The sequence below is a fragment of the Caretta caretta genome, chromosome 1 (genome assembly GCF_965140235.1).
Source record: "Caretta caretta isolate rCarCar2 chromosome 1, rCarCar1.hap1, whole genome shotgun sequence".
NCBI lineage: Eukaryota > Metazoa > Chordata > Testudines > Cheloniidae > Caretta > Caretta caretta.
The window spans coordinates 160,333,613-161,423,746 of NC_134206.1; the positions used below are offsets into that span (position 1 = coordinate 160,333,613).

Sequence of the window (1,090,134 nt, forward strand, 5' to 3'; positions counted from 1 at the left end):
AAGAGAAGACTGAGAGGGGACATGATAAACAGTTTAAGTATATAAAAGGTAGTTATAAGGAGAAAGGAGAACAATTTTTCTCCCTAATGTCTCAGGATAGGACAAGAAGCAATGGGGTTAAATTGCAGCAAAGATGGTTTAAGGGGGATATTAGGAAAAACTTCCTAACTGTCAGGGTGATTAAGCACTGGAATAAATTGCCTAGGTAGGTTGTGAAATCTCCATTGTTGGAGATTTAAGAGCGGGTTGGAAAAAACACCTGTCTGTGGTGGTTGAGAATACTTAGTCCCATCAGGAGTGCAGGGGACTGGACTAGATGCCCTCTTGAGATCCCTTCCAGTCCTATGATTCTATGCTGTTGGGATCCATGCAGTAGAAGGAGCAGGGGCTGAGAAGGCTGGGAATGGAGTATTGATTGGTTGGGAATTGGGTAGAACTAGGAGGACTTAAGTTGTCCAGCTCCACCTCCAAACTCATCAGCTCTATGGAGATTACTAAGAAAATACAGCCTCCTTTTCTAAGAATCCCCTCTGTATTGGGCTGTCCATGGGTAGCTGTAGCCAGGGGAAGCCCTGGTAGTAGGACTCCATTGAGGCTGTGCTGCTGGGTGTTATGGAACACCAGGTGCACCATATGCAAAGCCTGGATGGCGCTCTGCAGAATTCTCTGTGGATCTAAAGGATCCACTGGTTTCTGGGATAGCATAAGAGACCGGGGTGTAGGTGGTCTGGCCTTAGAGCAGACAATCAGTATGTAGCTGGGTCAGATATTCTAAGTTACACTTTCCCTACTAACATACCAGAACATCACAAATTGGAAAAAGGAGCTGCAGGTTTCACACTGTCAGACAGTTTTCATTATTGAAACTTACAAATCAGAAAGTTGGGCTCTTGCTACCAGCTCTTTCTTAGAAAAGAGACTTTAATGCAGTCTGAGAATTTTCTTTTTAAATTCCTTCTGTTAAAATACAAGTGTATCCTATTGTATTGTACAGGGTCCAATATACAAGTCAGTGACATGAAGCACATTTGTGCACGGGTTCAGTATATTTCTTTAAGTTGAAAACATTGTGTACTTCCAGGATTTTTCAATGAGATCTTTCAAGAAGAGATTTTCCCCTTGGTTGTAGATGGTGGCATTAACCACAACAGCAGCGCACAGAGCCTGACCCCTGCTTCTTGCTGTGGACTGAAGACTTAAACCAGTTTTGAATGGAATAACAAAGTAGTATATATGTTCTCTTTCTACATAATATAAGAATAAGTATTTTAAGTTTGCAGTATTAATTGCTCAAGTAGCCACTCACCTTACAAATGGTAGACAGGCCCTGATCCTGCAACTTGTTGCATGTGTACAGTCTGGTGCAGAGCCCCAGTTAAATCAGTGGGAATCTGCATGGATGCAGTCGTTTGCCCTCATGCCACAAGCTGCAGATTGTATGTGCACTGCATCCTTAAACCTCAATCTTAACTATGCCCTTGGTGCATATGCACCATGATGCAGTCTTGGATCCTATGGATCTATGTAATATCATATGGATACTACGTAATATCTTGCCCTTTAAAGAAAAGCCTTGTAGAATGTAATAGGGATGCAATTAGCAGGTTTCATAGAAATTACTCAAAAATCTATAGGATATTTATAGCAACCTATACACTTAAGAGAACAATATTTCTGTTCTAAGAATTCTGTGGACTGGTAATATTCTTTAAAAAATTGTAGGAATATTCTCTACTAAATTTTGTAGGGCTTTATGGAAAAGATCTATATATCTGGCATACAAAGAGTAGTAGAAGATATTAAGTGTCTATCTAAGGTTGAAGAAAAAAAGGGTTGGCTGTACCTTCACCCTGAACAAGGACAGACTTAAGTGCATGCAAGTGCTTTCCTGAACCTGGGCCTCCATGTTCATGCTGAATGCAATGCAAAAGTGAACTGACAAAAAATACTTGGTGACAGTTAATATTTTAACTACTCAGTCAGTTTTCATCAGGACCTTTGCAGTGTCTTTTCAAGATCAAAAATAGGCAGCAAATATGGCACAACCCAGATTTTTCATGGTACAGTCAGTAGTGGGACTGGAAGCAGAGTGTACAAGTTAGCATCCAGCATTTGTGGTAAATTTGCATTTGCACATCTGTTCATTAGACCTGTTTTGGGAATTATTTAGCTAAAGTGTACACATGGTTTTAGTGGTTAAAATAAACCTCATTTCTAAATGTTCATAGACAAAGAATGGTGAGTAGGTGGTGAAAGAGGGGAGGTGTTCCTAATCTGTAACATTACATGTACAGTAGTATATATTATACCTCATAAAAGCCTAATCACTTTTTATGGTATCTGTTAATGTTCTTGTAGGTGAAAATTGCTAACCTGCTTTCAGTATTTTATCTCTGAAATTACTAGGGGGAAAAATACCTGAATGTACTATAGGATTGCTCAATAATTTGAGATCAACAAATTAGACATTGAAAACGATCAACACAGCCATCACATTCACACTGTTGTAATCACTGCTCAAATGAAACATTGGAAAGGCATCTAGCTACAGTGCAGGGAGAGTAGTAGGTTTGTTTCAAGCTACAGAATACTCATACTGAGCAAAGACGTGTGGGGTGGGGGGAACCTGGTTCTTGTGTAAGTACAGTGCTAGTAGCACTACCTAGAAGACAGACATAATGTGGACAGACTTTTGGTAAATTTCCCTAAACAGATCTATTGATGCATCTTAGTCTTGTCCTGCTATTACAGGTTATCTGAGCAAATATTGACAGCAGTATATTGCATTAGCTGTGTGGACACATGTCCACAGTGGACTAAGAGGAGACCCATTAAGATGACCCATAAATGCATTTTCACATGTCACCTAAAAAGAGCTGAATCCAGTTTTCCAAAGGCAAAAGGCGAGCACTCTGAAACATTGGTCTGTCAAGTCTCTTACAGCAATATGCTTATGTTTAAGATTCTTGTTCTCCATGTTCTAGGGTATAGCACTGAAACATGGCACAAAAAGTGTGTTTCAGAAGATTGAGTGAAAATTGGAATTAGATTTCAGGCAAAGAATTTGGTCAATACATGAGCTACTATAGCACTGGAAAGTTAGGCCCTTTTCCAAAACTTTTAATGAGACGTAGCTGGGAGTCAGCTCAGAAAGAAGAACGAACTGCAGCTGACTTGTGCTGGAAGAAAATATTTTTTCATCTTACAAAGAGTACTTCAGGGAAGTCTGGAGAAATAAAATGTTGAGCCCTGCACATATCATGAATGGATCTCAATATCTATAATCTTAATAGCAAAGATTACCAAAAAAATTGTTCAAAATTCAATTTCCATAAAGAAAAAACCCTGGAGAACAAATGACATGAATCCTGGGAAAATTACGCTTAATGCATGTTTATGACAGTAGCTGTCTGCCTAAGAGCAAAAATCAATGGTTTATCATTGCACAAGGTACTCTTGAGGATATGGGAAAGCAAGATCTGAATAACGTTTTTTGAAATAGCATTGGAGTAAGCTTAAAAAACCCCACGCACCTCAACACCAACCCAGTCTCTGATTGCATAATGCCATATAATACTGCTTACTGCATGCCAGCAACTCTATTTCTATCATGTACATTTCTATTGAGGCTGGGTATGTTTTTTTTTTACAGAAAGCTGGGTTTTTGGTTAAGGTGAAGAACAGAGATACATGGAAACCCTGGATTCAGTTTCTGGCTCTGCCATAGACTTTGTGTGACTTTGGGCAAGTTACTTAATCTCAGTGTGCCTAAATTTCCCCTCTGCAAAATGGGGGTAATAATATCTTCCTATGTTTCATGGGTGTTATGAAAATTCATTGTGTGGGAGATGCTCAGTGATGGGAGCCATGTAATGACGATAGCCTGCTCTCCCATTCTACCATATAAGCAGTCTCCGTTGTGTTCCTTTATTTCTCATGTTAATGTTAGTGCTGGCTTCTCTCTCATCTACTGTCATGCATCTTGAGGAGGCCTAATTATAATGCAGTTTACTTCCATAGGGGACAACTGGTTTTGATTTCTGGCTGGTAGATTGGAAATATTGTACAGACAGCCAGGGGTGAAAGTTAATTAAAGGACTTACCAGTACGCTGGAGTCCTGAGCAGGTGGCATGGCCTCCACTGGAAGAGGCAGGGCCTTAAATCCCCGGACCCTTTAAATCTTGATTTAAAGGGCCCGGGGCTCCAGCTGCGGTAGTGGCGGCTGGGATCCCCGGGCCCTTTAAATCACCCCGAGCTACCAGCTGCAGGGGCAGCTGGGAGCCCTGGGGCGATTTAAAAGGTCCAGGGCTTCAGCTGCCACTACTGTAGCAGAGCCCTGAGCCCTTTAAATTACTGAGGAGCCCTGGTGGCTCCAGCTGCCATTACTACCCCAGGGCCCTGGGCTCTGGCAGAGCTTTAAAGGGCCTGGGGCTCTGCTGTGGTAGTGGCTGCCGGAGCCCTGAGCCCTTTAAATCCCCTTGGGGCGCCGGCAGCCGCTACCGCTCCAGCCGTTTAAATCCCCGCCGGAGCCCTGCCACCACTACCCTAGGGCTTCCTCAGCAGGGCTCCGGCGGGGATTTAAAGGGCCGGTAGCAGCAGCTGGAGCTCTGGGGCCCTTTAAATCCCCACCTGAGCCCTGCCGCTGCTACCCCAGCGCTTTAAATTGCTGTCTGGGAAAGCTGGTCCTGGTATGGCGCCCCGGCTCTTGGCAGTATGCCGTACCGGAGTGTACCAGCTTACTTTGACCTCTGCAGACAGCATACATATCCCTTGAGAGAGTGTGCATCTGCAGAATGGCTCAGGAACCCTTCTTTTGGCCATTTAACAGCAGAATATCAATCTGTTTTAATTCAGTTTAGTTTATATGAATTTGTTTATCTTTGATAGAGGTCTTGTTGCCAATCTCTCTGAAGCTATGATGGACTTATTTTGGCTTTTTTGTGTGGATGATTTAGCTTTGCCTAAGAAATTTATGAAATGGGCTGCATCCTAAAATATTATACCCATGTTAGTGGTCTCAATAAAGAGCTATTGCTTTGGATCCACCCAGGAAGGAAAATCCTAGCAAATACTGTCATGTAACTTAATTATTAACAACCAGTATTACTCAGACCTCAACAAGTAAGCACATGAAATACAGAACCCCCAGCCCAGTTAGTGGCTGTTTGATACTCTCCTAGTTGACATGCAATAAAGTATAACATGGATATTTTTCTGTTTATTTAACCGAGGGGCACATTTGCTCCAGTGCAGAAGACCTGCATAATCCTTTGAACTCCATTTAAGCGAGTGTGTAGTCTTTTGTTGGCCCTGTGCACAGGGGTTGGGGTAAATATCACCCTCACAATGCAATTTTCAGTCTGTACTCAAATGCCTTCACTTAGTTTTTCAATCAGATCCCCAAATGTCTGGGAGTTTTAGGCATTTGGTCAAATGCCCAAGTGAAATTGGTCACTTGACAAGATGACTGCAAGTATTAGTCATTTGGCCAAATGACTGTCATTCTGTTGTAGTAGTACACTTAGTCACTTGAACTGTCACTGTGTTGGTGGGGCCATTCTGTTACATAACTGACTATACCCTTTTATCCGTGGGCTTCTTCTTTTGCCCAACCAGTGTTGCCATAGTAACTTCTTGTTTCTTGACCATGTGGTCTTTCTCGGTTCAGGGCTACTTCTATCAGCATGGTTTCAGGAAAGCTCTGGTTTCAGAACGTTTCTCTGTTAAAATCGACTTCTCAGAATACATATTAAGTGGTGGTCTCTCTCTATATTATAGCTGAAGCTGGTAGTACCATCTATTGAAGGTTGCTCAACACTTTCCATTATAAGACCTTGTTTTCAGTGGTTAATAGCTTTCCCAAACTTTAATCATTAGGGCTGAAATTTTCCATGCAGGGGTTGGTGTGGGGTTTTCTTATGGTTTAAATTTCAGCCAAAACTCTGTGTTTGCATACACTGGCACAGTATAATAGACATTTTTTTTCAAAAAAGCAGAAATATACAATGTCTCAGGTATAAACTTTGGAGGGACCAATCTTCTCTTTCTAAGCCCAGGCTTAAATTTTGAGAAGTGACTAGTGATTTTGAGTGCTCAGAGACACTTTGAACCCTCTTCTCTCCAGATTGGGAGAGCTATGCTCTCCCACTGTTTGTTTGACCAATGCAAGGAAACCTCCCACTCCTGTTTGTCTACTTTAACCACTGGCAGTTGTTTGGACAAAATGATATAAAGGTTGAAGGAACTGACCAGTGCCAGACTAGAGAATTTGCCAAACCATGGGAGATCAATTCAGAGTGCCAGCAGGTCTTCATAGGCATGAATAGCAAGGGTTGGGGGTGCTGCAGCACCCCCAGGCTTTGCACCCTGTGTGGCCCCCTGGCCGCCAGCCCTGCTGCCACCCACGGTCCCGGCTGCTGGCCCCCTGCCTGGGGGCTCCGATGCCAGCCCCAGGTCCCAGCTGCCAGCCCCAGGTTCTCCCCCTCCCTCCTGGAGCTTGAACACTGCGAATCAGGTCTTCCCAGTGCTTCTGGAATGCCACAAAGGAGGGAGGAGAAGGAGGTGGTAAGTGCAGGGCCACCAGCGTGAGAAAGGCATGAGGGGGGAAGGGGACTGGAGGGGGGAGCTTGGCACCAGTGGATGCTCTGCACCCACAGATTTTTCTATATGGGTGCTCCAGCCCTGGAGCACCCACAGAGTCTGTGCCTATGCTGGACCATATATGTTGCCGGACTAGGGAGTGCCAGATTAGAGGGTTTCAAACTGTAACTGATTATGGTGGTGTATGCAGACCCCATCTTCTGTCAGGGTGGATAGTGGGTGTGCAGACACTGCAGTTACTGTCTACCCGACTGTCTTGGGTCTCATCACAGTGAGGTGTCAGGGTCAAAGCAGTGGCCCTTGGGTTCTGGGCTGCCTGGTCTAATGGCTGGGGTCAGTACAGCAGCCCTTATGTTCAGGGCCACATAGCCTAATGGTCAGAGTCAATATAGTAACCCTCAGGTACAGGGCAGTATGGCCAAGTGTCCAGAGTCAATGAGGCAGCCCTCAGATACAGGGCAGGGTTGCCTAGTGGCCAGGGTCAATATAACAGCCCACACATACAGGGCAGTGTGGTCTAAGGACCAATACCCAAAGGACAGCCATGGGGGAGAACCCAGTGGCCCAGGTATGGGGGCCCATGACCACCTGACTCCACCAGGCCTCAACCCAGGGCCCCTAACAGTGGCAGAGTGGTCCACCACTGGGTCAGCAGGGAATCCCACTGAAACAAACTGACCTCACACAGGTGGGAGATGTCACTTGCTCACCCTTCCTGGGTCACTTCTCACCATGCTTCCTGAAGCTACAGTCCATGGGGCATTGGGATCTCTGGGCTCCTCAGCGTGGGTAATTTCTTGGGGCTGCATTGGCCACAGATCTCCATTCTGGATTACAGGATCTCCAGCTCCTGCAGGCAAGGACTATGATGGCTCCTCAGCTACAGCCCCTACCAGAGGTCATTCCTCTGAAGTAGTCAGCCTAGACTCAGCTAGGCTGCTCCCTTTTATACTAGCATAGCACTTGGAGCATGCCCAGTATGGTCTGGTGGGCAGGACTTCCTCCACCCATAGTGTGGGGTTAACCCCTTCTGGCCCAGTGTGTGGTATGCACACCCTGTCTCAGTGATCATATTGTATTGATGCATTCCACATGCCACTGATGCTGCTGGATGGTGGAAACACAACTCTGTGTCTAGTTTCAAATCAATCTTCTATCATCAGGTTATTGCTGGAATTTCCCCCAGGCAACATACCATTGCAGAAACTGTTTTGTAAAGTACAATATAAGTGTTAAAGTCTGTATTGGCTGCAGGTTGAATATGCAAGTCATATCAGCAACTCCAAATATTAAAAAATTGAGTCAGGCCCTCAACATCATGTGACTGACTTTAAAATCATGAGATTAAAGAGAGAGAAGGGGGCTTGGCAGAAATATTTTTTTAAAACAATTTTCATGGATAACATTTGTTTATTATTAAGCATTTTTTATTTTATTGATTGAAATGTTCATAGCTGCAGGGAAATTATGGGTGGGTCAGACAATTATTTTGGGACCGTAGATGTTGAAGTTCAAAACATTATAGCTTTATAACTGTCAAAACACAAATTGTCAACATCACATGTTAAAATATACCAAGTAAATATCGTTCAATCCAACTCTAAGTTCACAAGCCATATTTGTCTTACTTTTCCTATCTATAAATTTCTGTTACCAATGGAAATATTGTGTGTGTGTGTGTGTACAGAGAAATCAACATTGACCAACACCGATATACATCCAGTCCTCTCTCTCTCTAAAACATGGTTCTTTTTATTTGCCTGCTAGCTTTTGAGCTTTGAGACTGTGCTCAGCTCATATTTCCAAACTCTCTTCCACAGTCATAGGGACTAGAAAGTAACTTTCTTAAAAATGAAAGCCAAAATTCTCATGTAATCATTTGTCTCCAGATGCTGGGTCTCTAAATAACATATCATGAGACTGGTGATAAAATCCTTCAAGTTAGCAATGCTGGTAAATAAATGAAGCCTGTGATAATGTGGGTTTCCTCTTTGTTTGACTTTGTGGTTGTTTACATGCCACGTGAGCGCTTTCTTTTATTTAATCTGACCATCAGAATGACCAATCATAGTATATTTTGTAATCTTTGAAGGGTGACCAGATGTCCCAATTTTATAGGGACAGTCCCAATATTTGGGGATTTTTCTTATATAGGCACCTATTACCCCCCACACTCTGTCCCCATTTTTCATACTTGCTATCTGGTCACCTTAAATATTTGTACCTTTTTCAGCATTCACGATATGGACCAATAACCTACCAACGGGGGCTATTCAGACCCTCCTCCAGGACTGTGGAGAAAACATTTCCAGGGACATCCCTCTCTGCGTGCCCTGCCCCGTCCCATTTCTCTGTCTCCTTGGGGAAGGACAGCAAATGGGAGCTGCTGCATGCACTGAGAGAAGACCTGGTACTCCCTTGTCATCCCAGCTGCAAGTGCAGAGCTGGAATGCTCTTTTAGCACTCATCCTGCTGTGCTCAGCTGGCTGAAGAGTAGCTGCTCCTTTCCCAGGCCTGGGAGGGGTGATGATCCTGCTGCTACCACCCCCTTTCCAGGTCTATGGTAAAGGTAGGGATTAAGAACTTAATTGTGCTGCCCTGTCCCTCCCCAAGATTTCTAAATTGAAATGTGGTGCTAAAAATGAAAACCCTAGGGAAGTGCCTGAGGGACCTATTACAAATACAATGCGTGGGGCAGGGACGTTATGAACAAAATATCTGGGGAGAAAGAGGTTAGAATTAAATGCTGAGATCTCATTCTGCCCAGTACTCACTACCTTTCTGGGATTTTGAAAGTGATGAGATTGATGGCCATTCGAATGCCCTCCAGTGATGATTTCTAAGACTTTGGCCCTCTCACTGAGAGTCCTGCTCTTGCTTTCCTGAATGCCGTACGTACAGCAAATGGCTTCATAGTTCCTGAGGAAAGTTATCTAGGAATAGCTTTATTTTAGACTTGACTTATGTATAATTAAGCTTTAAACATATCTAGCAGATTGGAGGTAACTCAAGAATTTTTGAGCAGAAAGGTTTAGCAGGGGTCCTGTGGGCAGATGGCCTATGAAAAGACAGATTTCTATACAGAGGTCAAGAAGGGAAATCTCAGTGAGGTTCCATTATGGAGATTCCCCAGATTGTTCTGTCACAGGGTAGGGAACTGGCTGCCCTTTCAGAATAGGCAACGGATCCCACCCTCAAAAACCACACGTCTTGTGGGAGCTGCAGGAGGCTAGAGTCATCTGCCCAGAGTCCCTGTGTCCTCGCAGCAGTGTTAGGCCACAGAGCCATGTACACAGCCCATGACAGCAAGTGACAGAGCCTGGGCTGACAGATGGGCTTGTGCTACAGCTGTGTAGATGTGGCCCAGGCTTTGAAGCCCATCCCCTGCCCTTGGCTTTAGAGCCTGAGCCCGAACATTTACACAGCTATTTTTAGCACTGTAGTGAGAGCTCCCACAAGCCTGAACCTGTAGATGCAGGCTCAGAGTCTTACTGCTGCTCACTCTGTAGATGCAAGGAGAGACTCCCTTAATTCTGTGGCAGTACAAAACTACTGGACCTGTGCTTTCTGAGCCTCCCCTGACCCTGGCTGCCCACCAGACCTTCATGTAAAGCAGGATTCCCACTGCAGAGGGAAAGGCTGAAGAACAGATAATATATGCCTAGGCTGTGCTTCCTTTTCATAGTAACCTTCATTGAGCAGTGGGCACACCTTATAGACTTCAAGGCCGGAAGAGATTATCTAGTCTGACCTCCTGCATGTTGCAGGCCACAGAACCTCGCCCACCCACTCCTGTAATAGACCCCTAACCTCTGGCTGGATTACTGAAGTCCTCAAATCATGATTTAAAGACTTCAAATTGCAGAGAATGCACCATTTACACTAGTTTAAAGCTGCAAGTGACTTGTGCCCCATGCTGCTGAGGAAGGCTGCAACAAGACTGGCTGTTGGAAGAGTATGGTATTTACTAGTTTCTAAATCAACTGCCATCTTTTTTATAGGCTAAGTTGGGGAGGGAGGTGGTGGAAATAGCACTGAGTGGTCCATTTATGGCCTGGATTCTGCCATGTGTTGTACGTGATGAATACTTGCATCTGGACAGAGCCCTATTGAAATCAGTGGTCTCTAAACCCACCTATGTGTAATAGTTTTCAGGATTAGGGTTTCCTGCATCCTGACTTTTCCCAGGAATCTGCAGTATTTCATAGTGGATGATCATGTATGTAGTAAGCTATCCTTACAAGCTGTAGAAATACCCTGCACTAGACAATTTCCCTATGAGATGTGTGAGTTTCACTTAATTCTGAAAGTTTACTCAAACTTTTCAGAACTGTTGATTATTAATAGAGTATGGAATATCTGTTCCATATGCAGTTTATAAAGTGGTTAACGTCAATATATTTTTGTGTGGTGTGATATCATACTTCATCTGCTTCACTGCAGTAAGTTTTTTTTACATCAGTAACATATGGCATTAATTTTTATTCAAGACAGTTTTAGGATTAACTTGACTATTATTATTCTGTGCTGTATCTGTGGTTTTCAAAAACAATTACTAAGTGAAAACAGAATAAAGATCTCACATTATTACTATTAATAATAAACACCTAATGCCATAAATGTGCATAGTATTTTGCAGAATCCAGAAAAGGCATGTTGTTGCAGAAATGTCAAACACATGACTTGCACAATGTGTTTGTGGTCCATGTGGCACATTCAACATTTGCAAGAATCTAAGTTAAAAATAAATGTCTAATCCTTATGGTTCTGAAAAAAACCTTCCGCATGTGAACTAAGTGTAACCAATGTGGTATGACTTTCCTGAATCTGCAAACTGTTTTAAAAAAATGTCTGAAGTGTGTGCTTCCCCACCTACCATTAATCTTATTGGGGCATTGACATTAAAGCAAAATGACACTTTGAATGTCAACATTTACTATTTCTTTGCTTATTTTAGCTGATGGGATGGGGAAAGAGGCTGGGAGAAAAACTAGGTGGGGTAGGCGAATTGAGAATTGTTGAGGGGACTCAAAGGCAGAAAAGAAAGCGAGAAATAGAAAAAGGAGGCTGGGGAAGGAAGAGAAACGAAGGGCAGAAAGAATGGTGGCCCTAGAGGAGAGCTGTGACGGGGTGTGTAAATGGTTAATGTGGGCCTGCGGCTAATTGTTACCTGGCTGCACCTGGAGAATGGGCCAACCTTCATTAGAGATGAAGCTCTGCTGGGAAGGAGGTTGGTGGTGCTATAGAGGCAAAAAGAGTGGAGCAGAAGGGGGCTGCAGAGAGGAGGGAACTCTGCAGTCACTCTCTGGCCCGGGTGCTAGAGACTGGAGAGACCAACAGGGTCAACAAGAAAGACCAGGGGGACAATTGGTCCTGGGATCCTCTCCTAAATACGGAAGGCTGACAAGTGACCAGGAGAAGGACAAGAGCAGCCAATGGGGTGGAGCAGGCTTTGGTGGTGAACCTTGAAAAAAGGGTGGGATCTGGACTTCCAGGGAGAGAGCCCTGGGAGGTGTTCAGTTGAGGAAAAAAGCAGGGAAAACCAAGCAGCAAAGAGGGATAGAAGGTCAAGCCTGAGGAGGGGTGAAGTTGGGTTTGTCCATATTTTGGGATTCTGTTAGGAGAGGGATTCTGGGGAAGAGCCTTGAGGGAAGAGTAAACCTAGAGAGGCTGTGGGGAGAAGGTCTGGTAGAAGACTACAGTCAGAAGAAGCGCAGTGAGGTACCAGGGGCATGTCATAGAATCATAGAATATCAGGGTTGGAAGGGACCTCAGGAGGTCATCTAGTCCAACCCCCTGCTCAAAGCAGGACCAATCCCCAATTTTTGCCCCAGATCCCTAAATGGCCCCCTCAAGGATTGAACTCACAACCCTGGGTTTAGCAGGCCAATTCTCAAACCACTGAGCTATCCCTCCCCCCATGTTGTATAGATAAAACTTGCTTGATCACTATAGGGTCTCTGGGCTGAAACCTAGTGGAGTGGAAGGACCTGGGTTTCCCTACTAGCCACCAGAGAAGATGGTGTGAAGCCCCTGATAAAGGAGTAAGAACAACAGGAAGCCCTGAGAGACAGGAATGGAGATCACGGGCCCAGAGCTGGGGCTGAGTTCTTTTGTGAGGACATAGGGCTGTTTTCTGTTGGATTTTCTGTTACCACACAAGGGGTGGACTAAAATATGACCTAGCCAGAGGGCTGAGTTACAGGAAGAAAGGGGCCAGACCAGCTGTCAGCAGGGGGTGCCAGAAGGGGAAAGAGCCTGCTGTGCCATACCCATTTGTAATGGGGTGTGCTAGCAGTGAGTTCACTCTGCTACAGGAGCATATTTTCTGACTGAGTGATGCTGACAATTAAGTTCTGAACAAATAATCAAGAATAACAAAGTCTAGCTAGTACATTAAGGCCATATTCTACACCCATGGTGAAATTCTCTACTCCCCTAAAGTATCATTAGCTTCATTAGGGTCATGATTTCACACCTGCTCTCTACAAATCTCCCATTGACTAGAGTTGGTCTGAAAGTGGAATTCCCATTCCATGGGAATTCTGACACTTTGAAACTTGTTTTCATTCTGAATTGGAATGAAAAGTTGAAATTTTCCCATGGAACAGAAATTGAGGAAAAAAATTCATTTGGAGACATTGAATCAGTTTGTTTTAATGTCTAAACATTATAATATAAAATTAATATTTCAATATAATATAAATGTTGAAACAGTGTTTTAAATGATAGGGTGAAAATGTTTAGTTTTGACTTGATCTAAATGAGTCTAAATTATTCATTTCAATACTTTTCCAGTGAAAATTTCATCAGTCCGTACATTCCTCTGGAACATTTTGATGTCCGTGAAACATCATTTTCTGACATAAGTGTTCCATTGAAAGTTTGGTTTTTTTTGTCCAGCTTTATGATCAACATCTTTGGGAGTTCTAGTGTGGATGAGAGTTTATGGTTCTAAATTTTCACTTTGGCCAACAAGCTATCATTCAAAATGGAATTCAGTCCTCTCCCCAGGATGAGATTTATACCCCTTTTTTACAAAAAGAAAGATTAACTCATGATTCAGATCCATTAAATATCTGATGGAGAAGTGCTAGTAGGCACAAGATTTTTAAGGCTCATTCATCAATAACATTCTGTAGTCAAACTTTGGAGCCTTACTCCTGAAATACTGCTATCAGTATTGCCTCTAAGCAGATTTAGTTGAGCCCTTATATCATCCAAATGATTCCTCTTTCATATGAACTAGAGGATATTGATATAATAGGCATCACAAAAACTTGGTGGAATGAGGATAATCAATGGGACACAGTAATACCAGGGTACAAAATATATTGAAAGGATAGAACAGGTCATGCTGGTGGGGGACTGGCACTGTATGTGAAAAAGCGTAGAATCAAATGAAGTAAAAATTTTAAATGAACCAAACTGTATCATAGAACCTATATGGATAGTAATTTCATGCTTGAATAATAAGAATATAGCAGTAGGGATATATTACAGACCACCTGACCAGGATGGTGATAGTGACTGTGAAATGCTCAGGGAGATTAAAGAGGCTATTAAAATAAAAAACTTAATAATTATGGGGGATTTCAACTATCCCCATATTGACTGGGTACATATCACCTCAGGAAGGGATGCAGAGAGAGAGTTTCTTGACACCTTAAATGACTGCTTTTGGAGCAGCTTGTCCTGGAACCCACCAAAGGAGAGGCAATTCTTGATTTAGTCCTAAATGGAGCACAGGATCAGGTCCAAGAGGTGAATATAGCTGGGCTGCTTGGTAATAGTGACCATGATATAACTGTGAGCAGAGTCAGGATGAGCTCCACTCTGACATCTGGTGGTGAGGTGTGGCAAGTTGTGGAAAAGAACTTCAGGGGCTGATCTCATTTGCATAGGCACACCCACCCTGCCTAGAATGAGGCCATAGCTGCCCAAATGGTCACTTTAGCTGCTGTGGGATCCCCAGTGTCTCTCTGTTATTGGTGCAGGAAGAATAAATTGTTATTACCCTGATTATGGGAATCAAGGACAGTGGAACTGCACTTGGCCTTTTGTTATGATGGAGGGACTTGCCATCAACTAAGTAGCACTCGCTAGGCAAGGGACATGGGTTCCAAAACTCTGTGAATGGAGAGAGGCTGGGGACAGGTATTAATACTTGGTGGTATGGGCCTCCTGGTGAGGGCCTTACATGCTAATTGAACTTTCTCCTCTCTCCACTGTGGAATATCAGAGCTAATTTTGATTCCATTAGGAGTCTAGTTACAGGCTGCTGAGCTGAATTCACTTTGGGCTAATGGTGTACCAGCACTGAGGCTCCACTACTATAAGCTGAAATCACAAAAGAACTAAATTTACTAAGAGCTGAAATCATTGAGTGTTGTGTTAAGTAGTGGGGGAGCTTGAAGGTATATGGTGGAGCAGTTTGCGGGACGGCGAGCAGAGCAGCTGGTGGAGCAGAGCAGTTTGTTGGATGCCTAGAGCAGCTCATGGGGTGGCTGGCAGAGCAGAGCCCCATGGAGAGGGGGGGCCATCAGCTTTGGACCACGTAAGGTGCCCCTTAAACCACCCCCCCATCTCCACCCAAGTTTGGAGGTAAAACTCTGCAGGTAAACTTTTGAACTCTGGGGTTGCCCTGACCAGGGACAGAGACTTTTGGGTTGTTGGACTTTTGGGACTTTGGGTGATTTGGAGTTGCTGTACTCAAGAACTAAAGGGAAAGGGACATGCCCCAGTTTGCTTGGGGTGGGTTTTTTGCTCATGGGTTATGTTATGAATCCTGTTGGTGGTGTTTCCCCAACATAATGCCATGTTGTTTGTCTCTGTTATTAAAAGGCTTTTTGTTACACTCAGACTCTGTACTTGCGAGAGGGGAAGTATTGCCTCTTGGAGGCGCCCAGCGGGGGTGGTATATATTTGTCCCAGGTCACTGGGTGGGGGCTCGAGCCGGTTTTGCATTGTGTTATTGGAATGGAACCCCTAGATACTGAACCCGGCCCTTGTTGCTGCGAACTCTGACAGGCAGAAGGGTTACATAACTAAATTTAAACATCCCTGTGGTGGGGAAAACACCACAGCGGCCCAATACTATAGCATATAATTTCAGAAAGGGGAACTACACAAAAATGCGGAGGTTAGTTAAACAGAAATTAAAAGGTATAGCACCAATAAAATCCCTGCTAGCAGTATAGAAACTTTCTGAAGACACTATAATAGAGGCTCAACTTAAATGTATACCCCAAATGAAAAAAACATAGTAAGAGAACCAAAAAAGAGCCACTGTGGCTAAAAAACAAAGTAAAAGAAGCAGTGAGAGGCAAAAAGGCATCCTTTAAAACGTGGAAGTTAAATCCTAATGAGGAAAATAGAAAGGAGCATAAACTCTGGCAAATGAAGTGTAAAATATGGTTAGGAAAGCCAAAAAAGAATTTGAAGACCAGCTAGCCAAAGACTCAAAAAGTAATAGCAATTTTTTTGAGTACATCAGAAGCAGGAAGCCTGCTAAACAACCAGTGGGGCCACTGGACGATCGAGATACAAAAGGAGAACTCAAGGATGATAAGGCCATTATGGAGAAACTAAATGAATTCTTTGTATCAGTCTCACAGTTGAGGGTGTGAGGGAGATTCCCAAACCTGAGCCATTTTTTTTAGGTGTCAAATCTGAGGAACTGTCCCAGATTGAGGTGTCATTAGAGAAGGTTTAGGAACAAATTGGTTAACTAAACATGAGTAAGTCACCAGGACTAGATGGTATCCACCCAAGAGTTCTGAAGGAACTCAAATGTGAAATTGCAGGACTACTAACTGCCACCTGTAATCTATCATTTAAATCAGCTTCTGTACCAAATGACTGGAGGAGAGCTAATGTGATGCCAGTTTTTAAAAAGGGCTCCAGAGGAGACCCTGGCAATTATAGGCCAGTAAGCCTGACTTCAGTCATGGGCAAACTGGTTGAAACTATAGTAAAGACCAAAATTATCAGACACATAGATGAACATAATTTGTTGGGGAAGAGTCAACATGGTTTTTGTAAAGGGAAAGCATGCCTCACCAATCTACTAGAATTTTTTGAGGGGGGTCAACAATCATGTGGACAAGGGGGATCCAGTGGATATATTGTATTTAGATTTTCAGAAAGCCTTTGACAAGGTCCCTCACCAAAGGCTCTTAAGCAAAGTAAGCAGTCATGGGATAAGAGGGAAGGTTCTCTCATGGATTGGTAACTGGTGAAAAGAAGAAACAAAGGGTAGGCATAAAATGTTCAGTTTTCAGAACGGAGAGAGGTAAATAGTGGTGTCCCCCAGGGGTCTGTACTGGGACCAGTCCTATTCAGTATATTCATAAATGATCTGGAAAAATGGGTAAGCAGTAAGGTGGCAAAATTTGCAGATGATACAAAACTACTCAAGATAGTGAAGTCCCAGGCAGACTGTGAAGAGCTACAAAAGGATCTCTCAAAACTGGGTGACTGAGCAACAAAATGGCAGATGAAATTTAATGTTGAGAAATGCAAAGTAATGCACGTTGGAAACATGTAAAATGATGGGGTCTAAATTAGCTAACTCAAGAAAGAGATCTTGCAGTCATTGTGATAGTTTTCTGAAAACATCCACTCAATGTGCAGTGGCAGTCAAAAAAGTAAACAGAATGTTGAATCATTAAGAAAGGGATAGATAATAAGACAGAAAACATCATATTGCCTCTATATAAATCCATGGTACGCCCACATCTTGAATATTGCATGCAGATGTGGTCATCCCATCTCAAAAAAGATACATTGGACTTGGAAAAGGTTCAGAAAAGGGCAACAAAAATGATTAAAGGTATGGAATGGCTGCTGTATGAGGAGAGCTTAAAAAGATTGGGACTTTTCAGCTTGGAAAAGAGATGACTAAGGGGGGATATGATAGAGGTCTATAAAATCATGAGTGATGTGGAGACAGTGAGTAAGGAAGTGTTATTTACTCCTCCTCATAACACAAGACCTAGGGGCCACCAAATGAAATTAATAGGCAGCAGATTTAAAACAAATAAAAGGAATTATTTTTTCACACAATGCATAGTCAACCTGTGGAACTCCTTGCCAGAGGATATTTTGAAGGCCAAGACTATAACAGGGTTCAAAAAAGAACTAGATAAATTCATGGAGGATAGGTCCATCAATGGCTATTAGCCAGGATGAGCAGGGATGTTGTCCCTAGCCTCTGTTTGCCAGAAGCTGGGAATGAGCAACAGGGGATAGATCACTTGATGATTACCTGTTCTGTTCATTCCCTCTGGGACACCTGGCATTGGCCACTGTCGGAAGACATGATACTGGGCTAGATGGACCTTTGGTCTGACCAACTATTACTGTTCTTATGTATGTTCTTGGGTAAACATGGTTTGTTTCTATGCAGGAAGGCATGCCTAGAGCTAGGACTCACTATCCATGGAGCAAGTTCTGAGGAACTTTGGTCAGTAGAATCAGGATTCATCTCAGGAGGAGAAGAAACACTGCAGAAGTTCTGCAGCAAAATACACTGAAAAAGAATTTTGACCAGGCCAGAGCTCTAAATCAGCAAAGGTTAAATATCCAAGCGTGTGCATTAGCTGTAATTCACACAGTTAAGCACATAGATATCTACTATCCTTTCGGAGAAAGATCTCTCCTAGATAAAGGAGAAAAAATTGTTTAAGCTTTTTTTTTTTTTAAAGTAGAGAAGTGATTTTTAAGTGATAGCAATTACTCATAAAGTATTTTGTCACTATAATTTTCAATGGATATGTAGTTAATCCAGTAAGACTAAAAATTTAAAGTATCCCTGTTTTTCCAAGTAGTAGTAATAAAACTATATAGAATAAGTCAAATTCCTATGGAGGTACAGCAGGGATGAATCTGGCCTGAAATAATAGACTTTGTGCATTTATTACGTTTTTCCATCAAAGGCTCCCAAAGCGCATTAGTAACATACATCACTATTGGGGTTTTAGATGCTTTGCTTCTAAAGTGAATAGCCATAAAAAATTCAATCTTCAAGGCACTTTTATAGACTCTTCCCTGTTGTTCTGGACATAAATTACTTTTCAGTTCTTGGTAACTAAAGTCCCATGGCATTTAGTGTGGAATTAGCTACAAGCAATTGAGAAATTACAGTTTATTCTGATACAGTGGGGAACCTCTGAAAATGTTCCTGTATAGTGCAGTCCCTGTGAGATTTTCAGTGAACTCTGTTCATTACTTACTAATTATGGGGAAAAATCAGGTCATGATTGCAGAGCCCTTTGATACCTCAGCCTCATTTTGTTTCCAGTTTTGGGGATGCCTCAGGGGGTGGAAGTTCTTCCTGTGATTCCAAAAAACAAATTCCATAAACTCAATGGAATGTCATGCTATACCTATGCTTTTAGAATCAGTCAACATGTATGAGGAATTCGAATTGTTCCTTTCAACAGGTGCAAGGCATTGTGCACTGAAAAGAACTGTTTGAACTACTCATAAGATTGATGAGCTTTAACTTAACTGTAACCACTCAAGGAAAAGACCAAGGTATCCTTATGAATATCTCAATGCCTTCCTTCAGTAAAAAAGCAAATATGATTTTTAGGCTGGCATTAAGGATATGATAGAGAAGAATAGTGCAGATGTCATAATGTCCTCATTTTTAATATAGTTCAACTTTTAATTTGTCTCAAAAAGACATAGTACAAATGGGAAAGGCCCAGAGATGGACAACAAAAATGATTAGAGGACAGGAAAGACTTTCCTGTGAGGTGAGATTTAAACAAGTTGGAAGTAATTAGTTCAGAGAAGAACTTATAAGAGGAAACCTGATAGACATACATAAAATAAAGAATATTATGTGGAAGGAGTCACTTGGGCTATTGTGTTTACTGTTCCTCGTAACACAATAACAAAGGGACTACCCAAAGAAATTCTCAATAAATAAGGCGAGGATTTTAAAAATGGTACAAGGATTTTTTTTTTCTGTCTTACACAGCACACAGTGTCTTATGGAACATACTGCTACAAGCTATCATCAAGACGAAGGACACTGTAGAACTTCAAAAAAGAATAGATGTAATAGAATGTGTAAAATAAAAACAGCCCCAGTTATATTACCTATATTAAAAATTTATGGGGTATCACCCCTTGTGTTTCTGGATATAAGTCAAGTGCTAATTAACTAGGAACATGAATGAACTTCCCACATGGACATATTATTACATAAGTGTTCTTTGTGGGTGTCTCACAGCTCTTCCTGAAGCAGCTGTATAAAATGGGGCTAATAGTACTTACCCACCTTAGATGAAAATTGCTGTAGAAGTGCAATATACTATATCTGGTACTGGACAAGGCTGGAGGCAGATATCGGATTAGATGGATCACTGGGCTGACCTGGTATGGCAATTTCTATGAAAACTAATCAGCACTGGAGTTATGTTGTGCCAGGTGTATTTTATCTAGTATGTTAGACAACTGCTAAATTTGTAGTTTTAAAAGACTTGTAAGTAACAGGATGATGCTGGAAATTTGAAATAAAATATTATGTGTTAGCATCACAGAATCAGCAGAGAAGAACGTATAGTGGAATGACAGAATTTAGAAGCTGGGAAAGACCCAATAGGGTGTGCAATGCAGGATTGTTCCCAACAGTGTGTTTTCTAATGTTTTATCCAATAGCACAGTCACTGGCCAGAAAGGCCCTTATTATTCTCATCTATGTTGTCCCCTTTACACTGCTCTAACTGTATAAAGGGGGTGTAAAGTGGGAGGGAATTACAATTACACCCACTTTAAGGCCTTTGCATATGGCTAAAGCCGTGTACAGGGACTTAGTGTGAAGGAGATTCAGGCACATTTAACATCCTGGAAAAGTGCAGCCTCAATACTCATGTGCATCCCATAGTCAAAGCTCAGACACACATTTATCAAAAAGCCCATTATGTAGCAGATGGTAGAATAAAGTGGTTGTTTAAACACAATGTGACTCAGTGTAACCTGGCATAGCACATTATCATAATGTGCTGCATGTGTTTCTTCACAGTTCTGGACGAAAAATATAGCAACTAATAACTTTAAAAAAATCCTGGTACAGCAACGTGCCTTTTTTTTGCTCCTACTGGGATATCTACAGCGTCATAACAGCAATTGCAAAACAGTTGAAGGGTGGGGGGAGCAGAAAATGAATTATGTACATTCGTAGTAATATAGATAATACCCAAAACAGAAAAGAATTAGATCTGTAATCAAGGGGATTTTTCTCTGTTATTCATATGGAGCTTCGCTGAGTATAAGTGGCACAGAAAGAGGGGCCTCTTTCTTACAGCACGGTCATCAGACTGCAGTAGATGAAGTCTCATAGGATTTACCCATGCACTGGAATATACACGATAGGCTAAAACCTGTATAAACCCCAAGCAAATGGAGCCCTTCATAGCAGTATGAGTGTATTGCCTGGACAGTATCCTGCCGATACTGCATCCACAATATCTACTCATGCACAGGCTTCTGGAATAGATGTGGCAAAGTGGTGCATTTGACTGCAGATTTTAAATATGGAATCAGAGTAGACTCACCTTTCTGGGCTATACAAGGAAACTATAAGCCTGATCAATGTACACTTGTGTAATGAGGCAGCCTTCCCGCATAAGCAATGTGAACAAGTTTCATAAGCCAAAAATTGAATGGATTCCCAGAAACCCTCTAAATAAGAAGAATTACTTTAGAAAAGAGAAATCCACACTATCATTTGCATTACATCGGTGCTTTACAATGAGGGGTTAATATAACCTAGTTCTGTGGTTCAAATAAATTCCCAGTGGTTCAAATCCTTAGGAATCTGCAATATATTGGGCTGCAACTTTCATGAGGACAGGCCTTCCCATAAAGTTTCTGGGGCTTGAGATCAGGCCAAATGTTCTGTAAGAAAATATTTCTGGTGGTATCTTGGTAATTGTACTTCTTGTCTGTTGAGAAAAAAATCCTCAATAGGCTGACTGGTCTATAATTCCCCAGGTCTTCTTTGTTCACCTTTTTAAAGATAGATACTATGTTTGCCCCACTCCAGTCCTTTGGGACCTTACCTGTCCTCCATGAGTCCTTAAAGATAATTGCTAATGGTTCCAAGATCATTTCCTAATGCTGATGGGATGGGAAAAGCTGCTGGAAGAGTTGGTGGAACTTATATCAGCACATTGCATTGGGGAGTTTGACTACTATTTGTAAAACAGGCATGCAACATGAGGGTGTTTGATAGTGGGCTACTCTTAGATGCCTAGATAGCAGTTGAGGCCAAGAGCAACTTTTCTTTCACCTGAGCCTTTTCACGCTGATGTGGACCTTGCCACAATTGATTCATGCAATTGCCACCTTCTGATAAAATGTTTGTAATGAGCTTATTATTGGAATATCATGTTGTCATAAATATAAAGGGAAGGGTAAACACCTTTAAATCCCTTTTGGCCAGAGGAAAAATCCTTTCACCTGTAAAGGGTTAAGAAGCTAAGATAACCTCGCTAGCACCTGACCAAAATGACCAATGAGGAGACAAGATACTTTCAAAGCTGAAGCGGGGGGAAACAAAGGGTTCTCTCTGTCTGTGTGATGCTTTTGCTGGGACCAGAGCAGGAATGCAGGTCAGAACTCCTGTAAAAAGTCAGTAAGCAATCTAGTTAGATATGCGTTAGATTCGGTTTTGTTTAAATGGCTGATAAAATAAGTTGTGCTGAATGGAATGTATATTCTTGTTTTTGTGTCTTTTTGTAACTTAAGGTTTTGCCTAGAGGGATTCTTTATGTTTTGAATCTGATTACCCTGTAAAGTATTTACCATCCTGATTTTACAGAGGTGATTCTTTTACTTTTTCTTTAATTAAAATTCTCTTTTAAGAACCTGATTGTTTTTTCATTGTTCTTAAGATCCAAGGATTTGGGTCAGTGTTCACCTATGCAAATTGGTGAGGATTTTTATCAAGCCTTCCCCAGGAAAGGGGGTGTAGTGCTTGGGGGGGATATTGTCGGGGGGAGACGTTTCCAAGTGGGCACTTCCCCTGTTCTTTGTGTACCACTTTGGTGGTGGCAGCCTTTAACCTAAGCTGGTAAGAATAAGCTTAGGGGGGGGGTCTTTCATGCAGGTCCCCACATCTGTACCCTAGAGTTCAGAGTGGGGAAGGAACCTTGACACGTTGTTGAAAACACTTTTAGACCAATTCTCTATTATCTGTGCTGGGTTTCCAGAAGCTTCCAAGAGGAATTAAAGGCATTAGTTTTAACTTGTAAAGCCCAAAATGTCTTTGGACCTACTTACCTGAGAGATCATCTGTCTCTGCGTGGTATATAGCCACAGTTGAGATCACCATTGGTACCTGAGCTGGAGCTATCTCAATATCCATAAGAGAGAATTAGGTCTTGGTATGGTAGGTCATTCTCTGAGCACAGTCCATGGTTTTGAAACTCGCTCCCCATTTTGGTCTGCCAGAGCCCATATTTGTTAATCTTCTGCAAATGATACAAAACTCATCTTTATTCTTTCTTCTCTAAGGCTGTTGAGGAGGGAGGGTACTGAGGTAGGGTATTTTTGGATAAATATTTCATTTGTGGGATAGATACCCAGGGCACAGGATATGGGCCTATAGTCATATTTTAAAAATTTGAAGATATATAGCCATATAGGTAGAGATAATGATCAAATGACCTTGCACAAGCCTATGTCTTGACATCACCCCAGGAAGTTGGAGGTGCTGCATCAGTGACCTCACAGAGGCCGGATCCTTAGCAACATCCCAGTGAATTACTATACTGATTCACTGACCTCACAGTGGCTTGTATCTTGAAATTAGCCTAGCAAGCTAGGGGTGTTGAGCCAGTTGGCTCACAAAAGCCCGTGGCTTGTCATCAAGCCAGAGCTGCTGACCCCTAATACCATTGGTAAGGTCAAAAAGACTCCATGGCTGCAGACTGATGAAACACAAACACAAAATTTTCCCCCAAAAATCCAAACACTTTTTTGACATTTTTGAAACAAAACATTTAGATTTTTTTATTCAAAATGAATTTTTGTTTAGATATTTAGTTCAATTTTCTATATCAAAGTTAAAAAAGATCAGATGAAACAGACATTTTATTTTGGGTTGAACAAAGCATTTCATTCGACCTGAAACAAAAAAGCAAATTGACTTTTTCAGTTCAGCCACCAAACCAAAAAAAGCAGTTATTTGCACAGCTCTAGTCACCTGCATGTCCTGTGGTCTTTTACCCCTATTGTCTCACTCTCCTTCCCAACAGCTTCATATAGATGCTGAATATCTTGCGTGTGAGGAATGATGAGGCTTTGTGAGTCTTTGCAGGCTCAGGAACTGTTGCGATTGGTCACAAATCATATGGTGTTTGTTCCCTTATTTGGACAAATGTTACTCCTTATCAGGTTTTGGATATGAATGCTTGTAGAAAATGAATTTGCAATTTAGTTCCTGTGAGCGTTCATGCTAGTAAAACTCAATCACGCATGTTGACACAAAAAAGGGCCTGAAGACAGCTGAAACAAATCTGTTTTGAGTTTGTGTAAGAATAGTCACAAACATGTTTGCAGTATTTACCCAAATCTATTAAAAGGAATATATCAGTGTGCAACAAAAATGGGATTATGGTAAAGTGAGCATATACTCTAATGCTTAGAACTAACGTGAAAGGACTGGGTATTGTAAACAGTTAGTTTACATAGAAACAAAAGAACATCTGAAGGCTATGAGACAACCAAATAGAAATAAAAGTCATCCACTGGTGTCAGATCCTATTGACTTTAGTTTAGTTTGGTTTTCTTCCTCTCATGAGTGAATATTTATTTCATTGTTAGATCAACTTCTGAAATCAGCATCTAACCTTAAAAGTTTAGCTTGTGACTTAACAGTTCCCCTCTTTACCCAAAATTTGTCTAAATCCCTCTTGAACTAATTCATGCTTCTTTCTTCTGTTGGTATCATTGGCAGCTTATTTTATATTTCAGCCACTCTGTGAACAGAAATTCTGTCTCACCCTGCTTTTGAGATCACCCTCCTTAACCATGGCCTGAGACCTCTTGTTTCTGTCTTAGTTATCTCAAATATCCTGTTGGTATCCACATTCATTTCTTTCTTTTCTCAACCTTTCTGTGCATCAAGTGAGACACCAAGCTGATGCCAAATTGGTGTAACACATTCAAATCTCAATCTTGCTGCCAAAATGAAAGCAAACAAATTAAAAACTATCTAGCCTTTGAAGTTTAAGAAAAACAGAGGCTGTTGTACAAAAACCTTTATACCCAGTGATATGATGGCCAAGGCCTCTGGGAGGAGTTAGTTTAAAAAACAACAACAACAAAATCTCCAGAACTTTGGGAAACCAGAGGTAGCTGAATTAAAGATGTCCCTATGGTGTATAATGACTACAGTATAGCAAATGTAGCTGTTATGGAAATGAAAATACTGTATTAAGTAGTAATACTAGAAACTTTTTAGTTATTTTATAATAGTGAAAACTAATCTCATGTGAAGCAAAGTTGCTAAAAGCCAAATAATGTTGAAATGTTGCTGCAGAACAAAAACCAGTTGCTTTTAATGAGGTCTAGGTTACATTTGTTCAAGATTTACACTTTGGCTTACTGGGTTGCCCAGAGGTTTAGTAAGGGGAGACATAGGCGGTGGGTGAAGCCCCCGTTCTGGGAGGCTTGCTCCTGGCTCTGCCCCTTCTGCCTGCCCCCTCTCCCCCCTCGCCTGAAGGGGCCCCGAGCCAGCTGGAGCCCTGAGCTCCCTGCACAGCCAGAGGATCCCCGGGCTGGCTGGAGCTGCCTCAGACATGCCATGCCTCCCCTCCCCAGACCCCAAGCTACCCTGCCAGAAAAGTACTTTGTCTCTTCTGAAAGAACCTGAACTTTTATTTGCCCCATGCAGCTTCTAGGGCAGCTGAGGAGGCTGTATGTGCTATTCAGCTTCCCAGGTCCATCAGTCATCTCTCCGGCATCCTCAAGGTCACTAAATAAAATCAAGCCCAGGTTTAGTAAATGGCTGAAAGTTGTTACTATCTGTTGGTCATTTGGTCTCTAGTTTCCAGTGCAAAAATGTTTCTGTCACAAAACCAACCACCATTAATTGGAATTTTTGGCGGTCTCAGCAGAAAGGTTAAGGGCTTGATGGTGCAAGGAAGAGCTCAGCAACATGCAGGTTCAGACCCTAAATGAATATGGAAACTAAACTCTCCTTCCTAGGAGTTGTTCTTTTAGGACAGGCATGAGATACTTTCGTGGATATTTGCTGAGACTTGCATTTCACCTGTTCTGTGGATTAATAAGATTTCTCTCTCCAAGGCTATCTGATCTGTCACCTCTCATCAGCCTTAAAATCCACACAACTTGTAGAGGATGCACAGTACATTTCTTATAGCTTCAAAAGTCCTCAGCCAAGTGCTTTCACCTCAAACTATAAAATAGGGATACATTTTAATAAGAGAATGTCAAATATGAAACCAGCTCAGAAAACCAGGTGAGAACCAAGTGAGAACCGGGAAGAGCAATTATCACCCACTTCACCAGCAGCATCAGTACACACAGGGGTTCTCCTGTGGATCAGGTAGTTCATTTTGGTTTATCTGCCGGTGTGTTCTCCTGTGGATCAGGTAGTTCATTTTGGTTTATCTGCCGTATTATATAAAGTAAGGTTCTATTAGAGAGAGATTTCGGTAAGAGCAAATACTGATACTTTATAGAAGCTTGTCAGCAGCAGCATAGACAAGATAAACAGCCTCCAGACAAACCAACCCCATAGAATCTTCCACTTGCTAAATTTTAGCAAAATAAATGAAAGAAAAACTACAGTTAAGATGAGAAGTTAGTGGAACCCATGGGGAATCAGGGGGCTGATGCTGCTAGAAGTTGAGTGCCTTTTTTTGACAGACATGGCAATTTCCTGCAATATCTTTGGGGGATTTCACAGTATTCAGTTTATATAATATTGTGGGCCAGGTATTGTATGTAATTCTATGCGAGAAGGTGACCACAACTCCTCCAGGAACTATGCACAGTGTATGTGGGGGTGATTAGACAAATTCACTCAGATTGTAACACCTCCAGAGAGGTACCACCACCTGGAGAGGTTTGTATATACTAATTCAAACTGGATTCTCCAGTGACCAACAGACAAAGTAAGGTTTTTTGGGTAAATAGCCTGAGTTTAAACTGACTCATGACTTTCTTTCTGATCCAGCAAATGGACAGGGCCTTTTATGCAAGGTTGGGGTGGGAGGGAAGGGGGCACTATTCTTCCTGGGAAGGGTTGGAAAGACTTGGGTGTACTGATGCATCATGAGACCATTAGGTGACCTCAACTAAGCTCTTAGCATGCATATAAGGACTTTTATTCTTTTTATATGTTATATGTATTACCACCCGTACTTCTGCATTGCTGCCTGCAGAGTGTGGCCCTCAGCCAGCAGCCACTACTCTCCGGCTGCCCAGCTCTGAAGGCAGCAACACAAAAGTAAGGGAGGCCTGGTATGGGATTGCCATCCTTACTTTTGCGCTGCTGCTGGTGGGGTGCCGCCTTCAGAGCTGGGTGCCCAGCCAACAGCTGCCACTCTCCAGCCACCCAGCTCTGAAGGCAGCACAGAAGTAAGGTTGACAATACCGCAAACCTCCTAAAATAACTTTGTAACCCCCCCTCCCCCGCAACTTCCTTTTGGGTCAGGACCCCCAATTTGAGAAATGCTGGTCTCCCCAGTGAAATCTGTATAGTTTAGGGTAAAAACACACGAAAGACCAGATTTAATGGGTGGGAGACCAGATTTTATCGTCTGTGACATGTTTTTTTCTGGCTGCGAATTTGGTAGGGCCCTACTTATAGTACTTTAGAACACTACTACTTTGATATTGTTTCTAGGAAAGTGCATATAAAGACAGCAGATCAACAATTAGTAGATCAAATCCCTAGAAATAATCTATTCCATTATCATCTTGCATGCAGTGTTGAATCAAAATTTTCTGTTGTACAAGGTCCGTACCTCTGTGTCTCACCTGTTTTCAGAACCTTTTTTTTCTTCAAACAATGCAAGAGGAATTTGAACCATTGTGTATTTGGTGTTTTGAATGTTGTTTTTAGTAAACTTAGAAAAACCAGAGCATAAGAAAAGCTTGTTTTTCCCCCACATACACACAATCCACATTTGCTGTCTAAGCAGAAGTGTTGTGACATCAGAGATAATTGGCCACCCAAAACTCCAGTCCATTTGCTTTTGGGGAGTCACTATTGCCCTGGTTGTCATGGCAATGGCTGCCTTTGGAAACTGATTTCACATCATCATTTCACATCATCCACACTATCAGAGGCTCATTCACCTGCGCATCTACCAATGTGATATATGCCATCATGTACCAGCAATGCCCCATGTACATTGGCCAAACTGGACAGTCTCTACGTAAAAGAATAAATGGACACAAATCAGACGTCAAGAATTATAACATTCAAAAACCAGTTGGAGAACACTTCAATCTTTTTGGTCACTCGATTACAGACCTAAAAGCGGCAATTCTTCAACAAAAAAACCTTCGAAAACAGACTCCAACGAGAGACTGCTGAATTGGAATTAATTTGCAAACTGGATACAATTAACTTAGGCTTGAATAAAGACTGGGAGTGGATGTGTCATTACACAAAGTAAAACTATTTCCCCATGTTTATTCCCCCCTCCTCCCACCTCCTCCAGCTGTTCCTCAGACGTTCTTGTCAACTGCTGGAAATGGCCCACCTTGATTATTACTACAAAAGGTTCTCCCCCCTGCTCTCCTGCTGGTAATAGCTCACCTTAAGTGATCACTCTTGTTACAGTGTGTATGGTAACACCCATTGTTTCATGTTCTCTGTGTATATAAATCTCCCCACTGTATTTGCCACTGAATGCATCCGATGAAGTGAGCTGTAGCTCACGAAAGCTTATGCTCAAATAAATTTGTTAGTCTCTAAGGTGCCACAAGTCCTCCTTTTCTTTTTGATTTCCCCCAGACTACCGTTGGTCACAGGAGGAGCTGTAATGAAAGCAGGCTGAGTCTGGATAAGCTCCTGCTGTGCTCCTTTGGGTTTGAACTGTGGTAAGGTGCACTGGTTTTTCAAAGGACAATTGTTACTTTCCTCAGAAAGGGTTACATGAAAATAATATACAGAATTCCAGCTCCTTTTCCTGTGTATTGTTTATCTGTTTCTTACAAACAGAGGTGCTCTGACTTGCTGAATAGTTACATCTCAAAAAAGCGGGAAACGATAGCTTTGAGTCCATACTCAGTTTTCTGTTACACAGTTAAAAATCTCATTTGGAAGTTGCAGTAAAACTGAGGTTGCATGGAAAAAATGCTGTTTAAATACAGTTTCTATATTGGTCAACATGGCAATAAGGCCCAGCTCCACAAAAGAATTTGGACTCCTAGCTTTCAGTGAAATCACAGGAAGTTAGGAACCTAAATACCTTTGTGGGTCTGCACCCAAATGGAGAAATACAAAACTTCACAAAGATAGCAATGGCAATAAAATATACATTGAAGACAAGAAGTGTGTAAGTAGGGAATAAGCTAAGGGAATAAATAGCATGTATATATTTTTGTTAAAATTCTGTTTAAATAAACTAAGGAAATTCAGAAACAAAAAACCTGATTTAGTAGTTAACTTTCAGTTAAGGTTGCTCTCATCAATAAACCAACAATAAAAAAAAGGAGGAGGAACAACAGTAGGAGGAGTAATCATTGTTATTCATAGTGACAATTCACAGTCCTCTATCATGACCTTGAAGAGACACGGGGCCAAGGAAACAGAATGGAAAAGTAACTCGGGCAATTAGGGCACTCACCTAGGATGTGGCACATCCAAGTTCAGGTCCCTGCTCCAATGATTCTTTAAGCATTACACAAAGTAGAAACGTTTTAACAGGAGAGACTAATTGCCACACACCAGATTATCCCATAGTCCACTAGCTAGGGTGCTCTCCTGCAATGTGCAAGACCAAGTTCCTATGCCTTCTCTGCATCAGATAAAGGTGGCAATTGAACCTGGGATTCTCACATTCCAGATGAAACTAGGCTAAAAGTTATAAGAAGGGCACCATCTCTGGCCATTTTGGGAATCTAGCCCTTTGAAATGATGGAAAAAATCCATTTCAGATTGAACAAACCATGTTCTGCTTGATTCCAAATGATTCTTGTGATTCATTGAAACATTTTTCCATTATTGGTTTCTGTTCAAATTTCGTTGGAACTGCGGATGAACTGAAAAAATCACTTTTTCACCCATGTGCTATCCCTGTCCTTTGCCTGTCGCATGTTCTTACTTGGCCTCTTGGATAGTGAGCTTTTGGGGGCAGGGATAGCATCTCACTATATGTTTGGAAAACACATACTACATTCTCGGCACTATGTTAAGTAAGGTAAGTAATCCAAACAACAATATCGCCAGTTGTATGGAAGCACAGAGAATATCAAAGTCAGATAACAGATTCAGGGGTAGGGCCGGGGAATAGTGTTTTTGACTCCATCTCTAAGGGTAAATGAAATTCCTTGCTGTGGAGAAGACCAGTACAAGGCTTATATACCACTGAAGCCCCACTTCAGCTGTACTTTAGGGTAAAATTCACCCTGTGTTGAAGGATCTGTATTATTATTATTCAGTGACAAAAGTAAACTGTTTTACTATAAGAATGGGTTATTTCATCACAGTCCCTCCCTTGCAAAAACCTTGCTGTATAGGTACTGCCATAGGACCCACTGATGTTAGGTGGTGGTGTTGCAGAGGACTTTGACTCTAGCACCCCCCTGGTGGCCACTTCCATAGCCTCACAATGGCCTGCCTCTGTGCATGTTTTCTAGTGCTTCACCCTCAGCCAGGTCACCTATAGCTTTGATCCTCTTCCAAGGTAACACAAGGTCCAATTCTAAGTCCAAATAAATAGCTAAACTAATTATTCTTCTGCCTCTTTTGGGATACACTGAAATTATCTGATTGTTGGCTCCTGCAGGGCTTCACTTATGCTGCTTCCTCCCTGCAGGTTCCTCCCCACTGCCTCCTTCCTCCAGGGAATCTTGCAGCTTCCCTCAGGGATTTCCCTGCTCCTCACAGACCCTATCTCAGCCTGTCATCTGTGGGCCTCTTGCAGCCTGATTTCCCCAGGCCCTTCCCAGAGAGGGAACTCCCCTGGTTCTTCTTTCCTGACTCCTCTTCCCCTCCTGAGTTTGCAGCTCTGTTAAAGAAGTCCTCTCACTAATCCCCGCCACAGCTGTGGTTAGTCATTAGAATTAAGTCTCCATCACTCTCAGCTACGGGATAGCTGTCTGGTCACAGGCAAGTCTGAGTCAGGCTTGCCTTCAAGGGCCAGCAAACCTGTGACACTTGCTATCTTGTAACTCCAAAATAAGTCTTGTGCACCACAAAAGTACAGCTTGATTAGTGTGTTTCTAGGAACATTCCACATGGCAGTGTCTGTATGTAGATTTGGGGCACAAAGATCAGTCCATTATTAGGGCTGGTTCAAAGTTCTCCAAGGGAAAAACAGTGCTGACTAGTCAAAGTCAGTAGTGAAAATATGTTTCACAGAGATGGTCTGATTTCGACTAGGTTGTGATGAAACTCAGGCAGGGTTGGAAACCTGCCTGGTTTCCTGCCAACTCACCCACCCAGCTCCTCCATAGCCTGCCGGTCTGGCTGAAGGGGAGTCAAGAGCCTGGAAGCTTTGGGAGTCCCAGCTTCCAAGATCCACAGCTCTGGGGCACTCGTGTCAGGCGGCTTGCCCAAGAACTGGAGCTCCCTTTCATGGTGAATTTTGAAATCTTTGGGTTTTGTTCCAAATTGAAATGAAACCAGATTTTGAAATCCCAAAATCATCCACAAAACAGAATGGCTTTTCTTTGCTCAGCTCTAGCCGTTGGTAAAAGAACTTATTGTCTAATTTAACAAACACATTATGGGCTTTCTTTTTGGTGTGTGCTGAACCTCACCTTCAGTGTTCGTGTGTTCATGCACAAAAGGATTGGTATTTTTGGTGTGCTAACATCAGCACATAGACAATTCATTCGGTCACCTGTGTGCAAGAGTACAAGAACTTGCATGTGCAAAACTCACTGGGTAAATGAGGCTTGTGCCAGAAAATTCTATCACCTACAGGCACAGGTGTTAATGCACTAGGCGGCATGGATGAAAAGTAGAATGTCTGCAAGTAGATGCAGCCTGCTGAAAACTTGGCCCTAGTTGCCTAGCATAGCTTTTCTTTCAGCATTTGATTATCCTTTTGGGGCCAAATATGTTGCAGCTTCTTATCTGCATATTGACAGGGTTGACACTGCACAGAGACATTCTCTTATTGCTAACCAAGTTTATAAATAACTATTTTAAGTTGACTCTGGTAGATAGCACATTTTAAATTAGGTTTGAGTTGTCGGCGGGGGGGAGAAGACAGATATTTACTGTAAGTGTAATATTTTGGACATTTTTCTCAGTAATATCAAGCAGCAAATAGACAAATACAACAATGCACTGGTTTTATTGGCTCTGATGTTAGAAGAATGGGCCATGCTAAACACCCTTGTGTTGCCTCTATGCTGTTCTCACATGACATTCCCTGTCCTTGACTTATCCCTTCTCTTGAATCAATGATGACTCCCATCCTAGCCTTTGGGCTTCTCCATGACAGCTTTCAACTGAGCTAGTCTTGTTTATAGTTTCTTACTGCCCTAGTTTTGTGCCTCGCTCCCTAGCTCCCCTCCCCTTTTAAATTCGCCAGCAACTTCGACTAAGATCGCACGTGTGGCTAATGCACAAGTTTTTTTACAACGTGGGAATTTTCTACACCACGCAGGGTTCCTGGTAGAATTCTCCAACCTCGCATGGGTGTCAGTGAAGCATTTTGAGTGGCCTGTTTATAACAGCTATAACCTCCTGCTTCTAAGCGTTCTGACACAAAATGTTCATTGCAATGCACACAGGAATTCACTTAGATAAGATATTTGTGTATAATAGCAAAACAATTCATAATAGCATTGTGGTCTCTCCAGTAGATACAGCTATCATGAGGTAATCACACCCTCGGGGGATTAGAACCACTCATCTGTTCCTCATTCTCTATCACACCCCAAGGATGCGATTATCTCATGCCAGTAGTCATATTCCTTCTTATGCCTTACTGCTTAATTGCGGCATCCTTTAAAAAAAATCAAGTGAGATATTGTTGAAACCACTTTAAGATAGTGTGGTAGCTTCTGAGCTGTTAGCTATGTATATTAATTAACCCTTCTTAGAGAAAATCCACAGAGGCACGCTAAGAGACAATGTTTTCTTTCCCTTCTTCCCCCACCACCCTCCCGATACCCTGGTGTAGTCTCTCTCCTGGTATCTCATGCACTGCTCCAGGGTGTTCATGTCAAAATATACCAGCTGAGAATGTAGGATAAGAACAGCCAGAGGCTTTCTTCTGGTCCTCAAGACATTTCAAATCTATACTTTCCTGATTAGTATAATACCCTGTATCTTCAAGAGCACAAATATTTTTCTTCTGGTCTCCAAATGGGCAACTTATACAGCAACACACAAAAGCAGTAATATAAGCAGAGAAGAGAAAAACCAGGGAAACAAAAACTATAACGTATATTTACTTTTTACATTATGAGAAATATTTAACCAATTCCTAAACATTTGTAACTACACATCCATTTGGAATAATTGAAACTGAAATGTTAAAAGACATTACAATTTGCTAATCCGTTTACAATGGTATAAATTGCTTCTCATAGCCAACTGCCAGGCTGGCTGCTTTATTTAATAACATTAATGCTAAAGTTCCCTGAGGCAAGGACATAGTTATACCACCAATTGAGGAAGATTTTACTGAGGTCCCCTGGCTATTGTCCAGGTACTGTGTGAGAGCTTAGCTAAAAGGTTCAGTTGCATTCTTTATCTTTTACAGATGTTGCAGCTGTTATACATTTTAATTCAAGATGGAATAGAAAGCAAATAAACAATGTATCTTACCAAATCAGACTTACTTATTACTATACAACAGTGACTCTGTGACTAATAATTTATTATAATAAAACATGCATTGCTTTTATATTTAAGAGCCTGGAACTGAGCAATTATGACTGTATTGACCAGTAGAATCATAGAAATTAAGTATTAAAGGATTTTCTAGAAGAAACAGTATCTAGAAAGATAGTGCAGTAGAATAACCATCTGATAGACACTGCTGTCTATAATACAGTTGTCTATGAAGCTTATTCCCCTGGGTCTTTCAAGAACATGAAGAAGCCTTGAGGATTTTCTCTCCGTTTAGTGCCTCTCCCTCCACAATGACCCACATTGGGCTGAACTTTCTCTTCAGGCTGAGGGCTGGACACGGCCTCCTTGGGCAGACTCCTGATCTCATTTATGCTGCTTTTACATTGGTGTAACTCCAGTGGCTTCAATGGAATTATTCCTGACTTTTATCAGTATACAAGAGATTCAGCCCATTCTTTCCTTGTCAGCTTGAATGTGCTGTCTTGGCAGTTTACATTTAACGAAATATGATATTTAAAAACATGACATTCATATACTCGATATCTTTGAAAAATCAAATTATTCATTAACTTTCCCAAAACCATAACATCAAAGATAACTGCTGACTTTTTTAGAAAATTGTATTTGTAATATCTATTATGCATGTATGTTGTATGTAGGATTGTGACTATTTTTGTATACAAAGAAAAGATATTTTTATTTTGAGCAAAATTGTCTGTAGGTCAAGCTCTAAAATCGTTCTCAAACAGATAGTATAATTAAGGGTTTGACCTGCATGATGGAAATAGATTAGATGAAGCAGAGGCTAATGCGACTCATGTCCATTTTTTCCTTTTCTGCTTACGAAAGGAGTGTTTACTTTGCATACTGTTTAATTTCTGACACATTCACCTCTGGGGTGGAGACTAGAGGTAAGAGAACTTGCAGATAGTAAATTTGCAGTTATGGAGGGTGTTCTTCCTATGTGAAATAACTTGATTCCCTGCCTTTAATATAAAAGGTAAGCAGAGATTAGAGTGGACAAACCAAGAAAAATTAAGATAGAGATCTGCTGGTAACCCAAATGTTCCAAGAAGAATAGGGCTATTGGTGGGCTTGGGAGTCTGGCAATGTGAAATGAAGCCTTTGACTTGAACGTCCCTGGTTTGAATCTAACTCTAAATTAAATTCTATCAGGAAACCTACTGCAATGTGCAGTTAAGGTTTTGGAAACTATGAAGTTGCAGCAGCTTCTGAGCCCTGAGGTCATAGTATTTCTGAGTGCTATGGAGTAGAGAGAGAGAGAGAGAGAGAGAGATCTTATGCATTGTTTCATCATGCTACAGTGGACAATACTACTCAAAGAAATTATCTGCTTTGCCATATGTGGGATTTGTTGGAAAATTATTTCCATTGTCAGTCAAAGCTTGTATTTAACCACTTCATTCTGTGAGAACACATTTTCCTTTATAATGGTGGCTTGGTCAAGAAGACTCATAAAATGAACCCCATGTGTATATAGAAGTAAACATGCTTGGATTTATGGGTATCACCTAACAGCTCTTTCTAGGTAATATCAGGGAAACCATCAATTATACATAATCACAGTGTCAAATACAACAATAAAATAATAGAGCCCCCATAAAATAATACCAAAGAATGTCATACAGAACACTTACATGAATCATTCAATGCTTATCTGACCTAAGACTGGGATGATTGACAGAGACATACAGGTCATTATCTTCAAATCGTTTCAACTACACCTTTTTAGCACTGTGACAAGATATGACTTGTGTGCACATTTTTCTTTAATAAGATATATTTTTTTTGATCCTGTGAGAATTAATGATATTGAAAAGTTCATGAAGTGTCTGTGGGAAAAGGTGATTCACAAAGAGCAATCTCTTCTGCTGGGTAGAAGGACAGTGCCTCTAATGGGCCTTTTATGACCTATGGTAATGGAGCAATGCACTTTCTAAGTATGCAAACAAAAGGACAACCCTCTCCCAATGACTTGATGTGAACTGCCACCCAATGGTTGTCCTTATGTTATATTCTCCTGAGGTCCACCTAGATTATCATAAAATTGACTTGAGCATGCATAGCCATATTCTTTTGTTTTGTGGATGCAAATCCTGTTTAAGTCAATGAGAACCATGCCTGTTTAACTGTCAGCAGAATTTGGCTTATAACCTCATAGCTGTTGGTTCATCTAGCTTAAACATTTAAATTATTTAGTCTGGAGGCTGGGCATAAGCACAGCAAGTCTCTCTGTTTTGTGCAGGAAGGATGGAGGATAGAAATCATGTTAGATAAGGATCAAACAAAATGTGTCATTCTTGGTGGGTCCCTCTCAGTCACTGATGCACACACTCATTGGTGAGATAGTTGGGTCCTGAGAAAGTGAGGTAAATCTCTAAGATTCCTCGTAACATGTATGTGTAAGTCTTGGCTACAAGGATGCCTGATGTAATTTCATGAACTTCTCTTGAGTAACATCCGGCATGAAGCTGTCCCATTGTGTTTATCTTGTATCTGTGTCTCTTCAGTTACCTGAGCAGTACTTACCAGATAATTTTAGTAATTTGGTTATTTAATTCTTTGTATTTCACGTTTCTTTTACTGTGTATTTTTGGTCTTGTGAATGATCAGAATAAATTCCAACACTATATCGTATTTCACTGTGACTATATACGGGTATATCCATCAGCTGTAGGCTTGTGGAAGCAGATTATCCAAGAGTGAACCAATCCGTCATGGATGGTGATGTTCTAAGCCATTTGATCAGCAGACAAGAGTAAATTTGAAGAAGAAATTCCAGAATATAGTGAAACCCTTGTCTTGTGTTGTGAGGATTAATTGATTAATTAGGTAGTTTTGGTAATGTTCTTTGAAGATGAAGTTATAAGTAATATGATTATTATAATCACAAAGCAAGACCAGGAAATGATATCACTGTTATAAAATCTTGAGCATTTCATATAGCTCCAGGCTGCATCGTATGGCCAAGCACTGAACAAGCACAGTATTGAGTTGTCTGAGATTAGACTGATGTGCATACTCGTGGAATCCAGGTTAAGCTAATGTCAGAGAAGACATTCATTTTAGACTTTTTCACTGTCTGGCAGAGATTCAGAGTTAGATGTCACTAAACTTTCTGAAACTCAGCAGGATATAGACAGGCTTTTTGAACCTTAGGGCACTGGAGTATGATTCCCAATGCTTCTTGTAATCTAAAGAATAATGGTAACTATTTTGGCTGTGCTGTGACTATTCTGAAAAAAATACACGACAGAAGAGCATTCTCTGTTTCATTAATAGCACACAGCAATCAGGACACTTTGTTAACTGTCAGTATATCTAAACACTAACTTCCATTGCCTCCAATACTGAAATGACATGCGTGGATCACTTCCAGAAGTGCGCATCACTTCTAGAATAAACTCAAATCAAGTCATATGCTGTTTTACGTGAAAAGCTACTGCTGCAATGGTCTGTAACACTTTGAACGTCGTCCCATATTGATCTATTTAAATCAAATTTAGCAGTTTTGTATGACAGCACCAGGAGTTCAGCTCTAGTTGCTGCGGTTTCAAGCTCAACAAAGTGAAAGTCACCTCTGATGCTTTTCTCAAATTTGGAGACTCTAGGAACATACCGAGTCCAAGGCTAATGATGACAGACACAATCACAAGTACAAAGTCTTATCTGTACTACAAGTTTTATTGAAGCAATAAATAAAGTCACAGTTACCCGTGTGTGTGTGTGTGTATATATATATATATATATATATATATCCTACACAAATCCATGCGAGAATTATAACTGTAATCATTCTCACATCCTCCAAGAGATTCTGGGGTATGATGGATCTTTCACCAGATTATCATTAATAGAGGGATGATTCCTTCTGGGGTTTCCCATGCAGTCATCCCTGGATCCTTCCTATTTTACCCAACCAGGGAACCCTTTTAATATTGTAATTCTGACTACACCTAACACCTTATGCACATGCATAAATGTTTCAACCCTCTTTTCTGTACTTCCACACCCAATAAATATTGGGGTGCCCTGTTTTTCATAGGTTATTTCTTAGTTCCGCTGACTCTTTTAGGATCTACGCACAACATGTGTCTATGACAACCTGCGGTCAGGACTGAACATTCAAAGATGTTACAGTCAGGTGTCTTGTGGTCTTGGACAATACACTGGGGTCTATTGTAATCTACTTTTTCGTAAATCACCTATTGGCACATCTTTTAGGAGTAATCTTGTAACATTACTGGCATAGCATTACCCACTCATGTTAAGCATCCTTAAGTTTATAGTCTAGTCTGGTAAGCTAAAGTCTTACAAGTCTCAGCCTGTGGGCCTTGTGTTCCAGCCATGCTTTACTTATATACCCAATACATACTCATCAGTCCTAAATACCTGTCAGTCTCATACTTCTGTAATCCTACAATTTAAAACCCATTTAGCATACATTGATTTTATATATATATATAATAGCATATGAATTGACCATAACACAATGAAAATTAGATGATACAATGAACTCAGAGAATCAGATTTTAAGGCCAGAGGGCACCACCAGATCATCCAGTCAGACCTCAAGTGTATTGCTGAGAGTGCAATCCACACCATCCTCCAGATCATTTATGAAGATATTGAACAAAACCGGCCCCAGGAGCGACCCTTGAGGCACTCCACTTGATACCGGCTGCCATCTAGACATGGAGCCATTAATCACTACCTGTTGAGCCCGACAATCTAGCCAACTTTCTACCCACCTTATAGTGCATTCATCCAGCCCATACTTCCTTAACTTGCTGACAAGAATACTGTGGGAGACCGTGTCAAAATCTTTGCTAAAGTCAAGAAACAATACATCCACTGCTTTCCCTTCATCCACAGAACCAGTAATCTCATCATAGAAGGCGATTAGATTAGTCAGGCATGACCTTCCCTTGGTGAATCCATGCTGACTGCATGGATAGCAGAGAAACGATTTAGTAACACATACCCAAATAATCCTGGCAAGTGATCAGCACCCATATGCTACAGAAGAAGGTGAAAAAACCACCCCAAGGTCACAGCCAGTTTGATCTGGGGGAAAGATTCCGACCTTGCCCCATATGTGGCGATCAGTAACACTCTGAGCATGTGAGCAAGAACCAGCCAGCCAAGCTCCTGACAAAATGCTGAGCGCCACCTCCGTGAACTGGCCCACCCTGTCCTGTGTCACATGTCCAGCCATGGCCATCTCCAGGGGAAGGAGAGCAAAAACAACAATAGCCACACTCCTTCCCCCCAACAAAAAACAACAAACCCAGAATACATTGGGGGCAGGGTGGGAGATAAATGCCTTTCTGACCCCTAAAGGTTGCTGGCTGAAGCCCTGACACATGAGATTTTAGGAACAGAAGACCTAAAGCAGAAGGGAGTGCAAGGGCGGCTGTGTTCTGATCCCTACCATCACAAGCAACTGTATCATACAATACACTCATACATGTCTCTGGCTCTCTCAAAACTAATTAAGTTGTTAGCCCCCCACAGTTCCTATTGGGAGGCTGTTCCAGACCCATACTCCTCTGATGGAATGAACAAATCACATGTAACAGCACCCCTGGCTGGGTCACCTGCAGGGATTGAACCTGGGATATCTGAATCTAAAAGCATGAGTCTCTAAAAAACCCAAACAAACTGGTCCATTAGCTTTGGGGAAGAAGCAGACTCAAAGAAAAAATAGAGTTTATTGGAAATTTTCTGATGAAGTGTTTTTTGGTTTGTTTTTTGGAAAATGCCACTTTGTCAAAAGTGAAATATTGCATGGAAACTTGACAATGTTGACAATTCCCGCCTCCCCCCACCAATTTTCTTTCTAGAGAATGTTGAAACCTTCCATTTTGATCATTTTGGAACAGAATGTTTAGCATTTCTATTTTGAAAAGACTTTTAACATTAATTTAAAATAAATAAATAAATAAAATGTGAAAAGTCAAAATGCTTCAATCAACCCTAAATTAACGTTTTTCCTAATTTTATTTTGTAGGAAATTTAATTCCTTTTTGATTTCATTCCATTTTGTAAGAGACTAGAAATTTCAAGTCATGAAATACCCCATGAAATGAAAAATCTGGTTCTTGCCCAGCTCTGCTTATAAGACTTAGTGATCCAGCCACTAATGGGGGACAAAACCCACACTGATTTAATGTGGGGTTTTTCATGTAACCTATTTCATTAGTTACTACATAAAGGTGGCATGGTCTAGGATCCTTATTAATGTGTAAAATTCTTTTTGGACTCAACCTATTATTGGGAATTAAAACACTCCTATAAAGGTGCGAATGATGACTCATAGTGGCAGGTGTATCTCGTTAACACCCACTAGGCTAGATGTAGGCTTGCAGCTTCCTTATCTACTTTGTGGAGAGAGAATTTGTAGAAAGAAATCTTTAGAACAAAATCATGCTTAAGCGGGAGCCTAATTTTATGTTCTGTGGCTGCTTATGTTTACAAGATAAATTCTTGGAGAGGGAGTGAGTTTTGCACTCTAACCTGTTGTATTGGGGGAGCAGAGTGAGTGCTGTTCAGAGTCACCAAAATGTTTTGACTAGCCCTAGCTGACTTGCTTTCTGTATACTGTTGGATAGAACGTTAGAGACTCGAAAACCCTGCTTGTTGTAACAGCTTGCAATGAATCATCACCTGTGTACAGGCCTGCTGGACTCAACAGCCTCGCTTTTCAGACAAAATAAGAGTCATGGTGAGTTACGTGACCAACCTTGGTCAGTGTTTTTTTTTTTAATTAATACAAACTCTAATTTAGCTTGTTGTGAAAATTAGTCAGGGAGTCACTTTTTCTTGGACAGGCAACATGCAGCTGCTGCTGTTTTATACAACAGCAGCAGCAACATCAGGTAGGGAGAGAAGAGGCGGAGCACCTAGTAGCATGAGAAGTACGGGGAAAGCACCTAGAGAGGTGGGCAGGAGCAATGGGAAGAGGTGGGTGAAGGGAAGAAAAAGTGTGTGGCCAGCTAACAGATGCTGAAGTTTCTTGGCCACTTAACTCTCTGCCACTCCCCCTGAAGAGAATGTTGCAGCTATTGAAGCCACTGTATATGATGGAAACCACTTCAAGCCAGGGAGTACTGCCACACCCCCAGCATCCCTAGTTCCAGCACCCATGCATGTGGGTGTACATCTTAAAGGGAATATTGAACATAAGTCAACACGATCACGCACCTTGTAATAGCAATGGTGGGTGACTGCTTTCTTACTTAGCAATTACTGATAAATATTCAAGTCACAAATACTGACTTGAACATTCAGGAAAATAATTAATGGTGCAAGCAGTAAACTAACAATTGCAGCTGCCAGCCACAGCGTAGCCTTTCTCACCATTACCTACAGTATATTTATGCTAAACCTTTTGAATGGCACTGGCATGTTTTTGCATGTCTGAGGATAATGTCCCCCAAAAATTCATGCTGAGCTTGCCTAAAAAAGGCCCAATTACTGGGGGTGGGTGAGGAGCGAGTGGGTATGTTTTCTTCTCTTTTTGCCACGTGAATCTGTAGGTTAACCACTAGCTTTGATCCTAGTGTAATCCAATATTTTAGGAGCATGTGTTTTTGCGGGACACGTGCAGGGAGGAATTAGCTTGTGAATTACTGGTAAAATGTGCAATGTGCTGTCTCCTAGCTAATACAATGTTCCTTTTTTAATCATCTCCATGAATGCATTCTTAATTAATTCTTCTTACTTTTTGTTTGAACAAAAGTCTAAATAAATAAAATTATAGGTATATTAAATAAAAGAAAAGAGCTAGGTTTAATATGGTACTTTTCATCTATACTTCTTAAAGTACTTTACAAAGGAAGTGGAGATACTTATTCCTATTTCTGAAATGTTAAGAGGAATGTTGCTTTGCAGGAGATGAATACCACAACATATCTGTTCACTTTTAAAGAGGTCTGTTTACAGGCATCTGGGCTATTTTTCTTAACACACGCACACACACCCCCACACACCCCTCTAAATATAAATAGTATTAAAATTAGTTTTACCATTTTAATCTTATTTTAAGTAATGTTTTACAAGGTTCCAACATGCTATGTATTTTTGCTGCCTAAAACACTAAAATTTATTTCTGGCTGAATTAAAACCTTCAGAAAAACGCAAAAGAGAGAGTGAATTTGGGAATTTCACTCACTGGGATTAAAGCTTCTTCCATCAATCATTACCTATGTGACATCAATTCTTTTCCCCACTCCATCCTCAGACTGCATAATGGCAGACAAAGACATCTTGGCTCCTAATCAAATGTACACTTAAATTTAAATCAAATAACTTAAATGTAAAGACAACAAAAAGTTTCAGCAAAATATCACATAGAGTAGCCCCAAGAAAAACACCACATACATACATACTATCTCTCTTTCTTTCTCTCTCTCTCTCTCTCTCTCTCTCTCTCTCTCAAGGAGAAAAAAAACTTCTCCTAATTAACCTTAACTGAACTCTCTCAGCCGTCTCACCTGTTCCCTAAACATAACAACTATATTAGTTTATCTAGATTTCATTACTGGATCCATAAAGACTTGTAAGTAGAGAGCCATACACAATAGTTTGGGCAACAGATATAGGGAGATTGATTGATTAATTAATTAAAATATAGAAAAGTAGACAGAAAAGGAGTTCTTGTGGCTTAGAGACTACTTAGAGACTAACATTTATTTGAGCATAAGCTTTCATGAGCTACAGCTCACTTCATTGGCTGCATGTAGTGACAAAAGTAGAAGTAAGCTTCTAGCCGTAGTTTAGTCTAAAAATACCGGAAGGAAAACAAGCAGCCAATACTTGTGGTTCTGCAAGAAGAATTATTATAAAACCAGAACAAAAATCGAAAAAGAAATGAGTGTCAAAAGGGTGGAGAGAAAAAACTAGCAGCCTAGATAAAGTGCTCCCATCCCCCAAGCTTTCTGTGAGAGGAAGCCCCAGAGGCTGGAGTGGATGCTACAAGCATGGCAGTGCACTGGAAGTAGATGCGCCATTAGATGTACTAACAGAAATTGCAGCTTCTCCTGCACAACTCCCCATTCACCAAGGCCAGCAGGGGTGGCAGCAGCCATAGTTACTCCTCCTGAACAGTTCAGTCTCATTTTAATAGCCTGCCACTAGAGACAAGAGATGTGCTGCTGGTTTCTCTAACTAATTAGCAAAGTATGGAGATGCACTGTGAGAAAACCACCAAGTGATCCTCTGCCATCCCTGAGAGTAGTGAGTCTCTGCTTGCACGAGAGGCTCTGTAACAGCCAGGCGCAGGGGCTGCAGCAGTGGTGAGAAGAGATTTAAATTATTAATAATCAGTGATATCAAGTTGACTGTGAATTAATGGCTGTTCTGTCATTCTTGGTTTAGTGTTGTTTAGAGACCCAGTTTGATGCACTGTCTGTCATTTAAACCCTGATACTTGTTACATTGAGGTCAATGGTAAAAATCCCATTGACTTCAGTGGTACAGGATTAAACCATATTCAGCATTGCCCATTATTGTTTTAATTCACTTACACTGAAGGTGTATGAATAGTTGTTTCAGCTAATGCTGGTAGCAATAAGAAATAAATCAAACTGATGTTTTGTCCCTTTGCTTTATTAAAATTACAGAGGATGGAGGGACTTGCTGGTGGGGAGTGCAACTATTTCTTGTTTTCCTGTTTCATCTTTGGATTTGTAAATTGGCATCTTCCTCATTGTACTGTGCCTCTGAGGGAGGGCCATGTTTCCATTTCCATTACTCATTGTGTCCCTCTCTGCATTCTAAATGAGATCCAGAATAGATGCTCCCTGGGATTTCATCCTTTGAAAGCTGTGACTTGCCTTGGGGGAGTATCACCTCCCCCACCTGCTCACTACTGCACAGCCAGGAGGAAGGGAAAGATGCTTAGCTCCATCGCCGTGCTCTGTCTGTACGTTGTCAAAACTTTACGAAGAATTCTTCACACAAATGAGCTTCCAGCTGATAATATATGTTTTTAATTTAGCTCACACAGTTATACATGGGCAGTTGAGAAAGGTCCTTTTTTTTTTTTTTTAATCCTGGTAAATGTATTTCATTTTATAACTTTCGCTTTGGATTAAAAAGCTGTTGCCTTTGGCACTAAACAGCCCAGCAGGTTAGTGAAAGTGAGGTTTCCTTTCATTCCTATGTTAGAAACTACAGTAACCTATCACGTTACTGTAACAGCCAGAAATAAATGAAAAAGTCTAATACAATCATGTAGGCACCGGTAGCCATATAGATGCATTACAGCTAATGCAGATTTTTCACTCTTCCTCTGTTACCCTCATGTCAATGGATAAAGTGGTCACATATTTTCCACTGACAGGCAGCTGGGAGTTTACTGTTAAGAATCTTTCAGGATTATCTTCATGATCTTCTCCCCTCCCCCCATTTCTTTTTCACACTTGGCTGGGGAACCTCTTCAGGAAGCAACTGACCTTGCCCTGGTGTTATCCACTGTGCTGGGTTCCCTTGTCACTGGTGGCTTGTTTACACAGCGGGGTAATGCGCTCTACAGGGGTGTGATTTCTAAAGCGCACTAACATGTTGAGCTTTATTTGGTCCCTTAAACCCTGCTGGTGTGCACTAAAGGTTCCCTAGTGTGCTTTAATGCATTACAGTTTCAGACAGCACCATGTTACAGTGCACCAGGGAAACTTTAGTGCTCACCAGGGCTATGTCTACACAGCTCTGAAGCCTAGACTTCAGAGCCTGAGCTCCAGCCCAAGCTGCAACTTCAAAGTGCTGTCTATACAGAGCAAGGGCAAGAGTGAGCCCTGCTAACCTGAGTTTGTTGACCCAGGCTGGAAGGTTCACTCCAAAAAGCTGGGTAGACATACCCCGGCAGAGTCTACATGGCCCAATTAAAGCGTAGCATATTAGTGTGCTTTAGAAATTGCAGCCCTGCAGCACATTACCCCACTGGGTAGACAAGCCCTGAATTAACACTTCATGCTGTACAATAATGTATTACGCAGAGTTTGCAGAGAGGAGAGAGGCAGTGGTTTTTTGCTTTAGGTCCTGGAGTGAGCCAACAGAGATTTGAGTTCAGTTCCTGTCTCTGCCACAGAATTTGTGTGTGGTCATGGGCAAGTCAGTGAATCTGCTTCAGTTCCCTATTTGTGAAATGAGTGATAATTAGAACTGGTTATGAAATGAATTTTATTCTCACAATGTTTTTTGACCAAAAAACCCCAAAATTTTTCTTCAGAAGTTTTTGGGGTTTCATCAAAAACCCCAAAACCCTAAAAGCAAAAATTCCCCCTCCAAATGGTCAAATTTAGATGTTTCCGATTAAAAATTCTCATTTTGCTGAGTGTGCCATTTTTCATCTAAAAATATTTCAGACAAAAAAGTTTTTAACTTGCTCTAAAAATAATACTTTCCCCCCACCTTTTCTCCGTCTTGTCTATTTCAATTGTTAACACTGTGGGGCTAGAATGATTTGTTATTGTGTGCATATATATAATGTTTGGCACAATGAGAGCTGAATGGGGCCACTAGGTGCAAACACAAGATAAATAAAAGAATAATACCCATGCTAATACCCCCACTGTATGTGGAGAGGTAAGAAAACATCTTTAATTGAACTTTTTTACACCTTGAAACCTTGGGCTCAATTTGATTCATGTTGGGGTGAGTTCTCATTTAATCACCCAGTAGGACATACCCAGATCATAGATTTTCCCACTTAGGTGTGCTGTGATTTATGCCTATTAGCTGCTTTAATGCTACCATTACTGGCTTTCTACTCCACTAATGTATGTTCCTTTGAGAGCTAGTTAGTGAATAGTAACATATAGGGATTAATTCCCCTCCTCCCCACCCAGTTTCCACTTTCTGCCATTATTTACTCCTGTACAAAGTAGGTGGAAAATGCTTCCAGATCATAATGGCTATGTTTTTACACCCATTTTGCTTAAGAGTAATTGATTACAAAAGGTACAAGGCAGTGAAGATTCAATCTCATGCCCTTTAATAGCTAATACTGCGCCAAATTTTGCTTGCCTAACGTACAGGTAGTTCCACAGGAATCGGCATAAGCTCTTTGAGGCAAGGTCCTTATTCCACTAGGGCCTGTTCCAGTACCTAGCAAAGTAGGTACCAATACCATAACAGGGTTAAAAAAGAAGTAGATAAATTCATGGAGGATAGGTCCATCAATGGCTATTAGCCAGGATGGGCAGGGATGGTGTCCCTAGCCTCTGTTTGCCAGAAGCTGGGAATGGGCGACAGGGATGGACCACTTGATGATTACCTGTTCTGTTCATTCCCTCTGGGGCACCTGGCATGGCCACTGTTGGAAGACAGGATACTGGGCTAGATGGACCTTTGGTCTGACCCAATAGGGCCATTGTTATGTTCTTATGTTTTAAATGGACATTGGATTGGTCCCTTATTTGTTTGGACAGTGCCCAGTGCACGTCAGTTGCTATAGAAATAATGCTCAGAGTTCTCCTGTTTGACTAGTCACTCACATGTTCTTTTACAATAATGTAAAGCACATTTTAAAATATAGATTTGGCTGCCTAAGCTCTGCAGAGTTCTTATAATTATTTATTTGTAACAGGAGTGCCTAGGAGAGCCCCCAATCAAGAATCAAGGCCCCATTGTGCTAGGCACTGTACTGAAAAATAACAAAGACCATCACTGCCCCAGAGAGCTTACAGCCTTGGTGCCAGACAGAGCACAACTAGAAGACAAATAAGGTGAGGGTGAGTTGGGACGGAACAATAAAACAGAATTCAGGAGGAAAGTAGAAGGTACAGCTCGTCACTTGCCTAATCAATGGCAGATGATAGTGATTTGTATGCATCCCAACAGAGCTAGGCTTTGAGGATGGATGTAAGAGGATGAGATGGTGGCTCCATGAATTTGACAGAGTTTTTTCCCAGTGTGGGAGGTGGCACGAGAGAAAGCATGGAGGTGCTTGATATGGGAGTGGATAGGCAGACAATCAAGGCTGGCATGACTGGCAGAGCAAAGGCTGGGGAGTGACTGCTTAATAGCTCAATAGAGTTTTTGGGGTGGAGCTCCCTAGTGAATGGCCTTAAAGGCAAAGAAAAGCAGCTTGTTTTTGGTGCAGTGGAGCCAGCGGAGAGACACAAAGTGGGGAGGAGGGGTTGTGAGCTTTCTTAGATGGAGCATGATGTTGAACCTTTCACTTTAGTGCTGACTTTCATCATGTGACTGCTGGCATTCTGCCTTCCACCTACTCTAGACATGATTACACTGAATAATTAGCTGAAAATCAGAGCTTATTTTCTAATTACCATTTTATACTGGCTGGTAAATGTCATCTTTATCAGAGATTTCGTGAGTGACAAACCTCAGATTCAGATCTGAACTTTCCCATTTGGTTTTTGGATTGAGAGTCTTGATTCAGGGCCATCTCTAGTTTTTATTGGTAAGGAAAAGCTTTCTATCCTGTCATGCTACAGAATGCTTCTACCAGGAAGTGTTAACCTTTTTTATTCATAGTATTCAGGAAGGTTGTGATTTTATCACAAGGAATACATTGGTTTATAGAAAAGCAGTTGTATGTAAGCATAATAATCATACACCCAGTATTCTTTCTCCACCCTGTGAAAAATGCATTTTTGCTTTACAAAGGTACAGTCAATGCTGAGTGCAACTGATTTTGTAGTTAACAGTGATATCAGAAGTTGCTAGTGAAAAAACAATACAACTCTACCTATAAATGTTATAATTAATCAGGCACAAAACAGTAAGGCTTTTTCATGATTCAGTATTCAGTTGTGGGCTCCTTAGTCTGACAAGGTGCTTAAGTGATAGTGCTGAAAGTTTTTCTAATATACAAGGACATTTCACAGGTGATTTCTCAAAAACAAGATGTCGTGAAGTTTTATCATCAGATATCATTCCCATCCCTCCTGTTTCTATGGTCCCGTCCCCTCTCCCCCATGAGGTATAAATTAGGACATTATCACTGCAATACTTTTGGATGAATTTCTGTAGCATTGCCTTGCAGAGATGAAATAAAACAAGACCATTCTGAGAAGAGATGGCATTCATAAATAATTTCAAGTCATCCACAGATTACAAAACAGGATGTAATTTGAACCATTTAGTACCAACTTACTAACCTTTAACAGCCTGTATATCACAGTTTTATTTTTGCAGTGATGTAAATTACAGTGGCTTGACGGCTTGATTTGTTTTGGTTCACATAAGATGACTGTGAATAAGATCTGCCAATTTTCATGACAATATGGTTTTTAAAATATATTTTCTTTGAACAAGAGAGAATGTCCTACGGTGACCAGACAGCAAGTGTGAAAAATCAGGACAGGGTGGAGGGTAATAGGTGTCTATATAAGAAAAACTCCTGAATATCGGGATTGTCTCTCTAAAATCAGGACATCTGGTGCCCAATGTCCAGTCCTTCTAGATGCTGACAGTCTGTGCTCACACACCATTGAACTTCTAGGGATCCCATCATTTTCTCCTCAGTGTGAAACCTAATAAAAAGTGAATTGTTATTGTTACCACAAAGGCCCTGATCCTGTAATAATCTCATCATGGGCACACCTCCACCTCTCTGTGGCACTCCAGTGAAGTTAACGGGGGCTCTGCATAGGTGCAGGAGTCTGCCAGGATAGAGCCCATTGCAGAATCAAGGCTAAAATTACCTCACATTCTTAGTGATGGGGAAAAAAATTGATATTTCTCATACCAATGTGTGGCAACTGTTTGCAATGTGGATTTTTTTTTTAAGGTCTGTAGGTCACCAGGCAATCATTCGTTCTTTTTCTGTGGTGAACAATAGCTGTGGAAGCTCCTGCATCCTGAAATCCATCCATTTAAAAAAAAAAAAAAAAAAAAAAAGGAAAACCCAGGAACATATTCGAACAGACTCATGGTCTAACTAGTTCAGCATCTTGTCTCTCTAACAGAGAGTGGTACCAGATGCTTTAAAGGAAGGTGGAAAAACCCCACAGTAGGTGGATACGGGATAATCTGCCCCTAGATAGATCTCATCCTGGTCTCTAATAGAGATTGGCTTAAGCCCTGAAGCACAAGGTTTAATGTCCCTTCCAAAAATGGCCACATAAATTATAAGATTTCTGGATAATCCTGATAGTCCTATAAATGTCCAGTCTCATATTGAATGTCATTAAGCGCTTGGCCTCAGTGACTTTCTGTGGCAATGAGTTCCACAGTTTGGTGGCGCAATGTATGAAAATAGGCTTTCCTTTTATACATTTTGAGAATAAACACAGATGAAATAATTTCATCTTTCTCCTTTTTTCCTGTGCTAGATCCCCCTCAAGTTGGTCTATTTAATTGAGAATATTAACAGAGTATTTAAAAAAAACCGACCCTTTTGCTGCATGAGCCTTTTAAGTGATGTACAGTGCCTCCCAGTGCTTGAGAAGAAAAGGGCAATTTTAGAAATAAAACTATGAATGTTTAAAAAGGATAGAAGTGGACTTTATCATCATCTGATATGCAAACATTTCCACCTTAGAAGCAATATCAGTGGAAGCCTGAGGGAGACAATTTTAAAAAAAATTAAATCCATGAAATTTCTCTTTAATAATATATGAGGTTACCTTAATAAATCCTTATGGAAGTTGTTACACTGGCAGCTAATGACTGGTTTTAGTTAATGACCCATTAACACATTAGCAAAGCAGCCACTAACTGTGATATTTGGTAGGAATCCATTTCAAAGGGACTATTAATATTAAAAACTGACAATGATTTATTAACCAACACATTTTCAGGTATTATTTTCTACCTGGAGCAAAGAGCATGCACTAAAGTGGCCGTGCTGGGAAATCAGTAATTCCATGTGGGTTAATAACCAATTTTACTCCAATCAGCAGACATACATAAATTAAAATGCTAATACTTATACCCCCACCCTGATTTTATTGTTGAGGCAAGTCTCACTATAGGATGGTGAAATAAAACAACAATATTAACACTGTGGTCTTTCTATGACAACCTGAAGATTTGAGACCTGCAGATGTGAAACCCACTTCTGTCTAATTTGGCCAGTGAAAAAGACCTTCCATTTGTTCCTTGCAGGGACGTCTAGGATGCTAAAAGGAATATAAAGAAAGGGTATCCTCCAATTGCGGGCAAAAGACCTCAGCAGCTGAGGTCACTAAAGAACATTTATTTTCTATACCTGATAGGCATTTGTGGGGGGCGGGGGCACAGTTGAATGGTTCCAATTCTGTATTGCAAACTGATCTAGAGTGTGTCAGCATTCTCCAGTATGCTCCAGAACTCCAAAAAGACACATCTCAGGTCTGTGGGGTTCCAGGGTTGCTGCTCTGTTGAGAACACCATTTTCATGGTCACTTCTGTCTTTGGAGAAAGTGAAGCTGCCTGAATTAGTATCCAGACTTTCTTTGAAATTCATAATTGGTGGAAATGAGGATGGTCAGAAAGATGAGAGCCAATGGGGGCACTGTACCACCCATATTCTCTTAACCCTTTTCTTCTCCAAATCCATTCTATTCTATATCAGTTCTTATCCTGCTCTCATCAACATAATGTTTGAGTGCCTCCCTGAAATTTATCTAGCAACTTGACTAACATCCGTCATGTGGTGTTCTCTCATCCTCTGCTCAAAGGGAGAAGTCTGCACAGTGCAATGTTTTCTGTTAGTAGTGTGTTACACACACACACACACACACACAGTCTCTATGTGTTTATATTAGAGAGGGCAAGATCAAAGAAAGGCACCTTGCACTTAGAGTGGAAAGTGGTGAGGTTTGTGAAGGTCCTTAGTTCTTTTGGGAGTTTGTTCCTTTGGGACTGGCCCCTGGGAAAGTTCTGTCTCCTGCACGGATGAGCTTTACCCTTATTGCAGAAAGTTTTGTTGTACCAGAGGAGCAAAGTTGCTGACCATGGTCTTCCTCACAGAGCTTTAAGCTCCCTCCTCAAAACATTCTTTTTTTCTTGAAGCCCAGTTTTCCCTTCAAAGAAATGATATCTTGCATGCAGGCACAGCTGAAAAATCAATATATGCTTGGAACTTCCATGATGCACGCATTGCCAACCTGATCAATCAGGTAACCTCAATTCAGTGACCCTCATTCACTCCCACACATAGTGTTTGTAATCAACATGCATCCAGTTCCACCTCAACTTAAACTGCAAGTTCTTGAAAATAGGGATTCTCTTTATTTTGTGCACCATATGCCATTTAAGGAACAACCTTAATAAACATCATTAATAATAGTACCTTGCTCTTATATAACACTTTTCATCAGTAGATCTCAAAATGTTTTACAAAGGAGGGCAGTGTCACTATCCCCATTTCACAGATGAAGAAATTTCATCTGGCATTTTGTTGCCCGGTCACCGAGTTTTGTGAGATCCATTTCAAAGTCCATTTCAGTCAGCTTTGGACTTAACTATCTTAAGTCATTTTGTATGATCTGTAAATTTTGCCAGCTCACTATACATCCTCTCTTCCAGATCATTTATGAATATGTTGAACAGCACTGACCCCAGTACAGCTCCTTGAGGGACCTGGCTATTTATGTCTCTCCATTGTGAAAACTGACAATTTAGTCCTACCCTTTGTTTCCTATCTTTTAACTAGTTACTGATCCATGAGATGACTTTCCCTCTTATCCCATGACAGCTTAGTTTGCTTACAAGCCTTTGGGGATGATGGATCTTTCAAAGGCTGTCTGAAAGTCCAAGTACACTATATCCACTGGATCACCCTTGTCCACATATTTGTTGACATCCTCAGAGAATTCTAATAGATTGATGAGGCATGATTTCCTTTTACAAAAGCCACATTGATTCTTCCCCAACATGTTTTATTTATCTATGTATCTGATAATTCTGTCTTTAACTATAATTCCAACCAATTCGCCTGGTATTAAATTATGTTTATCAGCCTGTAATTGCCAGGATCACCTCTGCAGCCTTTTAAAAAAAATTGTCTTTACATTAGCTACCCTCCAGTCACATGGTACAGATAGTTTCAGTGATAGTTTACATATCACAATTAGTAGTTCTGCAATTTGGTATTTGAGTTCCTTCAGAACTCTTAGAAGAATACCTTCTGGGTCTGAGAGTAACAGCTGTGTTAGTCTGTATTCGCAAAAAGAAAAGGAGTACTTGTGGCACCTTAGAGACTAACCAATTTATTTGAGCATGAGCTTTCGTGAGCTACAGCTCACTTCATCAGATGTACATCTGATGAAGTGAGCTGTAGCTCACGAAAGCTCATGCTCAAATAAATTGGTTAGTCTCTAAGGTGCCACAAGTACTCCTTTCCTTCTGGGTCTGGTGAGTTATTAGGTATTACCTACTCTTCCTGGTTGCTGAGTAGCAGTGGGGAAGTGCTGGAACTACTCCAGGCTAAGACAGTCAGCATTTCATTTCTGGAGGATTGTGAGTTCTGTTTTCCTTTAAGGAAGTCTTTGTTAAGCCTCTGCTCAAGAAGTCATCTTCTCATATAGACAGACTTGCCCATTATAGACCTATTTTGATTCTTTTTTTTCACAGAAGTAATTGAGAAACTTGTGGTAAGACACAGATCTAGCAGTATCTGGAGTTTTTCCATGACCCCAATCAATCTGGTTTAAGGTGTGGGTAAAGCACAGAAACTGTGCCAGATGAAATAGTTGATTTCATGCCAACAGATGAAGATCAGGTGTGTAGGCTGTATTTTGGGGATTGTTTGTTTTGGTTTATTTTTTGGATCTATCGGCTGTCTTTAATAGAGCTGGGCCTGTAGGTTTTTGAAACTTCTAATAAGGGATGGTAGAGCTGCCTTGAAATGGCTTCTCTCTTCCTTATATGACAGATTGCAGAGGGCTAATGAAGAGGTGTGGGCTTTGATGCCTTCAGTATACTGATGACACCCAGATTTATTCTACATCTCCAATTCAGATAGTTTGGGTGAGCAATTTGGCCAGAGCCTGCATGAGACTGGGGCTTGGATGAGCAGGCTGAAGCTCATTCTGATGACAGTAAAGGGGGAGGGATAGTTCAGTGGTTTGCGTATTGGCCTGCTAAACCTAGGGTTGTGAGTTCAATCCTTGAGGGGGCGATTTGGGGATCTAGGGTAAAAATTGAGGATTGGTCCTGCTTTGAGCAGGGGTTTGGCCTAGATGACCTCCTGAGGTGCCTTCCAACCTTGATATTCTATGATTCTAAGACTGAGGAAAAGAACTGGCAGAAATTATATCAGCATCCTTGACTGCCTGCCATTTGTTACTCAGCTCATTAACCCAAGGGTCTTTCAAGAGCTGCCCCTACCCCTCTGTGTTCAGCTAGCAGCCAGTTCCAAGACCAGATGTCCCGATTTTATAGGGACAGTCCTGATATTTGGGGCTATGTCTTACATAGGTTCCAATTACCCCCCACCCCGTCCCGATTTTTCACACTTGCTGTCTGGTCACCCTAGTCAAAACTGCATTTTATCATCTGTGCTTGGCAATCAGGGTATAACCATTCTTTCTGTATGTATGCTAAATCTCAACACCATTTGAAACATTGGTGGGTGTGATGTGAAGGATAAGCCCTGGCCTGGCTGCCACAGGCTGAGGAGCACTTGTCTGGGCCCAGGACTCTGCATCCCCGTTGTGTTAAACCCACTTATAGCTCAGCTGGCCACAAACGGAGCAGATTTTAGATGGCCCTGGTCCTTTAAGAGGGAATTGGGCCAAGGGAATATGGCATCAGCCTCTGGGACCAAGGCCACTGAGCGGTGTTTATCAACATGCAATTGAACCACATTGTAATAGGAACGTGCAGCAGAGAAAAGTTAAGGGTCTACAACCTGCCTTCACTTGTACATTCCATGGCATTTTTTCCACTTACATTTTGTTCTTGTCAACCTTTGTAGATGCAAAACAAGGATATTGCCGGTACAGTTAGTACAAATTGTTCAAAGAACCTTTAAAAAGAACTTCGATGTGATCTTTACATATTTACAGAGGGTAAAACTGGCTGCCACCTTTCTTCACAAGGTATTGAAAGTAGTTTTTACATAAAGGTAAGCTGTTCTCAAAGATCCTCAGTAATGTTACCCCCTGGAACTATCACTATAACAATGAACATTCAAATAGATGGAGACATATAATTACTGACATATTCAATTACTTAGACCATTTTAGAGGAAGAAAGGGCTTGAGAACAAATGAAAAGAATCACTTCATAAATTAGAAGTTACAAATTACACTTGGGAAATCTCAGGTATCTGTAAGAAATTTTTATCAAATATCCAACATCAAAGGATACCTTAGTATATTAATACCATTGCCATGAGAGGAAGGACTGTCCAGTGGTTAAGGCAGTAGCCTAGGAGTTGAGAGACCAGAGGTGAGGGTCAAGTCCTTCCTCTGCCATAGACTTTCTATCTGACCTTTGGCAAGTCACTTAGCCTTTCTGTGCCTCAGATCTCCACCTGTTAAATGGCAATAATAGCACTGCCCTACCTCACAGGGTGTTGTAAGGATAAATACATTAAAGACTGTGAGGTGCTCACATGCCATAGTAATGGGAGCCCCATAAGTATCTAAGATAGATAAATCACATGGAATAACTTGGATTAAACCATCTCTGAGGTGACATCAACATACCATTTTGAAATTGGGTAGCTTGGAGCATGTCCTATATTACTTAACTTTGTGTATTTAATAGCTATGCATTCAGGGTGAGATTTTCAAAAGTATTCAGCATTCTTCTCCTACTGAAGTCATTGATAAAACTCCCACTAACTTCAATGGGAGCAGAGTCAGCCAAACAGCAAGTGCTTTAGAAAATTCCTCCCTCATGCACCACATGACTCAGAGAAGTATCATTCTTTAGAATTAAAATGTGTTATATAGTCAAGTATTTGGGCCCAATCCTGCAACTTGTCCCATGAAGTCAATCACACTGGGATGCCCAGTTACAGGCTCAGGGTCTCAGAAGATAAAGTGTATGTGAGTATAGGAATCATAGGCAGAGAAGAGAGGACAAATTAAATTTCAGTCAGGACTAAAGCCATCAGACACCTTAGCTTCCTCTGCTTGTTCACCAGACAGTTTGCCTATGTCGAAATCAAGGGCAATACTGGCCTCCACTAGTGATTTATTTATCTATTTATTTTTCAAGTACCTAGAATTCTGGGCCACTTCACCTTGAATGATCCCCTAGAATATGTGCTAACTAACTATGCTAAACTCTCTGTTCAACCTTGTATTTAGCTGTGACAACAGTGAGTACCTTTCCCAGACCTGAAGAAGAGCTCTGTGTAGCTCCAAAAGCTTGTCTCTCTCACCAACAGAAGTTGGACAAATAAAAGATATTACCGTACCCACCTTGTCTCTAGAATTCCAAAGACAGTCTGGCTAGATACATGAGTACTAGATACATATGTTCCAATGTGAAGAAAATCCTATTGGCCTCTAATATTTTTTTTTAAATGTGAGGAGCAATGTGTAGGTAATTGGGATATTGGGATCCTTGAAGATCGAGATATTAAGAGCTTAGCTGCTCTTCAACACTCATATTTTAATACAATGTCTTCAAAAGTGGTCTTCAGTGTTTTAGGGTTGAAAATGGAAGGGGATTTTTTTAGCAGATAATTTGTGGAGTTATGTATGTTGGAGAGACAGTTGGGATAGGTGGAGTAAATGGATCATTTAGCTGAGCCTCAAAAAACTTCTCAGGAAGCAACTTAAATTTAACTAGGCCCCTCCTTATCTTTCATCCTTAGATCTTTCCACTTCTTCTCCCTCTTTTCTATCCTTCCTACCCATCACTCAGACCACAGTATGGAGGTTACTTTTGACTCTTCCATCTCCCTTGCCTCAGAAATCCTGCTGCTTCTTCCTCCTCAGAATTGCCAAGATCCATGCTTTTCATACCACCACAACAACCAAATCTCTTGTCTACATTCATATTATACCCACCTCAACTTCTGCAGGATCCTCCACTTTGGCTTCCCAAATACACACACACATCTTGCCCCCCTTCAATCTCTACAAAATACATCCACTGAGGTCAGCTTCCTTGCCTATTAATTTGTTGGCATCTGTTTCCTTTTTGAATCCCTCTGCTGGCTCTCCATCTGCTAATAGCTTGTCACCCCTTTCAAAAGATGACACAACCTTGCCTCTCCCAGCTTATCTTCCCTTGAGAAGCTCCATGCTGCCCCACATCATCTCCTTTCCACCACATTCCCAACTTAAACGTCTCACACGATCACCTCCATCATGCTTTCATTCATGGGACAACTTTCCCGAGCCCATCTTCATGGCCCCAATCTTCTTCACTTTTTAAAATCCCTCTTAAAGACCCACTTTTGCTTGGTTGCCTAGGGTGAATAAAAATTACTTTTTACTGTTCCCTTTCCCCAAACCTTGTGTACCTATGAGCCCTGTGAGACAGAAGGTTTTACTCGTGCCTGAAGTTAAGCAGGCACATAAGGGTTTGCAGGATTGGGGTCTGGGATTTTAGTCTAGATCTTAACCCTTGGAGCACTGGCATTTTCTTCTGGCTTGCACAATACAGTTATTGGTTTGACAACTTGATATTCTCTCATTTACTTTAAAATTCAGCTATTTCTTTCAGTAAAAGAGATTGCAAACCCAGTGAGCCTATTGCAACTAAAAAACTACTGTGTAACACACTATTTAAAAATAGAACTGGACAGACATAGGACAGTTTAAAAATTGTAATGCTCAATATGATTTAGTTCAATTTATTTTCCTGATGGTCCCTCCAGTGTATCTTTCTATACATCTTTCTAATAACCATTATATATAACTATCAAGACCCTAATATAACCAAAAATAAAGTTACTAAAATGCACTTTATTATATCAGTCTTGCTTTTCCCCTCTGTGAAAATTTTCTTCTGCTTTAGGAACGCAGAGGGCTACAACTGACAGAGGCTTGTGATAGGGTTAATACTTTCCTCTGTTCTGCTCAGAGGCAGAGAAGGTTAGCAGAGGGATCAATGTGATTAAAGCTGAAGGAGAGGAAAGATGTGCCTGTCTGCTTGCTTGCTGCCTGGACGTGGTGGTTGAAGGGTGGTGTATATGCAGCCTGGTTTCTGCAGATCTGGGCTGAATATTACCAGGGATGATCTTATGCTTGCATCGGAGGATTTTTTTCACCTGCGGACCTGCCTCTGCAAACCTGCTGGTGTCTCCCTGAGCTAATGACACACCTGGGCTTAAAGTACCCACCTCCCTTTTTCCTCTAGCTGCATCTTTCTGAAACAGAAAGCCAGCAAGCATCAGTGGAGAACAGAAGCTAAAGGAGAGACAGATCTCTTGCTTTAAGGACAATCAGACACATACACGCATTCTCCAAGCAGCTACACTGCTACCAGCAAAATAAGCTGGACTGATCTTTCCTCTTAGCTTGCAGCTTTAACCTTGCAGTTGACAAATAAGAAAACTGAAGGCAAGGAAAAGAGTGGAAAGCTAAAAGCACATAGCTGGGAGGATAGAAAGGAGCAGGGGCATGTGGATATTGGCTATCTTCTTGTTCCAGAGCATCTTGAATGGTGAGCAATATAATCATTTAGTTTGTGATTCATTTTATTTCAGCTAGTTGGGTAGGGTGTCAATAGGATGATTTTTTATCTTTTGTATTTAAAGCATCACGCTGGTTGTTGACAGCCATGTAGAGAAGGAAGAAATTTTTCTGTAATCATTTAAACTAGCTTACCTAGCAAAGTAATCATCCATAACTTAACAACATATCTACTACGACTGGAATTAGATGCTGCTGTTTGGGCATTAGTGATCCATGTGGTTTGGTTTTGTTGTGAACGTACGTTATTTTCTGAAAGAGGTACACAGCTAACTATATGCCTTTCAGCAATGTGTTTATTTAATCTAAAGAAAAATTAATTTCTGTCTGTATTTTGATTTGATTGGCTTAGAATTACAATTATTAATTTGCCTTGCCACATGATTTAAGTGAGGTTATACATAATTTATTGTAAAAAGAGGAAAATATTTCAATTACGTCTTCTAACAAATTTAATCTGGAGACAGTTTTCATGTTTATTGCACTTATGAATATATAATGGACAGAAGCAAAAATTATTTAATCAGATTTCCAGAATGTTGAGGAAACATACAGTTAATAAGTTATCCAAGAGCACTACTAATTTCAGAGGACTGACAAGTTTTTAATATTAACTACTATGCGCAGGTAATTACGGGGTTTTGGGTTATTTTTAAATGTGGTAGTGTGGGTGAATTTGATGCTCATTAAAATGATGAACTGATAACACGTCAGCAGGACACAGCGTGTGCAGGCATTCTGCCATTTTCCCACAAAGCTCTGCCAATGTCCATCAGTCTTGATCTGCCACAGTTGTTAATGGTGTTTTAGACCTCTACTGAGCAGAGATTGTTTGGTGGGTTTTTTGATAAGTATCCAGTAGGGACTGAGGTGAGACCACCAAACTCTTTACTTGTAACCTGAACAGGATTTGAACTTTGGCTTCCAGGACTGAAAGTTTAGGCCCCAGTACTGCAAGCTTGTATGCCAGGCACAAGATTCTCAGGGGGAGCAGGAATTTGCTTGTGTCAATTTGCAGGATTGGGATCTTAGCATGCTAACTAGATCTGGTTGAATTTCAGAGGGTCCTGCGGAAAAAACTGGAATGCAAAATCAAAATTTCCCACAAAATGAAAATTCCAAAATAATTAATTTTGAAAATATGGAAACCACCTTATCCAAGTGTTTGTTTTGATAAGATTGAAGCGCTTAATTTTTATTTCTGTATTATGAAATATAATAGTAAAAACAATGGAGTCTAAATGAAGTACTTCGACCATATTGACATGAAGCACTTCGACCATTTTTCATCAAAAATTTGGATGAAATTGATCGTTTCCGTGAAACATTTTGATTTAAGTGAATTGGCATTTTCTGATGGAAAATTTCCCTTGGAAATTTTTTGATGCGCTCTAATGTTAATTCACCATGCTTGCAGTCAGTGTTAACTCATTAGCATCTCTACAGCAGTATTTAAAGTGGGACTTTTATACCAGAGCTAACTCTGGGGGAGGAAATTGCATAAAACCAGTTGATGTGGCCAGTCATTAGTGCTTTGATATATAAGGTACTATAAAATAGACAATGTGTACTTTGTGCTTGGTAAGATCTCCCTCACATCCCAGCTTCTCTTTCAGTTTGATCCTGCAATGAATTCATAATCCTATGTTTATGAAAACAAACCTTATTTCTGAAACTGTTGTGATGTTACCAATTGAGCATACTTTTCTTTTACCTCTCACTGTTCTTGTTGCAGTCCTAAGCAGAGATACCAAAATAGTAAAAAGATATTCTCGTGCATTCAATGCATGACAAAAGCAGGAACTACTAGACATCACATAAGAGAGCTTAGTCTTGTTAGATCTTCTAACTAACCCCCTTAAAAATACTCAAATACTCTGGTCAGTTTGGGTCATACCATCTCCATAAAAGATGTAGTAAAAATAGAAGGGTGGTGAAAATGATAGAGGCAAGAAAGAATTCCATATTGGGAGAGCATGTTAAAAATGAGGAGTGCTTAAAGAGCTGATAAATATGAAGGGACATGACAGATACATAACATATATAAGATAAATAAATAATAGAGACTAGACAAACCAGGCACTTCTATTTACTCTTCATAATATAAGGAAAAGGGATATCATGATATTGGGTATTCTACACCTGGTGTCACTACATAGCTCTTCCCACAGTCTTGTGCCTTGTTTTGATCTAGGCCTATGTTTGGATCTAAATTCCTAGAGCTGGTTAAAACTAGTGGGGGAAAAATGCTTTTGACCCATGCTTAAGCCTTGTCTAGATCAATGTCTCCCAGGTGAATTATGTAGCCTCTTTGACTGTTTCCCCTCCTATAAAATGACATTAAAAATACTTGATTAAAGTGGCTGCCATTAAAAGCAAACAGTTATCAACTGTTAGCACATTGCTGTATCTGAGATAACAGTTTTTCCTTATACTCACAAAAAGAAATAACTGTTAGCAAATGCTGACTTTTTAATGAGTCACCATTACTTACATGTGGCCAAAAAAAAAAAAAAAGGAACTGACAATGATTAGAGGGCAGCTGAAAAAAAATTATGAAATGAACAAGATGTGTGCCAACGATTTCCTTGATCACTCTGGCCCAAATCCTATGAGCTGCTCTGTGCAGGCAGACCCATGCACCTATGCAGAGCTCCACAGAAGTCAGTGATCAATGTGGAAAGGGCAGTGTCATGATCACCATATGTTTCCCATGTTGCTAAATAGAATGAGATTCCTTGTCCCTCCAACTGTCAAACTCTAGCAGATCTCATGTGTGGTACCAACATGTAGTGAATGTTTCTGAAAATATAGGTCTTAATCTCCCTAAGCTTAAGTTCCCCTAGCTGTAAAATGGGGGTAATGATGCTTTAAACAGAAAAGGCATTTTGGGGACTAACAATGGTTGTAAAGTGCTGTGTAAGTGTACAGTGTTATAAGGGTCATTCAGTTGCAAAGGTAGGAATCAGAAGTTCTGGGTGCTCACAGCCCTGGGTGTGTTCCTCTAAGTCTTGTGACCTCTATTGCATGTTCTGTATTTCTTTTCCCCACCTATTAATTCCTTCTTTCGTTCATCATTTCTGCCTATTACTTAAATTAGAAATTCATCCACTGATGTTATAATGATGTCACTGATGTCATGTTTAGTATGGAATATTTGTGACATCACAAATGGCACAAAAAGTGGATGAAAACTTAATATGGAAATGATCAGCAGAAAGAAGATAATTGTTGAAGTCAAAGTTCTCAGGTTGTATAGGGAAAATTAAAACCTCCAATATGATGTTGTAGCGGGGTCTTATTGGAAAACCTGGGAAGTGGGCGGGCGCAAGCCCACCCACTGCTAAAGGCCCCTCCCCCAGCCTAGCAGGAGGGACCACTGGACCCAGGGACCAACTGATTACGGGGGGACAACTAATGAAAAAACAGGGACCAGAGTGAGAGTCAGAGGTTCAATATGAGGATACCAGATGGGGACACCGAGCAGAGAACCCTGGACAGCGCCAACTGCTCCTTCAAGCTGTCGAGGGAGCCAGCGGACGCTGCCCAGCGGAACTCCGCCCGGATGCGTGAAACTAGGGAGGAACGGAAATAGGCCCCGCAGTCGCAGAGCACCCCCTCGTCCAACATCCTCCTCCTGGTATTGTAGATGGAGACTTCGGCCAGAGCCAGGAGGAGGTTGACAAGGAGGTCTCACGACTTCGTGGGGCCACGGATAGGGTGTGCAAAGAAGATTTTGGAGGGGAAAAGCAGATGGAAATGCTGCAATTGCCCAAAATGGGCAGATGCATTTTATATCTGCTTTTCTTTTCTCAGCTTTATACCCCACCTTTACAATTTTGCTCAGCAACCCTACTTCATAGCTGAGCTGCTTTCCCCCCATCACATACATAAAAGACTTGGGAAGGTTCATCGTCATAGAAATTTTCAAGCAGCAGACATGCCTCTTCAACAGCACATCTACACAGGTGGAAGCCATTAGTGGACGACAAGAATACAGAGGACACTCTGCATCTCCTGAGACATGCAGAACTCTGCTCTTCCTGGCTCCTTCTGCATGCTGATTCTGACCAGAGGAGAATTGGCCCACATAAAGGGTTCAGTTCTATTCTCATTTATATAGATACAACTCTGTTTAAATCAGAGGAGTTCCACACAGGTAAATGAGGGCAGAATTTGACTCAAGATAAACTCCTTCCCACATTATTATAGTACTTAATGGATTGCACTGTAGCAATAGTTAAAAAGAAAGGTCTGCAGACCTCTGAGACTGTCATTCATTTTTGAAAAAGCCTCTTGGAATCTGCAAGACCCCAAATTTCCTCACAAGCTCCTGGGGCATTTTTAAAGGATGTGGCTATATATTCCACAAAAAACTAGAACCCGAATCTTCCTAGATCCCAGTTATTTGTTCTGGCCACTTGATTACTCAGCCTCTTTTATAATCAAACACTATTAAAACTCTGACACCCATAATAGATTTACTAGTGAAATTCCTGTGGCATATACTGTATGGTCTGGATAAGTCAATGATTCTGATGCTGCTGCAGTAGTAAAGCACAGGGTTCCCAGATCTAGGACTAACCACCATCTGTTCATTTTTCACAATCAGGGCTGGCGTTAGTGGGTAGCAATCAGGTCAATTGCTCAGGGCCCCATGCCACAGGGTGCCCCCTCAAAGCTAAGTTACATGATCAGGCTTCAGCTTTAGCCCTGTGCAGCAGAGCTCAGGCTTCTGCTCTGGCTCCTTGGTTTCTGCCCAAGGCCCCAGCAAGTCTAATGCCAACCCTGCCTGTAATACTGCAAGCCCAACTTTTTGTGAAAGATAAAGTTGTCTGAAACCTTGGACACAGTGTTCTGATCCTCGACCCTCCGTTACCTTGCATGAAGTTTTTCCTCCGCTCTATCACAAGAACATGGTGTGTTTTTTTTTAATCTACGTGAAGAAGTTAGTCATTCTCTCTCCTACCTTTCTCCTCTTTATAAAAGAAAAAAATAATGCTAGGCATTCTTCCAAACTCTAAGCCCCCGCCCCAAATTTCACATAAATGTTGTTGTTTGTATCTTTGCATGTTATGATTCAAAAATTGCCCCAAATGGTCACGTTTTCTTAAATTCTCACAGTTCTAGTCACCATCCTTCCAGCCAATGAGAACTGAGTGAGCTTCCTACCAAAGCCTGTTAGTGATATTCCTTAATCATTACAATTAGTTATTAGTAAAGCTGGTCAGAAATTTTGGAAATTTCACAATTTTGATTTAAGGAAATTGTTGACATTTTGAGGGGGGGAGAGAAATTGAATTTTTTCATAATAATTTTTGCAAAAATGGTGTCCTAGTGTTTGATCAATTCTAAATGTTTAGGAGGCATTTTTTGTTGTTTATCATTGGTTTTTTTTCTCTTCTAATAGAGAAAAAAAATAGATTTTTGATAATCTCTGAGCAACAAAAGCAATTTTGGGAAGAAAAGCTCCCAAGAGAATATGAACTACGTATAGTCTTAATACCATTTTTGCAGGTACTTGGTTCTCCCATACTCAATAAGAAATAAGTTCTTTTAAAAAAATTTCCTGCAGGACATTCCTAGAACTCTAGAAACAGAAGCTGCTGAAGGAAAGAGAAACTTCAGTGAAAATACTCATAGAACGACCATTTTGTTTTTCTATGTGCTTTCAACTTTAGTAGTTTTAACATGAATACTATAGTAACATTTATGATGTATTGATTCATGGACATATCATGACTAATAAACCAAGGGTGGGATCTATGAAGGGACTTAGGCATTGCTACACTCAGCATTATGGCACCTTAGTTTTAGGTTCCTAGAAAATCACAGGAACAACACAACAATCCGCAAAGCTGAGTTAGGCTCCCTATACAATGAAAGGGAAGAAATGGGAACCTAAGAATGCAATCCGCAAAAACCAGCACCTAGGTAGGTCCGTGCCTAAGCTTGCCAATAGGAGATGCTGACAAGATGGGCATGTAGTAAGCCCCACCCCTCTCTTGGATATAGGAGCTTCCCTGCAGCCTGGACTTAAGCACCTATCTCTGCTTAGCGGTCCATGAATGGGAACCTGTCTTCTGGAGTCAGGCGACTTAGGTACCTAAAGTATCCTGAGGGAATGAGTTAGGCACCTGCCTTACTCCATGCAGAATGGGCTGGGGATGGGAAGGAGGTGATTGTGGTGGTTCCAACCAGCAATTGGAACAATAACCTAGGATGTGAGAGATCCAGGTTCAATTCCTCCCCCTACCCCCACACACTACCTCTGCCAGAAAAGGAGAGGATTTGAACAGGGGTCTGCCACCTCTTGAGAGTGCTTTAACCACTGAGCTATGGGATATTCTGATGTGAGGCTCTCTGTCTCTCCTGCTGAAGCTGTTTCAATATGGATAAATACTTATGTAGTCACTGGGCCAGAGAGAGAGAGTGAGACTGAGAATGTCCATTGGTTATGGCACCCATCTGAGCACCCATGTGCCTTAGGCAGCCAAGGCCTAACCTCCCTTGGTTCCTTGGGGTTTAGGCAGGAAATAAGCATGCGGATGTCTTGAGGGAGACAGCAGTGCTCATGCTCAGAGGCAGACAGTGTGCCTAGGGAACTTTTACCCTGAAAACTTAGGCATCAGGTGAGTGTCTACAGGGTTCAGTGGGAGTTTTGTGGTTTGCAGTGAAGTCTACCACTGGACTTGGGTGTCTAAACGTGAAATATAGGTGCTTAAAGTTGGGGTTTAGACATCTAAGAACCTTTGCCAGTCCCACCCTAAGTGTGTGCAAGCTCAATGGACAAGTCTCCAGAAAATACAAATGTTTAACCAGATGACAATATTTTTGCATATTATCTTCTTGGAGTAATGTATGCTTTGTGGTGTAAATGAGGAAATTAATCACACATATCCCCTAACATTACTGGGAAAAACAAGACATCTTTTTGTCAAGGAATCTTTCCAATGGTTGCACAGTGGAGGACATATAGATTCTATTAGTCCAATTTGTTTTGTTATTTTATGTTCCAAACTCATTGTCTTTCACCATTAAGTTAATAGCAATATTTATAGACCTAGAAATGGCTTTCAGTTCTGAGGTATCCCATTGAAAATACTCTATTTGTGCTGCTTAAATTCAATGTATTGTGATCAAAATGGCTGATTGTGAGTGCATGAAAATAAGTATTAAAACAGTCGTGAGTGAACAGCAAAAGGTTTAGAGATTGGTTCTGACAAGCATTCAAAATTTATCTGAATCACTTTGGTATGAAATTTTGTGAGAACATGTTTTCTCACAAGACTCCTCCTGGTTCTACTTACTTTCAGTCAGGCTGGAAATATGGCAAGAAAAGTCTCCCTCTACCGCACCCTTCACTCCACACACACTTCTTGAATGCATTCTCTTCTAACAATGGCCCAAACTACAAATCTCAGGATCATATGAAAATGAGCGGGGAGGGGAGTTTATCAAGGTTTCTATTTTCAATATTCAGATAGGATTGATTTGGATAAAATTTGAGATTTGGGTAAAAGTTTGGACTGGAATTTATTTTAACCTAACTCATTCACCAATCCTTCATTTTAGCTACCAACAAATTTTTCTGATAAGCCTTTAGCTTCATAAAAAAATGGAACATTTCAGTATATATTGCCATTTTGGGTTTTTTCAGTTGAAAGAATTGTAACTCTTTTCAATGGTACTCAAAGCATCATGACAGGTAAATAATATCATTTGTAAAGATTGCCCTTAATGTTAGCTCTGTTTCTATTAGAGTTGCACCTGTACTGGTTTCAGAGGAACAGCCGTGTTAGTCTGTATTCGCAAAAAGAAAAGGAGTACTTGTGGCACCTTAGAGACTAACCAATTTATTTGAGCATGAGCTTTCGTGAGCTACAGCTCACTTCATCGGATACATACATGTACAGCTCACTTCATCGGATACATACATGTATCCGATGAAGTGAGCTGTAGCTCACGAAAGCTCATGCTCAAATAAATTGGTTAGTCTCTAAGGTGCCACAAGTACTCCTTTTCTTTTTGCACCTGTACTGGTTACTTTTACCTAGATGAGAAATTGATAATCAATAATGACCAAAAGATGCAAAAGAGTTTCAGAAGCTGGGAGATGAATGACCCATGGTAATGATCACTGGAGGTCTGTCGTCGTCTTCATCTAGTTTTTTCTCCCATGTTAACTTCTCTACTCTTCTGACCACTTTCTCACAGTAAATTCAGCCCTGTCTCTAAATACTATCCTGGCCTTTTAGAAGTTGAATTGGGAAACCAGGTACATGTAATAAACTGCAGTGAGGTGCTCCATTCGAATTGTTGAACTCTCCAGTGGAAGAGATTTGGGTGAGCTTCTTAAAGCCTTAGGACCATGACATTACCCTACATCTGACTAGGTTGATTATCTCTATTATATCTGATCCAATCAGTCTTTGTGAAAGGTTTTCACAGCAGTCCTTGAGGACCAAATCAGTGTTGGCTTATAGTAGATAGGTCCTCATATCTTTGTCCATAAAGGAAAGGGAATTTTACTTCAGGACCCGATAAATCATCTTAGTAAGACTGGTCCAATCTTATATTTCTTATTAGAACATGAGATGTTCAGCCAGTTAGAATACAGCAACCTACTCAATCTTCTTTGTAGTCATTTTGAGTCCACCTTTCTTTAAATCATGATTTGAGGACTTCAGTAACTCAGACAGAGGTTATGGGTTTATTACAGGAGTGGATGGGTGAGGTTCTGTGGCCCGCAATGTGCAGGTCAAACTAGATGATTATGATGGTCCCTTTTAGCCTCAAAGACTGAGTCTATGAGATTGCTGTAGTCATTTGTTGGATGTGCTATCAAAATCAAGTATCTAACAACAATACTTCCTATCAAGAATGGGAACAGAGTATATAAAGGATGTCAGGCTAGTCTGCTGACCTTACCACTTAAACCTTCTTGTATTTGTTATTCAGAATGCTGAATTTTGTGCTTTTTGTCCTGGATTTAGTAGTCTTTTTAGCTTAGGTTGTGTTGGTCCAGGCACACCATATTTGGAATATGTGTGGGCAGAATGGTCAGAAAATGTTTTGCTGTTCTAGATGCTCCGTTGGAATCCATTGGCCTAAGTGTTTCAGGGTCTTAATGAATTCCCAATATGATAGTTTGCTGCTTTCATGTTCTATAATATAACATCATCTGGAATGCTAAGTGTTTAAAAGTCTAGGGGGCAGATCCTCAGCTGGTGCAAACTGTCATAGCTCTATGGAAGTCAGTGGACAGACATATTGCAGTTTTCACCAGCTGAGGATGTGCTCCTTAGATTCTGTAAGGTGATCGCTGAAAGTTAGAGTAAGGGTGATATTCACGTCCTGTGCAGAAGGTGAGCATGAGATCTGTGTGTCCCTTACATCCCACTAAAGCCCTGTTTTCAAGTACTAAGAGGTATTTATGTGGTGGATAGGGCTTGTGCTGGCCTTCTACACAGGGTTGAATTTCATCTAATGATCTTGCTTTGATTGTGGCCTTTCTGATGGAGCCTAAAACAGCTTTTCTGTCTGATAGAGGGGATGTGATGAAGGACCACAGAGGAACTATAGAAGCTATTTTGATTTTCCAGAAAAGACCAATTTATATTATAAATTTATAGTGTGTGTGTGTGTGTGTAAAATATATATATATACACAAATATACATTTTGACATTTTTCTGGAAAATTCTTGGATTTTTTTTGGTAAGATTTAAAAAAAAATTGCTTTTCCATATCCTTAATCCACAATGTTCTTTACAGTAAAATATACTAAAAGACACCCCTCGCAAATTAATAATACAAAAAAATAAAAATTCTTCCCCTTGGATAAAAATCTAATGCACCTTAAATCCCAAATGATGAGGCTGGCCATTCTTGGCATCCAGACTTGAAAGAGTGCATGCTACCTATGATTTCACATACTCGTATGGGTGATCATGTGGCATTGTTTCTGTTCTCTGATTGGTTGGCTGAAACAGAAACAAAAAGAAGGAAAACAAAGCAATTCAAAGATGGCTGCATGAACAAATCTGGCCCAAATCTTTGCCAAAACTCATTCACAGGAGTATTCATTAGATTTTGCTTATCACCAATGCTTTTGCAAACTAAGAAAACAATTTATGGAAATATTAATATTCAGGGTATTGAATCCCATCAAAGCAAACTGGCTTTTTAAAAAAAATATTTGCCCTTCCTCCCTCCTCCCCAACCTGGGCTTGTCTCCACCCAGTATTCTCCACTCTACTTAGGAAACACTTTTCCCCATTTAACCCCATGAGCAATTAGCTCCTGCCCCCTATTACGCCCGGCTATACTACTTTAAACTGAAGAACTGAGGTTCTTCTGCCTTTCCTGACCACAACCCCAGCTATAACATGATGCAGAAAATGAACCATTTGTCCCTGATGCACTTCGCTGATTTTCATTTTGGTTTTTAGCTTCCTTAAGAAATACAACTGGAGGACCTTATATCATGCTTCTGATACTGTTGAGTCGATTTTCGGTTGGTTACTAATGTACCACAGAAGTCTCTGGACTGTGTATATTTCCTGTCTGGCTATACTAGTGAAATTTCTGGCTATATTCATCCTTTTGTCTTATTTTGGGGCATCCTTTCTTGGGTTGCACTATAGTGAGCAAGGCTGGGTCTTGCCAAGTTGCCATCTTTAAGACCACAAAGCAGGTGTTTTTTAATACTGATGTGTTGTGTGCAAGTCCCCACTTTAAGCTCGTACCCTGCAGAGCTCCCTTTGGGACAAGACAAGATTCTACAGACCAGTAATAAATAAGACTTTTTTTTGTTTCACTAATTTTAACACAAATCTTGAACTCGCTAATGCTGCGGTGTAGTTCACGGTGTTGATTCTAGTTATTTTAACGTTTCTACTCTTTGATTGACCGTCACATCACGAAAGACAAGGTAGAAGCACAGATAGTTGTTAGTGAGGCTGCAGTTTAATTTTTCTAAAAGAGGAAACAAAATCAGGTCCCACAGTAAAGAAACTCTTCAAAGCCTAATTGTAGTGGGTGCTTTAAAAGTGTTGGAAATGGAGTTTACTATTTTGTTAAGAATCTCAGTAAATTATTTCACATGCTTCTTTCTGTGTCTAGGCTATGACCTTCCAGAAGTGCCACCCCCTACTACTTGTCAACACATTAGTCATATAAAACTCAGCTCATGCCAAACGGACGCAGTTCAGCCAACTATAGAAATGTATCATATTCTACTATGTTCTTCTATTCGTCTAGTTTTTCCCCCCGGCTATGGATACTTTCTGCTGCTTTAAGACTGCAGAGGGCTAAAATTGACAGAGGCTTGTGATAGGGTTAATACTTTCCTCTGTTCTGCTCAGAGGCAGAGAAGGTTAGCAGAGGGATCAATGTGATTAAATCTGTAGGAGAGGAAAGATGTGTCAGTCTGCTTGCTTGCTGCCTGGATGTGGTGGTTGAAGGGTGGTGTATATGCAGCCTGGTTTCTGCAGATCTGGGCTGGATATTACCAGGGATGATCTTATGCTTGCATTGGAGGATTTTTTCACCTGCAGACCTGCCTCTGCAAACCTGCTGGTGTCTCCCTGAGCTAACGACACACCTGGGCTTAAAGCACCCGCCTCCCTTTTTCCTTTAGCTGCATCTTTCTGAAACAGAAAGCCAGTAAGCAAGTGTCAGTGGAGAACAGAAGCTAAAGGAGAGACAGATCACTTGCTTTAAGGACAATCAGACACATACACGCATTCTCCAAGCAGCTACACTGCTACCAGCAAAATAAGCTGGACTGATCTTTCCTCTTAGCTTGCAGCTTTAACCTTGCAGTTGACAAACAGGGAAACAGAAAGCAAGGAAAAGAGTGGAAAGCTAAAAGCACATAGCTGGGAGGATAGAAAGGAGCAGGGGCATGTGGATATTGGCTATCTTCTTGTTCCAGAGCATCTTGAATGGTGAGCAATATAATCATTTAGTTTGTGATTCATTTAATTTCAGCTAATTGGGAAAGGTGTCAAAGGGAATTGGATGATTTTTTATCTTTTGTGTTTAAAGCATCACGTTGGTTGTTAGCAGCTGTGGGGAGAAGGAAGAAATTGCTCTGTAATCATTTAAACTAGCTTACCTAGCAAAGTAAGTGCCCATAACCTAAGTGTGTTACTATATATCTTCCTCATTCAGAATAAAACTGTGCTTGGTGAAATAGGGATAGATGCAATTTTTCTTTTTTGGCTGAAAAAAGTACAGAATTTTGCCAAGCAGAGCATCAATCTGTAAGAGCATACTGAGTGAATTTGAAGGGCTTGTATATTAAGCTTTTGGATTTTGATTTTGTTTTCATGTTTTTATATTTCAATGCTTAAATTGTCATGGGATTTAACCAAAATAATGCAGGCTTTTTATTTAAGGGAAAATATTTTTAAATTTTCTCTCGCCATCATTTCTCTGAGAAGATACCTGCTATGTGTTCAACACACTCATTTATGTAAAAATATGCACTGATAAGCATTACATCATCTTAAAAAAGGTTGAAGACTCTTTCAGTCAATTTCAAAGTTATGAAGGGGAAATAACAATGGAAAGACCGTGAAGAATAAACCCTTATTTATGTACTCCTCTGCAATAGATAAATGTTTTCACAGTTTTTAATGTTATTAATACAGGTGAGGTTTTATATATTTAATACTTAGACTAACTATGTATCATCCTAAGGTGCATATTGAATTATACAACACTTAGGTAAAATGTACATAAATATAGTATCTTTAAGGATAGAAAACAAATTATGGTGTATATTGTGATGCTAGTTATTCCCATTATTTTTCTTTCCTGTTTTCAAATTTGAGAACATAGCTCTGCCTAAAATTGTACACAGACAGTTAAAATAGAAAGATTAAGCACACAATTTTCAAAATAGACAAACCAGACAGAATAGAAAAAATGTTGCTTGAATGAAGGATAATCTCAGGGTAAAGTGCAAAATTTTTCCTGGAAGATACAAATATAATTGAAGCTCCAAGCAAAGGGTGACAAATAAATGCTGGATGAGAGCGCCTTCACATCTGCTTAGGTAGATACTGGATGGGAAAATACATTGACAGGCAAAGCAAATCCAGTATGAATAGATAGAAATATCATAAAATTAAGGCATTAAGAGATGAAGCAGGAAGGAAAGTAAGGGAGTAAAGAAGATGTATCGAGAGGTATGTTTTTATGCACAGTATACTGTACAATGCAAAATGACCAAAATAACCCCCAAACTTTTTTTTTTATTTTGAAATCCTCCTAGCAGTAAGACATTGCAAAAAGTTCTGGCATTAAGAATGTATTTATTTATTTTGTCAGATGGCACTATGCCATTTTTGTATCCTCTGCAGGCAGATATCTTGGAGAAAAGATTTGCTTTTAATAACACAGGATCACTGTGAAAGTATATTTGCTTATCAGGGCTATTCAGTTAAACAAGGATTTGCATAGAAAATTAGAACTGCAACATTTGTGTCCAAAAATTGTATGTCTTTAAAAGACCGATACATACGTACCCTGCACACACACCAATTCACACCCATTTAAATTGCATACTTTTAAGGTAGACTACCTGAAAAAAAATAAAATAAAACCCGCAATTCTGAAGAATAATAAATTAACCTTGTTTTCCTTTTAAGGTTGAAATTGTATGAAAAACAGTTTCTCTCATTTATTTATGTAGTCTGCAGCAATGTCACAGTTTCAACATTCACAAGTGTGGACCAAAATCAAACAGAAAAAATTCTCAGAATACATATTTATCCTTAACACTCTAAACCCAGAAGATACATGTAACTTCCCAGATTTTATGCTGATATACATACACTCTGTGTGTGTGGGTGTGGGTGTGTGTGCGCGTGTACATATATACATGGTACGTATACACCACAATTTTTTAAATCTTACAACACTAGAAATAGCTAATGGATGGTTCAGTGAATCTTTATTAACTTAAAAACTGGTTAAAATGGGATATTTTGACATTATTTACTATATCATTGAAAATTATAAGATAGTAAGGTAGGGGTGTGTGTGTGTATTGCAGATTCTTATATGTACACACCACAGGGTATGTATACCAGCATAAAATCTGGGAAGATGATACTTCTGCATTTAGGGGTGCTAAGGGTAAATATACATGTATTCTCATAATATGATAAGTGTTTCCTGAGGTAGTGTCTGGCTGCATATAAAACATCAAATGCTCACTGTTACTTTTACATTGTGCTTTCAGTTACACTGCTGAATTTAGAATAAATACACTATTCACATGACTCTAGTAAGATTTTGGTGATATTTTGAAAATGATTAATACTTCGGTGTTTGAAGGAAAATACAGTATGCACAAATGCAAATATTATATACACATTTATTTGAATTGGTCTGCCTTAAGGTAGATTATTTTATATAATATGTGGCACTCTTTTATGATGCTGTATAAAAATTAACTCTTGAAGCTTGACTTCTGTTATTGCTGTTACCCACCTGCCTTTCAGAAGCCCCCTGGGAAATGCACAAATCTACTTACAACACACATGTGCTCTTGCACCCATGTGAGTGTGGCATCTAATTATGTTCTAGATATATTATAAAATGAAATAAAAATCTAGTATATCATGTAAAACTGCTAGTTTTAATTTCTTTTCTTTTTTGTTTAACAAACATGGGGCCCAATCCTGCAATCTTTCTATCCGGCAAAATTTCTATTGGAGAGTTACTGGGAGCCATCTGAATAAGGACAGCAGGATTGGCCCCCATATCTCCCTATAATCTCTCAGCACAAATAAATCTCATCACAATAAATGGCACCTTCATTGGATGGACTTACTATCTGTAAAGTATCTTACTTATGAGTGCAATAGAATATTAGTACGCTGCAATGGCCAAATAATAGGATTCCTGGACAAATTTCTAAATTCTAACCCCAATTGTTATTTCTAACTACTGATTTTATTTATTAACATTTGGTTTCTTAAAACATGGATAAAAAAGTATTATTAACCATAAATACAGTCAAGCCATTTGAGAAGATGGGGGTACCCTTTCTAAACAGTGAATTAAGCTGCATAGCTCCAACTATGGTAAGGTGAGTCATGCAGTTATAACCCTGAGCAACACACTGAGAAATTTACCTTCTGGGTTACTGTATTAGAATATTCTTGAAGCAAGCATTTAAAATGATTGATCTAAGTGGAAAAAATCCACTATAGTCCAATCCCAATGGGTATGGGCATATTTTATTGATTACTTTATGGAAAAAAATCAGAAAGGTCAAACTTTTTTTTTAAACATCTCAGAATTCCTGCACCCATATGATACATTGGCTTATTTAAAATGTGGTATTAGACATGCTATTGCTCTGTGTATTTAAATGTCCGTATTTCTTGGTAACATTTTAATATGTTGACGTAAATATGCTGAAACCATTTGCAGGCTTCTCTTCCACAGCAACTCTTGTTTGCCTGTGGTCCATTGATCTGTGTTGAAATCAATGGAACACCAGGATGTAACCAATACAGTACAACTGATACTAAAAATAAATTCCCATTTAAATGATTTCCATTTTGTATCTGTAATGCATGAATTCCAGTGTGCACATGTTCATCTTTGATAAATCAAAGGAGTTTTTACTAGCATATCAGACTGTAAGTGGGACAAGAGCCAGACTGTAAATTGGGATGGGGGCAGAGGGAGTAGACAAACTGTAAGAATGTACAACAGGGGTACTAGGAATACTTGCCACAAGAAACAGTGATCGGTACTGCTAGAAACAAACAGGAAGGCTAACACCTTTACTGAAATAAATGGGGCTTTCCCCCCCCAATGGAAGGTTTTTTTGAATAGCCGTGACATCAAAATATAGCTTGAGTAGCCAAAGCCTTGCTCTCAGGTAGTAAGATACTTCATGTGCTGATATATAGTTATTGATGTATTTGTGGATAGCACAATCATACTGATTGATTTTGACCTTGCTACTTCTGAGGCTTTTAATTCTTTTCTTGCAATAAATATTAGTTGGTCACTGAGTGATTAAAATGCAATTTGCATTAACCAGAAAGCTAGATGGAGTGCAACAGAAATCTGCTCCTCCACTTTAAAAGAGAGCTCATTTCCCTTCTTTACGTTTTTAGTAATAGTAATATTCCAGAATATAGCAACTACTGAACGTTAAGAATTCCTGACTAGCTTCACCAAACACAAACTGAGATACTACGACTTGCTGCTTGCATGTTAGTGTGTCAGTGTCACAGGACACTAGTGGGCAGCAAACCACACAAGACTGGCAACGCTTCAAAACAACAGTGGGAATAAACAGTCACTGAAGGGAGGATTTATGAAGGTAGATTGTCTTGCAGGGTCACTATCCCTTTAATTTTCAGAGATCACTATTCTGTTTTCTTTTCCTCCTGTGAACATTGAATAACAATTATTAATGACAAGACGTCTACAGGCTACATTTATATTAAAGTTTAAAATGAGGTTGATTTCCACAAATGGCAATAAGCTGTAATGAGAACTTGGGGCTTGATTCTGCATTTATTGAAGGCCGTGGTAAAACTCCCTTCTCTTCAGTGGTGCAGCATCAGGCTTTTGGGGTATTAAAGGTCAGAGGAACTGGTGAGTGGGAAAGCTAATGGATAGCCTGAAGCTGGTTGGTTGATTTTAACCTGCCTACACTCAGCAGTTCCACACTGTATTAAATTATGTCATTTATAGAGGTACCATTCAACTCCCCACACCATCAAACATCAGGCCTTTTCTTAAATTTAAGCTAATGGGTCCTCAGCATTTTTGAAAATCAAGCCATCTATTTAGGTGCCTAAATTATGGATTTGGGAGCTTAACTTTATGGCCCCAATTTTGAAAATCTTGGTGTAAGCCTCTCTCAGCACCCCGAAGCTCAAGAAGGTGAGTCAGAAGTTAGTGACTTGATTAGTGTTATAAAAGGGGTCTATAGCAGGGCCAGGAATGCATGGCATGATTTTCAAAGGCATTTGCAAAACATTGCATTATAAGTGATCAGATACTACAGGGATGGGCACCAGTACAAAACTCTGAACCAGAACAGCCAATACGTTTTTGGCAGTTGCACTAGCTAGGATTAGCATTATTTTGTAGAACTAGTTGATATTGTTTTTGTCAAAATGGTTGTCAGAAGGTGGTGTTTCAACAAATCGGACATTTGTTGTAAAATTGTACCAGTTCTAGTAATTTTGAAAAAAAAATGGTGTTTTGGAAAAAAAATTAGAAAAAATGTTTTGCAAATTTTTAAACATCCGATTTCAATATTTTCAGAATGGAAAGTTTTGATTCCCACCCCCCCCATGACTCTTTTTCAAAAATTACTTTCTTTTATATATAATTTTTAAAAAAATAAAATGTCAAAATTGAAACTAAATATTTAAAATGAATCAAGATAAAATGCCTTGATTTTTTTCTTCTCAATTTTGTTTTGTGAGAAATTTGGAAATTCTGGCTTTTTTCTATATTCAGAGTGTGTGTGTGTGTGTGGTGTGTTTTAAATCTTTTATGGGACAGGAAATCCATTTTCTAATTAGCTCTATTGTTTAAAAGTGGTATCTTTGCTAATTATTCAGATCATAGGTAAACTATTCACACGGGGTTAGGAAGAAACTTCCCCTAAAGGCAGATTATTGTATGCATTGTCCATCACGCGGGCCTTACAGCTTGCGTTGAAGAATCTTGTACTGGCTATTGTTAGAGTGGAATCTTTTCTTTAAGAATGACACAGTTTCTGATTTAGTATTACAATTCCTATAGCATGGCAAAATGAAAATTCCTTTAAAAGGTGTGGGGATTTATTATCTTGCCCTGATTACTTTAAGTTGCAGAATATTTGATTTTTTAAAAATTCCTCATAGAGTTTCTGATACCATAATTTTGTAAAAGTAGCAACAAAACCTTCTTGAGCAATAAGGTTCTCCAATGTACTGCAGACTACAAGATCCTGAATACCTACTCCAAGGTGAATGAGTGGGTGAAGTCTGTTACATTATTTGTTTCAAAATGTAGTTTGAGATCTTTCAAGATCTCGATGTGTTGACATGGTCTTTATTTATTTTAACATGTGCTTTATTTTTCTTGTGGTCTGTTGAAAGCTTCATTTCCTTGATCAGAGAACAATTATATTATTCCATAAAATAAACCCCAGCTTCTTAACCTTGCTTATTTACTTATATGAGACATCTCATTTCATTAATTCATGGGCCTACACTGTCTTATAGGAACCACATTTAAAGCTTGGTATCTTCAACAAAAGAGCCTTCGTATCACAAAAAACTATTGAAGAAAATTATCTTTAATAGTAAACCACACATTCCACAGATTCCTGTTACCTGGTGTTTTTTGCCATTGATTTTTCACACTGCTCTCCAGCTATCATATGTCATTCATTTTTCATGACTTTCTAAATATTTTCCCCCCTTTAAAGTAATGGCTTAATTACCAGAAAAAGAGAAAATAGTCTGCATAAATATATGTCATAGTGAAATGGGAGAACAGATATTAAGGACATAGACATTGAGATAGGAAGAAAGGAAGGCTAGTGGATGGATAGTCAGAATGACAGAGATTAATGACTCTTGCCTGCGTCCCGATTTAAGTTATTTTTACTCAGGAGGCAGAGAGTAAGATTTAAGAATGAGCCAGCAGTCTTATTTATAGAAAGCCATTTTTAAATGCAGTGGCTTTGAGAATGAGAGTCACCTCCATACTAAACGCCTGCATCCCTGGAGCTTCCTAGTAACTCAGGGAGAGAGCAGTGCAGCAAACTGTGCTGAATCACTGATCAGGCTATCTGCTGAACATTCTAGAAGGGCAGACCACACATGAGCTCAGGAACACAGTGGAGCACAGGAACACCACTGGGAGTGACACTCATGGTCCATGTTTAAATGGCAGCTACAAAGCCAGATGCAAACAAATGGGAGTGCAGCAGCTCAGAGGCTATGTTGATGAAATACCATTCAAGGCATCTGAACGTGCTCTGCATCACCTAAAATGAAGACCAAGCACACAGTTGTTAATCTAACGCTGTCACTGTTACAAGCAGGGACAAAATTATATACAGTAGGTGTGATGGCTTGGAAACTATTGTGTATGGAAAAACAGGATGCTCGCTCCAAAGTCCAACTTTAGGTGCTGCTGCCTCCTTACACTTAATTATACATTAATCCTGTACTGAATGTTTGTCTTAAATTATGATACCTCTCTCTTTGTACTGTCAGCAAATATTGAAAAGTAATATTCCCACAGATTTCTTTTCCAATATGTTTTAAGGAAAGAGTAAAAGAAATAATAATTTAAACAAAAACCAAACACACAGCCTTTAAAAGGTGGCTGTTATTGTATACTAAGAAATTAGAGACATGATTTCTGGAGTGACCAGCAATATTCTAATGGGACAGATAGCATTGTTAATACGTTCTGATCTGAATTAAAACGTGTTGCATTGAAGCTTTGAATAATTTGGTGTCTGTGCATCTTTACTCATAGCTATGGCAATTATAAAGATAAAGCATAGACAGAGCAATTCTGCGACAAGCATCTCCCAGGGTGTGAATTCCAGGGAAAAGAAATGCTGCCGTGTTGTGTTTGCAAATGATTGACCTATACTGAAGTCTGCACACTAAGGACTTCTGTCTTTCCCAATGCAGAGTGGCTGCACTCGCTGTTTCGTTTTTTCGTTGCCACAGTATGAAGGGACTTGATGGAGGTTGGCACTGGCTTGTTAGCTTCAGTGTTGCTCTTAAGCAGTATCTTCATGGTGAGCATATTTTAACTAACTTGAGGCCACCAGTTGTTTAGTAGCATCATTCTGTGATATTAAATGAGAGTCTACGTGGGGTGTAGGTGTGTGAACCCAAGGATATAAGCTGGTTGAGAGGGCCAGCCATACAGTGAAACACGTAACCTCTGAGGAAGCCATACGTTGTTGTTGTAATATCCCCTGTTGTAGACAAGTCAGAAAGTGGGGTTAGTATTTCCTGAAATGAGTCAATTATCTGTGCTTCCAGACAATGGAAGATTATGTATAAAAGTAGAAATGCTAGCTCTAAATCTGATTGACACCCCCCCCGAGGGGTTAGGCAATCAGAGATTATTGTTCCCACCTCACTTCAACAATGTTATTTTCTACAGTTGAAAGCAGAGAGAGGTTTTGTTGTTGTTGTTTGTTTTTTTAATTTATTTAACCTGCTGTAAAAATAGAAATTGTCATGGAGCAGCCAGGAATAAAAATATTAAATTACTTTTTTCTCCAGGCCATGATATCTCATCCCAAATCCTGCCATGCTGTGCAACTGTGGCAGCAAGGGATAGACTATTGACTGTCCTTATTTAGGAAAACATATTTATTCACTTAAGCATAATACAGGGAGAGGGGGAGGGATAGTTCAGTGGTTTGAACATTGACCTGCTAAACCCAGGGTTGTGAGTCCAATCCTTGAGGGGGCCATTTAGGGATCGGGGCAAAAATTGGGGATTGGTTCTGCTTTGAGCAGGGGCTTGGACTAGATGACCTTCTGAGGTCCCTGATATTCATTCTATGATTCTAAGGACTTCCATATTAAGTGCTGGCTCAAACCAGGGCCACTGGAAGCCTCCAAACACAATGTATGTGAGACTAGCTGAACCTGACAATCAGTCTCCCACTCTTGTTTTTTGTTTTGGATCTTTGCTTGTTTGTTTCACCAGAACCACAACAGTCTCTGGCTGTTGGCACATAAAGACTGGGAGAGCAGGACATGTGCTAGAAAGGGGAAGTACAACGTGCTGTTCTGTTAGGTCAGGCTAATGGTGGTGAAAGAGGAAAAAAGGGAGTTATTAATCCGGGCCAGTTTTAGATATATACAAGGGCCACATTTTAAACAGAAAAAGCCCATCCTGGTTTATCCTCAGAGGGGACCCAGGAGCACTGTACCAAATCCCACTACCACTAAAAACCATGCCCTGCTCTAATGGTTTGTTTCTGTCTAGCTGCCTTAAAGTTTTGTTTAATTGTGCATCCCTCTGGGCCTGGTGAGCTGGAAGTTGTTGGATTACAGGCACAACATTTGGCAAAACTGAAACTTAATGATGCTATGTCATAATGTCCACCCATTAATAATGTCCACACCTACCAAGGTGTGGGTTATTTTAGGTGTTTCTGGTGGTGTTTTTGGTACACCTTTTTTAATTTCAGTCCACACTTTAGCTTCACTATCTAGGAAGATTCCCTTTCTCTCCTTCCTCTCACTCTTGCTGCATGCTTGAAATAATTTCCCTCTTCTCTAGGCACCAAGCAACATCCCTTTCCTCCTTTATTATTGTCTCTACTGCTGTAGACCCCAAAGCCCAAATCTGGATCACAGCCCCATTGTGCTAGGCACTGTACAAACAAGCTTATAATCAAAATGAGAGGAAGTGGGAAGAGAAGCAAACAGGTAAGGCCTACAAGCAAAGGGAACAGGATAATGGTAGGCTCACATCATAATATTTGCAGATTTGTTGAGGTTGTGTATTTTCTTTTGGGTTTATTTTCACTTATTTGTTTATATTATGAAAAGTACTTTTAGCCAGCTTTTTTTGGGGGGGAGGGGGGCGAAATAGCAGCCTTCTGCTGCCAGCTGATGCAGTTAGTCTGGTATCAGAAGTGGTAAAAGTCTGCTGCGTTGCTAGTCTATTCTTACATGATCACTTACTATTTTTTCCCATAAGAGCCCTGCTGCATTTAATACATGGCATGGGTCCACAAAGGGGCAGAATGAGGTTGCATGGGCAACCATAAATCTGGCATTTCCTAATCTTCTACTATTTGACTTTGCAACCTAAATAAAGTTATTTAAAATATATATTTTTGAAGTAATATATATCTGCTGTGAGGAGGTCTTATCTACAGTGAATTGATAGGAACCGGAAAATGAATAAATTAAGCATTGAGTTATTGTATAAAATGATCTGGCAAAATACTGGCAGCTCCCTTTGAATAAACAGCAGACTGCAGAGTATAGAGGTACATTGGTGATACCAGCAGGGGATGCTGTTATCTGGCTAAAGATTTCTGTGTAACGATAAGCCAAAAGGAAAAGAATTTTTGTTGTTCATGTACCATGTTATCTCTGACCTTGGCAGTAGTCTCAAACTGTGTTACCAGCTGTTCCTTCCCCACTGTCTGTCTCTCTTTTCCCCCAATGTGATTGTTCTAAGATGACATAGTCTCCTGAGTTTATCTGATTATTTTTTTTTAATTAGCATGTAGTAAAAACAAGTGTAGAGTTAAACTAAGTATTTAAAAACTCAGGAAAAAAAAGATTCTAAAAGTCTTGTAGCTCATGCATCAAAAGATCTGTACTACAACTAAGTGGGCTACTGGTCTGTTGCTGCATGAATGACTGATTTAAATCCAGGAATGTTTGCAACATGGGTGCTTCTCTCTAGATCAGCAGCAAAACAAGTCAGTTGAATTGTACCAGCTCCTTTAGCACAAGGAGATCTTTAGTGACACATCTGCAGAAACTGAGAAAATTCAGCTCTTTATTTTATTTTTAGATTAATATAATGTTCATATTACTTTTAGCCCTTGAGATTTTGTTTTTGGCGTAATAATTTTCCTCTACAGAAAATGAATACTGTACTTTGGGGTGTGGTTCTTAAATTGTGCATACTGAACCATATATTTTAAAATAGCATCCCCTCTAAGCATAATGTGGAGAAATAGTAGGGAAAATAATGGCCGCTGTATTGTAATTGGTTGCCTTTTTTATTAATGTAAAGTTATTTTGAGACACCTAAAGGATTATTGATAGAGGTCCTTAGTGGGGGATATAGTCAATTTAAATTAGCTCACAGTTTATCCCTTATGATCTGGAATCTTTAAAATGTAGGTAGCACCTAATTATTCTGCTAGGTTATATTGTACTGTAGGGAATTTCTTTCATTCAGGGCTTGCTCACTAACATATAATAAACTCCCACATCCCTATATTTAGTACTACTAAACTCAACTAGAACAGTCAATTTGAAAAGGCTAACTAGTTGCCTTAAAAATAACTCAAATCCCATCTTTTGTCAGAATAAAACAAACAAAATAGTTTTTTTTTAAATATTGTTTAAAATATTTTCCAGGTTTCCTTATGTCACTACGTTTCCCCCACTGTCTCCATACACATGAGTGTCACTTGATTACTCAGGTAAACATCAAGGGTATGCTAAATGTTTTGCTGCTTCAGGAAATTTTCTGCTGTTTCTGCTTTTATAACTGAAATGGATTTACAACCAAATTTTGCTATTTTATTACACAGAGAACCTCACTTAATGGGTCTTCTTTCCCTCCCCCCCCTTTTAATTGAGCCACCAAAAGCAAGTAGTGAAGCATTGGACTAATTACTACCAATGCAGGGTTTGTAAGAGGACACTAATACTTTACTGTATCCATGAAGGTCATCCAAGTGAACTATCCTTAAACATTCGTGTGGGGGGGCGGGGGGAGGAGACTCTCAGAATAAGGTTGGAGATGATTATGATAAAATTGTATGGGCTAAAATGTGTGCCTACTCTTAAATCTTCCTGTGATAATCTTGTGCAGAACTGTCCTTGGGATTTGGGGACTGTCTAAATTAAGAAATCATAGCCATGGCAAATCTGGTTCTAACAACATCGCTTCAGGGTTAAAGAATAACATGCAATCCAGACGACAAACTTAAATTGCTTCTCCAGCACTACAGACCTCAATTTCCTTTTTATTTTATTTTATTTTTAAAAAGTCATCTGTGCACGATCTTGCGTCATTAATGTGCTGGGTGCCTAAATTGTTCCTTCATCTGTTCCTCTAGCAGCTTTCCCCCTCAAGTGATTATGCTAATTAGTGTTTGATCAGATGATTAAATTATAATTCGATTAATCCCGTGTGCTAAACGCTCTGAATGCATTTTCCATTGCCTGAATGCCTTGTGCTTTTAGCGCCCCTGTTTGCAGCCTGATACGAGGCTTTTGCTTTTTCCTGTGGATAGTGCTTTTAAAACAGAAAACACCATTGATTCTCTTTGACATTAGGAAAGGGAGGAGAAGCCTTTTTGTTTCCTACCCTCATTACGAGGCCCTGAAATGTGGCTCCCCCTAGTTGAACTGAATTATATGGAGAGGGATAAAACAGAATGGGGAAAAGAGTTGTCTGATATTTACTATTCACACCCTTTTCATAAGCTCCCAAGAAAAATAAATGCTGTGTTCCTCCTAGATCATCACTGTGCCTATTCCTGTTCTAAGTGTGCATTTCCTCATAGCAATACCTTCCCTTTCCAAAGCTGAAATGCTTGAGTCCAGAAGACTTTTTTTCTGTGTAGGACAATGTTTGTTTGTTGATTGTGTCAGGATCCCCCACACCAAACCCCGCCTCCTCTGTTTTATCAAGGTTTTGTTTTTACATGTCAAGTACAATAGATAATCTCCAGCAAGAGAAGAACACAGAATATACTGAATTCATAAACTCAGTGCAGTTAAAAGATTAACACTTAGCTGCATTTGTTCCTTTCCCTTTTTTTTTTTTGAGTGATCTTCAAAGAATCTTCATAAATAAAACAGACGACACTGTTGGCTTTTAAAGTTAATTTGTAGCACATATTTGCATTTAAAAGGGGGACATTTTGGCTTCATTGCGGCCTTTTCCCATCTTTGTCAGGATAGGACAATAACATGTGTAGACACCAGTGGCTTATTCTAGCAGCCACTGTAGAGCAGCAGTGTCTGTAAGAGTTCAGGAAGGGTTGTGGTAGCTCAGGAGGTTGCTTTACCCTGTAATTTAAGTCTTTTGTTTTCATTTCCAATTATACTGCAAAATCTTTTTTCCAACTGAGAGAATCCTACTGAACTGCCTCCCAGGGGAAGTGTGAGAGACAGATTTAACAAATTTCAGAGGAGCAGCCGTGTTAGTCTGTATTCGCAAAAAGAAAAGGAGGACTTGTGGCACCTTAGAGACTAACCAATTTATTTGAGCATGAGCTTTCGTGAGCCACAGCTCACTTAAGAGCTGCCAAGCTTTGTGTATGGGGATCTCCCTTTTCTGAACCCCAGCTGCAGCACGGTAGAGCAAGGCAATGGGGATATTGGGTCCTACACATCCCTACCCCTTTGTTACCTGGAGAGCTAGTAACCATTTGTGAAACCCATCTTAAGTGGTGTTCAACCCCTGCCAGGCTGTCCATAAAACAACTTAGCCCGGAAGGTAGCTGTTCCATGATATAATAGGGTATTTTGTTCTTTATTTGTTTTTTTTAACCAAGTACAAATCAAAAGAGGGAGGAAGATTAGAGACTTGGGAGTTTTAATTAAAGTGCTGTTGCTCGACAGCCCCTTTCCACATCTGGTCTTTACAGTGCAGAGTCATATAGCAATAGTTGGTTTTAATATCTCATCACACAACTGATATGAGAAAATCCACGCACTGACACTAACATGAGCAGAGGAGGTTTTGCCAGAACAACAACAACAACAAACCCCCCCAACACCTCTATACTTTCCAGTGTACCTGTTAATCACAACAGAAGCTAAAGTAGCTATGCAGTTTGGATACCTGCAAAACCTTCAGCTTGGGAGACCCTTATTTTCATTTATAATTATTTGTATTTCAGTAGCACTCAGAGGTCCCGGCTGAGATGGAGGCTACATTATGCTAGTCACAATAATACAACCACATAGTAAGGCCTGGCCTACCCACAGTTTTTATACTGATCTAACTGTTTTGGTTAGATTTGTAATTTTTCTACTGAAATAGTTATACCAGAACAACTCCTAGTGTGGATGCAGTTATGCTGGTATAAAGTTGTTTATACCAGTGCAATTTATTCTGCTTCCCTTGGGAATAACTTAAACCAGCATAAGCACCTTTATATAAATATAACTGCATTCACACTGGGTGGATGCGCTGCTTTAACTATACTTATGTATGTATGGTATGGTATATAGTAAGGCTTTTCGTATTGTTGCACATGACTGTCTCATAAACAAACTAAGGAAATATTGCCTAGTTGAACGGACTATAAGGTGGGTGCACAACAAGTTGGAAAACTACTCAGACAGTAATCATCAGAGTTTAAAGGTCAAGCGGGAAGGGCATATTGAGTAGGATCCCGCAGGGATCAGTTCTGGGTTCTGTTCTGTTCAGTATTTTCATCAGTGATTTAGATAATGGAATAGAGAGTACAGTTATAAAGTTTGCAGATGATACCAAGCTGGGAGGGGTTGCATGTGCTTTGGGGGACAGGATTAGAATTCAAAACGATCTTGACAAACTGGAGAAGGACAAATGCAAAGTACTCCACTTAGGAAGGTATAATCAATTGCACAAATACAAAATGGGAACTGACTGCCTAGGAAGGAGTACTGTGGAAAGGGATCTGGGGGTCATAGTGGATCACAAGCTAAATATGAGTCAACAGTGTAACACCGTTGCAAAAAAAGCAAACATCATTCTGGGATGTATTAGCAGGAGCATTGTAAGCAAGACATGAGAAGTAATTCTTCCACTTTACTCCACACTGGTTAGGCCTCAAGTGGAGTATTGTGTCCAGTTCTGGGCACCACACTTCAGGAAAGATGTGGACAAATTGGAGAAAGTCCAGAGGAGAGCAACAAAAATGATGAAAGGTCTAGAAAACACTGGAAAAAAAATTGGGTTTGTTTAGTCTGGAGAAGAGAAGACTGAGGGGGGACAAATAAGTGTTTAAGTACGTAAAAAGTTGTTGTGAAGAGGAGTAGGATAACTTGTTCTCTTGAACCACTGAGGACATGACGAGAAGCAATGGGCTTAAATTGCAGCAAGAGAGATTTAAGTTGGACATTAGGAAAAACTTCCTAACTGTAAAGGTAGTTAAGCACTGGAACAGATTGCCTAGGGAGGTTGTGTGGAGTCTCCATCCCTGAAGATTTTTAAGAACAGGTTAGAGACAAATTCTTATTAGGGATGGTCTAGATAATACTTAGTCCTGACATGATGCAGGGGATTGGACTAGATGATCTTTCAAGCTCCCCTTCAGTTCTATATTTCCATAGTATATAGTAAAAACAGAATAAGCTTGAGTGTAAAGAATCCCTTATAGAGAGTTACTGCTCCAAAGAGCTTACAATCTAGATATTTTCAGGCAACCATGCAGGGAGGGCAAATAGAAGATATTTTAGCTTGTCTTTTCCAATGGTGCAGGGCAGAATGAGAAGAGGAATGAGAGGTTGAAAGGGTGACACCATCCTATAACCCCCTTCCCACCTTCCAAAATCTGGGAAGCTGCTTTGCAAATATTTTCCATATTTGTGTTAGCAGTGAAGAGCCTTTCACCATTCTAAACAGAGGCATATTTTTATTTCAATGAGAGAGAATGTTTACATATTGGAGAAAGATTTGAGTCCCTTTGGGATCGGACCCCCACTTTGTATTTTAGTTCAGCAATCTCAATACTGCAGTAAAACACAAAAGATAGGCATCTCAGAAATCAAGGGAATATGTAAATTCTGCTCAGTTTGCTTGACTTTATCAGGTAAAGTTGAGAGTCTTTTTGCTACAGATATTTGTAGTAAACTCAGTAGGGTAGTGACAATGTGCCTCTGAACTACAATGAAGTGTGTTTAATATCACCACCCTTCTCTACAACTCATTCATTACGTGCACCCAGCTTTGCAAAAAGTATGATGTACAAACAATATTCAATACTATCTCAAGCCAACTTTTTTTCCCTCCCCAAATTCTGAAAAATATACAGGTGAGTTTTTGTATTGCATACTGCAGTATTACCAACATCAAGAGATCAAAAATCATGAGTTGGACCACAAAAAGTCTGTCTATATATCTGTCTATCTATCTAGTGGTTTTCTTTTTCTTTCTTGATTCCCTCCTCCCCCGCCCGCCCAACCCTCACTGTGTGAGTGAGAGAGACAAGAAAGACAGTTAGCGTTGCTAATTCTCCCAAAAGTATTGGGTAAGGTGATTTTGGTGCAGGCGCTCCCCTTCTGTGCATCCTCTATCCAGCAATTAATCCAGCCCCCAGCTTCCTCAGCCTCCCCTTCTCTCCTCCTGAAGGGTTCTTCACCCCGCCCCCCCCCACGCCTAGGGGACCTTCAGCTGGGTCCCCTCTTCCCATTCCAGCCTGGGGTATATGTGACTCTAGTGGTTCTGCACACTCCTCTGCCCCTTCCCCGGTTGGGAGCTGGGGGGAATTAGCAGATGAACTGTCCATCCCTGTTATTCACAGGACAGGAGGAGGGGGTAGAGCTTCCCTGAGCTGCTGGGCTCTTTAACTCCCGCCCCTCCTGTGAGAGTGGCTTCTGGTTGCCATGAGGAGGGAGAAATCTGCCTGCAGCACTTCTGACTGGCTGCCTGACCCACTTCTCCACCTCCTTGGGCTGAGCAACCAATCAGAAAAGGGTTGAAATGCACTGAGCTGGAGCTTCTCATGCCATCACCAGACTGAGTCCAACCCCAGCTGAAATCGTGTCTCTCACCAAAAAAAATCAACAATTACTTTGTGTTACTTTGGACAAGCTATTTAGTCTTTGTACCTCAGTTCTCCATCTGTATAATGGGAATAATCATAGAAATGTAAGGCAGGACCCATTAAACCTAGATCATCCCTGACAGGTGTTTGTCCAACCTGTTCTTAAAACCTCCAGTGATGGAGATTCCACAACCTTCCTTGGAAACCTATTCCTGAACTTAACTACCCTTATAATTAGAATTTTTTTCCTGATATCTAACTCAAATCTTTCTTGTTGCAAACTAAACTGATTACTACTTCCTACCCTGGGCAGACATGGGGAACAATTGATCAGAGTCCTCTTTGTAACAACTTTTTCCATATTTGAAGACTGTTATCCTGTTCCCCCTCAGCCTTCTCTTCTTAAGACTAAACATGCCCAGTTCCTTCAATCTTTCATCATAAGTCGTGTTTTCTAGACCTCTCATCATTTTTGGTGCTGACCTCTGGACTCGCTCAAATTTGTTCACGTCTTCCTTAAAGTGCGGTACCCAAAACTGGACCTGATACTCCCTTTTCCTAGAGAAATATGTCTGTGCTGTTAAATACATACAATCTAATGGTGTCTAGCAGCAGAAGTCAGAGCTAATTACATTGTACCAAACACACACATGTACCAGAGTGACAAATCTAAGCGTAAGCACAAGGGGCAGCCATCACCAATCCCTCCCTCCCTCCTCCACACTAGCACCGATGCCCTCTCTATATGGTGTCCCTGGGTTTTTAGAAGTTCCCCCATCCTATTATAGGGGTTTATTTGGGGTAAAAGATTGGTAATGTGCAGCAGTTTACCACTATCGTGAACCTTTCTAAATACAGCACATCTGGACACAGTGCTGTAAATGTTCCCATCCTTTTAAATTAGGATATACTAAATGATTTCATACTCTTTGCCACTTCAGTGGCATTCTGAAATAACAAAACTACTGGTAAATTTGGCAGATCCCTGTTGTATGTCCTGATTGTTCTATGTATCTGGCACTCTTTTAAGTTTGTTTGGGAAAATACTCAAGCTTCTCTGCTCTATTTTAATGTACAATATATATTTCCCCCTCTCTTTCTCTAGCTTTACCTTTTAAAAAATATAAATAGGTTGATGTAAAATTAGTATCTGATACTGTTGTCTATTACAGTGTTCTTTTTTATAACTGCTGAGCCCACAGCCTATCATGCTGACTCCTTGTACTCCCCTCCAGATCTGTCTCTTGTCTTTTACTTAAATGATAGGAACTTGGAGCAGGGTTCATCTTCTTGTTCTGTACAGGGCCTAGAACAGTGGGGTTCTGATCCATGACTAGTGCTCCTAGGTGCTATAAGACAAATAATAATAATTTGCCTTACTAGAGCTATACACATTTAACTTTGTGTGTGTGTGTGTGTGTGTGTGTGTGTGTGTGTGTGTGTGGCTTGAATCTGGCGCTGCCCATAATTAAATATTTTCTTTAAAATCCTTTTTGTATTCAATATAAGAGAGGCCCCTGGTACATCCAGGGAGATGAGGGGAAGGGGGAATGAGAGATACCAAATGTCATCACCCCCTTCAAAATCCCATTTTCACCTGCTCATGTGGTATGTATCAAATGCTACTTATAGGTAGTGCCCTTTGGTTATATTTTGGGAAACTCCTAGATTTAAATTTAACCATATGTCTTTGTTGTCTGGAGGTGGCTGAGTTTCTTCTATCAATTGTATAGTTAGGAAAGTGCTGTTATCCCCATTATTCAGAGGAGGGACTGTAAAGAGACTAAATGACTTGCCCAGGGTCACAGAGGAAGTTGGTGGTGGAGCAGGGAACTGAACCTGGCTCTCCCCAGTTCTGGGACAGTGCCCTAACCACGGGACCACCCTTTTCTCATCTGTAAAATGCCTTTTGGGGAAAAATTCCATTTAATTATAGTCCAGGTGCTAAAATGTAAATTAAGGATTACAGAATCACCTGCAGCCACAGCAGAGCTCTCTCAAAAATCAACGTGTTGTTTGCCTAAAGATCAAAGGGAGAGTGGTCTTTTTATTGTTAACATTATTTATTTGTTCAGGACATTGCGTTCAATCTTGCTCATTAGAAAATATGCTTGCCTTTGTGACCAGGACACTCTGCCATTTGTTCCCCACCTCTCTCATTCACTGTGTGTGTATGTTCCTGTTCCTTTCTTTCCTCTACATCTCCTGCCCTGCAGCAGCTCCCAATTCCTACTCCCTTGTTACCTTCATTCTTCTTCTATCTGCTACAAAACAATAAATGAAATAGCTAATGCTGCCATTTTAAAGTGTTATAGATTTTAGAATCAATACTCCAGTGAGCAGTAATGAGGACAGGAGAGTTCACATGTCTTGGTCGTTTCATGCTGTCTGCAGACTCAGGAAGACTGGTTACTCTCGGGTCACATTTTGCAGGGTTTATTTGCAAGTGTGAGGATTAGACGCTACTTTACTTAAAAACGAAAGTGGAGATTCTGCAGAATATGAATATCGTTCGTGGGCCATATAAATACACCAAATGAACCAGATCTGGCCTGCAAGATGGGTGTTTGATATTTCTGCTATAGGAGATACCAGGAGCTGCACAGATCTTGAGTGAAATGAGGTATCTGGCTACCAAACAACTGCCTGTCTGCTAGGATGGTGGATCCTGATCCATCCTCACTCTCCCAAAGGTATAATGGGAAGTGGAGGGGGATCTTTGAGGTTAACTTCATGGAGCCTGGCTCCCCCCAGGTCTCTTCCTGGGGGTTATCTTATCGGGTGGTCATCAAATGCACAACTACTTCATGGTGTGTGCGTGTGTGGTTTGGTTTTAAATTAAGGTTTTCAGCATCTACTCTTTGGAGAATGGGTCTTCTGTGCCCCTGCCAAGAATTCCAAGTATGCTTCCTCTTTCATATATTCTAAGGCCAGAATGGACCATTGTGATCCTCTAGTCTGACCTCCAATACAACACAGGGCATAGAACTTGCCTGAAATAATTCCCAGAGCATCGCTTTTAGAAAAACATCCAATTCTGATTTAAAAATCAGCAGTGATGTAGACTCCACCACAACCCTTTGAAAATTGTTTCAATGGTTAGTTTCTCTCACTGTTAAAAATTTACATCCTATTGCCAGCTGAATTTATCTAGCTTCAGCTTCCAGTCATTGGATCATGTTATCCTTTCTCAGCTAGATTGAAGAGCCCATTATCAAATATTTGTTCCCCATGTAGATACTTAGACTGTAGTCAAGTCACCCTTTAACGTTCTCTTAAGCTAAATAGGTTTAGCTCCTTGAACCCTCTCCAATACATCAACATCCTTATTAAATTGTTCTTTTTCAGCTAATTATTCACTGCAACCCCCAAATCATCTTCAGAGTGATTGCTTCCCAGAATAGAATTCCCCTTCCTTTAAGTATGGCTTACATTCTTTGTTCATAGATGTATATGTTTACACCTACCCATATGGAATTACATATTGTTTGCCAATGATCCAGATGACTTTGTATCAGTGATCTGTCCTCTTCTTTTATTTACCACTCCCCTAATCTTTCCTCCTCTCCAAAGTGAAGTGTTGTAGCTGCAATCCTTCTGGCCAATGGTGACTGCCTAGGAATCTATCTGGAGTCTTCATACTTCCTCCTACATATATAATGGTTATTGTGAACTGCAAGGAACTGATCTCCCCCTGATCTCAACTGATGCTGAGCCAATGATGGCAAGGGAGACAGAAAGTGGCATAGGATAGATATCGGTATATCCTATATAGGAATGAGCAGCAAATTCTTGTTTTTTAGTTCATAAATAGTTGTCATCTCCATAGTAAAACAAGCAACTGCTGTCCAGAACAACTAAACAGACTTGGAATTATGATCAATGAGCAGAAGCACAAGATAGCCCACTTTGCTCACAACTTATACGATTTAGTGAAGTTAAACAGAGTTAAATCACTGTACTTCACTTAAAGAACACAGTTCCATCTCATGACTTCCTGTCAGTACAAATACATGGGTTGGAAGAAGGAAAACTCACCCCTTACTTTACTTGATTTTTCTTCCCAACCAACTGGTCACTTCACAAATGTAAATAATCAGAATAAATCTGTCCTCCAAGATGCACAAATTGATCTTATTCAATTTTATGTTGTGCTAAAACCAACTTGGTTTTAAACAGCTGGCACAACTTACCTCTGGCCTTTCTTGGAAGAGCTAACTTAATCAAAATAAATGTGCTTCCACAGAGTCAATATTTCTTTCAAGTTTTGTCTATACTGATCTCAAGCTGGTTTAAAAAAATTAGACAATATTTAGAAACCTTTTCTGGTGAAGAAAGAGATCAAAGAGCAGATCAATGAAATTGCCACAGAAAAGAATATTGGAGTGATTTAATTTTATTAACTGGAAATTTTACACCTGGGACCAGTTAAATTTTTCTAGAAACTATAGCAAATAAATTTATCAGACAAAATATCAAAATTAATTATTTTGGAAAGCCTCAAAAACACAGTCTGATGTATAATTTCAACATGCACATACCTGGACAACCTCTGGCTATGACAGGATATAAATAATACCAGCACAACAGCTTACTGTTTGTTTGTATCATGGTAGTGTCCAGTCAGGTGTTAAGTACTCTGTAGAGACACATTCCCTTTCCTAAAGAGCGAACAGTCTTCCCATCTCAAGGGACAAGACAGGCAGACAGATATTTTGACAAAATTGCAAAGATACATGTCTTACTGGTTATACTTTAGTATCTCAAAGTCTTCCCCAGCTTGCTTACCTGGGGCCCCAGCCAACCTGCTCTGCCATTACTGAGCTAAAGTGACTGCCTTCCACTCTGGTCACTCCATATGTGACATGTGCAGGAAGGAACAAATAGGTAGTTCTAAAAAGTCCTGTCAGGGCTGGCTCCTGACAGTCCCAGTCTTCCCTCCTCCACCCTTATCGCATACAAACACCGCTCCATACTGCTTCCCTCCACAGACTGCAATGGTAAGGCAGTAGTTCCCAGCATAGTTTCCCAGGTAAAGGATCCATAATACATATATAGATGTATCTAATACATCTGCTGGGATTTATTCAGGATCAGACAACTATAAGTGCAAGTACTGAATTCAAAGAACTGGCACAAATTCATGCCTTCTTTTTGGATGATGCTATCGCAAATATTAACACCTAAAGGTGCAGTATTAACAACTGAAGGCCAAATATAACTTCTCCCATAGAGATATCTATGATTTCAAAATGAACAGGTATTTTATAAACAGTAAACAAAGCAGGAAATGCTTTGAGACTTATGTATATTTGAGTTTTCTCTGCTTAAATCATAAGCCAAAATTACTTGTCTAGCGTAAATGACACATTGATTACCATACTTAAAAAAAAATACCACAAAGCTCAAGAACAAGATATTAGACTTATGCTGGATGAGCAGCGATGGAATGTGTACTTCCCTTTTGAGCACTTCATAATTAACAAATACAAATCGGTGTGATTTTATTTTGCATAGGCTATATTGCACTCCCATGCCTTAGGTAGGATCAACTCTGAATTATCAAATACTGTACATTTAACACCTGGCCAAGATCAAGCTGTTTTGGGATTTTGCCTAAAGATCCAAGTGTTCTGACACAAACTCACCCAATTAATTAAGAAATTAGCTGGATATGAAGTATGACTTAAACCCAGTATTTTAAATCCTTGGTATAGATAACACAGACATTTTAAGATAGGACCAAAGGCTTATGGTACCTACCTCCCCTTTGGAAAGAAATCAAGAAATTTGGGGACTATATCCTCAGTGCACATCTTTTAAGACAATGCACAAAGATTGTGCAAGATATGAAATTGGGAAATATCTGAGTCTTTAACAAATTACCTTTTCAAAAATATAGAGTACAAATTTTACAGAATCCGGGGGTACATATGATATGAGGGGGTATTTATTCATGACTGTAAAACAACCACAAACTTCAGTTAATATCTACAGGCTCTTAGGCATATTGATTGAAAAACTATACATAGTGCTGCTACTAACATTTTAGTTCTATTGATCTGTGGCTCATTATCACTTATGCGATCTAATGAAAGCTTATAATTGATGAAATCTTGGAAACTGAAATAAGAAAAATGTGACTGACGTAATTAATTGGGATGTATATTACTGTGCATATGTAATATTCAACAGATGTACACATTGTTTTTCTTACAATTAACATGTATTAAATTGAGTACTAATTGAGGGAATTCTTCATTAGACATATTTACACTTCATTTTTTTACTAGTGTTTTTTTTTGATTAAGCGGTGGAGTGATGGTCCAGTGGTTAGGGCATAGACTAAAACTTGGAGAGTTGGGTTCAAGTCCCTATGCTGGCACAATCTTCTTGTGTGATCTTAGACAAATCACACAAATTGTAGAAGATATGTGCCTCAGTGCCCCCATTTGTAAAACTGGGGATAATAGTGCTTTGATGCTCTCTCAGAGGGCTGGGGACTGTCAGTTGCCTTAATATCTGCCTCCACTGAGAGGAAAACCTGTTGATGCTTAACTGGGTGTCACTTCCCTGATACCACCAGCCCCTTAGCTATTCAATTTCCGTAGGCCTCCACCAGTCCTTACTTTGCCTTGCAGGTTAACAGTAGGTGGTGTATCCTAGCACCTGAGTCCCCCTGAAGTATCCCACCCCTGTCGCTGGACACTAACAGAAATTACTGGGTTTGTTGTCCACAAGGAAACAATGTGTACACACCTTGACTAGTACAACTCAGGATCAGGTCCTTTATAACATCACAGCCCTGAGGTATATTTATAGTGAAAATAATCCTAAATTTATTATGAAAGACTAAGATTTAAGAGATAATGAATAAGGATAATGGAAAGCAAAATGTTATAAAACATAACGTGCAAGCCTGGGTCTGTACTTATGAATAAAGCAGATTTCCCACCCCATGGATTCAGTCTTTTGCAGAGCTAGCTAGTTTTCATTCAACCAGGATCCAAGCATTCATGAACACTTCCCACTCTTCAAGGGGTTTCCTCAGTGAATGGATCACAAAATGTCCTTTCGCTTCTCCTTCTGTTTCCCCAAGCTCATAGTTTTATCCCCAGAGTCAGGATGACCCCCGTGGTTACCTTCCTGGTATGCTGGCTCCATGGTGTCTTTACATACATGTGTTGACTCCATATGCAAACTGGAATTCCACTGTGTTGGCTTACAATGCTTAATCTACATATGAACATAGGCAGGCAGGTGAATATGTATCCCTTTCTCTGGCAGAACCTGTCAACCCTGCCTGGGACATTGACTCTAAAATATATTTTCAGGACATATACACAAGTCCTTAAATATCACCTGTACGTACATCTTACAATGGTTATGAGAATCAGTATGACAAGCATTTATAGATACTTTACATGATATTCTTTATGAATAAATACAATGAACATGGTGTGCTAAGTGTAGTGAGTTTGTCAGACCTATTAGGCATCGCTGTCACAGATTAGTGAACCCTCTGCCAGCTGGCACCAATGGGCCTCTGTCACAAGTAGAAAAGGAGTACTTGTGGCACCTTAGAGACTAACCAATTTATTTGAGCATGAGCTTTCGTGAGCTACAGCTCACTTCATCGGATGCATTCCGTGGAAACTGCAGCAGACATTATATACACACAGAGATCATGAAACAATACCTCCTCCCACCCCACTGGGAGGAGGTATTGTTTCATGATCTCTGTGTATATATAATGTCTGCTGCAGTTTCCACGGTATGCATCCGATGAAGTGAGCTGTAGCTCACGAAAGCTCATGCTCAAATAAATTGGTTAGTCTCTAAGGTGCCACAAGTACTCCTTTTCTTTTTGCGAATACAGACTAACACGGCTGTTACTCTGAAACCTGTCACAAGTACTTTCCTACCTCACAGAGGATAAACACAATAAAAACTATGAGGCAATCAGATGCCATGGCAATGGGGATTATATAAGTACCTTAAATAGGTACTAATGACTGATAAAGTTTATACGCCAGTAAATCATTCCTAAAAACAAAACAACAAAAAATCCCCATTCTAAGAGTGAGAAAAAAATAACAGGTGACTCTCTGTCCAGTAGACAAACAAGAAATGGTGGCGAATTAGTAAATAACATTATAAGGAAGGTCAATAACTCCATGCATTCCTGCTTAGCTATGAAATATATTTAAAAGCCCTAACAGACCATGCCCACATCTCTTTTAAATACAGTATACCTAGAAGGAAATGGTGTGTTTTATCCAAGTGAGAAATATACTCTCATGTATCAATTTTATTTTTCTCTCTGGAGAAGGGCAGTCCTTTGAGGTAATCTGGTTGCAGGGTTAACTGAGAATTCCATCAGCTGCTTCTGGAAGGCACTGCTCTGTGCACGAGACAGTAATTGTGTTAATCATCCATTTTTAAATAACTACGTTTGAAGTTAAGTTGAGAATTGCTTTTTAGATCTCTAATTTGCTTTGGAAAAGTGAAATAATTCCCAAAGGGGTTGTGCTAATCAATATTCCAATGGCAAATAACCCTGGCTAATACTTGAGCATAGAATGCCCAATATTGTGCTGCTTAAAGAATTCTATGGGGAAAAAAATACACCAGTTCAATCTGTAATTGGCAGGTTAATAATTTTTCTGACTGCCAGGCAAAGGGAGTTTTAGTCAACAGGAGATTCATGTAGTGGAGAATTGCGTTGCATTATCATCTTCTTTTTTACCCTCTTTCTAATATAAATGATGACAAATTGCATAGCTGTAAACTTGAAAGTCTCTAAATGGTGTTTTTGTCAAAGCCTTTAGAATGAAATGCTTGCTTGGAGAGATTTTGAACTTCTGGAGCTGGAGGAGGGGTCCTAATTATTATGCATCTTGACACAATGCATTATGCATCCTGGTTGCTTTTCTGCTTTTTAAACACTTGTTATGGATGATGAGACTAATATAAATGGACATACAGTGAGAGCTTCTGCAAAACATTCTTATGATGTCATATTCTGTTTCTAGGGACTTTCATTGTAGCCTTTCTTGGAAGCCAAAGAATATGCACATTTTAAAAGACACTTAGAAGCACACTAATTATTAGCTCCTAGGTAATTGTCAAGGCAGTCACCTTTAATCAAAGGTGCCCTCATTGTAGGCAATATAACAAACTATAGGTTTAACACTGGCAATGATTTAAATTGGTCTTGCTGTTTTAAATGCGTGAGTGCCGGCTCCTACCCTCATTTTCATCAATAGCAAAATATTAGCTGGCTTCAATGGATTCAGGATCAGTCCCATTGTGCACAATCTTATATAATGTAGTTCCCTTCCCTATCCTAACTTACACACAATCTTAAAATAGATATTTAAAAGGATGTGGCAGGGCCTTTTAAAAGCTTTAAAAGGGCTATGGGTACTGTCCATGAGGTAAAACTTTTCAATCAAGTGTTGTCAAATCAGGGGTGACTTCCTTGGCTTCCAGGGCAGAACCAGTTTATATTAGGGTTTTGCATAGACTAATAGGGATGTGATGGAAAAGCCATATTGTGTCAGGTGTGGGGAGATTATTTATGTTTTTTTAATAGCCTAGGCAATCTCAGTGAATATCTATCTGCTATCAAATCTGAGGGAGAGAAAAAGGTCAGTCTGAGCAGATGTTGAATGAGTCAGCAGCAGGTAGTGGATTAAAAAAATTACTGCAGTTCCGCAGAAGGTAAATATAACACACTATCTCATTTTTGTGGGCTAGGGGGAAATACAATTTCAGTGTCAGTGTTTGCGTTTAAAGAGGATACCGCTCAGTGACCCACTGAGAGTGTTAACACGCATCTCAGGAAAGGAAGTGTGGCAGCTTTTTCCACCCCTTGAATATCAAGAAAATTAATCCATGTGTAGCTGTGCTGTGAATGTTTAAGGGTGTGTTTGGAACTGCTTCTGTGTTACTTGTGCAGTTACTAAAGGATCCTTCCTTTTGATTGGAGGATACTGTCATCCTTAAGAACCAAACTTGAACCATAAAGATTTGTGTTCATTTCAGAGAAAGGGCTGAGGTACAAATAGGGTTGTTTATATCTTCTAGTCTTGCTGCAATACAGAATAGTTTCAATTTTAACTTGTATTCCTCTCTCCTAAAATTGTGGGTGTCTTGTCAAGGTTTTGTAAAGTTTATCTTGGTGGGTTGTTTTTTTTGTTTTTTCCAACTTTATGGTTACAAGAAGATACTTTCCCCCTGCCAATGATTAAAAGAGGGTGACAGCACAGGTTATGGCAAATTTGAGCTCATGTTAATGATGTTACTCAACATAACCTCCTCCAGAGACTCCCTGCTTGCCCTGCACAAGAGAGCTAAAACAGAAGATCTGAGGAGAATATACTGAGAGCGGATCCTGACAAGGGCAGGGAGCATGAATATAGCCCCTGTGCTAAGTGTCTAGAAAGACAGGACTCACTCTGCATCCAGACTTGACTGGGTAATAAAAGTCTGAGAGCTCTAACATAAATTTGCATAAATTTACATACTACATTTCCTCAGTGAGTATCTTTCACGTTATACACACTTGGGAGCATGAAACCTCATTACCCTTCTGGAATATCCAGGAGCACCTTCCTCCCTTCTGCAGAGAGCTGATCACATAAGTTATTCCCTTCCCACACGGTGCCACCCTTCCCAATACTTCCTTTCTACCTCCCATTTTTATCTGTCCCACTTCCCCCAATGTCCTAAGCACCACATTCACATCTCTCCCTCCCCTTAGTGGTGATCCAGGTTCTTCCCTCTTTAATCCTAATGCAGTTCTCCAACCCCCTCTAGCTCTCAGGGCCTTGATTAGGAGTCTTGCTGCAGTGCCCATATCCCCTTCTCCTCCGACGTTTCCCATGGCTTGCAGAGGATCTTCTCGTATCCCTGCTTGCCACTCCGTAGTCTTTTCTCCTATCTGCTGCTGTGTTTCTGTATATGGGGGCAGATGGCAGAAGAGTAACCAGGTGTAGAGGTTGGTGAGCAGCAGGGAATTGGAAAGGGAGGGAGGGAATCTCTGCATTCAACTGCGGCCACTCAGCAGCCATATGAGAGCACAATGAGGAAAATGACATTTGTAGTGAGCCAGGAAGGCCAAAGACACATGCTTGGGAGGTCAGAAAATCAGAGAAGAGGGCAGAAATCAGCACTTTCCACCAAAAGCCAGAAGCTTTGCTCCATCCTCCAACCTAACACCACAACATGAGCTCACCCCAAAGCTGTGTAGGTGAAAAGAAGAACTCTACAACATCGAATCCTCCCAGTGGGGCTGGAGGAATAACTCCTGGGGGTGAAGAGCAAGTTGCTATCTTGGAACTCTGCAGAGGAAGGAACTGATCCTTGGACTCAGATACCCTGAGGACAGAAGTGGGCCATGTACTTTGGACAGCTTCACTGCTACTTCTCAGTCCAGGAGGCACCAGTGCACCTTTCACAGCATCACTATCTCCTCCTAAGGGGGAAGGGATACAGCATAGTGGGGGGGTCCCTAGAGCTAAGGAAGGACAGCTCACCAATGAGGTGGCTCCTTGTCCCTGTGGGAGTCTCTGGAGTAGCTCACCTTTTTCTGCCTTCACATTTCTGAGAAGACGACTGCAGCTCTTGTCATCCTCAAGAGAACTGGGTGTTACCTGTCAGCTCTGTGCTTATGGAGAACTAGGACCCAGAACTAGGATCCAGCCTGTCTGACTCACGAAGGACCCCCCGCCCCCCCAGCCTCTGCTTGAACCAAAGCTGATCAGAAGAAAGACTTACAAAAGGCAATGAAAAGGCAATGGGAGACACACCTAAACCTCTCCAGACAAGGGTGACAGGATTAAGGCAACTCTCCTAGCCTCATTTGCATCAAAGATGGGACAGGGGAGGCATCTCTATTAGCATACAGAATGGAGAACTGAGATTCCAAGGCAAGAACCACACTGAACTCTGGGACCAGAAAAGCAGGGAAGCACTGCATAATGGGGGATCTCTGCTCCAGATGTTAAAGAACCCATGACTGCACACAGCCAGCTCAGTAGTTATCAGACCAATTCTAGTAATAAATCCTTTATTGGTATCCAAAATACTGAAGCTGCCTAATTGCATTGGGAGCTCCTTCGAAGGAACACCACCCATAGCCAGGAATGATCAGTTCCTATTGTCTAGGCTGAACAAAACAACTTTTGTATGCTCCCTTGAGCCATCAGTTTAGCCATAAACAAATCTAGTGTTTTCCCTTGAACCATTGTTTTTTCTCCTACAAAAACCCCTACCCATGCTCAAGTAAATGTTCTGATGCTTGGATCCAAAATCTGCATCAGTTCCATTGCGACTTCATCTTCTCCTGACTGATTGTGCTGGGGGCTCTGTTACCCTCAGCTACCACCACCACCTGTGACCCCCAATTGATTCAAGCTTCACGGAGTGGTGAGAACCCAACTCTCTCTCCGTGGTGTGTTTTTCCCCCCCTTGCTCCCCCCCCAGGTATAGCTTTCTAACCCTGACTTGTGTGATCAGTTAGTTTTCTAAACCTGACTTTTGTAATCAAATTTAAGCTCGATTTAATATTGTAACTGTTTTGTTTGTTTGGCTCTCCTTGTTTGGTTATTACCTGGCAATAAATAACTTTTATGGTTAAGCTGGCTGCTTCCTTCCCCACCCCCCTTTTTTTTGTGTTTTTTTGGCTTCCCCATTTGCTCTGCAGCAACGCTCCTCTTACGAAAGCTAAAGATCCCTGTAGCGCCCAAAAATCCTGTGGGTTTTGCTCATCAAGTGGGTTACTACCAGAACAATTGTAATGTGAAAGTGGGGATAGGGACGTGCTGAATCTGTGGCATAGGAGGGTGGCAGCTTGGAAGTGCTACTCAACCCAGCCTGCTGAGTCCAGGGACATATAAGGGGTCAGCTTGGGAGTGCTGATTGACCTGGTCCACTCAGCTGCACTCTGTTAATGTGTGTGTGTGTGTGTGTGTTTGTCTGATTCTGGGGCTTGAGAAACCCAACCCTGGGGAACCTAGGTGCTGTAGGATAGCTTCATTGGGAGGGAACTTGCAGCAGGGAGAAGTAGAGCTCCGTGAGAACACAAGTGACACAAGCAGTACGTTGATAGAATTACAGAACCCCTCCCACCCCGCTGAAGAGAAACTAATAATTGAGCATATCCCAAAGTGACGGGCAAATCTGGTAACAAGGGGAGACACAGTAACAGTTTCTTCTCTTTTTGCCCTCTTCAAGGGGAAGTGAGTCCTCAGGGCAACACATCTTTCCCCTTGCAAGTATGAGAGAGTGAGAGGGTAACTGATGGAAATAAATGGAGATGGGGTTCACAGAGGTGTCACAGTAAGCACATGGGCCTTTAAAAGGAAACTGGGCCAACCTATCTGTCCCTTATTAACAGCCTTGTTACAGGGCCTAATGGAAGGCAGCTGACCCCTTAGTTTAAAGAGCCAGGCAGGAACCTGTGGCTGAGGGGAGCTGTAGAAAATTAGAAGGCTTCTTTAGGTAAGTTTAAGACACCCAGGAACAAGATTTCAACCAGGTAGGGCTGAGAGTGGCCTGCTAACAGCAGGGACTTGAGTTGGATTTTGAGTCCTATATTTGCAAACTTCGAGTTTTGTTTTCAACTTTGATATTAATAAATCTAGACCCTAAGGGTATGTCTATACTACCTGCTGGATCAGCGGGCAGCAATTGATCCAGCAGGGGTTGATTTATTACGTCTAGTCTAGACGCAATAAATTGATCCCCTGAGCATTCTCCTGTCGACTCCTGTACTCCACCGCTGTGAGAGGCACAGGCGGAGTTGACGGGGGAGCAGCAGCAGTCGACTCACTGCAGTGAAGACACCACAGTGAGTAGATCTAAGTACGTTGACTTCAGCTACGTTATTCACGTAGCTGAAGTTGCATAACTTAGATCGATCCTCCCCCCAGTGTAGACCAGGCCTAAGGCAGGGTAAATACACAGAGAGAAGTCTGTGTGTGTGAACTTTATTGAGGAGCCCTGGAAGAAGGGAAGCTGTGGCAGGCTGCTGTAGAGTCGCCCCTGGCCATGTCCGGGTGTGTGGAAGGTGGCTGATTCTGTCACAGGGAGTACAGGGGGTGAGGCACATCTGTCTAAACACTTTGGTATATGGTACTTTGGCAACAAGATGGTATGGATCTAAACCCTAGTATAGTCATCTTCAGCTCCCTACAACTGAAATCTGTTGAGGAAAGAGGATCTCTGAAGGAAAGTGTGACAGACTTCCTCATACTTCCCCCATGTCTCCTGATACTTTTTGCTGTTCAGAATCAATAGGGAGCAGGCTTTTAGCTCCTTCTCTTGCCGCATCTGCAGGGAGTGTGTGTGTATGTGTGTGTGTGTGGGGGATTGAGATTTAAAAAAAAGTAAAATAAACAAAGGTTCATATTCCCCTGCCATTTGATGATAAAAAATAGCATATTTAAAATCAGTAATGCTTTACTTTGTGGTATGTTGGTAGCTAGGTTTTCTTGCACACCTGTAAATTTGAATAAAATTCAATGAGAGTTGTGTAATATATGGTTCTGTAATAAATGGTTACTTCCTGGATAATGCTTCAACTTGAATGTCACTTATCATACAGGTATGAATGATTTTTTTTTAATTTCCCTTTTAACAGTAGTGTGTTTACACTAAGTGAATCTGTCCTGGAAGGCTCAATCTAAATGGAAAGTTTATGAAAGCATCTAATGCAGTTTCTGCACCCAATTAAGTCCATTTTTATGCTGTGGGCTACCAGGTCAGCCAGAGGAAATGCTGATGTTGTGATAAACCTGTACTAATTTACAGGACTGACTGCTCTCACTTCATGCCCTTGTGCTATATAGACTTTTTTTAAAAAAAAGTAGTGAAAGGTCTACATAAACAAGTATAGCTAAGATGTAGTGATGCAATTGTTCGTTCAAGTTGTAACATGTTCAGCATCCATACCCTGTTAGAGCTCGACCCAACTCCCACGGAAGTCATTGATTTGTGTGGGAGTTAGATCAAGCTATTTGGAGCAAAGTATGAGCTATATTTTTTTATGTTTCCCTTTTAAATAATATTATAAAGTCAAGCAAGGTACTGTAAAAATGCTATAGTTTTGTAAAATATACTTTTTGCAAGAGAACCTCTAAAATAATTTTTCACCTTTGTATACAGAGAAAAATACAAAAGAAAAATGAATTCCATAAAGCGACCCAACATGTCTCTGAGTCACCTGTATTGTTATAAAACACAGTTGAAATATCTGGCGGAAAAAGCATCCAGTTTAGAATCCAGTCTTGGCAGCATCAAGTCAAAATGAGAGATAAACGGGGGACAGGTTGATCATCTGCTAGAATTTGTAATGGGATATACAGATGCTCATTTCCAAGTCTCCAGTTTAAATAAAAGTGCATGTATGCAGTAATCCAAAATCATTGCCATCTGATGGCTATTTATTGGCTTGTCAGATTAGTTTGTGGTCTCCATCCAGTCCGCTGGGCATGCATCCACATCACCCCATGGCCCCTTTGTTAGCAGTCTAAACAGAGACACAAGTGGCAGCTCTGTCTCCAGGCTCAAGCTAAGTTTTCACCCTTAAACATGTTTCATCTTACTCAGTGGCAGTCCAGGGAAGTGCACGCTGCGCATGTCTGTGCTTCACATTTGCAGATACATAGTTATCTCTCCAAGACTGTCCTGCTAGTAACTTTCACAAACTTGCATTTATTTATTTATTTATTTAAAAAAGAAAGGGACCATTAATCTCCGTTAGGAAGCAAAATGTGTTAAGAACTGACCAGAGCACTACAAGCTATTTAAAATTTAATTTATGCAAAAATGGGGGTGGGGGGAAGGCAGGTTAAGGATATTGCACCGATGCAAACTACAGTTGAAGGGCCCTATCTAATCTATTGTGTCTATAATATATACTTTCATGCACATGTTTCCCATCTCAGTAGTATCTGAGCACCTACCCAGGATCTTTAAAAATTGAAGTGAGAGCTGGCAAAAGCAAAAAACAACCTGTCAGTGGTTCCATCTGTATCAATTTTACTGCCGATAATCCTTATGATTTTAAAAACAAATGACTTCCTGCTGCTGAGCTCTTGTGGAAAGAAGGCTGAGTTGTTTAAGCCACGAGGGAGCTTTGTATCCTGATAAAGATTGAGGCTTCTCTTCTGAAAGTCACTTGTTTGCCTCTTTTAATTAGCTAAATATGACCAACACATTTTTCATGGAAAGATGGGATGTTCACATAACCACCGTCATTATTCACAGGTAATGGATAGAGGTGGTTAAACATTGGAGTCATAATACTTGGCTTCTGTGGAGCCCCTCCTTTTTCCAGTCTGCCACCTTCACAAGTATACCAAGTTTGCAGCTGGTAAATTTGGCTACTATGCATGAAGCCCTGCTTCTGAAAATTTTCCACTAAAATAAAAATGTCAAGCCACTCAGATTTCTTGTGTGCTAGTGAGGTTGTGAGATCCACAATAAGCAGCTTTGTAGTTCCCCAGCTGATTAGTTGACACTTCTACCAGACTTTTGAGGAAAATTTGAAGATGTTGGCCAGGGAAGACGTGCTTAAGTAGTATGGAATTTGGTACAATTAAAAAAAAATGAGGCAATGTCATGGTGCATCCTCAAGGGGCCTGCTGTAAAGCCCATTGATTTCGGTGGACTTTGGATCAGACCCTTAGTCTTTACCCAAGACAAATTCCCCCTTTGCTTTGAATGGGAGTTATGTTCGATTCCGAAACTTCATCTTCATGTTTGATAATTTCATCCCTGTCTTTTAATGAACAAGTCATATAGCTGAAAAAGAATTATGTGCTGCTTTATGCAAGATTTAGAATTCTTCTTTCTGGTACACTTTACCTGGCTGTACCAACTGGCTCTGTTATCAGTTTAATCAAGTTCCCTTAACAGTCACAAGAAAGTTGAACGCAACAGGAATCCACATGATGACAATTAGGATTGGTCATCACTGTGTCCTGACCTATCCCTTTGCAACACATAATTTGTTTGGGCATTATTTATTTTAAAATCAGCTTCTACAGATGTTAACTTTGAGAAATTATGTAGTGGTGATCTCCAAAATATTTGTGGAGAGCAAGATTGGTTTGGGGCCTACTGCTTATTATTTTGGTTTTTTTTTAAGTTGGGCTCATTACACATATTGGTGATTTGGTAGTGTTGTTTGGAGTCTGTTCCTTTAAAATGTATCTAATGAAATAGGCTGTTAAAGCTGAGCAGAGCTTGCTAAGTGCAGTATAAATTCAAACAAATACATTACCTTTGCCTCCTTCTGTTATTTGTACAGGGCCGGACTGTGGTGCCCTTATTCATGCTGAGTGGTACTTTTTCACCATGAGTTGTTTCAGTGGACCTAATGGGATTACTTATGGAATAAGGTACTCATGTTAACTGGTACCTACTGTAGTATTGCTCACACATATTAAGGGCCAGATTGTGATGCTGTTCACTTCAATGGGGCTACTCACCATGAGAGAGGGTATCACATTTGGGTTACGTTTAAACAGCTACAATAGGGGGGAAATGGTGCAATTATTTAGAGTATGCTGAACAAAAGTACCCAAAATGGGGCTAGTTCAGTGGGACAACTTGTGGGAGTAACTGTCCAGTGGCAGGACTAAGGGATTCAGAATCTAGTCCTTAATGTGTAGTGATCAAAATACCTGCAAACAGGACAAAAACACTTCTTTGCAAACTGTATTTGAAAATATTTCCTGTAATAAACGTGGTTACAGGGCAGACTGCCAAAACCACAGCTTTTTAACAAAACAAGCAAACAGAAAAACCCTTAGGCCATGGGACATGAAATTTTGTGATTCTAAAAAAGAAAAACACTCATTTTGCAAAGGTATGACTTTGTGTAACCATCTGAATTAAAACATCATCATACCCGAGGGCACAGGAAGTCCCAATAGGTAATTCATTTTTAAGCCTTATTTACACAAGTATCTGCAAAACTATTCTTGACCTACATAAATCATTGGCCATAATAAGCTTTTATTTTAGGAAGGAGATTCAATGGGAGACTGTCTGCTTTGAAAATGCTTCTAATATGGTGAGCGAAACATCAAACAAGATTAAATCAAAAGGTGAAATAGAACCCTCTGAAGGAAAAGAAACACATGTAATTCTGCTATTTTTTCCCTTTAACTACATATAACTTTCACATTAGAAATAAACAGTTTAATGTAGCAACTTTATGGGATGGGGGACCAAGTCTGTCTGTAAGAAGAACTGAGTTCTTCTCTCTGCCCTTCTAGAATATGAGGTACATCGCTCAGAGTAGTCGATTGAGATTTAGTTAGGTCCTACAGATAAATGATTTCCTCACTGTCTCTGTAAATTGAGCCTCTACTAACTGACTTAGAAAAATGTCATGTCTTCTTTTACGTGTGTGAAAGAAGATTGTCCCATAACCTTAGTGACCTAGTTTATTGTCCTTCATTTTATATTTTGTTAAAAGTTGAGCTTCAGGAGGTTGAGAGCCATAGCTCAGCCTCGGGCTCAAAGGACACCTTGCCAGTACACTAATAACACTACATTTTAGATACTGCACTAAAAAGAAGTATTGGAGTTTAGATAAATGTTTGAGCTGTTCATTTTTTATTGACGGTAAGACCTGATTATTTCTTTCTATTTATGTGGCATTGCTGACATGGTGCCATACATGAAAATTTTGGTATGTTTTCTCCAGTAATAATTTGGGCTTGCTAGTTATCAGTAGCTTTAGCAATCAAGCTTGTGTTACCAGGGAAGCCCCATTGTTATGGAAGTTTGCGTGTGTTTCCATGGAAAGTATTAGGATGCTCTAGAATGTGTAAACTGCATATTTTGTAAGTAGAACAGAAGAATAACAGGGTTGTGCAAAAAGCAAGGTAAGTATAAAAAACAAAAAACCCAAACTCTGAAGTTGGGGTAGATACTGATGGACATAATGAAATTTCTAGGACCTCTTATTAGATAAATTAATGGAATTGTAATGGGGTTTTTTTTTCCAAGGAATTTTTTAATCTTGTTGAATGAGAATTAATTTATGGCAGATGTGTAGGTTTATGTAAAATACATCCAGTATTATATTTTCTTTGAACTAAAGACAATAATACTTTAAAGTGGTTAATTAATCTCTGAGGGCATCTCTTCACTCCTGAATTAACTCAAGCATTGACCCTAAACTCAAATTCTGTTCACACATAAAAACGAGATAGCTGGCCCCTCAGGGGGTATAGGCTACAGCTTGAGTTAGCACAACTCTTCAGCTGCTAGTACAATCGCTCTGTGGCCACTTTCGAGTATAGACAGGGCTTAAATTCTCAGAGCATTTCCCAGAGCCCCCCACGTCTCCCCCCCCAATATGCTATTAAAAACTTCAGGGTAGTTGAAAATATTTACTGGAGCTCCGCTCTGGACAGCTCTGGCTACATGTAAGTTAATTTATAATTAACTCCGCAGTGAAGACAAAGCCTAAACCACATCAGTACCATGAACCTATGTGCATTTCCATCAGTCAGGTTTGATCCCAACAGGAGGATCAAATTACAGCCTTGATCTTGCAAATACTTCTGCACATGAGTAAATGTACTCAGGTGAATATTTTGGCTGAACTCGGACTGTTGATGTGATTTAGTTATGTGTATACATCTATTTGCTTTAGTAATTATTCTAGCCATCATTTAATCATTCACCTTGAGGTCTGTAACTTGCACCAGTGACTACACACACGAGAATTTTGCTTGAATTTCTAGCATTTGAATTTAGAAGTCATCTCTGATAAATGAGTCAATGTAACAGTTCAGTTCTGTCCCTCTCCTGGGTAGTTACCTTTTAAAAATAATAGTTCAAAGGAGCATTAAGATGATATAGGAAAATTCAGGCTGTTGCTTCCAGTGTAACTATTTATGTGCAGATAGTCCACTATAGTTTTCTAGGACTGTCTGACTGCTGGTTTTTTGAGTATAAAAAGTAAACAAAAATAGACTTTTATGCTGTATTGAACTGTTATCTCTTCAGCTTTGTGTGCAAAATAGCATAATCTTAAACTCAGTATGCCGTTGTATATTACTTTTATATAGGGATAGACAGTCACTTTTTACAATCTTTCTGACTAGAGAATGAATTGAGCACTGCATTTGTGTTCTGCTGAAGAGAGATTACTGGGGGAAATGGGTGGAGGGAGAATACACTTCTCATGAAAAAACATGACATGTACAATTTGCAGTACTCCCACTTCCAGCAGAGCTCTTTTTATAGTTAAAGGGCGGGTGGGTGTGTTCCATTCCTCATATGCAGCACACATGATTCCTCTTTTCCTAGAATAACTTTTTCTTCTAATTGGGAGACCTTTGGGTAGCTGAGGGTGGGAGAGGGAGGAAAAATGAACTGAAGAATTTGAATATGTCTTTTATGTAACTAGTTCTGCAAATTACAAAAAAACCGAAACCCCAACATTTCAAACAGGTTGTTTTTGCAAAATTTCAAACTTCTGGAGACTTGCCCCTCTCATTTCTAGTAAATCTTGGATAAAATATTATATCAGAAAATCCAGATTGCTCACAGATAGTTAAACAGTGCAGGTTCTGATGAGATACATTTTCTGCCTTTTCCTGTGGGGCTAAATATCCAGTAGTCTTCCATGATTAAACCTAATTTATTTTAATAGAATTGTAAAGTACAAGTTCCCCACTTGCAGCATTGGTTATATGCTATTGAATCTTAGAGCCTGTTTTGTCTGTAGTATATCTCCTATTCGGAGAAAGCTGTGCTGTCAACTCTTGGGATTTTATCAGGAGTCTCATGATATTTAGTGTGTTTCTTGAAGCCCCAGCTTCTGAAGTCATTTGAATACATGAGTCTCTCAGCTTTCATTCAAAATAAAAACATTTCTAGACCTCACAGTTGCAGTAGAAAACTTGAAGACATGACATAAATACACCACAAAGGAGATAGATATATATCTATAAAAAGTTAAATAAAAAACCACAACATTTTTAGTCCAATTTTTAAGCCTGTCTTAAAGCTGAGGGCTTGACTTACACTTTTTTTAAAAGACTGGGGTTGGCAATACAGAAAATAAATGAATCAAGCAGTCAGTTATTTTCATATATTTCTATAAATATACTGTGTGTATGTTCTAAATAGCATCTGTTTGAAGCTTCTCAGCTGTTTGGAATTTTACACTAAGGGAGCGAAATCAGTTGACTGAGAAAACCAGAGATGGTGATATCAGTTTATCAAGTACCTTTATCACATGGCTCTGCCATTTATCACATGGATTTCACCTCCAGCCATATAAACTATGGATTCTCACTGTTTGATTGTATTACCAAAGTTACCTCCTGGTGTATAAAGTTGGTGGAGGCATGGGAGCTTGTAAAAAAGAGTCCCCTTTGGTTATTCCCAGAAGGTGGGAGACCCTGGACATGCCTAGTTATCTACAGTGTTTGTGTGTGTGTGTGTGGGGGGGTGTGAGGTGTGGGGGCTTACACACAAATCCCTGTTTCTTAGACCTTGTAAGGGGGAACCCCACCCTTTTCAGGCCTTCTTAAGTCTCTTCTGATAGGGGCTCAAAAGGAAAATTTAATGTTCCAGCGCACTTGAGAATAACTTCTTGCTAGGGCCAGCTCAAAGGGACAAAGGCCAACAGTGCCACCTTATTTCTGGGCTGTCTGTCTAGCAGTTTGCAAGAAGTCCTTCTGGCTGCGCTGCTGAATCGGTCCCCCTCTGTCAGGTTTACCTTGGGAGCTTACTGTGCTACCCATAGAGTCGGGAGTGGAGATCTCCTGGATGGCTCTTCCCGCTTGCAGCTTCAGGAGTCACTCCAGCAGCTGTCTGTCTCTTGCCTAACTTACTGTAGTATCCTCCTTTTTAAAGGCCTCATCCCATTATACATGATTGACAGGACTGGAGGAGGAGGACTAACACTGCACACAGACAGGGCCTCTCTGGCACCTTTCCTGTCAATGCGGGGCCTACCCACATTGTCAGAGAGCTCCATAAAGAAAGGTTGGAGGAGATACATTGGTACTGGAGGCCTATTGGGTGCTCTGATGAAATCTTCCAAAAAACTGAAAATAAACAGCTGAAAACCTTTTTCGTGTTCTATAAAAGTTGTTTACTTGTTTTTTGGAATAACACTTTTGCCCTCTGTTGTGATTTTTATTTCAAATCTTATAGACCCAGCTCCTGGAGTCATGTGATGATGTGAGAATCTTTGCTTTAGTTTAAAAAGAAGGCCGTTTCTAGTCCTTGTGGTTACTGAGATAAGCTTGAAAACATGAACCCTAAAGACTCAGGAGTCAAATAAAAAGACTAAATATTTATTATCTTTTTTAATCCTTGTGATTGTTTTAAGATAACCTCATGCATTTTGGGGGACCTGACTCTTGGTTTTTGAAAGTTTGGTGTTACCAATACTGGAATAAAGGCTGGGAATTTTCAAAAAAACCCAAGAGAATTAAGTACCCATATCCTCCTGAAATTCAATGGGAGTTAGGTTTTTAACACCCATTAGACACCTTTTGAAAATTCCAACCAAAATGTGGACTACAAAAGAGTTAATGCATTAAAGTCAACATTGATTTGAACTCGAGTTGTCTGAGTCTCCATAGCAAACTAAAACAAAAGTGACATGAGAAAAGCAGTCATCCATTGTTGCCTGATGATAGAGAAGATTTTAAAAATCAAACACTCCGGTACAGCCTGGCAGTGCACAGAGAAAAAGCTAATTAATTATAAATAAGCTGAATAAATAATTTAAATGTATCACTTATTCCTCCTTTATAGTTTAACTCATGAAAAATCATTTCAATTAAAATTTTCAGCTTACTTGGAGATGCAAAGAGGCACTGTGGTTCAAGATGGATGCAAAGTCCTTTATGATTTCTTTTTTTTTTAAAGTCTGTTTTTACAGGAGGGATGATATTACAATAACTAGCAAGGAAGAAGGAAACCACACCAAGCAAAGTTTCCTCTGATAGAGTAACTGAGCTTATTTTTAATTTATGAATTAATAAGCATGTTAATTTTAAGGCCCAATTTGTCAAAAATGTCTTCGTTCCCCTAGAATTCATGTTATATGCATGAAGTAGACACAGTTTCTCCATGAATTATAATTTCGCGTTTTCTCAAGATCAACAAGAGATGATTCATTCCTCTCATCTTCTGGCCCAATTTGGCTCCTTTGCTCTACTGATAAGAGCGTTTTCGTTCATTATGACCTGTCGAACTATTTCCTTTGACTCCAGTCAGTAAACTGGAAGATTGGGGAAAAAGATTTCTATCCTTTTTGCTTTTTTTTGTTTGAACTAAGATGCAATTTTTCTATCAAAAACAAGCTTTAGCCTGCAAGTTCCCAGTAAGAGATCCTTGAAACATAAAAATACTTTGTTTCATTGTCTGAAACCTTAGCATCATCATCCTTGACCCTGAACTTTGCTTTTCTTCCTAGCTCTCTTATGCATGTCTGTTTATAATCACAAGTGCACTGCTGTCTATTCTAGCTTGCATGCTCTTGCTTTTCTTCTCATATATGAAGTACGAGCACATCATTCTGATTCACTAGTTCTCCCTTAATTTCAAAATCTCATTCAAAATCTCCTTTTTACCCCCTAAAATCCCTCCATACACTTCTCCCAGCCTACATTATGAAGCCTGTCACCAGATGTAAAACAAATGTATGTAAATGTGTGTTTGTTTGCAAATGGAGAATTCCTGCTGATCTGGCATGGTCCTATTAGCACTCATTTGCAATTACACCATACTTTCGCTACAGAGGTTTCATCAGGGTAACTTTGGTGTTATCCTGAATGAGTGCTAATAGAACCTTTACACTATGCCGTATCATGTGATTAGTTAATATCTCATGTTGGAGATGGATTAGCAGGCAAAGGGCAGATGAGGTGGTCAGCTGTACATGATAGTGATTTATCATACGGCCCTTCAGTTTATTGTATGGATATCATTTGTGTATGTCTGACATTGCTTGTTTATGTAGGATTCTTGAAACTACCCCATGCCAACTGAAAACAACAACAAGGAAGAGAGGTAAAGTGCAATAACAGAGAGAAGTCAGTAGGTACTACAGAGAAGAACAGAGTTGTTTCATCAACTTGCCATCTATTTTGTCAGAGTTGGAGCGATTCGAGAATTTTTAGATGGGAAAGGCTGCAAAGAAAAAAAAAAGCTCATATGCTAACACAAGTACCATTCTATGAAGGGACATAGAGGCCACTGCAAGATGAGCAGGGGGATGAACAGAAAGTGACCAGCTGCATGAAGCAGGTTGGAGCAAATGCACGAAGTATTTTAAAAATGAGAGGGACATTTTGAGCTGGTGCTTGAAAGGAAAGGGTAGCCAGTAGAATTGTTTGAGCATTGAGAGATGTGGTCATGATGCACTGCATCTGAGAAGGAAGACTGCAATGTTCTGCACATACTGAAGTAGCGAATTGCAATCTGGCAAGTGCATATAAAGGAGAACTGCAGTAATCCAACTGTCAGAGATGAGAACTAGCAGAGGTAGTGTCGAAGCAGTCGCTTACATGAGCATTGTTAGAGATGATACCATGTAGATATGTATAAATAAGGTAGGTAGGAAGAAAGGGAGAGAATATATATATATATATATATATGGAGAATCTGTAGGGGTAGGTGTGTGGTATCTGTATATATAATATGCATAGGGTGAAATGCTGGCCTCAGTTAAGTCAGTGGGAGTTTTGCCATTTACTTCAGTGGGGTCAAGATTTCACTCTGTGTTTGTGAATAAATTGACTAGCTTGTAATTGTTCAGGGGGGTTTCCTATTTTTGTTAAAATTCACTAAAGATTTGATATTTTTAAAAGTAACTTTTTTTTTATATTAGCTTTGTAGAGTGTTTTGGGATACAATTGTGAGAGGAACATTTTATTTACTAAAGCTGTCCTGTACACTTCTGATGCAAAAGAAGAGGTCCCTTTGGCACCAGGTCAGCCAGCATAGGTCTCTATGTGCATCAGTTTTAAAGGAAAGCTGTTGGATGATTCCAGCCTCCTTGTAGACATGGAAGTATTTTAGGATTGCAATCTTTAAAAAAACAAACAAAAACCCCCCACACTAGTTATCATTGAAATCCTGATACTCCGGACATGGGAAATGCTAAACCTACGATTAGTATACTAGTCTATGAGAAATTTCAGGGTCTTCTCTTCTGATAGTGCTACTGTAGAAGGAGCATATTGGTTATCCACCACCGTGGGGTGTATAATTATCAAGCAAGAGTAGAAACATATTGATCACTAGTTCAGTCCCATACAACCTTACAGAAACTATAACCTGTGACAGAATGTGGTAGACTGTTTAGGTATACAGAGTAATTGCCCTTTTTCTCTACGGTGGTTTATTTGCCTTAGTCACAACTCTTAGAAATGGACGACTTAACTTTTTGCAAAGGTTCTTAATCTTCTAGTGAATTTAATCTCATGTAGTCTTTGTGGCAAGAGAAGCCTGGTGCACTATGGGCCAGGTGTCCGTATTTATGTTTAATGATTTACACCCATTTTTCCCTCTTCTGAATTCCCCGGGAAGAGCTCATCTGTTGCATTTCTGATGAAGCATTTGATGGAAAAGTACTGTGAATATTTTTTTGTCACACAAAGTACATTTTTATGTAAATCTAAAAGTTTATCCCTCATCTGTCTTGAAAAATTATGCTTTTCCAGAACTGAACAGTGGGTAAAGGTGTAGTGGAAGAAAATGGCTACAAAAGAAATATTTTAGTGGTTAGTCTTTTATTTACCTATTACTTTATTATTCACTGCTTTTACTCTATAAAACATTAATAGTTAACTTCAAAGGCTTATTTTGTCATTTGGAATCTTGAGACTTCTGCTGGAAAGACTATATCACAACTAGAGCTAGGAGGATAATAGATGTTTTTGTTTCACTGTTGATTCCAAAATAACTTAAAACCTCCTCCATTTTCATTCGTTCAAAATATTAGTTTGACCCCAAATGAAATATTTTGTTTCAGTTTGGACCATTTTTGATTTAAAAAAAGATAAAATTGAAGAAAATTTCAAAATGAAACGTCATTTTGAAGCAAAAATGTGAAACCTTTTTTTTTTCTGAATGAACAATTTGGTGAAACTGATACACATTTTGAAAATGTTTTAGGATTGCTGGATATATATGTTTGTATGTATGTTTTTTCTTTCTTTTTTTGCTTAAAAAAGGTTTCAGCTGAAAAACTTAATCTAGCTCTAATTATGATATTTTAATAGCATGAATATTTTAGTGGATTATGATGCAAAATGGAGACTTCCTGCAAACATTCATCCATTTGACAGTTGCTTTAATGTCATCGTCAGTTTGGCCCCTGAGTAGCCAAACTAGGAAAATTTTGGAAAAATGTCTCACCATTGTTAGCACCGTTTTGGTTCCACAAGTGTTATCAACATTGGGAGCCCACGTGTAGACAGGCTTCAGATCTAATCATTACAGTATTTAAAATGACAGTTGCAGCTGGCAACCCATGCATACTAGTGTTATCACGATTGCTAACACTTGTGGAGCTGAACTGATGTTAATTGCTCGTGGGACACTTTAAAAATATTTCACTACTGCAGAAAAACTAGTGACTTGTAGAGGGATATTTTTTGACATTACACTCCACTACCACTCAGAAGCTTTGTGACATCACTAAGAATCTATTTCCCAGAATTCACAAGTGAAACTTCCAGCAGACTGACTGAGAGGCAATGGTACAACTCTTTTATACACTGGGATAGTATGAACTAGAGAAATGCTAAATGAATTAGTTTTTCCATTTTAAAGTAGTCAAAAGAAGAATCCAAGAGGAATTCCGAGGCTTATATGAAATTACTTGGTAGTCTCAGCCTAAATCTTACAAGGATGGAGGAAATGGCTTCGATAAAATAAGAACTGATCCACAACTTTGTCTAAAATGTGAATTGAACCAAACCAAATTGGAAGCCAACAGCAAGTGTGCCAATAGTGTGAGAACAAATTGAACATTCTGAAGCTGTTCAGAAAAATCCCCTAGTAAGAACATTTTACGTCTTTTCATTCTCTCCTCGTTAGTTAGTGCAGGTCAGGTACTGTGTAAAGAATAACCAAATGCCGGGGTAGTGGAGACTTTATTCAAGTTTTATAATTCTGCTTCCAGTCACTGCTATAGCTTTCTCCCATCTCTATTACATTTTGTGTGAGAATAGTGCCCTGTTATATCTTGTTTATGAAGAGGTATGCTGGCCTTGGAGCATAACAGTAAAAGCATATTGAACTGGACTCACCTCCATGGGTTTAGTGGAGTACAGTTTGCATTCCTTGCATCTATAGGAGCAGCTGCACCTGAGGGGGGATTGATGGCTGGTGGGAAAGGCAGATGGAAATACTGCTATTTCCCTCTGCTGAAAGGGGGAGCAGCTATAAACTCCAGCCAGGACTCCACTGTACACTGAAACCCTGCTAGCATTCCCAAAAGCAGATACGAGATGGACATGTGCTGTATCGAGCACATTGGGCTGGTGTCCTGGCCCCTGCCATGTATCTGGTTGACCGCATGGGGGTAGTGGAAGGCTGGTCCTGCCATTTCCTGCTTCTGCTGGGCTTGCTGCTCTGAGGTACCACAGCCTTTGGTTCTGCTGTAAGAAAATGAATGGAGCACCTTATTTTAAAATGTGATAGGGAGGAAGAATGCTGGAGATTCCATGATAATTTGAACATGGCTTTGATGCGAGTCTTCTGCATATAGTAATATCATCTTTTGTTCAGTGTGGTTGATTATAACAACTGGACATGCAAGTTCTCGTTACAGTCTGTACAATTACTACATATCAGTTTTTGAACACACAGTAACATGCAGTTGGTTAAATACTCTCCTTTGCCCACCCCCTTTATAATAACCCTTTGGGCACTTGAAAATAAAAAGTGACTCTTAACTGTTGTTGCTGCAGAATTATATCTGCAGCATGATGTTAGTGTTTTTGGCAAAGGAAAGGTCCTTTTATAAGGTACAAATAATTATATGGACTTTCTGACAGAGAACATTACACTTTGTCTTGATGAATCTTAATAGTGCCTCTTTCATTTGAGTTGAGCGTGGTGGTGAATTTATTCATTGCGTGTGTGGTCTGGTTTTACAATAATAGTTGCCTAATCTCACATTGATATGATATATTTAAATCCAATCAACTATAACAAGCGTGTGTTGTTGTCTCCCAAATAAAACACCCAATTAAAAAAAAAAAGCCTATGCAAACTCTGAGTGAGTTTAGGCCCATGTGGACTTTACTCAGTGCTTAGATATTTAGTCTTATTTTATTAAGCTTAACAAATGCATGTGTGGGAACAGTTTGATAAAGAGTATTCCTGTTCAGTACTGTAGTTTTACCAATACCATTCTATGCTTTGGAGAATAAGCAAATCTTCTGTTTGTCTTTCTAACATTAGTCCCCCATTTAAATGTAGTTTATAAGCTACAAAGAAACATACCTTTTTCGTTGTTGTTTTTGTCTTGTCCCATGATAGTCATATCAGACCCTTGAAGTTCAAGCATGATTTGGGTCCTTCATATGGACTTGAGCCAGTGTGTCAAATCTGAAGAGCATCACTTTCCTTACAATATGCCATTTTAAAAGGTGGGCAGGTGTTAACGCCTGCTACCGACACATTGCTGCTGACTTTGATTCCTGAAGTGTGCCCTGTCCGCAAGCTCGCAATAGTGGATGTTATTTTCTGAGATACTTTGATGTCAATCAGAGGCTCTTTTATCTTTCGACCACTTATTTCAGTTAAATTTTCCTCGATAACATGTCAATGTCCTCGACTGTTGTCATTCCTACCAGAATTTCAACCTTCCAACTTTGGCCAAATCAGCTACCTCACTCCTGTAAAACAAACATATGATGGAATACATTGAAAAGTCAATTTGTTGCCTCCCTCTCTGATACTCTGAGCCTTTTTATGAATTACATTGATGACAGCATTCTGGTTTCTTTGAAAGAAACTGAAGATTGCCGTCTGCAAGTCAAATAATCTCACAACATATGCCTCTTTTTTTCTGCTGTTTGTTTTTTCAGTGCAGTGAGAATAGCTATCACTTCAGCCATATAATTCGAGCGGATATATGCTGAACCAGTGCTTGCTTTTGTACTCTGTCCATTAAGCCACTGGAAGAAGGCATCACAACCACCAACTGCCAGGGTCCCGATGCCCAGATATTTGTATTCTCTGTTATTTACATGTATGTAAATATGCGGTTGCTGCTTATAAAGATGCCCATCAGTACTCTTACAACTGTTTGAACATTGTTTGGTGTTGAAGCTCACCTTTTTAGTTTAGAAATGAATATGTAACCTCAGGAAATAGAGCACAAAATCAATGTACATCACAATATCATGTATGACATTTTAGTCCCATAAATAGTTCATCAGTGCATAATGAATTTTACCCTCAAAATGCACCTGCCTTGATAGCTGTTTTAACTTGGGCTGTCAAGCGATTAAAAAAATGAATCGTGATTAATCACGTGATTAATTGCACTGTTAAACAATAATAGAATACCATTTATTTAAATATTTTTGGATGTTTTCTACATTTTCAAAAATATTGATTTCAATTACAACACAGAATACAAAGCATACAGTGCTCACTTTATATTTATTTTTTATTACAAATATTTGCACTGTAAAAACAAAAGAAATAGTATATTTCAATTCACCTAATACTCATACTGTTGTGCAATCTCATTATAATGAAAGTTGAACTTACAAATGTAGAATTATGTACAAAATATAACTGCATTCAAAAATAAAACAATGTAAAACTTTAGAGCTACAAGTCCACTAAGTCCTATTCACTCAGTCACTCAGACAAACAAGTTTGGTTACAATTTGCAGGAGATAATGCTGCACACGTCTTGTTCACAATGTCACCTGAAAGTGAGAACAGGTGTTTGCATGGCACTGTTGTAGATGGCATCGCAAGATATTTACGTGCCAGATATGCTAAAAATTCATATGCCGCTTCATGCTTCAACCACCATTCCAGAATACGTGCGTCCATGCTGATGACGGATTCTGCTCGATAACGGTCCAAATCAGAGTGGACCAATGCATGTTCATTTTCATCATCTGAGTCAGATGCCACCAGCAGAAAGTTGATTTTTTTTTTTTTGGTGGTTCGGGTTCTGTAGTTTCTGCATCGGAGTGTTGCTCTTTTAAGATATCTGAAAGCATTCTCCACACCTCATCCCTCTCAGATTTTGGAAGGCACTTCAGATTCTTAAATCTTGGGTTGAGTCCTGTGTCTATTCTTATAAATCTCACATTGATACCTTCTTTGCATTTTGTCAAATCTCCTGTGAAAGTGTTCTTAAAACGAACATGTGCTGGGTCATCATCCGAGACTTCTATAACATGAAATATATGGCAGAATGCGGGTAAAACAGAACAGGAGACTTACCATTCTCCCCCAAGGAGTTCAGTCACAAATGTAATTAACACATTATTTTTTTAATGAGCATCATCATCATGAAAGCATGTCCTCTGGAATGGTGGCAGAAGCATGAATGGGAATATGAATGTTTAGCATATCTGGCATGTAAATACCTTGCAACGCTGGCTACAAAAGTGCCATGCGAATGCCTGCTCTCACTTTCAGATGACATTGTAAATAAGAAGCAGGCAGCCTTATCTCCCGTAAATGTAAACAAACTTGTTTGTCTTAGTGATTGGCTGAACAAGAAGTAGGACTGAGTGGACTTGTAGGCTCTAAAGTTTTACATTATTTTGTTTTTGAGTGCAGTTATGTAACAAAAACAAACTACATTTATAAGTTACACTTTCACGACAAAGAGATTGCACTACAGTACTTGTATGAGATGAACTGAAAAATATTATTTCTTTCGTTTATCATATTTACAGAGCAAATATTTGTAATAAAAATAATATAAAGTGAGCACTGTGTACTTATTCTGTGTTGTAATTGAAATCAATATATTTGAAAAAGTAGAAAAACATCCAAAATATATAATAAATTTCAATTGATATTCTAAACAGTGATATTAATCGCGAATAATTTTTTTCATCGCAGTTAATTTTTTTGAGTTAATTGCGTGCGTTAACTGAGATTAATCGACAGCCCTAGTTTTAACTTCCTTATTGACCCTTGGTATTTGGTAGCTGCTTTGTCTCTGACCTCACTGTTCACTGTATGCTGAGAGGATTTCTGATATCATTCAGCAGTACTCTCCCAGGATTCCTTAAGGAGCACAGATACTGCAGTAGTCTGTAGAAATATTTTTGATTTATAAAATTCTTGAATAGATATCTTTAAAACCTATTTGATAACCTGAGCCACGTGGACTAGTGGATAGAGCACTAGACTTGGACTCAGGAGACCAGGGTTTTGTTCCCAGTTCTGCCACTGGCCCTACTGGGGGACCATGGGAAGTCACTTCACTTCACCTCACTGTGCCTCAGTTGCTCCATATGTAAAAGGGGATAATGATACTGTGACCTTCTTTTTAAAGCACTTTGAAATCTACTGATGACAAGCACTATGTGAGAGTTGGGTGCTATTATTACAATACAAACAAATCCTAATTATTTTCCACTTTCAACCTATTTTTTATTTTTAACGTATGGATAATAGTAAAAGCTATGTTTTCTATCCTGCTTAAACTACATCCTGAATATTCATCAGTGCAAGATATTGTATCCTAAAATATCTTTAGCATTTAGTTTTTTCCACCAGAAAAGCTCCATGCCTATTTGCTGCTTACTTGAATAAAAGGAGTATTGTACACTTCAAAATCATGTATTCTCTATTCGGGATCTTACAGTATACTTTTAAGTTCGAGAGTCATTGGCCACAGGTTTCAATAAAATGAGGGCGTGTTTTGATAACTCTTTCCTCAGTGCTCTTATGACTGGGGGCGAGGGAGCTGTGTTGCTGTTTAAGTAAATGAATGGTTTTAGGACTTTCTAATAAAATACCCACAAATTCTGTGTGTATTTGGTATATTTTGTACACACGAATATAGATATTTCTGACTCTGTATCGTATGAGAGGGACCTACACAATGCTTCTTTTCTCCCTGGTATTTTAAATTTCTTTTGCCCTGTAACTAGCACATTCACCTGTATAAATCTAGTTTGCTGGGGTTATCTTTGGAGCCTAAAGGCGCCAATAAAGCATATACTGTTATTACGTTTTCCCATTTTTTTCCATATAGAGGAGTATTTAGTACTTCTGGATTTATCCCAGTGGTAAGAATTCATGTGGAATAAAAGATTCAGAATGAAAGCCTTTTAGATGAAGAACATTCTCCAGTAGTTTTTATGTTGCGAAGTCTTTGTCTCTAGATTTGGAATATCCTAAAAGCATTATTAATATTTGATGGCTCAGTGAGAGTCCTAGTAATATAAATGTATAACGGTCACACACATAATCCATCTGAGTTTAAATATTTTCAATCCTATCCTTTTTAGCCAAAGCTTGGCATGTGTCATAGCAAGGATGGTGTCCCACTGAATAGGGCTGTGTATAAACTGGCTCATGCTGGTGAAACTGTTCATTTTTCTTGATTATTTTAATAACTTACAGGTGAGCCTAGTATAAAGCAAAAGCTATAGCACTTTGCTTTAGCGAATGATCTAAGAAAAGGTTAGGATCCCTCCCTTTGTCGCATGGCTTGACAAAATCTCGCGAGGTCCTTAGAATCCCCCAGACATTATGTAGAAATGTCAGGACACTATGGAGTGTGTTAACTCTTTCATTACTGGTCTGATGCGGCTTCTTTCTTGGGGTGGAATCTTGTGGGGGTTTTTCTTTTCTTTTGGGATACATCTATGCTGCAATGGGGAGAGTGCTTCACCGGGAGCGCAGACAGAGGCACTAGCTCTGCTTGAGCTAGAGTGCTAAAAATAGCAGCATAGCTGGGGGTAGCAGAGGCAGCAGCTCAGGCTAGCCACCAAGTGCAAACCCACTGGTACCCCCTGGGTTTGTACTGGGGCGGCTAGCCCGAGCCACCACCCATGCTACTCCCTGCAACGCTACTATTTTTAGCAGGCTAACTCAAGCAGAGGTAGTGCCTGTCTGTCTACTCTTACAGGCAAGCATGCTCCCAGATGCAGATAGATGTACCCTTATGTGGATGGGGTGGGCAAGCATTGCCAAGTCAAAGACTGCCTAGGAAATGGGGCAGCACTGGAGAGGATTTTTAATTTTTGTTCCAATTATATTAAGCAACAATGATATGATTAAGGACCAAGTGTCAACCTTACCTTTGTTAAAGTTGTGATATATAAAACAATACCTATACACATGGTCTTTCTATTTAAATTCTGATTATGAAATCACTTATTCTTACCCATTAAAGAAATAAACGTCTTGTATGTTTTATTGGTGTCTTCTGTACTAAGTTATTACTCAGATTATGTAATGCAGGTTACTTAAACCTCCTTGTGGCTGCTGGATGTAATAAACCAAAGGATTAAATGCAGCATGTTTTCTAGGATAAACAAAAGCTTTGGATTGACCCAGAAGTGCTTTAGTGTGACCTTGTCCAATGATCGGAGAGTTTAGGTAAAGGTGAGTTAACTGTGTGAATTTCAGACCTGAGTTAACTGAAAATGTCTTTCCTCTTATACTTGTGACTCAGTGAAGTTTTCTGTCATCAACAGATGGGAATATCTCTGGAGCAAAGCCCACCCTCTTGAAGTTAAGATTAGTCTAGAAACAAAACACCCTGGTCTGTGCAGAATTTTTGTAGCATACAAAAGAGGCTGAACTTAGCTGTAATATGTTCAAAGGTAGATGTATTTTGGTAGTGGGGTAGCCAGTGACTGACCTTCACAAGTCCAGCAGAGATTGTAGGGCCATTGTCAGTCTTTCCAAATCTTTGCCTGACAAACTAACTCTGGAATCAGGTTGATTTAGGAACTCTTTTGGGGGCTCATGTAAGTGGAGATTGCATTCTATTTTCATTACTGTTTTGAGACCAAAAACCATCTTGTTGTGGAGTTTTAAAAGGTTTGGTTTTTTCTTTGAGCGATTGCATATATCCATTTCACTTCAGGTGTATGATCCCTAGTGCACTGTTGTCTGAGACTTTCCCCTCAGTGGTACCAGTCGGGGCAGTGCGTATGCCCTCTGTTGCCTCATGCTGTTGTGTGGTGGTATAAAATGCAGAGGTTCCCTGACCATCCTCAGTTCCTTCTTACTGCCTGTGACAGTTGTTGGAGTGTGTTAATAGGAGCATAAGAATGACCATATTGGGCCAAACCAATGGTCCATCTAGCCCAGTATCCTGTCTTCCAACAGTGGCCAGTGCCAGGTGCTTCGGAGGGAATGAACAGAACAGGGCAACTATCGAGTGATCCATTCCCTATTATCCAGTCTGAGCTTCTAGCAGACAGAGATTTAGGAAGACTCAGAGCATTGGACTGTGTCCCTGACTATCTTGGCTTCTAGCCATTGGAGGACCTATCCTCTGTGAATTTATTTAATTCTTTTTTGAACCCGGTTATACCTTTGGCCTTCACAACATCCCCCAGCAAGGAGTTCTAGAAGTTGACTGCGAATATGAATCAGAACCCTACTTTGTAATAAGCAGATGAATTTCTAGATTCCCCCCTACCGTGCTTTTGTAAAAGTTCCAAGTAACGGTTACTTAAAGTTAACATTCTCGTGTGAACTCTGAGAACAAATTTATGATTTTTTTTGGATTTGTATTGTACTTAAGAAACATACCTGCTCATCTTTCTTCTCATGTTCATCTTCCATGGGTTTTTCGGGCGAGAAAAGATACTGTAATCTAATCTGACCTCCTGCATAACAGAGGCCATAGATTTCAGAGTAGCAGCCGTGTTAGTCTGTATTCGCAAAAAGAAAAGGAGTACTTGTGGCACCTTAGAGACTAACCAATTTATTTGAGCATAAGCTTTCGTGAGCTACAGCTCACTTCATCGGATGCATAAAGTGGAAAGTACAGTGAGGAGATTTTATATATACACACAGACCATGAAAAAAATATACCTTGTAAGGAGAGTGATCACTTAAGATGAGCTATTACCAGCAGGAGAGTGGGGTGGGGGGAGAGAAAACCTTTTGAAGTGATAATCAAGGTGGGCCATTTCCAGCACATTTCCAGGAGTTAACAAGAACGTCTGAGGAACAGTGAGGGCGGGGAGGGGGGGACGGAATAAACAAGGGGAAATAGTTTCACTTAGTATAATGACTGGAGACTGGATTTGAAGTGCCAGCAATGCCCCTCTGCCATGTACATTGGTCAAACTGGACAGTCTCTACGTAAAAGAATAAATGGACACAAATCAGATGTCAAGAATTATAACATTCATAAACCAGTCGGAGAACACTTCAATCTCTCTGGTCATGCAATCACAGACATGAAGGTCGCTATCTTAAAACAAAAAAACTTCAAATCCAGACTCCAGCGAGAAACTGCTGAATTGGAATTCATTTGCAAATTGGATACTATTAATTTAGGCTTAAATAGAGACTGGGAGTGGCTAAGTCATTATGCAAGGTAGCCTATTTCCTCTTGTTTTTTCCTACCCCCCCCCCCTCCAGATGTTCTGGTTTAACTTGGATTTAAACTTGGAGAGTGGTCAGTTTGGATGAGCTATTACCAGCAGGAGAGTGAGTTTGTGTGTGTATGGGGGTGGGGGGGATGTGAGAAAACCTGGATTTGTGCAGGAAATAGCCCAACTTGATTATCATGCACATTGTGTAAAGAGTTGTCACTTTGGATGGGCTATCACCAGCAGGAGAGTGAATTTGTGTGGGGGGGTGGAGGGTGAGAAAACCTGGATTTGTGCTGGAAATGGCCCAACCTGATGATCACTTTAGATAAGCTATTACCAGCAGGACAGTGGGGTGGGAGGAGGTATTGTTTCATATTCTCTGTGTATATATAAAGTCTGCTGCAGTTTCCACAGTATGCATCCGATGAAGTGAGCTGTAGCTCACGAAAGCTCATGCTCAAATAAATTGGTTAGTCTCTAAGGTGCCACAAGTACTCCTTTTCTTTTTGCGAATACAGACTAACACGGCTGTTACTCTGAAACCTGTCATTATGCAAGGGGAAATAGTTTCACTTAGTATAATGACTCAACCAATCCCAGTCTCTATTCAAGCCTAAGTTAATTGTATCCAATTTGCAAATTAATTCCAATTCAGCAGTCTCTCCTTGGAGTCTGTTTTCAAAGTTTTTTTGTTGAAGGATACTCACTTTGAAGAAACAGATTGACAGAGCCAGAAGAGTACCCAGAGGTCACCTACTACAGGACAGGCCCAACAAAGAAACTAACAGAACACCACTAGCCATCATCTTCAGCCCCCAACTAATACCTCTCCAACGCATTATCAAGGATCTACAACCTATCCTGAAGGATGACCCATCACTCTCACAGATCTTGGGAGACAGGCCAGTCCTTGCCTACAGACAGCCCCCCAACCTGAAGCAAATATTCACCAGCAACCACACACCACACAACAGAACCACTAACCCAGGAACCTATCCTTGCAACAAAGCCCGTTGCCAACTGTGTCCACATATCTATTCAGGGGACACCATCATAGGGCCTAATCACATCAGCCACACTATCAGAGGCTCGTTCACCTGCACATCTACCAATGTGATATATGCCATCATGTGCCAGCAATGCCCCTCTGCCATGTACATTGGTCAAACTGGACAGTCTCTACGTAAAAGAATAAATGGAGACAAATCAGATGTCAAGAATTATAACATTCATAAACCAGTTGGAGAACACTTCAATCTCTCTGGTCACTCGATTTTGATCTCAAAGTGAGTATCCTTCAACAAAAAAACTTCGAAAACAGACTCCAAGAAGAGACTGCTGAATTGGAATTAATTTGCAAATTGGATACAATTAACTTAGGCTTGAATAGAGACTGGGAGTGGTTGAGTCATTATACTAAGTGAAACTATTTCCCCTTGTTTATTCCGTCCCCCCCCGCCCTCACTGTTCCTCAGACGTTCTTGTTAACTCCTGGAAATGTGCTGGAAATGGCCCACCTTGATTATCACTTCAAAAGGTTTTCTCTCCCCCCACCCCACTCTCCTGCTGGTAATAGCTCATCTTAAGTGATCACTCTCCTTACAAGGTATATTTTTTTCATGGTCTGTGTGTATATATAAAATCTCCTCACTGTACTTTCCACTTTATGCATCCGATGAAGTGAGCTGTAGCTCATGAAAGCTTATGCTCAAATAAATTGGTTAGTCTGTAAGAGGCCATAGACTTTCACCCAATGACTCTTGCATCTAGTCCAGTGGTTGAACTAAAGCATATTTCTTACAAAGGCAGCCAATCTTGATTTAAAGACCCCTTAAGCGATTAATAATTTATCATACCCTGTGGGGTGCTGTTCCAATGGTTAATAACCCTCAATTAAAAAAAATGTATGTAATTTCCATTTTGAACTTTGCAGATTTCAGCTTTCAGTAATACTGTGACTGAAATGATTTACACCTGCTTCTCATGAAATCCTGTAGTTGAGAGCACTCGGGATGTAGCATTTGTGAGGAAGGCCTAACTGAGCAATGACCATAACCCTGTTTATTTTTGAATTTGTGGACGGTGACTTGTGAGAGCTGTATAACCCCTTGTATGAGAATCAACTCTGTCATGGAAAAAAGATGTAGGATATGGGGTTCAGCAATCAGCCTAAATCTGTAATTCTGAATCTCTTTGAGTGTGAATTTCAGATATGAGGCCAGCATAATGTGCTTTCTGTTGTCCCTTCTCTTACTTTCAATCGGTCCCCACACGCTCCTTTTCCTCTTCTTGGTCTGTGTCCCCTTCTTCCTGTTGTTTCTTTCATTTCCCTCCCTCCCTGCCTTCTTCCCCTTTAACACCCTTCTTCTCCCTGACTCCACTTCTGATGATAAAACACTAGTAGAGATATGCACCACCTCCTGGAGGAACACACTAGTAACTGCCTGTGAAGGATGTTTTTATGGGGAAGAGATGTGACACTGACTCAGGCTTGTAGGATCAGCTGCAATGCAACCTTATCTTCTCTGAGATTCCAAACTGCACTTGAGGCCGGCATAACAGGCATCGCTGTGCTACAGAGATAGCAACAGTGCCCTAAGTTATTGTGGTTAATTAGAAAATGGGGTAACCAGACATAAGTAGGTCACTTTTGTTTAGAACTGCCATTGGGCAAAAACAGGTAGCAGTCTGCAGATATTTCAGTATGCTCGCTCAGACATTTTGTAGTTTTAAAGCCTACTTGTTTCAAAAACTAAACCGCAGCTTTGATATATTTTTATTGAAAGTCATTTTTCAGAAATATGTCCAAGTGTGGATGCCTCCTGTTACACATTGGTGAGATAATTAGGGGGACTGAATATTTGACAACATTGTTTGCAGTGGTGGTGTAGCCATGTTGGTGCCAGGATATTAGAGACGCAAGGTGGGTGACATAATATCTTTTACTGTAAGCTTTCGAATTGACACATACCTGAAGAGCTCTGTGTAAGATCGAAAGTTCGTCTCTCTCACCAACAGAAGTTGGTTCAATAAAAGATATTACCTCACCCAACTTGCCTCTCTATCTGACCATGTATTTTTTTATATTAATCTTTCCTACGCAAACAAACATACTTCATGGCAAATGTCTGTCTGGAAGAGGCATCTGTATTTTGAGAATCAACTGAGAGGAGGGCACTACAGTCAGTTGTCCTAATGGCACAATCTTCTTCAGAATAAAGGCATCTTCTCTGATGTGTATTGTCCTCACTTCCCACCAGTTCACTTCCCAGTTCACATTGTTTAGCTGACGGCTCCACTGTGGCCATGTGATTCAAACTCAAATTCACTGTTTTTTGTTTTAATTCCTGGAATCCGTTTGTTTCTTTCCCCCTCCCCTCTCATTTCAGGTGAATAGTGCTGTACAGACACTATAGTTGCAGTACATGACCTCTGTCTGAATAAAACCCATTAGCAAAGGGGACAAAGTCTGCCAACAAATGTTCGTGTGCGGTTTCCACTAATTATGATGAGATAGGAATGCATGTATCCAGGGCTGAATTTGATGCATTGGGTAAAATAGATATGCTGGTGTGGCAGTAGCAGTCTGTTCTTTTCAGCGATCTACAGGAGTGTTTGTTTTCCATAAAACATTTTTATATTTATATTTTATAATCTTTCCCAGAGGCCTCTTCTCCCTTCCTCCATCCCACCCTCCCATCTTGCATGTATACCCCCTGTCTTTCAGACCCTTCCTTATCACCGAATTAACTGAAGCTGATTTCCTGCTGCCCTTGTCCCTAGACCTACTCCTCTGTTTTCAGATTTAAAATGCGAGAGCTGCTTTTGTTCACCATAAGATAGTGTGCCATAAATATGATCCATTGTCATTTGCATTCCATTACTTTACATCAGCTGTATTCCTATTGACAAGATGTCAGATGCACAATAATCCAGTACATTTTCACATCAATAATAATTCAGCATTTTATCCTGATGGCAGTCTTAACAGAGGAATTTTGAAACCATATCTTATAAATGGTGGTATGAAACCTTAATATTAACATTCAACTGTGCTGCATGTTCCTTTCAGGTTTCTAGTGTGCTGTGCATCACTTTCCATTAAGTTTCAGAATGTTATGTAGCTGCTCTTTAACATATTTTACTCTTTAGTGGGTTAAAACCAATGAGACAGAAGAATTTATTTTGGCTTTTCCACATTGCCCATCGGGATGGGGGGGACTCCAACTTTCCTTGGAGTTGGTCTAATTGCTACTTATTAAAAATAATGAACTATTTTACCAGTTATACTTTCTGCTGTAGATTTAATTAGCATTTTCCCTCCTTTTGCTAGGCTGATAGAGCTGAGAGGAGGGAAACTGAAGCAATTTGAAACCTTGTTAGAAATTTATGAAGTGCTAAAATGTTTTATTCCCAGAGGCTGGTTTGCCAGCTGTCACTGGTAAGCCATTCGCTGCCTGCCTGTGCGTATGTCTGTGATAGCAAGGGGAGGCAGTAGGCCACAGTCAACAAGAGCATGTACATCATTTGGCAGATTATACACTCCTTAATTAGCAGGAAGTAGAGTGAAACTAATTATTTTTCTCCACAATTGACCAATGACATTTCAGAGGAGGACGGATGTGGCATTGGATGAGGGAAGGGCATGGTGATCCTCCAGCTTTCAAATGATAAATGTGTCATCATATGATTCCAGTAAGCTGTTAACCTTGTGTACATGCTAGAAAGGAAAAACTTTCAGATCCTTATGTTTTATTCTGTACGGGACTGACTTTTTGTGTGTTGATACTTAACCTGTGAAAACTTTCTAACACATAAGTAGAACCAGGTTGTGAAACCGAATTCTTTTGATTGCAGGACAAGTTTATGGGTGTGTTGATTGCTGTTGCTCACACACTAAGGCTTAAATTCTGTGCTTAGATGTACATGCATACCCCAATTCACTTCTATGAAGAATCAGTCCCTATAGCTGGTTCTGATGGACTATTTATCCAGAAAAGCCAGCTTGTGGCATTTAAAAGGATAAGCAGTTTATTCGGAGATTTAATGCTGGTTTTTATTTTAGATTTCATTAAACAAAACACAAATCAATCTGCTTCCATTTTAGAATAAACCATTCCTCATTTGCAAGCAAGGCAGGTGCCCCTTAACGGAATATGTGAACATAGCATCTTGAAAATCACAAGGCTGACCTTTAAAGTCCATTTCTATCTATGCATTTTTTAAGAAAAGACTTTTACAAGATCAGTTCAAAGACCTTTTTATCTAAGTGGAGTCACTTGAAGTCCTTGCATGGAAACATATTACTAGAAGAAAAACTACTAGCAAATGGATATGGGAGAATTTAGAAAACCAAAAATAGCAGCTTTCCCTTACCCTTAAAACCAGAAAGAGATGAGATTTTGCTTTCTATAATTTTTCTTCTTACAGATTAAAAGTATTACCTTACAGTCTTAAATATGCTTAGAAATGTCCTTCTGGGTCATTAGTCTACCTTTTGGCATGGAGCAAGATATGTTTTCCTATGCTAGTCCCTCAAGTGTTTTATTGATCATGCTCTTAACACCTCTAATGACAATGTGCCAGCTACCTCCCTAGACAGATCATTTCTTTGCCTAATTACCGTTGGTTAGAAAAAGCATCATATGTAACTTGATTTTTTTTCTCTCCTAATTTGGTTTCAAGGCATTTGTTCCTCATTATGTCATTCCCAATTATTGGAGATGAGCTTGCAAAAATCCTAATCCCTGAGAGATAAAGTGAAGGAGGAGAAAAGGGGGCTGGGGACAACCCAACAGGAAAGGCATTTAAATCTAAGCCATGTAAATATTCTGAGAACTCTCTTTTGCGTGTGTGTGTAATATATAAACATATATGTGGACAACATATTTCTCGCAAATACGTATGATTAAAGTATATGCATTTTTAAATGAAATGAAATATCTTTACAAAGAAACCATTTAAATGGTTTTACTATTAATCAAAAGGAGCAACAATTGGCTTTTGTATACAGAAGGTTAGTTTGTAGTCATTCTACCTATTTCTTAGGGCTCCTGAATTGTGTGTGGGGGTATTTATTTTAAGGTTTGACTTTTGATTTTTGAATGCTTGTTGTTGGCAATACTGGGCATAACAACTCTTACTGAACCTATAAAACTCAATAATTATGGTACATACTCATGAATCCTGTTGACTGTCATTTTATCTAATAACTATTTACGTATATACAGACATCTCTCATTTACAGAGCACTTTTGTAACTAGAGCAATCAGTACTAGAAGCCGCAAAGGTGTTTGGGTTAGCACAGAAAGGAGTGATAATTATGTAACAAGTCTCTCTCAGTATATAAGTTCATAGCATAATCCGCTTCCCTCTAACCCCAACCAGCTGGGCTGCAGATGGATGTGGTTTGAGAAACACTGGAGGAAAATAAAACAAACTATCTGTCTTGGAGAGTGGAGTTCCCTGTCTAAATGAGGGATTTCCAGTTTGTGGGAAACGTTTTGTGTGTTTTCAATATTTGTTTTTATTCTGAATCAGACTCGGGAGTATGGAGGCCCCGAGGCCCTCAGTATGGGGCCTGTCGCATGGTGGGGTTGCCCGAGAGCCACAGACACAGGCTTCTAGCTCCATGACAAAGGTCTTAAAAGTCCTGAGAAGCTCTGGCTCAAGCTGGGATTCTCAGGGCTTCCAGTTGCATGATAGGGAGATGAGCCCTGGTTAGAACCTGGGCTTTGAGAGGCTTTTAGGGTTCTGGCTCCAGAGCAGGGAGTCTGGAAGCCCTGGCATGGTGGGGCTGCCCAAAAGTTGTGGACCCTGGAAGACCAGTGTCCCCAGCAATCAGGTGAGCGTTAATTCACCATGTCTTTGATTCACTTAAAATTCTTGGAACCCATGATGTTTCAACAAAAACGCAACATTGGGTTCTAGGAATCAACATTTCTGATAAAACCGTTTCATTGGACCATTTCCAGCTGGCTCTAGTTAGCTGCTCTAGCAGAGAGAGGCACGGTGGGGTGGGATCTCTGGCTGCACTAAAGCTTTGTGTTTTTGACAATGTGCTCTCCCCTCATGCTACAATATCTTATAACTATTGCCAGGTCATGAAAAATCCACTCGCTTCTCAACAGTAGTAAATGTGAAGCTTTTTTCCTTGCGAGAGGAGGAGAAAAGGGTAGGTGGCTTCTGGAAAAATCTAAACTGTAATAACTTGCGAAGAAGAAGTTGGTTCTTAAACAGTGAGCAGGTCGTTGCAATTATATTGTTCTTTGTTTTATAGCGAGAAAAACCTGCAAAAGAGAATAAAAGTGAAGATTTCATGAGCGAGCACAGAATATGTGCCTGCTGTGCAGCCTACCTCGAGTTTTTAGAACAAAATGCATTTTGAGAGCATAAGAAGGAATATCACCACTGTAGTGCAGTGTACTAAGCATGGAATTTAGAACAATTTACCAAAACTTTCTAACCTAAGCTCTGTTACAGAATCTCTCTGCAGCCAGGATCAAATACCTTCACTTTTCTTCCTTCGCTTTCACATCTTTAAACGGAGCTAATCCGTACACTGGAGCGTTGTGGTAGTGGTGCTTAATGTAAAGGCTTGATTTACCAGTGGAAGTCGGCATACTCCAGGTGGTAATGTGATGTAACTTGGCGGCTACTCTTTGGAAGCTGGCGTAAAATGTGATTTACTATGTCAGATAGTCTTGCAGAATTCAATTTTTATTTTTTATAAGTAAAATGGATAATATGTTTGGCTTCAAGCTTTTAAAATTTTTATTTAAATTTTTACAGTTGCAGGAAATTATGGGTGGAGAGTCAGACAACGTGAGGGGCCAGACAACTATTTAATAACGGTAGATATTGAGGTTCAAGAAGTTAAAGCTTTATAACTGTTAAAACAGAAATTGTCAATGTCCCATGTCAAAATATAGAAAGTAACTATCTTTAAGTCAAATTCTAATAAGTTCTCAGCAGCATTATTCTCTGCCAGTCTGTAAATTCTGATTATTATTATTACTGATGAAAATATTTTTTCCTTGGTTTGTGTGTGTATGGCGAAATTCACATTTACCAGCTTTTACCAATAAAAAAATCTAATCCTTCCAAGCCTAGTTATAGATGAGCGCTCTTAAATACTGAACTGAATTATGGGGAAAGGATGCTGTCTACAGCTGCTCAGGAACTCTTCAATTAAACATGTTTTTCATCTGAAAATACCAATTAATTGAAACCTAATCTTTTTGCAGTTTATGCATTGGTTTTGACAGATTTTCCAGGAAGATTTCTTAGGTCTAGGTGAAATTTCTGGTCGGAGACAGATGTACCTCAGCCAAGAGACTTGGTGGTTAGGGCACATGCCTGGGATGCAGGAGGTGCAGGATTCCTTGTCTGAATCCAGCAAAGCAGGGACTAGAACATGGGTCTTACATACCCAGGTGAGTGCCCTAGCCACTGAGCTATTGGCTATCTAGGGTGAGTCTCTTTCTTCCATGGTTCTTCATGAACATTTTTGAAAGATCTCATTTTCATTCCCTAGCAGAACAAAAACAAATTCCACAACCCCAAAACACTGCAAAATAAATTTGTTATTGTCCCACAAGCCATCATGGTTTGTGGAGAGAAGTCAAAAGGCAGGGCTACACCTGTTGGCACAGGCAGGGGGCAGTTTTCAACCCTTTGTGCCAATGAGGGTGAATATGAGCTCAACATGCCTGAAGTTCTGTATAGGTGGAAAATTCAAGTGGAGAGAGTATGATGAATGACAGAGACAAGCAGATGCAAGGAGGTGGGACAGAGAGATGAGAATGCAGGGAGAAAAGGGGACAGTACAGAAGAGGAGCAAGGGGAAAGACGCTAATATGGGAGAGTGTCAGCACCAGAGGAGGGGGTGAATATGAAAAGGACAGAGGGGCATGGAGAGAGAGAGAAGAGAGAGAATGGAAAAGTTCATACATTCATTTTAACCTGCAAGAAAAAGACCTAGGTGTCACTGTGGACAACTCATTAAAAATATCTGCTCAGTGTATGATGACTGTCAAAAGAGCAAATAAAGGGTTAAGTTTCTGCAAGAAAGGCATAAAGAATAATACTGAAAACATTATAATGACATTGTGTAAACACTGAAATCCTGGTCCCACTGAAATTAATGGCAAAACTGCCATTGACTGCAGTGAGGCCACGATTAGTTCAGTTTTGCTCACCCCCACTTCAAAGGAATTAATAGAAATCCAGACAGAGACAATAAAAGCTATTGCAGGTATGGAGAGACTTCAATAAGACAGGGGAAGAGAGAAATAAGATAATGGATAACTGATTTAGAGCGGGAAGATGATGATGTGACACGGCTGAGATGTATAAAACTAGTAAATAGTATGAAGAAAGGAAACAGGGAGTGTCTCATCATTCAATAACTACAGGACACTGAATGAAATTAAAAGAAAATACCACTTTAAGTAATGATGACCTATCCAGTTCACTGCCACTCAATATTGTGGAGATAAAGAGCTTAGCTGGATACAAAATAAATCATTCATTTTTATAAATTGGAGAGCTGGTAAATTTCTATCAAAATCAAGAATTGAAAGGGGGAAAATTGTGATATTTGTGTGTGCGGGAGGGAGTTGGGGTGTGTGTGTGTGTGGTTTGTTTTTTTTTCTCTGAAGAGATATAATGAATATTCTCCTCCTCCACCGGTGTATATTTTATTTATCTTATCCCGAAGAATGGGGGTTGCTATCCATTTAACATTGCTATCCATTTAACATTACTCCAAAGGCTGGTGGCTGAAGTAGGAGGAAGCGCTCTCCAAAGGCATATTGTTGCATAACAGTCCGTTATGGCAGTTGTGCACCTTCCTGCAGAACTGTTTGACGTTAGATGCCGTTTCAGACAATGGCTAACTAGGAAGACCACTGTTTACTAAAAGAGAATTGAGAGACTAGGTGTGGTGTGGAGACTGAAGGAGTGGAGAAGGGAAAGGTATAAAGAAATGGAGGAAGGAGGTATGCAAGAAAGATGTGCACCTTTTGAACTGCTGAATTACATTAAATATACTTTATACTCTTGTTGTACTTACCTGAAAGATATCCCAGGTCTCTAAATATGGGGGGAAAGGAATGAGTTAGCTATTATGAACACTTATTTATATTAATATTGAAGGCTACTTTTGATTGTGCAATAAATGAACTGAAGAAAATGACAGTAAAAAAAATAACCTAAATTTCACCAGAATTGTTCAAATAATCCTCTGGTTTGGGTGAGGAGAAAGACTAGCAGCCCCCAGACGCTTATCTTATTAAGAGAGTTTTCCCTTGAAAAGACAAAGGTTCACACCTCCTGTATGCAGGTGTAATACATTGTCTTAACCTGTATAATTCATGTGTCCCTCTAGCAATTTGCTGTAGCAATTATGACACCTTGGTACTTACAGCTAGGAAGTTTTTCCTTTTAGCTCAAGTTGTGGGTGTGTGGGTGGGTTTTTTTTTGGTACAGAGTTCCTTATTTCGATCCCTGCTGATGACTGTACTGTGTGTATGTGACCACAGTCCTAATAACACTCTGTGCTAAGTAATCATGATTCATAACCTCCTGGTGACTGATGTATGTATGTGACCACAGACAACAATGCTAATAGAGGAGACTGGTAGTGGCCCAAAGAGTCCACTCTCTTGCCCCTCTTTATTTGTATGTATGTATGTCTACAACTATGTATATGTCAATTAAATCTGGGAGTGGTCCCAAAGAATCTTCTTACAGACCACCTCCAATACCACCAGGCTGGTGCTATGCATGTTGTCGTGTGACCATAGCATTTTCAAATAGGTCTCCAAACAATTATTTGTGGTCCAAATTTAGCTCTAGCCTCTCTTCTTTTTGTCTCCCCTACACTGCTTGAGACTTCCTCTCCCTGCACTAAATTTCTGTCCTGTTATCTGACAGCATTTTCATTATACTTTTTGTACAAAGATCCGAATAGGGTATTTTAAAATGTCCTTGAATTAGCTTTTTAGATTAAATAAACAATTTAAATGCTGCCTTAGATAAATATGCCTGTAAATGAAATAAAGTTGGCAGTCAAATTAATTTGAAAATTGCTTTTTGAATTACATTACTCATAATATCTGAACTACATTATATTGGTGCTGAACTATAAGACCTCGTTCCACTATTGACTCCACAAGACTGATATCACATATATCATCAGCAGAAGAATTCTAATGGCTCATCTATATAACTTAGGCTCCTCCCTTACCTCAAATAGAGTTTCCTTCCAGTAAATGAATACTGATATCTTTAAACAGACCTCAAATAAACCCTACTTCTAAGGCTATTTTTTCTCCACTGAATGATTGTAGTCCAATTACTTTTTGTCTAGGAACTTCATGGTGTCTGCTGGAAAAAGCGTGTGTGTGTGTGTGTGTGTGTGAGTGTGAGAGAGAGAGACAGACAGCCCTCCATAGGAAATCATCAATCTAGACAGGGGTGGGCAAACTTTTTGGCCTGAGGGCCACATCTGGGTATGAAAATTGTATAGTGGGCCATGAATGCTCATGACATTGGGAGTTGCGGTGCGGGAGCTGGTGAGGGCTCCGGCTGGGGGTGCAGGCTCTGTGATCAGTCCAGAAATGAGGAGTTCAGTGTTCGGGAAGGAGCTCCGGGCTGGGGCACAGGGTTGGGGTGTGGGAAGGCAGGGTGAGGGCTCTGGCTGGGGGTGTGGGCTCGGGGTGCAGGAGGGTGCTCTGGGCTGGGACCAAGGGGTTCAGAGGGCAGGAGGGGGGTCGGGGTGCAGGCTCCTGGCAGCACTTAACTCAAGCAGCTCCCAGAAGCAGGGGCATGTCCTCCCTCCGGCTCCTACATTGAGTCACGGCCAGGCAGCTCTGCATGCTGTCCCATCCGCAGGCGCTGCCCCTGCAGCTTCCATTGGCCATGGTTCCCGGCAAATGGGAGCTGTGGGGGTGGCACTTGGGGTGGGGGCAGTGTGTGGAGCTCCTTGGCTGCCCCTACATTTAGGAACTGGAGAGGGGACATGCCGCTGCTTCCAGGAGCCGCACGGAGCCACGTTACGCAAGGAGCAGGCCAAGCCCTGGACCCTGCTCCCCAGCGGGTGTTCGAGGGCCGGATTAAAATATCTGAAGGGCCACATGCAGCCCCTGGCTGTAGTTTGCCCACCCAGATCTAGTCAAATAAAGCAATATGAAACCCACAAGACAGGGCTGGCTCTAGGTTTTTTGCCGCCCCAAGCAAAAAATTTACCGTCCCAAGCTCCGAGAGCGCAACTACCCAAGCAAAAAAAAAAAAAAATAAAGAATGTCTAGAATGCCGCCCCTTGAAATGTGCCACCTCAGGCACGTGCTTGCTTTGCTGGTGCCTGGAGCCGGTCCTGCCGCAAGAAGCCAGACATGTACTAAACTGTGCCCTGTTAGGAGAGTTAGTTTTCTTAATGATACTGTACCTTTTCTTCAGAAATATAAGCTACAATCAAACCCATATTCTTCAAATACATTTTTTTTGTTCTTCCCACCACTTCCCTAATTTAAACATAAATGACATTTGTGTCCCTTAAGTAGTTAGTTTGTGTACACTGTGCATGATTCATTAACATAAATATAGTTTGCAGAAAATCTCTAGTAAATTTGAATATCTACAGAACTCTAGTAGAAATATAGATAACACATTTAGTATCTGTTGTATCAATTTTCAGTTTCTGCTGTATCAATTTTCAGTATTAGATATTTAGCAGCAATAATTTCATGTTTACACTCTACTCCTTGTTATGAATGTGGTCTATGGTTTGAACTCATGGTAAAACAGAGCTTTAACCATAAAATCATATCCCCAGATTTGTTTTTCAAAGACCACACCCACACTTCACAAACTTCTTCTCTCTCACACACTCACCCACCAAACAAATGTAAGCAGTTTCTCAGAGAGAGGTTTTCTTATCTCCACGGATCTCCCAAGAAAAGCAAGGCTGTTGTCCTTCTAATCATGTTTAGCTTGCTCTCTAAGAGCTTGTCTAGACAAACAGTGCATGGGAAAATGGGGTGTAGCTCTACAGCACACTAGTGTGTAGTGCACTAACTGTTTGCATGGACCCTGCTATCACTCACTGCAGTTTCCCTAATGTGCTTTTGTACCTCCGACAGACCTCAGTCCTCGGCGGGATCAAACCGGTGATCTCAGTGCATGAGACTCTACCGCATGAGCTAAAAGCGGACTGACTGTTAGCTAACTCTCTCTAAGTGGTCTTGGTGCCACTAGATGGCCAGAACACCACACCCAGGAGTTGTGTGGGTTACACTTTGATCTTCTTCCATTTTAAAGTGCAATGTTAAAGCATGTCAGCTGGGAGAATATAGACCCCTTGGTATGGACTGAGAAGAGATTGCTAGGAGTTACAGAGTGGGACATTCAGACTTGCTGGGACCTGACAAGTGGGACACCCCGACAAAGTGGGACCTGCTCAGACTTGCATCATGCCCTCTTTGGTTTTTTTTCCCCTTAATCTCTAGAAGTATATTGTTGTTAAAGTTCAATTTAAATGTTCAGCTTAGTGAAAAGCAGTAATTAATACTGTGGTTTGTATGCATTCTTCCCAGAAGGTAAGGCATGTTTGTTTATTCATAAGAAGCATGTGCATTGTAAAGATTCCCTAGGGCTAGGAACTGGAAGAAGAAAACCATTTTCAAAGTTCTTGAGGATAAAAAGCAGAGGATTTAAGATCTCAAAACAAATCCCAGTTTAAATTGCCACACCCACTGAAATAGTCAAGATATCAAAACATTATACTTTACATCTGAAGTGATTGCTTTAGAATATAAAATCGTGTTACTTTATCAAATTATCACCTTATTTGTTTCTGAGTGGATGTCTTTTAAAATTCAGTTTTACTTGCACAGGGAAACAAATGCTTCTTTTATATTTCTGTCCTTCTGGGTCTATCACCCAGTAATGACCTAGGTTCTGAGACTTTTCAGGTAACAATATTCTTTAAGAAAAAGGTATGTGGAAAGAAGCCACTTCATTTTTTTTCAAGGTAGCATCTCACTTAATCCAAAAATAAAATAATTTTAAACTCATATTGTCAGATTAAAACTAGGTATTGAGTTACAAAGGTTTCAGAGTAGCAGCCGTGTTAGTCTGTATCCGCAAAAAGAAAAGGAGGACTTGTGGCACCTTAGAGACTAACAAATTTATTTGAGCATAAGCTTTCGTGAGCTACAGCTCATTTCATCAGATGCATTCAGTGGAAAATACAGTGGGGAGATTTATATACACAGAGAACACCTTAATTTATGAAACCTGAAACAAAAGCAAAAAATCCTTAATCAGATTATGGTATTTAGCCCTGCTTGTTACCTTTTTTTTGTTTTCTAAACTTGAACATAACAGTCGATAAATGGGACCTGGGGGTGGCTCAACAGTTTTGAAAAATAGACCACTTTTTATAGGAGTTGAAGTATGGGTTTGAGGAATTACTTTAAGCATTAAGGTTTGACTCTAAAAACAAAATTAGCCAAAATGTTCAGTATCTCGCGCAAAAGAACTTGAAACTGGCTAATGTATGCTATGATGCCTGGGCAGTGGCCCTCCCACTTTTTACGGCTGTAAGGACAAGTGGCGAGGGAAGCAGCTGGGGCTTTGGGGGGAAGGGGTGGTGGTTATTAAAACATGATATTCTGTTCATAAAATTCATACCTCCTAGCAGTATTTTGATTGACTTTTGTCTCTTTTTAATTGTAGAAGTTACAGTTTATGTTTGCTCGCAATTAAGCATTACTTTTGCATGTTTCTATTGTGTTCACTGGTTAGGAGTTGGTGTTCTATCATAGTAGGTCAGTCTGTTGGAGATTTGGAGCTGATACCTCTCTGTAAAGAAGCAGAAGGCCAGAGAAAGGGAAAATGTGGTCTTGGTGGGGGCAGCTGATGGATTTGTCCAGATTCTCTTTTAATTCCTACAAATGAAGAAGAAAATACATTTTCAATAATCATTCCTGAAAATTCATGGTACAACAGAGAGGGGAGGAGGAAAGGGAAAAAGACAGAGCATAATTATCTGAACCAGTAGCCAAAAGTGAGGGGCTGATCAATATGCTCTCAGTACCATAATAAACTTTTCTACACAACATTAGTACAAGCTTCAGAGATGTGAGGGATATTAATCTATACCCCGGCTTTGATGAGAGAGAGAGAGAACCAACCTGAATTCAAAATTTATCTGGGTGAGTAAATAGGAGCTACGGTCTTCTGTTTGAACATGTCCTCTGCTTATGGCTTCTTCTCTGTCTGTGCAAGTAGCAAATAGGGCAAGGGTGTATTCAAACTCCTCTCATGCTGTTGTGTGCGTCTCTCTTTCCCCTCTAAGATTCTGCCAGCTGATCTTAAACCCACATTTCCTCAGCGTGTGTGCAGACTCATTAATGTCCCCCCATTCATGGGCAAAGTGACCACTTGAAATCCAATACTTTTTGGATCAATCAAAAGCTTTTTCTTTGGCCCAGAAAATTACTCTCATATCATCCTTTGACAGATTAGATCCAGCGCTCCCACACAGATGCCTAAATGTCTCCATAATACACAATCAGAAGGATGCTGTTCTAACAGCTTAGTAGTACATTGGAAACTAATGAAACAAATAAACACAGCATGCCATACAGCAATAAATGCATGAAAATGTAGAGTGAAATTCTAGCCCCACTGAAGTCAATGGCAAAATTTCCAGTCGGGTCAGGATTTCATTCAGAGTCCTTAACTCTTCTTCCCTCCTTTCCATTGTGCTTAAGTAGCACATGCTATGGTTATGTTGCTATTGTTCATTGGCTTCTTCTGCCCTGACTGGCTTAACAGAGAAGATTAAGGAGTGTTTGTTGTTTTGAGTTTCTTTGCTATTGCTTCTCTGTTCTACAAACAGAAGACTACGTGTTCAACTAAAAACCCAGAAATCTGTTCAGAAAGGATCAGTTCAAAAGAAGTACCTTTACTACCAATTTGAGGGCCTGATCCTGCACACCATACCACTTCCTACTTCAAGTAATTCCATTGAAGTTATGCAGTTATTCATGGTTGGAAGCCCTTTGCCCGCTAAACCCAGCAACAAAATTGAGACCTTAATTAGTGCTCACAAAATAGAAACAAACAAAAATAAATACATCATAAAGCAAAAGCAAGATATGGGCGTTTTGAAGTGTATAACTTCTACCCCTCTTCTGCCACTGTGTTTTTTCCTCAGCATATATTTTTAGGCACATAGCATGATGTTTACGTATGTATGCACACACAAAAATATATACTCTTGCGTATTTCCCGATCTGTCTTTCACTAGCAAGTGTGTGGTCTTCTATGATACGTATTACAGGGTGGGTTGGTTTGTCTGACTGGAAAGGAAGTCTTCTGGTGTGGCTTTTCCTATCTCAGCCTTGTTAGTCAGCGATATGACAATTTTTAAAGGATAGAATTAGTATTAGTTAGTATTAGAATTCTTCATCCCAACATGGGGTCTTCATATCCTTTCAACTATAACACTATAATTTCCACAGATATCTTATTTCAGTGGTCCCCAAACTTTTCATGGTAGTGCTGCCCGCCCTCTCCCTCTCCTCCCCCTCCCCACAAAGCCAGGCCATGAATGAGGCCACGGCTGGGAGGGGGGCATGGACAGGGGTAAGGGGGCCGAGGCTGGAGCCACAGGTGTGGGTCCGTCTGGGGTCAGGAGCGAGACTGGGGCTGGGAACAGAGCTGCAGACAGGGGCTGAGGCTGGGGGTGGGACTGGGGTCAGGGCTGGGAATGGAAGCTACAGCCAGGCAGTGGTTGGGGCTGGGACCAGGAGCCGGGGCTGTGGCTGAGGGCGGGGCTGGAGCAGAGCTGGGGGCAGAGCGGGGCTGGGTGACCCTTCCTCCCCGTCCCCTGTGGGGGGTGGCCCTTGGCCCTACCATGATGCACCCCCTGAACGTTTCTCCAGGCCCCCCTAGAGGGACATGCCCCAGAGTTCAGGGACCTCTGCCTTATTTGCACCAGACTAACCTGCCAAAGGTACACGTGGCAGCTGGCATTTTTCTAGACAGCTGGGGCAAACATGAAGGGCAAAATAATAAGAGGTGGTTAGACATCCTCATGCCAGCTCATAGTCCTGTTCCAGCAGAAAATGCCATTAAATTGTGATAATGATTACACATAATGACTATTTCATACTTTGATTTTGCTTCAAAGATCTTTTATCTCATCATTATTTAGATTTTGAAGTCTGATTTAAAGTATACATTGCTGCCAGTTATATGATGCAGATACTTAACTAGCCCTGATTAGAAGTACAAGTGAAAAAAAGTATTTTGTCAAATAGGTTCATTTTATTGGGCCTCAGTTATTATTTAATGTGGTTGATGAACTGCAGGTTCAACTTTTAATGAAGACCAACTGCCTTGTTCACATCAACTCATACTGAGTCCCTCAGGCTGAGGGGTAAAAGATGGGTCTCACAGGTCTTTGTTATAAATAATGACTGTGGTGCAGGAGGGTGGCAGTGACATGCCCTTACTAGCATATTTCACCATACCAGTGTGTGAGAAATAAGGAGATATTGGGGTTACTACCTTCTGAGAGGTTAAGGTAGGAATTAGAGAGATACTTGCAAAGCACTGTGCAGATTTTAAGCTATGTAACTAAAACAGCACAAAATGCCTTGAAAATGTACCCTTTAGCTGCTACAAAATGTTTTAATAGAGCTGAAGATACTGGATGCAGTCTGAGCCCTTTTCTGTATCTTCTACCCTGGTTAAGCTTTTGTGGGACTGTCTTTTTACAAAACCCCTCACTAAATACTACTCTTGTCGTCGTTTAGAGTATATTTCACTGTCCTATTAGGTAATGTAACTGCTTAGAACTTTAAAGTCACTTTCTCTGTTCCTTTGGGCCTAATTATGTGAGTGAAACTCCCATTGTATGGGACTTGTGCCGGTGACACTAAAGGTAGAACTGGGACGTTTTTCTTTTGGACAGTTCGGGTCTGGGCTGTCACACCCTTTACATTAGCAAGGATTTGGAGGACTGAATCCTTTCTGAATCTCTTTCCATCACTGGTTTCTTGTGATTTTCAACACTCAGATCTTCTGGCAACCTTCCTGGATAAGTTATCTAAACTTGGTGCTCAGGGTAGACAGTCCAGTATTATCCTGTCTTTGCGTAAAGATTTCTGTAGCTTTTGAAAGGCTTTTAAAAAAAAATCTTGTGAAAATTTTATTTCTAACTGCTCTTCGGAGAACTGTTACCAAATAGCAACCTCAATTCAACTATTTAACCCTCACCCCTACATCCCCAATTGTTTTACAATCACTTTCAGCCAATAAGAAGAAAATGTTTTATGTAAACAAACTGTTCAAGGGAGCACGAGCACCCCAGGGCACAATCTTTAGAGTATTATGCTACAGGAGTTGGAACAGAGGGTTTGTTTAAAATGAACCTATCAAAAATGCAGTAAATGGACTAGTTTCAGTTATTTAACTGATACAGGCTTGAAGGAGCATTCCCTTGGGTCAATCATTAATTTCAGGGCATTGACACTACTTTCTACTGGATGAAGTTTAACAAAAATCTAAAGTAGGCAAATCATTTTGGAGCAAATAAGGTACAAGCACTTGGAAGCTGCTGTCCGCTCTACAAAGACAAAGGTAATGTAAGATTAAGTTAGTATGTATTGATAGGTTTAGCTATAGCACTCATCACTGTGGTATCTGAGCATGTCATAAATGTTAATGAATTCATTCCTGTAACACATCTGTGAGGAAGCAAACTTTCATGCGTCCCATTTTACAAATGGGGGGAAAATACCCAGAGAGACGTAGTGACCTGCTCAAGGTCACACAAGAAGTTTGACAGAGCCAGGTTCTGAACCCAGATCTCCTGAGTCCAAGTTCGGTGCATTGTGCGCTTGCTTTTCAGGAAGGCTATGAAGTCCTTAAGACCAAAGTCTTGTATTTTATTAAAACTATCTAAGGTATAACTGTATGGCAGCGGTATATAAAATGCTTACATACTGTGCCCCGGTTACTTTTTTTAAAAAATTCATTGTAAATCTCTGCTCTTCAGCTGATCAGCACACATGATTCTCTATTTTCAAGGACTGAATGTTATCTTAGGAATCTTTCAGAATGCTTGGGAATGCTAATCGGCTGATGATGCAGTGTAGTTGGTCCAATAAAAGATATTACCTCACCCACTTTGTGTCTCTAATTGGCTGATGAGGAGGTTAGTTTTCCTGTTAATGGAATGTCCTCTTTAAAAAGAAAACATTGTACATAAATAGAAAACACAGATTTCAAAGTGAGCCTGAGCTTCCCACTGCCCAAGGATTGATGGAATAAAGTGGTTTTGGTCTTTGTAAGAAATAGAAGTAAATGAGGAATAAGTGTTTAAATTGTTATGCTCTTAGAGACCAAAACGCTGGGTGAAAATCATCTACTTTCTTGGGTACATGTAATTCACCATAGCTTGTCTAGGCTCTAGAGAAATAGAGGCCAAGAGCAGTCAGTCCATTATACTTTCTCTTCATCAAGAGAAAGAACTAAATAAAAATTAGTACTTCATAGCAAACTCCAAAGTGGCTTAAAAAAGCTGATCAATAAGTGCTAAAGAGGCATCTTTTCTTTCCTATGCCTGACTGTGTTGCAGTATATAAATTATATAATGCCTACATAATGAATAAGCTTTATTCTGATGCTTGACTAAAGTCAGATCATTTTAGGAGTCTTTTTCCAATTTCAATACAGATTTTGTTCCTGTTACAGAAGGGAGAATATCTGCTTAGACCCATGAAGACCTGACTGTATTTGAACTTGTACTTGCTGGTCAAATTGACAGGAAGGACATTTTACTCTGCCTGCATCATGCACTAATTGTGGGCCATCTTTTCCGCATGATTAGAATCTGTGTTCTCTTTGGTGCCCAACCCTTGCATGGGCAATGCAAAGTAGTTCTTACTGTGTTCTCAATGCCTATGTCCTGGATAAAGGCGTGCCACTCTTGTTCTGTAGTTGGGATGTTTGTGACTCAGCCAATCCAGCCTTGTCTAATATGATGGGCAAACTGACAAAACTAATGAAATCAAATTGAGATCCAGTCCCCAAGGGGAAATGTCTGTTACAGTTGTGAATTAGCATTATGCTACATAATACCCTAAATATACTCCATGCTCTGTAACTGTCTGAAAAGGCACAGCAGGCTAAGAATCCCAAAGGGAAATGACTGTACCTGGGTTTCTAGTTTAGGAAAGGACTGTGTCAAGCAAACTTGGGGCCCCCTTCAGAGTCATTCAGTATGGCCTCGAGTTGCGTGGCCCAAGCCCCAGTTTCTCTTTCCCATCCACCAGTTGAAGCTGGCCCAAGTTGCTCTCCCAGCGTGGATTTGGGGGCTCGCGTAGGTGGGAAGCAGACAGATGACAATTTCCTGTTTTGAAAAGGAATAGAGGGTAATTTAGTGTGATCTAGTCAGGGTTGAGATAAAGGAGAAGAAATGTCCCAATTCTCTCCAGAGAGCTCAAGTTATTTGTGTCTCAGCTCTCTCAAAATGAATGAGCATGTACCTGACATAATATAGTAGTGCAGCATATGTTGCACATAGCATTTCAACCTGTCCTTGGTGGGCTGGGGATAGTGAGGGCTACTAGAACCCAGAGGCCCCTTGTAGCTTTAGGTATGGCTCTACTTTCTGAACAAGCTGCTATGTTCAGTAAAGAATAGAATTGGAATACACCAATGCTTTTAGCAATATTGCTATGGTTGCAAATCCTGACTTGCAAAACCTTTACTGCTCTGTTTCTGGGTCTCTATTATACATACTGGGATTAGAATGATACAATCCAAGTTTTGGCCTAGTTCATTCTGTATTTTAATTTCTTGTTGCCAGAGCTCAGTAATACATATATATTGAATGTGGGAGAACATTTTGTAATGCTTTATTGTGAGCCATGAGAAAAATGTGTCCTTCATCCATTGGCCAATATATAGTAATGTGTGTCATTACGCTTTCTGCACCTCCCAAGATAAAATCTGTTTCAGGTTCCACTTTCCTATGTTTTCTACATGAGTTGATATCAGAATGTTATTTGTTATATTTTATAGCAACTCCAGGCTTTCAAGAGTATTGAAACATTTTTAAGAAGGTTTTAGGATCCAATTTATAGAGGTTTTAAAAAAGGAAATCCTATTACTACATTGCCATGTCAACATTTTAATTAGCCAGAGTTGGCTAAGCTTCTAGTCAAATTGGATGGAAAATATAGTCCTGTTTGGAACGTGCCTTTCACTCTGTGTGTAGGACCGTCCTCATGTGACATATGTGCTCCCCTCACCATTTTAGGGCCTGATCCAACTCCAATTGAAGTGAATGAGTCTTTCCATTGACCTCAGAGGCAGTTGGATGAGGCTTACATCAAGGAAAGGAAGGTCCTGTTTGTGACACAAGTAAAGCTGGTATGTAATAAAGTTATGAATACAAAAGGAGCTGCTATGTAAGAATATTGATATGTACCCTAGTTATTGAGAGAGGATGCATAACTTTTATATCGGGGTACTGGAATGTTGTTACACACTGTAATACTTGGATTCAATAGGGGCTGTGGGAAGCACAAATAGGAAAGCAACTCAGTAGCTTCCCAGATAATACCATCTAGATATCACCCTAGAAAGACAAGGGGACAAGATGTTAGTTTCAAGAATCCTGTGTCCTCTGTCTCGAGTGAGTTGCAAACCTTGTTTTTCTAGAACCAGAACTACCTGATTAAAGGGCTCCAAACAATTAAAGTGTCTTGTAACCCCCTTCACAAGAGTCTTGTGAGCAGATGTCTAGGGAGACAGGCTGTGCGGAGGATCCTAGAGGAACTGGGCCTCCCCAGATCCAGGAATGGTGAGCCTTAGGGAAAATCTAGATATGCGTACAGTCTGTTTTATTATTTAAGATATATTTTATCTTAAATGCTTTTGTTCTGAGTAAATGTTACTCTGCTTTAAGGAAGCTGCCTGACTGCTAATTACCACTGTGATTGCTCAGAGAACAAAAGTGAAGGGTCTGGACATAAATCAAGACCTGCTCAGTTGATCACAGTTGATACACAGGAGACTACAAGCAAGTAACCAGAATCACATGATTCCACACTGAGTAATAGCCTGGGATCTGTGGGGTCAGAGGTGCAGTTTGCCTGGTAACTCTGATGCTCCCCTTTAAGAATCCCTCTAAAATAAAGGGAAGGGAGATAGTGTGGCTGCCCTTCAGCCTACAGTCATTCACTAAGCATAGGGACTCAGAGTGCACTGAGAATAATGTTGCCAAGAAGGATTCTATATTGCTGTTTTCTATATGTAATTATGCACTTGACTGTGGTGTATGTGGTGATTGAACCTGGGATTTCTGGGTTTTTCTGCACAGCCTTGCAAACTACAAACTACAACTACCAGGGCCTGAATTGCAGTGTGCCCCAAAGTGCTGCTCTGTAACTTCCCCCATGTGGACACTGTGAGCACAAACTAAAAGACTCCTAGTTTGTGCTAACATTGTCCTCTTCACTGGGCCTTTTGTGTATGCCCTAGTGTCCAAAAGTTACTGTGTCATACAGACAAATAAAGTTGCATAAGACCCTGAAGGTCTCACAGTCTGAGTAGAGACATGTTAGATGAGGGGAAGACAAAGTGTAGGAAGGAGTCATGAAGAACAAGGTACCAGATGAAATCTTGGGTTAGCTTAGTGATGCTTCAGACATCTTGTTGGTGTTGGGGTATTGTTTTCAGTGTATAGCTGGGGATAATTTAGACATTAATAAGACTTCTTTGGGAGGGGCAATCAGCAGTCACTGTGGATAGTTCTCTGAAAACATCCACTCAACGTGCAGAAGCAGTCAAAAAAACAACAAACTGTTGGGAATCGTTAGGAAAAGAATTGATAACAAGGGAGAAAATATATTGCCTCTATATAAATCCACATCTTGAATACTGTGTGCAGATCTGGTCACTGAATCTCAGAAAAGATATATTGGAATTGGAAAAGGTACAGAAAAGAGCAACAAAAATGATTAGGGGTATGGAACAGCTTCCACATGAGGAGAGATTAATAAGATTGGGACTTTTCAGCTTAGAAAAGAGATGACTAAGGGGGGATATGATAGAGGTCTATAAAATCATGATTGGTGTGGAGAAATTAAATAAGGAAGTGCTATTTACTCCTTCTCATAACACAAGAACTAGGGGTCACCCAATGAAATTACTAGGCAGCAGGTTTAAAACAAACAAAAGGAAGTATTTCTTCACACAATGCATGGTCAACCAGTGGAATGCTTTGCTCGAGGATGTTGTGAAGGCCAAGACTATAACAGAGTGAAAAAAAAAATTAGATAAGTGAATGGATAGGGCCCTACCAAATTCACGGCCATGAAAAACGTGTCATGGATTGTGAAATCTGCTTGGTTTTTTGTGTGCTTTTACCCTGTAGTATACAGATTTCATGGGGGTGACCAGCATTTCTCAATTTGTGGGTCCTGATCCAAAAGGGAGTTGCAGGGGGATTGCAAGGTTATTTTAGGGAGGTCACGGTATTGCCACCCTTACTTCTGCACTGCCTTCAGAGCTGGGTGGCCAGAGAGCGGCAGCTGCTGGCCGGGCGCCCAGCTCTGAAGGCAGCACCCCGCCAGCAGCAGCGCAGAAGTACCATGCCATCCTTCCTTCTGCGCTACTGCTGGTGGAGGCTCTGTCTTCAGAGCTGGGCTCCCGGCCAGCAGCCGCCGCTCTCCAGCTGCCCAGCTCTGATGGCAGAGCTGCAGAAGTAAGGGTAGCAGTACTATGCCCCCCCTACAATTACCTTGTGACCCCCCCCCCCAACTTCTTTTTGGATCAGGACTGCTACAGTTACAACACCATGAAATTTCAGATTTAAATATCTGAAATCATGAAATTTACCATTTTTAAAATCCTCTGACTGTGAAATTGACCAAATGGACCATGAATTTGGTAGGGTCCTATTAATGGAGGATAGATCCATCAATGGCTAGTAGCCAGGGCAGGGATGGTATCCCTAATCTCTGTTTGCCAGAGAATGGGCAACAGCGAATGGATCACTTGATATTTGCCTGTTCTGTTCATTCCCCCTGAAGAACTGGCACTGGACACTGTCGGAAGACAGGATACTGGGCTAGATGGACCTTTGATCTGACCAGTATGGCCGTTCTTATGTAGATGTCCAATTGCACATCACGGGCAAGGAATATTTACACGAAGTAGTTCACAGGCAATTCATAGGCTGAAAACTCAAGTCAGCAAATACTTGTAAATAATTAATGTTTGAGAAATTGAGATAATTTTGTAATTCAAAATTAAAAAGGGGCTAAATAATATTTTTATTTGTCTGAGTAGGCCACAGAGTGCTGTTCAGTAGATGTTCCTTTTCCTCCTCTCTATCACTTTTAAATCTTCTGGGGGAGACATAAAGTAGCTTTTGGACTCTTCTCTTGCCTCTGAGTAGTTATTCATGATCCTTAAACCACTTTCTTCAAGTCCGCTCATTTCTTTATTCTTACCGTAAAATAACAAATAGGATTCACCTGAGCTTTCCATTGCAAGAGGCAAGAATATCTCATTGAAAACAAGCTAACAAATAAAAGTCAAAAGAGCCCTATTAAAACTTCTCTTGTATTTTAAAAAGGAAATGACCAATCCCATCCCCCCAAAAAAATTAAAGTGCCATCACACAGCTTAAAACATTAACTGTTCAATTACAGAATGAATAAGCAATGAAGTATCAGTCCCACATGCATTTCTGTCAGTCAAGACATTATTGGACACAAAATTGAAGGCATGCATTTATACCACAAACAAATGATATCTTCCTTACTAATTAGAGGCTTCCATGCCTTTCACACATGGTATTTGTCATTTAGTATCTGTGTTCATGTCCCTGCCATGCACTATACCAAACAACCCCACTTTTCACACTTCCAGAGATGCAACTCACTTGTGGGCTCCACTTTTTATTTTATGGTTTGACCTGAGGACCTTTTATTTTAATTGAGAAAGCCTTCTTTGATTTTAATATAAAATGCTATCCTTTGAGAATGGCAATGTAAAAATGTGCACTTTTTGTTGTCTTGTAGTAATCTTTTTCTATGGAAAAAACAATTGCCTACTTAATTATCCTCATTAGAGGTTTTGAGGCTGCTTTGGATGAATACACCCTTGGAATAATAAATTGAGAGTAGGCACATGAAATAGGAGTAGCAATTTGGAATGCACAGTCTGGTTTTGTTCCTTTTGGACATACTGTAATTTTATACTTCTCAGCGCTAAAATACTAATAGCTTGACTACCAGTACAGAATACACTACATGGAAAGTAGTTCTACAACTATGGAATGTATTCCATGGAAAGAAATTCTTTGCTTTTTTGAGAGGCACCAGTTACATAAGACATATTAAAACAATATGTAAGGTAACAAAACTTATTTGCACATATTGTGTTCCATATTGTACCTTGATCATTCCATTGCACATTACTGCAATAGCAATGCACTACAGGATTGCTTGAATTTTGTAGAATAGTACGGCCAAAAATTACTTTGTATTTTGAATTGTACTTTTATCATACTGTAAACTGACTCTGAATATTTAAAGTATTTGGTTGCTACAGTGATGCCAGAGAATAACTAGAATTTTCTTGTACAATAAATATAAATTAAGACAGGTGCAGTTCACTAACTGACACTGTGCCAGAACTTTAAAGCAATAAACATCTAATTTCAGTATGGAATTTGACATAAAACAGATATAATATCTATCATACAAGCACTATACGGGGAATAAGTAATAATGGAGAATGGGCAAACAGTCATAACACCAATACATGTGGTTTCCCTCTAGAAAATTGCCCCGACAACTTAATCCATTATCATGATTAAATCTTACAGCTCTCCCCTCATTACCCTCTGATGATACAGTGTATCAAGAAGGTGAAGAGGTGAGTATTAGGTACAAAAGGGATTGGAGTTGGTAGCTGACTTGTTCAGGATCTGTATTATGACCTGAAAGAGGAAGCAAGTAGCATATTAATGGAATTTACAGACTGTAACTGGGTGTATAGACCCTTTGAAATTTAAAGGAAAATCTCTTGGACTAGTATTACTCCAATCCAGGTTTGCCTGTGGCATTAGGGGACACTGTCACTGAGAGAGAAGTGGTCTGGATTTCATTGAGAAGCCGAAGCTGCTGATGCTGGCTTTATAGCCCTTGTTTGGGGTCCCATGGATAGGATGGGCTGGAACTCCACTCTCGACCACAACTATGAGAGGTCCTGGAGGGTTCTACCAGTTTCCTTCTCAGAACTTGAAGAGCAGGGCCAGCTGGGATATGTAGTCCAAAATAGCAGCCATATTACTAGTCCGAGCTTCTGGCATGACAAGATAGGGAAATAAGGGAAGTTATGCAATCAATATCCTTTCCATGATATAGGAGACCTAGAGGTAGCCAGGCTGTGGTTTTTTGCTTAAGGCTCAGGACAAGTAAACACACTATTGAAAATGGACTGGAAAAAATACTGTATAACACAATGCTACAGTAACAGGAAGATGAAGTGGATGTTCACCTGTCTCCTTTTTTATATTTAACTTTTCAGCTTTCTGATTCATGACATTTAATCTGTTTAAATTGATATAATGAGTTCCTGGAGAACTGAACTTACTGGTAAAGCTGGGCAGAAAATTGCTTTTTCCAGCTTTTACTTGCAAAATTTTTCAAGATACTGGAAAAATTTCTTTCCCAAATTGGGATTGAAAAATTGAAATCTAACATTTCCACAAACCAAAAATTCCCCCAAATTTTTTATTTTCAATTTCAACCACTTTATTATTATTTTTTAATTTTCAGCTACCTTAAATTTCTAAATAAACACTCAAAACTTTGAAACTTTTTCTCATTTTGTTTCAAGTTGAAAAATTTGTGAAAACCAACCCAGCAAAAAGTTTCAATTTTGACATATTGGCACTTTCAGACAAAAAGACATTTAGTTGAAAAATATTTGACCAGCACTATTTAATTGTGTTCTTCAGGAAAACCATTCAGAGCCACTTATGGAGAGATTGGAGAAACTTGTTCTGTTACTGAGAGCCGGGGATGAGTTAGTGTTTTTTGCCAAGAGATAGGAAGTATTTAGTAAATCCTCTCCTCTGGTAAAACTATCTATTTACTGGTCTGATTAGAACAAATTCTGAAAGTTTTGTTTTGGGGAAAGAATCTTATTTTGTCTTCTTTGAATTCCTAAAAGAAAGCAGCATTGGGCAAGGAGATTGAAGTGGTTCGTAGCAAGTAAATGTTTTTTCTGTTCATCTCTTGCTTTGCTTCCAGTTAGACTTAAAATTGTTGTTCCATAGGGTATTGGTTTTATTGGTGCTTCCATATTCATTTATATATTGATGGACTAATTTAATATACACATTGTCGGGTCATTGTTAATTATATTTTTTTAATCTCATGATTGTTTGTGCAATTGACTTCATTTTCTGTTTTCTGTATTTGAAATATTTTGTGTTGATCTATCACTCTCCTTATCTCTCATTATTATGCTTAATGCAGCCATTCTTTCCTTCATGCTCTTGGTGCCATTCAGAGAGTCCTTTGAGGTCCCCCTTCTAACTTGCTGTCATTCAATGCCATTTTTCTTTTTCTCCTACTTTCCGCAACATTCCTGAGTGTCTGCCTTATTTCTGCCCTAGTTTTGTTCCTTGTATGATCCCCATTTACCTTCTCACCCCAAATACAGAGGGCCAGGAAATTCTTCCCTCAGGTATGAACATCCAATTCCCACTGACTTAAAAGGAGCTGTGTATGCTTCTAAGGTCCGAATTTGGCCATTCATTCATTCATTCATTCATTCATTCATTCATTCATTCATTCATTCATTTTCTTCTTCCTCTAATACAAATATTTAATATCTATTCCAGTTCCACATTCGCTGGTCACTGGGGCAAGTCACTAGAGGGAGATATGACCATGGCAAGTGTATTATATACCATGCTTCTCTGACGTTCTTCTGGCTGAAGCTACTCCATTACGTCTCTTTGAAAAGTCCTGGCAATCATGATTATTTTTAGTTGTCCATTCAATTTTATATATAATTTTTTTTACCAAGGTGTGGGTGGGGATTTGTTGGGAGGGGAAGGAATGTTTGATTACATTTAAAGACTTGTCTACCTAATCTATATTTCTTGTATACTATGCCCACTACAGTGATATCCAAGTGCCTTGAAAAATTCTTACAATGGACAAAAGGAGATCTCTGCAACTTTCTCTTTCCCTTCCAGAGTAGTCTTAAAATAGTGCCATTTACTGTGTATAAATTAGTCATTGACCCAGGGATATGAACTTGAGTCTTCCCCCATCAATTGAGTGCCCTGACCACCAGACTGTAGAGTCAGTATCACTTACTCTCTCTGGCCCGATGGCTATTCAAGTATTGGATACAAAGTGCAACAGCTTCCATCAGAGACATTGAGAATGATGTACCCCCTAGCTCAGTGGTTAGGACACACTCTGGCAATATGGGAGACCCAAGTTCAAATTCCTGTTCCACATCAGGCAGAAAGGAGGAAGGATTGAATGTAGGTCTCCCACATCCCAGGTGAGCACTCTAGCCACTGGGCTCAAGGCTGTAAGAGATATCCCACTCCCCACACAATTTGTGAATCTATCTCTTCCTTCATTTCCATTGCTTTTATTTTAAAAATGCCCAGAGACTTAATGTTTTGTTCAACTAAAATGAAATTTTTGTCAATTTTTTTGATTTGATGAAATTTTTTAGCATTAGGAAACCAAACTGACTTTGTTTAACTGCCAATGAACCAAAAAATCAGTTGTTTGCCCAGGTCTAGCTCTGTTGTAAACCCTCATGGCCACCCAATTTCTAGTTATTATTCTGGGTGCCACTTCTTTTAATGCAGGTAACATTCTCTTTTCTTTGCCAGTTTTTAAGGAAAGTGAGTATTTCTTCTGAGTCTTTATGATTAATCTATTTCTTTTATCCAGCTTTAATTTTAATAATTTAAGTTTTGTGCATTTTAAATATTAAAGCTGAAGGGATTTGGGAATAGGTATAGATTCTTTCAATATAATCCCTATATATTGTACTCCTCTTGACCCAAACACTTAGTCAAAATTCGGGGTCCTGCAGGCTGTTTCCAACAGGAGGACAAATTGATGCTGGAGTCAGGTATTTCTTTGCTGCAATCTTGTTTATTTACAAAGAATATACACCTAGTCCTGTTTTCCAGAAAACAGCAAAAATAGCAGATGACCTCTTGGCTCACAACTGCAAGCCTCTCTCAGTCAGCACTTTAACCCAAAGCACACTCCCTTAGCTTTTTCTTAGGGTCACATTACAAGTGCTTGTCTGGCTGTGTCCGAGACTTCTTTTCTCTTTCTCTGGGTGCTTTTTCTCTTTCTCTCTCACTGACACTCACACTCACACACACACACCCCTCTGCAATCAAATGAATCAGTCCCCTGCATTTGCATTCACCTGAAGTGAAACCGCTCCACGCACATAGTTTAGATTTCTGAGTGACATTACATGCATTGTGGCCTTCATTTTGGCTGGTGGCTCCTATTGCTTCACTTGTCTCTAAACAAAAGGTTTAATTGTTCCCCCATTTAGCCTGAATGGAGGGCACCTGTTATGCCCACCAGCTTTAACAAGGTTGGACTCTATATATAGGATTAGACCCCACCAGTCTATTTGGAAACTAAATTTAGTACTGAATGGGGGCTGCCTACTTAATTAGTGACACACTACACCGTATACAATCATGCTCCAGAATCTACACTTGCTGTCTGATGGCTTTCTGGGTGGAGTTAAGGGTGCTGGGTTTTGTCCAATAAAACCCTAAGTGGCCTTAGACTCCTAAATACTTGAGAAGCTGCTTCTCATCCTGTGTCAATACCTGCCACAGTTGGTCTGCAGAGATGCTCAAACCAGGCCTCCGTAGTTGCTGAAAATCACAAAGGTGATTGCTGGCAGAGTATTCCTCTCTTCTGGAATGTGCTCCCACACTTTAAATAAAAGAGACTCAATCTGCTGATTAGGCTACCTGGCTCAGCAGTGCAAGGGAACATCCTGAGAAGGGAGTGCTGTTTGAGGGCTGATATCCGCTGAAGATGAGTTTTTGTTTTATTCTGCACTGTACAGTTTGCTACTCCTTATTTACACTTTGTGGATTTGCTGCTGGCTCACCTTTGTTCATGGGACTTATGCTTAACTGTCAGTGGTGCTGAAACTTTAGAGATAGGCACACTTTGTGATTGAACCAGTTTAAATAAGGTCAGATATTTGATAGTTGACTAATAAACTAATTTCTAGCTCTGGTCTGGAATTTTCTGAAGAAACAGGGTTTAGCTGGAAAATGCCAATTTATTGAATTGGAAGTGTTTGTCAGAAATTTACTGGGTTTGACAAACTTCTGATGAACCATGGGAAGGGTTCTGATGGAACCTACACCAGACAGGTGACTTCCTGCCAGCTCTCCTGGTGGACTGCTGGGGCCCCCGGGCGTCCAGGGTCTGTGGCTGCGGAGTAGCCCCACTAAGCCATGGAAGCCTTTGGAGCCCCTACTCTAATGGGGCTTGATCTGGGGCTGCCAGGCGGCAGGTTCCAGCTCCAAGGCAGGAAACCTGGAAACCCCAGGAGGTCTTAAGGCTTTCAGGCTCGTTAAGGCTTCTGGGAGCCCTCCGTTGGGACTGAGTCTGGGAACCCTGGCTTCCAAGCTCTGAGGGTCCTGGCTTAGTTGTGGCTCCAATGGCTCCTATGCTCCCACCGCCCTGTCAGCCCTAATTAACAGACGGGGAGCCGAGAGCCAAGAAGTCCTGGGAGTCAAGTCTGAGCCAGGAGCCTCAGACCATGGGCTCTCAGGGGATCAATTTTCTTTAGAAATTTTCTAAACAAACTTTCCAATTATTTCTAAATAGCTTTTTGTTTTGAAAGAATTGAAATGTTTTCAGAATTCTGGATTTTTCCACAGAATGGAAATTCTGCCTTTTGACTGGCTCTCCCATATATGTCCGGTGCTACGCCATGCACCTGATGTTCTACTGCACCACTGCTTCAAATTCTGCTGCCACACATCTGCAGTGCAGAACAGCAACAAAGGGTTTAATTATAGGTTTCAGAGGAACAGCCGTGTTAGTCTGTATTCGCAAAAAGAAAAGGAGTACTTGTGGCACCTTAGAGACTAACCAATTTATTTGAGCATGAGCTTTCGTGAGCTACAGCTCACTTCATCAGATGTTTACCGTGGAAACTGCAGCAGACTTTATATACACACAGAGAATATGAAACAATACCTCCTCCCACCCCACTGTCCTGCTGGTAATAGCTTATCTAAAGCTATTAAATGGCCCACCTGTTGATCACTTTAGATAAGCTATTACCAGCAGGACAGTGGGGTGGGAGGAGGTATTGTTTCATATTCTCTGTGTGTATATAAAGTCTGCTGCAGTTTCCACGGTAAACATCTGATGAAGTGAGCTGTAGCTCACGAAAGCTCATGCTCAAATAAATTGGTTAGGGTTTAATTATGTCACTTATCTACTCTACACTTACTTTATTTTATGGTAAAATAAGATACGGGGGGTCCTCTTCACCTCTGAACTTGCCCTTGATACATATCTTATTATGTCTAAATATTTGATGCCAGATTGGATTCCTCAAAGGGAAAATGGGGAAATATTTTTATGTTTTAAAAAGTTTTATTAGTTTAGGTCTGAATTCTTCCTTACATAACCAAGTGTAAAGAAAGGATTTGGCCCTTAATGTATAAAATGAAGGCAACATAAATTAGAATGCTGATAAATAATCACAAACTGAGTAATGTAATATTTTTTCAATAGAATTAGTATTAAATTTCAATAGCTTTACAACTTTGCACACAGAAATTGTACTATTTAAATATTTGTGTGTGCATATTCTGTCATCTATAAATATTGAAATTCAACGATTACTAGAATTGTTGCTGATATTTGGATTATTGTAATTTCCTTTTACATTCCAATGCTATCACTTTTAAAATTAGTTGAGGAATGTGTTGTATGACTCCCTACCCAAACTGACAAAGGAGTTTCAGAGTAGCAGCCAAGTTAGTCTGTATTCACAGAAAGAAAAGGAGTACTTGTGGCACCTTAGAGACTAACAAATTTATTTGAGCATAAGCTTTCGTGAGCTACAGCTCACTTCATCGGCTGCATTCAGTGGAAAATACAGTGGGGAGATTTATATACACACAGAACATGAAAAAATGGGTGTTACCATACACACTGTAACGAGAGTGATCACTTAAGGTGAGCTATTACCAGCAGGAGAGCTGGGGGGTGGCGGGGGGGACCTTTTGTAGTGATAATCAAGGTGGGACATTTCCAGCAGTTGACAAGAACATCTGAGGAACAGTGGTGGTGGTGGTGGGGGGGGGGGGCGGATAAACATGGGGAAATAGTTTTACTTTGTGTAATGACCCATCCACTCCCAGTCTCTATTCAAGCCTAAGTTAATTGTATCCAGTTTGCAAATTAATTCCAATTCAGCAGTCTCTCGTTGGAGTCCGTTTTTGAAGTTTTTTTGTTGAAGAATTGCAACTTTTAGGTCTGTAATCGAGTGACCAAAGTGATTGAAGTGTTCTCCAACTGGTTTTTGAATGTTATAATTCTTGACATCTGATTTGTGTCCATTTATTCTTTTACGTAGAGACTGTCCAGTTTGGCCAATGTACATGGCAGAGGGGCATTGCTGGCACATGATGGCATATATCACATTGGTAGATGTGCAGGTGAACGAGCCTCTGATAGTGTGGCTGATGTGATTAGGCCCTATGATGGTGTCCCCTGAATGATATGTGGACACAGTTGGCAACGGGCTTTGTTGCAAGGATAGGTTCCTGGGTTAGTGGTTCTGTTGTGTGGTATGTGGTTGCTGTCTGTAAGCAAGGACTGGCCTGTCTCCCAAGATCTGTGAGAGTGATGGGTCGTCATTCAGGATAGGTTGTAGATCCTTGATGATGCGTTGGAGAGGTTTTAGTTGGGGGCTGAAGGTGATGGCTAATGGCATTCTGTTATTTTCTTTGTTGGGCCTGTCCTGCAGTAGGTGACATCTGGGTACTCTTCTGGCTCTGTCAATCTGTTTCTTCACTTCAGCAGGTCCAGGCTGAGGTTGATGGTGGGATGGAAATTGTTGAAATCATGGTGGAATTCCTCAAGGGCTTCTTTTCCATGGGTCCAGGTGATGAAGATGTCATCAATGTAGCACAAATAGAGTAGGGGCATTAGGGGATGAGAGCTGAGGAAGCGTTGTTCTAAGTCAGCCATAAAAATGTTGGTATTCTGTGGAGCCATGTGGGTACCCATAGCAGTGCCGCTGATTTGAAGGTATACATTGTCCCCAAATGTGAAATAGTTATGGGTGAGGACAAAGTCACAAAGTTCAGCCACCAGGTTTGCCGTGACATTATCGGGGATACTGTTCCTGACGGCGTGTAGTCCATCTTTGTGTGGAATGTTGGTGTATAGGGCTTCTACATCCATAGTGGCCAGGGTAGTGTTTTCAGGAAGATCACCAATGGATTGTAGTTTCCTCAGGAAGTCAGTAGTGCCATGATTTCAACAATTTCCATCCCACCATCAACCTCAGCCTGGACCAATCCACACAAGAGATCCACTTCCTGGATACTACGGTGCTAATAAGCGATGGTCACATAAACACCACCCGATTCCGGAAACCTACTGACCACTATTCCTACCTACATGCCTCCAGCTTTCATCCAGACCACACCACATGATCCACTGTCTACAGCCAAGCTCTACGATACAACTGCATTTTCTCCAACCCCTCAGAGACAAACATCTACAAGATCTCTATCAAGCATTCTTACAACTACAATACCCTCCTGCTGAAGTGAAGAAACAGATTGACAGAGCCAGAGGACTACCCAGAAGTCACCTACTACAGGACAGGCCCAATAAAGAAAATAACAGAATGCCACTAGCCATCACCTTCAGCCCCCAACGAAAACCTCTGCAACGCATCATCAAGGATCTACAACCTATCCTGAAGGAAGATCCATCACTCTCACAGATCCTGGGAGACAGGCCAGTCCTTGCTTACAGAAAGCAACCACATACCACACAACAGAACCACTAACCCAGGAACCTATCCTTGCAACTAAGCCCGTTGCCAACCGTGTCCACATATCTATTCAAGGGACACCATCATAGGGCCTAATCACATCAGCCACACTATCAGAGGCTCGTTCACCTGCACATCTACCAATGTGATATATGCCATCATGTGCCAGCAATGCCCCTCTGCCATGTACATTGGCCAAACTGGACAGTCTCTACGTAAAAGAATAAATGGACACAAATCAGATGTCAAGAATTATAACATTCAAAAACCAGTTGGAGAACACTTCAATCACTTTGGTCACTCGATTACAGACCTAAAAGTTGCAATTCTTCAACAAAAAAACTTCAAAAACGGACTCCAACGAGAGACTGCTGAATTGGAATTTATTTGCAAACTGGATACAATTAACTTAGGCTTGAATAAAGACTGGGAGTGGATGGGTCATTACACAAAGTAAAACTATTTCCCCATGTTTATTCCCTCCCGACCCCACATACATACTGTTCTTCAGACGTTCTTGTCAACTGCTGGAAATGTCCCACCTTGATTATCACTACAAAGGTTCCCCCCTCACCTCCGCTCTCCTGCTGGTAATAGCTCACCTTAAGTGATCACTCTCGTTACAGTGTGTATGGTAACACCCATTTTTTCATGTTCTGTGTATATATAAATCTCCCCACTGTATTTTCCACTGAATGCAGCCGATGAAGTGAGCTGTAGCTCACGAAAGCTTATGCTCAAATAAATTTGTTAGTCTCTAAGGTGCCACAAGATCTCCTTTTCTTTTTGACAAAGGAGTGTTACTTTCTACACAAACCTGCAATGGTTAAATCTCATGAGATACAGTTCAAATAATCTGTAAAAGGTTGATTACTTGTCCAAATCTTTTCAGGCTCCCTCTTCAATTTATTGTTTACTCTCCTTTCTTTTTCATGATTTTACAATAACCCTCAGAACCTTCTCCATCCTTAGAAACATGCTGTGGGCTCGTGGCTCTAGGCATCTATTCCTCCCTCCCTGAAGTATTATTATATAGGCTCTAGACCACTCACTTACCTTTTCATTATTTTACAGTAGAAGGAAATTAGGTCTACAATTCATCTATCAGTAGAAGAAACTATGAGCTTTAGAATGGAATTTGAAGAGCAAATAGACAAGAATATAAAAACAAATAAATGTTAGTGTATTCAGTGGCACAGGAAAGACAGCATATTTAAAACTGATAAAAGGAATATACAACTCAGTTAGCCTCAATTAAATTATGTGTCAATGAGTTTAATGGAGTTGGAGAATAATAGGATTCAAAAAAGGGTTGGACACTATATGGATAACATGAATATTTGAGTTGTCATAGCAAGAATAAAAAAAAGTAATGAACAGTTGTGGAGGGGATCTATATCCCCATGATTCAGAGCATAATTAACAATTAATAATTAACAAGGGTTAGGGGAAAACTTCCTTGAAACTTTCCCTGGGGCAGATTATCCCATAACTGCTTCCTGCAGGGTTTTTCATCTTCCCCAAAACCGGTACTGATCACTGTTGGAGACCGGATGTTATACTACAGCTAGATGGACCTCTCCACTGGCCTGTATCACTATGGTAATTCCTATGTCTAGCTCTCTCTCACAGTTGCTATGACTCCCCCTGCAGACACTGAGTGACCTCATCTTCCTTTTGCCTTTGATCCCACTGTATAATCGACAGTTATAGCGGCCCCTATTGTGTGCTGCCTAGTGCGGTGTGAACTCAGGAGCAAGAGACACCTGTAAACACCAGCAATATGGATCAAGCAGAAGAATTATCAGACTGGCTGGCCTTGTCATAAGACCTTCAAATACAGAATACATGTAGGGACGAGGGAGTCATGATTTATTACAGAGCTGCGGGAACCTAGTGGCTCTCAGGCTGGGAGAGAGGATAATTACGAGACTATACTTACCACAATGGGTGGCTATTAGACCGAGTCTAACCCTGTAAATAGGTTTTGGTTTGGGGGAGAAAGTTAAAGTCCAGTCTGGATTCATATCAGCTCCAGGGCCCTGCAACTTGCTCCACATAGGCAGACCTCCTGAATCTCTTCAGTGGTGGGTGCTGGGGTCTGCCCATGCAGAACAATTTGCAAGAACAGAGCCTAAATTTGTTTACTTGTATCTATAGCATGTTGTGCTCTATGCTGGGAAATGTGGATTGGCTTCTACAAATCAACTTTAGATCCCGTTTTTAAAACAAATAAATAATTACGTTTCTTGTTTTCTGAAAAGTTTATGGGTTTGTTCCAACATCTGTCTGATTTTCTTATCCTTTGCTTGTATTCATACTCTCTTTCCTATGTCAAGCTTTCATCTCTTTGTTTTCACCCTTAACCTGACTGCCTTCATCAGTTACCCCCTTCTCCTCCGTTCAGGTATGGTCTGACTGCTGCTTTCCTGACTAAGCCCCCATATTTTTTATGTTAATAGTTAACAAATTTTAAGGTACAACAGCATATAATTATATTTCCCCCTTATCTCAGTTTCAGTTAATTTTTGGTACCTCATCTGTTCTTCTGTTCAGCAAATTACTTTTTTTCTATGAAGCATAATAGATATAGCTCTTTAATGAAAAATACTGCACATTATCCCATTCTGGATTTTTTTTCTGTAGTATGCATCCAAACAGCCTGTACATTGTGCTCAGCAACAAAATACATCTGGATCTTCCGTTTGTGTGTATATTATATCATTACAATTACTTTCCAGGGATTCTTTTTGATATATGCATGTGTCTTCCATTAAGATGAATGTGGACTAGATGCTACTTTAAAGTGAAGCATTATTCTATAGGCAGATGGATGAAAAGTTAGTCGGGAGTATTGAAAGTTGCTACATGGGATACCATGCAACTGAAATATGTGATATTTTCTTAAAGGTGTATTATAGCATTTAGTATGCATCCAGTTCACTTGCACAGCATTTTGATTTAAATTGTGCATGGAAAAGTTAGGGTCTATGTAAGGCACCAAACTTAATGTCTGATAATTTCTCTATTTTATGACACTGACCATTTGGTATCCGCCTCTTCATCCTAAATCAGAAAACCTACTGGTTATACCTGACCTTCTGTTGAGATGCAGCACAGCATATTAAGAGCTGGTGATTGTACAGTATATTTATTATTGTGCGTGTCTCTTCTTTGGAGATGAATATTAAAATATGTTAAACAATATTTCAGTTCTAATGATAGAGAATAGCTCTTATAGTTAAATTAACAATGGTGACTTCCATATCTTTTTTCATTCTCTATCCTGTTACAATCAGTTTTGTTACCTACTTTAAAGTGTGACTATAATTAGAAATCTGACTATATAGAAATGGCACCATCTTCTTCCTGTATGTATTCAGTTAATCTGTTTGCTTTACTTTAAAATAAAATAAAAAAAAACCAAGTTTTGACTATGGCTGAACCAACCTTGAAGGATCTGTTTCATATGTGTTACTCTGAACCAGCACCTGTAATATCTGTTTGCCAGGGATGGCTGTAAGCCATCCCCTGTCAGTCCGCTCGAAGAAGATTCAGATTCCTAAACCTGCAAGATCATTGCAGCCTGTCTCCCGAGATTTCCCCAGAAATCTCTCTCCACTCAGCTTTGCTGTCTTTTAGGTGGACAATCTGCTTTTCCTGCTACCTAATGGGTCTAGAGGATCTCTCCCATTGAAGTCTTCTGGGGGTGCCAGGCCAACCCTCGTCTTTCTTTGTGGGGGTCACTATGAAGGGTCACTTATTCCAACCTATTATGATCTTCAAAGAGGTAGCAGGAAACAACTTATTCCTTCCTTATCACCCACCCCCTTACTGGGCTGGAGAAGTAAGGAAACCCTCCCTCTCACACAGCCAACCACCATGAGATTGAGTAGCAGAAGTAGATAGCACCCTGTAAAGATTAGATGTGTGGTGGCTAGGAGTTCTTTATACCCAACACAAGATAATACATTTTGCAGATAAAGGCTAGTATTGAACTCTCTGGCAGATGTTTAATCTGGCCTGATACACAATAGATACCTTTTTAAAACTTGCCAGTTACTCTTTACTGGGTAACTTTACTTCAATGTTTATAGATTCAAGCTGTAGTGAACTGGAAATGCAGCTTATAATGCAATCTTACCTATTTGTTTAAGGTAGAATTGGCTAATTTTTAGGGTGAACACTATATGTATATTAAATGCAAAAATATATTATGCACTAGTATGGTTGTACAGTTAAAAAAATCCCAATTTCTAGAAATGCAGAAGTAAAGCTTCCCACTGACATGTTCTCAATCACAGAGCAGTAGGGAGATGCTGCTGTATTAGAGGTGTAATACTTTGGATGAAACAAAGTGAGGTCCCTTCTGCTTATTTGTGGCTTTCTGGGTAGAAGGTAGTGCTCTCCTGGCTAGCCTTCTTAAAAGAATAGGGGGATAACTTCCTATCCTAACCAATACTTACCCTCTCAGTATAACATGATCTATTGCCCAAGGCCACGGGGGAGCTATTGCTGAGCGAACTATAGTTGACATGTTAGCCTTAAACAGTCTGTCTACTAAACGTATCCAACTCTTTTTACTACTGCTGGTCAAATAATTTTTTTCTACACATTTCTTGTTACTTTTTGCATTAGTTGCTCAGTTCTTCTTATTGCATTGTTTGGATATACATCAGAGATGAAAAATACATAAAAGCAAATTCTGTTTATAAATCTAACAGTCTTTGCCAGACAGCAAATTGTAGTTACTGAAAGTTTCACTGAAGTAAATTACTGCGAGTATTTGACTGGTCTTAGCAAGAATCCTGGATCAGCAATGGGAAAGGTGACCTAATTTGCTTCTTTCCAGACTAATGGTAATCTTGCTGGGGAGTAACGCCTTTGTTTTGTGTTTTGAGATCCATAGCTTTTTGGTTGTTTTATTCTGACAAAACACAGAAACAAATTGTCATGTCCTATATTAGGATCCAGTTGCTCTAGTTACCTCCATCAACTGTTATAACAGTTCAAAATTGATTGTGATGTGTGTGTTTACAAAAAGAAATTACTTAAAGGAGCAGAAAAATCCTGAGCATCACTATATACTACTAAGTTGTAGGTGTAAAATTGTGATATGTGCAGTAATATTTTCTTAGCTGTTAAATACACATTTGTCTGTTTTATCTTGCAGTTTTCAGTGAAGATCTACATGCCAGCCTGTATTTTGTCAATGCATCTTTGCAAGAGGTAGTGTTTGCTAGCACCACAGGGACACTGGTGCCCTGTCCTGCAGCAGGGATCCCTCCTGTGACACTCAGATGGTACCTAGCAACGGGCGAGGAGATCTATGATGTCCCAGGGATCCGCCACGTCCACCCCAATGGCACTCTCCAAATTTTCCCCTTCCCTCCTTCAAGCTTTAATAACTTAATCCATGATAACACTTACTATTGCACAGCTGAAAATCCTTCAGGGAAAATCAGAAGTCAGGATGTTCACATTAAGGCCGGTAAGTATGGTTCTTTACTTCATAACTTCAAGTTGGGCAAGGGAGGAGACCATGTGTTTCTGGCTAAAAGTGGTAGCCATTGTGAACTGGAGCAAAGACTGTGGCCTAGAAGGGCAGTCTAGAGTTCTTAATAAAATCAACTGAAACAATATTGGCTTAGCCTATTTTTATAAAAGAGAAGTTAAAAGTCCCATCCCAAAGTCCATCAAGTTTCTGAAAGATGCCAAGATTCCCGCTGAACAGTTAGAGAGAGGCCATTGATCAGAATCTATTTACTCTTTAAAGAGTTAGGGATGGGGGAGATGAGGACTCTCCCTGCACTGTTGTTGGGGTTTTTTGGGGGGGCGGGGAATGAACATGTATATTGATAAATAATAATCAAATGCTATTGTAAATATATAGGAATAGCTTTATGTTTAACTTAAAGTATGCAAAGGATTTTTTGTATTGTGGGCATAGCAGTTTGGCAACTCTTTTCTGTGTTGACTGAATAAAAAGGGGTGGACTGTATAAAGGGAGAATTGATTTTAAATGTAATTAGACTCAAGTCTATTACCACTATTCTACTAGTGCACAAAACTCTAAAATCAAAATTTTAATTAAAAAAATTTGGGGGGGTCAGATCCTCAGCTGATCTAAATTGTCAAAAAGCACCTGTAACTTCAGTTTGCACTAGCTTAATCACCAGTTTACATCAGCATAATATATACCATCTGAGGATCTGTCCTAGAGTATCTGCAGTCCAGTAGCTGTATTAGAGAAATTGCAAACCATGCACAAATATAGCGCTTTGGGGTTATAGCTCTTCTTATGATTATCTGTTTGCAAACAAGGAAAATCCAGATTGTGAAGTGCATTATGCCAGTTAATAGTTTCTACTTCCTGACTTTTAGTCTTACTAATGCTAAATATTACTTCAAAGACATGCAAAGTGATAATTAGAAGGTACAAAGAAAAACTGACATCTCCAAGAAATTCGTAAAATGCATTATCCAAAACATACGGTCTACAAAAATACATGCATTTTCTGGGTAGAATATGCCTTTTTTGAGTTTATTGAATCTGTAGACAAGAGATTTGATCTTTTTAGGGAGAGCAGATGTCATATCAGCTTCCCTGTGTGGTTTTGCCAATGCATCTGTCTTTACTTCCTTGCAGTTCTTTTCTGGAGCTTCTTTTAAGCAGAAACACGAAAGTGTTGGGTGGTTTCCTCATAAAATTTTGCATGCTAATGATGCTTAAAGATTCAAATATTAGTTAATCAATTTGCAATTCTTTTGTGGATACACTAATGATCTGCCTAAAGATCTGCCTAAAGAAGACTGTATCTTGAAACCCGTGCTAACTAAGGCTCTGATGCAATGAGGTCCACGCAGCTGCAGGGACCTATGAAGCAGCTGAAAATGTGTGCATACCTCCACAGGTATATAGGTGTATATTAAGAAGTAATTGTGCAAATAGGTACTTGAATGTGCAAACCATTTTTCTGTTCCCTCTGTGGCTTGTGGGATCACCAAGACACCACCTTAGAATCTAAGGATAGTCTGTGGCACAAAGACAGCGATTTTGCTAAATAAACAAACATCAAGAGCATAAACAAAGGAAAGAAGGGAATAACTATACCCTCTGCAAAGGATGGCTGCAGCTTCTGCCCAGCCATATTTCACTCATTCTCCCCACGGTCAAAACAGTTTTCCATCCTGATAAACAGCCCAGTCCAACCGGGCTTGCATACACAAATCACAAATCCCCCCTCTTCCTCACCAACAAATTTCAAGAGTATTAGAGCTGCCATTGAGCCAGATACCAGGCTATCTCCACCATTCAGTCTCAGTCCCAGGGATATGCCCAGTCCCACAATTCTGGGAGATATATACCCCTCCTTACTATCCCTACAGAAACTGGATAATGTATTTGCAATGTATAGGAACTGGGTGATATCCCTATAAACCGGGGGCGGGGAAACTTTTTGGCCTGAGGGCCGCATCGGGTTTCAGAAATTGTATGGAGGGCCAGTTAGGGGAGGCTGTGCCACCCCAAACGGCAGGCGTGGCCTGGCCCCCACCCCCTATTCAACCCCACCCCCGCTTCTCGCCCTCTGACAGCCCCCCTGGGACTTCTGCCTCATCCCCGTTCCCTGACGGCTCCCCAAGACCCCTGCCCCATCCACCCCCCCTGCTCTCTGTCCCCTGACTGTCCCCGGACCCCCCACCCCTAACTGCCCCCTACTGCCCCATCCAACTCCCCTCTCCTTCCTGACTGCCCCCCCGGAACCCATGCTCCACCCAACCACCCCTTCTCTCTGACTGCCCCCAGAACCCCTGCCCCCATTCAACCTCCCTGTTCCCCGCTCTCTGACCGCCCTGACCCCTATCCACACCCTGGCCCCTGACCACCCTGCGAACCACCCTGCCCTCTATTCAACTCCCTCTATTCAATTCACCGGTGGCTGCCGGTGCTACAGCCGCGCTGCCCAGCTGGAGCCAGCCACGCCACTGCGCAGCACAGAGCACCGGGTCAGGCCGGGCTCTGCAGCTGCGCTGCCCCAGGAGCTCGCTGCCCCGCTGCCCGGAGCATTGCGCCAGCGGCACAGTGAGCTGAGGCTGCGGGGGAACAGCAGGAGAGGGGCCGGGGGCTAGCCTCCTGGGTTAGGAGCTCAGGGGCCAGGCAGAATGGTCCCGTGGGCCGCCAGAGTTTGCCCACCTCTGCTATAAATAGTTGGGGAGCCCTCTAGTGGGCCTCCCTATTTTCTATTGCAGGAGCCGTCAGAACGCTGCCAGAGTAGCAGTGGGTACAGATAGCAAGGCCTTGTATATTTGTATATAGTTAGTAAACACAGTTACTTGGATCCCAGCTACCAGTGTGGCCTCTGCATATCTTGTTTTGAAGAGAGCAAAGAGATGACAAAATGTAAGTTTTGGCAAAGAATACACAGTCCCCCAAAAGTTCTGACACAAAATGCTGGATCATATGGAAGCCTGAAAATGATTCTGACTTGGCCACGGCAGAAAAGAGAACGCAGTGATTAGTCAACATAAAAATGCTCTCTATTTGGTAATTAAATGCAGTATTCTGAGAAAAGGACCAACGACTGGGTCTAAGTCGTACCCCACAGCAGGTAGAGAGAAACCCTGCTGCAAGCAGGATGAAAGCTGGAGTGGCTCTTTGCTCTACCCTAGCTCCGCATAAGGTGGGTGCAGAGCCCTCTTTCCCAGCCAATTAGAGGACTTCTTAGAGCTAGACATGTGACTAATGGAATAGCCTGACACAAAGCTAGACCCTGACTGGTCAGGAGAGGCAATGAATCCCTGGCATCCATCGCAGGAAATCCCTGGAGGAAAACTTAGCCTGTCCGGCAGCTACCCTGTGGATTTTTGTGGATGGTGGAGGAGCTCAAAGGGGATGGTTGAGCTGAAATTGTTTTGGCTTTGCACATAATGTAGATAAACTTTCTGGGCCAGATCCTCAGCGGGGGTAAATGGAGGTAGGTCCATCTTGCTTTCAAGTGTTTTTTTTTCCCCCAAGCAACAGTGAAAGCTAGAGAATTTTTTTTTCCCCATGAAAGATGAGTCTCATGCAATCAAATGACTCTGGGATCTGGGCTTTAAGAAAAACAGCAAAAATCACAAGGCTCGTGATAAAAATCATGAGGCTTAGCAACATTGTGAATGCATAAAACAAAAAAGTTAGTGCATGTACACAAACAAGAACTGTCTCATGCAGTTTGGGACTGAATAATTACTTTTGTGATCTGTCTCAACCTCCTTGGATATTGCAAATTCCAAAGATTAATGGTTTGGTTTGGAAATCTGATGAACGTGTGCCCTCTCCCTTCCCATATGCCAAAATGTCAAGGTCCACATACTGTAAGTCTCCCCAGCAAGGGATTGAGGAAATGAGATTAGTTCTGCCTCTGTCAAGTTTCATTGATTTACAGGTGTTTGTGTATGTTTGCTTCTTGGAACAATTGCCCTGGAAGTGGCTTTTTTAATGACATGACAGGTTTTTGTAACTGTACAAGTAGTTCAGAAAAAATGTGAATCAGCTTGCATTAGCCCTGTTCATAATATTGTGTCATGATACCTTCTCAAAATAGCCCATGCTCTGCGAGCTATCCCTGGAGCATTAGTGGTAGGAGACAGTTAGCCACATAAAGAAGGAGATGCTTGTGCTTTGCGAGCTCTTCACTGGAGCATGGAAAGACGGTAGCTGGCTTCTTCACAAGGGAAGAGGCGTTCCAAGGTTGCTACTGTAAGAGAACAGTAACAATCCAGCAAGTCTGTGATCAGAGTTAGTAACTTTTCCTCATTATTTATAATCAGTAATATATAGGTTAATGGTGCCATCTTCTCTTAATACTTAATTTTGATTTATTTTTAGACCTGTTAACCTTTAAACTATATAATTGTCTATGCAGATTGTAAAACTCAAAAAAAAACAACTTTCCTGTTCATGAGCAGGTGGTTGCACTGTAATTTTAAACCCTTCACTATGCTTACCTTACCATTTGAATCTGGCCATATACAAGGTTTTTTTGGAGCAGTTGTAAAGAGGTCACCATTTTATGAATCCATGGCTTCTTTATTCCAGAAATATACATCCAAATACTGGGAAGCAAATACAGCCACACCCACTTAGAGTGAGTGTGTTTATACTTAAATTTTGCTCTCAGTGAATTTTTTTTGTTTAGTTTTTTGTTTTTGTTTTGTTCTGCAGGGGGAATAAAGGAAGTTTCTATACAATGGTCCCATAGCTCTACTGACTTGATTACCTTAGGGCACTGAAATTATTGTCATGGGTAATGATGACTTCTAGACCTGCGTGGCCGCTTTGCCTCTTGCTCCTTCATCTCTCTTTGTATTCACTGAAACTGGCTTCCCCCTTCTCCAACACCCCTTTTGTAGCTGCGTCCTTGTAGCGGTCTCTTCTCACACAGCCCAGATATGGAGCAGTGGTGATATTGAGCTCCTACTGTCTCACTCATGCCACTTCCCACCTTTTCCACTTCTGAACTGTACTCCATCAGGCATTAATCTCTATCTCCCTCTCCTGTTAGTTACTGTCCACAGGCTTCTCATCTCTATTTTTCATTGATTACAGTGCCTGGATTTCCTCTTCTCCCATTTATCTTCCACCCCCTACTCCAGAAATGCTCACCTATCGTATTGATCTGGTAGATGCTGTTGCCTCTTCCACTCCCTACCATCTTCCTTTGACTTTCATCTCTGGATCAATTCTCCCAGCTGCCAGGAGGGTCACTAGTACTGTTCCCACTAACGTATTTCACTATCAGAGTTTTTCTTTTCTGATCACTACTTTATTTCTTTCAGTATTGCCCACTCCACCTCCTCCCCCACTTTTCTGCTCAACCTTTGAGACTTTCAGTCTATTAACACACTTCATTTCTCTGCAAATTTGAGCACCCTTCTTCCTTACTTCTCACTCATCTCTGTTGATTCCATGGTTAGCACCTTCGACTCTTCTCTCTCCCCTCCATCCTAAATTCCTCTCTCCCATCCTTCTGGTTGTCCCACTTATCCTTGCACCAAGAGAAGGTTGGCAGCTTAATTCAATGGAACAACCATTTGGGAACTTCCCACCAGTATTGGGGGAGCCTGTGCTCCCTCTGGTAAAGTAGAATGCTCAGCTTCTGAAGGAAGTGTGCTATAAAAACCTAAACAAGCTGGCATGAGACAGAGCATCATTTTTTTTTCATGTTGTAGGGAGCCAGGGTGGCTCCCCTCCGAACCAGAGGGTAAAGAGCCACCCTCTCAGCCTGAGTGGGTGGGGCCAGGCCAAGCTTCCGCCAATCCCTGGAAGGGGAGGGATGGGAAAGGAAGTACAAAGGGTGGGGCCCTTTGCCCAGTGAGGAGAGCACCAGGGAAGGAGACAGACGCAGGCTGCTGGCTGCTCCCTCGCGATCTTGCTGCTGACCCAGGTGAGGCCCTGGGCAAGGAGGAACCGGACCGGGAGGAAGGCCTGTGGCAACCAGGACTGCCAGTCGCTGAATACCCGGAGGACCTGGAGGGGCCCTGCTGCAGCCCGGGCTGGCGTGAGTCCAACACAGAGGGGGAGCTGGAGCTGCCAGCAGCGCAATACCCGGACGAGCTGGAGGGACCAGAGAGACCCGCCGGAGAGACCGGGTAGGAAGTCGCCCAGGGGCAGAACGGCACCGTGTGGTGGGTGTGTTTGGTCAGCGGGGTGCGGACGGCCCTGCTGACCCAGCGGCAGGACCTTCGCCTCCTGCCACTGACCGGGCCCAGGGGCTGGAACGCAGTGGAGTCGGATGGGCCTGAGTTCCCCTACCCCGGCACTCCCCTGCCTGAGGGGCGCGCTACAGCCTCGTGCCGGCCCTCCCCTGCCTGAGGGGCACGCTGCAGACTCCGGCCGGCACACCTTCCCCGCTAATTCCCCAGCGCCCGAAAGGTGTGACTGAGGCCTGCCAGTGAGACCACAGCTCTCCATCGCCCCCTAGGGGCTCAGAGGACCGACTGAAACCTGTCACAATTGGTGGAGAATGCGAGCAGGCGATCCCTATCCCTGCAGAAAGGGGTTAGTGCGAGGGGGCCTCTGAAGCTCCCCTCCTGGAACGATGGAGATGGAAAGGCTTATCAAGTTCCTGGCTGAGAGCCAGCAACAGCAGCAGCACCAACTTGTACAGCAGCTGGGCGCCCACCAGCAGCAGTTGCTTCAAACCCTGGGGGCCCAGCACCAGGAACAAGAAACCCAATGCTTCCAGCAGCTTGCAACCCTGTGGCCGGGCCATGGTGGCGCTCAACCGGAGCGGGCAGCCACCCCAACCCCTTCCGCCCCACTGATCCATCTGGCCAAGATGGGGCCGGAGGATTACCCGGAGGCCTATCTAGTGACCTTCGAGCGGGTTGCCTCAGTGGCTGGTTGGGCGCCCGACCAATGGGCGACACTCCTCGCCCCATATCTGACGGGGCTGGCCCAGAAGGCTTACCGTGGGCTCCCAGATGATGAGGCCCGCATTTATGCTCAAGTGAAAACAGCTATCTTGGATGCCTTTGACATTACCCCGGAGACTTTTCGGTGACGGTTTCAGGAAAAGGTCTACCCACCGGGCGCCAGACCCCGGGCTGTGGCCCAGGAACTGAAGGACGCAGGTACCCGATGGCTCCAACCCGAGCGTCGAACCGCAGCTGAGGTGACTGAACAGGTCATCCTCGAACAATTCGTGCACATTCTTCCACCTCAGGGGAGGGCTTGGGTGTTGTGGCACCGGCCACAAAGTCTGAGCACGGCCGTCGCGCTTATGGAGGACTTCCTCGAGGCAGAGGCCGCGACAGGACCGGCCGCCCGCCCCCCAAACCCTGGACCCAACGCACAAAAACTTGAACAGAGGGGGCCCACCTCCCAAACCAACGCACCCCACCGCACCCGACGACCAGATGGCAGCAGGGCCGAGTTTTCCCAACGCCTCGAGTCCATGCCACTCTCCGGCCCTGGACACTTAACCCGACCACTGGACCCCCGTCCACTCTGCAGCCCCACTGGTGCTCCCATGCGGCCGGCGCGCCCAGAGGTAGGACCTTGTTTCCGATGTGGCGAGCATGGTCATCTGCAACGGGGCTGTCCTGCAATGGACTGCAACTTTGGCGTGGTGTACGCCGGGGAGCGACGGGCCCGTCTGCCCTCCGTGGCCAAACTGACAGCTCCCATGGAAGTTGCTGGGGTCCCTGTGGTGGGTCTAGTTGATTCGGGCTGTGGGCAGACTGTCGTCTGCCAGGCGCTCTTCTCGGACACCAAGCGGACCATTGGGGAAGTACGGATTCAGTGCATCCATGGAGACGTAAAATCGTACCCCACGGTTCGGGTCCCCATCACGGTGAACGGAGCAACTCAGTTAATGAATGTGGCGGTGGCGTCATCCCTTACCTATCCCGTGATCCTGGGCCGTGACAGGCCAGACTTCATCGGGGTGCTCCATTCCCTACCCACCAAAGAGGCGTTCGAGGGAGCCCCGCCTGAGAGGAAGACAGGACCTGACTCGAGCTCCGACCCTGGAGCTGACCCGGGTCCCACCCCAGCACCGGATGGCCTGGAAATGGCTGGTCCCCCTCCTGACCTGGTGGACTTTAGCCGGGATCAAAGGGAGGACCCTACACTCCGGTTTGCCTATGAGCAGCTGGCCCGGGTGGATGGTGAGGTCGTGGAGGCGCGGCGCACCACCCAATGGCCCCGGTTTGAACTCAACCACGAGCGGCTCTACCGCCTTGACCGAGACCCCCAGACCCAAGAGGTCCGGATCCAACTCGTGATCCCCCGCATTCATCGTCGGGCTGTCCTGAAGCTTGCACATGACATCACGGCTGCCGGCCATTTAGGGCAGGAAAAAACCGGGGCCAGGGTCCTGGCCAGGTTCTTCTGGCTTGGCGTCCACCGTGAGGTGAAGGATTACTGTGCGTCGTGCCCGGACTGCCAGCATGCAGCCCCGGCAGGGGTACGGAAGGCCCCCCTGGTCCCGTTACCAGTCGTAGGTGTACCATTTGAGCGAGTAGCAATGGACCTGGTCGGGCCTTTTCCAAAAAGTAAGGCGGGCCATCAATACATCCTCATCCTGATGGACTACGGCACCCGCTTCCCTGAGGCCGTCCCCTTAAGAAGTATCAGCGCCCGCACTATCGCAGCGGAGCTCGTGAAGATCTTCGCAAGGGTGGGCCTTCCACGGGAGATACTAACTGATCAAGGGAACAACTTCACGTCTAAGCTGTTCCGCCAGGTATGTGCCCTATTGGGGATTAAGAAATTGCAGACCTCGGTCTACCATCCCCAGACTGACGGACTAGTCAAACGGTTTAACCGGACCCTGAAGGGAATGTTGTGGCGTTTCCCCATCCAGGACCTCCGCCAGTGGGACCAGCTGCTCCCTCCTTTGCTACTGGCAATTTGAGAAGTCCCACAGGCGTCCACGAAGTTCTCCCCGTTTGAGCTCCTCTATGGGTGGCGACCCCGCGGGGTGTTGGACCTCTTGAGGGAGACTTGGGAACACAACCCGTCCGCAACACAGGGTCTCTTGCAATACATCTTACAACTGCAGGGGCGGTTGGCACGGGCGGGCGAGCTTGCGAGGGAGAACTTAAACATCGCCCAAAGAGTCCAGGAGCAGCACTACAATCGGGGCACCCAGGCTCGATCATTTGGGCCAGGGGACCGAGTACTCCTCCTGCTCCCCTCAGAGGAATCAAAGCTTTTTGCCCGCTGGCAGGGTCCGTATGAGGTCCTCCGCCAGGTAGGGCCAGTAACCTATGAGATTCGGCAACCTGGCCGCCATAAGGAAAAACAGATTTATCATGTAAACCTCTTAAAACCCTGGCAGGACCGGGAAGGGCTCCTCATTGCCCCATATCCCCCCGAACCGGAACTGGGTCCCAACCGCCCGAGGAGTCGGAAAATGGTGAGCCCCAGCTTGCAGAGACACTCACCGTCGAGCAGCAAGAACAGGCACTCTGCTTAGTAAGGGCATTCCCTAAGATGTTCACCACGAAACCTGGGCGGACTACGCTCACCTACCATGTGATCCAGACGGAACCCGGGGTGGTGGTCCGAGAGACAACCCGGCCATTGCCTAGGCGAATGCGGGAGGCCATAGAGGAAGAAGTCCAGGCGATGTTGGAGCTGGGTGTTATTGAGGACTCCCAGAGCGAGTGGCGGAGCCCCGTCGTCCTCATACCAAAGCCAGATGGGAGCCGGCGGTTTTGCATTGACTTCAGGAGGGTAAACGCCATCTCAAAATTTGACGCCTACCCGAAGCCCCACGTCGATGAGCTCCTCGACTGGCTTGGGGAGGCCTGTTATATCACCACTTTAGATCTCACTAAAGGGTACTGGCAGATCCCCTTGGATCCCAGGTCCAAGGAGAAGACCACGTTTGCCACCCCTTCAGGGTTATACCATTTCACCCGGATGCCTTTTGGCCTACATGGGGCCCCGGCAACCTTCCAGCATTTGATGGACTGGGTGATGCAACCCCACACGAGGTACGCTGCGGCCTACCTGGACGATGTGCTCATCTATGGCAATAACTGGGAGGAACATCTTAACCAAGTAGCGGCAGTCCTCCGGGACCTCCGTGCAGCCGGGCTTACGGCCAATCCAAAAAAATGCCGAATCGGGTGAGAGGAAACCACTTACCTGGGGTACACCTTGGGCCGGGGACAGGTCCGCCCCCTCATCGGGAAAGTCCAAGCACTCCAGGAATGTCCGGTGCCGACCACGAAGAGGCAAGTGCGTCAATTTTTGGGCTTAGCTGGTTATTACCGGCAGTTTGTACCCCACTTCGTAAGCATTACGGCCCCGCTAACGGAGCTCTTGACCAAGGACAGTCCCCGCCGGATGCATTGGTCTGATGAGTGCGAGACGGCCTTTCGAACCATCAAAGAATGGCTGTGTAGCGATCCAATACTCTTCAGCCCTGACTTTCATCGTGACTTTATTGTTCAGACTGATGCCTCAGGCGTCGGGCTTGGGGCGGTCCTCTCGCAGGAGGTGGAGGGGGAGGAACACCCGATTGTTTACCTCAGTCGGAAGCTGTTTCCCAGAGAATGGACCGGGTAGGAAGTAGCCCAGGGGCAGAACGGCATCGTGTGGTGGGTGTGTTTGGTCAGCGGGCGCGGATGGCCCTGCTGACCAAGCGGCAGGACCTTTGCCTCCCGCCACTGACCGGGCCCAGGGGCTGGAACGCAGTGGAGTCGGATGGGTCTGAGTTCCCCTACCCCAGCGCTCCCCTGCCTGAGGGGCGCGCTACAGCCTCATGCCGGCCCTCCCCTGCCTGAGGGGCACGCTGCAGACTCCGGCCGGCACACCTTCCCCGCTAATTCCCCAGTGCCCGAAAGGTGTGACTGAGGCCTGCCAGTGGGATCATAGCTCTCCATCGCCCCTAGGGGCTCGGAGGACCGACTGAAACCTGTCACACATGTGGAGACTGTTTCTCTTGGAAAATGATTTTCCCCTTACACCATGAATTAACTGGAGGATGAACATTGAAATGTGATGGCGTATAGTATAGTATTGGAGTAAGCAAGAGGATCTTGGAGTTTTTTCAGGGAGACCCTTCAGATCAGCAGTGTAAATTTATTTCAGATTTACCAGCCAAGACACAAAATTTACTTTCTTACCCTTGCCGTTAGGATGAAGAAAGTCTAATAATATTTTACTTGCCTGCCTAATTTGTCTTTATCCTGGGTGAATTGTGAAAGACCAATGCAAGAACTGCAGCAGGGCACGATCCCAACATTTTGGGTTTGTGGCTTTGACTAAGCCTGCTGTAAGACATGTGAAAGTGAAAGGGCTGATGGGCATGAGCTCATCTTCTGATTTCCTTTATAAAGGTTGAGGAAATGTGTTGTCTACATTCAGTCCTTGGGAAAATGATACCCATCTGCCTTTCCAGACAGGACTTCTTTCTATTTAATTCTACATTGGCTTTACCATCTCCCTCATTAACAAAAACTCACTATTCTTCCATTTTAGTTTTACGGGAACCCTACACAGTTCGTGTGGAGGACCAGAAAGCCATGAGAGGCAATGTAGCGGTCTTCAAGTGCATTATCCCCTCCTCTGTGGAGGCATACATCACTGTTGTCTCTTGGGAGAAAGACACAGTCTCACTTGTCTCAGGTAGGCTTTAATGGCTTTCTTTCCCTATTGGATATGGTTTCTGTGTTTTCCATAATGCTCAATGGTTCCTTTGTGTTGATTATAGCTGAATGATATTTCATCTTTCCACTGTAATTAATGTATAGCACATGTAGCTCTGATGCATCCTCGTGATTAGGTGTGACTTGAAGCTTTGAGACAGCTCTGGCTTTTTTTAGCTTCCTCCCAGGGGAATTAACATGTCTTTTGTTTTATTCCAGACATGAAATCAGAATTTCTTGGCATTGTGGCATAGTGTTGACTTGATGTTTTTTTTTTTTAAAGGAAATTCTGTTTGCCATAGAATTTTTTTGTTTTGAGTGTCATAATCTATTTGTTGGGTTGTGATTGGGTTTTCTAGTGGTGAAGTTAGTTATGGAGTAAAAGAAATCTTGTGTTACATTTATTTTGGTTGTTTTAAATGATATGTGCGATTGACTCCTATATTTCAATAATATTTTTGTACCAGGTATGCCTATAGACAATATTTGGAAGCTTTCACAGTGTGAAAGCTTATATACTATCCACAGACATAATATAATAAAATCTTTGATGGATGCCAAATATATTTATGCATATATTGAAGTTAAACTGTATGTTTATAAAAAGAACTATCTGCACTGCTGTGTATAAAGAAAAATTACTTTGCCATTGGAAAACTGCAAACTGTCATGCAAATAATTGAATTATCTAGTTAGGGCTCCACAAAACACCTACAGTATGTACTGAAAGTATGTATAGAGGCAGCAAAGATCCCTTTAAAAAAAATCCCATTAACCTGATTTAACCTCCCAAACTGAGGTCTAGGAGTGAAATCCTGGCCCCGTTGAAGTCAATGGTGGGAGCCCTACCATTGACTTCAGGGGAGCCAGGATTTCACTGTAGCAATCCAACATTTTCTATAATATATATAATATAATATATAATATAATAGTATGTAAGAAATCCATAGAACAATATATTCTGTATACAGACTGTATCGTATGGAAAGTGCATGTTGCTGTACTACAACTGAAATGTGTATTATGTGGTTAAACATAAACATCTGCTATTATATGCTCAAGTAAATGAGGTACATGCACAGGATGTGAAAGTACAGCTGTTGAGTATTGCAGCAAGGGGACAATAATCAGAGCTAAATGTCAGTGCATTGTATTATTAAGAATGTGTTTATACTATGCTACAGTATATGCTGAAATGAGTTAAAGATTGTAAGTTCCTCCACTAGGTTAACCACCCCTCTGTTTTGGATAAATGTGGTGCTGATAGAAATGGAATTCTTTGTTTCTATATACCTTGTGTTCTAAACTTGACTTCCTGTCTCTGGCAAATCTATTGCTTAAATGGTTTTGTCGCTTCTTAGATATTTTTGGGACAATATGAAAATAGACTTGTTTGGTACAGAAATGTAGTATTTTTAAGTGATCAGTCACCTTGTCCACAGATATCAGTATAGTTTTAAGTGTACTAAATCCACTTTAGTCTGTTCTATGTGGGCTGTGATCCAACGATCTGATCTTCATGGGTAGAAACCTGCACCCATGCAGACCCCCCTTGAACACAAGGACCTGTCTCCACAGATCCACTTATAGTAGTTGGGACTTCGGGATCGCAGATACAGCACAGCAGTTGACATGATGATGTGATTTGCGCTCAGGCATTAAAGAACAGGATTGAGCCATTAACTGTTACAAATATCTTTTTTATTATTATTGTAACCTGTTAAAAGAATATGTAATACAATTAAAATGACCAAACATATAATTACATGGGTTTCTGATTAATTTCTCTTAATCTTAAAATAGTCTTTAAATTAGATAATGTAATATTAAAAGTTCCTTCATTCTCCATTATCAATTCAGAACATCTTGAAAAATTACCACAACATGACTTGTCTCCTCACAGCCTGATTCCACCCTATTGGAACATGAAAAAATACCTCCTCCCACCCCACTCTCCTGCTGGTAATAGCTTATCTAAAGTGATCACTCTCCTTACAATGTGTATGATAATCAAGTTGGGCCATTTCCAGCATGTAAGGAGAGTGGTCACTTTGGAGAAGCTATTACCAGCAGGAGAGTGAGTGTGTGTGTGGGGGGGGGAGCGGGGGGTTGAGAAAACCTGGATTTGGGTTGGAAATGGCCCAACTTGATTATCATACACATTGTAAGGAGAAAGAAAAGGAGTACTTGTGGCACCTTAGAGACTAACCAATTTATTTGAGCATAAGCTTTCGTGAGCTACAGCTCACTTCATCGGATGCGAATACAGACTAACACGGCTGTTACTCTGAAACCTGTCATTGTAAGCAGAGTGATCACTTTAGATAAGCTATTACCAGCAGGAGAGTGGGGTGGGAAGAGGTATTTTTTCATGCTTTGTGTGTATATAATAAGATCTTCTAAACTTTCCACAGTATGCATCCGATGAAGTGAGCTGTAGCTCACGAAAGCTTATGCTCAAATAAATTTGTTAGTCTCTAAGGTGCCACAAGTACTCCTTTTCTTTTTATTAATAAGACTGGGACTTTTCCGTTTAGAAAAGAGATAACTAAGGGAAGATATGATAGAGGTCTATAAAATCATGACTGGTGTGGAGAAAGTAAATAAGGAAGTGTTATTTACTCCTTTTCATAACACAAAAGCTAGGGAGCATCCAATGAAATTAATAGGCAGCAGGTTTAAAACAAACAAAAGGAAGTCTTTTTTTCACACAATGCATAGTCAACCTGTGGAACTCCTTGCCAGAGGATGTTGTGAAGGCCAAGACTATAACAGGGTTCAGGAAAGAACTAGATACATTCATGGAGGATAGGTCCATGAATGGCTATTAGCCAGGATGGGAAGGGATGGTGTCCCTGGCCTCTGTTTGCCAGAAGCTGGGAATGGGCGACGGGGGATGACCTGTTCTGTTCATTCCCCCAGGGGCACCTGGCATTGGCCACTGTCGGAAGACAGGATACTGGGCTAGATGGACCTTTGGTCTGACCCAGTATGGCCGTCCTTATGTAGGAACATAATAATGGTCCTTTACTGATCCACCAGACCTAAACATTTTTTCTCATAGGAATTTTTACTTTTTTAATTGATGAAGCTGCATCCATTAAAAATCATCTTCTCATCCCAAAGCATCCTTGTATACATGGAGAGCAGTACAGTATCACCATTCATTCCTCTCTGTGGCTTGTTCCTCCATTAAGTCCAGCCTGGCTATGTCCCTGGAAGAAACAAAGGGCGGAACTGCATTTCCATGAGCTGGATAGGGTGGGTTGCCCTAATAAGCCATTACATCTGAAACTTATTTGTTTTAGAAACCGTACAGCAAGCCATTAAAAATGAAGCCTTAATACATTTATCATGGCCTTGATCCTACAATAGTATATCTGAAAAAAAATTCATGTGCACTGACAATGCAAGTAAAAACTATCCATTAAAACTGATGCTCCTTAAAAGGTGGTTTAGCGTATCTTGCCATATCATGTAAAATAATTTAGAAAATCTGATTCCTGAGGTGGTCACAGTACAGATTAAATATAAAGTCTATGTTTAATTACAGTTGTTCTGATGAATGCCTCAGTTCCAGTGTTAAAGGGAGGCAGGGAACATCAGTCCAGTTTAACTAGAATGATTGTAGGGTTTGCTGTTTACTATCACAGTACTTTAGCAGCAGTGCTAACTTTTTAAAAAGTGGTGTCTTTTGTGAGACAATTGCATCTATTTCTCTCCATGATCAATGCAACAATAATATTGCCATGAACTCAAATGGTGGATAGTGATTAACCTCAAAGTCTCGGATTCCCAGTGCTGATGAATAGGATGCTAAGACATAACAGGATTATTGATTTGTCTTCCACTAGTGATCAATATTTTGAGGGAAAATGTATACTAACATAGGTATCAAATATGAGAACAACTTTCCCATATGTCTCTGATCAACTTTTGTGAAGTGTTGATAAGAAATATGCAATAGTATGTTTTTGCATCTGACAATTTAATATGAGAACATTAGTGGCAGGATAGGATTAAAAGAGAAATGTGGCTGATTATCAGTGAGTAGCGGATGTTATCGGAAAGGAAAGTTAAAATGAACAGAAACCTCTACAAGGAATCTGCTAGGGATGTATATTTACTGGAGATTATCACAAACTGTATTAGACAAAATGCCATGGAAACAGGGGGATAAAACTAAGTATACAGTATGGTAAAAGAGAGAAAGTTGAAAATAAAGTCTCCCATAAGGATTATCTGTTGAAGAACACACAAGTAAGACAGCAAGCATAGACCCATGGAGGGAAGTGTGAGACTTCCTAAAAATGTTAAACAAGCCAGCACCCTAACAGGTGCTGCACGTTCTAGTTATAGAATAGTGATTTTTGCTTAGTCTCTAAGGTGCCACAAGTCCTCCTTTTCTTTTTGTGGATACAGACTAACACGGCTGCTACTCTGAAACCTGTCACTTTACTTTTGAATTAGTTACACTTGCATACAATCCTTTCAGATATAATCTAGAGTAAACGTTTCAGATACTTAAATATATGGAGTCCCCATCCTGAATTTTAGAATAAAGGGACTTGCAAATGAGCCACAATCCTTGTTTCAGATGCTGCACTATTACACAGTCCTTTTTTCTGTGTCAAACCATCTATCTGCTTGCTTGCTTGCTTTTGAAAGCATTGCTGCTCATTATATGTTCCAAAATCTAGTTTTTTAGAAGAAAACTTAAGAAATATGTCTTAGCTCAGACAGTAGGAGCCTTGTTGGTTTCATAATAATGCAACATGCTAGACATCTCTCACTTTATAATCTATTGGCTAGATTCTGCTTTTGGTTGTGCATAAGGAGGTCCCACTGAAGTTATCTGAGAGCAGAAAGCTGTCCATAGGAACTCTAGTGTGTAATAAAGATGTAATGCACAGGACTGCTGGTAACTAACAATGAGGTTAACAAGAGCTGCATGGACCCTCCTGCGTAAATTCCCCCATTTTTCCTGTATAATAACGAACCTTGTAAGGATCTGAGTTGTGTGAAAAATATGATGCCTTAAAAAAGGTAGAAAAAGAAGAGGGACAGTATTAATTGTGCACGATGGGGATTTAATTAGCAGTGAAAGATTAGCAGCTTTGAATGAAAGGTATAGAAATATGAAAGGTAAACAAGTCTCTGAAGGGCTTTTATTGACATGAGGATGACAGCTGTTGAGTCTTTGAGCCTCTGTACTTTCCATGGGCCATAAATTAGACACAGCGGACCAAGGCTTGAGAATGTGTCACTGAGGCACAATGACCTGCATTTAATGTAATGAATTGCATAATTTATACCATATTCTTTAAGTCTTAACTTTAGAAGGCTCCATGGGTTCTTGGATCTCTTTCCACCAAGAGTTCTATGAATTGCAGTGATTGATGTTCAGCAGTCCTGTTTGCCAGTAGTTACCACATAGTAGTATCTAAGAGACAGAACTAAAGTTTTCATCTGTACTTATATCTGGAGATTATGGCAGCATCTCAAAGTCCTTGGAGAGATAATTTTTCTCCTTAATAGCTCTGCATGGCTAAAATGGGTTAAATTTTCTAATTAATATTATTCATGAATGTAGATAATTTTCTATATAAATTATAGTCCTTTAGAAATATTGTCAGTGGTCCCACATGCAAAGATGAGATCCAGATTTGAATGCATCCAAAATTCTATCTAACAATCAACAGCCTTATAACATCATTTCAAATGCTCTAGCTCTAAGATTTTTCATTCTCCAAGTTGAACAGAATAAAAATCTAAATTGCTAGACCTGATGGTGACAGTAAAAGAGGTTTAAACGTATGTCGAGTTTTTGAATAATCTAATGTAATATCAATAATGCAGCTAAGGAATTAAAATACTCTTTTAAATTGTAATACTACACAGAAAAATGCCACAGCCAGGTGACTCCTTTTTCTTTTTTTCAGGGAATGATTTTGAGAGTTGCTGAGCACCTGCAACTTCTGTTGATTGCTAGTGATGTTAATAGGAAGTACAGATGCTCAGCATTTTTCAGGATTGGACTTTAAATTTGCTGCAGCAGCAATGTGTTTTCCAAACTTCTTGCAGACTTGTAGAGCTCACTCATTTCTAAAACTGAGATTGCTTCTTAGCTTTCTCTTTCAACAAAAAGAACAGGAGGACTTGTGGCACCTTAGAGACTAACACATTTATTTGAGCATAAGCTTTCGTGAGCTACAGCTCACTACATCGGATGCATTCAGTGGAAAACACAGTGGGGAGATTTTATATACACAGAGAACGTGAAACAATGGGTGTTGCCATACACCCTGAAATGAGAGTGATCACTTAAGATGAGCTAATACCAGCAGGAGAGAGGGGTGGGGGTGGGAGTCAGGAACTTGTACAGATACAGACAGACATCATCTTTCAACAACGTTATTTTCCTAAGGAACCATTAGGGAAAAGTAACTTACTGCATTATTTAAGAAATGCCTGGTCATTGCATTTGCAACTTTTTCTACATTTGGTAGCAGATTTTAAAGAGGGGAGTACCACATGATAGAAATTAGAGATGGGAAGGATCTATTAGGTTTTGTATACCTCTCCTGCCAATGCAAGTTTGTGTTATGTTCTCCTGTGACTGCTTGAGTCAGCTAAAACTGAACTACATAAATGTTGTTTCCCCCATTTATGGGAGAATCTTCCCACTGACTGATGTACAGTATCTATTCCATCTATATTTTCCATTACATTGTATCAGAGTCTGATCATCTGAGAACCATGCTAAACTGTGGGTAGGGGAGGATATGTTTAGATACAAGTGTGTCAATAGTATTGGACACAGGGAGGAATAATGTCTCACCAGACTTTCCTCTCCTTGGTCTATGAGTTGGCTATGGTGTTCATAAGGAAGCCTTGGAATTTAACTGGATCTGTTAGTCATTGAGGACAGACCGTGATGACTAAGGTTTCCTGTTTGTGAATTTGGGTTATGATGTCTGATTGGAGGGGTTAGTGATCCGATCAAGATAGAGAGGAACTTCTGTCTCCTATATCCACTTTTAGATTACGGTGTGAGCAATTACATGTGTTGGTCAGGCGATTCATGATCTATAGGTGCATAGAAAATTTTGGACCATTGTATCAGATGTGTCACCTCCATGGGCCTGAAGTTTCCTAGGGCAATGAGTTTTTGGGACTCTTCCACAGTCCCTCTCAGCTTCTCTGTGAAAACCTTCATGATCTGGAGGTCAGTTGTATGGCATGACTTTTAACTTGGATTTTGTTGACTTGCAAATAAGGGATACACTTTAAATATTCTGACTTTTTTTCCCAGGGAAAATTCTTCTTCTTTAGGAGTGAGACAGCGTTCTGTTTCTGTGCATTCTGGGCCTGGTCTAAAGTTCACTGAAGTCAATGGGAGTTTCTCTGTTTACTTCAACAAAACCAACGAGGAGTCCTTGTGGCACCTTAGAGACTAAGAAATTTATTTGGGCATAAGTTTTGAAAGCTTATGCCCAAATAAATTTCTTAGTCTCTGAAGTGCCACAAGGACTCCTCATTGTTTTTGCTGATACAGACTAACCACTCTGAAATCTGTTTACGTCAATGGATTTTGGTTCTGGTCCTCTGACAGGGTGATGTTTGGAGGGATGCTAGGGGGTAGCACCAGATCCACAGTCATCTAATCATGTTTTGATAATGTAGACAAAGGGAAAGAGGGTTCATTGGATTTAAGGTCATGGATAGTGAATAGAAGAGGACGACTTGTGGCACCTTAGAGACTAACAAATTTATTTGAGCATAAGCTTTCATGGGCTACAGCTCACTTCATCGGCTGCATTCAGTGGAAAATACAGTGGGGAGATTTATATGCATAGAGAACATGAAACAAGGGGTGTTACCATACACACTGTAACCAGAGTGATCACTTAAGGTGAGCTATAATGAGCAGGAGAGCGGGGTGTGTGTATGGAACCTTTTGTAGTGATAATCAAGGTGGGCCATTTCCAGCAGTTGACAAGAATGTCTGAGGAACAGTGGCGTGGGGGGGAATAAACAAGGGGAAATAGTTTTACTTTGTGTAATGACCCATCCATTCCCAGTCTCTATTCAAGCCTAAGTTAATTGTATCCAATTTTTTGCTGTCGAGCTAGCATTGCAGAGCATATGTGCAAGAGTTGAGTTGGGAGCAGAGTTCTGTTTTGTGTTTCCTAGAGTGGCTGCAGATGGAGTGGACATAAGTAGCACAGTTATTTTCTTTCTAGATAACAGTTGGACCTTTCAGACTTTTCACCCCCAGCCCCTTCATCCTTTTAGTATTAAGAATGTGGATGGATGCCTGTGGGAGGTTGGAGCAGGGGGCAAGGGATATATCAGAAAGGGATGTACCAAAAATCCAGGGAGCAGAAATCTGCCCCGCCTTTGGTTACTTTATTTGTACTACAGTAAGTGGAAAGAACATAGCTGGTGAAGGTACTGTTGGCATGTCCATACTGAAGAGTGCCTAGGAAGCAAGTGGCATTTTTTATTTTTCTTTCTCCTTCATTTAAATCTCTTCATCCCATCTCTTCCCTCTTTCTTCCACAGCCTTTTTTTTTCCTTTTAAAGGTGAGGAGTATTGACAGGATTCAAACCTCTCCAGGGGAGGGATCTTGCACAAAAGGAGGGGAAGCAGAAGTGGCATGGGTACCTTGGAGAGGAGAAGGGGCACTGCCCTTCCTTCCTTCCTTCCTTCCTTCCTTCCTTCCTTCCTTCCTTCCTTCCTCAAGTGGGAAAGGAGAAATAGTGAGGAGCTTCTTCCTGGGTCAGGTCTTCAAATATTAGGAAGCTTTTCCTGACACTCAATCTCTTTCTAATTTAATCCCATTCCTCCTGGTTACAACCTCTCTCCCTTTATTGCATCACCATCCTTGGAATATTAATAGACAATTACACGCCACACTCCCTAGTCATTATAGCCTCACCAAATATAAATATATACATAATAATTAGTTTTTCCAAATGACTGAGTCCTTTCAGTCCTTAATCAATTTTGTTTCTCTTGAGGTTCTCCTTCCAGTTTTGTCCACATCTTTCTGGTACTGAAGGTCCCTGAAAGTAGCACCATGTTCTAGGGCCTGGCCTGTGCCACAAAGAAAGGTGCTTTCACCTTCTCAGACTATTGCATGATGATTCTAATATATGGCCTATGGCAATGCTGCAGTATAGTATATATGGGAGAACCCTTCATGGAGCTCAGCACAGGCCTGGTGGCCTGTTGCGCAAAACATCACGTTACGAGACGTGAGCGCCAAACTATATTGGTTTTTGGTTTTGATTTTTTTGGGCTGTCTTATTATTTTGTACACTAATATTTAATTTGATATCTATGCATTGGATTATTTTCCCCCAGACGTACCTGAGTTTATCTGTATTTTTCCAGGTTAAATCATATATTATTGCCTGCCAGATTATTCTTGCAATTCTGTCTCTCATTATATCTATCTGCTTTCTGGAGTTCATAACACTGCCAAATATTCTGCACTCTTAATTAACATGATATTTATCCTTCCCCTCCACTGGATCTTTATTAAAGATATTAATTAAGATAGAATGGTCTATTAAACTTCAGTCGCTCACTGGACTCCTTTCCTGTACCAGACACAGTGAATTTTATTATTGCTCTTTATTTACAATTCCTCAGAGAGTTTTTGATCCATATGACTTTGCTTATGTGTTCAAGGCACTGTCCAAGCCTTTAATTTGTGAATGTGAGATACTGTCCAAGCCTATAATTTCTGCATGGGCTCTACTCATTCGAGCCCCAATCCCATGATGTGTAATACGGATGCGGACTGGTTGTTCATCTGTGTGGATCTAGCCCTAACTTTGCAATTCTATCAAAAATAGTGATCATAGCAGTTTTTTTTTAAATCTCATGCTGTTAGCTGCTTCTGGATCTTGTTACCCTCCTAGATATTTACATATTTTTATATATACTGGTGAATAGATACTGAGGATCCTCTAGGTTTCCAAGATGATTCCAAAAAAATTCTGAAACTGACCTGAGAAAAACATTCTGTGATCACTGTTGGATTTGATATGAAGGGATGAAATTGACGTATCAGCTCATTCATTTTAATGAAAGCATACCTTGCTTCTCAGAACCAATTACACCATAAAGCTGTTGTCCTATAAAAATTTGATGTTTATTTTTAAATAATTTTAATGAATAATACCAGTGTTTATTTTTTGGGTATTTTTTCCTATTTTATTTATTTATTTAAATATTCATAATTGTGGGAAATTATTGGGAGCAGGTGTCAATAATTATTATGTAATGACAGTAAACATTGAGTTTCAAAAAGTTAAAACTTTATAACCATTAAAACATAAATTGTGAACATCATATGTCAAAATATACAAAGTAAATATCCTTAAGTCAAACTCTTAAGTTCTCAAACACTTTTTTTCTTTCTTTGTCTATCTGTAAATTTCTGTTATCATTGGTGGAAATATATATGTGTTGATTTATAAGTGTATGGTGAAACTGGCATTTGCTGATAAATATCTCATCCTTCCAAGTTTATATATTTGTGGTTTAGCTGTGATTTCAAAGTGGTTAAATGTAGACACGTTCACTAGCAATGATGTCTGACCTATATTTTATTTTGATATGGAGTGAATTCATAACAACGGACATTAACATTGATTAAGCTTGAAATATAGTATTTTCTGGTGAAGTTCTTTGACCAGTCTAACTGGTTGAAGTAAAGTAATCCCATTAATGGGCGTAGTACTGTTGCCATGAATAAACCTTTAAATGTTCAGAGGTTCAGACAGACAGACACACCAAAATTCAGGTGCTTACTCTGATCCATCCATCCCTCTTGAGAGTCAAAGTTGAACTGAAAAGATCACTAGAAAATCAGTTCTGTTGAGATATCTAGTACCTTCTGATTTCACTCTGGCTAAAGATATCATTAGAACAGTTTTTCTTCTTCTGTTTCTTCACTTTGGTCTCCAAAATGCAGACCACAATGATATAGATAGATAGATAGAGATAGATATAATTTGTTCAGTCTAAGTTTTAGATGATCAGTTATTACTTAGGAATACAGGTTGTGTTAAAACTAGTGGTTTGTGCAATAATTACAAGAACTACTTATTCCTAATTTTCTGGGGGAAGCACTATCCTCTTGCTTGATGATAATTGATCTTCCCATTTATACACAATAACAGTTAAAACTTTTTCACTGTCCCAAATGTTCTTTGCTTTTTCTAGTGATTTGTTAGAAGAATTGAATCTGTTGGCTTTCTTGTAGGGGAAACCCTAAACAACGATTTTAATACAAAGAAATGCATTATACTTTCAGTATATTTCTCAGCTTTTTTAGGCTACTGGTTCTCTAGTTCATATCTGCCCAGTTAGAAACAAAGGGTGTTTGTTTTTATCATGCACTCAAATCCTGTTTATGTTGAAGTAGTAAAAATGTTTACTCCAGGCCACGGAGACCAACATGATGCCATACTTTCAACTGACAGAGCAGTGTGATCCACATAGACCTGTCAACAAAAGCAGGTCAGCAGGATTGTGCAAGGAAAAAAAAATCAATAAATCTTTGAATTAATCATGCAGCTGCCAGAGAGAATTATGAGTGCATGAAATGAAGTATGTAGGTATATATCTATGGCAACTATTTTTTTTTCTATCTCAGTTCAGTCTTTCTTCCTGTGCTTACCTGTTTTTTTCTATTTTAACGGCCCTGTGTCTATTCCGATATGTTCCTCTAACATTCAGAATCCATTTAAAACCAACTAATCAAATTCAGTTCTCAGAAAAATGTATATTAACTTTCTCTGTTCTGCCATTTTTCTCCATCTGAATTTTATGCAAATTGATATAATTAATACAAGAATTTTAGCTTGATATAAAGAGAAGATTTTTCCATCTCGTGCAGTGAATTGGACTGAAAAAAACCTGATGCTTCATTGCACAGAAGAGTTAAAAATTCATATCTGCACTGCTGATGTCTCAGGTGGGCCACTGTCCTCATGTCTAATTGAGCGCTTCTGCAGCAGTGCAGTGGGGTATGAGCTTTGACCTCTCAGGAGAAAAAAATCCACACCTGTGCATGAATGCCAGCCCAACTTCCCCATCTGAGTAGGCTGTTCTGAATAGTATATCACAGGCAATCACAATCAGTCACCTTGATTTCTAAATGTGTGTGTTTGAGCCTTGACTTCCAAATCTGGATTACTGTTAGAAGCAACCATGGGGAACTTAAAAAAATAAAAATAATAAGAATAAAATTGGGGTGGAGGGCCACTGTGGAGAGTGGGTTGATGCTAGTGAAATGTATGAGCTGATTGAAACTAATTATGAATTAACATTCATCTTTTCAATAGATCTTTGTGGTTTAGATTATAAACTTTAGTTCAATCAGATTTTTTTTTTAAAGGATTTAACCTTAATTACACTGGAGTGGTTTTGCTAGAGAAAGATATATGGAATGATCCACCTAAAAACTTAAGCTTTACTACTGCCCTGGTTTTGAGTCTGGTAACATGGACAGCTGATAAGATTAATGCTCCCGGGTCTTTAATCCTACTGTCAGCCTGCTTTGAGGAAGAGACTCTCCCACCTCCCCGCTCCACACACGACAAATATCTACATCTGAAAAATATAGCATGTACAACCAGTAGGACATTGTCTCTGGCTCTGTGCCTAGAGATCAAATCTGGCTAAATTCCATTTGGGGAATGGCCCAGCACTTGATGTTCCCTCTCACTGTACATTCAAATTAATTTTCCTCTTTTATCCATGGGCTTTCTTTTCAAATAGATGGTGATACTCATAAATTCCCTGAGAACGATCACCCTGCTACTTGTGGAAGGTCAGAACAACTCCGTTCAGGGATTATCAGTTTCAGCAGAGAAAACAAAATTGACTTATAGCATTTTTCTTTGTGATCATATTCATTGTGGAAAAAATAAATTCCTTCTAAACATCTGTTTCCAAAAGGAGGACACCACATTACAGACACACTCTGAGAAAGGTATTCAGAGTCAAGGAATAAGTTGAATTTGTAATGAAAAAAATCTCTTTGGAGCTTGTCATTTTTGTGTGGGTTTTTTTAAACACCTTGGTATTTATATAAATAATAAAATGTAGGGGTTTATTTAAAGGGACACAATATAAAAATCACATTTCTGTGTTATGTTTTTCTACACTGTTACAAGTAACCCTCAAAGCAGTCACTGAGAGATAACAGTGAAAAAAATATTTTTCTTCGTTTTTATACTGTTTACTTTGAGCATTTATGCATTCTGTGTGAGTCAGGCAACACAGAAGAAAGAGAACCATTTATTTGAAAATAGAAAATCTGCTGTGTGTTTTTATTTTTATCACAATAATTTGATGGAATGAATTGGTGCCAGGTGCAAAATGACTTTTATCTCCTGTTTTAAAAAATTGGTTAGATTTCATGTGACAGCGGCCCTTTAAATGTAAAAAATAGTATGTGCATTTTAAAAAAAGGATTAAACTATGTAAAATACTATTCAGGGCAAAAAAGAAGAAATTGTCCTTACAAATGAAATAACTTGCCTTGAAGCAAATTTCTCATTTAAAACAAAATATCTGTGTGAAGTCTTAGATCTGTATATTCAGCCGCCTTATAATTTGTATATGTGCATGCAGCATGATTTACAATAATCTTTTTATTGCAATTCATTTATCTGAAGTCTCATTCAACTTCCTCAGTACTCCTGCAATAAAAAAAGCATAAGCAATTAATGGAGTGAGGGAGAGGTTGGAAAAAAGAATATAGTGAAACACAAGGAATGTATCAAAGACTAACTACACTTGCACCATATTATATTTAAATATGGAATGCAAGGCTGGGAACAGAGGTGAAGTAAGAGGTTTTGTGAGTTTCATGGCCTTTTTTTCCCCAAACATTTTTGGTTTCATAAACATATTAGTGTTTCATAAAATTTTCTGTCTGAAAATAACCCCATGCTGATATTTAACAACATTCAATGAAAAAACCCAACCATTTCTACCCAAGTGGAAATTATATGCCTTGCCAAAAAACAACTTTAGAACTTTGCAACAGAAGCGAAAAAGAATAGAAAGTGGTCAGATAGTGCAAGCAGTGGTACGCCAAATACTCAGCATTTTTAGGGTGGAAAATAGAAAGATCTCCCTTACGTGTCCTAGTGGAACAAAATATGTACATTCTCTGGTGCTTTGCTAATTTTTAAAAAATTCTCTGCTACTTTTGCCTACCGTGTTTTCCATATCCATTATACTTTTGTTACTGGAATAGCATTATTAATAGTAATACTTTGCAGTTCAATAGGGCCTTCCATCCAAGAATCTTAAGGTACTTTGGGCCAGATTTTCAAAAGTGCTTAAGGAACTTAGGAACACAAGTCCTGATGAAAATCAGTTGAAAATCTCTCTTTGACAAATATTAAGGCTCTGTGAGGTATTAGTATTATTATCTTCATTTTACATATGGAGAAATTGAAACCCAAAGCGGTTTATTGAAATGCCCAAGTTCTGAGACTCTCTGGGAACAGAAATTGGGTCTCCTGATGTGTAGTCCTCGGTTTTGAGCCTTCATTTTCATATATTTCTTTATAAGTACTGGATTAGCAGAAGAAAGGTTTCACACCCTATACATTTTCTCAGTTAATTTCCCCATCACCTCCAACAAAGACATGAAAAAAATCAGAACTGGGAGAACAATGGCAACAGTTTTGTGGTGAGAATGCCTCTGCTTTGTCTTGTGTGTAGACCCAATCCTACATGCTCTCTGTGATTTGGATTGCCATTGCCAGAACTCCCTTGACTTGGATTGGAGTTCACTGTGTGGAAGACTTAGAATGTCAAGCTTGCTAAAAGAAATGCGATGGGAAATCATTGCTGATAAATATAGTCAGTAAAAATCAAATAAAACTGTTTGCCTTTTGCTGCTTCATTTTATTTAGATGTATTTTCTTACTGTGTGTGATATTGCCTAGTAATAAATCACTACAAGGAAGCAGTACGAACAAGTATTAAAAAATGCCCTAAATACGTCAGAGAAAACTGAAGATTCTCTGTCTGTTTTAATCAGTGAAAATGAATTGCATTTAAAACTGGAGACTTCTTTCCTTTCTTCTTTGTGACTCATGTCCTTTACAAATGACATGCATTGCTAAAGTTCAAATCTCATTCTAATCTCTCCAGTTAATACCTTCTCTGACTCATGTGTGGAAGTTAAATGGCTTAGCTGGAGTTTTCTACAGTACTGTTAATTTCCCACATTCTTCCCCAGACTCTTGTACGGAGAAAGGAATACTAAATATTTCAGTTCAATTAAGTTAACATGTTGTATGTTAACAAATTCCTTCAGAACTTTTGTGCAGACTATTGTATTTTCTCCTGAATTAAAACTGTTGGAGCTGAGATGATTTGTATGTAGCAGTTTAACTACGCCATTCATCCAAGCTGCTCCTCTTAAATGAAATCAGTGCCATTTTTGCATTCCTAATAGGAACCTATTTAGTTAAATACACAGGCATTTTTCACCTTCGTTCTGATTTCAGGAGCATAAGATTCCTGAATTGCTGAGTTGCAAGTAGGTATTGACTTCAACCCAGTGTATTAATGAGGAACACTGAAGTATATGGTCACATCTGCGTGCCCTGCTTGCTTCGTTAAGACTGCTTTGTTGTCCTACAGTACCACATCCAACATTCATGCAACTGAGGTTTGAGGGATGTTTTAAAATTTATCGTTAACCCCGTTATCTCCACATTACAATTAATATATGGGTACTTTTTATAGAGATCTATTTCTATTCAGAAATCTTGTTGTTGGGAGTTTATAAGACAATCATAAAAATGATTTTTGGGCTGAACTTGGTCTTGTAGGTGCAACATTATTTTAATGACAATCTATTAGGCCATTTTAGATTTATTGCTTTTAAAACCAGCAGGTGTGAGAATTGCACAACTAGTTTAGAAAGAAAATGTGGCTGTACGCTGTGTGGCTCAAGAGAGCGAGTGAGGGTCCAGAAGAGCAGGACAGAACTGAGGATTGGGTTAATTTGGCTTTGGAAGCGGCCTTGGAATGAGACATGTGGCAATAAAGTTAAAATGCAGACATACCAGTGAATATGAAACAATGAAAAATGTGCCAATGAGACAACCCCAACACCCTCAAAGGAAGTAATGGAATTTCATCTTTGGGTACCATGGCTTGCCACCACAGGGCTGCTGTCCCTCCAGTGCCCTGTTTAACGTCACAATGGAAGTTATTGGAAATGGGGAAGAAGGTCATTGGACTGGTATTCAGGCCTCAGAATAACCATCTGCTTCTGAAGTTTGATCCAAATATGTTCACCATATTTCAAGGCCCAAAGGGAAGAGAGACATTAGAGTTAGTCCAAAAATGGGGAAACAACTTCGCAAATAACTTCCAAATGTTGAAGTTGTTTCTGGTTTTCTGGGTTTGAAATGTTCCATTTTTTCACTTCACTGAAAATGTTTACAATTTTTTGGAAAAGTGTTTAAAATTTTGAAAGCTCATTTTTTTTTCTCCTCCTCCCTTTTTATTTCCCTTTTTGCCACTGAATGTAACAAAATGAATGGGGCAACCTTAAGCATAATTCATTTATTCTGCTCCATTCAGTAACAAAAGAGGTTCCGGGGGCAGAGAAGAAAAATACAGCAACTTTCAGTTTTCAGTTTTGATGGAAAAAACAGGATATATTATAGTGTGTGTGTGTGTAAATAAAAGATCAACTTTACATGAAAGTTTCTTTTTTCATTCAAAAAGGTTTTTTATACACCCCCCCACCCCCCTTCCTCAGTTTCAAACCAAAATGTTTGACCAATTCTGGAACACATTAATCTAATAGAGCCACAGGCCCTGTGCCTATACTTACAGCAAGCTGAGCTTCCATCATACATGATAGGACTGGGGCCTGATTGGGCTGACAATAGAACAAATTGTTTGGAGTGTTGTTGTAGTTGTGTTGTTCCCAGGATATTAGAGACCAGGTGGGTGGGGTAATACCTTTTACTAGACCAACTTTTGTTAGTGAATGAGACAAGCTTTTGAGCTACACAGATCTCGGCAGAAGAGCTCTGGGTAGCTCAAAGGGTTGTCTCTTTCAGCAACAGAAGATAACCCATTAGTGAGCCTGACATTGGAAGCACTCCTATGTAAAACACAAAGGGTAAAATATAAAAGCCAATGCAGGCACATACAAAATGCATAGAAATGCCTTGTGGGGGGCTTTGAAAATGTGGCCTAAAGGTTATACAATGTGGTCTAAGCACAGGACTTAGCTACAGTGTAATTTCTGGCACTGACTTGTTGTATGACCTTGGGCAAATCATGTAACCCCTCAGTGTTTCAAGGTGTAAAATGAAATTACACTACTTATTGAACTACCACATGTGAGTGTTGGGAAGATTAATTTAAAAGTATGCGTAAAGTAATGTAAGTGATAAATATCATTCACAGTACGCTGCAGTATAGCAATATGAGATCTCTTCTAATTCCTATATGTAATTATCTTATTTTCCCCTAGTTTGCAAAGTGGAATCTTTAAGGAAGGAATAAAGAGATGCTGAAATGCTTCACTGTGGCATTTTATTATCCTTTGAGCCATTGAAAGATGCTTACAATTTATCACAACAATGTTTTCGGGTTTTTAAAAATTCAATATTTCACACAGTCAAAGATTTATCTACTTTGAGCCTCAAGGCTTTCTATGTTTTAAAATAATTTAATAGCCACTTGATTAATTATAGATGAAATGCAAAAGTTTGGATATTCTCATGAGTTTTCCAACCCTTTAGGTAACACCTCCCACTCACTTAGGCCTAGCTCTTCACCATCTATACCCTCAACAAACACACTCTAACACTATCCAATAGGGTGTCAGTACCTCCAGAGGGTCCTCGATTCTCTAATTCATAAAAGAAGCCACAAAAGGTGTGCATGGGAGTTGTGTTCTTGCAGCCTTCTCCCATGAGGGTCATCACTACCACCACCTCCCTGATAGGCTGGGGGTGGCGGGGTGCACACTTCCAGAACTTCACAGCTCAGGGCAAATGCACCCCTCAGGAGGCAGATCCTCCATATTAGAGCTCATAGTGATTTGTTACATTGGCCAGCATTTCCTACTCCACATCAGGGGCCATCTGATCAGAATAATGTTGGCTACCAGAGCAGCAATATATTATATCCATCAACAAGGAGAAGCAAGATCCCAGCCCTTATGCCCTGAATTTGTAAAACTATGGAACTGGTGTGTATTACACTGCAAATCGATCTCAGTGGTTTATCCACCAGGGTTTACTCCCTCAGCAGGCCTTTCCACATTTAGATACTGGCATAGAGACTGCACTTATAATGTTTGAGGATGATCTCAAGCTGGAAGGGGTTACAAGTGCTTTGGAGGATAGGGTTAAAATTCAAAATGATCAAACTAGAAAAATGGTCTGAAGTAAATAGGATGGAATTCATTAAGGACAAATGCAAAGTACTCCACTTAGGCAGGAACAATCAGTTGCACAAATGGGAAATGGACTGCCTAAGAAAGAGTACTGTGGAAAGGGATCAGGGGGTCATAGTTAAGCCTGTGAGTTTGTCACGGAAGTCACGGATTCCGTGACTTTCCAGGACCTCCATGACTTCTGCAGAAGGTGCTATGCCTGGCCCGGGGTCCACCTGAGCAGCTCAGGCAGCCCTGGGCCAGTTGCACTGGCTGCTGCTGCTGGGGCAGTCTCGGGCCACTGCGCTCCCCCCACAGCAGCAGGAGTTTGGGTGTGGGAAGGGGCAAGAGATTGGGGTGAGGCATGGGGTGAGGTGGGCTCTCGGTGATTCCTAGCTCCCCGGAAGTGCCAACATCCTCCTTGCTCAGCTCCTAGGCAGAGGCATGGCTAGGTAGCTCTGTGCGCTGCTTCTGCCCTCAGGCTCCTCCCCCACAGATCCCATTGGGCACGGTTCCCAGCCAATGGGAGCTGCTGAGCTGGCACTTTGGGTATAGGCAGTGCACAGAATTGCCTGGCCACACCTCTGCCTAGGAGCTGAGCGAGGTGGATGTTGCCATTTCCAGGGAGGTGAAGAGCTGGGGTGGGAGTGTGCCAGCCTCCATCCCCTCCCAGCACCAGCGGGGGTCCTGGGATACACGCTGCCACCCTTTTCCCCCTGGATCTGCCCCCAGCAAGAACCCCCAAGCCACCCCCCTGAGCACCCGCAGTACCCCTGGGTACCCCCCCCCCCCCGCCATTTTGGCAGGGGTATATAGTTGAAGTCATGGACTGGTCATGGGCCTGTTTACTACCCATGACCTGTCCATGACTTTTACTAAAATTACCCATGACTAAAACATAGCCTTAGTCATAGTGGACCACAAGCTAAATATGAGTCAACAGTGTAACGCTTGCAAAAAAAGCAAACATCATTCTGGAATGCATTAGCAGGAGTGTTGTAAGTAAGACATGAGAAGTAATTCTTCCACTCTACTCTGCGCTGATTAGGCCTCAACTGGAATATTGTGTCCAGTTCTGGAGACCACATTTCAGGAAAGATGTGGCCAAATTGGAGAAAGTCCAGGGATGAGCAACAAAAATGATTAAAGGTCTAGAAAACGTGACCTATGAGGGAAGATTGAAAAAATTAGGTGTGTTTAGTCTGGCGAAGAGAAGACTGAGAGGGGACATGATGACAGTTTTCAAGTACATAAATTGTTGTTACAAAGAGAAAGGAGAAAAATTGTTCTCCTTAACTTCTGAGCACAGGAAAAGCAGCAATGGTCTTAAATTGCAGTAAGGGCAGTCAGGGTAGTTAAGCACTGAAATAAATTGCCTAGGGAGATTGTGGAATCTCCATCATTGGATATTTTTAAGACCAGGTTAGACAAACACTTGTCTAGGATGGTCTAGATCAGTAGTTCTCAAACTTTTGCATTGGTGACCCCTTTCACACAGCAAACGTCTCAGTGCGACCCCCTCTTCTAAATTAAAAACACATTTTTTATATTTAACACTATTATAAATGCTGGAGGCGAAATGAGATTTGGGGGTGGAAGCTGATGGCTTGTGACCTCCCCACCTGAAGTTACCACAAAGACATGAATGAATGTTGTGATTCCTGCCACATGATGCAACTGTGCCTGTGATAACTTTGAAATGTATTTAATACACCTCTACCCTGATATAACGCGGTCCTCGGGAGCCAAAAAATCTTACCGTTTTGTAGGTGAGACTGTGTTATATGGGGGTAGGGAAAGGAATCTCTCCCCACCCAAGCTTGCCGCCGCTCCACTTTTCCCCCCAATCAGCTGTTTGGCATGGGAAGCCTGGAAGGAAGGGGGCGGGGAGAAGCAGAGCATCAGTGAAGCGCTCAGGGGAGGAGGAGGAGGAGGTGGAGGTGGGGAGCGGTTCCTCTGTGCCCCACCCTTACTTGCTGCAGCCCCACCGCCCCAGCTCACCTCTGGTCCGCCTCCTCCCATGAACGCACCACAGCTCCGCTTCTCCCCCCTCCCAGGCTTGCCACGCTGCTTTGCTGCATTATATCCGAATTCGTGTTATATCGGACCGCGTTATATCAGGGTAGAGGTGTATTTATGTTTCTGACCCTTCTTAATCATGAGGTCACCTGAAAAGGGGACAAAAGATATCCCTTTTCAATGATGGAGGAACTATGTGAAATATTCTCTTAATGTAAGAGCTGGAACTTTTTGTTTGTTTTAATTTTGTAAAATAAAATTAGACATGTATTGAAAAATCATTAGGTAAATTTAGATTTATGCTAGAAATGTGAGATATGATCAGTGTAGGAATGGCCATAATGCCCTCATTTTGCAAAGCTTTCCAGTATTTATGTTCTTCCAGAAAATGAAAACTATTCCTCCCAGTGCTCTCTTACGGCTGGTCTACACTAAAGCTGTAAGTCGACTTAAGTTACACTACTTCAGTTATATAACTTACATAAGTAAAGTCAACGTAACTTAAGTCGACTTACAGCGGTGTCTACACCACGCTATGTCGACAGGAGATGCTCTCCCACCAACTTACCTTCTGCCTCTTGGGGAGGTGGAGTACAGACGTCGATGGGAGAGCACTCTGCTATTGACTTAGCTTGCCTTCACCAGACCTGATAAATCAACACCACTGCATCGATCTCAGCAGTGTTGATTTCGACTGAAGTATAGACAAGCCCTTAGTGTAGGTGGTGGAGGAATATATATTATGATTAATTTCAGAAGTCTGTGGTAGGGGAGTAGAATAAAGCATTTTAAAAAAGGTGAGAAACAAAGCAGTGCTTAAACTAGGAAAATAAAGTGATGGCATGAACACCCCAAAATGTGATGACGTGCTCCAGCATTTTCTCAACGGTTCAACTTGCAACAGTGTCACAGGTGTAGGAGCATAGTATAACTGCCGGTTATACTCCTCCATTAACTCCAAGCATATTTTGATTATATGTAGATCTTTTGATTTTAATTTTGTAATGTAATCATTGAATAGTGTGTTATTCTGTGTGGTTTGCCTATACATATACAAAGTATTGATTGGGTGTGATGGAAAGCATCAATGAAATATTGCCAAAGTCTTAAAAACAGATTATGAAACTACTCCATTATCCAAAATATAATTCTTTTTATCCTCAGATTTGTTAATCTTAGGGATTATTGTAAGAACTGGTTGTGTGGTGCCTAAGAAATTATGAGGATAGACCTGGTCAAAATCATTCAAACTCTGAAATTTTAACTTTAATGGTTTTGGTGAAATCACCCTCCCCCCTTCTTCCCTGTTTGCTGGCTGACTGGTTGAAATTTCTGGGGAAACATTTCCTTGATTCCCTTCAGCTGCTCTATTAGAAGAAAGAAAAGGAGTACTTGTGGCACCTTAGAGACTAACCAATTTATTTGAGCATAAGCTTTCGTGAGCTACAGCTCACTTCATCGGATGCATACTGTGGAAGATACAGAAGACTATCTTCCACAGTATGCATCCGATGAAGTGAGCTGTAGCTCACGAAAGTTTATGGTCAAATAAATTGGTTAGTCTCTAAGGTGCCACAAGTACTGCTTTTCTTTTTGCAAATACAGACTAACACGGCTGTTACTCTGAAATCTATTAGAAGATACATTCTTAAATAACAGCAGAAATAGCAGGTAACATGCATGGACTTCATACTTCCCTTTATATAAGGATTATTGCCTTCTGGCATGAGTGTGGGACAACTAGCATGTGCTGCTTTTGATCAGAAGGTCATGCCTGCCAACTAATTGTTCAAAAATGCAAAAGGTTAATATGAGCCACTAAATACAATATAAAAATCAATATATAAGAAAAATACTCACTATAGTACATATATGTGTGCATTGTGTAACGCTGACAGACCCTGGTCGTCGATGGGTGGGATTGAACCTGGGGTCTCTGGAGCTTAGTGCTTGAGCCTCTAGCGCATGAGCTAAAAGCCAACTTCCTCTTAGCTAAGGCTGTAGAACAGACTCATTTTATCTCTCTGTAAGTGGTCTGAGTGCCGCTAGATGGGACAGAACACCACACCCAGAAGGTGTGTGGGTTATACAAGCAGATCATATTTAAATACATACTGTAGTTACTTGTAACACACACACTCTGAATTACGCTTTTATGTAAACAAGCAAGACTTAGAGTTGTTTTTTGTGCAGAGGCAAGAGAAGTGTGAATCTAATGATAAGCAAAGCACATTTGATGACCCCATTCCTCAGTCTATAGCATAGAGGGAGAGAGACTTGACTGGCTTTTGGGGATGGGGTGACTGTGGGGTATAGACTATTTTACAGAATAGCTCAGAAATTGATTTTGTTCCCTTACAGTGTCAAACTCCAGCCCCTTGAGTCATTTAGAATTTGAATTTGCTGTGCATTGGTTGTGGACGCTCTTTAGGAGATTAAATATAGTAACTGTACAACAGATTATTGTTGTTTTTTTGGAAATTTAAAGTTCACAATTTTTTGCCCACCTTTACTATATTATTATTCGTAGTTCAACAATTCACATAGGTTATTTGCAGAAAGGATCTACTGTGTGGGGGTTTTTACTCTATATGAATACTTATATTGAGGGATATTGGCAAAACTCCTATCGTCTTCAAGAGGCCTGAATTTGGGGTTGTCTTTATTACTTTATGGACTATGAATTGCTAGTATGAATTTATTTATAAATTGTGTCTACACCTTTTTAATCCTATTGAGAATGCAGACGTTACATACTGGAATTAAAATAACCCTTATAGGCTCTCACTTAATGTACGTTAGTAAAATACAGATGTCCTATCTAGCTAATTACTGTGGAAGTGTCAAGTTATACATTTTAGACTTAAAATTTTCGGAAGGTGGGTGTTTAAAAAACTTTTTTTTTCTGAAGTTTTTAAAAGAAATTCAGATAGCATGCTGCATTTTGACACCTCTTTCAGGTTGCATTAGTTGTGTCCCTTTAAAAGCAGACTCTCTGGACCCGAGAAAAGTTGTCACTGTTTCTTACCTGAGGGCAAGTCTACACTATAAAATTAAGTCCATGTAAGTTATGTCGATGTACAGCCACCACAGTAATTAAATCGGGTTGGCACGTCCACACTTGCACCTTCTGTTGGTTGTATGCATCCTTATCAGCGGTGCTTGCACTGGCTGTTAGTATGCGGCACAATGGGGCACTGAGAGCCAGAGCCCTGGCACCCGGGGCTTCAGCTGTCAGCCCCAGGTGGCAGGGCTTCAGCTGTCTGCCTTGGGGAGCCTTTAATACTGGCCTACCATTTTTTGTCTGCATTTTCTCCCATTGCTTCTAATTTTTCATGGTAGCCAGCTGCCATTGCGCAGTTAGTGGTTCTTGGCAGCTCATTTAAAGGTGACCTCCAAAAGAAGGAAAAAGTATGTGTGTATGTGTTGCTTTATGGTATATGAACAACCACCGGGGGTTTTTTTTATTAGAAATTTAGGAATTGACCGTCGTTGAGATTTCTGTGGTGACTGGATAAGCTCCTTGCTATTGAAATGGAGGACACAGTGTATGTTGAAGGTGGCAGGGGAAGAGACAGGGCCCAGGATGTAGGAATCATGGGAGGCAGGGGTGGAGTGGCAGATGCAATATGGGTGCTGACATGGAACTGAGCCACAACTGTGATCTTATGTGTGCTGGGGGTGGGAAGTGGCTGGGTAGGGGGTGAGAGCACTTCCCTGGCAGCCTGGCTGTCTGCAGGCTGCTTTCTGTTCCTCAGAGCACTATCTACCCAGGTAGCCTGTGGCGTAAATACAATGGTGTGTAAGCAGGGCCGGCTCCAGGCACCAGCGTTCCAAGCAGGTGCTTGGGGTGGCAGTTAGAAAGGGGCGGCAGTGTTTCCGCGGCAGCAATTCGGCGGCAGCCCCTCTGTTCCGCCGGCTGCAGCGGCAAATAGGCGGCAGCTTCTCCCTTTTGCCGTCCGCGGCGGCAGTTTTTTTCACGGCTTGGGGCAGCAAAAACTGTAGAGCCGGCCCTGTGTGTAAGGTAGTGCAGCGTCAGCTGGTTGGGCCCCCTTTATCCCATGGGCCCTGGTGTGACTGTACCGCTGGAGCCATTGTAGCTGTGACACTGGACACTTTAGTTTGACATGAGGTAAATTCGCCAGAGTCAACCCCTGAAGGGGATGTAGGGCAGATTACCTCGCGACAAAACGAATGTGCCCAGTCGCTGAAGTATTAGTAACTTAATGAGTTACAAGCAGAAGTGGATTGCATTTGTTTTATGAAAAATGATGTTCAAATACCAGTCTTAAAAGCAACTTTAAATGCATGGATTCAAATGTGCTTCTTAAGCTGAAAGGCTTGGTGCCAAGCTTGTCTGATGCAGGGGAGGAGGAGTTTGGGTACTGAGGTCTAATTGTTTAGAGAGCTCAATTTCTACAGCTGGCATTTTCATTCTTGTTCATTCAGGCCATATAATGGCAAGAGGGGCAAAAATAAGTTTGTACATCTAGAATGGCTTTTAATAGCAACTCATCGTGAGTTTTGGTATAGATGATCTTTACCAGCATGTAAAACTGGTAAGTCACTAAAATGAAGGGTATCTTTACTTGTCATGATCCTGATGACCATTTCAGATGGATCCCTCATTAGAGATTGTGTTTGCTATCAGAATACACAGCACACCTAACTGCTGTCAACATATCAGAAGTTTACAAGATAAACTGAACTACCGGTGTTTGGTAGCTGAATCCAATACCCTCAATTTATCAGTGAAACAAATGGGAGTATTCATCAGAGGCACTTGCTCGCATGTTAACAAAGCTCCTAGTTTATTTACTTGATTGTAGGTTGCAGAATCAGGGAGTAGAACTTAATAAAATTCCCAGGCAACCCAGTTCTGTCACTACTCCCCAAGTTCAGATCCTCAGTTTGGTATACTGGGCCAAGTTTGGTCACTTCTTCCCAAACACAAGATTCAACTGCTACCATTTCAGAATCCTCATGTCTTGTTTTAGACTACATATGCAGTGAAGCTCTCAACTATTTTATTCAAATAAAATCTAGAACAACTTTTAAAAAGTGAATTCCAGACTGAAGTACACTGATGACAAAGGTGATACAGATGTATGTAGATGTACTTCTGAAATTCCATTGTCTGGATAACCATGCTAGAGAGAACATAAGTTTGATTTCTCAATTCCTGTTATCTGTGGCAGTGGCTCCCAAACTATATAGTCTTCCTTCCATGAGAACTTCCTTGTGGGCTACAGAGAATAGGCTGGTCACATGGTGCTGGCTCTCTTTGTTTGAAGCTTTTAAATCAAATTTTAAAAGAAGGTATAATACATTGCTTTCTTAATTTTGTTTTACTATGTAAGCAATTGCTGTCGCTGATGTAGGGAGGTGAGGGGGTTTGGGGATGATCCATAAATAGGCAAGGTGTCCAGGAGCTCTTGATAGCCTCTTTCCTAAGATGTAGAAGTTTGCAAATCCCTCATCTGCTCTTTTTCAGAACTCTCCATGAATCTTAGTTTGATTTCATGAAAAATATTCATTTGCATATCACTTGAAAGTGAGCCACACATAAAGTAAGTGAAGGTCTCTAATACTGTAGAATTCAATATATCCATTGTAAGAAAATGGCCTGACCCCAAGTTTTGGAACAGCTTTTTATTGATCTTGGTGTTTATGAGAAGGAATATAGCAATATCGCCCTCAGAAACAAACTTCTTCTGTGAAAAACTTTTGAAAAACACGTCAGCAACAGTCCTGCACAAACTCGGACTTATTCTGGCACCTGAAGCAGTACTATATAGTATATGTCTGATCTGTTTTGTCTGTACTAGGTGGCAAGCTCCTTAGGCAGAGAGCATGTCCTCTTATATGTTTTTATAGCACTGATGGAACTATTTTCCTTTCCATGTGCAAGCACCTAGCAGTATCTGTTATGGTTACAAAACAGTTCCCATTATAATCCCGTTTTCAGACTCAAAAATGGCAATAAACTAAGAGCTGAACCAACCCACTTTTGTTTCAGTTCAGCAGCTACTTATTGTGGTGATGGGGATTTTATAAAATCCCAAAGGAAGATAAATATCTTACCTTATTTCTGGCTCTTCAGAATGCAATTGGTGCAGTTTAAATGCTAACATTATTAAGCATGTGACTTTTTTTCTTTTAAACAAGCGAGATTAACATTTCATTAACAGTTCTTTTTACATCTATAGTTACAGAACTAAAATCAAAGGTCAGGAAATGCAAATATTAAGGTTCCAACAGTAATGTTCTATCAATTGTTACAAAGTCATAGTATCTTCTATCAATTTTTTGGTTAAGTATGTTCAGTGGTTTAATATATTGTGATTTTAGATAGATGTAATATAATGTACTGGATGTGCTGCTCTTTCAAGTTCATATTGTTGTTAATATTAATGTTGTTAATATTATCAGCTTTTGTATTTCCTGACTTGCCATTTTAACTGTGCAATGCTGATGTTGATTTTTTTTTAAGTAGGATTTTTTGGAATTTAATATATTCTTATAGGAGAGATGTTAAATTCCCACCAGACAGAGAAAATGGCAAAGGTCAAGATAAAGATATGCCATTAGAAAGGTCATGCAATTGTAAGTAAGATTTAGCCACAAGTAATAAAGTGGATTAAATTAATTGACTTGTTACAAACAATATTCCTCCGAATGCTTAGAAACCTAGAAATGTTGAGAACTAGGGCTATGCAGGAAAAGCAATGGATTGGGTTGGTGAAAATGACATAAGGCTCAACTTTAGTAAAAATCTGTCTAATGTCAAAGCCATCGTATTTCACTGAAGTATTTTGTATGTAATTACTTTTTAAACCCTCAAAAGTACTGTCAAAACCACCGATTTCCAACGACCCACCTATCAAAGTAAAATATGCTGTGAAAATAAACATAACAATATTTTAAAATATTTAAATTCAGTTAATCCTCATTTAACTAAAAACAAAACCAAAAAACCCTATGATGATCACTAACTACCACTGTCTGCCACAAATCCACAAGCCAGGCATCTGCAATAGCCACTCAGAACTTCATGCCAGTTGTGGGAATAAAACTCAGAACCTCGTGTTCCCAAAGCACAGACACTTAAGCCTGAGGAAAATCTCTTGTTATCTGTTAGCTGCTTGATAGACATATGCCCGACCTATTAGAGCAATACTGATTCCATCCAGCTGAAGGCAACACTACACGTCCGCTTTAATTGCTTGATTATAATATATTGGCTTGGGTGTGGCGGGGGAGCCCTTTCTCAAAAATAGCTGAATACTACTACCACGACTACTTCAGCATGCACAATGCTACAGGCAATCTGCATAGTAGCAGGCGAGGGCACCAAGACTATTCCCACCATCAAGACTGCCTTTATGCAGAAGATGGAGCTGTTTTTAGAATTTTCAGAAATTGCTTTTTATAGACAGCTGCTTTGAGACACTAATCCTAAAATTTGCAGTGGACATTGATTATAGTGGTGCTGGGGTCCTGTGTGGATGCAGAAGTCCATCTGTGTGCTGTCAATTGCAGGATTGCAGACTCATTTGTTAAAGAACAGAAGAAGCTCACAGAGTTGGAAGCTCACAGTGGGGAGAGGTTAAAAATAGTTAAAGTCATGATGGAGATGAAGCAATGAGTTAGTATTGAAAATCAGCTTTAAAAAAACATCAGGCAAAACCTCAATTTTTTTAACAAATAAAGAAATCACGCAGTCTCTGATTACGTGGTACAAAATAGCTCGGCCTATCTGATGATCATGGATAGATATATTCTGTAGTTAGCATATGATTGTTTAAAATTATATTTGCTGCATAATAAGAATTAGATTCTTGCTTAAAAGCACTCTGGTTTACAGGAGAATTCTATTTCTCATTAGCTTTGAAAGGAAAGAGGAACAGTCATAAGAGAAGGGGACTCTGAAAAAAGTGAGTGGACTAGAAAGGGGAACGGAAGAGAGACTAGATGGATAATGAAGAGAAGAAAATGGAAGAAAGACAAATAAAGGTCTGCTAGTAGTAGTATTTTTTCCATAGGGCCTTTCATCCCAAAGGATCTTAAAGTGCTTTATAACCAATCATTCAAACTACACAGGGAAACTTCTTTTCTAACCTCTGTATAGGCAGGTGCAAAAAACATGTTTTTAAAGGCTTTTCAAATCCATTTTTGCTCCACATTAAGTAATAGGTACCCATGCAAAATTGGCCTTAGCCCTTTTTCATTAACTAAAATAGTCCTTTAAATCCATGCTCTTGACTGCCTGGGACACAAAAGGATTACCTTATTCACTTATTTATAATTGCCTTCCAAAATGCATAATTTTGTCTGTCTTCACCAAATGTTTCTTAGTGAGATGATCTGCAAATCCTTTACATAATAATCAAGTTGAGATATACATCATCTTTGTCTAATGTGTAAATAACAAATTGACACTTCAAGAAGCTTCCCTAGTTTAGGAGTATTTGTGGCACCTTAGAGACTAACAAATTTATTAGAGCATAAGCTTTCGTGGGCTACAGCCCACTTCATCGGATGCATAGAATGGAACATATAGTAAGAAGATTATATAGAGAAGGTGGAAGTTGCCATACAAACTGTAAGAGGCTAATTAATTAAGATAAACTATTATCAGCAGGAGAAAAAAACTTTTGTAGTGATCATCAAGATGGCCCATTTAGACAGTTGACAAGAAGGTGTGAGGATACTTCACATGGGGAAATAGATTCAATATGTATAATGACCCAGCCACTCCCAGTCTCTATTCAAACCCAAGTTAATGGTATCTACTTTGCATATTAATTCAAACTCAGCAGTTTCTCGTTGGAGTCTGTTTTTGAAGCTTTTCTGTTGCAAAATTGCCTCCCTTAAATCTTTTACTGAGTGGCCAGAGAGGTTGAAGTGTTCTCCTACCATTTTTTGAATGTTATGATTCCTGATGTCAGATTTGTGTCCATTTATTCTTTTGCGTAGAGACTATCTGGTTTGGCCAATGTACATGGCAGAGGGGCATTGCTGGCACATGATGGCATATATCACATTGGTAGATGTGCAGGTGAATGAGCCCCTGATGGCGTGGCTAATGTGATTAGGTCCTATGATGGTGTCACCTGAATAAATATGTGGACAGAGTTGGCATCAGGCTTTGTTGCAAGGATAGGTTCCTGGGTTAGTGTTTTTGTTGTGTGGTGTGTGGTTGCTGGAGAGTATTTGCTTCAGGTTGGGGGGCCGTCTGTAAGTGAGGACTGGTCTGTGTCCCAAGATCCGTGAGAGTGAGCGTTCCATTCTATGCATCCGATGAAGTGGGCTGTAGCCCTCGAAAGGTTATGCTCTAATAAATGTGTTAGTCTCTAAGGTGCCACAAGTACTTCTGTTTTTTTGTGGATACAGATTAACACGGCTGCTACTCTGAAACACACTAGTTTAGGAATTGTAGTGAAGTCTCTGCCAAGACAAACCAGAATCCCCATTGGATATTGACATTTATAGGGGACCCATTAATAGCTAAACTGGTGTGCATGTGCGAAGAGTGGGTATTTTAATGCTTTCAGAATAAAAAAAATAGATTGTTGCCATTACCTCATTATCGTCAGAAAGCTCACAATATGTTTTACACTTGTAAAACTCTTACAGCCTTACAGTAATTGTGAGTAATTAGCAGCTCCTTCATCTTTGACCTAAGATGTTCTTGCCTCTGACAAATATCTCCCAGGTTCAGTGTTGGGGACGCAGTATGCTATGAAGGGTCACCGACATTAACAGAATAAATGGCCAAAGAGATGCCTTGTTTAGATGACATTAAGGCAAGCCATCTTTCACACTGTAATGTGCTGGTCTGTACAGGTATCTGATTTATTTATTTTAATGCAGACAGCTACAAAACATGATGTGAACTTGTAGATCAGTGGTTCAAATATGGTTAGTCTGCTGGGTAGCTGGTCTCAATCAAGTTACTAGGTGACTTACAAGTGTCTACCTATTGAAACAACCACCACAATTGCACTAAACATCAATGATGCTCCCAAGTGAAACCAAGTATTGGCAGTGACCCAGTAAGGTCAGACTGGCTGGACAGTGTGAGGATGATGCCAGTGTTGTGCCTCTCCTGGATATTTGGAAGATTATGCCCAGAAGCTATTTTTTTTTCAGATGTTTAAACAAAGTCACTTAACATGTATAGTGCTATTGCCATTTGAAGGGCTCCAGCATCTGGGTAAATTGCTTCTGTGACTGCCTTCTGTTATTAATGATCATAATAAAAATGATGATTTTCAGTGAAAATTTATCTTATTACATTAGATCTACATGGAATTTAAATAGTTGGCATGTAGTTGCTCAAGATGGAATTTGGAAATGAGTGTGAACACCCTTACTCACATAAAAGGTGTCATGGAATCACTAGTGAACACAAGGACCTTGGTTTTACATTTTACCTGAAAGACAGCACCTCCTCCAGCACATCATCTCCTGGAACCATGCTAAGTCACTAGTTCAGTACTGACTCAAAGGACAGGGTACCATCTACTGTTTCACCCACAGTTCTTCCTGCAGCTACAAAAAATTCCATTTTTGTCTTTACCTGTTTCAGATTTCACAGGCAGGATTTAAAAGTGGATGGAGTGGAAATTTGGTCATCTCCAACTATATTGGCTTAAACAACATTGCTATTTTATTTTTACTTGTCATCCTATAGACTTATAGGCTCATATATTACAAGGCCAGAAGGGACCATCATGATCATCTAGTCCAAGCTCCTGCACATTGGAGGCCACAGAACCACACGCACCCACTCCTGTAATAGACCCCTAACCTCTGACTGAGTCACTGAAGTCCTCAAATTGTGATTTAAAGACTTCAAGTTATAGAGAATACACCATTTACATTAGTTTAAACCTGCAAGTGACCCGTGTCCCATGCTGCAGAGAAAGGTGAAAATCTTCCAGGGTCTCTCCCAATCTGACCCAGGAGAAATTCCTTCCCAACCCCAAATATGGAGATCAGATAGACCCTGAGCATGTGGGCAAGACCCACCAGCCAGACACCTGGGAAAGAATTCTCTGTAGTAACTCAGAGCCCTCCCCATCTAGTGTCCCATCACTGGCCGTTGGAGATATCTGTATTAACAGTTGCAGATTGACTACATGACGTTATAAGCAATCTCATCATACCATCCCCTCCATAAACTTATCAAGTCTTGAAGCCAGTTAGGATTCCCTTCCCCCCCCCACATGCTAAGTCCCTGTTTTCCCACATTATTTACCCGAAATATTAGGGTCCCCATTCTGAGCAGTGGCTGAGCTGAACTTATTCTGAGCAAGACTGAGTGAGCAGGAGATCACAGATGGCTGTTTGCTACCTTTGCAGCTCCCTGGGTTCATCTGTAACCTACATCTGGCTACTTATATTTCCAGAGGCAACAGCAGCAGATGAGAAAATAATGCTCCAGCCACAATTCCTTTTCCCTGGTCATGTCGCTAACACATCCCTTATTCCATAGACTGTAAGAAAAGGGACACAAAAGTTGGTATGTTGGCAGCATGCTACACCGGTTCTTCTGTCTGTCTTTCTGCTTTTCCTGAAAAGATCTGGGTCTATGCATTTTCCTTTCCCACAGGAATGCCTATTTCATAGCTAACTTTAAGAGTCTGAAATTATAGCAAGAGCTAATGAACCCCAAGAATGACATATTACACCATGCATGACTGTTGTTTTAAAAGACTGAATTTGTAAGAGGTTTGTGACCTTTTGTCATCATTCCTAGCAGTGATGTGTGTTGTGTGATCTCTAATGCTTTGAAATGTTGTTGTTTTATTTTATAATATCTATGCAGGAAATAGCCCGACTTGATTATGTAAAGAGTTGTCACTTTGGATGGGCTAGCACCAGCAGGAGAGTGAATTTGTGTGGGGGGGTGGAGGGTGAGAAAACCTGGATTTGTGCTGGAAATGGCCCACCTGTTGATCACTTTAGATAAGCTATTACCAGCAGGACAGTGGGGTGGGAGGAGGTATTGTTTCATATTCTCTGAGTGTATATAAAGTCTGCTGCAGTTTCCACGGTATGCATCTGATGAAGTGAGCTGTAGCTCACGAAAGCTCATGCTCAAATAAATTGGTTAGTCTCTAAGGTGCCACAAGTACTCCTTTTCTTTTTACTTCTTGCCTTTCTCCTATAATATGCTGTTCAGGTGTTATTGACCCTCTTTGCTATGAAAGTTGTATTATGATTAAAAACATCGTATTTCTGAAACCATAAGTAATTTCCTTTCTATGGCAGCAGTTCTAGTTTTTCAGGATAAATGTGTCTGATTTTTTTTTTTTTAGTGTGTTTACATTTGTGCTTCTCTGCACATACTGTAGAGACATCTCACGGGAAACATCTTCTCTTTGTTCATGCTTTAGTCTTGAAATCAGTACTTGAATTTAGCTGTATTTTGCAGAAAGGCAATTTTGCAATAATTAAGCTTCACAAAAACAAAGATTCATGTAGAATTCCTTAGATACCCTATGGTTCAGTTTAGCAGTAAAATTCCATCTCATCTCATTGTAACCTGTTGGTGTTTCACTGTTGCTCAATTGCATCACAATGCAGATTCTGAAATCCTGAAGGTCAAGTCTTTAAAGATTCAGCAGCAGCCTGGAATTAAATAATACTGATACTGAGTTCAGTGTAGTTTAGTGAACAGAGCACTGGACTGGGAGTCAGAAGCACTGTTATATTCCTAGATCTGCTACAGGTCTACTGTGTGATTTGGGCAGGTTACTTCACTTTACAGTGCCTCTGTTTTCCTGCTCACCTTCTGACAAAAAGACCCAGTCTCTGATCCAAAGAGCTTACAATCTGTGTGTAACTATGACAAGAAAAGAGAAAACAGAGAGATGTGGCAGGGGGATTGTAGGGCAGAGGTTACAAACAGAGCTGGGTGAATAACTGACTTTTTTGGTTCACTGGTGGTTCCAAAAAATTAAAAATAAATTTGTTTGGGTCTAACAAAATATTTTCCCCGCCTAACCCCCAGGCTATAGGCGTGTGTGTGTGTGTATACACATGCTTCAGAGCAGGAATTTGAATCTGGGTCTCCCATATTCCTGATGAGTACCCTAACCATTGGGCTGTAGGATGTAAGGGAACCACCTCTTCTTCTGTGAATCTAGCCCTCCTGCCCCAATTTTTTGTCTGAAACTATTCTTCAAATTCATGTTGAATTCACGAATAGTTTCAGTTGACCCAAATCTGCATTATTATTATTATTATTATTTTATTTTGGTGAATAAACTATTTGTCCAAAAAAATTCTCACACCTTTAGTTACAAAGACAATATCATGGGCAAACTCCATGGTACTGACCTACATTTTTCTTAAAATAAAAACAAAAAAAGCATTTGTGTGCATGTATATATACATACACACTCTACGTAAATGTAACGGAATATTTTAGAAACTGAGTATTTATCTTACTCACACAAGTAGTCTCATTGACTTCAGAATTTGACCGTCAATGAAAAAATACAAAACACAGTCACAAGATAAAATTAAGACACACTTTCCACTTACCAATCAAATTGTTTTGATTTTAAGTTTTAATTCAGAGTTAAATGTTGACATAATTAACTAAGAGTTAATTTTACAGTAGCACTTGGGTAACTTGCATTGCTAATACGAGATCCTTGGATTTATAGACAGAAGAATATCAAGTAGGATTAGGGAGGTGGTAGTACCTCTATGGCATCAGTGAGACCGTTACCGGAATATTGTTTCTCATTCTGGTGTCTGTCCTTCAAAAAGGATGTTGAAGAATTGGAAAGGGTTTGGAAAATGGCTACGAGAATGGTTTGAGGAGGTCTGAAAAACTTGCCTTACTGTGAGAGACTAAAGATGAGCAATCTAATGAGTTTATCAAAGAGAAGACTGAAAAGTTACTTGATTATAGACTATAAGCACCTGCATGGGGAGAAGACTTCTGATAATAGAGAGCTCTTTAATCTCGCAGGCAACCACATAAGATCCAATGGCTGGAAACTGAAGCTAGACAAATTCATACTGGAAATAAGGTGCAAATTTTTAACAGTGAAAGTACTTAACCCATTAAAACAACTTACCTAGAGACATGGAGCAGTCACGTGCAGTCTTTAAATCAAGATTAGATAGCTTTCTAAAAGTTATGCTATAGCTCAGGTAGAAGTTATGGGTTTGATGCAGAAATCACTAACAATGTTATAGCCTGTGTTATACAGGAGGTCAGACTAGATGATCACAATGGTCCACTCTAGCCTTAAAACTAAAACAAGTTCCTGTTGCTATTTCTCCATCCTTCCTCAATTTCCCTTCTCCATCTTAGTTTTTCATCTGCCTGTTGTGTCTTACTAAGGTTGTAAACTCTTTGGGGTATGAACTATGTTTTACTATATGGCTGTACAACATCTACAGCAATGAGGCTTCTGAGCATTACTGTGATGCAGGTCTGGCCACTGTCAGACACAGGATATTGTGGTTCACTGGAGTGATGCAATATGATGGTTCCTATGCTAAATAGTAAATAATATTAAAATATAGGGCAGGCTCAGTTTATTATTTCATTACTCTACCTTCTCATATATTTAAAAATACTTTGAATACTCCTTTTTTAAAAAAAATGATGGAATATTTGCTTCTGTGTAAATATTTCTCTTTCTGTTGGCCAGTATGACACGAGACTTGCATTGTGCAAGACATAGTGCTGTAATAGTTTTTTTCCTGACCTGGAGTGAACATCTTCTCAAAGGCTGATTTTGATGTATGTGAATGCATCAATACATTTTGATGTATGATCCATGTCAGCTCAAAGGACTTGTCTTCACTACGGACTAAATCAGCGCTGCTGTGATCGATGCAGCAGGCATCGATTTAGCGGGTTTGGTGAAGCCATGATAAGTCAATGGCAGAACGCTCTTCCGTCAACTTCAATACTCCACCTCCCCAAGAGGTGGAAGCTATGTTGATGGAAGCGCATCTCCTGTCGACATGGTGCAGTGTAGACACTACTGTAAGTCAATCTAAGCGACATCAATTTAAGTTACATATTTTAAGTAATTTAACTAGCGTAACTTAGATCGACTTACCTTGTTAGTGTAGACCAGGCCAAAGAAAGCTCACCAGAGCAGACACCATCCAATCTGTCTCACTATATTTAAAATAGTTACTCTTGTGATGTGAATTAGTGTTTGCTGGGAATAGAGTTGAGACTACCAAACTCATGTCATCCATATGAAGTTAAATTCATACCATGATTCCAGAAGTAAATGGAGATAGTGTTGTATACTGTGACAAAGTTCCTCCTCTGCCTTGGTGGTTCCTGTGCTTATTGGCAGATTTGCTCACCTGAGATATTCACAGCAGCCCTCAGTTTGGCCACTTTTGCTAGTGGCTCAAACTGCGGCTCACTCAGCTAACCTCATCACTGGCCAGCATGGGGAAATGGAAGGAGATCAATCCCTGAAGTCTCTGCTGATCCACCTAGTGGGTAAGGGGATGGGCCAGGGACCTTCCCCTCTGGTGGGACCCACAGTCCAGGACAACTCCTCCTGTATCCAATAGGGAGTTGGGGGGGGGGGTGGATGGGAGGAAGCCAGGCCTGTCCTCTACTCCGGATTCCAGCCCAGGGCCCTGTGGATCACAGCTGTCTACAGTGTTTCTTGTAACAGCTGTGTGACAGCTACAACTCCCTGGGCTACTTCCCCATGGCCTCCTCCCAGCACCATCTTTATCCTTACCACAGGACCATCTTCCTGATGCCAGATAGTGTTTGTACTCCTCAGTCCTCCAGCAGCACGCCCTCTCACTCACAGCTCCTGGTGCGCCCCTCACTGACTGAAGTGAGGTCCTTTTTAAACTAGGTGCCCTGATTAGCCTGCCTGTCTTAATTGATTCTAGCAGCTTCTTAATTGGCTCCAGGTGTCCTAATTAGCTTGCCTGCCTTAATTGGTTCCAGCAAGTTCCTGATTGTTCTGGAACCACCCCTGTTACCTTACCCAGGGAAAAGGGACCTGCTTAATCTGGGGCTAATATATCTGCCTTCTGTCACTCTCCTGTAGCCATCTGGCCCAACTCTGTCACAATACATTCAGATAAAAATCTATTTCAGAAAGTTTCTGAATGCAAAGGTTCTGCGATTGGTACAATTTGACCCCTGAACCTAATTTTCCAGTGTCCTCTTAGGACTGTAGCGATGTTACTTCTGTTAAGCATAATTTGCAGCGCAAATTTCCTTTGTCAAGCTGTGACCTGAAGTAAGTCAGAGGGATTTCACATTGTCTAGGTTTCCCTTTTAACTGTCATCTCCCTCCTTGACCTGGGAAGTTATAATATCTAAGAGCACAAGGAAGGTCATGCTCTGTGCATGTGTCAAGTTTAATTGCAATCAAACACTTCATTCTTGACTTTTCTTATCCTCAAAACAGACAGGTAGAAAGCCTGTACACAATTAACTGTCCTGAGGCAATTATCCTGGAAGACTAATTGTGGTGGTGATAGTGCAAAAATAAACTGCCTTTTTCTCCAGAAAAGGGAGGCAAAAATGGTAGGATTGTACATACAGACCATCTTTTCACACTGAAGTACATAATAATACAATTTAGTTCAGTCTTGTCAGATTGAGGAGATATTAAAAAAAATAATGCACACATAGCTTGTCTGACAGCCCAGGCACTAATGGAGTAAGTGACAAAGGCTTTTTGTTCACTGCACACCAGGGAGTGCCTGGAAATTTTGTGAAAATAGATGGAAATCTAGTGGTATTCATAATCCCGAGGGAGCTGAGGGATCAGTTGTGTGTCATTGTGAGATAAATGATAAGAGTAGACTCATACCAGTGAGGGAATGCAAAATAAATAAATAAATAAAAATTGCTATAAAGGGAAATTAGGATTTCTGCTTTCACAGTGTAGATGTGATAATATGGTTTGTCTATTTTATAATATGGCAACATTCCAAATGAGAGTTTGTTAGCACCATGGAAAAAATAGCAAATAATTAATTTCTATTTAAATGGCTTTGTGTTGCAGATGATGGACAGCATCAGGACAAGATTTAGTGGCCTGAGTTTGAGCTAACTGGTTTAGACAGCCAGTGGTTGTGGATTCAATTTGGAACAAAATAAATAAAATAAATAAATCTGACAGGCTGACTTTAGCTGCTGCTGTAACATTTCAGGGTTTATGAATCTGCAGCTTAATAAAAATGTTTTTATATGTAGAAGCTTTGCTTATTAAATGAAAGCAGAAATTTTGCCTCCAAAGAAGCAGAAAACTGAACTTGGGGATGATTGCCACCATTTGGGGTGTTTGAGCTCCGATACAACAGTTTGAAAGGGCTTTATTGTTCTTGCTAGGCCTGAAGGGCTAGGAGGGATAATTTAGCATCCAGCACTTTTATGGTTTCCCAAGATTTATTGAATTCAGCATGCAAATATGAAAAGCCTGCGTTGAATCCTATTACAAAACTTGATATGTGTATGTGACAGAGAGTTGTCACCTCAGGTACCTAAATGATGTTATTTTCCTTCTTCCTTGGATGAAGGGGGCAAAGTTGATTCACATAGACCTAAATACATCCATCAAAATGGAAGGTTGGATGAACAGGGTTGATATAGCTTGGAGACAGCCTGCCTTTTCTGAAAACAAGGCTCTGGACTTGATAGGAATAGGTTTAAATACATTATAGAAGAAAATCTGCTTTTTGCTATCTTATATTCTGAAACATTCCAAATTTGTTCAAAATCTATGTGCTTGTGACTATGGATTTTATTTTGTCATATATTATCTTGGAATAATCCAGATCATACTGCAAAATGCAGTTTTTCTTTCAATTAATTGCAAATAATACTTCCATTCCTGCCAGGCTTTCACCACATTGCCATGGGGTTTGATATTGAATAATGCTTGTATTCTGGTTACAACACTGATACATTTCTGAAGTAAATTACAGAATAGCTGACATTTCTCAGTGTGAGAAATGCATAATTATTACCTGAAAATCTAATCACACTGTACCAACTCTAATCAAAATGGATCATCTCCCTTTGCTGGAAATGATAATTTATATAAAATACATTGAAAATTAATATTATCCAATTACAAGGAATTGTAATAAACTCCTTCACCCCCAAAGTAAACTCAAGGGCCATATGTACTACTGGCTCAACTCCACTGAGGTCAATGGAGTTCCACTAGCGGAAAATTTGGCTAAAAATCCTTATTTTTCATCTGTCCTTACGCACCACGCCTATTTAAATTTTTGAGAGTTCTGCAGGCAGATTAAGGACAATGTCCTAGCTAACATACAAATGTTACGGTATGTTCTTTCACCCTGTGGGAGGCCAGTAGGATTTAATTTGATGATAAGCTTAAATGGGAGGTCACCATTGGACCCATAAATGCATCTAATTTTTATAGAATTATTAGTAACATATCTATAGAAAGTCTACATAAGTCTTGAGCAAGAACAGGTGCTGGGTTAGGTAAGAACCACCCCACAAAATAAATGCAATGCTTTTAAAAATACAATCTTTACCACTGAAAGGTTCAGAATTTGCCAAATAGTCTAGGATGAAGGTATCTCAAAGTGTTGTACCTGGCTGCATTTTAATTTTAACAGACTGATTTAAGAGATCTTTGATTTATACTTTGGTATTTCTTGGAAGTCAACCAAACTCACTTTAACTGATAAATATTTACATAAATTCACTCACAAATCCATAATGTTTTTATTTTATTCTCTACCTTAATTTCAATCAATATGTTTTATTTACCTAAAAATCATCTTTTTTTTTCTTGATTAACTTTGTCCATCTCACTAAAATTTTCCCATATAGAGTATATATAAAGTATATTTGAGAGATGATTTATTCTGCTGTGGGACAGAAGATCATAGAGGCTCCAATTCTATTACCATGAATTTTTTCATTATTAAATCAACCTTGTAAATCAATAATTAAAGTATGAATCAAAGAGTTACACATTTCAGGTTACATGGTTGATCACCTAAATCCCCATCTAATCCAATCTATCTGTGGTGTGTGACACACTCATCACCTTGGTAGCCAAGAACCTCCTCCCCCATTCTTCTCTCACATGCATTCTGCATTCTGCTCTCTCTTCTATCGGATGTCCTGTTCAGAGTAGGGCACAAACATGAAGCTTTGAAAATGGATTTTGTTTTGCTTGACTTCAGTATGTGCCCCCAGACATTCATATTTACTGCATACTAATTAACAGAGCTGTTCTGATTTTAGTTGACTTATACCAACTTGTATCATGTTGCAGAGTGCAAGGATCCCTTTTCTGCTGTCATCCATTCATTAGAGCCTAGAATGCCACAGTGGTTGCTCTCAGTTCCTACTCTGACTTATTTTGATCCGTAAGCTCCTCTTTTAAGGTAAAGACTAAATCTTAATTTGGGCCAGCAAGGCTCTAACTTTTCCCTCAAACTATTTCACACAGAGGGTAAAAAACCACCCCACCCCCGAACGACAAAAGTTTTACCGATGAAAAGCAGCAGTGTGAACACCACTTTGTCCGCAGGAGTGCTCTACTGCTGACAAAGCCGCTGCTGCTTGGGGAGTGGGGGGAGTTTTTTGTCGGCAGGAGAGCTCTCTCTTGCCGACAAACAGCAGCTACGCTGTGTGCCTTTTAGTGGCATGGCTGTAGTGGGACAGCTGCGTCGCTAAAAGATGCATAGTGTAGACAAAGCCTTAGAGTTTAGAGGTAAACTGTGGAAAGGATGATCTTGTAGTTAAAGAAGTGAACTGCCACTCAGAAGGTCTGGGTTCAGTCCCCCCACACTGTCACAAACTCCTGTGACCTTGAACAAGTCACTTAGTGCCATTTTTCAGTGGTATTAAGCCATCTAAAGATTTTAGATAGGTGCCTAGTGGCATTTTAAAAAGTGCTTACGCAGGTTTGGTACCTAACTGTCATTGAGAACCATGGGAGTTTAGTTGCCTAACCTGCTTAGACACTTTTGAAAATCCCACTGGATGCCTATCTGAATCTTTAAGTGCTTGAATACATTTGAAAATCTGTCCCTCAGTCTTTATGTGCTTCAGTTCCCCTTCTGTACAACACCTACCACTGTGGTGTGCTGATCTCTTTGGGGACCTCTGTCTTACAAACAATCGATAGTAAAAAACCTCTGCTTTAGAATTTTGTACTACATTGGAATTGCTCCCTTTCCTTTTCCGATAGTAGACTGGGTAATGAAATACCCCATGTATATCTCTAGATTATTTTCTAATGAAGTAAGATTTTTCAAAAATATCTTGATTCTGACAATTTTTTCAGTGTGTGGAATATTAAAATGTTACTAGCTAGCTGAAAAGGGTAATTACTGTATTTATTACAATTTGCTTAGGAACCTGACAGAACAGTGGTACAGTAGGTGTCATAGTGCAATTAGTAACATCAATAACTTTATATTACCTATTATACTGTTGCAGTAGCAGTATTAATTCAGCTAAGAATCAATTGGCAAGCCCTCAGCCTTTCAGTTTAACTTTTACCTTTATGCAGTTGCCTTTCCTATGCCATTTTTTTATAGTATATCAATTTCTACACTTTTTTTAAATAGCCCTAACATAGGCAATTCATCTAGGTTTCAATATTTACCCATTATACTAATCTTTTCCCAAGCACAAATGTGGTGGCCGTTGTTTAGTACCCCTATATTCTACATAATTGTCACAGCTTTAACTGTGTCATAAAAAGAAGGGGGAAAAGAGAGGAAAAACATTGAAGAAGGAGAAGACAAGAGAAGAGCAAGCACATAAATTCTTTGCGAAAGAGAGGCCAATAAGCAGTTATACTTGGAGAATGATTGTTTTGCATTAGTCAATTCAAAGTCTATTCTGGCTTTAATAAAATAAAATAAAAAAAAGAGCAAAATATGGAGATTTAATTTCCTTTTTTTTTTTTCATTGCAAAAGAAGGTTTAGAAATAGTGGTGGGTAGGTTTTTTTCTGGTCTCGGGTCATTCAAGGACATCTATTTTTGAAGAGGCTGTGTAACAAGCTGACAAGGATTTTCCTTTAGCTAACCTTATTAGCAAGTATCTTAGTTGGAGCCCAGCAGGGAGTTGCAGTCTTATTATTCAGTGGAGCAGGTCTAGTTCCTTAGACATGAACTTGAATGTAAGGGAGATAGATATCTCCCTCCAGGAGATGGGATGATGGTGTGAGGCCCGATGGAAGGGACCTTAGGAAAAGCCAACCCTTGGTGGAATACTTAGGCTGAGATGTATGCAATGTACAGTTTTGGAATTAATCTTTCTGTTTACAAAGCCAGGCCCCAGGAGGGGTGGTGTTTTAACTTTACAAGAAGTATGCAGAGTTTGTTTGGAGCTGGGTGGGGATTACAGGTAACACTGTCAGTAGATACTGCACAGGTCTGGGAGTCAGGAGTCTTGGGTTGAAACCTTTGCCCCACTGAAGTGAAGGGCAAATTCTTATTGACTTCGGTGGGACAAGGATTTGGATTTCACTCATAGCTGGTGTTATAAATACTATGAGTAGTTCACTGCCTGATCTTAGGTCAGTCACTTAGAGCTAATCCTGCAAACTGCTCCATGCTGGTGGGACCATTGCTTAGAATGGTCTCTTTAAAAGTCATCTAGAGGGAGGATTGTGGGAGAATGGTTTGTGCTGTCTTAACTTATCTGTTTTATCCAAAGAAGTCCTGAAAGATGTTTTGGCTTTGTAATGTTTTTGTTTTACTTGGTTTGTTTGTTTTTTAAATTAAAATTAAGATCTTATTTTTTTACCTTGTTTTTCCTGGCAGTCTTTATAGGTGAGTGGAAAAATGATAAGTTTATGGCATCATTGACTATGTGGAAGTGAACCCTGATAGAGAGGGAAGTGATTTTTAGTCACACTGCTTGAAACCTTTTGGGTTTTGTTTTCTTTTTAAGAACTCTTGGTGAACTTAAATGCCTGAATAAACAGTAGGAAAAAAAGGTCTCTTGTTAAAGATTCAAAACTCTTTCTGCTGCAGGTAAGAGCTGAAGCAGCCCCCAAACCACATCTTGGGTCTTCCAAGAAAGACCTACAGCAAAACAGGGAGGATCAGCTTTGACATTTGTGATATTTGTAAGCTACAAAATAAACAAACCCTGCTAGGCCTCCTTTACACATTGTAAAAGAACACACATGAAAAAGGCACAAAATATTTTTTTCACCCTTTCTCTTCATGTTACGACTTTAAAAAGGAAAACATTACTCTCTTTTGACCTGAGTACCACTCCACCCCACAATCTATGTGGGGTAATGGTTAACAGTGCAAGGTTCATGTAAATATATAAAAGATACATAACACTTTAATAAAACAATCCTTTACTAGTATTGTCATTTGATCAATCCTTGAATTAAGAGAGGGTGGCAAAGAATTTAAATTGGTCTGGTATTTCTTTAATCGTGGGGGAAAAACTTGCTGTCTTCACAGCTCAGCCAGAGGTAACTAGGAAAAGGGTATGTGTGTTCCAATCTTAGAGAGACAATTTGCTTAGTTTGCTCAAGAAAGAACTTGGTGTTCTGATTTAGTCACTAATGCTTTGGTATATAAACACTGTCCGTAAACTTCCTCGAGTCTTCTTTAGAAGAGTAAGGCACAATAATAACAATTTTAATGTGTTTTTTGTACGAGAGACCCACTTTATTTATACATGCTGCTCAGTTAATATTTTTTTTTCTAGTAAGATGCATTCAAATTGCCAGAGCACTAAGGCATGATTATATGAGATACTAAGTTAACCACAAAGGCTAGAATGTAATCAGATACCTTCAGAGTTGAGAGAAACCTACAATGTTTATTTAGATTAAGTTGGCTGGATCTGGATTTATTTCCTTGTCAAGTTACTGGACCAGATAAATCAGACAATCCTAACCAAAACACACTTCACAATTATCTCTAAACATGTTATCCCTAGGATTACATCAAAGAACGCACTGTAAATTATTCAATGTGTAACTGGTGTTTACCAGCTTCTGGGACTCTGGACTGAGGCTCAGAGCCCTCTGACATACCTGAAGTCAGGTTTGGGGACAGAATAGACTTTACCCCTGCTGAAGTCAGTAGGCAAGTTTCTGCATGGAGTAATAGGGACAGGCAGTTTTCTGGGCCAATGATGAGCCAGGGCTGCTCAGCCCTTCTCTGGGCAGGGACAGCCTGACACAAAGAGACTAGTTTTCATTTCAGATTTTGAGCTGTGTGTTTGGGAATTGGGAGCGTACAGAGAAGCAGAACAGCCCAGGGAGTCTCTGTTTAACCCCCCCTCCCCACAAAAAGCATCTTTGAACTACTGTGGGATCTAGTGCATGGGTTGGGCAGTTCCAGCCCCACAGGTGCCAGCACCCAGAGTAGCAGAGATGTGTCCTGGTGCTGGCTACCAAGAGGCCATCGAGAGTTCTACAGCAATCCAGACCACGGAGCCAGGAGAGGAACCTTCCCCACAGGGGCAAAGACATTGTAAAAGGACACATTTTGTTATGTGTTTAAGGCACCCAATGTTCACAGCACTGCAGCGCTCATCTCTCGACTCACTCTCAACATACCACCTGCCTGGGAAGGTGTCAGAGAGGTAGCTGGGGTTGAGAAGAGTTGAGTGTTGGGAGGTGGGGAATTAGTTCATTTGTTGATGTTTTAATACTTATTAGTTAACCCTAACCCTTTCCCAGATCCTCTTTTCCTGCTCCCAACAAAGTCCCCCTTTGTTTTACTGTTATTTTTGGATGTGTCATTTCTTTGCTGGGGTTAGTGTTGGTGTACTTTATTATTTTTTGTGTACTGGGTTTTATACTCCTGGCCAGCAGTGGTAGCATTCCTAATTTTCCCAATGGACAGCACCCATCTGTTCTGGCCACAGTGAGAAGTCACCTTGGGAAACCACCAGGTGTCACAAAAAAGAACCCACGACTCAGCCCATGTGAGGGGAGGGAAGAAGCCACTCCAAGTAGCAAACACCAGGGAGGAAATGTGAGCCTTAGGAGAGGGGTTCCAAATGGATTGTACAGTTTGTTTGCCAATTATCCTTACTACTGCTTTTCTTTAGCCATTCATATACTTAAAATAAAAAATCAAGAAAGATTTTTGACCTAAAACATCCGTGCATGTATCATAAGTTCTAGCCTGACCTTATCAAGGATATTATTTTGATCATTTAAAGGTTTGTTTAGCATGTTACTGGACCTGTACCATAAGTATTTCTCTGTATGTGTAACTTTATTAGTGAACATGAAAGAAGTGCCAGATTGCATAACAGCTTCTAAAAAATGATATTGTTTAAATTCATGTGTAGGAACTGGATTGAGACTTATTTCCCAGGGGCTTTTTATTCACAAGGCATTTAAAAGCAGTTTTGTGGTCCTGATTCTCATTTACACAAAGACCCCTTTACACAGCTTTGGCCCTCAGGTTACACCCTATAGTATGCAGAAAATCCCCTCAGTGGTGATATTTGTGCAAACCTATTGTAGGGACAAACCTTTTCTAATAGATATTATGTTTACGTGTGTGACTGAACTGTTCAAATTCATAGCTTTTCTTTTTTAATATCTGAAATGTCTTTAATCAGGATAAAGATACATGGCTATCTGCAGAAAAGTATGATGTTCCAAAAGAGAAACTGAAGAGTAATTTGTGGTGATATGTAGATCCTGCCAAACCTCGTGACCACCATTTTTGATTTCTTTTAGCTGCTGCTTTGACTGAGAACATGGATAAGTAACCCTTTATAAAGTGTGTTCATTGGTAGATCCTAATGTTAAACACTAAACATTCAAGCAAACCTTAGGGGCTAGTTTATTGCCAACGCCTGCAGACTATATTGTGTGGGATTCAGTTGATGCAACTAAAATAAGACCCCCTTTTAGCTTGTCCAGCTATCTTATTCAGTACATAGCCAGTCCTGCAATGACTTTGCCTAAGACCATAGACTAAGACTTTTTAAAGTGTCACTGTTCCACTCAGTGTTGCAATGCCTAACATACTTAGAAACCTAAAGGTCAATTTCTGAAGTAACTTAGGTGCCGAAGTCCCAGTAGCTTTCAATGAAACGTAGGCTTATCTTTGTCCAAAAACATTTATTCATGAAAACAAACTTTGTGAAAAAATGTGGGCTTGATGAATTTCCTGACTCAAAAAATTGTGGAAGAAACGTTTTGAAATTGTTAAACCTTTTTTCACTTCAATTAGATACAATTTTGAAACAAAGTCATTTGAAACAGGAAAAAAAACAAAATTTTCCTTTTGAAAATCTCGAAATGAAATGTTTCGAAGTAGAAATCTAAATGAAATATTTCTATTGACCTAAAATGGAAAAAAAAAGTGTTTTCTGGTTTGTGAATATTTCAGATTGACTTTTCATCCTGATTTGAGATGGAAAAAAAATTCAAACTCTCAGACATTTTCATGGGATGGAAAAACAGTTTCCTGCCCATCTCTTTTAAAAATGTAGGCCACAGTCCCCTTGTTTCCATCTGCAATGTGTAAGCTTCCATCTCCCTTCATGTACCAGCTTTAAAACAAATAAATTTGTGGACTGAACCACAGAATAATCCTTGCTTGGCTCTGGAATTAAAGTATACCCTCGTGGACATAATCTGAGTGTTTTAGGAATGCAGGCATACTGTTAAAACCTTGCATTGCATGTTCTATGGCATTATAAAGAAGATTACACTAAAAGTGGTTGTCATGGTTCAGGGCAACTGCACCTTTATTTCCCACTTGTGGTCCACCAAGGGCATCAACTCTAGACTCCTAGTTCCTCAACTGTCACTTCTCTTGGACAGAAAGAGATCCAGGTGTCTCCCTTCTGACTGGGGTTTTCTAGGCTGCACAGTTCCCTGCCTACACTGTTATTCCCAGAAAGCCAAACTGCCTAAATAGGCCAGTATCTGTGCTTTGCCTTGTCCTTAGAGGCTATAAGGAACATAACTGCCAGCTTCAAAAGTGTGGGTTTTTGGCATAACTGGAGGGGGCATTTGCATTCATCTCCCCTTATATATTTTCCAGGAATTCCACTTCACATGTTGTCCCAAAATACCATTCTTGTCTGTGTCACAGGGTCTGCACAGGCTTCCACCTCCTCATGCCTGTGCCCTGTGTTCCTACTGGGATCCGGGAAGTGGGCGGGCGAAGCCCATCCACTGCTAAAGGATCCGCCCCAGCCTAAGAGGGGGATCCACAGGACCTGGACACCAAATAAATCCGGGGGAGCCTGTGCCCGGTGTTGGCAGGCTAAATAAAGAGTCCCAATGCCTTCTTTGGTGCTTTACCCTTGTGTCTTTATTTACAGTGCAACCATGTAGTCCCTTTTATTCCCCCAACAGCTATCCCCATTCAGACCCTTCCCAGGGTCTCCTGACCCGGGAGGCTCTTTGCCTTTGGTGAGGAGATAGAGCTGTAAGCCTCCTATCCCCTCCCAGGCTAGCCTCCTGACTGAGCTTTCTCCAGGGCTTTTATAGCCCTTCCCTTCCTCAGTCCAGCTGCTGCTACTTAGCTCAAGTCATTGCTGTGAGCCAGCCCTCCTGAGGGCCTGCAGCTGGGCTCTCTGCTGGCTGCCTGGGCCCCTGCACCTAGCTTCCCTACCAGATAGCAGGGCTTAGCCAGCATTTTGGCAGGGCATTCAAGGGGTTTTACCCCTGCCCTGCCACAGTCTGCCACATTTTCAATATAGTCCTTTGATCATCCAGGCCTGCAATATTACATAACGTTTGCATGTAATACGGTGGACACCAAAGATACTGAAACAAATATGGACATTTCTGAGCCAGGTCTAATGGAACTTGTATCATTAAATATTATTGTAAGGCTCTGCTCTCAATGAAGATAGACAAAAGAAAGCTCTGTTTCGGAACTAGCTGGGACTTTGAGACAAATGCTTTTATCACAGAATATTGTAAATTAGGTTAGTGAAGTTTTGTGTGTGTGTGTGTGTGTGTGTGTATCTGTATATGCAGAGCATAGCTGAGCTGAAACATCACCTGCAAATATTATGAATGAATTCCTAGAAATAGTATTAACATACTCTAAATGGACCAATGTCAGCGATTTTTGTGCTTTGAGAAGGACTGCCTCTTAATTTTTCAGTTTGACGTTTCTAATTTGTATATTGGTTATGTCAGAAACAATCCTTGTTTGTCTCAGCTCAGTTAGAATGCATGTTCCACAGCAATCAGAATTGGACATTTAGGTCCCAATTCTCCACTCCTTTTCAGCAGTTTTACACCAGTATAAAACTACTGTTGGACCTCGGTCTGTAGAAATTTTATTTCCAAAAATGTTGAGTAATAGGGCTTGCCTAAATGCGTAACCTTTATGAAGTTCCCTGACCTCTAAAACCACAGATTTGATATAGCCTAACAAGCAGAAGAACCAATGGGCTTAGATTGCAGGAAGGAAGGTTTAGGTCAACAACCTTTGGCACATGGCCCACCAGGGTAATCCGCTGGCAGGCCCCAAGACATTTTGTTTACATTGGCTGTCCACAGGCACGGCCCCCTGCAGCTCCCATTGGCCGGGAGTGGTGAACCGCTGCCAATGGGAGCTGCAGGGGGCCGTGACTATGGATGGTCAATGTAAAAAAAATGTCTTGCAGCCCACCAGCGGATTACCCTGATGGGCTGTGTGCTGAAGGTTGCTGACCCCTGGGTTGGACATTAGGAAAAACTTCCTAACTGTCACGGTAGTGAAGCACTGGAACCAACTGCTTAGGGAAGTTGTGGAATCTCCATCATTGGAGACTTTTAAGACCAGATTAGACAAACACCTGTCAGGAATGGTCTAGTTATTATGTTGTCCTGCCTTGAGTGCAGGGGACTGGACTAGATGGCCTATTGATCTCCCTTCCAGTCCTACACATACATGATTATATGATTAACAAACCCAGACTCTGGAGGACCAAGGGGAGAGCAAGCTTCAAGGTCCCCTCATGGAGAGCGCCATGTCGCCAGCTCTCTCTTGTTTATATTTAGGAGATTCCAGCACAAGGGCCTGCAGCAACTACCTTAACTACCAGTTATGTCATGGAGAGGGAGGTGTCAATCACTCTTTGCCTTGTCTGCATACATATTTAAATGATGTAACAAATGAAAGAGTTTTCTCCTCAGCTCAGGCTCTGCCAGCAGTACCTCTAGGAATCTTTTCCAACTCCTAGAGCTGTTTTGACAGTAGACTACTAATCACAATAAATGCATACCAACTGGTGCAATAGTTTTGTAATATGGAACAAAGCCCACTAGGGAAATGACCATGGTCACTTGTGATGTGAAACAAATTTGAGTCAGCCCATGGATGTGGAAGGCTAGTTTGCTAACATGCTTGGTCGCCAACCTCTCTAAGGTGATGTCTTAATTTAATAATAATATGGAAAGGAGGCTATGTTCATCTTGAAGATGATGGGGGTGGAAACAGCTGTATTCCCCCCCCCAAAAGCTATTCATTTCTTTCATATTTTTCCTAGTCTGTAATTATTCCTAATCAAACTACAACAAACAGTAAACACTAAAAATGAAATAAATGCAGTGACAGTTTGCCAATAATGAGCAGAAAATGTTCCATCTGTCTAGCAGTGAGTAAAAATCTGTGTAATTACTGCTCATTTTTCTTCTAATTGCTGAGTTATTAGTTTAAAGCTTATGCACAACTGGTGAACAGTGCTGACTACCCATTCTCTAATTACAGTCCCTGCTTTTCTGTGCTTGAAATCAGAAAAAGCAGAAAACGGAATTTACATTTAGAAAAGATGTCTCCATTAACCTCCCCGGTAATAGCAGCTGTTCAGTTTTGTCTTAACAAGACCTTGAGACTAAATCCTCAGCTGGTGTAAATCAGCATACAATTTATACCAGCTGAAGACCTGATCCTAAATTTTGCAGTGGAAGTACCACTTTTTAATGTACATTTTAACTCTCCAGTGTCTGTCTTGTCTATTTTGGGTGTCAGCTCTGTGGGGCAGGGAACATCTACTGCTCTGACAATATGGTGCCTAGCACAATGGGGGCCCTATTCTTTGTCATTCCTTATTCTTGGGCACTAATATTATACCACCAATATTAACAATCAGCCAAAGCTAACTAAAGCGTTGTGTTTGAGTTGGCAGTAATGACTTCAGGAGTCCATAAAACATAACACTTGTGTTTATCTAGCTAGTACCACAACTAAATGAACCAGGAATGATCTAAAACGTGTGGGAAATCTGGTTCTTATTATGCCTATAGTCTTAGTCATTGCCAGAGCTGGAATCTTTCTATGCCCAGAACTGAGGTGAGGAGAAAAGAGACTGTTTCTATGGGAAATAGGTAGGAAAGGGTATCATGACTGAACATTCTTCTGATATGCTTGTGTAACCACATGTCCCCGGATGGCAGATTAGATTCTATAGATTAACCTACTTTAAAAAACAAAACACACAGCAGCAGTAGAAGGGCCTTTGATTTCTTTACTTTTTTCCCGCTTTTTTGGTGATAATTAACCTCTTCTTGTGGATGTGGGGGAGGGGGAAATCATGAAAATGTATTGAAGAATCTCTGCTCTGTGCCTAGAGGACTGCAGTATTCCCGCTTCTTTTCAACTCTGAATAAATGTATTTGCTTTGTGGGCTCACATGGATATTATGCATAATCCATTAGATACAGTTGCCAGCTGTGTGATGGAGATAGGGAATGGTGGGACTTCATAGATTTAAAAATTGCAAGGATAGTTCACCCTAAAAGTAGCAGAAATGAAATAATTATTTGCATAATCTTTCTCGAGTCACCTAGGTTTCCTGAAAGTGGCTTAACCTGTTTGGAATAATCTATTAGGAAAATATTAGGGGGGGAAATACTCCTTTTTCTCATGACCATATGCATTTTGATTTTCTCTCTTGGTCTAAAAGATTTACATTGTGTTTTATTAATTTTAAGAATATTTTCTTTTAGAAAAATAACTGTTCTTTAATCTTTGTTCACCCTCGAAGAATGCCAATGAAAGCTCAAGGTTGTCACCTGAAACAAGCTCACATTTCTTTTTATTTTATTTCTGATATTGTGTCCCAAACATAGTATATTATAGAAAAATGTATTAATGATTTTAAAAGCTATCAATACACATTACTACTTTGGAATTTATTTTTTCTCTGATGTAGAACTACTTGTTATGTTGCACCCAGAATGAAAAATCCCCTTGGCCTGCTAACCAACAGAGCTAATGAAATGCTCTTCTTACCATTATGCATTAATGTAGCCCGACTGAAATTAATCAGACTTCTCTCATAAATTAAGGCTCACTTGCATGAGTCAGGTTTTTCAGGGTCTGCCCAAATAGCTGTTTGTTTCACTATATGTGTGTGTTGTCCAGTATTTAATATTTGGTTTAGACTATTGAGGATAGGTACATGAAAGTAGATATTGTTCTTTGGGATATATAGATTCAGTTCAGCTGTGCATCTCAGCTTCAAGTAATGAAAATTAGCACTCAGGAGGCCTGTTCCTTCAGGTCAGCAAAGTGAATCTTGTAATGTTTGGGTTTTTTTCACAGTACACTGCAGATGTGCATAGTCTATGTTAAGGGAAGAAGAGAGGCTGAGACAGCAGTGTAAACCCAACAGAGAATTTCAAAGGCACCTAACTCACTGAAGCTTCTTAATAAACTCAGAAATTCAAACATCTATACACCTGTTTTGCATGGATACAATATGGCTTGCCATTGAATGCTAAGTCCACCTTAACAATTTATTGTACCTTCAAAAGTTATGGCATAGCATTAGCTGTGTTCACTCCCTAGAAAATAACAAAAAACAAACAAAAAACAAACCAAAAAAGGAAGGTTAAGTGCTTTTTAATCACCTAAGCTCCAAATTTAACAGCTCCTAAAGTATTTCTTTTAACAAGTATAAAATGAATCACTTTAAAGCTCATTAAAACCTACCCAATTTATTAAAACTCAGATTTGACCATTTAAAAAAATATTTGCCATCAAAAATATCTACTTTGTAAAAATCCATCACTCATTAGAGGATTTTTTAAAAAAACACACAATATTTCTGAGACCTAAGTGTGCTTCTCTGGTTTTGCAGCCACTGCTATCTAATGTGAACTGCTCGTAGACCTTGTCTACACAAGAAAGATGCACCCGTGACATTTAACCAAAATAAGTGTTTTGCACTGGTTTAACTCAGTTGGTTTAAAATTGCATCTTTAGTTCAACTGGTTCAATTTTCTCATGTAAACAGGGCCTGAGTTACATGCGAACATCATCCACCAAGAAGCAAACATCAAAAGAAATTGTAATGTTAATTTCAGCTTCATTGGAAATTGGGAGGTTGGGGGCTGTTTAGGGGAAATTGCTGTTTGCCAAGGAAATGGTGTGCAAGAAAATAAATGTATTTTCTAGCTTGTAAACTGGTGCTACAAACCATACAGCATTGAAAACCGTATTAAAAGCTGTAAAATATAGCTTGTGTCTTCATAAAATGTTAAGAAAAATAAATCTGCAGACTAGATAACACTTTAAAACACAAGAAACTACTCACTTGTTTATTATAACTGTAACATATGTGAGGACTTTTGTTTAATTCCCAGTTGTCAGAAAGAAGGTTGAAAGTTTTTATAGCCTCTGGGTATCAAATCTACAGCCTCAGGCTCTTATTTGTAATTTAATAAGAGCAATTTATTATAAAGAGAGTAAAAACAAGAATTGCCCACTAGCTATGAAAGCCCATTTACATTATAATTATCAGGCACATAACAGCTAAAAAATAGATAAAAGGAGCATTACAGTAGCACCACCACCAGCAACAGTAGAGTCTGCTAAGATATAATAGAAAATCACAGTTATAAAGAAATGTTATATGGGGGGAAGAAGTGGTTATAGGTGAAAGGTCATCACCACTTCAGCTGGCAGGCTGATCCACCTGGTGGTATTACAAGCCGCTCTTCAGAAGGTTGAGAGGAACTTTAAAACACACTGTTCTTGAACCAGCTGGGGTTGGATGGGTATTATAACAACAGACCAACAGGGAAAGGTGCACCTTGTATCTCTAAAATACTTCTAGATCAGTGGATCCATAAAGTATATTTTAATTACGCTTCTTTCTCAAGCACTGGTATGTCAGAAAATCTCAGTTCAAGACAGCAAAGGTTTTAATGATACTGGTAGACAGTGAACAACCTTTTCCGGAATATTACACAGCATAGATTAGAGCAGGGATCGGCAACGTTTGGCAGGTGACCCGCCAAGGTAAGCGCCCAGGCGGGCCGGGCCGGGCCTGTTTGTTTACCTACCAGATCCCCAGGTTTGGCCGATCACAGCTCCCACTGGCCGCAGTTCACCACTGCAGGCCAATGGGGGCTGCGGGAAGCGGCGCGGGCCGAGGGATGTGCTGGCTGCCACTTCTCTCAGCCCCCATTGGCCTGCAGCGGCGAACTGTGGCCAGTGGGAACCGCGATTGGCCGAACCTGTGGACCCGGCAGGTAAACAAACTGGCCTGGCCCTCCAGTGGGCTTACCCTGGCGGGCTGCGTGCCAGAAGTTGCCAATTCCTAGATTAGATTTTAGAATCATAGAATCACAGAATCATAGGACTGGAAGGGCCCTCGAGAGGTCCCCTGCACTCATAGCAGGACTAAGTATTATCTAGACCAGTGGTGAGCAACCTGTGGCCCATGGGCCGCATGCTGCCCATCAGGGTAATCTGCTGGTGGGCCATGAGACAGTTTGTTTACATTGACCAGGAACGGCGAACCGCGGCTGGGGGTGGACATGCCTGCGAATGGTCAATGTAAACAAACTGTCTCATGGCCCACCAGCGGATTACCCTGGCCAGCTGCGTCTGGGCCGCAGGTTGCCCACCACTGATCTAGACCGTCCCTCACAAGTGTTTGTCTAACCAGCTCTTAAAATTTTCAGAGTTCAGCATGCAACTCCTATTTTAGGAACCTAAATAAAATGTTTATCCACTGTTCTCAATGGGGGTGGGGGATAGGGGAGCTGCTAGGTTCTGAGAACATTTTGAAAATCTGGTCTATGTTAATAAATAACCAAATCTCTGCTTGTAACTTCTACTTCTGTCTGAGAGGGCTATTCTCATGGAACTACATCTTGGAATTTTTTATACACCTCATGATGGCTTCAAGACTAAAAATTAATGCAACTAATCCCTTGGGTGTGTTTAAGGAGATAGCATTCCCAACCTAGATATGGTCCAGATTTACACCTTTCCTGATATTGTCTTTACTGTTAACTTACATGACATCAAAGATAGACTTCACTCTGTGCTTTTCTGTTCTGGGGTTGCTCCCTGAAGGGATTTCTCTGTTGCTAATATTTCCTCTGACTCAGATTGTTATTCAGACTTTTTATAGTTTACTCCTGGCTTGGAGCTAATAGGGTCCCCTTGGTGTGGCTGCCAAGGTGACTCACCAGATCACTGCATCTCAATGCAGGGTCTCAAAGATGTTATCTTGTTGCATGGGTTGTTTGCTGGGTCTCAAAAATGTAACAGTACATTGCAGTTCCACCTTCTGCCAAGAACTGACATGATTATTTTTTCCTGCTGGCCCAGTAGAGCATGTATAGAACCGCTGCTGTGTGATTTCTGCTTTAGAAGTGTATTTTGATATTCTTGAAACTGAAAAAATTCAAGGACAAAACTCTGCATCTATCTCATAATTCTGAAGTAAGATACAAAAGTAGTGATGTGCTGTCAGTGTGTTTGGAAGAGGTTTCTGCATTTTCCCCCCTCTTTAAACTGAGTTAAATCACATGCATTATACTCCTCCTCTGTACCCTGCTTCTATTATGAGGCACCTATCTCATCCTGTCAGTAGCAGCACTCATCAGAGGAGTGGCTAGGGCCCTGTTTCCTCACTCCCAACAATCGTACAGGGATTCTAATGCCTCCTTTCTGTGTCAAGAACCTTTGTAAGAGATGTTTGGCAGTTCTTCCTTCTCAATATCAGCCGTTGTTTCATACAGCAAGCTTCATAACTCCTGTCACCATCTGGAATCTTCAGAGGGTCACTGGCCCCAAGATATACCAGGTTTAGAACTTCCCAGACATGTTGTATGCTTTGATGCATAGCTACTGAGGAAGCATCAGGCTGCAACAGCAGTGGGCAAAGATCCTACTATGCTAAAATGAGGGACTGAGAAACAAGAAGTGCAATTTAATGAAACTTTCCCAAATCTCAAATAGTTCTGGCATAATGATCTAATTTTACCCATCCTTAGAAACTATCACTAAATATATCTGGTGTTTTTTTTATTTACCATGTTTGTTTAAAATTGGAAAATATAACATACCTTTGTTATTCCTTCAATGTACATATCCCCAGGCAGCAATGACTTAGTAGAAAGAATGTGTGATAAAGCTATGAAATTTGCTGCTGCTACACAACTGGGGATGGCAGGGGGACAATAACATTCAAAATTACTTGAATAAAAATAGAAAGAAGTAGCAAAAAAATGGCAAAGGCAATTCAGAGTAACATCAGGTAATGAAACTAGGGAGAAAAAAAGAAGAAGAAAATAAACTCAAAATAGCCACAAGTTACAAAACCCTCAAAATGACATTGTAAGTCTCTAAGTTCTTGTCTTCCCTAGAAAATTAGTTCATTTTAATTAACATGACGTTAAATATGATTTTGTAATCAGCAGGGGTGAGTTGTGTTTTAACACTGTTTCAGCAGGTTGTGGGTAAATCCTACTGGAACCATAGGTCAATTATAATCAGCTTACATAAACCTTATAGTTCCAGTAGGATTTACCCATGATCAAGTGGCATGATGGTCTCTGTCTACAGTGCCATGTTTTATGCAGTACTGAAACAGAACCTGGAAGAACGATGTCATCTAACTTGACCTCATTTCCAAGTGATGACAAGCCTCAAGAGCTTAATGTTTGAAGCAGAGGAAGAGACAGATTTTGCTTTTGAAACCCTTCCTGATATTAATGGGACATGAATAAAGCCAAATTCTTGCTGTGGAAATGTTATGCCTAAGCTTGAGCGAAATGTTAATTTTTTACAATCCTTTCTGTAAGGAAAGCTCATGCTTTCCCATTAATGGTGCAGTAATTTCTGTGTATATACCTCTAACTTCCATATAAAAAAGATGAACAGCCCAAACAACATCAAAATAGAGATAGGGAAGTGTTTGGTTCAGAGCTAGAATTTAAAGAACTAGAAGGAGTTTATATGGCCTTTAATGGTGTTTGGAGCAAGAGTGTAGATCTATATATCCCATAATAGTAAAAAGTAAATCAAGGATTGAAATTTAAAGATAAGACTATGAGCTAAGCATTGCATTTTATTACATGGAGAACATTTAAAAATAACTTTTTGGACACATTTACTGGTGCTATATATGGGTTTGCACGTATCCCAAAATGCATGATTCAGAAAAAGGCAGAGAATTAAAAAATGGTCAGAAAGTCCACGTGAACAACTCTTTTAGTTGTTGAAATTCAAGAAGGGACATGTTAGATATGTTTGACATTCTACTTCACAAAGAGATTTTCCATTTTCACTGTCTCTGTCCTGCTCCTGATTGTGTTTAGTTTTATATTTATAAGTATAGAAATAAATATTATGGTTAGCAATAAAACACAAAGAAAGGTTTAGAGTGGAGAAAAAAGCAAATTATTGCTGGGAAATTATATATTCTTTTACAAGGGCATCTGTCCCTTCCAGCTGTTGGGTGGTACCTCCTGGTACCTTAAGCTTGCAGAACTCTTGGCAAATTTGGGTCCTCTGGGGCTGCATGACCATCCCCTAGAGCAGGGGTTCTCAAACTTCATTACACCACGACCCCCTTCTGACAACAAAAATTACTACATGACCCCAGTAGGGGGGACCGAAGCTGAGCATGCCCAAGCCCCACTGTCCCAGGTAGTGGGGCCAAAGCCTGAGCCCCAGTGCCCTGGGTGGGGTGGGGGGCAAAGTTGATGCCCAGTGGCTTCAGCCCCCCTCCAGTACCCCAGCCCCTGAGCCAGCCCAGTAAAAATGAGCGAGTGAGTAAGGGTGGGGAAAGCAAGTGACAGAGGGAGGGGGGATGGAGTGTGTGACGCACTCTATATGATTTTATAAAAGTATGCTAATGAGTGTGAATAATAATGTAACTGGACTATGCTTCATGCAAAAGGTCCCTTGTAAGGTATCATTACAAAACTTATAATCTACTGAGTGTGGTCATCCTATTTGTATAAATGTATCACTCTTGTATCTGAAACTAGAAATATAACTCTGAGGGCCTATTGTAATTATGCAAAGTGTGGGCCATTAATGGTGGTTGGGAATCTTAATGGCTCCCATCAGCCAGGACAATTGACTGTGGATGGCTCTGTTTGCTGGCAGGCCTTCTTGTGAGTCAGGCTGGGAGGAATGAAGGCTTGGAGTCTCACAGGACATGTGACCATGTCACCTGGTATTGAAATCCATCTTAAACCTGGTGCTTTTCCATTGGGGGAGAGGGGGCAGAGACACAAAGGATTCCCGCCTTGTGCCAAAGACATATCAGGGGGTGGAACAGAATAAAAGGGGCGGCCATCATGAGAAATCCCCTAGCCTACCACCTGAGCTGGAACAAGGCCTGTGCAAGGGGAAAGGATTGTGCCCAGACTAGAAAGGTGTCCGGTCTGTGAAAGAAACTTACTGAAACATCTCTAAGGGTGAGATTTTACCTGTATTCAGTTTTTATTACTGTACTAGACTTAGACTTGCGTGTTTTATTTTATTTTGCTTGGTAATTCACTTTGTTCTGTCTGTTACTACTTAGAACCACTTAAATCCTACTTTCTGTATTTAATAAACTCACTTTTTACTTATTAATTAACCCAGAGTATGTATTAATACTTGTGGGGGGGGGACGGACAGCTGTGCATATCTCTCTATCAGTGTTATAGAGGGTGAACAATTTATGAGTTTACCCTGTATAAGCTTTATACAGGGTAAAACGGATTTATTCAAGGTTTGGACCCCGCTGGGAGTTGGGCATCTGACTGTCAAGAACAGGAACACTTCTGTAAGCTGCTTTCAGTTAAGCCTACAGCTGTTAGGGGACGTGGTTCAGACCTGGGTCTGAGTTTGCAGCAGGCTAGCGGGTCTGGCTCAAACCAGGCAGGGCACTGCAGTCCTAAGCTGCCAGGGCAGGAAAGCAGGAGCAGAAGGAGTCTTGGTCAGGGCCGGGTCTAGTTTTTTTGCCACCCCAAGCTCCAAGAGCTTAACTGCCTAAGCAAAACCAAACAAACAAACAAAAGGCTGGCCGGAATGCTGCTCCGGGACCTGTGCTGCCCCAAGGACGTGCTTGCTTTGCTGGTGCCTAGAGCCGGCCCTTGTCTGGGCACATCAGGTGGCAGCTCCCAGAGGGTTTCTGTGGTCCAACCCATCACAGAGTGAGCGGGGGCAGAGCCTCGGAAAAGGGGAGGGGCCTTGGAGGAGGGGCAGGGCAGGGAGCAGGGCAAGGGTGTTTGGTTTTCTGCGAGTAGAAAGTTGGCAACCCTAACTTCAGAGGTGCACCTTATCCCTGAGACTTTACCTGGAAATGGACGTGTGTGTTCAGTGCCTCATATGCGTTGGGGAAACTCATTCCCCAGAACAGTGCTCAGTCTTCTGAGTGTTCACCCCCAGAGTGTTCTGGGATCACCAGATGAACTCACTGAGACTGCAGACCTACCTCACAGGAGAAGCCTCAAAGGGATAGGCACGGGCACCTGAATGTAGGGCACACAATGGCTATCAGCAACACTGAGGCCCAGTATTGCCAAGTGAGCAAAGGCATCTGCTCTGGCTTCAGCCCAACAACGTCCAAAAGAAGCTCTGGTGCAAAGTCTTCTGAAGCACCGATCGCAGTTTAGGCGTTAAAACGGCACTGAAGCTATCTGCTGTGGCAGGCTCAGCACTGATGTCTCCAGGGCATGTTATCTCTATGCAGGAGTCCAGAGCTGACACCTCCCTTAGGGATCTGAAGGCAATTCCCCTCTTCCCATAGCCCAGGAATCCTAAGTCACCCCGGCACTGACTGTGTTGAGATGCCCTTCGTCAGAGTAGATGCCTTAGAGAAAGGAGAATAGAAAGCCTAGCTTCCCATTCCAATAGTGCTCTGAGAAAGACACCTTTCCACCAGTTGGAGGAAGAATCACTGGCACCAACCTCTCTGTCACCAGAGACAGGACAGCAGAGATATCTGACACTAGTGCAGCTCCCAGGTGCAGGCAGAACTGTCCTGAACCCATGTTTCTTGGGGAGTTGTGATCTGCCCAAAACTCATGTTAGATGCAGCATTCAAAAAATTAGTATACTTCTTTTGACAGAGTCATTTAGACACATACTAACGAAAAGAGAATTTAAACAGTTAAAGATATTTGTCCAATATTGACAAAGAAAATCTTTCTAGGGCTTCTAGGTCACTCTGCATTTATCCAATCAACTAGCTTAAACTCTGGGGGGACTACTGTTTTTGCATTTTTTGGCCCCAATCGGATGTGTTGAAGCGGAGCTTCACTCCATCGTAAAGTCAGTGCTAGTCTATAATAGCATAAAGGTCCACACAGGTGCATCTATTTGTAAGATTGGGGCCATTTTCATTATTATTTGTGTTTCATAGTACCTAAAGGCCCAAGCAGAGACCTATTCTGCTAAGTGCTGTGTACATATGCTATTTCTAAGAGTCATTTTGTTTCTCTTGCTTTGCCAGCATTTGTTCATCTTGAGCTTCAGCTAAAGGAAGAATTTTTGCTCATGTTTAGTAAATACAAAAGATTACTGTGTTGTACTAATTGGACCCTGAGGTTAGTTGTAGCTTTTAAAAAACATTAATATAAAGTCTACTCCATAGCTTGTCTGCAGCGTGAAAGTTTAAGTCTAAATTCTGTATTCTGTGTAGGGAGCTGAGAAGAGTTAGCTATATGCAAGAGGATAGTTACAACTGCTTCTCTCCAGGCTGTTAGTAACCTCTACAACACACCTGGGAAGAGGTCTAAGGAAGATCTCAGAAATACCGTATTTATAAACTTCATGTCAGAGAAGGGGAAATCACTCTGCATTAATTAGGGACGGAATAACAGAACACCTAACGAGGCAATTTAATTTTAAAAAGTAAGCGAGGGTTCACGAAAGGGAGGTCATGCCTAGCAAATCTAATTTTCTTTTAAAAATTATTAGTTTAGAAATAATATAACGTTATATGAATAGCTATGGAAATAATTTACCTGACCAATTTTTAAAGTTAGAGATCAATGTGTGGGATACTTGAGAGTAAAGAATAGGTTATCAAAGAGGATAATTTGCATAGAAGCAGTTTTGGATGGAGGCAGGTGACTAATGGAATGCCACAAGGATTAGTATTAGAATGAACGCTGTTCACTTTATAATGACCTGAGGATGGAATATGCAGTTTGGTGATTAAATGGCTGATACAAAATTAGGGAGCAAATTAATCTAAAGAAGCAATATAGTAAAATTCAGAATAACTCTGACCATAGAATGTGTTAGATAGGTTTGCATCAGCTACTTATGTAGAGCACAAGAGACTAATGACCAACAACATAGCAAAAGGAGTAGAGCAGAGACTCTAGCAAAGTACCGGTAATTAACAAACAAAAATGCAAAGCCATTGTGATATACTTTCTTGACATAGAATCTAAAACCATACATATCTTTTATTTATATACAACGTACACATTTTTGTTGGGGTTTTTTTTTGGCAGAGATCTACTCATTTTGATACTGCAGAGTAAAATACATCTTATAAGTATAACTAGTCCTTTTGAAAGTTTATTTGCTTCACTTAGCCCCCAGATGCAGCACTGAGTGTCAACATTAAACATTAACCAGCCATATCTCAGTAAGTAAACTGGTATGAGGAAGGAAGTTGTGTGCTCAGTTTATTTCCTATTTTCAGGAAATGCTTGGAACATGACATTGGTTTGGATGACTTTTTTAGTTTTACCCCATCGTCAAAATCTGAATTAGACAATTTCAGATAGGTCACTGCAGCTCAGCTGAGAAGATAATGGATCTGCCTGAATGCCAGAAGTTAACGGTTCTTGGAGATGTTCACATATAATTCTTAGCAGCTGTCATCCCAGCCCAATCAGTGGTGTGAATCACTCAGAGTTACAACAGTGTCTGGTTTGTTCACCTTGGGCAATTAGCCATATTCACCACTTCAGCTGACTAGAAGGAGAATAGCAATAATGTTTCCATTTGAATGGCAACTGTTATTCTATGATGAACATAGGGTGTTGTCATCATCCTCATCACTGTTGTCATAGTCATCCTCAACCTCGCAGTTCTCATCAATTATGTCTGCTGTGAGAGCACTGACAACTTTTCTTTTCGTTCACACTTGGACTGTTTTCTTAGAAATAAACCCCTATACTCATATTCGCCTCAACTGATGGAATAGTTATTGAAAACAGCCACGATACACTTTTTTTTTTTAAAGGTTGGCAATGGATGTTGTAAAAACACTGGCCCCTGATTTCTTGCCTGGCATGAAATGTGTGGCTGGACACAATTCTGCTTCTAGGACAATGAATTCCCTCTCTTAGCGCAATCCCAACAAATCTGTAATACCCAAGACCTCAGACTGATGGTTGGAACCAATTAGAATAAATCTGACACTTAAGATTGCTTATTTCCTGTGGTTGATTGCAAATCAATTGTTTAGGCTGTTGAATATTTGAGAGAGGAGAGGGCTCTTAAGGGAGCCTTACAGAATAAATACTGCTTAAAAACAGTGGGAACTTCAGCTGCAGTATTGTCTATCTCACAGATATATTATAAGACTTAGTGAGTGAGGGACAAATTTTCAAAAAGTGGCCTGTATTTATACACATGCAGCTCTGTGCCTGTCCACAGCTGTATATGTATTTTTCAAGCACTAACACATGAATGCACAAGAGGTAGAATTTACCTGCCTAAAACTCATTTAGGAGTAGTGGGGATTGCACAGTTACATTCTGTAACTGAATATGCTTGGAGGTTAGTGCTTGAAATGTACTACCAGATGTTTGCAGGAACTAAGCTTTGTGTTCACAAGTGGGAGATGGGGGTAAAATGGCTTTGAGAACTTGACTCTTAATTTTTTAGAAGCACTTTAGAGATCTTCAGCTGGATAGTGCTTGCTACTATAATATATGAACCCCCCCGTGGGGTTATGCTTTTGGTACAGTTGTTTTTATATTTATTGTATTTGTTGGCACTCTGGTAACAATGCCTCCAAAAGGTATAAACCTTTAATACATGAGCACTGGGATTTTTTTTTAGTAGGGTTCTTTCTAAAGTTTCCCAGGATTTTTTCCCCAAGTTATTCCATTTCAGTCCAAGGCTGTATCAGTGTTTGATATTTTGCTTTCCTGGAATTTGGACACTTCCCTACCTTTCAGTATTTTCAAACTAATTAAAAGGCTTATGGAATTTAAATACATTATAATGTTTAGATTTCCATTTTCTATATAGTGTAAAGCTGCTTACTGTAATTACTAGTAAAATTTTCTTCTCCACTCACTTCTCTTCCAACAAACTAAGTTTCACTTTACAGAATTTTTATCTGTCTTCAGTCTCAGGTTATAATCCAGATTCTTAAATCTCTGGGCCTCTGTTATTACTGAGAAATATGCTTCCCAATTATTTATTTATTTTGTTTAACTTCCATGAAACTGGAGGTGATTACCACTTCTAATGCTCTGGAGGATTTAAGACCTGTTCGCTCATATACAGGTTTATGAAATCAATAAGGATTTATTATAAACAGCTAAATTTAATAGTAGAAGAAAAAAGTGCATTTTTAAAACACCAGCCCCAAACATCTCTCTCAGTTATATTAGATGAAGATTTCAAATTAGGTTTAGTACGTGGAGACAGGGAGTTCCTTTACTTTTCTATACTGCCTTTTTGTACTCAAAAGTCTCAGCTAACTTAAAATATATATATATATATATAAACCTCTAATACTTACTGTTCAAAATAAACCCTTCCAAGCATGAGTGGAGGCCATGTCAACTCTACAAAATTAGGTTGACCTAACTTACGTCGGCATACAGCCACCGCAGTTATTACCTCTCTTGTGGGTGTTTACACTTTGCTCCTTGTGTCAGTGGTGCATATCCTCACCAGGATGGTTTGTATCGATTGTACTGTCAGTGTGGGGCATTGTGGATGACTTCTGAAAGTCAGCAATAATTGATGTAAGCAATGCAGCGTAGACAGACACTTCATCAACCTAACTACATAGACATTGACTCTATGCCTCTTGTGGACGTGGAGTTATTAAATCAGAGTAGCTGGCGAGTTACGTTGACAGGAGCAAAATTTTAGTGTAGACATTTACAGAGTTAGGTCAATATAAACTGCCTTGTATTGACCTAATTCTATAATGTAGATATCTCCCTGAATTTGCAAAATGAAACAAAAGCTTGGAGAGGTGTGAACTCTTCCTGTTCCATTTCAATGAAGCATTAGCTCAGATGCTCATGGATAATGTAAATGTCAACCTTATTTAATTATTTCATTACTGATAAAACCATGCAAGAAAGGAGATGGATGATCCTGTTATAAAAATCTGCACAAATTAGTGAGAATGACAGCTTATTTTGGTGCCTGAAGTCTGTGGCGCTTTGGAGAGTGTAACCACTTCCCTACCCCCATCAAGAATAAATCAAGGAGCCTAGCATAGCTCAACAGGACATCTGAGCAACTCCCGAAGAACTATGCAGAGCCAATGGGAACCCCTCTGTCAATGTGTCAAACCAAAGGAGCCCAGTGGAACCCAGTAGAGCATACATGACCATATTTTGAGCACCTACATAATCTGTTTTGAGAGACATCTCAATTTGGCATGTCAAATGGACAGAAATTTGTTTGCGGATGGATCTTGATTCATAGCCAGGGTTTGAAAGTGTATCATTGCTGCCCCGACCCCCTCCATTCAACCCCTAAGTGGAAGAATCTTGATTAATTATATATTAAAGATTTTTGCAGCCCTACGAGTCAACTGTAAGGTGTTGGACCCAATTGCCAATGCCAGCCACATGTAAAATAATAACTTGCAAAGCTTCACAAAATGCACAAGTTATTGTACATAGCCCAGTATCATTTTAAGTAGAAATAAAGAGAAACAATATGGGAAGATGCTACCAAAAGACACTGGGGGACAAAACAGGGAACCATATTGTCTAGGAAACTTTTTTTTGTCATTGCAGAAGAAATTTTATACAACAATTATGGTTGTGTTTCGTCGAGATCTTTACAACAAGCGGAGAAGGAATATTTTGTACTGTGTCAAGAAGTATATCACCTGTTCATCTGTGTGTAAGATAACCTTTTTAGATAGTCACATGGAGTTGGCATTCCAGCTGCTGTAAGTAAATGGGCAGGTGATCAATGAGAGAAAAGCAAATACTCTTAGCCGTAATAACTGGAACCTTTCAATTGTGTTTGCTTTCATTCAGTGGTGTTTGTCAATGGCAGATGTGCTCAGGAAGTTTAGGCTGGAAGGGAAGAGGTGGGACTCCTCATGCAGTTGTTAATTTACAGTGCTTACAATAAGTCCATCTTGCAAAAGTCAATCTGACACAGACATGGTGGGGAAAATCAGACAGGAATAATTGGAAACAGCATTCTTTGTAATGTTCTCTTTCTTTCACATCTGTTACTACTACTTCTCTGTGAAGAATTCTCTCTGCCTTATATAGGGTGACCAGGTGTCCTGATTTTAAAGGGACAGTCCAGATATTTGAGGCTTTGCCTTATATAGGTGCCTATTCTCCCGCCGCGCCCCCTCCCCCCGGTCCAGATTTTTCACACCTCCTATCTGGTCACCCTAGGCTTATCCTATATTTTGGAGATAAACACTGACCTATCACTAGCTTGCCTTACCCTTGAAACTGTACATATTAGTGGGTACATGATGAGTTTATTATCCTAAAAGTACTTACCACACACTGAATATTTTAACATGCACATGCATTCTAGTGGAATAAAATACTAGTAATAATAATACAGTAATACAAGCCCATATGGAAAACCTAACCTAGCTAGCACAAGTTTACAGTGGACATTTTTGGACTTGTAATTGCATTTTTCACTGATTACACTAAATTTTAGTCACGACACCAACACTTACAACTCTATACTAACAAAATATTTCTTCAATCATAGTCCTCTAAACTTTCCAATTTCCTTTTTAATAGCCACACAGATCTGCTAGCATTATTTTTAATGACCAGAAATGGCTGAGTGATTAACACTTGAAAATTAGCTACTGCACATACACAGAAGTTATTTAAAGTGACAGCTTAAATATTCATATGGATAGGCGCTCAGATGTTATGGTGAAGGGCAGGCTATAAAACCCCAGATATTTACTAACACAATAAAGGTAGTGTGCTACAGGTGGACATGAAAAATTACATATACTTTGGAGCTAGTGAGAACACTCAAAGTTAGAGTAAAAATGAGCAAAATTCTGCTATAGCAGTTCACACAAGATCTGCAAGCAAACCAGATAGCATTCTATCTGTCATAACAAGTTACACAGTAGTAGCCATTCAGTGCATGTCTTAGGTGCATATGTGTAACTGCATACAAAAGAGGTTGTAAAAAAAAAGAGGAATGAAAATGCCTTAATTCCATGGTCAACTCGAAGAGACAATAACAAGGTATTAAAGTTGGGTGGTGAACCTACCACACCTCCCCAGTGGTTGCGTGTATGATTGAGTGTGCTGTGAGCTCCTCAGGGCAAGGACCAGCCCTTCTTGTCTGTCGAGAAAGCCCCAAGGACATAGTTAATATAAGTGCCTTCCTTTGCTGGAGAATGGCACCAGTAGCTGTATTAATTCGCAATGTGGCATGGCTTATTGCTCTGGGGCTATGGCTCTTTAATTTTACATTAAATTTCCTTTGAAAACAAGGGAGCTGTGCAATGGATGCTTGCATTTTACACTCTGAACAGTAAGTTGCAGAAGGATCTTTCCCTTCCTTCTGTTCCCCAGGAACTTTCAGCAGCAATCTGTGCTCCAAACAACCATTTTTAAATTATAAACAGGAATGATCCCCAAGCTGTTTGTGTTTGGTTTTGTTTTTTTACAATACATAGTTGGTTAAAAGAAACGGGAGTTCCCCAGACTTCTGTTGAAAGGGTGAAAGGGCAGCTTGGCGCTTTAGGGGCAGTGATAGCATAAAACTGTCACTTTGTCCTGCTCCACACACACCTCTCTTAACATTTCAATCTCGTGCTGCCTCTATCATTCTCCCTCTCACCTGCTTCTGGGATCCTTTAGAGGCAGCCAAAGAGTAGGTTGATGATGGAAAGACAGCTGGGAGTGAGGGACGAGGTAGGGGGATCAGGAAGGGGAAAAGAAGATAATATCCTTAAGCCAAAAACTGCCTTACCTGCTCAAACGTGAAGACTGAGATTTCTAAAATCATCTAAAAGGCCTGAATGCCCATTTCCCATTGAAAATTAGGTGTCCAAATCCTTTGCTCGACTTTGAACATTTCAGTCTGTGCATGTGCGTAATATGAATTGAAATATCACTTTGAAAAGAGATGAGAGAGGGTAGAAAGAATGACAAAGTAAGATACTTTAATGACTTTTTTTTCCTTAGTAACTTAATGGCAAAGGGAATATTTTGGTTTTTTTGGTTGTTAGATCACAGCTATGCATGGTGAGGAGTCCATGCACAAATGTGACATCAAAAAGGCACCAACAAGCAAATCAGGATATATTTTGCGGCATTCAGTGTCCCCGGTGATGCTGTAATGCATGGATGATCGGAAAGTAATGGTCATTGACCACATTGTCTGCAGTGAGAGTGGGAGAGAGACTTTCTCATTTCTGCAAAGTGGAGCACCCTTCCTGCTATTGAAACCCTTTGAGTCAAAAGTGCTGAAAAATATTATTTTGTCAAGCAAAAGCTGATCCAGAAAAACAACTTACTTGGGAAAATCAGGGAAAACCTAGACCTCAGTCTGTCCCTGCCTTACATCAATAGCTTACTTTATCATTAGTCTCCTAATAAAAGCTGGTAGCCAACGCAAAAGACTAAGTAGGATCCATGAAGGGACTTCACTATTACAGTGTTGACGGTCAAACCACCTAACTTGTAGGTGCCTAGACAATCACAGGAACAACACTGTGATCCACAAAGCTGAGTGAGGCACCTAGGCTCCCTACACAATGAAGGGGGAGACAAAGGAACGCCTAAAAATGCAATCCACAAAAGCCAGAACACTAGACAGGGAGCGGCCTGAACTAGCTAATGAGCGATACTGATACTAAGTCCCAACCCTCTCTCAGAGATAGGCTGCAGGGAGGCACCTATTGCTGTTTGCAATCCATGAACAAGAGCCAGCTGCCTGGAGTGGGGAAGCTTGGGTGCCTCAGCTGTTTTTTGCAGGAAGGAGTGAAGCACATGTCTCACTCCACAACAGATGGCCGGAGGAGAAGGTGGGTTGTGTGTGTGACTAGTGAAGTATTTATCTGCAGTAGAAGAGCTTTAGCAGGAGAGATTGAGGGAGTGCCACCACCATCAGCACCACCACCCCCACCCTACCTCCTCCTGCAGTCAGATTTTGAATGGGACCCAGTCTGTTAGGCATACTCAGAGGCTGACAACCAGATCGAGTCCTGCCTGTGACTTACGTGGACAAACACCTGCCTTTCCTCGGTTTGTGTTGGATCAGGCCCTGCATACGTCTTATCTTTCCCTGATTTATTAATTGCTCTGGGGCTTCGGCATCCGGGTGCATAGAGGGAGGCAGCAGTGCACATGCCCAGGGGCTAAAACTTAGGTGGTGCCTAGGTAATTTTTACAGTGAAGATGTAAAAAGAAAAGGAGGACTTGTGGCACCTTAGAGACTAACCAATTTATTTGAGCATGAGCTTTCGTGAGCTACAGCTCACTTCATCGGATGCAGGCACCAAGCACAAGCTGAGCGGGAGTTTTGTGGATCACAGTCGTGCTATGCACAGGGACTTAGATGACGAACTGTGGAGTATAGGCGCCTGAATTGCTTCATGGATTGCACCTTAGGTGTTGTCTTCTGGGCTTCATCCTTACTTTGAGACAGACCACTCAGTACGGTACAGACAGCACAGACTTAGAAAAGGAATAGAAGTAATTTTAACAGTTGGAATAGATATCGAGTTACTTTCTATTGGCTAGTATTGGTGATATGCTGGAAGGGTCTCTAGAAGGTTCCCAGGAACCACTTGTTGAAATTCCACAGCCAAGTTGATGGAAAAAGAATTTCCTGCTGTTTCAGAATTATCCATGGGGCAGTGCATGGGCCCAAAGCCATTATCTTTCACTTGTACAATACTTCTTTCCAAGAAAGTCTTTGGAATTTTCTGTATTTTGGATGTACAGGAATGCTAATGATGGTTTTCCTTAGGTTCCTTTTGCAAGAAAAAATAAGAAAAATCCCTGTTATTTAGTTATTCCATGTGGAACTGAATAAATAATTTTTAGCAAATAAATTATTTACATGTAGGCCCTCTCTGTTCACAAATTGTCTGATTAATTACCAAAATACCTGTACTGTCTATTCTTGGTCTGTATATGGATCATAAACATTTGTGAGTGTTTGATTGGACACACATGTCACTTAATATTTTCTATTCTGATTGAATGAGAATAACTCTTTTATAATGAGGTTTCTGGGGTGGATACTCATGTTTACATGTTCAGAATTTGCTTTCTGCAACATTCTTGAATATTATGTTAATTTGCCCTTTCTGCAAACATTCCGACCAATAAACTCATTCACTAGAATATTCATGGAAAGCAAATGCAGATGAGGAGCAGAAAATATCTGAGGCATTCGTCCGACTCTTCTTTTTAGTCTTTCAGAAGTCCATGTGAGAGAAGTGAGACCTTGTTTAGAAAACTGCTAAATAATTCCTGCTGTCAGATGACCTATTCCTGAGGCTCATAAAAATATTTCTGAAGAGCAAATCTGAAGCAGTCACACCAAATGACAAATATAATTTTAACACTTTCCTTGGAAGATAACTCTACCCTCTCCTAAAAGGTCCAGCAGAGACCACCTAATAAATGTTTGCTTGCCAAATGGTACTGCCTCCAGCCTTAGTTCTGTTTATGACAGGGTGCTTTTATTAAAGGGGGAAATTTCCAATTCCCACACCCTTACTTGCTGTAAACACATGCATCCCTGTTCATCTTGTTTATTTTGTTAGGCCCCTTTGTTAACACGTTGGCAACAAACCTCTGACCAGTATTATTTTCCATCTACACATGTGCACACACACAGTGTCCTACTGGCTAGTATGTTATCTGAAGCACTGATTGCTGGGGTAGGCAGGTGAGTTTCTGTTACAAAACCACTTGCCCATTCCTGTTCCATGCCAGTTATTCTACTAGAAGGTAATAAAATGCACTCATAAAATTAGGGACAAATCATCAGCTGGTATAAATATCTATAGGTCTATTACTTAATGGCCCTATGCCGATGTGTTCCAGCTGAGGTGCAGCCCATGCCATTTGCTGTCTCTGAGACTCTTCCTTATGTCCCATCCATTTGAAAAATACATTTTGTTTTAATACAATTTTGTTAGACCATTTCTCCAACTGTGAGATCCATGGCAAACATCAAAGACAGCTTCTCTAGTACCAAATCAATCAGAGTTGCACTCTCAGCGTATATTTGAATCTGCTAACGTTAGGCAGAGTATAATTTCCCACCCCTTTTACCCATCCCTCACGGCAAGCACCTCTACAGTACATTTTCACTCTTTTAATGAAAAGGTCCCACATTAAAGCCTTCCTTCTTTCTATATTTCATGGCTTTTAAGCATAATTCCATTTCAAAGCAAGAGCCCTTCCATACAGAAAACCATTTGTTTGCAGAGAATAATTCCTCCTTGGTGTTTGCCACATATTTATTTTGTCTCAGCATTATAAAAAAGTGTCATGTTGCTGACTCAGAAGGAGCTCATTATGGATAGCCTTCACCTTTCAATTGCAAAAGACATTTCCTTGAAATGACAATGTAATGAGTGTTAGATCAGCTGCATGTAACTGTTAGGCTATTCTTTTGATCGGTTCAAAATACCTTTGTTAAAAAGCTGCTTGATTGATTTCCTGGCTGGTTTTTATGCTGTTTGGATCTTCTGTACATATACACATCACGTTTTTACCACTTCAAAGTGGTTAATAAATTCACACTACTCAGGAGACTGCACACAAAACACAGTGAGCCCTTTCGACAGAGATCTGTTGCTCAGTGCTTGATAGAAGGATTCTTAACGATACACTGAGCACCTCCTTTAAAATATTTTAAAACCATCTGCCACAAAGAGAACTGTGTCAGTTGAAGCAAAAGAATGGGACTCTCAGGGCCATATTCCCAAGATATTGAACCCTGCAAATGGCAGCGACACTTAGTAAACAGGGAGACAGGAAGCCCGGATGAGAAAATGTTACTCACCTTGTTCTGGTTTAACCCCAGGTATATTTTTTTGTTCTGCTTGATGTGAATAATAAATTGAGGCATTATTTATTTATTTATTTATTTAGATGTTTAAAGTAATTTGGTATTTAAATAAACTTAAATGTACATATATCATACACACATTATTAGCTATGCAAAATACCCACAATTAAACTCAAACCACTTGAAACTGTAAAACTTTGGGTTACCATACAAATACTGAGACTATTGGTTGAAGGACATACTTTGCCTCAGTTTTGAGAACACATGACCCAGATTATGATTTTGTGTTAAAATTCACGATTTCACTATGTTTTTGTGCGAAACCAGGAGGTTGTTAGTGGTCTCAATCCAGTATTGATCTGAGTTTCAGATATTTGTTTTTAACAGCAAACAAAAAAGGAATGAAAATTATTGGGTCATAAACTTCATGAACCAAAAGGAAAGTTTAGATGAATCCCTGCAAAGTGAAACCCTGAGGATGTGCACAGATCTGTATAAAGTACTGCATTGTAAATTGGCATTTGTTCCCAAGATAACAATACTCACAGTACAGCTTGTCTCTTCCTCTCCTCCCACTAAAGCAGAGTTGCCAATTTGGATTTCACATCAAGATGATGTTGGGTGTTAGAAACAAAATCTATTATTATTTCATTGTCCTCACATGGGCATATCCGTGACTTGGCTATGTAGTTAGCATACCATTCAAGTGATTGTGTGTACGGGCCTTGTCCAAGCAGTGCAGATGCATAGAGTTGGACGCTGTTCTCCTGTGGACACTTAAAATCTATGTCAAGGTATCAAAGTATAATTTAAACACCAGAGCATTTTGGTGTTAAGTAATGTCAAAATAGCCAGGTATGAAACAAAAATGGAAAGTAAATTAAGGAGAAAGAATTTTTGATGGTGTTTTTAGCATAGATTTCCATATATCTTTAGCATATAAAGAGTATTGAGAGATGAGATAAAATAGAATAAAAGTATTAAATAAAAACCGTTAAAACCTAGTCACTGTGGATTCTTTATGAAATTCAAAGTGTTTGTAATGACTCCACTATGGACAAAAGTGATTTCTGCATCCCTAGTTGAGCCATTCAACAAAAATTTGATTAAGCCATGTAATAGTTTGCAGGCAATTCCATTGTTTCACACTATGGACTTGCCGTGTGACCTTAGGCAAGTTAATTACCCTCTTTTTGCCTCAGTTTCCCAGCTATACAATGAAGATAGTAGCACTTCCCTAATTCAGAGGTGTTATGAGGATAAATACATTAACACCTGGTGTGGTGCTCAGATAGTATGGGGATGGGAGAGCCATAAGTATCTAAGATGGCTGTGAACAGTTGCTAAGGAGACAGAAGCTTATAACAATAAATCTTGCTCCTGCTGCTCTCAATTCCACCTGACAGAATATGTATGATCTTGCACATCTACTGAAGGTGGGGGGATGTTTTAAGATGATTAAGATAGCCAAAAGTGGTGAGGTAGCTATACTTCTGACCTAGCTTTTCTGGACTGTTGATCACCCACCTGGGTATGAGTACCTACAAGCACAAGGAAGACAACTGTTTTTTGATGGAGGTTGCTTTGTTTTCAGTACTGAAGAATCCTATTACTAAGAATCAGGTCCATTACTTGACTGAAAGCAATATGGCCTCAATCTATGTACTAATATTTTTAAGGGTTTACAAAGAATTTTAGGCTCTCTGATAGGTTGGTGAATGGCTTGCCAGTATGCCTTGAGAAATTTTCCCCTTTGCCATGACAACGGGGAAAGGACACAGTGCAGTTAAATTCTATGATGTCATCATAGCTGACTATCTTCGATATATGTTTATCTGGGAATTAGCATCTTCAAGATGTGGGCAATGTGATCGAAGCCCAGATCTGTCCCTTTTTGTAGGATTAAGTGCCGAGAGGGTGGAGTCAGCATCTGTTATATTATGGGTGTGGGGGGGACAACTTATGTCCGAAAGACCTTCCCTCCTCTCTTTTTCTGAATAGGATCAGAATTCATCAGCTTCCATAGAACAAAATGGTTAACTATAATAATCATGTTTGTGAGAATGCAGAGTCTGTATATTCTGCTTTGATTCTACTGAAGAGACCTGCTGCTATGTTTGGTTTAATAAGAGCCCTGTGAAGGAGACAAAAAGGTTCTGGGGTTTGTTTGCAAACAGATTGTAGTTGTTTGAGATGGTTACTGTATTTGGTGGTAAATGAGAGAAATATGAAGGTAATTACACGTCTGAAAATAAAGCATGTATTTTGAAACTATTAAGACAATGGACTCATTATAAATACACATAGTAATTTACTCCTCATCAGAGAGATTTATTGCTAGATGAGTCTTTTGATTAATACCTTTTATTCCTGAATATTGTAACCACATTTAAATTAATACATTCAGTATATTCTATTTTAGCATTGACAATATTTGGAAAGTACTTTGTATTCAGGGAATATAAACACCCATCCATCTGTCTATCTCACTCATATAATCAAACATGCCCATCATCGTGGTGGCTGGGCACCAATACGACTACTGTACAAAAACAATATTGGGTTAGAAGAACTATACTTTCCACACCACTTTTACAGTAAGCCAGTAGTGCTTGCAAAGAAGTTATTAATGTGGGGTTTTTTTTGTTTTTAAAATGTGTCCAGTACCTTGATAGAAGTACGTCAAGGTCAACCAGTCAGTCTTCTGAGTGGCTGTTCCACCCTCTACTAAAGCAGTGTTTTCCATTTTAATGTGCAGCCTAGAAGATCTGCTGTCAACCTCATTTCTAGAGTATTAGTTCCTAGACTGTGATTCATGGACTGCTGGGTCCACTGAACACTTGCTGGTGGTCTATGGAGAGCTGAGGTCATGTGGTACTAGTTCTGCTTCCAGCCGCTACATCACTTTAAACCCAGCAAAAAATGCATTAAAGTTTTTCCTAATATTACTTTCCCACATAAATTATCACTTTACTTGACACAAGGATGTTATGAATGTTAAGGGAGGTGCTTTATGTGACTTTAAATGGGAGGTGACAGTCAATAATACAATCTTTCTCTTAAGCTGATAGCCACACTATATGAAGAAGATTTTGAACTCTTGTTCTAAAGAGAAGGAGTTCCTTAGCCTTGGAAACCAACACTTTTCACATATATGTCTATATTGAAACCAATGTGTTTATTATTGTAATGGACATATTCTGTACAATGGCCCACTGTAATCTATGCACATAAAGCACAACTAAACATAATGCTTTACAAAAATTTTCAAGTATGCTAAATTTCTTCTGCTATATCATCTCGTGTTCTTCACCATTTGAACAATAAAGAAATCTCCATGTATTTCCCCTTGGTAGAGATGGGATGAGGCAGAGTAGGGTTCTTTTGGTGAAACTGTAGTCATTGTAGTTTTTGCTTTGCCAAGTGAAAACAGTGAAAGGCCTTGCACCTAATTAGATTAGAATAATTAAGGAATGTTATCGTACTACCAAGAAGCAGAGATGCCGTGTGCATACATAGAAATGGAAATCAAGGAGGATTTGGGGTTCAGATGTACACATTAATTGCAGACAGAGAAGAGTGAACAAAAGTTGTCTTTTTGGACCTTTGAATACTGATAGACCATGGGTCAGAATGAGAGACAATCAAGTGCAGATGTGAGAAATGGAATCACCAGTATTTAGAAAGTTTGTGTCTAAAAGTTTGTGTTTGTCTGTGGCAAATAATAAAAACAGGGATACTGCAGGTGGGCAGTGGAACTGAATGACACCAAAAGTGCAGTAACTGTGTAATTGGAGAATTCCCTGTAACTAACACTCTGTATAAATCAGTACAGAGTGCCTGTGTAAGATTTTTCAGCTCTGTCAAGGCTCTTCTGTGTAAATTCTGGCCCAACAAACTCTAGGCTAAACATGAGTTCCCATTGCAAAGTTGCTGCAAAAAGGGCCAATTTTATCCTTGGATGAACATATTAAGCAGGACTAGGGATTTGATATGATCTCTGTCTATTCCCTCTGGTGAGACCACTACTGGTATCCTGTGTCCTGTTGTACAGTCCAGAGTAAAAAGGCTGTTGCAAAATTGGAAAGGGTTCAGAGAAGAAATACAAGAATGATCTGAGTGAGAGACTTAAGGAACTCTACCACTTTAGCCTAATGAAGGGAGTGCTTAATTTGATCACTACCTAGAAGCACCTATGCAGGGAGAAGATACTTTATGCTTCAGATCTCTTTAATCTAGCGAAAGCTTAACGTGACCAGTGGCTGGAAGCTTGTCAGAAGTGTATCGGTTTTATTTCTGGTTTGAATGTTAGCAGCATGTCAGTTAACCATTGGTGCAGATTGCCATCCAGGTTATGGTAAACTCTCTGTCACTTGAAATCTTTAAATCAAGATTGGGTACTTTATTTCAACCTCTGGTGATTGAGCTCAGTGGAGGAATTACTGGTGAAATTCTGTGGCCTGTGGTATACCTGAGGTCAGAGCAGATGATCTTAAAGGACCTTTTTGACTCTAAACTCTGAGTCTATATCAGAATATGTCTTAAAATGAGGGAGATAATCTCTATAATTTCTTCTGGACCCTTTTTAATCTGCTCGACCTATTGAAGTCAAGGGAAAGATTCTCAATAACTTCAGTGGGTTTGGGATCAGGCTTAATCTACCTCCCCCTCTCACACTCATGCTACTGTTGCTGTCCCCACCTAGGACTCATGCAAGTGGCCCATACTCCTGTAAGATCAGCTGTTTACACACAATACGCTTCCATAATATCATTCAGTGTTTGAACTGCAAATCAATCAATAAGTGCTTATGTACCTCCATTTGAAACCCCATTTAACATTTGTCTCCCCAGTAGCCCGGTTGTTTCACTTATTATTGTAATTTATTACCTGAATCATGAAACTGAGCTTATGGAAGATGGAAAGCAAATCCACATACACGATGGGACAGGCTGAACACAGTTTTATTGGAAGAGGATCTGCAGTTTGCGTCATCATCTCTAACAGCTCATGCCCTGCCTTCTGATTCTACCAGCAATGGTGGGTTTCCAAAGTTACAGCTGTTTAAAGGCCTTAAGGTATACATTTCTTACCCTATGTGTTTTATTGATTGATTTATTTTGTGCCCCTGATTCTGGGACCACTGTAACTTTTATTGTATCTTCAACATGTGGGACCATGGCAGGTTAATACTGTCTGGATTGATTCCATGATTCCTGTCCAATTCTGCCCTTTATCCAGCGATTCTTGACATATCCCTTCTGCTGTTGTAGGGCAGGGTACACTGTCCTGGTAGCTAGCATTCCTAGTGAAGTAGTAATAGTTCACTGCTACAGAAATGTATATCTCCCTTTCATAAATGCAACTTAAATTCAGGAAGCCAAAAATCCTTCCTTCTTCACTTGAATAAAATAATGTGCAGAGCAGGCATCCTCATCTTGCATTAGAACATTATATTCATCTGTTTTTGCTGGCTTCAAGGGAACTTGATTTTTTACTAGTCCAAAGTGCTGCACGTTTGCAGTTTTTCTAAGTATATCAGTCAGATAACATGAAAGCCAAGGTTTTGTGCATTTTATACTGGCATTCTAATACAGACTGCTATGCCACTTCAAGAGCATAGATAGCTAAATAGCATATCTGTATTTGTACAGCATCATTCTTACTTCCCTTATTTCCATATGGGATGATTCCTTGTCAGATAAAATAACTGGAGAAATGATGACGAGTCTTAACAAAGTATGTCTGTATGCCAAAGAAGGTCAGAAGGACAGCCTTCTGACATATAGAATTGCCTACAGTCAATTTACCGTGATTTTTGGTTTCACAGTGATGTTAATATCTCTTTTATAAACAACTACCTTGGAAATAAACTTCATATTTGTGTTCCTCTATTTGGAATCACTATTGTAAAGATCAACCAATTTATTTGAGCATGAGCTTTCGTGAGCCACAGCTCACTTCATCAGATGAAGTGAGCTGTGGCTCACGAAAGCTCATGCTCAAATAAATTGGTTAGTCTCTAAGGTGCCACAAGTACTCCTTTTCTTTTTGCGAATACAGACTAACACGGCTGTTCCTCTGAAACCTATTGTAAAGATCAGCACTCAACAAGAAGAAAGCAGAATTCATTATGTAAATAGTAAAGCCAAGCAACCGATGAAAAGTAAATAGAGGTTTATAATTGATCAGTAAAGTAACATAACAAATCACTCCTATCAAAGTATTGTTTTAGAGAGTACACAATCCCTCCATAATCATAGTTTTGGCAATTCTGATATTTATAAAAAGCCAAATTGTCTTGTTCAAAACACCTAATGAAAAACAACTTGAGAATTTGAGACAAATGCGTTATCCATAATGGGTTAATACTCTGTTTGGGAAAATATCTCTATTAATGAGAATACCAGTTTATGGATTAGGCTCTCTGAGACTGATTTTACATCTTCTTTTCATGGATGGATATGTTGCACAACTAGTGCTCTTCTGCCTTTCAACATGAAAAGAGACAATTACTGCAAGTGGAAGACAGAGCTCAGGGTCAACATCACAGTTACTCTAATGAGGAAATTTAAAAACTTGTTAGGGAATGCAGAACTTCAAGTTTGAAGTGGGAATATTTTGTCTTTCAAAATGGAAATTATAGGAGATGAAAAGGAATATGTTTGAGAATGCTGTGTTAAATTCTTTCCTGTACTTATTCACCAAGCTACAGTAGCACTGCACTAAGAGACAAGGGTTCTGCTATAGTTAATGCTTACCTGTAAAATAGCTACATATAAGAAACCTACTGACCCAGAAACGGGAGAAACCGCAGTCAATTAGTGAGTCAGTGGCAACAAGTCTGACGAACCACCAAGAGATGCTGACATTGAGTATTTTATATTTGCAGGTTCAGCCTTAATGATAGAACCAATAGGGAGACAAAACTGGAAAGAGTATCACATCTTTGATACTCTCAGTCCATGTGTAGAACAGATCTGGGTAAACAAAATTCTCATTCTCTGGTAGTGAATGGGGGAGGGGGTTAATTTGAAAAAGAAAGAGGGTGGGGTATTTTCTGTTATCACATTGATTATTTAGTGAAAACAAAAGACAGCTTCCATAACAACCTACTCTTCTTCCCACCATCTCATACATGCATTCAGCTTTTTTCATTTACTAGGAAAGTTGTGAATTTCCACTGGTTTGTAAAAATACAGAATTCAGCATAAGTGCAATTTCACTGGGCTGCAAAATGGGAAAATACCTTGCTCTGATATTTTTAAAATATCCATTACATTAATGTGCAGATTGACAGTAATGCATAGTTTCACACACTTATGTCGGTCAGCATGTCCAATACAGATAGAGAGATGAGTAGCGATGGGGAAAATTGAAGGACTGAACATACTTTAAACTACTGGTTTTGATAATGCCATAGAAATTTTATATAAACAATAGCCTCAAACTAGCAATATATATTAAAACAAAAAGCTGTGAGAGGAGAGAAAATATTTTTAAATTAACCTATTTAATAACATAGGGATATAAATGTGCATTCTGTAAAAAAAGGCACATACGTAGTCTTCTGCATATAAATTCTGTGTGCTCTTGCCAATAAGAAATAAAGTTAATGGTTTATTTGGCCCTGGGCGTGCAGTGAGACATGGCATGCTAACATTAAGCATTTATAAAAATAGTTATGTTTTCTACTACCACTCTTTTTTGCTTGCAGAAAGTGTAGTCTTATTGATACCTTTGAGGGAGATTGTATGGGTCCCCTAACCTTGTGAATACCTTATTTATTCTTTTTCATTAACTTATATCTCTTACATTCTTTCTGCGGTAAATTCTGACACAATCAGCCAACAGACCCTAAACTCCTTTCACTTGACTCTGTCTGAATAATCTGTTTCTTCCGTGTGAAACTATAAACCATTAGCATGCAGTTCCCTGTGCTGAGTAATTAATAATAATGAGGATTTGTTGACTTTGTAGTTATTTCACGTTTAAGTGGCAGAGAACCCAAGAATCCAGGGGAGTGAGACGTCGTTTTTTTCAACATAAAACAATATAATTCTTTTGAAACCATTAATGACTCTCTATATGTATTCTTTGATTTTTAGAAAAAATAAAGGAATCACGTTTCCTGCAAACATTCATGTTGGCACAAAAGAGTATGGGGGAAAAATTCATTAGCTGCTGCAAGTGATTGAACACATCAAAAGAAATAATACATGATGTACACTGGAATTATTACAGAAAGATGGTAGCTTTATATGTAGTGATTAAAAGAGGAAGAGAGCTATCAGTATGCAAATTGATGCTGCTAAGAAAGTAAACCATACCGCTTCTAATAGGTGAAGCTCAACTGTATGTTAAAAGGTTATGCTTTTATCCAGGTTCAATAGGTTGCTTTGTAGTACAACGTATTATGTGAATGGAAATTGTGGTGGGGGAAGAAAGAAAGATTGTGTATGGAGGACTGTTATGTTAAAAATTGGATACATTGGTATATTACATCAAAAAGGAAATAACAATAAACTTATTCCATGGAACTATAGAATAGATCAGAAAATAACATTGTCCATATACTGCTCCAAAAGATAACTTTGTCTCAAGTGGCAATGTAACGATGTTTATCCCTAAACAGTATAAATAAGAAAAGCAGAACTGGGATAAAAAGCCAAATTAATCAGTCAAAGATGGGTGGCAGGAGGGTGCTTATTGTAAAAAGTGCTGCAGAGATGCTAGCTGTGGTCATTGGTGGGTGTTATAGTGTGGGCATTCACCCTCAGAGCCTCCCCTTGTGTTAGCCCTAGGGGGCCCCACATGCTCGCTGGTGGCCCAGTGTGGAATGGCAGGTATGTCCCTGACTCAGTTCCCCCTTATGGGCTATCAGGAAGTTTAACAAGACTTGTACATAGTGAACGATGCCCATTCAGGAGTCTAATTTATTTAATCAAAGGCCAAACAGACATGCAAGCAACTCTTCACCCCCAGTGTCTAAACTGAGGAAGAGGGGAACAGTTAATATTGGTCTGTCTTCCCCACCTGAGATCATCTTTCTCCTTTCACCAGTAAGGCCCTCTTGACCCGGGACCATCTTTGGAGTCAGGCCTTCTGCCATCACCTGAGGACAGGTTCATTCCTTGGACTCAGGGCCCCAGCAGAGGGCAAACCTCTGTAGCTCTCCTTTGGAGTAGTATGTAGTTTCCCAATGACCTAGACCTCATGCTGCTGTGTGGTAAGGTCCTTTCATTGGGACCAGCCCTTTACCACATATAGCCCTTTTTGAATCCGCTTCAGGAGCACCTTTCCTAGGTCCTGTTTTCTGATGAGCTCTCTAGCCAGCTTCCTGAGCAGTCCCATTCCTCAGGAGCTTCTTTATTGTGTTTTGGGGCTTCCAGTCTGAGCCCTCATAACCCTTTATAAGGCTCAGGTGTTCCCAATTAATTAGCTGCCACCCAGCTACCTAGGTAATTAACTACTCACAGGTGAATCTGGGTTGGCTTATTCTCATTAGCAGAGCCTGTCATAGGTGGGCTGGTCCCTGACTCACCTTACCGAACTAGCCCCCACAACACGGGGTATGGCGAAATCTTAAATGAACATGAGAGCAGGAGCAAGGAATATCAGGATAGAGCCACCAAGAATGATTTGGATGGACCAAACCACAAGATAACTGAGAAATATCAATATTTTGTAAAACTAAAAATATAAAAAAATAAAAAATAAAAATATGCCCTGTTGTATATATAAAAACACTACTTCAGAAGCCTTCTGGATAATCTGACGCTATGAGACAGAGATTGTGTAATCCACCAGATTTTGAGTATTTCTGTTGTGAGACTGACTCAGAATTATTTGTCCTCAGTCTAATGTCCTGAAAACGTCCAGGAAAGTTGCAATGATGACAAGTGACTGTCTATGTGAAATACAGTGAGTAGTCACAGCATAACTCTGTTTAACTCAATGAAATTATTTTGTGACCTGTTTTGATATTTTACACTTATCTAATCAGGCTCTAACCTGGATTATGATTAGAGAATTGCTATATATTCATGTTTTTCCAATATATCAGCCGAACCCGAACTATGCAGCACGCTCATGCATACATTTTATACAGTTGCTCATTATTTTGAAAAAATAAAGTGATGGAGTAGCATGGCAAATAAAGTGTATAATGGTCAGTGTACAATAGTTGCTTCTTTAGATGATGTAGATGCTTCTTTAGCTCAGACTTCTGCAACACTTTCGGTAAATATGTAGACCAAAGAGGGGAAAGACTTGTCCAGCTGCGATATTTTGAAAACTGTCTTTCACATCAAACAGGATGCTGTGGTGACACATGTTCTGCAGCACCATTACTGAGATAATGCAGCGTCGTTATCCCATTGAACCACAAGTTCCCACTACTAGGCACCTGTTTCCTGAGGTAATAATGACTCATAATGGCACCTGTATCTTACATTACAAATTACACTATTTCAGATCTTGAGTTTTCTCTTAGGAAAAACAACAAATCAATCTGAGAACTTAACTCCTTAGCAGTAACTATAAGCAGGGTGTACCCTAGCATATTGGATATGTCAAAATTAAAGATGGATATTAGTAATAATTTTACATATTTAACATAGTTGTCTATGGTCCACACACTCCATGCCACTACAAAAAAGCTGCTATCCTAGGTCATAGGGACACAGTGATGTTTAGGGTTCAAAGAGTAGTTCAGTATGAAGAAATATTTTCTTTGTATAAATTCTTTAAATATATTCAGAACAAAAAGCATCCTAACAATGGTATCAATCCATTACTAGATGAAAATGGTAGAATTATCAATAATAATGCAGAAAAGGCAGTAGTGTCCAATAAATATTTCTGTTCCCTTGGGAAAAAAACAAACAATGTGGTCATATCATATGATGGTGATGACACTCTTTCTATTCCACTAGTAACTCAGGAGGATGTTAAACAGCAGCTACTAAAGTCAGACATTTTTAAATCGACAGGTCCAGATAATTTGATCCAAGAGTTTTTAAAAGATCTGGCTGATCAGCTCATGGAACCATTAATGATGATTTTCAGTACATCTTGGAATATTGGAAGTTCCAGAGGGCTCAGAGACAGCTATTCATTGTACCAATATTTTAAAAGGGTAACTCTATCAATAAAGAATTTAAAGGAGGGCAATATAATTAATAAAATAATAAACATGGTTTTATGGAAAATAGATCCTCTCAAACTAACTTGATACCTTTTTTTGATGAGATTACAACTTTGGTTGATAAAGGTAATAGTGTTGCTGTAATATATTTAGACATCTGTAAGGCATTTGACTTGGTGCCACATGATATTTATATTCTAGTTTTTTAATTAAAAATTAACATATCATACATTAAATAGATTAAATGCTGGCTAACTGATAAGTCTCAACATGTAATTGTAAACAGGGAATCATCATTGAATGGGTGTGCTGCAGTTCTTGGCCCTACCCTATTTAAAATTTTTATTAATGACCTGGAAAAAGAACCAAAACCTTCACTGATAAAGTTTGCAGTTGTCACAAAGATTGAGGTAGGGGTAAATAATAGAGGACAGGTCACTGATACAGAGCGATCTGGATCACTTGGTAAACTGGGTGCAAGCAAACAATATGTGTTTTACTACAGCTAAATGTAAGTATATACTCCTGGGAACAAAGATTGTAGGTTATACTTACTGGATGGGGGACTCTATCCTGGGAAACAGTGACTCTGAAAAAGGTTTGGAGTTGAGGGGGATAATCAGCTGAACACGAGCTCCCAGTGTCACACTGTGTTCAAAAGAGCTAATGCAATCCTTGGATATATAAACAGGAATCTCAAGTAGAAGTAAAGAGGTTATTTTACTTCTGTATTTGGCATTGGTGTGACCGCCGCTGGAATGCTCTGTCCAGTTCTGGTGTCCAAAATTCAAGAAGGATGTTGATAAATTGGAGAGGGTTCAGAGAAGAGCCATAAGAATGATTAAAGGATTAGAAAGTATGCCTCATAGTTATAGATTCAAAGAGCTCGATCTATTTAGCTTAATAAACAGAAGGTTAAGGAGTGACTTGATCTCAGGCTAGAAGTATCTACATGGGGAGCAAATATTTAATAATGGGCTCTTCCATCTAGCAGAGAAAGATTCAACACAATCCAGTGGCTAGAAGTTGAAATTAGACAAATTTAGACTGGAAAAAAGGTGTTAATTTTTTAATAGTCAGAGTAATTAACCATTGGAACAACTTACTAAGGGTTTTAGTGGATTCTCCATTGATGGCAATTTTTAAATCAAGATTGGATTTTTTTTTCTAAAAGCTCTGGTCTAGGAATTATTTTGGTGAAGGTCTGTGGCCTGTGCCATACAGCAGGTCAGACTACATGATCACAATGGTCCCTTCTGGATTTGGAATCTATGAAGGAGGGATCAATAATCCATTGTGGAAGAAAAGGTTATCATCTTGGTTTGGTTTTTGAGACAGAGGGCAGAGTTCTGTGTATTTTTTTGTTTATCACCTTAAGTTCTTCCCTACCCGTTTTTGTTTGTTGTGTTTGTTTCTTTAAAGGCTCCCATGCTTATTAACTCAGCAGCACCTTCTTACTTTGCTGGTGGTGGCAGGTTGTCATATCATTGTAGACATTCCCATTTCAGAGCTCTGTCAATCATAAACTGACTCACAACTAGGCACCAATCCAAAAATCACAATTGTAAAAGTCTGAAATCCAGCCTCTGAAGCTTCCCTCTAAGGATTATCCTAAAATCATTTCTCTCTCACCCTCCCTGCATTCTGTCTCTTCTACTCACGGCCACTACCACAACTGCAACTCTCAGTCCGACTGGATCACAGGCTTTTAACTGCAGCAAGCAGCACATGCGCACCCCTGTTACTGTGTTAAGTCACTAGAATGTGGCAAGCTGTTTAAGGCCTATCAGAAACAGTAGATGAGATCAGCCATTAACTAATGTTAATTTCACCTTCCTGTTCCCTTTTCCCTACTTCTAGTTAATATTTTTCTCCACACACCTGGGATTCCTATGAATATCACCTTTCTTCATGTGTTAGCCTTCGGCCTATGCAGCACTTAGAGCAGACTGGAAGAGGGCAGTGATTGTGCACTCACACGCTCCTAGAGAAGGCTACAAATAAGACTTCCATGTTTTGCTATGGTGCATAATTATCTTGTTTATATTAATGCAGTATCACCGCATTCTCTGGCAAGGACGCTTTATTATATTCTACATTTTCTGAAGAAAAGCATTGTTCAATTGCCCTCAGTATCATTGTTTATATACTGAAGGTCATAGAAGGTGGCCACATGATAGAAGAAAATAGTATATCTAAATTGATGGAAAGAACCTAAAGGAGGTGAACAGTGTCACCTATCAAGAGAAATAATTGTATTGTGGAAAAAGGGAGCAAGAAGGAAGATCAGCCAGTGCAAATAACAAATAGAAATAGCAACTGCACTCCAGCAGTTAATGAACTGGCTGTGCAGTACCTTGAGCCTTCTGCAGATCCAGAATTGAGAGTAGGTCTCAGGTCGCTCAGTCCTCATACTTGCCAATGTGTGATGTGACCTATCAAAATATGTGATAAGCAACCAAATGTAGAACTCCTGTATTGTGGTGGCTGTTGCACCAAAGTAGACTGTTTTAATGTTTTTAATTAACAATTGATGGATTTTAATATCTTAGGGTATGTCTACACTACGGAATAAGGTCGAATTTATAGAAGTCGGTTTTTTAGAAATCGGTTTTATAAATTCGAGTGTGTGTGTCCCCACAGTAAATGCTCTAAGTGCATTAAGTGCATTAACTCGGCGGAGCGCTTCCACAGTACCGAGGCAAGCGTCGACTTCCGGAGCGTTGCACTGTGGGTAGCTATCCCACAGTTCCCGCAGTCTCCGCTGCCCATTGGAATTCTGGGTTGAGATCCCAATGCCTGATGGGGCTAAAACATTGTCGCGGGTGGTTCTGGGTACATATCGTCAGCCTCCCGTTCCCTCCCTCCCCCCGTGAAAGCAAGGGCAGACAATCATTTCGCGCCTTTTTTCCTGAGTTACCTGTGCAGACGCCATACCATGGCAAGCATGGAGCCCGCTCAGGTAACCGTCACCCTATGTCTCCTGGGTGCTGGCAGACGCGGTACGGCATTGCTACACAGTAGCAGCAACCCCTTGCCTTGTGGCAGCAGACGGTACAGTACGACTGGTAGCCGTCATCGTCATGTCTGAGGTGCTCCTGGTCGCCTCTGTGAGGTCGATCAGGAGCGCCTGGGCAGACATGGGCACAGGGACTAAATTTGGAGTGACTTGACCAGGTCATTCTCTTTAGTCCTGCAGTCAGTCCTATTGAACCGTCTTATGGTGAGCGGGCAGGCGATACGGACTGCTAGCAGTCGTGCTGTACCATCTTCTGCCGAGCAGTCATGAGATGTGGATGGCATGCAGTCCGTCTGCTGCCAGCCAAAGATGTAAAAGATAGATGGAGTGGGTCAAAACAAGAAATAGACCAGATTTGTTTTGTACTCATTTGCTTCCCCCCCCTCCCCTGTCTAGGGGACTCATTCTTCTAGATCACACTGCAGTCAAGGTGCAGCGAGGTAAATCTAGCCATGTATCAATCAGAGGCCAGGCTAACCTTCTTGCTCCAATAAGGACAATAACTTAGGTGCACCATTTCTTATTGGAACCCTCTGTGAAGTCCTGCCTGAAATACTCCTTGATGTAAAGCCACCCCCTTTGTTGATTTTAGCTCCCTGAAGCCAACCCTGTAAGCGCCCCTCCCAGCGTCAGAGCAATGGCAAACAATCGGGCATCTGAGAGTGCTGTCCAGAGCAGTCACAATGGAGCGCTCTGATGGGGCTAAAACATTGTCGCGGGTGGTTCTGGGTACGTGTCGTCAGGCCCCCGTTCCCTCCCTCCCTCCGTGAAAGCAAGGGCAGACAATCATTTCGCGCCTTTTTTCCTGAGTTACCTGTGCAGACGCCATACCACAGCAAGCATGGAGCCCGCTCAGGTAACCGTCACCCTATGTCTCCTGGGTGCTGGCAGACGCGGTACGGCTTTGCTGCACAGTAGCAGCAACCCCTTGCCTTCTGGCAGCAGACGGTGCAATACGACTGGTAGTCGTCCTCATCGTGTCCGAGGTGCTCCTGGCCGCGTCGGCTGGGAGCGCCTGGGCAGACATGGGCGCAGGGACTAAATTTGGAGTGACTTGACCAGGTCATTCTCTTTAGTCCTGCAGTCAGTCCTATTGAACCGTCTTATGGTGAGCAGGCAGGCGATACGGACTGCTAGCAGTCGTACTGTACCATCTTCTGCCAGGCAGGCAAGAGATGAGGATTGCTAGCAGTCGTATTGCACCATCTTCTGCCAGGCAGGCAAGAGATGGGGATGGCTAGCAGGCGTACTGTACCATCTTCTGCCAAGCAGCCATGAGATGTGGATGGCATGCAGTCCTTCTGCACCGTCTGCTGCCAGCCAAAGATGTAAAAGATAGATGGAGTGGGTCAAAACAAGAAATAGACCAGATTTGTTTTGTACTCATTTGCCTCCTCCCCTGTCTAGGGGACTCATTCCTCTAGGTCACACTGCAGTCACTCACAGAGAAGGTGCAGCGAGGTAAATCTAGCCATGTATCAATCAGAGGCCAGGCTAACCTCCTTGTTCCAATAACAACGATAACTTAGGTGCACCATTTCTTATTGGAACCCTCCGTGCAGTCCTGCCTGAAATACTCCTTGATGTACAGGCACCCCCTTTGTTGATTTTAGCTCCCTGAAGCCAACCCTGTAAGCCGTGTCGTCAGTCGCCCCTCCCTCCGTCAGAGCAACGGCAGACAATCGTTCCGCGCCTTTTTTCTGTGCGGACGCCATACCACGGCAAGCATGGAGCCCGCTCAGCTCACTTTGGCAATTAGGAGCACATTAACCACCACACGCATTATTCAGCAGTATATGCAGCACCAGAACATGGCAACGCGATACCGGGCGAGGAGGCGACGTCAGCGCGGTCCCGTGAGTGATCAGGACATGGACACAGATTTCTCTGAAAGCATGGGCCCTGCCAATGCATGCATCATGGTGCTAATGGGGCAGGTTCATGCTGTGGAACGCCGATTCTGGGCTCGGGAAACAAGCACAGACTGGTGGGACCGCATAGTGTTGCAGGTCTGGGACGATTCCCAGTGGCTACGAAACTTTCGCATGCGTAAGGGCACTTTCATGGAACTTTGTGACTTGCTTTCCCCTGTCCTGAAGCGCATGAATACCAAGATGAGAGCAGCCCTCACAGTTGAGAAGCGAGTGGCGATAGCCCTGTGGAAGCTTGCAACGCCAGACAGCTACCGGTCAGTTGGGAATCAATTTGGAGTGGGCAAATCTACTGTGGGGGCTGCTGTGATGCAAGTAGCCCACGCAATCAAAGATCTGCTGATATCAAGGGTAGTGACCCTGGGAAATGTGCAGGTCATAGTGGATGGCTTTGCTGCAATGGGATTCCCTAACTGTGGTGGGGCCATAGATGGAACCCATATCCCTATCTTGGCACCGGAGCACCAAGCCGCCGAGTACATAAACCGCAAGGGGTACTTTTCAATAGTGCTGCAAGCTCTGGTGGATCACAAGGGACGTTTCACCAACATCAACGTGGGATGGCCGGGAAAGGTGCATGATGCTCGCATCTTCAGGAACTCTGGTCTGTTTCAAAAGCTGCAGGAAGGGACTTTATTCCCAGACCAGAAAATAACTGTTGGGGATGTTGAAATGCCTATAGTTATCCTTGGGGACCCAGCCTACCCCTTAATGCCATGGCTCATGAAGCCGTACACAGGCAGCCTGGACAGTAGTCAGGAGCTGTTCAACTACAGGCTGAGCAAGTGCAGAATGGTGGTAGAATGTGCATTTGGACGTTTAAAGGCGCGCTGGCGCAGTTTATTGACTCGCTTAGACCTCAGCGAAACCAATATTCCTACTGTTATTACTGCTTGCTGTGTGCTCCACAATATCTGTGAGAGTAAGGGGGAGACGTTTATGGCGGGGTGGGAGGTTGAGGCAAATCGCCTGGCTGCTGGTTACGCGCAGCCAGACACCAGGGCGGTTAGAAGAGCACAGGAGGGCGCGGTACGCATCAGAGAAGCTTTGAAAAACAGTTTCATGACTGGCCAGGCTACGGTGTAAAAGTTCTGTTTGTTTCTCCTTGATGAACCCCCCCGCCCCTTGGTTCACTCTACTTCCCTGTAAGCTAACCACCCTCCCCTCCTCCCTTTAATCATTGCTTGCAGAGCCAATAAAGTCATTGCTGCTTCACAGTCATGCATTCGTTATTCATTCATCACACAAATAGGGGGATGACTACCAAGGTATCCCAGGAGGGGTGGTGGAGGAGGGAAGGAAAATGCCACACAGCACTTTAAGCACAGCACTTTAAAAGTTTACAACTTTAAAATTTATTGAATGACAGCCTTCTTTTTTTTGGGCAATCCTCTGTGGGGGAGTGGCTGGTTGGCCGGAGGCCTCCCCACCGTGTTCTTGGGCGTCTGGGTGTGGAGGCTATGGAACTTGGGGAGGAGGGCGGTTGGTTACAGAGGGGCTGCAGTGGCAGTCTGTGCTCCAGCTGCCTTTGCTGCAGCTCAACCATACACTGGAGCATACTGGTTTGGTCCTGCAGCAGCCTCAGCATTGAATCCTGCCTCCTCTCATCACGCTGCCGCCACCTTTGAGCTTCAGCCCTGTCTTCAGCCCGCCACTTACTCTCTTCAGCCCGCCACTTACTCTCTTCAGCCCTCCACCTCTCCTCCCGGTCATTTTGTGCTTTCCTGCACTCTGACATTATTTGCCTCCACGCATTCGTCTGTGCTCTGTCAGTGTGGGAGGACAGCATGAGCTCGGAGAACATTTCATCGCGAGTGCGTTTTTTTTTCTTTCTAAGCTTCACTAGCCTCTGGGAAGGAGAAGATCCTGTGATCATTGAAACACATGCAGCTGGTGGAGAAAAAAAAAGGGACAGCGGTATTTAAAAAGACACATTTTATAAAACAGTGGCTACACTCTTTCAGGGTAAACCTTGAAAGTTAACATTACATACATAGCACATGTGCTTTCGTTACAAGGTCGCATTTTGCCTCCTCCCACCGCGTGAACGGATTTTGGTTGAATGCCAGCAAACATACACTGCAATGCTTTGTTCTACAGTGATTCCCCAGTACGTGTTGCTGGCCTGGAGTGGTAAAGTGTCCTACCATGAAGGACGAAATAAGGCTGCCCTCCCCAGAAACCTTTTGCAAAGGCAGAACCGCAAATGCCAGGGCAAAGTAATCCTTTCACATGCTTGCTTTTAAACCATGTATAGCATTTTAAAAGGTACACTCACCAGAGGTCCCTTCTCCGCCTGCTGAGTCCAGGAGGCAGCCTTGGGTGGGTTCGGGGGGTACTGGCTCCAGGTCTAGGGTGAGAAACAGTTCCTGGCTGTCGGGAAAACCGGTTTCTCCGCTTGCTTGCTGTGAGCTATCTACAACCTCCTCCTCATCATCTTCTTCGTCCCCAAAACCTACTTCTGTATTGCCTCCATCTCCATTGAAGGAGTCAAACAACACGGCTGGGGTAGTGGTGGCTGAACCCCCTAAAATGGCATGCAGCTCATCATAGAAGCGGCATGTTTGGGGCTCTGACCCAGAGCGGCCGTTCGCCTCTCTGGTTTTCTGGTAGGCTTGCCTCAGCTCCTTCAGTTTCACGCGGCACTGCTTCGGGTCCCTGTTATGGCCTCTGTCCTTCATGCCCTGGGAGATTTTCAGAAAGGTTTTGGCATTTCGAAAACTGGAACGGAGTTCTGATAGCACGGATTCCTCTCCCCAAACAGCGATCAGATCCCGTACCTCCCGTTCAGTCCATGCTGGAGCTCTTTTGCGATTCTGGGACTCCATCATGGTCACCTCTGCTGATGAGCTCTGCATGGTCACCTGCAGCTTGCCACGCTGGCCAAACAGGAAATGAGATTCAAAAGTTCGCGGTTCTTTTCCTGTCTACCTGGCCAGTGCATCTGAGTTGAGAGCGCTGTCCAGAGCGGTCAGAATGGAGCACTCTGGGATAGCTCCCGGAGGCCAATACCATCGAATTGTGTCCACAGTACCCCAAATTCGAGCCGGCAACGTCGATTTAAGCGCTAATCCACTTGTCAGGGGTGGAGTAAGGAAATCGATTTTAAGAGCCCTTTAAGTCGAAATAAAGGGCTTCATTGTGTGGACGGGTGCAGGTTTAAATCGATTTAACGCTGCTAAATTCGATCTAAAGTCCTAGTGTAGACCAGGGCTTAATGGTTTTAAATATATTTTATTTTTAATTTAATTTTGATCAATTGTTGACAGATTTTAATGGTTTCCAAGGCTTTCTTTAGTAGTTTGCTGTGGTCCCATCCCCTTGAGGGGAAACATCTGAATGAATATTTTAGGGGAAAAAACAGGCGTATAATGTAGGTCCTTTGTTAAATGTAGAGAATGAAAGGGAGATGGATGAAAGGGAAAAACCCGTTGGTAAATGGGCTTCTACTCCCCACAGGAATCCTGATTCCCAGTCCCCAGCTGTAGACACTACTGCCTGAAAGAAATTAATGTAGAACCAGGACTTTATTTTATCCCTGAAGTTTCAAAGATGTTTAATTTGATACAGTTTCATGTATCTGAAATCTGCTAGGGATGTTTTATTGTACTAGATTATCATCATTTAGGTGCTGCTACTCTCATAGCTCATCTGGTCCTCAGTCCTTTAGTATGGACATATATAAGGTCCTGTTTCAGCAAGCAAACATTTGTCAAGTTCCTCATTCTGGCTATCCATGGACTGGTGGCTTAACTAAAGACTAAGAGGTGACACCCAGAGTAATGATGGTGGTTGCAGGTATTAGATACCCTGACAGAAGGAGAATGGAACAAAGTATCTTCCAGCATGGCACTGGAACAACAGTCAGAGTTTAAGTCGAAAAGTTACCAGATATGTATTGCCATTTTGAGAGCTTATCTTGTATTTGGCAATCATGACATAAATGAGTAAAGGATTGTCCTCTTCTCCACTCCTTTTATTTTTTTTTTAAAAAAAACATGCATATCTCATGTTCTTTTTCTGAACGAGTAAAAGAAATAGTCAAAAAATCTCTCCTCAAGTTTTCTTTAACTCACAGTGGGATGAGCCCAAGTGCCCTCTGTTTATAATAATCCTACAAGAAAAATCAGGAATAAACCTGTATAAAGTCCACAGAAACCCTTAGTATCATCTGAGTAGTCACTGTTTCTGTGATCCATTCCACTGAGTGGAGAACTTCCTGGTAAATTAGGGAATATGAAAATGTAGAAGTAAATCTTATTAGACAGTGCTAGTGTTGGCAGAAGACGCTGCAAGTAATTTTCAAAAGGCTGATGGCAAGTGCCCCTGATGCAGTAACAACATGCTGCATGGCTTTTGAAGAATCATTCCCTCTAATGGCAGGGGTGAAAGTAATTTAAAGGACTTACCGGTACGCTGGAGTCCTGAGCAGTGGGCGTGGCCTCAACTGGGATTGGTGGGGCCCTTAGTACCTGGGCCCTTTAAATCACCCCCGGAGCTACCAGCTGCAGAGGTGGCTGGGAGTCCCGTGGCTCAGGGGCAATTTAAAGGACCTGGGGCTCCGGCCGCCACTATCGCAGCAGAGCTCCGGGCCCTTTAAATCACCGACGGAGTCCCAGGGGCTCCCGCTGCCGCCACTACCCCTGGGCTTGGGTGGAGATTTAAAGGGCCCAGGGCTCCGGCCACTGCGGGGAGCACCAGTCCCTTTAAATCACCGCCCGAGCCCTGCCGCCACTACACTGGGGTTCCAGCAGTGGGGCTCGGACGGCACTTTAAAGGGCCAGGGGCTCTGGCCACTGCAGGGAGCCCCGGGCCCTTTAAATCACCAGCCTGGGAAAGCTGGTCCAGTCTGGCACGGCATACCAGCTCTTGCCAGTACGCCGGACCAGACCGGACTGGCTTACTTTCACTGCTGTCTAACGGAGACAGGCTTGGATTCCCCGTAGAATGCTGTTTGCATTGCTTTTTTTGACTGCTCTTGTTCTTAATCCCTTGACATTAGGAGAAGGAAGTACTTGTATCCTGCTTACAGTCAAAGCTCAGTGTACATGGTGGCAAACTGGACCTAAATTCTGCATTGAGGTCCCAGCATTCTGAAGTGCTCTGGTGCGGCATACAAGCATTTCCTCAGCAGCTTCTTTTAAATTCAAAAATGGAGGATTTAAATTAATTTAATTTGAAAATGAGCAATACAGCCACAACAATAGGCCCTGTTCTACCTATTTTATATTATAATCTAGTTATTTGACTCTGTCCTCACATTGCCAGTTTTCAATATGGTGTAGATTTGTCCATTGGCAATGCATAGCTAAATTAGAGAACTTGTGAGGGAAATCTGAAGATGTGGGCGAATGGGGGTTTTGACAATGGGGGGGGGATATGGGAATGGTGCTTCTGAGATGCGCATGTTGGCTGCATAATTCTGATAAAAAGATCAGCAAGGAAATAGCTAACAAAGTTGAAATTTTAACAACTTTGTGTTTCAGAATTAATACCCCATAGATATGAATATGAAACCCAAAAACTCACATTAAATTATCAGCTTTGTTAATAGTTTAATTTTTTGTATGTTACCTGTGACACTTCAGAGTAATTGCTTCATGGTACTTCAGACTCAGAAAAATAACACAGCGTCAGTTTCCATTCAGGCCTTATTTCGAAGGTTATCGTCAAAGGCTAGAAAACTATTAAATAATAACATTTTAATTTCTAGTGACTGATGCTGCCATTAGGGATGGATTCAATAGCTATTTCTGTGGTTGTGGAATCAGGGCATGGTGCATTATGATTTTGTGTTTGCTGGTGTTTCTTGGGAAGTGTGGGGGCTAGGGAGTCTGAGGAGGTGCCTGGTGCAGATATCATGCAGAAAACAAAAAGGAGTCCACTAATTATTTTCCTTTCTTCGAATGATAGATGAACCTAAACAGAATTACATACAATTACATACAATTCAGTTACATACAATCAATTTTTGAGAACTGAGAAGAGGCTCTTTTGGAAAGTAATGGCGAAGATGGAGTAAGCTGTAGCCAGGCTGTGAATGGAGAGAGGGAATAGGAAAAACTCTTAATCTGAACCCTTACAGGTGTAGAGTTCATTCAGTTTTGTTACTTTATTTTGAATTTCTGGAACATTCCAGAAACATACCCACATCTCTCTTGGTAAAATCTACTTGGGAAAGGATGTACTTAATGACTGAAGAGTAAATGAAACCTGCAAGGTTTTCCCTTCCCCTTAGCGCCATTTTTTTCCCCCGCTTTCATTTTGCAATATCAACAAAGACTCCATTATATTAAAATAAAAACAGTGGAAAAAATGGGTAACAAAATAGAATTCAGTAGTTTTTGGTATTTTACCCCCTACACTACGTTCTTTATTTATATATTTGCCAGCTTTTTCTATCAGGTGGTACAGCAAAGCTTTTGATATGGTGTCCCACAGTATTCTTGCCAGCAAGTTAAAAAAGTGCGGATTGGATGAATGGACTATGTGGTGGATAGAAAGCTGGCTAGATTGTCGGGCTCAACGGGTAGTGATCAATGGCTCCATGTCTAGTTGGCAGCCAGTATCAAGTGGAGTATCCCATGGGTCGGTCCTGGGGCTGGTTTTGTTCAATATCTTTATTAACAATCTGGATGATGGGATGGATTACACCCTTAGCAAATTCGCAGATGACACTAAAGTGGGTGGCGGGGGGAGAGGCAGATACACTGGAGGGTAGGGATAGGGTCCAGAGTCACCTAGGCAAATTGGAGGATTGGGCCAAAAGAATCTGATGAGGTTCAACAAGGACAAGTGCAGAGTCTTGCACTTAGGAAGAAAGAATCCCATGCACCGCTACAGGCTGGGGACCGACTGGCTAAGCAGCAGTTCTGCAGAAAAGCACCTGGGGATTACAATGGATGAGAAGCTGGATATGAGTCTGCAGAGTGCCCTCATTGCCAGAAAGGCTAACAGCATATTGGCCTGCATTAGTAGCAGCATTGGAAGTAGATCAAGGGAAGTGATTATTCCCCTCTATTCGGCACTGGTGAGGCCACATCTGGAGTATTGTGCCCTGCTTTGGGGGCCCCACTACAGAAAGGATGTGGACAAAATTGGAGAGTCCAGCAGAGGGCAATGAAAATGATCAGGGGGCTGGGGCACATGATTTATGAGGAGAAGCTGAACTGGGCTTGTTTAGTCTGCAGGAGAGAAGAGTGAGGGGGGATTTGATAGCAGCCTTCAACTACCTGAAGGGGGGTTCCAAAGAGGATGGAGTTAGTTCTCAGTGGTGGCAGATGACAGAACAAGGAGCAATGGTCTTAAGTTGCAGTGGGGGAGGTCTAGGTTGGATATGAGGAAACACTATTTCACTAGGAAGGTGGTGAAGCACTGGAATGGGTTACGGAGGTGATGGAATCTCCATCCTTAGAGATTTTTAAGGCCCGGCTTGACAAAGCCCTGGCTGGGATGATTTAGTTGGGGTTGGTCCTGCTTTGAGCAAGGGGTTGGACTAGATGACCTTCTGAGGTCTCTTCCAATCCTAATCTTCTATGATTCTATGATTCTTCTATATGATGCAATGTCATTATATTGTAGAAATCATAGCAGTTCAGTAGTTTTCTAGATGTCAGCCTTCCAGGTATGTGAGCTGACAACAATTTGTATTTGTCATTTTTTTTTGTATGCTCAAAATATCATGTAGTGTTCATATACAGATATGAAAGTTTGCTTCCCATAGAGCTGAATCAAACTGCCTAATCAGAACTATAAAAATCAATAAAATTTTGAAGGGTGAGCGTTTAAGGAATATGCCAGAATTTTGGAACTCATAAAACATAAACAAGAGGTGTTGCCATCAAAACTCTGAACTATTATGATAGAAATCATAGATCTTAAAAATTAGCACATCAGTTATATTCTCCAGTTTGGCGGAAACAGCTTTTCATTAGGAAAGTCATGACCAGTAATTCTCTTGATGCCTACCTCTCATACACGTACTGCATTGCATGACTTGCTCCATGACACACTATGATTAATCACCTCTTTGTTATGGCTCAAAAATAGACCCAAATCCCTAAAAAGCGTTTCCTTATACTTCTCCTCTTTCTCTGTAGCTCCCCATTGGACATGTAAATCTGCAGATTTGATCTATGCAGTGATTTTTGTTCCAAAGTACCTGTTCTTAGAGTGGTGCTGAATACATGAACTCTGCAAAATACTGTGCAAAAATAACTGTTATTAGTCCCTGCCTAGAGTAAAGCCAGAGGCAAGCTCAGAAATAGGAAACTAGCAAAATAATGTATTTTATGGACAATGCAGTTTGTTGCAACAGATATATCCCATTAGCACTATGATGACATTAGGTGCCAGGATATTCCATTTTAACTAGATCATAAATTGTACTTTGCCTAAAGGATTTATCATCAGTTATGTTTGTGTCCCAGTCGTTTTTTTTTTTTTTTTTATGGTTTGCAATCACAAGTTGGGCCTCCCTTCAAATACATCTTTTATCAAGAAGTTGGAACTGGATCATCTTGTAAATTAGGATCAGAGCATGAGGTTGTATTTTACTGCTCCCTCCTGTTGATAAATGTTCTTTCTTTTAATCTAGCTAGCAGACAAGGCAATGAATTAAACATTAGCTGAATTGGCAAGCAAAATGCTGAAATCCTTTCCTTCTAGAGAAATGAGATATTTCACCTAGCAGGTGCCTAAATAGCCTTCTGGTTAGTCAGGATTAAAAGGGAACAAAATGTTTAAACAAACCTAGAAAACAAAACACACACCACCTTCTTAGCTTTTATGTCTTCTGGGGAAAAATACAGTATTATAAGCAATATTGTTTCCTCTGGCCATCCCATTTATGTTTGCTCCCTTGTAAACATGTCATAATCTAGATACAGAATGTGGAATTTAAATATGCCACTTTATTTTGATTGTAGGGGGGAAAAACCCTTGCCATTCTTTTAAAAATAAAAGTATTGCAGCAAATTGGGTGCAGGTAGGGTTACTTCACTTCAGTGGCATTGACTTGATATCAAATTCTGAACACCTTACTTCCACTGATGAGAAGTTAATCACATGGTTAGTCCCATTGACTTAAATGGAACTACTTGCTTGAGTAACTGCTCAGTGTAGTGAATTAGGTTTTCACAGAGTGGCCATTGAAGAGATCTCTCTTACTCTGTTTTTGTAAAATACCTAGTAGAAGTGCCCCCTTCATCTTGACTGGTATCTCTTGGTGCTACTGTAAACTAAATAATATGAATCGGCAGTAATATTTTCAGTTTATGTAGATTTTTAAGGTGTCTGGTTCCCAAACTAGCTGAGTGTGGATTTGGACACTAGTAGTTAAATTATTCCTAAATCATATGCAACCAGTTTTTTTGACCAGCCAAAAAGAATGTTTTCCTGAAATCTGCAAAAATTCTGATATTAAATTATTTTAAATGAAACTCTTAAATCTCTTTGCTTTCTTTAGAATGCAGAATAAATGAAAGTAATGCAACTACAATATATGCTTTAAAAAATAAGTTCGGTGTTCTTACAAACAATCCTTTTAGTTTGACATAACTAGCAAAGAACAATTTCATAATGATAAATGTAACTTAAAACGTTACATGTGGTTGCCTCTTGATGACACCATGAAAAATGTGATTCAACTCTTGTCTTTGTTCTTTTTACTTTATGTACTAGTGGGGAGGGGCTAAGAGCCCTCACCGGACCAAGATTCAGTTACTGTATTTTTTCCATGGATCTACAAAGTTCCACTGGAGCTCAGTCTGAGGTCTATGGCAATCTTCCACCCAGAAAAGAAAAGCGAGGCATTACGATTCTCTTCCATATGTATATGTGAAAGCTGGTCCACAATTAAGATATCGGATGCCCTACTTATTCAAATTTCCTATGCACTTAAAAACATTCTCCTTTAACTGAAGTTACAGTATATGTGCCTTGTCAGTACCATTTCTTCATTTGGCTCTGATCCCTCTAACACCAAGGCATATATTTAATCTTTAGGCACATGAGTGGTCCCACTGAAGTCAATAGTTCTATATTAGACAAGTTCTTTACACATGTAACTAGTCCCTCTAACCATTATTGTTTCACTAATGACCATTTTGACATAAACATCCAACCCATGTACTTATCTCACAATTCCAAAGTCTCCCATGCATTCTAGAGTGCTCCCTTACCCAACTGCTTCAACTTCCATGCTTCCCCCTTCACAGCCCCTTCAGTGCAGTTAGCTTGGTCAGTATAAACATCCGTGTCCCACTGAAAATTTCAAATGTAGGGTCAGAGTTAAACACATCAAATCTAATATAAAAATAAATAACATGGGACATTGTATTCATTATATTATTCATTTTCACACTTAATGTCCAGCCTGATGCACTAGAGTTCTGCAAAAATTAGGGCACCTTGCAAAAACTAGGGGATTTCTGTCCATCTAGCTGCAAGGTACATAGGTCTTGGTTATAACACTAAACTGAATCCTTGCTCTAACCTTGAAGATTATTTTATAGTGCTGAATATTAACATTAAATGAATCCTGGGATGTTGATCAGAATAAAAACAACTACCTAATTCTCTATGGATGTACTGTATGTGAGGACATGACCCCTCATTGTATTTCATGTGTTATACTTCTAATCTCATTGCCTGCGGTGAAAGAGGCCCAGTATTGTGGTGATTACAAATATGATTCTGAATGTTGAACTGAGTTTCTTAATCAATATTATTGGGCAAAGATTGTAAAGTTGTCTTTGCTAAATATTGTAAATTATTTAAAAGTCAGAATAATATGTTTCAAAGGAACAATAGAATATCTCTTATTCACTCTCCTCTCCTGCCCAGTTTATCAGACAGTCATCAATCCGAGTCACTAACTTAGGGTATATAGAAGAACTACAGAATATGTGCCCAAACTAAGAAATATTTTGATTCACCTGGTGGAGAGGAAGATACCCATAATAATGTGCGAGAGAGAACTACTCACTTATTGATGTCTGTGACTCTTTATATGAGTTTTGGTCAATTGCATTTCTTTTTCTTGCCATGTCCTTTAGAGTGGATATTCTCAATTCAGATTCATAGGCCACATGTAAAATGCCTGGCCTTGCACCCTGCGGAACACACAAAAATGTTGCTGCCTTTTTTATTCTCCGCTCCCCACCGGCCCTGAATGAAGTATAAACGATTCCCTCCCCTATCCACCAAATCGCCATCTCCCAAACTGACATTCCAGTGTGAGTAATGGGGAACTTCCAAGGAAATGGACAGAAATATGCCTCTCACTAAACTAGTATTATACCCACAAATCTTAAGACACTTATTACATAAAGGGCAACTGTGGGTTTATCCTACTTCATACTCTCTCCTCAGAATCTCTTCTGGTGACTGGCTTGGATCTAGGAAGGGGGCCAAGAGGTTAATATAGGAAAGAACTATGAATAGCCATGTCTGCCTGTTAAGAACCTATCTAAAAAGGAAATGAAGAAAAAGCAGTTACTAAAACCTGTTGGGTGATGAGGTGGGCTGTAGGTGTGGATTAGATTTAAACTCATATCCCTAGACCCTTGGGTGTTGGACACCAATTCTCTCATAGAGATAAAATACCCTGTGCCTTCAGAGAGACTGATGCTTGCTGTACAGAGAGACTTCATGGCCATTCTGGAGGGAATTCTTCATTCACATTCCTATCAGCAATAAGCATTCACTTTGATGACCAACAGTCTTTCTGATGACCAGAAATAAACTAGAGAGAGAGGAAGATTTTTTTAGCAAGGTGAAATGAAGAATGGTTAAATTTCATGTTTTGTCTTTTTCAGAGCATTGCCACTGGAAAGAATGAAAGTGGCTACACACTATTTAAGCTTGACTGCTACAACAATTTAAAATTCCCCTCACAATATATTTTAGAAACAATATTTCATTTGATCATCTGCAGAGCTTAATCTAGCTCTGGAAAATAAAAGGCAGATGACATTTTGCCTTTTCTCAGCTATGGTGTCTTGCATCTCAAAAAGATGGTAATCTTGGAACAAAAAGTGTTTGTTTTTGCTGTAGCTTTGTTATTGATAAATGTTCTGTCTTTTCCTCTCCCTTCAGGAAGAAAACATGAATTAAACATTAATTGAACCATATTGACTGCCAGAGTGTAGAAATCTTATTGTAGATGTTAGAGAGTGCAGAAGGCTGCAGGACAAATTGCTGTTTCTTCATTGATTATTTCAGTAGTAAAAGAGACTTGTTGACAGAGTGCTGTTCTGATGTGAATAATATTTACTCCCATAATATTGCAAGAGAGGTGAGAGGAACTGGAGTGTCACATTGTTTAACGTACAGTCTGTTCAATTAAAGGGAGGTGGGAAGTGCTCCCCTTCAGTCATTTCTTGGCTACTAACTACATTAAGACTTTCAGCCTTTGTAAAAGAAAAAGGCCATAGAGAATAATTTCCTACTGGTGTTTGTGAAATGTTCCCCTCCCCATTTCTTTTTGCTACAAAAAATGTGTGTCTGCCTTTTTCTTTCTTGTTGCTCTTCCCTGTGTCTTGTAATAGGCTTTCCAGTACCCATAGTAACGCATATTGAAAGTGACTAGCAAAGAATCCCAAAGCTAAGATTCTTGAGATACATGACTGCACTAGAATTTAAACCAAACACACACTAGGCTCAGAATGAAAGACCCCTAAAGCACTGAGTCAGTGAATGAAGGGAGGATTTGAAAACTTGCGAGGTCTCAAAGATTGCCCTAACGCATCTATACAAAGGAAACTGACTAAAATAATTAATCATACTTTTGTCTTGTTGGCTTGTGTTTCATATAACAATCTTTCTGCAAATAGCTTAAACATAAACAATGCTCAGAAAAATTTCTAGTTAGAGCAGGTGGGTGTATAGAGCATATCAGAACAATAAAATACACTGGCATGTATACACTGTATAATTTTTGAACTATGCAAAAAGCGTTCCATGGATAAATATGTTTTTCTTTCATCTGTGTGCGTTGTAACCATTAATCCTATGTGACCCAGGTGCATTATACACAGTAAAACACACACATAACTTCATTGTTTCCCATCCCTTTTCTAGCAATTAAACAGCCATGTTTATAAATAGATACATATTTGAATTTCTCAGAGGGCCCTGATTTCAGTGATACTAAACATTTAATACCTTTTTGTAGCAGCCAAACTCTCTCTGGGACTCATAGTATCAGGAAATCTCATTTGCTTTTTCATTGTGAATTTTGCAGATCAGCACCTCCCATAAGTCATAGCATAACAGTGGCTGAAAAGTGAGATACTGTACCTTGATATGTATACCAATTTTCTTAATATTGGTGTGTGTCTCTCTCTTTTTTTTTTTTTTTTTGTTAAATGCAGTTAGTGCTGAGTTGACAGAGCACTGGTGAAAAAAGTCATCTTATTACTCTCAGGACAAGTACAACAGAGGAGGCAGTGGTACAAACCTCCCCATATAGCTCACTAAAGTATTTCAGCTTTGAGCTGAAGAGGACATCTGTAAGGATAAGAGCGTAGTTCACTCTCCATGCTCACTCTCACCTAGAGCTCTCTGCTGCGACTGCCAATAAGGGCGATAATTGGGAAGTCTTAGGCATAGAAACAGAATGCCTTACTATGTCTAAAATCCTCTTAACTGTATCCCTCCATATTAGCCCCACGGAGCTTTCGTGGCTTCCTAAATTCATGTGTGATAATATTTTGCGATCCAGATACCCTTCCATTGAGGACTGGAACCCCTTTCACTTAAGGTATGTCTATGCTGTGATAAAAAAAACCACTGCACCAACAGGGGTGCTGGAACAATTTTTCTAGTGGGGTTGCTAAAAGCAGAAACCATGTATTTGGGAGCAGTATGTGTTACAAAGGGACCAGCCAGGGTCCAGGAACTACACTTTTCCAGTCTGAGAAACTGTATCCTGAAGGCCTATCTCCCAGATTTGGCTGAATAACCTTCTATAATTGGTTGTGGCACGTTACTAGCTTCCCTCTTCATGTGCCACATGTTTGCTTTTGCTTATGTATCCTGGCTCCCCCTTTATGTTAATGGACATATAGAAATGTGGTGTGTTTCAGCCACAGCCTGGGTCAAGGTCCAATATTGAGAAGGTCTGATTTGCTGCTTCCTCTGATGGAAAGAAATCCTGAGGGATTACAAACTAAGGCATATGGAGACCAGATCTTCCTCCCCAAAAGACTTCTTTCCCCTTCACAAGAAATCTGAGAATTTACCTGTGGTAGGCAGGAGTTACAAGGAAAGGCAGAGGAGTGTGAGGATGAGACACCAGATAGGATGATGAGGTTTTTACAAATACTGTTATGTGAAGTTTAAGATGTAAAGGGGAATGTTTGTTTGAGAGTTAATATTCATGCAAGAAATTATTTTAGAAAGTGGCTTTGCCTTCCCAGCTGGGAGTTATAGTCCATGTTGTAGGTAGTTGTCAGGAGTAAGGAGAGAGAAATCATAGAACTATAGGACTAGAAGGGACCTTGAGAAGTCAACTAGTCCAGTCCCCGTACTCATTGCAGGGCTAAGTATTATTTAGACCATCCCTGAAGAGGTGTTTCACTGACCTGTAGTGAAAAATCTCCAATGATAGAGATTCCACAACCTCCCTAGGCAATTTATTCCAGTGCTTAATCACACTGACAGGAAATTTTTCCTAATGTCCAACCTAAACCATATCTGCTGCAATTTAAGCCCATTGCTTCTTGTCCTATCCTCAGAGATTAAGGAGAATAATTTTTCTCATTCCTTCTTGTAACAACCTTTTATGTACTTGAAAACTTTTATCATGTCCCCTTCAGTCTTCTTTTCTCCAGACTAAACAAACCCAGTTTTTTCAACCATCCCTCATAGGCCATGTTTTCTAGACCTTTAATTCTTTTTGTTGCTTTTCTGTGGACTTTTTCCAATTTGTCCACATTTTTCCTGAAATGTGGCACTCAGAACTGGACACAATACTCCAGTTGAGACCTAATCAGCATGGAGTAGAGTGGAAGAATTACTGCTCCTCTCTTGCTTACAACACTCCTGCTAATACATCCCAGAATGATGTTCCCTTTTTTTTGCAACAGCGTTACACTGTTCACTCATATTTACCTTGTGATCCACTATGACCCCCAGATCCCTTTCCACAGTACTCCATCCTAGGAAGTCATTTCCCATTTTGTAATAGTGCAACTGATTGTTCCTTCCTAAGGAACTTTGCATTTGTCCATATTGAATGCTGGTTGCATTGGAAGTTATTTGCTGGAGGCTGAGGCTTCCTGTTTGGTGCTTCTCATCAAGCATTATGGCAACTGAATGAAAGCACATTCCTGAATCTGTTTGTCTGTGTGTGTTTGGTCTAGAGTAAACACACACACACACACACACACAACCCCCCCCCCCCAGAAAATACTTTTGCAACTTAACTTTACACAGAGAACTATGGAAGATAATAGACTGTGCAGACTTAACCTATCTCAAACCCTCTCCTGCTGGGATACAGCAGGTAAGTATTACAGGGACAACAAGGAAAAAAAAACCCCTTTCCAAATATACTAGATACAGAGACAAGAGACTGGTCTGTCATTAGATGTCCAACTGTGCATAAAAGTTGCATATATTCTTCCTTCTCAAAACTGCCTGTTACATAAGGCTTATATTAAGGTTAAGTGATTTAGCTTGGATTAAATTCCAGCCCATTTTAACACTAGAAGTTTAAGTGATCCAAACCAAATCCGATTATGTGGTCGTTTCACATATCTTATGAAAGTGGTGAGATGTTAGTTAAGGTGAACACAGATTGTTTGCTATCTGTCCCCCTTTCCTCCCATCCTACAAAAGATTACAGACCATCAACAGGTCCATCTCCTGGGAAGCAAGAAGGCAGATTTATAGACTCCCAAGCACCCCCACCCCGACCTTCAGTATTCTTTGCGTCCTCTCCTGTAATTTTGGAATTCAGCTCTCAGCTCTCTCAACTTCTCCTTTCTGCATTGAACTCTGAAATAGGGAGAGGGAGAAGTGGGAGAAGAACAGGAAGGACCTTGCTGAAAGAAGGCCAACACTAAGCACCATCTAGTGATTTTACGCCATTTGAACAGGTTTTGAAAGCCAACAAGTCATGGAAATCACGCACCAGGGAATTTTACATCATTTGTGCAGGCCCCCACTGTTGGATCTGATCCTGCATAATAGGGGGGAGGGTCATAACACCCTCTGGGATGTTTCATCTCTAGGTTGCAGGCCACCCTTAAGGTGGATTTTTTCAGGCTGCATGGTGGTCTGTTTTTTTGGGGAGAGCATTTCATGTCTCAGTAGTAGGGTCAAATTGTCAGGAATCTTGTCATTCCTGAAGCCTCCTTTAGTACCCTCCTGCATTGCCTGTCTGTACAGCTACTATGCCTGAGATTTGAAAGGCAGTGGTTCAATGCCCACTGAACTCTCCGTAACAATGTGTATAATTCGTATTCTCACTGCATTCATAGACATTTAGACCAACCCTCCTCTCACTTTCTATATTTGTTGAACTCAGGCCTGATCATGATTTTTCTAAATTTGAGGATAGTCCAGCCCAACATCCTGAATCCAAATACACCTGAACTTTAGGGAGGTCTGATCTGAAATTCACAGCTGGATTCCATCGCTGTAATGGACTGAACCATTTGATACATACAGCATCATGCTTTGAAGTTTAGATCTGGTTGCTTAAGTTTATTTCTGGGCCAAATACCTTTCTAGGCATCTTACTAATCAGTGATACCTCACTGGTTCAATATCTGTGACAAATAATATTGAGGACAGTATGTCTATTTCTTGAATAGCCCGTGCAAAGCTGAATTGTTTGTTATTGGGTTTTTTAATATCTTGGACTTGATTCTCCACTCTGTTGCATGGGCTTTTATATCAGTGTAAATGCAGTGACATAACGCTGGCATCATGGAGTGGAGAAGAAAGCCCCTCATTTTTTTCTATTCACACTTTGGGAATTGTTCTCCTGTGGTGGTGGTGGTCGTAGTAGTTTTCTCTTATTTGTGTGTGGGTTTATTTCCTAGTTTTATTTCTTATGATACCTGGATCCATGATTTCTTGGTATCCATTATTATGTCTTCTTTGTGTCACCACATCATTACTAATTATTATTATTTTATTATATATTCTTGTATTTTATTTTATTATGTGTGTTTGTTTATTTAAACTCTGGTTTGACCTTTAGATAATCGTAACATCCTTCATTCTAAATTTCCTTCCTTTCTGTTCAGATCTTTGTCATTATTTAAATTAGTGTTTTGTCTGATAACAATGAGTACTTTCCTTGCTCTAACTTGTAAAATGCCTAACTTCGTTTAATCAAATATTAATTCAGTCATTAAAAGGTTAATTGATTATATATATATATATATATATATATATTAATTGATTTACAGATTGATGATGTAGGTTGTGTTCAACTAAAATTACAGTATACCCCCAACAGCTTTATGCAGCCAACTCAAACAGTGTTCGGTGGTGACCTGTCAAATATTAATTCTCCTGTTTAATCTGGAATCACAGAATGACCATTTTCTACAATAATTACCTGGGTAACTCCTCCAGAAAGATTTTAGTGTTAGGCCTTCTTACTAGTATATGGAATCAGGGAAGTATCCTTTAAGAAATGAACTTTTCCATTAGTTCTGGAACATGTTGATACTGGAAAGGTAAATATAAAGTACAGCTTCTACATAAGATTTTTTTCTCTCTGACTGTATAGTAGTAAACTATATTTTTTTCAAGTGCTGCAATTAGTATTCTTGCTTACATGAAAGTACAGCATGACTCAACAGTTAATTTTGCAATATATAGAATATAGTCATTACATACATTTTTGGGTGAATCCAAAACTTTAGTGAGATTTCAAAAAATACCAAGTTTGCATGTTTCTCCATTGCATCTTTCCCAGACCTCTGTAGGTCTGGGAGTTTGCATGAGGGGGAAGAGATTCATGGCTTGGGAGGGACTGGGGCAGGGCTTCCCTGTGGGTGCGAGTCATAAATCTACCTAAAAGTTAATAACACAGCCTGAGTTTGGATCATCTTTTGCCTGGGAGCCTCTCCGCATTGGAGAACCTCCTTGCTTTGGTGGGGAGAGGATATTCCAGGAACATCCATCAACGGCAGTAGCCGTAAGAGCAAGATTCCCAGGAACCCAACACTGCTAGGGAGCAAGAAGGAGAGAAGCGTCCCACAACCAGCATGAAAGCATGCTGACAGCCTAGTCACCCTACTGTCTCCAGAAGAGCCTCCTGAGATATGTGAGTTCTGAGGAATTGAATGCCCGGATCATTCCACACTGGGGACTTCCCCTGCATGAAGATTCTGGCAAAAATGCTGTGAGCCTTCCTCCTCTGCTGCCCTCCACCTCACCAAGGAGAGAATAAATTGTGTGTGTATCTGAGTAGTTGGTCTGTAATATCTGCTCCCTGTAAGGTATTACAAATACCTTGTGCACGTCCAGTAAGGAATTGTATATCAGCCTATGCTTTCCATAGCGCGATGTCTTCGGGCAGACAGTGATTTTAGTTGTCTTTCTCCTTCCTGGAGCACATGCCTAATGCAAACTAGTTGGAGAAATCTGAACCATGAAATGTAAGTATTGATAACAGATAGGGGTGGGCAGGAGAGAAGGTAAGTGCACCACTTACTTGGCAAGAACTGGATTTAAATATGAATTCATCCTCCATAAATAGAAATTATTTTGGGGACCAGCCCTGACCTAGAAATTCGGTATGCAGTTGTCTTTAGAAGAAGACATTCAGGAATGCCACAAAAGTGATTCATTTAAGTAAATATACTGTATCATCTGTCTCCGTGTTGATGGTGTTGCCGCTCCTCATTCCCTGTGGCATTATAACACCTCGAGAAATATAATGTTCCAACTTACTGTGCTATATAAAAGCTGTAAGTAACTTTTAATAATAAACTTCAAGTTATTGAGAATTACATACAAATACATTTTCTTTTTGAATTGGAAAGGAAGGCTTCTGCACAGCTAGATGTTCAAACTCCAATGCCTCAATATACTGCAATATATATTATTAATTTTTTTTAAATGAAAAGACTGTTTGCCCATTGAATTATCCCTTTTGTCTTAAGCCCACTGTAAGAGGTATAATCTCCTTTTCCTCTGTGTATAATTGCCATTAGTGGTTTATACATGGTATGGAAAAAAAAACAGACTCTTTCATGCAAACACTACAAAGGTAGAGTTCAGCACACAGGTAGCTTTAGTGTTTTTATACATATTTTTTCCCATCTAGTATTATTCATATTATTAATCTTATAACTAAGCATAACAGTATGTCCACAAGACATTTTCAGTCACTCAAGTTGTTTCTATTAGGAAAATGTCCTAGTTCATAATAATCATACTTGCAGATCATCCTTGAAGAGAAGACATGGCAATTCTATCATCCACTGCATTTTTTAATGACTTGTAACTTAAAAAAAATAGTTATGCTCCATTTTTACCTATTACATTTCAATTTTTACCTTATTTTTCAAGTCTTGTTCATTTATATTTACTCTGATAAATCTACATCATTCAGCTGATTCTGCTATTTCCTTGTCCCTTCCTATATCTGCAGCTAGTATACTTGTGGGCCATAGCGTAGCCACAGATTTCTTAATCAGCTAAATAAATTCAGTTGTTTTATTTGTTATAATGGATGAGTCCTATCTGTCTAGATCAGATTCATTGCAGGTATAAAGTCCTGCCAATGACTGATCAAGTTGCTATGTGGTTGTTTCTTTTTCTTCTTCTTCTTCTTTCTCATTCTAATTCAACCAGCCAGTGGTATTAAACCTGGTTTTCTCAGGCAACTTCAATTTGCAAAAACTGATCAGGTCAATCTATTGTCCTTGCTGACAGCCCAAGATGCAGCAGGCCTACTGCACAATAGGCAGCCTACAGGGGTCAAAGCCTGCATGTGGCTGATAACAGTGCTATTCTTGGATGGAAAACACCATGATTAGTGAGCTTCAATTTGCCTCAGCATGGGACTATAGCTCAATGGCAAATCCTAAAGAAGCCACATTTAGGAATCTCTTCTGTCCCTATATTTTATTTAAAAGTGGAAGCTGCAAACTCAGAGATCTGAACACTATTATTTCCCCCTCCCCACCCCCACCCAAGTGAACCCTACAATAAATAATCAAGGATGGTAGAAGCTGGGGGGGGGGGGGGATGAAGTTCAGAATTATTACCTTGCCTTCTCACGTTATCCATACAACTCTACAGAGATCTAACATGTTAGAGTTAAATTGTGTCTTCTATTTTCCAGGCTTAATGATTTAGCTGTGAATGTGGTTGAGGATCTCTGTAATTTATATAATTATATACAATTGCCTACTCAGGCTGTGACCACTTTCCAGTAAGTTGATCATTTCAGAAGTGCTAAAGAAAATTATATATAGATATATGCTCTCATATGTTTCATCCTGAAGGATCTCAAAGCACGTTAGAAACTGATATGCAGTATAAATTATATATGGGAATCCCTTATTCCACCATTGCTATTCAGCACTGAAACATTACCCAGCCTTTTGGGAAAGAAAGCAGATCAAATGTACAGAAGTGAGGAGATGGAATAAGAAGAAATTTCTTGCACGTTGTTATAAACATTTATGTATAAATTGGTTGATTCTTTCTACATATGATTTCATGGAGACTTGAAATCTTTTAATTGTTGATGTTGAATCTGCAGCAGGTTCACCATTTCAGAAGCTGTTAAGCAGCACCCTACTGTACAATATTAAACAGGCAACTACAACCAACTAAAATGAAGGAGTTTTGTCACCTTCCTCCTCAGCACTGCCATTTAGCCAAAGCTTACCATAAGCACGCCTATGAGAACTAGGAATCCTAGCATTAGAACCTGGCTTCTAAAAGAGCCCAGAATAAGATATGTAATCATTGAGTGGAAAAAAACTGATGGCATGCTCTCCCTCCCACCCATCTCTTTTTTTCCTTTAGTTATCAATGCAGGAAGATATCAAAAATGTGAATTCCTGGGGAGTTGCTTCTGAGATATTACAGAAGCAAGTAGAATAAAACAGTAGATTAGAAGTGATGGTTTGAGCACATAATTTCAGATCTGGTGGGTGATCTTGTTAACACGCTTTGTTTTGAAACTCTGTTGGGGCTGGGAGTGATTGCAATAGAGGGTAGATCTGAATGTTGTATAGCAGCAGGGGAATAACGAACTGAGTGAGCAGCAAACCATTAAACTTCTTGGATAGTGTCTAGACCTTAAGTGAAGTCTAATGAGAAAAGAGGACATCATTAGTACATAAAATAGCCAGTGGAAGAAACAAAACAGTCTGATGCTGAAGTTATGTAGTGCTCCTATTTCTTAAGATCAGGGTAGGGCTACATAGTCCCAAAGTATCAAGCTGCTTCCACGATGGAGGAGAAAGAGAAGCACAAGTCACTCAGGGAAACTGAATCATATGGCTCACAAAGGGAATGTCATCAAAAAAGCAAGAGAGAATCAGTACGTTGATAGTAGGATAGAAAGAATGGGAAAAAACATATGAAGATATTCAGTGAAGGCACCATTTATAGAGATTCTTCCTTGGATGAGTTTGAGTATGATCACACTACAAAGAGCTAAAGTGCAGACAACATGAACAATGAGCAAAGAAGCAAGTTTATAAAAAGCAATTAAAGTCAAAATGGAAAAAATAAAAGAGAGAGTTATTGAGCTTTAATTCTGAGGTCTGGAACAGAATAAGAATTTAAAATTTCTGGATCAGCTATTGATGGGGTTGAAACCACATGAGACTATATATATATATATATATATATATATATATATATATATATATATATATATATATATATATATATATAGGACTTGAAGTGCTCAGACCTTTGCTGAATGACTGTAGTTCACCCGCATGGGCATTAATGATACTGCCAGGTCTGACTGTGAGCAGATCAGCAGTAACTACATAGGTCTGGGAGCTAGAGTGAAGGAGTTGGAGACTTAGATCATGTTCTTGTCCATTCTCCTGGTTGAGGGTAAGGTCCCAGGCATGGACAACCCCATCTGGAGATGAATGGTTGGCTGCACAGATTATGTCGAAAGGTAGGAAAGCTTTGGCTCCCTCTGCCATGGGATGCTGTTCCAGGAAGGAGATCTACTGGAAAGAGATGGGATCCACCTGACCAAGAAGAGGAAGAGCATCTTCACGCACTGACTCACCAACAAATTATTAAACAATCAGTTTGTAAGCACCTAGAGGATAATAAGGTTATAAGGAATAACCGGCATGGATTTGTCAAAAACTAATCATGCCAAACCACCCTAATTTTTTTCTTTTCCAGTAAGTTACTGGCCTACTGGATTGTGGGAAGCTGTAGACAGGATATATCTTGATTTTAGTAATGCTTTTGGCACAGTCCCACATGACATTCTCATAAGCAAACTAGAGAAATGTGGTCTAGGTGAAATTATTATAAAATGGGTGCACAGCTGGTTGAAAGACTGTACTCAAAGAGTAGTTATCAAAGGCTCACTGCCAAACTGGGAGAACATATCTAGTGGGGTCCCACAGGGGTCGGTCCTGGGTCTGGTACTATTCAATATTTTCATTAATTACTTGGATAATAGAGTGGAGAATGTGTTCATAAAAATTGAGGATGACCCCAAATTGGGAGGAATTCCAAGCACTTTTGAGGACAATATTAGAATTCAAAATGACCTTGACAAATTGTCTGAAATCAGCAAGATGAAATTCAGTAAATAAAAGTGAAAAGTACTTCACTTAGGAAGGAAAAATCAAACACACAATTGCAAAATGGGGAACAACTGGCTAGGTGGTAGTACTGCTGAAAAAGATCTGGGGATTATAGTGGATTACAAATTGAATCTGAGTCAACAATCCAGTGCAGTTCAGTAAGAGGCTAATATTATTCTGGCGTGTTTCAACAGGACTGTTATATTTAAGACATGGGAGGCAATCGCCCTGTTTACTCAAAAAATGCAAGGAACAAGAAGTGGTAATATGGCTTCATGAAGGAGTGCTGAAGGATCAGAGGGTAAAGCATGCTGGAAATAGAGAAGGAGGATTTAAACCAAACAAGAACAGATAGATTGAATTAAGGTTTAAAAGGGCGAAGGGTAGACATTATTGGTAGCAAAACAGATCAAAATGAATTTTTGTTTGTCCAAATATATCAGACAGAAAACAAATCCTAGAGAGAAAATAGTTAAATTAATAAAAGAGAGGAAGAAGGTAAAATAATGATTTTAAAATGACTGAACTCATGAAGTGCTTTTTAAAATGACTGAACTGCAGAAGTAAAATAGGGAAAGCAGTAAGGACAGTTAAGAAGTAATGAAGACCTTGTAAATGCAGTGGTTTAATATAAAATATCTAAAAGAATACAGTAAAACCTCAAAGTGTACATTTATCTGACATGCACAAATCGTTATTTTTCTTCCCCACTTTTCAGCAACCAGATAGCAGAACAATGCTATGAGATCTTACATTACTAGAATTGCTTTGCTTTTACATAATGTACAATATTCAATACTGTGTTGGAAAGTCATAAATAATTAGAACTATACTACATTTGTCAAAGAAGTGGGAGGGAGAATACATTTCATATAGCATTATTAGGATGTGTATAGTGCCATACATGTACACAGCAATTTATAGGCAAATATAAATACAGTGGTTCTTCCTCAAGAGTCTTCTAATCTTCTGTTAGCCCAAAACACAACAAAAGGACAACAGGCTATTCAAGATGAGGAGAGGTGATTTGGACAAAGGTATACAAATGTGGCATGGACATTGGATCATTCGTGCTGGAACTATGGGTGCTGTGGTGTAAGGCAGCACCCCCTTGCTTGAAGTGGTTCCCATCATATGCAGGGTTTATAGTTTCAGTGGCTCTCAGCACTAAATAAATTGTTCTAGGACCCCTGCCTTGGGGACAACTGGAGAACAGAGATTAAAGGTTGTTTTCTTCATGGATTCCTTGTTTGTTATTTATTTTATTTTAATTTGGAATAGCATTGGCCAGTACGTTCTTCAGCCCGCGCCGCTTCCAGTAGCTCCCTTTGGCCTGGAGCAGCAAACCGCGGCCAGTGGGAGCCGCGATCGGCCGAACCTGCGGACGCGACCAGTAAACAAACCGGCCCGGCCCGCCAGGGGCTTTCCCTGCCCAAGTGGCGGAACAAGTTTGGGAATCACTGGTCTATGATGTAGACAATCAATACTTATACACAATTGGTAGGTCCAGCTGAAGTGTCCTTGGTTGTTAAGGAAATTAGCAAATTAATTTACTGACCCTCTGGCAATTATTTTTCACAATAATGGTGAGTGGGCAAGTACCAGAGTATTGGAAACAGCAAATGTGGCACTGGTCTTTTTAAAAAACGGCAACAAATCAGTCCTGGAGATTACTGTCCAGTAAATCTGACTTCAAATGTGTGTGGGGGCTGGGGTATAATATGAGTCTGTAAGAACGTTGGCTGGGATTTCCAAAAGTGAGTTAGGTGCACAACTTAATTGAAAACCCCAGCCCCAGGGGATATCAGACCCATGAGCAATAAACAGTGATGCTATATAAGAACAAACTGCTCCACACAAGGGTGATAATTTTCGGATGGAATTATAAAGTTAGTGGCTGAATGGAGTAGACACTCACTTGTTAAGGAAATCTGAGTTAAAATATTTGAAAAATTCATTCAGATTGGCTCATAAATACTGAAATATGCATTGCAAACTGGCTGAAGGATCCCATATAAAGGCATTCAATCCTTCACTACCAGGCGAATGGACACAATGATCTAACTGGCCTTTTCTATATCTAGTTTCCTATGCTTAAATGATCGTTCAGCCTTATGCTTTTAAAATACTGTAGTGGTCGAAATAGAATTTGCTGTAAAATGTACTCTCCAGTATTGCTTACATGAACTTTAAGTAACAGATTCCTTACGGTATATCACTGGATTATCTTTGGTCCTGCATGGCAAAATCATTAAAGTTTTAATGCAGTCCTGCACCTCTGAGTTCCCTGCAGCATCTGTTTCCTGGTCAGATATAATCAGTTTCCTTGTGCTGCATGCTAAGAGCCAGCATGGACTGTAAATCCAGACATATGCATGCTTTGACCTTTTTCTATATTTTACTTCCAAAGCAAAGTATCTCTGGGGGAAAAAAAGAAGTACTATAGAATCAGAAAACCTGTTAAAATATCTTCTCTCACAGTAGCCAGGAACAATTGTCCAGCTGTGATTTGGATGTGTAGATAGGTACATATACACTTTACCCTGTAGGCTTCTGTATAGATGTTACTATGCTTGAGAATCCCAGTTTGCTGTTTGGTAATGTAAATTTGGTAAAAATGTAGGCATAACAACCTGAAGCAAGTTTCTGTTCTCAACTGCTTAAGCTATGCAGGATTGTTGACTAGGGATGAGGGAAGCAAAGGGGATGTATAGTGCTACATTTGTTTTTACACTCTCAGGGTATGTCTATATAGCAAAAGGGGTACATGGGCAAGCCTAGTTTGAATCCAGCTGGCCTGGGTAACAACAGTAAAGACAGAGGATGAGGGCTTCAGCACAGTGCAAGCCTGGCATAGACCCTGGGTATATACTTGGATCGCTAGCCTGCTCTGAAGCCCGTGTTGTGCTGTCTTCAAAGCGACTGTTATCTGTGCTAGTTGGATTCTGTTTAGCTCAGGTAGGTGAGCCCAAGAGAGCACTAAGGCGTACTAAGACTTGCTTTATCATAAGCAAGCTGAAGAGGAAAATAATATCACAGTGTGTGTCTTTTCCCATTAGAATCAAGAGTCAACAGTCAAGAAATACACTGTTTGCATGCAGAAAGATTCTATGTTAAAAAAAAAAAGTGAAATATCTGTTCTAAGAAACCACTTGAAAAATTACCTTATGAAATAATTTCTGGTAGATGTCCACATAAGGTGTGGATTAATCAATGCTAATAAGAGTCATAAAGCCTGATTCTTGTTTTGCCAGATTTTACACTGGTGTAATTCCATTGATTCCAATGCAGCTACTCTCAGTTTACACCACAGTCAGTGAGAAGACAATCAGACATAGGGTCCATATCTTCTGACACCTGTTAGGTATAGCATAACCTTTCTGCCTAACCTAACACACATTCCATAGCTTATAAGTGGGAAAATTTGAGTGTCCTTGCAATAGGAGAGGATCTTGGGTGAAGCCTCGGTAATATAGGCACTGTGGGCCAGATTTTTAAAGGTGGTTAGGCACCTAAAGATGCAGATAAGTGCCAAGGTACTTTTGAAAATCCCATCATGTGCCTGTCTGCATCTTTAGGTGCCTAAACACCATCTGTCTAAACACTGTTAAAAATCTGGACCTCTGTGACTGTTTTCCCCCAGGATTCCTATAAGGCAAATGGTTATTTTTCAGGTGAGTTCTTATGGCAGGCATTTGCACATCGTGATGTTCTTTTTGCAGAAACTTTTCCTCTTTCATTTCTTTGCTAAGGTCCTTTGAATGTTGAGTATAAAACTGCACTGAGAATTTTTTTTTCTTTTTGGCTTCTTGGTAACGGTGCATATAATTAGCAACCAGTCCAATCTCTTCCCATTGCAACATCTACTTATTGTGTAGAACACCTTGATCTTTTGCTACTGTGTCTTCTCTCATTACTGTTGGAGGTTTTTATCATTTTCCTCAAAGTCTGATCTCTTCCTCTTCACTAAATATATCCAGTAATACAGTATATCATCATCATCTTCCTCTCTAGCTTTCATAACAGTGTGTTGTAAAGTAGAACAGTGAAGATGGTATCTAGGCTCGTTGATGACCCTAAACAAAAGATTTTTTTTTAATTTATATTAATCAGGTTCTGCTCCCTGAAACTCCACGTTCTGGGCAAAAGTAGGGTCAGTTTAACATTATAACTGACATATATTTTGTCAGTAAAAATTTTTTTTTTTTTACCTGTGATAAGTGTATCTTACACACTTTTCTTTTAGGTTATTGTCTCTGACTCTAAGACCAGAAACTTGATTACCCTATTGCAGGAACATCAGAAGAACATTCCTGACTCAGCTGTATTAGGATCATTACCAAGTTTTATGTGGTTACTAGTAGGTGAAAGCCCATGCTGTTAAACAGGCGCAGTTCAAAAAGCATGTGTGTAAAAAAGCCCCAAATGGCTAAGAACTTAAATATTGGGGGGAGGGTAACAGGCAGCAAATCCAATGATGATTGAACTGGTGATATTCTAAATAAAAAGTGCTCTCAACCATATGTGTAACTGTTTCCATCTCTTTACACAGTGACTCAACAAACTTTTGAGGCTTCAGAATGATGTTTGAGTTTATAATGTGTGCTCTTTGTGGTGTCTGTGTGGGTGGCTGGAAAAAATTGCATGTAGGTTATGTTGTGTTGGCAGAGTTGTGTGGATTTTTGTGTGTGGCAAATGAGGGTTGTGTTCTGCAGTGAGGGGCTGTGTTTTGGGGTGTATTGCTATGCTTAATTTGTGCCAGGGCTTGCCAGGACTGAGCCCTGGCACCTTTAGACTTGGCAATTTGTAGCCCTGGCACCTCTGGGCTTGTTGCATCAGTTATGAATGTAAAAAAAAATTGCTTGAGCACCAGCACCTAATTGCTTGAGTCTCGGCACTTCTTTCATTACACATTAAGCAGTGGTTTATTGTGTATGCCGGTTGTGGTGTTGTGTGGATGGTTGTGTTGATTTGTGTCTGGGAGGGTTGTACTGAGAGATTTGTATTGAATTTATGCAGGTGGCAGTTGGATTCATGGGTGTAGCGGATGGGTCAAGTAATCCCCATCTGTGTGGCCTCCTTCATACAGCCAATGAAATTGTTGCAAAGTAGCTGTAGTGTAAGGGTGGTGATTGTCTGATATCACAATGGTCTAGGAGTCTTGGCATGGCACAGATACCTGCCTTACTGTAGCTGTACACTGCACAGGTGTAATTTGTAAAGTCAAAATGGCTGAGAAGTTAGACTTTGGATGGTAACGGACTGTGAATCCCCGTGATGATTCAACTTGGTAGTATTTTGAACAAAAAGAGCTCTCAACCATGCTTGTAACTGTTTCCATTGCCTCTTACTGATTCAACAGACATTTTAGACTTCAGAGTGACATTCCTGGAATATATATTATAGATTTTAAAAAATCCACTTAAGTGTTTACTTTGTGGGAGGATTTTGTGTCTAACTTTCTTTTTTTAAATCCTGTTGGCTAATTTTTTTTCTCTTCCAACAATTTTGCATAGTCTAAATTTTGTGAGTCTAAAATAGTGTGCAAAAGCCATTAACCCCTGTGTCCCAACACACGCACACAAACCATGGGCTTTGGAGTCTCTTGTCTAAGGTGCATGATGGTTGTCATCTTGAAAAATGTAGTTGTCCACTAGTGAGCTCTATCCATTGGCTCATAAATTCTATCCCGTATCCTGTTGTCCCTGACGAAGGACATTCCTTTACATGAAGCTAAAAGTAACCAGGGATTAAAACCCCTTCTGGTTGGTGGACACATTATGATTTGTGAAATAAACATGATAGGTGTCAGAATTAGTAGAGGAGAGCTGATTGGATCACTTAAACCTTAGCAAAGTGAAAGAGCTGACTTAGAAAACAAATCTCCTGCTCTTGTAATCTGAAGACTTGCTAAGTAAAAGAATGAAAATTGAATGCTTCTGGTGTTTTTTATTATTTTCATGCGGGATCAGAGATAAAACTGTTTTGGCAATTTTGTTTGTCTATCAACCATTACTACATGGAGAATGAAATCAGGTGATAGTAAATAATAATCGTACTGCAGACTGATTACTAGACAACTACCCAGTAAACCTGGTTTATTGCAGCAGAGAAACTACTTTCCTGGAACAGTTATGACTGACACTAAATCAGTATTCTAAGTAATGTATCAGATCAGATACTATAAAGCTGCACTGCTCTAACTTAGAAAACAATATGGTTTCAAGAATATAGTTGAAAATATGTTCAAGTAGGACTTTCACTTTAAAAACCCACTGCTTTATTTCTGATCAGTTTGAACCAGAGATAGGAGAGTTCTCATTGTCATTGTTTGAGGCTTCATTACCTGCAAAAAAATCCATAAGTATTTCTCGTGCTTTCCATAGAATCTCTTCAGCCTTAGCTAACTCTGTCATAGTGCTCTTGGAAACTTCAGCGCTTAAAAACTCAGACTGTATTGGTTGGTTGTTTCAAAGCATGCAGAGACTCACTAAATATCCCAAGTCTGCAGTGCTGTGCAACAGATAGTCCACACAAGGGCAGTTGTTCAGACATAAAGAAAAGCAAGAGCCACAGTTAGTAAGAGTGGTAGTTTTTCTCAGCTGTCTAACAGATATTACCGTGAGTACATCTAAAAGAGGACAGAAGGACAGTTTTAGGTTGGCCATGACTAAGGCATCTGTTTAGTGGGCATTTTGGCCACTTGGGCCAGTCCATTGCTTGGACTGTGGAGTTGGCCAGATGCACCAGTGGTTTTCTCCATGTCTAATGTTAGATCAAGTAAAGTGAGCTGTGTCAGTAAGTCCATGCTTCCATTCACCAGCACTACTTTTGGCACTGCTGAAACACCCAAGCAGGCAATTTCCTTCCCTGGCCTCAGGTAGGAAAACTGAAAAACCTTGTTATCTGGGTTAATTTCTGCTACTTCTGTGGGAAAGAAAGCAGGAAGGAAGAGAGCTTCCCCCACCCCACTGGACCCCTGCAAAAAAGAAAACAAAACAAAAAATACCATCAGCTGAAACCAGGAGTGAAGAAATGGTCACTGACTGGACCAGCATTCCTTGGAAGGGACCTGCTCAGCAGGTCTGATTTAATATGAGTGACTGGGTTGTAGTGGGGGAATGGTGCACGGGAGCAGAAGGTGAGTGTGAGGTGTCAGAGTTATCAGATGGAGTGCAGAGTTATTGGGGACAGAGTGGAGAAGAGAAGGGAGAGTGAGTGAGAAGGAGAAGAGTGAAGATAGGAGTGAAATGGAAAAGACAGAGGATCAGGGAGAGCTGGAGATTAAGGTGAAGAGGGCAGGAGAGTGACAGGAATAGGAATGGTTTCAGAGTAGCAGCCGTGTTAGTCTGTATTTGCAAAAAGAAAAGGAGTACTTGTGGCACCTTAGAGACTAACCAATTTATTTGAGCATCAGCTTTCGTGAGCTACAGCTCACTTCCGATGAAGTGAGCTGTAGCTCACGAAAGCTTATGCTCAAATAAATGTGTTAGTCTCTAAGGTGCCACAAGGAATAGGAATGGGAGCAGAACTGAGAGATTTGAAAGGATCTAGAAAATGGAGGAGTAATAATACAAGGGATACAGAAAATGAAGGGAGAGAAGAGTAGGTATTATTACTCCATAAATTAAAGGAAACCTAGACTGAGGGGAAATGGAGGGAAGATTCAACAAGATACACACTAGAGGAAAAGAAGAAATGAAGTGAAAAAAGGTAAATGAAAAAGAATAAAATGAAGGGAACCATCATAAGGTAATCTACGGTAATTTAATAGATCATTTCATTCCAAAATGTTACAATAACTGAACCTCTTTATTAATGTTGAGTGTGCAGAAGAACTGAAAACTATCTTTTTAATGACTGACAGAAGTCTACTAAAACTTCCACACACAGAGCACATGCACATGCTAATGTGGGAAATAGAAGGGAAGGGTGATCAATTTTGTGGACTGCTCTAAAGATATTATCTGAGCTGACTGTATCTACCAGTCTGGCCATGGTTCTGGAGTGGTATGATGGGAAGTTCTAGCTTACTAAACAGGTCAAGTTAACGAAACAATTGTGAATAGTCCTTGCATCAAAGAGAAGCTCTGGCGGTAGAACTCAGAACTGGATGGCCACAAGAGAATCCCTCCTCAGCCCCCTGGCTATGTAACCCAGACAGAGAGTGAAATAATGCTCCACTCCCATACTGAGCATTAGAGCCATCAGGAGATCCACTCACAACAATCTCTAACATTGGGTATCTCAAACCTCAAGACTGAGAGATACAGACCACCTTCCCTCAACTTTAGTCTGCTCTGACTGAATAATTTGATCGTCTTGTAAGGACTCCCTGTGTTTGTTCAATCATCAAGCTGTGACAAATGGTTCATAGTCATAATAAGAACCAGAGTAAACTGCTTATGTCCAAGTGCTATGTTAGTATTCCCAATAGAGGAAAAAGAAAACCCATGGTTAAAATAACATAATAAATAATGTCCAGTGACAACATAGCAGTGAAAGAGTGCAAACAGGGTGACGACAATGCCAATAATATTTCTGATATGCCACTCTGGCACAATGGTGACCCTGATGGGAAGCAAAGGGCAGAATGGCCTGGATTTGTTCAGCTCCTCCGATGTGAGGAGAAATCTCTTGGGCCATTCAGCCAATAATTAGTTTACCCCTAGGGCCAATGTGAGGATCCAAGTGGCTCAGTCTAGCAGTCATAGGCTAGCTGACTTAGGAACCTTTTGGTCTTTCATCCTCAATCTGGATACTTCAGCAATATAGCTGGGACAGGTTCTACTCTGATACCCCCTGCACCTCTGTGCATTACCATTGAAATCAATATAGCTGCATGCAAGTAGAACTGAAGTTCCTAGTCTGCTCTCTTTCTGTTCTATTTTCTTCAGATCTTTTATCCCCTGCTCATCAGTGTAGTGTCTGAGTTCTTTCAAAAGTGAAGTAATTGACAAGACTAGCATCTGTCATATGTGGCTCAGTCTGTCTTTCTTCCACTCCCCAGGAGGAAGATTGTGTGTAGAGTATTCTTATTTCTGTATGATATGCTATGTGATGTTTATTAGCGAAGTGAAGATGAAAAAGTGCACCTTGCTCTTCCAGCGGAGAGTGGGGAGGTTTGTGGTCGTTCTTTGAGGAGTTCATTCCACAGACATGGACCAGCACCAGAAGGAACTGTCATCTACAGAAATGAGCTTTACCCTTGATATGGACACTTCTATTGTGCCAAAGGATTGGAGTTGTCAACAGTAGTCTTCGAGCTTTTGGCAATCTTTTAGTATCCCAGCCCCAGATAATTAGGTACCTTGAAGGTAAAGACTGTGCTCTTTAACTTCATGTGATATCTGTGGGAACCAGTTTAGTGTGTCCACATGTCCATTTTGTAGATGTCATTTCCTCAAGGCTGACAGTTTCATGCCCAGATAGATTGCATTGTTTTAGTCCGTCAAGATGGACATAAATCTAAAATTCTGAGAGTGGGTATTAGAAAACAAGTTGGGGTTAGCAAAAAAATCCCAGCTAATCCTGGAAGGCTCTAGGCACAGGTTAAGCATTAATAGCAGCTGTATATTAGATGGTTTGAAATTGCAATAGTGAGATGAGCAGGCAACTGGAACGTTTGCACTTTATACTAGTTATAGCAGTTAGCAATATGTCTCCTATCTGGAGTTTGTATGTGACAACATTTTTATAATCTTCCACTCTAGCATTAGCAAAAAGCTCCCTCTAATTGGGGAGGGGAGGGAGAGGGAGAAGGGTTAATAAACTGTTGTTACAGAATCCTGATTTTGAGTTGAACAGTTAATGAAGGTCACCTGAGTAGCCCCATTCTATCATTTCCTAGTATGCCAGGGAATTAGAAAAGATACAGTATAAAAGTGCTTGTTATTATTAAAAATATTCTTTTGATACCATATGTCATGAGCTATATCTGTCTGAGCATATTGCAGAGCTTTCATTGCTTTATGCAATGTTTTAAATTATATGCAAAAATAAATTTTGCACTTGTGTGTCAAGCTTCATAGGTGTATAAGATTTAAACTTCTGTTTTATAGTAACTTTATATTTAAATAGTGTTTTTCATCATCTTAGACTGTAAACACATCAGTCACTCATCTTTATATGTGTTTGTACAGTGCCAACACAGTGGGGTCCTGAACCTGACTTGCACCTTTGAGTTAATATAAATACTTAACTGTAATTGGGTAAAGTTTCCAAGTAAGGCTCTTAAGAGCCTAGTCTCATTAACAGTGAGTGAGTGCCATGGTGATGAATGGGAGTTGTAGTTTGGATGTCTTCTTCATGGGGTGGGCTCCCTGACCAGATGACATGTCTCATAATGCAGTACAACCATGTGACTCCCATTAAGTCCTGCAACAGGTCGGCAAGAGTAGAGACCTTGGTAAATAATGCGAGCTGTAGTCTGACCATAGAAGTAAAAGTGGCAGGAGTTACAACTCCCATGAGGCACCATGGCTGTACAGGTCAAACCTCTCTGAAACAAAATATTTTAATTCAGTTTAACAAACCAAAATAGTTTGAGTCAGTTAGTACTTCGTTTCAATTTTTCTTTTTATTTCTTTTGGTTTTTGGTCAAAAGTGTTTGGTTTTTCAATTAAAAGTCAAAATTTTCCATGGATGAAAATGAATTTCTTTGCTGTTGAAATTTTCCACAGGAAACCCCCATTTTCCAACCAGTTCTACCCTCTGGTCTTGGTTGGTGCCCTGAGGCTCACCTGTATCTCCAAAGATCTCTAATAGCCAACGTCAGAATCAAGCATTATTTGGATAAGTTTTAATGGTGATGGTGGCAGTTACCAGCCTCTCAGATAGCCAGTGGTCAGGTGAGATCCCACACTAGGACACCTAGCTACTTTAGGGGATTTCCAGACATCAGTCATAATGCTCAGCGGAATTTATTTTGATTTGCTTTGTTCTGGGCTTTTTTTAGTTATTGCATTTACTGTTTTAGAGAGGGGTATACATGGGTCAGAGAATTTCTGAGATTAAGAATGACTCTGGAAGCCATGTTCATCTTGGGATTGTGGGTAGCACAAGATCCCACACATGTTTTGTGGGTATCAATATTTTTATTTAAGATAATGTCATGGGTTACACAGAGGGTTTAAACCCCCATTTGGGGTAAACTGGGGTAAACTGGCATAGGGCCGTTGACTTCAGTGTATTGTGTGGCTTAGAAAATAGAGGGTAGTGAGCTCATTAAGGCTATGCCACTTTACACCAGCTGGGGATCTGGGTTTCAGGATTTGTAATTATTATGTTTTGTATCGATATCTAATTTTTACACTACCCCACAAACCACATCCATTAGTAGCTCCATTTTGCAAATGAAAACAAAATCTGATAAGGAGAATTTATTTAAAATAAAATCTTCAGACGTATACCTTTGTGTATAAAAGATCACCCTAATCTCAGAAAAATATTACATCCAGCATTAACAACTTACATGTATAAAATTAAATAGAAAAGAAGTAGGAGAGACATTTTGTTATGAAAGATATTTTGTCACTATAATCCTTAATACAAAACTTAGAAATGATATAGAAAATCTTAAAGCATGACATTTGAAGTATATGTTATACAAGTTTTAAGTATTTTATTTTTAATATATTTTGTAAAAATATCCCTGAATATAATATGAATATTTGCTGTTAGTTGTGGGAGAGTGTCTGGCTTCAAAATATGAAAGAATCAGTTCAGGTTTGTAGTAGTTTAAAAATATTGTGTATCTACTAAACTACACAATATTGAGGGGGTCAGTCCTGCCCCATGAGGTGGGGGGATACACATTGTTTTTTGGCACATCTGTTAAAAAGTTGCTTTAGACATACACACATTAGGTGACTTTTAGAGTCGCTTGGGGACATGTGTCATAAATTACGGCAGAGAAAATTCAAAATAGAAAACTTTATGTTCCTTTGAGGTAAAAAGGCGTTAGGACTACAGATTTTTATCATGGAAAATTATCATGCACAAGGGATTAAACTTCATTGTGGGTTAGTGCACTAACTCTTCAACTTTGAAAATGTATATCAAAATCTGGATTTGGGTTCTGATTCAGAAAATTAGCAGTGCACCTGCTTAAATCAGGGGCTGAATCAGGGCCTTTAATTCACAAGTGAATGTTATACGGATACTTTGGAAAGTTACTTTGAAGTGTTTGAAACATTAGACAAAATCAGACAGGAAACAAAATGTAAATTTTAAACAGTGAGTATAATTAACATTTGGAACCATTTACCAAGGGTTGTGGTGGATTCTCCGACACTGACAATTTTTAAATCAAAATTGGATGTTTTTCTAAAAGATACGTTCTAGGAATTATTTTGCAGAAGCTCTAGTCTTGTACAATACAGGCCATAGATGATCACAATGGTCCTTCCTAGTCACAGGCCCATTTAAAAAAGTTTTTTTTTCCAATTTAAAAAATAAACATATAAAACATGTTTGACATAGCTATTGAATTTGTTGTTTGCCAAACCCTGACTCTTCTAATGTTTGTGATAAATTTTAAAATATATTTAAAAGTTTTGCAAATAAAAAAAATCAACAATATCAACAATTCTTTGGGGGGAAAAACATTCTTTTTAGCAAAAATTGTAATTTTTCAATTAAACCTTTTTGTTTGAGAAACTTCTACCAGCTGTACAAATCACAAAGTAAGCAATATTAACTTAATCAAAATTATTTTACTGAGAAAATGCAAAGATGTTTGTGTTGCATTTTTTTAGGTAAAACAAAGAATAATGTACAAAAAGTCTGTTGAGAATACACTTCACTGTAATATAGAATCCAGCCAGTAGCATATGGATTATATAAAATGATGAAACTAGTCATACCAATGTTAGTGTGTTGAGTAGCTCAGAATAAGTATTTACTAGTGTATTAAATACATGTTTACTCTAGCTGGTGGATTATTAAATTTATTTTCCCATTCATCTTTAAATATTTTAACCACTTATTTTCTAGGTAAATTCATTGTATTTACTCTGTGGATGCCAGGAGACATTTCCTTTAAATCTTTGATTCAGTCTCTGATCCATTATACAAAGCTTGGATTTTCTTTATTCTGATGAAGAATCAACAAAATCAGACTGCCATATATTAACTTCAGAAGGACTGTAGTACTGATGCTATGAGAGTGTTTACTTTTAAGATTTCAGAGTAACAGCCGTGTTAGTCTGTATTCGCAAAAAGAAAAGGAGTACTTGTGGCACCTTAGAGACTAACCAATTTATTTGAGCATGAGCTTTCGTGAGCTACAGCTCACTTCATCGGATGCATACCGTGGAAACTGCAGCAGACTTTATATATACACAGAGAATATGAAACAATACCTCCTCCCACCCCACTGTCCTGCTGGTAATAGCTTATCTAAAGTGATCATCAGGTGGGCCATTTCCAGCACAAATCCAGGTTTTCTCACCCTCCACCCCCCCACACAAATTCACTCTCCTGCTGGTGATAGCCCATCCAAAGTGACAACTCTTTACATAATCAAGTCGGGCTATTTCCTGCATAGATCCAGGTTTTTTCACATCCCCCCCACCCCCATACACACACAAACTCACTCTCCTGCTGGTAATAGCTCATCTAAACTGACCACTCTCCAAGTTTAAATCCAAGTTAAACCAGAACATCGGGGGGGGGGGAGGAAAAAACAAGAGGAAACAGGCTACCTTGCATAATGACTTAGCCACTCCCAGTCTCTATTTAAGCCTAAATTAATAGTATCCAATTTGCAAATGAATTCCAATTCGGCAGTTTCTCGCTGGAGTCTGGATTTGAAGTTTTTTTGTTTTAAGATAGCGACCTTCATGTCTGTGATTGTGTGACCAGAGAGATCGAAGTGTTCTCCGACTGGTTTATGAATGTTATAATTCTTGACATCTGATTTGTGTCCATTTATTCTTTTACGTAGAGACTGTCCAGTTTGACCAATGTACATGGCAGAGGGGCATTGCTGGCACATGATGGCATATATCACATTGGTGGATGTGCAGGTGAACGAGCCTCTGATAGTGTGGCTGATGTTATTAGGCCCTGTGATGGTGTCCCCTGAATAGATATGTGGACACAATTGGCAACGGGCTTTGTTGCAAGGATAAGTTCCTGGGTTAGTGGTTCTGTTGTGTGGTATGTGGTTGTTGGTGAGTATTTGCTTCAGGTTGCGGGGCTGTCTGTAGGCAAGGACTGGCCTGTCTCCCAAGACTTGTGAGAGTGTTGGGTCATCCTTTAGGATAGGTTGTAGATCCTTAATAATGCGTTGGAGGGGTTTTAGTTGGGGGCTGAAGGTGACCGCTAGTGGCGTTCTGTTATTTTCTTTGTTAGGCCTATCCTGTAGTAGGTAATTTCTGGGAACTCTTCTGGCTCTATCAATCTGTTTCTTTACTTCTGCAGGTGGGTATTGTAGTTGTAAGAAAGCTTGACAGAGATCTTGTAGGTGTTTGTCTCTGTCTGAGGGGTTGGAGCAAATGCGGTTGTATCGCAGAGCTTGGCTGTAGACGATGGATCGTGTGGTGTGGTCAGGGTGAAAGCTGGAGGCATGCAGGTAGGAATAGCGGTCAGTAGGTTTCCGGTATAGGGTGGTGTTTATGTGGCCATTGTTTATTAGCACTGTAGTGTCCAGGAAGTGGATCTCTTGTGTGGACTGGACCAGGCTGAGGTTGGTGGTGGGATGGAAATTGTTGAAATCATGGTGGAATTCCTCAAGGGCTTCTTTTCCATGGGTCCAGATGATGAAGATGTCATCAATATAGCGCAAGTAGAGTAGGGGCTTTAGGGGACGAGAGCTGAGGAAGCGTTGTTCTAAATCAGCCATAAAAATGTTGGCATACTGTGGGGCCATGCGGGTACCCATAGCAGTGCCGCTGATCTGAAGGTATACATTGTCCCCAAATGTGAAATAGTTATGGGTAAGGACAAAGTCACAAAGTTCAGCCACCAGGTTAGCCGTGACATTATCAGGGATAGTGTTCTTGACGGCTTGTAGTCCATCTTTGTGTGGAATGTTGGTGTAGAGGGCTTCTACATCCATAGTAGCCAGGATGGTGTTATCAGGAAGATCACCGATGGATTGAAGTTTCCTCAGGAAGTCAGTGGTGTCTCGAAGGTAGCTGGGAGTGCTGGTAGCGTTAGGGCCTGAGGAGGGAGTCTACATAGCCAGACAATCCTGCTGTCAGGGTGCCAATGCCTGAGATGATGGGGCACCCAGGATTTCCAGGTTTATGGATCTTGGGTAGTAGATAGAATATCCCAGGTCGGGGTTCCAGGGGTGTGTCTGTGCGGATTTGATCTTGTGCTTTTTCAGGAAGTTTCTTGAGCAAATGCAGTAGTTGCTTTTGGTAACTCTCAGTGGGATCATAGGGTAATGGCTTGTAGAAACTCGTGTTGGAGAGCTGCCGAGCAGCCTCTTGTTCATATTCCGACCTATTCATGATGACAACAGCACCTCCTTTGTCAGCCTTTTTGATTATGATGTCAGAGTTGTTTCTGAGGCTGTGGATGGCATTGCGTTCCGCATGGCTGAGGTTATGGGGCAAGTGATGCTGCTTTTCCACAATTTCAGCCCGTGCACGTCGGCGGAAGCACTCTATGTAGAAGTCCAGTCTGCTGTTTCGACCTTCAGGAGGAGTCCATCTAGAATCCCTCTTTCTGTAGTGTTGGTAGGGAGACCTCTGTGGATTAGTATGTTGTTCAGAGGTATTTTGGAAATATTCCTTGAGTCGGAGACGTCGAAAATAGGATTCTAGGTCACCACAGAACTGTATCATGTTCGTGGGGGTGGAGGGGCAGAAGGAGAGGCCCCGAGATAGAACAGCTGCTTCTGCTGGGCTGAGAGTATAGTTGGATAGGTTAACAATATTGCTAGGTGGGTTGAGGGAACCATTGCTGTGGCCCACCTGATGATCACTTTAGATAAGCTATTACCAGCAGGACAGTGGGGTGGGAGGAGGTATTGTTTCATATTCTCTGTGTATATATAAAGTCTGCTGCAGTTTCCACGGTATGCATCCGATGAAGTGAGCTGTAGCTCACGAAAGCTCATGCTCAAATAAATTGGTTAGTCTCTAAGGTGCCACAAGTACTCCTTTTCTTTTTACTTTTAAGATGTCCCTCTTTCTTACCCCAACCCCCCACTCCACCCCAAGTTGGCCAACCTCTGTGTGTGTGTGTGTCTATATATATGTATTAGGGCTGTCAATTAATCGCAGTTAACTCATGCAATTAACTCAAAAAATTAATCGTGCTTTTAAAACTTAATCATGATTTATCACAGTTTTAATTGCACTGTTAGAATACCAATTGAAATTTATTAAACAAATTTGGATGTTTTTCTACATTTTCAAATATATTGATTTCAATTACAACACAGAATATAAAATGTACAGAGCTCACTTTATATTATTATTTTTATTACAAATATTTGCACTGTAGAAACAAACAAAAGAAAAAGTATTTTGCAATTCGCCTCATGGAAGTACTGTAGTGCAATCTCTTTATAGTGAAAGTGCAACTTATAAATGTAGGTTTTTGTGTTACATAACTGCACTCAAAAACAAAACAATGTAAAACTTTAGAGCCTTCAAGTCCACTCAGTCCTACTTCTTGTTCAGCCAATCGCTAAGACAAACAAGTTTGTTTACATTTACGGGAGATAATGCTGGCTGCTTCTTGTTTACAATGTCACCTGAAAGTGAGAACAGGCATTCCCATGGCACTTTTGTAGCCGGTATTGCAAGGTATTTACGTGCGAGATATGTTAAACATCCGTATGCCCCTTCATGCTCCGGCCACCATTCCAGAGGACATGCTTCCATGCTGATGACACTTATTAAAAAAGAATGCTTTAATTAAATTTGTAACTTAACTCCTTGGGGGAGAGTTGTATGTCTCCTGTTCTGTGTTTTACCTGCATTCTGCCATATATTTCATGTTATAGCCGTCTCGGATGATGACCCAGCACATGTTGTTCATTTTAAGAACACTTTAACTGCAGATCTGACAAAATGCAAAGAAGATACCAATGTGAGATTTCTAAAGATAGCTACAGCACTCAACCCAAGGTTTAAGAATCTGAAGAGTCTTCCAAAATCTGAGAGGGGCAAGGTGTGGAGCATGCTTTTCGAAGTTTTAAAAGAGCAACACTCCGATGCAGAAACTACAGAACCCAAACCACCGAAAAAGAAAATCAACTTTCTGCTGATGAAAATGAACATGCATCAGTCTGCACTGCTTTGGATAGTTATCGAGCAGAACCCGTCACCAGCATGGACACATGTCCTCTGGAATGGTGGTTGAATCATGAAAGGACATATGAATCTTTAGCGCATCTGGCATGTAAGTATCTTGCAATACCAGCTACAACAATGCCATGTGAATACCTGGTCTCACTTTCAGGTGACATTGTAAACAAGAAGTAGGCACCATTGTCTCCTGCACATGTAGACAAACTTGTTTGTCTGAGCGATTGGCTGAATCAGAAGTAGGACTGGGTGGACTTGTAGACTCTAAAGTTTTACATTGTTTTATTTTGTTAATACAATTATTTTTTGTGCATAATTCTACATTTAGAAGTTCAACTTTCATGATAAAGAGATTGAACTCCAGTACTTATATTAAGTGAATTAAAAATGCTATTTCTTTTATTTTTACAGTGCAAATATTTATAATAAAAAATAAATATAAAGTGGGCACTGTGCTTTTTGTATTCTGTGTTGAAACTGAAATCAATATATTTGAAAATGTGGAAAACATCCAAAATATTTAAATAAATGGTATTCTATTATTGTTTAACAGTGCGATTGTTTACATGATTAATCACGATTATTCTTTTAATTTCACGATTAATCGTGTTTAATCTTTTTAATTGTTTGAAAGCCCTAATATATATATATATATATATATGTGTGTGTGTGTATATCTATATGTGTGTGTGTGTGTGTGTGTATATATGCAGTAGAGCATATATTAAAGTTAAAAGGGGTAAACGTCCAAAGTTAAAAATCAGAGGAGGAGAATAAGGCAAACAGCAATATTGGCAAGGAATACCAACGTGAGTTGAGGTGGCAAAACCTGAAACAAGAATAGGAAGGGTTTGGTTTTTAAAAAAGGGGATGGGAGGGGAGAATACAGAAAATTAAAAGTGAAGGAGCCCTGAAGTATGAGAGAATGGGGGAGGAGCACAGAGAGGAGAAAAGACTGGAGTTCTTAGAGTGATTTGGTTTTGAGGATCTGTTCAAGTTACTTATTGTGAGTAAACTAGCCAATTAATGATTATTTTTTCTATTCACAGATGATTTGCAAACCGTTTTAATCTTGGCAGACTTATAATTATTTGCAAAATTTACCAGATAGTTTAGACGACTGGTTCTCGGTATATGCGTTGTTTGCAGACTGTTCACTTTGACTGTAGATGGTCATTATTTGTTGTGTGTGAATGGCTACCTAAGTCACACTATTTTTGTTGAATGAATGGAACAAACGGTCAATAGCAAATAACAAAATAAATAAAAGGGGACATGAACATAGTTGAACCAACCAGCTGTTTGAAACTGTATTTCTGCAACATTCAGTATATATCTTGGACCAGCTGCTATTCAGCTGGTACAAATCAGCATAATTACATTGACTACAGAGGAGCTACACTTATTTAATCCATCCAAGGATCAGGATGTTTCCCTATTCCACCTAGCTCAAGCACCATATGTATTCTTCATTTTGAGGCAGAAAAAATGGGCTAGGGCTAGTAGACCTCATTTAAAACAACAACAACAACATATGTTCTCAGCATGTGTCCCAAATTGACTTCTGCTCCTTTGCCCCAGTTTCTTAAGCACAGGAGTCAACCGAACACTTGGTGTCAGCAGCTGATCTCTTTGCCAGATATGAACTTTAGGGCCAAATGTCAGGGAACTCACAAACTAGCAATGGCTTGATCAGCAGAGTTTAAAACTCTGATAAACCTCTTATTGCCCCTATAAAATGATGAATGAGGTGACCGTCTATATTTTTGCGTATACTAAGAACACAAACATAAGGACTTGATTGACATATAACATCTAAAAAGGAGTACTGTGATCTCTCTTCTTTAAATTTCACTAATATGAACTGTTCATAAGAGGCTTTGTCCTTTAATCCTCACTGATTTTTAGACAATTTGTTGTCTTACAATTAAGTGCAGATGGTTTGGAGCTGTAATGCAGATAAACAAAGATGCTTAGGACTGTTTCAATTTCCGGGCTGGATTTTAACAATAATCCAAGTCTAAAACATAAGAAATCTGATTTTAATGCTCTTTTACTGTAATCACTGAAATATGTCAGCTATCTGTCTGTAAAATAATACCCATTATAATATTTAGTGAAGGAATAAATCTAAGAAGACGGTGCAGAAATATACAGCTCTTCATCCTATTATGTCATGTGACATATAATAGTAGACAATTCAACCACGCTAAAAATGACGTGTAGTGCAAGTCAGATTTGGCATTGAAAAGGAGATAGCACTATCATGAAATATCTGTGAAAGTTTGCAATGAAAACAAAATTCCCTCATTTAATACACAAAGAAAATAAAATCACTGATGACTCCAAAATGGCTCAGATACCGAACTGCTTTTATAAAAATCTGATTTTCTTTTGTTAAAGACACAAATAGAAATGGAGAATTTTGAAAGGCCTTGTAATACATGAATTGGTAGAAAGCAGGGGAGAGACTGCCTGATAAATTTGAATACATCATCTGCAATGGGTCCCTATGATAAGCATTCTTGGATGTTAAGGGGATTAGCTAAGTGACAACTCTCGAATGACCATATTCATATTGGGTCACACCTTGTTCCACAAATAGTCCCGTTGAAGTCAGTGGGTTTCTTCACGGAGCAAGATGCTATTCGGTGTAAGGGTGACAGAATCTAGCCCTTTGGGAAACAATGTTGCTTATTTTTGAAAAGTCATGGAGAATTGGGCTGGCGAAATCTTACTGATCTTCAGAAAAGGAGAACCATTTTAGCAATTAATACAGAGTAGGGTAACTTTAATTCCTTGTAAAATGATGGGAAAAATACAAAGATGATAAAACATAAACCATAAAGGACATCAGAGCCATTATCAGCATGGGTTTATAAACCTGACAACCTTGACTGCTTTTGACTGTATCACTACAGTATCAGTCCCTGATCTGGAGCTAATTGCAGGATCGGGGCTTCGGTGTCTGACGCAAAGCCAGCAAACAGATTTTAGTAAAATGTTTGGTAAATAGTCTGACAATCTTACTTGAAAAAAATCATTTTGACTTGGATGTCAGTGCTGTCACCTGAAGTATAGAAATTAGAGGCAGAAGGGAGTTATTGGATCACCCCTCCTGCTGGTGCTAGATTATTTCAGTGGAGGATGGACTAGTGCTTTGTTCTGGTTAGAATTATGGAGCCAGACCCTCGAGTGGTGTAATTTAGCGTAGCTCTGTTGACCTCTCTGCAACTACATTGATTTACACCAGCTGATAATCCGGCCCATTGGTGTATGGTTGTCAAAACATTTTTTAATCTCCAACAGCATGCAAGTAGTGTTGGTGCTTGAAGTAAGTTCCATAAACTGTTTAAAAAGAGTGAATTAATAGTTGAATATGCACTTTCCCAGCTCCTATATCTACTCACTACTTTGAGAAAGGGCAGGAAATTATCTGCTGTCTACCTGCTTGTGCCCTTTAGGGACTTAATGCTAGTAATGGAGAACACTCCTGCTCTCTCTGCCTCTTTCTCTAAAGGTTGAGCTGAAAGGGGAAGAAAGGGAGGTGACCACTACTGGTAACTGGAGGGCGGGGGGTGACCTGGCTGCATCATGTGCAGTGCTGCTCGCTGCTGGTTCCTTTCCTTCTTCATGCAGTAAGAAGCAAAGGGTGTGCTGCAGCTGCGACTGGATCCTGGAAGCAGTCCAAACCCAAGCTGTTCGTAGAAAACAGCTCTTCCCCAGTTCTCACTCTTGTTTTATTATAGCAGCTGGGCATTGTCCTTCCCTTCTGGCTGGCTTCCCTTCTCTGCTTCGCTTGCTCTCGCTAGCAGCAGCAACAGCATCCATCCCCACCCCCTCAGCCACCTCCACACGCAGCTGGCGAAATTTGGCTTCCCCTCCCTGATCATTATGGTAATTATCTGCCCTCACTTTTGTCCCCAAAAGCAGATATTACGCACTGCTCCAAACTTTGTCCTTGCACCTGTTCATTTGCAACGGAGGGAGTGCTAATGTAGGTAGGGTGCGCTGCTGTCTAGCCCTGATCAGGCCAACTGTGGGGAAATGCTGGTGTAAATAAGGCCCCACAGGTGGTTTATGATCACTCTGTAGCATCCCAGGAAGACCTCAGGTAGGATACTGCTTGTTTAGTGTCTATCTGCTTTCATCTCCACTCTCACCAACAGGTGATTCCCAGCTCCTAGCTTGAATTAGGAAGTGGAAGCAGAAATGGGAAAATGCAACATTGAATTCAGATTTAACTATTAGTAAAACATGATTTTAAAACAAATTTTGTTAGTTTATTACCCAAGAGCCCCCAACTCTGTGTGTGTGAAATTTCTCCAGATGATGCTGTCCACTCTTTAACTGTTCCAAATTATGGGGCTTTCACCAGTTACCTAAAAATATTACACTATCTAATAAATCTCACTATCAGAAGGTTACCCCCCTCCATACTTGGTCCTAATTTTTTTTCTTTTAGTTTTATCCAGTTGTCCATCCTACTTTGTACCACCCTAGATACATATGGATTGCAATCTGGCCAAAAGGGATAATGATGAGCAGCTTCAGAGACATGTGTCCCATCTAATTTAACATCTTGACTACTTATCAGGAAGTGGGGATTAATTAGAATCATAGAATCATAGAATATAAGGGTTGGAAGGGACCCCAGAAGGTCATCTAGTCCAACCCCCTGCTCGAAGCAGGACCAATTCCCAGTTAAATCATCCCAGCCAGGGCTTTGTCAAGCCTGACCTTAAAAACCTCTAAGGAAGGAGATTCTACCACCTCCCTAGGTAACGCATTCCAGTGTTTCACCACCCTCTTAGTGAAAAAGTTTTTCCTAATATCCAATCTAAACCTCCCCCACTGCAGCTTGAGACCATTACTCCTCGTTCTGTCATCTGATACCATTGAGAACAGTCTAGAGCCATCCTCTTTGGAACCCCCTTTCAGGTAGTTGAAAGCAGCTATCAAATCCCCCCTCATTCTTCTCTTCTGCAGGCTAAACAATCCCAGCTCCCTCAGCCTCTCCTCATAACTCATGTGTTCCAGACCCCTAATCATTTTTGTTGCCCTTTGCTGGACTCTCTCCAATTTATCCACATCCTTCTTGAAGTGTGGGGCCCAAAACTGGACACAGTATTCCAGATGAGGCTTCACCAATGTCGAATAGAGGGGAACGATCACGTCCCTCGATCTGCTCGCTATGCCCCTACTTATACATCCCAAAATGCCATTGGCCTTCTTGGCAACAAGGGCACACTGCTGACTCATATCCAGCTTCTCGTCCACTGTCACCCCTAGGTCCTTTTCCGCAGAACTGCTGCCTAGCCATTCGGTCCCTAGTCTGTAGCTGTGCATTGGGTTCTTCCGTCCTAAGTGCAGGACCCTGCACTTATCCTTATTGAACCTCATCAGATTTCTTTTGGCCCAATCCTCCAATTTGTCTAGGTCCTTCTGTATCCTATCCCTCCCCTCCAGCATATCTACCACTCCTCCCAGTTTAGTATCATCCGCAAATTTGCTGAGAGTGCAATCCACACCATCCTCCAGATCATTTATGAAGATATTGAACAAAACCGGCCCCAGGACTGACCCTTGGGGCACTCCACTTGATACCGGCTGCCAACTAGACATGGAGCCATTGATAACTACCCGTTATTTAACTAACCCGTTAATTAACTGCACATTAATGAAATTCTCAGATCATATTAAATTAGGAGCTGTTGCAAATAACACTGAGGACAAACATTAATGCAATGAGACCTAGATAGGTTTAAATATGGTATAAGCATTAAAAAATAAAATGAGTTTCAGCTAGGTAGAATACACACTAATACGTGGGCGGGGGGAGAGGGAGGTGAATTTGAAGCAGATATTCATTGGAAGAGTGGAATCCTGTCAAGACAGAACTTGGGGTGATAGAGCAAGTTGGCAATAAAATTGCATGCAAGCTTGCAATAAAATATGGGCAAGAAACTGCAAGAAAGCAGTTTGGGCACTGTATGTGCAGAAGCTGCACATCATAGAACTGAAGGAACTGGCGGCTGTGATTGCAGAGCCATTGGCCATTATCTTTGAAAACTCGTGGCGAACCGGGGAAGTCCCGGATGACTGGAAAAAGGCTAATGTAGTGCCAATCTTTAAAAAAGGGAAGAAGGAGGATCCTGGGAACTACAGGCCAGTCAGCCTCACTTCAGTCCCTGGAAAAATCATGGAGCAGGTCCTCAAAGAATCAATCCTGAAGCACTTGCATGAGAGGAAAGTGATCAGGAACAGCCAGCATGGATTCACCAAGGGAAGGTCATGCCTGACTAATCTAATCGCCTTCTATGATGAGATTACTGGTTCTGTGGATGAAGGGAAAGCAGTGGATGTATTGTTTCTTGACTTTAGCAAAGCTTTTGACACGGTCTCCCACAGTATTCTTGTCAGCAAGTTAAGGAAGTATGGACTGGATGAATGCACTACAAGGTGGGTAGAAAGCTGGCTAGATTGTCGGGCTCAACGGGTAGTGATCAATGGCTCCATGTCTAGTTGGCAGCCGGTATCAAGTGGAGTGCCCCAAGGGTCGGTCCTGGGGCCGGTTTTGTTCAATATCTTCATAAATGATCTGGAGGATGGTGTGGATTGCACTCTCAGCAAATTTGCGGATGATACTAAACTGGGAGGAGTGGTAGATACGCTGGAGGGGAGGGATAGGATACAGAAGGACCTAGACAAATTGGAGGATTGGGCCAAAAGAAATCTGATGAGGTTCAATAAGGATAAGTGCAGGGTCCTGCACTTAGGACGGAAGAACCCAATGCACAGCTACAGACTAGGGACCGAATGGCTAGGCAGCAGTTCTGCGGAAAAGGACCTAGGGGTGACAGTGGACGAGAAGCTGGATATGAGTCAGCAGTGTGCCCTTGTTGCCAAGAAGGCCAATGGCATTTTGGGATGTATAAGTAGGGGCATAGCGAGCAGATCGAGGGACGTGATCGTTCCCCTCTATTCGACATTGGTGAGGCCTCATCTGGAGTACTGTGTCCAGTTTTGGGCCCCACACTTCAAGAAGGATGTGGATAAATTGGAGAGAGTCCAGCGAAGGGCAACAAAAATGATTAGGGGTCTGGAACATATGAGTTATGAGGAGAGGCTGAGGGAGCTGGGATTGTTTAGCCTGCAGAAGAGAAGAATGAGGGGGGATTTGATAGCTGTTTTCAACTACCTGAAAGGGGGTTCCAAAGAGGATGGCTCTAGACTGTTCTCAATGGTAGCAGATGACAGAACGAGGAGTAATGGTCTCAAGTTACAGTGGGGGAGGTTTAGATTGGATATTAGGAAAAACTTTTTCACTATGAGGGTGGTGAAACACTGGAATGCGTTACCTAGGGAGGTGGTAGAATCTCCTTCCTTAGAGGTTTTTAAGGTCAGGCTTGACAAAGCCCTGGCTGGGATGATTTAACTGGGAATTGGTCCTGCTTTGAGCAGGGGGTTGGACTAGATGACCTTCTGGGGTCCCTTCCAACCCTTATATTCTATGATTCTATGATTCTATGATAGAGCAGGGAGATGACAGTTGACCCTGGTAAAAATGCACCTGAAATATTTTGTTCATTTCTGGCACCTCACTACTCAAAAGATGTAGGTAAAAGTGGAGGGATTTCTCATACTTTGGGCTGGAGGCAGAATGTCCATTAACTTGTCTTGTTCTAGGTCCATTGTCGAACCAGCAAAGAGTAGTCTCAGGTTGCTAGATAGATTCTACACTAGGCTCTTTTATTCTGTGTTCATCCAGTGCCCAAATGGTGCTTTGCTTCATGTGTGTGTAGGCTATGACATAGCGGCGTATTCATGACACGTCAGAATGGCCACAAACCTCACTGCCTTCAGAACAAAATGCAAAGCTCACTTGTTTGATTTAGCTTTCCCACAGTAACCCCACCTGCATTTGTGGGAGGGGCTAAGGAAAGAAGCTGATGATATCTGTCTTTTTAAAAAGAAAAGAAAAGAGATGGTTATGTTTATAGTAAAGGATATTGAATAAAAATAGAGTCTTGGGGATGAAAAGAGGCTAGTTTGCATTCAGACACGATTGGCACCATATGTGATACAATAACTGTTTCGAGAACACGTCTGTTAATGATTTCTCTACAGCTTCTCTTATAAATACAAATAATAGAAAATCAAAAAGAAGAAAATTAAAATTGTAGCAAAATGTTGCTGAAGGACTGCCACCATAATAACCCATCATACATAATTCATGCCAAGCCCGCAGCTTCAAAACCTTGGATCTCGGCTTTCTTCTGAAATATGCATTTAAAGTGAGCTCCCTCACTTTTGCCAACTTGAAACACAATCAAAATAATTTTCCCCCTTTCGCTCAAATGAAAATGACTAGGAAGCTATGACCTGAAATGTTCTGTTTTGTAATGTTGAGGGGGAAGAGGCCATGTTTGTCTAACGTAAGATTCCCCTTTTCCCTAAGCTCTTACAAAACCTTCATTAATTCAGCATAAACTCTGCCGAGTTTTGGATATAGCTCAGATGCTCTCTCTGCTTTAAGAGCAGAGTGCTTGTGGAGTCTGAATTTCATTTCTGAAGCCAATCACAAATCTCAGACATGCATGATAAATATGCACAATATCATCTCCAGTGGTTGTTGAATAAAATGGTAAAAAATACAGTTAGTGAGTAGACCTTCCAGGACATTATGTCGTGGTTTCCATGGAGTCAGGAAAGTTTGAACACAAAAAAATGGGTTGTTTCTCTGTTATCAGAGAAGTAAGTTGAAACAGACACACAATATCGTATCTTATTCTCACCTTTATTTATAATTATGTACACTCTTTGTTGGGAGTATTAGACAGTGAAAGGAAGGTTCATGTAATTCCACTTCAAAACACTAGCCAAGGCCCTCACCTAATCTCTAGTCGCATTTCCCGTCCCCCCTCCTACCACTTTTCTCTAAGTGTACCAGCTGGTACTTGGCAACTTCATCTCTTGCTTTTTGTGCTAAATGTTTCTTGTACTTGGCCACGTGGTTCTAGGGGTTAGGTAAATGGATCATCCTTTCTGTCTATGGCTGCTTTGTGCCAACCAAATAATCCACTCACATTTGACCATTTCCTTCTTAAACACTAGGGTGTAAGCTTCTGTTTTTACTGGCCCATTCAGCTTGCTAGAACCTTTGTCCTAACTAGAGCTGGGTGACATTTTCAGCTAAAATATTTTTTGATGAAAAATGCAGATTCAAAAACACCGCAGCCTTTCACAAATTTGTTAGTTTTGCCAAATTGTCTTGAAAAACAAACAAACACTTCCCAAAAGAATCAAAACACTTCATTTAGACATTTTCAAAATTAAACACTTTGAGTTTTGGAAAGGGGGTGAGTCAAAATGATTTTTTTTGTTCTGGAATTTTCAGCAATTTCCTTTTTTAAAAAAATGTGAAAACAAAACTCTCAATCTAAATGAAACATTTTGTTTTGGGACAAATGAAACACTTAACTCAACCTGAAACAAAGGGAGGCTTATTTTAATTTTCAAATTCCTGAAAATTCTGAAAATTTTCACTTTGGCTTGATGAGAAACAGGGTTTTCTTCCCCCCGAAAGTATCTGTGCACTGAAAAAATCTGTTACTCACAGAGTTGTAATCTTCACCAATTAACTCAACTTGTTACTGAACTGGGGATATTTGTTTGGACCCTTACTTTGGGTTCCCAACTCAGATATCTATTTCAAGGGAGTAATTAATTTCACAGTAGTACCACTCTTTGTCAATAGTTTGAAATAGTTCTGGGTCAAAAGATACGAAGGATTTTCCCGAAGCAGGTTGTATGGAATGAAGAGGTTCTGAGCATTGTCATTGCCAGGAGGTGTTGGAGATGGATTGGCCATGTGCTTCGGATGGAAACTGATTCCATCACCAGAGTGGCAATAAGATGGACACCTGAAGGCAAGTGAAAACGAGGCCACCCAAAAACAACATGGTGAAGAGCTGTGGAAGCCGAGCTGAAAAACCTGGGGTACAGCTGGGGAACAACTGAAAGACTCGCCAGAAACAGACAGGAGTGGAGGAGCTTTGTTGCTGCCCTAAATGCCAGAGGTATAATGGGAACATGATGATTATGACCACTCTATCACAGATATTTCAAGGCAAAGGAGGGAAAAATGAGAAGATACTATGGAGGAGTGTTTCTGCTCTCAGGGGCTGACTATAGTTGTTGGATCTGCGTGTCTAGGTACAATAAAACTGGATATGAGGGATTCTCCTTTCAGTGACTTACTTCTGCCCACATGTTGAGGATAACAAACAGCAAAGGAATAATGATTAGGGCTGTCAATTAATCGCAGTTAACTTGCGATTAACTAAAAAAAATTAATTGTGATTAATTGCACTTATAACAATAGAATACCAATTGAAATTTATTACATATTTGTGGATGTTTTTCTACATTTTCAATATTGATTTCAATAACAACACAGAATTCAAAGTGCACAGTGCTCACTTTATATTATTATTTTTATTACAAATATTTGCACTGTAAAAATGATAAACAGTAGAAATAGTATTTTTCAATTCACCTCATACAAGTACTGAAGTGCAATCTCTTTATCATGAAACTGCAACTTATAAATGTAGATTGTTGTGTTACATAACTGCACTCAAAAACAAAACAACGTAAAACTTTAGAGCCTTCAAGTCCACTCAGTCCTACTTCTTGTTCAGCCAATCTCTAAGACAAACAAGTTTGTTTACATTGACGGGAGATTCTGCTGCCTACTTCTTACTTACAATGTCACCTGAAAGTGAAAACAGGCCTTCACATGGCACTTTTGTAGCCGGCATTGCAAAGTATTTACATGCCAGATATGCTGAATATTCGTGTGCCCCTTCATGTTTTGGCCACCATTCCAGAGGACATGCTTCCATGCTGATGATGCTCGTTAAAAAAATAATTTGTCAATTAAATTTGTGACTGTAGTCCTTGGGGGGAGAATTGTATGTCTTCTGCTCTGTTTTACCCACATTCTGCATATATTTCATGTTATAGCAGTCTCGGATGATGACTCAGCACATATTCGTTTTAAGACACTTTCACAGCAGATTTGACAAAACACAAAGAAGGTACCGATGTGAGATTTCTAAAAATAGCTACAGCACTCAACCCAAGGTTTAAGACTCTGAAGCGCCTTCCAAAATCTGAGAGGGGCAAGGTGTGGAGCATGCTTTTAGAAGTCTTAAAAGAGCAACTCTCTGATGTGGAAACTACAGAACCCAAACCACCAAAAAAGAAAATCAGCCTTCTGCTCGTGGCATCTGACTCAGATGATGAAAATGAATATGCGTCAGTCCGCATTGCTTTGGATCGTTATCAAGCAGAACCCATCATCAGCATGGAAGCATGTCCTCTGGAATGGTGGTTGAAGCATAAAGGGACATATGAATCTTTAGCGCATCTGACATGTAAATATCTTGCAACACCAGTTATAACAGTGCCATGCGAACACCTGTTCTCACTTTCAGGTGACATTGTAAACAAGAAACAGGCAGCATTATCTCCTGCAAATTGTAACCAACCTTGTTTGTCTGAGTGATTGGCTGACCAAGAAGTAGGACTGAGTGGACTTGTAGGCTACAAAGTTTTATATTGTTTTATTTTTAATGCATTTTTAAACATAATTCTACATTTGTAAGTTCAACTGTCATGATAAAGAGATTGCACTACGGTACTTGTGTGAGGTGAATTGAAAAATAATTTTTTGTTTGTTTTTGACAGTGCAAATATTTGTATTCAAAAAAAATATAAAGTGAGCACTGTACACTTTGTATTCTGTATTGTAATTGAAATTAATATATTTGAAAATGTAGTAAACATCTAAAAATATTTAAAAGAAATGGTATTCTATTGTTGTTTAATCACAATTAATTTTTTTAATCTCTTGACAGCCCTAATAATGATTTAATTTATTTTTCTTTTAAAATCTCTCTACCACTTTATATTAAACATGAGATTTATAACTGAGCTTTCTAAATTCAACATAGCTCACTGCGAGTCAGAGGCAAATCGCAGTGAGCTTCTGCAGTCATCAAAGTCAGGCAAGAAACAAGATACTGCATCTTTAAGAAGTGCTTATTTGGCATTTACTTATTTAGTTAAAGATGATCACCAAGCAGAAATCCCTCCGGAGGAGTAGATGGCTCATTGGGCCCCATGGGGAGGGCGGTAATTAAACTCTGAAGGCAAGCACTGATGTTAAGCTAAAAGCTCGTCTTTAAATAGTAATACACTTACAGTGTAAAGTGGTAGGCCCTCGGGTGCCTGTTGACATAGCGTTAGGAGCTGGCACTTTTTTATATAAAAGCTAAATTGAAGAAACTGTTATGAGCTCATCTGCATAAAGCAATATGATTCTGCCTGAGGGTGCAGGCAACAGGGACTGATTAGCAAAACGTCTTTTTCCCTGCTACTCTGTTGCTCTGCTAACATGCCACTTGTCACTGAGAAATTTGAGACACCATATGCCAACCTGCAGCTACAGAGACCCCCTTGCTGATTGCACATTGAAGAATTCCTCTTCAGCACATGAGGTGCTGTCAAGAGAAATTTTTGAGGGCATAGGAAACGCATGGGAAAAAAAAAGCTGGTGTTGCCTTCCTTATCCCTTCTCCTCATGCTGCATCAATCCTTACCCAGTGAGAATTTTATATTTTAAATAAAATACTGTTACAGGGAGAGTTCAAATGTTTTTCCCCCTCGGTGGGGTAGATTGTTCTAGTTATTCCCTTTACTATACAGAAGCCTAAGCTGGCTTCCTTTTTATGATTTATTGAATAGTGATTTGTTAACTTGTTAATTATCTTAATTATATATTATATATAAAGTTAATTAACAAGTTAAATTGATATTTAAAACCAAAGTAAACAAAAATATTGAAAACCCAGTTAATACTGTGACAGCAATGTAATAATCTATCACACCGTTTTGTGAAACCCAATTACTTAAAACAAAGGGAATAGATAATTGAAAATATTATAAAACTTAATGCACATGACAATTGTGATAAAGTATAAAGAAAGGCATATTTCATCACCACAAAAGAGCCTTAACTCTGACCCATAATTTTGCTGTTTTTCATATTCAATAACAATTCATATCTTTTGTTAAACTGGAAAAGTAGTTGATATTGTTTATAATTAAGTGTCTGTGTACTTATATGGCTCTTGTCGCCATGCTAAGTATCTCACATTTATTAATGTCAGCAAAACACCCATTTTACAAATAGGGAGCTGAGGTACAGACAGACCAAATGACATGCTTGGTGTAATTAATTATGAGTGCATTAATTATAAAAGATTTCCTCATCTGTGTATGTTGTCAGCACATTTTAAATGCAACCTGAAGAAATTTAGTTTTTAATATTCTCTAGAACTGGGTTGTTCACCCATACTTAGATTTTGGTAAATATCTCAGCTTTGCGGTAACTTGAATTCTAGATTGTTTTATTATTTTACTGGCCTCACAAAATGCAAGAATCTGAAGAATATGAGTTGATTTTCACAGAAGATGCAATGTTGATTGCCCTAGAGATTTGATATGAAGGTTTAGAGGTAGAAGCACTATTTCCTTTAACCTCTGTACTCTCGTATTGTGAAATGTATCCTATGCAGTGACATTCCTACCATTTAGACCCGTGGACATTATAATATGGAGAATGCATAGGCATGCCAACTTTTCTGCATCATAAATTATGAGGCTCCTTTCCTGAAATGTCAGCTCAGTCTTCTTTTGTGGCTCATGTCCTAGAACAGGAGGAAAAAACACCTTATTTGCTCAACATAACAAAACAGTGGAAACATCAAGGAACTGGGTGGATCAGCAGACAAATGATATATGGGGACTTTCACAGCTAGGTCACTGGTTCAGATACAGGACTGGTAGAAAGTGAAAGACATTTCCATCTAATAGATGTTCAGTGGCCTATATAAAAATGCATTAGTGGCTACAGTCTAATCCCTAAAGACTAGATGTCCACTGTACATCACAAAAATCAGTAACACAATGGGCATTTTTGGTGATAGTCTCAGCAGTAAGGTCAAGGACTGGAGGATGAACTGAGCTTCCACCCCTTGAGGGATTGATTAGAGTGCCTAGTTTAAAAGTAGAAGCATTTGGGGCATTAAGGCAGTCTAAAGAGAATATGAAAGAGGGCACCTTCCAAAACACAGCTGAAGCATAATGACAGGGTAGGTTTGGGAGGCTTACCCACTGCCACTGTGCCCATGCTATGCATCTTGTGGGAATACATAAAGGAGGATTTTCAGTGCCCAACCTTTCACAAGCACTATATTTTATTTATTTAGTTAGTTAGTTAGTTAATTAAAATGGGTTCTTGAGGGCTAATCAGTTTTATTTATTTAGTTAGTTAGTTTAGTTAGTTAAAATGAGACTTGAGGGCTAATCAGTTTTTAGGATGTGACGCATATTTAGAACTGGCATTAACTATGAAATGTACAGAATGGCCTCCAGCTTCTTACAAAAGAGATGGCAAATTTGTATTTGGCAACAAATTAATAAAAATCTAGTGACCTGTTGGCCAGTTTGAAACACTTGGGACCAAGCCTCTCCCATCTCGCAAAGTTTAGTGCTTCATTAACATTTGTCTACTGTGTTTATTCAGTCTTTCAAGTAGCAAAGAGCCTTTGCTGTTTACACTGAATGAGCCTAAATTAAATCCCAAAATGGTGTAACTTGCCATGGAGGCTATCTGTAAAATTCAGGTGGCTCTAAATGCATCATGGAGCCAAAAATCTGCAGCAGTTCAGGTCCATTTTCAGAACAAGGTCACAAAATCATGATCTGTTTATAACACTGAATGTATTTCATTGATGTTTGAACAGAGCCTTTAAAACACTTCAGGTCCTCTGGGATGAAAGATGCTGGTAACAGTCTGGCAAGTGTTTGCTTGCAACACCTCACCTGTTGGCAGGGGAGGTTCTATGATGGGAGAAGGCCCCGTGCATTCTGCTGACTCATTGAATCAGGTGACTCATTACCTCAGGTGGGAAAGAGGAGGTGGGAGCATCCAGAGAGAGAGAAAATCTGGGGTGTGAGCTGAAGAATCCTAAAGTAGGGATCCTTGGAGCAGTCAAGTCTGGCCAGAGGACCCATGCTACACTTCATGCTGTATTATTGCTAATTTCTTGGTTGGGCATACTCTAGGAAAAGGGAGTTTCTCTGTGTGGATTTTCTATGTGTGGAGTTCGACACCATTATAGAGCAGGTTGTGAAGGGCACCTGCTCACAGTGCTATATAAACATAAGATGTTACATTAAAAAAAATTCTATCGTGAGCTGATGTTAAAAAAATACTGTCAGTGTCAGAGATGATACTTATTTCTCTTGTTCATCCCCTCCCCGTTCTTCTTTTGCTCTGGCAGCTTTGACCATTGATTCTAATTAGTACTGAAAAGGACATTTTTGGCAAGGCTTTTAAATACAGCTTTTATCTTCTCTAGCAACAGGCAGAGTTGCATTTAATGGTATTTGAAATCTAAGAGTGACTGCAAGTTTTTTGTTTTTCTGTTTTTTTTAAAGAAGTCCTTCTTAGTCCTGAAATTAATCAGGAAACCAGAGCACTTTTGTTCTTAATAAACAAATATATTGTGGGCTTGACCAAGTGTATCTAATCTGTCTATCTAGCTTATGAATTTAAAAGGAAAACATGAACATTGTCAGTGTTACATTGAAACATCAAGAGTTCCTTTTATGAAAGTCTCCATCACATATTCTGTTGAGCTGTTGCCTTGGTTACGTGCACCTTTTTAAATTAGTCTTTCCCTTTGGTGGTTTTAAGATATTTCCTCCAAACCCCCTTTAGTTATTGACCTGTATATTACAGTTTATGTACTGTGGTAATGGGCCAAGGAGGAATAAACAATCCAACTGGGTTCCTGCAGATATTTCTTATGCATTTAGCAACACCCAGTCTGACTTAATATTAGTGACCAGACATTTATGGAATTGCTTTAATTGTTTTCAGAAGGTCTTATGGTAACTTTAGGGAATGTGCTAATGCTGGCCAAGTATTATTGCCAGCTATTATGATATTGACCTATAAGTACTACCTTTTGGTATAGGACTTCTAAGAATGATTGTAAGTTTATGGTACCCATCAGAACTAATGACTGGCTAACTACTTAACATAAACCTGCTCACAGACATCTGACTAATGACTACTCCTGTTTCAAGAGATTTGTGGTCCAAACTCAGTTTATCTACTTCTGTGCTACCAAAAATGTGTTTTTTCCCCTCTTTTCAGTCATTTGCATTGCAAACTGCTGGAAACAAGGTGAAACAGGTATATAAAATTTGAAAGATGGAGGGGATTCCTCTTAATATATTTCTTTTTACATATTGCAATGGCGTATATATTTTTAAGGCTTTGGGGACTGTACTTTATGCTACAGTATAGTTTCAGTAATCTAAGGAGAGAAATGCACATTCTTTGGACTATTTCCTCTTTTATAGCTGCCTGCAAAGCACTACTAAATTGCTAATAATGGCCAGATTCTTGGGAGCAGTGAGGATGCTTTGCTCCTCACTGCTGGCAGAATCAGGAAACATAACTGCCATAGGAGAATCGTCCCAGTGAAGGAAGATCCCACAGCAGCATAGAGCTGATGTAGGGGGTCCTATATCAGAATACTTCTCTGCTGTAGGCATGGAGAATGTGTTCAGAGGAAAGGGGGCATGCCGGAGACGTTTTCACCCTGCTGAGCTCTATCTACTCTATTGGGGCTTGAACCCAAACCAGCTAAAGTCAATGGAAAGATTCCCATTGACTTCAACAGACTTTGGATAAGGTCTTTGGCCATTGACATCTGTCGTAACTTAGAGCAACTCTAAGACTACTCTAACTTAACCTTGTAGACTGAGCCAACACATAGCTGGCCCAGTTTCAGGAGAATGAGAAACTAGGCTCTATCTCATCTTTGTATTCCCCACCTGTACAGTGTACCTTGTAGCCATACTCTTGGTTCTAGCTGTAAGTATTTGACAAGGTGATGGGTAGAGCTGGTCAGGAGTTCTCCAATGGAAAATGAAAATTTTCAATTTTCCATCCGAAAAATCTAAATCACTTTGACCCGAATAAGAATATTTCCAAAATGTTTCATTTCAAACCAGTTCAACAAAACATTAAATTGCATTTCCATATCAGAGAATTTCCTTATGGGAGTTGCAATTTGGACTCCCATTCTCTCCTGTGGTCTGGGCTCCTTGGAGGACTACCTCTTCCATAATGAAATGCGGATTTTCCTCTGACAGAGGTGCACAATGCATTCTGGAGATGTAGTCCGGACAAGAAGCCTGATCCATAGGGGATAAAGAGTGGCATCAGGCTGCCGAACTACAACTTCATGAGGCAATGCACCACTATGGGAAAAAGCCATTTAAGATAGAACTGACTCAGAATGAAGTGTTTTGGGTCAATTCAATTAACCAAAATGAAACATTTCAATTTTGGGAATGTTGAAATGTTTCATTTTGATCAAAAATATTGAAAGTAAATGTTTTGACATTTCCAAAATGACATTTTTTGAAATTCCTGTTCTGTGGAGAAAAAAGTCAAAATTTCAAATTTTGTACCTATTTGGGACAAAAAAACCCAACAACTCCAAAATGAAAACCTTTTGAAATGCTGGAATTTCCCACACGGTGGAAATTTCAAATTTTGCTTGACTCTAATGGTGTGTTATTTATTTGGGGATTTTTTGTGTAAACAGTATGGTACATCAGGAGTTCTGTGTCTGATGCATGTAAAACTTGTTAAGTAATAACAGACATTATGTGCATAATTGTTCAGATACCCTCTGCTGAGCTAAAAGTATAGGCCTAAATGCAACTCATGGAGTTGATATGAACGACTTTCCCTATGAAAGGTAATTACTGTGTCTCCACAACCAATGTGAAAAGAACTGTTTTGCCTTGCAGGCTATTAAGGTTTTCTTGAGGAGTGTAAGAAACATAATAATCAGTATTTGCCAAGTGAGACATTCTTTTTATGCTAGAGAGAGATTTTGGGGCTGGAGTAAAGTTCCATTCCAGAGTGTCTAAAATCTACAGCGGTTAACGTTAACTAAGATGTTTCAAATGGATAATAGGTTGCTACTTTTGGGAACAACATAATTATCTGTTTCCATAGAATATTCTGAAGTTTAAAGATTTAAAACAAGGATTTTGGGTTAATGATGCAACTAAGGATGAATTTCACCCCAAAGGACCCTTACAAACCTTTAAGTTAAGCCCTTAGCCCTGATCCAAAGTCTAATAAAATCAGTAGAAAGTCTCCAATTGATTTCAATAGGGTTTGGATCACTAACCTTGAGTCACCATTCTGCACTGGAGCTCCTACTGGGTGATGTAGCTGCACATCACCCCGTGCTCCCAGAACATAGAACAAATGTTCTATCTAATCCTTAGGCAGTAAGGGCCAAATTTTCAAACAGTTGCCTAATTTCTTCCTGTGGAATCTGTTTAACAACGTTTTATAAGCACAACATAGGCCCCTATGTTTGAACACGTGGTTCATTGTGAGCCTTAGATTCATACTACCTCATATGTATTAAACATTTCTTTTCAAGGGGTAACTCCCTCTAACAAGGCTTACCACTTCAAAAGAAAAAAAGCAGAAAAACTAAAAAGCATAAATGGGTATATTTTCACTGCCTAGAACCATTCTTAAAATAAAATATTTTATTCAGCAGAAAGATAATGAAGGAAGAGAATCTTACTTCATTGGAGAACCAAGATATCTTTTTTTTTAACACCAGAAGACAGCATTTTTACTTGTTTTTTGTAGTTACAGTAAAGTGACATTTCCTTCTGTCACCGCTGAAGTCTTTTCTCCCCTATTATTGGAAACTCTTCTTTATTAAACCCACAAGACCATTTGATCCAGAAAGATATTGTGGCAGTAAAACCATATGTTTTTCACAGCTTTCTTTGTTGGTTGATGGAGTTTTATCTCTTTATGTTCCTGCCATTTCTATATCTCTTAAGGCTTTCTCATCTACTGGGAGATGTTTTCATTTCACATTAATTTTAAGACAGGTTTGAAAGAATCTCTCTTTTATGAAGAAAAATGTTTCAGTGAAAAGTTTAAAATGTCATTCAGTTTTTCTGAATGCTCCCTCATTCACATTGTTAGCCCCTATTATGTTCCACAATTTTAATGATCATTATTGCCCTAATCCTCTTCCCATTGAAGTCTATAACAAAACTCTCATAGTGCAAGAGTCAGCCCAATGTCTGCCAATATGTGATACTTTTAAACCATTTCTGTTTTGACAATTCTGACGGTTAGATGTTTGCTCTTGAATTTGAAAATTTGCATTTGTAATAAAGAGTGAACACTGGCTGATGAAGAGGTCTACTTAATTGCAAAATACCTTTGAAATGCCCCATTATTCTGTTGAGTTTTTAGATATTTCTTTTGAGGAACAAAGAATTTTTCTGACCACTCTCCTTGTTAAGTTTTCATGGCTTCCTTGACAGAATCAGCTTTCTCTGTGGCCCCAAGTGTATTAATTATATTAAATATCACAAAGAGTCTCTACACTTATAGTTATAAAACAGCTGAAAAATGTGGACACGTATCAAGCTTTAAAAAGAATATAGGCACATCATAAATATTGCACATTAGCGAAGGAATAGTAATGAGAATTACAGAACATTTTTAACTGAAATAGGTAAAAGGAACAATTACATACCAGGAAGTATAGCCTGTTTGACCCGCAAATTAGATACTATATGGGGGGAGGGGACCCTTATCAATGATTTTAAAGAAAAGAATTAAAGTTCTGCTAGAATGGTAAACTATAATATATCTCAGTTAAGAATAAAGTGAGCAGCAAACATGAATAACTTTGCCAGGAATAAATTGTATTTTCTGTGGAGAATTATGGATTTTCATTCTGTTCTATATATACTAATGTAAAATATAAGATAAAATGAAAATGCTGCTGGACAAAAAAATCTTCCTGATCAAGTAGAAAGATTCTGATAATACATAACCCGAAGAGATAGTGAACTCTTAGCATTATCTAGTATGCAAGACTTCTATTGGGCAACATACAGATGAGGGCCTCAACTGACTTGGAGTGAGCTGTAGCTCACGAAAGCTTATGCTCAAATAAATTTGTTAGTCTCTAAGGTGCCACAAGTCCTCCTTTTCTTTCTATGGACACAGACTAACATGGATGCTACTCTGAAAACTGACTTGATGTTACACAATGACAAAATATGGTTTCTAGTGGAATAAAAATTACTCTCAGAAGTAACACTAAAGGATAGAGGGTGAAATGCTAGCCACGTTAAAGTCAATGGCAAAATTTCCATCAACTTTGATGGAGCCAGCATTTCATCCATAGTCTAATTTTCCACTCAGTTATATCAGTTTTACATTAGTGTAATTTACTTCTTTTTAATGAAATTCCACTATCTAGAGCAGGTGTGAAATAATATACCAAGAATTGGATCCTCTGCCAAATCAACATATGTCATTAGTACATTTTCCAAAGGAGAAATGTTTTATTTTCTTAAATTTAAATAGATTCCTTTTAATAATACACTCTTCTGTAGGATCCAAAGGCCCTGTGGAGGCTAGAACAAAAAACAAGGAGAAAAACTTGAGTAGTAATACGTAATGGAGCACAGATCGAAAATATCTTCTCTTCTTTTTCTTCTGGTACTACACGCACTGATCTTTCAGAAATGTAAGCTAGGATAGCATGTAGTTGCCCGTTTATTTAGTGTTGCTCATGGGGAGCATGGAATATCTGTTTCATTGTTTGAACTGTCTTCAGACTAGTTTCTGGGAGCAGTTTAATGTGTTGAATGGTTGCTTAAACCTTTCCATTATTTAAAAATAAATAAATAATTCAAAACATGTTTGAAATATTTGTAATGCCTACATAATTTGCAGCAAGGACTTGAAATTTGGCAAGTGGGTAATCCTGAGGTCAGACAGGTGCGTTCTGCTGAAAATCCATTCAGAATTGGCAGTTATAATTTGTTAAAAAATCACCACTTGCCGCCTGTGTTCTGCTCCATAGTGCTTACTAGAGGCTTGCTGCAAAGAAAAAAATATGAACATTGCATGTGCCCCAGCCCCCAAATCCCCAATGAGCATGCTCACCGACAGCATGCTGTTAGGCATCTCCCTGCATATATCGAAAGCAGCCAGATGGAATCGTAGATGCAACCACTGTGCAGGTGTGGGTGGGGTGGAGATGGAAGAATCATGGAATCATAGACTTTAAGGTCAGAAGGGACCATTATGATCATCTAGTCTGACCTCCTGCACAATGCAGGCCACGAGTCTCACCCACCAACTCCTGTAACAAACCACTAACTTATGTCTGAGCTATTGAAGTCCTCAGATCGTGGTTTAAAGACTTCAAGGCGCAGAGAATCCTCCAGCAAGTTCCCCGTACCCCACGCTGCAGAGGAAGGCGAAAAACCCCCAGGGCCTCTGCCAATCTGTCCTGGGGAAAAATTCCTTCCCGACCCCAAATATGGTGATCAGCTATACCCTGAGCATGTGGGCAAGTCTCACCAGCCAGAGACCCAGGAAAGAATTCTCTGTAGTAACTCAGATCCCACCCCTTCTAACATCCCATCACAGGCCATTGGGCATATCTACCGCTGGTAGTCGAAGATCAATTAATTTCCAGAATTAGGCTATCCCATCATATCATCTCCTCCATAAACTTATCAAGCTTTGTCGTAAAGCCAGATATGTCTTTTGCCCCCACTGCTTCCCTTGGAAGGCTGTTCCAGAACTTCACTCCTCTGATGGTTAGAAGCCTTTGTCTAATTTCAAGTCTAAACTTCCTGATGGCCAGTTTAGGGTGTGGGGGGCTAAGACATGTTCCCTGCTCCAAAACTATTTTCCTAGTCAGTGATGCCCATGGCCAACCAACACTGCCTGCCTCAGGTCTGGGGATTTAAAAAAATAGATTTCCCATAGAATCATAGGGTTAGAAAGGACTGCAAGGTACAGCGTATCCTCCTGTTGCTGCTTCCCTCCATTCAATGCATTCTGTCTCCTCCCCACCCTTGCTGTGGTAGGTGTATGTCTGTATGCTATGGAAGCAGAGTGTGCAGGGAGAGGAAGGGACACAGATACTGCAGCACTCCCTCTTCCTGTGCTGCAACTGACTTCCCCTCCCAACACGGGAGAAAGCTTGTGGGTGGGGTGGGGAGGTGAGAGAGAGAATGAATGAAAGCCAAGAAGTTACACAGGCAACTTTAATTCTGGCATTTTCTAACTTCTGAGTCTTTGACTTTACAACCTTAATGGATGAAATTCAGGCACCAAAGTTGGATGAAACACGCACTTGCCAGTGGATTTCACAGCTATTTGCTGACAGCAGAGGAATACTGGGACTAGAGCTGGGTGAATAATGGATTATCTAGTTCACTGACGATTTTAAAAGTTTAAAAGAAATGTTTTGGGTCAAACAAAACAAAGCACTGACCCAAAATAAAGCATCCAGTTTTGATTTTGAGGATTTTAAATGTTTTTTGAAATTTTAAACATTTAAAAAAGGAAATTTTAAAAGTCAAAGGAAATTTTCAGACAACGGGTTATTTTGAAACTCCCCTCCCCCCCAAAAAGAGAAAGAAATGCTTCATTTGGAAAAAAATGTCGAAATGAAACATTTCAGTTTTTCCTGAATGTTGAGGGTGTTTTCCCCCAGAACAGCTTGGCAAAATCAGCACATATTTTGTTGTTACCAAATCTACGTTTTTCACTGGGCGGGGAGGGGAAAATGGTCAAAAATGATTGCCCCGCTTGTACTGGGACTCTGGAATCCCGGGTTCTCTTTCAGCTTTCTAGTGGCTGTAGCGCCTTCTGCTCCTGCACTCCAGCCTCTCAGCCCGTCCTTATTTCCCTTTCTCTTTCCCCCCACTTTCCAGACCGCCTCCGCTCCCTTCGGCTCTCCTTGCGGAGGTGGAGAGGGGGAAACAGCCAAAGACACATCGCCAACATGGAAAGCATCCCTTCAAATGGCTAAAATGTGATGAAGTGAGACATTACAGAAAATGGGGTTTTATAATGGAAACTATTGGGCAACCTTAAACATAGAGTAGGTCTTGTCTATATTTAAAATGTATACCAGCATAGTTCTGAAAAACTCACAGCCCTGACCAACATAGCAATGTGGACCAAACACCTGTGAAGATGGAGCTATGCTGACAGAAGAGTGCTTCTGTTAGCATAGCTAATGTCCTTCAGTGAGACCGTGTTCCTACATCAGCAGAAAAACTCCTTCTGCCAGCATATGCTGCATCTACACTAGGGGGCTGTGCAAGCCTGGCTGTGCTGACATAGCTATGCCAGCATAGTCTCGGTAGGGTAGAAATAGCCATAGCTACCAGCTACACCTATAATATTATATAAACATATATAACATAGATATATATATCTTGCTTCATGTGCAGCAAAACAAACATTTCTTTTTTATGATATGTAATGATTATGTAAAAGTAAATAGTAACCAAAAGTCAATAAAAAAACCTTCATGGGAAAAAGTGTGTGCTTTCTAAATGAATTTCCAAATCCATGGAGAAACATTCAAAATGATTCCATAAATATTTTTATACATGTTATCACCATTTGTTGTTTTCCTTTGGTGTTGCTACAATGTATTCGTTTATCTATGGTTTAGGACATGTATAGAGCACATACAACAGAAGGCTGTTGAAAATCCTCTTGCCTTCCTTAATGCAAAGAAAGAAACATGCATACAGCCTTCTCAGGGTTATTTACTACTTCAGAGCTTAAAAGGAGGACATGTAAGAGAGAAACTGATTTTGATGTATTATGGTGCAGAAATAAGGTAGAAAAGAGCGTATATGAGAGAGACAGACTGAGTGTTATGATGTATCATTTATTCCTCTTGTTCATGCATTCTGTTCTTGTCACTGATGTCATACGGCTCTTATTTTCTTTGGTTGTCAAAGTAACTATCATTTTGGCCCATCCACTGATATTAAATAAGGATGTCAAGTGAAGGAGAGCCAAAGAAAGACATAGAAGAAGACAAAAGATAGGGAGAGTAGAAAAGCATGAAAAAATGAAATAAACTTTGAGAATTAATTTGCATAATATTGGATTTTCCACCTGGATGTAATAATCATTTTGAAGGAGGTCAGTAAAAGGATTTCCTCCTGAGTTTAGTTTGGCTCTGATTTCCACTTTCAATGTTCTGATTTTAATAAGATCCTAAACCAACCTCTTTCATTGTGGATACAGAAAACATGACTTTTAATTTAGTCTGTGGCAATGCACAGCACTTGTGTTAAACACAGACTGTGCTGGGGAAAACTAAGAAAAAATCATGTAAACAAAACACCTCACTATTCTGCCTAGAACTTATTCTAGATAGCTCATAAATGCTTACTATGAAAGCATCTACTCTATATTCCTTTATGTAGTCACTGCTTATTTTTAAGCTCCAATATGTCTATTTCTCTCTCTCTCTGTATATATTTATATATCAGTTTCAGAATGTTACATGTATTATTGTTAGGACAAATGAGTATTATTCCTGACTGGCACTCTCCCCCTACAGTTTCTTACTAGTAAAAGTAGTTTTCAAATACAGAAACTCGCTTATTCATTGTTTGCCGGTTGCACAGATTTGATTTGATTTTTTTAACCATGGAACAGTTTTGTGCTCCCTGTTGGAAATGGTAATACACAAAACATCTTTTTGAAATTTGATCTGAAAGTTCTTTAAATTACATCCACTGGAGTAGTATGAAGGGGGGCAATATTTGTATTAAATTTGGACCTGACTGCAAATAAAAACGTTGAGGTTGTCTATCTCCTTTGCAGGCCTCACTGGTGAAAACATGGCTTACATTTTCAAATGTGAATAATGATTTTGGGTGTCTCAATTTTTTGAAGCTGAACTAGAGACACCATAAAAGAGTCCTGATGATGAGAAAGAGCTAAGCACTCACCCTCTGAAAATCAGGCCCTTTTTAGGGTGTCTCCAGGTGAGCTCCCAAAAAGTTGAGGCATCTCAAGTCACTGTTCACTAAAATTTATGACTGCATGTGTGTGAATGATGCCATGTGTGTGAAAGCAGCACTTGCCCCAGATCTTCTGGATCTTATTTCCCTCCTTCTACAAAAGGCAGACAAGACTATGGCCCCTGTGTTTGCACTGTTAGAGATACTATCCTTCTGCTGAAACATTATACAAAGGTCCTGGTTGAATATCTCCAGTGGTTATCTAGGTGGAATTTAAATATCCTCAGAGATTTTTACCAAAGAATAGAATGACAGTAAACACTCTGTGGGTAGGAAGGTACATGAAGACCCCGAAAGTCTTCATTTAGACAAATCACAAACTTTATCAAATCTTCATGAAACTTCTTACCTTCAGGTAAGTGCTGCCTCATGACATAATTTGCATCTAAACTCCATATCACAAAAGCTAAAATTATTAGGGTTTATTTGTACCACCTGAGAGCATTATATGAATGCTTTGTGAATTATCTGAACTATGGGTGGAAAGTAGCTAACTGACAATTGGGAAATGACCACAAAGGCAGCATCATATTTTCCCTCTCCAAATTACCTATCCCCTTGGAGTACTGTGAAACTATTATGGGTATGTTAATCATGACCCTCTCAGTGTTAATTACCAGCTAAGCATCTTCACGGTTTGGAGCACCTGGCATCAAAGCTCTTACAGAGGGGCCAAGAGGGTTTGAATAGCAGTGAGGAGGCCTTGAGCCCATTAGGTAAGAGGTTTAGGGGATGAAACCTAAATACGTTCGGTGTGGGTGGAGCAAATACTGCCTGCTTATGGAAGAATTCCAGAAAAAAACTGCAAACATACAGAGTTTTGCTGATCAGTCCCCGTGTGGGAATAATGCCCACCCCAAGGCACAAATCTGAACCAAAGGGATTTGTTTTTTTTTAAAAAAAAGCTGAAGTGAAATGGCAAAATGTTTTCAAAAAACGGATGGCATACTATTTATTTTTAGCTTTCACCAGTAGTGCACTTTGTAAATAGCTCTAGGTGAGCGTTTCGATCTGACACACTGACACCTATAAAATGGTGCACTGTACTGGTGTATAAAAAGCATGCAGCATTAAGCTCTTGAAATAATCAATTATTTAACAACTTATCACATTTACTTCCCACTGAATGAAGGATCTTTACAGCATCAACTGTCATCACAATTGGATCATCTGTTCTAACATTCCATCTTCAAAACATGAACACAGCTGAGAGCTCCTACGAGGAAAAAGAAAAGCTGGGATCCCAGCTTTTGTTAAATTATTTACAGCAAGAGAAAATGATTGTTTATAACTTATAACTGTGTACCGTCTTGGACTACAAAGGGCACAAACGTCCAAAAAGAGGGGTTTCTGATTATGAAGATCAATGGAAATCTTTTGGTTGACTTCTGTGGGCTTTGGATAAGGCCACTGAGCAGCTTTAAGTATTCCTTAGTGGAGGACGAAGCTAGCTTCCAATTATAAACTCAGTTTCCAAACCCCCTTCTCCTCAGAAAGAAATGAATATTGTTGAAATATTACACATTTCATTCCATCCTCAGGGAGAGTTGTTTTTTTGGAAGATTGGAGGAAGAAATTAAATGAGGAGTTTTAAAATTTTGGCATTTACAAAAATGCCCCAAATTTATTAAAATTTGTAAATATCCTCTCTTTTGGAAGAGGGGCTCATGTCTTCAAAATGGTGTGCTGCAAATGTTGTGTGTTTGGTTGGCACCTTTTATTATTTTGGGAAGATAGGGTTAGTGAGGAAATTACTAAGATTCAAAAAGAGCTTGTGATGGGGGTTAGAATATCCCTGCTGGAAGATAAGCAGGGAAAGCTTTAGTTAGATGTTCATTAGACCAGAAATATAAAGAGGAAGCCGCGGAACTTTGCGGGAGGATCCTTGAGACAAAAGTGAAGCTTTCTGCCTGTCCTGTCCCAGTTGGAAACAGCCCCCAAACACCACAGACAACAGCTCAGAGCCCCCACACACCAGACCAGGAAACAATGAGAAGATGGGAAACTGACCACTTTGCTTACATAATACTGTACACTGCTAACCAGAGGGTTTTGTAAGTTACAGCTATTTGGTTTTACATCCTGCTGAAACAACCCATCCTTTGTTTACTATTTTGCTCTTTCTTTTTGGTTGGCCTGAAGAAAGGACAAAACCTAACTCCCCATAAAGTAGTCCAGAGTAGGGAAACGCTCTATGGACACAGGTATTTGTGCAGCATAAAATGTCAGAGTATACATGTGCAGAGGGGGGCTGGAACAATTTTTATATTGGGGGTGCTAAGAGCCATTGAACCAAACTGTAAACCCTGGATATAATGGAAACCACTTCAAGTACCCCCAGCACCTCTAGTTCCAGCGCCAGTGTGTGCATGTGCATATGGGTGTTGGGGGTGTCTTGGTTTCTTTTCCTTCTTTTCAGCTGCCCACTGCTAAGGTCAGTCGATGCTTGTTCACAGCCCTTTTCATGTGTTTACAGACTAACGTCCTAAGTTATTTTTAAAGGTGACTTGCCTATGGGAAGCAAAAAGGGCATATGTGCTTCCTTGCTCCTTTATGATGTATAAGGGAGGCCTGAAAGGCTGGGTTTTTTAATGTAAAGAAGCTCTTGTTCTGTTTCTTTTGGACATTATAAATTAAAATTTTGTTTGACCGAGAAGAATTAAAGGTTAGTGGAGAACTAATGATATTATGACATAATGAGACAGGTGGTGGAAAGCAGTGACACTGAGCAGAGAAGGGATCTTAGTCTGAATGTTTACAACTTTTGACTCTTTTTGCTTTATTTTTTTACATTTCATAAACTTCAATAATTAATGAATACATTGGAAAAAGGATGTCTTGGTGAAAACTCTCAGGAAGGTCCACAGATCCTCCAGCAAAACGAGTGAAGTCTAGACTAGACATTTCTACGATTAAAATACAAGAAGAAATGGATCTATTACCTCTTACTGAGGCAGACTGATAGGTTGACAGAAATTGTGTTGATATATGGTAGCACTGAAAATTCTGGACTGCATGTCAACAAAGAAATATTTATTGGCACTACTCTACATTTATATGTGCAATAGCACTCTCCAAGTATAGTAGTATTTTAAAAGAAGGTGCTGGAAGTCATGAAATATGAATAGGAAATTTGAAAGACCCTATTTTTACATATATATTTTTTCTACTGCTATTCAACATTCCTTCAGTCAACAGTCCAGTGTTAAAATTATGTTAAACACTGCAGGGTCAGAGTCATCCCCATATAACTCCACTGAAATGAATAAAGTTAAACTAAAATGAAGTTGATCCTGAATCAGTACAAAGCAACAAGGGGAGGGTTGTTTATATACTTCAGCTTTTGTAGATAGACTCTTTTACTGCCTTTTCTAGAGTCACAGCAAAAACAAAGTAACCGTGTTGGAAAAAATAAATCTGAGCTAGTATGGCTGCTGTCAGTGCCTGAAGAATGTGAGTATTATGCAGCACAATGCATTTCTTTTCATACATAGTGCTTTGAAACAGCTCCAGTGCTGAAATACACATTCAGCAGTGGGTGGGAAATAGACCATTTAATCCTTAAAAAACAACCACCCTATATTTGCAAATGTTATAAATATTATTAGATGTATAACATGAAAAACGACAACTCCAGTAACTTGAGCTTTTAAAAAAAATGTTCAGTGTTTTTAATCAACAATTTATCCATGCAAATATCTTGAATATGTTTAAAACTTACACATACATGTTAATAGGGCTTTATGCTCGTGTGCCAAGTTTTTAAATAGGAGGCCTCCTTGTTAAACATCTAATTCTGCATTTAAGATAGGTGGTCTCATTTTCAGTGGTGCAGGTCAGCTCTGGTGTATGTGGTGCAGAATTTAGCTTGAGATTGCCTTCACTACAGGGGTAAGTTGACCTATGTTACACTGCTCCAGCTACGTAGCTTAGGTCAACTTACCCCAGTGGCTTCACTGCACTGCGTCAATGGGAGATGCTCTCTGGTTGACTTCCTCTACTCTTCTTGGGGAGCTGGAGTATTGGGGTCGACCAGAGAGTGCTCTGCCGTCAATTTAGTGGGTCTTCACTAGACCTGCTAAATCGATCCCTGCTGCGTCTATTGCAGCAGTGTCAATCTCCCCATAGTGAAGACCACCCCTGTGTTGGGCAAATGAGTTTCCCTCTTTTGTCCGTTTGCTCTGGAACACAAAGGGAGATGACTAGACCTCAATGAACTTTCCTGTTTATTATAAATACAAGGGATGAAATCCTGGCCCCATTGAAGTCAATGTCTAAACTGCCATTAACTTCAAGGATTTCATTCAAGGTCTTAAATAAGCCCATCAGTAGTTTTAACATATTGTACTAACAGACATAGCTTCAAATAATGAGCTGTTAACCCATCAACAAGGTAGGTGCCCATGAAATGGTTCTTCCATGAGTTCTAGTCTCAAATATTTATTTCAGACCATTATTGTTTCTCATATCTTTGCTATTTTGGTATATTTTCAGTAATTCTTAATGTAAATATCCTATATTATGCATATATACCAAAACCTTCTCCATTCTCTCTCTGTTCCTTTTAATATTTTGTTGAATCTTCAACTAACATGTAATTACTGGAAATAATAAAACGTCTCTTACCCCATAAAGCAAATCAGGCAAACACTGATGTGTTTAAAAGTATGTGTATGAGCAAAATGATTTTATCCCTCTTTTTAATCTAATATGTTACTTCAGTTATCATTACCTTAAGTAAAAAGTAAATGGGAAGTGCTGGTACATGTGATTGAATATTTATTAAAATAGACATGCAGTGAAAAGAGGAAAAGCAAAGCAAATGGGAAGACATGGATGGGTGTCAAACACAGAGACTTTTTTTCTAAAATCCTGCAAGAATTTCAGTTTCATCAACAAGCAGAAGACATGGGGAAGCCTCACCTTGCATTGAAATATTGAAGCAATTAATGTTAGGGGCCAATCAGGACTGTCTTGTCTCTCTTCTAGAATTCAAGTGGGAAGACAATTAATGAAATGGAACAAATCTTGGTACTTCAGCTACCCTCCAATAAAACTTGCAGGGCACTCTGCAGACCATGGCGTGGGATTTTTCAAAAGCACTTAAGTGTTTTAGGAGCACAAGTCACAATGGCTTTCAGTGAGACTTTTGCTTCTAAATCCATTAGGTGCCTTTGAAAATCTCACCTCATCATGCATATTTGTACTTTTTATTCCTGACCAGATACTATATTGCAAGGGAATATGGCATTTATATAATAATAATACCATAGCCATCTATACTTTCATATCTCATCTGAACATTATAAATCACACAAATCTGTATGCCAACAAAAAAAAGAGAGAGAGCACACTGTAGTCACAAGGGTAGCTGAATTCTGCAGCTACGGTAACACAGACTTAGCCTTTGGAATCTTGTCTGAGAGGACCTGCTAAATTCTGATACTCACAGCTCCTTTGCTGTTGATTGGACTCTTAGTCTTCTACTGAAAATAAACATAATTAACAGTGTCAACAGTTCTTTCTGTTTTTGAAAACCTCCCTTAGAGGATATGCTTTGTGACACTTTTAGTGACTTCATACTTAATTGATTGTATGAGAGTCAAGGTTAACATACTGTCTGATAAAATGATGATGGGTTTATTGCTACATGGGAATGTGTGTCTCACTGTTTTTTTAACTATGGAGACAGAACCAGGGTAGAGAGGTCTCTCCTGGAACTGACTATCATTCTGAGGCACATAATTTTCATTTTTCAGGCCACAATTCTCATCCAGCTGGGGATTCCAACTTTAAGGAGGTTTGTGACTCTGGGTCATACGCTAATGGAAATCAGCTTTCATTACAAACTCTGAAACCCTATGTGTAATTAAAGATGATGGGTATAAGAGGGTTTTTTTTAAAAAAAAAAAAAATCCTAAATAGAGCTGTCATGAAGTCTGTTTTTGTCTTCCCTTGAAAGGAGTGGCTTTAATGAGGTCTGATCATTGTGACAAAGCTAACGAAAATATATTCCTGTCAATGGACAGCTAGACAAATGAAGAATGTCTTTTTTCCCTCTTACCAAGAGATGCCCCAAATGAACTGAGAACAGGGGATTCGTAAGAAAATATATTCTTCATTGGTCAGTGCAAATAGTCTTTGGAATTCTCTCAGAAAGCAAAAATGGATGTGAAGCCCCTCCCTACTGTGTGTTTTCCCTTCAGACCTCACAAATTCTTCCTAAAGTGACCCTCTATACAAGAAAAGATCCATATATTCTATGGCAGAACAAATAAACAAAAAAGAGAGATTCTATTTCCATGGCAATATCAATGCACATTCTGCAGGTACAGCAGCTGCCAGTTAGGCCACTGACAAAATGAAGACTCCTGAAGGCTCTTTGTACTGCAGCACTTGGCCAAAAATAACTTGGCATGCCACAGTTTCCCACAAACCCACAGAGAGAGGAGGATTAAACTGACTGGCAAGCAAACTGTCAGCTCATTTAGTGTCTTCATGCTAAGAGGAACAAAACAGTCACTGTAAACATTTGAAAGGAAAAAAATGTTTATGATTTGGCACATTACATTTATGGCCTAAAAGGTAAAACATTTATGCTGTTGAAGGAATATAAAATATGTTCCATCTAGTTCACCCCAAGGACACTGGATAATTTGTTTTCCAGTAGAACTATTGTAATTACATACATTCTGAATTGGAATTAATTAGCATTTTTTGGAAGTAACAGCGATAAAACTAAACCATTATTTAAAATTCATTCTTATGGAAGTAAATCAGTTTTCTTAGTCAGTCTTGGACTTTTTAGTGATATTTTTTCTGAGAGTGACATAAAATGATTACTTCCCTAATTATCTTAATACTGAAGCCCTGTTCATAATTAGATCTCACCACATGATATTAAAGTCTGCATCAGTGCTACCTGCCCTGAGTAGATTTCAGTGCTAATCAAGTGTAACAATAATGCTCCATAAGGGTATTCAGTATGAGCAGGTACAATGAAACTCTTTTTTGACACTCCTGTTACCAAGTGCATATGTAGTGTTTTTACCTGTAATGTATCTAATTAAGTTAATTAGAACTAGTACAGACACTCCTGAGTTGCAGCATTTTGAAAGTGTGATAGCAGGCCATCCAAAGGGACAAGGGACTAGGTGGGCACTCTGTTCAAAAGTTGATTTGGGAAAGTGATCTGGGCATGGAGCCTGAACTTGCTCATTGATATGGTCCTTCCAAAATGGTGTTATGATATACAAGTTGATTATGGATGGAGTGGAGGACTTGCCACTCTTCTGTGGATAGCAGACTTTGGATGTAAGGCTTGTCAGCTCACAAGCAGCTAATAAACTTAAAGGGGTCACTACTCAGTCTTTGAGTTTGCACGCAGAATTTTCAGTGTGCAATTTACTGTCAATACAAATGCTAGCATTTAGGGAACTAACTACTTGCTTTGTGGCACATGCAGGTAGGTAGATACCTAAATTCAAATATTTGCAACAGCAACTAATTACACTTTCAGAATCAAAGACTGTTTTTAGATTTAGTCCAAAACATTCTTCACTTTTTATCATTGCTTAATAGATATTTGTACAGTATACAACAAGAGTAATTCAAAACACTACAGCTTGTTGCAATAATGATACAAAATGCTACAGTTCTTACTATTGTATGTTAGGCCTTTATTGTGAAATGCGTGACTTATTTTTCTATAAGTAACAATAGTGAACTTAATTTCCATTTTGCCATACCGAGACTTCACTTTTACCTTTTATTTCCTTAATTGGTCTATTTTTTAAAACACCATTTCTATAACACAGCCTTAAGAGTTAGCTTTAAAACATTCCATCAGGAAATTCCACCTTGATATTTTAAAATGGTAAGCAAAGGTAAGTTTATGTCTCATCCAAATGTAATCATAGATTCTCCAGGGACTTTCCCATTTAATGTGTTTCTTTGGGAATATGCTGTCTGAAGCACACATTGAAGCCTTGTGAACGCTTATAGGAATATCAGTGTGAATTTTTTTATTTTAAGAGAATTTCTGTGGAAACTGACTTTTCCTGAATGTGTCATTGCTATCTTATTTTTACAGAAAATGTATTTGGTGTGTACTTTAAATATAGGCCTTCTAGTATGACACCTAGTGGGCAATCAAGATAGATATTTTGGAGTGTCATTCACATTAGACAAGGATGATTAGCTTTTATCAGATCTACATATACAGCATGTGAGAAAAATATGTGAAACAGCATAAACATTTCAGAGAGGTCCTTGTTGATGGCAATATGCATTACCTCCAGGGCCTGTAATGCAAAACATTTGTGTCATTTAAAGAAACATCAGGTATTTTCCATCTTGTTCACCCCATTAGCTATTACCACAGGACATTAGAATATGCATCAGTGCAACTTGGATGGTTTTTATGACATCTGTAAATACAAGAGGAAGTTTCCCTCCCTTTGTGTTATTTTTCCCCTCCAATATAGCCTGAAAAGAATAATATCCAAAACCATGTTTAAAGTGATTTAAAATCCCCTGGTACTTGGTTTAAGAGAATTCAGGAATTAGAAATGAGATTCAATTGTGGACTAGAGGGTACAGTTAGCAATAAATAAAAATACAATTGTATGTCAGGTATTGGAAAACTATAGCTGCAGAAGGTTTAAAGTCAAACCCAGATGTGATTTACATTGCCTAAGCCAGATTTAATATATTTTGGTCATCTGTGCTTTTGAGCCTGAGGATAGAAGATGTTTTAGGGGCTTTCATCTTGAGTGAATTCCTTCTATAGAATTGTCCATTTATTCCCACCTATTTCTTTCCTTCTGCTGCCCCAACAAAAATCCTAATGTACTTATGTAACCCAACTGCATGTCTGAAATTTAAGTAAGGTAGCTTCACTTTCTGCAGGATCCCCTGCAGACCACAGAACTCACTTGAATTTGACTGTGATATTGGAATTTTCTTCCAAAGGGAAATGGAAATCTTATTGTTGGGACCAAACTGGCCTGTTGCATAACTTATTCAGAAGACTAGCCATTTCCAAGGATGCCACATTTCTCACTTTGATTCTAATAATAATAGCATGATTATGTTTTTGACATATTCGCTCCAAAACAATTAAGAACACAGTTTAATTTAAATGTGGGAAGAATGACGATATGGAAGATAAATGTAATACTACAACATTCAATCTTATAAGAAAATAGACTTTTCTGGATATATTGAAGAAGTCATTGCAGCAATAATCTTTGTTTTTATATTTGAATTAAACTGCATTCCTTTGTGAAATGTACTTCTACAGCATTTTTACTGGGGGAACTGTGGTGAGGTCTCGCTCTTACATAAAATGTCTATTTTATGTATTTTATTTCATCTCCAAAAATTCATTGTGGCTTAGAAAAACAAAATGATCTGCCAAGTAGGTCCTCAATTCAGCAAATCACACAAACGTCGTAGAGTAGCAACCGTGTTAGTCTGTATTCGTAAAGAGAAAAGGAGGACTTGTGGCACCTTAGAGATTAACCAATTTATTTGAGCATAAGCATCCGATGAAGTGAGCTGTAGCTCACGAAAGTTTATGCTCAGATAAATTGGTTAGTCTCTAAGGTGCCACAAGTACTCCTTTTCTTTTTACAAACGTAGTAGTGGTCATGGCTTTAGTAATGTAGATATCTGTTCCCCCATGCACTGAATGTAGGCCACTAAACCATTATATATAGTCCACCAAAGAGCCATCAGAGGTTAATAAGTTCTGGTCAGTGAAAGCATTGTTGGCCAGATTCAAAATAGCAGCCTACAGCTGAAACACTTCTGATCCCCTGAACTGTTCAGTCCCTAGGTAGGTCCATTTATTTCGCGGAAAGAAATGGAGTATGCTCTTCTGGGTTCTAAATGAAGTTGAATATAACCCATTTAATTCCACCCCCAACTTGTCCCCAAGTATGACTTGTTAGCTCCTTTTATAGTGACTGAAAAATACATAAGTGCAGGTGTACAATAAGGAAAGCACCAGAATCTGGATTTAGTCTGTAGTACTTTCCTTTGAATTTTTGCAGAGTTGTACAGTCATAAATATAGCTTCATATTAGCCTTGCTTAGCTTTGTCTCTGGCCATCAAAGGATTTTAAAAATTGCAGGCCCATCAACAAAGTTGTTTAGCCACATTCTTAGTAGAACTACAAGTTTAAACATTATTCTTTAAACACTGAATCTTTCTTGCTCTTTGACTTTATTATTCCTTGAAGTTTGGATTAGTCCGTCTCTGAGTGAAAGTAAAAAGAAAAGGAGTACTTCTGGCACCTTAGTCTCTATGCTCAAATAAATGTGTTAGTCTCTAAGGTGCCACAAGTACTCCTTTTCTTTTTGCGAATACAGACTAACACAGCTGCTACTCTGAAACCTGAGTGAAAGTAGGAAGCTAAAGAAATTGGCAAAAAAACCCCGCAACCTATAGTATCATTCATTTGTTTTCCCTCAGATTAAATTTTGTAGGTTAACTCTACCATTTGGCCCTTTCTGTGGCTCATTAATGAAACCTCTGGTAAAGGGTCCTAGAAAACTAGATCAGTCCCATTAATTGAGGATTTTAATTAGTTGGTATATGCATTCATTCATTAGTTGTCTTGGGACCAGATGCAGTGTACATTGTTATTGTCCCAGTGCATGAATTTTGGGGGTAGAGATAAATCTGTAACAAAGCTCTGACAGCAGTCATTAGTCTTTAAGATTAACAGAGTGGTTTTATACATTGGCTACATATTAATGAAACAAGAGTGCAGTATATTCTAATAAATGTTTCTCCAGTAGGGTGGAAATATGCTTCATAGTAGCAGAAGTCAGCTGGGTATTATTATTCCTGTTTGTTGGGGGGCTGTGTTCCTTATTTATGGGACTTTACATCATCATGAACATGAATGAAAAAACGCCAAATATTTATAATTGCTGCATGCTCATTATATGAAGGATGTGTCAATTAATAGAGTTACTGGTAAAGTGTTAGTCTAGAATGTCGTTATCACTGTGCACAGAGGTGCTGCAAACAGAAATAATAGTGGATTTTTTAATTAGGAGCATTGTTTGTCACTGTCATTAAACAGGTCGTAAATGACCATGTGTTGTGAATTTAAATCCTAGGGGAATAGTTTAATTGGAGAACTAGAGCTGCAGGGTTCTCTGTGATTACCACCCACACCTTAGCAACTGCCTGATCTCTTGCCAACATGTACTGCGGTTGCTGTAAACAGGTGTGAAATTTGAAGCAAATCAGTAGTGTTTACCAAATGAGCACTCTCTTGTATGGATGGTCAAAGATGTGAACTGTAGTTCCAGAAGAAAAGTAGATGTCTCTAGTGGGAGGATGTGACACATTTCAAAATGGTGGAGAAGCACCTTAGATCAAACCAGTCGTTTCTGGAGATTTGGCAGGTAATTCATTAACACACTTGGAAGCCAGGTATGATGTTTCTCAGTCCAATGGATTTGTGAAAAGTGTGGAAATTGTAGTAATAATAATGATACCCTCCCCGGCAGACAGCCAAATCTCCTAACTGGCTTTAAAAATGTCAATATAAATATGCAATGGCAAGGAAAGCAGCCATTTTTCAGTTCAAACCAACTATGAACTTTTTCAGACAGTGAAGATTCTTTTCAAAATGAAGTCATTTACTGTATATAACCTTCGTTGTTAATTTTAACTGCTTAAATCCTCAGTAATAAACACTATACAAACAAACCTACTCTGCATATCCTAGGAGGCATGGGGACAAGAAAACCATGGGATTTGCAGAGATCCAGAGGTACTGTCTACAGCCGAAAAACTTTTTAAAAAATATCCTACTGTTGCTAACTTCTCTTCAGCTTGATAGGTATTAGCAATGTAGGGGAGCCCTCATGAAGAGCCTGCTGTCATGTTTAACACAATGTCATGTATCCTTGCTCAAAGCAGGTCTTATTGACGTGATACTTTCAGATATTGCCAGCCTGTAGAGAAAACAACCCAACGTCTCTCTTTTGAACCTGGGTATTTAGTGGACTTTGTCTTATGTCTCTCTTGATTAGGGCAAATGCATAACATAAGTATATTTACTAGATCTATTTACTTCACTGGGACTATTCTCATACTTAAACTTAGGCCTGGTTTTAAGTACTTTGATGTATTAGGGCTAAAGTCATTGGGGTGCCTCGAACACGAATTATTTTGAATCTAATCGGTATATTTCAAATGCTGATTTGCTTCAGGCATTAAGAACTGTAAGTTTTATAGAAGAAGATTAATAAAAACAGTTCTCAGTTCATGTGGCATTACTCTGTAGGCAAGATATGAACCCCTTAAATTTCAGTACTAAAGGGACAGAATATAAAAGATTTTTTTTGTCATAATACTTGATATTTTTATTCTTTCTTAAGCATTTCATAGTTCTTGTAGCTATGTGACATGCTGTAGGTAACAAAACCTGATGTGAATAGGACTTAAGACACATGACAGCTCTGTGAGAAAATGAGCATCTGCTTACTTCCTTATTCTAGTTATTTCATGACCATGACAGAAGACATTCCCTTCTCCTGTCAGAAATTTATGTTAATAGGCCTCCTTTCGTAATGCAGGGTGGCTGATAACAGAAGTGACTTGAGTTTGTGTTTCAGAGGTGCATTTCTAGTCTGGTCAGGTGCTCCAGGAAAAAAGCAAAGATACTTTGGGTGTTAGTATTTCAGAAGCTAGTGCTGTGAAAACAGATGTGTGGCATTATATTGAAGCTTTCACCAGTGTAAAATACTTGGGGGGAAATGGAGGACGATCATGCATTTGGTATAAAATAATTTTGCTGCAATACCTCACTTCACAACACTGAAATACTCTTTTGGAAAAAAATTATGCTGATATTAAGATGCATTAAATGTGTGTATATATAGTCATAGATTTTAAAGGCCTGAATGAACAATTATGATAACCTAGTCTCATATCTGTATTACACAGGCCACAGAATTTCATATAGATAGATAACTTCACAGTTTAATTCAACTATTGAAATGTGTTGACTTGACGCTATTTGTGGTACATTAATAATTCTATTCCCTTATATATTTCAATGTAATTAACTTTTAATTTACATTTTCTAAGCCATTAAATGTAGATATGGAAATATACAGAAACATAATATACAGTGATAAATAATCCTGTTAGAAAAAAACTGACATGGTGGGTGGGGAACGTAGTGTCTTTTATCCTATGAAGTGAGTCGCAATATCATTCTCTGATAGTGTGGCTCTAGGAAGAGACTGCCCTGAAATTATTCGTGTCTAGATTAGTAAGCAAATCTAAATTTTGCCAGAATTCAGGGTAGCTCAGGTCAGGAGTTCCAAGTCTGACTTGACTCATGATCTGTAGTAGTAATAATGCATAACATTTCTCTAGCATCTTAAATTTTCAAAGCCTTTCTCAGACGCTTAGTAATTAATCCTCAGAAGTGTGCATCCTCACTAGAAATAGGCCAAATTCTGCCATCAAGATTGCCTAGGTTGTGGTGTTGTGTTTTACTTTGTTTTTTATGGATGACCAACTCATGCCTTTGCAACTTCATTGTCTTCAGACTCTGCCTTTGATGATACACGTTCTAAATAGAGTTGTACAAGTATAAATGAAAGCAACACTTAGCCCTGCAGTTCAGATATAGTAAACATAATTTTTGATGCACAAACCTCTATAGAACCAGGCCAAGTGGCCATAGCTTTGTCGTCTCTGCAAGGTTCGCAGGGAAAAAAACAATACAGTTTTTTTTTCCTCCTGCAAAAAGTAAGTAGGTAGGACTCAATGTGCACAAGGAGTAGACTGGTTGAGCTAGGAGATGCCATTTTTATATAGCTTCAGAATAGAACCCCACTTTAATGTATTTGTCACATTGCATTTGAAAGTATATTAATTTCTATACTCCCTAGGTATTTCATGCACAAAGCAAACCATCATTTACAAAGCTAATAGGAAGGGGAATATTGGTAATGCAGGTGTGAAAATGGCATCGGCCCAAATTAAGGTAATTCATACAGTATGTTTTTATCTTTCTCCAGTAAGAGATGTATACTGGGAATTGTTCCTCTCCATGCTGAAATGAGACTTGTGGCTCATCTGCACCAACTAGTGGGTGTCATGCTGTGACTGTGCATAGTTCAGACATTGATTAGTACATCACAGGAAAGGAAATTACCCTCTGCACCAGCAATAGTCCCTAACACTACACAGTGCCCTAATGCTTTCCTCAACTATCCATACCATTTACTCCTGTTCCTTGAGACAATATATTGTGCGGTAAGAAGAGGCTGTATAAATACAAGGTTGCTGCTAGCCAGGATATAGACACACACTAATGGAGCATTTGTGTGCACCTGCTTGTCTGAGGGAGGTTAAACCCTGTTATGCATATAATTACAAATAATGCGTCTGTCTTCTCGATTTAATTTGTAAGCTCTACAGGACAGGGATGATCTCTTGCTTTGTTTATGAATAGTGCTAGTACAGTGGGGTCCTGATCTTGGTTGGGGCTTTTCCTGTAATACAAATAACAGCTCCCCTGTACTGGTCACAATTTGTTTATATCCCCAAGTTACACCTGATTGATATGTACTAGGTGGTTATGTCTTTTATCCGTGTCAGCCTCGTCTGAGAAGCGAGAGGAGGGTGCCGTTTGGATGCTAATAGGTATGCAGATGGTGCCGACTGGAGAGACTCTCCTGCAATAAGGGTGGTGGGGGCGAAACGATGTATATGGTAGCCCTGCTCAAGGGGAGTAGTGTTCTCTTCTTTCGAAGTATGAACAGCCCGACGTTCCAAAGGGGGGAAAGTTTCATGAAAGATTCACGAGCATTAATTTGTTAGATAATCTCACATTACTGCCATGCTTGACATCTTTTTAATGGAGGCAGTCAATAAAAAAGGGAAAAGCAGAGCTTTCTTTGCACACATGAACAGGCACAAAGCTGGATTCTCAACTGGCGCTGGAGTGATGAGAGCAATCCCCAAAGAATGTTTCCTCCAGACCAGGCCTTGAATATTTAATAATGGTGAATTACCAGAACCCTTCAACCATAATGAAGGAATAAGCAAGCAATTAGAGCAAACTCCAAATCCCTAGCCTTAAAAAAAGAAAAAGAAAAAAAATCCCAGCTTTGTAACTCACTATGTTCAAATTTCTTTCCTTTCTGGTTTTTGTTCTCCCATTTATTTGAAACCAATGCTGAGAAAGAGGTCTTCTGCCATCCCTTTTTAAAAAAAAAAAAAAGAAGAAACAACCATGCTATCATCTTCTGTAGTAATATTCCCAGACACCACCACTTATTGAAGTGCTATTGTGTTTTGCATCATTACTGTAGCATTTTTAAGAGGGATTCTACAAAGCACTTTGGAAACCAAGATAAATCAGTCTGTAATAAGCACAATTTTTAATACCACCAATGTGTCAATAAGGCACCTTGTACCATATATAAAGCACTAGTGTCACACTACTGCAGGGCAAGAGAAACCATTATCCATTGGTATGCTTTAGGTTTGTTAAGCAGAGGAGTCTTATAAATCTGGTAAAGATGCTAAGGAAAAGGTATTGATTATTACAATTATAGCAACAAACTCTTTTAGACAATAGCTACCCCACATTTCTGAAATCCTTAGTAATGTGCCACACAGGTTAATGAGCATCTGTATCTAAATCTACAAGTAGGTTGGGTATTTGGTACATACTGGGCACCACCATGTTTTTTGCACCATTTCAGGAAGTAATTGCACCTGAATGTGTCTGATTCAGAGAATGATGTTGCACAGTCAGAATCAGACACGATATTTTGCCCCCCTTTACCTCTCATTCACTCTCTAAAAATATTAATTGCATCATTTTCATAAACCAATACATATACCAACACAGCACATACTAATATATTTGTTAAAAATTCCACATTAAATACAGTAGATTATATTTGGGGGGGCAATACTAAATTGGGGGCCCCTTGAGTTGCTTGGAGCTCTAAACAATTGTTTAGTCTGCTTATGCCTAGTGTGACCATTGGTCAGAACTTCATGGTTTTAGGACTTATATATATTTTGTGTGTGTATACATATAAATATATGGATAAGGTATGGAAAATAAACTCTCCTATCTTGTAGATGACACGAAAATGCGAATCAGATAAAAGAATGAGAAACAGTGCAACCAGACTGAAGAGGATTTGGATTATTTAGGTAATTAGGTCAGCAGATGGCAAATGCAGTTCAATATAGAAATATGTAAAACAATAGTGTGGGAAGAAGAAACCAATCACCCTAGCACTCAAATCAGGAAAGAATTAATTGGTTATTGAGGAAAAGTCACTAAAATCATCAGGACTATGTACAGAGCAATAGTGAAAAATGCTAAATACATTGCTAAGTTGTACTGGCAAAGGGATGGAATACAAAACCAAAAATAAGCAATTTGGTTACTGTGACGTTGCACCCCATAATGCTTTATAGAAATATGCTTATATAGTTATGACATAACTGGGATATGTTTTATGCTAGATATGCCATGTAACATATCTTTGCAAAGGTTATGTTCTTCTGCATGTATTCATCCTATTAAAATGTATGTATCATTTTTATATCTGAAATTATGAGAGTTGGCTCTCTGCTTGTATTTAAAGTGTTTACTGTAGAAAGCACCTAAGGCAAATTTGATCAACATAGTGTCAGGGGGGTTATTCAAGTAAATGAAAGTAGTTGGAGAACAATGAACCTTGATAGACACCAATCCACATCTGAACATTCCTGTAGAGAACTAAGTCATGCATGGACATGTGACTTGCCCATGTGACTCCAAAGCTCCTTCTTGTAGAGGGGATTCTACGCAGGGGGAGGGAGGGGTTTTATACCCAAAGGAGAAACTATATAAGGCCTTGGGAGACCCCTCCATTTTGTCTTCAGCTGGCTCAAGAGGTAGTCTCTCTACCCCCAAAAGGTACCTGGAAAGAAACTGGAACAAAGGACAGTAACCACAGGGGTGTGAAAAGAAAAGGAGTACTTGTGGCACCTTAGAGACTAACCAATTTATTTGAGCATGAGCTTTCGTGAGCTACAGCTCACTTCATCAGATGTTTACCGTGGAAACTGCAGCAGACTTTATATACACACAGAGAATATGAAACAATACCTCCTCCCACCCCACTGTCCTGCTGGTAATAGCTTACCTAAAGTGATCAACAGGTGGGCCATTTCCAGCACAAATCCAGGTTTTCTCACCCTCCACCCCCCACACAAATTCACTCTCCTGCTGGTGCTAGCCCATCCAAAGTGACAACTCTTTACATAATCAAGTAGGGCTATTTCCTGCATAGATCAAGGTTTTCTCACATCCCCCCCACCCCCATGCACACACAAACTCACTCTCCTGCTGGTAATAGCTCATCTAAACTGACCACTCTCCTAGTTTAAATCCAAGTTAAACCAGAACATCTGGGGGGGGGGTAGGAAAAAACAAGAAGAAACAGGCTACCTTGCATAATGACTTAGCCACTCCCAGTCTCTATTTAAGCCTAAATTAATAGTATCCAATTTGCAAATGAATTCCAATTCAGCAGTTTCTCGCTGGAGTCTGGATTTGAAGTTTTTTAAAACAAAAAAACTTTTGTTTTTTAAAACAAAAAAACTTCAAATCCAGACTCCAGCGAGAAACTGCTGAATTGGAATTCATTTGCAAATTGGATACTATTAATTTAGGCTTAAATAGAGACTGGGAGTGGCTAAGTCATTATGCAAGGTAGCCTGTTTCTTCTTGTTTTTTCCTACCCCCCCCCCCCCCCCCCCAGATGTTCTGGTTTAACTTGGATTTAAACTAGGAGAGTGGTCAGTTTAGATGAGCTATTACCAGCAGGAGAGTGAGTTTGTGTGTGCATGGGGGTGGGGGGGATGTGAGAAAACCTTGATCTATGCAGGAAATAGCCCTACTTGATTATGTAAAGAGTTGTCACTTTGGATGGGCTAGCACCAGCAGGAGAGTGAATTTGTGTGGGGGGTGGAGGGTGAGAAAACCTGGATTTGTGCTGGAAATGGCCCACCTGTTGATCACTTTAGGTAAGCTATTACCAGCAGGACAGTGGGGTGGGAGGAGGTATTGTTTCATATTCTCTGTGTGTATATAAAGTCTGCTGCAGTTTCCACGGTAAACATCTGATGAAGTGAGCTGTAGCTCACGAAAGCTCATGCTCAAATAAATTGGTTAGTCTCTAAGGTGCCACAAGTACTCCTTTTCTTTTTGCGAATACAGACTAACACGGCTGTTCCTCTGAAACAGGGGTGTGAGCGATTGCTGGACCCAGACTAGAAGGAGGCTAGTCTGTAAAAGAGACTTATTGGAACATCTCTGAGGGTGGAATTTATCTGTAATCACTTTCTTACTATATTAGATTTAGACTTGCGTGTTTTATTTTATTTTGTTTGGTAATTTACTTTGTTCTGTCTGTTATTACTTGGAATCACTTAAATCCTACTTTTTGTATTTAAGAAAATCACTTTTTACTTATTAATTAACCCAGAGTATGTATTAATACCTGTGGGGGAGGGGCAAATAGCTGTGCATATCTCTCTATCAGTGTTATAGAGGGCAAACAATTTATGAGATTATCCTGTATAAACTTTATACAGGGTAAAACAGATTTATTTGGCGTTTGGACCCCACTGGGAGCTAGGCATCTGAGTGTTGGAGACAGGAACACTTCTTAAGCTGTTTTCAATTAAGCCTGCAGTTTGTGGAATGTAGTTCAGACCTGGGTCTGTGTTTGTAGCAGGCTAGCATGTCTGGCTCGAACCAGGCAGGCTGCTGAAGTCCCAAGCTGCCAGGGAAAATGGGCTCAGAGGTAGTCTCAGCACATCAGTTAGCAGTTCACAAAGGGGGTTTTTGTGATCCAACCCGTCATAATTACTTTTTGAGAGAGACTCCAGCCTATCATGCAATGTGTGTTTGTGGATATTAGTTCCTTAGTATTACATGTGGGCTTGGAAATAGGAATCAAAATCAAAGCCCTTACATATATAATGCTTGAGACAACACTGTTCATGAAGAAGTGTCACACTATGAGACGTGGCTGACAAGATGACATGGACTTGTATAAGAGATTTATTGGTCCCCATTTGGTATTCTGTACGTATTATTATTCATAGGAAGGGTGTTATCACCTTGGAGAAAGCCAACAATGCAAGATGACAATATCAATAACACCTGATTTTAAGGCACAAGAAAATACTGTTGAGTCTATCCTCTGTGGCTGAAATGAGACTTTGAGATAACCTTGTTGAGATATTCAAAATTATAGCCGTCAGTTAAGGCACTTTTGTTTTTCACATTGACAAGGGGTGAAAAAACTTCATCTGCAAATTAGAAGCAGAATGAATTGAGAGTAACACAACACGATAATACTTATGAATTTGCATAACAGTATGGGCCACATTCTCTGTTGGTGTACATTGATGCATCTACAGGGAAGTTGGTGGAGCCGTGCCTGTTTACACAGTACAGAGTTCAGCACTATATATTCAAAGTACTGTACAAACATTAATTAATAAACCCACCTGCCTCACAGTTTGTTGTTTTGTAAGGATTATTATCTCCATTTTACAGAAGAGGAAATTAAGATAGGGTAATGAAGTGACTTGTCCAAGGCCACATAGCAAGTCATTGGCAGAACCAGCATTAAAATTCAGGACCTCCTGATATCGAGTCCTGCACACATTCCTCCAAACCATACTGCCTTTCAGCAGATAATTGCTACATATAGGCCCGCCGACAGCAATTCTGGGCCCCAGGGCAGAACAATCAATGCCCCCCCTTGAAAGGGATGGCTGAGGTTTATGACAGTAGTTTTTATCCTATTGACAACACATTAGAACCCACTATCTGTAAGTTGTGACATTGCTTGACCTAGTAAACTTTTTTTTCCAGTTACAGCACCAGTATTAAACAAATTGTGAGCCTAAATATAAGATGTAGAATTTGTTATTTTGAATTATATATTTAATATAAATAAATACACTATGGAATGAAATTAATTAAAATGTAAGACATTTAAAGAAGCACAGAGGAAGAAAACACCTAAAGTATCAAGTAGGCTAATTAAACACCTAATCGTAATTCATGCGTAATCTAACGACAAGGAAAAAACTGATAGACAAGATGAAACTGAATATAACCAACAAAGTTAAAATGTACAATAGAATACTTGCACTGCTGGTGCTGAGGGACATTAACACCCAGAGCAATGAGGAGACGGCAGGCATGGCACGCCACACCTACCTGGAGATATTCGAGGAGGTGGCCGGGGCAAAGGCAGAGGGAAAACCCGCACCTCATTCCTTGGCAGAATGGTGGAGGTAGCCTGTCATTCTGTGCTTGTGATAGCAGCTCATCAGCCAGTGCTCGTGGCAGTGAAGAGGGGGGCTATCACCAGCTGCCTCTCAGCAGTTTGATTGAGTGGCTGAACTTGCTGGCTTGTGTTTGGTGAGGAGCTGCAGTCCTGGGGGAGGAAATCTGGTAGCGCAGAGGGAGCTTGTTCCTCTTTCAAATCTCCCTGTCCTCAGCCCTGCAACTGGAGAGCCAGCACAGCAGGCACAGCGGCTCCCAAGCTGCCCGAGGTGGCAGCAAGCTCCATGGTTCCCAGGCTGCTGTTGCTGACTCTCTGCCAGACCAGCAGGGTGCAGCAGTGCTCTGGCAAACTGTTACCGTCATGAGGGACGGTGCTCTGTACAGAGCAGCAGCAGCATCTGGAAACCAGATTTCTTTTTTTAATCTTAATTTTTATTAAAAAAATACATATCTATCCCATCCACCTAGGCCCTTGTAAATCGCAGGGCCCTTGGGCAATTGACCCCTTTGCGCCCCCCCCCCCCACATCTGCATGTAATGTATTATTGGAAACCACCTTTGGATATTCCCATTCCCACATGCTGTCATATTATCTCTTTGTGTTTGAGAGAAACTTCAGTACAGTGAAATTTGGAGATCTCACAGAATATATTCCTTCTACTGAGATGGCTTTTAATCATTATCTGCCATTCTTCCAAAACAATATTCCATCCTCAGAATGCTTGGGGTTTTTTTCTCTTTAGGGCTGCCTTCCTCCGGCGGCAGAAGATGTCTCACTAGAAAATAACTCATGTTGACTGCAGCCTCCGGACAACGAAATTTGCTATGATTACAAATATTGTTTTCTACATGGATGGGCATTATGATTTCTAATTCAATCTGAAAAACATCTACAGTAATTCACTAAATCTAGATTTCAACAGCCTTTATCTAAAGAATCTCAAATAAGGATGAACATAAACTCCATTTCTGATGTATCTTTAACATCAGTGTTTCAGGTGAAGTTGCATTTCCTGGCATAGAACCCAGCAAAGAAACATGGAAGAAGTGGGGTCCTGCAGGGATCTGTCTTGGGTCTGGTTTTATTCCATGTCTTCAAAAATGATTTAGATAATGGCATAGAGCAGTGATGAGCAATCTGCGACCCATGGGCCACACGTGGCCCATCAGGGTAATCCACTGGTGGGCCGCCAGACAGTTTGTTTACATTTGCACGTCCGCCCGCAGCTCCCAGTGGCTGCAGTTTGCCACTCCCAGCCAATGGGAGCTGCGGGAAGCATTGGCCAACATGTCCCTCCGGCCTGTGCCACTTCCCACACCTCCCATTGGCCGGTAACGGCGAACAGTGGCCACTGGGAGCTGCAGGCAGCCGTGCAAATGTAAACAAACTGTCTGTAGGCCTGCAGATGCCCACCACTGTCTTAGAGAATACACTGATAAAGTTTGTGGACAATGCCACGCTGGGAGGGGTTGCAAGTGCTTTGGAGGACAGGACTAGAATTCAAATTAGACAGGATTAGAATTCAAATTATCTTGACAAACTGGAGAAATGGTCTGAAATAAATAAGTTGAAATGCAATAAGGACAAATGCAAAGTACTACACTTAGGAAGGATTAATCAATTGCACAGATACAAAATGGGAAATGTCTTCCTAGGAAGGAGAACTGCAGAAAACGATCTGAGGGTTTCAGTGGATCACAAATTAAATGTAAGACTGTTGCAAAAAAAAGGGAACATAATTTTGGGATGTTTAGCAGGATTGTTTTAAGGAAGACACAAGAAGTAATTCTACTCTACTCTGCGCTGATTAGTCCTCAACTGGAGTATTGTGTCCAGTTCTGGATGCCACATTTCAGGAAAGATGTGGACAAACTGGAGAGAGTCCAGAAAAGAGCAACAAAAATGATTAAATGTGTAGAAAACAACACCTTCAAGGAAAGACTGTGGGAAAATGAGTTTGTTTTAGTCTGGAGAAGAAAAGAAAAAACTGGGGGGGGGGTGACAGGACATAACAGTCTTCAAGTACATAAAAGGTTGTTATAAAGAAGAGGGTGATAAACTGTTCTCCTTAGCACTGTGGACAGGACAAAAAGTAATGGATTTAAATTGCAATAAGGGAGGCTTAGGCTGGACATGAGGAAAAACTTCCTAACTGTAAAGGTAGTTAAGCAGTGGAACAAATTGCCTAGGGAGGTTGTGGAATCTCTGTCATTAGAGGTTTTTAAGAACAGGTTAGACAAAAATCTGTCATTGATGGTCTAGATCAGTGGTTCCCAAACTTGTTCCGCCGCTTGCGCAGGGAAAGCCCCTGGCGGGCCGGGCCGGTTTGTTTACCTGCCACGTCCGCAGGTTTGGCCGATCGCGGCTCCCAGTGGCCGCGGTTCACTGCTCCAAGCCCATAGGAGCTGCTGGAAGCGGCGACCAGTACGTCCCTCGGCCCGCGCCGCTTCCAGCAGCAGTGAACCGCGGCCACTGGGAGCTGTGATCGGCCGAACCTGCAGACGCGGCAGGTAAACAAAATGGCCCGGCCTGCCAGGGGCTTTCCCTGCACAAGAGGCAGAACAAGTTTGGGAACCACTGGTCTAGATAATTCTTAGTCCTCCCTCACTGCAAGGGACTGGAGTAGATGACCTATGAAGATCCCTTCCACACCAGAATTTCTATGATTTCTATGGAAGATGTGAATTCAAATTAGTTCTCACCTCTCTCTAAGCTTTCCTAGGAAAGCAGCAAATTTACTTGTGTTTTGGATGTCCCAAAGCTTATACATCATTTTTTAGAACTAATCCATTTCAGTTAGGCCAGAGATCGGCAACCTTTGGCACACGGCCCGTCAGGGAAATCTGGTGGCGGGTCGGGACGGTTTGTTTACCTGCAGCATCCACAGGTTCAGTCAATCGCAGCTCCCACTGGCCGCGGTTTGCCATCCCAGGCCAATGGCGGCTGCGGGAAGCGGCGTGGGATGACGGGTGTGCTGGCCGTTGCTTCCCACAGCCCCCATTGGCCTGGAATGGTGAACCACAGCCAGTGGGAGCTGCAATTGGCCGAACCTACGGATGCTGCGGGTAAACAAACCGTCCAGGCCTGCCAATGGATTTCCCTGATGGGCCGCATGCCAAAGGTTGCCAATCCCTGAGTTAGGCCAATCCCTTAGTTAAAGCTTGGATCCTTCTAGTACCCTACATAAAACAGAATCCTTTTAAACTAGGTATTTTTTTCTCCATCTTTTTGATGTGTCAAAAGTTTCTAACTATTCAAACTATAATTATCATTTTATGCTTGAAATTTTATGTTTGCAATATTTAATTAGGCATCATCTGAAATTCCCCAAAAAACTATTAATACTTGACATGTTTTTTATTATATGGTATTATGTAAAACCAGAGAAGTTGACATTTTTGCTTCTTCATGTGTACATAGATTTTAAGGAACAATCTGTTTCTCTTAATCTAGACTTTCATCCTTTCCTCTTAGATAAATAGAAGACTGTATTAAAGTCAATTGTTGGAAAGTCATTTTGTTTCAGCACTGTAGTAATGAATTTGGTTCCTCTCCTCTGTGATCTGCCTCAGTTTTATATCACAATATCTTGGTTATTTCAACTTGATTTTGCAATATTATTTTGTCAGAAATGATAATCCATCTAACATTGGTTTGTTCAGAGTTCTGAATCTCTCCTTTGATGATTATAATAGAATAATAGACCAAGTAACTCGATCATGTAACCAACAACTCTTCCCATGTAAGTGCTGTCAGTTCGTTTGCAGTATGTTGAGATATTTTGCATGTTTTACTCTTTTTACCATTTACTGTTAGAGATGGAAATACTACCAATATTTCTCCTTTATGCCTTCTCTTACATTCCTTTGCACCTTTCTTCAAAGTATCAACGAGTAGTAGCTACAAGAACAGGCAAGAATCCCAGTAATCAGACGTTGCTACTGTTGGCAACAGCTCTGGCAGCATATGCCCACTTTGTAAAACAAAGCCATTTGTAAATCCATAAACTGAGAAGGAAAACACTCTTGCTTAACACGTTAACATAAAAAAAAAATCCTATTGTTAATTCAATTCCCTGTCAGTTTGGGGCCCCAGTATTTAGACTGAAGAGATGTAAGAGACATGATAACTTGCATTCCAATCATTAATGCTGCAGAACCATTTTTCTAATTTTAATTCATTTGAAAGAAGTTTAGTGCCATGGTCCAGTGGCTAGAGTACTAGACTGAAACTTAGGTACCCGTGATTCTGTTACTGCCTCTGCTAATGACCTACTGCAGGGATCAGAAACCTTTGGCCCATGGCCTGCCAGGGTAAGGCCCCTAGTGGGCCGGGCCAGTTTGTTTACCTGCTGCATCCACAGGTTTGGCCGATTCAGCTCCCACTGGCCTCGGTTCACCGCTCCAGGCCAATGGGGGCTGCAGGAAGCGGCGGCCAGCACATCCCTTGGCCCGCACTGCTTCCCGCAGCCCCCATTGGCCTGGAGCAGCGAACCACAGCCAGTGGGAGCTGCGATCAGCCGAACCTGCGGACGTAGCAGGTAAGCAGGCTTACCCTGGCGGGCCGGGTGCCAAAGGTTGCCGATCCCTGACCTACTGTGAGATCTTGGGCAAGTCACTTCAGCTCTCAGTGCCTCTTTCTTCTCCCTCTCTTTGTCTATCTTGTCTATTTACATTGTAAAATCTTTGCAGAAGATAGTGGCTCATGCTATGTGTTTCTACAGCATGTACTACAATGGGGCCCTAATTTTGGTTGGGACCTCTAGATACTATCATAATACAAATAATAATTAGTAATCATGTTTGTTTCCTAATCCATCATTTTTAATATTTCAAAATTTAAGTATAATTGTAATTTTTTAACTGCTGATCCATGACACTGTGTTAGGCAAATCCAAATTTATATGTAACATTTACTTGTTATAGGCAAAAGAAGTAGATTACTTCTTGCAGCAATAATTAACCATGTAATTTTATTGGCTAGGGTGAAATCCTGGCCCTAGTGAAGTCCATGGCATTTCCCATTGACTTCAGGGGGACTAGGATTTCACTGTTATGATCTAGTACCTGAATCTCTAAATGGAAAACATGGATAGACAGTTTTTTCTGGAAATAGCAAATATGTGACACTCATCTACCCATGTATAATACACTAAAGTATGACAATATTCTTTTGCTGTGTACTCAGAAAGCTATAACTTTTTAAAAGTATTTCTCGTAATTTTATTAATGTAACAAAATATGGTCCTACTCTGCATTCTAATGCCCCAAATCACAATGATGTCATTTAGGGAGGATGTATATTATTGCATTCCTTCAATACTGCAGGTTGAAATTTGGGTTTTTTTAAAGAAAAGGAGTACTTGTAGCACCTGAGAGACTAACCAATTTATTTGAGCATAAGCTTTCGTGAGCTACAGCTCACTTCATCGGATGCATTCTGTGGAAAGTGTAGAAGATCTTTTATACACACAAAGCATGAAAAAATACCTCCCCCCACCCCACTCTCCTGCTGGCAATAGCTTATCTAAAGTGATCACTCTCCTTACAATGTGTATGATAATCAAGTTGGGCCATTTCCAGCACAAATCCAGGTTTTCTCAGCCCCCCCCCCACACAAACCCACTCTCCTGCTGGTAATAGCTTATCTAAAGTGACCACTCTCCTTACAATGTGTATGATAATCAAGGTGGGCCATTTCCAGCTCAAATCCAGGGTTTAAGAAGAACGTGGGGGGGGGGGGTTTAGGAAAAATCAAGGGGAAATAGGTTACCTTGCATAATGACTTAGCCACTCCCAGTCTCTATTCAAGCCTAAGTTAATTGTATCCAATTTGCAAATGAATTCCAATTCAACAGTTTCTCGCTGGAGTCTGGATTTGAAGTTTTTTTGTTGAAGAATTGCAACTTTCATGTCTGTAATCGCGTGACCAGAAAGACTGAAGTGTTCTCCGACTGGTTTATGAATGTTATAATTCTTGACATCTGATTTGTGTCCATTTATTCTTTTACGTAGAGACTGTCCAGTTTGACCAACGTACATGGCAGAGAGGCATTGCTGGCACATGATGGCATATATCACATTGGTGGATAAGCAGGTGAACGAGCCTCTGATAGTGTGGCTGATGTTATTAGGCCCTGTGATGGTGTCCCCTGAATAGATATGTGGGCAAAGGTGGCAACGGGCTTTGTTGCAAGGATAGGTTCCTGGGTTAGTGGTTCTGTTGTGTGGTATGTGGTTGCTGGTGAGTATTTGCTTCAGGTTGGGAGGCTGTCTGTAGGCAAGGACTGGCCTGTCTCCCAGGATTTGTGAGAGTGTTGGGTCATCCTTCAGGATAGGTTGTAGATCCTTAATAATGCGTTGGAGGGGTTTTAGTTGGGGGCTGAAGGTGACAGCTAGTGGCGTTCTGTTATTTGTGTGTATAAAAGATCTTCTACACTTTCCACAGTATGCATCCGATGAAGTGAGCTATAGCTCACGAAAGCTTATGCTCAAATAAATTGGTTAGTCTCTCAGGTGCCACAAGTACTCCTTTTCTTTTTGCGAATACAGACTAACACGGCTGTTACTCTGAAACTGTTTTTTTAAAGTTTTTTTAATGAATTTTTGCATAAAATGAAGATTTTGTTGAGTTCAAACATCTTCCCTTCTTAGATTTTGAAAAAAATTGAAATGAAGCTTTAATTTAGAATTTTCATTTTTCCACAACTGGTAAGTAAAAAAGTGAGAGTAAGCGGGGTTTCCCCAACTGTCATAAATATAAAGGGACGGGTAACCACCTTTCTGTGCACAGAACTACAAAATCCCTCCTGGCCAGAGGCAAAACCCTTTCACCTGTAAAGGGTTAAGAAGCTAAGATAACCTCACTGGCACCTGACCAAAATGACCAATGAGGAGACAAGTTACTTTCAAAGCTGGAGGATGGGGGGGAACAAAGGGTCCTCTCTGTCTGTGTGATGCTTTTGCCGGGACCAGGTCAGGAATGTTCTTCAGAACTTCTGTTAAGTTAGTAAGTAATCTAGCTAGAAATGCGTTAGATTTTCTTTTGTTCAATGGCTGGTAAAACAGCTGTGCTGAAGGGAAGGTATATTCCTGTTTTTGTGTCTTTTTGTAACTTAAGGTTTTGCCTAGAGGGATTCTCTTTGTTTTGAATCTGATTACCCTGTAAGGTAGTTACCATCCTGATTTTACAGAGGTGATTCTTTTACTTTTTCTTTAATTAAAATTCTTCTTTTAAGATCCTGATTGCTTTTTCATTGTTCTTAAGAGCCAACGGTTTGGGTCTGTGTTCACCTATGCAAATTGGTGAGGATTTTTATCAAGCCTTCCCCAGGAAAGGGGGTGTAGGGCTTTGGGGGGAAGACATCTCCAAGTGGGCTCTTTCCCTGTTCTTTGTTTAACATGCTTGGTGGTGGCAGCATAGGGTTCAAGGACAAGGCAATGTTTGTACCTTGAGGAAGTTTTTAACCTAAGCTGGTAAGAATAAGCTTAGGGGGTCTTTCATGCAGATCCCCAGATCTGTACCCTAGAGTTCAGAGTGGGGAAGGAACCTTGACACGGTGGCAGAGTGGTGGGATCAATCTGAGATTTTTTTGGGATCATTTTGAACCAGAAGCACAGTATGATTTTAAAAGGACTTTTTTTTTTCCTTTGGGCTGCTTGAAAGCAGGTTTTTAGCTGAAAGCAGCTAGAGTTTTTTTTTTTGTCTCTGCCTGGGGCCCAGAGCAGCAGGCATAAAAAAGGGATCGTTCTTTTTGAGCTGGAGTTTTCTCTACCTAAAGGCAGGGTAGTTAACCTCCTGCAGGAAAATTCATAAGTTTTTCACAGATCTGAAGAGGTGGTTTTTTTTTTTTTAGCTAAGAGCAACTAGAGGGGTTTTCTATCTATTTGCCTGGAGACAAAGGTGTTAGTTTTTTTTAAAAGGATTTTTCTGTAGGTTGAGAATAGCTATCAGAGAACACAGGTATCATATTACAGCAGAGCAAAATTTTACAAGCCAAGTTTTTGTTGTTTTTTTAACTCTCGGGTGTAAAGTTAGTTTAAAAGAGAGAGGCTAAGATGACAGAATCCAAGAAGGAAAAAGCCAAAGAGGCTGCCCACAGGAGAGCTATGGACTTAAAGGAAAAAAAACTGGAGGAAAAGGAGAAAGAGAGGAAGCATGCTGAGGAGGAAAAGGAAAAAGAGAGGAAGCATGCACTGGAGATGGAGAAGTCAAAGGCTCAGCAGAATATACCAACAAATCCTAGCAATCCTTCTCCAGGTACTGCTTCACATCCCAGGAAGTTCCCCACCTACAAGGCAGGCAATGATACCGAGGCCTTCTTAGAAAACTTCGAAAGGGCCTGCCTTGGGTACAGCATCTCTACAGACCAATACATGGTAGAGCTGAGGCCGCAGCTCAGTGGACCCTTAGCTGAGGTGGCACCTAAAATGCCTAAGGAACACATGAACAAGTATGAACTGTTTAAAACCAAGGCGAGAGTCAGAATGGGGCTAACACCCGAGCATTCCCATCGGCGGTTCAGAGCCCTAAGGTGGAAACCAGACATGTCATTTACCCGACATGCCTACCACATTGTGAAACACTGGGATACCTGGATATCAGGAGCAAATGTTAAATCTCCAGAAGAGTTGCCCTTTCTAATGCAAATGGAGCAGTTCTTAGAGGGTGTTCCTGAGGAAATAGAAAGATACATCCTAGATAGAAAGCCCACAACTGTAATCGAGGCGGGGGAGATTGGAGCCAAATGGGTGGAGGTGGAAGAAAAGAAAAAAACTAGTAGCAGTTGGGGTGAATACCAGAAGGGGCAAACCGGAACAAAATGGGTGGAGAGAGGAGAGAGGAACAATCCTGGTTGCAGTTGGAGCGGAGAACAGAAGGGACAACCTCTGACCTCACCACACTACCGGGGACAGCCCAAGGCCCCAACTACACACCAAGGAACACTCCAGACACCTTATCGTCCTGCCACACCGTTCTCCAGCAACCCACCTCACCCCAGTGACCCGTCAGCTGGACGATGTTTTAAATGTAACGAGCCGGGGCATGTAAAGGCCAACTGCCTCAAGAACCCCAACAAATTACAGTTCATTGCACCGAGGTACCCTCAGAGCGGAGGGAAACTGTGAGTGTGGGCAGGAAGAAGGTCACCGCATGGAGGGACACCGGAGCACAAGTGTCAGCTATCCATGCTTCCTTAGTGGACCCCAATTTAATTGACCCAGAGATCCAAGTAACAATTCAACCCTTCAAGTCCAACTCTTTCAATTTTCCTACAGCCAAGTTGCAGGTCCAGTACAAGGGCTGGTCAGGAACATGGACTTTTGCAGTCTATGATGATTATCCCATCCCCATGCTGTTGGGGGAAGACTTGGCCAATCATATGAAGCTAGCCAAGAGGGTGGGAATGGTCACCCGTAGCCAGGCTAAGCAAACTGTCACGCCTAGCTCTTTTCCGGAAACTTCTACCAGGACCCGGTCAGAGGTGATGGAACCGGACCCCATGCCAACATCTGCAACGGCAGTAGCGGATCCAGTCCCAGAGTCCCAGACAGAGCCAGTCCCAAAACTGGAACCGGCGGAACAACCAGCACCAGAACCACTGCCAGCACTGAATCCAGTACTTGCAACCCCAACACCAGGGGGCCCCACCGAACCTGCACCAGCAGCAGCAGATAACCCTACGCAAGAGGCTTAGCCGGAGCCTGAACGCCCACATAGTGCACCAGTGGAGAGCGGTTCACAGTCAACGGAAACAGCCCCATCACCTGCATTGCTTCCAGAGGGACCAAGCCCAGATCCACAATCCAATGAGGAACTGATGTCTCCAACCTCAAGGGAACAGTTCCAGATCGAACAGGAAGCAGATGAAAGCCTCCAAAGAGCTTGGATGGCGGCACGGAGCAACCCACTGCCTCTCAGCTCTTCTAATCGATCCAGGTTTGTTGTAGAAAGAGGACTTTTATACAAGGAAACTCTTTCTGGTGGACCACCAGGAAGACTGCCATCCTCAGAGACAGTTGGTAGTTCCAACTAAGTACTGGGTAAAGCTATTAAGCTTAGCCCACGATCATCCTAGTGGCCATGCCGGGGTGAACAGAACCAAAGACCATTTGGGAAAGTCGTTCTACTTGGAGGGAATGGGCAAGGATGTTTCTATCTATGTCAGGTCTTATGAGGTGTGCCAAAGATTGGGAAAACCCCAAGACGAGGTCAAAGCCCCTCTCCAGCCACTCCTCATCATTGAGGTTCCATTTCAGGGAGTAGCTGTGGATATTCTGTGTCCTTTTCAGAAAAAGACACCCAGAGGAAAGCAGTACATACTGACATTCATGGATTTTGCCACCCAATGGCTGGAAGCAGTAGCTCTAAGCAACACCAGAGCTAAAAGTGTGTGTCAGGCACTAACAGACATTTTTGCCAGGGTAGGCTGGCCCTCCGACATCCTCACAGATGCAGGAACTAATTTCCTGGCAGGAACTATGGAAAGCCTTTGCGAAGCTCATGGGGTGAATCACTTGGTTGCCACCCCTTACCATCATCAAACAAATGGCATGGTGGAGAAATTTAATGGAACTTTGGGGGCCATGTTAGTCCAATAATTGGGACCTAGTGTTGCAGCAGTTGCTTTTTGCCTATAGAGCTGTACCACATCCCAGTTTTCAGTTTTCACCGTTTGAACGTGTATATGGCCGCGAGGTTAAGGGGCCATTATAGTTGGTGAAGCAGCAATGGGAGGGGTTTACACCTTCTCCAGGAACTAACATTCTGGACTTTGTAACCAACCTACAAAACATCCTCCGAACCTCTTTAGCCCTAGCTAAAGAAAACCTACAGGATGCTCAAAAAGATCAAAAAGCCTGGTATGATAAACATGCCAGAGAGCATTCCTTCAAAGTAGGGGACCAGGTATGGTCTTAAGGGCGCTCCAGGCCCATAAAATGGAAGCGTCGTGGGAAGGGCCATTCACGGCCCAAGAGTGCGTGGGAGCTGTTAATTATCTCATAGCATTCCCCACCTCCAACCGAAAGCCTAAGGTGTACCATATTAATTCTCTAAAGCCCTTTTATTCCAGAGAATTAAAGGTTTGTCAGTTTAAAGCCCAGGGAGCAGATGACGCTGAGTGGCCTGAAAGTGTCTACTACAAAGGGAAAAGTGATGATGGCGTGGTAGAGGTGAACCTCTCCATGACTCTTGGGCGTATGCAGCGACAGCAGATCAAGGAGCTGTGCACTAGCTATGGGCCGACATTCTCAGCCACCCCAGGACTGACTAAACGGCCATACCACTCCAATGACACAGGTAATGCTCACCCAATTAAAGTCCAACCTTACTGGGTGTCTCCTCAAGCTAAAACTACTATAGGACGGGAGATCCAGGATATGCTACAGATGGGGGTAATCCGCCCCTCTGACAGTGCACGGGCATCTCCAGTGGTTCTAGTTATCAAACCAGATGGGGAGATACGTTTTTGCGTGGACTACCATAAGCTAAATGCTGTGACTCGCCCAGACAACTATCCAATGCCATGCACAGATGAACTGTTAGAGAAACTGGGACGGGCCCAGTTCATCTCTACCTTGGACTTAACCAAGGGGTACTGGCAGGTACCGCTAGATGAATCCACCAAGGAAAGGTCAGCCTTCATCACACATGTCAGGCTGTATGAATTTAGTGTGCTCCCTTTCGGGCTGCGGAATGCACCCGCCACCTTCCAAAGACTTGTAGATGGTCTCCTAGTGGGATTAGGAGAATATGCAGTCACCTACCTTGACAATGTGGCCATATTTTCGGATTCCTGGGCAGAACACCTGGAACATCTACAAAAAGTCTTTGAGCACATAAGGGAGGCAGGACTAACTGTTAAGGCTAAGAAGTGTCAAATAGGCCTAAACAGAGTGACTTACCTTGGACACCAGGTGGGTCAAGGAACTATCAACCTCCTACAGGCCAAAGTGGATGCTATCCAAAAGTGGCCTGTCCCAAAGTCAAAGAAACAAGGCCAATCCTTCTTAGGCTTGGCCAGATATTACGGGCGATTTGTACCGCAGTACAGCCAAATCACTGCCCCACTGACAGACCTAACCAAAAAGAAACAGCCAAATGCCGTTCAATGGACCGAAGAGTGTCAGAAGGCCTTTAACCACCTTAAAGCGACACTCATGTCTGACCCTGTGCTAAGGGCCCCAGACTTTGCCAAACTGTTCCTAGTAACCACAGATGTGTCCGAGCGTGGTATGGGAGCAGTTTTAATGCAGGAAGGACCGGATCAAGAATTCCATCCTGTAGTGTTTCTCAGCAAGAAGCTCTCTGAGAGGGAAAGCAACTGGTCAGTCAGTGAAAAAGAGTGTTACGCCATTGTCTACGCTCTGGAAAAGCTACGCCCATACATTTGGGGACAGCATTTCCACCTGCAAACTGACCATGCTGCGCTACAGTGGCTTCATACCACCATGGGAAATAACAAAAAACTTATTTGGTGGAGTTTATCTCTCCAAGATTTTGATTTCGACATCCAACACATCTCAGGAGCTTCTAACAAAGTGGCTGATGCACTCTCCCATGAAAGTTTCCCAGAATCAACTGGTTAAAATCGTCCTTGAGATGTGGAGAATATTCTTAGTCTTTATACACTTGGTAGTATATTTAGAGGTATATGTGTCTAATTAACTCTGTTTTCTCCTAGAGCTCCAGGAAGAAATCACAGCCAGTGTTTCACCCTGTCTGTGATTTGGGGGGCATGTCATAAATATAAATGGAAGGGTAACCACCTTTCTGTGTACAGAACTATAAAATCCCTCCTGGCCAGAGGCAAAACCCTTTCACCTGTAAAGGGTTAAGAAGCTAAGATAACCTCACTGGCACCTGACCAAAATGACCAATGAGGAGACAAGTTACTTTCAAAGCTGGAGGATGGGGGGGAACAAAGGGTCCTCTCTGTCTGTGTGATGCTTTTGCCGGGACCAGGTCAGGAATGTTCTTCAGAACTTCTGTTAAGTTAGTAAGTAATCTAGCTAGAAATGCGTTAGATTTTCTTTTGTTCAATGGCTGGTAAAACAGCTGTGCTGAAGGGAAGGTATATTCCTGTTTTTGTGTCTTTTTGTAACTTAAGGTTTTGCCTAGAGGGATTCTCTTTGTTTTGAATCTGATTACCCTGTAAGGTAGTTACCATCCTGATTTTACAGAGGTGATTCTTTTACCTTTTCTTTAATTAAAATTCTTCTTTTAAGAACCTGATTGCTTTTTCATTGTTCTTAAGATCCAAGGGTTTGTGTCTGTGTTCACCGATGCAAATTGATGAGGATTTTTATCAAGCCTTCCCCAGGAAAGGGGGTGTAGGGCTTTGGGGGGATATTTTGGGGGGAAGACGTCTCCAAGTGGGCTCTTTCCCTGTTCTTTGTTTAACACGCTTGGTGGTGGCAGCATAAGGTTCAAGGACAAGGCAAAGTTTGTACCTTGAGGAAGTTTTTAACCTAAGCTGGTAAGAATAAGCTTAGGGGGTCTTTCATGCAGGTCCCCAGATCTGTACCCTAGAGTTCAGAGTGGGGAAGGAACCTTGACACCAACTTTTTCAAATCGAAAAGATACACATACAAAAAGTAAATGAGTTTTTCTGTGAAAAATTTCAATGTCATCCAAACTCCACTTTTCAAATTAATGTTTATAAACTCTAATCATTTTCATTTAAGACATGATTGAAGCATTCTTGCTTCTACAGCAATATTTATATAATAAAGTTTTACCATCAGTATAGCATTTTACAAATTTAAATAAGCAAAATGACTTTGATTGCCTAGCAGCAGAATACCTTCTATCTCTTGAAAAAAAAATGCTGTCGTATCACATCAGTCTGAGATCATCCTAGCAAAATGTAACCCAAGTTGATCAACACAGTGTGGAATAGCAGAGCAATCATTTAAAAGTGGTGGTGAGAAATAACGCTTTAAACTGCAAAAAAGGTATTAAACCACAGTTCAATTCACGAGTGAAAGTCATTATCCATAGATGTAGCAATGTTGAAACTTGCACTTACTGAGGTGAATGGCAACCGTTCTGCAGGATCAAGTCCAGTAAGAATGGGCAAGTGCAATGCATATTTTGTTCTTCTAGAAGGATTGTATCTGTGTCTTAGTATGTGCACATATGTAAAACAGTACAATGACAAATTTTATTTGCAGAGTACTTCTCTATAAAGTGGTTGTTGGAAGCCAACATTCTGCCATGTCATAACAGATTTATCAGAAATTGTCATAATTATGTATCGGGGTAGCTTTACAACAAAGAATGGAAAAATCTTTGCTCCCTACTTTCTATCATTCCCTTAGCATATTTACCGAAGATGACTAAATAAACTACACTATTTATTATTTGTTAGTACTTTAGTGCCTATGCACCCCAGTCATGAACCAGGACTCCATTGTATTTGGCGCTGTACAGACAAAGCCCCCAAAGAACTTAAAATCAGTTAGATCTTCAGCTGATGTCAGTTGGGGTAGTTCTGTTGATTTAAATGGAACTATATCGTACTCCAGGTGAGAAGCTAGCCCAATACTACCATGTGAATATTCCATCTTTAAGTCTAAATACCTGTTGGTTCTTTTTTCTAGCTATGACAGGGACATTTTAATATAGATCTGTTAGAACTAATCAGAGAACATGCAGAACGTTAATAATCTCCACGTTTCCAAAAGCAAAGTAAACTGTCCAGGTGGAAAAATAATTAAAGTTAACATTCATCTACTGTCCAGCAAATAGTTGTGCAAGCCACTAGTAAAGTATGTGTCTTGTTTCCCTCTAGTGACTGGTCCATATATAGAATAACAAATATTTACCACAACCTATTACACCATTAGCTCAAGTGGTAGAGATTGTGCTGTGGACCCTAGATTCTATGTTCCTTCCTTTTCCTCCTATGCAAGGGGTAAACGTGATTCCACATGATGGAATTTGGAAGGGGAGGGGTTGTTATTCAGTTTCCTTCAAGAAAGAATCATTAAGAAATTGTTTACAGAAAACTATATTAAAACACTAAGGTTGCAGAGTCAAGCATTCAAAAGTTAGGAAATCCAGGATTCATGTTGCTCCTGCAATGTTCATTCAGCCCCCTTGTGTGTTTGCATTAAGGTACAGTCTATAATTACATGATCACATAATCTTTGTTCTACAGAACCCCTTTCTCACTCAATGCCCAAGGCAGAGGATGATGGAGGCAGAGGGTTGCAAGGAAGGATGTTCTCTTGCATTTAAGGCCCTGGACTGGAACCCAGGAGAGCTAAATTCTATTTTTTTGGCTTTGTCACAGACTTCATATATGATGTTGGATAAGGCTATATTAATCCATACATTCAAAGAGGTCAAATTAAGGTCATCTGAGGGACCTTAATTCTTGCATTCTTAATTTTTAAGTGCTTAACTTTGAAACTTTAACAGTGTTTTATGTATAACTATATATATTTACTAGTAGGATTGGTAGACTATGGTACACACCGGTTAACATTTTCAAAGCAAATGGATAAAGACACACAAGCCTATCAAAAAATTAGTGAGTTATGTTATCCTTTACTCAGTTTTGAAAATTTCTCCTGGTACCTTTATGTAATTCAGACAATAACATTAAGTGCAAAACTCCTCCAGCCATCTGCTTATTTCTCTCACATAGCCCATGATGCTTATGGATCAAATCTGGCAAAAACGTATTTCTGAGCCTTTTAAGTGCTGCTCCTGGTAGGAGGTTTTGCAGGACTGGGTCCTATTTTAGGCCATACAACTGACAAGATTGTATTCAAAGTTAAAGTGCAAAACTTAATATTGTTTGAAAATATATTTTTTTTTAGTATCTGGGTTTTTTGTAGTGCTCTTTGGATACCAGTATAAATTCTGGTAAATAAATTAATTTAAGGAGTTTATTCAATAGCAGATGAGAATAAGAATAATGTAATTTATCATGGGTTGTTTATGGGTCCAAAGTATGCAGTTTTTTTTCAGGCAAAACACATCCTGAAGGAAGTGAGATTTTTGCCTGAGTGAGGACTGCAGGATTACTTCCTGTTGTTAAGCACTGTGGACCTCATCCAACTACCGTTTAAATCAGTTGTGTGCAGTGTTTTGGTAGCCATGTTGGTCCCAGGATATTAGAGAGACAAGGTAGGGGAGGTATATATTTTACTGGACCAACTCAAAGTGACACCAGACCCTGCCAGAACCAGAGATGCGAAACTTGCAGACATATCTCCACTGCTACGATAGTCAATACTCCTCCCAAACACTCTGTTCAAGATCCATAAGTCCAATACATGCCTACCACAACATGTGGTGTACCTCATCCAGTGCACTAAATGCCCCAATAACAACTATGTGGATGAAACCAGACAATCACTACGCTCTGGAATGAACTCACAAAGTAAAATGAAAGATCAAAACACCATTTCACCTGTGGGTGAACACTTTTCACAAAATGATCACTTCATACCTGACCTCTCAGTTCTCATTCTCTAAAGAAACACTAGACTAAGAGCTTAAATTTGTAACTTTGCAAGATATTTAAAATTATGCTTTTGATAAGAGCCTGGATTTATGGCTTATTACAACAACCTGTAATCCACTAGCCACCCTTTTTGTCCTATGACTGCAGAGGTGTTAACAGGCCACCTCACCTTGAATGGTCTCTTATGATGTGTGTTAACTACTTATGCTAAACAATCTGTTTCACCTTGTATTTAGCAGTGACACTTTAAGTATGTTTCTCAGACCTGAAGAAGAGCTCTGTGTAGCTCAAAAGCTTGTCCAATAAAAGATATTACCTCCCCCACCTATGTATCTATTGAAATCCCTGGCAGTTTTTTCATTCACTTCAGTGTGGCTGGACCTTTCGTAACCCAAACAAACTGTCTCTTCCCATGTCCTCTACTTCCATTCAAGCTTCTATTTATGTGAACATTTAAAATATTATATAAAACAAAATGCACACACATTACCTTGGTTGCAGTCTTGTCATGAGCCTATTTTTAGTTGAGGAAATTTATTTTAAAGAGTTCTTAAAGAAATAATTGTAATGTTTGTCACTTTCAAAGTAGAGTTTGTCCTACTTGAATGCCAAGGTCAATCTTGTTCTTGAAATAAATGATTTTCCTTCCTACTAATCAGAATTCATGTGGTAAACTGTAATTTGGTAATCAGTTCATTTTTTATTTAAAATCATTAGTTGGGGGAGGCAATTACGCCCTGTGTGGCCTATTTTGTTCTTAATACTGTACAGCTTACATTTTAAGATGAAAATGTAAACATTGGGAATCTGTGTACTGTATATTCCATCTCCCATTTAGATCTTTAAGAAAAAAAGAAAACTTTGACAGCTTTGATCACCATATATTCAAGATTAATCTAACATTTCTCTGCTAACAAACTAGGTGAGGAATTTATTTTTACTTAGTAATGGCTCATGAATATTCAGGATGTTGCCCCCTGAGGCTGGAAGGGAAAAACACCCCGAAGTATTTGATACATGGAAGAAAAAAGGCCAGTACACTATAGACAGCAGTAGTTTAATGAGTTGAATCTAACATTGTCCAATTAAGCAGTATATAGCATTTGCCAAGATTTGGAAAATCCATCAATTTTCACAGGAAATTAAGGTTGAATTTTTGCCATTACTTGGCCACATGACAAGGATCCCAAATGACTCTGAGCCCTGAAGACCTAATTGAGAGCTGTGAGTACATGCAGGGATTTCTCTCCTCTATTGCATTTTATGCACACAATAACTACTTTGTTTACACAAGGTCTCTGTGGTGTTGCCTAGTGGAGTGCAGCTTTCTTTCAGACTGAATGTCATGCAGTGGAGCTGTGATCGCAGTAGTGTTTGCCACCACAATTTGATCATAGAAAAAATATTTTGCATTCTTCAGTTCCTTTACTTTTGTATATAGCACAAAAAGTGTAGATGGCACTTACAGAGAGAGTAAACCATGGGGGTACTTACAATCTAAAGGTCCAATCTTTCTAGGTATGTGAGTACAGTTAGCCATATGCATAGCAGTTCACAAGATTGGGGACCGGGTTAAAATGAAGCTGAATAATTAGCACTAGAGAGACTTGGGGTGAAATTCCAAACTACTAAAGTTAGTGGAGTTTTGACATTGACTTCAGTGAGGTCAGGATCTCACCCTGGATGTCCAGTCCTGCAGCCATAGAAGCCAGTGGCAGCAGAAATGTGCCCTAATAAATACGCTTGTTTCCTTGACCAAAAATTTATTTAATGAAATTAGCTATCCCAAATAAAAAATGAAGTATCTTTTATTATGTGTAATTTGTTCTTTGGCAACAGAAAGCAACGAACTCCATGTAGGGTGCATTACCAAAACCTACATAGCTGTCAATTTCCCCATTATTATATGGCTTTCATTTTAATTTTTCTTCCCATTTCCAATGGGAAGTGCTTTTTTCATTTTCTATTTGATGGTATTGCGCTCTCTCAGTTCTTTCATACGGCATTATTTTCCGGAGAGCAGAAGATACATTATTTGGAATTATCCAGGATGATATATACGTTGACAGTGTACGTATCAAGAAGGTGCAGGTTTTGCATTTTGTGACTATCCAGTGATAAATTGGAACCAATCATACAAAATTGTTCCTGTTTTGCATATCTGCTGTCCTTTCTTAGCTGGAGTTACTAGATATTTTGTAAACTGCACTGAAATGAGTCCTTCCTTTTTATTGTTTTTTAAAAATACAAAGAACCTTAGAACTAGAGTTATCTCTTTTAGCCAAGTGACATGACTGTGTTCTTCAGTGTTATGATTTTGGAAGACTTTCCTTTTCTGTTTTCCTTCTGAAATGTAAGTTCTATTATAATTTACACTGAAACAGAGTGCACGTTCTGTGACACTTAACCCCTGCATGTGCTCCTCCAGCACAGGAGACAAGTAAATCCATGAATTTCCACTTTTAAAGTTTCATCTTCCTTCTTTGTTTGGGTCACACATAATTTGCCCACCTCTTGCCCAACGCCTATGGAAAAAGTGGACGGTTTGCCCCCCACAAAATCAGTGGATCTCCAATGATCTGCAAAGCCTTGTGTCTCCACGTGAGCTTCAAGGACTGCTTGGGCTCTCCACTGCCTTGACTGTCCTACTGCCAGTAATGATGCCTTCAGGTGATATAAATGTGTTTCGCTATTTTGAGCCAGATTCTCACTCTGCAAATGAGCTGCTTTTGAGACCCACAAAAACTATTTTGTGCAATCTTTTCAGGCTCAATAGCAGCATTTAAACGGCACTATTCCTGGAGCTACCATTAATGATGCTGGTGCAGAAAACAAGATGTCTTGGAGTGACACCATGCTAGAATAAATTTGAGAGTACAGGTGCTGTAGTGTATGCAGGGATGAGAAGAATTGTCTGCGCTCTATTTGAAACACTGTGCTTGTGTGTTTGACGCACTGAAAAAGGTAAAATCATTATGAGAATGTTTTCCTCTAAATGGGATAGGTTATTTTACATGGGGGAGAGAGGCAAGAAGAATAAACTGTGGAAAAATAACTTAATTGGGTGGAGTCACAGGATGACTTGGAGGGTTTGAAGTATCAACATCTTCACCTCTAGGTCACTAGTTCAACTCCAGTCGAGGATGCTATTGACAGAAAGTCACTTTTAGCTGCCTTCATTTCCCTATGTGAAATGAGTTGGGTACCCTGTGTCCTTTTCCACCTGGGCACAAGTGTAGTCAAAATAAGAACTTTTACTCATTTCTAGGATAAAACTTGAACCAAGGCTTCTTTAAGGTTCAGAAATGTTGTTCACTTCTGGTTTCCAGCAGTGTTGAGAAGGGCTGAAATACCAGGAGAAATGCTGTTCTCCCAGTAATTCCAGATGAGACTGGAAGTAAAAGAGTTGGAAATCTCATGTGAAAGATTTCAAGCCCAGTTTTTTCAGACTCAGGTGTTTTGGATAGTTCAGATAAATGTTTGGATGCTTATTCAGAGTTTATCTGCTCACTCACCATCTGTTGTTGTTTTTGGCTTTTACAGAGACTAGGACAGACGTGAGGAGAAATTTTCCCTACAATAAAGAATTTATAATCTGTGTTATACAAACATAGAATCTAGGGTACACCACATCTAGTTGCATTTAGAACAATTTAAATTGATCTGTCTAAGGTACTTTTTATGTCTCCCATCACTTTGATATCTGAGTGCCTCACAATCTTTAATGTATTTATCCTCACATCATCCCTGTGAGGTAGGGCAGTGCTATTATCCTCACTTTAGAGTTGAGGAATTGAGGCACAGAGAGACTAACTGACTTGCAGAAGCTCATACAGGATGTCTGTGATGAAGCATGAATTTAAACTGGGTATCTCATAGCCCAGGTTAACGCTCTAACCACTGCACCATCAATCCCTGTTATGGAAGGATGTCAATGGTATTGCCTTTCCTGTAAGGTGCTACTCAGTGTGAGATTGGGGCCAAGTGAAGTAGATAGGAAAGGAGGGGCTAATAACAAATACTGAGTCATATTCTAACGAGCCAATCTTGTAATGTCTAGTACTTGCCAGAGATGGAGGTTGGGAAAAAGTGAGGAGTTTCCAGCACGTAGTGGTGGGAATCGGCAAAGGAAATGGATAATGAAAAGGGATCAAAAAGAGGAGAGTGAAAGCGCCTGGTGAACCCAATGGGGGACAGTGATCCAGGCTTAGAGAGCTGTGTGAAAATGCCCTGCGGCAAGAATGGGAGCAGGCAAAGGGAGCAATACAAGAAATGTTTCTCTTGCAGTAGTGAGTATTTTTCAACCAGAGATCCCAGTGAGCCAAGGCCAGCATCGTGGGGCTCCATTATCCCCATCCCAGAAGCAGCAGTAGGGCCTCTTTGCCACAGTTACCCCAGGAGCCAGAGTGCATTTTCTTAGGGGAGTGGGGAGTGCTAGCTCAGTACAATCAACTCCTGCCACTCCCACAATCCCCTGCTTGGTTGGTGTTGACATCTTCCCTCCACCCTGAGCAGTGGTTCCTGATGTTCCCCCTTTTGAGATGCCAGGAGTAGTCCCCACTCCTCAGATCTGTTTTTCCAGGCTCTCTGCAGGCTCAGACATCATTGCACTGGCTCCATTTTGGATCATGTTTTCAAGTTTTTCTTCACAATCGTGAAATCTAGAAATCATTTTTAAAATTTATTTTATGGAAGCTGAGATTCTGATGTAATCATACAATGACAGGATCTGGAGCTGGAGGCACAGGCCAATAGTATCTATGCCTTCATCAATTCCTGAGGAAAAGTTGGTGGTCAATTGTGTTAGGCAGGAGGTCAGACTGGATGATCACAATGGTCCTTTCTGGCCCTAAAAATCTATGTTCTAATGGTGGCAGAGGGATTGAGGAAGCGGGAATGAAGACAAGACTTGGGCCTTGTCTACACTACAGAGCTTTGTTGGGAAAAGGCAGCTTTTGGTGGCAAAACAGTGGAGGTGTACGCACTGCAATGCCACTTTTGGCAAAAAAACAAAGCCACCTCTGTGAGAAACAAAGTGGCAAAGTTAAAACGAGAAAGTGTCAGTGTAGACGCTGCTGTTCGTTAGATCGCCAGAATTCCCCCCCACACACCCGTATCCGACAATGCCTGCCGTGACTGCTCTGCTCGCTGTTTTGAACTCGGCTGCCCTGCAGGCATGTACCCCTTCCCTTTTAAAGCTCTGTGGAGTTCTGACAGCTCAGTGTGCTGCTCTGCTCCAGGAACAAAGAGCAAAGCATTACAGTGGAATGTTCCTGTTCTTTCCTGTACTAGGAACACAGAGGCAGGCAGGGGTATGTATGTGTGTGTGTGTGAGAGAGAGAGAGAGAGAGAGACTGCTGTGCTGTGCAGAGCCAGAGAGGGAGGCAGGGACTGATGTCGGGGATGTCCCCTTCCCCCTGCTTCAGGACTGGTTGCTGTCTAATGCGCCTGGACAGCATGCCGACAGATTCACTCTCTCCCAACACACACACTGTCTCTCTCACATGCAGCCCCCCGCTCTCAGACACTCCCTCAACACACACTATGTCTCTGTCTCTCCCCCACACCCCACACACTCCCTGTCACATGCACCCCCCCACATTTCAGTTGAAAAAGAAGATGGCAATCTAGTAGGATGCCCATGGAATGATGGGATTGAAAAACCTGCATCATGTAATGCTGTACCTGCCCCATGAGGCATTGCAAATCCTTCCCAAAGCACCCTGCGGCCAGTTGCACAGTGGGATAGCTACCCACCATGCACTGCTCTTTGGGTCAATGCAAGAGCTGCTAGCGTGGATGCGCTCTGCCAACACAAGGAGCATAGTGTGAACATGCAAGTGCACTTTAATTAAAGTGGCATAACTTTTTTGATGACAAAACTCTGCAGTATAGACATAACCTTGGAAATGAAGAGGTGATCAATAACTTTTTTGAGGGCCGTTTCAGTGGAGTGGGGAGTATGGAGGATCCCTTCATAGTCAGATCCACCACTGACCTGACTTGCTTTTTGACAATCACTTAGCTTTTCTGTGTGTCAGTTTCTGCACCTGTGACAATTTGCTTTTTTCCTGAGCATTACATTTATGTAAGAATGTAAGGAAGATATTTTCTGCTAAACAAAACTTTAAAGTTACGATGTGCACTGTTGAGGTATGCCACATAACATAGCTAATTGCTGGCTTTAGAAGCAATGTATATATCATCCTGGATAATTCCAAATAATGTATCTTCTGCTCTCTGGAAAATAATGCCATATGAAAGAACTGAGAGAGCGCAAATTTAATTTTGTCACAAGCTACCAAACTTTTCTTCCTAAAATCTTTATTGCGTACTTTGTCATTTATATAGTCATCTTTGCCGTTCATAGCATTTGAAGTTATATTATAAAAATGCTATACACTGTAATAATGGGCTGCCATATAAGATAAGTCACTGCCATTCTATGCTTCTGACTAGAACTCACGCATGTGGATTATTTTTTCAATTCTATTGAAATATTCTCAACCTACAATTGAGCAAATTAAAATATTTATATGAATTTGCTTAGCTCTGGTCTTTTTTATAATTTGCCTACTGTACATTGAAACAACAGATTGATCTGACACAGAAAGCCAAATATATATTTTTAATAATTACATCACCATTATAGCAGCTCTGCTTTAATTAAATCATCCCAATTAGACAGACTTGTTATTGTATGTCATTAGTCTCCTTAATACCATTTTACCTATTATCACCTGGTTTTCAAGCATACAGCTGTCAAAGGGAAGCTACTTTTCCACCTCACTTCATTGCTCACTGACTTACACCTAAAAGCCTTTAGGCAATTATATTAACAATTATGAATTGCCTTGGTGAAAGTCACAGGAATAATAAATAAATAAATTAAATGGACTACTCAGGTGCATTAGACTGAATAAAAACATGAGGAGAAACAGATTCTGGGGAGTCAGTAAGGTTTTTCCTGTGGGGTTTGTGTTGCCATTTGGTCTAATTCTTTCTGAAATGTCCCCATAGTGCGTTATTTCAGTGCACATTCCCTCACTTGATTTTGCTTCCTAAAGATAAGAAACACAGTGTTGATGTTAAATTAATCAGCTTGATTGATAGACTAAATGTAATTTCAGTTTTCTTCAATTTCACAGCGTTGAAGAATTCTTCTTTTAATTATTTGGTATTATTATAATGTAATTTTTTTGATAGAGCTCCCAGTTGCTTGTTCAGTAATTCATTAATATTGTGAGTGTGATGTAAAAAGCTACCCCACCCTCCCTTCATCCTAAACATTGATTCTTTCAGTGTGTGCATGGCTTTGTGGACTTATTTGTAGAGTAAAATCTGGACAGAGTTATTATTTAATCTGAGCCCACATGACTGGTGTGTTATTCCTGCTGTTAAAGTTCCTGGCAAAAATAAAATGTCAATTACACACAGTGTACTAATGATTCAGTCCTCCTCCAATTTCAAAGGGAGGAATAAAATATCTATTCAGCAACCATTACATGGATTACTGCTAACAACTTCCCCTTGTAAAAATCTGTGGACCCCATTTTCAAAATTGCAGGAACAGTTATCTCTCTTCTTGATGCTATGTGTGGTTATACTCATGTAGCAGTATTTTTTCTGATGGAAAAATGATACCTGTATGTAAATTTAAGTACTAATTAACATCACTCACGTTACCTTGCACATAATAAATAAGTGAGGTTGTTGGGATAGGCTCCACTAAGTCATTTGGAAATGAGAAGCATATTGTCTTAAATATATATAAATTATTTTTCATTTTGTATATTAACTTTTCAAATGTCGCATATTCTGACAGATTTAAATACCATCCCAAAGAGAAGGCAGTGAACCATTGCTGAAATATCCGTTTCAGTGCAGCTGTTTCCCAAATTATTCAATCCCTTTATCAGCTCTTTGATAACTCATAAATCTCCCGAGATAATGCATTTAGAATGTCACTGTAAATCAATTCTCAGTATTAAAAATACTTTGTTGACAACTTCATAACTTTTAAAGGGAATTTCCAATGCACACTCTACTCCCTTCCCCATACACAATTCTCATTGATATCAATAGCAGCAGGGTGATAGGACCCAAGGTACCTACATTGCTGAAACCATCCGGACTTGTATGGTAAATGGCTTGTCTTTTTGACCATCTGGGCATGAAACACGCCCCCTCCCCCCCGCTTTTTTTTAAATTTAGATCTGCACATGGAAGAGATATTTCAGCTGTAGCCTTTAATTGTAGCATAGTACCCTGACCTACAGCCCAGCCTGTCTGTCCATGAATGCTAACTCTATTCAGATATCAAGGGTAGCAGGTTACCCCAATAATAATAGGAGTATCTTAAAAAAATAAGTAGCCATTAACCATATTCAAAACTAGATTCTTTTTGTACAAAGAAAACTCCAATAATTTTTCCAGATGCATACACTCTAGTTTTTTAGTTGTCTGTTTGGAATTTGCATCTTATGGCACTAACTAATGTGCTTACATTTATACATGTGCTTAAGTGCTTTGCTGTATCATGGCCTAAAATTGCTTATTTTCTAGCCCACTATTTTATTAAAGAAAAAATGTATATAATGTTAACTTTGGACAATGTATGGCATGGAAAGAGTTTTGGACTTTCTCCAAGAACTGAAAGTGTAATGAAAGATGTAAGGTAAAAAGAAAATAATACAGAATAATGAACTGACTTATCCAGTGGAGCAGTCATCTGATTACTAAACACGCTTATTAATATGATCAATAAATAAAATAATCAAAAATATAGCTACAAGCTTAGACCAAACCATGAAAGACAGCAAAGGTCCCTAAATTCAGCCGAGCAATAGCCTTGGGACTCCAAATTTAATTCAGAAAGAGATTAATAATGATGAAATGATAAACTAATTGAACAGGCCTAGTTGGGAAAGATTTCCACATTCCAGTATGAAAAAGAGTCTATCTTTGTGTTTGTGTACAGGTTGTTAGGCTGAATATTAAGATCTAAGGGGAAAGATTTTTGTGTTACTGAATAGCGAACACATCTAGAAATGACCAGATGAGAGTGGATCAGGTCAGCTGACACTCTGATGAGTGTTAAGGAATAAAATAAATCTCTTTAATTGTGCATGAGGGATAATAGAAGGAATACAGAATTGCTTGAACACTGAAAACAAAATTTTAAAGCTGAAGGGTTTATTTGGTGGTATACTTTACAATCAGAAAATGTACTCAATTCAAATATTATCTAAATTCACTTGAAAAACTAAATGAGGGTTACAGTTGCAAAAATGAAACACTCTTAAGTCAGAAAACACCAAAGCTAAGGTTGACTGTATAACCTTAACTCTGAACCTTTTTGTGTATGCATTACTCTACAAACTTCAAATACATAGAACACCAATGTGGTAGTGTAAAGGATCATAGTGTAAATGGGTTGTTACAGGATGAACTTACCCTTTAAGAGGGTTGGGGCAAAGCTACAGCGGTGTCACACTTACCCCGCCCTCCAGGTGAAGGAAACAAGTAAAGTCACATGACAAACGGTCAGATGACTAAGAGTGAGGTGTACAGGGAAATAAAAAGGCAGCCTATGGTTCAGTAAGAGGGGAAGAGACAAGTTGAGAAGATTTCAGAGGCTGGGGAAGACAAAAATCAGGAAAGATCTGCAGGGAGGGGTGTCCGGGGATAGAGCAGAACCAATCAGCTGGAGAAGCTTGCCAGAACTGAAACACAATCCCAGGAAGGATGGCAATGGTCCCCCGTCCCAAGGGAGAAGATGTCTGAGCCCAGGATTGAAGGCAAGGAACAGACTGGGAGTTACTCCAGAAGAGCAATGGAGCAGGGAGGAATTCTGAGGTGGAGCTTGTGACGTTATTAACGTGAACTGTGACCGTATAGATCATTGTTGCAACCAAGGTTCTATAGTTGCACCAAATCTTGTATAAAGGAGGTCAAGTAAGGTGTCTATAGAAAGGTTGTAATTTGCTGGTTATGATTAATCTGTCTGTATGTGTGTATCATTTTTTTATTTGAAAGTTATGAATATTGGCTATGTACTTGTATCTCAATGTATTTGATTCTAAGTAGTGTCAGTGAAGCATTTGGTCAGCTTCTTGAGAAAGGACTATTCTGAGTTCCAAATCAAGAAACACTTAACTGACAATGGACTTTGGAAGACACCAATCCACATCTGAACTTTCCTGGGAACGTTCAAACTAACATGTAAACAATGGCATTGGCCTGCTAAAAGCTGAATCAGTCATGGACATGCGACTTACCCAGGTGGCTACAAACTCCATCTTGTTGTTGTGATTTTGCACAGAAGAACAAAGAGGTTTCTGCCCACAAGAGAGAGAATATAAAAGGCCCTGGAAGCCCCTCCATTTTGTCTTCATCTGGCTTAAGAGAGCCTCTCCACCCCAAAGAGATGCCTGAAAGAAAATGGGACAAAGGACTGTAACTATGGGAGTGTGAGTGATTGCTGAACCCAGGCCATTAACCATAATGTTGGTCTGAAAAGGATTGGGCCCAGACTAGGAAGGAGTCTAGTCTGTGAAAGAAGCTTATTGAAAAATCTCTGAGGGTGAGATTTACCTGTATTCAGTTTCCTACTGTATTAGGCTTAGACTTGCATGTTTTGTTTTATTTTGCTTGGTAATTTACTTTGTTCTGTCTGTTATTACTTGGAACCACTTAAATCCTACTTTTTATACTTAATAAAACCACTTCTGCTTATTAATTAACCCTGAATAAGTAATTAATACCTGGGGGAGCAAACAGCTGTTCATATCTCTCTATCAGTGTTATAGAGGGTGGACAATTTATGAGTTTATCCTGTATAACCATTGTACAGAGTAAAATGGATTCATTTGGGGTTTAGGCTCCCAGAAAGAATGAATACTGGATGCTGGGAAAGTCCCTGTTAACTGAGAAACCCCGGGGCTAAGAGAATCTTAGTTTCTGTGCACTGCAGGGGGGCATGGCCCAACCTCTTGGTCTGTGCTGTAACTGACTGGAGTATCTAACTCATCAAGATGGAAGTGGAGGGGGGCTTGCTCTCAGTGGTATCTCAACACATCTAGTGACAGTCTTGAGGGAGTTTCTGTGACCGAACCCATCACAGAGCTGAACAGAGGAACTCCAGGAAGAAAGGATGAAGGCGTCATGCTTTAAAACAGAGGAGGAGAGCAGCCAGTAAAGGAAGAGGCCCTAGGAAGGAGCATCAGGGTAGCTTGTGACTACAGGGGCAAAAACCTCATTGTTTAGTGACTGCAATGTGCTGAAGGCTGAGGGAAACTGAGGCAGGATGCTTGCAGTGCCATGCTGTGCCACAAAGGGTCACACTCTGGGACAGGACCTTGCAACACAGGCCTATTATTATATTTTGTTATTTCTCTAGGATTCATGCTTTATTTGGGGCCCAATTTTACTCCCATTGAAATCAATGGGAATCTAACCCTTGGCTTCAATGGGCGTTAGATCAGGACCTCTGCGTCCAGGTTTGACAGTGTGTAGCATGCAATGTGCAGTGTTTCAAAGAGTTCATTCTATAACTAGACATTATAGTCCACATGGTACATAATTGGTTGGAGGTCTCTGCAATGTGTAGGTGTGGTAGAATATTTTTAGGACAGTGTGGCAGCCTTATCTCAGATTTCTCAAATATAGTTTTGGTTTCAGTAATACCCTTAATAGTGTGTTCAAGCCATTCATATATTTTTAGAAAGAGAAAATGCAATAAAAAGAAAACTGGGTGACACTGGATCTGGTGGTTCTTTGGCTCAGTTATGTGCATTACACTTTTTCTACTGAAATCTAAATGTAATGAACAAATCAGACCTGGTTCAATGGGAATTGACCCCATTTATGCCTAAGCTGAATTTGGCTAAATGCTGCTTCTCATTTCACTGCTACTTTAGATCCAGCATTCACCCCTCCATAGAGCTTGTCAAGTGATTTGTTGTGAATAAATTATCCTACAAATTTAGACCACTTTTCTGTTTTGCAAGCCATTTTCAAGCCTATCATGATTTCTGCAAATTTATTTTCTTTGGTTGAACGTATTTGCTGCTTCAGATCTTTGGGGTTACAGTCTGTTCTGTTGGGAAGGAGAAAACAATTTAAAAACTCATTTAAAAAATATAATCAAGTATGCATCAACATACGCACACTTGCACAAATATTTAAAACTTCTATATCTGAAGAAGGAATGGTGTTTTAATTTTTTTGGATGAATATAAAGGTGCTATTTTGTCTACCTCCTCTAGGGCCTGATCTAAAGTCAGTGGAAAGACTCCCATTGATTTCAGTGGGCTTTGGATTAGATCTCTAATGGGGAATATTTATAAATACACACAGTTTTTCTAAAATTGTTAAAATCCCTTTAAACCTTTATTGTGAAACAATTCTAAATATTTAAGGTTTGTTTTTCCACAGAACTCCTAGAATTACTTATAAATGCTGTAATGTAGAAAACAGTTGTAATACTACTCACTAAATAGGAATGTACGCACTTCAGGAACAGGAATCCATATATTTTACTTAAGTAGTTTACTTAAAACTTCTAATAGAAAATGTCTCTGTCTTGCTCTCAAATGTACAATATGTAACGTGCTGTGCATGTATAACAGCATATTTGGAGCAAATTTACATCAAAACTGCCCGATATTGCTGCTTTCTATGTGTCTCAATATTCTAGAGAGCCCAATTTTACAATGAATAACACCAGATGCCTTCGAGGAACAGTGGGCACTGTCCCAGGTTCTCTGTTTGGTGTCCCCCTCTGGTTCCCTGCTTTTGACCTGTGACCCTCACTCCCATCTGTTTTTTTCATTTGTTGTCCCCTGAATTTACTTGAGCCCTGGGTTAAGTAGCTCCTCCCCTTAGGTGGGGGAAAGGGCCTTCAGATGTGGGTGGGCTTGTGCCCACCCACTCCCCCAGACACTCAATAGTGTCCACCTCCAGCAGAGCCTGCAGTGACTCACCCTCAGGCATGCTGCAGCAGCCTATCCCTGGACAGGGCCTAGGTCAGATGACCCCCAGGCACAGGTATTTCACTCTCACTGTCAAAGCCACAAGTTAGTCTGTGCAGCAGTACTGCTCGGCGAGGTACCCTCCCGTAGCCTCATGGTGTTAGACTCCCTAGGCTTCCAGACTGCTCTTGATCCTGTCCCTATCCCTGCCTCAGCCTTGTCCCAGCCTGTGTCAGCCTTGTCTGTGCCCTGTTCTGCCCCTGTTCCCGACCTTCTCCAGCCCTGACCCTCACACCCTTGGACTGACTCCAGTCTGGTTTCAGCCTACTTCCAGACTCTGAACCTGATTTGGCTTGTCTATGAACTCTGACCCTAGTTCTGACCCATGGCCTGTCCTTGGACCCCTGTGTCAGCTCTGCCCTCGGTCCAGTCCGGACTCTACATCCAGCTTCAACCCTTGGTACCTGTTCTTGACTACTGCATCTGATCACCTAGAACCCAGAGCCTGACAGACCTGATTAAAACCACAATTTTACTGAAATCAACTAAGCCCCATTAGTGCCTCAAAGCCAACTTTCATAAAGCATAACATTTTCAAAAGCACATGAGCTGCCTTTCCATGAGTGTCTAAGGCAGTTTTTAAAAAGGAATTTTACACTCTGAAGCAAGTGCATTAACATCAAGATATAGGATCAGATTTCATGATGAAACTGAGGTATAGGATCAAATGTTGTTCTTTTGGTGTCATCTTGTCCCATGATAATCATATCAGGCCATGAAGTTCGAGAATGAATTCAATGACTTTTACAGGGTCCTTTGTAAGTGTTTGATTTAAGGTATCACATCCAAAGAGCATCACTTTCCTTACAATATGATGTTTAAAAGGGTGGGCACATATGAAAGCCTGCTCTCCACACATCTTGCAGAGTGGGGCAAATTCCAAACTCGGTGACACCCATGCAACCACATTGACATTATGCTGTTTGATCACTTACAAGCTTAACTCTTTCCACAAGGTTTTTACTTTTTAAATACAGACACACGCTGTCATTCTAAAAAGCTGAGCGCTTTCCTTTGGGGCTGGATTGTTCCTGGCCTTTGTATTGGTGTGGCAGGCAGAGTGCCCACCACTTTCAGATAAATGCAGGGGCCATTACAGTACTTGAATTCAGGACAAACATGACCCAAAAGGGGGAGAGACGGAAATAACTCCATGGCCCTGCCTAATTTCAGATTCTTCCTTAGTGGTGTGCACCTCTGCTTCATTCCCTACTTAGAGATGTGCCCTGTGGGCACTGTTTTGCCATTTCTTCCTTATTTCTTTTTAAAGGAGGCTATGAGAATCAGGAACCAAGGATTGGGTCATTTAACTCCCTTAGGCTTCTTTGAAAACTCCAGCCCAAGCTTATAAATAAACCAATGATAAATTATTATCTATACTCCTCCATTGACCACCAGCCCAGTAAATGAACCTTGTAAATCTCTCACATAGATTGTATGCTCTTTGGAACGGGGACAGACTTTTTTCCTGTGGTTGTATAGCTCCTAGTACAATGGGGTCCTGGTCCATGAATGGGGCTCATAGGTGCTGTGACAATACTAATCATACCTGGGAAAACAAACCCTTATTTTTGCCATTATCTTTAAATTAGAAACTTTGGCAACTTGAAGACAAAGTTTGAAGACACCCCCCTTCTCCCCCCCCCCAAAAAGAGCCACTAACCATTGGGGGATGTACAATAGAACAGACAAGCCCATGAGAGCAATGGTTGACATTAAAAAAGCTAACAGACACTTAGGGTAGTGACCCTGTGAAGTGCCACTATAATAATCACAAGCCAATCAGAATCTAAGCATGAACCAGATTTTTTTTTTTTAGAAGAGTCACATCACTAAGCAACTGGAAACTAACTAAATATATAAAAGCTAGGAAGACCAGATAAATTCTGTGTTGTTAGCTCCCAGCAAAGCTGCTGCTGCTGCTGTTTTTCTTGATTAGGAGTTGCAAACCTTACAGGGTAACTGCCCCATCCCCCTCAAAGGATGCCATTCCTTTTAAATCTTGAAACTTCATTATAATGGCAGTTGATTGTTGTGATGCCAATCAAAGGCTTTGTTAGAAGAAAGAGGCTGGAGGCTCTTAGATGATCTACAGAAATGCTGATCACTCTGCAAACGGAAGGTTTGGGGCTACTACACATTGCTTTTATAGCTTCCACTCCCTTCCTGCTCTAACCCTTATCTGAGATATTGTATTAAAGAAGTTAATTTGCTTCCTTTTCTGTCCATGCAGTAGATAGGAATCTTTTGTAGTATTTGAACATAAAAAACACAACCAACAAACCAAAAAACTGCTGCAGAAAAACACTTGAGGGAAAGGGGTGAGAACAGGATAAGGAGTGAGCAAAACTTATTGTAGTATTTATTAAAATGCACAGAAAGAAATTATTTTTTCTTGTTTGTTACAGACATGAAGTCATTTGCCATTTATTTACTAGGGGTAGTGAAAAATATGCTGGCATTGCAGTAGTCAGCTTGTCAATGTGACCTTTTTTAATGTCACATGTCACAGAATTTCATGTCACATTAAGACAACATGACAGGACCGAGCAGTGCTTTTCTAATGTTTCCCCTTCACGTTCTCAAAAGTGTTTGCATCCTAAAGAGGAAAGGTACAGTATATCCAGCGTTTGGTGATTCAGTGAACTCTGAAAAGAGAAAGGTCATACTGCAAAACATACTTCTCTTACCCTCCCCCCTACTCTTCTCCCTTCCCTCTGTTGTATGTATGTATGTATGTATTTATATTTAGAAATACACTATAAAATTCAAATAAACTAGCAAGGCAGTCATGATGCTTTATGCTCGGTGACAAGAACAAACTTGAAAAGTCAGGGCTAGTTTAGAATGTCACTCAAATTCTTTATGTAATGTTATCTCTTTACATCTAATATAAGGAGAACTAAATGCAAATGCCTAGGTCCAATTCTAGTAGCAATCTGTGGTGGTTGTGTGTCTGCAAAGTGACAAGGGCCATATAGATAACAGCACCATTTTTCAAGATTTCCTTTTAAAACCAAACCAAAACAAACAAAAACACTACATTAAGGCTGACTTTAATGATAAAACATCAAAATCAGTCTTCATTTTGTGTACTATATGTGAAATTTTTGGCAACAGAATAGAGACCCTAGATCTGTCATTAGTGTTGTGGAAATCCTTCTTTCTTACATTAAAGATACCGATACTAAGGCAATTTCATGAAAGAGATGAAGACCTTGTTTAAGGCACTTTAATTTTTCATATAGTAAAAGGTACCAAAAACTATCTCTACTTGTCTTTCATTTTCTTAGTATAGCCGGCAAATACTAGGTTTTTTAATGGTGATTGCTATAACATATAGCACCAGACCTCAGCTGGTGTTGGCCCATAATACATATATAAATGCTTATCACAACTGGTTTTGTGTTGTGTTAGTATGTACATTGATACACAACATGTGTTGTATTTAATACAGTTGTATTTTCTACGTTTAATTTAAACTATTAAATGGTATCATTAATAGGGTGGGCCAGCCCATGTTGAATACTTGACTGAATTACCCTTTTCTCTGTTGGGTTTGGGTGCTTTTTTCCAGATGGTGTAGACTCAAGAGGAAAGGGTGAGGGGGTAGGGGTTGTTTTTTGTTTTGTTGTTGTGGTGGTGGTTTTTTTGTTTTTTTAGCTAGACAGGCCAGATTCCCAGCTATCTTAGATTACCTGCAGAAGATTTCGTCAAGATTTTGACCTTTGCACTGTTAGGCTTCTGCATTAAGAGTCTTAAGGGGTTCAGTAGTTGTGGGGACTTTGGATCCTTCCCCCCTTTTGTCATGTTTCTTGAAGGTGGTGACAACTGAGACTTTCACCATACTGGGCTTTCCTAGCCTGGGCTTTGATAAGAGACTCAACATCTCAGTTAGGGGGGTAAATTAGGTTAATAATATCTTGATACCAAAAGGAATCGTACTGGAGAAGCAGAGGAGGGATCCCTAGAGAGCAGGAAAATCCTGAATGATGATTGGTTGTCATCTAGCTTGTCAGTGTGACTCGAGATAGTCAGTCCATAATGCACAGACATTGAGGCTAACAGAAGGCCAATTAGCCAGTAAATGGGAATATAATTTGCCTTTCCTCTGAATCTTTTAAAAAATATTTCCATCCATTATGCAAAAATCATTGGGAACACACACTGCCCATATAGGGCATAATCCAAAATCCACTGTAGTCAGTGAAAAGACTCCCATTGACTTCAATGGGCTTTGGATCAGGGCCATGTTGCCATTGTCACTAGTGCAGAAAATTGGTTCACATCATTTGTTTACATGAATGGGTGCCATAATGGGTACTAACCCTGATGGAAATTAACTAGTGCTATAGCAATGAAAGGGGGCAAAATTGCTGAAATCAATAGAATACAATAAATTAACAGATTTTCCATATACGGTGTTAATTCATATTAGAATTCCTTGTAGCATTAGGCAAATGGGTTTTTGTAAAATAAGTAAAAATCTGAACTTTCTCCCAAACCTTTCTTTTATTTTTGAGTGTTTTGGTTTGCTTTATTCCTTCTCCAGTTTTGCATTACTGGGTTTTAGCCTGAGATAGAAGTGAAAAGATCAAAATACTTCACTTGCCAAGGACCTCTCCTAGGTATCAAATTTTGGCATTCTCTCCTTACTAATTCTTTGACAAGTATCATCATCCCACTGCTTCTATCCTCCTTGTCTGCCCTCCCACACACCTTTTAGGATGTTTACACATTGTTGCTGACACTGCAGAAGAACAGAAGAGATTAATTCAGAACCTCACAAGTACTGAGTCTCAGCTGGTTTTTGTAGGGCTACATCTCTACATGTTTATCTTTATTTTTTTGTGTAAAATTATGGCACATAGCCAGAAGACTGTGTTTAGGAGCTAAGCCATACGCATGGATCACGAATGAGTTCCAAAGTTGAAAGGGCATTGGTTTAATGGACTATGCTGGATTTTGGAGCCAGAGTTTGGTAGTGTTATAATTTGGAGATGATAGTGTATGTGGCTAGTTTTATAACACTTTGGCCTTTGGCCCTTATTTCATTTAGATTGTGCTGGATACAGATTTAAAAACATGTTCCTTGTTTGTTTGATTCCCCGCCCCTCAATTTATTTTCAAATTGCTGCTTCACAGAAAATCCACCATGTTTGTAAAAACTGGAATCAAAGTGCTATTATTCTGCAAGCGTATGGTTCAGCATGAGGAGAGAGGGGGATCAGACTGTGCGGTGCTGGCTGTGCTTTTTGCATTTAATGTCAAGTGTAGGTGTTCTGCTATCTTGAAGATACATCTAACTTAGTGTGTCCAGCTGGTGCTTGAGTCCAAGATTGGGTGTGAAGGGGCTTGTACCGATTGTCAGGAATACCTTGCTGAGCTGATCCGTTTATTCCCTGTGGTGGTGGTGGTGGTGGAAACAGCCAGGCTAATAGCGCTTGATAATTTCACTGTCCACGCATATGGAATTCATGACTTCCAGGATGACAAATGGACTATCCCAGGTGACTTCTGGGTCTTCTCATAGAGCTGGCCATACTGCGGAACCAGTATTCAGGACACCATTAGAATAAAATTAGTGTGTTCATTTTCAATGTGTGTATGGTAGCCCCCACAATTTGTTACATGTTCTTGATATGTTCAGGAAAGAAGTGTCCCTGCTCTGAGGAGCTCACAGTCTGACTTCATGTTGATTTTACTAGCTCTGTTGGGTAGGGACTGTTTTTTAATTGTATGTTTATATAATGTACAGCCCAATAGGGTCCTGATCCTGTTTGGGACTCCTGGGCATTGCTATAATACAAATAATAAGTACTACTACTAATAGTCAGCCAGCTGTGTTTCAAACCATTGCCCAAGGTTTTTTGTTGGGACAATCCTAGTGAAGTGAATGGAGTTGTTCTTGAGAGTTTCTCTTTCTTCCGATCTTAGGAGATCCCAAATGGTGATTTCAGGAAATTGCTCCTTGTGCCTTGAGGGCTCTGTAACGAACGATGTTCTGCAGGGGTACACTTTGTCTCCCTTCATGTTAAACACATATATGAGGTCATCTGTAAAGTGGTGAGGAAATACAGATGGCGGTGTATTTAGCATGCTGATGACACCCAGCTCTATGTATCCATAACAGTGAATCTGGCTGGTGTAATGGAACGAATAACCCAATGTCTCCATGAAATCTGAATGTGGACAAGGGCAAGCTAGCTCAGTTTTAATTTAGACAGGATCACAGAAGTGACAATGGTTTGGGGGAAGAGACTGGAAGCTTTGTTGAAGGTGATATCTACACACTCAGGTGAAGGACTATGGCCACAGTTTGTGAGTCAGCTTCACAATCTTGGAGTTACAATGTAGCCTAAAAGGTGGGGTGTTTTGGCATCTCTACCTAGTGAGAAGGATGTGAACTTCCGTTCAGGCCTTGCACACCATCATCTATGTCTGTCACCTCAAAACTTGATTATTGTAACACACTCCAGATGGGGCTGCTCATCAGTGCTATTCAGAAGCTCAAACTACGGCAGAATGCAGTTGCCTGCCTACTGAGTGGATTGTCACACAGGAAGCATATATTACCAGTACTACTGTGCTTTTCACTAGCTGCCAGTCCATTTCTGGGAGGAGCTGAATTGTGCTGGCTTTAATCTATAAAGTCCTAAATTGTTTGGTTTCTGGTGATTTGAGGCGCTACCTCACACTTGGTGTGGTATTACCTCATTTGTGATCTGCTGAAATCTGCAAGCCCTGTGGATATAAACAAGAGGAAGTTGCTTGGTAGGATATTCCCTGGGGTGGTTCCTCAGCTCTTCTTGTTGTTCTGCTAGAGTCCTGATATATTAACCATTCAGAAAGGCTGCAACGCCCTTCTTTTCTCCCAGGCAGTGGTTGTGGGTTTTCAGGAGAAGGAGCTGGGGAATGAAGGAGGATTTAGGTTGTGTCTTACGGTATGGCTGGGTAGATTGCCTTTATTCTATTAAAGGGAGTCTATTAATAGGACAATCTGTGTATTTGTAAATCTTGTAAGGTGTCTGGAGACTTGAATAGCAATCAAAATGAATATATAAAAATAAAGAATATAGTGCATCTGGGGGTTAACAGGTCTGTGAAATTAGCCTTTGGCCAATAATGGCTCTTTCCTGGGTTAGTGCAATTTACTGTAGGAACATATTTTGTTAGCCAATTACTATATTGTTGTTGATGAGATGGTACTTGATTACTGTCTGACAAAAAAAAAAATGTTTTAATCACAAATGTAAAAACACTAGAAACATGCCCAAGCCTTTACGCCACATCATCATCAGTGTTCAATGGAATATGTGTATAAACACTTACATATATCATCATGTAATGTGTATAATTCCATAAATTAATGTGATGAGTCTAAGCTGTTTTTTTTAGTTTAATAAAAAGAACTCCCAAAGAATAATAGTGTAGAAATGAGTGATGGGAATATCAAAATAGCAAATTGATGTCTGTAATGTGATAACACCCAAAATTTCATCTGGGGTTGAAGCTTTGTTTGTCTTCTGTAAAGAAAATTGTATGTTCAGGAATAGAGGATAGCAATTAGCCACTCTGCACCCAAGAACAGGCTACTGGGAAAACACTTGCAGTAGTCTGTTCTTGGTATATTGGCTAGCTGTTCTCTTGGTAATGGCTTTAGGAAACTCACAGGTATAGAGCTTCAACATTGGTCTAGAGATGAATAAGCTTCTCTAGCTTCTTTTTCTCTTTCTCCTCTTATGTTCTTGTTTTCTTTTTCCTCTTTCTTTATACAGTTCATTTACAACTTTCTAGCATTTTTGTGTTTTTATTTTCTCCTTTTTTGTTCCCTTTCAATAGAAATTGTAATTTCTCAATTATATCTTGCATATGTTATTGGATGTGATTGTTATTGTTCTTTGTATTGTCCTAGCGCATACAAGCCCTAGTCACAGACATCATTGTGCTGGGCACTGTACAAATAAATAACAAAAAGATGGTGCCTGTACCAAAGACCTTACAAGCTAAGTCAGTGGTACGCAGCCCATCAGGGTAATCCGCTGGTGGGCCGCGAGACAGTTTGTTTACATTGACCGTCCGCAGGCACGGCTGCCTGCACCTCCCAGTGGTCACGGTTCGCCATTCCTGGCCAATGGGAGCTGCGAGAAGTGACACTTAGCCTGTGGCTCAAGGCAGGCTTTGCGCTGTCACACAGGGACTGCATCTTGCCAAAGCCCAGGGCCCTCCCACAGCCCTCTGGCCACTCCTGGCTCACCAGGGGCACCATTTCAGATTGAGGGGGAGGTGCAATTTTAACGGTGATTCCAGGGGCTACTGGAAACTCCAGGCTTTTTGCAAATAATAATTTAGGAATTAGCTGACAGGAGCACTGTATCTAATTCCTGTATAAAGAAAGAAAAAATAAATACAACCCCCAATTAAAGCCATAGTTTAAATGTATATGTAAATTTTGAACAATCTGGAGATAATACAGCAAGATATTCCCAATCCCAAGCCTTGAGGTATCAATTCTGGAGCTTTAACACAGATATCAGAAAGCCAAGTTTGATACTTTAGTAGAGATAAATAAAAAAAAATAAAATCTGTTTACTTTCTCTAACAGACACACTCTGTTACTGCCATTATTGACTATTTTAGTCGATTGTTTTTCACTCAACTAGAAATGTATTTACTTAATTTTAACATACATGATTAAGGTTTTTTTCTCTTTTATTACGAATGGGAATTTATTTTTCTAACTATTTTGGAATTTATGTTTACCAATCACAATCATGAACGTGACTTCCTAACATCTGACTCCATCATTGCTATTAGTATCATACTTGGAACTGCATTTATTTTTGTATGAATTGTAAGTTATTTTACAGATATAACTAAAAATACAATTTAAAAATAAGCGACTTTTATCTGCACAGTGTCTAAAGTTTTGTGTTTAGCTAATTTTTTTTTTAACTGGCACTGCTAAGGTGAGTACAAGCTAAATTTACATTCTAGAAGGATACTATTATTTGATTGTACCATTTTAAATAATGAATGACAGAACACAATATGTAATCAAAGTAATAATGATAATTACTCTAACCAGGATAGGTGAGGCATTTTAGAACTCACTACTCAAAGAATTAAATTTAAACATAAAAGAGAACTAAAATTAGGAAATGTACAGACCAGTCAAAATACTAAAATAACAGCACTGCAATCCTTAACAAACTTTGAAAGAATAAAATTATAGAGAATATATATGTGCATTGCACATTTTGACAGGAAGTACCAAGAAGTAATTACAACAATAACAATGCAAGCATGTGTTAGGGGAAGAGTGTGTATGTTGGGGAAGTGATGAGAGATGGGGAATGTGTGTGCGTGTGTGTGTGTGTGTGTGAGAGAAAGTATGTGCTAGGGGAGTGTGTGAGAGTATGTGTGTGAGAGAGAGACAGTGTGTGTGTTGGGGGAGTGTGAGAGAGGGGTGTGTGTGTGTGAGAGAGAGCGAGAGAGCAAGCGCCAATGTGTGTGTGAGAGCGAAACAGTATGTGAAAGAGACTGTGTGTGTGTGAGTGAGTGAGAGAGAGAGGCTGTGTGTGTGAGAGAGTATGTCTTGGGGGAGTGTGAGAGAGACAGTGTCTTGGGGGGAGTGTGTGTGTTGTGTATGTGTGAGAGAAAGAGACAGTGTGTTGGGGGACTGTGAAAGAGACAGAGAGTGTGTGTTGTCGGAGTGTGTGTGAGAGAGAGAGAGAGAGAGTGAGAGAGAATGTGTATTGGGGGAGTGTGAGAGACATCATACTGTCTCTTTAAGCTCAGCACTCTCTAGTATGAAGGCTTGTTCAGACAGCAGCAGACACTAGCAGCTCCCACTCCTGACCTAGAGGCAGTGGCACAGACTCCTGTCCCTCACCCCAGCTCAGCAGAGACTGGGTACATGGGTGCGGAGATGGGGACACTCTGACCTCAAAAGCCCCACCCCATGCTCTGCACAGCAGACAGAAGACTCCTTGGATCAGCTTGGCCAGGGACAGCTCCAAGGCAGGGAGGGGGGAGCAGGAGCAGCATTGGCTGCAGAGAGGGGAAGGGCACCCTGGGTTGTGGTCCAGACCACCCACCCCTAAGGCCAGCCCTGCTTGTGCAACATACTACCAAATACTTCTGTCTCTCTCAGATTTTCCCCATCAGTTATGGAGATGGGCCTGCCCTGCAAATTTTGGGTGTGGATTTGAGCTTCTCCAGGGGGATTTGGATCCGGGGATTTTGGTTCTGGGCCATCTAGCCTGTTCTAATTAAATTATTGAAGACATTCAAAATAAAGCTAGAACTCATATATATTTCCATCAGTAATACATTCCTGAATTTTATAAGTGTTTTAGAGGAGAGGGAAGAGTTTTTAAAGTTCAGAGGCCAAATAAAATATGTTCATTTACTTCTCTCACTATTTCTACTAAAAAGATTAAACTACTGTGTTATATTGTGTGTGTTATTGCCTCTTTCTTCTCAAGCTCTTAGACTTATAACATTCCATGAGAGGCAGCATGATGCCATTATAATCACAGAACAATTTTTTTCCTGCTGGGAGGAGACACAGGGTTTCCCATCAGTGAAAGAAAATGGATCCTTTCAACACTGCAAGTGAAGTAAAACAAAATACCTTTTAAGTTGCTATCTATTTTTAATTACTGTAGACCTCTGGAAAGTAAGCCTGGGAAAATGCCACATTTTGAAGGAAAATATCTTTCTTGAGTCTTTGTTCTATTAGAAAGAAAGGGATTTTTTTCTCCATCTGCAGAGATTAGATTGTTTTTGTGTTTTAAGAGATAGAGTTTTAATGATTCAGGCATCACCAATACACCTGTAGCTGTTTCAGGTAACAGACTGGCTTGGTGCTTGAATGTTTGTGGGTCAGGTGTGTTTAATATCCAAAGTAATTACCTAAGGAGCTGCCTGGTGTTACACTAAGTATTGCCTCATTAGCATTCAATGCCATTGCTAGAGCATGAAGGAGGAAAAAAATCACTCAGAAACATGTGAAGACAAGATAAAAGGAACATGCTGAGAAGAAAAGACAGTTGTTTCCTAATTGAACGGGGGAGGCAGATTAAATGGCCTGTAGCAGGTTTCCTGTGATCTATACCTGCTTCACGTGGAAGTATGATGCTGCATCCTGATACATTGTCAGCACTCTGATTATAGGTAAGAGCAGTCCCTGATGTTTTATGCCACATGCAAATAATTAAATAGTACCACCATCCTTTACAATATCTGCCTCGTGGGCACTAGTGTTTGATAAAATATTTACACATGTTGTGAACTTTCTCTCTCTCTAGAAAGCTCACCTCCTCAACCAATCTGATTTGGTTTTCACATGGCATTGTGACACAGAGGCCCATTGGTGCTTCTATGCTGTCAGCAACTCTTATCAGGCCTGACATACTCACCACACCTAACACACTTATCATGTTCTCAATGGTAGCAGATGACAGAACGAGGAGTAATGGTCTGAAGTTGCAGTGGGGGAGGTTTAGATTGGATATTAGGAAAAACTTTTTCACTAAGAGGGTGGTGAAACACTGGAATGCGTTACCTACGGAGGTGGTAGAATCTCCTTCCTTAGAGGTTTTTAAGGTCAGGCTTGACAAAGCCCTGGCTGGGATGATTTAACTGGGAATTGGTCCTGCTTCGAGCAGGGGGTTGGACTAGATGACCTTCTGGGGTCCCTTCCAACCCTTATATTCTATGATTCTATGATATATACCCAAAAGTTGACATGTAATATATCTTAAAAACTAATAACTCACTGACCATTTATATTCTTGCATGATGTTGTCAAGGTTCCTCCCCCACTCTGAACTCTAGGGTACAGATGTGGGGACCTGCATGAAAAACCTCCTAAGCTTATCTTTACCAGCTTAGGTCAAAACTTCCCCAAGGTACAAAATATTCCACCCGTTGTCCTTGGACCGGCCGCTACCACCACCAAACTAATACTGGTTACTGGGGAAGAGCTGTTTGGACACGTCCTTCCCCCCAAAATACTTCCCAAAACCTTGCACCCCACTTCCTGGACAAGGTTTGGTAAAAAGCCTCACCAATTTGCCTAGGTGACTACAGACCCAGACCCTTGGATCTTAAGAACAATGAACAATCCTCCCAACACTTGCACCCCCCCTTTCCTGGGAAATGTTGGGTAAAAAGCCTCACCAATTTGCATAGGTGACCACAGACCCAAACCCTTGGATCTGAGAACAATGAAAAAGCATTCAGTTTTCTTACAAGAAGACTTTTAATAAAAATAGAAGTAAATAGAAATAAAGAAATCCCCCCTGTAAAATCAGGATGGTAGATATCTTACAGGGTAATTAGATTCAAAAACATAGAGAACCCCTCTAGGCAAAACCTTAAGTTACAAAAAAGATACACAGACAGAAATAGTTATTCTATTCAGCACAATCCTTTTCTCAGCCATTTAAAGAAATCATAATCTAACACATACTTAGCTAGATTACTTACTAAAAGTTCTAAGACTCCATTCCTGGTCTATCCCCGGCAGAAACCAGCATATAGACAGACACACAGACCCTTTGTTTCTCTCCCTCCTCCCAGCTTTTGAAAGTATCTTGTCTCCTCATTGGTCATTTTGGTCAGGTGCCAGCGAGGTTACCTTTAGCTTCTTAACCCTTTACAGGTGAGAGGAGCTTTCCCCTGGCCAGGAGGGATTTCAAAGGGGTTTACCCTTCCCTTTATATTTATGACAGATGTATATACAGGGTGTGCTCAAAGAGGTATGGATATGTGCTAGGGTTATGTTCTTAAAATGTGTTTGGCAAGCAATGCATAAGCACAGTTTGCAGTAGACAAAGGAATGTGTATTTGTATGTCCAGCCTGGTCATCAGGCAGAGACAATCAAGTTACATATAAGGCATACAATGCTATCAAGCAGGGGAGAGGACAGCATGGTGTCTGCACCCCAGTATGAGAGAGAAACTTTATCTGGGCTATAAAGACAGGGGGTCTGAACCTCAAATGATAAGTAATGGACTCAACTGATTGTATACAATGTTACTGTATTACAAAAGTGTATTGAGTAAGGTCTTTTATGAAAGCTAATGGCACACTGATGATTAATATCATTGTGAAATGTATGTGTTAACACTATATAAGGAAATATGGATACTTAACGATATTATGCTTTAAAGTTTGTGACCAAACACAGGGAGAAACAGGTTTTCCCCCAGACAGGAAGGAAGCTATCTTTCCGACTTTAACGAAATTAAGCAAGGTATGACCAAAACCAAAGGAAGCTCCATATACATATGAATCAGCAGGGAGATAGGAAGTCCACAGGAAAGGAAGAACAGTATGAACTTGTCCTGAGTCTGGGGCAAAACAGTAAGTTTGGGAAGATATAAAGAAAAAGACACCGCCATCTTGGTGTCCATCATGGTACGTACACAAGGGGCCAGAGCTCTTTCAAGCTGAGACTGTTGAAATCTCTGGGAATAGAAGATTGGTAAGGTAACTACCTTGAACAAAGACTGTATCTTGTTAAATTAGATCTTAGCCATGGGGGAGTATATTTTTATTGTTGTTTGTTTTTAACCGTTTCTAACTTTATTCCTTCCACTTGGTATCACTTAATGTAGGACTTGTTTAATAAAGTTGCTTTACTTTTTACAATAAACCAACTCGGTGCTGTGCTTGAAGGGAAAAGTGTATTTACCTTGTTCAGTTAATAAACTGTGAGGTGCTTGCATCTCGCTAAGGAGCAAATGAACCTTATTATTTCTCTGGGTGTTCCAGGTGAGGGCTGGACATATTGGGGAAGATGATATTGGGGACATTTGGGACTGGGAGTGTATTGGGGTCAGGGTATCTCAGGTAACTGGGTGATAGAGACTAGAGTGAGGCTGTTGTGCTGTAGGAAGGCTGCTGGAGTCAGAGTGCTAAACCAGGGCTGGACAGCACACAGACATTCAGGATACTACATGCTTATCAGCTGGCTGTTAGAGTCTGTGCTGTGAGCTTCAGCAGCAGAGCAGTTAAGGCACCCAGGGTGACAAGGCAGGTGAATGACACAAGCCCTCACTGCTCTGGATTGCACCCCAGGATGTAGCAGATATGGTCTGCAGATATTTTAGCTGTGTGGAGTTTTATTTTATCACCTCCTCCTGTTCAATATGTGGCTAAACCCACCAAAGACAATAGAGAGATGGTTGGGCCATGGTGTACCATTTATAAGCTGATGATACATAACTATTTTCATTACGCTAAACTTAGAAATCTAGTTTCCAAATGCCTGTCTGAGACAGGGATGTGAATGAAAGTAAACTCTTTATGATTCCTCTATAAGCCAGAACTTTATCATCTCCAGGCTAGAGTACTATAAAGTGCTCCATGTAGAGATAGTCTTCATTATTGTTATCTAGAGCAGGATCGGAAACCTTTGGCCCGGGGCCCATCAGGGGAATCCGCTGGCAGGCCGGAATGGTTTGTTTACATGCAGCGTCTGCAGGTTCGGCCAATAGGAGCTCCCACTGGCTGCAGCTCACTGTTCCAGCCAATGGGGACTGTGGGAAGCAGCGCGGGCTGAGGGATGTGCTGGCCACCGCTTCCCGCAGCCCCCATTGGCCTGGAGCAGTGAACCGCGGCCAGTGGGAGCTGCAATCGACCAAACCTGCGGACGCTGCAGGTAAACAAACCGTCCCAGCCCACCAGCGGATTTCCCTGATGGGCTGCGTGCCAAAGGTTGCCGATCTCTGAACTAGAGGCTTCCACTGGTGAAAAATGTAGTGGCCAGCCTCCTGAGTGAGGTAGGCTGCTATTTGTACATAACATGTCTCTAATAAAATGTATGCTTTGACTTTCTATTTTTATTCAGGTGTTACTCATGGTGTTCGCTAAGATTTTTAAATCTTTGAATGATTTGGGACCCAGTTACCTGAGATACTCTTTACCCTATGCTTGTGTGTGACTAGAGCTGGGTGCACTATTTGCAATGATTCCTTTTTTCAATGAATTGAGTGTTTTATATTCTGTTTGTGAACTGCCTCTGACCCCATGTGGCTTTTCCTGAATTTGTTTTATCATTCATAATTATTTATGGCACTACTAGCCAGAACAAATTACAGCCTATGGCTGACTTGTTAAGTGAGCACTATTATTTGTTGTGTGGTTGGTCATCTAAGTCAAATGGGTGTTGTTTCTATTCCTTGATTGAATGACTGAAACTATTTAAAACAGGAGCGTAAACAGTGATGAATAGCAAATAACAAATGACCTTGTTCACAGGTGTGATTAGTATTAATATGAAATAACAGCAGTTCCGCACACAAAAAATGAACAGAAACCAGTTATCCAAATATTCGTGGGAAAATGAGCAAAAAGGGGCACAAACAATACCAAATGCAGTTCAGAGTTGTCAGTGAAATCCTATCAGGAGAGCACAGTGAGCTTAGTTCTCTCTGACTTGCTTTGCATCAGTGACAGAAAGTGTCAAATTAACTTAATCGTACCCAGAGGCTGTGCATTTCTAGGAAAGAAGGGTTTAAATTCCAGGCAGAGAGGATAGAGGATTTTCTGTACTTTTACACCATCATGCACCGTTGTAATTCTGGACAATTTAAAGTGGTATGCCAGTGTCACTGCTCTTGCTGTAAGATGTTATAGCTGCAGTACATACAAATACTAATTACAGTGCTCTCAGGTAAAACAAGTACATTAAGGTTGGCAAAAATTTGTGGGATGATATGGGTGTCTTTATATTTTTTGTATTTTTTTTTAAGATAATGGTGTTCAGAACTGGAAATGTATGGTGTAAACTTGCAACCATTTGCACCATAAAAGTAAAGAGAAAATAAAGTATGATTTTACTAAGTGCTAGGACAATGCATGTCTCAATGATCATGTATCATTTTCTTGTTTTTGTTAGCATTGCAATGCATTCTGAGTCTGCACGATTTTTGTAGAACTTCAAGGAAGTTTTGTGGAATTTCTTTATAATTAAATAAATTACAGACTAACATACAGAATCTACAGTTAGACTTAACACTATTTGTTTGTGCTCTTTACACTCTTTAATATCCCTTTATAATTAAAATTTCATATTTGGTATCTAGACTCTGTGGTTCCATATTGGGGAATGAACTGATTAAATGTAAGGAATTATGTCAATTTTAAATTTGGCCCCCAATCTAAATTCTGTAAAAGAATTCTGATAAGTTTTTCTTATTCAGTCAGGGCATAAAGGCATATGATGTGTGTTCTATGATCTATGTTTCAAATAAAAAAAATCTGTAAGTGGGAATCATTTAAGAACACCTTACTAGATGCCCCAAAAGCCACAACTGAGGAAGAAGATTGTGCCAGTTAAAAAAAACAACTGTGTTTGGAGGGGAAGTGAAGGCAGCTATAAAAAAAAACGTGTGTGTGTGTGTGTGTATATATATTATAGATATATAAAATGACAAATGGAAGAAATGGGAAGTTGATAGAAATGAATATAAATCAGAAGTTAGGAATTGTAGAAAATTGATAAGGGAAGCCAAGGGACATAAAGAGAACTTTGTGGCCAGCAGAGTTAAGGACAATAAGAACAGGTTTCAGAGTAGCAGTTTTTACAAATATATTAGGAACAAAAATAATCCTGACAATGATATTGCTCTGTTACTAGGTGGAAGTGGTAGAATCATGAATAATATTGTAGAAAGGCCAAAAGTGTTCAATAAATATTTTCTGTTCTGTATTGTGGAGGGGGGGGGAAGGGAGGAGAAATGATGTGGCCTCATCAGATGGTGATAACACTCTTTCCATTCCACTAGTATTTCTGAATGATGTTAAACAGAAACTACTAAAGTTAGACATTTTTATATCAGCTGGTCCATATGATTTGCATCCAAGAGTTTTAAAAGATCTGGCTGAGGAGCTTGCTGGACTGTTAATATTGATTTTTCAATAAAACTTGGAGCACTGGGGAAGATACAGCTAATGTGCCAATCTTTGAAAAGAGTAAATGGGATGATCGAGATAATTGTAAGCCTGTCAGCCTGACATCAATCTCAGGTGAGATAATGGAGTGGCTGATACAGGACTTTATTAATAAACTACTAAAGGAGGGTAATTAATGCAAATCAACATGAGTTTATGGAAAATAGATCCTGTCAAACTAACGTGATATCTTTTTTTTTTAATGAGATCACAAGTTTGGTTGATTAAGGTAATAGTGTTGATGAAATATACTTAGACTTTTGAAAGGTATGTGACTTGGAATCACATGACATTTTAATTAAAAAATTGGAACAATACAAATTTAACATGGCACACATTAAATGGATTAAAAACTGGTTAACTGATAGGTCTCAAAATGTAACTGTAAATGGCTAATTTTCTGTTTCCAGTGGGGTCCCACATGGATTGTGGTCCTGCATTATTTAAGATCTTTATCAATGACCTGGAAAAACCTAAAATAATCACTAATAAAGTTTGCAGATGACCCAAAAATTGGGGGAGGTGTAAATAATGAAGACATGTCATTGATTCAGACTGATCAAAGTAGTTTGATAAACTGGGTGCAAGCAAACAATGTGTGTTTTTAATATGGCAAAATGTAAATGTATCTGGGAACAAATAATGTAGGCTATATTTAGAGGGTGGAAGACTATCCTGGGAAGCAGTGACTCTGAATTATATTTGGTGGATATTGGGCTTCTAGTATGACTCTGTGGCTAAGAGAGTTTATGCAATCCTGGGATGCATAAACAGGGAAATCTCCAATAGGAGTAGAGAGGTTAATTTATCTCCGTATTTAGCACGGATGTGACTGCTGCTGGAATACTGTGTTCAATTCTGGTGCCCACAACTCAAGAAGGATGTTGATAATTCAGAGAGGGTTCAGAGAAGAGCTATGAGAATGATTAAAGGATTAGAAAACCTGCTTTATAGCAGGAGATTCAAGGAGGTCAATCTGTTTAGCTTAACAAAGAGAAGGTTAACGGTAACTAGATTACAGTCTGTAAGTACCTATATGGGAACAAATATTTAATAATGGGGTCTTCAGTCTAGCAGAGAAAGGTATAACCCAGTCCAATAGCTGGAAGTCGAAACTAGACAAATTCAGACTGGAAATAAGGCGTACATTTTTAACAGTGAGCATAATTAATCCTGGAATATTGTGTCAAGGTTCATGTGGATTCTCCATCACTGAATTTTTAAATCAAGATTGGAGGTTTTTCTAAAAGCTCTGTTCTAGGAATTATTTGGGGGAAGTTCCATGGCCTGTGTTATAAAGGAGGTCAGACTAGATGGTCACAATGGTCCTTTCTGGCCTTAGAATCTATGAATACAGGATTTAGTGCAGTGATTTTTAATTTTTTTTAATGATTTTTAGGAGAACTTTATGGTTTAATTACAAATCCACAGTTTTCCAAGATACTTAGGCAACTAGTTTCAATTTTCAAGCAAATTATGCTTTAATCAAGGAAACTTTTCCATTCTTTGGTTTGTGCCTACAACTTAGCTTTTTCCTGTGCTTAGCTCCTGAATCTCACTGAAGACATAGTATATGTGCAGTAATCCTCACAATACAGAAACCTATGTTTTAAATCCCAAATGTTTCTCTGCCTGATGCACCTACACAATTGCAGCACTATCTGTATGTGTGTGTTCTGACCAGTCAAGGACCAGGCTTCATTAAGAAGCAAGAGGAGTGAAAAGTGCTGGCTGCTGCAAGATACTTGTTGCCTAGTGACAGAGCCAGACCTATAAACTCAGGCTTAACCCCCAACTCCATTTATCCTCAAGGCACCAGGAAATTGTATTTTATTCCTGGGCAGCTGTTCACTCTATTTTTTTAGAAATAGGATGTGGATTTTTAAGTGCCATAATTCTACCACTAGATTCCCTTAGGAACAGATAGATACTGGGCAGTTGGAAGTGAAATTAAATCAAGGTTAGATCTTTACTTTAGGGCCAATATAAATGTGCACCTCTTCTTTGAGCATAACTGACTTAGAAGTGAAGTACACGTGAAATATGAAAATACAGCTGTGGAACTGTTTTGCAAACAACACTTCTCAATGGGCGTTGTAGGGATCATATTCTCCTAGGATCAGGCCTTAACACTGAAAAATGGGGAATAAGAGGGAGGAACAATTACATTCTCTCATTGTAGTAATTATGGTAAATTGTATCCTGTTGTTCTATTGCTTTACTACAAAATGCACATTGTTGTTAGGATTAATTTCCTTTTTCTCTATTCCTGTTGGGCAAGACAGTTTTTTCCCACAATCATATTGAATGAATTGCGTTAAGTGCTCAAGCTATTGTCTGAAAATTACTGCAGTAATGAAGTAAGTTAGGCTAAAGAAGTGATAGTTTTAAGTTCTCAGGATTTTTAATGGATCAGACTTCTCTGAGTTACCACATCACAATAGCTTGTATAACCTGAGCATGACATGTTTCTACCATTTCCTGTGCCAGGTATTTTTGAGCAGCTGAGCTAAAATGTATTAAAACCCAGGAATTTGGGAAAGATTCATCGCTTGTGTTGTCACTCCAGAAACCTCTACCTTTGAAAGTGGCTTTAGGATTACTGACCATTGCCAGTTAGATTTGGGACTTGCTTAAATTTAGAAGCAACAATCATATTCTTAGAGCAAATGCCTCCTTATCTGCAGTGGCAGAGATACTAGTTTCAGAAAATGTGCCCTCTGCAGTAAGAATACTAGTCAGATACACATAACATGATAGAAAATTAGGAATCAGAATGGGAAATGTTAAGATCCAAGGTAAAGAAATGGATTAAAAAAACATAACTCCATTTGCATTGGACCAGCGTTTTCTGTCCCTCCCACCATTCTGCATTACTGCTACCAGTATAGTAGATGAGCTACTATATTAATTTGTTTTACAGTAGTGCCTAGAAGTCCCCAAACCGGATCAGGGCCCCATTATGCAAAGTACTGCATAAATACCTTCTAAGAGAGTCCCAAACTTGAAGTGTTTACAACGTGACAGACATGACAGATAAACCAAGGTGAAGTGACTTACCCAAGGTGAGACAGCAGGTTAGTGGAAAAGATGAGAATAAAACCTAAGTCTCATGGTTCCCAGTCTAGTTTCTTTGCCAGTAGATCACACAGCGGAAAAGGAAAACACAAAAATCCAAAACTTCTTGGTGAGTATTTTGCTTTTAAAACAGTTTATTGTTTTACTTGATTCCATTTAAAATGCTTTTGATTTTTCTAACAGCCAGTTTTTCTAAATGGACTTGCTTTTTAGTGTAGTGAAGCTAGAGAGGGACCTGAGAAACAGAGGTGGCTGAGGAGGGAGAGAGAGATTTGGAGTGCCAACTTTGGCCTTCACATAACTTAAAGCATTGCTGCTTGACTGGCTTGGGGTCCATAATGGTCATTACGCTAGTGCAAGAACTGCCACACGCCTTATTCCAGGGAGGGGTGGGACCAGGCTGCTGCACAAAAGCAGTAGAATTGTCTGCTGGACACTTGAGGCTGGCTCATGCCCCTTTTGTGCCACCTGAGTGGTGCAAAGGGGCATAACCCATTTTGTTAATCTAAGCTTGCGTCTAGATCCCAATTCAAACGTTCCCCCAGATTTCAGGGCATAAGAATCCACAGTTTTTATTTGGGCCTATCTATAAATGAAACATCTCAAAGAATACTCCCTCTCAGCTTTCTTTAATATGTGTTAAGATATTAACAGATGTTAAAGGACAATGGCTCATGTGTAGTCAAATTTACTAATTATATGGTACTGATGGGGGTCAAATAACTACTAATAAAAATTAGAGCAAATTCAAAAAAGGATGCATAACTTGGGTACCTGTCCCATCCATGCTGTTTTCTATAATAGCAAATATCACCCTGGTGGTTGTTTAGCAACAGGACTACATAGTTATAATTCGCCTCACACAGTAGCTGCTTCTGATGGAATGACTGAAAGTCCTTGACTCAGACATTTGCTTCCTTAATCAACAGCAAAAACTACTATAGGTTGTACATAGTGGGCCAAATCCGGAGAGATGCTGAAGACCTGAAGTCAGTGTGTGTTGTAGGTATTCTGTGCCTCTGAGGATTTGGGCCTTTGTAAGATAAAGAGTGTGGATTGTGGTTTTTTTTTTGTGAATTTCAGTAGTCGTGAGAGCAATAGAAAAAAATAGCCTTAGGCTGCTGCTGGGATGAACCCATTCTACTACACTACCAACTAGAAGCACTCCGCTTTAGAAAATTACTTTTACTGAACTCCATGAACCCTGCTGTAACCACTTAATTGTATTCACACCTCTCCCACATCAAGTATAAAGCAGTTCTATCTGTCTACAGCCCCCTTTCAGGTAAAAACTTTAGATACCTTCTTCTTGGCATTATCCACCTTATTTATGCACACAAATGCTTTCAAGATTAAACAGAAAAGTACTGCCTGGTTTGGACAATCTTCTGGTGAACGATTATATGGATTTGCATGAATGTGTACCGTTGTGACCAAACAGAATGTCATGGTAAAGCAGACAATGTCCCCATTTTAGATAGTAGAAAGAATCAAAATTAATTGGGCAAAAGGTTATTTACCACTGAATAAAATAGAGAAATGGCATGCCAGAGAGTGCAAATTAAATAATTATGTTAACCAGTTAGAAATATCTGATAAAATGGATCAATTCCATCAAAGTGTTCCTAAATAATTTTGCCATCTGGAGGGGCCTCCAGAATGATTTGTTGCCACTGATTGCTGTTGGGACTTTACTAATATGTCTCTTCTTAAAGCATCAGTTGTTCAGAGTATGCCACTGGAACCCTGTGGATATGCTGTCTTTCAGTAATCTAGATTGCTTTTCAGCCTGCTTGTCTTTCCCCTTTAATTTTAGGTTTCATTGTAACAGAAACTTTTGTACAGTGCTTTACATTAAGAACAACTGGGCATTTTTCAAGTTGTTCGTTGTGCAAAGCATACTGTCACTGCAATAGAACCAGAGATTTTGATTAGAATGGATAAGTGCTAAATGCTTTTACAGAAAAGCTGGATAGTAAATGCTTTTCTGTCCTAGGAAAATTTTTCCAGATTTTAAAAAAAATTTACTGACCTAATTTGGGACAAATTGTATTCTCAAAATTTTTTTATGAATTGACTATCTGAAAAAAAGTTGGTTCAGGTCAATCACACCATTTATTTTAGATGTTGACCTTTCTATTTTTTTTTCAGAATGAAAATGGAATTTTGTTTTGAAAATGTCTAAATGGGAAATTGACAATTTTGAAACGTTTTCCCCAAACTTTTTCAAATGAGAAGTTCATGAAAACCAACCTTTTCCCTCACACACACTGTTTAGGTTTTGATGAATTGGCTCTCTCTCTCTTACTCGCTTGTCCTACTTTTAATTTCCAAGGCCATCTGCTGGGCTGTGAGCCTCTATAGTAGAGAGCCTTTCACTTCAAGGCACTAAGTTTTGATAAAACGGTCTATTTTTAAAAGATAAAATTATTATTTAAATGGCTTTTCATAATCTTTGATTTTTAGAACATCACACCACTTTTAGAAATTCCAGTTTGTTATGACATTACACCCCTCCTAGCATAAAAGATGGACTGGTGTAATCACTCTTGTACTGAATCAGAGGGGTGAATTTACAACAGACAGTTCTTGTTAATCATGCAGTCACTAAAGCATGCTACTTCTAAAAAATAAGACATTACTTTGAAAATGCCTTTGTATAGTGTTGTCCTGAAAGCCCAGCTAGCAGCAACCCATCAAAGAATAAGTTGTACTCTTTACAGCTTCATTGCTGCAACAAATAAATGGCAGAAAAAATTAAGGGTAGATGTGACAAGTGTCACACACTTCACGTGACAGGTTTCAGAGTGGTAGCTGTGTTAGTCTGTATTCGCAAAAAGAACGAGTACCACCTGTGGCACCTTAGAGACTAACAAATTTATTTGAGCGTAAGCTTTCGTGGGCTAAAACCCACTTCATCAGATGCATGCTGTGGAAAATACAGTAGAGTGCATGTGGTGCACAGGCATTTTGCAGGCCTGTCATGCATTCTTGCACCACCTGTAAAATGTCTCCTATTGACAGACCAACCCCTAACGGAAGGTGCATTGAACTATAAGCCAAGATCTCCGCTCTTCTCCTGACTGTTCTTAATGTTCCTGTGGACTACACAACTCTTACTAGCGAAGACCTCTTATTTTACTTATCTGAGGGGAATACAACTATTATTCAACCATTTTACAAATAAGGTAACTGATCAGTTGAAGCAGTTCACTCTAGGCAGAATTGAGACTAGAACCCAATTACCTAATAAAACAGCTCACAGCCACATTACCTTTTAGGTGAAAGCTGTCAAATTATGTGTTGTGTAATCCACATTAACAGAGAGTGCAGGTCTTTTTCTCCCTCTAGTGGCTAGACCACATAAGGCCTGATCCAAAGACTACTGAAGTCACTGGAATTAATTCCAGTGGGCTCTGGATCAGACCTATATACAGTTTGAGTCCACCACTGTCTCTATGCTAGCATGCATCATCACATAATTCAAGTGACAAAAGCTTGCACTTTTAGATCCAGTCATCCAAAGGTGAGTCCCTGCAGATTATCCAAACAGGGGTTTCATTCAACATAAGTATGCTCTAACTAACTATTATGCTGATCCTGGGACTAGAACCCAGGATTCCTGATACCCAGAATTATAGTTCTGGTTCACAAATTGAGTAACCACTGATAAAGTGCATGTTTGGTGTCTAGGCAGCTTCTCACACAGAACAGCATATTTCTCCCCCGCCCCCGTCTCCCTGTCCTCCTGTTACTCTAACAGCTGAAACAGTAAAGATCTGTGCTCCTGACAGTTGCAAGCTCTAACCGGGGTTGTCATAAATATAAAGGGAAGGGTAAACCCCTTTAAAATCCCTCCTGGCCAGAGGAAAAATCGTCTCACCTATAAAGGGTTAAGAAGCTAAAGGTAACCTCGCTGGCACCTGACCAAAATGACCAGTGAGGAGACAAGATACTTTCAAAAGCTGGGAGGAGGGAGAGAAACAAAGGGTCTGTCTGTATGCTGCTTTTGCCGGGGATAGAACAGGAATGGAGTCTTAGAACTTTTAGTAAGTAATCTAGCTAGGTATGTGTTAGATTATGATTTTTTTAAATGGCTGAGAAAAGAACTGTGATGAATAGAAAGACTATTCCTGTCTGTGTGTCTTTTTTGTAACTTTGCCTAGAGGGATTCTCTATGTTTTGAATCTAATTACCCTGTAAGGTATCTACCATCCTGGTTTTACAGAGGTGACTCCTTTACTTCTATTAAAAGTCTTCTTGTAAGAAAACTGAATGCTTTTTCATTGTTCTAAGATCCAAGGGTTTGGGTCTGTGGTCACCTATGCAGATTGGTGAGGATTTTTACCAAACCTTCCCCAGGAAGTGGGGTGCAAGGGTTGGGAGGATTTGGGGGGAAAACGTGTCCAAACTACATTTCCCAGTAAACCCAGTTAAAGTTTGGTGGTGGCAGTGGAAATCCAGGGGCAAAGGATAAAATTAATTTGTACCTTGGGGAAGTTTTAACCTAAGCTGGTGAAAGTAAGCTTAGGAGGTTTTCATGCAGGTCCCCACATCTGTACCCTAGAGTTCAGAGTGGGGAAGGAACCTTGACAGGGGTGATAACCCATATTAGGGAAAATTTATATATGTTAGTGTGAAGATTTTGGAATAATTGTTTCAATTATTCTGTATTAGAAGACATATTTAAAGTTTGAATTTGTATGTTGTGTTACTATTTGATTTTTATTTTTTTTTTTTTGGTTAATGTTTGCTATAAGTCGTGGTTTGCACCAGTGCAGTTTAATTCCTTTCTTGAAATTGAAGTAAACTGCACTAAGGCAAATCACAGCTTATAGTGCCTTTGCCTGTCTACACTAGAGGTGTGCAATGAAGCAGTTACACCCAGTCACTGGCCACAAATATGTAGCTAGGACAAATTCTCAGTATAGACGAGGCCTAAGGTTTGTATCCAGCTCTGACAAATAGGGCAAGAGTAGTTTTTAATAAAACAAATACCATTTTTGAGTGCATTATTTTACTGCTGTTGTCCTCAGAGCTAGTCAGCGTATGTACATGTTGTTTGTCTTCACATTTGTTTGCTATATTCACGTAAGCCCAGAAAGATACTGCATTCAAATGGAATTCTTCCAGCAGCTCTTGCTTCACTTGAAAGCTCAAAGATTAAAACTAGTTAGGAAATTAAGAGTCAGAATGGGAAATGTTAAGATCCAAAGTAAAGGAATGGATGCAAAAAACATAGCTCTATTTGCATTGGACCAGCATTTTGTGTCCTTCCCACCATCCTGCAATACTGCTATGAGTATAGTAGGTGAGTTACTATAATAACCTTGGGTGGCGCATGAACTGCTGGCTGGGAGAGGTTAGCCCCCAGCCCCACCCCTTCCACCTAAGGCCCTGCCCCTTCCATGTGCCCCAGAACCCAGAGACCCCCCACGGAGGCCGCCGGCCCCTGCCCCAGGCTGGCTAGTGCCTGCAGTTGCCCCAGCCCCAAGAACTGGGAGGGAGAGTGCACAGTGGCGCCACTGCAGCCCCCTTCCCCCCCGGCCCCGAAGCACTAGGAGGGAGAGCGTGGGCGCTGCTGCTGCAGCCTCCCCAGCCCTGAAGCCCAGCGGTATAGCTGAAGTGGGACCCTGGGGGCGGAGTGTGGGCAGCGGCCATGCCTGGCTGTTTGGGGAGGCACAGCTTCACCCAGCCTCCCGTACCCGTCACCCATGATATTAGCATTTATTTGTTTTAGAGTAGTGCCTAAAAGTCCCAAACCAGATCAAGACCCCATTATGCAAGGCACTATATACACACTTTCTAAGAGACTGTTCCTACCCTGAAGTGTTTACAATCTGACAGATAAACGGAGATGAAGTTACTTGCCCAGGATCACACAGCAGGTCAGTGGCAGATGTGAATAGAGCCCAGGTCTCCTGTTTCCCTCATCCGTTCCCTAGCCACTAAACCCACATTATGGGAAGGGAAAAGACAAAAATCTGATGCTTCTGTCAGTATTAAAACATCTTTGGAATTTCTAAATATTGTAGATGACAATTTCCTAACTCAAGAACTATTGCAGCCAACATGGAGGAATACTATATTAGAGCTCATCTTGACAGATGAAGAGGAACAGATCACAGAACTAAAAATTAATGGTAACTAAGGCACAAGTCATCATGACTTGATCACAAATCAGCTGGGAGGAAGAATTTAATCAGAAAAATGTCAGATAATTGGTAATTGTTAAAAAACACTTTACTAAAGGCCCCAAAAGAGACAATCTCAAAGTTGAGGAAGAAGACCATAATGGTTAAAAAAAAAGACGTGGTTAGAGAAGTGAAGGCAGCTATAAAAAAATTAAAAATAATAAATAGCAAACAAAACAGAGGGGAAGTGGATAGTAATTAATATAAATCAGAAGTTAGGAACTGTAGAATATTGATAAGGGAAGCAAAGTGATACAAGGAGAAATCTATGGCCAGCAGAGTTAAGGACAATAAGAAGGAGGGGTTTCTTTTTTAGTGAATATTAGGAACAAAAAATAATCCTAACAATATGAGTCCATTATTAGATGAAAATGATAAAATTATCAGTAATAGTGCAGAAAAGGCAGAAGTGTTCCATAAATAGTTCTGTTCTGTATTTGGAGGAAAACAGATGATTTAGTCATATAATATGATAACACTCTTTCCATAGCGCTAGTATCTTGGAAAGATGTTAAACAGCTACTAAAGTTAGACATTTTTAAATCAGCAGGTCCAGATGACTTGCATCCAAGAGTTTTAATGCAGCTGGCTGAGGCACTTGCTGAACTGTTAATGTTGATTTTCAATAAGTATTGGAACACCGGGTAAGTACCAGAAAACTGGAAGAAAGCTAATTTGTTCCACTATTAAACAAGGGTAAACAGGATGACCCGAGCAATTATAGGCCTGTCAGTCTGAGATCAATCTCAAGATAATGGAGTAGCTGATACAGGACTTGGTTAATAAAGAATTAAAGGAAAATCATATAATTAATGCCAATCAACTTGGGTTAACAGAAAATAGATCCTGAAAAAAAAAAAAACTTACTTGATATCTTTTTTATGAGACTTTTATCAAGTAAATATTATAGTGTTGTAAGTAATACACTTAGACTTGTGTAAGGCATGATATTTTGATTAAAAAACTAGAGTGATATAAAATTAAAGATATTACATTACCCACCTTGTCATTCTAATATTCTGGACCAACACAGCTATAACATTGCAAAAATAAACAACAGTCATGTTTTTATCCATTTAATGTATGCTAACTGCTGGGTCTCAAAATGTAATTGAAAACAAGGACTCATCATAGAGGTGTGTTTCTGCGTCCTCACTCCTTCCCCTCCCCCACAGCCTTCTGCATGCCACAAAACAGCTATTCGCAGGGGGCAGGAGGCGCTGGGAGGGAGGGGGAGGCGCAGGGCCCGCTGACAGGCTGGAGGAGCTGGGGTGGTGTGGGAGGGAGCTCAGCCCCCACCATTTTTTCCCTGCGAGTGCTCTAGCCCTGGAGCACCCACAGAGTTGGCGTCTATGGCTAAACATAGAATGTATGCCATACATACAGGATTGGGGGGGGGACTATCCTGGGAAGCAGTGACTCTGAAAAGATTTGAGGGTCAAGCTGAACATGAGCTCCCAGTGTGACACTGTGGCCAAAAGAGGCAATGCATAAACAGGGGAATCTCAAGTAATAGTTGTGGAGTTTATTTTACTTCTGTATTTGGCACTGGTGTGACCACTGCTGGAATATTGTGTCCAGTTCTGGTGTCCACAATTCAATAAGGATGTTGATAAATTGGAGAGGGTTCAGAGAAGAGCCATGAGAATGATTAAAGGATTGAAAAACATGCCTTAAAATGATAAATCCAGGAGTTCAATCTGTTTAGCTTAACAAAGAGAAGGTTAAGGCGTGTAGTTTGTAAGTATCAACATGGGAACAAATATTTAATAATGGGGTCTTCAATCTAACAGAGAAAGGTATAACCCAGGGGTGGGCAAACTTTTTGGCCTGAGGGCCACATTGGGGTTGCAAAACTGTATCGAGGGCCAGGTAGGGAAGGCTGTCCCCAAACTACCTGGCCCCCGCCCCCTATCTGCCCCCTCCCACTTCCCGCCCCTCTCAGAACTCCTGACCCAGCCAACCCCATCCTGCTCCTTGTCCCCTGACTGCCCCCTCCTGGGACCCCTTGCCCCTAACCGTCCCCCAGGACCCCACCCCCTATCCAACCCCCTTTCTCCCTGTCCCCCCTCCGGGAACCTCCAACCCCCCCGCTCCCTGTCCCCGACTGCCCAGACACCACCCCCTATCCAACCCCCCCCGACCATACCATCCCATCCAACTGCTCCCTGTCCTGTGACTGCCCCCCAGAACTCCCTGTCCCTTATCCAACCCCCCTGCTCCCTGCCCCCTTACCATGCTGCTCAAAGCAGCATGTCTGGCAGCCGCGCTGCCTGGCCGGTGCCAAACACACTGCTGCGCTGCCCTGCAGGAGCGCACAGCCCTGCTGCCCAGAGTGCGGCAGCATAGCTGCGGGGGTGGGGGGACAGCAAGGGAGGGGCCGGGGGCTAGCCTCCCTGGCAGAGAGCGCAAGGGCCGGGCAGGATGGTCCCGTGGGCTGGATGTGGCACATGGGCCATAGTTTGCCCACCTCTCTTATAACCCAATCCAAGGGCGGGAAGTTGAAGCTAGACAAATTCAGACTGGAAAAAAGGTGTAAAGTTTTAATAGTAAGAGTAATGAACCAGTGGAACAACATACCAAAAGATATGCTCTAGGAATTATTTGGAAAAGTTCTGCGGTTTGTTTTATACAGGAGGTCAGACTAGATGATCAAAATGGTCCCTTCTGGCCTTGGAATCTATGAAAACTGTGAGTAACCTAAATTATCTGTTGCTCCTTCTTTAGCAGCCTATGAGCAGCAGAATATGGTGTTAATTTATCCTTCACTACTTACAAATCTAATGCATCTTGTGCTGCTTGATTTGCCCTACTGGTGACGTTGCTAATGAATGTTTTTCAAATAAACCACTGTGTTGTCACAGTTTCAGTAACTTAGTGATGTGCGAAAAACCACCACATTGTAAAAAGGAGGCCTTGAATTATAAAACAAATACTCCCCTCCCACAACCCAGCTAGTTTAACTACTCAGCAAAACAGAGTAAGAAAAAAGGTGTGGGTTTTGTTTTTTTTTTTGTTTGTTTTTTTTAAGGATGCTGAATTGGATGTGCAATTATTAGTGGAGCTGGTGAAATGTTTTCACAGAATAGCTTATTCCCTGATTTAGGGCCCTAACCTCAGACTACAGAGTCATTCGGATTTTCTCTCTCTGGTCCAATGACTATTCATGGTCCTTATGAATGACTATGAAGTGCCACTGTGAATGACAATGAATAGTCATTGAGCAAGGAAAAGTGCATCAGAATGACAGGATAACTTGCTGGTCAGGGCACTCAGCTGTGATGGGAGAGCCTCAAGTTCAAGTCCGTGCTCTAATGACTCTTTAATTATTTATAACAAGTGGAACAGCTTCAACAGGAGAGACTGAGAAAGCCCCACATTAGAATATTCAATAGTGCTCTAGCCACCAGACTATCTAGCAACATGAGACACCTAAGTTCAAATCCCTTCTCCTCATCAGGCAGAGGAGGAAATGCATCCTAGGTCATTTTGTGACACTAGTCCTCCTTTGCTTTGGTCAGAATGCCCAAAATCAAAATAAAAAATGTCAGGTATTGACCTGGTTTTGTTTTGACATTGTTTTGACCTGACTCAATTTTTTTCTAGTTTTTCATTTGCCTAAAATATTCTTTGATAAAATCCTAGAATATCAGGGTTGGAAGGGACCTCAGGAGGTCATCTAGTCCAACCACCTGCTCAAAGCAGGACCAATCCCCAATTTTTGCCCCAGATCCCTGAATGGCCCCCTCAAGGATTGAACTCACAACTCCAGGTTTAGCAGGCCAATGCTCAAACCACTGAGCTATCCCTTCCCCTTACAGTGATGGTCTCTCTATATATTTTCCAGTGCGGGTGTGCATGTGTGCCATGTGCTGGAGCCGGAGGTTTTCAAGACCAGTGTACGTTAACCGACATGTGCATCTTATGAGGTCTTGTGCTCCAGGTGAGGTTACAAGAGGCCGTGCCAGGCAAAACGCCCCCAGTTCCCTCTTACTGCCACATAGTCGGAATCTTCTCTCCCCACACTCGTAGCCTCTACGAGAACGATCACCTGTTGCATCTAGTTACATATATAGTTAGCTAGTTCAGTTGTTTCTTAGTTGTGCACATAGCTTGTAGTTAGTGTAGGTAGTTGCCCCATTTGGGCCCCATCCTGACTTTGTCAGGGGACTAAGCCCCGTGGTCAAGGGTTTAAGAACTGTGCCTCATGCCGTCACTCATTCTCGGACAATACTACTTTCCCTTTCCACTGTGGACCTGCAAAGCTTATCTCCTGTGCCTCTGAAAATTCCTCATGGAGGAAGCAGTCTGGCCCTGCATGGCATTCAATCCTGGACCGGTGAAACCAGCTGTCAGGGTTCCTTCCCCCCTTTGAACTCTAGGGTACAAATGTGGGGACCCGCATGAAAGACCCCCTACGCTTATTTCTACCAGCTTAGGTTAAAACTTCCCCAACGCACAAAGTCTTTGCCCTTGGATTAGGTAAACGCTGCCACCACCAAGTGATTTAACAAACAAACAATCAGGGAAAGGACCACTTGGAGTTCCGGTTTCCCCAAAATATCTCCCCAAGCCCTTACACCCCCTTTCTTGGGGAGGCTTGAGAATAAACAAGATGAGCACAGACCAGCCTTGGATTTTTAAGACCCAAAAAACCCAATCAGATTCTTAACAGAACTTTTATTAGAAGAACAAAAAAAGATAAGAGAACAACTCTATAAGATCAGAATGGAAGATAATCTTACAGGCAGTCAGATTCAAAACAGAAAATCCCTCTAGGCAAAACCTTAAGTTACAAAAAGACAAAAACAGTAATACACCTTTCCTCCAGCACAGCGAATTTCACAAACCAAAACAAAGAAAACCTAATGCATTTTCTAGCTAGATTACTTACTAACTTTACAGGAGTTGGAGGGCTTGCATCCTTGATCTGTTCCCGGCAAAGGTATCACAGACAGACAAAAGCCTTTCCCCCCCTCCAGATCTGAAAGTATCTTGTCCCCTCATTGGACATTTTGGGTCAGGTGCCAGCGAGGTTACCTAAGCTTCTTAACCCTTTACAAGTAAAAGGACTTTGCCTCTGGCCAGGAGGGATTTTCTAGCACTGTATACAGACAGGTGGTTACACTTCCCTTTATATTTCTGACACCAGCGGTGCCCCACACTTCACTGGTGGTGAGTGCCCCACCTACCTCCCGCCCAGATCCAGCAGCACTACCGAAGCACGATAAGGCCAAGAAGAGAGCTACAAGCGCTGCCATGGACATCACAGCAGGTCCTCATCGCGGACTACTGCACAGCACAGCGTTTCCTCCCCGAGTCATGTCTGATTGGACAAGACATTGTATGCAAAACCCACCTCGCCGCCCCCTACAACTCCACATGTGGTGGGGAAGGTCAAGAGGAAGAAGGCAGCACCGGTACTATCGGCTCCCATGCCAGCCGTGCAATGCAACAATTCTCTGAGGCATGCTCCTCCACCTCAAGAGGAGTCCCCACACTCTGCTCTGTGCATCTCCACCCCCTTCAGCAGTCAGCGGGATGTGCTTGGGACTCCCAGCAGGTTGAGCCACTGCTCCCCATGATTTCCCCTTCCTCCTTGCTCCTCTTGGCTCTGCAGCCACTTACACCAGCAGATACACCGCTACGCCTGGGCTGGGGTCCGTACCCGACGGTCATGGGACTGCCCACTCAGATGGCCCCGCAGCTGCTGGAGGCCTCTTCATACTCTGAGGGATTTTTGACAGAAGAGCTGTCATTTTCCCCAGTGTTCCAGCACAGCTCAGACCCCCAAGCACATCCACCACACCAAACAGGCTATACCTGGTCCTGCTGTGGTGGTATCCTTGTTCTTGGGGCCCACAGTACCCTGCCCCACAGCTGCAGTGTCCCACATGAGATCTTTATCACTGCCTGTACCCGCCTTCACAGGCCTCGCACCCTTCCATCCAGGCCTCTCCACCAGAACCGTCCAGCTCGGACCCGGAAGCAGACCCAGAGTGTGAGCCAATGCCACTGGTGCCACCCGGTCTTGATGGTGGCATCCTCGTCTCTGGGTGAAGCACTGGTTGCCCCAACCCTCTCACCTCCTGATGATTACCGCCAGTACCAGGAACTGCTGCAGTGGTTGGCGCTTGATTTGGGTATCCCCTGGGAAGACCGACCCCATCAGCTACTAGACATCCTTCAGCCTCAAGGACCGGCATGCATGGCTCTGCCCATTAATGAGGCCATCTTCCATCCCACATGAGAAGTCTGGCACACACCAACACCCTGCATCCTGACACCTAAGAGGGTGGAATGTTGCTACTTTGTGCCATCCAAGGGATCTGATTTCCTTTTTTCCCCACTCTGCTCCAGCCTCACTGGTGGTGCATCCAGCAACAGAACAGGCATGACAGCACACCTCCACCCCCCTGGATAATGCAGCAAAGTGCCTGTACCTGGTTGGAAGCAAACTTTACTCCTCTGTGGCCCTGAAGTTCCACATTTTGAAATATCAGGCTCTGCTGGCTATTTATGATTTCAGTAATGATGTCAAGCTGGCAGAGTTCTTGGAGGATATCCTGAGAGACAAACAGTACAGGTTCCAGACCCTAGTGGAGGAAGGCCACTTGACAGCCAAGGTCTGCCTCCAGGCAGCAGTGGGTGCAGCAGACACATCCTCCTCCTCCTCCCTGGCCACCAGCATTGTTATGTGCAAAGAGGCCTGGATGCAATCCTCAGGCTTCCCCAGGGAGATCCAGTCCACCATCCAGGACCTTCCCTTCGCTGAGGACAAACTGTTCTCTGCTAAGATTAAGGAGGCCCTCCACTCCCTGAAGGGCTCTAGGGTGACCCTCCTGTCTCTGGTGATTTACAACCTCAGACCCACACCACAAGCAACATAAGCCACCATTCCGCCTGTGGCCCTACCCCCATACCAGCCCACCTACACCCAGTACCAGGAGTCTGCCTGATGGTGCCCGAGATTCCAACATCTGCAGCCACCGGCCACCATCACCTCCTTTGTCATGCCACAACACCAACTGAAGGCCCAATTTTGATGTGCCTGTTAAGAGTTGTGAACCCCTTGCGTCATTGCTTCCATCCCCACTATTCACCTACCACTGAGGCAAGATCACCACGGATCATTGGGTCCTGGAGGTCATACAACACACCTATTCTACAGAGTTCCTCACCTTCTCCTCCCACTGCCCTTCCCTCCCTCAGACACCTCTGGGGAGCCTCGCCCAATGCACCCTCCTCCAACATGAGGTGAACGCCCTCCTAACAAAGGGTGCAATCAAACATGCCCACCCCCTTCATCAGCAAGGGCTTCTACTCCCCATACTTTCTCATTCCAAAGAAGGGAGGCCTCTTCTGCCTTATCCTCAATTTCATCTACAGAATCAACAATATCACTGCCTGAAGCATCCTCAGTTTTCCTCAAAAAATCTTCTATTCAAGTACTGACAAGGTCCAAACTTGCTTAGCTTGTGAGTTTTGAAATCATCACAACCTGAAGTGGTGTGGTTGCAGTACCCAAGCACCAACAGGTTTTTACTACTATAACCTACACAAACTGTTGGCACAACAGTATCGACTGACACACTGCTGTATGTGAATAGCAACTCAGTACCGTGTGAGAACTGGTGTCACACAGTAAGCACACTCCTTCCCCTGCCCCCAAGGTCCCTCACCAAAGGCTCTTAAGCAAAGTAAGCTGTCATGGGATAAGAGGGAAGGTCCTCTCTTGGACCGGTAACTGATGAAAAGATAGGAAACAAAGAGTAAGAATAAATGGTCAGTTTTCAGAATGGAGACAGGTAAATAGTTGTGTCCCCCATGGAACTAGTACTACTCAAATTATTCATAAATGATCTGGAAAAAGGGATAAACAGGGGTAAACAGTGAGGAGGAAAAATTTGCAGATGATACAAAGCTATTCAAGGTAGTTAAGTCCAAAGCAGACTGCAAAGAGCTACAAAGGGATCTCACAAAACTGGGTAACAAAATGGCCAATGAAATTTCATGTTGATAAATGAAAGTAAAGCACATTGGAAAACAATCCCAACTATACATACAAAATGATGGTCTAAATTAGCTGTTACCACTTAAGAGATCTTGGAGTCATTGTGGATAGTTCTCTGAAAACATCCACTTAATGGGTAGTGGCAATCAAAAAAACAAACAAAGAGAATGTTGGGAATCATTCAGAAAGGGATAGATAATAAGACAGAAAATATCATATTGCCTCTGTATAAATCCATGGTACCCCCACATCTTGAATACTGCGTGCAGATGTGGTCACCCCATCTCAAAATAGTTATAATGGTATTGGAAAGGGTTCAGAAAAGGGCAACAAAAGTGATTAGAGGAATGGAACAACTTCCATGTGAGGGAAGATTAATAACACTGGGACTTTTCAGCTTGGAAAAGAGAATTCTAAGGGGGGGATATGATAGAGGTCTATAAAATCATGACTGGTGTCGAGAAAGTAAATAAGGAAGTGGTACTGGCCTCTATGGGAAGACAAGATACTGGGCTAGATGGACCTTTGGTCTGACCTAGTATGGCCATTCTTCTGAGTACTTCATGTCAGAAGGACATCAAATAGAGGTGTCACCTGATATCCTGATAAGTCTTTTAGGAGAGGGGGTGTATATATATATATATTTTTTTTCCATTTAATTCCCCATCAATTCCAGTTGGATAAGATTTCTTCATGTGCTGCAGATTTTTCATTCCAGAGGTGGCAGCATTTTACAATGAACGGTTCTTATGCATTGTATAAGTTTGTAAAGCATTATGGGATCCTGTAGGGTTGCTCAGTAGTATGTAACTGTATGGGATTATTACTCATTATTCAATTCTGGTAAAATATTTTTTGTCCAACCTTAATATAATAGGTTCTACCATTTGTTTATATCCTTCCATAACAAGTTATTAGCTATTTCAAATTATTACTCTTCATACATACTTTTTACCTTATACAAATGGGATGTGAATTTGAGAGATATAGTTAGGGTTGCCAACCCTCCAGGATTGGCCTGGAGTCTCCTGGAATCAGCATTGATTTCCTGGTGACTATTGAAAGCAATCCAGGAGATTTTAATAGGATATTTTAAGAAAATGACATTATGTCATGTTGGGGAAAAAAAAATCTCCTGGAATACCTTCAGTCAGAGTTGGCAACCCTAGATCTATTGGGGAATGGAAAGGATCTTTTTCTACTCTTCATTTTTCTGTGCCCTATTAGTCTCCTATTTCCTTGCAGTTTAACTACTGTTCTTTAGTGATAATAGATGAGATCAAAGTAAATAGTGATGAGTGCCCCTTGACAGCTTTAATATTGCTATTATATTATAGTACATTAAGTTTTTAATTAAATCAAATACGGCAGATTGCCGGATTACATTATTATAATTTCAGGAAGCAGTAAACAGGTTACTCACTCGTTTGGAATTGCTGCAGGTAATTTAATAGCCAAGATGCTTCCACACACTGATGGTAATTTGGATTGTGCTTGGATAAATTAATTGATTGTGAATAGCTGACGAAGAGAATTTGCAGAGGGGGGGGGCGGTATTTCACAGTTAGTATTTTTGTTCAATTAAGTACAATTGATCTTCTCCTTTTACATCACATTACATGATATACTACCAGACAGTGTTATACCAACATGCAATTTAGCTATATATGTCCAGTTGCAGTTCAGAGGGTTATTGTAAAGTCAGTGAGAGCTGCATTTACATATCAAAACAGAAGTTTTACACTTGGTTGTCTAGACGTGAAGCAGGTCTCCACAAAAGCACAGTTTTTAACCATAGTTAAGCAGGCCAATGCAAAGCCCTCCCTATTCCTATGTCTCTCATTAGGGCTGCATGGGAGATGCTGCCAGCAGAGTGAACCAACCTGATACTAAGGAGCGGTCTTTGTGCTAATCAGCTCTGATAAAGGTTGAGTCACAGGATTCATATTTATGCTGATTGTGGTTCTCACACAACAGAAATGATATGGAGGGGCTGCAGCCAATACACCAATCTACAAACTGAAGAAGCAACTGCAGGTGTTCATGCAGCAGCTCCATGCATTTCACCTCTCTAACTTTGTGCAGTTTAATCTGCAGTCTGCACCAATAATGGGTGTCATTTCCATGGGTGAAGTGATTTCCCCTATTCAAAGGGGTGGCTAGTACCCATGTGAATTGGGCAGTACTGGGAGTTGACGTGATTTAATGTAAGAGCTGGTATACTACAGCTTTTGTACCAGTATACGTATTTTGGTGAGGGGTGTGATATTTTTACCAAAATGGTCACACCAGTACAACCTCTCATGTTGATGCAGTTATACCAGTATAAAACTGCTTATTTCACTTCCAGTACAGCTACCAATATAACTGACTCTACACTAGGCGGTTGCACCACTGTAACTGCATTGGTATAGTTAAAGCAGTACAACTTGTGTGTTTAGACAAGCCCATAGATTTGATACGCTTTATATAATGGGAATAAGAGAGTGAGGTGGCCAAACATCTTTACATAAGTCAATATGGGAAGGAATCCCCAGACATAAGCGATTACTTGAGGGAGATATATTGGATGAAGTGCACCCATAGTTTTTAGTGACTATGACTGGGATTTTGAAAGGGCCTAAGAGAGTACCAACTCTTTGACTTTCAGTGGAAGCTGGGGGCATGACTCCCTGTTGAAAATTCCACCCTACATGTATATATAAATGGGGAAACCTATGGTATTTCATAAGTCCTAAATTCACTAAATTTCCTCCTATTCTGGGCATTTTATAATGCTGCTTAGTTTGGGTTTTGGCTAACACCCACTTTGTCAGTCCCCACCTGCTTTAGATGTTGCATCTGTAACATGATTGTTAACATGCGGACCTGGAGATTTGCCCTTTAAGGGAATGGCATCAGACCAGCTGAGCCAAAAGTTACTGCAGAGGCCACTATAAGGTCTTTAAAGACCAAGGCTTTAGTATTGCCAAATTTCAGAGCTCCACATTGTGACTCTGATGGTATTAGGTGACCCTAAATGACCCAAGTTAGAAAAGAGTGCAATTAAGTTACCTTGGCAATATCTTCTGTACCTTCTAGACATGTATGGCTTGTTATAGTTTAAACCCACACAAAAGAGAAGTAGAACTGCAGTGTTACCAAGGCAACAGCAGGGGCCTGTCAACACCTCTCTCACTAATAGTGACAAATGGTACTTATTACATCAGCACTAATTTCATCCGATCCCTTTCAGATGAAGATACTTAGTCCTTGCTGATCGAATTGTGTTGCTATAATTACTGAGAACAGACCTTATTAGATGACAGCACTCCTTACTCATTGCCTCATCTCATGTTGAGGCTCATCACTTTTCTAGTTTTACTACTTTTGATGGTGTTTCTGCCTCTTATGCAGTGTGCTCCCCATTCAAAAGCAATGACTTTTTATTTAATTCAGGGAGTTGCAGAGAGCAATTTAAACTATTTATATTAAATAACTTTCTGGGTGGTTTTAAAACACATATGAAAAAGCAAAAGTTAATTCTCAATAAGGTGTGAAGCAAAACAACGAGTACACATACAACTTTGCAGAGTTCCTTTTAAAGAAAAACTAGAAGTTTAATCTACACACTCGTGGGACATACAGTATGTTTATGTTAAGCTTGCATTATTTTAATGAGAAGCATATATTGCAACAATATTTTTACATTAGTAAATGTTTTACAAATACAAAGTGCCTCATAATACAGAGGCAAGGTGACTCAATGAGTAGGGCACTGGACTGTGCCTGAGGAGAACCTGGCCTCTGTTCTCTACCACCAGTCAGCTGTGTAACCTTGGACCCTGCCCTGTATACCCATTCCACTCCCATCCTGTTACTTGTCTACTTAGATAGTAAGCTCTCTGGGGCAGGGACTGTCTGTCATTGTGTGTATGTAAAGTGCCTAGCATGATAGGACCCTGATTTTGTTTGGACACCACTGTAATATAGTATAATGGGAAATAAGCAAGTGGCTCTTACAAATCTCTCTTTTCAGCTACCATTTCTTATGGTGACACAAACTACATGCTAGGCCCTACAAATCTCTCTTTTCAGCTACCATTTCTTATGGTGACACAAACTACATGCTAGGCCCTACAAACACTTAGGCATGTGTTAATGCGCTCTCATATACTTAAGTGTTTGCAGGATCCACACTTAAAACAATGAATCTGAAAAATGTAATCCACTTTGGTGGAAAAAAATGCATAATAACCACCATACCCCAAATATACCACACAGAATATACTTTATTCTTCAATAGCAACACTGCACCTGCTGTGTTGCTATAAGAAATATTGTACCATAATGATCTTTCCATTGAATTCTCTAATAACTTGTTCTATTCCAGCTTCTTTGGATCAGTTCTTAGTCCATAATTTAAAATGTGTTTTATTACGTAAGGACTGCAGGTAAGGCCCTATGGTTTTAGAATAAACAAATTGTGGTGGAAAGGGGGTGTCACGGTTCCTTCCCCACTCTGAAGTCTAGGGTACAGATGTGGGGACCTGCATGAAAAACCCCCTAAGCTTACTTTTACCAGCTTAGGTTAAAACTTCCCCAAGGTACAAGCTATTTTACTTTTTGTCCCTGGACTTTATTGCTGCCACCACCAAGCATCTAACAATATAACAGGGGAAAAGCCCACTTGGAAACATCTTTCCCCCCAAAATCCCCCCAAGCCCTACACCCCCTTGCCTGGGGAAGGCTTGATAAAAATCCTCACCAATTTGCATAGGTGAACACAGACCCAAACCCTTGGATCTTAAGAACAATGAAAAAGCAATCAGGTTCTTAAAAGAAGAATTTTAATTAAAGAAAAGGTAAAAGAATCACCTCTGTAAAATCAGGATGGTAAATACCTTACAGGGTAATCAGATTCAAAACATAGAGAATCCCTCTAGGCAAAACCTTAAGTTACAAAAAGACACAAAAACAGGAATATACATTCCATTCAGCACAGCTTATTTTATCAGCCATTTAAACAAAACAGCATCTAACGCATATCTAACTTGATTGCTTATTAACTTTTTATAGGAGTTCTGACCTGCATTCCTGCTCTGGTCCCAGCAAAAGCCACACTGACAGAGAGAACCCTTTGTCCCCCCCCCCCCCCACCTTTTAAAGTATCTTGTCTCCTCGTTGGTCATTTTGGTCAGGTGCCAGCGAGGTTGTCTTAGCTTCTTAACCCTTTACAGGTGAAAGTGTTTTCCCTCTAGCCAGGAGGGATTTAAAGGTGTTTACCCTTCCCTTTATTTTTATGACAGGGGGGAATACTGCCTTTTAACCAGATCTAAACAAATCTAATAAGATGGGAAATAGGATCACATTTTGCAGACAGGGAGCTTTTAAAATAAGAATGCCCTTTGTGAATTTGAAAAAAATGTAAATGGCAGAAATATTTGTTTTAAAATTGGCCATTGGGCATGCACAGTACTCCTGTTATTTTTCATAATGTTATTATCTTGACATCAAAATGGAAATGACTTCATGATTATTAGAATTATTATTATATTGTCATCTGATTAAATGACAAAACCATGCTAGATTGTTGTTTTTCCAAGACCATGTGTCAGTGCTTATCTATAGACAAAGATGACATTTAGTTTCAGAATTAAATGAAACAATACCAAATCAATTCACATTATCATAATCACATGGAGACCCATAAGCAAAACTACAGTGTCGTAGAATTCACTATAGGCCTGATCCAAATCCCATTTAAGCCAATGAAAAGACTCCCATTGACTAGCATAAGCCTTGGATCAGGACCCAATTAAAAAAGAAGAAAAGAAAAAAGAGACTTCACACATTTTCAAATGTCTTTGTAACAAAAGCAGCTGTATTTTGTATTAGAGCAATACTGTAGAATTTTTATACAACTCGTTGCATGCATGTTTAAAGCACAAAAACTTTTGTATACATGCAATTATCTTAAAATAGCACATGCCACAGACAGACTCCGTGCCTACTATGCAATTTTTTTCGTCTACATTTAACTACTTGGACATAACTGTGACATTCAAGGCAACGACATTTGGTCATTCCTCTGGGGAAAATATATCATCCCAACTCACGATTAGGTCAAATGGGAATAATCAAGTCATATTCATAACTCATTGGAAATAGACTATTCTGAAATTGCTACCTGATACGGAACAAATGCCTCATTAATCAGAAACGTATCAACCTAAGAACACTAGTTGTGTCAGTTAGAATTATGAATGACACTACAGGGAACACAACATTCTGTACTACATGCAAGAATGCGTCTACCTATTAGGAATGGCACATCCTTATAGCACTTGTTCTACTGATCAGGGTACTGTAGAAACATACTGGTATATAAAAATAGACCTGGGTGAGGAAGAAAGATAGACAGCTTGACATACCGAAACATAGCCTGTTAAATAAATCCCCTTTAGTATACTTCACAGGAGAGAGAGCAGCATAATCATAAATGTATGAATCCTGAAGTCCTTACTGAGGGAAAACTCACATTGGAGAAAATAGGAGTTTTGCCTGATGAATAAGGACTTCAGGATTAGATAGAATATGAATAATAAGCCTGTAGTCACACAGCAAGTCAGTATCAAAATAAGATGTAGAATCCAGCTCTCTTGACTGCCAGGTCCAAGCCAGACCTGAAGAAGAGCTTTGTGTAGCTCAAAAGTTTCTCTTTCACCAACAGAAGCTGATCCAATAAAAGATATTACCTCACTCATTTGGTCTCTCTAAGGCTCAAGCATAATTCACAAGACAACCGTAGTTGTCTATCGGCAATTCATTTCTATATACTATACAAAATACAGTGTGCATGCACTTAGGTGTATGTAATTTAAAACATTGTAACTCGGCCAAATCAAAATAACTTTTTACTGGCCCACCAAAATGTACACTCATAACTAAGGAACTACATGTCTGCCACATTTCAAATCTCTACAGGCTGTTGAGGTGCTAGAGATGCCTTTTTTCCTTAAAAGAAAAAAAAAAGTTGAAAACTATTGTTTTTAGAATGGCAAAGTGTACTTTTTTCATGCTTTTATTGCTGAATATGGCCAAATTATATTTTGTCACAAATGTTCAGACAAAATTGACTGCTCAGCTGAAAACAAATGTGCAAAATATCAGCCTGAAAGGTATAAGTATGACAAATGTGTGGCTATGTCCATTTACAATAGGAATGCTTGTGTAGCCTTATTATAAACATCACTGTGTTTTCCATCTACTTTCTCTCTTGATATATATATATATACACATACATAAGCACACACACTTTCTCTCTCTCATTTTCACAAGGAGCCACTTAGGCTATGTCTATCCTGCAAATAAAAGATGTTAACTCAGGTTAGCTAACCCACATTAGCTAACTCATGTTAAAACAGCAGTGAAAACATGGCAACTTGGCTTTAACTTGGCTTAACAGCTCTAGTTCAACCTCAGGTTCCCCTAGGGTATGTCTACACTGCAACGGGGAGTGAATCTCCCAGTCCAGATAACCAGACTCATGGTAGTGGGGCTCAAGTTAGTGCCCTAAGCAGAGCAATGTGGATGTTGTGGATCCAGGTGAATCTCTGATTAACCACCCAAGTTCAGACCCCGGGGGTCGTTTCGGCTTGAGAGCCTGAGCTGCTGCCCAAGCCCCAATGTCCATACTTATAGCATGCTGTGAGTTTGTCTACCTCAGCTGGGAGCTCACTCCCACATATTTCCTTGTAGGCTTTAATTTGAGCTGCTAATCTTAGTTAAAAGTCAACTTACCATGTCTTCACTGCTGTTTTAACCTGTCTGTTTTAACCTGAACAGCAAGTTTGCAGATGACACTAAACTGGGAGGAGTGGTAGATACACTGGAGGGTAGGGATAGGATACAGAGGGACCTAGACAAATTAGAGGATTGGGCCAAAAGAAATCTGATGAGGTTCAACAAGGACAAGTTCAGAGTCCTGCACTTAGGACGGAAGAATTCCATGCACTGCTACAGACTAGGGACAAAATGGCTAGGCAGCAGTTCTGCAGAAAAGGACCTAGGGGTTACGGTAGATGAGAAGCTGGATATGAGTCAACAGTGTGCCCTTGTTGCCAAGAAGTCTAATGGCATTTGGTGCTGTATAAGTAGGGGTATTGCCAGCAGATCGAGGGACGTGATCATTCCCCTCTATTTGACATTGCTGAGGCCCCATCTGCAGTACTGTGTCCAGTTTTGGGCCCCACACTACAAGAAGGATGTGGAAAAATTGGAAAGAGTCCAGTGGAGGGCAACAAAAATGATTAGGGGACTGGAGCACGACTTATGAGGAGAGGCTGAGGGAACTGGGATTGTTTAGACTGCAGAAGAGAAGAATGAGGGGGGATTTGATAGCTGCTTTTAACTACCTGAAAGGTGGATCCAAAGAGGATGGATCTAGACTATTCTCAGTGATAGCAGATGACAGGACAAGGAGTAATGGTCTGAAGTTGCAGTGGGGGAAGTTTAGGTAGGATGTTAGGAAAAACTTTTTCACTAGTAGGGTGGTGAAGCACTGAAATGGGTTACCTAGGGAGGTGGTGGAATCTCCTTCGTTAGAGGTTTTTAAGGTAAGGCTTGACAGAGCCCTGGCTGGGATGATTTAGTTGGGGATTGATCCTGCTTTGAGCAGGGCGTTGGACTAGATGACCTCCTGAGGTCCCTTCCAACCCTGATATTCTATGATTCTATGACTTAGCTAACAAGGGTTAGCTAACCAAAGTTAAGAACACCCCTCTCTTTGCACTGTAGACATAACCCTTAGCCTGTTGCTGAAATGTAGCTATTTATGTTTTTTGTAGCTTTTGAAAAGTGCTCTGTGATACCTTGTAGAATACAGTTTCCTATATGCAAGCAATGTCTATTCTATTAACATTTCACAGAGCCATCGGTACTTTACAGATACACCCACGAGTTTCACTGCAGGAGCAAATATTAGCAGACTTGTTAGGAAATGGCAACAAAGACTTTACCTTACTTCAATATTAAACTTTAGAACTACTGGATCTGGTTTTAAAACCACAGGAAGGTAATTCCAATTGATATGTGCTGAGACTGCAAATGCTTACTCCCACATGACCTTTTCTCTGATGTACCTCTTAAGTTGTTATGGCCATTTGATCATAAAGTACACTATAAACCCCAACATGAATCTTTAGTAAGTGTAATGAATTATTTCATGTATTTTCTGTTCTCATCCGGGAGACTGAAGATCTAGTGGAGCAGTACTAATGGGGGCACAATGTGTTTTATCACTTGTTGCAAAAAAATGTTACCTTAGGTAAATAAAATATTTAAAAACTTTAAATTCCCCAAAAGTTAAATTTCTAGTTATTTTTTTTAATTTTCTGCTTGTCTACATTATTAGTAAGTGTGATCTATTCTGTCCAAGAACCTACACATATATTCAGACAACTAGCCCCTCCCACTGCCCCACCATCACAGCTTCACTTCTATTTTTAGTGCACTACCAGGATCAGAGCTAATGTAGGTGTGTCTGCTTGAGCTGGAAATTACACCTCCCACCTTTGGTGTAGACATACCCTATGATTCAGAATGCTCAGAACAATATGAAATTGGGTGGTTGTGTTTTGTTTTTGTTTTTTGTTGAGGATACAGACAAGAATCCAGAGTGACTCCATACTGTTTTGAATCAGCCTGTCAGGAGATATTGTCTGGAACTCAATTGACCATCCCCCCGATAACCCATGAGGTGGCACAAAAATAAGTGAAATTGGGTGCCAACTATGAAAGAGGCAAAATCTCTGCACATGAACCATTGTAGCAATGCCTTGGGTTTTTATAAAGTATATGTCACAACATTTAAGTAGTGAATAAAATTATGGAGAAACATAAGAATCCCGAACAAAATGAAGGATTACATAAGAAAGCAAACATTTTAAATGCACATCTGTTTGCAGCCTATATTGACAAGATGACTGATGGGTACGGCTTTTGTATTTTTTATGTTTACATCAACACTGGGATTTTGAGTTTTAAAAGTGGTATTTTACGCCACAAGCATGATCCATGACTTTATACTGTTGGGGAAATAAAATAATACTGTGGCACTTTTGAAAATAGAAAATAAATTAAACAATTGATTAAACTTTTGCTAAAAGGTCCACAGCCTTTATAAGCTGGTGCTAAATGGCCATCAGAGGATTCTGCCGGTTAGCAGAATCTCCTGGTAGCATAGAATCGGTATAGCCTACTCTATGCCACCCCTCCCTCCACATAACTCCTTATATATGGGAATGTGTCTGGGAGGAGCTGTGATTGGAGCATGCCCTACTGTTCTTAGGGGGTGGCTGTGCCTGGGAACGTCTGGTTTTGCAGTTGGAAAGAAGGGACCACAGGGGTGAGCAAGTGAGGCTGATATCTGGGTCACTAGTGGACTGGGAGGCTTAGGCTATGTGTGCAGTACACATCACTGATGTGTTAGAATGTGGAGTGTACCTGCAGAACCAAAAGCCTTCCTCCATGTTAGAAGGTGGGTTCTGGAGCCCAGAGGGCAGAACAAGCAATGCAGGATGCAGACTCTCGTTGCTGTCATGAAATGTTTAAATAAAAATAATTTAGTTTTTAATTACCAGCTCTCTGAACCTGAATAAGAATGACAGCAAAAGCTAGACTTCACCCTGCTCCGCTGACAACCTCCACTGCACACACACAAGTCAAAACACTGATTCATGCTAAATTCAACAAAATAAACCTTACATTTAGGCAAGGCCTTTTTCTCTTTTAACTAGTAGAACCCCAACACTTGAGCACCTGCTTTTCAGCTGTCGGGTTTGCCAGTGGCATTTATGTGTGCAGGGAAGAAGAGTCTGATTGGACAAATTAGATCATTGATTCTCAAGAGACTAGAAGGTGATAATGGAAAGAAGCCATTGTTCAAACTGGATCCTAAAATCAGAGTCACTAGAGCAGAAAGATTGGGTCTTTGGTTTTGAGTTTAACAGCTGGTGGTGCTTGTGATGCTTTTGCCATCTATATTTATAGTGTCCTCAAAACCTGAGGACAGCAATTACACCAAATATCTAGACATCTCTGTTCAGTTACCTCTAGTTCTGACCATAGGTTGCAATGATTTCTGTGCTCACTTGTTGGGATTTCTGGATTGGAGTAGAGGAAGGTGGAGTGAGGGCTTGTTCTCTGACCTGGTAGGAGTGAGTGCTTCCTCAAGAAGACAGGTACCAAGGAATTTTTGTCTGAAACTAACAATGGCAGATTCTGATCTAATGAGCAAAGTGGGGAAAAATTAAAAAGACAGAATGGTGGCACAAAAAAGCTACCTGTTGTTGATTAATGGTTTTATATGAAGTTGAATCTTTCTGCTATCTAGATGGCTGAGTTATTAAAAATAAAATGAAAGAAATATTACAAATGTATCATCTATAAATATGAAGAGAGCTTATGTCACTTATATGTGTGGAGTGGGGATGGTTTTTTTTAAAATATATATATATATATAGAGAGAGAGAGAGAGAGAGAGAGAGAGAGAGAGAGAAGTGATCAAGCTGCAAAATTCAGGTCTAGATCAAGATTTCAAAGTCCCCAAAGTGCAGATGCAGAGTTGGTTTGAACCCATCTCTACATATTAATTTCAAATCCAGTAAAAACATCTGCAGTGGGTGAGAAGCTGCTTTTTTTTTCAAATCTTTAAAGAAAAAACAACAATATAATGAATAATTTCAAGTGAAGAATCAGTTCTAGGACTGTGTGATCTTGCTAACATATTGTGAAGAGAAAAAGCGGTGAAATTTGATAAATAAATTATTTGCTATGAATTATTTCCTAGGAATGGTGCATCTTTTAGTTACCTCTCTCTCTCTCTCTGCTGCTTTTGTTGCTATAGGACATCTTCACTGTGTGCAGTTTTATTCTGGTTCCTCAGTCAAATGAAAAAGATTTCTGATCCTGGGATGCTGTGTTCCAGTTATAAAACTCTAAACTAAATATGAGATTGTTACAATGTGAAATAGATTAAAAACTGCTCACTTGCCCAACTATATGGTAGGGAGAGATTATAACAGGGCTCTGTCCTCAATTGATAAGAGAAGATCTGTCAAATATCTGCAGTCCACTTACTTTCCTGTATGTGTAGTCAAGAGGGGATTAAATATAGCCATGGCCATACATGTTTTATTTTTATACATGAGTGAGTCTCAGTCACATAGCTGAGATAGTAGGGTCAACATTTGCAAAACTGAGTGCCTAAAGTGAGGCACCTACATCCATGTGTTCTGATTTTCAGGAGTGCTAAGCATTCAAAGCTCCCGTTGACTTTGGTGGTATTGTGAGTGCTCAGCCCTTCTAAACATGAGGCCACGGATTCAGATGCCTAACTGTAGATTTAGGTACCTAACATTAGGCACCCAAGGTTTATCATTGTGGCCTAGGGCACATGCACAGCAGATTCTTTGGACACATTGTGCTGGGCTATAATGTGGTGAAGGACTATGAAATCTCATAGGATGTCAAATAGATGAAAATGTAATTAGTCCTTCACCTGTATAAACTGGGTATTTATACAAAATAGTAGCCATGAGGAGTGAAGTACTCTCTGATCTGTCAGTCTGTGCCACTTGTACTACCAGTCATAGTTTTGACTAGGAGAAAAGTGGGTTGAATGGGGAGCACAGACACTGTATTTCTGACTAGCTCAGAGAGATGAGTTTACACAACTACAGCCAGCCTCTCCCTCAGAGAAAGAGAATAAAAAGGCTTGTGCTGACTCTCCTAAACACATGGGGGGGGGGAGGGGAGGAGTCAGACAATTAAGACAGAAAGAACAGCACATGATTTAAACCACATGACCATTCCTAACTACCTCAGCTCAGAATTTATCTTGAAATTCCCATGGGAATCCAGATAGACTGGGGGAAGTGGGAGAGGGGAACCAGCACTCAGCTTCTAATTTTTCCTTGTGCAGAAAACGCCACAAAAAAGGATGTATTTTCCAAGATGCAATGTGAATGCAAAAGGGGGCCAATTTCCAGTGTTTACAGTTTTTATACAGATGTTCCACACAGCCCTGGATGGATTCTTATTTTGAATTATCCGATCTTATGCTGGTGTTTTAAAATAGGGGTGGAGGGAGATGCAACAGTAGTGAAAACATCTTTCATAACTGTAGGAAGGTAGATAGCATAATTTGCATAATCAAACTTTTCTGAACTGTTACTCACTAACATTTCACACATCTTTGAGAATTGGTTGTGTTTGAACTATATAGTTGTTTGAGAGAAAGAGGGTGTATGTGTGGATGTTCTTAAAATCATATTTCTATGAGGGAATATTTCAACATTACAAATGCCATCTTATCTTGGCGATTTAACACTGTAAATGCTATTCTGGAGTTAATGAGTCGACATGTAACTTGGAAGCAGTGGTATGGTAGATTTACATACACTTGGGACCAAAGACACAGCTTTTCGATCAGACTAATGGCTTGGAACTGGCTTCAGAAAGAGTGCTGGTAATCATGTTTGACGGTCTGAATTGATGGCTTGTAAAGGGCAATGCAATGGAGTGATTTCAGGGAGCTTTTAATAATGCTTGGCAAATGATCAGGCTCCACAGTCATTCACTTTGTAGGTGCCAATATTCTTTTTCTCAGAGAGGCAACAGAGCATAAAACAAAGGAAGCATAAAAATGCAGACATTGTTAAGGGAATCTGAGTTTCCAGATGAACAGAATAGAATGTCAGGTTTATGGAATAAATCTTATATAAAAAAATCATACCTATAATGATCCCTTGAAATTTACATATTACATATGGCTCTCATTATATATTATTATTTATTTGTTGTTTCCAGTAGTACCCACAAAGTGCTAGACCTTGCCCAAACAGAGGTGGGGATTCTTTCTGCCTCTCTGGACAGGGACATGAAGCAGCAAACTCCCTTCACTTTTTCTCTCTCACTCTTTTTTTTTTTTTTAAAGAAGTGACAAGCCAGCAAATGATCAGTGGTGGCTCAGGAATGAATTTTGGTTCAGCTCCATCTCCCCCTTTTTCATCCTCTGTTATTTTGTGAGTAAAATTCCTTTTGAATATCTGGCAATATGATGCAACTTCTCCAGAAGGCCTACCAATTTTATGCACAAAATATCACAAAACAACCCTCCCACCCCCCAAATAAGCTTTGCTGTCCCATAGTTGTAAGTGTCATCAGAGTCTTTAAAGTTAAAAGTATATGAGATACAGTTTTTGAATTGCTACTTTTTCATATAGCTTTTATTAGAATATTTCTATTACACCTATTTGTGGGATACCTTCTAGATTGCCCATTTGGCTTAGCCTCCTTCAGTGACTAACTTGAAATTACTTATGCTTTAAAATTGTGCATCAGCCTGAACAATGGAGTGTAGAAACCATCAATTGCATGAATTATTTTTTTTTTCCGTGTTGCTTCCTCTTGTGGGCTGGCAAGTTGTCCTTACCTCTGAAACTTGCTACCCCCCTTTGGTCTGTCAGACATCAGATTTAGCAAGCTTCAGGGCATGCTGCAAGAATTGTTTGGTTTTTTCAAGCTCGTCCTGGGAGAGCTGAGTGGAGTTGATTAGGGCCCTCAGTTAGGAAAATTTTGTTTCAAGGTTGGATGTCTGTTTAAGAGGGCCTTTTAATATCTTTGGACTGGTTGTGAATTTGATTAAACATTCTGTATCCATGTAGAGAGTTTGTGATAGACACAGTATACGAATCAAAATAAATAAAAATGACAGCAGGCGATAGGTACTGACTGCTACAGATAAACTTTCAACAAGTTTTCATTACAACCCCTCAGTTTCAGACACTCATCACATTTCCGTGCTCTGTGTGAAATCCTGGTCCCATTGATGTCAATGGGAATTTTTGCTATTGACGTCAATGGAGCCAGGATTTCACCCCTGGTCTCTGCCAGTAGGTAACTTCCTCTCATATCCCCTCACACATGATTCTGCTTCCCCCTGCTTTTAAAGATTCAGCAAAAAATATTTTGCCATGTCCAAGTTAGGCAAGAATGAGAGGAGAAAAAACTTGTCCCCTTGAAATTCTCTCCTTCTCATAACAGCGCTACAGCAAAAACAGCTGAGGTTTGCAAGCAGTGACTTGGCATGGAAATACAGGAGTTCTCACTAAGCACCAGTGCTTCTGTTGGTTTTAAAAACAATTTTATTTTAACTTACCCACATTATTAGTACTCAAAAATTGTGCACAAGTAAGTAAGTCTTCAGTGTTGTGAAGTGAAGTGTGGGGAAAAATGAGGTGCACAGTATTTTGGCACTTTCACTTCCCATCCCAAGTGGAGGTGCTAATAAATATTCAGAACAAAATGCAAGAATATGGCCCAAAGCATATTTTCTTAGTGTTTTTACTGTTATATGCACACTTTAAGATAAATTTGGAACCACTTTTCCGTGAGACTGGATAAGGCTTTGAGCAGCCCCCCGATTGCTTTCTGAGCCCCAAACTGGCAAAATGGGGTAAAAATTCATGCTTTCAGGATCTGCTGCAAAGCCAGCCATTTTGTTGAAATACAGGTGAAGCAGAATGAGGTAACACAATGTGAAACAGTACAAACGTTTGTACAAAACTTCACAAAGTATTATGAATTTTACACAGCTCTAATCTTGATTGAAATGAGGAAGTTCAGGGGACTGTGAATATGGAAAGAAGCATATAAAGGAGGATGGGTGGGAAGTAAGCTAATCATTTTTCAAATCTCAGAAAAGGTTTGGTTTGTGTTTTGGTTTAAGTTTTCTGTAAAAGTTTGTCAGTTCTGATTTTGTTTGAACCGCTTTTCCCACCTGTAATTAATAAAATGACAAAAAAACAGACAAACACTTTACAAGTCTTTTCTGATGTTCTGGCTCCCTTGAGTGATGTTACTACTTTTAGGACATGTATCTCTATCACATTTCTTTTGATATAATATAGATAAATTACAGATATTTTATTTGGATATGATATATTCAGTCTATTAAATGTATTAAAAAAACAAAAATAACTTCCCAAAATGATTGTCTGACCCCTGATAGAGCTTTCTATACTCAAGCTTTCTAGTTGTTTTGTTCATAGATTGAGGCCAGAAGGGGCCATTATGATCATCTCATCTGACCTCTTGCATAACACAACCACAGAATTTCATCTAGTAATTCCTGCATCAAGCCCTTAACTTGTGGCTGAGCTAAAGCAATGGCTCTCAACCTTTCTAAACTACTGTACCCCTTTCAGGAGGCTGATTTGTCTTTTGTAACCCCCAAGTTTCACTTCACTTAAAAATGACTTGCTTACAAAATCAGACATAAAAATACAAAAGTGTCACAGCACACTATTACTGAAAAATTGAGTACTTTCTTATTTTCACCATATACTTATAAAATAAGTTGATTGGAATATAAATATTGTACTTACATTTTAGTGTATAGTACATAGAGCAGTATAAACAAGTCATTGTAGGAAATTTTAGTATGTTCTGTCTTTGCTAGTGCTTTTTATGTAGCCTGTTGTAAACCTAGGCAAATATCTAGATGAGTTGATGTACCCCCTGGAAGACCTCTGTGTACCCCCCAGGGCTGTGCATACCTCTAGTTGAGAACCACTGAGCTATAGCATATCTTTTAGAATGACATCCAGTCTTGATATAAAGACTTCAAGTGATGGAGAATCCACCACATCCCTCGCTGTTAAAAATTTACACCTTATTTCCAGTCTGAATTTATCTAGTTTCGGCTTCCAGACACTGGACTTCAGGGGTGGCGGAACTGGGAACAGGGGTGATGCCTCCAGAGGAAATATTGGGGGTTGGGGACAGGCCCGCCGACGGGGGCGGGGGGGGGGGGAGCAAAGCGGGCAATTGCCCAGGGGCCGGGGTGATTTAAAAGGGCCCGGGGCATAGGCACTGAGTTTCTAATCTGCGGGGGGGGGGTGCTCCCTCCTGGCTCTGCCCAAGCCCCTCCCCCACACCACCCCTTCCCCCAAGGCCCCACCCCACCTTGCTTTTTCCCACCCTGCTCCACCCCTGCCCCGCCTCTTCCTGCCCCTGCCCCACACCTTCCCTGACCAGTTCCGCCCCCTCCCCTGAGCATGCTGTGCCCTCACTCCTCCCCGCTCCAGATGCCATGAAACAGCTGATCCACGGCAGGTGGTAGGCACTGGGAGGGAGGGGCAGGCACTGATTGGGAGAGCCTACCCGCAGGCAGGAGGCGCTGAGGGGAGGTTCTGGTAGGGCAGCTGCCAGTGGGTGCTCAACACCCACCATTTTTTTCTGTGGGTGCTCCAGCCCCAGACGGAGTCAGTGCCCTATGGACAGCTGGGAGCGCCAGGCCCTTTTAAATTGCCCGGGAGGGCCACTGGGCTCCTAGGTGCACGCGGGGTGGTATCGGTGGCGGCGAAGGCAGCTGGGCGGGCATGTGGAAACTCCGTTGATTGTTCTGCACTGGGGCCTGGAATTGCTGTCGGTGGGCCTGGGTGGGGGAAATCTTCTGCAATATCTTGTGGAAGCAAGAGTGGGACCTGGCTATGTTGTGCCTGCAGGGGGTGGGGCAGGGCAGAGACAAGAGTGAGATCTTAAGGAGGGCTGGAGTGGCCACTGCTTCACACAAGATCAGGCAGGCCTGTGGAGATCAGATAGGTCTCCCTGGCCCAGCCCAGTCTATCCTAGTTCCAGCCACCATGGGGCCTGGCACAGACACCAAGTCCAGGGGAAGAGCAGAGACACATGCACCAGCCACCGGGATTAAGGACAGAACTTGCACCTGGGGAGGGACAGGGGGCATCAGTACACAGATGCCAGCCACTGGGGAGGTAGGATAGCACAGGGCACCAGCTGCTGAGGAACTGCCATAGGAACAGCAGTAGGAACTACTAGGATGCCCCTTCCTAGCCCTCCACCTCCTATCCCTCCACCCAGCCCCATTCACAGGGATCTCCCCACACTGGATCTTGTGATGCCTTTGTCTTCTCCTTATGTACGTGTATAGCAGGCTTCACTCAGAGGCCAACAGGCCTCTTGAGCAAGCCATGGCTCAATAGTCGCTAAAGGCCTGTGATACCCTTGCTGGGCAGTCCAGGAGCCTGGCAGCTGCTGCAGGCCACTGTTCCTCAGTGTCCCTTGAGTTCTTGGATGTGGATAAGTTGGAGAGAGTCCAGCGAAGGGCAACAAAAATGATTAGGGGTCTGGAACACATGACTTATGAGGAGAGGCTGAGGGAACTGGGATTGTTTAGTCTGCAGAAGAGAAGAATGAGAGGGGATTTTATAGCTGTTTTCAACTACCTGAGAGCTGGTTCCAGAAAGGATGGTTCTAGACTATTCTCAGTGGTAGCAGATGACAGAACGAGGAGTAATGGTCTCAAGTTGCAGTGGGGGAGGTTTAGATTGGATATTAGGAAAAACTTTTTCACTAAGAGGGTGGTGAAACACTGGAATGCGTTACCTAGGGAGGTGGTAGAATCTCCTTCCTTAGAAGTTTTTAAGGTCAGGCTTGACAAAGCCCTGGCTGGGATGATTTAATTGGGGATTGGTCCTGCTTTGAGCAGGGGGTTGGACTAGATGACCTCCTGAGGTCCCTTCCAACCCTGATATTCTATGATTCTTCTGGGAAGGGGAAAGTAGTGGGACCCAGGCCCTTCCTCTCCACAGGATCCTGGCCCAGGCCCAAGAAAAGGGAAAAGAAGCCTCTCAGTCTCCTGTTCCTTATACACCAGGCCAGCCTCGAGTGGGTTGCTTCCTACCTCCCTGCTCTCTTCTCAGTTTGGGATAGGATCACAGCACTCTGCTCCCCAGCCCCTGTCCCACAGAAAGTTCCCAATCAGTCTCAGCAGTTCAAATAGCCAAATGAGTACTCCCCAGCCCACTTATCAATGTCCAGTTTTTCTCCTTTGTCAAGGAGCAGGGGACAGACAATGGTCAGATCCTTGACCTACCAGTTGGGTCTTACCTGCAATCCAGACCCTTCTCCCATGAATCATTCTGTTCAAAAAGCTGCAAACTGGCTTCATCTTTTTGCACAGACTTTCCTTCATTCACACACACACACACACCCTCTTGACTGTCAGTCTCCTTAAAGCAGATCCTCTATTTGGAGTATAGTCCCCAGCTGCTGAGGGGCAGGGCCCTCTTGGCCCTGTATTGCTCCTTTGTGTGGGGTCTGTAAACCCCATCAGAAGGTGCTTATAGAGTGTGATAAATCATTTCTTAACCTTTACTTTGAAAAGCTAAATAGATTGTGCTTCTGAACTCCCACTGTAAGGCAGGACTTCCAGACCTTGACTCATTCTTGTAGCTCTTTACTGTGCCCTTTCCAATTTTTCAACATTTTTAATGGTAATTTAAGATTTCATTTTTGTCTTACTCTCTCCCCACTAGTCCAGTTCAGCTTCCCGGATACGAAGACTTGATAGCTGTTGTTTATGATAGGGTGACCAGATGTCCTGATTTTATAGGGACAGTCCCGATTTTTAGGTCTTTTTCATATATAGGCTCCTATTACCCCCAACGCCCTGTCCCAATTTCTCACACTTGCTGTCTGGTCACCCTAGTTTATGAACACTTAATTCAGAAAGCAGTGCTCTAGACTTGATATTTATGTGTATTCCCTCTGTCTTCAATACAGCGTTGTAAGTAGCTGGACTCCATCCTTCCAACTTCTTGTGTGAGAACAGTTTTGCCCACAGTTAACTCTCAATTTATGTATTATACATCACTTACATAATTTATCACACGCAGGGGCCTTATATTATTTATCACATGCATAAAGACATTTATGTGCAGACATGCAGGCATAGGATATTTTCTTACATAAATACTCTTATTAGTATATTAATATTTAACCTTGGTTATATTCCAAGCAAAACTTGCTCCCAAAAATTTTACAAATCATTTCAAAAAGTAGCTTTATATATAACATGTAGTATGAATACCATTGAAAAGCAAATGTTTACCATGCTATGAAGTGAATAAATCTTCATAATATTACATTTTAAATATAGTAAATACCACAGTTAATTCAAATGCTGTAATGTGGTAAATGTTGGCTTCTTAATAGCACCACTCAATATATTTCTTCAGATATTCTGATTGTCTAGATGTGAACAGTCTTCTTTTAAGAGATATTGTCATTGACCTTATGTCACATTCCAAAATGCTATAGATGAAACAAAACTTTCTGAAAAGAATTACAAATTTTTATGAGTAAACACTGAAGATTATTTTACTTTCAGAATAATTATTCTGTTCAGTGTAGGTTTAAACAGGGACTAGAACATAGTCAGTTGTCAAAAAAACAACAGAGTTTGTTGCAAAGTGCTGATTTGTCAAGCCTGGAATCTTTCACAGAAATATCTCCGATTTGAACTTGCATCATATATCAAACAGTGTTCCAATGGAAACCTTCTCAAAAATCTCGAAACCTTAGGGGTTCTCAGGGCTTCCTGATATGGAGCTGGGAGCCTGGAAGCCCTGGGATCCCCAGCTCTAGTGGGCACTCCAAATGGTAGGGCTGAAACTGACATGAATCATGTCAATTTCAGTCAGCCACAGCCTAGGGAGCATATTTTGTTTCAGAAATACCATGTGTCAGTGTTCCCAAAACAGAAATTTCACAGAAGTTCAAATTTGCATGATATTGTGGAAAAAACTGCTTTCGGTCTGAACTGGACCAAAAGCACATTTCAAAATGTCAGTTTTCTATGAACCAGAAATCCCAAGTTTCAGGAAGTTCTTATACTTACCTCGAATTAGAATTTGGCCAGGATGCTTGAGTGAACCATCTTGCTCTTGTAAAAAGGGCTGTGGGATATTTAATGACCACAAATGGTCAGGAGCACTTCAGTTTTACCTCTCAGCCAGAAGACATGCTAGGTGAAAGTCTTCCATATTCTGTCACTACATTGCTAAAGTAAATAGGCACAGTCTAAGTTAGAAGTGCAGCTGCTTGCATATTTTTGCCAATGATTGTTTGTCCTTCTGCCTTTTTAAAAACAATAGTTTGGCATTTTGACATTTAGTCAAAAAATGCTTCCGAATTTAAAGGTGAGAGTAGCTCTCTAACCAGAGGTTTCTCAAGGTAGAAAGGTAGCCATTAGGCTGTTGCCTTAGGCAATATTACTTCCTCTCCCTGCTGCTTCCCTTACTCAAGCTCCCTCCCTCTCTTCCCCTCCCCCTCCTCCTTCTCCCCTGCGAACACACGCACTCCCACATTTTGGATGTCTACCACCAAATGGGATTGAATGTCAAGAATGCCAAGTACGAAAACAAAAGAGGATTCCATTTCACAGCCTGAAATCCTAGTTCCCCAAGTGAAATCAGGTCTCTCCTTTGTTTACAGTCATCTCAGAGGTACACCAGGCAGACTATTCTACATGTTAAAAGATAGCCAGGTAATAAGAGATTATTGAAAAGAGTTGCAACTTAAAGACTCAGTTTTGAAAGAGTAGGACAAACACAACAAACGTAATAGGTTGGTCACACAATCAGATCCCATCCAACCACTTGTAATTAATTATTAAAGCCCTTCTTTGTGCACTTACTTGTCAGTTTGAATAGAAGAGCTGTTGGGTCACTATTGAAGATCAGCCTTAAATCATTATTATTGAACTGATAGACTCTGGCGCCACTACTGCTGTCTTGAAGAAAAATAAGTGAAGCACAATATATTGACTTTTGGAGGAAGTTTTTTAAAATTTAATTTATTTTATATTTACTCCCATCCTCTGCCTCCTCTGCTCTTCAGTGTGCTACATTTTGAACAATGTGTTCCTTACACTACAGAAAGAACACAAGTCAACCAAACTCCAGTAATGGAGTTGCTATATATCTTGTTTCTGAAGTAAATTCTTTAGGGGTGGGGAGGGGTATAGGGGTCCAGAGGTACACAGTGTAGAATGTTAATACTGGGTACTATGACACAAGCTAACTGGGATGGCATCATAAAGAATTTTAGAAAGAGAAATTGACCTCTTCCTGGGAGGTAAAGTCCCTGTGAGAGGCTAAAGAAATAACTATGACCCTGATATATTCTAATGAGGCAGTTGCTTAAGAGGTTGAAGTTTTGGAGAATTAGCATGGAATCAGTGGCGTAGCCAGGTGGAAAAAAACAGGGGGAGCGGAGATAAAAAAAGGTGCCACCCCCTGGTACTCACCCGGCGGCGCTCCGGGTCTTCAGCAGCACTTTGGCGTTGGCTCCTTCACTTGCTCCGGTCTTCGGCCGCCGCAATGCTGCCTATATGATAGAATAAATGCCATGTGCCGTCCAGCTGTTCAGATTTTACCACATTCGTTTTCTTTTTATGAAACTTATTTATGGCTGTTCACATCCCTGACCATTGGCTGCGGAAAACAGAGTTCTCAAATTAAAGTTTAATATCAAGAAAGGGAAGCAAAAATCATTTTAGTCTAAAGCCTATATCTCTATTATTTTTATGCTGTCTGGTTTTGAAAAACAGGAATAGTTTTCTTCTTTTTTTCTTCTTTACTTTGCAATCTGGAAGAAATTGCCATTTTTTAAAGTTGTCATAGCATGTCAATCATAAAAATTGCAGCATGTTTCTTTTCAAAATTCACTGGGTACATGGCCCCCATATTAAGTGAATTTGCCTATAAGAGAGTGTCTGTAGGCCTTGTGTGTGTTTAACTTTTTCCACACTATCAAAAGGAAATTGAATATTCCTATAGGATGAATTTCATGTCTGTGCGGAGAGCTAGCAAACGGGCTATGCACCATTTAAAACCATCTTAAGCCCTGGTTTGAGGACTTACATGAGACTTAACTAGTTCATAGGGTTCATGTTGGTCCTCTGCATGAAGGTAAATTTCACCCATGTTCATAGCTATAGATATTTAGGTCAGAAGGGACCATTATGATCATCTAGTCTGACCTCCTGCACAACGCAGGCCACAGAATTTCACCCACCACTCCTGCAAAAAACCTCTCGCCTATGTCTGTGCTATTGAAGTCCTCAAATCGTGGTTTAAAGACTTCAAGGAGCAGAGAATCCTCCAGCAAGTGACCCGTGCCCCATGCTACAGAGGAAGGCGAAATGTTAGCTAATCTCCTAACAATGCACCTTTAAGCATACTCCCCATATGCCATATAAATATAAGAAATGCTCATCTTCTAATCTTTGTATAAAAGTATTGTCAATGAGAGAGTACATAATGTGTCAGAACAGTGGAACTGTACCAATAGCACAAACTAAAATACCTAGTACATTTTCCATGTCCCTAGCATTGCCCTCATTCATACCCTCCCAATCTGCAGAATGGGCCTCAGAATGAGGCCCCCTGTGTAAGGTTCCCTTCACTAAGGTGCTCCCCTATCATCCTTTCAGGTCTTTGTTCCATACAATGGCCGTGAGGAACACTCCCCAAACTAGCAAATCCTCAGGGAGCTGCAGGAGGCCAAAGCCATCTGTGATGAAGACATTTGCCTCCACATTGAATCTGGCTGCAGACAAGATCATGTTTTCTCCCACCAGATTCTTTTATAACCTCAAGAGCTGGGAAGGGAAAGAATTGCTTTCCAGCATGGATCTGTATGGGTTGAGCAACACATCTTATGTTCAGTAAGGCAGACTTCTACATGTGTGTTCCTTGAAAAGCAGACTGTAAATAAAGGGGAAAATGTTTTGTGACACTCAAAAATTGCAAAACTTGGGGGGAAATTTTTGGCAAAGCCTAAAGTACCGCTGGAATCTTCCATATGTAGTTTAAAAAATGAGAAATAGCATTAGATCATTATATGCTTCTTAAAATAACTCACATCTCAGAAAAGAGAAATAGAGCTAAGTAACACAAGTTGAAATATTTTTTTTTCTGATATGTAAAATGAATTCAATTTTAATTCCTAGATACTGTTAAAAAAAATCTAAACGCTGTGTAAATGGAGGGATATTTAACAGGATTATCTGAAACAAAATATGGAGTCTATCAAAGGGCTGTATTTTCCAAATGATTTGATTCTGAGTTCTGCATACAAAGTGGGCAAATGTACACTCAAATGGGAGTCCAAGTGTACTTACACTTCAGCCATTGAAATAGTAATAATATTTAACATGTACATAGTGTTTTACATGTTCAAAGTGCAGGCTTGCTGTGCACTGACCTAAACAAAAGAGCAAATAGAAGTTGGCAGGCCCACAGACAGACCATTTAAGTACTAAAGATGAAGGAGGATGATCTTGTGCTTAAAGCACAGGACCGGGAGTCAGGAGATCTAGGTTCAATTCCCAATTTAGCCACAAACTTCCTCTATAACTCTTCACGTTTCTGTGCCTCATTTTCCCCATTGATTTACAAAAATGGGGAGAATAAATATTGCCTCACAGAGATGTTTGGTGGCTTATTTCATTAGTGTTTCTGAGGTAGTCAGATGATGTCTAGTGATGAGCACTGGAGAGGCGCAAATACATAAATAAAAGAAATACTTAAATTATTGATTTTTATGCTAAAGGATTTTGTTTGTAATGCATTTCTTTCCATATCCTGCTAGTTCTGATGGACACAATATTACTGGATGAAATTCCCCTCTAGGGAAAAAGATCAAGACCTGACGTACGTGCTGGTTAAATCTCATTTCCACCCTCTGTCTAGAACAGGGATCGGCAACTTTTGGCACGCGGCCCATCAGGGAAATCCGTTGGTGGGTCAGGACAGTTAGTTTACCTGCAGCGTTTGCAGGTTCGGCAGATTGCAACTCCCACTGGCCGTGGTTCGCGGTTCCAGGCCAATGGTGGCTGCGGGAAGCAGCAGCCAGCACATCCCCCAGCCCACACTGCTTCCCACAGCCCCCATTGGACTGGAACGGTGAACCGCAGCCAGTGGGAGCCCTCAATCCGCCGAACCTGTGGACGCTGCAGGTAAACAAACCGTCCCAGCCCGCCAGTGGATTTCCCTGACGGGCCGCATGCCAAAGGTTGCCGATCCCTGGTTTAGAAATTAAGATGGATTTGAGTGGCTCATACGCCTTCAGTTGATCTTCTGCATGTGGGTGAATGTCACCCATTTTAAATGACTATATTTAGTAAGTGTTTTAATTATTATTTTTTAAAACATTCTTTGAATAAATGTTATGTGATTAAAATGTCAGCCTTAAAAACCAATAACGTACCATGACAAAAAAAAGTAATCAGAATGTTAAGGTTATATAAAACACCACATCACAACACAATTCATATCTTGTCATTTTAGTGTTGATTATAGCTATGTTTTGAGAATGTTAAGGTGTCGAAGTTAAACTCAAAAAATCAGGAAATGACAAAGTTAGAGTTGCATGCACACCTTAAATCTAACCCCTTGTGCAGATGCATTACAGTCTTTAATCATATACTCATTTTTTTTTTCAATTAATACAATGTAATATAGTTGTTTTTCCCCTATAACCTTACTTATACATGTATGGCATCTTGTATCCTTCTTAGTTGCTGAATACCTCATCAAATATTCAGTCTAGGAAGCAGCCGCATTACATCATAGTAGACAAGAAATATTTCATTTCATAATTCAGACTAGCACAGCCACCTCTGCATATTCTCCTATTGTAGTGATCCTGCTGCTGGTACTTCTAATCCTTTAAAGCACTTCTCCAACAAATAGGTTGTCGTTAATACAACTACACGTTTTTCTGTGTTGGTACCAGATAAGGAGTCAGCATCTTTCAATGCCAAGAAAAATTATGCTCAGATCCTAAAAGATGGGACTAGCAATGCATAAGGCATTGAGACATTTCCACCAACTCAGGGACACTGCAGAGGTGGAAAGAAACCTTAAAACAGAAAATGTGTGAGAGATGGTCCTATGCTCCACAGTACTCTGTGACAGTGCATATGAGTGACCAGAGAAATGTATTCCACCAATATGCTGTTATAGTGTATGAGAGAGAGAGACATTTAATGGGGGGAGAAAGAGAAAATATACACTTGATTGTACAGGAGGGACAGTATATGGTTAGTGCATTGGAGACATTTCCAAAGAACAGTCACACTTTTTATGATCTATTATTTATATTAGTATAATGCCTAGAAATCCAAGTCATGGGCCAGAACCCTGTTCTACAAGGTACTGTACAAACACTGAACAAAACGATTGTCCCTGCTGCAAATAGCGTACAATACAAGTCTACAACAAGAGGCAACCAATGGATACAGTGTAATTGTAGCTATGTCTGTCCCAGGATAGTAGAGAGACAAGGTAAGTGAGGTATTATCTTTTATTGGACCAACTTCTGAAGCTAGTCCAATAAAAGATATTAGCTCAGCCACCTTGTTGGTACAGTTAGAGACAGACAGACAGACAGACAAGTACAAGGAAACCATGAGAAAATATTGGTCAACATGATAGGCAGTGGCCTCAGCACCAGAGCAGTCTAACTGTTGCCAAGTTTTTTGGAGGTACCCTGTCAAAGGGGAGTTTTATGAAGGGATTTGAAAGAGTATAATGAGTTGGTTTTGCAGATGTTTACACTGAGTACTGCCCGACTGTGGCAGCATGGAGAAAGCACAAAGGTGCTTGTTTGAAACTTTAGCAAGTGGGCAGTGGACCAGCCTCAGCTGCACCAAGTTTGCACTACTGTCTTGTTCAGGGAAGTGGAAAGGTAGCTTAGAGCTACAGTTCTCCCCCTCCTTTGGGTCCTAGACTAAGCAATGCACAGCTGGACCTAAAGAGCTGGGCCTTGGTGTCCAGAAGCCATTATTTTAATTTAGTCCTATTGACGTCTCTGTTTCTGGTTGAGTTGTTTCCAGGCAAGTGAATACTTCAACGAGTGTTTATCCAATGGATAGCTTATGTTTACTTGCCAAATCAATAAGGGAGAGAAAATAACCCCAGCCCAAACCCCAAATTATTTGTTTGGGATTCCCAGATTTGACAAACATAAAGTCAACCATCAGATCAAAATACTAAACTAGAATGCATCGAGTGACACTTTGTCAAATAGAACGTATGCAATAGGTGAATATACTGTGAAACTCTTACAAGATTTTTTGGGGGGAGAGGAAGAGATACTGGGGCAATGTTTTTGATAAGACTGTCCCTCCAGTTTGAGTTGTTTCATTACTTTTGCAGTGACTTGTGAGGTGATCCAAAGCAGTAACTCATCAATGTATTTAAAATATGTGAAACTATTAAACTGCAGCAATTCTAATCAAATGTAGCATAATATTGATTATATGGAATTAGTTACAATAAGCTTGCTGCTACTGGCATTAGTAATTCCCCAGGCTATGATTTATGCTAATCATATTGTTTATACCTAAAGTACTATGCATACAAAGTGACTTTGAAGGTACAAACCATTAAGTCTGATGCATAAACCTAACCATTGTTCAGTTCAGAAGAAATGCAAGTCCTTCCTTCATATAGTGGGTGATGTCTTGCTTGTTCTTATATCTCCCAGTTGATGGAAAAGGGGATGAATTAGGTTTCCTGGTATCATAGAGTAAAACATTAAGTTTAGCTGTATTGTGCCACTGGTCACCTATAGGCCATGTATTTATTAAGGATTCACCAGCAAAAACTTGAAAGAACTGATTTTAATCCTCAAACAGCTCCATAAATCACAAGTGAACCCGTTTAATCAAAAGCCATCTTAAAACTAGCTAGTGATTTAAAACTTAGCTGCTTTCTTTGCCACTGAAAGAGGAAAAGCAGCTGACAAGAGTAACATCTATAAAGGCCTGAATCATCTAAAACAGCAGTATTAAGATTATGACAATTTTCCTTAACATGCTGGAGGATTGACAGCTAACTACTACAGGAGAGATTTGCAACTACCCAGACCAAATGCTCTCAAGGGAGATTTAGAGAAAAGAGACTGTGTATTATGTACATGTTTTGAATCATTTTTTATGATCAAACAGCACAAAAATAATTGACATAACTGAAAATTAACACAATCTTTTTGACAAATGTACATAAAAGTACAATTCAATATTGATCATTTTCTTTTCCCCCTTGAACTACCAATCCCTTAACAGAAAACAAACACATCCTTTTAAAGCCCAAAACATAACATAATACAAGTACAATTAGGACTGACAACTGATAGCAAATATGCCCCTTCTTTTTCAAACTCTAAAACATGAGTGAGAAAGGAAAAAGAAATAAGGAGGAGCATCTCCTTAAATGTTCTGATTTATCTAATGTAACTTTCAGTTTTCTATGGTGCCCATTATCACAGTATCTAAGTATTATATTTAACTTCTTAAAATGATTGAACTGTATACATAATAAGATTATCTATTCATTTTTCTTACTTATTCTGCTCTTAGCGAGAGACAGTATTATGATACTAGAGTTGAGCCCATATCAACCAAAAGTATGAATTCAAACTCCCCTAAATTTTAGGGGTGTTTGGATTTGTGTCATTGGATTCAGACCACTTCCTGTGGATCTGATTGCAACATGGCTTCAAAACCTAGGAAGGACTCCTGTGCTGACATATATCTTGCCAACGTTAGGGGCTAGCCACTGCTTAGTTGTCAGCATGGAAAACACAGATTCCTACTAAGATTGGAACCACTGCACTTCACTCCCATGCAGGGCACCAGACATTACTGGTGGCTTTCAGCCTCAAATTGCTCCCTCAAGGCATCCCTAATCCTTGCAGCCCCATGCTGGGCCCCTCTAATAGCCCTGCTCTCTGGCTGTTCAAATTCAGCCTCCAGGTGTTGAACCTCCGAGTTCCATGCCTGAGTGAATCGTTCACCCTTCCCTTCACAAATGCTATGGAGGGTATAGCATGCGGATATCGGCCAGGTCCAGCTTCCATACAGAGAGTGCCAGTGGCCCTTTAAACGGCCAAAAGCACACTCCACAGTCATTCTGCACCGGCTCAGCCTGTTGTTGAACCGCTCCTTGCTGCTGTCAAGGCTCCCTGTGTAGGGTTTCATGAGCCACGGCAATAAAGGGTAAGCGGGGTCTCCAAGGATCACAATGGGCATTTCAACTTCCCCTACGGTGATCTTCTGGTCTGAGAAGAAAGTCCCAGCTTGCAGCTTCCTGAACAGGCCAGTGTTCCAAAAGATGCGTGTGTCATGCACCTTTCCGGGCCAGCCTGCATTAATGTCAATGAAACGCCCACGGTGATCCACAAGCACCTGGAGAACCATAGAGAAATACCCCTTCTGATTAACATACTTGGAGGCTAGGTGGGCTGGTGCCAGAATTGGAATATGTGTGCCATCTATCGCCCCTCCGCAGTTAGGGAAACCCATTGTGCAAAGCCATCCACAATGTCATGCACGTTACCCAGAGTCACAGTTCTTCTGAGCAGGATGCGATTAGTGGCCCTGAAAACTTGCATCAACACGATTCCAACGGTCGACTTTCCCACTCCAAACTGGTTAGTGACCGATCAGTAGCTGTCTGGAGTTGCCAGCTTGCAAACTGGAATAGCCACCCACTTCTCCGTCGGCAGGGCAGCTCTCAATCTCGTGTCCTTGCGCCACAGGTGGGGGTGAGCTCATCACACAGTCCCATGAAAGTGGCTTTTCTCATCCAAAAGTTCTGCAGCCACTTTTTGTCATCCCAGACCTGCATGACGATGTGATCTCACCACTCAGTGCTTGTTTTCTGAGCTCAAAAGCGGCATTTCACGGTGGTGAGAGTGTCCATGAATGCCAAAAGCAGACTCATGTCATATGCGTTACTCAAGTCGATATCATCATTGGAGTCCTCACTGTCACTTTGGATCATAAGGAATAACTCGACTGCCAAATGTGATGTGCTGGCAAGACTCCTCAGCAGTGCGGGCTCCATTCCCGCAGACCAAAAGGGAAGACAGAGCGCGCAGTACAAAAACGTTGAAAGATGGTGCCAAATGTGGACAGAAGCAAAAGGATTGCTGGGATATGAACCGATGCATCACGGGGCATTGGGATAGGACCCAGAATGCCCCAAACCCCCTGTCCCCTTCCCACAAGCCACAGCGCCAGAATAGGAAGAGGTGCTCTGTGGGATAGCTGCCCATAATGCATTGCTCCCAATGCCGCTGCAAGTGCCGCAAATGTGGCCACACCAGTGCTCTTGCGGCTATCAGTGTGGACAGACGGCAGCGCTTTCCCTACTGCGCTCTCCAAAGGCGGGTTTAACTCAAAGCCCTCTACATCTGCAAGTGTAGCCGTGCCCTCAGTCTAACCACATCACTCAGGGGGATGGATTTTTCACTCCCTTAAGTGATGTAGTTTTATTGATTACAAGTTGGTAATGTAGACCAAGGCAGGGTGTAACTCATGCAGAACTATCTGTGAGAATCTGCAGAGAACTGGAACAATACCTCTGAGAGGTGTGAACTGCCCCATTCATCTCAATAAGGTTTAACTCAGATGCCCAGTGATCATGATTTAAATGTTTTAAATGATTACCAGTACTTGTTTTATTTCTCATGTCAGAAAAGAGATGAGGGATCATAGATCTGCAAAATTTATTGAATAACATCTCATTTCAGTGCCAAAAGTCTGTGACATTTGAAAGCTATCACAACTTATTTTTCCCCCGGGCAAGAAGGAGTTATGCCGGCCTAAGGAGCCCTGCAGGGCCCTTGGGTATAATCAGTCCCCCCCTGAAGGGGAGCCAGTGGAGCTCAGAGGGATGCATACTCTTAATTTGGACATCAGCACAACCTATTGTGAGTGGCATCTCGTTTTGATGACTCACATGGATAGAACATATTGCTAGAAAAACTGTTTTCTCATTTGGAAGTGATGGGTACAATTGATAAAAGTTTAGTTGTGCTATATTATCATTTAGCATCTGATTAAAGGAACCATCTGTACTTTTAATTTCTGTTAACCCAATTTAGGCTGCAATAATATGAAATCATAATATGTTTCCTACAAAGTAAAAATCAAATATTTTTATTACTCCCTCTTGAGAATAACATTACCCCTTATTCAAAGACTAACACTGTGGCTGCCAGAAAGGGGGAAATAAATAATGTTGTTTTTTTTTTAAAAAAAAACCCTTGAAAGCAAGCTAAAAGAATAATGTTTGAGTCTTAAAATATGCTCATTTTCATGCAAGAATATTTTACACTAATTCCACAAGAAAGCAGTCGAATACTCTTTTATGAATTATACATGAGAAAAATTTCATATTAGAAACCCAAACAGAGTTATCTTAACTTTATTACTAAGACCTGTAAAATTTTATTTTACTCTTTGATGTTATCCAATCTAATGGATGGCATAAAAACCTTATATAAGAGCAATTTCATATTGTTAATGTGGCCTCTCATCACTTAGAGAAATTAATACAAGATTTGCCAATGCAGCTAAACTTTAATGAAGTCACTGGGTTATTTAGAGCAGTAGGCAGCAGTTAGTAAAATGAGAGCCGCACTTCTCTAAATGCCATCCAGGAGGTTTAAAGGGAGACAGTTCAGGTGGGCAGGCTCTTCTTGGCCTATTTTCTCTCCATCTATTTCTTTTCAAGATTATTAATTTTTTATTTGTTTCCTCAAATTAAATGCTTCAGTAATGTCTCCTATATAAATACAAATGGAATGTTATTCACAATCGATGGAAAGTAATTTGATTAAGGAAACTAAAATGGTTGTTGGTAAAGTTTGCAGATGGCATGGAAATTGGTGCAGTTGTGAACAATGATAAGGATTAGGTCAATTGTAGAGCGTGATCTGGATCATTTTATAAACTGGTCTCATTTGAACAGCACATGTTTTAATACAGCTAGATGCAAGGTCTAGGAACAAAGATTATATGTCATAATTTCATAGAGTTTAAGGCCAGAAGGGATCATTAGATCATCTAGTCTGATCTCCTATATATTACAGGCCATTAATTTTCCCCATATATCCCTATACGGAGCCCTATGACTTTAGCTGGACTAAAGCATTTCAGTCCCCAGAAGACTGAACTATTGTGTGCCACAGAAAGAGAACAGGAGAGTGTCAGGTGCCACCAATGCCCAAGGCCCATGCAGGATGTGGGGAGCTGTATTCTGGAAAGCACTCTGAAAAGGACACCAGAGGTTACAGTGAATAATCAACATGAGTTACTGTGGCTAAGAAATCTAACATGGTTTTTGGATGCATAACCAGGGGAATATCAAGTAGGAGTATGGAGAGGGGGTATTACCTCTGCATACAGCATTTCTGAGACCACTGCTGAAATATTGTATCCAGTTCCGGGGTGTGAACTTAAAAAGGCTGTTGAAAAACTGGGAAGGGTTCAGAAAAGAGCTGCAAAAATGATTCAGCGTCTGAAAGATCCACTTTACAATCAAAGATTTAGGAGGGTCAATCTATTTAGCTTATCAAAAAGAAGGTTAAGAGGTAACTTGACCATGGTCTGTAAGTACGTACGTAAGGAGAATATTTCTAATAATAGAGGAGCTCTTTAATCTTACAGACAATGCCTGCCAATATCAAATAGCTGGGCACTGAAGTTAGGCTAATTCAGACCATATATAACGTATAAAACTTTTAACAGTGATGGCAATTAGTCACTGGAATAATTTACCTTGTGGTTGTAGTGGTTTCTCCATGGAAGTCTATAATCAAGATTTATGTCTTTCTAAAAAAATATGCTCTAGCCCAACCTCAAGGTATGGACTTCATATAGGAATTACTGTGTTAGTGGAGGATTATAATGGTTTCCTTTAGGCCTTAAAATCTATGAATCCAGAAACTATTCATCTTCATACTGAGGTGAAGTTGTACAGTGGAGACAGCTGAAGACTGGGGGCCAGGACTCCTGGTTCTGGTCCCATCTTTTCCACTGACCCTTGTGATATTTGGCAAGTCCACTGGTTAATCTGTGTGACTCGGTTAACCCATCTGTAAAACAGTTATAATTATAATATTAGTAATAACACTTGCCTACCTCACAATTGTATTCTGAAGAGTAAACAGTGTTTGTAATACGCTTTGAGGTCCTTGAATGAAAGACACTATATGCAAATGATGGGCCTGATTTTCAGAGGTGCTGAGCACAGAAAACTGCAATTGAAGTTAATAGGAGCAACAAGCACTCAGCATCCCTGAAAATCAGGCTCTGAAATTATTATAATTATCAAGTTTCCAAGGGATTATTACATTCAATAGCAAGGAAAAATAAATGTAAATTATGAAATATATTTTGACAGTGTTCTTTTATTAATTGGGATGAAGGTGATTTCTCTGCCTCCCTCCCTCCCTTGAAGCCTGCTAACAGCAAACGAACGAAAAGCTTAAATTTCTCCAAAAGGATGCCTCTTTAAAAAAATTCTTGTTTAGCATATTAAGTAGGTAAATAAAAAAAATTGATTTTGCGAGAGCAAAACCAAAAGTGATTAAATTAAATATGGCTGGAGAAGAGAACGCTCCCCAAGATCAACAGTGTAAAAAATGCATGTCATTCCCCATCCTAGTGCTTTTCTAAACACTTTTGAAGTATAGTACACAGAATGCTCAACACTTAGGCTTTGTTGCAGCTGACAGCCTGTCGGCTTTAATGAAAATGCTCTCCGTTTAGAAGGTGACAGAAATTACATACATTTTCCTTTTTATTTTTTGTCATCTTTTATGTCTAGCTTTTTTATGGTTTAAAGGAGTTGGTTATAAAAGTGTTACATAAGTATGTAAAATATATTAAGAAAAAGAGGAAGAGAAATGCTTTAACCTTGTAATTATACACAGTCTGCGTTGGTGAGAAATGTATACTGTGTCATAAATCTGACAGGTGGCAATAGCTCCTATTTTTAGTCATGTTTAAAGAGGGTGAGGCAAAAATTCCTCAGTAACGTAGTAAGTAAAGGTTTTATTTAACAACTCCCTTTCTTATATCCGATTGTGAGATCATTTAAAGCGTGTTAATATCAGGTGTACGTTCAAAGAGGCAAGCCCATATACATGGGGCTAAGACTAGAAGAAGATTACATGTACATCAATAACTCTATATTTCAAAATAATTGTGTTTAACACATTACTTGGATAATGATCATTTACAAATTCTTAGCTATGCAGAGACATAATGTGATGTTTCTCTAGCTTTCAGACAGGCTTTTTAAAAAATAAGACCAAATTTGCCTGGCATGTGTACATAGGCGCATGTGAGAACTTTTGGAGGCTGGAGTACGGGAAAGAAGGCTCAACCAACAACATGCAGAGGTGCGAAGGGGCATTGTGGGGTCTGGGAGTGGCTTACGTATCCATTCATATATGTCCCTTAGAACAACAATAGGCAATATACATAGGTCTTAACATAAGATTCCTTTTTCTGTATTGGCAGGAATAATATGCATTAGGTGGGAGATGCTGAGGGAATTCAACTTTTAAACCCAAGTATATGCAAAGACTTTGGCATGTGTGTAACTTTATGCATGAGTAATCCCTCAGTGGCTTAAATTTTGCAGGACTGGGGCTTTACTTAGTAAAGATATTATTGCAATAAGAATCAGTCAATACTGGAGAGGGGGACATGGATTAGCATTCACAATGCACTCCTTGTCAGTACCCAGCCCAAGCCAGGGAAGCTAATGATCCAACCAGCTGACCAAATTTGGTGATGAATCCTGGTCACGTGCCACCTGAGCCACGTTGTGCATATGCTAAGAAGAAGAAATACAGGAGATAGTGATGCAGGGCACTTTTAGGATGTTTGGCCATTTGCACATACAATTACATTATTCTCATACATGGTTGGGTAAATGAGATAATTAAGACCATATCTGTACATTTAAATTACTTAAAATTCATTCTTTTCAAGTGTGATCATTAGGCTTAAGAGTTAGCCCCAACTGAGATTAATGAGGGCAGCTCGCATCTCTTGGAGGGATCATGTCAGCCTGCCTGCAGTCAGAGGAAAACATCTATGTCTTGGTTACATGGTTCACATCATGAGGATTTCTTTGCAAACAAGGAATATAAACTTTTTTAAAAAAAAATAAAAGTCTAGATTCTGCAGACATGTTGGTCGGATACCTCAGAAGTTCTGGATCGGGACTGTGGGCTGGGTTTTTGGCATGACATGGCAAGTGTCCTTTTTAGCACAGATGTTGGAATCTTTACAGAGTAAAATGTATGAAAATGCTGCAAAGAAGTTAGGTGGCCAAATGATGAGAAAGGGGCAGAGGAGAGTGGATTGCATAGTTGTCTGAGTGTGTGTATACGTTGTAAATGCCATGGAAAAGGGAGGGTTACTTAGCATGGTGCAAGGGTGTATAATGAAGAGTAATATGGTGAAACTAAGGAACATAAATTTTTCACTGAATACCAGTGAAACACCATGGAACTGTCTTCCAAAGAACTGATAGAAGCCCCAATCACTGGGGCCATTTAAAAGTAGACTGTACAGATAATTAGAAAATGTAATGTAGAGAGCGAGCATATACCAGCTAGTGAATGCCCTAGATGATCTAATAGATACTTTCAATCCCTAATTTCTGTGTTTTCACCCGTTGCAAGGTTTGACAGTAAAATTTTTCACTGCTGTATGAAGAGTAACATGCACAGCCAAAGAATCCCTGTTTGGCTAAGCACTACTCCTGGAAAGAGCTCGTAGTCACACTAGTAACCTCTTACATAAAAGGAGTGGTGCTGACCATTCTTCTTGAGTTAGTTATGCATTGTTAGATCGACTACACCATTTTCTCCAAACATTGTAATTAAAGATATTCCAATATTTTAAAATACAAATACTGATTTTTTTTCCTTGTGAGATTTACATTGTATATTTTAGCCATAATTGTACTGCTCTGAAATACTGTCTCCCAGGAGGTGGTATCTAACTTCCACTATCCTAAGAAGCCTGTTTTATTTCAAAGTAATCTGGGCTAAAACACAAACCCTGTGCATTTCAGTAATTACAATTTTCAAGACAATGGTCCTTGGATAGTCAAAAAAAAAAAAAGCAGCATCTAAAGGTAAACACTTTATGTTTTAGGTTTGAATATACTCCCAGAGTGCCTCCACAGATATGCTATGGCTGAAAAGCCTTTTCCCCTCGCTCTCCCTATGACATCTGTCCCATGTCTACCACATCTGCTCAGGTTGGACCCTGAGCTCTGCATCCGATCCAAAGTGAGCAGGAGCTCAATATCCTGTATATTTTTGGAGTTCAGTATAATAGTTCAACATCTTTTGCAAAAATGAGAAAAAATAATAGATTCAAAGTTCAGCCTAACTCTGCCTCCACTGAAATAATTGGCAAATATTGCATAGATTTGAAAGGAAGCAGGATCAGGCCAAGCCAGTGTCATATTTGAGGTTATTTTATCATTCAGCACCTAACGTGAGAAAGAAAGGTTGTCTAAGGTTGTTTTAGCACACTGTGCCTTGTTCCAAAGGTTAGTCTGTGCTATGGTTTTAAATGATTTTCTACAAATTCTTTTAGATCACTGCTTAAATGGGATGCCTCAGGTAATTGTCCTCTCCACAAATATCATTTTATTTTGATTCACTGATTCTTAGAAGTGCTTATACCTTGACCCATTTGTGTCTAAATGCCCTTCATATTGTTAATCACAGACAAAGCTGTACGTAAACCCATGTCTGGTTAAAAGGAAGTGTTTCTCACATCCATGTTATTGACTATTGGTTTATAACTTGTCATCCCTGTATATTTTCCACCATAATTCGGGGAGTAGGATATATTTTGCAATATGCATGTACAAATGTTCTCATTGTAAGAGTTATCAAACACCAGGAGAACAATAGTGCACTTAGTGTTGCTATATACTGTTTATCTCTTACTTTTATTAAATGCAGTCATATGTAGGGCTAAAATGCCAGATGGGTCTTCAGAGGAAGTTGGGTGGGTGTTCTTATGAGTGCAAAAACTTGCACTGCATTCAAATTACAATGCTAGTTACAAAATGATAGATAATGTTACCAGAAAAACAATTCTATATATTTTCTTTTTATCCTGTCTCTCTTAATTCCCATTTACTCTAATGGAAAAACTTGGTAAAACCTATTTTTTCCCTGAAAGATTTATTTATTTGTTGACTGATTAATATTCCAGCAATGTCTGGAGGCACCAAACAAGATCAGGTTTCCCTTGTGCTGAGCACTATACATATGCAAAGTAGGATATAGTCCCTGTCCACAAAAGTTTATGATCTAAAGAGGCAAGGTAGACAAAAAGTGGAAGAAAGAGAGGATTATCACCATTTTGTGGATGGGGAATTGAGGCACAGATAGATTAAGTGGTTTGTCCATGCTCATATAGGAAATCTGCGATAGAGCTGAGAATTGAAGTGAGATCACCAGTCTCCTTACCCACAAGACCAAATTTTGTTCATTTTTATTTGACAGTGTTCCCCTCATCAATACAACTAGCTCTTCATCGTCCATGATTCTTATGGTGCACAGGACAACATTGCTTCACCTTGTTTATTTCTCGTCATTGTTGTTCGCATTATCAATTAGACCAACAAAACATGGAGAACAGAGCTTGTTCATTATTCTGTGTTCCCTTTATTGGCTGCCTGCCTGGTTCTGTTAGCACAGCAAATAAATAAATACATAAACAAAAATTATAAAAACTTGTATACAAAGAAGAATGGATTACAAAGAAATGTAAATAAATATATTCACATATTATATGTAGATGCATAGACTTTAAGGCCAGAAGGGACCATCATGATCATCTACTCTGACTTCCTGCACATTGCAGGCCACAGAATCTCACCCACTGACTCTTGCAGTAGGCCCATAACCTCTGGCTGAGTTACTGAAGTCCTCAAATCTTGATGTAGAGACTTCAATTTACAGAGAATCCACCATTTACTCTACTTCAAATCAGCAAGGACCTATGCCCCATGTAACAGAGGAAGGCATAAAAAATCCAGGTTCTCTGCCAATCTGACCTAGGGGAAAATTCCTTCCCATCCCTGAGCATGTGGGCAAGACCTACCAGACATCTGGGAAATAATTTTCCATCGTAACTCAGAACCCTCCTCATCTAGTATCCCACCTCAGTCCGTCGGAGACATTTGCTAGTAGCAGTTGTGGATTGGGCCATATGCCATTGTAGGCGACCGCACCTTACCATCCCCTCCATAAACTAATACCAAATGCAAGTGGTTGTTTATAATATAATATTTTAAAAATTAATTGGAGAAGACTTTCCACCACATTTCAACAATTTTAAGGGACTGTGGGTCAAATGATGGAGCAGAACAAATTCGTCCTGTCCCTTTTTAAAGAGCTACCTCTGCTGGGCTTACTTTCTTCTTGAAATTAGACTTTGCTTCTAAAATTTTAAGAATATTGCTGTTTTTTGTTGTTGTTGTTGTTTGTTTTAAAAACTTTGGTTATTTGAACTTGAAAGCATTTCCCTTTTCTTCTAGTTTATCTGAGCTCTTAATTTAGGCTCAAAGCCCAGGAGTCTCCCATTGCATTAACCCTTCAAGTCATCTGAGGTTAGCTTTGCTGTCTTTGTTTTCTGTTCTGAGGTCACACTTTAAAGAGACGAGTGGCAGGGCCTTCTCGGTGCAGGGTCCCAGTCTTTTTCCAGATATGTCTCCTGCGCTGGAGATGTTTCCAGATCCTGGTGTAAAATCTTTCTATTTTTGCAAGTTTCTCTCTAACCTCATTAGTTTCCCTTTTCCTCACAATCTTATTTGAAAAATTTCTGTTTGTTTTCTGGTGCTTCTGAACAATGAGACCAGTTTGGTTTAATATGGTTTTATTATGCATATCCTCCCAGATAATTATTTTAATGTATATTATTCCCCAGGTAAATTACTAGCATAAAATAATACTCTTTGACATTTAAAGTATTTGGCTCAAATTCTATATTAGCCAATTCCCTCCTATATTTTATTTAAAACACCTCTCTGGTATTCGGTGTTGTAATGATATGAATTAATGATATCTTTCTTTTATATTCATATGTCATACTTTTCATATATGTTCTCATAATTTTATATGAAATCCACCTGAGTTAATTTCAAGATAGGCATTCATGAATGGACACTTTGTAAAATATAAGATTTGCAACACATTATCTCTAGACTCTTATGAGGAAAACGTCTATTTTTTACCTCAGAAGACAAAACAATAATAAAAATCTTCAGGGGTTTTGAACACTGTAAACTCTTGTATCTTTCAGGATCTAGATTTCTCATCACATCCACGGGAGCCTTGTATATTGTAGATGTACAGAATGAAGATGGATTGTATAACTACCGATGTATCACGCGGCACAGATACACTGGAGAAACAAGACAAAGCAACAGTGCAAGACTTTTTGTATCAGGTACTCTGGAATTTCTTAAACTCGGTATACTACATATTTCTCTTTCTATCAGACTGCACTGATAAGGCAGAAACTACTGGTACTAATAATGACTTGTCTAGCAAACTAAATGCACAAATAAGTAGGTAAGACTCTACAGTACTTTCCCTGTAGAAGTGAATCATTATAAATTTAAGTTGCCTTTTCTCTTTTTTTTTCCACTCAATTATGTATTTTCTGTTGTATCATATGTGGAAAATACTGTCCATAATGCTATAATGTAAACTATCCCCTCAAAATATAGAAGCTACAGGTCCAAGGCTACACAGCAATTCCTTCTCAGAACTGGGATAAAAATGCAGGAGTTCCTGGCTCTCAATGAAACTCCACCTTCCTGTATCTTGGTAATTAAATACACATGGCTCTACCATTTGAAAAAAAAGGTAGGGCAGTAAAATTTGTCCAGGGATTTGGTTGAATTATGCAAACAAATGTGCATGTCCAAAAAAGGAAACTATTTTCAAAATTGGACATGCAAGCTGCTTAAAAAAATAAATGCTTCTCCCAATCTTAATACAGGGAACCGTGAGGGAGCTGAGAGTGAGGACAGAAGGCAATGGCTGCTGGGACTGGGATTTAGTGCCACAGCATAGGATTAGAACCCCCACTTACAAACAGAGGCCTCGAAGGGATCTTCTGCGTCACTGAATCCAGTCCCCTGCTATTGCAGGCAACGCTGCCATGTAATCCCTTTCATAAATGTAACAAATTCCATTTTAAAACCATTTAGGTTTCTTGCCCCCATTACTCCTACTGGAAGGCTGTTCCAAAACCTCCCTCCTCTGATGGTTAATGGGTGTATGTGTGTGTGTGTGTGTGTGAATGTCTTTGTACATGTCTGTTTCTGTATCCAAAAATCACACACATCTGCAAAATCAGCTGATTTTGTGCCCCAGACTGTACGTGCACAGCCTCTCCCCGTCCCAGCCCCCCAAGAGGCTAGCCTTCCTATGTGATACATATCGCATGGGTTATAGCTAGGGTTTCTGGGGTTTTTCTTTATTTAATTGATAAACAGTGATAAAACACCCTTATATATCTCATTTAAAAAAAAAGAAAGAAATTTGGTGTTTATCCAATAAACACTAGACATGGTTATTCATATCCAAGGCAGTGGTTCCCAGACTTGTTCCGCCGCTTGTGCAGGGAAAGTCCCTGGCGGGTTGGACCTGTTTCTTTACCTGCCGCGTCTGCAGGGTCAGCCGATTGCGGCTGCCGAACCTGTGGACGCAGTCGGTAAACAAACCGGCCTGGCCCAGCAGGGGCTTTCCCCGCACAAGCGGTGGAACAAGTTTGGGAACCACTGATCTAAGGGTTTGTCTACACAGAGCAGTAATGCAGATTACAGGGGTATGATTTCTAAAGTGCATTAATGTGGTGTGTATTAATTAGTCAGTATAAACCTGGCAGGTGCTCACTAAATATTCTCTGGTGTGCTTTAACATAGTGCTGTCTGAAACAGTGCTACATTAAAGCATGCTAGAGAATATGACAAAGAGATTACTCATTACAAAAATCCCACCACCCCCTGATTTTTGGACAGCCACATAAAACTCAAAAATTGCTAAAAATAAATTCTGAAAAATGAAATTAATAATCTTGAAAAACAAGCCCTAATTATGGCATTGCAGCAATTACCTGTTTTCACTATCAAACAGCTGTTATATGGCCATAGCCCTGCAGATCATTCTGGGTATAGCAATTGTCACAAGCAAACAACTGAAGGACTCATTCTCCTTCCCTGGGATTAATCCTTTATCAGGAAAATCTGGTGATTAAATCCACAAATCCCCACTTCTTGCAGCTTGCCAACTGTGACTGAGATCTTAGGTCACAAAGACTTGCAAAAGTATCAGACCTGCTGTTCCCCTTTCTTCTGTGAATATTTTCTAATGATTGTTCAGCCCCTTTGAAAATATAAATCAGTATGTAAATGCTAAATATTATTTCTTTATACAATCCAGAAGTATTTCACTATTCAAGTCCTGCTATTTGTACTATGTCCCATGTGGTTGAAACACTCACCTGTACTTTTTCCAGCCAGATGAGGAAATATAAGTCCAGCACAATGGTCTGTCTAGTTATCCCAGATATTTGGTCTTAACAGTAAAAGATTATTTCCATCCTTCCCATTCAGCCCTGAAATATATCCCCACTCTCTCATGCAATCAAGCTAAACCTGAACCAGTGGTAATCTATAATCAAGCCATTATCTTGACCAGCAAAGGAGGGTTTTTCCCCAGTTGTTTCCTGGAATAAGGAGGAGAGAGGGCTTTCTGCCTGTTCCATCACTTATGCCTTTTTTGAGTGGCCCAGAGGATATATCCCTGCAAAGAGTTCCCTTTCCTGCCCAATTCCACACACACAGTCATTGTGGGAAGTCTGATACGTCCTAATGTACACTACCTTAACTTCAGCATTTGGGGCTTTTGAAGTGGTGAGTTTTACACCCCTGAAAAGCTAACTTCTGCTCTCATTTACACTCATGCACTCCTGCTGAAATCCCTGGGGTTCTACAGGTGTAACCAAGAGCCGAATCTGGCTTCACGCACAGAAATCCGCCTCCCAATGACTTTGTCTTAACAGGACACACACACAAGATCTACAGCTGAACAGTTTCAGACACAATGTTTTGCCTCAATTTTTCATTGTCCTTGTTCACAGCCGACTGCTGAATCACAATATTTTAAAGAGGTTGCTGCAGTTTGTTTTTCATTAGATATTTGAATTGGGATATAGTGCTTTTTTTTTTTTTTTTTTTTAAGATCAGGTTTGGAAGGGACCTCAGGAGGTCATCTAGTCCTTGAACTCACAACCCTGGGTTTAGCAGGCCAATGCTCAAACCACTGAGCTATCCCTTTCCCCTAAAGGAAGTGCTAAAGGAGTTGGCAGATCTGATTGCACAGCCATTGGACATTATCTTTGAAAACTCATGGTGATCGGGGGAGGTCTCGGACGACTGGAAAAAGGCTAATGTAGTGCCCATCTTTAAAAAAGGGAAGGAGGATCCTGGGAGTTACAGGCCAGTCAGCCTCCCCTCAGTCCCTGGAAAAATCATGGAGCAGCTCCTCAAGGAATCAATTCTGAAGCACTTAGAGGAGAGAAAAGTGATCAGGAACAGTCAGCATGGATTCACGAAGGGCAAATCATGCCTGAGTAATCTAATTGCCTTCTATGATGAGATAACTGGCTCTATGGATGAGTGGAAAGCAGTGAATGTGTTATTCCCTGACTTTAGCATAGCTTTTGACACACAGTCTCCCACAGTATTCTTGCCAGCAAGTTAAAGAAGTATGGGCTGGATGAATGGACTATAAAGTGGATAGAAAGCTGGCTAGATTGTCAGGCTCAACAGGTAGTGATCAATGGCTCCATGTCTAGTTGGCAGCCTGTATCAAGTGTAGTGCCCCAAGGGTCAGTCCTGGGGCCGGTTTTGTTCAATATCTTCATTAATGATCTGGAGGATGGTGTGAATTGCACCCTCAGCAAGTTTGCAGATGACACTAAACTGGGAGGAGAGGTAGATATGCTGGAGGGTAGGGATAGGATACAGAGGGCTCTAGACAAATTATAGGATTGGGCCAAAAGAAATCTGATGAGGTTCAACAAGGACAAGTGCAGAGTCCTGCACTTAGGACGGAAGAATCCCATGCACCGCTACAGACTAGGGACCGAATGGCTCAGCAGCAGTTCTGCAGAAAAGGATCTAGGGGTCACAGTGGACGAGAAGCTGGATATGAGTCAACAGTGTGTCCTTGTTGCCAAGAAGGCCAATGGCATTTTGGGATGTATAAGTAGGGGCATTGCCAATAGATCGAGGGACATGATCGTTCCCCCCTATTCGACATTGCTGAGGCCTCATCTGGAGTACTGTGTCCAGTTTTGGGCCCCACACCACAAGAAGGATGTGGAAAAATTGGAAAGTGTCCAGCGGAGGGCAACAAAAATGATTAGGGGTCTGGAACACATGACTTATGAGGAGAGGCTGAGGGAACTGGTATTGTTTAGTCTGCGGAAGAGAAGAATGAGGGGGGATTTGATAGCTGCTTTCAACTACCTGAAAGGGGGTTCCAAAGAGGATGGCTCTAGACTGTTCTCAGTGGTAGCTGATGACAGAACAAGGAGTAATGGTCTCAAGTTGCAGTGGGGGAGGTTTAGTTTGGATATTAGGAAAAACTTTTTTCACTAGGAGGGTGGTGAAGCACTGGAATGTGTTACCTAGGGAGGTGGTGGACTCTCCTTCCTTAGAAGTTTTTAAGGTCAGGCTTGACAAAGCCCTGGCTGGGATGATTTAGTTGGGGATTGGTCCTGCTCTGAGCAGGGGGTTGGACCAGATGACCTCCTGAGGTTCCTTCCAACCCTGATATTCTATGCTTTCCTGTTTATTTTATTGGAGGTGATTACAAATAGAGAAATGGGTTTCCTTTCCTCTTTTCCTTTCTGTTTTTAACTGAAAAATGGTAGGAATCTATTTGAGGACTAGTCTATGAGAAAATATGGCTATTGAAGAGATACCTGAATACATTAGAACAGAATGCAAGAAAGAAGGGTCACTTTAGTTTTATTTTGTGCATCCCAAAATGGATCTGTGTTACCTATATCTGTATTATCTTCTCCACCACACATGCTTTGTAAACCAGTGCATGTGCCACAGGGAATAACTGTTCCATGAAGCAAGCACATGCATGTTGGACTCTGGTATTTTAGACATCTTTTTTTTCTTCATCCACTTCTTTAGTTCCCTGTATCTGAATAGGTGATCCTTGTTGTGTTCCAAGGTCTGAATGCCACTTCATAGATTTGCACTTTAGGGGATTGCAAACTGTACCACTTAGACCTGTCAAACACTTTGAAACTGAAAACATCTATTCAAAAGCCTCCTGCCCCTGGAAGCTTTTGAATAGTGTTGCACAAAAGTGGCAACCACACCAAACAAACAAAAAAGTGGAATTTCCTATAAAATGTGTAGCCATTTTATATGCAACTTGTAGAGGAGGGATGCAAACGCTTTTTAAAAAAATATATTCAGATCTGCCTAAGTGGTGTTTGGGATTCAGCTGGAGCCAGTAGAGGTTGTGATGTCATCTGGGTCCCTCTCTCTAGCCCAGTATGGTCAGGACCTCTCTCAGGATTAGGATTACAAAGGCCCAGGAGATAGAGAGACTGTCAGCCGCGGTGATGAAACTTGCTCTAGTAGCCAATTTTTCTTCCAAAATTCTCTTTTTTTAAGGACCTGCAAACAGAGGGATGGATGGAATAGCCTGTCCCCTCATTATTTTGTCAACAATTAGGCGTAGTTTCCGAAACACCAATTATGGTTCACTGATTTCTTGTTCCATACTTTTCTTGTTTACCAAATATGATTTAGCACAGTGCTTGAGTAATATCAGTCGGCCTTTTAAAAATATTCAGTCTTTGTCTCCTTTTCGTACCCTTTTCCATACACATTTGTTGTTATGGGTTATTGTGACGTCTCATGAACATACACTCACTTTTTAAAATTGGGCTCACAATCAGGGTACATTTGCAGGCCCAATTATCACAACAGGATATCCAAACCTCATCAGTTTCAGTGAAACTTGGGCATCTAGTTCCCTTAGGTAGCTTTGCCAATCACAGCCAGGATGTATTTTAAAAGTCACTTCCAAGTTTTAAACAAGTTATAAAATCAGTTTTAAAAAAATTAAACAAACTGACTTAAGGTGGCCAGGATGTTATGATCTTCTCACTGCATCACTGATTCTAAGCCCTGGTCTACACTAGAAGTTGAGGTCGAATTTAGCAGCGTTAAATTGATTTAACCCTGCATCCGTCCACACAATGAAGCCCTTTTTATCGACTTAAAGGGCTCTTAAAATCGATTTCTTTACTCCACCCGCAGCGAGGGGTTTAGTGCTGAAATTGGCCTTGCTGGGTCGAATTTGGGGTACTGTGGATGCAATTCGACGGTATTGGCCACCGGGAGCTATCCCAGAGTGCTCCATTGTGACCGCTCTGGACAGCACTCTCAACTCAGATGCACTGGCCAGGTAGACAGGAACAGGCCCATGAACTTTTGAATCTCATTTCCTGTTTGGCCAGCATGGCGAGCTGCAGGTGAGTGCAGAGCTCATCAGCAGAGGTGAGAGTCCTAGAATTGCAAAAGAGCTCCAGCATGGACTGAATGGGAGGTATGGGATCTGATCGCTGTATGGGGAGAGGAATCCATGCTATCAGAACTCCGTTCCAGTTTTCAAAATGCCAAAACATTTGTCAAAATCTCCCAGGGCATGAAGGACAGAGGCCATAACAGGGACCCGAAGCAGTGCCGCGTGAAACTTAAGGAGCTCAGGCAAGCCTACCAGAAAACCAGAGAGGCAAACGGCCGCTCCGGGTCAAAGCCCCAAACATGCCACTTCTATGATGAGCTGCATGCCATTTTAGGGTGTTCAGCCACCACTACCCCAACCCTGTACTTTGACTCCGTCAATAGAGGGGGAGGCAACACGGAAGCAGGTTTTGGGGATGAGGAAGATGATGATGAAGTTGTAGATAGCTCACAGCAAGCAAGCGGAGAAACCGGTTTTCCCGACAGCCAGGAACTGTTTCTCACCCTGGACCTGGAGCCAGTAACCCCCGAACCCACCCAAGGCTGCGTCGCGGACCCACCAGGCGGAGAAGGGACCTCTGGTGAGTGTACCTTTGTAAATATTATACATGGTTTAAAAGCAAGCGTGTTTAATGATTAATTTGCCTTGACATTCGCGGCCAGTACAGCCACTGGAAAAGTCTGTTAATGTGTCTGGGGATGGAGCGGAAATCCTTCAGGGACATCTCAATAAAGCTCTCCTGGATGTACTCCCAAAGCCTTTGCAAAAGTTTTCTGGGGAGGGCAGCCTGATTCCGTCCTCCATGGTAGGACACTTTACCACGCCAAGCCAGTAGCATGTAGTCGGGAATCATTGTAAAACAAAGCATTGCACCGTATGTTTGCTGGCATTCAAACAACATCCATTCTTTGTCTCTCTGTGTTATCCTCAGGAGAGTGATATCATTCATGGTCACCTGGTTGAAATAGGGTGCTTTTCTTAAGGGGACATTCAGAGGTGCCCATTACTGCTGGGCTGTTTGCCTGTGGCTGAACAGAAATGTTCCCCGCTGTTAGCCATGGAAAGGGGAGTGGTTAGCCATACAGTGGGGGCAAACAAAATGCAACCTTGTAACGAAAGCACATGTGCTATGTATGTAATGTTAACAGCAAGGTTTACCGTGAAAGAGTGTATCCGTTGTTCTATAAAATGTGTCTTTTTAAATACCACTGTCCCTTTTTTTTTCTCCACCAGCTGCATGTGTTTCAAGGATCACAGGATCTTCTCCTTCCCAGAGGTTAGCGAAGATTAGAAGGCGAAAAAAAACGCACTCACGCTGAAATGTTCTCTGACCTCATGCTGTCCTCCCACACTGACAGAGCACAGACAAATGTGTGGAGACAGACAATGTCAAAGTGCAGGAAAGCACAAAATGACCGGGAGGAGAGGTGGCGGGCTGAGGAGAGTAAGTGACGGGCTGAAGAGAGGGCTGAAGCTGATAGGTGGCAGCAGCATGATGAGAGGAGGCAGGATTCAATGCTGAGGCTGGAGGATCAAACTAATACACTCCAGCGTATGGTTGAGCTGCAGGAAAGGCAGCAGGAGCACAGACTGCCGCTACAGCCCCTGTGTAACCAACCGCCCTCCTCCCCAAGTTCCATAGCCTCCTCACCCAGACGCCCAAGAACGCAGTGGGGGGGCCTCCCCCACCCAGCCACTCCACCCCAGAAGATTGCCCAAGCAACAGAAGGCTGACATGCAATAAGTTTTAAAGTGCTGTGTGGCCTTGTCCTTCCCTCCTCCACCACCCCACCTGGTGCTTCCCTCCTCCACCACCCCTCCCGGGCTACCTTGGCAGTTATCCCCCTGTTTGTGTGATGAATTAATAAAGAGTGCATGAATGTGAAGCAACAATGACTTTATTACCTCTGCAAGCAGTGATCGAAGAGGGGAGGGTGGTTAGCTTACAGGGAAGTAGAGTGAACCAAGGGGCGGGGGTTTCATCAAGGAGAAACAAAAAGAACTTTCACACCGTAGCCTGGCCAGTCATGAAACTGGTTTTCAAAGCTTCTCTGATGCGCACCGCGCCCTCCTGTGCTCTTCTAACCACCCTGGTGTCTGGCTGTGCGTAACCAGCAGCCAGGCGATTTGCCTCAACCTCCCACCCCGCCATAAACGTCTCCCCCTTACTCTCACAGATATTGTGGAGCGCACAGCAAGCAGTAATAACAGTGGGAATATTGGTTTCGCTGAGGTCTAAGCGAGTCAGTAAACTGCGCCAGCGCGCCTTTAAACGTCCAAATGCACATTCTACCACCATTCTGCACTTGCTCAGCCTGTAGTTGAACAGCTCCTGACTACAGTCCAGGCTGCCTGTGTATGGCTTCATGAGCCATGGCATTAAGGGGTAGGCTGGGTCCCCAAGGATACATATAGGCATTTCAACGTCCCCAACGGTTATTTTCTGGTCTGGGAATAAAGTCCCTTCGTGCAGCTTTTGAAACAGACCAGAGTTCCTGAAGATGCGAGCATCCTGTACCTTTCCCAGCCATCCCACGTTGATGTTGGTGAAACGTCCCTTGTGATCCACCAGTGCTTGCAGCACTATTGAAAAGTACCCCTTGCGGTTTATGTACTCGGCAGCTTGGTGCTCCCATGCCAAGATAGGGATATGGGTTCCGTCTATGGCCCCACCACAGTTAGGGAATCCCATTGCAGCAAAGCCATCCACTATGACCTGCACATTTCCCAGGGTCACTACCCTTGATATCAGCAGATCTTTGATCGCATTGGCTACTTGCATCACAGCAGCCCCCACAGTAGATTTGCCCACTCCAAATTGATTCTTGACTGACCAGTAGCTGTCTGGTGTTGCAAGCTTCCACAGGGCTATTGCCATTTGCTTCTCAGCTGTGAGGGCTGCTCTCATCTTGGTATTCTGGTGCTTCAGGGCAGGGGAAAGCAAGTCACAAAGTTCCATGAAAGTGCCCTTACACATGCAAAAGTTTCGCAGCCACTGGGAATCATCCCAAACCTGCAACTCTATGCAGTCCCCACCAGTCTGTGCTTGTTTCCCGGGCCCAGAATCGGCATTCCATGGCATGAACCTGCCCCATTAGCACCATGATGCCCACGTTGCCAGGGACCGTGCTTTGAGAGAAGTCTGTGTCCATGCCCTCATCACTCTCGTCACCACGCTAATGTCGCCTACTCACCCGGTTTCGCTTTGCCAGGTTCTGGTGCTGCATATACTGCTGGATAATGCGCGTGGTGTTTAATGTGCTCCTAATTGCCAAAGTGATCTGAGCGGGCTCCATGCTTGCCATGGTATGGTGTCTGCACGGAAAAAAGGCGTGGAACAATTGTCTGCCGTTGCTCTGAAGGAGAGAGGGGCGACTGAGGACATGGCTTACAGGGAATTAAAATCAACAAAGGGGGTGGCTTTACATCAAGGAGAAACAAAAACAACTGTCACACAGAATGACCCCCTCAAGGATTGAACTCAAAACCCTGAGTTTAGCAGGCCAATGCTTAACCCACTGGTATTCCAGGCAAGACTGAATCTCTGTTAAATTTTTCAAGGTGCCCCTGACAGACTTCACCGAAACAATTGTCGGATGTTGATTTCATGGAGGGGGGGGGGGGAGCAAATGAATACAAAACAAATCTGGTCTGTTTCTTGTTTTGATCCACTCCATCTATCTTTTACATCTTTGGCTGGCAGCAGATGGTGCAGTAGGACTGCTAGCCATCCTCATCTCCTAGCTGCTCAGCAGAAGATGGTGCAATACGACTGCCGGCAGGACTAAAGAGAATGACCTGGTCGAGTCACTCCTATTTTAGTCCCTGAGCCCATGTCTGCCCAGGCGCTCCTGACCGACCTTATCGAGTGGGCCAAGAGCACCTCGGACATGATGACGATGGTTATCAGGCCTATTGCACCGTCTGTTGCCACAAGGCAATGAGCTGCTGCTGTGTAGCAATGCAGTACCGTGTCTGCCAGCACCCAGGAGGCGTATGGTGACAGTGAGCTGAGCGGGCTCCATGCTTGCCGTGGTATGGCGTCTGCACAGGTAAATGAGGAAAAAAGATGTGAAACAATTGTCTGCTGCTGCTTTCATGGAGGGAAGGAGGGAGGGCCTGACGATATGTACCCAGAACCACCCACAACAATGTTTTTGCGCCATCAGGCATTGGGATCTCAACCCAGAATTCCAATGGGCGGCGGAGACTGCGGGAGCTGTGGGATAGCTACCCACAGTGCAACGCTCCGGAAGTCGATGCTAGCCTCAGTACTGTGGAAGCACTCCGCCGAGTTAATGCACTTACTGCACTTAGAGCATTTTGTGTGGGGACACACACTCTCGAATATATAAAACCGATTTCTAAAAAACCGACTTCTATAAATTTGACCTAATTTCATAGTGTAGACATACCCTCCGTTACTCTGTAGCATCTGTTGTATTCTGCACCCTCATGATAGTACTACTTCATCTACCTTTTTGTTCTGATGGCCCTCAGATCTTTTGTCCACTCCAGCACCATAATGGACAATATCATCTGGTTGACAGCAGCAACATCACAACTCATCAGCTTTGTGGTTTGATTTAATGCCCATAAAATAGCACACATCAGGGGTGATGTACAGGTTAGTGTCCTCTTGAGTGTGGTTAGAAAGCATATAAAATGTTGTATCACTATGTGCACCTCCTATAGCCATCCTAGGCACATCCCTGGTGGAATTAAGACCACACACACTTACTTCATTCAGTAGCAGAGAAGACCACTGTGCATCTGAAGCTCTTTAAACTTATGAGATGTTGAACAGTCCACTGAAGTGTCGGCATACCATAGGGACCATTACTAGCATCCTATCCATATTTGCATTTCTCCTGAGTTAACTCCATCAAAACCAAGTTGAGGCAGCAGAGTGCCAAACAGGATATATACAGAAACTCTTGTTACACAACATCTTCACATTGTGGCTGTGGTCTGACGCTACAAACCAGAGATGAAGGAGGAGCAGGTTAACCACTTTGTTATGATTGCTTTCAGCTTTTCTAAAATGTTACTGGGAGAGTGTAATTTCTGAAAGCCACACATGCACAGCACGGCATGCTAACAAATGTTATAGGTGTTGTTGCCAAAGATAGGCCCAGTGGCTACTAATGCATGTAAAATCATTGGTTTGGATGGTAGAGCTTACAGTTGGTGAAAACATGCTACAGCACTGATGGTCTTCCTCAAGTAATTGCACATGTCCATTCCACTGTAGGTGTTTTTGCACTCCACAGCACAGCTGTCGGAGAGGTTTTTCCCTAGTGATACCCATTGGGGTGGCACAAGCGCTTTCTGCTGACTCGTGCACCACACACAAGCATAAAGGGAAGAGCCACCCTGACCGCCCTCACCCCCTTACTTCCCTCCTACTGCCCATGACAGTTGCTGGAGCTCCCTTTTTTACTGATTCTGCAAGTCTTTTATTTTAGTGTATAAGCAGTACCATTTTTAGAATCTGTTTAGTTCATTAGTGTAGATGAGTTGAAAAAGAAAAAAATGATTTTTTTTGTTGTTTGTGTGTCTCCAGTGCCTAATCTGGGTACCAGCCCTAGTACTGGAATTATGCAGTCTCCGGGCTTCAAGCCCTGCCACTCTTGTGGTAAGGCAGTGCTGATTAGGGACCCTCACCTCAGCTGCTTTAAGTGCTTGGGGAAGGCTCACGTAAGCAACAGATGTAACATCTATAAGGGCTTTAAGCCCTGCTCTGAGAAGTATTGAGGGTTTCCCCCTCAATCAAGAGCACCTCTGCATCCATCTCGGCCAACTCCATCTACTGGCCACAAGGAACATCAATGCTGCAGACAACTTAGCATTGGTACTGAGCCCAGCACCAAAAATTCAGGACCCGTTTCATGATCAATCTCAAGAAGAGTGGGAATGGGACCAGCCCCCAGTTGACGTTGGTGGCAGAGTCGTGCTCTCGGGAAGTTCAGGAGGTGCTGCTGAATAGTACAAAACCATCAAATAAGAGCGCTTACCTGGCTAAATGAAAGAGATTTTCCATTTGATCCAGGCTGAAAGGGTTTTCCCCAGTCCTTGCTTCTATTCAGCACATGCTGGATTATCTTCTATCCCTAAAACTCCAAGTGTTGGAGATTAACTCAATCAGTGTGTAGCTAATGTCTATCCTAGCATTCCCACCTATTGCTAACTGATCTCTTTTTTCCATCCCAATGTCTGTAAGACTTTTAAAGGGCTTGGACAGACTATTTCTGCATGCGTAGAATGCTGCTCCCCTATGGAGCCTGAATCTAGTCTTAGCAAAGATGATGGGTCCCGCCAGCCACGCCCGCATGGAGCCTCAATTGACCTGCTCCCAGTTGCCTCCTTTGATGAAGGTGGCTTTTTTTAGTGGCCATTATACCAGTCAGGAGAGTGGGAGAGCTCAGGGTGCTAGTGTCAGATCCTCCATATACATGTTTCTACACTGAAAAAGTTTGCCATCATCCTCACCCAAAATTTCTTACCAAGGTGGTTTCCACTTTTCATATTAACCAAGGAATCTTCTTGCTGACTTTCTTCCCAAAGCATCATGGTCATAAGGATGAGGAGAGCCTTCATGCTCTGATGTTAGAAGAGCTTTCACTTTTTATCTGGATCAGATTAAACCTTTCAGGTCTTCGACTCAGTTGTTTACTGCATTTGCAGACAGCAGGAAGGGCAGTTCTGTATTCACTCAAAGGATCGTGTCTTGGATATCCCGTTGTATTTGTTTTTGTTACCAGTTGGCTAACATGAAGGCTCTTGATAGAGAGTTGGGTCATTCAACTAGGTCCCAAGCAGCGTCTGTGACTTTTCTGGCTAACATTCCCATATTAGACATTTGCAAAGCAGCAATCTGGTCATCTTGTCATATATTTACCTCTCACTACGCCATCTCCCAACAATCTAGAGACAATGCTAAATTTGGACAAGTGGTCCTCCAGTCCCTGTTCACACAGACTCACACAACCTGCACTTGGAGTTGCTTGTGAGTCAGCCACAGAGGCATGGCCATGTGCAATCACTCAAAAAAGAAGAAACAGTTAGTAACCTTTCTGTAACTATTGTTCTTCAAGATGTGTTGCACAAGTCCTTTCCACGCCCTGCTTTCCTTCCCCTCTCTATCAGAGTCTTCCGGGGGAAGGAACTGAGGGAGGTCAGGGACAGTTCTTCCCTTTATAGTTGTGTGCAATACATGAGGTAGCAGTGGGCCTTTGTGCCACTCCAATGGGTTCTGCTAAGGGAAAGAATTCTCCAATGACTGTGCACTGGGGCACACACACCTACAGTGGAATGGATATGTGCAACATATCTCAAAGAACAACAGTTATAGAAAGGTTAATAACCATTTTATAGTGGTTCAAGTGTTTTGCTAGCCTCCAGAGAGAGGCAAAGATTGTGTGGTTATCTTTGATTAAACCTGACAATTCATATTTTACTAACTGTTTATATACAATTAACGTGGGTGACTGCTTAGCCCATTTGTTTGCAGTCTAATGGTGTTTTATTTTTTAGAACTGTTTTTATAACTTGCATAACAACTCTATAGTACACAGCAGATGGAGTGCAACAAATAGATCAACATATGCTAGGTGAGAGAGAGGGGAAGTTTAACATGTGGAGTCTACCATTGTTGTCGCAAAATTGGTTAAGATATAAGAAAAATAGCTTCATTTAAGTCAATATTTGATATTTTCATTATTATTTATTGTATTTTATTTTAGTAGTAGTAATAAACATGTATTGTGTGGTGGTGCCTAGAGGCCTCAATTAGCTTGGGCCCCATTGTACAGCGTGCAGCACAAACATAAGAAAATGACAGCCCCTGTCCTAAAGAGCTTACAGGCGAAAAAACAAGACATAGCATGTCGATCGTTATGTTTGGTGAGGTATCGAAGCATAAACATGGAGTTAATGTGCCACATTTCTTTAGAATAGAAATAACAACGGTCACATGGCAGTTTGGGACCTGTTTGTGTGAGAAAGTCTTCTGGGAACCTGGACAAAGAGCAGTTTGCTGGAGTTATAAGCTGCAGTTTACTTTTGCTGTCTAAGACTCCTTTTTAAGAGTATACAATATTTGTCAATTAGACTACAAACACACCGCCCCTTGCTTCTGCCCATTTCTCTTCTAACAAGGGAATAATTCACTCTTCTAGTTCAAAACCTTCTGACCCCTTAGAAGCGGGTGGAATATGTTGGTTTAGTTCTAGGTGAACTGTTTACACTTTCTGGCTCTTCTCTTTCCTGATGGGTAACGTGAAGAATGACTACCACCTGGAAAAAATCCAGTGGGAGGGCTTCCAAGTAATCCTGCAATGTTTATTTAGTACATGCTGCTGGATGTAAGCCAGTACTGCTGAGATAACACAATCTGGATGACTGGTCCACACTAGCAGTTTACAGTACATAAAATTCTGGGATAGCAACTGAAAAAAGGAGGATAAATAGCAGCATATTGCTTCAAAAATGTAATAATCTTAATTAACTACACTGAAAACATCTATTTGCTTTCCAGACCCAGCAAACTCAGCACCATCTATTCTGGATGGGTTTGACCAACGTAAAGCCATGGCAGGACAGCGGGTGGAGCTGCCTTGCAAAGCATCGGGGCACCCAGCACCAAAGTACCGTTGGCTGAAGGACAACGTTCCCTGGGAGCCAGATAGCAGGTTTCGGCAGACAGTCACAGGTCTGCTGATAGAGAACACACGTCCTTCAGACTCAGGCAACTACGTTTGTGAGGTGTGGAACAACTATGGTACTGCTGAGGTGATAGGGCATCTGCATGTAAAACGTAAGTCCAGGATTGAATGTGGCAAGTATAATTTCAAACTCATGATCGTGCTTGCTTTTGCAATGGAAGGAAAAGAAGGAAACCTAGAAGCTTCATTTGTTATTGTTTTTGTTGCTATTACTTGTTTTGTTATTGGCAATGGTGGCTGCTTGAAGCTGCTCCAAGGTTTGCAATGTTATAAGCTGTCTCAGTGGAGATGGATTAGTGGGCAGAATGCAGATGGGAGATCAGAAGTGCAAAATGAACACAGTTTATCACACGGTTATGTGATTTTTCACATAAAGGATATATTTTGCTTGGTAATCGAACTGGATGAATTGCAAAGAGTCTTCTGAATAAAAGTGTCAAGCTCTGGTCACTGGGATTCCTGCTATTCATTATTTTGAATATTCAGGTAATCCCTGAGTATTCATGAAAATGTATGCAAATCCTGAATGTCTCATGAATTTTATCATAGATGATTATTAGTCTGAAATGCTGTATTGTTTTGCTCTTTGTTATTCTTCTGTTGTTTAATTTTTTTGCTATAAAGGAGCAGAAACAATACCATCTGATTTAGATTTCCAACCACACAACATGAATAAGAAATCGTCAGAAGGAAAAGTGTGTGAACAATCCATTGTCTAAAAATTATTCAGCGAATAATTACAAATAACAAATACATCCAAAGAAACTCAGGATCATTTATCAATGATTCACAAATTAAAAAAGAGAGCTAAATTTGTAAAACATTCATAACAGATAGTTGAATCAGATCCACTTAATATTGTACAGGCTCATAACAGACCAGGAATATCTAGCAATCCTCAATAGGGAAATAATAATAACTTTTAAATGATCATATTATACAATATTCTTTAAAGCAGAATTAGGTTAACTAAGGAATTGTGTATGTCTGTATAAAATATAATATATAATTCTTTATTTAACTCATCTATTTTACAGAATATAGTCTAATATCTTATATCCATAGCTGTGTCTGTGTGTGTGAGAAAGAGAGAGAGACTGAGAGAGAAATGTAAAATAAATAATATTGATAGTGTTTCCAATATTAGTTACAATGCTGGTCATTAAACATGCTAAATAAACAATATCTCATCACATTTAATTCATAATAGATATCCACAGACGATAAAAGAGATGTATTATGTTTTAAATTATTTCTTGTCGATAGAGGTGGTATTGAACAAAAACCCTGGGGGAGAATCCCATCTGGATATAAATTCCATGGTGGTCTGTTATATATGTACTGGGCCCAATCAAAATGTAGGGTGGTTGGAATGGAGATCCAAATTCAGTAGTTTTAGTTGTTGGTATGGGTGTGGATAAAGACTCCCTTCCTTGTGTTTACTATTGTTACTTCAATACTGTGAATTTTCTTTCACACATAATATCAAACTTCAATAAAAATATATCATAATATTCTTAAATGGTGACACTGAGATTAAAGTCCCTTGGGCTATTTTACTGCTTTGTTTGCTTATCTCACAGTGAGTTCCACATAGGGGCACACTCGCATCCAGGCAGAGCCCCACTGATGGCAGTGGGACTCCAAATGGGTATAGAGGTCTGCCTGTGCAGAACTAATTGTGGGACTGTGGCCTTAAAAAGCCCTTGAAAGCAAACATGGCCGCCTATTCTCATTTCAGTGATGTGTGTTTGTGATTCAGCATTTTTTCTCAGTGAAAGGTCACCTGTTAGTCATATTTTTTTAAAAGATACATAATGTCTTCCTTTCCCCCCCTCTCCTTTTGACTTAAATCTTCAGAGCCTCTGAAAGCCACAATCAGTCCACGGAAAGTTAAAAGCAGTGTTGGTAGTCAAGTGTCCTTGTCCTGCAGTGTGACTGGAACTGAGGACCAAGAACTCTCCTGGTACCGAAATGGTGAAATCATCAACCCTGGAAACAACGTGAGAATCGTGGGGATCAACCGTGAGAATCTCATTATGGATGGCATGGCCAAAAGTGATGGTGGAGCGTACCAGTGCTTTGTACGCAAGGACAAGATGTCTGCTCAAGACTATGTTCAGGTGGTGCTAGAAGGTTAGTCATTACCTGCTTTAGTAGTGTTACTGGCTACAGTGAAGTGTTATAGTATGTATATAGTACAGTATATATGATATGCTTGTGGTCTCTAATTATAAGGAGAGAGAAGACCCTGTGCCTGTAGGAAGGATGAAGCTAGCCACACACTTTGGGAGATATATGTACCTTTCCAGGCTCCAGAACAACAAATGAGAGGAAATGAAGGTCCAAGTGTCAAATAAATTGATTTGAAAAATATCCCTCCTACCGAAGCCCCACCAAATGCGTTAATTTTCTGCTGCTATCCAAAATTCTGTAACTCCAGGACAAGAGAGAAGAGAGATCCCCACTGAGGATCAAACATTTCATTCCAAACACAGTTTTCAGGCTGGCTGTGAAATCAGTTGAAGGTCTGGAGATCATACTAAGTAACTGACACAATGTTCCACATAATAATCAAGTGAGGAAAGTAATCAATTTGTACAGAGCCAGTTCACTAATGAGGCTGTAGTGCAGTCATGGCATGGCCACTATTTTTAGTCTTTATAGAAAAAGAAGAGATTACCTGCCTGGACCTAGTTACCTCGGCAACCATCTCCTGTGACTAAGAAAGCCTAAAGAGCATATTGATAATCTATAATGATGTCGAGAGAGTGCAGGTTATCAGAGAGCGACAGCAGGAAAGATTTCAAAGACACTCAGGTCTTGCTGGGAAAATAATGTCTGCTTTCATCTCCAAAAAAGCCTGTCACTTGAATGAAAAAAGGGCAGAGGTGCATACTGAGCACACTCACTGATTTATTTGTCGTGTGTCAGTTTCCATTCAGGATAAAAAGCCAATAGCTTTTTTGTCTTGTGAGAGATGACAGTGCAAATGCATGGAAAAGGAAAGGAAGAGAGAGAGAGTCAGAGATGAAGAAAGACATTTTAAATACTCTGTCACACATCCAATAGGACAGGAACAAAGAGAGAGGGAGAGAGAAAAAATATATAAGAAACCCAACCTAATGTCCCTGCTGAAATATTTAGGTGTTTCAGTGTACTGGGAATGATAATTTTTGATGCTCCTAGGTGATTGTGCTGGGGAGAGAGAACGCTGCTGTACTTTTTTTTTTTTAAATCCTGCTCAGATTCAGCACATTTAGTGGGGATAGCAATTCAAGCTCCACACACATCATCAGATCTCCCTCAGTTTTCTGTGTGATCCTGTGTTGAGATTACTAGGTAAGGAGAGGCTATTTCTAATGGAATTATGCTGGTCTGAGCCTCCATGAAATGTGCTGAGTGCACTGCATATTCTCTCACAACATTAGAGTTACTGATGCTTGTCACTGATGTCCTTCCCCATTACATCTTGTATGGAATTAAAATGAGTTATTCCCATAGGGCAAAGCCCACTGGGTGGGAAGAGAGGGGTTTTCAAGAGGCTTAAGCTATTCTCTATACTGTGATTAAACCACCCCCTTATAGTCTTTGCTGATGCTAATATTTTCTCAACTTTAAAACGAATTGGCTGGCCATGCTATGCATTAGATCCAGACAATGGCAAGCAGAATTGTTTTCTAAACCTCTGACTAGACTGCTTCCTACAGATTATGAGCTGAACCAGATGCATTCTTACCCCCGATTATATTTAAATCCATTCTAAACACCAGTCTTAAAGTATAATTTAAAAAAGAACAACAGAAAGAGTGTACTGCATTGCAAGATCTGGGAAAGAACCTTCTAAATAATAATCGAGTGTCATTTTTCTTAAAACCATTATCCCTCTGGGCTATCCAGATAGAGAGTAATTTAATTCTACTCCATACTTCGAAAATCCCGTACCTTTTCTTTTCTCACTTGCACTTTGGAGACTTTGGTTAAATTGTGACATGGGTCAGAAGAAAATATATTTGGTGTCCTTTTCACCCTGGGAGATTTGTGTACAACACTAAGATACCTCCAAAATGGTCATCATCAGCATGAGTAGCAATTTGTATTTGGAAAAGGCTTATTTTAATACCGGTAAAAAAAAAAGATATTGTAGGACTGGACTGGACTGAACAGAGCTGTGTGGAATTAGCAGACACAAGTTATGCCTGGTTTTGGCCACTGTTATTCGTCCTTAACTTTCAAAGGAACTGAAATGTGTACTAAGTATATCCCCAAACATCTTAGGCTTACACTATACTTCTTTGGCTTCTCAGTTGCCTATGGAGTCTAAGCCTTTTTCACAGGAACATGGGAATTGCTATATCAGAACAAACCAATGGTCCATCTAGTCCAGTTTCATCTCTCCAACAGTGGTCAGTACCTGAAGCTTCAGAGGAAGGTGCAAAAGAAACCCTGCAGTAATCCCAAAAAGAAAAGGAGTACTTGTGGCACCTTAGAGACTAACCAATTTATTTGAGCATGAGCTTTCGTGAGCTACTGTAGCTCACGAAAGCTCATGCTCAAATAAATTGGTTAGTCTCTAAGGTGCCACAAGTACTCCTTTTCTTTTTGCGAATACAGACTAACACGGCTGTTACTCTGAAACCTGCAGTAATCCGTTATTAGATAACCTGTCCATAGGAAAAATCCTTCCTAAACTTCATTAATTAGAGGTTGGCTTATGTTGCTGAAGGATGAGGGTTAGCATCCCTTTCAGAACTCTTGGTTTATGAGCTGGGCTAAACAAAGGTAGGGAGAGCAGTTTTATTGTGCATAAGTTCTGTTCATTTGCTTTCCATTTCCTCTTCAGATGGAACTCCCAAAATCATTTCTGCCTTCAGTGAGAAAGTGGTGAGTCCAGGAGAGCCTGTCTCCCTTATGTGCAATGTGAAGGGGACTCCTCTGCCTACGATCACCTGGACACTAGATGAAGATCCCATAATCAAAGATGGTAATCATCGTATCAGCCAGATTATCACCTCTGAGGGCAACGTGGTCAGCTACCTGAATATCTCTAACACTCAAGTTCGAGATGGGGGAGTCTATCGCTGTACTGCCAACAACTCTGCTGGAGTCATCCTGTACCAGGCTCGAATAAACGTAAGAGGTGCTTGTCAAATCAGCTCCTCAAAAAAACACACATAACTCATTGTAGTGGAGAAGAAGATTGTTGCATGCACTGGTCTGAATCTTGGAATGCCAAAACTGACTTACTGTGGTTCTCCCATCTTCACACCTCCCTCAACCCCCTCTAGAAACTCTGTTGTATGGTTTAAGGTTGGAAGGCCCATTCCCTCTTTGGCTTGTGAAGTCAGCTTGTTATACAATCTCTTTCCCTAAACTTATGTTCCTCAAGCATGAGGGTTAGCGTCCTCACTAATATGTTTTCCTATTTTAGTTTTTGCATGCATGTGTTTCTTATTTTCCTCTCCTCTTTTAGTTGTCCTACATTCATTGTAATTACTCATGCACATGGTACATTAGCTTGAACCAGTAGTTCTACATGTCATAATACCCATCCTCATGATAATATATTTTATATACATCAGAATGAATGCTAACTTTGTCAGTGTTCTCATGTGTAACAGGATTCTAGCTTAGCATACGTTTTAGTATTTGACATTTAATTAAATCATTCCCTAGCCTTTAATTTGTAATGCAGTAAAGATTTTATCAGACAAGTATTCAATAATACAAACATATACCACAGCCCTAATTAGAATGTATGCTGTAGGGCGAGAGAAACTAGAGCACATAAAGATTAGGAAGACCGCTTAAGTGGTTCTTAAAAGCAAAAACTGTCAATGTTAAGAAGAAATGTCATGCAGGATACATTAATGGATGTTGTAAACATTTATATAATCAGCAAAAAATGAATATTTCCTCTAGCAAGTATGCCCTTAAATTATTTTCAAGAGTTTCTTTGTACTTTTCCAGGGCCAGCAAGCATCCGTCCAATGAAAAATATCACAGCAATAGCAGGACGGGACACCTATATACATTGCCGTGTGATTGGCTATCCATATTACTCAATTAAATGGTACAAGAACTCTGACCTGCTTCCTTTTAACCATCGCCAAGTAGCATTTGAAAACAATGGAACGTTGAAACTCTCAGATGTGCAGAAGGAAGTGGATGAGGGGGAATATACATGCAATGTTCTGGTTCAACCCCAGCTGTCTACAAGCCAGAGTGTTCATGTGACTGTAAAAGGTAATGTTTATACTGAAATATAAAGCTAAGCTAATGGCCAGATGGTATTTAATCAGTCCAAGAATCCACATATATAAAATTGTACCGGTGATTAGAAAATAAGCAATAGGACAGTTAATCTGCTTTTTTTTTTTAACAATTGTGTAGGCATGATATAAAGCCAATGATCATCTACAGATATCATATTGTACCATACTTGCTGTCATTGAGTTGTGCCTTATTCTGTTGACGTCAGTGGCACGACTTGCATAGTAAGGTACTGCTCACCATATGTAAATCTGGGAGAATCTGGCCTTATATGATGAGGAGGACTCTAGTGCTTCTAAAAACTGAAGACTAAAGAGCATGGAATGTAACCCTTTGTTTTCTTCTGAGATGACTCAGAGGCTGAGGATGGCCGATCATTCATCTGAATGTTACGATCATCGAAGTTTCATTGGTCTTTGTCTCTTCTTGATGACTAAAGTCAGTTTTGCAACCTAGTTATTTTTCAGCTGTTAGCAAATGCAATGAGGTTTTGTTAGTTATGAATTGTGTCTATTTCTCCTTTTCTCCAGTAAGCAGTAAACAGATACAATAGCTAAATTAATTAAACTTGGTTTAAAAAAAAATGAATTGTTCTTTTTAGGGAGATGTTGATGTTTTAAAGAGAGAGCCATTTCTCTAAGTTCATTTTAACGTTACATGACTTGTAATTTGGAACAGGATGTTTGAAATCAATACAAAAGTTTCCATACATACAAGGATGTGGAAACTGATATGTAAACATTCAGAAGTAGATGATGATAATTTCCAAGCATTGCATCCAGACCATTCGCAAAGACATTAAAGATAAAAAGCACAAAAATGCTCATTATGCCTGATTGTTCAAAACTAGGTTGTACTGCGATGTGGTCTGGTCCCCCATCCAAGATGAACAAGTTCATTTCACATAAGCCTGCAGGAAGAACTGAAGTGCATTTTCCCCTTATGAATTTGTTCAAAAGCTTTTCTACCCTTTTGCGTTTTTCTTTGATTAATATGTGTCAGGCCTTGGATAAGATACCAAGAACATTTATACACTTTTTTTCTTGTTTTCATTCTAGAATTATATTAATTGCTTACTACTTGAAGGGGTGGAGGGATTAGGTTGTAACCAGTAGTACTGTGGACCCTTCAAGGAGTGACCCATCATGTTCTTTAGCCCAGAAGGGGCACTGTTCCACGCAATTTGTTATAAAAAGCTGCTAACACTGCAGCTTTTTATCATATGCTCTATCTTGTCTGTCACTGTAACAGTCTTGCAAAACTGCCGTTGGTGCATCTCTGTGAAAATGAATGTTAAGTTAGTGATTGTGCTGATATCATCTCTAATGTTCCCCTGGTTGAGAATGCCATCTTTTAATTATATCATTCTTCAAGTGCTTATGACAGCTAATATAATCAGATGTAAATGGGAGTGCTCTTGCTATAGTTGTAAAAAAAGCCTTGGTGCCGTACCTATACAATTCAGATATCTAGACCAAAACACAACTGCCATTCTGAAAGCGATTTGATGCCTTAGATTCAGAGTATTTTGATCCAGACGTGATGGCAAAATGAGGACAGACATGTGGATGGATTTTAAGACCACAACTTTTATTAAACTTTAACACAGGAGAGGGGTGCTATCCACCTATCGGTCCTGGTCTCCTATACCAGGCATTTAAGTGGTTCCAGTACATCAATTACAGGGCTCCTACCATATAACCCATAACTTGGGGTAGGATTTCCTCAGCCCAGCCCCCAGGACTCAGCAGGCTCTGAGTCCTACCACCCCGCCCCTATGAGGGGACAGAGGCAGAAGATGGGGACCTTGGCCCATGTGTACCACCAGGTCTCAACCTATCCCATTAGCCCAAGACACATCAGCAAAATCCCAGGTCTTTTACCTCTGGGAACCATTCACTTTCTCTTTTTAACGGCACTGGAAACTGGCCACAAGTTGTGATGAATTAATAACTCAACCAGGTACCTCAGTTAGCAAGCACATTCCTGCTTAACCTACTGCAGCTTGAAGGTGCTGTGAGGAAGGCAAAAAAATCCCCAGGCCTCTGCCAACTGGCCATATGGAAGAAAAAATTCCTTCCGACTCTCATTGGATGAACAACTCGACCCACATGGCCCAGGCTTCAAGAATGGGAATCTATCTGCCAGACTGGATTCCTATTCTTAGCTCCGAGTGGGTAGGAGGATGGGGCTGCTGTAATGGAGATGAAAGAGGCCCCACATGGCCCAGGCTTCAGGTTAAATTCCTGGAGTTGGGGGATGTGAGCCAAACATTGCCCTTCCCCTCCTGCTGGCCAATGAGTGCCAGATACTCCAAGGGGGGAGAGGAGCTAACTGGTGTCCCTCAATGTGTCTCCCACCCTCACTGCTGGAGCTCTCCTTCTTCACTACCAGCACCATTAAGTTCCCCCACCCACTGAAGTGGGTGGGTGGCATTTTGATTTCCAGTATATATATATATATACTGTATAGTGTATAACCAATTTCAAACTTGACTCTGCCTCTCTGTGAAAGTCTCAAACGATTCAGAGGCCTTTAATTTATCTTGACGAGAGTGAGGTATTTTAAAAAAATACTAGCTAAATCCGTATCCTAACAAAATTATTTTTACAATAAATACAAGATTCCACAGATGGGCTTTATTCTGTTGTCTCATCAAATCTGAACAAATTTTAATTTAGTTGTTATATATTTTAGCTGTAGTCCAGCACTGCCGTAAATTAGCCTGGACAGCTAGACATTTTTTTTTGATGCAATAGTTAATAACTACATACAGATTTTATCCTGCATATTATATATAGTTTCTTGGAACATTAGGAGTTAACAACAGTCAGTATATGCCTATTGCCTGAAAATATAATGTAAACTATTATAATTTTAGTGTGCTATCTTTTCTTCTATAATTCAGACTGACACCGTTATGTCTGATACTGAAAAATACAAAATATGGGGCAGCTTCGATCGATGAATTCAAATATCTTGAAATAGTTTCATAGAGTTTAAAGCCTCAAAGGACCATTAGATCATCTAGTCTGACCCTCTGCATATCACAGGCCCTTATATTTCGTTTGCACAGCCAACCTTAATTCTGGCATTTCCTAACTTCTGAGTGCTTGCCTTTGCCACCTTAATAATATTCCTTCAATATAGCTATTTGTGAATAATTTCCTGGCTTTTTAGTAAAGCAAATTGCAAAAATAGAAATCTATCCTATGGCATCATATTGATCATAGGTGTTGTAACCTTTAGATCATAGGGTTGTAACCTTTAGATCCACTGCGCACACCTCTGTCTCTTGACCTAAAGGAGGGTTCTTCTGTTTGCACAGACTCTTCTGCTCATTCCTCCCAAGCTTGACCCATTCTGCTGTGCCCTGTCCAACCTGTCCTTGTTCCAGTCCTATCGTTTCCCCACCTGTGTCCTTCTTCCAGTTCCATTCTCTTCACCTTGCCAATCCCAGTCTCTGCTCCTCAGGCTTTTCAGTCCCAGTCTTCCCCTCTGAGCTCCCCATCCCAGTCTCCTTGTCCAACCATTTTCAGTTCTCCCTCACCCTCTGGGTACAGCTCTTGTTCCCTCTGCATTTGAATTGGGCAGCTTCCTCCTCCATATTGACTGGACCCAAAAGGGAGTATAAACCCTGCACTGGTGATGAAGGGTTTAAAGAGTTGCTGTGGGCAAAGTTAGCCCCATCCCTCTGGCTCTGTCAATCACGTCAAGGATGGAATAAAGGCTTAAAAACAAGAAGTTCCCAGCAGCTGCTGGGCAGCTGTGGGAAAAACATATGGCAACTCAACACCTCCCAGAGGAGACTCCTGGAAGCCTACATGGGAACTTCCCTCGGGAAGGCCATTTACCATTCCCTGCCCCATGTGCCCCATCCCCTGCCCCAGTTATACCAGCAAGGTAAGATAGGTCCAGCAAGCCCCAAGGCAAGCTGATTAGTTGCTTGGTGCTGCTACTCTCTACTCCTTGAGGGATTAGAGAAGCTGAGAACAGACAAGAGAGAGAGTGAGAGCACTACCCCAGCACAGCCAATAGTCCAGTGGCTAGGGCACTCATCTTGGATATGAGATACAGGGTCTTAAACCTGGGTTTTCTATATCCCAGGTGAGTGTGCTAACCACTGGGCTGACAGCATTAAGGGAAGTATGGACATCACTGTCTGAAAAACGTCATCCATCTCTATCCTTAACGCCATGTTAATGTGGGGTTTTTGTTTGTTTTGGTTTGAGTTCTTTGCATTTGCATTTCCCTTGTTAGGGGGAATTTTTCACTTCCCTTACTGAAAAAGAAGTCCAGGAGAGAGGACGATGCAGCACAATTTTAAAAGAATGCAGTTTTCAAAAGTGTTGTCACTGATTTTATAAAGCTTATTTATCTCCGTGATTTAGAGACCTTCCCCCTATCTTCTGCTGAAGTTACACTACATTACCTCCTGCAAACCTGATAGAACAATTATATCAGGGTGTTTTTTCTCTAATAACTGACTCTCACTCATTAAAATGAGGGTTATGGATGGTGCATGTGTATGATATATATATATATATATATATATATATATATATATATATATATATATATATATATATGTGCCTACATATGAATATTATATATATGTACTGTGACAGGGTCGGACCAGATGGCTATAGGAGATTAATAGAAGGCAGAAATATTAGCCCCAGGTTAAGTAGGTCCCTTTTCCCTGGGTAAGGTAACAGGGAAGGTTCCAGAACAATCACGAACCTTCTGGAGACAATTAAGACAGGCTGATTAGAACACCTGCAGCCAATCAAGAAGCTGCTAGAATCAATTAAGGCAGGCTAATCAGGGCACCTGGGTTTAAAAAAGGAGCTCACTTCAGTTTGTGGTGTGCGTGTGAGGAGCTGGGAGCAAGAGGTACTAGGAGCTGAGAGTGAGAACGCGGACTGTTGGAGGACTGAGGTGTACAAGCATTATCAGACACCAGGAGGAAGGTCCTATGGTGAGGATAAAGAAGGTGTTGGGAGGAGGCCATGGGGAAGCAGCCCAGGGAGTTGTAGCTGTCGTGCAGCTGTTCCAGGAGGCACTTTAGACAGCTGCATTCCACAGGGCCCTGGGCTGGAACCCAGAGTAGAAAACAGGCCTGGGTTCCCCCCACATCCTCCCAACTCCTGGTCAGACACAGGAGGAGTCAACCTGGACTGTGGGTTCAGAAAAACGGCCATCTGAGGGCTGCTGTGAAGCTCCAAGGCGAGCAAATCCGCCAATAAGCGCAAGACCCACCAAGGTAGAGCAGGAACTTTGTCACAGTACACACATATATGTAAGATTATAAAATCAGGATTATGATAATGGAAAAGTGGATGTAAAACCAACTGCCTGGGTGTAATTCTAGAATTATGATAGCAGGGGAGTTGGTGTGAAACCAGTATGACTGTCAAAGTAGTCGCAGGAGTCAATTTGAGAGCCAGTGGTCCTTCTTTAAAATCATCCTGCCAGTAGTCCCCTCTCACTTACATCTGTGGCCCTTAGCTCAAGTCCTTTAGTTGATCTCAGCCTCTCACATATAACATGAGGAGAGAGGCAATCTCCAGTGTGGCTAAGGCCCAAACTGTGGAAATAGTTAACTCCCTGTGCAGACAAAGGCATAGTAAGACTTCACTGGTTGGAAGCTGATGTTACATACATTCAGGCTAGAACTAAGGTGCAAATGTTTAACAGTGAAGGTAATCACCCATTGGAGCAATTTACCAAGGAACATGTTGGATTCTGCATCAACTGAGATCTTCAAATCAAGATTGTTGTCTCTGTAAAGTATATAGTCCAGCTCAACAACAGTTCAAGGGTGAAAAACTGTAACTTGTGTTATGTGGGAGGTTAAACTAGGCATTCACAATGGTCCCTTCTGGCCTTAGAATCTATGTAAATCTTCTTGCATTTCCTAATTTATGAGTGCTTGATTTTGCAATACTTTTAATGTAGGGGTGGGTATTTTGGCAGAGGGGGTACTTTATATATATGTCATTGGCATAGAAGTGAAGAACGCACTATGATTCAGTACCCTGATAAATGAGTGTCTTTGTACAGCAATAGAATCACACAGATCAGCCTCTTCTTTTCTTTCCTTCTCTTTTTTTTATGCAGTTGCTTAGCAAAGGCTTTTAGAACATTGTTTCTCCCTTTTCAGGACAGGTTAGATTAACACTTAGCAATGAACCCAGGATATATGGAGACAGTAGCTCAGATCAATAAATGTTGTTAGCAGATGTAATGTTAGCAGATGTCTAGTCTGTTTGTCTGTTCACCCTTTTCAGTTTGGAATAAATATTTTGATGAATGATAATCCCTGCTGATAAGGTTCAATATGCTGCAGTAAGGGGCAGACAATTGAAAGTCTAATGCTCCAGAGACTAAGTTGGATTCTGTACCTGGTAACACACAGTTGATGAAACTGTTTAGGAGAAATCAGCTGTTGTTAAGGAAATTTACAAAGAGCTAGACTGTGTCTAGTCCTGGGTCTCTGCACAAGGCCCAGACACAGTCCTGATCCTTGCACTCTCAATGCATAAAAACCAAGTGAATCCAGTCCAAATGGAGGTGAGTAAGCACCCCAAAGGGGCAGAACAAGTTGACAAGGAACAGGCCATTATTTGTATCAGCCAAGGTATCTAGACCAGTTTGGGAAGGGGAGCTCACTCTGTACCCTGTGAAAGGGTGGGTCAGAAGCCATTCATGTAGATGTTTCTGTTTGCATGCTGCAGAAAACTCCACTAAGGCACAGGTTTCAGAGTAGCAGCCGTGTTCTCCAACTGGTTTTTGAATGTTATAATTCTTGACATCTGATTTGTGTCCATTTATTCTTTTACGTAGAGACTGTCCAGTTTGGCCAATGTACATGGCAGAGGGGCATTGCTGGCACATGATGGCATATATCACATTGGTAGATGTGCAGGTGAATGAGTCTCTGATAGTGTGGCTGATGTGATTAGGCCCTATGATGGTGTCCCCTGAATAGATATGTGGACACAGTTGGCAACGGGCTTTGTTGCAAGGATAGGTTCCTGGGTTAGTGGTTCTGGTGTGTGGTGTGTGGTTGCTGGTGAGTATTTGCTTCAGGTTGGGGGGCTGTCTGTAAGCAAGGACTGGCCTGTCTCCCAAGATTTGTGAGAGTGATGGGTCGTCCTTCAGGATAGGTTGTAGATCCTTGATGATGCGTTGGAGAGGTTTTAGTTGGGGATTGAAGGTGATGGCTAGTGGCATTCTGTTATTTTCTTTGTTGGGCCTGTCCTGTAGTAGGTGACTTCTGGGTACTCTTCTGGCTCTGTCAATCTGTTTCTTCACTTCAGCAGGTGGGTATTGTAGTTGTAACATTCAAAAACCAGTTGGAGAACACTTCAATCTCTCTTGTCACTCGATTACAGACCTAAAAGTGACAATACTTCAACAAAAAAAACTTCAAAAACAGACTCGAACGAGAGACTGCTGAATTGGAATTAATTTGCAAACTGGATACAATTAACATAGGCTTGAATAGAGACTGGGAGTGGATGGGTCATTACACAAAGTAAAACTATTTCCCCATGTTTATCCGCCCCTTCCCCCCCCACACACACACACACTATTCCTCAGACATTCTTGTCAACTGCTGGAAATGGCCCACCTTGATTATCACTACAAAAGGTTCCACACACACACACACCCCCGCTCTCCTGCTGGTAATAGCTCACCTTAAGTGATCACTCTGGTTACAGTGTGTATGGTAACACCCCTTGTTTCATGTTCTCTATGTATATAAATCTCCCCACTGTATTTTCCACTGAATGCATCCGATAAAGTGAGCTGTAGCTCACGAAAGCTTATGCTCAAATAAATTTGTTAGTCTCGAAGGTGTCACAAGTCCTCCTTTTCTTTTCACTAAGGAACAGTGACATAAAGTGACAACAACCTCAGTTTCACTGCGGGGGGACCACAGGCGGTGAGGGTCGCAGTGTTCCGAGGGAAGATTGCAAAGACAGATTTGTTGGAGGATGTGCTGTTTCAGTGAATCCCCTCAGCAATTTCCTCCAAGGTTCCTATGGACCTTTGGCCAAGAAATTAAAGCTGCTTCTCTCCTAATGGAAGGCAGTGGTGCAAACTGAAGGTAATGAAAGGAATCTCTCACAGGTGCGCTTGCTGGGGCAAGGAGACCTAATTTGAACCTTTCTGTGCTAGCACTAGTGAGCCTGACCAATGATCCTCTTTTTAAATAAAAGAAGTGCTCTTAGCTTCAGCACTCCTAAGACATTACATTGCTTGGCAGAGAGCTGAAATTTGCACTGTTTTTCCCCAGCCTTACTCTTCACTGGGTCTTTCCTTGTCCTACTCGATGCTTTCTTACTTACCATGGGAGTGGAAAAACAATCGACTGAGCGTATGGGGAAAAGCCCACAGGCTCTGGAGACCTGTTTGCTCAAGTACAAGCTTTTGCCAAACAGGAAAAAATGTTTGTTATAGCAGTACATTTTAGCAACACAGTTTTTGAAGTATTTATTATAGTATACTTGTCTGTACATTTAACAGTACTATATGGCTCTGTGTTACACTCCAGTGTAACTGCAGTTATACCAGCATAAAACTGGAGTAATGCAGTGGTAAGGTGGGCCTTATATTTAAAAAAAATTAAATAGTTTCTTTAGTTGGGGATGGATGCAACCTTTGTACAAATTATATTTATTCAAACATGACATATCAGAAATATCTCTCTTATAGCCACTTTATTTTAGAAATATTGTGACATATTTTGCCTAATAATTTTTTGTTGTCTGTCATTGGGTTCTTGAGATGTGAAGTATATTTGTTTTCCAAGAATATACCTACTCAGGTTAGCTCATTGAAGCTGTCTTGAGCAACTCAAGCATACAAATGTAATATCCGATTAGCTGTTAGCAACAAGTTGGAGTTGTCACTGAAATATTGACATTGGTCAAAGCAATGATACTAATAACATATTGGTTTTAAAAAATAGTCCCTGCCAGGACACCAAACCGCTACAGGTTGCGTGCATGTTAAAGTTTATACAACAGGAGTAAACAATGGTCTGTCTCATTTATGCTCTGATAACGTGTTTGGAGAGACAATGTGCTGGTCTTCAAATGTCACAACTTTCTAAATTCCAGCTGGAAACTGCTACATAGTGGTGAAGTCAACCTACATATTATAATATAAGAGATTAGGAGTGGGGAGGCTAAATTCAATACCTTGCAAAAAGCTACTCAAAAATTTGAATGTTAATTTGATCCTTCAGAATCTCCAGAATTAGGGTGGGAATTTCATGAGACAAGTCTTTCTTGCAAGTTTCTGGAACTTTTCATTTGTACATAAGCCAAAAATTACCTCAGACTATACACCTGCTTCTGATCCCAGCAAGAACCTGTAAGTATAGATGTGTGAAAATTATTTTCAGATGTTACATAAAAACATTCCCTATTCAGTCTGAACTGCTTTGCTGATGTCTAGTATAGCGTATCTAATACTTTCAGGCTTTAATGCGATCTCTAACAAATGTTTGCTAGATTTGGAAGCCATGACAAATAATGTCAAGTGACTTCCTACATGGGAGCCTGTACTCTTAAATTAGCACCTTTACTTCAAGCTATACTACTCTCAGAGTCCTCTGAAATGACATTTTTGAAGGGGGAAAGCCAGTACTTTGTTCCTCTTTGTCTCCATTTTCACGACTATGGAAATGTCAACCTCAAAACTACAAATTGAAGAAAGAACAAGTCAAAGAACCCTAACCCACACTCTAGTGTATAGCTATTTTTGTCATCAGTGTGAATGGGAATTGGGACTGTTCCAATGTCCAACATCTGAAATTAATTTATTGGATCAGTATGGACTGTCACTGCTACCTGCAAGAATGTTTCTGCTGTCAACAACAGCGGGGCTTCCAAATTCAAATTATTTTTTCTTCGGTCTCTTGACATCTATCCCATGATTCTGTTATAAGAGCTTGTGCAAATGGGTGAAGTTAATATCAGAACTTCACATATTTATTATTTCTCTGATTAATTTGTAGACACAAATCATAGTCTTTGACATATTAAACCCAAAGTGCTTCATTTTTCCATCAGATACAAGGCCCATGCACAATGTTTAATTCCAGTTAAGCCTTCTTAATAAATACATGATGTGTTGAACTAGGCCTCTTAATAGGACTTGCATACGACTGAAGTGGTGCACAGAACTTTTGCTGCCCTTGTGCATAGAAATTAATTTCATCCTAAGGTTCTGATCTTGCAAATACCTATGAATGTGCTTAACTTTAAGCCTCTGAGTAGTCCCATTTGAAGACAGTAGGGAATATTACGTAACTGGTAAGTAAATGTTTGCAGAGTTGTCTAGTGGTTAGAACACTAAGTTCTATTCCAGACTTATTCTGTGATGTCATAAAGTTACTAAGGCCTAAATCCTCAAAGGTATTTGGGCATTTAACTCTCACTAAAATCAATTGGTGGTAGGTGCCTAAATACCTCTTGAGGATCTCGGCCTAAGACCTGATTCTGCAAGGTGCTGAATCTTTCCAGAGCATACTGAGCACCCTTGATTTCCTTTGATTTCCATGAGAGTCTAGGATGCTCAGAACTAGATCTGGGCAGGAATTTTTCAACAAAACATTTTTTCATCGGAACTAAAACTTTTCACAGAAAGATATCGATTTTGATCAAACTTTAGTGGTGAAGGTTTCTCAAGTCAGGGATAGAACTGAGAGAGAGGGAGACACACCCATCCACCACAGAATAGCCACAGTCCAGGGGCTAGAACATTCATCTGGGATGTCAGACCCCGCAAGTTTAAATTCCTGCTCTTAATCAGAGCAGAAACTTGAACCTGGGTCTCCCCCACCTCCCAGGGGAGTGCTCTAACCCCTGGCTATTGGCTATTCTGGGGTGGGTTTCTCTCTTGCTCTGATTTTTCACACAAAAAATTAAAAGGTCTCAATTTTTGTCCCAATGCAGACCACCATCAAATGCTGAAACCTCAACATTTTTTGCAAAATGGATTTTTTGTTTTCTGGGCAGCCTTACTGAGAATGTTTCAGGAAACACAACTTGCTGGATCAGGATGTAATCGTCTGATTTTAAGAGGTGCTGAGCACTCACAGGTGTCATTGACTTCAGTAGGAATTGTGGGTGATCAATATCTCTGAAGGTCTCATCACTTATCCATCTGTTAGATGGGGAAAATAATGCCTACATCACAGAGATGCTGTAAAGCTTATTTAATTAATGTAAATCATATTGAGATCCTTGAATAAAAACTGCTATGTAGTTACTATTTTTTATTTCTATTACATATGCGACATACCGGCTGGCAGGTTGAAGATAGTTTTCTTTTCAACAATTATCAGTATTTTCCATAATTATACTATACTTGCAACAACTCTTTTCTTTTAATTTCTCATTTCAGTTCCACCTTTCATCCAGCCTTTTGAGTTTCCAAGGTTCTCCATTGGACAGCGAGTCTTCGTTCCATGTGTTGTGGTCTCAGGGGATTTGCCAATCACAATCACCTGGCAGAAGGATGGCAGGCCAATCCCAGCCAGTCTTGGAGTAACCATTGACAACATTGACTTCACCAGCTCCTTAAGGATTTTTAATCTTTCACTGATGCACAATGGGAATTATACCTGTATAGCTAGAAATGACGCTGCAGCTGTGGAGCGCCAAAGCCAATTAATTGTGAGAGGTAAGATATGTAATTAGTCTGAAGGGTACCAATTAAACAGAAGTCAACAATATTTCCAAATGATCACTGTTTGATGGAGGTAGAAAATCGTGGAATATGTGGTAATCCCTTCTCTCATCTTAAAGAACACAGAACAATAAAGCAGAAAAACAAACATAACTTTTTCTTTCTGAAAGTATTGAGCCTTGAGCCTAATCGGCAACCAAGGAATGCATTAGGGCACAGATGGGTGCCACAGGATTTAATTTATGGAAAATATTTTGAAGCACCAACCCACTCATCCTTTGGGAACAAAGCATTTAAACTGCTATTAGATTAGTTTCCCTTTATTGGTGTTCTCGTCTGATTCTCCATATTTTTAATTTAGAAGAACAGTATCTCCTACAAATCATGCTAATAAACTGGAGAACATGAAAATTTCTAGGAACTGCCTTTAGCAGGAGAATGATTTTTTCATCCTGCTTATCAGTTTTTAAAATATTATTGTAATTAGCTAGATATTGTCCTTCTGTGTCTTTGCACCTGCTCTAAACGTATAATCTCTGGAATGTGAATATAGGATCCCAAAAGTTAGAGATGGAAAAAACCTGTTAGAAGAGATACTCTGGAATTCCTTTTTCCTGTGAAAAAATTCAGGAAAATAATTTTGTTTTTGTAAAAGATTTTCTGCAACATTTTTTGGGTTTCCATTTAAAAGAGAGAGAGGGTGAGAGAGAGAGAGAGATGTGTTTTCAGTTTCAGCACCAAATTGCCCCCCCCCAATAATTTTTTTTTTATTGTAAGGCAAAATGTTTAGTTTCGTTGACATTTTGTCTGATCAGACAAAATTTGTCAGGTTTTGATTTTTTAATTATAAGCGTGAAAAATATAGTTAAAAGTAGATATTTCCAACTGAAATTTCTCCTTTTGATGAAAAAGCCATTTCATAAAAAAAGCTATTGATGAAAAGTCATTGAAAAAAATTGAAACAAAAAATTTCAACCAGCTTTACATATTATATTTAACCCATTTCCTTGGGGCCCAGTAGTAGATTATTCCCTTTGTCATATTCTCAAGTTTATTATCCTATTATAGTATTATTACAACTATTTTTGTTATTGTGTTATAGTAGTACCCAAAGACCTCAGTCAGAACTGGGGCCCCATTGTGTGAGGTGCTGTACAAAGACACAGTACCTACCCTGAAGAGTTTACTGTCCATGAAGACAAAAACAGACAAAGACTGGGGGAACAGGGATACAATTTACAAGCAGGGGCCCCATTTCAAGAAAGCCCTTAAGAAGGTGCTTAAGTTCCTCCTTATTCAAGACAGCCCTTAAGTGCTTAACTGTTTAACTTGAAGTCATGTTTCTATTTCATTTGGGGTTTAAGTATGTGCATAATGTGAAGCACGGGGGGGAGGGATAGCTCAGTGGTTTGAGCATTGGCCTGCTAAACCCAGGGTTGTGAGTTCAATCCTTGAGGGGGCCATTTAGGGATCTGGGGAAAAAATTGGGGATTGGTCCTGCTTTGAGCAGGGGGTTGGACTAGATGATCTCCTGAGGTCTCTTCCAACCCTGATATTCTATGATATTCTATGTGCTAAAGTATTAACCTGAACAAGGCTGCCTTCCTGAATCAAGACCAGAACAGGGTGTGTGTGCACGTGTGTGTTAGTTTTCATCCCAACCATCATTTGTAATTGTGAAAGTAGAATGTCCCCACCCCCTTCTTTCCTTTCCCAAGCAATGGAACCTCAACACCCTATTCTTTTTTTCCCCTCACAATCTCCGGATGGGCATCACCTCTATGCAAGAAATCATAATGAGTTCTAATAATCTCACCAAGCCACTGGGCCTGTGAAAGCTGTTCTGTTCTACCTGTCCCCTGCTTGTGTTACTACCTCTGCTGCTGTCCTTCTATTGCCCATACTTGTCTCCTGTCCAGGTGGGTCCCCACTGGCCTGTTCCCTCTCCCCTCCCCATGCCAGTATTGCTATTGACTCTCTCTTGTTTCCCCTTGTCACCTGTTCCTAAGGAGAAGGGCTTGGCTGGCTTTCTCTCGCTTCCTGTGTTTATGTTACCTCTGTTGGGTGCACTTCTACCCTCCCCTGGGTCATCTTGCCCTCCTAGGGAGAGGTTCGAGCTAACTTACTCCCTGCCACTGCTATGTCGCTACTACTACTACCCATCATCGGCTCGTCTTCATGAGGGGCTTGGCTGGCCTCATTGGTCCTCTCTGCTGAAGATGCTACCTGTTGCTGTGCCTGGGTCCTTGATTTTCCTTTTCCTAGAGGAAGTCCTTACAGACCAACTTCTGGAGATGACTGGGGGTAGCTGCTGTCCTACGTATCCCTGGGGGCTGAGGAAAGCCTCCTGGTGTCCTGATGCTTCAAAGTTCTGAGGGGGCAATGGGGGTGGAGTGGCTGGTATGTCTTCCCCCCTTTACCCATGCTGCTACAACCACTGACACTCTGCTGGGGTCTCCTTTAGTCTCCTCTCGTTTATCCTCTCCTCCTATCAACTTAAATGATAATGACTCAATCAGTTTCCCTTTGGACACTATTCCATATCTAGGGTGATATATTTCTGTTGGGAAAAGTTTTCTAATACTGAGCCTAAATTTTCCACTAGGTGCTGGACTGACCCCCTCCTCCTCATTGTGCCACCCCCAACACCCCATTTAAATTCACATAGGTCAGTAGACAGCTAGTATCAGAGGGTCACTGTTGGTCACTACTAATCTGGACTTAACCTGACCTAGACACCCTGAGGTAAAAGACTAGCTATCCCACTATCTGTTCTCTGAGACTATCAATCTGTCATCATTTCTCTTCCTATTATGAGTATCATACTACAAAAGTGTTATATTTTTCTAAATAAGCAAAGCAGTTTTCCCCTATATAATGGGAGAATAAATGGTACTTAAGCTGTTCCTGTTTCTAATCCATATTGTGCAACAGCTTCTGAACAATATGCTCTGGACTTAAACACTGGTCTTACCAACTGGCAGGGGATGGGTTCTTGGAAAAGTCTCATTTATGTGAAGTGTGTGTTTCTTTTATACAAGAGTAGAGAGAAATCATGTGTGCTGGTGTGGAAAAGTCAAGAGAAATATGACTGTTCATCATAAATATTTATTCTCCCTTATTGCTCTATACACTGATGTTATTTATTTTAAAAGTTGAATTTAAATGTTTTTTATAAAAAAGATAATTACATTTAAAAATATCTGGGAATCTAGATAATTTAACAGCACATGAGTAGACTTAAAATGGCATCTAAATACACTGCAATCCAAAATTGAATTGAAGAGCATTTTATCTGCCAACAGTTGATTTCAGGAGTCTGTATTTCTCCTGCAGTGGCTGTTGACAACATCATTAATACCTACAGTACTGTAAAGCAGAATAGGAAACTGTTTATTACCAGTGAGGTTATGAACTTTTGAAGGGTTCATACGGTGACTCATAAATTGGAGAGAAAATAATCTTTATTCTGTCAAACCATATTTATCTGTAATTTTTAAACATGCATATCTTTGTTAATTTTGGGGGGCTGTCAAATAAGTCTTGTGTGTTTTAAGTGTTTTAATTTGCCTTTAGACTCTGCCATTTTGCAGGCAATAAAAATGGTGGAAAACATTATTTTCTTTGAATTGCTTGCAGCTTAGGTGAGATACTTTGCCATGCTCCAGCCCTGTTGTGCTACATAAAAGTGCCAGAGTGATCCCAGTGCTGTCTGAGTTATACTGGAGGCCTCTCCTATAGACCTTTGTTTTAAAAATAAACTCACCTACTTGAAGGGAAATCCATCCACCCTCTTCTTTCAAAGATGGCTGGTAATCAAGCCAAATGAATGAAAATGTGGCTCACTTTTATAAATTCATGCTATGCTGGCTCCTGTCAGTTTTTACAGAAAAGTTCTATAGATTGTACTAGGGATTAAATCAATAGGGCTATGTAAAAATTACTCTAAAATCTATATTAATCATTATTATTATTATTTTGATTATTTTATTTCCTGGTAGCACCCTCAATATGCTAGACACTATACAAACACAAAAGAAAGAAAATGACTCCTGCTGAGAAAAGCTTTCACAGAATTTCAGAGAACTGTGTCCTTCCTATAGAATTTTAAACCATCTTACAGAACTAAATTCAGCATTTTCTCTCTTCAATAGGCTGGTTAAAAATTCTACAGAAAGGTTTTGATTAATAATTCCTCTGGGGCTTTTCTAATACAGGAGTAAAGTAACTGTGAAATAAAAAGGTAGTCAAAAGTGTTTTAATTGGTGAGAAAAATCCTCATAAATATATTATGAATTCACAAATTCTAAAATACTACTAGAACAGAGATTTCAAAGAAAGCAATGTGTGCATAAATCATGATTTTAACATCCTTTTGTGTGAACACATCATGCATTTAAATTGAGATAAGGTCTTTAAATACCTAATATCCCCCCATAATGCATTCAATGGAAATATGCTTTCATTTTGTCCTTGCTTGATCTATCTTATATTGACAGATAGTTAAGCAGCCAATGAGGAGTTCCAGAGCCTTGAATGTTCCCTAAAGGAAGAAAAGAAAAGGAGGACTTGTGGCACCTTGGAGACTAACAAATTTATTTGAGCATAAGCTTTCGTGAGCTACAGCTCACTTCATCTGATGCATCCAGACGTTGAAGTGTTCTCCTGCCGGTTTTTGAATGTTATGATTCCTGATGTCAGATTTGTGTCCATTTATTCTTTTGCGTAGAGACTGTCCAGTTTGGCCAAAGTACATGGCAGAGGGGCATTGCTGGCATGTGATGGCATATATCACATTTGTAGATGTGCAGGTTGAACGAGCCCCTGCGTGGCTAATGTGATTAGGTCCTATGATGGTGTCACTTGAATAAATATGTGGACAGAGTTGGCATTGGGCTTTGTTGCAAGGATAGGTTCCTAGATTAGTGTTTTTGTTGTGTAGTGTGTGGTTGCTGGAGAGTATTTGCTTCCGGTGGGGGGGGGGGCTGTCTGTAAGCAAAAACTGGTCTGTCTCCCAAGATCTGTGAGAGTGAGGGAACATTTTTCAGGATAGGTTGTAGATCTTGGATGATGCACTGGAGAGGTTTTAGTTGGGGGTTGAAGGTGACAGCTAGTGGCATTCTGTTATTTTCTTTGTTGGACCTGTCCTGTAGTAACTCCTGGGTACTCTTCTGGCTCTGACAATCTGTTTTTTCACTTCAGCAGGTGGGTATTGTAGTTTTAAGAGTGCTTGATAGAGATCTTGTAGGTGTTTGTCTCTGTTTGAGGAATCGGAGCAAATGTGGTTGTATCTTAGAGCTTGGCTGTAGACAAAAGATCATGTGGTGTGTCCTGGATGGAAGCTGGAGGCATGTAGGTAAGTATAGCGGCCAGTAGGTTTCCGGTATAGGGTGGTGTTTATGTGACCATCGCTCATTAGCACAGTAGTGTCCAGGAATCTTCTTGTCAACTATCTAAATGGGCCACCTTGATTATCACTACAAAAGTTTTTTTCTCCTGCTAATAATAGCTCATCTTAATTAATTAGCCTCTTACTCCACTTTTTCATGTTCTCTGTATATATATATATATATATCTTCTTACTATATGTTCCATTGTATGCATCCGATGACGTGAGCTGTAGCCCACGAAAGCTTATGCTCAAATAAATTTGTTAGTCTCTAAGGTGCCACAAGTACTCCTGTTCTTTTTGCGGATACAGCCTAACACGGCTGCTACTCTGAAACCTATTAACAATAGTGGGGATCAAAAACACTTTCATGCCTTTTAAGGCCAGAAAGGCCCATTATGAGTGCCTAGTCTGACATCCTACAAACTTTGATCATGCTACTAAGACTATGATGAATACTTTTTTTTAAAATTTATTCAGGAAGGATATCCGGGTTTATGAAAAGCAAAATTAAATTAAAGAACAGCAATGGTTGTGTAATCATTTATTTTAAGTAACCTTGGCTCAAGTCCATCAATATGACACTGGTGAACAGTGTGTAGTTGGATCACTGACCGACCTTTCCCTAACTTTCTGGGACTTTTTTCAGACAAGCAGATAGTAAAATATTTCCTAGTCTAAAAAATGTCACCATGGCAGTAAATTTTATCTTCCACAATCTGTTTTGATTTCTCTGAACCTTTGTTTCTCTTTGTTAAAGCCTGAAACTTTTAGTCATGAGGGAGAATACCTTTTAGGTGCTTCTGACTTCAACCATTAAATAGTTTGAGCCTGTCAATTTATTGCTGATCACCTAATCAACTCAAACCTTAGCACAGATCCATCGGTCGTGGGAAATGAGTGAGCCTTAAAGAAACTCAATGCTAAATCAGTGTAAAATGTCTACCTTTATAAGCTCAGGAGCCAAAGCTGCTGGAACAAAGGTAATATTCAGAAAGGAATCACTCCATCATATTCTCATTAGATTTTTGAATGTATTTGTGAAGTGATGTGTAGGCAGGTTAGGCCAAAGCATTAATACGATAGCGAGAGGTGCACCAGACTATTGGCTCTTTCCCCAGAGTTGACTTTACTAAAGCTCATCAGCCTGGTCAACTTGGAGAAGTCCTTACCAGACAGATTTTCTTGATTTCTCCAAGGTCCAATGAATGCCTTGAAGAAACTGGAAAGTGAGATCATCTTTATAGGGCAAAACTAGATCAAAAGTCAAAATCAAAAGATGACAGCCTGTGTGTATATGTTCCAAAAATACGTTGGTAACACTGAAGTAGTCACTCATTTGAAAATAAAATTGCAGGAGGTACGGATTGAGAAAAACAAAAACAAAAAAAACCCCACTATGAAAAGAGAAACTGAAGATGTCCTTTCTTTTTATCACCTGGTTACTTCCCATGCCAGTCATAGAAGAAGAAAGTCCTTTGGCTTGGCTAGAAGACAAAATAAAATAAGTAGATGAAAGATCATTGAACTACTGTAAAAGTCTGTGTCATTTTGCTTTGTTGTAGCAACATTTCTGGTGTCCAGTGGAAATCTAGTAATAGCAATAAAGATACCAGCCCAGCTGGCACCAAATGGCATTCTTGTAGATAATCTTTACAGAGAGACAAAAGTTTGAATGGGCATAGAAATGAATTCGTTCATTACTCATAATTGTAAGGGTTGAAGCACTCTGTATTTGTGGAACTATGTGGGAAAGCTTTTATGCTGCTGTTCATGCTATATTTGTTCTGTAGCAAAATATTAGACTCCAATTTCCACAGTTGTCAATCTGGCACTAAATTCGATAATAGTAGCAGTATGTTAATAATGATAAATTATATACACACATTTGATCCGGAAGGATACAAACCATTTCACAAAATTATTGTTCCTTTTTGTAAAACAAGTAATCGCATACCATGCTTCAGGGCATCAGCTGATCAGTATGGGACTGGGATTTCCTCTCCCCCGCTCCCCATGTACTACACTGTATGCACAACTGGCCAGGTACACCTTGACAGGTTTTTTTCAAAATCCTCTCAAGTGTCATGCTCCTGGTAGGCTACAGTCTGAGGAAGGGTCCTCGATGTGATGGACCATTTTGTCTGAGCTGGTATGGAAAATTATGTTTGTACATAGCACCACTGAACAGCAACCACAACTGTTGTGGTAAAGTGGCAATCAGCTAGTGTACAACATACTGCTCCTGAGAGGGGAAATTTTGGCTAAGGTGATCTGAGCAAAACCAGACATTGTGGAAGTACAGTGGAATCTGTAGTGTCCATAAAGAGCAGCCCAGAGCCTGGTTTTTAAGGCCCTATGTGAAAGGCATTCACCCCCAAAGGATAAGAAACTCAACTTATCCCTCTAAGAGGAATGCGAGACTGTGTCTGGACATGAACAAGTGATTCCAGGGAGTCAGACTTTAATCCTATGTCACTAAGCCACCTGTCCCATCATGATGAGATGCCAAAGTCTGGTAGGTTGGGCATAGGACTGGGAGTAAGGAGAGCTAGGTTCTAACTCATAGTTGACATCTTCTGAGGTGCTGAGCTCAACGGAAGTTGTGACTGGTCAGCACCGTTTATATGAAGCCTGTGTGTGACATGGGCTCTCTGTGGTGTAGTTACCCTGTCTGTAAAACTGGAGTAATGATACTGACCCATTTTTGTCACGTTTTGAGATTCATGGATAACAAATATATCTGTAAATCTCAAAACACTTCACAAAAATGGGTCAGTATTGTAACATTGTAGCCTCTACTGTTTTGAAGGACAAAATAAGTCCCGTATTTATCTAGTTGCATATTATCTTAGAGCAGGGGTGGCCAACCCGTGGCTCCGGAGCCACATGTGGCTCTTCAGAGGTTAATATGCAGCTCCTGGTATAGGCACCGACTCCGGGGTTGGAGCTACAGGCACCAACTTTCCCGGGGGGGGGGGGAGGGGGCGAGGAGAGAGAGTGCTCACTGCTCAACCCCTGGCTCTGCCACAGGCCTTGACCCCACTTCACCCCTTCCTCCAACGGGTCCCTGTCCCTTCCCGCCCCCTCCCCCAAGCCTGCCATACCCTTGCTCCTCCCACTCCCCCTCAGAGCCTCCTGCACACTGTGGGAGTCACGGGGAGGGAGGAGGAGGTGCTGATCAGTGGGGCTGCCAGCTAATGGGGGCTGCTGATGTATTACTGTGGCTCTTTGGTGATGTACATTTGTAAATTCTGGCTCCTTTTCAGACACAGGTTGGCCACCCCTTAGAGTGTCGTTTGTAATTACTAAACTACTATGTTCATTTATTATTCTAGTAACAATGTTTAGGTGATATATTATCTTGCCCCTTGGAAAACCAAGGGTAAAGATACTGATTCTGTATTGGACACATCTTTATTCTCAACCTTTGACAATGTTACTAGGATTTTAATCCCTGAATACCTATGCTCTTCAATTGACCCGTTATCCACTGACTCAGATCCCATCTCTGTCAAACCCGGTCAAGCTGAGTGCAACACATTTCCATCCAATTCTGGAGGAAATTCAAGTGTCTCATTATTTTTAAAATGATGCCTCCTTTATTATAAATATGTCCATTCTCCAACATATCCTTGTATGAGGCAGGTGCTATTCTAATCAGAACTGTAGCCTTTTGTCTCCAGGTCTAAGGCAGTCACCTTTGTATGCACCATATCTTTCTGCCAAAAATGTGTTCCAGGATGTTTCCTGAATCAGGCAAAGTATTTGTTTTACAGAATGTTAGCAGTTTATTTCCATGCAGGAATTTACGGATGGTTACTTCTTTATTGATTTTGGGAAATCTTGAAGATAATTTGCTTCCCTTTAACAGTTCTCCAGGTGAAACATGCTGATGTCACTAGACTGTGAGCCATATAAACCCAAGTATGTTTGTGTTACTGCCTAATAGTGGGGGGGGGGGGTTAGAAGGCCTTGGAGAATCAGTACCCCAGATCCCCTTTTCTGCTTTCCTATTTGCTTGGTGATGAAATGGATTTATAACAATTTGGTTTCATATGCTGATGTAAATATTTTATGTTAATGAATGGAATAATGTGGACAATTGTCCTAGATTATGATTGCTAGGGTTGCAGTTTTGGTGAATAGCTTTCATGTGAATTAATGCAGTACTTGATTTGTGCTTGACAGCATGGCAATCCTCTGGAAAACTGGAATAATTATGAACAATAAATACAGTAGCCCTTTCCATTGCAAAGTAATAAATGAGAACCTGCCTTTTTCAGTGCAAAGGTGGATATTGTTTCTGTCACAATTAGCTCCTGTGGTTTATTGCAGTAATATTTAAGACATACTGACATTTCTTGTCATCTGCTCATTGTCTTTATTCATATTTGGTTAATAAACAGCTTTACACTGTATTAGATTTTTCAGTGTCCTTGATAAAACTTTAGGATTTAATTTAGAAAAGGAACTTGTAAAATGATTGTCTGCCCTCAATAACATTGCTCCAACAAGTGCTAACTCATCCTGCAATGGATGGCACTACTTACATAAGCCACTAAGCCACCTGTACTGGAAATGTTAGGTCATTGGTATAGCACTGGTCATTCTGCTGTTTCTGCTTTGCTTCCATTGCACTGTTTTTCTGATGCATGCCATATACCAAATTAAATAAAAACACCTTTTACAGGCTCAGTCACCTAACATAATTTTCTGTCTGGCACTAAAACAAGAAGAAGAAGATTTTTACATATTGAGGATACAAATGGTTTATACACTTCCGTTTTCCAAGTGTGTGGTCATTAGTTAAGCACTGGAACAAATTACCTAGGGGGGCTGTGGAATCTCTGTCACTGGAGGTTTTTAAGAACAGCTTAGACAAAAATCTGTCAGGGATGGTCTAGATAATACTTAGTCCTGCCATGAGTGCAGGGGATTGGACTAGATGACCTCTTGAGGTCCCTTCCAGACTTACATTTCTATGATTCTATGATTATGGGCCTGATTCAAAGCCCATTGAAGTCAATGGAAAGACTCCCATTGACTTTAATGGACTTTTAGATTAGACCCTATATGCCTGAGGCCTTCTTTTTTTTAGAACCTTTGGCTCAGAGTACTTCAAACTCTGAAAGCCATAAATCATGGTTGTCACCTTTGGAAGTCTATGTCTATGCAAGTCTATGACATTCTGGTCAGTTGCTCAAAACCAACAGATCTAGTGACCTCTGCAACACATATCTATCAGGTAACGCAGATCATTTCTCTCTCATTTGAGCATGACCTCAGAGAAGTAGAGATCAGCCAAAAATTTCCACATTTGTTTATAGAATGATGGGCACTGGTTTGAACCGCATCATTTTAAAGTAAAGTGATCTTTCTAAGAGGTAGGTGGTATTAATATTCTTGTTATCATATTACTTTGTTCAATGATATTTAGATCTATTTTTCTGCTTTATTTTCTTTGATTTCCTTTTTTTCTAAAACCTGTCAGCATATATAATTATTTTGATACAAAAAGGAAGCAGTTTTTTTAAAAAAAATATTGCTTGTTCCTAGACACCCATTCTACCTCTGTCTTCCACAGCTAGCACTCTCGTGCTGCATGTGAGGATATGTCATCATAGGAGCCTGATTCTAAGGCTGATCACATGAGACATCAAGTGGAATTTACCATTCAACCTTTTTTTCCCCCTGTAATCTCTCACGCAGTGGTGCACTATATATATATATATATATATAATTTTCAATGGAAAAAAACTGCTTTAAATTAGTGCAAATTAAAATGAAGAAAAATCAAAAGTAAAAAGTTTAGCGATTAGATTTGAATTCTGAAAAGTTATCTTTTTTTTATTTTGCTTTGTGTGAAATTTTGTGCCCATTTCTAATTTTTATTCCCATTAAAATTCCTAGAGTTGGTCAGTAATTTTCTGAATTATCTTCTCAGCTGCACAATTTCTCAATGATTCCTTGTTTATCCCTCAGTTCCCCCTAGATTTGTGGTTCAACCAAGTGATCAAGATGGGATTTATGGTAAAGCTGTAATCCTCAATTGTTCTGCAGAGGGTTATCCTGTACCCACCATTGTCTGGAAGTACTCAAAAGGTATGACTTCTTTCATAATCATTTGGGTCCATATTCTGGAACTCATACTTCAGTTTAGTAGCACCTTACTCAGTGTAATTCAATAGCACTAGTCATGGAGTAATAGTGAATTTGAGTTAAGAGTATCACAATTTAGTCCCCCAATATTTAAAGTAGTACTATTAAAATTCATGTGTTGCATCTGCATGTATGGGTATACACTCTTCTGTTGGCATTTGACTGTCTACAGTGATTGTAGGTTCTGAATAAAGTCTCAAGAAGAAGGGTGCAGAAGGTAAATGTTGCTTTGATTGCTGTGACCTTCAGAACAAGGTTCATTGTTACTACTTGGTTTGGGTTTTGTTCTTTTAAAATCCATGATAACACAACCAATCATACCTTTTCTGCAAAGAAGAAAGGTCAGATAGTATTAGCATAACCCAGTAATTCAGTATGCGCTTTACATAATGCTTTAACATTTTATTCTTATGTAACAGAGCATTAAAACTGGCCCCACTTGACCCCAGCTAACCACATGAAATTGACAGCTTTTTAATTAAAATGTGCTGCCTGCTAGATTGTGTCTTTTAGCCAATTATCTGTTAATGCTTACCTTGTGTCAAAGCGGGTGTTATTTCAGAAAGCAACTGTACTGTATACGTTAGTTAGATGTTCACACTTTACCACAGTATAAAAGAGAATACCTTATCACACCAAGTTGTATGTAGACCAAAAAAAAAAAACCCTCCAAAAAACAATTGACTTCTGGCTAAAGTTTGGTGCCCGTTGGGGCAAAAGCTGAGGCAACACTACATGTCCTTTTCAGTTTAATAGCACTGTTTCGCTTTACCAGTGCATGGAAGAAAATTTGGAATTAATATAAACACTTCACGATGTGCTTTTATTTTCACTTTCCATGTTGTGGTAATAAGGAAATAACAATTATTCTGTGTTCCATTTGTATTCTGAAGAGGGAGGCCAAGTCAGGCAAGCTAGATTCCAGCTAACAGCATGTAAGCACCACTAGGGGTTTTTTTTAGTAGCAGAAAAGAGAAGTTTAATTGTAATGATGTTCTACACATCTAAGTGAAAATCCTGTAATGATTTCCATTCACAGCTCTTCCTGAATCTTGGATAAAGTAGGTTTCTCATGCAGAACGAAGTTTTAGATGATATTAGAAGTGGTCAAAAATGTTTGAATTTTTGAAGTTCCAATTTTTTTTCTCCAGAACAGCTCTAGCTGACATGGACAACATTTTTATGCTGACACTGTATTTTGTTACTACATCATGATTTCATCAGAAGATTTAATTAAAATGTTGTACAGATCTCTAGGCTATACAGTTCATCTTGTCTTAAAATGGCACACTATATACTGTGATAGGTTTCAGAGTAACAGCTGTATTTGAGCCGTGCTCAAATAAATTGGTTAGTCTCTAAGGTGCCACAAGTACTCCTTTTCTTTTTGTGATAGGTTTGTACTAGGATCCAAAATAAGTACTGTAGTGGAGATCTTTAGCAACAAAGTGCACAGGTACCATCAAGTGTGTAGATGCCATGTAGAGTTTACAGATTATCAACAAATCCGAAAACCAGTTAGCATCATGACCAATAAAAGGTTTCTAAAGTTAGTGCAAAAGGAAAGGCAGAATGGTGTTTGTGCACAATGGATTAATGTTTGACAACCTTATCACTGCTGTAGACTTATGACCTAAATCAATGTATAAACCCAAGTAATAATGAGCAAGGTGGTATTATCATAGTCTCTAAAGAACATTCAGTCACGTCACAAAACTCAGTACACAGTAATGTATGATTGACGGTCACGGCTCAAGATGGACTTTGGCCTGGAATAGCTGGTGTTTTGCAAGTCCGGAGTGAGATGCCTTTGCATAGCTACATGTAGACACTTTCCCAGATTGTGCCTGTCTTTCACCAGTGCTATTAGTCCTTCACTCACTTTCTATGAGCACCAAAATTACCCACAGAATTTTGAATACAACAACAAGAGAGCATCTGTGCACAGACACCTGGGCTTTGCACTGCCAAGACACACACACATTCATGAAGTGTAGCTATTTCCCGTGCACTAACCACAAGAAAGTCGGTTCATTCAAGAACAAGAAGTAGGAAAAGAGAAACATCATTAATGTGACTAATACAGTTGAAGATCTGTGCAGACATTATCCTATAATGTTACCAAGTTCAGTGCATCTGCCTAGGTAATCTTCCATGTAACTGCCAGTCCCAAAAGTAAGCTCTTTTAGGATTAGAGAAGCTTAAATTTGCACATATGTTACATTTTAATATTCCAAATGTTGTATTCATGCGTTGTTATAGCTTTCTCTTTCCCCATAGTATTTTCTCATTCCATTTTCTTTTAGGCTTACTCAGCCCAATGCTTATAGTAATTAATGTTGATGGATATCAAATTCATGTACAGAAAGTTATATAAGAGAACCCCATTGAAAAATATATCCATGTGATTTCTCTGATAATGCCCCCTGCTGCCTCCCAAATTAGACTGTCAGACCTTTGGAACAGGGCCCTTGTCCTTGTCTGTGTTTGTAGAACACCTAACACTGTGAGACCTGATCCTGATTTGGGCTTCTAGGCACTATGATCATATAAAGATTATATTGTAATCAACTATCTAAATGGAAGCTAAATTGATAGCAATGGAAATCCGCATCCTCTATCAACAATACAAATACTATCTATGTAATCTCTCTAAGGTGTTCCAAGGAATCTATCAACACAATATCAAAGGGTATGTCTATCTGTGGTCAGGTGTTTCGTTGCTGTGCATGTAGAGTTACCCAAGCTAACTTAAATCTAGCTAGCTCAGGTACTGGAGTAGTGAAGCTGTGGCAGCACAGGCTTCAGTGTGGACTGTACAAGTCCACATGGGACCCTGGGTGCTTACTCATGTGGCTATCCTGCACTGAAGCCCATGCTGCCATGGCCACACTATTATTGGTAGCCATGCTAGCTAGATTAAAGCCAGCTCAGGTACATCTACACTAAAGCGAAGTGAAATTTTTTGGATGAATAGTTTATTTGCAGAAAAAAAGAACAGTTTTTGGTGAACCGAAACTATTCATGAATTCAGGCTGAATTTGTCAAATAATTTTAGATGGAAAAAAAAATGGGACGAAGATGAAATTTTTTTTTCAGTTCAGCCACCAAAATGAAAATTATTTATTCCCTGAGCTACAGATGCTGCAATCACACCTCCAGTTGCCATGTAGACATACCATAAGTGCCAAAGCATAGACAATAGTAGTGCAAGATTCCCTTTAAACGTACTTCAGTTCTGTTGTGTTCCAGAAGGAGTACCTATAAAAACAAAAGGGTTGTTTAGTTGCCATACCCAATTCTTGGTGAATTTTGTGAGGAAAGCATTTGTAGCATTAGAATGGGACTGAAACCACCAATGTTGAAGTGGGAATAGGGAAGCAACGATATTCAGTACAGACTTGGGCCAAATTCAAGCAACTGCTCTTGAGGTACTGCATCTTATCAGTTGTCCCCTGAATCATTCAGTCTCTCCATACCCATGCAAAAATGACTTCAGCTCAATCACTTGGGATTGGAAATGGGACCTTTATTCTCTTGCATGAGCAAGACCCTTGATGTTTAATGATGATTCAAGAATCAGTGGATTCCAGATCAGAAACATGCACAATAACTTTGCTACTGAAGGGTATTATGCTTCACTCAGCTGTGTAGTGGAAGGGAGTCAAAGTGTTCAGCTAAGGGGTGGAAGGGAAAAGTGGCCACATGAGAGGTTAACTAACTCTGTCTATTTGCTCTTTTCTCCTTGACAGTTGTTATATATAAGACCTACTCCACAGAGCTGGGTAGGGTATGGCCATAGGGATGTGGGGAGGAGTTGAGGGAACAACTACTGTGTCGCTAAATCCCTTATCAAATTAACATGAAAGCACCAAAATTTAGTGGTGCCAGGAGCAAGAGTGAATCCATCTTTGCAGTTTTTCCCACTGGGGACTATGACATTGGGGCTCAGCCAATGTCAACTCAGCAAAGACAAATGTCATGCCGCCATTGTTGTGTGGGAAGCCTGGGAGAAGAGCAGACAGGCTGAGATCTAAGGGGCATGACTCTGTTATTCCAGCAAATATTTGTCTGTCAGAAGAAGTAGCAGAGTACACACTGCTTGTGGAACCATCTCCAGGAAGTGTAATGGCCCATGCCCTCTAGATCTGTCCTCCTTTTTAACATGCAAAATGAAGCATATGGGCCTAACCAAGTAGATTTTTCATTTCTATCCAACCAGCCTCCATGTCTGCCAAGTCTTAAGATGGATCTGAATTCTGTATTTTAAACTAGTTATTAAATTGAGCCTGTGATGGGTTGTGCCCCTTCAGGATGCCACCTGATGTGCTGGGATACCACTGAGCCCACTTGTTCTGCCAGCCAGGGCACCCTTTTTACCTGTCTTGCTGAGCCAGGCTATTAAGCCTCCTCTAGCACACACACAGGCAGGGCCACACCCAACTGCACAATGACAGACACTGAGATCAGCTCTAGAAAGCCTCAGCTTAAGGGACTTGCCCCAGCACTCGGGTATCCACCTCCCTTGGAGTGCAGATCCAAAGGTATATTGTCTTGCGCTATAGAGAAATGTATGCATAAATTCGCCCCCTCCCTCAATGTGAAGGAAGCTATGCACAATTTCTCCCCCCCCACCTCAGTTAGAAATTACAGAAACTGCGTTTAATAATAAACAAAACAAATTTTATTAATTATAAAAGGTAGATTTTAAGTGGTTAAAGGGGTAGAAAACAGAACAAAGTAGATTACTAAGCAAATAAAACAAAACATACAAACTAAGTTTGATTCACTAAAGAAACAGGTTACAAAATATAATTTCTCACCCTAAATCTTGTCACAGGTAGATTATAGAAAGTCTTGAAAGGCAGCTACACTGGCCTGCAGCTTGAGACTTCAGGTATTTCCACTCACAGACTGGATGCCCTCCCAGCCTGGGTTTATCCCTTATTCCCTCAGTTCAGTACTTGGTTCTGGGTATTTTTCAGTCTCTCTTTGGGTGAGGAGGCAAAGGAGAACCACGGTGATGTCACTCCCCTGCCTTATATAGCTCTTGTGTATGGCAGGAACCCTTTGTCTCCCAGTGGAAGAACACTGGCATTCCGAGGGGTGGGTCTAGTACCAGATGACTCAGACCTATGTCTCTGCAGGGCTGTGGCAGCCATTACTCGTAGGCTGTCTGGAGCATCCACAGGAAGACTAAGCTCTTTCACAGTCCATTGTCTTTGTTAATGGGCCATCAGCCGTGTCTGGCTTTTCCACTGTTGTACCTGAAGGGATAGTTGGGGGTGACACCCAAAGTAACACAGTTGAAATGCAGATACATAGTCAATATTCCTAACTTCAGATACAGAAATGATACAGGCATACAAATTGGATAATCACATTAAGTAAATCGTAACCTTTCCAATGATATCTCACATGAGCCATCTTGCATAAAGTATATCTCAGTTATGTCATATCCATATCATAAGCATATTTTCATAAAGAATATAGAGTGAAACATCACAGAGCTGTTTATGCAGCTTACAGCAGTTTCCATATCTGCTCACGGGGGGTTGTGCACACTTTGGGTTTTGTTTTTGTTTTTAAAAGTTTAACAGCTTTGTTCACACCTTATTAAATTCTTTGCAGCTCTGACTGAGAAAATTAACAGATTAAAATCCTTTAAATTGTACATTGCATTTTAATTTGGTTTCATTGCTCCTACTCATGCCAAAGAGTGTCTACATATTTGCAGGTATCATAGATTTATCTTTAGATGGTTGTTTCAGTCCAAAAATTATTATTAAGCTGGCTTCTGTTTGCATAACTGATTCTGGTAGTAGAATGTTTGGTGTCAGTTATTAGATATCCCAGTATATTACAGTACTCAGTCTAATCTAATCTAATGCATATAAAATTCACCCATCACCGTGGTAGCTAGGAGCCATAAAAACAATTTAAAAAGTAACAATTATCTAAGAGCATCATACTCCCTATTTTGCCTGATGTCCAGCTCAGGAATGCTCTGCGCAAGTCAGTGTGGGGCTACAAAGCTGTCCTCCACTTACATGCACACCTCAATACTGGGCCACCCCAGATGCCACAATTCGGGGAATAACACTACAATACTGGTGAATGGAATCAAAATAGAGCAAAAGAGTGGGATTTAAGTGCAGCGTAGGCCTCAAGCTGGCCCTATGAGAATATGTACTACAGTATTAGAAAGGGATACCGATTAGCAAATAATAAATATATCTGAAATGAACTGAATTTGATCGACACATGCAGGAGGGTATTATACAATATTGTAAATCTAACCTTGAGAAGTGAGGATTTTCTTAAGGAGATGAATATCAACAACTCCATCTCAGCATTCCCTCCTAAAAGAGATCAATGAGATAAATTCGTCCCTGCTGAGCTCCCTCGACTGCAGTGCAGTTACACTAGAGTTGTATTTGGTTCAATGCCTCATTTCACTGTTGATAGAAAAGTGACCAGTGCATGTTTTGAGTGAGTTGTGTACCAACTATAGTTCTTTTATGGCAAACTGCACCTGCAGTTAGATGTGTTCTTGCATCAATCTGTCCCAGAACACAGTAAGTCAGAGATTATGTGTGATCAAACTGTCAGTTGTAGCAGGAAATATTCACTGATGTGCTTGTCCACATGCTACCATGAGTTTAGTGAACAAGGTCCTTAAAGTCCCTTGAGCATTCCATGTTTACTACAATAGACATCCCTCATGATCATAAGGAATTCATTTGGTATATGCATAAGGAATGTAGACTTTGTGGCTGTTCAGCTGTAATTTTGAATAATTTATCAGCCACTAAATGTACAACAAATGTACAACAAATGTGGCTTTTTACCCAGGAGCTCTCTGCAAATCTTTCTCTCCCTCTTACTCCTTTTTCCCTCTGCCTCCACCCCCCCCTACCTTTTAGTGAATTGTAACTACAGTTATCATTGATAAGATAAGACTTTTTTTTTCTTTCCATTGAATGACTTTAGTTTTGGCAACAGGCATTCAGCTTGTTCTGTAGATGGTTATAATGCCAGAAAGCAACATTTCATTTTAATTGACTTTAGCCTGTAATAATAGGCAGCTGTGGTTGCTGCCTTTTAAACAAATTCTTCTTTCCCCACCTCTTCCTTTCTGATTAATCTTTTGGGTTCTGCTGTAGGTGCTGGGGTCCCCCAGTTCCAGCCCATTGCCTTGAATGGCCGTATCCAGCTTCTCACAAATGGTTCCTTGTTGATTAAGCATGTACTGGAGGAAGACAGTGGATACTACCTCTGCAAGGTCAGCAATGATGTGGGAGCGGACGTCAGCAAGTCCATGTACCTCACTGTTAAAAGTAAGAACTAAAAGCAATTCTTTTTGATCCAAAGCTGAATTACAAAGGTTGGTTTGTTACCTCCCTGTTCCTGATAAAATAGGTTTTTTTATTGGATATTGAAATTCAATTGCATATTCTTGTAACTGGAATGTCAATATAGATGGGTAAGGTTTATTTAGGAGAGTTAAAAAACAGATGAAAAGGCAGAACCTTGACACTACTTATAGTTCAACAGTGAAGAATGTGGTGAGAACATTCTTTGGGTAAGGACAAGGAATGAATAACGAAGGAGAAATACTGTGAGTATCTGCTAGCAAACCCCAAGATTGGCCGAGAAGAAGGATGAAGAATCCCTGGACTAATTCTCAAGGTACCGTATGCTGCAGTTATTGTATTTATTTTAAATTGGTCAATGGTTGAATGTTTTAAGGAAATACATACATATTTACTTCTGCAAAAGATTTGGTCAAAGCCTTTTCTATCTGATCTGAGATCTTTACGGGGCTTAAACATATCTTCTTTACTGTGCGGGCAGAAGGGACAATTTTTAACATCTGTGTGTGTTCTGTGTTTGTAAAGGTCTAGCACAATGGGGCCTGGGACCATGACTGGGGTCGTAGGTGCTACAATAATACAAACAATACATTTTAATAATAATATCTACACAACTTCTTTTAACATAAACACAGATGAGAATATAGAGATGATGATATTGTCATGCTGTCTGGAGTGGCTCACAACCGAGAGTGCCAACCTCAGGTCAAACTCTCAGAAAACAGGGCAGACACCCGAAACTGATGGTATGTTCTATAATTAGATTTCACCAAGCCAATAACAAATGTGTATTCCTGGATCTCTAGAACAGTCTTACCATGGAGTCATGGACAGCCCCTTTAGGCTCTCCAGCCTATATTATCATCCAGACAGGTGGATTTTGTGATACTGGTCGCTGTACCAAACATCTCATTAGGTTACTCCCAACCCCAAAGGGTCAGTCACTTACCCCAGGTCAATGGATACTCTCAATCTCACACCAAAGACAACGCTGACAGCCAATTTCTCTAGTAAAATAACTAAAGGTTTATTAGCTAAGAAAAAGAAATGAGAGTTATTGAGAGGTTAAAATAGGTAAAATACACTAACAGGTGAGTCTACATTTGTAAATCCAGATAGCAGAGATGTGGTAATCTGCTAGTCTCCAAAAGTCTTTCAGGGTTACCCAATATAACTCTGGGGATCTCTGTCCACTCGCTCAGTATTTCCACTCCATTGGAATCCAAAACAGTCCAGAGTTGAAGGATCTTTCCTAGAATCCATCTTTTATATCTTCTTCACACAGAATGCTAGCTGACAGCTTTTGTACCCACATGGGCCTTCCTTTGAATAGATAATGAGAACAATACACCTAGCATTCCATAAGTTTTCATGAAGTTCTAACACCTGAATACACTCTTCATTAACACACCTTTGATCTAGGGTTATTTAATTACAGGATATACATAATGTAGAAGTAATGTAATAGCAAATTACAGGATATAGACAGATGAAAACAATACAAATCAGCATCCCCCCTTTGATCTCTATTAGCATACGAGTGAATTAGTTTGAACACATACTAACACTCGACGCTTCTTTGATATTCACATACAAGTGAATTTGCCTATGGTTTTGGCTAGAGCTGGTTTATCAGTGTGTCAGCTATATTTCAGGGGAAGTCAGAATGTTGATACATTTCCTCACCATAAAGAGGTCCAGGAAATAGTGACACACCAGCACACAACATCCTTCAAATATTCCTTGTTGACTTATTAGAACAGCATTGATGGAGATCACCAGGGACAGCATGCACTTTCATGCCTGTAGTATTTCACAGATTGATTGAATGCTTTGGAAGTTCTGGATGTCAATTGTCTCGGCAAAGGGCTATCTTTGAAAGTAAAAAGGTATTTTTCCCTGAAAGGGAGGGAAAATCCAGATTATTAATTCTTCATTTGATCTGTAGTCTAGGATATACAGTTTTTGAATACCAAAAATTGCAGATTGTTATAAATGGGTTGCAAAGACTAGTGTGAATCTTATTACACCTGCTAGTATTATAGTCTCAAACATCTTCCACGGTCCAGTTTATTTTTTGCCAAAAGTGACACACTGATGGGTACGAAGGAGAGGACTAGTTTTCCTGATCACTGCAGAAATGACCAGAGTAATGTGATATCCAAAATGTCCAAAACCAAAAATACGAAAAGCAATTACTAATGGTTTTCATAAATCCGGTTTTAACACCAGTTTCCCATGCTTCTGTAATTGACCATTTTGGGGACCAGTTTTGAACTACAGTATCAGTACATTTCCGTAATACGCTATAGAAAAGCAGCTTCTCTCTTGTTGGCAGCTATGCACAGTGCCTGTCTGATCACTGCATGCAGTTTCATGTGTGATAAAAGAGCATCCCTTATCAAATAAGAGCAGGAGCCTCCCTGGAGAGTTAGTTACTGTTTGAATCTAATGAAAACCCCTCTGGCTCTAAGATAGCAAATACAAACATGCATGCACCCTCACACATACACACTCACACACATACTGTTCCCAGCATGGGATTTGTAAAGCAGCTATAGCATACACTGTTTGTATGTGGGTGTGTGCTTAAAGGAGATTCAGACTTAGCTTTAATCAAACATACATTAAGCGCAATCTGGTTTCTGGAGTGACATCAGTAGAATAGTGCAGTTGTGTGCCTATGGTATGGCTGAATCCCCAGTTATAGTTGGGATTGTTATGGTTGAAATATAATAAACTGCTGTCACTCCAAAGGAGACCCTATACCTATGTGGTGTTCTCCAGATGTATTCTATTGTTTGTTTGTTTTATTTTCCCCTGTGATTATTCTTACTCCTTTTCCCACTCTGTCTGTCACACACTGGCTTCTATGCTGTAGTCCTCGGCGATATCCCTGCTACTAGATGAAAGCCTCAGATTTCCTCAGTGAAATTCACTATGCTAGTCATTAATTGATCCTGCATAACGTGTTTGCCCAGCTCCATGTGTTCACCCTAACTGCCTCCTTTTACTGAAAGGCAGAAGGGGATAAAATATGCTACAGGCAGGGATTTTGGGGTGACAGGGTTAGAAAGGAATATCCTTTCAAAAATTCAAAAAGATTAACACAAATATTTTGCTACTTATTTTCTTTGAAGATTCCTTGTGACAAATCAGCTTCCTTTCCTCCTCCTCGTATTCCTTGGCACTCTATATAGATTTTCAATCTGTATACCATACAGTAGCATCTCAAATCACTTGAGAAAGAAATAAGTGGCTTAATACAGCCACTTAATGTAGCCCACAAAAGCTTATGCTCTAATAAATTTGTTAGTCTCTAAGGTGCCACAAGTACTCCTGTTCTTTTTGCAGATACAGACTAACACGGCTGCTACTCTGAAACCTCTTAATACAGACTTAAACTCACTCAGCTGTTGAAACCAGACTACCACTCTGAAAAAGAGACATTTTAGCCTACCTCTTGAACAACTAGCAACGTATGTACACATATGCCAACCATTGAAAGTAAAAGTATAACCATGAATTAAAAATAATAATCTTACATGCAGGTTACTTTTTCCATTTTTAATTAGTGTTCCTGTCTACTCCATTTTCTCCTTTGTCTGCCTTAACACTTTCAGAGAAGTCTTCTATATTAACTGAGATAAATCTCATCTGTCCGAAAGACTGGATTCTTTCCTCTTCCAACTTTTCTAGTATCAAGTATGCAAAGTTATCCCCTATTTACAGAAGGTGTTAACATAAGATAAGTGTCTTTACTGGTAGTTTATAACTGGCTAGAATGAATATTTGAACTGATATACTTTCCTGGCTTATTGCTTCTTCCTCATTTTTTCTCAAATACACAGACTTACTATGCAGTTCATATAGGCTAAAAAACAACCTCACGAGCACCTGGTGGTGCTTGTTGCAAGATGAGTCACCTCAGACAATGTAGCTAAAGCTGCATGACTGATGGAGATTGCGTAAGGAATGAGCGTACGGGGAAGAGAGAAGGTACCAAAGGACAGAGCCCCAAGGAAAATCAACCAAGGGTGAAGAGGAGAAAGAGCCTCCAAAGTGGATATTGAGAAGCAGCCAAAGGGCTAGACTGAGAACCGTAAAAACATAGTCTACACCTAACAATTATTGTCCATCTCTTTGCCATTTGATAAGTCCATCTGAAGATTACCATCAGGTATGTTTGTCTTTCTGCTGGGCTCAACATATGCAATTTTCAAACTTCACATGCGCCAGGATACATAAAATGTGAAAAAACCCAATGAGAGAGCCCTGAAATAAGGTATCCAGAAATGGACTTTTTCCAGTGGTGGTTGGAATTAAGGAAATTCTACAGAGCATAAGAAGCCTTTCAAGGTAAGGGAAGAACTAAAGTTAATTGAAGGTTGTCCAGGAGTCATAAGAGAAGAGATATCTATTTAAAATGGGCGCCATTCAAAAACTAACTGCACAGATTGATTCATCTGAATACTATCACACTTTAATTCCAAACTAGAGTGTGTATAACATGTTAAAGCAGTTTTGTAAGAATTTCTAATGGGAGCCAAGCTTCAGTATAAAATATAGGAAGTAATCTGCTGTATGTTCCTATTCAAATCATCAACTGGATTCAGCCATGATTTCCCTGATCCTTCCTAAATCCATTACTCATTTGCATGTCATCCGGGAGACTGGTGACATTTAATTTGAACACCAAAACACATCCAGCAAGTCCCGTCTACCAATAAAATCACTTCATTCACTTTCCTCTCAAATACACTTCTTTTCAATTTGCATTATACATGATTAATACATAAACCTAAAGCTGTACCCTACAGTCAGACTCATGCATCCTTCCAGCATGAATGTATTAATCGCAGATAATACTTATCATGCTAAGCTACCCCACTTTAAATATTTTAGCTAAAGCCTGATAGAGATCTGTGGCAAGAGCTAAGAGCAGAGAAGAAAACAGCCTGGGATAGGCAGCAGTGTCCAATGGCTAGGGCCCTGGGTTGGGAGCCTGGGGTTCTAGTCCCAACTCTACCACTAACCTGCTATGTGACCTTGGGTAAAAGTTACTTCACCTCTCTGTGTCTGTTTCCCCTCCCACCCTATATCTGGTAAGTCTATTTAAATTGAAAGCTCATCACAGCAAGGGTTGTCTTTCGTTCTTTCACTCTGTACAGCACCTGGCACGGTGAGGCCCTGGTCTCGGGGGCTCTAGGTGCTACTGTAATACAAAGAAATTATGCTAATAAAATACAAAAATACAAAGAAGAACAAATGGAGGCTTATATAAGGGAACTCTGAGTCCTGTGAAACTATATTTTCCACTGTTGAACGGAAACACGCTACCATATCACTGAGACATTGCAGTAGTCATAGGTGAAAAACAAATGTACATCTGTTCTCCTTTATGTACCTTTATCCTGGCAGGATAAAGACACACTTAAATAGTTTGTCTTGCCAAAATACCTACATAATAAGATAAGAACAGCCATACTGGGTCAGACCTAATGTCCATCTAGCCCAGTTTTCTGTTTTCCAGTAGTGGCCAATGCCAGGTGCTTCAGAAGGAATGAACAGAACAGGGTAGTTATCAAATGATATATCCCCTGTTGTCCAGTCCCAATTTCTGGCAGTCGGAGGTTAGAGACACCCAGAGCATGGGGCTGCATCCCTGACCATCTTGGCTAATACACATTGATAGACCTATCCTCCATGAACTTATCTAGCTCTTTTTTGAACCCAGTTATAGTTTTGATCTTCACAACATGCCCTGGAAACGAGTTCCACAGGTTGACTGTGTGTTGTGTAAAGAAGTACTTCCTTTTTTTTTTTAACCTAATGCCTATTAATTTCATTCGGCGACCCCTTGTTCCTGCAGTAAAGCCAGTGTATGATAATGGAGCATTCAGTGTGCTTACCTCAGCAAAGTAACTGCAACTAATCACCCATGGCGAGCTGTAAAGGCAGATAAAAATTGCCATCTGTAGCATGTTCAACAATACATTGTGGGAAAAACAATTATCTCACTGTGTCAAGTTCACTGTGAACAAGCCCAACTATTCTGACTGATATTTCTTCATCTGGTCTTATTCCATATTTTACAGTTCCCTGTTCCATAAATAGTGTTTTCCTTGGCAAAAATGACACCCCGGTTGTACACTCTGTGTTTTATTATTTTCTCCTTCTGTGTTCTGCGATCTTGAGCCAAAGTTTAAAATTTCTTATCTATTGCAGCCACCTTAGGCAGAGAGGGCTGAGATTCTGGCCAATGGAAAAGGGAGACTCCATAGTTCAATGACTTAAACATCTCTTCAGAACAATGGAGTAAATAAAGGTGAAAAATAATAAAAAATTAATCCAGTTGAACTGAAAGCAGCATATACACCTAAAAGTGCCTTTTTCTTGCCATATCCAATTGCCTTGCCTTTTTCTACCCCACCCTCCTGGCCAAAGGATGGGTGTATCTTTGTTGAAATACAGTATGCAGGTATAAGTGAACTATTGGGAGCCTCTGATATAATTTCAAGTAAATGTTGATGGATTTTAGTACTTTTATTTTTTAATGCAGTCTAGGAGAAGCTATAGAAAAGCTATGGTAAATCTTGAAAACATGAAAAGGTTCCCTAGACACAAGTACTCAGTCTTGTTAGTGTAACAGGCCCCTGTTTTATTCTAATGAGGTCCTCCCACTATGAGAAATGAACAAGCTCTGAGTGCTGTTTGCTGCCTCTTCAGACCATCGGCACAGCTTTGATTTAAGGACTTGCGCTTTAATCACCCATCATGTGTCATTACCCCGACAGGCGGCAGCAGCCACAAGATACAAGCACCAGTAAATTGCACTGAAAGTCGCTGAAGCGACCCTTTGTTGATTTTCTTTTACAGCTATTCCATGGCAGATCAGCCGTCATAACAACACAGTGCCTGTGGCAACATGGTGAAATTAAACGTGAAGTATGTTCAAGGTAGCTGGTAGAAAGCTGGAATATCCCTTTTTTTCTGTAGATTTGAATGCTTCTTACTCTTCTCATAAATGCCAAGCCTGTGGCAATTGGCTGAAACGACTGCTATATCTCGTCAGATAATTGCCAGATGCACTACAGTACAAATATTAAAGTGCTTTTGTATGCAAATCATTACATTACTATCAATTTTTAAAGAAGGGACTGGACATTTGTTCTCTTTTTTTAAAAAAAGAACCCTGTTGTAATTGGCTATGCGGGGGGGGGGAATAACATCGCCTTTTTCTTTCCCAGGAGACTAGCTGCCCCAGCAATGCTGCTAGCAGGAAGATGAAATGTAGAGATTTTTCATCCTAAGGCATATATAGATAAGTATATATAGACCTACAATATCTTTTTATCTGGATAAACGACATCACACTCATTATCTTTTCTTGTAGATAGTCATCTCTCCAAGCCCTGTGGTGCTGGCATAACAAAATTAAACATGAAGTATATGTGGATTTTTTTTAATACTTACATAGAGAACATTCGGTTGGGACTGTAATTCTATTTTCAGAAGTGTTCTGCTGTCAGAGGTATCATAAGGGATGTAAAATATTAAGGCATCATTGCAGAGATGATCAACGTAGTAAAGTCATTATCGTTTCCTGCTTCAAAGCCTTCCTTCATACTGATTTTTGCTATGAGGCCTACAAGAAACTACCCAATTACTACTGGACAGTCTGAGGGAGATGGTGTAGTGTAGCCAATATTTTATTTCTTTATATTTAAAAATGTATAAATAAACACGATAGGAGAAATGTGTATAAAACTACAGATATTTTCACTGTGTCTCTTCCCTGCCCTTAGTATGTTGCTTGTCCTATTAAACTGTAACTTTTTTTGGACACAGGACAGTGGCTCTGATGTTGCAATGAGCACCCAGACAGAGCCCTACTGAAGGCAATGGAACTGTGTGTATGCAAGGATCTGCCCAACAGAGCTCATCACAGGGTTGGGATCGGTGTCTCCTATGTATATGGACAGCACGTAGCACATTATGAGTGGACCAGAATAAATAATAGTAAAATATTTCCATTTTTGCCATTGATATTCTGGTACTTCCATGATGGCTATTAGATAGAAGAATATCCAGTTCATATTTACCTTTATCAATCTTATAAACCTTTTGTGATGATGGGAGTGGAATTAAAAATGGACATTTAAAATGTAAGATACAGTAAAGCTAGCTAAAGGGGCAGCATGCCCAGCTCAGAGAATAGTTCACCTGTCACAGCAATACAATTCCTGTGGCGAGAGGGAAATGAATCCAGTGTTTATTATAGGTGGCTGGTTGAAATGTAGAGCACCGCTCTTTCTTTTTCTCTCTTTCTTCTCCTGATATTCAAGTCTAATTCATTTGTCATAGAAATGCAATGTCAGTGGCACTAGAATATAATGGAATATAAAGGAAGCTGGTTAAGAGGCGAACTTTAATTTTGGAAGGCTTCCATCTTACAGGAAGTGTATTGGAAAATGTCCTCACTTATCATTTGGGTTTTCTTTTTCTTATTTGAAAGAGAGAATTTAAAACCAAATTATTCAGTTTAGATGTACCATCAGAGGAAGCCTGCATGTAGATTTCTGGAATAATATATGTTTTTCTAAATAGGCTTTTAAGCAAATATATGCCAACTAGCTTAACAGAGTTTCACTACTACTTGTACTTGCTTACTGCACTATTACAATATATTTAGAGAGAGCTCTGTATTTTTTCTATCCTGCCCCCTTAGTGACCCAGATCATATTTTGTTATTCCATTGTGACACTTTTCAGAGTTACCCAAGGTATCTGGTGTGGATCACTATCACCTGCTTACAGCACAAGAGAGCCTGGTCTTTGCCCACCAGGGGAGACCCTCCCCAATGGCAGTTGGCAACACAGGCACTCCTATCCAGCCTCCAGGAGCCCAGCTCTTTCCCAATTCAGGCTAGCAATTTACACATCCCACTTGTTACACTCGAGTGCCCTGTCCCTTCTCTTCTGGACACCCACAATGTACACCTGTCTGCTGCCTCCATGAAAGCAGTGAGTCCTAGTTCACCAGGCAGCATAAGGCACTTAGGCAGAGGCGCCGACTTTCTGAGTTCCCAGGAGGGTGCTCAACCCCCGTTCCACCCCAGACCCTGGCCCCACTCCACCCTCTCCCCCTAGGCTGCACCCCCGCCTCGCCTCTTCCCACCCCTGTCCCACCTCTTCCTGCCCTGTTCCGCCTCCTCCCCCAAGCACGCCCCACCCTCACTCCTCCCCTCTTCCCTCCCCTTCCACTTCCCGCTGCCTGCCACTAAACAGCTGATCCTCCGCAGGCAGGAGGCATTGCGCAGGATGGGGAGGAACTGATCGGCAGGGCCCGTGGATGCTCCAACCCTGGAGCACCCACAGAGTCAGCACCTATACACTTAGGTTTATAGTAAAATCAAACTGAAGTTTATTTAATGGAGCTTGAGACAGAGATTGAAATAAAAGAAAGTATTAAGGGTTTGGAACGAAGGTTCCTGGTAAAAGAAAAACATAAAATGCAATCAATAGCCTACACTTATTAACAAGTTATTTCCTGTCTAATAAGGTACTTCTTACCCAATAGTAAATCCTTACAGCTCTTGTCTAGTTCAGAAAGCTCAGATGCACCTTTCGTGAGACACCCTTCCTGGCAGAGTCTCTCCTCTGCAAGGGATGACAACTTGTGCTCTCTCCTCATCACTTATATAGTTATAGACTATTGTCTCTTACTCCAGAGGGTCCCTTTTCTTGGCTTTTTTTTTTTTTTTTGGTCTTTGTAAATCCTCAAGCTCTACTTGAGACCGGTGTCAGGAGTCCAGTGTAGTGCACTAAATGTTTGAGTTCTTCCTGGAGGGATGCACCCAAAGAATAGTGATGGGAAACTGGACCTCCACCAATAAATCCTTCACTTGTGCGGTCCCACAAGGATCAATTTTCTCTTTGGTTCTTTTCAACATTTACATTCAGTCTCTAAGTGAACTTGTCAGATGCAAGGGCTAAAGTGCCAGCAATATGTAGATGACACACAGCTCTACCTATCCTTCATCACATATGACCATACCTCTACCCCCAAGATGTCCCAGTCCTTCCATTAGATCAGCTCATGGATGAAGAACGGCTGGCTGAAGCTGAACCTGGGAGCTACAGAGAGGTTTTTAAGTCCTCTCAAAGTCAAAAGGTTAATGCTGCCTTAAATACGGAGTTGTTACAGTGCCACCAAAATACTCTGTTAAAACAATTTTGTGGTAGTTTCATTTTTATTCAATATGTAATAGGTAGTATTGGCTAGTATATTGTACATATGCACACAGCTCATCTGTGATTCTGATCAGTTTACATTCAGGCAGATGAGTTTTTTTAATACTACCATATAGACACAGGTATACAACTCCACTTTTTCCCTATACATTCACCTTATTTGGTGGCCAGTCTGTACAGTACATAACTCTCTGGGATTTTCATTTTTCTGTTTTATCATATCAACCCCGTTTCTTGAATAATGTTTAAAAATATATGTGCAATTATGAAAAGATTTTTTTTCATTGATGATGAAGCAGATTTAAATTACTTTCCTAATGTGGAAGGTGTGTGTGTGTGTGTGTGTGTTGGCACCCAGCAGAATATAAATTCCCATTATAGGAAATATGTGCATGATTCATCATCACTCACTTATTTTTGTATTTGCAGTTCATCAGGAGTTGGGGCTAAATTTGCTAACAGAAAATGAATATGCTTAAATCAGTGATAAATGGCATACTTCTAAAGAAGATATGGTAAAACGGATAGCGAGATACCAATCAGTTTACCCGCCATTTACAGTACATGTGACTATTTTCCTCCTCAGAAGTGTTGATTACTTCATCCCTATTTTTAAGAAATGAACATGTCTCCTTTTTAGTTTTTCTTTTCTCCACTTATTATAGTGCTAACTTGAGGGTGCTTCCTATTTATACAGTTATAAATACACCAACTTAAATACACTCCAAGGCCAAGATGCACCAAGATATGGATGTTGCTCATAACTTCCATCATTTTTCACCTGCCCTCCTTCTTTTCTTCTATCCATAGCCCGTCAAACCACTTTCTTCTGTACAGGTCATCAGGCCACTTCTCAGTATATTTTTGATCACAGTATGTTTCAAAACTCAGCTACAAGGCAGAAGCTGATATTCTCAAATGATAAACAAAGAGCAAAAGTGCAAGTTTTGTGACCCTAAGAGCACCAGAGTTTCAGCTGGCCTGACCAATTCAGTGTACCCCAACTCACTGTGATTATAATCTATATCTAAAAGGTATCTGTAATGTGTCATTGGAAAATTAATAATTCATTGATCATTAATATTCTTGTGATATGTATGTACACAGTGTTTCGTGAGCATTATGGAGATATGCTGGAATTATGACTAAAGTATGTCTAAACCAGGCATGTCAGGGGGAGTTGGCACACACATCTGCCCTAGACAAAAGAATGTATATTTGCTTCTCTGGCTGGCCCAGTCGTCAAGCAGAGACAACGAAGATCCATTTACATATTATATAAACAAAGCTATCAAGCTAACAAATGTGACAGAGACAGCTTCCAGCAGCCAAGAAAAACTTTATCTGAGCTATAAAGGCAGGGGGTTAGAAACTCAAGTAATAAGCAATTGAATCAACTGATTGTATACACAAAAAGAAAAGGAGTATTTGTGGCACCTTGGAGACTAACAAATTTATTTGAGCATAAGCTTTCATGAGCTACAGCTCACGTCATGTATACATGTGACATTACTGAGAGTACAATCTGGACTGACGAACAACTGTGTCCCCTCAGTTCTCCAACCTGGGGTACCTTTTACACTGTTTTGCTGTGAGAGCCACTGGTCCTAGTCTGCTCACACACAGCCTCCAGCATGTAAATTATACTGCAAGAATTCTACAGCCAGCCACCCTTGAAATATACTTCAGAATAACACCAGCAAATTCCCAGTGTGGGCGGAACCCCCAATGTTTCTTTGTCAGGATGTAGATTTTCACTAATATCCTCTTTTCTGCCAAAGAATGGCCACTTAACCAGGTGATGGTCCATTTGAGGCGTTGGCTAGCCTTTTGTCCCTGGGGAACTGGTTTGTGGTCCCTCCTCCACAACTTGGAATATGTCTAGTAATACCATACAGAGGAACTCTATAACTTTACATCTATTGTTGCCACACATATTTTACCAGGGCAATAGTGATAAGCAAATTATGAGTTTTAAAATGATACTTCACAAGGCATACTTTGTAGAAAATTTATCATAGTCCTGTAAAAGGGGCGAATATAGGGGTACAGACAATCAAATTACAATATGTCTGTATTAAAAAAGTTTATCAAGTGAGGTGTTTTATGAAGGTCTGTGACACACCGGTGATTAATATCATGGTAAAATGTAGGTATTGACATTACTGTATATAAAGAATTATGGATACTCATTGATATTAGGCTTTACACTCTGTGTCCAAATGAAGGGAAAAACAGGTTTTCCCAGAGAGCAGGGAACATCACAGCTATTTAATTAATAAATTAAGCATGGTGGAATCAAATCAATGGAAGCCCCATTTACATACAGGAGAATGGGAAACCCACAGGAAAGGAAGAAAAGCATGAGGTCATCCATCCTCTTGAAACAAATTCATTAAACTTTGGAAGATATATGCAAGGACAGAAGCCATCTTTGGCATCCATCACTAGACAAACACAATGGAACAAAGCTCTTGCAAGCTGAGAAAGATGGTTCCTTCAACCAAGGTGGGGTTGTAGTCTCTGAAAACTGAATATAGGTGAGAAACCTGTTTAGGCAAAGATCTTTCACCTAGGAAGACAAGGGAAAGCAGCCCTTTGTGCTTCTGTGGAAGGTCCTGACTGTGAGAGAAAGTCAGCCATGGCTGGAAAGGAAAAAGATAAGTATCACATCTTCCTTTAACAAAGACTGTAGCTTGTTAAGTCTTAGCCATTAGAAAGCGTATTTTGTTTTGTTTAACATGTAACTCTTTCTATCTTCATTCCTTATACTCAAACTCACTTAATCTCATGTATATGTTGTTAATACATTTGTTTTATTTTTACTATCAACCAACTCAGTGCTGTGTTTGCAGGAAAGGGTGTATTTATGCCCGTTAATAAGCTATGATGTGCTTTTATCTCTTTATAGAAACAAAAGGAACCTTATTATTTCTCTGAGCTGTCCAGGAGAGGAATGGACACTTCAGGACACACAGTTTTGGGCAAAATTGGGACTGGAAGTGTGTTGGTTGTCACCAAAGCTGGTGGAAGCCAGAGTGGGGCTGCAGGGCTGTAGATAGGCTTCTGGGGTCAGAGCTGCTGAACCAGGGCTGTCTAGCACACAGACACTTAGGGCCCTGCATGCTTATGGGCTGGCTGGGAGCATCCCAGGCTGGGAGCTATAGCAGCAAAGCATTGTTAGACGCCCAGTATTGCAGGGCAAGAGATAACACAACCCCATATTGATCTGAACTGCACCCTGAAGTGTGACAATGTCCCGTCTCTCTAAGAACCTTGAATGGGCAATCTACAACAGATGTCTTGACTTCCTTTCCTCTTTTCCTACTTGAACCCCTTCAACCTGACTTCTGCTCCCTGAACTTGACTGAAACTGCTCTTACCAGGGCTTAAGTGACCCCTTCCTGACTAAGGCCTCAATCCTATGATATGTTGACTTCAGTGGGGCATTGTGTGAGCATAGCAGTCTAACCACACACAATGAATTGCAGGATTGAGGCCTAAGTCAGAGGACCTTTACTCTTTCCTCATCCTCTTTGATCTCTCTGAAGATTTTGGTATCCTTGGTTGTTGCCTCCTCAACAATCTATCCTACCAGTCAGCGTTGTGAGTCTGTTCTCTCTTAATTCTTCTTCTATCTCTCTGTCCTTCTTCCAGAATCTAGTCTGGATGAGGTTCCTCCTTCCTCCACCTCATATTTGTTGGTATTCTACAAGGCTCAGCCCTTCCTCCTGCCTTTTTCTCTATCTGATCCCTAGGTGACCTCATCCACTTACGCCTGTTCAGATACCATCTCCTTACTGATTATTCAAAAATCTATACCTAAGCTGTCTTCCCCTTACCTCTCATATGAAACTGTAGAATTTGAAGAATATTGTCAAATGTAGCAAAAGTTGTGGACAGATCCTTAAATCATGAATCCATGATTTTTCATGCCTACAGTTCTCATGTTTTCCTGATGAACTAAGCATAGACATTTTCAGCACAAAATGTTTGTTTCAAAAAGTTGTGCATTTTTGAAAATGGGGATTATAATGGAAACTGTTTTTACTAATTTTGACTATCATAGGTTCTACAAGGTGCTCACTATATTAGTTATAAAAATTAAATTATCTTGCATTCTGGGTCCTTACAAAGAATTTAATGTTAGACTCCTCGTTCTTCCTCCCTCCCCAGGCAACACAGTGGAAAACTTAGGGAGCATTTTAGACATTAGCATCTTATACTAGACTATTTATCCAAGACTTTTATTAAGTCTAAAAAAATGTCATTTTCAAGAAAAAGGCACTGAATTCCAACAAAAAAGTATCCTTTGAGAATACATGCAGAGAGTATAGACCATCCCTGAGAACTGAGTGACACATACACTCCACAGTAGTTACATATATTTTCCTGCCTTATATTCATGTGGCAAAAGAAAATGTAAAGAGCGTAGTTCCTATGCAAATATTTTTTGCTTTGGATCCAAAGAGCATATTTGATTTTAAATACAATATTAAGTATCTCTACTAGCCAAAGAGGTTGTCATCTAGCTGCTTCCATCATTATACTTATAAGCATTTTTTTGTAAAGGAAGCAATTTTGTCTTGAGAGATAAGCATTTTTGTGGTCTTTTGTTTTGTATTTCAAACTGTTATTCAAGAGTTACATGGTAGCTGTGATCACATCTTTCTATGAAAATCCTATGATTATTCAGTATAAATACCATGTGTGTACCCTATAATAGTCACAGTAAAAGCAAAGGTTAAGTATACAGTTTGGAGACACACTGAAGTTACAGAAGATGCAGGACTAAAGGAGGACTGTACATTAGGTCAAAGATCCCTGCAGACAAGTGAATTTCTGGCATTTTGTTTCCCAGACTGCCTCTTGCTGTGTGTTCATCATGTACAGTAATTCACAGAGAAGCACTTGCAAATGGTTAGTAAAGTACAGTCGTTTTCAGCAGCCTAGATAGATTTGCTCTGTGGGAAACTGTTTTTCTTTGGCCTGAATTGTATACTTAAACAAAGATTTCATCTCGGCATCAGTGTCTGAATGCCTATTAAAGTTTTTTCTTTTTCCTTTCTTCAGATATTTTCAATGTGTGATGCCAATATATACAGTACCATAACCATAACCAAACTGCATGTTTCTTTGGAAGCAAGGACAGCCTTTGGAGCTGTCCATTTATGACAATGGCTGTTACCTTTAAATTGTTGTAAGAATCTCTTTATGGTACACAATCCATCATAAAGAACTAAAGAAGTGTGTCTTAATTTTTAAATAAATTTCATTAGGATAATACAGGGTTAAGTCTTGTCAAACAAAGAACCATGATTAGCCAATGAAAGAATTCACAGTATAGTCCCAATCTCTTAAAAATGGTACAGTCTTGGTTAATTGTATCTTTCTCCATCAGGCACAGAATAATTAACAGGTTCTGCATTGACTTTTTTCTCTTTTCCATCATATGGTGGAATATTTGAGTATTTTCATTTAACCTGTAAAAGAGTGTTGTCATAAAAGTAATGGACTACTTTGTAAAACTCATTTTGCTTCCCTTAGTGTCATTTATTTAACTCTTAACTTCCATCTGGCAAATGCAAAGGTAGTCCACAGGGATGTAGTTTCAGATTAATGTGTAGGGATGTATGTGCATAAAATACTTCATGATTCTTCAAGATGAGAATAAACACCAAAGTCTTTACTCTTTAGTTGAAGAGAACCATTGTTATTATTGAATGACAGGATAATACTTTCTTTACCCTATGGACTTCTGTTAAAGTTCCAGTATTAATTTGAGCCTCTGAAACATTATTATTCACTCTGCTTTGAAAATATTAGGTAATAGTACTAATTGATCTTTTACAACTGCAGATATTATTGAGGGATTTAAATTACTGATAAACAGCACTCATTGTGGACAGATAGTTGGAAATCTAAATATATCCTTCTGTGTGGGCAAAGTGTGTGCATGAGATTAACATTATGTAATTGTTGTAACTATTATTGTATTTTTGTCTTTCCCACGCTATGTCCCATCACACAGGTTAAAGCAGTATCACTTGTACAGTGAACTTGCACAGTACAGTTAAGACTGGTAAAATGGTTTCTATATCACACCCTGTTTCCATATACTCTCAACTTATGTGCTGAGTATTTCCATGCTTAGTTTTGCAGAATGTCACACTGTGTCATCATCCATTAAAACATACAACCACAAAAAGTAGTCAGCTACCCGTCCCCTTTTGCTCTCCTTTAATTACTGGCCACAGTCACCAACATGTGTGTGTGTGTGTGTGTGAATGTGTGTGTGTGTGTGTGTGAGAGAGAGAGAGAGAGAGAGAGAGAGAGAAAGATGCACTCTGTACCCTACCTAAGAGAAGGGACCGAAAAGTGAACAAAAAGGAGTACAAATATGGTCAGATGATATTGAGAGTCAGATTTCATAAACATAGCTATGCATATTTTGTCCACTATTTGCCCAGTTCTAAATTTAGTTTTTGTATAGCATGGCCATCCATCAGATAGTTCTGTACATGTTTATACTGGTGGCAGTTTCTACACACGAGTCCTGTACGAGAACTTACACACACGGATTTTGAGAGAACTTTTTAAGGCCATATGGGGAAGCTTGCCAACACCATGCATGGCTTTCATATTTATGAGCATTAAATGTAATCTTCAAGGCTACAATTTTAGAAAAATTGGTTCCTAAGTCTATATTTATACACCTATATGCTGTATGGCTTGATTTTAAAAAATGCTGAGTAACCAACAGTTCCCAGTGATTTCAGTAAGAGCTGATTAATACTATCCATTTTGAAGAGCTGGACATTTATTTAGGTTCCAAAATTTAGGCACTATATTTTAAAGTCTTGACCTAAACTTTTAAGAAAAATAAACGATGACTAGTATTTATGATAGTACTATATACTGCAGTAGTGGGCAACTTGAGGCCCACGGGCCAAACACATCCCGTCAGTTTGTTTATATTTGCACAGCTGCCTGAAGCTCCCAGTGGCCATGGTTCACTGTTCCTTTTGTTTTTTGTCTTTTATCATTTTCATCTGAGAGTGTCATAATTGCCTGGTTTCATTCACATAGTTGTTATTGGGGCATTTAATGCACTGAATGAGATACACCACATGTTGTTATAGGCATGTATAGGACCCCTGGATCTTGGAAGGTGCGGAGGGGAGGGTGTTGATCATTGTAACAGTGGAGATAAGTGTGCAGGTTTTGCATCTCTTGTTCTGGCAGGGTCTGGAGCCGCTTTGGGTTGGTGTGTCCTGGTTTGTGGGGAGCTTGATTCTGATGATCTTATAGAGACAAGGGGATTGTTTGAAGGCTAGAAGAGGGATTTCAGGGAAGGTTTATTTTGGGATGGGGTCCCCATCAAGTATAGGTTGTAGTTGTCTGATGATACCTCATATGGGTTACAGTGTGGGATTGTAGGCAACACCACCAACTATAAAGAACTCAGAGATGACCCGACACTACAATTTACCCAGTGTGACGGGGCAAGGCCAGATGGCTATAGGAAAGTAGAGGGAGATAGATATATTAGCTCCAGGCTAAACAAATCCCTGGCACCAGGATAAGTGAAATGGCAGCTGCTCCAGGTCAATTAAGACACCTGGGGCCAATTAAGAACTTTCCAGAAGGCAGGGAGAATGCTAGGTTGATTGGGACACCTGAAGCCAATCGGGGGCTGGCTGAAACTATTTAAAGGCCTCCCAGTTAGTCAGGTGGGTGGGAATGTCAGGAGCTGTGGGAGGAAGTTGCGCTGTTGGAGAGACTGAGTGGTACACACCATAACAGGCACAAGGAAGGAGGCCCTGAGGTAAGGGTGAAGTGGAGCTTGAGGAAGTGAGGGCTGCTGTGGGGGAAGTAGCCCAGGGAATTGTACATGTCATGTTTCTAAAAGGTCAGCTACAATAGCTGATACTATTAGGGTCCCTGGGCTGGAGCCCGGAGTAGAGGGTGGGCCTGGGCTCCCCCCACCCTTTGCCCCCTGATTAATCACTGAGACTGGGAGACAACAGAGACTGTGCAAGGAAGGATAACTTCTCCTCACCTCCCCGCTGGCTTATGATGAAAATGGCTCAGTAGACTGTGACCCTTGTCTCTAGAGAGAGAAGGGTTACGTGGAGGATCACAGTGAGCCTCTGAGGCTAGCAAAATCTGCCAGGAAACGCGGGATCCACGGAGGCAAGAACAGAGCTTTGTCACACCAGGAATTTAAGGATATCATCAAATCTTTCCCCAGACCATTCCAAGAGAAACTTTACAAACTCATCCCCCCAAAAAAGCCTACCTCAGGGACCTTCTACATGCTTCCCAAGATACACAAACAAGGGAACTCAGTCCTTCCCAGGAATTGAAATTAGAGGGGGTGTTTGAATTTACAAGTGGGGTTGTAAAACAACTAAATTGGAAATATTACATGTAACTAGTTGACCACTGTGCAGGAGGGATGGGGGAGTTCAAGGGTGTGTGTGCGCGTGTCTACACATATCGGGCCACGGCACTCTTACTAAAGGAATATCAGTACTCATGGAAACAATCCTCAAAACTACTCACCACACAAAGGATCAGCTTCCTCCAGGACACAACCAATTTCCTCCGCCTTGCCACTATGCATGTCACTTCTCTCTACACCAACATCCCTTGCAATGACAGCATAGCTGCCTGCCTCAAATATTTACAAGACAATGGACAATCCTCAGATAGCCACCCCAAACACATTGCCAAACTCATCCATTTAATCTTCACCCATAACAATTTTACATTCAACAACAAACACTTTGTCTAAACCACGGGAACTGTCGTGGGTACTCGGATGGCTCCCCAATATGCGTTGCGTGTTACAGATTGTTGTAATGAGCCACGAAACCAGTATCTCTATTAAGTCCATGGTTTTTAGTGTCTAGCAGTGTCATGAATTTAAGTTCCCAGGCTCACCTTTTGAAGGTGTTGTGCAGGTTTCCTTTGAGGGTCAGTATTGAAAGATCAGATATGGAGTGAAAAGTGTTCACCAATCCTTACTGTTCACTCTTTTTCAAGTGACCTCCTACAACATGTGTTAGTGTGACCCTAACAGTACTCCAGTGCCAGATGGCAAGGGGATCTCTGGTATTTAGTTGAGTCTCAGCTGGCCTGACTCAGTGTACCCCAACTCACTGTTGTCCTCATCCTTATCTAAAAGCTGTCATGTAAGGTATCATATGCAAATTGGTAACGTGCTGGTCATTAATATTATTGTGTGGTGTATGTATGGGTGATATATGAAAAATTATAAATATGTACTGGAAATATGTACTTAAAATGTGTTTGGCAGGTAGGGCTTAAACCACCCCACACTAGACAAAGGAAAGTGGTCTTACGTGCTTGAATGCTTCTCCAATATAAACTGAGCAAAGAGGGACAATGAAAGTACTTTTACGAAAAAGGTAAACAAAGCCATCAAACTAGCATGTAGCTCCGCAACCACTTAACTGCAAAATTTAACATGGCAACAGCTCCCTAGTGGAAACAAGCCAAGCCCCCAGGAGGGCTTCCTGGGGACTTTGAAAACAAAAATAAAACTTCAAGGGTTTAAGCAGAGAGAAAAGGTCATTTTTGTGTCTTTTCACCTGAAGAGACAAAGAAAGCAAGTGCTTTGAGCTCTGTATTGGATCCTGGCTGAGAACTTGCCAGTCGTGTTGGAAGAACAGTAGTGAGAAAATTACCCTGAACCAAACTCTAGTTTGTTAAGTTAGATTTTCACCTTAGAAGCGTATTTATACTTTTGTTTGTTTAAACCATGTTGAGCTCAATTCCCTCAACTTGGTATCACGTAAATATCTGGATTTTTTTGTTATTAATAAACGTAATCTTGTTTTATTACACAACCATCTCAGTGCAGTGTTTCAAACTGAAGAGTAAAAACCTCAGCCAAACTAACAGGTTGGTGCTGTGTACTGTCTCTTTAAAGGAGTAGTGACCTTGGTAAGGTTTTATTAGTAGTACAGAGAGAGGGGCTGATCACTGCAGGCGAGACGGTTTGGGGGAGACTAGGGGCTGGAAGCAGTATTGGCATCACCCTGCAAGGAATAACTAGGCTGGTGGAAGCCAGGATGAGGCAATTGTGTTGAAAGCAGGCTGCTGGTGTCAGAAATCTGAGCCAAAGCTGCACAGCATAGAAGAAACCCAAGTTGTAAAGCAGGTGGTGACACAACCTCTTAGTGGTCTGGGTGAACCCCCAAAGCATCACAGTTACCCCTTATGCTTAACTATCTGTCCTAACTTGTATTTAGCTCAGAAACTCTGATTTCCTTCCCCAGAACTGAAGAAGAGCTCTGTGTAGTTCAAAAGCTTGTTTCTTCCGCCAACAGAAGTTGGTCCAATAAAAGATATTACGTCACCCGCCTTCTCATATCCTGGAACCAACATGGCTACAACTACGCTGCAAACAGCAAGGAAGAGACATTTTGTGATGTAGGCATGTCACACTGTTTCATACAGCAATGCAGTATAACATTGTGGCACCGCTGGCTGACAAAGGTTGGCTCCCTGCCAAATATTTAAAGTCATATCCAATATTTTCAGCTGGAACTCAGTTTTTAAAACAGTAACTTTCCCAGCTGAAATAAGGCAGAGCAGACATCCAATAAATGATTGTGTGTGATCAGTGAAAATCCCCTCACTGTTTGCAAACCTAACATCCATCTCTAATTAAGATATAAGTAATTGCTTAATGAAGTTAATGCATTTTAATGCAAATGGACATGTATTGAAATGGTGACTATAACTGCCAAAGCCCTGGTCCTCGTGATTTTTGTAGATTCCATGTGATACATGTACCCGATCATACAGCCAATCTGATTTGAAAAATTCCAGACAGGATTTTGCTTTTCGTCATAAAACGTCTCTGCTTGACTGGCATTTTTCATTGAGCCTAAATAATCCATTAGACATGGGAGTAACAAGAAAATGCCGTTGCTGTGTGTCCTTGCTACTTTTATAAACATATATATTCTGCAAAAGGAAATGTGTATGAAATACCAGTAACAGCTTTACTCATCTAGTCCCTCTTAAACTCAAACATATTTAAAGCAGGACACCTATAGACAGATTGTTTTGGAAAAGGGTTTGAATTTTGTTAATTTAAAATTCCATGTCACAATGGTTCAAGTTTATTAAAATTGCTATCAACAAAACAATTTCTATAAAGATACCAGCTGTGCGGGATTCTCACTTCTTGGTTTTAGCTCCTGAGCACAAAACTGGCAGAACTCACAAAGCTCTTAAGAAGGGATTAAAATAAGGTGTTGAGCAGAAGAGCCTACTTGCTTTTTCTTCCCTTGCCCTGGAGGAGCAGCTCCCTCATCTACATTTGCCCTGGCTGGTATGGCGAGAGCTCCCCCTCCTGTTTCAATCTATTTTAACCATTGCTCCTAAGGTTATTTGACCCAGGAGGGCAACAGTAGCAAGGTGGAGGGTGAGCCAGGCTCCCTACATGGCTACACACTCACATGCTGTCAAGTATAAATCCTGCTCTCCAACCATTCCATTCAGTTCATTCAAGCTTGTCTACCTGGGATATTTTTCCAATTCTTCCTATAACCAGTATAGTTAAAGTGCTATAGTTACACTGGTATAACTCCCCATGTGAACACTTCTATTCCGGAGTAAGAGTGGCTTTTTTCAGCTTAGTATAAACCACTTCCAAAGCAACATAAACACAACTGGGAAAAGGCCCTTTGATACTGCAATAGGAGTGTCCTCACATGGAGTTATACTGTTATGCTTATACAAAGTACACAAGATCTTTTATAGGGGAGTAGGCAATACACCGCATTTATTGAGAATACAGCAGTTAGCATATGCTTTTCAGTCACACACACACACCATGTACACAGTCCCGCCAGTCGATGTTATAGTTACCAGTCCAGAGTCTGGATCAATCTAGTGGCCAGCCAGATGGGCTGCAGAGGGAAGCCGGACTCTGTTGGTCACGATCCGATGCTCCTGGAGTTGTTGGCAAGACGAACCGAAAGTTCCAGGGCAAAGCACCCTGTTCTTATCTCCGGTGAAGTCTATGGATTTTGCTGTGTCATTTATGACCCGTTACTACTTAATTGGTGTTATTTTTTTATGTTAACACTCCAAAGCACCCCCGAGAGGGTCATCCTGTCCTGGTTTCAATTTAATCAATTATCTTGTCTTTAACGGAGCCAGCCTCCACCTCAGCATCGTCAATCTGCCCTTTCTCAATCATGGATGCACTCTGATGGTTCTCTGGAGTTGTTAAGTCTCTTCACTTCTTCCTTGAGCATCTGGCTGCAACAATGGCCTTCACACCTTATCATTTCCTGATGCATACACTCCTCATTCACACAAACAGTCTTTTACAGAGACCTTCAAAGGTATACAAACAGCAGTGTTTTATGTTGAGCAAGAAAGACATTGTAAATTAAACCTTACTAAATCTTGTGGCCAAAACAGTTCACATTGGGGCCTGTGCCTTCAACGTTCCTCTAATCTAATTAACACAGATACAATACAAGATCCTGTCTCTTACTTACTAGACCTTAAAACAAAGAAATGTATATTTAACTAGAGGGCCTCATTTGTAACGAATATTCATAGATTCATAGATATTAAGGTCAGAAGGGACCATTATGATCATCTAGCCATAGTAAACATTATAACAACCTAAAACAGAGGGTGACCATAATCAGCCATAAGGACTGTTCTGGTCTGTTCCTACCTTAACATCAGTACAGACACTGGCAGTCTGTCAGATGCGTTTCTACCAATGTCCCAGAGGGTCATTCCTTTCTGCTATTCGAAAAGGGTGGCTGGCAGGATGAAATCAAATCATACATTAATACATTTAATACATACTACATTATTATAACTGTCAATCATTATAACCTCTAATACAAATATAAAATCCTACTCCTACAATACCAGCATAAATATAATGCTTTACATTCACACCGTACCTTATACTGGAATAACTTCCCCACACAGAGAAGCCTTTAGTTGGAGGGAGGTGAAGCTCCCAGAAAGACAAGACAAGACAAGGTGATCAACATAAGAATGTGCCCCATTTATATAGCACCATGCTATAGAAAAACTAGTAAATTGTCTCAAGTTTAATTCAAGACCCATAGGCTCAGTCCTTCTTTTCATAGATATCTCTGCATCCCATAACGTCAATGGTGGGAGGGTTACATCTTTTTCTTAAGAACCTATTACATATCTAACAAGTAGAAGTAGTCATGGTCAAGATACTGTTTTGCTTCTTTAAGTTCTTTTCCTTCCAACGAGATTAAGATATTGTATTTGTATCCATTTAGTCTTCTTATTGTGTGTTTCAGCAATGAAATATATGATTGATTTTCCCAGCTCTCATGCAAGTAATGTAATGCTTGAGTGGAATTTGAGTCTGGCATACCGAATGTATGCAGTGTGATATTTTCCTAGCAAAATATTGACTATTCACTAAAAATCTGATTTGTGTGGTATTGCATACAATTATTTTAAAGCAAGTACATTTTTTTAAAGTACATTTAAAAAACCACACTTCATATCATTTCCTATATGGGGCCATGAAAAAGGTCAACATTTAAAACTCCACAGTAATTTCAGCATAGTGGTATCTTCTCTGTATAAGAAGATACCATGGTTACTGAAAATACCCCTGGCAGTGAATATTTAATTTTTAACGTTATTCACTATATACATTTATAGTGAAAGTATAAGACTAGTAGTTCTAAAGTGTCATTTATGAGATGTTCTTCTTTTAGGTTGTCTGTATGAAACAAACATTTTCCAGCTAAACTTTGTGTAGTATTAAATTATAAGAAATATATTTTCATTAACTTTGACAAGGCATACATCTTCTTATCTGCTAAAAACAATGCTTTATCAGCACTTGTGTCTCAAACTGTTGAGTCAGATGAGGAATTTGAATTTTCAGTGAACTTTTACATCCCTCATTTTGACTTCATGGCAAATTTTTGTTTTGTTTTCCCATCAGTTTTAAGGTCTGTGATCTACTTACAATTGTTTCAGATAAAAATAAAAATAAATACTTCTCAGTAATGCTTGGTTCAGCACCATTAGAGTTTGCTTGGACTTATAAGATTTTTTTCTTTTGCTGTTTTGGGAAGTATGCTGTGTGAACAGTGTTATGTTAGACTACGAGGTAATAAGCAATTATTTAAAATACTATAAAGAAAAAGTCAAATTAATTCAGTATGGATATTTGAATGTTAGGCCCTGATTCATGAAAGCATCTCTCTTTAAGACAGCACTTAAGCATATTAAGCATATTGAGGTTAAGGAGACTTAAACATATGCTCAAGATTAAGCATGTGCTGTCCTGAATCAGACTCTTAGATTGTGGGGAGGAAACAATGCTTTGCTTTGTTCCTTAATATGATCAAAAATATTTGTTAAAATACAAATAAAGCAAAAAATGATGGCAATAAAACATTATGGTTAAGCACATGTATCAAAGTCAGGAAACTTGATTATGGTTCTCCCAGCAACAATAACTTGGTCCCTTGGACATTTTTAGCATTGCATTAGTCTAAACTGTAAATTTATCCATGTGACAGACTACGCTATTGAGTTACAGTTCTAGAAACAGTAACGTTGAATTTCCTGACCTTCATGCATTTAAATATTCAACTATAATTTTGTACCAACCAAGTTGCTCTAGTTGTTGCTTAATTTTCTTTGCATCTACGGAGTTTATTATTGTTATTTTGGTAGTAGCTTAATTTTCTTTGGTTTAAAAGAAATGTAGCATTGCACACCAAAATAAATGCAATGTAAAAAAATTGAAATAAACACAACAATGTTTCTTTCGGTGTTCACGGAGCCCATGTGTGTAGGCTTAATATATATATATACCTAGTGTTCTGCACCTCAGTGCAATGCTAACAATTTTGAGATTAAATATTCCTTTCCCATATAAAAATATATGTGAGAGTGAGCAGGAAGGGTAATGAGGTTGACTTTGTATAGTTTCCAAGCAGTCATCTTCTCATGTTGCAGAGTTCTGGTGTGGGGCATAGAGTAGGCAGGGATACGTACAATCTCTCATTTGTGGATCCCAAATGGAAGCCTTGGACCTTCAGGCCAGGAGGTGGAGAGCTGGATACTCCGTGCTGTTCTGCTGGGCCCCATCATCCCATGCCCCTGGCAGCACACTCTCCCAGGAGCCATGTTGCCATAGGATGGCCTAGCTGGGATTAATGGTGCTGCAAGCAGCATTCACTCCAGATCAGATTTCTGCTTCAAAATCTGGGGACAATGCTGCTATCATTACTGACTGGTCCTCTGTTCTTTCCTGTCCTGCCTCAAACCCCACCCTCAATATAATCCATTGCCCACCTCTCACTCCAGCAGAGAAGTTTACCTAGGGTCCCAGGAAGAAGTGAGTAGGGAAGGAGACATGAAGCCTTCATAGCAATATGTAGCTGATGTGGATTGTCCTCCACTTCTGGAATCAGATATGAACTAGCCCTTAGAGGCTTATGTGAAGCGCATGCCATGAGAGGATTTTCATATATCTTTAATATTGTATAATCTAATTCCAGTCTCTTCAAATGCATCATCATCATAGGCAATTGCTGTTGAGGGCTAAACCTATGACAAGCTTGGAGTTTTGCTTAAATCAAACAATTTTTTAGTGACTGTGTCCAAGTGCAAGTATCTATATGAAAATATTCTGTAAGCACTAACATACTTTAAAAAAATTCTAATAACTCAAAAAGACTTGGAATTTTACCAAATTTAAGAGAGAAGGAAATAAATTTTGTGCTGAAAACAAATTTTGAGAAGTCCCAAACGTTTTAGGGTTTTTTTTCCACCCCAGAATGCTATAAATGGGGATTTGCAATCAAAGTGCCGTGACCCTGATGCTATAATACTGTCCTACAACTGGTATAAGTGCATCAAAATAATAATCAACATTAGCATCAAAATGCATTGGCAGGTGACTCCTTCTTACAGTTTGTAGACAAAATGTTTACATGACTAAGGAGGTATTTATTACTACAGCATAATTCATAGAAATCATTATGGATTATATAGAAATTTTGATCTGTCTCAAGCTCCCTAAAGAAATTTTGCTTTGCATGTTGCTTATGGACAAGGATGTGAGAAATGTATTTTCTGCCTTATCTCTTGTGTGGGCGGAGGAGGTTGCATTAACTGTAGTAGGTTTGCTATCTAAATTACTTCAGCTTCATTAGGTTAGTCAAGAACTCTGAAATTTAATTGTTTTCGGGCTACTGTTGGTAGAGCAAAGGTGACAAAGGGTTTGTAACACCGTTAGGTTCGTGTTTCTCTTATTGATCTCCATGAGAACAATCATTAGTATAATGATCCTAATTCAAGATCCCATAATATAACAGGGAATAAACACTTCTTGGTTAATGTGCCGCAATTAATAGGTCAACCAATATTGCTGCAGCAGGTTGTGAACGAGTAGGTTTTAGGATCTGAGCTCAAAAGATATTAGGTTTTCCTACTCTGTTTAGATAAAATGGATTCCTAAGCTTTACTCAAAAACGAATCACTCTTGTAGTCTTTAATTATAGTATACGCGTGTAATGACACCATTGCCCGGAGATAATACAATGTCCCAAGGACCACGTGCTACAGTTGCTTCCTATGAAAACAACTGTGTGTGATAATACAGCCTGTCACACGATGTCAAAAGAAACCACGTGGTGTCTTGCAATGAAATTATCAGGTGTCACCATTGCATATATGATAAACAATACCATCATAGCTGAATTTCTGGTGAATTTATTAGGTGACTAATAGTGGAGAGAGCAAACAACTGAGATTTTAGACATCTTAAATGCACAGAATGATGCAACAATGAACTGTTTAAGGCTTTTATTGTGATTGAATAACAGTACATTAATCATGAATCAAGGATATATCTGGTAATAAGTAGCATTCAATAACTGTTTTAGAATTGAAAATGTGCAGAAGTGAATTATTGTATGCTTACTAAATACTAATTGATTTTTTTGTAACATACTGCAGTTAAATCTGATTTAACATACTCATTATAGCTGTTGTCAGTGTCTACTGCTATAGTTAAGGGCTGTCAAGCAGTTCCACTTTCAACCCATTTTCATTAAAGGCTAAGGGTAAGATCCTGACCCCTCAGAAATCAATGGCAAAACTCCCCCTCACTTCAATGGGGCCAGGATTTCACTCTAATAGGCTTAAGGGTCTTGCGAGTGCAGAGTCCCCTGCAATTATAGTTAATTTCACCCTTAGGCCCTGTCATAAACATACAGCTAAGGGTAGCATAAAATCCCTCCTTTACCTGTAAGGGGTTAAGAAACTCAAATAACCTGGTTGGCACCTGACCAAAAGGACCAGTAAGAAAAGAAGATACTTTCAAATCGGGGGGGGGGGAGGGGGAGGTTTTGTTTGTGCTCTCTTTGTTGGGCTCTCTCGGGACAGAGAGAGGGACCAGGCAGGAAAAAAACCTCTTCTAAAACCCTACCTGAAATAAGCATCTAAGATTACAAAAATTGTAAGTAAAGCAAGGAAATGCATTAGATTATCTTTTGTTTTAGCTTGTGAATTTTCTCTGTGGTAAGAGGGAGGTTTATTCCTGTTTTTGGAACTTTGAAGTTGAGCCTAGAGGGGAATCCTCTGTGTTTTAAATCATTTTATTACTGTGTAAAATTACTTTCCATCCTGATTTTACAGAGGTGCTTCTTTTACCTTTTTCTTTATAGTAAAGTTCTTCTTTTAAGAACCTGATTGATTTTAGTGTCCTTCAAATAAAGGGTCTGGTCTGTACTTTTATTAAAGGCAATTGGTTAGGATATTATTCCCAAGCCTCCCCAGGAAAGGGGGTGAAGGGGCTTGAGGGAATATTTTGGGGAAACAGGGACTCCAAGTGGCTCTTTTCCCTGGATGTTTGTCTAAATCACTTGGTAGTGGCAGCAATACCGTCCAAGGACAAAGAAAGGATTTGTGCCTTGGGGAAGTTTTAACCTAAGCTGGCAGAAATAAGCTTAGGGGGTCTTTCATATGGGTCCCCACATCTGTACCCCAGAGTTCAGAGTGGGGAGGGAACCCTGACAGGCCCTGATCCAGCAAAGCTTGTAACCATATGCTTAACTTTAAGCACAGGGGTTTTCTTGTTGAAGTCAGTGGAATTACTCACAAGCTTAAGGGCTTTGCTAGTTGAGGGCCTTAATGAATAACATAGACTCTATGTTATTAAAGTTAAATGTCATACAAATAAAGCATAAACAATTCAATCAAACTACCCAATTTACACTATGCATTGCTTTTCTTTTTCCTTCATATGAATGGCCCATTCCCAGTCACATGCAAGCAAAACTCCCATTGAAGATTTTCTGTTACTGTATTTTTTTAGGGGAAACTAGATCTGAAGGTCAAATATACTGGCCTTTAGAAAGAAATGAATGAGTGTGAATATGAAGGTAGATTAATCTTGAAGGGACTACATTCTTGGTTGGCAGTTGGAAATACATAGTAAGTCTGAGTAAGCATCCAGAAAATTCACTGATGCAAGGGTTAATTGTCAACAAAAATCCAATAGCACTTTAATATTGTCCCATAAAGGAATCAATAGTTAGTCTTAAGCCTGTACACGCATGGTCACAGACCACAACGGCTCATAAATATATTACTTACTGACAGATTGGTACCTCAAAGTGTTCTTGGATGGGCTCTGAAAAGTTCTAAGACCCGCTCATTGAGAGAGGCTTGACACCGGTGAGACAGATGACACACATTCTGTCATGAACTCAAACAAGACTGAAATACTGTAGCTGCTGCTGAGTATCATGACAGAGTAGTTCAGGAGAGTAGTTTTCCTGGCCTGTGCACTAGTGAGTCATTTCTTTTAATAGTTGATTTGTTAGGAAAGCTCAGAGTGCCCAGTTTATCCGCAGTATAACTCCTTTGACTTCAGTGCAACTGGACCATTCAGGAGCTGTCTATGTGTAAGCACATTCCATTTACCATACCATGAGTTTATCTTGGCTTATTGGTGAGGATTAATGAGAAAGATACAGGGAGCCACATCCATAATAGGAGATGGAAGGAAAAGTTGGAGCGTTCTTTATCTGAACCAGTCCAAACTTGAAGAGCAGTCCAGATTTCAAACAGGAGTGCATGAATGAAGGTTCTGGGCAGATAATTGTTTCCAAATCATTTTGAGAGTGTTTTTTTATTTTTATTTTTGCTATATTTTTAGGTTTTCTTTCTAAACCATAAGGCTACAGTTAATTGGTTTCTATATTTTTGTTCTATTGGATTTCTGTAACAGTACTAGGAAATATTAGTACAATAAGATGGCATAGAAATAATGTTTACTTTTTATTATATACCAGTTCCCTCTTCCCCCCTCCCCCCCCCCCCGATGCCCATATGCATTTGGCGGATCTCATGTCAGTTTTGTTGCAAGTAGAGATGGTCCCAAGAGAAATTTTTCGATCTGAAGACTTCAACTTAGTGGAATTTTTGGATCCAGAAATGGAATCCAAAATACTCTGGTAGCTTCTAATTCTATGCAGAGCCAAACTAAAACCCAAGATATGAACATCCCTAGACTCCAGAAAGTAGTGTAATATTTTGTACATTCAAGGTGCTCACAAGTATGAATGAAAAAAGCCTCACAACAACATCCCATTGTGTTAGATAATATTGCTATCCCTATTTTACTGAAGGGAAACTAAGGCCTGGTCTGCACTACAGGATTACATTGACATAAACTGCCTTGCGTCAACGTAGCTGTGGAAGAGTCTTCACTTACGTTTGGCTCCTGCTGACGTAAGTGCCTCTCTGTGTCGATTTAATAACACCATGGTAGATGTCAAGTAATTAGCTTGATGTGGTGTCAGTGTAGACATTGCATTGCTTACGTCGAATGTTATTGGCTTTCAGGAGCCATCCTGCATGCTCCACACTGCCAGTACAATCAATACAAGCACTTCTGGTGAGGATGCACACCACCGACACAAGGAGCCAAGCGTGCACTCACACAAGAGATTTAATACCTGTGGTCGCTGTATGCCGACGTAAGTTAGGTCAACATAGTTTTGTAGTGTCGACATGGCCTAAATCAAAGAGAAGGTAAGTGATTTCCAAAGCCAACACAGGAAATCCGTGACAGAGTTTAGAATAGAACTCTTATCTATCAGATGTGGATAATGATACTGTCCTCCTTTGGAAAGCATTTTGAGATCTGATGAGATAAAGCACTATATAAGAGCCAGGTGCTCTCTCACAGCCTTGTGCTTTATCTGCATGAACATCTCGTTATCCCTTTCAGTAGCTTTATTCAGTCTTTAGATACTAGCAATAATGGAGAGAATCTGACCTTTGCTATCCCATTTACCTTTATCAAACCTTGGATTTTGATAAACATATCCTCATGAAATTAATGCCTTTTTCTGTAGCAAATACAGATGGGTGATTCAATCTGGTTGAAAGCAAGTCCAAGTCTGAACACAAAATAAATCCTTTTGAGATTTGGAAAATCAAATGGTTAACATTTAAAACACTAATATTCTAGTTCCCACCTCTGTACTACTTGTTTCTAGCTGAGTCCAGAAGGGGAAGTGCCAAAACATCATGAAAGCATGTTCTTGCAATATTTCTATCCCTACCAGAAGTAGTAAATATAGGAATTTAGGCACCCAGAGTCCATGGTGATGAGCACGGTATAAAAACCTGTGTAGGATGGAATAGAATTCTTGACAGGTGACTCGTTTTCATAAGATTTCCAGCCTAATTTTCAGATGATTGGATATGATTAAGATAAAGATCCAAATTTTGGGGTGTTTTTTCTGAGCTGAAGTTCCAAACCTTTTGATGTTTTCTGTAAAACTCCTGCTTATTACAGCATTGCAGTTGCCAGCTAGGTCTGCCTGATACATATAATACATTTCCAGTGGCCTTTTTTTCACCTCCTTCCCTCTAAGGCCAAGTCTCTACAAGAAACACAACCTAATTAAAAGACCAGCAGGAGCCTGCTCAGAAAGGGGAGAGACTTGGAAAAATACTGTGTATGGTATTACAGGCTTTTGTTCTGGCCAAAGCCAAGGCAAGGAACATGAGCTCCAGATAGAGAGGTAGAAAGGATTGAGATTTGTGAAAGATTAGAACACACAGATGATGGCAGAACTGACAATAGGAGTTGGGTGAGTTACTGGAGCTGCCAGCAACTTCACAGGCTTTTGGAAAGAGAATCAAAGGGTTATTGTTTGTTAGCAGCCGTATTAAAAATGTATTGAATTGACAGAACTGAGCAGGCTTTTCCTTTCGTCCCTGCTGTGGATAAGCCTGCATTTTTTTAATAATTTTTTTACAGCTCTCTAGAGGTCACCTTCTAGTGAGCTGCTCATGTAGATCAAGCTCTGAACTGTCTGACTCTTAGCTGATGCCACACTTATACAAAGCTAGTGAATTAAATGTACAGTATTAATATTGGTACATTTTGGGCTCTAAGCCCACAGAACTTCATGAAGTTTCCAGGTGTGCCTTGGAGAAAGCATTGCTTCATCAGACTCTGAGTCTTTGGCAAACATAATGTTGTTAAATTTTTGTTTCTTCTAGTTATGGGTCCATTTCTAGAAGGCAACAAGCACCTGCTGCTTTACTTTTGTCCAGTGAAAACTCTTTACTGCCCAGATAATCAGGACTTCCTCTTAGGATGACTTCAGTTGCTGTTGTGGGTGCTCCGCACATCACTAAATCAGGCTTTCAAGCTGGGCACCTAGAAAATGAGGAACACACAGTTAGTGATCACCTGCCAAAATGTTGGTTTAAACAACTTACCCAATGTAATGTAGAAACGCTGTGGCAGAAGGTAGGCTAGGACTAAGTTATCCTATGTGGTGTTCACATGCCTTAACCACAAAACCATCCTTTGTCTTCCTGCACTTCTTTGTCTTATTCAGCGTATATCCATGAACTTCTCAAGCAAAAGAGACAAGAGTCCTACAAATAGCCTCATTTAGAGGTACCTACCCCTGAATCCTTGCCTGAGCACCGTCCATCCTGCAAACCAAAGGAGGCAGGGTTTCCGTGAAACAAACCGTATGTGATCATTCAATTAAAGATTGTGTCATACTGTGTAGGCACAAGGGGGCTGAATTAAGGTTTCTCAGGAAGCCTAAATTCTGTCATTTCCCTGTGTTCGAGTGCTGGACTTTTTAAACCTACAAAATGTTCATTTGTTGTAGGGTTTCTGTACATATTAAAGAGCCACTTGTGGCTCATGAGCCTAAGTCTGAGTATCACTGCTTTAATTAGTTTGAACTGCTGTTCTAGGAGGTGCAGCTGTCCAAAAACGGATGGAATCTTAGGGAAATGTTTCATAAAAATAGTCTTTCTTTTCATATAAATTCAAAATGTCAACAGTTTTTCAGTGAATTTTGTAATTTCCCAATCAACTGTAACTAGGACTACAGGAACCTTACATATAAAATAGGATTTATATTGCATGAGTAAGGTAAGGAAGATTTGGACAATATAGAATTAAATGATATCCCTCACTGCTCTTTTCCCTAGCATGATGCATAGCTTTATTCCTTTCTCCAGTTCTGCCACATTTTTCTAAATGCCTTCAATTGGTGGTGCTGCTTCTTGTTAGTTATAGAAGAATATTCATTATTAGTTACTGCAGGGTGCAGGGTGGAGATTTAAAACAAATACACTATGCTCTGCTTATCATGCAATCCTTATTAGATAAGCAGCTTTTGTCAGATAATAAATATTCTTTCTAAGAGGGTTTCTGTAATTCTAAGTAGATTTACTCTAATGGGTTACATCAGTCGCCATGTGTCTGAGTATTAATATGGACCAGAACTGGTGGCTCTGGAGATTGATAATGGAATAAGTAGTCTTTTCCCTCTAGGTCACCAGTTTGAATCTGACTAGGTTAGTGGTGAATGAAAATATCTGACAATTGTTTGGTGCTCTCAGTCCAGTTTTCGAGTAGACAGGTTTCTACATAACAAAGCTAACTGTTACAGTCAGCTCTCCATTTGGCATGTTAAACAGAGAGGCTTAGAACTGATTCGACTTGGATACCCAAAAACACTTTGCAGCAGATGGACTGTACAAGTAATAGCTGAAACGCATTAGCAAAGGGGTATGGGGAAAACTTCTATTGCTGCCATCCATGTTGTAACTGTCGAATGAATAAACAGAAAATGTTTTTCTCCTGATGAATAAGTAGAAGATTTGTGCCTCAATCAAGAAGTGGTGATAATGACAGTCTTTACCAACGAAGTATTCATTCCATACCCACTTGATAGACGACACAGGAGACCAACATCTTCTGTTTCTTGACTAAACAATTTCACTATGAGCAATGGCAGAACTTTCCTCATGCAACCAATTGATAGACACCCTCCTACCCCCGAGAAATGCCTTACTTGACAGTCTTATCAACTATTGCTCTGACTCTAAGCTCCCATTTTTGAACCAGGCTATTTGATAAGGTTATGGCAAGGCACCTGTAGTATTATCTCGAGTACTGTGACTTTCTTGAGTTCTTTCATTCTGGCTTTAATGCCATCTCCATGCCCTATATGGGCCTAGTCAATTTGGTTGGTGATGTCCTACTGCCATGATGAACAAAGAGCTGAAGTTCATACCAGTTCTTTTAGATCATCATCAGCTATCGTTACGATTAGTCACTTTGAGCTGACCCACTTGGAGACGCCGGCTGACGTGAACAGCATCATTTTTGACTGGTTCAGCATCTTTTGGAAAGTGTCCAGACAGTTCAGGATTGGGGCTCTGGAGTTGAGCTAGTCATTTTTTTTTTAATTTTGATTAATTCTATTAAAATGTAGATGACAACTGTAAAGAGAAAAAATTAACTACATTTTCATGACACTCTTTCATTGTTTTTCTAGCAGGTCTATGCCTTAGCCAGCTGGGTGCTTTCAAGGAGATCCTGTGCTTCATGAAAGCAGACTTATGCTGCTGTATTAGACATCCTGTCTAAGTCTAAAAAACTGAGGAAATGCATATACAAAAAGACTGTCAGTAAAAGTTGCTGCCCACTTTACATATTTAACACGCAACCTGAAAAGCAGGGAAAGTTAAAGCACCTAACAGTGCATACTATCTACTCTTCCACCCAGAGACACAAACCTCACCATCAGCACAACCACCATACACAACAGCCATTGTACCACACTGTCAAATCAGCTCCATTAGGCACGACAGCCTTCCAGTACCCTGGGGGAAGTTTGGTTAGGTGCAGGGAGGGGGGGGGGGTGGGAGTTTTGCCAGAGCAAGGCTTTGCATTGACTAGAATGGATCAGCCACTCATCTCACGGTGTTGACCCTAAACCAGTGCTGAGGTGTGGGTTTTGTATACACAATGGGTAGATCCATTTTGTGGGTGTAATCAAGATGGCAAATTTTGACAATTGGATCAAAAGTCATGCTAAAATATAGTCCTCATTTAATATAATATTGTAGCAGGTGGTTTATCTTGATTAATTATATTCAGTACCTATTACAAAGCGTGTGTTAAACCATGACAGGTTTCAGAGGAACAGCCGTGTTAGTCTGTATTCGCAAAAAGAAAAGGAATACTTGTGGCACCTTAGAGACTAACCAATTTATTTGAGCATGAGCTTTCGTGAGCTACAGCTCACTTCATCAGATGTTTACCGTGGAAACTGCAGCAGACTTTATATACACACAGAGAATATGAAACAATACCTCCTCCCACCCCACTGTCCTGCTGGTAATAGCTTATCTAAAATGATCAACAGGTGGGCCATTTCCAGCACAAATCCAGGTTTTCTCACCCTCCACCCCCCCACACAAATTCACTCTCCTGCTGGTGCTAGCCCATCCAAAGTGACAACTCTTTACATAATCAAGTCGGGCTATTTCCTGCATAGATCAAGGTTTTCTCACATCCCCCCACCCCCATACACACACAAACTCACTCTCCTGCTGGTAATAGCTCATCTAAACTGACCACTCTCCAAGTTTAAATCCAAGTTAAACCAGAGCATCTGGGGGGGGGGGGGTAGGAAAAAACAAGAGGAAACAGGCTACCTTGCATAATGACTTAGCCACTCCCAGTCTCTATTTAAGCCTAAATTAATAGTATCCAATTTGCCCACCTGTTGATCATTTTAGATAAGCTATTACCAGCAGGACAGTGGGGTGGGAGGAGGTATTGTTTCATATTCTCTGTGTGTATATAAAGTCTGCTGCAGTTTCCACGGTAAACATCTGATGAAGTGAGCTGTAGCTCACGAAAGCTCATGCTCAAATAAATTGGTTAGTCTCTAAGGTGCCACAAGTATTCCTTTTCTTTTTGTTAAACCATGCTGGATGACATGACTCAATTCTTACTTTGCATGCAGCTATGATATCCCTGTTGCCATTCTTGTTCACTACACATTGACGTGTTTTTGGAAGTGGAGGTGTTTGCATTCATTTAAAGCAAAACATTAAAGGAAACTATAAACCAAATGAATGAAGGTCTTCATAGATTTTATGAAATGTGCCAGTCAGTGGTGGTAAAAAGGGGTCTGGAGTCTTTTACCATGTGTTTTTTCCATGAGATTGATAGCTATAATTTACTCCAGTCCGAAGCACTGGAATTTATTATGACTTTCCTTAGCCCAGGGATAAACATGGTCTCCAGAGAAGTAGAAACATATTTCTTTTCAGACTATGCTGAAAACAAAAATCCTTATAATAATGGAAATACTAGGTATGGGCGTGATGGGGGATTCCTCTGTTCTTTTCAAGATATTTTAAATCCTTAGTCCAAGTTATTTGACTCCATGAAAAACAGCTTTTAAAAAATCAGATCCTTTTGGTCCAAAGCATCAACTACCACCCAGGAGAATACTGTGCAGCTGAGGAGGAGTACAAACATGGCTTTGTGCTCCCCCGATCCTCAAATGGCTGGACAGGTTGGTCCCTTAGAATAAGTCAGAGCAGCCATAAAGCTGCTTTAAGTTGCATTAACTTCCATTGGCCCCAAGGGCTTCATACAACAGCCAGATTGCAGCTGCATGTAGGGATGCCCAGGCCATGCCACTTTCCCCTGGGCTCAGGGAGGGTGTGTGTCATAGAGACTGTTGTGTTGGCTTGGTGCCACTGGAAGAGTTCACTACACTGGGAGCAAGCCTCCTATGGCTGGCTACGCTGGCTTTATGGCTTCTTTGTGCTGTAAGTGTGGCAAAAAGTGATGGCAGTGCAAGGATCTGGACCTGTAAATACCAAGTTCTGTATCATCAATAGCAAAATTTGGCCATAGAGTTTGTATCTCTGTTGCCATGTATTTATGTAGTGGTCATCAGTACAGTGTCTGAGCACCTCTTGCAGTCTTGCTACTATTCTAGTTTAGTTCTTACACCATGGCATGCCCATCACCTCATCTGACACCTTTCATAAAATCATTAAGGGAGGTGACTAACATCTGTCAAATGTGGTTCATTCTTTTTTCCTTCCTCTCCCAAGGAGGAAAATTCCATACAAAATTGGGTTTTTAAAATAACTTTATTTTATTTTAAAGCACTTTTATTGTGTAGATGTTGTGGTGTGAATTGAGGAAGTGCACCTTGTACTTAGACTGGAAAGAGAAGAAGTTTGAGATGGAGCTGAGATGCTGTAGCCATTGGTTCTTGGACTGGTCTGCAAGAAAGATCTCACAGCTTCATAGAAGAACTCTTTGCAATGGTGTCTGAGGGTCAGACTTGTCAGCCACAGTCCTCATCCTAGAGCTTTAGCTGATCTTTTGGGTATCCTGGGCCCAACTCACTGACTGCCTTGAAGACAAAGACCTAGGCCTTAAATTTGACAGTACGCTATACGTACCCTGACTATACAAAAGGCTTGCCCACCTATCGCAAAGGGATAGGTAAGCCATTCTACGCCCTCACACAGATTTAGGCAAAAAAAGTGAGAGTTACCCTTTTGTGGTCATCTGTTGCTTCCTCCATTCTGGGTCACATATACATCCTCCAAAAGATTCTGTTAAATCATATTCAGTTAAGCAGTTTTAATTTACAACTGGCAAGAACTAGGTGGTTTTTATCCCTGTGATTAATGCCACATTTACTTTGCATAGGTCTTCCTACATAAAATGTTGTACACACAGTAAATACAGCTACCTACCTATCTGCTTTTAGACCTGGCAGCCTAGTTTCTCACTCCCTGAGCAGGTTCCCCATTCTTCATGAACTTTTTCCTTTTACATACCACAGTTCAGGGGTCCGTTTTCCCCTGCAGAAACTTCTGACATTCCAACAGCCATAGATGAACATATTGCTGAAAGGGCAAAACATCTAGGGAGTTAGGATTCAAGTCTGGTGTTTTTGTTTGGCAGTGGATGATGCTAATACTCAGCCACGGAGCTGGTCCAAACACTAGTCAGGATTCCTACCTGCCTGCCTAATTCCCCAAATGGTCTCTGGAGCAAAGGACAATATTAAAGTTTTGATTGGAGAAGCAAGATAGATGCATGGTAATATAAATACAATGTCTTCAGCACTTTGATTAGGTTTTCATTCAAACTAGGGATGATTCTACTGCCTTGCCTTCTCAGAAAGTTATATTTATTGATATCATGAATCTCCTTGTTTTTGTCTAAATTAGACTCAGTGCTTGATTGTATGTATGTACAACCATGCATATAGAGTGTGTGTGTGTGTGTGTGTATAAACACATCTTTCTATCTATATGCAGAGGAGCTCTATCTACTATGTGTGTCATACGGTATAGTTGTAGCCCATGTCGGTCTCAGAATATTAGAGAGACAAGGCAGGTGAAGTAATATCTTTATTTTGCTGTGAGTACCTTTCCCAGACCTGAAGAAGAGCTCTGTGTGGCTCGAAAGCTTGTCTCTCTCACCAACAGAAATTGGCCGATAAAAGATATCACCTCCCCCACCTTGTCTCTGTGTATGTACCACACACACAAATAGATATGAATAGATATATCCTGCTTCGATTCTATTCTAGTTCTTCTGCTGCAGCCATCACCATGGTATCAGATGCTATCTACCAATCTATGCGCTAGAACTATAATTCATTCTGAAAAGGCAAAACAACACTAGACTATTTCTACCAGAGCTCTACTTTGTACACCTCAGCAGATCGTATTTCATGGCTTTTTAGCTCAGAACTGTGCTGTTATAGACCCAAGTCACCGTGCTTAAAAGTATACTTACTTGCATGAACGAGCAGTGAATGAAAACCATTAGAGTCCCAGCATGCATTGCTCAGCAGCACTCATTTTTGCTGGAGCTGGAGCTTCTTAGTGTGTTTCTGCTTCATTTAAACCCCTCAATACCTCAATTAGTGCCTGCTTCTCTTCCCCTGGGAGGGACATTTACACATGTCACTTCACAAGGCTCAAAAATCTAAAAAGCCCCTGAGAGCAGCATGGTTATAAAATACCTCCTGATTAAAAGCTTGTGTTTTCCAAGGACTTTCTGCCCCTGCTTTGTTTAATTTGTAAACAGTTCTGGTTTTATCAAAGGACACAAACAGAAGATTTCAGGAATGGCAACTAATCAGAGAGTAAATAGGAAGTCTCCCCAATGACCTCTGCTGATTTTTACTGATTTATAATCTGTAAGGGTAAGCCACAAAAATTTGAAAACTCAATGGGTCTAAAATTGTGGTAACAGATATATTGTTATTTAACATTATAACCTGGTGGTGTTTCTGTGCATGCACTGAATTTAACTGAGGGTCAAAGCAAAGGGGAAAACATCCAGAATAATCTACGGCTACTTTTAACTACTGTAACATTTGATCTTAGATTTAACTTTTGCACACCAGCTAATGACGCTGATAAAAAAGGGTCCGAGAAAATGTACTCTTAGTGGATGAACATTTCAAATACCAATACATTTTTGAGAAATCTATCCTTCGTAGTGTAATAATAATGCTCATTAATTTCCCATGGAGAAGATGGTCTTTGTCTAATTCTTCATGAATCATACTAAAATAAAAATAAACTGTTTATAAATCTCCAATTAGTTATTCTTCTTATTAGCTATCAGTCTAGCTTCAATTATATTTATCTCACAGAGTCTCATATGATCTATCACAATTTCTCACAAATTTCCTCAGGCTTTTACTATAATTCACTGCAGGGAACTAAGCTGTCAACTTACCATTTTCCATTTTCATTCTGTTGGTTATTAGAAAGTTCTCTTAGCAAAATGGGAATTGAACACACATGACAATGCAGAATCAAGTCACATTCATTTCAGAAAACTATGGCAGATGAGAGAAAGAATGAAAAATATAAGCACGGTTAGTCTCTGGTATGTTATTTGCAGACAGCAGTCTACGCATATAAAATAAGTGCAAGAAAAAGCTCAGGAAAAGGGAAAGACTTGCCTGTAGTGAATTGAGAGAAAAACCCTTGTTATTAATGTGTCTTTTGGTTAAAATTCATAGTTGCCATGCAAAATAAATCAACTCCTTTTCCTATAATCTGACCTGAAACTGCTTCTGAGTGAATAAGATATGAACCCTAAATGTTCACAGCCTTTATCCTGACAAATTCAATCATCTCATGAGGCTCTGCAGAAGCCGCCTAGTGTTCAAAACATTGTCATTCTTTTTAAAGCTTAGCATTAAATAAGGCCTGTTCTAGTTTGGAAACACATGTATGAGTAATAGTTTTATCAAGTAACTTCATTATATAACTGTAGTAAGCCACCAGAGATGATATTTAAGAATGTGCTGAATGTTTATTAATTCCAGGCTGAAGAAATAATTTCATTCATAAGGATTAAGGTTACAGAGTAATCAGGCCCTAACTCTTCAGTTTTTACAGATCATAAAGTTTTGGGTAAGAAAAGTTTTGATCTGGGGATTACAAGGTCACTGACAAGAACTCTATTTGTGTTTACAGTTATAGTTTATTATTTATATGGTGTTATTAAAATGCTGGGTGCTATATAAACAAATATGAAGACAAGATCCCTGCTGTGTTTTTATCTTTCGTCCAATGTGTCATTGTTTCTCAACAAGTATTACTTTCAGACAACTATCCTGCTAGTAGAGAGAACTTTTAATGAAACCTAAACTAGATGCAAGGGATCTGTCAATTAACAAGTGCTGTTCCATATGTAAATATAAGGCTGAAAGGCCTTATTGTGTGCCAGGTTTGATTATTTAAAAAATCCGCTAACTAGCTGGCCTGAACTAATTTTATACATATTGCAATATCTCCTGCATTTCAGTGAAGAACTCTAAACTAAAGCTGAGTGAATAATTCATACTGAAGAATTAATTCATCAGACTCCCCCTCATTTTCTGTTTGCACAATGTTCATGAGCAGATTGCAAAATTCTCATTTATTTGTTTGAAATTATTTGTAATGTTTTCCCCTTGTATTAATACCTCACTAACAGTTCATTCCAAAATATTTGCTATTTGAACTTTGAAATTCATTCCACATTGATTAGTTACATAAGTCACCTTGCATTGCTTCTGTTCATCAAATAGATTACTTGTATCATGAATTCAGGGTGCATTCCAAACATGATAATAAAATATACAATGTAAAATTCCCTTCCAACAACTATTCAAATATTTGAGCTTAAAATTTTCTTTTTGCAAGTATTTGTGCCAAAAAAGCTTGATTTTCAGTATTCATGACAAGTAAATATGAAAGGACCCAAAAAGCAGTCACACTGAAATTTATTTTCAAATTTGAATAAATACTAATAGAAAATATTTTCCATTATTTGCTAAGCTCCATTGTAAGTCATTGCTTCCTTTAGAAATAGCACTATTTACAGAAGAATTGGCGAGATACCATAGGGCTGATTTTTCTAATTTATTTGTGAGAGTGAATTTAGTGTTCTTAAAAGTGAGCAATTCATATATTATTAATATGTAGAGCCCTACGCAGATACAAAATTTGTATCTGCATCCGATCCATGATTCGCAAACATGATCCATGGGTAGCCACATCTGCGGATATAAAGCTGATATCCACAGATTTGCAGGGCTCTATTAATATGAACCAGACACATTGCTATCTTGCTCACACAGCTCTGTCAGTCATGACAGGCAACGTTATTTCTGTTCTAGGCCTGGGTGTCTCCAGGGTTGTCAAATGATGTGAACCAAGTGGGGGCTAAGATGAGATGAGTATTTTCAATTGTTGTGTAGACCCTGATCCAGCAACCCATGTAAGCATATGCTTACCTTTAAGCACTTGAGTAGTTCCATTGACTTTAAGTTCTTTGCTAGATAGGGGCCATTGTATGTATTTGAATTCAGGTCTCTAAAAGATGGAAGCTAATGTATTAAACTTAGCCTCTACCAACAGGGAAATCTGTAATTAAATGGCAAATTTTAATGGTTTACTAGTAGGATATTATAGGGTTATTTGTATTTGAAAGGAAATTAATTAATGAGAATTAATTAGTAGATATGGGCAAACCAGTTGATCTAGTTTTGGTGTTATTTAGAACTATTTAGAAACTGTGAACTTTCTTCCTGATGTTTAAATTCTTTCATTTTTAAGGGTGTTTCAGTTTTGAAAAAAACATATTTTTTTCTAGCTAAAGTGAAATCTGCTGTGTGTGTTATCATTCCCTATACCCTTAAGTTTTCCTGCATAAGTTTTAAATACATTTATTTTTTCATTCACATTTTTTCTTTTCTCCTTCATGCTAAATTGTTCATATTATTATACTTACAGAAGTACATAAAAACCCCTGTGACTGGTTCCCCCCAGGGTGCCATGTGGAACTGGGGTACCACTGAGCCCCTTGACCCACCAGCCTGGGCTCCCTCTCACACTGTACTGCTGTGACAAGCTACAAAGCCCTCCAGCCTGCATTTTCACCAGCATACATACAGGTATGGACATACCCAGCTGCAGTTACAAGCAGGCTCTCTGACCAGCCCCTGCATGGGAAAGCTACTCCCAGCTCCTCAGGCACTCTGACTCTCTGAAGTATAAACCCAAAATTATACTGTCTTGCGCTGCACAGGGAACTGTACAGCGTCAGTTCATAAAATTCGCTCCCTCCCTCAATGTGGAGAGGAATATGCAACAGCCTTCTGCCCCTGAGTTATGGTTCCCACACACTAGTTTAGATAAAGCAAAAACAAGTTGATTAACTACAAAAGATAGATTTTAAATGATTATAAGTGATAGCAAACAGATCAAAGCAGGTTACCTAGCAAATAAATAAAAAATGCAAACTAAACTTAATATACTAAATAGATTTGATATGAATAGCAGATTCTTACCCTAAGAGATGATACAAAGAGGCTGCAGATTCTTAAGGGGCATATTCTTTAGGGGCTTTACAGCTTGGAATCTCCAGATGTTTCATTCACATGCTAAAAATCCCTTCCTCCAGTTCAGCCTTTTTTCCTGAGGTGTTTCCAGGAGTCTTCTTGGGTGCAGAGTGAAAAACCCCAGACGACGTCACTCCCTGCCTTATATAGCTTTAACATAAAGCAGGAACACTTTGTTTCAAAGTCTGGTTCCCAGACCGGTCTGTGGAAAAACAATGACATCCCAAGATGCAGTCTAGAGACATCTGGGATCATCACATGTCCATGTAGAGTCATAGCAGCCATTACTCACAGGCTGTTTGCACAGGAAGGCTCACCATGTGCTTTCTCCGAAGGCCTATTGTTTTTTCCTATTGGCCCATTGCCCTGAATAGGCCCTTCCCCTGCCCCCCCCCGGCCCCTCCTACTATCTAGACTGAAAACATCTTGTCTAGTGTAGTGCTTCTCAAACTATCTGTTGTGGCGGACCGACAAATTTTTTTTCCACTGTGCCAGGGACCGGTACCACATTTTCCAGGGACCAGTACCATGTTTACCAGGAACCGGTACCATATTTGTGCCATATTATTGTCGTATTCACATAGGCACATAGCACATCAGATCAGAAAAACTAACATTTCTTCACTGTATTAATTGGAATGGGAGTCTGGTATACTCATGGAGATGTTCCCATTTAAATACATTGAAGACTGACTGAAAGGCTGTGCGTCTGTATGGATAGTATAAAATGACTATTATTAGTTTACAATCCAAGAAAATATTATTTGAACATTCGTAGTAATATTAATTTATATCGGAAACAATATAATGAATATAATAAAAGTTGGCAGGCATTTTTAGGGGGCTTATCTGCTCCCACCAGATAACCTGCTGCAGTGTATTTTTCCTCCACCAGCTCCGCTGATCAGTGCAGATGCTGTCAAATTTCATGGAGCAACAACACCAACAATAATAATTAATCCTTCTCTCCCCAAACCTGCGCTAAACTGTCTTCCAGCATCAAGGGGCTACTTTTTTTTTTGGAGTGGGTAGGAGGGGTGAGGAAAGGAGAGGGGGTGGCAGCCAAGCCCAAGACATTGCCAGAAATTAATGAGTCTTCTCCTTATTAGTGTGTCCATGGGCTTTGTCTGCTCGGGGCTGGGCGGGGGGCAGCATGAATGGATGGCACAACTTGCAGGAAACACACACATACATTACGCACGCTGCAGCTCAGGCAACGCCTCTCCCTCTCCGCCGCGTAAGGGTGAGCGGAGGGGGGGGGCGACCTGGCCAATGGCAGCAGCTGCGGCAGAGCCGCTGGCAGCTGCTGCTGCTGTGCCCAGGGTCGAGCCAGCATGAGCCGGGGCAGCGCGTGGGGAGCAGAGCGGAGCCGGCGTGAGCAGAACGCACTGCCTTGGGTCCCAGGTGCCGCTGACTGTCAGCCGATGGCACCAGTCCGTAGACCACCACTTTGAGTAGCACTGGTCTAGTGGACGTTACCCAGGTATAACTACCTTTGAAATACCATACCATGCCATCTTTACTTCTGCGCTACTGCTGGTGGAGGCTCTGCCTTTAGAGCTGGGCTCCCATCCAGCAGCTGCCACTCTCCAGCTCCCCATCTCTGAAGACAGCACTGCTGCCAGCAGCAGTGCAGAAGTCAGTAGCAGAACCTCAACCCATGCCTTCATCGGATGCGCCGATGAAGTTAGCTGTAGCTCACGAAAGCTTATGCTCAAATAAATTGGTTAGTCTCTAAGGTGCCACTAGTACTCCTTTTCTTTTTGCAAATGCAGACTAACATGGCTGCTACTCTGAAACCTGTCATAAAGAGAAGGGTAACCACCTTTCTGTATACAAAACTATAAAATCCCTCCTGCCAGAGGCAAAACCCTTTCACCTGTAAAGGGTTAAGAAGCTAGGATAACCTCACTGGCACCTGACCAAAATGACCAATGAGGAGACAAGGGAACAAAGGGTCTGTCTGTCTGTGTGATGGTTTTGCCGGGAACAGGTCATGAATGCTCTTCAGAACTTCTGTTAAGTTAGTAAGTAAGCTGGCTAGAAATGTGTTAGATTTCCTTTTGTTAAATGGCTGGTAAAATAGGTTGTGCTGAATGGAATGTATAGTCCTGATTTTGTGTCTTAAGGTTTTGCCTGCGTAGTTGGGTTCTTTTTATTTACCTCTTATCTTTAAGGCTTTCGGGTTCACACAGTGAAGAGTGACACACACACCCCTAACAGCCCCCCACACATGGGGAGGGGTGACACACACACACTTCTGTACACCTCTCTCACATGGGGGAGGGGGGTGACCAACCAACACAGCCCTCCCTGCCCAGCACTCTTCACCCTCCATGCCTGGCTGGGCTCCTGGGTGGACCCGCCTCTCCTGGTACCTGGCACTGGATCTTCCTAAGGCAACACTTTGGGGGGGGGGGGGCATGCAGGGTTACATCCCCCCCTCCCCAGATTTCTGCCAGGGTTCACACCAGAATGTGGCCAGCAGCAGCCTTTTGGCACTGTACGAGAGGGAAGGGACAGGAGCTGCTTCCAGACGCAGGGGAGGGGGAAGGGATGACCTGGCCTATGTCTTTGTAGAGCTCATCTCTTCCTTCTCCCCCTCCCCCTCACCGCTCCCATGTAGCTGGAAGCACCTTGTCCCTTCCTGCCTGCACAGTGTTGAAAGGCAGCTAACACCTCCAGGCTGCTGCTGGCCACCAACAACAGCACGGGCAGGAAGGGGTTAAGCCCTCAGGATGCATTGTGCACCAGGGAACCTGACTGCAGGGGCTTCAGTGAACCCAGCCAGAGAGGTAGCTCAGCAGAGGAGGGTGCCTAGGGGACAGAGCAGCCCCTTGCTCCCTGGGGGCAGGACCCAGGGCAGGGTGGGTGGGTGCAGAGGGTGCTAAGTCCCTGCTTGGGGCACTGCGGTGGAGCTTCCAGGGTCAGGGCATGAACAGGCTGGAAATCACTTCCCTCTACCACTCCAGAGCTTAGCTAAGGGGCAGAGAGGTTTCCCCGTGCCAGCGCTGTGTGGGGATTTGGCCCATGCAGAGCTTAGCTCCTCCTCGCCAGCACCCTAGGCCAGAGGGTCTTGGGCTTTCCTGGGGTGCCGTCCCAGCCAAAGGCAGTGGGGGAAGGAAGGAGCCTGCTGGCCAGGCTGTTGGTGAGCTGAGCATGCTGACCAGGGGCTGGTTCTCTGCACAGTGCTGGGAATGGGGTGCGCTCCACTGGGGGGGGGGGATATGGAGGAGCCACAGAGCTGGGGAGGTGAAGGGGCAAAGCAGGGAGAGGACAGCGAGGGGGAAGCACATAAGTAGCCAGTGGGTGGGCAGCAGAGGCGACATGTAGCCAGCCACTGCCTGGCGCCTGCCCGTACTCATCAACCACTGCAGATTGCAGCAGGCACCCAGTGCCAGCCAGAAAGAGGACAAGGGGCAGAGGCCCTGCTGGCCAAGAGCCAGCATGCAGCGGGGGCTGCACTGATGGACCAGCAGGGAGAGTGGCCAGCCCTACATGCTGCATCTTCACCCCGCCAGCAGCCTTGCACACTCACCCCCATCATCGGCTACTGGACCCCTCATTGGGTGGCTGGCGGGCAGGGATCCAGCCAGCAGCAAGACCCACCAGTACTGATGTAGGGGAGACAGAAAATATGGCACAATTTGCCTGTTTTAAAGAAAAAGTCAGACATCTGCAGGAGGGCTTAAATATGGGGCTGTCCCTTTAAAAATGGGACATCTGGTCACCCTAGTTTTAAAGGTGGTTTGGAATTGGGCAAACAACATTTGCTCCTCCACCGTACTATAGAGAGCCTGCAAGTGCTATCATCCCATCAACAGTTCTTTCTTCAGCTTCTAGGAGTCCTGAGGAATATAGCACCTATTTGCTGCTTGGAGGCTCACTATGGTGGTAATTATTCATTATACATGCAGAGAGCAGGTATTTTTAGAATTTTTTTTCCTTGGTGGATGTATTTAACTACCTGGTTGAACTCAGCTAAACACAGAAAAAATGAAAAAACTCACAATGTTGCAAATTTCTTATAAAGAGATTTTCAGTGGAATTCACGCCAGGTTCACTTCAGTTTACTAACGCCTTGTGATGGGTGACTCTAAAAAGATTGAGAAGTTTGGCTCAGATGGTTATCTCAAGCTTATCCTAACTTATTAAAGCCTCCTTGGTGTGGAATAAGAATAGCTTTTCTAAAGGTAAATCAATACGTCCATTTTCAGTTCCTGATGAAATAATAAGTACAGTGGTGGACAAATATTAGAGAGAGGAAATAAAGGCAAGTTAACAAACTTTACTGAAACTCAGTGAAGATCCAGGTTCAGTATAGTTTGAGATTTAGGTGTAAGATGTTTGCATAAGTTCTTATTTTATCTGAATCAATTCAACAGTTCTTAATAGTAATCTCTTCTACTGAATTCTGCACCTTGATTTTGGATGGGGAAGTTAACAATCTCTACCAGGGAAGTTGTTCCCTACAATATCCACTTAAGGAAGGAGAAGATAACTGGTTGACATAAAAAATTAAACCATCATCCTTCCAGGCAGAAGACCAGCTTTAAATACAGAACCCTCACTACATATATACCAGCAGATCTGGGCTCATACGGCAAAATTCAGATCTTGAAGATATGAATTGTCATACTGGCTCAGACCTATGGTCTATATTGTCCACAATCCTAGCTTCAACAGGGGTCAGCACAGCAACAGATACTATGCAAAGAACCCCCCAGTAGGCAGAAGTGGGGTAATCTGGCCCACAGGGAAGCCTTCTCCTAAATCCTAATAACTGGAGAGGGTTAAGCCCTGAATCATGAAGCTTTATATCCCTTCCAAAACACTTTAAAAGTAAGTATTTATTATGACTTCTTGTTATTCATATACATTTTCTTGTTTGAATCTTACTACATTTTGACCTTGATGACATGCTGTGGGAGTTTGTTCCACAGTCTGTTTATCTCAATCTGAATGTTCCTAATGTCATTCAGTTGTTTGGCTTTGGGTTTTGGTTTCAGTACATTTCTTATGCCAATAAAGCCAACAGGGTGAATTCTACTGAGAAATATATTTTATTGATTTTATTAAATAGACTGTTCAAGATGGTTTGTCGATAAAGAACCAAGATATGAATTAAGCTACTTACACCACTTAACAATAGTAGGTTAAAGATAGAAGGAAAGAGAAACATGCAGTCTTAGGAATGTGGCTTTGATACCAGAGATCTTCTTTTGACATGGAGGGAGAATAAGAGGAGAGTCTTGGAAAGTTTATGGGCTAGGATCATTGCAAACAGATTGTGGAGAGTAAGAAATCAGCTCTGGAGGGAAAGGAAATATGTAGCTATACGAATCCTTGCTATGGCAATGAAGAGTCAGTGCTGACGACTGTGTTAGAGGAAATGGAGGCTAAGGAAGGATATAGCTGTCAGTAAAGAATAAAATGATTTCTTCCTATATATTTTTTCTAGTGTCCTTTCTAAGAAAGTTTGCTTGAATATTTTGTTTCTTATGATCTATTTACTTGTGTCACACAGACAGCCCTGGTAACACTCCCTCTGCTGGACTCTCACCAGACTGCTGTGTCTGGGTCCCACATCCTCGTGTCCTTAAGCTTCCCCTGCTCTGAGTAGACTGTCACACTGTCTCTTTCCTTGGCCTCTCTGGCGCATTTCCTGGGCACAGGCTCTGTGTCTGTTACTGCTTAATAAAACAGGACCAGATGGCCCAGTTGCCCCAGGACCAGCATGCTTACCCCCCAAGTAGCTTCACCAAACCCTCTCCCAGAGCTGTATCCTTGTGTGCACTGTGGTTTTACCATTCATTTTTTTCAGGGACACATGATAGGTGTAGCACATAACATACACAGGCTTTTCAAAGATTGCTAAACACAATTACTATTTACATTAGTGAGCACAAAAAATACACAGATCCTATAAACATTTCCCTGCCTCGGTTCCCTCACCATCCTGGAACATTCCTTGGACTTAGGTCAGAGTCTTCTGCAGTGTTGTTGACCGCTGTCCTGCAGTTCATGGTTTCTCCTCTGAATCATAGAGTTTCTCTCTCTGATCCTTCCAGTCAGTATCCCTTCACACATACTCTTCCCCCACACCATCCCATATTCAATGAGAGGCCCTCTCTTTTAGACCCTCCAATCCCTTTTGGCAGCCTCATCAGGTGATCAAAGTCGGGTGATTCGTTGCTTAGTTACCTCACCCCTGAAGTTCAGACTTGAAAAACTGGTGTTCACTGGGGGCAGCCATCTCTTTGTCCAAGGGTATTCCATTTGAATGTTCAATCATCAAAGGTTAATGACCATCTATTGTTAGCCATGTGCCACGTGCAAGAATTTCTCCTGTTATCTCCTGTGAGTTTCAATATGGAGGCAAAAGACAACAGAAAACAATCTTTGCATTCAAATTAGAGTTTGCAGTCTGACACAGATACACAGAAGGTCCCCAATATCAACCAGAATTCATAAGCTGCATATAGATAGACTCCCCCAAATCATCGCAATTTTTTTTATGAAGGAAAAAGGATAGGAATGGAGTTTGGTTTGGCATTGAAATATCAGTTAATTAGCTGTTTGCTGGCACAGTTAAAACTAACTAACATGGTCTTCGACCATGGGATGGTGTTCCAAGAAGGAGTGCTAGCAGAGACGGGCTCCACTTAACGAAGAGAGGGAAGAGCATCTTCGCGAGCAGGCTGGCTAACCTAGTGAGGAGGGCTTTAAACTAGGTTCACCGGGGGAAGGAGACCAAAGCCCTGAGGTAAGTGGGAAAGCGGGATACCGGGAGGAAGCACAGGCAGGAATGTCTGTGAGGGGAGGGCTCCTGCCTCATACTGGGAATGAGGGGCGATCAACAGGTTATCTCAAGTGCTTATATACAAATGCACAAAGCCTTGGAAACAAGCAGGGAGAACTGGAGGTCCTGGTGATGTCAAAGAACTATGACGTGATCGGAATAACAGAGACTTGGTGGGATAACTCACATGACTGGAGTACTGTCATGGATGGTTATAAACTGTTCAGGAAGGACAGGCAGGGCAGAAAAGGTGGGGGAGTAGCACTGTATGTAAGGGAGCAGTATGACTGCTCAGAGCTCCGGTACGAAACTGCAGAAAAACCTGAGTGTCTCTGGATTAAGTTTAGAAGTGTGTGCAACAAGAGTGATGTAGTGGTGGGAGTCTGCTATAGACCACCGGACCAGGGGGATGAGGTGGATGAGGCTTTCTTCCGGCAGCTCACGGAAGCTACTGGATCGCATGCCCTGATTCTCATGGGTGACTTTAATTTTCCTGATATCTGCTGGGAGAGCAATACAGCGGTGCATAGACAATCCAGGAAGTTTTTGGAAAGCGTAGGGGACAATTTCCTGGCACAAGTGCTAGAGGAGCCAACTAGGGGGGGCGCTTTTCTTGACCTGCTGCTCACAAACCGGGTAGAATTAGTGGGGGAAGCAAAAGTGGATGGGAATCTGGGAGGCAGTGACCATGAGTTGGTTGAGTTCAGGATCCTGACACAGGGAAGAAAGGTAAGCAGCACGATACGGACCCTGGACTTCAGGAAAGCAGACTTCGACTCCCTCAGGGAATGGATGGCCAGGATCCCCTGGGGGACTAACTTGAAGGGGAAAGGAGTCCAGGAGAGCTGGCTGTATTTCAAGGAATCCCTGTTGAGGTTACAGAGACAAACCATCCCGATGAGTCGAAAGAATAGTAAATATGGCAGGCGACCAGCTTGGCTTAATGGTGAAATCTTAGCAGATCTTAAACATAAAAAAGAAGCTTACAAGAAGTGGAAGGTTGGACATATGACCAGGGAAGAGTATAAAAATATTGCTCGGGCATGTAGGAATGTTATCAGGAGGGCCAAATCGCACCTGGAGCTGCAGCTAGCCAGAGATGTCAAGAGTAACAAGAAGGGTTTCTTCAGGTATGTTGGCAACAAGAAGAAAGCCAAGGAATGTGTGGGCCCCTTACTGAATGAGGGAGGCAAACTAGTGACAGAGGATGTGGAAAAAGCTAATGTACTCAATGCTTTTTTTGCCTCTGTCTTCACGAACAAGGTCAGCTCCCAGACTGCTACGCTGGGCATCACAAAATGGGGAAGAGATGGACAGCCCTCTGTGGAGATAGAGGTGGTTAGGGACTATTTAGAAAAGCTGGACGTGCACAAGTCCATGGGGCCGGACGAGTTGCATCCGAGAGTGCTGAAGGAACTGGCGGCTGTGATTGCAGAGCCATTGGCCATTATCTTTGAAAACTCGTGGCGAACCGGGGAAGTCCCGGATGACTGGAAAAAGGCTAATGTAGTGCCAATCTTTAAAAAAGGGAAGAAGGAGGATCCTGGGAACTACAGGCCAGTCGGCCTCACTTCAGTCCCTGGAAAAATCATGGAGCAGGTCCTCAAAGAATCAATCCTGAAGCACTTGCATGAGAGGAAAGTGATCAGGAACAGCCAGCATGGATTCACCAAGGGAAGGTCATGCCTGACTAATCTAATCGCCTTCTATGATGAGATTACTGGTTCTGTGGATGAAGGGAAAGCAGTGGATGTATTGTTTCTTGACTTTAGCAAAGCTTTTGACACGGTCTCCCACAGTATTCTTGTCAGCAAGTTAAGGAAGTATGGGCTGGATGAATGCACTACAAGGTGGGTAGAAAGCTGGCTAGATTGTCGGGCTCAACGGGTAGTTATCAATGGCTCCATGTCTAGTTGGCAGCCGGTATCAAGTGGAGTGCCCCAAGGGTCGGTCCTGGGGCCGGTTTTGTTCAATATCTTCATAAATGATCTGGAGGATGGTGTGGATTGCACTCTCAGCAAATTTGCGGATGATACTAAACTGGGAGGAGTGGTAGATACGCTGGAGGGGAGGGATAGGATACAGAAGGACCTAGACAAATTGGAGGATTGGGCCAAAAGAAATCTGATGAGGTTCAATAAGGATAAGTGCAGGGTCCTGCACTTAGGACGGAAGAACCCAATGCACAGCTACAGACTAGGGACCGAATGGCTAGGCAGCAGTTCTGCGGAAAAGGACCTAGGGGTGACAGTGGACGAGAAGCTGGATATGAGTCAGCAGTGTGCCCTTGTTGCCAAGAAGGCCAATGGCATTTTGGGATGTATAAGTAGGGGCATAGCGAGCAGATCGAGGGACGTGATCGTTCCCCTCTATTCGACATTAGTGAGGCCTCATCTGGAGTACTGTGTCCAGTTTTGGGCCCCACACTTCAAGAAGGATGTGGATAAATTGGAGAGAGTCCAGCGAAGGGCAACAAAAATGATTAGGGGACTGGAACACATGAGTTATGAGGAGAGGCTGAGGGAGCTGGGATTGTTTAGCCTGCAGAAGAGAAGAATGAGGGGGGATTTGATAGCTGCTTTCAACTACCTAAAAGGGGGTTCCAAAGAGGATGGCTCTAGACTGTTCTCAATTGTAGCAGATGACAGAACGAGGAGTAATGGTCTCAAGTTGCAGTGGGGGAGGTTTAGATTGGATATTAGGAAAAACTTTTTCACTAAGAGGGTGGTGAAACACTGGAATGCGTTACCTAGGGAGGTGGTAGAATCTCCTTCCTTAGAGGTTTTTAAGGTCAGGCTTGACAAAGCCCTGGCTGGGATGATTTAACTGGGAATTGGTCCTGCTTCGAGCAGGGGGTTGGACTAGATGACCTTCTGGGGTCCCTTCCAACCCTTATATTCTATGATTCTATGATTCTAAAGAAAATAAAAACCCAAAACCCCAAAACCAAATTTCCCTGAAGCTCAGGGAATTCAGATTCGAAGCCAAACTTCACACTTTTTGCAGCTAGACGGTGCTAAATTCTGCCTTTGCCACTAGCTCAATGTATGGGGCAATGTATAGTTGCCATGAAAGCAGATTGTGACTCAGACATGCAAATTGGTAGATGTGCTACCACCCAATGTATTTTTAAGATTCTTATGTATACCTCTGATGTAAAAGATCAGTTTTGGACTTTGAGTACTCATAGAAATATTAGTATTATAGAACGCTCTACTCAAATTCTGAAAATATCAAAAGCTTTTTTTATTAAGCTGACCCTTTTGAGTTAAGCATTTAAAATACCCCCCTTTCATTTTGTAGGCCATATGAGATTTAATGTTTGAGTAATTAAATTCATGCAGCAAGTATTTAAATTAAATTATTCTCAGACTTGTGTCCAGGACATTCTTGAACTACAAGTCTGGAGTAGAGGGAGAGATACTTGTTATCAGTTTTATGCTACTAGAGAAAATATTAATGAATTCAGATTAAATTTGGTGAATAATTTTAGCTGAAAAAATTGATTTTTTTTTTCAAACAAGTGAAAAGGGTTCATTTAGACCATTTTGAAATTAAATGTTTTGAGTTTTCATTTTGAAACTTTTCATTTTGAAATTTAGCTCTGTTTATTACAAAAAAAGAGTTTAAAAAAGCAGAAACAAAACAAAATGAAAAACAGTTTGTTTTTTTTCTTGGTTTCAAATAAAAAACACCCTAAAACAACAAAGCAAAATGAAAAACGGAAGAGGGGTTTCATGGTTTCGTTTCATTTTGGGTTGTTTTTCAATCTGAAACAAACTTTTGTTTTTTGTTTTCATTCTGGTGAGAAAATAGAACAAATTAAGTTTAGAAACACTGGGAGTTTTTTCAAATTTCTGGAAGACACCTCAAGAGGTGCCGAGGCAAGGCCAAATTATCCTAGACCATCCCTGACAGGTGTTTGCCTAACCTATTCTTAAAAACCACCAGTGATAAGAATTCCACAAACCCCCTTGAAAGCCTGTTCCAGAGTTTTTAACTATCCTTATAGTTAGAAAGTTTTTCTTAATATCTCACCTAAATCTTCCTTGTTGCAGATTAAGTTGACTACTTCATGTTCTACTTTCAGTGGACATGGACAATAATTGATCACTGTCATCTTTATAAGAACCTTTTTAACTTATTCGAAGACTGTTTTCAGCCCTCCGTCCCCCTCTCTCCGGTGTCCCCACCCTTCCTTCTTCATTTCTTAAAAGACTAAACATGCCCAGTTTTTTTAACCTTTCCTCATAGGTCAGGATTTCTAAGACATTTATTATTTTTGTTGCTCTCCTCTAGACTCTGACCAATTTGTCCACATCTTTCCTAAAGTGTGGCACCCAAAACTGGGCACAGTACTCCAGCTGAGGCCTCACCAGTGCCAAGTAGAGTGTGACAATTACCTCTCATGTCTTACATAAGACACGCCTGTTAATACACCTCAGAATGGTTTTAGCCTTTTTTGCAAATGTATCACATTGTTGGCTCATATTCAGTTGTGATCCACTGTAACCCCAGATCATTTTCAGCAGTACTACCACCTACCCCGTTATTCTCCTTTTTGCATTTGTGCATATGATTTTTCTTTCTAAGTGGTAATACTTTGTACCGGGGCAGAGGTAGCTGCCTGATTCAATAGATGCACTATACTGTAGTCAAGGGGGTCACTGACCACCCACGGAAGTTCCCTCTGCCCCAGCACCACAACCCTAATCCTGTCTCGGTATGGAGGGGAAGCCCAGAGGGAGGGGAAGCTGGACACTGCCCTCATCCTGCAGTGGTGGCTCCTGACCCACAGGGCTGGGCTGGGCTCCCCACTGCAGTCATTGTGACCTGGCACACAGATTCACAGTGCCACTCAGGTTTGGCCTGCTTGATATCATGGTGGGTGCAATTGAATCCATGCTACAACCGCTCCTCTTTGCACTTTTCTTTATTGAATTTCATCATGTTGATTTCAGACCAATTCTCTAATTTGTCAACATCATTTTGAATTCTAATTCTGTCCTCCAAAATGCTTGCAATCCCTCCCATCTTGGTGTCACTTCTAAATTTTATAAGCATAATCTCCAGTCCATTATCCAAGTCATTAATGAAAACACATAATAGTACTGGACCCAGGACAGACCATTGTAGGGCTTCACTGGATACATCCTTCCAATCTGACAGCATACCATTGATAACTACTCTTTGGGTATGGTTTTTCAACCAGTTATGTGCCCACTTTAAAGTAATTTCAGCTTAATCACATTTCCCTAATTTTCTTATGAGAATATTATGTGGGATTGTGTCAAAAGCCCTACTAAACCTAAGCTATATCACATCTACTGCTTCCCTTCCTATCCAGTAGGCCAGCAACCCTGTCGAAGAAGGAAATTAGGATGGCTTGGCATGATTTTTCTTGACAGATCCATGCTAGCTATTACTTATTACCATATTATTCCCTAGTAGCTTACAAACTGGTTTTTAATAAATTGTTCCCGTATTCAGGTATCAGCTTTAGGCTGACTGGTCTGTAATTCCCCAGGTCCTCTTTGTTCCCCTTTTTACTAAGCTCTACATCATGCTATAACCTCTATTTGGGGACTATCCCATACTGATAGGGGAATCAATCAACTAGATAATTTAATAGTTTTTTTTCCATTGCTAGCTTCCATGATTAACCAAATTTGTGAATATTGAGTTCATACACTACTGTAGAAATACTGTCTGAGCATAGTTTACAACAAACAGAAAATGCCTGTGAACTTCTAAGCCCCATGCCCGCTCTGACTAAATTCAAAGGTGCAAGCTCAGACACTTGGTGCTAGAACTTGTAAGCCACATTTTCAAAGGGCCTCCTTTTCATTTCCTACAACATGTAGAGCATAGGTGCAGCTGTCTGTCCAAAGTTTCAGGACCAGGGACAAAATGTGCCAGTGCTCCCAGGTACACATATAAAACCTACCTTTGTGTCCATAAATTGGATAACTGTATATGCCTAATTTAGTGATTTGTAAGTTTAGATGGGTGCATGCTCCAAAAGCTGACCCTCTGACTATATGGCCTTGTTGATAGTTGGAAAGTCATACTTTTGTGAAATAAATCAACTGAGCAATACAGTATTATATTTCATGAGACTCCTGGAGAAATGGGGACCACCACTTCTTTTTATGAAAGCAGGAATTCCTCTCAGCTCAGTTTCCTCTTCCAAGTAATCTTTCATGTGGAACACTTCTCTGTAAGAAAGTTTATCAGGATTTAATATACAAACAGTTTTACAAGACATAGGTAATCAGACTGCATAATGATGCCTGGTAAATGTATCATATCTCAGAGAAAACCTTTCTAAGAATCCCGTCTGTAATTAGATCCAATTTTTAATTCTAACCAACAGCTCCACAACCATTTTAATTATCAGATTGGTTTGTTATGGTTCAGAAACCCTTCTAATGGAAAGGGCTGCATCCTGACATACTGTCATATCCAAGCATCAATAGCTCTGACATGTGAAAAGGTCATGCCACCAAACATTAGCATTTCAAAACAGCAATTATAGTAATTCATTTAAAAAAGGTTTCTTCTTCTGTCCACTAGCAATGGCTTAGTCTGGAAGAAAAGACTGGAAAGGCCCTGAACCAAGTTGAGTGGCACTATTTTCTTTCTGAAATTGAGACCCACAAAAATTTAAATGAAACAAATTGACTGTTTGCCTGACAGAAAGAGGCAGGCTCACCAGGCATAGAAGTGGAGAGAACAGTACTGTGGAAGTAGCTCTGGATGTGAGAGGTTGGCAAAGAGTGTCCTCCCTCTACTCCCGCCCCCAGGCACCTCCAAGTAAAGGGCCTGATTCAATTCAGAGGAAGGTGGTTCCATTTCAGCACACAGAGCTTTCAAACTTTTTCAGCATGGGCTAGATCTTAACTGAGTGACGGACATCATTCCTATTCGCAATTGCCCAGGCCCCCTTTCCTCCCATTCATGAATGCATAACAACCCTACAGCAAGTGTTGACTCGGAAAAGTACTAGTTGTGTTTTTAACTGCCTGAATGGCTGATAGTGGAGACCTGAAATCATGTCTTAAACATTTTATTTCTGTCATACGCTTTCTTTATGTTCATCATATGAACATATTATCACAATAATTTACTGTGTTTCTCCTGTGCTCCCTCTCACCCCCCTGCATGGAAGGTATTTATTTTTTCATTACTTTCCAAGGCTTGGAGAGGACCGAGGCAGTGAAACAACAACATTTCTAGTCTCAGTCCAGAGCATCTGAAAGGGTTAATCCTTCATCGCCTCTTATCACTGAGACTCCTCATATCTGCCTGTCCTTATCCATTGACACTCATGTCCGCATCCTTTTATCCACTGTTATTCCAAACACTGGATAGTAGGGTGTGACGTTATTGACATAAATTGTGACCGTATAGATCGTTGTTGCAACCACTGTTATATATTTGCAGCAAATATTGTACAAAGGTTGTCATGGGAGGTGTCTACGAAAAGGTTATAATTTGCTGGTTACGATTATGCTATCTGTATGTGTGTATCATTTTGTACTTAAAGTTATGAATATTGGCTATGTACTTGTATCTCACTGTGTTTGATTTTAAGTGGCATTAGTGAAGAATTTGGTCAGCTTCTTGAGAAAGGAATTTGCAGATTAAGAGCCCAATCAAGAAACATTTAAGTGACAATGGATTTTGGGAGACACCAAACCACATCTGAGCTTTCCTGGGAATGTTCAAACTAACATGTAAACAATGGCATCGGCCTGTAAAGAACTGGGTCATGCATGGACATGTGACTTACCCATGTGACTCCAAACTCCATCTTGCTGCTGTAATTTTCCACAGTAAGAACAAAGGGGTGTCCTTCCACATGGCAGAGAATATAAAAGGCAGCTGCATCATCTCCATTTTGTCTTCAATCCTGCTTCCTACCTCTGGAGTAACTTTGCTACAAACTGAAGCTCTGAACAAAGGACCAAATGACCCATCCAAGCTGTGGAAACTTGATTTGAGCCTGCAGTTTATTCCATCACTGCTACAAGCCTGAACCAAGAACTTTGTTGTTACTGTATGTAATTGATTCCATTTAACCAATTCTAACTCTCATCTATATTTCTTTCTTTTTATGAATAAACCTTTAGATTTTAGATTCTAAAGGATTGGCAACAGCGTGATTTGGGGATTGACCTGGGGTCTGGGGCTTGGTCCTTTGGGATCTGGAGAACATTTTTTCTTTTACTGGGGTATTGGTTTTCATAACCATTCATCCCCATGATGAGTGGCACTGGTGGTGATACTGGGAAACTGGAGTGTCTAAGGGAATTGCTTGTATGACTTATGGTTAACCAGTGGGGTGAGACCGAAGTCCTCTCTGTTTGGCTGGTTTGGTGTGCCTTAATAATAAGGGAAACCCAGGTTTGGGGTGTAACTGCCGTGCTCTAAGCAATTTGTCCTGAATTGATACTCTCAGTTGTGTCCCGCCAGAGGCAGCATCGTTACAGTGGTGACACTCCTCATATCTGCCTGTCCTTATCCATTGACACTCATGTCCGCATGCTTTTATCCACTGTTATTCCAAACACTGGATAGCAGGGTGAGGCACAACATGGCACCATTTTTTATACCTTGTGCCTGTGATAGCCTACCCAAGATCAGAGGACACACCTTCAAGATCGTACCCACAATCTAATCTGTGGGCAAACCTACTTCCTGTCAGTGTAAAGATGGAAGTGGCTGTCTTGAGCAGACTTACTTCAGTCCATTTCCTCGGATGGGGACTGTTTTCTCACTCTGCTCAGACAACAGCTTAATGATGGTAGCACCCAGAAGAAGGGAACACTTAGCTTGCCTGACTCCAAGATGAAGAAAAGGAAGCAGGCTTTGCTCCTTTCCTGGAAAGAAGCGGGAGGCTTGTGGCTGGCTTATCGGACAGACAGAGAGAAGGACCTCAGAAGGTCTCATTCTGATGCTGCCGCAGCAGTGCAGGTCAGGCTGGGTTCTAATCACCGAATGGTTCTTTCTTCTCTCCTGCCATGATCTCCACATGAGCGGGGAGCCAGATGTGTGAGTGAATAAAGCACTTCTCCTTCACTCCCTCAGGTGGCAACTCAGGGAGCAGAGTCTAGGTGTATGTCTACACACCGTTCTGGAGATAGCCTCCCAGCCAAAGTCAACCAACTTGGATTAGAGGGGCTCTCGCGGGCACTCTAAAAATATCTGTGTTAGAGAGCCCGCTAAAGTTGCAGCTCAGGCTGGAGCTGGGCTCTTAAGCTCACACCCCTCCTTGACCCCAGAGCCTGAGGTCCAGCCTGAGCTGCAACTTAACGTATTGCCTGTACAGGTATTTTTAGAGCGCCAGCACAAGCATGAGGGCTGTTGGCACAGGCTGGGTGGCGTGCCCCAAAACGCTGTGGAGAAAAGCCACAGTCGGCCAAGAGCGAGTGGAGTGTGATGTTCGGCAGCAGGTCACAGCATTTGTGGCAGGGCTCACTTTTTTGGCCAACAGGCAGTGGCCCTGAGTTCATCCCAGATTCCGCTCCACGGGCTACATGTCTGATTGCCCCACGGCCCATCCTGGCCTGGCTTAGAGCATGTTGTTCAGAAACTTACATATACAATTGGACACAAAGCTGATGCCGCACTGTGCCTCTGAGTGGCTCTGCTGCTCCTTTCTTGTGGTCAGGCTACTGTCAAAATTTAGGAGTCTCCTAAATGTCAGTTATCTTCTGGCTCACGAGAACAGAACAAGCAGTGCAGAGAGACAGTGCAGGGCAGCAACCACAAACTAACCGAGCACCCCTGTGTGCTTGTTGTTGGTGAGTCACTCAGCTGTGGCTCGCTTTACTGCATCACCCAGTGTCAAAGGAAGGCAGAGATTTCAGGGTCTGATTTTCTTGAAATGATATTTTGAGAAGAGGTTCAGTTTTGGATTTGTCAGTTCTGAGCCTGTCTTTTTTAGGAACCGTGAGGGGAGGACATGCAGTAAAAGATTTCTAAGCACTACAAATAATTACATCTATGCCATAATGTAGATTTTGAAATGAAACTTGAAAATTGCATTTTCTTTATATAGATTGTGACAAAAGTAAGATTTTACAGCTTTTTTATTCTTCTTAGCCCCATAGAGCCAACACAGCAGACAATTAGTGTGAATAGACTGAAAACTGACTACTCAATATGGTAGGAGAAAATCAGGATAGATTTAGCATCAGCTTTATATCTAAACATGTGCAGTACATATGATAATTATATACTCTGCCTACATAGATCATAAGTTCCTCTGTGTAGCCATCTGTCTCTTGTGTTTTTGTACAGCTCCTAGCTTAATGGGGCCCTGATCGCCATTTAATGCTGATGATAATGCAGAATATATTTATAAATAAATAGAAATATAAATGCATGTTCCATTGGTCTTCCTCAGTCATTTCTGCTGAATCTCAACATAGTAGCATGGCACTGAATGTAAAGTTCTTCCATCACATCTCTACAGGCCATGTCCCTGACTGCTTACGGCTCACAGTAATTTTCTGTATCGTTGCATATTTTAATTTATTAAAGATAAGGATGGACTCAAGCTTCAAATCTAGATTCCTAGCTCCTTAATGTGTAGGAAGAATTGTTTGGATCTCAGATGTTGGCTCAGGACCATCTTCAGTTAAAATATTATTTCTGATATTACATAAAAATGAAAATAAAACCATTGTCTAAGGATTTGTGCTAGCTAGTGACATATCAAGAGCATTGCTGAGCCTGAGACTCCAAGGCCAGACCTCAGTTAGAGTAGCTGTCTCACTGATGATCTGCCTTGTTTTTGATTTTTAGTTCCTGCTATGATCACTTCCTATCCAAACACCACTTTGGCAACACAGGGTCAAAAGAAGGAGATGAGCTGCACAGCACATGGAGAGAAACCCATCATAGTCCGCTGGGAGAAAGAGGATCGAATCATTAACCCTGAAATGTCCCGCTATCTTGTTTCCACCAAGGAAGTGGGTGATGAAGTCATCTCTACCCTGCAGGTACTAAAGCACAGTGACTGATGACCTGTTCATACATTCTAGAGCATTGCTTGCTTCTATTTTTTATGGCTGAGGACACCAGGCACAGCTGCCCCCCCCCCCATTCCTGCCAATCTAAAAATAATGATGCGCTTCTTGCTTATACTGCTTTTAGTCAGGAGAACTGAAGTCAGTGGAGTCATATTGGTACAAAACCAGTGTAAGAAGGAAGAGAATCGGGCCCTGTGTTTTTCAAGTGTCCTCTCTCCCTCTTCCCGTCTGGGCTTCTGGGTGGCACAAAGGCAGCCAGAGTAATAATCAGATAAAATGTCCATTAAAATATCCTAAACCAAGTGAGGTTAAAGGAAAAAGTGCCTCAGGGACATGAGAAGGACTTGCACTGTGTCTGTTAATATTCAGCAGATACTGGATATTGTAGCAAAAATCCTCCAGCCAGCTGGCAAGAAGTCATATTTCACAGCTTTGCTGTTACTTATGTGAAATACAGCTCTCTGGTGGTATCATAGCTATGAATCTTGCTTTATCTGTCAAATATAGACAGGGCTCAGTTAAGCGAGAAGAGGCTCAGTTGGAAAGGATATGGGAAGGAGGTGTACCACCTTAATGGCATTACGGCTTTGGGAGGCATAGTGTTGCATGGGCACTAGTGGGAGAAAGAGCAGAGGTAGCCCTTGCTAAACAAGTGAAGCTATCCTAGTAGGCTGGTGCCATGAGCCTGCCCTCACTCTGCCTAGAAATGCACTCTGGATACAGTATTGTTTCTGGTGGTGCTAGCTTGCCCCTTCTTCCATTACGGCAGCCTGCAGCAAGGGACAAAGGGCTTCTTGCACCCTCTCCCCATCACAGCATCCAGCCTGGCACAGCCACAGTTTGGCCTGGAGTCTGTATTACCAGTACGTGTATAACACACTATCCAAGTCGCTGAGGCCAGGTGATGAATCCTAATGTGGTTTTGTAATACGACCCTTCTTAGTGTTGAAATTGACATCAGGACTAAGGACATCAGCACAGGCTACATCTGATGCTGCTGTACTTTTTGGTCCAAATACCCTGTATTTAAAGATTTAGGTGGATGTCATGCCTAATGTAGCAATTGGGGCACCTTTCTTTGATCTTCTTTTGCTTTTAAGTATTGTTTCCAGTGCGATTTGTCACCAGGAATCCCTCCAGGCTCTAGAGCCCTGGAAGCACCGGTGTCTCCCCTTGTCCCCCACCTCTGCTTGGGAAGGTCACCAACAAGGCTGTTTCCCCCTCACTTCTCTCTGGGCAGCAGGGCTAAGCAACACTTCACTTTTCTGCAGCTCATCTGTTGAGCCGCTACCGTCTTCTGTCTTGGGATGGATGGAAAGATGTAGTGGAGGAGGGACTGACAACATCTGCAAAGGGAGGGATAAAAGGAAGTGGAAGGTCTTTGGGAAGAAAATTATTTGGAACAGCAGATGGGAAGGATTAAGAAAAGACAAGGTCAGGTGAATTAAACAGTGAGTTTTATTTAAAACTCATCAATAAACATAAGTTACTAACCCGCCCATCTATGTTTTTGCATGTATATTTAGTAATATACTAAAAAAAAAACAAAAAAAAAACCCACAGATTTTTCAAAAAACCTTCCAAAGAATACAATGCAAAACATTCTGCATAATTTGGCAAAATTCTTGTTCATTTCCAGTACTGCTTTTCAGTTACACTATAAAAAAAACAATAAGAGATGTTTTATATCAAACTCAAGGAAATAACTCTAGCTCGGTGATGATGTTAAGCTATACTCACACAGTCAAATATAGCTCTTTCTTCACTAGCTGGAAGATGTTTTGAAGAATATCCAGTAAAGCTCCTGTTCTACTTTTGTTGAAGTCAATGTGAGTTTTGTCATTGACTTCAGCGAGAGAGGATAAGGTCCTAAGTGGGTGTGTGCATGTACATATGCAATGAATAATATGTATTACATACAAATAAATCTATTGTGCAAATAGATACATTAGCATGGGTCCTTGCATCCACAACCATCTTGCTGATTTTAGTATGATTCCATCTGGGTGCATATGATAGCACTTCTGTGTGCAAGATTGGGGCATTAATTCCTTTCTTGGTTAGCAAATTGTTCATGAAATAATATGGTAGTGATATATATATATAGAGAGAGCGCTATATATATAAATGCACAAAAAAGTTACAAGAATATTATTAAGGTTGAAAAGTCAAGCTCTCAAAAGTTAAGAAATGTCAGAATTAAGGTTGCCCATGCAACCTTAATTTGTCCCCCTCATAGTCTTTAATTATATGATCACAGAATATTTTTTCCACAGGAAACCCTACCTCATTCAGTACACCGGATGGACAGTGCTCACTTAATGAACAGCTATTGAATATATAGATATATATTTTATTTTTATTGTTCTGTGTTGGCTCCAAGCCGTATTTACTGCACACTATTCAAACCCTATTCTGAATATAAAACTATTCATTTCCTCATAGGATTCTCTATGGCACTCCTAATTATACTGAGTGCTTCTCAAACATTAATTAATCTATCTTCACAGACAGCCTGGTGAGGTGAAGTGGAGGTATTATCCCCATTTTACAGACGGGGAACTAAGGCACAGAGAGATTATGATCAAATGTTTCCACAAATTTTGGGTGTCCATTTTAAGACTCCTACAACTTGATTTTTCAGAGTATGTAACATTATATAGCACTTTATATGTTAAAAGCACAGCTCCCATTGATTTCAGTTGCAACTATGAGTGTTCAGTACTTCTGCAAATCAGATCCAAGGGTCTCAAATCAGGCACCCAGAAAATGAGAAAAACACAATTAGTGACCATCTGTGAAAAGTCTGATTTAAGTGATTTGCTGAGTATCACATAAGAACTCTGGGACAGGGATAGAATCCAGTTCTCCAGGGCAGCATTCAGCTGCTTTAACCATGAGACCATCCTTTCGCTTCCCACAATTCCCTTCCCTCTCTATGTTAGAATCACACAGTTTCCTTCTCCACACTGCCTGGATCGCCAGCAGGGGAGTTATTGAGAGCACAGGAGAGACAGGTTCCTTTCTCTCAGTTCCTTTGCTTGGCCCCACCCTGGCCTGGAGCAGCTGGGAGCAGCCATTACAGGGAAACTCCAGCTTCTACTATATAGCCCTGGGCTGGAAGGCACATGTTCAGCCACTCTGTGAGTATGGCTCATGCAGAATCTGGTCAGCTCTAGGAGAAGAGAGGATGCAGCATGCTCAGTAAATTTGTGTGATGGCTCATGTGCAGTCCTGTCACATGTACGATTTGTGAGGGGACGATGCATGAGCAGTCTAGTCAGCACTTCGAGCTGGGAGAGGTTTGAACATGCTCAGTTAGGAGGCAATCTGTGGAGATTTTAGCTGCTGAAGTCAGGGCTCTCTATTGTGCATTTACAAATTGGGATTTTTAAAGTCTTATAACTTGGCTACATTTGGGTGGATTTTCAAGGGCATGAAAAAAAGGCACATCCCTGATAGTCACCCTCTTGCCAAATTTCAGGTCCCTGTTCCACAGCATGGAGTTTGACCATTGTGACCGAAATTAAAAAACCAGTAGCCTGAGGCAGATACCTGGTATAAAAAAATCTCAGCCCAAATGATTGAAGTCTGGCAAAGTTATAAGCAACAGGGTCTTATAATGGGAAATGTTAAGCAAGCTTAATAATAGCTGGCTCTACCAGCTGCACCTATAATATATGTAAGTGTGTATATATATAATGTGTAGATATCATTATTATGGTGCTTATATCCAGAGTTTCATGCAATAATTTGTGACACCATACATTAAATTGCATTTATTATGCATTCTTGACCACCTCACCCGCACTCTGCCCACAAATCCATCTCCACTAGGATTACTTCCAGATATTAAGTTGCTTCAAACATCTGCCATTTTCCTTTTTAAAAAAACAACCTGCTAAAGAAAAGTTTCTTTCATGCTTCCAAAGTAAAAAATTAAAGTGATCTTAGGTGCAGAATAGGGAATATTGAGCCCTGGATTAGCAAAAAATTGAAGATCTGACCCCATGTAACCCAACAGAGCTAAAAAAGGGTTTTACCACTGGAAAGGGGAAATGCCCAGCTTTCTAGTAGATTTAGCTTTTGCTTCTAGTCTTGATAGATACCAGCTTTTTGGACCTTACACTCATGCCATTAATATTTATTCTGCATAGTTACATGTGTGTTTGTATATTCCATGTATATACACACATACAATATCAGTGTACTACTGCAAAGAGAAAGTTTGTATCATTTCCCCACCATGTATCTGAAAGATGCTTACATTTGTTTGTTTTCTGTACATATTGTTGAATCAATTGCTTCTTTTCAATCCACCTCTAGATTTTGCCAACTGTGCGTGAAGATTCTGGCTTCTTTTCCTGCCACGCTATCAATTCTTACGGGGAGGACCGTGGAATAATTCAGCTCACTGTGCAAGGTAGGAAGAGGACAACATAAGGAAAAAAACACAACTATTGTAGTACAGTAAGTGTATGCCATGCTCAGAAATCTGTTTTGGGGGGAGGTGGTAGTCCCTAATTAAACATATTCCTAATTGTCAGAGAAATTAGAAGGTGCATCAGAATCTTAAACTCATATTTTCTAGCACCATAGAATCAATCACAATGAAGCTTAAACTCCAGAGTCTTTGTAGAAATGTACAGATGAGTAAAGGGAGTATTTCTTATATGCACTAGTTGACAATCTTGTCAGGCATAAAAATCCATCTAGCACATGTGCTGTAGGGGCGGTATACTTGAGGGTTGGTTTATTTATTTTTTAAATCAAGAAAATGGTTTAAACTCAGGGAAATAAAGCAAAAGCAATTTGATGTGATTTTTTTTTCAGGAGAAATGTTAAACCTACTATATATTTAGAAACAAAATATTTCAAGTTTAATCAGTCAAAATAAATTTTAATATATTTGTGCAACTCAGGCTCCAGTAGCCTGTATCGCCTGGGGCTGGGTTCTCCCTCCTGTGGGGAGTTCAGTCGGGCAGACAGCAGCAGGTTGTGGAGTGGTTTAAGGTGATGGTATTTTAGATGCAGAGCAGAGGCAGTACTCAGCCACTGGCCGCTGCTGGTTTGCCACATGACACTAGCTCATGTGCTTTTATGCCTTGGAGCATAACATTTCTAGTACTTGCAACAAATTTTTCTCCCAACCTTTGGTTCCCTGTGACTACAGGTTCCACAGCATGTCTGAACCAGCCCTGTCAAGAAATTCAGGAGGAAACTGGGAGCCAGGTTCTCATTTGCTTAAGGGTCCTTTATACTGCTCTGGCAGCGTAAAGGGATCTTAAAGTGGGCATAAGCTATATCTATATAGATATATAGATATGCCATATAAGTGGGAATAAGCTATATATAGATATATATATGCCATAAGCTGTATATATATATGCCACATTGTGTAACAGCATGAAATGGGCTTAATGTAAATGAGAATCAGGCCCTCGGTTTTGAACCCTTCTTTTATTAATTTATATTCAAAGGGTTGGGATTCTTATTCCCCCCGACCCCTGTCAGTTTAGCCCTAAAAGTACCGTCCTTATGTATATACCATCACATACATTCAAAATGTAGAAGTACCAATGCAGTGTGACAGTTATAGCCAGAACCTCCCCTGGCATGAATACTGCAAATGGGAGTGGAATTTAAGCAATACTACAAAATGTTGCATCTATGCAGGTGTACCGTTAGTTAGTAATCCAAGACAAATTCAGTCGCTCTTATTTTGAAAAGTGACTTTTCCTTCCTCCATAGAATGTTCTTCAATACGTGGTTAAATGGGTATAGATATTAATGAGGGAGCAGAGAAAATGGCATGAGATCATCCTGTTAACAGACCACATTAGAGCCATGCTCATTATTATACCTTATGCTTTGTACCGGCGTTCTTTTGACTAAAGCAGAGTCTGTCTGTTAACTCAGAGCCACCAGATCCTCCTGAAATAGAAATCCGAGAGGTGAGAGCACGTAGCATTGCCCTCAGATGGACCATGGGATTTGATGGAAATAGCCCAATCACAGGCTACGATATTGAATGCAAGAACAAGTCTGGTAAGAGATAGTCTTCATTTGCAAGTGATCCATTTCTTATAACTTGTTTTTATTCCTTCATTATTTTGTTTTTACTGTAAACAGTTAATCATAAATCAAAACATCTTGATGGAAATTCTTCCTTAACAGTCTGTTTATTTCTCTACAGTGAGCTTTGTCTTTTGCCATTTCACTGTTTTTGATTTCTTATATTATGACCATTTTGTTTATATTTGGATGGTTGCTCTTCCCTTTTTTTTAATTGGGATATCCACAAACAACTGCATCAGATTTCCTGATGCTGCCTTAGCCATTCCAGCTTGTGACTTCCACAATGGATGCTGAATGGTAGTAGGCCACTATTATTACCTTTACCTCCTTCTTCACACACACACCCCCCAGTCCTCACCCCGCTGCCCATTTTTCCCAGTGGGGTAATTTCCCTGAACAGTGACCTTTTATCTGGAGTGCTGAGTTACAGAAATTCTCTTCTGTTGTATGTAGGGTTGTGTGACGTTTCACCTTAACAGCAGGGTTAAGAGCCAAACTGCAGTCTTGGGAACGTACTAGGATTGACAAAGCAAGCTGTATAGTAGCTTGCTAAGCCACCAAGCTGAGTTTGCAGTAACCTCTGAAATGCTGCAAGGGACAGGCTAGTGGCACATATCTGCAGTACAGCGTAAGCAGATGTATTTCTGCTAGGTCAGCATTCAGCCATATCAACATGCAGCTCATAAGTAAAGCTGACCCATCCGTCAGTATCACTACAGGTGTGCTAATTCGTATTCTTAAAGGGAAAATACAGAGACACAGTGACATTTTAAACTGGTAAATATATGAACTTTTGGATTAAATATCATAGCTCTGCCTCTGGGCTGAACTTCATTTGCTCTGTAACGTAAAAGCTGCATGTTGGCTTGAGTTTCAACTGTGTTTTTAGACAGTTGGCAGAAAGAGTTACCAGTCAAGTCATGACATCACTTTCATTTATGCTTTCTCACATGTAATATGTTGTTGCTGTGTGTTATGCTACTGTGGTTAATTTAGTGTTACAAACATGTAGGTGAAAGATGTGAGTCCATCTGTTTCACAAACATTTTATAAGCAACTTTGTAAGACATTACACACTCACAAATAAAGTCTTTCAAATTGTCCGGGGGGAAAGAAGGAAAATACCCTGTATAGGAATAGAAAATGCAAAAAAGATAAAGGATTATGGAGCAAAGCTGAAAGGGTCATTGGAGAATGGTGAGAACTGGGAGAAAATAAACATAACTCCTGATTCAGGAAATCATCCCTATTCAGGAAAGAATTTAAACACAGGTTTGTCTTTAAGCATATGTTCAAGTTCCATTGAAGTCCATACAAGTTAAGGTTATGTTTAAAATTTAAGCCTATGTTTAAATACTCTCGTATATCATGGCCCAAGAAAGGACTAGGAAGAAAGCAGAAAATTATGGATGAATAAGGTTCACCTTATTGATAAGTAAGCTTTAAAAGATATTAAACAGGGACATTGAATTTGTTTGTTTTGTGCTGCTTCTCATCTTGGTGTTTGTTGTACTCTGTCTACGGAAATTATCTGTGGACACAGTCTAATACAGGCATGGGCAACCTTTGGCAAGCGGCCCACCAGGGTAAGCCCCCTGGTGGGCCGCGCCGGTTTGTTTACCTGCCATGTCCGTAGGTTCGGCCGATCGCAGCTCCCACTGGCCGCAGTTTGCCGCTTCAAGTCAATGAGGGCTGCAGGAAGCGGATGTGCTGGCCATCGCTTCCCGCAGCCCCCATTGGCCTGGAGCGGCAAACTGTGGCCAGTGGGAGCTGCGATCGACCGAACCTGCGGACGCGGCAGGTAAACAAACCGGCCCGGCCCACCAGGGGACTTACCCTGGTGGGCCGCTTGCCAAAGGTTGCCGATTCCTGGTCTAATAACTGATACATTTTGAATATATATGGTTACCGGTGCAAACATATTGCTGATGAAATTAATAATGAGAAAGTATTTGTATAACGTTATACTTTTAACTCTTTGAAACTGATAACTAATTATACAAATTATATTCCACTCTATGTCTTTAATATTTTGCATTTGATTGGTCTGTATTGTATTTTTCCTGTGCGTGGGGTTGTCACTGTCCTGGTTTTCCCTGGATTGTTTCTTTTTTTGAGGTGGCTGTCCCAGGAAGTCTGTAAGGGTGCTCAGTACACACTGCCAGCTGCTCAGTTTTATGGCTTCAGGATCATCCTGGACATCCAAGTTTGAGTAGCACAGAGGTAGCAATCCTACCTGTGCATGGTCTTTGATATGCAAAAATAGCATAATATTAATATTACTATTGCTAGGTTAGGAAGTGGGAGTTAGGAGGATTCTGTTCCACAAAATAGAAGCAAATGTCATACTTGGTTGTATAAACTGCTCATAAATCACGGTTTTTTGTTTGTTTTTTAAGGAGAAATTAGATTATTTAAAAATTGAAATTATACCAGTGAGTATAGTTCCCTAAAGATTATGGGCCAGATTCTCAGTCTAGCATCCCTGGAAGCACAGCCCAGGATGTGCAGCTTAGCGGGTGATATGACTTTAAGTTATGTGTGCACTTCCATGTTTCTGGTTCTGGCTTTCCCTATCCACCTGTAATCCACTCCACCAACCCCGAAGAAGTGGAATTTAGAATGCCATCCCTCCCTGATGCACCCTCCTCCAATTCTGAGCCTACCTCTACACTGCTCAGGGAATCCCTTGCATCAGGATACTTCCTGCCTGGAGCCATCCAACTGCTTTCCTGCCTGGAGCCATCTAACTGTGCCCAGTTTTTGGCCATAAGTCTATAGAAAAATCATCAAGAAGGTAGAAAGGCAACAAAAAATATGAAAGCAGTGGTAAAGTTAACTTATGCAGAATGGCTGGGGAAAGCAATGCTGAAGAAAAAGAGAGTCAAGAATGGTTATTGCTGAATTTTTTCAGATGTTAAGAGAGACAGTGATCTTAGGAAGATAAGATCCTTGAACTAATATTAAACCCAGTGCTTGGTGTACACGTACGAAAGAAGGAAATAACAGGCTAGAAGATAATTTAGGCAAAACATTCACACAGCAGATGATAATCATCTGTAATACCCAGCAAGAATAAAAGTGAAAATAACCAACATAGTTATGTTTAAAGAGAATTAGATACTTAAGAAATAACAATGCAGGTTACTGCTGGATATGCCAACTGACTACTTCGGTACCTAGGTCCGAGTGATTGAGTAGCGGTCAGAGTGGTGACTAGAAACCAGAAGGGGTGATTCTTTTCCCACCTATTCTGGAACTTCTGCTTCAAGTGAGAATTCGTGGAAAGACCTCAGGACACTACTCTCCAAGCTATGGCTTTATGGCCATACACATTACACCCAGCATGAATATGTGTACAATTGTTTTTTCTGATTATATTATACTTGAGTGTCTTATTTGCAAGTCTTAAAATGTGTGTCATCCTAGAAATATCAGTTAATGAACAAAGCTCTACCTACAGTAAGTCTTAGGTGAATATTTAAAAAATTAATGGACAAGTCACTTGGGGGAAAAAGGCTAAAGTCATAAGTACAGTAGTTCCAGCAAACCCCCAATCAAACCAGCAAGTCTCTCACAACAGTTCCTAAACAGTGACCCAATGCCATCCCCCTTTCTCTTTCTCTGATACCAAACCCAACATAAGACCCTCCAGTGAGGGCTTCATTCCAACTCTTGAGTAAACCCACTTGTAAATGTTCTCAGAAAGCAACCAGATTTACTGCCACTTCCAGAATGACAGAAATGGCCACAAACCTTTGACAAGCATCCTGAGCTCATCTTCCATCACCCAAACCTACCCACTGCCCAAGTAAGAAGCATTTGTAGCTCTGAAGCTCCTGCAATTTTAAAAGAGTACTGATAAGTAATTAAACATGGGAAATCACAGAAGATAAGAAAATTCCGTTTGCATGACTTCCATGAGAATATGACTCAAATTCATTTTACATGAATGAATGAACTGTAGCAAAGGCAGGGGAGGATATGAGGGGCCCATTCAGGAGCATCATGGGAAGGAAGCATTCTGCAGATTAAAATGGCATGCAGTGTTTAGTAATCTATTTTTGAAATTTTTGCCCAATCACACTGCATTACATTGTCATTAGTCCTTCTCACTCTCACCGTGATGTTTTTACTGTAGACTTGATCCTGTACAATGCAGGTGCTCAGTGTTGTGTTATAAGGTAAAGTGTGATGAGCAAGTCTGGGGAGCACAGGGCAATCTAGGACCGTATAAAGGCAATCTCTGGTTTGGGCGCATCATGATATGGGGCCTCCCATGGCCCCACCCATGCACCATGGCCCTTTCCCCATTTGAAATGGCAGTGGGCCCCTCTCCTGTCACAGAAAGGCAGAGCAACATAAGAATGGCTGTACTGGGTCAAACCAATGGTTCATCTAGCCCAGTATCTTGGTTTCTGACAGTGGCAGGTGCCAGATGCTTCTGAGGAAATGAACAGAACAGGACAAATATTGGGTGATCCACCCCATGTCATCCAGTCCCAACTTCTGGCAGTCAAAGGTTTAGGGCATCCCTGACCATCATGGCTATTAAGCACTGATGGGCCTATCCTCCATGAACTGGTCTAATTCTTTTTTAAACACAGCTATACTTTTGGCCTTTGCAACATCCCCTGGCAATGAGTTCCACAGGTTGACTGCATTTTGTGTGAAGAAATACTTCCTTATATTTGTGTTAAACCCATTGCCTATTAATTTCATTGAGTGACCCCCAATGGTTCTTGTGTTGTGTGAAAGGGTAAATAACACTTCCCTATTCACTTTCTCCACAACATTCATGATTTTATAGACATCATGAGGCTCCCATCTCTCCACCAGAAATGGCAGCAGGGCCCACACCCTCTCTTCAGGGATGGCAGAAAGGGGGGTTTCCCATACTTATTCCAACAACTGGGGTGTCACTGTTGGATCGGTGGGACTCTTATCCTCCTTCCACACACATAGTCCTCGAGAACAAAGGGTGGCGAGGAGTTGCAGGGCTCTCCAGAGGAGTTGGTCTTGGAATTAACACCTCATTGAGGTGAATGGGTAATTCATCCCTCTCTGAGCTGTGGTCTCAGTTTCCCTTCAGACTTAGGCAGACATTTCTGCATCCTTTATATGTCACATTTTCAAGCTTTTCTTTACAACCAGGTGGGCCAGAAACTTTTTTTTAAAATAAAAGTTGAGATTTTGATAGAATCACATGGCTTCAGGAACTAAGATTCCAGGCTTGGGCTGATATGCCTATCTGTGTCTTAACCCATCTATGGCCCAGGAATCTGACTGTAGTGAAATTACTGCTGTCTGGTCACCAAATTACTCCAGCCTTCTAACAGGAGAAGGAACAAGGGGTAGGAGACATGATGTAACCAGATGTCTCATCATGCATGAGCTTATGTCTTCTCAAACATGTCCATTCTTTTCTATACCCTGCCTATTTTTGATGCTGCATCCTTGAAAGTTAGGGAGCAAGGTGCACAAAGGGAGGATTATGCCTAGTGCTTAGCCTTCCTCATGCCCATACATAGACTCAGCTCACACTTGCATTTAAGCACAACAGCAGCTTGGCATTCATTCCTTCAGGCCGTGCATGGATTTGCAGAATCAAGGTCTTTATCTGCAGCCTGACAAGAATAGCTTCAAGAAATCATACAGCTTTTAGCAAAGCGTGCCACAAATGTGTGCAGTTTTAAATAGTATCACTAGATGGCATCTCACACACAAAATAGAAATTCACAATGTTGGCTAAAATCTTATATATACAATCAGAAGTAAAGTACAATATAAAACATATTTAGCCTCGCTAGATTCTATAAATGGACCTTTGTGGGTCAATCATTATCTTAGGAATTCGTGAAAAATACAACACAGAGCTATGGATTTTCATAAACACTTTCTGTCTAGGTGCATTTTATATAGCTCTGAGAATTGCCTGATTTTTTTTTTAAATCTCTTTTTGAGGGGGAAAAATTAACTGAAATTTTATGCTTTCTTTTTGCTTCATTTCTGTATGGGTCTTACCTGTTCTGTATATTGTTTCTAAGTTAAAACCCTCTTAATACATCGATTTTAAAATGCTTTGGTATGGTATCAGGAAAGTAAAAGGAGCCATAAATCAATCACAGTTACCCCACTGGATGATTATTTTACTGCCTACACAGGAACACTCATTTTATTTCTATCATTTAGCAGCAGAATTTAAATCAACATTTATTTTTTGTTGCATCAGCTGGCAACAACAGTGGAGAGAAATTAAACAATTTCTTTCTTGTCTATGTGTCTCAAGCTGTTCTTATTTTTCCCCTAAGAAATTTATATCAAAATATACTCTAAAATCCATGTATTACCTACACTCTATCAATCTGGAACAAAATATATCTAGAAGTCTTGAAGATTCTGGTTTTCCATCTCCTCCCTTATCTTGGTATGTCATTATTTAACCTACAAAGAATGCAGGGGAGGTTTCAGGCTGGATTCTCTGATTTGAGTAACTTAATAGTTAAAAAAAAACCCAGTAACATTGAAGGAAATCTTTTGAAAAATCATAATCAATTTTGTAAAATATTCAAACAAAAATTATCCTCTACCACAAAGGAAGTTTACTTAATCCTCCATACAAACTGGATCTTTTTAGTCCAGAACCGTTGACATAACAAACTGGGACAGAGACTGTCTTTTTCTATGTTTCTACAGTGCTAAGCACAATGGGGCACATACCTTTGTTGAAGTCCCTATGCACTGTTCTAACAACAACAACCATTGCTAAATATTTCAGGCCAGATTCTCTGCTGCCCTGAGATTCTGCGGAGTGCATCTGAGTTGTGGGATCATCAGGGAGCCAGTTGCAGCTCTCTGATTCTTTGCCCAGCCCCAGAGCAAATTAGTATAGCCCAATGGCTGCTCTTAAATGTATCAGCTGGCAATAGTCTCTGAAGGACCAACTGACAGAGAAAGAGAGCCAGAATACAGTGCATTCCAGCTATGCTTCCTTCTTGCCCTCCAGTGATAATGGCTGCAGGGAGGGTAGCATAGGAATATGTTTTGCCAGCTGTACACCGAATAGAGAGTCTCCCATTTCTGGAGGCTTTTATGAACTTTAAACATTTTGAGGTTTGTTCTTCACAGAAGGATTCCCCATTTCGTATAGTATGGTGGCTTAATTCTTTCTTCTGAAGTATTTGGTATCGACCAGTCTCATATACAGAATACTGGACTAAATGAACAATTGGTTTATTCTGGTATGGCAATCCCCAACTTGCAGTGTTCTGAAGGGTGATGGCTACTGTCATTAATTCAAATGTTAATAGTTTTCCAAGACACATCAGGACAGTTTCAGTTTTTAGTACCATTTAAAAATGTCCATAAAGTGTACAAAGAGTATTCCAAGCAAATGTTATTGAGGCTATGTGCAGAGAAGGCCTTTAGGTGTTCTGGGAGCACCACTGCAAAGCAGCAGTGATGAGCAGTAAATGAATTCAGATGCTGTTGATTAGCACTGCATCAATTGATACCTACATGTTTAGGAGTTTTTAAATTAACATCAGTTGATAGCTAAATGTTTGGGCATTTTTAAATACAAACAGACAGAGGAAGAATGAAATTGTTCTGCGACTGACAAAACTGTTTAGTATGTAAACAATTTGCCCATCTCTAAGGGATGTCACAGAGACAGAGAGAATTACACACTGCCTCAAAAACTGGACATAATATATTGTTTCTTGCTATGCTTTCCTATTTTTAACTGAGACTTTTCTGTCTGGTGAGCTTTTCACGATGCTGCCTGCAGTGACCCTTGCTATACACCACCACTGTATAGCTCCCAGCTAAATCCCATAGGATACTGCAGAGGTTAAAGGAGAAATATGCAATACAGTGAGAAAGAAATGACAGATGACAACACATAAGAGATGTCAAGATGATTTAAAACAGATCAGTCCCGTTGTTTTATTTGGACTGATTTAATGTTACGTTGAGGCTGAGTGGTTACTACTTGCAACCAAATTCTGTCCTTTCTAATACCACGTGTCAAGCAAGTTTAGTGAATAATTTATGCGAAATGTGGATAACCCCAGATTTCCTTAGATATTGATTTAATCTGGATGAAATTCCTCCTTTTACAAGCACATACAAACAACTCATGGGATTAATGACTGCACCAATGTTAAATCTCATTGAATTTGGATCTGCATCATTAACCTGAAAACATCTCAATGTCTTAGTACTCAATACTGAAAGGTGTCAAATAGTCTGGCCCCAATACCAATTAAACTCATGCTTAATTATCTACATAGTTCATCGAATAAGCTTGCAGGAACGAGCCCTTAAGAATTTAAAATATAAAACATTTTTATCTTTCTAAATGATCCTTTGCATCTCTAAGAATCCTTCTGTCTCCCTTTTCATTCCTGTCAAATATTAATTCCTGTCAATTATTTGAAATAATAAAATGAATGTGAAATTATCTTTAGTTTTTTCTCTCCCCTCCCCCATTTATTAAATAGACTCGTGGGATTCTGTTCAGCGAACCAAAGACGTCTCTCCTCAGCTGAACCAGGCCACTATCATTGACCTCCACCCTTCCTCCACCTACAACATCCGCATGTATGCCAAAAACCGCATTGGCAAGAGCGAAGCAAGCAATGAGCTCACTGTCACTACGGATGAAGCAGGTATGCTCTGGCTTTGTAGTGTCTAAATCAGGGGTTCTCAACCTTTTTCTCTCTGCGGCCCCGCTTGACATGCTATAAAAACTCCAGGGCCCAGCGGGGGCGATGTGGGACTCTGGGCTCTGGGCTGGTGCGGGGGGCAGGGGAGAGGAGGCCTTGGGCATAAACGTAGTTTGAATTTTATTTGGAAGTGGGCAAGGGCTGGCGGGGCTTGGGCCAACTCCACACAACGTGGTCCAGGGAGAGAGTGCCACCTCCACTCCCTGGCTCACCTCAGCAGGCCATCCAGGGGGGATGCAACCAAAAAATATAACTCAAAGTGGGGACTCAATTCAAGAAGTTTGAAAACCACTCAGGGTGCAGGGAGAGGGGTAGCTAGGGCTGCCCCCAGGACAGCCTCACTCTGAGTAAGGCACTGCAGTTTGGGGGAGCAACACCCTTGTGCCTCCCCAACTCTGCCCTTGGGCTCAGGGCTTCTGCCTGCACGGAGGGCTTCATCCCTGCACTGCTCCCAACTTCAGCCCCAGGGGGGCAGCACCAGGGCTCCTGGCTTCAGCCCCACGCTGCTGCTAGCTTCAGATGGGGGCAGGAGTGCCGGGGCTCCACCACTGCTCCCAGCTTCAGTGAGGGGGAGGGGTGGTGCCAGATCTTCCGTCTTCAGCCCTGCAACGCTCCCAGCTTCAGACCCTGGGGCCACTGGGGCTCCCAGATTCTGCCCCATGCCGCTGCTGGCTTCAGCCCTCGGGGTGGCACCAGGACTCCCAGCTTCAGCCCTACACCGCTCCCAGCTTTAGACCAGGAGGACGCTGGGGCTCCTGGCTTCAGCCCTGCACCGCTCCTGGCTTCAGACCCGGGGGAAGCAGGGCTGCCAGCTTCTGCCCCACGCTGCTGCCAGCTTCAGCTCTGCGCTGCACAGCTGCCAGCTTTTGTGGGGGTTGTGCCAGGGCTCAGTGCACCGGGTTTCAGCCGGGGGACCCCACGGCCCCCCTGAAAGGTCTTGTGGACCCCTAGGGGGTTGCAGCCCCCCGTTTGAGAACTGCTGGCCTAAATCTTACCTGAGCTCAAATTTTTTTCCTTACTAGGAATTTCTGTTTGAAATGCCAGCTATGCTATTAGAACTATTTCTCAGAGGATGCTAAAATATTCCAAGAAAGCACAATTTCAGAAACATCATTGTGCAGGCCTCTCATTAAAACTGTTCAGTGGCATCTAGTGGTCAGAGAAGACATTATGCCCCAAATTTTCAACCCTGGGGACTTGAAGCTATGCATTTAAATCCCTATTTAAGCACCCAAATATGGATTTAGGTGCCTAATGATCTACACGAATAATGTCATTATTGAGCTATTCTCCACCCATTTAATGTGCTGACTGCAATTGAAGTTAGTTTGCTGTAATTAATTATATTGTTTCCTTGAATTTAATTTTCATGCAGTCCTCCACTGCAGAGGGCATTGGCCATTGCAGTACTTCCTCTCCAGCCAGGGGGGCAAGGGACTGACTTTTCACAGAGCACTCATACCAGCACCACTGTCTCTCTGTTCTGCCAAGAGGACTCTGCCAACACCTTCCCCTTAATGCCCGGGATAGCCCCTTTTAAGCCTGTAATTGCGGTGTGCAGTGGCTTCTTTGCATTCAAATCTCTATGTGTCTGACTTGCTGAAGTGAAAGAAGTTATCCTTTATTGCTTTCCTTTGCTCTGACACCTCCCTCTTTCCAAAGTCAATGCCATATCGTTTTGTACCTGGAATTATACTTCATAATGTTGAATGTCTGCAAATATCTCCCCTCAAAGATACACACTGCAATTAAATGAATAGAAATCACAGCTGGGATTCCTAAAGGAGCCTAAGGAAGTTCAACATACAAACACCACTGAAATTCCTATATCCCTTAGGTTCCTTTGAAAACTCCAGGCCATATAAGTATCTGCCATTTCTTGTTTGAAAAGCATACCTACACCATACATATTTTTTTTCTGTGTTAACATGCTAATACCTCCGTGCTTGTTTTTTTTTTTTTTTCCCCTAAAAGATATATGCTTGGAGTTGTTTTCGGGAAGCCCTATGGTCTTGTGTTTTACAGGAGGTCAGCCTATGATCACCATGGTCCCTTCTGGCCTTGGAATCTATGAATCTATGTACAGTTGAGAGGAAAAATAATAATGTAAGTGGTTGGGGGCAGATTGTGGCAGATAAAGTCCCACCACATTCTAAAGCTACATGATAATCTAGGTTCTAGACACTCAGTGGCATGGTTTTCAGCCCACACATGAGAATTTGGCTGTGCAAATCTTATTAATATAAATAGAAGACTAAATCACTGCAGTGAAAATTTACCCCTTGCTGGAATCATCCTTGCCTGCAGTGAGATCAGATTCTCAGTTCTCAAGTGTTTGTGACAAAGAATAAGAGCACAAGGGCTTACTGTGCAAACCGAAGCAAACAGGAGACAACATGAGCTCCATTCATTTTTTCCCCTGATGCTGTTTTTTCAGCATATATATTCTGCCCACAAATAATGTCTGCGTTAGAAAAGGAAGAGAACTCTGCATTATGGGTTTTAATTTTATATGATTCTTCAGTGGTGGGGCAGATGGCAGATTTCTTTACTATATATCAAGGAAAGGATGAGTAATTTGTTTGCTTTTAAACTACATGCTGAATGCAGAAATGTTTTCCTGTTTGCAAGGTGAAATGTGAAATCTTTAGAGAAACAGGTTACCCATCCCCAGAGCCTGGAGTACCTCCACCTCCCACTCCCCGCTTTCCAAAATCTCCCAAAGAAATTGTCTCTCTCATATACTCACACAAAGTTATTAGTATGTGCTGTTAATAAACTTGGAGTGTTTCTTACTTAGTGACTTTCTTTTGTCTGATAATTAACATGTCAGCATCAGCAACTGACCTCCCATTAAAGACTAACTTCCCCATTAGCAGGCTGAAACCTGGATGTCACATTTTATCCAATGCCTCCTGACCTAGTTTCAGGATGACTGAGCCTTTCACTGCTCTCATTAAGGAGCTGTCCAGTCCGAGTGAAAGGTCAGTTATGTGGAATCGCAGTCAAAAGTCATTGATTTATTCAGGGAGCAATCAGAGGAAGGGAAGGTCAGGTCTAGGCAAGGCAACAGCATTTGTTGTCTTGGTTTTGGTTTGATCAGTCACACAGTATGCAGAAGTGCAGTGATTTGTCATTGTTTACTGTTTGCTGCTCTTACATCGGGAGGGTCGAATTAGCACAGGTGCTGAGCTTGAGGGAGACACCTAAGGGAAGAGATCAAAATGAAGGCTTGAGAAAAACAATATTAAAAATTTAAAAATCCAAACCCCTTCACTGCAAAGGTGCAGATTACATATCCTGCACTATTGTGACTCCAGGCTGCCAACATTATTTATTAGAAAGTAAACCAAAAAGGATGCCTTCAGCAGGAGGAGAGTCAAACAATATCCTCTGTCCTTTCACTAATCTAGAGCTGATTTCAGGGATATTGGAGCTTTTCCCCCCTATAACCTTTAATAGCTACTGCTTTGAAAAATAGACTGGAAGAGCTCATTTCCATCAGTGTTTGACAGGAAAGCAAAGGGCTTATTTTCTTTGTTTCTGTGTATTGTTAAAGTTTAGCAGTGCAAGGTGAGCTATTGGGGTTCTCTTTCTGGCTTTGTCAGACTCTGAGAAAGTGACCTTAAGATGCTCATTTATCTTCTCTGTGCCTCAATCTCCTCATGTGTACAATGGGGATAAAACATTTACCTGCCTCACAGATATGTTATGAGGCTTAAATCTATCATGTCTGTAAATCCTTTAGAGATGCTTAGATGGAAGACCCTAGAGAAATGTATGACATGCTAGAGCAAGCAAGGCTGCAGGAAAGTTGGCTCCCACATGCAAATAGTTATCAAAGGCTCAGTGGATTTAGCGTATGTGTATAAGGCTATGACTACACTGCAGTTGGGAATGACCCAGGTAGACAGACTTGTGCTAGCATGGCTCAAGTTGGCATGCTAAAATAGCAGTGTGGATATTGTGGTTCTGGCAGAGACATGGGCTAGCTACTCAAGCTCAGAACCAGAGGTGTTGGATGGGCTTCAGAGCCTGAACAGCCACCTGAGCTGCAATGTCCATACTGCAATTTTTAGCATGCTAGCTTGAGCCCCACTTGTGTGAGTCTGTCTACTGGGCTGGGAGATTCGCTCCCAGATGCAGGGCAGACATACTGCAATTAAAAATACTCAGCTGGCTTCTGTGGGGCTGCTTAATTGTGGTGTAGACATCGCAGGCTTGGGCTGCAGCCTGAGCCCTGGGACCCTCCCACCTCACAGGGTCCTGGAGCCTAGGCTTCAGCCTAAGTCCGGATGTCTACACTGCAATGAAACAGCCCCATTGCCTGAGCCCTGCAAGCCCAAGTCAGCTGGCACAGCCAACCACGGGTTTTTAATTGCACTGTAGACATACCTTAAGGCAGTGGTGGGCAAACTGCGGCCCACAGGCCACACGCGACCTGTCAGGGTAATCCACTGGTGGGCTACGAGACAGTCTGTTTACATTGACTGTCCTCAGGCGTGGCTGCCCACAGCTTCCAGTGGCCGCGGTTCACCGTTTCTGGCCAATGGGAGCTGCGGGAAGTGGTGGCCAGCACATCCCTGCGGCCCGCACCGCTTCCCACAGCTCCCATTGGCCGGGAACGGTGAACCGCAGCCACGGGGAGCTGCGGGTGGCCGTACCTGCAGACAGTCAGTGTAAGCAAACTGTCTCGCAGCCCGCCAGCGAATTACCCTGATGGGCTATGTGCAGCCCACAGGCCATAGGTTGTCCACCCCTGCCCTAAGAGATTAACATAATCTTGCACATTTTGGATGGAGTTTTGCGAAAAATCACCTATGGGTCCCAAATAAATTCCTGGAAACCATACTGGAAATTCACCTCATTGCCTTCAGGGTAGTAGTTAGATTTCTAGGAACTCTTCATAATCATGTAAGTTGTGGTGAAAGTGTACAGTGAAATTGGCAGACACTAATTTCACTCCACTGCAACCTCTGTCATAGAATCATAGAATATCAGAGTTGGAAGGGACCTCAGGAGGTCATCTAGTCCAACCCCCTGCTCAAAGCAGGACCAATCCCCAGTGTTTGCCCCAGATCCCGAAATGGCCCCCTCAAGGATTGAACTCACAACCCTGGGTTTAGCAGGCCAATGCTCAAACCACTGAGCTATCTCTCCCCCCCCCCAGCCTTCATACCACACACTTTGTCACAGTACACTCCCGTCTCTCCTCTCTATGCCTTCTGTCACCATCCTCTCCCCTAGCCCAATGCTCTGACACACACACTCTGCTATACCCTCTATCACACCTTGCTCCTTCCCACCATATCCTCTGTCATGGCTTCTCCATCACAAACTCACTCACAGTCTGCCTCCACCATTCACCTTCCTCCACTCTCTCTGTCATAGTCCCCTCACCTCTAACTCGACTATACCATCTGCTGCATCCCACAGTCCATACCTCCATCTTTCATGACCATTAGCATCATAGAACCATAGGCTGAGAAGGGACCACAAGGGTCATCTAATCTAACCCCCTGCCAAGACACAGGACCCTTCTCCCTCTACTTGCCCTCACACCTATCTCACCCCCCCCCCAACCTCAAGTTCCCCACTCACTCAATATACAACCATTCACTCTGTCATGGACTCATCACATTCTTTATCACAACCCATTCAACTGCAACTATCTCCTTCACAGTCTCCCAGGCAAGGTCCTGAGTCTGCTCTCACTTACACTGATGTAAATCAGGAGTACTAGTATGAAACCAGTGGGAGATCAGAACTGGGTCCATGATGTGTTATCCCAAGCATAGCAAAGCAATCCAGAATCTTTACAAAAATAAGCACAATCACGAATATTTGCTGCAGTGTTTCTCTCTGATTTCTTTCCTATCTGTACGAGCTTCCTGTGGTGAGTCTGAATTCTTCAGACCAAATGAGCAAAGGTTTAGCCTATATAAATATGTCACAGTAATAATCTCTACATCAGAGACAGAGAATATGTTTCTGCACATGGAGGAATGAAATAAACTGTGGACATAAAGGGGATTTATGGTTGCCATTTTGTGACACCAGTGAAAAGCCAGGATTTTATCAGCTCATTTTATGCGCCAAATGTTTTGTACATATCTACTACAGAATAATATATCTGGAGTGATGACATTTGTGTCTGTAAACTGGTGGTCAGAGTCTAGAGTTGACTTAAAGAACTAGCAGAGACCCCATTCTTCCTGTTGTACTCACTCTGTTTTCATCACTGGGTGTTTCTGCATAGGAAACTTAGGGTACACCTACACTGCAGCTGAAACCTGCGGCTGTCCCATGCCAGCTGACTTACACTCATGGGGCTCAGGCTTAGGGACTGTTTAATTGCTGTGTAAGCATTCAGGCTCAGTCTGGAGCCTGGGCTCTAGCATTCTGCATGGTGGGAGGGTCCTAGAGCTCAGGCTCCAGCCCAACCCAAACATCTACATCACAGTTAAACAGTCCCCTTAGCCTGAGCCCCACGAGCTTGAGTTAGTTGGCAAGGTCCAGCCACAAGTGTCTGATTGCAGGGTGGACATGCCCTCAAACTAAGGACCCACATGATCTGTAGGCAATGGTTCCACTTCACCATGCGTGAAATTCACCCCTCTGCGCAGGGCCAACAAAATCCCACAAAATAGGACTTGTACATGACTTCAATGGAGCATAAGCCATGTGTTAGGTCTCTGTATAGGCGTGAATTTCACCTGGGTAAGCCAAATGGACTTCTTTCACTTCAGCTGTCATTTGCCCCTCAGTCTGCTTTCATTGCAACGTCCATTTCCTCCTGCTCTCCCTCTCACAACCTAGTCTCACCCCCTTCGCTCCCTTGCTTCCTTTGTCATATTATTAAATTTGTGATTTCATACTTTTTATTCACGCCAACGTATATATATAGAAATCTTTTGCTCAAGCTCTGAGATATCTCCGTCTCTTCCTTCACATCCTTCCATTAAAAGGGCTTGTTTTTGTTAACTTTCTTTTACAAATCCCCACTGCAACACTAACTGCCTCCAATCAGCGATCGTTGCGTTGTAACTGCCTAACATAGATAGAAGTTTCTCAGGACCAGAACTTTGTCTTCCCACTTGTTTGTGAAACACCACACATACCTTTGGCAGTATATAAATAATAAGAGAGACTCCCTCTGACTGAGCCAGCAGAAACTGTCCCGTGCTCATTTCATCAGGCAGGATATTCTTTATATGGCTTCCACATTGATATATTTAGACGCAGAAAAACTCTTTGTGCATTTTTTACTTCATAAAATAATAATTTTGTACTGAACATGCTCAGTCTTTAGTTAACAGAATGAGTTTAATCAGAAGCTACATGTTGAAATGATCAAAGCTGGTTGAAGAGTTGCTGTGTTCCCTAATTCTGAGTGGGTACTGCTGTCTTTTCAGTGCCGGCGCATTCACAGCAGCTTAAAGCACATTCAGGAAATCAGTAGAGAAGACTTCAAAGGGAAAGAAAAGCATCTTGAGCATGTCACTAAACAAGGCTTTTGAAGGAAAGTCACCTGCGACTCATTCCTGTTTTATTTGCAAACTTGTAAATCTTGAAGTACACGACATTTCATTGTCACAAATACCACACAACCAGCTAGTGGAGACGCCTTAGCCTTTTGGTTTTGTTTGAGTAAAGCGATACCTTCAGTGCTTCATATGCTGTTAAATGGTTTCATACCAACCCGAAGCCTCCGTTCTATGCCACAGTGTTGGCATCAACACTGTATATTTTGTTTATTTCTGCCACCTTATAAGAACCTGCCTTATGATGGATGTGTCTCTCTCTTTCTCTCTCACCAGCTCCTGATGGCCCACCTCAGGAAGTTCAGCTTGAGCCTGTATCTTCACAAAGCATTCGGGTCACTTGGAAAGTAAGTCACCATAGCAGGAAACACAGACTCTAGCAGTATTTATGCCTGTTCAGAGAGCTGTTGTTAGGGTGAATATTATAATAACTGTGGATCAGAAGTATTTTATTTTGAATAAAATTCACAGGTCATTTTGCCCACAGATCTTACATGCTTTGCCAATAAGACTGTCCTTTTATTCCAGGAAAGAACATTCCAGAGGAAAATCATTTCTGCAGGCCTGTGTTTCTATTGAGCAGAGTTACATTTGCTATTTGTGCTCTAAGTGTCCTTATTCTGAGTTTGCAAGCAAGGCCTTGTGCTGACTGAGGACTCACTGAGGACTAGTATGATTATAGCGCTCACTGAGGACTATAGTGCTCACTGAGGACTAGTATGATTATAGGGCATAATCCCCAAAAGCCTTTGGAGTCAAAGGGAGTCTTTCCATTGATTTTGGCCCAGCACCTTTCCAAAGGAATGCCTGCACAGATAGAGGCAAGGAGACCCTTTTTGGTGCTATGTCTCAATTTGATCAAAAGTAGAGTCCATGAGTTCATACATGGTTTAGTCAAAATTATCTATTTTTCCAATGAAATTTTAAAAAATCTCCATTATAATTGCTGTACTCTAATGCTTGTGACTTGGTTTGTTTTTATTCAGTGTCCTGATAACTGAAAAGTTTTACATATGTTGTTTGACAGTGAAACCAATAGGTTCATAAATACGTTAAACCAAACTGTACATCCTGATGGATAGAATAAAGATGTGTAGTCACTATGTATAATCTTAATAAGAGTAGCAATTTCCATACCATATTCAGAAATATGTAGGGTAAACTGTTACAATAAGGTTACAGCACAATGGCCATTAACTTGGAGTCATCGTGGATAATTCTCTGAAGACATCCACGCAGTGTGCAGCGGCAGTCAAAAAAGCAAACGGGATGTTAGGAATCATTAAAAAAGGGATAGAGAATAAGATGGAGAATATCTTATTGCCCTTATATAAATCCATGGTACGCCCACATCTTGAATACTGTGTGCAGATGTGGTCACCTTATCTCAAAAAAGATATACTGGCATTAGAAAAGGTTCAGAAAAGGGCAACTAAAATGATTAGGGGTTTGGAACGGGTCCCGTATGAGGAGAGATTAAAGAGGCTAGGACTTTTCAGCTTGGAAAAGAGGAGACTAAGGGGGGATATGATAGAGGTATATAAAATCATGAGTGGTGTGGAGAAAGTGAATAAAGAAAAGTTATTTACTTGTTCCCATAATATAAGAACTAGAGGCCACCAAATGAAATTAATGGGTAGCAGGTTTAAAACAAATAAAGGAAGTTCTTCTTCACTCAGCGCACAGTCAACCTGTGGAACTCCTTGCCTGAGGAGTTTGTGAAGGCTAGGACTATAACTGGGTTTAAAAGAGAACTGGATAAATTCATGGAGGTTAAGTCCATTAATGGCTATTAGCCAGGATGGGTAAGAAATGGTGTCTCTAGCCTCTGTTTGTCAGAGGGTGGAGATGGATGGCAGGAGAGAGGTCACTTGATCGTTACCTGTTAGGTTCACTCCCTCTGGGGCACCTGGCATTGGCCACTGTCGGTAGACAGGATACTGGGCTGAATGGACCTTTGGTCTGACCCTGTATGGCCATTCTTATGTTCTTAACTTGTGTAAAAATTCTATATGGTTACTGTAACTTAGTGGTAATGTGAACTTTGCCATGTGACACAGAACTTTTGGAGTGTCTTGGTAATAATTGTAGAATGCTGACAATTTATCATACCAGCACAATCTCATTTCAGACAGTTCATGATGGAACAAGATTATCCTGCAGACAGACTATATCTAATGAATTGTATAGCTAATGCAGACAAACCTCACATGCTAGGGATTCTTGAGTAGGTTAGTAGTAGTTTAAAATAGATACATTGAAAACGCTGTCTCCAGAGGCTGTCCACTGAAGTACAAATACAGGTTTCCCTATCATCAGTCCTAAATTTATTCTTCCCCATGCCACAAACGTGAGGGTGGCATGAAAATACAAATAATAGTAAAGGTGTGTTGCACAAAACTCAGTGTTTCCTCAGTGGTCTAAGTTTCTGGGGATGATTCTCCTTTGCTGCTGATGTTAGCATTGTTCTTTGTAGTGCATGAGTCATCTGCAAAGCATTGCATTTACTATATAAATCTAATAACAAAATATAATTATTCAGATTGGAAGGTTTCAGAGGAGCAGCCGTGTTAGTCTGTATTCTCAAAAAGAAAAGGAGTACTTGTGGCACCTTAGAGACTAACACATTTATTTGAGCCAGTTTGTTAGTCTCTAAGGTGCCACAAGTACTCCTTTTCTTTTTTCAGATTGGGAGGGGAGATCATAAAATTATAAAATGTAGCAAATTGCATCCTATTTAAAATTCTTGCAATGTGTAAGGAAGTGATTTTGCCCTGACTTGTCCAATCAGGCAAAAATTGTTTGCTACTCCTTTTTTAGTTGTCAGATATACAGTGATAATGTTTGCATCACCTTCATGTCGTTGAGTTATACTTTTTGTTTCTGTGGTTTCCACAGGTAGCAATGGTATGTGGCTACAAAGAATAGCATCATATAGCAGACAAAATGAAGCTCCATAACATACCAGTAGAGAAAGCTAAAGAGGGTACATGAAGTGCCGTACTTTAATATATTTTACCATTAGCAGGAGAGCACATAGTCATCTTCTAAAATAATGTACACTGTACAGTATACTGACTCTGGCCTTATATGAAGAAATGCTTAAAAGCTGATTTTGGAGGAGATTTCCAAAAGCACAAATGGGAGTTAGGCACCATTGACTTTCTGTGGGCATTATGCACCTCACTGCCATGGGTGTCTTTTGAAAATCTCCTCTTTAGCATTATGGACACACATCTACGCAGATATTTACAGCTGAAATGAAACTTCCTGGCCTAAATTTTCAAAAATTGCCTCCATCATCATAGGTACAATTTTGCACGCTTAATTAAAGGTGGGCACAATTAGCTGTGCCTGCAGTTGTACCCATTTAGACATTTAACTACCTAGTCTGTGTGTGCTGTCAGGAAAGTAAATGCATCTAAAGGAGTCCCACTGGAGTTGTGTTTTTCTTGGTCCCTTTCTTGTGCAGAGGACATTCAGAATCATGGCCAAGACTGATTTGCTCTGTGAAACTACAAAACTTTTCAAGTGAAGGCATTGTACACTTTATAATAAAATGAACATGTAAGAGCACATTACACTGAAAGAACAAATGGCAGACGCTATAATGTAGCAGTAAGATAATTGATTATAACTCATGTACAAATAAATAATAGTATTACTAATAATAGTGCCAGAGTTAAAGTTGCTACACACTCAACCTACCTGACATAAACCACAAAAGCAAGGAAATGGACGTTTAAGCCAATCTAACACTACCAGTGCAGACCCTCTATTCTTCTATCCCTAAACACAAACCTGAACTCTACTGCAGCTATCATACACCACAGACCATGAACCACAACCTTCACTCTTCTGCTCTCGAGAGGCACCATAAGAGGCATGATGTTCACTTAATTAAAATGATTTTCAGTTCAGTATGCGGTAAGAAGTAATACATTTTGGTTACAGCTGCACCAGTCTCCCTTGCTCTCAGTTCCCCAGGTGTCTGGCAGGAAACTGGTCACTTTGATTCAGTGGTATTTAGAGTGGCACTAGAATATAAAGTGTCCACAGATGATCTGTTGGCTCATCTAAACAGTGCTAGGTTTCACCATGGTGTTTAAAACAAGATGACTTCTTCTTTCTTTCTTTCTTTCTTTGACCTAGGATATCACTCACTGGTTAAGCTCAGGCTACTGTTCTGCCAGTAGCCCTCCTGTGCCCTTCCCTTAGGACTACTGTTCACCTATCATGATCCTTACTGGGAGAATTCTTTTCTGACAGGGAGACTCGGGGCCTTAATCTCTATGGCCCCATTTAGGGGTGGAATGAGCACTTTGCTATACAAGTGACATGTAGGCAACTCTTGGATACAAACAGGCTGCATCCTTATTGCTTTGCATAAGATAAGAACAGCCACACTGGATCAGACCAATGATCCATCTAGCCCAGGATTCTGTCTTCTGACAGTGGCTAGTGCCAGATGCTTCAGAGGGAGTGAACAGAACAGGGAAATTGTGGAATGATCTATCCCTTGTTGTCCAGTCTCCACTTCCGGCAGTCAGAGGCTATGGACACCTAGAGCATACGGTTGTGTTCCTGATAATCCTGGCTAATACTCATTGATGGACCTATCCTCCATGAATTTATCTAGTTATTTTTGAACCCATTTATACATTTGCCCTTCGCATCATCCCCGGGCAATGATTTCCACAGGTTAACTGTATGTTGTGAGAAGAAGCACTCCTTTATGTTTGTTTTTAAACCTGCTGCCAAGTAATTTTACTGGGTGACCTGGTTCTTGCTATATAAAAAGTACAACAGTAAAACATTGCAGCTAACATTTTCAAACCTGCTCACGTAGAGTAAGGCTCCAAAATCCATATTTAGGCACAAGCTGGTCAGGATTTTTTCCACAACCGTTTTTTTTATTTTGGTCAGAAAATGCTGATTTGTCCCAACTGAAACTTGGTGCAGCAATATATCAGTTTCAACAAAACTTTCTGCAGTACAGGGGGAGTTTCTGGTCAGAAAAAGACACCCATTCCAGAATAGCTAATCGGGTATGTCTGCACTTCAACCTGCAGGTATAAATTCTCGCATGAGGAGACAGACCCATGCTAGCTCTAATCAAGCTAGCACACTAAAAATAGACTGTAGCTGTGGTGGCAGGAGCAGCAGGCAAGTCTAGTCACTCCATGTGCATGCCCAGCATTTCAAACAGGATCATACTCAGGGCATCTAAGCCCCTGCCTCTACTGCCACATCTACACCCTATTCTAGCATTTTGGTTTTCAGACATTCAGCTTTTGAACAGAAGAAAACCAAAATTTTCCCTTGAGATTGTTTTCACAAAAAAATTAGTTTTCCATCTAAAAACAGTTTTGACAGAAAATTTTCAACAAATTTTCAATTTCAACAAATTATAAAAAAAGGACATTTAAGCAAGAAAGTGAATGAATGACCAGTTAACTGAGTATTCTAATACTTCTGCTGTCTATGCCCTGGTGGGCTTTTTTGTTTTGTTTTCTTTTGTTTTTGTTATTTTACTAAAACAACAAAACTACACTGTCCATTCACAAAGATGGTCCACATTTTATGCAATGATTATGAAACAGAGTGCGCAGTGCTTCAACCGAGAAAACTATTTGCCTTTTACTTGCTCACTTAACCACTAAAATATAACTGTGATATTTCCTTCTCAACTGGAACAAATGTTCCGCATTCCCATGAAGATATCCAGATTTTTAAAATTCCAATCAGGTTCCCCCCTGCTCCCAATGGTAAAATATGAAGTTTTACAATAATTTAATGAGCAACAAACTGTAAATGTATTGAGACTATGATGCCACACTGGCAGCTAATGCATTTTTTATAAGATGTGACTTTTTAAAGAAATGTCTTCAATCACCCAACAGAACAGTTATTCAGGAAACCAAGAAAAATAACTGGTCTATTATATATCAGAAAGCATGGTTCTAGTCCCACCTGAGGTCTCATGTATGAACTTAGGCCCTGATTCTGCATTTCTTTTGCATACTTTTGCTGAAATCAGTGAGGATTTGGGCTTAGTGATTAGGCAATGTATATTTGTCTTTACTACTTCTTATTACCTAAAGGTCCACATTGAAACAGTAAATGAGGAGGCAACCACTGTCTTAGAAAATTTGTTGTTACTGGGGGAATTGAAGTATACTCTTGTCCTAAGAAAAGATTCCTGCCTGTAGCTTCGTCTCCTTTTTTGGAAACCAAATGCAGTGGAAAATAAACAAGGCATCTGAAAATGAAATCCTGTTACTCTAGGAAATCTGGTTATAGACTTCAGTATGGTGTGCTGATGGTAGAGGGAGAGCTTGTTTGGGTAGTCTGATGGGATCTGTGTGTGTATTAGTTTTTGTACATGGACCCTAAGTAGTAGTTGTAATTTTTACAATAATTGTATATGCACCCAGTGCATTAGATGAGAACATTTTTACAGGCAAATTTCAGTAGTTCAACAAATTTCAGCATCTGTGTAAGTGGAAACATAACAAACATTTCTGTTACTAATAGACTTTCTCACCAAGTTAACAATGCTTATTTTATTTTATACTGTATTTTATACTACAGTCTACTGAAATGGAAAGATCTGTCAGTCAGAGTGCAGGAATCTTATATGGTGACTCAGAACTAAAGTGTACAATACATTTCCTGGGCACATTTTTTAACATTGGATACCAAACACTTGTTTCAATAGCCATTCAGTGTAGAAATTCCTACATTCTGATTCACTACTGCCTTCAAAGTTCATCTATGTGCCCACAACAGACATGGCTGCCTCAATGTCTTGATTTATCCAGGAAAAACTTCCAAATCTAAATGAGGTCTCAAAAATATTTCACCATTAGGCATTTTAGTAAAATAACAGTCTGGAATTCTTTTTAACTGGATGATTATATCCTGGGTAATAGACAACTTGGCCTGAAATTTGTTTAGCATAGTAAAGAGTTGTTGCCTGATGAACAGTGACTCCCTCAGTTTATTACTTAAAAATAGAGTGGTGTTCATTTAAAGAAATCGTTGACTTTCTGTGCAGTTAAAAGTGCTTAAGGGACAGAATTTATTTGCATTTCCACATATATTCTTAACATATAATATTTCCTATCCTGTTCAGGCTCCAAAGAAGCACTTGCAAAATGGAATTATTCGTGGATACCAGATAGGCTACCGAGAGTACAGTGCAGGGGGCAATTTCCAGTTCAACATCATCAGTATTGACACCACTGGAGATAGTGAAGTTTATACCCTGGATAACCTGAAAAAATTCACCCAGTATGGCATGGTAGTACAGGCATGTAACCGGGCTGGAATAGGACCTTCTTCTCAGGAAATCATCACCACTACCCTAGAGGATGGTAGGTCCTAGGCAAGCAAATATCATATATACCATTGCACACATTTTATGATTTCTTTATCAGGCCTTTTATTCCCATGGATGGATATGTTGACCTAATTGTATCTACTGCCTGATTAGTGTTCATTATATAGTGGATAATAGAATGGTTACATTGGGAAACAATAGTTATATTATAGACAGGTGGGAGGGAACAAATCAGCCTGCGTGTTGTGTACAAATTTCAAATTGCTAGCTATACAATATAGTTCAGTTTAAGAAATATGACTATTCTGATTTAATAACATCTCCAGTTGTGAGAGAACTTGATTTAGAATGTACCCTTTCTTAGAAACACCCTTGTTTTGATATTGACTCGGTTGCCAATTTCATGCTCTCAACATAGGATCATAGTGTGGTTTGATATCTCTTAAAGTAAAAATCCTAAAACTGAAGTAACTATTTTTTTCAGAGAAGTCTGCTGTGAAACCCAGAGCTGTGTTTATGCAGTAACATAATTTGCCAGCCTAAAATGAGACATGAGTTTTTCCAAGAATGTCCAAACTAATAAAAGAAAAGTCACTGGCACGTTCTGTATATTTCAGGCTGTCCATTGAGAAAAGTAATTCAGAATTATTTTTCTAAACCACACAGAAGAGCATTTCTCAAATAATGATAGAGAGTCCTCTAGTGGAAGAAAGAGTTATTCCATATACTATAGAGAGGACGTTGATACTTTAAAACAGTATAAAAGTAAATTCTAACACAAGCAACCAAGGAAGATATCAAAAGGCAGATTTTTAGCAATTTAAATTGGCATAAATCCACTAAAGTCAATGTCAGTTTACACCAACTGAGAATCTGACCTTATGTATGTTAAACAGAGTAACACATTTGTACGTTCTTGAGTATTACAGTGTTTGAGGCATACGCTTCAGAGAATTCTGGTGTTTTACATTTACTGCAAATCCTGTTTGTACTAGACAGAGTATAGCATGATGGAAGACAATTCACTTAAACATGCATGTTTTTACTACTGCAACAGGTGTAAAGTTTTTCTGCTTTATCTGGCACATATGGGTTTTTTCTTGGGAACATTTTTGTAACATCACTGTGAAGTCATTATGGGAATTGGGGATAAGATAAATCAAGAAGGCAAATCGATAGATTAACAAGTATTGCATTTGAAACAGGAATTACTAAATATAAATTTGTTAAAACTGATTGAAAATTTGAAAATGTTCTAAATTTTTGGGAAAAGGGGTTGAAATTTTTCAAAAAACTGTAAATTTTGATTTAGAAAAATCTCAAATATATTCAAAAAATCCATTTTTATGTATATTTTAATCAGCTCTAGAATTTATTTTCCTTTTAGTAGCAAGGGAAAATCCTAATGAAGGGCAAGTCAGTGAGGGAGAAGGAGTGGGTCCAAAGACATTTCTGGGAAGTGAACTGTACTCTCAAAAACAAACGTAGCCGTAACCAAGCAGTTCCATCAGTAGCAAAGTAGAAATTCAGGTTCAAATAATGGATTTTGCTTAAGTGATGAAAATTGAAAATGTAGTAGAAAGGGACTCTTCCAAGAAGTGGGAATGATTGTTATTTAATTTGTGTCTCCAATGAATTTTGAAAAAAATATATGTGTGCATTTTAAGCATTCAGTTTCACATTGGTGACTGTAATCTCTTAAGAGTACAGTTTTACTTGTCCACAGAAGTTATCTAGAGCTAAAATTGGTGAATATCTCATTCCAGTGCCCAGTTGCCCACCAGGGAATGTCCAAGCCACTGCTACATCACCAGAAACTATCTCCATTTCCTGGTCTACACTTGCCAAAGAAGCCCTGAATGGGATTCTACAGGGATTCAGAGTTATTTACTGGGCTAATCTCTTGGATGGAGGTAAGCAGCTTTAACCAACCTATCAGGTGTTTGCCAATAGCAATGACAGGATAACAGGCAGATCATGGCAGTTAATATCATTTTGTCCTCTGGTGTGAAAAGCATATCAGAAAACTAAATTTTCTTTCATCTTCATTTTACACAGAGCATCATACATCTGTGTCTGAATCATTTTGTAGAGAGCTTTGAGTTGTTGATAGGTTGTTACAAAACTATTTATGAATACACACGTGTTCAAAAGAGAATTTTGGCAAGTGTGGGAGTATCATCAGTTCCTCTTTACCTCCTCAGAGATGAAGCTACTGCCTTTCCTTTAAAGATTACATTGCTAGTTTTAGCAGCATTATCAAAATACTTGTTATCTGATTATTCATCCAGGAAGAACAACATTAAACACAGGAATCCTTGTTTAAATGTCACAACCGTTTTTAAAAATATATTTTTTGAACTACTCAAAGGGTTCTTGTTTTCAGGGGGTGAAAAGAAACCTACCTGGCATTTCTTTTTCTTAAGGTCAACAGAATTACCTCTCAAATCATTTGTATTATGGACTTGTCTTCAGTGATTGGCTTTTGAGGGGATTTCTGTTTTGTAATTAGTAAATGGCTTGAAGTTATTTCAACCATTTTGGAGAATAAACAAGTTGCAGTTTATCTGACACTAGCACTTTTCATCTCCATGTGATTTGAAACAAAAATTACATAGTGAAGTGTGTGTGTACACTAAGTAGTGACACTGTAAACATAACACCATCCTCCTCAATAGATTTGCTCCCTGTATATTTTTTTAATAATGTGCTGACAATGTGCTTTTGCCTCCACAATTAGGGTGAAGGAAGGAAACAGGTTTGGGGCAGCTTTTTTCCCCCCACATGTATTTGAAGTGCTCAGATGTTTGGAATGTTAACATAGATCCTAAGGGAAGTGGATTAGTGGGGAGAGAACAAGTGAGGTGGTCAAGTGTGCATGCATTTATCACATTCTGCAATTTATCATGATATCACCTCAATATTTGTTTCCTTTTTGTGGACTTTAGTGAACAATACATTTTAACTCTTTTTTTAAACGCTTGCTAGCAGTGCAGAGCTGCCTCAGCTCTGGCAGAATGAGCTGGATTATATTCTAGTGTGTGTACCCATCAATAGAAATACTTAATTAAATTCCAACTGTCTTGCCAAGTTCTGTCCTCTGCTAGTTACACCTGTTCAAACATGAGGTTGCGCAGTTGTAAATGAGGACAGAATGTAACCCAGAGGCTCACTATTACTAGTGATAATGCTCAAGTCAGAAATTTTTTGAGGTACGGTGACTACTCATTGGTGAATGAAAAATAAAGATGAGAAAATATGCAGTCCTGATTCAAGACAAGGTAATTTTTTTTCATTGATTTCAGTAGGCTTTGGATTAGGCCCTACACTGCTGAAAAGCTACATTACAGTATAGCCTACTATACCCTGCAAAACGCAGCTATTGGACCTGAAATTTTAACTTTGAATGTCCTTATTTTGTTAGCTATATTTTCTGTTCTAGTTGTTCTTTTAAAGCATTTTTGCACATGAACACTTCCCAGCTTAATACATTGAGGTTTATGTGATGAGCCACATCTCTCCATGCAAGTGAATTTGGTTTTACCTCATTTAAGTCTATTGTTAACTAATGCTTCTGACCATTGTGTTCTTTACAGTAGAGCTGGGCAAAATTTTTCAGACAAAAAGCGTTGTTTGTTGGCTTTTTTCAGACACGAAAACTGTTGTAAAAATTGTTGACTTTTTCTAATGTTTTTATTTTGAGGGGAAAATGTTGCATCATTATTACCAATTTTTAAATTGTAAGTATTGTCAGTACCATTATAGAAATATTTCATTTACCGAAAAGCTGTTTCTCAGTAAATGCGAAATTTCAATAACCATTTTGACAGTGGTTTTGATATTTTTGCTTAAAATTTCAATTTTAAAAAAAAGGCCAAATAAATTATAAAGTTAAAAACAAGTTTGCTGTTAATCATGTGAAATGGAACTGACATAAAAATTTCAAATGTTGTCATTTTTTCCCATCTGCTCTATTTTATAGTATTGATTAGTGTGAGCATTTAAGGTATCTATTTTATAATCACAAAATATTCTTTCTCTTTCATGAGTGAATATTCTTTAATCAGAAGATTCCCCTTTTATTTTCATACCAAGATAGACACATATGATTAAGAGAAGAATAGCATTGCCAATAACTTGGTTCACTTTTTGTTCCCTAGAGCTGGGAGAGATTAAAAATGTCACTACTACACAGCCCTCACTAGAGCTTGATGGCCTGGAAAAATACACCAACTACAGCATCCAGGTTTTGGCATTCACACGAGCTGGAGATGGAGTCAGGAGTGAACAAATTTTCACCCGCACTAAAGAGGATGGTAAGAACTAAGAAATTCTCCATAGCCAGCCTGACGTGATAGGAGACTGCTTGATTTGGCCCAGATTTTCAAAGCAATGTGTGTACAAAACCCAGAGTGCATGCACAAACTGGGTTTTGCATGCATAGCTCTTGAGTTGTGAGCACATGTTCGGTGCTATGTGCCCAATTTAAAAAAAAATGGGCATTTCTATTTATTCATTCCTTTTATGGCCAGGTTAAGCATTAAGGCCCCAGTTCAGCAAAGCATCTGAGCACGTGATTAATTTTAATTATGTTAGTATATTTTTTTTAATGTAACAGTAGTCTATTTAACAACTTTGACATGTTACTGTTTTTGAATTATCCTTGAGATAGACTTTCTAAATCAGTAGAAGGTAGGAGCCTAACCTGCTTAGGCACTTTTGAAAATTCCACTAAGCACCTAGCTGCATCTTTGAGCACTTTAATGCCTTTGAAAATCTGTTCTCAAGAGGTCAGGGATGTTTTGGCAGAGATAGGAGTGTGAGGCACAGAGACAGAGGCACAGAGCTGATGGAATAATATTAGTTCAATCATTTCTTCAGTGACATTTGTGATTTTTTTTCAAATAAATGAGTCAATAACTTTTTTCTTTATTATTCATCCAATTTATAGATAATGCATAAATATTAGTAAAATTGATATGGACGAGGATTTACAGAAGTGCGTAAGGGAGGGGGTGTCCAACCCCTACTGACTTTCATTCATTGAAGAATTCTATTCAGTTAATCAAACCAAGTATTAAGGGGTTGGTTCTGAAATTTACCCCCACTTTAATGTCACTTTACACTGATGGAGTGGTGTCAAGGGACCTCACAGCAAATGAGGATCAGGCTATTGCAGGGTGGCACTGGGCCTTTAAGAAGGAAGAGGCTACGCACATGTGACTCATCAGCTGCCTCCTAACTGGGTCTTAAGAGGTCACCTGGCCCATATAAAATGGGAGTTGCCTGGAGGAGTTAATGAGGGAAAGGGCAGGTGAGAGCTGTCAGGGACCAAAAGACTGGAGGTGCTTGAAGGAAGCTGTAGGAGATTTCTGGGGGAAGGCTGAAAGCAGGAGAGCAGCAAGTTGGGTTTGCAGGCTGGTCTTCCTAAACCAGCGAGCTAGGGCTGGAGGCCAGAGAGCAAGAGAGGGTGTTGCCTGCTGACTTCTAAGCCAGAGAGCCAAAGCTACGGGCTGAAGGCAAGGGAGCAGTGTAGGGCTTACCTGCTGACATCGCTGTGGTGTAGAGCTGGAGCCAGGTGAGCAATGGAAGGGCCCATCTGCTGTCCTGTGTGGGATATGAAAAGTTAACTGAACAGGAGGAGCGGTGGTGCCCTCCTAATGAGGATGAACTCCCATCAGAGTGGCTGGGGGAAGAGTGTTCCTGCTGGGAAGAGTGGATTATATCCCAGCTGGAAGGTCTAGGGAGGCTGACCTGGTTAAAGGACGAAAGTGAACTGAAGAAGAGCCCAGGAGTGATGGCAGATACTGCAGTGTGGTATGTGAGATGTTGAGAAACTAGATGTCTTGGGGTTTTAAGGGACTGTCTGCACTTGGGTGATAAATGGACTGTTTGGGGACTGTTGTTAAGGGCTATTTGCACTATATTTTTGTAATAAACTGGTCCCAAAGAGAGACCTTATTAGGCAAGAGACTGTCATGGAGGTTTTGGGTTGCCTGAGAAGGGAAACTGAGGCAGTTGTGCCTGTTCTGTCACAGTCTGCTACAAGAGGGCACTCCAGGCAGAGCCACCCTACAATGCATGCCCTTAATGTATATTTCTTTTCATTATTCACTCAGCTCTACTCAGGCTATTTGTTCTCAGGCTTGTTTTTCTTTTCAATATTTACATAGTTCCTTTTATTACTTTGATCAAAGATGGATTAACAGCAAAAGCAGGAGCATGTCTTATGATTCATAAATGTAGTTCTACTTCCAGAACTCAGTAGAAGCAGCTATGTTTTAACTCCTTTAGAGAGACAAGGTGGCTGAGGGAATATTTTTACCTTTATCTTTTATTTTTCAAGTTCATTTATTTTTCAAGAGCTCGTCTCTCTCACGAAAAGAAGTTGGTCCAATAAAAGTCATTGCTTCAGCCCCCTTGTCTCTCTGATATTCTAGGACCAACACAGTTACCACAACACCGGAAACTCCTTTAGTTCATCAGCCGCAATTACTCTGTCTGAAACTGCCTTGAGATGCTGCTTCCCACTCTATGTCTTAGCCACACCCCAAAAGACACTGAAATCCTTTTAAATCATTTTGTAAGACTATATGTTTGGGCCATCAGTACATTGAGTCAGAGGAAGTAGAATCATAGAATCATAGGACTGGAAGGGACCTCGAGAGGTCCTCTAGTTCAGTCCCCTGCACTCATGGCAGGACTAAGTATTATCTAGACCATCCCTGACAGGTGTTTGTCCAACCTGCTCTTAAAAATCTCCAATGATGGGGATTCCACAACCTCCTTAAGCAATTTATTCCAGTGCTTAACCACCCTGACAGTTAGGAAGTTTCTCCTAATGTCCAACCTAAACCTTTCTTGCTGCCATTTTCACCCATTGCTTCTTGTCCTATCTTCAGAGGTTAAGAAGAACAATTTTTCTCCCTCCTCTTGTAACAACCTTTTATGTACCTGAAAACTGTTATCATGTCCCCCCTCAGTCTTCTCTTTTCCAGACTAAACAAACCCAGTTTTTTTCAATCTTCCCTCATAGGTCATGTTTTCTAGACCTTTAATCATTTTTGTTGCTCTTCTCTGGACTTTCTCCAATTTGTCCACATCTTTCCTGAAATGTGGTGCCCAAAACTGGACACAGTACTCCAGTTGAGGCCTAATCAGTGCGGATTAGAGCAGAAGAATTACTTCCCGTGTCTTGCTTACAACACTCTTGCTAATACATCCCAGAATGATGTTTGCTTTTTTTTGCAACAGTGTTACACTGTTGACTCATATTTAGCTTGTGGTCCACTATGACCCCCAGATCCCTTTCCGCAGTACTCCTTCCTAGGCAGTCATTTCCCATTTTGTACGTGTGCAACTGATTGTTCCTCCCTAAGTGCGGTACTTTGCATTTGTCCTTATTGAATTCCATCCTGTTTACTTCAGACCATTTCTCCAGTTTGTCCAGATCATTTTGAATTTTAATCCTATCCTCCAAAGCACTTGCAACCCCTCCCAGCTTGGTATCGTCTACAAACTTTATAAGTGTACTGTCTATGCCAATATCTAAATCATTGATGAAGATATTGAACAGAACTGGACCCAGAACTGATCCCTGCAGGATCCCACTCATTATGCCCTTTCAGCATGACTGTGAACCACTGATAACTACTCTCTGGGAACAGTTTTCCAATCAGTTTTGGACCTACCTTATAGTAGCTCCATCTAGTTTGCATTTCCCTAGTTTGTTTATGAGAAGGTCATGTGAGACCATATCAAAAGCTTTACTCAAGTCAAGATATACCACGTCTACCGCTTCTCCTCTATCCACAAGGCTTGTTACCCTGTCAAAGAAAGCTATCAGGTTGGTTTGACATGATTTGTTTTTGACAAATCCATTCTGACTGTTACTTATCACCTCATTATCTTCTAGATATTTGCAAACTGATTGCTTAATTATTTGCTCCATTATCTTTCACGTACAGAAGTTAAGATGACTGGTCTGGAATTTCCCCGGTTGTCCTTATTTCCCTTTTTATAGATTGGCATGATATTTGCCCTTTTCCAGTCTTCTGGAACCTCTCCCATCTTCCATGACTTTTCAAAGATAATCTGTAATGGCTCAGATATCTTCTCAGTCAGCTTCTTGAGTATTCTAGGATGCATTTCATCAGGCCCTGGTGACTTGAAGACCTCTAACTTGTCTAAGTAATTTTTAACTTGTTCTTTCCCTATTTTAGCCTTTGATCCTACCTTATTTTCACTGACATTCACTATGTTAGACATCCAGTCACCACCAACCTTCTTGTTGTGGCACTCCAAAATGCCGTGAACTTGAAGTTGCTATAGATGTGTCTCTGGCTTCAAGAAATGTCTAAAATTATTTTAAAATTGTAAAACACAGTAATATGTTCTCAAAGGACTTTTGCATTTGAGGTGACAGGAGAGCCAATGTGGCAATGTTTGAGTAAATATTCCATTCCAGTGACCTAGCATTGAGGGCTCAGCCCCCATACCAAGAGTGGAACATGCTGCTCCAGGGGAGCTCAGGAAGAATTCTGTCTCAGGGAGGCAGAATTCCTCTCAGAGCTCCTCAGAGTATAGAGGGAGAACACCTGCTGCTATGTCCCTTCAGGGAGAGTAGAGCACACTACCCAATGTGTGCTGGCCAGTTTTATGATGGAGGGGCTCGGTCATGTCTCTCCCTTCTCCCTGACTCCTTTTGGGTGTCTTGCTCCCTGGGACGCATAGAGTGAGCAGTCTCCACAGTCTGAAAAGCACAGAGGCAGTGACTGAGAAAGGTAAACAGCAGGATACGGACCCTGGACTTCAGGAAAGCAGACTTCGACTCCTTCAGGGAACGGATGGGTAGGATCCCCTGGGAGACTAACATGAAGGGAAAAGGAGTCCAGGAGAGCTGGCTGTATTTCAAGGAATCCCTGTTGAGGTTACAGGGACAAACCATCCCGATGTGTCAAAAGAATAGTAAATATGGCAGGCGACCAGCTTGGCTTAACGGTGAAATCCTAGCGGATCTTAAACATAAAAAAGAAGCTTACAAGAAGTGGAAGGTTGGACATATGACCAGGGAAGAGTATAAAAATATTGCTCGGGCATGTAGGAATGAAATCAGAAGGGCCAAATCGCACCTGGAGCTGCAGCTAGCGAGAGATGTCAAGAGTAACAAGAAGGGTTTCTTCAGGTATGTTGGCAACAAGAAGAAAGCCAAGGAAAGTGTGGGCCCCTTAATGAATGAGGGAGGCAACGTATTGACGGAGGATGTGGAAAAAGCTAATGTACTCAATGCTTTTTTTGCCTCTGTCTTCACGAACAAGGTCAGCTCCCAGACTGCTGCGCTGGGCATCACAACATGGGGAATAGATGGCCAGTCCTCTGTGGAGAAAGAGGTGGTTAGGGACTATTTAGAAAAGCTGGACATGCACAAGTCCATGGGGCCGGACGAGTTGCATCCGAGAGTGCTAAAGGAATTGGCAGCTGTGATTGCAGAGCCATTGGCCATTATCTTTGAAAACTCGTGGCGAACGGGGGAAGTCCCAGGTGACTGGAAAAAGGCTAATGTAGTGCCAATCTTTAGAAAAGGGAAGAAGGAGGATCCTGGGAACTACAGGCCGGTCAGCCTCACCTCAGTCCCCGGAAAAATCATGGAGCAGGTCCTCAAAGAATCAATCCTGCAGCACTTACATGAGAGGAAAGTGATCAGGAACAGTCAGCAGGGATTCACCAAGGGAAGGTCATGCCTGACTAATCTCATCGCCTTCTATGATGAGATTACTGGTTCTGTGGATAAAGGGAAAGCAGTGGATGTATTGTTTCTTGACTTTAGCAAAGCTTTTGACACGGTCTCCCACAGTATTCTTGTCAGCAAGTTAAGGAAGTATGGGCTGGATGAATGCACTATAAGGTGGGTAGAAAGTTGGCTAGATTGTCGGGCTCAATGGGTAGTGATCAATGGCTCCATGTCTAGTTGGCAGCTGGTGTCAAGTGGAGTGCCCCAGGGGTCAGTTCTGGGGCCGGTTTTGTTCAATATCTTCATAAATGATCTGGAGGATGGTGTGGATTGCACTCTCAGCAAATTTGGGGATGATACTAAACTGGGAGGAGTGGTAGATACGCTAGAGGGCAGGGATAGGATACAGAGGGACCTAGACAAATTGGAGGATTGGGCCAAAAGAAATCTGATGAGGTTCAATAAGGATAAGTGCAGGGTCCTGCACTTAGGACGGAAGAACCCAATGCACAGCTACAGACTAGGGACCGAATGGCTAGGCAGCAGTTCTGCAGAAAAGGACCTAGGGGTGACAGTGGATGAGGAGAGGCTGAGGGAACTGGGATTGTTTAGTCTGCAGAAGAGAAGAATGAGGGGGGATTTGATAGCTGCTTTCAACTACCTGAGAGGTGGTTCCAGAGAGGATGGTTCTAGACTATTCTCAGTGGTAGAAGAGGATAGGACAAGGAGTAATGGTCTCAAGTTGCAGTGGGGGAGGTTTAGGTTGGATATTAGGAAAAACTTTTTCACTAGGAGGGTGGTGAAACACTGGAATGCGTTACCTAGGGAGGTGGTAGAATCTCCTTCCTTAGAAGTTTTTAAGGTCAGGCTTGACAAAGCCCTGGCTGGGATGATTTAATTGGGGATTGGTCCTGCTTTGAGCAGGGGGTTGGACTAGATGATCTCCTGAGGTCCCTTCCAACCCTGATATTCTATGATTCTATGATTCTATGACTGTGCCTGGTTCAAGAGGGGGCTCCTTCAACCCTTCTCCTCCCTGCAAAGCCACAGAGGTGTTAAGCAGTATCTGGCCCTAAATCAGTAAGCCCAAACTTTTCAGATATTGCAAGAATCAGCTCAATGCCCCTACTGTTTAATTCTTCAACAGGGAATCTCATTTAAGATACGTAGATATGTATGTAGATAATGTCACTATTTCATATCTTGCACTAGCTTCACTGCAGTTATTTTAATTCTGATACAGATCTTTGCTAGGATAGTGAGAGAGTTAAAATTAGAAATGGTCCAAACTGAAGCCCTGGAGCCAAACACCCCTGAACTTTGAGGAAGTTAGCATCTGAACGATGCTGCTGGCTGCTCTTTCTACAAACTCTGGTAGTAAATATCTGACATTTTTGGGAGAGTTCAGATCTGGAGAGCTCATATCTTCTACTTGTGGTCGGTCATCTCTACTTAAATTAAGGACCAAGTATACTGATCTTCAGTAATAAACTTATTCTTGAGTGTCTTTACCTTACCATCAAGCCTCCTACTTTTTTATTATTATTGGGTTATATCATGTCGTTTTTGTTTTTACATCAGTAGGAAGTAAAATCTGCTCATATTGGGGGAGGGATAGCTCAGTGGTTTGAGCATTGACCTGCTAAACCTAGGGTTGTGAGTTCAATCCTTGGGGGGCATTTAGGGATCTGGGGCAAAAATTGGGGATTGGTTCTGCTTTGAGCAGGGGTTGGACTAGATGACCTCCTGAGGTCCCTTCCAAACCTTGTATTCTATGAAGGTTTCCTTAAATCAGTGGCCTGGTATGTCCCATATTATTGATAAAGGCACATTGTGGCCATTCATCACTTAAATATGGGTTACCAGCTCTGATATATATGTCCATGAATCCAGAATATCTTTAGCAGCCCTGAAATTGAGAAAATATTTTCTTCCCAAGTAGCAAATTTAAACTGTAACCCAAGTGATAAGGAAATCAGGCTAGAGAAAATTAGTTTGGATTTGGATTTCTTGTAATAATCAATGCTGATTTTAGACACCAGAGGTCAGACATAGCTGCTGTTGAGCTTAGGAAATGAGAGAGGTTCCAGCTGAGAATATGAAGTGACGCTTCCTTTTAAGGTGGCATCATTTATGTTTTTGCACAGCTTTTCTCCCCATGAGCCTTCAGAAAAAGTAATTGTTCCTCTCAGAGATCCTTGTGGCACCATGAGAAGTGGAGCAGAAACTTCCTATTTTAAGAATTCATTGCATTTTCCCCTACCCTTTTCACTCTCAATGGAGCCACTCATAAGCCAAGTGTCATCTTCACCCGTGGATTTATTTTACTGATCATTAAAAATTAAAATAGATTTTCTAATTCTCTCCCTCCTTGGGTTTAAACTACATTTTCACAAGCTATTGTATTTGATGGCATGGGGATTGAATTATTTCCTTCATATTTCTTTATTGGAAATGATACATTATAAAACCTTAATTGAAACAATGAATCTCTATTCTTTATTAGAGAGACCCATTGAGCCAGATCCCCAGCTAGTGTACATCAGCACAGCTCCGTTGATTTCAATGGAACTACACCAATTTGCACCAGCTGAGAATCTGGGCTATTAACTCACTCAAGTTCAAAAGGGATACTCAGATGTGGATACATACTGCCCAGTTTGGCCTTATGTGGCAGCCTTAATCTGCTATGCCTGACTTTGTATGATTGCATAGTTGCCATATGCCGCTTTTGGGACTCGGATGATCCAGAAGGATACACATGTCTTTCTTTTCAAATGCACTTTTTTATTTTAAAACATTCTGCTCATATTGTCTAGAGAGTATACAAGTTTAGGCAGCAGCGTCTTTTTGTCCACCCAAAACCGTTGGGTGCTAGACATAGTCGTTAGTGGCTTGGCTCTGTATACTGCAGAGTTGGAATCCTGTGTACAGAGCAAAGCTCTGCTATCACAGGGGTGATAGAGCCTTCAAATGCACCATTCACAGCACTTTAGCCTCCCAGGTGTCTGGTACTGTGAAGAAAAATAGCCAGCTACACACCTGCTGAGAGAGAACTCCTGGAGCCACTCTGGATCCACACTCTCTACCATCAGTAACTTCTATTCCCCATCCTAGTCCTCTCAGTATAATTGTCCTCTCCATGTTAATGTTGCCCCTCCTCTCCCACCTTTCAACATATTTTCACGCAGCCACAGGGATACCACAAAGCGCTCCCTTTCCTGCATAGCATGAAACATACTATCTCTATGCTGTTTTTAAGCTCCTATTGTCCAGGGAATGAGCTTGGGGTCCAATGTCTGATTACAAGGACAGCTTTAAGTGGTGTTTAGTGTTTTGGTGTTGTCTTTCTTTCCTCCCAACTCACCTTTATTCTGTCTCACCCTTGGCAGTCACTGAAAAGCAGTCCATAGTACATGCCATGTCTAGCTTGTCATTGTTAGGAATTAGAAGACTCAAAGAGCTTGTGAGAACGATGGAAATCTCAGGCTGCAACCAAAAGATCACCTTCGAATTCACCCTCTTAAAGTCACTACAGCTATTGGCCAATTTTGAGAGAACATGTGGGATTATCTGTCCTATCATAACCAGAAGCTATTAGGTACAGTCAGTCAGGAATTTTCCAACAAAATACTTTTTCATGGGAAAATATCAGTTACTTGAAATCTAAACTTTTAGTGAGAAGGGGTTGGTTTCAATCTCTCTGTCTATATATTTTTGAAAAATGAAAAAAAAAGTAAAATTGTCAAAGTCCTGTTCTGACATTTTCAAAATGAAATGTTTTGATTGACCCAGTCTGTATTTTTTCTAGATTATCAACTCACAAAATTTTTTGTGATTTCAATTTTTCATTCTGTTTTGAGACAGAAAAACATTCAAAATCTGAAAAACTCTAGCAGGACGGGAAGATCATTTCCTGCCCAGCTGTACTATTAGTTCCATAGAAAAGAGTGGCAATGGGTGACAGTGGCTACCAGTATAGGACTCTGAGCATGTTTCTCATAATAAAGTCAGCAGCACATATCACCACCAAATGTAGGTTCTTCAGAATATTCAGGGATCACATTTAATAAGCATCCCAGTTATTTTATTATATAAACCCACTCTATGCTCCAGGATAGAACACCAAAACCCGAGACTTTCACAGTCTCATGTAGTTTTCCTGAATGCAGAAGCTGGATGTGTGTGTAAGTATGTTTGTATATATATCTAGAGAGAGAAGCAACAAGGAGTCCAGTGGCACCTTAAAGACTAACAGATTTATTTGGGCATAAGCTTTCGTGGGTAAAAAAACACTCTTCAGTGGCATAGTGGTGGGATTAACCTGAAATCATTTTGAGATCCAGTTGAGATTTTTTGAACTAGAAATACAGATTTTAAAAAGGAAATTTTTTTTTCCTTTGGAAAGGAAGTCCAGAAAGCAGCTGAAACTGAAAGCAGCTTGTTTTTTCTCTGCTTTGTGGCCAAGCAGAGACAAAAGGGGATTATCTTTGTGAATTGCAGGTTTTCTTTGCCTGGAGGCAGGGTACTTAACTCCTGCAGGGAAATTCACAGTCTTCCAACCCAGAGTTGTTGTTTTTTTTTCTTCCTAAAAGTAAATGGGGGGGGGGGTTGTTCTATCCATTTGCTTTTTCTTTGGGCTGGGTAAGCAGGTTTCCAAGTAGTTGGAGGTTTTTTGCTTTAATTTGGGCCCAGAGCAGAGACAAGGGAATTGTCTTTTTCTGTAGACTGACAATCACTATCAGAGAATAGGTATTCTATTCCAGCACAGCAAAGTTTTACAGCCAAGTTTTGTTAATTTATTTCTAAACCTCGGGTGTAAAGTTAGTTAAAAACAGAGGTTAGAATGACAAAATCCGCAGCTCAGCTACAGCTGGAATTAGCCAAATTTCAGGCTGAGGAAAGACAAAGGGAACATGAAAGACAGATAGAACTCATGCGGCTGAAGAAGGAGGAGAAGGAACAAGAAAGGGAGGCAGCGAGAGAAGCAGAACAACACCAAGCGGCTGCTCACAGGAGAGCTATGGAAGCAAGGGAAAAAGAACTGGAGGAGAAGGAAAAAGAGAGGAAGTATGTGGAGGAGATGGAGAAGATAAAGGCTCAGCAGAATATCCCAACAAACCCTAGTAATCCTTCTCCAAGTACCACTTCCCATCCCAGAAATATCCTACAAGGCAGACGATGATACTGAGGCCTTCCTAGAAAACTTCGAAAGGGCCTGCCTTGGGTACAACATCTCTACTGACCAATACATGGTAGAGCTGAGGCCGCAGCTCAGTGGACCCTTAGCTGAGGTGGCAGCTGAAATGCCTAAAGAACACATGAACAAGTATGAACTGTTTAAATCAAAGGTGAGAGTCAGAATGGGGATAACACCCGAGCAGTCTCATCGGAGGTTCAGAGCCCTAAGGTGGAAACCAGACATGTCATTTACCCGACATGCCTACCACATTGTGAAACATTGGGATGCCTGGATATCAGGAGCAAGTGTTGAATCTCCAGTAAATTTGCCCTTCCTAATGCAAATGGAACAATTCTTAGAGGGTGTTCCTGAGGAAATAGAAAGATACATCCTAGATGGGAAACCCAAAACTGTAATCGAGGCAGGAGAGATTGGAGCCAGATGGGTGGAGGTGGCAGAGAAGAAGAAAACTGGTCGCAGTTGGAGCGGAGACCAGAAGGGACCACCCCAGACCACACCCTATTACCAGGGGCCGCCCAAAGCCCCACCTACCTCCCAAAGAACCCTCCAGACCCCTTATCGTCCCACCACCCTGTTCTCCAGCAACCCTCCTCGCCCCAGTGACCCGTCAGCTGGACGATGTTTTAAATATAACGAGCTGGGGCATGTAAAGGCCAACTGCCCCAAGAACCCCAACAGATTACAGTTCATTGCACCGGAATCACACCAGAGGTCCACAGGCCCAGATACCTCCCAGATACCCTTGGAGCGGAGGGAAACTGTGAGTGTGGGCGAGAAGAAGGTCACCGCATGGAGGGACTGGAGCACAAGTGTCAGCTATCCATGCTTCCTTAGTGGACCCCAATTTAATCAACCCAGAGATCCAAGTGACGATTCAACCCTTCAAGTCCAACTCTTTCAATTTGCCTACAGCCAAGTTGCCTGTCCAGTACAAGGGCTGGTCAGGAATGTGGACTTTTGCAGTCTATGATGATTATCCCATCCCCATGCTGTTAGGGGAAGACTTGGCCAATCATGTGAAGCAGGCCAAGAGGGTGGGAACGGTCACCCGCAGCCAGGCTAAACAAGCCGTGAGGCCTAGCTCTGTTCCGGAAACTTTTATCAGGACCCGGTCAGAGGTGATGGACCCGGACCCCAGGCCAATGTCTGCAACAGCAGTAGTGGATCCAGTCCCAGAGACCCAGACGGAACCAGTCCCAGAACCGGAACCAGCCGAACAACCAACACCAGACCCCGTGTCAGCACTGAATCCAGTACTTGCAATCTCAACACCAGAGGGCCCCACCGAACCTGAACTGGCAGCAGCCGATAACCCTACACAAGAGGCTCAGCCGGAGCCTGAATCCCAACATAGTGCACCAGCGGAGAGCGGTTCACAGTCAACAGAAACAGCTCCATCCCCTATATCGCTTCCAGAGGGACCAAACCTAGGTCCACAATCCAATGAGGAACTGATGTCTCCAGCATCAAGGGAACAGTTCCAGACCGAACAGGAAGCAGATGAAAGCCTCCAGAGAGCTTGGACGGCGGCACGGAGCATCCCACCGCCTCTCAGCTCTTCTAATCGATCCAGGTTTGTTGTAGAAAGAGGACTTTTATACAAGGAAACTCTTTCTGGTGGACACCAGGAAGACTGGCATCCTCAGAGACAGTTGGTAGTTCCAACTAAATACCGGGCCAAGCTCTTGAGCTTAGCCCACGATCACCCTAGTGGCCATGCTGGGGTGAACAGGACCAAAGACCGTTTGGGGGGGTCATTCCACTGGGAGGGAATGGGCAAGGATGTTTCTACCTATGTCCAGTCTTGTTAGGTGTGCCAAAGAGTGGGAAAACCCCAGGACCAGGTCAAAGCCCCTCTCCAGCCACTCCCCATCATTGAAGTTCCATTTCAGTGAGTAGCTGTGGATATTCTGGGTCCTTTTCCGGAAAAGACAGCCAGAGGAAAGCAGTACATACTGACTTTCATGGATTTTGCCACCCGATGGCCGGAAGCAGTAGCTCTAAGCAACACCAGGGCTAAAAGTATGTGCCAGGCACTAGCAGACATTTTTGCCAGGGTAGGTTGGCCCTCCGACATCCTCACAGATGCAGGGACTAATTTCCTGGCAGGAACTATGAAAAACCTTTGGGAAGCTCATGGGGTAAGTCACTTGGTTGCCACTCCTTACCACCATCAAACAAATGGCATGGTGGAGAAGTTTAATGGAACTTTGGGGGCCATGATACGTAAATTCGTAAATGAGCACTCCAATGATTGGGACCTAGTGTTGCAGCAGTTGCTCTTTGCCTACAGAGCTGTACCACATCCCAGTTTAGGGTTTTCCCCATTTGAACTTGTATATGGCCGTGAGGTTAAGGGGCCATTGCAGTTGGTGAAGCAGCAATGGGAGGGATTTACACCGTCTCCAGGAACTAACATTCTGGACTTCGTAACCAATCACAAAACACCCTCCGAACCTCTTTAGCCCTTGCTAAAGAAAACTTACAGGATGCTCAAAAAGAGCAAAAAGCCTGGTATGATAAACATGCCAGAGAGCGTCCTTCAAAGTAGGAGACCAGGTCATGGTCTTAAAGGTGCTCCAGGCCCATAAAATGGAAGCATCGTGGGAAGGGCCATTCACGGTCCAGGAGCGCCTGGGAGCTGTTAATTATCTCATAGCATTCCCCACCTCCAACCGAAAGCCTAAGGTGTATCATATTAATTCTCTAAAGCCCTTTTATTCCAGAGAATTAAAGGTTTGTCAGTTTACAGCCCAGGGAGGAGACGACGCTGAGTGGCCCGAAGGTGTCTACTATGAAGGGAAATGTGGTGGTGGTGTGGAAGAGGTGAACCTCTCCATGACCCTTGGGCGTATGCAGCGACAGCAGATCCAGGAGCTGTGCACTAGCTACGCGCCAATGTTCTCAGCCACCCCAGGACTGACTGAACGGGCATACCACTCCATTGACACAGGTAATGCTCACCCAATTAGAGTCCAACCTTACCGGGTGTCTCCCCAAGCTAAAACTGCTATAGAACGGGAGATCCAGGATATGTTACAGATGGGTGTAATCCGCCCCTCTGAAAGTGCATGGGCATCTCCAGTGGTTCTAGTTCCCAAAACAGATGGGGAAATACGTTTTTGCGTGGACTACCGTAAGCTAAATCCTGTAACTCGCCCAGACAACTATCCAATGCCACGCACAGATGAACTATTAGAGAAACTGGGACGGGCCCAGTTCATCTCTATCTTGGACTTAACCAAGGGGTACTTGCAGGTACCGCTAGATGAATCTGCCAAGGAAAGGTCAGCCTTCACCACACATCTCGGGCTGTATGAATTTAATGTACTCCCTTTCGGGCTGCGAAATGCACCCGCCACTTTCCAAAGACTTGTAGATGGTCTCCTAGCGGGATTAGGAGAATATGCAGTCGCCTACCTTGACGATGTGGCCATATTTTCGGATACCTGGGCAGACCACCTGGAACATCTACAAAAAGTCCTTGAGCGCATAAGGGAGGCAGGACTAACTGTTAAGGCTAAGAAGTGTCAAATAGGCCTAAACAGAGTGACTTACCTTGGACACCAGGTGGGTCAAGGAACTATCAGCCCCCTACAGGCCAAAGTGGATGCTATCCAAAAGTGGCCTGTCCCAAAGTCAAAGAAACAGGTTCAATCCTTCTTAGGCTTGGCTGGTTATTACAGACGATTTGTACCGCACTACAGCCAAATCGCTGCCCCACTGACAGACCTAACCAAAAGAAACAGCCAAATGCTGTTCAGTGGACTGAAAAGTGTCAGAAGGCCTTTAACAAGCTTAAAGCGACACTCATGTCTGACCCTGTACTAAGGGCCCCAGACTTTGACAAACCGTTCCTAGTAACCACAGATGCGTCCGAGTGTGGTGTGGGAGCAGTTTTAATGCAGAAAGGACCTGATCAAGAATTCCACCCTGTAGTGTTTCTCAGCAAAAAACTGTCTGAGAGGGAAAGCAACTGGTCAGTCACTGAAAAAGAATGTTATGCCATTGTCTACGCTCTGGAAAAGCTACGCCCATATGTTTGGGGACGGCGTTTCCACCTGCAAACCGACCATACTGCACTGAAGTGGCTTCACACCGTCAAGGAAACTAACAAAAAACTTCTTTGGTGGAGTTTAGCTCTCCAAGATTTTGATTTCAACATCCAACACATCTCAGGAGCTTCTAACAAAGTGGCTGATGCACTCTCCCGTGAAAGTTTCCCAGAATCAACTGGTTAAAATCGTCCTTGAGATGTGGAAAATATTGTTAGTCTTTATGTACTTGGTAGTATATTTAGAGATGCATGTGTCTTATTAACTCTGTTTTTCCTAGAGCTCCAGGAAGAAATCCCAGCCAGTGTTTCACCCTAGCTGAGATTTGGGGGGCGTGTCATAAATATAAAGGGAAGGGTAAACCCCTTTGAAATCCCTCCTGGCCAGGGGAAAGCTCCTCTCACCTGTAAAGGGTTAAGAAGCTAAAGGTAACCTCGCTGGCACCTGACCAAAATGACCAATGAGGAGACAAGATACTTTCAAAAGCTGGGAGGAGGGAGAGAAACAAAGGGTCTGTGTGTCTGTCTATATGCTGGTTTCTGCCGGGGATAGACCAGGAATGGAGTCTTAGAACTTTTAGTAAGTAATCTAGCTAGGTATGTGTTAGATTATGATTTCTTTAAATGGCTGAGAAAAGAATTGTGCTGAATAGAATAACTATTTCTGTCTGTGTATCTTTTTTGTAACTTAAGGTTTTGCCTAGAGGGGTTCTCTATGTTTTTGAATCTAATTACCCTGTAAGATATCTACCATCCTGATTTTACAGGGGGGATTTCTTTATTTCTATTTACTTCTATTTTTATTAAAAGTCTTCTTGTAAGAAAACTGAATGCTTTTTCATTGTTCTCAGATCCAAGAGTTTGGGTCTGTGGTCACCTATGCAAATTGCTGAGGCTTTTTATCCAACATTTCCCAGGAAAGGGGGGGTGCAAGTGTTGGGAGGATTGTTCATTGTTCTTAAGATCCAAGGGTCTGGGTCTGTAGTCACCTAGGCAAATTGGTGAGGCTTTTTACCAAACCTTGTCCAGGAAGTGGGGTGCAAGGTTTTGGGAAGTATTCTGGGGGGAAAGATGCGTCCAAACAGCTCTTCCCCAGTAACCAGTATTAGTTTGGTGGTGAAGTGGGTTTTTTACCCACAAAAGCTTATGCCCAAATAAATCTGTTAGTCGATAAGGTGCCACTGGACTCCTTGTTGTTTTTGTGGACACAGACTAACACGGCTACCCCCTGATACTAGAGAGAGAAGATTATTGAATTTCACTGTTTAGTAAAAACAAACTTGGATTTACATGTCACAGCAATATCCCTCAGGGTTTTATCTAAATATCCCCCAGGATAAATATCTAAAATGAAAAATTATTAGCAATTAAAGTTTGTCAATATCTACACGTTATAGGAGAAAATATAGGAATCCAGTGAAAAGTAAAGCTTTTCATGTGTCTGGAAAACTCTAGATCAATTTTGAGTTAATCCTTCAGCAGTTGACAGATAAGAACCGCTCCCGTCAGAACCTCTCCCCATGGATCAAACACTAATTTGGCAATAAATTATTTTAAACTCGCTTATCTAGTTGCAGTGATTTTCAAGAGACATTACTAACCATAAAGGATTCTCCCACTGGGCTAAGTAATAACCCAGGAGAGCCAGGTTTCATTCTTCAGCAGCAGTAACAAATAGCATTTCTGACAAGCTGGATAGAAATATTGAGCTGAATGCTGTCAAACATCAATATTTACTCTGGATTGGATAGAATCGACTAAATGAATTAGCTTTTCAGAGCAAGGATTGGTGGGAGGGTGGGGGGTTGTGATGTGAATATAATGATGAGCTCCTCATTTGGACCCTTAGTAACATTCTCAAGACAATATAAATAGAAAATGCTGGATTACAGGAAGCTTCCATAGTATTTTGAATGGCTACATCTTAGGCAAAATTGTACTTAGTGGTACTTCCCAATCAGCTTTCTTACATTGTTTAGGAAAATATTAGATGCAATTGAGTGGCAGTGTATGACAAAGCTGATTTATCTATGCACATGTAGAAACTGAAGTTTTCCTTAAATGCATGTCAGAGGCAGAGGCATTTAACTATGAAACTAAATTTAGCTGTAAACATAGGCCCCGATCTCGCTAGCTTCTTCTTGCGAGCAGAACTACCACTTATGTGGTGCCTATTAATTTCAGTGAGGATCTGGACAGGGTTAAAGTTCTGTCTGTGCAGATCAGCTTGCAGAACCAGGCCCTGAGATGGTATGTATTTAGTAGCAATTTTTTTTATGATACTGAAAAGACCAGGTGAGCAACCGAAATTTTCATTCCACAGGAAATTACAACATTAAAAACAAATCAGAATCAAAACAATAAGCTGAAATTTCCCACAAAACAAAAATTCAGAAAAAAAATTATTTGGGATCATCAGAATGGTTTGTTTTAATACTATCAAAACATTTCTTTTTGATAGTGTTGAAAATCTTGTTTTAATTTTTGTTATCTGGATCTCTCTAATTAAAATTATATTTAATGTATTCTAAGTTGAAATGATAATGTTGAAATGAAAATTTTCAGCACTATCTAAACAAAAGGTTTTGACATTATCAATATGAAATATTCTGAATTTTTCCCATAAATTTTTTGTTGAAATGGACTCATTCCCACAAAACATTTAGACATTTTACTGACTTGCATTTTTCAGTGGAAAACTATTCTGTCAAAAAAAAAAATTCAACCAGTTCTCACACTAAATAGACCTTTGTAGCATGTTGTAATAAATACAGTTTATTGGCTACTTTTCATATACATTTAATATTTTATGGATGTTCTCACATGCACAAATTGTACACAATAGGAAGAGGCTATGCCTATATAGCTGAAGTTGTAGAAAAATTATACGCTGTATTGTATGCTTGAGAAATATGAGTGCATGCCATTAAATTCTTTCTCATAATGCAAATGCACAGAAAGGCAGGGTTAAGATTGTACACAGAAAATTAAATTTGGCATTTCCTGACTTGAGTGTTTAATTGTGCAGCCTTAATTCGTTTTTTCCATGTAGTTTGTGATGCAATACATAAGGAACTACTGTAAATAAATAATTAAATGTGTGCCTATATATATGCATTAATATATGCAAATTTATATTATAAGCACGTAGAGCACATAATTTTACATATGTAATCTCTACAAAGATTCATTAATATTTGTGGGCAGGGGAGTGACATATACAATTTTAATATATTAATTGTAACAAATAATTAACTGGATGCAATTGAATCTTGGTAGGATTTCTTCCCCTTCTTTTCCATTTCTTAAGTACATTAAGACCTCTGAGCTGTTTTCTTGTTAGATATCCTGTACTGTACAGGTCACTGTGTTTCGATTGCATTGGTCCACTTTGATAACTATACATGTTGCTCTTTCAGTTCCAGGTCCTCCTGCTGGAGTTAAAGCAGCTGCAGCATCACCATCCACTGTATTTGTGTCCTGGCTCCCCCCATTTAAGTTAAATGGTGTCATCCGAAAGTACACAGTGTTCTGCTCACACCCGTATCCCACAGTAAGTTGTACAAAACAACTTTAGAAATTCAGTATTAATCTATCCATATATACATTGCCAGATGTTTAGTTCCTAACACTTTTATTGGATTTTCTCCTTTTTTCTCTCTCTCTCTCTCTCTGAAATGTTGGGTTTTTTTCTGTAAGGGGGATTGCTGTTTTCACATATGTCCTTTTTGACAGTACTTAAAGCTTAATATAGCACACTAATTTACAAACTATTTCAAATCATAGGATTCCCAGGCTGAATGATGTTAAAGGCACAGGTTCTGAAGCTTTTTAGTTGGGTTCTCACAAGACCAACTGCCAGCTATCTGTGACACAATTACAGCTGGGTAAATTGTGGAAACATTTATTTATGAACATATTTGCTAACTCCAACTTGCAATTGGATCTCTGTTCCGACAGTTCTGGCTTTGCGAATGAGTATAATGATGTGTGAACGAGCATATTTGCTTGTGAATATGCGTATTTGTGCCAGAAACATTTGCCCATCCTATATATGCACATTATTACTTGCTGAAAATGTGACAAGGGATAACTGAATTGAAAATTGGCTAGCCATTTCATGCCTTTCTCTCTCCCTCAGTCAGGAAGGAATCCAGCTATTTTAAAATCTGGGGGACATCTATTCTTTATAAACATCAATGGTTGTCTCTCTGCTACAAATGTAACATATTTATTGATACTTTTTATTTATGGCATTATGTATTTATTTCTCTATGTGGAGGAAGGGTGTGGGAGTGTTAAATGATAGTATTAATCAACCATGGTACTTTAAACTGAACATATCCTTAGTTTATGATGTAATAAAAATGTTGTTCTTGAATTAAAATGAGGTCGAGGGGGAAATATTCAAAAGTGTCCAAGTCCCATTTTCAAAAGTGAGTTAGGAACCTAAGGACTAATTTTCAAAGGTATTTAGGCACCTAAAGATGCAGTCAGGACCCTTTTGTGATTTTCAAAATCACCTACTAGGTTATGTACCTACCTCCCGTTGAAATCAATGGGAAATAGGCTCCTAACCTGCCTCGATGCTTCTGAAACCCCACTAGGTGCCTGTCTGCATGTTCAGGCACCTAAATACTTTTGAAAATCTGGCCCTTTAGAAATGGGACTTAGGCTTCTAAGCATTTTTTGACATTTTTTACCCCTAATTCCATTATTTCAAAAATCATTGTGTTGAAACCCAAAATATCTTGATGATATGGTGGTGGTGGTGTTAATCTAGCTATTGGTTTTACAGCACTGACTACTAAGGGAGCAGGTGTTGTCAAAGAAGGTTGTTTGTGTTTTACTGAACCAGAGTTTGTCTGCATTTTTAAAGTCATGACTGTGATGCTTCAAAAAGTTAATTACTAAGTAACTAGAACAGGAGGACTTGGGGCACCTTAGAGACAAACAAATTTATTAGAGCATAAGCTTTCATGGGCTACAGTCCACTTCATCGGATGCATAGAATGGAACATATAGTAAGAAGATATATACACACAGAGAAGGTGGAAGTTGCCGTACAAACTGTAAGAGGTAACACCTCACACCTTCTTGTCAACTGTCTAAATGGGCCATCTTGATTAGCACTACAAAAGTTTTTTTTTTCTCCTGCTGCTAATAGCTCATCTTAATTAGCCTCTTACAGTTTGTATGGCAACTTCCACCTTCTCTGTGTGTGTGTATATATATATCTATATATATATATATATATCTATATATATATATATATATATATTCTTACTATATGTTCCATTCTATGCATCCGATGAAGTGGGCTGTAGCCCACGAAAGCTTATGCTCTAATAAATTTGTTAGTCTCCAAGGTGCCACAAGTCCTCCTGGTTTTTTTTTGCGGATACAGCCTAACAGGGCTGCTACTCTGAAACCTGTTACTAAGTAACTGTGTCTATGGTTTAGAAAAAACACCAGGTGGTGCTGCTGCTTCTTTTTGTTTACTTCTCACACATTTCCTCCTTCAGCTTCTTTGCTGGAAACATTGTTGTACTTGGGTTTATATTACAGGGAGCATACAGTTATATATTAAGCACCATACAGTACATCCAGTAACTGGAATTTGTTTTGAAGGTTCTCTCTGATTGTATTCTTTCTTCGGCAAATCCATTTTTTGTGGCTCATAAATTGTGTCGACCGCCATGTTTTGCTAACACCTCATTATTAGGCTCAAAATGCTTCTCTCTTGGTTTATGCTATGGAGATATTCTGTGGAGTAAATGTGAGTGTTCTGCAAAATAAGGGACTGCTAGGACTGACTAGAGCCACTGCTGGTGTTAGACTCTGTTGAATTGTGCTGCTGCAATTTTGTGATGTAATGTCAAGGTTCCTAGAGCCTATGGATATGAACCTTTTTGCTGTTTGCATACATTATAAATAAAAAAAAATCCTAAGGGCAGGCTGGGTAAACTCCTCCATAAAACTCTGCTGATTCATATAATTATGACTTTCCCAGCAGCACCTCCTATTCCGTGCAGAGCACTCTATCTTGAGTAGAGATGGCCAATCACACTAAATTGTCAGCACCTGTAAACCACAATTTAGGCATCCTCCCTGGGTAAGACAAGACCACAAGACTCATTTTAGGACCTCAGCCTGATATTTTTTTGTTAAGACAAAATGTCTTGGGTTTTTTGCTTGGTTTTGTTTGTCATAAAAACATCCTCAGATAAGGATTTACCATCGTCTATTGAAACCTAAACTGAGAGAGAGACATTGTAAGTAGAACAGTGCTTTCATATTGCATGTGGCGGATATAGTACCCTGGAGCTGGCAGAGCTCAGTTTTAAAATACACCATTATTACATTTTTTCATTTGGGAAAAAAAAATAACGCTCACGGACTTATTATGGGGACTTCTTGGACATTACACACTTGAAAATAGTTTCCTAAACAAGAGGCAGATATTTCCCTCATTTACCCCCTGCAACCATAATATAATGTTGCACTCATCCCTAAATGCTCCTCCCTCCCAGTCCCATACGTTAACTTGTAGGCATTCATAAAGTAGATGAAAATAGAAGTCGGCGCTCATCAATTTTGGTGGTTGTATGCCATCCTGGGTTTTGATATCATGTAACGAAGAGACCCTGTATCACCTTCTGTGGGGAGACTTGGTCTGAGGACAAAGGAATAAATGTATTTGGCAGGAGTCCTTGTCCTCAATCAGGCCCATAGCCAGCCACACAAAGATTGTGTGTGCGTGTGCATATGTGAGTGCATGTGTGCACTCAGAGAGGGTGCAACTATGTAGAGGCATAACCCTTGTGCTCCTAACCACCTCTGTTTTGGCTGGGCTGGGGAAACTTGTGTGAGAAGCTCCCTTTTCTCCTGGAGGATGATCTGAAGGCACCATGCTCTGCCTATTTTCCTCTCTTCCCCACTTGGCAGGGAGGGGAATCAGCAGGGGAAGAGATCTTACAGGAGAAGAAAGACGAAAAATAGGTGACCTCCAGCTTCACCAATTCTTCTATTCCTGGTACAGCTCCACCTAGTGGCAAGAAGACCTGGAGTCCCATAAACCCCCCAGCCAGGTACATTATCTGCTGCTGCCACTGCAGAGTCTTCTTCATTTGTCCTTCTTCTATCAGTCAGTCAAGAGGTGGTGGGAGAAGGTAGAGCTTTAGGGCAGTCCAACTCCACCAAACCCAGGAGAAAGAGTGAAAGGGAGACTCTTCTTTCTGCTTTCAGTAAAGGGAGAGTGTAGCGGGGTGGTCACCTGCTCCAGCCTTAAAGGGCTTAAAACAGCCCAGGAGAGGGCTGTGGCTGGGAGCAAGCAGTTCCCAGGCTGATTGGGGGAAGCAGGCTCAGCTGTGGCCAGGCCCCAATCAGGGCTCAGCTGGCCCTTATAAGAGGGCAGTGGGCCAGGAGTAGAGAGCCTTCTCTAGCTGTGGAGGGAGATAGGCCTGGCTGCTAGGGAGCTTGAGAAGGTACCTGCAGTGGAGCAGGGCTGCAAGAAGGCCAAGGGAGCTGGGGAGCTCCAGCCTGGAAACTCCCCAGGTTGCAGGCCTAGTGGAAGGCCAGAAAGGGTACTGGGGTTGCAGGGGGCAGCCCAAAGGTAGGCAGAGGCAGCAGGTCCAAACCCCCCTTGCCTGTTATGATTGGCTTAGACACTGCAGTCTGCCCCAGTGTGCGGGGGCTCAGTGGTGACTGGCAGGAGCCAAGACTGAGGCAAGGTGGGGATAGTGGGTGGGGGTTCCCCGGGGAGGGGAGACCCAGAGACTATAGGAGTACTGCCAGGGGGCAGAACCCTGGGTAAAAGGGGCACTGGGGTCTGGGAGGGACATGGGGGCCCAGTGACAACGGGACACCAGCCTGCAGAGGGCGCTCTGGAGGCTGGAAAGCTAATTTCCTGGACGACCAGCAGGAGGCGCTACAAGGGTGAGGCGCCACACTGTGACAGAGAGGATCAGTGCTCTGCACTTATCCCCCTTACTTGAACAGCTGTCTGTAGGGTTGCAGAGAATCCACCACATTAACAGAGTGACACAGAGTTTGCAAAAAGATACCAGGAAAAAGAGAATAGGTCAGAGATGAAGGTGACCAACTTTGACTACATCTCTTTAAGTACTCTATTTTTATAATGGGTGGCATGTATAAAAGGCTTGGGGAGGCAAAGCCTCCCCAAAATAATTTGCCTGAATTATCAGGGAAAAAAGGCTGGCCGTGCAGGAGGCAAATGGCAGATGCGGCTCACCTCCCTTTGGAGGATCATTATTTGCATTGTTTTTCACTTTTCAGAGACCCTTGCTGCAGGGGGTTGCCTCTCTTCCTCTTCCTGCCTTTGCCAAGAAGGTGGCGCAGCTCCTCCCCAGCCTGCTGCCTGTCCCTAGATGTGACACACCCCTCCCCCCTCTGCTCATGGGCTCGGGCTGCCTTCTTGCTCCAGAAGGAGGCTTTGTGGCCACCCATCCCAGCTGCTGCCAATGGATTTGAAATCAGGAGTAAATCTCTACCAGTGCCTGATGAAGCAGAAATGTTCCTTGTACCTAATCACCCTGTTCTCCTACCCCCCCAAACCCAGGTCATTTTCAGCCAAGACCATTTTTGGGGTGCTGCTGCTCAGTCCCAGGATTCCCAGGAGTCAGGGGACTACTCACGATTGCGTTGCTGCCCAGGAGTTCTGACCACTCCCCAGAATCGTTAGACCTGCACACAGACTAGGAGGCAGTGCTGAGAAGAGTTGAGTGACTGCCTAAAAGGCATCACACTTCTCCTATGCTCCTTGTGCCCCATAATGGACCCCAATGCATGGTTCCCATTTCTCCATAGCCCTGCTATGCAGGCTGCCCACTGCATGACTCCCCCCAGTACATAAGACCTTTCCTCCGCTAATGTGGGACTCTCCTCTCTAACACCCCAATGAGCCCTTTTCTAGATCTGGAACACCCTTTTCCCTGGCTCTGGTCTCAGCTCTTGAAAATGGCCTCTAAAACGTGTTGTCACCATCTTGTGTGATCCCATCTGGGAAACTTCTGCAAACTTTGTCCGACTGCCAGCCCCCACTGCTCTCTCCCGGTGGCTGAACTTTCCTTCTTTGATCACTGAAAGGCAAATCTGGGACACACCTTCTCTTGCTTCTGGGATCCTGCCTGTTCTTGGTGAAAAGGGAGCCCCAAAAGCAGGATGGACGTTCCCCATTTCGTTTAACCAACTCCTATGAGCAGGGGAGGGAAGAGCGCGAGAGGCTTTTACAAATCTCCCCAGGAGGAGCAAGACTTTTAAAGGTAATCCAAACTGGATTGAACTGAATTTCCTGTGTGTCAAGGGGGGAGCTGAGACCAGAACCAGGGCACAAGGAGCATTTGTTGACATGTGATGTTGACAATTTGTGTGTTAATGGTTATAAAGCTTTAACTTTTTGAATCTCAATACGTACTATCATTAAATAATTATTGTCTGACCTCCCCATAATTTCCTGCAACTGTGAAAATTGAAATGGACAAAAACTGGAGAAAAAAAAAGCTTCAAAATAAACATTGATATCTGTCAAAATTATAAAAAAATTAAAAATCAAATTCTGCCACGCCTAAATAGAGTTAATGTTCTTTCCAGTAAAAAACAATGCTTGTGAGTCTATTGGGTATTTAAAAGCCACAATAAACCACTCTGAATTAACAAAAAATGAACAATTACTGCTGGCCATATTGTGCACACTTCTACACCATGCATCCATCAAATGACCCTGTGGGTTTCTGAAGTGCAGATTTGCCAGCACTTCTCACAGCCAGATTCAATTTGCAAGGGCAGACTCTGAGAAGTTCTGCTGACTTTAGGCGAAGGGATGCTGAAATTTTCAGCTTGAAACACTTTGATTCCAAAGGGCAGCATCTGCCTGGAATATTTCAAACAGAAGAATTTCATTCACCAGTGAAAACAGAAAAGCAGCTATCGCTGAATTCCCAATTTCTGTCCAAAATTCCAGGAGAGGACCCCTGCACCGCACAACATTGTGAACTACACTCTCTTTTCTTTTCATTCTGGAAGAATATTTTTCCATTGTGCAAAACAGAGAAAAATACAAACATTCAGATACTGATCCATTCATTTTAAAGCTGACTACTAACCTTAATTCCTTGCAGAAACAGATTTCCATTTCTATAAGAGATCAATGAACCAATTTAGATTAAATACAAACTGGGAAGCAGAAAGAGCCTGGAAAACAGTATCACAATAGCAAGTGACAGCAGCCTCCCAGCTTGGGGGAAATAGCAATGTCAGGATGGGGAAATAGCAATGTCAGGATAGGAAAAGGGAGGCCGAAGACATGTGGGATGAGGCATAAGGAGCAGGATTTCATTGGTGGAAAAACAGAGGGGAAGAGTAGCAGGATTTCAGATGTGATGCTAAAGCAGAGCCAAAGACTAAGGACTTGTGACCTTATGTAAAATGTGGACTACATATGTAGTACAACACTGTCTATCAGAAATATACTGTATAAAAACCTAGATTGCATAGCCGGTTACAAAGGTTCTCAGTTCGTAACATGAGGTAGTACATTTATCAAGCCACATATTTACTGTTAGAAAGGAAAACCATTAAAGCAGGTTATTCTGCTGCTTTCATGAAGTGGGTCATTTAACTGAAACTAAATTGGCTATTCTGTCTATGGGTGGTTAGAGATGGGGAAGAAGGAGCGATTTAAATAAAAGAGCACTCTGAAAGGATACTAAATGGAAGACAGTTAGCTCTTGTCTTCTATTCCACCCATATTAAGATGTGGAGTAAGATGACTTCACAGCCACACTCCAATTTCCTGATAAGGGAAGTCTAAAAACAGAATTAGTTTGGCCTATTGTACCTAGTGAGGATTGAAATGCAAGGTGTGCAACCTCTGCTGATGACCTTGAATTTTGAAGGATTTCAGCGGTGCCTTTTCTTCTGTCTAATTAAGGAAGTATCTTTGTTGCCATTGTACAGTCCATTTTTCTCAGAAGGTTACATCTCAGCTGTAAAATTGTTGATTTTTTTTCTTTACATACTGCATAAATATTTCCATGGTAGACAAAGAAATAATATGAACTTTTCGTAATTAGGGAAGGTTTAATTACATGACAAATCATAATGGTTGAACAGTAGACTAGAGTGACTTCTAAATTACTTTTCAAGTTCATTTGGTCTATTTTTGTAAAAGTGTATGTGTAATAGAAAAACACACTGCTGGGGATTTTTTTTGTTAGGAAAGTATGGTTATGTAAATTCTTATCACTTTCCTTTGAAAAGCTATCTTTGTTGTGCACAGCTATTACTGGGTTCCCTAGAGACTGTGTGATTTGATATACCTAACGCAATGCCATACGAAATCATAATACTTCAGCAGATTATGGAAGAATAGTGATCCTTAAGTGCGTTGCCTTTGACTAATTGCTTCACACTCTTCATCTTACTGAAACTAGTTTTCATAGTGTTTCCTGAAACTCTGAAAATTGCCTAGTTCAACAGATATGGAAAAAATGGCTTTTATAAATACCCCCCCAAAGTTCCAAATAGAAGTGCAGTGGGCCTAGCACAGATTCGGCTAGGTCTGTCAATACTTCTGTAAAAGTAAGAGGGGGAGATAGAGGGACCTAAAGAAGTTGTGGGAAAAGAGGAAGTAAAATTATGTGGCCAGGGAACCAAACCAATTGGGCCTTAAAATATTGTTTGATTTGGGGAATTGACAAAGTTAAGGATTGTTTGACTTTTGTTTTGCCTGAACCAAATTTGTCCACCACTATTGTAGACCCTACGTCTTGAACTTACTTCAGTTAGGTAGTCAGTATTTGATTTGTACACAAATCCACCAATAGGAAAGATGTATTACATTGTTTGACATTACATTGTTTGTCCAGTATCAGACAACATATGGATATCTGCTGGTCGTATAATCCTTGCATGCCATGACTTTTGCATGCACCACTGTACATGCTCTGTCTCCTGGCTCCTGTGATTGTACAATCAGTAGAAGAGACAGATCCCTACACACCATTCACTGGAGATCCATAGAATAAAATGGGAGGAAAATATTACAATTAGCCTTCCTCATCTTCCTCTTATTGAAGTGAATTTTTTCTCTGGCATTACTCACTTTGAGAGATTATTTTGTTGCGCAGAACGTATGCATGCAGAAAATGCAGGAAGATTGGTTATTATAATGATTATAGTTTATTCTGTTATTTATATAAATATTATAAGGATACATGGCACTGTATGGCAGATGACCTGTGATGAACAAATACATCGCTGTTCTAGCTCTCTAGCTGCAGATTTAGTAACACAACTGGTGCTACACAGAGGCTGCCTGCATCCTAACCCTGATGAAGATGTCTTTGCATCCGTCTCTATCCCTCCCCAGTTTTGAAGACACAAGCAAAAACTGCACAATATAATACAAAACCAGTTATAAACAAAGTGGGGGAATGGTCATCATAATTCTACAGGCTTTGTAGATTAAGAGTATGATCAGTTTTTTAAAAGAGGAAAGAGAGAAATTTGGTGAATATTAAAAAGGCAGAGCCGGGGTAGGCTAAGGCGGTAAAAGGTGCACTCAAGAGGGAGGCCTGGCTGGAGTCAAGTTTGCTGGAGGGGTGCTGAGCTTTTTGTCTCTAATCCACACTTGGGTTCATGCATTACAGGAAGTATCTGTCAATTTCATTACATGGCACTTCATACAGCGTGAGAGTATTTGTTTATTTAATACTTATTTTTATAAACCACACATAGACTTATTTTATATTTTAGCTATTTTAAAAATACTTACCTATTCATACACCGTAGTCTTATTTTATAACCATTTTACAGCTTTATTACCAGCACAAATAATTGTAGATTCATTGTTTTAATCTGTCAGCTTTAAATTTTTGTTTAACATTTTTTGCCATAGTGCATATCTCTAAAATAGATTGTAAATAACAGATTAACTGATATGCACAAATGACACTGATATGCTATATAATATCATTTTAAACAGCTCTTCTTTTAAAGCCCTGCTAAAAATAAAACTCATCCTGCTTTTTCATAAAATGGTGGACTTGTCTCATTACGTAGCTTCAGATTTGGCAGCTGGTGGATATTTATAGAAAATACTGAGTATCTGACAATTTCAACACATATGGATTCGTCACACTCTCCAACATATATCCGTGATAGAATTCACAACCTTTAGCTCCAAAAGCACAGGGCGAAATCCTGACCCTTTTAAAGTCAATGCAAAACTCACGTTATCTTCATTTGGGTTAGGATTTCACATACAGGTTTTTTTAAGTCTGTAAATTAAAAAGTTATTCTTCTTTGAAGTGTGGCTCATTACAAATGGCATTGCTGGGGTTCTGTGATTATTTTCTCTCTAAGTCTCCAAGCTCAAACATCTTCAGTTTACAAGTAAAACCATGTTTATTTCTAACTGCCAGCCTTAAAAATTCTACCAGTGACGTGTAGCAATGAGAGACAGGACTTGGCTGTAGAAAACAGCTAGGTGATTCTTTATTGAGGCTGTTGGACACATAGATGCTCTGTAACTCCCTGGCTCTCTGGTTTGCCAACGGACACATCTTGTGCTGCCCCACTCAGTGTCTGCCTAAATCCCAGCCCGTTTGGAGTAATCATGAAATGGATTACTGAGGAATAGATTACACTACAGGATGGGAGATTCAAACTGGGTTTTCTCTTACTCATCACCACTAGTAATAGAGTTTCTTCTGGCTAATTCATTTCTTCAGCACCACCTGTGCAATCCCTTTGTCTTCAGTAGGTTTGCAAAGGGTGCACCGAAGGACTAAGCTGGGATGTAGTAAACAAGTCTGTTGATGGTGATGTACAAGAAGGCATAGAATACAGTTTATTATTAGCTGTATTGACTCTGCAGTGTTAAGGGGAGTACAAAGGAGTAACAATTTATTTTAGTCACTAATTTAAGGAGCTGTGATTCTGAATACCCGCACGGAACAGGTCTATTGAATAAGAAGGTAACATTTATATAGTCACATTTCAGAATAGAATCACACTTTCTAGTAATGCTGTCATTTCTTTTACATTTTAATTTGATGCTTTTTATGCTCATGCTGGGGGTGTTAGCTGCACTGACTTTGCTGTTTCTTCACAAGCCAGAGCATAAATCTAAGTGAGTCCCAGTTTGCATTCTTCTCTCAGCAGTCTTCAAATGGCTCTTTCAGTTCATCCTAGTCCTAACCTGGATCTCTGTGATCCCATAGAAAAATGTGCAAGGAGAGGAACACTAGTGATACTTCGGAATCTTAGCAGGGCCAGGACAGAGAGATATTTCCAATGAAGCAATTATCCTCAGCGCAGAACTGTCCGAGATACAGTGCAGACAAGGGAAGCAGTTTGCTTTTGTGTCCCACTGGCTGTGTATCCACAGGAAATCCTGGCCTTAATCCTAACCCTTTGGATGCCTGGACTGCTGCATAGAGGCACTCTTCTTCTGCAGTTTCCATAGGTTTGCCCCAGCCATGGCAAAACAGGTGGCCCAGCTGCTGTTCTGCATCTAGCTGACAACATCTAGTTACCTGCACCTTGCAGTCCCTCTGATGAAGTCACAGAGTTTGGAAGGGATAGTTAAGGCTGTCTTTAACAGCATTAACTAATCTATTTTAGTAATATTTTTGAGGCTATGTGGGAAGGAAAGTATGCTGCCTAGAATGGCTGTTCCTCTGATTCTCTTTCTGTTGCTTGGATTCCACCAGGTAGATGGTCTACATGGATAATTAGAAGAGAGAATGCACAGAAGGGAGAATGTGTCACATAGCTTCCATTTCATGCTGCACAGTCCCAGCTCGTTTTCCATGGTTATGCTCCCTGCTGTGCTTCACAGACAGTGAATTGAAACAGAAAACAAAAAACCTAACAGAGGGGAGCTGAAGAAGCCACTGCACCAGCTCAGTCAGTTACTCTGGGAGGAATTCTGTGCTACTGTGCACGTGCAGAATTCATGTGTCTCGCTTTTCTCCCCCAAAATATATTCTGCTGGAGAGGTGCTGCAGTTACACTTTTTGCCCACCAGGGGCTGCTGTGGCTCACCGGCAGTAGCAGCTGGCTGTTTTCCTCACAGCACCCTGCCCACAGGGCCAGGTTAGACGGCCTGGAGATATGGTGGGGGACAGATAGAGTGGGGTACATGGGGCTGCTGGGGATCACGTAGACTGGTGTTCAGAAGAGCTAGTGGGGGAAGACAGACTGGGGCAGAGGCTGAATGGGAGTGGGGGTGCAAGGCCACATGGGGATGGGGGCAGGCAAAGCAGGGACATTATGGGGATGGGCAGGGTGGCTGAGCAGGGATGCAGGAACACATGGAGATGGGTGAAGGGCCACATGGGGACAGGTGCAGGGGTGGCTGAGTGGGGGTGCAGGAACACATGGAGACAGGGACAGATGTTCTTGACTGAATGGGAGGGACTAGGGGTCAGCCAGGGTCTGCATGAGGGAGGCTCCCCAACTCCCTAAGAATCCCTCTCTCCACCCCGCTATTCCATACTTCTCCCACCCAACACTCCAGATTCATTCCCAGGCTTCTTCCCAGCAATTACTTCCCTCTCCTTCAGCTCCTCTGTTACCCTGTCTCCACCAAGCTTTTGCACTGCTTGTGAGGGGTGTGGGAAATGCATTTCCGTATTGTAGTTTAAGTGAATTATTACTCAGAATTCTGTATTAATGTGCCTAGTAAAGAATTTATTTGTCAAAAAATAACAAATTCCTGAATCTTTTTTGTTGTCTGTATTGTTACACACATACTTGCTGACAGGTATTATTAAATAAATTACCAACATTTATTCTAGTGTTATTTTGACAAATAAAATTTGCAGAATTTTAAAATATTGTGCACAGAAGTTTTATATTTTTTTTGGTGCAGAATTCCCCAGGAGTAGTCAGTAGAAAGAAATCCTTGAGCAAGTTTAGCATTCCTTTCAGTATAGGGCATTCATAATGGGACATGCAAAGCCTAATATATGACAAGGAGACATTTCCTTTAAAATATTTTATTACAACTTTTTTTCAGTTATTTAATCTTCTTGCTCATAAAACTCCCTTTCCCCCCTCATGCAATGTAAGTCTCTGACATATTAGTCGAAATGAAATGAAAGAAAAAAAGGTGGAAGTAAAATCAGTTCCTTGTCACTAAAATGTCCCAAAGTGTTTGGAAGTTAATGTTAGATGCTGAAATGTGATAATTCTGTTAACCAATTAAAAACTAAAATGGTTTGCTAAATAATCTTGCTAAAAAGGTACCAGTTGAGTATGGATATATTTGCTAGTTATGCCAGATTCAATTCATGAATTGATTCAGTGAAAGAGTGAATAATTAATTGAAGTAGATACAGTTACTAATGCTGTCCAGTCTCTGTGGCAGTCGGAAAGGAGCCAAACATGAGGGAACTTAAAAGGAACTGGAGACTCCAGTGTTGTGATTCTTCCACCAATGGAATGGCAGTAAATGTCCCAGTGGCCACAGAGGTAGAACTCCGCTCCCTCGGAGCCTTGCCCACCTGCTAGGGATCACTGAAATGCTCTTTTTGCAACCACAGGGATATTTTACTGTGGTTCTAAAGGTCTGGAGAACATAGCACCAGTGACTCCAGTTCCCCTGTGCAATTTCCCTACCTACTATATTCCTTTCCTAACCGCATCTGACTGTCTAGAAGCTCACCTTATCCCAGTAACCCTACTCAGCCAAAGCAGCTAAAATTGCCTTCCACCTGCAAACTGTATCCCAAGATCTTAGCATGTCTGTCCTGGACCCTGCCATTTGCAGAACTAGTCAGCCAGGCTGCCCAGGAAGGTGACCTACAGATGTACTCAGCAGACAACTATTTACACCTGCCTGAAACCAAGAAGTGCTGTAATTATGAGAAATAAGAGAATTTCCATGTAAATTTCAATGAAGTGATTTTTAAAGCTTTGATTGGGGTTTCAGTAACACCAGTCTTCAACATTCTGGAAAGTGTTGGAGAGGAGAGCAACAGTATAAAGGTAAATTATTTTCAGCAAGATCAATGTACAGATATCTAACTTATTTGTTTCTCTTACACAAAGATACCTTGTGAAGAGGTGCCAGGTGGAATTAGTGATACAAAGTCACAGTTCTGAACACAAAAGCAGTTCCATGATGAGAACCTTTACAGATGCCCAATTACTTCAAAATAATTGTGTTGATTTATAAATATGGCATATCCAGTATTCTGTATGTTTTCTTAAATTCAGATATTAGCTGAAATGGAATATTGACAGTTCATGTTAAACAAAATACCAGCGTATATTCCACTCTGGTAGACAACTTACCAATGGACCATTCTAGAGAGATTAATGAACTGAGCCCAAGAGCCAGAGAGCATCTGGCCTTTCTGACTGCCCTTTCAAATTCACCCCAGATAATTTTAGCTCAAGAATATTAAAATTCAATCTGCTGTACTATTGAGCAATGTCTTACTGTTTGTATATGACCTCACACAGGATTCAGCCTGTCAAACCACAGGCATTTGTCCAATATTCTTATGTAAATATTGAGACAAATTATTTTCAAATCCCTGTGTGATGTCCAGGACAATAAATGAAAGTTGATCCATGGCTTCACTCCATGTCAGCAGTGGAAGCCATGACAAACATATGATCAGTTGGGCAAAGTGACACCGCATCATGACAGGAGGAGTCAGAGTGGCTAAGAAAAGCCCATCAGGCTTTGGGCTTTGATAACAATGAGTGTGAGCAAGCGAATCCCAAACCCGAGGCGGTCTCCGCAGAGGGGGAGTAGGTTGGACAGGGAAATCAGGTGAGCGAGTCCACCAATGGGAGCAAACAGGTTTGGGCTGGAGTTGCATAGGAGATACTTTATGTCAGATGAAGCAGACCAGTTCAAAGGAGCTCATACAAAGGACTGGCCCCATCACAGCAAGGAATCATTCCTACAGTAGAATGGAGTAAAGGGTTATTCAGTGACACTTTAAGAAGTTTTTATGAACTTTGGCCATGGCTGCACTGGGAAAATATGTTATGTTAGAACAAATTAAGTTAAGCAACATAAAAAGCATAATTTAGGACCTGCTTTGACTGGGCCAGGTTAAGTTTAAAACGTCAGCATTGAGGGGGCCTTCAGGTTAATAGTGACCAGACAACACATTTTTAAACAAAGCATTCCTTGTCCACCCTGAAGGCAAAATGGAGTTTAACATGATGTTAGTTAACAAATGTTCTGACATAATCCATTTTTTCCAGTGTAGAAGATACCATTTCAATGGTAGAGGAGTATGCATTGCTCCACCAGTTTGCTGAGACTTCCTGTCAGTTCAGATTACAGAGGTATTGATTGACACCTGAGAAACAGCCCGTTTATTCTGAATTTCCTTTTGAAGGACAATTTATGTGAACACTTTCAGGTCAAAGTCTCCTTTGAAATACCAATTACTTGGAATTGGCCTTTACTACCCTGAGATATTTGTATATCAAAGGGCATTCATGCACCCAACCTGTCCGTTTTAATGAACCTTGAATTATATGAATATTTATTTGTAATAAAAAAAAATCTCAACACAATTGTAATTTGTGTCATTAATACTCTAGTCTCCTGGCATTAGAGAGGGAATCTTTGAATCAACAAAGAAAACAAAATTCATTTTGTGACTAAACAAAATTTACCTGGAGTGGAGGTAGTTTATAAAGTTTAGATCATCCAATCAGAGTAAGAAACTGGGTTAAGTCCTTCAATCAAAGTATAAGAACCATGCCTTAAGATATGGATGACCCGTCACGAAGCATATCTAGTGACTTCCAATTTTCTAATCAGACAAATGAGTGAATATTCACTCAGGATAATTTGACTACAACCCACTGTGCAATGTGTTCATAAGAACTATTCATGGAGCACTGTTGTCAAATATGTTAATTAAAATTATTCATCAACCCAATTAAAAGAAACAAAGTCATAAAAATCATGATCTATGCACAGACAATTTGCAAACAGAAAATAGGGCTAAATTCACTGAATCAACTGATTTCAAAATGTAGTTCTATCCTATTAAGTACCATGTGCAGTCTATTTGGAGCAATTACCATCATTCACTCCAGACACCCAGAGGCAAAAGACCTGAGCTACTCCACTCAGCAATCTTTCTCTAGATACTGTTTATTTTAGTTTGGAAACATTTGTCTCTCCCATCACAGGTAATCAGCGAGTTCGAAGCCTCTCCTGACTCATTTTCCTACAGAATCCCCAACTTGAGTCGGCATCGACAATACAGTGTCTGGGTGGTGGCTGTCACTGCCGCAGGAAGAGGCAACAGCAGTGAAATTATCACCGTGGAGCCACTGGCTAAAGGTATGGAGACTACCCTTTGTAAAATAGTCTGTCGGTTTGTCTTTTAAGAACACCAGTTACTAACATACTTTAATTGTAATTGATCTTGTGATAGCTTGGACTTGTGGTCTGTTTATTTTTAAGTTTCAGTTCTAAGTTTACCGTAGGGTCTGTCTGCATGGCAATCAGAGATATACCTGTCTTAGCTTTAATTGAGCTAGAAGAGCTGAAAACAATAGTGTATCAGGATGGCAGAACTGCGGGGGGTGGAGGGGGCTAGTGCCCTCACAGTGGACATATTGGGCGGGGGGGGGAGTTGTCAGTGCACCCCCACCAGGTCTCGGGCCTCAAGCTATCACATCTCTCTTGGGGTGGAATCACACGTCTCCCAGTCTCAGACCAGGTGCCGGGCTGTAGTCCCCCGTGATTACCTGTGATTACTTCAGCAGGCCTGACTTATCTTCAGTGCCTGCAGTTCTGTTCCCTCCAGGAACAGTGACATGGGTCAGAGTGTTCATAGGTGAACGTGTGAGAAGTGCCTCTGGGGGAGAAAGGAGAAGAGCAGAGCTGTTTTATGCCAGCTCAGGACTGGTGAAATTACAAGATAATGGGGGAGGTTTAGATTGGATATTAGGAAAAACTTTTTCACTAAGAGGGTGGTGAAACACTGGAATGCGTTACCTAGGGAGGTGGTAGAATCTCCTTCCTTAGAGGTTTTTAAGGTCAGGCTTGACAAAGCCCTGGCTGGGATGATTTAACTGGGAATTGGTCCTGCTTCGAGCAGGGGGTTGGACTAGATGACCTTCTGGGGTCCCTTCCAACCCTTATATTCTATGATTCTATGATTCTATACAGAAGCAAAAATCACACTAATACAATATCATGTCCTCTAATATAAGGATAGTAGGCAGTTTGCAGGCATGCAGCGTGTTTTGACAACACAGTAAAATAATGTGAGACTTGCAAGTAAGCTGTTGATAGCTTGGGCAAAACAAACTCTCTCAGGTCACTTGTGAGGATCAAAGTATTTTATACTCATATATGCCTGCTATAATTTCAAAGCTAGTCATTGTTTTCTAAGGAATTTGAGAATTTTGTTTGTTTCTAGGTTAGGTATTTTGTATTTTTTTTTAGAATAATCTCAGAAGATTATTAGAAGTTAAGTTATGTGGAAATGTTTGTGTAAGGATTTCCAAGTTGCTTTACTATCTACTATACAAGCAAATAACGTTCAAAGAGTTTCTAGTGTATGGAAAGTAGTGGGCCTTACCTTAGACCTTAGTTCCTCCTGTGCCACTGACACATTGGGCAGTCCAGTTCCTCCATTGATTATGATGCTAGTTATGGTGGTACTTCCCAGGCGATACCAACACATTCAGTATCCCCTGTCACTGTCTTCTTCCAGTTCTTCTTTGGCCTTCCTCACTTTTTCTTTCCTCCTTCTGGAGCTCAATTCAGTGCTTGCTTAGCACGTCTCCCATCTTCCGTATGGTGTACATGTCCCAGCCATCTGATCCTTCTTTCTTTGATGATATTTGTTACCATGTCCTGCTCTGTGAGCTCCCTTCTCTCGCATTTGTTGTTTTGTCTTTCTGTGAAACGTGTAGTACCTTCCTCAGCCATCTGTGATGTTGATGGGCAACCACCTGTTTTCATTAGCCACTGTCATTGATCAAGTCTCTGCTACAACAGGGTGACCAGTACAATCACATGGTATAAACTGGTCTTTCGTTTGGTGTGAAGACTTCTGTGTGACCACCTGCTGTGGTGTGCTTTGTGGTAGAGGCCTGCAAATCAGCAGATATCCGCTTCAGATCTGTGGATCATTTTTGCAGATTGCGGATCAGATGCGGATACAAATTTTGTATCCGTGCAGGGCTCCACTTTGTGGTACAGAGGAAGTGGAGCCCTTTTACAATTTAAAAATGATAAACTGTAAGAAAAGTAGCATCATCTTCTTCTTTTATACGGTGAACGTGGTCCCTGGGAGTTGCATTCTGTCCGTCTGTGTGTGGTTTGCGCTTCTGTGAAGTTATATGTTACTTCTGCGCACCCCCATGCTGTAGAGCACACAAAGTGTTGAAAACCGTTTCCTGTCATAACCACAACTGAAATGTCCGCAGCGACCTTACATCTGATTTGTAACCTAGGGAGTAAGTAACTTCTGAAGTTACCTTCAGAGAGTAAGTGAACTACACAAGAAGGTTGGTAGGAACCTGGTGAGGCCTTTTACTGGACTTCTGCTGTGTGAACACATTTTTTTTTCTCCAAGTCTGGGATCTTGCAGTAGTCCAAAATAGTAGTAAAAAATAACAGAAATTTTCAGTCAGTATAAGAGAGCTTAAGGAGCCTAAGAAACAGTTTGAAACTATCAAAATGAAATAGTCTCTTGACACTTCTGAAATGAATATCTGTTCCATGCGAAATTTTGCAGTTTCATTTTTTGGTCTTTTTTGGAATGATTATTTTTGGAGGAAAATTTGGAATTTCCAGTGGAACAGGACTTTTCGTTTCCTGCCATCTCTGCTCACAAGTGGATTGCAGCTTTTACTGATACTTCAAGGTATTTTTGGGTCTGTTTTGTAGATAAATTATAGTGACTGCATTAACTGCTATTTTCTTAGACAGGATGACTAAGTTAAAAAAACCCTCCAATAGTGAAATCTTGGGTCCACTGAAGTCAAGTGAGAGTGTGGCATTGACTTCAGTGGGAGCAGGATTTCACTCCAGGTGGTCAGTCTGTGGATAGACTTTTGGGTTTTGTTTGTTTTAGTTAGCTTGTTTTTTAACTATCCAGTTACCTTTTCCTACTGTGTGGTCTTGTCATGCTTGTGTTAGTCTTTCCCAAAACATATGCCCCTGAAAATGGCACTGCAGAAAACAACACTGTAACATCACAAGTGACAACTGACTTTCTTCATGCTGTGGTGGTGGTATCATTTACTCAAGACAGTGCTTCTGAAACCACCATCCCATCAAGGCTAATGAAGTACCCGCACGTGTAGAATAAGTAGGTATTTGTTGAGTGCTGTTTAGCATCAGCAAGTAATGGGCATTTTCAGTCTGGCTCTTTTTCTATCAGTAATATACTGTAGTCCTACTACCTAGGCTTCATTTCAGCTGTTCCTCTCAATCATTATAACTGATTTTTGGTGTGTGTTTTAATTAATTTTTTTTCCAGAGCAAATGTCCTAATAAGCTGAGGCTTCTACCGCACATTAAAAGAATCTCGGCATCACAGTCCAAAATGATTACATAATATATGGCTTCATTTTCTCTTCATGAATCCCAGCAGTCCCACTGCAGCCCACAGAAGTAATTTCCTTTCACTCTTCAAGACCTGTTCTGTTATGTATGATTTTACTTTAAATATTATTTGCAGAGGATAAGAACCCACTGAGATGAAACATCTCAATTACATTTGATGCTGACTCTCGTTTTCATGTTTGTCTAATTGGCACAAAATGGATCATTAACTGTCAGTTCTGATCAACATGCACGACTGAAGAATATCAGTATTAAAAATGCACTATGAAATGTAGTTGAATCCAAATTCAGCATGGTGCTTTTAGAAGCAGATTTAAGGACTAAAAATGAATAATAATTACATTAAGGGTCATACCTGGGAAATTCATTATGTTAAAGCTAAAACATGACCCCACAGGGCCTATGTGTTATGGAACAAAAATACTACAGTAACATTTTGCTGAAATCCTTGGGTACAGTATGTGTTAAAGATGGAGCTGCCATCTTAACTCTGAATTTATTAGCTTTTGTGGATTCAGGTTAGACTCCTATCCCCTCAGGACCCTTTGATTTATTTGCCTAACTCCCTACTAATTGCAGTGAGACTATTCCTCTTAAAGTTAGCAAATTTCATATTGAAAAACAAAACAGCTTTGTGTTATGCAGCACAAAAGGAATCTATTAAAAATGACAAATCTATTTCTCAAGTTCCCACAGCTCAAAAAACCAGTCTGAGCTTTTCCAATTCATAAGAAAATTCATCTTCTCCAGATACAATGTTTTAGTCTGGGCTTGCTCATAGCATGGTGAAGAGAACACACTGTTGACTTGTGTTGAACATCCTGCTGCTGCAGACACAGACATTTAAAATTCATGACTTAAGCAAGCATGTGCTAAAGTGGAACAAAATGAAGTTTCCTCTATGAGCCAACTTATAAAATATTTCCTTGCTCCTGACAACCACACTTTTCTTATTTTTAAAATTCGTTGTCCCACATAGATTCATCCCATACAACGTAAAGGCCTCATTTTCAAAGCAGACAGCTCATTTTGAGTACACAAATAACAGTTTTATAGGCACAAACTGGTGCAAGAACAAATTTAGAAAGCGCCTTTAAAAATTGTGTCTTGTATTGCTAAAATTGTCTGTGGGCCATGCATTTGAGGACACATCTTACACAGCCAAATGAATGTTTTCAGATGGGATACCTTGCTCACTTTAGCATGTGTGTGATCACATTTCCCATGACCAGCGATCTGTTCTTTTCTGGTGATTTCTAGTTGCCAAAATGGCCCTTGGGTACTATTGCAACTATTGAAGGAACTTAGATCAGACAAAGGGCTGTTCTAAGCTGCACCAGGGACTGGCTCCAGGATCAGGGACACAGAGGTCACATAAAGCCACATTTTCCCCCAGATGAGTTGGGTTCAACACTAGTGCAGCTGAAGATCTGCCCCTACATGTCACGAAAGAGCAGTTCCAGTAAATAGCATCTTTACCCTCAAATATCCATTCTACTCTCTATCTGAAGTGAATTCTTGACAGAGAGTTCACAACTATGGATAATTTTAATGTAATGCTCATATAGAGGAGATGAACCATCCATAGCCTGACCTAATTGTCAAAATCTGTCTGTCTATTTTAGACATTTTTATACCATGCATCACTATAGTATTTAATCATTGGCACTCTTTTTTCCCATTGAGCCAGTCTCAGCCAGAAAATATAGACCTAACTGAAAATCACACATCAGGTTATGAACCCTGGCAGTTCCACCAACAATCCCACTGTGGTACAGTAGGTATCTAGCCTAAACTGCTAACTCTCACAAGGCTGTGGATAGTGATGATACCCACTGGACTTCAAGATGACAATAAGAAAAGGAGTACTTGTGGCACCTTAGAGACTAACCAATTTATTTGAGCATGAGCTTTCGTGAGCTACAGCTCACTTCATCAGATGTTTACCGTGGAAACTGCAGCAGACTTTATATACACACAGAGAATATGAAACAATACCTCCTCCCACCCCACTGTCCTGCTGGTAATAGCTTATCTAAAATGATCAACAGGTGGGCCATTTCCAGCACAAATCCAGGTTTTCTCACCCTCCACCCCCCCACACAAATTCACTCTCCTGCTGGTGCTAGCCCATCCAAAGTGACAACTCTTTACATAATCAAGTCGGGCTATTTCCTGCATAGATCAAGGTTTTCTCACATCCCCCTCACCCCCATACACACACAAACTCACTCTCCTGCTGGTAATAGCTCATCTAAACTGACCACTCTCCAAGTTTAAATCCAAGTTAAACCAGAACATCTGGGGGGGGGGGGGTAGGAAAAAACAAGAGGAAACAGGCTACCTTGCATAATGACTTAGCCACTCCCAGTCTCTATTTAAGCCTAAATTAATAGTATCCAATTTGCAAATGAATTCCAATTCAGCAGTTTCTCGCTGGAGTCTGGATTTGAAGTTTTTTTGTTTTAAGATAGCGACCTTCATGTCTGTGATTGCGTGACCAGAGAGATTGAAGTGTTCTCCGACTGGTTTATGAATGTTATAATTCTTGACATCTGATTTGTGTCCATTTATTCTTTTACGTAGAGACTGTCCAGTTTGACCAATGGCAGAGGGGCATTGCTGGCACATGATGGCATATATCACATTGGTGGATGTGCAGGTGAACGAGCCTCTGATAGTGTGGCTGATGTTATTAGGCCCTGTGATGGTGTCCCCTGAATAGATATGTGGGCACAATTGGCAACGGGCTTTGTTGCAAGGATAAGTTCCTGGGTTAGTGGTTCTGTTGTGTGGTATGTGGTTGTTGGTGAGTATTTGCTTCAGGTTGCGGGGCTGTCTGTAGGCAAGGACTGGCCTGTCTCCCAAGACTTGTGAGAGTGTTGGGTCATCCTTTAGGATAGGTTGTAGATCCTTAATAATGCGTTGGAGGGGTTTTAGTTGGGGGCTGAAGGTGACCGCTAGTGGCGTTCTGTTATTTTCTTTGTTAGGCCTGTCCTGTAGTAGGTAACTTCTGGGAACTCTTCTGGCTCTATCAATCTGTTTCTTTACTTCTGCAGGTGGGTATTGTAGTTGTAAGAAAGCTTGACAGAGATCTTGTAGGTGTTTGTCTCTGTCTGAGGGGTTGGAGCAAATGCGGTTGTATCGCAGAGCTTGGCTGTAGACGATGGATCGTGTGGTGTGGTCAGGGTGAAAGCTGGAGGCATGCAGGTAGGAATAGCGGTCAGTAGGTTTCCGGTATAGGGTGGTGTTTATGTGGCCATTGTTTATTAGCACTGTAGTGTCCAGGAAGTGGATCTCTTATTTGGGGTAATAGTTTTCTTTTTTACATTAACATAATGGGCAACACTGCTTCAAAGAGCCTATTGTATTCCATGAACTGCTAGAAAATGAGAAAGAAGAACCTTTCTACCCCAGCCGCTCATACAGAAGTAGAGCAGGTATTGGGAAACCTCTGATCACAGGATTACCTTAGCCCTGGTCTACACTAGGACTTTAGGTCGAATTTAGCAGCGTTCAATCGATGTAAACCTGCACCCGTCCACACGATGAAGCCCTTTATTTCGACTTAAAGGGCTCTTAAAATTGATTTCCTTACTCCACCTCTGACAAGTGAATTAGCGCTTAAATCGGCCTTGCCGGGTCGAATTTGGGGTACTGTGGACACAATTCGACGGTATTGGCCTCCGGGAACTATCCCAGAGTGCTCCATTGTGACTGCTCTGGACAGCACTCTCAACTCAGATGCACGATTGTTTGCCGTTGCTCTGACACAGGGAGGGGCGACTGACGACACGGCTTACAGGGTTGGCTTACAGGGAGTTAAAATCAACAAAAGGGCTGGCTTTACATCAAGGAGTATTTCAGGCAGGATTTCACGGAGGGTTCCAATAAGAAATGGTGCACCTAAGTTATTGTTCTTATTGGAACAAGGAGGTTAGTCTGGCCTCTGATTGATACATGGCTAGATTTACCTTGCTGCATCTTCTCTGTGAGTGACTGCAGTGTGACCTAGAGCAATGAGCCCCCTAGACGGGGGTTGGGGGGGGGGGTTGCAAATGAGTACAAAACAAATCTGGTCTATTTCTTGTTTTGATACACTCCATCTATCTTTTACATCTTTGGCTGGCAGCAGACGGTGCAGAAGGACTGCGTGCCATCCACATCTCATGGCTGCTCGGCAGAAGATGGTACAATAGGACTGCTAGCCATCCTCATCTCTTGCCTGTGCGGCAGAAGATGATGCAATAGGACTGCTAGCAATCTGTATCACCTGCCTGCTCACCATAAGATGGTTCAATAGGACTGACTGCAGGACTAAAGAGAATGACCTGATCAAGTCACTCCAAATTTAGTCCCTGTGCCCATGTCTGCCCAGGCACTCCTGATCAACCTCACACAGGCGACCAGGAGCACCTCGGACATGACGATGACGGCTACCAGTCCTATTGCACCGTCTGCTACCACAAGGCAATGGGTTGCTGCTGCTGTGTAGCAATGCAGTACCGCGTCTGCCAGCACCCAGGAGACATACGGTGACGGTTAGCTGAGCGGGCTCCATGCTTGCCGTGGTATGGCGTCTGCACAGGTAACTCAGGAAAAAAGGCGCGAAACGATTGTCTGCCCTTGCTTTCACGGAGGGAGGGAGGGAACGGGGGCCTGACGATATGTACCTGGAACCACCCGCGACAATGTTTTAGCCCCATCAGGCATTGGGATCTCAACCCAGAATTCCAATGGGCAGCGGAGACTGCGGGAACTGTGGGATAGCTACCCACAGTGCAACACTCCAGAAGTCGACTCTAGCCTCGGTACTGTGGAAGCACTCCGCCGAGTTAATGCACTTAATGCACTTAGAGCATTTTCTGTGGGGACACACACACTCGAATATATAAAACAGATTTCTAAAAAACCAACTTCTATAAATTCGACCTAATTTTGTAGTGTAGACATATCCTTAGAAAGAATATGCAGTGGGGCATAGGACCATACAGGCAAAGCCTAAGGTGGTTTGACACTTGTAAAAAATGAGTCTTGTTTATAGCAAGAGCAGGAAATAAAACAATGTTGACTTTTGAAGGAATGTATCTGGGCCATTGAAGACATAGATTAGTCAAAAAAGAGATTATCAAGACAACTATTGATAAATTCAGAATGTTTTCAACTTTCACTTCACTGAGGTGAATAAGATTTTGTGTTTGCTAGTCAAAATGAAACTAGGAGATATCATAGGATACTGACATACTGTTCTTCAGTAACTAGAGTCTTTAAGAATCTGACATGTTGTAGATATGACTACTAGAAAATGTGGACTAGAAGATCATTCGAAGAGGGGAATCCCTTTGAGATGACATTTCATCTTAACTTCTACCAATAAATATACAAAAGATTAAGTTTTCATAAAGTACTAGGAAAGTAAAGAGGGCTCAGTGATTAAAAGCTTTTGGGATTTATTCTACTTCAAGGCTCTTCCATCCCCAGTCTTCTTTCCTCCAGATATTAAAAATGCATTATTTGTGTTCAAATAAATAGCTGATAATGTGGGTCAAAAATAATTAATTTCATTGAAACAGAGCTTGGAGCAAGTTGGCTTTTCCTTTAAATATTTAATTTTGCATATGTGTGTTTTTACTCCGAAGAACGCATGAAAAAGTGCTCCTCTGTTTCAGTCTTCCTCTTCTTATTGTTCAGCTCCAGCCAGAATTCTGACATTCAGTGGCACAGTAACAACCCCATGGATGAAGGATATCATCCTTCCTTGCAAAGCCGTTGGTGACCCATCTCCTACAGTCAAATGGATGAAGGATAGGTAACCAGCAACTATATGTGTAGCTTGAATAAGACACTTTAGCTTAAAATCATGGGCAAGATTGTGCATGATACTGCATGAGTGTGTCAGGAGGAATTTACTCTTGCTTCACTGTGTGGAGACTGATTACAGCTGCAGAAGGGAAGTTCAGAATGTCCGACGGACTAAAACTTGTTGACTTTAAAGGTTAGAAAGTACTGAAAATGTGGGGGAAGATAAATATTAAATACTTTAAATATAGTTTTAATTGCTGTTTAGATATCAGGCTCAGGGAATATAACTGTAGTGTCAGTGGTCATTGTGTTGCTAATGTGAATCAAAATCCATGGTAAATGCCAACAACAGTAATTTTCTAAAAAGAAAACATTCATGAGTATAGAACACGAGACCCATTTTCCTCTTTTCTAAACATACTGGTCACGTTGGAGAGCCATGCTTGTAACTGCATGGGCAATAATTTGATCCAAATATTGGATCAGCAGTGAGAGAGAGAAATCCATGTCCCATACTAGTGATTATGATGCATTGTACAACTTTGAGTTACATTATGCCCCGAGTTGGTTGTACTTTTTGAAGTGGCAGATAATTAAGGAGGGAGCCCTCTGCTTTATTATTCAAATCATAGCTAGGATTCCCACCTGTCCAAATACTGACCACTGGCATTTTCCAGCAGCATGCTTCCAGTGCTGCTTTAACTAAAGAGGGTCCTGTTTTTTCTTTTGTTTATTTTAATCCGATTGTAACTTCTTTAATGTATGCATTTTGTTTCCTGTGAGGTAGTAACGGGACACCCAGTCTAGTGATGATTGATGGGCGAAGAAGCATCTTTAGCAATGGCAGCTTTGTTATCCGTACTGTGAAAGCAGAGGATTCTGGATATTACAGCTGTGTGGCCAGTAACAACTGGGGATCAGATGAAATTGTTTTGAATTTGCAAGTACAAGGTAAGCCAATTGGACCTTTTACATAATTGTTTTTACAGTCTTATCATGGCTGTTAGTTAATGTGTGAGAGTGTATGTAATATATATTTCAGTGTGTGTGTCTGCTTGCATGTCTGTGTACAAATAATATTTTTGCGAAGTTGAATATTCAAAAAACAAGACATGAGAAATCATAAGAAAGGTTCTCCTAGTAACAGTGACTTGGCTGCTTCGCAGTTTATCATCCTATGTATTTTATGGTATACATCTTTCAAGCTAAAAATTAATATGATAAAGTCATTGACTTCCTTGGGACTTATGTACTTAAAATTAAGCATGTGGATAAGCATTTGCAGAATCAGGTCCAAAGTGTTCACTTTCAATTGGTTTTGAGTTTCTACACAAGGAAAATAGCATCCTATGCTTTTACTGTTGTTATGTGTATATATAAGTATGTCATTTTAAGGTTACAAAATTTAGCAATAGCTGAAGGCATTTTGTTTAAACTTCCCAAATCAAATTTTGCTGGACTGAGACCTACCATGGAAAACTTCAGTATGAAAGGAGAAATGTACAGAAAGCTATGGTGACTATAGGAGGGGGTATTAATATTTTCCCCTATTATAATCTTACTTAGCAGGTATTACCAGGTACCTGCTAGAATATTTTTTAAATGTATACAGTCACCCAACATGGTATTGCTAGGTGCACAAACAATGTGAAAATACATATAACACTGATGTCAACAAAAGCACACAATGTTCATGTGCGCACACACACACACACACACAAAGATCCCTCAGCTCACAAGACTCTCCTCCTCTTTCCCCCTCAGTGCAAAGCTTGAGCAAATAATCCTTGCAATGTGCCTTAATTGTCAAAAACATATCAGACACGGGAAATATATTACTGAATTGAGCACATGGAACACTCTTTGGAAAACACTCCATTCCCAGTCCCCAGATAGACGATCCTAAAAATTGTCAGTTCAAGCAGCCCAGCAATTTAGAACACAAAGAGAGAGGTGGTCTCTGTGGCAGTGTAGGTATCCCTATCTATTAAGCCTTGAAACAAATATCAGTGAGTGGATTAACTCACCTAAAATCCAACAAAGGAGTAGGGATGCTTTTTTGTAATGTCTGAAACATGATCACAATAGGGAAATGGGACAGAAATAATATTAAGGTGGAGCCTTGTTTCTTGTACTCTAGTACATGCTTTCATAATTGTTTAATCTCGAAGTTATTAAACTGCAGTAACTAAAAGCAAATCACTATTAATTCCTTGGAATAAAGGGAGATTGGCATTTAATTTGTGGGATTTTAGGTGGAGAACTGTGATAAAAAATTTTATGTTCAATCTTTTAGTGTGTAGTATGTTCAGTAACTCTCAGTGGAATGTACCAAAGCAAAGGGAATAAGGGAGCAATGGTAAAGTACATCTGATGTAACTAATCTTCCCTGGCATATAGAGTTTATTTTTTCTCCAGTACTCATCCTGTACTTAGCGAGTTAAGTAACTAAGATCAGCCCCCCTATAAACGAGGTGAAATTGGTGATCTTGCTTCACATCAGCATTGATCAGATTGCTGTCCTGTGACTTAAATGGGAATTTCAGCAGGTGATTACTCCAGCTGCTTTGTTCTGGGGAGCACAAAGAGTCCATAAATCCAGCTGTATTTAGAGCTGCTTTGTGTCAATAGAACAGCACTTAGTAGCTGAAGCATGCTTGTGAATCTGACCTAGAGGATGAAATTCTGGCTTCATTGAAGTCAATCGGAGTTTTGCCATTGATTTTAGTGGAGTCTGGATTTCACCCATAGTGTTCAATTTCACAACCTTCAGCCTCTAGTTTCTTTCTCACTTCCCAGAAGTCTCCTACTACAGGACAGGCCTAACAAAAAAAATAACAGAACGCCACTAGACGTCACCTTCAGCCCCCAACTAAAACCCCTCCAACGCATTATTAAGGATCTACAACCTGTCCTGAAGGATGACCCAACACTCTCACAAATCCTGGGAGACAGGCCAGTCCTTGCCTTCAGACAGCCCCCCAACCTGAAGCAAATACTCACCAACAACCACATACCACACAACAGAATCACTAACCCAGGAACCTATCCTTGCAACAAAGCCCGTTGCCAACTGTGCCCACATATCTATTCAGGGGACACCATCACAGGGCCTAATAACATCAGCCACACTATCAGAGGCTCGTTCACCTGCACATCCACCAATGTGATAAATGCCATCATGTGCCAGCAATGCCCCTCTGCCATGTACATTGGTCAAACTGGACAGTCTCTACGTAAAAGAATAAATGGACACAAATCAGATGTCATAAGAATTGTAACATTCATAAACCAGTTGGAGAACACTTCAATCTCTCTGGTCACGCGATTACAGACATGAAAGTTGTGATATTACAACAAAAAAACTTCAAATCCAGACTCCAGCGAGAAACTGTTGAATTGGAATTCATTTGCAAATTTGATACAATTAACTTCGGCTTGAATAGAGACTGGGAGTGGCTAAGTCATTATAGAAGGTAACCTATTTCCCCTTGTTTTTTCCTACCTCCCCCCCCCCCGTCCTCAGACGTTCTTGTTAAACCCTGGATTTGTGCTGGAAATGGCCCACCTTGATTATCATACACATTGTAAGGAGAGTGGTCACTTTAGATAAGCTATTAGCAGCGGGAGGGGAGGTATTTTTTCATGCTTTGTGTGTATATAAAAAGATCTTCTACACTTTCCATGGTATGCATCCGATGAAGTGAGCTGTAGCTTACGAAAGCTTATGCTCAAATAAATTGGTTAGTCTCTAAGGTGCCACAAGTACTCCTTTTCTTTTTGCGAATACAGACTAACACGGCTGTTACTCTGAAACCTTTCTCACTTTGACTATCTATGGTGAAAGAAGAGATGGAACCTATATTAAGATTCTGCTCCCTCCAAGTATTTTTGGGCGGGGTGTCTCTGACAGAGCTGAGTGGGAAACAGTTTTCCAATCCTCGGAATATTTTCAAGAGTGTGAAAATATTTCCTTATTCTGAATCAAGACAAAATTTTCACAAACCAAAAAAAAAAAAAAAAAAATCAGTTCAGGTTAAGTGAAACATTTCATTTTGATCATTTCAAAATGTTTGATTTTGACATTTTTTTTTCTTTGTACTGCTTTTTCACTCAAATTGGCTTAGGTTTCTAAGCAAAAAGTGATGGCAAACTGAATTTTTCATTTTGAAAATGTGGAAACAAAAGATTTTGACAATTTCAAAATTTTTGTCCAAAAAATTTTCAAGGCCAGGAGATTCATTAAACGTATCTCTTTCTCGGACAGTTTTGTTTTTGACATATTGGCATTTTTTAATAAAAAAAAATTAATAAAAAATGTTCCTGATCAGCTCTGATCAGTTTCCAATCCTAGAGAAGTCCACGGTGTTTCTTACAATATGGACTACATCATAGAATTCTTAGGAGGAACATGCTAGTTGTGGAAATGATAAGGGCAGGGATTCCCTCAGGAAAGGGCAAATGGCAGAAAGATTTTTATCTACTCATCAGTACCTGAAAGTAAGGATGGATAAGCCTGGTTGAGTAGAGAGAAAACAAATCCAAACTCTCAGACAAAACCTCGACTTGAACTGAATCTGTGTTGTGATTGTAAAGTTTATATAACTTTTTAAAAAATATTAATCTATAATAATCTTGAACCTCTGACTCTCCTGGTTCAAACTAGGAGCAGAAGGGGAAGTGAAGTGACTAAATACCACAACAATTTTCCTTGCCATATTTCTGGCCTGAGTCTAACCAGGCAGTCCCAGAAATCATACGAGAGCTTTTTCTCATCAAATGTCTAGTTCAAAATTGCAAACCCAAGAGGTTCCGATAAAGTTTAAATAAATTTTCAGACTTTAGGCCTCTGATCCAAACTGAATCAACTCTTTGGAATTTCACCTATCACTACTTGTTAATTTTTTTTAACAAACAGCATTAGCTTGGCAAATGTTCATCTTTGAGGAGTCCACAACATGCACTGCATTTTCTGTCCCCCCATTCAGGAATCGTCAGTTGGCATAATAGGACTAGATAAATAGTTCAGTTGGAAACCAAAGCCATGTACGAGTCTTCCAAAATGAACCAGAATATTGCAAGATGAGCTCACGTGATGGAATCATGATATTTTGTCACAGGGAAAAAGAGGGAGGGATGGTCACTTTCCCACAATCAGCCCAAGACACAGTGTGCTCTGGGAATCCATCCTTTATGCCCAGGCAAAATTTTGGGTCTGATAGACTCTATGCACAGCAACAGAACCAAAATGTCTCCAGGTTTACCCATCTCTTGTTGGTAGTGCTTCATCTCCTCCATGTAGATGGGCATCATGAGTGGAAGAAAAACATCTGGAGGAGCTGTGGCTTTGCAAAAGCTGCTTTTGCACATAGAAAGCTGGATTTCCTTATGGCAGAGATACTCCATTCCTGTGCCATTTAACGCACACAGCTAAATTTTCAGCACACAGAGCTGAACAAAAAAATTTGTATGTATCCACTTTTGCTCATGTAATTACCACTATTTGGTGCAAACGCATCCCTGCGTGTGCCATTTAGTTGCAAACGGGCTGCACTTTCCATCAGCTAAACATGCAGCCATTGTGCTTAAAACAGGTGTGAAAATTAATAGAAAGTAATTATGAGAGGCCAAGTGTGTTCCTGGTCATTTGGAAGGAGATCCTGCAGGATAGCAGTGCTGAGAAATACAGATGTTCAGAGAAAAAGTGGGGGAAAATGAAAGATAAAATTGTATAGAAATGTAAATATAAAAAATGAGACCTTGTCTGCTCGCTCCTAACTGAGGATGTCAATTATACAGACACTTTGACAGAAATCATAGAATCATAGAATATCAGGGTTGGAAGGGACCCCAGAAGGTCATCTAGTCCAACCCCCTGCTCGAAGCAGGACCAATTCCCAATTAAATCATCCCAGCCAGGGCTTTGTCAAGCCTGACCTTAAAAACCTCTGAGGAAGGAGATTCTACCACCTCCCTAGGTAACGCATTCCAGTGTTTCACCACCCTCTTAGTGAAAAAGTTTTTCCTAATATCCAATCTAAACCTCCCCCACTGCAACTTGAGACCATTACTCCTCGTTCTGTCATCTGCTACCATTGAGAACAGTCTAGAGCCATCCTCTTTGGAACCCCCTTTCAGGTAGTTGAAAGCAGCTATCAAATCCCCCCTCTTTCTTCTCTTCTGCAGGCTAAACAATCCCAGCTCCCTCAGCCTCTCCTCATAACTCATGTGTTCCAGACCCCTAATCATTTTTGTTGATAATTTGCATTTTTGCCACACAAAACAGTTATTTGATAAATGACTGTTAGAATGGTTTAAAGCTATGCATAATCATTTAAATCTATTTTCTATTTTTAACTCCTTCCCATCCAGTGCCCCCAGACCAGCCAAGACTTACTGTGTCCAAAACCACATCCTCTTCTATCACTCTTTCCTGGATACCTGGAGACAATGGCGGTAGTTCTATCCGAGGTAATAGAATTCAGGTTAACTGCAACTTCTTACTAAATTATCATCTCTTTATAGGCCTGGCAAATAATAATGATTAGGGCTCCATGTCTGTCATGGAGGTCGAGGAAGTCACGTACGCAAGTAATATGTATATTTATATTACACAGAATCTATTGGAACTAATCCAGTAAGAAGCAAGTTCAATATCTTTCTGTGCTAAACGGTTTCCAAATATATAAAAGTCCTCATAACATCTTGTCATATTCAGCAGAATTTGTGATTCATATCTGCTAAAGAAGTTAGGTTGCTGGTTTATCATTGTCTTTGCTTTTCTTGCAGGTTACATACTGCAGTACTCTGAAGATAATAGTGAGCAGTGGGGTAGTTTTCCCATTAGCCCTAGTGAACGGTCCTACCGTTTAGAGACCTTGAAATGTGGTACCTGGTACAAGTTCACACTAACTGCTCAGAATGGAGTGGGACCAGGACGCATCAGCGAGATCATAGAGGCCAAAACACTTGGAAAAGGTACTGAATTGCTGTCCTGTTTACTCAGACAGTTAATGAGTGTGAGCTCTCCCATCCTGCTATAGAAGTAATTCTGTTGTTATGGTTAGAAAGAGAAGCACAGATGTTCCAATTTTAATTGCTTTGAGTATTTTGTTATTGCTTTTCAACACATGGTTTGCATTGTTGTTGTAAGCATGTTGGTCCCTGGGCATGAGAGAAACAAGATGGGTGAAGTCATATCTTTTATTGCACCAACTTCTGTTGCTGGAAGGTGTCTGGGAAAGGAAGCAGAGTTTCTGAACTAAATATAGGTTGGGATAGATTGTTAAGCAGAAGGGGTAAATTACCTCAGCTACTTTGTCTCTTTGAAAACATTTTCAGCTATGTCTTTATCATGCAGAAGAGGTTAGCAGTACAAGCCGTTATGTGCACCTTAACTGCTTCTTTTTCTTGATTTAACTGGTAATAATATCCCAAAATGATTTGGCAAATTTTACCTCTGAATCTGAAGTTTTTAGCATAGCTGTCCTTTTTTGTCCTTTTTAGTTAATTTGAAAATATACTGTCTGTTCCCTCTACCGTTAATGGGACTTGCCCATATGTTTCAAGGTAGAGCTAGTCAGAAATCAGAATTTCCATAGCATGGGAAATTCCAGTATTTTTGACATTTGTTTTGATCTTGAAATGGGATGAAAAGTCAAAATATCAGCTGCTTTTCAGGAATGAAAAGTTTAGATTCAGAAACTTCAAAACAAAAAAATGTGGACATTTTTGAACAAAACAGTGTTTCATTTCAAAATGTCAACATTTTGATGCCTTTGCTTTGAGATTTCCCATCACAAAAACAGAAAATTATGTCAAAATTAACATTTTCCAACAAAATATTTTGATTTTGACAAAACCCCCTATACCCCAAAATGTGCGGCTGAAAAATTTTGATCAGTTCTACTTCAAAGGGAGAATATAGCCCTAAATGGCAATTCACTAATGTTAACTTTTTCCCCCAAGTATACCTGCCTTTCTATGAAACTTAGTTTTCTATATATTTGTTTTTTGTTTGGGCAGCAGTGAATAACATTCTGAAATGTTGGTTGTAGATTTTCAAACTGACTTGTGCAAAAGTGCAAACTGATTTGTGCAAGTCTGGTCCACACAGAAATGCATACACACTGTTTCTGGGTTTAAAAATCTGGGTCTCTGGAAAAAAAACATTTTAAAATGGGGAGAAAAATTTGCTGTCTAGTGGACACTTTGAGAATGATTTATGACAAAGGCAGGACCCTCCTATCAATTATTCCTTATTTATTTTTATTTATTTTAAGTATTTCACTTAAAATATACTTTCTCTTAGAGCCACAGTTTTCCAAAGAACAAGAACTCTTTGCCAGTATTAACACCACTCGAGTGCGATTGAATCTTATTGGCTGGAATGATGGCGGTTGTCCAATCACCTCCTTTACTCTGGAGTACCGGCCATTTCGGACCACAGTATGGACAACAGCTCAGCGGACATCACTTTCTAAGTCCTACATACTGTATGACCTCCAGGAAGCAACTTGGTATGAACTGCAAATGAGAGTGTGCAACAGTGCAGGCTGTGCAGAGAAACAGGCCAAATTTGCCACACTCAACTATGATGGCAGTAAGTGTATCCATTTTATGTATTTGGTTTAGATCAGTGGTTCTCAACCCGCTGCCGCCTGGCCCCACAAGCTCCAGGGGTCCAGTGTCGGGGTGGGGCAGCCGCCCAGCCCCACAAGCTCTGCGGGTTTGGGGTCGAGGTGGGGCAGCTGCCTGGCCCCACAAGCTCTGGGTGTCTGGGATCGGGCAGCCAGCTGGCCCCACGCAGTCAGAGTCCGGGCTGCCGTTGCCCTGTCACCCAGCCCCTGTGGCCAGGTAACAGACTGTGGGCCACATATATGTTCCACAGTGATAAATAAGTTGAGAACCACTGGTTTAGATACAGTTTTTGTGTAATATCTAATGTTTCTCTTCCATCCAGCAGTCATTCTGATCTTTTTTTTATGACTGGTTCCTGCAACCATCACCAGAAAGAATGTGATTGGCTGCAGTGTCATTCCCCAGAGTTTCTTTGTGACAAAACTCCAACCCCACTAAATAACCTAACACCGAGCAACTCGGAGTGCTGGACTAATAGCTAAAACTAGCCTTTTTTGAGTGCAGTAAGTTATTTTGGTGCAGGAGTTTTCCTTACTGTGTTATACAGTCAGTGCTGTCTATAACTCAACTACCATCAGCTGGCTTCTTAGTGTTTTACTTAGGCCCTTCTGTCTCCTCCTTCTCGATCCTTTCACACACAGTTTTTCTGCCTTTTCCTGCCATTTAAAAAAGCCAAGCACAATAATTACTGCATGGCTGGATCTGCTGTTTTAAGCTGCACATTAAGTTGGGATGTTGTGAAAGGCGCAGACCAGAATGTATAATAAAAGAACTAGAGCATTTAGTCACTACATTCATCTGAAAACCTCTTTTCAAAAGGCAGCTCACATGCTTTTTGGTTGGTAGATGGTAAATAATTTAATTTCACATAACGTTACCTAAGTGCCATTTAACTTTATGTGTGGCGATATAGAATCTGCAATAAGAAGACAATAAAACTGTAAAAGTATTTATATTTCAATGGGGCAGTGCTTCTGGTCAGCTGGAAAATCTCACAAAGAGCAGCAGACATTTCTGACACTGATTATCCTGTTTGATAACAATGCTTTGGTAGTGAAGATCTACAGCCAAAGCGGCTACAGTCAGACTTAGAGAAAGAGAGTATGATCTAGAAAAATGAGCACATGACTGGGAATCAGAAGAGTTTGTAGAGCTGGATGGGAAACAGAATTTTATTTACATGAAAGGATTTTTTTCATACCAAATTGAGACAAAAACCATGAAATTCTGAAATTTGTTGTAGAAACACCAAAACATTCCTACAGCAGGGATGTTTCAGTGTTGCCAAAATGAAATGTACTCCCCATGTTCTCTGGCTCCCTAGCTGCTCTCTGGTGGGCTGCCAAGATATGGGGGAGCTATAGAGCTGGAGACGATTTTTCTATGGAAACTCAAAATATTCTGGCAAAATTTAAATATTCCTGAGGAACATTTTGATTTTGCAGAAGATGAATTTTCCATTAGAAAATCATTCAGATGTAAAAGTTCCAACCAGTTCTACTCATGAGTGCTAATCCTGACCTTTTTGTCTCATTGTGTGACCTCGGGCAAGTCATTTAACCAATCTTTGTTTCAGTTTCCCTACCCGGTAGAAAGGAAATAATAATACTTCTGAATTTATGTACTGTAAGTTGTTTTAAGAACTATTGTACTGGGGTTTTAAGATGTAAAGTGCTACACGTGAGTGCTTGTTAGCAATTGTAGAATTTGGGTAAATCCTTCAGAAATTTAGCAGAAAGTTCTGAATTGCAGATCCTTTCAGTTGTTTGGTTTGCATTTAGTTTGGAACTGCTAATAGGTGTTAGATGAAATGCCCTAAAATGTAAAGCTCTGTACAGCCAGTTAGTCTGAAAGGCTAGAGCCTTGATACTAGAGCTCTGTGAAATTCTTTGATTTCAGTTCCCAAACATTTCAGCTAACCTTCCCCAGTGGTTTCAGTTTGCAGAATTTTGTGTCCCCTCTATTTTTGCTTGAGTTTCAGTTACATTCAAACCAAAATACTTAGGTTTGGATTCTTAGCTGTAAGTATCCACTGGGCATAGCTGTGGCATGGGGAATACAAAGAAGCCAGTTTTGGATCCCTAATTCTGAGGCTGGTTCAATTCTAATCCTGGAATAAATTAAAACAGTTCAGTAGCAGCTCTAAACTACACTAGTTGACTAGGCCCACAAAAGCTAGATGAGTAGGCCCACAAAAGCTGGAATGCAGAAAGACACTCTGGAGTACCAGGTCCAGAGTGTATCATGGGATATGTGGTCTGGCTGGGGAGGCTGGCCCACAGGGGTAAATGGGATCATGAGGCACCCGAACTACAACTCCTGTGAGGCACCACAGTAGCTCGGGCAGATGCAGATGAATGTTGAACTGATCCAAAACAAAACATTTGCAAATGGAAATATTTATAACTTTTTGTTCTTTGAAAAGTTTTGATATTTTAACTTTTAATGGCAATTCGGGATGAAAAAAAAAAGGTTGAAATATCAGAAATTGCCATGAGATGGAAATTTTGTTTCTTGCTCAGCTCTAATTACACACGCTAAACATCATACAGTGATTGTGTGAAGCATATATAATTCTATTAAACTTGTAGTACATATTGTATTAAACTAACAGTGCTCATCTATAGTGTACCAGGTTTGCACTTTATTTAGAATAGCTATAGAACATTTATTGTATTTACCTAAAAAATGAGGTTTTAATTTAAAGTTAGGGCATTATTTTAATATCACTTAAGTCAAAATATAGCATCTCGAAAGACATGTTTTTAGATACTACTGAGCCTAACTCTCTTCTCAGCCAAAGGGTTTGTATAACCGTAACTGAAGGCAAATTTTAGTCATTAGTATTCAGGAGAATTTGGGATGATTACATTGCAGAGACTAGTTTGCCCTTCATTAGTTTGCAGTTCTTTCCATATCTTTATCTGTTCATTCTCTCTGTCGTTCCCTTAGCTAACCATTTCTGTTTTTTCTGTTTAAATGTGTTTTCATGCTTTACTCTATAAAGCTGTTGTTATTCTTGGTTTCCTATTAAACCACATTATTTTTGGTATAATATGAACACTGTAGCTCAGTAAAGGGGAAAAAAACCATACACAATGTGTATGAAAAATGCTACTGTATGAAAATAAATGTGCTGAAGTATCTGAGATAACCTTGGATGTTGCCACAGCCTGTGCTTACAGGGTATCGCTGTGCTTATTATGTACAAAATAAGTAGCTATTCTGCAAAAAGGGTGTAGATCTTTACATTTGATCTGTAATTATTGGCACTTACATTGCATCACATCATAATACTTGTATGATTTTGAACGCTACATAATGAGAGAGATCCCACAATACAGCAGTTAAAATGTAAAAGAGAATGTACCTATTTTTTAATCCTAACCTCCTATCCATTCAGCAAGCATATAGCCAGTTTTATGCTTCAGTAGCTGGTTAAAATTAAATAGTTTCCATCTGCAGTCATCAGAGTTCACAATACTTACATATTTCCACTCATATTCCACACAAATCTACATTTTATAGCCCCACTTGTGGGTGCACATGGCAGGTTAATAGTAATCAGGAAGTGAATGAGAACCCTCTCACGATTAAACAGCTTTCTTTAGAAAGGGCTGCATGCTGCTCATATCCCTGAAAAGGAAAACAAAGAGTGAAGTATTACATGCCATACGTCAGGGAATGGTGCTGAAAATGCAAATGCATCCCAAAATGAAAAGAGCAAGTTGCCTGACTCTTAGAATGGCTTTGCTTTATAAACTACTTCCTCTACTCCACTTTTAAAATCTCATGGTTTCCTCATATCCTTGTTGTCCTATTTTTCTCATGAGCTAACCCTCTGAAAGTCTTTATCAGCTCCAGAATTAGCAGCAGGTAGGTTCTCTGAATTCAAGATCAATGCAGTGCTGCCCACTTAGACACCTGATGCAAGAATGTTTCTGTTTAAAGGGCCCATTAGATATACATAGCAGTGAATGTACATTACTTTTTAAAGGAATATCTTATAAATGATGTAAATCTGTTACACAAATACTAATTTCCCATAGTAAACAATGAAACAAATAGGTTAGACTTTAGATCTGAAATTTCTCTGTAATGGTTAAATATGTCATGTGTAAAGGTAATACCGTGTTGGACATGACAAAAGCCTCTAAATGGCTTGTATGCCCTTGGAAGATAGAGTACAGTTTCTATGAAAACTCAACCTTTTCTCTTCATTAATAGGCATCTAATGTCATGAAACTGTTTCCAGGTACAATCCCTCCACTCATTAAATCAGTTGTCCAAAGTGAGGAAGGTCTGGCAACCAACGAAGGGCTAAAGATGCTGGTGACCATTTCCTGTATCTTGGTGGGGGTCTTGCTGCTTTTTGTGCTTCTGCTGATTGTACGAAGGAGGAGGAGGGAGCAGAGACTGAAGAGACTCAGAGGTAAGAGAGGACATCTGGCATTTATTCCCACATGCTCATAGTCACCTAGCATTAATGTATAAATGGGACTGTGAAGAGAAAAGTTTGTGAGACTTTGTGTGGTTTACCAAAGATATTTTTCTACATAAAGTGTCATTTTCCTGTGATATTAAGTTAGTATCTGTAGTAATACAGGTGACTTGTTTTTAAAAAAAATCTTTTCTTTTCTTTTCTTTTCTTTTCTTTTCTTTTTTTTTTAACAGAAATGAACATTGTAAAGAAATAACTTTTTGAAAAATCAGTCTCTCATCTCCATAAGCAAAGTGATTATTTTATCTGGGGGGAAAATCATGTGTTCCATTTGTTTATTTTTTTAAAAGGATTTCCGCATCCCCTAGTTACAGTTTCTTTGAAAAATCATATTGGTTGTTCTTTGGGGGAGAGAGAAATCCACTCTTCAAGAAAACATGAACCACGCATCTAGGATAATTCTGATGCAGTAGCCAGATATCAATGAGCTAGAAAAACACACCCATAAATTCTCTGACTTGCTCATATATGTTTTGCAAAAGATGTGATTGCATATTGCTTATTGGGATGGACATTAATGATATTGTAGAATGTACTGTAGTATAGCAGGAGAAGTATCATAATAGCATACTTCATTGTTTACTTCAAATGGAAAAAGTTTTATACTGTCTGTTTAACTCTGCTCTCCTATTATGTCTCGTTTTCTTTGTTGTTGAGCTGTCCCTTTCTCTAATCACTACCCTATTCATACATCAGTGTCTGCACTTGACATAGGTATTAAAGCTATGAATTAATGCAATTTCATTGCTTCTTCTGATGAATGCACTGATCACTCCATCACCACTAATTGCAGTGCGGGCAGAATACCATCTCTGCACCCTGCCCTGTGTGCCTCATGACTTGGCTATATTTGTGAAGCGTGGAGAATAGTACATGACAAGGCTTACTGAAATTATTTTTCTAAAAGCTTTACACAGCCTGCACTACATAATAAGAAAAATATTTGTAATCCTTAAAATGAGTTTATTTCCAAGTACTGCATGAAAGAAAATTAGACATAGATATTTCACAAAACATGTGATCTTGATGATTAAAACTAGGGCCAGCCCTAGGTTTTGCAGCATAACATGTGGAAAATCCTGTTCATCTTCCTCCCAATATTAGTATCCACCCTCCTCTTCTTCAGGTTGCTTCCTGCCTTCCTGTACTGTGTGTGTTGATGCAGGGCCCTTAGAACTGTGCAGATGTGTGGGTCACAGAGGAGGAATGATCTTGTATATAAAGCATAGCACAGGGCGTCAGGTGACCTGGATTCAGTTTCCTGCTCTTCAGTAGGTTTCCTATGTGACATTAGTCATGTCACACTTCGCCTCTCTGTGCCTCAGTTTTCCGCATCATAAAAACGGTGACACTGATACTTACCTACTTCTCAGAGATATTGTGAGACTCAGTCCTTTAATGATTGTAGGACAGTGCTTTGAGATCATTGAGTGAAAAGCATTATCACTATGCGTGCCCAGAGTAATTTTACTCTGATCATTAATTTGAGTTTTCATAGATTATAAAACCAGAAGGCACCACTGTGATCATCTACTTTGACCTGCTGTATAACACAATCCACAGACCTTCCCTGCATTCATAGATTCATAGATATTTAGGTCCTGTTAGAGCATAACTAGAGCTTATATGTTAGAAAGACATCTTACCTTGATTTTAAAATTGCCAGTGATGGAGAATCTAACACAGCCCTTGGTAAATTGTTCCAATAGTAAATTATCCTCATGAAAAAAGTGCACCTTGTTCTTCGTCTGAATTTGTCTAGCTTCAACTGCCAGCCATTGGATCTCATGGCATCTTTGTCTGCTACATTGAAGAGCCCTCTGTTATCAAGTTTCTATTCCCCATGAAGGTAGACTCTGATCAACTCACCCCTTAACCTTCTCTTTCATAAGCTAGCTAGATAGAGCTCCTTGAGTCTTTTGATATAAGGGATGTTTTCCATACACACAGAATGCTGCAAAACAATCCTCAGCATCCTACCAACCTATTCTAATTAAAACCTGCTTTGGAACATTACATGGGGACTTTTCACATGTCCACGAGTGGGTGTAAATATTTCATTATCAAGACATTCAAGACCCCATTCTGTTAAACTGTACAGAGTGTGAAACTCACCCTAAAGTTCTTCTAATTTATTAAATTAATCCAACTCAGAGAAAAATTATTTGTGGCTCTTCTCTGAACACTTTCCAGTTTTACAACGGTTTCAGAGGAACAGCCGTGTTAGTCTGTATTCGCAAAAAGAAAAGGAGTACTTGTGGCACCTTAGAGACTAATCAATTTATTTGAGCATGAGCTTTCGTGAGCTACAGCTCACTTCATCAGATGTTTACCGTGGAAACTGCAGCAGACTTTATATACACACAGAGAATATGAAACAATACCTCCTCCCACCCCACTGTCCTGCTGGTAATAGCTTATCTAAAGTGATCAACAGGTGGGCCATTTCCAGCACAAATCCAGGTTTTCTCACCCCCCACACAAATTCACTCTCCTGCTGGTGCTAGCCCATCCAAAGTGACAACTCTTTACATAATCAAGTCGGGCTATTTCCTGCATAGATCCAGGTTTTCTCACATCCCCCCCCACCCCCATACACACACAAACTCACTCTCCTGCTGGTAATAGCTTATCTAAACTGACCACTCTCCAAGTTTAAATCCAAGTTAAACCAGAACATCTGGGGGGGGGGGGTAGGAAAAAACAAGAGGAAACAGGCTACCTTGCATAATGACTTAGCCACTCCCAGTCTCTATTTAAGCCTAAATTAATAGTATCCAATTTGCAAATGAATTCCAGTTCAGCAGTTTCTCGCTGGAGTCTGGATTTGAATTTTTTTTGTTTTAAGATAGCGACCTTCATGTCTGTGATTGCGTGACCAGAGAGATTGAAGTGTTCTCCGACTGGTTTATGAATGTTATAATTCTTGACATCTGATTTGTGTCCATTTATTCTTTTACGTAGAGACTGTCCAGTTTGACCAATGTACATGGCAGAGGGGCATTGCTGGCACATGATGGCATATATCACATTGGTGGATGTGCAGGTGAACGAGCCTCTGATAGTGTGGCTGATGTTATTAGGCCCTGTGATGGTGTCCCCTGAATAGATATGTGGGCACAATTGGCAACGGGCTTTGTTGCAAGGATAGGTTCCTGGGTTAGTGGTTCTGTTGTGTGGTATGTGGTTGTTGGTGAGTATTTGCTTCAGGTTGCGGGGCTGTCTGTAGGCAAGGACTGGCCTGTCTCCCAAGACTTGTGAGAGTGTTGGGTCATCCTTTAGGATAGGTTGTAGATCTTTAATAATGCGTTGGAGGGGTTTTAGTTGGGGGCTGAAGGTGACCGCTAGTGGCGTTCTGTTATTTTCTTTGTTAGGCCTGTCCTGTAGTAGGTAACTTCTGGGAACTCTTCTGGCTCTATCAATCTGTTTCTTTACTTCTGCAGGTGGGTATTGTAGTTGTAAGAAAGCTTGACAGAGATCTTGTAGGTGTTTGTCTCTGTCTGAGGGGTTGGAGCAAATGCGGTTGTATCGCAGAGCTTGGCTGTAGACGATGGATCGTGTGGTGTGGTCAGGGTGAAAGCTGGAGGCATGCAGGTAGGAATAGCGGTCAGTAGGTTTCCGGTATAGGGTGGTGTTTATGTGGCCATTGTTTATTAGCACTGTAGTGTCCAGGAAGTGGATCTCTTGTGTGGACTGGACCAGGCTGAGGTTGGTGGTGGGATGGAAATTGTTGAAATCATGGTGGAATTCCTCAAGGGCTTCTTTTCCATGGGTCCAGATGATGAAGATGTCATCAATATAGCGCAAGTAGAGTAGGGGCTTTAGGGGACGAGAGCTGAGGAAGCGTTGTTCTAAATCAGCCATAAAAATGTTGGCATACTGTGGGGCCATGCGGGTACCCATAGCAGTGCCGCTGATCTGAAGGTATACATTGTCCCCAAATGTGAAATAGTTATGGGTAAGGACAAAGTCACAAAGTTCAGCCACCAGGTTAGCCGTGACATTATCGGGGATAGTGTTCTTGACGGCTTGTAGACCATCTTTGTGTGGAATGTTGGTGTAGAGGGCTTCTACATCCATGGTAGCCAGGATGGTGTTATCAGGAAGATCACCGATGGATTGAAGTTTCCTCAGGAAGTCAGTGGTGTCTCGAAGGTAGCTGGGAGTGCTGGTAGCGTAGGGCCTGAGGAGGGAGTCTACATAGCCAGACAATCCTGCTGTCAGGGTGCCAATGCCTGAGATGATGGGGCGCCCAGGATTTCCAGGTTTATGGATCTTGGGTAGTAGATAGAATATCCCAGGTCGGGGTTCCAGGGGTGTGTCTGTGCGGATTTGATCTTGTGCTTTTTCAGGAAGTTTCTTGAGCAAATGCTGTAGTTGCTTTTGGTAACTCTCAGTGGGATCATAGGGTAATGGCTTGTAGAAACTCGTGTTGGAGAGCTGCCGAGCAGCCTCTTGTTCATATTCCGACCTATTCATGATGACAACAGCACCTCCTTTGTCAGCCTTTTTGATTATGATGTCAGAGTTGTTTCTGAGGCTGTGGATGGCATTGCGTTCCGCATGGCTGAGGTTATGGGGCAAGTGATGCTGCTTTTCCACAATTTCAGCCCGTGCACGTCGGCGGAAGCACTCTATGTAGAAGTCCAGTCTGCTGTTTCGACCTTCAGGAGGAGTCCATCTAGAATCCCTCTTTCTGTAGTGTTGGCAGGGAGACCTCTGTGGATTAGTATGTTGTTCAGAGGTATTTTGGAAATATTCCTTGAGACGGAGACGTCGAAAATAGGATTCTAGGTCACCACAGAACTGTATCATGTTCGTGGGGGTGGAGGGGCAGAAGGAGAGGCCCCGAGATAGAACAGCTGCTTCTGCTGGGCTGAGAGTATAGTTGGATAGGTTAACAATATTGCTAGGTGGGGTGAGGGAACCATTGCTGTGGCCCCTTGTAGCATGTAGTAGTTTAGAAAGTTTAGTGTCTTTTTTCTTTTGTAGAGAAGCAAAGTGTGCGTTGTAAATGGCTTGTCTAGTTTTAGTAAAATCCAGCCACGAGGAAGTTTGTGTGGAAGGTTGGTTCTTTATGAGAGTATCCATTTTTGAGAGCTCATTCTTAATCTTTCCCTGTTTGCTGTAGAGGATCTTGATCAGGTGATTCCGCAGTTTCTTTGAGAGCGTGAGGCACAAGCTGTCAGCATAGTCTGTGTGGTATGTAGATTGTAATGGATTTTTGACCTTCAGTCCTTTTGGTACGATGTCCATCTGTTTGCATTTGGAAAGGAAGATGATGTCTGTCTGTATCTGTACAAGTTTTTTCATGCAGTTGATAGATTTCCACTCCATACAGCTAAATGCAGTGCCTTGCATAATGACAGGTTTCAGAGGAACAGCCGTGTTAGTCTGTATTCGCAAAAAGAAAAGGAGTACTTGTGGCACCTTAGAGACTAACCAATTTATTTGAGCATGAGCTTTCGTGAGCTACAGCTCACTTCATCAGATGTTTACCGTGGAAACTGCAGCAGACTTTATATACACACAGAGAATATGAAACAATACCTCCTCCCACCCCACTGTCCTGCTGGTAATAGCTTATCTAAAGTGATCAACAGGTGGGCCATTTCCAGCACAAATCCAGGTTTTCTCACCTCTGAAACCTGTCTGAAATCTGTCATTATGCAAGGCACTGCATTTAGCCGTATGGAGTGGAAATCTATCAACTGCATGAAAAAACTTGTACAGATACAGAAGGTCGAAACAGCAGACTGGACTTCTACATAGAGTGCTTCCGCCGACGTGCACGGGCTGAAATTGTGGAAAAGCAGCATCACTTGCCCCATAACCTCAGCCATGCGGAACGCAATGCCATCCACAGCCTCAGAAACAACTCTGACATCATAATCAAAAAGGCTGACAAAGGAGGTGCTGTTGTCATCATGAATAGGTCGGAATATGAACAAGAGGCTGCTCGGCAGCTCTCCAACACGAGTTTCTACAAGCCATTACCCTATGATCCCACTGAGAGTTACCAAAAGCAACTACAGCATTTGCTCAAGAAACTTCCTGAAAAAGCACAAGATCAAATCCGCACAGACACACCCCTGGAACCCCGACCTGGGATATTCTATCTACTACCCAAGATCCATAAACCTGGAAATCCTGGGCGCCCCATCATCTCAGGCATTGGCACCCTGACAGCAGGATTGTCTGGCTATGTAGACTCCCTCCTCAGGCCCTACGCTACCAGCACTCCCAGCTACCTTCGAGACACCACTGACTTCCTGAGGAAACTTCAATCCATCGGTGATCTTCCTGATAACACCATCCTGGCTACCATGGATGTAGAAGCCCTCTACACCAACATTCCACACAAAGATGGTCTACAAGCCGTCAAGAACACTATCCCCGATAATGTCACGGCTAACCTGGTGGCTGAACTTTGTGACTTTGTCCTTACCCATAACTATTTCACATTTGGGGACAATGTATACCTTCAGATCAGCGGCACTGCTATGGGTACCCGCATGGCCCCACAGTATGCCAACATTTTTATGGCTGATTTAGAACAACGCTTCCTCAGCTCTCGTCCCCTAAAGCCCCTACTCTACTTGCGCTATATTGATGACATCTTCATCATCTGGACCCATGGAAAAGAAGCCCTTGAGGAATTCCACCATGATTTCAACAATTTCCATCCCACCACCAACCTCAGCCTGGTCCAGTCCACACAAGAGATCCACTTCCTGGACACTACAGTGCTAATAAACAATGGCCACATAAACACCACCCTATACCGGAAACCTACTGACCGCTATTCCTACCTGCATGCCTCCAGCTTTCACCCTGACCACACCACACGATCCATCGTCTACAGCCAAGCTCTGCGATACAACCGCATTTGCTCCAACCCCTCAGACAGAGACAAACACCTACAAGATCTCTGTCAAGCTTTCTTACAACTACAATACCCACCTGCAGAAGTAAAGAAACAGATTGATAGAGCCAGAAGAGTTCCCAGAAGTTACCTACTACAGGACAGGCCTAACAAAGAAAATAACAGAACGCCACTAGCGGTCACCTTCAGCCCCCAACTAAAACCCCTCCAACGCATTATTAAAGATCTACAACCTATCCTAAAGGATGACCCAACACTCTCACAAGTCTTGGGAGACAGGCCAGTCCTTGCCTACAGACAGCCCCGCAACCTGAAGCAAATACTCACCAACAACCACATACCACACAACAGAACCACTAACCCAGGAACCTATCCTTGCAACAAAGCCCGTTGCCAATTGTGCCCACATATCTATTCAGGGGACACCATCACAGGGCCTAATAACATCAGCCACACTATCAGAGGCTCGTTCACCTGCACATCCACCAATGTGATATATGCCATCATGTGCCAGCAATGCCCCTCTGCCATGTACATTGGTCAAACTGGACAGTCTCTACGTAAAAGAATAAATGGACACAAATCAGATGTCAAGAATTATAACATTCATAAACCAGTCGGAGAACACTTCAGTCTCTCTGGTCACGCAATCACAGACATGAAGGTCACTATCTTAAAACAAAAAAACTTCAAATCCAGACTCCAGCGAGAAACTGCTGAATTGGAATTCATTTGCAAATTGGATACTATTAATTTAGGCTTAAATAGAGACTGGGAGTGGCTAAGTCATTATGCAAGGTAGCCTGTTTCCTCTTGTTTTTTCCTACCCCCCCCCCAGATGTTCTGGTTTAACTTGGATTTAAACTTGGAGAGTGGTCAGTTTAGATGAGCTATTACCAGCAGGAGAGTGAGTTTGTGTGTGTATGGGGGTGGGGGGGATGTGAGAAAACCTGGATCTATGCAGGAAATAGCCCGACTTGATTATGTAAAGAGTTGTCACTTTGGATGGGCTAGCACCAGCAGGAGAGTGAATTTGTGTGGGGGGGTGGAGGGTGAGAAAACCTGGATTTGTGCTGGAAATGGCCCACCTGTTGATCACTTTAGATAAGCTATTACCAGCAGGACAGTGGGGTGGGAGGAGGTATTGTTTCATATTCTCTGTGTGTATATAAAGTCTGCTGCAGTTTCCACGGTAAACATCTGATGAAGTGAGCTGTAGCTCACGAAAGCTCATGCTCAAATAAATTGGTTAGTCTCTAAGGTGCCACAAGTACTCCTTTTCAGTTTTACAACATGATTTTTCAATAGTGGACATCAGAACAGGACACAGTAGTAGTCACACCAGTGCCGAACACAGAAGAAATATAACCTCTCCACTCTTACTAAATATTCCTCTGTTCATACATCCAAAGATTGCATCAGCCTGTTTGGCCACAGCATCATACTGGGAGCTCATGTTATGCTAATTATCCAACACGACCCCCAAATCTTTTTCAGAGTCACTGCTTCCCTGACTAGAGTCCCCCATCCCATAAATATAGCCTGCAGTCTTTGTTCCTAGATGTCTGATCTTACATTTCATTGCTTTGAAAAACATATTGTTTGCTTGCCTCCAGCATACCAACTGATCCAGATCATTCTGTATCAGTGACCTGTCCTTTTCATTATTTACCACTCTCTCAATCTCTGTGTCTTCTGCAGACTTGATCAGGAAAGATTTTATGTTTTCTTCCATGTCACTGATAAAAATTATTAGATAGGGCCAAGAGCTGGCCCCTGCAGGACCCCACTAGAAACACCCCTGTTTTGACATTTCTGAATCTAAACTTTTCATTCCTGAATAGAAGTTGATATTTTGACTTTTCATCCCATTTCAGGATCAAAACAAATGTCAAAATATTTCTTACAGTTAAATTTTGAATTTTATCAGCAAGGCAGTTTTAAAACCATTTAATGTGTGCTATATTGTTTTTTTGTCTCATTCTAGTTTCTTATTCAAAATGTTGTGTGGTACCAAGTCAAATACCATATAGAAGTCTAAGTATATTACATCAACACTATTACAATTATCAGCCCAACTGGTAATCTCATCAGTGAAAGATATCAAGTTAGTTTGACAGCCCCTGTTTTCCATAAACTCATGTTGACTGCCATTAATTATGTTATCCTTCTTTAATTCTTTATTAATCAAGTCCAGTATCAGCCATTTCACTATTTTGCCCAGGCCTATAATTACTTGGTTTGTCACCCTTTTTAAATTTTTGCAGAGCATTAGCTTTTATCTGTCCTCTGAAGCTTCCCCAGCGTTCCAAGATTTTTAAAAAACATTAATGGTCCAGAGAGCTCATTGGCCAGCTCTCTTAAAACTCTTGGGTCCAAGTTGTCTGGAACAGCTGATTTAGAAATATCTAACTTTAGTAGATGCTGTTTAACATCTTCCTGAGTTCCTGTCACAATGGAAGGTATCTGATCATATGATATGAAGACATCATCTGGCTTTTATCCAGTTACAGAACAGAAATATTTATTGAATCATTATGATCCTAAAGCTATCACTGACTCACTTTTCACTGACATTATTTACATTTAATATAATTCTGAAATTGTTTTCTCTGCATAAAGGCTTTTACAAATATTTTTTTAGGAAGTATGAACATTATTGCATGGTGTCAAGGTTCCTTCCCCACTGTGAACTCTAGGGTACAGATGTGGGGACCTGCATGAAAGACCCCCTAGCTTATTCTTACGAACTTAGGTTAAATGCTGCCACCACCAAAGTGTTACACAAAGAACAGGGGAAGTGCCCACTTGGAAACGTCTCCCCCCCAAAATATCTCCCCAAGCACTACACCCCCTTTCCTGGGAAAGGCTTGATAAAAATCCTCACCAATTTGCATAGATGAACACAGACCCAAACCCTTGGATCTTAAGAACAATGAAAAGCAATCAGGTTCTTAAAAGAAGAATTTTAATTAAAGAAAAAGTAGAATCACCTCTGTAAAATCAGGATGGTAACTACCTTACAGGGTAATCAGATTCAAAACAGAGAATCCCTCTAGGCAAAACCTTTAAGTTACAAAAAGACACAAAAACAGGAATATACATTCCATTCAGCACAACTTATTTTATCAGCCATTTAAACAAAACAGAATCTAACGCGTATCTATCTAGATTGCTTACTGACTTTTTACAGGAGTTCTGACCTGCATTCCTGCTCTGGTCCCAGCAAAAGCATCACACACACAGACAAGACCCTTTGTTTCTCCTGCCCCGCCCCCCCAGCTTTGAAAGTATCTTGTCTCCTCATTGGTCGTTTTGGTCAGGTGCCAGCAAAGTTATCTTAGCTTCTTAACCCTTTACAGGTAAAAGGGTTTTTCCTCTGGCCAGGAGGGATTTTAAGGTGTTTACCCTTCCCTTATATTTATGACACGTGGTGTGTGTATCTTCATGAAGATAAACAACTGAGGGAGAAGTAGGAATGCGGATTCCAAGGCCAGAAGGGATCACTGTGATCATTTAGTGTCTGACCTCCTGTATAACACAGGACATAGAAAATTCCCCAAATGATTCCTAGAGCACATCTTTTAGAAAAACATCCAGTCCAGATTTAAAAATTGCCAGGGATGAAGAATCTACCACAAACCTTGGTAAATTGTTGTAACATTTAATTCCCCTCACTGTCAAAAATTTCTAGTCTAGCGTCCAGTTTCAGCCACTGGATAATGATGTACCTTTCTTTCATAGATTGAAGAACCCGTTTATAATATGAGTTCTCCATGTAGATACTTATAGACGATAATCAAGCTACCCCTTAACCTTCTCTTTGTTCGGCTACATATATTGAGCTGTTTGAGTCTAGCGCTATAAGGCATGTTTTCGAATCTTTTCACCATTCTCGTGTATCTTCTCTGAACTCTCTCCAATTTATCAACCTCCTCGTTGAATTGTGGACACCAGAACTGTTCATGTAATTCCAGCAGCAGTAGCACCAGGGCCAAATGCAAAGGTAAAATAACCCCTCTTCTCCTACTTGAGATTCCCCTCTTTGTGCATCGCAGGATCTCATTAGCTCTTTTGGCCACAGTGCCACAATGGGAGTTCATGCTCACCTGATTATCCACCATGACCCCCACATCTTTTTCATAGATTGATGTCACTTGCAGTGCATTTTTCATAAGAGCGTCCTTTCCATGATCTATATTTGGGGTTAAGGTTTTGATCTAGAATGGGGTTATGGCTTCAGTTCTGCCCAGGCAAATTAAGCAACCTACCCAGTATTCTCTACCTTCTAAAGCATTTTAATGATTGTTTTAAAATGTAGAGACAGCTAAAAAATTGTCTTCCTCCAATGTCGCATGTTGTATAATTTATTTATTCAAGAACTCTCCGTACAGAGACACTGCTTGGTTTTCAACCAGTTATTTACCCAATTTTTCGGCCATATTAGTTGAGGCACAAGGAGGTCAAGTGATGCCTGAGGTCATAAAGTGATTCAGTAACTCTCGATATATAGTAGAATCAAGGAACCTGCTGACTTTCTCTCTTTTTCTGCTATTAACCTAGCCCCCACTGTTACTGAAACAGTATCTCCTTTGCTTTGAATTTCAGTTCATTTTAATCCAAGCAGGGGATACCAGCACAGAATGATACCTGATAAGTGGCAACGCCCAATTTAAAACTACAGATGATTTCCCCAGAGTCAACCCTAATGGGTTCAGAAATATAACTGATGAGATCCCAGTGAGCAAAAGTGTGCGCAGAAGCTGGATTTCCCATTTTTCACACTCTGATGTAGTCATGCACCAGAAGCCTTTCTAGCATGTACAGTTAGCATATCAATGAGTCTGAATTTCTGCTTCTGTTAATGTTTTGAACATATTGTTGTCTTATTGCAATTGGCATAGGTGTGTTTTTACCAAATGTGTAAAGTATTCACAGACTTTATGAGTCACCCTTCATGTAGTTTCGGTACATTAGTTTTCATTCAGTAAGTCACTGCCATGCACATGTAAGCTCTGTGCAGAGTTTGGAAAAGGCACATATAGCTCTTGTGTATTATGTTGCGGCTACTGTCTGAGGCAATGGACCAACTTGGGCAGTTGCTTTGCTAAATATTGGTGCTGCAGTTAGACTGCAGTGTTTTCTCATTCAACGTTTTATGCACCATTGCATAGTGCTGCAGGTTTCCTTCTGGCAGTCTGGGTGAAATTGTGAGGAGATGCTCCCTTACACAAGTGTTCTAAGGCCAGCTAAATACGTATATGAATCCCCTACCACAGATATATGGTGATGAGAACATAAACTCACTCCATTTTTTTTTCAGATACAGCAAGGAGCACAATATAGGTGAGCAGCAGCTGAGAATATCTGGAAAGAGGTTGCTTGAAACCAAGGGAAAAGGACACACGAGTGAGCATATTGATACTGCATTGCATTTATTCCAGACAAGTGGCACTGGGTAATTCACAGTGTATTTGCTTTCTAGAGCCAACTGGACAAGCTGCAATGAAAAAAAGGAGCGAACATTTAACGAAAAAACTTTTCCTTGGTTTCAACCAGCATTCTAGCTATCTGTAGTCTCACTGTAGGAACTATGAGTTGCTGATTTAAAGCTTTCTGCAGGGTAGAGGAGAGTTTTATGTATCACAGCAACACTGTTAAGTCTGAGTTGTGGATAATATTTGGCTCTGGTCTCTTCATCATCCCTGATATTGCTGTAACTTGTCAGCAACAAGAAACACAAATGAGATCCGCAAGAAATCAGAACTTACTTTGCATCAATGGCTGCATTTTCTAGGCAATATAGGCTTCATTTTCCCTTGTCTTTTGTACATAAAGACCTTGCCAAGTCCTTAAAAGTCAATGGTAAAACCATCATTGTCTTGAGCTGGAAGCAGAAGCAGGGCCTTAGTTTGGTTTATAATTTTAAAAATATTGTTCTTGTTATCATGTAGCCCTATTTGTATAAATTGTCAATCAGCTGTTAACAGCAAAACCCATTGATGTAAAAGAGAGAGAGATGCTCAGTGGCAGTGATTCAAGTGGAGAATTTCAAGTGAAAAAACCCCCATCTCCTCTCTGTCCCCCCGCTATCTGCTCTTGCATTGCAAAGGGAAAAAGAAGGTTAAAACTGAAAGAATGGAATGAGCAGAAGGGGAGAACAAACATTCAGGTACTTCAGTCAGAGTGAGGTATAAAACCCAACGTAGATAGATAAGGTGGCTGATGTCAAGATGTAGGGTATTGCAAATCCCTGTAGGATTTTAAAAGCAAAGAGAGCTCAGTTTGCATTATAGCCAAAGTTGAATAAAAATCCATTAAGAGTGAGGCATTAAGTTGGTGGTGATATGCTCCTGCCTCCTGAAACATGTGAATGGTTTGCCCATTGTAGCCTACATCTTTGGAAGTTTAGAGATGTGACATTTAATAGGACCATGTATGAGGAACTTGCAATACATGCAGTAGACCCCGGAGGTGATTAAGGAATGTAAAAGATTTCAGCAGAGGCAGGGAGAAGAGAAAGACAAATTCTGCCAATATCCTGGACATGATGATAGATTTGCAAACAAGGAGACAAGGGAGGAAAAGGTAAATTAAGGATTCTACATGACCAATTTTTGATAGAACAGCTCCTTAAAAGCTTGAAACTTGAGATTTGTTTTCTTATCACATTTCTTTCCCTCTGTTGCACCTGCACACTGCTTTGTTGTTCTGGGATTGCTTGTGATCTCTGGACTCATGAATTTTTAACTTACTTCATGTTTTGAATGGGGGGGGGATGCACATCAGTCTTTGTTTTATTAAAAATGCCACAAAAATAATTATATTCATTTTACAAACAAATAGAAGAGGCAACATTAAAAGGCAGACTTTGGGTCGACCAGCCTTCCAAGGGTTCCCTTTAATCTGTTTTCTGCGTTGATAATGATACCCAGAAAGAGCTTTATTTTAATAATAGTTACGGTAGTGCCTATGAGAAGGTCTACATAGCATTGTACTCTTGTGTCTGTGTGACCTGTGCCTGCAGACTCAGTGTTTCCAAGCCTGCACTTGAGCATTCACATTGCATTTGAAACCTGGGCTTCACAACCATGCTAGTGGATCCATACTTCAGATCTGAGTCAGAACTTCAGCTTCTGAGGGCATATACCATCATATCCCAGAGTTCCTAGTGCTTTTGCCAGCTGTAGCCACTCTCAGGCTTGGTTCATAGTGGGATCATAGAATCATAGAATATCAGGGTTGGAAGGGACCCCAGAAGGTCATCTAGTCCAACCCCCTGCTCAAAGCAGGACCAATTCCCAGTTAAATCATCCCAGCCAGGGCTTTGTCAAGCCTGACCTTAAAAACCTCTAAGGAAGGAGATTCTACCACCTCCCTAGGTAACGCATTCCAGTGTTTCACCACCCTCTTAGTGAAAAAGTTTTTCCTAATATCCAATCTAAACCTCCCCCACTGCAACTTGAGACCATTACTCCTCGTTCTGTCATCTGCTACCATTGAGAACAGTCTAGAGCCATCCTCTTTGGAACCCCCTTTCAGGTAGTTGAAAGCAGCTATCAAATCCCCCCTCATTCTTCTCTTCTGCAGGCTAAACAATCCCAGCTCCCTCAGCCTCTCCTCATAACTCATGTGTTCCAGTCCCCTAATCATTTTTGTTGCCCTTCGCTGGACTCTCTCCAATTTATCCACATCCTTCTTGAAGTGTGGGGCCCAAAACTGGACACAGTACTCCAGATGAGGCCTCACCAATGTCGAATAGAGGGGAACGATCACGTCCCTCGATCTGCTCGCTATGCCCCTACTTATACATCCCAAAATGCCATTGGCCTTCTTGGCAACAAGGGCACACTGCTGACTCATATCCAGCTTCTCGTCCAGCTTCTCGTTCTGTCACCCCTAGGTCCTTTTCCGCAGAACTGCTGCCTAGCCATTCGGTCCCTAGTCTGTAGCTGTGCATTGGGTTCTTCCGTCCTAAGTGCAGGACCCTGCACTTATCCTTATTGAACCTCATCAGATTTCTTTTGGCCCAATCCTCCAATTTGTCTAGGTCTTTCTGTATCCTATCCCTCCCCTCCAGCGTATCTACCACTCCTCCCAGTTTAGTATCATCCGCAAATTTGCTGAGAGTGCAATCCACACCATCCTCCAGATCATTTATGAAGATATTGAACAAAACCGGCCCCAGGACCGACCCTTGGGGTACTCCACTTGATACCGGCTGCCAACTAGATATGGAGCCATTGATCACTACCCGTTGAGCCCGACAATCTAGCCAGCTTTCTACCCACCTTGTAGTGCATTCATCCAGCCCATACTTCCTTAACTTGCTGACAAGAATACTGTGGGAGACCGTGTCAAAAGCTTTGCTAAAGTCAAGAAACAATACATCCACTGCTTTCCCTTCATCCACAGAACCAGTAATCTCATCATAAAAGGCGATTAGATTAGTCAGGCATGACCTTCCCTTGGTGAATCCATGCTGGCTGTTCCTGATCACTTTCCATGTGATCAGGATGTGGGAGAACTTGGGATGTGGGAGAACTTGTCTGTCTGTCCAGCAGGAGTTGACTGGAAGTGTTTTGAGTGTTTTTTGCCCATCAACACATCCAGCTGAGCCATTGTGTATCTGCACACCCCCAAGAGCCAGAGCCATTGGCATGGATCCTAACCCAGTGGAAGAACTTCTCCACCACACGCTGTCCATCCTATTTCAGGAATCAGGCAGAGCATCTGAAAGATGCCAGTGGACATTTCAATGGCAGTTTTTGGCCTGCCGAAGGCATCTCTCAGAGAGGGACACTAACATGCCAGTCACAACCCAGCTGATGCTGTTCATGCCTTAGCTGCAGACTCCTCATATGTAGATTGGTGCTTCTGGAGCAGGGCCATAAGCACAGACTGGTGAGATCACCTCATCATGCGGACCTGGGATGACCTGCAGTGGCTCCAGAACTTTTGCATGAAGAAGCAGATGTTTCTGGAGGCTGGTGATCAGTTTACCCCAACCATCAGGTGCCAGGACACCCGTGTAAAGGAGGTCATATATGAGTCCAGATGCAGGTCACTATAGCCATCTGGAAGCTGGCTACTCCAAACAGCTACAGGTCCTTGGCTAACCAGTCTGGAGTTGGCAAATCAGCTGTGGGGGTTGTCATGGCACAGGTTTCTGAAGCGATCAGGACTGTGATGTACTCAGAGGCGCTTGGCATTACAATTGTTCCTGAAATAACTGCAGGCTTTGCACAGGGGCCATTCATGGGACTCATGCCTATAATTTTCTTCCTCAAGGAGCATATCAGTACATAAACAGCAAAGGGTATTTCTCCATTGTTATGCAGTTCCAAGCACTCAGTTGTAGGAGACATTTACAAACAAATAACATAAAGTCAGTCTCTGCCCCAGACAGTTTACAATCTAAAATTTAGATAATCTGTAGCAAATTGATAAACAGATAAAAAGGGACAAGAGGAAGGGAAGGGAGGGAGGTTACAGAAGCAAACTGAGTCTGGATCTCTAGGAGGAAAAATAACATAATCTTAGAAATTGGAAAGTGGAAAACCTGTAAGTAAATATTCATAATAAATAAAATAAAAATCTTCCTCTTTCTGGGATGTATATTAACTGGGGATCTAGCTAATTTCAAAGAGCCACCATGGACTTCTGTGAGAGGAAGGTGGGACAGTTTCTGAATACTGGATGTCAGATTGGATTGGGACTCCTGGGAGGAGCAAGACCCAACCCACCCCATTTTACTATCTGCCTGAACAACCCTCCTCCATTGGCCTGGTATCCCATGAGAACTGCTTTGTCCTTGCTGCCAGTTCCCAACTGCTGTCTGGAGAATGTAGTCCTTCCAAGAGGTCAGGCTGAGGATATAGCAGAACCATTATGACAAAAGAAACTTCAAGGTGGTAGAGTCTCAGTGTGAGACTTGGTTCTTAGGGGATTACAGTGGAAAGTTTTAAAAAAAGAATTAAAAACTAGTGGCTTGAAACACAAAAACATGCACCTAAATGGACCTTTACTCCTGGTTGGAGCCCTATTGAAGTCAGTGGGACTCTGTAAGGGAATAAGGGTCCACCCATTGGGATAGTTTTGAATGACTGACTCTTATGGGAATAAGCTGCTACCTACTGATTTGAATGTAGGGCTCTCTCTGAACACAAAGGGGTAGTTCTGCATAATAGCTAATGTAATGGTGTGGATACCTGATTGTGACCAAACAAGATCACCCTTTCGTGATCTTCCTCGGCCAATTCTCCAGGCAATCAGATTTGGTTTGGTGGTGCCCAGGTAGGAAAGATTGCTCATTCATGTCATGACCTACCTGAAACTTTGTGAACTACTTTAACTCATCTTGATTTCTTTTAAGCCAATTGTGTTGAAGAAAGGACAGTGCTAATGCTTTTATTAGGGCTGTTCTAGTTTTTATATTGTCTCTCTCTCTTCTACTGAATTTCTTTAGCTTTTTCAAGTTAAATTCTATTCTGCTCTAAATTTAGTTTTCTTCAAAGTCAAGACGAACAGTTTGCAATAAAGCCTTTAATATGTTTCTGAGCATTTTCACTGCCACTGGAGAATTATACGTGCTCTGTGTGTCAGAAAGATATATGATAGTCAAATGCAGTTTTAACAAAAATAAGGAATTTTAGAGGCTATTATGTCTTGACGGCTGATCTGAGGAAAGAGAATAATCTTTAATAAGTGGCTCGTCTGAATCTTCCACTCCTTAATAATCCATCTACCAAAAAACTTCCAGTGTGGCACAAAAATTAAAGTGTTAACTAGCTACTTATCAGGTACTAATATTTGCCATGTTTTCTTCTAGATGCAAAGAGTTTGGCTGAAATGCTTATGAGGTAAGAATAATGTTTAGTAATTCCAAATTTAATGATGTTTCTGGTTCAAGGGATTATATTCAAAATCATTCCTGGGAACAACTTAATTATTAAACTTTCCATTCCTGAATTCTTTGTATCTATGTGCCAAATGCACAATTTTAGTTTTCTTAGGAATGGGGGCAGTGATTTCTAATGGTCCAGGAACGAGCAGAGTTCCACAGAAATCTGGTCAGTCACAAGGTGCTGATTCACCTCCTTGTTTCCACCTATAACATCATGTTAAAAGAGGCTGAAGATGCATTGAACGCTTTCCTAATATTGGATGTGCATTTAAGCAGTTGCTGAACTTGCTGCAGGGATTTTATTCAATCAGTGAAAAGAGAGGTGATCAGTGCAGTCATAAATGGCAAAAAAAGGTGACCTATGAAACAATATCTCCATTAAGATGTGAACCACAGTATAAAAAGTTTTGATCCTGTATTAGTGGATTAAATTACAGAACATGTTTAGGTCCCTTTGGACATTTTGCCTGTTCACTGAAGTGTTTTCATAATATGCATAAAGGGAATTGCTCTTCAGAGATCATCTTATTGAAGGCAATAAATGGCTGGAAGCACATATTTGAAAATACAATACACATACATACACACACACAGACATACCATTGCTAGCTGATTATAAGCAGAGCTTTGTGAAAGTAAGATAATTTATTTATTATTTTGCTGTTTTGTTCTGAGTCATTTCACTATCCAGAAATATAATTCTTTTGTGAAATGACAACAAAATGACTGTTCTTGCAAAAATAACCTGCAAATATGGAAATTTCATATTTCCAGTGTTTGTTTCTTTGTCTGGAAAAAATGTTGAACTTTGAAACCATTGTGGGGTTTTGAAAATAGGACCATTTTGGTTCATATTAACTGAAAATCATACTTATTTTTAAGAAAATAATAACCTCCAGGATATCTGATGATTTGCCAGATTGGACCATTTTCAAAAATTCAAACTCCTCCATCTCTGAGGTTTTAGATTTAATTTGAATTTACAGCACACCTTAGTAATTAGACTATCTCTGGTGTGTTGGTGATACATAGGGTTAATCAGTTAACCTAGATTCAAATCTAGACCCCCATCCTGCAGACACTTACATATCTGTAGAGTCCCACTGACTTCAGTAGTATTGCTTGTGTGAGTACAATTACATACGATTGGAGTCCTAGCTAACTGTAAGTAACACGTAAAAATGATTTCAATAGAGTCATTCTTTGGTGTTTCTCTATCGCACAAAAAACCCACGTAGTTCAGCATATTTGGAAAGCCTCTGCTCAAAAGAGACCCAGTACTAACATAGCAGATCAGATCAAGTTGCATTGGCAAAATGTTTTAGTATAGCTATCATGTTACTTATCTGCAATCATTTCTGCCAACCTTTAATTTTTGTAAAGGAGTACTTGTGGCACCTTAGAGACTAACCAATTTATTTGAGCATAAGCTTTTGTGAGCTACAGCTCACTTCATCGGATGCATACTGTGGAAAGTTCAGAAGATCTTTTTATACACACAAACCATGAAAAAATGGGTGTTTACCACTACAAAAGGTTTTCTCAAAGGTACCCTGCAGCTTTAGAGATTAGTTGTTGCCTCAGGTTTCAGAGTAACAGCCGTGTTGGTCTGTATTCGCAAGGAGAGGGGGAGTGCTTGTGGCACCTTGGAGACTGGCCAATTTGTTTGAGCGTGGGCTTTCGTGGGCTACAGCTCGCTTCGTCGGATGCATACTGTGGAGGGTACAGAGGATCTTTTTATGCACACAAACCGTGAGGGGATGGGTGTTTACCACTACCGGGGGGTTTTCTCTCCCCCCACCCCGCTCTCCTGCTGGTAGTGGCTTTCTAGGGTGATCACTTTCCTGGCAATGTGTGTGATAGTCGGGTTGGGCCATTTCCAGCACAGATCCGGGTTTTCTCCCCACCCTCCTCCCCAACAAACCCACTCTCCTGTTGGTAATAGCTTGTCTGGGGTGATCGCTTTCCTTGCAATGTGTGTGGTGGTCGGGGTGGGCCATTTCCAGCACAAATCCAGGTTTTGTGCTGGAGATGGCCCAACTTGATTGTCGTGCACATTGTGGGCAGAGTGATCACTTTGTATGGGCTATTGCCAGCAGGAGAGTGGGGTGGGTGGAGAGAAAACCTTTTGTAGTGGTAAACACCCATTTTTTTCATGGTTTGTGTGTATAAAAAGATCTTCTGTACTTTCCACAGTATGCATCCGATGAAGTGAGCTGTAGCTCACGAAAGCTTATCCTCAAATAAATTGGTTAGTCTCTAAGGTGCCACAAGTCCTCCTTTTCTTTTTGCAAATACAGACTAACACGGCTGTTACTCTGAAACCTTTAATTTTTGTGAGTATTGACAATCATTCCTTCCTCCATCCCATTAAAAACCAGTATGTTTGATTTAAAAAAAAATCTACTGCATATATATCTTTTAAAGATATAAATAACAGCAAACAATAATCAAAATATTTTTGAAAAAAATATGTGATTTAGGACAGTTTCAAAAGTGACTAGTAATTTTGAGTGCCTAACTTCTGACACCCTGTTTTTCAGAGGGCACATGCACAGCACATTCTGAAAATCAGGACTCTTTAAGAGTTACCTCAGATTGGGTAACCAAAAACTGAGGCTCCCAAAATGACTAGTTAATTTTTGAAAATTTAGGCCTTTTTTAGACAAAGGAGGCAACACCCCAATAACTCACAGAGTTAAATATGTTAAATTGCTTGGTACATTATGAATAAGATTTCTTTATGTTATACCAAAACCTAGTATCATATACAAATCTAGAAAGTCTAGAAATCTCCCTTGCGGATATTTGTGCCCCTGTGAGTGCATTTAAGAATAAAAAGTGTTAAGGATAGCACTTTAGTCTTTGTGTTGAATGCCTTGGTTTGGGGTATTTAAGTCAGATACCTGGGGAAGCTACGCAAGCCCCACATATTAACAGTTTAATGAAAGTTGTATGATTTGCCCCTCGCACCTCAAATTAGTAACAGTTACTACTAGTATTTGAGCTCAGCTTGGTGATGTTTTCTTTAGCAGCAAGTTCCAGATAAATTCCTCTTAACTGTTCATCATTGATTAGCATAAGGAACTGGCTTATGTTTCTAATTTTGAGCATAGAATAAGACATAAATTGCCCCTGAAATCTCTAACCCAGCCTTCACATTTACAAAGGAATGGTTTTCCTTACCTCTTTTGCATTAACCTACTCACTGACCTCAGCCCCAAAAATTAATGAAGAGGCATGACTGTTGGCCAAGCATCCAAAATGACCTTAGTTTTAAATAGGTGCCATATGTAGTCCTTTTCTGTATAAATGGGTGTGTAAGATTCAACCCTGTTTTGAATGTACAGATTTTTTCAGTCATTCAGTTGAGAGGGGTGGTTATAGATAGATTATTCAAAATGATGTTCATATCTTTAATCAGTTTTGAACAAACTTTTAGCACATCATGCATTTCATTTGCTTAAAAAACAAACTAACAAAAATATTTATCCATAGTCAATAAATGAAGTATGTTATATACGCACACCATCACAATGTCTACGGAGCTAATTAGCAACCTTGAGACAAATTTAAGGTTTGTGATCAGTAGAGTCTCTTTTTTTTTATCATCTCAGAGTAACTAAAATGTAAGTAAATGATATTTTTCCTGTTCGGGAAGTAGTCTCTGGAATCCTTATCTATGAGATTATAATCCCTTGATGCTAATAGCCTGGATTTTCTAACATTAAAGACCCACTCACTTGAGTGGGTTGGGAATTTTTCAACAATTTTTTTTGGTTGGAAATTGCCAATTCTTTGAAAAAACAACCATTCATGGAGACAAATCAGTTTTAATAAGAGGGTTTCTCATCTCCAGGATGGAATTTTGATAGAGAGAGAGAGAGACTTTTGTGAAGAAGTCTTCTTAGGGGTGAGGTCATGGTGGATTCTCCATCACTGACAATTTTAAAATCAAGATTAGGTGTTTTTCTAAAAGAACTGCTCTAGGAATTATTTTGGGGAAGTTCTATAGCCATGTGCTCTACAGGAGACGATTATCACAATGATCCCTTCAGGTCTTAGAGTCTAGGAAGAGTCTATGAACCTCACAGGGCTGTTGTGAGAATAAACACAATAAAGACTGTTGATAGGGGCCATAATTCCTAAGATAGACAGAGTGGGGAAAAGACAAGAAAAGTAGAATCTGGCAGATATGTCCTAGCTCAGTTCTGGTGGATCCCATTGGATCTGTTGGGTTTAGAGACAGAACTGCTGTCAGTTTTGTGAGGGGAGGGAATTCCTCTTACAAAATGATTCAGGGAAAACAAGGGGGCCCATAAGGAGAGTTCCTTCCTTCCCTTTAGCATTTCTGTGGAAAGGGGTGAATACAATATGGAGGATTTTACCACAAGTTCTGTATTGCATATGATTATGCTGCTCAGTTTTATTACCCATTTCCATTTGCTTATTAGTAGATGGCTCATTCCCAGAGTAATTTTCTGGTACACAGACTTTAAAATTGTTATGGCTTGTGTGATGTTACAATAATTGTTTTATAGTCCTGTTCTAAAATACCAAATCCAAAGAAAGGAGTTAATCCATGAGTGCTAACAAGGTCTATAATTTCTTACTACTGCAATGTCAACAGAACTAAAGTCTTCACTTTTCCTTATGCAATTCATTACTATTAATGGAAATTCTAATGAATGTTTGATTGATTTCTTAACTTACCAATTCTCATGATGTTCAGGATTTAAATCATTGCTGAAAATTAATGAATAGGAGAAATTTATATAAAACACCATCTTCCCACTGACCTGTTTGGTCAGCTCAAGGGTTCATTAGCCAAATCTGAGAAATGCAAAAAAATGGCAGCTTTATAACTGTTTCCATCAGTTTCAGTATTCAACAACTGCATCGAAAAGATTCAATAAGGGCTTTTGATAGATAAACCACTGAATAATGGCAGACTCAGTCCCTTGCCCCACTTACTTTTTCTCATCTCCCTACCAAAATACGTTAAATTAATACCACCTATTTGCTTCAAAGTACAATGAAAGAAAATGAAATGTATGAGAATTTTGGTGACTATGGTAATTTTATTATCTTAAGTTGAATGGATTTTTAAAAAGGAAATCCTTAAATATCTTTTCATATGGGGAGCGTTTTCATGTTTGTCTCTCTTTTGTGCTTAGTAAGAACACCAGGACCTCAGATACACTTAACAAGCAGCAGCAGACGCTAAGGATGCACATAGATATTCCCAGAGCTCAGCTTCTGATTGAAGAGAGGGACACAATGGAGACCATTGGTAAAATGTCAATGCACTTATGTTGCTTATATAATAAATGTTATGGTCGACTTTGCACTGCATCCTTTACACATAAAAAGGGCTAGGGTCCTAATTTACAAGATAATTTGTCCTGGTTGAAAAGTGAATTGAAGACTGTTCTACATATGCATCATTCTGAGCTTTAAGGAACCCTAGCAAATTTAAAGTAGAGTAGGGCAGCAAAAAGTGAAGTGTTCCATTCTGACATTTTCAACATGAAAACTTTACTTTTCCATTTCAACATGATTTTTTGTTTTTAAATTTGAATTTGTTTATTCTAAAAGAGGTTATTTGTAAAAGGTTGAAATTAAAACAAAACATTTCAAAATTACTGAAATAAAATGTTTTGATTGACCCAATCCAAATTTTTTTTTCAGACTATCTACTTCTGAAATGAAAAGAACTAGATAAGTTCACAGCGGATAGGTCCATCAATGGCTATTAGCCAGGATGAGCAGGGATGGTGTCCCTAGCCTCTGTTTGCCAGAAGCTAGGAATGAGCGACAGGGGATGGATCACTTGAGGATTACCTCTTCTCTTCATTCCCTCTGGGGCACCTGGCATTGGCCACTGTCGGAAGGCAGGATACCGGGCTAACTGGTCCTTTGGTCTGACCCAGAATGGCCGTTCTTATGTTTGAGATTTCAATTTTTTGCCCCAATTTGGGACTAGAAAAAATTTAAAAATCTCTAAAACTTTTGCAGGTCTAGAAAATGGTTTCCCACCCAAATCTACATAAAATGACCTAATTATATATCTGCCTCACTATAGCAAAAGTTATTCTGTATTCTGCTACATTGAATAAATAAGAAAAAAACTGAGATACATTAAAACTGGGACCCTGAAGCTAAACTCTTTTACATTTCAGAAGGTTGGATACCAAATCTCCTGGAACCAGACTCACCACTGTCATTCAGGTTTCAGGTCAAAAGCCATAAATAACTTAAGTTATGCCTGGGATGAATCTGAAATCTCACAAAAACAGCAATTTTCCTAAGAGTTCAGCCCCACATGGTGGCTGAAACCTTGCCAAAACAACTGATCTAATGAGTGTCTTTCTATCCAAAATGGCAGGGCTCTCACAGAGGGAGCTGATCTTGCCAGATTTCTACCATTTTGGACAAAAAGCAGTCTAAAGCAAACTTGAAGCTGGCTTAAGTGGTCAGCAGAGGATTCCACTTGTATAGAGGAATATAACGCATATGTTGTGGTTACATTTAGGATGTGGTCAGAGGGGAGGGGACCAGTGGAGCCAGCAGGGATGTAGCTTAGCTCTGAGGCTCCCAGTCAGTCCCAGGATTGGGGAAGAATGAGGTAACGTTGTCCCATCACATCCTGTGCCAGGCTAGCTTGATTTGGCTGGACCAGAGAATTCAGCCCTTTCTGTGTTTCATGTTTTATGAGGTTGCTTTGAAGACAAGATCCACACATCACCTGCAACATGGACATTTTTGTTTCCAGTTTTATGTTTCCAAAGTTCATTTCTGTGCTGCAATCTTTTATGATAAGTTTTATCCTATTGGGAGATTTCACTCTTGAGTTATAGTAGTTGGGCAATAGGGGTTTATAATGGAAATGCCATTAGCTCCTTAACTACAGCAATGTGATTGGTGCCACAGTAATAGACTGTGTTGCACAAAGCAGTAATAGTAAGCCAGCACTTTGACAGGCTTTTACATAGGCTTTGGCAGGTTTTATTCATGACCGGAGTAAGAGCTCCTCTTTTGCCAGGGACCGCATAATTTGGTTTCATAACGTTCATTCTATTTAGGGCCTTTTTTGGGCAAAAAATGCCATTTATGTTACTGTGCAGAATTTTTCACATTAATGATCTCTTGTCAGTTGAAAAAAACCCCAAACCAATTGTTAGAAGCAGTGGATCAGCCACAGCTGATGGGTAAATTCACAGAATCACCATTGCTGGCAGTCCCTTTAGAAATGCATTCAAAAGCTGTACATTGTATGATAGCAGGAATTTCCCGTGTTTTTTATTGCTATTAAGAATAAATGAAAAAGACTGTAATAATGTAAAAATAAAATCTGGAGACTAAACCCAGATAGCACTAAGCATTCAAATGCAGATGTTCTGCAAGCGTGAAGTCAATGGAAGAATTACCACTGATTATAGTGGGGGCAGGAAGGGACTTATTATTAAATCTTGTATGATTGAGAATACTCTGCATTCTGTATAGCTTCTTTTAAAAAAAACAAAACAAAACCAAACAGCACTGTGATCACAATTGTAAAGAAACAAGCTACTAGCTGCCACAGGACCAACTGCTCCCCCACATAGCCTGGCTTGGTGCAGGGAGGGGTGGAGATTCTGTATGGAAAGTCAGAAGGAATCCTCCACAGTGGCTTCTGCTGTTTCTTTGCAGAGAATCCAGGCAGTAGTGGATTCACAAGTGTTCCTTTCTCCCCTCCTTGGCCTGGGGTCTAACTACCTCCCCTACCCCGCTCCACCAATCCTGCTGTGCAGATCGGAAGAAGCCTCCATTCAGCTGTACTCCGTGGCAGGCAGGAGAGCCACAGCACTTGCACCAGGCTCTCCAAATCCTCTTCCAGTTGTGCCACTGACCCACACCAGTCAGTTCTGCTGCAGGAACTTTGCAACATAAGGAAGAGGCAAGATTTGGCCCATGGGCTCCAGACCACAAAAACATTTATGCATGGGCATAACTGTAAGCACACGATTTGTCCCACTTCCGCGAGAATGTTCAGATACTAACTAAAGCAAGTTCATAAGTGCTTTACTGGATTGAGGCCCTCATGCTGCAGTATTTTTGTTCTGGTGCTGCAGAGGCGAAGCTAGCCAGAAGAGAAAGCACAAATGAGCTAACAGTCTGCTTTCGACATCACAGATACAATCACTTATGCTAATGACCAACATGAAGGGGCGAGAGAAACCATTGTTCACAAAACGGAAAAAGTCCAAGTACTTAAGGCAAAAGATCGTTACAGGCAACAGAGAGTGTCTAAAAGGATACACAAAAAGCCCATCTGTGTCCCTTAAAGTCATCATATCACAAATGAAGGCCCACAGGCAATACTCTTTTCTTTAGTTTTGTGTAAACTTGAGGACTTAAACTATTTTTAAGGATCAACAAAAATGTGATTCTTTATTTTAATATTCATTTTCTATTGCTTATAGATGACAGATCAACAGTGTTATTAACTGATGCTGATTTTGGAGAGACATCTAAACAGAAGTCATTGACAGTTACTCATACAGTACATTACCAGTCTGTCTCACAAGCTACTGGACCATTGGTTGATGTTTCTGATGCCCGGCCAGGAACAAGTGAGTATAAAAGAGACTATATTACCTAGAGCAGATATCATTACCACAGTATTTATATTATCATGGTATTGCCTTTATTTTGAATGTAGTGCGGAAACTATTTTGTGCAGCAGAAAATAGTCTCTTTTACAATTGGACCCACTGTAAAAGTGGTACATATTAAGGTTAATACAGTAAAAGTTTCCTTTGCATGTTAAAATGTAGATGTAATTTAAGGTAATTCAGACCTGAGTATTCCTCAGAGGAAATTTATGCAGCATTTTAACATCTAGAATCTATTGAGCAAATGTTTCTAGTGGATTTTCATAGCTAATAGATATTTATTTCTCACAGCAATCAATCTTTATTTCATTTCTCAATTACCTGTGATTGTTCCTAATGTTCTAGGATATGAGAAATACATTTTCTAATTACTGCATTTTTGGAAAAGTTACATTTCTAGTTACTGTATTAAATCCATTTTCCCAGCTATATCCATGCGGAGATCATCTTACAATGATTTAAAGAACAAAATTAATAAATATACCCTGACACTACATTCTTCCTAAACTCCGTTATAAACTTGTTCCATATCTGCATAATTGGAAAAATTTCATTAAATATAAGGACTACTTACTAGATAGTAATATGGTGTAATGTGGCATACTTGAAGTATATAAACAAGTCCTAGGAGGTATAGAAAATACAAAGATCAAATACTGTCATTGAAGTTTATTATGTTGAAGAATCAAGATTATGAGAATGAACAATATAATAGAACCCTGCAGTGTTTTAAAATCTATCTATCTTTAATGCTGCAAGATCCTGCACTCCAAAAGTACTTGTCTTTCTTTGTGATGATTAGAGGCTGGGCAACACCCCAGAATACTTACACTTTCCATCCCTTATCTTCTCCAAATCAAAGCCCATTGAAGTCCATGGAAATACTGGTACTTAAAATGGACTTTTAATGAAGCCCGATAGTCTGGTTCACATGCATCCCAGCAAATTTCGTGGGAAAGGTGTTAAATATATTTACTGTGCATTTTAATATTCCTTGAATATTTGAAAGTAACACTGTAACATAGGTGCTGGAAAGTAACATAGGTGCTGGAACTAGGGATGCTGGGGATGCTGCCGCACCACCAGGCTTGAAGTGGTTTCCATCATTTTCAGGGTGTACAGTTTGGTTCAGTAGCTCTCTGCACCCCCACTGTGCAAATTGTTCCAGCACCCCTGCTATGCACAGCATCAGTCTTAGAATTTTGAGTAGCTTTTCCCAAACTTAACAGACTCATTTAAATGAATTTAAGGGGCTCAAGGACATGCAATTTTCAGCCTTCTCTGCTGCAAGTGAAGAACATCCCAGCTGTTTGTGCTGAGCCCCATGAATAGCTACCAGCATATAAACAGATTTGTTAAAATAACAATTCTCCAAACAAGCTGGAAATCTGAGATTGTCAACCCCCCCCACAAATGCAGAGACCATCCATCCATCAGAATCCATATATGTGATTGCAAAAAGTCTGTGTAATCATCCTTTTTTAAGTTGTAACACAATTGTTGTTTAAATCTAAACGTTTATTCAGAAGACAAAAATTGGGTACAACTGTTGCAGTGTCCACATTCCAGCTGGGCTCTGCTAGGGCCTTCATTCCATTTGTTCTGTCTTTCGGAAGTCTAGTGATTAGACTCTTCTGTTCCTTGCATTCAGGGAGCATGAGGTCTAGGATTATAGCTGGCACCTGCACAGCAGGAGGAAAGCTTCTTGCACTTTTCTCCCATGCTGCTCACCTGCACTGGGACAGTCACAGTCTGGAGTGAAATCTTGGCCCTAGAATCATAGAATATCAGGGTTGGAAGGGACCTCAGGAGGTCATCTAGTCCAACCCCCGCTCGAAGCAGGACCAATCCCCAATTTTTGTCCCAGACCCCCTCAAGGATTGAACTCACAACCCTGGGTTTAGCAGGCCAATGCTCAAACCACTGAGCTAGCCCTTCCCCTCTCCCCCCACCCATTGAAGTCAATGGCAAAACTTACACTGACTTCAATAAGGCCATGATTTCACCTTTGGTCCTTAAAGTTCATGCATGTTTCAAGATATTTCTAAGACTAAGTCTGGGAAATGTACTCTAAGATTCAGGAGATTTAGGTCATGTCTTCGGGATGACTTTGATACCTCAAAAAACTGAGGGTCTTACATGACGTGCATGGATTTCAAAGATCCACTGGCATTTTTCTTTGTAAGAGCTCCAAGTTCCAATATTCTTGGCCAAAATTTGTCCTCTGCCCAGTGCTGTGCTATGTGTTGTTGTGTACTGTTGGTGGTTGCCCTCTCCTGCTAGAGATGATTGTGTTTCAGTGGTGCACTGTGCATATACTTCACAGTTGGTTGTAAAGGGCTTTGGGATGCTTCAGGATGAAAGGTTCTGAAAACATATACAATTGTTTGTTTATTCGTGATATTCTGGGCTAGCTGAGAACTTCTAAAGAGTATAGCTATCAAATGCCAGTCAAGGAATAGCTACTCACTTCCCAGCTCTGGGAACACTGCTAAATGGCAAAGAACTGTGATGCAGCCGAAGCCTGAGCATCTACACTTCAATTAAACAGCCCCTTAGCCCGAGCCCCCGAGCCTGAGTCAGCTGGCACAGGCCAGCCATGAGTGTTTAATTGCAGAGTGCAGCTGTTAGACACAGGGAATTTGTGGAGGGCATCTTCCACACACACCCATTGCCTCTTGGATTTCAGGTCTGCAGAGAATGTGAGTTACCCTTACAAAGCCACACAAGGAGGCACAAGGTACCCCCTTGCTCCCCATTCCTGACCATCCAAATACTGATATCACAATTCATACTAGGCGAGAGCAGCAACAATGGACAGACAAGAATGGGGAATGATCAGAAGCAAGGCTGTGCCCCTCCATCCAGAAGACCTCAGCTGTCACAGAGGAGGAAGATATCTGCTAATGGTGTAGTAATTTCACAGTTCCCAGCACCCAACTCTACCACCCCCTTCAGTCTGCTTCTGAGGTGGCACAGCTATGCACCATGCCTTGCTCAGGGTAGACTGAAAATTTACAATCTAGTCTCTTAATAATTTCCAACATTAGTATCTAGTTATGAAAAGATAGCAGGCTAGCCATCTAACTATTGTCCTTGTTCTAAAGAGCAGGCATGCTACCATGTTTATCAATGGCATTGAGTTTGTATTTTTCTTTTGCCTTGGAGGAAGATTTGAAATAGAAGGTCAAACAGGCATGGCCATTTTGTATTTATAAATAACGAGCACCTTTGAAGTAACAGGCTGTAAATGCTTCATAGGGAATGTTGATTCAGAAACAGTGCTCAAAGTCAGTATCTAGTGATGGTTTATCCTTAAACCCATTCCTGTTCAAGTCTCCCACTCCGAAGTGGTAGAACGGACTTACCATTTGAATGTCAAAGAGCACTGTTTAATTCTTTTACTCACCATTGTTACTAATAGAAGCTTCAAAAGAAAAATCTTTCCCTGATGGTTTAGTCACTTTCCATTTGCCAATTAAAGATTTTTCTTTTCCCTTTGGCTTATGATTAAGGCCCTACCAAATTCATGCCTGTGAAAATCACATCACAGACCATTAAATCTGGTGTCCCCCATGAAATCTGGTCTTTTGTGTACTTTTACTCTATACTATAAGGTAAACGTATACAAAAGTACACCCTTACTTCTTTGCTGCTGATGGCAGCAGTGCTGCCTTCAGAGCTGGGCACCCGGCCAGCTGTTGCTCCTCTCCAGCCATCCAGCTCTGAAACCAGTACAGAAGGAAGGGTGGCAATACTTTGATCACCCCCTACAATAGTTTGCGACCCCCTTATGGGTCAGAACCCCCAGTTAGAGAAACATTGAGCCTTAAGGGCTTTACATGATTATATTTTGTTACAACACCGTGAATTTTAAGTTTTAAGTATCTGAAACCATGAAATTAAAGATTTTTTAAATGCTATGACCGTGAAATTTAAGAAAATGGACTGTGAATTTGGTAGGGCCCTACATATGATGAAAAACAAGCCTTGTTTTTGTCCCAGTGCTACTGATGATGTCAATAAAGCCTAAGCAATCGATTTTGGCAGTTAGCTTACTTGCACTCCCTTGGAAGGATGGATGGATTGTCTCTGGAGCAGCAAAGAATAAAATATTTGAGGCCCAACATAAATAGTTGATTTTTTTTTTTTAATTTCTAAGGAAGAATTGGGATGATTTTATTTTTTTCAGACACTGTAAGAATCTTTATGGATAAATTTACCATCAGAACTTGGAGGATTTTACGATTTGCCATGTTTTCAGCTACCTGGTAACATCCCTTTAGCATGCATGATTAATAACATACTAGCCCAAATGTAAACTAATAAATAAATAATAAACACATAGGGTTTTGGTAGTGAGTAATACTATCGTATGTTAACGTTAAGCAAGATCCCTTGCATAGGAAATGTGATCATATAATCGCTTAGCCATTTGTAATCTTTTCATTTATATTTTATAAATTTGGAGTTATTATGATTCATATGAAGTGATAATGAGGGAATGGCAGTTGGGAACGGGTTGGATCCCTTTACCTGTTTCATTCCCAGACTATTTAACATTTGTGACTGTATAAACACGTTGAATTTCTGTGAAGAAAATGTCCTAATTTGGGGGTGTACTCACTGCACTTCACTGAAACACATTTTCATCCTTAACTCCTTTTCATCGGTTTTTTTTTTTTAACAATATCTCAGTCACCACTTCATTTCAGTTATTCTGCTGGTGATTTTCCATTGACTAATTAAGAACTTAATGGCAAAGATTCTCTGTTGGTCAATCACAGATCCTACTACAAGAAGGAATGCAAAAACTGGGCCCACAGCTCGCAACAGGTACGCTAGTCAATGGACTCTCAACAGACCCCATCCCACTATATCAGCCCACACCCTCACCACAGATTGGAGGCTGCCAACACCCAGAGCTGCAGGATCAGTAGACAAGGAAAGTGACAGCTACAGTGTCAGCCCCTCACAGGATACAGGTATAATGTCATTTGCAGAATTCCTCTCTAAAGACAGGACTAGCATAACTGTAGTATTCAGTGCATGAGATTTACCATATTTGTTGCTGGGATTAAGAGTTGTATTTTCTTTTTAAAGCATTTTAAAAACATACCTTCTAACTGCAACTGCTACTGGGTTATACTACCATTTATGATAACAGGCAGTGTGTATGTGACTTCCTATGCCAAAAATGCACTCCAAAATCTTTTTGATGGTTCTGTGGATAATTTTTCTGGTCACTGAAACTATGTACTTCCTGAGCTCTAAGGGAGAGGTATGAGAATTTGCTTCAGGAAGTAGTAGTATTAGTGCTGGGAAAATGGAGTCAAAACTGGAATGTTTTTAAGTTTGAGCTACTATAAGGTAAGTTGTTTCCAGTGGTGTAATTTGCTCACAGGGGGAATGCCCAGCTTTCAGGCCCAATCCAGTACTCAGTAACATCGATGGGCATTGGACAAAGCCCTGATTTTATTTGGGAACAACTATATCTATAACTAATGAGAAAGGGGAACTCAAAGATGCAATTCTTCTCTCAATCTTAATACTACCCTTGTTGTGTCCCGGTTAAAATGCGGTTGCGAGACTGAAAAGTGAAGCTGATTTTTCCTTTTCCTCTATACTGAATAAGAGATGAAGAAATGTACAGCCTTAAATGAATTACATCCTGTGATCAGGAACACACTCACACAGCAGTTCCAAAGTTAGGTTTAAAAAAAAAACCAAGGAAAATGTTTGTTTTGAGGTATATCACTGGCAGAGGCAGTGACTCCCTATCTAGCTCAAGGCTGGCCAGAAGCAACTGCTTGTATTCCCTTGGAGTTTAGACGGGGTGAAAGTAACTTAACAGACTTACCAGTTTGCAGGGTGGTTGGGGTCCTGAGCAAGGTTGTGGGGGTGGCTCTGAGCCCCCAGAAGGCCAGACTCCCCAAGCCAGCCCTTCAGCGCAGTCTGGCCCATGCTGCCCAGGGCTTTGGCGGCAATTTAAAGGGCCCAGGGCTCCACCTACTTGCATGATAGCAGTAGCAGCAGTGGCAGCCGGAAGCCGCAGGTCATTTAAATCACCGCCGGAGCCCCTGGCCCTTTAAATCACCCCCGGTAGCCGCAGCAGCGCCCAAGAGCCCCAGGGCTTCAACAGCAATTTAAAGGGCCAGGGGCTCCAGCTGCTGCCAGGAGCCCCATGCCCTTTTAAATTGCCAGGCCACGGGGTATCTGCCCCTTTTGCCTCCCACCATCAGTGCCCCTGCTGGTACGGTCAGCTGTGTACCGGCGGCCACTTTCTTACAAGTACGCCGTACTGGATCAGCTTTCTTTCACCTCTGGCTTTAGAGTGGCTAAACAGGAAAGTCTCAGAACAGTCAAGCCCCTGAAGAGAAAATCATCCAAAGCAGTATACACAAAGAGCTTTTCACTACATAGAAATATGAGGGTTTTTTTGAAAATATCCAGTTATTTTCTGAGTAAGAAAAAGCAGACATCTGCCTTGCCTTGATCTTAAAAACGTTTGCTCCAAGCTTTTCAAAAATATATTCCTAAAGATAGTTCCTTAAATCCTATTTAGGGACCTAAATATGCGGCTTGATTTTCAGAAGTGCTGAGCACTACATATTGCCCATTGACTTCCACTCGGCTACTCAGAGAAGTAAGCACTATACTCAGTAATATTCGTAGGATTAAGCTGTTATCTTTTAAGAATGGACACCCTCCTTTTAAATATCTTTTAAAATCTACCGCTGCTTACATATGCTATCCAACATTAATATCAGGAACTTCCTATGGGCTGTGCTTTTGTCATTGTAAGGTACATCATTAAATCAAATGATGTGAAATTTACAAGACTATGTGGATAGATACATAAAAATAAAAAGACTTGTAAGACTTATTCAATTAAGAATCAAGGTACATTTACTTTGCTGTAATAGATTTATGCATATCTAAATCAGTAGGATATTTTTTTATTCTTCAAAGGGAAGGTTTGGTCCTAATAATGTACAAATTATATCTAAAAAAGCACAGTGGTGGGCTGCCCTAATGGCTCATGGATATTTCTGTGTGAAGCTGCATGAAAATCCAGGTGACTCTCTCTTGGGCTGTAAGGAAGTAGGAGAGTTGAGGAAGGCAGTATGTCCACTTTGGTTAAAGAGAGAGTACTTCATGTTGTCCATCAGACATGCCTCCAGTTTCATCCAGACTTCTTTATCTGGAAGGAAGGTGAAAACCTTATTATGGGCATGCTAGATTGTGGGCATAATCCTGGATTTGCTATGCTCCAACTTGTAGACCATCTCCAGGGGGTACCCCTTTAGTGTGCCAGATCCCCCCAAGGGGTCACATTCTTCGATAAGGTAGGCCACATGGGCTCAATGCCTCTGGCACTGAGCCTCCCAGGCTCCAGAACACCTGTTCCTCAGCATAAGCTTTGCTCAAAGAATCCAACTGGAGCAGACTCCTGTTCAGAGATTTTTACCCCTTTGGGAGATTGATGCACTTCAGCAAATATCTGGTGTGACTTTATGTGGCCTTTTTCAAAACAGAGTAGGGTTTATTAGTCAACTAGAAGACAGCATCGGGAAGTCCTCAGGTTAGCATAGAGAAACAAAGGTAAAGAGAGGGTTCAGACTGGCCAATGCTAGGGCTGCATCCAACCAGGCTATTCTAGAATCCACCTTGGCTCTGTCTCTTTGTCCTTCAGTCTCTCTTGAGAGCTGCTGTGTTTCTGTAGCTCACGAAAGCTCATGCTCAAATAAATTGGTTAGTCTCTAAGGTGCCACTAGTACTCCTTTTCTTTTTGCGAATACAGACTAACACGGCTGCTACTCTGAAACCTGTGTTTCTGTGTTGCCAGTTCTTATCACACATATCTGACACCTCTTGCCTTTGTTCTCAGGACATGGCCTGGCTGTGTCCACATGTTCAGCTGCCTTTGCAGTTAGATGTTAACCTTTGGTCATAAAAGTTTCCATTGTCTCTTCCAGGACCTCCATTCACACATGTTCAATTTGCTAATTATTCTGGTCTCCAGCCAGGCAGCTATGTGAGTCAAACACCTCATGTGTCCTGCTCTGCCCCTAGAGCAACATTTTAACCCTTCATTACTCATTGGGTAGCAATACTGAGGTGAGAGGTACAGAGTCATACAGATAGTTCATTAAAATGTTACAGAAAATTCCCACACAAGCATATTGCCACATATCCCAACACAGCAAGATTCCTCTCGCCCAGGGTAATTTTATTTCATGGACAAGTAAAATATCATTAGTTTTTCTCATCATCACCCAGTTATCATGGAAAAGGACATGCAAGTGGGTTCACTGCATGGGCTTGTAAACTTTAACAATGATTTTACAAGCCTGCTTCATAACCTATAGTATTTGAACAAAAGTTGTTAATTACTAGACACCTTCCAACTGTATCCCTGCCCTTTAAGATGTGCAGGGTTTTATATTAGAATTAAAATAGATTTTTAAAATTAAAAGTAAACGTGGAAACTTGGGTCATGGAAGGGGTACACAACACAGGGGTGACAAAACAGTAGATATGTTATGCTTTTGATTTCTAGGAAAGGAATGGGGTCAGAGTGATAAATCTATTGTTATTTTAAAAGGTGAAACAATTGCAGATTGAGTTGTACAACCAAACATAGCCGTGCTCCATGTCTAAAGCTTTGTCTTCACTAGAAACACCACAGCAGCATAGCTGCAGTGCTTCAGTGTAGACACATACTACAGCAACAGGATGGGTTCTCCCGTCACTCTAGTTCAGGGGTGCTCCTGAGTCTGAGAAGGAGCCAGAATTTACCAGTGAACATTGCCAAAGAGCCACCGTAATACGTCAGCAGCCCCCCATCAGCTCCACCTGCCCTGCTCCCAGCGTCTCCCACCCACTGGTGACTCCCGCTCCCTCCCCGCACCTCCCGATCAGCTGTTCTATGGCATGCAGGAGGCTCTGGGGAGGGAGGGGGAGAGAAGTGAGGGCACTTCAGGCTCAAGGGAGCGGGCAGGAAGGGGCGGAGTGGGGGCAGGCCCTGTGGCAGAGCCAGGGGTTGAGCAGTGAGCACCCCTGGCACCTTGGAAAGCTGTAGCTCCAGCCCCCGAGTCGGTGCCTATACAAGGAGCCACATATTAACTTCTGAAGAGTCGCATGTGGCTCCGGAGCCACAGGTTGGCCACCCCCGCTCTAGTTAATCCATCTCCTTGAGAGGCCATCAACGGAAGAATTCTTCCATCAACCTACTGCTATCTACTCCGAGGATTAGGTCAGTTTAACTCCATTGCACAGGGATGTGGTTTATTCACACTCCTGAGTGACATAGGTGGATCCACTTAACTTTTTAATGTAGTGCTGGCCTAAGAATCCACAAATGAAATGAACGAAGGGTCTACCAATTTTCATCTGCTTTCAAGCTCCGGACTCAGATTTGCAACGCATGGCAACTTGGGACATATGGGGGCAGAGTTGACATTTCATGAATTGTCCCAGATTTATGGGCCAGTAGCTTTAAACTTAGTGGAGACATGTCCAAGAGTGCTTTAATCATTCAAGGTAAGCTTGAAGGTCCTAATCAAATTAAGTCATATAATAAAAGTACTTATGAATTAAAATAATGCATTTACCTCTTTATAATTGACAGGTGTAATGCTCTTCTTATGGAATAAAAACTGATACCAGGACTCTAGTATATGATATAAAAAATAAAGACTTGCAATTAACAAACTGTTGCATCTAGTTACTGTAGTAGTCTCATTTTATGAACTAGTTGTTGTTGCAGCTGCTATTAATATTATTGTTAATGTATTGAGTATCAGTAATGTGCATGGAACTGAACAAAACCTGGAAGATGACATGGTTCCTGCTCAAGGACCTCGTGAAACTTCTCTTCTCTCCTGACACACCACAGCTGAAATGTATAGCATTCCAGGGACTTTTCCATTTAATTAAATAGAAACCTCTCATCTGCTTCACTTTTCAGGGTTTGGCATTGTACATGCAGTATGCTTTACCATAAACAAGTGACTAATTAAATCTTCAAGAACAAAGATGCTTGTTCAAGGGAAGTTGATATCTCCAGGAATTGGTAATGGGAAAAGAGACACTTCTTTATTACAAAGGATTTAATCCTGTGTCCATTAAAGTCAATGGTGAAGTTACCATTGACTTCACTAGTGATGAATCAGGCATCAGAATACAAGCAGACTGGTAGTGACCAAAAGATGTTACCTTCTGATGAAGCCATTTGCTCTATGTGAGATGAGTTAGTGGTTTCAGTCCGGTTCCCAGAAAACAGATGTTGGTCTCAGAATTATTGCCATTCTGTTGTACCTTTGTTGGCATTCTCAACAGAAGGACCAAGGTGTGAATGAATATAGAAAGAGAGCTATCCTTTCACCACTCAAGGTGAGCCCTCTGAAACATGTCTGAGGCACATTAACAGGATACTGTATTGAAACTGCCCATGGCAGTGCTGTGTCTGTTTTGTGAATAAACAGTGGCCTTCTGTTTTTCTTTTGACATGTAAAGCACTAAACTTACTTTTCAAAAGGGAAAAGTGCAGGGGGGGGGGGAAAGTAGTCACATTTTTCTCACTGAATAAAAGTTTTTTTCTGCTTCTAAGCAAACAAGTCAATTCTGATTCATATGCTGCTGGTAAGACAATGAGACCTCATTCATGATGAAGTTGTCATAGTCAGTCAGGAAAACTACACCCTAGTAAAAACCCTTTAATATTAATGATTTAGGTACTGAAATGACCACACTTTTTTTTTTATCCTTTTTGGATGTTTAGATCGAGCAAGAAGCAGCATGGTCTCCACAGAAAGTGCCTCCTCTACGTACGAAGAGCTAGCGAGAGCATATGAACATGCTAAGATGGAAGAGCAGCTGAGACATGCCAAGTTCACAATTACAGAATGCTTTATATCAGACACATCATCGGAACAGCTAACGGCAGGGACTAATGAGTACACAGACAGTCTGACCTCAAGCACACCATCAGAATCGGGGATCTGCAGATTTACTGCTTCACCCCCCAAACCTCAGGACGGAGGGCGCGTGATGAACATGGCAGTTCCAAAGGCACATCGGCCAGGTAAGAGCACAGAGCTAACTAGCTAACTTTTTGGTACTTTGGGTGAGTATTTCACTGCATGCATAACGTGATAGATGGAACAAGATATATCGTAATGAAGGAAGAAAATGTTCCTATTTAAGGTAAGTATTCGCAGAGTAAAGAATCACTTTTTATCATAACTGATGTTATATTCAGTGTAAGTTTATCCTCCTGTATACAGACAAGTTAAAAACAATGGCATGGTAATACTCTTTCACTGATCTCGAAGGAATGCCACAAAATGTCATTGAAATTGGTTGCAGACGGACATAATACCTTTTCAGGGACGTTGTTGAGATGTTGTACTATCCCCTTGATGTCTATGCTTATGGAATTATAACTATCTGAAACTGGAAAAAACAAAAATGTAAAAAATATCAAGGGAACAGGCTACCTCGGGCAACTGACAGCATAGGTGTTGGAACTAGGAGTGCTGCTGCACCTCCGGTCTTGAAGCAGTTTCCAACATATACAGGGTTTACAGTTTGGTTCAATGGCTCTCAGCACCCCCACTGCGCAAATTGTTCCAGAATATCTGACTGACAATGGGATATGGAGCCTTCCACTGGTAGGTCACTAACTTAAGTCCATCCCAAGTTGGTAGTGACTAATAATGCCTCATGGGTGCCTATTCATTTTAGTTCAGCTCCTGGAAGGCAACAAATTCGATCTTTAGTGACACCCTAATACTATGTACTTACTTATACACTTCATAGGTATGCATAGTGCTCTGCAGGCAAATATGTCAAAATCCCTTCTCTGAAGAGTTTACAGTCTAGGTTAGACAATGCATGACGTGACACAGGGAGAGATGACGTAAGTGAAGAACGATTTACACAGTGAAACGTTATGAGGTTATTTATTTTATTTGTAATTTCATTTTTAGTAAGTTTGCTCATTAGGCTGGGTTGGTGTCGGGGCTCCCTATATGTTTAGAAAGCAACTCATACATTGTGGGTGCTATCCTAACACAAATAATAAATACTACTAATTGAACAAACGGAATTTGGAGGAAGAGAGAAACAAGCATAACAAATAGTGTTGAACAGGTTGCTCCAGGAGCAGGAAGTAGCATGGAGGGAAGTCAGGAGGGGTTTGTGGGACAAGTATACAAGAAGAATGTGAAAGGACTCAGAAAAAGATTAAATGAAGTTGTAATAATATAGGCAGGGAATTACCAAGCCAATCAAAAGGATGAAAGAGGGATGGGTAGAGGAAATACTTTAGTGGAGAAATTGACTGATTCCCACCTGGTTACACACTGGAAACACAGATCCCAAGAGTGATGATCACTTGGGATATGTGAATCGACAGAAAACAAGAATTAAAGGTAATTTTTTTTTCTCCCTTTGCTTAGGGGAAATATCCACATTTCACAGTTGAAGGAAAATTACAATCAGGCCCTTCCAGTCAGTCAACAGACATGTTCTATAAATTCCTTAGGCAAACAGAAAAGTAAACGCCTTTCATTTTTCCAAATAAATTACTTATGCTTATTTAATATTTTTAAATGTTCTAATGTATTCTAAATAATGTACATGCTCCCTGAGGACAGCCAGTGCAAAAATTCAGTCCCCACGCTTGAGCTGGAAAGCTTCATGGTTTAAGATCTCAGCAGTTCCCCTCCAGTGAATTAAAGATTTGTAGTCAGCCCTGAGGCCATCAGCTAAATTGATTTGAATTCACACCCTTTTTCTTCCTCAATTTTAGCTTCCTCTTGCATTAAGGAGAGGCAATATATCATGTGTCATGGTAATTAGTGTTAGGGGGCTTATTCCTTCACCCACTTACTTCCCTGGTCCTTCTTCTCTCATGAACAGAGAGCAACAATACCCGAAGTCCAAAGGAGCAAACAATTCGATGTTTATTGGGGTGAACTTCCAGCAAGCATGATTCCAGTTTCCTTCCTTAATGTCCCCCTTCCCAGCTTTGACACCACAGAGGCTTACCTGTGTCCCTGTTCCCATTTCCCCCTTTAGCTAAACATGATTCCAATTTCCCCACCCCCATTCCCTGTTCCCATTTCCCCCTTTAGCAAAACATGATTCCAATTTCCCCACCCCCACCCCCATTCCCTGTTCCCATTTCACCCACCCACCCACTTCCTGATTGACTGCAGACTATATAGTAAAACTTGAGTTCTTCTCAGCTATCATTTAGCTTTATCATTTATCATCTTAGCTTCTTAACCAATCATTTTACTGAAATTTAACTAACCAATCCTAACATATTGTAACATGATTATTTAACCAATTATATCCCACCACCTTAATTAGTTTACACCCAGCAAAATTAATTATACAGCAGACAGGAACAATCACAGAACCAGACAGAGATTATACAGACAAAGAATAGCAAAGTGGGAACTATAATGACAAAACAATACAGAAGTGAGGATTTCACATCCCAGCTATTGATAAATGAGTTCTTGCCAGACAGGATGCTATCAAACTAAGTTTCCTTTTACATCTTCTAGGCACTTCTCTTTCTCTGGAGGTGATAGGCACCATCAGGACAGGATTGTATTCCTAACAGCCCAAAAGCACCTTCTTTCAATGTGACTAGTTTGGAATGTGAGGAGGTGACCATTCGCTTCCCAGCTTATGGCTGCCTCTGCTGCTTAGCCAAAGGCCTTAGCCTAAGCACAGGGCCTCAGACTGTCACAGTAAGAGAAGGACCTTACACTGGCAGACAGTGATTTTGATTCTTTCTTTTATACCTCTATAACTGGCCAAGTGATAAGAATATACCTAAATTCTTAGAGTACAGGCCTTTACAGACAGGCCTGAATATCTATATCCTAACAATTAGATTTAATAACTTGGAATAGTGATGCAAGTTCCAGTGGCCCAACATGATTATGGCTAAGGCTATATTTTAGTCACGGATATTTTTAATAAAAGTCATGGACAGGTCACGGGCAGTAAGCAAAAATTCACAGCCCGTGACCTGTCCATGACTTGTACTATATAACCCTGACTAAATCTTGGGTGCTCTGGGGCAGGGGGTGGCCCAGGCGTGCTGCAGGTGCTTGGGGGGGGCAGCCCGGGGGCACTGCTGGTGCTCTGAGGGAGTGGCAGTGCATGGCCTGGGCCCCCCGCTGGTGCTGGGAGCCATGAGGGGAGCTCAGCAGCCCAAGATCCCCGCTGGTGCTAGGTGGGGGTGATGGTGTCCAAGACTGGCCCAGGGGCTGCCCGAGCTGCTCGGATGACCCTGGGGCCAGACACACCGGCTGCAGCAGAAGTCATACAACATCCTGGAAAGTCATGGAAGCCGTGACTTCCATCACAGACTCTGAGCCTTAATTATGGCTCATTGATAATAAATGTTTCTTAACATGAGCTTTCAATGATACTTTATAACTTAAAAGACTTAGACAACATATGGAATTATAAGGAAGTTGATTCTTGAATGCTAGAAGATAGATTAAGATTCCCAGTGTCCACACTGTTGATGGATGACTCAAGTGGCATTATTTTTAATCATTTAATTTTTAGAAATTCTGAGGAAGTTAATAATAATTGAAATATAATTACTTAAAGACATCATTGAGAATCTGGTAGCATGATGAAGAAATAAAAATGATAAAATGTTTAGATTTGCTTGATGAAAACATTTGAAGGTGCATACCTTGACAATGCTCTTTGATTCTGGTTCTCTCATTTAATGTCATTCTGTTTCAAGATCACATCTACCTGTCTGTTTCCATGGTATTTTTCTTTTCCTCTGTCTCTTGTATTACATCATTTTCTTTAACCTATGCCTCCTTTTTATTAATTTCTGATCTCACCTTTCAATCAAACTTCTATAGCCCCTCTGCTGCCAATTTATGGTTGTAGGGATCTGCATAAATAATCGCTATTGTTCAAAAATAATCCCAAGAGAGTTTGGGATTAAAAATAGAATGTATTTAGAATTTACAAGATATTCCACACCAGATTATAACAACTGGATATTTTCAAAGACTGGAAATATTGAGGCTAAACTGCCTGATGGTAAGAGCTCCTTTTCATTAGAGGAAGGTAACGGAGAGAGATAGATGCATAAGATAACTGCTGTATAGCACGAATATTAGCCAAAGTCAGTGAGTCAAAGATTTTGGGATATTTTGGGCTGACATTCAGACCACTCAGGTACTTAGCTAACCATTCCTCGGTCTGTTGCTCCCATTAATGTAGACAAAACTCTGAAACCTTAGGACTCAATCATGCAAACTGCTGCATGCTCCTGTGTGATGCTAAGCACCCTCTATTCTCATTGATTTTGTGGGGACATAGCATCTCACAGTAGTGCTCAGCACCTTGCAGGATTAAGCCCTTTAGTCAGAGTGGCTGACTCATCCAACAAGTAGCATTTGAGCCATTAGCTTGAGCCACTGAAAATGGCTAATGGTGAGCAGTGGAGAGTTTGGGTGCCCATTTAAAAGAAGGGAGGGAGAAAGGCAGGGTAGCCCATTTTCAGTTTTGATGAGGTCTTTATTCAGGGATCTGAATAATAGGATCATTCCTTATTCCTCTTCAGCTCAGCTTCATTCAGAAAGTGTCATCTCAATCCAAATATTTGAATATTTACTTATCCTTATAAATGACAGCTGCAAATAACCATGCCAGGTTGGCATTTTACATTGGAATTCAATTTGGATGGCTCATCACACATCCAGGCAGGCTTAAAATGTGAACTTTTACAGCACTAGAGCTGGGAATTGGGAGTGCCCTTCCAGAACCTCTACACTTTAAATGCAACTCTAATTGTGTAATTAGTAATATATGATAGAAGACCTCTACTTATTCCAATCCACTGTAAACCTTTCAGTCCTTTGGAATGAAATTAGAGACCGTGACCGTTTTTTCTCTCCCAGTCAACTGTGTTTCTGATCCCCTGTTTTCCGATGCTCATGCTTATTTGAAAGTGGCATATTTAGAATTGGCTTCTAGTTTACCTGGATTTCTGCTCCTATGTTATTCATGATGTTTAGTCTACACAATGAAGAGAGTCAGGTACATGAAGCTATGAAATCATGAATTTAACATTTAGTCAATGAAACTGCAATAAGAGTCATTTAAAAGAAAAAGAAAATGATAGGACCTAATAAAACAAACTGACAAAGCTGAAAACAAGAATACTTTTTATACTAAATTAGAGACATGCAGCATCACTTAAATATTCAGCTAAATTATTCTAAAACAACACAGACTGTCAAGCATATTCTGCTACAATATGTCTCTCTCTCCATCACATCACAAGCGTTCCATCATTTTCACTTATATCAGTAGAACATATTCCAACAAAGCATATTTATAAGGTACCTTTGGAGGGGTTGCATTACTAAATATTCCAGTAGTTGTGCTTTTCTAAATATTTTTTTTTAGAAATCACAGCTGCAGGCGATGGAACAGAGAACTAAAATGGTTTATGAATTCTCACTTGCAGAGTTCTAAAGGTGGAATTCTAAAAGCATTTTTGCTAATCTTTCCAAACCCACATACAGTTTTTTTTTGAGACTTCAGATTATTTGCTGGTTTTGCTTTTATGTCAACATTAACACAGTGTTTTTTTTTTCTTTTACCTCTTAATAATGGTCAATTGGACATTTTAGACCATTGATCAAAATAAAATTGCTGCACTGTATCTCCTTCTCCCTAAGTTTCAAAATGAAAGAGCATGTTTTCTGATCCACCTCCTGGATGGACCAAGAGTGATATTCATAGAATCTTCTTGTTAATCATTGCATCATGATACCTTGACTTTTTACAGTTTTGCAGGCACAGAGCAGCCTACAGATTTTGCAAACCTTGCTGACTGTACAATATCTAACTGGGTCTCTGAGTCTAGGTCATCTTGCACTGGTGGTGATGGTCATACTGCACAGTATGCCACTGTGATGGCATCATGTGCTAGAATGAAGGTTAAAAGAACAAGGGGCTATGAGAGACAGTATGATAGTATTTTGAACTTTGTGTGCAAAATGGGCCCTTCATAATGAGGAGGCCTGTCATGTTTTGGGGTGCAACCCAAACCAGTGAGAGGTTGTGTCACTGCTCTTCCTGTAACCCTGAGTTTCTTTAAATGTTCTACTGTTGTAGTTTCCTGTCTGGACACTCCCAGCCAACATACAAGTATGCACTGAGTGTCTGTGTGTTAAGCAGCCCTGATTCAACAACTCTGACTCCAGCAGCCTGTTCGTTACACCTCAGCCATACTCTTGTCTCCACCAACCTTAGTTACTATTACCCAAGTGGACCCCAACACACCCCCAGTCAAGAATTTCCCCCAAACCATCTTCACTGAAGTCTCAGCCCTCTGCTGGAACACTCAGAGAATTAATAAGGTTTGTTGCTTCTTCAGAGAGACAAAATCACAATTTATTACTTTAACTAGAGTTAGCAAACACTTCAGTTCAAACACAGCTGAGCTGAGCAGTTTCACTGGGTTGGTTTAGATTAAAAGCAAAATAAGTTTATTAACAAAAAGAGACCAGTTTTAAGTGAGGTCAAGTACAAGGGATAAAGACAAAATGGTTTCAAGCAAATAAAAATAGTGGGTAAGACCTAACTTGACAAGTTACAACCTTGGTAGATTTCTCACCAATCTTTTTCCTTCCACCCCTGGCTGAGTTTCTGTCAGTCAAGACCTTTCACAGAAGTACAAGTTGATCATTCCCCTTGTTTTCCTAGGTGAAAGGTCTTTGCCTAAACAGGTTTCTCACCGATATTCAGTTCCCAGAGACTTCAGCCCCCATCTTTCGCAGCTTGCATGAGCTCTGGCATTTTGTATCTGTCCAGGGATGGAGAACAAGATGGCTTTGTCTCTCACCTTATATCTTCCCAAACTTACTGTTTTGTCCCCAGACTCAGGATGACCTTATACTGTTCTTCCCTACCTGTGGACTTCCAATGGGGGCTACCTTTGTTTTTGATCATGCCTGGCTTAATTTCATTGGAGATAGGTAGATAACTGCCTTATCTCCTGTCTGGAAGAAAACCTGTTCCTCCCTTTGTGTGATCACAGACTTTAAAGCATAATATCAGTGAGTATTTATAATTCCTCATCTAGTACTAGTACATAAATTTTACCATGATATTAATCACCAGTGTGTCATTAGCTTTCATAAAAAACCTTACATGATGCACTTTTATAATGCAGTAATATTGTGTACGGTCAGTCGGTCAATTGCTTATCGTCTGAGGTTCAGACTCCTGCAAGAGGTAGTATCCCACACTCGCTAGGTTGATGCCTTTATCTTTTATTTAAATGTGCCTTCATTGTCTCTGCCTGACAACAAGCAAATACATGTTCCATTGTCTAGAGCAGACTGGGCTTATGCACTGCTTACGAAACACATTTTAAGAACATAATTCTAGCATGAATCCATAATTTTTCGTATGCACCTCATAAATACACCATACAAGAATATTAATGATCAGTGAGTTACTAGTTTTTCAATGTTATATGACATGCTATCTGTTTGGGTACACATCATGACAACAGTGTATTAGGTGTGGTTAGATGTCAGGCCTGACAGAAGTTGCTGACACAAAGTAGTGAACCAACAGCCACTGTGTCACAGACCCCCAATACCCATCATCTTCAAAGTGTTAAAAACAAGTAATACCTGAAATATGATGCCAAGATATTGTTAGCATTGAACTTAATATCATCCTCAACTTCAAAGCTCCTGGAAGTCTGGGAGTTCACCTAATTTCAAGAGAACAATGGATAAATCAAATGAAAGCAATTGGAAATTGAAAATATAGAGATTTTTAACCTCTTGATCAACAATGTCAGACTAGCTCAGGCTAGTAGGTGCCTCAATCAATTAACATTTCATGGTGATCCAGTCATCTAGGTGAGAAGAGTTGATGGGCTTAGTGCGGTTCTTAGTGGACAGGTGTCCACATCACAGATTGCACCCCCATTGCCACTATCTGGCAGTCTCAACTGTGATTGAACCAGTTATGGAGACTGAACTATCATTTCAGCACAAGCCCTAGTCCTTTGGGTCAGGACTGAGGCATATTAGCATATCAGTGTTAGGCAATTTCCACTGCTCATGCCTGTGGTCTACCTGGGGAACTGATAAAGTGTTAGTCCTTCATTCTCCAGGGCTGTCACTCAGCACCTGCTTTGAAAAAATGGGTTTGGGAAGTTGAAGCTAAACACATTCAGACTGGAAGTAAGGCATACATTTTTGATTAACCACTGAAGCAGTTTACCAAGGGCCATAGTGACTTCTGCCTCACTGTCTATTTTTAAATCAAGATCAGATGTTTTTCTAAAATATATGCTCTAAGAATTATTTTGGGGAAATGCTACGGCCTGGAGGTTCTATACAGGAGGTCAGACTATATGATCACAGTGGTCCCTTCTGGCATTGGAATCTATGAATTTGATCTATGAACATGCCCTGTTCCTGTCTTTCACTGCCTTCTCAATGTTTTTTTTAAATGGAAGAGAAGAGAAGGTAAATGTAAGTTTGTGAGGGGATGTTTACGTCACACAAGGCCTGAGCAGGTTAAAAGGGCCAATTACCCTGTGACAGGCTGCACCTGGAGGAGAATCAGGGCTGATTGGGCCTAATGGCTGATGAAGCTCAGCTTGGAGAGGAGCTGAGCTGGGTTTACAAAGAGAAGAAGTTGGTGGTAAGAGGGGACTGTAGGAAGGAACTGTACTGTCACACCCTAGAGAGAAGGGGAGTTGGCAAGAGACAAGGAGGAGTCCTGGGGGGAATAAACTCTGGGATCCGGCCTGAGAAAACAGACTTTGGCAAGAGCCCAAGAGAGGGCGAAGTAGCCGCAGTGAATGGCGGAGGTTCCAGTGGTAACTCAGGCATGGGCCAGAAGACAGAGAAAGGAAAGTAGGAAAGAGCCCAGAGAAACAGTGGCAGGGTTTGGGATTGCTTAGACCAGTGGTTCTTAAACTTTTGTACTGGTGACCCCTTTCACACAGCAAGCCTCTGAGTGTGACCCCCCCCTTATAAATTAAAACCACGTTTTAATATATTTAACACCATTATAAATGCTGGAGGCAAAGCGGGGTTTGGGGTGGAGGCTGACAGCTTGCGACCCCGGTGTAATACCCTCATGAGCCCCTAAGGGGTCCTGACCCCCAGTTTGAGAACCCCTGGCTTAGACCATGGTTGCTAGACATAGGGTCCCTAAGCTGAAATGCAGAGCAGAGGGCAGCCCTGGGTTCCCCTACCATCCTCTGGGGAATTGGCATAGTCTGGCCTGTGGAACAGAAGACTGCCTGAGACAGATCGTCCAGTGAGACTTTGATACCCTGGAAGGGGAAAACAATAGTGACCTGGCTGGAGGCCAAGCCATGAAAAGGGAGCAGTTGATTCTAGATGGCAGGGGAGCAAGAACTGAAGGAGAGGGCATCAGACTGGCTGAGAGCTAATCCCCAGGTGCAGCCACAGGGAGGCGTCACAGCAGTAAGTAGAAAACCCCATGACATAGTTGAAGTTTTCTCATAATGTTGCTATTTTCTGCTTTGAAAATACTGTATTAACACAAAATTGAGTTATCACAACCATTATTCTAACTGCAATAAACATACCAGTCATGGAGTTTATTAAAAATACATTTCTGTTATTATCATTTTAAATCTTGTAATATGACTTCTGTTGATGAGGCTAATAAAATGAAATAGATTTAGTGTCACTTGGCGGCAGGGGGGAGGAATTATGGCTCTGCCTACTCCCCACCCCTCCTTGGTGACTTGTTCCTGGAGGATTATGTCAGGCAAAAAGCCTTAGCACTCCCTACAGCACCCAGTGTGATGGCTGTCTGAGGGATGGAATCCTAGCTGTCCTCTATCCTTTGTGTGGCCATATGAAGAACTACTCACAACATAGATTTTAGTATGCATATTATCCACACCCTCTGATTTAAATAAGTTTACATTGTCCAAGAATTCTCTTACATGCTCTTTGTCAATAACAACTTTTATAAGGTCTTTAGTTTCTAATTTATTCAATGCTAGCCATGCCTACCAGAAGACTGAGGTCTAGTCTACTCTGGCATAACGATATTAGTTATCAATATGATTGTTTTGGAAACATAACTTTGCCAGTAAAAGACCTAGTGAAGATGCAGTTATACTAGTATAAAGGTATCTTATACCAGTATATCTTCTTCCACTTACCAAACCACAATAAGCTATACCAATATAACTGCATCTACGCCAGGGGATTTTGCCACATTAAGTATAGCAGCATAGTTAAAGCAGCAAAATTTCTAAGTGAGGACAAGCCCATGAGATGCAGAATGCAATCACTTCTATGAAATAATTGCTCATAAAGCCCCTCAAGCAGACGTTGAAGATTAATTGCAGCATGTGGAGTGCTGCTTTATGATCCCAAGCAGGAGGTGAAAGTTAAGAGAATGGCCTGGGCACAAATCTTATTTTCCAGACTCATACAGTATGGATAAAAATAAGCTACTCAGCGCAATGGGGATTGGGGTGGGAAATGAAGTATGCAGTAATAAAGTTCAAAGGGTTCATTCTTTCTTTTCAAACGTTAGCCCTGCAACTCAGGCAAAAGAAATGTGAACGGGTATGTGATGAATTCAATGATGCTGAAGCTGGGGGCTCAGTTTTCTACCTGGCAAAGATTAGAGTGCAACATGGAGGGGAAATCTATTTTGAAACTCAATTTCTGCTGAAAAGTGGCTGGCAGCAGTACCTGAACCTGATATGAACTCAGCCATTGGAGATTTATTAATGACTGTGAGGCTTGACTCCAGAATAGCATTGACCTGAGAAAATGAATGTTTTATGTCCCCTTTTTTTCTCTCTCTTATATTTCTGCACTGGTTGAAACTAGAGGTGAGACCAAGCCACAAAGTCTGTCTCCAGAACCAAAACTGAATTTCCTTAAAGATTCAGGGTGTTTGAATCTGGAGTTTTGGTTCAGGTTCACATCTAAACTGAAAACCTGTATGCTGTTTGATAAATCATCTAGTTGCAGGTTGTGTGATTTGAGATTACCCTTTATTGTGACAAGTCTATAGAGCTGATTAAACTGGTTGGAATAGCATTGGGTTTCTTTCTGCTTTTTTTAACTCTGTGAAAAATTTGCACTTATATGGTTACTCCATTTTTCATCAAAAATTGGGCCAAATTCTCCATTGCCTTATACCTGATAATCACCCACACTTGGGCTAAGTGAGAGAAAAGTATTAGTCACCCAATTTGCAGAAATGTGAATGCCTGCATGAGGTGTAAGGCAATGGAGAATCAGGCCCATCCTTTCTATTTTGTGAAGGAACCTGGATTCCCTCTCCAGTTACCATCAAGATTCAGTAGCTGCTAGACATATCCTAGGGAGCACTACCCAGTTCTTCACAGTGCTTGTTTAATATCCTTGGATTTGCAGTACTAATTCTATGCTCTTCAATCTGCACAAATGTTGCAAGAGGACATTCAGCAGCGGTCCCAGGATTCTGACTAAAAAGTGAAATGGATGATATAAGAACATAAGAATGTCCATACTGTGTCAGATCAGTGGTCAGTCTAGCCTAGTATCCTGTCTTCCAACAGTGACTGGTGCCAGATGCTTCAGAGGGAACGAACAGAACAGGACAATTATCTAGTGATCCATCCTCTGTTGTCCAGTTCCAGCTTCAGGCAGTCAGAGGTTTAGGGACACCTGGAGCATGGGATTGCATCCCTGACCATCTTGGCCAATAGCCATTGATGGACGCATCCTCCATGAATTTATCTAATTCCTTTTTGAACTCAGTTATACTTTTAGCTTTCACAACATCCCCTGGCAACGAGTTCCACAGGTTGACTGTGTGTCACATGAAGAAGTACTTCCTTATGTTTATTGTAAACCTGCTGCCTATTAATTTCATTGGCTGACCACTGGTTCATTGTTATGTGAAGGGGTAAATAACACTTCCCTATTCACTTTCTCCACACCAGTCATGGTTTTATAGACCTCTATCCTATCCCCCCTTTTCTCTTTTCTAAACTGAACAGTCCCAGTCTTTTTAATCTCTCTTCATGAGGAAGCTGTTCCATGCCGCTAATCACTTTTGTTGCCCTTCTCTGTAACTTTTCCAGTTCTAGTATATGCTTTTTGAGATGGGGTGACCAGATGGAGGGGGATGCTTTTTCAGTTGAATATTTGCATCATGTGGCTTAAAATGCAATAGAGAATATTTTCAATCAAGGTTTTGTTTGCTAGAAGCAGTTCCAAGACTGATTCAAATCATCAACTTGACTCCATAAAAGAGTTAAATGAACCTGGGACCAGTGCTGAGAAAACTAGTTGAGTAAGCTAATCAAAACAGGCAGGAAAATAATGGAGCAGGTGGAATGTTTGTGCATAGATTTTTACTATGTTTTTTAAATCTTCACCCAACAAGTCTCTTAATACATACTATGTGGCAGAACCCTTACACATCTCCTGATTCCGAAGTTACTCCCTTGGATCAACTTTGCAGGAATGGCATATAACATCTTATTTTATGATGTTTTTCTCTATGCTTGGGATAAGTATTTATGTTTTATTGTGCTGTTGGTAAACTGGGAGCACCTTAGCAAAATTCAGATTCCATGCAGTCTGCATCTTGTCACAGGGGCAGCACATCAGTGATGAAAAGAAATGTTCAACATCTTCTCTCAGCTTTTCTTTTTTGAGATATCAGGGGTTTAGCTATCTTTGAGCCTTGACAAGCTAATGTTCTGCAAACCACTTAATTCCACATTTAATAGGGACTCATTACAGAGTTTAAATCACTGGCTTGTGTCATTTTCTTAATTGGTTTACAGAGTGAGGTTCATTTTTACAATTTGTATAACCTGGTTGCTGCATTAATATTGAACTAGAACAGTATTAGATCAGTGACTCTACTGGTTTTGTATCAAACTGGAAACTATATTGAAGTAATGTTAATGCTTAAATCTTGCAGCTGTTTTGATCCAATCCTCTTTTCCAGCCAGCTTTAGTGTGGAAAATTTCAGTTTAAACAGAGTGTGATAGACCTGAACATTATATTTAATTTAATGGGCGTAAAAGAGTTGGAGATTGCTTCTGCAGCTACTATATAATTCAAACAGCAGAATTGTGAACAGTTTTCATCTTGTTCTCAAATGATGCTTCATTTTTATTTTTTTCATTTGAAAGTTTATAATGGGTTTTTCACAAGTACTTATTCTAGACAGCTTTGGTTTACAGTGTAGTTTGTTTTCTCTTTCACGTTCTGTCAGGTTAAAAAATCCCATGTTTTTATATCTAATGTGTATGCATAAAAGAATGCCCTTCTTTATTAGCAACAACTTAAATTATTAAAAATGAAATATTTATAAAATCTTTACTTTTCATTACTAATTCTGGTTGTTTACTTTCTTTGTATATCTCTCAGCTGCAAATAAAATTAAACAGCCCAGTGTCTTATATACCATGGAGGTAATGGATGCAACTCCATAATGAAGGCAGAGTTTTGCACTTAAAGCAGGGGTTACATTTATAGTTTGTTTTCAGTCGATGCTCTAGCCCATTGCTGAAATGTTTAGATTGCAAACACTACTACAAGGGAATGTTCAAATCCAAATAAAAAATATTGGTTTTATTTTAATGAAAATAATAGTTTGTGAAAACAATTCTATTAATCTGATTTTTTTTTTAAACCTTGGTTTTACAAAACCTTAATTTTGGACCTAAACTGACCTAAGAAGCACCGTTTTATGTATAATGAGTGAAACATTTCATCTTGCTGGTTTTGTGAGATGCTGTGTGATTTTTATATGCCACGTCAAGGCCGCCCCAGAGTAACCAGAAACAATTATTTCCATAGAAACAGTAAATGATCCAGCTGTGCCATAAGATGCTGTGGTCAGTTACAGGTGTCCCTGTTACAATTAGCCCATACCCGAGGTTCTGTTTCTTTCCATTATGCCATGGGACCTTATTACAATTTTAGATTTACAACAGATCTAAAATGTTCGCAACTGGAAGTAATAGTTTGTTGTTACCTGCAAGAACATGATCATGCTCTTGTCAGACCATAATGTGCAAGCTAACATTGTATGTGCAGGTAATCAATTTAACAGCATAACTGCCGTTTTTCTCTCAGTGTGAAGGCTTCTTTAGATAGTGACATTTAATATATACCAGGGGTCAGCTACCTTTCGGAAGTGGTGTGCCGAGTCTTCATTTATTCACTCTAATTTAAGGTTTTGCATGCCAGTAATACATTTTAACATTTTTAGAATGTCTCTCTCTATAAGTCTATATTATATAACTAAGCTATTGTTGTATGTAAAGTAAACAAGGTTTTTAAAATGTTTAAGAAGCTTCATTTAAAATTAAATTAAAATGCAGATCTTATCAGTTTAGTGCAGTGGTTCTTAATCTGGGGTACACACACCCCCTGGGGGTGCAAGATGTCCTTTCTGGGGGTGCGAGATGTGAGATTTTTTCAGAAAGTAAATCATCGAAAACACAAATTAAGCACAGGCACATAAGTACAACTACTTTGTTTCATCAATCCTGTGTATTTATTAACATTATATATTTTTAACAATTACTGTAATATACAAAGTTTTTAAGTTTTCAAGTTTTTAAGCTAATTGTATATAATTTTTGATAAGGGCTGCAGAGCGCTGAGCCCAGGCCAGGAGCAGAGCCCTGGGCTGGCTGCCGGTATCCCAGGCCAGCAGCAGGCTGAGCGGGGCCGATGGTCAGGACCCCGGCTGGCAAGGGGCTGGCAGCCGGAACCCCAGACCGTCAGCAGGCTGAGCGGGATGGCAGACAGAATGCCAGACCAGCAGTGGACTGAGCGGCTCAGCCCACTGCCGGTCGGGGGTTCCATCCGCCGGCTCCTGCCAGCCAGGGTCCCGGCCACCGGCCCCACTCAGCCCGCTGCCAGCCTGTGGTTCCATTCACCCAGGCAGGCAGCAGGCTGACCAGGGCCAGTGGCCGGGACCCTGGCTGGCAGCAGTGTGCCAGTAAAAATCGGCTCGCGTGCCGCCTGTTGCCGATGCCTGATATATATGTATTTTTATGTTGTTCAACCTTACATTCTTTTAAAGTGTTCCATATTAGAGGGAATTTTCATTTTTGATCACTGTGGGCCAGGTCCTCAGCAAGTATAAATCAGTTGATATATAGCTATGCCAGTTTACACAAATCGAGGTTCTGGCCACAAAACTCAACCCCCTGTGGATATTTGGATTATAAACAACAAGTAGCTGAACGATGATGAATGGAGTCAACAGCAGGTGGGTTTGTTTCATTGTGTGAAACTTAACTGCTAATTATTCAAAAAACTAGGGGGGAAAGCTTTTGTGAACATGCAAACATCAGCAGCTTGCAAGAAGCAGTTAAGTATATAGGAGTGCACAGATATATAGCTCTGCAGAGATTTCATAAAAACAATTCCTCTCCCAAGTATAAAGTGCAACCATGAGGGGAACTAAAGAAGTTTTAATATCCCAGTCTAGATATAATAAATATTACAGGGAAGTTCTGGATATCTCCAAATGAGTCCCTCACTAGCAGAGTGTAGCATGGAGATTTTACTTCTTTTGCATTATGTGCTTATGGGCATATGTCCGTGTTTTCATCTTGGGGTTATTTTTGTTTTTGTTTTTTTTAGTACCATCTGTGAACTATTAAAACCTCTATCTCCATCTCTGTAAGAAACTCTAAATATGGAATGGCATGGGCTCTAATGTCATAGTGGTTACCCATATGAAAAAAGAATCATAGAAAATCAGGTTTGGAAGGGACCTCAGGAGGTCATCTAGTCCAACCCCCTCTTCACAGGGGGACCAATCCCCAATTTTTGCCCCAGATCCCTAAATGGCCCCCTCAATGATTGAACTCACAACCCTGGGTTTAGCAGGCCAATCCTCAAACCACTGAGCTATCCCTCCCCTCACCCAGCTGCAAGTTAGCAAACTACTAAAATGCATCAAAAATTGATCCCATTCAAAATTAACCCTTTAACTCATTTAAATATGCCAAAAGTTGAGCCCTTTGAGGTGTTTTCATTGGCGTTTGAGCTCTAGTTGAAAGCATTCAAACCAAGCTGAGAACTAGTGAGTGCTTTCACAACTAGGTTCCTAGTCAATCAGAGAACGAGTACACTTCCACTTCCTTTTTGCTCCCTGCTACATGGGTAGTCAATAATAGAGCCCCTCCTTCTTTGACGAACACTTTCCAACTCAGGTTAGATAATAGTTCTATCTCTCTATTAGTGTGTCTATGAGATATTAGCTACCTTGGGGTAGAAAAAGGAGTAAATAGGCTAGGCCCAGTCCTTCTGTAATAGGGGAGGCAGGGCATAACTCAGCCAATAGTTTTTATAACCATGCACTCTCCTCCTTCTTGCACCTGAACTTAACTCTTTGCTGGAGCACAGGCCAGCATTTTGTCTTTTCAGGACTTTTTGAAAAGCAATACACCAAGTTAAACCTCAGGGCTGTTGTAGGTAAAACCTTAGTAAATAGATGTTAATAGGTCCCAGTCAATTTCAGAGAGCTATACCATACATAAATATTTAATGCACACAAAACACATTATTAATAGTATCAAACATTGTAAATGGTATTGGGAATACTATGAATAACTTTTAAACAAAAGCTATTAGACAGTAAATCTATTGGTGTTCCTTACACAGACTTTTCCTAGACTCATAGAATCATAGAACTGGAAGGGAGCTCGAGAGGTCATCTAGCCCAGTCCCCTGCACCCCTGACAGGACTAAGTATTATCCCCCTTTGTTTCTGTTACAAAGATTCAGATATAAGATTTCGACATAACACTTGCTGTACTTCAGCACACACACCGAGACACATTCCCTTCTGATCTCCTTTCTGAGATGATTTCTCAGTCTTTATAGTGTGACCATAGTATATAGCGTGTGTCATCTATAGTCTTCAGAGCTGGAGGAGATTGGCAGCACCTCAGTCCTTTCGAGCACTTCAGAGCCCTGTCAGCAAACAAACAGTCTGGGGATCGCCACAGCTAGTGGCATCGTAGCCCTTGGGTTAAAGCTGATTGGCCCTCTCAGTTGCTGGTGCAACAGAAGTCTGTATCCAAAGTAGTACAAGGACTGGGACTCAGCCCTCACAGCAATCACATTTCTTGTTCCTGTGCTGATCAGTCACTGAGTCCAGAAGGCTGTTTCTAATGCCTCTACTTATAACCTTCTTTACCCCCATCTATGATTGGCTCCACTCTCAGAGGGCTACTAAGGTATAACCTGCCAGGTAAGCGTCCCTCAATGAAAATTTCCTATACAGCCTCAGAACAGTTATTGAGCATGCCTAGTAACTACCACAACCTGTTCTCAAAGTTCCTGGATCTTTCTAATTGAGGTACCCTGCCTGGCTCTCTGCACAGACCATCCAACTAAGATGTCTCCTCCCCACTGGTTCTCTTTCCCTCCCCTGGAGAAAGAAAGTCAAATGCTGTGGTATAAAGCATGCGGTTACACTTCCTTTTCTGGCTTAGGCTAACCTAAGGGATTCAGCAACCAGAGCAAGCTCTGAAGCTGCTACAAAGCACGTGTTCTGGAAAGCTTCCTATTAAAGTTGAATAGAATGTTGTTTCACCTGGTATTCAGTCACCCTGCCTGTTTTGTTAGAGGGTCTAGAGGTCACCCCATGTGCTCTGAAGTGCCCAAAAGAACGTAGGTTTCTATAGCCCATTGCTACTGGAAGGCTCCATTTGCTTGAGAGCTAGCTGAGGGCTCTGTTCAGTTGCGCAGTCACTAATTTGCATGGGGAAATTTCAGTTCCCTTTCAACTAGTCTTCAGAACACAGTGGAGTCCTGTTTGAACACTCTGCCCTCTGTTCAGTTTTCCATATTAGTATATTAATTAAAAACACCCTGGCTGTGTTCATTCCCTGTTTTAACACAGCATTTTGTTTCATTTCCAAACCGATGAAAATAAATGGCTTAGAGGGACTTGCACACTGGAGCAGTCGTGAAAAAAGCAAACATTTAAAACATATTTGGCTAATATTTTTCTAATCTTTTTCCTTTTTCCTTTTCTTTAAGGGCTAAATTGAGCCTGTGAGTAAGTCCACGCAGCAGCTGGGAGGTGTAATTCCCAGCACAGGTAGACAGTTTCACACGAGCTCTGCTCAAGCTCGCACGTTAAAAATAGCAGGGTGACTACGGTGACACAATGGTGTCTCAGGCTAGCTGCCCAATTATGTTCCCTAGGGGTCAGGTGGGATTGTACTTGGGCAGCTAGCCTATGCAACTGGGGACACACTGCTTTTTTTAGGTGCTAGCTCAAGCAGAGCTAGCACATGTATGTCTGTGCAGGGTATCACACCTCCCAACTGCAGTGTGGACGTACCCTGAGACTCAGTTCTTAGTAAGGGGTGATGTAATTTCTACTTGCCAGGAACAGCTGTTCCCCTTCTCCTGTGAAAGAGCATAAGTAACTTTAGCTCTTGAAAGGATAGAGCTTATTTCCCCCTCATGGCTGGCCAGTTATTCTGCCAGTGAGTAAGAAGGGGAGGAAGTGGAGCAGAGTTTCTCCCTGCCCATTTATTCTCTGGGGCTAGCATTCACAAACCAAGAGATGTGCTCTCCATCAGACTCAAACCCAAGATCTGTGTAGGCCAAGCTAGGAGGCACAGGCTGATCCTTCTTACTGCCCTGCTCAGTTGAGTAAAACATGAGCACTATCTAACCCTAAGAGATTTGTGTTTGAAAGAGGCTTTTTCTTTCTCATAGCTCCAGTTATTCCTTGTGATTATTATAACTCCATAGCCTGTTGCTATGGAAATGATTGTAATGCAACACAGACAACTCTATTGGTTCAGTGCAGCAGAAAATGGACAATGTGGGCGCAAGATCTCATTTCAAAATACTGACAGCAACAATTGTAAGAAGTATTACAGCTAGGCTATCTAAGAATATCCTAAAAAAGAAAAGGAGTACTTGGGTGTCAGAATTTCCTGACACCCAATTTTCAGCCACTTGTAACTTTCTGAAATGTCTCTTTTGAACTGATGTTTCCAAGGCCTGCGATCAGCCAAGGTGAATTTTTTTTAACGTTTGAGTGAAAACTGTTTAGCCTTATTTGAGAACGAAAACCCTTTTTGATTATTCAAAATCTTGCCCCCTTTGTTTGACCCCCTTTCACACCTCAAGAGGTGGGAATAGAATGTTGAAATTTGTCACGAAAATGGTCGTCGTTGAGGAGAAATACTTTGGGGTGTTCAGGTGAAAATTGGTTTTGATTTGGCAAAGTCACGATCCATTAGACACACCACACAGATACTGCATACCGAACTGGTAAGGGTATCTTTTTACAGCCTACGAGACTCCCATAATGAGTGTGGCTCAGATCCTTGGCTTGTGTGGAACAGTTTAAAAAAAAGATGGAGGAACTGTCTGAAGTTTGAAGGATATTTAGGCTATGTCTTCACAGGTAAAAAGATGTGGGCTTGGTTTGGGTTTGAGTTAATTGGTGGTTTGGATCAAAATAGCTATCTCACTGTAAAATCCTAGTGGAGGAAAAGCATAAGTAGTTTTTATCTCATTGTAGCCAGTCAAGGTCAGCGCTATGTCCCCCAGCCTGGATCTGACCTCCCTTAGCTGCATGAAGGTACCAATTACCCATCTCAGCTGGGATTTTCCATCAAGTTAACTTTCTCAGTGTAAAAACACACCTTTTTCGCAGTGCAGTCACAGCCTAAGGAAACATCCTTTTTCTGGGCAAAAGATATTGTAAATGATAAATGCATGTAGGGAAGTCACAGTATTTGGTTATTTAAATTTTTTAGAAGATATCACTTCATAACATGTACTGCGTGGACTATTTCAACTGCTGTAGAGGTTTTGCCACTCAGAAGGAAGGACAAAGTCAATGCTCAATTAAATTGCAGGGTTCATATTTGAATGGATGATTATTATTGATGTACATACTCCATTTTTCCACAGACAGTATATCTCTTATTTTTAAACCCCTCAGAAAGCTATAGATTCTGAATGGTTTTTGTACTAATTAAGCCTAAATGCATAAATTATTAAACGTATTCCTTTGCCCTGCTTACGCATTTGAAAGGTTTGCTTTCATTGCTAATAAGGCGCACACAGCACTGAAAAGAGGTAATTAGAGCATCAAAGGCAATGAACCATCTTAAAACTTCATAATGCTTTGCCTGAAAAATTTAACATTCAACTGAATTCAACTTTGGCAGGGTAGGAACAAACTGAAAAACAAATAGACCAATGTATCAGAAAATATGAGAAATGAAAGCTTGCCATGTTATTTCTGTAGCCATGGCTCTCCCATCCTTCTTAATCTTCTTAAAATACCCTCACCCTTGATCTAGGAAGCCAAAGTGGACCCCTGTGGTCATATTTCAAAGACTGTTTTTCAGTCAGAAATATTAGTTCTAACAAATCAAAGACTTTTTTCATGCCGTGATATGGCTCCAGTCCTAGTGAGGGGGGTAAGGGGGGAGTTAGATTCTTGAAAGTTTTCTTTTTCAACACTTTTAATCATCTGTTTATCTTAGAAGTTGCAGAGAATGATGCTTCTTTCTTGTTACAAAAACTGCTGCTTCATTACAATATGAAAATCTGCACATCACACAAAATAGCTAGTGTTCAGGGTAAATCCAAGATAACTTTACATACTGTGTTAGGGGATTTTGGAGAATCATAGGACTGGAAGGGACCTCGAGAGGCCATCTAGTGCAGTCCCCTGCACTCAAGGCAGGCCTAAGTATTATCTAGACCATCCCTGACAGGTGTTTGTCCAACCTGCTCTTAAAAATCCCCAATAATGGAGATTCTACCACCTCCCCAGGCAATTTATTCCAGTGCTTAACCACCCTGACAGGTAGCAAGTTTTTCCTGATGTTCAACCTAAACCTCCCTTGCTGCAATTTAAGCCCATTGCTTCTTGTCCTGTCCTCACAGGTTAAGAAGAACAATTTTTCTCCCTCCTCCTTGCAACCTTTTATGTACTTGAAAACTGTTATCATGTCCCCTCTCAGTCTTCTCTTCTCCAGACTAAACAAACCCAATTTTTTCAATCTTCCTTCATAGGTCAGGTTTTCTAGACCTTTAATCATTTTTGATACTCTTCTCTGGACTTTCTCCAATTTGTCCACTTCTTTCCTGAAATGTGGCACCCAGAACTGGACACAATACTCCAATCAGGCCTAATCAGTGCAGAGTAGAGCGGAAGAATTACTTCTCGTGTCTTGCTTACAATACTCCTGCTAATACAACCCAGAATGATGTTTGCTTTTTTTGCAAAAGTGTTACACTGTAGACTCATATTTAGCTTGTGATCCACTATCACCCCCAGTACTCCTTTCCGCAGTACTCCTTCCTAGGCAGTCATTTTCCATTTTGTATGTGTGCAATTGATTGTTCCTTCCTCAGTGGAGTACTTTGCATTTGTCCTTACTGCATTTCATCCTATTTACTTCAGACCATTTCTCCAGTTTGTCCAGATCATTTTGAAGTTTAATCCTATCCTTGAAAGCACTTGCAACCCCTCCCCGCTTGGTATCATCCACAAACTTTATAAATGTACTCTCTATGCCATTATCTAAATCATTAATGAAGATATTGAACAGAACCGGACCCAGAACCGATCCCTGTGGGACCCTACTTGTTGTGCCCTTCCAGCATGACTGTGAACCACTGATAACTACTCTCTGGGAATGATTGTCCAACCAGTTATGCATCCACCTTATAGTAGCTCCATCTAGGTTGTATCTAGTTGCACTTCTTATTTTGTGATGTATTAATACAATCCTGTTAAAATTGTGCACCCCTTCATATGCAAATTACTATAAAAATGACTGCATATTGTTTGTAAAGATTAAAGACTCTCCTAGCAGAAGTGGATTTAGAGAAACCCTTTTTCTTTCATATGGTCCAGAAAGCTCACAAATGTGTGTATATATATTGTTTTCTATCCAGCTCCTTGAAAGTAAAATCCTAAGCTATATGAAGTTAAAGACTTTTCTTTTTTACAATCCATGTTTAATCCACTAGTCTCAGGAAGCAGCAAAGTGGTAAGTGATTGAAATGCATATTTAATATGAGAGCTGGGGCCTGCCAATAATCCAAGATCTGGATTTCACTCTGATCTTGTTACTGTTACATAAAGTATATTGTGGGGAACATATAGTGCAAGCAGCAAAAGGTATAAATGGCCAGTTTGTATGGCATATTTAAGACATGACCAGTTCCATTCTACTCTTAATGAAGTGGTACAGCTATATCGTCTTGCGCTGTGGGTAGTAGGAGTTAAGCGTGCTAAAAGCATTACTATGATGACGGTGATCTCCAGGGAAAAGGCCCTTGCTGCACAAAACGGTATTGGTGATTCAGTACAGTAGGTAGCGCTCATTCCCTGAAACATATGGAACCAATGTTCCAACATGGTGTTAAAGGGCTCTGTGCTGCTGAGTGTGTCATTGTTCCGATGCAACATAAAACCCAGGTCCTGATGGCTAATAACCTCAAAATGTTTGCAAGCATAAAGGTGTGACTGCCAAGGGCCTGTATGGGTACTTACGTGCCATCTACCATAAGTCTTCCTCCCATTTCAGTTGCATACACTGTTGTTCACTTCCTGTCCTTACCAGCTGAGCAGTGTAGCTGTGTGATGGTGCACTTCACCCTGGTGGTGGGTGCAGTCCTGCAGTAGTTAAAGTGACTCATGTACATGTAAACTGCTTTGGGATGAGGTATCAGAGAAATGTAAAGTAGTAATTATTAGGCCCTTGACAATTTGCCTTTCATCTTCTGAGTGGTAACCGTATGATTATGGGCACACACTGTTTTTCCTGTTCTTGTATAAATGATGCTGCAGTATGTCAGCTGAATCCTGAGACTTGCACTACATCCTACTATGTGGGGGTTAAATACAGTGTACTGTACATCTGTATTGGAAATGTAACTAGAATAAAACATATGGTGCCAGACAGTGCCTGCAGGAGATCCACAGGAATAAACTGTGATTCTGTCCAAATATAACTTCTCAGCAATTTTTCTGTCTGTGACTTTAAATCATGAATAGATTAGAAGCTATTTATCTTTTAGATAACAATAACATTGCCTTTACTTTTAGGACAAGGTAAAGAATCTGCTTTATTTTAAGGTATTGGGCAACTTTCAGTTTGATTAGTCAAAAATACCACCCTCCCGCATCAATTGACGGGGCCAGGACAGTCCCAGTAGCAAGGGTGGGAGGAACTTGCCAAGGAATAATATGTAGCTCCTTCTAGGGGGGTCTTTGGCACCCATTGGCCAGCTCAAGGAGAGGGGTGCTGATTGACCAGCATTCCCCACCTCCCAGAATTTAGTCCAGTTCAGGGGCCATGTGGAGCCTTATTCGGCTCTATTCCAGCAGCTCACCCTACCCACCCAAACTAGGAATGGGAACCCAGCCTGACAGATGCCGCAGGTGTTGCCAATTACCTGTTTAGGGGGTCAGGAAGGATTTTTTTCTCCCATGGGCTGTTTGGCAGAGGACCAGTGAGATTTTTGCATTCCTCACAGCACTTTCAAGCCACCGTGGGTTAAGTAGGATCATGCTTACTACCTACATGAGGTACTTGGGTAGAGTTGTTTATCCATCTCAACTTGTGGCCGGTTTCCAGTGTGGGTAAGAGAATAAAATGAACAGTTCCCAGAAGTAAAAGACCTGCGATTTGGGTGATGGGCCTTGGGCTCATGTGATAGGGTGAGACCTTGTGGCCTTTGCGGGCTGCGGTCCCCACCCTGCTGCACCCTCTATCCCCTTCACAGAGGGGGAAGGTGCTAGGACTCAGAGAGAGCTGAGTCCTGGGCAGTAGGTTGAGGAGAGCCACCTCATGTTATGGGTCATATGGTAAGGAGTCCTGGAACCAACTCCATGTCTGGTATAGGAGAGTAAGGATGATTGGTGGGTAGCGCCCCTCCCTTGTGTTAAAGTTTAATAAACGTTGCAGCCTGTTGCTTAATGCCATGCATGGGTTCTCCTTTTGCCACCATGTCTGCATCAAACTCTCTCTGCAACAGGGTACCAAGAAGTCCTCTGCTGTTTATGATACTGACACAGACCAGCCTGTATTTCTGCCATTTCCAACAGTTCAGGTTTATGTACTATTGTTTGCTCTAGAAAAGACTTTTACTTAAAACACTTGGCATGCATTCATTTTATAAATGTGGGTGTCATTTTACATATAACCCTGAAGGGAATTATTTCCATTTACAGGGGTACTTTGACATGTGAAAATGCTACTCCCCAATTTATCTAGATCCATTCTAGTTGAAATGGGATGTTGGAAGCGGTTGCTGTTGCATTGTAATAGAAAACTATAAGCTTCTGAGAACTCTCATCCCCTTTTAGGATATGTCTACACCGCAGTTAGACACCTGTGGCTGGCCTACGCCAGCTGATTCAGGCTTGTGGGGCTTGGGCTAGGGAGCTGTTTAATTATGGTGTAGACATTAGGGCTTCGGCTGGAGCCCAGTCTCTGGAACCCTGTGAGGTGCAGTGTTAGAGATCTTCAGTTATGTGGCTGTGGATGGGAGTGGATGCCCAAAATTGATGAATTGTCATTATCGTGCTATACCAAGAACCCAGATCTGAAGGTATTTCTCACCATCATCACCCATGGATACATCTTCAACATCAAAACTTTTTGGAAGGAAACATGCTTTAAATTTGCTTCTTTTTTCTGGTCTCCTTGAATTTTTGCAAGTCAGTCTATGAAAGAATAAGACAATATTAGATTAAATTAAACTGATTTGTGTAGCAGGGCTAGCAGATGGGCAGATGCCTACATAAGAACAAGGATACGCTAAATCTTCTTCCCCACGTGGTGCACAGTGACCACAGAGCAGCTCCAAAGAGGGTATTCCAACTCAAGAGTGGGAGTGGGTTCCCTAGCTCTGTATGAAGCCCCTTGCCTGAAAAAAAAAATGATGGGAGGATGTGTGCAGTCATAAATCCTCTAGCCCCATCAGCTTAGCATTATTGGCTACAACTATAAATGCTCAAAAGTCAGGAGATGAAAAAAGTGAGGGTTCATAGTAATGCTAACGGAACAGTGTTAATTGTTCATGTGTTGTATTTTGTATCCCTGTGTTGCTCTTTTAATGTGTACACTAATAAGTGAATGTGTGTGTAGTTAAACGTCTACCATAAGGAAAGAAAGACAGATGCTGTAGTGTCTTGATCACTATCCTGGGTAATCTGGAGACCCAGATTCAATGCCCTGCGCTACCACAGATTTAAGCTCTGTGCCTCAGTTCCCCATCTGTACAATAGGGATGATAGAACTTCTCTACCACTCAGATGGTGGTGTGATGGGGACCAGTGATGGATGTCATAAGATGTACAGGCTGTGCAAAGAGGGCACACTGAGATTACCATCAGGGCCCTCACTTTTTTATATTTTAACTTTGGGGCGTTTAAATTTGTAACCTAGTGTTATTTCATCCAAATGTTGTATAATTAATTATTTTTGTGCTAGATGGAGCCTTTAGTCAAAATTCGGGGGGGTGGCGGGGGGTGTCACTGAAAACCAAACCAATATTTTTCAACGTTCAGTAGTCAAAGCCTTCCAGTTTTTGACAACCAAAAACCAAAAAAAATATTATTTTTTGGTCTTTAACGATAAATTATGAAAAAAGTCCTTCAATTTTTTTCATACAAAATAAAATAAATTTTGACCAGCTTTGTTGCCTTTGTGTTATGAACATTCTGACGGGGTCAGGGAAGTCTTGGTTTGAAATCAGATTAAATGGCTGCCTAAATGTTTGAGTTTATATCAGCCAAATAGGCAGTTTTACTGAATTGCATGAAGATAACTAAGAGGTGCCTCTTCATATTTTTCTTCACAGGTGACCTCATGCATTTGCCACCGTATCTTAGAATGGACTTTTTGTTGAATCGAGGAGTTTCAGGCACTAGCAGAGACCTGGGTTTGGGCCAAGCCTGCTTGGAACCTCAGAAAAGCCGAACCCTGAAGCGTCCCACTGTTCTGGAGCCGATACCTATGGAAACATCCTCCACGAGAGAAGTACAGTCATGGCAACCTGGTGCCGTGGCAACATTACCTCAGCGAGAAGGGGCTGAGCTAGGACAGGCAGCTAAAATGAGCAGCTCCCAAGAATCCCTGCTGGACTCCCGGGGCCACTTGAAAGGAAACAATCCCTACGCAAAATCTTACACCCTAGTATAACAAAAAGAGCATGGCTGGACAGTGGCTGTAAATACTTACAATTAAAAAAACCAATCAAAGCTACCTTTTTTATTGAATTCCAATATTTATAATTAAAGAAGATTGCCAAAATATTTGAAAAAAATGCAAACTACAGACAGTGCAAAGACTCTCCTGCTTTTTTTCTGTCTGAGTGTGAGCTTCATCTGACTGGACATCTGAATTTTTGGGTAAAAGAAGTCCAGTTTTCTGATCTTCACAAGCTTTTGTGTTTTTACTGATTTTCTACAAAGTGCATGGGGACTAAATAAAACATTTTAACTGGAAGTTCCATCACACAAGATTAAAAAGAAGGAAAACAAATCACCCTATTTGTGAATTTAACAGGGACATTGATCTGGGAAATCAAAAAGTCTTTTGTCATGTTTGCACACTTTTTTTTAAATTAGAAAATGGGTCCTTGATCGATCTTTTTGTTTTGTTGTTAATTAGGATGAGTGCTGTCAGTGGAGGGGGGGGAAATCAATTTGCTTTTTTTTTTTTAATAATTTAATGAGACACACTTTGCATTTTGTCTATGCGAAATAAAAGGGTCTTCTGCCTTTATTTGTGATCTTTGCTTACATCACTTTCTGCTGTGCTTGGTTTTCCTTATGTCCAGTAACTATTTCAGCACTTTCACCCTGTATACTTTACACAGGCAAAACCTTCATTGACTTTGCTGTTTGGATGTTTTTTCTAAGAGAGATGCTCTAGTTCAGTGGTTCTCAAAGCCGGTCCGCCGCTTGTTCAGGGAAAGCCCCTGGCGGGCCGGACCGGTTTGTTTACCTGCCACGTCCGCAGGTTCGGCCGATCGCGGCTCTCACTGGCCGCGGTTCGCCGCTCCAGGCCAATGGGGGCTGTGGGAAGGGTGGCCAGCACGTCCCTTGGCCTGCGCTGCTTCCCACAGCCCCCATTGGCCTGGAGCGGCGAACCGCGGCCAGTGGGAGCCGCGATCGGCCGAACCTGCGGACGTGGCAGGTAAACAAACCGGTCCGGCCCGCCAGGGGCTTTCCCTGAACAAGCGGCGGACCGGCTTTGAGAACCACTGCTCTAGTTCAAACAGGAATGAATTCAGGGAAGTCCTATGGCCTGTGCTATACATGAGGTCAGAGTAGATGATCACAATGGTCCCTTCTGGCCTTAGAATCTATGGATCTTTGATTTGGAATGGAGTTTGGCCTATGAAAGGAGAGCAGGGACATGCCTTTAAAATTTATTGGTATTTGCTGAGACAGAGATCCCTTGCTAATGGGGTAACGGGCAAGACTGTTGCAAAGGAGTGAGGTGCTTGGAACAAAACCAGCATTGGATCTTCAGTGTACTCTTTAGACCTGATCCAAAACCTATTGAAGTCTGTCGGAGTCTTTCTGTTGACTTCAAAAGGTTTTTCGATCAGGCCCTTTATTAGTATTTTGAAAATGTAACAAGAAGTGTTTTGATGTTACTTTGCTAGCTCTCTAGGGGTAAATCTTGAGTCCTTTATGTAGGCGTCATTTCCATTGGCTCCACTGTTATCTTGTCTAGTTCAGGACTGAATAGTCAAGCTTCTCCCTATGACAGGACAAGGTGGGTGTTTCCAACCATCCAGAAAAATCTTTGTACGCATTACTTCCTAAGCAATTGTAAGAAATGTGCTTTCTATCAACCTGTCTTTTCTTTTTAAGAAGACAAAGACCTCTTTTTACCGAGGACATCCCCACTCACGGAGCTTCATCGCACCTTTTGCTTACATGAAAATATTGTTTATTTGCAGAAAATAGAAAGTATTAAACCAATACAGTTTGTGGGTTTAACACAACAAAAAAATAACCTTGGTAATCTCTAAGCTCCTATTTCTGTGTTCTAGTCTTTTTGTCTTTGACAAAATATCCATAACAATGGGGTAGCATACTGTATGTCTTATTATTTTATTATGTATTTGTAAAGACCCTGAGCATAGTATTTGAGCACATGCTATTGAAGTCAATGGGACTTAAACGTGTGCTTACATGCTTCATTACATCAGGGCCTAAGCACCAATAATGTGGTTGGTACAGCAGAAGGGACAAAATGAAGATGGCCTAAGGGCTTTTCAGGTGGCAGGCCAATAGAGAAATAGAGGGTGATAACTAAGACTATGTTTATGTCACGGAGGCCTGGAAGTCATGGAATCCCTGACATACAGAGACCTCAGTGACATTCTCTGCTTCAGCCCCTAGGGCTGTGGGACTCTGGCACTGGCAGCCAGTGGGGCCCTGGCAGGGTTCCAGGGACAGTCAACAGGGGGCTCCCTGCATGGTTCCAGTGACAGGTGACAGACTCCTGAGGGGGCCCTCCTCAGGGTCCAAGGACGAGGGGAGCAGCTGGGGGTGTCCCATTTTTCCTTTGGGAAATATGGTGACCTTGCAGCTTCCAGCTACTGCAGACAGTGGGGGAACCCCACAGCTCCCAGCCACCATGAAGCTGAAGCAGCAAAAATCACAGACAGGTCACAGCTTCCGTGAATTTTTGTTTATTGCTCGTGACCTATCCATGACTTTTACTAAAAATAACCATGACAAAATCTTAGTCTTAGTGTTGACCATTTCCCCATGTAGGCCACTAACCTGACCAACCTGATACTACTGCTGGTCAAAACCCAGGGGTTTTTCCAGCAAAAATTTCCAAATTACAAATTTACACTAAAAAAAATTTCAATTTTTCATATGAAATTTACTTCGAAGTCACCTATGAAAAATGGAAGCAGTTTAATGTAAACTTGTCATTTTTTTTTCATTTTGGTTCAAATAGAAATTGCTGTTTTGTTTGGGTTTTTAATAATCAACATTTTCATCTTCTGAAAATCAAATGAAAAATCCAAGCACATGCTGCAGTGCTTTGCTGGATCAGAAACAGAGAATTCAGCGCCCCACAAGACTGAGTCCTTACTGCTCTGTGACCCTTATGCATTTTTTCCTTTTTTATTAAGAGAAAAACACTCACACCTGTTAAAATGTGTCTTAAAGAATTAATTGATTGACATAAAAACATGTGAATGACCCAGGGAAGGAACCTGGGCTTGAATGTATTACAACGGACTTAGAAATGCCTGGTTGAAATTGCTTTCTTGTGGTGCGTGCAGTAACTGTGAATAGATGACAGTGCCCAGGGTTGGGGGTAAAGTCTCCGTTTTAGCTTTTATTATTTTAACCCCCCAAAACAGAAATGGAGCAGCCACCTCAATTAAACTAGGTGTAGATCATGTAGAAAAATGTCTAACGTTCTTACCTGTTTCACAAAAATAAAAAGCTATGGGAGGAATTGTTACCCAGGATCCAGGCAAAGAGGATCCTTGCTGCATGCAGGTTTCCCCTTTCCTACACTGGTGTGGGCGTGTCAACTATCTCCAACATGTGCCTTTCATAGATCTACAGAGGGATGGCCAGGAGGACACACATTGCAACCAGTGGTAACTCTACCAAAAGCTAATGTAACCTGAGTCTGTATTAACTCTTGTATGGAGCCCACTCCTTATTGCAAAACATTTATAATGAGGCAGGGAGAGTTCTAGAGTTAGTTGTGTAAGAGCTTAGCCTAAATAATGGATCTCGGTGCTAGAGACCCAAGCCCTAAGTAATAGGGCAGGCAATCCCTGAGCCTCTGGGTAGACACAGGCCCTCCATTGGATTCCCCACACGCAGGGTGGAGATTGACAGCTTCTGGGGGGATAAACCCTACCACATGTTCTACAGCATTGGGAGTGGGATAGAGGTGAAACCCCATCCACCAGATAAAACAAACTGTAGGAAACTAAATAAGGACAATCTCAGTGAGGATTCTTCCTCCACTGCCACCTGGCCCCAAGCCTCCTTGCACAGATTTTTCTGCAGGAGATGGTGATTGCCCTGCAACTGCTATTTGTATACATCAGACCTCCTCCAATGCTCCACCCCTAGCCATGCTTGGAATAATCTCCTATTTGCTGTCCACCAACCACCCATTCTCTGTCCTTTCCATTGATCCACTGAGAGGAAGAAAGATGGTCCAGTGGTTAGGGCACTAGCTGAAGACCTGCATTCCAGCCCCTGCTTTCTTATAGCCTACCTGTGTGACCTTGGGCAAGCCACTTTGTCTCTCTGTTCCCCAGCTGAAATATGGGGCTATTAGTACTTACCTGTCTTACTAGCACCCACCGGCAGCTCCCCGCCCCGCACCCAGCCTCAGCTCACCTCCGCTCCACCTCCGCCTCCTCCCCTGAACTCGCTGCCCCGCTCTGCTTCTCCACGTCCCCCCACCCCGGCTTCCCATGAATCAGCTGTTTGGCGGGAAGCCGGGGAGGACTGAGAAGCAGGCCGCGGCTTCCCGCTCAGGCTGAGGGTGGCGGAGGCAAGTTGGGGCGGGGAGCGGTTCCCCTGGGCGCCCCCCCTTCCCCAGATTATCTGCTGCAGCGCAGGCGGCCCTCCTCGCACTCCCCCCCACCCCAGCTCCCCAGCTCTCCCCCTCCGCCTCACTGAGCCTGAGCGCGAAGCCGCCGCCTGCTTCCCAGCCCTCCCAGGCTTCCTGCGCGAACAGCTGATTCATGGGAAGCCGGTGTGGGGGAGCGGAGAAGCAGAGCGGGGCGGCGTCTTCATGGGAGGAGGCAGAGGCGGAGCGGAGGTGAGGTGAGGTGAACTGGGGCAGGGCATGGGGCGGGGCTGAGCGGAGAGCTGCCGGTGGGTGCTCTACACCCATCAAATTTTCCTCGTGGGTGCTCCAGTGCCAGAACACCCATGGAGTCGGCACCTAAGGCACCACTTTTGGCCAGTTGTTAAATTTAGAAGCCCTTTTAGAACCAGTTGTCCCTCATGGGACAACCGGTTCTAAAAGGGCTTCTAAATTTAACAACCGGGTTCTAGCAAACCGGTGCGAACTGGCTCCAGCTCACCACTGACCACAACTCAGAGATGGTATACAGAAAGAATCTGCACAGTTTAGACATAGCTTGGATGTGAGGAGCTAGAGAGAGATCGAAATTTAAAGATACCCATGTTACAGGCCTGAGTGGCAGGCCAGTTGGTGGGGTTGTCAATAGTGCTCAAGAAACAAGGTAGTAGGGAGGACTTTGGGGGAGGATTAAGAGATCTGTTTTAGCCATGTCGAGTTTAACTGAAGGCTAGACATCAACAAGGGGATGGCAGAGACATAAATTGAGATTTTTGTTTGGCCAGAAGATGATGGGTCTGTATATCTAGATATTATCTCATCACACCCTTTTTTACTTACATTTTGTCCATTATTTTGTTTGTGGTAAATTGTGGGATCCTTGTTGCAGGGACCATGTCTTATTCTGTGTCTTTTAAAGGGTCAGCTTCATTTACACTAACTGGCAGTCTCTGCAGAAAAGCCAAAGATTGCATGGACTTGGAGACTGAGAGTCAAGGATGTGGAGGTCTGCGTGGAAACTTGTACAACAGTTGACATACTTTAAATGATTTTGGATTAACAGAGAATATATAAGAACATAAGAATGGCCATATTGGGTCAGACCAAAGGTCCATCTAGCCCGGTATCCTGTCTTCCCACAGTGTCCAATGCTAGATGCTCCAGAGGGAATGAACAGAACAGGTGATCATCCAGTGATCCATCCCCTGTCACCCATTCCCAGCTTCTGACAAAGAGAGGCTAGGAACACCAACCCTGCCCATCCTGGTTAATAGCCATTAATGGACCTATCCACCACGAACTTATCTAGTTCTTTTTTGAACCTCGTTATAGTCTTGGCCTTCACAACATCCTCTGGCAAAGAGTTCCACAGGTTAACTGTGCGCTGTGTGAAAAAATACTTCCTTTTGCTTGTTTTAAACCTGCTGCCTATTAATTTCATTTGGTGACCCCTAGTTCTTGTATTATGAGAAGGAGTAAATAGCACTTCCTTATTTACTTTCTCCACACCAGTCATAATTTTATAGACCGCTATCATATCCCCCCTTAGTCGTCTCTTTTCCAAGATGAAAAGTCCCAAACTTATTAATCTCTCCTCATATGGAAGCCATTCTATACCCCTAATCATTTTATTGCCCTTTTCTGAACCTTTTCCAATTCCAATATATCTTTTTTGAGATGGGGTGACCACATCTGCATACAGTATTCAAGATGTGGGCATACCATGGATTTTTATAGAGGCGATATGGTATTTATTATCTATCCCTTTCTTAATGATTCCCAACATTCTGTTCACTTTTTTGACTGCTGCTGCACATTGAGTGGATTGACTCCAAGATCTCTTTCTTGAATGGTAACAGCTAATTGAGACCCCATCATTTTATATGTATAGCTGGGATTCTGTTTTCCAATGTGCATTTATCAACATTGAATTTCATCAGCCATTCTGTTACACAGTCACCCAGTTTTGTGGGATCCCTTTGTAACTCTTCCCAGTCTGTTTTGGACTTAGCTATCTTGAGTAGTTTTGTATCATCTGCAAATTTTGTCACATCACTCTTTGCCCCTTTTTCCAGATCAGTTATTAATTTATTCCTACCCTTTGTTTCCCATCTTTTAACCAGTTACCGATCCATGAGAGGCTCTTCCCTCTTATCCCATGACAGCTTACTTTGCTTTAGAGCCTTTGGTGCTTACTGAAAATCTAAGGTTTCAGAGGAGTAGCCGTGTTAGTCTGTATTTGCAAAAAGAAAAGGAGGACTTGTGGCACCTTAGAGACTAACCAATTTATTTGAGCATGAGCTTTCGTGAGCTACAGCATCCAATGAAGTGAGCTGTAGCTCACGGAAGCTTATGCTCAAATAAATTGGTTAGTCTCTAAGGTGCCACAAGTACTCCTTTTCTTTCTGAAAATCTAAGTACACTATATCCACTGGCTCACCCTTGTCCACATGCTTGTTGACCCCCCTCAAAGAATTCTGGTTCCCAGGGTTGTCAAGCCAACACCTTTCACCAGGATGAATGTGTGTATGTGTAATTTTTATTTTTATGTAGACAATGCAAACAACACACAGGTGAGTTTGAACATGCTGAATCCAACAGACTCCTCCAACATATCATAAGGATGAGAACATCTGGGCTGAAGCACTTTATGCTGACCTGCTACGAAAAGTCACAGAACAAACAATCTTCCTGATTCCTCACTTCTTCTTTCTAACTATAATTTGGTGCCTTGTGCAGCAGTCGACGCAAACTTTGTCATCACCTTGCTCCCCTGAGGTAGAGAGAGAGAGAGCTTCAGCTTTCTGAAAGATACATTGAAGTCAAAGGAGCTACACAATTTACACCACATTAGAATCTAGCCCATTCTTCTATATTTTTATTTAAAAAATTGAGTTCTTTTTCAAATATTGGCTGGGAGGGGAAGGAGGATGGAGGGGAGATCCCCTTTGGAGGAAATTAAATCAAACATGCAGCCTATTATTTTTAAAGTCTTTTTAAGCCTAACTTACTTCCACTTAGGTCATGGCAATGGTTTAATGGTCTATTACTGCTGACTCTGGAACATTCCAGCAAGGAAAAAAACACCTTTCACTATTAATTTTGTCTGAGCTTGCCTGAGCTTCCCAGGGGAGATCTCCATTCCTCCCCAAAAAGACAAGTCTCTCACTAGGAAATACACAGATCCAGTGAACACATTAGGCCACAGCATAATGCAGTGAAGGGGACATTCTACACCTGCTCTGTTTTAAGGCAATTATATCCAATAGGTTATATTTCTTTATGTCCGCATTTCCATGCAGCATGCTTAAAAAAGCTAACTTAGGTTTCTAAGGTTCCATATTTATGACCTGCATTAATAGTGGATTTCATGAAATTGCTGGGCAATGTCATCATGGTCTGATTCTGGGAGTGTTCAGAGATCTCTGCAAATGTCTGTAAATGTCCAGGTGAGTCTACAGAAATGGTATCTTTTGTGTGGCAATTTGTGGCTAGAGCTGGGCAAACACTTTTGGATGAATAGCTTAGTCACCAAAAATGCCCCTTTTTGGGGTCAAATTTGGTGAACAGTTTCGGGCAAAAAAATGAAAAAAATTGAACCATTTTGTTTTGTCATTTTCCAAACAAAATGGTTAGATTTTTTTTTAATTCAAAATGATGTTGTATAGAAATTTAGCACGATATAGGAAAAGAAACCCAAAAAAAGGAGTAAAAACACCCACAAACAAAATGAATTAAAAATCAAACAAAAGCGCAAAGAATTATAATACTTTTGGGTCAAACAAAATGTTTCATTTGACTGAAACAAATGTTTTTCAGGTTTCCATTTCATCCACCAAACAGGCTATGCCACAGGAAAAGCCATAGGTATATTGTGTGTGGCTTGATCCTGCAAGGTGCTGTGCACCTTTCACACCTTCAGTGGGAGTGGAGAATCCTCAGCACTTTGCAGGACTGAGTCTGTGCATATGGATATGTGAGAGTGTGATTGTGTGGGATGACTCCGAGAACACAACAGGCTAAATTCAGTCTTTGTGTAAGTGGCTGCAACTGCACTGACTAATTGTAAAGTGCTTCTCATCCTATGGTAGTATTGTCCTTTTACAGAAAATCATTTAAAGCCTGAAATGGATTTCTTCCTCCTTCGGATAATTAGAGAGAGTTTCATTGTCTCAAGGTGTTGAGTTGGGAGGGAGAGCAATAACATTGTTTTAGGCATCTCTATGTCCCGACTGGATAAGAAAAGTTACCCCTGATTTGCCTGACAAAAAAAAAAGTACCGTAACCTTGAACTCCCAAGTAAAAACACACCTTTAATATGTATTTATTCTCGGTTAATTGGTCACAGTAAAAGTGGTTCACATTGTATGAAGTGAACAATGTACATTTAGCCACACAGCCTGAGGTCAAAATTTACACATCTCGCTATCTAAAGTTTAGGCTCCTAAACTCAAAGTTAGGCACCTAAATAAATGAGTCCTGGTGTTCAGAAGTGTTGGGAATAGCTAGCTCCTGTTGTCTTCTATGGAAATATGGCCACTTTTATCTTGGTGGCTAGATATTGATTTAAGAGCCTAACATTTTCGGTTTATCTGTGGCATCCATGATCTTATCATCTGAGTGCCTCACAGTCTTGCAAGCACTTTGGATGGCAAGATTAGAATTAGAAATTGGAAAATTGAAAAACCTTGAAAAATTGGAGAATTGGTCCAAAAATCAAGAACATAAAATTCTGTAAAGACAAGTGCAAAGTACTATACTTAGGAAGGCAAAAAATCAAATGCACAATTATAAAGCGGGGAACTGGCTAGGTAGTAGTACTACTGAAAATGATCCTGGAGTTATAGTGGATCACAAATTTAACAGGAGCCAGTAAAGTGATTCAGTTGCAAAAAAGCTAATATAATTCTGGAGTGTATTAACCGGGTATCATTGGTAAAACACAGGAGGTAATTGTTCCACTCTGCTCAGCACCGGTAAGCCTCTGCTGGCATAGGGTGTCCAGTTTTGGGTGCAACACCTTAGGAAAGATGCAGATAATTTGCAGAGAGTAGTTTCCAGAGGAGAGCAAAAAAATGATAAAGGTTTATAAAACCTGACCCGTGAAGAAAGGTTTACAAAATGGGCATATTTAGTCTTGAGACAAGAAGACTGAGCAGGGACCTGATAGCAGTCTTCAAATATGTTAAGGGCTGTTATGAAGAGGATGGTGATCAATTGTTCTGCATGTCCTCTGAAAGTAGGACACGGTGTAATGGGCTTAATGGGCAATGGAGATTTAGGTTAGATATTAGCAAAAGCTTTCTAATGGTAAGAAGAGTTAAGGACATTGTAGAATCCCCATCATATGAGGTTTTTCATAACAGGTTAGAGATCTGTCAGGGATGCTGTAGATATACTTAGTCCTGCCACAGCACAGGGAGATGGACTAGAAGTCTTCTATAGGTCCCTTCCAGCTCTACATTCCTATGAATGTTACACAGGGAGGTAGTAGCATAGCAGAGGACTGAATTCAGGTCTCCCAACTCCTGACTAGCACACTAACCACTGGGCCATTTTTTCAGAGGGGTAACCGTGTTAGTCTGTATCAGCAAAAACAACGAGGAGTCCTTGTGGCACCTTAGGGCATGGCTACACTTGCAAGTTAGAGCGCATTAAAGCAGCCCCGTGCGCTCTAACTCACGATGCGTCCACACTGGCAAGGCACGTAGAGCGCCCGGACTCTGAGGCTAGAGCTCCTGGCGCTCCACCTCGGCGAGTGGAATAACGTTTGATGCGCCCCTGCTGGAGTGCCGCTGCACCAGTGTGGTCTCTCAATGTGCTCTGATTGTCCCCCAGAAGTGTCCCACAATGCCTGTTCTAGACACTCTGGTCATCACTTTGAACTCTACTGCCCTGCCCTCAGGTGACCAACCGTTAGACCTGCCCTTTAAATTCTCTGGGAATTTTGAAAATCCCCTTCCTGTTTGCTCAACCAGGCATGGAGTGCTCTCAGAGAATCTTTCCAGGCTACCATGCCTCCACATGCCAGCTGATCCCCAGTATGGAGCAATGGCAAGGGGCTGGACCTTATCAGTGTTTGGGGGAGGAAGCTGTCCAGTCCCTGCTGCGCTCCAGCCGTAGGAATTATGATACCTTTGGGCAGATATCAAGGGACATGATGGAAAGGGGCCATGACTGGGACGCACTGCAGTGCAGGGTTAAAGTGAAGGAGCTGTGGGATACCTACCACAAAGCCCGTGAGGCAAACCGCTGCTCCGGTGCTGCCCCTGCGACCTGCCGTTTCTACAAAGAGCTGGACGTGATACTTGGGGACGACCCCACCTCCATTCCGAGGACCACCATGGACACTTTAGAGCCCAGTTCAAAAAGGCAGGAGGAGGAGGAGGAAAGTGGGACCGAGGGTGCTGAGGAGGAGGAAGACGCCCCAGCATCCCTAGATGCATGTAGCCAGGAGCTGTTCTCAAGCCAGGAGGAAGGTAGCCAGTCGTGGCAGCCAATGCTTGGGGAAGGACAAACACCAGAGGACGTGCCTGGTAAGCGGCTTTTATTTTGGGAAGGAAGTTATTCGGTGCAGGCTCTTGGGGCGAGGAGGGTTAGGGCAGCATGCATGCCTAGATGGAGAATAGGGCGTTGAGGTGCTCTCTCACATCACGGTAATTGGCCTCAGAGATCTCTTGAAGGGTCTCATCCAGAAGTTGGGTAAAGTGCTTGCGCAGGTTTCTCGGGAGAGCCACTGTGGTCCTTGTCCCAGTCAGGCTAACTTGTCCGCGCCACTGTGCCGTGAGGGGCAGGGGGACCATTGCTGCACACAGGCAAGCTGCATATGGGCCAGGAAGGAAGCCGCATTGCAGCAGAAGACCCTCCCTTGCTTCCCAGGTCACTCTCAGCAGCAAGATATGTGGGGAGAGTGTTCAGTATAGGGGCCCCCTGTAGCTGTTAGCTCTCCCCAAGGCACAGCAACCCAGAGGACAGTACGGCTGTGAAACAATCAGTCCCCCTTGACCCCGTGCTTACTCACCATTTTGGGGCTCCCGTGGGTTATTGCCCATCTTGCTTTGAGATGGGAAAATTATGCTATTGTGTACACTGTGCTTGTCTTTAAGTATGGGGGAATCATTGCTCTGTCTGGTGTGAACAATGCTGCCTCTGTTAAGTGTTGCATTTTGCCTTTACAGATGCAACCTTGAGATCTAAGCCGTCTGTGTTATCACCGGCCGAAAGACTCCAACTAATTACCAAGAGGCCACGTAAAAGCAAAGAAGACATGTTGCATGAAGTAATGCAGCAGTCCCTTAACGAGAATCAAAAAGCGCAGCAATGGAGGAAGAGCGAAAGGAGGATCCACCAGCAAAATGCGGATCGCCGGCACCAAAGAGTGGAGCTCCAGCAGCAAAGCATGGATCAGCTGATAAGCATAATGGAGCGCCAAGCAGACTCAATACAGGCGCTCATAGCAATGCAGATGGAACACATCTGCGCCCGCCCCCCCGCTGCAGCCTTTGTCCCAAAACTCTTTCCTTTGTGCCCCCATGTCACCTCCAACCCACTTTCCCCAACATCCGGGTTCTTATCGCCACCAGCTGCCTCCAATACCTGTAGCTTCACCACCCCGCCCTGCAAACTACGACCCTTACCCACTGCACTCAGCCCCCATCACCATGCAGTATAGCCAGCCTGAAGTGCAGCACTCACTGCACAGCACTCCAGACAGGAAGGCTGAGTATGATAACAGGACATACGCAAATCTGTGATTGTCTCGTTCCCCACCCCACCCTCTGTCCCTTTCTGTTTCCCAAGCAGTTGTGTTTCTTTTCAATAAATGGATTTTTTGGCTTTGAAAACATTCTTTATTATTGCATGAAGTAAAAGATACCTTAGCCCAGGAAAGAAACAGGCACTGCAAGTCAGTGTAGCAAACATAGATTCCTACTAACATTGGAACCACTGTACTTCACTCCCGTGCAGGGCACCAAATATTACTGGTGGCTTTCAGCCTCAAATTGCTCCCTCAAGGCATCCCTAATCCTTGCAGCCCCATGCTGGGCCCCTCTAATAGTCCCGCTGTCAAGGCTCCCTGTGTAGGGTTTCATGAGCCATGGCATTAAAGGGTAAGCGGGGTCTCCAAGGATCACAATGGGCATTTCGACTTCCCCTACGGTGATCTTCTGGTCTGGGAAAAACTCCCGGCTTGCAGCTTCCTGAACAGGCCAGCGTTCCAAAAGATGCATGCGTCATGCACCTTTCAGGGCCTGCCTGCATTAATGTCAATGAAACGCCCACGGTGATCCACAAGCGCCTGGAGAACCATAGAGAAATTAACATACTCAGAGGCTAGGTGGGCGGGTGCCAGAATTGGAATATGCGTACCATCTAGCACCCCTCTGCAGTTAGGGAAACCCATTTGAGCAAAGCCAGCCACAATGTCATGCACGTTACCAGGAGTCATGGTTCTTCTGAGCAGGATGCGATTAGTGGCCCTGCAAACTTGCATCAACACGATTCCAATAGTCGACTTTCCCACTCCAAACTGGTTAGTGACCAATCGGTAGCTGTCTGGAGTTGCCAGCTTCCAGACTGCAATAGCCACCCACTTCTCCGCCGGCAGGGCAGCTCTCAATCTCGTGTCCTTGCGCCACAGGTGAGGAAGAGCTAATCACACAGTCCCATGAAAGTGGCTTTTCTCATCCGAAAGTTCTGCAGCCACTTCTTGTCATCCCAGACCTGCATGACGATGTGATCCCACCACTCAGTGCTTGTTTCCCGAGCCCAAAAGCAGCGTTCCACGATGGTGAGCATGTCCATGAATGCCACAAGCAATCTCGTGTCGTATGTATTACTCTAGTCGATATCGTCGGACTCCTACCTGTCACTTTGGAGCATAAGGAGTTAACTCGACTGCCAAACGTGATGTGTTGGCGAGACTTGTCAGCATGTTCCTCAGCTGTTCGGGCTCCATTCCTGCAGACCGAAAGGGAAGACAGAGCGCGCAGTACAAAAAATGTTGAAAGATGGCGCCAAATGTGGACAGAAGCACAGGGATTGCTGGGATGCGAACCAATGCATCCTGGGGCATTGGGACAGGACCCGGAATGCCCCCCACCCCTCCACTCCCTTCCCACAAGCCACAGCGCCAGAATGGGAAGAGGTGCTCTGTGGGTTAGTTGCCCATAATGCACCGCTCCCAATGCCGCTGCAAATGCCGCAAATGTGGCCATGCTGTCATTGTGGACAGACTGCAGCGCTTTCCCTACTGCGCGCTCCAAAGGCAGGTTTAACTCAAAGTGCTCTATATTTGCAAGTGTAGCCATTCCCTTAGAGACTAACGAATTTATTTGGGCATAAGCTTTTGTGGGCTAAAACCCACTTCGTCAGAGGCATGGAGTGGAAAATACAGTAGCAGGTATATATACACAGAACATGAAAAGATAGGAGTTGCCTTACCAAGTGGGGGGGTCAGTGCTAACGAGGCAATTCAATTAACAGTAGAATACAAAGGGAGGAAAAATCACTTTTGTAGTGGTAATCAGGGTGGCCCATTTCAAACAGCTGACAAGAAGGTGTGAGTAACAGTAGGGGGAAATTAATTTTTGTCAGTTTTAGCACTTGGGTTTAAATCTGTTGACCTTAAATTCTTTGTGACCTAGAAGAGATGCTGCTGTTGTAGACAGGATTATTTCTGTGGTCCACATGCTGAATTATTTTTCTGGAAACCATAAAGAAAAAAGTGGCATGTGTTCAATTAGTTTTGGCATTTCCGTTAAAATGATCCTGTGCTATCAGATAGGTTACAGGGGATTATATTGTTTGGGATTTTGGTTCATAATCCTTTAGTCCCATTGGAAGTCAGACTCTGTGGGACCTGACAATGTCTCTACATAGACAAATTGATAATCTGTGTTTTAATATCTCCTTCTTTTCATTCGGTTAACCATGACAAATTGGTTTCTAAAAGTTCACCGAGATTGTTTGATGTAAGTAGTGCTATTCCAAGGGCCTAGTTTGAAGATACTTTTGTTCACAAATTAAAAAAAAGAAAAGCATTATGGAGCTATAAGGTTGCACACCACATCGGTTTCTTCACCTCTCTATAATTACCCTAGCTTCAGTAATAGTGTAATTATATGCTTTTGTGAGGGAACGTACATTAACTGCAGCCTGAATCAATCTGAACTTGAAAATTGCCAAGCACACACCACCATTGTTGCCAATAGAGCAAGTTATCTTAAAACTCCCACAAGTCAGAGCTAAAGGAAGGCTTAATTAAAGTTGGTGGCAGAATACAGATTCACACCTGAACCAACATATACAAAGAACCGAAAGCTGCTAATGTTGTTTGGGGATTCCAGTCTCTATTAAAATAATCCAATAGCTATTATTTAAAAAACAAAACCAAAAAGTAACAGCCTCACTTGTCTTTTATCCTAAACATAGGGAAATGGGTGTCTGACAGGTGGTTTGGTAAACTATTCCAAGCCAGCCTAGAGGGGCTTGTTCATTAGGCTTTGACTTGTTGGCAAACAGCTCCAGCCAGCTCTAATTAAGTCACTGTCTTTGAAGGTGAACCCTTTTCAGTATTTATAAGCAGAGTAATGCAAGGTAAAGTGGCTCTGAAAAGTAATAGCATGGGCTCCGTTCTGTACTGTTGAAATCAGTGAGAGTTTTGACATTGACTTCAGTGAGAAGATCAAGAGTCAAATCTTATAATGCTGTCAAGAATTGTGTTGCTTTTAATAAAAGAGGGGGAGGTTGAGTAGCCACTCCAGCAATATTACGTATAACACTCGACTTGTGTACTCACCTACTTACACAACATATGACACACAGGACATGTTCCGAATTTGGCTTGAGTTTGATTGGCAGTGCATTGCCACTGGTACAGCCAGGCATGCTGAAAAAAGTGCTCATTCTGAAAGACAACCATGAGGGTGGCGTATACTCTCAGCTATCTAGTGAACAGCAGAATGGGATTTCAAGGAATCTCAAATCAGTCTTGCTTTGCAGATCCAGCTGTCTCTCATCAATACTATGATTGGTTTGTTTATTTGTGGTTATAACAAACAGACATGAATAGACATTCTCCTGCACAGAAAATGTGAAGATCAATGTGAAATCTATGACAGGTTTCAGAGTAACAGCCATGTTAGTCTGTATTTGCAAAAAGAAAAGGAGTATTTGTGGCACCTTAGAGACTAACCAATTTATTTGAGCATAAGCTTTCATGAGCTACAGCTCACTTCATTGGATGCATGAGCTGTAGCTCATGAAAGCTTATGCTCAAATAAATTGGTTAGTCTCTAAGGTGCCACAAATATTCCTTTTCTTTTTGTGAAATCTATCACATTCTTGTTACTATCACTGTACCTTTTACTTAATGGAACAGAAGAGGGAAAGATGCTTATCTTCGTGAAACCACATCAGTGAACCACTCGCTACCACATCACTCTGAACCGTTCTTCTGTGAGTGTATATACAGGTATTACTAATTTAGGGCCAACTCCTTTATCAAACGTTTTCCTTTCTAGCTGACAGTGTCTCCCCCTTATTTGGATCATTTTGGTTCTTATTCTGAATTGATCACAGAGTTGATCTTTTGAACCCTTTGCCCACAAGGCCATGATTCAGAGCATTTATGGGCAATTTTCTAAAAGAGTGTGTTATAAGAACTGATATAGAATAGAATGCTCGGTCCAGTGCACAGCTGGAATCGCTGAGTGCAGAGAAGATGTGAAGGGGTTAGAGGAATAGACACCTCTCCCCAGGCCCTAGGTGGCTGCTACATCTGTCCTAAAGCTACATAAGTCCTTGTGGTCCTAAAATATCCCCTTCAAAGGGGTGTGGCTTAACACAGCAGCAAAGCCTCTGACCCACCTTCTGCACAAAGGCAGAGCTATGAAGCTGAGTTCAACACCACCTGTTTCTCCCCCACAACCCCTCCATACAGCAGAACTACATCAATTCCCCCAGCAGGGGCCCTGAGCAGATGTGGGAAAAGGGCCCGGGTTTTGCCCCGTAAAGCATATGCAGGAAGTGTTATTACAAAACTAACACTTTAACAAGGAACATGTTCAGTGTATAACAAAGCAATTAACACTGCATGAACTCCTATGCTTTATGGTGTGTGGTTTAAAATGGAACAGCCAGACTAGGATTGGTTCTAAGCAGTCTTGATAAAATTATTTGGTATAGTCCATATGGAAACAGTGAACAAAGCGCTGAGCTAGAACTTTCAAATAACACTCAACTAGCAGTAGGCTGGGCACTAGGTGAGAGGACTTGAAATTTTGTCCTGAAAATTAGTGACTGACATTCTCAACCAATGGAGCGATCAACTCGCACTTATGTATTTGAACCTGGCATTGATCTCAGAGTCCATGGAAAACTGAGCCTAAATCCCCATGTGCAACCTCTGAACATACTAGTAATATGCAGAGTGCCCGGAAAATAGATGGTGCTGTGACATACCAGGGTACAATTCAGACCAGTAGGGTGCTGTGTCACCCTTTCCCTCTGACCTGGGGTGCCATTTACAATGTCTTGCTGCTGTAGCCTCCAACCTGGACTGCTCACAACCAGCCACCACCATGCAGGTTGCTCCCAGATGTGTATGTGTAACTGCAGCCTGCCAGTCAGACCCTGGCTGTCATCAGCCTTAATTATACTGTGGGATGACACAAACACACGCCCAAGCCCGGCCTTTCCTCCAGAAAGCTACGTCCTGCACTGTCCAGCCTTTTCCCAGCTAGTCCAGAAATAGTAAGTTTGTTATGCCTTTAATATACACCAGTTTATCATGATAAATGAAGTTACCCAGACACTTTAACTTAAACACACTGGATTAGATGTAAACAATAAAACAAGTTTATTAACTACAAAGAGAGAGATTTTAAGTGAGTACAAGTAGTGAGGCACAAAAGTCAAATGATTGCAAGAAAAATAAAATGGTTTCTAGTACCTTAACTTAACAAATGATATTTGATTCAAGAAAGAAATTCTCTGCACACGCTTCCAGCAAGATTATTGACCAAACTCTTTGGGTCAGGTTCCTCCCCCCCTCCCACCCCCAAAGTCCAAACAAAGGCTGTTTCCTTTTGTCTTCTCAGGTGAGGAGAATGCAATGGGCAGGGAGTGGGGTGTGTGTCTTGGGGTGTTTGTCAGTCCCCCAAAACATTTGTAGCTGAGAACTGGGAGACAAAGAGTCTCTGTGGAAGGATGGTCCCTGTTGGGTTTTTTTTCACCTGTCTGAGCTTCCTTTGTTTTCCCTTCCTGCTCGCTGACTCTCTTTACTGCTTCAATGCAAATTAAGACAAGCACACATTCCTTTGTTTAGGGCAGACCTGTTTGCCAACTTGTGCCTGGCTAGGGCTGTGGGGTTTGGTACATGTGTTAAGAACCTCTTCATAACTTCACACACACAGTTGCCACACATATTTTATCAGAATATTACTGATCAGCAAGTTACGAGTTTTCACATGATACCTCACAAGACATAATGTATACAAAGATTATTACAATAGTGTGTAGCACTTGAATACAGGCATGTATTCCATCACAGTGAGATACCCTGAATTGAACAGACTGCTTTCCAGAACATGGGTTTGGTGCAGGCTCACGGGTACTAACTGTCTGAGCTTAGGGTGGGCCACACAAGGAAAAACAGGCCCAACCTACTCACTCCTCTACTTCGCTATTTCTACCAAAATACAGGGTAACTTCTCCATGCATGCTGCAGTAACACATGTGCCTATGCAACCGATCTGGGTGAAGAGCCGCAAAATAACCTTGAATGGGTAAGCAATTCTCAGAGAGGGGCAGCCCTTCTTAATTTCCAGACATGCAGAAAGAGAGACAGGAAGAGGAAGTGTGGGACAAGAAAATAAGCAACTTGCTCAGTGATGGACAGTGACCTGTGACAGCGCTTAGCTCCCTCTCAGACCTCTACCAGCACTCAGTTTTCAGCATGCTTATTTTAGATAATGCCTTAAGTCTGAAAGAACCCAGCCAACTTTTGATGCGTTTTCGCTGACTCCTACTTGAACAATTAAAGTGATCAAAATATCAGTAAAAACACAATCCAAATTAATTGGTACCTGGAAAGCAGAAAAATTAACACCCACAATAGAATTAATCAGTGATCAAATTATGTGACAGCCAGTTGTACTCACAGTAAAATAATAATGATAATACGACAAACCCAAATTATGTCCTGCTTTATAACCTGTAGAACCTTATGACTTCAGTGGGGTTTTATGGTGAGCATGGTAAGGCTGGATTAGGCCCGCAAGAAGCAGTGTAAATGATCCCCTGGGTGCACAAATGTTGAAAAAGTTGCAGTTCAAAAGCTAAAACTGCACAGTGTACTGAAATTTGCCACAGTTTTAAACCCAGCGTGATACGAATGCTGACGTTGCTACACATTTACATGTCTGTATTACAGAGCCAAACTGAAGCTCGGTAGCATCCTTTTTATTGCTCTTTTTATAGCTTTAATCAAAGTTTAAACATTTCGGAACAGCTGCATTGTCAAACGTTAGTTTTGATCTGTGAGATGCGGTAAGTGGAAAGACCTCAATTGTTGTTAGGATGGCACAATTGTAAGCTCAAATGTCACAGGACTAGGTCTAAGTGCCGTGTCCCACTGCAAAGAGGGGAATCTCCTCTCCCAAGTGGATAAAGCTGCCATTCCTAGTGTAAGCGGGGGAATAGTCCCACTATTGTGGGGAACTTTCCTGGCTTCTGCACTACCCCGGTGAAGTGGGCTAGCGAAAGGATCTGAGTCCTCGCTCCCACTTCCTTTACCCAGTGGCCTCCCTGCCCTTGAGGACTCCTCTTCCACTCTCCTGTCTGGCAGAGTCCTCGTAACCCCAACAAGGCTGGGCCCAGGATTCCTGGGGGGCTCGACCCCCAACCCTGCTGTGGTCACCTAGGACAGGGGCTAGGGTGTCTCCACTCCGGGGTACTCTCTCTGCACTGTGCACTTCTCTGACCCACTGACCATTACATACAAGTTAAAGGAAATGCAAGTTATTTAATCAACAATTAATTTTAAAAAGAATAAGGAAAAATGGGAAAGGCTAAAGGAAACACATCACCCCGCGCTGTGGCAGGGAACATCACAAACAGTGTCTCTGCAATGTCAGGGCAGTTCACAGTCTGTTCCTTGTAAGTCCCAGGCCTCCTGCTCAAGCCCTGGCTGTGCTGCAGGGATGCTGTGGATTGGACGCTTGCTCTGGTGGTGGCCACACGCTCTCAGGCTCTAAGTGGCAGGACCCTTCTTCCCAGTGTCGCCCCTGCCCTGTCAGGGTTACGATCCAAGCCTGGCCTGCAGAGCCCCTTGGCTGAGGCGTCTCCCTGTGCTGGGCCCGACTCCAGCTCACACGGAGGACGGGACCTCCCTGGCCTCCTGATTAGCCTGCCCACCCTGTCATTCAGGCTGATCTGGAGCATTGGCCTCTCCCCATTGTTCCTGGGGACTATCAGTCTCAGGGTCCTGATTCCCCATAGACCCTTCCCCTTTTAGTACTGGAAGCTAGCCAACCAAAACACCCCCACTGACTGTTAGTAAGGGGGCAACAGTCCCCTTACACTAGCACTATAGAGCCAGGGGATGACAGGCCTTAGAAAAGCTGTTATTTTGTTTCCTCGGCAGCTTTTCTCTAATACACACCTCATTTATTGCAGAAGTTGGAAAATGTGTAATGGATGAGCCAATGGACTGTAGGAAGAGAAAGGCTGGGCTCCTGGTTAAGGCAGTTGCTCCTGGGAAGGAGACTCTATCCATACCTCTGTCACAGAGTTCCGGGGCAATACTAGGCAAGTCACACTTCAGCCCACATCCTTAAGCGGAGTCAGGCACTTACCACCTATTGACTTCAATAGGAGTTAGGCACCTAAATGCTTTTGTGGGTCTGGGCCTTAAACCAAAATGTGCACAAGTGGCCAATAACTGCGTGTTCTTCATTTTCTGAGTGCCCAATCTGAGATATCTGGTGACAGATTTGCAGAAGTGCTGAGCATTCACAGCTGCAACTGAAATCAGCTAACACTAAACACTCAGAAAAATCAGGCCCTGTAGGAACATTTTTGACAATTTGGGCCTAATCTCCCTAGTCTTCCATTCCCCTGCTGTAAAACGGGAATAATACCACCACCTAATCGCACAGAAATGAAATAATGTTTGTGCAGCACTCAGGTACTGAAGTGAGAACTCCATAAAAACACTCAGGAGGAAATTAATCACTTTGTATTCAGTGCAAGATTTGGATGGTAGGTGTTAAATAAGGCCTGGGGCTACACATTGAAAGTGGAGGATAAAATTAAATATTGTTTTTTGTTTTGGGATTTTTTGGAAAAAATATTATCTGAGCATGTAATTAAAGACTGTACCCTAATGCATATGCACAATGAGGCTGAATTAAGGTTACACAGGCAACCTTAATTCTGGCATTTCCTAACTGTTGAGTGCTTGACTTTGCAACCTAGTTTTATGGATATTATATAGTAAATATAATATTACAAAAATACTGAATAGGTGTCAGCCAATAGTTATGTTTATAAATAACTTTTATAGGTAATTCATTCAACCAATAGGATATTCCTGGTTCCAAGCCAAAATATATTCTGTCTACAGGAATGTCAATATTTTTTAAAAATCTTTTTTACTGAATTAAGTACAGGTTTACAATGAAGTTTTGAATTACATGTCAAAGTATTCCAGAGCCCTAGAAAGTGGCCACTGGGGCAATCCATATAAATATACAAAAATAATAAAACTACTATTAACAAAAGGTCACATTAATATGCAGAAAAGCTTGCAAGGTTTGCTGGTTGATATACATTTAAAGTGATTTCTACATACTTAATAAAGGGTTGACATTTGTAAAAAATGATGCTTCCATTTTGTGTTATAGTTTTTATTATACTGACTTCCAGGAACTTTGAATTCCATACATTAGGAATTCTGTATGTTATTCTGGGATGGTTTTATATATCTTGTTTTTAAAACATTGTTTCCAAGCACATTGAAATGCTGCAATATTTTTACAAAGAGTAAGTACTGGTCACCAATTCCTAGGAATTTCAGTACTGATCTTAGTGCCTCAGAAACCTGTCTAACCCTTTAAACCATAGCTGAAAAGGGGTAGACATGAAAACTTTCTGGATACATGCAGACAAAATCTCTGTACTTGACTAATTATAAAGATAGCAGTCCAATTACCAACCAGATGTCAGATTCTTGATAATTAAGAGCCCAATTCTGCAACCATTTATGCAAATGAATAACTTTATTCACATAACTTGCCCCATTTAGTTCAATGGGACTCTCTGAGAGTCAAGTTACTTGTGCATAAAGTAACTGAAGGTAAAAAAATCCATTACAGTCTACATACCACACAGACTATGCTGACAGAAGCAGAAACTAAGTCAAAAGGAGAGCATCTCCCGATGACATAATGCTGGTGTGGACAGCACAAAATTTGCGTCACTTGGGGTGGAGGGAGGCCTTTTCATACCTCTGAGCAACATAAGTTGTGTCGACTTCGGCTGTAGTGTAGACCTGCCCTGAGAGAGAGATCAAATGCCTTCTTAAATTCTTCATTGGTGTATATTCTCTTTTCTTCTTCACTCCCACTAGATGACATATATTTGAGTACATAGCTTTGAAATGGACTTTTCTGTTTTTTTATTAACATCAATATAATCATGACTTTACATCTGAGCTTTTAATACTTGACCGAATGTGCCTCCTTACTCTTTAGAATGCGCTTTAATTGTAGAAAGTATCCTGGGTATATTTAAGGCTTGAGTAGGTACAGGAAAACATATAGTTTTGGGGGGTTTTTTTATTTCCCTAATGGACATGATAATTTTCTCAGTCTTGTCAAGAATCAGAGTAAATTAGTTTCCTATAACAACTGCATTTGGAGTTAATCAGTATGCCTCGTTACTGCACAATTATTTTCTAAATGAAAAACTGCACATTATCATGAATATTCAAATGAGAATGTAGGCCATTAAAGCCTCATTTGTTCTACAAACAGAACTGTGGTGATTTTTGAAGTAGGACTTCCTACAAAATAGTTTGCTAAGGATGTGTGAGGCAAGAACTTTTGTGAAAAGGCTACGTCTGTTTACTAAAAGAACCATAACTGAACAGAGCTGGTAGCTCAGTCTAATTTTCTATTTGATTTTTCAAAATTGCCAGACTTTTCAAATGTCTCAGAAAATCCCCAAATGAACCTGAACAAAATTGCTTGTTCCTTTGAATGTAATGGAGCTGTTACTTTTTATCCAGGCTAAGTCACTGGTCAACAAGTTTACTGTTATGATTAGAGAGTGTATGTATAGACCCTCAAGGTTTTTTATATCACTTGTAAAGGTGGAGGAATAATTCTACTGCTATTCTACATTGCTTTTCATCTGACAATCTCAAACTGCTTTAAAAACTTTAAATAAAAGCCACCAAATCCCTACAAGAAACCTAGTCTACAGTGCAAGCTAGTGGTGTGGTTCCCGGGCTCAGGTGCACATACTTCAGTAGCTCACGGAGAGCAAGGCTAGCACAAGTATAAATCGCAGTGTAGCCGCAGTAGCACGGGTAGCAGCCGCAGAAGCACAGCTGAACACAACCTGCCTGAAAGCTCGGCCTGACTCAGCCTTGCATCTGCTGCCGCTCCTCATGCTACTGTGGCTACCGTCTACTTATACTCATGCTAGGTCAATGAGCGCTAGGGCAAGGATGCGTACACAAGCAGGGAAGTCACACGTAGTGTAGACATAGCCTTCATGTTAAACCCATAAAGAATGTTAACACCAATATATTAGCCAGATTTCTACAAGATGTTCTTACTATCTTACTGAGAAATTGGTAAAAGTGCTGCACTCCAATAGAGTGGAGAACAGGTCTGATAATTCAGCCGACAAAAACTCTGTCTCATGGATCCGAGGCTATAGATTTTTGAATGTAACAAGAATTGTATATTGAGACTTTTTTCCTCTGATTTTCAATGCGGTTCCACCTTACGGCTAGTGAAGAGCCTAGTAGCTTTGGCCCACATCCTCAAATGTATTTAGGTGCCTAAATTTCATAGAAATGGATCCTTGTGTGTAAAAAGTGGTCCCTCGTACAGGGAGAAAAGAAATTCATTATCACTTAGAAAAAGTTTTGTCTCTTCAGTAGTAACATGCAGAAAGGAAGAGAGAGGGAAGGAAGCATACAGTGCACTATTTAATTAGGGAATGGGGAGAGAATGTGGACTGTGCTGATGGCACACAGGATCAATTTTCCCCTCAGTGCACATAAATGCTGAAAGATGTCATGCAGCAAGAGGAATGTTGTTGCAAGTGGGATCTCCAGGCCCTTCAACGGGTGAGGAGGGAGCAAAGGGGGCAATTGCGCAGGGGCCTGGGCAATTTAAAAGGCGGGCCTCAGGGCTTCTAGGCGCATGCGGGGTGGTACCGGCAGTGGGGCGGGCATGTGGAAGCCCTGGCCATGCCGGAAGAGTGCCCATTGACTGTTCTGGCCTGGGGCCCGGAATTGCTGTCAGCCGGCCTCTCCAAGTAACCTTGTTCAAGTCAATGAACAAAAAAAATGGGGTGTGCCTTGAAGTCAGCACCGTCGCACTGGTGTAGCGGAGGGACAATTTGGTCAACTATGTACACTACCTTTTCCTCCCAAAAACTAAATTCTAAGGCCTTAATCCTCCAAGTTTCTCTGGCAGTCCCCAGCACACGTGCAGCACTCCTTTGACTTCACTGAGGTTTTACACAGGAGAAGGGGGCCACCTGTGAGATGCTCCTTACAGGTTTGGGGGCCTAGGATTGTAAGCTCTGGAGGTCATGGAGTCTCCCATTACTCTGTGTTTGTACAGGGCCCAGCACAACGGGGGCCCAATCGTGACTGGGGATTCTAGGCACCTCTCCAATGCACATAATAATAATTGGCCCCATTATAGTTTATCATTGAAACTGATGTTTTTCCTTTAATTTTTGAAGAATACTGAACCAGGTTTTTTTTCTTTTTGAAGGGAAAATCCTGTAAACACAATCCATTTTTCCCACCACTGCCAAGCTTCCAATGACATACCAGAGCTGGATTGCAGATTTTGCTTTCTATTTCATTACTTATTTCATTGAGGAAAATAATTAACACACAAGGGGTCAAGAATGAAAAAGGAAGCCTTGCTTTTTCACATAGGCAGGCTGTAAGTGCAATTTGGATTGCTGTATAGCTTTAATGGCTTCAGAAATGGATATAGCAATCTTAATATGCAACTGATGCGTGGTGAACAGATGCAGCTCCTTGGGAGGTATTCGCATTGACTATTATGATGTTTCCCTAATTAGATGCCTCCGAATACAAATCTCCTATTTCCAGCATGTTTTTTTATGTTGAACTACCCAAGAAATTCAGTTCAACTGGCAGTTTAACTTACCCAAATGCCATCAAAAGAAGTTGGCTGAAATAATTTACAGTAGCAGTAACGTGCTTCCAGCACTAATATTAGCATTCCATGGCCTTTAGCTAGCTTGGGCAATAAACAAACTTGAATTGTGAAAATTCATTCAAACAAAAGTTTACTATGTGCTGCCAATTTGGTGGCAGAACATTAGGGGCCAGCATGCGGCTGTTTGTCAGAAGCCATGGCTTGCTCTCAGCTGATGTAGAGCTGCAAATCTTAAACGTGGTCACAAAGCCTCTTCCTCCTTAAGAGGAGATTAAGTGTGAGACGTAAAAACAAAGAATGGCATCGTGACCTTACACTCCATATTCTTTATGGAAATATGCTTATAATATAGATATGGCATAACTGAGATATACTTTATACAAAATGGCTCAGGTAAGATATCATTGGAAAGGTTATGATTGGCAGAATGTGATTTATCCAATTTGTATGCCTGTATCATTTCTGTATCTGAAGTTAGGAATATTGACCATGTATCTGTATTTCAAATGTGTTACTTTGGGTGTCACCCCCAACTAGCCCTTCAGGTACAACAATGAAAAAGCCAGACAGGGCTGATGGCCCATTTGCAAAGACAATGGACTGTGAAAGAGCTTAGTCTTCCTGTGGATGCTCCAGATAGCCTGCGAGTAATATAGCCCTGCAGAGACATGGGTCCAAGTCACCTGGTAGGTACTGGACCTTATCTCCCCCCCCCCACCCGCCCCTCTTCCCCTTATGGAATGCCAGTGTTTTTCCACTGGAAGACACAGGGTTCCCGCCTTACACAAAGAGCTATATAAGGCAGAGGAGTGACACCATCATGGTTCTCCTCTGCCTCCCCACCCAAAGAGACACTGAAAAATACCTGGAAGCAAGAACTGAACTGGGGGGAGAAGAGTTGAGCCCAAGATGGAAGGGCACTCAGCTTGTGAGTAATAATACCTGAGGTCTCAAGCTGAAGACCAGTGCAGCTGTTTTTCAAGACTTCCTGTAATCTGCCTGAAACAATATCTAGGGTGAGAAATTACTATTTGTAATCAATTTCTTTAGTGAATCAAGCTTAGTTTGTGTGTTTTGTTTTATTTGCTTAGTAATCTGCTTTGTTCTGTTTGTTATCCCTTATAATCACTTAAAATCTACCTTTTATAATTAATACATTTATTTTATTTATTATTAAACCGAGTTCATTTAATTTCTAACTGGGGGGAGGGGAAGAAGTCATGCATTTCTCTCTTCACATTGAGGAAAAGAGCGAATTTTTATGAGCTTGCGCTGTGCAGATTTTTCTATACACCGCAAGACAATATATCTTTGGGTCTGCACTCCAAGGAAGGTGGGCACCTGAGTGCTGGGGCAATTCCCTTAAACTGAGCCTTCCCAGAGCTGATCTCAGTATATGTATCTTTCTGCACGGGATGTGGCCCTGCCTATGTGTGTGCTAGAGAAGGCTTAAGAGCCTGGCTCAGCAATGCAGAGTAAAAGGGGGCCAAGGCTGGGAGAACAGGTGGGCTCAGCAGTACCCCAGTACATCAGGAGGCATCTTAAAAGGGGGCAACCCATCACGGGCATAACTGAAGGAGGCTTGATGTAAGAAGCTTGGCCAAGAGCACTGTAATAAGCTGATGGTGTTGAAGGGATGGGTCACTCAGTAAATTTGGATATTGCACCTTTCAATTCTAGGTCATGGGTTCAAAAATAGCCCAGATGAGTAATGTCTCAAAGTTTCCATCGGCTAGCTGTTCACTGGCTCATGGGAAATAAGTTGGTCATCTCAGTCGTGTCCCAAGAGAACAGGTGTTCATGTTATCTGAAATGTCATCATTAAATGGCTTTATAAAGCATCCAAAGTTGGAAGGAACATGGACATTGTACTACAAATCACCCCCAGGTCTTATGGTGGAACAGTATGCCCTAGAACTTGTCCATTGTGGGACAACATGAAGAAGCTTCCATCGCTGCTTTCCATGCTATAAGTATACTGTACATGTAGACAGGACTTCAATCTCCAGGGCTGTCAATTCAGGAACCTTAAAGAGTAATAAATTAACTAAAGATAATATTAGAAAAGTTTTCTGGAAATCATAGCAGCACATCTAAATCTCATCAAGAGAAGTATCATATCTCTATTAGGATTTCTGATAAAAACTTGCTTACAAAAGGTGCATTTTGCTCTTTGATAACATTCTACCTTGTCCCCTCTTGTTAGAAAAATAGATAGTTTTAAATACCTTTGAGTACATAGGTAAATCATAGCTGAGGGTTTTTTTTAAAGTACCTAAAGTTAGGTTCCTAAGACCCAGATCCTCATGGGAATTTAGGCATCTAACTCCCTTTGACTTTGAGGATCTGGGCCTTAGTCCATATTTAGGCACCTCTGGAGGTGGCTGGCCAGATTTTTAAAAGTACTGAGCACCCAGCAATTCACATAGAAGATTAGCAGGCACTAAATGAAAGCAGTTATTTTAGCAATGGTCCATTGGAGCATGACTTTGTCCAATGATTCATGCTATGACTTTATCCAGAAAAGGAACAAAAAGAAACAACCAGATAACTATATTATCTTCATTAATGATCTGGAGGATGGTGTGAATTGCACCCTCAGCAAGTTTGCAGATGACACTAAACTGGGAGGAGAGGTAGATATGCTGGAGGGTAGGGATAGGATACAGAGAGTCCTAGACAAATTAGAGGATTGGGCCAAAAGAAATCTGATGAGGTTCAACAAGGGCAAGTGCAGAGTCCTGCACTTAGGACGGAAGAATCCCATGCACCGCTACAGACTAGGGACCGAATGGCTAGGCAGCAGTTCTGCGGAAAAGGACCTAGGTGTTACAGTGGACAAGAAGCTGGATATGAGTCAACAGTGTGCCCTTGTTGCCAAGAAGGCCAATGGCATTTTGGGATGTATAAGTAGGGGCACTGCCAGCAGATCGAGGGACATGATCATTCCCCTCTATTCAACACTGGTGAGGCCTCATCTGGAGTACTGTGTCCAGTTTTGGGCCCCACACTACAAGAAGGATGTGAAAAAACTGGAAAACATCCAGCGGAGGGCAACAAAAATGATTAGGGGACTGGAACACATGATTTATGAGGAAAGGTTGAGGGAACTGGAATTATTTAGTCTGCGGAAGAGAAGAATGAGGGGGGATTTGATAGCTGCTTTCAACTACCTGAAAGGGGGTTCCAAAGAGGATGGATCTAGACTGTTCTCAGTGGTAGCAGATGACAGAACGAGAAGTAATGGTCTCAAGTTGCAGTGAGGAAGGTTTAGGTTGGATATTAGGAAAAACTTTTTCACTAGGAGGGTGGTGAAGCACTGGAATGGGTTACCTAGGGAGTTGGTGGAATCTCCTTCCTTAGAAGTTTTTAAGGTCAGGCTTGACAAAGCCCTGGCTGGGATGATTTAGTTGGGGATTGGTCCTGCTTTGAGCAGGGGGTTGGACTAGATGACCTCTTGAGGTCTCTTCCAACCCTGATATTCTATGATTCTATGATTAACTCAGAGGAAACTGACAGTACTGAGTTACTATCAAATAGCCATGAACAGCTAACAAGGGTGATGATAGAAACTTTTCTTGTCAAATAAAATGGGGTCCCAAGATGTATTCTTACAGAATGAGAGCAAGGCTGTTCCAAAAAATCTTTAACTTTCTTGAAGCCCAAATGGTGGAGCTGCCTTTAAACCCTGTAAGGGTGGACATTAATAGTTTAAGTGAATACAAAACCTGCAAGGATCTTGAGTGAAAAAGAGTAAAATGATATATATGCGAAATGAGTGACCTAACTAGGTGCCTATCCATCCCAATCAACACAGCATCTGAGCACCTCACAACCATTCAAGGTTCAGAGGGAAAACAGCTTCCTCCCCACCCCTACTAAAAGCAGAGGGAGAGATTATTTTCCCGGGTTTTGTTTGAGGGAGCTAAATTTCTCTCCTGATTATTCACTGACTGGTGAAATAAGTTTGCATCTGGCAGGAGAATCTATGGCAGAAGCAGCAGACAGAGGTGTTTATAGAGTCCCAGGCCTTCCTGCTTGTCAGTGGACCACAATCACTCCTGATGGGAGAAAAAGAATTGTCCAAGCTGCTGGTCCCCTCTCTGCTTTTATTTTACAGAAAGATTTACTCCCCATACTGGCTTCCTCTCCCCCTAGGAAGACAGAGGCGGAAAGAGGTAGAGCCTGCAATCTCTGACACTCCATCTTCTGCGGGGGAAGAGGGAGAGCCTGCCACCAGTTTCCCCTTAGCCAGAATCCAAGAGAAACAGAATAGCTCTCTTGGATCCATTTACCCTACTGGCTCTCCATAGTAGGGTTGTGTAGAAAGGGTGGTTGTGAAAACAAGGGCTGTTCTTCTGCATAGCCCCACATTCTCTGGACCTGCTGCAGGACATGGACTCCATCATGGGGGCTGGAACAATTTTTCTCAGCGATGCTGAGACCCATTGAACCAAACTTTGTAAACCCTGTGTATGATGGAAACCACTTCAAGCCAGGGGGGTGCAGTGGCATGCCTAGAACTGCTAGTTCCAGCATCTATGGACTCCATTCAGATATGTTTATTCCCCTGTCCCCATTCCCTTGCCGATGGCATGTCCCCTCTCACCTGATGTTGAAATATAACTTTAGTAGGTGATGTCATTCCTGCAGGACAACATGCAATCACCAGGATTAGTCAGCTCACCCCTCCTGATTGGGTCTACTTTAAGCACCATTGCTGAGGCAGTGACTTCACAGTGACCTGTGTTTTCCCAGGAGCCCAGCTAGCATGGGTGCTGAGCCTAGAGTGACCAAAGTGAAACACTGAGACAATTGCGCAGCAGCAGCAGGGAGGAAGGAGACGCTGTTGCAGGAGGATGGAACGATCTTTTCAGACTATCTTGGCCATAGTAACAGCTGAACAGAAAAACCCAAAACAAACAAATACTAACACTCTCCCTTTGCCTCAAGTCTCCCTACTTCTGCTTCCCACCATACCGACTGTCCCGGCACCTGCTGCTCGGGCTCCCCCAGCTCCTCCACTATCTCCCCTCATTGTGCCTCAGTCTTCCTGGCAAACATTCCACCCTGGTGCCCCAGAGTGACAAACCTGGGTCCAGGACAGCTGGGCCAGCAGGGCAACATCAGGCAACAGGTCACAGCTCTTCAACAGCAATTTGTCCCTTCCCCTCTCTGAACTCCATTAATCTTTCCCTTTTCTGAACTTCTTCCCCTTTTCCCTCCTGGCCCTTCCTGACATCACTCAAACAAGCTACAGGAGTTGAGCAAGTGACCTCACAGAACCATACAATTGACCAGCAATTAGAGCAAGTGCTGAGCAAGTGACCTCACAGAAGACTGATCCCTCTCATAAGACCATCAGGTCAGAGGTGAAGGGCCAGTAACACTACAAAGACCTGTCCCATGACATTAGCCCAGCTTGACACTGTAGAGGTGCTGAGCCATTGTCATCAGAGTGGTCTGTCCAGTGACATGAAAAGGCCTAAGCCTTGATAGCCACCCACCTATCTACAGGTTCTTGAATCAGAGACATCACAGAAACGCGTGCCTTTAAATCAGCCCAGCAAACTTGAGGTGCTGAGCCAGTGAGCTCACAAAGTCTGGATCTTGCCATCAGCCAGTTTGAACAGATTTTAATGAGATTTTCCTTTCCCTAATTTTCTATACGTATGTATCTCAAAGCGGCAAACAAAGAGCGAGCGACACCTTCAGCCCCCTTCCCTCCTCATGTTCACATGAAAAGTTGTGTGTGTTACATACCTGCAACCCTGCCTTGCTCTCACCCCATTATGACAGTCTTTCTCTTACATAAGGGTTCAAAGGAGATACTTTCCATGGCTGGCCCCACCAACCAATGAGCTAACCTAATAAATACATAGGCCAGGCACATATTTGTTGCCTCGCCTGTTTTTTTTCCCCCAATTTAACACAGATACAAAGAGTTGTACAGTATTCTGCTTGCTGAGCAAAAAGGGTCCATCTGAACAAAATGGGACTGAGGCTACACCCCACAATCCTGACAAACACTCCTTCTTCATGGGGTAGCTGCACTGTTGAGCTCCATGGAGAGCTAATTCTTCCTTTTGACTTTCTAGTAGGGCTGTCAATTAATCACAGTTAACTCACGTGATTAACTCAAAAAAATTAATCGCAGGTAAAAAAATTAATCACAGTTTGAATCGACGGTTAAACAATAGAATATCAATTTAAATTTATTAAATATTTTGGATATTTTTCTACATTTTCAAATATTTGATTTCAATTTACAACACAGAATACAAAGTGTATAGTGCTCACTTTATATTATTTTTATTACAAATATTTGCACTGTAAAATTATAAACAAAAGAAATAATATTTTTCAATTCACCTCATACAAGTAGAGCAATCTCTTTATCATGAAAGTGCAACTTACAAATGTAGATTTTTTTTGTTACATAACTGCACTCAAAAACAAAATATAAAACTTCAGAGCCTACAAGTCCACTCAGTCCTACTTCTTGTTCAGCCAATCACTAAGACAAACAAGTTTGTTTACATTTACCGGGAGATACGGCTGCCTGCTTCTTATTTACAATGTCACCTGAAAGTGAGAACAGGCATTCGCATGGCACCACAGCATTGCTAGGTATTTACGTGCCAGGTATGTTAAACATCCGTATGCCCCCTCATGCTTTAGCCACCATTCCAGAGGACATGCTTCCATGCTGATGACACTCGTTAAAAAAAAATGTGTTCATTACATTTGTGACTGAACTCCTTGGGGGAGAACAGTATGTCTCCTACTCTGTGTTTTGCCCGCATTCTGCCATATATTTTATGTTATGGCAGTCTCGGATGATGACCCGGCACATGTTTTCATTTTAAGAATACTTTCACTGCAGATTTGACAAAACGCGAAGAAGGTACCAATGTGAGATTTCTAAAAGTAGCTACAGCACTCGACCCAAGGTTTAAGAATCTGAAGTGCCTTCCAAAATCTGAGAGGGATGAGATATAGAGCATGTTTTCAGAAGTCTAAAAAGAGCAACAGTCCAATGTGGAAACTACAGAACCCAAACCACCAAAAAAGAAAATCAACCTTCTAGGTGGTATCTGACACAGATGATGAAAATGAACATGGGTCAGTCCGCACTGCTTTGGATTGTTATCAAGCAGAACCCCTCATCTTGCGATGCTAGTTACAAAAGTGCCATGCAAACACCTGTTCTCACTTTCAGGTGACATTGTAAACAAGAAGTGGGCTGCATTATCTCCTGAAAATGTAAACAAACTTAATTGTCTGAACAAGTAGGACTGAGTGAACTTGTAGGCTCTAAAGATTTACATTGTTTTGGTTTTTGAGTGCAGTTATTTTTGTACATATTTCTACATTTGTAAGTTTAATTTTCATGATAAAGAGGTTGCACTACAGTATTTGTATTAGGTGAATTGAAAAATACTATTTCTTTTGTTTTTTACAGTGCAAATATTTGTAATAAAAAATAAATATAAAGTGAGCACTGTACACTTTGTATTTTGTGTTCTAACTGAAATCAATATATTTGAAAATTTAGAAAACATCCAAAAGTATTTAAATAAATGGTATTCTATTATTGTTTAACAGAGCAATTAATCACGTGATCAATCAATACTAATTTTTTTAATCGTTCAATTAATCGAGATTAATTTTTTTAATCACTTGACAGCCCTACTTTCTCGTGAAAGTTATTTTCCTTTCCTGCTTCCAATTCCTCTCTAGGCCACTCAGACAAAATGGCTGCTTGATGTGCAGATCTACCATTTCCCACTCCTGACCCTTGGTTTTAGAACTCATCTATTAAGCTTAAACAGCCTACTTTAGGGATCCTCTTCAAATAATTAAGCCTTTTAAGGGTTACGTATGCATCCATGAATGATTTTAACACCTACTCATGCAGAAGTGTTAGAATTTTTACCTGCAATATATACTGGTGCAAATGGATCTTGTGACTTCAAGTTACAACATTTGTGTGTATGCAAATATTAGATTTTGTTAAGTGTGCACATGGGTCGTTGCACCTGAGCAGAGTGTGTGCAGATATGAGTATGCTTGGCAGCTGGGTAACGGTAACATTTACCTGAGAATATCCAACTTTTCTTCACAATACACATCTGCCCACTTCTGTGAGCCGCCTGGGGTGAGCACCACCCGGAGCCCGAACGCCGTCCTGTACCCCAACTTCATGCCCCAGCCCTGAGTCCCCTCCCACAGCCCAACTCCATGTCCCAGACCTGAGCCCCCTTCTGCAGCCAAACTCCCTGTCCCAAGCCTAAGTTTCCTTCCGCACCCAAACTCCCTCCCGGATCCCATACCCCATGCCTGAGCCTCCTCCTGCACCCAGACTCCCTCCCAGAGCCTGCACCCCCTCCTGCGGTCCGAACCCCTCAGCCAAAGCCCCACATCAGAGCCAGCCCAGCACCCCCAGCTGGAGCCCTCACCCCGCTGCATCCCAACCCCCTGCCCCAGCCCGGAGCCCCCCACACACACTCTGAACCCCTCATTTCTGGTCCCATCCCAGTTCCCACACACACCAGCCAAGAGCCCATACCCCCTCCCACCCCCTATCCCCCTTCCCCAGCACAGAGCCCCGTCCCACACTCTGAGCCCCTCATTTCTGGCCCCACCCCAGAGCCCTCACCTCATCCCACACCCCAACCCCCAGTCCAGTCCGGAGAAAATGAATGAGGGTCAGGGAGAGCGAGCGACGGACGGAGGGGGGATGGAGTGAGCAGGGATGGGGCCTCAGGAAGGCACGGGGCAGGAGGCAGGACTGGGATGTTTGGTTTTCTGCAATCAGAAAGTTGACAACCCTACAGCAGGTTCAGGTCCAGGGTCCCTTACCTCACTCCTAAGGGCCAAGACCCAGATGCAGGTGGAGAGCTGAAGGTTCCATGCTTATGGTCAGGAACAGCTATCTCTACCACCCTGACAGAGAGGCAAGAGGCTGGAAGTCAGGTGCTCTAACCACTAGGCTGGCCAACCCCCTGAGCACCCTATCACACATTTGAAGGCTTTAAAGATAAGGACCAAGGCCCAGATCCTGAAAGGTATTTAGGCACCTAACTCCCAATGGGAAGTATCTAAACACTTTTCAGGATCTGGGCTATGGCTCTTGAACTGGACCTGGAATTGGATCAAAAGCCAATGTAGAGCATATATGTGATGTACTGTCTTGTGACAATCCTCCCTGAAGCCCATCTTGCTCATTCATTTCATCACCTAGTTTAACTGTGAGCAGTTGTTCGTACAATGGCTCTAGGAAAAAAATCTGTCCATTAATGTTGTTTTTTTCAAATGCCCCCATTTACAGATAAAAGGTTTTACTCTATTGTTAACATATGCAGCTCTCACAACAACAAAAATAAGATGGAGTGTTGGTTTTTAATTTTTCAGTGTAAAAACAATTGGATATCACTAAAACTGTGACAGAGTAAACTGTTGGTTACTAATTGGAAGCTGGTGTTTAATATATGTGGTTTATCATGTTATTGATGAGAATTCTTTAACAATACTTCACTGCGCTATGATGAAAGGGGGCTGACAAACCTCACCAGCTGGCAGAAACCTTGTTCATCACTGAGTCGTTACAATAAGATATAGTACAGTCATAATTCTGGGAGATATTTTCAAAAGTGCCAATGGGTATGCCTACATTGCAATTACAAACGCACAGCTGGCCTGTGCCACTGACTTGGGTTCATGGGGCTCGGGCTGGGCGGCTTTTACTTGCAGTGTAGACTTCCCGGCTTGGATCTAGGATCTAGGATCTAAGACCCTGCGAGATGGGAGAGTCCCAGAGCTCGGGATGTCTACACAGCCGTGAAACAGCTCCAGAGTCTAAGCCCTGTGAACCCAAGTCAGTGGCACAGGCCAGCTGCAGGTTTTTAATTGCAGTGTAGACATACCCTATGAGGCTTAAGAACACAAATCCCACTGACTTTCAATGAAACTTGTGCTCCTATGTCCCTCTGTGACTAAGGTAAATATATTTTTGCACTTAGTTCAGGACAAAACCAAAATGAATTGCTGTCCAATATGACATGAGTATGACTAGGCTTTTTTTCGTGTTAATTAGACTAAGACAGGAAGGAAGAACAAATCCATAATAATGAATTCTCTTTCAGAGGCTAACTATAAAAATGGAATGTAACTGTTACAATAATGCCTAAACTGGTGGAGTCAATCATGCAAGTATCCCCACCTGCCAACAAAGAACAGTTACTAGGTGGAAATCATCTGGTCAGCATAGCTCAGAGAAGAGGCAAGCAAGAAAAACTAACTAACCTTGATTTCTCATCTCATCTAAAGAATATTGTCACTGACAACAGTACATGATAATGGATTTGCGGTTGGAGGGGAGGAGGGAAATGTGGTGTAAGGCATGCAAACAAGGGTAACCTTTAAAGCTGATATTCAACAGAGCCTTCCTATTACCTAAAAATAGAAATGTTGACACCAGCAACAGCAGAATATAAATCAAACTTTTTCTGTAGTGTATCAGCAGTAGAGCCATTTGTCTGATAGTATCTTAGCACGAGGAGGGAGAAATGAACAAAAGTGAGGGAGTTTTGGTTGCTAGGAAAAACTGTCAAGTCCAGCTGATTCTGACTGTGCCTATTAGTGCCACTATTGTTCAGTGTCTCCCTGATGTTCGTATTATTATCTGAGGGCTTTCATGCCACCGTTGTAATGTCTTCCTTAGCACAAGTGTTATGGCACTTCTTCCATGTAAAGGTTATTTTAAATTAAGTTTTACAGGTCATGAGTCTATAACGCAAGTTGTTGTTTTTTAAATGAGCGCTGCAGTGAAATGAAGCATTCTTCATTCTGCTGCTGCTGTACAGGGGTGCGCGTGGTAAGCAGAGTTGGGGAAATTCCTCACACATTTTCCATAAATATTTGTTTGAATAAAACAGGGACTTCCCCCTGGGCTATTTTGTGAACCTGATTGTTCTCGGTTGTTGTTTGCATTGTGGTAGTTCCCAGAAGCCCCAGTCATGGGCCAGGACCCTACTGTACTAGGCACTTTACAAACACAGAGTAAAGACATCCCTGCCCCAAGGACAACAATCTACATGTGAGAGACAACAGATCCCTACGAACAGATAGGGGAGGACATGGAAACAATGAGGCAAGTTAAGTCAGCCATGATAGGCAGTCACATTACACCAGCTGCCTAACCATTGTTTTGAGCAGTTTAATGGCCAAGTTTACTGTCAAGAATGTCTGTGGGTAGAGTGAATTTTATGAGACTATTAGAGGATATACACAGAATATGAATTTTGAACATGTAAATGCAAGTATTCGCACTGGAAACAAGAGTCTGAGAGTTGTACTTATCAGTGAGTGATTGTGCCATCCTTACTTTAATTACCATTACCTATACTCATGCCTTTTGTACCAGTCAGTTGGACTATCTGTGGGGTGAAATACTACACTCCACCCAAATAAGGGTAAGATCCAACCCATACACAAAGGAAACATCACTACATTGCACCCAATAGTATTCTCGAGTGTCCTGTTCTTTCTGTCCAATTGTGTCAACTGCTCATTTATGGCATGTAGATTGGAGGTACAGCTGTAACTGACTGGCCACTGGAGAATTTCCCTCCTACCCAGTCACTGGACAGTTTCCATATTTATTTATTCATTTATTTATTTATTTTTCTTCATGTTGTTAATATTGAAACCTTCGCAGACATGAACTGTGAACACTATTGTCAATTGATCCTGTAAATCAGTTTTATTTACTACAAGGCTTGCAGAATTATAACCTCAATGCCTGGCTCATTCATATATGTATGAATTGAGGCATTTTAGGTAGATTGCTAATGCTAAGGAAAACATATGGTAATAGAGAAGTGCCTTTCTCTGACCATAAAATGACCATTTACTACTACTCATCTGTGTAAGTGTACAGACTATGAATGTATAATGCACAACTTTCCCTTACACTCTTCAGCACAGCAGTATTGAAAATGAGCAGAAATGGACAGGCTAAGCATCAATCTTTTTTGTGTGTTATGGAAGTCTTAAGCAGTTGTCTTCTATTCTAGGATACTTCCAATCTCCAGACAATGTCTTCTCTTTCAACACAGCCCATACTAATATCTAGGGATGTCGATTAATCGCTGTTAACTCACACGATTAATGCAAATAAATTAATCATGATTAATTGCTGTTTTAATCACACTGTCAAACAATAGAATACTAATTGAAATTTTTATTAAATATTTTGGATGTTTTTCTACATTTTCAAATATATTGATTTCTATTACAACACAGAATACAAAGTGTACAATGCTCACTTTGTATTATTTTTATGACAAATATTTGCACTGTAAAAATCATAAAAGAAATAGTATTTTTCAATTCACCTCATACAAGTACCATAGTGCAATCTCTTTATCATGAAAGTGCAACTTACAAATGAAGATTTTTTTTGTTAAATAACTGCACTCAAAAACAAAACAATGTAAAACTTTAGAACCTACAAGTCCACTCAGTTCTACTTCTTGTGCAGCCAATCGCTAAGAGAAACAAGTTTGTTTACATTTACGGGAGATAATGCTGCCAGCTTCTTATTTACAATGTCACCTGAAAGTGAGAACAGATGTTCACATGGCACTTTTGTAGCCGGTATTGCAAGGTATTTACGTGCGAGATATGCTAAACATCCGTATGCCCCCTCATGCTTTGGCCACCATTCCAGAGGACATGCTTCCATGCTGATGACACTCGTCAAAAAAAAATGTGTTCATTAAATTTGTGACTGAATTCCTTGGGGGCAAATTGAATGTCTCCTACTCTGTGTTTTACCCACATTCTGCCATATATTTCATGTTATAGCCGTCTCAGATACTGACCCAGCACATGTTGTTCATTTTAAGAACACTTTTACTGCAGATTTGACAAAATGCAAAGAAGGTACCAATGTGAGATTTCTAAAGATAGCTACAGCACTCAACCCAAGATTTAAGAATCTGAAATGCCTTCCAAAATCTGAGAGGGACAGGGTGCGGAGCACGCTTTCAGAAGTCTTAAAAGAGCAACACTCCAATGCAGAAACTACAGAACCTGAACCACCAAAAAAGAAAATCAACCTTCTGTTGGTGACATCTGACTCAGATGATGAAAATGGACATGCGTCGATTTGCACCGCTTTGAATCGTTATCGAGCAGAACCCACCATCAGCATGGACGCATGTCCTCTGGAATGGTGGTTGAAGCATGAAGGGACATATGAATCTTTAGTGCATTTGGCACGTAAATATCTCGCAACGCCCGCTACAACAGTGCCATGAGAACGCCTGTTCTCACTTTCACATGACATTGTAAACAAGAAGTGGGCTGCATTATCTCCTGAAAATGTAAACAAACTTGTTTGTCTGAGCAATTGGCTGAACAAGAGGTAGGACTGAGGGGACTTGAGGCTCTAAAGTTTTATACTGTTTTATTTTTGAATGCAGTTATTTTTTGTACATAACTCTACATTTGTAAGTTCAACTTTCATGATAAAGAGGTTGCACTACAGTACTTGTATTAAGTGAACTGAAAAATACTATTTCTTTTATTTTTACAGTGCAAATATTTATAATAAAATATAAATATAAAGTGAGTGCAGTACACTTTGTATTCTGTGTTGTAACTGAAATCAATATATTTGAAAATGTGGAAAACATCCAAAAGTATTTATATGAATGTTATTCTATTATGGTTTAACAGTGAGATTAATCATGATTAATTTTGTAATTGCTTGACAGCCTGTAGCAGGGCAGTTACCCTGCTCCTGGGGGAAAAGGTAGGCTGATTGGGGAAGCAGCCACAGCTGGCCCTGATATAAGGGCTAAGGGAGGAGCTGGGTCAGGCTCACTCCAGCTTTGGAGTGGGCAGGACCTAGCTGCCTGGGAGCACAGGGTATCTGGGACTGGGCAGGGCGAGGCAAGGCAAGGCAAGGCAAGGCAAGGCAAGGCAAAAAGAGCTGGGGAGCTCCAGCCTGGCAACTCCCCAGGCTGAGGCCTTGCTTAAGGCCTAAGCAGGTACTGGGGCTGCAGAGGTGCAGGCCGGGGATAGGCAGAGGCAGCTGGTCTAACCCCCTTGCCAACGATGAGTGACCATTACAGACTGCAGTTTGTCCCAGAGAAAGGGGGCTAGATGACGACTGGCAGTAGCCACCGAGGCAAGGTGGGCATAGGGGGAGGGGGTTCCCCTGGGAAGGGAGACCCAGAGTGTGGGCACTGCGGTGGGGCAGCACTCCAAGGTAAGGGGGTCCAGGGGCCTGAGGCAGGTGAGACGCTGTGCCAGCAGGAGGCACTGCGAGACTGGAAAGAGCTAATTTCTGGACAACAAGCAGGAGATGCCGTGGCAGTGAGTGCTCCATCTGCTACACAGCCCTACTAATATCCATAGATATGTGCATTAATGCTGAGTGGAAAAATAGTATTGTATTTACCTATGACCAAATTATATTCTATGTGTTTATAGAATAAATTCACTGCTTAAAAATGATTGATAGTATTAAGTTATTTACTGTAAATATGGGACTTCAGTGAGTAGCGAGATATGGATGACAGAAAAATTCTACTAAAATTGCATTTCCTTGTAAATAATTTTAATTTCATGATGATATGTCAGGAAAATTCTAGGGGCCGAACAGGAGGAGATGAGTGATCAAATATTGAGGTTTTCATTTTTTATTCTAAAACAAAATGTATGTTATAAAGCTATGATCCTTAAAAATGTGCCAGTTGCTTTACAGAACTTTAAAATTTTACAGGACTTGCCATATTGCCTATAAACAATACTGTTTGGATAACGAGGCAGGCAATAAATACTTAGGTAATGCTCTAAGTAATGTGACTTTTCCACAGGCAAAACCAGTATACTTTTAAGGGTGACCAAAGTAATTCCAAACCATATTAAGCTGGGAAGAAGAGAGATTTTCTCAAACACAAAGGTTCCCATGTAGAACCAAGATAACTACGTGTGTTTTTTCCATGTTCATGCTGTTGGAAATTGTGATGAGTGTAGGTTGTAGCTTACTACCCTGGCAGCTGGGTAAATCTAAACTCTGCTGCGCTGCTTCTTTACCAAGCTTTAGGCAACTGATCTTAACCCTAAGAACATCTGAGGAATGAAAGACTCTTGAGAATATGGCTGAACCACTTATCCTGTGTGAAGATGTGCTGAGACAGATTCTCCATCATGATCCAGCTCTTAAACATCACTGTAGTGGCATGAGCGGCCAACAGAAATAGTCCCTGTGGAATAACCCTGGCATAAGGGGGTTCAGTGAGCAACATATGGCTGCCATAATGACTCAGTGCTGCACTCCCCACTTGCAGTCCCTGACTTAGGGGGCATGCTGTGTAAATTGGTATAAATCAATTAACTTCAGTGCAATTACACTGATTTATACAAGCTGAGGCTCTGGCACATCATAATGGCACTACAGCCCAAAATGCTACACTTTCTCATCTAGCAGTCTCTCACATACAACATAGACTGTGACCTTGCAGGATCCCCTACAAGACCGCCCTTGAGGGTGGATAAGCAATTACCTGGAACTGCCCTCTGAGATCTCCCAGAAAAGAAAAAACAGAGCCTATAAATAACCCCAATTACATATGTCCAGATCCATGGACTAATCTGAACCAATAAGCAATGGGTGACAGTTTTCATATCCTACTATCAATTGCCTGAGCCATCCCATTCCTTACTGGCACTTCATAATATAATGCATGTATGTTAAAATTAACAATGAACAAATCTGTACTCTTGATACCCAGTTCAGTTTTCCTTATCTTATCTTCATGTGCTGGAGACGTAGCTGATTCAAATGTCTTTGTTCTTGTCATCCAGTCTGTGATTATAGAGCAGTCTTATCTTGTATAACTAAATGACATATTTAGTACTATTAGCTTTTCCTTCCTATCTTTTGCTGTTTTATGACCTACTGTAGATAATCTACAGTATTTTTAGTACACTGGATTTAGATATACCCTTGGTTTCTGTCATTTTGCTTGTGAAGGGTTCTTACAAATAAGCAGTCAATGACTCAGCCAATGAACACAGTGGAGCGGTTTGTTCAGGATGTGTTACTTTGAAATCATGAGAAAACAAAGGAGCTCCCTCAGTTGCAGAACTATTCCTTTCTACATGGTGGCAACGTTTTTGTCTGGATTTTGGCCAAAACTTTCCAAAGTGACTGGCAGTCTTGGGTTTCTTAATTTTCTGAGTGCCCAACTTGAGATACCATAAAGGGACCTGATTTTTTCAGACAGTGATGAGCACCACCTATCTTCTGAAAATCAGGTCCCCTCAAGATGTGTCAGGATGGGCAACCAAAAATTGAGGTATCCAAAATCAAAAACTGAGGCCAAACTCTTTACAAGTTAATACTTTTAAAAAGTTTTCTTTTTATGCATCCCAAAACGTATGAGCTAGAAACTTTTTCCAACTTTCCTCCTCTAACCCTAAATTAGCTGTTCAGCTTCAGTAGTTTTTCATGAGATCTAAAGCCTGCGTGAGACACTGCCTCTCTCCTTATGTCATGTTGCCACAGTTATGACCAACAGAGATGCTCAAATTGTGTGTTTCCCCTTGATTTAAAGCAACAGGCTGGTGGTAGAGTTTATTCTGTGGGAATTAATCAACTGAAGAGCACACTGGTTCCTCTCTAATCTTCAGTCCTAAACAGCCTGACATTATTGACCTTCTGTGCATGCTGCAAGGTTTATCCATTTCCTTGGGGTTTGGAGGCCCTGTGTTTGTGGGGGCAGGGGAGTTGTGTGGGTATGAGTTCTATGGTGGTGTATTGGCTGCTGGTTTTATTTAATTATGTATTTTTAACTTGGTGTCAAGGGCACCCAGAGCACTGGAGAGGTGCCTTTTTGTATGTATAAATACAAATACATAAACAGACTTCAAATGTTACATCAGAAACTAGATGTGGGACCTCCATTGTTAAGAGAAATCTAAACAATTAGTGAATCTAAAACATTCAAAACAAACTTCTTCTCACAACAGATTTTAACACTAATATTCTGCTCACTTTGCCATGGGAGTCCCACACATGAAGAGAGCAGAATATTGGCATCAGGATTTACTGTGCAGATCCAAGAGGAGAATTTGACCTTAATATAAATCAAACTTTAGAAATGTCCTCAAACTGAACCCCCAAACTACACTATCTGAACAGTGGGGAAGTTTGAATCTGGATCCCAGTGTTCTTACTAGTTCCAGTCACCATAGGTGGCTGAACCAAAACCCTGCCTCTAAAAACACACAACTACAACTTTGGGAAAATTAAGATTGAAAAATTCCAAATTTTGCATCTCTGGCCCATCTTTAATAAGGACCATTTTAAGAAGCACGTAACACAGAATTCCTTCTTTGTCCCCTCTCTCTTGCACTCAGGGGGTGGGGTAATGATTTTCTATTGGACTATCAGCTCAGCTATGGTGCCTGATATGTTGTGTGGAAGATTCAAGATTCTGCCTATTTCCATGATGCGCTCTGACCATTCCTTGTCCATCTGCATAGGACAGGGAAAATATTGGGTACCTAGGCTGTCTTCCCCCCTGCTACTGCTGGAAGCAGGGATGGAGGGATATTAACATGGGCATGGAGTGTGTGTGTGTGTGGGGGGGGGGTTGTGGCCCACTCCCCCTTATGCTTCTGTGGCAGCTGCATGTAGCTGGATCCAGAAACTGGCCCAAAGAAAGTGAAGATAAACTACAATTGATTGTCTGAAAAATATATTGCACTGAAAAAAATAACAACCCCAGTTTCAATAAAAATGCATTTTGTTCACTTCAAGTGACATAGGTTTTTTCAATACCAGTCTGTACACTTTTGGGATTGGGACAGTATTTTTTTTCTGTCTTTGGAAGTGCTACCACAATTTAAGATTTTGGCTTTGTTTTTGTTCTATTATCAGTATTTTATCACTATTAATATTTATATAGTGAAGCATTTTAAGTGAACTAGACTTGAATCCCTACTGAAATGTTGGTGATTAAAGAAAAATAGCAATATCATTTTGCCTCAACTCTAAACTAAATTTACCTATTTTATGTAGTTTGGGGGGGGGGGGGGCAGATCATAATACTATTTCACATGATTAAGGGTATCTTACTTTACAAATAGACCTATTGACTTCAGTAAGGCTATTTATGCTATAAACTACTGTTCACTGTAAAGAATAGTATCACGGTCTGGCCCTTCTACAACAGCATTAAGTCATACCACACTGAAAGCAGGTAGCAGTCCTCAGGCTTATTTTATGGGTTATTTTTAGATAAGCATATTCAGACTTTTCCCACAATAATTCATCATTGCAAGGAGAGACCAGCCAACTCTTCTGAATAAAATAAGTGATCCAAACCTTTTCTTAAGTTCAAAAACGTTCATTAGTGTTTCTGCACCTGACTGAAATAATTAAGTACTGGAAAATACACACAAGTGTGATCTAATTAAAATTCCTGCCCAGTTTACAGGGTAAAGAGCTGTGGATAAAGGCTATTTTCCTGGATTCCTGAACTGTTACAGAATTACAAAGTTGTAGATGAGTTAGAAAGATAGGAGAGGTACTTAACAGCCAATACATTCTTTAAAAATGAAGACAACTGTGTAGAGAATGGGAAAATATTGACTAGATAGTAGGAACACAGAGGGGATCTGAGACTTAATGGAAATGATAGTGAATATGAGCCAACAAAGTGACACAGTCATGAAAATGCCAGAAACTATATATATCTGTGGCAAGGGGAGTATCGCATATAGAATAATCAAGGTAATTATTTTGCTGTGCTTGGCATTGGTTATGTTTCAGATGGACGGCTGCATTTAGATTCAGGCACGTAGATAAACTGGCAGAGTTCACAGGCTAGCAACAAAAATTATAAGTTTTGGAATATGAGACCTGTGAGGAAGGTTAAGGGAACTGGGCATATTTGGTCTACAGCAAATGAGTATAAGTGGCACAGGGAAAATATGAAGAAATCGCTATAACTTTAAGAAAAGTTCAGAGTGGAACAAGCAGCCAAAGAAGGTTTTAGATTCACCATGACTAGAGGTATTGAAGGGTAGGAGCCCATCTGTCAGGGACAGATGAACAGTAATGAAAACAGCAGTGCCACATTATAAGAGATGGACTAAATAACCAACTCAGAGCTGGACTATGAGCACTAGAAATGTCACAGTTAATCTCGGTTTTCTTTTTTAGATGAGTTTCTAGACCTTTTCATTGTGAAGATATAAACTAATGCAACCCAGTCACTAAGCCGAAATACTAAATTGATTTTACCTTGGGTATGTTTCCATTTGAATTTTTGCTTGTGTTTTTAACACATGTTAACAAACATGATTATAATTTGTAGTGTACAAGAACACACACACACACCTGTCCTGGATCCAACATCTGTAGAGTTTCTACACTAGAATTTACAATCAGGTTAGATAATGTGTGTTGAAATATGACTAAAATGTGTACACATATCCATTAGAATCACAAGTAATGACCGCTCCTACAGCTTTCCAGTAATCAACTTTGGTTTCTGTAAAAAGAAAAGGAGTACTTGTGGCACCTTAGAGACTAACCAATTTATTTGAGCATGAGCTTTCGTGAGCTACAGCTCACTTCATCGGATGCATGCCGTGGAAACTGCAGCAGACTTTATTTATACACAGAGAATATGAAAAAATACCTCCTCCCACCCCACTGTCCTGCTGGTAATAGCTTATCTAAAGTGATCATCGGTTTTGCAATATTTCAGAGGATCCCACCTCAGTGTCACCCACTCTGGCAATAACAGATCTTAAAGCTGATAAAAACTGTCCCACAGCCACTGCCTGTAACCTCTAGCCATGAGAGACAACTTTATTTAAAGGACTAAACACAGTACTGAGATCAGGGGACTCTAGCATTTCAATCCCAGCTCTGACAAAGACTCTCACTGTGGTCTTAATCAAGTCATGTAATCTCTCTGCCTTAGTTTGCCTCACTGTAAAATGGGGATAGCAATGCTTACTTATTGTTACCTCACAGACGTGTTGTGCTGATTAATGAGAGAGGACCCGATCCAAAGCCCACTGGAGTCAATGAGAGTCTTTCCACTGACCTCAGCAGGTTTTGGACCAGGCTCCAAATGTCTGTAAAGTGGTATATAAGTGTTAAAATTCACCAGAATGCACCCAATTCCTCTGGCAGTAGGAGCCCCCAGTCCTCTTGTTTGTTTGAACAATTTACCCTGAAGGGAAAAAACTTTATCAAATATTGGCAACTACACATGGATCCTACCACATGGACAACACTTCTGTAATAGGAAACTGGGAGATCTGAAGATGCCCTCTCAACACACACAACACACACAAATTTTTATTTAAAATGAATCAGCTGGGTTTGGTTGTATCCCAAGGAATCATCTAACTAATCTCCCCAAATCCTCAAGCCAGCCCGAAGCAAAAGGGTATGATCATAGTAGACAGCAGTTGGGCATTTTTGGAGACTGAAGAAAAACTTGCTTAGCAGACCCCCCACAAAAAAGGTAAGAAAGGCTTTTAACAAATTAGCGTTCCCATTCAAATGATTCTGTGAACTTTCACCCACACCCCTTATTTACTACATTTATTTTCTTTTTATTCAGCCAACCTCCTCTGCTGTCTGCCACCCTCCTCCCAAATTCATACTTCTGTAAATATCTTTCCTGACATATTTACACTGCTATATTCAGCCAAGATATTTTGGATCAATTTCAAATGTGCTGCAAACTGATGTATTTCTGGCTGAACTAGATTATATAGTAGCTGCTGAAATACACTTCACTAAACAGATCTGATAAAAAGTCTGCTCTGCAAGCAATCCAAAAGAGTATTTGTTACTGCCTATGTACTCTGTGTGTGTGTGTGTGTGTGTGTATAATATATATATTTATATATATACTTGAAGCTATCGTTCCAGTTACTCAGTCTCTTAACAATGCACCTTTACATTCACTGGGCTTGACTCCCTGGCTGATTCAAAATGGGTCACTTTATACTCAAGAAGGTGAATGTCAAATCTAAGGTGCAATTTGCATCGTCTAGCAAGGCTTGTGGTGATCTGCATTATATAAGATGTACAAATACAAAGGGAGACAGGCATACTTCTTACGGCTGCATCCAGAACAACATGGCATTATTAACTACTAGCACATGGAGTGAAATAAGCACGAACAAGACACCTGTAAATATCTTATTTGTATGCCAGAACTGGGGCCTGGACAGGATATTCAGGAACACTACTACAACCACACATGGGCTGCAGGCTACTTTGTGGGATAACAGGCAGATAACTGGAGCAGAAAAAACATTGGTCATAATGCAAGTGAGGCACCCAGGGGTGGCAGCTCACCAGGGTCCCATAAGGCAGAAGAAAATGTACCACGGGCCTGAGAATGGACATGTGCAAGCAATCCAGGAAGAAAATTAATAATGTGAAGAGCACTTTGAAAATCTCGAGTACTTGCCAGATCCCTCATAACAGGGAAGAGACAGGTGTAGGTGTAGTAAACAGAAGGAAGTTCCTTTATTGAGGCTGCTCGGCCTACGCAGACACTGCAGTTCCCTGGCTGTCTAGCTCACAGACACAGGAAGATAGGCAGTATTACCACACAGGATCTACCTAAATTCTGATCTGACGTAAACAACCATGGAATGAGTAGCTGACTATTGTACAGGCCTTCCCCCATTGAATTATAGGCTAACAATAAAACATTTTTGCTTTGTCCCAACGACACTTAACCAGGCATGTATGCAGCTATAATTATAAAAAATAAGCTGCTGGTTTGTTTTTTTTAAATGACTTAAGCATTTGATCTCTGTCTCCATGGCATTGCTGCTCATTCACTGATGAGGTTGATGGTTAACCATTTAGTGGGGCCATCTCACAGGAATCATTAGTGTTGCAGTCTCTGGAGTTGATTATGGAAAGATGGTATCTTCATCATTTTCCACCTCGTGATTGTCTGGAGATTTTATCCATTGAATTCACAGTTATAGTCCCACACATGGCAAGGGTCTAGATCCACTCAACCCACTGTCTAATATTACATTATCTTTGACCCATTTCTGATAGGTATTTTTGGGGGCTGATGACCTACTATTCTCTCAAATCATCTGTTGTGGAGCACTGTTTCAGATTACCTTTTGGGACCTGGATGTTTCAGTCGCAACATAAACATAATTGAGATATTAACCTTTCTCATCTAGGAAACTCCCAGGGCAAGTGAATTAGAGTGCCCACTTGGTATTTGGAAGCAAAAATGAGATACAAATGAAAAGTATAAGCATAGCCCCAAGTACAGGGCAAGTTACTGGCTGAATATAGGTCATGTGCTTCAGAAAAGTATGCCTATGTCTGCAAACCCCTCCCACAACCCAAAAACAGCCATATTTGCCTATTGGTGGTACAGGTTTGTGACAAGGAAAACCTTGTTCAAAACTGTTCTGCCTTGAACATAAGAGAAAAATACTAATGAAAATTAAGAGTTAGGTGTGAGAATGTTGCCCACATGGATGGGAATCTGCAGTGAAGCTGTGGTATAAAAATACTCTGCTATAAAAGAATTGTCTGCATCAAAGTCTGTAGCAATTAATCCAAATGTCATTCTCTCACGCCTTCTTGATTGTTCCATTGTGTGTGCAGACTTTATTTGTGAGTTGCACTCTGATCTTGAAGCTGAAAAATAGTCCTGGTGCTGAAAGGCCAGTAATCCATTTACCAATAGCCCTAGCTGCTGTGTCTTAACAATGAAATGGTTTTCATTCTGCCCCAACCATATGATTTAACCATGTGAGTTAAATTACTCCAAGGGGAGTCAGATAAAGAATAAAAGCCTATTGCTTTGCCCATAGCTTTTATCCAATTAAGGAACTATTACAAAGTTTATGCTATTTCAGATAACATAGCACACAAGGTTAATGCAATCCTTTATTATTTATTTTATTTTATAAAGACTTATTGGCCTAAACAAAATGGTATTACCACAACCCAAAACCTATTACAATTTTAAAATTATCATCCTGAGGCTCTTATTATATGGTGTGGTGTACCTTTTGAAAGATAAATGGAAAGTCTGTGTTCTCTACATTCCATATCCTGAGATTACTAGGCTCATATTGGCAAGTTATTTGTGAAATTTCTAAAGGAGGTAAGCAACAGAAAGGCATCAAAGCTAGAGACAAAATATGGTCTTGTGATTGAGGCACTGAACTAGGATTCAGAAAATCTGAATTTAATCCTGGCTCTTACTTACTTTTGTCTGGAAAAATAGTGCTTCCCTATCTTACAAGGGTGCTGTAAGGCTAAATGTAGTAATGAAAAACTAGATACTTCAGTGAAGGGTGGGGAAGGGTCATCACATAAAGTACCTAGAGAAAGAGAAAACTGTAGCGGGAGGCAAAGCATATGTTGTGGTTTACTTAGCAAACCATGGGAAAATATAGAGGGCCAGGAAAAATACATTAATTGTTTGGATAGGTAATGAACTGTTATAACCAGGAAAGAAAGAGTTTAGAGGGGAAAATCTCCCTCTCCATCAAATCTCTGAATATGTATGGTGTTGGTGGGGGATGAAAGGGGAGGGTTATTTCTAGAACTGTTGACATCTGGCATAAACTGTGTAATTCTGACCAGTAGAATCCAAATGGGGATGTATTGTGTTCTCTGTTTTTGATCTTGGGACCCACTGTGGGTAGTGATTTCCTCACCTAAAGCATTTTATTGTCTGAATTGTGAGACAAAAATAAATGGCTCCCCTGCCTCCTCCATACCACCTCCTGTCTGTGATTTTTTACTTTCACCTCATTACAGGAAAAATCATTTTATTGTCACAATTGACTGGCAGCTGAAATTCTCCAAATGAGGTAAGCAGGGCTCAGACATGTTCTCTCTTCCCTCAGCAAAAATCTCATAACATATGGTGCTACATTATGTCTCAAAGCTGTAAGTGAAGAGGAAAACAGGCTGGGCTGGATTTGTCTGTAACACTGTGCTTGCTGGATTAATCTAAAGACAGATGCAAGAAGACACTTTAATTACTTCATCCTAACTTTTTATTACAACATCAAGTAAAATGGTGAGTTACAGAAGAACAGGGACTGGAGATAATCACAAGGATGAAGTCACACACAAGCTCATTGTTATATACCTGCCAATAGGGTTTTAAATATTCTGTACATGCATCTTAGTTTTATTTATTAATTTCCAGACAGATCACCTCAGAACTACCACTTTAAACTATGAGGTAGCTACTAAGACTGGGATCCTGCCTTTTTCTTCTGGAATTTTCTGAACTGCGACTGTATCGCCACGGCAGCCCGTTCTGTCTCTGGTGCATCCATGTCTATGTCAAAGTCCTCTTGAACTTTCTTTTGTCCATCTGTCCCGAGAAAATGAAAAACAAATTAATATCAATTTGAGAATATGATAACCAACTGCACCATGAGATGGAAGCTCCCCCGCATTTCTCTCATTTTGTGGCTATGAAGCCACAAAAGCTATTTGAGAACTAAAAGGCAACTGTGACAGAGTGCTGAGCCCCAGCAGCTGAACTAACATTCTGGGGAAACTGCAATGCTCTAATTGGTGCTCTAATTATAGCAGAGCTCTCATTATAAATAAGATCTATTTATTTGGTGTCTGAACCAAAAAAGTTTTGGTGGTTTTTTTTGTTTTTGTTTTCAAGGTTATTTTAACCTTTAAAAGTATTTGTAATAAAACTGACATAAGATTTGAAATGAAAAGTCGTTAAGTTGAGAAGTCAAAATGTTTCCTTTTGAAAATGTCAAAGTTAATTTGACTTCTTTGGAATTTTTGTTTCCAAAGGTTTGGGCGTTCTGACTGAAACTGTGGCGAATTCAACATGAACATGCAAAGAGTTTCAACCTGCATTCTTGGGAGGTAAGTGGGGGGGGAAGCTTCATCCAAAAATTTTCATCCTGCTCTACTTATAAAATGTTATGGCCAAATTTAGCACCCAGTCCTACAACGAACTGCATGCCAGGACACATCTATGCCTGCGTGGAGCCTCAATGGCATTAGTGGGGCTCTGTCCAGATCCAGAGGTCCAATCATTCAGAACAACTTGCCTTGTCTTGCCTCGGATTGTAATCTATGGTATATTTAGGGCAGAGACCATTTCTAGTGTCTCTATATCTTGTAATTTTATCACAAGTTTTGCAATATTTAAGGTGTTTCTTACAGCCCTACATCCTGGACTCATGGGGCTACACCAGAAATTCAGCTTGAATTGAAAAGAATAAGGAAATAGCTAGCCCTCACAGTAGCAGAGATAATTTTTTAAAATATAAATCCTAAAGGTGCAAAAGTTACAGACCATATAAAAAGGAATGCCAAATGTTTTATTCTTGAAATCTCATGATTGTATTAAAAAGCTCATTGTTCTGGAGGCATCTAATTCATAATTTTTGAATACTTGGGGGTGGAAATACTGCATGTCTTTTCAACTGCTTACTGAAATGCCTACCACAGTTTAGACACTATGGACTCCAACTCAGTCATTCTTTCGCTGAGTAGAACCTTAATCCAAAACTATCGTATTGATTTCAGTGGAACTACTCAGAGCAAAAAGAAAAGGAGTACTTGTGGCACCTTAGAGACTAACCAATTTATTTGAGCATGAGCTTTTGTGAGCTACAGCTCACTTCATCGGATGCATACTGTGGAAACTGCAGAAGACATTATATACACACAGAGACCATGAAACAATACCTCCTCCCACCCCACTGTCCTGCTGGTAATAGCTTATCTAAAGTAATCATCAAGTTGGGCCATTTCCAGCACAAATCCAGGTTTTCTCACCCTCTGCCCCCGCCCCCACACACACAAACTCACTCTCCTGCTGGTAATAGTCCATCCAAAGTGACCACTCTCTTCACAATGTGTATGATAATCAAGGTGGGCCATTTCCTGCACAAATCCAGGTTCTCTCACTCCCTCACCCCCCTCCAAAAACCACACACACAAAAATGGCCCAACTTGATGATCACTTTAGATAAGCTATTACCAGCAGGAGAGTGAGTTTGTGTGTGTATGGGGGTTGGGGGGGTGAGAGAACCTGGATTTGTGCTGGAAATGGCCCACCTTGATTATCATGCACATTGTAGGGAGAGTGGTCACTTTGGATAAGCTATTACCAGCAGGAGAGTGAGTTTGTGTGTGTGGTTTTTGGAGGGGGGTGAGGGAGTGAGAGAACCTGGATTTGTGCAGGAAATGGCCCACCTTGATTATCATACACATTGTGAAGAGAGTGGTCACTTTGGATGGACTATTACCAGCAGGAGAGTGAGTTTGTGTGTGTGGGGGGGGGGACGGAGGGTGAGAAAACCTGGATTTGTGCTGGAAATGGCCCAACTTGATGATTACTTTAGATAAGCTATTACCAGCAGGACAGTGGGGTGGGAGGAGGTATTGTTTCATGGTCTCTGTGTGTATATAATGTCTTCTGCAGTTTCCACGGTATGCATCCGATGAAGTGAGCTGTAGCTCACGAAAGCTCATGCTCAAATAAATTGGTTAGTCTCTAAGGTGCCACAAGTACTCCTTTTCTTTTTGCGAATACAGACTAACACGGCTGTTACTCTGAAACCTACTCAGAGCAAGATATTCTTCCTCATGAGTAAGGATGATGCAAATAAGGTCTTCTATAAATAATGATGATTATTAATAAACAAATATGTTGACATTATTTTGTTTTTATTTTTTAAGAAAATTATAACAGATTTATAACACAAATTCTGAAATAAATTATTTAAATTTCAAGAGCTCTTTATCTATCTTTTCTTGTTACCCCATCTGTGATGGGGCCTCTACCCCACACAGGTGAACAGGTTAATAGGAGTCAGAGCTTAGTTAGTCCACTTTGTTGCATCTGGAGATTATAACGGGCTTGATTTGTTATTAGACCCAGCTGGGGAGGACCTGGGTCGTCTTCATAAAGGAATGAAGCGGAAGCTACCGAGAAGGTCCAGGAGAGAGGCCCAAGAGTGAGAAATCCAGGAGAGAGGAGGTAGGAAATTCCCTGCCTCCGGAAAGGATCTGGGAAAGGCAGACTGGAGAAGCCCACAGGGATGGAATTAATTCTTGTGGAGATCCTGGAAATGGGGCAAGGCACTGAGAGCCAGTCCTGAGAGGTTGGTGTTCTGACAGGGAAAGAAGGAGCAGTGAGGACCTAAGGAGAAGCCTGGGAACCAGAGGAGAGGCTGTGTTAAACATAGGCTGTGGAGAGGCAGCGCCAGGGACTGGGAGGCAGGATGTGGCCTGGGAACACTGGCAGAGGAGTAGAAGGTGCAAGTGCACAGGGGCCCAGGCAATTTAGAGAGCCCCTGCAGGCTTGAAATTTTGTATCATTATTAAGGCTGTAGGCTTGTCATGGTGTGGAAAAAAGTCATAGTGTTTGTCCATTTACTCATGACTTTTTGTGTGTGTGTGTCCATGACTCACTCTGCAGCAGCCGTTCCTTTTGTCCTGTGGGGATAGAGTTGGTGCCCTACTCTATGTATTGTAACCTGGCATGCAGGGTCACAGCACCACTCAGGTTTGGCCCACCCAACTCTCTATTATGAGGGGGGCAGGTGAGCCAAACTTCAGTGAGTGCCATTTTGACTTGGAGAACTGGCTCGCAGCGTTGCTCAAGTTTGGCCCCTCCATCATCATGATGGCCTGTTTAGGATCATACAGTAATTTTGGTTGCATAGTGCAATCAAAAGGCTAATTAAATTAAGGCTTCTTGGTGGAAAACTTAATCCCATTAGTATTACTTTGCACTTCTATAACCATTCCATCCAAGAAACTCAAAGCTCTTTGCAAACATTCATTCATTGACCCTACGGGATACAGAAACATAATCTCCATGTTATACATAAGGAAACTGAGGCAGAAATTTGCACAGACTCACACAATGTGTCAGTAGGAGAACCAGGAACAGAGCCCAGCTCTCATAACCTCTAAAGATATGCCTGCACCGTGATTAAAAAACACACGGTGTTGAGTCTCAGAGCCCAGGTCAGCTGGCTTAGGCTTGGGCTGTGAGACTATAAAGTTGCAGTGTAGACATTTGGGCTTGGGCTGGAGCCCAAGCTCTGAGATCTTCCCTCCTCACATGGCCTCTAAGCCCAGGCTCCAGCCCAAGCCCGAACATCTACACTGCTAGACCCCAAGCCTGAGCTTGAGTCAACTGAACTGGGCCACCCACAGTCAGGCCACAGGTTTTTTTCGTGATGTAGACATACCCTAAGACGTACTTGCTCCCCATTACAGAAATATGAGTTTCGATGCCAAGGCCCAGATCCACAAAGCTTAGGCACTGACTTTTAGTTTTCCCCAGGGATGCTCCACCCCAAGGCCCCACCCTCACTCTGCCTCTTCCTGCCCCAGACCCTCCTGTGAGGCCCCTGCCCACCTGCCGCCCTCTGCCCTCCCCAGTCCTTCCTGAGCCTCCGAACAGCTGTGGCTAGTGGGTGCTGAACACCACTATTTTTTTTTTCCATGAGAGCTCAAGCTCCGGAGTGCTCAGGGACTCGGCGCCTATGCACAAAGGGACTTAGGTGTTGCAATGCTCACCCTAACCTTTAGGCTGCTAGCCACTTAGTAGAATCCACAAAGCCTGGGTTACGTGCCTAGGCTCCCTATTCAATGCATGTGCAGAGATAAGCATCTGAAAACGGGATCCACAAAAGCCTGCCTGAGTTAGCCAAGAGTAGGGGCTGACAAGGAGCATGTTTCCGAAGTCCTGCCCATCTCAGGGAGTTAGGCACCTGTATCTGGGCTGAGTTAGGTACCTATGTCCGCTGGGGAACCACCTGCAGTCAGGTACCTAATCTGTTACTTACAAGAACAGTGGTGGCACATAGTGTGGAGAAGGGAGGGCTCCACCTTATAAATTTAGTCCAGTGATTAGGGGACTCAGATGTGAGAAACCCTGATCCAACTCCCCATGCTGCCTGATGAGAGAGGATTTGAACAGGGGTTTCCCACCTCTCGTGTGAGTGCCCTGATCACTGAGCCATGGGATGGTCTGACATGGGTCTCTGTCTTGTCCTGTTGAAGCTGTCCCACTATGTATAAATATGCACTGGGCCAGAGAGCGGAAGCAGTGAGCATGCCCAGAGGGAGAAATTTAAGCCCCTAGGGTTCTTTAACAAAGGCTAGATCTACACTTCAAATGCTACAGCTGCAGCACTTCAGGGTAGGTCTTGTCTTCACGACCAGCTCTACAGCGGCACAGCTGCACCGGTGCAACTGCTCTGCTGGAGCACTTTAGTGAAGACACTTCTGCACCGATGGGAGAGCGTCTAACTGCACCGATGGCAATCTGCCTCTCCCAGAGAAGCTCTCCTGTCAGCACAGTGTGTCTACGGGCGGGCTAGGTCAGTATAACTGCATCGCTCAGGGGTATGGATATTTCACACCCCTGAGTGACACAGTGATACCAATACAGGTCTGTAGTGTAGACCTGGCTGTAGACCCTACCTACACTGACAGGAGGGGTTCTCCCATTGGTGCAAGTAATCCTTTTCCATGGACCTAGTGCTGTCTACACCAGGACTTAGGACAGCGTAACAACTCCACTCCGGGCTGTGGATTTACACCCCTGACTGACGTCATTAAAACAACCTAATTTTCTAGTGTAGACCAAGCCAGAGAAAAGTTAAACTCCTAGTGAGTTTAAGTGCCTACAGAGTTAAGTGACAGCTGAACAGGGTTTTTGTGGATCACAATGGCACCCAGATCTGGATGTTAGATGCTTAAGTCCCTTTGTGGACCTGGGTCTGACTGGCAGACTGGTAACTAGAGCTGGAACAAAAAAATTTCCCACTGTAAAATATAGTTTTTTGACAAAACTGTTGGTTTTGGGTTTGTTCTGGGTTTGTTGTTTTTGTTTTTCTCGGGGGGGAATATATCAATTCTGGAGAAATATGGTTTTCTCATAGAAAATATCAAAATGAAATGAAAATTTTCATTGAGTCTTAGTGTGATTTTGTTTCATTTTTTTTAAATAAACAAACAAAAACCCCTGAAACGACATTTTACATTTAAACCAACTCCTTTTTGTTTTGGTTCAAATTTACTGAAAAAGAAATTCATTTGAAATGTTCCAGAGAAAAAAATGCTGGTGTTCTGACCAGTTCTACTAGTAACCAGATTGTGGCTACGAAGAAGTACTAAGGAGAGGGAGAGATTTTTATGAGATTACAGGTCACTGAAGCTCTCCATTAAAATATTACAGTAAAACTCTTCCAGGAGGAGTGGAATATACAGAAGTGAGCAATGTTCTTATTTTATCAAAATGTTTATTGGGAATTCTAAAGGGAAGCATTTAATCTGCTCAGAAGTTGATACACTACTTTTGGCAGTCTGTGGAACGTTTTCCACTTCTACCGTACCATGGCAAGCTTTTGGCTAGTGCTCGGCTTCTCATTGTCATCATAATTGAGAGACTTAGCATTTAAAAACAAAAATAAACAGCTGCAGCTCAAGCTTCATTTAGAGTTTGCACAAGGGGAAGACACCAACCACACCTTCACTTCGTAATTTTAATAGAAGAAGTTAAACTATCAAGTTAGGATGAGATAGCTACTTTCACACGACTGTAGTATGAAATCTCAGCTGGACTGAATCATTCCCTGTTGTGGCAAAGATTTGCTTGCTGTGCTGACATGAAGTTCTGGAGTTCTTTCTTGAATGTATAAGATTATAAAAAGAAAAGGAGGACTTGTGGCACCTTAGAGACTAACCAATTTATTTGAGCATAAGCTTCCGATGAAGTGAGCTGTAGCTCACGAAAGCTTATGCTCAAATAAATTGGTTAGTCTCTGAGGTGCCACAAGTCCTCCTGTTCTTTTTGTGAATACAGACTAACATGGCTGTTACTCTGAAACCTAAGATTATAAAGTCCACCAACTGTGATACATTTTCTTTGGGCTCTCTGAACCAAATAATCCCCAACTGGTGTACATCAGCCTAGCTCCATTGAAGTCAATTGCACTACACTAATTTATACAACTGAAGAGCTGGTTCCACCCTTTCTATTTTTGGAACCATTTTTGTTCCTGTTGAAATCAGTAGTGCAATTCCTCTTGCTGTAGTATTGAAACATGTGAACGATCTGATGATATAGACACAAGACTCATTTAGACTCTTAGATTTAGAAATTGATAGGATTCAGAAAAGGATTAGCCATGTATGTGGGTATATTAGTTATATTAGACAGAAGATAGATATAGATATTGTGATGGGGTGTATAAACCCCACAATGGCAGTGACAGAGTTACAGGGAGCTCATGCTTTGGCACCTTCAGAGGAGACCTGTAATTATGGATTAGATTCTGCTGAGGAAATGCTGGCTGGGGGTTTCTTATAAAGGAAAGACTACAGGGCAGGAGCGATCTAGGAATCTTTTCTGCTTGCTGGCAAAGGAACAATAGAGACGCCTGTAGGAAGGAGCTTGTACCCTGGGACTATTTCTGAAGGGAAAAGGTAGCTGAGGAGAAGACTCCTAAAGCAGGCCTGGAAGAAGTGACTCCAGGGAAGAAGCACTGAGAGTCACTGGGGAAGCCAGGCATCCATGGAGAAAGCCCTGGGAGGCAGTGGTCTGTAATAGAGTGAGGAAGTTTGTGGAGAATAGATTCTGAAAAGGATGGAAGAGTCTTTGCCCCTTTCAACTGGGGTGTTGTTACCCTGGAATGTGTGGGATTCTTCGTGTGACTTGGTTGGAGGGCCAAGTCCACTGCACAGAGCACTGAAGTCCAGAGACGGGTGAGGGACAGAGGGGTTGCAAAGCCAGGTTTCACCATGTGGCGGTGCTCTGGCATGATGCATCTATGATAACATATATGTTTTGTTTTTAATGGGTTATAAACCCTCACGATTCCAGGCATTAACCAACCACTAACTGAAGAAGGTTAAGAAGAAATTTGCCCAGTAGGCAGGTTATTCCATAATTATCCATTGTGGGGTTTCTAGAAGCTCCCTCTGAAGCATCAGTTGGCCACTGACAGACACCAGACCGATCTGGTATGTCCCTATGTAGAATGAGTCAGATGGACACATGTGGTCTTGTTTTCACAAGGGAAAAAAAGGTGTTCTTAACTTGAGTTGGCTAACTCAGTTGAACTAACTCAAGGTAAAATCGTTAACGTGACCAGCAACCTTCTGTGAAAACTACAAACAGGACCGTCTCTTGTAGGATTTTACTGCAAGTTGGCTAACTTGAGTTAATATCACACCTTTTTTCCCAGTGAAGACACATTCTACAGGTGTTTTATGGCAGTCAGGAACATTAGACTCTCCATAGAACATTACGTCCAATCTAAAATGAAACACAATATTCACAAACCAGACTCCCAGGTTAAGACTTGTCCACTGCTAACATGCTCAAATGCTGGTACTGATACACAAGCAACAGGATTCCCCTCCTCTCTCCAAAGATTATCCCTCATCCCCACTCTTTTTATTTTATATGGGCAAGTTAAGCTGAGTCTCCCAATGATAACACCCCTCAAAATGACTTAACATAATGAAATATCTGCCAGCTGCAATACTATATGATCTGTATTGGCCAGTTTAGACAGCACCTCCATCAGTAGATGGTGCTATGTCCTTATCTTAGCATTAAGCAGTTGTCTTGTATGTTATGTTTTTGTTGTTCTGATCTGGGGTTGTTAGCAAGTTCAGTCTTCCTGCCTGTGTGTGCTGGAGTTGGCACTGGAATTTGTAGTGTCCAATAAATCTCTAATTCTATAAGTGAATATTACAGAACTATCTATTCCATTTCCCGAACAAACACTAGAATGTTAACCTTCTTTTGTGCTTCAGAAAGTTATAATCAATAACAAATACTAGATGGATAATGAAACTTTGTCAGACTCTTCCCGTAAAGAGGTGAAGAATCCTTGTACACACTGAAGCTTCCCAGCTACCTCCTGAGAAACGTGGTGCAAGTGTAATTACTCACAAATGCCTTTGGCTAACTTCTTGCTTTACTTCTCAAGTCTATACCAAAATGAATGATGACAACACAGGAAAATGGAAAAACATTACATTTTCCTCCAGAGCCATGAATGCAAAACAGCCCTATGAGGCATTAAAGCAAGGAGGTATAGGGAAATACACGTTTCAAACGATGTTAGAAAATTAGAGAGTTAAACTTAAGAGTTTCGGTTCACTCTTTGCTCTAGAATAGCTTCATGTTGCCATAAATGAAGCAAAGATTTTTTTCTCATTTCCTCTAACAACATTCGGAATGAAACTGTACTGAAGCATGGGCTGAAAACTATAAATAGTAATGACACTTCAGATCTTAAGTACCACATGCTCTCCTTGTCCCAGTAAGGATCAACAGGAGTTACAGAAACGTGGGTAGAATATACCCCAAAGAATACATTGTTTTCAAGGACTGAACTGCAGTATTTAGCAACTGACGCAACTAAGGGATGGGGAAGAATGTCAGCACCCCACAGAAAGTTAGCTCATGTAGGCACTTTGTCTCCCATAGGGTCAATACCTCCTCAAGTGGCCCAGTGCTCAGGGGGACTACACAGGCTGCACCATCCTTTATGCTTCCCTGACCCCAGCCTGTTAAGCCAGCCAGTACAGGCCATGGTTAAACCAGACCAACACTGAATTGGGGAGCTCCTCATTTCTGGTCCCATGGATGTTACAGCCATGTGGTAAAGTGATGGTGCATCATCTTGTGTGACAGGACAAGAGACTACCTGACCAAATTTCACAACAGTTCCCATGAAGGCTCATATCCTGCCAGAGAGTGTGGATGTGTGCAGAGTGTGGAGAAACACAATAGGCAAATCATGGTCTTCCCAAAGACCCTCTCCACTATATAGGGCCAGGAGAGCTGAGAGAACTGACAACACCATTCTGTTTCCCCACATTCAGGCTAGAGGAGGAAAGCCAGAGCTTCCAACTGTCCCTGGAACAGAGGGAGAGCTGGAGGTGGCAGACTGCTTCTTTCCTTCTCTGTCCCCCTGGACGGGAGAGGGAGCCAGCAGAAGGACAGATCTTGCAGCTGAAGAAAGGAGGCAGATAGGGGTCTCAGCTCAGACAGTTTTTCTCCCATCAGATGCTGGTGCTGATCCACTCACTGGCAGGAAAGGTTAGAGCCCAAAAACTCCCCAGCCAGGGACAGCACCTCCTGCTCTTCTGATGCAGGACTGTAGATGCTTCTACCTGATGACCTCATTTTACCAGACAGTGAACAGGCAGGAGGGAAACTTCAAGGAGCTGAGCTCTTCCACGTCCAGGAATAACACTGTTTCTAGTGTTAACAGAGTCAAGCTCTGTTCCAACATGCTCCCCCTTCTTCTTAACCCCTGCTCAACATCACTCACTAAAAGATACCGCAGAGCTCACTGACTCAGCAATTCTACCTTGCTGTTCTCGGTGATGTTAGGCTTCTCTGAACTTGATTGATATCAAAGCACATGCTTCTGTGATCTCACCGGCTCAGCATCTCTAGCTTGCTGGGGTAATTTCAAGGCACTACTTTCTGAGAGGGCTCTCAGAAACTTCCATACTTCTAGTTTGGTGAGTTGATGTCAAGGCTCAGGTCTCTATGAACTCACCAGCTCAGTAGCTTTAGTGAGTCAAGGAAAATATCTGTGATACTACGGGTTACCACCAATCTTGCTTGTTTGCCTGGTCAGAGACCAGGTTTTTGTGTGGTTACTGCCTTACTACCACCACCTTATTGGGCTGGCCTTATCTTCTATCAGTTCTCTGGGTCAGCTCCACAGTTGCCAACTTTCACACAGTAAATAAGCACCCCGACTTTCACAATAAGCCAAAAATCAAGCTAATCTCATTTCAAAACAAGGCCAAAACAAGCCAATCACTTAGAACCCCAACACTTTGTGACTAGATCCCCCCCCCCACCCTCGGCGTGCAGTCTGGGACTCTGGTGGGCCCGCTGTGCACCCCTGATTCTCTCCTCTGCTTGACCCTGCTTGCCAGGAGCTGATTAAAAAAAAAGAAGCAACAAGCCAAAACCTAGCCAACAAGACAATTAAGCCATAACCAAGACCAACTTCTGCATTTTGTTAGTGGGTTTGGTATGTCTGGCCAGCTTTTAACCTCCTGGGTTGATATCTAGGCACAGACCTATGAGAAGTTATACACTCAGCACCACTGGTTGGCTGATCTAATGTGAAGACACAAAGTTCTGTAAGCTCCATGGCTCAACTACAGCTTGCTGGGTTGATGTAAAGAGACAGCCCTCTGTGAGATTCCTGGCTGATCTTCTCCAACTTGTTGGACTTATGTGAAAGACCAGAGTCCCATTCTGGCTCAGATCTTGCCTAGCTTGCTGGTATAATTCCAAGGCATAGGCCTTTGTGAAGTTACTGCCTGTGTGAGAGGAGCCATTACACTAAGTAAAACTATTTCCCCATGTTTATTTCCCCCACCCCCACCCCCCACTGCTCCTCGGACGTTCCTGTTAACTGCTGGAAATGGCCCACCTTGATTATCACTACAAAAGGTACCCCCCCGCTCTCCTGCTGGTAATAGCTCATCTTAAGTGATCACTCTCCTTACAATGTGTATGATAACACCCATTTTTTCATGTTCTGTGTGTATATAAATCTCCTCATTGTATTTTCCACTGAATGCATCTGATGAAGTGAGCTGTAGCTCAAATAAATTGGTTAGTCTCTAAGATGCCACTAGTACTCCTTTGCTTTTTGTGAGAGGAGCGTGGCCCTCTCTACTCCTTACCAACTTTGAGGACACAGCAGGGGTGCTATGTCTTCACACCCCTGCAGTGATAGGTCAGTAAACAGATTTGGGGTGTGGGGGGGGAGGAATGAAGCTCCCTCCCCCAACCCTTGTACAATGGCATATCAGAATCTAATTCTGAAGATGTGAATCAACACATAAATTTTGTTATTTTAAAAGGACATTCCTACCAACAAGCTCAGGGATTACAGAAGAGCTTTCCTATCTATGCATTTAAAATTCTACAGGGTAGTACCTACACAGATATAATTTTGTTGTAACCATTCTACTTGGTGAGATGGAGTTTTCTCTGCAGGTAAATATATTGGTTCTGATTTCCTTAACTTATGGTATTAACAACTTTACGTTTTCAAGTACCACTTCCAAATCTCTAAGGCAACCCATTCTGTCTGAGAGTGTGAGACTGGGTTTTGTTTTATTTCTTTTGCAGTGGTTGGTTATTTTGAAGGAAACAGGTGCCTGGATGGTATAACTTCCCCGCAGTAATCACCACCTAACCCTGGACAACAAACCCTAGAACCTACATCTCTAGTATGACAGCAGAGAGAAATAAAGGTTGTGATTAGTGATCAGGTTAACTCTACAGCTAATTATCTGACCAGCAGCAAGCAACTCCTTTAATATCACTAGAAACAAGAGGGGAAAGGAATTAACATCTTTCTGTTAAAACTGTAAATTATCGTTTGGTATAAAGATGACTTTATTTATTAGTCAGCCAGAATCCGTTTTTTCCTCAGATTGACCTTTACTTTGGTAATGCAGTGTTTTTATCTCAAATGTGGAAAAATTAGTTTTGATGTAGGGCAAAGACGGTCGTTCTTTTATGAGTTTAAAAATGTGTTTTTCAGCATGAGGCCTCTGAAGTGTCTGATATTTTTCCAGTTCTAAAAATGTTATAGAGAGCAGCAATATTACTTTCGACACAAGAGAAATGTAAGGGCTGAAAATTATGTATAATCAGATAAAATATAATAAGACAGAAAGGAACAGTCATAAAGATAAATTTACAAAATTCTGTTTTAAACTAATATCTAGCCTGCTAAAGATGATTTTCTTCAACAATTAACATGGTGACAAATATTGTTTGTACTGAAACATTAATATTTAAAGTCATTCGTTTCTTTAGAAATAATTATATTGATGCCCCAATTATAGACTTTTAAAAAGGCTAAAAAATATGAGCTTTTGCTAACCGGGATCTTGGAGCGATTGTGGGTGTAAAGTTATATGCATAATTAAAATACCAATACAGGGATTCTGCTTCATGCAATGATGACCACATAGAACATGCCAATTGTAATGACCACCTCAAGCTTCTAATGTCATCAGATCTTATTTGCTAAGGTTGTGCCTGATCAGTCCTCAAGTGGCTAGTACACAGGGAAAACTCAGGAAGCCACAGGAAGTGGTGTTGATGGCCACCGGACAGCACTTCCTCTTTCTTCTGAATCACTACTGAACCAATTTCTGGCCAGCAGGTACTATGCTGTTGAAGGTGTTATACTTATGATTATATGAAAAACCAAGGTCCTCCTGACCACTTTTAGTCAGCTCACGGTCCTGTGAGACTCTTTGTAGGAATATGAGCATTAGCCCAATGTACTGGACAAGTTTGAACTAGGAATTTTCATGCTGCCATATTAAATTCCCTGTATTATACTTTCTGTTGAAGCTGTTGTACAGTATTGCTGTGTATAAATGAACAGCTACACTGTCCTACCACAGAACTGACTGCATTTCAGTAATGTGTGAAGTGAACCTCCCTCTCACCCTACTCTGGTGTATTGTAAACTGCATTAAAATTACAAGCTATCACTTTAAATGCAAGAGGTTTCATGATCCTTTATGCATGTAGGGAAGTATGCAGTCTGGGCCTAGCAATAGTCTGTCTGTGGAAAGCCAGCATGTAATGTTTCATTAGCAAAGAGTGAGGTTGAATGCAGATTGAACAAGAGCACTGCTCTATACATGTGGCTGAGTGTCTGCCAGCCTAACTCCCCATGTTCCAGTTTTCCTGGCATCCCATCAAGAAGTCCCTCCAGGGAACGTGGGCTCTCTGGCTTCAGTTCCATTGATCATGATACGTTTCCTAATTTTACAAAAAATTTTACATAAACACTAAAAATAAATTATCGACACCCAGACCCCCACTAGCATCCATAGTGGACACTATGCCGCTTACACTGGGCAAAGCTGGAGAATTTTCACACAAAATGCCAATGTCGTATATTGGGCACAATGTGGAATGACTTCATTTGTAATGCAGATGTTTATGGTCACTCCGGGCTACAGACTGGAGCGACCATAAACATGCACTGGAGCTGGCATGTCTCTGACTGCTTTGATCTTGTTGGGATCTGCTTTCAGTCCCTCTGCTGTGAGCAAACATCCAATATATTCACCTTCACTGTTTGTCACGTTTTTTCTAGGTTGAGTTTTATGCTCTTGTCCCCGTATCACTGTAGAAAACTTTATAGTCTTCTGTCACAGTCTTGTTCAGCATCTGTATCATTGCTGCCTTTCCCTACAGTGAAGATAACATCTGCAAGTTGAACAAGTGGAACTTCATGAACATTTCTGCTCTGCTCTGTCCATGTGCCTGAGTGGCTTCCAGCCTAACTTCCTGTGTTCCTTCCAGGTGTCCTGGCAATAGCAGTCCCGCCAGGGAACATGGGCTCTCTGACTCTGGTTCCATTGATCATAGTACAGAGAGTAAGGTGGGTTGAGTTGCTCCTCTGTCTTGGAGAGCAGCCTGCTTTGTTTCTCTTAGTTTTGGGTTCTTGTGTGCTATTGTTGTGAATTATAAGAAATAAAGTAGAGTTATGTTGCAACATTCCAGCAAGAGTATTGTATGTTATCTAACTTCACTGTGTGTCTGTTGTGAAACAGATCATATATTATTTCTATAGTCGTAGTGCCTAGAAGCACTAGTCATGAACTGGGTCCCCAATGTGTTAGGTGCTATGCAAACACAGAATAAGTCTCTGCCTCAAAGAGCTTAAAATTTTTATGAAGTGCACAAATATTTCAGAATGTAAAGTTTAAAAGCAAGACCTTAGTCCTTACTCAAAAGTAGAATATTGAGTCCTTTGGAAGATTGGACATCTAACAAATTTAATTAAAATGACTTCAAACAAATGATTAATTGCAATGACCAATGGCACTCAAGGCCTTGATGAACAACAAAGCAAAAGAAGTATTCATCCTCAACACTGATACAGCCTCCTTCAAGTTATGACTTCCATATTTCTCCAAGAATACCTCAGCATAGCTCAGCATATTGACAGTAAGGGTGTCAATTATGGGGGTAACTTTTTATGAAGTTCTTTCACACTTAACTGATTGGTCGGCATGTTTTGCTGCCTTTTTTGCAGTTGAGCAGTCAAATACATCAGCGCCTTTTATTCCCCTTTCAGTTTAGAGCAAGGATATGAAATGTTAAATCTGCTGATAGGACATAGGTTGAGTATTTTCATGAGCAAAAGTTATGCTGAAAATTTTGAAGTTAACTTGGCAATGTTTCTCATGCTTTTGTAACAGGGGACTAAAGTTAACAGCATAGTAAGTAAGAGAAAATACTTCATGCGAACAAGGACTCAAGTGACACTTGCTGTGGAAACAATCATGGAATTGACTGTATGTGGTGAACACAAAATCCGCTATACTATTCTGCTAACATTGGGCCAAATTATGGCTTCTCTTATGCTCATGCACTGTAGGGTGGAGAGGGCTCTGGGGCACTGTTCCTCCTAAGCTGTGTGTGTGTGTGTGTGTGTGTGTGTGTATGCGCACACAGATCCTAAACCCCACACACACAGCGAAACACCACGTGCACAAAAATTTGCACAGAAGCACAACAATTTGCATAGAAGAAATTTTTTGCGCACAAGGTCTGTCAAAAATTAGAGGGAACATTGCTCTGGGGGAATTTTCATCTGTCTAGCACACATATGTGAAAGGCAGCCATGACTGGCTGCAGGTGTGAGGACAGCAAGACAGAGAAGACTGAGTGGGTGGCACCCAGCACAGCCTATTTGCTCACTAGAGTGGACATGCTGGGTCTGGGGCTGGAGCACCTGTGGAAAAAATATAGTGGATGCTCAGCACTCACCAGCAGCCCTGCCAATCAGCTCTTCCCTTCCCTCCCAGCACCTCCTGCACTCCCATGAGGCACTGGGGGAAAGGAGGAGGAGCGGGGGCAAGAAGAAGTGGGGGGAGGGGTGGAGTGGGGGCAGAAAGAGTGGGCGTGGGAGCTTGGGGAAAGGGGCCTGGGGCGGAGTGGGGGTCGAGCACCCTCCGAGAACTCAAAGGCGGTGCCTCTGCCTTTTTAAAGGTACAGCAAAGGATGCTTCTCACCATGGGCCTGATTCGATGCCTATTGAATCAAGAGCCTCGTGTCGCCTTTAGATAAGCCCCATATTGCCCATGTGCAAAGGCAGGGTGAGTACCTCCAAGCACTGCTGTCCAAGCAGGGAATCTTCTCCCCCTCCTTACTGGAACTCATCCATCCTCCCTGCCGTGCATGGGCACCCACTGAGTTATGCATGGAACATTGCTTGATAGTTGCTATGCAAGTTTCACATGAAAATGATATAAATATTTATCTTAGTTTTTAAAAGCCCAGAATAGGTAAATCATTGATTCAGTGTTAACTATTGGTACACTTGCACAAATGTCACATGCCCCTTTCTTTACATTAGAAATTCACACCAAAGAAAGAATTATTAGTGGCCATGAGAGAGAATGTGAAAAGTGTCACTCCTCCACATAAAACACTAACATTAGGAGTTCTTAAGAAGATTCAAATGTATTTCTTCCCAGTCTGAGCTCTAATACATGCATTTCCAACTGGGATCTTGAGGAACATGCTGTACAAAGAATCCACTAGGGCAAAAGGTAAATTTCCTCCCATAGAAGTAGCAGAGAACTCCTATTGGCATGCAGGACAATTTATTGTTAAGTGCAGGGGAAAAACAATGACAATTAATAGATTCCCTAAAAGACTAGAACATGAATTAAAAAGGACACGGTGTCCTTCTCAGATGCTTGTTCATTACTTATAGAGAGTTACTATGTTGCTGGCAGACGCCTGGAATTCTAACAAGTCAATACTAGAGCTCTGTGGGATTTCTCTCTCTGGCCTTTTGTGTCTGTACTGAGTGAGGGTTGATGGTATAGGGTAATGCAATTTTCCGAGCCTTTTTTTTAAGCAAGGGAGACTAATGAGCAAGGTCAGGCACCAAAGGCACTAGACAGCACTTTCTTCAACCATTTCTTTTTTCCATCTAATGAAAAATAGAATTTCAACTTTTCTTTTACATAAGGGACATTGAACCAGCATCTTCTTTTGAACTTGAGGTTTTTGAAAAGAAAGTATGGTGCCCCAGGGACTTAGGGAAGGATTGTGACTGTTCAAAACACAATGCCTTCCTCTGTTCCCCTTTGGATGGAGAGATACCAAACTGCCCCTGTGTAGGGTCTACCTTCAAGACATAATCTACCCTTAGACTACGTACAGGCAAATAAACTGCAGTAACAGAACATTAAGGGTGATACCATGATCACCTGCTTTATGGAGTATGTCCCCGATTAGCTTTTAGCTGCAGCCTTTACTCCTTGCCCAGGCACCAGAAAGGAGAATATACAGTGATGTCACAAAGGGGGAAAGACTTTGTTAAGCTTTGCTGAAAGTTTAGCAAATGCCCACTGAGCATGACCAGAAGTGGCCTTATGGCTTTTATTAGTTTATAATGGAAAAATGTATTGTTCCATACCTCAAAAAAGGAGGATGGATTTTGCTTGAACCTCAAAAAAATCACCAAGTGCTATGAAGTACTAGAATGGTAATGCCTAGAAAGGTATTTCTTAGAAAAAAAATGTCCACTATTTTAGATTCTTGTGGATTCACAATATTTCTGTGATATTCAAAAGGTGAAAAAATTGTCTATTTTCCAATTAATACCTTTGCAATGAGGAAAATGGAAAAGGTTCCAGTGTGAGGGTGATAGGAAAACAAAGAAGATTGTGGTAGTTGTGAGTTTTTGTCTATTTCTTTTCACTTAGTTTTGACTTGGTGCCTTTTTTTCAAAACTCCAATTTAAAATCTATTTTATTAGGGAAGAGCGGGCATTGATTTAACAAAGAACTTGCAATCACAATTAGAAATATATTAAACTCAGTATGAGCCTAATTGAATACAAGAAATAAAGGCTTTCCCCTCGACTAAGTGGTGTTTGTGTGCGTGTATGGTGAGCAAATACACCAAAAAAAAAGTTAAGAATATTAAGGTTGCAAAGTACTCAGCAGTTAAGAAATACCAGAATTAAGGATGCCTGGGCAACTTTAATTCAGCTTTCTTGTGCATGTGCATTGTGGTTATCTTTAATCACGTGATCATAAACTATTCTTCCCAGAACCTCTGCCTCATAGAGTGGACAGGATGGATGGTGCTCAATTAATGAACAAGTGTTCAATATTTTGTTTTAATCTTCATTGTTCAATGTGTGGTTCCAGGCCTTATTGACTGCACACAATTCAAACCCTGCTCTGAAGACAGAAGTATTAATTTCCTCCTGGGCTTTTCTGTGGCACTCATCACTATAGAGTGTTTGTTTAATCTTTGCAAAAGTTGGGTAAGGTGAGTGGATGGTATTATCCTCATTTTACAGAGAGGGAGCTAAAGCACAGTCAAAAGTGTCTGCTAATTTTGGATGCCCAATCTGAGACTTCTAGGGCCTTTTTTTTCCCCCTAGTGTTCTTAGCATTACCTATGCTCAAAGCACAGCTCCTATTAACTTCAGTTTCAGTTGTGAGTACTAAGAACTTCTGCAAGCCAGGATTTCTAGTCAGGCCCTCAGAAAATGAGGAACAGAACTTAGTGACTACCTGGCATCACACAGGAACTCTGTAGCAAATTAAGAGAGTAAATTCCACATCTCCAGGGCAACAGTCATGTCTTACCAATGAGACCCTCTTTCTCTTCCTGCAGTGCCCTACCTCATTCACTAAAAACCTTCCAACCTATATAACAAATAAGGCAGGGCGTCTTGCAAACAGCAGCCACCCTCCTTGCATGACCCTGCTTCATCCCCTGAGCTGAATGAGACAGGGAAAAACAGTATGTGATCATTTAATTAAAGACTGTATCATGACGCTTATACATAGGGGTGCTGAATTAGGGTTGCATGGGCAACCTTAATTCTGGCTTTTCCTAACTTTTTACGTGGCAACCTTAATGTTCTTTTAACAAAATGTGTGTGTGTGTGTGTGTGCGTGTGTGTGTGCGCACACGTGTGCTATTTCCTAGGTTTTTTTAAAATCAAACAAATTCTATCATGTGGAACCATTTTGACATTCATCCAGGTCATAAGCAAAGTTGGAACATTTGTATCCACCACCCTGACCTCTGTCATTTGAGCTCACGAAAAGCAATAGTAGGTTGTCATCCTCTATTTGGACCACCACAAGAGCAGGATAAAGCCACACTTCGCTAGTGGGTTCTTCCTACTGTTTCCTAGTCTCCTTGTCCAGTCTGTCTTATTCTCCCACCTACCCCCGAGCTCCTTGTCTGATCTGTGCCCCTTCTCCCCCCATTTCCACCTCCCAGTCCTAGTCCCAGTCTCCTTGGCCGACCAGTACCGGTCTGTCCCATGACTTCCAAACAAGTCTCACCTGGCTCCTTGTTCCAATCTACTCCTTTCCTTTCCTTCAGTCTGGCTGTTGTCCCCTGTGTATTTGAGTCAGGCAGATTCCTCCTTCGTGCTGGGGGCGGGAGGGGAAAAGGGGCAGGACATGAGTCATTGCGAGCAAAGGAGAGTCAGGCTCCCTGTTCTCAGTTCTGGTGCCCAGCCCAGAGCAGGCAGGAACTACAATTACAGGAAAAGTTCAGCTTTGCCACTGTAGCCCTGGACTGGAGGACTGGCCTCAGTTGCTCTGTGGCAATGACATCTGTGCAGTTTGGTCAGCAGCCCTAGCAGCTATGAGAAGATACAGCATGCTCCAGGAGGATGGAATCTTTTAACTACTAAACTCTAATAAATCTCTACTGAGCATGTGCACAATGTGATTTTTCAAAACCTTATAACTTGGCCAAATGTGAGTAGATTTTTCATAGGGATGGCAAAAGACAAATCCCTGACACAAAGGCTACTTCTCAAAGACGAGGAGGTCAGATTTCTTTTTAACATTGTTTCATTAGCCACATTCTTGGAAACAGCTGACCCATTTTGGGTGAAACTTTCCAGAGTAGAAAATGTCAGCCCCTAATGGTTAAAGATTGACAAAATTATAAGCAATTGAAAAGGGGTCTTATACTGGGAAGTGCCAGGTAGCCTTAAGAGGTGTGTTACCAATCCTGCCTATAATAAAAAAGAAGTTAACAGCTTAATTTAAAGTGAAAGAGAGAACCCAGAACAAATGAAATCGAAATAAAAGTTAGGAATAGATGGAATATCTCTAAAGAAGGTCTAAAAAGAATGTGCACATTCTAGTGCTGGTGTTTTATTTGTACCAGTGATTTCTCAAAGCTTTCAACGTCAGTGCTTACTAGCAGCAGAGTCTGCTTTAAAACAATTAAATAAAAGACAGAAGATAATCAGTGATTTCCCTTAAGAATTCTATTTTCTAGAACTTCTCTCTTGCTTAGCTTTGCTCTTAATTTTAAACGTCTCTGAAAATATTTTCCCATGTGTGAATTTAAGCTTCAATAGACACTTTTTGAGTTCTGCTCGGATTTACAGACATGTCAAATTGTCAATAAAGCTTATTAGCCACACTATCTCCATTGACACACTCAGTTGGCGAGCTGTTTATTGCTCCAGACCATATTCCTCTAATCCATAAAAACTCATTTTTCGCTTCCTTGTAGCTAAGGATTACAAGCCCTCTGAGTTTACGAGGCTGGTATCTAGATGAAGGACTGGAAATTTTATGTCTTTCCTCCACCCACCAAAACACAAGTTGGGTTAGTGTAATAAAGGATTTCAATTAGGATCAAAACCTCCAAATGACACAGTGAGCGCTGGCATATTGAGGATAGGCAGTGTACAGTACATCCCAGGACCAGCTACAATTGTGCTATATAAAGACCAGCTAATTCCAAAAACTGCTCAAACCTTAGAATTGAACACAGATTGAACAACCTCAGAATTTTTATTTTTCTTCCCTTTCCCTCAAGAGCCCAACCCTTCTGCCCTTTCTTTGTCATCTTAAATGGAGGAGAAATAGAGAGAATGAACTGAAAGCCCACTTGTCCTCCAAACAGTATTTTAAAACCTTGAGTCTAAAACAAGTACTCTTTACTCAGACAAAACTCCCACTGATCTGGTTGGAGGGAAATTTTTCAATTATTCAGATACCTTTTGGGGTTGTAAATTAATTGTATTGACTCAAAAAAGGGACTTAGGTGTCATTGTGGACAGCTCAATGAAAACCTCTGATTAAAACAGTGCTTAAAAAGGTCAACAAGACGGTAGGAGGAATGAGGACTGGAGTGAAGAATACTATGGAAAATATTACATTGCCACTATATAAATCAACATGCATCCTGACCTGAATTAGTACATGTAGTACAGGGCATGTTGGCCTCATCTCAAAAAGGATCTTGCAGAATTAAAGAAGGTTATTGAAGGGCAGCAAGAATGATTAGGGGCATAGAAAAACTCTCCTGAAGGGAGACTTAAAAGACTGGGATTGTTTACTTCACAGAGGAGGTTAATAAAAAGGGACATGCTAAAAGTATATAAAATAAGAATGGTGTGGAGAAGGTAGATTGGGAGTTTCTGTTCTCTCCGCCTCATGACACAAGATCAAGGGGACATTCAACTAAATAGGAAGGTGGCAAATTCAAAACTGATAAAATAAAATACTGTTTCAGACAATGTGTCATTAGACTGTCATTGCCACAGAACATCACTGAGGCCAGGAATTTAGCAATATTCAAAGGGGGACTGGATATTTACATGGATAGCAAAGGTAAGCAGAGTCTGAATGAGCTCTCACCTGACCTCTAGTGATAAGCTGGGAAGAGGACTTCAGGAGCCAACCTTGTGTGCATGGGTGCCTAGGTGTTCAGCATGATGTGGCTGCTTTACCCAAATGATCATTTTTGGCTGGTGTTGAATCAGAAGTCACTTTGTTATTGGGGGCAGGGGTTCTAAAAGGTTGTTATCCTTGTTGTGTGAATCAAGGGCAGCAGAACTGTGCTTGACATACCTTGATTCAGGGACTCACCCTCAACTAAACTTCACTCACCAGGCAGTGGACACGGGTGCCAAAGCCCAGTGAGTTGAGAGAGTGTGGGTACTTGTACCTGGTGGTGTGGCCCCCTGAGAGCTGTGTTAAGAGGTGGGACTTCAAGATATCCCAGAGGGGCAGAGCAGGCAGGCAGCGAGCAGCCATCAGGGCAGCCAGTAGAACAGAGCTGTGAGCAGCCAGCAGGGCGGCTGGTGGAGTGGACCTGATGCTGGATCAAGTGCCTGGGCAGTGGAGCGAGTAAGGTGCCCACCCTCCAGGGTGGGAGGTGAACTCACACAAGGGAACCTCTGAACTCTGGGTCTTCACTGACCAAGGACAACAACTGAGAGTGGGGTGTGATGAAGGGATAGGCATGTTAAAGGAACCTTTGGTTGCTGGACTTAAGAACCTGAGGCAAAAAGACACTGCCCAACGAACTCTGGGGTGGGAGTTTGGCTCATGGGTTTATGCTTATGAACCCTGCTTGCAACATTTTCCCAAATTAATGCTAAGTTACATTCGCCCTTTCTATTAAAAGTTTCTTTTCTACACTCGGACTCTGTGCTTGCGAGAGGGGAAGTATTGCCTCTTACAGGAACCCAGAGGGTTGTCCCAGGTTACTGGGTGGGGGCTCAAGCCGGTTCTGTGTAGTATTGTTGAAAAGGAACCCCTAGATATTGAACCCGCCCTTGTTGCTGCCGACTCTGACTGGCAGAAGGGTTACACAAGGGTATCAGAATTATAATAAGTAACACTAACAAAAAGTGTGGAAAGAAAACAAAACTTCATGCTTCATGGTTTAAACCAGACTATAACTATTAGTAATTAGGATAAGACCTCCATGAGGGGCAGATTATCGCTCTTCTGCCTACTGCAGGGGCTCTTCTATCTTTCTCTGAAGAATCCGGTACTGGGCACTGTCAGAGGTAGGATACTGGACCAGATGGATCTCAGGTCTGACCCAGTATGGCAATTCTTATGTTCTGTGTTCTCATTTATAGCAATGCTTTATATTTTGAAGAATAATTCTTCTTAGATTTTCTTTTAGTTCTTAACCAGCCATTGGTTGGGTTCCAAATCAGGTTATCATCTATAGAATAACTGTAGTCATAGAAGGATGGTACAAGATTATGAAAATCAACAACAGATTGGCACTTAACTCCCAAAAGCCCCTGTGAAAATTTCAACCTGTATGACCAGCAGGTAGGGGTGCTGTGGAGAGGGGTGTGTGTACGTATATCTCAGGGTAAATTCACACTGAAGCTGGCAATATAATTTCCAGCTCACATGGATGTATCTACGCTAGCTCTGATCAAGTTACCATGCTAAAAAATAAATAGAAGCGTAGCTAAGATGGCACAAGCATCTTTCTGCACAAGCATGTGTGGACGGGCTCATGCTTGGGGTGGCTAGACCCTCCTGCCACTATATCTGCACAGCTACGCTTCTATTTTTAGCATGCTGGCTCTACAATGGTTATGTCTCCTTGAGCTGGCAATTACACCTCCCGCTCCAATGGAGACAAACCCTACACTAAAACTGGTCTGATTTTATCCAGGCCACCAGATAAAGTGATCAGAAATAAATTTGGAAGCATATTTTAAAACGTCTTAAAAATAACATTTATCATTTCTGAACATAATGCTGGGAGTGGCCATCTTGCTGAACGAATAATAGCAGCAGTAGATAGGGCTAATTCCTACATGCCTGCACTCCTGAGCTTTAGGGATTCCAATGAAATGAGCCCTGTGATTATAACCACTCCCAGTTTTGGTATCACAAAGCCCCCAACCTCCTGCCCCTTCTGTGTTTTTCCATCTCTAGTGTCTCAAAGTTGTAATTCCAGCTGAAATAGCCCAGTCACATGTGATTCGTCCTGCAGCTCCTACTCCACACTCTCTGCTTGTCACAGGCACCAGGGGTGTGTTCAAGGAAAACAGGTGTGACTAGGACATCCCAATGTCCTCGCCATCCTTGGCTGCTACAATGGAACCTTGGGGACATAAGCAGCCAGTGTAAGTTAACTTACTTTTCTGACTGTTCAGATTGGTATTGGGAGTCCATCCCATAGAAATTAGCCCAGGATCAAAAGATAGCAAAGGTGGCTTAAAGCTCCCTTGTATTTGTCACTGTCAGAGATTCCCCAAGTTCCACCTGACTACCTTCACAAAGCATTATAAGACACACCTTTTTCTCTGGGCTTATTGATAAGTACTAGTTCCATTTCCTCTGTTGTTTGGTCTAGTGGCAGTGTCATCCCATTGAAAATTTTGTTGCTGAGCTGGGTCAAGGAGTGATAGCTTCTCATACTATACATAGAAGAATGGTCTTTGCTTTTAACCAAGCCATACACAGTGCATGCAGATACTGCGGTGCAATGTAAATATTTATAACAACTAAATGAAACACTGATATGCGTAAACTACAGCTCAGTATGAAAAAATTTGCAAGTAAAATATCAGCATACAGTTACTCTTATAAAAATGAAATTCTTTTGTGCCTAGCAAGATAAAATTATAATGAACTAATATGGTTTGAATATACAGTGAATTGCAGCTTCTTTGTAGAAAATATTTCATAAGTACAGGAGCAATGATGATCTTTTACTCAGAAAAATCCCATCAAGAACTATTACAACAAAGCAAAGCTAGCCTGAACTTCAGACTACAAAAGACAAAGGTCATGATGCTTAGGAAGTTAATGCACCATTAATGCGCAGTATAACTGTAGATGTGCAGGTGAAAGAGTCTCTGACCTAGATTTTGTGTGATAGAGAGAGGCACTTGTTTCAATACATTCTCAAATATGAGGGCTAGGGGGAGATTTGTGAAAGTAGAAACTATCTGGAAGAAATTGTCCATTCATGATTATAAAGGCTAACACTCTGCCATTAACTGGTTAGCAATTTGAGATCTTTAATTTAGATTAGAACCTCAATTGCTTTTGGACTGACTAGAATAGACAAGGAATAAATTCCAAAATCATGTATAAACACATTGTATCCCTGGATATGAGCCCAGCTTTTAATATGTTTGAAATTCAAACATGGCTGTTTATTTATATTGCCCCATATTTACTGTGTTACTAATAAAGGGTTTTCTCAAGTGTCTACTGTGGCGTATCAGTTGTTTCACTAATAACTGATCAAGAATTAATAGTTTCCATACACAGAGCTGATCAGTAATCTATGGGACCATATGGATTATTAAGACAAATATAAGGCTGATGGAATTCAAAGTGCAGAAACAGAACTCAAGTATGTAATTTATTATTAATTATTACTATTAAATAATAGTATCGTTGCACACAATTGCTGGAAGTTCTGAACTCCTGGTTCCACACTTTAGTATGCCCGCTATCTCCTCACACAAGCACCTCTGTTCCCCCTCTCATGGTGCCTCTTACACCTGCAATGTCCTCCCTGATTCTGTATGTAGCCAAGTTTCCTCCTCTTCTGAAAATTCTACTTGAAAACCATGTTGTTTCCACAATCCTTCCTATTCCCACTCCAGTGCTCTAAAATCTGACTCAAGTAAAATAAAATTGGAAATAATGTACAAAAGCTAATAGCCTCAGAACCTTCTCTTATTGCATTATGTTGAGCACCGGCCCCTGTCCTGCAAACATTTACATATGAGTGGACCCGTTGAGTTCAGTGGAATTACTCATATGTGGAAAGTTATTCACGTGCTTTGTGTGCGTGCAGGATTGGGGCCAGAAATTGTAAGCTCACCAATCTCACTTTGTTAAATTAACAACAACAGTAATAAAAATAGCACCAGGGTGGTGGTGGTGGTGGTGGGTAATCTGGTGCTTATGAAAATGAATACATGAATATATTGGACAGAAACCAGCATAGTGTGGGAACAAATTTTTCATGTACAAACTTCCCACCACATGTGAAAGGCAGTATTATGGGTAGGCTACTGTGAAAGGTGCCACATCCATTAAGGACAGCCACTCTTCTCACTGCCACGGTGATGCCATCTTCTAACTACCTTCTCTGTCCCACTTCAATCCTTCAGCTGCATCAATACACAGGGCTCACCCTGGCCAGTCCTCCCTTCGGCTGGCTCTCTAAGCCTGTGAATCCTCCAATCACTGGCAGCAATCCCTTGGCATGATGTCTTCCAGCATGTGCTTGCCCATTCTCCTTCAACCACACACTTATACTCCCAGCACATTCCAGCCTACTCCTTCTGGCAGCTTTCTGTTCTCATACATTACAGTTTAAGTCACAACCCTGTAGTTCGCCTTTTTCTACTTTTGTATATAAAGATTCACATGCGTTATAATGGACTCAGTCACCGTTTTGCCATGAGCGCCAAGCAAAGGACAATCCATGGTTGCCCTGCCTCTGGACCAGACCAGAAGGCAGCTAGTGACTCTGAGTAGCTGCGCTAGCCAGTGTGGTGAGAGGGGTGATGCAGCCAAGGCTCTGTCCAGTTGCATCAGGGCAAGGGCTGTAGCAGCCTCACTAAGGCTTCTCTCTTTCCCATTCTGTGCTGTTTGGGATTAACGTAAAGGGGTGCTAAACACAAGCCAAGCTGCCCTCTGAACCTATGTCAGCAGCTAGAAATATGCAGTTTCCCACTTAGCTGAGTGCAACTATTGGCTTTGGGACTCAGATGCAAACTTAGTATCTTTTGTGCTGGTCACTCTAGTACCTCCTGTAACGGAACATGGTAAACATTGGAAAGGATTTTGGGGTACATCTGGAACTAAACGTGATCACTCAATGACTGAGAGGGGGAGAGAGAAGGTGTAAAAAACACAGGTAAGTAGCTGGAAGGTCACTGAGTCAAGAGGGAATAATGGATGACAGGACCAAACATGGGGTGGATTGGAACACTGAATCTCTTCTCTGTCCAGGACACCAGTTCAACTGGAAATAGCCTTGATTTCAGTCCGAACCTGTAGCACTCCTGCCATTCGGAATGCTGGCACTCCCTTGAGCAGGGACTTCCAATTATACCAAATTACACAGTGATTGTAGAGCATCAGGCTAAATGCATTATGGCTGCGATGAGCTATATATTAGAATCATAAAAACCTTTGGAAGCTGATTAATAGATTATCAAATTATTAACAGAAAAACTATATAAATGGGGAGGCATTTTTCATTTCCAAAAGCAAGCCTTCTGGGGGAAAAGAACAGTACTATGAATTAGTTTATGTACTAAGAATGAGAGTCATCTTGCTGCTTTAGAATGTACTGGTAACTAGTGTGGTGCACTGATTTCTTTCCTTCCTCATTTTTCACGTCCACTAAATTAGAGCTGCTGAGCTGCTCTACTTTTATCAGTCTTTTTAGACATGTGCTGTTAGGGGTTTTAAACACTGAGAATGACATCATTTGCTAGTGTAAATCAACCTAACTCCATTGACTTCAATAGAGCTAGGTTGATTTACACCAGCTATGAATCTGGCCCTGACTCTGCATAGACACTCCCATAGAGTCCCGGAAGATACTGGGCCACATTTATCTCCGATGTAATGCCATTGACTTCACTGGGATGAATTTGGCTCATACTCCCGTGTCAGCAGCAAGACAGAATCCCAACAGTGTGTGTGTGGTAGGAAGGTTTTTAAATGTTAAGGCTGTCATTTGAAAGGAGCAAGTCAGTAGGTGTCTGGTATGTGCCAATCACAAGAAGCGGTCTCATTGCTTCTGGTGTGTGGTGAAGCAGCACACGGATAATTATAAGCCAACTTCAAAAAGAACTGTGGTACTTGTCAAGGGCATAATTTCAGTGACGCCCTTCCTCGCTAACATCTGACAGGAACGTAAATGCATTTCTGAGTGCTCTAAGCAGCAAAAACTGATGACATGTCCAAAGTTTCCTTTATTTCAATGTATAACTCCTGGGGGGGAAATGCCCACCCTTTTAACCTTTTTAACCTTGCAGTGCCCAACTGACTTAGCAGCCTAAGTCTCATTTTCAACGGGATTTAGGCACTTACATGTCTAAGTCTCACTGAAAGGCAATGGGACTTAGGCTCCTAAGTCAGTTAGGCACTGCAATGTTGTGAATAGCAATGCCTAAATACCTTTAAGATCTGGGCCTAAGCGACTGATATAATTAAAAGTACAAACAAACTAAGACAGACTCTCACCCAGAACAGATTCAGCCACCACGAATTAGTGGTGAAAGCTAAGAGGCAAAGAGCGCAATGCAAAACCAGAGTGTGACAGAGGAGAGATTGAGAGAGAGGCACTTTCTGCTCTAATTTCTGAAATACAAGGGTGTGTGAGAAAAAACAGTATTTGAGAAGCAGTGAGGTCCAATGGATAGGGCACTCAACTGGAAGTTGGGTGACCTGGATTCTATTCTTGGCTCTATGCTGACCTGCTGTGTGATTTCACCTCTGTTTCTCCACCTATCCTTTGCCTGTCTTCTCTATTTTTTTTCTGGGGGCAGGGGGAGCAGAGACTCTTTTACTCTGTGTAGGTATGCCATCGAGCACAATGGGGCTCCGTTGCACTAGACACTACCATAGTACAGTTATAAGTAATAATAATTAATGAAGCTATCCTTGATCTTTCTGTAGGCTGCCTCCCACTCGTGTGCTGTACAGCCACTGCAGTTCTGATTTTCTCATTCCATAACAATGAGCCAGGATTTCCCATGGAAAGTGCTTTTTATGACCCTCATTTTCAGAAATGTACTTGGACTTTTGCGTGTGCCTGACTTGCAAGCATGCAATGGCCAGTAAGCATTCACAGAGTCACATGCACATAGGTATGTATGCATTCAAATCTCCAACTTGCACACGTGCCGTCGGTATTGAGCTCCCCAAAGTGTGGCCAATTTTTTTGAAAATGTGGACGTATCTGCTCCTCTGTGCCCCATTTTAGATCTCTTCCAAATACATCCATACACACAAGCACAAGGAAACAAACACAAAAATCTGTATAAACTAATCAAGTCATTGCTCCTGCAGGCTGGAAAAAAAGAGAGAGACAGAGACAGTTATTGTTATCTCTATTTTTAAACACTTGGAAGGCACTCAGAGACTATGATGTTGAGGGCCATATAAGTACCTACACAGATAGATTTGCTGCAGGAGCATCAGTCGTGAGGATTTTTTTCTGTCCCATATGTTCCAGCTAGCTGGCTTTCTGCTAAGGATATTTGAGGGGGCCTTGAAAGGAAGAATGGTAGAAATTTATTTCAAAAGGTTTAAAATTTCAAGTAGAGTCTGGGGAATTGAAGTAGTTCTTGTATGTTTTTTATTCCCTTGGGGACTTCTGAGTTTGGTGTGCTTGTCTGGGAACATTTCATCAGATGAAAAAGGAATCTTTCTGTTCCAGTGTGTCAGGTTTGGGGTTCTTGGGGTTTTTTTTAAACAGCGTCATTAAAAGTCACATCAGATAAACCCCCACACACTTTATATACAATGCTGTATTCTTAGTGTTAGGGGATGTATTTATTTGGTGGAGTCACTGCAATCCATGATAAATGATACTAGAACTGAAAACTTCCTGTGCAGAGAGAGAACTCTGACCAGACTATACAGTCAGTGCTGTGCTGATTTTCTTGATGCAACTTTTAATAAGGTACTGGTTAAGAAAACATGTGGAATTGAGAGTTCTCTTTATTATTTGATGAAATATTCAGCTGCAACGTAGCAATAAAAAGCAAAACGACACTAGACACATCAAAGAAGAAAGAAACAAGAGCAGTAGCTTCTCTCCCAGATGCTTTATCAATTTTTTAAATCATAGATTTTTTTCATATTTTTTCTTAATATTCCCTCAGACAGTCCTCTCCAAAAAAACCCACATAATCATTTTGTGTATGTGTGTGTAATTTCAGAAGGTGTGAACTGTATTTCATGCACACGGCAAAAGTTGTGTTAATACTAAATAAACAATATATACGCAATTGTTTTTGGTTTGAAAGTTTTGGAGAAGATTCTTGACTGCTGATTTCTCCCTCTGGGTAACTAAGCACACAGTGCTCCTCTGATCAGAAACTGTACCTAGCCTTGAGCCTCAGAAGTGGAAACTTACCTACGAGAGGAAATGCAATGCATGTGTAACCCCCTCACACATGGAAGATGTGAGGACAGCCTAAGAGTCCTAGTATAAAGGACAAGATTGGCTATACCTAAGATATGCTGGCTGAGGTGAGGAGATAGGAAGGAGGAAGACAGTGGGAGACACTGAACATTCAAGTTGGGGGATCAGATCTGATGACTAAAGGAGTAACAGTCATGGGGAGGACATAAATCTGTAAAGACCTATTTGGTTTGGCACCTGGTTACCTGCATGACTGGCTCTCCTCCTAAATGCTGTCTCAGCAGATAAGTCACCTGGAGTGTTGTTTCTACCATCCCTAGATATGAATGGCTGGTGGCTCAGTATAGGGCCTTCAACTTTGGATCTTGCTTCCCACATTGGTCTGAAAGAGACTGAGTTTGTTGACCATTAGAGCATGGTGCAGGGCCCACCTGTACTCTCAGTGTGCGACTGTTAGGAATGATATACGAAATGTATGGTTAAGTTGACTATGGCAGGGATTTAGATACTTTTTTATGCACACTTAGTTAAGGTGTATTATTGTAACTGATGTCCATGTGCCTATGAATGTTCTTTAGAGGGGTATTTTTGCAATTTTAAGAGGTGGGGCTTGGACATGAGGCCAAGTTCTGTGCTGACTGACACATCATGCATCCCAACTGACATCAGCTGGGCTGTAAAGGGTATAAGGTGGTGCAGAGTTTGACTGCTGGAATCTGTGGATCGGAAGTGGAAAGGAGGAGGAAGGTATGTGTTACTGATTTGGACATCACATTCTGGAAAACACCACTTCTAAGGAGAGGACACTGGTAAAATACAATGATGAAAACAGTTGAGGACATTTGTACTGCACGGTCACTTCCCCCTGCCACTCTACCTATAACCCAGGAAGTTCAATATTAACTAGTTTCAGACACTGCCACCTTACCTAACTCATTACTGGTGCCATGGGGTAAAATACCAGAGATAGCCTCAGTCTGGAAAGGATTTTTTTACATTGATTCAGCAAATGCCTGCCAGACCTTTTTTTACATGAGCAGCATTAGAGAGAAGGTCAAAATAAACAATGCTGTAGTATATAATGCAGTGTGATAGCTCAGTCATTAACCTCCCTGTGACAAAAGGATATGACAGCTATAGCTAAGCAGATACTACAAAACATATTCCATGAATATTCAATTTGAATATGTAAACAAATTAGCTTCAGAGGTGTTCCCTTCCCTTTTGAGTTCATTTTCCACAAATAACAAGGTTACTTGCAGGACTGCGCCCAGAAATAATAAATGGTGAGTGTGTATTGGAAAATGTTCGTGGGAAGTGAATTTTGAGTTCCTAAACACAAGTATTTACCCCATTAATGCCTACGGGCCCCAGCCAGGGATTCTGGTGCCATTGTGCTCTGCATTGCACACAGGTGAATGCAAACATGATTGATTAGTCTTCTGGACACAGCAATTCTGTAGTTGTCTCTGGTTCTCAAGCTCTCCTATGTTGTGCAAGATCTCCCTAAGTCCTTGTTTGGACAAAGCTGTTACAGAATGGACTGCTGACAACAGTGCATGAGAATAGCTGGTTGGAGAGTTATGATGGATATCTCCATGCCTATTAATAATTCACACAATGATGAGAAGCACAGCGTGATGACTTCTTTGCATGTGTTGTAAATATGGCATACAAGCATGCATATTTCAGTGAGTTCAAACTGTGTTATTTCAGATGTGAAAGAAGAAATATAGATAAAGACTGAAACAGAGGTGATGAAATGCAAAATAACCCATACCTTGAGTTCATTAAGCAAAACTTCAGTTGTGGCCATGGCACATCGTAACCCTTGGGGACTATGAGATACAGACCACAGTTCCACTAGTATCTCTATGGGCACACTCTGAAGCAGAGACCATACATCAAATGAGTAGGTACTTGAGACAGGAACAGAAAGTTGGAAAGAAGAATGGCATTTGTTAAATGATCACCCTAGCCCCGCAGGATGGGTCAACTCTACCTGCCAAAAGAGTTAATGCAAAACTGTCCAACTTTTCTCTTGACTCAGCAGCTTCAGAAAGCTGTCATAATCGTCACATGAAAATACATACAATTTTCAAAAAGAAAAGGAGTACTTGTGGCACCTTAGAGACTAACCAATTTATTTGAGCATGAGCTTTTGTGAGCTACAGCTCACTTCATCAGATCCACGGTATGCATCCGATGAAGTGAGCTGTAGCTCACGAAAGCTCATGCTCAAATAAATTGGTTAGTCTCTAAGGTGCCACAAGTACTCCTTTTCTTTTTGCGAATACAGACTAACACGGCTGTTACTCTGAAACCTACATACAATTTGTAATTGTAGTTATTCATAATGTTTGATGGTAGAGTTGACATTCGGAGAAAGTAATTTTCAATCACACAGAAATAACAGTTGTGTACCTCATGCGCTTTCAGAAGATAAGGAGGGGCTCTATTAATAGCAAAAAAGGATGTTTCCAAATTTAAAGATAGAGCCCACTGGTTCTGATGCAATTATTCCCCTGCAGAATGTGCTAGGTTGTAAAGAGCTGTTTGTATGGTGGCAGCTTATAAGTTATGTAAGAAGAATGTAGGATGATGTGAAATTAGGTGAGCAGCGACAAGTGCTGAGATATGGAAAACCTCTTTGTGACATCACAAGACTAGTAAGCACAAGAAGGCCATGCACCTGGAATGGATAGGAAGTAAGTAGTACTTCTTTGGCTACTATTTTCCACTAGAATAGAAAGGACACTTAAAAACACACGAGACCAGATTCACCAACGTTGGTAAACAAAATGTAACTTACACCTCCCTGCACTAAACTGGCTCCATGCGCTCAGGTCAGATTCATACCATGAGAGGGCAAGTGGTGATACCGTTTCTGTCTTCCACCATGGGGGAGCAGCTTTAAGTTATGGCAGGGGTGCCGTAGCAGCTCTGCTAATAGAGACTGCTGAAGGGATACCATGAATCAGTAAATCTCCTGCCAACTGCTCCAATCTCCTGCTCCTTTCTTAGCCAGTGCCTCCCACTGACTGGGCTGTGCCTGGCCCTCTGTACATGTTCCAGTTGAAGCTAGTAGTTTGGGCTGCTTTGAACCTTCCCACTGCTGGGGGTGTATGCATGAGTTTACAACAATTGAAGCTGGTGTAAACCAAAGCTTAATCTGTCTGATGCCTCAGAGAGCACTGCCACAGTCCAGTTAAACATTGCTTTCTTGCTGGTGTCCTCAGTTTATCATCTCTTGTTTCCCTCTTTCTATGGGCAGACTGGGGACCTTGTTCAAACAGTGGCAGATGTGCTGAATAATGAGGACATCAAACATGCTGAATTCACAGGGAGCTGTGTTTAAGATAATATGCTAGTTCAAGTCCTGCAGTGAAGACAGATATAAATTTAGGGCAAAAATTTTAAACATGAGTGAATACATTTTTAGGTCCTTAAATTCATATTTAGGCATCTAAACTAATGTGGCCTGGTTTGCGGAGATGCTGAGCGCTACCAACTCTCTCTGAAATCTGTGGGGAGATGCACCTGCTTTCCGTGCCTGTGCAAACCTGGCCATTTTTATTTAGGTGCCTATAGGGTTTAAAGGCTAGCTTTAGGAATCTATATTTGAAAAGATTACTAATGACAAAATATCAGTAAAACAGAAATGATTTTTTTCAATTTTCTGTGTAAATAGCACAAGCAACCTTGTCTCCTAAGATCATTAATTTATTGTGTCATTTTCCTAATAATAATTTTATTCTTCCCCACTCTTGGATAACAAGCTGACATACTGTAGCTTCTTAATAGCACTATTGTAAATATTGGCCAAAAAGGCTTCTGGGGCTTTGTCTAGAGACCACTGAAGTCAATGTGAGTCTTTCCATGGGCTTTGGATCAGGCCATGATGGTATCACAATGGTAAAATGTCAGTCTTCAGCATGACTTGATCATACCTGTAGAAGAACACTAAGCCAGGCCACGGCTATTTACAATTGTCAGGTGAGATAAATGTCTTTAAGGATCTAATTCTGCTGCCACTGAGGTCAGTGTGACTTTTGCCATTGAGCTCCAGCTGGGTGGTATTATTATTTAATATTTCTATTATAGTAGGATTCAGAGGCCCCAAACCAGGTGGGGGGCCCATTGTGTGAACTGCTGTACATACACAAGAGGAGGACATGGTGTTATGTGTTATACAGAGAATTGCCATCTTGAAATGTTCTGCAGAGAAATCCTGTCCTGTTTTGCACAGGTAGCCTGGGAGAAGAGGCCTTTTGCTCCACACCCTTCACCGCTGAACCCACAGAGCAGCGTGATAGAGTACTAAAGAGAGCAGCAGAAGGGGAGTCCTGCTAGTACACCATGATCCCACAGGGGTCTAGTCAGGTCCCCAGTTTGTTAGGAATATGATTTGTGCACATGCTCTCCCTCTGCTACGAGCCATCCTACTCTGCACTGTCAAAATAGTTCTTGGAACTAGTCCGCACTGCTCCATTCCATCCCTCCCCAAATCTATACAGCTCACGCCAGTGTTAGGTGCTGGGAGGGGATCTACTGCCTTTTCTGAAGCCCACTTTCTGCTGTTGCTCTTCTTCAAGAACCAAGCAACAGGGCTACCACAAAGCAGGCCCAGATGAGTGAATTTGGGGCTGTAACTATATTGCTCAGATGATAAAGGAGTCTTCCCACTGGGAGATTGGAACATGAGAAGTGTCAGCTGTGGAAGTCAAAATTAGATGTTGCTACCAAGATAGGGTTGCCGTCTAGTGGAGATCAAACAAGAACATACTATCATGAGTATTTACCAAGATGTCCACTACTATAAAAAGGAGTCTTTAACACAGATTTCATTTCATTGTCTGAGTTGTGCGGAGAGAATGCCACACGTGTCTTCAAGGAGAGAGAATGAAAACACAATGGTTCTTATGGTTGTTGTAGAGTTTTGCACAGTTTCCATTCATTGAAAAATGAGCTCCTTGTGATTGAACATAGAAGCAAAGTCTGTTGTTCCAGTGCCGGAGTGATGTGTTGCACGAGTGTTATACATTTGTACAAAATGAAGTTAATAGGACTGCAACTGTCCCAATAGCTTTGCTTATAAAAAGTTGGTTGGTAGGGATGCATGAGCTTGCAGTAAGAGACCAGATGGGCCTGAAATACCTCCAGACTTAGTATTGTATTTCTATCAGTAGAAAAAAAAGGAAATGGATAGATAGAGGAAGCTGATAGAAACAAAGCTCTCTGCTTTGGTCATAGCTTTCTGGCTGCAAACAACAGGAAAATGAGGCTTTACGCTGGGGATGGGGGTAGTGCTTAAACATTTAAAGGGACAGGACATCACACTTAGTACCTGTGGGTCCAATAAAAATACCTCTAAGAAAATCAAACTTGCGTAGAACTCGAAAAAGGTGTTTGCTAATCAAATAAATTAACCTTCAAAAAGAGCAGCTAGAACCAAACTAAATCTTGTCCCATCACCATGCCACTGCAATCAGTATGTAAAGTATGAAGAATAAGAAAATGAAAGGAAAGCAGAGCAAAGAAATAGGCTTATTTGTCCCACAAAATTCCCTTTCTTTATTGGAAACTGTGATGGGGAGTAAAGGGGTTAATGTGGGCCTGAGAGGCCAGTTATGTTACCTGGCTACCTCTGGAGGGAGAGGCAGGCTTCACTGATGATGAAGCCCAGCAAGACAGTAGTAGGCTGGTTAGTATAAAGCCAGGAAGTTGAGAGCAAAAGAGGGCTGCAGGGAAGGAGTCTGGAGTCACTCTCTGGGAACAGGGAGGTGGTGAGGAGAATTCTAGGTCTGAAGGAAGGGTCAACCAAGAGAAGTTAAGTGGAGGAAGCCCAGGGAAACAGCAGCAAGGAGTGGGCTTATGTAGATCTTGGCTGCTAGTTATAGGGTCCCTGGGCTGCAACTCAATGCAAAGTGGTACAGGATCTGGATTTGGAACAGAAGACTGCCTGAGATGGCATATGGACAGCTTGTCTGGTGGGACCTTTGTTATCCCAGAAGGAGAGGGGTGGAACTATATAGTGACCTGACCAGAGGGCAAGTAACAAAGAGAGCGCGCCCCATGTCACAGAGAGAGAGAAGGGTCACAGACTCAGTGAGAGTAACCAACAAAAGGGGACACCAGATGGGGCACGAGCTAATTCACTGTCCTAGCCACAAGGAGGCACACCTGTTTCATATAAACCTTTCTAAGCATATGACACATCAGCAAATAGAACAGCAACAACATGCATATTGTTGAATATTTATGCTATGGGCCCAAAATTCATTTCCCACAAACACTGCATGAACAATACTTTATCCGCACCAGTGTCTGCAAACAGGGATCTGAACATGAATCAAAATTCCACTTCTAATTCATCAGAATGCTTGAAAGTAATTATTTCTACGGTTCACCCAGTGCTAGTCTCCAGTAGCTCTTCTGATCCTCTTACCAGTTAGATCATTGGCTGGTGGAGGAAGAAGGGCAACACCCTAAGTTCCCTCTAAGGTGCGCAGCCGTGCAGCAAGCTATAAAGGGCAGTGCAGGCACGCAGCCACAGAGGGCTGGAGAGGAGAGAAGTAGAGGGGTGGGTGAGGAGGGGAGCAAGCTGGGGCATGCAGGGCTGCCGTGGGCCTCTCCCCTGGCCCCAGAGCTCCTGCTGCCCAGAAGAAGAACCTCTTCCCCGGAGCTGCTGCCGGCAGAGAGAGGGCTGGGGGGAGTCCTCTGGCCCCAGCACCAGGGCAGCCTGCCTGCACCCCAAACTCCTCATCCCCAGCCCCACCCCAGAGCCCGCACCCCCAGCCAGAGCCCCCTCCAACACTCCAACCCTCTGCCCCAGTGCTGAGTCACCTCCTGAACCCCTCGGCCCCAACCCCACCACACATCACCTCCATATTAGTGCACATATCAAAATTCATTCCGCACATGCATGGGAAAAAATAGCGGGAACGTTGGCAATGACTGGTGTTTAAATGCCACTTTTGGAGCTGTTTTCTTAGCACGACTCCGCAGCTGGGCAGCCTGCGATAAAGAGAAGGGGTTTCTTCCTTTAAAATGGAAAGCATCATGTCGACACTCGGGAGAGCATCAGCAGAGATACTGGGTGGCAGCACCAGCAATGGAAACATGCTTAGGATGTTGACATTTTCCAGACTTCCAGCCGAAATACATTAAGGAGGCTGTATAGCGTGTCTAGGTACGTGTACAATATACACACAGCTTCCAAAGGAATAATTCCCATTTGCTTAATTAACTAGGAGTACCTGCAAGACATAGTTCATGGAACAAGATCTAAAGTTGGGGTCCAACTTTCCTTTTCATACATTTGCTGCCTCATGTTTTGTTTGAAATTCCAAACGGGAAATCAGATTGTCCCTGACCCTCATGCAAGTGTGTGGGGTTGAGATGGCACAAAGGACCTTCACTCATCTCCCCAGGAGCCCCTGAACTTTGTTTCATAGACAGGACACTCTTTGTTATCATTACATTACATAAAAAATCTAACTGACACCAAATTTGCTTACATTGTACATAATATATAGTCAATACCACACATAAAAATGTCTCGTTTAACTAAAGATCTTATTTTCCTTTGAACAATCCCTGCAATCCTTATTCAGACAAAATTCCTGTTGAATCAAAGGACAGCAGGATTTGAGTCTCTGAGTCTGTATTAGTTTAGGAGATTGGACAGTTTTATTCATGATGAAACACAAAGAAAACAATCTCAGTTCACAATGTGCTGAAACAGTAAAGAAAAAGACCTCTCCAATAACCTTACCAATCAACTAAAATATTTTCTCTGACGTCCTTTTAGTTAACTTGAGGACATGAATGACTTTGCTGTGTGTGCAAACTTGGGCAATGAAACAAAATCTGTGCCTAATGAGTCAACGTGTTAAAAAACCCTAGCAAAATATGTATTTCTCTTTCTTCTTTAATTTTTGTTTAACTGCATAGTTTTAGAATATTTGGAACCTAGGGTACTGATTTCATTTCACTATAACTTTATATAAACAACACTGATGGGAAAGTCATCTATCCTTAATAGCAAAGTAAAACAGAAATAACATCTCAGGATGAGTTAATCTCAAGAGGTGCAGAGGTTCACTTCAGAATAACAAAATTGACAGGCATATCCAAACCTTATCTGAACAATCCAAATCTCTCAACACTGGGGAAAAATGGGCTTGAAATCTTGTGAGAACAGGCTTGTTCATACCTTTTTTTCAATTCTTCCTTCCTTCAGTTAGTCCACAAAGTGGATGAGGTAATATCTTTTATTGGACCAACTTCTGTTGGTGAAAGAGACACGCTTTTGAGCTTACACAGAGCTGCAGGAACAGTTGCTCTTTTGATTAGGCAACGAAATTGAAATGAACAATTTATTTGGTAAGTTTGGTCCTTTTCCTGTTCATGAATTTTCCACAAGCTGACAGTGGCCCCATTTCTCAGCTGCATTAAAGCAAGGCTTGGTTAAAAAAAATCTTCAAAAGTGTTTATTGATGGATGGTTGGGGTTTTAAATAAGCAAAATTTTTGCTTTCTGCAGAAAATTGAGTTTTCAGCCATAAACGTTCAGGGGGTTGTTTGGTTGGTGGGGTTTTTGTTTGTTTATTTGTTTGTTTTGTTTTATGAAAAGTCAAGTTTTCCACAGGAAAAAAAGAAAAACATTTCCCAACCACCTCTATTTATAGCAGCTTTGTGCTTGTGATGGGGTGTAAATCCCTTTTTGGCACTGAAAGGGGTAAGGAGAGCTGGATATTCAATTAGTGCAGCTGGAGTGGGGACCAGGACCAATTAAATAGGAGTCTTAGCTGGATGAGGAGCTGGGTGGTTACTATAAAGAGAGGAAGCCCAGAGTAGGAGGGGACTGCAAGAAGAGACAGACAGAATTCTGCAGTCCTGCTTGTAGCACTAGAGAATGGAGAGACTGGTAGGCTGAAAGAAAAGGCCTGGGGAGAGTCTGTAGAGAAAAATCAACATTTTTTAAGATTACCTCCACAACTGAAGGCTAAATTAAGACGCACAAAAAGACACTTTATTTAGGCCTATACTTCCAACTTAGTTATTCTCATACTGGAAGATATCTGGAAATGAAAAACAAACACAAATACAAGTCTGGTTTTAGAAAATGAAAAGAAAAAGAGATTTTGTTGTTGCAAACTGCCTCCCGAGATCCCCGAAACTATTATGTTGTAAACTTCCTGATCAACCCCTGCAGTCTGAAGTAGAAAGCCAAGAACTGCATCTCAGTTCAGCAAGCATGAATCTGTTGTTGTGTCATGATTAAGTCAGGAAAACTATTAGTGCAGTACCACTGAAATTTTACCTGTAGTAGTAGCTGATGATATTTCCAGAGAAACTTTGCTTGAAACCAGCACAGCTGAAGACCCTGAAGATAAGCCACAAACCAACTAAGCAAAAGATCCCACAGATGATCTTAAAACAAAAACCCAAAGACCCTGTAGGTGATCAGGTCAAAGCAATCTTCCTGATGAAACAGGATAAAAGTCTGATAAAAGTCACGTTCAAGAATCAGTTTTATCAACTGAGCAACTGTGTATGCTGATATGGACTGGTCCTTGACACCCCACTAACAGTGATATGCCAAATGAACAGTTTAATTTTTTTTCCTACAACCCACCATTTTCCTTTTCATTTTACAGAATGAAAAATGCAATGCATGAAGATTTGCATATCAAGTGGCTAGCATGATTAAACATGGATCAAGGCTTAAAAACTGTGGTCTTTATTTTTCCAGAAAACCATGTTCAACTTGTTTAAAAATGATTGTAAATGCTGGAGTGAACAGAATTTCTTATTTCAGATTCTGCATACTGTCCCTGTGTCGAGTGTTCGAGGATCCAGAAACTCAAAAATCAACTTAGATAACAGGTTTTAACTATTGGAAGAATACACTAAAGTTAATGTCTGTTCATGGAGGACCAGGCAACATACTCAGTCACCTGTGATAGCTCTACAGCTCATGAAGGGTCATAGTATCAATGCATGTTTTGATAAAGAAGCATATGAAAATATCAGGAAATGGTATGTACTAAAAATATTGCTTGACACAATCAAAGCTTTAGCTATTTTGGGTCTCCCCTTCCACAGCCACAGTGAAGTGCTGGAGCGTAATAATTGTGGTATTTACTCCCCAGATGTAATACAACTTTTTTCCCAACATATTAGTGACGCCAAGAGAATCAAATACTTGAACACAACAATTACTGATGAACTTAACTCTTTTAACATCAAAAGCCAGGAGGCACATACTTAATAGCTGCAAATCAGCTGTTTTTCACTGTCATTGTAGATGCAACCCTGGATATTAGCTATGTTGATCAAATGGCCATTTAGCTTCACTTTGTTAGTATTGTTTATATCGAAGGAAAAAAGTAGATATAAAAGAGCATTTTCTAAGCTTTGGGGCAGTAAGCGAGACAGGCACTGCATCCTTGTTTGACTAGTTAAGTAATGTTTTATTCTGGAAGTATGGATTAGACTACAAATACCTGGCTGGATAGGGTTACGATGGGGCCAGTACAATGAACCGGAGCTTGTGGAGGATTCCAAACAAAAATGAGAGAGTTTCTTTCAGGAAAGGGAGACAAAGTGTATGCAACATACCAAGCCCAGCTCTAGGTTTTTTGCTGCCCCAAGCTCCGAGAGTGCAACTGCCCAAGGAAGAAGAAAAAAAAAAGGGTGGCCGGAATGCTGCGCCTTGAAATGTGCCACCCCCAGCCTGTGCTTGGTTTGCTGGTGCCTAGAGCCAGCCCTGCAACATACATCCATTGCCCACCACATCACTTTAACCTAGTTTTGGTGCGTGCTGATGAAGATAAGGCTAGTTTGGACTGGAAGGTTGTCTTTTCAACTTTGCAGGAAATATATAAATATTTTGCAAAATCTTCCTGTCAGTGGGAAAAACTAATGCTTAAATCTAAAAATAATTTTTATCTTCAAATTCTTGCTCAAGAGAGCAGTTTTTCAAAGAGAAGAGGAACTTGATGATTCATTTTAGACCCTTGAAGAACTTGACAGCATTGATGCAGCAGATGAAATTGAACAGGCTTCTGAAGAATGAAGGAGACTGTGATGGGGTGTATTCCCCACACTGACCCTAAGAGGGTAAATCAGGCTAGGTAGGCCTAATTAAACAGCAAGTAGGGGAGAGATGTAGGCTACAAAAAGGCCACTAATTAGAAGCAGAGTCAACTGGGCAGGAACAGGAGGGCCTGTATAAAGCCCAGGAGCTGCAAGTGGCAAAGGGGGGGGAGCTGCAGGGAAGGAGTCTGCAGTCATTCCCTGAGTGGAGGGAGAGTGGGCTGTGTGACAGTCTAGATCATTACGTTCACCACTTTTACAAGACCATGATACATTTTGTACTAAGTATACCTTGTGAGGTATCATTTGAAAAGTCATAACATGCTCAACATTATTGTCCTGCTAAAATGTGTATCAACACTGTATGTGAAGTTATAAGATTCCATTATGTATCATTGCTGTGACATGCTCCAAGTTTAAGAAAAGTAGGCCTAAACCAGTTTCATAGAAACAAAGCACAGACTGACACCAAGCCAGGTGTTAAAAGATTGTCATTTGCTTATGCGGCCATTCTCTGACGGGGGAAGGTGTGAATAAGAAATCTACATACCATCACAAGGATGGTTCAGACATCATGTCCACAAGAGCCTGTTTGTCGCCTGCACCGCAAACTGGAGGTAATCCTCAAAGAAGGGAGAGTGGTATAAGAATGAGAGACAGTAGCCTCCAATTCACCTTGCTCTCCCCTCATTTCTACTCATGGCAGCCACAATGCTTGAAAGACAAAGAAAGCATCATTGAACTGGCTCTAAGGCTTTTCAGCCAGTACAGACTGCTGTAAAACATATGGTGAAACAAGGCCTTTTTGCTTTCAAGTTCACTTAGCTTGTCAAGTTAGGTATTAGCTTGCATTTTACTCTTTTATTTCTTTTGTAACCAGTCCTGACTTTTATGCATCATTACTTGTAATCACTTAAAATCTATCTTTCTGTAGTTAATAAACTTATTGTTTTATCTTAACCAGTGTGGGGGAAACTCCATTTGGGGTAACAAGGCTGGTGCATTGATGAAATGACAGGCTTTATGTGAGCTTGCATTGTTCAGTTGTGTGCTGGGCAGTACAAGACACACATTTCTTGGGGACAAGACTGGGACTGGGATTTTGCTGGTCTCACCCTGTAGGTAATGCTGGCAAAACATTCATGTAACATATCTGGGAGTGATTTTGCATGCTAGAGGATGTGTATTAACTGGCCAAGAGTGGCTGTTCACCAGTAAAGCAGTGTAAAACGCATCCAAGGTTGGAGAACTGAGAAGACATAGCTATTCCGCAGTCCAGATTGTACCCTCGGTAATGTCACACTGGCAAACCCAAAAAGGATGGGGAGCCAGTTGTGTAGGAAGAAACCAGGGAAACAGCAGCAAGGGCTAAGACAGTACCGGCCTTGGCTTCATATTATAGGGTCCCGGGGCTGGAACCCAGTGGAGAGGGTGAGTCTGGGTTCTCCTACCAGCCACTCGGTAGTGGCACAGGGCGTTGAACTGGACAGCATGTCAGCTGGACAGCAGGTCTGGAAGGACTGCAATTTCCCCAGAAGGGGAGGAAATTAGTGACCTAGCCGGAGAGCCAAGCCACAAACCGGAAGCTGCTGCTCTGAGAGTGCAGACAGAGAGAAGAAGATGGATATAGAGATTGCTGAGGAGAGCACAGCACTTGGCAGAGCTAATCCCCAGGACAGCCAGGAGGAGGCACCACGAGGGTTGAGGGAACCCCGTCACAGAGACCTTTACATCTAAAAGGCACTCTGCAAGACTGAATGGGCAGCTCAAATGAAAGCCACTGAGGTAATGATAGTAAATTTTCAGAGTACAACTGAATGCCTAGAAGATGAAATTGTCACTGAACACAGGAGTAATGAGAACATATATGGAGCAAATGGAACTTGTCCTTCATGGATTGGCTGTTTATCTCAATCAGTTTTGGTGGCATAGGATCTTAGTTATCAAGGCTGCAGCCTCTGGAATCCTTCAGTCAAAGAAAATTGACAAGTTCCACGTCCTCTGGACATTTGAAAGCACAGTGAATGAGCTCAGAAAACGCAAATCTGAAGGAAATTATAAAAGAATCTCAGAACAGGTGGGAAACAATGTGTTTTGAAAATGCAAAATATTCAAGCCACAGGAAGAGACATGTATATCTCATAGACGATGAATTTGTGCACAATTCTGTTAGAAGCAAAGGAAATAGTCTGAGGTCTTAAGTAATATGATCAGGGAACTAAAATCTTGATGTTGGTGAATTTGACAGCTACTCCATTTGGTTTTCTCCGTCCCCGACAACTTCAAAATATAACTTTAGAGGAGTTAAAGGAGGAAGTCCTTAAACTCATGGGAAAACTAATTTTTCTTTAGACTTGGTTCATGAGATTATGAATTATTTTACAAAGGAGATGGGAGTTCAGTTTGTCACTTGGAGTCCAGAGCTACTTGAATATCATAGTGTCAAATTCTCTTGATGATGTTTTACCAGTAATGGAAATGTTGCATTGACTCTCTCATTACACCAGCTGGAGTGGTCAGTATTGAACATGCAATGAGCACAATACGACATGTCAAAAACTACATGCGTTCAACACTATCACAGGCATGGCTTATTGACCTTGTTCTCCTTGCAATTGAGAAAGACGAGACACAAGGTTGGAGCTGGACAGCATTATAGTACAATTTGCCAAGGAAAAGCATTGCCAGGGTGCAAGGTTCCAGTAATTGGAAATACGTAAGCCAACACAAGTTGGGTGAGATACCACTTTTGTTCAGGCCTGTGATTTGTTTTATGGGTTTTTTTTAAACTGTTTATGTTTAAAAAAGCCTAAAGTGATGTGGCAAGGTGGGTGAGATAACAGCTTTTATTGGACCAACTTCTGTTGGTGAGAGAGACAAGCTTTCAAAACTACACACAGCTCATCTTCAGGTCATGTGACATGATGTCACGTAACCATTGGGCCACATGCTGCATATTTGCTGACCAGGCTCTGTCCCTTAAATCTGCCTCTGGAAGAAGCCCATACAGATATCAGGGGGTGTGTCTGAATAGACCTTGCCTGCTCACTACTGAGTCTCTGGGTTGGAACCCAGAGGAAAGAGGGCCTAGGCTCACCTGCCAGTCACACAGAAAAGTGGCATGGAGCCCCTTGATACAAGGGGATAAGGACTTTTGAAAGCCCTGAGACAACAGGGTATAAGAAACATGGAGACCAGAGAGGACCTAAAGACCTGATGTAAAAACACTGGATTTTTGTTTCTTGGACTCTGTTATCCTGGGAAAGGTGGGACTATAAGTGACTTGCCTGGAGACCTGAGTCACAAGAAAAGGAAGACCGCCACAGGGCTGGACTGGCTGTCGGCAGGGAGTGACAGATGAGGAAAGCTTACTATGCAATGCCCTGCTACAAGGGGGCAAGCCAGCAGTGAGTCAACTCTTGTACAGCAGCATTCAAATGGCAAGAACCCATCCCTTCTTGCCTCCTCTTCAGTGTCCAGCTCCCCAGAGGGGCATGAGAACCCGCAATTACATGCTCCCCAAAATAAAGTCACATAAAGACTATTGTTGATACGAGCAGCCCTGGCACAGCTGGCTTGTCTTTACCCACCTTGCTCAGACATATAGCAGACACTGATGACCCAGTCCATAATATTGAATTACCACTAATTTCCTTGTCCATGATGCCAAATATTTTGGTACTTGATTCTGTTTTCACTTGTACCAGTTTATACCCATATAACCCATTGACTTCAGTAGAGTTACTCCTATTTGACACTACTGTAAGTTCAAATTCAGGGCTCTGGTGCTCACACTGAAATGCTAAAAACATAAATATGAAGACAGCAATGACAAGTTTTCAAAGTGATGCAAAGGGAAAGGCTGATGTATGTCAATATTGTAAATGAAACATTTTGATACAAGAAAACAACTTGGTTTGATATTCTCCAAAATGAAATAAAATCTAGGCTTACCATTCTCACCAGATGTCTTGTCTTTTCCATTTGTTGCTCCAGTACCTTGTCTCTGAGAGAGATATAAAAAAGATATTATATGAATTCCCTGGGTTTGCAGTCTTCCATTTGAATTGCTATTAAAGCCTGGTTCCTCTTGAGTGCCTTACATTTGTGAAGTCATTCACCCCAGTGCAAAGTGGATTTGAAATGCTACAAAAAAAAAATTGGAAAACATCCAGCGGAGGGCAACAAAAATGATTAGGGGTCTGGAACACATGACTTATGAGGAGAGGCTGAGGGAACTGGGATTGTTTAGTCTGTGGAAGAGAAGAATGAGGGGGGATTTGATAGCTGCTTTCAACTACCTGAAAGGGGGTTCCAAAGAGGATGGATCTAGACTGTTCTCAGTCGTAGCAGATGACAGAACAAGGAGTAATAGTCTCAAGTTGCAGTGGGGGAGGTTTAGGTTGGATATTAGGAAAAACTTTTTCACTAGGAGGATGGTGAAACACTGGAATGCGTTACCTAGGGAGGTGGTGGAATCTCCTTCCTTAGAAGTTTTTAAGGTCAGGCTTGACAAAGCCCTGGCTGGGATGATTTAGTTGAGGATTGGTCCTGCTTTGAGCAGGGGGTTGGACTAGATGACCTCCTGAGGTCCTTTCCAACCCTGATATTCTATGATTCTATGAAAATCAGATGGGTGTGTTTTACACCAGCTGTGCAGAAAGGCAAATCACCACACAAGGTCCAAGGGAGTGGAGAATAAGGACCTATGTTTGGAGGGACGACTCCCCTATCCCTCCTGGTTTAATCCCCTATGGAGACGGAACATTTCCCTCTGGTTTAAATTCAGTCAAAAGTAGCAGAGACTATGAGAGTCTAGTGACCATGTGTGAAAGTCATTTCAAAATGCATTTGATAGCTTTGCCTTCTATGCCATATGCATACTTTGAGCTGAAGGAAGTATATTGTCTTCCAGCTAATGGCAGTGGATTCAGGAGGAAAGGGAAAAATCAATCTTACCTTAACAGGGGCATTGAAACTCTTGTAAACAAGCAGTAGGCACTGCCATCAACCCCCCTGGAAAGTATTCGGTCTTAATTTAGTCCAGTCAAAGTGGTCCTATCTTTTAAAAAAAATGTGCACCATTCTGGTATTATTATTAACTCTCGGAGTCTTTGTGTTCTTCTACACTCTTTAATGATGCCAGCATGGTGTGCAACACAAGGGATAGCTTTTTAATAACATGATCAAAGTATGGAAGAACACACAGCTGGAAGTAGTTATTGTAGATATTGTCACAAATTAGTAGAACATAGCCCTGGGAGAGTAATAGCACAAATTCTCCCTGTACACAGCAGAATCAATAAAATCAACAAAATAAATGAATCACAAATTATGTTGGAGATCACAACACTGTCTTTTCATATCTACACAAGCCCTGAACCGTAGACCATATTTTAAGAGACAAAAGCAAAGTCTTCTATTCAACATGTCACTTTTGGCCAGTTTTACTATTTATGACTTCTGGAATTTCCCCAGGATTTTCTAAGGCAAACACCAGTTATCATCAGAGGATAGAGGCATTACATAAGATATTCACGATAAAATGAATATAAGTGCAAAACCATAATGATTATACAGTAAAATAGGATAAACAGTTTTGTTGCTAGCATGCGTAGGAGGAAACATAGTTTATGAATGCTTGGGGCCATATTAATTTTTAACTCGGTGGTTCTGCAGAATATCAAAGGCACATTATTAAATGTGTCTCCAAAATCAATGTCACTACTCATTTGTCTGAAGAGGAGGGAAAAGGGCTACAGAATATGCCAAATATTATAAGATAGGAACAGGTTTACTTTTCTGCCACTGATATTTTTTACAGAATTCTCAGTGCAGTACACAAAATATCTAGTTAATGTGGCATTTAAAACAGTACTAATTTAATCCCCTATATGTAGAAAATAGGGTCAGAAGTGAATTTTCAGGCAGGAGTGGGGTTTTTTTGAGACTTAAATTAGAACTATGACATGAACCTTTTCAATTTATTCTTCAGCTCTAAAAAGCTTCAAGGCTTTAATTTTGCCTCTGATCTTAAATTCTTTTCCTATCTTGTATTTTACTAACCTTTGCTATTATACTGTACCACTTGGCATTGCTATGGTTAGGGATTGTGGTCAGGTGTTAATAAACACGTGGGGGGAAAGGCTTTTTTTAATCACTGGGGCATAGAAATTTCCTTTGAGCTGAAATTTGGCTGATTGAAGTCTCAGCCTGAAAATCATTTTTTTAATATTTTGTAAAAGTATTTCCCCTTATTTGAGTTTAATATATATTTAACAAATTAAAGGTATTACTTTCTGTCCGGTTTGGGGTACCACACTTTAAGAAAGATGTGAACATATTGGAGAGAGTCCAGAGAAGAGCAATAAAAATGATAATAGGTTTAGAAAAAAACCTCACCTATGAGGAAAGGTTAAAAGAAACTGACTGGGACCTGCTAACAGTTTTCAAACTTTTTAAGGGCTGTTATAAAGAAGACTGGGATCAATTATTCTCCAAGGCCGCTGGATGTAGGACAAGAAGTAATGGGCTTATTCTGCAGCAAAGGAAATGTAGGTTAGCTATTAGGAAAACTTTCTAATTATAAGGGTAGTTAAGCTGTGGAAAAGGCTTCCAAGGAAGGTTGTGGAATCCCCCACTGTGGAGGATTTTAAGAACAGGATGGACAAAAACATGTCAGTGATGGTGTAGGTTTACTGGTCCTGCACCAGTGCAGAGGGCTGGACTAGATAACCTCTTAAGGTTCTGTCCAGCCCTACATTTCTATGATTTTACAGTGCGTTACAAGAGAAATCCAGTTTTTAAGCCTTGCTTACAGTATCTCCATTTGGGTACTCCAGTTGGTACCTAGGCACCTAAAATATGTATTTGGGTACTTAACTGCAGAACTGGGACCTATCTGAGGCACACAGGTTTGAAAATGGGACCCCATATGTGAGCTTGTTGGGTTTTTTGGTTTGTTTAACTGATTATTGGATTCGTAGACAGGCATACTGTTATGCAATTAGACAAAGGAAGAGGGCATGCAGCTTCAAAGAAAGAGCTGCCAGTGGGGGGAAAAAGGGAAGGGAAGAAAGGCAGACGTGAAGGACAGGAAGTGTTCAGTGGGTAAAGAACAGGTCAAGTGGAAGCGTGATACAGGCATTTATAGTGTATAATTGGCCATTCATCCCTGTCAACATCTTCCAAATTTTGAGATTTTGGTGATTTTATTTGTCCAAAATTCTATTTTTGATGAGAAACTCTGAAAAAAAAATTGGATTGAAAATGCTTGTGTGTTTTGACTAACTATAGAACTGGTCAAAATTGTGAACATTAAACATAAAATAGTTGGAATTTCACAATTTTTTAAAACAATTTTTGGATGTGTGTAAACTGCTGTGATTTTTAAAGGGTAGGAAGAGAAAATAAACTGTTCTTGTTTTCAAAATTAAAATCAGAAGCAATGGGAGTAGATTTGATTGCACTGAGGACAAAAAACAGTCATTTTTCATTGGCACTTAGTAAAGAGGAAATATGTTATAAGAATGTTGTAAGTAGGTGCAGTGAAATTTGTCCATGTGCACAGAGGCAGAGCAAAGTTTATGCACCACATAGGTCTCGTCTAAACCCTATTTCACTGCTAGATTACAAGCTTCACTAGCAGCAAAGAAGTTATACAAAAATAATATAGGCTATGCCTTCAGTGCAAAAAAAAAAAAAAAAGCTAACTCGTGTTAGCTAACCCTTGTTAGCTAACATAGGTTAAAATATTTGTGAATACACAGCAGCTCAGCTCTTAACTGCTCAGATTAGCAGCTATAGGAGCCTATGGTTGAAACTGAGCTGCACACTCATTTAAAAGCCGAGTTGCCATGTCTTCAGTGCTATCTTAACTCTTGTTAGCAGAACTGAGAGCGAGAGAATGCATGCTGATGTGATGTGGCATAATGGCAATAGCCTCATGAGTTTGGAATGTCATTATTCATAGTGGTCAAAACCATGAGAGAGTTATATAGGTCGTGCCAAATTGGTACCCATAAAGCCTTTATACCACACCATTATGTGTTCCGTATCAACCTCATATTTTACAGAAAAACTATTGCACAAATGTCTTCTGTCTATTTACTATTTTTCATCTCTCTGCCTGTAAAGTCAGTTGCCTTGGTTACCTAGTGTCCAACTGCACAGACCCGAGAGGAAGAGACAATATATAACTCATACATTTTTAAAACTTCTAAAAATTGTATAAAAATAGCTTTTCCATGCATAAAAATGTTACTCCTTTAAAGTCTAATATCTGTGGACCTTCCATGGCTTCCAAGCAAGGAAAGCTTGGGATTTCCCATTTCTACTCCTGAACGGTCATAAGATACCAGACCTTAAACTTTCCCCTTGTCTGTCCAGGACTAAGTATTTCTTGTTCAGCTCCTCAGAAAAATGTAATTTTGGAGGGAAATTTTTACATTTAAGTGGCAAATGAAGTATTTCTCTTGCAAGCTGATTTGTAAACATTGGTGACTTTTTGAAGCTGCTCAGAAGTTTGGAATGTTAGAATAAGCCTTGGTGAAGGTGGATTAGGAATTGGGCAGGTAAGATCAAAGTACATGATAAATGCAATTTAGCACATGACTATTGCTACTATATGCTACAGTATAAATTTAATATAGTGCTTTTTTAAAATCTTGTAATCAAAATGCCCCATATTCTATCACATTGTCTTTAATTTGTACAATGTATTTATGGTAAAGTATAAGAGAGAAGTCTGAAATAAAAACCCAGATCTGACTACCCTGACCCCAAAATCAGGATCCAGATCTTCAGCATGACCTCCTTCTCTGTTACATATATAATCTATACACACACATTCCTGCACTCCCTGACTCTGGAAAGTTTTCAAATACTCTAAATTTTTCTGAAATTTTTCTGGAGAAAATATTGCATCTTATTGGTAGATCAAAATCCTTTCAAGTGCCATTTTAAAATGACTCTATTGAACTCAATGGGAGTTTAGCCATTGATTTTAGTGGAGTCAGCATTTCACCTATGGCTTATAAGTCCAGAGAACACAAGTATATTGTTGGAATAGTAGCCATTGGACTCAAACAGCCAGTAGACAGGAAAAACAGAAATACCTAATATACAACTAAGGAGAGATAGAGCCAAGCAATTATGAGTTGGAGCCAGCAGATACATCCTGGAGAATTTAGGGTGTCAAATACATTTGTGTATGAAAGTTGGAAGATTAAATTTTTCCTGAATACAGGGTTCTTGTTTTCTATGTTTGGCCATGCTAGCCTATGTTCAGAAGTTTACCTGTAATTGTAGCAGTCAGTACTTCCATATGTAGGTAGAAAGTTTGTTAATTTTTTCTTCTACTTACCAGATCTTTGTCTTTTCCAAGGATTATTAGAAGGTCATAATGATGTACACTATCTTCCCCCACAAAAAAAATCTTTTAAGAAGGGGAACACTGATGCTGGTGCCCCAGCTACAGACAGAAGGACCTTCTGCTTAATGAAGATAGTAAGGAACACCTGACTTTTAAAAGATGACGCTAGAATTTATTTTAATACACCTGCTTCTGGACCATGTACTAGAGAGGATGAGGCAGAACTGGGAGACAGAGAGCCATTACTGGCTGCTAGCTGATAACACACACCTATGTGCTTTCTCTCCTTTCTCCTCTGAAAACCCCTTGCTGAAAAAAACATGGGTGTTGCCTCCCCAAAACCTGGCTGCCATGTGGCCAGCTGGCATATACAAAATTAAATCCCTCCAAGCCAAATCAGCTCATCTGTATGTCTGGCAAATCAGCTCATCTGCAGAACATGTATTATGTTACTATTTTAGGATTAGCTGGAGGTCAGGGATCCTTTAGAGAATCTTTAACATAGTTAAGAAACCTTTCTTCTTCTCGTTGCTCTACTTTCACCTCCTCTTCATGTTTCTCTGCTTGTTTCCATGCTAGGGAAGTGGTGCTGAATATTAATGAGACAAAATTGTCTGTCCCCATCCGTCTTTTGGGGATAATTTTATCAAATGCAGACCCCCTCCCAGCCAACACTGGATATAAATACAAGGTGAGTCAAGCTATCCAATTATTGATGTCTTACATATGGATGTAAAAAAAGTCATAGGCAATGGTGCCTGAGCACCTTACAGCAAGAGAAATACTTGAATATGCAGCTACTTGGGTAGACAGATGTGTCTGAGCTGTATTCAGCATAATCCAGGGGGAGGGGGCATATGCCACTGTATGCCACCTTTGTAGCTCCTAGATTCTGGGACTAACCAGAAATGACTCCAGTCTCTGACACAGGATGGAGAGGCGCAAAGCCTGTTCTAACTTATACCTGGCTGATCACTGCTCCACGATCTCCTTTGTCCTGGCAATGGCCCCTATGTCAGCTATGTATGCCAGCTTGTCACCATCTCCTGACACACTGGGAATTCACAAGTAATCAGTGGAGCCGATTTGCTGCCCGTTTTGTGCTATTAGAACAGTGTAAAATAGCACACCAGAATCTGGCCCTCAGTAACAGCATCTATCTGTCAAAATAAAAATGAGCTTTGGACATTTTGGCAGTTCCTCTCAGTATCTACATGGTCATGTAGTATGCTATTTAACCATCCCTTGATTGTACTAAGCTGGGACAGTCATTTTGATTGGGAATCTCCTATTAGCTTTATGAGTGAGAGTGCTGCAGGTGGGCTACAATGAACTGACCTGACCCAAACCGCAATGGCTGAAAAATTGCATTGCCAGTGGTAATGATTTGTATGCACTTCTATAACCACCAACCATATACACACGTGATGAACTTTCAATGACAGATGCAATATTTTTCAATAACCAACAGAACTGACAGGGAGACATAGAGCAGACCTGCCTTCTAGATACAGTGGACCTGCTTCTTCTCCTGATTCTGCACCTTATGCAGCCACTTACACCTGTGTAAAATGAGTGCAAAGTGGATCTAAAACATTACCAAATCAGAGGGTAGCTTCTTACACCTTTTTTGCGCTAGTGTACATGTCTATAAAGGGTGCATGGGAGTGGGGAATCAGGCCACTTAAACCTCATTGGAAAAATAGCCCACCCAACATCCATAGGCTGAATACTTTAGTCTACAAACAAGCAAAACGCCCATGAAGTTAATATAGACCCTATACTTAACTGATTAACTGGCAGATATAGCTTTTAAAAATTGGCAGTTTAGGTCATATTGCCACTGAAAATATGTCCTTCTTAATTTATTTTTACAATGGTGTAATGAGAAATAGCTAATTTTGGACATCTCAGATGGGATGAGCAATCAACCTGTGGAACTCTTTGACAGAGGATGCTGTGAAGACCAAGAGTATAACAGGATTCAAAAAAGAACTAGATAAATGCATGGGGGATAGGTCCATCAATGCCTGGATGGGCAGGGATGGTGTCCCTAGCCTCTGTTTGCCAGAAGCTGGGAATGGGCGACGGAGATGGATCACTTGATGATTACCTGTTCTGTTCATTCCCTCTGGGGCACCTGGCACTGGCCACTGTCAGAAGACAAGATACTTGGCTAGATGGACCTTTGGTCTGACCCACTATGGTTGTTCTTATGTCTCTTAATAGTTTACAATGGCAAAGATTTGCAACAGAATTCCACAAATTGTATAAAGTATAGAACAGCTTTATTCAGGGTAAGAGAAATATAATAGTCATGTTTTAAGTCTTGTAAAAGTACAGAGGGAAAAAGCTTTCTTTCTCATCCTCTTTTACCATTGCAATCCTGGAATTTACAAACCAGCACAGCTAGAAATTGCTAATTTTGTATTCAAATTCAGTGTAATTTTCTCAACAAAGAATATTTACACCAACAGCAAATGTAATCGACATAATTATCACAAACTGTATCCTGTCTAATATTTGGTTTATTAGCATATTTAGAATTAAAACATTATTAAGCAATGTCCAAAGACATTATAATCACATATTTTTCTGAGGGGGCAGGAATTAATGGAATTTTTGCAGTTATTTTGAAAGCAGCTGCAAGAATGTGCTCAATTTCCCTAAATCCTGTTAATTACTGTGCAGTCCTTAAGGAGATATCTTCCATTATTCTGGTGGAGGCTGAGGGTTTGATCCTGCAAGATTTATTTATGTAGCAACCTTTACTCAGGCATGCAATTGTATTGACTTTAATAAGATTACTTGCAAGAGTAAGAGAAGTAGGACCAAGCCCTTGGTGTGCTAATGTGAAATTCCTTTAAGCAACATATTAGATTTTGTTTAGCAAAGGGCAAACATTGTTCAGTTGGCCAAAGAACAAGCCTCACCACACTGCTTGCCAAAAAAAAATTACTTCCACTCCAATCTACAATAATACAGCCTGTACCTAATTAAAGCTGAAAAAAGATGTCCAGGTGGCCCAAGAGAAATGCTCTAAATTTTTTAATTGATAAATCTGATTGACAGAAATGAAAAAAAAATGGCAAACCTCTTAAACAAAAGGGTATCTTCCTCTTACCACTATTTCTTATCCTAGATTTAAGACCATCAATACATATCTCCTGACCTGCAAAATGTACATAGACTGGCCCAGACTCCAAAGTCTGGATTCAGGTCCAGAGCTTTCTGTCTTCCCTGGAGAGAGGAAACTCCACAAGGAGTTCCCCTTAAACAACTCTCTAAGAAGTCAGGATTATGCACCGAAATGCCCCTAGGGACCTCTGTTTGGAGGAGAGGGATGTCCTGGCTGTATTCATTATTCTGAATAGTATCTGTGGAGTTGGTGGGGAGATTAGATGCCCTCTGCCTTGTCATATCTGAACACATCTCCACTCATTCCTTCACACTTTCTTCTTCCAGGGAAAGCCCTCTTTAGTGTCCCAGGACGCAGAGGGACAGTGTCATATGGGCTGCTGAAGCCCAACCAAACACAAAGAAGGGATAATATCTGTCTGATGAGGTCCTTTCCATTGCTGGATCTCAGGGGTGTAATCTAGCACTCAGTTTTTATTCAGTCATCACTCAGGCATACACTCACTGACTACAGTGAGAGTTTTCTTCTAGGGGGAATTGAGTAATTTGGCTCAAGGAGCTGAGGAAAAAGCTGAGTACGGTAAGTCCCTCTACTTCTGACTACCAAGAAATGCCAAATGTGTGATATGAAACCAACCAGCTTTTCTTCCTTTTTGTAATTTTCTAAAGATCAAAACTCTGTACAGCATAGTGGGCACTCACCACTGCTACTCCACAGCGATGGGAATAAGACTGTGTACCTGCTTCTAAGAAAAGGAAGCAGAGCTGAGGAGGAAATAGGAATTTCAGTCCGGAAAGAAATTCTGATATTTTGATGTTTGAAGCAGGACAAAAAGTTGAAATATTGAAACTTTATGGAGAATGACAGGGTCTGAAAAATTTTGATTCAGAAATGGCAAAGCATTCCATTTTGGCACTTTTGATTGAAACTAAACCTTGTGATACTCCGAAATCAAAATATGTTATTTCAGTTTGTTGAATGGAACCAAAACATTTCATTTTGAGTCAGTTAAACATTAAACTGCATCTCCCTATAGGTGCTACATTGACTCAGGGTGTTGTCGTTTGGATGTCTGATGGCCCATTCTTCCCTATGGGCTGGCCTCCCTGGCCAGACTACATCGCCCAAGTCAAGTCAACAAACCAAAACTTTTTGATTCACGTCAAACCAACTGCTTTGGTTTTCCCAAGGGGCAATATAAAAAATTCTGTGGAAATTTTTGATTTTGCAGAAACTATATTTTCAATTGAAAGATCATTTTAGAGGGAAGGCTCTTCAATAGGAAAATACCACACCTCTGTTAAATGCCTGGAGACAAGACTATTCAGCTTTTGATGGTATTGACTGTAATGTCCAGCGTGGAGTGGATCAGGGACCTGAAGCAGTTGGATGATAGCATGCAGAAGCTGATATTTGGAATTAGATTATAGGTTCTGATATTACCCAACTATTAGGCCCCACAAATTGGAATAGTATCCTAATCCAAGTATAAGTATCAGACTTTTTGCTCGTGCCTAGTCTGAATGAATACTGGTGAGTTTTTGTAACAAATGTTTGCTTCATATTTCATTTTCCAAACCCCCAGGAAATCCAGAAGAATTTAATTTGTTAGGAAACAAACCCAGCTGTAATTTAGTTTAAGGCTGTCTTCAAGGGACAGCAGAGTTATTAATGGCAGAAGTTTGCACCAACAAATTGCGCTGTATCGGAACATATTGATCCTAACGTTATTAAGACAGACTTATCTCCTTCACACGCCTGAAGAGTGAAAGTGTTTTTTTCAATTGTGCACTAAAAACAAATTTGTCTTCTCCTTCTCCCTGGACTCCCTACATATTACAATAGAGACAGAAATAAAACAAAAAGGCATTACTGTACATTTCAATAACTTTTGGTATATATTGCATTAGCATCTAGCAACTGACCAGTCAAAGTCTGAACAGATGATATTTGAAGAAAGTTTCAGATTGTCATACAATGCAGCTTCCTGTTTTCATAGAAGGACAAAACCCTCAGGACAAGTTATTCAATATCCAGTACAGCTCCAAGGAGAAGCAGCAAAAGTGGCTATATTTCATCTTTGCTACTCTTGATGTTCAGGCCGCCAGTCCAGTCACAAGGAGCAATTTAGAGCAGCCTCAGGGCTTGTCTAGATTATGCCAGCTGCAGTGACTTCACAGGGGCTATTCCACAAACTGGGGATTGAGGGTGAGTGCACTGCATGCAGACCCCTTGTCCTTGGCCATGACCCTTATGCTGGCAGCTGCATGGAGAGATGACGTAGAGCTGTTATTGCTGTCTCTATGCCACTGGAAGATTCCTCTATGCAAGGAGAATCTTCAACTGTCCACTTGGATGGCTTTAAATTTGCTTTGAGACACTGGAGGGGCACAAATCAGATATAAGTGGACAAAGAATCTGCCCCTTATTGTTCAAACATGTATTGAAATTGAGCTGGTAAGACTTTGGAGAGCTTGAAGTTATGTACAAATCAGAGCAAAGCCCTGTTGTCTGGCTTGGCTCTGTGAGCCTAAACTGAAGCCAAGCTATTGGAAGTGACCCTACTGCATTGGAAAGAAAACAGACAGGGTGATATGTAAGGTTACAGTGACTACCAGGAAGTAGTGTCAAGCATTTTCACACACTCGGCTCTTTCTCATTCATAGACACAAAGCTGAAGAAAAGCCAAGAAACTAGTACCAGGCATTAAACCTTACATTCTCTGTGTGCCTCTGGGTCCCAAAACTCACTGGGTCTCATTCTCTGCTGCTTGTATATAGTGTAGTCATGTGCACCTGTGCAAAGTGGATTTAAAATGCTACCAAATTGTCATGATATCATTGTATACCTACGCTGCACAGGTGAAAATGACTGCTGATTGTGAAAGGCAGCCAAAAAACAGTCCTATTATGTTTCTCCTTAAAAATAAATATATGTATTTAATAAGTTCATTGTTGCTTTGAATGTGCAAAACTTCACAATTTCAGAATTTCACAAGGAAAGCACAATAACCAAGTATGATGAAAGTTCACTATTTCTTGTTGCTTAGATCCACTTCTGTGTTCCATCTATTTCTAAAATTTTGTAGACAGCTGGCGGTGGGGAAGCCTACATGGAAAACCCCCAAAGGGTACTGCCAGAATGCATATTATTTTCAATATACATTATTTTTGCAATTTTGAATCTTTAAGCCCAGATCCTCAGTTGATGCGAGCTGACATTGCACCCTGGTCTTCCGTGCATCTACACCAGTTTACACCAACTGAGGATCTGGCTGAAAAGCCCACATCCAAGATTCAAACATGTCTGAACTTTTACATGAAACAAAAAGAAATGTTCAACCCTCAAACTCAGTGAAATGATGGTAGAGTGCCTCACACAATCTTACTGAAGAGGATAATTCAAACTTGTTTGCCTATTAGTATTGTCACCTGGATTGCAAAGCTGATTGGATGAACAAAAGGAAGAATAGTAATAAACAGTCAAGTATTGAATTGGAGGGACATTGGCTGGCATTTGGCTGCCCTAGCTTAACTGCAGCATGTGTACTCATAGAATCATAGAATATCAGGGTTGGAAGGGACCTCAGGAGGTCATCTAGTCCACCCCCCTGCTCAAAGCAGGACCAATCCCCCATTTTTGCCCCGATCCCTAAATGGCCCCCTCAAGGATTGAACTCACAACCCTGGGTTTAGCAGGCCAATGCTCAAACCACTGAGCTATCCCTCCCCCCGCATACTCCTGCATATGCATTTCAAATTGTGCTATGTATCCAATGTATTTGCTCTTCCTTTTCTCTCCTTGACTGTATATCTCAGTGTCTCAGTCCTCCCTTTTCCCCTCATGTTTTTCTATTGTGTATAACTTTTCCAACTTTCCTTCTCTCTCCCTCCACCTCCCTCCTCCCTGTTATGGCCTTGAAATCCAATAAGCCAGTCCCAGCATTTAAGTTTACTAAAGATTTTATTTGACTAACAAACAATGAGAAAATAAAGTCACTCTTACATGTGCACACATGCATGAAGTTTGTAGTGTGGGAGAGTTTCAACCAGTAAGGCTTCTTTGTTAAACTCTGCATCCAGAACACTCCAGGCCTTAAACGCGAAGCAGGATTTAGCCCCTGGGGGGGTCTAGAGGTCTATTAAATTGTAGAACACTTTTTCCATGAGGTGTAGCTAAGACCCATTACTTGAGACATTTAAACCTAGACTGGAAAAAGCACTGGAACTAAACTGTAGGGAGCAATTCTGCACCAGCAGGGGTATGAACTAGCTAACTTATTTTGTTTTTCTATCTCTAATTCCTGTGATTAGCAGAATTAACTTTTGAGAAAAATATTAAAAGAAATAAATATCCCAGATCCTCAGCTGGTGTAAATTGGCTGTGTCATGTTTCGCCAGCTGAGGATCTAGCCCATACACATAGCTTGACCGAACCAGAACTATGAGGAGATATGATAACCATTTTCAAGTGTTATCTATGAAGCATACAGACATCAAGTGTGGAGATGAGTTGTGATCCAAGATCCTGTCATTAGACAAAACATTTGCAGTTGTAACTGTTCTGTGGCTGCATAGCTTTGAGCCTTTTCCATAGATGCTGCCATCCATTTTCCTGCCTCAGCAGGGAGGTGGCCTACATGATCTAATAGGTCTTTTCCATCTCTATGATAAAGAGAAATCAGAACAGAAAGTCATTTTGCATTGGAAGTGGGGTCAGCAACACTGGATCTCAATTTTAGGTACGTTTCAGAGTGGCAGCCATGTTAGTCTGTATCCGCAAAAAGAACAGGAGTACTTGTGGCACCTTAGAGACTAACAAATTTATTAGAGCATGAGCTCTAATATGCTCTATATGCCATCATATGCCAGCAATGCCCCTCTGCCATGTACATTGGCCAAACCGGACAGTCTCTATGCAAAAGAATAAATGGACACAAATCTGACATCAGGAATCATAACATTCAAAAACCGGTAGGAGAACACTTCAGCCTCTCTGACCACTCAGTAAAAGACTTAAGGGTGGCAATTCTGCAACAGAAAAGCTTCAGAAACAGACTCCAACGAGAAACTGCTGAGCTTGAATTAATATGCAAACTAGATACCATTAACTTGGGTTTGAATAGAGACTGGGAGTGGCTGGGTCATTACACATTGAATCTATTTCCCCATGTTAAGTATCCTCACACCTTCTTGTCAACTGTCTAAATGGGCCATCTTGATTATCACTGCAAAAGTTTTTTTCTCCCGCTGGTAATAGCTCATCTTAATTAATTAGCCTCTTACAGTTTGTATGGCAACTTCCACCTTCTCTGTATGTATATGTATATATATATCTCTTCTTACTATATGTTCCATTCTATGCATCTGATGAAGTGGGCTGTAGCCCACGAAAGCTTATGCTCTAATAAATTTGTTAGTTTCTAAGGTGCCACAAGTACGCCTGTTAATTTTAGGTAAGGTTCAACATCTATGTCAAGCAAATGTGTGGACACATGTCGTTTGAGTTTTAACTTAACTAGCATGTTTTTTTAATTTTATTGCCAATCAACGTCAAGAGAAGTGGAGAGGAAGATCAGTAGAATACTGTCAGATAAGGGGCTGCAGGTTTTCCATCTTCATTAGAACATCCTGGACATTGTAGCCAGTATAAGGAAATAGGGTTATGGGGGCTCAGAGTAATGTGACAGCTCTGAAGCAACAAAGATAGTAGAAAGAAAAAGACAGTCTCACACATACATACACAGTTGGATGCTTCTGTCTCCCAGTTTTCTCATCTGGAAGGAAAATGCACCCCTTCCCCTTCCTGTGTTACGGACCTGGGTCTGTTCTCTATCTTTTGTCACCCACTCTGGTTAAAGTGGTATTACAGGTTCTTCTTTAGAGCAGGGGTTCTTAACCTTTTTCTTTCTGAGGCTCCCCCAACATGCTATAAAAATTCCCTGGCCCATCTGTGCCACAACAACGTTTTCTGGCCCTCCCCCCGGCTTCAGCCTTGCTGTGGTGGGGCCTGGGCCTCAGCCCCACTGCAGCTTGGCACTTGGGCTTCAGTGGCGAGGCTCTGGCTTCAGCTTTCTGCCCTGGGCCCCAGAGAGCCTAACAGCAGCCCTGCTTGACAGATCCTCCTGAAAGCTGCTCATAAACCCCCCAGGGGGTGCAGACCCCCAGTTGAGAACCGCTGCTTTAGAGCTTACAGTTATAGACCATAGTTAGAGTCCACTTGTTCTCCTGGCCATCATAATAGCGGAACAAGAAAGCCAGGCAAATGGTGGTACAGAAACCAAATACATTTTATTCAAATCAGTAAGCAAATGACTGGTGACTTTTCCCTATGATAAAAAGACTGACCCTGATCCCATTGAAGTCAGTGGGATTTTTGCCATAGGTTTCTGTGAGATCTGGATCAGGCCCAAGATTTAGAAACTGTTGGGAGAAAAAGAACTGCTCTTGTAAATAGATCTGGTTGGGATTTTTTTTATAAGATGTTTTTCCATCAGAAAATGCCAGTTAGTCAAAACTGACACTGTTTGCGGAAACAGATCAATGTCACCAAAGTTGTCATCTAGAAGGTTTCTCAGGCCCAGGATAGAATTTCTGGATTTGACAGGAAAGTGAGAGATACTAAGATAGTATGGGGGAGGGGACTCACCCAGGTGGTGAGAGCCCAAGCTCTGCCTGATTCAAAATAGGGGCTTGAAGCTGGGTTTCCTATATACCAGGTGAGGGTCCTAACTACTGAGCTATTGTGTGCTTAGTTGCTCGCTCTCAAAGGGCTCCATTTCATTCCAATGCAGAACAAACATAAAATTTCAAAACCTCATAATTCTTTTACTAAATGGAATGCTTGTTTTCCAGAAACTTGACTACAAGATAACATGTCTTCATGACAATTAATCAGTTTCCAACATTGTAACCTACTAATCTTCATCAGACTCAGGCATGGAGGGAATCTGTTTATTTTTTTTCCCTTTAGAGTTGCACCCGTTTGTAGTTATTCTCTCACAAGCAAATGGAAAGATATAAAACCCAGCAATAAATCTCTAAGTAGTGAAATGTAGTCAATAGTAATACACTGATATGGTGTTGAAATGTGCAGAAATTACACACCTGGCAGGAAGATTCATGCTTTTCTTTTTAAACAACATGGTCACCAGTCTCTCAAACTTCAGCAGAACTTGACTTCCAATTTTCTAACTTTTAAGGGATATTTTAAGAGTTGCCTGAGCATGTTCTGATGCCATGCTGAAGAAGAAAGTAGGCAAACTGACAGGTCTAACACATACTGTTCTCCCTTTTCCCTCCCCTTTTGAGCTGCAGTTTGCCATCCAGCTAATAAATGGGTGTAAATTAAAATTAAAAAGTTATCTTCCTGTGCTTTCCTTCCCCCGCATCCCCAATCTATGCAAGCTGCAGAATTCCGCCCTATATTATCGCTGCAGTTTGCATAAATATTTATTTTCTCCTGATTTTGGCTACAGACAATTGGCTGCCCTGAGGTGGGGTGGGGGGGAGAGAAATGAAGAATAAGCTGCAGAAGGCAGTCCCCAAAGAATTTTAGCTGCTCAGCCAGATTTCCTCCTGGATCTTCACACAGTGCAAGGCAGCTAGTTCAATCATTAAAAGGGAAGGGTGCAGCTTGTACTCCCTCTCCCCATGTACACCCAGCTTTGCTAGGCGTTGTGGAGGGGTTAAGATATCATGGCCCTGCCCTTTCAGTTCCTTCAGGGAGGTTAGTTTCCACTCTAGTGTTTGTATTCCATGCCTGGATTATGCTTGGAGCTGGGAAAATAATGGATTTTTTTAGTTTGCTGGCAATGCCATAAAACTGGAGGAGGGGATCATTTTAGATCTAACTGAAAAAAAAATCATTTTGGGTTAAACTAAATGTTTTCTTTCAACAAAATTTAAACATTGTGTTTTGATTTTAATCACCGTAAGCTTTTAATTTTTTAAAAATAAAATTAAAGGACTTTTTGAAACAAAAAGTTGTTTTGAACCAAAAAAAATCAAAACATTTTGTTTAGAAAATGTCAAAATGAAATGGTGTTTTTTTTTCTGGATTGTGTGTGTGTGTTGTTGTGAAGGGGAGAAGGAGGAGGTTGACCAAAACAATTTGGCAAAACAGACACAAATTCACAACACACTTTAGTGTGACCAAATCTGCATTTTTCACAAAATCATTTTGGCTGAAAAATTTTACCCAGCTCTAACTATGCTGTTGCAAGCATATCAGAGAAGGAAGGCTCCTTGTACCTGAGCTATCTCAACTTCTGTACCTGGACAAGGCCAGCCTCAGTCTGGTCCTTTATATGTCTTTTAAAAAATCATCAAGACAAATCCTGGCGAAAGCTGTTTCCAAGCTGCCACACCTATTTCAGCTAACGCTTCATCACAGAAACAGCTGCAGGGCTGAATGACAGTGCTCATGTTTTGGGGGACTGCAACATCTTGCATGACCTTTAATGGGAGACTTCTGCTCATGCTTAGGTCTGGATCTCAGATTCCTAACGATAGCCTCACATTTAATACTGGAGACAAATGTGCCCAGGACTGTTGTAAAAACCGTGTGATGAACTGTCTCCAGTGAACCCTCATACCATAAGAAAATGTCGGCGTGACCAGACATCACCCATGAAGTGTCACATAATTAAATGTCTGTGATGAGATGCTGTGATTCCACTGATGTGTGTCAAGTTTATGCCAGATTTGAGTCTAAAGGCTCAGTGGTAGAGCTGTTCAGAACTCTTAGGTGTGAATAATTTATCTGATGTATTTTGGCATTTTTTCTGTGAATAATTTATTCACAATTTTTTGTCATTAGTTGACCAGCTCTATTTAATGGCAAGAAGCTAGAAAACTCTAAGGAAATCAGTCTGAAATTCTTGGGCCTGACCAAAAACCCATTGGAGACAACTGACAAGCTCCCATTGATCCAAGGATCAGGCCCTTATTGAACAATTATTTTGGGACAGATTTACAAAGATATTTAGGTGCCTAAAGATGCAAATAGGTGCCCAGTGGGATTCTCAAAAGTGCCTAAGCAGGTTAGGTGCTGAACTCCCATGGAAATCAATGGGGCTTAGACACCTATCCTGCTCAGGTACTTTTGAAAAATCCCACCTCCAGGGCCGGAGTTCCCATTAGGCACACTAGGCATGTGCCTAGGGACACCGGTATTCTAGGAGCCCTACAAATCCAAATTTTGTTGTTCCTGGGTCCTGGCAGGGAGCGGGGCCGGCTGAGGGGCAGACAGCCCCATGCAGCCCTGCTGGAGGGCTCCTTGCTCAGCCTGGCTGACAGCGTCACTCCCAGCAGGGCTGGTGAGTGCCGCCGGGGGGCAAGACTTGGGAGAATGGATCTCTGGGGGAAATTGTGGGCGGGTTCTGTGCAGAGGGAGTGGAGGACGCTGGGCAGTGGGGGGATTGTGTGGGCCACTGGGAAGTTGTGGGAGGCGGGGTCTGTGCAGGGGGCACTGGGCAGTGGGGGTGTCTGTGGGAAGAGGGGCACTGGGTGGTGGGGCACCTAACGTTAAAAGTGGCAGGGTACCCCTGCCGCCTGCACGGTGCTCTGCCGCCACAGGTGATGGTGGTGGTGGCGGGGCTCCGAGCCCCTGTGCCTAGGGGCGCCCAAAGTGTAAATCCGGTCCTCCCCACCTCAACACCTCTCTGTATCTTTAGGCATCTAAATACCTGGCTCTGTGTGACTAGTAACTCGATTTTTTTCCCCTATACACACATAGAGATAGACCCCAAATGAGGACTTGACTCAGCAGCGCAATGCCAAACTTTGGGCACCCTGCTGCCTGGTGGAATCCTAAGCCCCAAAGGAGATGCCCAGGCTCCCAACACAATGTATGAGGAGAGTTAGGCACCTCTGGGTGAAATGCACAAAAGCTGAGCAGGGAGCTGCCTAAGCTGGCCAATACAAAATGCTTCTGACTGGTGTGTGGGCTAAGCCCCACCACGCGATGGTGCCTATCGCTGCTTAGGATTCACAGCTATGAACCTGCTCTTGGAGTTAGTCGCTTACGCCAGGTCAGACCTTTCACACACACAGAAAACCTGAGGAGGCAGCACTGGAGCCCCCTTTATGTGCCAGTGGTTTGAGCAGGCACCCAGGCTGTGGGAGATGGGTTTAAATCCCAACCCTGCCCGCTATGGAGCAGGGACTTGAACCCAGGTCTTCCACAGGAGTACCCTAAACAGTGCCCTATGGCAAGCTCAAGCCCTCCTGGTGAAGTGGTTCCACTCTGGATGACAGGGGTGGGCAAACTATGGATCGGGGGCCGCATCCAGCCCTCTAGATGTTTTAATCTGGCCCTTAAGCTCCTGCAGGGGTGTGGGGTCTGGGGCTTGCCCCACTCCGTGTGGCTCCTAGAAACAGCGGCATGTCCTCCCTCCAGCTCATACATGTAGGGGCAGCCAGGGGGCTCTGCATGCTGCCCCCGCTCCAAGCGCCACCCCAGCAGCTCCCGTTGGCTGGGAACTGCAGCCAATTGGAGCTACAGGGGTGGCGCCTGTGGACAGGGCAGCACACAGAGTTGCCTGGCTGCGTCTCCACATGGAAGCCAGAGGAGGGACATGGCTGCTGCTTCTGGGAGCTGCTTGAGGTAAGTGCCACCTTGAGCCTGCACCCCTGACCACCTCCCACGCCCCATCCCCCTTCCCCAGCCCTGATCGCCCTCCAAACCCCTCGATCCCAGCCCAGAGCACGATCCTGCACCCCAACCCCTCATCCCCAGCCCCACCCAGGAACCCGCACCCCCAGCCAGAGCCCTCACCCCCTCCTGCACCCCAACCCCGAATTTCATGAGCATTCATGGCCCGCCATACAATTTCCATACCCAGATGTAGTCCTCGGGCCAAAAAGTTTGCCCACCCCTGCTCCAGAAGGTGGGAGACCTCCATTCAAATCCCCGCTCCCCATCAGGCAGAGTGGGGATTGTGAACCCCAGTCTCACACATCCTGGGTGAATGTCAAGACCAATGGGTATTAATGGGGGCACAACCACTGTTTCCTGTGTTTTTGTGGGGCCCAGTCCAGTAGATGTACTCACAGGGTATGTCTACACTACACTGGCTTGGGCTAAGGGGCTGTTTAATTGCAGTGTAGACGTTTGGGCTCAGGCTGCAGCCTAAGTTCTGGGAACCTCACACCTTGCAGGGTCCTGGAGCCTGGGATCCAGCCTGTGCATGAATGTCTGTACAACAATTAAACAGCTCCTTAGCCTGAACCCCACAAGCCTGAGTCAGCTGGCACGGGCCAGCTGTGGGTGTCTAACTGCAGTGTAGTCATACGCGGCCTAAGATGACCTGTGAGCAAGCGAGATAGGTGGGGGAAGGCCTAGTTTGTGAATCCTTTTGGTTCTTAGGCATGAGCTAGGTACCGGGCTACAGTACCTAGGCAGCTGTGTGCATGCTCAGTGGTGGAAATTTAGGCAGCAGCTGTGCAGGCATGTTGAGGATCTAAATTTTGCATTTAGGCACCTTTTACTTTTGTGGATCTAGCCCTTAGTGTCATAAACAAATTTGCAGGTGTCAATACTCCACAGTAAAGTCTTGTTGCTTTTTTCTTTAAAAACTCTATCTCTTCCCCCAAAAACCATGTTAAATGTAGAGACATTTAAATATGGCATGATTATGTTGATGACTATTTTATGCTCTTCAGCTTATTTCAGGAATTGATTTGTAATCATGTGGCCAGAAAGGGGAAACAAAACAGATGACTTTTGTGCAGCAGTAATATGAAAAATAAAACAAGGTGCAGCAAATGGGGTTTGAAGGGTCTCGTTTTTGTTCAGTTCAGGGGTCTCTAAGCCTGCATTCTAAGCTCCAGTAACAGTGTGACAATGATTAGCATAAAAAAATACAATCGCTGGACCATCCTCACCATCCTCCCTGCTTTCCCTCTCCCACTTCTGGATATTTGATAGCCATATTTGAGTCTGGCTTTTCAGTCATATTATCCTCTGATTTCATGGTGGATAACAAAAGGATCTGGTGCAAATATATATCTTAAACATTTCCAGTTCAGACAAAATCCATCAGAAGCCACATCAGGAGTCTAAACATTGCACACTCACACAACTAAAGTGATTGTCTTCTGCCAGTCTTTCTTTTCACCTAGGTTCTTTTAACCAGAGCCCTTCTAATTAAGATAACCTGGGCTGCTCCATTTGTTTTTCTGTCCTGAGAGGGTAATAATCAACTAAAGAATAGTTAAAGGCATTCTTCCTGAGTGCAGTTTGTGAAATAAGTTCTCCAAGTCTTACCATTTTCTGTATGACAATGACAGCAGCTCTGTCCCTCGAAGCATCAATGATAGAGTTAAAAATTGTTAAATAGACACTCGGCAGGGGCTTGAGAAATGTACTGGGAAGGAAAGCAGTATCCTCTGTGATGGGGACTTGCTAGAAGTGCTATTTTGTGTGGGACAGGGAAGTATATTAATAAAAATATGGGATCCCAGTTGTTGTATATATGTGATGACTTTGATGCTCATGGGAACTCTTCGCTTATTGATTACAGAAAGGAGAGGTTACGTCAAAGAGGGGAACTTAATGTAAACTATTGTACTGTGAACTTCTGTACGAACAGCTGCTGAAACGGCAATGTAATACAAAACTGCGTTGGCATGATACAGATGTAGACAATAATAATCAACCTGTCATCGTTTTACATTAGGAAAAGTTAACATTTTACCAGAATAATGATGCCATAGCAGACAAAGCATTTCTGTTAATGCATGTGACAAAGGGATACTTTGTATATAAAAGCTACAATATGAACGGTATCCAGTTTATTCAAATGTAGACATCCAATCAGCAGATGAAAGGCTGTGGGGTTACTGATGCCTTATCTCAGGATTCTATGCACATTACACATAGCAGGAACACATCAGGAGGATTCCCCATTTGTTAGCCTGTTCAGGTATGCATAATGTGAATGGAAATATGCCTGCCGTGTGACCCTTTTGCAAAGACCACTATACTACGTCTCTCCTTATGTCTCCTCATTGTGTTTATATCACAAGTCAGTCGTTTAAGATATGGTGGAAAACATAGCAATAGCCGTAGGCAGAAACATACTTTGTATGGTTGTTAATTTTACCCTGGCTGCCAAGAAAGGAACACCCATCTGTCAAAAAGACAGTGATAAAAAAGAAGCCTCCAAAAATAAGTGCTAAGTAAGACATAATTACAACTAACTCAATTGATTTGGGATGAGGTAAAGAGCAGAACTATAGAAATCAGGGTTCTACTAGCTGAACTTGCCCGACATTTGGAATGAATATGCTTTTTAAAATAAAAATATTGGCTTGTCACTGCCAAACTCTTTCACTGCAAATAGAGTAAGTGTAGTGACTGAATTTTCAGGTTTCTTTTTCGAAATACACAAAGGTCCTTTCATGCTTGATGTTATTTGCATTTTTCCTTTGCTGGTTATAAGGACAAGTGTAGATGTAATCCTTCCCAGGACAATAGCTACCCAGTTCGTAGCACTGGCAAACTACAAACAAGGCATTTTTCAAATGAGGTTTATACTTTAATATCTAACTTTTACACCACTGACCTCTCAGCTCACTTCTTCTACATTGAACAAAAACATAAAATGAAACCTTAAAAGATGATAAAGCTTGTCTTATTTTATATCTCCAAAGTATCATGCACACCTATGGAGCTATACTTAGTAATAGATAACAAGAATTAATAATAGTCGTTGTTAGAAATTGATGTATTTCACATTTCACAGCCAGAAATCAGACATTTCATATGTCTGCAGGCTATGCTACAAGGTACTGTGTAATCTCATTCTGTTTTTAATTAAGTAAAAAAATAAGAACTACCTGATCATTTCCAAACAATCTTATTTATAAAAGTATAATATTTAGCTCTGGGTGCTTTACATATTCAAACAAAGCATTATATAATCCTGTTAACTACATGTATTCATTGATGTACTCAATTATGAATGTCTTCATTTCTCAAACTTTTCATTCCATCGTTGATTTAAATTGACTTTAAAAAAACTCATCTCATTTTTCTTAAGCTGCATTTCCCCCTGTTACTGGTGTTATTCCTGCTTCAGATTCCTACATCTCTCTCTCCCCAGATAATAGGTTTATCCACTCACCTCACTCATATTTGTTTTGAAATGACAGCTCACAGATTTCCACTTCCTCACAACAGGGAGACTGTACAAAAGCTCTTTCCACTGTTCCTGGCTTTTCTCTTAAAAAGGGCTGCCCAGTGGCATCATGCCGCTAGTAAACCAATAAGATGCATTCACCTGCTGAACTCCTCAGCATGCATCCGAGAGCACAAAGGGCCACCTAGTGGTACAAACTGAAAAGCAGATTCAAACTCCAGGTTGGGTTGTTCCAACTAATGGAATATTCATAGTTCAGGATCATTGATAAGGGGGAAATATGTGATGAGAACTGAAAAAATAGTGAGTGTGAAATGTTTCTTTGAATTGTAAGATGCAACTATGTCACCTAGTGACAAATGAAAATATTCAAAAAGTATCATCTGTAACAAAAGGAGCGAAGAGACAGCAAACCAGTTTATAAATCAATATTCCTGAAAACAAGAGTGTCTGTGCTGTCCCATATTTGTATATGTATATATTCATTACCATCTCATACTTCCTGCACATATCCAGCTTCTCTGTGTGTGTTTCTTGGAAGAATGAATTAGGCACCTGCCTCACTGCATGCAAAGCGGTTAGTGGTGGTGCCCATCTTACAACTTTTATAGCCCAAAGGTTAGAACACTTACATGGGATGTGGGAGACCTAGGGTCAGTTTCCCCCCTCTGACTGAGCAGGAGAAAGGATTTGAAGAGGAGTCTCCTACAGCTCTCAGGAAAGTGCTCTAACCACTGAGCTATGCGATATTCTGATGTGGGGCTCCCACAAGCTGTCCTGTTGAAACTTTTCCACTGTGGATAAGTAATTAAAAAGTCATTGGAGCAGGGAGCTAGATATTGGGTCTCTCACATAAGTGTCCTAACCACCAGGCTACACAAGCCATTCTCACCCTCTTTCTGGCCCAATGACTCTCTAAGTATTTATCCAGTGTGCTCGAACCACTGGACTAAATACTGTAAGTTAGATATCACCAAAACATCCTCCTCCTGTCAGATTTTGAATGGGACCTCACAGGCATGTGGGGGACCTAACAGGCATTGAATGGAACCTAACAGGCATGTGGGGCCTGTCTGGTAGGAAGCCTCTGACCATGCCTACTGGATTACAGTAGGCATGGTCAGAGGCTTCCTACCAGACAGGCCCCACATGCCTGTTAGGCAGCCAAGCCAAACAACTATCTTCCCCCGGTTTGTGGCTCATGCTTGAAGACAGGCACGCAGATGTGGCAGCAGTGTGCATGCTCAGAGGCAGAAATATAGGCAGTGAGGGAATGTGGGCACCTACAGGGTTCAGTGGGAGTTTTGTGGATCACAGTGGAGCCTAAAACTGGGACTTAGTTGCCTACATATTTTTGTGGCCTCTGGGCCTTACTCCTTTTTATTCCCATTAACCCTGTAAGCCCAACACAGCTAAGAGAGCATGAGCTGGATTCTGTTCCATTTTGTCCATCATCAATAGTAGAGTTCACTAACTTCCAATGGCTTTCACTTTTGCAACAGTGTGAAGACAATTATATTATGCACGTGTGACTAGGGGCTAATTGGAAGACAAGGAGTTGCACATGTGTAACTAAAGGGCTCACTGGTCTGCAGCACTTTTATAACTAGTGATGATATGTAAATTGGCTGGAATCTTGATTGATTTTCAGAACCCAGGAGGAATTTGCAGGGCTAGTAACTGAGTGCATTTGAACTGGAAGTCACTGAGAGACAATAGCTATTAAATTCCAAGTACTGTTTTTTATAGTCACTTTTCAGCGTAGATCTGTATTTTAATGGTAACTGAAAAACAAGACAGAAGAGTTATCCAAACCCAGCACAATATTTCAGATTGGCACATATGCAGAAAACTTTCTTCTTTGCGTTTTTATGCTTTCTTGCTAAATAAACTCAAGAGCAGCTGAACCAATTTTGCTCAAACTTTCTTTAAGAAAAAAATCACTTTAGGGCTGAAACCAAGCATGGGAACTTCGGATAGGAAGGCTTTTGTTTGACGAAGGTATGTATGTCAGAAAAGGGAAGGGGTATAGAATGGAATTTGGAGCTCAGCCTTAATTAGCCTGTGCATGCTATAATTATAGGCTTTAATTAATTCCTTAATAGTGATAGGTTTAACACACAAATCCCCAATCACTGTATGTTTTGAGACTGGTCATTCACACTTACCTGGTAGCTTACTCAATTAAAACATGAAAAATATAAAACTAAACCAAATTTCAAAGGTGTGAATGGTTTAAAATATAAAATAAACTTTAATCACTTGGGTCCTTAGTTGCAGTTTAACCTCTGGGCTCATGCAAGGGAAATGAGTCAATGGTTACAGCAGAGTCCCACAGTTGTCAATGTCACAAAAGAATCAGACGTAATTTAGAAAAATTGACAGTCTTACATCAGGAGACATGTGGGATAGAGCTTACTGTGTAATATGAATCATCTCTCCTTCCTAAAAAAAAACCCCAAAATATAAAACTCCATTTCTAGGTCAGCCTAGAAAATAGTGATGCTGGTAACGAGAAGATGTCTGCTCTCTGATAACCTGTGTGTCCCTCAGCAATGTCCAGCTTCAGTCATTATAAATCCCCTAGACCTTTAGAAGCATAAATAATGCTTCCTTGTCTCCACTCTGACTGGTTGCTTATTGCAGAAGAGAGTATTTGAAAATACCCAGCATTCAAATATTACCTGGCACTTACCCATGGCAGCTAACTTTTTAATTAAAAGGTAAAAGGCATATTAATTATCAGTTAAGAATATTCAATCTCTGTTCAGGCAAAGGAATTAATGGGTTTAAAAAGATGCTTGGCAGTTATTCTTTGAAGTTTGGGAAGAGGATGAAATTAAAAGTATACCCCTTTCCCTACTTCATTTTACTGATACAGGGAAAGTTAAGGACAAAATCGTCATGCTCAGTGTTTGTTTCTTTCTACTCCGGATTTTTAAAAAAAAGCATCAGGTTGTCAACATGTAGAAATGAAGAATTTCTCCTCAGCCTTACCTCAGAACCTTCACTGCGTAACTGCTCATGAAAGTGTGTTTTCGAAGAAGACATTTAGGACAAGATCATCATGATTGTCCCCTGATTGTTGGTGCACAAGAGAGGAAGAGGATGCAAACGTGTCTCTTTCCCTACCACATACACCCTGTGCAAAGCACGGCCATCTAGGAGAGTCTCAGCAGTCAGGGAGTTGAAGAACATTGTCGAGTGGCCACTATTCACCTCTCCATAGAGGGAAAGGATCAGAATCCTTTTTTCTCCCCACCCCTGACAAGCTGATTTGGCCAGGAACAAGGGGAGGGGATGCTGCGTTATTATGGTGGCACAGTAGTTGCATACCCCTTGGACAGTCTCATGTCCTTAATGTGGTGGCTGTAGTTATTATCATTCTTCCTCCTCATCTCAATAAAGGGGAAGAAATGAGTCTTGGTCTGGTTACTGTTCTGCTTGCTCTTCGTCTTCAGATGGGCAGTGGCTTCAGAAGAGCTGCTGCTGCCCATACTGTAGAGCTCCTCTGTTTTGTCTGATGCTGTTCACGGGACAAAAATAGAAAGGCAAGGCACAAGAATCTTGCCGTTCTATTCATCCTGGGAAGTACCTTGGATATTTGGTGCTGTATACATAATAATTACATACAAAAAAACTACATTAAACGAATGTTAAGGTTGCAAAGCCAAATACTCTAAAATTAGGAAATCCCATAATTATGCCTGGGCAACCTTAATTTCCCCCCGCCCCCTTGTGTGTATGTATTATAATAGTCTTTAATTACATGATGGTATACTATTTTCCCATGGGACCCCTGTGCCTGGGGATGAATCAGCACACTGCAGGAAGACAGAAGATGGTCAAGGAAGTTTCTAACCCCCGTGGTTGTGGGGAACATGACCTGGGTGCACCGTAAAGGCTCAGACACCAGAAAGGAAAAAGAAGAACATGACATTTATTTAATTTATTTATTTGTTTATTTTAAAGCTTCTGGCTTTTTGAGGCCTGACTCATGATCTGAATGCTTGGGATTGGAAAGCCTGGAAACTGGTATGCTCTTTCACTTCATCCTCTCTGGGACCTGTACAGCTTATCAGGGGAGTGTAGCCACTGAGACATCAGGCTGTTTGAAAAAAAGCACAGCGCTTTTATAATCTGCACCAATCAGTTTGAGATGAATTAGTCTGGGTCTGCTCAGGCTTCTAGAATTAGCTATTCCATAGCAGACATACTCAGAGGCCCATCACAAGCATAGCCATGCTAGCATTACATCATCTCATTAGCATGGCCACTCCCATATGTGTAACCTAATATCTCTCTTCACAAGGAGGAATCGTGGGGAAAGGGAGACCAGGGAGCCAGGAGAGGGTGGTCAACAGGAAGCTGGTATATTTACTAGCACAAAGGAAACAAGGCCTGAAATGATATAGTACCAGCAGAATAGCTCCTCTTGGAGAGTATGATTTTTTAATATTAAAATATTTTAATTATATTTTTTTAAAAAATTAGAAAGCAGACCAGAAAATAAAAGCAGCCCCCATCTGACAAATGGAAATTCCTGGTTCTTCACAAAGACCACCTCACTTGCCCCACAAGTACTTTTGTTTTCCTCAAGCATTATGTTATAATGATTTATTATAGCAATAATGCTGTCTAGTTTGGATATTTCTGTTCATTTAATGATGATATTGTGGTTTAGGAGTCCATGACCTTACCTTGGGCCCTGATTTCCCACAGCCTGAGCTAGACTATCCTCTCCCTGTGACCCATTAGTACTTTTTAAAAGATATTAAGAAAATAATACTTGTAACAGATTAATGTTACCCACACGCCTCCTGAGTGTGATGTTCTGTCCCATCTAGTGGCAAAGAGAGAGAGATGAGTCTGCTGTCAGCCTTAGCTAAGAGTCATATGGCTTTTAGCTCATGCAGTAGAGGTTCATGCACTAAGCTCCAAAGGCCCCAAGTCCAATCTTGCCTGCCGACGACCAGGATCTGTCGGTGTTACATTAACACAAACCATGAATTATGTATGTGTATATGACAGAGACATAGTTCCCTATTTTGAATCATTGCAATGAAACCATGTACAGTATTTTGCATATTCTGGGAAGTGCTGACCTATTTGTTCCCATCCAAACCTGTAGTAGTTCAAATTATCAGACACATAGATGAAAATAATTTGTTGGGGAAGAGTCAACATGGTTTTTGTAAAGGGAAATCATGCCTCACCAATCTACTAGAATTTTTCAACAAGCAGGTGGACAAGGGTGATCCAGGGGATATAGTGTACTTAGATTTTCAGAAAGCCTTTGACAAGGTCCCTCACCAAAGGCTCTTAAACAAAGTAAACTGTCATGGGATAAGAGGGAAGGTCCTCTCATGGATCAGTAACTGGTTAAAAGACAGGAAACAAAGGGTAGGAATAAATAGTCAGTTTTCAGAATGGAGAGAGGTAAATAGTGGTTTCCCCCAAGGGTCTGTACTGGGACCAGTCCTATTTAACATATTGATAAATGATCTAGAAAAAAGGATAAATAGTGAGGTGGAAAAATTTGCAGATAATACAAACCTACTCAAGATAGTTAAGTCCAAAGCAGACTGCGAAGAGTTACAAAGGGATCTCACAAAACTGGGTGTTTAGGCAACAAAATAGCAGATGAAATTCAATTTTGATAAATGCAAAGTAATGCACATTGGAAAACATAATCCCAAGTACACCTCTACCCCGATATAACGTGGTCCTCGGGAACCAAAAAATCTTACCATCTTATAGGTGAGAGCGTGTTACATCGGGGTTGGGAGAGGAACTGGTCCCTGCCCCAGCTCACCTCCGCCTCCTTCCATGAGCACTCCGCCACCGCTCCAATTCTCCCTCCCAGGCTTGCCGTGCCAATCAGCTGTTTGAGCGGGAAGCCTGGAAGGAAGGGTGCGCGGAAAGCGGAGTGGCGGTGGCGTGCTCAGGGGAGGAAGCGGAGGTGAGCTGGGGCTGGGAGTGGTTCCTCTGCGCCCCCCCCCCCCCGGTTACTTGCTGCGGCCCCCCCGCCCCAGCTCACCTCCGCTCCGCCTCCTCCCACGAGCGCGCCGCAGCTCTGCTTCTCCTCCCTCCCAGGCTTGCCATACCAATCCAGAGCTGCAGCGCGCTCGTGGGAGGAGGCGGAGAGGAGGTGAGCTGGGGTGGGGGGGCCGTAGCAAGTAAATGGGGGGGTGCAGAACCGCTTGTGGTAACACGAATTTGGATATAACGAGGTAAAGCAGCCCCACTCTCCAGAGTGCTGCTTTACCGTGCTATATCCGTATTCACGTTATATCGGACCTCATTATATCGGGGTAGAGGTGTATACATATAAAATGATGAGGTCTAAATTAGCTGTTACCACTCAAAAAAGAGATCTTGGAGTCATTGCGGATAGTTCTCTGAAAACGTCCACTCAATGTGCAGCAGCAGTCAAAAAAGCAAACAGAATGTTGGGAATCATTAAGAAAGGGATAAAGAATAAGACAGAAAATATCATATTGCCTCTATATTAATCCATGGTATGCCCACATCTTGAATACTGAGTGCAGATGTGGCCGTCCCATCTCAAAAAAGATATATTGGAATTGGAAAAGGTTCAGAAAAGGGCAACAAAAATTATTAGGAGTATGGAATAGCTTCCACATGAGAAGAGACTAATAAGACTGGGACTTTTCAGCTTGGAAAAGAGACGACTAAGGGTGGATATGATAGAAGTCTATAAAATCATGACTGGTGTGGAGAAAGTAAATAAGGAAGTGTTATTTACTTCTTCTCATACCACAAGGACTAGGGGTCACCAAATGAAATTAAGAGGCAGCATGTTTAAAACAACCAAAAGGAAGTATTTCTTCACACAACACACAGTCAACCTGTGGAACTCTTTGCTAGAGGATGTTGTTGAAGGCCAACACTATAACAGGATTCAAAAAATAATTAGATAAATTCATGGAGGGTCGGTCCATCAATGGCTATTTTTCAAGATGGGCAGGGATGGTGTCCCTAGCCTCTGTTTGCTGGAGGCTGGGAGTGGGTGGCAGGGTTTTGATCACTTGATGATTGCCTGGCCTGTTCATTTCCTCTGGAGCACCTGGCATTGGCCGCTGTTGGAAGACAGGATACCGGGATAGATGGATCTTTGGTCTGACCCAGTATGTCCGTTCGTATATTCTTAGTCTCCCACTGACTACAATGGGAGCAGAGAAATGCCAGCAGTAATTCCCTCTGAAAATCCTATCCCTTAAATCCAGAGTCATTGGATGTAATTTGTACCATAAAGCCTTATGTGATATATGACACTATAATCTTGTTGAACCAACAATTCAACATTCATAGAAATAATCGTAAAATGTCAGATAAATTTAGCTCGGAGCAGAGTAGAAATTCTCTTTTAGAACAAACTTTGCAGGTTAATGAAATATGGATCATGGTTGGTTAACAAATAGTTTTATTCTCAAATGTAAAACTAATTAACCCTGATTTGTATGTGTTTTTATTTTTCAAGTAGTAAGTAAGCTCATCTATTATAAATTACTAGGAAGAGTTCCTGAAGGTCAGAGGAATTTAATCCTAGCCTCTCTTAAATATTTAGTTTACCGTCTCTTTGTATTTAAAGTTTCAGAAGCTAAAACTTTAATGGTGTTATGAAATAGGACACAGATGATTTCACCTGATATGCAGGATGAGTGTTGGATAACATACATTTGATTCATGTAAGGCCAGTAATTTGCAGGCTGCTCTTTTAGAGCACATCACTATGAATAAAATAGGAATTGCTAATGAGCATTAATTTATCCCTTTTGTATTGTGTTTTACAGGTGGGTTGTTACATAATACCAAAAAATGGCTGTAGAGTGGAGCCTTGACTTTGGATTAGACCACAAAAGTTATCTTAGTCCGGCCTTTCAAATTAGATTGCAGAGAGCATCACACCAATGATTCTTGTCCAGAGACAGGGTATATTATATTTTTATTAGTATTTACCCAATCTATGAATTTATTATAGCATTGTCATATCGCATTCAATTAGGGATGTGACCACACCTTTCCATAGACTTGAGGTGAGTGTATCCCCCTCCTCTATCCTTCATCTGTTTGTGTTGTTAAATTGCAAGCCCTCCAGGTCAGGGATTTTCTCCTTTCGGTGTTCGTACATGGCCCAGCAAAATAGGTTCCGGCCTTTGGTTGCTATCATAATATAAATAACTACTACTGCTAATAATTATACTAAGAGTAAGAAATTTCCCAAACCTCAGACCAAACTCACATGCTTTTCTGTCTGTAAAAGTTAAGGTAAATATCTCCCTCTCTGAAGCTGCAACCCAAACAGGCCTGCTATTTTTGCAGAAATCCATTGTAGTGTCTCAGCAGGTCTAGCAGACGTTACTGAACTGCCAGCTTCCCATTAGTCTCAGGAATTCTGGAACTTCCTCATGCGCACACTCATGTATAGAATCAGACTGAGATAAGCCCGGCTAGCAGGCTATACCAGCCTTTCTCTGCAGGGGCAGGTTTACACTACAAGGCACAATCGACCTACGTTATGCAATGCCAGCTACATGAATAACGTAGCTGGAGTCGACGTAGCTTAGGTTGACCTTTTGCGGTGTCTACACAGTGCTGGGTCGATGGGCGAAACTCTCCCGTCAACTTATGTTATGCTTCTCATTCCGGTGGAGTACTGGAGTCGACGGGAGAGCGATTGGCGGTCGATTTAGCGGGTCTTCACTAGACCCGCTAAATTGACTACCGATGCATCCATCGCCACGCGTCAGTCCTTCAGTAAGTGGAGACAAGCCCCTGGTAGCCAGTGGATCTCTGAGAAACATTGTGTCTCAACAAGTCATAATGTCTCTTAAGCTTTGAGGTGTGCAGGAGAAGTGCAGCTGCTATACCACTCTTGGAGAGGGTGCAGCACTGCCTCTGCATCTGGCAAGCTCTGGCTTGGCCCTGGCTGTGGGAACAAGTCCTGTGTAGCGTCCCCTGTACAGGTCCAGGTCCAATCTGAACCGTATTGTCGGGGAGTGGCTACTAACTACTTTGGAATAGAGCTGTGTAAAAAATTTATAGTGAACCCGAACTGACTTGAACTGAGCCTGGGTTTGAGGTTCTTCTGTATTTTGTGAACCTTATGGCTAGGAATTTCACACAATTAGGAAAATTTGCAGACATCTTCCCCTCAGCCAGCTTCCCTCAACTTTTTCATTTCTCTCCCTATCACCACCACCTCCCTGCAAGACCTGGGACACTTCTGGTGTCTCCTCTCTCTTCTAGCTGCCTCCTTTTGGGTCCATTTCTGAAGTCTTTGGGAAGGGGGAGAATGGTCACCAGATTCCAAAAGACTTCTGAGGAGGAAAGGGCCAGGAAGCAGCCTGATCCTTGCTACACTTAGACCTTGTCTACACTGGTGGTGGCGTGTAAGGTATATGCAGCTCCCCGCTGTGGCAAAAAGCAAGCTGTGTCCATACTCCAGTGTGTAGCTAATTGCAGGAGTGAAAGGCTCTGGCAGGGGGGATGCGGCAGGACACTACAGTACTAAAAATAGCCATGTAGATGGGGGAGGCACAGCTTCAGCATGCAGAGAGCCATGTAGGATATATTCCCTAAGGTGTTGGCATGTCTTTACTCACCTAAGCAGTGCCTCACCATCTACACTGCTATTTATACCTGTGCTGGGGTGGGTGGAGTGTATGTACTCTACACCAGTTGTTCTCAAAGCTGGTCTGCCGCTTGTTCAGGGAAAACCCCTGGCGGGCCGGGTCGGTTTGTTTACCTGCCGTGTCCGCAGATTCAGCCGATCGCGGCTCCCACTGGCCACAATTTGCCGCTCCAGGCCAATGCGGGCTGTGGGAAGTGGCACAGGCGAGGAACGTGCTGGCCGCCACTTCCTGCAGCCCCCATTGGCCTGGAGCGGCGAACCGCAGCCAGTGGGAGCTGCGATCGGCCGAACCTGCAGACACGGCAGGTAAACAAACCGGTCCGGCGTGCCAGGGGCTTTCCCTGAACAAGCGGCAGACCGGCTTTGGGAACCATTGCTCTACACATCACCATAAGTACTGAGAATTAGATGATATTACACATAGTTTCAAGCAATTGGGTGACACCTAGTATTACCTAGTTAGGTCAAGTATTTAATTATGCTAACCATAATTATGCTTCTAGTTCTGCATTTGTTTTCAATTTGACATTGATTTAATGATACCAAATTTAAATTTCTATAAAATATCAAAATACTATTACTAATATATATATATATATATATACACTGTATAATGGACCATGCTCAAATAAGGAAAGCAAATTATGAGCAGAGAACTCAATTGCAGAACATGGAAAAAAGCAACTTTTATACCCTAAAGCATATTTGATTTGTAAAATAATGGGCCAGAATCTCATCTCAGCTACTCTGGAGTACATCTGGAATAACTCTGTTGGACAAAGTGGCCTCAGTGGAGTTATTCTGGCTTTAGAGCAGCAAAACAAAGATGAGAATTTGCCCCAAAACTGCTGCTGTCATTTTATTCTGTGAAGTCATATGCCTTTATCTCCCCCCAAAACTGTGGCACTATTTTAGTGCATTTCCAAAAGCTTTGTTAAAATGTTTTTCTTATATTTGACTAATATTACAGAAACTGATGTGCAGGTATATAAACAACCAGAATCTACCCCATCCCCCTAATAAATGTATTCTACTATATATGCTCCTAATTTTAAAAAAATACATGACTGATCAGAGTATAAAGTAACCATTGTGTCCTTTTGAGTATTTTTATTATAAATTACCTTAGCAGTAATGCACACTTAGACTGTTGGGGAAAGTCGTTCTCTTAGCACTGAAATGCCAGTTCTAAGCCCGGGGAAGGAGTCATTAGCTGAGGTAATGAAACTAAAAGAATGATAATAGATTTATTACTTAAATTGTTGATTATGCCAATTGACCTTTCAGTCAGATCTTTAAACCATCATAAAGTTCGCTTGCTCCTTGACAGGGAAAAAATTATATCCCAGTGCTAGCAATTATATTTATTTGAGAACTCTGTTTGCAAAGCAGAAAACAGAGCTAGAGGAGCAAGCTGAGTTCAGTGAACTATTAGCTCTGAGCTCTGCAGCTCCAGCTGACTCTCTGTGCGAAACTGCAGCTTATGATACCATATATGCATAGAAGGGGGAAATATAGTAAGTGCACTTTAGGACCTTTCATATAAATTGCTATAATTATAGCCACTTTAGTCATTGCTTTGGATTATCACTGGCAGTGACCCACCAGCATGTGAGAAGAGTGCTGCAGAGCAAGAGAACTATAAAGAGGATGGAAGTCTAAATGTATTACCTTTCAGATGCAGTTATTCTAGCTCCATTATAAAAACCGTTCATTGTGTAAAACAAGAGTGGAAAAGTATGCTTGGTGTCTGTTAAGCAATTCTTATCCAGTTGTAAAATTAACAAATACAAGCAGGTGCATATCTCAGTAGTGTAACATTGGTAATTGTAGCTCCTGGGATCTTCTTACAGTTTCTGTTCTAGGGCACCCCTAACGACCTCAGAATGCATCTGCTGTTAATTCTATCTTCCTTCACCCCGTGGAAAGGGATCAACTGATGAATTTAAGGAGTCTAAGGTTTATTAATTATGAAGTTGCTGAGTGTAGTGGTATAAGAGGGTGGGAAAAAACTGAGTCTGGTGGACAACCTATCGATACCCATTAGAAGTTCTTCATTAATTATTTCTGACTGAGCTCATTGTGATAAATGAACAGCCTCTGCAAAGCAGGGCAAAACTTGTCAGCAGCCTGGTCAATGAGGGTCAAGTGATATAGATTTAATTACTCATGCTTATTATTTCTGTAGCCCCACATTGCTGTGTGAAGCACTTTGCAGCCCTGTAGGAAGACCAGATGCCTGCTCTGAGTGCTTACACTCTGACAGATAACATACTGAGAAGGGACAATAGACCAAGGCTGGAGGGAAAGAGGAGAAGCATCAACAAACAAGGGATAAGGGAACACTGCTCTAGAAAAGGGCATTTTTATAAGGACCCACATGCTTATGGATGCATAGTTCCGAGAAAGACTCAAGGAGCCTGATCAGCAGAAGGACATAATTGCAGTCCCTGTCCTTCCTGGAGCACAGAGACTGCTTCCTGCAAGCATCCCTAGGAAACACACTATATTAAGCTGGGAACTAGTGGGCCATGATTCTTCTACCCCTTCTGCATTGACCCAAAAGAGCTGGCCCAGTGCAGCAGAGGAGGCCTGTTGCAACCCGGAAAGGTATAGCATCAGGCCTGTGCTACCACTGTGTTCTGGAGAACTCCAGGAGGAATTCTTGAGGCAGAATTGCACGAAGGTTATGCAGCTCCACACCACATCAGTTTGGGGCTGTGCTTAAATAGCATGAAAAAGCCTAAATGAATTCAATTTCCATATGCTGATAGGAGCTCTTTGTAGATATATGCAACCGCGGGTGAAACTTTAAAAGATGGATCCAGATCATTAGTTTATGGGATTTCCAAAAAGCAAGCTTTAAACCTGTTACAAAAACTGACCTTTTCATTATCTTCCTTGGGGCTTGAAAATTCTATGCACCCATTCACCAGTCGCTGTTTTATGAAGCAAATGCCAGTTATATGCGTCTAATAGTTACTCAGAAAGAGCCGGATCCAAAGTCCACTGAAGTAAATTGAAAGAAATTCATTGACGTTAATGAGATTTGAATCAAGTCCAAAATCTGGGTTCGTGTTCATGAAACAAAAATCATTCTGTGGAATCGCCACAACCGCCAGCTGAATCTACCATGTCTGAATTAAATGCAATGAAATTTTGTATTTCAGTTACTTATTTCTTCCTCCACCCTCCCTTCCATAACCTCCACTTCCTGTGGTATGGTTGTGAGTAATAAATGTAAATAATCTTTATATGTTTGAAAGCATTGAAAAGTGTCAATCTTGGGTGCTGTCTATTTTGGCCCAATCTTGTAATATCTGTAAATTCAACTAGCTTATATCTATTTAAATTATTTTTCAGTATGAACAGTTTTACTCAGTGTGGTAGATTTTCAAAGGTACAAATGGCTCTTATGCATGTGCCTGATTTTGAAAGTCTACCTGATGTGACTAGATCTATACCAGCCTTTGAGCTACATCCTGCTGCTCTTATTCACTCTAAACTTCCACTGAAGTCAATAAAGGTTTGTGTGAACAAAAGGAGCAGGATCTGGCCCTTTGCTATGTCCTGAAATGAGTATGAGATTATAAATTCTTCTCACATTGAGTTTACATAATGCAACATGGAGTGTCATACACTTTTAAGGCTTCTAAAGGCAAAATGTATTCAGTGAACTCTGTGTTATGTTTGAATTACTGAGGTTGCTCAGTACATTATGTTCAGGTGATATTTTTCCTATGGCTTTCACTCAAACATTTGTTGCCTTGGCAACTAAGTGCTGTGGTAAAGCACTATCTCACCCTTTCAACTCTCCTGCAACAATTCAGCTGGAGCCTCAATACCCTAAAGCTCTTCATCAGGTGTTACTCTTACAAAGACAAGGTGTATGTGTATAAAGACCTTCACTAGCTGAATTCTGTTTAAACTATGCATTTGATCATCAAGTACCATACACCCCAGTTCATAAATGTTTGAAACTAAGTATAACTGAAAGCTCTATGCCATCTTATTAGCGGGGGAATAAATATTTAGTCAATAAGGTGAATAATTTTTGTGGGTAATGCTGAGTGTTTGCATCTGTTACTTCTACCCAGCCCACTCAAATGTGAGATGCTTTCTTGTTGTAAAGAGAAACCGCTGCATGAAGTCAAGGCTATTTTTAAATAGCTAGGACTAGATGGGTTCAGGTAGCTTATTCCTAGTACCCTGTGAAATACAAAACTGAAGGAGACAACTTTAAGAAACCTTACTCTGGAATGAAATACTGTATGTCCATGAAGTACTTCTTTCCAGGCCTACGCGTAACGAATTTAAATCAGAACACTTAATAATGGAATATGGAGTGGTTTTACTATATCAGGCAGTAGTAGTGTTTGTGAACAACATAATAAATAGATATGGGCAGAATAAGAAAACATCACTGAAGTCTTAATCATAAAATCAACTTCTACATGTATAAGAGATCTGTGTCTCCATAAAGTGCCTCAAATGCTACATGTTTTACACTTTTTGAGGGATAAAAATCCTCACTGGATAGTATACAACTTGCAAGAGAACCTAAAAGAGTAAAAGTTAAGGATCACACTCAGTTTATGTGAGATGTCTGAGAAAAATACATTTGGTAAGAAAATCTACCAGTGTTAGAGTGGCCAGATGCCCATTTTTTTACCGGAAAGTCCGGTCAAAAAAGGGACTTGACAGTGTCCAGTCAGCTCTACTGACCGAACACCCAAAGTCCGGTTACTGTGGGCGGGGGAGATAGGGAGGCGCTGAGTCATCACCCGCACCAGCCCCTACTCAGCCGAGCTGTCTTCTACCTGCATCGGGCAGCTGCAGCTCCCAGCCCCAGCAAAGCAGGCGAGTCCCTCCTAACCCAGGTGGAGGGGTGGGAAGGGAAAAGCAGCAAGCAATGCGGGGAGAAGAGAAGAGGAGTGGATGGGGGGAGCCTTGGGGAAAGAGGCAGGGCCTCGGGGGGGAAGGGGCAGGGCAAGGGAGGTTCCAGCACTCCTGCTGGAGTGTCCAGTTTTTAATTACCACCAAGTTGGCAGCTCCACCCAATGTCCCTGAGAATTTTCATTTTACCAGTTAATACTTTTAAAGGATATTGTTGGCATAAATGAACCTTATACTAATGCTATGTAAGAACCTACCATAGCTGAATGATTGAACTATAGTTTCTGACAACAAAGAAAACAGATGCAGTCTGTCAGTACACATTTTGTGATTGCACTACACAGTTCTGAAAAAGTCCATTTTTTTAGTTTGTGACATTTACAATACCATGTAAACATCACGTTATGTAGGCATAATGTATATCGCTGTGCCCTGTCTTCTATTATAGAATGAAAAGAAAACTGAAGAATCTGATGCTGGGGATGGCTGTGTTTTTAGGGCTGGCACTCAGTGAAATCAATGAAAGGGTTCCTTTGTATCACTCATTTGCTACAAATGGAGAGGCTCTTGTCACTCTGGGGCTGGGGAAGCCCTTGGCAGACATGGGCTGATTCTTGTTCCCCTCTCTCTGCAGACCTCAGTGCAGGGTAGGCATGTTGAGGTGGCGAGGGGAGTGATTGGAGCACACTGTGCTCTGTCCCCTCCTGGCAAATGGTCCATAGGGTTCCCATAGTCAGAGGCTGGAGTTTAGAACAGCGCCTCAGGCTGAGTTAATCTGCACCCATGATAAGAGCCAGGCAGAGAATGAGGGAGCCATAATTGGCTGTCTAACAGCACCTCCTCTCTGATGTGTCCAGAAGAAACAACACAACAGACCAGTTGGTCCTATATAGATTAATAGATTCTAAGGTCAGAAGGGACCCTTGCAATCATCTAGTCCAGTGGTTCTCAACTCTGGTCCACCGCTTGTTCAGGGAAAGCCCCTGGTGGGCCGAACTGGTTTGTTTACCTGCCGCATCCACAGGTTCGGCCGATTGCAGCTCCCACTGGCCGCAGTTCGCCGCTCCAGGCCAATGGAGGCTGCAGAAAGCAGCGCAGGCCAAGGGATTAGACTAGACTAGAACCACTGATCTAGTCTGACCGCCTCTATGGCCCAGGCCACAGAACTTCCCCAAAATACCATGCACCATACATCAAGTAAAAACTTGAACTTCCTTGGAGGAAAGGCACCATATAATTGTGAAAATATTCTTAGTCTTATATCTTGTAGTAGAACGATAGAATCCACATTTTTCACTATTGTGCATAGCAGTGCACTCTTTGGTTAATACAGTAGATTACAGATTAGTAGGAAAAAAGGTAAAAATACAGTTTGAAAGTCCTTACATTATGATATAAAAAGCATTTATACTTCAGCCATTCCCTGCTGCCCACACTGTAGGTCACAGTAGTAGGGTTTTTAAAAAACTGTAACTGAATTAAAAGCATTTTTAAACAATAGTACTAGAGATGACCTTCTCCTTCCCTTTGTCCCATCATCTGGGGTTGAGTCATCCTGCAAATATCCACAATCTTTGTCTGCCTGAGGCAGCACTAAGGTCCACCCGCTTACCATCTTCTTTGATGCAGTCTATCCATCTCTTCTTCAACTTTTCTCTGAGTCTCTTTCCTACCACCCTCTCCTGCCATGCTAGCTTCACCAGGTCTTCTTCATTCATCCTTTGTGTGTGTGTAAACTAGTGAAGTCGCACTTCCTGGATTTTGTCAGCCACATCATGGACTTCGACTTTCTCTTTGTGTAACTCTCTTTACTGAGTGAAGACATCTCACCTCTAGGTGTTGCAGCTGCTGTCTCTTTATTCTCCGTGCTTCTGTACCATATAGCATGGCGGGACACATCATAGTTGGGATTTCAGTCTCAGTAGCACGTGCTTCCCATACACAACACCTGAGATATTATTTCGCACTCTTCCAGCACTCCCCAGTCTGGACTGTATCTCATGCTCAAGGTCTCCGTCTTCTGTAACCCAGCCACCAAGGTACTTGAACTGATCAGTCTGGTTTAGTCGTACTCCATTAATCTCTATATCCAGTTTCCCTGTGGTGCCTCTACTGACCCACATGACCTCAATCTAAGTCATGTTCATTTTCATCCCAGGGCTGTTTAGCTGGTCATACCACTGATTTATTATTTCTTCTACATCTTCTTTTGAGGATGCCCTTACTGCTATGTCATCTGCATATAGCAGCTTCTCACTTTGTTTCCATTGGGATCTTCCTGCTGATTTGGTCTATCAATATGATAAACAGAAGTGGATTGGGGGCCAACCCCTGATGCAGTCCGACTTTTACTTCAAAGGGGCTTGTTATTCCAAAGCATGTTTGGATCACTGTTTTAAGTGATCAATACAGGGCATTCACCATAGTTATTAAATCCTCACTCCAGATTGCCTCAGCACTGGTGTGAGCCTCCTTCGGTCAGCTTTATCATATGCCTTTTCTAGGTCTATAAATGCTCACAAACTTTTATCCTTGTGGTACTCTAACCATTTCTCTATCACTTGCCAAATTAAAAACGTGGCATCTGTGGTTCCTCGTCCTTTCCTAAAGCTGAACTGTTCTTGTTCAAGAAGGGGTTCCACCATTCTCCTAATCCTAGAATCCAAGATAATTCCCCTCCATTTGGCATTGGTGAGGCCTCATCTGGAGTACTGTGTCCAGTTTTGGGCCCCACACTAGAAGAAGGATGTGGAAAAATTGGAAAACGTCCAGCAGAGGGCAACAAAAATGATTAGGGGCTGGAGCACATGACTTATGAGAAGAGGCTGAGGGAACTGGGATTATTTAGTCTGCAGAAGAGAAGAATGAGGGGGGAATTTGATAGCTACTTTCAACTACTGAAAGGGGGTTCCAAAGAGGATGGATCTAAACTGTTCTCAGTGGTAGCAGATGACAGAACAAGGAGTAATGGTCTCAAGTTGCAATGGGGGAGGTTTAGGTTGGATATTAAGAAAAACTTTTTCACTAGGAGGGTGGTGAAGCACTGGAATGCGTTACCTAGGGAGGTGGTGGAATCTCCTTCCTTAGAAGTTTTTAAGGTCAGGCTTGACAAAGCCCTGGTTGGGATGATTTAGTTGGGGATTGGTCTTGCTTTGAGCAGGGGATTGGACTAGATGACCTCCTGAGGTCTCTTCCAACCCTGATATTCTATGATTCTATGTATTCCAGTATCTTTATAGATGAGACAGTAACTTTATACCATGATAGTTTCTGCATTCATGGATGCCTTCTTTCTTATGTATTGGGACCAACACAGACTTGAACTACAGTTGACCAAAAAGTGTAATTTCCATCCTGCATGAGATCTGGAAATTTGGTTTTGTCCCAGATTGGAGTTGAAAAGTCAAAATCTTGGAATTTGGTAGAAAATTAAAACATTCCAAAAATATTTTATTTCAACCTCAAAATGTTTCTTTTCAGCTTTTATGTTACATAATAATATAATATTCAAAATGATAAAGATGAAACATTTTGACCTTATTGAAATGAAACATTTTGATAATTGCCATTGAAACTGTCTACCATACAGCTGTTTTCCCATGAAATATTTCTGTTCTGTCATATCTACATTTTCTAGTGGAGAACCTGAACTGGTCTAATGTCATAATTTCTATTCCACGGGAACTTCTGACGTTTCAAAATTTCCTTTCACTGGAACAAAAAATCAAAATTTCCTGTGAGCTGAAAATTCTGAACATTATTGTTTCAGAAATATCAAAATGACCATATCAAAGTGCTTTTTTGAGTGTTTTATATATTATATTAAGGTAATATAAAAATCTAAACATTACAGTTGAAATGAGGTTCTTCTACCTTATCAAAACAAAATGTCTGATAATTTTTCATCAAATCAGCATTTTCTGTACTGTTTGAAATTTTTCAACCAGCTCTAACTGGATGTGTCAAAATATGAATTGGCCTCAGCATTTGATCTGACTGATAGTAAAATGTTACTAATAATGCAGAATCTGGATTCAGTAGTCACAATGTAATGAAATCGAAAATACTCAGTGCAAAACAAAATTTTCCCACAATTCAGGATCTGGATTTATTCTCTTTGTTGCATAGAATATCATTGTAGAGATAACTGTGGTGTCATCATTTCTTTCCAACAGTCAAAAGAACTGGTCTTTATGTAATATCAATATATAAATTACAGGATAACTTAGAAAGTTATGAGTATATGGCAGCTAGAGCTGGTTAGAAAATGTTTTTTTCCATGGAAAATTTTAACTTTTTGGTGAAAAATCATAAACTGAAAAGTTTCCGCTGAAAATTGAAAAAGTTTCAGCCCATAGTTTTTGGCTGAAAACCAAAACTTTCTACTTGGTAATGACATTTCAGTGCCTCATGTGAGGTGTAGTTCAGGTGCATCATGCCCCCATTCTCCTCTATAGGCCAAGCTCTGATGTCAGACTACATCACCCATGATGCACCACAGTCTCCCATCTTGATGAGCCACTGTGATGCATCATGAGAGAATCTGGCCAGAGTAAGCCAAGAGAGATGTCTGGCTGGAGAACTCAGCATAGAACTCAGAGAAATAACATATCCAAACTTCAGCTCTCATGAGGCATTGCCACATGAATTCTGAATCAACATTTTTCATTTTTCAGCTGACATATTCTGGTTTTTCAATCAAAAACAGATTTTTTCATGCTTTTATGTGTTTGCTTTTTTGACAAAGAGTTGAATTTTTCTTTAGAAAACAGTCCCATTTTGCAAAAAAATTTTAGCCGACAACCTAATTTTTAGTATAAATCAGTTTTGATTGAAAATCCTCAACCAGCCCTATTGAAAATCTTAGCTCATATTAGGAAATAAGAAATGGAAAAGTTTTGTTGATGATGGAGCTTGAGAGGATTGGAAAGTATAAATTAAGTAATATAAAAGCGACATTACACTAACCAGCAGTAGATTTTGCTGTTCCGGACTAATAAATCTCCAGCTTATATAGCCACTGGTCTTTCAGTTGGATCGAGGTGAGCAAACCTTTGTGCCCACTTGGAGCCTTACTGATTTCCATGGGACTCCACTGAATGGCCCCTTGCCTTTGGGAAATCCCCTGGGAGTCAGTGGAGCTCTACAGGGTGCACCTGCCTGGATCCTACTACAGGATCAGAGCCATGATTTGTATACAGAATTTTATTGAAAATGTGTATGTTAAAGTCAAGATTGTTAGTGTCTCTTGGTAAAAATTGTTCATTATATGAAAAATAAATAAATCTATGTTTCTGTTTTCAAATATAAGTGAAATTATGATGACCTTTCTATGTTGCAGGAAGTCATCCAAAGGTATAAATTTCAGTGATACAGGAACCTCAAAGAGCAGTAATTCCTATACAAGTGTCACATTTCTGATTTTCCTTGGGTTGACTGGATAATCAGTAGGTCTTCGAGGTGATACTCTGTTCTGCTGCACCTTATAAGGTACCTATGGATAATTAACAAACAATTACATATTAGATTATATCAGAATGAAATCCAACAAGTGTCCCACTCAAAACCCAAGTATAAAGTAAAACAGGATTGGGAAGAAAGAAAACACTTATGTAAGTTTCACATGTCACACTAATTGTAGGACTGACAATTCTGGCATTTGTTAATTAATCATTTGAAGTCTGAAATCTGCTAGTACACCCTTGTAACCTGTACCCCTTTCAGCAAAAGACTGTTGGAATACCTCTTCTCTGATCTTTTTTACTGAAGCTATTCAACAAGCTGAAATACAAGTAGGACTTCTGGCATTGTTCTCTTAATACTAAAATTAAAAATATTAAACATGTCAACCAAAGGGAAGCAATATTTTAGCGGTAGGTCGCCTGACTTTGAAGTGTTGATTTAGGGTGGGATTTTAAAAAGGCATTGGCCTACCTCTGCTCCCATCGTAGGCAATGGGAATTTTACAATTGATCGCAGTGGGGCCAGTGTTAGGTCTACGCTGAGCACTTTTGGGGAAATCCTCCCTAGAAGATTTGTGGTTAGTATAACGACTTACATCCTTAATTACATATGAGTCTGTGCAAAATATCATATGAAAGAGAAAAGACAAGGTAGAATAAGATTCAAAATCCTCAGCTACTGCAACCAAGAAATATGTACTTCAGATTGTTAAACCTCAAAAAAATACAGAGGTTTAAGAAAAATAGTTACTTACTAAGGAGATCCATGGACAAGAAATTACTGCAAAATTACAATTGTGCAACTTCACAAATGTAGTTTCACAACTGTAAACCAGCAGGGAATTTTAGCCAACGACCCAGGTCCTCGACTATGGCTGAGGAGCATACAGTGCAAATCAGGACAGGTGGGACAAAAAAAAGTTGGCTTTGGGCTCCCCAAACCTGGGACAATCTGTGTGTCAGTATAGTCCCCAGTGTGACTACCAATGATTGACTCATAATAGGCCTGACTGTAAGTCCACTGAAGTCAATGGGAGTCTCTCCATTCACTTCAGTGGGGCTTTGGATCATACCCAGGATGAGAAAGCTGGATCTCAGCTACTGAATAGTCTTCCTGTGGTTTGCTTGAGTCTAAAGTGTAAGTGCATGAAATCTGTGTTCTCTTGGTATTCTGCCTGTATTTAACATCTTAAATAATGCATCTGGTACATATGAATTATTTAATAGGTCATAGAAGGAAATGGTAGGTAACAAATGTGGACAATATTGCTCCAGTATATAGCTTCAGATTTAATGGCTCCCGACACCTCAAAGAAAACCACAGGATAAATATAATTATTCCAGGAACATGTCATAAGACAGCTGTCTTCTGTTTCAAACATGAGTCTGTTTCTTTTTTCTTCTGCATCACTGAAACATAAGTAAGTTGCCAAATTTACCCATGTTATTAACTATTTATTTCAACGGAGAGTGAGCAGTACTTTCAGAAGTGACCAGGTGGCCCATCTCTCCTAATGAGACCCTCTCAGGGACCTTTCTGCTGGTCCCTGCTGATCTTAGCCTCTTGCAATTTAGCAACAGTCTGAGGACTTTGCCTATCTCCCTCACCAGAGTCATTGCTCACTTGTAATTTCCAGAGCACAGGGGATCTTTCCTTTGGTCTGTGGTACCTATGAGAAGAATAGCTGATAGCAATTGTTCAGGTTATGGCCAAACAATATTGGGCATTTCTTGATACTTCAGTTATAGGTATGGTCATTGTGTCAGACCATCAGTGACAAGTCACATAAATAAAAGTGCAGGATCGCTACCTGCAGAAAAATGTACAGATTTATAAAAGAAATGGTGCAGATATCAGCTGAAAAAATCAGAAGGCAAATGTTATGTTTGTGGAAAGCAGCCACCTGCTTCTCGGATATTCTGGACTGCCCATCTAACATAAATCATATTGAAAAGATTAAATTAAAGGTAGGGAGGTTCGGTCTGTTTGTTTGTTTTGTTGCACTTAATAACCATGAAGTCTCAAATAGAGACAGAACAGAAATGCATAGTTCAGAACTGGCTCTGAACTTTCCCAACATATGGGATTTTTTAAAATCTGATGTTTAGCAAAGTGTAGATCCATGACATTTCCATAGATGTGTTGCACCAAAATATTTCACGGTGTTCGACTTTATTAAAAAAGTCAATTGCACCAAATACTACTGTAGTGTTATTGTAAGATATAGAGTTTGGGACCATTACTAGACAATGCCATAGTAGGGTCAGTTTTTGCTAGTGGTGGTGGTTGTTTTAATAAGGGTGAACTGACAGAGGCAGTCTTGAATAACGTTATGGCCAGATTGCCCTGGTACTAGGGCTCGTAGATAGGGAAGGGGAAGGGGAGTCTTCTATTGCCTTGGAAATCCCATCCAAAGGTATGGACAATTGCAGTTCCCCCCTCTCCACCCAGAAAGGGCTGGGGCAGTATGTGCACTCCCACTGCAGGCACGATAGAAAGGGATTATGCCCCTAAACGTACAACAGGCCTGCTTCACTATTGCCCTGCATCTTGTCTATACATTTACACCAGTTCCAAGTGAATGAAAAGTGTGTATAAAAGGCTATCACCCTGCTCTGGTTGTTTTACACCCAAACTGCACTGGTATAAATGCCTACACAAGGTGCAGTGAATTAGGCCCAGTGTCTGCGAGATCCCTCTGCAGCCATGCAGCTCTACTCAGACTGTGGCTAATTGATACCATCTAGCCCCTGGCAATTTAGCTTTCCCTAATGAAGATTCTAAAAGATCAGATGCATTATACGGTTTCATACGTGAAATTCAAATACTTAGGAGCACAATAGTAACTTCTTGATTTCAATCATTGTGTTATGGATGCCACGCCCTCAGCTTGGTTTGATTCCAAGCTTTTTCTTCTTTGGAATAATTCAGCACATATGTGTTTCCAGTCTTTACAGGATCCCTCTCGGACCTCATGAAGATTAATGGCTTCATTGTCAATTATATCTAATTTGCTGGGGGGGGGGGGAGAAGTAGCAACAGTGAGGCATGATTCATTTATTGAAGTATCTGATGCTGTGTTATCAATGTTCTTAGATGGTCACAGTGATCCCCTCTGCCATATATGAAGCAAAATGGAAGCATTCCTTCTTCATAGCTTTAAATCTCCCTGCAGTCATAGCATGAAATTCTTTATCCGTTGACAATTGTCAGTAAAAAGCTTAAAACCTCACATGCTGATTTATCAACTGCCCTCAAGATTATTGAAAGCATAAAGCCTTTCTTATCACATTGGCTTGGTTGGGAGGAACTGGATACCCAATCAATCTTTCTGTCTATTACAGCTCTTCAGCCACACAAAAGGAAGTAGTAGTTCATGGATGAAGCTAAGGATAAAACTGGTGCATGCAGCAGCTCACTTCAGGGTTGAATTCTTTCACTGTGTTTCTTTAATCAGTGAAAGAAAGATTTCAGCGAGTACAAACACAGTGTAGTCACTTTTAATTCCTATATGACATCAAGTAGATGAATGATGTGTACACATCTGCTATTATGAAACAGAGGTTTGAACTTCAAATTGATTTGACAGGTGGCAGCTCCTCAGACGCGGATGCTATGGAAATGTGAGATGAGCTGAAGGCCCTGCCTATTGTTACCCAGCCAAAACTCCACCTCCGACGGCATTAGAACAAATTGCTGAAATTAATATAGTAGGCGTGTTTCCAAGCATGTCTGTTTGCTCGACGCACTCTACTGTACTAACAGCTGGAGCCACTGGGCAGCACACAGCTTAGGGGCCCGGTCCCTGCTCAAGCAAAACTCTGCCTGCAATCAGTGGGAGTTTAACCTGCAGGTTCAGGCCCTTGTTATGGGTTAGCTTACAGTGAGAGGAGTCTGTGTGCTTATATGGGTGGTGTATCTTTAAAGAGCCTGACTCTCTTACTGGGGGACCTTTTTAGAAGCTCTTCCAATCAGGTGCATTCCAGAGGTGAGACTGAGTGTCAGCCAGCTGGTAGGTATGGGGACATCTCCTGTTTGTTTTAGGCTTCAGGGTTGCTTACCCTCATTTGTTTCTTTTAATTCCAAATTTTATTTTAGTTATTTATTTCAATGGATAAATCAGCAAATAAGCACCCATCCTAAAGCCTGGATACCCTAACAATAATTCAAATGCACCATATCACAACATCCACTGTGACAAAAATCATGTCACAGAACAGACTGCCTCCATACCCGCAGTTGTGTAACACCATCAGCCACACTCTCCTGCTCACCCAAAGTCACTCCCCGCACACGCCCAAAACAAGATCATAACCTTGCTCCCCTCCCTGGGCATCTGGAAAAAATTATCATCATTGTGTCTATTAACCGGAACTGCCTTTTCTTCAAATGTGTCGTGTCCATTTCTTGTCCTATTAATCAAGATTCACCGACCAATGAACATCATAACAGGACATACTCAATGGTACATTTCACCTTTAAATGGGAAGTTACTTGCGGTCACTGGTTTATATTTCTGTTTTATTGGTCTTTTAATTCAGTTTTGATAGTGCAGTTTTTCTTCTCAAACAATCCACAGAGTCCCCATGTGGTTACATGTAATGCAATAAATGTGGCCACTACCCTAGCCTCATTCCATCATAAAATCATAACCGCAACTAACTAATATTTCTAATTTATGTGCAGTCATTTGTAGTAGTTAAAATGAAAACCAGATCTCTCCCCATTACTGGAACCATGATTCATGTTAGATTGAAAAATAAGGACTGCAGATATTATGCCAAATCCAAGCCTGGTATAGCTCTACTGAAGGCAATTGACTTACGCTGAAGATGGATTTGGTCCACTATACATATACAGATGATTTTACAAAATGATCATCTTGTCTATTAGACAGGTTTCAGAGTAGCAGCCGTGTTAGTCTGTATTCGCAAAAAGAAAAGGAGGACTTGTGGCACCTTAGAGACTAACCAATTTATTTGAGCGTAAGCTTTCATGAGCTACAGCTCACTTCATCCGATGCATAAAAGTGGAAAATTAGTGTCTATAAGAGACGTTTCGGGTATATTAAGTGAGCCAATTATGTGGCTTGCTTAAGAGAGTGCCCAGTCCTGCACGGTTCTGAGTGCTTTCAATGCCCGTTGAAATCAAGGGGAATTGAAGGAGCTCAGTACCTCACCGAAGGTGCTCAGCAACTTTACAATTGGCCCTCATAGCCCTTTCTGGGGCAAAAATACCTGTGGTCCTGATCCAACGTGCACTGATGTCAATGTAAAAACTTCAGTTCAGTGGACTTTGCATCATGCCATGTAGGACTAAAATCAGTGCTTCAAAGAAGGTGAAACAACCCTAAGGCCAAAGCTAAATGCATTGAGAGTATCTTACTCCCAAAGCATAAATTTGGTCCACAGCTTACCCCTGTAACTCTGAACAAGAAGCACACTTCATTATCATCATTGCCAGTAACAAAATATGCAATTAAACAGAATTCATCTTCCTGTGGCTTTTCCTTAGCTAATGTATTCACAGTGGAGACTTTCCAGCACCTCTGGACAGATGCCTTGGCCTCGTCTTCTGCTTGCTGGCAACTTTCTCCTTAGCTCAATATTTATATCATATCATTTTTAAACTGATAAATGCTACAGCATTAGTTTTCCCTATGATGATTTGCCAAATCTTTTGCTTATGGTATGACTTGATCAGTGCAGTTGCTGTGCAAAAGAACCAGTATTCATAGTCTATGAATGTTTTACATTAGTTTCTATTCTGATGAGATTAATTTATGACAGCTGTTGTCTGTTGTTTTGTGTTGCCAGTTTCTATAAAGAGACACTGTATGTTCCTGAGTGCTTTACTCTAAGGGGTCGTGAGCAAGGATTTCTGTGTAAATCAAATCTTTGGTGTCAAGTCCCATCTAGTAATTTAAAATTGCACCTTGTTAAGCATTGAAAAGTAAATGCCAAATTTGATGTCAACATGGTTTAAGATCCTAATCAGAAGCCTGATCCAAAGCCCACTGAAGTCAATAGGAGTTTTTCTACTGGCTGCAACATGTGCTGGATAAGGCCCTAAATGCCTAACAGTTTGCATCTAATTTTCACATAGGCTGGGGAATGTACTGTACAGAAGAAATGTTTAAATCAATCAGTACAGAATGTTACAATATGCTAAACACAAGGAATTTATTTTAAACAAGGGAAATAAGACACAAACATGGAACTCAATAATGGAGGAAATGAAAAAGAAGAAGACCAACCAACCAAAATCTTCCTGATTAGAATGGAGGAAAGGGGAGACAAAACCAACAATTCCCAAATCTGAAAGGAGGAGCAAAACAACAGGTAGAAGGTTTGCAAAAACAAAAGTAATGCTGCTGCACTTGATGGTTTGGAAGATCACAGGGGCAGCTCCTAGGTTGATGGATCTAAGGTTCAGGTGAGGGCTTCAGGTTTGTTCTGTCATGAGTTGCTGGTGCTGGCCTCTGGATTGATGGTTCCTGGATTACAAATGAGGGTCCTTTGGTTTCTGAGTCACTAGTTGGGGGTTCTGACCTGTGGATTTCTGCTTCTTTGATTGGGGTTCCTGACCCCAGAATTGTTGGGTCCTGGTACGGGGGTGCTGGTTCTTGATTTGCTGCCCCTGGGGCTGGTGGATCCTGGGTTGTGGGTGCTGACTTCTGAGTTGTTGGTTCTTTGTTTGTAGGTGCTGACCCTTTGGTTGCTGGGTTCTGGGATGCAGGGTCCTAGTGTGTGGGTGCTGATGTCTGTGTTGGTATTTGTGGCGGTACAGGGTCCTGATATGTGGATGCTGGCTTCTGGATTGCAGGGTCTTGGGGTAAATAATCCTTAAGTGAGGGGTCTTTATTTGCTGCCTCTTGTAGTTTTGTGTCTTGGGTTGCTGCCTATGATGATTATGGTGATGCACAGGTGAAATGGAAGTGTGGTATGGAAGAGAACATGATGATCTGGGGACCTGAGATGACTGCCACCCTACATGTGTTGAGATCTGTATGGGAAAAAGGAAGCAGGTTATGATCAGAATGCACGGTGAATAATCACATGATGATAGATACCCAACAGGTTTGTGGCTAGATCAGTACCTATGAATCCACAAGGAGTTGAAGACAAACGTAAAGGTCAGAGCAATCCTATCTGTGGCCCGATAGTGCCTGAGTGTGCAAGACCTCCTCTTAGTCCTCCTAAGATGTCAGCACTATAGGTATGATATTTTGATGTCTGCACACTACTTTATTTGCACTGCAGTGAGTACAACATTATGAACATAATAGTACTCACAATACTATTAGACCACACATACAGCTTTGACTAGGAAAAATGCTAATATTTGATTCAGATTCTATTCATTCTCAGTGACTGTGTTTGCATTATAGTCAATCTCTCCAGGCATGAATACCATCTGAAAATGAAGCCCTGTCGTCAAACCCTGCCATTCTCCTGCTGCCACTGCTGCTTCTGTTCTTCTTTCTGCTGATTCCTCAAGGTGTCAAGGAAGCCAAGCACAGAGATCTCCAGAGATGGAGAGACAAGTGATTGGGTCTTCACTTCCCATTCTCTTTCTTTCAGTGAGGGAGAGCAAGTGTGTTCATTTCCTCTTCCTTCTCCTCCAGGGAGGTTCTTCACTCCCCTCACCTGTCCTCCATGGAAGGATTGCCAAAAGCCCAGATGTTTACTCATCCTCCCTTATTATCCAGGGACCGGGAGACAGGTGCTTGGGTCTTCATTCCCATATCCTCCTGGAATGTGGAAACAATTCTTCACGTAATTCCTCTCCCTCCCCTTTTTTTCATTTCTGTTAAAGTACCCAGAAGAGCAATAGGGTAAGGAAGAAGAAGAAGAAGAGCCACTGGTAGTGTCTCCTGTACCTGGACAGAGAGAGCCAAGCAAGATGCATAGATGCCTGTGGCTACTGAACATACTGTTTGGTTGAACAGTAATCACCAACCAAGAACAAATAACAGGAAGTTATATGGCTGGCCATCTGATTTTTTTCCAGGTTGACAAGACATTTAATATCTTGAATGAGCAGCACACTGTTTTACATGTTTGTCATGTGACATATTGGCAGCTGCAGTAATTGATCAGTCGGTGTACAAATGCAGTTATTGATGTAGATGTAAACCACCTTAACTTTCCCCTGTCTTCCTCTCTGATGTGAGAAATCGGAGCTAGACAACACAGCCCTTCCATGGTCTGCCTGAACACTGGACTACCAGCTAGTTTAATAGAAATGCTTCATCTTTATATTGTGAGACCATCCAGGCTTCCCAAAATTCCAAAGCTTATCAGACAATGGTGAGAAAAAGGGAGATAATGAAAGACAGTTGTCAAATTGTTCATGATAATGTTGCAACAATTAAAAGAGCTAGTGATGATTTTGATGTTGCATCTTCAACTGCTTTGAACATATCTCACACCTTTTCATTAGTGAAATTTTTGTTAGCTAGCAGTCCATATGAAATATAATGGCTACCCAGAAAGATTTTTGATTATTTTAAGCAGTTATCCTGAGAAGTTTCTAAATTGCATAATATAAAGATAGATCTAGGCTCACTCTTCAATGAATTAATACAAGATATCATCAGAAGATAGATCTCAGCTTTCTATACGTTGAAACATCTCATTCAAAATAAACAAGATTTCAGTGTGCTGTATAAACTCATAAATGTTCCTCTCCACAGAAATCTTTAGTAAAGGTGAAAGATTTATACAATCTGAAGAGAAACCAGAGTATATAGGAACTGAATGCCACATCACTGGCTCTTTCCTGAGAGAATATTGGTGAGATTGTAGTTGGCATACTAAAGCTCTTTTACAAATTTACAAGATAAATTAATACGGAGCAGACCAGCATTTCCTGACTGTGCTACCAGCTGTTAGAGCTTGAATCTACACTTAAGCGAGGAGGTAGCTGAGAGGGGAACAAATGAGAGAATAAATACTGAAATATGCTTCAGCCATATTGAATGGGCACAAGGCTCTACATTCACTTCTGTGGCACATCCATGCTTTAAGTTGTATCTTTCATTTTAGATGACAAATATTGTGATTCAAATGACTTGTAAAACTCGTGAGAAAGAATGTCAGTATCTGTAATAGGGGTATGAAATCTGAAATAAAGAAAATGTTGTCAAGTGGCCCAGCAAGAAATCATGCAGGGAAAATGCAAATCTGTGTTGTTACTCTGATTATGAAGGAGTCGCAATCCCCAGCTTCCACTATACAATGGATAGAGAACTCATGTTTCATCTTAGGTTATGTCAACACTGCAACAAGAAAAGCCGCAACTGTGAGTCTCAGAGTCCAGGTCAAGTGACTTGGTCTTGCAGGGCTCACGCTCTGGGTCTAAAAGTAGCAGTGTAGGTGCTCAGGCTGGAGCACAGGCTCTGAAAACCATTGAGGGGAGTGGGTCTCAGAGCCCAGGCTCCAGCCGGAGTCCAAAGGTCTACACTACTATTTTTTAGCCCCATAGCACATGCCCTGCGAGCCCGAGTCAGATGACCTGGGCTCTGAGACTCACTATCGCAGGGTTTTTTTGGAGTGTTGACACATCCTCGGACAGCCAGGCCTCTTGGCCCTTTAAGAATGGTGGAAGCACAACGCTATGAGGCCTCCAAGTTTTGATGGTATTGCAAGGCTTAGAGCCGTACCTAGTAGTGCCCCTTCTCAGACAGTTCAGTACTGCTTAGGACATTTATGCTGATTATCAACGTAGTGTTCCTGAGAATGCCCAGAGGTTTTGTTTTTCAATGTGTAAGCCTGGGCAGGTGGGGCTTGGCAGCCCAGCTAGGAGAAGAAAAATTCTGATTTCAAACCAAGAACATCAGGCCTGGCTAACCGGTTTATAAAAACTGTGCAAATCACACATGCTCTATAGATCTGCACCACCGATCCCAATTTACAGTACGAGGCAAAGGCCAAGCAAGCAAGCAATGTGTGGGTCTGTGTCTGCCACAAATGAAATAGCTTCAATTAATACAAAAGTGGGCGAGTTTAACTAATAGACTAGCTAGCTGTACTGAAAGCTAACTTTTCCTAAACCAGTTTTATTTAAAAATGAGTCTTGTACCACAACTATTAATTCAACTTCAATGAAAAGTAACAGTAAATAGTAATCCACACGAATCTACATAGAAACCATTATTTGGTCATATTTCTTTTCAGTTGTTTTGTAACATCACAGAAAAAACACTTGCATATGTGCAGCATTTTAGAGCATGTGCAGTGGAACCAGTATCAAGTAAAAAGAAAAGGAGTACTTGTGGCACCTTAGAGACTAACCAATTTATTTGAGCATGAGCTTTCGTGAGCTACAGCTCACTTCATCAGATGTATACCGTGGAAACTGCAGCAGACTTTATATACACACAGAGAATATGAAACAATACCTCCTCCCACCCCACTGTCCTGCTGGTAATAGCTTATCTAAAGTGATCAACAGGTGGGCCATTTCCAGCAAAAATCCAGGTTTTCTCACCCTCCACCCCCCCACACAAATTCACTCTCCTGCTGGTGCTAGCCCATCCAAAGTGACAACTCTTTACATAATCAAGTCAGGCTATTTCCTGCATAGATCCAGGTTTTCTCACATCCCCCCCACCCCCATACACACACAAACTCACTCTCCTGCTGGTAATAGCTCATCTAAACTGACCACTCTCCAAGTTTAAATCCAAGTTAAACCAGAACATCTGGGGGGGGGGGGTAGGAAAAAACAAGAGGAACACGGCTGTTCCTCTGAGTATCAAGTAACTGTCCAAGGTAGCAAAGGAAGTGGTGCTGTGTCTGTCTAAAGTCCCAATCTCATCCTTAGACTCTAGTCAGCAATACAAGGCCTCACACTTCATTCTGAGCATTTAACATCATCTGTGCCTATTTTAAACACATACTAAGCACCTAGTTCTGGGCACTTAAACACATAAATACACCTATTCTCATTGTGCCATAAATGTACATAGCTTCATGCAATAGCAACATGTTCTAAAATAGTCCACAAAGAACTCACAGTGTAATGGCCTATCCTTGTGAGCAGGTATGTGCTTCTATGTACTGGTGTACTTGTAACTTTTAGCACGAGCAGTAGTTTCAAAGGCCAAATCAGACAAACTTGAAAATCTAGAATAGCAAAGGCCTGACAAAATGGACAAAACTCCCTTTCACTTCAGTAGGGCCAGGATTTCACCTTTGGAGAGGAGGAAGATGCAGGCATAAAAGTTTTTTTCTGAGTTATTTTAGAAAAATAAATACATAAACCAGAAAGATTTTGTTTTATGGCTAAGTACTTATTAAATCCTGCAATATCAATATTCCAAAGTAAACAAGGAAATGCTAGGGGCATTTGTGAAATTATCAAGTTGGCACTCTGACAAAAACATGACATGGTGAGTTTCACAGACCAGCTTGCTAGGATCTGTCTACAAAAGAACCTTAGATGGAGCAAAGTGGTTGGTCAAGTAGTCAAAGCCTTCTCAGGTTGGAGTAACACAAGAGAGGCGAGAGAGATACCTGTGTGTAGAAGTTAGCTTTTTAAGTCCCTATAGTGGCTGCGGGACTGCAGTTTTGCCAAACTGCTGCTTTGTGGTAACCTATATCTTTCCTCTGTACTATACAGAGGAGATCATTATGGAATTGAGCTACATCATTCTTCATGTCACTTTGTTGTTCCTACATTCATCTGAGCCTGTCACTCAATGTCATCCTGGTGCTTTCTTGTAACAGCTATTGTTCTCAGCTCCAAATCAAATAGACCAAGAGACTTACATGCTGAGAAGAACAAAAATCATAGAGGAAATGAACTTCCATATTATCCTGATCATGAATTACTGAGGGCAGAGAAGATAGTCTTATGAATGATAAACTGCCATCTTTTATGCCACAAAGTATGTTCACATTTCTTTTCTAACTAATGGCACTTCTCCCCACCCCGATTCTAATGAAGCAGGAGAGTTTCCTGGGATAAGTTCCGGTAGAATAGCCATCGCATTAAAGCATGTTCCAAGAGCATGCCCCATAGTGTACTTTATACCTATATCAATGTTTCATCTCAAAACTTTTTAGGAAGTATGGGCCTGATCCAAACCCTGCTGAAATGAATGGAAATTCACCCAATGAGTTCAGTGTGGTTTGGATCAGGCCCTATGTGCTACTGAATTGCAGCATCTTATGAGCTGGAGGTGAGCCAACTACTGCACACAGAAGCAAGGAAATGTTGCACATTGAAAGCAGAGCAAAAAACTCCATAATCTAATGGGCTCTTTAATATACAAACAGGTGACTTCTTGAAAAGCTGAACCAAGGAGGAATTCCTGCTGATGAATAAAAGACTGGACTGTTTTAAGTAATGATAACTATTGTATTAATGTTGCCTTGATTCTAGAAAAAGATGAGACGTTAATTGCCTATGGTTATGGCAGCTCTATGCCAGCAAAAGTCCCTATCGCGCTGGCAGTGGAAATTCAGCTGCTGGCTATCCCCTTTGCTCCACCTGAGAAGCACAAAGGGGCATGTAGCAGAACCTAGGATCTGGGTCTAGACCTAGGATCTAGATTTTTTTTTTCAGGAGCAGATGGGTGAGTCTGAGGGGGTCTGGGTGGTTGGGAATAGAAATGAGCATACGATAAGGAGCCCAGATCTTGCGTAGTTATAGCCCAGGCTGGTAGGAAGGTGTACATAATTAATAAAAACAAAAAACTTTTAAACCAAATTTTTAGATTTTTAATTTTAGATGCAAAGCTAAGAAACTAGCATTAGCCTCCAGTGTTTCATAGAAGCTAAAAGGAGATAATGTTGAACGCCCGAATGGAGCCCTACTTGGCTTTTAAATTTCAAAGTCCTTTAGAAATCCATGATCTAAGTATAGAACATATTTGCTATATGAAAATATCAAGATCTCAGTGGGTTGTTTTCCAATTACCTCTGACGTAGAACTGACTTCTAAATCTTGTTCTGGACCATTCAAGCTGGAGGCCATTGGAGGAAGAGGGGCGATTCCTGTAACAGAAGAGTATATAAGATCATTGTTATTCACTGTCCAACATGGCATGAACCATAAATCATTCTGGTATAAAAATAAAACATGATTCGTTACTGTAGGTGTTTTGCGGAGTTACTTCTACCTAATGAATTTTCAAGGAACTCATCTAGAAGACTGTAGAATCTTCTTGCTGAAGTTTATCTAAGCTTGTCTAAGTTTATACTTTATGAAATAGCAATATATTGCTTCTGTGGACCACTGCAATCTTCATAGTAGATGCACTTCTTTATATGTACTTGTTTTTTAGGAGAAAGTGTGCATAGTTGGATTATACGCTGTGTACAATCATTTTACATCCTTGAAATGTTTGATACAGCAAACGAATGTGATTATAAATACAAGTGGCAAGCAAGGATTTGAGGATTTGGTTGAGATTTACATTTACTATTTGTCTATATACGTTCAAGTACAGGCCTCCTGTCTGGGAGCTGGAATTTGCATTACATTAATCATTTATTGCTAAAATCTTAAATCTCTAGTATATTTTCATACATATATTCAGCAACATGGAGAAAAGGACTGCAAAGGGCAATTGTTTTTCCTTGTATTTCTGTGGGAAACATAAGCTGTTCAAAGAATTGGGCTCTCTCCAACTTTTGTACCTCCACCTATATCTTCCAGACATGGTACAGCAGTCAGTGGTCTACCAAGTCCTTAGCCACCACTCTGTAGTCACCATGGTGAATGCAAACATTATAAAAACCACCACTTTAAAATGTAGCTGTTGGGCTTTTTAACCACCCCCACACCCAGGATTATACAGTCTATACAGTTAAGAGTAGAGCTGAGTGAATAATTATTTTTTTTGGTTCAGTGGCCAAACCAAAAAAGCAGGAGGAAAAATCAGTTATTTTAGAATTTAAATTGCATTTTGATATTTCTCACGGCAAAAAAATTTGGGTTGAACTAAAGGGTTCAAATGTCAGTTTGAAATGGCACTTTTTCGAAGACAATGTGCCTTTGGAACAAAACGTCAAAACAGTTCATTTTAAAAATGTCAAAACAAAATATTTCAGCATTTCAAAAAAAAAATCAGCCTTTTTTGTCCTGAATTCTTGAATATTTTTAGTGTTCCCAATAATGTATATGTGGGGTAATTTACTATTCCCTCCCCCACCACCAAAAAATTGCCCAGCTCTAATTAAGAGTTCTACTACATGGAAACAGAATGTACTGTGGTGGGAAGCTGGACGCGTCAGTGGGGTTCACTGTTCCATAAGTATATCATCCATAAACATCAAAAGAACAGGAGGACTTGTGGCACCTAAGAGACTAACCAATTTATTTGAGCATGAGCTTTCGTGAGCTACAGCTCACTTCATCGGATGCTTATGCTCAAATAAATTGGTTAGTCTCTAAGGTGCCACAAGTCCTCCTTTTCTTTTTGCGAATGCAGATTAACACGGCTGCTACTCTGAAACCAATCCATAAACATATCATCCTCTAAGAATATCTCTGTACTATTGTATAAGATAATAACCCAAAGAAATACCCACCCATGCCTGAAAAACTATGAGGATATTGAAATGTTACCCTGAGATATCATTCCAAGAGTAGTAGCTGCATGAATGAACAATACAACAAGTCTGTGGCTTGCCAGGAGCTAGGATTCACGATGTGACGGAGAGACTGCCGAGACTCATCAAGCCCTCGGATCGCTACCCCTTCCTGCTTCTCCACGTGGGCACCAATGACACTGCCAAGAATGATACCGAGCAGATCACTGCAGACTACGTGGCTTTGGGAAGAAGGATAAAGGAGTTTGAGGTGCAAGTGGTGTTCTTGTCCATCCTCCCTGTGGAAGGAAAAGGCCCAGGTAGAGACCATTGAATCGTGGAAATCAACGAATGGCTACGCAGGTGGTGTCGGAGAGAAGGCTTTGGATTCTTTGACCATGGGATGGTGTTCCAAGAAGGAGGATTGCTAGGAAAAGGGGCTCCACCTAACGAAGAGAGTGAAGATCATCTTCGCAAGCAGGCTGGCTAACCTAGTGAGGAGGGCTTTAAACTAGGTTCACCGGGGGAAGGAGACCAAAGCCCTGAGTTAAGTGGGGACGTGCGATACCGGGAGGGGAGACGAGCAGGAGAGCGCAAGAGGGGAGGCTCCTGCCTCATACTAAGAAAGCAGGACAAACAGCAAGTTATCTTAAGTGCCTATACAAAATTGCAAGAAGCCTGGGAAACAAGCAGGGAGAACTGGAAGTCCTGGTTCAGTCAAGGAATTATGATGTGATTGGAATAACAGAGACTTGGTGGGATAACTCACATGACTGAAGTACTGTCATGGATGGATATAAACTGTTCAGGAAGGACAGGAAGGGCAGAAAATGTGGGGGAGTTGCATTGTATGTAAGAGAGCAGCATGACTGCTCAGAGCTCCAGTATGAAACTGCAGAAAAACCTGAGAGTCTCTGGATTAAGTTTAGAAGTATGAGCAACAAGGGTGATGTCGTGGTGGGAGTCTGCTATAGACCACCGGACCAGGGGGATGAGGTGGAAGAGGCTTTCTTCTGGCACACTAACAAAAGTTACTAGATCGCAGGCCCTGGTTCTCATGGGAAACTTCAATCACCCTGATATCTGCTGGGAGAGCAATACAGCGGTGCACAGACAATCTAGGAAGTTTTTGGAAAATGTAGGGGACAATTTCCTGGTGCAAGTGCTGGAGGAACCAACTAGGGGCAGAGCTCTTCTTGACCTGCTGCTCACAAACCGGGAAGAATTAGTAGGGGAAGCAAAAGTGGATGGGAACCTGGGAGGCAGTGACCATGAGATAGTCGAGTTCAGGATCCTGACACAAGGAAGAAAGGAGAGCAGCAGAATATGGACCCTGGACTTCAGAAAAGCAGACTTTAACTCCCTCAGGGAACTGATGGGCAGGATCCCCTGGGAGAATAACATGAGGGGGAAAGGAGTCCAGGAGAGCTGGCTGTATTTTAAAGAATCCTTATTGAGATTACAGGGACAAACCATCCCAATGTGTAGAAAGAATAGTAAATATGGCAGGCGACCAGCTTGGCTTAACAGTGAAATCCTTGCTGATCTTAAACACAAAAAAGAAGCTTACAAGAAGTGGAAGATTGGACAAATGACCAGGGATGAATATAAAAATATTGCTCAGGCATGCAGGAGTGAAATCAGGAAGGCCAATTCACACCTGGAGTTGCAGCTAGCAAGAGATGTTAAGAGTAACAAGAAGGGTTTCTTCAGGTATGTTAGCAACAAGAAGAAAGTCAAGGAAAGGGTGGGCCCCTTACTGAATGAGGGAGGGGCCTCATTCAGGGGCTACAGTGACAGAGGATGTGGAAAAAGCTAATGTATTCAATGCTTTTTTTGCCTCTGTCTTTACAAACAAGGTCAGCTCCCAGACTACTGCACTGGGCAGTACAGCATGGGGAGGAGTTGACCAGCCCTCTGTGGAGAAAGAAGTGGTTTGGGTCTATTTAGAAAAGCTGGACGAGCACAAGTCCATGGGGCTGGATGTGCTGCATCTGAGAGTGCTAAAGGAGTTGGCAGATGTGATTGCAGAGCCATTGGCCATTATCTTTGAAAACTCATGGCGATGCGGGGAGGTCCCGGATGACTGAAAAAAGGCTAATGTAGTGCCCATCTTTAAAAAAGGGAAGAAGGAGGATCCTGGGAACTACAGGCCAGTCAGCCTCACCTCAGTCCCTGGAAAAATCATGGAGCAGGTCCTCAAGGAATCAATTCTGAAGCACTTAGAGGAGAGGAAAGTGATCAGGAACAGTAAGCATGGATTCACCACAGGCAAGTCATGCCTGACTAATCTAATTGCCTTCTATGATGAGATAACTGGCTCTGTGGATGAGGGGAAAGCAGTGGACATGTTGTTCCTTGACTTTAGCAAAGCTTTTGACACAGTCTCCCACAGTATTCTTGCTAGCAAGTTAAAGAAGTATGGGCTGGATGAATGGACTATAAGGTGGATAGAAAGCTGGCTAGATTGTCGGGCTCAATGGGTAGTGATCAATGACTCTGTCATAAATATAAAGGGAAGGGTAACCACCTTTCTGTATACAGAACTATAAAATCCCTCCTGGCCAGAGGCAAAACCCTTTCACCTGTAAAGGGTTAAGAAGCTAAGATAACCTCGCTGGCACCTGACCAAAATGACCAATGAGGAGACAAGATACTTTCAAAGCTGGAGGTGGGGGGGGGGGGGAAACAAAGGGTCTGTCTGTCTGTGTGATGCTTTTGCTGAGAACAGATCAGGAATGCTCTTCAGAACTCCTGTAAAAAGTTAGTAAGCAATCTAGCTAGAAATGCATTAGAATGCTTTTGTTTAATGGCTGGCAAAATAGCTGTGCTGAATGGAATGTATATTCCTGTTTTTGTGTCTTTTTGTAACTTAAGGTTTTGCCTAGAGGGATTCTCTATGTTCTGAATCTGATTACCCTGTAAGGTATTTACCATCCTGATTTTACAGAGGTGATTCTTTTACTTTTTCTTTAATTAAAATTCTTCTTTTAAGAACCTGATTGTTTTTTCATTGTTCTTAAGATCCAAGGGTTTGGGTCTGTATTCACCTATGCAAATTGGTGAGGATTTTTATCAAGCCATCACCAGGAAAGGGGGTGTAGGGCTTGGTGGGATATTTTGGGGGGAAGACGTCTCCAAGTGGGCTCTTTCCCTGTTCTTTGTTTAACATACTTGGTGGTGGCAGCATAGGGTTCAAGGACAAGGCAAAGTTTGTACCTTGAGGAAGTTTTTAACCTAAGCTGGTAAGAATAAGCTTAGGGGGTCTTTCATGCAGGTCCCCAGATCTGTACCCTAGAGTTCAGAGTGGGGAAGGAACCTTGACAGGCTCCATGTCTAGTTGCCAGCCAGTATCAAGTGGAGTGCCCCAAGGGTTGGTCCTGGGGCCGGTTTTGTTCAATATCTTCATTAATGATCTGGAGGATGGCGTGGATTGCACCCTCAGCATGTTTGCAGATGACATTAAACAGGGAGGAGAGGTAGATACGCTGGAGGGTAGGGATAGGATACAGAGGGACCTAGACAAATTATAGGATTGGGCCAAAAGAAATCTGATGAGGTTCAACAAGGACAAGTGCAGAGTCCTGCACTTAGGACGGAAGAATCCCATGCACCGCTACAGACTAGGGACCGAATGGCTAGGCAGCAGTTCTGCAGAAAAGGACCTAGTGATTACAGTGGACGAGAAGCTGGATATGAGTCAACAGTGTGCCCTTGTTGCCAAGAAGGCCAATGGCATTTTGGGACGTATAAGTAGGGGCATTGCCAGCAGATTGAGGGACGTGATCGTTCCCCTCTATTTGACATTGGTGAGGCCTCATCTGGAGTACTGTGTCCAGTTTTGAGCCCCACACTACAAGAAGAATGTGGAAAAATTGGAAAACGTCCAGCGGAGGGCAACAAAAATGATTAGGGGACTCGAATGACTTATGAGGAGAGGCTGAGGGAACTGGGATTGTTTAGTCTGCAGAAGAGAAGAATGAGGGGGGATTTGAGAGCTGCTTTCAACTACCTGAAAGGGGGTTCCAAAGAGGATGGATCTAGACTGTTCTCAGTGGTAGCAGATGACAGAACAAGGAGTAATGGTCTCAAGTTGCAGTGGGGGAGTTTTAGGTTGGATATTAGGAAAAACTTTTTCACTAGGAGGGTGGTGAAGCACTGGAATGTGTTACCTAGGGAGGTGGTGGAATCTCCTTCCTTAGAAGTTTTTAAGGTCAGGCTTGACAAAGCCCTGGCTGGGATGATTTAGTTGGGGATTGGTCCTGCTTTAAGCAGGGGGTTGGACTAGATGACCTCCTGAGGTCCCTTCCAACCCTGATATTCTATAATTCTATGAACATTTATTGCATGAATTAACTAAAAAAATACAGTAGTACCAACTGTAATTATTATTAAGTAACATGGGTAGCAAAATAGTAGCGATGGACGAGCCTTAAAACATTCAGAAGTGCGGTTGTATTCAGAGAAGCATCCAAAATTCCAAGAGTTAGCTAAACTATTATAATTTCTGCAAAACTGGATTGGAAATCTCACACCAACAGGCTTTGTTGTGATGTTTCTTGCATTTTCTGCTTTCAGTCAAACTATAAATCACTGCAAGAACAGCCTTTCTTGTGGGATTCTGTTCCTCCATCTCCAGCCCTTGCAGGAATTTGGAAGTGAAAAGACACATGGAAGAATTTTTTTTAAACAATCAAAGTTTTTACAACTTCACAAATGCTCAGTTCACACATTCACTTAGATTTTTGGGCAAAGGTCCACCCCTACAACTACAACTGTGTTTGGAAGCCTCCAAACACCCTAGCATTCTGAGAGATCTGAACTTCCCTGAATAGGGTCAGGCACACATTGTGTTTTCCATAATATATTGGGTATTCTAAGACTTTAAGTAGCACAGAGTAAAAAATACTCATTTCTTGGAAATTGGTGAGCCAACTCTATTATGCTTGCTTCATTATCACTGACATGTTTGACTCACTTGGCATTTGTTTTGTGTACACTGGGTCCTCTGGACTGTACCCAGAATTTTCATTACCACTGCTTCTCCTGGTCTTCATATTGCTATCGTTGGTTTTCTTAGTTGAAACTTTTCTGGAAATAAAAATTCCAATCATTAAAACCTACATGCTATTGGCATTCTTAGGCAGTATCCAACAGAGAGTGAGGCACAAATTCTCAAAGGTATTTCGGCACCTAATTCTCATTGATTTTCATGGAAGTTAGATACCTAAATACCTTTGAGGATCTGGGCCAAAGGACTTGCAGATGTGTCCAACTTCCAAAAGAGTAAAGAAAAATAATGTATAATCCTTGAAAGAATTTACCTACTGCATGCACAGTCTTGTATAAATTCTAACTAGGCTTTGCTTAAAAAGTTCTGATCAGATGCTTAATAACATTTGGGAAATTAAGATGATTAACATCTTAAGACTTCAAGTCTGTGACCCATTTCAAAATTTTTGTAAGAACTAAAGGACAACCCAATATTCTGACCTTGATTGTGTGATTTAACTACAGCCCTGCATTGGGAGCAATAAGGAGAGTATCCCTGGGGGCAGGGGGACTATGCAGTCTGCTCCTTCTGCCTCCCCACCATTGAGGAGGGTGCAACCTGCTTCCTGTGGTTCTGTGGGCCAGTTTGGTGAGGAGGCCAGGCTATGGCTCTGCCTCTGCCTCCCCACCCCCAGCTCCTCTTTGGGGTGAAGTGCACCAGGTCTTTTTGCAAGCTGTGCAAGGCAACAGGAGGCTTCTTGTGTGCATCCTCCCAAACACACCATGTAAGGCTCCATCACAATCTGACCTATGGCCCTGATCCTTCAAACATTTACACACATGCCTAACCTCAAGCAGGTGTCTCGTCCCACTGAAATCAATAGGACTACTCCTCCGTTAAGCACATATGTAAGCATTTGCAGGGTGGGGGCCTACATTTGTAGCCAGTGGGATACAGATAATATAATTCTATTTATCACTCTGTTGCGCTACAAGGGATTTTACTCGTCATTTGTTCCAAATAGCTCAAGTCTGGGGTCCTCCAGGGCATGCTGAAAGGTCCATCTCTTTGCCCAGGCTTTTGGGGAGAGACAAGCCAGCTAAGGGCAGGGGTGTGCGGAAGAAGGGCTGGGATTTGTAGCTGGAGAGGGATTTTTTTCTTTGTTCCCATTATTTGGGGAAATTGCTGCATTTATTTCTATACTTTTAACATAATGTACAAAGTGCCTAGAGTTTCAGACAGGGGCATTTTCAATGCTTCTATAGATCTAAATAAATAGATGTTAGGATCAGATGAGTAGACTGCAATGAGTTTTTTTAAACCCTATATGAAGCTAGTGTCGTTCCAATGCAGTATTTAGGGATAGAGAGCACTCATTTATAGATATAATTAGAAAACAAAAGTACCAGTCCTGCAAACACTTATGCTCATGTGTAACTTTAAACACATGAGTAGCCCCTTTGTCTTCATTGGGACCATTTACGTGAGTAAAGTTGCACATGTACTTAAAGTCTTTGCTTTGCTGAGTTCCTAAATTCAATATAAACCCTAAGGCCCTGAGCCAGCAAAGTACTTAAGCATGTGATTAAAGTTAATCATGTGAGTAGCCCCACTGAAGTCAACAGGACTTCTTGTGTTAGACTAGGGACTAAAAAACATGTAGCATTTTATGAAGCTCCAACTTCATTTACCATGGGTCACATTCAAGCTCCTTTTTATTTTAATAATAGGTGTACACAGAAAAGAGGCAACCAGACATAACTGTTATGCCCTGCCTTGCACTCCTTCAAAACCTGTGGAAAAAACACCCTGTGGACCCTCTGTGGAAAGAGAGAGGCAGGCGTGTACCTGGATGAGGGCAATAGATTTGGACATTGTGTTTTAGCATGTACACTCCCTGAACTACTGACTTCATCTGTTGTGTAGATTCCCTCTTTAGAGAATCATAGGTGTGGTTACACTGCAATTAAAAATCCCTGGCTGGTCTGTGCCAGCTGACTCGAGCTTGTAGGGCTCAGGCTAAGGGGCTTTTTAATTGCAGGGTAGACATTCAAGATCAGGTTGGTGCCTGGGCTCTAGGACCCTGTGATGTGCAAGGATCCCAGAGCTCAAGCTGCAGCCTGAGCCCAAATATCTACCTGATGATTAAACAACCCCTTCACCCAAACCCCGTGTGCTCGAGTAAGCTGGCATGGGCCGGTGTCAAACTGCAGTGTAGACATACCAATAGGTTCAGCCCTAGCAGGATTAATCCATACAGTGAGTCTGGTCAGGACTCAGAATACGAGCCACAATAACAGATCCTTTATACAGCAGTTTTATTTGAATCAAAAATAAAAATTGACTTGGACCTGCATTTGGCCTCAGATGCTTTATTGATTTAGTCCAACCAGTTTATCTAGCTGTACCTGATAAATTGGTTGAAACAATAATTACAAACAGAATAACAAAACACCTGGAAGATCATGATATGATAAGGACTACTCAGCATGGTTTCTTCACAGGAAAATCTTGTTTCACTAATCTCTCAGAATTATTTGAATGGGTCAATAAAATAGTGGATAAAGGAGAACCAGATGACAAAATGTATTTATGCAGTGTTGTTGTAGCCGTGTTGGTAGATTTTCAAGAGGCTGTTGACCAGGTTTCACACAAGATGTTACTAAAGAAGTTAAGTATCATGGTGTGAAAGGCAAAGTATTGTCATTGATCAAAAATAGCTAGGAGACAGAAAGCAAAGTAGGATTAAATATCCCAGAAGCATATAATAACTATGGTTGGATTCACAGTGTACACCTAAAAAATTAAAAAGGATAACACAAAGTAACCCCATTGAAAAAGTTTTTCTGTTCACATTAATACTGACAAATAGGATCTTAATATTGATTAACAGGATCCTACCTTTTAAGGTGTTTCAACCTAATGCAGTAATGCAAAACCAATTAGGTTGCTTTGTATTCAGATGTGTCTGATACTCAATTTGGTTAAGTAGGAAGTGTTGACAGGTATCACTGGCAGCTTTTTCTGTAGTATAACTAATGATCCTTAAAAAAGCAGGGGACATCATCAAATTTGTCTGCCAATCAGTCTCATTTAATTTGCATCAATCCATCTCAGTTTCAACATTTCTTCTGTACCACAGAAATTCTAGCTCAGTTATACTCTGGGCAAATTGTAAATCTACTGTAATCTTGACTGAAACTTGGAAGAGAGAGCTATTTTGGTGCACAGTGACCTCCTGTGGAATTTGTTGCAAATGCTGAGTGTTGAGGCTGGAGGAAATCTGGTGCAAAATTGGAATATCTAGAAGTATAGGATCAAATCTAAACCCATATTCAGTGAAGTACTTGAGCATATGCTTAATTTTTGGGTACCTGAGTATTCTCATCGGCTTTATTGGGACTGCTCACATGCTTATAAGTTAAGCACGTGCTTAGGTATATTGCTGAATCTGGAACTCAGTAACTAGATCATTTTGATCATCTTCAAAAGAAGTTTTATGGGAACATCAGTTACAGTTTTCAGTAATATGGTGTTGCTGATTCACTCCAATGCATGTAACGGGCACGTTTCTGACTGGGGGTTACTTTTTTAAAGGTAGTGATTTATAACTTCCAATTATGTAGACTTGGTTGTATAATCATTTTGGGGAGAAAACTAAAAGTGGAATGAGATTTTGGGCTGTACCTCAAAAGCTACGTTTGCATTGTGAGCAAGGGGTATAATTCCCATATAACTCACACTAACTTGATGAGAACTGGCAGGAGTATAAATAATAGCATAGCCATAGCAGCATTGAGGTCTAGCTTAGCCGTGCTGAGTACATGCCCACGGGGATCGGGCAGGTTTGTACTCAACACAGCTAAGCTGCTGCTGCTGCCCATGCAACCCCAGTATGCTGCTAGAGCGAGTATGTGTACACAAGCAAGGAATCACACCCATAGCTTGCAGAGTAGCCTAAAAGGCTCAGCATAAAACTCGCATCCCAGAGGGAGGGACTGGGAAGGTTGATGCTGGGCATACCAGAGGGGGAAATCCATGGTATTCAACTTACCTCAACTCCTTTTGATAGGTGGACTCTGAAAGGAAGGAAGAAATGGTTTTAAAATACAGTGAAATAAAATAAGGCTTGCTACTGAGGTTCTCTCACTTTCTCACAGTTCAGACTGTATTTTAATACAGAAATTATTTCATAGCTGCCCTCCCCTCCCGTCTGCAGTCACATAACATCCTGGTGTACTTGCTTACATGGAAAATTAATACTAGGAAAGAATTTACTGAATGCATTTGTAGCTGGTGTGTACATTGGATAGCTGTACAAATCTAGATGTAGATGTACAGTGACTGTCAATGAGATTTGTGTTCTACTTCATTTACTCACTTTTGAAAATCTTACCCTTCCTCTTTACTATTGACAGAAATACTAACGAGCCACCAATTCCACTGGAAACAAGTTACATCAGAAGAAGTCAGCAGGCAACTATCTGTAGTATCTACAAGCCACTGGTTATCAGAATCACCTTTCTTCCCTGAACAATCCTTACCAAACCATGCACTATGCTTTAACTTGCTGTAGGATTCTCTGCTTCTTGAAGTCTTTAAACTACGATTTGAGGACTTCAATAGCACAGATATAGGTGTGAGGTTTTTTTTTTTTTTGTAGGAGTGGTGGGTGAAATTCTGTGGCCTGCGTTGTGCAGGAGGTCAGACTAGATGATCATAATGGTCCCTTCTGACCTAAATATCTATGAAACTGAAATAGTAATAGATTAAATCTAATTTGAGGTTTAAAAAAAGCATAGCCAGTAGCAAAAATCCTCTTACCTTTGTTTTTTAGGCGGCAGTATATTATTATAAAAATAATAATGATCAGAAGAAGAAAACCAATTGACAATGTGACTGCAAGTATAATAGTCCGTGTCCGTGTGCTGTCTTCTTGGTTACCATTTTCTATTAAATGAAATGAAGTATCATTACACTAGCAGAGCTGCGACCTTTCTTTTTCTGAAGAGCGTGACCAACTTTCTGGAAACATTATTAAATTACTTGTTGATTATTTAAAACAAGAGATGGATTGTGTTTCTCATTTGTGTTGAAAATGGCTTTCCCCTATATTGATGATACCCAGTACCACAAAATGCCTTGATCACGATAATTCTTTGTTACAATTATTCTACTTTATCTGCTAGTTGTATTTCTGACAAACCTAGGCTGCTAATTTTCTTCATTCTTCACATTTAAACTTGTTTTGTAGACATTTCGAGCCCAATCTAAACCCCACTGAAAGCAAATGGGAGTCTTTCCATTGGCTTCAGGAGGCTTCAACTCACTGTGCATAATTCAAAAAACCCTCAGTTGTCCATGGTAAAGGACAAGCATGTTAACAACACATCTACTGAGTTTGAGATTGCTAACCGTAACACGTTCCTGCATCCTGGACTATAACATAATTTTGCATAGTGATGTACACTATGCATTTATGGTGTTTTCACATAACTAGGATTCGATTTTTTTTTAACCTATAATGCTAAATTGGGTGATTTCAAAATCATTCAGTGCATCCCTGTTTCTGGTTGCCACAAACAAAAGGTGCTCACCATATATCCCCCCGAATAATCAACATTAAATTGATAGCTTTTACCCTTTAACTAGTTGTCAACATACAATAGACGCTTCTTCTGATGGTAATACGGCCCTGTCCATCAGGCTCATCCAATATCTATGGTGCTCTTTAACCTAATTGGAACCAATCTTTGATCTTCCTAACTGCAGGGAGTAACCTCAGCCCAAAAGCTAAGGCAGGTTCCAAAAGCAGTCCAAAATATAGCCCTGGTAGCTATATTAAAAACAAACTTCAAATCCAACCGAAAAGCACAAGGTTTGTACAGACTTGACAATACTGCCTCTGTTGCACTGGATTTGTGTGTGTCAGGTACTTTTTAGTGTTCCTAATTAAAGATGGGCCTGAATGGCAAAATTTGGATACAGATTTCAGACTCACCAAAGTTTGCAGATATTCTTCTGGGGTTTCGGATTGGCCCATTATAGCATAATAGCCCAGATGCAAAATTTGGACTTGAATTTGGATTCTGAACACTCCAAAGATTGGATGGTTCAGAAATTATTTAATTTAGTCTCCTCTCTAATCCTAATGAACTATCAGCATGTAAATTAATCATGCAAATTAACCCAATTGAGGGGCTGCTCCTGCACCTAATTATAATCTACTACCCAAAATATTCCTGGATTCCAACTTTAACACATATCTTTACCCATCTAGAGCACTTCAAGGATGTATTGTCTCCATGTCAATGGTCGTTATTAATGATCTCTCCTAAGAGGATATTTTGCCCTTGGGTGCGTGAACATTAATTCCGTTGCGAGTAATGGAAACCCTGTGTATAAATGCAAAGGCAGATATCAGCCCCCATTTTAAATGCTCTTTATAGGTTCTTCATCCGCCATCCTCCTCCTCCAGCCACACGTGACCCACCTAATTCCCCCCAATATTTTCTGTTCACGTCATTCCCGACACACCTCAAACACCAGATTTTCTTCCCCCTTCATCCCAGGTTTTTTGAGCAACCAATCCTTCTCTCTCCTTCTGTGCTCAATCTCTGGAACACCTGCCTTCTCTGAGCACCTTCCTGAATCCTGTCTGCCTTCAAATCTCATCACAACCAGATTCATCCCTCGCTCTTATGTAGGGCTCTCAATGCACTCTCTGAGAAAACTAACCACCCAGATCCTGCTACCAGTTAAATAAGTGGCAAAAACCATTTTACATTAAGGGAAGCAGAATCAAGCCCTTAATTTTCCATGTCTCTGTCTTCAATCATTCTTCCTAAGACTGGCCTTGTACAGCTTTTGTTCTGCCTCTCCATAACTACTGAAGTTACCAGTATATTATGATCTGCAGCCTTGTAGTTAATATGTATAAGTCAATTGTGAAGTATTTTGTGATTTTTTTGCATGGAAGAAATAAATCTACAGCATAAATCTGCATTTTATTTTATGTTATTTTATTTTGTGCCATACAAAATGCTATGGGAATTTTAAGGTAATTAAAATATGAAATGAATGTTAATCTTGCCTGTGTGTTTAATTATGTTTTTAATAAGTTCTTGCTACCAAATATCAGTTATTTTGAGTACTCTTATTTTTAGTTCTTGTTTTTCTATTTAGCTTCTTGTAATACATTTCTCAGTTAACTTTAATACAGATTTGTGATAAGATACATGCAGAAAATAATTTGTTGTGCTAAGTCATATCAAGGTTAGATACAAGCAGTATATAGATTAATAGAGCTGTGTTAGTCAATATTTTTTTAATGAGTCCTAGAAACAGATCTCCATATGTGATAGCCTAAGATTTCTGTTTGTCAGCTGCAACGTTATGCTTTGGCAAACGCTACACTCTCATTAGTTTCACATTTCTTGGTACATACAGCAACTAAGGTTTGAGGAATAGTTCTTACAACAGCTTCATTTGTTCTTGTGATTTTCATTTAACCAGCCTTTCAGCCTTCATGGCCTATTCATTTGCCAAAGTAAGATAGCTGCTTAGGTCAAATTCAGGAATACCTGTAGTCTGCTTTCCAGGCAGCACAGAACAGAAAGAGAGAGCAAGGGAAGGTTTTTGTTCAGTGCCTGCCCTTGAGCTTTGACATAGATGGATCGCTAAGACTTGCCAGCATTGGAATGTAGAAGCAGAAAGATGCCAATGGCACTGCTCCTGTGCTCTGCACCAGCTCTTCTCCCATGTACTTGTCACTCAAAATGATCACTCTGTTCAGGAGGACTGTTTTTAACACTTGTAATTCCCAAGAATTATGTTGATTTAAAAGCAGAGGACTCTAATTATCATTAGAAATTCAACATTAATTGATAGGAAAAGCTAAGCACAAGAAACCTGCACTGCATAATAATCATATACTTGGAGTTCTAAAAATGTCCTTACTTCTTTCCTCTTACTTTATCCATACTCTATAATCTCAGGTTAATATAAATCTAATAAGTCTCCTGTCAGTATATTCTCTAATAGCATCTTTCACATTAATTCTAAGTTATTTCCATACTGTGGGAACTCCTTCAGTATGCATACTTTCACCAGTCTTGTTCACTGTCATTCTGTTGAGATCGAGGACTACAAAAAGCCTGCACATTGATGTTAAGAAACTTTACATACTTGAAACAAGTCTTGTAAGCAAAGTGCCCAGGATAATTTCAGATATTTTAATAAACCCCCCCAAAAGTGCATTGCTTAAGGAGTCATCTTCCTTCATTTCTTTTTTACCTGAATCCTCTGTTTAAGATGAGATTTGTGCGGAATTTTCACTGCAGTGGAGCATAGCCATCTTTCAGGATTGAAAGGGAACTAGCAATGGAAAGGTACTTCCTACTGTGTATCACTAGAATCCATTACAAGAGATCTTCTATATAATCTAGCGGAGGGGGAAACGAGATCGTTGTGTGCAAAACACAGCAGATTTTCTTTTTATAAAACGGATGAGAACAGACTGACTGTGGTATTCTTGAAGAAGCAGGGAGTCTTAGGTTTCACTAAAAAGCTGTTACGCCAACAATGTAATGGATGAGACTGCATCCAGTGTCTGGCTCGGAGAACTCTCTTTATGAGTATGTCTACCCAGCAGCGGTGTAAATCCCAGTGGGGGTAGATGTCCATGCACTTGCTCTGCTCGTGCTAGTGCAATAAAAATAGCAGTGTGCCCATGGTGGCACACGCAGCTGCTTGGGCTAGCCACCCAAGTACAATCCCCCCTGATCCCTTGGATACTCAAGCGACAAGCCCAAGGCACTTCCCATGTTGCCTGGCCCACATTGCTATTTTTAGGTGCTAGTTTGAGCAAAACTAGTGCATGTTTGTCTACCCACGCTGCAAATTAGACCTCCCAGCTACTGTGAAGACATACCCTCTGTCTGTGTCTAGCCTAGCCTACTTCCTACTAGTTACCTGAGGTGTCTGTAAGATGGCACTGTACCACATTGTCCCTCATAGTTCAGGATGTTGTGGAGACCATGAATGTGCCTGTAAGGAACTGGACTAGCTGGTGCTGGTATGGCTTAACACTTCCACATAAATCAGTGTGAAAAATAAACAGCCACAGACTTCCCATCTCAACTGCTGTCGTTATCATCTGCTTTTCCCAGTTTGGCAGTTTAATGAATCTCTTCCCTGTTTGATCTTCCTGCTTGTCCCAGGGACTGCAGCCCCATAAGAACTATAGTATTTTGCTAAATTGCGCATGAGGAAGCCCTCACCTTAGTCTCTGTAACGTCTACACTACCACTTACGTTGGCAAAAGTTATGTCGCTCACGGGTGCGAAAAAACACCACCCTGAGCAGCATAATTTTTGCCAGCATAAGTGGTGGTGTGCACAGTGCTATGTCAGTGGGAGAGCTTCTCCTGCTGACATAGCTACTGCTACTCGTTAGGGGTGGTTTAATTATGTCGACAGAAGATATGCCGTCGGCATAGAGTGGCTACACAAGAGATCTTACAGCGCCGCAGCTGCATCGGTACAGCTGTGCCAGTGTAAGGCCTCTAGTACAGACATAGCTTAACTGACAGATTAGTTACGTCTCTGTTGGCCAGGCCCAATGTAACATTATGTGATGCCTGGCCTCAGGCATTAAATAAAACATTAGGAAGTTCAACTAACAAGCTTTACGTTGGCCATCTCTCCATTTTCAGTGGTTACAAGTGAAATAAAGGATCAAATGACGTCATCTGGAATTTTCTGTGCAATTCTGATTTTCCATGTTTCAGAAAGAGGAAATCAAACTGGAACAGGTGCAGAGAAGAGCTACTAGGATGATCTGAGGAATGGAAGGCCTTTCTTATGAGACTCAAAGAGCTTGGCTTGTTTAGTCTAACGAATAGAAGGCTGAAGGGAGATATGATTGCTCTGTATAAATACATCAGAGGGATAAATAACAGGGAGGGAGAGGAGTTATTTAAGTTAAGCATCAAGGTGGACCCCAGAACAAATACATATAAACTGGCCATCAACAAGCTTAGGCTTGAAATTAGGCAAAGGTTTCTAACCAGCAGAGGAGTGAAATTCTGGAGCAGCCTCCCAAGGGGAGCAATGGGGGCAAAAAGCTTAACTGGCTTCAAGATTGAGCTTGATAAATTTATGGAGGGGATGGTATGACAGGACTCCCTGCAATGGCATGTGGCCCATCGGTGACTGCCTATAGCAAAAATCCCCAATGGCTGGAGACGGGACACTAGATGGGGAGGGCTCTGAGTTACTACAATGAACTCTTTCCCAGGTGTCTGCCTGGTGGGTCTAGCCCACATGCTCAGGGTCTAACTGATCGTCATATTTGGGGTCAGGAAGGAATTTTCCCCCGGGTCAAATTGGCAGAGACCATGGGGGTTTTCACCTTCTTCTACAGCATGGGGCATGGTGGTCACTTGCAGGTTTAAACTAGTGTAAATGGTGAATTCTCTGTAACTGGAAGTCTTTAAACCATGATGTGAGGACATCAGTAACTCAGCCAGAGATCAGGGGTCTATTACACAAGTGAGTGGGTGAGGTTCTGTGGCCTGCAACGTGCAGGAAGTCAGACTAGATGATCACGATAGTCCCTTCTGACTTTAGTATGAGTATCTGAGTAAGAATATATATTACAATTTTAAACCTAATCAGTGTCCCATAAGTGACTTGCCACAAGATGTCAGAACATGTTAGTATTAGCGCTGAGTGAATCTAATATTTATTTAATTTTCTTTCTTGGTATAGGAATTAGATACAGTGCTCCTGTCAGATATTTCTAAATTATTATCTGCAAAAACATTAGAGTTTTCAGTTGCCTAAGTAGCCCCTGGAATCACGCTTAAAGTTGCAGGGCCCCCCAAATCTGAAATGACACCCCTGTGGACAGGCACAGAGTTTGCCCACCCCCAGCACGTGCGGTCCCATTGGCCTGATCAGAGCCGCCCCTCCAAATATAGACGTCAAACTATGCCTATGCTGAGAAATCTTGAGTATCTGTTACTGCATAATCATTTTCCCAAAGAGGAATGCATGATGGTCCTATATGATCACCAATTATGTACTAATTGTGTCTGTGACATCTGTTTTTCTCCTCTTCTAATGTATAGCATGTAACTATGGAAACTGTGGGCAGATGCCTCAATAGCTCTAGAATGAGTAGGCTGGGGAGTTTAATCATTTTATTAAGTCCTCAGGACAGATCTCTTGTTTAGTCAGTAATTAGAAGCAATTTAACTTAGAGGAAGCCTTATTAAACCTAGTAAAATGGCCTTTTTCAATTGCATTACAAAGTAGATGGTCCTGAGAAATTTGCTAACAATGGCTCACACTTAAAGTAAAAGGCCCAGCCAGTCTGCCTATCTATCTATCTAGGTTTTTATACCACACCCATCACTGTAGTATCTGAATGCCTTTTATACACCATGCCAGTGCCACCCATTTCAGAACACAGAATGGGTCACATGTCATGTAACACTCCGATGGGTGCCAACTCAGCCAAAGAGCTGTCAGTTTGATGTCACAAGCTCAGCTCCTTTTTTCCACGCTCACCCAATCACTAAAAGAAACATGGATTTAAGGACCTCCTCTGCCTACGGGAAACTCTGGGTGGCACAGAGTCACCATAAGGGCTTCTACACCACCCCTCCAGCTCCCACCATAGGAGGTGTGACAAAAGTGTCTCTGTGCCCCAGTAATCTCACCTTTTGTAACAGTCCCTAGAGACCATGAGCAGCTGGTGTTAATTTCAGCAGCCCAGAAACGACTCTTTTTTGCAGCACTGGGGACAAACGGCCAGATAATTCCCAAGATTGAGGGGCCAAAAAGGGCATTTTCATGCCTCCTCCCTCTGCTTCACCAAGCGCTGCTTAGCCCCAGTTGAGGATCTAGTCCTGTTTGTTCTTATTGTGCTAGCGCTTGGAAAAGAAAACCATCCATCACTACCTCAAAAACAGGTAGTGCTATTCAGGCAGCACAATGCAGGTGGCAGCTCAGCTTACCCAGCTGGTTGGTGATTCCTCTGGCATCAGGGGTCATATTAAGCTATGGGATTAATTTCCACAGGTTGTTGGTGAGGCCAAGAATTCGGCAATATGTCTGGATGCTGGCCACTATCTGGGACATGACGCTGGATGAGATGGGCCGCTGGGCTGATCGAGCATGGCAATTCCTGAGTTGGAGTGAAGCTTGGTAAAGTGCATGAGGCTGGAATGCCACTGTGCTAGAGTCATCCCTGGCTGATGGAACAGCCAGGACCCCCAAGGCGGAAACCCCCAAGGTAGGGACCAAGCACAGTACGGCTCTGAGGCTATAACTACAATGGCAGAACAGCTCAATGCCTGCCGTGTAACCTTGTGCGGAGCATTGTGTTGTGCACAAGTGTTTACTTTGGGTTGTGTGTAGGGGTGAAATCCTACCTCTGTTGAAGTCAGTGGCAAAACTTTCAGAGTTTAGTATTTCACATTAGGATTTAGTCATGAGCAAACAAGACATAGCATACGATGTTTATGCGACTGACAGATAGAAATCTATTGTTATTTCATGGCCGGAATCAATTTTTTTCAATGCCTAAATTCATGTGGTGAGATCTTGCAAAAGGCAGAAAATCCAATTTTGTATGCAATGAAGCCCTTAATAAGCATTAGGGAGAGTTCTGTTTCCCTTGTGCTGTTCCAAATAAAGAGAATTTAGTGATGCTCAGGACTCGTGCTGGGGCGCAGCACAGGAGTGAATTTAACACTATGTGATGTCTGTATTGTTTACTAGAGTTTGAGTCTGTTACATTTGCAGGTGTCATGTTGCTTAAACTGGAATAAAAGATTTTCAAAATAAAAGGCATAGTATAGAGAACGTTCACTTACCTGCAAGAGAATCCTGCACAATAAGAGTTACAGTTGCATTCTGGGGCTTAGGGAGTGCCTCTATATAAGCTAAGCATGTCAGTGTCTCATTGGCCATCGGAGTCAAAGTTAAGGTGCTCCCTTCATTGTGAAGATCATTAGATCCTTGACTGTGGTTAGTAACATACCTGGACTTATCTACAAAAGAGTCGTTTATCATCCAGGTCATGTTTGGAGCTGGAGCCCATCCTAAGGCTTCACAAACAATGTCAATTGTTTCATTCTTTCTTACTGTAGAGTTGTGATCTTTGATGAGCAAAGATCCATTAACTGTGGGGGGAAAAGATGATTTGTTCCTTCAGAATATTTAACTGCAATGGTGTCTTATTGCCCGTTTTAAATCATCTTTGGCTACCAAAAATCCTATTTTGAAATTTTCAAGTTAAAAAAATAATTAAAATAAAATAGAAAACCTAAAACATAGAGATGTTGTTTACATGAGATAAATGTGGAAGCCACTGCAGCTTCTCAGCCATGTTATAGTCCATTTCGGCTTCACAACTAGACTTTATTTTCCACCATCTGTCCAATGAAAACTTTGGAAGTGTCATGCTTTGGCCATACTGAAATATCTCCTGCACCAGCTAAAGGACCATGTGTCATCAGGATTTTATTTCTCTGTTACCTCTTAGAGATGTTCTTCAGGTTTATCACGGAAAGTTTATAGAAAGGTGATGCCCTAGGCATCAGCCTTCTTCTTTTTTGGACAAATGAATAGTAGGTGGAAGGAAGATTCCACTTTATTGGATGCACTTCCTTAATAATGATGCTTGAGGAAGCTACAGAGAGGATGTCTGATATACATGAAAGGTTTACTGGATCCTGGAAGCTGCAGTGTACAGCAGCAGTCACATCCCATGATATCACCTTGTGACTCAGAGGCTAAATTTTTGCACTACATTAAACCCCAACACAAACTGGGTGGAGGCTGTCTATTACTAGGTCGGACAGTAGGAAGGAACTTTCCATTAAATATAAAAGAAGTGTTATGTACAAAAATGAGAAAAAAAATCCATAAAGACTCTGGCGAAAAGAGATTGTTTTTGACTGATGGCTGGCAGCACTGATACAGGCTTCTGGCACTTTCACACAACCCAGAACAGAGTAAGAGCTGCTACAGAAAAAAGTGAGCACAACTGAAGTCTTTTGCAGTGGCAGCCTCAGTCTACCTTGGAATGCCAATCTGTACATGAAATTACTGATCCAGCTTTCCAGATGAGAAACATAGCAGGCTTTGGGCATTCACTGAAAGTTGGTACACATACAGTCTGGTAATTTTGGCATTGTGACATTGGATTTCTGTTAAGTACAATTTAATAAAAACTCTGTGACAAAAATGAAAAGGCATACAGACCTTGCACAGAAAGAAAGGCATAGCTGTTGGGGCTACTAAGTTGGAGGCTGCATTCTATTTGACCAGAATCGTCCAGCTGGACGTTGTGGATGATCAGCTCTGAGGTAAAAGTCTCACCGCTGGTATAATTTTGCTGAGTGAAGCGATTCATTGTTACAACAGCCCCTCCAAGGGAAGTTGTCGTGAGAACAGCATTCCCGTTTAAAAGCCAGATGATAACTTTCCATCCTTGTGACACAGTACAGTTAAACCGGGCCTCTGAACCGGCTAGGACGGTTGCATTAGCAGGGCCATTAACAATAGAATAACCAAAGCCAAAACCTGGAAAGAAAAAAACAAGAATTGTAAATATACCAGCACCAATGTCAATGAGGTGCCTTTGGCATACCTTGCATATTCAGCAAGATAAGACTACAAAACAAAAATACTTGGCTCTGAGTAACAGCACTTTGTCATGTGAATATTTTGTGTATTTGATGTCTGAAGAACATATCAGAAAAGACCACTGAGTCCTCTAATCTGGCAACACATCTCTAATGATGAGTTTTACCAGATGCTTTCGGCGAAAGCTTAAAATCCCCACTATCATTAAGACAGGTTTCAGAGCAGCAGCCGTGTTAGTCTGTATTCACAAAAAGAAAAGGAGTACTTATGGCACCTTAGAGACTAACCAATTTATTTGAGCATAAGCTTTCGTGAGCTACAGCTCACTTCATCGGATGCATTCAGTGGAAAATACAGTGAGGAGATTTATATTCCTCACTGTATATAAATCTATATACAGGTATATAAATCTCCTCACTGTATTTTCCACTGAATGCACCCGATGAAGTGAGCTGTAGCTCACAAAAGCTTATGCTCAAAATAAATTGGTTAGTCTCTAAGGTGCCACAAGTACTCCTTTTATTATCTTTAAGAATTCCCAGTAAAAAAATCTATGTTAAAATGGAGTTAAGGATGAGGAAGGTTGATTTTATATCAGTAGTGTTAAGATCAAATACATTGCAAGGTTATTGTATTATCCCCAAACCAAGTGTTATAAACCCAGGAAATACACAATTAGAGTTAAACTTAAAAGAAACCTAAACAAGTTACCATATGGGAATGCATAGTTAGGGCACCCAGCAACCTGAACTCCGCTCTGCAGTGACAACATGGAAAAACAATGTGATTATGGCTGAGTCATTTTAAGTGTTTGTCATCCCAGATGAGATTAAACTGATTTGTAAAGACACATTAGATTTTTTTTTCCTTTCATGGTGTCACTATAGAGCAGAGTTAAGGCTTTTGTTGGAGGAGAACTTTCAGTTATGAAGACTAATGGGTGGGAAATTAAATATATGTTCAAATGTGCCTATGCACAAGATTTCAGTTAATTTTAACTTATTTATCGTTTGAAAAGTTACATTATACCTCAGATTCTTAAACTGTTATTTCCTTAGGGGGGAAAATACACTTTTCCTTCAATCCTCCAGGAGGTCAGTAGAAGTAGTCATGGGAATAAAAGATTCTGTGCAGACAGATTTGCTTTTACATTCATGGAAGCCTGTTATAGAGACTTGCTGCCTTCACAGGTTTCCATGAAAAACATTGTGCCTTTCTACAGCATTGCAGTCTCCTAAATATCTCTGTATATGAGCGACAGAATAGCCAATTAAACACAAACTTCACTTCTACTGTTAGTTATCAAAATTATAAAATATATCGTAAAGCACTCTCCTTTCAACAGAAATAGCCCATTTTTCCTTGTAGAGTTGCAGTTATCCTTAGCATGCATCATTATCTTAAAGGTGAACTGGAGTGCTTTAAAATGTACAATTGTTTCAAGTCCTGAAACACAATTATATGTAAACACTTAACATGTTTTATTAACAGTTGTTAAAACAAAATATGTGAAAGACAGTTCTTCCACTTTCTACCTGCCAATTCCTATACTGAGGGGATCCTAGCCTACAACTGCTGATGACATCACTAAAACAGCAGTGGCTTTTGTGACGTCAGTACAGTGGCTTGGAAACAGACTGAGACCACTAACCAGTTTTACATGCTCCATTTACAGCAACAGCCATCAGATTATCATGAATTCTGGTCATTGCTGACCATTGCCAAATGTGAACAACTGACTTAGGTGAAAAAGACTCTGTACCCTTAACAATTCCCAGAGCCACCAAACATTCTGACCAAGGGGTTTTCCTGTGGATTGTGACCTCACAGACATATGTGACAGAATTAGCCTGCTTATTAGTTAGCCTTTGAAATATGAAACGTCTTTACCCGTTTTTTCCTCTCTGTCCCTTGGGACTACACAATTTTGATATATTGAATTCTGAGGGTTACATTTTCAAGGCTTTCTGTGAACTTTAGATGATTGATTGCAACTGACTTTAATAGCCATCATGAGGTTCAAACTGTACACAACCATTTTTAGAATTCATTACAGAAATCTGATTTTTCCTGAATCCTGGGTTATATAACAGCCCAAAAAACCCTAACAGGTTTTCAACACAGTGCGCAGAGATTTAGCAACACAATTCCCATTAATGCAAATAGATCCCTGTACACACATAATGTATTTCTTAGCCAGTGCTCTTACCCCCTTGCTATAGCAACAGTAGCAGGATGGTGGGGGGGGAGGGGCATTAAAATTTGGAAAGGGCACCTGGAAAATTGGCTTGTTGGATAAACTGGAGAAATAGTTTACAGAATAATACCCCATGGATCCAAACTCAGCACAGCTTTATTCAGCACATTCCTAGGTTACACTGCCTCTGGCTTAAGTACTGGACAATTACAGGTTCATTCAGATTTAACAGAAACTTCAGCTCGTCAACTCTCTCCTACAGCTGGGGCTTATACAACAAAAAGTACATTTTAGAACTCACTGGATTCCGTTCAGAATGGCAAAAGTAGAGATCCAAGTCAATTATATGTGCTGGAGCAATGGAGCGTTGAATACTAATCTAATATACATGATTTTTGAATGTCCATTGTGCACGTACATGGGCATGAAATATTTCACAGAACTGATATGGCTTTTTATTCTTTTGGATCCTAAAATAATCAATCTTAATTTACCTCACACTGGGATCGATATAATAAATCTACCATAATATTTAGCAGCTATAGCAGTTTTTGTCTTTGTGCTATTTCCATCTTGGAAATAATTTACAAATTTAGCTAAGCAATCTTCATAACCCTAGGGAAGTAGAAAGTAAACCTAATCATACTCAGATTACTGACTGTGAAAGTAATGCAGAGGTTACAGCAGAGGTGGGCAAACTACGGCCCACGGGCCACATCCAGCCCGCGGGACCGTCCTGCCTTGCTGCTGAGCTCCCGGCCGGGGAGGCTAGCCCCCGGCCCCTCCCCCGCTGTTCCCACTCCCCCTCCCACGCAGCCTCAGCGCGCTGTGCTGCCAGCGCTCTGGCCCGCCACTCCTCCCGGGCAGCGCGGGCAGCATGCCTGGCTCCGGCATGGTAAGGGGGCAGGGAGCGGAGGGTCCTGGGGAGCAGTCAGGGGACAGGGAGCAGGGGGCGATTGGATGGGGTGAAGGTTCTGTAGGGGGCAGACAGGGGATGGGGAATGGGGGGGGTTGGATGTTGGAGGGCATTGGAGTCCGGGGGGGGCCTGTCAGGGGGCAGCGGTGTAGATAGAGGTTGGGGCAATCAGGGGACAGGGAGAATGGGTGGTTGGATAGGGGGTGGGGTCCCGGGGGGGCGGTTAGGGGAGGGGAGTCCTGGGAGGGGGCGGTCGGGGACAAGGAGCAGGGGGGGTTGGATGGGTCGGAGATTCTGAGGGGGACAGTCAGGGGGCAGGAAGTGGGAGGGGACGGATAGGGGGTGGGGGCCAGGCTGTTTGGGGAGGCACAGCCTTCCCTCCCCAGCCCTCCGTATAGTTTTGTAACCTGATGTGGCCCTCGGGCCAAAAAATTTGCCCACCCCTGGATTACAGGCTAGATCTACAAAGGGACTTACACACTGCCATGCCCACTGTTACAATGTCCCTGCCACCCAGTGGAAGCCTCAGCCCCAAGTTAGGCACGTAGGCTCCCTATTCAATGTATGGCAACAGTTAGGTGCCTAAGAATGGGATCCACAAAAGCCAGAAAGCTGAACAGGGAGCCACCTAAGGCAACCAATCACAGTCAGTGGCTTCCTCTGGGCTCGGGGGTGCGGTTCAACCCCCCAGGTCCACCCCAGGCCCTGCCCGCACCTGACTCCTTCCCCCAGCCCCCACCCCCATCCCGCTTTTTCCAGCCCCTGCTCCGCCCCAGGCCCCGCCCTCACCCCATCCCTTCCCCCAAGCCCCCACCCCCAACCTGCCTCTTTCCTGCCCAGTTTCACAGCTGATCACAGCGTACGGAAGGCAGTGGGAGAGAGCGGAAGGCACTGATCAGCGGGGCAGCAAGCAGGTAGGAGGCACTGGGAGGTGAGTGGGAGCTGGAGCACACACAGAGTTGGCACCTATGCAACCAATAGTAAATGCCAAGGAGAGAGGTGAGTCCTAAGCCCCACCCCCAAAGGAATTTAGGTGCCAAAATCTGGACTAGAGGAAGCTGCCTCCCTCTGCCTGAGATTTACAGCCAGGTCTGCTTTCCTGGAGTTAGATGTCTAAATCCTTTTGTGTCTCTAGCCCTAAGTGACTTATCCAAGGTCAAAGAAAGAGCTGGTGCCAGAATTTGCATTAGAACTCAGGCGTACTTGGTGCCAAGTCCTACTCTCAGACATTTCGACTGTACCTGCCTTTCTCAATGACCACCTGGAACATTTCTGTGGAGAGCTAGTTTAATAACAAAAAGGCTGATCCTTCAAAAATAAAAGCATCTGAAAGTGTGCATTTTATAAACCATTCCAGGAGACTGAGTTAAACCAGTGAATACAGATCCATGCCATTAAAAATACTGGAGGATAAGCATGGGGAACTATGGGTTTTGTGTGTGGTTTTGTAATCTTCTTATACAGTATTTTGTGCATCACTTACAAATGTATTACATTTTGGAAATTTAAAAAAATAGAATGGAAATAAATGCACTCATACTGTTCCCCAGGCCATCACACTTCTTAGATTCGACAGTAGTTGCTTAGCTTCAGCATGCACAGCCTACCTTTCCTCTACGTTTCTCCAGTGCTCCAGCTTTGTCATTTATCTACACTGTCTTTTTGCTGTCTCGGAAGAGTCATAAAATCAGTCTTCATTCCGTAAACATTTTGTGTTATCAAAGAAGTTAACGGTTTACCATCCCTGTGAATAAATTGCCATGGGTTTCTGTACATCATCTATGGCTGTGAGATCATGTTTATGAGTGCCACTGAATCATAGACTAAAAATTCTCGATTCTCTAGTCTAGGGCAAAATTGTGCCCTTGTCTTACGCAGCCAAGCAGGGTAGTAAGAAGAAGGAAGCATGATTTATTCCTCCTTTTAACTAACACAATTACATTTTAACAGTCCATGAGCCAGACAAAGCCCAGGATCTATGCTGCCTTACACACACAAGGCCTGATTCAGTGCCTATTGAAGTCAATAGAATGCTTCCCATTCTAACCCAGACAACCTGGTTCAGGTCCCTACTGGGTGGAAAGTCCACTAAGGCGGGGAATGCCGCAAAAGTGAAAGTGGTAAGGTAGGTCACAACTGCCCCTTCACTGGGAGCCCATAAGACACCAGCACAGCTCAGAAAGTATCCAGTGCTACTCAGAGAGGAGATGTGGTCACATGCACTGTGGGAAGTGTTGATTTAACCTATCCCCACAATAACTTAAAGCTGCCCTTCCTTGACAGAAAATCCCAAGACAGAACGTAGATCAGGGGTGGGCAAACTGCAGCCTGGGGGCCACATCTGGTCCTTCAGACATTTTAATCCAGCCCTCTAGCTCCAGCCAGGGAGCAGAGTCAGGGGCTTGCCCCATTCCTCACATGCCTGGGCTCTGTGCAACTCCCGGAGCAACTCCCGGAAGCAGTATATCCCCCCTTTGCCTCCTACACCTAGGGGAAGTCAAGGGGCGCCACACATTTCCCCTGCAGCTCCCATTGGCCAGCAACCACAGCCAATGGGAGCTGCAGGGGCAGCGCCTACAGGCGGGACAGCACACAGAGTTGCCTGGTTGCACCTCCGCACAGGAGCTGGAGAGAGGACGTGCCACTGCTTCTGGGAGCTGCTTGAGGTAAACGCCGCCTGGAGCTTGTATCCCTTACCCCTCCGGCGCCCCAACCCCCTGCCCCAGCCCTGATCTCCCTCCCACCCTCCACACCCCTCATCCCCAGCCCCACCCCAGAACCCGCACCCCAGCCAAAGCCCTCACCCTCTCCCACACCCCAACCCCCAATTTCATGAGCATTCATGGCCCATCGTACAATTTCCATACCCAGATATGGTCCTTGGGCCAAAAAGTTTGCCCACCCCTAGTGTAGATGGTACCACTGCCTGCCAACCCACATTTTGTTGCATAGGGGAATCATTTTCCTACACCTGGGCTCCGAGTCTAAGGACTGGTTAGACAGTGAAATGCCTTCTCCTGTATCTTCTGCCAAAACATTTTCAGGCATTTACCTGTTGTTTCAAAGAGAAACTTCATCTCTTTGGTTTTTTTTAACTTTCATTATTTATCTTACAGGAGGACATAGGCCTAAATCAATATGAGCTCCCATTGTGCCAGGCAATGTAGAAACATCATAAGAGACAGCCCTGCCATGAACTCTGCAACCTAAATAGAAAAGGAGAACTGTGGAAGAACTAGGAAGCGAGCGCAGCTCTTCTGAGTCTCAGACTAGTGCTTAAACCACAGGATTAGCATTCCTCTCTAATGTGCAGTGTTCCCTAATTCAACAAATACACTTCAATACCAATTTCATCACCTTACTGTCTGAAAAATACCTTACACGTTCATTGAGAAAAACTGAGATCTCAAACTAAATTCTCATTGCATTTTTCAGGGAGTTATATGTTCAGTTCTTATTAACACAAGTTCAGCACCTAACTTCTCCCATACACCTGATGGAAATTCTTGCGCTGACAATTAGCCCCACTTTATTACTCTCCACTGGAGAAAACTCTAAACCATGCACAATACACCATGAAATCATATTGTTCATTTGCTTTTGCATGATAAGGTGTGGATTAGTAAAGCTTCACATTGCCTTGGGCATATCAGTAAATGTTTACTAAAGGATCAATCTGATGAAAGTTCATAACAAGAATATTTCACCTAAGCCTAAGGGTACAGTTCTGTACCTGGTGTTTCAGCCATCCAACCTTTTCCAAAGGCAATCCAAAGGCATTCATGGTGCGCATCGATTGTTCTATGAATGGTTATTCCCCACTCTGTCACACTAACTTACTGTAACAGGTCTTCTGGTTCCTGCAGAAATAAATGCTTTTCTTGTGTAACCCTTCTGCCCGTCAGAGTTGGCAGCAACAAGGGCAGGGTTCAGTATCTAGGGGTTCCATTTCAATAACACAATGCAAAACCGGCTCAAGCCCCCACCCAGTGACGTGGGACAATTACATACCACCCCCCAAGAGGCAATACTTCCCCTCTAGCAAGCACAGAGTCTGAGTGTAGCAAAAGCCTTTTAATAAAGGAGGAAAACAATGTGGCATTATGTTGGGGAAATACCACAAACAGGATTCATAACACCAACCATGGGCAAAAGACCCACCCCCAAGTAAGTTTGGCAGTGTCCTTTTCCCTTCAGAGTCTTAAATCCAGCAACCCAATAGTCACCCCCACCCACCCACACACACACAGTTTCTGTCCTTGGTCAGTGCAACCCCACAGTGTTCATCTGCAGAGTTTACCTCCCAGCCTGGGTGGAAGTGGAGGGAGGTATGGGGGTGCATCTTACATGCTCTGCTGCTCAGGTCAACGCCCAAGTGGCACACCTCTCCATGGGGTTCTGCTGCAGCCTTCACCACCAGCCATGCCTCTCCATCAGCTACCCTGCTATCCGCTCCACTCCACTCCTCTCCACTAGCTGTCCTGCTGTCCACTCCTCTCTGCCAGCCACCCAGCTAGCCACACCAGCCGTCCACTCACCAACTTGTCTTCAGCCCCCCCCTTAACACAGCTCTCAGCAACTTCAGCTCTTTAGTGATTTTTAGCTGGTAACAGGGAAGCCCCAGTGCTGGTGCACCACCAAAGTAGGTCTAATGCTTAGACCTAGGTGTCAGTGACTTCAGCTCTGCAGTATGTAACAAGACTCTTAATGGAGCCAAAATTTGCTCTGTTACTACACCCTGGAGAGAGGATGGGTCAAAGTAGTGTTTAGAGCCCTAAGAAGGGGGCCTCCCAATCCCCATACCCTCTCAAGTCCCTGGCAGTTAGAACCCATGTCCCTTACCTAGCGAGTGCTACTTAGTTGAGGGTGAGTCCCTTCATCATAAAATGCCAAGTATAGTTCTACTGTCCTTGATTCATTCACATAACCAGGATAACAACCCTTTATTACTCCTGCCCCACAAACAGAGAGACTGGGGATCCCACAGCAGCTAAAGTTACCATTTGGGCAAGCAGTCCATCATGCTAGGCAGGGTGGGTGTGCCCATGCAAACGAGAGTGCTCCTGCAAATGAGATCAGCCCCTGAAGTCCTTTTCCACAGCTCACCACCAGATGTCAGGGTAGAGCTCATTCTGACTCTGCTTACACTTGTTTACAGTTACTCAGTGCAAGTGGCAAATGGTGCACAAGTTAATGAGACATTTGTCCAAAACCCATCCCTTCCTACTACCATTTTCCTGTCCTCACTTGCTCTTCCTCTCACAGAGGGGGATCAGATTTTCAAACAGGTGTTTTGGCATCTGGAAAGGATTGAGAAGAAAGTGCCCATTTCTCCTTCTGCTCCCTCCACCACCGACTACACTCCTTCTCCTTGATAAATGACACATCAGGACACATTACAGCAAGTGATGGGATGGGAAAAATGTGTTTACTCCCAAGCCCTCCTCATTAATTGTTTTTTCTAGTTCTGTTATGATATTTTTAAAGCATTCCCACAGTGCCACATCCTTTTTCTTTTTATCTCCCACTGCAGATTCTCCCACATGCTGAGTCTTCCTTTCATCTGCCATATAAGAGGTAAGAGATGGAAAGAAAGGGGAATGCTCCCTCTTTTTAGCAGAGGAGGGAGAGCTATACACATCCCCTGTACATGCATTCTCTCTCTCTCTCACACACACACACACACACACATACTCACACTCTCCTCCTTAATTTATCTCCTGCTCAGCAACTCTTGCTTTCTGGGACTGATGTGAAAGCATAGACCTTTGTGGCCTCACTGGCGCAGCCCCGCTAGTTGCTGGTTGGCTGGTATGAGACAGGTCTCTGTGATGTCACCGGCTCAGCTTGCTGGGAGGATGCCAAGATACAGACCTTTGTGAGCTCACTAATTCATCCCTTGTAACTGGTTAGGATTTCCAGGCTTGAGGCCTCTGGCTCAACATCTCTAGCTTGCTATGCTGGTGTCAAGGGCTATGCCACTTGACATTACTGACTCATCTCTAGCTTTCCGGAATGATTTCAAGGCAGGTTGCTATGCAGCTGTTGATTAAGCACCTGTTACCTGCTGGGCTGATGTGAAGGAACATATTTTTCTGATGTCACTGGGTCAGCATCACTAGTTTCATGGGATGATGCCCAGTTACAGGCCTTTGTAAATGACTGACTCAGCTAGGGTCACCAGAAGTCCTGCTTTACTAAAATTGTCCCAGTTTGAAGGTGTCATAAATACAAAGGGAAGGATAACCACCTTTCTGTATACAGAACTACAAAATCCCTCCTGGCCAGAGGCAAAACCCTTTCACCAGTAAAGGGTTAAGAAGCTAAGATAACCTCGCTGGCACCTGACCAAAATGACCAATGAGGAGACAAGATACTTTCAAAGCTGGAGGGGTGGGGGAAACAAAGGGTCTGTCTGTCTGTGTGATACTTTTGCCGGAACCGATCAGGAATGCTCTTCAGAACTTCTGTTAAGTTAGTAAGTAATCTAGCTAGAAATGTGTTAGATTTTCTTTTGTTTAATGGCTGGTAAAATAGCTGTGCTGAATGGAATGTATATTGCTGGTTTTTGTGTCTTTTTGTAACTTAAGTTTTGCCTAGAGGGATTCTCTCTGTTTTGAATCTGATTACCCTGTAAGGTACTTACCATCCTGATTTTACAAAGGTGATTCTTTTACTTTTTCTTTAATTAAAATTCTTCTTTTAAGAGCCTGATTGCTTTTTCATTGTTCTTAAGATCCAAGGGTTTGGGTCTGTGTTCACCTATGCAAATTGGTGAGGATTTTTATCAAGCCTTCCCCAGGAAAGGGAGTGTAGGGCTTGGGGGGGTGTTTTGGGGGTGGGGAAGACGTCTCCAAGTGGGCTCTTTCCCTGTTCTTTGTTTAGCATGCTTGGTGGTGGCAGCATAGGGTTCAAGGACAGGGCAAACTTGAAGCAGTAGCTCAAAGCAACACCAGGGCTAAAAGTGTGTGCCAGGCACTAACAGACATTTTTGCCCGGGTAGGTTGGCCCTCCGACATCCTCACAGATGCAGGAACTAATTTCCTGGCAGGAACTATGGAAAGCCTTTGGGAAGCTCATGGGGTAAATCACTTGGTTGCCACCTCTTACCACCATCAAACAAATGGCATGGTGGAGAAGTTTAATGGAACTTTGAGGGCCATGATACGTAAATTCATAAATGAGCACTCCAGTGATTGGGACCTAGTGTTGCAGCAGTTGCTCTTTGCCTACAGAGCTGTACCACATCCCAGTTTAGGGTTTTCACCATTTGAACTTGTATATGGCCGAGAGGTTAAGGGGCCATTACAGTTGGTGAAGCAGCAATGGGAGGGATTTACACCTTCTCCAGGAACTAACATTCTGGACTTTGTAACCAATCTACAAAACACCCTCCAAACCTCTTTAGCTCTTGCTAAAGAAAACTTACAGGATGCTCAAAAAGAGCAGAAAGTCTGGTATGATAAACATGCCAGAGAGTGTTCCTTCAAAGTAGGGGACCAGGTCATAGTCTTAAAGGTGCTCCAGGCCCATAAGATGGAAGCATGGTGGGAAGGGCCATTCACGGTCCAAGAGCGCCTGGGAGCTGTTAATTATCTCATAGCATTCCCCACTTCAAACCGAAAGCCTAAGGTGTACCATATTAATTCTCTAAAGCCCTTTTATTCCAGAGAATTAAAGGTTTGACAGTTTACAGCCCAGGGAGGAGATGACGCTGAGTGGCCTGAAGGTGTCTACTATGAAGGGAAAAGTGATGGTCGCAGAGAAGAGGTAAACCTCTCCATGACCCTTGGGCGTATGCAGTGACAGCAGATCAAGGAGCTGTGCACTAGCTAAGTGCTGACGTTCTCAGCCACCCCAGGACTGACTGAACGGGCATACCACTCCATTGACACAGGTAATGCTCGCCCAATTAAAGTCCAACCTTACCGGGTGTCTCCTCAAGCTAAAACTGCTATAGAACGGGAGATCCAAGATATGCTACAGATGGGTGTAATCTGCCCCTCTGGCAGTGCATGGACATCTCCAGTGGTTCTAGTTCCCAAACCAGATGGGGAAATACGTTTTTGCGTGGACTACCATAAGCTAAATGCTGTAACTCGCCCAGACAACTATCCAATGCCACGCACAGATGAACTATTGAAGAAACTGGGACGGGCCCAGTTCATCTCTACCTTGGACTTAACCAGGGAGTACTGGCAGGTACCACTAGATGAATCCGCCAAGGAAAGGTCAGCCTTCACCACACATGTCGGGCTGTATGAATTTAATGTGCTCCCTTTCGGGCTGTGGAATGCACCCGCCACCTTCTAAAGACTTGTAGATGGTCTCCTAGCAGGATTGGGAGACTATGCAGTCACCTACCTTGACGATATGGCCATATTTTTGGATTCCTGGGAAGAACACCTGGAACATCTACAAAAAGTCTTCAAGCGCATAAAGGAGGCAGGACTAACTGTTCAGGCTAAGAAGTGTCAAATAGGCCTAAACAGAGTGACTTACCTTGGACACCAGGTGGGTCAAGGAACTATCAACCCCCTACAGGCCAAAGTGGATGTTATCCAAAAGTGGCCTGTCCCAAAGTCAAAGAAACAGGTCCAATCCTTCTTAGGCTTGGCCGGATATTACAGGCGATTTCTACTGCAATACAGACAAATCCCCACCCCACTGACAGACCTAACCAAAAAGAAACAGCCAGATGACATTCAGTGGACAGAAGAGTGTCAGAAGGCCTTTAACCAGCTTAAAGTGACACTCATGTCTGACCCTATGTTAAGGGCCCCAGACTTTGACAAATCGTTCCTAGCAACCACAGATGCGTCCAAGCGTGGTGTGGGAGCAGTTTTAATGCAGGAAGGACAGGATCAAGAATTCCATCCCGTAGTGTTTCTCAGCAAGAAGCTGTCTGAGAGGGAAAGCAACTGGTCAGTCAGTGAAAAAGATTGTTACGCCATTGTCTACGCTCTGGAAAAGCTACGCCCATACGTTTGGGGATGGCATTTCCACCTGCAAACCGACCATGCTGCCCTACAGTGGCTTCATACCGCCCCGAGAAATAACAAAAAACTTATTCAGTGGAGTTTAGCTCTCCAAGATTTTGATTTTGACATCCAACACATCTCAGGAGCTTCTAAAAAAGTGGCTGATGCACTCTCCCATGAAAGTTTCCCAGAATCAACTGGTTAAAATCGTCCTTGAGATGTAGAAAATATTGTTAGTCTTTATACACTTGGTAGTATATTTAAAGGTGCATGTGTCTTATTAACTCTGTTTTCTCCTAGAGCTCCAGGAAGAAATCCCAGCCAGTGTTTCACCCTATCTGTGATTTGGGGGGTGTGTCATAAATATAAAGTGAAGGGTAACCACCTTTCTGTATACAGAACTATAAAATCCCTCCTGGCCAGAGGCAAAACCCTTTCACCTGTAAAGGGTTAAGAAGCTAAGATAACCTTGCTGGCACCTGACCAAAATGACCAATGAGGAGACAAGATACTTTCAAAGCTGGAGGGGGCGGGGAAACAAAGGGTCTGTCTGTCTGTGTGATGCTTTTGCCGGGAACAGATCAGAAATGCTCTTCAGAACTCCTCAGAACTTCTGTTAAGTTAGTAAGTAGTCTAGCTAGATATGCATTAAATTTTCTTTTGTTTAATGGCTGGTAAAATAGCTGTGCTGAATGGAATGTATATTGCTGGTTTTGTGTCTTTTTGTAACTTAAGGTTTTGCCTAGAGGGATTCTCTCTGTTTTGAATCTGATTACCCTGTAAGGTATTTTCCATCCTGATTTTACAGAGGTGATTCTTTTACTTTTTCTTTCATTAAAATTCTTCTTTTAAGAGCCTGATTGATTTTTCATTGTTCTTAAGATCCAAGGGTTTGGGTCTGTGTTCACCTATGCAAATTGGTGAGGATTTTTATCAAGCCTTCCTCAGAAAAGGGGGTGTAGGGCTTGGGGGAGGGTATTTTGGGGGGGAAGACGTCTCCAAATGGGCTCTTTCCCTGTTCTTTGTTTAACACGCCTGGTGGTGGCAGCATAGGGTTCAAGGACAAGACAAACTTTGTACCTTGAGGAAGTTTTTAACCTAAGCTGGTAAGAAAAAGCTTAGGGGGTCTTTCATGCAGGGCCCCAGATCCGTACCCTGGAGTTCAGAGTGGGGAAGGAACCTTGACAGAAGGGATAGTTCCATCATCCCGTTAGCACTGCAGATTTGTTCCACCTTCACTAGAACATTGAGACATCAGGTCACCTCCTCTATCCCAACGAGAACAGGAGGTGGACACAGGGAGCATTCCTAGTGCCCTTTCTTGTGTGGAGGTGAGAGAAGGGAGGCAGGGATCTGAGAGGGGTGGCTCAGGCACTACTACTGCTTTTTCAGGATAGGAAGCAAAATGAGAAACTGAGTAGATGGAGACATGGCTTGTTTCAGAGGAGAGGGAGAAGAGCAGGCTCTGGGCCACTGCTACTTTCAGAATAGAGGCGGGAGAAACAGAAGTAAAAGGACCAGATGCAGAAGGAGGATTGGCTGGGGGCTGAGGGGATCTACAAATCCAGGAGAGGAGCAGAGATGGGCCACCCATAGCACAGAGGCCTGCAGACAGGTAGTGGGGCAGCATAAATTGATTTGGGGAAGGAGGGCAGCATTAGTTAGTTTGCAGGATTATCGTCTTGTGGGGGATTCATTGCTTTATCGGGGCAGAACGTATTTATTGAATGATGAGGAAAGGAGAGGGGAACAAGAGCTGGAGCCAGCTGATTGGATGTGGCTGCTTGAGATGGGGTTGAAAGAAGAGAGAGGGAGCTGAGAGAGGAAAAGGAGCATGTTACTCTGCTGGCCCAGGCTGGAAGCTGTGTGTGATGATGACAAGTAAGGAGGAGCTTCAGTCCCACCTGTTCTGGACCTGGACCTGTCAGGATGAGTGTGCGAGCAAGGGCAGTAGGAAGGAGTGGGAATGTCTGGGGCCCAGGAGTTAGGAGCACTGAGGCTATGGGGGTAAAAGTAGAGGAGTCAAAGAAGCAGATGGGAGGAAGATCCTGGCAGAGGGAAGGCATTTTGGTAAGGTGGGGCTGGTCTTTGTATTTTATCAACTGGTCACCTAGCAAGGGAAAGTACCTTATTTTCTCCCCTTCCTCCTTCCTGCTGTGTAGCTGTCCTTGGTTTTCACTTTGTAAGCCTGGTCATGCTAGGTCAGCACTCCTAGCTGGCTGTGCTGCTGTGGAAGCTCAAGTCTCTATGAGATAACTGAGTTAGGTAACCAGAGGTTAAAGCAGATCAAAGTGGGAGGGAGGTGCTCCACAATTCTGGTGGCTTTATGTCATCATAGAGGGTGACATGTGGTGAAATGACACCGTAGTGACTTGTGTGAGAGACAGGACATAGGGGTGATAAGGGAATAAATGTGCGTCAAAGGTGTCTATGTCCCCAAACAGGTGCCAAACAAAGTGAGTGTGAGCATGTAAATGTGGTGCTGTGGGAACAACCTGTGTGTGCCTTATCCTCTCCCCACCAACACACACCCCACTATGGAAAGCTCGGAGGGCAGAGAGACCTGACAGAGCCATTCTTTTTCTCCTTGATTCAGTCAAGGAGAGGGGAAGGGTTTCTCATTTTTCCTGGAGGGGAGGGAGAGTTTGAAGTAGCAAGGTCTGCCTCTTTCCCTTCCAGTCCCCTAGGGAGAACCAGCAGGGAGACATATCGTCCTGTAGAAAAAAATGCAGTAGAGGTAGCTAGGAGATTCCCAGCTTGGACTATTCTTCTCCTCTCAGCTATTGGTGCTGTTTCGCCTGCTGGTGGAAAGACCTGAAGCCTCATAAATTCCCCAGACAGGTACAGCTCCCCCTGTTGCTCCCGACTGAAATTCTGCTGCCTGATGTGTCATTTCCCCAGGCAGTGCAGAGGCAGAAGGAGGGGGACTCTATGAGGAGCTGAGTTCCCTCAACCTCTGGAGAGGGCATGGATGGGGAACACTTTGCTTTTAGAGGAACTAAGGCCTTCCCTCTGCCACGATCTTCCTTGCATCTGCTTCCCTGACTCCTCTATGCCTTCTCCCTCTCCCCTCCTCCCCACTGTAACCCTTTCTAACACCTTCGTACTGTGGTCCAGCCAAATTCATGATGTATTTTCAGGCTTGAAAGGTAAAGCAATCCCTTCTAAGAATATTTAATAAATTCATTCACTATTAAGCATTACTGTGAAACATACATTTGATACTGCCTGGAATAGATATTTACGGTGCTTTAAAATTAGTTTATAAATGGTCTTCATTATGAGTCATTTAATGAATTAGCAATGTCCTACCTGTTAGTGAGGCAAATAGGATAAAAGTGACTGGAATAAATTTCTGGAGGCTATCCATTGGAGCATTTTCTCCTGAAACCTAGGACAAAAAGGCATGCAGTTGTCATTGGATAGTTATCAAGAAGCTACACAACAGAATTGCTTAGGAAATGTTGCTGCTGGTTTTTATAGCGATCTAGCACAGGGGTAGGCAACCTATGGCATGCATGCCAAAGGCGGCACCCGAGCTGATTTTTCAGTGGCACTCACACTGCCCGGGTCCTGGCCACCGGTCTGGGGGGCTCTGCATTTTAATTTCATTTTAAATGAAGCTTCTTAAACGTTTTAGAAACCTTATTTACTTTACATACAACAATAGTTTAATTATATATTATAGACATAGAAAGAGACCTTCTAAAAACGTTAAAATGTATTACTGGCATGTGAAACCTTAAATTAGAGTGAATAAATGAAGACTCGGCACACCACTTCTGAAAGGTTGCCGACCCCTGCTCTAGCATTTAAACATTTGTCCCTTTGTGTCCTGTATTACACACGTGTTGAGACGATTAAAGGTGACAGTGAGACCCTTTAACGTAATGAAAATGGATCATGGGCAGCTGGGAGAAATAATTCTGACTTGTCTGCAATCAAATGTGTACTCGGAGTACATCGTCCATGCTGCTGGTACTATTCTGGCAGACTAAAGAACTCTGTGGTCACCCATATCCTCTCTAAAGTAATTGGACAGGGTTTAATTCATGACTGAGGCTACCCATGGGATGTGTTTAATCAGTACAGCTCCAGGCTCCCTCAGTACATTTCCACTCTGGCCAGCACCACACACTTTTAAAGCTATTCTGGCTAGCCCTGGGACCCTCAGCATAATGGGTTTTGTGGGAATAGTGCTCCTCTGCAACCCCTTCTGTGTGGGCTTTGTGCCCCTGAATGTCCTCTGCTAGAATCCACACTGGTTTCAAGCCCATTTTATTTCCTCACAGCAAAGCTTGGCAGAATTTGAGTTTAGGGGTTGGTTTTGTAATTTTGATGGCTAATATCAATGTTTATTTTTAATCATTTTTATTTGTATCAATTTAAACTTTCACAGTTGCACAAAGTTATGGGGTTTAAACATTTATTTTTATTTTTATCTATTTAAATTTTCAGAGTTGTGGGAAATTAGGGGGGTAACACAACAAGGAGGGGCAGACAATAATTATTTAATAACAGTAGACGTTGAGATTCAAAAAGTTAAAGCTTTATAACCATTACAACACAGCTGCCAGTATCAGCTGTCAAAATATACAAAGTAAAGATCCTTAAACCAACCTCTAATAAGTTCTCAAGCAGCATTTTTCTTACTTTGCCTGTTAGTAAATTTTGATTATTACCAATGGAAATATTTTTTTTCTTTGGTTTGTGTGTATCCGGTGAAATCAATGTTTATTGACATTTACCAAATAAAAATCTGTGGCTTCCTAGCCTACTCATAACACACCCATATTGGTTATGTTTCCAGAGAATTACTGACCAAGCAAACTACAATGAATCATGGTCAAAACATAATTTTCAAAAGTACTGATATTACTCTTATTACTGCACAATCCAGCTGCACACAAATCCTATTCACCTGTCAGTTATATATTAGTAGTTTTGTTTCCCTACAGGTACAATATCATCTACATTTCTTATTTTCCCAGCTCTGACAGGGCTGCAATATGGGTGATATTTGCATCTGTGCAGATAAGGTGTCACTTGGCACCCAAGGCGACTACACACCCCTATCTCTGCCCCTGCAGAGAACCAAGAGGAACTGGGAAAACATCACGGTACTTTACTTCCCCCTATAAAAACTGCCATTTTCTCTGTGCCCAACACAGCTCCTATTCAGTACTTTTATTCACACAGTTCAACAAGACTCTCAGCATGCTCTGTGTGGTGCCATTGATCCTGAGACTACTAGCTGCTGACGGAGAGAAACAACAGGACACATCGAGCTGTCTTTCCTGGTTTCTATTTGTGCGGTCACAACTAAAGAAGCTATCTGTACATTAGGGTGTGTCCTAATATTATTTTTCTGCCCTTTACTCAGGTCAGAAAAGACAAATACCCCCACTCCCAAAAGCAAACTTCTGCTGGCGTCCCAAAGAGAGCAGAGTTAAGGTTGTATGGATTGTCCTGTGTGAGAGTACCAAATTAGCACTGCATTTCCCAGGTCACTTCTACATGTGAGTCTGTGAGGCTCAGCTCACAGAGACATACTTATGCTAGCTCTCATCAAGCTAACCTACTAAAAATAGTAGCATAGCTGCAGTGGCACAGGCAAGCCACCTGAGCATAAACCCGTCCAGACCCCATGAGTACGTACTCAAGGCAGCTAGCCCATGCCACTACTTGCTGTTGCCCATGCTGCCACGGCTACACTACTATTTTTAGTATGCTAGCTCACTGAGAGCTAGTACAGGTATGTCTACTTGAGCTGGGAATCACACCCCAGCTCCAAGTAGAGACACTGCACAATCCCAGTTTCCTAATAGTTGTAGTTTGTTTTATTGTAACCCTAACATTTATAAGAAGTATGTGGGAGGGACCTAGATTGCCTGTCATGGCTTGCACACTTTTCACTTTAGGGAATTAAACTTGTGCATTCAGGAAGAGGAAGAGGATGAAAGGATACTGTTTTGTGGCCACAACCTTTACTCCCTGTAACAAACTTCTGTTGCCTTTAAATAGACCTTGCTTTGTGACACCTAGACCCTTACTCTGGAACCTGTACAAATTAATAGCACAGCGGTGACACTGTGGGTTCCCTATAAAAATGTTTTACTTCTTCTTGCTTTTAAAAGCAATACTACTAGGGTGACCAGATGTCCCGATTTTATAGGGACAGCCCCGATTTTTGAGTCTTTTTCTTATATAGGGTCCTATTACCCCCCATCCCCCATCTCGATTTTTGACATTTGCTGTCTGGTCCCCCTAAATACTACATGGGGAAAAAAGCTGGCATGACCATTTTATTTCTCTTGAACAAATCCAGTACCTTGCTATGTTACAGTAAGAGCCTGTATTTAAGGGTCTGTATTAATAACCAATAGGGACTTTGTGATTATAGCTGTGTGGAAAAGGCAAATTTCTGCCTCAGATGAATTTGTAGCACTTCCTAGGATCAAGACCCTTAAAGGAATGTGCAGAATGTATGTGGCTCCCTCCTGCACTGGAACTATTTGTGCTGTGGTTACTTCTTGCAAAACAGCTAGAACCCTGAACTCGCCCTGGCAGGTGAAATAAACAAACAACAGAAATGCCGTTTCAGTTCATTTAATTGCAATTTAAAGGCTAGTGTGTGTTTTTGTTAGTGATTCAAGGTCTTAGATAGATAGATAGATAGATAGATAGATAGATAGATAGATAGATAGATAGATAGATAGATAGATAGATTCTGAAAGCATTTAAGTTTACTTTAGATACATGCTCGTTCTCACATTTTGTGTGGTGAAAAGTCCATTATTAAGCAGCTGAAAAAGACAGGATCCAATTCCTAATAAAATGAAACTTTTCTCTTTCATCTGCAGCATTTATTCTCACCACACAAAATCTGGCAATGTTTGCATGTAATTATCTCCAGTATTAATAGAAATAATAGAGGTAAATCCCCAGACCAGGAAGCAAATCCAAAATTATTAACCTGCACTTTCTGTTGTACCCATGCAACTAGAGAAAATTCCATGATTTCAGATTTTGTTATTCTTCTGATTTGGAATGGAAACATAATTATAATTTCCTGATTAATTAAATTTTCAAAAAAGAAAATTAATTTCTGGTCAATCAAAATATTTTGTTTAAATAAAATGAAAGTGTTTCATTCCGGTTTTGACTTTTTAAAAATTTTCTATTCTATTGCCATTTATAATAGAATATAAAATATTGAAATGAAAAATCATTTTGAAATTAAAAATCAAGATGTTCTGTTCTAATAAGGTTGAAACAGAATGTTTTGCCGTTATTCAAATGCTTCATTTCATTTTTTTCTATATGAAATGTTGATGAAATTAATGCATTCCCAAGGAAAGTCTCAGTTTTGATAAAACAGCATTTTCAGCCAGCATACCAATTAGTTGGAAAAATATCAACCAGCTACTTGTATAAACTTAATATTGCATAGTCGTTAAGACTAAATTTTGCTTTAAATCTCTTGTACTTGTAGATCCTGGGCCTGCTCCTGCACCTATTAAACTCAGTGACAAAGATGAACATTTTTAAATAAATAGGAGCAGGATCTGGTCCCCTACATTCATGTGGGGCCTGAGTCTCCATTGCTGTGAAATTTGTGTAGTTGTTTACACCAGAGCTGACTGGGTGTAAAATGTGCCCATTCCAATCTGGCAGCATTTTACACCCACTTTGCACCCACTGTGTACTGAGGTAAATGACCCCACGTGGCGCAAAACAATGGTGAATCAGGGCTGACACACATAAATGAGTATGAATTGAAAATAAACATGGAACTTAAGGCTTAGCTCAAGCTCCATACTAGCAACTGTGTGTAACATAAGGTTAGCTTTTGGCATGCTAGAAGCTTCTTTGTTGCTCCATGAATAAAGACTGAAGACATGTAAAGAAAGGTTACACGATGAATGCTTAGGCTCTGATCCTGCACTGAGCCCTAAATGGGAGGACCCCTGTGCCCACAAGAGCCTTACTTAAGTCAGAGGCTCTGCGTGTTCTGTTCTGTTTTATTCTATAAAGGTTGTTGTGCCACGCTCATCACCATAGTATTTGAGTGCCTTCCGGTCATGCATTAAGTGGCGTTACTAACTTCTGTGGACATGACGACACACCCAAGCAGAGCTCATTGCAGGTTCAGGGTCTAAGTTAAAGCTGAAAAGTGAATACAAGAACAACATATTACCACACTCACTGTTCCCAGTGTTAGAGTTTTTTTAAAGCTGTATTTCAGACCCAATTCCTTATGCCAGAGTATTTAGCAGTTAACTGGTAACACAGCTGGAAAACTGAAAGCCTTTCTCAAACGCCATTTCTAACCCCAGGAAATAGTTTTAAAACTATCTAAATCCAATTTAGATTAATTCTGATTAAATTATTTGATTTATTTATGAAAATCCATTGTAAAATCATTAATCTATTTTAAACTAATAAATACAGATGATGTTTTCTTACCTTCGCTGTGAAGATTGTCTTTTAAAAGTCTTGGATAAATTCTCAGATATTCTCACATGAACAAAAAATCTACTATCAGTGGCACCTGGATGCACATAACTCCTCATACACACACACATACACTGAATGTCTCTCAAAAGTGTTGATTTCTCTTTCCCATTTTGCTGGACGATCTTAAAGAAACTATTTCAGTGTAGTTTCTGTTCACTGCTTTTAATGGCTGTGCTTTGCAGTGACAATGTAGTTGTGATAAGATAAGGTTAGATTCCAAAATCAATGTGCATATTCCTTTATTAATCATTAACAAGCACTGCGTAAATGCCTGTGAGGTGGATCCAGGAAAAAACTGCACATAAATCTGACCTGAGAAGTTAGGTTGGTGATGATACTTACTGCCATAACTAAGGCTTGCTCAGAAACATTGCCTAGGGTTGATCTGTCAGATCATTCCAGTGTGAGCACTAGCACTTACTGTGATTATTAGTAACTCCAGAAAAAACAACGAGGAGTCCTTGTGGCACCTTAGAAACTAACAAATTTATTTGGGCATAAGCTTTCATGGGCTAGAACCCACTTCATCAGATGCATGGAGTGGAAAATAAAGGAGCAGGTATAAATACATGAAAAGATGTGATTTGCCTTACCAGGTATGAGGATAGTCTAATGAGACAATTCAATTGACAGCAGGACACCAAGGGAGGAAAAATAATTTTTGTAGTGGTAATGAGAGTGGCCCATTTCAAACAGTTGATAAGAAGGTGTGAGTAACAGTAGGGGGAAATTAGTATTGGGAAAATTAGGTTTAGGTTTTGTAATGACCCAGTCCCAGTCTTTATTCAGGCCTAATTTGATGGTGTCCAGTTTGCAAATTAATTCCAGTTCTGCAGTTTCACGTTGGAGTCTGTTTTTGAAGTTTTTTTGTTGAAGAATTGCGACTTTTAGGTCTGTTATTGAGTGGCCAGGGAGATTGAAGTGTTCTCCTACTGGTTTTTGAATGTAATAATTCCTGATGTCAGATTTGTGTCCATTTATTCTTTTGCGTAGAGACTGTATACAGTTTCACCAATGTACATGGCAGAGGGGCATTGCTGGTACATGATGGCATATATAACTCCAGAGTTACCCTCATGGATTTGTTGAGGTTTATTGCATTTACATCAGAGTAAAGTAGAGCAGAAATTAGCCTTTACTGAGAAGTGTATTTTTCAAAAAAGATAGTCAGAAAATTTCTGTTTTAAAATGTTTTTGATAAAAAATACAGTTTCTGCAAAATCAAAGTTTTCCATGGGAAAAATTTCAATTTTCCTGATTTTTTTTTTCATTTTTCATTGGGAAAACCTAAACAAAATCTAAACAATAGGTCAGGGTGACCTAAATCAAGATATTTCTCACAAACTTTAAGGCCAGAAGGGACCATCATGCTCATTTAGTCTGACCTCCTGCACATTGCAGGCCACAGAACCTCACCCACCCACTCCTGTAACAGAAAATCCATCATTTACACCAGTTTAAACCTGCAAGTGACTCATGCCCCATGCTGCAGGGGAAAGTGAAAACCCCCAGGATCTCTGCCAATCTGACCTGGGGGCAAATTTCTTCCTGACCACTAATCTGGCGATCAGTTGGACTCTGAGCATGTGGGCAAGACCCACTAGCCAGACACCTGGGAAAGAATTCTCTGTAATAACTCAGAGCCCTTCCCATCTAGTGTCCCATCACCAGCCATTGGGGATATTTGCTGCTAGCAGTTGCAGATCGACTACATGGCATTGTAGGCAGTCTTATCATACCATCCCCTCCACAAATTTATCGAGCTCAGTCTTGAAGCCAGTTAGGTTTTTTGTCCCCACTGCTCCCCTTTCAGTTTGTTAAATCAAAACATTTCTGGTCAATTTGACATTAATCTGTTTTCTGAGCTATCATGCTGCCTATAGGAGTTGTCGTTTGGGTGCATCATGCTCCCATTCACTGCTATGGGCTGGGCTCACTGGCTTTTCCTACATTTCCTATGATCACCATGATGTCCTAGCTAGTTGAATCAATGCAGTGCATCACGGGAGTCACATAATCACAGTGCTGCGCCAGAGACATAATCCAGGGGGAGACGCTGTCCATAAGAAATATGAGACACCTGAACTGCAGCTCCCATAAGGCAGGCCAGCAGCTCAGATAAACACAGATTAATGTCAAATTTACCTGAAATGACCCTGAAACATTTTGATTCGGGAATGTTAAAACATTGCATTTCAATATTTCCACATCAAAGTTTTTTGGAACTTCTATGAGAAAAAAAATCAATATTTCAATATTTGATGAAATATTTGTTTGAAGTATCATCATTTCACCTGGTACACAAATGCATATTTTGACTCGCTCTCATTTTTTACTTTTCTTCACTTTTCCAAACATCTTTGTTGCTGTGCCTCTGACATCATAGTAGAAAAGTTGTGTTTTTTTTTAAATGAGTCTTATCCTCTCAGCCAATAAGCCTAATGAACTCCATAAAAGTATCAAATGTGTACATTTATGAACAAGTATGTTTCTAACTGTCTGAAGCCAGATGAGGAGTGCGGAAGTCCTAGAGACCAGCTACCATCCTGGATTGCATCAGTAGAGAAGGACACCTGGACAACAGCTTTAAAATATGTGTTTGGATCTCAAATTAGTTCTCAGGGAGGCTTTCTGAAGGAACATCTCTTTGTGAAATGGCCTGATGGACTTCAGTGGCTACTTTCAAACTTTTAAAAATTTATTTTCAATTTGACATCAATAGCTCTCTTGGTTTGTAACTTCAGCGACATCACCCCTCTCTTTGTATTCCACCACTGCCTCTCCCATCTCTACTGCATTAAACACAACTGCTTGTCTTCAGTCTTTAACCCCTTCGTGGCCTGTCATTGCCTGTATCATATAGAGCTGCCAATGATGGTAGTCTTTATCACCCCTGGGTACAATGTTCCCCTCAGACATCTTTATGCTTTCTCCTATGCCATCCCCTATGGGAGGAGTTTCCCATAAAAATCCACAAAACTACTCTATTATCCTACTTCAAATCCCTCCTTAAAACTCCCCTCTGTGACTGCTGCTTAGGACACTACCTGTGACCACTGCACGCTTACCCTGTGCTCCCTCATCTGTGTGTTGTACCAATTTGTTGTCTATTATCAGACACTTAGACTGTGAGTTCTTTGGGACAGGGACCATCTTTTAATTACAGTTGTGTTCAGTGCCTACTACAATGGGGCACCAATCCTAACAGCAGTCTTCTAGGCACTGTTGCAACACAAACAAATGAATATTAATAACAAATGTCACTCCCATTCATGCATCAAACAGTGTCATTGCATTGTGTCGGCAGCAAGCTATTATTGCAGTCAAAACTTATTTTCCATTCACATTACCACTTAATAACAATAGCACGAGAATGTGTCACTCCTCTATTCTCAGTGAGGCCCCAGTCCTGCAAAGATTTATGTACTTGCCTAACTTTTTACACTGTTCGTAGTATCATTGAAAGAAATGGGACTACCCACAGGGCATAAAGTTACTCCCCTGTTTAAATCATTGCAGGAATGGGGCCCAAGCCTCCGGTCAGGTGAGTTTCCATTCCTACAAACACAAGCAGTTCTCAAGAGAGAAGGGAGGCATAGAGACAGGTTTGAGTGCCTGGAGATTTCCCTGGCATGCACTGCACACTGAAATGGAAGCTCTAGAGGCATTTTTAAACTTTAAAAGCACAGGATAGCAGGACTGAGCGGTGGTATTTCTGTGTCCCTCAGCCTCAGAAAAGAACAGGCCAGCTAGCCACCCATCTGCTAAGGATATTAGCTGAAGGAGACATCCCAGGCACCCCTTTGCAGGGGATGATAGGCTGTTAGGCATCTCTCCTACTCCCCACACTGATAGCATCTCAGGTGAGAAGGGGGAAGATAAAGGTAAGGTTTAGGGGCTATGCTGGGACCTTCTCAAGCTCCCTCTAGAAGGGATGGTCCTTAACTTTCTCAAATGTCAGTAAGATTCTAGGCAAATTCCTTTTGAAGAATATTTTATTAACTTAATTGATTTATTTGGATGTTGGTTGGAAGGAAATTCCATTCCAAAGGGAGTCTGTCCAAAGCTCTCAGAGCCCTGGACAAACACTTAAAAACACAATGTAGCAGCTGCAAAGCACAAATTAGCCCAAACAGCAGTGCTGCTTCTTTCCACTCTACCATATCTCGAGTAATCACCATGGTGTGATCAGTGCAGCTTCACACCCCTACCATACTGTCCCATGAGACAAATACCCCACCTCAGCCAATGCCAGCTCAAACAGATGAGCTTTGCAGCATGCCAGGGAAGGTCAACAAATTTAGGCTATTTCAGAGATTGGGATGAGGAACAGCATTCCAAAAAAGAAGTGCCAGTATGGAGAGACCTCTGCCAGCAGCCCTCTTCTTTTGTGACACACACATTATTTTTACAATAGTAGATCATTCATCTCGATTTACCCACCCACTAAACCAGACAATGGATGCAATTTTCAAAAGTACCCAAGTCACTTAGGTTTCTAAGTCCCATTTCCAAAAGTAACTCAGGCTCTTGAGGCCAGATTCTTAGAGGTGTTTAGATAGGTGCTAGAACTAGGGATGCTGCCACTCCCCCAGGCTTGAAGTGATTTCCATGATATACAGGGTTTACAGTTTGGTTCAATGGCTCTCAGCACCCCCACTGTCCAAATTGTTCCAGCATACCTGGATGTTTAGCTGCCTAAAGATGCAGATAGGCACCTGGTAGAACTTTCAAAATGGCTTTGTGTCCAACTCTCACTGAAACTACTGCAAGTTAGGTGTTCAGATTATGTGAAAATTCCACTGGTTACCTACTTGCACCTTTAGGTGCATAAATATCTTTAAAAATCTGATCCACAGAAGCGTAAATACCATTGACTTGCAATGATACCTACACCTCCAAGGCCCAGACCCTCAGAAGATATGTAGGCACCTCACTCCCATTCATTTCCATGGGAATTACATGCCGAAATACCTGTGAAGGGTGGGGCTCCAGTATCTAAGTCACTTTTGAAAATGGAACTTAGTCTCCTAACTCACTGTCTACACTTTGATCTGGAGGCGTAAATTTCAGTTTGAGGAGCCATACCCTTGCTAGCTCTGATGGAATGAGAGTGCAACAGAAGGGGCTAGCCGCCCCGAGTATGAGCCCTTTTAACATGCTCGATCAGAGTGAGTGCAGGTATGTCTCCTCGAGCTGGATATGTCAGCTCCAGGGTAGACATACTTTTAGGTGCTTTTGAAAATTGTACCCAGTTTCCCCATGAATGAGGCGAATTTGCATGAGTGACACAAAGCTGAAGCTAAATTTTTTTAATAAGGAAAGTGTATTTTTCCCCACTCTGCTTCCTCTCAGAAATGGCTGATCATTTTTAGTTCACGTATTACAAAAAAATCTCCTTCAGGTTGGAAGCAAATTACTCCCTTCCCTCACCCTGCTGATCTTAGCTACTCTCCACAGAGCGACTAAGCAGGAGAGTAGCCTAACATGTCCAAACCCATAGTCCCTGTAGAGTACTGGTTCTCAGACTGTGGGTCGAGATCTCAAACTGTGGGTCGCAACGCCTTTTTAATGGGGTCCCCAGGGCTGGTGTTAGACTTGCTGGGGCTCAGCGTGGCAGGGAGCAGGTTACAGGCCTCCCAGCTGGGCTGAAGCCCTTGGGCTTTGGCCTCCCCGCCTACCACTGTGGGTCGCAGGCTTTGGCTTTGGTCCCCCTTACCCCCCCGACTCAGGGTGGGGGGCTCAGGTGGGCTTTGGCTTCAGTCCCTTCTCCTGGGGTCATGTAGTAATTTTGTTGTCAGAAGGGGGTCGTGGTGCAATGAAGTTTGAACAGGGCTGGCCTTACCATGAGGCGAACTGAGGCAGCCACCTCAGGTGCCAGACTGTGGGCGAGGCAGTGCCACTAGGACCCAGATGTAGAAAATTGTTTCTGCTGCTGGGGCATATGTATTCTCTCCGCTCTAGATGCACAGAGATGGTGGAGCGCTGTGCTGGAGGAAGGAGGGCACAAGAGACATATCAGGCAGGCAGGAGAAAAGGTGAGAGGGAATAACAGAAAGCAGCAGGAGCTGCCGGGAGAGAGAGGAGGAGGAGCCTCTTACATACCTCTCTAGCATCCCCAGGAGCCTGGACTGATTAACACCAGCTTCTCAGGGAGCTTCCTGTTTCCTGCGGCTTCCCAGAACCCACTTGAGGAGAACAGGCAGTCAACTGACGTAGTAGTAGGAGCCAATTAGGCCCTTAAGATGCTGATATCTTCCCTCACTCAGGCCCTGCTACCAGCCTGCTTATTTGTCCCCTTCAACTGAGTGTTGAGAGCCACTATAGCTGGCACAGAACAACAGTCATGAGTGAAAGAAGAAAACGCCCCTCTGGGGCAGCATTCAGAAAAAGAAAGAAAGCAAAGGAAGGAGCTCTCCTGAGATACATAGACACAAATGTTCACGATGAGCCTTCTGGCCCCAGTGAGGATGTGAGTGGTGAGGAGATGCCTGATCTTCCAGTTAGTCAGAGTGCAGGTGACTTGGCAGCTACTGCAGCATCCATATCTCCATCTCAAATGGATGTAACCATGCACAATCCTGAAGAAAAGTGTAGATCAGAGAAGAGTGTTGTAGAGGCGCAAGAAACAGCTACTGCTGAGTTTAGTTCCTTAAGTCTAGATGATCCAGGACTGTGTACCCACTTGAGCAGTAGCCTGAGGGACCTCCTTGTACTGCATGGGCCACAGCAAGTGAAAAACTTCATGTTCCCCAAAGACAACGAAAATAGAAGTTTCCATCCAACAAATTACTGGTGTGAAATCCCCAATGGTGACAAAGTGGAGAGGCCATGGCTTATGTACTCAAAAACCCAGAGTGCTGCACATTGTTTTTGTTGCACACTCTTCCAGTCTAATGTTCCAGCCACATTGGATTCTACAGGAATAAAGGACTGTAGAAATCTGGCATGCCATGAGAAGGCAGCAAATCACCAGAGAGCATTCCATAGGTGGAAAGAGTCTGAGATGAGACTAAGGTTAAAGGCTACCATAGATGCTCAGCATCAAGAGAAGACTGCATTGGAGTCTCTTTACTGGCAAAATGTTCTGAAAAGGCTCATTGTGAGAATGCTTGCTACCCAAAACCTAGCACTGCGTGGCACTTCAGATCAGCTGTATGTGCCAAACTATGGAAACTTCCTTAAAATTGTGGAGCTGATGGCTGAGTTTGATGCTGTGCTCTAGGAGCTATTAAAAAGAGTCACCACCCAAGAAATGTACACACACCACTACCTTGGAAAAGCAATTCAAAATGAGATCATACAGTTACTAGCAACAAAAGTCAAACAGAAGATTGTGGCAGATCTGAAGGCAGCAAGATATTATTCAGTTATTCTGGACTGCACACCTGACATCAGCCATATGGAACAAATGACTTTAATGGTGCGTTTTGTAACAACAACAGAACCTAGTGAAAATGCCCCTGCAATGGTGACTGTCAGAGAGCATTTTCTAGAATTTATTAACATTGATGATACTTCAGGAGCTGGTATGACAAATGTGCTTCTTAAAAAGCTGGAAGATACAGGAATTGCGATAGCTGACATGAGAGGTCAGGGCTACGATAATGGAGCCAACATGAGAGGAAAGAACAAAGGAGTGCAGACACGGATCCGAGAGTTAAACCCTCAAGCTTTTTTTGTCCCACGCAGTTCTCATTCATTGAACTTGGTGGTCAGTGACGCAGCATCAGCTTCTAGTGAGGCTGCTGAATTTTTTAATGTAATTCAAAGCATCTATGTATTTTTCTCTGCATCAACTCTTTGATGGCAAATTTTGAAGCAACATCTGTGAACATCCTCTCTGACACTGAAACCACTGAGTGCCACACGATGGGAAAGTCGAGTGGAGGCGATAAAGCCTATCAAACACCAAATTGGGAAGATAGATGATGCCTTAGTTGCCATTATGGAGGATAATGCTATGACAGGAGCTGTTCGTGGGAGAACAGTGGCAGAGGGAAATGGAATCACCAGAAACATACATAACTTCAAATTTCTGTGTGGCTTAGTGTTGTGACATGACATACTGTTTGAAATAAATGTTGTAAGCAAGAGACTCCAAGGTGTTGACCTTGATATATCTGGAGCAATGGAACAACTGGACAAAGCAAAGTCATACATACAGTCTTACCGGTCAGATGAAGGATTTCAAAACGTTCTGAAAAGTGCACAGAAGTTGGCAGAGGAACATTACACTGAAGCTATTTTCCCACCAATTCAAGAATACAAGAGTCATCAAAGAAGAAGACATTTTGATTACGAGGCACGGGATAATCCCATAGAGACCCCAAACAACAGTTCACAGTTGAATTCTTTAACCAGGTGCTAGATTGTGCAATACAGTCAGCTGAACATTTCATGCAGCTCAAGGAACACAGCAGTATATTTGGGATGTTGTATGATATTCCCAAACTCTTCCCTATACCTGAAGAAGGCCTACACCAGCAATGCAGGGCACTAGAGACAGTATAGACACATGATGACATGCGTGATATTGATGCAAGTGATTTAGGTGATGAACTGAAAGCCCTTTCAAGATACATTTCAGCAGGATCAACTCCAAAGGCTGTTCAGGAATATATGTGCACAAGTAAGATGACCATCCTCTTTCCAAATGCTTTTGTTGATCTGCGCATACTTCTAACACTTCCTGTAACAGTTGCAAGTGGAGAACGCAGCTTTTCCAAGCTGAAGTTAATAAAAACACATCTATGCTCCACAAGGACACAGGAGAGCCTGGTCGGCCTTGCAACCATCTCAATAGAGCGTGAGCTGGCCCAGACTGTGGACCTTCAGCAGGAAGCAGTTCAAATCTTTGCAACCAAGAAGGCACGGAAAGCACCACTTTGATTATTCAAACAGATAAAAATGCCAGTGTTTACTATAAAAAGAAAAGGAGTACTTGTGACACCTTAGAGACTAACAAATTTATTTGAGCATAAGCTTTCGTGAGCTACAGCTCACTTTGTCTGCAACTCTGAAACCCGTCATTATGCAAGGCACAGTGTTTACTATGCAGACAAGAAAAGTTATATTTGCTGTTCAGGCGTTTGAAAGTTAAGTGTTACTTAAAATTTTTGAACAAGGCATTTAAAGTTGTTAGTTCTCCTTTATTGGGGTAGGTAGCAGAGCAGTACCGTGAGAGGAGTAGAACAGGAAGAAGGCAGAATTGAGACCGTCAAAGTTTTGGCCCAAGCAAGAGGGCATAGGGGTGTCATTTGAGCTCCCCACCTCAGGTGCCAAAATGTTGTGGGCCAGCCCTGAGTTTGAGAACCTCTGCTGTAGACTCATAAGGGCCTAAGTGGCCTTTCTAATGCTCCTGTGCGGGCATCTAGTCTGAGTCACAAATTAGAAAAGAGAAACATTTGTTTAAATTTTATCCCTAAAAAGAACCCCTAATTTACAAGTATCAGTATTATAATAATTAAGGTCCTAACACTGCAAACACTTAATGCCAAATATAGTAATGCATTTGCTACCATAATTAGTCCCACTTTTTTTGCAATAGGCTTGGTGTTAAGGGTTTGCTAGATCAGGCCCTGAATGTCAAATTTTTCATACCTCTTACAGGCCTGTACTGTTTAAAAATCTTAAAATTGTATTCTGCTATTGGTATGCAAGTGTATTAATGCTAACAGGAGTTACTAATGTTGATAGCAGCATAGTCTCATAATTGCTTTTCCTGTGGCTGCTGTTTGAAGTGTAGTCCTGCTCTTCTTATCCACTAGAGCAGGGGTGGGCAAACTACGGCCTGCGGGCCAAATCCGGCCCATGGGACTGTCCTGCCCGGCCCCTGAGCTCCTGGATGGGGAGGCTAGCCCCTGGCCCCTCCCCCACTGTCCCACCTCCCCCACAGTCATGCTGCTGCACGGGCAGCACAGCTTGTGCCCGCCCGCCTCCCAGGCTTTCCAATAAGCCTGTCCTGACGCTCTGAGCAGCATGGTAAGGGGGGAGTTGGACAAGGGGCAGGAGGTCCTGGGGGGCAGTCAGGAGACAGGGGCGGTTGGATGGGGCGGAGGGTGGGGGGGGCGGTTAGGAGACAGGGAGCGGGGGGGGTGGGGTTGGATACGGGATGGGGGATCCTGGGGGGGCAGTTAGGGACCGAGGTTCTGGGGGGCAGTCAGGGGACAGGGAGCAGGGGGGGTTGGATAGGCATGGGAGTCCCGGGGGCCCTGTGAGGGGGCAGGGGTGTGGATAGGGGTCAGGACAGTCAGGAGACAGGGAGCAGGGGGAGTTGGATAGGGTGTGGGGTCCTGGGGGGGCAGTTAGGGGTGTGGTGTCCCCGGAGTGGGCAGTCGGGGACAAGGAGCAGAGGGGGGTTGGATGGCTCAGAGGTTCTGAGCGGGGCAGTCACCACCCTTCCACATCCCAACCCACTGTCCCATCCTGGAGCCCCATCCTGCACCCTGAACCCCTCATTTCTGGCCCCTCCCTGGAGCCCACACCCCCAGCTGGAGCCCTTCCGCCCTCCCGCACCCCAACCCCCTGAGCCAGCCTGGTGAAAATGAGCAAGTGAGTGAGGGTGGAGAGAGCGAGCAACAGAGGGAGGGATGGAGGGGGGGGGGCTTCGGAGAAGGGGTGGGGCATGGGTGGGGCCTTGGTTGAGGGGCAGGGCAGGGGCAAGGCAAGGGTGTTTGGTTTCATGTGAGTAGAAAGTTAGCAACCCTAGGCTCCAGCCACATGGCCCTGGCCTCCAGTTGTAGGGCTTCAGCCTCCAGCCCCGGTTCCAGCTGTGTGGAAGCAGGCGCTGGCTCCTGGCTCCAGTCCCGGGCCTGGTCGCGCAGTGGCAGATGCTGGCCAAAGGCGCCGACCCCCAGCCCCAGCCACACAGCAGCGGGCTCCAACCACGGGGCTTTGGGCACCAACTCCTGTGTCTGGCCGCAGGGCAGCAGGTGCTGAAACCCGGCTCTGGCCATGGAGCTTCAGTCGGCCTCTGGCCCCCCAGATCTGTCCATGCGGTGACAGGCGCTATCCTCGGGCTCCAGTTACACTGCTCTAGCCCCTGGTGGTGATCACTGCCTCAGCTACACGGCAGCAGATGCCGACGCACAGCTCTGTTCCTGGGCTCCGGACACATGATGGTGGGAGCTGGCCCCAGGTGCCAACCCCTGGCCTGGGCCACGCAGCAGTGAGCACTGGCTCCAGCCACACAATGGCAAGTGCTGGCTTCTGGATCCAGACATGCAGCCCTGGGCTCCAGCACCCAGCTCCGGGCTCTGGCTGTGCAGCAGCAGGTACTGGCCCCAGACGCTGACTCACAGCTCAGGCTGCGCAGCAGCGGGCTCCAATCCCTGGCTCTGGCCATGTAGTTCCTGTTCCCAGCGCTGGGTTCTGGCTGCGGGCACTGAGCCCTGGCCCTGGCCACATGGCAGCAGGCACCAGTTTACCCACAAAGGTGCCAGCGTAGACATAAGTTTGTAAGCTTGATGAAGATGGAAAATCATTTTGTAAGTAATTGGCTTGTCCTCCTCCAAATTCTCCTCTCAAACCCTCCACTTTTCTTGTGTTTGTAGGATTTTTTCCTCCTTTTTCTAATGTTCCTTTGAACCCTTTCAAAATCACTTTTACAAGCCATGTAATTTTTTCTGTAGGTACCTACACATGCAAGTGAGTGGGGAGCCTCCATTTAGTTCACCACAGGACTCAGTTTAATGAATGTGAAACCTTTTAAAATGCACATTCTAATGCACATTCTCTTTCTGAGAAGAGTTGAATAAAAGCTTTTTTGCCACAAGTGTAATTTTTTTCTAAGCTCCTGGTTTTTATTCTCCAAGCCCTGGTCTACACTAGGACTTTAGGTCAAATTTAGCAGCGTTAAATCAATTTAAACCTGCACCCGTCCACACAATGAAGCCCTTTATTTCGACTTAAAGGGCTCTTAAAATCGATTTCCTTACTCCACCCCTGACAAGTGGATTAGCGCTTAAATCGACGTTGCCGGCTCGAATTTGGGGTACTGTGGACACAATTCGATGGTATTGGCCTCCGGGAGCTATCCCAGAGTGCTCCATTCTGACCGCTCTGGACAGCGCTCTCAACTCAGATGCACTGGCCAGGTAGACAGGAAAAGAACCGCGAACTTTTGAATCTCATTTCCTGTTTGGCCAGCGTGGCAAGCTGCAGGTGACCATGCAGAGCTCATCAGCACAGGTGACCATGATGGAGTCCCAGAATCGCAAAAGAGCTCCAGCATGGACCGAACGGGAGGTACGGGATCTGATCGCTGTTTGGGGAGAGGAATCCGTGCTATCAGAACTCCGTTCCAGTTTTCGAAATGCCAAAACCTTTCTGAAAATCTCCCAGGGCATGAAGGACAGAGGCCATAACAGGGACCCGAAGCAGTGCCGCGTGAAACTGAAGGAGCTGAGGCAAGCCTACCAGAAAACCAGAGAGGCGAACAGCCGCTCTGGGTCAGAGCCCCAAACATGCCGCTTCTATGATGAGCTGCATGCCATTTTAGGGGGTTCAGCCACCACTACCCCAGCCGTGTTGTTTGACTCCTTCAATGGAGATGGAGGCAATACGGAAGTAGGTTTTGGGGACGAAGAAGATGATGATGAGGAGGTTGTAGATAGCTCACAGCAAGCAAGCGGAGAAACCGGTTTTCCCGACAGCCAGGAACTGTTTCTCACCCTAGACCTGGAGCCAGTACCCCCCGAACCCACCCAAGGCTGCCTCCTGGACTCAGCAGGCGGAGAAGGGACCTCTGGTGAGTGTACCTTTTAAAATACTATACATGGTTTAAAAGCAAGCATGTGAAAGGATTACTTTGCCCTGGCATTTGCGGTTCTGCCTTTGCAAAAGGTTTCTGGGGAGGGCAGCCTTATTTCGTCCTTCATGGTAGGACACTTTACCACTCCAGGCCAGCAACACGTACTCGGGAATCACTGTAGAACAAAGCATTGCAGTGTATGTTTGCTGGCATTCAACCAAAATCCGTTCACGCGGTGGGAGGAGGCAAAATGCGACCTTGTAACGAAAGCACATGTGCTATGTATGTAATGTTAACAGCAAGGTTTACCCTGAAAGAGTGTAGCGACTGTTTTATAAAATGTGTCTTTTTAAATACCGCTGTCCCTTTTTTTTTCTCCACCAGCTGCATGTGTTTCAATGATCACAGGATCTTCTCCTTCCCAGAGGCTAGTGAAGCTTAGAAAGAAAAAAAAACGCACTCGCGATGAAATGTTCTCCGAGCTCATGCTGTCCTCCCACACTGACAGAGCACAGACGAATGCGTGGAGGCAAATAATGTCAGAGTGCAGGAAAGCACAAAATGACCGGGAGGAGAGGTGGAGGGCTGAAGAGAGTAAGTGGCGGGCTGAAGACAGGGCTGAAGCTCAAAGGTGGCGGCAGCGTGATGAGAGGAGGCAGGATTCAATGCTGAGGCTGCTGCAGGACCAAACCAGTATGCTCCAGTGTATGGTTGAGCTGCAGCAAAGGCAGCTGGAGCACAGACTGCCACTGCAGCCCCTCTGTAACCAACTGCCCTCCTCCCCAAGTTCCATAGCCTCCACACCCAGACGCCCAAGAACGCGGTCGGGGGGCCTCCGGCCAACCAGCCACTCCACCACAGAGGATTGCCCCAAAAAAAGAAGGCTGTCATTCAATAAATTTTAAAGTTGTAAACTTTTAAAGTGCTGTGCTTAAAGTGCTGTGTGGCATTTTCCTTCCCTCCTCCACCACCCCTCCTGGGATACCTTGGTAGTCATCCCCCTATTTGTGTGATGAATGAATAACAAATGCATGAATGTGAAGCAACAATGACTTTATTGGCTCTGCAAGCAATGATTAAAGGGAGGAGGGGAGGGTGGTTAGCTTACAGGGAAGTAGAGTGAACCAAGGGGCGGGGGGGTTCATCAAGGAGAAACAAACAGAACTTTCACACCGTAGCCTGGCCAGTCATGAAACTGTTTTTCAAAGCTTCTCTGATGCGTACCGCGCCCTCCTGTGCTCTTCTAACCGCCCTGGTGTCTGGCTGCGCGTAACCAGCAGCCAGGCGATTTGCCTCAACCTCCCACCCCGCCATAAACGTCTCCCCCTTACTCTCACAGATATTGTGGAGCACACAGCAAGCAGTAATAACAGTGGGAATATTGGTTTCGCTGAGGTCTAAGCGAGTCAGTAAACTGCGCCAGCGCGCCTTTAAACGTCCAAATGCACATTCTACCACCATTCTGCACTTGCTCAGCCTGTAGTTGAACAGCTCCTGACCACCGTCCAGGCTGCCTGTGTATGGCTTCATGAGCCATGGCATTAAGGGGTAGGCTGGGTCCCCAAGGATACATATAGGCATTTCAACATCCCCAACAGTTATTTTCTGGTCTGGGAATAAAGTCCCTTCCTGCAGCTTTTGAAACAGACCAGAGTTCCTGAAGATGCGAGCATCATGCACCTTTCCCGGCCATCCCACGTTGATGTTGGTGAAACGTCCCTTGTGATCCACCAGAGCTTGCAGCACTATCGAAAAGTACCCCTTGCGGTTTATGTACTCGGCGGCTTGGTGCTCCGGTGCCAAGATAGGGATATGGGTTCCGTCTATAGCCCCACCACAGTTAGGGAATCCCATTGCAGCAAAGCCATCCACTATGACCTGCACATTTCCCAGGGTCACTACCCTTGATATCAGCAGATCTTTGATTGCGTGGGCTACTTGCATCACAGCAGCCCCCACAGTAGATTTGCCCACTCCAAATTGATTCCCAACTGACCGGTAGCTGTCTGGCGTTGCAAGCTTCCACAGGGCTATCGCCACTCGCTTCTCAACTGTGAGGGCTGCTCTCATCTTGGTATTCATGCGCCTCAGGGCAGGGGAAAGCAAGTCACAAAGTTCCATGAAAGTGCCCTTACGCATGCGAAAGTTTCGTAGCCACTGGGAATCGTCCCAGACCTGCAACACTATGCGGTCCCACCAGTCTGTGCTTGTTTCCCGAGCCCAGAATCGGCGTTCCACAGCATGAACCTGCCCCATTAGCACCATGATGCATGCATTGTCAGGGCCCATGCTTTCAGAGAAATCTGTGTCCATGTCCTGATCACTCACGGGACCGCGCTGACGTCGCCTCCTCGCCCGGTATCGCGTTGCCATGTTCTGGTGCTGCATATACTGCTGAATAATGCGTGTGGTGGTTAATGTGCTCCTAATTGCCAAAGTGAGCTGAGCGGGCTCCATGCTTGCCGTGGTATGGCGTCCGCACAGAAAAAAGGCGCGGAACGATTGTCTGCCGTTGCTCTGACGGAGGGAGGGGCGACTGACGACACGGCTTACAGGGTTGGCTTCAGGGAGCTAAAATCAACAAAGGGGGTGCCTGTACATCAAGGAGTATTTCAGGCAGGACTGCACGGAGGGTTCCAATAAGAAATGGTGCACCTAAGTTATCGTTGTTATTGGAACAAGGAGGTTAGCCTGGCCTCTGATTGATACATGGCTAGATTTACCTCGCTGCACCTTCTCTGTGAGTGACTGCAGTGTGACCTAGAGGAATGAGTCCCCTAGACAGGGGAGGAGGCAAATGAGTACAAAACAAATCTGGTCTATTTCTTGTTTTGACCCACTCCATCTATCTTTTACATCTTTGGCTGGCAGCAGACGGTGCAGAAGGACTGCATGCCATCCACATCTCATGGCTGCTCGGCAGAAGATGGTACAGTACGACTGCTAGCCATCCCCATCTCTTGCCTGCCTGGCAGAAGATGGTGCAATACGACTGCTAGCAATCCTCATCTCTTGCCTGCCTGGCAGAAGATGGTACAGTACGACTGCTAGCAGTCCGTATCGCCTGCCCGCTCACCATAAGACGGTTCAATAGGACTGACTGCAGGACTAAAGAGAATGACCTGGTCAAGTCACTCCAAATTTAGTCCCTGCGACCATGTCTGCCCAGGCGCTCCCAGCCGACGCGGCCAGGAGCACCTCGGACACGACGAGGACGACTACCAATCGTATTGCACCGTCTGCTGCCAGAAGGCAATGGGTTGCTGCTACTGTGCAGCAAAGCCGTACCGCGTCTGCCAGCACCCAGGAGACATAGGGTGACGGTTACCTGAGCGGGCTCCATGCTTGCTGTGGTATGGCGTCTGCACAGGTAACTCAGGAAAAAAGGCGCGAAATGATTGTCTGCCCTTGCTTTCACGGAGGGAGGGAGGGAACGGGGGCCTGACGACACGTACCCAGAACCACCCGCGACAATGTTTTAGCCCCATCAGAGTGCTCCATTGTGACTGCTCTGGACAGCACTCTCAGATGCCCGATTGTTTGCCATTGCTCTGACGCTGGGAGGGGCGCTTACAGGGTTGGCTTCAGGGAGCTAAAATCAACAAAGAGGGTGGCTTTACATCAAGGAGTATTTCAGGCAGGACTTCACGGAGGGTTCCAATAAGAAATGGTGCACCTAAGTTATTGTCCTTATTGGAGCAAGAAGGTTAGCCTGGCCTCTGATTGATACATGGCTAGATTTACCTCGCTGCACCTTCTCTGTAAGTGACTGCAGTGTGATCTAGAAGAATGAGTCCCCTAGACAGGGGAGGGGGGGAAGCAAATGAGTACAAAACAAATCTGGTCTATTTCTTGTTTTGATCCACTCCATCTATCTTTTACATCTTTGGCTGGCAGCAGACGGTGCAGAAGGACTGCGTGCCATCCACATCTCATGGCTGCTCGGCAGAAGATGGTACAGTACGACTGCAAGCAGTCTGTATCGCCTGCCCGCTCACCATAAGACGGTTCAATAGGACTGACTGCAGGACTAAAGAGAATGACCTGGTCAAGTCACTCCAAATTTAGTCCCTGTGCCCATGTCTGCCCAGGCGCTCCTGATCGACCTCACAGAGGCGACCAGGAGCACCTCAGACATGACGATGATGGCTACCAGTCGTACTGTACCGTCTGCTGCCACAAGGCAAGGGGTTGCTGCTACTGTGTAGCAATGCCGTACCGCGTCTGCCAGCACCCAGGAGACATAGGGTGACGGTTACCTGAGTGGGCTCCATGCTTGCCATGGTATGGCGTCTGCACAGGTAACTCAGGAAAAAAGGCACAAAACCATTGTCTGCCCTTGCTTTCACGGGGGGAGGGAGGGAACGGGGGGCTGACGATATGTACCCAGAACCACCCGCGACAATGTTTTAGCCCCATCAGGCATTGGGATCTCAACCCAGAATTCCAATGGGCAGCGGAGACTGCGGGAATTGTGGGATAGCTACCCACAGTGCAACGCTCCGGAAGTCGACGCTTGCCTCGGTACTGTGGAAGCGCTCCGCCGAGTTAATGCACTTAATGCACTTAGAGCATTTTCTGTGGGGACACACACACTCGAATTTATAAAACCGATTTCTAAAAAACCGACTTCTATAAATTCGACCTTATTCCGTAGTGTAGACATACCCCAAGAGAGATGGGTAAATTGTCATGATAGAAACTGAAAAGCATGTAGACTCCCTCGTTTGTAAAACACTTCTAATGAGAGAGGGAGCATAGCAGGGGAAGTAGGCACTTACTACTCTTTAATATTGTACATTACTTTAATTAGCTCAGGGAGAGAAGAACCAGTCTGAGAAGTCATGCACTGAAATGTCAGGGACACTACACGTCTCCATCAAATTAAGAAAACGTTATTAGCAAATGCGTAGTTGAAATTGCATTGAGATTTGCTGTAGAAGCAGGATTAAAATCCATCAGTTTCCTAAGTGGAATTTGGTTTGGAAATGTCAACTGCACATGTAAGTGATGGGAGCATTAGAAATGTCTCCAGTGGATAGCTCCACATTTGGAAATGTGCTTGTCTCCAATAGGAAACAGGAGAAAGTAGAGAGCACACTAAAGAGGATGAGCTAAAAGAGACGCAGACCTACCAGTTTTATAGGCTCTGTACCATGATGTCTATGTAGCCCTGCCTGCTGATATGCTGATAGCTGATCAGGGCTCGGCAGACACTGAGCCATGACTTTTCCTCTTCCACTTCTTTCCTTCTCCTGCTCCATTACTCCTACCTCTATCCCTAACTAAAAGTAGTAACACATGTAACAAAGCTACACCCATTCTTCAGCATTCATTTGCTTGTATTTGAATACCCTTATCCCCTACCTTTTGTCTGTTTGCATCTTTTAGCTCTGTAAGTACTCCAGAGTAGAGACTGTCTCTTTTCTGTTTGTACACCACTCAGCACAATGAAGTGTCAGTCCCAAGTAGGCCTTCGGGTGCTATTGTCTCATAAGTACTGGCTAGAAAATTTCAAAATGTCCTACTTTCTGTTGCACAAGAAAGGGCAAAATATTTGGCTATATATTCTACATGGACCCCAGATTTTAAAATAGCTGGTTTCCTGAGTAAGGCAACAGGTATTTGCTGTCGAGAAAACAATCATTTTTTTCATGTCACATTCCAATCAAGAACCTGCATATATGCAAATGGGCTGGAGAAGCACTTCTGGGACAGGGTTAAGTTCACAAATACCAGTATGTGGATAGATAATAACTGTATTCCATGGTTAACAGGAGCAATGGTGGTCTTGTGGTAAAGGAACTGCCCAGGATATTGAGACAGCTGATTTCTGTTGCCAACTGTGCCTGTGTGACTTTGGGCAAGTCACATGAAACCGTATTTTCAGAGTGCTCGCAAATTTTGCATACCTTAATTTTGGGTGCCTGTAAGGCGTTCGCGGCGGTCCCTCCATCCATCTGGGAGGGAGACCATGCCCCTCACAAGTCCTCTGGAAGAGCACAATTCAGGGGGGAATTAGTCCCAGGTTCTCTGCCACTCAGCAGGGTAATCCAGTACTGGGTCTAGGGACCCCGGTCCTCTGACTGGACAGGGCACCAAACAGTTAGGGGGCTCCAGTCTACAATCAAGGTAGAGCAGGAGTGTCCACAAGCCACAGGCCTCTGGCAGGGAGAGGCACCAAGCAGTTAGGCAGCCTTGGCCACTGGTATTCAGGACAGATCAAATAAGGAATCTATTAGCCCAGGCCCTACAGGACGGGCAGCAAAGTTAGGAAGCTCAGGCCTGGACTCAGGACAGTGCAGCAACCAGTCTATTCGCCCAGGCCCTCAAACAGGGCAGGGCAGCAAAGTCAGGACACTCGGGCTTGTACTCAGGTCCGAGCAATAATGAGTCTCTAAGCCCAGGCCTTCAAACAGGGTGAGGCAGCAAGCAGTTGGGGGTCCTGGCTCTGTTCGACCGCCGACAAATGCAGGCTTCTTGGCCTCTGGTGGGGAGGCTGCCACCCTAGGGGTGGGGTGTCAGGGGTAGGAGGATGCAGGCCCACCCGACTCCACTGCATCCCAGCCCAGAGCCCTAACCATGGCAGAGTGGTCTGCCACTGGGTCAGTGGGGAAATCCGGCCGCAACATGCTGGCCAGCTGTCAGTCAGCAACACAGCCAAACTACATTTGGCTCCCCAGGCTACTTCCTACACTCCCGTTCAAGGGGTGTCCCTGGGTTGTCGTCGTCCCTCTTGCTGTGGTAGCCCCAGCAACTCCTCAGGGTCTGCGGTGACTGGCAGCTCTGGCAGTCCCTCCAGTTCTCGGGCGCTGCAGTGGTTGCTGTTGGGTCTGAGCTCCAGCAGCAGGTGAGAGACGTCCTTCTCCAGCGGCTCCTCTCTAACTGAGCTGGAGGGCTGGCCTTTTATACGTCTGGTTCCTGTTCCACCCCTCTGCTTCCAGCCGGGCGGGCCTGGGTGTCCTGGTTCTGCCCACCGGAGCAGGGCTCGCGGCTGTCCCTCCGTCCATCTCCAAGGGAGGCTACGCCCCCTCGCTACAGTGCCCAAATTGACATACATGGGGCTAGATTTCCAAGGGGGACTTAAGCACCCTACTGTCACTTAAAGTGTCCAAGTCCAACATTTAGCGCCACTGGCATTCACAAACTACCTGTCCAGCTGTCACCATAGGCCTCTAGAGCCCTTGGGCACCTAAGTTTCCACTGGTAAAGTTCCCCAGGTACCTAATTATCTGCATCCAGGCATGCACATAGCCACCTAAATCCTGACATCACTAAGCAGCATGGCACCTACTTCACACTTAAGCCCCAGCGAGATTCATAAATCATTCACTAGTCATGCCCGTGCCTATCTCACCTGTGAGATCAATGCAGTAGGCATGCCCAGAGACTGCTGAGCAGCACTCCTGCCAGATCGGGTCCTGCATAAAACACAGCTGAGGAGGAAGTAATGGTGTTGTCCCTCTGCTCAATAGCCAGTGGTTGGAGCACTCATGCAGGAGACCAGGGCTCAGACCCCTACTCTGCCTGATTCAGAGCAATGACTGGAATACAGGTCTCCCACCTGAATACCTTAATCCATGAGCTATAGGATAGGCTAGAGTGAGCTGCTCTCAATCACTTCTGTTGAAGCTGTTCCACTTTATATAAAATACTTAAATAGTCTTTGGAGAAGGGACTGGAACCCAGGTTTCCCAGAAGAGTGTGCTAACTAATAGGCTACAGAATCACTCATATTCTCTCTCTCTCTCTCTCTCTCTCTCTCTCTGGCCCAATGGCTATTTAAGTATTTTATACAAAATAACCTGGCTTAAGCACCTAATTCCCTTTGAGTAGTGGGAGTTTAGGCCATACCCTTCTCTACAACATTTCCTTCTGGCTGGTTTAGGCAGCTACACACTCAGCTGGCTGGCTTCTGTGAATCACTTGTTTAGCTTCATAATTACCCATGCATTATACGGAGAACCTGGATACTTAACTCCAGGTTGTGAATTCCACTAAGTGGCATCCATGCCTGAAAGTTAGGCATTGCACTGCGTGTGTCCTCCTTGTGAATCTAGCCCCTGGTGCCTTATTTTTAAAGGACCCAAAGTTCCTGTTGAAGTCAACTAGAGCTATGAAGTCTGAGCACATGTGAAAGTCAGGCACTAGTGATCTAGATCTACAAAGGTGTTTAGGCTCCATGGAAGTTAGATCCTAAATACCTTTGAGGATCTGGGGCTACATGTGCCAGATTGGGAACCCAAAAACTTCAGAACACAAAATTAGCCCAAATCTTAATTCTTGGTTCAAGTCTTTTTCCCAGTTTTCTCTTGATTGTTATCACAAAGTCATAAATTTATGAAAACTGCAATGGGCCTCCATTTAGGGGCAGAGTACAGCTTTATTCTGGAATCATTAAGGATTCCTACTTTTACACAGGAAGTCATGGAATTAAACCTCATTTTAACAAAAAGCCTTCCAGATCTTAGTGTTTTTATCTAGCCTAAATAAATCTGCATGTCTGGAAGTAGTTGTCTGCTACCTTACTCCCAAGACAACTTTTTAACTGCATTCCACGTCTTCCCTTTGGTCAGTCTTCCGATAGAATTAATTTTGCCAGCTAAATCTCATTACGATTTTTAAAGTGTCATAATTCAGGGGTTATGGACGAGATTAGTTCAGCAGTGAGTCATCCAACTGTAAATAAAGAATAATATCTATCACAGAGTCAAAGAGGAAGCAATTTTGTTGGGTGCAGAAGGCATGTAAATTGAAGAAAGAAAATTTTAGTGCACTTCCTACGCACTGATTTCCCTGAGCAATGTACACTTTAGCTTTAAATTTTAAAAGTTAAATTAGATTAAAAACAAATTCTCAGCACTGTCAAGTTTCCCAGTTGCTAGTCTGGATATCAGCCAGTCTCTTCTAGGGAGATTTTGTAACTATCAGTGTACTGCAGTCTGCTATGACAGTGTAAACATCATGAACCATAACTTGTTTTTCCTAAGGGTTGTGTCCTCGGAACTCGTCTTGGGCTTCCCATTTACTCCCAATTTCTTCGAAGGGCTCAAGTGGAGAGCAGATGTTACAACCACAGGAAAGCTGATGTGATAAGATATGAAGTCATACTCTCTCTAAATGGTCAGTTCTTTTGCAAGGTTGCCAGTTATGAAAGATATAAGTACCTGTACCTTTTGAAAACTGAAGACTCTTATTGGAATTAATTGTGAATGACCCACAGTGCACTGATTGGAGAGCATGTCATCATATGATCAGACAGTGGTACGTTTGTTTATTTCAATATTCAGCAGTTTGCTTTTTGTACAAAGTAAGAATCCCAGGAAGTGAGAGAATTGCTTTTAAAAATTGAAAATCCACTGGCATCACTCCTGATCTAGTGAGCATTTTTAAAACATTGGTGAAAGTGTCTTTAACTTCTTGACAAATGTTGCAGAAGGAGATCCTTCTCAGTTACACCTGTTCTTGGGAAAAATTCATCTGTCACTGATGAGGTGTAGGCATATTGGGGGTGTGAGGAAGGGCCTGGCCAAGGCTTTCCTCTCCCTTGGCTAACCTGAGCCCTTGCAAAGACCAATAGGGATAACTGCAGCAAGAATATACCAATTTAGGGCAGCAATAAACTGTGCCAGGAGCATCACTGGCGCCGACAGTCTCTGATTGGATGAGGCACAAACTCCTTCCCCTCTCCCTACATCAGTGTAGGGATGTTCCTGACCTAGGGTTGCAGAATCTTGCCCTAAAAGTAATTGGCTCTGAATCCAAATACAAATAAGGGGATCTGATGTGGAAGAAGATGCTATTTCACATAATGACTTTGCAGAGCAGAGCTGCACAGAAAGGGCCAAAGTACAATTATGTTGCTTCTCCTCTTCTTAACACAGGAGAAAGCTGCATTACTCATGAGCCAGATGAATGCCTCCTACTAGTGCATGAAGGCTCAGTTCATTCTTTCCATTTTTTTATTCTCTTGCTGAAACTTTATTAACAAACCACATGTAAAAGCTGCAGGTCCCTTATAGGTGAGAGTCAAACATTTACTTACACGGCTTTTCCAGTGATGGCAATTAAATTAAACATGAAGAGAACACTGCTGCTTGGAAGTTTTACAACCCGAAGGTGTAAATCACACCTTCATAACTAATTTATGACATTCCATGCCTTACAGCTCCTCGCTGGTGTTTTGTAAAGATTAGAAAGGATCTGCTTTCTATGTGCTTTTTGGGACAACAGAGTAGGAAGCTGATGTGTGTAGTCTTGGGGTTGTGATCCCTGATCAAAATCACAAATTAAACAGGATCAGGGTAGGTCAGGATGCAGATGCAACGAAGGACGTAGATGACTCATTCACTTGGGTGACACTCTGAGTCAGCATCAAAAGGAGCCTGCTGAAATGATGATACTAAACTGGGAGGAGTGGTAGATACGCTGGAGGGGAGGGATAGGATACAGAAGGACCTAGACAAATTGGAGGATTGGGCCAAAAGAAATCTGATGAGGTTCAATAAGGATAAGTGCAGGGTCCTGCACTTAGGACGGAAGAACCCAATGCACAGCTACAGACTAGGGACCGAATGGCTAGGCAGCAGTTCTGCGGAAAAGGACCTAGGGGTGACAGTGGACGAGAAGCTGGATATGAGTCAGCAGTGTGCCCTTGTTGCCAAGAAGGCCAATGGCATTTTGGGATGTATAAGTAGGGGCATAGCGAGCAGATCGAGGGACGTGATCGTTCCCCTCTATTCGACATTAGTGAGGCCTCATCTGGAGTACTGTGTCCAGTTTTGGGCCCCACACTTCAAGAAGGATGTGGATAAATTGGAGAGAGTCCAGCGAAGGGCAACAAAAATGATTAGGGGTCTGGAACACATGAGTTATGAGGAGAGGCTGAGGGAGCTGGGATTGTTTAGCCTGCAGAAAAGAAGAATGAGGGGGGATTTGATAGCTGCTTTCAACTACCTGAAAGGGGGTTCCAAAGAGGATGGCTCTAGACTGTTCTCAATGGTATCAGATGACAGAACGAGGAGTAATGGTCTCAAGCTGCAGTGGGGGAGGTTTAGATTGGATATTAGGAAAAACTTTTTCACTAAGAGGGTGGTGAAACACTGGAATGCGTTACCTAGGGAGGTGGTAGAATCTCCTTCCTTAGACGTTTTTAAGGTCAGGCTTGACAAAGCCCTGGCTGGGATGATTTAACTGGGAATTGGTCCTGCTTCGAGCAGGGGGTTGGACTAGATGACCTTCTGGGGTCCCTTCCAACCCTTATATTCTATGATTCTATGATTCTATGAAATATTCCTATGAAGGAGGGTGAGGCGGGGGGAGGGTTGGTTGTTGTTATTTGACAAAACTTGCCTGGTTTTGAGTTTGTGAAACAATGTAACAGCAGGATTTTATGAAAACCTGAACTTGTCCAATTAAATTCTTCAGTGAAAAATTGTGGGAGGTTGTTTGCTTTGTAATGAGGAACCCTGAAACTGTTGTTTTAAACATTACTCTTTTGAATCTCAGTCTGCCTTGGTTGGTTTTGAGTAGTTACACAATGCACATGATATTGGTTCTAGCTCTTTAAGCAGAAGGATTATCTATTGGCTAGGCTGCTAGCCTGGGGTTCAGGAAACCTAGATTTAATACTCTGCTCTGCCACAGACTTTCCGTGTGGCCTTGGGCAAGCCCCATCTCTATGTGCTCCAGTTCCCCCTCTGTGAAATGGGTATAGCAGTACTTCCTCACAGTGGTTTTGACAGGATAAATACATTCCAAAAGATAGTGAGATACACAGGGGCCCTCTAAGTACCTCAGAGTTTTGAGTCTGCTCAGCAGTGTGGAAGACTTATTTAGGCTCTATTTCTCAGAGGGCAGCATTAACCTAATAAACAGGAATAACGACTATCCTGAGAAGGTGTCTCTCACATCCCAGGTGAGTGCCCTAATCACTAGGCCAGAGGGTTTTCAGCTGTGAAGGTTTGTGTGTGCATCTCTCTCTCTCTCAGAAAAAGGGGGCTGACCTGGGTTATTCTCCCAACTCCAGGACAGGTTTCACAGCTATGAATGCCAAATGATGATAGGTGCCTAACTGCCTTTGAAGGGTTCCTACTGGCTAGCTTAGGCAGCTCCCCACTCAGGTTGGTGACTTCTGTGAATCCCTTTCTTAGGTGCCTGACCCTCTCCATGCATTGTATAGGGAGCCTGGGTGCCTAACTCAGGGCTGAAGATTCCTCTAGGTGGCAGGGTGTTGCAGCTCCTAAATCCTTTTGTGGATTTAGCCCCTGGCCTCTCTGCCTCAGTTTTCCATCAGTAAAATTGGAATAGCAACATCTCACCAACGTGTTGTGAGGATAAATATATTAACAATCAGGATTTGCTCAAACACTGTGTTGATATGTATTTATAGGGCGCCTAAGATGGAGATGGAACATCCTCTTCTGTCCCTTGAAGTTCCAAGGCATCTGATTCTAAGATTCCAGTCTTGGCCTAGCTCTAGTCCTAGCAGCCTTTCCTTGTACATTTAACAATACTTTTATTGATAAGACATAGAAGTCATTTATAAAAATAGTTTACCTTCACATTTCCATGACCCTTTCTGCAAACAGTGTAATTTTTTACCCAAATGTTTTGTACCACAAAGAAGCATATTGTGGTGGCAGCTACAGTGGCAGTATCATATACTATCTACTCTGGAAATAAAGTTCTCCTGTTCTTGACCAAGGGAATTATATGCTTGCATTGGAAAAGAAACCTCTTATTAGAGCAGTGGTTCTTAACCAGCGGTCCGGGACCCTCGGGTGCCATGAGCAGGTTTCAGGGGGTCCATCAAGCAGGGCCAGTGTTAGACTCACTGGGCCCCAGGGCAGAAAGCAGAAACCCGACCGCATGGGGCTGAAGCCCAGGGTCCTGAGCAATTTAGCTTCACGGGGGCCCCTGTAGCATGGGGCCCCAGGCAACTGCCCTACTTCCTACCCCCTAACTTTTAAATGTAGAGAACCAGTCTTGGCTTTTATATATAGAGAATCAGTCATTGTGGCACAGGTGGGCCATGGAGTTTTTATAGCATGTTGGGGGCTGGGGGGCTCAGAAAGAAAATGTTTGAGAACCCCTCTATTAGAGGACCTCTACCCCAAGGTATTTTAGAGACGGAAAGATATGACTCTTTGTTTTTTAAAAAAATAACCCTTTTAGAAAAATGAATTTCAAAGCATTAGTTGCACTCTCAAGTAGAAGACAACCAGACAGACAAAAAGCTTTAATAGCAATCTTTTATTACAATAGTATCATACAGCAAGTTTTGTTAATTTGATATTTATATGTTCTATGCAAATAATGTAAAGAGTGTCATACTTTTTATATCAGCCTTAAAAAAGTCACATGTGCAAATTCAAGGGGAGAATAGACTCATATTTAAAACATTCACATTTTGTTACATCAAATACACTATATACAAATAGCCCTTTTGTTCATTCAGCTTTTACATATATGGCCTGAGTATAATCATAACAATTGAGGCTGGGGTTTTCAAAAGAGACTAATGGAGTCAGGTGTCCAAATCCCATTAACATGATGGCGGCACCTCGTGCTCTTCAGCCCCTTTGACAATCCCAGCGGAAAGGGAAATGTGATGTTTGAGTTTAGAATTTTGCACTATTTACTAATTGCTCTGCATTCAAAAATATACCTTGTACTGAAGGGGGAATATAGCATGTTGAAATACATTATTTATTTACCAACTCCAATATTCTGTCAGCACTACTCATTTTTTCTTTCCACTGGGCTCTCGATTAAGCCTTGTATGCATAATTTTAAATGTGAAATGTACAATAGAAAACTAATGCAGTGATCTTAAAGGCTCAGAAGTTAACCTATGGTACTTAAGACCCTGCTCCTCCAACAGGCTCTGAATAGGTAGATCTGTACACCTGTGCAAAGCCCCATCAACTTCAGCAGAGTAAAGGGTTTCATGCAGATGCATGTCTCTGCTCACACAGAGCTCATTACAGGAGTGTGGCCTAACCTTGTTATAATGTGTCAGGGAATGGACTTTGGACTGTAAACTTTTAATGTTAAGGAAAACGAAAAAAGGATAGAGAGAACCAAATCATATGTAAGCATTCCCAGCCTTCTGCTGACATTACTATACGTGTTGGTACAGAGACAAAGCAGTTTTGTTGTCTTTTGCTCTAAAGAAAGTCCAGTGTTTGCAAATAAATAACAGCAAATTTGCAGAGGGGCAAGAGATTAAAATATTTATCTGTGTCTTTTTGACTGTACAGGTCCCCAGCCTGACTTCAGTGGCCGAGTTTTGCCTGACTAAAGGCTAGGTTTACTACCTTTGAAATGCAAAAAAACCCCGGCACCACTCCCACCCCTACAAGACCCCTGCAAATCCTGTCCCCAATAGCCACTTACAGTATCTAGAGAGATAACACATATAGATAAGATTGATAACATCATTTTCTTACTTAAACACTGCAGCATCTTTAGCTGGACACAGAAAATTTTAACATTAGATATCCCAGTGTAATGTGGTGATAATAATTCAAATCTTTAGACCCATGTAAAAAAAAAGGCAGATTAAATTATTTTTCTGGCAACTGGCAAATCCATAAAAAAATGGCCCGGCCACTCAACTACTGGCCAGGTGGTAACCCTTCTAAAGGCTGGTCCTGGAGCTTTTTTGTGTCACTTTTCGTTAGCTCAGCTATTTCAATCATCTGGGCATTTTTCATCCATTGAGCTCTCCAGTGCATTCCAGTAGATCAGCAGTTCATGAGGTTTCACATAATGGCATGTCACAATTTTCTTGAAGCGACAAAGAGAGAACTCAACCCTGTCTGAGAAGAATGTCTGTTCTGAATGAAGTTCCTCCAGGTTGATTTTTAGTTTAGCAAGACACAGTCCTATGAAAACATCCTCCAGTTTAATAAAAGGGACACTTTCTGAAATTTTATAAATCTGACTAGCAACATCGGTGGAGAAAACATAACCAGTCCCTGAACAAAATGGAGGATATGTGCGTCCTGGATATTCATCTTTACTCACATACCATTTACTATATATCTTTCTTATTGGGAAGTCATTCATCTTTAAAAAGCCTGTGAAGAATCTAGTGTTTCTGTTTTTTCTTAAAAGAAGTTCGGTCAGGTAAAAGATATTGACAAACATATCTGTGTCAGTTTTCATCACAAACCTGGATTGATGACAAAATTTGTGAACCCATTCAATTCCCATCATTGTCTTTAAAGTCAAATTGTAATATGCATCTATAAAATCCTTCTGGATAATGTCTCTGTATTTCTGACTTTCAGCAATAATACCAGTTTGATCATTTTGGTTCATGGTGGTTCCCAGAAGAAAATATGTCACGATGAGGTTGCCAGCAACTAGTCTGTGTTTCCCCCAGGTTTCACGGATAGCCATCCTAGCTTTATTCTCGCCATGTGACGATGTCACAAGGAGTACCAGGAACGGAGGAGTCCTACTGCAGTCTATATCTGGCAACTGCAAAAAGTTTCTGCTCTCTGTTATAAAAGTCAGTGACGTGGCCTCTTCCTTCTTTTGACAGAATATACCAATTTCAATCAAATACAAACAAGCAGAGGCCAATACTACAATTAAAAACAAAAGAATTTTGAACCTCTTCGAAGCCATCTGAAAGAAATAAAAACAAATGGTACATTGGAAAATAATCTTGCTCCTTTGTATACCAAACTCTGTGCTATTGCTTGGGGATTTAAGGGTGTTCTCCCTTCTGTGGGACTCAGCAGAGTGTAGCCTTTCCCCCAACAAGATCAATATACAAACACCCACTGATATCAAGGGCATTCATGCAGATACGCCAGACCCATCACAGACTCTTTGCCTCCAACATGACATAGAAATATGACTACCAGAACTACACTGCCAGGAACTCTCCCACCAGCTAGTGCTCCAAGAATGCATCCCTAAAGAGAGAACTCTACAACATTGATTGTAGGAAGCAGGCAGGAGTTTACCACAGACCTGATGGGAGAGGATAGTAGTAATAGCTTTATACCTTATTTCTCCATTCATTTTTTGACAGGTGACCATGCCCTGAGTTCGCAAGCATGGGCCACTTAGAAGGCTAAACTAGACCACTAGTCTCTCCTTATCTCCACCCCGCCATTTATAATGGGAGCTGCATATCGATTCAGAAGTTGCTCCTATGCTTTCCTCCCTTTCTGGGGTCCTCTAGGGAACAGTGTTGAGGTCTTGGTGGCCATTTTGAAAAGAAACAGCAGATACGTTGAGTTGTGTTTCTCTTTTGTACAGTTCTGTGTTGGTTCAAATGATTAAAACACAAAAAAGGAGGGCTTTGCATTTTACTCCTCTTTTTGGAGGAAAGATGTAATTAAAAAAAAGTTAAACAAAATAATTCATGCTTGTAACCACAGAATATTCTTTGATTATCTCTTAATCCCTCTTATCCACTCAGTACAACTCTTAGATGGAACAAGCCAGAAAAGCCACAAAGTCTTAGTGATGGGAAAATAAAACACTTCTATATTCATAGTTTAACTCCGAGAGACAATTATAATTGAATTATTTACATACGTACAACGTGTGTGTCGCCAGTATCCTTTGAAAATTGCAGTCACAAAATAAAATTTTAGAACAGCTGCGAGTTTTAGACCAAAGGGAAAAGAGGGCAGAGAGAAGAGTATATAGAGTTATTTCTTCTTATGACCTTAGATATTGCCATTCTCTAGCAGTTATTCTCAGCTCTGGATCCCTGCAGAGCCACCAAGAGGTTCTTTCCTAGAATGTGGGGAAGAGAAAAAAAATGGTACTACAGAAACTACTCTCTCTCTTTTTCCCCATGTACTTTTGATAGGGAAATTAGCTTGATCTTCTAAAATTAAAGCGTTGGGCTTCTGCCCATGCAAGGAATTAAAAACATACATGGTGGCATACATACAAAGGCAAGTTTGTATCCTTCAGAGCCGCAGGTTCCTTGGGAGCTTAATCCTCTGGGATTGCTCTGTGTAGAATGTCCAAAACCACTTCAATGTCCTTCTTTTACTCCGATTCAGGTTCTTGAAATACCATGAAAATATCTGGTCACGAACGTAAGTGTCCTTAAAGTTCTGAATAACTGTTCTTGGCGCCAAATCCAACTCATTTTACTCACATGAATGGTCCCATTAATTTCAATGACACTTCTCGCATGCATAAGGCAAGCAAGATTCGGGGCTATTGCTTTATTATAGATCATCTCCAGTCTGAGGCCTGCAGTGAACTCCATTGTTACTAGACACAAATCCACTTTTCAGATATATATATAAAAATACGCCACATGCCTTCTTCCCTTCATTTGCCTGTTAATTGTCTTTAGATTGTAAGCGCTTCTGTTCAGGGATATGTTTTTTTAATATGTTTGTAAGGCTCCTAGCACACTTTTGAAGCGACTGTCTCTGTGGAGTAACTGCTCACTAATGTGAATAATGGAATCACAGTCTGGCCCTTAGTGCAAGAATGGAAACCTGTCTGGTTCTGAATATAAGCATGGTAACCACTAGCTCCATTTAATCTTTATCCAGGTTTTTTGGCCTTTAAGTTCCCCTTCCTGCAAATGATCACACGCAGCCAGAGTTGAAAGGTTTCTGCTCTGGCACAGCAGTCTGCCTGTATGGATTGGAATCTCAGTTAGAAAGGTGCATTTACTGGAGCAAAGCAATGTCTGGTTTTAATTGTTTTCAGTCCAATTGATACTTACCATTTTTACTTGCTTTATCATACACTTTTGTCATAAAAATAAAGGGAAGGGTAAACCCCTTTGAAATCCCTCCTGGCCAGGGGAAAGCTCCTCTCACCTGTAAAGGGTTAAGAAGCTAAAGGTAACCTCGCTGGCACCTGACCAAAATGACCAATGAGGAGACAAGATACTTTCAAAAGCTGGGAGCAGGGAGAGGAACAAAGGGTCTGAGTCTGTCTGTGTGCTGCTCTTGCCAGGGACAGAACAGGAATGGAGTCTTAGAACTTTTAGTAAGTAATCTAGCTAGGTATGTGTTAGATTATGGTTTCTTTAAATGGCTGAGAAAAGCATTGTGCTGAATAGAATAACTATTTCTGTCTGTATATCTTTTTTGTAACTTAAGGTTTTGCCTAGAGGGGTTCTCTATGTTTTTGAATCTAATTACCCTGTAAGATATCTACCATCCTGATTTTACAGGGGGGATTTCTTTATTTCTATTTACTTCTATTTTTTATTAAAAGTCTTCTTGTAAAAACTGAATGCTTTTTCATTGTTCTCAGATCCAAGGGTTTGGGTCTGTGGTCACCTATGCAAATTGGTGAGGTTTTTTATCCAACATTTCCCAGGAAAGGGGGGGTGCAAGTGTTGGGAGGATTGTTCATTGTTCTTAAGATCCAAGGGTCTGGGTCTGTAGTCACCTAGGCAAATTGGTGAGGCTTTTTACTAAACCTTGTCCAGGAAGTGGGGTACAAGGTTTTGGGAAGTATTTTGGGGGGAAAGACGCGTCCAAACAGCTCTTCCCCAGTAACCAGTATTAGTTTGGTGGTGGTAGCGGCCATTCCAAGGATAACGGGTGTAATATTTTGTACCTTGGGGAAGTTTTGACCTAAGCTGGTAAAGATAAGCTTAGGAGGTTTTTCATGCAGGTCCCCACATCTGTACCCTAGAGTTCAGAGTGGGGGAGGAACCTTGACAACTTTAAATTCCATTATGCTAATTTTAAGAAGTTGAATGTTCTTTTACTCTTTTGAAAGAAATTGTGTGCATGCACCCAGAGGTGTGATTCTTAGAAACCAAAAAAAAATATGAATTGAATGCATTTTCACTCTAATAATATTTTGCTTTTGCAATGTTCTTTCATTCATATAGCTGAAGTTCCCCTCACCCCCCCTAAATTTTCTTACCCAGATAAATTCAGTAAGCTTATTTAGTTTTGGTGGAAGCATTTGCTGCTCACTGACGCAGAGTCCTTGGACTCTTACCTGTTTTTATTTTATTCCCCTGGTAATCCCAGAGGCAAGGCAAGAATGACTATCGTGATAATATTTTCAGTTTTGTGTATAAGCTGTTTTTTCTCTATGCTTCTCATCATTGTAGTAGCTGAGCAGTTGCAAACATTAATAGATTTATCCTCACAACAATCCTTTAAGTATCATTAGCCTGATTATACAGACGGGGAATTGAGGCTCAGAGAGAGATTAAGGTCGTTATCCTGAAAGTTGCTCCCTGCAAATGGATCCAGACACCTCTGTGGGGTCAGCACAACTCAGTGGGACTCCATGAAGGTTCAGGGATCTGCCCACACAGATGCAGTTGCAGGTGTGGGACCTAAATATCTAAAGCTGTGGGCACATAATATTTGCAGGCACTTTATAAAATTGTGGTTTACCCAAATGTATACAGAAAAACTGTGGGAGAGCCAGCAAGAGAATCCCCCTTTGCTGAGTTTGCGTCCAATGCCTTAACCACAAGACCATCCTTCCTGCTTACAAGTGAACAGGGGGAATCTGGAAGTTAAAAAAATACCTAATATTAAAATAGGCGACTTCCAAAACGACCCTGTTTTGGCTCATCTTTAGTTCAGTATGCTGAAGTTCTGTTTGCCTTCCTCACTAAGAGCTGAGCTGCTGCTACCTTTCAGTGCATAAAGCAGGTATTGAAATTCCTCAAACTTCCAGCTCCTCTCAATGTATACATTTTCAGTCCTGCTCAATGCATGCACCAGTGGCATATAGTCCAGTTTGCTGCATGGGGTACATAGGAATCAGAAGGGTTACAGTGAAGTGAAAGATTGGTTATATGGTTGCATCCCTGCATGGGTGGGGGTCTGGGTGCATGGGTGGGGGTCTGGAGGCAGGGGGTCTGTGTGTAGGCAGCCTCCAGATGCAGGGGCTAAGGTTCAGTAGGGTGGGATTTGGGTATGGAGGGCTAGGGGGGTTCTGGATGTACTGGGTGAGACTTGGCAGGGGTGTCTGAGTATGGGAGGTCTGGACGCATGGGGGTTATGTGGATGGGGGAGCAGGTCCCCATTGAGTGACACCCTCCCCACCCCCCACAGCTGAGGAGCAATGGGGTCAGAAAGCCTCCAACTAGCTGCACCCAGACCCTGACCCCACCAAGCCCCAGTTCTCCAGCACCCAGACACCCCCCCCACTGAGACCCCCACACCAAGACCCCTCTGCTGAGCCCCAATCACCTTCATCTGGAAGCCCCTGCAGAGTCCCATTGCCCCTGGAACTCCACCAACGAGCCTGTGTGCACCCAGATCCCCCCACACCTAGACCCCCCACTGAGCTGCCTGCACCCAGACTGATCCACACAGAATCCTCTCACCCCACACCTGGATCCCCCCAGACTGAGCCCCTCTAAAATTGGATCCTGCCTGGTTGAGCCTGCCTGCTCCACACCTGGTGTGCCTGGCACAGAGGGGAAGGGCCCCAGGGTGTTTCTGGGGCAGGCCCAGGCCTTGTGCTGTGTCAGGGTCATGTGCAGCCTCACCGCTGAGTCCGTGTCTCAGGGGTGGGGTGTGTGGAGGTGCAGGGTGATCTCCCACCTTCGTGCAGCCAGTGGCCTGTGCTCCCTACTGCCATGCTGGAGCCTCTGCATTTATTTATTGACAAATAAAACTTGCAGAATTTTGCAGAATTTTAAAATATTGTGCACAAAATTTTTAACTTTTTGGTGCAGAATTTTTAAGTTTTTGGCACAGAATGCTCTCAGGAGTAGAGAAAGGAGCATCTTGTGGTTAAGGCACTGAACTAGAATTCAGAAGAGATGGCTTCGCTTCTCAGCTCTCCAAAAGATTTCCTGTGAAATCTTAAACAAGTCACTTTCTCTCTTCATTCCCCATCTGTAAAATGGAGGTAATAATACTCCCTCTTGCCCACTCGTCTCTCGTCTGTTTATATTGCCAGTAATTTGGGGCATGGGCTGCCTTTTACCATGTGTATGTACAATGCCTCACAAAATGGGGCCCTTATCCAGACTGGGGCTTTTCAGCTGCTATTGTAATACAGATAATCAGTAAATAACTTTGGTGGGATACAGGCTTAAAATTAAGCAAACATTTAAGCATTCTGCTGGACTGGGGCCTAAAGCCCAGATACTCAAAGGTCATATGCTCCTCACTTTTATTGATTTTAATGGAAGTTAGGACCCTAAATACCTTAGTGGATCTGGGCCTCAGTCTCTAATTCAGATTTCCATCCTGCTATGTGCATATGCTTATGGAAAAGTCCTACAGAATTTAATAGGGATAAAACAGTAGGATTCTACAGAAATTACTCTAAAAAACTAGAGAGATTTATAGCAAATTATCTCCTTTCTATAGGTTATCTTGAACCTCCTCTAGTATTTTATATCATGAAAATATATCTTTCTGTTCTACAGGAAAGTCATCATTTTCTATTAAGTTCTATTAAAAGGAGGTTAGATTAGATGACCCTTGCAGTCCCTTCTAATGTGATGATTCTATGATTCTACAGGACTTTTCCGATATGGGTTTGAGCTGAAGATTGCATTGTGTCTAGTTTTTCAAAGGGTTTTGCTACTTCCATTGCTTTATCTGCACGGTGTTCTTTTTAGGGTATTGACCATTACCTGCTTTTTTGCCATTGAAAACTTTTTCCTTAGACTCACTGGTACAGCAGTAAAAACAATGAGGAGTCCTTGTAGCACCTTAGAGACTAACAAATTTATTTGGGCATAAGCTGTCGTGGGCTAGAACCCACTTCATCAGATGCATGGAGTAAAAAATACAGTAAGCAGTATATATATGAAAAGATGGGAGTTGCCTTACTAAGTGAAGGGGACAGTGGTAACTAGGCCAATTCAATTAAGGTGGAAGTGGCCTATTCTCAACAGTTGATTACTTTTGTAGTGCTAACGAGGCCAATTCAATCAAGGTGGACCTCGCCCATTTACAACAGTTGACAAGAAGGTGTGAGTATCAGCAGAGGGAAAATTACTTTTTGTAGTGACCCATCCACTCCCAGTCTTTATTCAAGCCTAATTTGATGGTGTCCAGTTTGCAAATTAATTCCAGTTCTGCAGTTTCTCGTTGCAGTCTGTTTTTGAAGTTTTTTTATTGAAGAATTGCCACTTTTATGTCTGTTATTGAGTGTCCAGGGAGACTCAAGTGCTCTCCTACTGGTTTTTGAACCACGTTGCCAACTCTGTCCCCATATCTATTCAAGGGACATCATCATAGGACCTAACCACATCAGCCACACCATCAGGGGCTCATTCACCTACACATCTACTAATGTGATACATGTCATCATGTGCCAGCAATGCCCCTCGGCCATGTACATTGGCCAAACTGGACAGTCTCTACTTAAAAGAATAAATGGACACAAATCAGACATCAGAAATGGTAGCATACAAAAGCCAGTAGGAGAACACTTCGATCTCCCTGGACATTCTATAGCAGATTTAAAAGTAGCCATACTTCAACAAAAAAACGTCAAAAACAGACTTCAAAGAGAAACTGCCGAACTACAATTCATTTGCAAATTTAACACCATTAATTTGGGCTTGAATAGGGATTAGGAGTGGCTGGCTCACTACAAAAGCAATTTTCCCTCTCTTGGTATTGACACCTCCTCATCAATTATTGTGAGTGGACCACATCCACCCTGATTGAATTGGCCCTGTCATCACTGGTTCTCCACTTGTAAGGTAACTCCCTTCTCTTCGTGTGTTAGTATATTTATGTCTGCATCTGTAATTTTCACTCCATGCATCTGAAGAAGTGTGTTTTTTAACCATGAAAACTTATGCCCAAATAAATCTGTTAGTTTTTAAGCTGCCACTGGACTCCTCGTTGTTTTTGTGACTCCATGGTAAGATTGGTACAGTGATCCAGGAGTTCACATTTGTCCCTGGCTTGGTGAATTCTAATTATAGAACACAACACCAGCTTGGGCTGTCTGCCCTGTTTTTGACAGTCTACCTGAGGTCAGCATTCACAGTCATGAGCCACTCCAGACAAAGACAATGCGTGTAGCTGTTTATTACTTTGTCTAGATCTGTATACTTCTTGTGCTAGATAAAGAGTGATTGGTTTTTAGAACCCTTTCAAAGTCTGTGTGTTCAATTATCACATGTCCCTAAGGATGTGAACTGTAAACCAGAGTAACCACAAGGTTGGAGCTTTGGGGAAAAGTTGTGCTTAAGCTACTGAGAAGTCTGGCGGTGTCAGCACTGGTCCTGGGGGCCTAAGGCAGATGGGTTCCATGTTGATGAAGGGGTAACATGATCGAGAGCTTATGTCCAGGAAGTGTTCCAGAGAGGCCAAGAAAAAAGAGAGCACTGTTTACCCAGACCATGAGAAATGTAATAGCACACAAGTCTAAGGACCCAAATACAGCAGCCTGGTGTAGTTCTACAAGGGCGCTGTGACACCTTAGCACACCCACATATAAAGCCCTAGGCATTGTTTCCTGTTAAATATAGCTTTAAAATGTTCTAGTTATATATTTAAAGGACTTGACCCTCTAGAAAACAGTTTCTGCTAAACCAAAGGGAAAATTGGAGACTGTCATCTGACATGGAAGCCCTTCCTTTAGGCCCTATTAATTATTATATTTATTTATACAGTACAAGAGGTGTAAGGTTGCCTGGCATACAGGATCAGGGAAAATATTCCTGCCATAGGGAGAGGAGTAACAGTCTGGAGTTCTTGTGAGAAAAGGAGACTAAAAATGTCAGTTTAAAGAAATATTCTGCTCAGTTATTCTGGTGCAAATCTGGAGTAATGCCACTGAATTCAGTGGAGTTACTTTAGACTGGCACCACCAGTGTTACTGAGATCAGAACATGGCCTAATGAGCCAGCTACATCACCTTGGTGTGGTTTGGAGAACTTATTTCCCCCTCGCTGTAGTAAAAGACAAAAAACTAACAAGAGACTCAAAAGTCTTATGACACAAAAAGTAGAAGTCTGTTGTTAAATATCAAACAGAAGGGACAGTCCTCATCTGATGTAAATCAGCATTGCTCTGTTAAAGTCCATAGAGCTATCCTGGTTTACACTAGCTGAGGATCTGAATTAAAATGGTGTTATTATTTACTACAGGAAGTGTCTGTCTACTTTTGTTTATTTCTTAAGTGGCAAAACTCAAAAAACTTCCATTGTGGCCAAGAGCTACCAGTTCTTCTCTATCCACTATATATTGAATGGAGCCAAAATGTCAATACAAGGTTCATAACTGTGTTAATTTAGGGATGAAATTTCCGCAGCCCCTGGGAACAGAGGAAGTCGGCACCTGTGAACATAGGTATGACCAGGGAATAGAGTATATACAGAGAGACACAGTAAGGACTTGAGTCAAGTTAGTAATGATAGTTGTCTTTTTCTAGCTACAGAGTCAAATTAAACACTTACATAAGTAGTCCCTTTGAAGTCAATGGAACTACTCATGTGTGTAAAGTTACACACGGGTAACTGAAGGATCAGGCCCTGACAGTAGCAAACAATGACATTTTATGCTTTTTGTGAGTTATTTTTTGTCTGCACCTAGTTGGATACAAAAATCATTTTAGTAGGTTTAACAGACTTAAAAGTGGCAATTCTTCAACAACAGACTTCAACGATAAACTGCAGAACTGGAATTAATTTGCAAACTTGACACCATCAAATTAGGCCTGAATAAAGACTCGGAGTGGCTGGGTCGCTACAAAAAATAATTTTCCCTCTGTTGATACTCACCCCTTCTTGTCAACTGTTGAGAATGGGCCACATCTACCATGACTGAATTGGCCTCTTTAGCACTGACTGCCCACTCGGTAAGGCAACTCCCATCTTTTCATGTGCTGTAATATATATACCTACCTATTGTATTTTCCACTCCATGCCTCTGATGAAGTGGCTTATAGCCACAAAAGCTTATGCCCAAATAAATTTGTTAGTTTCTAAGTTGCCATAAGGACTCCTCGTTGTTTTTATTTAATGACAGTAGATGTTGAGATTCAAAAAGTTCAAGCATTATAACTGCTAAAACACAAACTGTCAACATCATATGTCAAAATGTTTGCCTTAAATCAAACTCTTAAGTTCTCAGGCAGCATTTTTCTTTCTATGACTATCTGTAAATTTTGATTATTATCTATGGAAATATTTTTTCTTTGGTTTGTGTGTTTATGATGAAGTTGATGTTTAACAACATTTACCATTAAAAATCTAATCTTTCCAAGCCTATAAATAGCTCTTGCTTCATCATGAAAAATTATTTATTGCATCCTCATTTACAAATGCTTATGGAAAGCTGTGCTGACATCTAGTATTGAATTTTTATAATTAGTCATTTGAGTGAAAGAGGAAAAACATGAACATGATATTTTTTAAAAAAGATGAGGGGCTTTCTCTTGTTACTTGGGAGTGATCTAAATGGATATAAAGAACGATGAAAAGAAAGGATACACAGAATTGATAGAGCTGCAAATATATCTTTGAACAAAAGAGAACATATTAGTGATACACATGTTGCAGATATTGCTATCAAATTTCTGAGACTATCAGTAAGATTTAAGAACAACCCAATACGTTTTCAATCATGTGCATTCTTTTTAAATCAGAACCTCTTTTGGAAGGTTTCTTTTACCATTTTAGCCACTTTCATTGCCCATGTAAGATACCTCAACCCAGCACCCCCCTACCATTCTCTGCCCTTTCACTCCATGCCAATTCTTAGCTTGTTTGTTTTTTAGTATTTTGAGGGGTTTTGGTTTCTAGTGTAGAATTTTTTCAACTGTGTCTTTTAACTATCGTATATATGTGTGAGAAGGGGAGTTTGGTGCTTTTTAAGGCTAATGATCCTAGAAGTTGTCCAGTCTATCCATAGAACTAGCACAGTGCAGGCAGTGGCAATGCAGGCTTCCTTCACTCCTCCATTAATGTGCCAAACCTCAACCTGGAGGGAACACTTCCAACTATTCATTTCAGTGGTGCCAGGCAAACATTAACAAATACACTCACAGGGCATGAACCTGTAAGATCACCCTTGTGGTGCTTACTAATGTAAGTAGCCCCATCAGCTTCAAGGGGACTGCTTATGTGCATAAGTGTTTTCAGAATTAGGCCGAGTGATTGTTTTCTTGATTGTTTGCACAGAAGTAGGGGGGAGGGGAAATGCCTTAATAGTTGGAAGCATATAATCCAGGTGAGGTTTCAGGCAAACTGAGGAGGCAGTGAGGGAACCTGCATTGCCATTACCTCTTCTGTGGGTAGGTAGGACAATTTCCAAGACCACTATGGCACCTTTTAAGAGCAACACATACGCACTCTTATCAGTTAGATTATTTATTTATCAACAGTTTAGGAATTCTCGATCAATATACTCACGCTGAATGTTAAATACTATGTGTATCTTCTTGCTTAATTTTATACAGTATTATAAATACTTTAAAAACAGCTAATGTAACAATTTTTAAAAATACTTTAACATCTGCAGATATTCTGTGCTGTGTCAGGACCACATTGCTTTGTTCATTCTCGCAAACCCACTGATTTGTGGGGTATGACTTATGGGAGCAAGGCAGTGCTTAATTTGTAATGGAAGAGCTGCTGGGGCTCAAGCAATGAGATGCCGGGGCTCAAGCAGTTTTTTTACTTTTATAACTGACGTGGAGACCCCAGAGGTGCTAGGGCTATGAACTGCCAAGACTAGAAGTGCCTCGGCTCAGCCCCAGCAAGCCCTGACACAAATAAAACACTGGAGCAAGGCAAGCTGAATTTCGGTCCTAATCCTGCTCTCACTGAAGCAAGTTTTCATTGACTTCAGCAGAAGCAAGATCAGACCTGACAGAAGGGTTCTATATGCTAGAGTTAGTTACCCTCCCTTCCAAAAGTTGTCTACTATTGCAGTTTCTTAGGGGACTAAATAATGTGGATGCATATGAAATAAAAAGAATCCAGATCCCCTTACCTCACGTTTCTGCAGAGCACCCTCCGCTTTTATAGCCATATTGTATGAAAGCTGCAGTGAGTGGGCTAAAATCTCTATCACAAGAAGCAGATTAGGGTCTTTTACTTCTTCATTGGTGAGTGATCCTGATGCAAATGAGCCCAAATAAGATGAGAAATGATAATCTCCTTTAGAAGTGGGAGTGGGAGCAAATATCAATGTAGCAATGGAACCCTGATCTCTGTGTGTGGGAGTGTCTCTCTCCCTCTTGCTACCTCATTCCCTCTCTCTGGTAGTTAACAGACTAACAGTATCACTGCAGTGTGATTGGCAGGAAAAGGAAAGTTAGGAACTGTCTACAAATGTTCTTATTTTGTACTTGGAGAAGGGGGAAAATATACCCGTGCATACACCTTAAATCACAACCATGAAGATAAATCCTAGCAGATCTAAGAAAATTGTGTTCTAACAGAATTAGCCCTTTGTTGAGGAGCACTGAGAAAGCCCCAGCTCTACTCTCATAATGGAAAGTCACATTGCCTTGCGTCTCACAGTGGGAAACAAATAGCCCACTGCCAAAGAGGCAATCTTGAAGCATTCCCCAAGTTATGAGAACTTCTCCACTGACAAATCACAACACAGTGAAAGGGGGTAATGGGGCACATACCAATGCTCCCATAAGATTATCACTGACATGGCTTGGCACACACCCTTTCCTGATCTCTGTTTCCCCTTCTTTTCCTCCTAAACATTCCTCGCTTGATCATTGTTTTTATTTCTTTAGCAATTTATTATTTCCATTCTATTATTTCAGGCCCTGATTCAGGAAAGCAGTCCTACTTAGGATAGCTCTGAAACATATGCTAAATTAAGCATGTGCGTAAGTGCTGTCCTGAACAGGAATGGATTTAAGCTTGTGCTGACATGCTTTCCCGAGTTGGGGGCCTACATGCTAGAGCTATGTACATAGATATGAATTTTTTCTGTGGTGGCCTTTTTTTTACTATTGACAATCTGAGATGTTTAGAGGCCTTCAATTATTGTATATGGGGTATTTTATTCTGTTTTTTTACTTTGTATATGCTTCTACCTTGTCAATAATGTATCCACAAATAATTACAGATTTAGTATTGTCTAGATTTATGCAGAACATGTTTTAGGGGGAAAATGTTCTGTAGGCAGCAATCCTCTCAAAGAGAGCCTTAAATCCTTGAAGTTATGTACATACTTAAGTGCTTTCCTGAATGAGGGCACAAGTCCCATTCCTGCATGGTACACCAGTCCCCACACATACTACCCATTGCAGGATCAAGGCCATGCCTGGGGTACTTGATTCGTTCACACACAGGAGTTCATTTCCTTTCTAACTCAGTCCTTGGGGGATAGATTTTGCATTCTTTCCACAGGATAGGGGTGAGGGTGCAGTATCTGGCCCTTCCACTATACGTATTTCTTCCATATATGTCTTTCCCATCCCCCTTCCCCTCCCCCGGTATCTGTTGCAAAAAAGTTCACACAAAACTCCCACCAATCCACAGTGTCTCCTAACCAGGAGAAATTTGCTTAACTGCCCTTGAATCATTTCCCAGAGTGCCTTGCATACTCCCTTCAGAAAATAAAAAGTTAAAGTGAGTTTCTAGGGCCCAACTCCACACTTCTTTTTGTGGCAAAGTTAACCCTCAAAGTGCAGTTGACAGGACAAGGTTTCAGTGCTATTTACCTAAAGAAAATCAAATGTATTGGTTACAGTCCCCACCACAGCAATTTGCAAGCCCAGCCTTTAGGCCTCAATAGCGCATTGCAATGAGGCCCACCATGTTCAAATGGTCATCTGGACTAAGTCATTATTGTAAGTGGAGCATTTGGTGTGCCAGGGCTGATGTGAACTTCCTCCAGACTGCTGGCTGCCTGCCTGCAGCTTGTACAGTTCATGAGCTGCCTATGTGGCCCTTAGGCCCTGCAAAACCACATGCATGTGAGTAACTTTAAGCATGTAATTGAACTCAATGAGGGCATTAAGTGCAATAGGACTACTCACACACTTAAAATGAGGCATATGCATAAGTCTCCGCAGGGTCAGGGCCTTAGTCATAAAAGGCCTGGTCCTGCCAAGTGTTAAGAACTCCTGTGAGGCAATGAGTGCCCTCAACTCCCATTCAAGGGATGAATGAACTCCTCTAGAATGTACAATGACTTTACCATATTCTACAGAGGGTTTCACATAAAAGCACTTGCACCTTTTAGATTTTATTCAGTAATCCCTTTAAATCAGCCTCCAAATTTTGATAGTGCAGGTCATGATTTTCCCCAGGATTAAATACTGGTAGACTTTGCAGTATCTTATCCATTGTTAATAGGAAAACAGTGCTGCTAAATCTGCACCATCTGGTAGCCTCTAATAATGAGGCAAGTATAAATAAGTGCTTATGATGACAGTCTCCCCTAAAAGATCCAATTTTGAGAACCGTATCACCCATCTAGTTGCGTATGTCAAAGTTCCAGGGATGCTGCAGCTGTATTGCCCCTCGATGGCCCACCAACAGCACTGTCTTTAGGCTTCTGGCTCCCAGCCATCACTCCCTCCTGACTGGGGATATGAAGGCTGCGTAGTTCCCTGCCTTACACCGTGATAGCGTCAGCAAGCCAGTCCGCCTGAAAAGGCCAGCACCTGTGCTTTGCTTTATGACCAGTGTCATGCCCAGAGTTACAAGTTACCACACAGCTCCTTCTAAGCAACCACATTTATTCTTCAAGTAAAAGCATTACAGAGAAAACATAAAAACAATAAAAGTTCCTAAACGCATGCTAAAATACTCACTAGAGATCATCCCCCTGCAACTCCAGCCTACGGCACTGGTAGGTTTTAGTCCTTCAAAACCCACAGCTGGGTTTCCCCTGTGGTTACAAGTTCATATCCATCTAAAAAAGATCCAGGATTAGAACAAAGGTTGTTTCTTTATACCGCTGGGGCCTTTGGTCTTGGCCTTCTGTAACAGGTAATTGGCAGAAAATGACCCTCTCCTCAGGGCACAGCTTCAAAAGGCTGGGTTTTTGCATAACTGGAGTTGGGGAATTTGCATTAACTTCTCCCAAGGGATTCCGCAGGAAATCCACTTAACACTTATTGTCCCAAAAGTCCATACTTCTCTGGCACATTTTCAGTATAGTCTTTCTAACTCCCAGGTCTTACATCTGTCACCCTCCAGAGAGGTTACATACGATCCCAGCCCACAATAATACATACACTTAATGCAATAAGGTCTTTCAAGGATATTGCAGGAAATTGCCAAATCTGTCACAGCATGAACACAGAGTCATAGAGTTTAAGGCCAGAAGAGGGACCGTTATGACCAGTTGTTTTGACCTCATGCCTAAATCAGGCCAAAGAATTTCACCTAGTGATTCCTGCATCAACTCAATAACTTGTAGTTAACATAGAACATACATTTTAGAGAGACAGCCACTCTTTATTTAAATAGTGCTGGTTGGGAATTTTCCAATGAACCAGTTTTTCATCAGAAAATGCCAATTCAATGAAACTGAAATATTTTGTAGAAACATTTTGGTTTTGATGAACTTTCACTGAAACACAGACAGGTTTCCATTAGAAACCTGCCTAGTTTCCCGCCAGCTTACCTGGTGTGCTGCTCTGGAGCCGGGCTTCTAGTGTCAGCAGCTCCAGGACAGCCCTGCCCTACATAGTGTCTTGGGGGAAGGGATCCCTGGGCTTCCAGGCTCCTTTCCACAGAGCCAGAAACCTGGGAGCCCTGCCTGTAGCACAGACTCTCAAGGTCTAGCCTCCCAGCTCTGCAGCAGGGAGCCTGAGAGCCCAAGTTCAAGCTGGGGCTCTCAGGTCTTCTACACCCCCTGCTCCATGGCTGGGAGCCCGGCAGCCCAGGAAGCATGGGGAGTTCTGGGTCACACAGTTTGGGGAGTCCCCCAGGAGTTGGACAGCCAGCTGCTCCATTTCATTTAGAAAAGAATCAAACCAAAACTGTTTGATTTGTCTAAAACAAAAAAATTCACAATTTCCATCCTGTGGAAAATGTAGAAATTTCTAGTTTTCTAAAGTGTTGGACCTTCCCATGGAAAGGAAATTCCAAGTTTCAACCAGCTCTAGATTTAAAGTCTGCAAGTGACAGAGGATCCACCCCATTCCTTGATAAGCTGTTTCAGTGCTGAACAACCTTTGCTGTTAAACATTTGTGCCATATTTTCAGTGTGAATTTATATAGCTTCAACTTCCAGCCTTATATCTTGTTATGCCTTTGCCTGCTGGATTAAAGAGCCTCCCAGAATCAGAAATCTTATCCCTGTTTAGGCATTTATAGACCATGATCCAGGAGCGGCAGAAGGTCCCTAAAAATGGGGGGGCCAACAGTGCTGAACTCCTGGCCCTAGCCTCTGTGCTGCCCCTCCCCGCTGGGGACCTGCCCCTGCACCGCCCCTTCTCTCCAAGGCCCCACCCTTACGCCACCCATTCCCTCAAGCCCCTGCCCTCACACCGTTCCTTACCCTGAGGCCCCGCTCCCGCACCACTTCTTCCCCACAAAATCCCACCCTCTGCTTGCTCCTCTTTGCCCCCCCATCTCTCAACTTTACAACCAGTAAAAAGTGGGGGGGGGGGGCATTGCCCGCAGGCTGCCCCCCTTCCAGCACCCCTGCCATGATCAAAACACCTCTTTAATTTTCTCTCCAATAAACTAAATAGATTGAGTGCCTAAGGTCTCTCCTTTCTTTAGCTTTTCGGTTTTCAGTGCAGGAGTTATCTGTTTTCTGTGTCTATACAGTATGCCGCACAATGGGGCCCCAATCCAGATTGGGGCTTTTGGGTGCCACCATAATATTAATATTTACTATCACCGCTACTATTAGTAGTGACATGTTTTCCAGACCTCTAATAATTCTTGTAGCTCTTTTCTGAATTCTTTCCAGTTTGTCAACATCTTTTTTTGAAGTGTGGACACCAGAGCAGAACACAGTATTCCAGTACTGGTATCATCAGTTAAATGCAGCGGTAATACCATTGCCTTACGTCTACTTGATATTCCCCCTGCTTATACAGCCAAAGGTCACATTAGCCCTTTTAGCCACAGCACTGCTCTGTGTTCAGCTGTTTATCTTTCATAACTCCTAAGTCCTTTTCTGTGTCATTGCTTTCCAGGATACAGTGTCCTATCCTACAAGTATGATCTACATACTTTGTTTTTACAATTATATACAGGTCATCTAATCTGAAGACAAAGTACTGATTCTGGAACTTGCTGATGGCACTTTACAGTAACTAGATATATGCATGAATCTGTCTCATTTTCACAGATACAGTTTGTGCTGCTTTTTCCACATAGTCTACTTTCTCTGTACAATCCAGCCTTCTGCATTTTGTTCTTTAGAGCAGTGGTTTTCAACCTTTTTTTCATTTGTGGACCCCTGAAAAATTTCAGATGGAGGTCCTACCCCTTTGGAAATTCAGACTGTGGTTCATGGACCCCTACCATAGAAGTCTTAGACTGAAAACTGACTGAACAGAATTCAACTATAAATGTTACATGTGCTCGGACTGGCATTTGACGCAGTGTGAGAAAGGGTGCCAAACTGTTGGCTTCTCTGGTCACAACAACACTTCTGGGTTTTGACTTGTAGGTGGGGGTAGTCACATAATTTTGATCAGAAAAATTGAATGCCTTTTCTGGGATCTGAAACTTTATTTTCATAGTCACCTTTTGTGGACCCTTTAAACATCGTCTGCGGACCCCCAGGGATCTGCAGACCACAGGCTGAAAACCATTGCTTCCTCCCTTGACCTGCGCCACTTCCAGCAGCTCCTATTGGCCTGGAGCAGTGAACCACGGCCACTGGGAGCCGCCATCAGCCAAACCTGCGACGCGGCAAGTAAACAAACCGGCCTGGCCCACCAGGGGCTTTCCCTGCACAAGCAGCGGAACAAGTTTGGGAACCACTGCTTTAGAGCATATGGCATTGCGTGTGGCTCACAAAATACAAGGGTAGCATTTTCCTTTATTTTTAAGTAACCTATCTGTCCAGTTTATTGTCAAACACACAGTATTTGGAAAACAATTTTAGATGGTCATTTTTCATACTCACAGATTACAGGACTTCCAGTTGTTTGAGAAATACTTAGCCACTCCAAACATAATCAAAGAAAATATAACAGAGGGGAGGGAAACCAGTGCAAGCAAATGAATCCTTGCATTCTTGAGAAAATACCACCCAGACAATAGTACAGTCCCATAGAAATAATGATTGACAACCAAATTTCCTATCACTCCTTTTCCTCCAACTGGTCTGCCTGCCAAGATTTCCTGAATCTGGCTGGAGCCCGGATTTAGGGCCCTGGAGGGTGGGAAGGTCCCAGAGCTCAGCCTCCAACCCAAGCCTGGAAGTCTACACAGCAATGCAAAGCCCCTCAGCCTGAGCCCCGTGAGCCCAAGTCGGCTGGCACTGTGCAGCTGCAGGTTTTTCTTTGCTGTGTAGACATCCCCCTAGGAAACCCCAGGAGGATTAACAAAGGATCAATTGATAATAGATAGCTAAGAGTTTGCAGTAGTTGGTTATGAGTCACATCCCAATACTCTTTAACAACTGGACCTGTCTACCATATATGCATTAAATCTTCTCTTTCATCCCAATTTGGCCAACATTTATCCCCATTCAATCTATATATTGTACATATTTTTAACCTGACCGCTGTGAAATATCATTGAAACAGTATCTTAAAGACATTTTCTTTTATCATACCACAAACTGAGTCCTCTTTTCCAGATCAAAGCCCATTCCTTTGGGGTAATTCATTTATTCAAATCCTTTTCCCACCATGTCATATATGGACATTTCTTTTCAGGAAAGTTGTCTGCAAAGATTGAGATATTAGTTATAATTTTTTGTTTCCTAGTTGACCAGCAGACATCATTTCTATTAAGTTAGTTTCTGTATAAAAATTTTCTAGGAGATTAAGTAATATAATGCCTAAGATACTGGTACCATGGGAGAGTGGGCCAACTGATAATTATTATTATTTTATTTATTTCTGGTTGTTCATTTACTGAAAACACTTTTTTTTTTTTTTTACAAAATTTGGACATTTAATGAAAAAAACTTGTATAAAAAAAGACAGTTTCTTTCCAAACAAACATTTTGACCAACAATTTTTGACCAGCTCTATTTATAAGTTATTGACAACTTTTTACCAGCCTTAACTTTAATTTAGACTGTTTTCCAGAAGAAAGAGCCAGTGGTCAGCTATGGAGAGTGAAGTTCTTAAGGACAGCCATTGGGATTCTGTGCCTCTCCAGAGGTATATAGAAGAAGCAGCCCCTTTGCTCCCCCAAACTGCAATTGTGACAGGCCCTTGTACACGTCAAGCAAATGGGGGAAGGCTCCCTGTGCATTCCCACCCTCCCTCACCACACCACACCACACCACACCTCACTGGAGCTCTGAGCTAGGTAAGTGTGTTGCTGTTAGCACAATAGAACAAAGTACTGTATTAAAAAGAGTCCCTCCTTCTTGTAATTCTCTTGCATTTGAGCATGTAAGCACCTGCTTTTAGCTTTCAGATGGAGCTCAGTAAATGGAGTTCCAGTTTAGAAAAATAAGGCAATTTAATTTTTGTTTTGGAAACATACTTCTCAGTTAAGAAATTTTAAGAAAATACTGCATAACACGTGCACAACAAATTATTGTTGCTTCACTTATACAACAGCCTCCTCAGAGCCAATTCAGCAAAGTAGACAAATATTTTGATTCATAGCTACATCTAACAGGAACCTTCAGGTATAGTCAGATATTAAAATAAACTGTTTTGTTGTATGAACTACTTTTTGCTCATGTAAATTCCCAGAGTTTGAGAGTAATTAAGAATGTCAAGACTCACGTTTTCTCCTCAGGTCTTCAGGCTCAAGAGGTGCCCGAGCTAATATTGCAATCAGCCTCCTTTCTGTGCCCACTTGAATATAGAAAAGCCTTTGGTGCACTGATTAAAATCCCAGGACTGAGGCCTCTTGGACTGTGAGAACCACTTCAAGTATGTCAATGCAGTAACCATGGTAACCAAGCTACTCATGCATACTTAAAAAGAAAAGGAGTACTTTTGGCACCTTAGAGACTAACCAATTTATTTGAGCATAAGCTTTCATAAGCTACAGCTCACTTCATCGGATGCATACTGTGGAAAGTGTAGAAGATCTTTTTATATACACACAATGCATGAAAAAATACCTCCTCCCACCCCACTCTCCTGCTGGTAATAGCTTATCTAAAGTGATCACTCTCCTTACTTTGTGTATGATAATCAAGTTGGGCCATTTCCAGCACAAATCCAGGTTTTCTCACCTCTACCTCCCTCCCCCCACACAAACCCACTCTCCTGCTGGTAACAGCTTATCTAAAGTGACCACTCTCCTTACAATGTGTATGATAATCAAGGTGGGCCATTTCCAGCACAAATCCAGGGTTTAACAAGAACGTCTGGGGGGGGGGGGGGGGGTAGGAAAAAACAAGGGGAAATAGGTTACCTTGCATAATGACTTAGCCACTCCCAGTCTCTATTCAAGCCTAAGTTAATTGTATCCAATTTGCAAATGAATTCCAATGCAACAGTTTCTCGCTGGAGTCTGGATTTGAAGTTTTTTTGTTGTAATATCACAACTTTCATGTCTGTAATTGCGTGACCAGAGAGATTGAAGTGTTCTCCGACTGGTTTATGAATGTTATAATTCTTGACATCTGATTTGTGTCCATTTATTCTTTTACGTAGAGACTGTCCAGTTTGACCAATGTACATGGCAGAGGGGCATTGCTGGCACATGATGGCATATATCACATTGGTGGATGTGCAGGTGAACGAGCCTCTGATAGTGTGGCTGATGTTATTAGGCCCCGTGATGGTGTCCCCTGAATAGATATGTGGGCACAGTTGGCAACGGGCTTTGTTGCAAGGATAGGTTCCTGGGTTAGTGGTTCTGTTGTGTGGTATGTGGTTGCTAGTGAGTATTTGCTTCAGGTTGGGGGGCTGTCTGTAGGCAAGGACTGGCTTGTCTCCCAAGATTTGTGAGAGTGTTGGGTCATCCTTCAGGATAGGTTGTAGATCCTTAATAATGCATTGGAGGGGTTTTAATTGGGGGCTGAAGGTGACGGCTAGTGGCGTTCTGTTATTTTCTTTGTTAGGCCTGTCCTATAGTAGGAGACTTCTGGGAACTCTTCTGGCTCTATCAATCTGTTTCTTCACTTCCGCAGGTGGGTACTGTAGTTGTAAGAATGCTTGATAGAGCTCTTGTAGGTGTTTGTCTCTGTCTGAGGGGTTGGAGCAAATGCGGTTATATCACAGAGCTTGGCTGTAGACGATGGATCATGTGGTGTGGTCAGGGTGAAAGCTGGAGGCATGTAGGTAGGAATAGCGGTCAGTAGGTTTCTGGTATAGGGTGGTATTTATGTGACCATCGTTTATTAGCACTGTAGTGTCCAGGAAGTGGATCTCTTGTGTGGACTGGACCAGGCTGAGGTTGATGGTGGGATGGAAATTGTTGAAATCATGGTGGAATTCCTCAAGGGCTTCTTTTCCATGAGTCCAGATGATGAAGATGTCATCAATATAGCGCAAATAGAGTAGGGGCGTTAGGGGACGAGAGCTGAGGAAGCGTTGTTCTAAGTCAGCCTAAAATGTTGAGCTCTATCAAGCATTCTTACAACTACAATACCCACCTGCGGAAGTGAAGAAACCACATACCATACAACAGAATCACTAACCCAGGAACCTATCCTTGCAACAAAGCCCGTTGCCAACTGTGCCCACATATCTATTCAGGGGACACCATCACAGTGCCTAATAACATCAGCCACACTATAGGAGGCTCGTTCACCTGCACATCCACCAATGTGATATATGCCATCATGTGCCAGCAATGCCCCTCTGCCATGTACATTGGTCAAACTGGACAGTCTCTACGTAAAAGAATAAATGGACACAAATCAGATGTCAAGAATTATAACATTCATAAACCAGTCGGAGAACACTTCAATCTCTCTGGTCACGCAATTACAGACATGAAAGTTGTGATATTACAACAAAAAAACTTCAAATCCAGACTCCAGCGAGAAACTGTTGCATTGGAATTCATTTGCAAATTGGATACAATTAACTTAGGCTTGAATAGAGACTGGGAGTGGCTAAGTCATTATGCAAGGTAACCTATTTCCCCTTGTTTTTTCCTCCCCCCCCCCCCCTCCTCAGACGTTCTTGTTAAACCCTGGATTTGTGCTGGAAATGGCCCACCTTGATTATCATACACATTGTAAGGAGAGTGGTCACTTTAGATAAGCTATTACCAGCAGGAGAGTGGGTTTGTGGGGGGGGGGAGAGGGGTGAGAAAACCTGGATTTGTGCTGGAAATGGCCCAACTTGATTATCATACACATTGTAAGGAGAGTGATCACTTTAGATAAGCTATTACCAGCAGGAGAGTGGGGTGGGAGGAGGTATTTTTTCATGCATTGTGTGTATATAAAAAGATCTTCTATACTTTCCACAGTATGCATCCGATGAAGTGAGCTGTAGCTCACGAAAGCTTATGCTCAAATTGGTTAGTCTCTAAGGTGCCACAAGTACTCCTTTTCTTTTTGCGAATACAGACTAACACAGCTGTTACTCTGAAACCTGTCATGCATACTTGGTGCATATGAAGTCATGGCATAATGGTACGGGAAAGTTTAAAATAAAGTGGTTACAATCAAAATTATATTGCAGTTTAACACTGGAGAAAAATGACCATCTTTAAGAAATGAAGAAATCCAAAACATCAGGAGTGAACTTTTACTATTCAACAATCAAACATTTAAACAGTTAGTTACTGTAGTCTCTCTAGTTCAGCTTGTCATAGGTTTCCATTTAAAGCATGATTTTGAACCTCTCTAACAGGGGTGGCCAAACGTACTGACTCTCCGAGCCACATACAGTAATCTTAACAAATTTGAGAGCTGGGCATGCCTGCAGGGGCTCGGGGCTTCTGCCCCACATAGGAAGCACCAGCCGGGGCTCAGGGCTTCTGCCCCACATGGGAGGTGCCAGCTGGGGCTTGGGGCTTCTGCCTCGCAGGGTATGCCTGCCCCACTCCTGCTGAAGCCCCAAGCCCTGGCAGGCACCCTCTGTGGGACTGAAGCACTGAGACCTCCCTCCCCATAGGAACTGTAAGTAGGAGTGCTGGGGGTTCTGCCACACCCCTTGGCTTGAAGTTGTTTCCATTATATACAATGTTTACAGTTTGGTACAATAGCTCTCAGCACCCCTACTATAAAAATTGTTCCAGCACCCCTGTCCCTCCCCCCGCTGAGCAGAAGCCTCTAGCCCCACCACCCCACTGCAGGGCAGAAGCTCCGAGCTCTCCCCTCCCCACTCCTCTCCCAGTCTGGTAGGCAGAGAATGGGGAGGGGGGGAGCGCAGAGGGAGCTCTGCGAGCCACACATCAACTGTAAAAGAGCCACATGTGCCTCACAAGCTGCAGTTTGGCCACCCCTGTCCTAGAATTTCAGCAAAGGGAAACCAATTTCCCTGAAATGTCATGTGTATACTTCTACAGAACCTAAACAGACATGTTCAGGAAAGTCTGAAGTTAATGAAACAAGGTATATTATCAATTATTACAATAGATATAAGAGATTAAAAGAAAAAGATGATTCGCTTTTTAGAAGTTTCCTAAGCTTTTTTTCTACTTGATATTTCAAAAACATCTTGGCCTGGCAACTCTAGATTTGTTTATTCTATTTACTTTAGTATGGATTGACTAGTTTTTGAAAGGGGATGTGATTTTTGGAGCAATTTGACTTTCTTAAAAAAAAAGTCTGAGAAGTTACAGAGTTACTAGAGGAACTTGGACTGTGGCTTCTTAAAAGCTGTGGACCAAATTATACTCTGAGTCACACTGGTGTAAATCCAGAATAACTCCATTGAAGCAAATGAGGCCAAGTTTTCCCCCTCAGACACAGATGCACACAACTCATTCTGGATTCTCTGGAAGCTGTGTAAATGTATTTGAAGGGACAATTTAACCCACTATTTCAATAGTCTGACTGAGAGCAGACTCTAACCCTTTATTTGTGCTTGCTGGTTACTACATGTGGGATTTAAAATTAAACATTCACCAGATGAAGGCTCCATGCTACCACAATACTTCTTCTGAGGCTTTTAAGCCTCACAGGAAGTTTGTAAATGCTACATTAGTCCTGGACCTTCCAAAGGCTTCCTCTCCCTCTACTTGGTAGTTATTAAATGTTTAAAAACTGGGAATTGTAGATTAAGGGCAAAGGCCCAGTTATTCACAGATCACTTAACTCTCATTGATATCAATGGGAGTTAGGTACCTAAATACCTTTGAGGATAGAGTTAGGCACCCGAATACCTTTGGGGGATCTGGGCCTAAGTTTCCCAAATACCAAACATTTGAAAGTTTGGGAATTTAGAGTTCACGTAGTGCAAATAACCTTAACTCTACCCTGTCTTCCTATCTCTGATTGCTCTACATCTGTGTGGGACACACTGACAGCCACACATCATCACTTTTTCTACTGTATTCTCAGTGTTCTTCCTGTAATGTTTCATATTAAGCATACTAATATGAAGAGACCACATAAGAGCCATGTAGCAAACTAGACTATCCTTGATCCTTGCTTTATAAGCCAGCTGTCCAGTATCACATGATAAACAAAACAACACTACCCATCATACATTCCTGTTATAGTAAAGAGACTACAATATTTTCACATCTTGCCCACTATGTACAATGTCACTGTAATAAACCACATATCCAAGGCAAATTAATAAGGAATATGTCTAACCCACACCCATTCACCCACCTTCTTCCTGGAAACTACAAAGACAACTATAATCATCTCAAACACTCTCTTGATGTGAGGCTGAGACCCAAACATCTGAGAACAACCCTCCTTCCTGCCCCTCATCATTGATCAAATAACGCCTGTAAATCATAGAAAACCTATTCTCCAAAATAAACTATTACCTGTTGCATGTAGAGGATAAAGGATCTAGGACAATTACAGCTGGTCAAAAAATCCAATATTATTTCAGTGAAAATTTTTGAACAAAACAAGTTCATTCTAATTTTTTCACTGAAAATTTATATTTTTTTTCATTTAAAAAATCACAATGAAAAGTTGTTGATTTGAATTCACACCTTTGTTTCATTCTGGGTTTTTTTTGAAAACTAAAAAGTAATAAAAATATCAATTCAAAAGAAATTATTACTATTTTTTTGTCAAAAATTTCATTTGCTATAAAATATTTTGATTTTGGCAAAGTTGCATTTTTTTAATCAAAAAAAAAAAATTGTGGCCTGAAAATTTCAACCAACTCTAATGAAAAAAAAATTGAAAAGTAATTGTGATAATTATCAGAGATATTTTTCTACGTCATGGAATGATGCACAGTATTGCAACATGGGGACAGCATTTGTGGGATCTTAACTCTGAATTTCCACACCTGTGTAGTTTACTAAAACTTTAGGTCAGATTCATCCTGGGTTAAAGGAGTTATTGCACAGATTAATTTGGCCCACTACCTTTAACTGAAAATTTTCAGGCCCTCATATTACATATTTTTATAATTACTTCACACTCATAAGGTTCTTCTGATGTAACCGATCTGTCTGCATAACCTTAAGCTTCTTGCCTGGCAATTATAATAAAATTTTGTGAAGAAATAAAGGTGAATAGTGCTGGGTGTTAGAAGTAGGGTAGAGCAAAAACAGCAGAACAACTACCACCTTGCCATTCATACCACCAGCCCTGGATAAAAAAGCACTGCATTCGGCACTAGTACAGATGACTGTTGATTGGAAAAATCAATTTCTTTCTGGTGGTTACCGAGAAAATGGATGGGAATCATAAGAAACAGCCATTGACTGTAAACTGTATGGTTTGAAATTACTTAGCAGTGCCCACTGAGCCATTTAGTCCTGATCCTCTGATCTACTCAACTCAAATCTCAATACTGACCTGCTCAGCCAGAACACAGGTATGAAGAGACCAGGCTCTCAGCTCCCCACATTGCCCCTCTTAGGTCAGTGGAAGGACTCCTATTCAGGACGCACACCACCAACCCCAGGAGGGTAGTATGGACATGTACCACCCCTAAGATAGGTTGACTTACCGTTCTAGCGTAGACATGCCTCAAAACTTGCCACCTCTTTACCCCTCACCCATTTTCCCAACAAATTTTTCATTTTGTTTACATATTCCCCATTACCCATACCAAGGGGAGTCTCTGACACAACTCAGACCAAACGTACTGCTTCAAGTAGAATCACTACTGCAAGTACGGTGGTACTTTCCAGTGCACAGTACTGGCAAGAGATTTTAGGGGGTACAGGGTACTGGAGAGACTTGGGGCTAGCCTCCACCTCCAGAGGTGGCGGGGGGTGGGGGGGGGTGCTGTGCTCTGGTCCTTAAAGGAGCAGAACATGGCTAGGGAGGGCATTCATTCTTTTTATGGCTTTAACAGCACAATGCATATGCTAACAAACTTAAACAAAGGCTTTGTTTAAGTTTGTTAGCATATGTATTGTGCTGTTATCCTGGTCAGGAGTCCTCAAGAGGAGAGGGGTGAGGGGAATGGAAAGTGTTTAAAAAGTGGTTTTGGCTCTGTTTCTCCCCATTAGTCTGAATTATCCATAAAAAGAAAAGGAGTACTTGTGGCACCTTAGAGACTAACCAATTTATTTGAGCATGAGCTTTCGTGAGCTACAGCTCACTTCATCGGATGCATACCGTGGAAACTGCAGCAGACTTTATATACACACAGAGAATATGAAACAATACCTCCTCCCACCCCACTGTCCTGCTGGTAATAGCTTATCTAAAGTGATCATCAGGTTGGGCCATTTCCAGCACAAATCCAGATTTTCTCACCCTCCACCCCCCCCACACAAATTCACTCTCCTGCTGGTGATAGCCCATCCAAAGTGACAACTCTTTACACAATGTGCATGATAATCAAGTTGGGCCATTTCCTGCACAAATCCAGGTTCTCTCACCCCCTCACCCCCCTCCCAAAAACCACACACACAAACTCACTATCCTGCTGGTAATAGCTCATCCAAAGTGACCACTCTCCCTACAATGTGCATGATAATCAAGGTGGGCCATTTCCAGCACAAATCCAGGTTTTCTCACACACACCCCCCACCCCCATACACACACAAACTCACTCTCCTGCTGGTAATAGCTCATCCAAACTGACCACTCTCCAAGTTTAAATCCAAGTTAAACCAGAACATCTGGGGGGGGGGGGGGGTAGGAAAAAACAAGGGGAAATAGGCTACCTTGCATAATGACTTAGCCACTCCCAGTCTCTATTTAAGCCTAAATTAATAGTATCCAATTTGCAAATGAATTCCAATTCAGCAGTTTCTCGCTGGAGTCTGGATTTGAAGTTTTTTTGTTTTAAGATAGCGACCTTCATGTCTGTGATTGCGTGACCAGAGAGATTGAAGTGTAACACACTTATAATAATAAGTCATTATGCAAGGTAGCCTATTTCCCCTTGTTTTTTCCTACCCCCCCCCCCCCCCAGATGTTCTGGTTTAACTTGGATTTAAACTTGGAGAGTGGTCAGTTTGGATGAGCTATTACCAGCAGGAGAGTGAGCTTGTGTGTGTATGGGGGTGGGGGGGTGTGAGAGAACCTGGATTTGTGCTGGAAATGGCCCACCTTGATTATCATGCACATTGTAGGGAGAGTGGTCACTTTGGATGAGCTATTACCAGCAGGATAGTGAGTTTGTGTGTGTGGTTTTTGGGAGGGGGGTGAGGGGGTGAGAGAACCTGGATTTGTGCAGGAAATGGCCCAACTTGATTATCATGCACATTGTGTAAAGAGTTGTCACTTTGGATGGGCTATCACCAGCAGGAGAGTGAATTTGTGTGGGGGGGGTGGAGGGTGAGAAAACCTGGATTTGTGCTGGAAATGGCCCAACCTGATGATCACTTTAGATAAGCTATTACCAGCAGGACAGTGGGGTGGGAGGAGGTATTGTTTCATATTCTCTGTGTGTATATAAAGTCTGCTGCAGTTTCCACGGTATGCATCCGATGAAGTGAGCTGTAGCTCACGAAAGCTCATGCTCAAATAAATTGGTTAGTCTCTAAGGTGCCACAAGTACTCCTTTCCTTTTGCGAATACAGACTAACACGGCTGTTACTCTGAAACCTGAATTATCCATGACATTCATACTGCATCACATGAAGTCCAGATCATTAGAGGAATGCCTCTGCTTGCACTGACCAGAGGATGTTTGGATTCTGATGTCAGCTCAGTTCTGCAGCCTGACAGCTTTCAGGTATTGTCCCCAGTGTACATAGAATTCTTCTTTGCAGCCAAACTAGTCTAACATGCATTTTGCTGACTGGAACTGAAGCAGCAAAACAAAGAAAACAAATGCCTCATTTTCCAGCTTTATGGGTGAGAGAACTGTAAGTGAAGATTATAATGCCAGACACTGATGACCTTAAACCAGCTGCCTCAGGAATCTGCCAAGAACTTTGCTGAAAATATGTTCCTCATTTTAGCAACATAGCTAAGACTTATCACACATCTGCCCTCCTTTATTCGAGTGACACTCTTTCTGATCTGACAGCTCAGGCATTGTCAGTTTCATCTAGAACAATTTACAAGCTTGGAAGCTAATCCTGTAAACCCTTAACCATTTGATCAATCCCACTGAAGACAATGGGACTATTTGCATGTCTATGGACCACTTTTGTGGTAAGAGTTTCAGGAGTCTGTTCTGTTCCTATAAAGGAAGCTGAATCTCCCATTGAAATGCAATGTTTGGATACAATACCATAATGCAGTTTAGGATACAGTTCTACTTAAAATTTGTCTTTTAAGTCATACATATACTGAAATGGCTCCTCACACAACTCCCATATTCCATATAAACAGACGGAAATACTACATATTCTGGGGAAAGTGAGTAGTTAAGCATGTTGATGTTTGTATATGCAAACACCCATTTCATCACTGTACTGGAAAATATAGCTGAACTTAATTTTCTATGGAATTTGAAGAAAGTTTAACAGCCCCAATTGTTTTCTGTGTTAATCAGTGTGAACCTGAAAAAATTACATGCCTTCTAAGAGAAAAGAATCAGTCCACACTTACCAAAAAAAAAAAATTCCTTCCAACTGGTGTTCAGAAGAGTGCTACAAGACACAAACATAACCTCATGAGCAGAGGGCAGAGAAGATACCCTCCCACATTATGACTAGCAAAAATAATAAATAATAATAATAATAATAATAAAATCTCAAAGAGGCAGAGGTTCACAGATTCGCAAACCTAAAAACCTGTGTTATGCTTTAAACCACCTCAGCACATACCAGGTTTATGAACATTCAAAAGTTAACTGCAAAGGAACACTGCAGCCCATTAACCTGAATGTGTGCCAGCCAGTATGCCCACACTGACTAAAGGTGCAGGCACACCTGAACAACTAAAAATTAACCTTGCCCTTTTAAGCTAAAAAGAGTCATGTCACTGGCTCCATCTCTGTTGTTACATAACAGATAAAACACCTGTAGGGCATGGTGCTGGCACATAGGGTCTCAGGTACGTGGTGTGATTTTTCAGAATCTCTTTTGGGAATAGTCATGTAGGTGAAATAGCTGGTACTTATGATTATGCTATTTCTATGCATGTATATTCATCTTGGTATCTGAAGTTATGAATATTAGCTATGTTTACTACATGTTTGCTCCTGTGGTAACGCCCACAAAGTATGTAGCCAGCACATTAAGGGACAAGTCAAGTTGAATGGCCCATTAAGGAACACTTAGCTCACAACGGACCCGGGAAAATGCCCGTCTACACTTAATGGACTTTTTGTGAATGTTCTAACTGGAATATGGGTCGGGGTAATGGACATATAACTTGCCCATGTGACTCCAAACACCATCTTTCACAGTAAGAACAGATTTCCCTTTACTTGGCACTTGGCAGAAGCTAAAAGGCCCAGGCCTGGAAACATATCCATTTTGCCTCCTTCCTGCTCTGGCCTCTTTCCTGCTCCAGCCTCTGTACTATGAACATATACTAATGGGAGCATTCTAACCAAGGGACTGAGGACTTTAAGGTAATCTGGAGCCTTCATATTTCCTTGATCCTTTGCACATGGACTTATGAGTTGGATATGGTACAGAGACTGTTCTAGCCTCATTGATTGCTGATTTCTCCCTTGCAACCGACAAAGATCAGATGTCTGCTGACTTCCTCACATGAGTCAGCAGCCTTTGATACCTGTGGTATAAGCAACATAGCCCTTGCTTGAGTGGTTTTGTTCTTTCCTCTCCAAATGTCAAAGCCTGTTTCCATTGAACTCAATAGCAAAACTCCATTTGATCTCAATGGGAACAGGATTTGGCAGCAAGAGATCAGAGAATGCGATTTTGATCAATTGCTTATCTGTCCAGAGACGGTTCTCATGCATGTTCTGCCAGGCTGATTTTGATTGCCCTTCCTGTATGTCATGCTGAGGAAAATAATAAAACAATTTGGGCTGTAGTTCTATCAAAATGCACATGGCACACACCGTTCTATGCCTCTTTTCCATCAAACCCCGATGGCGCAGCATCTTTGCTTTCCTAGTGACTGGTGGAGAGCAACACTTAGATAAAGGCAAGCGGCAGAAGCTTAGTTTGTACATAAGGGAGGCACTAATAGTGTGTTAAGGGAAAGTGGGGTGATTGTCCTTCCTGTCCTTCTTTCATTTAAGAAGGGGTGCTGCTGGATCCTCAATGACACCTGGAAGTACAGGTGGCACCAAGGTCCCAAAGCATAATTTTACAACTGCATCTGTTTAACAGATGCAGTTGTAAAATTTTAGACACGTAAGGGGGATGCTGGAGGGGATGGGGAGAGTGTGGGGGCCCCGGGCGGGGTGGGGAGGAATCACATGGAGGGTCATGTGCGGAGGTCACGTGCCCTCCCTTGTGTCCCTCCCATGAGTGCAGTATAGGCAAGAAATTATTTCTGCTTGCACCACTTGGTAGAATAAACAAACAGATCTATTAACTATAAAGATATATTTTAAGTGATTATAAGTCAAAACATAACAAGTCAGATTTAGTCAAATGAAATAAAAGCAAAACACATTCTAAGCTGATCTTAACACTTGCAATACCCTTAGAAACTTAGATGTTTCTCATCACAGGCTGGCTGGTTGCTCTTCAGCCAGGCTCTCCCCTTTGATCAGCGCTTCAGTCGCTTGGTGTGGTGTCTATAGATGTAGGTGGAAGAGAGAGGAAGAGCATGGCAAATGTCTCTTCCTTTTATCATGTCCTTTTCTCCCTCTTGGCTTTGCCCCCCCCCCCCCCCCCCAGAGTCAGGTGAACATTACTGAGTCTCTCCAAGCAACAGTGAGCAATTCCCCTGGTGTGGCCTCATGCAGGTGAGACATTGCATTGTAGCTTCCTTAACGGACAATGGCTGTTGATGGGTTGTTTGACACCCCACCCGGGCGTTGGTTACTTTCCTTGCTGTTGCCTCTGGGGAGCTAATATCTGGCTGATTCCCCCAATTTACAGCATGTTTTAGTGACAACCATACTCACAATTCTCATAACTTCATATGCATTAATGATGTACATATATGGATAGAGAAATGACTTTCAGAACATCATAACCTTTCCCCTGATACCTTACAAGGCATGCTTTATACGTAAGATCACGATTATATGAAAATGAGGCATATGGGGGTTACAGCACGCTCCCCCAAGGTACAGAATGTCACACACCTCCAGTGTAGTTTGATTGTATGCCAATAAAGAAACCACAGTGACAAGTTTAGAGTTGAGCTGAATTCTTGGGAACTGAGTCAATAATGTCTCAGAAGCCACTCCAACATATTCCTGACTGGATAAAGTCTCTAAGGCTACCCCAACAACCGCATGTGGGAAGTGAACAATCTGATTGTCAAACATATTTTTCTCACCTGGAGTCTCCCGGGAATAGACCCTGTGACATAGGGCCAGAAAGGGTTAAGCAACTTGCAGGCTAAATGACCCCAAATTCAACCTTTAAAGACATATTAGACAAGTATAAAAACAACCAGGAGTCTGGTGGCACCTTAAAGACTAACAGATTTATTTGGACAGCTCTCCAAACTGAAGCAAATACTCACCAGCAACTACACACCACACCACAGAAACACTAATCCAGGAACCAATCCCTGTAACAAACCCTGTTGCCTACTCTGTCCCCATATCTACTCTAGCAACACCATCATAGGATCCAACCACATGAGCTACACCATCAGGGGCTCATTCACCTGCACATCTACTAATGTTATATATGTCATCATGTGCCAGCAACGCCCCTCTGCCATGTACATTGGCCAAACCGGACAGTCTCTACGCAAAAGAATAAATGGACACAAATCAGACATCCAGAATGGTAACATACAAAAGCCAGTAGGAGAACACTTCAGTCTCCCTGGACATTCAATAACACTGCAATTGTCTACCAGCTGCAGGTGTCCTAAGTCAGCTGACTTGGGCTCGGGGGTCTGTTCAAAAGCATCTTGTGGTCCGGATCCCTCTCCTACAGCATTACATTATTTTTTTTAATTGTGGTTTAATACAGTTAGTCAAGTTTTCACCTAAGCAAAACTTACATAGCTCACCATGCGGGTGAAAAGAGAGGATTTGAGATTATATCTTCTATATTGTTTTGGTGTGAGAATATAGAATTTATACTTCCAAAACTAGGAGACCAAAGTGAATGTACAAGCTGAATGTATCTTTGAAATGTGTACTGTTAGTCGAATGTGTTGACTGAGGGAAACAAGGTCTAACACAACTCAATGGCATTCTCTGTTTGTTTATAGGACTGGACCATATGGGTACGTCTACACTGCAATTGTCTACCAGCTGCAGGTGTCCTACGTCAGCTGACTTGGGCTTGGGGGTCTCAGGCTACAGGGCTGTAAGATTTCTGTATAGACATTCAGGCTCAAATGTCTACACAGCAATGTCACAGCCCCACAGCGTGAGCCCAAGTCAGTGGATATGGGCCAGCCATGGGTGTTTAATTGCAGTGTAGACATACCCTAGATTTCCCCAGAGCAAAGGGTCCACTAGCAGGTCTTCTTAACTTATACACCATGGGGTTGATGTAGGGCAATTAACAATATAAATGGAGAGATAATTAAAAAGAAAATATTAATGAAAGTGTGTTTAGCAAATGGCAAAGACAACGTAAGGGAAAAGGCTACTACAAACACCAAAGAAGATGCATTTTAATTAAATATCAATGTAACTTTTGCACCCTCCTGGCCAAGATGGAGTCTGCTCTGCAGGCAGCTCTGGCCAAGAGACGGGAACGCAGCAGGAAAAATCCCTTCCACCCCAGGGGCACCTGTTCCAACCCCCCCCCAAGTGAACACACAAACCCACAGGAAAAGTACAATGGATACAACAAAGGGAGATATTTATTTACAGAGGGATGAGAGGAGAAAAACAACAAGGAGAAGTATAGGGGGAGCAGTAGAACAGGGTTGCATCCAAACCAAGGCCCCACAGGCCCAGTGGTAGCACAGTCTGAAAGGGCAGACACTGCACACAGAGTTCAGGAGTCCTGAGCAAAGTTCCAGTCCAGTGGTGAGTCTTGGATGCTCCTGGTCATCTTCGGCGCCAGTGAACTTTCCCCAACAAACCCCCCCCCCCCCAGTGCCCTCTTCTGCTGCTCTCTGCAAAGCCACACAGAGCGACCACCTCCCCGCTTCCCTAGCTACAGCCTCCCTCCTTATTCCCAGTGCAGAGTCACAAGCCGCAGTACTCACAGCCCCATGCAGCTCTGGGCAGCAGTGATACTGGGTCCAGCTCCGGCCTGTCCTTCTCGGGCGAGTCCTCCCTGGCACAGTGCTCCTCCTGGCTCCTGTCCTGGGGAGTCCCCGACCGGCGGCCCTGTCCTTCCCAGGCTTCCGGCAAGTTCTCTCTGCTTCACTTCATCCAGGGCCTCCAGGCTGCAGCCCTTCCCTCTCTGGAGCCCCAGAGCCACACCCCCGAGTTTCCCTCCTTTCCCTCACTGCTCCCCCTCCCTCCTAGGAAAAAGATTTAAAGGGGCCCATGCTCTCTAAACCCCAAAGGGGTTACATCAATATGCTGAGTAACTGGAAAAATTTGAAATTAGATTTTTGTGTATGAAAAACTGATTATTCAGAAGCTTGTAACAAAGGTTCTATTAAGTGAAACACAACTGTTTTTTTAAAGAAAGATTTGTTTCTATCGTCTGTGTGATGTGACTAAAGAATTTACCTCCACTAAAAGGTGCCATGGCAGTATTTGGAGATCTGCTGCTCCCAGCTGCTGCACCATCTCTGGCACATGGGGAATTGGGTACAGTTGGACAGCTCTAAGCTGAGATTTATTTCTCGGGGACTATCCTGCTTCAGCCATCAGCTAGAAGGGGATGAGCCAAACCCTTTCTCCTACTTCCTCTTTGAACCCCCTACCCCTTCCTTTTATACTCCACAGCCAGAGTAGCCATGTGAAAGGCAGGGGGACCTGTTACTTGCATTCTGCAATGTTCTTTGTTTGTCACAGCCTATTTCATGGTGCATATTTTTTTGAAAAGTAGTTACTGTGTTTGTATCTACCAGACCTCATATTCCAAGATAAGGAGAGATGTACTTTGCAGATTGGCAGGTAGGATTGAGACATTTTACTGATCATATTTTAAAAATCTAAATTAGCAGTACACTATCAAAGATCTAACAGCATAAAATATCTCAGCTGTTCAGGCATGGTCTGAAAAGGAGAAGAAATTTAGTGAACAACTTTTGACGTGTTTTAGTCATAAGCCAAAATATTACAAACTACTTCTGATTTTAGAGTAGCAGCCGTGTTAGTCTGTATTCGCAAAAACAAAAGGAGGACTTGTGGCACCTTAGAGACTAACTTCTGATTTGACTTTTTGAACAGTTTCGATTTGTAATGGATGGGCTATAGCAGTATTTCTCAAACCTGGGTCAAAAATCCCAGTGGGGTCACAAAAGGCAATCACGGGGGTTGTGAAGTGTTGAAAATTGTATAATAATCTAAAGCAAAGATAATCTTGCTGCCTGGCTCCCCACATATCCTCACCCTTCAAGGCCAAGTACCCTGTGTCACCCTCTTGAAACACACAAATAGATTTTATAGGCATATCACTTTCATCATGGATACATTTACTTTAAGAGTAAAAATGTAAGGAGTGAGTGAAAAATGTTGACTTTGAGTAAGAGATTGCCAACCTGAAAAGGTTGCAAAACACTAGGATAGAGCAACTGCAGCTGACTAAAGAGGAACATTACTTGATGCTTGTACCAAGGAAACTATTGATCAAGTACATTTGTCTCCATTCAATTCATCCTCAAGTTTCATCAGAAGAAACCCTTAATGTAAATAAATGTCATGAAAGATGGTTAACCAAAATAGGGTTCTGTAGTTTAATGGTATGATTTTACATCATTCATTTCCTAACACAAAGGAAATTCCAGTATAACTTCCTTCTCTAAATGAAACTAAAGGAAAACACAGGCATTGGGCTAGAAAGCATTGTTTCAAATCCAGTGAAATCAGTGGCTTTCACACACTGGGAGGAGCAGAGGAAAGTGATGTATTCCAGACACAATATAAACAGATCTGCTTCCCTCAGTAATGCAGAAGAATGGGTGCTGCAACTAAGCCAGCTGTAAACAATTCAAAGGGAGGAGATAAGGAGAGGGTAAAAAGCTGTTTAAAAGCATATTTGATCTCCAAATTCTAACAAAGTTTATCTGTTTATTTCAGGCCTTGTCTACACCAAGGATTTTCCAAGCTTCAGCCATCGCTGCCTATCTACTGTAGCTGCACAAGTCTAAACCTTTAGCAAAGACAGGCAAAGTCAGTACAAGCCACGGTTTGCACTGACCCAACATACCCCCCACTTGATACTGAGGGATATTGCCTACACTCGGGGTTTTCATCTGCTGGTGGCTGGCCACAATGGCTGTCATCATCATCATGATATTCCTATTATGCCTCTGGTGTTTAGGCAGTGACAAAGCTTCTCCACTCCTGGCTGTTTCTGGCAAGTCTTTCAATGGTTCCCCATCAGGTTTTTCAGCTCGGCTTCCACAGCTCTTTGCCATGTTGTTTTCGGGTGGCCTCATTTTCGCTTGCCTTCCGGTGTCCATCTTATTGCCACTCTGGTGATGGAATCAGTTTCCATCCGAAGCATATGACTGATCCATCTCCAATGCCTCCTGGCAATGATGGTGCTCAGATCCTCTTGGCTGCACTGTGTCAATAGATCTTAAAGTGAGATTGTTCTGGGCCAAAAGATACGAAGGATTTTTCTGAGGCAGGTTGTATGGAATGAAGACAGTTTGGACATGTCATACTTTGTCATTTCCCAGCATTCTGCACTACAAAATAGTGTGGAATGGTGTTGTCCATCATCCTGTCCAGAAAACAGAAAAGTTTCTCCTGAGGCTGTTGTTAATCTTCCTGATCTCGTCCATCTGCTCTCGCTGACACCCAGGATGTATAAGCTGTAGCGTCTCATCTCGGCTATGACCTGAGCTAACTTCCCTGTTTTGTACATTGTCCGTATATTCCAGAAACCAAGTCTGGTTTTCGTCTTGGTGTTGAGCACTTCAGTCTTCATGCCAGTTGCTTCCTTTCGGCTTTCACCACTGGCAGTCATACGGGTCATTGACTCCTGAAGGCCATCACACACAGTAATGGTCAATTTCTCTGTCGCTGTTTCTGTAATGTATTTTGTTTTTTACGGGACAGGGTTGTTAGCCCTGTGCCTAACCCCCAACCTGGAGGACCAGGGTGTCTGTTTTTTCTGGCCCCTCCCCCACAGACCAATGCAGCATGGTTGAACCTATCAGGAGCAAAAATCCCCTGCCAGCACAGACTCTGGGGATCGTTAGAGCATTCAAGCTGTCCCATCACGACAAGGCACAGACAACAGAGGACAATGGCTGTAACTAAGACAAATTCCACTGTTGAGAAGGGGCTTGATTCACCTCGCCCATGTTGGTGTTAATCAGAAGTCAGTCCATTGAAGGCAATGGTGATGCTCTGATGTACAATCAGTGTAAGGTCAGAATCAGGTTCCAGGCCTCTGATACAACCTTAAAACTTTATCTAATAGTTTACCTTGTCTTGTATGGGCATAACAACTGGAGAGAAGGTTTCTTCACAGCGGGGTGCAATTCATCCCTTCACTGTGGAGGGCATCAGCATAAGGCTTAATGCACCACATAAGCTTTCAGGACCAATGCCTTACTGGTGTATGGATTTTGTGCCGGTTCTCTTCAGAGAGTTGAATTTCATCCATGCTGGTTTAATCATATGCTTCATGATGAGGGAGAGGATTAAAAAAAAATTGAAAAAGGAATCACCTGATGTAAAAATAACTTGAGTGCTTTTATTAGACCAGGCTGCAGCCAGTACTCTCCCTTCATGGTCAAGTGCAGAGTCACTGCTGCCTAAAGTGTTCCAGCCGGTGCACTCAAGAGACATTTGCTGCCATAAATGCATGGTCAGGGTCCCAAGGGAATGGGACAGAGGATTTTTGCCTTGTACCCATGAATACATTGTATTCCTTGTTTGGAAATGTTGTAGGGGGAGAGACAGTTGGGCACGCAATCCTACTGATTTTCAGAGGGAAATGGGCACCAAGTTGTCCTTTTTATCTTTGAAAATCTTCCATCTTAAGGAACAAGAAAATCATGGCAAGACAATTCAATACTGAATATTAAAGATGGCGGGGGGGGATTGTTGGTGAGGAGCCTTCCTGAGGTAATTTACTTTCAAAAGAAAAAAAGCACCAGGTAGTCTATAAATACAATTATGGTGGCAATTTAGCCCAACTGATGCTATAACTTACTGTGACGTGTATTTTTCATGATTATGGTGCATGTTTTGGTGTGGGTGTTAATGAGGGGTTATTTTCTATGGAGTTAGATCAAGGGGGGTTATGAAACCAAGCAGGAAAGATGAAACAACAGCCTAGATAAGGAGCTTCCTCACAAACATAATGCCCTGATTTATAGCGATGAAAATGTGACTTCTCAGCCCCAGCCCTGGTGACATAACTGTCTCCGAAGAGAGAAGCCAAAGGGAACGCTAAGCCATTAGAGGATGCTGGGGTCTAGAAAAGGCTGGGGATTGAGTGAGTGCCAGGGGGTGCCCCAGGATAGCAGCAGAAGCCGACAGTCTGGCAAGGCAACATACAGACAGGGAAAGGCTGATGTGATCAGGACAGCCTCTTTCTCCCAGCCAGAGATGGGGGGTTAGCTGGTCTGAGGGGCACTAACAAAAGCTGGCCAGGAAAGATGCAGATGTACCAGGCCCAGGCATATAGTGCTTTTATTAGTTTTACCCTTTGCTCTACATGTTTTGTACCTTTGGCGGAAGGAGTAAGTAGTGCTTTGGTCTGAAGGCACTGTCTGAGTCATTTTAATCAACTCTCTGGTCACAGGTCCCCATAACGAAAGGGCTGACAGTTGTATTAAATGCAGTTGGGCCTGTTGTATTAATATAGTCGGGGAAACAGTGGGGCTGTAGCCCAGACTGCAGATTTCCACCCAGGGTGAAGTGCAGGAAGCCAGGCCTGTCACGCAAGAGAGACTAAAAGGGATCTAAGATGCAGTTTGCCCTGTAATTAGCATAGAATCTCAGGGTTGGAAGGGACCTCAGGAGGTCATCTAGTCCAACCCCCTGCTCAAAGCAGGACCAATCCCCAATTTTTGCAGCAAATCCCTAAATGGCCCCCTCAAGGATTGAACTCACAACCTTGGGCTTAGCAGGTCAATGCTCAAACCTCTCCCACCAGCCAAGAGCCCCTCTCCCCCCCACAAGCCAGACTCCAGCCCCCACTTCATTACCCCCTCTCCCACCAGCCAAGAGCCCCTCTCCCCCCCACAAGCCAGACTCCAGCCCCCACTTCATTACCCCCTCTCCCCCTACAAGCCAGACTCCAGCCCCCCCTTCATTACCCCCTCCCCACCAGCCAAGAGCCCCTCTCCCCCCAGCCAGAATCCAGCCCACCCCCTACCTCCTGAGGGGAGGGACAAACTAGGACAGCGGGTAGAGGGAATTATTCTAACCCCTCTCACAACCCCCTTCCCCACAATTGTGACACATTCCATGGTTAAATTAATGCCTCGGTGGACAAACAGAAGGCCTGACCTAAAATGTGTTTATTTAAACTACTGTACAATAGAAATCACATTCATTTTAAAGGCCAGTTCAGAGATAAGCAACACAAAGCTTGTACACAGGGATCTTCTTTGGAGTTTTCAGTGCTGAAGTTCTTTACCTCCTAATACAGTTTTGATGCACAACTGTGGTTATTTACTGAGTGCCGATAGTGTGCTTGGCAGAGTACAAACATGGAGGAAGACACGGTCCCTGCCCCAAGGAGCTTACAATCTAAAATTAGACATAGACAGTACTGTTAGAACATATAAAGCTAAGTCTGAGATATTGTCAGACAGAATTAAGGTGACCCACTTTAACAAAAGACCAGAATACCAATATATATATAATATAGGGCAGAGTGGTGTCTTGTGTTTTGGGGATATACAGATGTCTATACATGTGTTGGTGCAAAACGCAATGGTGGGTTGTTTGGGGGGAAGAGATGGTTTTATTTTCTCTGGTGCTGCACGGACTTGTGCTTCCTGAAGAGGAAAAAAGTAAATAAATAAATAAAATTAGCACTGTCATAGAATTTCACATACAAAGCACTGTACAACATTAGGGCACATTAATCCCCAAGCAGTGAAGGAACCCAATGCTGGGATGAGGTATAGTAAAAGAAGGGAGGGCTGGCCCCTCATCCCTCACAAAGCCATGCTGAGACACTGGGTCTCCACCCTGGCATCCATGAATCTGCTGAGTTCTGTGGGTGGAAGCCCAGATACTGAAGTCACTGGGAATTCCATTAACTTCAAGGGGCTTTGGATCAGCTTCTGCCTATACTGCAAAGAAGGAGAGAACCTGTCCCACCAGCGACAATCTGCAAGAAACACTGAGTTTCCCATTCCCTAAACAAGTGTTTTCCCAGTTGGGAGCTGAGCTGGCCCTTAATAACCATTTCTTTTTTAAGAAGAAGGAAAAACAAAGAAAACCTGGGGAATTAAATACAAAAACATACTTTGATGTAACACTAAATTTACAATATTAAACACTCAGACATCTGGTCATGGAAGCATTCAGAGGCCCTTTCTCCTCTCACCTAGCAGGTGCTAAGTCAGGAGTAACCCTTCGAAGTCAATGGAGTTGCAGTGATGAAGAATGGAGAGAACTCATCCACATCAGACATATTGAGTATGATGATTTATTAGTTTGTACTGCTGTGTCTATATCTTAATACAGAATGGGCTCAGTCCTGGAGTTGCATATGCATTCAGAAATGCATGTACAACTCCAGTAGGAGATGCATGACTATTTCTGAGGGAAAAACTGAGCTCCATATCTGCAAGGTGGGTTTTTTCAGAGAATCTTAACCTTTACATTTCCAGACTTCAGGGTTTAAAATGGGAACTTATTCAATATTTATTTATTAATAATTAATTATTATTATTATCATGGACAATTTTATTTTTTATATAAAAAAGTGCTTTGAATAGAACTGATTATCATTTTTACAAACCATGTAAACATTCCAGTTGTGCAGGAAGGAACAAAAGTTCAATGTACTGGTGAATAGCACCCTAGTATGCAGCTACCGTAAAATAACTCTTTAGTTATAGTAGGTGACACAAGTCTATCAGATCACTATGATTTTGATCCATTGGCAAAATATTAATGTGGGCAAAAAAAAATCTGGGAAGAATCAAATCAATCAAAAAAAAAATTCTCCAGAGTACAGTATACAGAATTAGGTATTTAAAAAAAAAAAAAAAAGATGTATGACTCTAGGGACTTGCTATAAAAGTACACTTCAAATACATCCACTTGGCCAAAAAAGAGGGTGCGAGTCTCTCTGTCTTCTGCTTATTACTAGCCAAATCAGAGAAGTGATAATGGCAGTCCTCGGTGGAACTGAACATCTTGGCTTCCTAGTTAGGAGACTGGCCTCCTCTGATGACATCTATACATGGTTGAGGCCATAACGAGTGGTGAAAAGGATAAGTGTTGGTACCTGAAATACTGAGTATGGAAACCCCCAACACCCTTTCTATATTTTCTTTAGGGATAACGAGAGGGGTTATGTGTAAGGGCTGATGCTTGTATTCCTATCTTCCTCCGATTGCAAAAATAAATATAAAAAACAGCCAGCTGCTGAAGTTAAAGGGGCACTGTCCCCTTAAAATCTAGTCAAAAAGTAGTTAAAAAGTAGTTTCACACACTACACTTGCCTTTGAGGCTTACTGGTGTTCTTTTGATTTTACAAGTCACTCTTCCTGTTTAAATATATATATTTGTCTGACTTTTGGTAGTCTAAAAAACTCACAAACAACAGGGAAAACTGACTGACTATACAGGGGTGGGAATAGTAATTAACTGTACACAAAGTGCTGTCAGGGAGAATCCGGATTTTGAAGTATATGATGCTTCCTTACGCTTGTTTAAAAACTAGAGCAAGCTGACTTCATAATTACCTGAAAAACTTTTTGAAGAAAAAAATGCCATAACAAAGTACTAAGATTCTTCCTCTTCCTCCTGTTCTTCTTCTTCTTCCTCCTCCTCCTTTGTAGAACGGGGGTTCAAAAGTGATCACAGGAAAGTTGAAAGAAAAATGAGCAGTCTTGAAATACAGGTCCCTAAATTTGCAACTGTATCTAGATTATGTATCTAGCAGATGTCACATTCATTAGTGTATAAAACAAAATTAGCACAGATACATTTCATGATGGTTTTTTTTTAAAAAACATACACACAGTGCACTAGCCTTATGGTATTAACAGGCAAGCTTTGAGGTATAAAAATGCTTTTCACAAAGCAGTTGGGGGAACAGATACATCTAAGCTGTAAACAGATGCTAAAAGATTAGATTTTGAATATACATGTATGCAAATATGATAAGCATCTGACGTTTTGGATGAGATCTTATTCTATAGCAATGAGAAATTCAACATACATGCCCCATGAACTAGGCTACTGCAAAGCCTGAAGTCATTCAGAGTCAAATAATAAGCCTGTGTTTCCATTTCCAACATGTTCTTTGCTTTTTGAGATATAGAATGAATTTCAGAAGTGAAAAACAAAGAAAAAAAACCTTTCTGACTAAGGAACATCAGCCAGCTAAAGAAGCCATTATCTGAAAGTTGCCATTTCCATACCACAGAGAAAACAGCCTATGGGTATGTCTACACTGTAATAAAAGACCCCTGGCATGGGCACAGCTAGCATGGTTAGCTGACTTGAGTTTGCGGGACTTGGGCTGGAGGGGTATAAAATTGCAGTGTAGACATTCAGGCTCAAGCTGGAGAAGGTTGCCATTCAGGCTCAAGCTGGAGCCTGGGCTCCAAGACCACATGAGGAAGGAAGGCCTCTAAGCGTGGGGTCCAGCCCAACCCCAAATGTCTACACTGCAATTTTATAGTCCTATGAGCCCAAGTCAGATGGCCTGAAACTCAGTTCTGTGGATTTTTTAATGATAGTGTAGACATACCCCCTGTTTGCTCTGTCTTCCTCCGCATAGCAAGTGAAGCTTTTAGAAGGCAGTTCTACTCTGAAAGTGACTAAAATGGCATTGTAATGTTTTGCGTTTATTGTCCTTCAGTGATTTCTGGATCAAATATGCTCCCTTTGCAAGTAAAAAGTATTGCTAACTGCCACACCTACAAAGTCCACCCACATTGTGAAAAATTAAGGTGGGTTCTTTCAGGATTCTGCATAACTAACAATTAAATATTGAGCAACTAGAGTTCAGTTAGAAGTTCTGATGATGATATGTGAGGCAGAATATAACCCAGTTCTCTCTCCCAGAACTATATTGACTCTGCAGTGCTAACAGAAACAATAAAAAAAAAATCCTTCAGTCAGCAAAGTTAACGGTTGTAACTAAATACACACATAGGTGTGGAGCTCTTGAGTACGAAGGTGCCAGTTTAACATAACTGCATTAAAGAACCATTCCTGCAGAATCACACTTTATAAAGCAAACTTTATAAAGCATTAAAATGAGCTTCCCCTTAGAGTAACTGAACTGGAAAATGTCCATCCAAATGGAATTTCATATGGCATCTTTGGAAGTATTTCCAGTCTATCCTTAAGAAGGATTTCTTTGGCCAGTGTTGTTGAGAACAATCCAAGAAGGCTCATAAAAAACTGACATCAATCCAGGTTTTGTGTATTGGATTTGAAATTCAAATCCATTAAATTTACAACATCAAGTGTAGAGATACATTTTTTAAAAAAAAGCTCTGCATGACATCGCTGTGATGTATGAATGTTCAGTGAGATGCTGGAGCAGAACCTAGGGAGATGTCTAAAGAACATCAACACAGCAATAAATGGATGCAGATTCCTTCCACCTTTTACAAGGGAGTCTCACTTCTCTCAAGTTTAGAGTTGGAAACCAAAGTGAAAGGGTTTTTACTCTTCTGAGGCACTGGCTGATAGAAGGAGTGAATACAGAAAAGCTGGGGCATCCCTAGCTATGGGTAGCTTGTAGGTCTACGTGACACAATACTGACCATAGCCATGTATATATAATAAACCTATGACAGAACACAGTAATGTGGAGAGATTTAGAATGTATTGGCTATTTCCAGTATGAATCAGCAATTAACTCCCAAGAGTAATTAACCTTACTGAGGATATTAGGGAAAGATTTAGGACATAAACTGCAACCCCAGGGGAATACTCATAGAGGTAAATTTAATCACCTGTGAAAAGGTTTGATGGATAGGGCTCTAAGAATCTTGGGCAGGAAAAAGTTGCCCTGTAGAGACAACACCACCTTAACTGGAAGGATGGTTTTTAGGGATTCAAGGTATTTGTAAAGCATAATCAAGATAGTTTTAAATTAATGAGTTTCAAAGGAAATGAGTATCTTGGGAACCCACAGCAAATTTTATTAAAGAGCCTTTGAACAAAAGGTTCTTTTCATTTAGTTTCTAATTATCAAGGTCAAAGGTCTGCTCCTCAACCAGTTAGATACGGGCACTGAACAATAATTGTCCCTAACCAGACTTTAATATCAGTATTTCAAGTTTGGAAGTGGGTAGATGTCAAAGAGATTTGTGAATTTGCTAACTTCTGTTGGAGTAGATGGGGATGAGTGGGCACTGCACGCATGCACACACCATAATTGAAAACATAGTGTCTGAACATTCTACTGCACCTCTGTCACTGGGTGTTCTTCCTCCTTTTCCTACACAAAAAGATACAGAAAAGATTTTTAAAAGGGCAGATCTAAGAAAAAATGTCAAAGGTCATAGAGGGAAAACACAGGTGAGACTAAAACCAATTTAAATTAAAGCAATTATGTGGAATTATGAGCTATATTTTGAAGTATTGTTCCCTTGGGGCTCACTCCCAAAGAACACACTATGGTTCTACTCGGAAAAGTGACTACAAAATTATAATAATAGAGTCTTATATCTTTTGTCACTTAATGACTTCCAGTCAATTCTTCTCAGTTTACAAGCAAAGCACTGCTGTTTTTTCTCCTAATTGTCCACCCTTCAAAATCAAAGTGGAATTTGTTATTGAGTCTGCCTAAAAACCCTAAAAATATACATTACAATTATTTGGATGTGAATGTGTGCATATTTAATTGTTTTTCCTAAAGTTAATTAAGTATTTTAGGGGGAAAGTGTCAGTGCAGACACCAGTGAGAGTTGGTGGCCGCACTTTAAGGCCACCAAAAATTTGTTGTGAGAACCCCTTGCCTTGGCTACTTGGGAGTGGAGCTTTTGAGGCCCAGTATCCTGGAGCAGCTCACAGCAGGGATTGGGTGGGAAGAGCTGTCAGGCCCTACATTTACCACCATTTGTTGCTAGTTCCTGATTCTGCTGTTGTAACTTTTGTTGTGGAGTGGCCTTCCAGAATCTGGGCTCTTCCATATAGGGTGACCAGACAGCAAGTGTGAAAAATCAGGACAGGGGGTGGGAGGTAATAGGAGCCTATATAAGAAAAAGACCCCAAAATCGGGACTGTCCCTATAAAATCGGGACATCTGGTCACCCTACTGCCATACAACTCCTTAACTGAGACAGAGCCACAGCTTATTGTATCATCTGTCATATGTTTCTTGGCATAGATCAAGATATCTTTAACTAGCCAGGATTCCATTCGAATTTTTCTATGACATAATCACCAGCACAATTAAACAGGCTGGATTATACTCTACACCGAGCTTTCCTTTTTAAATTGTATGAAACAAAATAGTGAATAGAGCCAAAATGTCAGTACAAGGTTCAAAACTTTGTGTTAATTTAGACATGAAATATAAAACTATGGCACTGTAACTGTTTTATTTTGGTTTGAATGAGCAGAAGTTGGTCAACATGGTAAACTGAAACTCCAACTGGGACCTGACTAGAGTTCAGAAGATGCAACCATATGGTTGCAAATTACAGTGGGCACTGATGGAAAGGTCACCCTTTCAGAACATGAGACACACTGATGGCTTCTAAATTAACTGTAACCAATCAGGGGAAAACCTGGGCACGGACAGCTCAGTGAAAACCTCTGCTCAACGGCCAGATATGGTCAAAAAAGCAAACCAGAGGAGTTAGGCTGTAGAATAAATAGAGAATAAAACTGAAACTAGTGTAATGCCATTATATACATTGAAGCTACATGCTCACCTTAAAGACTGATGTCTACCTATCTTATGTATTTATATAGTCTCCATGACCATAGTAGCTGAGTATCTGACAATCTTTAACATATTTATCCACACATAATCCCTGTAAGGTAGGGAAGTGCTATTGTCCTCCCTTTACAGATAGGGAACCATACAGCGTCTAAGTGATTTGTTCAATTTCGTATAGGAAGTCCATGGCAGAGCAGGAAATTTAACCTAGATCTCCTGAATCCTGGGCTGGCACCCTAACTGCTACACCACCCTTCCTTTCTTCAGTTTTGGTTACCCTCCCTTACAAAGAATACAGCAGAAATAAAAATGGTGATCTTCTAGGAGCTAGCAGAAGTTCATGAGTCTAATGGGATCTGGAGTACTGTATGACAGTTTTGGGGGGAGATTTTTTCCTCTATTTTGTGCCACTTGAAGGAACATTTGAACATTGCTGGAGTCTGGTGGGTGAAATATGCTCTATGAGAGAACTCAGAAGAAAAATCAGGTTATGCCATAACCATAAAAAGATCACTTTAAACACATTATTCCCCCCCCATACCCAGCTGTTATACTGGCCAAAAGACACTGTTTTCCACCAGGGACTCAAACCTATCTTGTAAGAAATGAAGACCAGCAAGTTGTTAGTTGTATAGAAATGGCATTGCATTATGTCATTACAAAGCCTCTCATACACAGCTGCTTGATACCTGTTAAGACTTCAACAACTAGTTCCAGCATTCTGTTCCCATTTGAAAACCATTAGACTAGAATGCCAGCCTGAACAGCAAGTAACTCAATACAGCCAAGGGGTGTTCTACAGCCTTACCCAGGGCTTCCCCCGAGGTCTGAGGAAAGAGGTATTAAATGGCCACCATGTGCAAGCTGAAAGTGAGCAAAGCTTGGAACATGAACAGATGCAACTGAAAGATGAAATTCAGCCCTGTGCCGAGAGCTGGCACAAGGACTAGGCACCACCTAAGTCCCAGTAAAGCCCTATTTTGAGGGTTAAAATGAAACTTTAATGGATGCCTAACCCTTATGCATGGAGGTGCATCTGATCCTTAATGATTTAAAATAAGTGAAGAGTGGGAAGAGGCTTTCAGAGAGGGATACATCCTTTGGGAAAACCCTGCAACCAAAGGAAAAAAGCTTCTGTCTTCATTTTTAAGGTCTGTTGCTGGCAAAGAGGTGAAACGTCTGTGACTCCCATTCAAAGAGGACAGGCTCAGTTCAGCATAGTGTTTCTACTACCTTCTAAGCCACACAAGCTACAGAAGATTCTGGGTACTGACACAGCAGTAGGTCCACCTATTCAGAAGAAAGGTCAGCCTGCAGCAGAAAGACATGCCCCAACCAAACAACTACAGTCATGCAGAGTAGTGGGGGGGTGGGGGTGGAAAGGCAGTCATGTGGAAAATCATCTCCCTCTCTCCATACACCAGGGTGAATAAAAATCAATGATATTTTTTAAAAAATCAGATTTTTTTATTTAACTCAAATTTTTTGATAAAATGCTTTTTGAGGAAAAAACCTATCTAAAGATAGTTTTAATTAAGATACATTATAGCTCAAAGATATCTCATCATGGAATAGGGATTATAACTTCTAATTCTATAGTATGAGACAATATATTCATTTAATGTTTAAGAAAAGTTTTGAAAATGAGTTCCAATAATTCATGGATTAGGGAGCCAATTTTATGGGGTTCCAGGGCTTCTGTATAGATTATTTAGGTTAATCTTTCTATCTACTCAATGGGACTCAGTGCTCAGTCTAGAAGATACCATCAGAGATGCTTAGTTTTGCAGTTCTCAAACTGTGGATTTGTGTCTCCAGAGATAACATGCTTGTTAAGAGCAAAAATGTTTTTAAATAAATAAATCAATACTATATAGAGGTGAGAAATAACAGACCTCAACCCTGTTGTCCCTCTGCAAATTTGTGTACACAGAGTCAATCCCGTACCTCTCTCTAAAAGTGCAAAGTTTCAAAAAGTTCAATGAACAGAAGATTGTCTGGAGATAAATGTAAGAAGGGAGGGACAGGCAGTAGGAACAAAAGTGAAACTGTTTGAGCAGCAGCATATTCCAGAAGTTTTGAGGTCTTTCTGAGTGTAGCCTTCATTGATTTGAGATCTACCATACCATTCTCTCACTAGAAGGGAAAACCTATAATGGCAGCAGGCCATAAAAGAGACCCAGTTTGGGAATAAGAACCATTCAAGAAATATGTTTGCTGATGATGTTTTAAAGAAAGTCACACCAGTGAACTGGTAGAAGTCACTTAAGCACTTGGATTCAGAGACTGTTGAAGTGATAATCTCACTTTTAACAGCAGTAGCTTCTTCTGCCTGTGTAGAAAGAATATTTTCTTCCTTTGGACTAATTCATTCAAAATTGAGAAATTGTTTGGGACCTGAAAAAGCAGGAAAGCTTGTTATTCTTTTCCAGATTATGAACAAACAAGAAAATGAAAGGGAAGACGACTGAGTTAGCTGCAGAAGCCAATATTTTAAGTTTCTCATGTTGACCTGGTTGACATAGTCGATTTAATTTTAGTTTTTTTCTAAAAAAAATATTTCATTTAACTATTTTAGTTTAAAACAATTTTAACAAAAACAAACCTGATTTTAAAAAGCCTGAATGTTTAACTACATTAAAAAATTCAGATGCTTGTTTTGTTAAAATATTATATGTTTGCTGTTGAAGAAAAAAATCCAGAACAATAACGTTGTTAAATAAAACAATTTAAATGTCTGTCTGGTGATGCTCTCCTCCTAATACAGCATGGCAAGAAAATGCTCCAAATATTAATGATTAACCTGTTGAATTGGAGATAGTTCACCTCCCAATGACTTCATAAATATCTGCTTCAATTACCTTTGGTAAATGAAAAAAACCAAACAATCATTCATTTTCTGATATAGCTGTAAAAATAATCTGAAATGTTTTCAAAATAAATCACTTTAAAAATGTATAGTGTGTACCTTCTTAAAATGAAACCTACATCTATCTCTGAGTTGTGAAGAATATGTATTAAGGTTATAACCAGTGATGGGCTGCCAAAATCTTAACAACGGGTTCCCTCCTCACCCCACGAGGGGGTCGTGGCCCACCCCCACCCCCCGGGACTCGTGCCCCATCCAACACCCCCACGTTCCTCGACGCCCCCCTCCAGGATCCCTGCCCCAGCCACCCCCCTCCCCTGTCCTCTGACTGCCCCCAGAACCGGGCAGGAGGGTCTCGTGGGCCACCGTAGTGGGTGCCCACCCCTAAGAGCCAGAGGCACCTGCTGGGGAGCGAGGTGGGGAGTCCCGGCGGTGCTTACCTGGGGCAGCTCCCAGGAAGCATCCAGCAGGTCCCTCTGGCTCCTAGGGGCGGGGGAGCGTAGCTGGGGGGGGGCAGGGGGAGCAGCCGCTCCCCCCACTGATCACATCAAAAGTGGTGCCTTAGGCACCGACTCCGTGGGTGCTCCGGGGCTGGAGCACGCACGGGGAAAATTTGGTGGGTGCAGAGCACCACCAGCAGCTCCCCGCCCTGCACCCGGCCCCAGCTCACCTCCGCTCCGCCTCCACCTCCTCCCCTGAACGCCCCCCACCCCCCCAGCCTGGCTTCCCGCGAATCAGCTGTTCGGCGGGAAGCCGGGGAGGGCTGAGAAGCAGGCCGCGGCTTCCCACTCAGGCTGAGGGTGGCGGAGGTGAGCTGGGGCAGGGAGCGGTTCCCCTGCGCACCCCCCTGGGTTACCTGCTGCGGCGAGGGCAGCCCTCCTCACAACCCCCTGCCCCAGCTCCCCTCCACCTCCCTGGGCCTGAGCGGGAAGCCACCGCCTGCTTCTCAGCCTGCCCCGGCTTCCCGCGCGAACAGCTGATTCTCAGGAAACCTGGGGGGGTGGAGAAGCAGAGCGGGGCGGCGCGTTCAGGGGAGGAGGCGGAGCAGAGGTGAGGTGAGCTGGGGCCGGGGGTGGGGTGGGGAGCTGCCGGTGGGTGCTCTGCACCCACCAAATTTTCCCCGTGGGTGCTCCAGGGCTGGAGCATCCGTGGAGTCGGTGCCTAAGGCGCCACTTTTGGCCGGTTAAATTTAGAAGCCCTTTTAGAACTGGTTGTCCCTCACGGTTCTAAAAGGGCTTCTAAATTTAACAACCGGTTCTAGCGAACCAGTGCGAACTGGCTCCACCTCACCACTGGTTATAACAACCAACAAGAATGCAGTTTTATGTAGAAATCCATGATTAAATCGAGTCTTCCTGACTAGTGATTTAAATCATGATTTAAATCAATTTGATTTAAATTAAATCCACCCTGTCATACACATGGGCAGTCTGTGCCACGCACTCAGGGGAATTGGACCAGACCAGTAACTTAAAACACCTAAACAAGGAGGAAGAGGTTCCCCTCTTCCACAAACATACATAACCATCTCCACCATTCTGGATCTGCAGCATATTCACAGACAGCACTCCCACGGGCTGTTGCTGTACCAGACTCCTGAATAAACCACAAGGATAGCTGTATAGTTCCCAGCACATTTCTATCCACTGGCACCTTTCTGAAGTTAGCAAATTAGAGCAGGACCTGACTGGTATCTTTCACAAATAGTGGCAAAAATCCAGAGTGGCTGGTGACGGGACACTAGACAGGGAGGGTTCTGAATTACTACAGAGAATTCTTTCCTAGGTGTCTGGCTCATGGGTGTTGCCCACATGCATCTAACTGATCACCATATTTGGGGTCAGGAAGGAATTTTCCCTGGGTCACATTGGCTTAGTCCCTGGGAGGGGGGGTTCATCTTCCTCTGGAGCACGGGGCATGGGTCACTTGCAGGTTTAAACTAGTGTAAATGGTGGGTTCTCTGTAACCTGAAGTCTTTAAACCATGATGTGAGTACTTCATAACTCAGCCAGAGGTTAGGGGTCTATTACAGGAGTGAGTGAGGTTCTGTGACCTGCAATGTGCAAGAGGTCAGACTTAATGATCATGATGGGCCCTTCTGACCTCAAAGCCTGTGAATCAATAAGGTTTGCACCAAGGCAGTGCAGACGCAGTGGTACTGGCAATGCTTGTGCAACATGAGGAGCACTTTTGTATGGGGAAAACAGGGTTTTACAAGCACCTCAGGTGCCTGAACCATTGATGGCAACAACTTTTCTCTCCGGTATAGACAGTGATTGAGCTTCTAGTTTCCGGATTATTCCTCATACTAGTTCTTAGTTCTAGGTGAGCTTAAAAAATGTGCATGTTTATAAGTGGCGGGGGGAAGCTGGTAACTAAAGGACAGCTATTGTTATTCAAGACCCGCATTTACATATGTTTCCCATGCAGGTCTGGTGCAACCACTAGGCGAACTAGGCGGTCGCCTAGGGTGCCAAGTGGTTGGGGGCGGCGGTGGAGCGGAGGTAAGCTGGGGCAGGGGGGCGCGGGGAGGGCCGCCTGCAGCAAGTAAGGGGGGGACAGCGCACAGGGGAACCGCTCCCCGCCCCAGCTCACCTCTGCTCCACCTCCTCCCCTGAGCACCGCCATGCTCTGCTTCTCTCCCTTCCAGGCTTGCGCACCAGACAGCTGATTGGCGCCGCAAGCCTGGGAGGCGGGAGGAGCGGCAGCGTGCTCGGGGAGGAGGCAGAGCAGTGGTGAGCTGGGGTGGGGAGCTGCTGTGGGTGGGGGGCGGCGCAAGGTGGAAGTTTCGCCCAGGGAGTGAAACCTCCTTGCACAGGCCCTGTTCCCATGATTTTTGTAAACTTGAAGAAGAATGCACACAAATGCCAGTTGTGGCCAATTTTAAGATCAAAGTATAGCCAGCTCCACCCTGAGAGTTATGCTGAGGAGTTTAAAGATTTATATGGAGACATCTGGATTTAATTAATTTAGCCCAGATGTGGATTAAACTTCCAGAGAAGAAAAGAGAAAATTACCTGTTGCTCTTCTGATGGCAGTTCAATAGAATTAGCGACTGCATCTACATTGTCTTCTGTGTGTGCCTCATTTTCTTCAGTTACTTCAGACTTTTCAGTCTCCTGACAACAAAGGAAAAGCACAGCAGAAAGAACATCAGAGGGGGAAGAAAGACAATAGATGTACAAAACTGATTGCTTAAGTGCTCTCTCAGAAACTCACTGTTCAAAGCCAAATAACCATTATACAGTTGCCAACATTTATTCAGACATTGGGCTATCTGACCTATTTCTTTCCAGGGAAATGTACAAGCAGCTAGTACAGAGTTCATTTTTAGTGCTGATGCAAGTTTACGTGAGCTGTTCAAGATCACACTCATCCATACAGAAACCGTGGTTGCATGAGTGTACTCACTCCCTTTAAGACAAAAGGAGCCTCTTTTTTAAGTATGTGAATAGGCCCTAAGGATTTATTTGTCTGTTCCTTTTTAAAAAAAACAACCTCATCTCTAGCTCTGCTGTTGGGCAAAAGGGCCACAATCCTGTGAATTCAATAGAACTATTCAAATTCTTAAAGTTAAGCATGTTGCTTAAAGGTTTTGTTGGACTGGAACTCAGGGGGAATAGAATATGCTGGATGATTAGAATGGGTGAAAATGGACTTCTGAGGGTGAACAAAATACTCAGTTATTACTTCCACAACTTTGTGCTCTTCACCCGAAATGTCACCGTTTGGAAGGTTTGATGTCTCTTCAGCAGTTTTCACCTCCTGAATCAGGGAAAATGAACAATATGTGAGAACCTGAATGAATCTACAGAACAAAGCTGGAGGAAGAGCAAGCAGGTGCTAAGAAAAAAAATGTTTAAAGATGTCTACCAGCATGACAAATTTTGGCAACTGACTCAGTACCTCTTTATACTGATAGTATTATTATTAAAAGGGCGTTCCAAGAGCCATTTGTTGGTTTAGTGTGCCCTTTACACTTCTGGCTTTTGGCCATGCAAACTAACAAAGGAATTCTAGAATGAAAATGCTAGCCATGCCCCATAAAGGCTCTTAACCTTAAAAAAAGAATTCTAGTATTATGAGAGGTTTTATAAATTTGTTGAAATTCTCTTGCAAAATATTGCATTTATCATTTTGCTTATGTGAATGACAGTTCTCTTTAGAGACACTTTTTTGTAGTGACTCATAAAATTTAAAGACATAGCTCTTATTGAGCATAGACTTTTAAAAAAAAACTGTTATGCCTTTAGATTTCTTATGCCCCTATCCTCACTGGCATTAATGACTTTTTATAAATATTTAAAACATACACAAGAAATGAGGATAAAATGTCCATAAAAATATACCACCATACAAACTATCCCAGGCTAACAGGACACTTACCGAAAATACAAGCTTAAAGGAGTGGTTAGGAGAATTAGACTGTTAGTAATATTTTACCACCAAATATATACACACACCCAGCTTGACTGAGATGTGCATGTCTACTACCAAGGGCAGAATTTAGCTTTGTATGATGTGTGAAAGAAACTGACTCAAAAACGTATGAATGATGAATATAGAGTCATACTGAAATAACACCATTTGGAACCTAGTCATGAAACTACCACTTCAAAGCACCCCAAATAGTTTTTATTAATTTAAAATTAAGCAACATTCCTGCAAACTGATGAGTCTTTTTCTTGTCAATAAAACACATCTATCAGTAGTTCATACAGCTACCTTAAGAGTGCACATTTTCTCTTTTTCAATTTCACATTCAGAGATGCTTTAAAAGGAGAATTCTCCATTTACTAAAGTATATATGGGACTAAACTTCAAAATCAGCATAGCAAATCCAAAAAGGATTTAGGGATGAGTAACACATACAGGTCCAGATTCTCATCTGCCATAAATCAGCATCGCTCCATTGAATTCCTAGAACAGCTGCAGAAAGGAATAGTGTAGCAGGGAGCTATCTGCTTTCTGGAGTTCTGGGAGATGTAAGCTATGCTCCATTTTTGCTAAATAACAGTAGACAAGGATAAACCCATTACTTCCCCACAACAAATAAACCACTGTCAGCATTCAAACCTGGCTAACTACCCTGAAGCCATGATGGTACAATACACTGCTTGCTAACTTAATTTAATTTAAGTCACAGTCTTCTCATGAACAGGATGCCTCTCCTGTAACATCTGAGAAAAAGATCAAGGGATAAGTCATGCTATACATCTGAACACACAGCCATGGTTTTAAATTAGTCTCAAAACAAACATCCCCAGAAACAATCTCTTGACTTCTTTGAAAAATGGGTTCCCTTTACAAAAACAGTAGCTTGGATATGCAAGAAATAGAAATATTTTCAAAACCAGAAGCATACTAGGGGATAAAGCTATAAAAAGCCGTCAGCTAATCTATACCAACTAGAGATTAATCTACCAATTAGGCATTACATTGTAAGTGCTTTTCTGATTGATGGTTCCTTTTTCTTTACTTTATCTCACCTAATTATTTCTTGAGACCCCATCTAGGTTTGGGGGGCCAGAGGGAGGTTGGTTGTTTTTAAGCTTGCTCAGTACCGCAAGATTATCTTTCCATGCACATTAACAAAGACTGATAAAGAATGTTGAAAACAGAAATGCCACTCCCACCTTCTCCAAATTCAGCCAGACTTCTAACATAGCCATTCAGTCTCACATTACGTACAAGTATGAAAGAGGTAGGGGCACCAGGAAGATATCTCTCCAGCCTTACCTCATCACCCTGGTGATACCTAGAGACGAAGGTATGTGAGCCTAAATCACTAGAGTTACAACCTTTATGGGGCATGGCTCAGATTCATATGCCTAAACCCCTCCATCTACACTGGGGGTCTGATCCAAAGCCTGTTGAAGTTAGTGGAAAATCTACCACTGACATGTATGACCTTTGGATCAGGCCCTAAAAGTATAGCCATCCCCTGCATTCAGATCTGAAACGATACGTTCTTTTTCGTTTGGAAGTTAGGATTCAAATAGACCGGGTTTAAGATCAGGTGGTCCTTCAGCGCACATAAATAGATTAAAGAGCTTATAAACACAAAACTCCTTCTCTCCAGAGGAGTATAAAACTGTATTACTCATCCATGTTAAATGATACCATAGGAGATGTAATAACGGTTTTGGAAGGCTAGAGATGTAGCGGCAGATTGAATTAGTCCTGGTATAAATCAATAAGTAATTTGGCTCTTTGCAATGTCCTGTAAATTGAGGGCTAACAACCCCATTGGAAATGATAATATACTCAGCACTTAGAAAAAAACATCAGGTGCTTTGCCCTGACCCTGGAAAGACTTATGCAAATACTTAATGGTAAGCACAAGTGTGATCTCTAGTTGAGTTCAGCCGAGCTCCTTGTGTACTTAAAGGTAAGCACACATTTAAGTGCTTTTCTGGATAAGGGCCTACAAGTGCTGTAAAAACATGTATCAATATTATTATTAATTCTTTGTATTGTAGTAGTACCTGGGGACCCCAATCATGGAGCAGGGTCCCATTGTGCTAGGCGCTGTACAAATCCAGAACAAAAAGATGGTCTCTGCCCCAAGAAGCTTACAATCTAAGTGTAAATGAGAGAAACTGGTGGATACCACAGATAGGCAGGGCTCATCAGACAATACCAGTCAGCATGAAAAGCATCATAGCATACCAGCTTCATGCTAATTGTCCTAAAGCCTCAGTGAGGAGAGATACTGTGAGGGAGAAGCACACTAACTGACTTGTTGGCTTTATAAATTTTCATGTTATGGTTTTAAAAAATTACCTCTGTGTACTAGTAAGTTCCTAAGACAAGAAGAGATTTACTGGGAAATATTGTTTAAAGAATTGCCATTACCACCACTACCCTTCTAAATTCACCATGCATCTCCAAATTCATGCCACTGGCCATCGCTTTCACATTACTCCCATTACACTTCACATGAGGGCTGAATTGACAGTCAGGTGAAAGAAAAGCAGCAGCAGCACAAGGAGGTCATTTATATGACAAGCTATAACCACTCTGGCCTCCAATGAAGATGCTGAGAAATACTCTGCAATAAATGCTAAAAATAGGTGTTTGTCCTGATCTGTAGATCTCTCTCAAATTCAGCTGCAGATTTTAGATGGTGCTAGCTGTAAAGATAGTTCCTTGTTTTAATTTTTTTTTTTTAAATGCTGTAAGGCATTCAGCTCCAGATCTGAAAGGCTAGCACCTTGGTACAGCAGTTAAAGCAGTAGAAACCATTCTTTGCTTGTTACTAATAGCACCAAAAGGTTGTTTTTCCGGCAATAGGTCCTAAGCATATTGTTTTCAACATTTGTGGCGTTGCCACTGACTGGACATTTTAATAGCCTCAGGTGTAAGCTAGGAATAGGTGAACTCTTTAAGGGGAAAAATAAAGTACTTTGCTCCACAGGAAAAAAAAAAACACCTAGCTGAGCAATGCATGAAGGAATGGATGGTGTATGAAGTGAGAAAACAGGAGAAATACAATTTTCTTAATCCTATTGATTCACCACATTTTGATGATGATGATGATGATGATATGTAGCACGTGTAGCTTCTTTAACCCCCTAAACGCTCTATGGACATTCACTAAATTATTTCTCACAAGACTCCTCTGAGATAGACATATAAGTGTTGATATTCCTGGGATAGAAGTGGGAAACTGAAGCAGAAAGTTTAAAGGATTTTCCCGAGGTCACCCAGGGAATCACCAGCAAAGACAAAATTAATAGTAGTAATGCCTTTGTTTTATGTATGTAAATAATGTAACTTTTCGTTTGTAGCTCTCAAAGCTCTTTACAAAGGAGGTAAGTATCATTATCTCCATATTTACAGTCAGGGAAAGAGGTGCAAAAATGCGACGTGAGTCACCAAGCAGAACAAGGACTAGAATCCAGGTCACTTGAGTTCTACTCCAGTGTTTTATCCACTAGGTCATGTTAAAACAAAGGAGTGTATTGCTACCAATCTTGTGCTCAGACTATGTCTCACCCGCCCACTTGACTCATTATATCCACGTCTGCCATGAGAATGATGGCAATATTTAGATCTGATCACATTTGAGTATGATCAAAGATAGAGTTATAAGCCCCCTACATGAACATGACATGTTAGGGACAAGTCAGCACAGCTTCTGTAAAGGAAAAAAATAGCATGCCTCTCTATTATGCTAGAATGCATGTCAACAAAATATAGTGGATAGAGGAGAACTGGTAGAGATAGCCTATATGGACTTTCCAAAAGCCTTTGATAAAGTCCCTCACAAGAGGCTATTAGCAAACGACAGAATTATGATGTGAAAGATAAAGCATTGCCATGTTTTAGAAACATGAGAGAGAAAAAAAGAAGAGGAATAAATGGCCACTTTGCATAACAGAGCAAAGGTTAACAGTAGAGGAGCCTCTGGGACCTGTATTAAGACCAGTACTCTAAGACCTAGGAAAGGGGTGAACAGTGAAGTGGGGAAATTTACAGTGGATACAACATTATTTAAGTTAGACAAAACTGGTGAAGATTGTGAAAAAATTTACAGGGACCCCACAGGAGAAAGGAGGCAAACGATTCATAAAAAACAGTGATGTATATGAATACTGGGAACATCCACAATTACATTGGTTAGGATTAAAAAAAATAGAAGAATATAAACCTTCATGCTTCAGGTCAAAAGATGACCACTAACTGATGAGATTAGGAATAAATTTTCTCTGTGTACAGGTTAATTTCACAATTGTCGGTTGCAAAGTTTCTTGCAGCTTTCTCTGAAGCATAAGATGTCAGAGATGGGATATTGGACTAGATAACCACTGTTCTGGTCAAATTTGGAAATTCCCTTGTTATCTCTATCCCTTCTATAGGTGGAGTCGGTCTATTATAACAAGCATTAATTATGAATCAGTGTTGTGCACAAGTGCCACTTCATCAACACAATCTGCACATTAGTGAGGAGGATGGAATGCCCCCTCCAGCACCATGGAACAGATGTAATTCAACAGACAAGAGGTGATCAGCTATGAAACCGTGTGCAGGGGAAATCAGCACATCCAGCACAACAGAGCTGGAATCTGAGCTTTATGTGGGACAGTGCAGAAGGGTGGCTTGTGGCACACCATGGGACTAGTTAAACAGCCCATGGTTGTAAGGACCCAATATCGACAACTCCCGCCGTCAGATTAAACAGAGTCACAGTCTCCCATTTCCTGATAGGTGATATCTACCCAGATAGGGGAATGGATTCTGTATCCGAGCCCTGCATAGTTCTCCCATACAAAGCCTGTTCACTCAGGGCTCTGTGCAATGGGGTTTGTATGGATTTCACCCATAATTTAATTAGGGATTGCCGTATGGTTTCAAAGTTGAATATGGCAAAATATATGTGCTTTTTTAAAAGTAGCAGAAGAGGTTGTAACAAATTCCTGGTGAAAGAAGACTTTCTATTGGAAAGCCTGCATTGTTGATTTTTTTCTTAAAAGACTTTGCTGCAGTCCTGTGCCAGCAAACTAACTTCTTATTTCAGAGTAACAGCCATGTTAGTCTGTATTCGCAAAAAGAAAAGGAGGACTTGTGGCACCTTAGAGACTAACCAATTTATTTGAGCATAAGCTTTCGTGAGCTACAGCTCACTTCATCGGATGCATACTGTGGAAACTGCAGAAGTTTACAGTATGCTGTGTATATAACTGCATTATATACACAGAGACCATGAAACAATACCTCCTCCCACCCCACTCTCCTGCTGGTAATAGCTTATCTAAAGTGATCACTCTCCTTACAATGTGTATGATAATCAAGTTGGGCCATTGAGTGGTCAGTTTGGATGAGCTATTACCAGCAGGAGAGTGAGTTTGTGTGGGGGGGAGGGGGAGTGAGAAGACCTGGATTTGTGCTGGAAATGGCCCACCTTGATTATTGTGCACATTGTGGGGAGAGTGGTCGCTTTGGATGGGCTGTTACCAGCAGGAGAGTGAATTTGTGTGTGTATGGGGGTGGGGGGGTGAGAAAACCTGGATTTGTGCTGGAAATGGCCCACCTTGATTATCATGCACATTGTAGGGAGCATGGTCACTTTGGATAAGCTATTACCAGCAGGAGAGTGAGTTTGTGTGTATGGTTTTTGGAAAGGGGGGGGGGGGTGAGAAAACCTGGATTTGTGCTGGAAATGGCCCAACTTGATTATCATACACATTGAAGGAGAGTGATCACTTTAGATAAGCTATTACCAGCAGGAGAGTGGGGTGGGAGGAGGTATTTTTTCATGCTTTGTGCGTATATAAAAAGATCTTCTACACTTTCCACAGTATGCATCCGATGAAGTGAGCTGTAGCTCACAAAAGCTTATGCTCAAATAAATTGGTTAGTCTCTAAGGTGCCACAAGTACTCCTTTTCTTTTAACTTCTTATTGCAGCACTTGTCACTGTCCATTATTTTACATGCTGAATCAGGGCCTACCTCCATCTTTTACTAAATTAAAATGAATGGACCTCAGCAAAGAACAGAAATTCATACCTTTGAACCCGGAGGAGGTGCCAGACCCAGGAATGAATAAATAATGTTTTCTTCCTTGGCACAGAAGAAGGATTCAAAGTCCTAGAAAAGGAATTAAACAAAGAACAAGAAATTGGTAAGAAGCATATGCAAAAGAGAACAGAACCTACAAATCCTTCCATACATTGCCCCAAATCACTACTCTTATGACTAAGGATTTTCAGAATCTGAGACATAGAAAGAAGCATATTTAGAGCAATGTGTTTAATGCCACTTGGCAAAACGAATACACTTCTGCATCTTTGTAAGGACTAGGCAGAATCTGGCCTTAAGTTAGGTACAACAGAGCAATGGATGAGAAACAAAGTAAGGGGGAAGGAAGGACAAGGGTTACAACAGTGATGGATCATAAGATGTGCTTGATATTAAATACACACACCCTGTTAGTTCCTCTTTGGATAAAGTTGTTAGACTGTAAGTGTCCCAATAATTTACATGTACGTACATGGTATCTCCAATGGATAACCAGACCTAGGATCACACCAAAACCAAACCACTGGCATCATTTAAAAACAGCACCCAAGACAGATAGTAATAAACACAGCAATTTCAATGTGTTCCTGGTATCTAATAATACTCTATACGTAAGTAACCTTATAAGTGGATACTCTACCATACCCATGGTAGAGTTACCTCTACATTTTGGTAAATTAAGGACAACTGTATGAAAAATGTAGTCAAACTTATTTTTAAACAAACAATACCCCATAAGGTTTTATCTGTGATATAAACTCATACATTTTTATCACACTATATACAATCCTTTGCATAATTACTGCTGAAACACAAGACAAAAATGCATCATATATTATTGAGTATCAGCTATGCCAGACATTAGGTACAAAAATAAGGGATTTACCTCAAAATATGGGACACTCCTTAAAAATAAGGAGCAAGTGATCAATCTACTCTAGAGATCCAGATCACATAATGAACAGGATGTTTTTTTTTCAATTTCTTCCTTAGAAGTTTTCTTTGTCACAGAATCATAGAATCTCAGGGTTGGAAGGGACCTCAGGAGGTTGTCTAGTACAACCCCCTGCTCAAAGCAGGGCCAATCCCCAATTTTTTCCCCAGATCCCTAAATGGCCCCCTCAAGGATTGAACTCACAATGCTGGGTTTAACAGGCCAACGCTCAAATCACTGAACTATCCCTCCCCCCCCCCCGCCACAGGTAAAAGCAAATGCAGGAAAACAACACAAAGTGCTCAGTGTATTTAGCCCTGGTCCACACTAGGACTTTAGGTCGAATTTAGCAGCGTTAAATCGATGTAAACCTGCACCTGTCCACACGATGAAGCCCTTTATTTCGACTTAAAGGGCTCTTAAAATCGATTTCCTTACTCCACCCCTGACAAGTGGATTAGCGCTTAAATTGGCCTTGCCGGGTCGAATTTGGGGTACTGTGGACACAATTCAACGGTATTGGCCTCCGGGAGCTATCCCAGAGTGCTCCGTTGTGACTGCTCTGGACAGCACTTTCAACTCAGATGCACGATTGTTTGCCGTTGCTCTGACGGAGGGAGGGGTGACTGATGACACGGCTTACAGGGTTGGCTTAACAGGAAGCTAAAATCAACAAAGGGGGTGGGGCTTTACATCAAGGAGTATTTCAGGCAGGACTTCACGGAGGGTTCCAATAAGAAATGGTGCACCTAAGTTATTGTTCTTATTGGAACAAGGAGATTAGTCTGGCCTCTGATTGATACATGGCTAGATTTACCTCGCTGCACCTTCTCTGTGAGTGACTGCAGTGTGACCTAGAGGAATGAGTCCCCTAGAAGGGGGGCGGGGGGAGGTTTGCAAATGAGTACAAAACAAATCTGGTCTATTTCTTGTTTTGATACACTCCATCTATCTTTTACATCTTTGGCTGGCAGCAGACGGTGCAGAAGGACTGCGTGCCATCCACATCTCATGGCTGCTCGGCAGAAGATGGTACAATAGGACTGCTAGCCATCCTCATCTCTTGCCTGTGCGGCAGAAGATGATGCAATAGGACTGCTAGCAATCCGTATCACCTGCCTGTTCACCATAAGATGGTTCAATAGGACTGACTGCAGGACTAAAGAGAATGACTTGATCAAGTCACTCCAAATTTAGTCCCTGCGCCCATGTCTGCCCAGGCGCTCCTGATCGACCTCACACAGGCGACCAGGAGCACCTCGGACATGACGATGACGGCTACCAGTCCTATTCCACCGTCTGCTGCCACAATGCAATTGGTTGCTGCTGCTGTGTAGCAATGCAGTACCGCGTCTGCCAGCACATAGGAGACATACTGTGACGGTTACCTGAACGGGCTCCATGCTTGCCGTGGTATGGCGTCTGCACAGGTAACTCAGAAAAAAAGACGCGAAACGATTGTCTGCCCTTGCTTTCACGGAGGGAGGGAGGGAACGGGGGCCTGACGCTATATACCCAGAACCACCCGCGACACAGTTTTAGCCCCATCAGGCATTGGGATCTCAACCCAGAATTCCAATGGGCAGCGGAGACTGTGGGAACTGTGGGATAGCTACCCACAGTGCAACGCTCCGGAAGTTGACTCTAGCCTCGGTACTGTGGAAGCACTCCGCCGAGTTAATGCACTTAATGCACTTAGAGCATTTTCTGTGGGGACACACACACTCGAATATATAAAACCGATTTCTAAAAAAACGACTTCTAAAAATTCGACCTAATTTCGTAGTGTAGACATACCCTTAGAAAGTGATGAAGACCTCTGTGTAGACACCAACAGAAGAAGCAGCTTAAGTAAGAGATTAAGTAAAGAATATAATTGTCAACGTAGATGGTTTATAATGAATACTAAAAACTAATTTCAAGACTCATTTGACTTAGCTTTTAAAAATGGTTATCGTAACTGCCTTTTTTAAAAAAATAACACTTCACAGCACTCTGAGATGCTTTCACAAAGGATGTTGTATAAATATAAATTTGTAGTAACATGCAAATTCTTTTTTCCCAATATAGCTTCACACACAGAGTCAAATACTGCACATTTATAATTTACAGGTGCTGCAGCTGGTCTGCCTAGCTTTATAAGGCAGTTGCTATTTAATGGTATACAGTCACTATGTAACTTATCTTTATGGAATCTCAAAAATCTTTATCGTGACACAAGTTGGGCAAAAGGTACAGACTCAGACTCATAGACTTTAAAGTCAGAAGGGACCATTATGATCGTCTAGTCTGATCTCTTGCACAACGCAGGCCACAGAATCTCACCCACCGACTCCTGTAACAAACCCCTGACCTATGTCTGAACTACTGAAGTCCTCAACTTGTGGTTTAAAGACTTCAAGGTGCAGAGAATCCTCCAGCAAGTGACCCGTGCCCCACGCTGTAGAGGAAGGCAAAAAAAAAAAACCCAGGGCCTCTGCCAATCTGCCCTGGAGGAAAATTCCTTCCTGACCCCAAATATGGTGATCAGTTGGACCCTGAGTATGTGGGCAAGACTGACGAGCCAGACACCCAGAAAAGAATTCTCTGTAGTAACTCAGATACCACCGTATCTAGCATCCCATCACAGGCCATTGGGCATATTTACCGCTAATAGTCAAAGATCAGTTAATTGCCAAAATTAGGCTATCCCATCATACCATCCCCTCCATAAATTTATCACATTTAGTCTTGAAGCCAGATATGTCTTTTGCCTCCACTGCTCCCTTTGGAAGACTATTCCAGAACTTCACTCCTCTGATGGTTAGAAACCTTCGTCTAATTTCAAGTCTAAACTTCCCGATGGCCAGTTTATATCCATTTGTTCTTGTGTCCACATTGGTACTGAGCTTAAATAATTCCTCTCCCTCCCTGGTATTTATCCCTTTGATATATTTATGGAGAACAATCATATCTCCCCTCAGCCTTCTTTTGGTTCGGCTAACAAGCCAAGCTCTTTGAGTCTCCTTTCATAAGGCAGGTTTTCCATTCCTCAGATCATCCTAGTAGCCCTTCTCTGTACCTTCTCTTAAACATGGGAGACCAGAACTGCACACAATATTCCAGATGAGGTCTCACCAGTGCCTTGTATAACGGTACTAACACCTCCTTATCTCTACTGGAAATACCTCGCCTGATACATCCCAAGACCGCATTAGCTTTTTTCACAGCCATATCACATTGGCGGCTCATAGTCATCCTGTGATCAACCAATACTCCGAGGTCCTTCTCCTCCTCTGTTACTTCCAAGTGATGTGTCCCCAGTTTATAACAAAAATACTTGTTATTAATCCCTAAATGCATGACCTTGCACTTTTCACTATTAAATTTCATCCTATTACTATTACTCCAGTTTACAAGGTCATTCAGATCTTCCTGTATGATATCCCGGTCCTGCTCTGTATTGGCAATACCTCCCAGCTTCGTGTCATCCACAAACTTTGTTAGCACATTCCCCCTTTTTGTGCCAAGGTCAGTAATAAAAAGATTAAATAAGACTGGTCCCAAAACTGATCCCTGAGGAACTCCACTAGTAACCTCCTTCCAGCCTGACAGTTCACCTTTCAGTATGACCCATTGCAGCCTCCGCTTTAACCAGTTCCTTATCCATCTTTCAATTTTCATATTGATCTCCATCTTTGCCAATTTAGCTAATAATTCCCCATGTGGAACCGTATCAAATGCCTTACTGAAATCAAGGTAAATTAGATACCCTGCATTTGCCTATGTTAAGATAAATAGGGTCTGTTATCTGTCCCCCTGCCCTTAATATTTATATAAGAAAAGTAAGCACTTCATGATTTGAATTTACATTCAAGCTCAAAATGGCAAACTAACTGTACCAGGTACCTCCTTTGACCCTTACTCATAAAAAACAGTTACTAACCTTCCATAACTATTGTTCTTCAAGATGTGTTGCTTATGTCCATACCATGTTAGGTGTGTGTGCTTGCCACATGCACCAGTGCCGTAAGTTTTTCCCTCAGTGGTATCCATAGGGGACTGGCTCTGGCATCCTCTGGAGTGGCGTGCATATACACCAGTATAAGGGGCACCGCCGGCCCCACCCTCCCTCAGTTCCTTCTTGCCGGAACTCTGACAGAGGGGAAGGAAGGCGAGTCATGGAATGGACATGAGCAAAACATCTCTAAGAACAACAGTTACAGAAGGTTAGTAAACATTTTTTCTTCTTCGAGTGCTTGCTTATGTTTATTCCATGTTAGGTGACTCCCAAGCAGTATCTCCAGAGGCGGGTAGGAGTTCATGAACGTGTCGATCGCAACACAGCTTTGCCAAAGCCAGAGTCATCTCTGGCCTGCTGGGTGAAGGTGTAGTGGGTCGTGAAGGTGTGCACCGACGACCACATTGTGGTCCTGCAGATAGCCTGGATAGGGATTTGTGCCAGGAAGGCTGCTGATGACGCCTGAGCTCTAGCTGAATGGGCCATCACTATCGGTAGTTGGCACAACCTGTGCCAACTCATAGCAAGTACGGATGCAGGTAGTAATCCAAGATGAAAGCCTCTGTAAAGACACTGGGAGGCCTTTCATCCTGTCAGCCACTGCGACAAAGAGTTGAGTCGATCTGCAAAAGGGCTTGGTGTGCTCTAAGTAGAGAGCCAGAGCCCGTCTGACATCCAGGGTGTGCAAACCCCTCTCCTCGTTGGACGTGTGAGGCTTTGGTCAGAACGCTGGTACGAAAATGTCCTGGTTAACATGAAAGGGCAACACCACCGTTGGCAGGAAAGCTGGATGGGGATGCAACTGATCCTTGTCCTTGTAGAACACCGTGTATGGAGGCTCCGACATAAGGGCTTTAATCTCTGAGATTCACCTCACTGAAGTGATAGCCACAAGAAAAGCAACCTTTCACGACAGATGCGAAAGAGAACAGGTAGCCAGAGGGAGAGGCTCAAAGGGAGGGCCAGTGACCCTAGGGAGGATTAGGTTAAGGTCCCATTGGGGCACTGGGTCCTGGACCGGTGGAAAAAGCCTTTTGAAGCCCTTAAGAATCCTGATCGTCATTTCATGTGCGAATACTGATCTGCCCTGGACACAGGGATGGAAGGCCTTGATTGAGGAGAAGGCTAGGCCCTGATGTTTCAAGTGAAGCTGGTAGTCCAGAATGGACTGCACAGAAGACTGAATATGGAGATCCTCCACTCCAATGCCCAGCAGGAGAAGCACTTCCCTTTTAATTCATGTCTCACAACATTTGTACAAGTAACATTTAATGTTCCTAGACAGTGAAGTTCTCTTGGATACTTGAGGAGATGCCTTTTCATGAAGTTTTGTGTCGGAACCATCTATCTGTCTCAGGTTCTGAACACCTTTTCCTCCTGTTTATGAATGCTTGTCAACAAGTCAGGGAGCAGAAAGGATAACAGCTGGGCCCAGATCTTCAAAGGTATTTAGGAATCCAACGCCCAGGCATTTCAATGGGAATTAGGTGCTTAAATACCTTTGAGGATCTGGGCCCATGTAACTAAGTCATGGGCCCATGTCAGACCAGTCATGACATGAATGAGGAATAGGTTTCATGACTATTTTGTTTAACAATTGTAAATGATGAGCAAGTCTGTAATAAATAAAATCAAAATCTGTTCATGGATAATTCTCAAACAGGGGTCAAAGGGATGATCTATGTGCTGTAAGTAGCTAACCAAGCTCTAATGGTGACTAAACGGTGCTATGTAGAAGCTGACTGAAATCAGTATGGGCATAGAACTAAAGGACCTAAGTGGCCTGGTTGACTGGATAGATGAAAGATTCACTTTTGGGCAGCAGCTCTTGCAGTTTTGCGGGCTGAGCAGCCTCTGTCCCTCCATATCTGGCTATGTGCCCACGAGGTTTATTGTTTTCTATTCCGCATGTGACACCTCTGCTGCTATTGTTTCCAGATGTGACCTTCATGTTCTGGAAAAATGTCTGATGCTGAACCTGGCATTACAAGATGAATCTAATACCAAACAATAAAACAGGGAAAAGATGTAGGGCTCTGTCTAGAATAATATACCAGGGAGTTCAATCTAATTATGCAACAAGAAAACTCAGCTAACCAGTAGGGAAAGAAATAAATTTCCCCTTGTAACACTGGGAGCTAATGGACTGAAACAGTGGGGCAATTATTATTTTATATAAGCCACTGTCTAGGAAAAATGCACTATACCTGGCTGAAAGAGAGAACTCAAATATCAAGGAAGATTCTCCTATAAACCTTTCCTCTTTACATTTCCTCTCCTTTTTTTCCATTCATATCTTCCTTCCCTCTCTGCTCTTTCCCTTTTCTGTATCCTTGTGTGTGGTAGATGTGATGGTTTTATGTTTTGTGTGTATTGTATCTTTCCATTTCTAGGAATTTTTCACATCTGCAGAGCTCATTGCCTGTTTTGTTCCCAGAGTTGCTCGGTGTGTTAAGGGAAAGTGGGGTGATTGTCCTTCCTGTCCTTCTTTCATTTAAGAAGTTTTCAATTTGGGGTGCTGCTGGATCCTCAATGACACCTGGAAGTACACGTGGCACCAGGGGCCCAAAGCATCATTTTACAATTGCATCCGTTTAACAGATGCAGTTGTAAAATTTTAGAAAGGTAAGGGGGATGTCAGAGGGGACAGGGAGAGCGTGGAGGCCCTGGGCTGGGGGTGGGGCGGGGAGGAGTCACATGGAGGGTCACACGGGGAGGTCACGTGCCCCCCCCCCTTGTTTCCCTCCCATGAATGCAGTACCAACAAGAAAGGATTTCTACTTGTACCACTGCCAGCGATGCAGGTGCCTGGCTGGGCTCCAGAGACGTGCTGCCCCACATGGGCCTATGCTGCTCTCCGGATTTTCCCTTTTCAATGTGGGATGTCAGGGAACGCCCTCTCCCGGTGTGCTTCCTCTGCTTCTTAGCAGGTACCGGGGGCTGGGACCGGCATTGGGACGCTGATGCCGGTGGCGCACTTCGCACCAATACCACTGTGCTCGGAGTCCAATCTCAGCGGCTTGGAGACTGGCGCGAGACCCAACTCCATGAGGAGCACTCTCGGTCTTATGTCACGCTCCTTTTTAGTTCTTGGCTTGAAGCTCTTGCAGATGTGACACTTATTGCTAACATGGATTTTCCCCAGACACTTCAAGCAGCTTTGATGAGGGTGGCTGATTGACATAGGCTTTTTGCAACCATCACAAGGCGTGAAGCCCAGGAACCAGGGCATGCCCTGTCCCTGGGCTAAGTCCCTTAGGGGACTATCTAACTTATCTGCAGTACTATTAGCTAACTATTAATAGAACAAAAAGAACTACTTATCTAAGAACTAGTTATACAACGAACAATAGGAAGAACCACTGGGTAAGAGCACTTGCCGAAGCAAGGAGATGCTCTAGCACGGTCACTGGCGATAAGAAAAAACTAGGGGAGGGGGAGCCGGAGGCACCCCTTATCCTGGCACATATGCGCGCCAGTCCAGACGGCATCAGAGCCAGTCCCCTAGGGATATCACTGAGGGAAAAATTTCCGGCACCAATGCATATGGCGAGCACACACACCTAACATGGAATTGACATGAGCAAGCACTCGAAGAAGAATATTTATGTTATGGTATTACCTTCCATTGGTTTAAACACATTACTATAAGGAGAGGTTATTTGCCCATTGCAAGCCCATATGCAAATATAAAAGCACATGGGGCCTATTAACAGTTTCTGTCATAAAGTGGTGAATATTTATCATGTAAGCAATGCATATGCCAAAGCATTACAAGCAAAATAATCTGGTCGAAATGCTATCCATTGGAACCATTGCAGTTAATCTGTGTTTTACTATTTGCTTCCATTTATATTATAGGTTCCTCCTCCTCCAAAGTGCCTAGCCCAATGTGCCTTAGACATATACTTGCCTTCTTCAGTGGGGGCTTCATTTGATCTACAGCATTGCTCACTTACAACTACATGTGGAGTAAACAAGAACACAGGCTCTAACATACAGGTTATGGAAAGAGATCAATAAAAATACCATAGATATTTAACTGAAAACTCAAGCAGGAAAATACATTCAAAATGGGACACAAGACCACCCTTGGTAGGAAACCTTTAGTCTTGAGTGACTCAGTATCGCCTACCCTAGGTATTCAAAATTCATGAGTCAGGCAGCCAAAAACCATGAGAGTGATTTAAAAATCACAAGATTTTAAAAATAATGAATCTGAGGTGCTTTTTATTTGCCTTCTAGGCTTAAGCCATTAGGGTGCATTCGGGTCATATTTTCAAACTTTCCTCTACAACCATTAGGGCTAGAACATACGCTCTCTTTTTGTTTAAATCAAAATGAGATTTTCATGTAATCACATGACTCCGGGAGCTGGAAGTGAAGATAAACAGTAAATATCATGAGATTCATTGTAATATTGCAAGAGTTAGCTAAGCACACAAGGTGAAGAACTGTCTGAATTAACTGGACTCTTAGTTCCAGGAAAAATTATGAAATAAATTGTACTCTGATTCAAGGAACAAATTAGATAATGTACATTCTGAGAGAGAAGTCTTGAATTTTTACAGAAGTGAAATTGTCTAATTCTAAATTATATGAGAGTTTGGGCTATAACTCAAAATAGGCTCACATACAGAATTTCACATCTGGCCTTTGATCACCTCAAAGTTGAGGCCCAAACCCAAGCCACAGATCTCTTCTTATCTATAACAAAGGAAGGAAACCTGTTTGCTGAGAATCTGTGAGAGGAAAGGCTGTCTCCTTGAATCTTTATGATCTGGACAAGTTGTCCCATTTAAGAATATCCATTTTTTAAATCTTTATGAGGTCTGATCATCAAAAGACAAGAAACATTGGACTGAATTTTCAGAAAGGGAGCCCTAAGGTTCATGTGCAAAAGAAGTTCAAACAATTGCACACTTACAGCTGAGTATTCATTTATGTTGGTTCTGAGCATGACTGCATGTACAAATAACTAGATAGCTGCCTAAATATCTATGTGCAACAGCCAAATTTGCATGCAAAGATAAGCATGTATTTTTGTCCATGGAACTCTGAGTTCCAGATGTAAAAAAAATATTTTAGCTCATTTGAGCGGGGATCAGGGCTTATTTTCATTTGTAAAGCACTTAGCACATTGTGTGCACTACCAGAAAAATATAATACATAAAATAAATAAATAAATTATAACAATAATAATAATAATAATAATAATTGTATTCCTCTTTCAGAATTACAATCTTGTATATTGTAGACTATTTTGTAAATATATCTTTTTTCTATTAAGTTCTGTTACCTCGGTAATTCTAATGGTACAATCTATTTATGTCATCAAGGAGATGATAACTAAGGCTACGTTTTAGTCACTGGTATTTTTAGTAAAAGTCATGGGCAGTAAACAAAAATTCACAGCCCGTGATCTGTCCATGACTTTTACTATATACCCCTGACTAAAACATGAGAAGGGAGAAGGTGCAGGGGACAGCCAGGCAGGGCCCCGGGGGTGTTCGGGGGGCACGGCCCCACAGGGTGCTGCAGGTGCTGGGGGGCGCAGCCTGGGAGGGCACTGCAGGTGTTTGGGGAGGGTGTGAACCGGGGGGGGGAGGTGCCACAGGTGCTGGGGAAGGGTGGCCTGGGGGGTGCCATGGGTCCTTGGGGGGGCCTACCCTGGGGGGGCGCCATGGGTGCTGGGAGGAACGGGGATGCGCTGCAGGTGCTGGGGGGAGCAGGGAAGTGTCCTGGGTTCTGTGGGGTAGGGTTGGTGAGGCTGGGGCAGGCTCCCTACTTGGCTCCTGAGCTCCACGTGCTACTTGCTCTCTGCCTCAAACCCTGGTTCTGCAGCTTCCATCGGCTGAGAACTGCAGCCAATGGGAGCTGTGGGGGCGGTGCCTGCCGGCAGAGGCAGCACGTCGAGCTAGGAGCTGAGGGAGGGGAGCCCCCCTCTCCAGGTAAGCACCACCCCACACCCCAATCCTCAGCCCTGAGCCCCCCCCCCACGCCCAAATTCCTGCTGGTGGGCCTAAGACTGCCCCAATAGCAGCCAGTGCACCTGGCCTGGGGGCTGCCCAAGCTGCTCAGGCGGACCCCGGGCCAGGCACACCAGCCACTGCAGAAGTCACGGAGGTCAGGAAAAGTCATAAAATCCATGACTTCCGTGACAAACACTGAGCCTTAATGATAACTAACAGCCTGATCCAATGTTCATTAAAGTCAATGACAGCATTTCAAGCACTGGATGAGGCCCAAAGGGGCTTCTTCGTAGCAAAAATGCAATGTGACTCAGGTGGTACGTTACCAGGATTCATCACCAAATTTAGTCCGATGGTTGGATCATTAGCTTCCCCGGCTCAGTCCAGGTACAGACTGGGACCTAAGGGGCTGTCTGAGAGTGCTGAGAGAGTGTTATTCACAAATATCCATACGGAAAAAAAAAAAAAAGCTCTATTAAGCATTTACAGATACAGTCACGGAGCCTAAACAAACTAATGAAACCCCACTCTTTGGCACAAAGGGGACAAAGGGAATAGAAATCATATCAGAAAAGGCCTCAAAGTTGCTGGAAGGAAGGAAGTAGAGCCAAGAAAGCAACATCCTGCACCTCCTCTCTGAGCTCCAGTGGTGCCCCTCTGCACAAACATCGTAGGGGTGGGACTCCCGGTTTATTTGCTGGGGATCCCACATTTATTTGCTTGCTTTGTATGTGTGGGAGGAGGTCATGTCAATCCAAAGGATGCAGAGCTGGACACCAGGACTGGGGAAAGGGACAGTTGCTCTCTAGGGTCTTGCCCCCTGACTACCCAGTGGAAGTTGCAGTATTGCCCATTCAGCACCCTTTAGCCCCCTCAAGATAGGGCAGAAGTAGAGTGTGAGCAGGGAGCCAATAGAAGAACAGCTCATGAATAAGCTATGCTATATCAGGGGCTGTGGTGAAGTGGGAGGGAACACATGATTTCCAGGGAGCTCCCATAAGAGTGGCAGGCTGACACTCCATGTACTTCACTGAACCCACAAGTCACTGTCTCTGCAGAGGACAGTTAGGAAACTCCATGCAGTTCACCAAGCAGAGCTTCCCTAATAAGTTTTCCCTCCCTGTAGGTGTCTCTGTGAAAGGGGACAATCAGGCCCTCTATTTTCTCTTCTGGGCTAAAGAAACATCTCCTAAATCTATTAGCTCGAAAGAGGATCTCAAATGATTTGAAGAGTGGTGGAATTTAGGGCACTTGTGAAATGTCCTGAAGGAAGAATGTCTGCAAAGTTATGAAAATATCAAATGACATCTCACCCCACAGTACTGCTCCTCATTGAAGATCTGTGGAGGGAGGGGGATTCCATTTTGTGGCTTCTTTTCACCTGGGACGTTCTCTCTCATCCATTTCCTGTTGTCCTCGTCACCAGCTATGTCCATTTGCTTAAAGTCAATCTTGTTGGCCTCTAAGAAGCCCACTACTTCTTGCTGTTTCTTCTTAATCTAGTTAGAAGACAGAAGGAAAAAACAAGAATTGTTATTTTCATGTAAACTAAAAAAATAGAATCGTTATATTAAGAACCAATGCAGCTATATCAAACTTGATGCTTTATCCAATATAGAACAGATTCCTTTAAGCTAGTCTTTACTTATGAAATTTTATTCTGCCAGGAATCTTTTCTTTTGGGCCTGCCCCTTAACACTTAGGCCACAGGTACAATTAAGGATGCTTGATGAAAAATGTTTCCTTAGCTCCTGTATTGGAAACTTTCCCCACTCAATCTGTGCTTTGCGGTTTTACAGGAACATCAAGAAGCGTTGTATACACAATGTTAGGGCATAACTTCCATTGTGTATCAGATAAAATTTAAACATGTCACTTGTACATTTTTATTCTAATATTCTGAGCAATTGGAACCCAGAAACCAATCCTGCAGCATATGCCATTAGTTTGCAGCTATAATTCTGATGATTATTTTCTGTTTGTTTGGTGAGAGGCCTGCACTATTCAGGGACTAATGGCATGAGTTTGAGTTTAAGCACCATGCATGCTTCCTCACAGAGTTCTGCTAATCACATGCACCTAATCTGTGACCAGCAACATCTGTGTTCCAGACCTGGGTCTCTCTTACTGCCACTTTTGCTAAACCATGTGGGAATTTAATGACATGTCAAAATGGTTACTAGAATGATCCCACCAAGGTAATTTTTGCTTGTGACTCATCAGATGATTTGAAAGCTGATTTGCAGAAATGAAACATTTGACCACTGAAACCCACAATGCCACCTAGCCAATGTAATTCAGATCTTAGCAATGAGACAGGAAATAAGCCTGCAATTTAATTTACTGCTATGTGTCTATAATCTAATCAGACTGAAAAGCTGGAGAAGAAGTAGACAGTCAGAACATTTTATTAAAGGACTCATTTTCATTAGCGTTATTGTTAAAAATAATAATGAAAACCCCTCTGTGTTTATTTCTACTAAGACAGAAATAAAATGACAATGTGTACAATTTTGGGACAAAAACTTAGCTTTGCAAAAAGGGCTAAAACAGACACTTGGGATGCAAACACTGATACAAAGTGTTTAAAACATACAAGTGAATATGCAACTGATCAGTCTAAGACAGTGGTTGTTAACCTGGGGTGCTCTTTCGGGGGGTGTGAGACATGCCAGATTTTTTTAGAAGAGGCAAATCATCAAAAACGCAAATTAAGCACAGGCACATACGTACAGCTACTTTGTTTCATTAAACCTCTGTATTTATTAACATTATACGTTTTGTAAAACGATTAATGTAATATACAAACAAAACATTTATTTTCAAGTTTTTAAGCTAATTGTAGTGAAGTTATCTTGCTACAAAATACAGTGTACCGCCACGTTGCGGGGTATTTCTTGACTCATGCGCAGATGATGATGTGGCAGGGCCGCGGCTTTGTTTGAATTCAGTTAGCCGCTAACTGTTAGCGCGTTGGTTACAGTTTACTTCCACAGCAAAACTCCGCAACATCTCTGGGTAGTACTTCCCTATTTTTGTGTGCCTACTGGACTATTATTTGTGGTGAGTAATAACATAAAACTATTTTACATATATTTAATATGCATTTAAAAAAGTGTATGGGCTCCCGTATCTCCATTTATATATTTTTTTCATTTCAGTAACCCTTGCCATGTCGAAGAAACGCAAATGGAAGGACGACTGTGTTCATTACGGGTTCACTTGTACGAAAGAGAAGGATGGAAATCAACGACCACAATGTGTACTGTGCAGTTCGTTATTTTCAAACGCCAATCTCAAACCATCGAAGCTGTCTGAACATTTCAACAAACAGCATGGCGGTGCGGCTGCTGGACATGACATTGACACCCCGACGTCTACGAGGGCACGATTTGATCGTAGCGGAACCTTGAGGACGTTTGGGTTTGTGTCACTTGAGAAGCCCTTGTTACAAGCATCCTATCAAGTTGCATATTTGTGTGCCAAGGAAAAGAAGCCTCATACAGCAGCTGAGGAATTAGTGAAACCTTGTGCATTGGAAATGGCAAAAATAGTATTGGGACCAGATGCACAAAAGAAGCTTCAGCAAGTTCCCTTGTCAAATGGCGTGATCCGTTCTAGAATTCATGAGATGAGCCAGGATATCTTGCAGCATGTTATAAAGATATCAAAGCTAGTCCTCTTAAAGTGGGTATTCAGCTCTACGAGTCAACTGACGTTGATGGCTACAGTCAGCTGTTGGTGTTTGTGCGGTACGTAAAGGAGAAAGAAATCTTAGAAGAATTGTTGTTCTGTGAACCATTGCAATTAACTAAGAAAGTAATTGATGTGTTCAATCTCGTCAAAGACTTCTTTTTGGAGCATAGGATAACGCTTGACGTGTGTGGATCAATTTGCACCGATGGTGCCCCTTCCATGCCAGGAAAAAATTCAGGATTTGTTGCCTGTGTAAAGAAAGAAGTACTTCATATCATGATCACACATTGTATGTTGCACTGTCATGCACGTGCCGCAAAGACTTTGCCTACAAAATTGAAGGATACTTTGTCTACTGTGGTGAGCACGGTAAACTTCATCAGAGGACGTGCTCTAAATCGTCGCCTCTTCCATGCTTTTTGCGAAGAAATTGGTGCCGAGCACATTGTCCTTTTTTTCCATACAGAAGTGAGGTGGCTTTCCCGTGGCCGAATGCTTACTCGTATTTTTGAAATGCGTGAAAAAATAAGTCAGTTTCTTTGTAACCAAAGCAGTAATTTAGTTGATGACTTCGAAAATAGAGAGTTTATCCTTTGCCTAGCGTACATGGCAAATGTATTCACACACCTAAATGAACTCAACACATCTATGCAAGGAACTGGATGAACACGGTAACAGCCAGAGAGAAGTTATCTGCTTTTATTCAGATACTTCCAGTTTGGATAAAGCGTGTTGAGAAAAGAAATTTCACTAACTTTCCTTTTCTTGAAGAAACAGTTGTTTTGGAAAATGAAGGAATGACCATCACAACGGAAGTGACAAACCATTTGCAACAGTTGAGTGACTCTTTCCAAGGATATTTTTCCACTGGAGATCTTGATGTGGCAAAGAAATGGACACTGGATCCATTTCTTTTTAACCTGGATTCCATCAATGATAGTGATTTGATGAAAGATGATCTCATTGAATTACGTGCCAATGGCCGAATCCGAATGGAGTTTGAGACAATGAAGCTTGAGCATTTCTCGTGTGCTCAACTAGCACCGTTTCCACAACCGGCGAAGACAGCACTGGAGATCCTTGTGCCATTTGCCACTACATACGTGTGTGAGAGAGGATTTTCATCACTCTTACACATCAGAACAAAGGTCAGAAACCACCTAAATGCAAGTGATGACATGCGTGTGGCTATTTCAAAAAAAGTTCCTCGTTTCTCAAACCTCATTGAACAAAAGCAACAGCAAAAGAGTCAGTGAGCTGGTAAACTTAAAAGAAGTGTGTAATTTTTCATGGATTCTTAATTTTATTGTGAAATTAAAATAAATATATAATTCTCTCTCTTTCATTCTACAGTTATGAAATATCTAGGTTTAAAGAACTGACCTACTTCAACAATTTTTGATAAGGGGTGCGAGAACATATTTTGAGAACCAAAGGGGTGCAGGCTGCAGTAAAGGTTAAGAACCACTGGTCTAAGACCATGTCTACACTACAAAATTATGTTGACCTAAGTTATGTAGGCAAAGAGCCGCCACAATTATTTTGTCTCTTGTGAGTGTCCACACTACGCTTCTCGTGTAGGTGGTGTGCGTCCTGACCAGGAGCGCTTGTATCAGTGTAGAGTACAGTGCACCATAGATAGCTATCCCACTGTGCAACTCATCACCATCCAGCGCAGGGTGTTTTGGGAAGTTTTCGCAATGCCTCCTGGGGCCAAAATGAGTCATGCAGGAGTGACTGGGAGCAAGGGTTCAACTTCCCATAAAGTTATGTGCTCCATCCCATAATTTCATCTGCATCTCATAATATTTCATGCCTCTTTTCAAAATCCCCACAACTCGCTCATCCCTCCTTGCTGTCCACCATCGCTGGCAGAAACATGCATCCTGCACAGCTCTGACTATTGTGATGAGCATAGTGAGCACAGGCCATCTGATCCTGCAATATTTGCAGAGATGCAAGCGGAGTCATGGATAACATGACAATTCCTTGGAGGTTAGATTGCAGTGGGACATAGAAAGAAACAATTAAAGGTTGGTGGTGACATTCACAGACCAAATGCACAGGGTGGAGTGCCTGTTCTGGGCCCAAGCACAACCTCCCAAGCCAGGCTCTCGCAGGCAGCCACCCTGCTGCACAGAACAGGAAGCCAGAGTTGCCAGTGTGAAAAGTGATTGGTCCTGCCCCCTCTGCTACCCACCTGGGCCTCGCTGCCAGGACAGAGGCCGAGTGTGCTGGAAGGCAGGCGCAGCAGAAGGACAGAGCCCCTCTCCCTCCCTCCTGGCAGACCAAGAAGAAATGGGGGGAGGGTGTGCACTTGACCCCACATGCCTCCCTATGCATCGCCAATGCCTGAGCCCTCCAGCACAGGGACACCAAAATGAGAACTGCATTTACAGTTGAGAAGCGAGCGGCGATTGCACTATGGAAACTTGCAATGCCAGATTACTACCGGTCAGTCAAAAATCAATTTGGAGTTGGGAAATCCACTGTGGGGCTGTTGTGATGTAAGTGTACAGGGCCATTAATCACCTGCTGCTACACAGGACTGTGACTCTGGGCAGTGTGCCGGACACAGTGGATGGTTTTGTAGCAATGGGATTCCCAAACTGTGGTGGGGCAATAAATGGCATGCTTATCTCTATTTGAGCACCAGACCACCTTGCCACAGAGTACATCAACAGAAAGGGCTACTTTTCTATGGTAATGCAAGCGCTGGTGGATCACTGGGGATGTTTTACTGACATCAATGTGGGCTGGGTAAGGAAAGGTGCATGACATGCACATCTTTAAGAACAGAGAACTTTCAGAAAGCTGCAAGCAGGAACTTTCTTTCCCGGCCAGCAGATTACCATTTCCCGGCCAGCAGATTACCATTCCCATTGGGAATGTTGGAATGCCAATAGTGATCCGGAGAGACCTAGCCTACCCCTTACTCCCCTGGCTCATGAAGCTATACACCTGTCATCTCAACAGCACCAAGGAGCGTTTCAATTACAGGCTCTGCAAGTGCAGAGTGACAGTTGAATTTGCCTTTGGTCGTTTGAACAGTCGCTGGCATTGTCTACTTACGAGATTAGCCCTCGGTAAAAAAAAAATCCCAATGGTTATAGCTTCCTGCTGTGACCTACATAATATCTGTGAAGCAACGGGGGGGAAAGTTTCTTGCTGGGTGGTGGAATGGCTGTCTGGTGAATATGAACAGCCAGATGCAAGGGCTATAAGAAGAGTTCAGCACAGAGCTATATGGTTCAGGGAGGCCTTGAATGACCATTTTAATAGTGAGCCACAGTAGTGTGTCTTGCTGCAGTGTGCTCTACCTGGCCTTGCGCTTTTACAGCCTGATATGAACCTTGCAGTGAGTGCTGTGTGTGTAGGAATATAGCATTGCAGATGCAGATGCACCTATTAATATTTTCTGTGAATAATGTTATGGGTTCTGTGACAAAATGAAGTAACAGGATTTGGTGGGTGTCAGGCCTCCTCAGCACCAGACAGCATATGTTGCAAACTAATAAAAATGAATTATGTTCCAAAAAAATAGAATTTTATTCTGTAATCAGGCAAATAAAAAAGCACATATAGAACTTAATAAAACTTAATAAATTAAGTGAACAGAACTTATGAAAGGGAAAGAACAGTCATTTCTATTTCAGGTACACGCACACCAGCCATGTATTTCACAGGTCAGTGTACATGGAGCTGTGATTGTCTTTAATGTCTCCCGGGTTGGAGGGGTAAGGCTCGTGCATGGCTCTGATGCCACGTGGAATGTTGTTGGGGGCAGGGGGGGGCGTCAGGAGGTTCCAACATTGAGTTGTCTATGGGCTGCAGAGGGAGACAAGCATGGGATTCTTGGACCTACAGGTCTATCAGATCCGCAGCATCTCTGTTTGCTGCCTCAGAAGCCCATTATATCTGGTACACCTCCTTCGTCTTATCCTGCTTGAGCTCCCAGACTTTTCTCCTTTCTACTCTTTCCTTCTCCACACTGTCTGCAAGGGTCATCCTCAAGGCTCTGGTCTCATTCTCTAATGCAGCACAGGTTTGCAGCATCTCCTGGAGCATATCATCCCAAGTCCTCTTCTTTCTCCTCCTGACCTGGCTCAGGCATTCCACAAGTGTGGAGGGAGAGACCCTCAAGGCCACAATACCAGCAGCTGAAGATACAACACACAGAGGGTACCATTATCAGTGTATTCACAACAGAAATTGAAACTTAGGCTACTGAACTCACTCCCTTTGATCCACACAAGTTGTAACCACTACATTCTCACTTCTCCTTGAGACTGATACAGAACAGCGCCAGTCACATCATGAGCCATGGTGAGCCTGGGGAGCAGGAGGTCAAGGGGAGAGATTAAGGAAATGAGGGATAGTTGGGGATATCTCACAGGCACGAGTCTATGTGTATAGGGCAGTGGAACTGAATACTCACACCGTTTTCCACAGGCAGTGGTGATTTTAGCCAATATCTCACTCCTGAGGGTAAAAGAGACAGAGAGAGCCCAGCCGGTGCTGGCATCCTGATGCCACCCAGGCCAATACACTGCTAGCCTGTGCACTGCAATGGTGTCGGCTGACGTAATCTGAGTGGTGTGGGAAAGTATACTACCACAGCAGCAAAAATAAGGCAGTCCTCCCTAGAAACTTTCAGCAGAGAATTGCAAAATACCTCCATGAGAGTTACTTCGAGATCTCTACGGAGGATTCATGGGATACCCCGGTGCACATAAACAACTGCTCTGTGTGGCCCCTCTGACTAACTCTAGAGGGGAATGAAAAGCACATAGCAACTTACCTCTCCTGGTTGTTTCACTGCCTCTCCTAGCACAAGTACAAAAGAGTAAATCAACAGATGTGTCCTGCTACTTTGGGGGTTCCATTCCTGCAATTTCAAAGCAAACAGCATACTTACCAGAGGTTCCTTCCCTTGCATCAGGCTAGGCCATGCTTGACTGTCAGCACTGGCTGGACTGCAGTGGAGTCAAAAACATGGCCTGGCTCACTACACAGCTGGATCACCTAGTCGCCTGTCCCCCATACTTCTCCTCCTCTCCTTCGTCCACCTCCTCTTCCTCTCCGTTCATGGTGGAGGCCTGTGACTCAGGCTCCTCCGAAGTATCCACGGGGCTCTTAGGGGTGAGGGTGGGGTCTCCGCCGAGGATGGCATGCAACTCTTTGTCAGAGCAACAGGTCTGCGGCTCCTCACCAGATCGATTGTTGGCCCGCCTGGCTTTCTGGTAGGCCTGCCACAGCTCCTTGGCTTTCACACAGCACTGCTGTTTGTCCCTGTTGTGGCCCTTTTCCTGCATCCTCTGCCCAATCTGCTCGTTCATGTTGACGTTTCTACAGCTGGATTAGAGCGCTCTGCCTGCCCAGCCTCTTCTCCCCACAGAACCAGGAGATTTAACACCTCTTGGGTACTCCAGGCAGAAGCTCATCTGCAGCATGGAGCCAGCTTGGTCAGCTGCAGACAACAATGGAGAGCTGCTAGGTGTGTTTGCCAAGTGGGGCAATGAGGAAAAGGAATTTCAAAAATTTGCAGGGCTTTAAAGGGAGGAGTGGCTGCCTGGCCCCTGGGCAGCAGAGTTCACGACAGTAACCAGACCAGTGAGAGTGGGGCATTGTGGGACAACTCCTGGAGGCCAGTAACAACCAATGTAAGTAACACAATGTCTACACTGACACTGCATCGACCTAACTGCACTGACCTTGCCTCTACGCTGCTCGGGGAGGTGGTGTTATTAAGTCGGTGTAGTGGGCCAGTTAAGTCAGCGAGAGCAAAATTTAAGTGTAGACACATCCACAGCTAGATCAATGAAAGCTGCCTTGCGTCAACCTAACAGTGTAGTGTAGACCAGGTCTAAGAGGTGGTTTTGTTTTGTTTTTAAAAGGAGATCGTTTTTAAAAAGGCCATTTAACTGCACAGTTCTTTTAAGGAAACTTTCTGATGACAGGATGGGTTGCCTTGGGCACTCACAAGGGCATCACATCAAAAGAAATTAACATGAGAACATCTGTATAAATCATACACAAAATAGACATTCAAACAATACTAATGCTTATACCTAATCCTATAAAAGCCAGTAAACACACTGCTGACAGCTCTAATTCCAGCATTATCCCATCTCATTGTGCACAGGAATTTAAGCACATATGGTATACAGGGCACAACATCACCTAGTGCTCCAAGAGCTTTGTGAGGAGGAATGACAGTTGAACTGCAACCCAGCATTCCCTAGTTTATGGCTTTAAATATGGGTAAACAAGGTTTGTCTAATTTCAGACTCACATAGGTATAGTGGGATAGAACATTCAGCTCAAACAATATTAGGACAGAGAGTAAAACAAATACAGAGACATTTAAAAAAGGAAACCAGAGGTGGGGGAAGGACCTCAACGTTTATTATTTTTTAATATCTGGTGATTCTTAAGCCAGTGTGGTACTTAGTGGGGGGTCTTAGTGGGGGGTCATGATTTTTGAATGCCTGGAGCTGTCAATACTGTATTATGCATTAGTTACACATAGTTGTAAAAGGTGTGACTCACATTAATGTTATCTCAGGTCAGAGGCAGCTTCAGATTTTAAAAAGTATCAGTAAAAGTCGATTGTACTAACAGTTCTGAATAAAAATCTTGGCCTGTGTTTTAGTATCAATACACGGGACTGAGGGCATACAAAGTATCATAACAGCTTATACTGTATTGGTGAACAAAATATGGAAATCAGAAAATAGGAATTCTGTTCTCATCTCTGCCCCAGACCTGTTATCTGTTGTTTGCATTGCAGTAACTTTAGGCACCCCAACCAGGGCCCCCATTGTGCTAGGCATTGGGTACTTAGATAAAGTAACAATCCCTGCCCATGTAACCTTTAACAGCTCTATGCCTCAGCTATAAAATCATTAAGGCCCTACTTGAATCCCGGGATGATCTTCAAATAATTGCGGCTGAATTGAGGACAAGACATGAAAAATCATGGAAAAGTAATAATGGACTTTTATTAATAGCAGCAATTTGGAAAAGCCAGAGTTCACCTATTCGTTTTTTTAAAAAATCCTGGAATGATATAAACCCTTAAGTGTTATATTATGCCTGCTAATTTTTTTGATAACCAGACATTTTGCTGCAACTATATTACATTCTTTTTTTTTTGTTTTGTTTTTTAAAGTGACCGGTACTGTCAGGGTTCCTTCCCCACTCTGAACTCTAGGGTACAGATGTGGGGAGCCGCATGAAAGACCCCCTAAGCTTATTCTTACCAGCTCAGGTTAAAAACTTCCCCAAGGTACAAACTTTGCCTTGTCCTTGAACCCTATGCTGCCACCACCAAGCGTGTTAAACAAAGAACAGGGAAAGAGCCCACTTGGAGACATCTTCCCCCCAAAATATCCCCCCAAGCCCTACACACCCTTTCCTGGGGAAGGCTTGATAAGAATCCTCACCAATTTGTACAGGTGAACACAGACCCAAACCCTTGGATCTTAAGAACAATGAATAATCAATCAGGTTCTTAAAAGAAGAATTTTAATTAAAGAAAAGGTAAAAGAATCACCTCTGTAAAATCAGGATGGAAAATACTTTACAGGGTATTCAGATTCAAAACACAGAGGATGCCCCCCTGGGCAAAACCTTAAAGTTACAGAAAACAGGAATAAACCTCCCTCTTAACACAGGGAAAATTCACATAAACCAAAAGATAAACTAATCTGCCTTGCCTGGCTTACCTGTACTGGTTGCAATATTGGAGACTTGGATGAGGATGGGTTGGAGAAGATGGATTTCTGTCTGGCCTCTCTCAGTCCCAAGAGAGAACAACATGTAAACAAAGAGCACAAACAAAAGCCTTCCCCCCGCAAGATCTGAAAGTATCTTGTTCCCTTATTGGTCCTTATTGGACCTCAGGTGCCAGCCAGGTTAGCTGAGCTTCTTAACCCTTTATAGCTAACAGGATGTTGCCTCTGGCCAGGAGGGATTTTATAGCACTGTATACAGAAAGGTGGTTACCCTTCCCTTTATATTTATGACAGGTACAATGTAAAATTCAAAAGACTAAATGTCTTAACACAACTGCTGTAGAAATTGAGTCCAGTCACTTTAGCCTTTTACATTGAATGTTAGTGCAGTACTAATTGGATACTCAAAATGTATGCAAAATTGTGGACTGTATAAAGTAGGCTAATTAAAATCAAAATTGCAGAGGAAGACAAATATTGCAGGATCCCCAGTTTCTGCAATATCATGAAGTAGGGCTTTAGTGATAACACTTATCTCTGTGGTGGGGCTTACTTAAGCAGTGACTGTGAAATTATTTGAGTCCTGAGATGCTATTTTGCAACTCTACTGCACCTATTATTTTGTGTGCCAGTAGTAAATGCCAAAATACAGTAGTAAATAATAATAATAAATAATAAATGCTGCTCACACATAGCATGCCCTTTTTGCTATCATCTGTACAGATTAAGGTAAACAATCCCTCTCCATCACCAGTGCAAGCCTGACTCCACCCCTTTACCACTCTTGCATCTCAGTAGGGACAAGGAATGGATAGTCGACTCATAGATGGAACAACAGCTCCTTTCCTCCAGTCCCTTGGAGGGGATTGGACTGGGAGTTAGAATCATAGAATATCAGGGTTGGAAGGGACCTCAGGAAATCATCTAGTCCAACCCCCTGCTCAAAGCAGGACCAATTGCCAATTTTTGTTCAGCTGTTGGGTCCCTGCTGTCCTCCTCTCCATTCAGGAGGTGCCTGAGGGGGTAGGGGTGTGAGATGTGGGTGTGGTGAGTTAGACAGTGGGAGATGGGGATGTGGGGTGGAAAGAAGAAGAATACATTAAGGGGGATATGATGAAATCATCATGCTCATGCTCTGTTCAGACACTGCTCTTCCATGCACTCAAATGGTGAAATTTATGTCCTTGTGGAAGGCCCATTCAAGGCCCTCATGTACATTACTGAAGTCTCCTTCACCCTTGTGTGGGTGAGGGGATGGTGCAGATAAATCAGCCATACAGGGTGCATTCTCTTTGTGCCAAAGGTGGGCTCCATGAAAGCTCTATATAGATCAATCTAAAGGGGTACCTAAGGTGGGGCCCACAGGATCTGATCTCACACATAGCTCCCAACAGTCCCAGGTTTCACAGGACTATCCCACTTTGACCTCCCAGACCGCCTGCCCCAGTTGAAGTGACTTCTGGTCCATGGGTCTGGCTGGGCTTGGCTCCCTATTCTGTGCACTGTGACCTACCCTCGGTGCACGGGGTTGCAGCATCACTGTTTTGGTCCAGCTCCCCTGACAGGTGGGCAGCTGGTCCACATTTGAGTGAGTGATGCTGCTGCATCCTGGCAATCACTGGTAGTTTCATCTGTTGTGGAGTAAAATATTTTCATCTATATCCCTGGCATCCAAAGTTTACCCACTGACCAACTGTCCATAGGTGTCCAGCAACAGCAGAGGGTAACTGGTCAGCAAGTTTATAGCAGCATTAAAGCTGGCAAATAAAGTTGATGCAGTTCTCTGATCTGACACGATAAAAACAATCTTTCTGATGGGCTGACAGAGAACTATTTATGTTCATTACATTGCTGCTTCTGTTGTGGCTCGGCATGCTATCCTGTTTGTCTGTTTGCAATATGAGCTCAAGCCTACATTTGGCCAAATTCACCCACCCCGTCCCTCCCAGATACTAGTGCTCTGGCATGTATTTCAAAGTAAAAGAATACAGTTATTCTGTATTCAGCACAATCCTGCTGAATGGATGAGTTATTGTAAAACTGAAGTGTAAGGGCTCAATACTTCAAATACACAGGCCTTCACTTGCCCTCAGCTGGCTAAGTGCCTGCAATGTGACCTCTTTCCTCTCCCCTCCTCCGCAACCATGCAGTGGACTGATATATACACTATCCAAGCCAAACATTAACACACACAATTGTTATCAGGGTCAGCAAGAATTAAAAGCCTAAATATGTTGTTTACATTTTATGAACTACATTTTATGAAAGCAGGCTCTCTCAGGCAGAAGCGGCTCCGTGCCGCTCTCCAGCTAGCTGCCAGGGAGAGTGGCCGGACAAATGTGTGCGATGAGACGCAAAGAGAGAAGGACAGACAGCTCCCCTTTCCCCCCCCAACAGATAATGGGCAGGGAGAGCGCTGCAGCCCCAGGCTTGGCACAGGGTGGGAGGGGTCACTGGGCAGGGAATACACATGGGTCAGTCATGTGTTCTCCCCTATAGCTTGTGCCCCCATAGTATGGGGAGGCACTAGTCATCTATGCCTGGCAGGCTGCCCCCATCCCTCTCAGCTCCCCCTTTCCCTTTGGGAGTGGGAAGAAGCCGCCCAGGCTTCTTGCCCCTGCAGAGCAGGGTCCAGGTGCCCCAACTTCTCACCGCTCTTCCACCCCCCCCTACTACCTGCCAGGAGCTGGGCAGGTTTGTCAGTTTCACAACTCAGCCATGAAATTGACAAGACGGTCAAGGGTCCCAACTGAGCAAGGTGGGGGAAGCCGCCTGGGCTTCTTACTCTGACTTTTTGCTGAAGAATTGCCACTTTCAGGTCTGTTATTGAGTGGCCATAGAGATTGAAGTGTTCTCCAACTGGTTTTTGAATGTTATGATTCCTGATGTCAGATTTGTGTCCATTTATTCTTTTGCATAGAGACGGTCCGGTTTGGCCAATATACATGGCAGAGGGGCATTGCTGGCAGTAGGAGAACACTTCAATCTCCCTGGTCACTCAATAACAGACCTGCAAGTGGCAATTCTTCAACCAAAAATCTTCAAAAACAGACTCCAATGTGAAACTGCAGAACTGGAATTAATTTGCAAACTGGACACCATCAGATTAGGCCTGAATAAAGACTGGGAGAGGTTGGGTCATTACAAAACCTAAACCTAATTTCCCCAATACTAATTTCCCCCTACTTTACTCACACCTTCTTGTCAACTGTCTGAAATGGGCCACACTCATTACCACTTCAAAAGTTATTTTTCCTCCCTTGGTGTCCTGCTGTCAATTGAATTGTCTCATTAGACTGACCTCACACTTGGTAAGGCAAATCACATCTTTTCATGTATTTATACCTGCTCCTGTATTTTCCACTCCATGCATCTGATGAAGTGGGTTCTAGCCCACAAAAGCTTATGCCCAAATAAATGTGTTAGTCTCTAAGGTGCCACAAGGACTCCTTGTTGTTTTTGCTGAAACAGACAAACATGGCTACCATTGTGAAACTTGTCAATTTCAGGGTTCCTGCTGAGAAATTGACAAGACAGCCAAGGTAAGTAATACAGTGTCTACAGAAACTGTATCACACCAACATAAGCCCTACAATGCTACACAAACAGGTGGCTGTGAAATTATCTAGTTAAAATATAATCATGCAAATCATTATTGTGACCACTGTTATATACTTGCAACGAATCTTATAAAGAGTGTAACACATGGCTGGAAAGGATTAAGCATCTTGCAGGCTAACTAACCCAGAGTCAGCCTGTAGAGACATGTTAGAAATGACAATTAAGGCCTTTCAAGGCTAGATAGGCTAGAACTTTGAAATGCAAACCTCTATTGTTAAAGAATGAAAGGCGATACTAATTGTGTGTATCTTAGATGATAGCCATGTAATCAGACAGTTCCTGTCTGTCACTATAACTATTAATTCAGAGATCAAAAGGGAATATTAACATTTAGATGAATCTTGGGTGAAATACTGTCATTGTCTATATTTCTCTTTGAAGTTTGTAATAGACTACCTAATGGATAAACTGCCCTATGTTAATTTGTGTAACTAATTACAGGTGAAAAGAAAAGGAGTACTTGTGGCACCTTAGAGACTAACCAATTTATTTGAGCATGAGCTTTCGTGAGCCACAGCTGTGGCTCACGAAAGCTCATGCTCAAATAAATTGGTTAGTCTCTAAGGTGCCACAAGTACTCCTTTTCTTTTTGCGAATACAGACTAACACGGCTGTTCCTCTGAAACCTGTAATTACAGGTGGTGCTTAGGAAACAAGAGGTTACATCAAAAGACTATTGTTTACCTATGACTGTATGGTCAACCAAAACTATATAAAAGACCTTTGGGTCCTGATCCTGACATCTCAGATCTGCGTAAGCTTCATCAGGGGTGGTTTGAGTTGCAAGACTGAGGTCCCAGTTCATTGGCAAACACCCTGAATATGATATTGGACATTGGACTATAACCTATGGACTAAATTCTAAAAGAACTCTTTGCAACTACAAAGCTCACCATCTCTGCTGTGTATCTGAAATTCAAGAATTGAACTCATGTCTGTCGGTATATTGATCTTTTAACCATACTCTGTCTCTTTTCTTTTTTAATAATTTTAGTTTAGTTAATAAGAATTGGCTGTAAGCATGTATTTGGTTAAGATCGGGAATATCCATTAACCTGGAAGGTAATGTGTCTGATCCTTTGGAATTGATGAAATAAGACTTTCAGAAATCTTCATCACATTTGACTTGGGTACCTGGATGGAGGCCTGAGGCTGGGTTACTGTAAGGGAACTGTGTTGTTGGTTTCTGGGCAACTAGTGAGGTAATAAAGAAGCTGTTTTGTGCTGGCTCGGTAAATGTAAGTATTGAAATATCCACCAGCTTTGAGGTTAGTCAGCCCCATTCTTCGCAGTTCACCGTAACTGAGGGACCTCAGATGCCCCCCCTGGGATTCTGTTCACAGTAGCAAACCCTTTTTGTGTGGGACTAGGATGATCAGCAGAGAGGAACCCCACCCTCTGCCACTCTTATTATGAAGGGAAATGATTGGACTTACTGAGAATATGTAAGGTATGGGCCCAATCCTGCAAGCACTCTGCATGGCAGTAGACACAAGGAGCACTTCTAAGTGCATTGACTCATCTCCTTTTATAATTACAAATTGATTCTTAGAAGGCAGGTGAGCACATAAAAAGGTCAGATATAACAAGAGCTTATAAAGTGACATAAAAAGATTTCGGAGGTGTCATAACCACGAACGGCAGTAAGGAACATTGGAGGAGATATGGTATTCTCTCTCCTTAAGAATGAAACCCCCTTTTCTATTTATTATACAGCAGTGTACTTCTTAAGAAAATGTATCAGCTTACAGGATTTCTAAACACTTTAAGAGATAGTTAGGAAATGACTTCAATGGTTATCACTTTTTCAAGCCAACCATCTGGTAAATCTAGATGCTAAAATTAAGTGTTGATCTTCATCTTTCCTTAATGAATAGCTCTGCATCAACTAAGTGCTTCTATTAGGATATCTATAATAGAGAATGTATTTAAAATATGTAAAGATTTAGTAAGGGAAAAATATATACAATAGATTTCACTCCAGAGCTTAACTGATTTTCACCAGCTGAGGATCTGGTCTATGGCATCAAAATGTAATCAGGTTCACTGGACTCACTTTGGGAAAATATTTTACTAAGTCAATAACATATTGCAAATAAAGATCCATATGAGTAATTTTTAAAACAGCAACAATTGAGCTAGACAGAAAAGGCGGGTGACACGGTAAAATCTTGTATTGGATCAGCTTCTGTTGGTGCGAGAAACAAGCTTTTGGGCTACACACAGCTCTTCCTCAGGTCTGGGAAAGATACTCAGATTATCACAGCTAAATACAAGGGTGAACATAAATATTTAGCATAAGCAGGTTTCAGAGTAACAGCCGTGTTAGTCTGTATTCGCAAAAAGAAAAGGAGTACTTGTAGCACCTTACGGTTAGTCTCTAAGGTGCCACAAGTACTCCTTTTCTTTTAGCATAAGCAGTTAGCACCCATTAACACCACTTCACCTTGAATTGTCCTTTAAAATATGTGCAAACTACTTATGCTAACCTATCTGTTCAGCCTTGTATTTAGCTGTGACACCTTTCCCAGACCTGAGGAAGAGCTCTGCTCTGTCCAGCTGGAAAGCCTGTCTCTCTCACCAACAGAATTTATTTAGTCCAGTAAAAGATATTACCTCACCCACCATGTTTCTCTAATATCTTGGGACCAACACAGCTACTGTAACACCACATACAACAATTGAGTTACGCAGACTTACACCTTTTGAGTTTGGGCCAGTCGTGTTTTTATTCTGTTTCAAAACAAGAAGCATTTGAAGTAACAGCCAAACTGGAGGCTGCATCAGTAATACCAGTACAATTTAAATTCTGAATTGATAAAATTCACAGAAGGACAATACAAGACTGCTACAAAATAAGGCTTAAGTGGGACTTAAGCAATGTGTGTTCCTTGTGCTGGCCCTCTGTATGAGATGAGTTTCATGCTATATATATTTAAAGTTTATAAAAAAGGGCACTTTCCATTCCTATTGCTCTATAGTAATACTACAATAAGAACAATATGACTTCTTAGAAAATCACTCAAGCAAAATATTTTGTTAAGGAATAGTTAAGTTTACAGGCCCATATCAATAGTCTGAGTGTATGTTACCTTTTGAGAACAGTGGTGTTTAACAACGCATAAACATAACACACCTGTCTAACATTAGAAATCCAGGAAATGCAGAATTAAAGTTGTGCTTGAACCATTTTTACACAACTAACAAAAAAAATAAAAAAAAGTCAACCAAAATGTGTTGACATTTCAGAAGCATAATATTCATATACAGCTAACAACGACTGAAGATTGGGCTCAAAAAATGCAAAATTTATAACATCCATCTGGCATTGATCACCTTTCTTAGCAATAGTAGTAAATTGCTTTAGCAGTGCTTAAACTGATGCATCTGGATGATAAGCATATGTAATCTACTGTTCAGGGCATGTTATGTGTCCCTTTCATTTCAGTGCCTTATCCATAGAAGAAAGGAATCTGCTACAGATGCTAGCTAGGTGAATATACAGTAGCTCTGATTCAGGAAAGCACTGAAACGTGCAGTTTTAAGCATGAGTAGTCTCATTGGCAGCAATGATTTAAGCACGTGCCTAAGTGTTTTAAGGAATTGGGGCCTTAGTCCAGAGGCTCATGCTTTAGTCTCACATATTCAATTCTTGGGAATAACCAAAATGATAGCCATTGCACACACGTAAAAAAAGTCTGCAGAGTGACTTCAGTCATGCTTGCAGCCTTTCCTCAAGGACAGCTGATTGGGAACAAAGATAGCTAGGTATGACTTTCCTTCAATGATCAAAAATCAGAAAAGAGTAAATCTGTGCAAGGTAGATGGCAATTTATACAGCCATTTAAATAATCTGTGCTTGACTACAGATTAGCAACCCAACAGTATTTTCCTTATCGCTGTTCTCATACTTTACATCTCATTTTTTCATATAAAAACAAAAAAGGTTGGTAAAATGGGTCTAAAAAGTCTACAATAAAAGTGTTTCAAGCTGAAAAGCTCTGTGTTAAGCAAGGTTAGTAAGAGCTTTGTCATTTCTCTGTTATGATCCTTTTGAGGCATCAGTGGGGCTCTACTTAGTTGCCAGCGACAGTGACTCGTCCAGAGAATGGTAGCTTTTTCAGTACTTTTCAACTCTTCTGCTCTGGAAGTTTCTTAAGGAGGTGGTGTCGGTGTAACTGTAGAGATGCAGTTACAGTTATGTGCATGCACTAGCCAGTTTGTTTACTGTGTCACCGTGATTGAGCGATTGCTAAAGCAGGGCTGCAATCTGAGCTCCTCTGGGAGCTGGATATAAAAGGAAATAGTCCTTTCCCAGTTCCCACCTCCCCTGGATTTCCAGCTCTCTCTTCTCATGCCCTTTGCTTCAGCCAACGTGTTGTGCTGACAGCTACAGCAGCAAGGTTCAAAACTAAAATCTCCAATATAGCTTTTCAAGAGACAAAAAAAAAAAAAAAAAAAAAAAAAAGGGAAAAAAAAGGGGGGGGAGGAATAACTGGGAACAATTTTACTCTTTTCACTTTGGTTCTGGCTTATTCCTGGAAACAATATCCACTATGCAACAGCATTAAACCCTAGCAGAGTCACAAAGTATTGATCAAAAGTAACTATATATAATTTCTGCTGCAAACAACCTAGCTCAATATTTTTAGGGCAATGGGCAACAGAATAGCCTATTTTGTATACACCTATTGTATATATTATTTGCAAAGAGATTTCAGTCTATTAACTGAAATTATATTTAGACATCAATATATTAATTGCAATAAGAATTTAAATACACACAACCCACATTTATTAACTATAATTCTCCATGTGTGGAGGCACTTGCAAGAATTAGCTATTAGATATGAGACTAGAGACATCTCACTGTTTCCCTCCCATTCAGACCCAGGCTCACCTGGTAACTAATACATACATATCCCATACTTAGATTCCAGTTAATTCACAAAAATACTGATCCTGATAGAGAGAGGGTAGGGGTGAAACATACATTACATGAGTAACCTACCGCTGTAGACCCAGAAGATGTGGCTACAAAGACTTTGATCACCATTTTGACCGTTATAGAAGAGAACCACCAGAACAATCCTGTTATCTACAAGTCACCGGAGCCCTGAGAGTGAGCCTGACATGCAGCAGCTCCCAGGGCAGCCAGAATCCCTTCCCAAATGAATCTCCCCTCCACATCAATCTAACCAGTTTTAGCCTCTCCCTCCCACTGTTATCCTGGGCTTTCCCAACTTCATTGGCTCTTTTAGGTATTTTGGGAGCCTAGAAGCTGGGAGAGGATTGGTTGGCAAAAGTATCTATAGCAGAGAGACTTGCACCTGCCCCTAGCCTCTTCACTTTAGAATTGACCCGGTGACAGTCCATAAAAGGCAAGGGAGAGCGGTGCACCAATCAGACAGGGCAAGGGAAATGCTGGTGGGGAGGGGAGGGGAAAGAGTGTTGGAAGAGTTTGCAAAGCTGCAGAACAAAGTTTAAAGGGATGTCAGCATTTTCATAATAATCCCCTGTATTCAAGAGCTCACACCCACTCTTGGACTAAAATAAGGAGCCTCAGTTTGAAGTTTATACGTAGAGTAACACCCACAAACTCTACCTTTAAAAACAAAACAATTTGGAAACAACAATTCTGAGATCAGCCTGAACTAAAGCCGCAGTTTCAAACACTCTGAGGCTTTGCGAAATTCAGATCAGGATCCAAACTTTATGGCTCTATTTTCTCTTTACTATATATGTTAGGTCATTGTGAATTAATTTTGGGGTGGGCAAGATGGGGGGGAGGCATGCGGATGACTCTATGCATGAGACACTAAAAAAGAAGTTTTTCTGTACTCTATGTGGCCAATGAAGATCCCATGGTACTTTTTGTAAAAGTAGGGCCAGGTTTCCTTGTGAAAATATTCTCTTCTCTGAGTAGTACAGGGCACTGGTTTTCCATGTGATTGCTGCTTTTCCTCCCATAGACGGCTGCCTGTCAGTGGTGCTGAATACACATATTGTTTAGCTTTTGGGGATCTTTCAGAATGAACTTTATTTTAGGAATGTGAAATATCACATTTTTAAACTGTAAGGGCCAAATTCACAACTGGTGAAGTAGGCTCATCTCCATTGATTTCAATGGAATTGAGACTCCTAATGCCAGAGGTGAATTAGGCCTCAAGAATTTAGGCCTCAGTTCTGCAAAACTTTTTAAAATGTTTAACTTTAAGATTCAAGGCTTCAAGGCTCCAATCCTGCAAATGCTTAACACTGAACATAATGCTAACTATAATTGACTCCAATAGAGTTATACTTATAGTAAGTAGTAAGAACTGCACTTGGCAAATGACTTACTACCTATTTGGACCATTATATAATTTTAAAGATACATTGCTCTGTTGTGTGAAAAATTATTTCCCTCTTTATGGAAATGGAATTCTGAAGAAATTTATTGAAAACAAACAACAGAATGTCAAACAAACAACAGTGTCAACAGAATGGACACTTTATAAAGTTCACTATTTCTCAATCTCTGTCACCTGCTTCTCCAGTAAGGAGGCGAGAGGCAGTCTTACAAGTAGTGAAGACAGGTAGTAAAAAACTTTCGCTGACAATTTTTCTAAAAAAACAACAAAAAAAGAAACTATGCCAAAAAAAAATCGTACTTCATGCTAAAACTCAGCGTACAAGCATTTACCCAGGAGACTTTTTTTTACTAAATGCAACAAAAATTATTTTAGAGCAGAGCAATTATATGAATTCAAAGAAACTTGGACCCTGTTTTTTGTTAAATTTGGATAACGAATGTTGAGATAGCTCAAATAATGCCAGACTTCCATTGCATCTGTCCTCTCTGTTTTTTTCCCTCCATCCTGCCCCACCTCCACTCCCCTCTTTCCTTTTCTTATCTGGTTTTATATTGTCTGGTTGTGCAGCTCTGACAAGCTGTAAAGTTGTATAACAGAATAATTCTACTGGATAGCCTGCAAAAATGTGCAATATCTGGTAACATATACAAGCTGAGTCATTTACCTTTTTCAAAAAGAAAAGGAGTACTTGTGGCACCTTAGAGACTAACCAATTTATTTGAGCATGCTCAAATAAATTGGTTAGTCTCTAAGGTGCCACAAGTACTCCTTTTCTTTTTGCGAATACAGACTAACACGGCTGTTACTCTGAAACCTGTCATTTACCTTTTTGTATTTTTATGATTTCTTTATTAAAATAAATTTAAAAAATCACAAAATAAAGATTTTAGCCAGTTTTCAACTATTACTTTTATTTATTGATTTGAATAGCATCTTTTACAGGCCTCAAAATGCTTTGCAGAATTACAAATGAAGGGTCTCATCCTGTAATCATTTTCTACAAGTCATAGTACCAACTATCATGAATAGTCATGCCACTAATAATTATTAAACATACCAGTATTCACAGGATGGGGCCATTAAGGCATTTAGTACCTTGCAGGACTGTGACAAAATGATGAACAGTGCATTACTCATTTTTATTACCCAGCTATCAAGAGCAAGATCCTGTAGGCACTCTGTACCTGAAACTCCCATTGAACAGGATCTGGCCCAAATTTCTATTGATTTAAAACGTTATATTCAAGGTTTATGCAGTGGGGCACAATTCTTTTTATTCCCAGGTTTGAAGAAAATTGTTTCAATGTTTATAATTATATGAGTAAAATATCTATTTAAATTTTTCATTAATATTTTTTATCCTAATATGCTCAATTAATTTCATTTCAGCCCCTCCTTTCTCTGGAGCTTGAGAATAAGGCTGGGTGTGTTATTGCCTCCTCTCTCTTTGGGATAGCCTGTAAGGGAGGATTTTGCTGTGTGTGTTTCACTCCTCAGTCATAGGCTCCCTACAGCATAATAGCACTGCTGGGATTGTAGCGAGAAGAGAGCCTGGTGTGTTTCTAAGGCATCAGACATTGGGGGTTATTACATGGATCTGATGGAGCGAGCAACAGGAGCGATCACTGCTGCTGTTCACTGTAAAATAGATCCGGGGTGGCCTTCCCCTTTCAACCCCTGTGGGTGGATATTGGGGGCTCTGATAACTGGTGTAGGGGGCAGCAAGGCAAACACCACAGAACGCATTTATTCCCGAATATAGAAAGCAGGGGCGGGGGGGGGGGGGGAGGGGGTGCGAAGGCGAGGAGAGGAGAGAGCGTGTGGGAGGGATCGAGCAGAAATAGGAAGGCGAAGGCGGCTGAAGCAACAACCCCCCCACTGAGAACACTGAACTACAAGCCCCAGGATGCACAGCGCCAGAGTGCCCCGTTCCCATAGCAACAAAGAAATGAAAACAGCTTCTCCCGCTAGGGCAGTGGAGAGAGCCAGGTAACGAGGGGATGAGAGCCCCTCCCTGTGCGGGGTGGGGGGGGGCAGGGGAGTGGGGGGGCAGTGCGGGGAGAGAAGGGGGGGCTTACCTGTGGGGGGGCAGGGGAGTAGAGGGGACAGTGCGGGCATGGGAAGGGGGGGGGTTACCTGTGGGGGGGCAGGAGAGTAGGGGGGACAGTGCGGGGAGGGAAGGGGGTCTCTATCTGTGCAGGAGAGAGGTGCAGAGGAGCTCCAGGGGGCCCTTCAACCAGGTTGACCTTCCTGGCAGCATCTCCATCCCTTGTAGGGCTTGTGGTGTCCCAGGTTCTAACTCCATCCCATTCCTGCCCTAAGCCCATTTGTTCTTCAGACTGAGGCGGCCTGGTGGTGCCCTGGGCCTTGGACTGGCTGATTGGGGGACCCACTGAACCATATGGTAACACCCTCCTCACCCAGGCTGTGCTGTCCTGTTCTTTCTTTCGACTGTCTTCAAACCATAATTAATCTCTCCCCTCTCCCCACTCCTCACCCCTATTTTTGCTGCTTTTGGATGCCTGGGGCCAAATGATGGTTGAAACGGAGTTTGTAAACCGTGTTCGAATGTAGACCCTTGCCTAATACCTAGGCTAAAAGATGATTTCTGATCCCTGATGGATCATTGCAGTGGCCCAGAATCACGGCGGCAAAGTACTGCCCCTGCCACTCTTCCCACCCCATCTGCTCCCAGAATATCCCATGCATTAGGGTATCCCTTGTGGGGAGAGAGGAGAGGTCCCTGCACAGGGGTAAATTCCCCTGACAGGTTTCATATGATGTGAAGAGGAGGCAGAGTGAACCCCACACAGGAAGCAGTCCTTCGAAGAATCACAATTTAAAAATGGCACTGCTGAAAGCGTAACTTAATCTGTTGTGCTAACTCCTAGTAGCTCCAATAAGTAAAATGCAGTGAATAAGCAATTACACAGCCTCTGATTTGTTGTTCCGATCTCATGTGAATAATAACTAGAAGTGTGTGAAATATTCAGAAACAAAAACCCTCAGGTATTTTCTGTCTTGTTATCAATATGAAAATTGCCCTATTTTCTGAAAAACTCACCAAAATTCACAGGTCATTTTGCTCAAAAACTCGAGTGGAGGGAGGAAAGGACACATTTTCAAATGCAATTGCGCCTCTTTGAATATATGGCAAAAGCACATGAAAATGTACCTAAGTCAAGGACTCATACATCTGGAAATGTCTTAGTTTGATGTTATTTTCTGAATAAAATAGAGTTTATTATTTCTTTTTATCCTCACTATTTAATATGAACTCCCCGACTGGTACACTAAATTTTGTCCCTCTTCTGAGACTCCTGAGAACATATGCCTATATGGTGTTAAGCTCTTAAATAACAAAGATTATGTATAGTATTCTCTCTCTAGAATCTAAGGGTTTGTCTGCACAGCACAGTTAGCCTTGAGTTATAACTCGAGCGTTATCCCTAACTCAACTCCCATCCACACACAAAAATCTCTAGCTGGAAGTAGATGGTGTTAAAGCTTGAGCTAGCTGGCCTGTCCGGGCATGTCTACACTGCATCTGGGAATGAGCCTTCTGGCTCGGGTCCACAGACTCATGCTTGCGGGGCTTGTGCTAGCACTATAGAAATAGCTGTATAGACATTGCTTTGACATTGTGGCTCAGTCTGGAGCATGAGCTCTTAAGCCCCTTGCCAGGCTTCAGAGGCCAAACTCCAGGCTAGCTGCAGCGTCTACAAAACTATTTTTAGAATGCTAACATGAGCCCTGCTAGCATGAGTGTGTGGACCTGGACTGGGAGGCTCCCTTCCAGATACAGAATAGCCATGCCCTGGGGAGTTGAAGCTCCAGTGCTTCTAATGCTCGAACTAGTAATGTAGTAGGGTTACAACAGGTCCAGTTACAACTCAGCAAGAGCTTCTCCAGTCACTCTATGCTGCTAAACAAATCACTCTGTAACTCCAATGTTGAGTTGGACACAATGGTGAAATGAGGACAGACACATTGATGGATTTTAAGTAGCAGGCCACAACTTTTATTAAATTTTAAATACAGGGGAGGGGTGCTACCTGCCCATCACATATACTCTCCTGTACCAGCAATTTAATTGTTTCCAGTGTGGGAGTTACAGGGCTCCTACCATATAACCCATAACTCAGGGTAAGCTCTTTCACTGATGGCCCCATCAAGTTTCCCTACCCCTTGAGGCTGACGGGTGGCATTTGTTTTGAAGTGTGGTCGCACTTGAGCTAGGCTAGCTCCAGTGCATTAATCTGAGTACTAACTTGAACTAGAGTGGCCAGGTGCTCGGTTTTTGATCAGAAAGTCTTATTGAAAAGGGGACCTGACAATGTCTGGTCAGATCTACTGACTGGACACCCAAAGTCCGGTTACTGTGGGTCGGGGAGGCAGGGAGGCGCAGAGTCATCACCCTACACCAGCCACTATTTAGCCGGGGCTGCCTTCTATGGGCATTGCAGCTCCCAGCCCCGGCTCTGCAGGCAAGTACCTCCCAACCCGGGCAGAGGTGGGGGAGAGAGGGGAAGAGCAGCAAGTGACGGGGGGAAGGGGAAAGAGGAGCAAATGGGGGTGCTTCCTCAGGGGGATGGGGCAGGGAAGGAGTGGGACCTCAGGGGAAGAGGCAGGGAAGGGATGAAGCCTGGGGGGAAGGGGTTGGGCAGGGACAGGTCTTCAGGGGGAAGGTGTGGGGCAAGGATGAGGAAGGGGAGGTTCTAGCTCTCCTGCTGGAGTGTCCGTTTTTTAAATATTACAAAGGTGGCAACCGTAACTTGAACTAATTGTTGCAGTGAAGATGAGCCCTAAATTATTGCCTTATTTCAGCCCACACAATTGTCTGTTTCTATTAGACTTAAGGAGAAAATATACTTTTGAACAGGCAAATAAATACTATGTTTTTTCATGTTTATGTGTATAAACTGACAAACATTCCACTCCTGATAGGTCATGGAACCCATTTACGATGTCCTCTACTAGCAACACAATGATGGCCCTAGATGACTGTTTCCTCCGTATTATAGTGCCAGAAGATAGTAAGTCAGAAAGCTACACAAGAAGCAGAGGCAGTAATGAATCTCCTAGGACCAGTAAGAGCACCAGAAGCAGCAGTAGTAGCAGAATTAATGATTATAGTAGGTGCAGTAGAGAATGTGAAAGTGAAAGTTCTCATGTTAACTACTCTGATGATTTTCTCACTGACTATTTGGAATCAGCTGGCAATAGCAATTATTTAGAACTGTCAGGAACCAAAGAGAAGAAACTACAGAAGAAAAATAAGAAAAATGATCAGCCAAAAGGTAAAAAGAACATTGTTCTTGTTTCCCCACTAATGAATTAGATTTTTGACAATAGCTAAATAATATACATATGAAGATTGGTACTATCCCCAATTTTGACAGTTTTTGTCTTAATATGTCACATAAAATAAAAATAATTTTTTTGTTTTAGGTCTATTTCAGTCTCATTTGTCAGCCAATGTAATATTGAATTAGCCATATTATACAAAATATATTCCTTCTGTGTAAACACTAACAATAAAGAAAATATCCCCCATCAAACCCACATTTTTACTTTCATGTCTGGAAATGGATTTCCTTAATTTCCACCATTCAAGTGCACAAAGTGACTGTAAAACTCAGGGGCCAACTCCTACCCCGTCCAAGACCCTTGCAGGGTCCCAAAAACGTGTCCAGCCCGAGCCTGAACGTCTACATTGCAATTTTATAGCTCCACAGGCCTAACCCTGCGAGCCTGATTCAGCTGACATGAGTCAGCCATGAGTCTTTTATTGCAATGTAGACATACCCTTTGAGCCTTCTTCCATGCAGCCCCATACAACTGGAATTCCCAACTCCCATGACCTCATCCATCATGCCTCCACCCCTATCTCCTTCAAGCCCCTCCTTTTGAGATACTTCTTCCAAAAGGCCCATAAACCTAGTCTTTCCCTCAAAGAATTGTTAATAAGACAGACTAGAGAAAATAAACAAATAAAACTAGAACACACTATAGTGAAAAATCATGGAATTAACAGGACACCAGCTAACTTCACTGTGTAATCACTTGTTTGTGTAATCCCCTCCCCAACCTTCATCTGTAACAAGATCCAGTGTCTGGAAGTTAAAGCCGGACAAATTCAGGCTGGAAATAAAGTGTATTTTTTAACAGTGAGGGGTAATAAATCACTGGACCAATTTACCAAGGATTGTGGTGGATTTTCCATCACTGGTAATTTTAAAATCAAGACTGAATATTTTTCTAAAAGCTCTGCTCTAGGAATTATTTTGGGGAAGTTCTGTGGCCTGTGTTACACAGGAGGTCAGACTAGAAGATCACAATGGTCCGTTCTGGCCTTGGAATCTATGAATCCGTCAGGTCTGGCCTTACCATGAGGTGAACTGCAGCGCCTCAGGTGCTAGACTGTGGGGGGGGCCAATAGGACCCAGAGTTTCAGAGTTTTGGCCCAAGTGAGGGGGCATGGGGGCGTCATTTGAGCTCGCCACCTCAAGTGCCAAAATGTTGTGGGCTGGCCCTGGAATCCGTGAATCTATTATGTTTTCTACTTAAAGCCTGTTCTTGTAAATAGTTCATATCCAGAACTCCCACTGAGTTCAACAGGGGTGCTTAACAGGACCTGGCTCTTAGATTGCCAGCTGTTCAAGGCAGGGACCCTGAATGCATATTTATCTTTAAAATGGCTAGGAGATTTTGGGTGCTATATAAATTATAATACTAATTCTCTAGAAATGCACTTCCTGGAATGCCTTAGAGTTACTATGAAATTGAATGTATGCATAAAAGCAAGGAAAACAGTCAGACTTATAGTCCCAACCCTTTAAATTTTCAGTTATACTTCAGAAAGGGACATTGATGCTTAGTAGTGGTACCCTTAGAATTTCAGGCTGTCAAGAATATTTATCAAATACAGTATATAGAATGGAAAACTGTATAACTATTCTAAATGCCTGATAATTTAAACAACACTACATATGTGTTTCTAAGCTATTTTTTATTTAGTTCAAATCAAAAAATGGTTTTAAAGTGATACAATTGGTACAGAATTCCTAGATGCAGGTGTGTTAGGAAATGTGTTATTACCATCACTTTGTTTTCTGAATTTTTGCAGTAAGTTATTGTTTTCTTCCTTCTTCATCATGAATTGAATTTTCCTAATCTAGGGCCATATCCAACTCCACTGAAGTCATTGGGAGTCTTTCCATAGGGAATTGGATCAGGCCCGTACAACCTAATCCTCTGACAAAACACACACTGACTTCAATAAATTACTCAGAGACAAACTTTATTTTAGGTGGCGCTGGGGAGACTGTTCTGTAAGCACATCCTACCAGCCCCAGAGAAAGCCTAATTTGTCTCAGAGAAAGCTGTTGCTGGAATATTAACACTAAGGCTATCTAGAGTGAAGATGGTTCCTGCAGGAAGACAGTGGTCAATAGAATGAGGAAGTGAGGGAACCTTTGGACCTCATATGGACCTGGCTTTAGTTGTGGCCAAATGCTGCCAGGAAAAATCCATGCTATAGATGTATCAGCACAAAATATTTGAACAGTGAAATTTTAGTACAGATTTTGAACTCTGTGCGATACATACTGCCTTTAAGTAGCTTAGGATAACTAGTTATGAGTAAAGATATGTACTGATTTTGCTTTCTGTACCATTAAATGATATGTAAGTCACTATTAGTTTGTTTTGGTCTGAATGCAGGAGGCAAGAAGTTGCCACCTAAGAAGATGCAATTCCAGAATACTTCATTTTTAAGTACTCAGAATAATATGATTTCCCAGAAAAAAGATGCTACGGCTCAACGTATATTATCTGCAAGACTTCACAAAATTAAAGAACTGAAAAATGAACTGTCTGACCTCCAGCATAAACTGGCAGCATCAAACTTAGAAAACCAGCTTCTGAAACAACTTCAGTATCGGCACTTGAAAGCAATAGGTAAATATGAAAATGCAGAGAATAACTTGCCTGATATTATAGCAAAACATTATAGTGAGGTAAGATCTCTAAGGGGACTCCTTAGGAAGTCTCAGGAACAGGAGCGAAATACATCCAGGAAGCTTAGAGAAGTTGAAGCAGAGCTGTTAAAGACTAAAGATGCCTTGCAAGTATTGCAGAAACTTTCAGAAGACACGAATCTTGCAGAGAGAGGGGAACTTACTCATAGATTATCAATCCTTACAGAAAGAATGGAAGCCAATGATAAGAGAATACAGGTAATATGGAACATGTCCTTGTATTTTTAGAACTATAATAGGAAACATTTTTGTGAAAGAATAATGCAAGATTATTAATCAATGCATATAAAATGAATATTTATAGTGCAAGATAACAACACAGAAATTCAGAGCCATTTGTTTTAATCCAAAGTTTTCCAAAGTTTAGTGATATTATGAATGAATTACCCATAACTTTAATAAAATCTTGCAAAAATGTATCAATGAATTAAACTTGGAAATAAAGATTAGTCAAACTGTTGCCCTATTACCTTTAAAAATATGACATACTACTGGAGAGCTGTCTCCAAGTCTCCCATTCACTCCTTAGTACAGGTGTAGTCAAACATATTGCAGCTGTTGACTAGTGAATTAAGCATGAGTCAGAAGTCCTAGTCTTAGGTCTACCACTGATCTGATACTTGGCACTAGGGAAAAGACTGAATTTATTTGAGCCTTAGGTTATCCTTCTGTTAAAAGGATGGACAGCATTAAAGGAGGGTGATGTGAGGCTTTATCAATGAATATATCTGAAGTGCTTTGAAATTCTTGTATGAAACATGCAGTATAAGTGCTAATATTATTATTTATTTCAAGGGTTTTTTTTTGGCAGAGTTAATATTTAATTAATTTATATTGTGACCGTCATTGTGATATCTAAGGGTATTTGACCAAAACTAATAAAAACAACGTTGCCAACATTTAAGTAGACAGCACCCTTGTTAGGATGCAATATTCTTCCAGAAGGAAATGGAGGGAGGTGAAGCATGAAGAAATAATAAATAATTCTCAGTAAAATGAGAATTGGGAGAGTAGCCATTGGGAAGAATAGAAAAACAATTGCCTCATAAATTCATAACACTATTTCCCCCTTATTTCTGGGTGTGGCGATCCCCTAAAACTTACCTCAGAGCTAACATGATCCCCTATCTGCCCACCTTTGATGCCTCTCCCCCTCTGCACTACAGCGACCTGTCTCCTGTGGACAAGCTTGTATATCGTTCTTTCTGAAGCTCACTAAGGGTATGTCTACACTACGAAATCAGGTCGAATTTATAGAAGTCAGGTTTTTAGAAATTGGTTTTATATATTCGAGTGTGTGTGTCCCCACAGAAAATGCTCTAAGTACATTTAGTGCAGTAACTCGGCGGAGTGCTTCCACAGTACCGAGGCTAGCGTCAACTTCCGGAGTTTTGCACTGTGGGTGGCTATCCCACAGTTCCCGCAGTCTCCGCTGCCCATTGGAATTCTGGGTTGAGATCCCAATGCCTGATGGGGCTAAAACATTGTCTGGGTACATATCGTCAGGCCCCCGTTCCCTCCCTCCCTCCGTGAAAGCAAGGGCAGACAATCGTTTCGCGCCTTTTTTCCTGAGTTACCTGTGCAGACGCCATACCACGGCAAGCATGGAGCCCGCTCAGGTAACCGTCACCCTATGTCTCCTGGGTGCTGGCAGACACGGTACTGCATTGCTACACAGTAGCAGCAACCCATTGCCTTCTGGCAGCAGACGGTGCAATATGACTGGTAGCCGTCATCGTCATGTCCGAGGTGCTCCTGGCCGCGTCGGCCGGGAGCGCCTGGACAGACATGGGCGCAGGGACTAAGTTTGGAGTGACTTGACCAGGTCATTCTCTTTAGTCCTGCAGTCAGTCCTATTGAACCGTCTTATGGTGAGCAGGCAGGCGATACGGATTGCTAGCAGTCGTACTGTACCATCTTCTGCCGGGCAGGCAAGAGATGAGGATGGCTAGCAGTCCGATTGTACCATCTTCTGCCGAGCAGCCATGAGATGTGGATGGCTTGCAGTCCTTCTGCACCGTCTGCTGCCAGCCAAAGATGTAAAAGATAGATGGAGTGGATCAAAACAAGAAATAGACCAGATTTGTTTTGTACTCATTTGCTTCCCCCCCTCCCCTGTCTAGGGGACTCATTCCTCTAGGTCACACTGCAGTCACTCACAGAGAAGATGCAGCAAGGTAAATCTAGCCATGTATCAATCAGAGGCCAGACTAACCTCAATGTTCCAATAAGAACAATAACTTAGATGCACCATTTCTTATTGGAACCCTCCGTGAAGTCCTGCCTGAAATACTCCTTGATGTAAAGCCACCCCCTTTGTTGATTTTAGCTCCCTGAAGCCAACCCTGTAAGCCATGTCGTCAGTCGCCCCTCCCTCCGTCAGAGCAACGGCAGACAATCGTTCCGCACCTTTTTTCTGTGCGGACGCAATACCAAGGCAAGCATGGAGGCCGCTCAGCTCACTTTGGCAATTAGGAGCACATTAAACACCACACGCATTATCCAGCAGTATATGCAGCACCAGAACCTGGCAGAGCGATACCGGGCGAGTAGGCGACGTCAGCGCGGTCACGTGAGTGATCAGGACATGGACACAGATTTCTCTGAAAGCATGGGCCCTTCCAATGCATGCATAATGGTGCTAATGGGGCAGGTTCATGCTGTGGAACGCCGATTCTGGGCTCGGGAAACAAGTACAGACTGGTGGGACTGCATAGCGTTGCAGGTCTGGGACGATTCCCAGTGGCTGCGAAACTTTTGCATGCGTAGGGGCACTTTCATGGAACTTTGTGACTTGCTTTCCCATGCCCTGAAGCGCATGAATACCAAGATGAGAGCAGCCCTCACAGTTGAGAAGCGAGTGGCGATAGCCCCGTGGAAGCTTGCAACACCAGACAGCTACCGGTCAGTTGGGAATCAATTTGGAGTGGGCAAATCTACTGTGGGGGCTGCTGTGATGCAAGTAGCCCACGCAATCAAAGATCTGCTGATATCAAGGGTAGTGACCCTGGGAAATGTGCAGGTCATAGTGGATGGCTTTGCTGCAATGGGATTCCCTAACTGTGGTGGGGCCATAGACAGAACCCATATCCCAATCTTGGCACCGGAGCACCAAGCCGGCGAGTATATAAACCGCAAGGGGTACTTTTCAGTAGTGCTGCAAGCTCTGGTGGATCACAAGGGACGTTTCACCAACATCAACGTGGGATGGCCGGGAAAGGTACATGACGCTCGCATCTTCAGGAACTCTGGTCTGTTTCAAAAGCTGCAGGAAGGGACTTTATTCCCAGACCAGAAAATAACTGTTGGGGACCTTAAAATGCCTATATGTATCCTTGGGGACCCAGCCTACCCCTTAATGTCATGGCTCATGAAGCCATACACAGGCAGCCTGGACAGTAGTCAGGAGCTGTTCAACTACAGGCTGAGCAAGTGCAGAATGGTGGTAGAATGTGCATTTGGACGTTTAAAGGCGCGCTGGCGCAGTTTACTGACTCGCTTAGACCTCAGCGAAATCAATATTCCCACTGTTATTACTGCTTGCTGTGCGCTCCACAATATCTGTGAGAGTAAGGGGGAGACGTTTATGGCAGGGTGGGAGGTTGAGGCAAATCGCCTGGCTGCTGGTTACGCGCAGCCAGACACCAGGGTGGTTAGAAGAGCACAGGAGGGCGCGGTACGCATCAGAGAAGCTTTCATGACTGGCCAGGCTACGGTGTGAAAGTTCTCTTTGTTTCTCCTTGATGAAACGCCACGCCCCTTGGTTCACTCTACTTCCCTGCAGGCTAACCACCCTCCCCTCCTCCCTTTAATCATTGCTTGCAGAGGCAATAAAGTCATTGTTGCTTCACATTCATGCATTTTTTATTCATTCATCACACAAATAGGGGGATGACTACCAAGGTAGCCCAGGAAGGGTGGTGGAGGAGGGAAGGAAAATGCCACACAGCACTTTAAAAGTTTACAACTTTAAAATTTATTGAATGCCAGCCTTCTTTTTTTGGGGCAATCCTCTGTGGCGGAGTGGCTGGTTGGCCAGTGGCCCCCCCACCGCGTTCTTGGGCGTCTGGGTGTGGAGGCTATGGAACTTGGGGAGGAGGGCGGTTGGTTACACAGGGGCTGTAGTGGCAGTCTGTGCTCCAGCTGCCTTTGCTGCAGCTCAATCATACAGTGGAGCATACTGGTTTGGTCCTCCAGCAGCCTCAGCATTGAATCCTGCCTCCTCTCATCACGCTGCCGCCACATTTGAGCTTCAGCCCTGTCTTCAGCCCGCCACTTACTCTCTTCAGCCCGTCACTTACTCTCTTCAGCCCACCACCTCTCCTCCCGGTCATTTTGTGCTTTCCTGCACTCTGACATTATTTGCCTCCACGCATTCGTCTGTGCTCTGTCAGTGTGGGAGGACAGCATGAGCTCAGAGAACATTTCATCACGAGTGCGTTTTTTTTTCTTTCTAATCTTCACTAGCCTCTGGGAAGGAGAAGATCCTGTGATCATTGAAACACATACAGCTGGTGGAGAAAAAAAAGGGACAGCGGTATTTAAAAAGACACATTTTATAAAACAGTGGCTACACTCTTTCAGGGTAAACCTTGCTGTTAACATTACATACATAGCACATGTGCTTTCATTACAAGGTCGCATTTTGCCTCCCCCTACCGCGTGGCTACCCCCTCAACCCTCCCCCCTCCCCGTGGCTAACAGCGGGGAACATTTCTGTTCAGCCACAGGTAAGCAGCCTAGCAGGAACGGGCTCCTCTGAGTGTCCCCTGAAGAAAAGCACCCTGTTTCAACCAGGTGACCATGAATGATATCTCACTCTCCTGAGGATAACACAGAGAGATAAAGAACGGATGTTGTTTGAACACCAGCAAACATACACTGCAATGCTTTGTTGTACAAGGATTCCCGAGTACGTGTTACTGGCCTGGAGTGGTAAAGTGTCCTACCATGGAGGACGCAATAAGGCTGCCCTCCCCAGAAACCTTTTGCAAAGGCTTTGGGAGTACATCCAGGAGAGCCGCAAATGCCAGGGCAAAGTAATCCTTTCACATGCTTGCTTTTAAACCACGTATAGTATTTTAAAAGGTACACTCACCGGAGGTCCCTTCTCTGCCTGCCGGGTCCAGGAAGCAGCCTTGGGTGGGTTCGGGGGGTACTGGCTCCAGGTCCAGGGTGAGAAACAGTTCCTGGCTGTCGGGAAAACAGGTTTCTCCGCTTGCTTGCTGTGAGCTATCTACAACCTCCTCCTCATCATCATCATCTTCTTCGTCCCCAAAACCTGCTTCCGTGTTGCCTCCATCTCCATTGAAGGAGTCAAACAACATGGCTGGGGTAGTGGTGGCTGAACCCCCTAAAATGGCATGCAGCTCATCACAGAAGTGGCATGTTTGGGGCTCTGACCCGGAGCGGCCGTTCGCCTCTCTGGTTTTCTGGTATGCTTGCCTCAGCTCCTTAAGTTTCACGCAGCACTGCTTCGGGTCCCTGTTATGGCCTCTGTCCTTCATGCCCTGGGAGATTTTGACAAAGGTTTTGGCATTTCGAAAACTGGAACGGAGTTCTGATAGCACGGATTCCTCTTCCCATACAGCGATCAGATCCCGTACCTCCCGTTCAGTCCATGCTGGAGCTCTTTTGCGATTCTGGGACTCCATCATGGTCACCTCTGCTGATGAGCTCTGCATGGTCACCTGCAGCTTGCCACACTGGCCAAACAGGAAATGAGATTAAAAAGTTCGCGGTTCTTTTCCTGTCTACCTGGCCAGTGCATCTGAGTTGAGAGTGCTGTCCAAGCGGTCACAATGGAGCACTCTGGGATAGCTCCCGGAGGCCAATACCGTCGAATTGTGTCCACAGTACCCCAAATTCGACCCGGCAAGGCCGATTTAAGCGCTAATCCACTTGTCAGGGGTGGAGTAAGGAAATCGATTTTAAGAGCCCTTTAAGTCGAAATAAAGGGCTTCATCGTGTGGACGGGTGCAGGTTTACATCGATTTAACGCTGCTAAATTCAATCTAAAGTCCTAGTGTAGACCAGGGCTAACACTGCTCTTGTAGGAGGCTGCTAGAGAGCTATGGAGGATGTTCCTTCCTTACCCCCAAGGGTTGGGCAAACTGCCTTTGCAGTGTTCCCAGGGTCTTAGGGGTTGAAACACCAAGCATCACAATGCCCAACTTTTAGGCGCCTAGAAAATCACAGAAAAAACACTAAAAAGGAGTACTTGTGGCACCTTAGCGACAAACAAATTTATTTTGATCACAAAGCCTGAATTTGGTGCCTAGGCTCCTATACAATGAACGGGGAGAGATAGGCAACTTAGAAAGCCAACACACTAGACAGGGAGCCAGCTAAGCTACCCAAGGAAGATGCTGATGAGAGGGGTTTGCTGAGCCCCAATCTCTCTCTGAGATAGGCACCTAAATCGGGGCTTCAGGGAGGTGCCTAGGTCTGTTTAGTGATCCACAAATGGGAACCAGGCACATAATGTCAGGTGACCTAGGCCCTTCTTGAAGGAATGAGTTGTGCACCTGCCTCACACCACACAAAATGGCCACCGGAGGAGTAGGAGGTGGTGGTGGTGCCCACCATATAACTTTAGCTCTGTGCTTAGAACACTCACCTTATGCTCTTAACTACTGAGCCGTGGGATATTCTGATATGGGGATCCCTCAATCTCTCCTTTGAAGCTGTTTCATTGTGGATTAAATAATGAAAGAGTGAATGGGCCTGGGGTCTCCCATATGGGTACCCTAACACACACACAAGCAGTCATTGGATTAGAGAGAGAGAGAGAGAGAGTGAGAATGACTTTGTAGGCTGGTGGTTAGAGCACCCACATGGGAGACCCCCAAGTCCAATAACCCCTCCTCCATTCACTCCTTCATTATTTATCCACAAAGGAACAGCTTCAGCAGGAGAGATTGAGGGAGCCCCACATCAGAATATCCTGTAGTTCAGTGGTTGGAGAACCCTCCTGAGAAACAGGAGATTCCCCTGCTCAAGTCCTTTCTCACCCTCTGGCAGAGAGGGGGGAATTGAACCTGCATTTCCCACATCCCAGGGGAGTGTTCTAACCACTGGACTAAAAGTTATAAGGTGGGTACCACTCCTTCCTCTTCCAATGGATTTTGAATGGGACCCAGTCTGGAAGGGAAGGCACCTACTGGATCAAGCCCCATATGCAATTTAGGCAGCCCAGTGCCTATCTTCCCCCAGTTCATTAATCACTCTGGGCTTAGGTGGGAGGGAGGCATCTGGACTCCCAGAGTGGGGCAGTGGTGGGCATGTCCCAGAGTCTAAAACTTAGGCACCTAGAGAACTTTTACAGTGGAAAGTTAAGCGCCGAGTGAGTTTAGGTGCCTACAGGGTTAGGCAGCGGCCAAGCAGAAGTTTTGTGGATTGCAGTGCTGCCACACATGGGGATTTAGGGGCCTAACTCTGGAGTTTAGGGGCCTAAAGTGCTTCATGGATATCTTTACTTTTACTCCTTCCAATTTAGATGTAGATCATTCAAATTTGAATTCATAACAGTATCAAACACAAATATTTTAATCAAAAAGTAATGGCGTACAGAACTGTTAAAAATAATGTCCCTGAGAGCGTGTAATAAAGGCATAGGATGAGAGAAAATAAAGAGGATTCCGTGCCTTTAATGTCTCATACTTCTTTACTCTCATTGTCTTTATGGGGAAAGCCTCCATCTCCGATTTTTAATAAAATCTCAGAACAGTGAAGTCTTCCATTTACCCTCCAGAAATTCATTTCTACTCTATCAGAAGAATAACTGAACTCAGCTGCCATTCTGAAAGCTGTTCATTTGTAGGACCCCCGTTGAGAATCAGTAGAAAGTCTTGCTCATGGAGACTTTGCAGGATTGGGTGCTTAGCTTATAATTTTGATACTGACACAATGGCAATTACAGTTTATCCCCTGGATTCTAAATGATACAGGACCTGATTCTCATTTATACTGCCAGAGTGGTGTAAAGGGGCCTTAATGTAAATGAGAATCAGGTCCTGATGATCTCCCAAAAAAAGACTGTACTGGATTAACACATTAGGAATTTAGTATATTGAGTTATTTTTAATTTTTGAATACCTATATATTCATTTTGTTTGGTAACCAGCTTTTTGTTAATTTTAGATGTAAATGGATACACTGCATTTTTGTTTTATTACAAACTTCTAATTTCAGATTTTATTTACAGTAGAATATGATTATTAGAAGTTTCATTTTTCATTATGTTACTCTGCTTATTTTTTAAACCTGATGTGAATTGAAATTCTTCAGCTGTTACAGTGAGTATATCTACATGGTTAAATATGTAATGTTTCTAGGGCTTAGAAAAACAGCTGACGTTGAACAGTAACATCTTTAGTCGTCAATTGGCAGCTGAGAATAGAAAGACTATAGCAGCTCGGACAATCACAAAGAACTTACAAATGGAAATTAAGTCTCTTCAACAAAAAATTAAGGTACTCAAGGTTTAAAATAGGGGTTTTTTTATAAAAGTGCCACATGTCTTGTGTTACATGTTCCTGTTACTTTCATTATATTCTTAAATAAGATAACTAAGGAATATGTAATGCAAAATGTATACACTGCAAAAATATAAAAAAGTAAAATAAATTAAATTATCATTACATCTATTTGTCAGAATCTGAAGTAGATTAATAACTGGTAGAAATGCAATTAACAATATCTGCCTGTTACCATTTGATGAGTCTGGATCAGCATGTTATGCTATAACTGTAGCAGGGTCCCACAGGGGTCGGTCCTGGGTCTAGTCCTAGTCAACATTTTCATTGATGACTTGGATAATGGGGTGGATAATATGCTTATAAAATTTGCAGATGACACTGTGACAGGTTGCCCCCCTTAGGATGCCACCTGATGTGCTGAGATACCACTAAGCCCATCTGTTCTGCCACCTGGGCATCTTTTTTACCTGTCTTGCGGAGCCAGGCTATTAAGCCTCCTCCAGCACACACACAGGCAGCGCCATACCCAACTGCAGAACAACACAGATGCTGAAATCAGCTCTGGGAAGACTCATCTTAAGGGACTTGCCCCAGCACTCAGGTGTCCACCTCTCTTGGAGTGCAGACCCAAAGGTATATTATAAAATCCACCTCCTCCCTCAGTGTGGAGGAACGTATGCACAACCTCTTATTCCCCCACCCCCAATTATGAATTGCACAAACGGGGTTATATTATAAACAAGAAATAAGTTTTTTAACTACAAAAGGTGAATTTTAAGTGGTTAAAGAGATAGCAAACAGAACAAAGCAGATTACTAAGCAAATAAACAAAACACATAAGCTAAGCTTATTTCACTAAATAAATTAGTTACAAATAGTAATTTCTCACCCTAGATATTGTTGCAGGCAGATTACAGAAAGTCTTGAAAGGCAGCTGCACTGGTCTCCAGCTTGAGACCTCAGGTATTATTACTCACAAGCTAGACACCCTTCCAGCTTGGGATCAACCCTTCTTCCCCAGTTCAGTTCTTGGTTCCAAGTGTTTTTCAGTATCTCTTTGGGTGGGGAGGCAGAGGAGAACCACAATGAGGTCACTCCCCTGCCTTATATAACTTTTGTGTAAGGCGGGAACCCTTTGTCTTCCAGTGGAAAAACACTGGCATTCCAAAAGGGAAGGTGGGGTATCCAGAACCAGGTTACTTGGACCCATGTCTCTGCATGGCTGTGGCAGCCATTGCTCGTAGGCTGTTTCAAACGTCCACAGGAAGACTAAGCTATTTTACAGTCCATTGTCTTTGCTAATGGGTCATTAGCACTGTCTGGCTTTCTCATTGTTGTACCTGAATGGCTAGTTGGGGGTGCACCCAAAGTATCCCATTTAAAATACAGATACATAGTCAATATTCCTACTTCAGATACAGAAATGATACAGGCGTACAAATTAGATAATCACATTCAGTAAATCATAACCTTTCCAATGATACCTTACAAGACCCATCTTGCATAAAGTACATCTCAGTGATGTCATACCCATATCATAAGCATATTTGCATAAAGAATATGGAGTGTAATGTCACAGACACCAAGCTGGGAGGGGTTGCAAGCACTTTGGAAGACAGGATTAGAATTCAAAACGATCTTGACAAATTGGAAAATTGGTCTGAATTCAGCAAAATGAAATTCAATAAAAACAAATCCAAAGTACTGCTCTTAGGAAAGAAAACTCAAATGCAGAACTACAAAATGGGGAGTAACTAGTTAGGCAGTTGTACTGCAGAAAAGGATCTGGATGTTATAGTGGATCACAAACTGAATATGAGCCAACAATGTGATGCAGTTGTGAAAAAGTCTAATATCATTCTGGGTTGTATTAATGAGAATGTCGTATGTAAGACATGGGAAATAATTGTCCTGTTCTACTTGGTACTGGTGAAGCCTCAGCTGAAGTACTGTATCCAGTTTGGGGTGCCACACTTTAAGAAAGATGTGGACAATTGGAGAGAGTCTAGAGGAGAGCAACAAAAATGACAAAAGTTTTAAAAAGCCTGGGGTCTTTTATTAACCCAGAGTAAGTAGTTAATACCTGGGGGAGCAAACAGCTGTGCATATCTCTCTATCAGTGTTATAGAGGGTGGACAATTTATGAGTTTACTCTGTATAAGCTTTATACAGAGTAAAACGGATTCATTTGGGGTTTGAATCCTATTGGGAGCTGGATGTCTGGGTGCTAGAGACAGGAGCACTTGCTAAGCTGTTTTCAGTTAAGTCTGCAGCTTTGGGGGCGTGGGTCAGACCCTGGGTCTGTGTTGCAGCAGATTAGCGTATCTGGCTCAACAAGACAAGGTTCTGGAGGCCCAAACTGGCAGAGAAAACAGGCTCAGAGGTAGTCTCAACACATCAGGTGATAGTCCTAAGGGAGTCTGTGTAACCCAACCTGTTGCATCTTCTTCTCTTGAATGTAATGTTATGAAAAATCGATATGAAAGAATGTAGGTGTGTGTTAAGGCTTAAAAGAGATCAGAATTCAAATTCTGATTTTAGATCTCTGAAGAAAATGACAGGTTTCAGAGTAGCAGCCATGTTAGTCTGTATTCGCAAAAAGAAAAGGAGTGCCACAAGTACTCCTTTTCTTTTTGAAGAAAATGAAATTGCTAGTTCCCATTTATGGACATCACAGGCTCACTCCCATTGGCACAATTCACCATGGTTGATAGTTTCTGTCCAAGAAAGGCTTTGGACTGGAATGTGAGAATTTTCACATTTGAGTTAGGATCAACGTGTATTGGTACAGTGATGTGTTAAACCTTTTACAAAGTGTCTGCCTGCAGAGCGTTTGTCTCAGGCCACAGCTACTTGTTCTCTATTTTCATGAACATTATTACATTCATTAACACTATTTTAAGATGAGGCACTGGAGCTGGTAAAAGGTAATCATTAAGTTTGATAGTGTGGATTTTTTTTTAGGAAAAGGAACGAGAAGTTGGTATAAAAAATATCTATGCAAATCGGATGCTTAAAGGTCTACAGGACAAAGCTGATCCAGTACCTCGCAAAAAAGGTACTGTATATCTGTAATATTTTTTATTTTTATATATTTTAGTGTTGAACTTGCATTGCTTTATAACTGGGACATAATGGGATAAATTTTCTAAAACAGGGACCTAAATTGCACCTGTAAATATGCAAAATGGGTTCTTGCGCATGAAGTTACCCCTTTGGACACACAATTACTTTTCTTTGCTCATGTGGATGCAACTAAGTAGCCCATTTCTGAATATTTAACTTAGTTTATGTAAATGAACTTTGGGCCAATTTTTACCTTTTTTTAGTGACATTTACATAGACTGTACAGTATATGATACTGTGTCTGTTAATACTTACAAAAGTTTTGGAAAATAAAGTGTAATAATGATGAGATGTAAGCAGTGTTTCTGCCTTAAGTACATACTCTCTGCATCATTAGATCATTAGCATTCAAACAGTATTTCATATTACAGCACCACAGATTTTGTATAGTATGTTTGAACATAGCTGTGCTCTCTAACACCACTGTAGTTAAGGTTATGTCAGGGTTTTATTTGTAAAATCTGTTAAATTTTAAATTTATAATTTGTCTGCAAAAATTACTTTGGCCTGAAATTTAGCATTTGATTAGTCTAGTAGCAAACTTGCCTTACCCATTTCTTTAAAAATCAGATAGGCAGTTTAAAAATGATATAAATACTATTTCTGATGGTATGTGTGTAACCAAGATAACTCAAAAACTAAGATAAAATACCAGCATTGCTGCTCCAGTCTTTACAAGTTAGTGGTTTTAGAAAATCAGATTTCTGGGATTCAGCTTGCCCCCTAAATCTAATTGCGTTTCTGCTGAGTCAGCTGATCTGAATCAGACAGAGCCAACAACATCCAGTGAGAAGTCCTCTCTGTGATGTCACAGGCCTTCGGTGCCTTTGTTTCAGGTAGCTTTTTACAGCAATGGCACTTCAGCAGAAATTGTTTCTATGAAGAAAAATTTCAGTTAGAAGCTTTCACTCTTATATTTGATCCATAAGATGAGTAAAGGTTTGGACAAGGTTTGCAAGAGGTGTGTTGCAAATTTCTTCAGTAAATACTGCCAAATATCCTGCTAAGAGGACAGGAGTAAGACATTTCTAGGCTGCTGCATCCAATCCGAGGCTTCCCTCTCCTCAGTTCTAATAAGGTAAGACTCTGTACCTCACAGTACACTTCATCCAGCTCAAGCCTCGCTCATTTCCACTCTCAATTTATAGAGATGTTTCACATGGCTATGGAAGAAATGCATTATACCCTTATCAGCCTGTCAAGATATCTGATCACTGAATTATATCTCTTGTCACCTCTGCCAGTCATCATGTGCAATAAACAAGGATGGTTATTGTTGTTCTCTGCAGTTTTGTGTGACACTTTCCACCACGATCTAATTGTCATATCCAACAGTGTCTTTTGTATATATGTTAAATGTTCAATATCTTACGAATGCATACATGAGTTATTATGTGTTTATGTTGTTTGTCTGATAGCCCTTGTTATGTGATGCTTCCATTCCATGAGTTAGAATGTTTTTGGAGAACAGAAAGTACTGGATTTGTTGCTGTTGTTTCTAAAATATAGTATGGGTATTATAAGATATGCATATACTGTATGAACTCACTGCAAATATATGGATGTTGTTTTAATTTTTTTTCAATATTCATTTAATGCATAGTTTCTTGAATGATTCTATCATTTCCCCCAACTAACATTTCAAATAGGGAGGAACCCTTTTCTAGGAGGGCTGGTTTCCAGTCACAGAGAAGGAAACATTTCTTGGCGTTTACTTACAGTACCAGGTAAATAATAATAATAATTAATAATAAAAACAGGACTCAAACAGCAACTGGATGAACAAATTTAAAATAAATTAAGGACATTCAAGTGGCAACTTCAAAGACTATTTTCCTAACCCGTAAGCCCTGGAGATTCTGTTATACATTAATCTCAAAGATGCATAACTTCCCATGAGCCTTTCACAGCTAAAGCTTCTAAGGGTATGCCTACACTACAGTCAACACAGTACCACTGTAGCACTGTAGAATAGGTGCTTCCTATACTGATGGAAGGGGTTTCTTGTCACTGTAGGTAATCCACCTCTCAGGCTTGTCTACACTTACTGGGGGATCGATGCGTGGCGATCGATGCATCGTCAGTCAATCTAGCGAGTCTAGTGAAGACCTGCTAAATCGACTGCAGATTGCTCTCCTGTCAACTCCTGTACTCCACCGGATCGAGAAGAGTAAGGGGAGTCAATGGGAGAGCGTCTCCCGTTGACATCGCGTAGTGTGGACCCTGTGGTAAGTAGATCTAGGCTACGTCGACTTGAGTTACGCTATTCACGTAACTCAAATTGCGTAGTTTAGATCGACTTTTCCCTGTAGTGTAGACAAGACCTTGACAGTAGCTAGGTCGATGGAAGAAGACTTTAATTGAATTAGCTGTGTCTACAGTAGGGGTTAGGTTGACCTTACTATGGGGTTCAGGGCATGAAATTCTTCATAGGCCTGATCATAGCAGTTAGGTTGACCTGGTTTTTATGTGTAGACCAGGCCTTAGACTTGCATTTTGAGGGTGAGAGATCCCAGACTAGGGCTTGCTTCTAAACAGTATTTACAAGACTGATGGTCACAGTGACAGGTTGTCTGACAGAAGAAGAGCATAAGAACATAAGAACAGCCATACTGGGTCAGACCAAAGGTCTGTCAAGCCCAGTATCCTGTCCTCTGACAGTGGCCAATGGCAGGTGCCCCAGAGGGAATGAATAGACAGATTATCATCAAGTGATCCATGCCCTGTCACCCAATCCTAGCTTCTGGCAAACAGAAGCTAGGGACACCATTCCTGCCCATCCTGGCTAATAGCCATTGATGGACCTATCTTCCATGAATCTATGTAACTCCCTTTTCAACCCTGTTATAATATTGGCCTTCACAATACCCTCTGGCAAGGAGTTCCAGAGGTTGACAGTGCGTTGCATGAAAAAATACTTTCTTGTGTTTGTTTTAAATCTGCTACCTATCAATTTAATTTGGTGGCCTCTTGTTCTTGTATTATGAAAAGGAGTAAATAACACTTCCTTATTTACTTTCTCTATACCACTCATGATTGTATAGACCTCTTTTATAGAAGGGGAGCTCTGTTTTCCTTTGGTTAGCTTCATAGATTCCAAGGGACCATTGTGATCATCTAGTCTGACCTCCTGTATAACACAGAGCATAGAACTTCCCCAAGATAATTCCGAGAGCAGAGCTTTTAGAAAAACATCCACTTTTCATTTAAAAATTGACAGTGATAGCGAATCCACCACTATCCTTAGTAAATTGTTCCAGTGATTAATTACTTTCACTGTTAAAATGTATGCCTTATTTCCAGTCTGAATTTGTGTAGCTTCATTGAATTGTGTTATACCTTTCTATGCTAGATAGAAGAACCCATTACTAAATATATATTCCTATAGACTGTTATCAAGTCACCCTTTAACCTTCTCTTTGGCTATGTCTACACTACAGACCTTACAGCGGCATAGATGAACCGCTGCAGTGGTGCCGCTGTAAGATCTCCTGTGTAGCTGCTCTATGACGGTGGGAGAGAACTCTCCTGCTGGCATCATTAAACCATCCCCAGTGAGCAGCAGTAGCTATCTCGGCAGGAGACCATCTCCCACCAACACATCACTGTCCACACCAGCACTTTTGTCAGTGAAACTTTTGTTGGTCAGAGGCTGTTTTTTCACATCCCCCAACGGACACAAGTGCTAGTGTAGACAAAGCCTGTGTTAAGCTAAATAGATGAGTACTTTGAGTCTCTCATTATAAGGCATGTTTTCTAATCCTTCATCCGTATTAAAATGCATATTGGTTGCTTGCATCTAGTTTACCAAGTTTAGTTAGCATAAACAAAGTTCAAACAGACAATCAGAGAGATTGCAATAATTGAATTGTTAGAGAGCCTCCTTCCTAGTTGTGTCAGTCAACAAATAAGAGTACACTAGAATCCAGTCTTTTCTTCATATGAATGTTCAGACAGGTACATGAGATATATCCCTGTGGATAAAATTACTTCTGAAGAGCAATTTTTCCCCTTTGCAATAATACAGGATTCACCCCATGATAAATATTTATCAACAAGCTCCAGTAGATACCTCCCCACTCTGCTACAGATGTGCTCCCCTCAGTTACGAAGTACACATACTGATCACTGTGCTATACTCCTATATAATCCATATATTCCTCATGGACAAAATATGAACATTCCCTGGAAATTACATTTCATATAAGCTTGCAGGGGCTGTTGCTATCCTCCATGGCTATAGTTTTTGGGGAAAAAAACTTTTTTTTTAAATGGAAAAAACAAATTAATGGATTTCTCAGCCCATTATCCCTTGCACATGAACATGAGACACAGATACTAGTCTGGGTTAGGGGAAGGAATTTTTGTGCAGAAGCCCTTCGTTAAAATATTGGCAACATGTTGCTGTCCCGAAATTGGAAAACTAAACTGGCACTTCTTTGATGAGGGGCAAGTACTTAAACTTCATTTGCTAGATACTATCATAAGGAAACTTTCACTTCTGTGAATATTGCAGAGTTCTTAGAAATTGAGTGGCAATATGCAGACTTACTGTTGTCTTCTGTCTATTCCTTTCCTAATGTACTGCCTCTACTGAATGTCTGAATCCCAGTAAGTGTTAGCTGGCAATTCATGTTGTGGGATTTAAAGACATGTCACTGCCTGATACTGGCCCTGTAAAAAGGAGCAGGGCTAGTGCACCTGTGCCTTATCAGTACAGTCCAATCTGGCCAATTAATTGATCTTAAAAGCGGGTACCTGAGCCTTAGGGGAAGGGAGACCCAGTGAGTTAGGAGGAAAGATCTGACAGAGCCAGGAGATTATGCTTCCTGGGAGAAGGCTGAAGGCAGGAGAGCAGCAAGAGGGATTTGCTAGCTGGTGTCCCCAAGCCAGAGGGCCAGGGCTGAAGGCCAAAGAACAGCAGAGGGAGTTGCCTGCTGGCTCTAATCTGGAGAGCTGGAGCCAAGGGCCAGAGACGGCTGAATACAGGGAGCAGCAAGGACAGAGGTGGATTAAGATTTATTGAGGCCCTGGGCACAAAGAACATTTGGGCCCCCCAAACCCTGGGAGCCCAGGGGTACCAGAACTGGGCCATGCCCTCCCTCTTTTTAACATGTTCGTAGTAGCCCTGGGCAGGCATTAAGTTGTGGCGGCATGGGTGTACTTTGGGGAGGGGAGTTTGCCCCTCCAACTGCAAGCCTTGGGTAGAGGCAACAGGAGGAGCAGTGCCACATGTGGCTGCTGCCTCAGGCACAAAGCCCAGGCAGCAGTGCAGGAGCAGCCTCGCAGCAGGAGGGACCCAGTGGGGAGTGGGCGGTAGACTGGCACCTGGAGTCAAGTGCAGGCACTGAGCAAGCCTGAGTAGAGTGTGGTGGCCATTGAGGCCGGGCCAGTAGCAGTGGGAGCTGCACTGGAGGAGCCCTCCCTGCCTAGCTCCTTGCTGCCTGTGACCTTTCTGGGGCTCCCTGCCTCCTCCCAACTGGGCCAGGGCCTCCTCTCCCTGCAGAGCACATCTGCAGGCCCGGGGAATGGGGCAGGAGGCTGGACTGGAGTCCCCACCCATGAGTCCCACTGGCAGCGCTGTGCCCTGGGGTGCAGGGACACGGGCTAGGGGCTGTTCTCAGGCACCCTGGCCCCCACCCAGGGCAAGTGGAGGGTCTGGGGCTCCCCACAGCTGCTCAGGCTCCCTGGGCATTGCCCGGCTCTGACTTCTGTTCTGGCTGGGGAGCAGGGCAATGGGAGGGGGGTGGGGGAAGAGGAGGAGCAGGAGGTGGGGGCACAGTTCCAGTGCTGGTGGCCCCCACACTTCTACCCAGGTTTTGGTGCTCCTGCAGGGGCCCCTAAATTGGCCAGGCCCCCTGGGCATGCGACCCATTTGCCCGTGTGTTATTTTACTACTGAGCAGGGAGCTTACTTGCTGACATCTCTAGGTCCAGAGAACAGGACCCAGAGGGACCATGAGAGAGCCTGGGGGAGTGAGGAATTCTCTCCTGGGAAAGATGATCTCCTAGCAGAGAAGCAGAGGGGGTTCATGCTGGGAAGAGAGGTGTTGCACTCCAATTGGATGAGCTGGGGTTGCTGCTGTCCTTGCAGAGGGACAGAAGAAGAGGGCCAACAAGGAGCCTAGGTGTGGTGGAAGACACCAGAATATGGTATGGATGGGCTCCCAGCAGAGATGATGGGAGGGTGCTTGCTGGGAAAGCAGGATTTTTAAGAACTATATCCACAGGGTGTGGAAATGGACTGTGTTTGGGACTCTTGTTGAGGACTAATTGAGCTACGTTTTGGTAATAAACCTTGTGGATGGACTAGAGGGTAAGCTTGCATGGAGTTACTGGGGACTCAGGGAACTGAGGCAGGTGTACTTATCATGCTGTGGGGGGAAGTGGGTGCTCCAGGTAGGGCTGCCCTGTGACAAAACACATATCCCCACTTCCCACCCAGATTAGGGTGACTTTTTTTAGTTATGATGTGTTGGCTTCAAATTTTAGTTACACGGCAATAATAAAGTTTTACTTTAAGTCTTATACTTCTTTTGTTGTTGCACTTTTGTTCTATTGTGTTATTCTTATTTAAGTTCTGTTTCTGCTTGCATGAGATGAGGAAGCTCTCAGGTGGGGAGAAGTCTGTAATTTTATATATGGGGGAAGAGTTCTGACAAAGGTCTGAGGGCTGGTATCTCTGCCAAATGGGTTTGGTTCTGAGCCTACCAGTTAGGACTGATTTAGAACCCAGAACTGGAAATGCCACCAAGTAACTTGTCTTCTGTCCACATTCTGAGTTGGTTTTCCCATGATCACCTTGATCAATCGGTCCATCAGCCCTCACAGAAAGAGCGCCGATCACAATATGTCATTGGTGTTGTTGTAGCCAGTCCTTCAGCCACCAACGGGCCAGGCTCTCAGTGGCACTTGTCCATGATATATTAAGAAAAAAGATATGCTCCCCCTCAAAATGGCCATTTTCTATTTTTTCATTTGTGAAAAAAGACTAATTATATATTTCTTGCGTGTCTGAGTTAACGACTTGAGATTGTCGAAATTACAGGGTCAATTGAAATTATCTTAATCTAAGATTATCAATCAGATTAGTACAGCACTATACAGAATGAAATAGATACATTACTACCCTTTGTTGTCAGACTAAGAGCTGTATATCTGTCTGTCCTGCATCTGGAAGGGACGTGCAGTTTTCATTCTCCCAACCTAAGTTTCCATACCAGTATCATTATATAGGGTTTCAGACAAAGGAAACCTAGTTGCCAAGAATATTCTCCCAGAAACATATATTGTGATGTCATTTCTATAGAGTCTCAGTTTACCTGATTCACAGGAGAAGGCATGATTATTTACAGCTGAGAGGACTAACAATTCTTCAAGTTAATATCTCTCAATGGGTCTTTCTTACCCCACAATCATTCTTCCATATTGATTTCCCCAACAGAAAACATCTGACTGCTATAACAATAATTTCTTATTAGTTTTCCTAGTTAAGATATGCTTATGCCAGCATTTTATATGTATGTTAAGGAGATGGTTTTCCAAGAACATGAAGGTGCCCTGGAGTTATTAAATACAGCATAATGAATGAATTTCTGAATAGGGTTATTTACTGGTCAAGACCAGTGTTCTAGGCCTTAGAATTCAGACATACTCTTTGCTGAAGATAAAGATTCTAAAGAATAGCTAATATATATAAATGAATCAAATATACAGAAATAAAGAACTAAAGGTATTACTGTTTACTAACAGGTTTCAGAGTAATAGCCATGTTAGTCTGTATTCGCAAAAAGAAAAGGAGGACTTGTGGCACCTTAGAGACTAACCAATTTATTTGAGCATAAGCTTTCGTGAGCTACAGCTCACATCCGATGAAGTGAGCTGTAGCTCACGAAAGCTTATGCTCAAATAAATTGGTTAGTCGCTAAGGTGCCACAAGTCCTCCTTTTCTTTTTGTGTACTAACATAAGGCACATCTAAATCTCTAGCTCCCCCTAGTCCTGAATCTAAGAAATGCTCAAAGGACTTCTTCTGACAAGGCTTTTAAAACAACTCAATAGCACTCACCAAAGATTCAGAAAGAAAAGGAAGGTTCTCTGTAGCAGTGGCTCTCAATATTTCCTGACTATTGTCCCCCTTTCAGGAGTCTGGTTTGTCTTGTGTACCCCAAGTTTCACCTCACTTAACTACTTGCTTATAAAATCAGACATAAAAATACGAATGTCACAGCACACTATTACTGAAAATTGCTTACTTTCTCATTTTTACCATATAATTATACAATAAATCAATTGGAATATAAGTATTGTACTTACATTTCAGTGTATAGTATATACAGCAGTATAAACAAGTCATTGTCTGTATGAAATTTTAGTTTGTACTGACGTTGCTAGTGCTTTTTATATAGCCTGTTATAAAACTAGGCAAATAGCTAGATGAGTTGATGTACCCCCCTGGAAGACCTCTGTGTACCCTCAGGGGTTTGTGTACCCCTGGTTGAGAACCACTGATTTATTGGACCATTGCCACCATAGCTGTCCACCACACTGGTCCAAAATCCTTAAGAAATAATTTCCAAAATGCTAGCTATGAAGATCCTTCCTAGCTACCACCCAGCAACAGTTCAAGGGAGACAAAACAAAGCCAACACCAGGAAATCATGCTGAAGCCAATGCTCTGGTTTCAAACCGAGTGTGCTAGATGTAGAAATACTCATGCTGCATCCTCCCATTACTGGTTTAACGAATTGATTTGCTACTCTAAGTTATTATCAGAAATACTCTGATCAGGAAAAGGAAACGCTGACAACTTTGTGTTCAATAAATGAAGCCTTCATGATGACACCTTTTTTTCCCCTTCTGCTATGTTTTTGTACCCCTCACATGGGGCTAGATTCGCAAAAGGTGTATGGGTGTTGCATCCTGTCGTCTAATGAAATTCACAGCCCTTTTTAGGCATGGAGTGAGAGTTAATTTAAAAAAAAAAAATTCACAGAAGCCAGCATGCTGGGAGCAGGGAAGCCATTTAAGCTAATCAGAAGGAAATGACGAGGAGTGGGGCTTAGGCCCCATCTCTGAAAGGAAGTTAGGTGCCTTCCTCCACTTGGGATTCACAGAGTTAGGCATCTAAGCCAGTTCAGTTTTTTCTCCTGAAAAATCAGGAGGTAGCACGAGGAAGTTATAGGCAATAGCCCAGTGGTTAGGGTGTTCACCCAGGCTATAGAAGACTCAGCTTCCAGTCCCTCCTTTGCTGGACTTGAACTCAGGTCTCCAATATAAGTGCCCTAATCACTGGGCTCTTTCAGTCTCTCCTGTTGAAGCTATTCCACTTTTAATAATTATTATTAATTGGGCCAAAGAGAGAGTATGAGAATGACTCTATAGCTCAGTGATTAGGGTACCCACCTGCAAGAGGGGGCTTCAAGTCCCTGCTTTAAATCAGGCAGAATGGGGACTTGAGCCTCGGTCTCCCACATGGCATGTGAGTGTACTTCTCGAAAGCTTATGCTCAAATAAATTGGTTAGTCTCTAAGGTGCCACAAGTACTCCTTTTCTTTTTGCGAATACAGACTAACATGGCTGCTACTATGAAACCTGTCACTGGGCTATTGGTTATAAGAGGGAAAACTGACACCACCACCATTGTCTTTTGTGTGTTAGGCATGCTCTGAATATGCCTACCTGTCAGGTAAGAGGCCATGGAACACCTAGTTTGTGAAACTTGGCAGGTCTTAGACATGAGCTAGGGCATCAGGACTTAAATGGCTTTGTGTATGCCTGCTAGCAGTAGCATAGGTCCCTACGGGACTCCTCTGGTGGACACTTAGGCACTTATGGAGGTTAGCCAGCAGCTGAATAGTGGTTTTGGGAATGCCAGTGGTGCCTGTTTTATCTGTGTGGATTTTGATAGAAACTGTTACAAACCTCTTCTGCCTTATGTTTTTTTATAAAATGGCATTATGGGAATAAAGAATACATACCTGGAGCTAGAGATGTTTAAAATAATAGATTTCCATACCAATATTGGTTTTATAGGTATTATCTATTTCCAAATATGGCATTGTTTCAGAAACTCTGTGCTTCCCTTTAATACTTGCTCTTCTTTCTACAGGTGTTAGTTTAAGCAAATCAGTACAAGTAAATAAGCAGAATTTTAGATCAGCACAGGTTTCACATCATCAAAAACAAGGAATAGTCAAGAGTGCAGCTCTATTCCTAGAGGTATGAAACATTTGGATCCCATTTAACTTCAAAGTTTCTAATGTGTTTGCTCCTATATCATACTTCATTCCATAATTTTCAACTTTTTTTCTGAATATCCTTAATTTCAGTGTGTTCTGAAGATGTATTGCATGCACCATTTTTTGTTTAAATATAGTGGTATTATTTTAAACATATAAGGATACTTTTGTGAGGGCAAAAGTTACTATATGAAATAAATGTATGATAATTTAAATAGAACAGAAAATACCAAAAATGAGCATCTTGAGTCACAAAAAAATCACTGATCATTCACTAACATAAGTGTAGCTTTTTTTACCATTATCTTTGTTTATCTTGAATTGTAGGAGAAAAAGACAACTGAAGACATAAATCAAAAAGTAGAACCCTATGAAGATACAAAACATAAGATAGAAATTGAACCAACCAAGAAACCATCAAAGCAAGAAACTTCTAATAAAACATGTAGAGGTATACTTTTAATTTTTCATAACCTCATTAGAGCTTATGCAAACAGAACAAATGAACTACAGTACACTGGTAATACACGCTGCCGTGATGGCCATTAGTCTGTATCTGATATACAACAAACAAGTTCAACAACAGCGTTAATACAAGCCACTGAAGTCCACCTTAGTGATGCTGTAGCACTTATGTAAGTAATTTAGAGTTGGTTTATATATGTCTGTGCTTCTGGCCTTCTAATAGCATTCTTGGTGACAGTATGCAGAAATCAGGTGCCTTGTTTGAGCAGATAATGGACTATGGTGGTTTTATTGACAATTTATGCTGATCAACTTGATCCTGAGTGATAGGCTGCTGACCCCTATCATCTGGCCTTCAGAAGGGTGGTTTCAGATGAGGGTTGAGAGGTAATTTATGCTGCTACTGGAACCTTGTCTAGAGTTTGGCTCGGTCTACCTTGTCTCCCCAATTGTCTCAACAAGGATTGAGATCAGAGCCCATCTGCTCTCAAAACTTGTCCTCCTTTTGGTTTGTCATACCCCAAAGGTGCACCAAACCTGCTTGACCCTGTTTTGACACTATTAATGCTGTTATCCCTGAAGAGGCATATCTGATGTAGCTGCATGAACAAGGGGAATCCACCCTGCAAGGGGGGGAGGGTTTCTTACTGAGCCAAAATCACTCTTTGGTGGTCTTCAGTCCTTGGTATAAGGCCTTTCTGTTTATCTCTGTTAATCTTTGACTATTTTCACTTCTCCTTGTGATCTACTTTTTCTTTAAGGTTGTGTTTTAGCTCATTTTATTGTTTGGCAGTGAGTAGTTCTCTCCAAGACAGTGAGACCATCCCTATTTTTTTTTAATTGTATAGCAACTTGATATATAAGCCGTGGGTGCTCTCTGTGTGTATACTACCCCCCCCCCCAAAACAACCCAACTAATGCCCACACTACAGAGCCAATACAGCTAGGATATGATAAAGTGGAATCTATTCCACCTTATTCAACATCAACAAAATTGTCACTTAAGTTCCAGAATTCTTCTTTATGATGGGTGATGATGCTGAAGACAAAAAGAACACAATGTGAGTTTAGATCCCATGTTGAATTTGTTTGCAGGGCTGGTAGTTGGACTTTGTCATATAGAAGTATATTACTTTTCTAGGTTCACCCTTTACAAAATCATGGAGTATTAAAAATTATCATGAATAAAATTATCACATTTATACACTGAATAAAGTTAAACAACTGGAAAAAATATGTAGTAAAAGCCTAGAGGAAAACTCTAGGGTCGATTTAGCGTCCGGGTGCTCTATCTAGATCTAACAAATCTTCTGGCATACTCATTAGTGAACAGTATCTTCTTAGTAATCTCATAAAACTGGTGAAATATAAACAAGAATGATGTTATATAGATTTACAGAGGTAAAATGTCTTTGCACTATCTAATGCTCTTAAACAATTTTTAAATTAAAAAGATTCCTAAATAAAAATATTCCATTGTAGAATTTTTAAGAGATGAAATACAGCTCACAGAAGAAAAAACTCATTTTGAATTTATGGAAAGAAAGAAGAAAAATAGAGAAGTGCAAAAACGGAAAGCTGACTTACTGAAAGAAGAACTGGAGAAACTGATGAAAGCAGGACAAACTCGACTGCCAAACGATGTCCCAATAAGGAAGAATAATCAGGAAAAAGTTGTAGCAGAAGAGAATGAAAAGGAGGAAAGAAAAAGTAAACAACTAAGTGACAAAGGAGCAGCAGAAGATAAAAGTGTAACTTCAACGCAGAATAACAGAACACCCACTAGACTAAAAAAACAGTATACCTTCACAGAAGCCACTGAAAACTTGCATCAGGGGCTTCCTGCATCAGGTCCAGTGTCCAACACAGGCAGCCTCCACAAAAACAGACAAGCTGGTCAGCACCAGAGTGAGACAGCTGAATTGAAGGCAAGAAATTCATTTGGCATATATGAGCCATCATTTGGTAAAGTTACCAAAACAAGGCAGAAAGACACTGCTGCAGAGGATGGATGCTATGTTCGTACAACGCTAAGAGAGAGGAAAAATTCTCTTATGGAAGAACTCTTTGGACCAAGTGGTGTCTTAAACAACCATTCAACCCCTAACACAAAAGGGCTTGATAAAGAACAAACAATTGTGGACAATAAAACGTTACATAATTATACAAGTGAGATTTCAGACTCTGACACTGGTCTGCAATGTGGAGATTCTAAACTTACACTAGGAAAGTCTTAGCTAACAACTTCATCCTCAGACTTAAAATAGTTTTAATATTCAATTGATTTATAAGTTAAATTGTTTATCTTTAATCTTGAAATATGCAGTATGTTTAACATTTGTTGAAAAGCAGTGTGTTGCCTACCAGTTTTGGGTTTTTGCCTTCATTATTTGTAAGATTTCATTTAAATCTTATTAGAATTTTTATCTGAACCATTCTTCAGCAATAAAACTGAAATGGAATACTCAGTTACAGGAGAGTATTTCTCTACAAGTGCATTATCCCAGTGCTCATGCACTCTACTCAATTGGTTGAACATTCTTGGGCATATTAGAATTCACCATAATACAGAATATTAAAACCATGTTTATGCTAGCTGCAGTGAAAGGCTGTCAAAGCTGGAAAGCAGTTGAAGTCTGTCTGGAAAAGTAACACATTAAAGAAGGGCTTGTGCTACAGAACAGTGAAGACAAATAGGATTGAAATATCTACTGGATTTAGGGGGAAAATTCTGCTCCTATGAAGTCAGTGAGGTCAGGATTTCACAAGTGTTTTAAATATGTGTGTAGCTTTTAAATCTGAGCCCCTAGTCTAGCAAAGCACTTAAGCAGTTTCATAACTTTAAGCACAAGTAGTTCTTCACTACGACTATTCCTGCTTAAAGTTATGCAAGTACTTAGATACTTCAGTGGATCAGCGCCCATATATAAAGTGCTTTAAGACTATAAAAGTAATCATCTGTAAGCTATGTTTTTATCCAATAGTGGCATGACTCTAAAAGCTGAAGCGTTTCAGTAATCTTGTGTCAGAATAAGAGAATACATTAATTCAAATTGCCATAAGTTTAAAGTTGAAATGCTGGGGGCAGATAGCAGGCCTTTATTGGTGAAAGGTCTTCAGCTCTGGAATTCAATCATCCACCAACCCTCAAGCATGACAGGCAGCCTTTAGAGTGAAATGCAAGATCTTTCACTTCAATCTGGATTTCTAAGTGAGATTTGTCAGCTGGCTAAGGTGATTGATTTGCTTTTATGGTCATTATTTGGCCCTGATACAATAAAAGTTAGAGTTCAGTCCTGAAATATCCTCCAAAATTCAAACAAAATTATATTTTCACCAGCTCCAGAAAGCTCTGAAGCTTCATTTGTTGCCATTGAAAGTTAGAATTCCTCAAAGCACCCCACCCCAACCACTGGACTCAGGTGATGAAGTCTGCACTATTTTGCCCACCTAATATGTAGTTTTGGAAAAGTAGGGGATGCCCACTTCTCAAGTAGCCTTGCCTTTGTTTACTGTTTTGGTTTTTTAAAATCTGTACAGTCACTTAAAGTAGGATGTTTCAGATATGTAGCAAGGGTCAGAAAAATCAAAGACACATTTTTTTTCCTAATTTTCAAAAAAGCCAAGGACATTTAAAAACAGTTGCGTAAACATTAATTATCCTGTAACAGATTCCAATCACTTTTCAGGATTAAGATACTCTGCATGTGTTCACATAATAGTATTTCTCTTGGTACTTGATAGCTTTTCTCCTAAAGATAAGATACTTTGATTAAACTTTGCAATGAAAAACTTCAAAGATCATGGGTGTCATCAAAAATGCATGTGGAAAGAATATCTATGAAATATTTCTTTTGTGTGATTATAGCCATACCCAGCATATGGAGCAGTCACATTCAAAAAATACTTAAACCAACACCTTTGTTCACAGTTCTCAGAGCCAAAACTTCATTGCTCTTGCTCTCCCAAGGAGGTTAATTAAAGAAATCAATAGGATTACTTGTGTGAATAAATAGAGCAACACTTGGCCCAGTAAATGTAACCAAAACAGACAACACAAATCTACTGCTAAAGCAGCTTTTCTTTTGGAAAAAGATGCTGCTTCTACTGGTCTTGCTGCTCTTTCACTTCAAAACAAATGAAATGCAAGACTTTTGAGCATCAGCAGATGCGTCTAGGGCAGAGGTGGGCAAACTATGGCCTGCGGGACTGTCCTCCCCGGCCCAAGCTCCTGGCCAGGGAGACTAGCCCCCGGCCCCTCCCCTGCTGTCCTCCCTCCCCTGCAGCCTCAGCGCAATGCACTGCCAGCACTCTGGGCTGCGAGCTCCCTCCGCTCTGAGCGGCATGGTAAGGGGGCGGGGAGTGGGAGGGTTGGATAAGGGGCAGGGAGTCCTGGGGGGCACTCAGGGGACAGGGACTGGTTGGATGGGGCGGAGGAACAGGGGGACTGGATAGGCATGGGAGTCCTAGGGGGCCTGTTGGGGGGAGGGTGTGGATAGGGATCGGGGCAGTCAGGGGTGGTGGTTGGATAAGGGGTGGGGTCCTGGGAGGGGGTAGTTAGGGGACAAGGAGCGGGGGGGTTGGGAGTTCTGAAGGGGCCAGTCAGGGGGCGGGAAGTGGGAGGAGGCCAGGCCGTTTGGGGAGGCACACCCCTACCCGGTCCTCCATACATTTTCACAACCCCAAAAAGTTTGCCCACCCCTGATCCAGGGGACCAGTGTTAATAGTATGGTTAAAATAATCTACGTTTAGTGCCTCAAAGTTTGTGTATGTAATGCACTGTTTCCTCGTTTATCTCCTTAGATAGGAACTACCAATTATCTTCCAATAAAATGATCGTTAATCTTTTCAAAAGTTTTAATTAAAATGAATATGGCATGAACAACCTATTTAATGAATAAAGAAACCATGCACACCGGTTCTCAATCCCTGTATTTTTTTCTTGGTGTTGCATATTTAATGCATAAATATTAATACAGACTCAACATAACCAACATAAAAAAACACATTAAAAATTCACATACAAAGAAAAGCATTTCATGCACACACACAGAACAGATATCATGACCTTAAGAATTCATTCCTAAACAAAGCGTTCATCTGGGGGCGGGGGATGAGAATCAGGCACATCCCTCTAGGACTATGAAGGGAGCTGAATGTAGTGGAACAGATGCGGGTCCATTGCACCGGGCAAGCAGGTGAGCCAACGTTCCTGGAACTTACACAGGCGTGTTATGTGCCCCTTTCCGCGTGAGTTTTTTCCATGCCAGTGTAGAGGCATGCAGGGCTTGTGGATCAGGGACTCTGCAAATCCACTGACCATTGGCCCTCCAGGAAAGGAATGACATGGGCAGTGGACAGTGTAGCCCAGCAGTTGCAAAACAGTTTTATCACTGTTCAGCAGGTTAGTAGGGAGGTCCCTTACCCTGCAGGACCATATGCATCCAGCCTGTTTACTGTAGCTTAGCACTGGAGAAAAGAGGATTCATTCCAAAAAGTAAAGTTTTTCCTCTGCTAATTACCGTTTTCTTCAAGATTTTCTATTACTTAGAAATCCGAGTCCCTGACTTACTTTATTACCTTGCAGACTGTCTTGGGCTATCCTGGAAGATGATGTTACTCATATTTTGAAATGTTTCAGAGTAGCAGCTGTGTTAGTCTGTATCCGCAAAAAGAGAAGGAGGACTTGTGGCACCTTAGAGACTAACAAATTTATTAGAGCATAAACTTTCGTGGGCTACAGCCCACTTCATCAGATGCATCAAATGGAACATATAGTAAGATATATATACACACACACAGATAAGTTGGAAGTTACCATACAAACTGTGAGACGCTAATTAGTTAAGATGAGCGATTATCAGCAGGAGAAAAAAAAACTTTTGTAGTGATAATCAAGATGGCCCATTTAGACAGTTGACAAGAAGGTGTGGGGATACTTAACATGGGGAAATAGATTCAATATGTGCAATGACCCAGCCACTCCCAGTCTCTATTCATTACACATATTGAATCTATTTCCCCATGTTACGTATCCCCACACCTTCTTGTCAACTGTCTAAATGGGCCATCTTGATTATCACTACAAAAGTTTTTTTTCTCCTGCTGATAATAGCTCATCTTAACTAATTAGCCTCTCACAGTTTGTATGGTAACTTCCAACTTATCTGTGTGTGTGTGTGTATATATATATGTTCCATTCTATGCATCCGAAGAAGTGGGCTGTAGCCCACGAAAGCTTATGCTCTAATATTTTGAAATGTTAGTGATTGCGCTTCCTTCTGAAGTTTAAACATTTCCTGCTTCTCCTCCTCAACCATGAAACAGGAAGAGACTGGCCACATCGTTCCTTCCCAACAGAGTACAAGTTGGGGCCATGCTCTGGCATGTCTTTGAGACTACCGCTTTTCTCCCTCTTCCTGGGCCAAGACAGAAAGAGGAGGAAAAAAGGAGACTTCAGGACCAGAGCATGACCCCAGTGATATTCCCTCAAGATAGGGGGAAGAGAAGTATTTTGACAGGGAGAATCAGGTCTGGGGCTAGGAAGAGCCATTTGGGAGAGGAGATAGAATACGTTCAAGAAAGTGGGTCTCCATTGTCATTTGGGAGCAGACAGGAACAAGTAGCCAGCCACCACATATTTGGCAGTTGAGAGAGGGCCAGGGAACAACTCTAGATTTCAATTAAATCAGTGGTGCATCTTCTAAAACAGCCCACAAATGCTGAAGTCCGCAAGGTAAAGTCAGGAAATCGCATTCTAAAATAAGCAAGCAGTAAATCTATCTCCCTACTCCACCGAAAGAAAATTATGTGAAGCAGTCTCCATACTTCTGCCAAAGAAATAGTAAAGCCCCAAAAGAATTCCCAACCCACTCCGTAATTCACCTTAAAAAGCTATAGTTAATCCAGCATTGCAACTGATTCTCAGTGAAACTGTAATGACAAATTCTTGTTTCTACAGTTAACCAGTGTATATACTAGCCATCAACAACAAAAATGAGGCGTTTATCAAAAGAAATGTTATTCTTTAAAAGTTATTGACTAAGAACTTGAGGGATAAGTCAAGGGAAGAAGGTATGACCAATAAAGCTTATTGATAAATATTGAACTGAAATAAAAAAAGATGAACATTAATTCATGCTTAATTATTACATTGTATACAACAATTGTTTCCTTAGATGGACAGGGCTTTCCCCCTTTATACACCAGGAGTGAAGTACTTAGTGCAAGCTCTGTATTTTGTCTCTTGTAAAAGACTCCAGGACTCCACTTTCTAACTGTAATAACGGAAATGCAGTTTAGAATTCTGGGATTCCTTCTCAGCTGAAAGGGTGAAGCATAATGGCCACAACTTTGTTGCAGACGACAAGCCAGCATGTAATTCCAACACCCCCTGAAGAGAGAGAAAAACCTGATGTGCATCATTGTATCAGTAACTCTCAAACACACATCTCTAACTCTGGTAAGTAACTCAGGAAGTTTCAAAAATGAAAATTTTAAGAAATCAAGGGATAAAGTATTTATACCTAATTCTGAGAGAATCTGAAAGTCAGGGAGACGGTACTGAATGAGAGGTACAGTATGTATGTACCAATGGGTGGCATACATATCCTGCAGCTTCTAAACATACCTGTTGTATGATTAGAGATATATAACTTTGCTGTTGAAGACAAAGGTGAAGTAGAAAGGGAGCACCACAGTAGAACCTTCCTTTTAAATTAAAAAAAAAAATTCAAGGTGGGTAAAAAGAACGTTTCCTGAAAATGCTCTATTTTCTTAAAGAGATGTTTTAAATATGCATACCGGGGAAAAATTACTAACTCCGTCACTGCTGGACCCTCCCTCCAGATACTCTTGTGCTACTGTTTTAAATGGCCTTCCCACTAAAACCAACAGTGTTGACATACAGTAGTTATCTTTGGCAGAATAGAGTGTTTCCAGACTGAAGGACACCAGGAAGTTCAGCAACAATAAAGTGGTAAGTAAACAAAAAGAAAAAGATAATACTCCTTAAAAATTAAGTATTACAAAACTAAAGAGAATTGTTGTTTCCAAGTGAATGTACTGCTGCACACAAGTTTAAAAAAAAGTGCCAAATTCTTAGAAAGTAGAACAGTAATTTTTAATCAAAAGCTGGATTTTCTTGGCATCCCACAAAAGCTGCTTGACACTGACCAATCACATTCCACAATTCACTTTAGGCTGGCAAAGCAAAATAAAAAACAAAGGGAAAGATTCTGGATGAGCTTTTAGTTCATTATGTGGCTTAGAATATTTTTTGGAAAGTTTCTGCATTTTTATGCTATGTCAATTCAGTATCATGTTTAAAAAATGAAAATTATTTCCTTGGGATAGAGGTGGAGAAACTATTCTTTTCAATGGTTTTAAATGTTTCTGTACTGGCAGCAGCATAATTTAGAAGCATTATCAAGAGCAATAGCCTTCCCTCATGATTATCAACTAAGACAAAAGAAGAGGATGAGAGAGAGAAAATTGAACAGAACTGTTCAAAGCTTTATGTATTGTTTAAGTAAATGCCTTTCAAGGACTAATCCTTCCCAGCACCACAGAAACAGTCCTGTCTCAGCAAGTTATCATGGTGAATAGGGACCATTCTCAAGAAAGCTTTTAAGTGTTAAAAAGATAGCAACATAATTTAGAATCCTTTGAAGAGGACACCATTGGCACATATAGGCTTAAAGTAAAACCTGTCATCTGTGTTTTAGCTTGTGGGCAAATATATACGCGTTATATTGTCCTTGCAGTCTGCCCATCTGCTCAGCTCGTCAGTATACAGCAGTCAGGGTCTCCATTCAGAAACATGGATCTGAGACCTCAGAGAAACCCTGAATCTTGAATTTACTGTTAGGTAGTGCTGGAGAAAAGTTGCATTTTTTTACCTCTCTGTTGAAGCTCTTGTTTTCAAAATGATAGATTTTCAAAGATCAGGAAGACAATGTGGAAAGATATAGTATTTTTTAAGGTAGGCAAAAGTTTAGACTTGACACCTTTTAAACTGTCTACCAACACCTTGCTAAGGTCTCTCACTAAACACCGAATCTTTCAAAGTCAATGTAAAGCTCCCCTTGACTTCAGTGGAAGTGGGAGTGGGCCCTCGAGCATTACTTTTCTAAATTCATTTCAGATCACTTTATATATGACCTGTACATGATTACTCTAATCTAATGTGAGGTTTTGGCTTCTATTAATTTAAAATTGATCTCTAGTTTATTTTCCCTACATAAATTCCTTTCAACATCTTTTTAGTTTTAACATAATAAAGGAAATACATACAGTTTCTCTCAGAAGCAAAGGCAGGGTTCTGCTAATGGCCAACGGCCCAGAAAGGAATATCCCAAATGGAAATATGGTGAATGAGGTTTGTAGAAGAGACCAGACATCCAGGGAGGCTTCAGGAATTGCTTAAACTTACTTCCGTAAAAAAATTAAAGCCAAGAAGGGAAACACTACAATGCATTTCTGTGTCTAGGCCCCCATGCAGCCTAATCATGTTTCCTTCAGCAAAGGAAGCTGAGAGCAGGCTGTTCTGTCTCTAATCACTTTTTTCAAATTTCCCATAATGTGAAAGAGGCCTTTATTTTTAACGTTATTTAATATTAAAATTGCAGTAGGGCCCAGAAGCCTGCTCAGTAAAGACTGTAGTTTAAAATTCTCTTTGTTATTAGAAAGATAGGTAAGGAAAGCATTTTTATCCTCCATGTGCCCTTTCTCGTTATACTATTGGAATCCACATACACTTGGAGAAGAGAAATGTATTCTATTTTACACACAATCTTACCTGCCACTCCTGTAGGAAAGGCTACTAAACGTTCCAGTGGGGCTAGCCATTTGCTTGGAAGCACAGTAACTGGCTCAGAATAATATTTCCAAATTAGTGAGATCATCAAGGCAGCCTGGAATGAAAATTCTCATTAGCCAGGACAATAACACATGAAAAGTATGTTCAAATTTCTATTTTGTGGCAGTAAATTAAAATATGAATAATTATGAAGTGCAGTTAAACTTACAAATGTAAGACCGTGCCCATAAAACTACAAAAAGTTGTTACAATCTGAATGCTACTTAATCATCTTAACTAGACACACAATATTAAAATGTCAACATCAAAATACAGTCTCTTGGGGGACTGGATGGCTCATAGAAAAATGGTGCTTTTTACCTGTAGGTGCTGGGTCAATTTTAGCCCTGATAAACAGTGATCAAAAGCTGTTACAATCTGATGGATTTTTATTTTTTTCAACCAGGATAAACTGAGTTGATGGTTATAGTCTGCTACAAACTAGACTGGTGTCCACATCAAGAGAGGAAAAAAAAACACCTCACAATGGATTCTAATGGTCACCTTTTTTGACAGTCTCAGCAGAGAGACAAAACAATGAATTGGCATGAAATCTGAACTATTCAAGAAATGAATCTAAACCCTCTTTCAAGGAAAATTTCAGTCCAAACAGTTAAAGTCTGGTAAAGTTATAAGCAACTGAAAACAGGGTCTTATAACTGTAAATGTGTAAGCAACCTTAACAACAGGCAGGGCTACCAGCCCAGTTTACAAAGATAGATAGCACCTATCCTGGGCTCCAGCTGCCTCTGACATAAATAACAGAGCAATGACTTAATAGATAAGGCAAGAAGCCTCCTCTCCCACCAAAGCCAGAAAACAGCAGACCAGACTTTAAATCAAACTCAAAAATCCCTCCTCCCCACAAATACCACCCTTCCCCCCCATTAGCAATATCCTCTCTCCCTGGAAATAAGTGTTTTACTGATGAGAGGGTTTGCCATGCTACATATAGTCAGAATGTCAGATACACTTCTATGGCTTTATCTACATTAGCACTTTTGTTGGCAAAACTTTTGTTGGTCAGGGTGTGAAAAAAAAACCCACACCGCTGACCAACCTAAGTTTCACCAACAATAGCGCTGGTGTGGACAGCGCTATGTCGGCAGGAGAGTGTCTTCTGCCAACACAGCTATCACTGCTCATTGGGGGTGGTTTAATTATCCTGGTGGGAGAGCTCTCTCCGGCTGGTGGGAAAGCTGCAACGGTGCAGCTGTGCCGCTATTAGGTCTGTAGTGCAGACATAGATAAGTATTAGCCAATAGCTGCCGAATGGTAAAATATCATTGTAAGTATTTGTTTTAATAATCCATCGTAATAAAGTGTTCACTTACTTGTAAAATGTAGAATACAATATTTATCACCCACTTTATTTTGGCTAATTGAGCAGTTCGTGCTTTCACTGTGAAAAGAAAAGAAATATTGCCATCTGTATTATTTATATAACAGTAAATGTGCTTAGCTCAAACTGGTGAATTAACAACATTTCACTTTCCAAATGAAAATATTCTGTTCAAAAATTATACTCCTATTTATGTGCTGTCTCTGGCAATTTATTATTGGAAAACATAGGCATTCTTTTCATCGTCCAAAATATCAGTGTATGCTACAGAGTATCCCTCTGCGAGTAAGATGCTACCTACTTCCTTAACCAAAGCTACTCTGGGGAATGTTTGAAATAGTGGTTCACCAGACTAAGAAATGTCATGTGTAACCAAGAGTTCTATCCCCAATCAAAGGGAATCTCTATGGCTGCTGACCTATGAAAACTTATGTTGGATTAAACACAAACGAGAGTACTCTCTTTTCCATAGGGACAGTGCAATCTCTTTAGCAGACACAGACTATTGCATTAGGCATTCTGTCACTGACTTTTTTTAACCATTTGGGCTCAGGGAATGTTGTCAAGAATACTTTCCTGCCCAGCTGAATGAATCTCATTCAAAATGAAAAATCATTTTAGTGTGATTAGTCCAAATAGTTACGTCTGACAAGAAAGGCTGTTTTCTCAATTTGAGTTTCAACCACTGTGATGCTTCAGAGCAATGTAAAGGAAACCACCAAAAAGAATATATCTTTAAACATGGTGGCCCAGCGGCCAAAAGCTTTATTAAACAGCTTTGTAGAGACAATGCACTGTAGTTTTACCAAGAGATAAACTAGGTGAGGCCAACCACAGGCAGGAGGCATAGTACTGACCATGTCTAATTAGCTTGTGCTAAAATCTCCAGTCAGTGCCTTTTCTCCATTAGGACTTTACAAAGGGACTGCTAACATGCATTAATTATCCTGCTGAAGAAAAAAACACCTTTTTGCAATGAAGCCAAAGCCTTACTAGCTCACTTTCATGTCTTAAAGACACGCTGCTATTTTGACTTGAACTAAAAAATTCTAGGTGTACTGACTGACTGGAGTGTTTCTTCAGACATAGAAAATGAAAACTTGTCTTCTGCCTCAGTTTCCTTGTGAATTCTTTCTCTGAATTGCTGCAGTTTGGGGAGATTCTAAATCCCACCCCTTTAGTATTATGTACAACAGAAATAAAAAACAATATTAATAAAGCCCTCAAACTTAAAAACAAAAAAAAACCAGAGACACCACTGCTTAGGGATAAAGAAAAAAGTGAAAGGCTCTACAAATAAGGTCAAATACAGTCAAAATAAAAACACATACTTGGAAAAAGATGTGTTTTTAGGTAAACTGAACAAGTGGCAAATATTGCACTCTACCATGAGTTTTAAGTTTGTCAGTCATTTTGTTAATCTTTCTTTCCAGTCGGGCATATCTAGCAAACTCATCCATCATACTAATGGTTGAGAGTTCTTGCTTCATGTTCTGAATGTCAGCTCTCATCTGGGACTCCTGCTCTGCATCCTTCTGTAGCAGTCTGGATATCTACAAAAAAAACCAAAAAAAAAAAAAAGGAACTCAACCAGCTATTTAGTCAGAATTTAGTATATATTTATTTTCCTAAATATATAGAAGAGCAAATACCATACTTTCTATATACTTGTACAATTTAAAACTTATACCACAGAATAAATTTACAATATCAACTAAAGGACTCAACAACCTCACAGAACAAATTAATCTTTACTCCCACCCCTCAGAAAAATCTTGATTAAATACATAGACTGCAGCATAGCCTCAATGTCAACAAATTCTGGTTCTCTGTTAAGCTGTGAAATGGAGTTTGAGTGTTGAGGCCCAGTCACTAAGGGCTTGTCTACACTTAAAATGCTGCAGCAGCACACGTGCACTGCTGTAGCACATCAGTGAAGATGCTACCTACACTATTTGGAGGGGTTCTTCTGTTGGCACAGATAATCCACCTCCCCAAGAGACGATAGCTAGGTCAATGGGAGAATTTTCCCGCCAACCTAGCATTGTCTACACTGGGCCAGGTCAGTTTAACTGCTTCTGGATTTTTCACAATCCTGAGCGACAGTTACACCAACCTAATTTCATAGCTCATTTTATTCTCTAGTAGTCAAAAATTGGCTTAACCCCTGAAGCATGACATTTACTATCCCTTCCAAAATTCTTGTTACCTTTAAGTATTATAATTCTGATTCCTTGCTATCCATATAAATGGCTAGGTCCTTCTTTGAATCTTGCTAAATTCTTGGTCTCAGCAACTTCTTGTGACAATGAGTTTCATGCTTTAATTACATATTATGTGAAAAAATATTTCCTTTTTACCAGTTTAAATTTGCTAACTTTTAATTTCATTGACTGTGCCCTTGTCTGGTATTGAGACAGGGAGAACATTTCTCTGTACCGATCATTATTTTATAAACTTGTATCATCTCCCCTCTGATTTGTGTCTTTCTAAGCTAAGCAATCCCCATCTCTTCATATAAGTTTTTCCATGCCCCTAATCATTTTGTCTTCTCTGAATTCCCTCTATTTCTGCACTATTGTTTTTAAGATGAGGTGAAAAGTGCTGTAGTCCTCTAGCTGAGGTGCACCACTGATTTATACATTTTCCAATTTATTTGCCATTCCATCCCCCGTGCATCTTAACATCTGGTTAGGGTTTTGCTGTTGTTGGGTTTTTTTTTTATATCCACACTGGAAGAGGTGCATTGAGCTGGCTACCATAAAACCCAGATCACTTTCCTGAGCTGATATAATTAACTTCCACCTAACAAGATTCTATGAGTAGTTGAATTTTTTTCCCTCCAATGTGCATTACCGTGCATTTACTGACTTTTGTAAAGAACCCAGGAGGAAAAGGGAGAGGAAATAATATGGCTGATAAAAGTGCACAGGCTAAAGGAGGGTCAGAGAGGACCAGCAAGAGACCTAGTGGGGCATCTCAAGAAGCTAAGAGTGCTGCAGTTACAATTTCTGGGATAGTAGTACTCTACATAAGACAAACATGTACAGGTTCTTTATTTTAAACTCTTGTAACTTTGTGCTTTATTCCAACTACTAAATAAATATATTTTGTTTTAAGGCATCTGTTACACAATATCCCTGGTCACAGGTTCCTGAAAGGAGAAAACACAAGTGTCCAAAACCAAGTCAACCTTTAGTAATAAGTGGTTGATAGGGAACCAGGTGTGCTGCTCCATGCCTATCTAAGAGTAGAATTGTTTGATTCCATCCCAAAACAAGTTAAGGACAAAAAGCCTAACACTTCAGGGGGTGGGTCACTCAAACACCACAAAGAAAACAGAGCTGCAACTAGTAATGATGACATCGGTCTTCTAAGTTTTTTACTTATATAGTTTGTTGATTTTTCTAAAATAATTTCAGTATACCTCTTTAAAGTGTTCCATTACTTAATTATTGTGAGATAAAAAGAATGGGCTGGGGGAGTGGGGAGATTTTGCAGTGTATCTTTCTGCCTAACTTAAAATGAGAATCCACAATCTGAATTTTGGGTTTATATGGACTTATTCTTCAGAGCAGTGGTCTCCAACCTATTTACGCACAAGATCACTTTTTGAATTTAAGTGCAACCCAGCATCTACCCCACCCAGCTCAGTCCATCCCCCCGCTCTCTCTGTTGCTCACTCTTCCCCCGCAACTCACTTTCACTGAGCAGGGATTTGGGAAGGGGTGCGGGCTCTGGGCTGATGGGTTCCAAGTGTGAGAGAGGGCTCTGAGCTGAGCCTGGAGCAGGGGTTTGGGATGCAGGAGAGGGTGAAGAGTGCATGCTCTAGAAGGCAGTTTGGGTACAGGAGGGGGCTCCGGGCTGGGGCAGAGTGTTGGGGTGCAGGAGGGGGTACGGGGTGCTGGCTCCAGGAGAGGGCTCAGGGCTGGGGTGCGGGCTCCCGCCAGGCGGCACTTACCTCAGTCGGCGACACAGCGGAGCTAAGGCAGGCTCCCTGCCAGCTCCAGCCCCATGCCACTCCCAGAAGGGGCCAACGTGCCCCTGCAGGGTGGTGGCACATGGCTCCGTGTGCTGCCCCTCTGCAGGCACTGCCCCCGCAGCTCCCTTGGCCACCGTTCCTGGCCAATGGGAGTTACAGGGGCAGCGATTGCAGGCAAGAGCAACGCACAGAGACCCCTTCCCCCCCAGGCCGTGCTTGCCACTTCTGAATGGCATAGGGCTGGAGCATGCAGGGAGCCTGCCCTAGCAACAGCACTGCTATACCGCCAGACTTTCTGTGGCCGGAGATCACAATCGACTGGGAAAGTCTCCAGGATCTACAAGTCGACTGCGATCGATCGCTTGGTGACCCCAGCTCTATAGTTTCTAAACATTTCTAAAATACTGTCGATAAAATAGAGTGTTACGTCTTTCATGATAATGCTGAATAGCTACTTCAGAAGGATGATAATATTTAAAGTTAAAGATTTTGTCACGGTTATTTTTAGTAAGTCACAGAAAGATTGTGAGCAATAAACAAATTCATGCAGGCTCGTGATTTGTCTGTGATTTTTACTAAAAATAATGGGGATAGGGCCTGATGGGGGAATGACTGAATACAGACGACAAAAAAAGATTTAGAAAGTGTTTTTTGACAAATGGATCCTTACTAGACAAATTAATTAACAATATAATCACACAAGTTCCAATTATTTTGGTAATTTATTTCAAAATCCCTGTCAGCAAGTATGTCTGTAACAATACAGACCAAAAAAAAATTCAAGAAATGTTTTTTGACAAATAGTTTCCTTACTAGGCAAATTAATACAGAACTCTGAGTAATTATTCATTTTAATTAAAATACAGAACCACATTTCCCACACCCCTCAGAAGCAGTGCAAAGGCTTGGGGAGGTCAGGGATAATGGAGGAGCTGAAAGAGAAGGAAGTAATTGCTGGGAAGGAGCCTAGAAGTGAGGAGGGTTGGTGGGTGTGTATGAGAGAAGCATGGAACAGTTGTGATTTTTTGGGAAAGGAGATTTTTAGGGAGTTGAGGAGCCTCCCCCATGCAGACCCTGGCCGACCCCTAGCCTCTCCCACTCAGTCAGGCACATCTGCCACCCATGACCCCATGTGTCCCTGCACCCCCACGCCTCCTCCCTTAGTCCCTATGCATCCCTTACCATTCAGCCCCCATCCATATATCCCCCCACTAGCCCTTCTGAACCCACCTGCGTGACCCCCCCAGCAGCCCAATCTCCTCCCCACACACACTGGTTTTGTCTGTCCCCCATACATCGTGCCTCCTCACCTGGCCCAATGGGCAGAGCCAGGCTCGCTGAGCTGGCTGCCCTCTAGTCTGGTGCCATGGCAGCCCCAGTGGGCGAAAGGTGTAGCTGCAGCACCTGCCCAGCAGAATGTATTTTTTGTAGAGAAAAAAAAGTCGGGGGGGGGGGGGGCAAATGAATTCTACGCGTGCACAGAATTCTCCCAAGAGTATAATAGGTTCAATTTATGCAATTTTATGGATGAGGTTGTAGGAGTACAATCTGTGGCTGGACACGAAACAGTGATTAACATACGAGGTCCCTGTAAAGGCCCTTTTGGTCACTAAGAGCCACCAAGGAATGTCTGGGGAGGGAGGTCAGTTTTTCTGAGACTCTAAATGAGCTCTCCGCTCGGGTTACTGGCAATTGATAAAACCCTGAACCCGGCCTGGGCGAGCGGCGTTTCCTGCACAGGCCTTTAACGAGCACCTACCATTAGGACGGGTCCTTGGCCTCAGGGAGCCAGGTGCCATTTCCAGGGGCAAAGCCTGGCAGTGGCAGCAGTCGCCTGAGACCAGAGCACAGAAAAGCTGGGGTGGGACGAAGCGCTTTACGCACCCTTGAGTCACGACGGCCCCGATAGGGCCGAGCTCGGCGCGGGACAGCGGCACAGGCCGGGCCTTTGCCAGCCAGGCCCCAGGGCCGGGGCCGTTTCTCCCAGGTGCCTGCAGCTGGCCCCGGGGCTCAGGTCCCAGCCTGGGCTCAGGAGACCGCGGCTCAGCTTCTCGCCCGCCCAGGGCTCCCTGCGCCAGTGCCCCGGCCAGGCCGCCCCAGGCTCCCGAGGGGCGCGCGCGCCGCAGCCGGGCTGTGGTCCCTGAGGGAGGGAAACACCGGCAGCGTCTCCGGCGTCCGAGCCGCCAGCCGGGAGTTTACGGCCACTGTCGCGAGCGCGGGCTGACGGTTGCTAAGGAAGGATCCCGGCGCGCTGACGTCACTTACAATAGAGGAGCAGGTGGGCAGGAGGATTTTGAGAAGGTTGCACAGAAACACCGAACTCAGCACGAGCAGCCACGCGCCGCTCTCCGCCATCACCCACCCCTCGCAGCCACCACCGAGCTACCGTTACTACAACGCGCACGCGGCCGCCATTGTCCCACCGGACTCCTCCGCCTCCTGGCAATGCGCATGCGCCAACCGCCCCCCCTCCCCAACCAGAAACCCGCCCCATCCCTGCTCCAGCATAGAGGGCAAGCGGGACGGAAGGCGTGGCCATGTGAGAGACCTTGACCAATCAGGTGGGTGCTCATCCCCCTCCCCCTGCTGGAGTGATGGGCCACGCCCCACGTCCTAGAGTGAGCGACAGGGCCCGCCCCAGGGGCTTGTTGTGATTCGAAAGCAGCCCCGCGGGAGGCTCGGCCCAATGGGCGCGCGCGGCCGCCAGTGAATGGGACGCGCCCCCTCCCCCCTAATCCGGCTGCATCCTGTTGCAGCACCGCTGGCGCTCCTGGGATGGGGGAAGGGCGGGCTCCGACCACTGCGCAGCCAGACTAAGATTCACGCACAGGCAGCAGCCGCTCGCTGAGAGCGAGTGAACACGGGAAGCAGCAGAGACCTCAGCTGCACCAGCGAGTTGTTGGTCGGAGTCACCTCGCGTCATGCCGAGGAGAAAGGTGCGGGCTGAAGCCGCTCCCCACAGCACCGAGCCGCCGACCGGACGCTGCGGTGCCGGGCTCACCCCGGGCTTCTCGCTTCGCCGCCCGCAAATTCGCCGGGCTCGGCTGACACTCGCTTCGGGGGCCGTTGCGTCAAATGGCGCCCGGAGCATCAGCGCCCCCCTCCTGCCGGGCTCGCCGGGACGCCAGGCGGACCCGCCAGCCTATCTCGGCGCTGAGCGACCGCGGGGCCCTTCTCCCGACCCGCGGCTGCTGCGTCACTCGAATTCTTTGTAGCCGTTAAACGCGACGGCACTCGGGGTTCGAAATCCGAACGCGGCGGCGGGAAGGGGCGTGTGTCTTGACGTCACTCAGCCGTGACCGCCTTTAGGGAGGGGGAGGAAACCTGGGCTTTGCGCTTGCGCACGTTTGGCTGATCACTCTCCTATGCGTTTCAGAGGAGCTGGCGTGTTAGTCTGTATTCGCAAAAAGAACAGGAGGACTTGAGGCACCTCAGAGACGAACACATTTATTGGAGCATCAGCTTTCGTGAGCTCATGCTCAAATAAATTGGTTAGTCTCTAAGGTGCCACAAGTCCTCCTTTTCTCCTGTGCGTGTTTGTTTGCAGGTGAACGCGGCCGAAGCGGAGGCGCGGGAGGAGGTAAGTGCCGGGCTCCCCGCGCGGGCTCCCCGGGGAGGGTGCGGGGCAGGGATCCGACTCTCACGCTGTGTCTGTCTCCCCTTCTAGCCCAAGAGGCGGTCTGCGCGCCTGTCAGCTGTAAGTATAGACATCCCCTGGCTGCCCCTTCCTAGGCGCTGTGTGAGGGGCGAGCACTAAACCTGCTTCTCTTTCCAGAAACCTGCCCCCGCCAAAGCCGAGCCCAAGCCAAAAAAGGCGGCGGCAGCAACAGCAAAGGTGAGTGAGACACACCTGTGAATGGCACAGACTGTCCGTGTCTGGCTTGGTCGACACACCAATGTCCAATGTTGGTTTGATGATACCGCTGGATCTAGGGCAGATTTCAACTACAGATAAAAATATTTCATATCTTTATTGCTGCCTGAACGGGAAAGCGTGTATGTACTTGCATTTTAAAAGACTACATAGAAATTCTTGGTTTAACATTACAAAATGGTTTTTGGACTCGTATTGAGTTCAGTATTAACTCAGGGCATGTGTATTGGCAGAGCTGTACTGATGCAGCTGCGCTCCTATAGTTCATCTGGTGAAGACACTCTGTAATACATAGACACGTGAAATACGGAAAATATCCCATTTTCTAGTGAATTTAATCTTGGCTATGTAAAATAAAGTCCTTAAGTTGCAGCTGTGAAATAATTTAGTGTTCTGATAGTATTTTCTGTAAATGTACTTGTGAAGGAAGTATACGACTATATGTGACAGTTCTAACCAGTAGGCTTGCAGTATGCAAATGAACTGAGACAGTCTATTTGGGTTCTCAGCCATAATTTTACCCACTATACATGATTAATAAATCTTCAAATTAAAAAAATGACTTTTTCTCTTCTCTTGACCTCAATTTTAGAAATAGAGATGCATGAAGATTTTGTGTATAGAAGCCTTTTAGATTAAATTTATATAATATTGAATGTTTGAAATGAAAAAGTAGGAAAGCTGTGAAGAATGGCTAAATATGTATGTCTTAAATTTTGCTAATATTCCCAATAAATATGTTCATTCCCATGGCTATTCTGTCTAGAAACCCATCTGCTGCAGTTTACTTATAGTATTTGTGTATATAATAACAATTGCCTGATAAATCCTGTACTTATTGCATAATACTGTTCTGTAAATAAATGGCTGTGCAAAGTGTTGAAGTATAGTAGTGTCCTAGTTAAAAATTCTATCCTTTAGATAAATGAAGGTATTGCATCCTCTCCTTTGCCTCTTTTCTTATTAATACAGCATTATTAACAGTGAATTCCTTAGTCCTTTTGTCTAAACACAAGAACAAGTCTTAATCTGCTGTTCACTTATAGTTAATGGCATCAATAAAATTAATGTTGTTAAACAAAAGTATTAAATTGTTCTTTTATATTAACTCCATGCTGCTATATTAAATATTTTCAAACCGTGGATATCAGCTGAAGCGTTCGTTAGAATGCAACTCAATGATACAAAGTTTGTTGGGAAGTTTGTACTGAATTTTTTTTTTTTAAATGAAAATATTACTTCCATTGAGTCAGAAGAAACCTCTAGCTTAACATACTAGTTCGGGCAAAAAATATAAAGCCTATGTCAGCTGACTGTTGAATGTGCTCTTGAAAACATTTTAATGCATTATTAAATTTCTTCCATTAAGTTATAAAAAGAGGATAAAGCTTGATGTGTTTAGCCCTTCTATTTCAGAAGCACCATACATTATTATTCGGGCTGTCAGGTAATTAAAAAAATTGATTGCAATTAATCATACTGCTAAACAACAATAGAATACCATTTATTTACATGTTTTGGGATGTTTTCTACATTTTCAAATGTATTGATTTCAATTACAATGGAGATTACAAAGCTATGGTGCTCAATTTATATTTATTTTTATTACAAGTATTTGCACTGTAAAAAACGCGAAGAAATTGTATTTTTCAGTTCATTTCATACAAGTACTGTAGTGCAATCTCTTTATTGTGAAAGTTTAACTTAGTGTAAAATTATGTATAAGAAAACCTGCATTCAAAAATAAAACAATGTAAAACTTTAGAGCCTGAAAGTCCACTCAGTCCTACTTCTTGTTCAGCCAATCGCTTGGACAAATAAGTTTGTTTACATTTGCAAGAGATAATGCTGCCTGCTTCTTGTTTACAATGTCACCTGAAAGTGAGAACAGGCGTTCTCATGGCACTGTTGCAGCCAGCATCCCAAGATATTTGTGCGTCAGATGTGCTAAAGATTCATATGTCCCTTCATGCTTCAACTACCATTCCAGGGGACATGTGTCCATGCTGATGACGGGTTGTGCTCGATAAATCCAAAGCAGTGCGGACCAACACATGTTCATTTTCATTATCTGAGTCAGATGCCACCAGCAGAAGGTTGATTTTTCTTTTTTGGTGGTTTGGGTTCTGTAGTTTCCGCATTGGAGTTTTACTCTTTTAAGACTTCTGAAAGCATGTTCCACAGCTTGTCCCTCTCAGATTTTGGAAGGCACTTCAGATTCTTAAACATTGGGTCGAGTGCTGTAGCTGTTTTTAGAAATCTCACATTGGTACCTTCTGTGTGTTTTGTCAAAACTGCAGTGAAAGCGATCTTAAAATGAACAACGTGGTGAGTCATCATCTGAGACTGCTATAACATGAAATATATGGCAGAATGCGGGTAAAACAAAGCAGGAGACATGCAATTCTCCCCCAAGGAATTCAGTCACAAATTTAACACATTTTTTTTTAATGAGCATCATCGGCATGGAAGCATGTCCTCTGGAATGGTGGCTGAAGCATGAAGGGGCTGGTGACATAAATAAGAAGTGGGCAGCATTATGTCGTGTAAATGTAAACAAACTTGTTCGTCTGAGCGACTGGCTGAACAAGAAGTAGGGCTGAGTGGACTTGTAGGCTCTGAAGTTTTATTTTGTTTTTGAGTGCAGTTATGCAACAAAAAAAACCCCTACATTTATAAGTTGCACTCTCATGACAGAGAGATTGCACTACAGTACTTATATGAGGTGAACTGAAAAATACCATTTCTTTTGTTTCTCATTTTTGCATTGCAAATATTTGTAATTAAAAATATACGCTTTGATTTCAATTAGAACACAATACACTATATATGAAAATGTAGAAAGAATCCAAAATATTTAATATATTTCAATTGGTATTCTATTGTTTAACTTTGCGATTAAAACTGCAATTAATCATGATTAATTTTTTAATCCCGTTTAAGTTTTTTTTGAGTTAATGGTGTGAGTTAACTGCGATTAATTGATAGCCCTAATTATTATTTTTGTTACAATATTAGCATAGACAAGTCATGGACTTTGCAAGCTTCTCTCTGCAATTCTACCAATGCATTTCACTTCTGTCTTCCAGCATGTATTTTCCTCAGTGTTAGGCCTCTCAAACAGGTTGCCATTCATCAAATTGTATACTGGTTATGTAGAGGTAGTTATGGGGTCTGAGAAACCACTACTAACCTTCTTACAAATATTTTAGTTTCTGATCCCAGTTTGACTCTCTTATTTCTGGAACGGAGAGATTTTTTTTCTATATATCTATGGAAACCTCCTTCACTGGTTATGGAGTATATAGTTTCTGAGGTTTTTTTGGTAATATTGAGAATTAGTAACCAACTTGTTTTAAAAGGTTATCTAAATTCTTACATTCATTTAATTGTAGGATAAATCTGAGGACAGGAAAGCTCAATCAAAGGGGAAAAAAGGACCAAAAGGAAAACAGATTGAGGGGACTAATCAAGAAGAAACAAAGGACAAGTTGCCTGCAGAAAATGGAGAAATTAACAGTGTGGAGGTATAGTAGTAGCTTTAGTCTTAACCTAGACAAAAGATTAGTTCTTGATTATGAAGAGTTCATATAATGTAATGCACTAGTTAATCTAAACATCTATCAGACATCAGATTTAGTTTCTGCAAAATCTAAGATATAAATGTATGTTGCTGAGATTTTCACAGCAGCTTAGGGGATTTAGCCATGCATCTTCTATTAACTTTAATGGAAGATATATAGCTACCAGAACTGGTGTGAAAATTCATTCAAATCTTTTCCTGTGGAAAAATAAGAAACATTTTCATAACTCAATTTCCATGGAATATAGCTTTTACTAAAAGCTCAAAATGAAAAGATTTCAGTCAAATGTGGCAGTAGAGCCTCAGGGGAGTTGTAGGTTGCTCCTCATGTGCCCCATCTCTTTGGGCTGTGAACCCCAGCTGGAGTACATCTCCCATAATGCACGATGGCAAGGAACTTCATGTTGCATACAGCCCTCATCCAGAGAGGAGACTGGTGCATTACGGAAGATGTGTATCTGGGGTCCCAGCCCATGGAAGAGAGTGAGTACACAAGGAGCAAACTACAACCCGTGAAATGCTACAACTAGTCAAAAAACAATGTTTTCTGCAGAAAGTGAGAAACATCTCACAAAAATTCCATTATGTTAACCAACTCCCTCCCCTCCCAATAGCTGACAGAAAATTTTCAACCAGCCTCAGTGGCTTTGTCCTCTGACTGATCTGAAAATCTCTAATAGTTTCTAGTCTTCATGGTTGTAAAGAAATACTCTAGAAGGATAACTGATGCAAATTCAAAAGAAGACTTTTTAGAGCTATTTTCAGGCTGTCTGCAATGTCAACTGCTTCGTTCATCTCAGTGGGATATTAATCTGACTTGGTGTCAGTAGGCTCAATACATTGATTAGCCAAACAAAGGTCAGAAATAGTATTTGTTGAATGCAACAGTTGTTCTTCAAGCGATGATGTCCCTATGGGTACTCCGCTGTAGGTGTGGCAGCGCCCCCTGTGCCTGGGATTGGAAATCTTCAGCAGTGCCCATTGAACTGCACATGTGCACCTCCCCCTGTCACACTATGAGCAGGACATGCATGCGCACACGCAGCTAGTGGGTCTCCTTTACCTTCAGTAGATAGTACCTTACCTGTCAGTTTCAGGGCTGGGCTACACTACCGTGGTAAATCGATCTAAGTTATGCAACTTCAGTTAAGTGAACAACGTAACTGAAGTTGACGTAGTTATATCCACTTACCACGGTGGCTACACTATGCTCTGTCGATGGGAGAGCATCTCCTGTGGCCTTCCCTTATCCTTCTTGGAGAGATGGAGTACACAAATCGATGGGTGAGTGCCCTCCCATGGATTTAGCATGTTTTCAGTTAAAATCGCTGCATCACAGTTAAATCGATGCACTTGCTGCATCAATTACAGCAGTGCTGATCCACTACTAAGTGTAGACATGTTGAGTGTAGTTAGTACTACAGTACTTGTATGAGGTGAATTGAAAAATATTTTTTGTTTTTACAGTGTAAATATTTGTAATAGAAAATAAATATAAAGTGAGTACTGTACACTTTGTATTGTGTTGTCATTGAAATCAATAGATTTGAAAATGTAGAAAACATCCAAAAATATTTAAATGAATGGTATTCTGTTGTTTAATTGTGATTAATCGCACTGTTAATGTTTTTAATCACTTGACAGTCCTATTTTAAAGATAATGCTCATTGCATTTTTACTGCATAAATTTATCTGTCAAGATGTATTCTTTCAAAAAGAACTGGATACCTTCGTGGAGGATAGGTCCATCAATCACTGTTAGCCAGGATGGGCAGGGATGTGAAACCATGCTCTGAAGTGTCTCTATACTTTGTTTGCCAGAAGCTGGGAATGGGCATTGGGGATGGATCACTTGATTGATTACCTGTTCTGTTTATTCCCTGTGAAGCACTTGGCATTGGGTACTGTCAGAAGACAGGATACTGGTCTAGATGAACCATTGGTCTGACCCTGTATAGCTGTTCTTATGTTCTAAGCTTGTATGAATTCATTATTTTGAAGTTAAGGGACAAAATACTGGCTTGATCGAGACCAGTGGTCACCAATTGATTGCAATCTCCAGTGGTGCAGCAGGGCTGCCTGCTTTGGCCCCGCGCTGCTCCCGGAAGGGGCCAACGAGCCCCTGCTGCCTGGGGGGGGCAGGCACATGGCTCTGCAGGCTGCCCCTCTCTGCAGGCTGCCCCTCTCTGCAGGCTGCCCCTCTCTGCAGGCATCGACCCCGTAGCTCCCGTTGGCCAGGAACAGGGAACTGTGGCCAATGGGAGTTGTGGGGGAGGTGCCTGCAGAGAGGGGCAGCACGCAGAGCCACGTCTCTCCCCCCGCAGGGGCGCGTTGGCCCCTTACAGGAGTGGTGTGGGACTGGAGCAGGCAGAGAGTTTGCCTTAGCTGTGCCATTGCCCGAGGTAAATGCCGCCTGGCAGGAGCCCACACCCAACTCCCCTCTCAGAGCCAGCACTCCATAACCCCTTCCGCATCCCAACTCTCTGCCCCAGCCCTGATTTCCCCCCCCCCCGCTGCACCCACATGCCCCCCAACCCCCTGCTGCAGGCTCAGCCTGGAGTCCCCTCCCACTCTCCAAACCCCCCAGCCCAGAGCCTGCACCCCCTTCCCCAGCCTGGTGAAAGTGAATGAGGGTGGAGGAGAGCAAGCAATGGAGAGAGTTGGGGGTGGAGTGAGTGGGGCCTCAGGGAAGGGACAGGGTAGATCCTAGGTTGCCCTTAAATTCAGAAAGTGATCTTGGATGTAAAAAGATTAGAGACCACTGATCTAGATGCTCTGCCACTATTACTCAGTCGAGATATTTAATTAAATATCTGCAGAGATAGACTTCTAAATTCAAGAATACTGTGACATGATCACGTTTCGTCTTAAAACACGTTAGGAACCTTGAAATAGTTAAAGTAACAATGCAAATAGTGCAGTGTGGAATAACACATTCAAACGTTTGCTTCTCTAAAGATATGCTATTCCCTAGGATCTAAGCTTCCTAGTATGAGAGAGAGTACTCATTAAATCTTGAAGTATTTTGACCTTTAAGGGCATCAATTAATGAAATGGGCTCCTTTTTTAAAAAAAATCCATTCACCTTTCAGCCTGTCTTGAGCTGGAATTGCTTTACATCACTACCTCATATGCATTCTAGAATCAGTAATACTGTTTAAAAAGTTAACCGTTTAAACAAAAAATTTTGTTTTAAACGTCTGGGGCCGATCCTGCCTGCGCGGTTGGGGCTAGGGCTCCTTCAGCCGGTATGGCCGGGCTGGCTGGTGCTGCGCCGGGCTGAACGGTTAAGACAGGTTAACGGGTAAAACTAATACTTACCGGTTAACCTTTTAAATTCCTAATATGAGGAGCAGACTTCCTAAAATTTGAGTCAGTTACATTTCACTTTAAGTTGATTTGTGTTGTAGAATGTTATCAAAGGGAACTGAGACTGGTTCATTAATGATTGGTTAAGCTCATGAATCAAAATGCGTGAAGACTTTAAAAAATACCATATATACTCATTCATAAGCCGAATATTTTTTTCTTAAAAAGTGACGCATCAAAGAGCGGGGGTCGGCTTATAAATGGGTCTACACCAAAATTTGATGATTTTAAACTCTATGAAATCATTGCATTGAATATCTAATACATTGTAGTTTTGTTTACCTGGAGCCCCTCAGTTCCCTGTGGCTGTGGTTCGCCATTCCCAGCCAATGGGAGCTGCCAACCGTGGCCACAGGGAGCTGACGGGCTCCATGCTTGGGAACGCTCCAGGTAAACAAAACGTCCCGGCCCGCCAGTGGCTTACCCTGACGGGCCAGGAGCCAAAGTTTTCCAACCCCTGAAATATAGGGTCGGTTTATGAAAGGGTCATACTGTTTTTAGCTATCCATCTTGGGGGGGTCAGCTTATAAACGAACAGGCTAATGAATGAGTATATACGGTAAGTGATCATTTATCCTCCACATTTGATATGAATTTTGCTCTAAAATATACCTGATTTGTAAATCTTTTTGAAGCTACCATACTTCTTTTACTGTTAGATCTTGTGTGTGAAATAAGACGTTGAGAATTTCAGGAAACTGTTCTACTAAATGTTCTCTATTTCTCCTCCCCTTTTTCAGGCTCCAGGGTCTGATGCAGCAAGAGAGAAAGAAGCCAAGTCTCAGTAATATCTCTACCAAGTCTTTTATCAGTGGTCCCAGTACCTACCTTCCTTGTACAATTCAGAGGAATATTTTTATCAACTATTTTGTAAATGCAAGTTTTTTAGTAGTTCTAGAAAACACACTTTTTAAAAGGAGGGAGTCCCGCCACATCCCATTTTTTTTACATAATTAGATAAGTGTAAATGCTGCTTTCTTTTTTTAAAGATGTAAAATCAGATACTGGTTGTCTGTTTTCTGTGTAGCCAGAAATTAATGGAATGTTAGATTAGGGAGAGACTTTGAAATTCTGATTACACTTAACATTCCGTAGGCTGTGAGGGACAGTTTTTATATCCTGTTAAATGAGGCATGACACAGATCAAACTTTGGAATCATAAGTTGAAAATGTCTTAACATTTTACATATCTGTATCCACTGTGTCTATAGAGTTACTTCTGTTATGAAACTGCTCCTTGGTGTTGGATCTCCCTTTCAGAATTGTGTATTATCTGTGACTTATTTTTAGTAGTGGTAGTTTTATTTTTGTCAATAACGTTGTAACTGTGCTGTGAAAGATTGGAAACCTTTATTGGGTGTGTAGTGAGTGTGATGTTACTGAGCCCTGGTCTACACTACAGACTTATGTCAGTATAACTGTGTTGCTCAAGGGTTTGGAAAATCCACCCTCCTAAGCGATGTGGTTATACCAACCGAATTCCCAGTGTAGACAGAGCTATGTCAATGGAAGGGCTTCTCCCATCAACATAGCTACTGCTGCTTGGGGAGGGGGAGTATCTTCGCCAATGGGAGAAACTCTCCTGTCGGCATAGGTAGCATCTTCTCTAAGCGTTACAGCAGCACAACTCCCAACTGTGCAGCTGTGCTCCTGCAGTGCTGTAAGTGTAGACAAGCCCTGAATAGGTGGAACTTTCTGTATAGCAGATCTAACTTCATATGACAGTATTCAAGATACTGGTACATCATGTCCAATTTTAAAGGACAGTTTGTCAACACAAGTTAAGATGAAAAGTCACTGGAATAATGGTTTTTTAAAAGAGTAAAAATATACAAGAATAAAAAATTATACAAATTGTTCATGGTGTGTCTATGTACTGAACACCAAACAAGAGCCAATAAAATCTTGGTGATAAAAGGACATTGCTTTTGTTGCCCCTGGGTTGACTTCAGTGACTTGTGTAACTCATACAGAAGTCTGTTTACTGGATTTTATTTTTCTTTGAAAAACTGAGAGAAACATGTACTAATTGATACTTTAATTATACATTCAGAGTGAATAATGTCATTCCTGGAGGTGAGGATAGAGAGGGATTTTTTTAATTGCCAAGTGTCCAGTTGCAGTCTTACCTGGGTTGACCAATTGGAATGTTGATATCATAATTAAAATTGAGTGGGATTGTATGATGAGGTTGCCTGTGCTGGTGAGACTCTGAGTGCGGCAGCAGCCCCTGGGATCCCTTCCAGTTAATATTTTATGTTCTTAAAATCTCATCTTCAGGGCTTCATTCGGTCAGCTGCTGGGAGTCAAAAGGAAATTTCCCCCTTCCTTTCCCTTGATGTATTCTGTTTTTTGCTTCTTTTTGTTTTCTTTTCTCTAAAGCATCAAAGATGGGCAGGGTTGGCAATTTACTTGGGAAAACTAGTTTAGGATTGGGCACTAGTAAATACTGTCTTAAATTATTAGAACTATACGAATGAAAAATACTGAAATATTTAGCAAATTGGTAATAGATTTGCAGTAATATAGTCTGCTTAATTTTAATTATAGGAACTAAAAACAAAAGTGTCAATTTAAAGCTGTACGCTATTGTCTAGGCTACCTCAAGTAGAAACTGAAACTTTGGAATCTGAGAATGCCTGTTCTTTGTTTAGCTATGAAAATTACATGTTTAGCAAACCAAGAAGAGGAATTTTCAGATTGAGAAGTTTGTTAGTTTGGCAATTTAACTCAAAAAACTGTCTAGTCCATTACACTGTCTCTTGATCTGGCTGGCTGGAGTGCAACTGAACGAGTAGAGTGACTTAGGACAAAATATTTCTGCATGAGCCAAGGTGGAGGACTGCTTGACCCAATTCATAACTATTTTGAAAAATGGTTGGTTTCAGAGTAACAGCCGTGTTAGTCTGTATTCGCAAAAAGAAAAGGAGTACTTGTGGCACCTTAGAGACTAACCAATTTATTTGAGCATGAGCTTTTGTGAGAAGTTCATAAAGTTAGCAAAGAGTCTTAAATACAGAAATTGCAAAGAAAAGGTGAGTAGGAAGGGAGGCTGGGGAAACATTTTACAAAATCCACTGGAAAGAACAGACACCAGAACCACTGACTTTAGCTAAACATATGCAAGTATTGGAATTGGCCTCTGAGGATGAAGATACGGATAATATGATATTACCATTGCCAAGTTACAGTATGCTTCTGGGGATACACAGAGCTGTGCACCATTGTGTTATCTCTCTCCCTCAGGAAGGGTGAGTTTTGCTGGTGAGTAGACTGTGTCAACCCCCTGCCATGCCAGCCTCTCTTCCTTACCCAGCAAAATCCGCAGGACATTCCTGACCGACTTTGCCTACCAGGTAACAATTAGTGAATTCCAGTCCCTAAGCTTCTAAGATATTTCAATTCTATGCACAACTCCTTTCACTGCTTTCACAGAAGATAACACGTTTGCTGTCCTGTTAGTACATCACAGCTTATTAACTGGTGTAAATATACTAGGGCTGTTGATTAATCGCAGTTAGCTCACGCGATTAACTCAGAAAAAAACTAATCACAATTTAAAAAATTGTGATTAATCGCACTACTAAACAATAGAATAACAATGAAATTTATTAAATATTTTGGATGTTTTTCTACATTTTCAAATATATCTATTTCAGTTACAACAGAACACAGTGTACAGTGCTCACTTTATTTCTGATACAAATAATTGAACTTTAAAAATAATAGTATTTTTCAATTCACAAGTACCGTAATGTAATCTTTTTATCATGAAAGTGCAACTTATGAATGTAGATTTTTTTTGTTACATAACTGCATTCAAAAACAAAACAATGTAAAAGTTTAGAGCCTACAATTCCACTCAGTCCTACTTCTTGTTCAGCCAACAAAACAAGTTTGTTTACATTTACGGGAGATAATGCTACCCACTTAATTACAATGTCACCTAAAAGACAGAATAGGCATTCATGTGGCAATGTTGTAGCTGGCGTTGCAAGATATTTACGTGCCAGATGTGCTAAAGATTCATATACCCCTTCATGCTTCAGTTGCTGTTCCAGAGGATGTGTTTCCATGCTGATGACACTTGCTTTAAAAAAAAAAAAGGGGGGGGGGGTTAAATTTGTGACTGAACTCCTTGTGGGAGAATTGTATGTCTCCTGCTCTGTTTTACCCACGTTCTGTCATATTTCATATTACAGCAATTTTGGATGATGACCCAGCATGTTTGTTTTAAGAACACTTTCACTGCAGATTTGACAAAACGCAAAGAAGGTACCAATGTGAGATTTCTAAAGATAGCTACAACACGGGACCCAAAGTTTAAGAATCTGAAGTGCCCTCCAAAATCTGAGAAGGACGGGGTGTGGAGCATGTTTTCATAAGTCTTAGAAGAGCAACACTCCTGTGGAAACTACAGAACCCAAACTACCAAAAAAGAAAATCAACCTTCTGCTGGTGGCATCTGACTCAAATGATGAAAAATAACATGCATCTATCTCTCTGCACTACTTTGGATCATTATTGAGCAGAATCTGTCACCAGCATGGATGCATGTCCTCTGGAATGGTGGTTGAAGCATGAAGGGACATATGAATCTTTAGCGCATCTGGCACATAAATATCTTCCAATACTAGCTACAACAGTGCCATGGGAGCACCTGTTCTCACTTTCAGGTGACATTGTAAACAAGAAGTGGGCAGCATTATGATTGGATGAACAAGAGTAGGACTAATTGGACTTGCAGGCTCTAAAGTTTTACGTGGGTTTATTTTTGAATGCATTTTTTTTTACATAATTCTACATTTGTAAGTTCAACTGTCATGATAAACAGATTGCAATACAGTACTTGTATTCGGTGAATTGAAAAATACTATTTTTTACAGTGCAAATATTTGTAATCAAAAATAAAGTGAGCACTGTACATTATTCTGTGTTGTAATTGAAATCAGTATATTTGAAAATGTAGAAAACATCAAAATAATTAAATAGTAATCTTATTGTTTAGCAGCACGATTAACTTTTTAATCACTTGACAGCCCTAATTTACACCCTTTCTCTTCACACAGCATTTCATGGGTTTATAGTAGAGGTAAAACAAGTTTATTAATAGAAGTGCATGGACTAAGTGATACTAAATAGAAGGGAGTGAAAGTAGAATAGATTACAAGCAAATAAAAGTGAAAATGTATCTAAAACTTAAAAGCCATCTTACTACATTGAGATGGTTTTTCTCACCCAGTCTCCTAGGTTTTACTGGCTAGTGTTGCCAGCAGGCCCATCAGAGAGATCAGATCAGTTGATTCTTTGAGTAGTGTCCCTATGGGTGCTCCAGTGTAGGTATATCTGCACCCTCTACTTTTAAGGGAGATGAGTCTAGGGAGATGCCTGTGAGCCACTCATGTAAGGCCTCTAAGAAAAGGTCCACGTGACCCCATAGCGAGCCCCGGTCGAGCAGAAAACCATTTCTGGCTCTGTCCATATCTTTGGTATCAATGGTACCGAAGCCATCTAAATCTAAACCCAGCGCCTGCAATGTACCGAACTGACAGGACAAGTCAGATTGCCTTTGTGACAGGTTGTCACTCCCAGGGTGCAGTCTGGGAGCAGAGAGAACCGCTGTGGGCTCTGACCCCCCTAGCTGGGCAGGCCTCTCGGGCTGTTGTCTTCAGTTTGTCCTTGAATGGCTTAGATAAAGCACTCAGGTAACTCAACTGGCTGTGTGGTGTCACCCCCTGTTGTGGGGTGATAACAGGGCTCGAAGGGGCATTAGGGCTGGCCCTACAGCTACCACTAAGGGAAACATCTCTGACAACTGTGCACGTGGCACGCACAAACCTAGCATGGAATGGACAGGAGCAACACATCTCAAAGAACAACAGTTATGGAAGGTTAGTAACTATTTTCTCAAAGGTATAAATGAACCTCTTCCCACAACCCAGACTTCCCATTCCTCAGTGGGATCTCAACCTAGTGCTAAAACGGTTGACACAGTCCACCATTTGAACCTATGGTCACTTGTTCATTAACTCACCTTTCCATGAAGATGGCACCCCGATCACCATCACCTCTGCAAGAAGGATAGGGGAGATAGCGGCTTTGATGGTGCACTCCCCTTTCACTGTGTTCTTGCCTGAAAAAGTCACACTTAGATCACATCAAAAGTTCACTCCCAAGGTGATTTCTGCATTTTACATGAATCAGCTTATTCAGTTTTCAGCCTCTTATCCTAAACATCAGGATAATAGGGAATCCTCCATAGGCTCAACATGAGGAGAGCCTGGGCCTTCTATTTGGACAGAACAAGAGCTTTCAGAAAATCTCTGAGAATCTTACTCTCCATTGCAGACAAGTCAAAAGTTACAGTGATTTCAGCTCAAAGACTCTCTAAGTGGGTTACGGGCTGCATTAAACTTTGTTACCACTTGTGTAATGTAACACCCCCATCTTCAATGTGCATGCGTTCTGAGGCCAGTCTCTTCCAGTCACCTTGAAGGTATCCTATTAGAACTCTGCAGAGCAGCTACCTGGACATCTGCACCCCACTGCCATCCTGGGGGATTCATTTGCAGATGCCAAATTTAGTGCCACAGTACTATCATTCATATTGGACTTGACTGAAATCTTAGCTCCAGGGGTGGGCGCTGCTTGAGAGTCACCTACAGTGGAAGAACACCCATAGGGACGCACATCATGAAGAATCATTGTTACTGCTCAAAGTTAGTAACTTCTTTCTTTGTCTCCTTTTAGATGAAAGATCAATACAAAGTCTCTGTTCCTTGCATTTCCAAAGGGATTTCTTTGCCTTATAAGTCAGGAAGGCTTCCTGGGTATTCAGTTTCTTGTGTCTCTGAGGTGCAGGAGCCATGTTCATTCTCTGTTTCAGTTCAGGCTCAAGATGATCCCTGCTGGTTTAGCTTTGTTTACAGCTAATGCAGATTTCAGTAAACCCATTATTTTGTCTCAGACAGACCTGTTTATCACCTATACCTAGAGTAGGCTTCTTTTGTTTTAAACATGTTCTATTAATGTCATGCAGAGGGAATTCATAATTTCACATATTAACACATGAATGTTACCATATTAATAACCATGTTGTTAGCTTTCATATACCTCAGAAGTCATATTTTGTACAAATATTGCAGTAGTATGTAGGGTGTGAATACAGGGGTGCCACGGGTTAGAAAAGTATATTAAAAGAAAGCCAGATCCAGGTTGGCTAAAGCCAAAGAGGAGGAAGTATCACTGTCAACCACAAATGGATATGTTTGTAACAAAAACAATCCCAGAACTAAAACAGATAGAATTGAGAATTGCAGAATTTTTTTCTGACTGTGATATTTCCTTTTCTGTTATTGAGAATCAACTTTTCAAGCAATGACCATCTGCCTAAGGCCAAGCTCCAAAGCATCCAGTCAAAAGCAGGTAGAAGATGAACTGTTAGATGTGGTTACAGATGGCTTGAGGGTGGAGGTACACAACAAATTACATGGAAAATAATTTAATACTGGATGCCTGGAACAATGTGCACAATGGCCCAATGACAGCTAAATGTGCACAGATAAGGGAAACTATGGTTTATCAGCAGCTGATACTGGAAGCAATAAAAAGAATGGAATGTAGTGTGCTATCCTCAGAGAAGCCAAAAGAAACAGCAGATAGTATTCACCCAAGAGTTCTGAAGGAACTCAAATATTAAATTGCAGAACTACTAATTAGTATGTAACCTAGCACCTCAATCAGCCTCTGTACAGGATGCCTGGTGGATAGCTACTATAATGCTGAGTTTTAAAAAAGGCTCCAGAGGTGATCCTGGCAATTACAAGCCCGTGAGCCTAACTTCAATTCCAGGTAAATTGATTGAAACTATAGTAAAGAACAGAATTATCAGACACATAGATAGCACACTATGTTGGAGAAGACTAAACTCAGCTTTTGTGAAGGGAAATCATGCCCCACCAATCTAATAGAATTTTTTGAGGGGTTCAACAAATGTGGACAATGCATACTCATGGAAGAAGTACGGGGAATAAAGAGGAAGAACTAGAATGTTAGTGAATAAACACAACTATGAAATAGTTGGCATCACAGAGACTTGTTGAGATAATACATGACTGGCTATAGAAAGGGGTGAAGCTTGCTCAGGAAGGAAAGGCAGGGGGAAAAAAGGAAGAGGTGTTGCCTTGTGTATCAAAGGTCTATGCATTTGGAGTGAGGTTGAGATGGAAATAGGAGACCAACTTGTTGAAAGTCTCTGGGTAAGGATAAAAGGGGTAAAAAAACCCCAAGGATGTCATAGTACGGGTCTACTATACCTAACCAGGAAGAAGAGGTGGATGAGGCTTTTTTTAAACTAACAATTATCCAAAGCACAGGACTTGGTGCTGATGGGGGACTTGAACTACCCAGACATCTGTTGGGAAAATAATACAGCAGGGCACAAATAAACCAACACATTTTTTAAATGCATTGGAGATTATTTTTATTTCAGAAGGTGAAGATAGCAACTTGCAGAAAGGCTGTTCCAGATTTGATTTTGGCAAATCAGGTTTGATTGAGCATGTGAAAGTGGAAAGCTAGTTAGGTGAAAGTGATCATGAAATGATAGCGTTCATGATTCTAAGGAATGGTAGGAGGAAAAACAGCACAATAGAGATAAAAGGATTTCAACATGGGCAGTAGGTGGATCTTTCCTTGGGGAGGCTAGCCCCGGCTCTGCCCCTTCAGTGGGAGTTAGGCATCTAAATACCTTTCATGATCTGGACTAAAGTACACTGCAGTGGAGCGTGAATGCCAGCAGCCTCATGGAAATACAGAATATTTTTTGGATATTTAGGGGAAACTGTGTGCTGTTGGTAACCCTAACTCAGGCAGCGTAGCAAAGCTCATATCCCTTGCATAGGCCTTAAAGTGTCACAGACTCTCCCGATCCAAACCTTATTTGTAAATGGTCATGGTGAAGCTAAAGGCAGAGTGTTGAGAGTGAAAGTCGCGCAGTAAGGGACAGTGACCTGAACATGTTTGCAAGGCAAAAGGACATGGGTAGTTAGAAGCCCTGTGGGCTCTTCGCTGGGAACCCAGCCCAGGGAGGTGCTCGGCCCACCTTGAGTTCTGGGACCCTTCAAGCGAGAACCAACCTGGAAGCAACACAGGGATGGACGGGTCAGAGAACGACCCAGCGGCGCTAGTTGGGCACCAGCGCCTCCTGCCTAGTTCTGGGGGGTTTGGTCCCGCGGGCGGGAGCGCTCAGGGGACCCACTAAGAGGTGCCTGATTTAACATGGGGCGAGGGGAGGCGCCGTTGTCGCTCGCTCCCGTCACAGGGGGGGCAGGGGGCAGCAGCGCCCTCGGGGAGGAGACGCGCGTTGCCCCGGCCCGGGCCGCCACTGTTCGCCCTTCCCCCACCCCCGGGGGAACCCTTCCCAGCGCAGCCTCCTGCCCCTCCGCAGCCGCCGGCCCAGGCCCCGCGGGTGGAGGCTGCGCGGCCCCGGCCCGCCATCACCAGCCCGCTTCGGCCTCCGCAGCGGCGCAGCAGCTGCCAGTGCAGCTCCCGCAGGACGTCGCCGGGCGGCCGCACGCGCATCCCCCACTGCGCCTGCGCCGCCAACGTGCAGACGTTCCTTCAGTGTCTCGTCACGGCCTTTCTTCTTACGTCCCCTTCCGCGGC

General features: G+C 41.5%; 9 protein-coding genes, 1 long non-coding RNA gene and 1 other non-coding gene across 26 annotated transcripts; 3 read left to right on the forward strand and 8 right to left on the reverse strand.

Annotated features, from left to right (window-relative positions):
* Positions 1-68,670: 68,670 nt before the first annotated feature.
* DSCAM (DS cell adhesion molecule) lies at positions 68,671-713,957 on the forward strand. Of its 3 annotated transcripts, XM_048866302.2 has the most exons (33): positions 68,672-69,175; positions 160,658-160,975; positions 172,469-172,615; positions 447,042-447,188; positions 461,856-462,134; positions 463,903-464,178; positions 466,886-467,182; positions 468,013-468,288; positions 479,743-480,021; positions 491,402-491,521; positions 498,745-498,918; positions 559,170-559,366; positions 563,723-563,819; positions 565,316-565,444; positions 573,979-574,146; positions 582,024-582,094; positions 588,886-589,126; positions 590,859-591,005; positions 593,253-593,408; positions 611,499-611,632; positions 627,283-627,436; positions 636,374-636,491; positions 637,272-637,435; positions 642,857-642,955; positions 643,274-643,462; positions 644,796-645,086; positions 649,380-649,556; positions 667,343-667,373; positions 672,595-672,710; positions 675,883-676,032; positions 680,862-681,059; positions 686,861-687,163; positions 713,032-713,957. In XM_048866302.2, exons 1-33 carry the CDS (start codon positions 69,133-69,135, stop codon positions 713,370-713,372), a joined length of 6,027 nt encoding a protein of 2,008 aa, XP_048722259.1. In that variant the 5' UTR covers positions 68,672-69,132; the 3' UTR covers positions 713,373-713,957. The 3 variants fall into 3 exon arrangements, with proteins under 3 accessions (XP_048722278.1, XP_048722259.1, XP_074988766.1); XM_048866321.2 differs by lacking the exon at positions 642,857-642,955 and having other exon boundaries at positions 68,671-69,175; XM_075132665.1 differs by lacking the exons at positions 68,672-69,175; positions 160,658-160,975; positions 172,469-172,615 and adding an exon at positions 242,363-242,596.
* Positions 260,029-261,816, reverse strand: LOC142070996 (uncharacterized). Its single transcript, XM_075125116.1, has 2 exons — positions 260,959-261,816; positions 260,029-260,570 (listed from the first exon to the last, which is right to left on the reverse strand). Exons 1-2 carry the CDS (start codon positions 261,536-261,538, stop codon positions 260,029-260,031), a joined length of 1,122 nt encoding a protein of 373 aa, XP_074981217.1. The 5' UTR covers positions 261,539-261,816.
* Positions 713,958-762,317: 48,360 nt separating the features above from the next.
* PCP4 (Purkinje cell protein 4) lies at positions 762,318-830,217 on the reverse strand. 2 transcript variants are annotated; one of them, XM_048866337.1, is made up of 4 exons: positions 830,064-830,217; positions 807,375-807,426; positions 801,643-801,705; positions 762,318-762,666 (listed from the first exon to the last, which is right to left on the reverse strand). In XM_048866337.1, the coding sequence occupies exons 1-4, from the start codon at positions 830,070-830,072 to the stop codon at positions 762,539-762,541; spliced, it is 252 nt and encodes an 83-aa protein (XP_048722294.1). In that variant the 5' UTR covers positions 830,073-830,217; the 3' UTR covers positions 762,318-762,538. The 2 variants fall into 2 exon arrangements, with proteins under 2 accessions (XP_048722294.1, XP_048722305.1); XM_048866348.1 differs by lacking the exon at positions 801,643-801,705 and having other exon boundaries at positions 830,064-830,216.
* A 26,081-nt stretch (positions 830,218-856,298) lies between these two features.
* On the reverse strand, positions 856,299-952,598 carry IGSF5 (immunoglobulin superfamily member 5). Of its 4 annotated transcripts, XM_048866361.2 has the most exons (10): positions 952,451-952,598; positions 951,316-951,427; positions 899,704-899,782; positions 883,914-884,234; positions 882,521-882,829; positions 874,459-874,584; positions 873,689-873,713; positions 869,620-869,732; positions 863,026-863,102; positions 856,303-857,100 (listed from the first exon to the last, which is right to left on the reverse strand). In XM_048866361.2, the coding sequence occupies exons 2-10, from the start codon at positions 951,367-951,369 to the stop codon at positions 856,597-856,599; spliced, it is 1,608 nt and encodes a 535-aa protein (XP_048722318.1). In that variant the 5' UTR covers positions 951,370-951,427; positions 952,451-952,598; the 3' UTR covers positions 856,303-856,596. The 4 variants fall into 4 exon arrangements, with proteins under 4 accessions (XP_048722348.1, XP_048722318.1, XP_048722338.1 ...); XM_048866391.2 differs by lacking the exon at positions 882,521-882,829 and having other exon boundaries at positions 856,299-857,100; XM_048866381.2 differs by lacking the exon at positions 951,316-951,427.
* Positions 858,729-858,846, reverse strand: LOC125630736 (U5 spliceosomal RNA). Its single transcript, XR_007354779.1, has one exon. It is a non-coding gene; the product is annotated as a U5 spliceosomal RNA (small nuclear RNA).
* B3GALT5 (beta-1,3-galactosyltransferase 5) lies at positions 930,891-945,153 on the reverse strand. 3 transcript variants are annotated; one of them, XM_048866442.2, is made up of 3 exons: positions 944,578-945,153; positions 934,365-934,435; positions 930,891-933,307 (listed from the first exon to the last, which is right to left on the reverse strand). In XM_048866442.2, exons 2-3 carry the CDS (start codon positions 934,377-934,379, stop codon positions 932,363-932,365), a joined length of 960 nt encoding a protein of 319 aa, XP_048722399.2. In that variant the 5' UTR covers positions 934,380-934,435; positions 944,578-945,153; the 3' UTR covers positions 930,891-932,362. The 3 variants fall into 3 exon arrangements, with proteins under 3 accessions (XP_048722399.2, XP_048722476.2, XP_048722376.2); XM_048866519.2 differs by having other exon boundaries at positions 934,236-934,435; positions 944,578-944,607; XM_048866419.2 differs by lacking the exon at positions 934,365-934,435.
* Positions 952,599-971,799: 19,201 nt separating the features above from the next.
* SH3BGR (SH3 domain binding glutamate rich protein) lies at positions 971,800-1,022,965 on the reverse strand. 4 transcript variants are annotated; one of them, XM_048866666.2, is made up of 8 exons: positions 1,022,763-1,022,959; positions 1,004,009-1,004,194; positions 991,778-991,858; positions 984,955-985,029; positions 984,282-984,383; positions 976,917-976,946; positions 974,227-974,314; positions 971,800-972,300 (listed from the first exon to the last, which is right to left on the reverse strand). In XM_048866666.2, the coding sequence occupies exons 1-7, from the start codon at positions 1,022,805-1,022,807 to the stop codon at positions 974,267-974,269; spliced, it is 567 nt and encodes a 188-aa protein (XP_048722623.1). In that variant the 5' UTR covers positions 1,022,808-1,022,959; the 3' UTR covers positions 971,800-972,300; positions 974,227-974,266. The 4 variants fall into 4 exon arrangements, with proteins under 4 accessions (XP_048722623.1, XP_048722642.1, XP_048722633.1 ...); XM_048866685.2 differs by lacking the exon at positions 984,955-985,029 and having other exon boundaries at positions 1,022,763-1,022,965; XM_048866676.2 differs by lacking the exon at positions 976,917-976,946 and having other exon boundaries at positions 1,022,763-1,022,958.
* A 3,062-nt stretch (positions 1,022,966-1,026,027) lies between these two features.
* On the forward strand, positions 1,026,028-1,056,696 carry LCA5L (lebercilin LCA5 like). Of its 4 annotated transcripts, XM_048866633.2 has the most exons (8): positions 1,026,028-1,026,096; positions 1,029,055-1,029,407; positions 1,031,833-1,032,347; positions 1,040,486-1,040,623; positions 1,043,594-1,043,687; positions 1,053,865-1,053,974; positions 1,054,322-1,054,445; positions 1,055,942-1,056,696. In XM_048866633.2, exons 1-8 carry the CDS (start codon positions 1,026,056-1,026,058, stop codon positions 1,056,694-1,056,696), a joined length of 2,130 nt encoding a protein of 709 aa, XP_048722590.1. In that variant the 5' UTR covers positions 1,026,028-1,026,055. The 4 variants fall into 4 exon arrangements, with proteins under 4 accessions (XP_048722590.1, XP_048722598.1, XP_074988787.1 ...); XM_048866641.2 differs by lacking the exon at positions 1,040,486-1,040,623; XM_075132686.1 differs by lacking the exons at positions 1,053,865-1,053,974; positions 1,054,322-1,054,445; positions 1,055,942-1,056,696 and adding an exon at positions 1,045,405-1,049,450.
* Positions 1,054,432-1,056,359, reverse strand: LOC142073327 (uncharacterized). Its single transcript, XR_012670142.1, has 2 exons — positions 1,056,264-1,056,359; positions 1,054,432-1,056,090 (listed from the first exon to the last, which is right to left on the reverse strand). It is a non-coding gene; the product is annotated as an uncharacterized LOC142073327 (long non-coding RNA).
* A 4,496-nt stretch (positions 1,056,697-1,061,192) lies between the features above and the next one.
* GET1 (guided entry of tail-anchored proteins factor 1) lies at positions 1,061,193-1,072,097 on the reverse strand. 2 transcript variants are annotated; one of them, XM_048866653.2, is made up of 5 exons: positions 1,071,908-1,072,097; positions 1,067,048-1,067,213; positions 1,065,653-1,065,720; positions 1,064,259-1,064,373; positions 1,061,193-1,061,852 (listed from the first exon to the last, which is right to left on the reverse strand). In XM_048866653.2, the coding sequence occupies exons 1-5, from the start codon at positions 1,071,995-1,071,997 to the stop codon at positions 1,061,779-1,061,781; spliced, it is 513 nt and encodes a 170-aa protein (XP_048722610.2). In that variant the 5' UTR covers positions 1,071,998-1,072,097; the 3' UTR covers positions 1,061,193-1,061,778. The 2 variants fall into 2 exon arrangements, with proteins under 2 accessions (XP_048722610.2, XP_074988809.1); XM_075132708.1 differs by lacking the exon at positions 1,071,908-1,072,097 and adding an exon at positions 1,071,402-1,071,525.
* A 192-nt stretch (positions 1,072,098-1,072,289) lies between these two features.
* On the forward strand, positions 1,072,290-1,082,388 carry HMGN1 (high mobility group nucleosome binding domain 1). Its single transcript, XM_048866718.2, has 6 exons — positions 1,072,290-1,072,578; positions 1,073,190-1,073,222; positions 1,073,310-1,073,339; positions 1,073,418-1,073,477; positions 1,076,912-1,077,043; positions 1,081,209-1,082,388. Exons 1-6 carry the CDS (start codon positions 1,072,564-1,072,566, stop codon positions 1,081,254-1,081,256), a joined length of 318 nt encoding a protein of 105 aa, XP_048722675.1. The 5' UTR covers positions 1,072,290-1,072,563; the 3' UTR covers positions 1,081,257-1,082,388.
* The last annotated feature ends 7,746 nt before the right edge of the window (positions 1,082,389-1,090,134 follow it).

Coding starts and splice junctions, on each gene's coding strand:
- DSCAM (XM_048866302.2), top strand. CDS start 69,133: ATGTGGATATTGGCTATCTTCTTGTTCCAGAGCATCTTGAATG. Junction 467,183..468,012: donor GGCTCGAATAAACGTAAGAG/GTGCTTGTCAAA, acceptor GTACTTTTCCAG/GGCCAGCAAGCATCCGTCCA. Junction 642,956..643,273: donor TGGCGGTAGTTCTATCCGAG/GTAATAGAATTC, acceptor CTTTTCTTGCAG/GTTACATACTGCAGTACTCT.
- LOC142070996 (XM_075125116.1), bottom strand. CDS start 261,538: ATGCAGAGCTCATCAGCAGAGGTGACCATGATGGAGTCCCAGAATCGC. Junction 260,571..260,958: donor AGGCGGAGAAGGGACCTCTG/GTGAGTGTACCT, acceptor TTTCTCCACCAG/CTGCATGTGTTTCAATGATC.
- PCP4 (XM_048866337.1), bottom strand. Junction 801,706..807,374: donor CAAGACATCTGGTGAGAATG/GTAAGCCTAGAT, acceptor GCTTATCTTCAG/GGTCTTCAGCTGTGCTGGTT. Junction 762,667..801,642: donor ATCATCAGCTACTACTACAG/GTAAAATTTCAG, acceptor TTCTCGGGACAG/ATGGACAAAAGAAAGTTCAA.
- B3GALT5 (XM_048866419.2), bottom strand. CDS start 944,616: ATGGCTATAAAAGCGGAGGGTGCTCTGCAGAAACGTGAG. Junction 933,308..944,577: donor GTGCTCTGCAGAAACGTGAG/GTAAGGGGATCT, acceptor TATTTCTTTCAG/ATGGCTTCGAAGAGGTTCAA.
- IGSF5 (XM_048866361.2), bottom strand. CDS start 951,369: ATGAATTACCCCAAAGGAATGGGCTTTGATCTGGAAAAGAGGACTCAG. Junction 882,830..883,913: donor TGCCTTTCTTTCTGTGCAAG/GTCTGTATGCCT, acceptor TTCCCCCCACAG/TTAATGGATCTTTGCTCATC. Junction 863,103..869,619: donor GTACACAAAACAAATGCCAA/GTGAGTCAAACA, acceptor CTTCTGTTACAG/GAATCGCCCCTCTTCCTCCA.
- SH3BGR (XM_048866666.2), bottom strand. CDS start 1,022,807: ATGGTGATCAAAGTCTTTGTAGCCACATCTTCTGGGTCTACAGCG. Junction 985,030..991,777: donor CACCTCCTCCGGGTTCAAAG/GTATGAATTTCT, acceptor TCCCTGATTCAG/GAGGTGAAAACTGCTGAAGA. Junction 984,384..984,954: donor AAGAGCACAAAGTTGTGGAA/GTAATAACTGAG, acceptor CTTTGTTGTCAG/GAGACTGAAAAGTCTGAAGT.
- LCA5L (XM_048866623.2), top strand. CDS start 1,026,056: ATGAAAACAGCTTCTCCCGCTAGGGCAGTGGAGAGAGCCAG. Junction 1,029,408..1,031,832: donor GAAAAATGATCAGCCAAAAG/GTAAAAAGAACA, acceptor GTCTGAATGCAG/GAGGCAAGAAGTTGCCACCT. Junction 1,032,348..1,034,478: donor CCAATGATAAGAGAATACAG/GTAATATGGAAC, acceptor TGTTGATTTTAG/CTCCCTGAAGCCAACCCTGT.
- GET1 (XM_048866653.2), bottom strand. CDS start 1,071,997: ATGGCGGAGAGCGGCGCGTGGCTGCTCGTGCTGAGTTCGGTGTTTCTG. Junction 1,067,214..1,071,907: donor TGCCCACCTGCTCCTCTATT/GTAAGTGACGTC, acceptor TTTTTTTTGTAG/ATATCCAGACTGCTACAGAA. Junction 1,061,853..1,064,258: donor CTTTCCTACAGGAGTGGCAG/GTAAGATTGTGT, acceptor CTCTCTCTTCAG/GGGGTGTTGGAATTACATGC.
- HMGN1 (XM_048866718.2), top strand. Junction 1,073,478..1,076,911: donor CGGCGGCAGCAACAGCAAAG/GTGAGTGAGACA, acceptor ATTTAATTGTAG/GATAAATCTGAGGACAGGAA. Junction 1,077,044..1,081,208: donor GAGAAATTAACAGTGTGGAG/GTATAGTAGTAG, acceptor CCCCTTTTTCAG/GCTCCAGGGTCTGATGCAGC.